At 43.1% G+C, this 1,093,992-nt stretch overlaps 1 protein-coding gene, 1 long non-coding RNA gene and 1 pseudogene across 3 annotated transcripts; 1 reads left to right on the plus strand and 2 right to left on the minus strand.

The window, feature by feature from the left end:
* The first annotated feature begins 11,647 nt into the window (after nucleotides 1-11,647).
* Nucleotides 11,648-772,715, plus strand: oxr1a (oxidation resistance 1a). 2 transcript variants are annotated; one of them, XM_078540076.1, is made up of 18 exons: nucleotides 11,648-11,804; nucleotides 65,445-65,591; nucleotides 99,422-99,506; nucleotides 241,020-241,219; nucleotides 437,233-437,315; nucleotides 457,144-457,251; nucleotides 458,259-458,372; nucleotides 533,960-534,112; nucleotides 593,493-593,677; nucleotides 599,883-600,688; nucleotides 609,526-609,694; nucleotides 651,468-651,630; nucleotides 731,097-731,177; nucleotides 732,303-732,428; nucleotides 751,527-751,679; nucleotides 752,247-752,342; nucleotides 764,936-765,009; nucleotides 770,978-772,715. In XM_078540076.1, exons 3-18 carry the CDS (start codon nucleotides 99,490-99,492, stop codon nucleotides 771,111-771,113), a joined length of 2,664 nt encoding a protein of 887 aa, XP_078396202.1. In that variant the 5' UTR covers nucleotides 11,648-11,804; nucleotides 65,445-65,591; nucleotides 99,422-99,489; the 3' UTR covers nucleotides 771,114-772,715. The 2 variants fall into 2 exon arrangements, with proteins under 2 accessions (XP_078396202.1, XP_078396203.1); XM_078540077.1 differs by lacking the exons at nucleotides 11,648-11,804; nucleotides 65,445-65,591; nucleotides 731,097-731,177 and having other exon boundaries at nucleotides 99,438-99,506.
* Nucleotides 539,029-545,307, minus strand: LOC144679570 (uncharacterized). Its single transcript, XR_013576370.1, has 2 exons — nucleotides 545,175-545,307; nucleotides 539,029-540,193 (listed from the first exon to the last, which is right to left on the minus strand). It is a non-coding gene; the product is annotated as an uncharacterized LOC144679570 (long non-coding RNA).
* LOC144680135 (U6 spliceosomal RNA) lies at nucleotides 735,658-735,755 on the minus strand (annotated as a pseudogene).
* Nucleotides 772,716-1,093,992: the final 321,277 nt, after the last annotated feature.

Raw genomic sequence — 1,093,992 nt, forward strand, 5'->3', positions numbered from 1 at the left:
CCCCCCACCCCCCCAAATCATGTGTCTGTGTGCTCTCTTCCCCAGTCATCCCCCCCAGTCATGTGTCTCTGTGCTGTCTTCAGTCATCCCCCCCAATCATGCCTTTGCCCTCCAATCCCTTCCCTTTGTCTTGTCTCACCCCCCTCAGCCAAGCCTTTGCCCTCTAAACCTTCCCTTGCTTCTGTCTTGTCTCACTGCCACCCTCACCAATCAAGCCTTTGCCCTCCACCACCTTCCATCTTCTTCCTGGCCTTGCATGGTAAGCCTTGGCTCTGAACCCTGCTGGAGTTCCCGTTCCTCTTGCCTGAGCAGCCTTGGCATGGAGTTGGAGCAGCCGTGAGTTCAGCACAATGAAAGGTAGGCGAACATACCTCGAGGTCACGAGTGAAGTGGTGCTTGTCAGGTGCACATCACTTATATCTGGTCGTGAATCACGTCGGTGTAATTAGCCACCGGCATAGTCATTTGGTCTGGAGTTTGGCGGGGGGGGGGGGCTGATTCTGACGAACTGCCTTTTTAATGAGTATTCATGATATTCAAATGCATTCAAATACAGTTCCCGACATGGCGTGGTGGGCTACCCAACTCACCATGAAAGTCTGAAACGGAAAATTGCAAACTTTATTTATGCCAGCTGGAAATTGACTCTGCTGTTCTCCACATTTTCCCATCCTGCCTGTCATGATGCCAGCCACAGATGGGACCAGAAAAGTGTGAACTAAGTAATGGTGTTTCTAACAGCGACACGGCAGCAGGAAAGTTGAAATTCTTGTTGTTTTCATGAGTGCTGGCTCAGTGTGGGAATGGAATTTGGGCATGGCACAGCCTGTAGCAGAGACCAACTTCAGGATTTCTGTGCTCATCTACCCATGCCCAACATCCTGAAGTTGCAATCAGTTTAAGAGGGATAATGGCAGTGAAGGGTTCACCATCAAGCTCCTCTGGCCCCAAAATCTAGACTAAAACTGGGCTCTGAAGAAGAGTCACATGGACTCGAAATGTCAACTTTGTTTCTCTCTCCACGGATGCTGTCGGACCTGCTGAGTTTTTCCAGCATTGTTTGTGTTTGTTTCAGCTTTCCAGCATCTGCAGTATTTTACTTTTATTTTTGCTTTTATAAAACTGATCATTGTTGCTGGATTCCCAAAGGTAAGACATAGTGATACAGGGCAACTTCAATAAGGCCTAAAAATAGGGATGGGGATTGCTATGCCCAATCAACTCATGCCCATTGTTTCCAATGCCAGCAGTATGCAAACCTTGTCCTGACTGCTCAGTTAAATGATTGCGTCATGCTCGGTGCATTGTTGAGTGGCTGAACATCTAAGCAAGGGCCACAAAATCATGACAGCCCAGTGGCACTTAAAGCTATCCTGTACTACTTAAAGCCATCTTGCACCACTTAAAGTGGGGGGGGGGCGGTTTCATTCTGGCTGTAGCGGGTGCTGGAGTTGGTTACAGAAGACAGCGTGACCAAAAATAACACTGAACAATGGCATAACATGGCAGACAGCAGGCTCCAAGGTCTTCTAACACTGCAATGGAGACCTTGGTCAAGGTGGTGAAGAGGAGATATCATCCACAACAGGCCACGAGATCCTCCAGACAAATTCTCAGACGGCAGAGAGACATAGCTGTGGCAGTCAATGGCAGGACTGTAGCACCGAGGACCTGGATGCAGTGCCCAAGAAGTTCACCGGCCTCACACAAGTGGTCAAGATTAATAAATGCATCTTCAAGTGCCATATCTGACAACTACCCACTAGCCTCTTAGGGTGGTCAATGCACCAGACCCCCATCGCTCATCTACCAACTACTCAAATCAAATATTCATGTACCCCACTTCACCCCTGCACACTTAGCACTACTGCAAGCCACATACCTACATCTCACAGCTTTCACACACTGCCAGATGTTCAACAATGACAGCCATGTTGCCCAACACCACTCACTGACACACTTTCCTCTTTCTTGCAAGACAAGATGGCATATGACTGGAGACAGCGGGAACTAACCAGCAGGGGATAGGTGAATCTACATGTCCTTACACCAATGCAGGAGATGGTTCTCACCATCATTGGCATGGCCAGTAGCAGTCAGCAGCCAACCCCTGGTTTGCCATGGTGGCTGGATTGCAGATGATACAGCTGACTACCACAGAAGGAAGGTATCATGACCTCTTCTGGAATACTGGACATTGACCTGCATGATGCGTTGAGTATAGTCGCAGACCAGCTGGAGGGAGTGGAATCCCTTCTGTTTAAAGGACTTTGCAAAATATACATGTGACTCACTCCCAAAGGAACATGTTTGCTGTGAATGCCACCCTGCACTGCAGGAAAATCTTCATCCTAGGCGAGACTCACTCCACCTGTTTCTCTCTGACAACGGAGAATGAAATGTATTCAGCTCTCTTTGCATACAGAGTCTTAGTGTCAATCCTTAATCAACAGTAGATGATGGCCTGGGAGATGTTGAGATATTGCTTGCTCCAGCATAAAAATAGTTCACGTATAAAAATTCATGACCACAGCTACCTTCACAATCACTGATGCCAAGAAATCAAGAAATTGTAATATTTTTCTTCTGGTTACAATCCTGGCATATTTTTTTATGTACTGGAAGTCAGGCTGTAATTGGATTAAGAGCTAGAGTGATGGCAAGGTTCTAAAGTCAATAGCAAGAAGTGGTTTTGATACGTTGATGAACCAAGAGGAACTTCAATCAGAGTTTTACATAAAACAATAACAGGAATAGTTTGAACTGAGTTGTTTTAGTTCAAAGAGGGATACATACAGGTTGTAAGAAGGTGTGAGGAAGTGAGGTAAAGATAGGGTAAGTTTGTTTTTACAAGTCTAAGAGCTAAAGTAAAGAATGATTTAATCAATTCTGAGAAGAAAGCATTTCTGAAGAGACTGGTTGAAACAATAGAGAGATCAAAGGGAAGGAACACATTTAAGGAAATACTGAAGCCTATGTGAGGGGGTAGCTGCTTAGATCTCCCAGAAGACAGCGGGGTAGCTGGTCAGAACTCCCTGAAGACAGTGTGAACAGAAAGAACCAGTTGCTGTCAGCCTCAGAAAAGCACTGTGTAGTAAAATTACTGGACTTCTACAGATTTTAAAATCTCTAAGGATAGCTGCTGAACAGAAAAGGAAAGGTTAGCTCTGAGGGTAGTTAAGTTAAAATTTGTGGGACTGTTTTAAAGTACTGTTTACTGTATGAAGCCATTCTTGTGTTTAAATGTAATTGTGTTTATTTTTCCTTTATTCTTTTAATAAATGTTTACTTTACTATAAAATCATCACAAGTAGCCAGGGAAATCATTTTCTAATTTCAGAACTGCTCCTTATACTACACAAATTGCAAAAATCGTTTTGTCTGCTGTCTTAAGTTTCCCTCTGGGGTTTGAGGAGCTCGGTATTTACCATTTGCCATGCCATAACACCGGCAATGCCTTCTTTGTCCTGCTTTGAGATGTTCAGTCTGCAACAGGTAGCAGATTTCAATGAGCACCTTCCCCGCTGTGGTGAGACAGGAGACATTGGCTCTCTGAAGACAATGGTGGATATGGCCAACTGTGAGAGCACTTGTCTCCTGTTCCCTCCCCTCTTCCTATTTTAAGCAGCTTTTCCTTGTTGATTCTACTTGTTATGGTACAGACAAAGGGAGATACAAACTAATACACCCATGTCTAGGAGCAAGTGGTCTGAACAGAACCCTTGAAGTCATAACTAACTCACCATGTGCCACACCACTTTTTGTTGTCTTCAGCAATATTAAATAGCAGTATAAACAAATCATCAATCATTTCAACTAACTCAGCAGCAGCCAGTAAAAATAAATCAGCAACTAACCTGAAGAATTTGATGATCCATTTAAATAGCACTGGTGCAGGGTTCTTCCTGAGGTTAAAAGAGGGCATTAGCTGGAGAATTCAGGTCAAAAACGGCACTGCTGGTGCCAAATCAGCATTACATAGATGAGATATTGCCATGTTCGAGGCCTTAATGAGGGACGGGTCTGCTGCCAAAACAGGCAGACAGCAGGTGGAAAGGGAAGCAGGTTGACCCCAGAGTAGGCAGGATGAAAGGCCCACCTTGCCAGCCATTGTTGTGGCCGCCGCTTAGATCTCTGCTCGAAGTGCTGACAAGTGTATGGAAGGAAAAAAAAGAAAGGCTTGCCTTTTTATAGCCCCTTTCATGACTACCTGATATCTCAAAGTGCTTTACAGCCAACAAATTGCTTTTTGAAGTCTAGTCACTGCTGTAATGTAGGAAACACGGCAGCCAATATGCACTCAGTAAAACCACGCAAACAGTAATGTATAACAAGTAGATAATTTGTTTTTGTGATTTATATTGAAGGGGATAACTCTCCTGCTCTTCTTCAAAATGCAATTTTACATCCACATGAGCAGGCAGCTGTACCTTGGTTTAACATCACATCTAAAATGCAGCTCCTCTAACAGAACAACACTCCCTCAGTCCTGCACCGGAGTGTCAGCATTGCTTTCCATACTTAAGCCCTGAAGTGGGCCTTGAACCAAAGACTTTGTGATTCAGCGGTAAGAGTGCTGCCAATAGAGCTACAACTGACTCACAAAAAGATGATTTTTTAAAATTGTTTTACTACCTCTCCTTGCTACATTTTGTTTGAAACACACTCTGAAATGTCCCCACTCTGAATGGACTAAGATTTAAATAAAATACTTTAGCAACATTCATAAGTTTGAACCTTCAGCTTGCTTAGAATTTGCTTCCAAATAGATGAATGATGGAGCACAGACCTTTGCTTTCTCTCATCACTGGATGCATTTGGGTGCAGATAATACAAGTGACAACAAAGTAGTGAAATTAAAGAGACTCACAGCTTTGAGCGGCTCTCTGGTTATATGACTCTGAATTAAATGACTTTTCTCAACAACACTTTGTGGAAATTTTGTTTTTATTTATTTGTTCACAGGATGTGGTTATCGCTGGCTAGGCTAACATTTATTGCTCATCCCTAATTGCCCTCGATAAGGTGGTGGTGAGCCACATTGTTGAACTGTTGCAGTCCTTATGGTGTAGGTATATTCATGGTGCTGTTAGGAAGGGAGTTCCAGGGGTTTGACCCAGTGCCAATGAAGGGACGATGATTTGGTTCCAAGTCAGGATGGTGTGTGATTTGGAGGGGAACTTGAAAGTGGTGGTCTTCCCATGCACCTGCTGCTCTGTTCCTTCTAGGTGATAGAGATCATGGGTTTGGGAGGTGCTGTTAAAGGAGCCTTGGTGAGTTGCTGCAGTGCATCTTGTAGATGCTACACACTGCTGCCGCCATGAGTCGGTGGTGGAGAGAGTGGATGTTTAAGGCGGTGAAGGGGTGCCAATAAAGCGGGCTGCTTTGTCTTGGATGGTGTCGAGTTTCTTGAGTGTTGCTGGAGCTGCAGTCATCTAGCAACTGGACAGTATTCCATCACACTCCTAACTTACGCTTTGTAGATGGTGGACAGGCTTTGCAGAGTCAGGGAGTCTGCAGAATTCCCAGTCTCTGGCCTGCTCTTGTAGCCACAGTACTTATATGACCCTGGTCAATGGTAACCTCCAGGATGTTGACAGTGGGGGATTCAGAGATGGTAATGCCAAGGAGAGATGGTTAGATTCTCTCTTGTTGTAAATGGTCATTGCCTGGCGCTTGTGTGGTGCGAATGTTACCTGAGCATTTATCAGCCCAAGCCTGGATATTGTCCAGGTCTTGCTTGCATTTGGCCATGGACTGCTTCAGTATCTGAGGATTCATGAATAGTGCTGAACATGGTGCAATCATCTGCAAACATTTCTGACTTTATTATGGAGGGAAAATCATTGATGAAACAGCTGAAGATGATTTGGGCCTGGGGAACTCCTTCAGTGATGTCCCAGGACTGAGATGATTGACTTCCAACAGCCACAACCATCTTCCTTTGTGCTAGGTATGACTTCAGCCAGTCTCTGATCTGTCAGCACACGCCATAAGACCATAAGACCATAAGACATGCCGGTGAGGAATCTAAGAAGTTTAACAGTGAAACAAGTTCCTGTGGAACTGGGACGTGCTCATCATTTTCTTGTAAAGGCAAACGACTAAGGGCATCGGCATTTGCGATTTGATTGCCAGCCCTATGTTCAAAACTGTATTCATATGCTGCCAGAATTAAAGCCTATCATTGAGTTCTTGCTGAGGCTATGGGTGGTATAGCCTTGTCCTCACTAAACAATCCTAGCAATGGTCTGTGGTCTGAAATGATTGTAAAATGGCGGCCGTGTAAGTACTGGTGAAATTTCTTGACACCAAAGATGATGGACAAGCCTTTTCCTATATGCGAGTATCCTTTTTCCGCTGTGATGAGCGTTCTTGATACCTAACCTATTGGCCGTTCCGTGCCGTTGTCCATCCGATGAGAGAGCACTGCTCCCGCTCCGTAGGGAGATGCATCATATGTCAACACAGGTGCCTCTCTTATGGCTATCACTTTCTCCTCAACCGGGTGGAGGCCCTGTGAATCTAACCGGTGACCCAAATAGATTACCTCCCTTGCTTGGAACGGGCACTTAACTTTTTTTAAATGCACCCCAGCTTGCAAGAAACGTTTTAAGACTTCTTCAAAGTTTGCCAAATGCTCTTTTTCCGTGAATCCTGTCACCAATACATCATCTAAATAGACTATAACCTGGGGCAGTCCCTGCAGCAAGCTTTCCATTATGCTCTGAAAGATGTCACAAGCGGAAGAGGCATCAAAAGGCAATCATGTATATTGGTACAACCCTTTGTGGGTATTAATTGTGACAAATTCCTGGGAGGCATTAAACAACCCTAGTTGATGATTAGCATGACTCATATCAAGCTTTGCATATGTTTTTCCTCCTGCCAGCTTGGCATACAGGTCTTCGATTTTTGGAATGGGGTGCCTGTCTAGCTTAGTTACTTTATTAACCTTCAGTTTGTAGTCTCCACAAATTTGGACGTTTTGGTCGGGGTTAAGGATGGGGACAATGGATGCTGCCCATTCTGAAAACTGAACAGGTTATATAATGCCCAGTTTCTCTAGTCTGTTCAGTTCAATGTCGACTTTTTCTAGCAGGGAATGACACTAGTCTCGCATTCATGAAGCGAGGGGTTGCTTCCTGATCCACATGAATCTTGACCTGCAGGCCCTGGATATTCCCCAGTTCATCCTTGAAGACAGTGTCGCACTTTTTAGGTAGCTCTGGTAGTCCACTTGCTCTCAACTGGAAAATTTCAGCCCATTTTAACTTAATCTCCTTTAACCAATTTCGCCCCAGGAGGCTTGGCCCTTCACCAGTTACCACCATCAAGGGTAACTTTGCTGATTGGCTTCCATAATGAACAGTTATGCCTTTATTAATGGACTCTGCTTATGCCTTTTACTTGAATGTCTTTACCTGTATATGTTTTTAGCTGGGTGGCTGTTTCTTCTCAACTTAATTGATGTTCACCATTATTCAAATATCTGAAGGTATGTTCCCCAGTTACTGTAGTGGAAGCTCCTGTGTCCACTTCCAACAGTTTTGCCATTTACTTTCACTGTGACAAATATTGGTTCTGTCTTCCAACTTTCAGATTAAACAACGAGTAAATGTCTGAATTTGTTGTCTCTACATACTCTTCTACATTGCAGATTTCATTGGGCTTCTTTTGTTTACAAGCCTGTAAATCTTTCCTTGCACTGCCTCATCAGATGTCCATTTCTGTGACAATGGTAGCATTCGATTTTTTTAAACTGCCAATTGCTAAAAGACTGATTGTTTCCACCTCTCTAAAAATTATTCTTCAATTTCGCTGCTAAGTGTTTTTTCTTTATTTTCCGCTTCTCGGCAGAGTCTTGCTTTATCACGTCACGGTCGGGTGAGGTTTCCCGATGTGGAGGACGGCGCCATTTTGTAAAGGTACATTACACACTGAATAAAACCATAATTACTGCACTGGCAGAATAGAAATTTCTTCCACAACAAAATATAAAAGCAAAATATTGCAGATGCTGGAAATCTAGAACGAAAACAAGAATACCTGGAAAAACTCAGCAGGTCTGACAGCATCTGCGGAGAGGAACACAGTTAACATTTCGAGTCCGAATTACTTTTCATCAGAACTAAGGAAAAATAGAAAAGAGGTGAAATACAAGCTGGTTTAAGGGTGGGTAGGGCAGGTAGAGCTGGATAGAGGGCCAGTGATAGGTGAAGATAGCCAAACGATGTCATAGACAAAAGGACCAAGAGGTGTTGACGGTGGTGATATTAGCTAAGAAATGTGCTAATGGGGACATTAAGGGTGGAAAGCAGGACGAGCAAGGGACAGATAGCCCTAGTGGGGGTGGGGTGGGGGGGGAACTGAAATAGGCTAAAAGGTGGAGATAAAACAATGGATGGAAATACATTTAAAAATAATGGAAATAGATGGGAAAAGAAAAATATATATAAATTATAGGAAAAAGGGGGATCGGAAAGGGGGTAGGGAAGGAGGAGAGAGTTCATGATCTGAAGTTGTTGAACTCAATATTCAGTCCGGAAGGCTGTAAAGTACCTAGTCGGAAGATGAGGTGCTGTTCCTCCAGTTTGCGTTGAGCTTCACTGGAACATTGCAGCAGGCAAAGGACGGACATGTGGGCATGAGAGCAGGGTGGTGTGTTGAAATGGCAAGCGACAGGGAGGTCTGGGTCATGCTTGCGGACAGACAGAAGGTGTTCCGCAAAGTGGTCACCCAGTATGCGTTTGGTCTCTCCAATGTAGAGGAAACCGCATTGGGAGCAGCGAATGCAGTAGACTAAATAGAGGGAAGTGCAAGTGAAATGCTGCTTCACTTGAAAGGAATGTTTGGGCCCTTGGACGGCGAGGAGGGGGAAGCAAAGGGGCAGGTGTTGCACCTTCTGCGGTTGCATGGGAAGGTGCCGTGGGAGGGGGTTGACGTGTAGGAGGTGATGGAGGAGTGGACCAGGGTATCCCGGAGGGAACGATCACTGCGGAATGCCGCCAGGGGTGGTGAAGGGAAGATGTGTTTGGTGGTGGCATCATGCTGGAGTTGGCGGAAATGGCGGAGGATGATCCTTTGCGGAGGCTGGTGGGATGATAAGTGAGGACGAGGGGGACCCTATCATGGTTCTGGGCGGGAGAGGAAGGTGTGAGGGCGGATGCGCGGGAGATGGGCCGGACACAGTTGAGGGCCCTGTCAACTACCGTGGGTGGAAAACCTCAGTTAAGGAAGAAGGAAGACATGTCAGAGGAACTGTTTTTGAAAGTGGCATCATCAGAACAGATGCGACGGAGGCGAAGGAACTGAGAGAATGGGATGGAGTCCTTACAGGAAGCGGGGTGTGAGGAGCTGTAGTTGAGGTAGCTGTGGGAGTCGGTAGGCTTGTAATGAATATTGGTGGACAGTCTATCACCAGAAATTGAGACTGAGAGATCAAGGAAGGGAAGGGAAGTGTCAGTGATGGACCACGTGAAAATGATGGAGGGGTGGAAATGGAAGCAAAATTAATACATTTTTCCAGATCCAGACGAGAGCATGGAGCGGCACCGAAGCAATCATCGATGTATCGGAGAAAGAGTTATGGGAGGGGGCCTGAGTAGGACTGGAACAAGGAATGTTCCACATACCCCATAAAGAGACAAACATAACTGGGGCCCATGCGGGTACCCATAGCCACACCTTTTATTTGGAGAAAGTGAGACGAGTTTAAGGAGAAATTGTTCAGTGAGAGAACAAGTTCAGCCAGATGGAGGAGAGTAGTGGTGGATGGGGATTGTTCGGGCCTCTGTTCGAGGAAGAAGAGGAGAGCCCTCAGACCATCCCGGTGGGGGATGGAGGTATAGAGGGATTGGACGTCCATGGTGAAGAAGAGGAGGTTGGGGCCAGGGAACTGGAAATTGTTGATATGATGTAGGGCGTGAGAGGAATCACGGAAGTAAGTGGGAAGAGACTGGACAGGGGGAGAGAGAATGGAGTCAAGGTAGCAAGAAATGAGTTCCATGGGGTAGGAACAGGCTGACACAATCGGTCTGCTGGGACAGACCTGTTTGTGGATTTTGGGTAGGATATAGAAGAGGTTGGGAGAATATGAGGTTGGAAGCTGTGGAGGGAAGATCTCCAGAGGAGATGAGGTCAGTGACAGTCCTGGAAACAATGGCTTAATGTTCCGTGGTGGGGTCATGGTCCAGGGGGAGGTAGGAGGAAGTGTCTGCGAGTTGACGCTCAGCCTCTGCGAGGTAGAGGTCAGTGCGCCAGACAACAGCACCACCACCCTTGTCACGGGTTTGTTGACAAAGTCAGGGTTGGGCCTGAGAGAACGGAGCACGGCAAGTTCAGAAAGAGACAGGTTAGAGTGGGTGAGAGAAGCAGAGAAATTGAGATGACTAATGTCACGCCAGCAGTTCTCAATGAAAAGATCAAGAGCAGGTAAAAATCTAGAGGGAGGGGTCCAGGTGGAGGGAGAATATTGGAGGTGAGTAAAAGGATCCGTTGAACAGGGAGAGGACTCCTGCCCAAAGAAGTGAGCACGGAGATGAAGGTGGCGGAAGAAGAGTTCAGCATCGTGGCGAGCCCGAAATTCATTGAGGTGAGGGCGTAAGGATTCAGCATCAGAAAGGGGAAGGTCAGAGGGTATGGTGAAAACACGGCCGGGGCTGGGATTGGAAGACAGGATGGGGACAGAAGGATGGGCAGGGTTGGAGGGTCCTGGATGGGCGTGAAATTTCTTCCACCTCTGTTTCCCTCTCTGCAAATTGCTTCCCCTGCTTGGTTTGCCCCATTCATTTACTCATAAGTGGTGCCTGTTTCTTAGAACTTCTAGTTTTGCACTAGCAGCTGTAATGCATGAATCGAAGCACTCATGTACAGGGGACCCAACCTTTAGAAAGTAAATGGAATAGCATTTGCGGTAGTCATGTGATCAGATGTAACATGACTGATGTTTTGAGTGACTACAACATTTTTAAATTGATTTTATTTCAGTTTTTGGGTTAGGAAAGAACTGCATTTTGCATACTACTGATTAAGGTGGAAAATGGCAATCCTATTATGCCTGAAATCAATTATAGTTGCGGCCCCAGCACCATATAATGCCAGTTACAGTTCATGCTGCGGGTGAACGACAGTATTCAATACAGTTGTCAAACAGGTGAGCATCCAAATAGGTAGTGTTGTACTGACATGGAATGCAACTGACAGAAAAAGTGTCTGAGACAATGACAAAGCATAAAGAGTTTCGTGGGGTTTCAATTTAAAGGCCAAGGAGAAAACTGAGCGGTCATCTGGAGGCTAAGATATGTTTAATAGTTCTGTAGTCTGAATATGTGCTTTCATTTATTTTCCAATTTTAATACAAACACAGAAAAGGTCCAGAAAAAGGAATGATAATTTGAAAACAGCTCTCATCGATAGCTGTGCAATGCTCTGGCTGACTGCCATTCAGCAAACACCCTGAAGAATTTGATCTGTAATTCCTAATAGCGCATATTTTACATTGCATGGTACCTCACATTGGTGAGTTCTATCACCTGTTTATGGAAATGAATCAGATTTCATTTTCTTCTTCAGCAGACAGGTGCCCTTGATCTTGTCTGTGGGTTGATCCAATTCCCCCCACATTTCATGCAGCTTGGTAGTTTCCAGAATGAGACGGTCAGATTACTGAGCATGTCTGGTGTCCAGCCGTGTGATGCAGTTTGCTGAGGCAGTGAGTGGATGTGAAGGCCTTGGACAAGTAGTGAGTATTGCATGTGGAGAGTGAAGTGGGAGATGGAGTAATCTAAGCTTCTGCCTTGCAGGTAAGTTGTTTTATTTTTCTGGGAACGCTGCTGTCTTTTGTTAATGGGAAGCAGCAGTGCTGTAGTTGCTCCCTATTCCCATAGTTAATGCACTGGATTCATGTTTTCTTTATGTTGTGATTGTCAATATTTAGTTTTCTTTTATTGAGTGGCAAGTTATATTATTAAAAGCAAGGGCATGTGTCAGGCAGGAACCTTTGTTTGTGCTCTGGAAATGTAAACAGTGCATTGTAATGGATGCTGAACTAGCTCTGTTTCAGGTAATCCGTTGCACTGCTGCAGTACAGTACAGTAATACCCAGTCCACTGCTGGAAGGTTCGTAAACTGCTGCAGATGACAACTACTTCTGAATGATTAGAACTGTCTGCTTTAATTAGACAGCTGTGGTTGAACACAGCCCAGGTTGGCATCGATGTAGCGCGTCCCTCGGAACTCCTGGATCAGGTGAAATATCTTCAACCTGGCACAGACCACGGACCTCGTCAATAATGTGCCCATGGCACAGAAATGAACTCTTCGAGCACCGTGACAGAATTTATTGCACTGTTGCAAAATATATTTAATTTTTTGCACATTCAACGGAGGAGGTTGTAATTGTGGCATCACTGGTCCCACATTTTGCACGTTTTGAATTTTCAAAATATTTTAGCATTATAATTTTAAATCATATGTGCCTATGTATTAAGATATTGAAAATGTACATTGAAGAATTGCAAGGGAAATTCTGCTCCAGACTGAGTCCAGTAACATTAGAATATTGAACACTGCAATACTGCAAAAGCATTGAAGGTACAGGTAGTTGTTTATGGAATGCAAAACGGTATCTTTAATTATTTCCCCATAAAGAAAATCAATTGGATGGAAAGATTTTTTTGTGTTTGTGTTTTTGCAATGTTTGTGGTATTGTCTGTTATTTGAAGGCTTGATCTAGCCAGTGATTCAAGAACTGATGAGATCAAGAAAATTACAGCAATGCCAAATGAGATTTGAGCAAACCTTACTGATTCTTTAATAGAGTTAAAATTATGCCAGAGTGTGCATTAAAAATGGAAAATTGTTTTTTTTTATTTTTTTGCCAAACACTTAAAATTGTGCAAAGCCATCATTGAAATGCTTCAATTTCTTGTCACCTTTGAGTGGGGGGGGGGGGGCGGTGTGCTGGTGGTGGGATACGCAGTTTCTCTTCTTTCCAATTTTCTATAATTCCTTGCTGAAAGAGGTGAATCATTTAGGAGGGTGCTCTCTGGGTGCTAGTAAACCTCATATGGCCCTCTAAATGGCCATGTATCACGTGCAAATCTAGAGAGTGAATATTGGCAGACTATTAAATTGAGGGACATTTTTATGGCAAAACGTATTTCTATCTTCACCCAATGCCCACATGTGTCATTTGCTGCAGGGGCAGGGGCAGTGATCAGCAGAAGGAACCTTTTCAGGCTTTACTCTTCCAGATTCCAGAGGGATTGGTATTATACTACTGAGTGTTAGGGATTGTCTCATTTTTAATATTGGGATCTATTTAAACTTTTTTGACCTATTAACCTTAAATATACATCCCTGTATCTACACTTCTATCAAAATTTGAACAAATGTATGAATAATAATATATGAACAATGAGGCATATATCTTGGGCAATTAGATAGCTAAGTCACCTGATTTAAGCATTGAAAGTCCAGTGCTTAGAACATGCACAGTGTATTGACAAAATTATTTTCTGAGCAATTATATTTTTAAATTTTACTTGTTGCCTTACTGCATTGGACCTGTGTTCAATTGTTTTGTACAGTCTATTTTTGACTATAAGGTGAAGTGGTATAATATAAATGTTCAGAGCAGTTTATTATTTATTTCATAGTTCTAATTGTGATTACCCTTGTTGTTGAAGCTCCTCCGAAAATGAACATCACATTATTGCTAGCCAGTATTTATTGCCCATCCCTAATTGCCCTCGAGAAGGTGGTGATGAGCTGCCTTCTTGAACTGCTGTAGTGCATCTGGTGTAGGTACACGTATAGTGCTGTTAGGAAGGCAGTTCCAGGACTTTAACCCAGTGGCAGTGAAGGAACATCGATCGATATAGTTCCAAGTCAGGATGCTGTGTGCTTTGGAGGGGAACTTCCAGGTGGTGTTTCCATGCATCTGCTGCCCTTGCCCTTCTAGGTGGTAGAGGTCACGTGTTTAGAAGGAGCTATCGAAGGAGCCTTGGTGAGCTCCTGTAGTGCATCTTTCAATGGCACACACTGCTGTCATTGTGCATCAGTGGTGGAGGGGGTGAATGTTTTAAGGTGGTAGAATGGGTGCCAGTCAAGTGGGCTTCTTTGTCCTGGATGGTGTGAAGTTCTTTGCAAAACTGATCTTGTATAGACTGGTGATGGTAAAGATGTTTACTAAAACCTGGGAGAGAATGTGTGGTTTAAAAGACCTTGCTTTGTTTATTTGCTCATTTTCTTATCTATTTCTACGCATTGCTTCGAGACCTTTTCATTTCAAAATCGTTAGATTATAATGGTTTTTGCACCTCCTTTTAAACTCAGTTTTTCAGGTGGATTGTGTAATGCAGTGGTGCTTGCTGTTCTTTCAATGGAACCTTTTTTTTATTCTTTCATGTGATGTGGGTGTCGCTGACTAGGGCAGCATTTATTTCCCATCCCTAATTGTCCTTGAACTGAGTGGCTTGCTAGGCCATTTCAGAAGGCAGTTAAGAGACAATCAAATTGCTGTGGGCCTGAAGTCACATGTAGGCCAGACCAGTAAGGACGGCAGATTTCCTTCCCTAAAGGACATTTGAATCCAACTAAAGTGAATGGCATGTAAACTACTGAAAGATTCCTTAAAAACATTTTTACTTCTCATCATAGACCTGACCCAGAAAGTATATACAGCTAGTTGATTTAAGCTGTGAAAAGTTGACCCTGGCACAGGTGGGAGGAGCTTCCGAGATTGGATTTGCAAACTACTGTGATAGAGAAAAGAATCTTTATTCTGCATCTAGCTTGTGTTCTGTCTGATCTAGGAGTCCTGTATGCTGATGCAGTTAGAAAATGTTTTGCTTTGTACAACCTTCATTTAATCCTAGGTTTTTGGAAATTTATATTAAAGGTGCATCTGCTTGATGGAAAAAAGAAATCACATGGAAGTTGTTTTTTTGTTTGTTTTTAAACATAGCAACCTAAATCATATACAAGCTCAACATAGATCATATACAAGTGCATCGCTGCACTGTTTGTACATGATAAGTCAAAACTGATGCATGACTATTCTGCTTTCTGTCTCCCTAAATAAATAACGGCCCAGATCTTCTGAGCAGTGGTAATGATAGTCAGGTTTCTGCTGCACTGGAAAATTCCCCTGCCTCGACATTGCTGTGCATTTTTCCCGGGACCAGGCTGTCACAAATGCTCAGCGCAGTGTCCCTTGGGGAACTCGGTTGGAGCAGAATAGGGTCAGGGGAAGACAGGACATGCCCCCATTTTAAGGAACTAGCTGCCTTGTAATGAGTTTGAATGTCCAGTCTGAATGTTAGTGAATGGATGGGCGAATGATTGGGTAGGATGGGTGAGGCGGTAGACTGGCCAGTGGGTCGAGTTGGGGGGACTAATTGGGTCAGGGGAGTAGTCCAATAGCCAGGGGAGATGATTTGAAGGGGTCAGTTGTGTAACTGCCCAGGTGTTAGATTACGTTTTAATCTGGCTAATATTTTCTGGGTAACTACCCAGGCAAGTGCTGCAGAACGGACCCAAGTCTTCGACTCTAGCTCAGGGTTAGAGACTTTTGCCGGTTGTGTGGAGCAAGGGAATTGCCCACCCCAATTTGAAACTTCCCGGGCAATTCCCGTGTAGGTCTGTACGTCAGGACTTCTGTAGGATTCTGCGTTCAACTTCTGTCGTATGTCCGGCCTCCCACAATCTGGAGCCTGGTCCGATAATTTACCAAAGATGTTATCATGATGCTGGTGCCTCCAAAAATGAAAGGTCTTTGATCTAAAATGATAATCCTACCTTCCTGTCTCCACAGGAACTGCTGAGTGATTCCAGCATTTTCTGTTTTAATTTTAGCCTCCAAAATGACCTTTTATCACGTAAGTCATTGTAATATTTTTCTATTTGGCTGTTCAAGGGATGACTTGTGATATTGTGACATTTTATTCAAATACCGTGCACTACGTAGGTTTAAAGGATAACATTTTAGGCTTCATTTGCACAATGCTATCACACAGTTTCTTTTTGCAGTTATAGTATAAATGTAGCCTAAATCCAGAGTCAAAAAGTCTGATGGAGAGAATCAGAACAAAATTCTCCAAGGAAGAATTGACACTCCATTTAATTCTAAGTTAGCTTGACTCCCTTTTACATTTGCACTACACATGTTTAATGTTTGTGTGAGATTCAAGCAGATTCGATGATGTCATCCAATCGTTTAAAGCCATTCTATTTAAATAGAGATGTTTATTGTTGTTTAACTTCAAAGTTGCTTCACTGTTTGTGACTGAACTTGCTGCAGAGCCCACTACTGCATAAGGTGATATGCCTTGTGATATCTGGTTTCTAATAACTGCATGTTCCTGTCTGTTGATGGGAAAATGTATTTATTTAACAACAAGTTGACAGTTCTTGACGCAATCACTTGAGAAATCAGGCACTTTGTAAAGTAAGATTTATAGACATGCCAGCACCCATGTAACCAAAGTACAGTGTCTTCATGAGAGGATGATGGGGTAGTGGCAAGGGAGATTGGGGACAAAAATACAATGAGCTTGGACAATCCAACTTCATTGCCAAAAGAAAGATAACACCCAAATCAATGTATTTACATCAATTGTCAGGTTTCAACAACAATGAGTGTAATTAATTATGAAAAGATTGTGTGACTGCAGAAGCTACCTGTTGCTGCTACGAGGAATCATAATTTGATTAGGTGGTTGCTCAGTTTGCGAAGGGTTAAAGTGACCATGAATGGTGCCACCACAATTGACAGTTGTCACGTTTGTTTTATTTTTTGGGCTGCAGTTTGTTTCAATGTATCCAGTCCAATGCTAATAATGATATTATTGAATTCCTTGCAAAGGAAGAATTCCTGATTCAACAGTGACCTGTATTAATAGTCATAGAATGAAATGTATTAAATTGGATGTGGTTATGAGCAAAAGTGAGTGTTTCAAGTGGTAAAATTTCAATGGAGAACTAAATCAGGGGTTACTGAGGAAAATAATACATTTTGGAGGCTTCAACTATCAGACATTGGTCTTATAAATTCTTGAGTGCCTGCTTACCATTTGAACAGAGTAGTTTTTTTTCAGCTCAAAATATTTTTCCCTTTCTCAACCTTCTTTGCCCCTGTTTTTGGCCATCGTTCTCTTATTCTTTCACCTCCTACACCATGTCCGTTCTAGGCTGACACTGACCAAAGCAACATATGTTTATCATATCTGCTCAAATGGATTTCTGTACAGTGCATTGGCTAAGTTTTGCAAAGCAGGTATTAAGAAAATTTAAAGGAAACTTTTATTTTGGAATGTGAACAAACTAAAAGTAGCTTTGGCACCTTTGAGCATGTGGCTCAGGGACTCCCCCATGTCTTTGGAGACTCTTGTCGTAGAATAGAATTATATTAAAAGGCAGAAGAAAATCATTTGGCCAATCAAGCCTTCTCAACTTCTCTTTTCTAATGAGAACAGCCCCAGCTTCTCTATCCACAACTTCAAAATTTGCAGATAGCGCAAAACTTGGAAGTATAGTGTACTGTAATTGGCTTCAAGAGGATATAGACAGGATAGTAGAATGGGCGGACACATGACCGATGAAACTTAATGCAGAGTACTGTGAAATGATGCACTTTACTATCTTTTGCCTCTCCTCATTCTTCCTATAAGAGCTTGCAGGAACAGAAAGTCTGTGGTGTATGTGCATAAACCAATGAAGACATCAGGGCAGGTTGAGGAAGTGATTAAAAAGGCATCTGGGATCCTGGGCTTTCTGAATAGAGTCATGGAGGTCAAAAGTAAGCAAGTTATGATGAACTTTTATTAAATGTTAGTTTGATCTCACTGGAGTAAAATGCCTTATACCCGGCACCACAATTTAGAAAAGATCTGAAGGCTTTAGAGAGGGTGCAGAAAAGGGGCGTGTGAATGGGCCCAGGAATGAGGCACTATAGTTACATGGATAGATTGGAGAAACTGCTGTTGTTCTACTTAGAGAAGAAATTTGATAAAGGTGTTCAAAGTCACGTGGGGTCTACACAGGGTGAAACTGTTACCATTGGCAGAAGGGTTAGGATCCTAAGGACACCAGTTTTAAAAGAAACAACACTGACAGAATGTGGATTGCACTGATTGAGTGTGGTGGAGGCAGATTCAATCATGGCTTTTGGAAGGATATCGGATAATGACCTTGAGAGCAAAATTGCAGGGCTATGGGAGAAGGCCAGGGAGTGGGATGAGCTGAGAGGTGGCATGGACAGGACAAGCCGAATGATTCTGTGCTGTAACCATTCTATGATATGGTGTGTGTGCGCGTGTGTGTTCCATAGCCAGGGGCCCCACAGTACTCACGGCACGAACACATCCAGTGTGGACGTCAGGTGCCACCTATTTACTTGCGTTCCTGCCGTCGGGTACATGTCAGCTGCAGCTGACTGCATCGTTTGCTGCCCCAGTTGCCAGGGGTGTTTCCAACGTCCACATCATGATCTCTGCATCGCAATTGCCTTGCAATCCTTCAGGCAGGTGGCTCTTAGTATGCGAGCTAGCAACTAGCCTCAGCAATCACCACAAACCACACCAATGCCACACAGACGACAACAGGAAATGGGGAGGGAGATTGCAGTGTATAGGAGGTAATCCCCAGCGGAGAGAGTCTGTAGGCCAAGATCTTGGATGTACCTGAGTAGCAGTGCTGGGGAAAACCGAGCTTTTTCAGGCAGACTGTTACAGACCTCTGCAACACAACTTGCAGCCTACTGGATCTTGGGTGCATGCCATGTCTGTGGCCTTCAATCCCACAGCACTAAACTTTTATACTGCTTGATCCTTTTGGTCTACTGCAGTACCACATCTCCCAGTCTGCATTTCAGAACTGAATTAAACACATGGCTGACATTTAAATTACCAGGAACAAGCAGTATGTTAGCATCCACACTGACATCTGCAGTCAGCAGAACAGAACTTGTGTCTTTCCAGCAGCTCTTTGCAGCAGCTTCCTTTGCATGCAGGGTGTGATTGACTGTACACACCTGACCACCAGGGCAGCAGAACACCAGTCGGCAGCATTCATCAATAGGAAAAGATACCACTCTGAATGTCCAGTTCATAGCCCGTCATTAGAACAGTAACATGCAAACATGTGAAAGATCCCTAGCATCGTCCACAATGCTTTCATTCTCAGATACCCTGATTTTTGGTGAAGCACGACTAGGGATATCCACTGTAGATCTGGCTGATGATACCTTTATGCAACCTCACCACACCCAAGCAGTACAGATCCAATTAAAGCCAGAGGACAAGCTGTCTGGACAGTTTGGTTGAGTTTCCTGCAATGTGCCCTGAATAATGTCATGCATCATCATGGTCGACCTGAAGAGCATAACATTGCATTGTAGAGATGCCTGCACTTGAGGAGGAAGAGCAGCAACAACAAGTGTCATCGGACAAGGAAGACTGGAGAAGGAGATGGATGGACAGAGGGAGGATGCCCATCTTGCAGCCAGAGATGTAGGGAATTCGCTCACAGCTCAATGATTCCATTGAGCTCACACCAATAAGCTGCCCTTTTTAAAATTTTCCTAACTTGCCAATCCTATGAGGAGCTCTCCTAGTGGCCTCTTTAGAGCTAGTGGCAAGTTACCTTGTGTGTGGGCCCGCAAGATGTTCGACTGGTGATGTCTGCATGTTTGAGCCTTTTTAAGGGCTTCGCTGGAGTAGTAAAGATTGGGTGAAGGTGGGGAATATGCTGATGCTGAGGGGCCTGAGTGTTTGCATAAAGTGGTCGTAAATGGAATGCATCACAATCAATGTAAATGTTAGGAATTAGTGTAGAGTGGGAAGGAGATGCTGCTTTTTGTCTCCAGTCCTGCAGTAGCTTATGCTACAGGCAAATAATTTAATCTACCTAAACTTAAACAAAATCAAATAGTTCAGAAACTAATTATAAGCTAAGTTGATTATATAAACTTTAGCATTGTTTCATTAATCGAATTAATTAGATAGGGATGGCAATACCGGTGGTTGTGCTACAACTTCAGTACTTTAGAATGTGTTCAGAGCATTGCAAACCCAGGCAACCCCATCTGCAATAAGTGCAGTAGAGACTGCAGTCTCCAGAACCATCTGAGAATTGTTGAGGTAGGCTTTGCAGAGCTTCAGGGAAGAGAAGAGTTATCTCAACGGTTTGATCCAGGAGGTGGTCGCACAACAACCTCCACGTTAAATATAAATAGAATGTCACCAGGCATTTCACAGCAACATTAAGTTTTAAGGGGTGTCTTAACAGGAACAAGGAGAAGTTTAGGAAGAGTTCAAGGGCCTAGGCAGGTGAAGGCACAGCCACCAATGGCAGAGCAATTAAAATCAGAAATCCTCGAGACCAAAATTAGATGAGCAGAGGTATCTTGGAGAGTTGTAGTACTGGAAGGGATTAGAGATAGGGAGGGGGGCAAGGCCATGTTGCGATTTGAAAACAAGGATGAGAATTTTAAAATTGATGCATTGGTTGACTGGGAGCCAATGTAGGTCAGCGAGCATGTGGTAAAAGGGTGTGAGTAAGGACATGAGCAGTAGAGTTCTGAATGAGTTTTAAGTTTACAGAGGGTAAAAGGTCAGGAATGCATTGAAATAGTCAAGTCCAGAGGTAAAAAAGGCATGGATGAGGATTTCAGCAGTAGATGAGCAAAGTCAAGCAATGTTATGGGGGTGGAAAATAGTGATAGCATGGATATGAGGTTGAATCTGATATCAGCGTCAAATTTGACACCGATGTTGCGAACAGACAGCCTCGGTCTCCAAACACTTGCTAGGGAGAAGGATGGAGTCTGTAGCTAGGAAGCTAAGTTTGGATCGCGGACTGAAGCAAATGGCTTCTGTATTCCCACAATTTAATTGGAGGGAATTTCTGCTTATCCAGTCCTGGATGTCAGATTAGCAGTCTGATAATTTGGTAATAGTGGAGGAGTCGAGAGAGATGGTGGTGAGGTAGAGCTGGGTGTTGTTAGCATACATGAGAAAACTAATGTTGTGCTTTCGGATGCTGTTGTTGAGGGGCAACATATAAATGAGAGAAAGGAGGCGGGGGTGGAAACAATAGATCCTTGAGGGTCATCAGAAGCAGTAAGACAAGTCATTGCAAGTGATATCCCAGCTACAGTTAGGTAGGTAAGAATTCACCACGTGAGAGCAGTCCCACTCAGCTGGAAGATGGCAATATCCTTGTGAATCTCTGCACCCTCTCCAGTGCAATCACATCCTTCCTATAGTGTGGTGACCAGAACTGCACGCAGTACTCCAGCTGTGGCCTAACTAGCGTTTTATACAGCTGTTGAATGGAAATAGGATTGAGGGAACAGGATGTGGTCTCATAGTCAAGTTGACCTTGGAGGGGGCAGGAGAGAAACTAGAGAAAGGTGTGAATGCAGGGCTTGCCTTAGAGGAAGTTTGGGCAGTTGGCTAGTGGAAGGGAGTGAAGTGGGAGAGGCAGCTGATCAGATAATCTCAATCTTAGTGACAAAAGTCTGTGAGCATCTCACACTTGTTGCAGGAAACAGGGAAAGGAGTTTAAGAAGGCAATTTACAGTAGAGAAAAGGAACCGAGGATATATTTGCATTCAGGGTGACCCTGGAACAATGAACATTCCTTGGGTTAGGAAGTAGTATCAGTTTGGTTAATGGTGTTATGATCCCCAGCTGAGGTTACCACTGGACAAGCCTGATCCCAGGGTCGAACCCAACTTGATAGATCCTGACAATTATTTGTTTGTTCAGATATGTGGAGAGGGGCTACTGAACAGAGTCAGCTAATGGACTTTTAACAAATGCATAAAACATTTTTTAAACAAGAAAAGATGAACTGTATTACAATACTCCATCACTCACAACTATTTAACTATATAAGGATAACACAAGTTACAAAAGCTATCTTATACACTAATGTTCATAGTAACGCACAGTTCATGTACCAATAGGTGACCTGTGGTCATACACACCACACTCTGAAATCAAGTGATAGATGCCACCTCAAACAGATGCAATGGATCTCTCCTCAACTCCCCCCAGACGCTTGTCATACCGTGAGCCAAGAGGGTTTCCAACCTCCACTCTCCCAAGAACATGCTTTGGAATCTTTTCCCAAACCGACACTTGTTCTCTTAGACGCCTTCTGCAAGGGCCCATCTCCAGGGTTTCAAATTCTTCTTCTGCTGTTCCTCTCCCTTGGGTCACCACATGCTTTCAGGCTGTCTTCCATGCACTCTATGAATAGTATGGTACACACTGTTGCCACTGTCTGCCTGTGATAGAGTAAGTCGATATTTAAAGTGGTGCCAATCAATTGAACTACTCTGTCCTGGATGGTGATGAGCTTCTTGAGTGTTGGAGCTGCATTAGCCCAAGCAAGTGGAGAGTATTCTATCATACTCCTGACTTGTGCCTTGTAGATGGTGGACAGACTTTGAGGAATCACGAGGTGGGTTACTTCCTTTGGCAGAATTCCTGGCCTCTGCAGTGTTGTTGTAGCCACAGTATTTATATGGCTGGTCCAGTTAAGTTTCACGTCAATGGTGTGTTGGTTGGTGGTGGTACTGGGGGATTCAAAGAACAAAGAAAAATACAGCACAGGATCAGGCCCTTCGGCCCTCCAAGCCTGTGCCGATCATATTGCCTGTCAAACAAAAACATTTTGCACATCCAGGGTCCGTATCCCTCTATTCCCATCCTATTCATGTATTTGTCAAGCTGCCTCTTAAACACCACTATCGTACCTGCTTCCACCACCTCCTCTGGCAGCGAATTCCAGACACTCACTACCCTCTGCGTAAAAAACTTGCCCCGCACATCTCCTCTATAGTTTTCTCCTCTCACCTTAAATCTATGTCCCCTAGTAATTGACTCTTCCGCCCTGGGAAAAAGCTTCTGACTATCTACTCTGTCCATGCCACTCATAATTTTGTAAACTTCTATCAAGTCGCCCCTCAATCTCCGTCGCTCCGAGTTTCTCCAATCTCTCCTCATAGCTAATAACCTCCAGACCAGGCAGCATCCTGGTAAACCTCCTCTGCACCCTCTCCTAAGCCTCCATATCCTTCTGGTAATGTGGTGACCAGAGTTGCACACAATATTCCAAGTGTGGCCTAACCAAGGTTCTATACAGATTCACTGATTCAGCCGTCAACAGTAAACGTCTCACTGATTCAGCCGTCAACAGTATACCATTGCTTCACATGCCCATAGCAAAGAGTTGCAGACCTTCAACCATCTCTTTGGACCTTCTAGCCTCTTGCTTTTAATCTGCTTCCTTTAAGCTTGAAGCCTTCCTTTCTGCTCATTACTTTCACTTCCACAGAACAGGACCTTTACCCAGTTCCTGTCCTTCCTTTGGCTAAAAGGTCTGCTTGGGACTTTCTCCTGTTCCACTCGCCTGGATTTTGGGATTTTTCTTTAGCCTGGGACTGGCTATCTGCCCCTTTTGCTCCAGCCTCTCCTGGCAGCTGTCTTCAAAACCAACTGAACTTGAACAGCTTCCAAATCAAGCTGCTGTTTCTAGTTTCTTCTGTGTGTGTCTGTGGGAGGGACCTGCCTCTCTGGACCCCTGTTGCTAGGCAACAGCCCAGTTTCTCTCTACTCTTGTTTAACTGAGCTGCAATAGTAGTAAAACTCACATTAGAAATGCAGGCACCTTTTTAAAGTGAAACTAAAACTCAATTTGACCTTTTTTTCTTAACACACAGACACAGAAATACAAATCAAACTTAAACTTTGAAGCTAAAACTCATTCTTAACACCCACAAATACAAATATAATACAAATATAACTTACTTAAACTATCATATAGTCAGGGAAGGTGCAACTGTGAGCCAGGCATGTAATCTAACAAGTGTGAGATTCTTGCTGCGTGTGTGGATGAGGGTGAAGTCTGCAGGGTAGATGAGGAAACTGATCATGGCACCTTCTTTCCTAAATGGATATATAGTATTCGCCTAAAATACCCACATGGTGGTGAATTCCACTTTCTGAGCACTCTGTGGGTAAAGAAATTTCTCCTGAATTTCCTCTTGGATTTATTGGTGACTATACTTATAGCGCCTATATATTTTTTTGATTATCCTCACAATGGAAACATCTTCTCTATCTACCCTGTTGAACCCCTGCATAATTTTAAATGTTACCTCTTGGCCTTCTCTTTTCTGGAGAGGACAGCCCTAGCCTGTTTAATCTTCCTTTTTATAGATTCCAAACCTCTCAGTTCTGGTGTCAGCCTTTTGTTTTGCATCTTCTCTAGTGCCTGTGTATCTTTTTTGCAGTATGGAGATCAGAACTGTGCACAGTACTTGAGTGTGGTCTAACCAAGGTTCTATACATATTTATTTAAAACTTTTCTGCTTTTCAATTCTAGTCCCCTAGAATTAAGCCTAGGTTTTGGTTTGCATTTCTACAACTTAGTGAACCTACTTGGAATGATTGGTGAATCTGTATCCCTCGGTCCTCTTGCTCCTTCATCCCAGTTTGTCTATTCTTTGTAAATAAGAGTCTATTTCCTTATTCCTCCTACCAAACTGCAGTACTTAACACTAAACAGTATTGAAATAAATTTCCCATTCACAAGCTTATTCTGCAAGTTTATTAATATCTTGTGTTTTGTCACAATCTTCCTCAGTGTTCACAATATGCCCAATTTTTAGTTTCACCTACAAAGTTTAGAACTGTACTTCCAATTCCCAAGTCCAAATCTCTTTTGCAAATAGTGAAAAACAGCGCTCCCAACAGCAATCCTTGTAGAAAACTTCCCAACTTCTGACAATTGAAGGTGTATTGAAAATCCAAGTATATTACATCTGCATTACTGGTATCTGCTCTTTTGATTGCATCTGGGAAAAAATGTACTGGAGTGGTTAAGCATGACCTTTCCTTTTAAAATCAATGCTTCTGGGAAAGAAAGGAGTCATGTGTACGCTATTTGAAAGCTCCGTTCCCTTTCCTGTTGTCAGTTTATTTGTGGGTAGCTGAAATCTCCATGATTGTCATTCTGTCTTTCACTCATTTCATCAATCAGATATTTCCTCCTCTACTTCCCATACATTGTTGGTGGTCTGTAGACTACCCCTGTTGGTGCGATTAATTCTTCATTATTCTTTATCCCAGTGGATTCTGTTTCTGGTTTAATGTTAGTTCTGTCTCTTTTTTTTCGACTGCCATTAAGTTATCTCTGGTTCTTTGGTGCCAATTTGATATAAGCAGGCATATTTGGCTTTTCTCAGATGTGGCTCTTTTTGTGTCATCCTACTATTTTGGGTTTCAGAAATCCGCTTGTTGTAGGTTTAAATACCTTGGTTAATTTGCCAAAAAGCCTTGAGCTAATGAGCTTTACAGTAGAATCTTGTATTTTTTTAACCAGTTCAGAGGATAAAGTAAGGATTACTGATGACCTTGTTTTTTTATATATTTACAATGTTATGTGCTATTCCTATTTTTGCTTTGTCATTTTATTGTGGATACCTTGATGAGCTGGGGACAAGATTTAAATTAAGTTTGTTCAATGAAAAGTTTCAATTGCTTTGAGCAAAGTGCTGGTTCATTGTAGCCTCATTTGAAATAACATAGAATGCAAAAATAGCTTTCGCCTCGGCCATGACTGGCTTCAAACTGCCAACAATCAGTGGGCTAGGAATTGGCCCCGTAATACTCATTTTTCAGGTACTCATCAACTCACCAAGGCTCTTTCCAAACCCATGATCTCTACCATCTAGAAGGACAAGGGCAGCAGGTGCATGGGAACATTACCACCTACAAGTTCCCCTCCAAGCCACACACTACACTGACTTGTAATTATATAGCCATTCCTCCACTGTTGCTGGGTCAAAATTCTGGACCTCCTTCCCTAACAGCACTGTGATGTACCTGCACCACATGGATTGCAGTGGTTCGCCACCACCTTCTCAAGGGCAATTAAGGATGGGCAATAAAAATGCTGGCCTAACCAGCGATGCCCATGTCCCGTGAAGGAGTGATAAGAAACTAAGTGCCCTATTCCAAGCCCCTAAAATATCAGACAAAGTGTGCACAAAGTGCAATCACCAGCTGTGTTGGAACACAGAAACAAGAAGTGGCTGTTCAGCCCTTTGAACCTGTTCCACCAGCCAGAAGGATCATCACTGATCTGTATCTTAATTCCATTTGCTTACTTTGGTCCTTTGCTTCTTAATATCCTGCCACTGGAGATCCATGTACGCAAATCACTAAAATGTAGTAGCCAGATACAAAAAAAAAATCCAAAATGTTAATTGGAAGTTAGTGGGGGTCGGTTAGCTCAGTTGGCTAGATGACTAGCATGTGATGTGGAATGACACCAATTGCACAAGTTCAATCCCCATACCGGCTACAGGCTATGATAGTTATGGAGGCCTGCCTCCTTGCCTTGTCTCACAGTGCTGAGTGGTGCCCTTCAAGCTATATATAACTAATTGTGTGTCTTTCTCTGTAATGGACAGAGATGCCTCTGGTCTGTTATGTACAATGGCAAATTACCTTATGGAATGTTAGCCTCTATAACTAGGGTGCTAAAATATAAAGGAGAAGAAGGTTTCCTACAGCACTACAAAGCCCTGGTTAAATCACATCTGAAGTACTGTGTACATCTCTTGTCACTGCACTTTAGCTACTGAACATGGAAGCAGTGCAATGCTAATTTACCAGAATGTTAGCAGGGCTCCCAAGAGTTAAATTATGAGGAGAACTTGCATAAACCAGGCTTGTACTTCCTGGAATCTAGAAGGTTGAGGGGTGTTTGAGGTTTTAAGGGTTGTGAAAGGAATTGATAGTGATAGAGAAACACTGTATTTCCACTGCTATGTAAGTCTTTGACAAGGGGCAAAATCATCAAATCAGAGCCAGGCCATTCAGGTGGGATGTTAGGAAATTATTCTTCTTTTTTCTTTTCTTTTCTTCCACGGGGTATAACTTGCTTACACTCCAGTCCGATGGGTTCTAAGATGGCTGATGAATCTAATGCACGATCTGCAGACTCTGCCATATGCTGGGCAAGTGGTACTTGAAGGATTGGGTAGATGGGTTGTTTGGAAGTTGTGCTCTCCCTCCAACACCTCGACAGCACCTCTGCATGTCGTCTGCATAATGAAGCTCTATAACTGAGGTTGGTTTTGGATTGAAGGCAGTGTAGGTTGAACAGTTTCCCGTCTGTTCTGTAGATTATCTCCATGCCTGTTGATAATTTGCTGGAAGTGAGGTGCATTATTGCAATGACAAAGATGGAGAAGAGTCAGTGCAATGATGCAAAATTGTTTGACCACAGTTTTCACTAAGAAAGGGTTTGTGGTGGGCCTGTTGGTGAGGATCATGGCTTGCAGATCATCATGGAGTAGGTGGAGAATGATGACAAATTTCTGAGGGTAGCCAAATTTGAGGAGGTTAAGTTTTTGCACTTGACAGAGGCAAAAGTTGAAGAAGGCCATGTGGAGCGTCTGGTGCTGTTGAATAGCATTTTCAACTTTGCTCCAGATGTTCCGGACCAGTATAGCTCCAAAACTAAGCCAGGCATGTATTGAGGAATGGAGTTGAGGACATTCGAGTCAAAGTCAGAGTCTCGGTTGAGCAGTTCTTCAAAATGTTCTCTCCGATGAGCACTGTCCCTGCCTGCCCTTGATGAGCTGCCCTCCAATCTTGGTTGTGAGCGGAGTGGCCCTTGAATTTGATCAAGCAGCCTTGATTGTCTTGACTGTGTTGTGTGGCCCCCTTTTAATTTGCAAATGGTTCAATTTAAAATTTAACCAGGATAAAGATTAATTTATTACTTGAGTAACTTTTTCAGCAGTTGTTTGTAAAAGTGATAGTTATTAACTAAAATATAGTTGCAAACATGAAACTGCAGATAAAGGAAAAAAAGATGCTTAAAGATGAAATTTCAGATCAGTCTCTGTGAGACATTACGGGCCCATTGCTTGAATTCCTCTGTTTCAAAGTGAAAGGATTGAAACTTGGGTTCTGTTGAGCAGCTGTGATGGCTTATGTAGTGGACTATTTGAAGGTTCTCCTTTGCAGGTGGACTCAGCATGTTCTTAGGAGAGAGGCAAGGTTTCCTATTCTTCACTAATTCTGCAGTTATAGCACTTGCAGATTGCCTGGACTCTCTTGGCAGAGCCACAATTGATTTCTAAATACTCCCTTTGTCTTCCCTTGGCTAAGAGCCCTCTCTGATGTTGTCTGTCAAAGTTCTTTCTGGGGGTTCTGCACACATGGCTTTCGTTGCCTGTCTTTATCACAATCAAGAACAAAATGGCTGTTATGTTATTTTTGATCAATCATTATTTCACCAGGCAAAGAAGTTAATTATGTTATGGTCCTTTGATGTCCCTTCCTGTCTCCTGTTTTACCAGAAGTAAAAGGGTTTTTTCACAGCTTTTAGAAGGTTCAGTGGACGTCCTTGGAGGAGTCTTTGCATTTTTAATGACAAACTCTGACAAAGTTTGAAAAAGCACAGAAAGATGCCATGTTGCCTGTCCATGCTCCCATTTTGAAAAAGGCTTTAAAAGGAACGTAAAGGTTTGAAAACAGAAATGTCCCTTTAAAATACTTGTCCTTAAAATCTTTTTCAAAATTACACATTTATGACACAATGAAAGCTTTGTGCTTATGCTGGATTAGGGTCTTTATCTCTAGGACCTGGACCTCTGGTTGTTTTTGTCAAACCAGTCATGATGTTTCCTGGTAGAGGCACTGAGGACCTCTTTGCAGGTGATTGTTATGGTGGATGTTAGGGCTGGCCAGGCGTTAAGGACACACTGAAGCTCCTAGTGGCTGGGGGTTGAGAGGCTGGCAGTACTGAGAAGGACTGACTTGGTGGATTCTTTGAGGGCTTGATAATTTTCTTGCAGCTTTGCTCCTCTTGCCTCTGCTGTATAGGGGCCTAGGCTGATGGAGATGGTAGGTCAGATAAGGTGGTGATGAGCCCAGCAGTCGTTAGTACCTGTCATGATGCAGGTGATGGACATCTCTGCAATCCTTTGTGAAATGATGATATAGTTGAGCAAGTGCTAGTGTTTGGACAGTGGGTGTTGCCATGATGTCTTGTGCTGCTCTTGCTGGTGGAACAGGATGTTGGTTATGACAAAGTCATGTTCTAAACATTTCATCAGGAGGAGCTCTTCATTGGAGTATCCTTTCCCAACTTATTTCTTGCCCCTCCATTCTTTCAGAGATTCACAGCCTTCCTGATTCTGAGGAAGATCAGTTTGTTGCCTGCTGGAATTCGCGCTAGGGATTACTGAAGTTTGGTACAGAATCCCTCCTTGGCCTTGTATGCCTCAAATGTAGGAGCAGATGTGTTGATGATGGTGGCATGCTGATTGCTCATTAGGGTGAGTCATGAAGTGCCTGCTTATCCCACAGGGGAAGTTGTAGAGGCACCAGACAAGCTCATTTTTAATGGCAAAGTCCCCCCCACCTTCTTGGAGGCTTTGTTCCTCTTCTGGAAAGCTGCTTTATTTGTTCCTTCAGTTCAAGGTGACCAGATTTTCAAAAGTCAAAACAGGGACACATTGAAAACTCTTGGGAAGTCAGGGCTCTGTGATGATACACATGTTGGGAGACCAGGGACAAAAGAGTCTGTGGGAGGGGAAGTTTAAGGTAGGAGGTCCTGTGATGAGATCTCCAGACATATGCCCAGCCAGAGTTGGTAACTCTATTAAGTCGCCCAATTATTGAAAACAGCAGTTACTAACCACAAACTTCTGTTTCTGTTATATTCTGCATCATTTTCTTAAAAAAATCTGAACCAAGGCTTTGTTTGTTTGTCACAAGATCCCAGAATCTTCAGCAGCCAGACCTGTTGAGTTTTTCCAGCACTTTCTGTTTTTATCCCAGAATCCTCTGTTCCGCTGAAACTTTTCTATACAATGCACAATGGCAACACAACTTTCCATTTAACAGCCTTGTTTATTTTCATTTGCCCACTGGGTTCTAACAATAGACGTTTTGAGCCAAAAGCTGGATTTTAAACTAGCGAACGTACCTCAAATGTGGGAGATTTTGTTTGCACCTAGAGCTGCAAACAGGAAAACATGTGATCTTTCAATGAGAAGTTTGGTTGAATGTTATAGGACTCAACCCAACTTGCCTGCCACCTTCTCAATGTTGATTAGTGTTTTACTGATGGGCGCTGTCAAACTACCCCTTTGAGTGCGGCTTGTGGTTGGTGGACACTGCTGTCAATTTTCTGTCATCCCAAGGGCTGATTCCATCCCGGCTCCCAGGTGATCAAGGGGTTAATTTATTTGGGTAAATAACCCTCAGTAACTCCTATAGATTGCCCCTATAAATCAGTGCTTCCCCCCTGCAGCTGGTCTCCGGCTCTACTCCCTATCTCCATACCCACCCCCATCACCTGCCTCCAGCCCTTTACCCCCCACACTGGCCTGTGGCTCTCCCCCATGCCCTCCCTCACTAACTCACCTCCATGGCATCCCTGATTGGCCAGCCGGAGCATTCTGACAGAATGGCCAATCAGGGCACAGAGAGGCAAGCCAACCAGGACTGTGTAATTGAGAAACAGTTTGGGGGGGATAAAATTGCCCCAGCGTGGGCTCTGGATGCCAATGAGAAGGATTTCTGCACATACAGGAGTGTCCCAGTGCAACAGCTTACCAGTTGATGAGTGGTCTTCGAGAGTATCTGGGATCAGGAAAACGTTTCACAGAACCTCATAGATGCCAGCATAGTTAGCATCTGGAAGTCGAATAGATCCCAAAATGTATGTGCAACTACTGAGGAATAAGCCTTCTCTCAGTCGCAGGAAGGACCCTTGCAAAGATCTACTAAACCGTCTACTAAATAGCTTTGCAGATGATGTCCTAACAGAATCTCAGTGTGGCTTTAGGGCTAACTGACAGCTGATATGATGTTTGCAGCAAGACAGTTAGAAGAAAATTGCAGAGTGTAACATTAGGATCTCTATTTGCTGTTCATAGACCCAACTAAAGCTTTTGACAGTGCGAGTTGACATGGTCTATGACATTTGCTGTCTCCAAGGTAGGATGTCTAAACAAGTTTGTCAAAACCCTGTGCCTCCTGCATAATGGCATGTTTGAATGTGGTTGTGGTTTGGCAAGATTTCTGATGCCTTTGCAGTAACCGGTAGTGTAAAGCAAGGATGCGTTGTGGCTCCCTAACTTTTCCGTCTCTTCCTTGTGCAGTGCTTATGAAAGTCGCCTGAGACATGCTTGTGGGCATCAATAGTCTGCACATTCATTTAACTAACCCCTCTTGGAATGTGGTGGACAGGTTATTGGAAAATCTCTTAAGTTAGTCACAAGAAATCCAGAAAGGTTGACAACCCAACTTGGGTATTGTCAGATGGGTTATGCAGCAGATCATTGAAACATATTGAATACATAAGTAGAAAACCAGAATGGTTTGGCTTTTCCTGGGGGCTCAGGAAATATTACAGCATTTTGTGTGTTTGTTATTTAACTTGCTTAAATGTGTTGCATCCCTGAAGTGCCAGTTTGTTTTCTGCGATATAAATAAACTTTACTGGTCTCTAGCTTAAAGCTTTTATGTTTCAGTGCTAGGCTCCCCCATCATTGAGGATGAGGATATTTGTGGAGCTGCCACCTCCAGTTAGTTGTTTCATTGTCCACCACCATTCATGACTGGATGTGGCAGACTGCTGAGCTTTTGATCTGATCCGTTGGTTGTGGAATCACTTAGCTCTGTCTATTGCATGCTGCTTCTGCTGTTTGGCATGCAAGTAGTCCTGTGTTGTAACTTCACCACCAGGTTGACACCTCATGTTTAGGTATGCCTGCTGCCGCTCCTGACATGCCCTCCTGCATTCTTCTTCTTCCCCCGGCTTGATGGTAATGGTCGAGTGGGGGATATGCCCAGCCATGAGGTTGCAGATTGTAGTTGATTAGAGTTCTGCTGCTGCTGATCGCTTACGGTGCCTCATTTTGAGTTCCTATATCTGTTCAAAATGCATCTCATTTAGCATTGTGGTAATGCCACACATCGCGATGGAGGGTATCAATATTAAGATATATTCTCTCCACAACTGTGCGACCAATGAAGTCATGGTCAGATGTATCTGCGCCAGGTAGATTGGTGAGGATGTGGCCAAGTAGTTTTTTCCTTCATTGGTTCCCTAACCATCTGCTGCAGACCTAGTCTAGCAGCTATATCCATTAGCACTTGGCCAGCTCGGTCAGTAGTGGTGCTACTGAGTCACTCTTGGTGATGGACATTGAAGTGCCCCAACCAGAGTACATTTCTGTGCCCTTGCCACCTCATTGCTTCCTCCAAGTGGTGTGCAACACGGAGGAGCACTGATTCATTGGCTGAGGGGTGAGGTGGTGTGGCAAGAGGTTTCCTTGCTCATGTTTGCCCTGATGCCATGAGACTTCATGGGATCCGGAATCAATGTTGAGGACTCCTAGGGCAACTCCCTCCCGACTGTATACCACTGTGCTACTGCCTCTGCTGGGTCTGTCCTGTTGGTGGGATAGGACATACCCAGGGATAGCGATGGTGGTGCCTGGGACATTGCAAGGTATGATTCTCTGACTTTGTCAGTTTGTTGCTTGACTAGTCTGTGAGACTCTCCCAATTTTGGCACAAATGGCCACATGTTCATAAGGAGGACTTTGTAGGGTCGACAGGGCTGGATGTGCCATTGTCTTTGGTGCCTAGGTTGAAGCTGCATTTGCGAAGAACCACTGCCCCTTCCTGCACAGCTGTGTGGCATTGCTATATTGAATGGTAGACACAGATAATGTCCCATGTATGGATCAGATGACCTTGAATGGAAGCTGTCCTGGTGTGCCATGATCGAATCAGCCGATGTGATGCCAGAATCCCAAATTTATTTAATGAGCATGTAAGCAGCCTCTCTGTTCACTTTGCAAATAACAATCATGAAGCTGTAAGATGGCCCTGCCTGCAGGTTATTTAAAGAGCCAAGCATCCAACTTGCAGGTAAGACAATTTTTTTGGAACTTTTCCTGTTGTGAAGTGGCTGGAAATGTTCTGGAATGCTTTTGGAGGTGGTGAGTTCCTGGATTTGTTAATATGTTGGTGCTTCATCACAGTTGGGATGGGTGCGGTCGGGTGGGTGGGTGGTCAGAGAACTAGGTGACCTGTCCACACACAAGCTTCTGCGGTTATTTGGCATTGCCTCTGAGTCTACAGCACGACAGTAAGATTGAGTAGGGGCTGTGGTGGGGGGAAAACTCCTTGCTATGGCCTCTGCCAGTTTGGTGCCGTACAGTGACAGGAGGCTGTCTGGCAGGCTAGTATCTTGTGTGCATGCCCATCAGCATCTTCCTGTATGCCATCTCACCTGAGGTTTTCATCTGAGTCCTCTTTCACAGTTAAATAAAACCTTTAACATTCTTGCACCAAAGGGTTAAAAGAGAGTGGAGCTTCCCATTGCTTGTGGGCTCCAAGCATTCATACCAGCATTTTAGAGACAGCACTGCAACCTTGCAGTTTTCAGTTGTGGAAAAGGAGAATGAATCTTCCCCATTTTTCCTTTATTCCATTGTAGATTAATTTATCCTTCCTTCTCTCTTAACATTAGAACTGAAAATTGGTTTATCTAAATTATCCCATTTTGTACTGATTCAAAATCTCAAACTTAGTTTGTGTTCTCACCCAGACCTGCAAAACTCAGAACATGTTTATCTGGTATATGGGAAAAGTATAACAACATAAAAAAAGGGTGAAGGGAACACTGACAACCCAGTGTCCCAGTGCTTTTCTCAGTTCAGGAGCTGTTATAATTGCCTGACTCCATATCTCTTTAGGTCATGCTTGCAACTCTTAGACGCTTAACTTTTCACTGAACACATTTCTTTCCATGCACAAATCCACAAGTAAACTTTGTCGCAAAAATCCAGACCAGTATCTTTAATTCGTTTCTTAAATCCCAATTCGGGTGTATAATCTTGAACTGAAACTGAGTACATTCGACAGTCACATTGGCATGAAACATGAAATGTCATGTATATTCCCATCTCTTGAGCCCTAGGAATAGTTCCAAGTTTTTTACACCACAGAGAAAATAATTAACAAGCTTAAAACTGAACATGCCTGTATACTTCCAACATCCAAGACAAGACCACAAAGGGTTAAGCAACTTTACCTCTGTGCACAGAAGACACAATTTTTTAAAAAGAAAACAGACTTTCAAAAGAAATGCTCTACTTACTCAAAACTGAAAATAAACACAACACAGACACGTTTAAACAGTCTTTCATTTTCATAGGTCAGGAAACTTCCCCACACTCACATACCATCATCTCTTGACATTCAATGGCATTGTCATTGCTGAATCCCCCACTGTCAACGTGCTGGGGGTTACCATTGACCAGAAACCGAACTGGACTAGCCATATAAATACTGCAGCTACAAGAGCAGGTCAGAGGCTAGGAATCATGTGATGAGTAACTCGCCTCCTGACTCCCCAAAGCCTGTCCACCATCTGCAAGGCACAAATCAGGAGTGTGATGGAATACTCTCCACTTGCCTGGATGAAGGCAAAGCAGCCCACTTGATTGATTGGCACCCCTTTCACAAACATTCACTTCCTACACCACCAACAAACATTGGCAGTGGTGTGTACCATCTACAAGATGCACTGCAGAAACTCACCAAAGCTCCTTAGGCTCCTTCCAAACCCATGACCGTTACCATCTAGAAGGACAAGGGCAGCAGATATGTGGGAACACCAGCACCTGGAAGTTCCCCTCCAAGCCACTCACCATCCTAACTTTGAAATATGTCGCCGTTCCTTCACTGTCGCTGGGTCAAAATTCTGGAACTCCCTTCTTAACAGTACTGTAGGTGTACCTACACCACATGAACTGCAGCAGTTCAAGAGGACAGCTCATCATCACCTTCTCAAGGGCAATTAGGGGTGGGCAATAAATGCTGGCCTTGCCAGCGAAGCCCACATCCTGTAAACGAATTTTAAAAAAAACATCCCTTGCAAGTTCCCCTCCAAGCTACACGCCATCCTGATTTGGAACCGTTCCTTCACTGTTGCTGGGCCAAAATCCTGGAACTCTCTTACTAACGGCACTGTGGGTGTACCTATACCATATGGCCTGCAGCAGTTCAAGAAGGTGGCTCACCACCTCCTCAAGGGCAATAAATGCTGGCCAAGCCAGCAATGCCAACATCCCATGAACGAATAAATGAAAAGAAAACATTCTCAGAAACTGAAAACAAAATCTAGTTGCCTTTTCTTTAAAAACAGAACATATTGCCTATTTCTTTATCACAGCAGTTTTAACTTTTGCTGTGATAAAGAATTAAATTTTATTTTTCAACCACCTTTATTCTTACACATTTACTTACTTACTTCCAATTCATGGGGACAGTTCTAAAGTCAAAACCAATACACTGACTGCAAGGCCATTTTTCTTGTATCAAATGTTAGCTTGTGATTTTTTTCATGTTTTCGTTTGGCATATGGGTCAATTTCCCCACTCATTTAATGATGCAACTATTTCCTTTCGCATTATGGAAATACAATTCTAAACGTTTCCGTGTGATATACATATTGGAGTATTTAAAGTGTTTGGACAGCCTTCCATCGTCTGCTATTTAAAGGGAGCTATTAACTCATTCATTTTAAAAGATGTAATTTGTACAACAGACAGAAGAATGTCATATCATTAAGTATTTGCATGCAGTCTTTTCTAAATTCTGGTTATCTAGTGCCAGTATGCATTTACTAGAAGTTCAGCTGGTTAAACTCCCTTGAAGAAGGTTGTCACGGACCTATGGATTAACTCTATGTTGGAACGCCTCAGAAACATTTAGTTTTACTGGAACAAATGAGAATTACAAATGATGCCTTGCGTTAAAAATCAGAATTATAAATAAAGCTGAGATCTATGTTTGTGAGAGAACACAACGGATACCTTTTAAAATTTAGTTCTGACAGCCATGAAAGAGCATTAATTTGATTTATCTTAAAAATAAAAATGAGCAAAAGCACTGAATTGGGACAAGTTCAATCTGGTATAAACAGAAATTCGAATCTAGCTGGATTTTGTTCAATTGAATTGTACAAGAAGTGCAAATTCTATTTGTCCTGGAGACTTGTTTCAAATATATGATGTCGTAACTCTGCCGTCTTCTAGGATACCCTTCCAGAAGATGTGTACATCACTTAAAAAAAAAATGCACATCCTATCAACTGAGATTTGATGATCATTGAGGACATCTTTTTTACTGTGGAATAAAAAATTGTCAGCTCTTATTTTTGGCTGTGGTGGTTGTGATTCACAGTTTGCCTGCTCCCCATCCCTTTGACGTAAATAGCAGGCAAATGTTGTGCTGCCTCCTGAATTGTAGCATTCAGCCAAGCGCAGCCTGTGCTGCTGGCTGGCTGAGTGCTGAACAGGGATGTAGCAGCGTGTGAAGCTATCATGTGTTGCATGTAGCTTCCAGCTTTTAAAGGCAGCTTACCCCTCTTAAAGGGGAGTTGCTCCTGCTGACTGCCTGAAGTGGAATTGGCTAAAAGTGGAAGGCAGCCTAATGGAACACCAGAGAAGGGAGTAGTTTTCCAGGTTTACATATGAACATAGGAGTTAGGAGCAGGAGGAGGCCACTCTACCCCCCTAAAGCCTGCTCCACCATTCAATAAGATCATGGCTGATCTGAATGTAACCTCCCACCAACCCCTGATTACTTTTCACTCCCTTGTTTTATCAAGAAACTATCTACCTCTGCCTTAAAAATATTCAAAGACTCTGCTCCATTGCTTTTGAGGAAGGATGATCCAAAGACTCATGGCCCACTGAGGGAAAAAAAAATTCTCCTCTTTCTGTCTTAAAAGGGCGACCCCTTATTTTTAAACAGTGACCCACAGCCTAGATGCGGCCACAAGAGGAAACATCCTCTCTGCATCCATCCTGTCAAGACCTCTCCGGATCTTAAAGGCTTCAATCAAAGGTGGGTTGTGCCAACCTTAATGATGGAGGTTGACAGAAGTTGAGAAGCACACTTCCGCAAGGGAGTATAATCTTTCAAGGGAACTACTGGAGTCTGGTTCTGAAGACCTGACAGCACTGACGCAAGAAGTTCAATGACTTCACGGTCAAAGTCTGTCAATGCGTCTTCTTAAAAATATCACGTACCCACCACACCACCAACCCCTTGCACTTAGTGTACCACACCCCCATCACTCACCCATCAGCAGTTCCAAGTAGTTACAACCCAGGCCTACCTTCCAGATACACCATGCCGATGCTGCACGGCTTCCAATGATACAAGTATCATATCCATCTCTCACTGTCTTCATATACTTCTGGCCATTCAGCTTTTTGCAGGAATACTAATTAAACACAGTAATTTATTAAACACACGATCATTGGCATTCTTCCCCCTCTCTTGCAAGGCAAGATGGCACATGATTTAAGAGCAGAACCAATGGGGGACAGGCATGCCTGCATCTCCTGAACCCAATGGAAGAGATGCTGCTATGCATCATGAAGCCAGCTGCGACAGAGCCTGTCTGGTGTGGTTGAGAATATTCAGGATGAGGGTATATTACTCCTTGTTGCTGTAGCAATTTTATGATTCTGTATGTTCCTGCCCTATGCCCCTTCGCAACTTCTGGCACACCCTCGTCCTGCTACCTGCAATGAAGTGTAAGCTGTTGATGGTGTGACCATGGGGATTCTGGCTTTCCGCCCCAACCCATTCCCTCACTCTAATTCTCTCCTTCTGATTATCTGCTCTCAGACAACCAAAAACTGCTGCTTGCCCAGCCACTGCAGCCTCTCAGGAAAGTGAGAGTAATACCACTCCACTAATGAAGCAGTACCAACACTTGATCTGACACATGCAACCACCAGCTCAGATACTGACATTGCACATGTCCTAAGAGGGTAGTAGAGCGCGAGGACTTGCACATGCTGAGTTATCAGGCATGATTGGGCTGCAGCCAGGCCTGGGGATATGACGGTTTGTGTGCTTGCTCACTGTGGGGTGAGGTCGCAAACGAGTTCTGTTACAAGAGATGGAGATGTAGATGAGGATTTCGATGGGGTGGCATACAGGAGAATGCTGATTAGTATGCATGTAGAGATACTTGATGCATTGTCAGGCCTGACAAACAGCCATTTGTCATTGTCAAGGAACGTGGAGGAGTCTAGTTCCAACTTTGTCCCAGGCATTGGTCAGAGCATATGGAAATGGTGGCCAATTACATGACAGCACAAGCATATATGCAAATGCAGCATCTGGTGGCTGATGTTCTCAGCTTGCACAGATGGGAGTCACCCAATGTCTCTGTGCTGCAGTGGAAGCTCAGATGGAGGTCATGAGATCCATACTAGCTGCCATTCAGACACTCACTGCTGCTATCATGGCTGCACATCTCAGTTTGCAGATAGGGATATGAAAGTTCACACAGTAATTCAACAATTGCTTGCCTTGGGAAAATGGCTGTTGCACTGTGGATCACCAACATGCTATCCTCTCTCGTTCGTGCTCACCATTGCCACTCTGCCAATGCCCTTGTTCTTAACCTGTCATCCAGTCAGCCATCTATGCTGATGATGTACAATCTGATGGGTGTCTGGATTATAAGAAATGCCTCTGTTTTCACGCCCCTCCCTGAGGGTGATTTGTTTGTTTCTCATCTTCCCCTTGGAATGGGGCGTTGTGCTTTTAAGCAGTTTGCTCTGTTTTAGTTCAAACTGCAAAATTCCCAGTCAGTTGAAAGTTGAAAAATCAAATTTTCAAAAATAAAGGGGCATAGCCTTGTGACAACATCATCTAATATTTTAGCTCACTATGGCCCAGAACTACCCACCATCATTGCTGCAGATGTATGTTCTGACAGACTGAACAGAGATATGCAGTGATAGAGGAAGAAGCATTAGCTGCTACGTGGGCTTGTGAAAAGTTTACAGATTATGTTCTTGATCTCCACATCAAGATAGAGGCAGACCACATCCCTTACTGACACACTGAAATTCTAAGGAGTTAGCAAAATTGCCTCCACGAGTACAATGATTCAGACTGAGGATGATGAGACTTGGTGCAAAGACAGAATATATTCCAGGAAAACAGCAGACCACAAGAGATGCTTTGTCCAGTATCCCTGTGATAAGACCTGAACAAGGTGATGTAGCCCTTGTTGAAGAGGTAGAAACCTTTTCATCGATAACAACCATAACTTTACCAGCAACAACTCAGTGACTGATTGAAATCAAAGACACACAGAAATCTGATGATGAATGTGCTCAGAGCAGAGTACTGTGTCAAAGGAGGGCCAGAATACATGCCACACAATTCCATTCTCTGATGGTTCTAAACAGAGAGGACATCTCAGTGTAGTTAATGATTTACTCATCTATGATGAGAGAGTGGTCATTCTGGTGTGGTTGAGGACATTTGGACATCACAAAATGTTGAGCCAGTGCAAGATATTCTGTTTGGTAGCCAGATGTCTCAAAGTTGTTGGAAGAAATGTTATCAAACTGTATTACTTGTACTATTCGTTGTCAGGAGACAAAAGAACTATTGATGTCATCTTTCTTTCCATCAAGACCATGGGAATATCTTGGGATGGACCTCTTTGAACAATGTTGGGGATCATAGTAGACTACTACTGAAGATGGATAGAAGTTAAGCAACTGCAAGATTGTTGAAAGAGATATTGGCAACGCATGGAATCCCAGACCATGTAATTTCAGACAGTGGACTGCAATTTGCTAATGAAGACTTTAAAGAGTTCATGCCATTGTATGGATTTATCAATACTACCTGTTCATCAAGTTACCCTCAAGCCAACATTAAGTGGAAAGAAGAGTGCATACAGTGAAAACATTGCTGGGGAAGAATGATGACATTCAACTTGCACTTCTGATCTCTCGTTCAACTCCATTCCAAAATTGTTTTGTGCCATGTGAACTTCTAATGGAAAGAGAACTGAGAACTCAACTCCCTACTCTCCCACACACACTCATGCGTATAAAATTGAGGTGATGGAGAAAGGGTGGCCGGGATTGCGGTTGGGACCAGAAATTACTGCCCAAAGTCAGTGGACGTTTGGCTGCCTCTTCAAATTTTCCATCCCACCAGCGGCAGGACCAGAAAATCCCGGCCAATGAGTATTGTTCCAGTCACGTGGAACTTTAGCAAACCACAAAGCAAGCAACCTGCCAGATCTCCAACCAGGAAAGCCAGGTTGGATCCAAGATCAAGCTTGCTATGCGCAAGTGGTTGAACAGACACCACATCTATGGCCCTACCTCATCCAAACAGATAATGGAAAAGTGAGATGGAGCAGACGTGCACTAGTCTCCACACACAAACAATCTCCCAGTCACCTACCAAATTGAACAGACCAGAGGATTACCAAACTGGTGAACCTGAGACAAATACAAATTCTCTTCCTGTTCCGCAGAGTCTGAGGGAGATCTTGCAGGACTCAAATCCCCATTCTCCTCCAAAGTCGCTGAGGGCCTGGTTGGGTAGACTAGTGAAACCGCCACAGTGATCGTCCCTATTAAAAGAAAATGTGCGTCTGTGACTTGAGGGGAGATGTAGCATAATGGGGAGCATCAGAGACTTGGGGAGATGTAGTATGAGGTTAATTCTAACTGTGTGATGTGCTAATGAGACACCATATACATCATCATAGGAAGTGATGCAACACCTCATAATCTTGCTTTCTCTTGTAGACTTCATGGCAAAATGAAGCTACTATAAGATGTTTCTCAATCAAGTTAGTGTTTCCCTTACCTCTGTGAATATTCTGTGGTAGCGCAACAAGACCAGGAATATTATAGACGCCAGTGGTACCATGAAGCTTAGTTTTGCAGCCAAAACCTGTTGTTCCATCCTGATAAATCTTGATTTAATACTAATATTGAATCTTGAACACTGTGTGGAAGAGATGATGTGAAATAAATTTGAAACAGTTGTGAAATTTGTTGAAGCTTTTAACATTGTTTCCATTTTTTAAATGATTTTCTCTATTCAAAAGGAAAAATATGGGGGTGAATTTTATTGTCCACTGCTGGTGTATTTTAAGGCGAGAGGTGCATGTTGAGTGAAATGGGCAGTCTGCCCCTCACTTTCTCTCCCACCTCTGACCCAGTTCCCATAGTATAATTGTTGATCACACATCAGGGTGTCCACCCACCCTTAGTCCTTATTGAGGCCCTTAAGTGGCCAATTAATGCCTACTTAAGAGCCTCATTCCACCTCTGCTGCAATTTTACATGTGCTAAGGAAGGTGAATGCTTTCACTGAGTAGGCTGCTGTTGGGCAGAAAGGAGGGTTACCTCCTTTTGGGGGAGATCCCTTGTATCGATTGGGGGCACCCTGCTAAGATTGTACCACCTTTTATCCCGCCTCCCCACTGGCCTCCAGAACCAGACCCCTCATTCCCCTCCATCCCACCCTTGCTGGGATTTGCCAGGCAGGCCAAGCCAAACCAAACCCCTGAAGTCAGGATGCATCACTTTGTCATCTTCATGGACTGCCAGCAGTCCCAGCAGTGGCCGCCACTTGATTCTGGTGCTGCTGGGACCACAGAGTTGTCAGACAATCTGATTGGTTGGCACCTCTCAAGGGTGGGACTTCCTCTCTGATGAGGGTGGAAGTTCCACTCTGGTCCAATTAAGGCTGCCCCAGCGTATTATCGCTGTTGTGGGGTGGTGGGTGAGTAATCCACCCCATGGTTTAAAATGGTCAGGTAATAGATTTTATGAACATCTTGTATCATGTCCTTTGACAGTTGGTAGAATGAACAAGAATCTCCATGGAACACATCTTGCAACAAGTACTGAAACCCTAGAGCCACGATTCCTTCAAGCCTTTTATTCACAAAATTTACATTACAGTGCTGATTCAGATTTTGCTGTTGATTAGCAAACACTGCTGCACACTGAGTGGAAAGTAGATCAAATGAGGATTAAAAGCATTGTAATTCTTTGACTTAGTACTTCCAGCAATGATACTTAATATTAATCCCTATCACTAGCATGAGTGGAGCATTCCTCCTTCAGCAAATTCTAGGTCCTGAGTTCGTGAGGGTATAAATTCACTCTGTTGAAAGATATCTGAAAGTGGAATTTATTAAAAATTTGTTTTGATGCAGACTATAGGAAAACTAAAAGGACAAATATATATCTTTTGTCCTTCTAATATTTTTTAAATATCTACTGAGGATGATTTTGACCTTTGTGATTTACAGCAGTGCACATAGTTAACATATATGAAAATAGTGGAGAATCTGTCCTTGTATGCAGAAATTAAAATGCTGCATTAAACATCAGTGACTCAGTCTGGTGAATCAAATTCTACCATCTGCTGTGGCAGGATTTGAACCTGGGTCCCCAGAGCATTACCCTGGGTCTCTGGATTACTCGTCCAGCGACAATACCATGATGCTATCGCCTCCCCTCATCCATTTGCATCGAGTACAGTTCCCCTCCCACATCCCAATTCCCTTGATTCCATCAACTAGCATCAAACCTCAAGTATTTGTTCACAATAATTACTTCAAGTCTTAAAGTCTCTACCCTGTTACTTTGCCCATTTATGTTAGGAAAGAACAAGGCAGTACTTGCACATTGTGCTTTGCTCCCGCAGCATACAGAATTCTCGACCTATAACCAGTTTGGATGGTAACATTAATTTTGTTTCTCCCGACCACATATAAAATAACTATCGATAACCTAATTTTCCTTTGAAATTAATTAATTTCAACTTGTTAAGGCAGAAGAATGGAATCATTTGCTTTTAGGTATCATTTATGTTTTGCATAAAAACTACTGCAGTTGCTAGAGATCGGAAATAAAAACTGAAAATACTGTAAATATCAGTAGATGAGGCAGCTGGTATATGTTTGGAATATCTGTTTGGGAAAGCTTTGCTTGTACCTCATCATGGTGAAAGTGCTTGTTGTACAACTTTGTAGCCAAAATCTCATTGTGCTGTTTTTTGCAAAAGCTGCTGTAAATTTAATTTTATGGATGCTCAGTGATGATCTTTAAAAGGCTTATTGATTGTTTTAGAAGTGGTTAATGAAAATTTATTGTTGATTATTATTACATTTAGAGAGGTGGTCACACTGCAGATGAAGGGACTTGAGGAAGGAAGGGAATGGGTGACCACCAGGCAGTCCAAGAGAAACAGGCAGGTAGTTTCAGGAGTCCCCTGGGGTCCTGCTCGCAAATCGGTATTCCATTTTGGAGGCTGATGGTTCCTCCTGGGAGTGTGGACAGAGCCAAGGTTCTGGCACCACAAACATGATAGGAGCAGACTTCAGAAGGACATAGATTCAATGGGCAGACACATGGCAGATCTATGGATAATTAATATAATATTGATAAGTGTAGAGAGGCAATATAATCTCAGTGGTAAAAGCAAAATACTGCAGATGCTGGAAATCTGAAACAAAAACAGAAATGCTTGAAAAACTCCGCAGGTCTAACAGCATCTGTGGAAAGACAGAGTTAACGTTTCGAGTCTGTATGACTCTGCTCTGAGGAAGAGTCAAACAGACTCGAAACATTAACTCTGTTTTTCTCTCCACAGATGCTGTTAGACCTGCCGAGTGTTTCAAGCATTTTCTGTTTTTTTGTTTCATAATCTAAATGGTACTATTTTGAGGAAGTGGTGTGAGAACACAGGAGCCAGAGTGCATATTTACAAATCATTGAATGTGGCAGGGGAAGTTGAGAAACAGTTAAGAAAGCATGGAGAGACTGAGGAAAATGGGATTGTTGTTCTTAGTACAGGGAAGGTAAAGTGGAGACCTTATACAGGTCTTCAAAATGGTGAGCAGTTTTGACAGAGAAACTGCTTCCTGTAGCAAATGGATCGGGAACCAGAGGTTATATATTTAAATTAATTGGCAGAAGAACTTGAGGGGAAACAAGAAATTTCAACACACAGGATTACTAACATCTGGAATGTAGTATCTGAAAGAGCGGTGGAATCTGGTTCCATAGGAACTTCTAAAAGGCAAAGATGCAGGATTATGGGGAAAAAGCTCGAATGTGGAACTAAATTTGACAGCTCCTTCAAAGAGCCAGTTCAGGTGTGCTGGGCTAAATGGCCTACTTCTGTGCTGCAAGCTTCTACCATTCCATAAAACAGTGACCTTTCAATCCTACGCTTTATTCCTAAAGCAATAGCAATGGCACCATCAAAAATAAATGGAGAAATTTGTGCCTTATGTAACATTTATAGCAACATGTTTAGGCGTACTGAAACAGATATTGTTGTTGTGGTCTTTTTGAAAGGATAAAAGCTGTATGCAATTTCCGTCAGGAGCAATGAAGGCCACAAATAATAGTGCAAACAAACAAAGAGCTGACAATGTTTTTTCATTAAAGATGGTTTCACTTTAACATAGCCAACCATTTTTAAAGAATTTCAGACTTGGGACAGGCAAAATTGATGTATTACTACTCATAGGGATGATTATTTGAATTCATTTGGACTTCGTATTCAGCGTCAGAAACTAGTAAATTTGACTCCAAAGATGAAATGAAAAACCAGACCTTAAACGACATATTAGATTTGCAGCAGTTCTTCCCCATACTCTGGCATGAGTGAAATTATTGTACAAGTTTCTATCATCAGTTTTAGCTATGCTGAGAGCATAGGTAACAGGCAGTGCTAGTACTGATGGAACATAGAAGCCAGGCAATTTTGTTTGTAGGCATCCTTAGCTACCATTGCTACAAAGGACACCCTCAGCATCTAATGCAACCTTGTAGATAATAGATGAAAATATGTGTATTGCAGATGGCTGACAGTTTAAGGGTGCACTTTGCTAGATCAAGCAAGCATGGTTTCCATTTTTCCAGTTTCTGCCTTGTCCAAATTAATTTTTCCCTCGACTTTTTGGGTCATGAGTATATAAAAGTTTACTGAAGCAGTGTGCCAAAATTCCTTGCGTGTAATAAATTAGTTCCAAGTTTGCAAGCTTTATAAAAAGGACTTTGTACATAAATACAACCGCAGAACTTGAAAATCTATGTAAATTGACAGATGCAGTTCAGCTCTGCACTTGTTAATGCTGACGTTTATCATCCTCCCTTGCATAAAGACGTTAATTGAATTACTTTATGCCCCGCAGACAGTGGTATCATATTTACTTCATGGAAGTGGATTTTGAATCCGAACCATTAAATCAGAATCTGTAAGATCAGAATCTCACGATGCAGAAGAGGCCCTTCGGCCCATCGGGTCTGCACCGACATGTGAGAAACACCTGACCTACCTACCTAATCCCATTTACCAGTACTTGGCCCGTAGCCTTGAATGTTATGACGTGCCAAGTGCTCATCCAGGTACTTTTTAAAGGATGTGAGGCAACCTGCCTCCACCACCCTCCCAGGCAGCGCATTCCAGACCATCACCACCCTCTGGGTAAAAAGGTTTTTCCTCACATCCCCCCATAAACCTCCTGCCCCTCACCTTGAACTTATTTCCCCCTTGTGACTGACCCTTCAACTAAGGGGAACAGCTGCTCCCTATCAACCCTGTCCATGCCCCTCATAATCCTGTACACCTCGATCAGGTCGCCCCTCAGTCTTCTCTGCTCCAATGAAAACAACCCAAGTTTATCCAACCTCTCTTCATAACTTAAATGTTTCATCCCAGGCAACATCCTGGTGAATCTCCTCTGCATCCCCTCCAGTGCAATCACATCCTTCCTATAATGTGGCAACCAGAACTGCACACATTTCTCAATCTGTGGCCTCACCAAGGTTCTATACAACTCCTACATGACCTCCCTACTTTTGTAATCTATGCCTCGATTGATAAAGGCAATATGCCTTTTTCACCACCCCACTTACATGCCTCTCCACCTTCAGAGATCTATGGACACACACGCCAAAGTCCCTTTGTTCCTCAGAACTTCCTAGTGTCAATACTTCCTTGTCAAATTACACCTTCCAAGTGTATCACCTCACTTTTCAGGGTTACATTCCATCTGCCACTTATCTGCCTATTTGACCATCCCTTCTATATCTTCCTGTAGCCCAAGACACTCAACCTCACTGTTAACCACCCGGCCAATCTTTGTGTCATCCGCAAACTTACTAATCCTACCCCCCACATAGTCATCTTTGTCGTTTATATAAATGACGAATAATAGGGGACCCAGCACAGATCCCTGTGGTACACCACTGGACACTGGCTTCCAGTCACTAAAGCATCCTTCTGTCATCACCCTCTGTCTCCTACAACTAAGCCAATTTTGAATCCACCTTATCAAATTACCCTGTGTCCCATGTGCATTTGCCTTTTTTATAAGTCTCCCATGTGGGACCTTGTCAAAGGCTTTGCTGAAATCCATATAAACTACATCAACCCTCATCTACACATCTGGTCGCCTCCTCAAAAAATTCAATCAAATTTGTTAGGCATGACCTCCCTCTGACAAAGCCATGCTGACTATCCCTGATCAAACCTTGCCTCTCCAAGTGGAGACAGATTCTCTCCTTCAGAATTTTCTCCAATAGTTTCCCTTCCACTGATGTGAGACTCATTGGCCTATAGTTCCCTGGCTTATGTCTACAACCCTTCTTAAATAGCGGAACCACATTAGCTGTCCTCCAGTTCTCTGGCACCTCCCCCATGGCCAGAGAGGAATTTAAAATTTGGGTCCCTTGCCTCCCTCAGCAGTCTGGGACACAAATCATCTGGACCTGGAGATTTGTCCACTTTTAAGCCTGCCAACACCTGCCAGACCTGCTGAGTTTTTCCAGGTAATTCTGTTTTTGTTTTTGATTTCCAGCATCCGCAGTAGCTTTTAGCTTTTTGTTTTTATCTCTGTGTTTAATTGACTGCCACCTCTCTTCAAGAAATGCCCTCTCTGAAGAAGTACGGTTCTGTTCTCCGACAGGATTTCCGCCTATCTCTTCTGCCCTGCTCACCTCCATTGCTTTCCATTTCTCTCCTGGTGTTTGACAAGGTGTTTACTAAAACCCGCTTTCACAGCCATATCTCCTTTCTCAGTGACTGTCTCCGTCTCCGACTCACCCCACGTGGATTTCAACTGAAATTCCATCCCTCTTGTTTCGAACCCACCCAGGATTACAGGTATCTCCGGGACATAAAACGTTTCTCGGACTGCTGTTCCCGTCGCATTCTGAGATCCGCACTCAGTGCCACGCGCCGCCATATGAACACACTCGACCTCTCCCTCCAGCAGCACCGCCGCACCCTTTTTCAAAGCTGCGCGTGCCCCCAGTTTCATTTTATTCTTCGCCTCATCCGTCGCCTCAACAAGAAACTTTTTCTCTTTCTCTCAAGTGCTAAGGAACGCAAGCTCCAACAACTCATCGACACCAACACCCATCTGGGACCCTCCACCCCTACTTGTCCCTCCGTCCCCACCCCATCTTCCAATCCCAGCCCCAGCCGCGTATTCACTATACCCCCTGACCTTCCCCTCTCCAATGCTGAACGTTCAGTGCTCAGCAAAGGACTTAGTTTCATACCCCTACGCCCTCATCTCAATGAATTTCGGGCTCGGCATGATGCTGAACTCTTCTTCCGCCGTCTTCGTCTCCGTGCTCACTTCTTTGGGCAGGAGTCCTCTCCCCGTTCAACGGATCCTTTTACCCACCTCCAATATTCTCCCTCCACCTGGACCCCTCCCTCTGGATTCTTACCTTCTCTTGATCTTTTCATTGAGAACTGTCGGCGTGACATTAGCCGTCTCAATTTCTCTGCTCCTCTCACCCATTCTAATCTGTCTCTCTCTGAACTCACTGCACTCCGTTCTCTCAGGTCCAACCCCAACATTGTCATCAAACCCGCTGACAAGGGTGGTACTGTTGTTGTCTGGCGCATTGACCTCTACCTCGCGGAGGCTGAGCGTCAACTCGCAGACACTTCCTCCTACCTCTCCCTGGACCATGACCCCACCACAGAACATCAAACCATTGTTTCCAGGACTGTCACTGACCTCATCTCCTCTGGAGATCTTCCTCCCACAGCTTCCAACTTGATAGTCGCCCAACCTCGGACGGCCCGCTTCTACCTCCTACCCAAAATCCACAAACAGAACTGTCCTGGCAGACCGATCGTGTCAGCCTGTTCCTGCCCCACGGAACTCATTTCTCGTTATCTTGACTCCATTCTCTCTCCCCTTGTCCAGTCCCTTCCCACCTACATCCGTGATTCCTCTGACGCCTTACGTCACATCAACAATTTCCAGTTCCCTGGCCCCAACCGCTTCCTCTTCACCATGGATGTCCAATCCCTCTACACCTCCATCCCCCACCAGGATGGTCTGAGGGCCCTTAGCTTCTTCCTTGAACAGAGGCCCCAACAATCCCCATCCACCACTACTCTCCTCCGTCTGGCTGAACTTGTTCTCAGACTGAACAATTTCTCCTTTAACTCCTCTCACTTCCTCCAAATAAAAGGTGTGGCTATGGGTACCCGCATGGGCCCCAGCTATGCCTGTCTCTTTATGGGGTATGTGGAACATTCCTTGTTCCAGTCCTAGTCCGGCCCCCTCCCACAACTCTTTCTCCGGTACATCGATGATTACTTCGGTGCTGCTTCATGCTCTCGTCGGGACCTGGAAAAGTTTATTAATTTTGCTTCCAATCTCCACCCCTCCATCATTTTCACATGGTCCATCTCTGACACTTCTCTTCCCTTCCTTGACCTCTCTGTCTCAATTTCTGATGATAGACTGTCCACCAATATCCATTACAAGCCTACCGACTCCCACAGCTACCTCGACTACAGCTCCTCACACCCCGCTTCCTGTAAGGACTCCATCCCATTCTCCCAGTTCCTTCGCCTCCGTCGCATCTGTTCTGATGACGCTACCTTCAAAAACAGTTCCTCTGACATGTCCTCCTTCTTCCTTAACCGAGGTTTTCCATCCACGGTCGTTGACAGGGCCCTCAACCGTGTCCGGCCCATATCCCGCGCATCCTCCTTCATGCCTTCTCCTCCTTCCCAGAAACATGATAGGGTCCCCCTTGTCCTCACTTATCACCCCACCAGCCTCCGCATTCAAAGGATCATCCTCCGCCATTTCCGCCAACTCCAGCATGATGCCACCACCAAACACATCTTCCCTTCACCCCCCCTGACAGCATTCCGTAGGGATCGTTCCCTCCGGGACACCCTGGTCCACTCCTCCATCACCCCCTACTCCTCAACCCCCACCTATGGCACCTCCCCATGCCCACGCAGAAGATGCAACACCTGCCCCTTCACTTCCTCTCTCCTCACCGTCCAAGGACCCAAACACTCCTTTCAAGTGAAGCAGCATTTCACTTGCATTTCTCCTAACCTAGTCTACTGCATTCGTTGCTCCCAATGCGGTCTCCTCTACATTGGAGAGACCAAACGCAAACTGGGTGACCGTTTTGCAGAACACCTGCGGTCTGTCCGCAAGAAAGACCCAAACCTCCCTGTCGCTTGCCATTTTAACACTCCACCCTGTTCTCTTGCCCACATGTCTGTCCTTGGCTTGCTGCATTGTTCCAGTGAAGCCCAACGCAAACTGGAGGAACAGCACCTCATCTTCCGACTAGGCACTTTACAGCCTTCCGGGCTGAATATTGAATTCAACAACTTTAGATCTTAACTCCCCCTCCCCCCATCCCCACCCCGTTTCTCCCCCCACCCGCCCCCCTTTTTTTTCAATAATTTAAATAGATTCTTCTTTTCCCACCTATTTCCATTATTTTTAAATCTAAAACTAAAACCTTGTTAGTCTTTCCACCCCAACCCCACTAGAGCTGTACCTTGAGTGTCCTGTCTTCCATTCTTAATTAGCACTTTTCTTAGACAAATATCACCACCTTCAACACCTCTTTGATCCTTTTGTCTGTGACATCTTTTGATTATCTGCTCCTATCACTGCTTGCTTATCTCCCCAATCACCACACCCTCAACTTCTCTCTCTCCCCCGCCCCCCCACCTTAAACCAGCTTATATTTCTCCTTTCTCCTAACTATGCTTCAGTTCTGCCGAAGGGTCGTGAAGGCTTGAAACGTTAACTGATTTCTTCTCCACCGATGCTGCCAGACCTGCTGAGTTTTTCCAGGTAATTCTGTTTTTGCCTCCAATACCTTGTCACTCCCTATATCAATTTGCTCAAGAACCTCGCAATCTCTCTCCCCGAGTTCGATACCTTCATCCTCATTCTCTTGGGTGGAGACGGATGTGAAGTATTTGTTCAACACTCTACTAATGTCCTCTGGCTCCAACCATAGATTGCCCTCTTGGTCCCTAATGGGCCCTACTCTTCCCCTGGTTATCCTCTTCCCATTGATATACTTAGAGAATATCTTAGGATTTTCCCTACTTTTACCAGCCAGAGCTTTCTCATATCCCCTTTTTGCTCTCCTAATTGTTTTCTTAAGCTCCACCCTGCACTTTCTGTACTCCACTAATGCCTCCACTGATTTGCTCCCCTTGTACCTGCTAAAAACCTCTCTTTTCCTTCTCATCGTATCCTGAATATCTCTGGTCATCCGTGGTTCTCTGGGCTTGTTACTCCTTCCTATTACCCTAGAGGGAACATGTTGAACCTGTACCCTCCCCATTTCCTTTTTGAACACCCCCCATTGCTCCTCTGTAGATTTCCCCACAAGTAGCTGTTCCCAGTCTACCTTGGCCAGATCCTGCCTTATTTTACTAAAATCCACTCTCCCCCAATCCAAAACATTTTTTTGTAACTTGTCTATTTCTTTGTCCACAACAAACTTACATTGTACTAAGGTTGTTGTCGCTATCACAAAAATGCTCCCCCACGACCACCTCAGCCATCTGTCCGGCTTCATTCCCCAGAACTATGCCGCCCCTTGTTCGACCCTCTACATATTGACCTAAAAAGCTCTCCTGTACACATTTCAAGAAATCCACTTCATCCAAGCTCTTAACACTCTGTCTATCCCAATTAATGTTGGGAAAGTTGAAATCACCTAATATAATTAATCTATTGTTATTATTTTTACACACCTCCATGAATTGTGCACATATTTGCTCCTCAATTTCCCGCTGACTATCTGGGTGTCTATAATAAACACCTAACAATTTAGCTGCCTCTTTTTTATTCATAAATTCTACCAACAAAGCTTCATTCAATGACCCCTCCAAGATATCATCTCTCCTTAATGCAGTAACTGGCTCCTTAACTAATAATGCAATGCCGCCTCCTCTTTTACCCCCTCGCCTGAAGATTCTATATCCCGGAATGTTGAGCTGCAAATCCTGCTCCTTCCTCAACCACGCCTCTGTGATGGCCACAATCCCACGTGTCTATCCTCACCCTTAACTCATCCGTTTTACCTGTAATACTCCTGGCATTAAAGTAGAGGCCATCCAGCCTTGCCTTAGTCCCTTGAAACTTAATGCAGCTGTACTCCCTCTACTTGATTGTTTTACTGTATTACGATGTGTCCCTATTCTACTAACATTCTGTGTCCCCTCCCCCTGCCAAATTAGTTTATACTCCTCCCAACAGCTCTCGCAAATCTGCCCGCAAGGATGTTAGTCTAACTGTGGTTCAGATGTAAACCGTCCTGCTTGTACTTTCCCACCTTCCCCAGAAACGGTCCCAGTGATCCTGGAATCTAAAACCCTCCCTCCTGCACCAACTCTTAAGCCACATATTCATCTGCGCTATTCTCCTATTTATGAGCTCACTAGCACGTGGCACTGGGAGTAATCCAGAGATTACAACCTGAGAGGCCCTGCTTTTCACTCTACTACCTAACTCCCTGAATTCTTGATGCAAAACCTCATCCCTCTTTCTACCTATGTCATTGGTACCAACATGTACCATGACCTCTGCCTTATCACCCTCCCCCTTCAGGATGCCCTGCAGCCGTTCAGTGACATCCCGGACCCTGGCACCAGGGAGGCAACACACCATCCTGGAGTCATGTTGATGGCCACAGTAACGCCTGTCTGTTCCCCTGACTATAGAATCTCCTATTACAATTGCTCTTCCTCTCTTCCTCACCTCCTGTACAGACAGGCTGCTTGTGGTGCCAGAAGCTTGGCTCTGTCTGCACTCCCTGGAGGAACCAGCGCCCTCATCCGCCTCCAAAATGGAATACCGATTTGCGAGCGGGACCCCAGGGGACTCCTGAACTACCTGCCTGCTTCTCTTGGACTGCCTGGTGGTCACCCATTCCCTTCCTTCCTCAAATCCCTTCAGCTGCGGTGTGACCACCTCTCTAAACGTGCTATCCACGATGCTCTCAGACTCGCGGATGTTCCCAGCCGCCATTCCAGCTCTGAAACCTGAGCTTCCAGGAGCTGCAGCTGGACACGCTTCCTGCACACATGCTGGTCCCGGGCACTGGAAATGTTCCCGGCTTCCCACATGGAGCACGAGGAGCACACCATGGCTTTGAGCTCTCCTGCCATGAATTATCCCTTTAAATTTAACCTTTTATATAAATTACTCTAGGGCTCCTCTTTCCTGATCCTCGTTACTACAGGATATACAAACTATAAACCACAAAAAAGACCTTAAACTATAAGCAATAAAAGTAGTGAATACTTACCCAACCTTACCACTACTTACCAGTCATTTCTCTCCCTTCTAGCCTCTACTGCTGCAGCAGGGCAAGACCACTCTCTGAAGATTTAAGAAGTTGGATAGCAAAGAAAAACTGCAAAGAACACTTCTCCCCCTCTGCACCAAATTCGTACTGTGCACCAAATTGCCAATACCCACACTCACACTTATTGTGTCTCACTCAGGATGAGGTCTCTCCCCTGCTCGTGTGCAAGCTCACTGATCTGCACATGCAATGCTATGCGAAAGAAACAAAGACTTTGCATTTATATAATACTTTTAATGACCACCCAACATTTCATTGCGAAGTACTTTTGAAATGTAGCCACTGTTATAATGTAGGAAGCTAATTTGCACACAAATCCCACAACAGCCATGTGATAACAACTGGATAATCTGCTTTTGTGATGTTGATTGAGGGGTCAATATTAGCCGAAACACTGTCGATGTCTCCTTTTGCTTTTGTTCGAAATTGTGCTATAGGATCACTTACGTCCACCTGTATAAGCAAATGGGACTTTGGTTTAACATCTCAGCTGAAGGGTGACACCTCCAACAAGTGCAGCATTCCCTCAGTACTGTACTGGAGTGTCAGCTTTGATTTCTGTGCTCAAATCCTGGAGTGGCACTTGAAGCTGGTACCTTGTGACTCAGAGGCGAGTGAGCAATACCTGACACTGACTTTGAGTTTAATGCAAATTTTTTATAACACCAAGCGTCGAACATTCCTTTTCTTCAAGATTAGGGCTGGAGTCAAAAAGGACTAAATAAACATACTAATCAAAGGATTTTCAACAGTTTTTACAGAAATTTTGCAGACTTCTTCAGAGCTAAAGAGAAGTAGAAAGTGTAGGAATTTATACAGTTTAAGGGGGATGGAGCAGGATAGAAGGCCAGCGATAGGTGGGGGCTAAGGAGAGATTGACAAAGATGTCATGGACACAAGACAAAGGGAGTGTTAATGGTAGTGGTAAGGGCTAAAGAAGGTGCTGATAGTGGCAGAATGTGTGAACAGCAGAACAAGAGCCAGCACTCTGTGACAAAACAACATAGAACAAGTGACAGATGGCCCTTTTGGGAGTGGGGTGGGGGGAAGGGCGGTGGTTGGGGGAAAAGGATAGACAAAGAGATGGTAAAGGAATAAAAGGGGGATAAACAATGAATAAATGAGTAAAACTAAAACTAAGTAAATAAAAAATAAGTTTTAAAAAAGGGGTGGAGTGTGTTCGTGGTTTGAAATTGTTGAACTCGATGTTAAGTCAGGAAGGCTGTAAAGTGCCTAATCGGAAGATGAGGTGCTGTTTTGTGCTGGCCTTCACTGGAACATTGCAGCAGGCCAAGGACAGACATGTGGGCATGAGAGCAGGATGGTGTGTTGAAATGGCAAGTGACAAGGAGGTCTGGGTCATGCTTGCGGTCAGACCAAAGTTGTCCTGCAAAGCGGCCACCCAGTCTGCGTTTGGTCTCCCCAGTGTAGAGGAGACCGCATTGGGAGCAGCAAATGCAGTAGACCAAATTGAAGGAGGTGCAAGTGAAATGCTGCTTCACTTGAAAGGAGTGTTTAGGCCTTTGGACGGTGAGGAGGGAGGAGGTAAAGGGGCAGGTGTTGTACCTTTTTATATATTTATTTTTATATATTTATATAAAAGCTTATTTGATAGAATGTCTCAAGGCTCCTCACAGGAGCATTATAAATCAAAATATGACACTGCCACATGAAGAAATATTAGATCAGATGAGCAGAAGCTTGGTCAGAGAGGTAGGTTTTAATGACTTAAAGGAGGAAAGTGAGGTAGAAAGGCGGAGAGGTTTAGAGAGAGAACTCCAGAGCTTGGGGCCTAGGCATCTGAACGCACGGCTACCAGTAGTGGAGCAATTTAAAATCGGGGATGCTGGAGAGACCAGAATCTGATGAACACTGATATCTCAGAGGCAAGTGAGGCTGGAAGGGCTTACAGAGATAGGGAGAAGAAAACCATAGAGGGATTAGGGAACAAGTATGAGAATTTTAAAATCAAGACATTGCTTGACTGGGAGCCAATGTGGGTCAGGGGGCACAGGGGTGATCGGTCAGAGGGACTTGTAGTGATTGCTGAAAAAAGAGACATGTTTAAGAGTTTCGTCTTGCACTCATAAGGACACTCACAAGGATACCAATATGAGGGAAAAACAACAATTTATACTGTATGTTAGGAGAGTGCTGATTGATTGGTAAGCGGTGTTGCCATGGAGAATGCACCAGTGATGGTGATTGACAGTTAATTGCCAAGCATTGTTTGAAATTTAAACCAGGCAGCTTGACTTTGTTTGGTCAAGGCACTGCCCTGAGGAATGAGTCAGTGAATGAAAGTCACTTACAGGCAAGCTTCCTATCAAATGAGTAATGTGGTATATTAATTTCAGTGCCAGCATGATGCAGCTATGTAGGTCATACGTCCCGAAGACTGGCCAATCGTATCAAGCAGCATGTCCCAGCTGTTCACAACAGTCCGTGTACAGTGCTTGCAAAACTCAAAACACAGTGTCCAACATTAGATGTGATTCCGTGATTGGACAACATTTGATAAATAATCCTCAGTGTGCTAAGAATTATGCCAACAACCAATTTAACATTGTCAGCTGGGCTTGCAGTGTAACGCATTTGCATGTACTGGAAACTACTTGTATTAATACACAGGGCCCTGTTCTTTGCAGACAGGAAGAACATGTACATACATTGTGCCTGTTTCAGCTAAACAGAATAAGTGACAGCCATCCACAGGGACATGTCTTGGTCAATCAGGGTAAAGCCTGGTTTAAATTTCAAACAATGCTTGGCAGTTAACTGTCCTTCACTGGTGCATTCTCCGTGGCAATGCCACTTGCCAACCAATCAGCACTCTCTCTTCACATACAGTATAAATTGTTGTCTTCCCCTTGTATTGGCATTCTTGCAAGTGTCCTGATGAGTGCAAGACAAAAAGCTTAGGCGTGTCTCTTTTCAACAATAGTCAAGTTCTGTACTACCAAACGACGACTTGGAGTGAGCTTTTTTTATTTATTCGTTCATGGGATGTGGGCATTGCTGGCTAGACCAGCATTTGTTGCTGAAGATGAATCATCTTCTTGAACCTCTGCAGTCCGTTGTGGCGTAGGAGCAACTACAGTGCTTTTTGGAAGGGAGTTCCAGGAATTTGGCACAGCAACAGTGAATGAACGGCGATATAGTCAGGATGGTGTGTGGCTTGGAGGGGAGCTTGTGCATGGTGGTGTTCCCATGTGTCTGTTGCCATTGTCCTTCAAGGTGCTGTTGAAGGAGGCTTGACGAGCTACATATGGTGCACACTTCTGCCATTTTGTAGTGCTGGTGGAAGGAGTGAATGTTTTAAAGTGGTATATGGGGCGTGAATCAATCTGGCTACTTTGTCCTGCGTGGTGTTGCACTCCTTGAGTGTTGTTGAAGCTGCCCTCATCCGGGCAGGTGGTGGGTACTCCATCACACTTCTGACTTGTGCCTTATAGATGGTGGACAGGCTTTGGGTAATCAGGAGGTGAGTTACGCCACAGAAATCCCAGCCTCTGACCTCCCTTGTAGCCACAGTATTTATATGGCTGAGCTAGTTCAGTTTCCGGTCAATGGTGGCCCTCAGGATGTTAAAGTGGAGATTCAGCGGTGGTAATGCCATTGAATGTTAAGGAGAGATGATTAGATTTTCTCTTGTTGGCGGTGGTCATTGCCTCGCACTTGTGTTGAGTGAATATTAGTTCGTTCAAGCCTGAATGTTATCCAGGCATTGCTGCAGGACTGCTTCAGTGGCGAATGGTACTGAACATTGTGCAATCATCAGTGAACATCCCCACTTCTGACCTTATGCTGGAGGGAAGGTCATTGATGAAGCAGCTGAAGGTGTTTAGGCCTAAGGCACTAGTCTGAGGAGGGCCTGCAGTGATGTTCTGGGACAAAGATGTTTTACTCCAACAAGCATAACCATCTTCCTTTGTGTTGGATATGACTCCAACCAGTAGAGAGTTTTCCCCCTGTTTCCCATTGACTCCAGTTTTGCTAGGGCTCCTTGATGCCACACTTGGTCAAATGCTGCCTTGATGTCAAGGACAGTCACTCTCACCTCACCTCGGGAGTTCACCTCTTTTGTCCATGTTTGGACCAAGGCTGTAATGAGGTCAGGAGCTGGGTGGCTCTGGCGGAACCAAAACTGAACATCAGTGAGCAGGTTATTGCTGTATAAGTGCTGTTCAGTAGCTCTGTCGGTGACACTTTGCATCATTTTGCTGATGATCAAGAGGAGGCTGATGGCATGGTAATTAGCCAAGTTGGATTTGACCTTTTTTTGTGGATTGAACATGCCTGGGCAGTTTTCCACTGGGTTGATACCAATGTGGTTGCTGTATTGGAACAGCTTGCCCAGGGGTGCAGATAGTTCTGGAGCATGAGAGTTAAGGAACTTCAGTCTTCCATATATTTAATTGGAGGAAATTTCTTCTCATCCAGTACTGGGGGAGGTGATGGCATTGTGGTATTGTCACTGAACTAGTTAGCCAGAGACCCAGGATAATGCTCTGGGGACCTGGGTTCGAATCCCGCCATGGCAGATGGTGAAATTTTAATTCAATAAAAATCTGAAATTAAATGGTTGACGATGACCCTAAAAACAATGTTGCAAAAATCCATCTGGTTCACTAATGTCCTTTTAGGGAAGAAAATCTGCCATCTTTACCTGGCCTACATGTGACTTCAATCTCACAGCAACGTGGTTGACTCCTAAATGCCCCTGAAAAGGCCTACTATCAAAACCACTGAAAAGTCTAAAAGGAATGAAACCGGACGGACCACCAGGCACCGGAAGTGACAAAGGTAAACTCAGCCCAGTTGTCCTTGCAAAGTCCTCCTTACTATCATCTGGGGGCTTGTGCCAAAATTGGGAGAGCTGTCTCAAAACAACAAGCTGATTTGGTCATGCTCATGGAATCATATCTGACAGAATCATACACAGACAATATCCCAGTCACCACCGCATCACCATCCCTGCTCCCACCGGTAGGACAGATCCAGCAGAGATGGCAGCATAGTAGTATACAGTTGTGAAGGTGTTCCCCTGGGAGTCCTCAGCATTGACTCTGGACCCCTATCAGGTCAAACATGGGCAAGGAAACCTCCTGCTGATTACCACGTACCCACCCCAGCTGATGAATCAGTGCTCCTCCATGTTGATCACCACTTGGAGGAAGCAATGAGAGTGGCAAGGGCACAGAATATACTCTGGGTGAGGAATTTCAATGTCCATCACCAAAGTGGCTCAGTAGCACCACCACTGACCAAACTGGCTGAGTCCTAAAGGGCATAGCTGCGAGACTAGGTCTGCAGCAGGTGGTGAAGGAACCAACAAGAGGGAAAAACATACTTGACCTCACCCTCACCAACCTGCCTGCCGCAGATGCATTTGTCTATGACAGTTCCGGTAGGAGTGACTACCACATAGTCCTTGTGGAGACGAATTCCCATCTTCACATTGAGGATACGCTCCATCGTGTTGTGTGGCACTATCATCGTGCTAAGTGAGAAAGATCTTGAACAGATCTAGCAACTCAAGACTGAGATGGCTGTGGGCCATCAACAGCAGCAGAACTGTACTCAACCACAATCTGTAACCTCACGGCCTAGCATATCCTCCACTCTACCATTACCACCAAGGCAGGGGATCAATCTTGGTTCACTGAAGAGTGCAGGAGGGCATGCCAGAATTAGCACCAGGCATACGTAAAAATGAAGTGTCAGCCTGGTGAAGCTACAAGACCGGACTGCTTGCATCTCCACAACATAAGCAGCAAGCGATAGAGCAAAACGATTCCACAACCAACAGATCAGATCTAAGATCTACAGTCCCTCTTCCCAGTTGTGAATGGGTGTAGACAATTAAACTCACTGGAGGAGGCGGCTTCACAAATATCTCCATCCTCAATAATGGGGGAGCCCAGCACATCAGTGCAAAAGATAAGGCTGAAGTATTTGCAACAAAATCTTCAGCCATATAAATAGACCAGGTCAGAGGCTAAGAATCCTGTGGCGAGTAACTCACCACCTGACTCCCAAAGCCTGTCCACCTACATGGCACAAGTCAGGAGTGCGATGGAATACACTCTACTTAACTGGATGAATGCAGCTCCAACAACACTCGCACTCAAGAAGCCTGGCACCATCGAGGGCAAAGCAGCCGGCTTCATTGGCACCCATAGACTCATAGACATTTGCAGCACAGAAGGAGGCCATTCGTCCCATCATGTCTGTGCTGGATAACAAAGATCTGACTACACTAATCCCATTTTCCAGTATTTGACCCATAGCCCTGGAGGCTATGGGATTCACAAACTTTCCCTCCCTCCACTACTGATGCGCAGTGGCAGTAGTGTGTATAATCTACAAGATGCATGGCAGGAACTCACCAAGCCTGCTTAGACAGCACCTTCCAAACCCATGACCATTACCATCTAGAACAGCAAGGGCAGCAGACACATGGGAACACCAGCACCTGGAAGTTCTCCTCCAAGCCACTCACCATCCTGACTTGGAAATATATTGCCCATTCCTTCACTATCATTGGGTCAAAATCTTGGAACTCCCTCCCTAACAGCATTGTGGGTGCATGTATACCACATGGACTGCAGCAGCTCAAGAGGGTGGCTCACCACCACCTTAAGGGCAATTAGGAATGGGTTGTAAATGCTGGCCCAGCCAGTGACATCCACGCCCCATGAAAGAATTTTTTTTTAAAGTATGTCAAATAAACAAACCTGATCATTTAGCCACATTGGAGGAGTTGAGAGAGGTGGTTGTGAGGGTGGAGCTGGATGTCATTGGCTTTCACATGTAAGATAGCACTCTGTTTTCTGATGTTGCCAGAGGGCAGCGTGTAGGTGAGAAATAGGGGATTAAAGGTTTGATCCTTGGTGGAACACCAGAGGTAACTCTGCGGCAGCAGGAAATGAAGCTATTGCGAGTGATACTCTGGATACGATTGGATCGGTAAGAATGGAGCCAGGTGAGAGCAGTCCTATCCTGGGCAGCTATGATGAGGTGTTCAAGGAAGATGGTGTGGTCAACTGTGTTAAAGGCTGCAAATGGAATGAGAAGTACAAGGAGGGATAGTTTTATCTTTGTAACTGGTATTCGTGACTTTGGTAAGAGCCAATTACTGTAGCAAGAGCAGAAATCTGATTGGAGGCATTCAGACATAGAGTGCCAGGAAATATGGGCATGCATTTGGAAGGCGACCAGCATGCTTATGAATTGGAGCAGAAAGGGAGGTTGGAGCTGGGATGGTAGATTGTTAGGACAGTGGGGTGAAGTGTTCGTTTTTGAGGAGAGTCGTAATGACAGCAGATTTAAAAGAGGAAGGAATGAAATCTGAAGAGAGAGAGCTGTTAACATCAGCTAACGTGGAAGCCAGGAGGGGAAGTTGGGTGATCCCAGTTTAGTGGGGATAGGATTAAGGGAGCAGAGAGGTGGTCATAGAGAGGATAAGCTCATAGGGATTGAAGGGAGATGGGAGAGAAACGAGAGAAAGATGTGAGTTCAGGGCTTGGGAAGGGGGAGTACGAAAGGAAGTTTGGCCAGATGGGCTCATGGAAGGGAGGGACATGGCAAAAGCAGCTGGTCGGATTGTCTTGTTCTTACTGACAAGGAAGTCCATGAGCTCCTTGCACATATTGTTGGAAGTGAGGATGGATGAAACAGGGGATGGAGGGGTTTAAGAAGACGGTTTATTGTAGAGAATAGAAACCAGGGTCATCTTTATATTCCAGAATGAGCCTAGAATATTGCGCACTTCCAGCAGTTGAGAGCATGCAGCACCAGACAGATTTGTCAGAGGTTGGCTCAACTAGTTCACTGCCATTACCCTTCAAGCCTGCATTTCTTTGTCTTAAGGGAGTGGAAATGAGGGCTATGCCAGGGTGAGATGGAGAAATGATTTTATTGTGGATTAGAACATCAAAGGTGTAGGTGAGACAGCAGTTGAGTAAATCAGTAGCTGAAGAAACCTTATGGTGAACAAAGGCTAGATAGTTGAGATTTTGAAAGCGCAGTTTTAAGTGAGTTGGGGGATAGTTTTTTTTTCTAGTGATGGATACAGAAGGAAGTAGGGTTGGTGCATGGAAGAGGAATGTGGGTGGAGAATGATACAACGATGGAATCATAGATGAGCGATGAGGCAAGCAAGACACCGTAAAATCGCTAGGTTAAAGGGGTGGCTGTATACTGGGTTGGAAGGAGAGACCTTGGAGAACAAGGGGTAAGTGAATTCAGAGCTGAGATGGAGTTTGAAATCGCTGAGGATGAGTCATTGTTCGATACAGAGGCTGACTGAGGAAAGCAGTGAAGATATCTGGGCAATAAAATTTTTACTCTACTTGGGAGAGTGGTAGAGAATTATGATTTTTAACGCGAGGTGAGAAGGTCAAAGGAGGAGAAGATGCCAGAGGAATAGGGAGGAAGATCAAGCTGTGATCTGGTGATTTGTGCTGGTCTTGATGGGCAATTGGTAGAAGGTATAGTCACGTGGAGAAGCTTCATTAAATGGAAAAGCGTCATCATTGCTCACCCTGATTCCGCTAAGGGCCTATGTCTATGCAATCATCCACAGTAAAGTCGTGGTTTACAAGGGCTTTGTTCAAAAATCAGCGGACATTCAGGAGGGAGATGTATAGAAGGAATGTGAGAGCTAATCCGCTGGCAGGGTCCATAGGGCCAGCAGTGGAGGGGTGAGTTGGCAGGAAGGAGATTGGCAAGGTTAGCCCTCAGTGGACACAGTAGACGAAAGGTCAGTGGGAGAGTGGGATGTGGCAGTTGGGTTGCTGCTCATAATGAGCCAGTGCTAAGTGCCTCATTGAGCCCTTCTGAGAGTGGCATAGAGTTATCTAACAAAGGAGTCAACCTGATCCGTGGCAAAGGAGCAGGAAGGTCGAGGAGTACTGAAGGGGCAAGGAATTGGGAGAGCAGATATCTGAGGCAAGTTGTGAAAGGAGGCATGACAATAAAGGAGAGGGATCTAACGGATAAAGGGAAAAGAAGTAACGCAAAAGTGGAAATCGATTGATGGGCTCAGGTCCAGAGCGGCAGCCAAAGTTCGCATGGAATGGACTCTGGTAAATCTCAAATTACACATGGCCTAGCTGCATAAAAATTAGGGTACATGAAAACCTGATCACAAATGGGCAAGAGTCTAGAACTGAATTCGAGTTCCTGTGGTGAGATCACAATGAAGTGGATAGGGTGAAGTCAACATGGAGCATCAAGGACGTAGGGAGTTAAATCCAGAAACAATTTGAGATCTTTTTGCTGAATTTTCCTGCTGTGTACTCCAGCTAGGATGATATCATTGAGGAGAAAGAGATTACCATGTCCACTTCTACTATGTAGCTGTCTTATGTAAACCACCCCCCCCCCACCGCCCCCGTTGAAATTTGACTTCCCTTCTAACTGTAGCTATTGTATTTACGATTCACAATTCCATGCAACAAAGTACGGACCACGCACCAGTAAGAGCAGCATGATTTTATCTGAAATTCACTGCATAATTATAAAGTGGTAAGAATTTCCCCAATGATGAAAAGTGTAATGTTATCAGTTAGCATTCTGTACAAAACATCAGAATATTGGTGGCTGGGTACCTTAAGTCGAAGAGAATGATTAAAAATGCACTGCATATTAAATGAGTAGATTTTTCTTTCACCAACATTTGTTTCTCCTGCTCTGAATACTGATGTGTGTCAGCAAAGTGTCTATTTGCATGTTGAGGCATCACAGCCAAGCACAGCCCTGCCCTGAGCAAATGTCCACTTGTAACACAAGTCTTTAAATAATATGAGTGACTATTTTTCACTTTTTAACGTAGTAGCATCAAAATCAAAGCTGTACCAAGGTGACCAGATTTTCAAAAGTCAGAACTAGGGCACATTGAAAATCCTTGGGAAGTCAGGGTTCTGTAATGATGTACATGATGGGAGACCATTGGCAGCAGTCTGAGGGAGGGCCATGTGATGCGATCTCCAGGATTATGTCCAGCCAGAGTTGGCAACTCTATTAAGACACCCAATTATTGATAACAGCATTTATTCACCACAGTCTTCTGTTTCAATTATATTTCTGCCTCATTTTCTGAAAAAAAAACTGAACCAAGGCTTTGTTGTTTGTCACAAGATCCCAAAACCCTCTATTCTGCTCTAACCTTTCTGTTCAGTGCACAATGGTAACACAACTCTCCATTTAACAGCCTCGTTAATTTTCATTTGCATATTGAGTTCTAACAATAGATGTTTTGAACCAGAAGCTGGATTTTAAACTGGCAAATGTATCTCAAATGTGGGAGAGTTTGTTTGCGCCCAGAGCCGCAAGCAGATCTTTTGGAAATTAAATATTTATTAACTGTAAAAAAAAATTTACTTGTGAACTCAGCACAGGAACATTGGAACAGGAGAAGCCTGTTTCACCTCTCAAGTCTGTTCCGTTATTCAGTGAGATTATGGCTGATCTGTGACCTAACTCCAGATCCAGCCCTCTAGGTATAAAGGCCAGAAATTCATTATTTGATTATTTTCTATGCTGGTCCATGACATTTTAAACATCTGTGTCCCTGGACACCAAGGGTGGTATTTTCCAGCTCCGTCCGCCGCCAGGATCATCCAGTCCCACTGAAAGTCAATGGACTTTTGGCTGGGCCGCTGCATCCCCTGCGGTGGGCCCCACTATGGTAGTGCTGGAAAATTCCAGTACAAGTCTCTTTGGACCTCCACTGCTACTAGCTTTTCACCACTTAGTGCCCTGTTCTAACCTTTTTAGGTCCAAAGTCGGTGATCTAGCATTGGAATCCATTTGTCATGTTTTTGCCCATTCACTTAATCTATCAATATCTTTTTGCAATTTTGCATTTCCATGGACACTGCTTACAATATGTCTCATCTTCATGTTATCAGCAAACTTGGATACGTGGCTCTCTATCCGAACAACTACATTGTCAACAAATACAATGAATAGTTGAGGCTTCAGTAAAGATTCCTGCGGATAATGATCACGCTCTGCCAATTATCCTTACTCTTTGAGATTTTCGCTGCCGAAGTGGGTAGTTGGAGTTGGGAGATCTCCTGACTTGCTGGACCCGCCACGGTTAAAAAGTACCCTGGATCAAGTGACTGGGTGGGGGTAGATTCAGGATAGAGCCTGGGCTACGGAACTCAGAAGCAAAGTGTAGATGACCATGGGAGTGGGCGAGTGCCAAGACGTGCTGCTTAGAAGGCCCACTTTGGTTGTCTGAGACTTGGTCCGAGTTGTTTCATAAGCTGTTAGGCCCTCTGGTCCTTACCCCTCGCACCCCCTCAACCCCAACACCCTTCCTTGGCACCTCATACCCTCTATGCCAACTGACATGTCCCATTCATCCCCCATGGGCCCTCATCCCCTCCATGCCATCTCCATAGTCACTCGTCCAGTATCCACCATTGGCAGATCTCAGGGGCCATGTGGTGATTGGAAAAAATAAACTTCTAACATTCTAATACAGCCCTCACTCACATATAGTTGATAGTAAAAAAACCCCATTCATAAAACCCATTCAGAACTTTCAAATCTCCTCAAGTAGTTAACCTCTTTTAAAAACGAGCAAAATGCTTTTCAAAGTCACATCGAAGACAACCAATCCTTTAATAGCCTCTTTAAACTGTCAGTCAAACTACAAATTCAGAATCCCCTGCTGAGATAATAGTGGCTTTTGAAACTCAGCTAAGCATTCATAATTACATCATAATAGCCCTTGGGGAAATGTGATTAAAGAACTCTATTGAAATTGTATGACCAAAAGCTACTTTTCTTTTTAAACCTGCAGCAGATGGCTTGTCAATCAAAGCAATCCAGTAGAGGACTTCTTAACTCAGTGACAGCTGCAGCCTGTTTTATTTAAAATTTAAAGAGCAGGAGGTTTAAAAACTTCAGGTCTTGATGGTTAAATTGTCCTTATCCACCCCCCAAGCATAGATGTCTATTCCATCGATTCATGATGATTTCCACACTGCAGATTTAAAGCCCTTACAACAGCCAAAATGGGGTTTGTTGAACGAAAAAATGGCCCTGCTAAGTTTGGGCTTCCCTCCTGTGTGAATCACGCCTCTGTTATCATTGTGGTTTTAGATGAGTTTGTCCTTGGTCAGGATAGATAGGGACTGTTGGAGGCAAGGCTGTTGGTAAACTTTACCTTCTTTTGAATATTATATTAACTTTGTACAGTACAAAGCTTGGCACGAGGCTTTACATGGAACTATCTCTCAACATAGTCTGTTGTCATCATTGATGATATAAACTCTGTATTTACATATTTAACATGAACCCTTTACACTACATCTGCCCCCAACTCTCTGACCCTATTAAATACATTATTTATATTATCCTACATCTCTGCACAAAGTCTCTGCATTCATTAATGATTCACAGATATTGTGGTGGTTTCACCAATCTCCCCGATCTTGTCCTCAGCTACCTCGGATAATGTATAAGATTCAAGTTCTCCATGTTCTCTCTTGAACTCTGTAGAGTAGTATGTGAATCATCAGAGAGAATCAGCTTCTGTTCATGTTGTCTCTCTGATCGTCTGGGTAGTTGGTCCATTCCTTTGATGGCCATCTTATTGCAGATACGAGCGCTTTTGTTTTTTTCTCACTGTTCTATGTTCAACCTGTACAAGATAAGGTCGCAGATATAGTGTTTTTTCCAAAACTTAGCCTTTGTGATTCTGATCATGAATCCATACTGATTCACCTGGCTGGAGATCTGGTAAATCATGTACTCCTATGGCGTTGATTATAGTTTCTAGTTTGATTTGCAGGATACTCATCCTTCTTCTCCCTTACACTCTCTGTATCTGCTGCTGTGAGACATGGCATAAGATTGTGTGGAAGAACAGGAGGTTGAGTCCGCAGTTAACTTTGCATTAGAAATTCAGATGGAGCCAAACCATTCTGGAGTGGTGAGGGTTGGTAGACTCTGTTTTTTCATATTTAACATTCACTACATAGCGTATTGTAAAGGGTTAATGAATTACAGGTAGGTTCAGCTGAGTTCCACTAATCGCATGTGTCTGTGTCAGTGAGAGCCAGTGGCATACAGTTGTTCGATTCCCAGTTTTATATTGCACGCTGGATAATGTAAACTTGCAGGTATAAGGTGCAGCAGCTGCCAGGATTAAGACAGAGTGGAGAAGAGGAAAACTGGCAATGGGAAGTAGAGAAATATTAACTAATAAGGGGGATATATCAGAGTAGTATCAATGTAAATAGAATACTTAGAGTTTTATAGAATTACAGTAGGTAATAGTCATTAGATAGGGTCACAGTAAGGGGAAAAGTAAAAAAAAAGCCTAAATCTGGGTTAATGTGCATGTATGTGAATTCAAAGAGTATGGTTAATAAGATTGGTAAACTACAGGCACGGGTTGACAAATGGAATTATGATATTATTGCTATAACAGAGACTTGGCTCAAAGAAGGGCAGGTGGGTGTTTCGGCACAAGGTGTTTAGGAGAGACAGAAAAGGTGGAGTTGAGTGGCAGTATTGATTGAAGATGGCATTGCAGTACTGGAGAGAGAGGATGTTCCAGAGGGGTCAAGGATGGAATCTCTCTGGGTGGAGGTAAGGAATGAAAAAAGTGCAATAACATTGATCGGTGAAAATATAGACCACCAACTAATGGAAGGGATGTAGAGAAACAAATTTGCAAAGAAATAACAGAGAAGTGCAAGAATTATAGAGTAATTCAATTATCCAAATATAAATTGGGATACGAATGGGGTGAGAGTCCCTGAAATACATTCAAGATAGTTTTCTGCAGTAGTATGTTTCCGGTCCAACAAGAGGGTCGGCACTGTTGGACCTGGTTCTGGAGAATGAGTTGGCCCAAGTGGATCAAATATCTTTAGGAGACAGTGACCATTAGATTATAAGGTTTACGGTGGCCATGGAAAAGGTCAGAGAACGATCCAGAGCAGGATCATTAACTGGGGGAAAGCCAACTTCGATGGGATGAGAATGCATCCAAGTGGAATGAATTGGAATCAAATGTTGGCAGAAAAGGTGACTGAACAATGGGCCTCATTCAAAGAAAAAGTATTGCTGGCAATGTCAAGGTATATTCCTTTAAATGGGAAAAGCAGGACAAATAAATCCAGAGCACCCTGAATGACAAGAGAGATGGAGGTGAAGATGAAAAGGAAGAACTGCGCGTACGGCAGATGTCAGGTAGAAAATACAATGGAGAATCAGGCTGAATATGGAAGGACCAGAGGGGAAGTGAAAAAACTAGTAAGAAAAGCATGGAGAGAGCTTTAAAAGAGACTGGCAGCTAAGAAGAATTTGCAATTGAGAAGGAGGGGCTGTGAGAAAGGCCATCTTTACTTAAAATAGATAAATACCAGGACCGGAGGATACTGAGGGAAGGGAGAGTGGGAACTGCAAAGGCACTAGCAATAATCTTCCAATCTTCTTCAGACACAGGTGGTACCAGAGGACTGGAGAATTGCAAATTTTGACTTCAGTGGTAGGGAAACTTCTGGAAACTATAGTTTGGGACAAAATCAATAGTCGCTTAGACAAGTGCAGGATAATTAAGGAAAGCCAGCATGGATTCATTAAGGGATACCATGTTTAACGAACTTGCTGGAGTTTTTTTGAGGAGATAACAGAGAAGGGCAACGCTGTGGTGTATATGGAATTTCAAAAGGCATTTGATACAGTGCCACACAACAGCAAAATTCTAGCTCATGGAATAAAGGGGATAGCAGGCACTTGAATAAGAAATTGGCTGAGTGACAGGAAAGAGAGAGTAATGATAAAAGGTTGTTTCTCAGATTGGAGGAAGGTTTTTAGTGGAGTTCCCTAGGGATCAGTATTGGGACCCTTGCTCTTCCTGATATATATTAATGACTTAGACTGTGGTGTTCAGGGCATGATTTCAAAATTTGCAGATGGTACGAAGATTGGAAATGTTGTCAACTGTGATGAGTATAGCCTTGAACTTCAAAAGAAGATGGACGTGTTGGTGGATTAGGCAGACAAGTGGCAGATGATGTTCAATGCAGAAAAGTGTGAGGTGATTTATTTTGGCTGGAAGAATATGGTGAGACGGTGTAAAATAAAGGGGGAATCTCTAAAGGATGTGTAGGAACAGAGGGATCTCGGTGCATATGTACATTGAAGATGTTGAGAGAGCACTTAATAAAGCATATAGTATCTTAGACTTTATTAATAGATGCATTGAGTACAAGATAAAGGAGGTCATGTTGAAGTTGTATATGACGCTAGTTAGGCCTCATCTGGAGTACTGCGTCCAGTTCCGGGCGCTATACTTGAGGAAGGATTTGAAGGCATTGGAGAGAGTACAGAGGGGTTTCAGAAGAATGATTCCTGGGATAAAGAGCTGTAACTATGAGGATAGATTGGAGAGGTTGGGACTGTTTTCCTTGGAGAAAAGAAGGCTGAGAGGAAACTTGATAGAGGTATTCAAGATCCTGAGGGGTATGGACAGGGTAAATAGTGAGAAACTGTTCCCACTCAAGGGAGCATCAAGAACAAGAGGGCATTCAAAAAATTGTCAAAAGAAGTAAATGTGATGTGAGGATGGGGGTGGTTAGAGTCTGGAATGAACTTCCTGAGAAGGCTGGTGGAGGCAGGTTTGATTTGAGGTATTCAAAAGGGAATTGGATGGCTACCGGAAAAAAGAGAATGCACAAGGCATGGGACTAGGTAAAGTGCTCTTTCAGAGAGTCAGTGCAGACTCAGTGGGCTGAATGGCATCCTTCTGCACTGTAAAGATTCTGTGAAAAGGAAATCTTCATACAGAAGTGGAAGCTATGATTGAAGTATTAGTTGAATACATTGCATCTGTCTTCACAAAAATGATGTGAAGGTTATGCTAAAGGAGGAGAAGAAAGTTATGAATGGGATCTTAACAGAGAAAATGTACTGAAAGCTGGTCCAGATGGAATAGATCCTGGGTTGCTGAAAGAAGCAAAGTTAGAAGTGGCGGAAGCATATGACCCAATCTTTCAATCCTCATTGGATACAGGAGTAGTGCTAGGTGACTGGAGGGTTGCTAATGTTACGCTATTATTCAAGAAAAGCAAGATGGATAAACCAGGAAACTACAGGCCCATCAACCTAGCATTGGTGGCAGGTAAGTTAATGAAAACCATTATCAGGGACAAAATAAGCTTTAATTTGGAAAACCATGTTTAATCAATGAGAGGCAATGTGGGGACTTGTTAAAGGCAAATCATTTCTGATTAACCTACTTGAACTGTTTGAGGTCCGAGAAGGTTGATTAAGGTAGTGCACTATATGTATAAACTCGACGAAAGGCATGTGACAAAATGCCACACAGGTTTATAAAGAAGATTGAAGTCCATGGAATTAAATGGAAAGTGGCAGAATGGTGGGTGGTGGTTTGCAGGTGTGTTACTCACTTAAATTTTTATAAACAACCTACACTTGGATTCGGGAAGAAGCATTATACGATTTGTAGTTGACATTAATCTGAACAACTTTGTGATGAGAGTTGTTGTAGACTGCAGGATGGTGAAATAGGCCGAAGCACTGGAGTTCAGTGCAGAAGTGAAGTGACGCACTTTAAGATCACAAATATGGAAAGACATTACACTATAAATGGCATACATTTGAAAAATATAGATGAGCAGAAATGGTGTTCATATACACAAATCCCAAGGTGGTTAGAAGGCATATGAGGTTGTCTGGGCATATAAATATAGCAAGAAATAGAATTATATAGCACATTACCACAGGAACTGGGAATTTGGCCCAACCAGTCCATGCCAGTGTTTATGCTCCATTTGAGCCTGCTCTCATCTTTGCTCATCTAATTCTATCATTGTAATGATTTATTCCCTTCTCCCTGAATTGTTTGTCTCGTTTCCCCTTAAATGCGTCCATACTATTCGCTACAAACACACTGTGCAACAAGTGGTTACTTGTTATCACGGTAACAAGTTCCACATTCTTGCCACTCTTCAGGTGAAGCACTTTGTTCTGAATTCTCTGTTGGATTTCTTGGTGACTATCTTATACTGGTGGCCTCTAGTTATGCTCTCCCCACAAGAGGAAATGTTCTCTCTGTATATATTCTATCAAATCCTTTCATAATTTTAACGACGTCTATTAGGTCACCCCTCAGCCTTTTTTCAAGAGAGGAGACCCACCCAGCCAATCCTTCCCTGATCTGTATACCCACACGTTTCTGGTATTATCCTTGTAAATCGTTTTTTCACCCCCTACAGTGCTGCTATATCATTTTTATAATATGGTGACCGGAACCACACGCAGTACTTCAACTGTGGTCTAACTGATGTTTGATACAGGTTTAGCAAAACTTCCCCACTTTTCCATTCTGTCCCTCTGGAAATAAAACCGAGTGTTTGGTTTGCTTTTCTTATGGCCTTGCTAACCTGTGGTGGGACTTATAGTGATTGATGTGTTTGTACACCGAGATCCCGTTTGTTCCTCTACCCCACCTAGGCTTGCACCTTCCAAGTAATAAGTAATCTCCCTATTCTTCCTGCCAAAATGTACTGCCTCATATTTATCTGTGTTGAACTTTATTTGTCAATGTTTATTTTTACTCATTCATGGGATGTGGGTGTTGCTGGCTAGGCCAGTATTTATTGCCCATCCCTAATTGCCCTTGAGAAGGTGGAGGTGAGCTGCCTTCTTGAACTGCTGCAGTCCATGTAGGTACACCCACAGTGCTGTTAAGGAGGTAGTTCCAGGATTTTGACCCAGCAACAGTGAAGGAACCGTGATATAGTTCCAAGTCAGGATGGTGTGTGGCCTAGAGGGGGACTTCCCCGTGGTGGTGTTCCCATGTGCCTGCTGCCCTTGTCCTTCGAAATGGTAGAGGTCGTGGGTTTGGAAGGTGTTGTCTAAGGAGCCTTGGTGAGTTCCTGCATTGCATCTTGTAGATGGTACACACCGCAGCCACTGTGCGTCAGTGGTGGAGGTAGTGAATGTTTGTGAATTGGGTGCCAATCAAGCGGGCTGCTTTGCCCTGGATGGTGTCAAGCTCGAGTGTTGTTTGAGCTGCACTCATCCAGGCAAGTGGAGAGTATTCCATCACACTTCTGACTTGTGCCTTGTAGATGGTGGACTGGCTTTGGGGGGTCAGGAGGTGAGTTACTCGCTGTGGGATTCCTAGCCTTTGACCTGCTCTTGTAGCACAGTATTTATTTGGCTAGTCCAATTCAGTTTCGGGTCAGTGGTAAACCCCAGGAAGTTGATAATGGGGTTTCAGCAATGGCATAACCATTGAATGTCAAGGGGCAATGGTTAGATTCTATATTGCGATGGCCATTGCCTGGCACTTGTGTGACATGAGTGTTACTTGCCATTTGTCAGCCCAAGCCTGGATATTGTCCGGTTCTTACTATATTTGGACATGGACTGCTTCAGTATCAGCCTCCAGTATTTGATTTTCACTTTGGTACAGCAGAAGGAGCAGGTAAATCAGTAACTGGTGTTGTTAGTTTTATCAGTATTGTAAGTACTGTATTGTTTTCAGTGTTGTAAAGTTTACTGGCAGTGCCAAAACCTATTGGGAAGTGTAAATTTTATTAATTTTAATTAATTAGCAATTAATTAACACATTGGAGATGGCAGGGCAGGTGATGTGTTGCGATTGCAGGATGTGGGAGCTTCTGGATACCAGTGTGATCCAGGGCAAACGCATCCACAGTAAGTGTTTGCAGCTGTGAGAAATTTGTCGCTGGGTTATTGAGCTGGAGGCCGAGCTGCAGGCACTGCTGCACATCAGGGAGGGGCAAAGTTACCTGGACACTTTATTCCAGGAGGTGGTCATACTCCTTAGAATGGAGTCTTCTGATTTGGTCAGGGTTGGGATGGTGTGACTGCAAGTGAGGCAGGTAAGAGGACCCAGAGGGCAGGAGTGCAAGAGCCTTGGTCCTTGCAATTGTCCAACAGTTTTGAGGTTTTTTCAGCTTGTTTGGATGAGAGTGAGGCTTCAGGCTGGATGAGCACCATGGTACAGGGAGTCATTCAAGCGGGGGGGCGTTACAAGGAATGTAGTAGGTAGTAGCGTACAGTGTAGTCAGGGGGATTGACACCGTTCTCTGAAACAAAGAGCGTGAGTCCAGACAGCTGTGTTGCCTGCATGGTACCAGGGTTTGGGTCATCTGCTCGGGGCTGGAGAGGAACTTGCAGTGGGAGGGGGAGGACCCAGTCCTCGTGGTTCATGTTGGTACCAATGACATAGGCAGGACAAAGGAGGAGGTTCTGCATAGTCAGTATGAGGAGCTTGGCACCAAATTAAGAAGAAGAACCTCAAAGGTCTGGATTATTACCTGAGCCATGTGCAAATTGACATAGGACAAATCAGATGAGGGAGCACGGTGTGGGAGAAGTGTGTTCCGGTTCGTGGGGCACTGGCACAATACTGGGGAAAGTGGGATCTGTACCTTTGGGACAGTCTACACCTGAACCATGCTGGGGCTGGTGCTCTTGTATAACTAAGAAAGTAGAGAAGGTTTTAAAGTAGTGGGGGCAAGGGTGAAAATTTGGGGAGATGTGGTAAATCAAAGAGTGGAGACAAGGCAAAAGAGAAAGATATTGTTACAGGAAATGAAAAACAGACCATGACAGGAAGAGAGGGAAAGTACAAATCTGACAGTAAATCGACAGATGAGATAGAGGTTATAAGAAGAATAAAAGGGTAAAATTAAATGCTCTGTATGTGAATGCACAAAGCATTCAAAACAAAACAGATGAAGTGAGAGTGCACATAGAGATTAATAAGTATGATTTGATAGCCTTTACAGAGACATGGCTGCAGGAGGACATGGATTGGGACCCGAATATGAATGATATAGGACATTATGGAAGGACAGGAAGTGAAGAAAAGGTGTAGGGGTGGGTCCAATAGTTAATGATGCTATTAGCACAATAGAGTGGGATGACCTAAGTTCAGGAAACCAGGATGTGGAAACAATTTGGGTAGAGATGAGAAATGGTAAAGGCAAGAAGTCAATTGTGGGAGTCGTGTACAGGCCCTCCAATAGTAACCACATGGTAGAATGGAGCATAAAGGAAGAAATAAAAAGGAGCTTGTCAGAAAGTCAGAATAATGATGGGAAATTATACATATATCTACATATAGCCTGAAAAAGTCAGATGTGCAAATATAACCTAGGTGAGGAGTTCATAGAATGTTTCCGGGATAGTTTCTTCGAACAGCATATTCTGGAGCCAACCAGCGAGCAGGCTAGACCTGGTATTGTGCAATGAGGTGGGATTAATTAATGATTTCAGCGTGAAGGCACTCCTCAGTAGCAGCAACCATAATATGCTTGAATTTTATATTCAGTTTGAGGGAGCGAGGAGTGGGTGCTATATTTTTAAACTGAAATAAGGGCAATTATGAAGGCATGAAAGCAGAGCTGGCTAAAGTGAATGGACAAATTAGGTTAATGGATAGGTCAATCGAGATGCAGTGGCAAATATTTAAGGGGATATTTCAGAATACACAGAATAGATATATTCCAACGAGTAAGAAAAAAGTCCAAGGGATGGATACACCATCCGTGGTTAACTAGAAAGGTTAAAGATAGTATCAAACTTAAAAGTAAAAGTATATAATTGTGCAAATGTGAATTGGCCTATCAAACCGCTATAAAGTCACAGAAAAGGAATGAAACCGGATGAACCACCTGGCATTGACCTAGGCACCGGAAAAGACGATGGTAAACTCAGCCCAGATTAACATCTGGGGGCTAGTGCCAAAATTGGGAGAGCTGTCCCAGACTAGTCAAGTTACAGCCTGACATAGTCATCCTCACGGAATCATAGCTTACAGATAATGTCCCAGACGCCACCATCACCATCCCTGGGTATGTCCTGTCCCGCTGGCAGGACAGACTCAGCAGAGGCGGCGGCACAGTAGTGTACAGTCAGGAGGGAGTTGCCCTGGGAGTCCTCAACATCGACTCCAGACCCCATAAAGTCTCATGGCATCAGGTCAAACGTGGATAAGGAAACCTCCTGCTGATTTCCGCATACTGCCCTCCACTCAGCTGATGAATCAGTGTTCATCCATGTTGAACACCACTTGGAGGGTGGCAAAGGCACAGAATGCAGTACTCGGGATGCACGTCAATATCCATCACCAAGAGTGGCTCAGTAGCACCACAACTGACCAAGCTGGCCGAGTCCGAAAGGACAGCCGCTAGACTGGGTCTGCGGCAGGTGGTGAGAGAACCAATAGGGAGAAACATACTTGGCCTCATTCTCACCAACCTGTCTGCTGCAGTTGCATCAGCCCATGTTGCATCAGTGTTGGTAGGAGTGACCACCGTGCACTCCTTGTGGAGACAAAATTCTGTCTTCACATTGAGGATACCCTCCATTGTGTTGTGTGCCACTACCATCGCCGCTAAATGGGTTAGATTTTGAACAGATCTAGCAACTCAAGACTGGGTGTCTATGAGGTGCTGTGGGCCATCAGCAGCATTAGAATTATACTCAACGACAAATCTGTAATAAATCTGGCATGTGCCCCACGGTTAAGATGCAGCAGATGATGCATGCCAGGCAAATCAAATGCATGAGGGAAACTTGATCACGTAATCATAACAGTTTTGCAATTTGTATTTATTTTGAAATGTGTGCCCTGAATTCAGAAATAATAAGATCACCAAGACCTCAGATTTTTTTAGAAAACTAAATTAAACAATTATTAACAAAAGAAAAGATTTTAGGCACATAGGTCTACAAATTACGACTTTATTAACTCCTAAAACCCTTGATTAATCTGGCTTCCAGCTACACCCCTGTTAAGGCAACAGTAACAAAAAAAGGGTTTTAAACAGACCCAGGCAAGTCAACACAATACCCTGGACAGTAGAATTCAAAGTGGCTTTTCCCAGTTTGGGTTTCTGTAGACAGCAGGTTTAATGCACAAGTACTGGAGGCTTCTCACACTTCTGCTAGTTCTTACAATGCCTTCCCTAACACATGGCCTCATTCTCCTTTATACATGTTTCTCCCTTTTAAAGTAAATTCCAATGTTCCCATATGTCTTTGGAACTTTGCCTTTCTCACAATATAAATCTTTTTAAGGTGCTAATATTGTCGGGAAAAATAAACAAGCTGCTTGGCCTAGCTCCTCTTTGAAATTCAAACTGCCCTGTTTTATCTAAAAATGCAGATTCTCCTTGCCTTCAGCCATGTTTACATAGCTAGCATTTCAAACCTAGCTTCTTTTGACAAGTCAAAGCCTCCAGACCAGCTGTCCCTGTCTCTCTCTCTCTCACACTCTCACACACTCTCTCTCTCTCACACACACACACACACAATCCAAACCCCACTATTAACTTACTTTTACAATAAACCACAATAATGTTATGAGAATTATTATACTTTCGTGACACCCACTCTACCATCACCACCTAGCCAGGGGATCAACGCTGGCTCAATGAAGATTGAAGGAGGACATGCCAGGAGCAGCACCAGGCATACCTAAAAATGAGATGTCAGCCTGGTGAAGCTACAACATGGGACTACTTGGATGCCAAGCAGCGGAAACACCAAGTGATAGAGCTAAGCGATTCCACAACTAATGGATTAGAACAAAGAACAAAGAAAAGTACAGCACAGGAACAGGCCCTTCGGCCCTCCAAGCCTGCTTCCACCACCTCCTCTGGCAGCGAATTCTAGACACTCACTAACTTCTGCGTAAAAAACTTGCCCCGCATATCTCCTCCTGAAGTTTTCTCCTCTCACCTTAAATCTATGTCCCCTAGTAATTGACTCTTCCACCCTGGGAAAAAGCTTCTGACTATCTACTCTGTCCATGCCACTCAGAATTTTGTAAACTTCTATCAAGTCGCCCCTCAATCTCAGTCGCTCTAATGAGAACAATCCGAGTTTTTCCAACCTCTCCTCATAGCTAATAACCTCCAGGCCAGGCAGCATCCTGGTAAACCTCCTCTGCACCCTCTCCAACGCCTCCATATCCTTCTGGTAATGTGGCGACCAGAATTGCATGCAATATTCCAAGTGTGGCCTCACACAACTGCAGCATGACTTTCCAGCTTTTATACTCAATACCCCTGCCGATGAAGGCAAGCATGCCATATGCCTTCCTGACTACCTTATCCACCTGCGTTGCCACTTTCAGTGACCTGTGGACCTGTACACCCAGATCCCTCTGCCTGTTGATGCACTTACGGGTTCGGCCATTTACTGTATAATTCCTACCTGTATTAGACCTTCCATTACCTCGCCTTTGTCCGTATTAAACTCCATCTGCCATTTCTCCGCCCAAGTCTCCAACCGATCTATATCCCGTTGTATCCTTTGACAATCCTCTTCACTAGCTCCAACCGTAGTGTCATCTGCAAACTTACTTATTAGCCCAGTTACATTTTCCTCCAAATCATTTACGTATACTACAAACAGCAAAGGTCCCAGCACTGATCCCTGCGGAACACCACTAGTCACAGCTCTCCATTCAGAAAAGCATTTTTCCACTGCTACCCTCTGTCTTCTATGACCAAGCCAATTCTGTATCCATCTTGCCAGCTTACCTCTGATCCCGTGCGACTTTACCTTCTGTACCAGTGTGCCATGAGTGACCTTGTCAAAGGCCTTACTGAAATCCATGTATTCATCCACTGCCCTTCCATTGTCGATCATCTTTGTCACTTCCTCGAAAAACTCGATCAAATTAGTGAGACAAGACCTCCCCTTCACAAAACCATGCTGCCTCTCACTAATACGCCCATTTGCTTCCAAATGGTAGTAAATCCAGTCACGAAGAATCTTCTCCAATAATTTCCCTACCACTGACGTAAGGCTCACTGGCCTGTAATTTCCTGGATTATCCCTGCTACCCTTCTTAAACAATGGAACAACATTGGCCATTCTCCAGTCCTTTGGGACCTCACCCGTAGCCAGTGAGGATACAAAGATTTCTGTCAAGGCCCCAGCAATCTCCTCCCTTGCCTCCCTCAGTACTCTGGGGTAGACCCCATCTGGCCCTGGGGACTTATCCACCTTCATGTTCTTCAATATTCTTAAACTCTGCAGCCTTGCCATATCCAGCAATGAATGGTGGTAGACGATTAAACAACTCAATGGAGGAGGAGGCTGAGTCCAGCGCATCAGGGTAAAAGATAAGGCCGAAGCATTTGTAATAATCTTAGCCAGAAGTGCCAAATGGATGATCCATCTCAGCCTCCTCCAGAGGTCCCCAGCATCACAGATGCCAGTCTTCAGCCAATTCGATTTACTCCACATGATATCGAAAAACGGCTGAAGGCACTGGATACTGCAAAGGCTATGGGCCCCGATAATATTCCAGTAATAGTACTGAAGATTTGTGATCCAGGACTTGCTGCACCCCTAGCCAAGCTGTTCCAGTACAACACTGGCATCTACCCGGCGATGTGGAAAATTGCCCAGGTGCGTAATGTAGACAAAAAGCAGGACAAATCCAACTGAGCCAATTACTGCCCCATTGGTCTACTCTCGATCATCAGTAAAGTAATGGAAGGGGTCATCAACAGTGCTATCAAGCAGCACTTGCTTAGCAATAACCTGCTCAATGACACCCAGTTTGGGTTCTGCCAGGGTTACTGAGCTCCTGACCTCATTGCAGCCTTGGTTCAAACATGGACAAAAGAGCAGAATTCCAGAGTTGTGGTGAGAGTGACTGCCCTTGACATCAAGGCAGTGTTTGACCGATTGTGGCATCAAGGAGCCCTAGCAAAACTGGTGTCAATGGGAATTAGGGGGAAAACTGTCCATTGGTCGAGTCATACCTAGCACAAAGGAAGATGGCTATGGTTTTTGGAGGTCAATCATCTCAGTTCCGGGACATCACTGCAGGAGTTCCTCAGGGTCGTGGCTAGGCCCAACCATCTTCAGCTGCTTCATCAATGACCTTCCTTCATAAGGTCATAAGTGGGGATATTCGCTGATGATTGCACAATGTTCAGCACCATTCGCGCCTCATACAGACAAGGAGCAGTAGGCGGCCATTCAGCCCCTTGAGCCTGCTCCACCATATATCATGGCTGATCTGGTACTAACCACAAATCTGCATCCCCCTTTTCAACCCCTTGCTTATCAAGAATCTATCCACCCCTGCCTTAAAAATAATCAAAGACTTCCACTGCCTTTTCAGGAAGAGAATTCCAAAGGCTCACGATCCTCAGAGTAAAAATTTTACCTCACCTCGATTTTAAATGGGCGACCCCTTATTTTTAAACAGTGACCCATTAGTTCTAGATTCCCCCACAAGACGAAACATCCTCTCCACACCCAGCCTCTTGCTTTTCTAAGCTCCAGCAGATAGAAGCCTAGCCTGCTCATTCCAGGTATTAACCTGGTAAACCTTCTCTGAGCCGACAAATACTGTACAGAGTACTCTAGATGTGGTCTCACTAGTGTTCTGTATATCTGACGTTTGTTTTCAATTCCCCTCGCAATAAATGATATTCTATTAGCTTTCCTAATTACTTGCTGTACCTGCATACTAGCCTTTTGTGATTCATGCACTAAAACACCCAGATTTCCCTGCATCTCAGAGCTCTCCAATTTCTCACCATTTGGATAACATGCCACTTTCATTCTTCCTGCCAAAATGGACAATTTCACATTTTCCCCACATTATACTCCATTTGCCAGATCTTTGCCTGCTCACTTCACCAACTATATCTTTCTGTAGCCTTATGTCCTCTTTGTAAAGTACTTTCCTATCTATCTTTGTGTCATCAGCAAATTCAGCAACCATCCCATCCATCCCTTCATCAAAGTCATTTACACAAATTGCAAACAGTTGAGGTCCCAGCACTGATCCCTGTGGTATGCCACTTGTTACATCTTGCCAACCTGAAAAAGACCCATTTATGCCAACTCTCTGCTTCCTGTTAGCTGGCCAATCTTCTATCCATGCCAATATGTTACTGTATATACCATGAGCTTTTATTTTCTGCAATAACCTTTAATGTGGCACTTTATCAAATGCCTTCTGGAAATTTAAGTACAGTACATCCACTGGTTCCCCTTTATCCACAGCACATGTTATTTCCTCAAAGAATTCCAATAAGTTGGTTAAACATGATTTCCCTTTTACAAAACCATGTTGACTCTGCCTGATTACCTTGAACTTGTCCAAGTGCCTTGCTATAGCTTCTTGAATAATAGCTTCTAACATTTTCCCTATGACAGATGTTAAGCTAACTGGCCTATAGCTTCTTGCTTTCTGTCTCCCTCCTATTTTGAATAATGGAGTTACATTTGCTATCTTCCAATCTAATGGGACCTTTCCCGACTCTGGGGAGTTTTGGAAAACTAAAACCAATGCATCAACTATCTTACTAGCCACGTCTTTTAAGACCCTAGGATGAAGTCCATCAGGACCTGGGCACTTGTCAGCCCGCAGCTCCAACAATTTGCTCAGTACCACTTCTCTGGTGATTGTAATTTTCGTGAGTTCCTCCCTTCCATTTCCTGATTTATAGCTGCTTCTAGGGTGTTACTTGTATCCTCTATAGTGAGCAGATGCAAAAAACCTGTTCAATTCTTCTGCCATTTCCTCGTTATACATTATCAATTCTCCAGACTCACTCACTATAGCACCAATGCTCACTTTGTTAACTCATTTCTTTTTAAAATATTTATAGAAATTTCTTACCATCTGCTTTTATATTTCTGGCTAGCTGTCTTTCGTACTCTAACTTTTCCTCCGTATTAATCTTTTAGCTATTCTTTGCTGTTCCTTATATCCTATACATTCTTTTAGCCTTCCATCTATCTTTTTTTTGTTTATTCATGGGATGTGGGCTTTGCTGGCTGGGCCAGCATTTATTGCCCATTCCTAGTTGACGGTAAGCTGCCTTCTTAAACCGCTGCAGTCCATGTGGTGTAGGTACACCCACAGTACTATTAGGAAGGGAGTTCCAGGATTTTGACCCAGCAACATTGAAGGAACGGCAATATATTTCGAAGTCAGGATGGTGAGTGACTTGGAGGGGAACTTCCAGGTGGTGGTGTTCCCATCTATCTGCTGCCCTTGTCCTTCTAGGTGTTAGTGGTTGTGGGTTTGGAAGGTGCTGTCGAAGGAGCCTTGGTGAATTCCTGCAGTGCATCTTGTAGATGGCACACACTGCTGCTACTGTGCATCGGTGGTGGAGGGAGTGAATTTTTGTGGATGTGGTTTCAATCAAGCAGGCTGCTTTGTCCTAGATGGTATCAAGCTTTTGAGTGTTCTGAGAGGTGCACTCATCGAGGCAAGTGGGGATTATTCCATCACAATCCTGACCTGTGCCTTGTAGATGGTGGATAGGCTTTGGAGAGTCAAGAGGTGAGTTACTCATCGCACGATTCCTAGCCTCTGACCTGCTCTTGTAGCCACAGTATTTATATGGCTAGTCCAGTTCAGTTTCTGGTCAGTGGTAACCCCAGGATGTTAATAGTGGGGGATTCAGTGATGGTGATGCCATTGAACATCAAGGGGCGATGGTTAGATTCTCTCTTATTGGAGATGGTCATTGCTCGGCACTTGTGTGGCACAAATATTGTTACTTGTCAGCCCAAGCCTGGGTATTGCCTAGGTCTTGCAGCATTTGGACAGGGCCTGCTTCAGTATCTGAGGAGTTGTGAATGGTACTGAACATTGTGCAATTATCAGTGAACATCCCCACCTTATAATGGAAAGAAGGTCATTGATGAAGCAGCTGAAGATGGTTGGGCCTCGGACAAAATAGTGATGTCCTGGGTCTGAGATGATTGGTCTCCAACAACCACAGATATCTTCCTTTGTGCTAGGTATGACTCGAACCATTGGAGAGATTTGTCCTTGATTCCCATTGACTCCAGTTTTGCTAGGGCTCCTTGATGCCACACTCGGTCATTTGCTGCCTTAGTGTCAAGGGCAGTGACTCTCCCCTCACCTTGGGAGTTCAGCTCTTTTGTCCATGTTTGAACCAAGGCTGTAATGATGTCAGGAGCTGAGTGGCCCTGGTGAAACCCAAACTGGGTGTTAGTGAGCAGGTTATTGCTAAGCAAGTGCCTCTTGATAGCACTGTTGATGACCACTACCATTACTTTACTGATGAACTGATGACCGAGAGTAGACCGATGGGGCAGTAATTGGCCGAGCTGGATTTGTCCTGCTTCTTGTGTACAGGACATACCTGGGAAATTTTCCACATAGCTGGCTAGAAGCCAGCGTTGTAGCTGTACTGGAACAGCTTGGCTAGGTGTGTGGCAAGTTCTGGAGCGCAAGTCTTCAGTACTATTGCTGAAATATTGCAGTATCCAGTGCCTTTAGCCATTCCTTGATATCACGTGGAGTGAATCAAATTGGCTGAAGACTGGCACCTGTGATGCTGGGGACCCCTGGAGAAGTCTGAGATGGATCATCCACTTGGCACTTCTGGCTGAAGATTGTAGCAAATGCTTCAGTCTTATCTTTTGTACTGGTGTGCTGAGCTACCCCAGCGTTTGTGGAGCCGCCTCCTCCTGTGAGTTGTTTAATTGTCCACCACCATTCACAACTGAATGTGGCAGGACAGGAGCTTAATTTGATCCATTGGTTGTGGGATCACTTAGTTCTATCACTTGCTGCTTACGCTGTTTGGCACGCAAGTAGTCCTGTGTTATAGTTTCACCTGGTTGACATCTCATTTTTAGTATGCCTGGTGCTGCTCCTGGCATGCCCTCTTGCACTCTTCATTGAACCAGGGTTGATCCCCTGGCTTGATGGTAATGGTAGAGTGGGGATGTGTCGGGCCCCATGAGGTTACAGATTGTGTTTGAGTACAATTCTGCTGCTGTTGATGGCTGTTGCTTGACTATCTGTGAGATGTTAGTAAGGAGGACTTTGCAGCATTGACAGGGCTGAATTTGCTATTGTCATTTCTCATGCCTAGGTTGATGCTGGGTGGTCCGTCCAGTTTCATTCATTCCTTGACTGTCTAGCAGTTTGATACAGCTGAGTGGCTTGCTAGGCCATTGGAGAGTGTATTTAAGAGTCAACAACATTACTGTGGAAACAAAAACAGAAAATGCTAGAAAAACTCAGCAGGTCTAAGAGCATCTGTGGAGAGAAAAAAAAACCAGTTAACATTTCAAGTCCATTTGACTCTTCTTCAGAGCTAAAGAGAAGTAAAAATGTGATGAAATTTATACTGTTTAAGGGGGGTGGAGCAGGTGAAGCTGGATAGAAGGCCAGTGATAGGTGGAATCAAAGCAGAGATTGCCAGAGATGTCGTGGACAAAAGGACAAAGGGACGTTAATGATAGTGGTACTGGCTACAGGAGGTGTTGATGGTGGCATTAAGGTCAGAAAGCAGTTTAGCAGGACAAGGGTAATCACTCTGGAAAGAACAACATGAACAAGTGACAGATGGCCCTTGCGGGGTTGGGAAGAAAGACTGAAAATAGGATAAAAGGTGGGGATAAAATAATGATTAAAAATAAAAATAGATCCTTTCACCCGCCTCCAGTATTCTTCCTCCACCTGGACCCCTCCCTCTGGCCTCTTACCTGCTCTTGATCTTTTCATTGAGAACTTTCAACGAGACATCAGCCGTCTCAATTTCTCTGCTCCTCTCACCCACTCTAACCTGTTTCCTTCTGAACTTGCCTCACTCCATTCTCTCAGGTCCAACCCTAACTTTATCAAACCTGCTGACAAGGGTGATGCTGTTGTTGTCTGGTGCACTGATCTCTACCTCACAGAGGCTGAGCACCAACTCGCAGACACTTTCTCCCGCCTTCTCCCCGTAACCTTTGATCCCCTTACCAATCAAGAACCTATCTATCTCGGTCTTAAATACACTCAATGACCTGGCCTCCACAGCCTTCTGTGGCAATGAATTCCATAGATTCACCACTCTCTGGCTAAAGAAGTTTCTCCTCCTCTCTATTCTAAAAAGTCTTCTCTTTACTCTGAGACTGTGCCCTCGGGTCCTAGTCTCTCCTACTAATGGAAACATCTTCCCCACGTCCACTCTATCCAGGCCTTTCAGTATTCTGTAAGTTTCAATCAGATCCCCCCTCATCCTTCTAAACTCCATCGAGTATAAACGTTCCTCATATGTTAAGCCTTTCATTCCTGGCATCATTCTCGTGAACCTCCTCTGGACCCTCTCCAGGGCCAGCACATCCTTCCTGAGATACGGGGCCCAAAATTGCTCACAATATTCTAAACGTGGTCTGACCAGAGCCTTATAAAGCATCAGCAGCACATCTCTGCTTTTATATTCTAGTCCTCTCGAAATAAATGCCAACATTGCATTTGCCTTCCTAACTACCAACTCAACCTGAAAACTAACCTTAAGAGAATCCTGGACTAGGACTCCCAAGTCCCTTTGCACTCCAGATTTCTGAATTCTCTCCCCATTTAGAAAATAGTCTATTCCTCTATTCTTCCTACCAAAGTGCATGACCTCACACTTCCCCACCTTGTATTCCATCTGCCACTTCTTTGCCCATTCTCCTAACCTGTCCAAATCCTTCTGCAGCCCCCCCCCCCCCACACCAACCCCGGCCTCCTCAATACTACCTGTCCCTCCACCTATCTTTGTATCACCTGCAAAGTTAGCCAGGATGCCCTCAGTTCCTTCATCTAGAGCATTAATGTATAAAGTGAAAAGTTGTGGTCCCAACATGACCCTTGTGGAACTTCACTAGTCACCGGCCGCCATCCTGAGAAGGACCCCCTTATCCCCACTCAATCCTTCTACAACCAGGATGGTCTGAGGGCTGTCCTCTTCTTCCTTGAACAGAGGCCCGAACAATCCCCACCCACCACTACTCTCCTCCGCCTGGCTGAACTTGTTCTCTTACTGAACAATTTCTCCTTGAACTTATCTCACTTCCTCCAAATAAATGGTGTGGCTTTGGGTACCCGCATGGGCCCCAGTTATGCTTGCCTCTTTATGGGGTATGTGGAACATTCCTTGTTCCAGTCCTACTCAGGTCCCCTCCCACAACTCTTTTTTCAGTACTGTTTTGATGACTGTTTCAGTGCTGCTTTATGCTCTTGCCTGGACCTGGAAAAATTTATCAATTTTGCTTCCAATTTTCACCCCTCTATCATCTTCACATGGTTCATCCCTGACACTTCCCTTCCCTTCACCACTCTCTCAATTTCTGGCGATAGACTGTCCACCAATATTCACTACAAGCCTAACGACTTCCACAGCTACCTCGACTACAGCTCCTCACACCCTGCTTCCTGTAAGGACTCCATCCCATTCTCTCAGTTCCTTTGCCTTCCTCCGCCTCTTGTTGTGATGATGCCACTTTCCAAAACGGTACTTCTTACATATCTTCCTTCTTCCTTAACCGAGGTTTCCCACCCACTGTGGTTGACGGGGCCCTCAACCGTGTCTGACCCAACTCCCACGCCTCTGCCCCCACACCTTCCTCTCCCTCCCAGAACCATGATAATGTCCTCCTTGTCCTCACTTTTCACCCCACCTGCCTCCGCATTCAAAGGATCATCCTCCGCCATTTCCGCCAACTCCAGCATGATGCCACCACCAAACACATCCTCCCTTCACCCCCCCACCCTGTCAGCACTCTGTGCTCCGTAGGGGCCGTTCCCTCTGGTCCACTCCTCCATCACCCCCAACACCTCATCCCCCTCCCACGGCACCTTCCTCTGCAATCTCAGAAGGTGCAACACCTGCCCCTTTACCTCCTCCCTCCTCACCATCCCAGGGACCAAACATTCCTTTCAGGTGAAGCAGCTTCACTTGTACCTCCTTCAATTTAGTCTACTGCATTCACTGCTCCCAATGCGGTCTCCTCTACATTGGAGAGGCCAAACGCAGACTGGGTGACCGCTTTGTGGAACACCTTTGGTCTGTCCGCAAGCATGACCCAGACCTCCCTGTCGCTTGCCATTTCAACTCCCCATCCTGCTCTCATACCCATATATCTGTCCTTGGCCTGCTGCAATGTTCCAGTGAAGCTCAACGCAAACTTGGAGGAATAGCACCTTATCTTCCAATTAGGTACTTTACAGCCTTCCGGACTTAACATGAGTTAAACAGCTTCATACAATGAGCTCTCTCCTCCATCCTCACCTTTTTTTAATCCCCTTTTTTTCAATTTCATTTTCATTTTAAAATTTTTGTTTAACTTTTTAATTTTAATTTTACCTGCTTATTTTTATTGTATTTATTTTCATTTTTATTCATTGTTTTATTCCTGCCTTTTATCCTATTTTCAATCTTTTTTTCCACCACTCCACCTCCACAAGGGCTGTCACTTGTTCATGTTGTTCTTTCCATAGTGCTTACCCTTGTCCTGCTATTATCACATTCTGCTTCTTGACCTTAATGCCACCATTAGCACCTCCTTCAGCCAGTACCATTATCATTAACACCCTTTTGTCCATGACATCTCTGGCAATTTTGCCTCCACCTATCATTGGCCTTCTAACCAGCTTCACTTGCTCCACCCCTCCTTAAACACTATAAATTTCATCACATGTTTACTTTTCTTCAGCTCTGAAGAAGTCATACAGAGTCAAAATGTTAACTTTGTTTTTTCTCTCCACTGATGCTGTTAGACTTGCCGAGTTTTTCCAGCATTTTCTGTTTTTGTTTCAGATTTCCAGCATCTGCAGTATTTTGCTTTTAACATTACTGCAGATTTGGAGTCGCATGAAGGCCATTCTAATTAAGGACAGCAGATTTCCTTCCCTAAAGGACACTAGTGAACCAGATGGGTTTTCACAACAACGACGATAGTTTTATGGTCATCATTCGACTTTTTTAATTCCAGATTTTTATTTAATCCCACCATCTACTGTGTTATGATTCGCACCCCAGTCCCCAGAGCATTACCCTGGGTCTCTGGATTACTCATCCAGTGACAATACAACTAAGCCACCATTGCCCCAATTATTTGCCCATTCAACACATTTATTAATGCCCTCCTGGAATTTATTGAAGTCCTCAATTTTGACTATGCACCGCCACAATTTGGTATCATCTGCAAATTTAGAAATTGTGTTTTTTGACTTCAAAGTCCAAATTGTAATGTAAATTGTGAACAGCAGTGGCCCCTGCACTAATCCTTGTGGAGCACCACTTCGGCCTTCCCCCACTCTGAGTAACTACCCTTTATTCCCACTCTCTGCATTCTGTCCAGAACCCACCTAGCAATGCATTTTACCACTTGCCCCACTGACTCCATATTCTCTGACCTTATAACTTATTTGGATTTTCAAACGGCCTTCGATAAGGTACTCCATAACAGACTAACGAATAAGGCCATCTACTGCAATACCATTGTTTACTCTCCCTGTTACCTCCTGAAAAAATGCAATAAGCTTGGTCAAGCAAGATTTCCACTTTTGAAACCCATGCTGGCAATTGTATTTCTCATGTCTGGATGTTTTTAAATCCTCTCCTTTTTGAAGGGATTCCATTATTTTTTTTTACCCACCAGAGTTAAGATGACTGATTATAATTCCCTGGATATGTTTCCTCCTTAACTATAGGAGTTACATTAGCTATCCGCCAGCCCTCTGACACTCTACCTTTTTCTAACAAATGATTAAATATGAGTCGTAATGTCTCTGTTATCTCTTCCCTAAATAGTTTTTAAATGCATGGGTACAATCCATCTGGACAAGGAGCTTTATTCTTTTTGAATTTCTTTAGTTTATTCAATATACCCCCTCTTTTATTTTAAATGCCCTTATCTCTACTCACCTCATTCAATGTCATGCTCTATCTTCCTGGTAAATACCAAAGCAAAGTAATTATTTTAGAGGCCATCCCTCTATCGTTGTCTGTGATATTATCTTGTCTGTCCCTTAATGGCCCTAATGCTATTATTATCGATATGCCTGTAAAATATTTTGATATTTTGTTTTATGTTCATTGATAACAATGAATTGTTACTGTTTTTAACGTCTTCCCTAACCCCTTTGTATCTTCTCTTGTCATGCACTCTTTGTACACAATGTATGCCTCTTTTCTAACACTCAGTTGTTCCCTTATGTCTTTATTCATCCATGGACCCTCACCAGTGTTTAGTTTGTTCTTTCCTTTAAGCGGAATGTATTTTTCCTGCAGTCAGAGTACAATTTTAAATGTTTCCCATTGTTGCTGTATGTTTTTGTTTGCAAATATTGTTGCCCGTTTTATTTTTCCAAGTCCTTTCTCAGACCCTCAGTCAGCTTTCCTCCAATTTATTAACTTGTTTTTTAAATCATTCTCATGTTCTTCTCTGTCACCATATTATCTTATCATGGTCACTATTGTCTAGATGTTCCCCCACTTTTACTTCTCTTTTCTTTGGTGAATCTTCCCTTGTTGGGCTTTTAACATGTTGTGTTGGAAAGGAATCCTGTACATATTGTAGGAACTCCATTCCTTTATTCCATAAACCTACCTCTTCTGTCCAGTTAATATCAGGTTAGAGGAAATCCCCCAGGATTATTATTATTATTGTATTTTTTTTAATTCAATTCCCCAATTTGTCTGCATATTTCTTTCTCCACCTCCCTTCCACTATTAGGTGGGTCTATCGACTGCACCAATTAGTGTCATTAATCCTTTATTTTTTTTAATCATGTTCCGATCTTTGTCTCGTTGATAGCAGCATCCCTTTTTACGACTGCCGTTATGTTATTCTGGATAAGGACAGCTATTCCATCTCCCCGTTTTTCCTCTCAATCATTTCTAAATATGTTATACCCTGCAATGTTTACCTCTCAGTCCTGATTTTTCTGTAGTCATGTCTCAGTAATCTTTCTTCCCAATGCATAATTGCCACCAGCTCTTCTGTTTTATTAGGGACACTGTGCATTCCCACATTTCATACTCATTTTTAATAGGATATCCTCTCACTTTGTTTAACCATCTTTTTAAACTCTATTTATTCCATTGCCATCAATGTTCTCTGTTATTTTGTTCTTTCTTTTCCTGGTTTGTTTACATTTAGGCTCCTTATGTTCTTAATGGTCTCTTCTCCTTCCCCCTTTTTGAGTTCAGAGCCTTTGCCACTTACCTGTTTACCCTTTTTGTTGGGACATGGGCCCTATCCCATCAGTGTAGCTCCTTCCTGTTTCAGAACCGGTGCCAGTGTTCCATGAAAATGAACTCCTCTTTCCTATACCAGCTCTTTAGGTAATATGGACCACAACAACTGGATTTACCCCCTCCCTATCAAAGTTTCACTCCAGATGCTGTGTGATGTCCCTCATGCTGGCACTGAGTAGGCAACACTGCAGTTCAGAATGAGAATTCTGAATTGTGTACATTATCTATCCCTCTAATTATTGGGTCCCATATTATTACCGCATTTCTAATCTGTTCTTTTCTCCCCCAACCCCTCTTCAACCCTGGGCAGCCTTCTGAGCCACAGTGCTTTGGTCTGCATTGTGGATGATCTCCCTGCACTCTTTCCTTTTGGACAGGACCGGTGTTTGAAGGTTCTGCTCCTCAGCCCCTCCTAAATCTCTTAATCCGACTCCTTTGCAGTTACATCCTCCTTTTCTTGAACCTGTGTTTTCCCCTGGACTGTGACTATATTCTGAATAAAACTGTCCAGAAACAACTCTTCCTCCCTTGTATTGGAGCCTCTCCAACTTTCACTCTAGCTCAATAACTGAGTCAAAGAGATTCATGATGGAGGCATCTCTGACACGGACACAACAGGCAGAATGGCCTCCTTCTGTGTTGTATATTTCTGTGATTCTATGAAAGCAGCCCTGTGTGTAGGATTCCAAAAGGACAGCATAGTGTAGACCATGGCAAGTTATTTCACCTTCTCCAGAACCAAACAATAGAACCAAAGGATACAGCCTGTTTTGAAGGGAGTAAATTCAAAACTAATCTATGGAAACAATGGCATTGATATTTCTGCAAAGTTGTGGGGGAACCCACTCGTGGGTAAAGAGCCAGCAAAGTTGGGGAAATGGTCATCATATCAATTTTAACAGAAAGGCCTAATTTAATTAACACTTTGTTGACTCCTGCCTGACTGACTGCCTGGCCAACAGGTGGAAGCAGGGATTTTGTGACAAGGAGCCACAGCCAGTAACCTGCAGGGGTGGTCACAGCAGTCAGATAGAGGGAACGAAGTGCCCCAGTGAGATCTGCATGCAGAGGACTCAGGCCGGGTATGGGGGGTGAATCCCTTCCCCTGGTCCACAAGGAGTTCTAAAAGGATGTCACAAATGTGCAGTTGTAATATTTTAGACTTTAAGGACAACTGCTTTAAGATACATTTTTACTTTCAAATCTCTAAATTGAGTTCCAAGCCCTTTTCAGAATGGAGGTATGAGCAGACATCCTGCCACCTTTGTGTTTGTTCAGATCTTGTTAGACTCTTATCTCCAGAACTGATCATACAAGTCATTTAAAATGTAAGACGCTTTCAGGACTGTCCACTGAATCTTCTAAAGATGTGAAGACTCTTTAGCTTCTGAGCAAACGAGAGACAGGAAGGGACTTCAAAGGACCTCAACTATATTAAATTCTTTGCCTGGTGGAAAAATGGCTCATTTGAAATTAACATAGTGGTCATTTTGCTTTGGTTTTGATAAAGATAGGCTGCGAAAGCCATGTGCGCAGAACCCCCAGGGAGAGCTCTGAGAGACAGCATCAGAGAGGGATCTCAGCTAAGGGAAGACAAAGAGGAAGGTACCAGACATCAACTGTTGTTCTGCTGAAAAGAATCTAGGCAATCTTCAAATGTTGTAACTGCAGAACTTGTGATGAACAAAAAACCTTTCTGTCTCTCCCAAAACCTACTTGACTTGCTGAGTTCACCTGAACGGGCAAACACTTGACTAATTGACAATATAAGCCATTGAAGCTGTTCAACATGACTCTTCAACTTCAACGCTTCACTCCAGCCAACCAACACTCCAATTACAAGCTATGGGCCTGCAACGATACCTTAAAGGACTGAACTGAATTCCATTTTTTAAGTATCTTTTTTCCTTATCTGCATTTAACCTTTGTGTGTATTCAGTTAGTAACTTTATTACTTAAGTTACAGCAGTAGTTTTGTAATAAACTGTTATGTTGTTCAAGGCTAAAACTTCACTGCTGGTTATTTTTAAATTGAATCACTTGTGTCATGACTCTCTGGGGATAGTGCGCTGCAATATCAAGCCCCACTGCTTCCTGAGCTGTGACAAATGTGAAAAAGTTTGATCAATCCACCTAATCGTTTAATTTAGGTTAACAGAATACGAGCACCAGGTTTGTAAACTTAATAAGTAAATAACTGTTTATTGAACAAATTGTCTTTAACCAGTGGCAAAAGAAAGAAATATGAACTGCTAATTTCTAACTCTATAACCTAAACTCTACCCCTTCGTAAATCCCTATATACACACATATAAGACACAAACAAACATGGATTTTAAGGGTGGGATAAAACAGTTCATTAGCATCAATTCCGGAGTACAGGGTTCGATGGGTTGATTTTGATCGATGTCTTCCAAATTCCTTTCAGTTCTTTGTTGATGACACAAGGTTGTCATCCGGCACTTTCAGCCCTTAGTTCACTGGTTGAGCACTTGCCTTTCAATGTCCCTAACAGTGATTTTCCCCTTTGCCTCTTGACAGGGGTTTACAGAGGAGCACAGGTTATAGAGAAATGATGAGAAAAAGCCAGCTAGCTATTTTTGTAGAATTACTAGAATCTTACACTCACAGGAGAGAGAGAGGCTTTGGGTCTTTTCCCTTCCAGGCTAGGAGCTATTCTGCTGCACTGCTCTCACACAAACCCTGGTCACCTGGTCAGGAGCCAATTAAAAGTTGTTGCCAGGCAGTTCCCCATTAGACCAGACTCCTCCTCAGCACTATCCTGTCTTTCAGGGCACACTCTGTCCCAGGACAGCAACATTGTATATATCCCTCACACTGTTCCAGTAGATGTGTCCTTCAAACTGCAGTAACTTTAATCCATAGTCCAACAGAAATAAAAAGATATGTTCTTTACAGTTGCAAATTTACACACCCACAGAGACACAGACACATACAGAAACACAGACACACACACAGACGCACACTCTTAGCTCACAGGCCACTTTGAGGAAATGTTTGTGACAAAGAGCAAATCTTTAATATATACTTAAGCCAGAAAGCCTCTCCCACCTTGGATTTGCAGCTGATAGAACGGTACTCCTCCTGACTTTATACACACTTAATTAATGTCCAGAATGTCCAGACCAGTATTTAAAATCCAGACCAAAATTTTAGTGAGTAAATGCTCAGTCTATGAAACAGACTTGGGAGATGGTGTAAGCAGTTAGTTTTGAAACAGAGCCAATACTATCATATTTTTCATATTTTGTAATATACCATAATAATATTAAGCTTGTGTATATGGCTGATTTAATTAAATTAGAGACGGGTAGACTGCAAGGTTGAAATTAACAAAAGAGTTAAGTGTGAATCGACATTTGAAATACTAATGAGCGGGCTAGGGTAAAGTCTCAGCAGACAGGGTGTGAATGAAATTTGCATTTTTAGATGAGGTGCAAAATTATTGGATTTTCAAAAAGCCACTGCTAAGGTTTTCGCAGCTAGCAAGATAAATAGGGCAAGGTTATTACATCGATTTTTCCCAAAAGTGCTGGCCATAAAAGATAACATAAAATATTTTTATATTATGGGAAAAGTAACTTCCAAAGACATGGGGGGACAATGGAGATTACAGATCAAAAATAGAGAAATATATTTAAAGAAGGATGGAAGGCTGTGTGAGATCTGAAAGGTACATCATGTGCAACAGACTTGGGGAAAGGCCTCTAGCCACTTTGTAAAAGTCTGTTGTTCCAGTAACCAGTTATGTTAAAAGCCTTTGGAATTCCACTGTCAAGCAGGTGCCTGTGGTAACCTTGCTGGATTGTCTTTATAAATTTAATATCTGATTTGGACTGTTGCCTTTAAATGGGGCTTGTAGTTGGGAGTCTGGTTAATTAGGAATTTTGGGAATTGTTATAATAAATAACTGTGTAACTGTAATCTGTGTTTGTGTTTCATTCTTTTATTAATAAATGTTTTAATTTTTAAAATCTCTAAAGATGTTAGTGGACTCATTACTTCTGAATACAGTGCACAAACCTTTTCATAATAAATACAAATTGTGATAGCGTGGCCAAGTTTCCCTTGTGGATTTGGTCAGCCTGGCAAATACCACCTGCCATATCATAACAATTCATTGAAATGCAAAATAGATTTCTTTCAGAAAACAGCCTTTTGGGATGCAATGACCCTGATATTTACTGGGGTGGGATTTCTCAGCAGCGAGAGGAGTTATGCTCGGGCGGAGATTATGGAGGTGAGTCGGAGGGGTGGTGGTGTTTACAGGTTAACTGGTTGAAACAATCCTGCTCCTCACAGCCCATTAGCAGGCTTGTTAAGGCATCTAATTGATCTGGCCCTTTCCACCTCCTGGTTCACAAGCAGTGCTGTGAAGGCATCTAATAGATCTAGCTCTTTTTACCTCCGTTTAACTGCCAAGTTTCTTGAGGCCTGGTGAAACTGGCCAACAGTGGTTAAAAATAGAACACTGTCAATATGACAGCATGTAGCCTCTTGAAAAGATTTCATGAGCAACGCACTTCCTAGGAGCGGATTAATCGTGTGCATCTTGTGCCTCCTGTTAAAACAGTGTTCAGGACGGATTAGATTCTTTTAGATAAGGCAGAGGAGTGGGACTAGGTGGAATGCTCTTTCAGAGACCCAGCACAGACTCAATAGGATGAACGGCCCCCTTTTGCACTGTTAAGATACCGTGATCATTCATAGCATAGGGCGATTTAACTTGGTATCAGTTAACAACCTTAACAATTGAATAGCTGAGAAGGGTGAAAAATCCTGAGATGCTAAAAATGTTGGCTGAGCATTTTTCCCTCAGGCCCCCAGACTGGAACTGGAAGAAGATATGGAACTTGAAATAGACCAAGTTACCTTAGCATAAATATGTCTGGCAGAGTGGAGACTAGATTTAGAGTTTTAAGCAAGAAAAGAGGAATGAGGAAGAGAATTCCAGGAAAAAAGACAGTGAAAGAATTTCATGAGAAAGAGAGGGAAGGAGCTTTCCAGAGGGAAAAGTTTGAGAAGGCATTGCAAGAACGAAACAACAATGAAATGAGACAGGCTGAACTGGCCAGGGGAAAAGCTGTCTTTTTGTAGCGGAGAAGCCCTAATGCAAATTACCCTAATTCAGGGATGAGCTTTGATTTTATAAAGTATTCCCAGCTGATAACGAAATTTGATGAAGATGACATAAAAGCATTCTTCACATCACCTGCAAGTAGGTTAAAGTGGCCTGAAGAGATTTGGACTCCCATGATGCAGGGCCAGTTGACAGGAAAAACCCGTGAGGTTTATTCCCTGTTGTCTGCAGAGAGCTCTGCAAGCGATGAGCAAATGAAAACTGCTATCCTGAGTGCCTATGGGCCATTACCGGAAGCATGCTGCCATAGATGTAGGAACTCTTGCAAAAAGCCCACGCAATTATTCCTTGAACTTGGGAGGATTAAACAAGTTGCATTTGACCGGTGGATGTAAGCACTCAAAATTGATTAAGCTTATGATGGAATAAGAGAGAGAACCCTGTCAGAGGAGTTTAGAAATTGCCTCCCATATAGCCTTAAAAGGCTATAGAGGAATAAGGAGTTTCAAAGGCTATCATAACAGGCACACACACAGCTCTAAATCAAAATAAACTTGGGTCTAGTAACTCTTACAAGCTAGGGAGAGACAGGGTGGAGGTAGATGAAAGTGCAATTCTACACTGCTGCGGAGGGTGGAGGAAGTCCCAAAAATCCTACAGAGGTGTAATAGCACCAGTAAGAATTAAGGAGGCTAAAGGAATTCAGTAGAATGTACGGAGGTCAAGACAGAGCCGAAGGAAAACAAAGGTGCCAGTACTGGTACTGGTACTGGTGGATAAGGATAACAGGAGTCCTCGGGTTAAGGTGCTTAATTGGGGGAAGGCTAATTAAAACAATATTAGGCAGGAACTGAGGAATCTAGACTGGAGGCGGATGTTTGAGGGCAAATCAACAACTGACATGTGGGGGGCTTTCAAACGTCAGTTGATAAGAATTCAGGACCAGCATGTTCTGCTAGGATGAAGGATAAGCATGGCAAGTTTCAGGAACCTTGGATAATGAAGGATGTTGTGAGATTAGTCAAAAAGAAAAGGGAAGCATTCGTAAGGGCTAGAAGGCTGGGAACAGATGAAGCCCGTGGAGAATATAAAGAAAGTAAGAAGAAACTTAAGCAAGGAGTCAGGTGGGCTAAAAGGGGTCATGAAAAGTCGTTGGCAACCAGGATTAAGGAAAATCCCAAGGCCTTTTATACATATGTAAAAAGCAAGAGGGTGGCCAGGGAAAGGGTAGGCCCATTCAGGAACAGAGGTGGGAATCTGTGTATGGAGCCAGAAGAAATGGGAGAGGTACTGAATAAGTACTTCTCATCAGTATTCACCAAAGAGAAGGAATTAACGGTCGATTTGTCTAGGGAAGAGTGTGTAGATAGCCTGGATCATGTTGAGATCAAAAAAGAGGTGTTAGGCGTCTTTAAGAATATTAAGGTAGATAAGTCCCCAGGGCCAGATGGGATCTACCCCAGAGTACTGAGGGAGGCAAGGGAGGAGATTGCTGGGGCCTTGACAGAAATCTTTGTATCCTCACTGGCTACGGGTGAGGTCCCAGAGGACTGGAGAATGGCCAATGTTGATCCATTGTTTAAGAAGCGTAGCAGGGATAATCCAGGAAATTACAGGCCGGTGAGCCTTACGTCAGTGGTAGGGAAATTATTGGAGAAGATTCTTCGTGACAGGATTTACTACCATTTGGAAGCAAGTGAGAGGCAGAATGGTTTTGTGAAGGGGAGGTCGTGTCTCACTAACTTGATCGAGTTTTTCGAGGAAGTGACAAAGTTGATTGACGATGGAAGGGCAGTGGATGTTATCTACATGGATTTCAGTAAGGCCTTTGACAAGGTTCCTCATGGCAGACTGGTACAGAAGGTAAAGTCACACAGGATCAGAGGTGAGCTGACAAGATGGATACAGAATTAGCTTGGTCATAGAAGACAGAGGGTAGCAGTGGAAGGGTGCTTTTCTGAATGGAGAGCTGTGACTAGTGGTGTTCTGCAGGGATCAGTGCTGGGACCTTTGCTGTTTGTAGTATACATAAATGATTTGGAGGAAAATGTAACTGGACTAATTAGTAAGTTTGCAGATGACACTAAGGTTGGAGGAGTTGCAGATAGTGAAGAGGATTGTCAAAGGATACAATGGGATATAGATCGGTTGGAGACTTGGGCGGAGAAATGGCAGATGGAGTTTAATCCAGATAAATGCGAGGTAATGCATTTTGGAAGATCTAATACAGGTAGGAATTACATAGTAAATGGCAGAACCCTTAAGTGCATTGACGGGCAGAGGGATCTGGGTGTACAGGTCCACAGGTCACTGAAAGTGGCAATGCAGGTGGATAAGGTAGTCAGGAAGGCATATGGCATGCTTGCCTTCATTGGCAGGGGTATTGAGTATAAAAGCTGGGAAGTCATGCTGCAGCTGTATAGAACCTTGGTTAGGCCAGACTTGAAATATTGCGTGCAATTCTAGTCGCCACATTACCAGAAGGATATGGAGGCGTTGGAGAGGGTGCTGAGGAGGTTTACCAGGATGCTGCCTGGTCTGGAGGTTATTAGCTATGAGGAGAGGTTGGAGAAACTCGGATTGTTCTCACTAGAGCGACGGAGATTGAGGGGCAACTTGATAAAAGTTTACAAAATTCTGAGTGGCATGGACAGAGTAGATGGTCAGAAACTTTTTCCCAGGGTGGAAGAGTCAATTACTAGGGGACATAGATTTAAGGTGAGAGGAGCAAACTATAGAGGAGATGTGCGGGGCAAGTTTTTTACGCAGAGGGTAGTGAGTGTCTGGAATTCGCTGCCAGAGGAGGAGGTGGAAGCCGGTATGATAGTGGTGTTTAAGAGGCAGCTTGACAAATACATGAATAGGATGGGAATAGAGGGATACGGACCCTGGAAGTGCAAAATGTTTTTGTTTGACAGGCAATATGATCGGCACAGGCTTGGAGGGCCGAAGGGCCTGTTCCTGTGCTGTACTTTTCTTTGTTCTAAAAGCAGCAGAGTTTGAGCGAATGTGCCAGAGTATGGTTGGCAGAAACCATCTTAAATTAAATAGAGACCAGAAAATTTACTAAACAGGCGAGCAAAAAATGAGGGAGATGCCTCACCTCGTTGAAGTGCCACAGGCACGTGTGTCAAAAGCTGGAAAGCCACCTGTGAGCACTGATGTCCCAGAAGACAAGGGACAGATAGGGGGAAAACCCATCTCTGAGGTTAAGGAAGAAGGAAAGATAATACGTCCTACGGTGAACAGCACTTGTGAAAAACACAAGGAAATTAAAAGTACGTCACTGTGGATTTGCCCACTGCTAAATCAAATGGTTAGGTTCTAAATTCAAAGATAACCAAAACCAGCAGTTTAGAATCCAAACACATCAAAGACAAAGAGAACCCAGACCCAGAACCCTTGAAAACAGTTTATCACCTGTTGTCATCCTAGAACAAGACTTATCAATGTGCTAGAACCTGAACAATTAAACTCATGGGTTGCGGAAGCAGCAATTAAGGGGCTAAGAACTTTACAGGCAATGAAACAATGGAGTCAGAAAAAGTTGTTCCCATATAGCACAAACTCCACAAAAAGCTGCACGTCTGTTGGCATTAAAATCCCCAAAGAGCAATGAACAGATGCCAAAGAAGATCCAAACTCTAGATGACACAACTGAGATTCACAGAATCATTGAATCACAGAGTGCATTCGGCCCATCGAATCTGCACCGACACGTGAGAAACACCTGATTACCTACCTAATCCCATTTACCAGCACTTGGCCCATAGCCTTGAATTTTATGCCAAGTGCCCACCAGGTACTTTTTAAAGGATGTGAGGCAACCCGCCTCCACCACCCTCCCAGGCAGCGCATTCCAGACCGTCACCACCCTATGGATACCATAGAAAAAAAGTGTTTCCTCACACCTCCCTAAACCTCAAGCCCCTCACCTTGAACTTATGTCCCCTCGTGACTGACCCTTCAACTAAGGGGAACAGCTGCTCCCTATCCACCCTGTCCATGCCCCTCATAATCTTGTACACCTCAATCAGGTCGCCCCTCAGTCTTCTCTGCTCCAACGAAAACAACCCAAGTCTACCCAACCTCTCTTCATAACTTAAATGTTTCATCCCAGGCAACATTCTGGTGAACCTCTTCTGCACCCCCTCCAGTGCAATCACATCCTTCCTATAATGTGGCGACCAGAACTGCACACAGTACTCCAGCTGTGGCCTCACCAAGGTTCTATACAACTCCAACATGACCTCCCTACCTTTGTAATTTATGCCTCGATTGATAAAGGCAAGTGTCCCATATGCCTTTTCCACCACCTCACTAACATGCCCCTCCACCTTCAGAGATCTGTGGACACACACGCCAAGGTACCTTTGTTCCTCAGAACTTCCTAGTGTCATGCCGTTCATTGAATACTTCCTTGTCAAATTACTCCTTCCAAAGTGTATCACCTCGCACTTTTCAGGGTTAAATTCCATCTGCCACTTATCTGCCCATTTGACCATCCCGTCTATATCTTCCTGTAGCCCAAGACACTCAACCTCACTGTTAACCACCCGGCCAATCTTTGTGTCATCCGCAAACTTACTAATCCTCCCCTCAACATAGTCATCTATGTTGTTTATATAAATGACGAGTAATCGGGGATTCAAAGGTAGAAAAAGAATAGAAGGCACCAGGTTGCCTTCACAAAGCCTTCCTATGGCCAGATCCCAACACCAGAAGAAATCCAACTGTAGTTGCACCTCAAACAAACTGTGGTGAGAATCCTGAGCTTGAAGCAGAAAAATGGCTGTTGCCAATAAGGTGAACTATAAGTATTAAAATAAATGTGCGGATGTCTGAATGAATGTGTACAGGTGGTGTGTTCATTGTTTTATTGTTTTACCATAAAAACAATCAAGATTCAAATTTTTCCGATGTGGCGGATGTGTGTCACATCCAGTAATGGAATGTCATATTCATAACTTTTAAAGTATAAACTGTACCCAAGTGTGTAATCTTCTGGAACTGACTTTTCTTTCTAAAATGGACAATGACGGGAGCAAAAGATGACAGCTGAGGGTCTGTGGATTCAGAAACTGCCGCACCCTCCCGAAAGGACAAAAGGACACATTCCAGATGTGTCACTACTGATCTCCTGAAACCATCCAAAAAGGTATTCCCTGACTTGAATGGGTCATTCTGAAACACAGACGGTGAATATCTCAATCCCCCCACGGTGAATGTCTGCAAACAATAATCCAGGCTAATCCACTAAAAACAACACCATATTTGGAAGGTAAGGTTGCTCTCCCTATTTAAATCTTTAAGTGCTGCCTGCATAACACAAAACTGCAGGAACAGCAGCAGCAGAAAGGGCAGCAACATCTATGCCTTAAAGCTGGAGACTGTAACATCTTTTGGTCTCCACCCCTCTTCCTTTTCAAGACCACAAATACAGCAAATCAACACCTTAGCAACAGGACTACAAGTAACTAACTCTGTGACCTGCAGAAAGTCCATCCCTTCAAGAGAATCCTGCAATGACTCTAGAATACGACTTTAGCTATTGAATTACATAACTACACTTCAGGAATGAAAAACCTCTTCTCCATCAGGCCTGCACCTGATGTTTTCCAAGATGAGCCAATCACATGAATTATGTACTATTTTGTTTATAACTTGCAAAAGTACACTATTCTCTTTAACTGTATTTTGTACTAATTGTGTGCGAGTGGATGAGTGAATGATGGAATAATTGATTTTCAGGGTGAATGCGTGAATAAATAAACCTCTTTATTTAAAAGCCATGAAAAGCTTGCTGCTGGTTATTCAAACTGTCTACACAGATGGGTTAAGAAACACATCTGTTCCTTTTTTAAATAAACACGCAGTAAGGGAAATGAACAGGGGTTTCAGTTCTCTCTAATCCCTGTCTGTAGCAAGAGTTACTCAGAACCCAACCAGATCTCATTGGAGAAAAAGTGTTGAGGATGAATATAAAACAACTCTTTTTAAAATGATCAGTACCGTATTAGTTATGTAAGAAGATTATTTAATTTTGGCAGTGATGGCTGAACTAGAGGACAAAAGTACAAAATTAACAGCCCTCTTATGAAGGTACAGATCAGAATGTATCCCACCACGCAAAAATCAGATATATAGAACAGCAGCAGCAGCAAGAAGGTGCCCTATTGTGGTTATGTATTATAAAGAAAGGCTAGGTAAATCTTTATTTCAGGAGAAATTATAAGTTATAAGATTCAGTACCAACGTAGTCAAATTTGTAATGAAACACTGTTGTTCCAAGTCCAAGAAGTCAAAGGAAATGTCACTTTTGGAATGTGCATGCTCTAGAATTGACTGGGTAGGTTGTAGTGTTATATTGTTGGATCCAGAATGTTAGGAAGAAGTCTCGGGGATATTTTCTTGGAACTAGAACTGAAATACAAAATGCTGTGCAATCGGTAGAGCAAATTGCATAGGGGCTATGAAACAATTGTGGTTAATGAGCTTAAACCACATTTCACAATCTAAACTTATGGCTTCTGATGACAAAAACTACATTTATATTTAAGTGTTTTTGTAGTTGAATTGTTTCTAACCTGTTTCCTGCCTTTCCATCAGGTCAACTAAAACGGGCAACATACCTACCCTGTGAGATCCAAATCTTACGTGAGAAGCGAGATATCAAAATGTTCAGCACCAAAAGGTCAGTTAACTAAACATTTTGAATGTGAAAGTAAAGGTACAGAAATTATTCGCTACATTACTGTTACAACCAGGGGATTAGTCCAAAAGTGTTGGGTTTCACTTATGTTTTCCATTTCAATGTTTGGAATTTTTCAAGCATGTCTGCTTTATTCAGGTAATTGCTGTACACTGCTAATAGTTTGTAATAAGAAATGGGGCTCTTGAGAGAAAATCTTGAAAACGTTAACAACCTATTACTTAGCCATTTGAACATAAGGAGATAACTTTCCCGCCAATTGTTATCCAGTGGGTCAGCCAATACATACTTGTGAACATCTCAACCTGACCTGGGTTGGGTTTATTGTCACATGAACCTTATTTCCTTCTGTTGCAAATACCGTGTAGGCATTAGTACCAAGAATATGGAAGACTTGCATGATGTTGAACCAACATCTTCAGGAACCCACAAACAAACCCTTGGTCATTGTAAGTGGTGACTGTTCCTCGATTCAATTCTGATGCCTACTCAGGGTTGCGAGTTTCTACCATGGGTCTTCACGTGATGGAGCATGCTGTTTCTTGACCCGCACACCTTTGGGTGTATGGGGCAACACATCTGTGATGCAGTGGGATCCAGACTGCAGGATTTGCTTCATTTTCTTTCTTTCTCAGCAGACACTCTGCCGCATCATTAAGACATTATGACTCAAAGTGTGATGCAGCTTATGAACAATCTTGTCGCCATTATGAACTTTTGGTAGTAAGTTCCTCTCAGTCGTAAAAGCCAATGTTGCTGGGCTTCAAGGAGAAGCTCTCAGAGTGTCTTTGAAACATTTTCTTTTGCCTCCCTGGAACATTGGCCATTTGAGAGTTGGTAAGCAGGACTTGGTTGGGGAGACAGTTTTCGGCCACAGTATCCAGTCCATCGAGGATGATTTTGCTGGAGTTTCGCCTGAACACTTATGGAACTGGCTTCAAGAAGGACATTAGTGTTTGTTCAACGGTCCTCCTATTGAATCCGGAGCATGCAGTGGAGGCATTGCTGATGGAATTTCTCTAGTGCACTTATGTGTCACTGATATGCAGTCGAGGTCTCACTGCAGTGCAGGAGTGCGGTAACAGTAACTGCTCTGTACGTTAGAACTTCTGTTGACTTGCAGAGGTTTTTTTGTCAAACACAGCTGCCATAGTTTGTAGAAGTCTGAGCTGGCACAGCTGATCCAGTATTGGATCTCCTCATCAAAGGTGGCCTTTTGAGAGAGGTGGCTGCCAAGGTACTCAACATATTCCCGGTCTCTGTCTCAACATATATTGGAGGTGGACTATTTGGCTGATCAGGTGTGGGTTATTATGAGTTTTGTTTTGGCAACATTCAAGGCCAAGCCAAGTTTCTTGTATGCGGATTTGAAGATATCAGAAATGTCTTGCAAGTCTGGTGCAGAGTGGGTACTGACATTGCAGCCATCTGCAAACTGTAGATCATGTATTTCTATGATGGTTAGTTTAGTTTTGGCACAGTGGCGACTGAAGTTAGAGTTTTCCATCTAGGCGCTTTTAATACTGACACCAGAGAGCAGTTAATCTTTGATGAGGTGAATAGCCACTGTCAGGTAGATTGTAAATAGTATGGGGACTATAAGACAGCCATGTTTGACCCTGGTCCATATTTTTAAAGGTGTCTGTTTCAAAACTTCAACTCAAGACAGCTACAGTCAAATCATCATGAAGCAATTACAGGATTAATAAGAACATAAGAAATAGGAACAGGAGTAGACCATTCAGCCCCTTGAGCCTGCTCCGCCATTCAATATGATTGCAGCTTGTGTTTCAATTTCCACATTCCCATCTAACCCTGATAACCTTTGATTCCCTTACCGAACAAGAATCTATCTACCTCTGTCTTAAAAATATTCAATAACTCTGCCTCCGCCACCTTCTGAGGCAGAGAATTCCAAAGTCAACAACCCTCTGAGAGAAAAAAATTCTCCTCATCTCTGTCCTAAAAGGGCGACCCCTAATTTTCAAACATTGCCCCCTAATTCTGGACTCACCCACAAGAGGAAACATCCTTTCGACATCCAGCTTCTCAAGGCTGTTCTGGCTCTTGTACACTTCAATCAATTCACCCCTCACTCTTCTAAGCTCCAGTAGAAACAAGCCCAGTCTGTCCAACCTTTCCTCATAAGACAACCCACTCACTCCAGGTATCAATCTAGTAAACCTCCTTTGAACCTCCAATGCATTTACACCCTTCCTTAAATAGGGGGACCAAAACTGCACACAGTATTTGAGGTGCGGTTTCACCAATGCCCTGTACAACTGAAACATAACATCTTTACTTTTATGTTCAATCCCTCTTGAAATGAAGGATAGCATTCTATTAGCCTTCTCAATTACTTGCTGTACCTGCATACTAACTTTTGTGACTCACGTACTAGAACACTAGATCCCTCTACACCTCAGAATTATGCATCCGTTCTCCATTTAAGTAATACTCAGCTTTTTTGTTCTTCCTGCCAAAGTGAACAACTTCACATTTTCCCACATTAAATTCCATTTGCCAGATCTTTGCCAACTCACTCAGCCTATCTATATCCATCTGCAACCTTCTCATGTCCTCTTCACAACATACTTTTCTACCTATCTTTGTGTCATCTGCAAATTTTGCGACCATGTCTTCACTCCTCTCATCTAAGTCATTGATGTAAATCGTAAAGCTTTGATGCCCTAGTCCCTGTGGGACTCCATTCATCATATCCTCCCAATCAGAAAAGATCCGTTTATGCATACTCTCTGCTTTGTGCCAGCCAGCCAATCTTCTATCCATGGCTAATATGTTACCCACTACGCCATGCGCTTTTATTTTCTGTAATAATCTTGATGTGGACCTTATCAAACGCCTTCTGGAAATCCAAGTTTAGGACGCCCACTGACTCCCCATTATCCACTGCACATGTTACTCCTTCAAAAAAATCTCCAATAAATTGGTTAAACATGATTTTCCTTTCACAAAACCATGTTGACTCTTCCCTATTGCCTTAAGCTCTTCTAAGCACCCAGCTATAACGTCCTTAATGATCAATTCTAATAACTTTGCCAAGACAGACGTCAAGCTAACTGGCCGATAGTTTCCTGTTTTCTGCCTCCCTCCCTTCTTGAATAGAGGGGTTATATTTGCTACTTTCCAATCTGATGAAACCTTTCCAGAATCTAGCAAATTTTGGAAAATTAACACTAGCACATCAACTACCTCATTAGCCACCTCTTTTAAGACCCTAGGATGTAGTCCATCGGGACCCAGAGACTTGCCAGCCTGCAGCTCCATCAATTTGCTCAGTACCCTAGTGATTTCAATTTCACCTAGTTCCTTTCTCCTGTTCATCTCCTGATTTGCAGCTATTACAGGAATGTTTTTTGTATCCTCTATAGTGAAGACAGAAGCAAAATATTTGTTCATTTCTTCTGCCACTTCCTTATTATCTATTATTAACTCCCCACTGTCACTCTCTAGAGGACCAACACTCATTTTACTTACTCTTTTCCTTTTTAAATAACTGTAGAAACTCTTGCTGTAATGAAGTTTCTTAGACATCCAAATCTTTGGAGCACAATGCACAAATTTATTGAATCAAATATTTTGGTCAGATCGATGAATGAAATTAAGAGTTCCTGGTGTTGTTATCGATATTTTTCTTGGATTTGTCTGGCAACAATGACCATGTTGGAAGTTCCTCTGGAAGGTCTAAAGCCCCACTGTGTCTCTCGAAGAATTTCCTGAGCCACAGGGAGTACTGTAGGTGATTCAGGAGAATGTGTGTCAGATTTTCCTTGCTTTAGGTAGGAGAGACATACCTTAATAGTTTCCACAACATGATTTATCTCCCTTGAAGATATTACAATTGTTGCATTCCTGAGGTGGGAGGGTGGGGTTCTTTTCCTCCCAAATCTGTAGGATCAGTGCATAAATGTGAATAAATGTCTACCAGCTTTGAAGACCTCTGCTGGAAGACTCTGATGTTTTTCTTCCAGTTGATAGCTCGCTTCAGCTCTTCCATTGATGGTTGCTCACCCATGAATTCCAGCACCGGGTACAGGAGGATAGCCTGGAGAGTTTTAGTTGCCACTATGGATTCGCAGTTGAGGAGTTGTTCAAAAAATTATTTCCAGATTAGACGGATGGCATTGTCATCCTTCAGCAAAGAAACGCCATCCTGTGAATTAAGGGCATTTTGTCCATTTGACTTTGGTCTATAGATGGTGCTGGTGGCTTCAGAAAAGCTTTGCATGTCATGATCAGCATATTGTTGGGTCTTTCGTGCTTTCCCTTCCCACCACAAGTCTTTTATCGCCCAGATTTGTCTTTGGGTGTCAGCCTTGAGTTGCTGGAATGCTGCCTTCTTGAGTTGCAACCTTGGGTTGTTCTGCGAGGCAATGAAGGTTGCTTGTCTTGTTCTATGAGGTCACGTGTTTCGGCATCATTTTCATTGAACCAGTTCTGTTATCGATGATGCTCAAACCCAATGGCCTGGACACAGGAGTCCAGTACAGCTGACTTTCTTTGATCCCACTGTTCTAGAATTGAGTTGGATGTATGAAAGTTTTCCAGATTGGTCGTAAGCTGCATTTGGAATAGTCAGGCTGCTGTAGTGCTGAGACATTGGTCATTTTCCTCTTGGACTTTTGGGCCTTGCAGTGTCTTGGTGCTGGGTGGATGTTCATCACCGATCGAACAAGCCTATGATCTGTCCAGTAGGCTTCAGTCACCCCACATGGATCAAGTGATGAAGAGGTCACTTAAATCTTTGACCCGAGCAATGACATAATCTAGGAGGTGCCAATGCTTTGATCTACAATGCCTCCATGTGGCTTTACATTTGTCCTTCTGGCAGAAGGTTTGGGATAATTGATGTGTATCGAAATAGTGGGCCAGAATCAACCTAATCTACAATATTAGCTGAAACAGGTGGAATGATTGGCATATATATGTTTGAATTTCTCATTAACTTTTTGTTTCTAGGTTATGCTTGAATGACTATTTTTAGTGTTGACAATCATTGCACTCATCCTGTAAGTCTGACAACCTTATCTGTGGCTGTCAGTTATTTTAAAAGGACAAACTGCAGTATGCATTTTTAATGGGAAGCTCAGTTTCCTGTACAGGTGCTGGACCTCATATCCTGGAAGCTTGGGACTGGAAGTGTACTGGATACAGGGTATTTTTGGATTTTTTTTGGTTGCTGGGCTGGAGGGATGGGGGGGAATAGGAACACTTAAAGCCGGGCTGATTTCTCTATCGAGCTGGACACGGCTGGGACGGGGAAAGGATGAGGGCGGACCAGGCCGGCTTCTGCCATTAATCCTGGATCCGAAGGGTGTGGGGTCAGCACGCCATGACCCAGATATGACAGAGAACAATGCTTGATGAGGGTTGTAATTTCTAGGGTAGGGCCTGGTTTTCAGGTCCTTCTGGACTTTTGGAGCTGAGTCCAGGATCTGTATTTTATCCCCGAACCTTGCATTAGGTATATTTCTATTGGGCTCCAAAAGTGATTTTGATTTCCATTAGATTCATAGAAAACAGTTTTTCAATTGGTTCTGTAACTGTTAGTTCCACATACTTGTTATACAATTTTACACAGCATGTGGCTCGTCTAATCCTAACTCTCTAAAACAGCAGATCAGACAATGTGGTAGAGTCAGTCTCCATGGCCAGGATTTTACTGCCCCGCCACGGTGTGTCCTCCGTGCCCCCCTCTCCACACACACAACCCCACCCCCCCCCCCCCACCCCCCTCCCAGTGGAGGCGTTGAGCCATTTAAATCTCCATTCAATTCGACAGGACCGTAATACCCTGCCAGGTGGGAGGAGCTGTAAAATCCTGGCCTAAGAGTAAGAGAAGCAAATTACTTTCTTGAAATCCAATACTTTGTGATGGGCAGAAATGGATTTGCTGGATTCCCCAGGACATGGATCATTTTTTTCAATCGTCATAGTTAACTAGGAAGCAGTTTCACAACCTGCACTGTCTTTGGTGAAAATATTGCCATTGGTGGGTTTCATGCCATTATCCATTATTGAACGATTAGCTTATCAGTGGGAAGTAAATCTCTTTATGCACACAAGCTCAATGTGCATAGCATCTAAAGTGTGTGAACATTTAGTAAAACGGAAGCTACAGAAAAGCCAGGCCTGAATAAAGATACATTTCTGAAACTAAATATCTGTGTGTGTGTGTATATATCATTTTCCATTACAGCCAGCTCTTGTCAATAAAAATGCTTATTTGCAGTAGTTTTGTTTAACTGTACAAATGGAAAGCAATGTCATTACTTAACCCTATGATTTAATAAGGGGCTTAATAGTTACAACTGAAACTGATATTGAAATAATTTGGTGCCATTGTAGATATGAATCACAGACAAAATTAATAAAATAAGGCATTTGTAAAATAAAATGCTTGCGTTTGGACAGGAATTAGAATGCTGACCACAAAGCAAAAGATGAATTCTCCCAATCACACAAACAGCCTCTTGTAGACTAGTGTTTTCAACTGGAAATAACTCACACGGAGACTCCACTTTAGTCGGCCATGTTATTGCAGAGGGCTGTATCACAATGTGATTAGCTCTTCCAATACTCCCTCTCCACTTCAAAAAAAAAGACAGTGATTACCTCTCAATACTTATTTTATCGAGCTAATTTATACATTATAATGTACAATGGTACATGGACATAATTTCCCAGAAAATAATATGACTAAACCAATATCAACGATATCTGAAATTTAACAGGATGAGTTGTAAATTTGTTTTAACTATCAAAATCCTGGGGGTAAGTTACCATTGATCAGAAACTGAACTGGACTAGCCATATAAGTATTTTGGCTTCAAGAGCAGGTCAGAGGCTAGGAATCCTGCGGTGAGTAACTCACCTCCTGACTCTCCAAAGCCTGTGGACTATCTACAAGGCACAAGCCAGGAGTGTTATGGAAGACTCTCCACTTGCCTGGATGAGTACAGCTCCAACAACACTCAAGAAGCTTAACACCATCCAGGACAAAGCAGCCCGCTTGATTGGTACCCCTTTCAAAAATATTCACTCCCTCCACCACCGATGAACAGTTGCAGCAGTGTGTATCATCTACAAGATGCACTGCAGAAACTCACCAAGGCTCTGTCAATAGCACCTTCCAAACTCACGATCACTACCACCTAGAAGGACAAGGGCAGCAGATACATGGGAATACCACCACCTGGAAGTTCCCCTCCGAGCCACATAGCATCCTGACTTGGAAATATATCGCCATTCCTTCACTGTCGCTGGGTCAAAATCCTGCAACTCCCTCCCTAACAGCACTAAGTGTACCTACGCTTCAAGGACTGCAGTGGTTCATGAAGGCAGCTCACCAGCACCTTCTCAGGGGCAATTAGGGATGGGCAATAAATGCTGGCCTAGCCAGCGACCCCCACATCCTGTAAATGAATTTTAAAAATCACAACTAGTACATATATGACCAGAAATTCAGAGTAGTTTACATGTAAAAAAATAATAAATCCTGAACACCATGTTCAACACAAGTGTCATAATTTGACAAAAAATAATGAAATAAACACTGCAGCATGTATGTACCTTGTGTTCTGTGTATCACTTTCAAACACACAAGTATTTAACTGCACCACTTCAAGTATTTGACACACACCATTAGTTTAATGCCTTTTTTTCAACAAAACCTAACCTAACCTTTCATTTTTCCAATTCCTCTGGCTTCTTTTTCTTTCTGTTTGGATATAGAAACATAGAAAATAGGAGCAGGAGTAGGCCATTCAGCCCTTCGAGCCTGCTCTGCCATTCAATATGATCATATCCACAATATCTTCTGCCATTTCTGTTTCCATTCCCATGAGCTTGACTCTGCTTTCTCAACATCTCTGAAGGTGTCAACCCTGAACTTTGACTTCCAACTTCGCTTAATGATTGGGACTGTGACATTGATTAGGCTTCATCAGAGACACTGGTTCATTTTGCTCTATGGTGGATTATGTGATACTGGCACTAGATGCCTATGAGGGTGGTGGAAACGGAGATGATGAATGATTTCAAAATGAACTTGGATGGGCATGGGAGGGAAATAAACTTACAGGGCTGCAGGGATAGAGTGGGGGAATGGGACTGATTGAATTGCCTTACAGAAAGCCGGCATGGGCTCGAATATACACGATATACTTGTAGAATCAAATTTAACAAAGATAGATCTTCAATTAAAACTTTATCAACTTCAAGTATCAGAAGTCTCTATTAAGTATTGTGAAAAATTCCTTGAGCAAGTAAAGGAATTACTGATGTATCAGAAGAGTTGGTTGAATGCAGAATCAAAAACCAAGACTGATGAACTAGTGGAACTTTGTCATGAAAAGAATGAAATTCCTAAACTCCGATGCCATCCGGAGAACAAAAAGGATGATATATGTGGCATGGAAGAGCAGACCCAGATTTAAAACAGCAAAGAAAAATTTTGAGAAACAAATGGAGCATTTAATGAATAAATTGAAAAAGTCTAAGGAGCAGTCAGCAACCATGGAGGAAAAATTCTGAAATGAACTGAATGTCCATCTGAACTTGTCAAACTTATATAAGGATTCTGAAGATAACTCTGAAACAAAGGCAACTGAACTTGAGCAATTGCTGAGCTGAATGAAAAGATCAACAAACTTAAAAAGCAATTGGAAAATAAACCAATATTGGATGAAATTGTGAAAGAAATGGAGATTAAAGTTCCACTTTTAAGGCGTCAGTGAGAAGAATATGAACGTGTGCAGAAGGCTGTGGCATGTCTCCTGCCTAGCCTAGCAGATGACTTGAGTTAAGGAATCAAAACTCCCTCAGTGCAGGTTTATTCTTTATTCCTTTGAAACGGAAGGGAAAGAGTACCTTGTTTTGGTGGATAAATGTTGAGTCCATGCCCAATACCACATGTGCTAAAACTATTGAGGTTTTGAGAAGTTGGTTGGCAATTTATGGGTAAATTCAGTGACACCTCTCTAGTGTTGCTCAAAACAATAACTTGACAAAATCTGTTTTGAAGGAAATGATTAAGTAAGATAATTTTGAAGCTGGTTGTCTACCAGAAACACAAACTTTAAAAAAAAACTTAAAGGACTAATTGAAGGCAATTTCCAACAACAGAGGAGCAGTGTAACGAAACCCCCATGCTCTTATGAATTAAAGTTTGGAAACCTAAGCAAAAGTAATTTGTACAATATAGCATGATTACTGTACAAATATATGTGAAGAGGAGTCTGCCAGGGCATTGGTTTGCAGTTTCACCAGAAAGGCTGAAAAACCATCACACAATATTAATTGGTCATGATGCTTCTAAAGAAAGCTTTATTATATTTTCACTATGTTTGGTTAACCATGAAAAAATTATGGAAAAAACAATTAAGACACCTCCAAGCACATACTTCTTAGCACTTCTGTGGTCTCCCACCATGACTTTCTGACCAACACTGATCTAAGTTTCAAGCCTGGTGTACATTACTCATTTTCACATTGTCTTGCTTTTCTCTTACTTTGCTATTGATGTCAGGCTTAAGTAAACTAAACCTTGTCCAAGGAACATGTTAAAACGCTAACTCGTAATGTGAGGAACCTGTTGTAGACTGTGGCGTTATTCTGTAAGAGAACAGAAAATTGTCTAACCTGTGTTGAAGGGAAACATGGACTCACTGCAGGAAATACTTTTGCAAGGACATCCTCACAATTTGTGCACTCCTTTCTACAGCACTATTCAATGCTGGGTGGTATGGTGGTACCAAAGTGTGTTTGACTCCATTCTTACTAAGAATTATTTCAAACTCTTCTGACATACATTGTGTGCCATTATCTGATACCAATACCTCTGGAAATCCACAAATTGCCAACCAACTTCTCAAAAGCTCAATAGATTTAGCACTTGTGGTATTGCGTATAGACTCAACATTTATCCACTGAACTATAGCTATCAACCAAAACAAGGGCCAGAATTTTACATAGTAGTAGCGGGCGCATCCCTGACTGAAAGAGCGTTAATTCTCGCGAGAAGACATCAGGAGCGCGTCCTGACATCATCACGTACTCGCATGATATTCTGGTCAGTGGGCAAGCGCAGTACTCGGGAGTGGGCCTGCCAGCAATTAATCAGCCACTTAAGGCAATTAAAAGTGCAATGAAGGCAATCCTACATTGCCCGAGTGCTTTTTGCACTCATCACATGGGCAACACAGGCAGATGGCCAACTCATTGGGGGAATGGAGCATTGATGGAATTGTTAGGAATTGAGGTGAGAGTTTGCTGCTGCTTTATGGATGAGATTTCAGACCTTTCCTGTGGTTTCTTAAGTTTTTGCTTTGTTAGCTTTGTTTTGAGGACTCTTGTTTTGTTAACTCTTTTGGAGCATTTATGCCGAATGCAGCCTTCAGTGCACGTGACAGTGCCATCTGCATTTCAGCAGATGGGGATTGTGTACTCTGCTGAGGGGACCTTCCCCTCTGAGGAGGAAGAGAGGGAAAGGAGGCCAGGTGTCCACAGGGAACAGGGACAGACCTGTGAGAGGAGAGGCACAGGGTCAGAAGGGAGAGCAAGGCGGAAGGGAGCACAGAAGATGCCGCTATACTGCTGCCAGAGGCAGCAATCCAGCTACCTCAACGTCGGAGGTCCAGTGCCGCAGGAGGCTCCGCCTCTCAAAGGACACCGTGACATCAATATGCCAGATCGCCTCCAACTGTGTAGGTGGGCACCCAATGCCAGTGGCTCTGAGGGGCACAGTAGCACTCCTTTTTTTTGCATCCGGATCTTACCAGGGGTCAGTGGAGCATCTGTGTGGAGGATTCCAATAGAGCTGTCCATTGTTGACACTCTGTTCAGACGGGCCCTCACATTTATTCATTACTGGACGAACCAAGCCAGCCAGGTTGAGCAAGCCAGGAGCTTTGCAGCTATTGCTGGGTTCCCCCACATCCAGGGTGCCATGTACTGCATTGATGTGGCGATCAAGGCACCAGCGGGTCAGCCGGGTGCCTTCATGAATAGAAAGGGTTACCACTCCATGAATGTGCAGATAGTATGCAACCACAAGAGACAGATTCTGCAAGTCTGTGCAAGGTACCTACAATCAGCTTTGGATACCAAAAATAACTTTTGCTACTGCTTTCATATGGACTATCCCTGTGTACTCTGTGTAGTTCCTATAACTATTTCTCTCTAAACCTTGGCGAATAACGATCCTTAAGTGCCAAAGAAGGCAGCCTTGATCTATACTCAGTTCATTTCTATGGGTAAAATACTCCTGTAGTTTCTTATCATCACACTGTTTAGGCCAGCTATTCATGACATGATTGAGCACCTTACTAAGAATCACATCCTGAGAGTTTCTTCACTAATTTCTCCGGCAGACATTGGCATGTCATTTGTATATCAGAAGTAATTCACAAGTAACTCAGTGGCTAAGAGTTAATTGTCTTCATGGGAAACCTTGAAAGAACATCTGTATTTGGGTGATCTAACCTTAAGTAGCATTTGCTTATAATCTCCACAAATCCAAACAACTACTTGGCTTTTAGAAGTATCACTATGGGTGCCACCCATTCACTGCTCTTCACCCTTTTAATTGTCCTGATTTATCCAACTCTTCACTTGCTGCTTCAAACTGGCCATATAGCCCCCTCAGAATCTTATATATTTCAATAAGGTCTCCTCTCATTCTCCTAAGCTCCAACGAGTATAGGCCGAACCCGCTCAGGCTTTCCTCATATGACAGTCACCTTCTCCAAACTGCTTTCAATGCAAGTATATCCTTCCTTAAGTTAGGACACAAAAGCTGCACACACTACTCCACAGTCTCACTAATGTGCTGTACAGATGTAGAAGACTTACCTACTTATATACTCCATTCCCCTTGCAATAAAAGCCAACATTACATTTAGCTTTCTAATTACTTGCTGTACCTGTGTGCTAAGCTTTTGTGATTCATGTAAAGGACACCCATGATTCTTCCGTAATGCAGTATTCTGCAGTGTAATATTTTGCTTTTCTATCCTTCTTGCCAAAATGGACAGCCTCACATTTTCCCACATTGTAATCCATCTGCCAAATTTTTGACCACTTGCTTAATCTAGCTACATCTCTTTGCAGATGCTTTGTGTCCTTCTCATAGCTTGCTTTCCTACCTATTTTTGTATCATCAACAAATTTGGCTACATTACACTACATTTATTCAGCTAAATTATTAATATTGTTTGTAAATAGTTGAGGCCCCAGTACTGATCCTTGTGTACTAGTGACAGTTTGCCAACCTGAAAATGACCCATTATCCTTCTAGGATCCCGATGTCACTTCAATTCTAGATTGGGAACCCCAAAGAGACCCTTGGCGGGATGTCAGTCGCAACCTCCCTAGAGGTGACCTCCAGGTGTACCTTCCATCTAAGGATGATGGGTGGACCAGTGAACCAGGAGCCCCAGTTGGAGGGCCTGCAGCTATGTCGAGCAGGTAGCCACATCAGGAGAGGTGGGCACTGCTGATGTAGGTAGGAAAATGAGAGGGTGCCCCAAGATGTAGGCCCCTCTGAAGAATTCTAAGTGCAAAAAATAAGTGTGGCCATATCTGTCAGGCCATCATGCGGAGGGACAAAACCCACCGTTCCTGGAAAGACTTCAGAAGCAGCCAGAAGGGCTGCCGGATGCTGAGGCGGGCTGTATAAAAGGCCCACATCTGTGCTCTGGGGCTTCGGCCCAGTTACAATAAAAACAATAACACCAGAAACAGTTGTCCTCACCCTCATCCTTCACAGTCCCCAACTCTCCATATACTCCCCTTGCCCCATCTATACCAACTCATGCTCCCTACCCAATCTCCCCATGGCCCTTCATACCCTCCATGCCACCCTATGCCCCTCTACGCAGCCCCCATGGTCCCTAATGCACTCCATACCAACCCATGCCCCTCTATCCACCCCATGGCCCTCATGCCCTCCTACCGACCTATGGCCCTTTACAGCCCTATATCAACATATTGCCAACTCTTACCAACCCATGATCCCCATTCTTTCCTATAGCTCTTGATTGCCCCTGTGCCAACTTATGTTAACCATTCCCCCCGCCCACTACCATTTGCTCTTACAGCTTCCATGCCACCTCACCCAGTATCCATCCTGGGCAGATCTCAGGAGCCATGGTAAGATGAAATAAAATAAAATTTGAAGTGTCTGTATTGCAGACTTCACTATATTCATTGATAACATTTAAATTGCTTCAATTATTGAACCCCATATGAAGACGGACATTTCATTCAAGTACTTAATCCTATATGAAATGCCAGCTTTCTCAAGGATCAGTTTACCTAATGCCATTCCCCCTGCTTTCTCCCCATTGCCCTGCACATTCTTCTCTTTCAGATAATAATCCAATTCCTTCTTGAATGCCTCAATTCAATTTGCCTCCACCACATTCTTAGGCAGTGCATTTCAGATCCTAACCATTTGCTGTATGAAAAAAAAAATCCTCATGTCTTCATGGCTTCTTTTGGCAATTACCTTAAATCTCTGCCCTCTGGTTCTCGATTTTTCTATCAGTGAAAAAAATTCCCTTCTAAATCACCTGCCTCTTATCCTAAATCTATGCCCCCCCTGGTTATGGACGCCTCAATCAAGGGGAATAGGGCCTGCCAATCCGCTCTGTGGAGATAATTTTGTACAGTTCAATTCAGTCTCCACTCGGCTTCCTCTGTTCCAAAGAAGACAAACCCAGCGTTATGGACGGGAGTGGGTTTAATTCAAACAGCCCAGATTTCTCTTCTCACCACCCATTTGTAATTAGAAAAATTTTGATTTTGATTTCCCCCTTGATAAGCAGTGGTCTATTTACAAACCCCTCAGTTTTGGTGTGATCCAATTTCTATTAATAATGCCACAGCAAACTCGAGATAGGGTGAACTCAGAGGGTTGGTTTATTCGCACACACTCAAAACACGGGAGGGGGGTGTCGCTACAAAGCCCCCTGTGCATTCATACAATAAAAGAGGGATAGAGAAAGAGACATTTACAGGACAAAGATCACAGAGCAAAGAATTATTGTCTCACGTCATTCCAGAATCCAGAATCAAAGTGCGATGGGGTATTCCTTCACCGAGGTCGACAGGTTGAAAACTGATGCTGGATAATTCAGTTTTCCAGTGGAGATGACTTCCGCAATGAGATAGGCATGCAGAGATGAATTAATCTTGTAGGCGATGGTATAGAAGTTCAGAAGTCCCAGTAGAAACATTGCCGATGGGGCAGGCATTCAAACCTGGGCAGAGCTTTTCTCCTGAGCTACTGCTTGCTAGTTGGAAGATGGTAGACTGAACTCTGCAGCTCCACAAGGCAATAATACAGGTTCTTCCAGCTAGGGAGGGTCATGTCACATGACTCCCATCTTTCCGCTTTGGCAAAGGATGTATATTCCTTTGCCTGGGTTCCTGAGATTGTTGGAAAAACTCAGCAGGTCTGACAGCATCTGTGGAGAGAAAGACAAAGTTAAAGTTTCGAGTCTGTATGACTCTTCTTCACAACTAAAGAGAAGTAGAAATGTGGTAAAATATATACTGTTTAAGGGGGATGGGACAGGTGAAGCTGGAAAGAAGGCCAGTGATAGGTGGAGGCAAAGGAGAGATTGCAAAAGATGTCATAAACAAATAGGTCGAAGGGGTGGATGGTGATACTGGCTAAAGGAGGTGCTAATGATGACATTGAGAGTAGAAAGCAGGATGAACAAGTGACAGATGGCCCTAGTGGGGGTAGGGCTTGGTGGGGGGAGGGGACAGCGTGGGAGAAAAGATCAAAATAGGCTAAAAGGTGGGGATAAAACAATGAATGGAAATAAATTTTAAAAATAAGAATAGAAATAGGTGGGAAGAAATATATATATAAAAAATTTTTTTTTAATTTGAAAAAAGATGATCAAAAAGGGGTGGGGATGGAGGAGAGAGTTCAAAGAACAAAGAACAAAGAAAAGTACAGCACAGGAACAGGCCCTTTGGCCCTCCAAGCCTGCGCCGATCATATTGCCCGTCAACTAAAACATTTTGCACTTCCGGAGTCCGTATACCTCTATTCCCATCCTATTTGTATTTGTATTTGTCAAGCTGCCACTTAAACACCACTATCGTACCTGCTTCCACCACCTCCTCTGGCAGCGAATTCCAGACACGCACTACCCTCTGCGTAAAAAACTTGCCCCCACACATCTCCTCTATAGTTTTCTCCTCTCACCTTAAATCTATGTCCCCTAGTAATTGACCCTTCCACCCTGGGAAAAAGCTTCTGACTATCTACTCTGTCCATGCCACTTATAATTTTGTAAACTTCTATCAAGTCGCTTCTCAATCTCCATCGCTCTAGTGAGAACAATCCGAGTTTCTCCAACCTCTCCTCATAGCTAATAACCTCCAGACCAGACAGCATCCTGATAAACCTCCTCTGCACCTTTTCATGATCTGAAGTTGTTGAACTCAATGTTAAGTTAGGAAGGCTGTAAAGTGCCTAATCGGAAGATGAGGTGCTGTTCCTCCAGCTTGCGTTGAGCTTCACTGGAACATTGCCTTAGGCCAAGGATGGACATGTGGTCATGAGAGCAGGGTAGAGTGTTGAAATGGCAAGCGACAGGGAGTGCTGGGTAATGCTTGTGGACAGACCGAAGGTGTTCCGCAAAGCGGTCACCCAGTGTGCGTTTGGTCTCTCCAATGTAGGGGAGACTGCATTGGGAGCAGCGATTGCAGTTGACCAAATTGAGTGCTGCTTCACTTGAAAGGAGTGTTTGGGCCCTTGGATGGTGAGGAGGGGGGAAGTAAAGGGGCAGGTGTGGCACCTTCTGCAATTGTATCAGATTGTCAGATTGCGATTGTTTCAGATTTTCAGCATCCGCAGTATTTTGCTTTTTTCCTGAGATTGTTCATGTTCCAACCATTTAATAAATGTTCCAACAAAGGAAGATTTCAGGGCTCTTTGCCCCAGCAAACTAGTAGGCTCCAATGGCCAGGCCTGCAGATGGCTTTTGTATTTGGCTTCTGCAGTCCACAGGGTTTGTTAGTATCTCTTCAGAGATAATGAGGCTCAAATTTCTTTGATGCTGCTAGATTAGCCCCTATTGTTCGAAGGTCACAGCCAGGCATGGCTTCAGTCATTTTTAGCAGGTCATTGTTTAGTTTTAAAATTTTAGAATTTAAAATGATGATTTCTATGTATTTCAGAAAAAAAAGTGAGGTTTTAGCTCTGTTACACCAGCCTATTCAATTTTTCCTCTTCCATCCAGGCAACATCTTTGTAAGTCTCCACTGTACCCTCTCTTGTGCAATCACACCTTCTCTATAGCATGGTGACCATAACCGCACACAGTACTCGAGCTGTGGCTTAACTAATGTTCCATATAGTTCCAGAATAACTTCCCAGCTCTTGTAGTCTGTGCCTTGGCTAATAAAGCAAGCAACCCATTCAACCCAAACCCACTTGTTTTAGGGGTTACAATTCTCCTCTAAATCGCATCCTGAAATCACAGCAATCACAACTCAAGAAGTTCCTGTATATTGTTCCCAATAAATCTGAAACAAAAGTTTACTTGAATTATCAGAAAAAAATACTTCATCTATTGAAATAAAGCTTTGGTAACTCCCAAAAATACTTAGGTTGTTTGCCAATCTGAAGTGATAGTGCTTCATCCTTTTTAGGAGCTGCCAAAATTGCAACACTTTTTAGACTACTTAATTCATGCTCACTGGCAGAAAGTGCCTGATGAAAAATATTGCATAAGCAGTTTTCTATTTAATTGCTTTTCTAAAGAACTTAATTTTAGAAAAATTGCAAAATTAAAATCTCTTGTAAAATATGGCAATCTTTAAAACCTGTCTGGCAGAATTCCATGTCGGTTCTGAAGAAGTCATATTTGACTTGAAACGTCAACTGTTTCTCTCTCCACAGATACTGCCAGGCCTGCTGAGTATTTTCCAGCATTTTCTGTTTTTATTTCAGAGTTCTATGTCAGTTGCTTTCCTGCGCTTTTCAGTTTAAGTAGTTTGCTATACTTGCTTTCAATTCTGTTCAAGATTCCTCTATCTAATTCATCTTGCAGCTGCTCGGAACACAGACAAGGTCATTTCACAATCGCATTGCAGAAAAGTGTTTATTTCCCACTGAAGGCTAGCTTCTCAAGATCATCAATAGTTTTGGGTGTCAATTGGAATGAAATTCAATACATTTACAATATCACTAGACATAGGAACCAGAGGGTAAAATTTACAATATAAAGCTCCTTGGCAATGCTTGGAGTTCCTATCACAAAATCACTTACCCCAGATTGATGTCTAATAAGGTCATGGATGGAAATTCATGGGCTGGCTCAATGCTATATTGTGCTATGTTCTCCAGGCACATGTCAAGGGAACAGTGTAGCAAAGATTTTACTCAAAGCTGTCCTCCTCAGTCTTCATATATTCTGCACAAAAAGGCACATTGATGCCAGGGATGTAGGTCTTACAGAATACTAATTATGGAGCATTTCCACTCCACAGTTTGCATCAAATGCAATGTACCTTCACCTTCAGATCTATGCAAACTGAGCACTGTCATTTGGGTGCAAAGCAGCCAAAATTGCATTTAGGCAAATTGCATGACACCACTTCCAGAAGCTATCCTCGCACTGTCCCTGCTTCATGCTGTCTTTCCTATGAGTAAAAGTGTCCTATTGGATTGCCTAAGACTTTTGTAACTTGTTAGCAAATAGCCAAATGGATCAGTTCTTTTCTGTTAATATTGAAAATTACTCATCAACTGGATGTCATGAAACAGGGTTCTGCATATGCATTGCCAAACATGCATGAGAGAAGTGCATTGCTAGCAGTATATGAGCAACCCATTGGTCTATGTCAATGCCGGTTGCTACAGGAACCAGGACTCTCAATAAAACCACATGTTCAAAGTGCCCTGACACACCACTTATATATTTAATGGAGTGATTCAGATGTGCATTCATGTGAAAGCAGCAGTGTAACTTGTGAATCAGATCTTCATTTGTCCAGAATATTAGGAGTGTGAGTGTGGAATCAATCCTTTAAAAAGAAAGTTCCCACGTATGTAGAGTACAAGTCAACTCCTTTAAGTTACTGCATGTGCGCAGCCAAGCAAAAGAATTTAGAGGACCTGCACACTTAAATCAAAAAATAAAAAAAATAGTTAATTGTGACAATAGTCATCAGTGGCCTGAAACATACCATCTCCCCTATGCCACAAAGCTAACCTACAGGGATAGTACTGTGGAGTGACATAGAGGGCATTTTTGCTCCTGAACATTTCCAAGCAGCATCGTAAAGTAGGAGCAGGAATAGGCAGTACTGCCCCCTCTAGCCTACTCTGTCATTCAGTAAGGTTATGACTGATCTTCTGCATCAACACCATTATTCCATCAAATCCCCATATCGCTTGCTTCTCTTAGCACCCAAGGATCTACTGTGATGATCTTTGATCTGGAAGCAGTACAGTAAGGAAAGTTTCTTTTAAAATGCCTGTGGAATCTGCAATTGTTTTTAAGAATGTTTGTTTGAAAATGACTTTTAAGAGTTTGCATCAATTGTACCTTCCTTGGATAATAAAAAAATACTGGTCCATGTGATGAGGCAACCCCTGATCTGGAAGCAGTACCAATAGAAAGGAAGCTGAGCTATGTATGCCATGTGGCCGACACAAAGGAGAGCTGCAGACACAAAGGAGAGCTATGAGCAAAGGAGCTAGAGGATGAAGGTGATCATACAGATCCAGACACAAAAAGAAAGCAGACAGAGACAGAAAGAGGAACATGCCAAATCTTGGTGAGGAGCAGAAACAAATCACTCTCAGGAAAACATCAGTTTTTCTGTTTGGTAGAAACAGAGATAAGAGATCTTGACAATGTGCGAGCTGGCTAACAGAAAAGGTCTAAAACTGGAAAAGCTGCTCAGAGGCACTAAAGAACTTTTTCAGTGGCCAAACCCTGAATTGAGGTGTTATTGGTTGACCAGTTGAAAGGGACCTCTGGAAAGTTACACCATCAGGACTGTTGTGATCGTAGAAGTCAGCCTCGCTGATGATAATTGTACCCATGAAACTCTGAGATGAAAATTGTTATTGGATAGGACTCCAGACCTACCCTGCCAGAATAAAGAAAACATACTGTAGAACTGTATAGCTGCATAATGCCATACATGCTGAACATGAATGTGGTTGTGTAAGACATATATTTTTGTTGTATCAATTATTTAAAGTAAAATCTACCTGTTTATTTGATTTATCATTTGCCTATTCATGTTTAATTGATGTTGGTTCCAGGTCATGTCAAAATAAAAGTTACAAAAAGTAGAATCTTATTGACAGTTTCTTCATTTGGGGGTCATTCAGTAAATTTGGTTATTTGGGTTTACGATTCCCCTACAGGGATCATAAAAATACCTTGTCTTGAATATACTTAAGGACTGAGATTCACAACACTCTGGAGTAAAGAATCCCAAAGATTCACAATGCTCTAAGTGAAGAAATTACTCCTCATACAGTCCTAAATAGCTGGCCCTTTATCTTTTTGTCATGTAATCTTTCCTGCTTTCCAGCCTATCACAGAGCTTCCCTTTTGTTCTTTTCCCACCCTCTGCTATTTCACTTGCACAAAGCCTCCCATATATCTAACTTTCCCCAATTCTGATAAAAGGTCATTGACGTGAAACGTTAACTCTGTTTCGCTCTCCACGGATGCTGTCAGGCTTGCTTCCACATGATTGCGTTTATAGTAATAGTACTTGTATTTTTGAACCACATCTGAGATGGTTGCTTTCCAACAATAAGTTTCTTCAAGTATAAGCCCACGATTGATTGACACACCATTTGTTTGCTTTCAGTGTCTTTCACGGAGCTAAGTAAAATATATAGGAGTAGATATGGAGAAATTGTTCTCATTGGTTTAAGGGTTGAGAACCAGATGACGCCCAGTTAAGGAAATTGGGAAAAGACATGAGGTGACATCAGGAAAACGTTTTTATGCAGTGTGTGTTTAAAACCTAGGATGCAATGCCTGAGTGTGTGGTGTGGGCAGGTTCAATCTTGGCTTTCAAAAGGGAATTGGATCATTAACTGAAGAGAAAGGATTTTCAGGGAAATGTGGAAAGGGCAGGAGAGTGGGACAAGCTGAGTAGTTTGAGATGGCACTGATGTGGTGGGCTAAATGGCTTCCTTCTGTGCTGTTACCATTCTATGATTCTATCAACTGCAGCTGATCTGGAGCTAGGCTTGCAAGTTGCTGGTGGTATGCTCTTCTCTGTTTTGTCTCTAATGAGGTATAATTTGATAGGCCCATAACTTCTGAGGTTCGTGGCATTGTACCCAGGAGGTACCTCAAAGATGCGCTGGGGAACACGCACACCCCCGCCCCACCGAAGTCCCCACATAAGGATTGCGCAGCAATTGCCCAGGAAGTTCAAACTTCCATTGGACAATTGCCTTGCGATGGGAACCATTTGAAACTCCTATTTAAATCACAAACTTTGGATGGTCCCAACTGTCTTAAAGGAATAGTTGCCCAGAAAAAGTTTGAAGAATTAAAAGCACTTCTAACTCCTGGGAAACTATAGTACTGACCCACCCCAAACCCCCACGAGATTCCCCAACCCCTCAACTCTCCATGGAACCCCCCCAACTGCTCTCCCCAGCCCCCGACTACATTCCTCCCCATCCCCCCGACTAAACCTCATACCACTAGCCCCTGACCACCCTCCCCCCCCGACTACCCATCCCACCCTCAGACTACACCTCTCAATTACCTCCCAAAGCCCCTGACCACCCTCCCCCAATGACAACTCGACTTATCCCACCGACCACCCTCCCTGACCACCTGACCCATCCCACTGACCCTCTCACTGACCACCCAACCCCTCCACTGACCATCCAATCCTCCCAAACGGACCATCTGCCCCATAGACCACCTGACCAACAATCATCCCCCCTCACCCCCACCCACTGACCATGGTCCCCACTGATCACCAGATCCCCCCCTTCCTCCACTGATCTCCTGACCCCCAGTTAGTGCAGTTAAAAGGGGTATGTCTTCTTTACCTTCAACTCAACACAAGGCCTCATGAACCTGCTGCGCTGTACCTTTCTCACCTGATCCAAGTAAGAAGGTTGGGTGAGAAAGGTGGGGTGCATTTCAAGGTGAGTAACTGGGAGCGGAGTGGCAATCCAACTGTGATTGACACTCCATGGAAGTTATGGCCCAATATTTTTTTTAATTTCAGTCTATTTGGAGCAAGTTTTAATACTTTCGTAAAACACTCGTTTATCAGATGTACTTTTAACGCAGTGGCATATTGTAGCTTTCGGATTGTTCACAATTACTTCTGGTCGCTGCACAATTGAAAATTTGAAGGAATCAATATTTGAATTGAACTGACAGAGGGTATTGAGCCAATCGGTTTTTTTTTATCCTGCGTTAACTTTGAGGCATGACATTCACTGTGAGTTACAATGTCCTATATATAAATCTTCATATATGGGAACGGTGGCAGAGAGTCGAATTTTGTGCAGGTGATGCTAGTCTCACCTAGCTGGAGAGCTGACAAGAGCCCTCTGTCGCCTCTTTTCAGGAAAGCCTGCTGCATCAGGCACTCGACAGACCAGTGGCAGACCTTTACCTGGGATCAAGGACCCCAGGAGTGGAAGTCCACTTGCCAAGAGCTGCCAGCCAATAAGAGGCCAGCAACTCTATTGAACAGCAGCGCCACCAGAGAGGAGGTGGCTGCTGCCAATATGACACCCACCCAAGGCTGAGAATTGTTGTTGGATCCTGGACCAAAGGTGAGAGATGGCAGGTGACGGTTGATGGGAGGGGTGGAGAAGGAGGCTGTATGCAAGGCAGGGATGTGGCTCTCAGCAGATTCCCCCACCCTTCCCGATGCTGGATCCCTCAAATCAGGCATTGACTACCTTTGTACAGGGGGCCATCCCGGGAGCCTGCAAGCAACTCCGCACTGGTTTGCATGTGGTGCTCCCTGCCATGGTAAGTCCTCCGCCCGCCACTGGGTTAATACCAGCGTCAGAATGAGGCCCTGAAGTGACTATTAATTGGGACAGGAAGGCCTTCCACCTGTCTTGTCTGTCTTTGGTAGGAATGACCACTACACAGTCCCTGTATAGACAAAATCCCACGTTCACACGTGTTGTGTGGCACTACCACCATGCTAAATGGGATAGATTGTGAACAGATCTAGCATCAGTAGCAGCAGAATTGTATTCAACCACAATCTCATGGCCTGGCATCTCCCAAACATGAAGCTGGTTTGGTGAAGAATGCAGGAGGGCATTCCAGGAGCAGCACCATGCATACCTAAAAACGAAGGGTGGAATATTGCACTCCCACCAGCAGTAGGAATCATGGTGGGCAGGGGGCACTTAATTGGGGGGAGACAAAAAAATCTGTTTCCCGATGATAGGATAGACTGTTGGAATTCTGTTCTCCTGACTTTCAAGGTGGGTTAAAGAGCTTCCCGATGAACAATGTCGGAAACCCCATTTGTATGCAGTAGTATCTCGGGCACGCTCATTAAAAGGCCATTTCAGCAGAATTAAGTTCACCCTACAAATTAAGTTTCCCGCCAGCAGGAAATTAGAATGTTCAGTTTGATGGCTGTATATAAGTGACGTGCACTTGGCGAGCTTCATGACTTTGAGGTCTGGAGCTGTTGTTTTCTCCTTCTCGGGGATCTCGCATAACTTCACTCGACTGCTGTTTGCAAACGCTGTGCCAAGGCTGGACAAGGGAGGCAGGTGATGGCTGGTAGGGGGGGTGGGGTAGAGTTGGAAGGGTGTAGCGAAGACTGGACAAGGGAGGGAGGCTTATAGGACGAGGGTGGGGTCCATGCCAAGTCAAGGGGGATTGTGTCCAGGGCAGGCTGATGGAGAAGGTGGGGAATGCCCGGGGAAGTGGGAGGAGTCTGCCGGAGGTGGGCAGCAACGTCCGGGCAAGGGGGGTGTGGGAAGAGTCCCTGGGGAACTGGGGGGGGAGGTGACAAGGGAGGGAGAGGAAGAGTGTCCAGGAACTGTCAGGGAGTGTATTAGAGGGCTGGGTTGGTGGTGTCGGGGTCCGAGGGTGAGTGGGGTGGGGGGGGGGTTTGCAGAACTTGGGGCCCTGGTGATAGGAGGGAACATTCTCAGTCAGAAGGAGCGAGATGCAATTAGGGATGAGAGTCTGGCAAGTGAAGGTCTCATAAGGTGGGTCACAGAGGGGGACAAGACAGGTAACTCGGATAATGGGAGGGGGGGAGGTTCAGGGTGAGTATGGGGACGGTAATGAGTGTTGGCTCTGAGGGGAGGAAACGCATGTGCAGGTCGATTGTGATAGGGTCCAGGGTAACGGAGTGAGGTTCGAGGGTGACAGCAGCGAGAGGAATGTTGATATTGGGTGGGTCTACGGTGATGTGGGGGGAAGTTGGTGGGTGGCAAGGGGAGAGTAGAAGGTGGTAGAGTGGGTTTGAAAGGTGACATGCATCATTTTTCCAAACTGATCTTGACCACGTAGTTAGTCGGTGAGACCCCTCAAGATGGGATGATGGTCTTTTCGAGTGGGTGGAGTCCCAAGGTCACCACAAATGGCTGTCCAAAGGGGCACCCTAATAATTATGAGGCAACTCGATGTCGAAGATGCTCACTTGTGTTCTCCTATCTACGGTGAAGTCTGCATTGCAGCAGCTTTGTTCCCAACTCATGGGTCTCATAACATCAAGATCCTAGCAAGGTGTGGAGTTGCCCTTCATCCTGTGCCATTTGCTATCAGCTGCAGTCAGAGGCAGGGATGAAGGGAGGTCGATGCCTCCAAGAGACACGGCTGGTGAAGGGAAGGCAACTCTGAACCTATTTAATGAAAGCTCTTTAGTTTCTCAGCTGATGAACGGGTATTTTTTTCTATCTCTGTGGCTAAATGACTGTTGACCTTCAAGCATACGAACATGTACTGTTTTCCTGGTATTGTAACGTAGGCCTACAGAAATAAATGTGACAGTTAAACCTCCCATATTTGGAGACTCCCTACCACTGGGGAGACATAAATGCACAAAAAACAAAAAGCCGAATTTTAGGCTTTGCTTTGGTGATATTTTCAAGCAATCTTTACCGTAATAACATTGCCCATCTGCTTTTGTGTTATTTAGCCTTTATTAGAAACCCAGAAATTGTAATATGCCACAACTAATGAACAGTTATATAAAAGAAGTAACTATTGTTTTTTTAAGAATAATCCAGGTAAAATTAATTTTTTTTCTCCTTCTAAAAATGCCTTAATGCTTAGGGTGAGATCAAGAGCATAACAGTCAAAGAAGGTTAACATGACAACATTAACCTAGCAACAGCGAATTATTAAACCACTGGGGAGGCCGAAGGTTTAATAAGCATAACTACAGATGTCTCTTTTCCGTTATTAATAAGCTTAACTACAGATGTCTCTTTTCTGGTATTCAATCAATTTATGTTAAATTAAAACAAGTCCGGCTTGATGAAAAGCTCTTTAACACCTTCATCTGTTCCAAACATTTTCACCAACATATTTCCAATGGCAAAAAGTAAATGTAGAATCTGCTACAATTTAATACATTACGCTAACAACCTCCTTTCCTCTTCATATGAATGGTAAACTCCAGAGGTTGGCAAAAAAGGAATTTAATGGATGTGAGGCACCAATACTACAGGACAGAAAATAATGTCAAGCCTATTTAACATCATTACTTTGTCTATATGTGAATTTTTCAATGAAAAAGTGACACTGCAATTCAGAATTTGGGTTGTGGATGTGTTTCTTGAATAAAATAACGTTGTTGTCCTACTTTGAGTTCAGATGGAACTGGATTAATGTGAGTGTTAATTATAATTATTGTAGTTACCTCAATGAAAGTACATAGCCTATATACACAGAGAAATCACCTGAAAAACAATCTTTGCTCAATGTAAGAGCATCATGAAGGTTGTGCATTTTAAGATATATGTTTGGAACCTGGCTTGCTGCACATGCACTCACCTGGCAGTACAGTTCAATCTTCATCCTTTGTTGCTCCAGAAATGCAATTACCAGTTGCAGCTCTGTAATCAATTTTAAGTGAGTAGTTTAACATGCTAGTAGAGGAATTCAAGATGCCTGTTTGAAATTACTGTATGACAAATTGCAGTCATTATAAAAGGAAAGCATTTTGACATGATCAACCCAGATTTATGAAATAGTACTTGGTTATTTTATCCCTGTGTAGCTAGTCATATAATTGATGAAATTGTCACGACAAAAGCAAAGGCTGCGATGTGCTGGTTTGTCCCTATCGGAAATGAACAATGCACAGCCAAACTATTCAGGAAGGAAACTGTCAATTCGTTGTTAATTACATAGGTTGCTTTTATTTAGTCCTTGATTTGTCAGAACAAACAAGAAATTATGTTTAAGGAAAATGGGCGTTTAAAGTAGGGAATGAACTAAAGGAGTGAAATTCTTTCAAAAAGGTCAATATGAATACAAAATGGGACTTCTCCCAATTTTTTCCACCAGCAGGAATGTCATCCTTAAAACCTTATAATTCTATTTAACTTATCATTGCTGAGAGGTGCTGTGAACCTTGTCATTTGTGTATGATATTAACCATATTGATTTGCAATCACTCTTAGTATTGATATTAATGAATCGGTTCGCTTGCATTGACATATTTCTGTTGCTTTCTAATGTCATTTGTAGCCTTGCTGAATTAGTCCCTTCAATTAGAAATTAACAGAATATGGACTTAGTTGCACATACATTTTTAAACTCATAGACATCTCTAAAGAATCACAGAATTGTTACAGCAGAGAAGGAGGTCATTCAGCCCATTGTGTCAACTCTGCTCTTGGAATGAGCAGTTCGTTTAGTGCCATTCTCCCACCTTCTCCTCATAACCCTGCACATTTTCCTTTTCCGATAAGTCTAATTCCCTTTTGAATGCTTCAATCGAACCTGTCTCCACCACACTCTCAGACAGTGCATTGCTGGACTGAACCACCTGCTGTGTGGTTTTTTTTCTCCCATATCGCTCCTGCATGAGAGGGAACCATTTCTCCCTATCTACTCTGTCCAGACATCTCATAGTTTTGAATGTCTCTATTATATCTCCTTCCAGCCTACTTTTATCGAAGGAAAGCGGTCCTGACTCTCCAACCTATCTTCATAACTGAAGTTTCTCACCCCTGGCACCATTCTCATGAATCTTTTCTGCAATCTCCCCAAGGTCTTCACATCCTTCCTAAAGTGCGGCGCCAAGAACGCAATACCTACAGCTGAGGCCGAATTGGTGTCTTATACAAGTTCAACATAATCTCCTTGCTGTTGTACTCTAAGCCCTTATTAGTAAAGCCTAGGATACTCATTGCTTTATTGCCTGCTCTCTGTCCCGCCACTTTGAATGACTTATGCACATATACACCCAGGTCTGCTCGTACAGCTGCTTTAGAATTGTACTCTTTTTAAAAATCGTTTCCCTGTGTTCTACCTACCAAAATGAGTCAATTTACATTTCTCCACATTGACCTACATCTGCCAGCTGTCCATCCATTTCACCAACTTGCCTCTGTCCTTTTGAAGTTCTCCTCACAGTTCACAATGCTTCCAAGTTTCATATCATCTGCAAATTTTGAAATTGTGCACTGTACACCAAGGTCTAGGTCAATAATATATATCAGGAAGAGCAGGGGTCCCAACACCTGGGAAACTCTACTACAAACTTTCCAAGCCAATTTTGTATCCATGTTGCTTCTGTTCCTTTTATTCAATGAGCTATAGCTTAACTCACAGGTCTGTTGTGCGGCACTGTATCAAATGCTTTTTGGAAGCCCATGTACACCACATCAACAGCATTACCCTTATCAATCCTCCAGCAAGTTTGTTAAACATGATTTTCCCTTAAGAAATCCATGCTAGCTTTCCTTGATTAACCCACATTTGTCCATGTGACTGTTAGGGCAGAATTTTATGGCCCGTCCCGGCAGGGGCAGAAAGTGTGGTGAGCTGTTCAAAAGCCCATTGGCTTCGCGGGAACAGAGGATCCCGCCGGCAGGAGGGGTCATAAAATTCCGCCCTTGGTTTTATTGTTTCTAGAAGTTAAACTGACTGACCTGTAGTAGTCGGGCTCAGCTTTACACCCTTTTTTGAACAAGGGTGTAATGTTTGGAATTCTCCAGTCCTCTGGCACCACCCTGAAGTCTAGGGAAGAATAAAGAACACCAGTGCCTCGGTATTCTCACTTCCCTCAGTTTTCTTGAATTCATCTCACCTGGCCCTGGTGTTTATCCAGTTTAAGCACAGACAGCTTATCCAATACCATTCTTTATTAATTTTAAAGCTTTCTAGTGTATGAATTACCTTCTCTTGCACCATGTCCTGGGTAGCATCTTCTTCCTTGGTAAACACCGTGCCCGTAATACCTCAGCTGTGTTCCCTGGCTCCATGTGTAAATCCCTTTTTTGGTCCCTAATCATCCCTACTGCCTCTTTTACCACTCTTTTACTATTTATGTGTCTATATAGAAGACTTTGGGGTTTTGTTTTGTCGCTGTCAGTCTCTTTTCACACTCTCTCTTTGCTTCTCTTATTTGTTTTATCACCTCCCCTCTGAACCTTCTATATTCAGCCTGGTTCTCAGTTGTATTTTTTACTTGACACCTGTCATAAACACACTTATTCGCCTTTATCTTAATTTCTATCTCTTTTGTCATACAGCCCTACCCTTTCCCTTCGAGGGAATGTACCTTGATAGTGCCCGATCCATCTCTTCTTTGAAGGTAGCTCATTTTTCAGCTACTATTTTTCCTGCCAACCTTTGACTCCAATTTACTTAGCTGCGGTCTGTTCTTACCCCATTGAAGTTGGCTTTTCTTCTGTTAATTATTCTAAATCTGGATTGTTCTTTGTCCTTTTCAATAGTCAGCCTAAATCTTATGATACAATCCCCTAATTGATCAGCTTGGCCCACCTCATTTCCAAGAACAAGATGTATAAGAAATTATAGCTATTTTATTAATTTTTCAATCTAGTGTGTATTGATCAGTAACAACTGATTTCCAGGTGTGATGTGGACATTAATGATTGCACCGGGGTGGGGGGAGATTTGTCACACTGAATCATTATTTATTTTTTGTCCTGTTCAATTTTCTAATTCCAATTTCAATGCCTCAAGGAAAGACTGGTTTATGCGTGAAAATGAGATCCAAATGGCATTTCAAATCTTTCCATGCAATTTATAATTGCATTATAATGCTTAACGTATTACCTGCTAAGCCAACGATGTCACAGCTAGCTCAGCCAAGTATGGTGAACTGGCCACTGGGTCACAACTTCCTGGGCATCTATACTTCCGCTACAAGGACACCTGCAAGTGAGATATGGTGGACATTGACATTGACAACTGGGCAACAGTCTCTGATAGCCGTGACTTCTGGAGGCTGATTGTTTGGAAGGGCATTGGAAGAAGCAGCCAGAAATAAAAAGCTCAGCTGACTGAGAAGAGAGTACAAAAAAAACATAGACCAGTGAAGCGTGCACCTTCTCACCCACTGTCCTCCTTTGCAGTAAATGCAGCAGAGATTGCCATGCCAGCGTGGCAATCGCACTATGTGATGCTTAGTACTTAGCTGAATGCCATGGCACAAACCATCGTCTTATGAGACCGAAGGCTGCCAGCCATGACCCACTCATATAAAGTGGGCATCCAGGGTTACTAAGTTCTGAACTGTACATGGAGGTTCATTTAAATAGCTCAGTAAGAAGATTCTTTGAACAATTTCAGGTGATTTCCGCATAACCGTTCATGGTTTTTTGTGTTAGCTCTTTGGGGTTCAGGAGCCAATGTGGTAATTGCAGCTTCCTTTTTTGTTGTAAAAGATCTAATAGTGTCTCAGTATATTTCCCTATGGGAATTCCCCAATCTATTGAAACAAGTGATAAAGGGGTTAAATTTGATCACCCCTAAAGACGGGTAGGGTCACATTGCTTGACTAACCCATGCCCTTTGATTACAATGCCTGCTCATTTCAGTGATCTCAGCATGGAACTGTTAAGGGAAGATCATTCCTGACTAATATGATTGAGTTGTTTTGTGGAGGTAACAAGGGGAGGGCTAATGAGGGTAGTGCATTTTATGTAGTCTATATGGATTTTATCAAGGCTTTTGACAAGGCTCCACATGACAGACTGGCCACAAAGTGGGATCCAAAGCAAAGTGGCAAGTTGGATCCAAAATTTACTGAGGTGTGAAGCAAAGGATAATGGCTGGTGGGTCTTTTTGTTAATGGAAGGTTGTTTTCATTAGGGTCCTGCAGGGCTCAATATTAGGACCTTTGCTTTTTGTGGTTTATATCAAATGGACTTGAAAGTAGGGGATATGATTAAGAAGTTTGCAGTTGATAGAAGAATTGACCATGTGGTTGATGATCAGGAAGAAAGAAGAAAGATATCAATGGACACGTCAGGTGGGTGGAACAATGGCAAATGGAGTTCAATCCAGATAAGTGTGAGGTTATACATTTGGGGAAGGCTAATTAAGCAAGGGAATACACGATAAATGGAAGGACACTGAGAAATGTAGAAGAACAGAGAGACCTTGGAGTGCATGTCTGCAGGTCCCTGAAGGTGGTTGGACAGGCAGACAATTACATAGGATTGTATAAGTTATACCCCACAGAAACAGACAATTTGGCCCAACCAGCCCATGCTCCACCCAAGCCTCCTCCCATGTTTCTTCATCTAAATTTATCATTCTAAGCCTCTATTCCCTTCCCCCTCAAATGCTTGTCTAGCTTCCCCTTAAATTCACTTTCACCACTTCCTGTCGAAGCAGGTTCCACATCCTTACCACTCTTTGGGTGAATTTTCTTCTGTATTCCCCATTGGATAACTTGGCGATTATCTTATATTGATGACCTCCAGTTATGCTTTTCCCCACAAGAGGAAATATCCATCAAAATCATAATTTTAAAGGCTTCTATTAGGTCACCCTTCAGCTTTTTTTTCAAAAGAATCCTCTGCTAATATGTAGCCACACGCATTTCTGGCATCATTCTTGTAAATCTTTTTTGCACAATCTCCATTGCCGTTATATCCTTTTCATAATTTGGTGATCAGACCCGTATACAGTGCTCTGTATGATGTGGTCTAACCAAAGTTTAATACAGGCTATTATAACTTCTCTACTTTTCAGTTTTATGGCTTGAGAAATAAGCCTAGTACTTGGATTGTTCTTTTTGTGGCCTTGCTAACCTTTCACACAATTTTTAGCAATTGATGTATTTGTACTCAAAGAAAGGAACATAAGAGAAATAGGAGTAGGAATAGGTCATTTGGCCCGTCAAGCCTGCTCCACCATGCAAACAGATCATGGCTGATCATCTACCTCTACCTTATTTTTCCTTACTATCTTCATATCCCTTGAACCTTTTTCTGCTCAATCCCCCCACACCTCTCCCCAACCCCCGGGTTTTGCACCTTCCAAGAAATAACTGACCTCCCTTTTTTTTGACCAAAATGTACGACTTCACATTTCTGTTTCGAATTTCATTTGCCCATTCTGCAAGTTTATGAATGTCCTCCTGTAATTTGTCGTCGGCTTCCTCAGTATTCACTATCCTCCCCAATTTGGTGTCATCTATAAATTTAGAAATTGCGTTTTTGATTCCAAAGTTCAAATCATTCATGTAAATTGTGAAATGCCACAGTTCCTGCACTCAACCTTGTGTAATCCCACTTCCCGCCTTCTGTCACTCTGAATAACTATCCTTTACTCCCACTCTCAGTTTTTCTGTCTTGAAAACAGCTCGCAAATCCAATCTGCCATTGTCCCTTGACTCCACATTCTCTGACCTTATTCATTAGTCTGCTATGGGACAACTTATCAAAGGCCTTTTGAAAATGCAGATAAATTACCTTTACTACATTACCATTGTCTACTCTCCCTGTTACCTTCTCAAAAAATTTAATAAGGTTGGTTAAGCAAGATTTTCCATTTTGAAATCCATGCTGACTATTCATTATTATATTTTCAATTTCTATATATTCTTCTATTCTCTCTCTTAGTAGGGTTCCATTATTTTTCAAATTGCCAATGTTAAGTTGACTGGCCTATAATTCCCTGGACATGTTCTGTCCACTTTCTTATATATAAGAATTACACTAATTATCCACCAGTCTCTGGCGCTACACCTTTTTCTAATGAATTACTAAATATGGGTCGTGATGCCTCTGCTATCTCTTCCCTAGATTCAATAAATGTCTGTAGCTCAAGGAACTTTGGCTCATTGTTGATGGGCTCGAGTCTGATCTTTGGGCATGCAATACATCAGGGAGGGGCTGAGAGTGGGAGGGGAAGGATCTAATTATTGTGGCTCATATGGGTATCAATGACATAGGTAGAACTAAGGACTATGAGCAGCTAGGGGCTAAATTAAGAGGCAGAACCACAAAGGTAATAATTTCTGGATTACTTGCTGAGCAATGTACGAATTGGCATAGGGAGTTGAATACATGTCTCAAGAATTGGTGTGAGAGAAATGGGTTTTGATTCATGGGGCACTGGCACCAGTCTTGGGGAAAGAGGGAGCTGTGCCATTCCTCCAGTCTTCACTTGAACCTCGCAAATCGTATAACTATGACTCGGGCTGTAGAGAAGGCTTTAAACTAAATAGTGTGTTGGGGGTGCAGGGGGAGGGTTCCCATTAGGGGAGGTTTAAAAAGTTAACAAGAAAGAACAAGGCAATAGTGCAGGGTAGTGATATAGGTAATGATAAGCAGAGTGTGACAAAGGGGCAGAACGTATAAACATAAGAGTGCACCAGCAAATATGGTGAGAGTAGGGAAAAATAATAAAAAGACAGAAGGGAAATTGTGTTTGACAAATTTATTAGAGTTCCCTGAGGAGGTATCAATCAGGGTGAATAAAGGGATGTAGTGCATTTGGATCCAAAAGGCATTCGAAAAGGTGCCACATAAAAGGTCAATATATAAGGTCATGGTGTTGGGGATAATATGGATAGAGGATTGCCTAACTAACAGGAAAGAGTGTCAGGATAAATGGGTCTTTTTTAAGTTGGAAACTTGTAACTAGTGGAGTGCCACATGGATCAGTACTGGAGCCTCAACTATTTATATTCTATATTTATGACTCGGGTGAAGGGACCAAATGTATTGCATCCAAACTTACTGAATATACAAAAATAGGTAGGAAAGCAAGTTGTAAGAAGGATACAAAGAGCCTGCACAGGGATATAGATAGGTTAAGTGAATGGGCAGAAAATTGGTAGATGCAGATGTGGAACAGGGTTCTATTGTTCTTGTTGGAGGAATGGTCTCTATTGTCCTGTTGGTTTCCTGTTTGTCGCTCTTTTTTGGCGTAATAAAATTTGTTATCTGAAGTCAGTTTGAATCATGTGACCACATGTTCAATATGTTTATTGTCCCCACAAATGATTTAACTTTAGAAGCCATTGCTATACAACGAACGATGATTTTTTTTCACCTGCTTGTGGTAAACTGGTTTCTCTGCAGCTCTAAGATAAAAGCAAAAAACTGCGGATGCTGGAAATCGAAAACAAAAACAAAAATACCTGGAAAAACTCAGCAGGTCTGGCAGCATCTGTGGAAGGGAGCACAGTTAATGTTTCGAGTCCACATGACTCTTGAGTTCTGTTGAAGAGTCATGTGGACTCGAAACGTTAACTGTGCTCCCTTCCACAGATGCTGCCAGACCTGCTGACTTTTTCCAGGTATTTTTGTTTTTGTTCTCTGCAGCTCTCTTTGGTAAGTATGTAGCTCACAGACACTGTGCCTGGGGGCTATTGATTTTGAATTCCTGTTCATGCCCAGACAATGGGACTGTAAGATAAAAACAAAAAGCTAAAAGCTACTGCGGATGCTGGAAATCCAAAACAAAATAAAAACAGAATTACCTGGAAAAACTCAGCAAGTCTGGCAGCATCGGCGGAGAAGAAATCAGTCAACGTTTCGAGCCCTCATGGCCCTTCAGCAGAACTGAAGCATAGTTTCAACAAGGGAGAAATATAAATTGGTTTAAGGTGGGTGGGGGGGAAGAGACACATTGAGGGTGTGGTGTGAGCAGATAATCAAAAGATGTCAGAGACAAAAGGGTCAAAGAGGTGTTGAAGGTGGTGGTCTTTGTCTGAGAAAAGTGCTAATTAAGAATGCAAGACAGGATGCAATGGAACTGTAAATTCCACAAGTGCTTTCGCATTTTGAATATCCTCTCAAGGGAGGGTCTTCCAGCCATGAACACTTTAATTACTTCTGATAAGCATGTTCAGTGAGTTAATCCTTTGTCCCTGCAGAAATCACAAAAGATCACCTGATCCTCGGCCATCTTTGCAGCACATTGTCCACTTTTTAAAATCAATTTCAAAGACTCCATTTTGCATAAAGTCTGCATTTTGAAAGTTAGGAAATAATATATTTACTAGACGTAACTATTTACATCAGTTTCGGTCTTTTGAATTCCTCAGCAGTCAGTTTAACTACTGATTCAGCTTGGAGGACACGGTAGTATTTACTTGGCTAGCAATGAAACATTAGAGAACCCTGGCTTTTAACCCTTGAGGGACCATTGTCCTATGTCAGAGTCAGGCTTTTTCTGATTTAATAATTGGTTGCTGTTGTTAGTGCGTTATTTTGATTGATTCTTAATCACAGGAGCCATCTGGCCTCAATATCTCAGACAGGAATACAATGGATAAAAACAAAAAACTACTGCAGATGCTGGAAATCCAAAACAAAAACAGAATTACCTAGAAAAACTCAGCAGGTCTGGCAGCATCGGCGGAGAAGAAAAGAGTTGACGTTTCGAGTTCTCATGACCCTGCAACAGAACTGAGTAAAGTTAGGAGAGGGGTGAAATATAAGCTGGTTTAAGGTGGGGCGGGGGGTGTGGGGGGAGAGAAGTTGGGGGGGGGCGGTGGTTGTAGGGACAAGCAAGCAGTGATAGGAGCAGCTAATCAAAAGATGTCACAGACAAAGGATCAAAGAGGTGTTAAAGGTGGTGGTATTATCTAAGAGAATGTGCTAATTAAGAATGGATGGCAGGACACTCAAGGTACAGCTCTAGTGGGAGTGGGGTGGAAAGACTGACAGGGCATCACGTATAGATTTAAAAATAATGGAAATAGGTGGGAAAAGAAAAATCTATATAAATTATTGGAAAAAACAAAAGGGCGGGGGAAGAAACGGAAAGGGGGTGGGGATGGAGGAGGGAGTTCAAGATCTAAAGTTGTTGAATTCAATATTCAGTCCAGAAGGCTGTAAAGTGCCTAGTCGGAAGATGAGGTGCTGTTCCTCCAGTTTGCGTTGGGCTTCACTGGAACAATGCAGCAAGCCAAGGACAGACATGTGGGCAAGAGAGCAGGGTGGAGTGTTAAAATGGCAAGCGACAGCGAGGTTTGGGTCTTTCTTGTGGACAGACCGCAGGTGTTCTGTAAAGCGGTCGCCCAGTGTACGTTTGGTCTCTCCAATGTAGAGGAGACCGCATTGGGAGCAACGAATGCAGTAGACTAAGTTAGGGGAAATGCAAGTGAAATGCTGCTTCACTTGAAAGGAGTGTTTGGGCCCTTGGACGGTGAGGAGAGAGGAAGTGAAGGGGCAGGTGTTGCATCTTCTGCGTGGGCATGTGGAGGTGCCATAGGTGGGGGTTGAGGAGTAGGGGGTGATGGAGGAGTGGACCAGGGTGTCCCGGAGGGAACGATCCCTACGGAATGCCGTCAGGGGGGGTGAAGGGAAGATGTGTTTGGTGGTGGCATCATGCTGGAGTTGGCGGAAATGGCGGAGGATGATCCTTTGAATGCGGAGGCTGGTGGGGTGATAAGTGAGGACAAGGGGGACCCTATCATGTTTCTGGGAGGGAGGAGAAGGCGTGAGGGCGGATGCGTGGGATATGGGCCGGACACGGTTGAGGGCCGTGTCAATGACCGTGGGTGGAAAATCTCGGTTAAGGAAGAAGGAGGACATGTCAGAGGAACTGTTTTTGAAGGTAGCATCATCAGAACAGATGCGACGGAGGCGAAGGAATTGAGAGAATGGGATGGAGTCCTTACAGGAAGCGGGGTGTGAGGAGCTGTAGTCGAGGTAACTGTGGGAGTTGGTCGCCTTCCGGACTGAATATTGAATTCAACAACTTTAGATCTTGAACTCCCTCCTCCATCCCCACCCCCTTTCCGTTTCTTCCCCCTCCCTTTTGTTTTTTCCAATAATTTATATAGATTTTTCTTTTCCCACCTATTTCCATTATTTTTAAATCTATACCTGTAATGCCCTGTCAGTCTTTCCACCCCACTACCACTAGAGCTGTACCTTGAGTGTCCTGCCATCCATTCTTAACTAGCACATTCTCTTAGATAATATCACCACCTTTAACACCTCTCTGTTCCTTTGTCTGTGACATCTTTTGATTATCTGCTCCTATCACTGCTTGCTTGTCCCTACAACCACCACCCCCCCAACTTCTCTCCCCCCACCCCCCCCACCCTCCCACCCCACCCCATCTTAAACCAGCTTATATTTCACCCCTCTCCTAACTTTACTCAGTTCTGTTGAAGGGTCATGAGGACTTGAAACATCAACTCTTCTTCTCCGCCGATGCTGCCAGACCTGCTGAGTTTTTCCAGGTAATTCTGTTTTTGTTAAGAATACAATGAAGTTGTTTCACACTGTCTCATAATATGATCTTAAACTATTTCTCTATTCATTCGTTTGAACTCTGCAAAGTCAAGATGTGCCTTTCCCAGGGACATTTATTGCCAAAACATCACTTTGAAACTGCACTTTTTCACACAAACAAAGAGACTTATAATAATTGAACTTAACAAACTTTAAATTAAACCCCAGTCTAATATGATTATTGGTTCACTAGGTTCACTAACTATAACTTAATCAGGGCTCATTACTTATATGATCATCTGTTTCCTTAAATAAAGTAATTTTATTAATACATGCGGTTGGTACATAATTCAAAATGGTTTCAATTTAGCCATTTGTATTAGTATCAAAATGGCTTCTTTGACCTTGTTAGTTAAGAGTGGATACAATAGAAAAGTGATCAAGTAAAACTAAAACTAACCACCTAGGCCTATAGAAACATTAAAAAGATGTTTTTACAATAAACCTTGAAGAAAACCTTTCAGACAATTCATCAGGAATTCCCTACAAGGCTATGCAATCAATAAAAATCATTCAAATTTCAGACATGATCTAAAGGGATTTAGGGAAATTGATAAACATATGAGGGAAAAAAGAATAGAAGGATAAGCTGATAGGGTGTAGTGAACAGGTGTGAGAGGAAGTTCCTTTGGACCATAGACCAGTTGGGCTGAATGGTCTGTTTCTGTGTTATCAATTTTATGTAATTGTAAAAAAAATGAGAGTTTGTCCACTTTGGTGGGAAGCATACAAAAGCAGAACATATTTAATTGGAGAGAGAATGCGGAGGGATCTGGGTGTCCGCGGAGATTTTTTTCTTCTTTCATGGGCTGTGGACATTGCTGGCAAGGCTAGCATTTATTGCCCATTGTAATTGCCTTTGAACTGAGTGGGCCATTTAATAGGGCAGTTAAGAGTTAACCACATTACAGAGTGGGCCTGGAGTCTGGGTAAGGATGGCAGATTTCTTTCTCTTAAAGTTATAGCGAACCAGATGGGTTACAACAATCAAAGATAGTTGGCATAGTCATTGTTATTGAGACAAGCTTTATTTTCCAGATTTGAATTTAAATTCCACCAGCTGCCATGGTGGGATTTGAAATCACATTCCCAAAACATTAGCCTGAACCTAGGGGTTATTAGCCCAGTGACAACACCACTATGCCAATGTCTCCATGAATCACAATGAGCTAGTAATGCAGGTACGGCAAGTAAAGGAAGGCAAATGGAAAGCTTGCTTTTATTGCGAGGGGGATTGAGAATAAAAGTAGGGAACTCTTGTTACAACTGCACAGAGTGTTGGTGAGACCAGACCTGGAGCACTGTGTACATTTATGGTCTCCCTTATTTAAGGAGGGATATACTCACATTGGGGAGTGATTAACTCAGTTGGCCAGATGGCTAAGATGTGGTTCAGAATAATGCCAACAGTGCAGCTCATCTCAAGCCGTTTTCTTGGCTGTTTTTTCAGTGGTGGTTTGCCATTGCTTTCCACACTCAGGGCAGGTTGCGGGGCAGGTCCCAAGACTACCTCAGCGAGAATGAGAATGAGAATCAAATCCATACTGTTGCCGTTATTCTGAACCCCCACACTAGCCATATGGCCAACTGAGCTAACCAGCCCCCAATGCAAGTTTACCCCTCCTTAAAAAGGAGGGCACACAATTGAATGAATACTTGCATTGGAGGAAGTTCCGAGAATGTTCACTCGGTTGAATCCTGGGATGAAGGGCTTGTCTTATGAGGGGAGGTTGAGCATGTTGGGCTTATATTCGTTTGGAGATTAGAAGAATGAGAGGTGATCTTATTGAAACTTGTAAGATTCTGAGGGAGCTTGACAGGGTAGATGCTGAGAGGATGTCCCCTTCCTGGGGGAAATCTAGAACTATGGGGCACCATTTCAAAACAAGGGGTCTCCCATTTAAGACTGAGATTAGGAGGAATTTCTTCTCTCGGAAGGCTGTTAATCTTTGGAATTCTCTACCTTGGAGAGCAGTGGACGCAAGTTTATTGACTATATTCAAGGCTGAGTTAGACAGAATTTATATCTACAAATGAGGTTATCTCAAAGGATTTGGGGGCCAGGCAGGGAAGTGGAGATTAACCATGATCTTACTGCATAGTGATCTTACTGCAGGTTCAAAGGGCCAAAGGGCCTGCTGCTACTCCTGTTTATTATGTGTTATATTTTAAGATACATGGAAACAATTCATCCATATTAGGATTTTTTATCCTCTTTGAGTTTTTCTTCAGTCGATCCCCTTTATTTATTTTAAATGCACTTATCTCATTGCTCATCTCACCATTTAATATCATGTCAACCTTTCTATATCCCAGGTAAATACTAAAGTGAAATAATTATTTAGTATTTCTGCCCTCTCTTTACCTTAACCTATGGTTTTATCCTGTTTATCTGTTAATGGTCCCATTCCCATCACAGCCTTATTTATTGATAGCTCGGCCAACAGACATGCAAGCTTGAACCAAGAAAAGGTTCATGATTGGAAAATGAATGCAAAACTAACCTCTGCTCATTTTCTCTACTGAAAACCGTCATTTTAAACCCTTCTGCCCATCCCCTCCACCCTCACCTCTAACAATATGTGGAAGGAGTTGAGACTTCTTTAAGAGATTGATTAGTTGGGCATTTAAGTCCTTCAAGACTGGTATTTGTCAGCCTGGTAGGCAGGTGTTCAACTGGGGGACCCTCCAGTCCCCCCTCTTCAGCTGACTTCTCCTATGTCTTGAGAAGGGGTGTTCCCCTAACCTGTTCTATGTCCCCTGGAGCACTACTGTCCTCAATTGGATGTTCAACTCCTGCTCTACTCTCTTGTGGCTATTCAGCTGGGTGAGGCGTCTCCCTCACTATCTGCTTGTCTGTTTGGGCACTCCCCTTGTCTCTTTAAATCTGGAAAGAAGGTATCTTCAAGCCATACTTCAGGCAAATCTTCAACCTTTATCTTTCTTGTTTTAACAATTTGCCTTCCCTCAGATCCTTCAACCAGCTGGGGCATCTCCCTCACTGTCTCTCTTCCTGCTTTGGGAGTTCCCTGGTCCCTGTTTAGTTCTGAGAAAAACATATTTGCCAAACCGATTTCTGGGTCATTCTCTTTGTTTTAAATTCCATTGGTCCTTCTTTTACCTCCCTTTTCCCGCCTGGATGGTCTAGAATTATAGGGGATGCTACCACCTTGCTGCCAGCAAAGTCATTCCCAAGGCTCCTTAGACAGCACCTTCCAAACTCAGGACCACTACCATCTAGAAGGACAAGGGCAGCAGATAAGTGGGAACACCACCACCTGGACGTTCCCCTCAATGCCACTCACCACCCTGACTTGGAAATATATCACCGTTCCTTCACTGTTGCTGGGTCAAAATCCTGGAACTCCCTCCCTAACATCACTGTGGGTGTACCTACACCAAATGGACTGCAACAGTTCAAGCTTCTCAAGGGCAATTAGGGATGGGCAGTAAATGCTAGTCTAGCCAGCGAAGCCCACACCCCTTGAATGAATAATAAAACAATTTTTTTTTAAAGAGTAAAAAGTAGATCCCTGCCACTGGCAGCTCAGGGACTATTCCTACTGTCACTGGACCTGAGATTAGGTCACACTGTAGGTAGACCCAATGGAGGGGCACAGACATGTATCCTCCTCCCACTCCACTGGTCAGTGCCTTTGCTTTCAGGGAGCACTCGGGGAAGGGGGAATGGTGGGAGGGGTAGGAAGGCTTATGTTTTCCACCACCATTAAGGATTGAGTAGCCCGTGTCCTGGAGCTCACATCCTGGGACAGGTATGGGGACACTGTTCTTCGAAGGACAATGCTCTGAAAACTCTCAGGGAGTTTGTCCGGCTTGGCCACATATAGGGCAGTGCCCTCAAGGCAGCTAATTTCTGCAGCAAGGCTCCCTGCCTGTTCTGCTGCACTACCTACTGGGGTGTCCTTCTGGGAATTACTCTTGTGGAACCCTGTAAACCCCATGGACCTCCCTTTCAACCTCCAGCATTCAGGCTGGGAGTGTCCTATTTTGTTACAGTAGGAACACACCGATCTTCGGGTGTTCTCCTATTGGGCTTGTGGAGGGCTTCTCGCACCCTCATTTGTACTTTCCTTTCTGCACGTAGCCCCCTTCCTCTCCATTTCACCCTTCTTATCTTTCCAATGGTTTTGCAGGTGGTTTGAAAAGGATCTGCCTGAGTTGCCAGGCCTATGGATGAGGTCAAAGCTATCTGCTGTGACTGCTGCATCCCTGGCTGTGAGGACTTGCTGCTCCTCCAAGTGCATTCTTAGGATGAAGGTTAGGCTGTTTTTAAATTCCTCCAGCAATATCAATTTCCACAGTCCGTCATAGGCACGCTGTATTTTTAAAGAGCGGACCTGCCGATCTTGCTTCAGCCGTTTGAACTCTCAGTAGATCTGCGCATGTTTCTTACGAGCATTCTGGAATTGCTGGCGATATGCCTCAGGACTAACTCATAGGCACTAAGGATGGCAGCTTTGTCTGTTCGTAATTGGTGGACACATCAGAAGTCAGCATGGAGTAGACCTCTTGGGCTTTCCCTATCAACTAACATTGTATCATAAAGGTCCAGATTTCTGGTGGCCATTTTGGTTGTGCTGCTACTTTCTCAAAACTAGCAGAAAAGGATTCCAGATCTCTCTCTCTTCAACTTTGGGAATGAACCTAGCATAGTTAAAGGCTTCAGAGCCTGGTTCTGCGGTAAGGAGATTTGGACAGTTAAAAGGTAGGGAGAGGTTTTCCCCAGCAGCTTCCATCTGTCTGATCTCACTCTTCCTTTGAAATTCTATAACCCCATATCTAATTTTCAGAGCTGGAATTCTCTCTCCCTTTATCGCTCTCCCTTTATCACTCTCCCTTTATCTCTCTCCTAAGCTTCCCTTTCTTTCTCTTTTCCTCTCTTCTGAAACTCTAGCCAGATTTTGAGCTTTTCCAGCTCGAATTTAGCTAGGGGAAGGTGTTTGGTGTCAGGGTTTAACTCCTCGTCTACCTGTTCTGATTGATAGTGGAGTCCAAGTGCTCGACCTGCACCTGGAGTAATTTACTTCTTTTTACCTTGCTAGGTAGCTTTACTTGTACCTCCCTAACTACAGCTTTCAATTGTTCTGTGCATAGGGCTATGAGTGTTTTGCCGTTTAAGTCTCCTTGTTTTACCAACATCTGTGCATCGAAATTTGCCATTTTTCTCATGTCAGGGGAAGGAAATTTGCTGTGGTAGTTTATTTGTGTTTTAAAGATTGTTTCTGCCCCGAGCCTTCCCTCTTGGCTTCTAGTTGGTTTCCTTTTTATCAGATTCAGCTCGTTTCTTAAATTTGGACTTTGGTCAAATTTTTGATCAGATTTTGGCACGCTTGTAATGGATCTGATCCCGGACCTGAGATCCCAACTTCTGTTGCAGACAGAAGAGAGAAGCAGAAATGAACTCGCCGTCTGTCGGTATGCAGAGGTATTTTTGTTTTAAAAATAGACCGTAGCGCTTATTCCAAAAACCCTTTGTTTGTGTAGTTAATTCTTAAAGTAACTTGCAGCAAACTCTCTCAGGATTAAATCTGACGTTTAGTTTATTCATACATTCAAACCTGGGTGATGTTAGCAACTTCATACACACATGTACAGAGACACACAGATACGTACACAGAAACACAGTAAGGGAGCTAGAAAAGAAGGGGGCTTTACAACTATGAATAACTTAACAGTAAAAAGAACCACAGAAATAGATCTCAATTCACGGGATATCCAGAGTCCAGAAAGTCCAAATCCAGAGGGTGTTCCCTCACAGAGAAGTTCAAGTTCAGGTGGGATCCTGGCTAACGGCAAAGTGCAGAATTCCTTTAAGATGATAGCACCGCAGTGAGATAAGATAATTCAGAGACTTGGTCTGCTTGGCAGGTAGTGGCTAGTGGCTTCCAGATAAACAGGCTTCAAGGAGGGCTTGTTACAGGCTGCTTGGTCAGCCTGGAGTCCTGCTGTGGGAGGTTAAGCAGGTGGGAGATAAATCAGCAGACTGGTCTGCTTCTGAGTTCTCAGCTGTATAAAGAGGTTTCAAAATGGTCACGAGTCATGTGACCTCCTTCCTCCTCAATGATTTTGTAAAGGGATGTTTATCCGGTGTCTGGACCTGGCTTTTGTTTTATGGTTTATAATGTCCCAGTCATTAGCCTCTGAAAGAATCATTATCCATATCGATGACCCTGTTCCAGGTAGCTATTGTCTTGGTAGACCCTTAGACTCTGCAAGAGAGGTAAGGTAGTAAAGATGCAAATGATGTTTGTTTCCTTTCAGTAGTTCCTTTTTGAAATGGAGCTTGACAGTCCCAGATGTGAGATTCCATGAGCAACATGTCAGGGCATGTCTCCAGTGCAATCCATATAATGCCTTAATGGACACCTCTCAATTCCAGACATCAGGTGACTTGTGGTGGCCATCTTTTGGTTCAGCAAAGTTCATTTTTAATTAAGCAATAAAAGAATAAAGTTTGATTTACATAGTTTGACTTCTTTCACGTCTTAGGGACATGTCATCTGCCTTCTTCCCCATGGCAATGTGAAACACAGTAATCTTGTATCTCGGTAGAAATGCTAATTAGCTATCCTTGCCCTTAACTCCCTTTCATCTTAGAAGTAAATGGCCTATTTACAGCACAACTGTTTACAAAGTTTAACCGTAACGGTTGGAACAGTTATCAATTGTGAATTGCAACTAATCGAGAACAGTTGGTCCCACTTGTCTTGGTCTTAGCAGTTGGAAACAGTTGATGCTGGCTGTTGCTGGTTGTGTTGGTCATCGCCGGTCAGCTTTTCCTGGCTGTAATAACAGGTTGAGCCCAATTAATGAAAGGAAAGTTGCAAACCCACCCCTATAATGAAGGCCTTGTGCATTAGCGTGATGATGTGTGCAATTGTGAAAAACTAGTGAAGAAACTGTAATATACTGGCTGTAGCTGTAAGTTTTAAACTTTTATTGGTAAAACACAACTCAGTTAACGTTACAAAACATATAAAGAATTTGTCCTCTGGCCATGGACAGAATTCTAGAGTCACTTGGGGATCTCAATCCCACCCAACAATTGCAGCTGTAAGTAAAATCAGGGACAGATCAGTATCCCACATCTTAAAAAAGGAAAATATCACGTATTTCAATGGATTAGTTGTTAAGGTTCAGGTAACAGTGAATTGCACTCGGCAAATTTAACACTGTGGTCACTATTGTATTGATCTATTTCCATTGGCAGCTATAGCCACAATTCAGGCGATGCTCTGAAAATCATTTAAGATTTAATTACCGTGCCATCACTTGGGTGTACAGGTCGCTGGCTAAGTCTCCAAGACTTAGAAACATTTGGGAGTGACTCTGCTTCGATGTTGTTTGGAGTCCAGCTCTTGCTGCAATGATGAAAAATAATTTGTGCCATTCTGGGAGGCCATTGGGCCAACACAAATGTATGCATCTGTTTCCCATTTGATGCTGCTTTCGTCACTGAAGGAGATGTAGGTAATATACAAATAAATAAGTTACCCGAAAATTTCATTTTGTGGTTTTACATTCTGAGCTTCCAGCAGCTCCTCCCTCTAGTGCAGGCAGGGTCGCCCTCTCTTCCTTCAGGTTCTCAATTTTCTTGTGCATGGATGCCCTCTCTTCTGATCATCTTATCCCTCTTTCAAAGCTGTGATTGGTTGAGGGGGAGATGGTGGTGGGGGGTTGATGGGGAGGGCCTTGGGCATCTCTTGTGACCCGGAGGGATTTTCTGTTTCTTTCACATGCTTCTGGGGGCAGGAAGCTTGCATCAGTGTCTGAATCACATGTTCCTTTTGCCTAGCCATCATGTACTCGCTCGTGATGGTGGCGAGCCAACTGTCTTGGGCCTCCCTCATTTGACAGTCTTTTTCTTCTGGAGAGGAGAAATAGACACACACTTAGAACGTCACATCCATCATGTGCTTTCATTTTAGCTCTCGAAGAAATGTGCATAAATGAGAATCAAGAAATCTAGAGAACATTTATCCTGGCTGTATCTGTGATTCACTCTTCACTCTCAGATCCATGCCATGGGACATGGTCACCACTGCTGTCTGTCTCGACAGTGAAGCCGATAACACTTGGCACCCTTGACTCTCATGCCACTCCATGACACTTGACCTCCTGATGGGTCTCCAGAGAACAAAAGATAAGGAAATCAAATTCCATTTTACAGAATGCATTTTCGATTTACCCGTCCGACACAGGGAATCACATTTCCAGGCAAATGCTTTCAATATAAGAACCAGTGCCGAAATTTTTTTTAAAAAGTATGCCCCTTTCAGGGAAGAACTGGGGAATAATCCCTTTGATCTCTAACAATCAAACCACCCAGATTTACTGTCAGGTAGACTGCAGAACAGGTCACATGATCCCCTTCATTTCATCATTTTACCTAAAATTAAACATACAAGTTTAAATAGAGCAATCTTAAAAACCTCAATATTGTAAAACTCTGCAGAAAAAGGATTCTCCTCATTCCCCCTATAGATCGTTTGCCAGTGATTTTAAATCAGGTTGTGACCCACTTGCCAGAGGGAATAGTTTTTCTGTCCATTTTAACAAACTTCTTATCTTTAAAACATGTGTAAGGTCACCTCTTATCATCTATTGCAGTCTCTCATTCCTAGGGGCATGTTGGTAACCCTATTCTTTCAATGACCTTTACATCTTTCCTGAAGAGTGGTGCCCAGAAATGTCTACAATCCTCCTGATGTCTAACCAGTGATTTATTAAGTTCTAGCATGGTCACTTTTCTTTCGTATTCTATGCTTCTATCTGTAAACCTAAATAGCCTATATGTGTTTTAACCAGCTTATCAACTTGCTGCACCACCATCTATATGGATATCAAAGGGACCTGCTGGCTTGCCATGGGAGGCAGTCCACTGATCTCTTAATCACTGAGAGCCCCCAGCCACTTGATACTGAGCTCTTGAAAAATTTAAGACATTGACGTCTAAGACACTGAGCTATAAAAGACTGGAATATGAAACTAGTGAGACAGTTAACTGAGAATACCGGAAATGATATCTATAAATCTATAACTCAATGGACATTACCATTAAGTATCATCAAGTGAGGAAGCAATTAAATGAAACAAACTAACCCTTGCATGTTACCCACCAATCTGTTTCCTCTGTGGCAGGGTTGGCACTTTTAAATTTCTTTCTCAGTTTTCTGCGTTCATCTCTGACTCTTGACTTTCAGACCTCAATGCCAAATTGAAGATGTGCTGCATCTTATTTCTGAAAACTATGATTATATTATTAACAGGAGCTGCAGATCAGCATGTAGAATTACAGGTATTTTCATTCTTTGGCAAGCCTCATATTTCATACCAGGATTCTAATGGCACTGATTGTAAACCAACAGTAAGGCGCAGAATTTTAATATTATGACTTGTACTGTCGAGATACACTGAATAGAATTGTAGAGGCAACACAAGACAATCTGTTGTACTCAGATGCCAGTTTCTTCTTGTGTCACCTCTAGTTCTTTTGCCAGTCGCCTTACATCTGGGTCCTCTGGGACACTTCTGCAACTGGAAGCTCTTTTTCATTATCCACTGGCAAAAATGTTCTCCTCTTAATTTCTCTGCTCTAAGGAGAACCTCCGCTTCTCCAGTCTCTCCTCATAATTAAAGTTCTTCATGCATTAATCTAACAAGTCTCTTCTGCAACCTCTCTAAGCCCTTGACATCCTTACTAAAGTGTGGTGCCAATAATTCATCCCAGTACTCCAGGTGAAGTTTTTTATTCTTTCACGTGACATGGACATTGCTGGCTAGGCCAGCATTTATTGCCAATCCCTAATTGCCCTTGAGAAGGTGGTAGTGAACTGCCTTCTTGACTGCTGCAGTTCATGTGGTGTAGGTACACCCACAATGCTATTAGGGAGGAGGTTCCAGGATTTTGATCCAGCGAGAGTGAAACTGGTGTTTGAGTTCCAAGCCAGGATGATGTGGGGCTTGGCGGGAACTTGGAGGTGGTGGTGTTCCCATGCATCTACTCCCCTTGTCCTTTGAGGTGGTAGAGGTTGCAAATTTGGAAGGTGTTGTCGAAGGAGCCTCAGTGAGTTATTACAGTGCGCCTTGCAGATGGTACATACTGCTGTCACTGCATCGGTGGTGTAGGGAGTGAATGTTTAAGGTGGTGAATTGAATGCCAATCTAGCGGGCTGCTTTGTCTTGGATGGTGTTAAGCTTCTTGATCTTGAATGTTGTTGGAGCTGCACTCATCCAGGCTATTGAAGAGTATTACATCAGACCTTGTAGATGGGGAGCCAGGAAGTGAGTTACTCTCCTCAGAATTCCCAGCCTCTGACCTGCTCTTGTAGCCACATGGCTGGTCCAGTTCAGTTTCTGGTCAATGGTAACCCCCAGGATGTTGAAAGTGGAGGATTCAGTAATGGTAACACCATTGAATGTCAAGTGGAGATGGTTAGATTCTCTCTTGTTGGAGATGGACATTGCTCGCTACTTCTATGGCGCAAATGTTACTTGCCACTTATCAGTCCAAGTATACAAGCTTAGCATAACTTCCTTGTTTTTTTCACTCTATTTCTCTGTTGATATATCAAGGATCCCACATGCTTATTAAATAGCCTCATCAGCTTATGTTTCCACCATCAAAGATTTGTGTACATACACCCAAGGTCTCTTTCCCACCCCCCCCGCACTGCATTAGACTTGATCAATTTAACTAAGGTGAAGTATTCCTTAATCCAATCTGTCTATGACCTCCTCATTGCTTACTACATTTCCAAGTTTTGTGTCATCTGTAAACTTTGAAAATAAGCCCTGTATACCCAAGTTCAGGTCATTAATATATGTCAAAATGCAATGGACCTAATACCAACCCTGGGGAATATTGCTGTATACTCCCTCCAGTTTGAAAACAATGTTGGCCACTACTCTTTGCTTTCTGTCCCTTAACCAATTTTGTATGCATGCAGCCACTGTCCTTTTACGTGCACGGACTTCAATTTTGCTAATAAGTCTGTTATGTGGTACTTGCTAAACATCTTTTGATAGTCCATATATCTAACATGAACCACATCAACCCGCTTTTACGTTATGAAATGGTTTGATCAAGTTAGTCAATCACAATTTGCTTGCAACAAATTTGTGCTGACTTAGATTTATTAGCCAATGCTTTTTCAAAAGCAAATTAATTTTGTCCCGGATTATTGTCTCTTGACATTACCCCACCACCAGGCTAACTGACCTATAGTTGCTGGGTTTATCCCTCTCCCCTATCTAAAACAGAGGTGTAACATTTGCAATCCTCTAGTTCTCCACCCCGACATCTAAAGAGAATTTGGAGTATTGTGGCTAGAGCCTCCACAGTGTCCAGCTTGATTTCCCTCAGTATTCTAGTGCAGTCAATTTAGGCCAGCTGACTTTTACACTTTGAAGACTCCTTTTTAAGTGCCACTTCTTAATCTATTTTAATATTATCCAGTGTCACTACTGTCATCTCCTTTACTGCGACATTGGCAGCATTCTACTGAAGACAGATGCAAAGTACTCATTTAGTATCTCTGTCTCCACAAGATCATTTCCTTTTTGGTCAACTCTTAAGGATTGGCCTGGAGTCCCAGGGAATTGAAGATCAATCTCCAGGACACAGCTCTGTACAACCTTGTCATTTTCTTTGAACATTTCTCTTCCCCAGATACAAAAATGTTGAAAATGGAAAAGAAAATCTTGCTTGACTGACAGTCAAGCATCATCCAATTAGGTAATGAGCCTTTTTGTTTTCCAGTTGGTGTGGGAATGGAGTGCATCAGAAGGATGGATGTGTTGGCCGATTAATGGCAAGAGCGTAGGGGCACGTAATGTGACAAAACCTCCAGGAATACATTTGGTCACAGTGGGCAACTCTATCCCTAATCAGTCCTATCCTCCCATTGAGTGTTCTTTTACTACATGTGTATATACAAAGACTTTTGGCTTCTATTTGACATTAGCTGCTAATCTATTCTAGGGGGGAGGTGGTGGTGTAGTGGTATTGCCACTGGACTGGTATTCTAGAGACTCAGGGTAATCCTCTGAGGACCTGGGTTCAAATCCCACTAGGGCAGATGGTGAAAGTCTGGTAATGACCACGAAGCTGTAAAAACCCATCTGGTTCCCTCATGTCTTTTACGGAAGGAAATCTGTTGGTCTGGCCTACATGTGACTCCAGACTCACAGCAATGTGGTTGGCTCTTAAAAAATGCCCTCTGAACAAGGGTAATTAGGGATGGGCAATAAATGCTGGCCAAGGCAGTGATGCCCACATCCCATGAACAAATAAAAAAAAACTCTCCTTTCATCTCTTGTAGTCCCTTTTTTTAGATCTTGTCTGAAAGTTGGGTATTATGAGCCTTTCATTTGTCATAACTTCCTTTTTCTGTTTCATTTGAAACTTCTAAATCTTTAGTCATTGAGTGTTGGATGCCCTTTCTTTCCCCTTCATGGAAATGTGTCAACTCTGTATGCAAATCAATTCCTCTTTGAAGGCCTCCTAATGTTCAATTACTGTTTTGCCTAACAATTTCTAATTCTAGTCCAGCTGGGTCTTTTCAACTGATTGAAGTCACCCATCTGCTTTTAATTATTTTTACGCTTGCTGTTTTCATTAACTATTCTAAGCCAATTGACACCATGGGCTGAATTTTCACTCCCAGACCTGGACCACAGAGTCATGAAAATTCCCGACTCCACAAAACTGACTCGGGGGGAGGGGAGATGTGGGAGGAGTGCCCTAATGTCCAGGCCGGGGGGGCGGGTGAGGAGGCAGGTGTCAACGGGAGTCCCAGAAAAAGCTTGGTGCTGAGGTGGGTTGGTTAAAATTCTCACCTTGTGCTCTTGGCCCTTGTTCCAGCTGTAAAAAAAACAAAAGAGCCCTCTAGGCCTCACTCCCCATACACGTTATCCACTCCCCATCCATGCCACCTCATAATCCCCACCCACCCCTCATGACCCTTTATAGCCCCTATGCCAATTTAGTGCCAACTGATGCCTCTCCCACCCTCCACCCTTTGGCCTTGCAACATCCATGCAAACTCATCCAAGATCCACTATTGTCAGACCTCGAGAGCCATTCAGAGATGAAATAAAATTAAGTTCTGAGTGTCTATTGCAGACATTATTAAAAAACAGTCATTGATAAAAACCCATTCAATCTATTGAATTACTTCAAATACTTAATCCCTTATAAAAAACAAACATTTCATTAAAATGCTTAATCACTTAAGAAAACAAAGATTTCATTCAAGTAATTAATCCTTTACGAAAACACACATTTGTATTCATAGCACCACATCAAAAAGAAAAGGGAAGCATTTGTAAGGGCTAGAAGGCTGGGAACAGATGAAGCCCGTGGAGAATATAAAGAAAGTAGGAAGAAACTTAAGCAAGGAGTCAGGAGGGCTAAAAGGGGGTCATGAAAAGTCACTGGCAACCAGGATTAAGGAAAATCCCAAGGCTTTTTATACATATGTAAAACGCAAAAGGGTAGCCAGGGAAAGGGTAGGCCCACTCAGGGACAGAGGTGGGAATCTGTGTGTGGAGCCAGAAGAAATGGGAGAGATACTAAATGAATACTTCTCATCAATATTCACCAAAGAGAAGGACTTAGCGGTTGATTTGTCTAGGGAAGAGTGTGTAGATAGCCTGGATCATTTTGAGATCAAGAAATAGGAGGTGTTAGGCGTCTTAAAGAATATTAAGGTGGATAAATCCCCAAGGCCAGATGGGATCTACCCCAGAGTACTGAGAGAGACAAGGGAGGAGATTGCTGGGGCCTTGACAGAAATCTTTGTATCCTCACTGGCTACGGGTGAGGTCCCAGAGGACTGGAGAATGGCCAATGTTGTTCCATTGTTTAAGAAGGATAGCAGGGATAATCCAGGAAATTACAGGCCGGTGAGCCTTACGTCAGTGGTAGGGAAATTATTGGAGAAGATTCTTCGTGACTGGATTTACTACCATTTGGAAGCAAATGGGCGTATTAGTAAGAGGCAGCATGGTTTTGTGAAGGGGAGGTCGTGTCTCACTAACTTGATCGAGTCTTTCGAGGAAGTGACAAAGATGATCGATGATGGAAGGGCAGTGGCTGTTATCTACATGAATTTCAGTAAGGCCTTTGACAAGGTCCCTCATGGCAGACTGGTACAGAAGGTAAAGTAGCATGGGATCAGAGATAAGCTGGCAAGATGGATACAGAATTAGCTTGGTCATAGAAGACAGAGGGTAGCAGTGGAAGGGTGCTTTTCTGAATGGAGACCTGTGACTAGTGGAGTTCCGCAGGGATCAGTGCTGGGACCTTTGCTGTTTGTGGTATACATAAATGATTTGGAGGAAAATGTAACTGGGCTAATTAGTAAGTTTGCAGACGACACTAAGGTTGGAGGAGTTGCAGACAGTGAAGAGGATTGTCAAAGGATACAATGGGTTGGAGACTTGGGCGGAGAAATGGCAGATGGAGTTTAATCCGGACAAATACGAGGTAATGCATTTTGGAAGGTTTAATACAGGCAGGAATTATACAGTAAATGGCAGAATCCTTAAGTGCATTGACGGGCAGAGGGATCTGGGTGTACAGGTCCACAGATCACTGAAAGTGGCAACACAGGTGGATAAGGTAGTCAGGAAGGCATATGGCATCCTTGCCTTCATTGGCAGGGGTATTGAGTATAAAAGCTGGGAAGTCATACTACAGCTGTATAGAATCTTGGTTAGGCCACACTTGGAATATTGCATGCAATTCTGGTCGTCACATTACCAGAAGGATATGGAGACATTGGAGATGGCGCAGAGGAGGTTTACCAGGATGCTGCCTGGTCTGGAGGTTATTAGCTATGAGGAGAGGTTGGAGAAACTCGGATTGTTCTCACTAGAGCGACGGAGATTGAGGGGCGACTTGATAGAAGTTTACAAAATTCTGAGTGGCATGGACAGAGTAGATAGTCAGAAGCTTTTTCCCAGGGTGGAAGAGTCAATTACTAGGGGACATAGATTTAAGGTGAGAGGAGCAAACTATAGAGGAGATGTATGGGGCAAATTTTTTACGCAGAGGGTAGTGAATGTCTGGAATTCGCTGCCAGAGGAGGTGGTGGAAGCAGGTACGATAGTGGTGTTTAAGAGGCAGCTTGACAAATACATGAACAGGATGGGAATAGAGGGATACGGACCCCGGAAGTGCAAAATGTTTTAATTGACGGGCAATATGATCGGTGCGGGCTTGGAGGGCTGAAGGGCCTGTTTATGTGCTGTACTTTTCTTTGTTCTTTGTTCTTTGTTCAAAGACTTGGAGCTGCCAATCAAATTATGAATTTACAAGTCCTCCACTGTGATGATAGGTTTTGGACTCAGTCATGCAGTACTAATCCTGTAATGGTGACCCTCAGGTTTATGTCCGTAGGCAGCTAGTGAAATTGCAAGCACTGATTCTTTGCTTTTATTTCAAAAAATTAAACGCGTTGACAGCTTGACAGTTCCATTAAGTCCATTTTATGCATATTCAAGCCTACTTTTAACAATCCCAAAGGTGCACCTGACCTCTCCCAAAGGGAACATTGCCTCTTCCAGAGGGGTACCTGAACCTCTCCAAATAACCTGGCAGGTTTAGACATTTTGCTCAGATGTCTAAAGCCCATGAGTCTTGTTTTGGACATCCTACTAATGAAAATTGGATCTGTTTGAAGGCAGCTACACTTTTACAAGATGGGTTTGTTGGACAATCTGGTAGTTTCCTGGCCACCATTACTGATTTTAACTTTATATTTCATTTTTGGTTAATTAGCTTTTTGCCATATTGGGATTTGAGCTCGTTTCTCTGGTTCATTAGTCCAGGCATTTGGATTACCGATCCAGGAACATAACCATTATGCTAACATGCACCGGAGCTATGTTGATGTGCAACTTCTCAATCTTGAACAAGTTCTTCTTGCCCCAGAACAGGCCCCAGTGCCCCAGGAATCTGAAGTCTTTCCACATGCGATTTTTCCAGCCGTGTCTTATATGACTATTTCTATACTCACTGCTGTGTGGTGCTAGGAGTAATCTAGCAATTAGTATCTTTGAGGTCCTGTTATTTAATTTACCTCTGAGCTCCTCAAACTCTGATTACAGGACCTCAACCCTGTTCTTTCTTGTGTCATAGGTTCCCACGTACACAACTTATGGACTTTCCACTCTTCCCTGCCTCACTCCACCACTCCCCTTCCTCCCCGCCCCACACTTCACCCCAGCAAAATGTTCTCACCCTCTCAGTGATGTCTTTTACCTGGTACCAGGGAGGGAACGCAGAATGCAGGATTCATTTTGGCAATTGCAGGAACTCTTGTCTCTCCCCCAACTATTGAATTGCCCATGACAACAGCATTTCTACGCTTCACTGAGCTCCGCTACCACCCCCCACCCCGCCATCACTTGCCCACAGTACCTAGGATGTGCTCTAACTAGTCTTCTAAGGTGTTGCTAACTTCACCAGTATTCAGCATTGAAAAACTATTTGAAAATGGAAGTCACAAAGGATGTTTTTACTGTCTGCCTCATCCTATCCTGCCAGCTTGCCACGCAGTTGTAGTTTTCCTCTATAGCTGAAGTGTGACCACTTCCTAGAACAACATCTTGAGTCCTCTGCCTGAAGGCAGATCTTTGGCGATTATTCAACAAACCACAGCAAAGCGGCGTGATTTTTTACCTCAGCCCTGAGTCTACCTCAGCCACAACAGGGATCAAATCCCATGTTGTTGGCATTAATCTGATCCACATGCTGTCTAGCCAACTGCACGAACTGGCCCCCTTTCCTGGAACTTGTGACCCTGCAGTGCTTCCTGCTGCTTCTCAAGCTCTGAAACTCTGAGCTAAAGTTTGAGCAACAGGAAGCATTTTCTGCACATGTGGTTACCTAAGGACACATGAATTGTGCTGGAGTTTCTACATGGCGCAAGATTTGCAAAGTACAGGTCCCATCATTGCTTTAAAGTCTACCTGTGTATATAATATGTTTTTAGTTTTGCATCCACTTGCTCCTATTTATTAATTAATTATGTACACCAGATGTTATTTAATGCTATTTGGATCTCTGTTATGTTGGAATCAACTGTTTAGTTCATTTTAATTTGATCTACCTGGATATAATGAATTACTCTGTTTATATATTTACTGCAGCCCCTTAATTTAAATTACTTAGCACCTCCTTCTCTGTTTCGAATTCCATTCCATTTATCAGATTCACCCAGCTCTGGGCATACATCTTAGAAAAGACTTGATTTTATATGGCATCTTATGAGAAAGATTTCAAAGTGCTTCATGCAAATTAACTTGGCAATGTCGGCAATGTGTGCTTGTTTTTGAGGCAGGAATGTTGACCAGTACACTCTGCTTCAAATAACATGATGGGACCATCAAAATCCATAATGTATCACATAAAACATCCACTTCCTCCACCACCAGCATATCCTCTACAAGATGCACTGCAGCAACTCACCATCAGCAGCTCATAGAGTCATAGAATCATAGAGTCATGGAGCTTTACAGCATGGAAAGAGGCCCTTTGGCCCATCGTGTTCACACTGGTCATCTAACCCCTATCTACTCTAATTCCGTTTTCCAGCACTTGGCCCGTAGTCTTGAATGCTATGGCATTTCAAGTGTTCACCTAATTTCTTCTTAAATGCTGTGATGGCCCCAGCCTCTACCACCCTTTCAGGCAGTGAGTTCCAGACACGCCCCCCCCCACCCTCTGGGTGAAAAGGTTTCTCCTCAAATCCCCTCTAAACCTCCTGCCCCTTATCTTAAATATATGCCCCCTGGTATTGACCCCTCCACTAAGGGGAAAGGTTTCTTCCTATCTACCCGACCTATGCCCCTCATAATTTTGTATGCCTCAATCAGGTAATCTCTCTTCATAGCTGAAACGCTCCAGCCCAGGAAACATCCTGGTGAATCTCCTCTGCAACCTCTCCAGTGCAATCACATCCTTCCTATAGTGTGGCGACCGAACTGCAAAATGTACTCCGGATGTGGCCTAACTCACGCTTTATACAGCTCCATCATAACCTCCCTGCTCTTGTATTCAATGCCTCGACTAATAAAGGCAAGTATCCCATATGCCTTCTTAACCACCTTATCGACCTGTCCTACTGCCATCAAGGACCTATAGACATGCACACCAAGGTCCCTCTGATCCTCTGCACTTCCTAGGGTCCTACCATTCATCATGTACTCCCTTGCCTTGTTAGTCCTCCCAAACTGCATGACGTCACTTTTCAGGATTAAATTCCATTTGCCATTGTTCTGCCCATCTGACCAGGCCGTCTATCTTGTCCTGTAGTCTAAGGCTTTTCTCCTCGCTATTTACCACACCACCAATTTTTGTGTCATCTGTGAACTTACTGATTATATCTCCTACATTCATGTCTAGATCATTAGTGTACACTACGAACAGCAAGGGACCCAGTACCGAACCCTGCAGTACGCCACTGGACACAGGCTCCCAGTCACAAAAACAACCTTTGACCATCTCCCTGTGCCTCCTGCCACTAGCCAATTTTGGATCCAATTTTCCAAATTGTCCTGGATCCCATGGACTTTTACCTTCTTGACCATTCTCCCATGCGAGACCTCGTCAAAAGCCTTACTGAAGTCCACGTAGACTACATCAACTGCACTACCCTCATCTACACACCTAGTTACCTCCTCGAAAAATTCCATCAAATTTGTTAGCTCCTTCAATAGCACCTCCAACCCAGGACCTCCATTACTGAGAAAAAACAAGGGCAGCAGGTGTATAGGGGGACACTACCACCTGCAATTTCCCCTCCGATTCACACAACATCCTGACTTGGAAATATATTGCCGTTTCTTCATTGTTGCTGATTCAAAATCCTGGAAGTTTCCTCCAGCACTGTGATGTTCCCTTTGTAACATGGACTGCAGTAGCTCAAGAAGGTGACTCAGCACAAACCTCTCAAGGGGAGTTAGGGATGAGCAATAAATGTTGACCTTGCTAGTGACAGCCACACCCCACGAATGAATAAAAAAATCTCAGATTAATTGGAAAATTATTTAATGGGTATGAGTTTAGTGTTAATGGCAGGAAGGGAATCCGGCTGTAAAACCAAATCCAAAAGCGATGGTTGATATGAAGGGTGAGCAACCAGCATTATGACGACTCATATAACATGAGAGAGGCCAAAAGAGAGAGGAAAGCATTCAGTGGTATGAATTTACCTTAAAATATATTTCAATAATTAACAATCGATGTCAGGACAGCATTGTCCATGGATAAAAATAAGTGGTTTAGTACTCAGTTCCTCACAAGGGCTTCCAAGCTCCCCTAAGAGAAATAGTGGTGTAGTGGTATTGTTACTGGAATAGTAATCCAAAGACTCAGGCTAATGCTCTGAGGTCATGGTTTCAATGGAATTTAAATTCAATTAATAAAATCTGGAATTGAAAGCTAATCTTGGTAATGGTGACCATGAAACTATCATTGATTATTGTTTGTAAATGCCCTTTAGGGAAGGAATTCTGCCATCCTGACCTGTGACTCCTGATCCACAGCTGTTGACCCTTAACTGTCCTCACTTATAGATGGGCATTTAGAGGTGGGCAACAAATGCTGGCCACTGCCAGCGATGCCCACATCTCATGAAAAAAATCCAGAGGATTAAAGAGTGGCAAATGTGACAGCCTTGTTCAAGAATGGGTGCATGGACACTCCTGTTAACTACAGGCCAGTCAGTTTAACATGAATGTTGGGAAGGGTCTTAGAAACAATAATCAAAATAACAACAGGCACTTGGAGAAATTTGAGTTAAGTAAGGAGAGCCAGCATGAATCTGTAAAAGGCAGATCGTGCTTGATTAATCTAATTTAATTTTTTGATGAAGTAACAGAAAAAATTGATGAATGGAAAACAATGGATGTTTTCTATATTGATCTAAGAATCCCTTTAAACAAAGCACCACATAAAAGGCTGATTAACAAAATTGAAGCTCATGGAACAGGAGGGTCATTGTCAGTTTGGATAATAAAAATGGATTAACCACTATCATGCCAAGAAGGCATGAAAAAAAACTAAAAGAAATTTGTTTCTCTTCCATATCCTCTTGTTTAAATTCTATTTTTTTTAAACGATCAATTGTTGGGCTGATAAAAAGGCCACAGCTAGTCACATGCTGGTAGGTCTGTACAATTTGAGCACTTCCAATGGACAATGGCGAGCTCATCAACATCCTAGAATGTGACTTGTATTGTATGGACATTCTTGCTGGGCCAACACAAAGAACTAGTAGATGAGATGTCTGCACCAGCCAGCTCTGGACAAAGGCAGAGCTATTTGTGACACCTCATCTTCAACATTGTGCTAATGGTTCCACAGTTACCTGCTTAAAATACAATGGGTTTTAACAAGGGAGCCTTGATGGCTGAATGGCTCAACCTGAAACCACCCTGTCACATGACCGAGACTTGAGCTGTTTGAATTACTTTAATTATACAGCTTTTCGGTCCCATCTCAAGTTGCTGTTTAACCTCAGAAGAGATCACAGGACTCCACGCTATAGCAGCCTGCCTCTGACCTCCGTCTCTCTCAAAGCCTGGTCTCCAGAAGGAATCCTGCATTTCGCCTACAGAGTGAACTGATTCCTCGGAATACAAGAATACTTCGCTGCATCTTCACCTGCCTCAGCCTTCGACCAAGTGCCTAGGAAAAAGACCAGGGCTTCTGCCAGACAAAGCCAACTGAAAGAACCTTCCTTGGGCAGTCACTTCCTGGACTCTGGATTCATGTGAAATGATCATTCTCCTTTTTGTTCTGTGGTCTTTGTCCTGTATCTCTTTCTTTCCCTTAACCCTCTTTTATTGTGTGAATGTACCGGGGTTACATAGTGACACCCCCTCCCCATGTTTTGAGTGTGTGTAAAATAAACAAACCCTCTGATTTTACCCTATCTCCAGTTTGCTGTGGGTTATTAATAGAGGATTGGATCACTCCAAAACTGAGGGGTTGGGGAAAATACGCCACCACTTATAAAGGAGGAAATCAAAAATCAAAAGCACCTTTCTGTTTATGGATGGGTGGTGAGAGGAGAAATCAGGGCAGTTTGACTTAAACCCCCCTCACATCCATAACACAACAGAAAACAGCAAGTGGTGGTAAATGGTTGTTTTTAAGAATGGAGGATGAGAGACAAAGTTGAATGAAATGACTTAAAAATGAGAGCAGTTAAGAGCCAGCCACTTTGCTGTTGTTCTGAAGTCAATTTATAGGCAAAACCAGGTAAGAACAGCAGATTTCCTTCTCTAAAGGCCATCAGTGAACCAGATGGGTTTTTACAACTTTTGACAGATGTTGCACGGTCACCTTCACTCAGATTAGTTTTTCAATTTCATAATTACTGATTGAATTTAAATTTCACTACCTGCCTTTGTGAGATTTCAACCCATGCCCTCCTGAATACATTTCAGAAATTCCTCCTCCTCCTTAACCTGATATCAGAATATCTCGAGTAACATGATCATCCCCCCTTTGCTTCTCAGTGCTAACCAGATGGATTCTGTCCTTGCCCCCTCAAGGACATCCTCTCTTTCCAATAACACAATATCTTCCTTAATTATTACTGCCACCCCATCTCCCTTTTTTCCCTATCTTTTCCAAATAGTTTGTGTACACCTGAATATGGGGAGGTGATGGCATAGTGGTATTGTTGCTGGACTAGTAATCCAGAGACCCAGGGGACCCGGGTTCAAATCCCATCATGGCAGATGGTGGAATTTGACTTCAATAAAAATCCGGAATTAAAAATGTAATGATGACCATAAAATCGTTGTTGATTGTTGTAAAAACCCATTGCTAATGTGCTTTAGGGAAGGAAATCTCTGTTGTCCTTAGCTGGTCTGGCCTACATTTGGCTCTGATGTGATTGATTCTTAAATGGCCCAGCAAGCCACTCAGTTGCTACAAAGTCACAAAAAAGGAATGAAACCAGACGGACTGCCTGGCATTGACCTAGGCACCGGAAACAACAATGGCAATCTCAGTCCTGTCAACCCTGCAAAGTCCTCCTTACTAACATCTGGGGGCTAGTCCCAAAATTAGGACAACTGCCTCACAGGCTAGTCACCCCATGAATTCTTATGGCATCAGGCCAAACATGGGCAAGGATTCCTCCTGCTGATTACCTGCTACCGCCCTCCCTCAGCTTATGAATCAGTGCTGCTGCATGCTGAACACCACTTTGAGGAATCACTGGGGTGCAAGGGTGCAGAGTGTACTCAGAACGTACTCTGACTTCAATGTCCATCACCAAGAGTGGTTCGGTAGCACCACTATTGACCGAGCTTATCCGAGTCCTAAATAACATAGCCGCTAGACTGGGTCTGCGGCAAGTGGTGAGGGAACCAACAAGAGGGAAAAACATATTTGACCTCCTCCTCACGAACCTGCCTGCCACAGATGCATCTGTCTGTGACAGTATCGGTAGAAGTGACCACTGCACAGTCATTGTAGAAACAAAGTCCCACCTTCACATTGAGGATATCCCCCATTGTGTTGTGTGGCACTACCACCGTGCTAAATTTCGAACAGATCGAGCAACTTAAGACTGGGAATCCATGAGGCGCTGTGGGCCATCAGCAGCAGCAGAATTGTACTCGAACTCAATCTGTAACCTCACATGGTCTGGCATATCCCTCAATCTACCATTACCATCATGCCAGGGGATCGATCCTGGTTCAATGAAGAGTGCAGGAGGGCATGCAAGGAGCAGCACCAGGCACACCTAAAAATGAGGTGTCAATTTGGTGAAGCTATAACACAGGACTACTTGCGTGCCAAACAGCATAAGCAGCAAGTGACAGACAGCTAAGTGATCCCACAACCAGTGGATCAGATCTAAGCTCTGCAGTCCTGCCACATCCAGTCGTGAATGATGGTGGACAATTAAACAACTCACTGGAGGAGAAGGCTCCAGGAATATCCCCATCCTCAATGAAAAGGAGCCCAGCACATCAGTGCAAAAGATATGTAGGATTAGTAAGTTTGCGGATGACACAAAAATCGGCTGGGTGGTTAACAGTGAGGATGAGTGTCTTGGGTTACAGGAAGAGAGAGACGGGATGGCCAAATGGGCAGATAAATGGCAGATGGAATTTAACCCTGAAAAGTGTGAGGTGATACACTTTGGAAGGAGTAATTTGACAAGAAAGTATTCAATGAACGGCATGACACTAGGAAGTTCTGAGGAACAAAGGGACCTTGGCATGTGTGTCCATAGATCTCTGAAGGCAGAGGGGCATGTTAGTGGGGTGGTGAAAAAGGCATATGGGACGCTTGCCTTTATCAATTGAGGCATAGATTACAAAGGTAGGGAGGTCATGTTGGAGTTGTATAGAGCCTTAGTGAGGCCACAGCTGGAGTACTGTGTGCAGTTCTGGTCGTCACATTATAGGAAGGATGTGATTGCACTGGAGGGGATGCAGAGGAGATTCACCAGAATGTTGCCTGGGATGAAACATTTAAGTTCTGAAGAGAGGTTGGATGGACTTGGGTTGTTTTCGTTGGAGCAGAGAAGACAGGGGCAACCTGATCGAGGTGTACAAGATTATGAGGGGCATGGACAGGTGGATAGGGAGCAGCTGTTCCCCTTTGTTGAAGGGTCAATCACAAGGGGGCATAAGTTCAAGGTGAGGGGCAGGAGGTTTAGAGGGGATGTGAGGAAAAATATTTTTACCCAGAGGGTGGTGACGGTCTGGAACGCACTGCCTGGGAGAGTGGTGGAGTGGTACTTTACAAAGTACCTGGATGAGCACTTGACACGTCATAACATTCAAGGCTACGGGCCAAGTGCTGGTAAATGGGATTAGGTAGATAGGTCAGGTGTTTCTCATGTGTCAGTGCAGACTCGATGGGCTGAAGGGCCTCTTCTGCACTGTGATTCTGTGATAAGGCTAAAGCATTCACAAGAATCTTCTGTCAGAAGTGCCGAGTGGATGACCCATCTCAGCCTCCTCCGGAGGTCCCCAACATCACAGATGTCTTCAGCCAATTCGATTCACTCCACGTGACATCAAGAATTGGCTGAAGGCACTGGATACTGCAAAGGCTATGGGCCCTGACAATATTCTGGCAATAGAACTGAAGACATGTGCTCCAAAACTTACTGCGCCCCTGGCCAAGCTGTTCAAGTACAGCTGCAACACTGGTGTCTACCTGGCTATGTGGAAAATTGCCCAGGTATGCTCTGTATACAAAAAGTAGGACAAATCCAAACCAGCCAATTACCGTCCCATCAGCCTACTCTTGATCATCAGTGAAGTAATAAAAGGGGTCATCAACAGTGCTATCAAGCAGCACTTGCTTAGCAATAACCTGCTCACTGATGCCCAGTTTGGGTTCCACCAGGGTCACTCAGCTCCTGGCTCATTAAAGCCTTGGTTCAAACATGGACAAAAGAGCTGAACTCCTGAGGTGAGGTGAGAGTGACTGCCCTTGACATCAAGGCAGCATTTGACCAATTGTGGCAACAAGGAGCCCTAGCAAAACTGGAGTCAATGGGAATCAGGGGGAAAACTCTCAGCTGGTTGGAGTCATACGTAGCTCAAAGGAAGATGGTTGTGGTTGTCAGAGGTCAGTCATCTCAATTCCAGGACATCACTGCAGGAGTTCCTCAGGGTAGTGTCCTCGGCCCAACCATCTTCAGCTGCTTCATCAATGACCTTCCTTCCATCATGAGGTCAGAAATGGGGATGTTCGCTGATGATTGAACAATGTTCAGCACCATTCATAACTCCATAGATTCTGATGCAGTCCATGTCCAAATGCAGCAAGACCAGGACAATATCCAGGCTTAGGCTGACAAGTGGCAAGTAACATTCATGCCACACAAGTGTCAGGCAATGACCATCTCCAACAAGAGACAATCTAACCGTCGCCCCTTGATGTTCAAAGGTATTAACATCACTGAATCCCCCACTATCAACACCCTGGGGGCACAAGTCAGGAGTGTGATGGAATACTCCCCACTTGCCTGGATGAGTGCAACAATCAAGAAACTGGACACCGTCCAAGACAAAGCAGCCACACCCACATTGGCACCATGTCCACAAACATTCACTCCCTCCACTGCTGACACACAGGTGTGTACCATCTACAAGATGCACTGCAGGAATTCACCAAGGTTTCTTAAACTGCACCTTCCAAACCCACGACCACTACCACCTAGAAGGACAAGGGCAGCAGAGAGATGGGAACACCACCACCTGGAAGTTCCCCTCCAAGTAACTCACCATCCTGACTTGGAAATATATCGCCGTTCCTTCACTTTCACTGGGTCAAAATTCTGGAATTCCCTTCCTAACAGCACTGTGGGTATACCTACATGGACTGCAGCGGTTCAAGAAGGCAGCTCACCACCACCTTCTTAAAGGCAACTAGGGATGGGCAATAAATGCTGTCCCAGTCAGTGAAGCTCACATCCCGTGAATGAATAAAAAAAAACAATTAAGCACGCTGTATTTTTGACTTTGCTTACATTCTAGACAGATTATAGAGCTTGCCGCCTGAGCTAGTATGCAGATAGACCCCTTCCATGTCTGCAGGGAAGGTAAAGGTCAGGAGCATGGAGAAGAAAATACCAAACAGATTGGAGGCTAATACACAGCCCTGTTTCTCTCCATTCCTCCCCCTGAAACTGTCGGAAATGGTACCGTCAAGCTGTACAGTACAATGAATGTTGTTATGAAAGGAGCGGGTGGGACTGAGGAGCTTGGTGGACAGCCAATTCCCACAAAATCTTGTAGAGTCCTGCCTTTTGACAGTGTTGAATGCTTTAGTGAGATCAACAATAGTAAGGTAAAGAAGTATGTCCCATTCCCTATTCTTCTCTCGTAGTTGGCGTATGGAGAAGATCATGTCCATTGTAGATCTGCCAGCACAGAAACCGCATGTCAGAGTACCCCCCTCCGCTGATATTGCACTAGTCACTCACACAGAAGCTGAGCTACAAAGACTTATGGATTGGCTGTCCCATGCCTGTATCTTGTTCTCCCTTACCATAAGCATCATGAAAACCATGCATATGGAATAGGTTATCACAGCTCTGCCCTTGATCATACTAAATAACACTCTGCTGGAAGTGGTCAGCAAATCCTGCTATCTTGGGTCCACCACCTTGGTTAACAGACAATCTATCTCTTAATGCAGAACTCATTGAACCCATAGGAAAAGCAGCTACCTCCTTTAGGTGACTCATGAAGCATGCATGGAATAACATGAAGCTGACTTTTAGGACCAAGATGGGATTTAAAAGGCCTGTGTTCTTTGCACCTTGTAGTATGGCTGAGAAACATTGATGACTTAAAGCTATTGTTATGACCAGGTGAGGAGGGGTAAAAATTACTCCCCTATTCTACCACTCAGGTCTGACCGTAACAGGGATTTTTAATTTAAAGACCATGTGCTTTGCTAATACTGCAGGAGTCCCACTATTTATGCTTTCAACTAATAAGGAATTACACAGGTTTTCTGAATTTAAACAAAGAACAGGATAAGTTTCCTGAATTAAATTTTAAAAACTAGGTAAATTGCAACCACCATTCATACTTCACACACATTCCCAAGGCCCACAGACGCACATACACTAGTACAGATGGTAGCATAAGAGGATAGGCTTAAGGATTTTTTTTACAGTTTGCGAAGAAGGTGAAACAAAGGAGTATACAGTTAGCTGTTCTTTGGTTGGCCTCGAAGCGGCCATTCCACATTGTAGCTGTTTTTGTTCAGTTGCCTTCCTGGGTGAAGTTGTATGGAGCAGATTTCCACATTTTATTCCCAAAAGGATCTCGGTTTCCAGTAGATTTCTTTTCTCAGGATGGTTACTTTGCAAATCTGGGCGCAATACCTTTGACAGAGAGAGACAGAGACAGAGAGGGGAAACAGATTTGTACAGATTTTCAGTACAAATTTCTGATCTCTGATTTCTCTGGCTTAGTAAACAGTTCTTAAAGTATCCTGCTGGCTCTATATTCCAGAGGAATTTGATTAATCCATGTCTTCTGTAGTCATCATTTTTAGAACAGGTAATTGAGTTTTGATGTCTCATCTCAGAAACTTGATAAGTTTTAGGACCATGTAAGTCAACAGGAGATGGGGTCTTTCATGCTCAGGTCAGATACAGCATGGGTTTAGATACAGTGTAAAGCTCCTTCTACACTGTCCCCATCAAATACTTCCAGGGTAGATACAGAACAGGGTTAGAGATACAGGGCAAAGCTTCCTCTACATTGGCTCCTCATACACTCTCAGGGCAGGTACAGCACTGGCTTAGATGCAGAGTAAGCTCCCTCTACACTGTCCCATCAAACAGTCCCAGGGCTGATGCACAGATGTGTTCCTGTTAACTTCCCTGGATACCAAGAGTGCCATAGTTCTCTGTGGAAGGCATGGAGAGCCAGGACTTCTCTATGGGAGTAACCGATGGTATGAGAACTGAAATAATCCAGACTAATGATGAACATTGAGCCTTGGCTCAATGGTTGCATTCTCATTTCTGAGTCAGGAGATTGTGGGTTCAAGTTCACATCCAGAAACATGAGGATAAAACCCAGATTGATATTCCAAGGCAATACTGAGAAAGCACTATCAGACCCTCAACTATGGTCCCAGGGGGGTCTCAGTGTCTGTTCCTTTTCATCCCACTTGGTGCAATGAAAGTTTGTAGTTTGTAGCTAGCCTGCCTTAATAGGATGTCAGTTTATTGTTTTTTTTAAAATCCAGCAGAAGAATTAGAAATTGTATCTTTTTAAAAAAAAACATCCTCATAACACAATCAAGAAAAGAAGCTTAACAACTGTCATTTTCACTATTTGCAGCACATCCTAGGCATCAAATAGAATGCTGCAGTCCTCTTAAAGGCAAATCTCCCAAGTTTGTTTCCACTCATCAAACAGAGGTGACTTCGCTGGCTCGGACAGGTTCAAAGAATGGAAGATGAATATTTATCCAAGGATTTTCTGTATGGCGAAGTATCTGGAGCCAGAAGACCAGTAGGGCGCTCAAAGATCCACTTCAAGAATGCTTGCAAGTGTGACATGAAGGCCCTAAACATTGATTTTCGCACCCGGGAGACACTAGCCAATAACAGTGGGAAATGGCAATATTACCTGTGAACCAGTGTGCATCACCATGACCATTAGTGGCTTTAACTGCTTGGCAACAGGTGCCAATGCCAAAAATGAAAACCCACAAAGACACCTGATAACCACTTCAAGCGGCTCTTGTGGCAGAAGCTGCCTCTGATGGATTGGTCTCTTTAGCCATCAGGAAAATTTCACCATGTGAAACTATCCCATCCTCAATGGATTTGCTTCATGTCCATCATCTTATGCAGATGGAAGGAAGCTGATGGTGGATTGAATATCAAGCGCTCTGTCCTTACCATTTTAAGCTCTGTACCCATTATTGCCATTACATCATAATCCCACATGTCTGTTTGGGCTTTTGGCTCACCAATCTTATTCACCACGCTGCATTTATATATATATATATACATTCTAAACCTGTTCTCATTGACTTAGCTGATGTGTTAGAAAGCTACCTATTCAAATTTTCTCATGAGATAAAGATAAGAGGCATTTTAAGTAGCCTAGTTGGAAACGTAAAATTATAAAGAGATATTGATAGATCAAGTGAATGGACAAAACTATGGCATTGGATATCAGAGCTGGAAAATGTGAGATCACTCGTACTCTCTTCTTGACTGTCCATGCCCTCCGCTGCTTGCTCCTGCTTTCTTGTGCCTTGTGAGTCACAGGTGTTGTCCCATCTACCTGACTAACAAGCCCAACCAACATGTTGAGTGCACCGAAAGAAGATTTAAATACCTCCGGGGAATCTTCGTCCTTTTCGGATATGGGCTGGTGCTCTTTGAGTGATGGCCCGAGAAGAGAGAACAGACAGATAAGATTTAGTGATAACACTTTGAGAATGTTTTTTCATTCGTTCCTGGGATGTGGACATTGTTGGCAAGACCAGCATTTATTGCTCATCCCTAATAGCGTGATCAAAGTTGTTGATGTTTTGAAGTCCACTGAGGGAAATGCAGGTCTGAAAGATTGACACTTATCCTTTACCCCTGGTGTGCCAGCCTTGCCACCTCCGATGCTGAAGGCGCTGGAAATGTTGCTGATCGCTGGAGATGCCCCCTCCTCTGCCTGGGTCAGTTCAACTATCGCCTATGGTCCTGCCCCTCTGTCTGGCATTTTGTGCTTTCCAGAAAGGTACACCAACCTTATGACTGGCTCTGAGGAATGTGTACATCTGATGGATGCAGTGCAAAAGGTGAAGGTTAGAATCAGGCACATGCATAAGAAGTGTGATTGGCACATCCTTGACTAAAGTGGTTACAGTGCGATTTCAAGAAGTGTGATGAGAGTTGGTGTATGCGCTGAAGAATTGCACCATCTGGGTTTCCCGCTGGCATGCAATAAAGGGGGAAACCCAGAAACATTACTCAAATTGAAGTCTGGCTATTAAAATCAGCCAGGCTTCACGTTCTCCCCCCACCCCCCGCCCCAAACTCTGTTCCACTTCCATCTCAGGGTGAATATTGAGGTGATATAGATATAGAATACTACCATCTGCTATACATACTGAGCAATAACGCTACTCATCAGTTCAAATCATTCCAAGCTATCACATTCATATTCTGACAAATCTGATTTTTGTAAAATGAAAGATATCAGAGTAAACATAAGCTATATTTCATCACAAACTTATTTTTTAAAAAATCTTATTCATAATAATAATCTAATGCGATAAGTGAATTTTAACCCCCAAAAAAGCTGGGTTGGGGTTGGGTGAGATGTGAAGACTAAAAATGTCAAATCAGATATTTCCATCTCCAGTCTACCCCTTCCAGGTTTACTGGAGACAGATCAAGGGATGGGCAGTTAATACATTCCCAGGAGGCATGTTGGCCATTAAATATTTTAATGAGGCTAACAGCCTTAGATTTAAGCCACATTTTCAGGTTTAATCCTGGCCGACCATGTTTCCCAAGCTTTAGGAAATTCGGCACCTTAATTAAGGTGAGGACAGCTTTGGGGAGAAGATTAGTGTTTTCACAACACTATTTGCGGGATACAAGGAGCAGGAGTGCTTCCACCCAAGCCTACAAACCAAACCTTGGATTCGACCCTCCCCATTAGACCCAACCTCTCGCCCTTGCTCCAACTAACAGCTGTAGGCTCTACACTTGTGAAACTTATCCCGAGTCCTGCCCACCTGACTGTAGGACAAGCCTACCAATCAGGTTGAATTTTGGGTGGAGATCCTGTTTAAAAAAAAACTCCACAGCATGTGGGACCCGGATGGAATTTCCCTTTCCATCTCCCAACCTGTGATTATCAGGGTGTATGACTTTGCCTTTGTTATTTTGGCCCATCAATTGAATAGATTGTCTGATTTGCAAAAAGTAAAGGCACCATAAACTGTGAAACTTAGGTAAATGGCGTTAAAAATCATATTCATCGCAGAAACCATCGCAGAATTTTATTATGCAAAGTATACAACCAGAGGAACCAATACTAATTGATACAAATGACTTTCCATTTACAATGAAGTATTATTGTTTGCCCAGACATCTTGTGCTTTGAAATATGCAATTACAGTGATGGAATATATACATAGTCACTTTCTTGCATTGTCATTACCAAGTCGACTGTCCATTTTGTTCTGACAATCAAATAATAGTCCCCTCACTCACACAGATCCGATTCACCTGATTAATATGTGGCATCTATTGAGTTATGATCCCTGGTTTGGCAAATAAATTGTGAATTTTAGTTGAGTGATGGAATGGACAAACCCATAGGCTTCTGTAAACTGCATAAAACATTCGTTGGCAAAGTGTGGGCCATTGTCTGAAAATACTCGGCCTAGAATGACGTGTATGGCAAAAGATTCTTTTAGTAACATAATGACAGATTCTGAGGTGGTACCATATAATTAGATCCTGTGATTTCTTCCAAGAATGGCACTTCATTGTCTTTTGCATCTTCAGTTTCTTGAATGTTCTATGCTTTAATTGTTCCACCTTAAATTTCTGAGTTAGCTTTTTGCTGCAGCATACAGCTTTAAAATGTCTTCTCCCCTTACAGGAATGGCATTCTGCATTTTTGGCAAGGCATTCTTTGCGCCGATGCAGCCTTTTCCTGCCACACCGAGAACACTGAATAATCATGGCTACCTGCCCTCTTCACTCTTTTCCTGTTTTTGAGTAGGGGACATCCCAGAAACGACAAATGAATGAAAATTGTTGGTGCTTGCGGTGATGTTGGTTGAGGGATCAGGTTTTGACCATGTTGTCAGGAAAGCTTCCTGCTTTCCTTCAAGTAATGTAATTTGATTTTTTTGTTTGTTATGTCCATCTGAATGGGAAAACTTGGCCTTGGTTTAATCTATTATCCAAAAGACAGTATTTCCAACAAGACAACACAGTCAGCCTAGATTATGACCTGAATTTTCACGTAGTCGGAGAGGTTCTCCATCTTGGCAAAAATGACAACAGGGGCACAAATCTGGAAGTCAAGCCTTGAACCCAGACCCATCCATTTCTGCAACAAGGGGGCTGGGTTTGGGGTCGGGTTCTAAATTTCATATGCGTGGTTCATGGAGGCAACTGCAGATGTTGAAGTGCAGCTGCCTTTGTCAGGTCTGATTTTGGCTAGTAGGATGTCCAAAACACAACTTGTGCATTTTAGACCTGGTCAGAGGAGGTCTAAAGCTGCCGGAGTTCTTTGGAGAGATAGGGCACCCTTTCGGATATGGTCCTGGAACACCTTTGGGAGAGGTCAGGTGTCTTTTGGGATTGTTAAATGTAGATATGAATGTGCATAAAAAAGCAGATAAACTCATTGGAACTTTCAAGCTCATTGGAACTGTCAAGAGAAATGTCAACAGAACTGTCAAGAAGAAATGTCAAGAAAACTGTCAAAAAAGCTGTGAAGAAAATAGTGCTTGCTATTTCACTCTGTCCATTGACATAAGCCTGTGGTCTATAATTACAGTGCTGCACGGCTGGTTTCACTACCTTTCATTATCACAGTGTGGTGCTAGTCAGTTCAAAGTTTGATTGACTGCTCCAAGTGGTTATAAACTCTTTGAAGTAGGACCTGGAGGCATGTTACCAGTAGTCATCCCAGGGATTGATATTAGGCCCACTGCTGTTTGCTGTTTTCATTAATGGATAGTGGTTTTGGGGATATAGTTTTAGATAATGATAAAACTTGTGCAAGGACTAGTACAGTACGGGTGTTGCAAGATTTAGGTGCACTACAGAAATGGGCTAAATAATGGCAAAAGACATTTAACCTAGATAAGTGCAGCATTACATATTCAGGTGGAACCAATACAAAGTATACTGTTAAGATCCCCATGGGAGCTGATAACTTTTAAAAGAGATATATTTCCCAAATGACCAAAGGAAATAACTGAAGGACAAGATTTCACATTTTCAGATTTTTACTGTAACAAACGAACCAAACTCAACAGGCAACTCACACACCGAACTAAAGAAAAGATAGTTTCGCATTAACTAATTAACACCATCAAGAAACACCTTACAACCCTTTTTGCTATGCACCAAGATCTGACTTCCACCAGCAAGGCCTACCTTGGTGACTTAAGTTTTCAAAAGTCCCATCTGTTCTGTTTTCTTTCTTTTGAACAGAAAATGAACTCTTGCAGGCATCTTGCTTCTCCACAGCAGTAGGTAGGACTTTTTCTCTCTCACTGTGTCTCATAAAGCAACTGTCTTTTTCTGTGATTTAATGTGTAAAGCTGTGCAAATTGTCACTTGGGTTCAATAAGTTTCTGTCTGAGTTTCCTCCAGTTGGCAACTAGACCACATAGGCATGTATCTGAACTGGGGTGCTTCCTAAATTCCCAATTTTACCTGAAGTTCAAGGAGATATTTTAAAACATAACCATCTTGTAAAGCCCAGCATTTATAACAACACTTAGCGAATCATATTGTCTTGCTGTACAGAAGAAGGCCATTCTGATGGAGGCACAGGAGGACATTGCTGGGGCCTTGACAGAAATCTTTGTATCCTCACTGGCTACGGGTGAGGTCCCAGAGGACTGGAGAATGACCAATGTTATTTCATTGTTTAAGAAGGGTAACAGGGATAATCCAGGAAATTACAGACCAGTGAGCCTTACATCAGTGGTAGGGAAATTATTGGAGAAGATTCTTCGTGACAGGATTTACTACCATTTGGAAGCAAATGGGCGTATTAGTGAGAGGCAGCGTAGTTTTGTGAAGGGGAGGTCGTGTCTCACTAACTTGATTGAGTTTTTCGAGGAAGTGACAAAGATGATCGACGATGGAGGGGCAAAGGATGTTATCTACATGGATTTCAGTAAGGCCTTTGACAAGGTTCCTCATGGCAGACTGGTACAGAAGGTAAAGTAGCACGGGATCAGAGGTGAGCTGGCAAGATGGATACAGAATTGGCTTGGTCATAGAAGACAGAGGGTAGCAGTGGAATGGTGCTTTTCTGAATGGAGAGCTGTGACTAGTGGTGTTCCGCAGGGATCAGTGCTGGGACCTTTGCTGTTTGTAGTATACATAAATGATTTGGAGGAAAATGTAACTGGGCTAATTAGTAAGTTTGCAGATGACACTAAGGTTGGAGGAGTTGCAGATAGTGAAGAGGATTGTCAAAGGATACAACGGGATATAGATCGGTTGGAGACTTGGGCGGAGAAATGGCAGATGGAGTTTAATCCGGACAAATGCGAGGTAACGCATTTTGGAAGGTCTAATACAGGTAGGAATTATAGAGTAAATGGCAGAACCCTTAAGTGCATTGACGGCAGAGGGATCTGGGTGTAAAGGTCCACAGGTCACTGAAAGTGGCAACACAGGTGGCTAAGGTAGTCAGGAAGGCATATGGCATGCTTGCCTTCAGCGGCAGGGGTATTGAGTATAAAAGCTGGGAAGTCATGCTGCAGCTGTATAGAACCCTGGTTAGGCCACACTTGGAATATTGCATGCAATTCTGGTCGCCACATTACCAGAAGGATATGGAGGCATTGGAGAGGGTGCAGAGGAGGTTTACCAGGATGCTGCCTGGTCTGGAGGTTATTAGCTATGAGGAGAGGTTGGAGAAACTCAGATTGTTCTCACTAGAGCAACGGAGATTGAGGGGCGACTTGATAGAAGTTTACAAAATTCTGAGTGGCATGGACAGAGTAGTTAGTCAGAAGCTTTTTCCCAGGGTGGAAGGGTCAATTACTAGGGGACATAGATTTAAAGTGAGAGGAGAAAACTTTAGAGGAGATGTATGGGGCAAGTTTTTTATGCAGAGGGTAGTGAGTGTCTGGAATTCGCTGCCAGAGGAGGTGGTGGAAGCAGGTACGATAGTGGTGTTTAAGAGGCAGCTTGACAAATACATGAATAGGATGGGAATAGAGGGATACGGACCCCGGAAGTGCAAAATGTTTTAATTGACGGGCAATATGATTGGTGCAGGCTTGGAGGGCCAAAGGGCCTGTTCCTGTGCTGTACTTTTCTTTGTTCTTTGTTCTATTCAGCCTATCCTGCCTGAGTTGGATCTTTGTCCCTGTCCACTTACAGGGAACTATATTGAAGATGGTTGAGAGAGAAAAGAATCTAGCTATTATGTGCACAGATCGCTGAAGGATCACATCCAATGCAGAGAAGTTGCAGCCAAAGCAAATTAGATTGAATTAACAGAATCATTCACTACAAATCAAAGGAGTACAGTGCTTGGTTTTGGTCTCCTCAGACTGTAGATCTTGAAAGTGGCTCATAAGAGAACTATGTCAATGATTTTTCGTTGAAAGAACCTTAAGTAAGGTAATTAGCTATGGTCTACAAAGGACCAGAGGCTAATTATCTGCAGTAGAGAGACAATTATTTATGTATAGCATGAGGGGCATTACTTTGCAAGTGTGGGGCGAGGCATGTGGCAGGCCTTCATGAAGGAACACAGTCAGCACGCAGATCGAACCTGCGCCATTGGTGTCATTCTGCATCGCACTCTAGCCATCCAGCCAATTGAGTTAACTGACCCCCATCCCCCAAGTTACTCAGGTGCTCAAAGGAACCTTGGTTTATTTACTTTAGAGAAGTATAGTCATAGAAACAACCTGATATCGGTATATAAAATAATAAAAAGACTGGATTGTATGTCTATTGATAGGTCATTTTAGTGTGACAGATTGGGAAGAGCCTGAAGACATGTTTTTAAACTCTGATATGTGGGGATAGGTTAGATGTTGTCTTTTCCAGAGAGTAGTGAGCCTGTGGAATGCATTGCCAGCTGGCGTGGTCATTGCTGACTCTCTGTGGACCAGTTCTTAGCTGGGGCTGACATCACATCATATAAGAGTTAAGTGCATTTTGCTGTCACCCTGTCTACCTCTTGCACTCCGATGGAGCCAATGCTACACAGATGGGCCTGCACCTAAACAACCCTCTGCATGCAAGCATAATGTTGGCGTGATAGGAGGCTCTTGATGCTAAAAGCTATGCTTTATTAGCTTTATTAGCCAGGGAGAGGAGATGCTGGACTTAGGTATCTAAGTTGGCAGCAGTCTGAGCTTTCATTGAAACTGTTGGAGCTGTCATTAAAGTCTCCATCGTTATGCCCCCTCCTGACCCCCACCAGTTCATAAAGAGTTGATGTCTCGCTCAGTGGTCAACCCTGTGCTCTAAAACCCATGTACCAAAACAGGTTGGACCTGTACCCCTCCAAGCTCTCTGACATTGCACACAAGCTCACTGACAAGGCAGGCAAGTGCACTTAAAAGGTATTGCTATCTGTCTTCTTGTCTATGGTGTGTGTTCAATACTTTGATCTACATGAAGGCTAGCATGTGTGCTTCCCTTCTGTCTGCTGCTTCTTAGGTTCCCTGCCCTTCCCTGCCCTTTTCGTCACCTAGGTCAGGAATTCACTGTGTGAGGAATTATGGCCACAAACTTGTCTTCTTTTGTTGCTAAGTCAACTAACCTGGAGTTACCAATCTAAAATTATTTTTATTGTCTTGGTGCCTTTTGGTAACTTTGATTTTAATAGTTAATCATAGTCTGTGTGACAGCTGGCTTAAACTGACTTGATAAATAGTGCAGAACCTTGCCCAAGGCACAGTGCTAAATGGAAGGCAGAGCAGACTTGTAACCATGAAAAATGTTAAATCCTAGAGCAGGCAGAGTCACCCATTGTCACTAAAACAAATGTGCATATGGTCCTGAAGTACATCTGAGGTGATAGATTGCAGCTCACTGTAGGAATTGCTTTCTGCTGTGACTGTGCCTTTACTAAATTTTTTGCATCAAATATTGAGAGAAAGCTATTAATTTAAGTTAATTTCATGTGTTTATCCTTTTTACAAATGATAATTCTTTATTTGGCCACTATATAATTCTGTGTAAATGATACCACCATAGAGAACATTCAGTTCACATATTTCATATTTCAGAACGTTCTCTTTACATTCTCCAGTGCAGACCTCAAAACATTTAGGTTAGCTGGGGAATCCGAACCTCTCACATAGAATAATATAATGCATCAGTTTAATATCAGCTTAAGATCAGAAGTGGAAAAAATACAGTTTTACAATGACGCCAAAGTTTTTTATCAAAGCTCCTGCAGTAGTTAATTAAAAATGGAGTGTCAAAACAATTAAAAATGATTATTTCCTGTAAGACATTTCTGAATCACAGAATCACAGTGCAGCAGAGGCCCTTCGGCCCATCGAGTCTGCACCGACACGTGAGAAGCACCTGACCTACCTACCAAATCCCACTTACCAACACTTGGCCCATAGCCTTGAATGTTATGTCGGGCCAAGTGCTCATCCAGGTACTTTTTAAAGGATGTGAGGCAACCCGCCTCCACCACCCTCCCAGGCAGCGCATTCCAGACCGTCACCACCCTCTGGGTAAAAAAGTTTTTCCTCACATCCCCCTTAAACCTCCTGCCCTGAAAGAATCATCTCTTTCTACTCACTGTTTTCAGAAAAGCATGATTTGTAAATAGTACACCGGAACAAAAGTAGGCCATTCAGCCCCTTGAGCATGTTCCAAAATTCAGTTACATCATCAGTACCTTCACTCTTGCTTCCAAAAACCTTAAAATCCTTGCCCAACATAAGCCTATCAGGCTCAATTTTTAAATTTTTAATTGAATTAACTTTAAGTTTTTGGGGAATAGCTGTCCACTCCTCTTTATGTGAAGATATACTTCCTGAAATTGCACCTGTTCAGCCTCACTCTGATATTTCATTCACCTTTTTGATTATTTTGTATCTGTCCACTAGCCTTGAGTAATATCTGTACTTTGACCACTAAATCTCTACTCCATCACAATTCCAGGCTTCTCACCTTTTAGATAATATTCTGGTCTATCTTTCTTAGATCTAAATTGGATAAGCTCACAGTTTTTGATGTTGAACGTTGTCTGCCACAGTCTTAAACACTTACTTTATCAATGTTGATCTGCAACTCTCTGCTCACATCTTCATTATTCACTGTCTGCTCACATCTACATTATTCACGGTGCCACCTAATGTGATACCCTCAGCAAACTTAGATATTGCTGGAAAAGACAGCTTTTCATCTTGCACTCATCAGGACACTTTGCAAGAATACCAATATAAGGGGAAAACAGCAATTTATACTCATGAGAAGAGAGTGCTGATTGGTTAGCAAGTGGACTGTGATTGGTAGAGGTGATGCCATGGAGAATGCACCAGTTGATGGTGACTGACAGTTAACTGCTAAGCATTGTCTAAAATTTAAACCAGACAGCTTGACCTTGATTGGTTAAGGCATTTCCCTGAGGAATGAGTCAGCGAATGGCTGTCATTTATTTTGTTCAGCTGAAACAGGCGCAATGTGTGTACATGTCCTTTCTGTCTGCAAAGAACAGGACCCTGTATAATGTATCTAGCTTCCAGTGTATGCAAATGTACCACACTGCAAGCCCAACTGACAATCTTAAATTGGTTCTCAGCGTAATTCTTTACACACTGAGGATTATTTAGCAAATGTTGTCCAATCGCATTTTGAGCTTTGCAAGCATGGGCTGGTTGGGTACGGTCTGTACCTTGCCTGTTGCGAATAGTGACAGGGAGATACTGTTTGGTATGATCTGCTAATCTTTGGAACGTACAGCCTACATACCTAACATCACACTGGCACTGAAATTCATATACCAGATTACTCATTTTTGTGATAGGCAGAATGCCTTTTTGGCTTGATGGCACCATCCTGTTCTTGGTGAATACCACTCGTGTTGCTACTGCATAGTAGCAGCGTGAAACAACTAGCTTCACTTGTTGCTTAAATTTTTGAGATACCTTGTCCTTTCAGGGTAATCTGAGGTAGACATTTTTTATTCATTCATGGAATGTGAGCATTGCTGGCTAGACAAGCGTTTATTGCCCATTCCGAATTGCCGTTGAGAAGTGGTGAGCTGCCTTCTTGAACTACTGCAGTCCATGTCGTTTAGGTACGCCTGCAGTGCTGTTAGAGAGGGAGTTACAAGATTTCAACCTAGCAACAGTGCAGGAACGGTGATATATTTCCAAGTCAGGTTGGTGAGTGGCTTGGAGGGCCCTTCAAGATGGTGGTGTTCCCATGTGTCTGCTGCCCTTGTTCTTCTAGATGGTAGCGGTCATGATATTGGAACATGCTGTCTAAGGAGCCTTGGTGAGTTCCTGCATTGCACCTTGTAGATGGTACACACCGCAGCCACTGTGTGTCGGTGGTGGAGGGAGTGAATGTTTGTGGATGGGGTGCCCAACAAGCAGGTTGCTTTGTCCTGAATGGTGTCCAGCTTCTTGAGTATTATTGGAGCTGCAGTCATCCAGGCAAGTGGAGAGTATTCCACCACACTCTTGACTTGTGCCTTGTAGATGGTGAACAGGGTTTTGGGGAGTCAGGAGATGAGTTTCTTACCACAGGATTCCTAGCTTCTGACCTGCTCTTGTAGCCACAGTATTTATATGGCTAGTCCAGTTCCATTTCTGGTCAATTGTAAGCCCTAGAATGTTGATAGTGGGGGATTCAGTGATGGTAATGCCATTGTATGTCAAAAGGCGATGGTTAGATTCCCTCTTGTTGGAGATGGTCATCGCCTGGCACTTGTGTGGCACGAATGTTACTTGCCACTTGTCAGCCCAAGCCTGGATATTGTCCAGGTCTTGCTGTATTTGTATATGGACTGCTTCAGGATCTGAGGAGAAGTGCTTGAACATTGTACAATCATCAGCGAACATCCCCACTTCTCACCTTATGATGGAAGGAAGGTCATTGATGAAGCAGCTGAAGATGGTTGGGCCTAGGACACTACCCTCAGGAACTCCTACAGCGATGTCCTGGAATTGAGATGATTGGCCGCCAACGAGCACAACCATCTTCCTTTGTGCTAGGTATGACTCCAACCAGCAGAGAGTTTTCCGTCTGATTCCCATTGACTCCAGTTTTGCCAGGGGTCCTTGTCGCCACATGCAGTCAAATGCTTCCTTGATGTCAAAGGCAGTCACCCTCACCTCACCCCTGGAATTCAGCTGTTTTATCCGTGCTTGAACCAAGGTTATAATGAGGTCAGAAGCTGAGTGGCTGTTGCAGAACCCAAACTGAGTGTCAGTGAGCAGGTTATTGCTAAGCAAGTGCCGCTTGATGGCATTGTTGATGACCCCTTCCATGACTTTACTGATGTTCAAGAGTAGACTGATGGGGCAGTAATTGGCTGGACTGGATTTGTCCTACTTTTTGTGTACAGGACATACCTGAGCCATTTTCTGCATTGCCGGGTAGATGCCAAAGTTGTAGCTGTACTGGAACAGCCTGGCTAGGGGCACAGCAAGTTCTGGAGCACAAGCTTTCAGTACTATTGCTGGAATATTGTCAGGGCCCGTAGCCTTTGCAGTATCCAGTGCCTTCAGTCATTTCTTGATATCACGTGGAGTGAATTGAATTGGCTGAAGACTGGCATCTGTGATGCTGGGGTCCTCTGGAGAAGGCCGAGATGGATCATCCACTCAGCACTTCTGGCTGAAGATTGTAGCAAATGCTTCAGCCTTATGTTTGTCACTAATGTGCTGGGTTCCCCCATCATTTAGGATGGGGATATTTGTGGAGCTTCCTCTTCCAGTGAGTTGTTTAATTGTCCACCACCATTCACGACTGGATGTAGCAGAACTTCAGAGTTTAGCTCTGATCTATTGATTGTGGAATTGCTTAGCTCTGTCTATCGCTTACTGCTTCTGCTGTTTGACACGCAAGTCATCCTGTGTTGTAGCTTCACCAGGTTAACACCTCATTTTTAGGCATGCCTGATGCTGCTCCTGGCATGCCGTCCTAAACTCTTCATTAAACCAGGGCTGATCCCCTGGCTTGATGGTAATGGTCAACTGGGGATATGCTGGACCATGATTGACTCTTAACTGGTTGGGTACAATTCTGCTGCTGCTGATGGCTCACAGAGCCTCATGGATGCCCAGTCTTGAGTTGCTAGATCTGTTTGAAATCTTTCCCATTTAGCACTGTGGTAGTGCCACACAACACGATGGAGGAAGATGGGGCTTCATAATGATTGTGCGGTGGTCACTCCAACCAATACTTTCATGGACAGATGCATCTGCGGCAGGCAGGTTGGTGAGGATGAGGTATGTTTTTCCCTTTTGGTTCCCTCACCACCCGCTGCAGACCCAATCTAGCAGCTTTGTCCTATTAGACTCGACCAGCTTGTTCTGCAGCGGTAGTACCAAACCACTCTTGGTGATGGACATTGAAGTCTCGCACCCAGAGTACATTCTGCACGCTTGCCACCTTCAGTGCTTCCTCCAAGTGGCATTCAGCATGTGGAGTACTAATTCATCGTGTGCGGTATGTGGTAATCAACAGGAGTTTTCATTGTTCATGTTTGACCTGAGGCCATGAGATCCGGAGTCGATGTTGAGGACTCCCAGGGCAGAAGGATTTGGACAGGTTAGGAGAATGGGCAAAGAAGTGGCAGATGGAATACAACGTGGGGAAATGTGAGGTCATGCACTTTGGTAGGAAGAATAGAGGCATAGACTATTTTCTAAATGGGGAGAGAATTCAGAAATCTGGAGTGCAAAGGGACTTGGGAGTCCTAGTCCAGGATTCTCTTAAGGTTAACTTGCAGGTTGAGTCGGTAGTTAGGAAGGCAAATGCAATGTTGGCATTTATTTCGAGAGGACTGGAATATAAAAGCAGGGATGTGCTGCTGAGGCTTTTTAAGGCTCTGGTCAGACCACATTTAGAATATTGTGAGCAATTTTGGGCCCCATACCTCAGGAAGAATGTTCTGGCCCTGGAGAGGGTCCAGAGGAGGTTCACGAGAATGATCCCAGGAATGAAAGGCTTAACATATGAGGAATGTTTGAAGACTCTGGGTCTATACTCGATGGAGTTTAGAAGGATATGGGGGGATTTGATTGAAACTTACAGAATACTGAAAGGCCTGGATAGAGTGGACGTGGGGATGTTTCCATTAGTAGGAGAGACTAGGACCCGAGGGCACAGCCTCAGAGTAAAGGGAAGACCTTTTAGAACAGAGTTGAGGAGAAACTTCTTTAGCCAGAGAGTGGTGAATCTATGGAATTCATTGCCACAGAAGGCTGTGGAGGCCAGGTCATTGAATGTATTTAAGGGCGAGATAGATAGGTTCTTGATTGGTAAGGGGATCAAAGGTTACGGGGTGAAGGCGGGAGAATGGGGTTGAGAAACTTATCAGCCATGATTGAATGGCAGAGCAGACTCGATGGGTCGAATGGCCTAATTTCTGCTCCTATGTCTTATGGTCCTATGGATGCAACCCTTGCCCAGCATTCCACATCAAGGAGTACTCTCAACCACCTTGTCTGAAATTTCAGTTTTCTGACATCAGCTTGAGTTTGTGAGATAAAGTGGGCGTTGTGTCAATAGTAGAGTGACCTACACGCTGTATGGTGATGGGAACCTATTTACAATTTATTTGCATACCATAAATATTCATTAATGGGAGAATGGGGTTGAGAAACTTATCAGCCATGATTGAATGGCGGAGCAGACTCGATGGGCCGAATGGCCTAATTTCTGCTCCTATTTCTTATGGTTTTATGGTCCCTCTCGACTGTGCTGCCACCTCTGCTGGTCTGTCCTGCCGCTGGGACAGGACATACCCAGGGATGGCGATGTTGGTGCCTGGGACATTATCTCAAGGTATGATTCCATGTGTATGACTATGTCAGGCTGTTGCTTGACTAGCCTGTGAGGCAACTCTCCCAATTTTGGCACAAGCCTCCAGATGTTAGTAAGGAGGACTTTGAAGTGTTGACAGGGCTAAGTTTGCCGTTGTTGTTTCCGGTGCCTAGGCTGATGCCAGGTGGTCCTTTTAGACTTTTTAGAGGTGTGATAAAACTGAGTGGCTTGCTAGGCCATTTCAGAATGCGGTTAAGAGTCAACCACATTACTGTGGACCTGGAGTCATATGTAGGCCAGACCAAGTGAGGATGGCAGATTTCCTTCTCTAAAGGACATTAGTGAATCAAATGGGTTTTTCCGACAATCGGCAATGGTTTCACGGTCATCAATAGACTTTTAATTCCAGAGTTTTTTTATCAAATTCAAATTCCACCATCTGTCATGATGGGATTCAAACCTGGGTCCCCAGAGCATTATCCTGGGCCTCTGATTTACTAGTCAAGTGACAATGCCACTACATCACCGCCTCCCCTTTTCAGGGCTGAAAGTGACGGCCTTAGGCCAGTTCATGAGTTTGCGTGATATACAGCAAGAAATGAACTGATCATTGTCCTGCAGGATGCCTTTGATGCGCCCTATTTCAGCATCAAGCTGATAGGCTCCATCCTGTTCTCAAATTCACCTTTGAAATGGAGCAGTCAAATGAACTCCCCTTCTTTGACGTACTAGTTGAGAAATCTGCCAGGGGGTTCTCTGCTACGGTCTACCACGGTCTACCACTTCACTGATCAGTACACACGTGAGGACTCTTACAGTTCCACACAATATAAGATTGGCCTTAATGGCAACCTCGTAATTAGGGCCTATACAGTACAACTTAGAGTGTGGAAAGGATATAGGGCAGAATTTTATGTTCTCCCGCTGGCGGGTTTGTACACGGAGGCAGCTGTAAAATTCTTCAGATGGCCTTCCTACTGGGCTCTCGTCCGTCCCGACCTTTCCACAATTTTGTGGTGGGGCTGGTGAGGCCAAGGCCTTTCCCCTCCACGGCGCCACCACCCCCCTGCACCAACCCTTGCCCCAGTTGAGGCCCTTAAGTGGCCAATTAATGACCACTTGAGGATTGTTTCCCATCCAGCCTCAATTTTCAGGCTGGGAGAAATTCAGGGGCAGGAGAGAAGCCTGAAAATTGACCCTGCTCAGGCCTCTGGTGGGAATAGGGGGTGAGGGCACCTCCATCGACGGCATCCTTTTAACATCCTTTTAACATTTTAACAGAAGGTCCACCCCTGCGAGTGCTTTCCCCTGGTCTCTCCATCAACACCCATACCTCCACCTCCCTTTGCCCACCCCTCCGGGTCTCACCTCCCCTACCTGCCCCGAGACCCCCAAAATTTATCTGGTCTGGGACTCCCGGGACTCAGACTCTGGGGACTGTTTGCAGTCCCAGTCCTGTCCTCTGCAGCTTCTGGTGCTGCTGCGACTAGAGAGCTCGCAGCTCTCTCAGGCGGCACTTCCTCCCAAGTGAGGGGCGGAAGTCCTGCCTCCAGCCAATTAATTCTCCTTGGAGCATTAAATGGCTGTTGGGCAGCCCGTGTCAGTGGCAGTGTGTTTGCCGTCGTCCCTTGTATAGTGGAAGGAAAACTCCGCCATCCAAAAAATCCTGGACATAGAAATAATTTCATTTCTAGTATTGATTTTTTTACCATTCATTCTATGCTACTTCAAAATAAATAATTTTCTTTGCAGACGGGAAGTTACGAGAAGGAATGATAAATATTTAATCCCTTTCAGCAAGTCATATGATACCTTAGTTTGTTGCTGGGTTGCAAGAACAATCTCATATTACTGGCCTGATGAGTTCCTGTTATTTGTTTTTCACACCTAGCTACATGCTTAATTAAGTAGCTCTTTCATGGAAGACCCATTTGTTTTCACATCGGTTTTTGGCTTAGACTTTGTAATGCTCTTAAATTATGGCAATAAGTCTAGAGCTGAAATTAATTAGTTTATTTGGCTAAATAATAGTAAAAATAAATGCTCCATAAATTAAAAGCAAAATACTGCGGATGCTGGAAATCTGAAACAAAAACAAAAATTGCTGGAAAAACTCAGCAGGTCTGACAGCATCTGCGGAGAGAAAGACAGAGTTAACATTTCGAAGAGTCATAAGGATTTGAAATGTTAACTCTGTCTTTCTCTCCACAGATGCTGTCTGACCTGCTGCGTTTTTCCAGCAATTTTTGCTTTTACTCCATAAATTATTTTTTTATGACCCTAGACCTGCAAGTTTTTTGTAAGATCCGTTTTGGGACCGATAATATTTTTTAAAAAGTAGACAGAGTTTGAGATTCAGGACACTTGCTAAGAGAGAATAAAGGAACCCAATTCCACAGGTTTTGAACAAACAGAAATAAACTTTACTATACAAGGTCAAAAGGATAAAACAATTAACAATATCTATCTTATACTCTAACATTCGGAGTTAATATGAGATACATATGAATTAACAGGCAAACTGTGGTCAAACACACCACAGTGTATAATAAATAGCAAATGGAACCAAGACAGATCACATAGATTTCTCAACAACCCATCCAGATGTCATAACCACTGAGTCAACCAATCTTATTAAAGCTCAGTCTCCCTCACGAGGGATGCTGAACTTTTCACTTTCAAAGATCAAGCCTCTGAATTCCTTCAATGCTGCTCCAACTTGGACTACCTCAACAACTGTACACCCCCCAAGTTTCAATCTTGTCTGTTCCCCTGGATTTCTGAGTCTGCACTCTTGTCTCTATTTTCTTAACTTCAGCTCTTTAAAAGCTTCACAGTTCTGGCACCGCCCCTGGATTTCACCAAGCTCCAATCTCTCCAGCTACACCAAGTTATAAATAGCTCCCGGAGCTTCTTATAAGCCCTAACCTTTTCCAGTATGGAGCCAGTGATCTTCTGCCACCTTCTCAGCTCTCCAGGGCTTCCCCTGAGCCCTGAATGCACAGAGCTATCAAATGGCTCCTAGGACTCCTCCTGAGTCCCAACTACACAGAGTCAACTAACAGCAACACTTTTTGCTGCCTGGAGCCTGCAAACATCAGCACCTTTTTCCCTGCTCCAGAACACACTCTACCCGAACTAAATACACAGATAAATTAAACCCTAGAACTTTCTTAAGCTCCACTTATCTCCACGATGATGTAGCCTTCCATGGATCACTGAACGCTTTTAAATTATTGTAGCTCTAGCTCCCAAAATCAAACAACCCTCTGGGCTGCAATTCTTCGCAAGCAGTGTAGACACCTTATCTCCAATTCTCCAGCTAAGTAAGCCCATCTGCTGTTTTGTGAGGGGGGTAGAGTGGATATGGTAAGTGGGTAAAGAGGTAGGGTAGGGTGGATAGGGTAAGAGGGTCAGGGATAGGGTGGTTAAGGTAAGACGGTGAGGGGTAGGGTGGGTAGAATAAGACGGTGAGGGAAAGTGCCACCAGCTTCAGTTACTTGAGTTTCGGAGCTTGAGCGGCAGCTGGAGGCACTGAGGTGCATCCATGAGGCTGAGAGTTTCATGGATAGCACGTTTGTAGGTGTGGTCACCCCACAGCTTATGGAAGTGCAGACAGAGAGGGAATGGGTGACCATCAGTCAGAATAAAGTGTCAGGCAGGTAGTCTGGAAATCCCCAGGGTGCATCTCGCTCGAGAACCATTTTTCTGTGTTGGAAAATGGTGAGGTTGACAGCTCCTCTGGGGAGAGCACGCTTATGGCACTGTGAGTGGCTCAGCTGCACGGTGGGGAGGAAAAATAGGGGAAGAGCAATAGTGGTAGGAGACTCAATGATAAGAGAAACAGACAGCCATTTCTGCAGCCGTAGATGTGACTCCAGGATGGTATGTTGCCTCCCTGGTGCCAGGGTCAAGGATGTCATGGAACAGCTGCAGGGCTTTCTAAAGGGGGAGGGCATACAGACAGAGATCATGGTACATATTGGGACCAGTGACATAGGTAGAAAGAGGGATGAGGTCCTGCAAGCAGAATTTAGGGAGCTAGGAAGCAGATTAAAAAACAGGACCTCAAAGGTAGTAATCTCTGGATTACTTCTGGTGCCACGCACTAGTGAGTATAGAAATAGGAGATTAGTCCAGAAAAATGCGTGGCTGGAGAGATGATGCAGGAGGGAGGGCTTTAGATTTCTGGGACATTGGGACCGTTTCTGGGGGCGGTGGGACCTGTACAAGGCGGTCAGGTTGCACCTGAACCGGAATGGAACCAACATCCTTGCGGGGAGGTTTGCTAGTGCTGTTGGGGAGGGTTTAAACTAACTTGGCAGGGGGCTGGGATCCTGAGAGGAGGTTCAGCGGGGGAGAGGCCCAGCCAAAGTTAGGAGAGAGAGTAAGTGAGTCTGGAAGACATAGAAATTATAGGCCAGTTAAGGCACAAGGGAGTTTGGCAAGGTTGGATGGTATTTATTTTAATGTAAGGAGTCTGACGAATAAGGCAGATGAGTTGAGGGCACAAATTAACACATGGAAGTATAATGTCATTGCTGTCACAGAGACATGGTTGAGAGAGGGGCAGGATTGGCAGCTCAATATTCCAGGATATAGGGTCTTCAGGCGAGACAGGGAAGGAGGTAAAAGAGGAGGGGGTATCGCAATATTGATCAAGGAATCAATTACAGCAGTAAGGAGGGATGACATCTTAGAAGGCTCCTCAAATGAAGCCATATGGGTAGAACTTAAAAACAAAAAAAAAAGAGCAATCACATTGCTGGGAGTGTACTATAGGCCCCCAAACAGTCAGAGAGAAATAGAAGAGCAGATATGTAACAAACTTCAGAGAGGTGTAAAAATTATAGGATAGTGATAATGGGGGATTTCAACTTCCCCAACAGTAATTGGGTTAGTCATAGTGTGATAGGTTTAGAGAGAGGTGAAATCTTAAAATAAATCCAGGAGAGCTTTTTAAACCAGTATGTAGGAAGTCCTACAAGAGAGGGGGTGGTTCTGGACTTAATTTTAGGGAATGAAGCTGGGCAAGTGGTAGAGGTATCAGTGGGGGAGCATTTTGCAGTAGTGTTCATAACTCCGTTAGATTCAAGGTTGTTATGGAAAAGCACAAGGATGGGCCAGAAATCAGAGTCCTAAATTGGGGGACAGCCGATTTTAACAAGATCAGATATGATGTGGCCAGAGTGGACTGGGAGCAGCTACTTTTGGGTAAATCTGCATCAGAGGAGTGGGGCTCATTCAAGAGGGAAATAGGGAGAGTACAGGGCCAACATATTCCAGTAAAGACAAAGGGTGGGACCAACAAATCCAGGGAACCCTGGATGTCGAGAGATATACAGGATTGGATAAAGAGAAAAACGGAGGCTTATGGCAGATACCAAGGGCTCAAAACAGTGGAAGCCCTGGAGGAGTGTTGAATGTGTAGGGGGGACCTTAAAAAGAAAATTAGGAGAGCAAAAAGGGGGCATGAAAAAACATTGGCAGGTAAAATAAAGGAAAATCCAAAGCTATTTTACATGTACATTAAGAGTAAGAGGATAACTAGGGAAAGAGTAGGGCCCATTAAGGGCCATAGTGATAATTTGTGTGTGGAGCCAGAAGACGTAGGTAGGGTTCTAAATGAATACTTTGTGTCGGTGTTCACAAGTGAGAGGGACGACGTGGGTATGGTAATCAGGCAGAAGGACTGTGATACAATTTTTAAAATTAGCACAGAAAGGGAGGAGGTTCTAAGTGGTCTGGCAGGCTTAAAAGTAGATAAATCTCCAGGCCCGGATGAAATGTGTCCGAGGCTGTTGAGTGAGGCAAGGGAGGCGATAGCAGGGGCGCTGGCAATAATTTTCAATACCTCTCTAACCACAGGAGAGGTGCCAGAGGACTGGAGGACAGCCAATGTTATTCAAGAAGGGAATAAGGGATAAACCAGGGAACTACAGGCCAGTCAGTCTAACCTTAGTAGTGTGGAAGCTATTGGAAGCAATTCTGAGGGTGTAGAAGAGATTTACAAGAATGGTTCCAGGGATGAGAAACTTTAGCTATGAGGATAGATTGGAAAGGTTGGGGCTGTTCTCCTTGGAGAGAAGGTGGCTAAGAGGAGATTTGATAGAGATGTTCAAAATCATGAGGAGGCTGGAGAGAGTAGATGGAGAGAAGTTGTTCCCGCTCGTAAAAGAATCAAGAACAAGAGGGAACAGATTTAAAGTGATTTGCAAAAGAAGAAAATGTGATGTGAGAAAAAAACTTTTGCACACAAGTGGTTTAGAATGCACTGCCTGGAAGTGTGGTGGAGGCAGGTTCAATCAAGGCATTCAGGAGGGCATTAGATGATTATTTGAATAGAAACAATGTGCTGGGGTACAGGGAAAAGGAAGGGCAATGACACTAGGTCATAATGTTCAGTTGGAGAGTTGGTGCCCATTTATCTGCTGCCCTTGTGCCTTTGTCCTTCTAGATGGTAGTGATTGTGGGTTTGGAAGGTGCTATTGAAGGGTTTGTCTTACATTTTCCTATCAATGTAATGTACCTTGACTGTACCCGAACCTTCTTTTTTGAAGGTAGCCCCTTGTTCAGCTACAGTTTTTCCTGCCAGTCTTTCGTCCCAGTCTATCATCAACCTAAAATGTACAATACAATGATCACTGTCTCCTAAATGCTCCCCCAATGACACTTGATCTACTTGGCCCACATTATTTCCAAGAACTAGGTCCAACAGTGCATCTTTTCTTGTTGGACTGGACTCATGCTGCTGATGAAAATTCTCCTGGACACAATCTAGGAGCTTGCCCCTTTCCACCCTTTACACTATCACTGTCCCGGTCTACATTTGGGTAATTAAAGTCCCTCATTATAACTACTCTATAATGCTTGCATCTCTCTGTAATTTCCCTGCAGATTTGTTCCTCTACGTCTTCACTATTTGGCGGTCTATAGACTACACCGAGCACAGTAATTGCACACTTTTTGTCCCTTAGCTAAATTGATTCTGTCCTTGAACCCTCTGGGACATCCTTTTTCTCCAGCACTGCAATGCTCTCCTTAATCAATACCCCCACTTTCCTTCCTTTCCTATCTTTTCTGAACACCTTGTACCTGGGAATATTTAACACCCAGTTCTGCCCTTCCTTGAGCCAGGTCTCTGTTATCACCACAACATCATATTTCCACATGGCAACCTGCACCTGTAACTCCCTAATCTTATTTACTATACTCCATGCATTCACGTACATGCATCGTAGCCCTGATTTAGATTTTGTTACTTTCTCCCTTACCCCGACTTCACCTATTAACTTAATATTCTCTGTACTAGTGCTATCTGTCCCTCCCAGTATTTTGTGCATCCTGATATTCCTCTAATATTTTCTCTTGGTTCCCACACCTCTGCCGAATTGGTTTAAAGCCCTCCCAACAGCATGAGCATAGAACTCAGTCCCAGTTCTGTTCAGGTGCAACCCTTCCAGCTTGTACAGATGCCAACTCCCCCAGAGCCAGTCCCGAGGTCCCAGGAATCTAAAGCCCTCCCTCCTGCACCATCTTTTCTGCCACGCATTCATCTGCCTTATCCTCCTACTTCTGTATTCACTGGTACATGGCACTGGGAGTAATCTGGAGATTACTACATTTGAGCTCCTACTTGCTAATTTTCTACCTAGCTCCCTAAATTCTGATTGCAGGACCACATCCCCCTTTCTATCTAAGTCATTGGTACCAATGTGGACCACGACCTCTGGCTGTTCACCCTCCCCCAGAAGAATGTCCTTCAGCCACTCTTTGACATCTTTGACCCTGGCACCAGGGAGGCAACAAACCACCCTGGAGTCACGTCTACAGCCACAGAAACGCCTGTCTGTTCCCCTAACCTGTGAATCCCCTATCACTATTGCTTGGTCTTTCTTCTTCCTCTCCTCTTGTACAGCCGAGCCACTCGTGGTGCCACAAACTTGACTGCACTCTGACTGCACTCCTCTGAAGAACCAGCACCTTCACCAGCTTCCAAAATGGAAAACCGATTTGTGAGCAGGACCCAGGGGATTCCTGCACTACCTGCCTACTTCTCTTGGACTGTCTGGTGGTCACCCATTCCCTCTCTGCCTCCAGGCTACTAAGCTGAATAGTGATTGCCTCTCTGAATGTGCTATCCATGTAGCTCTCAGCCTCGTGGACGTGCCACAGTGACTCCAGCCGCCGCTTGAGCTCTGAAACCCGGAGCTCAAGTTTCTGCAGCTGACAGCACTTCCTGCATATGTGGTCAGCTAGGACACAGGTAGCATCCGTGACTTTGCACATATTACAGGACACACATTCCACTCGACTAAGCTGCCCTGCCACGTCTTTACTCTACTTCCCTTACGTTAACTTCATTCTACTTTGGATTATTTAAATAAATAAAGTTCCCTGATTCCTGGTGCTTCTCAGTTAAATCCAAGTATAGCTACTCGTTTAGAAATATTACACTTTTCTAATTTACTCACCAGGTCCTACTTTCCAAGGCCGCCGCTATTCTTCCTGAAGAAAGGTAGAAAAGGAAAGAAACAGCTCCTCCCTCCTCACTGAACTCCCTCAGTCACCTCTGCTCTCGAACTCTCGCCACTTCTCGCACTGTTTTTACAGCTTCCCTGCTCTCGAATTCTCACCGCTTCTTGCGCTGTTTTTATGACTCCTCTGCTCTCTAAGCAGAGGTAAGCAGGTTCTTGCTGAGTAATTGTCACTTGATAGCACTGTTGATGACACCTTCCGTCACCTTGCATTATAATTGAGAGTAGACTGGTGGGGCTGTAATAGACTGGATTGAGATGTATCCTTTTTTTGTGGACAGGACGTACCTTGGCAATTTTCCACATTGCTAGATAGATGCCAATGTGGTAACTGTTCAGGAACAGCTTTGCCAAGGGCTGGTTCTGGAGCACACATTGTCAGGCCCCTGACCTCTACTGTGACCAGTACCTTTAGCTGTTTTTGACAGTATTTGAATGACTATCATCTATGATGGTGGGGACCTCAGGAGGAGACAGGAATAGATCATTCTGAAAATGGTTGCGAAGCGCTTCTGCCTTGTCTCTTGCACTGATGTGCTGGGCTCCACCATAATTGAAGATGGGGATATTTGTGAAGTTTCCTCCTCCAATTAGTTGTTTAACTGTCTACCACCTTTCATGACAGGACTGCAAAGCTTTGATCTGATTCTTTAATTCTTTGATCACTTCGCAATGTCTATTGCATGCTGCTTCTGCTGTTCACACTGCGTTGTAGTGTGAAGATGGGACTTTGTCTTTAAAAGGATTGTGCAGTGGTCACTCCGACCTACACTGTCAAGGACAGGTGCACCTGCAACAGGTAGAATGGTGAGGACAAGGTCAAGTAGGTGTTTCCCTCTTGTTGACTCCCTCGCTGCCTTCTGCAGGCTCAGTCTGGCAAATATGTCTTTCAGGGCTCAGTCAGTTGTGGTGCTACCAAGCCATTCTTGGTGACGGACACTGAAGTCCCCCACCCAGAGTAAATTCTGTGCTCTAGCCATCCTCATCAAGTGATGTTCAATATGGAGGAATAATGATACATTAGCTGAGGGAAGACTATTTCACTTTTCTGTAGCAGTTTAATATAAGTGAGCAGTTTTCTTGGCCATTTCAGAAGGCAGTTAAAAACATTAACATCACTGTGGGCCTGGAATTACATGTAGGCCAGACCAGGTGAGGGCTGATTTTTTGTGAAGCAGATGGATTGTTATGATGATTGATAGCTTCATGGCACCATTACTAGAATTTTTTTATTAATCAGTTGAATATTTGAATTTAAGTTGCACCCACTGCTATGGTGGGCTTTGAACCAAGGCATTAGCCTGGATGTCTGGATTACTAGTTCAGTGACAGTCACTGTGTCCCCATAAATTCAGATTTAAAAGTAAGAGATTAATACTTCAATTTAATTTTTCAGTGTATCAGTATTTTTGTTTTCCTATAGATTCCACCACCTCATGGATTTGATAGTCGTACATGATTACATCCACATGACACTGGCAATACTTAGTGATAGGGTCATTACAGCATAGAAGGAGGTCTTTCAACCCATCAAATCCATGCAGGCGCTCTGTAAAGCAAGACAGTCAGCCCTGTTCCCACATTCTATTCCGCAGCCTGGCAAGTCTCTTTCCCTCAAGTCCCATCCAATTTCCTTTTGAAATCATTGATCATCTCCACTTCCATCAGCCTTCCATCAGTTTAGAAGAGTAAGAGGTGACTTGATTGAAACATATAAGATCCTGAGGGTCTTGACAGGGTAGATGTGGAGATGATGTTTCCTCTTGTGGAAGAATCTAGAACTAGGGATCACTGTTTAAAAATAAAGGGTTGCCCATTTAAAACAGAGATGGGGTGAAATTTTTTCACTCAGAGGGTCATGAGCCTTTAGAACTCTCTTCCTGAAAAGGCAGTGGAAGCAGAGTCTTTGAATATTTTTAAGGCAGAGGTGGATAGATTCTTGGTAAGCAAGGGGGTGATAGGTGGGATGCAGATTTCAGCTTACTATTAGATCAGCGATGATCTTATTAAATGGTGGAGCAGACTTGAGGGGCTGAATGGCCTACTCCTGCTCCTTGTTTGTATGTTCAAAGGCAGTGGGTTCCAACTGATTACCACTCACTGCATTAAAAAAGTTCTTGCTCACATCGTTCATGCACATAATCAGAATATTTAACATTCGAGAGGAAGGGCTAAATTTAGTCAGGGTGGCGGGGTTAGCCCGAAAGCTAGGGGCTGCCCTGCTTCAGCCATTTGTGGGATCCTCAGCCATCCATTAGGTCCATCTGACAACTAATTAGTTGCCATTGGGACTCACATCTCTATAAATGATGAGGACCTGCCCCAAGATCTGCCAACCAATCGGAGGGCCAGCAGCATCATGCATTGTTGATTTTGCATCCTGCTGAGAAGGTGCAGTGATGGACGTTGCCCTTGCATCAAGGTAAGTGGGGTCTGGGGTCTCCAGGGCCAGTCAGGCAGGGTAGTGGGTGTTGCCACGGGGGCCGTTGCTGGGGAGGTAGCCATATGCTGCCGGAGGGAGGCCCTCCGTGGGCCACAATTAGAAGAACCCATGAGACTGCAGGGAGGCTGCAAAGGTTCACTAGGTGGTCTCCTCATGTGGTAAAGGGCCCACCCACCACTGGTAAAATGCAAGCAGCAGAGTGACTCAATTGGCTTCTGGGCCGGAGGGCTGTCATCCGCCTTCCCCACTGATGGTAAAATGCCATGGCGGAACTTGCCTTCCACAAGGGGCACCCCAAACCCTGCCTTTTCTCGCAATTTTACAGGCTTCCCCACTGTTGTGGGGTGACCAAGTTGTGCTATTAGTGATAAAATTGATCTGCAGACAATTCTTGGGTAGAAACATTAAGTTTATTTACAATATACTCAACAGCAACTATACGTGTGCTTTCAACTCCAACTCTATCTTTGCACTGACTGATGAAGTAGCCCGCACTACTACAGATCATGTGATCTTCCTTAACAAGTATTATTCTTAAAGGTACATTGCACACTAAATAAAACCATAATTGCTACATTCCTCCCCCTTTAACTCGGCTGTACATGTTAAATTTATAAGTATGTATTTTCCTAGACAACACAATATTTACGCTAGGTAAGGAATTTACAAGTTCAGTCTTTCAGGTGGTTTTCTGGTATGTGTAGACGTCGCAACTCCACAACTTCAGCTTCTTTGTCAGGTATATCCTTTTTCTGGAGTTACCTGAACATCAGGTGCTTCGGTGGGCACTTGCAGTTCTGTATCCTCAACTCTTACAGGAATGTCAGAACATGTCAGTCCTGGGTTGAGTATCCTCAACAGGAAATGCAGATCTGGTTATGATCATTGGTGGAACCAAATCTTGGTGATTTGTCTCTCACTTCCTTAAATGGTCCACATATTTACGGATGATCCAGCCTTCAACCTCCACGTGGTAAGATAAAGGTCCAGTCAGCACACTTATTTCACCCACTTTGGCCCTTCCCCGAAGTTTTTCATGTATACCGGCTCCCACGGTAAATTTCCTCTCGCGACTATGCCAGTCGTGTCTAGTTTTCTGGCTTCCCTGACTCCTTTCCACCTTCCCCTCTAAATTTGGCATTATTAAGCTCAAGCTTGTCCTGAGGCGGCGTTTCAACAATAACTCCACAGGTGTGGCACCTGTTGTTGTTTGAGGGGTAGTCCTGTAATGAAAAATAAAGCGTGCGAGCTTGGTTGACAAGGAATCGCCAGTTAACTTTTTCATGCCTGTCTTGAACATTTGAATCGCCCTTTTGACCAGTCCGTTTGAGGAAGGGTGGTACGGTGCAGTTTTACATGAGTGATACCACCGAGACTGATAAACCATTGAAACTCAGCACACGTAAATGTTGTGCCGTTAGCAGAAATGACTACTTCTGGTATTCCCTGAATGGCAAAGCTCTGACTTGGTTTCTCAATTGTAGCGGCCAATGTTGGTGACTTCACCTCATATGTCGAACCATTTTGAATGGGCATCGACAATGAGCAGAAACATTGTTCCCAGAAACGGTCCAATGTAGTCAAGGTGTAACTGCACCCAGGGTCTACTGGCCACTCCTACTATGGGTGTAACGGAGCTGTCACTGGAAACTTTTGGCAGTTGCTGACATTGCTTTACTAAACTCTCTATTTCACCATCCATCTCAGGCCACAGTTGTAGAGAACCTTTTTTTTTGTTTTGCTGGGTTGTGGTTTTAAGAATTGGACTGTGACTTTAAAAACTACCATGGCTGCAGTTGAAAGATATGTTCGCTGGAACAGGATGAGAAATATGCAATGTTGCTATCTACTGGAACAGAGTGTGCCAGGTTGGACAAAATGGTGCCGGAAAGGGGTCCTGAACTAAGGGGAATTGCCTATCAACAACATTTTAATTGGCTCCTGATCAGGTGACCAAGGCTTTGCATGATAGCAATGAGCAGAGAGGTCCTAATGCAAAGCAAACACACCTAAAACCTCTCTCTCCTGTGTGTGTAAGATTCCAGTAAATCTACAAGGCTAGCTAGCTGGCTTTTTCTTCATATCTCTGTAACCTACTCTCTTGTCAAGAGGAAAAGGGGAAAATCACCAGTAGAGACATTGAAAAGCAAGTTTTCAGCCAGTGATCTATAGACTGAAAGTGCTAGAACAGCATCTCATGTCATTAACAATGAACTGCAAGGAATTTAGGAAGACATCAATCAAAATCAACTCATCTAATCCCGTACTCCAGATTGGTGCTATTGAACTGTTTTATCTCATCCTTAAAATCCATGTTTTGTATGTCTTATTTGTGTATGTGTGTTTGTGTATAGGGGTTAAGAAGGGGTGGAGTTTAAGTTATAGAGTTAGAAGTTAACATATCATATTTCTTTCTTTTGCCACTAGTTAAAGACAATTTGTTCAGCAAACAGTTATTTACGTATTAAGTTTACAAACCTGGTGCTCATGTTCTGTTAACCGAAATTAAACAGTTAGGTAGAATTGGGGCAATCTGGTAGTTTAGTCAAACTTTTCACATTTGCCTCGGCTCGGGGAACCCCACTGCTTGATATTACAGCGCACTATCCTCAGTGAATGATGACACCATAGATAGCTGGGTGCTATGTCCTTCATTTGGGAAATTGGGGAATTCCTGAATGAGCACTATGTAGTTCAATTAAAAGTGTCTCCCTTCCCTTTGGAGGAACTATCACTCGTGCTCCCAACTGTAAGATGCCATCCTGGCTGGTTATTTCATGCCTTCTGTTGAAGTATGGTTTTATTTAATCAGATACAGGCTCCTGTAACCAACCATGTAGCACTTGATCTCATACCTGAGATAGGACTGGGTCCTGACTTGTCCAGTCTCTGATCTGTTGAGCACATACCGGTGAGGAATCTAAGAAATTTAACAGTAAAACAAGTTCCTGTATAACTGGGATATGCTCATCATTTTCTTGTAAAGGCAAATAACTAAGGGCATCGGCATTTGTGATTTGATTGCCAGGCCTACGTACAAAAGTGCATTTGTATCCTGCCAAAATTAAAGCCCATCGTTGTATTCTTGCTGAGGCTATGGGTGGTTTAGCTTTGTCCTCACTAAACAATCCTAGCAATGGTTTGTGGTCTGAAACAATTGTAAAATGGCGGCCGTGTACGTACTGGTGAAATTTCTTGACACCAAAGATGATGGACAGGCCTCCTTTTTATATCTGTAAGTATCCCTTTTCTATTGTGGTCAGCGTTTTTGATACGTAACCTGTTGGCTGTTCCATGCCATCGTCCATCCAATGAGAGAGCACTACTCCCACTCTGTAGTGAGATGCATCACATGTAAATTCTTTTGTCTGATCATAATGCACTAACAGATTGGATGAGTGCAAAAATTGTTTCACCTTTATGAAATCTTCTTTCTGGGGCACCTCCCAAAACCAGCATTGGTTCTTTTTGAGTAGAGAATGCAGAGGGGCCAGCATTGTAGACAAATTGGGTAAGAACCGCCCATAATAGTTGATCATTCCTCGGAATGATTTGAACTCTGAGGCGTTCTTTGGTGCAGGTGCCTCTCTCCTGACTCTCACTTTCTCCTCAACCAGGTGGAGGCCCTGTGAATCTACCCGGTGACCCAAGTAGATTACCTCCCTCGCTTGGAACGTGCACTTTTCTTTTTTTTAAGCACAGACTTGAATCTCGGTCTTCTTTTTGACTTCATTATTGGCCAGACCTCTCTTAGATGCAAGCTCAACTTGTCCGAGCTCAGTGGCTGAGTCACCCAAAATTTAATTATCTGTCTGCTTCTTGGGAAATTCTGTGACTTTTGCTTCCAAAACCTCTTTGGCTTCATTTAGCTGAATCTTCAGCCCTTTGCTAGACAGTTAGCTTCACTGAGCTGGCACTGCCTTGGAGTTTATCTGGACTCCTGGCTGTATCCAGCCATACATGATTCCCAGGGTTTCTTGGTGAGCCCTCTTCGCTCACCATGGCTTCCCCTGAGCCCTCTTCCCATTTCTTTTGCTGTGCTTCCATTCTACTGTTTGAGACAGCCTTCATTTCTTCATGTTGCTGACTGGTTACGCATTCCTTTTGCATTTAATCTTGAAGAACAATCAACTGTTCTTTCAACTGTTCAATTTCTTGTTGCCCTCCCTCTGGGGTCTCCTGTTGCCCTTGGCGGAGGTGCCCTCTCTCTGTGGTCTCTTGTTGCCTTCCATAGAGTTTCCTCCTCTCTGGAGTCTCTTCTAATTTTCTGTCCATAGGCATTTTTCTTGTATTTACCACTTTAAATTCATTGCCACTTTAAGAGCAGTCGCTGTTTTTTTAACTCGGGCTGTCGCCGCAGCTGTTGTCTCTTCTGTGCTGTTTCCTGTGCTTTTCCCATTTTGGCAGGACCCCCATGACCATGAGTCTTCTCTTCTAACTTCGTAAAACTTCTCTCCTGTCCAAAAAAAAACACCGCAGTGATTTCTTCTCCCTTTTAATCCACAGGCTCTTTTGATGTTGGACGTTCCACACTCTGGGAGACCCAGCGGCCTTGTGGTCCAATTGGGCCTTTTTTTTGTTTAATTTTAACACTGCAGCTCTGCTTTCTGCTCTAATTGCTGCTCCTTCCCTTTAACTTGCCAGCTGTGTGTCAGCCTCAGCAACCCACTGAGCCTGTGGGACTGCCACCTATTTTACAGTTTAAGTACAGGTTCTCTCTCTTTCCCAATGTTTTGCTCACTATTCAGTGGACTCTCACTCCCTGGTACTATTCTTTCAATGTCGGGGTGCTCCGGGAGATTTCTCAGCCACATGGATCAGGGCCTGTTTCTTCTTTAACCTAAAGAGACAGCATACCTGGTGAGTATATTTTCTTTTGTTTTTAACTTGATTTCTTCTGTTTTACCCTTGTCACCAGTTTGTTGTGGGGTAGCCAAGTTGTACTATTAGTAATAGAGTTGATCTGCAGACACTTATGTGGAAACATTGGGCAGAATTTTACGGCCCCATTTCGGTGGTAAACTGTGGCGAGTCATTATAAACCCCATTGACTTCAGCGGGAAAATCCTGTTGCCATAAAATTCTGCCCATTAAGTTTATTTACAATATACTCAGCAGCAACTAGACGTGTGCTTTCAATTCCAGCTCCATTTCTGCACTGATTAATGAGGTAGCCTGTGCTACTCTCCTATTGGTTACTACAGATCATGTGATCTTGCCGAACAAGTATTATTCTTAAAGATACATTGCACACTAAATAAAGCCATAATTACTACACCCACCTTCCAGAAGTCTGGTAAAATCCAGCAGGGAATTATGCAGCATGTGGATAGCCTTTAAGTTGTAGCTTAAACCAAAAGCACAAAAGATGATGAAATGCAATAAAAGACAAAGCTTATTCCATTGGCTTAATAAGCAGATTAATTTTATCAGACAGATATCCCCTTAGGACTGTTAAGGAAAATCTATTTCCTATAGTAATTGTTGATTGGGGTTACAGATGTCACATGATTTATGCCACATATCTTTTGAGTATATACATTGAATCCTAGTATACTGGTCACTTCATAATAATTGATCACTTTTAACAATCAAAACCTGTTTTCAAAAACCACAACCCATGTGACACTGACAGTGGATTTCTAATAGTAACCCATGCTGCTGAGTACAGTCACAGCCTCCTGTGATGAAAGCTCTTTGGGCCAAAAGAATCAGGAGTCCTCCTCGAGGCATCACAAAGGAAATCTTCACCGGCCCTACCATTGCTACAACCACCTTTCCTTTCAACCAATCATTTCTTTAGGTCCTCAGTGATGGCGCAAAATGCAAGTCTCTCCCATTGTTAGATAGCAATTCCTGGCATTTTCAGACTCTCAAAGAGAAAAGGAGGCTCGTGAGTTAAAATTGCTTTGGCATCCCGCCAACAAATTGGTGGGGGCTGGCGGGGGGTGGTGAGGGGCGGTTATGGTTTCTCTCGCCCTGGTCCTGCAAGTACAAAGTGCACTCCTGCCACTGTCCTCATAAGTGCACTCCCACTCTAGTCTTTAAAGTTCATCCCTGCCTAACCCCTGCTAGCTATTTCCACCCCAGCCCTTGCAAGCACTCCCCTACCCTGAGCCAAAATCTGGTTTAAATTCTAGGCAACACGTTGCTAAGGAGCAGCTACTTTGTCCATTATTTAAAATACTGACGCATGCACAGCAGCATTACATAACACTGCACATGATGGATCTGGGAATTAGTTGGAACTGTGAGTGAGCTGCTACCTTCTGGCACCTCATGCAAACATTTGGGCTGCTGATGAAGTTGATCACTCTAACACGAGTTCAATCTAATGCTTCTGAAAATAAATGTATATAAACAGAATTGACATCTTGCCTGATGACTTGTAATATCTGAAGATTAGATCTGAAAATTTCTGAAGACAAATTATGTGCTTTCACCCATTCATTTGAAGCCATTTCAGCTTGCTCAGTTGGCAGCATTCCTCCAGGTAGGTACGTGATGGCTTTGAACTCTGCATCATGACTTGAGCACATAATGGAAGCTAACATTCCAATGCTGTGTTGCCTTGTCTTCAGGTAATACATGGAACAGAAAACATTTCTGGCTGTTCCAATGGATTACGTTTCCACAATACTGTGAAGAAGAGTAGGGAATGCTTCTTGTCTTCTGGCCAAAATCATAGTCTCAACCAACACCTTGAAGAACAAATTGACTGCTTTCACACAAACAGGGGAGAGAGCTCATCCTGAGTGAGACACAGCCAGAGTGAAAGTAGGTATTGGCAATTTGGTGCACAGTGGGAATTGAACTGAGAGTGGTCTTGCCCTGCTGCAGCAGTAGAGGCTACAAGGGAAAGGAATGACTGGTAAGTAGTGGGTAAGTTGAGTTAAGTATTTACTACTTTCATCGCTTATAGTTTAAGATCTTTTTATGGTTTATAGTTTGTATATTCTGTAGCAATGAGGATCAGGAAAGAAGGGCCCTAGAGTAATTAATTTAAAAGGTTTAATTTAAAGGGATAAGTCATGGCAGGAGAGCTCAAAGCCGTGGTGTGCTCCACGTGGGAAGCCGGGAACATTTCCAGTGCCCGGTACCAGCATGTGTGCAGGAAGTGTGTGCAGCTGCAGCCCCTGGAAGCTCGGGTTTCAGAGCTGGAACGGTGGCTGGGGACGCTGTGGAGCATCTGCGAGTCTGAGAGCATCGTGGATAGCACGTTTAGAGAGGTGGTCACACCGCAGATGAAGGGACTTAAGGAATGAAGGGAATGGGTGACCACCAGGCAGTCCAAGAGAAACAGGCAGGTAGTTCAGGAGTCCTCTGGGGTCCTGCTCGCAAATCGGGATTCCATTTTGGAGGCTGATGAGTGTGCTGGTTCCTCCACGGAGTGCAGACAGAGCCAAGCTTCTGGCATCACAAGCAGCCTGTCTGTACAGGAGGTGAGGAAGAGAGGAAGAGCAATAGTAATAGGGGATTCTATAGTCAGGGGAACAGACAGGCGTTACTGTGGCCATCAACATGACTCCAGGATGGTGTGTTGCCTCCCTGGTGCCAGGGTCCGGGATGTCACTGAACGGCTGCAGGGCATCCTGAAGGGGGAGGGTGATATGGCAGAGGCCGTGGTACATGTTGGTACCAATGACATAGGTAGAAAGAAGGATGAGGTATTTTTTCACAACATCTACAACTACATCTGCAGGAAGTGTACCCAATTGCAATTCCTCACAGACCACATAGACCGGTTGGAGCAGCAGTTGGATGCACTAAGGAGCATTCAGGTGGCGGAAAGCGTCATTGACAGGAGTTTTGGAGACGTGGTCACACCCAAGGTACAGACAGGTAGATGGGTGACCGCTAGAAGAGGCAGGCAGTCAGTGCAGAAATCCCCTGTGGCTGCCCCCCTCTCTAACAGGTATACCGTTTTGGATACTGTTGGGGGGGATGGCCTATCAGGGGAAAACAACAGCAGTAGCCAGAGCAGTGGCACCACGGCTGTCTCTGTTGTTCAGCAGGGGGGGGTCAAAGCACAGAAGAGCAATTGTCATAGGGGACTCTATAGTCAGGGGCTCAGATAGGCACTTCTGTGGTCGTGAAAGAGATACCAGGATGGTATGTTGCCTCCCTGGTGCCAGGGTCCAGGATGTCTCTGATCGGGTAAGGGACATTCTGAAGGGGGAGGGAGAACAGCCAGAGGTCGTGGTATACATTGGTACTAACGACATAGGCAGGAAGAGTGATGAGGTCCTGCAGTGGGAGTTCAGGGAGTTGGGCAGAAAGTTAAAAAACAGGACCTCTAGGGTTGTAATCCCAGGATTACTCCCTGTGCCACGTGCCAGTGAGGCTAGAAATAGGAAGATGTGCAGCTGAACACGTAGCTGAACAGATGGTGTAGGAGGGAGGGTTTCCAATATCTGGATCAGTGGGATCTCTTCCGGGGCAGGTGGGACCTGTACAAGAAGGACGGTTGCATCTAAACTGGAGGGGCACCAATATCCTGGCTGCAAGGTTTGCTAGTGTCACTCGGGAGGGTTTAAACCAGTATGGCAGGGGGTTGGGAACCAGAGCAATAGGTCAGCAGGTGAAATAAATGACTGGGAACCAGTGAAAATGGCCAGTAGGACTAAGAGGAAGGGCAGGCATGGAGAAATTACTGAACACAGTGGGACTGGGGGTCTGAAATGCATTTGTTTCAATGCGAGAAGTATAACAGGCAAGACAGGTGAGCTGAGAGCTTGGATTAGTACTTGGGATTATGATGTTATTGCTATTACATAGACTTGATTGAAGGATGGACAGGATTGGCAGATAAACGTTCCAGGATTTAGATGTTTCAGGCAGGATAGAGAGGGATGTAGAAGAGGTGGGGGAGTTACACTGCTGATTAAGGAGAATATCACAGCTGTACGACAGGAGGACACCTCGGAGGGCTCATGCAGCGAGGCAATATGGGTAGAGCTCCGGAATAGGAAGGGTGCAGTCACAATATTGGGGGTTTACTATAGGCCTCCCAATTGCCGGCGGGAGATTGAGGAACAGTTATGTAGGCAGATTTTGGAGAGATGTAAAAGCAATAGGGTTGTTGTGGTGGGTGATTTTAACTTTCCCTATATTGACTGGGAATCACTTAGTGCTAGGGGTTTGGATGGTGCAGAATTTGTAAGGTGCATCCAGGAGGGCTTCCTGAGACAATATGTAGATAGTCCAACTAGGGAAGGGGCAATACTGGACCTGACATTAGGGAATGAACCCGGCCAGGTGGTCGAAGTTTCAGTAGGGGAGCATTTCGGGAAAAGTGACCATAATTCAGTAAGTTTCAAGGTACTGGTGGATAAGGATAACAGGAGTCCTTGGGTTAAGGGGGAAGGCTAATTATAACAATATTAGGCAGGAACTGAGGAATCTAGACTGGAGGCGGATGTTTGAGGGCAAATCAACAACTGACATGTGGGGGGCTTTCAAACGTCAGTTGATAAGAATTCAGGACCGGCATGTTCCTGCTAGGATGAAGGATAAGCATGGCAAGTTTCAGGAACCTTGGATAACGGAGGATATTGTGAGATTAGTCAAAAAGAAAAGGGAAGCATTCGTAAGGGCTAGAAGGCTGGGAACAGATGAAGCCCATGGAGAATATAAAGAAAGTAGGAAGAAACTTAAGCAAGGAGTCAGGAGGGCTAAAAGGGGTCATAAAAAGTCACTGGCAACCAGGATTAGGGAAAATCCCAAGGCCTTTTATACATATGTAAAAAGCAAGAAGGTAGCCAGGGAAAGGGTAGGCCCACTCAGGGACAGAGGTGGGAATCTGTGTGTGGAGCCAGAAGAAATGGGAGAGATACTAACTCAATACTTCTCATCAGTATTCACCAAAGAGAAGGACTTAGCGGTCGATTTGTCTAGGGAAGAGTGTGTAGATAGCCTGGATCACATTGAGATCAAAAAAGAGGAGATATTAGGCGTCTTTAAGAATATTAAGGTGGATAAGTCCCCAGGGCCAGATGGGATCTACCCCAGAGTACTGAGGGAGGCAAGGGATGAGATTGCTGGGGCCTTGACAGAAATCTTTGTATCCTCACTGGCTACGGGTGAGGTCCCAGAGGACTGGAGAATGGCCAATGTTGTTCCATTGTTTAAGAAGGGTAGCAGGAATAATCCAGGAAATTACAGGCCGGTGAGCCTTACGTCAGTGGTAGGGAAATTATTGGAGAAGATTCTTCGTGACAGGATTTACTACCATTTGGAAGCAAATGGGCATGTAGTGAGAGGCAGCATGGTTTTGTGAAGGGGAGGTCGTATCTCACTAACCTGATCGAGTTTTTCGAGGAAGTGACGATGGAAGGGCAGTGGATGTTATATTCATGGATTTCAGTAAGGCCCTTGACAAGGTCCCTCATGGCAGACTGGTACAGAAGGTAAAGTCGCACAGGATCAGAGGGGAGCTGGCAAGATGGATACAGAATAGGCTTGGTCATAGAAGACAGAGGGTAGCAGTGGAATGGTGCTTTTCTGAATGGAGAGCTGTGACTAGTGGAGTTCCACAGGGGTCAGTGTTGGGACCTTTGCTGTTTGTGATATACATAAATGATTTGGAGGAAAATGTAACTGGGCTAATTAGTAAGTTTGCAGACGACACTAAGGTTGGAGGAGTTGCAGATAGTGAAGAGGATTGTCAAAGGATACAACGGGATATAGATTGGTTGGAGACTTGGACGGAGAAATGGCAGATGGAGTTTAATCCAGACAAATGCGAGGTAATGCATTTTGGAAGGTCTAATACAGGCAGGAATTATACAATAAATGGCAGAACCCTTAAGTGCATTGACGGGCAGAGGGATCTGGGTGCACAGGTCCACAGGTCACTGAAAGTGGCAAAGCAGGTGGATAAGGTAGTCAGGAAGGCATATGGCATGCTTGCCTTCATCGGCAGGAGTATTGAGTATAAAAGCTGGGAAGTCATGCTGCAGCTGTATAGAACCTTGGTTAGGCCACACTTGGAATATTGCATGCAATTCTGGTCGCCATATTACCAGAAGGATATGGAGGCATTGGAGAGGGTACAGAAGAGGTTTACCAGGATGCTGCCTGGTCTGGAGGTTATTAGCTATGAGGAGAGGTAGGAGAAACTCGGATTGTTCTCACTAGAGCGACAGAGATTGAGGGTCGACTTGATAGAAGTTTACAGAATTCTGAGTGGCATGGACAGAGTAGATAGTCAGAAGCTTTTTCCCAGGGTGGAAGAGTCAATTATTAGGGGACATAGATTTAAGGTGAGAGGAGAAAACTATAGAGGAGATGTGCGGGGCAAGTTTTTTACGCAGAGGGTAGTGAGTGTCTGGAATTCGCTGCCAGAGGAGGTGGTGGAAGCAGGTACGATAGTGGTGTTTAAGAGGCAGCTTGACAAATACATGAATAGGATGGGAATAGAGGGATACGGACCCCGGAAGTGCAAAATGTTTTAGTTGAAGGGCAATATGATCGGCACAGGCTTGGAGGGCCGAAGGGCCTGTTCCTGTGCTGTACTTTAATTTGTTCTTTGTCCTTTGTCTTCCATCAAGATTTCAGGGAATTAACAAAGAACAAAGAAAAGTACAGCACAGGAACAGGCCCTTCGGCCCTCCAAGCCTGTGTCGATCATATTGCCTGTCAAACTAAAACATTTTGCACTACCGGGGTCCATATCCCTCTATTCCCATCCTATTCATTTATTTGTCAAGCTGCCTCTTAAACACCATTATCGTACCTGCTTCCACCACCTCCTCTGGCAGCGAATTCCAGACACTCACTACCCTCTGCGTAAAAAACTTGCCCCGCACATCTCCTCTAAAGTTTTCTCCTCTCACCATAAATCTATGTCCCCTAGTAATTGACTCTTCCACCCTGGGAAAAAGCTTCTGACTATCTACTCTGTCCATGCCACTCATAATTTTGTAAACTTCTATCAAGTCGCCCCTCAATCTCCGTTGCTCTATTGAGAACAATCCGAGTTTCTCCAACCTCTCCTCATAGCTAATAACCTCCAGACCAGGCAGCATCCTGGTAAACCTCCTCTGCACCCTCTCCAACACCTCCATATCCTTCTGGTAATGTGACGACCAGAATTGCACGCAATATTCCAAGTGTGGCCTAACCAAGGTTCTATTCAGCTGCAGCATGACTTCCCAGCTTTTATACTCAATACCCCTGCCGATGAAGGCGAGCATGCCATATGCCTTCCTGACTACTTTATCCACCTGCTTTGCCACTTTCAGTGACCTGTGGACCTGTACACCCAGATCCCTCTGCCCGTCGGTGCACTGAAGGGTTCTGCCATTTACTGTATAATTCCTACCTGTATTACACCTTCCAAAATGCATTACCTCGCATTTGTTAGGCAGTAGACTAAAAAGCAAGACCTCTCAGGTTTTAATCTCTGGATTACTCCGAGTGCCACGTTCTAGCGAGCTCAGAAATCGGAGAACAGCACAGATGAATATGTGGCTTAAGAGTTGGTGCAGGAGGGAGGGTTTTAGATTCCTGGATCTCTGGGGCTGTTTCTGGGGAAGGTGGGACCTGTACGAGCGGGACGGTTTACATCTGAACCAAAGCGGGACTAACATCCTTGCGGGCGGGTTTGCTTGTGCTGTTGGAAGGAGTGTAAACTAATTCGGCAGGGGGAGGGGACACAGAATGTTAGCAGAATAGGGACACATCATAATACAGTAAAACAATCAAGTCAGAGGGAGTGCAGCTGCATTAAGTTTCAAGGGAGTAAGGCAAGGCTGGATGACCTCTACTTTAATGCCAGGAGTATTACAGGTAAAACGAATGAGTTAAGGGTGAGGATTGACACGTGGAATTGTGATATAGTAGTCATCACTGAGATGTGGTTGAGGGAGGGTCAGGATTGGCAGCTCAACATTCCGGGATATAGAATCTTCAGACGAGTCAGGGGAGGGGGTAAAAGAGGAGGAGGCATTGCATTATTAGTTAAGGAGTCAGTTACTGCAGTAAGTAGAGATGATATCTTGGAGGGGGCATCGAATGAAGCTTTGAGGGTAGGGCTTAGGAATAAAAAAGGGGCAGCCACATTGTTAGGTGTTTATTATAGACCCCCAGATAGTCAGCGGGAAATTGAGGAGCAAATATGTGCACAATTTGCGGAGGTGTGTAAAAACAATAACAATAGGGTAATAATATTAGGCAATTTCAACTTTCCCAACATTAATTGGGATAGACATAGTGTTAAGGGCTTGGATGGAGTAGATTTCTTAAAAATGTGTACAGGAGAACTTTTTAGGTCATTATGTAGAGGATCCAAAAAGGGACGGCGCAGTGCTGGACCTAATTCTGGGGAATGAAGCCGGACAGGTGGCTGAGGTGGTGGTGGGGGAGCATTTTAATGATAGCGACCACAACCTGGTACAGTTTAAGCTTGTTATGGACAAAGAAATCGACAAGTTGCAAAAAAATGTTTTGGATTGGGGGAGAGTGGATTTTAGTAAAATAAGGCAGGATCTGGCCAAGGTAGACTGGGAACAGCTACTTGTGGGGAAATCTACAGAGGAGCAGTGGGGGGCGTTCAAAAAGGAAATGGGGAGGGTCCAGGCTCAACATGTTCCCTCTGGGGTGATAGGAAGGAGTAACAAGCCCAGAGAACCACGGATGACCAGAGATATTCAGGATACGATGAGAAGGAAAAGAGAGGCTTTTAGCAGGTACAAGAGGAGCAAATCAGCAGAGGCATTAGTGGAGTACAGAAAGTGCAGGGTGGAGCTTAAGAAAGCAATTAGGAGAGCAAAGAGTGGATGTGAGAAAGCTCTGGCTGGTAAAAGTAGGGAAAATGCCAAGATATTCTTTAAGTATATCAATGGGAAGAAGATAACCAGGGAAAGAGTAGGGCCCATTGGGGACCAAGGGGGCAATCTATGGGTGGAACCAGAGGACATTGGTAGAGTGTTGAACGAATACTTCACATCCGTCTTCACCCAAGAGAATGAGGATGACGGTATCAAACTCGGGGAGAGAGACTGCGAGGTTCTTGAGCAAATTGATATAGGGAGTGACAAGGTATTGGAGGTGTTGGCAGGCTTAAAAGTGGACAAATCTCCAGGTCCAGATGATTTGTATCCCAGATTGCTGAGGGAGGCAAGGGAGGAGATCGCAGGGGCTCTGACCCAAATTGTTAATTTCTCTCTGGTCACGGGGGAGGTGCTAGAGGACTGGAGAACAGCTAATGTGGTTCCGCAATTTAAGAAGGGCTGTAGAGATAAGCCAGGGAACTACAGGCCAGTGAGTCCCATATCAGTGGTAGGGAAACTATTGGAGAAAATTCTGAAGGAGAGTATCTATCTCCACTTGGAGAGGCAAGGTTTGATCAGGGATAGTCAGCATGGCTTTGTCAGAGGGAGGTCATGCCTAACAAATTTGATTGAATTTTTTGAGGAGGTGACCAGGTCTGTAGATGAGGGTAGTGCAGTTAATGTAGTTTATATGGATTTCAGCAAAGCCTTTGACAAGGTCCCACACAGGAGACTTATAAAGAAGGCAAATGCACAGGGATACAGGGCAATTTGATAAGGTGGATTCAAAATTAGCTTAGTTGTAGGAGACAGAGTGTGATGACAGAAGGATGCTTTAGTGACTGGAAGCCAGTGTCCAGTGGCGTACCACAGGGATCTGTGCTGGGTCCCCTATTATTCGTCATTTATATAAACGACATACATGACTATGTTGGGGGTAGGATTAGTAAGTTTGCATATGACACAAAGATTGGCCAGTGGTTAACAGTGAGGTTGAGTGTCTTGGGCTACAGGAAGATATAGACGGGATGGTCAAATGGGCAGATAAGTGGCAGATGGAATTTAACCCTGAAAAGTGTGAGGTGATATACTTTGGAAGGAGTAATTTGACAAGGAAGTATTCAATGAATAGCATGACACTAGGATGTTCTGAGGAACAAAGGGACTTTGGCGTGTGTCCATAGATCTCTGCAGGCAGAGGAGCATGTTAGTGGGGTGGTGAAAAAGGCATATGGGACACTTGCCTTCATCAATTGAGGCATAGATTACAAAAGTAGGGAGGTCATATTGGAGTTGTATAGAACCTTGGTGAGGGCACAGCTAGAGTACTGTGTGCAGTTCTGGTCACCACATTATAGGAAGGATGTGATTGCACTGGAGGGGGTGCAGAGGAGATTCACCAGGATGTTGCCTGGGTTGAAACATTTATGTTATGAAGAGAGGTTGGATAGACTTGGGTTGTTTTCATTGGAGCAGAGAAGACTGAGGGGTGACCTGATCGAGGTGTACAAGATTATGAGGGGCATGGACAGGGTGGATAGGGAGCAGCTGTTCCTCTTAGTTGAAGGGTCAGTCACAACGGGACATAAGTTCAAGGTGAGAGGCAGGAGGTTTAGGGGGGATGTGAGGAAAAACTTTTTTACCCAGAGGGTGGTGACGGTCTGGAATGCGCTGCCTGGGAGGGTGGTGGAGGCGGGTTGCCTCACATCCTTTAAAATGTACCTGGATGAGCACTTGGCACGTCATAACATTCAAGGCTATGGACCAACTGCTGGTAAATGGGATTAGGTCGGTAGGTCAGGTGTTTCTCGTGTCAGTGCAGACTTGATGGGCTGAAGAGCCTCTTCTGCACTGTGATTTTGTGACTAGTTATTTATCTTATGTTTATGGAGTGTTGGCAGTGCAGAATTGCAGCTATGTTTGCTTACAAAACAGTCATGTCATTTCAAAAATGTTAATTGTCTGAAGCCCTTGAAGATGTTTTGATGGGAAAGATGCTATACAATAGCAGTGAATAATTATAAAAATGGGTCATATTTGTCCACCCTGTAATCCTGAGTCTGATGCTGGGATATAATTCCACAGGTGCTCCAGTACCTTACCCATACCTGTAAACCGAGAGAGTGAAAGTCAGTCAGCTAGGAAGGGAAACCATGGATATCCTTTTCCGTCCTTAGGACATAGATGCTGAAGCCAATCATCTCAATCTGACTGGTGTCATCTAACTTAATACAGACCTGGGACAATGTAAGGCACAGTAGGACCAAGATAATTTTTATACAGCTTAATCAGCTTGTTTTTGCCTTTTAAAGATGTATATATCTAAACTCTTATGTCTCTTTGCTCCTGAACACCATTTCACATATGACCTTTTAGTTCATTTCCTTTCTTATTTTTTATCCAAAGTTTATCTCACTTTTCTTCAAATTAAACTTAATTAGACATTTAATTTGAAGTGGAATATCACTTAGCAGGAGAGAATTGGGAAACAGTGATTAAAATATAATTATGTTTAGAGTAGCTACGGAAAAGGACAAGGAGCAATCAAAAGTGAAGATACTCAAGTGGAAGAGGGATAATTTCAGTGAGCTGTAAAGAAATCTGGCCCAAGTGGATTGGAAACAAAGACCGGCAGGTAAATGAGCACTGGGAGGCTTACAAGGAGGAGACAGTTTGTGTACAAACTAAACACGTGCCTAGGATGGGGAAAGGGAGGGCATGCAAAGATAGACTTCCCAGGTAACTTGAACCGAGATTAAAATTAAACAGGAAAAGGGGGCTCACACTAATGTTAGGATCATAACACAGTGGGGAACTAAGCATGAAGGAGACCTTTCAAGGGAATGAGAGGGGCAAAAAGAGAGTATGAGAATGGATTAGTAGCTAACATAAAGGGAACCTGAAATATCTTTTATAAACACATAAATAGAAAAAGGGTAGGGTAGGCCTGATTAGGGTCCAAAAAGAAGATCTTATTTTGGAGGCAGAGCCCAGTGCGGAGTTGCGAAATGAGTACTCCTTATCTGTCTTTACAAAAGAAGAGGATTCTGCCAATGTTACTGTAAAGGAAGAGGGGTTAACGAAATTGGATTGGGTAGCAATAGACAGTGGAGGTACTAGAAAGGCTGGAAGTATTTGAAGTTGCCCAGCCTATATGGGATGCATCTTTGGTTATGATGGAAGGGTGAAAATAGCAGAGGTTCTGACTATAATCTTTGTCCTGGTTGGATCTAGGAATATACAAGAGGACTGCACAATTATAAATGTTAGGTCCCTGTTTAAAAAAAAGAAAGGGTTAAATGGGCCAGAGAACCTAACCATCTTCCCTTGACATTTAATGGCATCACCAATGCTGAATCTCCCACTATCAACTTCTTGAGGGACACCAGAAGCTGAACTGAACCAGCCTTGTAAATACTGTGGCTATAAAGCAGGTTAGAGGATGGGAATTCGGTGGCAAATAACTCACCTCCTGACTCCCCAAAGCCTGTCCACCATTAACAAAGCACAAGACAAGAGTTTGATGGAATATTCTCTACTTGCCTGGATGAGTTCTGCTCCAAGGACATCAAGTTCAACACCATCCAAGACAAAATAGCCCAGCCCCATCCACCACGTTCAACATCCGCTTTCTCCATCATCAATACACAGTGGCAAGATGCGTTGCAGTAACTCACCAAGATTCCTTTGGCAGCATCTTCCAAACCCGTGACCTCTATCACCTGGAAGGAAAAAGGCAGCAGACGGATGGGAAAATCACCACCACCCAGTTCCCTTCCAAGGCACACACCATTGCTGAATTGGAACTAAATTAATGTTCCTTCACTATCACTGGGTGACAACATATACATTGAAAAATGTTTTTTGTTTTCACAAGCGCACTGGGCCAGACCTTGGCCCAGAGAACATAAAACATGTAGAACTGTGCATGTGCAGCCCACTCCCGGCCTGCACGTGAGCAGAAAGTCTGGAGACTGTCAGGGCTTGGGTTCTTGACCTCTGAAAGTTTTCATAATACTTTTCCAACTTGCCCTGCTACCTCCAGTAATTTGTGTACATAAACCCTCAGGTCTCTCTGCTCCTGCACCTCTTTAAAATTACATCCTTAATTCTATATTAGCTTTCCTCCTTCATCCTACCAAAATGTATAATTTCACACTTCTCTGTATTAAATTTCATCTGTTGTGTGTCCATCCATTCCACTAGCCTGTCTACTTCCTATTAAAGTTTATCACTACCGTCCTTCCAGTTCCCAATACTTCCAAGTTTTGTATCATCCGCAGATTTTGAAATTGTGCCCTACATACCCAAATCAAGGTCAAGAAAAGCAGTGGTCCTTATATCAACCCTTGAGGAACCCCCCAATATACCTTTCTTCAATCTGAATATCAACTTTCTCCACTACCTTCTGTTTCCTGTTTATTCCATGAACTCCAACTTTTCTGTGGCACTTTATCAAATATCTTTTGGAAGTTCATGCCCCATCAACCGTCTCTGTTACTTCATGAAAATCAATCAAATTAGCTAGATAAAATTTGCCCTTAACAAATCTCTGCTGGCATTCGTTAATTAATCCACATTTGTCCAAGTGGCTGTTGATTTTATCCTAGATAGTTTCTAAAGCTTTCTCACCACCAAGGCTAAACGGATTGGCCTATTGTGAGAACATAGAACATAAGAAATAGGAGCAGTAGACCATTCAGCCCTTTGAGCCCGCTCTGCCATTCAATAAGGTCATAGCGGATCTTCTACTTTAACACCATTTTCCTGCTTGATCCCCATATCCCTTGATGGTTTTTAATGTGTGAAAATCTATCAATCTCAGTATTGAACATACTCAACGACTGAGCCTGCACAATCCCCTGGAGCAGAGAATTCCAAAGATTCACCACCCTCTGAGTGAAGAACATTATCCTCATCTCAGTCCCAAATGGCCTGCCCCTTATTTTGATACTGTGTCCCCTGGTTCTAGACACCCAGCCAGGCACTCCTGCATCTACCCTGTTGAGCTCTGTAAGAATTTTGTATGTTTGAATGAGATCACCTCTCATTCTTCTAAACTCCAGAGAATAAAGGCCCAATCTATTTAATCTTCCCACATAAGACAATCCTTGCATCCCAGGAATTAACCTAGTGAACCTTCATTGCACTCCCTCTATGGCAAGTGTATCTTTCCTTAGGTAAAGAGACCAAAACTGCACACAATACTCCAGGTGCAGTCTCACCAAGGCTCCATATAATTGCAGTAAGACATCTTTACTCCTATACTCAAACCCTCTTGTTATAAAGGCCAACATACCATTTGACTTATTAATTGCTTGCTGTACTTGCATGTTAGTTTTCAGTGACCCATGAACAAGGACGGTCAAGTCCCTTTGAAGACCAAAAGCTAAAAGCAAAATACTGCGGACGCTGGAAATCTGAAATAAAACAGAGAATTCTGGAAAAACTCAGCAAGTCTGGCAGCATCAGTGGAGAGAGAAACAGAGTTAAAGTTTCAAGTCCGTATGACTCTTCTTCAGAGCTAAAGAGAGGTAAAAACGTGATCTTCCCCTTGAAGATCAATGTTTCCCAGCCTCTCACCATTTAAGAAATACAGTATTTCTGTTTTTTCCTACCAAGTGGATAACTTCACATTTCTCCACATTGTATTCCATCTGCCAAATTTTGCCCAGACACTTAGACTCTCCAAATCCCCTAGAAATGTCATTGCATCCTCCTCACAATTCACACTTCCACATAGTTTTGCATTATCTGCAAACCTGGAAATATTACATTTGACCCCCACATCCAAATCATCGATATAGGTTGTGAATAACTAGGGCGAAAGCACGGATCCTTGCAGTACACCGCTATTCACAGCCTGCCAATCTGAAAATGACTCATTTATTCCTACTGTCTGTTTTCTGTCTGTTAACCAGTTCTCAACCTATGCCAGTATATTTCCCCCAATCCCATGTGCTCTAATTTTGTTTACTAACCTCTTGGCCGGGATTTCCTGGTCCTGCCTGCCCCGGGACTGGAAATTCCCACCCAATGTCAATGGACCTTTGGCTGGTACATCAAATTTTCTGTCCCACCTGCGATGATTCCCACCGTGGGTGTGACCGGAAAATCCCAGCCCATGTGTGGGACCTTATCAAAGGCTTTCTGAAAATCTAAATATACCACATCCACTGTTTCTCCCTTATCTATTCTGCTAGTTACATCCTCAAAAATCTCCAACAGGTTTGTTAAACAAGATTTCCCTTTCATAAACCCATGCTGACTTTGCCCAATCCTACCAGTATTTTCTAAGTGTCCCGTTATCACAACTTTTATTATAGATTCTAGCATTTTCCCTACTATAAATGTCAGGCTAACAGGCCTGTAGTTCCCCATTTTCTCTCTTCCCTCCTTTCTTAAATTGTGGGGTTACATATTTCACCTTCCAATCTGCAGAACCATTCCCGAGTATATGGAAATTTGAAAGATAACCCCAAATGCATCTACTATCTCTGCTGCCACCTCTTTCAACTCTGGGATGTAGATCATCAGGTCCAGGGATTTGGTTGATATTTAGGTATGAGTATTAGTTGATTTTAATCCAAACATTCTTTATTGATCAAGGGCGCATCACTTGCGAGTCTCCAGTCCTCTGGTATCTTCGGAGGATTGGAAGATTATGCCCAGCGCCTCCATTATTTGCACCCTTACTTCAGACTATCTTCAGATGTATCTAATCTAGTTCTGGTGACTTATCAACTTTAAGTAAAGCTGACCTTTCTAATAACTCCTTTATCGATTTTTAGCCTGTTCAGTGTCTCAACTACCTCATCTTTCAGTATGACTTGGGCAACATCTTATTCCTTGATAAAGACAGATGCAAAGACGTTCCTTAGCCATGCCTTCTGCCTCCATGCATAAATCCTCTTTTTGCTGCCAAATCAGCCCTACTCCGTCTTTTACCACCCTTCATCTTACTTTCTGGGATGGATTGTTCTCTAGGGAAGGGAAAATGGGCCTTTTTGTGCCTTCCAAAACGTGAGCCCCCTTCCAAACCCCATTCTACCATATTTTTCTGAGAGACTACGTACGGGGAGGGTTTGGGTTTTGCGAGATTCAATGCAATGCGGGATTAGTGTAGGCGAGGAGGCAGGCTGATTAGAAGGCCCACCTCGATTCTCGGGGAAAGCAGCCCAGCTCCTAAAATTGCTCTTATGCCCCCTAAACTTCACTCCTCACTCTCTGACTCCTCCCCCACTAAATTCCATGCCTCCTCCATTCCCTGTGCCATCTCCATGCCTCCCCATGTATCTTCCATAGTCACACACCTAGTATCTACCTCAGGATACCTATGAAATGGATATGAAAAAATAAACTAATAACAGTCTAGTGGAGCTGTCATTTCATTCTGAAAAATTCTCCTTCATAAAAGCCATTCAAAAAACTGCAAATCCCCTGGTCAACCAAGTGGTCAGTCTGCTGTAACAACAAACACACACTTATTCAGTTACCACATCAAAGACAGATTATCCTTTATTAACCTCTTAAAACTGTCAGACAAAATGTGAGCACAGCCCCCTGCTGTGATGTGGTTAATTAAGCTATTGAAACTCAGCCAAACATTCACAATGGGCTCTGCTGTCAAAAGAAATCCTGGGAAATCTAAACAATGGAGCCTATTGAAACTGGAAAACCAGATGGCCTTTTTCCTAAGCTACACCAAATGCCCTTTCAACCAAAGCATTTCAGGAGCAGGTGCCTGCTATTTTTTTCTCTAAGTGTTTTTTTTTTCAATTTAAAAGGACTCTGGGCATTTAAATCACTTCAGATTATTACACTAGCAATCCCAATGTTTTCCTCAGTTTTGAATGCATATGACCACTTTTCCCAATGAGAAAGATACTCTAATGCACCTTAACTCTTAAGCAATGGCAGTCAATATAATAGGCAACTTTCCTTTTCAAGGCAGAGCCCTATGATGAATTACTGCAATTAAAACATACCTACATTATAATACAGCATCTTATAGTGATATTTGAAGTTGTCAAAACAAATACTTAGCTGTCAGAATGTTCCTAACTTCTCAGCAGGTCACAAACTCTCCAACAAGGCATTTTTTAAGGCTTACAAAACCCACACCAGCACACGAAAATAGCAGGGAGGAAGAAATTCAAATTACCTATAGGGTTCAGAATAGCAACCCTGACCGCAGAAGAGGTGCATGTGGGTTTGTGACCCAAGGCCTGCCTGCGAAAAGGCCACACAAAAATAGCACAGAGTCAGGAAGGAAGAGGAAATATGCTTTTGCAATCAAAAACTTCAAGATTTCAGGTTTGCTGACCCCATTCCAGCCTCCATCAAGAGACAAAAATCCAGATCTCTATCTCTTTCATCATCCATGCAGCTCTGATTTTGTTTGTCCAACCTATTGTCCCTGTGGAATGTACCTTCGCTACCCTTTCAGAGGCAGACCATTGTTCAGTTATATTTTTGCCTGTCAATCTTTGATTCCAGTTTATCTGGTCCAGATCGTTCTCACCCCATTGAATTTGGTCCTTCCCAATTAAATATTTTCCTTGTTCCTTTCCATAGCAAACCTAAACCTTATGATACTATTATCACCGTCACCTTGATCCACTTGTCCCACCTCATTCCGTAAGACCAGATCCAGCAACTTGTTTGCCTGTTGGACTGGAAATTACTGATGTAAAATAGCTCTCCTGAACACTTTGATCTTTACTTAGACCAGTTTAAGTATAATAAAGCTAACCTCCTTCTTTATTAAACTCAAGAAAATATGTACGATTGGTTATTTTATGATCACAGCGTGTGAGCAGTTAAACACACTCTGAATTGACAAGTATATCCTTTTCACAAAAACCCTGTTACAGTCAAACAAGGAATGGGAAAAGAGGGGAGCCAATCGACCTCTCCTCCCCTGATTATAACTGAAATTTGGGGGGGCCTTGCATCCAGGTTTGAACAGGCAGATTACCTTCCTACCCAGCTTAGTCTCACCGCAAACTTTGATACATTTCTCTGACTTTTCATCCAAGTCATTAATATTGTTTGTAAATAGCTGAGGCCCCAGCACTGATCTTTGCAGCATTCCACTCTTCACTGTCTGCCAACTTGTAAAAGCCCCACTTATGCTCACTCTCTGCTTTCTATCTGTTAACCAATCCTCTATCCATGCTAAAATATTACCACCAATTCCATGAGCCCTTATCTTGCTTATTAACCTTTTGTGTGGCACCTTATCGAATGCCTTTTGGAAATCCAGGTATACTATATCGACTGGTTGTGTACCCGACCAGTTACTTTCTCAAAACCTGTAATAAATTTGTTAAACAGGATTTCCCTTTAGTAAAACCATGTTGTTCTGTTTTGACAAACCATGATTTGTTCTGGTCATAATATGCTTTTCTAAGTGCATTGTTAAGACTTCCTTCATAATAGATTCCAGCATTTTCCCAACTACTGATGTTAGGCTAACTGGCCTGTAGTTCACTGTTCCCTCCTTCTCCCTCCCTCCTTTCTTGAAAAGTGGTGTGACATTTGCCAACTTCCAATTTGATGGGACTGTTCCCAAATCTAAGAAATTTTGGAAAATCATAGCCAGCACATCCACTATCTCTAAAGCTATCTCTTTCAGAACCCTAAGGTGTAGGCCGTCAGATTCCCGGAAGTTGTCCGATTTTAATCCCTTGGGTTTCACCGATACTTTTTCTCTCCTGGTATTAATTTCATCACTCATTTTAAACCCCTACGTTACCATCAATTTCTGGAATGAAACTTGTGCACGTGCGATGCCCTGGCACACAAGGCTATGGGCCTAATGCCGGAAAATGGAATTCGAATAATTAGGTATTTGTTTGACTGGCGCAGACTCGATGGGCCGAAGGGCCTTTTTCTGTGCTGTAGATCTCTATGACTCTATGACTCTACTGTGAAGACAGACATAACATATTTGTTCAATGCCTCTGCCATTTCTTCATTCCCCATGATAATTTCTCTTGTCTATGCTTCTAAGGGCCCATCATTTATCTTGGCTATTCTCTTCCTCTTTATACACTTATAAAGGCTTTTACAATCTTTTTTTACATTTCTGGTTAGTTTACTCTCATATTCTATTCTTTCCCCTTTGATCAATTTTTTGGGTGGCCCTCTTGCTGGTTTCTAAAACACTCTCAATCCTCAGACTTGCTACTGTGTTTTGCAATATTGTAAGCCTCTTCTTTTAATATAATACTCTCCTTAACTTTCTGACTGAGACATGGATAGGTCTTTCTTGCTGAGTTTTTGTTTTTTAAAGTAATGTATTTTGTTGAAATTTTTGAATTGTTTCTTTAAATGGCTCCCACCTTTACAACCATACCTTTTAGTCTATTTACCCAATTTTCCTTAGCCAGTTCTCCCCACATACCTATGTAATTGGCTTTGTTTAAGTTTAAGATTCTTGTTTGTGATTAGAGTTTGTCACTTTCAAATTTAACATGGAATTCAATGCTGCTATGATCACTATTTTCCAGTGGATCTTTAACTACAATATTAATAATTAACTCTGCTTCATTACACAATACTAGGCCTAAGAAAGCTTTTTCCCCAGTCAGTTCCACAACAAATTGCTCCAAGAAACTGTCATGTAAACATTCTATAAACTCATATTTTAGACCACTCTTGCCAATTTGATTGTCCCAGTCTATGTGAAGATTAAAATACCACACAATTATTACATTCTCTTTGTTATAAGCTCCAATAATTTCTTGTTTAATGCTCTGTGCAAAGGTGTAACTACTGTTAAGGGGCCTGTAAATGACTCCCACCAGTGTTTTCTGATTCTTGGCATTCCTAATTTCCACCCATACTGATTTGACTTCATGATCTTCTGAGGCCAGACCCTTTCTCACTAATGTCCTTATGTCACCTTATACTATCAGGGCCACCCCTCCTCCATTGCCATTCTGTCTGTCTTCCCAAAATATTGTGCACCCTGGAATATTATTTCCTACCCTTGATCATCTTGTAACAATATCTCTGTAATGGCAATTAGATTTAAATGATTAACCTCTATTTGTGCCACTAGTTCATCCATTGTCTTGTAGATGCTTCGTGCATTCGAATAAAGAATCTGCTTGACCCTATGCCAATCTGCATGTCGCTCAGGTAACAATGCAGAGAAACACCTTTGATGTTCTGCATCATAATTTGGCACCTAACTCCTCAAATTCTGTTAGCAGAACATCATTCCTTGTTCTACCTATTTCATTCATTCCTACGTGGACTATGACAACTGGATCCTCCCCCTTCCCACACCAGGTTCCTCTCCAGCCCCAAGGAGACGTCCTTAACCCTGTCACCAGGCAGGCAACACAACCTTCAGAGCTCCTGGTCACGGCTGCAAAAAATAGTATCTACTCCCTGATTATACTGTTTCCTATCATTACCACATTCCTCTCCGCTCACCCTATTTGAATGGCATCCTTCACCATGGTGCCTTGGCCAATCTACTCATCCACCTTGCAATCCTTCTCCTCATTTGCACAGGTAGCAAGCATATCAGGGACTGAGGCTCCTCCACCACTACATGTTGGTTCCCCTTACCCACTTGACTCAGTCACACCCTCCTGTCCCTGACCATTGACCAACTCTAATGTTCTGCCCAACCTAAGATGTGTTACTGCCTCCTGGAGCAAAGTGCCCCGGTAACTGCCCCCCCCCCCCCACCTCCGATGCCCCGCAATGTCTGCAACTCAGACTCCAGCTCAGCAAATTTGAGCCAAAGTTACCTAAGCTGCAGACACTTGCTGCAGATATGGTTGTCCAGGATTGCAGTATTTTCCACAGATTCCATCATACTGCGGTCAGGGCACACCACCAGCCCTGCCATTTCTGTCCAACCATATTTATTTAATTAGTCAATTAGTTAATAATTTGCACAGATAAAGTAATAGGAATTTGCCATCATCTAGCTTGGGGACAAGGAAGAAAACTCACTGGAGACTGAAAAAAGTAGAAAAAAGAGCACCTCTTTCTCCCTCTGCACCAAATTGCTAACTACACACTTTTTCTCTTTCTCACTCCAGCATAGTCTCATTTCCATTCAGTTTGAAAAACCTGTCTGCTTATATAGAGCCTCTGATGAGTCACTGGCAAGCTTAGCTTCCTGCTGCAGTAATTAACACCTATTGAGCCAACTAATTTCAGCTGATTGACAGATAACCGCCACTGCCAGGCAGCTCCTTGTTTAATAAGGTTATTTAATTCACTTGAAGGTTGAAAGTTCCAAGTTGGAGCCTGACTCTTAATCTAAATTTAAACTTGAGAAAATGACTTACCAGAACTTACCACCTGAACCAAATTCCTAACCACACATTCTGAACACGTCTCACTTCGGCATAGTCTCCTTTCCGTTTTCTCATTACTCCATGCACCATAAAGAGGCAGGTATGATGGAAGCTGAGGAGAAGGGAACCCTATCATAGTTTTGGGAGCAAGAGGAATGAGCAGAAATGTGGAAATGGAATGGACATGGTTGAGAGCACTGTCAACCACAGTGGGGTTGAGAATAAAGGAAGACGTATCAGAACCACTGAAAGAGATGGTTGCATATTCAAACAGATGCAATACTGAGGGAGAAACTGGGAGAATGGAACAGAGACTTTACAGGAAGTAGGGTGTGTGAGGTGTAGTTGAGGTAACTGCGGGAGTTAGTGGCTTATAGTGAATATTGTTTGGCAGCCTATCACCAGAAATGGGGATAGAGAAATTGTGGAAGGGAAATGCTAATACCAATCCAGGAATCCTCAAATTGAATTTGTCAATCTTTTGCATAATTTTTTAAAGAATGACTGTCCATTTTCCAACATCTGATCAAGCCTCATAGGCATTTAGGAGGTCATCTTTCTTGTACCTTTCATCCAGAGATTCTATTAGAAAGTCCAAAGCTTCATCACTACCTGACGTTCATCATTAATGCCTTAATTCTGGTTTTACTTTGTGCAGGAAGCAACAATGCCAAGGCAAAACCTTGCTTTCACTTTGGTAGAACAATAGTGTCCACACATCAACCTCATTTCTCCACAGGCCATATGGCTCAGATTCCAAGAAGAGGATAATCATATCCTGACAAATTAAACTTGCTTTCTGGCATTTTCCACAATGGTTGTTAGGATTCCAAGTTTTATGTTGAAAAGAAGCTTAGGAGAAATTAAATGACAAAGATATCATGGAACACAAGACAAAAAGAGTGGTAATGATAGTGTTAAAGACTAAGGTAGGTGTTAATAGTGGCATAAAGGTCAAAAAGCAGAATGTGTTATTGGTAGATCAAGGGTCAGCACTTTCCAAAAGCAAAACATGAGAACAGGTTAAAGACTGCCCTTGGGGAAGGATGGAGGGGAAGAGGGGGACAGGGGCGAGAAAAAAAATCAAAATGGAGGACATTGCTCATGGTCTAAAGTTGTTGAACTCAATGTTAAATCTAGAAGGCTGTAAAGTGCCTAATCGGAAGATGAGGTGCTGTTCCTCAAGCTTGTGTTGGGTTTCACTGGAACATTGTAACAGGCCGATGACAGAAATGTGAGCATAAGAGCAAGATGGTGAATGGAAATGGCAAGCGACAGGAAGGTCAGGGTCATGCTTGTGGACTGAGCGAAGGTGTTCAGCAAAGCAGTCATCCAGTCTGCATTTAGTCTCCCCAGTGTAGAGGAGACAGCATTGTGAGCAGCGAATGTACTGATTGAATGAGGTGCAAGTGAATTGCTGCTTCACCTGGAGGGAGTATTTGGGGCCTTAGATGGTGAGGAGGTAAAGGGGCAGGTGTTACACCTTGCATGGGAAGGGGATAAGTTGTTGGGGGTGATACAGGAGTGGACTAGGCTGTCATGGAGGGAACGGTCCCTACGGAATGATGTCATGGTAGGTGAGGAGAAGATGTGTTTGGTGGTGGCATCATGCTGGAGTTGGTGAAAATGGCAGAGGATGATCCTCTGAATATGAGGGCTGGTGGGTGGAAAGTGAAGACAAGGGGAACGCTATCATAGTTCTACGTCAGAATGGAAGGGGTGAGGGCAGACATGCGGGAAATGGGTCAGACATGGTTGAGGGTCCTTTCAACTACATGGGGGTGGGGGATCTTCGGCTCAGGAAAAAGGAAGACATGTCAGAGCGCCATTGTGGAAGGGAGCATCATCAGAACAGATGTGATGGGGCCAGTGAAACTGGGAGAATGAGATGGAATCCTTATAGAAAGGGTGTGAGGAGGTGTCGTTGAGGTAGCTGGAGGAGTCGGTGGACTTGTAATAAATATTGGTAGATAGTCTATCACCAGAAATGGAGACAGCAGAGTCATGGAAGGAGAGGTAAGTGTCAAAGATGGACCATATGAAGATGAGAGAGGGGTGGAAATTGGAAGCAAAATTGATTAATTTTCCCAGCTCCAGACGAGAGCATGAAGTGGCACTGAAACAGTCATCGATGTACCAGAGAAAGAGTTGAGAGGGGGCCCGAGTAGGATTGGAACAAGGAATGTTCCACATACCCATAAAAAGACAGGCATAACTGGGGTCCATGCGGGTACCCATAGCCACACCTTTTATTTGGAGGAGGTGAGACAAGTTAAGAAGAAATTCTTCAATGAGAGAACATGTTCAGTCAGGCAGAGAAGGGTGGTGGGTGGATGGGATTGTTTGGGCCTCGATTCCAGGAAGAACCAGAGAGCCCTCACACCATCCTGGTAGGGGATAGAGGTGTAGAGGGATTGGATGTCCATAGTGAAGAGGAGGCGGTTAGGGCCAGGGAACTGAAAATTGTTGAAATGACATAGGATGTCAGAAGAATCATAAATGTAGGTGGGAAGAGACTGGACATGGGGAGAGAAAATAGAGTTAAGGTAATTCCAGTGGGGCAGGAGCAGGCTGAAATGATGGGTCTACTATGAGAGTCCTGTTTGTGGACTTTGGGAAGGAGGTAAAAGTAGGCTATGCAGGGTTGAGGGACTATAAGGTTGGAGGCTGTGAAGGGAATATCTCCAGAGGAGATGAGGTCAGCGACAGTCCAGGAAACAATGGCTTGATGTTCGGTGGTGGGGTCATGGCCCAGGGTGAGGTAGGAAGAAGTGTCTAAGAGTTGGCTCCTGTTTAACCCTGCTCCACATGTAAGAGCACAGCTGAGTTCCCATATAATGCCCACTACCTGGTTACAATTAACAGATGGTCTGTATATAGGTGTTCAAAGTGCATTTGATAAGAAGATTTCGGGGAACAGATAGGGTAGATATAAGAAACTATTTCTGCTTGTTGGCGAGTCCAGGACTAAGACTAAAAATTAGAACCAGATTTTTCAGGAATGAAATTAATAAAATTTTCTACAAACAAAGGTTGGTAGAAGCTTGAAAATCTTACCCTCAAATGGCAATTAATGCAAGATCAATTGTTAAATTGAAAACAGATTGATAGATTTTTGTTAACTAAAGGTATTAAGGGATATGGGGATATGGGCAGGTGTATGGAGTTAAGTGGAAGAACAGTCATAATCTTATTGAATGGCAGGACAGGTTCAAGGGGCGAAATGGCCAATTTTGTTCCTATGTTGCTATAAAGTACCACACAATGGTCACCTTAGCAACAGACGGAGCACACTGAGGCCCATTGGATTTTAGGGATAGTGACTGTGTGGATCCACAATTGACTAAAGGGTAGAAAGCAAATAGTGGTGAGTGGTTGTTTTAAAGATTAGATGGAAGTACAGTGGTGTCCCCCAGGGTTTGGCCTTGGGATCATTTTGATACAAGGTATATATCAATGATCTGGACTTATATTAGAACATTAGAGATAGGTACATGGGGTTGACCATTCGGCTCCTCGAGTCTGTTCCGCCATTCAATGAGATCATGGCTAATCTTCTTGTGTTTCGATTTCCATATTCCCATCTAATCCCGATAATCTTTGATTCCCTTGTCTAACAAGAACCTGTCTACCTCTGCCTTAAAAATATTCAATGACTGTGCCTCCACCACCACCTGAGGCAGAGAATTCCAAAGTCGCACAACCCTCTGAGAGAAAAAATTTCTCCTCATCTCTGTCCTAAAACAGTGACCCCTAATTTTCAAACAGTGCCCCCTAGTTCCGGACTCACCCACAGGAGGAAACATCCTTTCGATGTCCACCTTGTTAAGGCCATTCAGGATCTTGTATACTTCAATCAAATCACCCCTCACTCTTCTAAACTCCATGGAAACAAGCCCAGTCTGTCCAAACTTTCCTCATAAGACAACCCACTCATTCCAGCTATCACTCTAGTAAACCTCCTTTGAACTGACTTCAATGCATTTACACCCTTCCTTAAATAAGGGGACCAAAACTGCACACAGTATTCGAGATGTGGTCTCACCAATGCCCTGTATAACTGAAGCATAACATTCTCACTCAAGCCCACTCACTCAGCCTATCTATATCCATCTGCAACCTCCTCATGTCCTCTTCACAACATACTTTCCTATCTATCTTTGTCATCTGCAAATTTTGTGACCATGTCTTTACTCCCCTCATCTAAGTCATTGATGTAAATCGTAAAAAGTTGTGGCCCCAGTACCCTGTGGGACTCTATTCATCACATCCTGCCAATCAGAAAAAGTCTCATTTATGCATACTCTCTGCTTTGTGCCAGCCAGCCAATCCTTCGTACATGCTAATATTTTACCCGCTACGCCATGTGCTTTTGTTTCCAGTAATAATCTTTGATGTGGCACCTTATCAAATGCCTCCTGGAAATCCAAGTACAGTATGTCTACAGGCTCCCCTTTATCCACTGCATGTGTTACTCCTTCAAAAAACTCCAATAAATTGGTTAAACACGATTTCACAAAACCTTGCAGACTCTTCCCAATTGCCTTGAGCTCTTCTAAATGCCCAGCTATAACCTCCTTAGTGATCGATTCTGATAACTTCCCCATGACAGACGTCAAGCTAACTGGGGGCTATAGTTTCCAGTTTACTGCCTCCCTCCCTTCTTGAGTATAGGGGTTATATTTGCTACTTTCCAATCTGATGGAACCTTTCCAGAATCTAGTGAATTTTGGAAAATTAACACCAGCCCATCGACTACCTCATTAGCCACCTCTTTTAAGACCCTAAGATGTATACCATCAGGACCCAGAGACTTGCCAGCCTGCAGCTGCATCAATTTGCTTAGTACCCTTTCCCCAGTGATTTCAGTTTCACCAAGTTCCTTTCTCCCGTTCACCTCCTGATTTGTAGCTATTACAGAAAAAAGTATTCTCTATAGTGAAGACAGAAGCAAAATATTTGTTCATTTCTTCCGCCATTTCCTTATTATCTACTATTAACCCCCCCACTGTCACTCTCTAGGAGACCAACATTCACTTTACTCACTCTTTTCCTTTCTAAATACCTGTAGAGACTCTTGCTATCTGTACTTATATTTCCAGCTAGCTTCCTCTCATACTCTAATTGCTTTCTCCTGATTAGTCATTCTGTGCCGTTCTTTATGTTCTGTCTAATCATCTGTCCTGCCAACTCATCTTTGTGGAGTTGTATGCTTTTTCCTTAAGTTTGATGCTTTCCTTAACACGGATGGTGGGTCCTCCCCCTAGAATTTTTCCTTATTGTTGGAATGTACTTATTCTGAATACTCTGAAATATCCCCTTAAATGTTTGCCACTGCTCCTGTATTGATCTATCCTCCAGCCTTGTTTCCCAGTTCACTTCAGCTAGCTCAGCTTTCATCCACACATAGCTGCACTTCTTTAAGTTTAAGATACTAGTCTTAGACCCGCTTTTCTCCCTTTCAAACTGGATGTAAAATTCAATCACATTGTGGTCGCTGCTACCTAGGAGTGCCTTTACTCTCAGGTCATTAATTAATCCTGTCACGTCACACAATACCAAGTCTAATATAGCCTGCTCTCTGGTTGGTTCCAGAACACGCTGATCTAAGAAAATATCTCGAAAGCTTTCTAAGAACTCCTCATCCAGGCTACTACTGCCAATCTGATTTTACCAGTTTATGTGTAGATTAAAATCACCCAATATTATTGCCATCCCTTTATCACGAGCACACAATATTTTCTTTTGAATACTTTGTCCTACACTGTGGCTACTGTTAGGAGGCCTGTAGACCACTCCTATTAATGACTTTTTCTCCGTACTATTCCTCATCTCCACTCAAATTGATTCTACATCCTGATCTCCTGAACCAAGGTCATCTCTTATCTTTGCACCAATGCCCTCTTTTATTAACAGTGCTACCCCTCCACCTTTACCTAGCTTCCTATTCTTCTTGAATATCATGTACCCCTCAATATTAAGGACCCAATCTTTGTTGTCCTGCAGCCATGTCTCCATAATTGCTATCAGATCATATTTATTTACTTCTGTGTGGGCCATCAGTTCATTTACTTTGTTATGAATGCTACATGCATTCAAATAGAGAGCTTTCAGTTTTGTCTTTTTGTTACCTCTAGTCTTGAATGTTGATGTGTTCTTAGGTTTTTTCTCTCTGTCCCTTCCTGCCATTCTCTGACCCTCATTTCTCATATTACTATTTTGCTCTCCTGTCTTGACTCTACACCTGGAATTGCTACCTTTACCCAAGCTTGATCCCTCACCCCTCTTGTTTAGTTTAAAGCCCTCTCTACTTCCCTAGTTATGCGATTTGCGAGGACACTCGTCCCAGCATTGTTCAGGTGTAAACCGTCCAATCAATACAGCCCCACTTTCCCCAGTACTGATGCCAGTGCCCCACAAACCAGAACCCACTTCTCCCACAGCAGTCTTTGAGCCACGCATTCGTCTCTCTCATTTTATTTGCCCTATGCCAATTTGCACGTGGTTCAGCTAATAATCCAGAGATTATTACCTTTAAGGTTCTGCTTCTTAATTTGGTGCTTAGCTCTTCATACTGACTTTGCAGAACCTCTTTCCTAGTTCTACCTATGTCATTGGTACATGGACCATGACAACTGGATCCTTCCCCTCCTGCTGCAAGTTCCTCTCCAGCCCTGAGCAGATACCCCGAACCCTGGCACCGGGCAGGCAACATAGTTGTTTAGACTCTCGCTCTTTGCTGCAGAGAACAGCGTCAATTCCCCTCAGTATACTATCCCCTACTACCACTACATTCCTTTTTGCTCCCCCACTTGAACGGCTTCCTGTACCACAGTGCCATGGCCAGCCAGCTCATCCACCTTGCAGACTTCGCTTTCATCCACACAGGTTGTGAGCACCTCAAACCTGTTTGACAATTGCAAAGTCCTAGGCTCCTCCCCTAATGTCTGCTCAGTCCCATTACCTGCCTCACTAACAGTCACATCCTCCTGCCCCTCACTGCTGACCAAAAAAGATGACCCTTTTCTAAGAGGTGTGACCGTCTTCTGGAACAAAGTATCCAGGTATTTCTCCCCCTCCCTTATGTTGTGCATTGTCTGCATTTCAGCTTCCAGATCAATAATCCTGATCCGGAATTCCTCAAGCTGCTTACACTTCCTGCAGACGTGTTTGCCATGGATTGTCTTGGCGTCCAAAAGATCCCACATCTCACAGCCGCCCCACCGTTCTAACTTATGTTATGCAGTTAATTTACTTTAATTACTTTCTTCCTATATATGCTACATTTACTGTGTTTATTGAATGCTAGTACCCCTGACAACTAAAGGTTATATGCTTCTTAACTACAAGATGTTTTAGATGTTTGTTTAAATTACTTAATTTTTGTTGCTTTTTAAAAATCTTTATTGTTTGATTTTAATCTTCAAGTTTTGGTTTATTGTTTTAAAGTTTTAGTTCTTTTTATTTATAGATCTACCTGAACTCACCTGTCCTAAGCTGGTTTCTCGCACACTGTCCCTTAGACTGAGCAATTACCGGCCAATCAATTTACTATCTTCCTGTGACGTCACAGTTGCTTTTTGCCTTTTTCCCTGACTGCTGCCTCACAGCAGCTGAAACAGTGAAGCAGTGCGCTGCTCAGCTCTGCTCCGACTCCCAGCAAGGTAGGCCACTCTGCAATCTCCGGTCTGTATTTATAAACTTGGGAACACTGGGCATAATTTCTAAATTTGAAGATGACATGAATCTCAGAAATTTAATAAACAGGAAGGAGCATTGTAATAGATGTCAGGAGGAAATAGACAGACTTGTGAAATAGCCTGACACATGGAAGATTAAATTTAACACAGTGAATGTGAACTGATTCCTTTTGGTAGGAAGTTTGAGGAGAGGTCCTTGTGGATACAGGGCATTGCCTCCCATCTCCGTCTCCATCATCTGAAAACCTTAGAGGCTTCTCTTTCCCATCTTGTGCCTGAGCTTGAGTCAGGCACTTGGGAGAGATCCGTGGGACTTACCTGGATAGTTACCCAGGAAATGTTGGACAGATTAAAAGCACCCGACTAACCTCCCAACCCCCACCCCGATCCTATTACCCCACCCCCCGACCCAACTATGACTGAAACAACTCAACTAATCACCCAACCTGACTATTCTCAGCCTGACTACCAGCTCACCCACCCTATCCACCTCACCCACTCATCCACCTACCCACCTCACTCATCTACCCAACCGCCCTATGCCCACCTACCCACTCCATCTACCTACTTACCTCACCCACCAACCCACCTCCCTGCCTCACCCATCTACCCACCTACCTACCTATCTACATACCTACCTCACCCACTTACCTACTCACCTCACCTACCCACCTATCCATTCACTCACTTGCCTACTCACCCATTCACTCATTCATTCACTATCATACAAGGACTAGACTTTCAAACTTACCATACAGCAGCTAGTGCCATTTAAAAAGGAAACGTCTCATCTCCCTGACTCAATCCCCACTCTGATTGAGTTCTTGGAGGGACAGCAGGGAATGGAAGAAATATGCAGCAGCATCGGGTTGGGAGAATCTTTGCATGCAGCAGCAGTCCGTTCATCATTGCTGTGCTTGGAAGATTCAGGCCTTTAAATGGTGTAAGTCACTCATGATATTGGCCCTCTGTTGATGTATCCAACCAATCAACAACACAATATTGCTGGCCGGTTGCTGAAGTAATTGAAATGAATAAGTATGAAGTTAGATGAACGGGCATTGGATTCAGTGGGCTCAGGTTAATTGTGCTTTACAATTCCTGTGCCCTTTTTTGGGCATTAAAGAGTTTAATCCCTATGTGTTCAGGGTTTCTAGTGACTGAGAATTATGAAGAAGTTCATTTAAAGCTCATTGTTGTATAAAGTGAACTCTTAGATCATTCCTGGACTTTCTGTGACCATTTAGGTGTCAGCTGCCATTCAGTTGGCAGCATTCTTACCTTGAGTCACAAGGTTCTGGGTTCATGTCTCACTGCAGGACATGAGCACAAAAATCAAGGCTGAGACTCCAGTGCAGCAATGATGCAGTGCTGAACTTTTGGAGGTGCTGTCCCTCAGATGAGAGGTTAAACCAAGTTGTCCGCCCTCTCAGGTGGATGTAGAAGATCCCATGGCACTGTTTCAAAGAAGAGCAGAGGAGTTGTCCCTCTGACCAATGTAGTATAAGGGTCCGGCACATATAGGGTTAACGTGGGGCCGAGAACAATACCGCCCGTATAATCATGTAAGAAAGGACATAACCCACATCCAGGGTCAGTCTAGTGTTGGACAGATCCATGTGTACCAGCAAGAATGGAGACAGCTCCTAGCTTTTACCCTTTACTGTATATTTGTAAATAGTTCTCAGGCAATAAAGACTTACAGCTAACATATGTATGACTGCGAAGACTTCTTCAGACCTATCAAACTGCATCCAACACTTTACAACAACCAATACAACAGTCAACACAAAAGCAGAACATCGGGTTATTGTCAGATTGCTGTTCATGGGAGCTTGCTATTCATAGATTGGCTGTTGGGATTTATATATTACAACAGTGACTGCATTTCAGGTGGCTGGTGGTTATGAAAGGTGACACTTGAGACACTTTGTGCCCCTTGTTCTAAAGTATATTTCACTTGGTCAGCAGGATTAGGAACCATCTACCTGAAGTATCAGAAAGAAGAGGAAAACCAGAGTGATGCTAAGCAAGTTATACTGCTCTCAATCATATCTACATTCCAACATCTCCAAGGATCAAAATACCTTGTTTTGAGAGACAATTTATGTAGGCAGAGGCATGTGTTCCAAAAGCAAGCTGCAAAGTAGATCTGAAGATAACACTAAGGCCTGGATTTTACAGGGTCCCGTGGTCTCTGACCGACTGACTAATAAGTCAGTGACAAGCCTGCTCATGATAGTGACAGCAGCCCCTCAGCAATTTAATGCTGGGAACAGCGTAAATTTCTTCAAGGTGAGGCTTCTGCCCCTATCCCGGGAAGAAACAGATGGCTGGCAGTGCTGGAGTGCCAGCAGTGCCAGACTGGAGCAGTGACCACTGCTGGGACTACAGGCAGTCCCAATGAAGAGAAGCCCGGACTTGAGGTATTGTCGGGGCCAGCCTGGCAGGCTCCGGCAAGGGGGGCAGTGGGCTGGGTTTGAAAGGCCATCGGGGGAGCGTAAAGGAGAAGAATTACCTGGGGGACTGGGAGGGGGTGCCATTAATGAGCACAGGGGACTCAAAAGCGAGCTGACCCCCTCCCCTTGCCTGACACCAGCGCATGGAGCTGAAGCTGTCAGGGTTTCCACATGGCATAGGCCTCCCCCTGCAACGTGTAAAATAGCAACAGGGGTGGGATGATGACCAATTAATAACCATTTAAGGGGCCCAATAGACCCAAGGCTGGGCTTCACCAACCCCCTGTAAAATTTGAGACATATTGAGGGCGGGTAGACCACAGGCTGGATTTCAAACTGCCGGCAGGGGAGCGTAAAATCCAACCCTAAGGTTTCAGGATACCTGATTAATTGTGATGTGAGATGTTTCATGGAAGAAGCCCAACCATATTATGACATACTTTCAGTACATTGCCTTAACGTAGGATGAAAAACAGCTTGTGCCCTGATTGGCCTTACCCACCAATTATAGGCTGCCTGGTAACAAGCTTATTTTTGCAGGATCTGCATCACCAGAGAACCAGATGCAGACTGGTGCCATCTGGTGCCATCTGCTGCAAGTGCACATGCAACTTTAGTCACCTTAATCCTACTTCCATCTCCTTTACAGCTGTTGTAAATCTGCTCTCTGGAGATGGTGCCATGAAGTGAGAAAGAGGGCAATGCTACCTTCACTTCAACAGTCATCAAACATGTTGAAAACATGCTTCATCACTTACCTATAGACTTATATATTTCCTTTAGCTTTGTGTTTACCTTTGACATTTGTCCTCTCATGCTTTACCTTCAGCAAATGCGAACAGTGTTTGGTACTTCACCAAGGGCAGAATATTCCCCCTGTCGGGGGGGAAGTTTAAGAGCCATTTTATGTGGGCAGGCCAATTAGCCAATCAGAGTGACATCTGCAAGGAAGCGCTATGCGCTCCCTATGCGGGTCAGGGGGGGGGATTCCCTGAGCTGAGAGTGTGCTCTTTCACGCATGCGCACGAAAGAGCGCACTCATTTCTCCCTGAGGCTAAGTGCTGCCTCAGGGAAATCAGCTCTACAATAAAAAAATCTGAAAAATAGAAGAAAAAAAATCCCCTGACATGCCCCCTCAAGTGACGCTGTCACATGAGTTGGGACATGTCCATAACTTTTAAATACACTTTAATTATATTTTTAAAAACCTACATGAAACCTCATCCCGCCTGTGCATAAGGTTTCATGCTTTTTCTAATGCCCACCAGAGCTCCTGGCCTGCCCGCCAACCTTAAGGTTGGATGGGCAGGTCTATTAATTAGTTTAATGACTTTATCAATGGCCTCAATTGGCCATTGACAGGTTGGCGGGCACACAGCTGATTCTGCTGAGCCCCCGCTTACCTGAAAATTTAAATGAGGCAGGGTGACGTCGGGAGTTCCTCCCGCGTCATTTTACGCATTGGCGAACGGGCCCTGCCCCCCACTTGCTGACCGGGAAATCCTGACCCAAAGGTTGTAAGCATTTATGTCAAGGTTACAGTGGTGGGGCAGAAGCAACTCCAAGGAAATTCCTAGCTGAAATTTTGCATACAGGCAATTTTCCGTTCCACCATTTGTGCTCTGTCTACATCTGTGGAAATATGTATCTGGAGGTGCGAATTATGCACACCTCCAGGTACATATTCCTGTTCTTATAAGAGTTGTGCTAAGACTTAACCATTTAGAATTGACTTACATCAGGCTCATGAACTGGTCCAAAGACTGAAAAGGGAAACTTTAAAGAGGACAGGTCAAGGCAGAAGAATCTGGTGAAGAAAAATAAAGGGAAAATAATGTGGGGGAGAAAAAAGAAACGGAAGCGCCTTTACCATGGATTCAGTGAGATCATATTGTTACTATCAATTGCATAGATTATTAGATGATTAGTTAATTAAACAACTCATTTCTCATTGTTATAAAAAGAGAAAGTGGTGGAAATGCTCAGCAAGTCTGGCAGCGTCTGTGCAGAGAGAAACAGGGTTAACATTTCAGGTCTCTGAACTGTCATCAGATGGGCGTGCTGCATCAAACAACTTGGCCTAAATGTTGGTTTCTGAGCACTGTGAACGCTGTTTTGTCTCCAAAATGGCAAAATGCATGCAAACACCTTGTACTAGCAATACCAGACACCATTTTTTGAGACTGCTTTAGCGTGGGCAAGAAGTGCCTCCTGGAAGTATGCAGAGGAGGTAGATTGTGGCATCAACCAGTGTGTAAAGCTGATTAGACTCCAGTGCTGCCATTTTGGAATTCAACACTCCAGCTAACACTGTCTCTTAAACACGCATAGCTGAACACACAACATGAAGGACCCCTAACAATGCTATTTATAGGGATCATCCACTACTTTCAGGTTAGTTGCTGATTGATTTCTTCAGGCCAGAGCTGTGATTGTGGAAGTATTTTTCCAGAATTGTTTAAAGTTTCTGAAAACTACAGGGTGCTCAGCAGGAAGCCATATCTACCCAAGGTGTCAGGGAACAATGCTTCTGCTTGAAACTCAGTGAAGAACAGTGTGTCAAATTTCTACACTTCACTAAGGACATCCTCACTAAACTCTGCCACCAATTGAAGCCACAACACCCATCTCAGGGCAGGATGAGCATTCCACTGACCTGGAATTGGCTGTGGCTGTGAACTTTTCTGCATCTGCTGGAGCAGATGATATTTGCAACATTCCCAGTTTTCTGTTCATTGTAGTGTAAGATAGATCACTTGAGGCTCTGTATTCCAATACCACTGAATAAATTTCATTCTCTCTTGCCGATGTTATAGACAGGGGAGAGAGGCAAACTGTACTCCTTTATTTTCTTGCCATCTGTCTGTAAGCAGAGGTGTTTTATTTTTTGAAATAGGCTGTGGTGTGTTTCCCAACCCGAATAGATATAAAATCGCACGAGATAGCGTCGGGCGAGCATTGATATTTCACTCGGCGGGTGCGTGCAAAAGTCGGAAAAGCGCTCACCGACAGTTAAAGTGGGCAATTAGGCTCATTAATGGCCCAATTGTAAGCAATTTTTCGTGGCCTGTCCAATTTACAAATGGCAGACAGGCCAATTGGCCAGGCGGACTTTATATTTTTGATGAAACATCATCCAAGGGTGGGATGAAATCTCCGTTAGAGGGGGCTTTTATTTTAATAAAGTCTGCTTTCAGATGCTTGATTGTGCTGCATGGACATCTTTTGCAGCATTTCTGTGCTTTCTTTTTATTATATGAAAGTCTGCAGCTCCCTGAGGCGTCTGTCTGAGTGGAAGCGCTCACCAGCACCTGTGGTGACTTCGGCGTGCGCCCTCTATCCACCCCCACTGGCAATGCTGAGCCTTTCTCCAGGCAGGTTTCACACTGGCTAGCTAATTGGCCAGCCAGCTTGAAATCACAGTCGGAGGCCGATTACGGTCAGGGAATGGTTTCCCATCTGCTCCTGAGCCTGCCGATCATGTGCGCCTGATGAGTGCAAAATCTAGGCCTCGGTTTGTGATGTTGATTTTCAAGTGACTCGCAGCAAACTTTCTTTAGCGTTGAATCAGAGGTATTGTTTCTTCATAGATTCAAACCCGGGGGATGGTCACAATTTCTTACACACACACACGCACATGATAAAAAGAGAGGAAAGAGGAATTCTTACGTCTATGAATAACTTTAAAAAAGAACCACAGATATAGAGATCATTTCACATGATTAACTGAGTTCATAAAGTCAGAGCCCAGTGAGGGTTCCTTCACAGAGAAGTTACAGTTCAGGTGGGTTCCACTAGCTGAAGCAGGATTTGCAGAATTCCTTTGAAGTGGCAAGATGAGGTTGGTATAATAAGACTTGACCTGTTCATCAGGAATCTTGCAGAGAAACATGCTTAGACTTGATACAGGCTGTTGGTCAGCCTGGAGTCCTGTTGTGGCATTTTCAGGCTGGAGGTTAAACAGTAGACTGAGTTATGAGTCTAGGAATATAATGTTAAAACTTTCCAAAGGCCAAAAGTTTAAGTTATGTGATGTCCATTAATGAGTCAGTTGAAGGTTTACAAATAGTTTCTATGCCCTTGGTCAAAATCCATTGTTCATCTTAGGAGATAGCTGGTGGCTATTAGTGCCTCTGCAGGTCTACGAATTTTGATGGCTCTCTGTTTGTTTTTGGACCAGGTTTGGGAGACAGATCTCCTGCTGGTCCCTGGTTTCTTTGATTGCAATGTGTCCTCACAATGAGAGGTATGGAATTCCACAAGGATGATGGTTGAGCTTTTGTCCTGTAACTGCTATTGGAAATTTCCAGAAACTGTAGCCAACTTGTGAATCATGTGACCTGTAGCAACCATCTTTAGGTTGCAACACCCACTTTTTAAATAAGCAAAAATGTAAGGTTTGATTTAAACAGCTTATGATTCCTTTCACGTTTTAGGGAGAAAGAAGCAGGTGGAGTGAGCACTTAAATAGATAAGGATGGAACTGGGTGAGAACAGTCCCACCTAGCTGCATAACAGAGAAGAGGCGTTGGAGGAGGATTGTGTGGTCAACCATGTCAAAGGTGCAGACAGATTGAGAAGGAAGAGGAGGTCATACAGAACGTCATTTGTGACTGATGAGAGCTGTTTCAGTACTAGATGGGGCAGAAACCCAATTGGATGGATTCAAACATGGAGTTCTGGAAAAGATGGGAATGGATTTGGCATGCAACAACATACTCGAGGACTTTGGAGAGGAAAGAGAGGTTGGAGATGGGATGGTAGTTTGCAAGGGTCAGTTTTTTTGAGGAGAGGGTAATGATGGCAGATATTAAATGAGAGAGGGACAAACCTGAAGAGTTAACAATATTTGCTAACATGGGGTCCAGAAGTATAAGTTAGGTGGTCAGTAAGGTAGTGAGAATTGAGAGAGCAGGAGGTGGATCTCATGAGCAATATGAGCTCAGAGAGAGCATGAGGGGAGAAACGAGAGGAACTAGAGAAAGATGTGAGTTCAGGGCTAGGGGAAGTTTGGCCGGGTGAGGTTTTGGAAGGGAGGGATTTGGCAGAGGCAGCCGATTGAATTGTCTTGATCTTAGTGACAAATGCATGAGCTACCTGCACTTAAAGTTGGAAATGAGGGTGGAGTGGAAAAGGTGGGGGTTAAAAAAATGATTTACCGTAGGGCAAAGAAAATCCTTACATTCCAGGAGGATCTGGGGATAGTGAGGCAGAAAAGAGCAGGACCCGATAGTGTTTTAAGTGGTCCAGCCAGATGTGGCAGTGGATGGCTGAATCAGCTGTCAGTTGTTAGCTATATCCTTTCAAGTTTGCATCCCTTGGAAATAGGGAAGTGGAAGTAAGTACCAAATGAGGGCAAATGGCCAGGTTGTGTAATCATTTTACTGGGGCCGAGGGGATCAAAGGTAGAGGTGAGGGTGCAGTATGGGAGAAAGACCAAATGGGAGCCTTGGATGCTGGGAAGTATCATTAGTGCACAGAGTGCCATTCTGCTAGGAAGCTACCACCAGAGCTCGCGCTGAGGTAACATGTACCTGGACAATTGAGGTCAGGTATGGAAAATTATTCTGCATTTTTATTTGCTCAGTTCATAGTTCAGCTCCAGATTGGACAGTTCCCTCTTTGGAGTTTGTGATGACAGTGGGAATCACACATGTCACAAGCGCATGTTGGAAGGTTGAAATTTTGTAATATGCGTTGGCAGTGTGAGGTTCCAAGCTGCCATTGCACACACGGAAAATGATCACACCCAAAACTGATCTAATAGGTAACAGAAACTTGTTGAATGTCCAGTGTCAGAAAGAAAACAGAAGGAGCTAGTGCTAACTGCACTACATTTATTAACATTCAAAATATAATGTAGAGACATAAACAAGTTATTCTCTAGCAAGATAAAATTCCAGAGAAAGCTGCCTTCATTTATATCCTCATAGGCAAGATTGGTTGTGTTCAAAGAACTAGAACAAAGAAAAGTACAGCACAGGAACAGGCCCTTCGGCCCTCCAAGCCTGCGCCGATCATATTGCCCGTCAACTAAAACATTTTGCGCTTCCGGGGTCCGTATCCCTCTATTCCCATCCTATTCATGTATTTGTCAAGCTGCCTCTTAAACACCACTATTGTATCTGCTTTCACCACCTCCTCTGGCAGCGAATTCCAGACACTCACTACCCTCTGCGTAAAAAACTTGCCCCGCACATCTCCTCTATAGTTTTCTCCTCTCACCTTAGATCTATGTCCCCTAGTAATTGACTCTTCCACCCTGGGAAAAAGCTTCTGACTATCTACTCTGTCCATGCCACTCATAATTTTGTAAACTTCTATCAAGTCGCCCCTCAATCTCCGTCGCTCTAGTGAGAACAATCCGAGTTTCTCCTACTTCTCCTCATAGCTAATAACCTCCAGACCAGGCAGCATCCTGGTAAACCTCCTCAGCACCCTCTCCAACGCCTCCATATCTTTCTGGTAATGTGGTGACCAGAATTGCACACAATATTCCAAGTCTGGCCTAACCAAGGTTCTATACAGCTGCAGCATGACTTCCCAGCTTTTATACTCAATACCCCTGCCAATGAAGGCAAGCATGCCATATGTCTTCCTGACTACCTTATCCACCTGCGTTGCCACTTTCAGTGACCTGTGGACCTGTACACCCAGATCCCTCTGCTCGTCGATGCACTTAAGGGTTCTGCCATTTACTGTATAATTCCTGCCTGTATTAGACCTTCCAAAATACATTACCTCGCATTTGTCCGGATTAAACTCCATCTGCCATTTCTCCGCCCAAGTCTCCAACCGATCTATATCCCGTTGTATCCTTTGACAATCCTCTTCACTATCTGCAACTCCTCCAACCTTAGTGTCGTCTGCAAACTTACTAATTAGCCCAGTTACATTTCCCTCCAAATCATTTACGTATACTACAAACAGCACCGATCCCTGCAGAACTCCACTAGTCACAGCTCTCCATTCAGAAAAGCACCCTCCCACTGCTACCCTCTGTCTTCTATGACCAAGCCAATTCTGTATCCAAAACAAAAACAGAATTACCTGGAAAAACTCAGCAGGTCTGGCAGCATCGGCGGAGAAGAATAAAGTTGACGTTTCGAGCCCTCATGACCCTTGAACAGAACTGAGTAATATTAGGAGAGGGGTGAAATATAAGCTGGTTTAAGGTGGGGGTGGGTGGGGGGAGAGAAGTGGGGGGGTGGGGTGTGGTATGGTTGTAGGGAAAAGCAAGCAGTGATAGGAGCAGATAATCAAAAGATGTCACAGACAAAAGAACAAAGTGGTGTTGAAGGTGGTGATATTATCTAAGAGAATGTGCTAATTAAGAATGGATGGCAGGACACACAAGGTTTCTGTCAAGGCCCCAGCAATCTCCTCCCTTGCCTCCCTCAGTACTCTGGGGTAGATCCCATCTGGCCCTGGGGACTTATCCACTTTAATACTCTTCAAGACGCCTAACACCTCTTTTTTGATCTCAACATGATCCAGGCTATCTACACACTCTTCCTGGTTGATATTGATATTATATTATTATATTATATTGATTATAGGTTGGTGATATCCTGAAAAGTGGCGTCTGTCAGAGAATTCCCAAGCCTAGGTGTGAAGAAGACTAGGATGCTTTGGTAGAGACCATTTATTGCTCACCACAGAGCTTTTCCACCAAACACCCAGTGCTAGCTGACTCTTCTTTATATATACATCTGAGTATAATTAACTAATCAATACCCAACACCTTATTACCTTAAACTATTGGATATTTAACATCAATCAACAGAACCTATTAGATACCAACAGTGGCATATTGGAGAATTGCGGGCAGGTTTCCCACAATCTTCCAAAATGTGTTGGCAGGGGCTGTGCCATCATATGCTCATAAAATTACCCCCATCCTTTGCAAAAGTAACACAGAGAGAAACAACAATGTACGTATTGTTAACATAGTTGCACGAATGTCCTTATCAACTTGAGACTTCAGCAATCAATTGCATGTTTTAAAGAGTACTCTACATTTTTCACCCATATCATTGTTCACCACTTGATTGGATGATTCCCTACTTCCTTCTGCCTGACATTGTTTATTGCTTTAGCGAATAACAAGAATAGTCGAATGGTAATACAGAACTTGACTATTGCTGAAAAGAGATGCATGTTGCTGAAGTTTTTTGTCTTGCACTCATCAGGACGAATGGAAGAATGCCAAAATTCAAACGATCACAATAATTTATACTGCGGGAGAAAAGAGTGCCGATTGGTTGCCAACTTGACTGTGATTGGCCAAGGCACTGCCATAGACAAAACAATGAGGGACTATAGGCTCCCCAATCTCCTGGTTAAATCAAAGAAGGCACAAAGCTTGAACATATTCCTGTTTTTTGCTGACAGTAGGTCCCTATTTGTGAATGTTTGTCGCTTCTATCAAGCATAAATGTTGCAAGCTTGACTGATCATCTTAAATTGGTTGTTAGTGTAGTTATTAGCACAATCAGGATTATTTGGTAAGTGAAGCTCAATTGTGGAATCACATCTAACAGTAGACATTTTTCTGTACTCTGCCTGTTACAAGCACTGAAGGGACATGTTGTTTGATTGGATCATCCAATCATTGGGATGTACAGCTTCTGTACCTGGCATCGGCCAGCACTGAAATTCATACACAATATTGCACAATTGTATGGTAGGCAGAAAGTCTTTTTTGGACTGACGGCAGCATCTGTTAATAGAAAATACCACCCATGTAGACAACTAAATACATACATACTTTGGTTCTTTCTTCACAAAGGAGAACACAAATAACGTACCAGAAATGTAGGGGAACACAGGGTTTAGGGAGAGGGAGAAACTGAAAGAAATCAGTATGAGTAGGGAAATGGTGTTGGAGAAATTGATGGGATTGAAGGCTGATAACCTAATTCCGGAATACTTAAGGAAGTGGCCCTAGAAATAGTGGATGCATTGATGGTCATCTTCCAAGATTCTATAGACTATAGAACAGTTCCTACAGATTGGAGGGTAGCTAATGTAACCCCACTATTTAAAAAGGGAGGTAGAGAGAAAACAGGGAATTATAGAACAGTCAGCCTGACATCGGTAGTGGGGAAAATTCCAGAGTCCATTATAAAAGATTTAATGGCTGAGCACTTGGAAAACAGTGGCAGAATCGGACAGAGTCAGCATGGATTTACGAAAGGGGAATCATGCTTGACAAATCGACTGGAATTTTTCGAGAATGTAACTCATAGAGTTGATGAGAGGGAGCCAGAGAATGTGCTTTATTTTGACTTTCAGAGTGCTTTCGACAAAGTCCCATATAAGAGATTAGCATGTAAAATTAAAGCGCATGGGACTTGGGGTAGTGTATTGAGATGGATAGAAAACTGGTTGGCAGACAGGAAACAAAGAGTCTTTTTCCAAATGGCAGGCAGTGACAAGTGGGGTACCGCAGGGATCAGTGCTGGGACCCAGGCTATTCACAATATATATTAATGATTTAGATGAGGGAGCTAAAGGTATTATCACCAAATTTGCAGATGACACAAAGTTGGGTGAGAGGATGAGCTGTGAGGAGGATGCAGAGATGCTTTGGTAGCTAAAACAGGAAAGTAGATTATTATCTGAATGGCTATAAATTGAGAGAGGGGAATGTGCAACGAGACCTGGGTGTCCTCGTACACCAGTTGCTGAAGGTAAGCATGCAAGTGCAGCATGCGGTAAAGAAAGCAAATGGTACATTTACTTTCATAAACGAGAGGATTCGAGTACAGGAACAGGGATGTCTTACTGTAATTATACAGGGCCTTGGTGAGACCACACCTGGAATATTGTTTGCAGTTTTGGTCTCCTTATCTGAGGAAGGATGTTCATGCTATAGAGGGAGTGCAGCGAAGGTTGACCAGACTGACTCCTGGGATGGCGGGACTGACATATGGGGAGAGACTGAGTCGGTTAGGATTATATTCGCTGGAGTTCAGAAAAATGAGGGGGGAATCTCATAGAAACCTATAAGATACTAACAAGGCTAGACAAGGTAGATGCAGGAAGGATGTTCCCGATGGCGAGGGAGTCCAGAACCAGGGGTCACAGTCTGAGGATACGGGGTAGACCATTTAGGACTGAGATGAGGAGAAATTTCTTCTCCCAGAGAGTGGTGAGCCTGTGGAATTCGCTACCACAGAAAATAGTTGAGGCCAAAACATTGTGTGTTTTCAAGAAGGAGTTCAATATAACTCTTGGGGTGAAAGGGATCAAAGGATATGGGGCGAAAGCGGGAGCAGGCTATTGAGTTGGATGATCAGCCTTGATTATAATGAATGGCGGAGCAGGCTCGAAGGGCCGAAAGGCCTACTCCTGGTCCTATTTTCTATGTTTCTATGTTTATAGACCATAAGATATAGGAGCAGAAATTAGGCCATTCGGCCCATCGAGTCTGCTCCGCCATTCAATCATGGCTGATAAGTTTCTCAACCCCATTCTCCTGCCTTCTCCCCATAAACTTTGATCCCCTTACCAATCAAGAACCTATCTATCTCGCTCTTAAATACACTCAATGACCTGGCCTCCACAGCCTTCTGTGGCAATGAATTCCATAGATTCACCACTCTCTGGCTAAAGAAGTTTCTCCTCATCTCTGTTCTAAAAGGTCTTCCCTTTACTCTGAGGCTGTGCCCTCGGGTCCTAGTCTCTCCTACTAATGGAAACATCTTCCCCACGTCCACTCTATCCAGGCCTTTCAGTATTCTGTAAGTTTCAATCAGATCACCCCTCATCCTTCTAAACTCCATCGAGTATAGACCCAGAGTCCTCAAACGTTTCTCATATGTTAAGCCTTTCATTCCTGGGATCATTCTCGTGAACCCCCTCTGTACCCTCTCCAGGGCCAGCATATCCTTCCTGAGATACGGGGCCCAAAATTGCTCACAATATTCTAAATGTAGTCTGACCAGAGCCTTATAAAGCCTCAGCAGCACATCCCTGCTTTTATATTCTAGTCCTCTCGAAATAAATGCCAACATTGCATTTGTCTTCCTAACTACCAAATCAACCTGCAAGTTAACCTTAAGAGAATCCTGGACTAAGACTCCCAAGTCCCTTTGCACTCCAGATTTCTGAATTCTCTCCCCATTTAGAAAATAGTCTATGCCTCTATTCTTCCTACCAAAGTACATGACCTCAAACTTCCCCACGTTGTATTCCATTTGCCACTTCTTAGCCCATTCTCCTACCCTGTCCAAATCCTTCTGCAGCCTCCTCAATACAACCTGTCCTTCCACCTATCTTTGTATCATCTGCAAACTTAGCCAGGATGCCCTTGGTTCCTTCATCTAGATCATTAATGTATAAAGTGAAAAGTTGTGGTCCCAACACTGACCCCTGTGGAACTCCACTAGTCACCGGCTGCCATCCTGAGAAGGACCCCTTATCCCCGCTCTCTGCCTCCTGCCAGACAGCCAACCTTCTATCCATGCTAGTACCTTGCCTCTAACACCATGGGCTCTTATCTTACTGAGCAGCCTCCTGTGCGGCACCTTGTCAAAGGCCTTCTGGAAGTCCAAGTAGATAACATCCATTGGCTCTCCTTTGTCGAAGCTACTCGTTACCTCCTCAAAGAATTCTAACAGATTTGTCAGGCATGACCTCCCCTTGATGAAACCATGCTGACTTTGCCCTATTTTACCATGCACTTCCATGTAATCTGAAATCTCATCCTTAATAAAGGACTCTAAAATCTTACCAACGACCGAGGTCAGGCTAATCGGCCTGTAATTTCCCGTCTTTTGCCTCACTCCCTTCTTAAACAGGGGGGTTACATTAGCGATTTTACAGTCCTCTGGGACCCTCCCTGACTCCAGTGGTTCCTGAAAGATCACCACTAGCCTCCACTATCTCTTCAGCTATCTCCTTCAGAACTCTGGGGTGTAATCCATCTGGTCCAGGTGATTTATCCACCTTCAGACCATTCAGTTTTCCTAGCACCTTCTTGGTAATAGCCACCATACTCACCTCTGCCCCCCGACTCTCTTGAACTTTGGGGATGTTACTCGTGTCTTCCACCATGAAGACTGACACAAAGTGCCTATTCAGTTCCTCCGCCATTTCTTTGTTCCCCACTACTACTTCTCCAGCGTCATTTTCCAGCGGCCCAATGTCCACTTTTGCCTCTCTCTTACCCTTTATATATCTAAAAAAACTCTTGCAATCTTCTTTTATATTACTCTACCTCAACTCTACCCACACAGATTCTACATCATCTGACCCTACGTCATTTCTTGCTATCGATTTAATTTCATTTCTTACTAACAAAGCAACCCCACCCCCTCTGCCAACCTGCCTATCTTTTCGATAGGATGTATATCCTTGGATATTTAGCTCCCAGTCCTGATCCCCTTGCAGCCGTGTCTCCGTAATGCCCACCACATCATACCTGCCAATTTCAATCTGTGCCACAAGCTCATTTACCTTATTTCGTATACTGCGTGCATTCAGATACAACACCTTCAGTCCTGTATTTCCCGTCCCCTTTCTCATTGTCGTCCCTTTATCTGATGTGCTTGAAGTTAGATTCCTAGCCCTTTCCAAACACTCTGTCCTATTTTGTGTTCTGGAGACTTTAATAGCCTCTCCTGGGCTCTCCTTTCTTTTCAGTTTTTTCATAATTTTCCATGAAGTTGAATCCACCCCCGCAGACGCAAACCTGCTGCTTTGTTTCCCATTAGTCATACTTCTTGGAGTTTTACCCTTCCCTCCCCCCCCACTTTCTAGTTTAAAGTCCTGTTGACCACCCTATTTACCCTTTTCGCTAGAACATTGGTCCCAGATCGGTTCAGGTGGAGACCGTCCCAACGGTACAGATCCCTCCTGTTCCAATACTGATGCCAGTGCCCCACGAAATGGAACCCCTCTTTCCTGCACCACTCCTTTAGCCACGTGTTTATTTCCCTTATTCTTGTGTCCCTATGCCCATTTGCTTGTGGCTCCGGAGATTATAACCCTTGAGGACCTGTTCTTTAATTTAGTTCCTAGTTCCTGATAATCCCCAAACAGGTCCTCTTTCCTAGTTGTACCTTAGTTTCACAGCATAGTAGCAGTGTTAAATGGCTTGTTTAACCTGTTTTTCAGATTTTTGAGATACTTTGCCTTTCCAGGGCAATTCAAGGTAGACCAGGCATTTTTCAGGTCCAAAAGAGGAGGCCTTTGGCTCATTTGCAAGTTTGTGCAAAACACAGCAAACATTGACCTGACCAGGATAGCCATTGTCCCACAGGATAGCATTCGTACACACTATTTCTGTGTTAAGCTTGCAAGGTGAGCAAATGACCAGGGTCCTACCTAGAAGATTGGTGTAGACATGCTCTCTTGGTCCAGCTCTTGCTAACAAAGGATAAATCATTTTTTGATGGGACGAATCCAAACCTCCTACCCTGTACATATATCTGATATGTAGATGTTCACCATCTTTGAATCTGCAGTGGCGTGTAAGAATTCTCTTACATACCTTTATACGCTGCATCCCATGCTCCAGTTCACTTTTGCAATGGAGTTGACTAACTCCACACTCCCTTTCCTCGCTGTGCTGGTTGTCCAGTAATGGCTTCTCCACGACTATCTACAGCACACATACCTTTACTGGTCAATATACTGTCATGAAACTATTAATGTATGTAATATTTTGGAAAACATTTTTCTTTTAAAATAGAGGTTTAGTCTGTGGGTATGTCTTAATTGGATTAAAACCAGCTAGTCTGGGTTCTTTGATGGGTATTAGAGAGATAGCGTGCATTTGCATTTTTTGAATAGAACATTCAAGAAGTGGGGTGAAAACTTGACTCCTATCTAGCAAAACCAAGCCATATGTTTGTATTACTAATAAAATTGGTGCCATGAAAGGGGTTTCATTGTTAAAATGTGAAGTTCAAAGAGGTTGTTGATACAATGAGAATTAACATTCAATGGTGCTGGTAGGTAAAACTTCAGTAGTTTTCAGGTGTGCAGAGCAGAGGCAATGTAAGATCACAAGGCAAGCAGCAAGCCCCCAACAGGCTCCACAGTGAAAATAACCTCATTTTGAATTCATAAGGTGAAAATGCTTTTCCTGGTGTTTGGTTAAGTCTATGGGTTGCTGTTGCCTTAATGGAGATTAATTTGGGAATTTGTTAAAAGTTATGATAGTAGTAATTTGTAGCCATGTGTACATATATTTTAACCTGTATAAATTAATAAAATGTTTCATTTAGTTTAATGTAAAACCTGGAGAAGTAGCGGTCTGATTCCTGGGCTTAGAATTGCATCGCTTAAAGTTTCCCTCTGGGATTTTAAAAATAACTCCGCTTTACCAACTGCATCGGTCATAACAACACACATTGGGATTCATACATCTCCAAGCACTATTGATCTTATCAGCAATCTTGTAAATTTCTCTTTGTGGCCTCTTTGAGATTTCCTCACAGTTTAAATTCCTACCTAGATGTGTATTGACAGTAAACTTGGACACATTACTCTCGGTCTCTTCATCTAAATCATTAATATTGCAAATGTCAGCACAGATCCTTGCGCCACTCCACTATTACAACATGCCAACTTGAAAATGCCGCTTTGTCCCTATGCTCTACTTCCTGGCCTCCATCCATGCAACCCGATGAGCCCTGATCTTGGCATCTTATTGAATGCATTTTGGATATCTAAATATACTACATCTACTGGTTCTTTTCTACCCTGTTCTAATAAAATTTCAGCCACAATTTCCCTTTCACAAAACCATGTTGAATCTCTAATCAAATTATGATTTTCTAAGTGCATTACTAAGACTTCTTTAATAATAGATTCTACCATTTTCCCGACGACTGATGTCAGGCTAAGTGTCTATTTTCTCCCTCCTTTCATGAATAGCAGTGCTACATTTTTTTATGTCAACTATGCTGGGGCCATTCTAGATTCTCGGGAATTCTGCAAAATGCATTGCAGTTTCTCTGTTAGAGCCCTAGAATGCTGGCCATCAGGTTCTGGGAATTTGTTGGCTTTTAGTCACCTGAGTTTCTTCAATATTTTTCCTCTGCTGATGTTAATTACCTCAAATTCCTCACTCTCAGTATTCCCTGTTTCTGGTATGTGACTTGTGCCTTCTACTGAGACAGATTAGTCCTGCAGGTTTATTTCCCTTCAAGTGTCCATCCAGTTTCCTTTTGAAATCATTGATAGTTTCCACTCATGGGCAGTGAGTTCCAAGTCATTACCACTTGCTGCGTAGAAAAGTTCTTCCTCACATTCTCCCCGCGTGCGTCTCTTGCACAAAACCTTAAATCTGTGTCCCCCTAGTCCTGTGCTAACAGCTGATGGGAACAGTTTTTCCTTGTCTGCCTTAAACAAATCTGTCATAATCTTGCACACTTCTATCAACTCTCCCCTTTGCCCCAAGGAGAAGGACCCCAGCTTTTCAAACCTAACCTTGGAACTAAAGTTCTCCATCCCTGGAACCATTCTGGTAAATCTCTTCTGGCCTCAAGGACCCTGACATACTTCCTTGTGACCGGACTGGATGCAATAGTGTAGTTGGGGCTTAACCAGAGTTTTGTAAAGGTTCAGCACAACTTCCTTTGCTTGTACTCGATACCTGTATGTATGAAGCCCAAGATTCCACCCATATGTTTTGCTAACCATTCTTAGTTTTTCCTGCCACCTTCAAAGATCAATGCACATGCACCCCAAGTTCACCTGTTCCTACACACTCTTTAGAACAGTGTCATTAGGTGCGCTGAGTTTTTAATGGAATGTAGTTTTGGTTGAATTTGAATGATTTCTTTAAATGTTTCCCACTGTTCATTTACAGCCATATCTTTTCATCTATTTATTCAATCAGCCACAATGAGCCCTCCCCTCATACCTGTGTAATTTGTTTTGTTTAAGCTTAAGATTCTTGTTTTGGACTGCAATATTTCACTTTCAATTCAGTTGTATTGATCACTTTTTCCCAGAGTATCTTTTTCTTTGAGATTACTAATTAACCTGCATCATTACAGAATATTAGACCTAAAATAATTTTATTCCTAATTGGTGAATAAACATTACTGTGAATTAGGATGTTATGTACAGAGAACCAGAAGGTGTTTAATTAGATAATTATGCCAGCATTAATTTTGTGCCTTATAACCTATTGTCAAGGTAGTTAATGGTTAAGAAAAGCGTAGAAATTAGATCACCCCTAATTGTTTTCTCTGAAACATCTCTACGTGCTGTGTTGTAGACTGAAGAAAAAATCCCAGTCAGTGGATATGACTTCTCCAGGATTTGGCAATCCAATGGCAGCTGATGATCCATCATTCCAAACTGGCAAGACCCCAACAGTCCTCAAGACATCCACATCAGAGGAGGAGCAGAAAAATGCTGCCAATACACAAAGACGTAATACCAGACGAACTGAACTCAAGAGATATTATACAATAGGTAGGTGCTGTGCTGTAATACCAGTAGAAAAACATGTTAGTGGCCATCATGTGAGGTTCGTTTTTATGCTGCTTTTGTAGTGTGGAATGTAGATATTATTTTTGATATCTGAAGATCTATACTGTTCGAAAAACATTTTCAAAATATATTTAAATGTGTGGCTTAAGTAAAACATAGATGGCTAGTTTGTTTGGTGCTTCATAATTGTCCATGAGTCTCATTCATTGTAGTCCATCTTTGTATGTCTCCCTTTCTGGTTAAAATGAGATAGTTAATAAAACCCCCATTAACCTTATCTTTAGCTCTGGCAACAATATCAATTTATACCAACACTTGTATTCAATGACGCAACAGAAGTTGCACATACTGTCACTTGTATATATGAATTTCACTTGATAATATGCTTCAACTTTTACAATAATAATGTGGTGTTTGTTTTGAAGAAATGATATGTTGTAATTCCCCCTCAATTTGATATGACTACAAAACTTGAATAATGCAACAAGTTGTGCATGCCTCCTGGGGATGGAAATCTTATCAATTATATTGATTTGGTTTCCTGCGAAATATTGTGGAGCCATACTTTTGTTAGGTCACCATTCTGTGAGTGCGTTCCATCTATTGGTTTAAAGTGCATATATAATTAACACGGCGTTTGTATTGATTGATTACTGTGGATCAGACTCTCCTACATAACTGCATGTTACCCTTCAAAGTCACCAATAAAATAGGAACTTGACTCTTAGGATGTTTTGAAACAAATTTAATGCAACATATCATAGCACAATAGATTTTTAACTCCACTGCCAGTCAGCTGGAACAGTGCATCAGTTTACAAACAGACAGGAACTTCATGAAAAAAACACACCTCATTTATTAATTTTTTCACTTGAGTTATGCCAACTGCACGGCTTAACCATTCTTTCCTTTTCACAACTCCCTGCTCAACTGCCACCACTTCTGTCACCCTGCCCTCCCCACAGTCATGTGCTCAGTAGCATCTAGACAGGTATGCATACCTGGCATCCAGAGTTGTTATTTGTAGTGCAGGAAGAAGCAGAATCTCAGGCACAAGTTAAGTGAATTTTATAAAGAAATCAATTAAAAATTCCTCCTAATTTTGCCCTGCTGCAAAGTCATTGCCATGATACCACTGTATAGTGCCATGGTGCAGTGCCTCAGTACATACCACAGCCATTCTCTGGTGCTTCCAGGCAGAGTGCTGGGCCAAGGGCAGTGAACTTGCCAAAATTATTGAAATGATCCTGATTTCAAAAATTGATCATTGTCAGGGTCAGGGGTGCATCCTTGTGGTGGACTCTCATCCACTTAATACCACAGAAGGTGATGTTAAATTGTATCACTGTGTTATTATTTGCTTTTTCTCAACAACTGCTACTTTTCTTACTTCACTTGAAGATGATGTAGTCGAATTTAGTTTCCCTATTCTCACATTTTCAAGCAGAAGTGGGTCGGCAGCAGAACCAAAATTGTAAAATTGCTTACTACCAATATCATGCTTGATGCTTGATGCTTGGCTACTGACATTTTTACGCAAGCATTGATTTTGTTTCTATCCAAAAAAAGGTGAGAGTCTTTACCATGTTTATCGGGGTTTGAAGGTGTCATTTGGACCCAATACCATTTTGCTTAGGAAAGCACACCATCCCACTGAAAGCTAGGTTCAACCACTACATTAAGTGAAGAATAGGCCAAACCAGCATCCCTCAAAGCAATTGCTGATTGTAGTGTTGGAAAGTTTACAAAAATGTCTTGTTACAATTTGTTTGGCATCAGGCCGTGCATCATTTGTTTCTGTCCAACTCTGAGTCATGCACACCATTGCTAGTGAGGTCTGCTGATCACTGGACCTCCCCAAAATGGAGAACTATCTATCTGTATTCAGAATGCAATAGTTCAGTACCCTTACTCATGACATTAGACTGACATTCTCATCTCTCTATTTATCTAATGTCCTCCAAATATGAAATTCAACCCTGTTGACTTGTTTACATGTCTGTTGTCACTCTCTGTTACCTTACCAATGTTACTATTATTTACTTAGGAAGTTTAATGGTGAGTGTTAGCTAGATAATCAGCTGTGAGAACCACCCAAGCCAAATACAATTCTGTCTCAGCATCCCCAAAATCAGCACAAACCAAAATTGACCATAGGAACATCCTGGTCTGAATAGGTTAGAAACTCATTGGATGAGCCATCACAAGAATCCATTGCTATGTAACAAGAGCTGTTTTTCTTGTAGTTATTCTTTCCCAAACGAAGAACATTTTGGCAAACACATTTTTAGGAAGATCTTTAAATAATAATGTACTGCATCATGATGCAGGATAAGCTATTTGCAAGAACAAAACACATTATTGAGTCTTTTCATTTGTCATCTATTTATTTTCCATTATAGTACATGTACAAATTCATTATTGCTGTAATTTTTTTCTCTTCAATGTGGCATTGTATTAAGAAAGCTGGAGACGTCTTGTCTTACAGACATTGATTGCAAATTCAAATCATTGACAGGTCCTGCAAGTTGTAATGTTTGTGCCTTGAACTGAGTAGCAAGGTCACTTCCAATAAGCCTATTTACATGAAACTGTCCATATCATCTAAATCTAACTGGTTAACGAATGTAAATAAGTCATTATTAGTTTATTTTCTTTAAATTCTTAGCAATCATCATATTGAAAAAGATTTTAAAAAAACTAGCAGCTGTTTATTCCATTCCTGCATAAAGTATTTCAGAATCTGCAGTGTCTGAGTGTGCAGAGGAAGTCTTGGTATATTTGTGGGACCCTGAGTATGTTGATGAGAGCTACCTTGTGCATTGCATAGCTTTTAGGTTAGCACATCAAGCGTTGCTGAAGCACTTTAAATATGTTTACTTGTGTATTTCATCAAAGGGTGTCAGTACAGGAGAGTGGATCACGAACCCTCAAATGTATGTATTTCAAGCAGTTCTTGGTTTTCCCAAAATGTGGATCTACCTAAAATACCCACAAGTGAAGTTTGAGAACAGATCTGTGCATTCTGAGCATGTGTATGTGGACAGTCAGAGTTTATTTCTTGAAGTCTTTTGGCCAATGTTTGTTGGTAAAACCAGTAAGGAATTTAAAATTCCCATGTGACCAATTCACTTTCTAAAAACCTTTAATAAAACATATAGAATCCTGGACTTTATACATAGAGGCATTGGGGGAATTTTAACATTGGTGGATAAGTGTATTTGGCTTTGACTGGGGATGTGAAATCCTGGAAAAATATGAACATGCTGGGAAGTTGGTTCCAACCTTAGTTTAATTCTATCATTTAACATGCATATAATTCTGTTTTGTAAGTTCATCAGGTTTGCACCTCATTTTTAAGTAGGCCTGGTGCTGCTCCTTGCATGCTCTCCTGCACACCTCTTTGGACTATATTTGGTCCCCTGGCTTGATAGTAATGGTAGAGTGAGGTTTGTGCCAGGCCATGAGGTTAATATTGTGGTGGAAGATGATTCTGCTGCTGCTGAGGGTCTACTGTGCCTTATGGATGTGATGCACAATAGGCTAAATGGGCACCTTCTGTGCCTTACTATTCTATGATGGTGGATATATTTTGATGATGATTTATGATGATGGATTATATTTTGCAATAGAGTGCATGTTTAAAACAAAGGGAAAAGAAATAAGGAAAAACAGACATTTTATGTAGTGTGTTACACAAGCTCAGACTGTTCCAAAATGCTTAGGAGCCACCGAAATAGCATTTGAAAATACAGTTAATTTTCTAATTCAATTTGTGCACAGCAAGATTCCACAAACAGCAACGTGATAATGACCAGGCAACATTTTTTTGAGGGATAAATACTAGTTGCTTCCTGCTATGCTTTGAAATAGTTCCAGGGGATCTACCTGAGAGGGCAAACTATGCATTGGTTTAATGTCACATTTGAAAGACAGCACCTCTGTTAGTGCAGTACTTCCTCAGTGTTGCACTGGAGTATTAGCCTAGATGATGTGCTCAAGTTTATAGGTATAGGACTTGAATCCGCAATCATGAGATTGCTACCACTGAGCTATGGTTGATGTAATTTTGCATCTTTAAATTAAAATTACTGAAATATTAGCCATGCAATTAACACATCATTATTTGAAAAATTAAACTCATTGTGACCCATTAAAAAAATACTGTAATCTGTAATCATATTAATTCTCCATATAAAACTAAAGTGAGTGCTTCAGGTTCTGACCTATCTGTGACCTAGGTTCATATCTCTGTATTCCAGGTGGTGCTCTGTGGGCCATTCTGCTCCAGCTGCAGTGTAGACTTGTTTCCATATCGCATGGTTCTCACTTCTGTCAGGGCAGAAGTAATAATGGAGAATCAATTATTAAGCGTGTCCGTGAAAGACACAACTATGTTGCTCAGGCAGAGCTGAGTTAGTGTTGGCACTGAGTCTTTGTCCATAGTTCCCAGTGAACTGTCTGAGGCTGAACCAGACTGCTTGCAACCTTGGTGTAATACATACATACATATGTACTAACATATGAACATACAAATTAGGAGCAGGAGTAGGCCACAGCCTCTCAAACCAGCTCCACCATTCAACAAGATCATGGCTGACCTGATTTTAACCTCAACTCCAAATTCCTGCCTACACCCGATAACTCTGATAACCTTTCACCCCCTTGCTTATCAAGAATCTGTCTACCTCTTCCTTGAAGATATTCAAAGACTCTGCTTCCACTGCCTTCTGAGGAACAGAGTTCCAAAGACTCAAGACCCTTGAGAGAAAACATTTTTCCTCATCTCTGTCTAAAATGAGCAGCCCCTTATTTTTAAGCAGTGACCCCTAGTTCTAGATTCCCCCACAAGAGGAAATATCCTTTCAACATCCATCCTGTCAAGACCCCTCAGGATCTTATATGCTTCAATCAAGTCATCTCTTATCCTCCTAAACTCCAGCGGATACACGCAGAGCCTGTCCAACCTTTCCTCATAAGACAACCTGCCCATTTCAGGTATTAGTCTAGTAAATCTTTTCTGAACTGCTTCCAGTGCGTTTACATTCTTCCTTAAGTAAGGAGACCAATACTGTCTATCCAGCCTTAAATGTATTCAATGATGGAGCATCCACAACCCTCAGGGGAAGAGAATTCCAAAGATTCACAGCCCTTTGAGTGAAGTCATTTCTCCTCATCTTAGTCCTAAATGATCGGCCCTTTATCTTGAGACTATGCTCCCATGTTTTAGATTCCCGACCAACAGAAATAACATCTCAGCATCCTCCCTATCAAGCCCCTTCAGAACCTTGCATATTTCAATGAGATCACCTCTCATTCTTCTAAACTCCAGAGAATGTAAGCCCAATTACTCAGCCTGTCATCCCTTTCCATAGAGCAATTGAGTGACCCTTCGCTTCCAGTGCAAGTGTAAGCTTCCTTAAATATGGAGACCAAAACTGCGCACAGTATCCAGATGTAGCCTCACTAAAACCCTGTACAATTGTAGCAGGAATTCTTTATTCCTGTTCTCCGATCCCCTTGCAATAAGGGCCAACATGCCATTTGCCTTTCTAATTGCTTGCTGCACCTGCATGCTAACTTTCTGCATTACTTGCATGAGCACACCCAAGTCTTTTTAAAACATTTATAAGTCTCATCTATTAAAATGTATTCTGCTTTTCTATTATTACGACCCAAGTGAATAACTTCACACTTCCCTATATTATAACTATATATATATATAGTTATAATTATATAATCTTGTTGCCCACTCACTTAACCTGTCTATATCTCTTTGTAGCCTCTCTGTGTCCTCCCCAAAGCTTTTCTTTCCAACTAGCTGTGTATCATCAGCAAACTTAGATACATTACTCTCTGTCTCTTCATCTGGGTCATTAATATAGTTTGTAAATAGCTAAGGCCCCAGCACTGATCCTTGTGGCACTCTACTATTACTGCCTGCCAACTTGAAAATGCCCTGTTTATGCCCACTCTTTGCTTCCTGTCTGTTAACCAATCCTCTATCCCATGTGAATATATTACCCCCACCCCATGAACCCTTACCTTGCCTATTAACCTTATTGAATGCCTTTTGGAAATCCAGGTATACTACATCCACTGGTTCCCCTTTATGTACTCTACTAGTTACATCCTCAAATTTGTCAACAGGATTTCCCTTTCCTAAAGCCATGTTGACTTGTTCTAATCATACAATGCTTTTCTAAGTGCAGTGTTGAGACTTCCTTCATAATAGATTCCAGCATTTTACCAATGACTGATGTTAGGCTAACTGGCCTGCAGTTCACTGTTTTCTCTCTCGCTCCTTTCTTGAGAAGCAGTGTAACATTTGTCAACTTCCAATCTGATGGGACTGTTCCCGAATTTCAGGAATTTTGTATAATCATAGCTAGTACATCCACTATCTCTGCAGCTGTCTCATTTAGAACCCTATGGTGTAGGCCATAAGGCCTTGGGAATTTGTCAGATTTTAGTCCCTAAGTTTCTCCAATACTTTTTCCCTGCTCACATGTTAACAAAGTCTTAGATCTGATCCCTGTTTTGTGTTTAAAATAGCTGATCTCAACTGAGGCGATTGTAGGGGAGGGGAAAGGCTACTCATCCTGATTGCTATTCAGCTCTCACTTGCCTTATAATGCTTGTGTGTGCCATGCTCATGTGCAGATAGGATCTGAATTACCTTCAGGAGAAAAGACAAACTTGCACTTAATATTGCCTTGTCACGTCCACACATACTCTCAAGACTCTACAAATAATAAATGAGTGAATGATAAGTTAAATCCTTTATTTGGTGGTGGTTAGAAGAGGAATCTTAATGGGAGGACCAGTGTTCAAACATTTGTTTAAGTGAATCAAACACCTGAATTTTAAACACAAAGGCATTTAGAATAAATACATGAGAACGTATCCAGGGGAGAAAAATGTAGGAAAGCATGTTATCTATTAAAAAAAAGCAGGAAACAGCTGTTAACTCTGTTTATATTTAGGTACTTTGGCAGTCTTTGATTGGAAAATAGAAATTCCAATTTAATTTGTTTGAAGAAACTGCAATGTAATAAATCACAGTACAATATTGTGATCTATTTCATTCCATTCCACCAGTGATACCCTTTCTGTCTTTTCTTCATTCAAAATCCAACAAAGGGAAGCTTTAATGTAATACTCCTCCAGATATTTAGTTACGCTTATTTATGAATATTTAATAAAGTGTGCTGCCGAGAAAGGAATTGAAGTGGCATATAATTTACTTGCCACCAAACAGTGACAGGCCTGTCGGAACCCTGCTTGACAATTTTTATGGTTTTATTGAGTGACTCAATAAATTTCCAATCAAATTTTGTTCCCCACATGGGTTCCCTGCATTTTGCCATACAATTAATTCCCAGGAAAATGTTTAAAAAAGCTTGGATTCTCAGTGGCTGCTGGGACTTTGCATGATTCCTCTGAATCAGCAAGGTGAAAGTGCCAAGGGTTAATTTTCCTGACAGTAGGAACCTCACTCACTGAATGCACATGTCAGATGTTTGGTGGAAAAAGTAGAGCTTGGATTTATGTAGCCTTATATACAGCCTCAGGATAACCTAAGACTCTTAACAGCTAATTAAGTTGTTTTTTTCAAGTTTGGCCATTAATGAAAATCAATATGCACACAGCAAAATTAGAGAAGCAAAAATTAGAAAATTAGCTTTTGTGAAGCTGGCTGAGAAATGAATGTTGGCCTTTTGTCTTCAAAAAGTGCCTTAGGATCTTTTACATCCCAAGAGGCCTCAGACTAATGCTCCATCTGAAAGCAGGTGCTTCTGACAGCGCAGCATCTCCTCAGTACTGCATTGGAGTGTCAACCTAAGTTATGTACTGAAGTCTCTGAACTCAGAAATGGGAATGTTACAACTGCACTATGCTTGGTTCATTTGTGCATGTACTATGCAATACATGCATTGGCAGGTGAGGTTTCCTGTAATGTGTGTGAAGACTGTTGGTTGGGGGCTAAAAATTATCCCCCTATTATACTATTCCGATAACAGGGCTTTTTGGAAATTTGTAAGGATTAAAGTATTTACTCAATGTCTGTACTTAACCATTTACATGCTGTTTGCAAATAAACTAATCCGGCAGGCTTTCTTGAGTTAGATTTTGTTGAGTTAAAAACCCACCCAGGTAAAGACATAAAAATATTTTAAAAGGTAAACCCATGTCGGACCTTTGCAGCAGATGCAAGCATGCAGAATTGCAAGTTACACTGTAGATAGTTACTTTCTTAGCCAAATTAAAATTCATGCAAAAAGGGGAAAAAAAGTTCATTGATTATGAGTCCTTTCTAGGTATCCATGGCTGAAGCAGAATTATTCCACTGTGGTCTTGAAAATTCAGTGGAATTGAAGTCCATGTAGGCTACAATTTCTGAAGATGGTCTCTTTTCAAAATGGGATCCGTCTTTTCCAAAAGCCGTTGATTTTTTGCCCCTGAGGGTCCTTTTGGTGGAAATTATTTATCTCTGTGCTGGATTTTAAACTGTATAGAAATAGGGTCCTGAACTTGGGAGAAAATTGCTTAATTGGCAGCTTTCTTCCAGGCTGCTGCTTAGCAGCTTGCATTTTGTAATTTGAGTTCAAAACTGGCTATTCTAGTCACATAACCTCTCTCCCCATAATGATTTCAGAAGATATTTGCTTAGCTCATGTCTGAACCGACCGTGGCTATTGCTTGATGGCCAAGGTGAATAGATTTTGTAATGTCCCAGCCATTAACTTCTGAATGATCCATAATCTCATTTTGATGGGATAGAAGAACACATTCCCATATAGGTATTGTCCTGGTAGACTTTGTCTCCTCTTTAGAGGCAGCCTTATAGAAATGCAAATTTGAAGTCCAGTACAATTTCAGTAACTCTTTTGAAATAGTTCTTGACACCAGTAGGTGTGAAATTTCATAGGAAGATGTCTGGGCATGTGTTAATTGTATTCCACATTGGAACCTTCCAGAAAACTGGTCAACTTGTAATACCAGTCATCTGGTGACTTCTGGCAGCTATCTTAATTCAGTGTCTTTGCTTGCTTTTTAAAAGCTCTTTTTGAACAATTCAATATACGTTTAATCAGCCAATGAAATAAAAGATGAATTTGCATAAGTCACACATCATTATGACAAGTCAAAAAGTGCCCTTAACAGTTAAGCATGGCACAAAAGAATATGGGTAGAATAGTACGGTCCTGTTGGCAGCGGGCGTCATGGCGAGCTTGAGCAGACAATATGGCGAGATGGCATGGTTCTGTGCTGTCATGAAACCAGTTTGTGATCGTCCACTTCACCCGTCAATGGCGGACCGTGTTTCCCACTGTCGCATGTCATTCAATTCTTTAGCATCTCATTATAAGTCCTAAACACCGGAAGCATCCCCCATGTCAAATTTACTGCCCACGTCAAAGTGACTTCAGGACAGCGTGCTTTGCAGCTGCCTTTAAAATGCATGCTGAGATTCTAGGGGAACTCCGGAGGCGAGTGCGCACAACCTTGCGCAGCAGTCATGAGCATTGCCCATAGGACATCAAGGAAGAGGCTCCGCGCATTTGTCAGGGGTTGGGGGCACAGGCAAGTTACTTTATCCGACTGGCTTTCAGTTAGGTGCTGGGGCAAGGGCTCCAGTGCATCGGGTGCTGGGGCAAGGCAACACGGACTGAAGGAAGTACACAAGCACATGCTGGGCAGAGGGGGTATGAGGAAAGCGGCCACGCACTTGGAAAAGCTTGCTATAAGTGAGCATTCTTTTGCAACTGAGACTGTTCAGCAGCAGCTCCATTGACATGCCTGGAGTCAGGCCTCTGAAGCTTTTCTGCCCATCAAGCAACAAAGTGCTCCAGAGCTTTCACCCCTCTGGCGCAGACTGTGTTTTAGGGGGCTGCAAAACAATTGGCTGACTGGGCAAGTTGTAGACTCCCCTTGCGAATGGTTGCCATGGCGCAGTCACTGGTGGAGGCGCTCAGAATCCCTTGCAATGTCTTTATTAAGGAGCGGATCAATATCCAGTATGGTTCAAGCTAACAGCACAGCCTTGCAGTGCAGGTTGGGAGAATGCCTGCCTGAGCTGAGAACACAGCATGCAGTCCAGTGGCCGAAACTGCTGCCAATCGGTCAAGTGGAATGGGGCAGGGGTGGCTGAGGTTTTGGATAGCCGTGAAGTGCAGTACACTCTGGCCATCCAAGTGGTGGCCAGCACTCTCTGGCATCCATGAAGGAGCTTTCAGATTTAACCAAGAGAGGTTCTTAGGACACATATTCTAACCCACGCACCTCTCTCTCTTTGATCCTGCAGGAGGAGAACATCAGGAACGTGGAACGTGATGAGTTAGGGGTATGCCTTATTGCTTACAGGGAGCAGAGAAGAAGAAGAGAGCAGTGGAGGCACCTGGCTTGGCAAAGGGAGGAGCACCTCAAGATGAAGGGGTGGCAGGGCATGCTGCACACACAGCTGACACTCCACAGAGAGCCGTCACTTGTAGGCGCTTTGCTATACTCAGGGTCTATAGATGGCGCCTGTCATTCCTGCAGATGACTAAGAATCAGTGTCACCAAAGACTGCGCATGTCTATGGAACTGGTCAGCCACATCTTCCAACTGCTGCAGGATTTAACACGACAGGGACATGGAGGGCATCCACTGCCAGTGGCCATGAAAGTGACCACGGTGCTCAATATTTACGCCAGTGGCTCTTTCCAGGGCTCCACAGGTGACTTGTACGGGATCTTGCAAGCCTGCATGCACGTGTGCTCAGGAGGTCATGGACACCATCTTCGCGAAGGCACAGACCTTTGTGCATTTTGACCGGGACCTGGAAAACCTAGAAGCAAGAGCGCTGGGATTTGTGCAGATCTTGGGTTTCCCACAGGTGCAGGGTGCCATCGACTGCACTCACGTGGTGCTTAGATCTCCGTGGCAACAACAAGCCGTCAACTACGTCAACCGCAAGGGCCCCTACTTGCTGAATGTTCAGCTGGTGTGTGACCACCACAAAGATTCCTGCAGGTCTGTGCACGATTCCCAGGGGGCATCCACATCTCCAACATCCTTAGCAGGTCTCAGATACCTGACATTTTCCAGGGTCCACAGAGCCTGCAGGGTTGGCTACTCAGGGACAAGGACTACCCACAGAGGATGAGGCTGATGACACTTGTGCAGTGGCCTCAGACTGCAGCAGAGCGATGGTATAAATGAGGCTCATGATGCAACCCAGACTTTAGTGGAGCAAATGATAGGCGTCTTGAAAATGAGGTTCTGGTGCCTTGACAGGTCCGGTGGAGCACTGCAATACAGTCCACCGAGGGTGTCGCACATCATCGTAGCTTGCCGTGCGCTACACAACCTGGTGCTGCAACAGGGTCAGGACCTGGCTGAGAAGGAAATTGAGGAGCTACACATCTCCTTCGATGAGGAGAATGTCCAAAGGGTTGAGGGTGATGAGGAAAAACTCAGCAGGTCTGGCAGCATCATTTGATGCTGCCAGACCTGCTGAGTTTTTCCAGGTATTTTTGTTTTTGTTTTCGATTTCCAGCATCCACAGTTTTTTGCTTTTATATGAGGGTGATGAGGTCCTTGAAGGCAAGGATTCTGGCGATGAGACCATCGCACTGGCCAGACAAGGTACTCTCAGGAGGCCCTCATAGCTGTAAAATTTGTGGAGGATGATGACAAGATGCAGTGAGGACAGTCCTGACATCCTCACCTTGCATCTGTGAACGTTTGACATCTCTGTGGCTGATGGCAGCGCACATACCCTCAATGCTCAGGCTCATGTCATGGAGACACAGCGGAGGCCCTAATGGTCGCAAGATTCCAGGAGGATGATGACGACATGCAGTGAGGACACTCCAAAGATCTTCACATTGCCTCTGTGAATGTGTGACTCCTGTCTGGCTGAGGGCAACTTACTTGCGCTCTGTGACCAGGGTCATATCATGGAGATGCAGCCGTGAAACTTTAAGTGTACCTGATCCTTTGTCAGCCTTCAGAACTTGTCCCCTTCAGGACCACACAGCCACCAGATGCAGATGCTAAAGAGAGGGGGGCAGTCCCACCTCAAAGGCACTGAGAACACAGAGCTGAAAGCACATGTCCGAACTCTGTGACAGCTGCCCATGATACTCTGGTAGCAATGGCAAGCACCATCGAGGCGCAGGCATCACTAATGTGTCCTCATCTGAGGTGCTTTCGGCGCTGGGGTCAGCATCAAGGCTGCCTGAGGGCGACGTGTCAGATGAGCCCAGAAGAAAAGGTTTTTTGGAGATTATTAGTGCTTGACAGCCATGTTGAACACAGAACAGTGGACTCAGAGTAGCGTTGAGAGAGAGACCATGTGGTGCAGGATCCTCACGTGGGTGTTCGCTGCCGACCACACAGTTGCCGCAGGAATGGTAGTCGTCCTCCCTGGCCAGCTCCAACACATGACTCTCATACGGAGTGAGGACCTTGATGTCTGGCACTCCAACCCCATTCTGGCGATTGTGCGCAACTTTGTCCTGCATAAAGACAGATGCAGAGAGTATGAGCAAGGCGCATGCCAAGCCAAATGAGAAGGATGCCAGGCGTGCGTGTGTGCTGAGTGGAGCCATGGACGGGATGAGGAGGCAGTTTCCAGAGGAGATGCGGCCAGGCGGAGATGTGAGGGTGTGTATGAAAGAGTGAGTGGTGATGTCCCTTGAGCTGGCAGTGAGTGAGATGCCAGTGCATGTGTGATTGGCTTGTGAGTGGGTGAGTTGAGACTGATGAGATGGTTGACATACCCTGGTGGCATGGATGACATCATTCATCCGTTTTCTGCACTGGATAGCCGACCTCTTGTGTGCAGTGTTGGCACTGACCACCTCTGCCACCACCTCCCAAGCCGGAGTGGCGAGACTGATGGGCCTCCAGTGGCCAGAGTGGGGTAGAGGACTTTGCAGCAAGTTCCTCATGTCCAGAATGTATCCCAGCGATGCATCTCTGAATTGGTGGGCTGCACTCTTCCTGGCTTTTAGGGCCATGCCTTTTGTTTTTATTCGTTAATAGGATGTGGCATCGCTGGCTAGGCCAGCATTTATTGCCCATCACTAGTTGCCCTTGAGAAGGTGGTGGTGAACTGCCTACTTGAACCGCTGCAGTCCATGTGGTGTAGGTACACCCACAGTGCTGTTAGGGTAGGGGAGTTCCATGATTTTGACCCAGCGACAGTGAAGGCTGCCAGGCCGATTCGCCCACCCGCCAACAGTAATGTTGGGAGGGCAACGGAAAATCTGTTAATTGGGCTTAATTGCCCTCTTAATTGTCAGCAGGCACGCTTTTAAGTTTAGCGTGCGCCCGCCGACCAGAATATCAATGATGTCGGGGCGCTCACCTGATGTTATTTTACGCTTGAGCGGGTCGGGCGCATACCTGCCCACTCAGTGAAAAATTCTGCCCCAGGTCTTCCTGTATTTGGACATGGACTGCTGAGGAGTTGCGAATGGTGCTGAACATTGTGAAATCAGCACCCACTTCTGACCTTGTGGTGGAAGGAAGCAGAAAATGGTTGGGCCTGAGACACACACCCTGAGAAACTCCTGCAGTGATGTCCTGGAACTGATTGACCTCCAACAACCACAAACAACTTTATTTGTGTTTGATTCTGTCCAGTGGAGAGTTTTCCCCCTGATTCCCATTGACTCCAGTTTTGCTAGGGCTCCTTTATTTGACAGTGTCTCACCATATTCCTCCTGCCACAGTTAGTCACCTCACACTTCTCTGCATTAAACTTCATCTGCCACTTGCCTGCCCAATCCACCAAAATGTCTATGTCCTTTTGAAGTTCAAGACTATCCTCATCACAGTCGACAACATTTCCAGTCCTCGTATCATCTGCTAATTTTGAAATCAAGCCCTGAACACCACAGTCTTGGTCATTCATATATATCAGGAAGGGCAAAGGTCCCAACACTGACCCCTGGGAAATTACATTACAAAGCTTCCTCCAATCTGAAAAACAACCATTTACCACTCCTCTCTGTTTTCTGTCACTCAACTAATTTCTTATCCAAGTGCCTACTTCCCCTTTTATTCCATGAGCTGGAATTTTGCTCACAAGCCTGTTGTGCGGCACTGTATCAAATGCCTTTTGGAAATCCATGTACCCCATGTTGCCCTTATCAACCTTCTCTATTACCTCCTCGAAAAACTCCAGCAAGTTAGTTAAACATGGTATCCCTTAATGAATCCATGCTGGCTTTCCTTAATTATCCTGCACTTGTCTAAGTGACTATTGATTTTTGTCCCAAACTATAGTTTCCAGAAGTTTCCCTACCACTGAAGTCAAAGTGACTGGACTGTAATTGCCGGATTTATCCTTGCACCTGTTTTTGAACAGGGGTGTAACATTTGCAGTTCCTTAGTCCTCTGGCACCTCCCCTGTGTCTAAGGAAGACTGGAAGATTTTCACTGCAATTTCCACTCTCACTTCCCTCAGTACCCTTGGATGCATCTCATCCGGTCTGGTACCTTACCTTTTTTAAGTGAAGATAACCTTTCTAACACCTCCTTCCTCGCAAATGTAAATTCTTCTAGTGTACCAGTTACCTTCTCTCTCACCTCAGCCTGGGTAGCATCTTATTCCTTTGTAAAAACAGATGCAAATAACTCGTTCAGTATCTCCGCTATTTCTCCTGCCTCCATGTGCAAGTCTCCTTTTTTTTATCCCTAATCGGCCCTACTCTTTCCTTTACTTATTATTATTTCATTATTAATATGCTTATATATCCTTTTATGTTAGCTGCCAGTCCCTTTTCATGCTCTCTCCTTGCTTTTCTTATTAGTTTATTCACTTCCCCTCTGGTCCTTCTATATTCAGCCTGATTCTTCATTGTGTTTTCCACCTGATATCTGTCATACGCACACTTCCTTTTCATCTTTACCTCTATCTCTCTTGTCCTACCTTTCACCATCAAGGGAATAGACCTTGTTTTTGCCTGATAATCTACATCCCAGAGTACTTAAAGAAGTGGCCCTAGAAATAGTAGATGCATTGGTGGTCATCTTCCAAGATTCTATAGACTCTGGAACAGTTCCTACGGATTGGAGGGTAGCTAATGTAACCCCACTATTTAAAAAGGGAGGCAGAGAGACACAGGGAATTATAGAGCAGTCAGCCTGACGTCGGTAGTGGAGAAAATTCTAGAGTCCATTAGAAAAGATTTAATAGCTGAGCACTTGGAAAACAGTGGCATAATCGGACAGAGTCAGCATGGATTTACGAATGACAAATCTACTGGAATTTTTCGAAAATGAACTAGATGAGGGGGAGCCAGTGGATGTGGTTTATTTGGACTTTCAGAAGGCTTTCGACAAAGTCCCACATGAGAGATAGGCATGTAAAATTAAAGCGCATGGGATTGGGGGTAGTGTATTGAGATGGATAGAAAACTGGTTGGCAGACAGGAAACAAAGAGTAGGAATAAACAGGTCTTTTTCCGAATGGCAGGCAGTGACTAGTGGGGTACTACAGGGATTGGTGCTGGGACCCCAGTTATTCACAATACATATTAATGATTTAGATGAGGGAGCTAATCTCTAAATTTGCAGATGACACAAAGCTGGGTGGGAGGGTGAGCTGTGAGAAGGATGCAGAGATGCTTCAGTGGACAAGCTGAGTGGGCAAATGCATGGCAGATGCAGTATAATGTGGATAAATGTGAGGTTATCCATTTTGGCAGCAAAAACAGGAAGGCAAATTATTATCTGAATGGCTATAAATTGAGAGAAGGGAATGTGCAATGAGACCTGGGTGTCCTTGTACACCAGTCGCTGAAGGTAAGCATGCAGGTGCAGCAGGCGGTAAAGAAGGCAAATGGTATGTTGGCCTTCATAGCCAGAGGATTCGAGTACAGGAGCAGAGATGTCTTGCTGCAATTATACAGGGCCTTGGTGAGACCACACCTGGAATATTGTGTGCAGTTTTGGTCTCCTTATCTGAGGAAGGATGTTCTTGCTATAGAGGGAGTGCAGCGAAGGTTTACCAGACTGATTCCTGGGATGGTAGGACTGACATATGAGGAGAGATTGAGTCAGGTAGGATTATATTCACTGGAATTCAGAAGAATGAGGGGGGATCTCAGAAATCTACAAAATTCTAACAGGACTAGACAGGGTCGATGCAGGAAGGATGTTCCCGATGGTGGGGGAGTCCAGAACGAGGGATCACAGTCTGAGGGTATGGGGTAGACCATTTAGGACTGAGACGAGGAGAAATTTCTTCTCCCAGAGAGTGGTGAGCCTGTGGAATTCGCTACCACAGAAAGTAGTTGAGGCCAAAACACTATGTTTTCAAGAAGGAGTTAGATATAGCTCTTGGGGCGAAAGGGATCAGAGGGTATGGGGAGAAAGCAGGAGCAGGCTATTGAGTTGGATGATCATAATGAATGGTGGAGCAGGCTCAAAAGGCCGGATGGCCTACTCCTGCTCCAGTTTCTATGTTTGCCTGCAAGACATGTTCTTTGAAGTTGGCCCATTGTTCAGCCACCATCTTTTCTGCCAACATTTGGTTCCAACTCATTCAACTCTGATGCATTCTTATCCCATCGAAGTTGTCTTTCCCCCAGTTAATGATCCTGTTCTGGATTGTTCCTCGTCCTTCTCCATGGCCAACCTAAACCTTATGGTACAAAGGTCACTGTCTCCTAAACACTCTCCCACTGATATTTGATCCATTTGGGCCAACTCATTCCCCCGAACCAGGTCCAACAGTACCCTGACCTCTCGTTGGACTGGAAACATACTTGTAGAAAATTATCTTGAACACATTCCAGGAACTTTTGCCCCTCTTGTCCCTTTGCACTATTCCTATCCCAGTCTATATTTGGATATTTGAAGTCCGCCATTATAATTACTGTATAATTCTTGCACCTCTCTGTAATTTCTTTGCAACTTTGTTTCTCTACATCTCTTCCACTAGTTGGTGGCCTGTATACCATGCCAATCAATGTTATTGAACTCTTTTCATTCCTTGCCTCTAGCCAAAGAGATACCAGCTGGAAATGTCTGGCCCTGTTGTTGTTGGGGGTCATAGCGGGCAGAGGTTGGGGGCGACAGTTCATTCTGAGGGACTGTCTTGAAGCTATGAATGTATATAATATTATTGGAAAATATATTTTTTTAAAAAATAAAAGTTTAGTCTGTGGATGTGTCTTAATTGGATTAAAGCCAGCTAGTCTGGGTAGCATGATGTTTACTAGTTTTGAGATGTAAGAGAGGTAGAATGCATTTGCATTTTTTAAATAGAGCATTTAAGAAGGCGAGTGAAATCTGGCACCGAGCTAGCAGAGACTAAGCAATATGTTTATATTACTATGAAAGGGGTTTATTGTTAGAAGAGGCTGGTGATACAATGAGAATTTACTTTCAATGAGCTGTGCTAGTTATAAGTATAGCAGTTTGTTTGTGCAGGGCAGAGGCAATGTAAGATCAAAGTAGCTGTAAGCCTGCAACTGTCCCCACAGGAACCAAAGTGAAATGAACCTCATTTTGAATTTGTAAGGTGAAAATACTTTGCCTGGTGTCTACTGAAAGCCTCTGAGTTACTATTGCCTTAATGGAGATTAGTCTGGGAATTTGTTAAAAGCTATGATAGTAGTACTTTATAGCCATGTGTATGTGTTTAATGTGTTGTAACTTAATAAAATGTTTCATTTAGTTTAATATAAGAACCTCTTCAGAATTGATGGTCTGATTCCTGAATTTAGAGCTGCGTCTCAAACATACCACATAGGTTATGACAGTTGTTTAAAGTTTCCCTCTGGGATTTTTAAATAATTCAGCTTTGCCAAAAGTCTGTCTCATAACAGGGGCAGAAATCGGTATCACACCAGCATGAAAGCACAGTGAGGTTATCCGATGGTGTCCTCCATGACGAAATGCTAATCCCTCTGGAGGCCAGCGTGAACCCCATTTGCATCGTGGTAATGGGATGCAAAGTAAGGCCTGACCAGAATTGTCCCACCACGCCACATTTTCCATTGCACTGGTGGGAAACACGCCGGTCCAGAACATGTCTGGACAGGTGTGACCTGCAGTCGGCCCTTAACCATTAGGGCCTTGCTCCAATCATGGACCTCCGAGGAGGTGATATGCCGGAGCCCTACAGCTACCGATCCCTGGAAGACCATGTGATTTGCATCCTGGGTGGATTTTCATTGACACGGCTCTGCTGCGAAGCAGTTCATGGAAGGCTGGAGGTCTCCGTTGATGCTCCGGGTCTGCTTCGTAACACCATGGACGTCGTCATGGGCTGCTACGGATGATCGGCGAGTGGGGGGAGAGGAAGGCTTATTTGTGAGTGGGGCAGGAAGGTGTAGCGCGGGTGGGGGGGTGCAATGGGAGAGGAAGGTGTGCCGGGGTGGGAAGGTTGGTGGGGGAGGGTCAAAGGTGTTGGCGGGGGGTGGGGGGTGATGTTGGGAGCTGGGGCCTAAGGTGCCGGGGGGTGGTTGAGGGTGGAATGTGGATGACAAAGATGTTGGGGGGAATGCTGAAGTTCAGCAGGGGTGATGAAGGTGTCGGGGGGTGGGTGAGGTGTGGGGCTGATGAAGGTGTCGGGGGGTGAGGTTGGGAGGGATGGTACGAAGGTGTCGGGGGGCGTGAGCTTGGGAGTGGGGAGGAAAGAGTACAGTGGAGGAGGGTGTAATGAGGGAGAATGCAGCAAGTGGGGAGGTAGGTGCAAGGGGGGAGCAGCTGAACTGCTAGTGGTGGGGGGGATGCTGTGGGAGGACTCGTGAAGCCTTTCGATGAAGCGGAAGGACAACATGACACATTATTCAGTGAAAATGAATATGTTTTCAGATTATAAAGTGACCAAATGTGTTCACCCATGCAATCACTCGTGATCAGAATATCATAGCTTTTCTCGGTCTACCACTTCTTCTAGGTGCTGCCCTGACATCCGCAGCAGGGGTAGAGACAGCCTGTGCAAAGGTTGACCCTGTTGCTTCTGATGACTTTGGCGCATGTCCTCTGGAGAGCTGAGACGTTGAGGGCTCCAGCTTGCTTTGACTGTCCTCCTGTGGGTCAGCTGCTCCCTCTGTGGTGACAGAGGATGAGGTTGAGGGGGTCACAAGTAAAGGGGACTCAAGGAAGCAGACAGACTCTGAGATTCCTGAGTGGGTGACCCAGGGGTGTCCAGATGGTGCTCCTCATTGCTTCAGGTCCTCAATGGCCCCGGCCTGACTCCTTGCAGGGAAGGAGCACCTGGAGGGATATCAACGTGCCCCATTTCCCTCTCGCATTGCCACTGCAGGAACTTACCCATGGCTACCGTAATGGAGTGCAGGTCTGTGCGCATCTCCACCTTCTGCTGGACCAGGGTCTCCATGGTGTCCAACATCCTTCCCATGGAGGCCTCCATGCATACACATGTGGGAACCACTTCATTAGAGACCAACACTCCTCCGACTTGCATGCCACTCTGTTGAAGGCTTCCAGCAGCTCTGCGCAATGTTCCCCTGCCCTCTGCTGACTCTTCATGATGAGTTGGAAGACCAAATCCAGAGGTTTGTCATCTGAGTCGGACTTCACAGTCTCTTCCCCAACAGTCCTCCAAGTGTCGGGGAGGTTGCGGGCTCGTGTCCATGCGGCGACCACCAGATTGTGAATCTGAGTCTGCTCTAGATCACACACCGAGGTGTGTGTCTCTGTGCTGGTGGAGGGTGTGGGTAAGCGCTGTGACAGGTCTTCCAGGCTTCTTATTTCCAGCTCTTCAGTGGAGCATGTGTCCTCTTGGCTGGAGGTGAAGACGTGGATGGAGCTGAGGGACTGGCTGGCTGAGGGTGTCAGTCGCTTGGCAGAGCTCCCTGTGAACCAAAGTAGAGATAATTAGTGCAAGGCAGCAGAGTCAAAAGCAGGAGAGAAAGCATTCACAGTTGTGTCGAGAAAGGGATGATGTAGTGCAGGATCCCCTTGTGGATGTTCGCCGCTGACCTCACCGTCGCCGCAGGCACAGTCCAGGTCCTCACCAGTTAGCAGATGGCACGCTGCTGAAAGTGAGTGAGGGGTCTAATGTGGACCGCTCCAACCCCGGTCTGGGACCTCTCCCTGCTGTGGTGAGCCAGCTTCTCCTGCATGAAAACAGATGGAGAGAGTATAAGCAGGGCACATGGCACTGTGTGGAATATTTGTGTGGTGACCGGAGCCGTGGATGGGATGAGGATGCAACCTTGAGAGGATATGAGCCTGATGGAGATGTGAGGCTGTGTGTGAGAGTTAGTGGTGCTGTCCCTTGAGGTGTGAAATCCCTGTGGATGTGTGATGGGTTTTGTGAGTGTGTGAGTTGAGTGTGATGAGGTGGTTGACTTACCCTGGTGGAACAGATGAGACCATTCATTCTCTTCCTACACTGGATGGCTGACCTCCTCTGTGCTTCAGTGGCACTGACTACTGCTGCCACCGCCTCCCAGGCCCGACTGGTGACAGGTGGACTTCCAACAGCCAGAGCGGGGTTAGAGGACATCATGGTGGCCTTCCATTGTGTCCAGCAGGCACCCCAGAGAGGCATCACAAAATTTGGGGACTGCCATCTTTGGTTTTGGACCATCTGTCGCCTGGAGCAGTCCTGTTCTGTAGAATCAAGTAGGCTGCGCTCTGGTGCACTTTAAATATGGCGCCGAAGCAAGGAATCGCTGAGGTCACTGCATGGCAGGAAAACCCGCTAGTGATCTGGAGTGTTTCCTGTGAATGCATTATTAATGAGCACAGGGCACGCCAGGAATGGGACGATTCAGTGCGAAAACCTGCCATTGCTGCCAGCGGGTAAAACATCTGTTTTTACGCCTGCTACAGCGCTTTGGGCAAATCTGGGACAATTCTGCCCCCTCTGGAGCACCCTCTCTCCAGTACTGCAATGCCATCTTTAATCAATACTGCCACTTCCCCACCCCACCGCCACCCCACTCCCCCCCTTCATTGCTGCCACCCTCCACCCTCCCCACCAACTTGTCTTCCTTTCCTGGGTAGCCAGGAATATTTAATGTCCTTCTTTGAACCAAGTTTCTACAATAGCAATAATATCATGATTCCATTTGTCATCCTGTACTAGTGTACCAATCTGATTAACCACACTCAGTTCATTCACATACATGCACATTAACCCTGATTTAGGCTTTTTCACTTCCCCCCTTATTCCAACCCCATCTAATGACTTACTGTCGCCTACTCTAATTCTATCAAGCTCTCCAAGTATTCTGTTCACCTTGATACTATTCGCTGATTATATCCTCCTTATCAGTTAATACTTTTCTACTTCCCACTGCCATTTTTCCTCTTATCCACTATGAATTTCCCCTCAGGTTCCCATCCTCCTGCCAATCTAATTTAAACCTTCCCCAATAGCAATAGCAAACCTCCCCAGGAGGACACTCGTCCCAATCCTGTTAAGGTGTAACCCGTCCTTCTTGTACTCGTCCCACCTGCCCCGATCCGATCCTAATGCCTCAGAAATCTATTGGCCTCCCTCCCACTCCATTTCTCCAGCCATGTTCAATCGTTCAATCGTCCTATCCTTATGCTTACTAGCACATGGCATTGGGAGTAATCCTGAGATTACTGCTCTTGAGGTCATGCTTTCTAATTGCCTTCCTAAATCCCTAAAATCTGCTTTCAGGACCTCATCCATTTTCCTACTTATGTCATTGGTCCCAATATGGACCACAACCTCTGGCTGTTCACTCTCCCAAAAGAAATCCCTGCAGCCACTCTATAACATCCTTGACTCGGGCACCATGGAGGCAACATACCATCCTGGAGTCACGTCTATGACCGCAGAAATGCCTGCCTGCTCTCCTAACTTTGGAATCCCCTATCACTATAGCACATCTACTTTTCCTCCTCCCTTCCTGTGCAGCTGAGCCACCCGTGGTACCACAAACTGGCTTTTGCTACAGTACTCTGAGGAACCATCTCGCTCACCAGCATCCAGAAATGGAAAAACAGTTAGAGAGCAAGATGCTTCAAGGGATTCCTGCACTACCTGCCTGTTTCTCTTAGATACTCTGGCAGTCACCCATTCCCACTCTGTCTGTGTGCTTCTTAGCTACGGTGCGACCACCTCTCTAAATATGCTAGTCACGTAATCCTTAGCCTTGCGCATGCACCACAGTGACTCCAGCCGCCACTCAAGTTCCACAACCCAGAACTCAAGTTTCTGCAGTGAGTGACACTTCCTGCAGATATAGTCATCGAGGGCACTTTGTGCCTGCACAACTTCCCACATCTCACAGGATGCCCTTTCCACATGGCCAAGCCACACTGACCTACCTTAAACTTTAGCTAAAGTGTTTACTACAGTATTGTAAAATATAATAACTCACCTGTCACTCACCAATCGTCTTCCCTGTGCCGAGTCTGGAAAGGCCTATACTTACCACCAATCAACTTACGAGTTTCCTGTGTTGTTACTTTTATATTCTATCTGTAAACTCCCGACTCTCTCTCTGTTGTTTTATAGGCCCCTATGATGTTCAATTAGCTTATTCCCCAAACTCCAACTTCAGCACTCTAATGCACCTAAAGCAGCACTCCTGTGCAGACAATAGTAGATAATAAGGAAATGGCAGATTAAATGAACAAATATTTTGCTTGTCTTCACTATAGAGGACACAAAAACATTCCATTAACAGCTGTAAATCAGGAGGTGAAAAGAAGAACTTGGTGAAATTACAATCACTTGGGAAGTGGTACTGAACAAACTGATGGAGCTGCGGGCTGGCAAGTCTCCGGGTCCAGGTGGATTTCATCCTAGGGTGAAAGAGGTGGCTAATGAGGTAGTGGACATGTTGGTGTTAATTTTTCAAAATTCCCTAGATTTTGGAAAGATTCCATCAGACTGGAAAGTGGCAAATATAACCCCTCTATTCAAGAAGGGAGGGCGGCAGGAAACGTGAAACTATAGGCCAATTAGTTTGATGCCTATCATGGGGAATGTGTCAAAATCGATCATTAAAGAGGGTAACGCTGGGCACTTGGAAAATCTCAAGGTAATTGGGAAGAGTCAGCATGGTTTTATGAAAGGGAAATCATGCTTAACCAATTTATTAGAATTCTTCGAAGGAGCAACATGTGCTGTGGATAAAGGGGAGCCTGTGCACGTACTGTCCTTGGATTTCCAAAAGGCATTTGATAAGGTTATTGTGGAAAATAAAAGCTTATGGTATGAGGGGGGTAACATATTAGCATGGATAGAAGATTGGCTGGCAGAAAACAGAGATTGTGCATAAATGGGTCTGTGTCTAACTGGCAGGATGTGACGAGTAGAGTCCTGCAGGGGTCTGTGCTGGGGCCTCAACTTTTTACAATTTATATCAATGACTTAGATGAGGGGAGCGAAGGTAGCTAAATTTGCAGATGACATAAAGATAGATAGGAACATATATTGTGAAGAAGACATAGGGAGTTTGCAGACAGATATAGATAGGTTGAGTGAGTGGGCAAAAAACTGGCAGATGGAGTAGAAAATGTGAAATTCACTTTGGCAGGAAGAATAGAAAAGCAGAGTATTACTTAAATGGAGAATGACTGCAGAATTCTGAGGCGCAGAGGGATCCAGGTATTCTAGTGCATGAGTCACAAAAAGTTAGTTTGCAAGGACAGCAAGTAATTAAGAAGGCTAATGGAATGCTATCCTTTATTCCGAGAGGAATTGAACATAAAAGTAAGGATGTCATGCTTCAGATCACATCTCGAATACTGTGTGTAGTTTTGGACTCCTTATTTAAGGAAGGATGTAAATGGGTTGGAGGTGGTTCAGAGGAGGTTTACTAGATTGATACCTGGAATAAGTGGGTTATCTTATGAGGATAGGTGGCTGGGCTTGTTTCTACTGGAGTTTAGAAGAGTGAAATGGGAATTGATTGAAGTACATAAGATCCTGAATGGTCTTGACAAGGTGGACGTGGAAAGGATGTTTCCTCTTGTGGGCGAGTCCAGAGCTAGAGGGCACTCTTTTAAAGTTAGGGGGTCACCCTTATAGGACAGAGATGAGGAGAATTTTTTTCTCTGAGGGTTGAGCGACTCTGGAACTCTGTGCCTCAGAAGGCGGTGGAAGTGGGGTCACTGAATATTTTTAAGGCAGAGGTAGATGTTAGGCAAGGGAATCAAAAGTTATCGGGGTTAGATGGGAATGTGGAAATCGAAACAAACAGATCAGCCATGATCTGATTGAATATGTTGCAGGCTCGAGGGGCCAATTGGCCTACTTCTGCTCCTATTTCATATATTTGTATTTTTGGGTTTTACTTACAGACGTCTGCTATCACCATGTTGTGTCTTGTACACTATGCACTATAATATAACTCCCAAATCATATTGGAACATTGCAACAATATAGCAGATTTCTGATTGTAACTTGCAATATGAACTGGGTGTTTTATCAAATTGTAGTATATTAAATACTGATGAATACTGAAATTGAATGGAATGTACACAAGTTTGCAGCAAATCAGAGCTCAACAATTGTATGGTTGGGCGCGGGGTTTAGTGGGTGGGAGAGATCATGAAGTCCCATTCAGTATTCCAGCCAACATGCACCATTACACAGGTCTAGTCAGCATTTTTCTCTGTTTATGTCTGCACGTAGCCACTTCTAAATACAGGATAAAATGCATGGTTTTATAAATGTGCTGTAACTACAATTGCTCAGGCTCATTTCTGTAGCTCATTTTGGTACACAACTTGATGACTTTTTCTTTAGCATGGTTATGCACCAAATCGTTTGGTTACCCCACTTAAGTCATTGTATCTGTTATCCTGCAGTGCTGTTTAAGATTGTTCATTTGCATAAATAATCACTTCAACTCATTACAATGTTCAGTCCATTCTTGTTTTGGACAGTGGATGGTTTAAGAGTTAATTTAATAATTTAAGATTTAAGGTGATTCGCAAAAGAACCAAAGATGACATGAGGAAAACATTTTTAGGCAGTGAGTGATTACAACCTGGAATGCATTTCCAGAACGATGTTGGAGGCAGATTCAATCATGGCTTTCAAAAGGGAATTAGCTAAGTACTTGAAAAGAAAGAAATTGCAGGGCTACGAGGAAATGGCAGATGAGCAGGACTGGCAGGATTGTTCTTTCAGTGAGCCAGCATGGACTCAGTGGGCAAAATGGCCTCCTCCTTTGCTGTAGCCATTCTATGATTCTGTGAGCGGAAATTGTTTCCTTATAGTGTTTCGTTCATCCAGTATTGAGTACTCACATGGTAAGAATTTATGACATGTTTTTAATTGTTCTCAAGTGGAACCTCCACTTTGATTTGGAAGAAAGTTGAATACTGTGCTGATGGACTGCACATTCTTTCTAAGTACGGAGGTGTCAGCTGTGGCTCAGTTCATAGCACCCTCGCCTTTGAATCAGAGGGTTGTGGGTTCATGTCCCACTCCCGGAAACCAAGAACTGTGATTGTACTCGAAAGAGTTGCAATCTGTGACTGTTGATAACTCGAAAGAGTTTCTTTCTAAGTACCTTTGTTCATTTGTATCTATCATGTGATCATGTGAATTATGAGAAAAACATTTGGTGAAACTTCTAACACTTTCTTTAAGGCAGTAAACTTATGCTCTCCTTAATTGGAGAACTTCCTGTTTGCCATTACCATGTAGTTCAATGATGGAGTTGAATTTTAGAGGGATGGGTGAGACTTGTGGATTAAGCACACTGTGTTTTTATTTGAGCCTGGGTTTGAATCCAGCCTAAGTTGGAGGAATGGAAGTTGATTGTGTTGGTTGGTGTTGAAGATCTTACGTGGAATGTGTTTGGCCCAAGTTTAAACTAAAATGGAGGTTGGTATTTGTTGGGCCTAGGTACAGATCCAGTATGCTCAGATACAGTCACAGGAACATCTCTCTCTTAATCTTGAAAGTTTTCACTTACTACTGTACATCCTCAATAATTGTAGTGTGCAGCATAGTGAAGAGGGACATAGGAGACCAGAGAACTGAAATGAATTCAGTGAGCCAACTTCATCTTTCAAAGCAAAATCCAGGGAAGGCTAAATGCTGGAAACACTCAGCAGGTGTCGCAGCATTTGTGGAGAGAAAAACAGGGTTAATGTTTCAGGACTGAGACGTTTCTGATGTGACCATTCTGATGAAGCTTCACAGATTGGAAACGCTATTTCTATTTCTCTTTCCAGAGATTTTGCCAGATTTGCTAAGCATTTCCAGCATTTGCTGTTTTGATTTCATCTGTGAAAATGTGACCTAAGTGCACCTTCTGCTCATCCAAATTTCAGCTCTAGCTCCAACATTGTCGGAAATATCTTGTTAGTTGAACTTCCATTAACTGTACAAAATTCTTTAGCATAGGAAGAATGAAAAAGAGGGGATCAGCCAATACAAACTGTGATGTAGGAGTTGTTCAGGTTGAAGCTGGATCAATGTTTGAGCTCTCCATTGACTTAATGAGTTTATCCAGTGAGTTATTTTTTATTTTTTCATGGGATGTGAGCTTTGCTGACAAGGCCAGCATTTGTTCCCCATCCCTAATTGCCCTTGAACAGATAGTCGTGAACCACCTTCTTGAACTGATGCAGTCCATGTGCTGTAGGTACGCCTACAGTGCTGTTAGGAAGTTCCAGGTTTCTGACCCAGTGATAGTGAAGGAATGGCAATATAGTTCCAAATCAGGGTGATTTGTGGCTTGGAGGGAAACTTGCAAGTGGTGGTGTTCCCATGCTACTCTCCTCTTTCTAGATGGTAGAGGTCGTGGGTTTGGAAGGTGCTGTCGAAGGAACCTTGGCAAATTGCTGCAGTGCATCTTGTAGATGGTACGTACTGCTGCCACTGTGTGTTGGTGGTGAAGGGAGCAAATATTCAAGGTGGTGAATGGGTTGCTGATCAAGCTGAGCCCTGGAAGGTGTTGAACCTCTTGGAACTGCACTCATCCAGGCAATCGGAAAGTATTCCATAACACCGCTGTCATGTGCCCGGCAGACCGTGGACAGGCTTAGTAGAACATGAAGTGAGTTACTTGCTGCAGAATTCCGAGCCTCAGACCTACTCTTGTAGCCACAGAATTTATATGGCTGGTTCAGTTATGTTTCTGGTCAGTGGTAACCCCAGGATGTTGTTCGTGAGGAATTCAATGATAGTGATGCTGTTGAATGTGAAGGGGAGATTATTAGATTCCCTTGTGTTGGAGATGGCCGTTGCCTGGCACTTGTATGGCACAAATGTTACTTGCCACTTATCAGCATGAATGTTGTCGAAGTCTTGCTGCATGCAGACATGGACTGTTTCATTAACTGAGGAGTTGAGAATGGTATTGAACATTGTGCAATCATCAACAAACATGCCCACATCTGACTTTATGTTGGAGGGAAGGTCAAGTCATGAAGCAGCTGAAGATGGCTTAGCCTTTTTTGAGAATCAGTGAGAGGAGCAGCAGGGGTTAGAAGCACAGAGGGACAGAGTGGGACTTCAGTGTGAGCATCAACGAGAGCAACAGCGGTATTTAAAAGCGTAGAGGGACAGAGTGGGACTTCAGTGTGAGAATCAGCGAGAGCAACAGCGGGGACTAAACTGGAACAGGGACCAATCAGAACCTAAAAATGTTGGCGTGTGACATCTCAGGGAAGCATGTAGGTGATTGGATGGTGAGTATTTCATATCTAAACTAGGGGTTAAACTAGTGTGTCTGATGCATTTTCAAAGGCAAAGTAAGTCCTACAAGTAAGGTGTAGAATCACGGAAAGTTTATGATAAAGAATGAGGCCATTTGACCCATCGTGTCTGTGCTGGCCGAAAACGAGCCACTCAACCTAATCCTACTTTCTGTATCCCGTCAGGTTACGGCGCTTGAGGTGCATATCCGGACAGTTTTCAAATGAGTTGAAGATTTCTGCCTCTAATACCCTTTCAGGCAGTGAATTCCAGACCCCTACTTCTCTCTGGGTAAAAAATCTTTTCCTCATCTCCCCTCTAATCCTTCTACTAATCACTTTAAATCTATGCCTCCTAGTCATTGACCTCTCTGCTAAAGTAAATAGGATCTTCCCATCCACTCTCTCCAGGCCCCTCACAATTTTGTACATCACAATCAAATCTCCCCTAAACCTCCTTAGTTCCAAGGAAAATAACCCCAGCCTATCCAATCTTTCCTCTTAACTTCAAATTTCCAGTCCTGGCAACATCCTTGTAAATCTCCTTTGCATCATCTCTAGTGTAACTACATCCTTTCTGTAATGAGGTGACCAGAACTGCACTCAGAACTCAAGTTGTGGCCTAACTAATAATTTATACAGTTCCAGCATAACTTCCCTGCTCTTATATTCTATACCTCAACTAATAAAGTAAAGGATTCCGTATGCCTTCTTAACCACCTTATCGATCGGCAGTTGCGAATCAATCACATTATTTTCCATTTGCAGTCACATAAAGGTCAGACCAGGGAAGGACCAAATTTCCTTCCTGAAAGGACTTTAGTGAACCAATAGCTTTTTACCACAGTTTGATAGTTTAATGGTCACCATTGCTTTTTATCCCAGCTTTATTCAACCAAATCTAAATGCCAGCTACCTTGATGCAGTTTGAACTCTTGTCTTTGGAAAATTAGTCCAGGCCTATGATTACTAGTCCAGTATCCTAACCACTATGCTACCATAGCCCATTGAGCTTGGGTGCTAGTTGGAGAGCCTCCGACACACAAGGGAGAGGGAGGAGTTTTTGGACAGTTTTATCCAGAATATGATCACACCCCAGGGAAAAACACAGGCTCAAGATGGTGTGACTGATATAGAACTGGGTAACAGGGATTTAGGGAAGTTAAGGGGAAGTCCTACAGACATTGGTTCTTCCAACAGGTATGATGTACTTGCTACCTGTAAAGACAGGAGGACAGTCCCAATGTAGACCAAGACACTGTGGATCAGGAAGCTTTACAGGGCGGGGAAGAGAAGTGTGGTAGTAATAGGGACTCCATAATTAGGGGCTTAGGTAGTATCCTTTGCAGGCAAGAACAAGAAACCAGAAGGCTGTGTTGCCAGGACAATTATTGCCAGGGTTATTTCATGGTGGCTGGAGAGAAACTTAGAAAGGGAGGGGGTAAATCCAGTTGTCATGGTCTATGTTGGAACAAACAACATAGGTAGGAGCAGGGAGGAGGTGGAAAAAGTATCAAGAGTTAGGCTCTAAATTAAAAAAAACAGGGCCTCCAGTGTAATAATCTCTGGATTATTGCCCAAACCATATGCAAATTGGCATAGGAGCAGACTGATCAGGATTATTAAATTGTGGCTAAAGGGAAAGTGGGAAAGAGGGGATCCTTTTCATAGAACACTGGCACCAGTTATGGGACAGGAAGGAGCTGTACCAATGGGTTGGACTCCATCTGAACGGGGATTGGACCCGGTTCTAGTGGAAAGGATAAATAGGGAGGTGGTAAATACTTTCAACTAGCAAGTGTGGGGAGGGTTCTTCAAAAAATGTAAGCAGCCAAAATATAAACAGAGCAGGGCAGGAGAGCATAAGAAAGAAAAAATATAAGGAGGATATTGATGGCAAGGAAATCTTAATAAAAATAAGTTAGATTATCTATACAGCAATGAACACTGTCCAAAATAAAGTAGGGGAGTGAGAGGAACCAGACATAGTAAGGATTACTGAGACGTGGCTACAGAAAAATCAGGACTGGGAATTAAACATTGCAGGGCATAACATATTTAGAAATGATTGACAGGCAAAATGGGGAGGTGCAGTAGCTGTCCTTATTTGGGATAACATCATGGCAGTGGAAAAAAAGGACACAGCTATCAATAAAACAAAAATAGAATGCGTATGGACAGAGATATAATATATTCAAGGATCCATTACATTAATAAGACAAATTCTTTTTTATGCTCTCCTGCCCTGTTCTGCTTATATTTTGGCTGCTTACATTTCTTGTAGAACCCTCCCCTACTATTGGAAGGGAGATGAAGGAAGAAATATGCAAATTAAGGAATGGAGTAACAAACATAGAATTATCATAATGGGGGATTTCCTCTACCCTGATATTAATTGGACAGAACAGGTAAGGAAACAGGATAAGGGAGTGGAGTTCCTGAACTGTGTACAGCACTCCTTTCTCATCTAATGTGTAAAAAGCCCAAAAAGGGAAGATTCGCTCGCTATTGGATCATTTGATGGGGAATGGACCAGACTAGATAGGACAATAGTGACTGTAATGTAATATGGTTTAAGATGTTGAGAGAGAACATAATAACATAAGAAATAGGAGCATAAGTAGGTCATTTGGTCCCTTGAGACTGCCCTGCCATTCATTAAGATCATGGTTGATCTGATTGTGGCCTTACCTTAATTTTCCTGCCTGTCCCCCGTATAACCCTTGACCCTCTTGTAAATCAACAATCTGTATAACTCTAACTAACTGTCTAATCAATGATGTATTCCAGCCTCCATTGCTCTCTGTGTAAGATAATTCTAAAAACTAATGACCTTCATGAGAGAAGAAATTTCTCATCATCTCTGTCTTAAATGGGAGACCCCTTATTTTAAAACTGTGTCCACTGGTTCTAGATTCCCCCACAAGAGAAAACATTCTCTCAGCATCTACCTTATCAAGCCCCCCTCAGAATCTTATATGTTTCAATAAGATCATTTTTCGTTCTTCTAAACTCCTATAAATATAGACTCAACATGCTCAACCTTTCATCACAAGGCAATCCATTCATCCCAAGAATCAACCTAGTGAATCTTCTATGAACTGTCTCTAATGCTAGTAAATCCCTCCTTAAGTAAAGAGAACAAAAACTGTACACAGCATTCTCGGTCTGGTTTCACCAATGCCCTGGAAAGTTGTTGCAATTTTCATACTTCATCAGCCCTGTAATAAATGTTAACATTTTATTTGCCTTCCTAATTGCTATACCTGCATGCTAACATTCTGTGATTCATGTATGAGGACACCCAGATCCCTCTGTACCACAGCATTAAATAATATTCTGCTTTTCTATTCTTCCTGCCAAAGTATACAACCTCACATTTTCCCACATTATAGTCCATTTGCCAAAATTTTGCCCACTCACTTAACCTATGCATATCCTGAGTATTGCTGAAAGAAAGAGACATGCCAAAGCCTTTAATCTTGCACTCATCAGGACAAGATTACCAAATGTAAAGGGAACAACAATTTATACTTGTTGAAAAGAGAGTGCTGATTGGCTGACAAGTGGACTCTGATTGGTGGAGGTGTTGCCATGGAGAATTCACCAGTTAACTAATGACTGACAGTTAACTGTCAAGCTTTGTTTAAATTCAAATCAGGCAAGTTGACTCTGGTCAAGGCATTGCCCTGGGGAATGAACCATACAATGGTTGTTGTCTGTTTTGTTTAGCTGAAACAGGCTTAATGAGTGTACATGTTCTTTCTGCCTGCAAAGAACAGGGCTCTGTCTATTAATATGTGTATGCGAGCTTGAGTGATAATCTTAAATTGGTGGTCAGTGTAATTCTTAGAAAGCTCAGGATTGTTTAGCAAATGTTGCTCAATCACAGAATCACACTGAAAATTGGGCACTGTGGTTTGAGTTTTGCAAGCACGAGTTGGTTGGGAACAGTCAGTATGTTGTCTGTTGCAAACAGCCGAAGGGGCATGCTGTTTGATATGACCTGCTTGTCCTTTGGATGTAGGCCAACATACCTAGCATCACACCAGCACTGAAATACATACCATATTACTCATTTGTGTGAAAGGCAGAACGTCTTTTTGGCTTGACGGCAACATCCTGTTAGTAGCGAACACTACTTGTGTTGCGACTACATAGTAACAGCATGAAACGGCGAGCTTCATCTGTTGCTCAAATTTCCAAGATAATCCAGGGCACTTTTCAGGACCAAAAGTTTTAGGCCCGTTCATGAGCGTGCGCGATACACAGTGAGCAATGATCTGCTCAGGGGTAGCCATTATCTCACAGGATGGCTATGATGCACCCTATTTTAACATCAAACTTGTACTGTGAGCAAATGGCTCGAGCCCAATTTACTGGGTTGCTGATAAGGCCAATCTGAAAGCGTGTGGAACTGTAGAAATCACAAAAAGTATATTGACCAGTGAAAGTAGATGGTAATAGAGAACCCCCACTAGCAGATTTCTCAGCTAGTGCATTAAGGAAAGGGAGCTCATTTCACTACTCTATTTCAAAGGTGAATTTGAGTACAGGATGGAGTCCATTGAGCTGTGTAAGGAAATTCTACAAGTATCTGTGGATTCAACTATCGCAAATGTATCATCATGATACCCTTTCCTCGATGGCCTGGAGGAGATGCTCCAGGGAGGCATCACTAAACAGTGGAGCTGGAGCTTGCTGCCTCCTGCTGCTCCTCTTTGTCCCAGGGTGCTGGCACTGTTAATGATTGGCTGTCCGGGTGCCTTTTAAATACGGATATGACGATGGGGTGCCTGACTTCCTGCCTGCCCCACCACAAGACTCAATGCAAACTGCACATTTGGGGGCGCACAATTGTGCATAACAGCCCGCCCTGTTCTGTGGCAGGAGTGACTCCGACTTCCTGATTCCACCACGGAACTTAAGGCAGGAGGGGACGCTTCCGCCCATCAAATGGTTACAGTGAAGGAGGAGACCATTTGGCCTGTTGCGTATGTGCTGGCTCTCTGAGAAAGCGTCACTCCCTCACCCACCTTTTTCCCGTAGCCCTGCAATTTTTTCCATTTCAAGTAATGGTTAGTTAGCTAATCCTCTACTGATGCTAATATACTACTCCCAACATGATGAGCTCTTTTCTTGTATAACCTTTAATGTGGCACCTTATCGAATCCCCTTCTGGGAACTCAAATACACTACGTCTATTGGTTCCCTTTATCCACCTCCCTCTTACACTCTCAAAGAACTCTAATAAACTTGTCAAACACAATTTCCCTTTTATAAAAGCATGTTGATTCTGCCTGATTGGCAGATTTTCTAAATGTCCTGCTACTACTTGCTTAATAATAAATTCCAGCATTTTCTCAATGGTAGATTTTAGATTAACTTACCTATATTTTCCTGCTTTCCGTCTCCCTCCTTTCTTGAACTGAGGTGTTACATTTGTGGTTTTCCAATCCACTGGGACCTTTCCAGAATCTAGGGATTTTTGAAAGATTATAGCCAATACATCCACTATCTCTGCAGCCACTTCTTTTGAGACCCTCGGATGCAGGCCACCAGGCTCTGGGTACTTGTCAGCCTTTAGCACCATTAGTTTTCATCATAATTTTCTTGAGTGTAAGTGATCATTTAACGTTTCTCCCTCCCTTAGGCCCCTTGATTTTCTGCTATTATTACTGGAATTCTACCATGATTACAGATATAAAATAATTATTCAAGGGCATAAATTGACAAAAATTAAGTTAATAGATTGGTGCAAAGCTGATTTTGAGGGACTGAGGGATATTGGGAAAATAAAACAGGCAACAATTTTAGAGAATAACAAAGTGTAGGAAAAACATATTCCCCTCAAAAGAAGGAACAAGCTAAATACTTGATGGTTTAAGGTAATAACTGAGGATTAGGAAAGAGGCATATCTTAAGTACATAGATGACATGATAAATATGAATACAAGGAAGTCAAAAAAATGAAAGGAACTATGAAATTGCATTCTCAAGGAACATAAAGCAAAATAGTGAAATTTTTGAAGGCACATCAATAAAAATAAGGGGAGGCTGTGGTGGGAACAGAACCATTAAGAGATAGGGAGAATATCACCACAGGCAACAGTGGAGCGATGGCAGAAACATTAAATAACTGGGCTTTATTATTTTCTAAGGAGACAGAAACAGGTAGACATGACATTGAATGATAAGAAGAGCAATGAGAAAAGTGCATTTAAAATAATAAATTGAACGTATTGAACAAACTTAACAAATCCAAAGAAGATAATGCCCCTGGTCCAGAAGGATTGTATCTATGTATTTTAAAAGAACCTAGGGAAGAGATAGGAGAGGCATTACCACTCATATTTAATAATCTGTTTGAAAAAGGTGTTGTGTCAGAGGAATTGTGAATAACTGATGTAATTCCTTTATTTAAGAAGGGGGACAGAACGTGTCCAGACAATAATAGACCAGTCGGCTTAACATCAGTGGTAGGCATTGGGATCGGCTCTGGGGCAGGTGGGCCATGTACAAGAAAGACTAGGGCTCTCATGGGGAGGTTTGCTAGTGCTGTTGGGGAGGGTTTAAACTAGATTGGCAGGGGGATTAGAACCTGGGGGAAATTCAGAGTGCAGAGTGCACCGGCAATGAGAAGTAGTGAGTATCAACTGATAACAAGGATATATCAGGGAGTTGCATCGAGGTGGGTAGAACACTTGGAGAGTTTGGAGAATTAGAGTAGGCAACAGTCATTAGATGGGGTCAGAATAAGTAGGAAAGTAAACAAGCCTAAATCAGGGCTAATGTGCATGTATGTGAATGCACGGAGTGTGATTAATAAGACTGGTGAACTGCAGGGACAGGTTGACAAATGGAATTATGACATTATTGCTATAACAGAGACCTGGCTCAAAGAAGGGCAGGACTGGGTGTTAAATATTCCTGGGCGTTTAGGTGAGACAGGAAAGGAAGAAAAGGGAGGGAGTGGTTCAAGATGGCATGCACTGGAGAGAGAGAGAATGTTCCAAAGGGGTCAAGGACAGAATCTCTCTGGCTAGAGGTAAGGAATGGGAAAGATGCAATGACATTGATTGGTGCAGTATATAGACCATCAACTAGTGGAAGGGATGTGGAGAAACAAATTTCCAAAGAAATTACGGAGAGGTGCAAGAATTATAGAGTAATCATAATGAGGGACGTCAATTATCCAAATGTAGACTAGGATAGGAACAGCACAAAAGGACAAGAGGGGTGAGTGTTCCTGGAATATGTTCAGGATAATTTTCTACAGCAGTATGTTTCCAGTCCAATGAGAGGACATGCACTTTAGGACCTGGTTCTGGGGAATGAGTTGGCCCAAGTGGATCAAATATCAGTGGGAGAGCCTCTAGGGTACAGTGACTATTGTATCATAAGGTTTAGGTTAATCATGGAAAAGGACAGTGAATAATCCAGAGCAGGGATAATTAATTGGGAGAGAGCCAACTTCGATGGGATGAGAATGCTTCTGAGTCGAGTCGGTTGGAATCAAATGTTGGCAGAAAAGACAGTGGCTGAACAATGGGGCACCTTCAAAGAAAAAGTATTGCAGGCAATGTCAAGGTATATTCCCTTGAAGGGGAAAGGTAGGATAAATAAATCCAGAGTGCTCTGGATGATGAGAGAAAGGCAAAGATGAAAAAGAAGAAGTGCGTGTATGACAGGTGTCAGGTATAAAATACAATGGAGAATCAGGCTGAATATAGAAGGACCAGAGGGAAAGTGAAGAAATGTATAAGCAAAACAAAGAGAGAGCATGAAAAGAGGCTGGCAGCGAACATAAAATGGAATCCCAAGGTCTTCTATAAACATGTAAATGATAAAAGGTTGGTAAAAGAAAGAGTAGGGCCGATTAAGAACAAAAAAGGGATTTGCATGTGGAGGTTGAATAAATAGCGGAGGTGTAGAATGAGTACTTTGCATTTGTTTTTACAAAGGAAGAACTTGCCACCCAGGCAGAGGCGAGAGAGGGTGTAACTGGTATACTAGAAAAATTTACAATTGAGAAGCAGGAAGTGTTAGAAAGGCTATCTTTACTTAAATAAATAAGGTACCAGGACTGGATGTGATGCATCCAAGGGTACTGAGGGAAGTGAGAGTGGAAATTGAAGAGGCACGAGTGATAATCTTCCAGTCTTCCTTAGACACGGAGATGGTGCCAGAGGACTGGAGAACTGCGAGTGTTACACCCTTGTTCAAAAAGGGGTGCAAGGATAAAGCCGGCAACTACAGGCCAGTCAGTTTGACCACAGTAGGGAAACTTCTGGAAACTATAGTATGGGATAAAATCAATAACCACTTAGACAAGTGCAGGATAATTAAGGAAAGCCAGTATGGGTTCACCAAGGGAAAATACTGTTTAAATAACTTACTGGGGTTTTTTGAGAAAGTTGATAAAGGAAACACTGTTGATATGGGATACATGGATTTTCAAAAGGCATTTGATACAGTGCCACAGAACAGACTTGTGAGCAAAATTCTATGTCATGGAATAAAAGGGAAAGTAGACACTTGGATAAGAAATTGGCTGAGTGACAGGAAACAGAGAGTAGTGATAAATGGTTGTTTTTCAGAATGGAGGGGGTCAGCATGGGACCCTTGCTCTTCCTGATTAGTGACCTAGACTGTGGTGTCCAGGCATGATTTCAAAATTTACAGATGATACAAAGATTGGAAATGTTGTCAGCTGTGATGAGGATAATCTTGAACTTCAAAAGGACATCGACATGTTGGTGGATTGGGCAGACAAGTGGCAGATGAAGTTCATTGCAGAGAAGTGTGAGGTGATTTGTTTTGGCAGGAAAGATATGGTGAGACAACAGAAAATAAAGGGAGACTGTAAAGGAGGTGCAGGAACAGAGGGACCTCGGTGTATACTTACATAGATCATTGAAGATGGAAGGGCATGTTGAGAGAGCAGTTAATAAAGCATATAGTATCTTAGGCTTTATTAATAGGGGAATTGAGTACAAGACTAAGGAGGCCATGTTGAACTTTTATAAGGCGTTAGTTAGGCCTCGTCTGGAATACTGGGTCCAGTTCTGGGTGCCATATTGAGGAAGGATGTGATGGCATTGGAGAGAGTACAGGGGAGATTCACAAGAATGATTCCAGGGATGAAGAACTGTAGCTATGAGGATAGATTAGAGAGGTTGGGATTATTTTCTTTGGAGACAAGAAGGCTGAGAGGAGACTTAATTGAGGTATTCAAGATCCTAAGGGGTATGGACAGAGTAAATAGTGAGAAGCTGTTTCCACTCAAGAGAACATCAAGAACTTAAGGGTACAGATTCAAAATAATTGGCAAAAGGAGTAAATGTGATGCGAGGAAAAACATTTTCACCGAGAAGGTGGCTGGAGTCTAGAACAAACTTTCTGAAAGGTGGTGGAGGCAGGTTTGATCAGGGTATTCAAAAGGGAATTGGATTGCTACCTGAAAACAGAGAATGTACAAGGTTATGGGAATAAGGCAGGGGAGTGGGACTAGGTGGAATGGTCTTTCAGAGAGTGAGTGCAGACTCAATGGGCCAAATGGCCTCCTTCTACAGTATACCAATACTGTGTAAATGAAACCCTTACTAAGAAAGAGAATAAAGTAACATCTAGAAATGAGAAACGTAGGTGGGTAACAGTGGTGAAGAGATGTAACGGAAGCAATGTCCTAACATGGATTTCAAAATTGAAAATCTTGCTTGACCAACCTTATTGAATTTTGAGAGTAGACATTGGTAATGCAATGGTTTTCCTGAATTTTCAGAAAACCTTTGATAAGGTGCCCCATAATAGACTAATGAATAAGGTCAGAGAATGTTGAGTCAGGGGACAAGAGGCAGAATGGATTGCTAGCTGTCTTCAAGACAGAAAGCAGAGAGTGGACAACAGTATTTCCACGAGTGCTTGTAACCATCAGCTGCAGCAATGTGGCTCTGCAAACCCATCATGTGAACAGGCTACCATTCCATCAATGTGCAGTTGAGGTACAACCAAGTACAAAACATAACATCAGTGAATGCCCACTGCCCTGGCAGCAACCACATTGTCTTCATCCTGAGGCAACCTGCTTCCCCATCTTTGGGTCTCCAAGACGAACCAGAGTGTTGCTGCTCAGAGATGAAGGATACCCCACCTGTAACTGATGATCCGCCTCCACCACTCAACCCTGTGAGGGCAATGGACATATAGTAAAGCCATGCAACTTGTGGAGCAGAGCATCAACGTGCTAAATCTTCCACAACCCAGACTGCTTGGGAGGTGCCCTGCAGTACACGCCGGAGCTTCAAGTGGTGTTCTGCTGTGTCCTCTACAGCATCATCATCATAAGAGTGCAGCCATTCATCCAGAGGCATTCAGGAAGAGGAGGAGGATGAAGGGGAAAAGGCAGAGAAGATGCAACTAAGACCTTTCACTCCTGACAGCTGTAAACTTCTGCTTGTACACTGTTTCCCTTAGAGGTACATCTCTTCATCACCGTTACCCACCTAACCCTCCATATGGGACACCACATCACTGTTTACCCTTGCCTGAGATCCTGCAATAAAAGCCACCACCAACAAATTATCCAGAATATCTTATACAATCAAAAACTGAACGATTCACCCTTGTGCACTCATTTATCGCTGGGGTCATAGAAGTCACATTTGAGGTCACGAGCTCCGCCAGTAATAGTCATAGTGGAGAGGAGACTACACAGTCTAGAGGCTCTGTGGGACAGCACTGGATCCAATGGATGCTGCCAAAGAGCACAGGGTGGGCACTGAGCCCGAAGTGCACTTTATTCTTAGAAGTGAGTACTGAGCTGGCCCGGGATATTTGTGAGTTGACTTGCACAGGAAGGATACTGGCAAATGTAGCTCAGTGACTGACTGTATGCATGAAGAAACAGAAGGTCATGCGGTTGAGCTGCGAAGGTAAGTGGCAGCTTCAAACCTTAGGGCGGACTCGTCCCAGATTTGCAATAAGTGCGGTAGTGAGTGGGTGAAACTCACCCAGCTGCCAGCCCCAAAGATGGCTGTTCATGCCATATTGTCCCAAACCCGCTGCGTTAATTGTACATTCCCGGGTAACACTCCATGTTTCATCACGGCAGGTGCCATTTTTTAAGTCCAGCCGCGTGCACACCTCTCGGTGCTTCCAGCCCATGACTGCTGTAAAGAAGACATGGCTCCGAAAAGCAAAAAGACTGCAGCCCCCAGGTTCAATGACGCATCCCTCGAGCACCTTTTGGATGCAGTAGAGGCTCGTCATGATGTCCTTTACCCCTGCTCTGGCCGGAGGATGGGCAGCAAGCTCACTAGTCCAGCTTGGGAGGCAGTGGCAGCGACGGTCAATGCCCTGCAAAAGAGGACAGCCAACCGGTGCTGCTGCAGGATGAATGGTCTCATATGTTCTTCCAAACCCATCTCACATCCACAGGGATCTCACACCTCAAGGGACGACACCACTTGACTCTCATACACACCTTCACATCTCCATCAAGCTCATACTCTCTCAAGCTCACATTCTCACCCTGCCTATGGCTCCGCTCACCACACAAACATTCCCCGCAGTGCCATGTGTTTTGCTGACACACTCTGCATCTGTTTTCATGCAGGAGAAGCCTGCACATATCAGCAGGGAGAGGTCCCAGGCCAGGGGTAGAGTGGCCAACATTATGCCCCTCACTCACTTTGAGGAGTGTGCTATCACGCTGACTGCTGAGGACGTGGACCGTGCCTGCAGTGACAGTGAGGTCAGCGGCGAACACCTTAGGGATCCTGCACCACATCATCCCTCTCTCAACGCAAATGTGAGCGCTCTCTATCTCCTGCTTTTGACTCTGTTGCCATGCACTAATTATCTCTACTTTGGTTCACAGGGATCTCTGCCAAGTGACCAATACCCTCAGCCAGCCAGTCCATCAGCTCCATCCACGTCCTCACCTCCAGCCAAGAGGACACCTCCTCCATTGAAGAGCTGGAAATAAGCAGCCTGGAAGACCCGTCACAGCGCTTATCCATACCCTACACCAGCACTGAGGCACACACCTCGGTGGAACCTGGATCTAGAGCAGGCTTGGGTTCACAATCTGGTGGTCACCATGCGGACACATGTCCATAGCAGCAGGAGGCAGGTTCATGCGAGCTCTCCGGCACTCAGAGGACTGAGGTATGAGTCAGATGACGAGCCTCTGGATTTGGCCTTCCAACTCATCCTGCAGAGTCAGCAGAAAGCATGGGAACATCACGCAGAGCTGTTGGAAGCCCTCAACAGAGTGGCTTGCCAGTCGAAGGAGTATGTCTGCCTGCTCTCTGTTGAAGTGGTGCCCACATGTGCATATATGGAGGTCTCCATGGGAATGATGGCGGATGCCAAAGAGACCCTGGTCCAGCAGAATGCGGAGATGTTTGCAGACCTGCCCTTCATCGGGGGAGTCATGGGTGAGTTCCTGCGGTGGCAACGCAAGAGGGAAACGAGGCACCTCGACATCCCTGCAGGTGCTCCATCCCCTCAAGGAGCCAGACCGGGGCCCCTGGCCACCCGAAGGGAGGAGGAACGGCAGCTGGATGCCCCTGGGTCATCCACTCAGGAATCTCGGAGGCTGTCCTCTTCCTCCGAGTCCCCTTTGCCTGTGAGCCCCTCAACCTCATCCTCTGTCACTGCAGAGGGAGCTGCTGGCCAACAAGTGATTCTGGAGGGAGAAGTGTGTCTGTGTGGCCAGGCCTTTTGGAGCCTTGTGTAAGCACTCTCCCACACATGTGGATCCTTCACGTGTCACACTCACCTCAATGTCCTGAGCATTTTGAATACTGTCTGCTGGGGTTTGCTTTCAGTTGTCCATCTGAGCTGACCTGCACCTCCTCCTGTCCAATGATCACACTCCCATGCAGCACCTGATCTCACCCACCACAGCTGTCGTTTCACTTTCGATTTGGACAGCGTGGTCTGGATTCAGTTTTTTGTGTGCTCCCCATCTTTTCCCCTCCCCCAATCACCCATTTCCTTTCCTCCGTCACAGTTGACCCCTCTGACATCACCTTCCACCTCCCCTAGCCACAGCCCTTTTCCTTTGGGGACGTCCAGGTGAATTCTCTTCTATTCTGAAAATCCCACCCCACCATCCATATTCACCTCCCCGACCTCCTCCACCCCCAGGGTCCGTGTCTGCCACTGAGTCCCCACCAACTAGCTTCGTTGTTTCTTCTACCGCTATGTCGAACCCTCACCCTCCCGCCCTGCTGCCTCACTTTGCCCTCAGTCATTCTCACCATTCCCTCATACCATGCCTACCCTCAGCTCGCTCCCCAGGAGGCAGTCATCACCCATCAAACTCCCCCCTTGCATGTCCACCTGGACAGCCCCCACTCCCCTGGGCCCCTTCACCACTTGAACCCCTTCCCCCTTCTGGACCCCATCCCCCACCCCCCCTCTGGACCCCTAACCCCTTGTAGCCCCTACCCCACCCCCCACCCCTACCCCCCGGAACCCCTTCCCCACTTAGTCCTCCCAACCGCGCAAACTCACTCCCCCTTAGTCCCTCCCTCTCCTGACTCCCTCAGATACCCTTACTTCTTCTACCACCCTTAGTCCTTCCCCCTTCCCGACTCTTTGCTCCAGCCTTACCCCTTCCTCCAGCCTTACTCTTTCCCCCTTCCTGAATCCCTCAGACACCATCACTTCTCCCTCCAGCTTTACTCCTTCCACCATCCTGACTCCTTCCTCCACCCTTACTCCCTCCCCACTCCGCACTCCTTCCTTCCCCTGGACTCTCTCCCCTCTCTGCACTCCTTTCTTCCCCTGGATCCCTCCCATCTCCTCACTCCTTCCTCCCCCAGGCTCCTTCCCCTCTCTACATTCCTTCCCCCCTCCAAACACCTTCCACCCCCACCTCACACCTACCTCCCCAGTTACCATCTTCTTCCCCATATTCCCCTACCTCACCATCCTGACACCTTCATTCCCCCTTCCCAACCTCTTCCCCCAACACCTTCATTCCACCCGTCCGAACCTCACCCATCAACACCTTCATTCCCTCCTCCCAACCTCACCCCCAACAACTTCATTTTCCGCCTCCCAACCTCATCCCCTCCATCAACTTCATCCCCCCCAACCTCAACCCCCGACACCTCTCCCTCTCCCAGTCGATCCTAGACCTACCATTCTCACCACCTCGACCATCATCCATTGTGAGCATCAACGGTGACTTTCCAACTTCCGTGAACTGCTTCGCAGCAGAGCCATGTCAATGAAAACCTACCCAGCATGTCATGGATGTTCCTCCAGGATCCTATTGCTGTCAGGCTCCAGCATCTTCTGCTCCTTGGCTGTCCGCGATGTGACTAAGGCCCTGGAGGTAGTCCCGACTTCTGGACATCGCAGTTGTCAAGATGTGTTCTGCACTGGTATGTTTTCCCGCCGACATGGGCGGATGATCCAGTGGGGGTGGGGAGTGAGTCTGTCAGGCTGGCTTTATAATGATGAATATGAGGTTCCCGACATCCGATGGCATCCGACATCCGCCATCAATGGGCTGAGCGGACAATCGCAAACTGGTTTCACGACGTCGTGATTTTTGGTTTGATTTTTGGCCTTCTTGCCATATTGTCTGCTTACACCACCAAACACCCCTGACACCAGTGGGCATGAAAAATCCAGGCCTTAAGTGTGTTTTCACTCCTGTCTGACAGTTTTAAAGGCTCCTTACCCTAGAATAGCAACCTGGCTTCACAGACTACTTGACCAAAACTGGGAGAGGGTGAATACATTTGTTTAGGGGTGGCTGGAAAGAGGGGCTGCTGAGTGAGTGGATGGGGGTCAGGGGACTGGGAATAGGGGCTACTGATTGAGTGAGTGCAAGGGTAGGAGGCTGTTAGGGAAGAGTATGTGTGTGTCTTTGTGCCTGTTTGTGTGTGTGTTCATTGAGGGAATATGGGGAGCTTGGCTGAAACCCACATACGTGCATAAAATAATATTTTTATAAAGTACTTTAAAAACTAATTTCATATTTTTATGGCGCTTTATATGTTGATCCACAATACATAAACTTTAATAATTCTGTACTGAATGTTACAATGCCACTTTGTTGCTGTTCTGTTCTGTTTTTGCTGGTGCCTGGGGTTACATTAAACATGTCAAGTGCTAAAATGGTGTCACATTTATTACGCACAGGAGAGAGGCCACATAAAAACCCAGATCCTTTAGAAAATACATAATCGGGGTTTTAACAGGCACCGAGTTCTGAAATCAATATTGTTGTTTCTGCCTAATCCCAAAAGGAAAAGAAAAAATTAGAACTCTAATCCTCGAATAGTCTTTCTCCAATAAAGATAGATTTTGAATGTAACCAGGTCAACCAGACACTACCCACTCCGCAGGAAAGGGCAACGCCCTTGCTGATGCCCTATCCCGAGTTTAAACTTCAGAAATGCAGCAGGGGACTGACATTGCCCCACTAGCTGTGTGTTTGACTTTTCAGAGTGAATGAGAGAATGACTGCATACCTCTTTATTTCTTTGTTTTCTTTTGCAAGACCACATTGTGATGAGACGTGAATATTTACCTCGATTTTTAAATCGACAGTTCGGGCTCTGTAATGTTGTTCGGACCTTTTGCGCATGTGCCAGCTGGGAAATGGCTGCAATGCACAGTTGGTGTCTTTTACTGCATTTAGGCCAGGAACCGACTCTGCCCGCCTGTGCAGAAGAAAAAGGAAGCAAAGAAGTGAAATGGCGCGAAACTACAGATCAGGTGGCCTGGAATTGGAGCACCATTAGGAGGAAGGTGTCCCAGGGAGCAGGACACAGGGAGGAGGATAGGGAGAAGGTCCCAAACCAGGGAGTGGGACAGAAAGAGGTCCCAGAAGTTAAGTCCCAAGCAGGGGCAAAGACTGTGATCAGGAATAGCTCCTCTTAAGTAAAGTTAAAAGTAAGACAAATTAAAGACAGAGCTACAGGGAGCAGACTTGAAGCAAAGTGGGCTTGAGAGAAACCCTGAAGATCCGAGGAGACTGCCGAAGGTTGGTGACTCCTTACTTTGGGCCTTTGGAGCAGTGGTGTTCTGCTTGTCATGGCCGAAGATCTGAAATTGTGCTTGGAAGGTGAAGCATTAGTGTACTTGGAGATCCAGCGGAAATGAACCTTGGAGGTGGATCCTTGTTGGAACCGTCCAAGTGGGAGCAGCGTTTGGAGAGAATTCCAAGGCAAGTTCTTTGAATGTGGAGATTGGAATCCCTCGTGGAAAGAACAAAGTTTCAGTGAGATTGATTGGCTCACAATGTGACAGACGTCTTGATGGATTGTCAAGAAATCCATGGATTCTGCTTTGGTTGCATTTGTCATTTACTTTGGAGTGTAGCATGCCTGACCACAGTTTGCCTGTTAGTTCACATGTGCCTCATACTTACCCTGAATATTAGAGTATAAGCTAGATATTGTAAACTATTTTGTCTTTTGTAATTTGCATGTGTCTGTAACGATATAGCTGGGGTGAAGGAATAGTGAATATTTGAATCATATCCTTGTGCTTGTATTGAGATCTTTCCAACCTTTCTTTGTTGGTGTAGTATAGTTCATTTTTCTTGTTTAATATATGTTTTATTTTTTGTATTAAAAGTTCATCAGATGACTCCTTTACCTATGAAACTCCTATACCTAACTTCCTATGAAAGTTCAGTAACTTTCCTCCACAGTTTCAACAACAAACAATAAAAGTTAGGATCTATCAAGCCAGGTTTCACTCTGGAATCTGACTTTTCCAGTATTAACATCAGCTGGGATCATAACATTAAAACAATGAAATAGATTTTTTTTTCTCAGAGGGTGAAAGGACTGTTGGGAACCTGGGACATGAAAAGAAATCCAGAACTTTATTCTCTTTGCTATTTTAAAAAGGACTTTCTGCTGAACCAAGAAGGGTGGCTGTTGCGAATCACATGACCACAGGGTTGGCCCTTTGTCTGGGAGCCACCACCAGGAGTTACAAGGACAAAATAATTATTTTCTCAGACTATGGAATCTCACACCTCATTGTACAGATCCCATGGAACCACAGAACCAGGAGACTAGCACATCAAAACTCATGCCTACAGAGCTGCTAACGGATTCATATCACACCTGGGAATGTCCAGGTCCATTTCAAAAGGGAACAAAGGGCATCATTTGCATCTGATAAGCTCACCCTGCCAGTGGAGTCAGAGAGTCTGCCTAGATAATGGCTTCCTGACACCAGATGCTCGATATGGATGGTAACTCTTTCAACAACTAATGACTGGGACATCATCTGTCCTGAAATCAAAGCCAGTTCCAGGCACTGGATAAACATCCCCTTTGAAGTCATTGCGGAGGAAGAAGGTGCCACGACTCACTGGGGATAGTGTGCTGCAATATCAAGCCCCACTGCTCCCGAGCCACGACAAATGTGAAAAAGTTTGATCAACACACCTAATTGTTTAATTTAGGTTAACAGAATACAAGCACCGAATACGAGTAAACTTAATAAGTAAATACCAGTGGCAAAAGAAAGAAATATGAACTGCTAATTTCTAGCTCTATAACCTAAACTCTACCCCTTCTTAAATCCCTATATAGACACATAAGATACACAAAAACATGGATTTTAAGGATAGGATAAAACAGTTCAATAGCACCAATTCTGGAGTACAGGATTCGATGGGTTGATTTTGGTCGATGTTTTCCAAATTCCTTTCAGTTCTTTGTTAATGACACAAGGTTGTCTTCCAGCACTTTCAGCCCTTAGTTCACTGGTTGAGCACTCGCTTTTCTATGTCTCTAACAGTGATTTTCCCCTTTGCCTCTTGACAGTGGTTTTCAGAGAGAGCGCAGGTTATAGAGATATGAGGAGAAAAAGTCAGCTAGCTATTATTGTAGAATTACTGTAATCTTACACACATGGAAGAGGGAGGTTTTAGGTCTTTTCCCTTCCAGGCTAGGAGCTATTCTACTGCACTGCTCTCACACAAACCCTGGTCACCTGGTCAGGAGCCAATTAAAAAGTTGTCAGGCAGCTCCCCATTAGACCAGACTCCTCCTCGGCACCATCCTGTCTTTCATGGCACACTCTGTTCCAGGACAGCAACATTGTATATATCCCTTGCACTGTTCCAGTAGACATGTCTTCAAACTTAAGCAATTGTAATTTTAATCCACAGTCCAACAGAAATAAAAAGAAACAAAAACAGACAATGCTGGAAAAATTCAGCAGGTCTAGCAGCATCTGTGGAGAGAGAAACAGAGTTAATGTTTTGAGTCCGTATGACCCTTCTTCAGGGAAATAAAATGACATGTTCTTTACATGCCTCCACCCTTAAAAGAGATGAAACGCCATTTCAAAAATGCAGTTCATCACAAGGTATGTGACACATGGACAACAAAACACGAGACTTGCTTCCATTCATCCTTCCTCCCCGTTACATAATCTTCAGCATTTCTTATCCCTTTAACTTATTTTGGTATTTCACACCCGGGACAATGCATCCACGATCACATCATCTTTACCGGCAATGTGAACAATCTTTACGTTGAATGGTTGAAACAATAGACTTCATCTAAACAGTCTCACATTTCGAGTTTTAAATTTTTCAATGAGCGCCAGCGGATTATGGTCAGTGTAGATTAGTGTTTCTTTGTTATCGTGTTGGACATAAACTTCAAAGTGTTGAAGAGACAACAATAATGCTAGAGTTTCTTTTTCTACTGTAGAGTACTTCCTCTGATATTGATTTAGTTTCTTGAAAAAGTACCCCACCAGCTTCTCTATCCCTAATTTATCACCTTGTAATAGGACTGCACCTACCCACAAGTCACTAGCATCAATTACCATTTTAAAAGGTTTGGCAAAGTCAGGGGCAGCACACATGGGTTCATTTATTCAGATTGCCTTCAGCTTTTCAAAGGCTGCTTGGCATTCTGATGACCATACCACTTTTGCCTGTTTTCTTAACAAATTGGTGAGAGGTAGAGCTATTGTGCTGAAGTTAGGCACAGACTTCCTGTAAAACCCACACATTCCCAAAAATCTCATGATTTCTCGTTTAGTTTTAGGAATGGGAAATTCTATTAGAGCATTCACTTTTACTGTTCTTGACAACACTTGTCCTTGTCCTATGATGTGACCTATGTAAGTTACCCTTGCTTTTGCAAATTCGCTTTTGGCCAGATGTATGACTAAGCCAGCCAACTGCAATTGCTTAAACTGGTCCCCTAATTGCTTTACATGTTCTTCCCATGTGTTACTATATATTAAGACATTGTCTAAATAAACCACACAGTTATGTACTTCAGCTACAACTTGATTCATAAGTCCCTGGAATGTAACCAACAACCCAAATGGCATGACTCAACATTGATACAATCCACTTGGTGTAACAAAGGCAGATATTTCTTTAGCCCTTGATGTTGATGACACTTGCCAGTACCCCTTCAATGGATCAATTTTAGAAAGAAATGAGGCACTGCCAACCCTATCGATGCAATCTTCTAACCGATTCACTTTCCGATAGTCTATACAAAATCTAATTGATCCACCCGACTTCGGAACCAGCACTGCCGGTGAACTCCAGCTGCTTTGGCTGGGCTAAATTAATTGATTTTCCAGCATATATTGGATCTCTGTTTCTGCCTGAGCTTGTTTCTCTGGGCTCAGCCAATAAAGACGTTGTTTTATCGGTACTGAGTTTCCTACGTTCACATCATGTCTAGCTAACATAATATATCCAAGTGTATCCCTACAAATTCCCTTATAATTCCTAAGTAACCTTATTAGACCTTCCCATGGTCCTTCCTCTAAATATGAGAACACAGTGTCTAACTGTCCCAGTATTTTCGTATTGGCTAGTCAAATTATAGGAAGTTTGCTTTGTGCACTGTCTACTTCTCCCTCTGTCTTACTCTTACTGTCTCTGTCATCCTCCACTACTCCTTAATTGTACTTAAATGAATAGATTCTGGAAATCGGGTTGTCATATCTATGATTGTAAGGATATACTGATGTCCTTCTTTTGTTTTGGGTAATGGTCCTACACAATCTACTAATACCAGACTGAATGGTTCTTCAAAAATTGGTATGGGGGTATTAAAGGTGCTGGTTTGATTGCATGTTGAGGTTTACCTGACATGTATGACACATTTTACAAAATTGCACTGTGTCCTTATGAAGTCTTGGCCAGGTAAAATGCCTGTTTATCGATGCTTGGGTTTTCCACATTCCTACATGCCCTGCCATAGGAATTCCATGTGCTACTTGCAATATCTCCTTATGATTGGGCAGCACCACTATCTGATGAACAACAGTCCATTCCTCATCTGCAGGTCTGTGAGAATATTTCCACTTCCTCGTCAGAACTCCGTTTTAATGTAATAGCACTCTGGAACTCCTTCAGCCTCAGCTTCAGTGTGAGCTGACTGTGCTAACTTGTTTAACTTTGGATCTGCTTTCTGAGCCTCAATTAATGAAGACTTGCTAAATGCTTAGATAAAAGCAAAATACTGCAGATGCTAAAAATCTGAAACAAAAACAGAAAATGCTGGAAAAACTCAGCAGGCCTGACAGCATATGTGGAGAGAGAAAAAAAAGCAAAGTTAACATTTCAAATCCTGATGACCCTTCATCCCTGCCAAATCATTCCTAGGAGTAAATCAACTCCATCCACGGGTAATTTCATAAACAGTCCTACAACCACCTATCCAGACAACAAATCACACTCCAATTTTACTTTGTACAATGGAACCGGGATGTACTCTCCACTTATCCTGTTTACCAATACTTTAGCCTTCATTGAACTCTCTGGAGGAAAAACTAGGTCCTTCTCCAGCAAAAGAGTTTGAGTAGCTCCTGTGTCCCTTGTATAGTTATGTGTTTGGCTGCATCAGTTAACTTTAGACGAAAACATTTTATATCTCTCATGTACCTTATTCACTTCACCTGCATTCACAGCAGTGGTTACCTCCAGACTCTTATTTGTAGTTGAAGCTACAGTTTGATTCATGGCATTTTCTTTTTGAGTTCCCTTTTCAGACTCACTCTTACAAACTCCAATAAGTTCCATGGGCTTCCCCTGCAACTTCCAGCATTCTGAATGAATGTGACCCATTTTATTAGAGTGGAAACACTTAGGCCTTCAAGTTTCACCTCCACCCTCGGTACCTTTCTTCCCAATCTGGGGAGGAGATCTCCATTCTCCGCTATTCAGCTATCCATTCTTTACCCTGGCTACTTGCCTTCTTTTCACTCTCCCACTTTCTATCCTTTTCAAATTTATGAGGGTCATGGATAAAAGGTTTAGTTTTATGGATCAGCTCAAAATCGTCAGCCATTACTGCTGCCTGTCTGGCAGTTGCAACCCTATGGTCTTCCACATGGGTTCTTATTACAGAAGATAGGAAGTTTTTAAATTCTTCTAAGAAAATGGTCTCTCTGAGAACTTCATCAATAGTTTCAACTCCTAATGCTCATATCCACCTGTCAAAACTACTTTGCTTAACCCTTTCAAATTCAATATAAGTTTGCCCAGGCTGTTTCTTTAAATTTCGAAACTTTTGCCTGCATGCTTCAGGGCCAACTCATGCATATGAGTGCATACTCAAAATGGCCTTTTTCACCACATAATAGTCCCTAGAAACCTCCTCTGACAGTGAGGCATAAATTTCCTGTGCTCTACCTGTCAATTTGCTCTGCATGGGCAATGTCCAGTTTGCCTTTGGCCAGTCCGTCTGTTTAACTATCTTCTCAAATGAAATAAAGAATGCTTCAAGATCCCTTTCCTCAAACTTTGGGAGAGCTTGTACAAATTTAAACATCTCCCCACTGGGTTCTGATCTAGAAATAAGTCCTGCCTCATTTACTTTTTTAACTGCCAGCATTTTAAGCTGGAATTCTCTCTTTTTCTCTTTCTTCCTTTTCTAACTTTGCCATTAATAGCTCCTTTTGAAATGCTGTCTCTCTTTCCTTTCCTTTTTCCGTCTCTGCCTGTTCTGCCTGTTCCCTTTGGAATGCCCTTTCTCTTTTCTTTTCTTTTTCTTATGCCTCTAAATTCATTTTTTATATTTGCAACTGAATTTGAGCCCATTCCAATGAACCACCCCTTGGAGAACTCGGTCTCTTGGGTATTCCTTCCAATTTCAAATGCTGTGCCATCTCTTCGATTATCTCTGCCTTCCTAGCTTTGGCTGGCAATCCTGCTCTTAATTTACTTGCCAATTCGATTAACCTGGCTTTTGAGATCCCCTGTAAAATCATCAGGGACACCTTTTCCACTTGCAGGAAAGCTTTAGCAGTTTCCGCTGCCATCTTATTTTTGACAGTACAAACCTGGTGTTTGCTTATAGCTTTTTACTTACTAAATCTACACCCAAATCGCCATTGTCTTTTCTGTTCCAAAATATCTCAGTCAAGCCCCCAAACTTTGTCAGGACTGACTGGGGATAGTGTGCTGCAATATCAAACCCCACTGCCTCCTGAGTCGCGACAAACATGGAAAAGTTTGATCAACCCACCTAATGGTTTAATTTAAGTTGGTGCCTCCTCAGCACCATCCTGTCTTTCATGGCACATTCTGTTCCAGGACAGCAACATTGTATGTATCACTCACACTGTCCCAGTAGGAATGCCTTCAAACTGCAGCCATTGTAATTTTAATCCACAGTCCAAGAGAGATGGAAAACGATATGTTCTTTGAAACAGTCCACCAGAAATAAAAAGATATGTTCTTTACAAAGGTCACATGACATGAGTGACTGTTTTGAAATCTCTATATGCCTTTGAGAACTGAGAAATCCTCAGCCTGCAATGCAACTGGTGAATCACCAAGAAGCAGACCCCTCCAGGCAAAACAACAGCCTGTCTCTGCTGGAAGGTCCCTAAATGACCCAGAATGCATTTGATAATGTGCGATAACAAAGATTATTGCAGAAAATAAAAGCTCATGGTATAGGGGGTAACATATTCGCATGGATGGAACATTGGCTGGCTAACAGGAAACAGAAAGTTGGCATAATGGGTCTTTTTCTGGTTGGTAGGATGTAATGAATGGTGTGCCACAGGGATCAGTGCTGGGACCTCAACTTTTTACAATTTATATAAATGACTTGAATGAAGGGACTGAAGGTATGGTGCTAAATTTGCTGCTGACACAAAGATAGGTAGGAAAATAAGTTGTGAAGAGTATGTAAGGAGGCTACAAAAGGACATAGATAGGCTAAGTGAGTCGGCAAACATCTGTCAGATGGAGTATAAAGTGGGCAAATGTGAGATTGTCCATTTTGGCAGAGAGAATGAAAAAGCATATTATCTAAATGGTGAGAGATTGCAGAGCCATGGGATTCAGAGGGATCTGGGTGTCCTGGTCCATGCATCACAAAAGCCTAGTATGCAGGTACAGCATGTAATTACGAAAGCAAAAAGAATGTTATTGTTTATTGCGAGAGGAATTGAATGCAAAAGTAGGGAGGTTATGCTTCAGTTACACAGGGTATTGGTGAGACCACATCTGGAGTTCTGTGTACAGTATTGGTCTCCTTAGTTAAGGAAGATGTAATTGCATTAGAAACATAGAAGCATAGAAAATAAGAGCAGGAGTGGGCCATTCAGACCGTCGAGCCTGCTCCGCCATACATTATGATCAAGGCTGATCATCCAACTCAATAGCCTGCTCCCGCTTTCTCCCCATATCCTTTGATCCCTTTTGCCCCAAGAGCTATATCTAACTCCTTCTTGAAAACATACAATGTTTTGGCCTCAACTACTTGCTGTGGTAACGAATTCCACAGACTCACCACTCTCTGGGTGAAGAAATTTCTCCTCATCTCAGTCCTAAATGGTCTACCCCGTATCCTCAGACTGTGGCCCCTGGTTCTGGACTCCCCCACCATCGGGAACATTCTTCCTGCATCTACCCTGTCTAGTCCTGTTAGAATATTATAGGTTTCTATGAGATCCCTCCTCATTCTTCTGCACTCCAGCGAATATAATCCTAACCGACTCAATCCCTCCTCATATGTCAGTCCCGCCATCCCAGGAATCAGTCTGGTAAACCTTTGCTGCACTCCCTCTATAGCAAGAACATCCTTCCTCAGATAAGGAGACCAAAACTGCACACAATATTCCAGGTGTGGTCTTACCAAGGCCCTGTATAATTACAGCAAGACACCCCTGCTCCTGTACTTGAATCCTCTGGCAATGAAGGCCAACATACGATTTGCCTTCTTTACCACCTGCTGCACCCACATGCTTACTTCAGCGACTGGTGTACGAGGACACCCAGGTCTCATTGCACATTCCCCTCTCTCAATGTATAGCCATTCAGATAATAATTTGCCTTCCTGTTCTTGCTACCAAAGTGGATAACCTCACATTTATCCAGATTATACTGCATCTGCCATTCATTTGCCCACTCACTCAGCTTGTCCAAATCACACTGACGCATCTCTGCATCCTCCTCACAGCTCACCCTCCCACCCAGCTAATTGTCATCTGCAAATTTGGAGATATTACATTTAGTTCCCTCATCTAAATCATTAATATATATTGTGAATAGCTGGGGTCCCAGCACCGATTCCTGCAGTACCCCACTAATCACTGCCTGCCATTCATTTATTCCTACTCTTTGTTTCCTGTCTGCTAACCAGTTTTCTATCCATCTCATTAAAAGCAGTTCAGAGAAGGTTTCCTAAACTAATACCTGAAATGGGCGGGTTGTCTTATGAGGAAAGGTTGGACAGGTTATGCTTGTATCCATGGGAGTTTACAAGAGTAAGAGGCAAAATGATTGAAACCTTTAAGATCCTAAGGGATCTTGACAATTTATCTTAAGGGGTAGAGGTTGTTTTCTCTTGTGGGAGAATGTAGAATCTAGGGGTCACTATTTAAAAATAACGGGTTGCTCATTTAAAACAGAGACAAGGAGAATTTTTTTCTCTGAAGGGCATGAGTCTTTGGAACTCTGTGGAAGAGGAATATTTGAATATTTTTAAGGCAGAGCTAGATAGATTCTTGATAAGCAAGAGAGTGAAAGGTTATCGGGGTAGGCAGGAATGTGGAGTTGAGGTTACAACCAGATCAACCATGGCCTTATTGAATGGCAGAGCAGGCTCGAGTGGCTGAGTCGCCTACTCCAGCTTCTAATTCATATGTTCGTATGTATATTTGCATGACCCAGTCTCTGTATACCTACTTCATCTTGCGGTATCAGCATCATCTGAAAAGCAAATCCTACCACTCTGGACTTCAATCAGCTGAACTCGAACTCCTATTTGAAATAATTTCTCATTGGACTCTGGAAATCAAGTGATCTAATATTCAGTTCATTTCTGTGGTTCTTGTACTGTAAACCTCCTTCTAACCCTCGCCATCCTTTAATGCATGCGTGCGTGGTGTGCCCGCGCATGTGTGTGTGCGCGCATGTGTGTGTGCGCGTGTGTGTGTGCGCGTGTGTGTGTGTGCGCGCGTGTGTGTGTGTGCGCGCGTGTGTGTGTGTGTATGTGCGCGCACGTGTGTGTGTTTCTCCCCTGGGGTTTTGAATGTCAGATAAACGCCTGTGAGTGAATCATAACATGAGTTTTCTGCGGATTATTTGTAAATTAGATCACACAAACCGTGAGATGGGACACCACACCACCACATACTTTAAAAATAATTCAGAACACCTTCTGTGAATGGACAGGCGGTGAGGGGAAATCAGTGCAGTTTGCCCGTCTCTCTCCTATCTGTGACAATAGCATATAGGATTTTGATTTATTTGCACAGAAAGGATTTTGACTTTATCTCTATTGTGATTGATATAAAATCAGGTTCAGCCTGGAAAAGATGAACTCCCAGCATTACTCAAAGCTATCTGGAAAGTTGATTAAATGATTTGGTGGCATGCCAGAAAAAATAGCCATCAAAATTATATATTCTGCCATTTTATATTAGTTTTGAGACAATGGGGGAGCCTTTACAAGTCACACCTTTAATACATAAAGAATAATTTTCATTCCATGTACCCGGTAGAAAATTTGTTACTGGCGAATTCTGAGATACTCGGGATGTGTGCCTCTGTGTTACCATCAGTTATTGGTGTTGATATGTCTGAAGTACTGCTATCGATTATATGACTGTATTTCTCACTATAGCAGCTGCATTTGCTTGTGGGAGGGAAGGTTGCTTCCGTTCACTATTGATAAAGAAATTTTAAAATCTTTATTCTTGTGTTTACTGTTTTGGTACAAATAGACAACAAAGGAAATGCCCCCTCTGGTTTCTATGGGTGACTGGAAATATCCCTTTGCCCCCATTCGTCAGTGATCCCTTAGGATAAATTGTATAGTTGCAAATATTTCCTCTTTGAAAATGTTATTCGAGATTATTTTAGTGTATAGGAAAGTAAGAATGTAATCAGATGGAGTCTAGAATAGATTTGGGAAAAAGACCCTATAAGTTTGCCTGAGACAGGTACTGTATAGTCTGTTGCTCATGACAGCTAACAGCTGCTGCAAATACTCACTTTTTCCATGGCTGATTGTGGGTGTTACCTGATACAAATGTTACCATTACTTTCATTAACTTTATGAAGCTTGACTTTCATCAGACTACAAATATGTGTTAGAGACAGTTTGCCTTTAATGAACTGCAAGTCACATTACTTATTAATAATTCATATTGATTTGGATTGTGTTTCACATACCTCAACATGCTTAATTTCCATTTTGATACTAAACATACTGCAAAGTTTCATAGAGGATTGCTTTTTAATTTCATCCTGCTTTTATTTTGAAATACCCTTTTCAAGATAATTTTCTCTTCTACCCCATTTATCAATCAGCTCAGGTGATGGAGCATGTGGATTATCATTTCTACTCCATCCCTCTGTAATGCAGTATGTTGCTGCTTCAAAGTGTGCCTTTATTCCCCCAGAGCTTGCCAAAGAGAAGCAAGTGGTGTGAGCACACAGCTGCGCGAGGATAGCAGACTTCCCATGTTGCCACTGACTGCACACGCATTGTTCTGTTTGTACTGTATGTAAATTCAGAGAAGTACAGGAAACTGAAGTGATTCCACTCCTTCAATGTCCAGCTGGTCTGTGACCATACTCAATGCGTCATGCAGGTCTGGTATGCTGGTAGCAGTCATGATGCCTTTATTCTTCAGCAGCCTGTTGTACCATCAGCATTTGAGCCGCAAGGAGAAACCAGAGGGTGGCTTTTGGGCGACAAGGGCTGTCCGCCATCCACTTGCTCTTGATGTCAGTGTGCAACCCATGAGCATGTGGACAGCGTGCATATAACGAGAACCATGCTGCCAAATGAAATGCTACCAAGCATTGGGGCACTTAAGCAACATTTTTGCAGCCAGTATCACTCTGAAGAAGCCCTGCAGTACTCTAGAGTATGTCTCACAATTTGTTGTGGTCTGCTGCATCCTACAGAACCTTGTCAATATGAGGACACAGCCCCTCCCTCACCAGGAATGCAGAAAGAACTAAGTGATGTGAGGAGGAGGAGGAGGGGAAGAGGCAACCAACTCTTTGCCTTTCTGGCCAGGCTGTCTATGATCAGCTCTTCCAACTGTGATAACAGTGAATTCCCCAATTCCCATTCAACATCTGTGCTCCATGTTACCTTCCCTCTGTTACTGACCATCACAGCGTGCTCTCAGCTTCAATGCCGAAATAAAAGCTTTCAGAAAACAAACATTCCAAACCAACTTTATCAATCAAACCATCTAATATTCCATACAAAAGGTAACTAATCACTGTTGTGAATTACCTTAGCAGTTGACAAAGGTCATCAGAAGCTGCATTATATTTGGGACCACGAGTGTGGTAATGGAGTTTGCCACCACTGGAATGGATAGGGCCAAGTCCTATGCAAAGCTATGTGTAAGGTTTATGCTAGGTTCCTCATACACCTTGACAGTGAGCGCAGGCTTTCTGGCAGACCTGCCAACACTCCAAGCATTTTTCTGTGCATACCCATCAGTCTTTTTCTGTATGCAGCCTATCAAGGTCCTCATCTAAGTTCTCTGCAGCAAAACTCATGTGTGATCTTACCCTATGGTGAGCTGACACTTGTGCTATCCTTTCCCCCAGCTCTGCCTGCAGGCTACTCATGACCAGTGTCTTACCATGTGCATATTCTACTTTAAACCTCAAAAGTGTGGACAATGTTGGTGTCTGAGTTGGAGGTTGCAAGTGTGAGATTGAGAGGCGGTGTTTCTTTTTCATCAGTCACTTTGTCTTTTTCCGCTTCCTGTTCCTGCACCATGGCCTGTCTAGGTGACAATTCATGGAATCATAGAATTGTTACAGCACAGAATGAAGCTGTTTGGCCTGTCATGTCTGTGCCAGCTCTCCGAAGGAGCAATTTACCTAAGACTAAAGCCAAATACTGCGGATGCTGGAAAGCTGAAACAAAAACAGAAAATGCTGGAAAAACTCAGCAGATCTAACAGCATCTGTGGAGAAAGAAACAAAGTTAACATTTTCAGTCCGTATGACCCTTCTTCAGAGCTCTCCTGAGGATGCCTCTTGAATGCCTTGATTGAATCTGCCTCCACCACTCTCTCAGGCAGTGAATTCCAGATTCTAACCACTCACTGTGAGAAAAACTTTTCCTCATGCCGCCATTGCTTTGTTTGCCAATTACCTTAAATCTGTACCTTTTTGTTCTCGATCCTTGCAAAAATGGGAGCATTTTTCTCCCTATCTACACTGTTCAAACCCCTCAAGATTTTAAATACCTCTATCAAATCTCCTCTCAATTATCTCTCGTCCAAGGAAAATTGTTGCAACTTCTCCATTCAATCTGTGTAACTGAAGTTCCTCATCCCTGGTACCATTGTGGTCAATCTTTTCCGCACTCTCTCCAATGCCTTCACAACTTTCCCAGAACTGAACCCAAGGTCAAACCATTGTTTTGTACAAGTTGAACATAACCATGTTGCTTTTATATTTTGTGCCCCTACTAATAAAGACTTGGATGCTGTATGCTTTATGAAGCGCTCTCTCAATCTGTTCTGCCACGTTCAATGAGTTATGCACATCTCCACCCAAGTCCCTCTGCTCCTGCATCCCTTTAGAATTGTACCCTTTATTTTATATTGTCTCTCCATGTTCTTCCTACCAAAATGAATCATATCACACTTCTCTGCATTGAATTTCATCTGCCGCTTGTCTGCCCATTCTACCAACCTGTCTACGTCCTTTTTAAGTTCTACACTATATTCTCCTCACAGTTCGCAATGCTTCCAAGTTTCGTATCATTTGCAAATTTTGAAATTGTGCCCCTACACCAAGGTCTAGGTCATTAATATACATCAGGAACACTGATCCCCGGAGAACTCCACGACGAACCATCCTCCAGTCTGCAAAATAGCCATTAACCATGACTGCCAGTTTCCTGGCCTGCATGATCCTCGCTGCAATGATGGTAATTCTCATTTCCTCCATTGGGCTGAGGACATGCCTGTGCCCCACCAGTTAGGTGCTACTGCCTGTGGATGTGCACCACCCTGTCTTGAAAAATAAAGGGCAGTGCCAATGAATTTCCTGCAATCTGTTTGGGTGTTTTTAAAAAAAATAAATGTTCGTGGGTTGTGGGCGCCATTGGCTAGGCCAGCATTTATTGCCCATCCTTAATTGCCGTTGAAAAGGTGGTGGTGAGCTGCCTTCTTGAACCGTTGTGTTCATGTGGTGTAGGTACACCCACAGTGCTGCTTGGGAGGGAGTTCCAGGATTTTGACCCAGCAAAACTGAAGGAATGGCGATATATTTCCAAGTCAGGATGGTGAGTGACTTGGTGGGGAACTTCCAGGTGCTGGCGTTCCCATGCATCTGCTGCCCTTGCCCTTATAGGTGGTCGAGGTCACAGGTTTGGAAGGTGCTGTCAAAGGAGCCTTGGTGAGTTGTTGCAATGCATCTTGCAGGCGATACACACTGCTGCCACTGTGCGTCAGTGGTGATGGGAGTGGATGTTGAAGATGGAGGATGGGGTGACAATCAAAGGGCTGCTTTGTTCTGGGTAGTGGAATAATGTTGGGTTTCTTGAGTGTTGCTGGAGCTGTATTCATCTGGGCAGATGGCGGGCACTCCATCACACTCCTGACCTGTGCATTGTAGATGGTGGACAGGCTTTGGGGAGTTAGGAGGTGAATCATTCTCTGCCAAATTCCCAGCCTCTGACCTCTTTTGGCCATGGTATTTATATGGCTGGTCCAGTTCTGTCAATGGTAACCCTCAGGATGTTGATAATGGGGGGCTCAGTGATGGTAATGCCATTGGATGTCATAGGGAAATGGTTCGATTCTCTCTTGTTGGAGATGGTCATTGCCTGGCACTTGTGTGTGTGAGTGTTACTTGCCACTTATCAGCCCAAGCTTGAATATTGTCCAGGTGTTGCTGCATATGGACATGGACTGCTTCACTATCTGAGGAGTCACAAATGGTGCTGAACATTGTGCAAATCACCTGCGAACATCCCCACTTCCGACCTTATGATGGAAGGAAGGTTATTGATGAAATAGCTGAAGATGGTTAGGCCTAAGAGCTCCTGAGGAACTCCAGCAGTGGTGCCCTAGGACTGAGATGAGTGACCTCCAACAGCAATCTTCCTTTGTGCTAGGTATGACTCCAGCCAGTGAAGAGTAGTGCGTGGCCTGCCCCCGCACCTCGAACAGAAGATTCTGACCATGGTGAGCATTGCTGGGGCAGGGAGTGAGTTTTGCCGGGATGACGGGGTGAACATTGCCCGGATGGGGCATTGAGCATTGCTGGGGCAGGGAGTGAGTTTTGCCGGGATGACGGGGTGAACATTGCCCGGATGGGGCATTGAGCATTGCTGGGGGTGTTTTGTGTTGTGCTTTGTCACTTCCAACTGATGCACTTCCAAGTTATACTGCTCAAGGACCAATATCCAGTAATCCTGGTCAGTGATGAACAGTCTTACTAACAGCACCTTGGTTCAGTTTCTTCACAAGAGCTGCAAGGGTGAGTAGAACATATCTCCCTCAACAAAACCTGATAGCACTCTTTTCACTCTCCCCCATCACTTTCAATAATTCCCTCCCCTCCATCACACCATTCAGTATACAACCACAGTGCTTACTGAAGCACCTCTCCTCATTTCAAACACATTCACAGTTCAACACATCTCCCCTTACCCTTTCCTTAGCTACTCACAACTCTCTCCTTTCTTTCCCCTGGGCATTGAGGGTGAAATCTTTGAAAACAGATGCAGGCTGTGTGATAAACCTGCGTCCATTTACTCAAATGTGGGCAGGATGCATCTCTGTGCTGATTGCTGATTTGAACGATCTCTGCATCCAGCCAAGTCTAACCACACTGTTCATTGCCTGGATGCGTCAGCAGCAGGCCAATATTATAATTGGGAAGCAGCACTCAAAGCTAGCCTGCATTGTTTAAAGTTAGTCGTCACCTCTTAATGGCAGCGGTCGGGGAGTGCATTGTAACTGGAGCAGGTCCTGGGAGTTCTGGTTAAAGAGAATCTGACTGGGAAAGAGTTCGGAATGACATAAGAAGGAAGAGACTAGGCTCCAAGGCTTTCGAAAGCTGGTTGCCTTGGTGGAGGAGCTGGAAGGGAGGAGAGATGTCCTGTATCCAGACGGGGGAAGGAGGCCCTCCACCTCAGAAGTAAGAGCTGATAGATGTGGTGCCAACATTGTAGCCCTAAGGAGCTGGACACAGTACTGCAAAAAGCCTCAACTACCCCATTCCAGTGATCAAGATCAGTGAATGCATCTTCAAATGCCCCATCCTGCCAGCTGTGTCACTGGCTACTGGATGGTGATTTGGTACCTTGATAGTGTTGTGGGGTTGTTGTGCTCAGCGCCAACTCGTGACTCTGGACTTCAGTGTAGAGATGGACGCCAGACCCTGCCTTCTGCAGGGCACTCTCTTCGGGACACTTCCCTTGTCTGCCAAGGAGTTCTGTCAGCTGGGCCTCCGCCAGCAGGCAGCCACGATGGAGAGCAACGCCTTCTGGGGCAGAGCCAGAAGCCCGGAGGATCTGCTGAACAGGGGCGGGCAGAAGCCATGAGGGGAAAGAGAGAGAGAAAGATCAGTTGTAGCAGGCAGAAGAAGCAGGAGCCCCCAAGTAGGGAGCTGCAGTGTGGTAGAAGCAAAAGCTACAAGTAGAGCAGCCCAAAGCCTCTGTCTGTGTCTAGAGAACCGGTGAGGGGAATTGAAGCAGGAATAAAGCTCCTAGAGATGAAGGGGGGCCACTTGGCCAACACAAAACCTCCCCTCCGCAACTGAGTCTGAGAAGCCCCGAGGTGAGGAAGATACCCTTTGTGTTCTGAAAGGCATGGTAATCCAGCTCTATCAGTCAAGGGGAATTAGCAGTAGGAGTACCAGAAGCGTGCTAACTCCCAACCCTGTTTCTTTGTTGTGATCACTGGCCATTGGTTCTGCTGGACACAAGGCATCCCTGCTCCCATTACTACAAACAAGTCCGCAACATAGCTGATTCAAGGCTAGCAGTTGAGCTCTCCACTGTTTTCTTGTGTTTCTGTCATTTTCGACCACGGTCAGCCATTATAAAAAGTTAATTTCTTTAAGATGATATTTTTCACAAACGTATTTATAGGTTTGATGCCAGTGGAATAAAAGATCTCTATGCTGGAACTTTCGTGCATTCGTTGTGCTTAAATCTTGCATTATATTCTGGTGTGAGAAGTGGGATTCTGCACCACAGCACGAACCAAAAAAATGTTCTTCGACTGTAGCCGATGAAGTCCAGGGTAACGCCAGCATTGTTCAGCTCTTGATTAACACTCAGTGTTTGAATCAGAGTGGACAAGATGGAGAGGCCCTTCACAGAGATGGAGGAACTGAACATGGATACTATGTCTGTGAGGGAGGCTGAAGCAGCTCCAGTCTCTTCGAGGCTGGCTCTGGAGGAGGGAGTCGGACATTTAAGCTAAGGCCAGGAAGAGGCTCCCAATGTGTCTTCCCTTAACCAAGCAGAGGAAGGAAGAAGTATCTCTTCACAGATATTCTACCTACCAACTGGAAGGAAGCTGGATAGATTTGCAGGGAGACTGGAAATGTCAAGCAAACCTTCGGCCAAAGACTGGATTATGGACACACGGACGGTCATGTCACCCAGGGTTAGAGGGAGCTGGCAGTGTTCTTGATGGAGCATGTATTCAGAAAGGCCTGTCAAGAAATACTGGTGAGCAGTGTTGATGTCCAAAGGAGCCTGAAACTATTGTTCGAAGTCCTGACAAGATGTTTGGAGTGCAAACCAAGTGACTTATATACCCTAAGGATATCCTTTCCAGTACATCCAACCCATCCGGTATTTCTACTATCTCTGCTTCTACTGCTGTTTAGTTAGCTTCCTCCTCCTTGGTACCACCGATATGAAGCACTCATTAAATATTCTAGCCCTTCCCTTGGCCTTCAACCATCACTCTCTTTTTTCCCTAATAGGACGCACTCCACCTCTTGCTACCTGCTTACCATTTTAATGCTGGTAGAGGATTTTTGGATTCCTTTTTAAGTTCGCTGCCTTTCTATTCTCGTATTTTCTCTTTATCAGTCTTATTTCCCTCCTCACCCCTTCGCTCAACCTATTGTATTGGACCTGGTTCTCTTTTGAAGCATTCACCTGACATGCCTCATACATCCTTTTTTTTATTTCACCACATTCTCTATCCCCCTGGTCATCCAAGGACTCCACACATTCTCATGCTGGCACTGAAAGAATGCTGCTGACTACTGTAGAACATCATTCAGAATCTTTTCAGCTACTGACATTGCTGCTCATTCAAACTATGCAGATCTTCCCCCCAACCCCACTACCCCCACCGCCTGGGAGAGGGAGTTTCTAAGGACTTGAAATAGCAATGGACTGGGGAAAATTTGGGCAAAGTCAACAGAACAAATAAACATGTTTGCCAGTGTTATTCTTAAAATGCTGTGTGGAAAAGGAAACAACACTTGCAAACCAGCAGAGGGCATCATACTCTCTGCCTTGATGATTGCCGGTTAGAAAGTGTAATAGTTGGTAAGGCTTCTAAAATATATCCTGTTTCTTTCTTCAGTGCCAAAATAGGATTGATTTGGCCAAAAAGTGGAAAATCAGGACTGCTTAAAACCTGCCCCTGAAGGGAGTCTAAATGACCTCTTTGTGTGTAAATATAATTTGGGCCAAATTTTGTTGTCAAAATAATGGTAATGATAATGCTGTTTGTTATTATTGATGTGTAAATATGCAGCAACTTCAGGTGAGAAGCAGACAGATTTGCAGTTCATTGCAAACATCCAAAAGTTGCTGTCCGAGTTGTGCCACTCCACTGTTAGCTTTGCAAAAACGGCATTTCGCTGTAGCCTTCACCATTGACATACATTGTACGTGGTGAACCTGCTGTATTTGCATGGCAGATACAAATTAAACCCACTGCAGATATTTAAGGCTAGTAATTCATAACATAAGTACCCTTTTAACAACATTATAAGTGTTAATAACTACCAATCAACCTCTGAGGCACCAACAATTAACTACAAGTGTGGAGTTTCATTCCTTCATGTTTTGGAATCTTCAGAGAGATCTTAACCATGTCAAATCTAAAATTTTACAGTGTTTTCTTAGTTTTCCTTTCTGTCTCTTTTTTCTCTCTCTTAATCCAATCTTTCTTTCCCTCTCTTTATCTCTCTCCTGTGCCTTACTTGACAGTAAATTCACACCTTTAATTCACCCTCCTAATCAGCCCTTCTGCTGTTTATTTCCCAATCATTGAAACACATTAGTCCCATTAGTTCACTCAGTCCCAAATGGGGAGAGAATGCCAGATAATCATAGGGAGAATGGCCCATTTTCTCTTGTTGCACTGTTATCAGTTGACATTTCCAGGAGTTTTGTGGGAAATTGTTTTGAGCTGAAGGGCGCAAGGGGATGTCTTAACTAATGGCAGATGTCAAATGCCCTGCAAATTCAGGCCCCCTGTTTTATGTTTCTAAAGTTCCTTCCTGTGTTCAAGAACAAATAAGGACTGTGGAAATATCAACCCTTGAACTTTATTGTTTGCTTACAGTTAATGTTGACATCTGGTGAACAAACCAGCCAACTCAGAAACCTGACAAAGGCTGAACAGCATTTTCAAATAAAGCTGAAACATCCCCCTTAAAAAAAATCCCTGGACATAGGCCCAAGACTGGCGAATACAAGAAATTAAGCAAGAAATGCAGAGCAGTACAGCTGTTTACGTTGACTGGGTACAAGTACTTTCACACATGTGCATTCTGCAACATCCATACATGTGTACAGAGGAGATTGAAGGCCTACAGATGTCTAATTGGAGCATGCAGAGTTTGGAACATGAAACACGTTTTCTCACAGCTCACTGCCTCCCTGAGAAGGACAGGAGTTGGGAAGGGTGGGGGAGAAAACGCGAGAGGAAGAACAGGAAATCACAGGGATTGGGGAGGAAGAATTAGGACAGGAGGTGGGGGTGGGGGAGTAGGACAGTGGATGGGAGGTGGGGGAGCAAGAAGAGTTGAGGGGTGTGGGAGTAGGAAAGCAGATGGGTGGTGGATTAGGACAGGAGATGGGGGCGGGGGAGCAAGACAAGAGATGGAGGAGTGTGGGAGGGTGGACAGGAGGTGGTGGGGGAGTAGGACAGAAGATGGGGAAGTTTTTTTTATTCATTCATGGGATGTGGGTGTCGCTGGCTAGACCTGCATTTATTGTGCATCCCTGATTGCCCTTGAGAAGGTGGTGGTGAGCTGCCTTCTTGAACTGCTGCAGTCCATGTGATGCAGGTACACGCACAGTGCTGTTAGAGAGTGAGTTCCAGAATTTTGACCCAGGGACAGTGAAGGAACAGCAATATATTTCCAAATCAGGGTGGTGAGTGGTTTGGAGGGGAACTTCCAGATGATGGTGTTCCCATGTACCTGCTGCCCTTGTCCTTTTCGATGGTAGTGGTCATGGGTTGGGAAGGTGCTGTCTAGGGAGCCTTGGTGAGTTCATGCAGTACATCTTGTAGATGGTACACTCTGCTGCCACAGTTTGTTGGTGGTGGAAGGAGTAAATGTTTGTGGACGTGGTGCCAATCAAGTGGGCTGCTTTGTCCTGGATGGTCTCAAGCTTCCTGAGTGTTGTTGGAGCTGCACTCATCCAAGCAAGTGGAGAGTATTCCATCACACTCCTGACTTGTGCCTTGTAGAGGGTGGACAGGCTTTGGGGAGTCAGGAGGTGAGTTACTCGCCACAGGAATCCTAGCCTCTGACCTGCTCTTGTAGCCATAATATTTATATGGCTAGTCCAGTTCAGTTTCTGGTCAATGGTAACCCACAGGATGTTGATAGTGGTGAATTCAGAGATGGTAATGCCATTGAATGTTAAGGGGTGATGGTTAGATTCTCTCTTGTTGGAGATGGTCATTGCTGCCATTTGTCAGCCCAAGCCTAGCTATTGTCCAGGTCTTGCTGTATTTGGACATGAACTGCTTCAGTATCTGTGGAGTCGCGAATGGTGCTGAACATTGTGTAATCATCAGCGAACATCCCCACTTCTGACCTTATGATGGAAGGAAGGTCATTGATGAAGCAGGTGAAGATGGTTGGGCCTAGGACACTATCCTGAGGAATGCCTGAATTGATGTCCTGGAAATGAGATGATCGACCTCCAACAACCATAACCAACTTCCTTTGTGCTAGGTATGACACCAACCACCGGAGAATTTTCCATCCGATTCCCATTGACTCCAGTTTTGCTAGGGTGCCTTGATGCCACACTCGGTCAAATGTTGCCTTGATGTCACCTCATCTCTGGAGTTCAGCTCTTTTGTCCATGTTTGAACCAAGGCTGTAATGAGGTCAGAAGCTGAGTGACCCTGGCAGAACCTAAACTGAGCATCAGTGAGCAGGTTATTGCTAGGCAAGTGTTGCTTGATAGCACTGTTAATGACACCCATCACTTTACTGATGATGGAGTATAGACTGATGGGTGGTAATTGGCTGGGTTGGATTTGTCCTGCATTTTGTGTACAGGACATACCTGGCCCTGGGCAATTTTCCACATAGCTGGGTAGATGCCAGTGCTGTAGCTGTACTGGAACAGCTTGACTAGGGGCGCAGCAAGTTGTGGAGCACAAGCCTTCAGTAATATGCTGAAATACTGTCAGGGCCCATAGCCTTTGCAGTATCCAGTGCCTTCAGCCATTCCTTGATCTCACGTGGAGTGAATCAAATTGGCTGAAGACTGGCATCTGTGATGCTGGAGACCTCCAGAGAAGGCCAAGATGGATCATCCATTTTTGCAAATGCATCAGCCTTATCTTTTGCATTGATGTGCTGGGCTCCCCCATCATTGAGGATGGGGATATTTGTGAAGCCTCCTCCTCCAGTGAGTTGTTTAGTTGCCCACCACCATTTACGACTGGATATGGCAGGACTTCAGAGCTTAGATCTTATCTGTTGGTTTTGGAATCACTTAGCTCTATCGCATGCTGCTTCCGCTGTTTGACATGCAGGTAGTCCTGTGTTGTAGCTTCACCAGGTTGGCATCTCATTTTTAGGTATGCCTGGTGCTACATCTGGCACGCTCTCCTGCACTCTTCATTGAACCAGGGTTGATCCCCTGGCTTGATGGTAATGGCAGTGTGGGATATGCTGGACCATGTGGTTAAGTACAATTCTGCAGCGTCTCATGGTTGCCTAGTCTTGAGTTGCTAGATCTATTCGAAATATATCCCATTTAGCATTGTGTTAGTGCCACACAACATGATTGAAGGAATCCTCAATGTGAAGATGGGACTTTGTCTTCGCGAGGACTGTGCAGTGGTCACTCCTGCCAACACTGTCATGGACAGATGCATCTGCGGCAGGCAGGTTAGTGGGGATGAGATCAAGTATGTTTTTCACTCTTGGTGGTTCCCTCACTACCTGCTGCGTACCCAGTTGAGCAGCTATTTCCTTTGGTACTCGACCAGCTTAGTTTGTAGTGGTGCTACCGAGCCACTCATGGTGATGGACATTGAAGTCCCCCACCCACATTGGAGGAAAGTCAGGAGGTCAGAGGGAAGAGAAGGTCACAAGATCGGAGTGGGGAGAAGGGTAGCAGCTCTGGGTCGTGGGGATGCAAAGTTCAGAATATTGAATGGAGGGGTGAAAGTCAGGATCGCAAGAGTTAGAAAATCAGCACAAAAACAAAAACAAAAATACCTGGACAAACTCAGCAGGTCTGGCAGCATCGATGGAGAGGAGCACAGTTGTCGATTCGAGTCCTCATGACCCTTCAACAGAACTAAGTAAAAATAGAAAAGGGGTGAAATATAAGCTGGCTTGGTGGAGTGGGGAGGGGGGGAGGGGGGGAGGCGGGTTGGGACAAGAAGAGCTAGATAGAGGGCCAGTGATAGGTGGAGATAACCAAAAGATGTCACAGACAAAAGGACAAAGAGGTGTTGAAGCTGGTGATATTACCTAAAGGAATGTGCTAATTAAGGGTAGAAAGCAGGACCAGCAAGGTACAGCTAGCTCTAGTGGGGGTGGGGTGGGGTGAAGGAATTGAAAAAGGCTAAAAGGTAGAGATAAAACAATGGATGGAAATACATTTAAAAATAATGGAAATAGGTGGGAAAAGAAAAATCTATATAAATTATTGGAAAAAACAAAAAGGAGGGGTAAAAAAATGGAAAGGGGGTGGGGATGGAGGAGAGAGTTCATGACCTAAAATTGTTGAACTCAATATTCAGTCCGGAAGGCTGTAAAGTACCTAGTCGGAAGATGAGGTGTTGTTCCTCCAGTTTGCGCCGAGCTTCACTGGAACAATGCAGCAAGCCAAAGACAGACATGTGAGCATGAGAGCAGGATGGTGTGTTGAAATGGCAAGCGACAGGGAGGTCTGGGTAATGCTTGCGGACAGACCGAAGGTGTTCTGCAAAGCGGTCACCCAGTCTGCATTTAGTCTCTCCAATGTAGAGGAAACCGCGTTGGGAGCAACGAATGCAGTAGACTAAATTGAGGGAAGTGCAAGTGAAATGCTGCTTCATTTGAAAAGAGTGTGTGGGCCCTTGGATGGTGAGGAGAGGGGAAGTAAAGGGGCAGGTGTTGCATCTTCTGCGGTTGCATGGGAAGGTGCCGTGGGAGGGGGTTGAGGAGTAGGGGGTGATGGAGGCGTGGACCAGCGTGTCACGGAGGGTACGATCCCTATGGAATGCCGCCAGGGGGGGTAAAGGGAAGATATGTTTGGTGGTGGCAACACCTGCCCCTTCACTTCCCCTCTCCTCACCGTTCAAGGACCCAAACACTCTTTTCAAGTGAAGCAGCATTTCACTTGCACTTCCCTCAATTTAGTCTACTGCATTCGTTGCTCCCAATGCGGTTTCCTCTACATTGGAGAGACCAAACGCAGACTGGGTGACCGCTTTGCAGAACACCTTCGGTCTGTCCGCAAGCATGACCCAGACCTCCCTGTCGCTTGCCATTTCAACACTCCACCCTGCTCTTATGTCCACATGTCCATCCTTGGCCTGCTGCATTGTTCCAGTGAAGCTCAACGCAAACTGGAGGAACAGCACCTCATCTTCCAACTAGGCACTTTACAGCCTTCCGGACTGAATATTGAGTTCAACAATTTTATACCATGAACTCTCTCCTCCATCCCCACCCCCTTTCCGTTTTCTTCCTCCTCCTTTTTGTTTTTTCCAATAATTTATATAGATTTTTCTTTTCCCACCTATTTCCATTATTTTTAAATGTATTTCCATCCATTGTTTTATCTCTACCTTTTAGCCTTTTTAGATTCCTTCACCCCACCCCACCCCCAGGAGGGCTATCTGTACCTTGCTTGTCCTGCTTTCTACCCTTAATTAGCACATTCCTTTAGATAATATCACCAGCTTCAACACCTCTTTGCCCTTTTGTCTGTGACATCTTTTGGTTATCTCCACCTATCACTGGCCCTCTATCTAGCTCTTCTTGTCCCAACGCCCCCCCCCACCCCCGGTTAAACCAGCTTATATTTCACCCCTTTTCTATTTTTACTTAGTTCTGTTGAAAGGTCATGAGGACTGAAATCGTTAACTGTGTTCCTCTCCATCGATGCTGTCAGACCTGCTGAGTTTTTCCAGGTATTTTTGTTTTTGTTTTTGTTTTGGATTTCTAGCATCCGCAGTTCTTTGCTTTTATCTCTGTGTTTAGAAAATCAGCAGATGGGGAGAAGTTCAGGAGATTGGAAGGAGGGAAACAGGTCTTCACGGTAGCTTCACTTGGACTATTCACCCTTCAGAGGTACACCAGTTTATGTTCCCAAGTTGACCTTCTAGACAACAGGCCTCATCCGTGCCTTTGTTATCTCCAGATATGGGCTGTTCTGCTGATCTCTTCGCCTGGCTCTTATAGTATAGGTCTTGGGGTACAATGTGGGAAAATGTGAAATTGTCCATTTTGGCAGGAAGAATAAAAGAGAGGCATATGATCTAAATGGTGAGAGGTTGCAGAGCTCTGAACTGCAGAGGGTTCTGGGTGTCTTAGTGCATGAATCACAAAGGGCTAGTATGCAGGTATAGCAAGTTATTAGGAAAGCTAATAGAATGTTATCATTTATTGCGAGGGGAATTGATTACAAAAGTTGGGAGGTTATGCTTCAGTTATACAGAACACCAGTGAGACCACATCTGGAGTAGTGTGCACAGTGTTGGTCAAATTATTTAAGGAAGGATGTAAATGGAAGCAGTTCAGAGGTTTACCAGACTAATGCCTGGAATGGGTGGGTTGTCTTATGAGGAAAGGTTGGACAGGCTAGGTTTGTATCCGCTGGAGTTTAGGAGAGTAAGAGGCGACTTGATTGAAACTTTTAAGATCCTGAGGGGTCTTGACAGGGTGGATGTGGAGAGGATGTTTCCTCTTGTGGGAGAATCTAGAGCTAGGGGGTCACTGTTTAAAAATAAGAGGTCGCCCATTTAACACGGAGATGAGGCAAAATTTTTTCTTTCAGAGGCTAGATCTGTTCGAAATATATCCCATTTAGCGCGTTGTTGGTGCCACGCAATATGATGGAAGGAATCCTCAGTGTGAAGATGGGACTTTGTCTCTGTGAGGACTGTGCAGTGGTCACTCCTGCCAACACTGTCATGGACAGATGCATCTGTAGCAGGTAGGTTAGTGAGGATGAGATCAAGTATGTTTTTCACTCTTGTTGGTTCCCTCACCACCTGCTGCCTACCCAGTTGAGCAGCTATTTCATTTGGTACTTGACCAGCTTGGTTTGTAGTGGTGCTACCGAGCCACTCATGGTGATGGACATTGAAGTCCCCCACCCACAGTGGAGGAAGGTCAGGATGTCATAGCGTGAGCCTTTGGAACTCTTCCTGAAAAGGCGGTGGAAGCAGAGTCTTTGAATTTGTTAAAGGCAGAGGTGAATAGATTCTGAGTAAGCAAGGGGATGATAAGTTATCGGGGGTAGGTGGGATGCAGATTTGAGGTTACTATCAGAATACGCAGGATCTTATTAAATGGCGAAGCCAGCTCGAAGGACCGAATGGCCTTGATTGTATGTTTGTGTGGCTGTATGTTCCACCCTCAATTAACTTGAATTCATCTGAACTGTGCTGCAGCTATCCTATTCACAGAAAGTCTTGCTAACCCATCATCCCTCTGCTCACTGACCTGGCTTATCCACAAATAGTTGATTTTAAAATTGTCAAATTTATACTGAAGTGTGAGCATTGTGCATTCTCTGAACCCCCAAAGTGTCAGCTCTGTGCATTCCCTGAACCCCCAAAGTGTCAGCTCTGTGCATTCCCTGAACCCCCAAAAGTGTCAGCTCTGTGCATTCCCTGAACCCCCAAAGTGTCAGCTCTGTGCATTCCCTGAACCCCAAAATATCAGCTCTGTGCATTCTCAGAACCCCAATGTCTTATGACTGTGCATTCCCTTAACCCCAAAGTGCAAGCGCTGTGCATTCCCTGAACCTCCAATCTGTCAGCGCTGTGGATTCTCTGTACCCCAAAGTGTCAATGCTGTGCATTCCGTGAACCCCAATGTGTTTTGACTGTGATTTCCTGAACCCCAAAGTGTCAGCGCTGTGGATTCTCTGAACCCCAAAGTGTCAGCTTTGTGCATCCGCTGAACCCCAATATGTCAGCGTTGTGCTTTCCCTGAACTCCAAAGTGTTATCACTGAGCATCCCTTGAACCCCAATGTGTTATCACTTTGCATTCCCTGAACCCCAAAGCATCAGTGCTGTGGATTCTCGAAACTCGGTGATGTTGAAGCCTTACATTCTCTGAACTTGTTATTGTGAACGCTATGCATTTTTTGATTTTGGTAGCATCAGTGGATTATAGATTTATGGAGAACTTGAATTACTGTACAGTAGTACTGTAAACATTCCAGGTAAAGTTGAACTTGAATTACTGTACAATAGTACTGTACACACAACATCCAATCAAATCCAGTGCTGATCGAACTGCTGTGCATTTCAAGCATTTGCTGTTTTTAAACCTTAAAGTCCATTAGACCAGAAATATGCTGTTGGCAATGATGGCAAACAAACAGCTGACATGCTTGTATGGCATTCCTTTGTTTTAGAAAAGGTGTTTGACCACTATTTTATTTTAAAAGGATTAACACCATGTCATATGTCATATGAAAGCATTGTCTTGGTATTTCTGTTTTTTGCTGATTTGGGGTGGGTCTTTTGCTTACAATGAAGATAAAACCTCCCACCCACTGGAATCTTATTGTTTCAATGTCATTAATATATTGGCTCTGGCCATGGGAGTGAAGTTGTGCTGTACAAGGCCTCATAAATGTATGGGGTGGGTGGAGGGATGTTCTGTGAAGGCCTCGAGCTGGAGTGGGGGTGTAGTTTATTTCCTTTATTATTTCTAGGGATGTGGGTGTTGCCCATCCTTGTGCTGAGTAGCTTGCTAGGCCATTTCACAGAACAGTCATCCTCGTTGCTCAGGGTCTGGAGTCACATATAGGGCCAGACTAGGTAAGGATGGCAGATATTTTACAACAATTGGCTCCTTATGAAAATGAAATATATTTGGTCTGGGGAAAGGTATCCATGGGGAAAGGATTTTTAAACTAATCTTGTTGTGATAGTTGTCATGGTCACTAATAATGAGAGTATTCCAGATATAGTAATTCAATTTAAATTCCACAAGTTGCTGTGGTGGGATTTGAACGCATGTCCCCAGAGCATTAGTATGAGCCTTTAGATTACTTTAGATTATCACTACGCCCCAATCGCCCCTACCTTGAGCAGGTTTTAGACTGGACTGGGGTTGAAGATAGACTGGAGCAGGCCTTAGAGATGGAGTGAGAGGCTACGGATAAGCTACAGTGGGCCTTAGTGCTGGAGTGCTGACAGGCTGGAGCAGGCCTTAGAGATGAAGCAGGTCTTAGAGCTCTCCCTCACTGTAATGGTGCCAACATCTTCTGTGTTCCTATTTAAAGTAGAAAGGCTTCTTTTCAAAAATGTCAAACTTCAGTCCCATTTCTGTGGTATGATTCACTGTGTGATTGGTCATTTCTGTTGCTCAAAAATAAATTCTCCACTGTTACAACTGGTCCTGGACAAGATCCCCAATTTCTTACAACTGGTCCTGGACAAGATCCCCAATTTGTTACAACTGGGATGGGACCCCAATTTTGTTATGATCTTGGGTGAGGAAGAATGAGCCGGCTCCTCACTTTGTTCAACCCCCTGGGTCGGTTGCAACAAGGTTAGTTTAAAAATCCTTTCCCTTTCCCAGTTGAAATATATTTCCTTTTTATAAGGAACCAATGAGTCAAAGAAACAATAAATTTATTAGTTACTAAAACCCGAGGAAAAATAATAAAATTATGTGACACGCACACAGATCAGAAATGAGAAGTCCAAATAAAAGTTTAAAAATATATGAATTAGTCCTTGGCTTGTCCGTGAGGCGTAGATGGTGGTACATTGTGGCCTGTCTGCGGTCTGTCCGCAAGAAAGACCCAAACCTCCCTGTCGCTTGCCATTTTAACACTCCACCCTGTTCTCTTGCCCACATGTCTGTCCTTGGCTTGCTGCATTGTTCCAGTGAAGCCCAACGCAAACTGGAGGAACAGCACCTCATCTTCCAACTAGGCACTTTACAGCCTTCTGGGCTGAATATTGAATTCAACAACTTTAGATCTTAAACTCCCCCTCCCCCCATCCCCACCCCGTTTCTTTTCCCCCCCCACCCGCCTTTTTTTTTAATAATTTATATAGATTCTTCTTTCCCCACCTATTTCCATTATTTTTAAATCTAAAACTAAAACCTTTAGTCTTTCCACCCCACCCCCACTAGAGCTGTACTTTGAATATCCTGTTTTCCATTCTTAATTAGCACTTTTCTCAGACAAAGACCACCACCTTCAACACCTCTTTGACCCTTTTGTCTCTGACATCTTTTGATTATCTGCTCACACCACACCCTCAATGTGTCTCTTCCCCCCCACCCACCTTAAACTAATTTATATTTCTCCCTTGTTGAAACTATGCTTCAGTTCTGCCGAAGAGCCATGAGGGCTCGAAACGTTGACTGATTTCTTCTCCGCCGATGCTGCCAGACTTGCTGAGTTTTTCCAGGTAATTCTGTTTTTATTTTGTTTTGGATTTCCAGCATCCGCAGTAGCTTTTAGCTTTTTGTTTTTACATTGTGGCCGTTGAGTTGGGCGATTTCAGTAGAGCTGACTTTGGCAGATTCACAATCTGTTGGAGACACTTGTTGGCTTGTCCCAGGGGGAGGAATCCTGGTTCTCTCTGCAGGATAACTGACGAGACTATCTTGTTTCTTTTTACTTGTGGTCTCTGCTAGAACACACTTGCCCCCCCCAGCAAAAGAGAGAGAGAGGAATTGCCTGCTTCTCTTTGCAGGGGTGACCGACTGGTGTTGCCTCATGTTTCTGTCACTCACAAACACTGGTCTGCAGCCAGCTTTTTAACCCATTTTCTTGTGTATTCCCAGGAGGGGAAATAGTCATGTCTTGCACCCAGAGCTTGTTTTTCTTTCATCTCTGACCATTTTACACATTCTGAGATATAACTCAAAAGGAGATGGATTTTTTGGATGACTGCTGAGATATGGTAATCAGTCTCCATTGTCTCCACAAACACAGGAGATTAAAAGTCTAGTCTTTTGCATTTTCCATATCTTCCTTTAAACTGTCTCTGTTTGAAGTAGGCCTTGACACCTCTTCAGGTGCAACATTTCATGTTCTCTCAGGACAGATCTGTCAGTATAATCCACACAGGAATTTTCCAGAAAGTGATCACTTTACATTATCAGCTATCTTTTGATCAGTTGATACTTGTATTTCTTTTAAAAACACAGGTCTTCTTTTAAAAAACAGTTCAATATGCCCGTAGGTAGTTGGTAGCTACATTGTGCTGCCATAGCACCTTTGAGAATCAGGGACAAACAGGCATCCTGGTATCTATTGCTTTGGTGCAAATGATAGGACATACATCTGAAGGAGCATTTCCCTTAATTGCATTTCCTTACAGTATGGCTATGTTTGGTAAGCATGCAATGTACTGTCAGGCCATGCACCTTGGAAATTGGGAGGAGGGGTGCCGAAAAATGGGCAGCAACCTGCTGGAGTCCAGCCTTAACCCATTTGCGACTTTCACCTGTCCCAGTTCCACTGAGAAAATGGTGGATAGAGGGTGGGAAATCTCAACCTCGAAATATGATTACACTATTAATCCCAATAGTAATTTTCAAGTCATATAGTTGAAATATTTTTACTTTTATTGTGCTGGAAACTAAAATCATTACACATTGAAAATTTAAAAATCCTAATGATTTGCAGAAATACAATGGGATGCTGACCTTCAGCTCAAGTGGACAGTCGAGGGATTGCAAGCTATTATTTTAGATTATCATAGAAACATAGACCAAGATTTGGTCAACAGTGTACAGTTCCCAATGTCATATTCGGAACTGTGTGCCATTTCCACTTTGTCTCTTTTTGCCATTTCCTAAACGATATTATTAAAATTCTAAGTGCCAGCGGTATGCATGCAAAACACATTAAATTTAGTGGCTGGGGAAGCTTTTCATTGGTGAAACCCGCCATTCGCTGACAATGCTGCATTTATGGGTAGCCTATTAAAGAGCCTCCTGGTTAAACAGAGAGGCTCTGCATCATGGCCACAACCTTCCTGCCCAACTACATTGCCATTACCATAAAACTTGAGAGCACGGATGTTTTTGAAAATTAAACTTCACTTGTAAATATTTCACATAACATTTGTTTCATATGTGCTTTATTCAAATGTGCATCATCATTATTTGTTGAGACTAACTTAGAGAGCTAAATGTACTGGTACACCTCATGGTTGGCACACATTGATGGTTACAGGGGAGTTAGGGCCATTGCCTTTATTGTGGAAGAAACATTATTGTTTACTCTTTATTGAATATTAGTGTTGTCATAACCATATAAAAGGTGTTTCATCAAAGTGGTCCGTGAGCTGAGCATTTGTGTGTGTTTGCATGTAGCCCTCTTTCAATTTGCAAATAGTTCAATTTAAAAATAATCAGCAGCAAAGCTTTAGTCTTAAACAAGACAAAGGTTAATTTATTACAAAACATTGCTGTAAGTTACTTAAGTAAAAATGTACTATATAAATACTTACAACGATTAAATATAAATAAGTATAGAAGATATTTATAAAGATGAAAATAAGTTCAGTCTTTTAAGATATTGTTGCAGGCTTGTGGCTTGTAATTGAAGTACTGGTTGTCTGGAATGAAGGGATGAAGTTGAAGAGGGGTATTCAGCAGCTGTGATGGCATCTGTAGTCAAATAATCAGAGGTTGCCTTTGCAGGTGGACTGGTTTTTGGGAGAGAGAGAGGGTTTCTTGTTCTTCACTAGTTCTGCGGTTATGGCATTTGCAGATTGCCTGGACTCTTTCAATAGAACAGCAGTTGATTTCTGCATAACCTCCTCTGTGCCCTCCCTTGGGCAAGAACCCTCTTGGATGATGTCTCTTTGAGTTCTTCCTGAGGTTCTGCGCAAAATGGCTGCTATCCCAAATTGTCAAATCATGCTTCCTTAATAGATATTGGGTTCGCCCAGGACTGGAGGCATAGTCCCATCCAATGTCTTTTAGCTGAGGTAATTAGCCTTTTAAATGTCTCAGCCATTAACTTGAATGGCTTCTATTCTTCCAGGTTTGGTGAGATAAGAATGAGCTATTCACACCTCCGGGAAGTCATTGTCAGAGAGTTTTTGTTTCCCCTTGTGGAAATGCACACTGAATTTGAAATGTCTTCACATGCAGTCCATTTGTTAGAGGAATACCCACAGTGCTGTTACGAAAGAAGTTGCAGGATTTTGACCCAGTGACAATGAAGGAACAGCGATATAATTCCAAGTTAGGATTATGCGTGACTTGGGGGTGGTGGTGTTCCCATGCATCTGCTGCCATAAGACCATAAGACATAGGAGCAGAAATTAGGTCATTCGGCCCATCGAGTCTGCTCCGCTATTCAATAATGGCTGATAAGTTTCTCAACCCCATTCTCCCGCCTTCTCCCCATAAACTTTGATCCCCTTACCAATCAAGAACCTATCTATCTCGCTCTTAAATACACTCAATGACCTGGCCTCCACAGCCTTCTGTGGCAATGAATTCCATAGATTCATCACTCTCTGGCTAAAGAAGTTTCTCCTCATCTCTGTTCTAAAAGGTCTTCCCTTTACTCTGAGGCTGTGCCCTCGGGTCCTAGACTCTCCTACTAATGGAAACATCTTCCCTACGTCCACTCTATCCAGGCCTTTCAGTATTCTGTAAGTTTCAATCAGATCCCCCCTCATCCTTCTAAACTCCATCGAGTATAGACCCAGAGTCCTCAAATGTTCTTCATATGTTAAGCCTTTCATTCCTGGGATCATTCTCGTGAACCCCCTCTGGACCCTCTCCAGGGCCAGCACATCCTTCCTGAGATAGGGTGCCCAAAATTGCTCACAATATTCTAAATGTGGTCTGACCAGAGCCTTAAAAAGCCTCAGCAGCACATCCCTGCTTTTATATTCTAGTCCTCTCAAAATAAATGCCAACATTGCATTTGCCTTCCTAACTACCGACTCAACCTGCAAGTTAACCTTAAGAGAATCTTGGACTAGGACTCCCAAGTCCCTTTGCACTCCAGATTTCTGAATTCTCTCCCCATTTAGAAAATAGTCTATGCCTCTATTCTTCCTACCAAAGTGCATGACCTCACACTTCCCCACGTTGTATTCCATCTGCCACTTCTTTGCCCATTCTCCTAACCTGTCCAAATCCTTCTGCAGCCTCCCCGCCTCCTCAATACTACCTGTCCCTCCACCTATCTTTGTATCATCTGCAAACTTAGCCAGGATGCCCTCGGTTCCTTCATCTAGATCATTAATGTATAAAATGAAAAGTTGTGGTCCCAACACTGACCCCTGCGGAACTCCACTAGTCACCGGCTGCCATCCTGAGAAGGACCCCCTTATCACCACTCTCTGCCTCCTGCCAGACAGCCAATCTTCTATACATGCTAGTACCCTGCCTCTAACACTTATGGCTCTTATCTTACTGAGCAACCTCCTGTGCGGCACCTTGTCAAAGGCCTTCTGGAAGTCCAAGTAGATAACATCCATTGGCTCTCCTTTGTCTAAGCTACTCAAAGAATTCTAACAGATTTGTCAGGCATGACCTCCCCTTGATGAAACCATGCTGACTTTGCCCTATTTTACCATGCACTTCCAAGTATTCTGAAATCTCATCCTTAATAATGGACTCTAAAATCTTACCACCGACCGAGGTCAGGCTAATCAGCCTGTAATTTCCCGTCTTTTGCCTCACTCCCTTCTTAAACAGGGGGGTTACATTAGCAATTTTCCAGTCCTCTGAGACCCTCCCTGACTCCAGTGATTCCTGAAAGATCGCCACTAACGCCTCCACTATCTCTTCAGCTATCTCCTTCAGAACTCTGGGGTGTAATCCATCTGGTCCAGGTGATTTATCCACCTTCAGACCTTTCAGTTTTCCTACCACCTTCTCCTTGGTAATGGCCACCATACTCACCTCTGCCCCCCGACTCTCTTGAACTTTGGGGATATCACTCGTGTCTTCCACTGTGAAGACTGACGCAAAGTACCTATTCAGTTCCTCCGCCATTTCTTTGTTCCCCACTACTACTTCTCCAGCGTCATTTTCCAGCAGCCCAATGTCGACTTTTGCCTCTCTCTTACCCTTTATATATCTAAAAAACTCTTGCAATCTTCTTTTATATTACTGGCTAGTTTACCCTCATATTTAATCTTCTCCCTCCTTATTTCTTTTTTAGTTGTCCTCTGTTGGTCTTTGTAGGCTTCCCAATTCTCTGGTTTCCCACTGCTCTTCGCCTCATTGTATGCTTTCTCTTTAGCTTTTATGCTGTCCCTGACTTCCCTTGTCAGCCATGGTTGCCTCGTCCTCCCTGTAGTATGCTTCTTCTTTCTAGGGATGAATTTTTGCTGTGTCTCCCAAATTACTCCCAGAAACTCCTGCCATTGCTGTTCCACTGTCTTTCCTGCTAGGCTCATCTCCCAGTCAATTCTGGCCAGCTCCTCCCTCATGACTCTGTAGTTGCCTTTATTCAACTATAATACCGTTACATCTGATTCCAGCTTTTTCCTCTCAAATTGCAGGATAAATTCTATCATATTATGGTCACTTCCTCCTAAGGGTTCCTTCACTTTAAGGTCCCTTATCAAATCTGCCTCATTACACATCACTAAACCTAGAATTGCCTGTTCCCTAGTGGGCTCCACCATAAGCTGCTCCAAAAAGCCATCTCGTAGACATTCCACAAATTCCTTCTCTTGGGATCCACTACCAACCTGATTTTCCCAATCTACCTGCATATTGAAATCCCCCATGATCACTGTAACCTTGCCTTTCTTACACACCTTTTCTATCTCCTGGTGTATCTTGTGCCCCACATCCTGACTACTGTTCGGAGGCCTGTACATAACTCCCACAATGGTTTTTTTACCTTTGCAGTTCCTCAACTCTACCCACACAGATTCTACATCATCTGACCCTACATCATTTCTTGCTTTCGATTTAATTTCATTTCTTACTAACAAAGCAACCCCACCCCCTCTGCCAGCCTGCCTATCTTTTCGATAGGATGTATATCCTTGGATATTTAGCTCCCAGTCCTGATCCCCTTGCAACCATGTCTCCGTAATGCCCACCACATCATACCTGCCAATTTCAATCTGTGCCACAAGCTCATTTACCTTATTTCGTATACTGCGTGCATTCAGATACAACACCTTCAGTCCTGTATTTCCCGTCCCCTTTCTCATTGTCGTCCCTTTATCTGATGTGCTTGAAGTTAGATTCCTAGCCCTTTCCAAACACTCTGTCCTATTATGTGTTCTGGAGACTTTAATAGCCTCTCCTGGGCTCTCCTTTCTTCTCAGTTTTTTCATAATTTTCCATGAAGTTGAATCCACCCCCCACACGCTAACCTGCTGCTTTGTTTGCCATTAGTCATACTTCTTGGAATTTTACCCTTCCCTCCCCACCCCGCCACTTTCTAGTTTAAAGTCCTGTTGACCACCCTATTTACCCTTTTCGCTAGAACATTGGTCCCAGATCGGTTCAGGTGGAGACCGTCCCAATGGTACAGATCCCTCCTGTTCCAATACTGATGCCAGTGCCCCATGAAATGGAACCCCTCTTTCCCGCACCACTCCTTTAGCCACGTGTTTACTTCCCTTATTCTCACGTCCCTATGCCAATTAAAAACGTGGCTCGGGTAGTAATCCGGAGATTATAACCCTTGAGGACCTGTTCTTTAATTTAGTTCTTAGTTCCTGATAATCCCCAAACGGGTTCTCTTTCCTAGTCTTACCTATGTTATTTGTCCCGACGTGGACCACAACAACTGGATCCTCCCCCTCCCTCTTCAATATCCTTTCAAGACGGTCAGAGATGTCCCTCACCCTGGCACCGGGCAGGCAACATACCATGCGGGACTCTCAATCCTGCTTGCAAAGGAAGCTATCAATTCCCCTAATTATAGAATCCCCTACAACTACCACTTGTCTTTTTGCTTCCCTCTCTTGAATGGCCTCCTGTGCCATGGTGCCGTGGTCAGCTGGCTCATTCTCCCTACAGCCCTGTTCCTCATCCATACAGTGAGCAAGTACCTCGTACCTGTTGGACAAGGTCAAGAGCTGAGGCTCCTCTGTTCCTGAACACAGGATCCCTCTACCTGCCTCACTTGCAGTCACACCCTGCTGACCCTGACCACTGACCGGGCTTGAGGTTCTTAATCTACCGGGTGTGACCGCCTCCTGATACAAAGCGTCCAGGTAACCCTCCCCCTCCCTGTTGTGCCGCAGCGTCCAGATCTCGGACTCCAGCTCATCAATTCTGAGCCGGAGTTCCTCCAGCAACCAACACTTCCTGCAGATGTGGTCACTGAGGCTCGCAATGGGATCTGCCAGCTCCCACATCATACAGCTACAGCATATCACCTGCCCAGTCATCTCTACTTTGATAATTAATTTATTAATTAGCTTTGCAGTGTTTTTTTTTTCAAATTTGGTACAGATTTCCTACCAACCAATCAGGTCACAGCTTTCCTGTGACGTCACTTTTTCAGTTTTGGCTTCAGTTACTCTGTGCCCCGAGGTCACCGCTCTGGTGCTCCTCCCTCCAAGTCTGCTCCCTAGAGACAAGGCCGTGAATCCCCGAGGTAAGCTAGATTTATACTCACCGCTCCAGTGCTCCCCCCTCCGAGTCTGCTCCCAGGATTTACTCACCAATCAGTTGCTTTTTCTTTAAAATCCACTTTCAGATGAGTGTCCCTCGCAGGTCTGGTGCACTCCTGAAGGCACTGCCTCTTCCTCTCTTTTTTTTAGGTTTGAGGAGGAGGGAGGGGTGGAAACACTACAGCAATGTAATGTTTGGGGCTATTCCATTCTTTGACAGTGGGTCCTCCTCGATTCTCTCCTGAGTCGTGGTGGCTGCGATGACTTCTGCCAGAATGCTTCAGTCACTTCTCACCAACGCCCTCTGTTGGATCTCCCTTGTCTTTCTAGGTGGTAGAGGTTGTGGGTTTAGAAAGTGCTGTTGAAAGAGCCTTGGTGAGATGCTGCAATGCATCTTGTAGATGGTACACACTGCTGCCACTGTGCGTTGGTGGTGGAGGGAGTAAATGTTTATTTTAGTGGATGGGGTGCAAACCAAGCAGACTGCTTTGTCCTGGATGGTGTTGAGCATCTTGAGTGTTGTTGGAGCTGCACTCATCCAGGAAATTGGAGAGTATTCCATCAGACTCCTGACTTGTGCCTTGTAGATAGTGGACAAGCTTTGGGGAGTCAGGAGGTGAATTATCCTCTGCAGAATTCCCACCCTCTGACCTGCTCTTTTGGCCACTGTAATTATATACCCACCTCCAATATTCTCCCTCTACCTGGACCCCTCCCTCTGGATTCTTACCTTCTCTTGATCTTTTCATTGAGAACTGTCGGCGTGACATTAGCCGTCTAAATTTCTCTGCTCCTCTCACCCATTCTAATCTGTCTCTCTCTGAACTTATTGCACTCCGTTCTCTCAGGTCCAACCCCAACATTGTCATCAAACCCGCTGACAAGGGTGGTACTGTTGTTGTCTAGTGCACTGACCTCTACCTCGTGGAGGCTGAGCGTCAACTCGCAGACACTTCCTCCTACCTCTCCCTGGACCATGACCCCACCACAGAACATCAAGCCATTGTTTCCAGGACTGTCACTGACCTCATCTCCTCTGGAGATCTTCCTCCCACAGCTTCCAACTTGATAGTCGCCCAACTTCGGACGGCCCGCTTCTACCTCCTACCCAAAATCCACAAACAGAACTGTCCTGGCAGACCGATCGTGTCAGCCTGTTCCTGCCCCACAGAACTCATTTCTTGTTATCTTGACTCCCTTCTCTCTCCCCTTGTCCAGTCCCTTCCCACCTACATCCGTGATTCCTCTGACACCTTACGTCACATCAACAATTTCCAGTTCCCTGGCCCCAACCGCTTCCTCTTCACCATGGATGTCCAATCCCTCTACACCTCCATCCCCCACCAGGATGGTCTGAGGGCCCTTAGCTTCTTCCTTGAACAGAGGCCCGAACAATCCCCATCCACCACTACTCTCCTCCGTCTGGCTGAACTTGTTCTCACATTGAACAATTTCTCCTTTAACTCCTCTCACTTCCTCCAAATAAAAGGTGTGGCTATGGGTACCCGCATGGGCCCCAGCTATGCCTGTCTCTTTATGGGGTATGTGGAACATTCCTTGTTCCAGTCCTACTCCGGTCCCCTCCCACAACTCTTTCTCTGGTACATCGATGATTACTTCGGTGCTGCTTCATGCTCTCGTCGGGACCTGGAAAAATTTATTAATTTTGCTTCCAATCTCCACCCCTCCATCATTTTCACATGGTCCATCTCTGACACTTCTCTTCCCTTTCTTGACCTCTCTGTCTCAATTTCTGATGATAGACTGTCCACCAGTATCCACTACAAGCCTACCGACTCCCACAGCTACCTCGACTACAGCTCCTCACACCCCGCTTCCTGTAAGGACTCCATCCCATTCTCTCAGTTCCTTCGCCTCCGTCGCATCTGTTCTGATGACGCTACCTTCAAAAACAGCTCCTCTGACATGTCCTCCTTCTTCCTTAACCGAGGTTTTCCACCCACGGTCGTTGACAGGGCCCTCGACCGTGTCCGGCCCATATCCCGCGCATCCGCCCTCACGCCTTCTCCTCCTTCCCAGAAACATGATAGGGTCCCCCTTGTCCTCACTTATCACCCCACCAGCCTCCGCATTCAAAGGATCATCCGCCGCCATTTCCGCCAACTCCAGCATGATGCCACCACCAAACACATCTTCCCTTCACCCCCCCTGGCGGCATTCCGTAGGGATCGTTCCCTCCGGGACACTCTGGTCCACTCCTCCATCACCCCCTACTCCTCAACTCCCACCTATGGCCCCTCCCCATGCCCACGCAGAAGATGCAACACCTGCCCCTTCACTTCCTCTCTCCTTACCGTCCAAGGACCCAAACACTCCTTTCAAGTGAAGCAGCATTTCACTTGCATTTCCCCTAACTTAGTCTACTGCATTCGTTGCTCCCAATGCGGTCTCCTCTACATTGGAGAGACCAAACGCAAACTGGGCGACCGCTTTGCAGAACACCTGCGGTCTGTCCGCAAGAAAGACCCAAACCTCCCTGTCCCTTGCCATTTTAACACTCCACCCTGTTCTCTTGCCCACATGTCTGTCCTTGGCTTGCTGCATTGTTTCAGTGAAGCCCAACGCAAACTGGAGGAACAGCACCTCATCTTCCGACTAGGCACTTTACAGCCTTCCGGGCTGAATATTGAATTCAACAACTTTAGATCTTAAACTCCCCCTCCCCCCATCCCCACCCCCACCCCGTTTCTTCCCCCTACCTTTTTTTTCAATAATTTATATAGATTCTTCTTTTCCCACCTATTTCCATTATTTTTAAATCTACAACTAATACTTTGTTAGTCTTTCCACCCCACCCCGACTAGAGCTGTACCTTGAGTATCCTGCCATCCATTCTTAATTAGCACTTTTCTTAGATAATATCACCACCTTCAACACCTCTTTGATCCTTTTGTCTGTGACATCTTTTGATTACCTGCTCCTATCACTGCTTGCTTATCCCTACAACCACTCCGCCCTCAACTTCTCTCTCCCCCCGCCCCCCCACCTTAAACCAACTTATATTTCACCCCTCTCCTAACTATACTTCAGTTCTGCCGAAGGGTCGTGAAGACTCGAAACGTCAACTGTTTTCTTCTCCACCGATGCTGCCAGACCTGCTGAGTTTTTCCAGGTAATTCTGTTTTTGTTTTGGATTTCCAGCATCCGCAGTAGCTTTTAGCTTTTTGTTTTGAATTATATAGCTAGTCCAGTTCGGTTTTTGGTCAATGGTAACCCCCAGGATAGACAGACCCTTCGAGCCTGCTCCACCATTCAGTGTGATCACGGCTGATCCTCTGTCTCAACGCCATACTCCCACTCTCTCTCCCCATACCTCTTGATGCCTTTAGAGTCTAGAAATCTATCTATTTCCTTCTTCAGTGATTTGGTTTCCACAGCCTTCTGTGGTAGAGAATTCCACAGGTTCACCTCCCTCTGAGTGAAGAAGTTTCTGCTCATCTCAGTCCTAAATTGCCTATCATATCCTGAGATTGTGACCCCTTGTTCTAGGACCCCCCCCACCCCCCCCACCCCCCCCACCCCGCAACAGCCAGAGAAAAATTCATCCCTGCATCCAGTCTGTCCAGCCCTGTCAGACTTTTATGGGTTCCAATGAGATCCCTTCTCATCCTTCTAAACTTCAGTGAATACAGGCCAAGTTGCCCCAATCTCTTCTCATACGATAATCTTGCCAGCCCAGAAATCAGGCTGGTGAACCTTTGCTGCACTCCCTCTATGATAAGTATATCCTTTCTCAGGTAAGGAGACTAAAACTGCACACAATACTCCAAGGCCCTGTGTAGCTGCAGTGAGACATCCTGTACTCCTGTACTCGAGTTCTCTTGCAATGAAGGCCAACGTGCCTTCTTAACTGCTTGCTGCACCTGCATGCTTGCTTTCAGTGATTGGTGTATAAGGATACCCAGTCCCTTTGTACATCAACATTTCCAAAACTATCACCATTTAAATAATACTGACATTCTATTTTTCCTACCAAAGCAGACAACTTCACACTTATCCGGGTAATACTTCATCTGCCATGTATTTGCCCACTCACTCAACTTGTCTAAATCACCTTGGAGCCTCTTAACATCCTCCTCACCGCTCACATTCCCACCTAGTTTTGTGTCATCAGCAAACTTGGAAATATTACATTTGGTTCCCTCATCCAATCATTGATATATATTGTGAATAGCTGGGGCCCAAGCACTGATCCTTGCGGTATCCCACTACTTACTGCTTGCCATTCCGCAAAAGACCCATTTATTCCTGCTCTCTGTTTCCTGTCTGCTAACCAATTCTCAACCCATGCCAATTTATTACCCCCCAATCCCATGTGCTTTAACTTTGCTTTAACTAACATCTTATCAAAAGCTTTTTGAAATTTCAAAATACACCACATCCACTGATTCTCCCTGATCTATTCTGTTAGTTACGTCCTCAAAAAACTCCAGTAGGTTTGTCAAACATGATTTCCCTTTCATAAATCCATGTCGACTTTGTCTAATCCCATTGGTATTTTCTAAGTGTCCTGTTATCACATCCTTTATAATTGACTCTAGCATTTTCCCTACTACTGATGTTAGGCTAACTAGTCTGTAATTCGTTGTTTTTTCCCTCCCTCTTTTTTTAAATAGTGGGGTTATATTTGCCACCCTCCAATCTGCCGGAACTGTTCCAGAATCAACAGAATTTTGGAAGATGACAACCAACGCATCATCTATTTCCATGGCCACCTCCTTTAGTACCCTGGGATATAGATTATCAGGCCCTGGGGATTTATCGGCTTTCAGTCCCATTAATTTCTCCAGCACTGTTTTTTTCTGTAATGCTAATTGCCTTCAATTCCTCCTTCTCCCTAGACCCTCGATTCCCTCGTATTTCTGGGAAGTTATTTGTGTCTTTTTCTGTGAAGACAGAATTAAGGAATGTGGATTCAGTGTTGGTTATGACTGAATGTCATGGAACGATGATTAGATTCTCTCGTTTTGAAATGGCCATTGCCTGGCACTTGTGTGGCATAAATGTTACTTGCCACTTATCAGCCGCAACCTGAATATTGTGCAGATCTTGCTGCATTTGGACATGGACTGTTTCAGTATCTGAGAAGATGCAAATGGTGTTGAACACTGTGCAACCATCTGCAAACATCCTGATTTCTGACCTTATGAGGGAGAGAATGTCATTCATAAAGCAGCTGAAGTTGGTTCAGCCTAGGACACTACCCTGAGGAACTCCTGCAGTGATGTCCTGGACTGAGACGATTGACCTCCAACAACCACAACCACCTTTCTTTGTGCTAGGTATGACTCCAACCAGTGGAGAGTATTTCCCCTGATTCCCGTTGTCTTCAATCTTGCTAGGACTCCGTGATGCCACATTTGGTCAAATGCTGTCTTGATGTCAAGGGCAGTCACTTTCAGTTTACCCCTTGAGTTCAACTCCCTTGTCCATGTCTGAACCAAGGCTGTAAAGAGGTCAGAGGCTGAGTGGCCTGGTGGAACCCAAACTGAGCATCAGCAAGTAGGTTATTGCTGAGCAAGTGCTGCTTGATATCACTGTCAATAACACTTTCCATCACTTTACTGATGATCGAGATGGGACGGTAGTTGACCGGGTTGAATTTGTCCTGCTTTTTGTGTACAGGACATACCTGGATAATTTTCCATATTGCCGGGTAGATGCCAGTGTTGTAGCTGTACTGGAACAGCTTGGCTAGGGCCCGGCTAATTCTGGAGCACAAGACTTCATTCATTGCTGAAATGTTGTCAGGGCTCATAACCTTTGCAATACCCAGTGCCTTCAGCCAATTTTTAATGTCAGGTGGAGTGAATCGAATTGGCTGAAGACTGGCATCTGTGATACTGGGGACCTCTGGAGGAGGCTGAGATGGATCATCCACTTGGCACTTCTGGCTGAAGATGGTGGGAAATACTTCAGCCTCATCTTGTGAACTGATGAGCTGGGCTCCCCCATCATTGAGGATGGAGCCTCCTCCTCAAGTTAGTTGTTTAATTGTCAAACACCATTCATGACTGGATATGGCAGGCCTGCAGAGCTGAGATCTGATCCGTTGGTTGTGAGATCGCTTAGCTCTGTCTATCGCATGCTGCTTCTGCTGTTTGTCATGCAAATAGTCCTATGTTATAGCTTCATCAAGTTGACATCTCATTTTTAGGTTTGCTTGGTGCTGCTTCTGGCGTGTTCTCCTGCACTCTTCATTGAACGAGGGTTGATTCCCTGGCTTGATTGTCATGGTAGAGTGGGGGGTATGCTGGGACATGAGATTACAGATTGTGGTTGAATACAATTCTGCTGCTGCTGATGGCCCACAGCACTTCATGGGTGCCCAGTTTTGAGTTGCTAGATCTGTTCGAAATCTATCCCATCTAGCATGGCAGTAGTGCCACACAACATGATGGAGAATATAAAAAAAAACTACTGCGGATGCTGGAAATCCAAAACAAAAACAGAATTACCTGGAAAAACTCAGCAGGTCTGGCAGCATCGGCGAAGAAGAAAAGAGTTGACGTTTCAAGTCCTCATGACCCTTCAGCAGAACTGAGTAAAGTTAGGAGAGAGGTGAAATATAAGCTGGTTTAAGCGGTGGGGGGGGGGGGGGGGTAGAGAAGTTGGGCGGGGGAGCGTGGTTGTAGGGATAAGCAAGCAGTGATAGGAGCAGATAATCAAAAGATGTCACAGACAAAAGAACAAAGACATGTAAAAGGTGGTGATATTATCTAAGAGAATGTGCTAATTAAGAATGGATGGCAGGACACTCAAGGTACAGCAAACTGGAGGAACAGCACCTCATCTTCCGACTAGGCACTTACAGCCTTCCGGACTGAATATTGAATTCAACAACTTTAGATCTTAAACTCCCTCCCCCATCCCCACCCCCTTTCCATTTCTTCCCCCTCCCTTTTGTTTTTTCCAATAATTTATATAGATTTTTCTTTTCCCACCTATTTCCATTATTTTTAAATCTATAACTCTAATACCCTGTCAGTCTTTCCACCCCACCCCCAATAGAGCTGTACTTTGAGTGTCCTGCCATCCATTCTTAATTAGCACATTTTCTTAGATAATATCACCACCTTTAACACCTCTCTGTTCTTTTGTCTGTAACATCTTTTGATTATCTGCTCCTATCACTGCTTGCTTGTCCCTACAACCACCCCCCGCCAACTTCGCTCCCCCTCCCCCCCCCCCACCTTAAACCAGCTTACATTTCACCCCTCTCCTAACTTCACTCAGTTCTGCTGAAGGGTCATGAGGACTCAAAACGTCAGCTCATTTCTTCTCCGCCGATGCTGCCAGACCTACTGAGTTTTTCCAGGTAATTCTGTTTTTGTTTTATGATGGAGAATATCCTCAATGTGAAAGTGGGACTTAGTCTTCACAAGGACTATGCAGTGGTCACTCCTCCAATGCTGTCATGGGCAGATGCATCTACGACAGGTGGATTGGTGAGGTTGAGGTCAAGTGGGTTTTTCCCTCTTGCTGGTTCCCTCAGCATCTACCACAGACCCAATCTAGTAGCTATGTCCTTTAGCAGTCGGCCAGCTCAGTCAGTAGTGGTGCTACTGAGCCAATCTTAATGATGGCATTGAAGTTCCCCACCCAGAATATATTCTGTGCCCTTGCCTTGCTCAGTGCTTATTCCAATTGGGGTTCAACATGGAGGAGTACTCATACATCAGATGAGGGGGCGCGGTAGATGGTGATCAGCAGGAGTTACCTTGCCCATGTTTGATCTGATGCCATGAGACTTCATGGAGTCCAAAGCCAATGTTGAGTATTCCCAGAGCTAATCCCTCCCGACTGTATGCCAGTATTCCACCGTCTCTGGTGGGTCTGTCCTGTTGTTGCGACAGGTGCCTAGGTCGATGTGAGGTCCGTTCAGATTGTACATCATAGCGGTTTTATACAACTGAGTGGCTTGCTAAGTCATTTCAGAGTGCAGTTTAGAGTCAACCACATTGCTGTGGATCTGGAGCCACATGTTGGTCCAGACTAGGTAAAGATGGCAGATTTCCTCCCCTAAAGGACATTAGTGAACCAGATGGGTTTGAACTCGTGTCCCTAGAGCATTAGCCTTGGCCTCTGGATTACTCACCCAATGACGATACCCCTGCTTCCTCCAAGCACTGGATTGTAATGAAGCCACAAGCCACACTTCCTTTTTTATAGTACTAGTTGCTGTGTTCTGCTAAGTGTTCACCAACACACTGAAAAGCTGAGACATTTAAAGAACTTTGCCTTATTTGTTTGCCTAGCCAATTCAGCTGCACAATTAGACTTCTGAGTTCTACTTTTTCAGTTTTAGAAGTCGCTGTATCTTTTTGTGAGGCTCTAACATGACTTCAGCCAGAAGTGCCAAGTGGATGATCCATCTCGGCCTCCCCCAGAGGTCCCCAGCATCACAGATGCCAGTCTTCAGCCAATTCGATTCACTCCACGTGATATCAAGAAATGGCTGAAGGCACTGAATACTGCAAAGGCTATGGGCCCTGACAACATTCCGGCAATAGTACTGAAGAATTGTGCTCCAGAACTTGCCGCGCCCCCTAGGCAAGCTGTTCCAATACAGCTACAACACTGGCATCTACCTGGCGATGTGGAAAACTGCCCAGGTATGTCCTGTACAAAAAAAACCAGACAAATCCAACCCGGACAATTACCGCCCCATCAGTCTACTCTCAATCACCAGTAAAGTCATTAAAGGGGTCAACAACAGTGCTATCAAGTGGCACTTGCTTAGCAATAATCTGCTCACTGATGCCCAGTTTGGATTCCGCCAGGGCCACTCAGCTCCTGACCTCATTACAGCCTTGGTTCAAACATGGACAAAAGAGCTGAACTCCCCAGTGAGGTGAGAGTGACTGACCTTGACATCAAGGCAGCATTTGACCGAATCAAGGAGCCCTAGCAAAACTGGAGTCAGTGGGAATCGGGGGAAAACTCTCCACTAGTTGGAGTCATACCTAGCACAAAGGAAGATGGTTGTCGTTGTTGGAGGTCAGTCATCTCAGCTCCAGGGCATCACTGCAGGAGTTTCTCAGGGTAATGTCCTCAGCCTAACCATCTTCACCTGCTTCATCAATGACCTTCCTTCCATCATAAGGTCAGAAGTGGGGATGTTTGCTGATGATTGCACAATGTTCACATTTGCGACTCCTCAAATACTGAAGCAGTCCATGTCCAAATGCAGCAAGACCTGGACAATATCCAGCCTTGGGCTGACAAGTGGCAAGTAACATTCGTGCCACATAAGTGCCAGGCAATGACCATCTCCAACAAGAGAGAATCTGACCATCAACCTTGATGTTCAATGGCATTACCATCACTGAATCCACCATTATCAACATCCTGGGGGTTACCATTGACCAGAAACTGAACTGGACTAGGCATATAAATACTGCGGGTACAAGAGCAGGTCAGAGGCTAGGAATCATGCAACGAGTAACTCATCTCCTGACTCCTCAAAGCCCGTCCACTATCTACAAGGCACAAGTCAGGAATGTGACGTAATACTCCCCACTTGCCTGGATGAGTGCAACTCGCACAACACTCAAGAAGCTGCACTGTGACACCGTCCAGAACAAAGCAGTCCGCTTGATTGGCACCACATCCACAAACATTCACTCCCTCCACCACCGATGTACAGTGGCAGCGGTGTGTACCATCTACAAGATGCACTGCAGGAATTCACCAAGACTCCTTCGACAGCACCTTCCAAACTTTTTTATACTTCATGTTCCAAATCCTTGGGCCTAACCTCCTGCCCCTTATTTTGTACATTTAGCCCGTTTTTGTATTTTCCGGTGGCCTTCCCTGCTCTACCTCCAATTGTTGCATCACTTTATTGACTGGCTCCTTCTGGCAAGTATGTAACTCTCGTGCCAGCTTTTGGCAGTTGTCCTTTGGGACAAATAGCCTCATCTTGTTCGTCCAAATTACGATGTCCATTTTTTGACATCCTGTTGATTACAGCAATCTGATCCTCATAATTATGCAACATATGGGCATGCGAAGTACCATGGTTCCTCATCATTTACTATAACCTTTTCTGGACCCGCAAATTTGTAATCCATCCCAACTAACCTCGATGAGTGCACCCGAATAGACCTGTTCCCATGCTGTGAAATGACTGTTTTACCATCTTGACCAATAACCTTTCCTGGGCCTTTCCACTTGTTAAGCCCTTCTCTTTTATATTACACCATGTCTCCCTGATTGAAAATTGTTTCCGATGGCCATACGTTGCCTCTTAAAGCTCGCCAAATTCTTTCTGAAACTTTGGCTTTAAGAAATGCTCTTCTGCCCACATCAGTGCATTCAAATGCTCAGTAAAAGTGGAGCTAATCGTAGTTCCCGCCCAAGCTGGGGTGGGGTGATCAGTCAGGACTGAAGAAATTTTTGGATTCCTACCAAAAACTAACTGATATGGACTATAGCCCCCAATCATCTGCAATGAATTCTTGGCATGGACAGTGCATGCTAGGGCAGACATTAATTTACAACTTGGATTATCTGCCAAAATTTTAAGAAGCATCTCATCTATCACTGCGTAATTCCTCTCACACACCCCATTACTAAAAGGGCTTTCTGCTGCTGTATTCATAACTACTATATCCATGTTTTGTACATATCCCAAAATTCATCATGAGTAAATTCCACCCCCCACCCCCCCGCAACCAATTATCAGTGAGGAATTTTGCCGGTGACCCCAGCCTGGTCCCTATCCTCTTTTCCATTACCTGATCCACAATTATTTTCTTTACAATGTATAATTGTCAACTGGCTAAACCTAGTTGCCAAATCTACGAAATATAAAATGAAAATGTTTTTTTCTTCATCCCACACCTTTAAATCCATCACCACAGCTTCATTGAAATGAAGGGTAGTCTCACTATGGGCTGCGGCAGTATTCTTCGGTGTTTGTTACATCTGTTTCACCTATCACTTATCTCCTCTATAAGTTTAGTGTACCCTCCATCCCTAATTTCTGCATCCTTTAGCAAAATGTTTTAATCTTTGGGAAGAGGGATGAGCAAACTGCCAATGCAACTTTAACACAATTAGCTTTTTGGCCTCTCGATTCCTATCCCCTGATGTTAGTAGCACTTCTTTAATTTCCTTAGTAGAAAAGTTAGGTTTCATTAAAGGAATACAATAAGGTCCAGATTGTGTAAATTGTAAATCCACAGGTTTTCCAAGTACAATGGCCTTGTCATTTTCCATGTCCAGTTTCATTTGCGCTTTTTTCACTGATGGCCTGCTCAGCAGTAATGGTATTTCACTGGACACTACACTATCTACGCTGTCTATGCTGATAAAATTATTGACTCCGACTATCTTATAGGAAATCACTGCTCTTTTTAAAGATTTCAGTGTGTATTCATCCCCAAATCTGAAACTGGTGGAACTCCCCATACAACCATAGAAAAGTTACAATGCAGAAAGAGGCCATTCAGCCCTATGTGTCTGCGCCGGTCAAAAAGAGAAAAAAGAAACTAGCCGCTCATTTTAATCCCACTTTCCAGTACCTGGTCCACAGCCTTGCAGGTTACAGCACTTCAGATGCAGATCCTGGTACCTTTTAAATGAGTTGAGCGTTTTAGCCTCAACCACCAACTTAGGCAGTGAATTCCAGATGCCCACCACCCTCTGGGTGAGAAGGTTTTTCCTCCTGTCCCCTCAAATCCTTCTACCAATCACATTAAATCTGTGCCCCTGGTAATTGACCCCTCAGCTAGGGGAAAGAGGTCTTTTCTGTCTACCCTATCTAGGCCCCTCATAATTTTGTTCACCTCAATTAGGTTGCCCCTTAGCCTCCTCTGTTCTAAGGAAAACAGCCCAAGCCTATCCAATCTCTCCTCATAGCTGCAATTTTCAAGCCCTAGCAACATTCTTGTAAATTTCATTTGCACTCTCTTGCACTCACAGTTATGTTCTCCTTGTAATGTGGAGACCAGAACTGTACTCAAAATTCCAACTGTGACCTAACCAGCGTTTTATACAGTTCCATCATTACATCCCTGCTTTTGTATTCAATACCTCACCCAATAAAGGAAAGCATTCCACTTGCCACATCTCCGCCCACTCAACCAAACTATTGATATCATTCTGGAGTTGACAGCTATCCCCTTCACTATCAACTACATGGCCAATTATTGTGTCATTTGCAAATTTCCCAATCATGCCTCCCACGTTTAATTCTAAATCATTAAGATACACAGCTAACAGCAAGGGCCCCAACACTGAGCCCTATGGAACACCACTGGAAACTGTTTTCCATTCGCAAAAGCATTCATCGACCATTGTCCTTCGTTTCCTGTCACTGAGCCAACTTTGGGTCCAACCTGCCACCTTCCCCTGTATCCCATGAGATCTCACTTTCCTGACCTGTCTGCCATGTGGGACCTTGTCAAATGCCTTACTGAAATCCATATAGACAACATCCACTGCACTACCCTCATCAATCCTCCTTGTTATTTCCTCAAAAAATTCTATTAAGTTAGTAAGACACGACTTTCCCCTCACAAAACCATGCTGACCACTCCTGATCAATCCGAGCCTTTCTAAGTGACATTTTATCCTGTCTCTCATAATTATTTCCAATAATTTGCCCACCACCGAAATCAGACTGATTGGCTTATAATTTTCTGGCCTATCCCTTGCACTTTTTAAATAATGGTACAACATTCACAGACCTCCAATCCTCTAGGACCTTGCCTGTACCTAATAAGGATTGGAAAATAATCCTCAGAGCATCCGCTATTTCCTCTCTGGCTTCCTTCAACAGCCTGGGATACAATCCATCCGGCCCTGGTGATTTATCCACCTTCAAGGATGCCAGTCTCTCTAGTACTTCCTCTCTCACTATGCTTATTGTATCTAAAATTTCACAGTCCTCCTCTTTAACTAGTATGTCTGCATCATCCTTCTCCTTAGTGGAGACAGAGACAAAGTACTCATTGAAAACCCTGCCCACATCTTCTGCATCAACCCACACAAGTTACCATCTACATCTCTGATAGGCCCAACCTTTCCTTAGTTATTCTCTTGCTCTTAATGTTAGGATTTTCCTTGATTTTACCTGCTAATATTTTTTCATATCCTCATATCCTCCATATTCCTAATTTCCATTTTTACTTCACCCCTGTACTTTCTATACTCCTCTAGGCTTTCTACGGTATTAAGTCTTTTGTGACTGTCATAAGCTTTCTTTTTCTGCTCTCAAATTCCTTAACCTTGTTCCGGTCCTTGTCACTTAAGTTGTCTAGGTAGCATTTTAGCCAGTCTATTCCAAACGCTGTAGATGTGCATCCTCTATCTAGCATCCTCTATCCTTCATAATTGAAGGACTTTGGAACCAACACATTCTACACCGGCTGAAACTTCTTGTAACTAACACATTGGTCTGTCTTTGGTCAATATTTTTATCATCTTCCTTCAAGTCGTCTGTTTCATGTTTAATTTTGAACACCTTATTATACTGTTTAGGACAGTTCATTGCATAATAGTATTTCAAATCACACCTGGACACCAATTGACCACATCCTGGGCATTTCTGGGGTTCATTCTTTTGTTATAATTCCCCAATTCTTTTCTCTTGCCAAAATTGTCAAAGGTGTTTCTGTCCTCATCATTTCTAGTTACATATCCCCTTTTGTACGCTTATGTACTGTATCTAGATGGTCTTGCCTCAACGTTAACATTGTATCCTCCATTTTCTGCCTTACTGCCGAATGGCCCATTTGCACCATGAACGCTGCTGGAAATGAATGTGTTTAGGAATTTTTTTTAAGAACCTCTGACATCTGTTCTAGCAGTGTCTCTCTTTCCGCAAATTTAACTCCCATCAAAACTAGAAGTCTGTTCATATTTGATACTTTAGCACAGTCTAGTAATTTAAATACCAACACTGGTGAATTTCCAGATAGAATTTTTGCAATCTTGCATATAGTCTACTGAATTCCATTATGTAATCTTCTATGCAACTATCCTCCAACTTCCTAAATTTGTCAAAATCTGACCATACTTCGTAAGCATTTAATAAGTCGTCCTTCTGATAGATTTTATCCATAAAATCTAATAATGTTTCCAAACCTTCATCTGTATCTAAAAGCTCAGGCTCTAACTCCGAAAATACTTTGCATCTTATTTTGCTTTTGTACGGTAGCAAAAGTACCAAGGCCATTCTTTGCTTTTTCTTCAGCAAGGACACAACCATTTCATTTTTCCATTGCTCATAAGGTTCACTCTCAGGAAACATCAGTGGGTGGTCATACTCTGACACTCTACATTTTAATTCAGCCCCTTTTCAAAGTCACTCCAAACCACTCTTCTCTCAAAGTTAACTCCAAGTACAGCCTTTTGTCTGAAGAAAGCTTAGTTTCTAATCTTTTAATTACAAGCAGCACCCATCCTCTGCTCCCACTGTTAAACTCCAATAGCTAATAGCTAATAAAGACAGAAACCAAGGCCTTGTTTTCTTCCACATAGAACTTTATTCTTACTGACGTAAAACTCTATTCACAGATAGCCACCTGTTTCCCCTTCCAAGCTTAACTAATTTACCTTGAATTACTAAATCACTAGTTGACTCTTAACTGTTTCCTATCCTAACGTGGGTGAGGAAAGTAGATAAAGGGGTAGAGTGGGTGAGGTAAGTGGGTAGGGTGGTGAGGTCGGATCAGGTCAGGAGGGTGTCAGGAAATCAGGGTGGAGTTGGGCGGTCAAGTTCGATCAGGTCCGGTCGGGGGATGGGGGGCAGTGGTGGGGGTGTCAGGAGGGGATGGCTGGGGGTTCGAGGGGGGTGTCAGTGTGAGTGATTAGGGGGCCGGTCATCTGTAGAGTTACCCAGGAGTTAGACTAGGAATTTTCTGTTTAACATTTCTTGGGTAACTATTTTGATAAGTTGGAACTGTCCGAAATCTCCAACTGTAACTCAGCACTGGAGACTTTTTCGGGCGGTCCCAGGGAGCTGGGAATTGTCCATATGAAGTTCAAACTTCCCAGGAGTCAGTGTTTTGGGATCCCAAGGGTCCTAATGCATATCTTGTGGGGTACGTCTGGTCTCCGACAATCAGGAGACCATAAGATCTGGGCACAAAATGCTGGAAAACATTCAACAGATCAGGCAGCACCTTGGCAGAGAGGAACAGAATTGACATGTATCCTTCAGTCTCATCACATTACGAATAAGGACCATTTCCAACATTACAATGTCCTAGTACCATGTAATTATGTTTAAATTTGGTTTCATGCCTTGGGAAGGAAGAACAGTAGAGAAAATGATGAGCTTAATGAGGGGATAGGGCAAATAGGTAAAAAAGAGTGATATATACAATAGGCACTCAACAAAGTAAAAATATTTTGAACAAAAACAGAATTACCTGGAAAAACTCAGCAGGTCTGGCAGCATCGGCGAAGAAGAAAAGAGTTGACGTTTTGAGTCCTCATGACCCTTCAACAGAACTGTTCTGATGAAGGGTCATGAGGACTCGAAACGTCAACTCTTTTCTTCTCCGCTGATGCTGCCAGACCTGCTGAGTTTTTCGAGGTAATTCTGTTTTTGTTTTGGATTTCCAGCATCCGCAGTTTTTTGTTTTTATAAAAATATTTTGATGCATTTTAAATTCTTGAGTAAGTAGCAGATAGACTGGTTTCATGCTGCAAGGCACAATATGAACATATAATCAAGGCTAATTTGAGCATATAGTCCAAAGCAATAGAGACAAAATTGCTACATCAATGGAGGCTCTGGCTGCAACTTTAGCTCCTTAAACACTGTTTCTTGGTGCTACGAGTGCTGTATTTAGCGTGCTTTTGGTGCGAGCTAGGCCTGTCACCATTTTGGTGAAGGAGTTTGTATATGTGCAGAAAATGTCTGCCGGAAACATAAATTTAAAAAAAGATTTGCATTTATATAACACTTTTCACAACAACCAGATGTCTCAAAGTTCTTTTCATCCAATTAAGTACTTTTGAAGACTGTTGTAGTAAAGTGTGTATACAGCATAGGCAGATCATAACTTCAGTCAGTGTGTAATGATGATTTGATGCCAGGTCAAACCCTGCCTCTTAAACACACACAGCGGAACAGCAGGAAGGATCTCCGCCCCCCCCACCGCCCACTCCACTCCTCGCCATCAACAGTACTTAAAGGGATCACCAACTACTTACGGGTGAATTGCTGATTGATTTCTGCTGGCTGTTGCTATGATTGTAGGTATTTCTAGAGTTCTGTAAAGTTGCTTAAGTCTACAGGGTGTGATGTGGCTGAAGAAATTTGTCCCAATAGAAAGGATTCTGCACAAAACACTTGCGCCCAGACTCGGGTGCAATAGCATGCATTCCCCTTGGACTGCAGCATGACATGGAGAATGAGCAAAGGTGACAAAAAGCAGGACAAAGCTTCTAAAGGAGGCAGGAGGAGTGGAGGGAATGTCAGGGTGAGTGTGGGGGACAACAGATAAGTGCTCGGGTAGCCATATCTTGTCAGTGAGGCAGATGTCAGCATTTTGGTAAGGATGTCCTCATTGAAATCTTCCACCTGCTGCAACCAGAGTAGGGCAAGGACAAGGACATGAGGCTGTGAAGTTGGCTGTGGCCATGAACATGTATCCGTCAGGTTCCTTGCAAGCTGAAGCAGGTAATATTTGGAACTCCTTCCAGTTTGCTGTCCGCTGTCCTAAGGCTGCGGCTTTATATTGCAAGAGAGCTGAATCCATAGAATCACAGAATTGTAATGGTGTAGAAGGAGGCCATTCAGCCCATTGTGTCTGCGCTGGCTCTCGGAGCATTTTAACTTAGTACCAATCTCCTGCCTTTTCCCTGTAACCTTGCACATTGTTTCTATTTAGATAATCATCCAATGCCTCTTGATTGCCTCAATTGAACCTGCTTTCACCACACTTCGAGGCAGTACATTCCAAACCCAACTACTTGCTGTGTGAAAAACATTTCGTTATCTGTAACCAAAAAAAAAGCAGGCGAGTGAGAATGCAGTTTCACAAGGATTGCAAGGGGGCATTAGGGTTCCATTGACTGCATGCACGTTGTTTTATGGGTGTGTTGTATCACAGTAGAAAGGGGATTCCACACTCAACATGCAGCTGGTGCATAACCGTATGCAGCTTATCAGGCAAGTATCCTAGCAACAGTTAAGATATCCTCATGGCGTGTCAGTCAGTTGTGCCATCTGTGTTTGAGCCAGCATAACAAACCAAAGTGTGGCTACTGGACAACAAGAACTATCTTTTTGAAGTTTTGACTCATAACTTTGGTATGCAAACCAGCATGTATACAACTAAAGACATGCTGTCACATGAAATGTAACTAAGCAGACCAGTGCCATTTTTGAAATAACTCTTCCACTGTACGACTGCTTTGGAGGAGCCCTGCTGCGCTCAGCTTAGCACATGTCAAGATTTGTGGTAGTTTACTGCAGGCTGGAGAATCTTGTCATCATAAAGGTTTTGCACCAGCTGAGGAACAGGAACAAGAGGAAGAAGGCAGGGGGAAGTTGCCCCTATCTGGCCTGGCTACCTGTGTATGACTAATCCGATGGCAATACCAGGAAACACAACCCCATTTCTTCATTCACCCACCATCCCATACCTTACCCTCCCTCTGTAATTGACCATCATAAGCCATAATGCAAAAATAAAAAGGCAATGCAAAATGAACATTCCATCCAAATTTATAAGTCAATTTGAGTCATTTGCATACAAATGTCAATTAATCACCCTAGAATATTCCCTTAGTGCCATTCTTCCCTGTGCCTTTGTCTGGAGCCAATTTGTCTGACATAATGATACCCCAAAGGCTGGTGGAAGGCTGCTAATATTTAATTGGGGAGACTGCAGATGTCCTTTGAGCACAACCTCATGCAGTTCTGGGCCTAAAAGCCTAGCCTTTGAGCTCCACTATCACAAGCATGAGCAGTAGCAGTGTCTGCCAACCAACTGATGGGCAACAAGGGCACTGGCAGATTGACAGGAGTGGGAGGACAAATATTGCTATCCTGAGAGATGACAATATGTTTGTGCTCCACAAACAGTCCTGTGGACTGACACCTCAGCAATCTTAGTAATCTGTTGTAGGACAGATTCCTTGACTGCTGTGAGATCCTTTTCACACTGGTACCTACAGCCATGATGGTAACAGTCTAGCTTGCTTGGCACCAAGTGGAAATTGCATTCCAGGAATCTGAGTTTCCGCTACAGCACCCAAGGTGTTGGTTAGTTACTGCCTCTGCTGCACTGGAAGCTGAGATATTGGCTCTCATAAACTGCATCATGCTTGGGTCCGCATGAGTGTTAATTCAGTTGGCTACCACTACCATGCTAAAAAGCATAAGTCCAAACTCTGTGCAAAGCCCTTTGCCAAGGTGGTGCCAGACTTTATACTCATTGAAATTGCATGCAGGCTTTCTTGCAGGCCTAACTGTGCAACAAGCATTTCATTGAGCATACCACTGACCTTCTGTAGCCTGCCTTATCAAAGTGCCATCTGAGTATTCTGCAGTAAAACTTGTTTGCAACCTAATCCTCGGTGATTGGCACCTGCACGACCATTGTTCCCTGCCCTGGCTGCAGGCCACTTGTGTCCATTGTCTTACCTTGTGCAGATCTTGCATCTAAGCTGTTCTTTAAATTACACGTAGTGTCAGTATCTGAGCTGATGGATATTTTTTCATCGTCACTATCTTTCTGCTCTTCCCCCTTTTGTTCTCCCACCACTGCCTAGCCAGGTTGCAGTTCATGGATATCTAAAAGGCACAGGTTACCTTATGGTCAGGGTAGGAGAAGAAAGCAAGAGGTGCATGCTTATACCATCTGCAGCTTGTAAATCAGGAGAGATTGTAGAGTGAGGGGGAAGTTGGATATGAGAAAGAGGATTAGGTATGTCATCTTCAGTGGTTTCCCCCACTGTTGACCATGGGCTCAGTGATGGCTGGTTCGATTATGGCGACTGTAGTTTCCTCCAACAATATGAGGACATGCCATCATGCCTGTCCCCTGCTGGTTAGATCCGACTGCTTCTGGTGATGTGCCACTTTGTCTGGCAAGAGAGAGCAAAGTGTGCCAGTCAATGTGGTGCCTCCTGTTTGGGTGATCTGCCTGGTATAATTGAATAGCAGCCAATATGTGCACAATATGAGATGTGGATAAGGAGGGGTGGTGGCGTTGTGGTATTGTCACTGGACTAGTATTCCAGAGATCCAGGGTGATGCTCCTGGGTTCAAATCCCACCACAGCAGATGGTGGAATTTGAATTCAATAAAAATCTGGAATTAATAGTCTGATAATGACCATGAAACCATTGTCGATTGCCAGGAAAAACCCATCTGGTTCACTAATGTCCTTTAGGGAAGGAAATCTGCCGTCCTTACCTGGCCTGGTCTACAGCAATGTGGTTCACTCATAAATGCCCTTAATTGAAGCGGGTAATAAATGCCGACCTAACCAGCGGTGCCCACAACTAATGAATAAAAAAAAATGTGGGTGTGATGCTTGCAGCAGTGTTAAGTGGAGAGGTGAAGCTGTGAATGTTAAGTATGAGCCAAGATTGATAGAGATTGTTGGTTGGTGAATGATAGAGGTGCAGTGCATTGACAGTCTGAGGCCAGTGATGCAATAGGTGGAGATCTGTCATTTGAAGATGCATTCACTGAGGTCATTGATGCTTTTGTGGCACTGGATCCAGGTCCTTGGGGTCCCTTCAGTACAGAGTTCGAGAACCTTCTCTGCATAATATACACCGTTAATTACTTCACAGCTCTGTTTTGGAACTGCACAATATTTCAATATGTAAGCCATGCAATTCCTCACAAATCTGCAGGTTAATTTCCAGTAGTTGTGCAATGATTAAACATGAATTTTATTTTCACACCACCCAGAATTGTATGCCAACAGAAAACTATTCCAAAGCCTTCAGACTTAATGTGCAATTAACATAAACTTGTCAGCAACACATAATATCGATGGTAAACTATAGCAGTAGAAGCTGAGGCAGTCCATGTCCAAATGCAGCAAGATCTGGATAATGTCTAGGCTTGGGCTGATAAGTGGCAAGTAACATTTGCCGCACAGAAGTGCCAGGCAACGACCATCTCCAACAAGAGAGAATCTAACTATCACCTCTTGCCATCCAATGGCATTACCATCGCTGAATCCCCCACTATCAACATCCTGGGGGTTACCATTGACCAGAAACTGAACTGGTCTAGCCATATAAATACTGTGGCTACAAGAGCAGGTCATAGGCTAGGAATCCAGCGGCAAGTAACTCACCTCCTGACTCCCCAAAGCCTGTCCATCATCTCTAAGGCACATGTCAGGAGTGTGATGGAATACTCTCCACTTGCTTGGATGAGTGCACTCAACACTCAAGAAGCTCGTCACCATCCAGGACAAGGCAACCTGCTTGATTGGCACCCCATCGACAACATTCACTGCCTCCACCACCAACGCAGAGTAGTACAGTGTGTACCATCTACAAGATGCACAGCAGCAACTTACCAAGCCTCCTTAGACAGTACCTTCCAAACCCACAACCACTGCCATCTAGAAGGAAAAGGGCAGCAGATAAATCGAAACACCACCACCTGGAAGCTCCCCTCCAAGCCACACACCACCTGACTTGGAAATATATTGCCGTTCCTTCACTGTGTCTGGATCAAAGATCCTGGAACTCCCTCCCTAACAGCACTGTGGATGTACTTGCACCACAGGGACTGCAGCGGTTCAAGAAGGCAGCTCACCACCACCTCCTCAAGGGCAATTAAGGATGGGCAATAAATGCTGACCTAGCCAACAACGCCCACATCCCATGCATGAATAAAAAAAAAATGGTTAAAGTTAGAGACTGTGTTATCATCAGCTTGTGTGTACTTGTATACATTTATACAATGGAAGGGAGAAAGCAGAAAAAAAGTCAAATAAGCAATGTACAATTCCTGTTTGAATTGACAATGTAACTGCACCATGTCTTTCTGTCGATCTGCACTCAGACTGGATTCCAGGATGAGAATTGAGTGCCAAAGTATATGAATTTGAATTTAAATAAAAAGTAAAAAAGAAACAACACTTTAAAAAGTCATGAATTATTTCCCAGTGTCTCAAGACTTATGACATAACAATGGCATCAAATATTTTTTGCAGCATTTGCAAATCCAACCTGGTACTATATTTGTAATTTAAAAATGTGTGAGTCCTTGAACAAAAGCAATTTTTAATAAAACAGATGACAGTATAGCTAGCTCCACATTCGGATTGGGCTGTGTTGTTAAAATACAATCTGCCAGTTCATGTGTGCTATTTGACATTTCTGCAGCTGCCTTTATTTTTTTTCAGGCCTATTAAACCCAAATTGGCCCAATGCGGCATTTTATTTTTGGTGATCGCTGACAGGATATAGTTATATTCAAATGGTTTCTTTTTCCACCAGACGTGTGTTTGAATTGTGTTTCATTGCTAACGAGGGATGCAGGAAGCAATTTTTCAGAATGAATCTCAGTTTCCACTGACTTATTGAGTGCAGCCCCTGCAGCTTTAATTATAGAGGCTATGAGCTGGAACCATCCTCAGTGAATACACCATTGGACAGCCCTGGAACAATATTCTTTTTTTGATGCTGTGATCGCTAAGATTTTGCAGTGAGATGTATGGCAAACATATATTCAAACATGTGATCCAAAGTGGCTTACATGCTGCAACAATTCAAACAAGTGCATTTCATTGAGTCATTGAATGATTGCAGATAGCTACAGATAGACCACTCAGCCCATCGTATGTGAGCTGGCTCTCTGCAAGAGCAACTCAGCCTGTTCCACTTCACCGTCATTTCCCCCTGGATTTTTTTCTCCTCAGATAATCATCCTAGTTCCTTTTGTAAGTCCCAATTGAATCTGCTTTCACCACACTTTCACATCGTGCATTCTGGATCCTAACTACTTGGTGCGTAATAAACCACTTGGTTTCTCATGTTGCCGTTGGTTCTTTTGCCAATCCTTAAATCAGGGTTCCCTGCTTCCCGATCCTTCGTCAATGGGAACAGTTTCTCTGTACCTACTTTGTCCAGATCACTCATTATTTTGAACATCTCTATCAAGTCTCTTCTCAATCTTCTCTACAGGGAACAACCCCAACTTCTCCAATCCACATTTCAGGTCTAACTTCTAATGAAGGGTCATCAACCTGAAACCTTAACTCTGTTTCTCTCCACAGACGTTGCCTGACCAACAGATTATTTCCAGCATTTTCTGTTTTTATTTCAGGTTTCCAGCATTTGCAGTATTTTGCTTTTGTAGCAGAAATGTCGTGATCCATTTATCTCATTTGGTATGATGGGGGATTTAGTACAGGGGAGGGTGCTGCTGTCTTTGCTGAAGCTGCAATGGGAAAGTTGAAGTTTTCATTTCAAGGTCACTGCATAAACCAGTCCACGAAAGCAGCAACAGCAGAACAACAGCTCAACAGCTTCAACGAAGAATGAGAGATGATCTTATTGAAACATACAAGATCCTGAGGGGACTTGACAGGGTGGATACTGGGAGGATATTTCCATTCATGGAGGAGACTAGAACTAGGGGACACAATTTAAGAATATGAGATCTCCCTTTTAAGACTGAGATGAGGAGAATTTTTGTCTCTCAGAGGGTTGTTAGCTTGTGGAGGTTTCTTCCCCAAGGAGAGCAGTGGAGGCTGGGTCATTGAATTTATTCAAGCCAGAGTTAGACAGATTTTTGATAGACAAGGGAGTCAAGGGTTATGGGGGGACAGACAGGAAAGTGAAGCTGAGACCACAACCAGATCAGCCATGATTTTATTGAACTGCAGAGCAGACTCAAAGGGCCGAATGGCCTACTCCTGCTCCTAAGTCCTATGTTCCAATGTAAGTTGACCAAATCCCAGAAAGCTAGTGATTCAAAAATAGTTAAAGGTATAAAATTATGAAATATGTGAAACAAAAATTATAAACAGAAGAGAGATTGTTCTGGCCAAAACTACTAATGTCATATTAGTACTTCAAGATTGCTGATTTTTTTTGTCTGTCTGATCCAGAAAATAATTCTGTATTCTGCAAGACACCCCATGTTACATTCTCTATAAAGGTTTTACAGGTTTGGATTTTTTTTTTTGTATTGGCTCATAGAATGTGAGCATCGCTGACAGGCCAGCATTTATTGTCCATGAGACAGCGGTAGTGAGCCGCTTCATGAACCATTGCGTTCCCTAAGTGTAGGAAAACCACTGTGCTGTTAGGCAGTGTGTTCCAGGATTTTGACTGATCAGAAGTGAAGGATGGTATGTGACTTGGAGGGGAATTACCTGCTCAAAGATCGCAAAGTCTCGGCTTGCTGACATACAAGCTCAACTTGGTGCCTTGTAGGCACAGACTGCTGCCACCATGGCTCTGGATATCGGGTCTAAATTGTCCAGGAATCTGTGCTCCAGCAGATCACTAGGATGCTGAGGCATAGTGGCAGTTATTCCCTATTACATAAACTTCAGAGTGCATCCTCTCACAGGATGACAGCAATCATGCTTTCAGCACTGCTACTCCGCCAGTGTGCTCGCTGTGAGTCATCCAACCCAAACTGCTGCTGCCCATGGAGCAGTCTGAAGCCGGGTCCTCCTAGCCGAGTGCTGCTCGAGGACCACATGCAAAGTCATCTGCATTCTCCCCAGTGAAAGTCAGCAGCCATGTTGCAGCCACTGGGGTGGTATTGCATATGAGCACCAGGCACCTCCAAGCATCAAGGGAAAGCATTAGGCTGAGGAATTGATTATTGTATGATTATTGGAAGTATGTTGGATAATTTTGGTATGGAATGGTTGCTTTGTGATGGCTTTTATGTCAGTATTGTGGCCAAGAGGATGCTGTGATGGTCTGTAACAGAGGGATGGTAAGGTGGAGAAGCGTTGAGCAATAGGAATCATCAATTTATTCAGGGGAATTGGAGTTTGATTAAACTCTCATGGACAGCCCTTCTGGATCACAGAGGTGCCACCTGTTTCTTCCTTTCCCCCTTTTCCTTCACCTCCTCCTCTCTGTACTCCTCCTCCTGAGGTGATCACTGAAGCCATAGTGGCAAGTCTGCTCCCTCATGATAGCCAGTTTGTGGAAGATACGGGACACCCATGAATCAGGAGACATGATCCTGCGAATATTGATCCTGAGGTATTCAGGCCACAGAACCATTGTTTTAAGATGCCAATGATCTGTTCTAAGATGTCCAAGTTGCACCATGGCTCTCATCGTAAGTGCTCTGGCCACGTGTGGTTAGGCTGCAGAGGGGATCCATTAGCCATGCATGCAGAGATGTTCCTCATCTCTGAGCAGTCATCCTCTGGTTTAACATGGTGTCTCGAAAATGTCCTGAATTGTGGGCTGGCACAGGGTGAAATATCCATGGATATTTCAGAATAGCATGCATTCACCAGCATAATGATCTGGACATGGTTGCACACCAACCACATGCGTGCAGTGAATGGCTTTGTGCACCATCAGGAACCTCACTATCCTGGCAAAATGACGTGTTTGCTCCTGCTGCAAGAAGACAATGACATCCCCTTTCCTGAGGTACATGGCCTCTGTGACATCTGGATGCAGCAATGGAGCAAGTGGTGTACTCAGGCCTTTCAAAAGCACTCAACTCCTTCCAAAGGTCCAGCACTACTCACTTTTAAACTAAAACAATTTCTGTCAACTCCCCAAACAACACTGTACTTCCACGAACTCTGCAGTGGCAAGTAGATAGTCAGAAGCACCTCACATTCAAGTTAAATGGTGATGTCTTAAAAAAGTGTTGGTAGGGGCTAGGGTAGGGATAGGGGTTGCCTTTGTGCTGCTGCATGCATGTTCAGCTGTCCATATTTAAGAGAGGGCTTTTGACAGGGCAGGTGAGGTCAAAACTGGCACATTGAGCATTAAAGCAGCATTAAACACTGTCTGCGCTGGAGTGCTGCTTTGGGCTGCATTAGAATGCTTAAGTTGGAGTTTGGTGAAAAGGGGGGTTTGGTGAAGAGGGAAGGAGGGATCCTCTCATTTTCTACCTTTCCTCATTAAAAAGAGCAGTGGCCTTGGGAAGTGGGACCTGGTGAATATTTCTTCTGTCCTTTTACTTCCTCTAGTTTAGAGAATATTAAAGGGAATAATTTAAAGCTAAGTCATGCAGGGCAGCTCGACAAAGTGGAATGCTCCTCCTGTGTGATGTGGGAAGTCAGGGACACTTGCAGTGTGCAGGAAGTGTCTCCAGCTGCAGCTACTTGAGCTATGTTTCGGAGCTGGAGCTGCGGCTAGAGTCACTGTGGAGCATTTGCAAGGATGAGACCTTTGTGGATAGCATGAACAGTGAGGTGGTCACACTGCAGGTAAAGTCTGCACAGGCAAAAAGGGAATGGGTGACAGCTAGACAGAGTAAAAATACTAGGCAGGTAATGCAGGGGTGCCCTGGGTCCATCACCCTCTCTAACAGATTTTCTGTTTTGGATACTGCTGGGGGAGATGGTTTCCCCAGGGAATACAGCAAGAGCCAAGTCCGTGGCACCGCGAATGGCTCAGCTGCACAGAGGGGGAGCAAAAAGAGTGGGAGAGCAATAGTGATAGGGGATTCTATCATAAGGGGAAGAGATAGACATTTCTGCAGCCACAGATGTGACATCAGGATGGTATATTGCCTCCCTGGTGCCAGGGTCAAGGATGTCACTGAGCGGCTGCAGGACATTCTGAAGGGAGAGGGTGAACAGCCAGAGGTCATGGTCCATATCGGTACCAACGACACAGGTAAAAAGAGGGATGAGGTCCTGAAAGCAGAATATAGGGAGCTAGGAAATAAATTAAAAAGCAGCACCTCAAAGGTAGTAATCTCAGGATTACTCCCAGTGCCACATGCTAGTGAGATCAAGAATTGGAGAATAGACCAGATGAACGCATGGCCAGAGAGATGGTGTAGGAGGGAGGGATTTAGATTTCTGAAGCATTGGGAGTGTTTCTGCGGAAGATGGGACCTGTATAAGCTGGATGGGTTACACCCCAGCAGGACCGGGACCAATATCCTCGCAGGGGTATTTGCTAGTACTGTGGGGGAGGGTTGAAACTACAATGGCAGGGGGATGGGAACCCGAATGGGGAGACATAAGAGAGGGAAACAAAGATAGGAATGAAATACAGAAAATTAGAAAACAAAAGTGGGGGGCAGAAGAAACAATGCCTGGCAGCAAATAGGGCCATGGTACAAAAAAGGATGTGTAAAACTGTTAAAAAGACAAGTCTAAAGGCACCTTAGCTGAATGCACAGATCATTCGCAATAAGTTAGATGAATTAACAACACAAATAGATGTAAATGAGTATGATAATGATTGCAATTACGGGGACATGGCTGCAGAGTGACCAGGGCTGGGAGCTGAATATCCAGGGGTATTCGATATTTAGGAAGGACAGGCAGAAAGGAAAAGGAGGTGGTGTGGCATTCTTAGTTAAGGATGAAATCAGTGCAACAGTGAAAGAGGATATTGGGTCAGAAAATCTTGATGTAGAATCAGCCTGGGTGGAGCTAAGAAACAATATGGAGTGGAGAACATTATTGGGAGCTGTCTATAGGCCTCCAAACAGTAGGGATAAGGTAGGGGTGGCAATAAACAGGAACTTCAAGATACAAGTAATAAGGGTGCTACAGTAATTATGGATGACTTTAATCTACATACAGACTGGGCAAACCAAATCAGAAATTATACTGTGGCGGATGAATTCCTGGAGTGTGTTAGACCAGTCTGTCAAAGAACTGACTAGGAAACTGACTATTTGGTATTGTGCAATGTGAAGGGTTTAATTAATAATCCTGTTGTGCAGGGCCCTATAGAGAACAGTGACCATAACATGATAGAAGTCTTCATTAGGATGAAAAGTGAAATAGTCCGATTTGAAACTAGCGTCCTAAATCTAAACAAAGGAAACTACGAAGGTATGAGGCATGAGTTGGCTAAGATAGATCAGGGAACTTCATTAAATAGCCCGACGGTGGACAGGCAATGGCTAATGTTTAAAGAACGAATGTATGCATTGCAACAGTTATACACTCCTTTCTGGCGCAAAAATACAACCGGAAAAGCGGCCCAACTTTGGCTAACAAAAGAAATTAAGGATTAAGAAGAGTGCGAGAGGAGGACCCTGGGACAGGCAGTCAGCAGCACCTAGAGGAGAGTGCAAGAGGGGAACCTGTTTCTACCTGTCAGAGCCCAAGTGTGACGTCAAAGGAAAAGGATTGGTAGCTATCTCTTCCATGTTTCTTTTGATTGGCCAAGTGATTTAATTCAGAAAATATCATTACAGCTGAAGAGTACAGTTAAGAAGTTCCTTTTTAAAATAATTAGCATTCAAATTAATTAATTAAATAGAATAGAGATGGCTGGGCAGGCGATGTGTTGCAGCTGCAGTATGTGGTCTGGTAGACGCTGGTGTGATCCACGGTGACCACATCTGCAGCCAGTGTTGGCCGCTCAAGGAACTTTGTCTCAGAGTTGATGAGCTGGGGTCTGAGCTGCAGACACTGCAACACATCAGGGAGGGGGAGAGTTACCTGGACACTGTATTTCAGGAGACAGTCACACCTTAGATTAACTACATCTAATTTGGACCATGGCCAGGGACAGGAGGGTGACTGCGAGTGTAGCAGGTATGGAAATCCAAAATTTAGCTTTGGAGGAGCCTCAGCCAGTGCCCTTGTCGAATAGGTATGAGGTTCTTGCTCCCGGTGCGGACAAGAGCACAGACTGAAGGGAGGGTGAGCGAACTGACCACAGCACTGAGGTATAGAGCGCCATTCAAGTGCGGGGAGAAAAGAGAAATGTAGTAATAATAGGGGATTGCGTAGTTAGGGGAATAGATACTGTTCTCTGCAGCAAAGACAGAGTCCCAAAGGCTGTGTTGTCTACCTGGTGCCAAGATTAAGGACATCTCTTCTGGGCTGGAGAGGAGCTTGGAGTGGGAGGGGATGGATCCAGTTGTCGTGGTCCACATAGGTACCAACGACATAGGTAGGACTAGGAAAGAGGTTCTGCTGAGGGACTACGAGCAGCGTGGAGCTAAATTAAAAAGCAGAACCACAAAGGTAATAATCTCCGGATTACTACCTGATCCACATGCAAATTGGTGTAGCGTGAATAAGATTAGAGAGGTAAATGCGTGCTTAAAGATTGGTGTGGGTTCCGATTCATGGGGCACTGGCACCAGTACTGGGGAAGGAGAGAGCTGTTCCATTGGGATGGGCTTCATTTGAACCTTACTGGGACTAGTGTCTTGGCGAATCCTATAGCTAGGGTTATAGATAGGACATTAAACTAATTAGTTGGGGGGAGGATTCAATTGAAGGGAAGTTTTAAAAAATCGAAAAGAAACGAGAGGGCAAAGGTGCATGGTAGTGAAGAGGTGAACGATAATCAAAGTATGACCGGAAGGGGCAGAAAATATAAGCAGAAGAGTGCAGCAGAAATCAGAACCAGAATGAGCAATAATGGTAAAAAGTCAAAGCTTAAGGCTCTTTATCTGAATGCACGCAGCATTTTTAACAAGATAGATGAGTTAACAGCACAAATAGAAATAAATTAATATGACTTGATGCCTATCACAGAGATGTGATTGCAGGGTGACCAAGACTGGGAACTCAATATTCAAGGGTAATCGATGTCCCGGAAAAATAGGCAAAAAGGAAAAGGAGGTGGGGTAGCTTTGTTAATAAAGGAAGGTATCAGTGCAGTAGTGAGTAGTGATATAGGTGCAAAAGATCGTGATGTGGAATCAGTTTGGGTGAAAATAAGAAATAGCAAGGGAAAGAAGTCACGGGTGGGAGTTGTCAATAGGCCCTCAAAGAGTTGCCTCACTGTAGGACAAAGTATAAATCGGGAAATAATGGAGGCATGTAAGAAGGGTGCTATAATTGTCATGGGTGATTTTAATCTGCATATTAACTGGACAAATCAGATTGCAGGGGTAACATGGTAGACGAATTTGTAGAGTGCATCAGGGATTGTTTCTTAGAGCAATTCATTGCAGAACCTGCCTGAGAACAGGCTACTTTAAATCTAGTAATGTGTAATGAGGTGGGATTAATAAGAAATATCGTGGTTAAGGATCCTCGAGGGGGTAGCGATCACAACATGATAGAATTTCAAGTTCAGTTTGAGAGTGAGTAAATTGGGTCTCAAACCAGTGTCCTCAATGAAAATAAAGGCAATTACAGAGTTATGAAGAGAGTTGTCTAAAGCAGGTTGGGAAAATAGACTAAGGGGAAGGTCAGTGCTTGAACAGCAGCAGACATTTAAGCAGATATTTCATAACACTCAGCAAAAATTTATCACAGTTGAAAAGGACACAATGAGAAGGATGAACCACCCATGGTTAACAAAGGCGGTCAAGGAGAGTACCCAATCAAAAACTAAGGCATACAAAGCGGCAAAAACTAGTGGTAGGCCAGAGGATTGGGAATTTATTTAGGAACCAGCAGCAGATGACTAAAAAGCTAATTAAGTGGGAGAAAATTGATTATGAAAGTAAATTGGCAAGAAATACAAAAACAAACAGCAAGAGCTTCTACGGGTATATAAAAAGGAAGAAGGTAGCTAAAGTGAGCGTGGGACCCTTGGAGGATGTGACTGGAGAATTGATAACGGGGAACAGGGAAATGGCAGATAATTTAAACCAATATTTTGCATTGGTCTTCACGGTGGAGGGCACTATAAATATTCCAAATATATAGGAGGAAAGATCTTGTAAGAGTTTCTATCACGAGGGACAAAGTATTTGACAAACTAATGGGACTAAAGGCAGACAAGTTGCCAGGACCTGATGGCCTGTATCCAAGGGTTTGAAAGGAAGTGACTGCAGTGGAGGCATTGGTCAAAATATTCCAGAACTTACTGGATTCCGGGAGGGTCCCAGTGGATTGGAAAATCATTAATGTGATGTCCCTGTTCAAGAAGGGAGGGAGACAAAAAGCAGGAAACCATAGGCCACTCAGCCTAACATCTGTCGTTGGGAAAATGCTGGAGACCATTATGAAATAGCAGGACGTTTAGAAAAGCTTAACACAATCAAACAGAGGCAACATAGTTTTGTGAAAAGAAAATAATGTTTGACAAAGCTGCTAGAGTTCTTTGAGGATATAATAAGCAGACTTGATAAAGGGGAACCGGTAGATGTAATGTATTTGGACTTCCAGAAGGCATGGTGGACAAGGTGCCACATAAAAGGTTGTTGCACAAGATAGGAGCTCACGATATTGGGGGTCATGTATTAGCATGGATTGAGAATTGATTAACACACACAAGACAGAGAGTCGGAAATAATGGTTTATTTTCAGATTGGAAAGACGTAACTAGTTGAGTGCCACAGGGATCTGTCCTGGGGCCTCAAATACTTACTATCTATATTAATTACTTGGAGGAGGGGGCAGAGTGTAATGTATCCAAATTTGCTGACGATGCAAAAATAGATGGGAAGGCATGTTGTGATGAGGACATAAGGAATCTGCAAGGGGATATAGATAGGTCGAGTGAGTGGGCAAAAACTTGGCAGATGCAGTTTGGTATAGGAAAGTGTGAGGTCATGCACTTTGGTAGGAAGAATCAAAAGGCAGACTATTATTCAAATGGAGAGAGACTCCGAAAAAGTGCAGCACAGAGGGATCCGGGTGTTCATGTGCATGAAACCCAAATGTTAGCATGCAGGTGCAGCAAGTAATTAAGCAGACAAATGGAATTTTGGCCTGTATTGCTAGTGGGTTAGAGTTTAAAAATAGGGAAGTTTTGTTACAACTGTACAGGGTATTGGTGAGGCCGCACCCAGAGTACTGTGTACGGTTTTGGTCCCTGTATTTAAGAAAGGATATACTGGCATTGGAGACAGTTCAAAAGAAATTCACTAAGCTGTTTCATGGGATGAAGGTTTCTTTTTTATTAATTCACGGGATGTGGGCTTACTGATTGGCCAGCATTTATTGCCCATCCCTAGTTGCCCTGTAGAAGGTGGTGGTGAGCTGCCTTCTTGAACATCTGCAGTCCATGTGGTGTAGGTACATCCACAGTGCTGTTAAGAAGGGAATTCCAGGATTTTGTTGCAGCGACAGTGAAGGAACGGCGATATATTCCCAAGTCAGGATGGTGAGTGACTTGGAGGGGAATTTCCAGGTGGTGGTGTTCCCATCTATCTATTGCCCTTGCCCTTCTAGATGGTAGTGGTTGTGGGTTTGGAAGGTACTGTCGAAGGAGCCTTGATGAATTCCTGCAGTACACCTTGCCGATGGTACACACTGCTGAGTGTCGGTGGTGGAGGGAGAAATGTTTGTGGATGTGTTGCCAATCAAGCCGGCTGCTTTGTCCTGGAAAGTGTCAAGCTTCTTGAGTGTTGTAGGAGCTGCATTCATCTAGGCAAGTGGGGAGTATTGCATCACACTCCTTAATTATGCCTTGCATGGACAGGCTCTGGGGAGTCAGAAGGTGAGTTACTCGCCACAGGATTCCTAGCCTCTGACCTGCTCTTGTAGCCACAGTATTTATATGGCTAGTCCAGTTTAGTTTCTGGTCAATGGTAACCCCCAGGAAGTAGATAGTGGGAGATTCAGTGATGATAATGCCATTGAACATCAAGGGGCAATGGTTAATTTCTCTCTTGTTGGAGATGGTCATTGCCTGACATTTATGTGGCGCGAATGTTACTTGCCACTTGTCAGGCCAAGCCTGGATATTGTCCAGGTCTTACTGCATTTGGACACGGACTGCTTCAGTATCTGAGGAGTCATGAATGGTGCTGAACATTGTGCAATCATCAGCGAACTTCTGACCTTATGATGGAAGGAAGGCAATTGATGAAGCAGCTGAAGATGGTTGGGCCGAGGACACCCCTCTGAGGAGCTCCTGCAGTGATGGCCTGAAGCTGAGATGACTGACCTCCAACAGCCACAACCATCTTCCTTTGTGCTAGGTATGACTCCAACCAGCAGAGAGTTTTCCCTGATTCCCATTGACTCCAGCTTTGCTAGGGCTCCTTGATGCCACATTCAATCAAATATTGCCTTGATGTCAAGGACAGTCAGTCTCACCTCACTTTGGGAGTTCAGTTCTTTTGCCCATGTTTGAACCAAGGCTGTAATGAGGTCAGGAGCTGGATGGTCCTGGCGGAACCCAAACTGGGCATCAGTGAGCAGGTTATTGCTAAGCAAATGCCACTTGATTGCACTGTTGATGACCCTTTCCATAACTTTACTGATGATTGAGAGTAGACTGATGGGACGGTAATTGTTCACGTTGGATTTGTCCTGCTTTTTGTGTACAGGACATACCTGGGCAATTTTCCACATAGTTGGGTAGACGTCAGTGTTGTAGCTGCACTGGAACAGCTTGGCTAGGGGTGCGGCAAGTTCTGGAGCACAAGTCTTTGGTACTTTTGCCGGAATATTGTCAGGGCCCATAGCCTTTGCAGTATCCAGTGCCTTCAGCCGTTTCTTGATATCACTTGGAATGAATTGAATTGGCTGAAGACTGGCATCTGTGATGCTGGAGTCCTCCGGAGGAGGCCCAGATTGATCATCCACTCAGCACTTCTGGCTGAAGTTTGTTGCAAATGCTTCAGCCTTATCTTTTGCACTGATGTGCTGAGCTCCTCCATCATTGAGGATGGGGATATTTGTGGAGTCACCAGTGAGTTTTTTAATTGTCCACCACCATTCATGACTGGATGTGGCAGGACTACAGAGCTTAGACCTGATCTGTTGTTGTGGAATTGCTTAGCTCTGTTTATCACTTACTGCTTATGCAGTTGGCACGCAAGTAATCCTGTGTTATAGCTTCACCAGGTTGACACCTCATTTTTAGGTATGCCTGGTGCTGCTCTTGGCATGCCCTCCTGCACTCTTCACTGTCGAACCCCTGGCTAGATGGTAATGGTAAAGTGGGGGATATTCCGCCCCATGAGGTTACAGATTGTGTTCAAGTAGAATTCTGCTGCTGCTGATGGCCCACTGAGCCTCATGGATCCCCAGTCTTGAGTTGCTAGCTCTGTTTGAAATCTATCCCATTTAGCATGGTAGTGGTGCCACACAACATGATGGAGGGTATCCTCAATGTGAAGGCAGGATTTCATCTTCACAACGACTGTGCAGTGGTTATTCCTACCAATACTGTCATGGACAGATGCATCTGCAGCAGGCAGATTGGTGAGGACGAGGTCAAGTATGTTTTTCCCTCTGTTGGTTCCCTCACCACCTGCCACAGACCCAGTATAGCAGCTATTTCATTTAGGGCTCAGCCAGCTCGGTCAGTAGTGGTACTACCGAGCCGCTTTTGGTGATGGACATTCTGCACCCTTGCCACTCAGTGCTGCTTCCAAGTGGTATCCAACATGGAGGAGCACAGATTCATCAGCTGAGGGAGGGCAGCACATGGTAATTAGCAGGAGGTTTCCTTGCCCATGTTTGACCTGATGCCATGAGATTTTATGGGGTCCGGAATCAATGTTGAGGATTCCCAGAGCAACTCCCTCCCGACTGTATACTGCTACCTCTGCTAGGCCTGTCCTGCCAGTGGGACAGGACATACCCAAGGGTGGTGGTGCCTGTAAGGATGACTACGTCGTCACTGTTGCTTGACTCGTCTGTGAGACAGCTCTCCAGATATTAGTAAAGAGGACTTTGCAGGGTTGAGATTGCCATTGTCGTTTCCAGTGCCTCAGTCAATGCCAGGTGGTCCGTCCGGTTTCATTCCTTTTTTGTGACTTTGTAGTGGTTTGATACAACTGAGTGGCTTGCTAGGCCATTTCAGAGTGAACCACATTGCTGTGGGTCTGGAGTCACGTGTAGGCCAGACCAGGTAAGGATGACAGATTTCCTTCCCTAAAGGGCATTTGTGAACCAATCAACCATGGTCATCATTAGACTTTTTTTGATTATTGAATTCAAATTCCACCATCTGCTGTGGTGGGATTCGAACCCAGGTCCCCAGAGCATTACCCTGGGTCTCTGGATTACTAGTCCAGCAACAATACCACAACACTATCACCTCTACATTAGCTGTTCTTGACTTATCAAGAATGGCTAAACAGGTTAGGCCTTTATTCATTAGAGTTTAGAAGAATGAGGGATGTTCTTATTAAAACGTACAGGATTCTGATAGGGCTTGGCAGGGTAGACGTTGAGAAAATGTTTCCACTAATGGGGGAATCTCAAACTATGGGACATAGTTACAGAATCAGGGGACACACATTTAAAACTGAGATGCAAGGGAATTTCTTCTTTCAGAGGGCAGTGACTGTCTGGAATTCTCTACCCCAGAGAGTTGTGGAAGTTTGATCACTGAAAGTACTTAAAGAGGAGGTTAGATAGATTTTTGAAATATCAGGGAGTTGAAGGCTATGAGGAGCTGGCATGAAAGAGGAGTTGATGCCTGGAGAAGATCAGGCTTATTGATTGGCGGGGCGGGCTTGAGGAGCCGAATGGCCTACTCCTGCTCCTATTTCTTATGTTCTTAGTATTAGACCCAAAGAGGAGTTATATAAAGTTGCTAGAAAATGTAGCAAGCCTGAGGATTGGGAGCAGTTTAGAGTTCAGCAAAGGAGGACCAAGAGATTGATTGAGGGGAAAAATAGAGTATGATAGTAAACTTGCAAGGAGAGTAAAAGCAGACTGTAAAAGCTTTTACAAGTATGTGAAAAGGAAAAGATTAGTGAAGACAAATGTCCTTTTAGTCTGAAACGGGAGAATTTATAAGAGGGAACAAGAAAATGGCAGAGCAATTAAACAACTACTTCAGTTCTGTCTTCACGGAGGAGATCACAAATAACTTCCCTGAAATGCTAGAGCATTGAGGGTCTAGTAAGAAGGAGGAGTTGAAGGAAATTAGTAATACTAAAAAAAAAAGTGCTGGAGAAATTAATGGGAACTGAAAGCCACTAAATCCCCAGGACACAATAATCTACATCCCAGGGTACTAAAGGAGGTGGCCGTGGAAATAGTAGATGTATTGGTTGTCATCGTCCAAAATTCTGCAGGTCCTGGAACAGTCCTGGCAGATTGGAGGGTGGCAAATGTAACCCCACTATTTAAAAAAGGAGGGAGGGAGAAAACAGGGAATTACAGACCAGTTAGCCCAACTTCAGTAGTGGGGAAAATGCTAGAGCGTATTATAAAGGATGTGATAACAGGGCACTTAGAAATATCAACAGGATTAGACAAAGTCATCATGGATTTATGAAAGGGAAATCATGTTTGACAAACCTGCTGGAGTTTTTGAGGACGTAACTAGCAGAATAGATCAGGGAGAAACAGTGGATGTGGTATATTTGGAATTTCAGAAAGCTTTTGATAAAGTGCCACATAAGAGTTTCGGAGTGGCAGGTGGTGACTAGTGGGGTACTGCTGGGGTCAGTGCTTGGGCCCCAACTATTCACAATATATATCAATAATTTAGATGAGGGAACCAAATGTAATATTTCCAAGTTTGCTGACGACATGAAACTTGTTGGGAATGTGAGCAATGAGGAGGGTGTTAAGAGGCTTCAAGGTGATTTAGACAAGTTGAATGAGTGGGCAAATACGTGGCAGATACAGTATAACATGAATAAGTGTGAAGTTATCCACTTCGGTAGGAAAAACAGAATGGCAGGGTATTATTTAAATGGTGATAGACCGGGAAATGTTGATGTACAAAGGGACCTGGGTGTCCTTGTACACCAGTCATTGAAAGCAAGCATGCAGGTGCAGCAACAGTTAAGAAAGTAAATGATACATTAGCCTTCATTGTGAGAGGACTTGAGTGCAGGAACAAGGATGTCTTACTGCAGCTATACAAGGCCTTGGTGAGACCACACCTGGAGTATTGTGTGCAGTTTTGGTCTCCTTACCTAAGGAAGGATATACTGGCCATAGAGGGAATGCAGCAAAGGTTCACCAGACACCTGAGATGGCAGGATTGTTGTATGAGGAGAGATTGGGCCGACTAGGTTTCTATTCACTGGAGTTTAGAAGAATGAGAGGGGATCTCATTGAAACGTATAAAACTCTGATAGGCCTGGACAAACTGGATGCAGGGATGATATTTCCACTGGTGTGTGTAGAACAAGGAGTCACTGTCTCAGGATACAGGGTAGGCCATTTAGGACTGAAATGAGGAGAAACCTCTTCACTCAGAGGGTGGTGAAACTGTGGAATTCTCTATCACAGAAGGCTTTGGAGGCCAAGTCATTGAATATATTTAAGAAGGAAATAGATTTCTGGGCTCTGAAGGTGTCAAAGGGTATGGGGAGAGCATAGGAGTGTGGCATTGAGCTAGAGGATCAGCCATGATCCTATTGAATAGCGGAGCAGGCTCGAAGGGCCGAAATCCTATTTACTCTGTTTCTGTGTTTCTATGACATCATGATCCATCCATCTGTATACTTGCAGTGCATGCCCAGGATGCCCATGCAGTATTGCTTTTCACAACATGGTGATTAGCGAGGGTTGGAAGCAGACTTTTTGCCATTTTTTCCTCACCTGGCTCCCGTATTGCCAGGACTTCCACTGCTATGGAGCCCTTCTCAAGGGCAATTAGGGATGAACAACAAGTACTGGCCTTGCCAGTGACTGTCACATCCCATGAAAGAATGTGTGGAAAACCATTGTGGCTTTAGGGTAGCAAAGCTATGAAAGTTTGCTCAATCTATGTAAAATATCAGTTCAGCCTCAGCGATGTCCAATTTTGACTCCCACATTTTAGGAAGGGTCTGAAGCCTGTGGGGAGGGTCAGGAAAGATTTACTAGAATGGTTCCATGATAAAAGATTACAGTTTCATGAATAGACTGGAAAGCTGGGTTTATTTTTCTTAGAGCAGAGAAGCCTAATAGGAAGATTGTATCTGATCCATTTCACATACTTCTGTTCTCACCCTTTCCCCTCACCCCAAGAACCATGATAGAGTTCCCCTTATCCTCACCTTCCACCCCTCCAGTCTCCATATCCAAAGGATCATCCACCACTTTCAACAGCAAAAGCATGATGTCACCACCAAACACATTTTCTTCTACTGGGGAGACCAAATGTAGACTAGGTGACCGCTTTGCAGAATACCTCTATTCAGTCTGCGAGCAAGGCCTGGAGCTTTCTGTCGCTTGTCATTTTAATTTTCCACCTTGCTCCCACTCTGACCTTTCTGTCCATTGCCTGCTACAGCGTTCCAATGAAATTCAACAGAAACTCAAGGAACAGCACCTTTCGTCTCAGCACTCTACAGCCTTCTGGACTCAGTATTGAGTTCAACAACTTTGGATCATAACCTCTGCCTCCATCTTGTTCTGTGCATTTTTCTCTATCCCTTACATTCAGGTGGCTGCTATATAGCCATTCGTGCTTCATCTGGACACCACTTTTTTTTCTTTACTATATCCATTACCATTCTCTTTTGGCTTTTGCATCATGAAATCTTTTGTCAGTTAATCTCTCCTGCCTTCCGCCCTATCACAGACCTTTCCTTTTGTACTCCTTTCCTCTCCCCCCTTCTACTGGCTTAAAAACTCCTATATTTCTGTCTTCCTTCTTTTCTCATGAAAGGTCATTGACCTGAAACTGTTTCACTCTCCACAGGTGCTGCCTGACCTGCTGACTATTTCCAGCATCTTTTGTTTTTATTTCAAGTTTCCAGCATCCACAGTAATTTATTTTTGTTTGGTGATTTGATAGAGGTATTTAAAATCAAGAACGTCACACAGAGTAATTAAAGAGAAACTGTTTCCCATCGCTCAAAGGTTGACAATCAGAGAGGACAGATGTAAGGAACATGAAGCAGAGACGACATGACGCCAACGTTTTTTTTGTGTGATTGGGATTTGGGAAGCACTGCTTGTTAGGGTGGTGGATACAGATTTAATAGTGGCCTTCAAAAAGAAATTAGATATAATACTTGAAGGAGAAAAAATGCAGGGATATGGGAAAAGATTGAGGGATTGCGACTAACTGGATAATTCTTTGAAAGAGTCTACATAGACTCGAAGGACCGCATGGCCTCCTGTGCTGTACAGGTCTATGATTCTATTATTTTATAAAACCATTAGCAAACTCTCTGAATACTGAGCCCATATTGGTCATCTTATATGTTTCTATTTCTATTCAGATTTTCCATGATCTTTTCCTTAATGCGGGTTTTCATAACATAGAATCATAGGTATGGATTTTCGCTCCCAACCCGGGCACACATAGTTCGAACATTTCCCAGCTCTGCAAACCCAACCCTGGAGAAAGTTTCCCAGAAGTTGGAATTTTTGTTCTGGAATGAGTAGGTTCTCTGGGAGTCAGGCTGGGTGACCCCGGAACGAGTGCAGAGGCTGCTGGGTGTGGAGATGGGCTGGTGAAAGGCCTGCCTTGGTGCTCCAACACTGTGTTGGTTTATTAAAAAAAACAATAAAACATAAAATAATCCTCACACCTCACACCCCCTCACTGCCCCCCACACACCTCATGCCCCATCCGTGCCACTTCATTCCCCACACCCGCCCCCCATGGCCCCTCATATACTTTATGCCAACCTATACCCCTCTGCGCACCCCCACAGCCCCTCATGCTGTCCATGCCAAACTTTGCCCTCCACTCACCCTCACGCCCCTTAATAGCTCCCCCTTAATAGCCCCCATGCCAAGTTAGTGTCAACTCATGCCAACCTATGATCCCCTCTCACACCACCCTCTTCCCTTACACCTTCCATGTCAACTCATACAGTAACCACCATGGGCAGACCTCAGGACTCATACTGAGATTAAATAAAATAAAGTTCTAAGTGTCAATTGCAGACTTTATTTAAAAAAGCATTCTCATTGCATTTACATTACTTGAACACCTGGCCACATCAACACTGTTTCTGCTGGAACTTCTGTGTCATCACCTACAAGACTGATTTATCTCTGCATGCCTATCTCATCATGTGAAGTCAACACCACTGGAAAAGTGAATTATACAGCATCGGTCTCCAGCCCACCGACCCCCATGAAGAAATACCTCATTGGACTTTGATTCTGGATTCTGGAACCCACATGAAACAATATTTATTTCCTCTGTGGTTTCTGCATTGTAAAACCTTATTTTCTCTATCCCTCTTTAACTGTATGAATGCAAAGGGTCGGGGTTGGTGGGGGGGGGTGGTGGGCGGGGGAAATGTTGAAACCCTCCATGTTTTGAGTGTGTGCAAATAAACTAACCCTTTGAGTTCATTCTACCTTGAGTTTGCTGTGGGGTTATTTATAGAAAATTGGATTGTACCGGAACCGAGGGGTTGGGAAACGCTTATAAAGAGGAAAACAAATCAAAACACCTTTCTGTTTATGGACAGGTGTTGAGAGGAGAAATTAGTGCTGTTTAAATTAACACCCCCGCCTGGTCTGTAACAAAGGGCAGGAATTTTAAATGCCTTGACAGCTCGACAGTTCCTTTTGACATTTTTGACAATTCCAATCACCTTGACAGTTAATTAATTTATTCACTTTTTACGCACATTCATTTTTACTTTTAACAATCCTAAAGGGCACTTTACCTCTCTCATAGGACAGCTTACCTCCCCCAAAGGGCACTTGACCCCTCCTAAAAGTGTCCCAGGACCAAATACTCTGTAAAGTTCAGACCTGCTCCAGCCAGGTCCTATCTGCACGCGTCATATTTCACACACCTAGGTCACCTAAATCAGACAGGAATGGAGGCAGCTGCTGATTTATACGGGCAGCTGCCTCTGTGAAATGTGCATGCATGAAATGCAGCCTTCCCTCATTCCCTCCCTGGCAACAATGGTAGGTTACATGTTCCGATTTCTGGCTCCTCTGCCATTTTCGCAGCAACGGAAAGGCTTTGCAAAGTCCGCCTAAAAAGTAATGCAAGTGTCATCGATTGTTTCGCAGACCATTGCGGAGAGACCAACCGTATAACCCGGACACCATTTCAAGGACTCCATCATCTACCCTTTTCCCTTGCACCATTGACTTTTAATCTTTTGGCAGAATTCCTCTATTTTATTTTTGGCGTGAGTGTGTTTTCACATTTATATTTAGGATATTTAGGGTAATTATTATACTTTCATATTTCATACTCTATGTTAATAAGCTTTGCCTTTTACTTGACACGTCTGGTTTTATAATAAACTAATAATTTAGTTGTTTAATGATGAAACCTAGGCAATGAGTGGTCATTCTGAGATTCATAGATAAAGCACATATTTGGTTGTATAACTAGCTGGAGAAATCATTTAAATACATTTTGTGACCCTTGGAGTAATGGAACTAGAGACAGACAGTGCACTCCTCCCATCTCAATCATAACAAACTAAAGAGAAAAGGATTGCCACTGGATCCCAGCCCACAGATGCCACAGGGTGAGGGGTCACAGGATGTGGAATCACAGTGGAGAGGGAGTCAGCAGCAAGGGGAGTGGGGCCCCTCTTCCCAGTTCAGGTCCCTCGATCAGGCACTGAGTTTCATTGAATGGGAGACCCTGCCTACAAGCAACCCTGCGCGAGTTTGTTTGTTGTGGCAAGCACCCTGCCTGTTGCTGGGTTAATGCCAGCAGGAGAGAATGAGGCCCTTAAGTGAGCATTAATTTCCCACTTAAGGGCTTCAATTGTTGGCAGGGTGGGAAAGCTGTTCATGGGCCTTTCTGCCACTGACTTAATCAAGGTGGCAGGTAGGCAGTAGAGTCCCCACCCGCCTCCCGTCTAATTAAATGCCTCCTGCCACCAAACCTGCCATGGGGGAAGGCATTAAATTCCATCCATAACCTCAGGTCTCCCTGTCCCTGAACCTCCTTTACAATTTACCCATTATTTTATATTGCCTTTATTTCTTCTTTCTATAAATGTGCATTCTCTCTTCATATTTCTCTATGTCCTCTCGAAATCTGTCATCATCCGTCTCACTTCCAAGTTTTATATCACCTGCAAATTTTGACATTGTACCTTGAATACCCAATTGTAAATCATCAATATTTATCATAAGAAGCATTTGTCCTAATACCAATCCATGGGGAACTTCACTGTATACCTTCCTCCAGTCTGAAAAACAACTGTTCACTACTACTCTCTGCTCCCTGTCATTCAGCCAAGTTGGCATTGTCTCTTTTATTCCATGGGCTTCAACTTTGCTTGCACTTTATCAAACGCATATTGGAGTTCCATATTCATCACAACAACTGCAATATCCTCATCAACCTGCTCTGTTACTGCATCAACATTAGTTATACATGATTTGCCTTGAATAAATTGTGCTGGCTTTCCTTAATTAATGCACACTGTCCAAGTAACAGTTAATTTTGACTCCAGTTATCATTTCAAAAAAACTTTCCACCGCTGAGGTTAAACTGACTGAATTTTCTTCAGTACCTCCTGACTCTCAATTTTCATTCCATCCATTACCCTTACCATCTCCGCTTCTACTGATAGTTTGTCAGTATCCTCTTCCTTAGTAAACACATTTTGATAGTTACACATATAGAAAGGCATATTGGGCATAATTCCTCAGGAAAACATGCAATCTGCCCTTCCCCCTGCCTCCAGACATGCCCCTTGATGCGAGTGCCGAGTGGGCAGAAAGTCTGACTCTGTACACCTGTCCCTGACATCAGAAAATTATTCCGCCCCGTTTTCCAGCTCTTGTTCAGGAGTTCCACTGGGATTCTGCCTTGGCATCAATCAAAGTTTTGGGGCCTATTGCATTTGTTGAGAAGGGTGCAAACTGAGATAAATTTTCCAGTACTTCCTGTCTCTCAATTTTTTGCTTTAAGCATTTATTTATTTATTATCTCATTATTTATTTATTTATAAAGTAGGCCTGCCATAATAGTTTGCAAAAAATAATTGTGGTTGTTTGTGACAGATGAATAAGGGTTAACAAAACAGATGATAAAGCATATGGTATCCTAGACTTTATAATTGATGAATAGAGTACAAAAGCCAGAAAGCTAGGCTAAATCGATATAAAACACAAGTTCATCCACAGCTGGAGTATTGTGCCTCATTTTGGACACTGCATTTTAGAAATGACATGAAAATTATGGAGAGGATACCGAAGAGATTCACTGGAATATTTCCAGGGTTGAAGTTTATAGTTATCTGGATTGGGCCAGCAGAGTGCAGCTGAGCTAACTGATTGAAGACTTGGGGCAGAATTTTCCCCCTGTTGGGGGGGAAGTTATTGGGCTGGCGCGTGCGGGCGCACTCCAATCGGCACCCCCGATCGGAGACGCGGCACCATTTTATGTGGGCGGGCCAATCAAGGCCTGTCCAGCGTGACATCCACCAAGAAGCGCTATGTGCTCCCTGTGTGGTGGAGGGGGGGGGGAATCTTTAAAATCGAGAGTGCGCTCCTTCGCGCATGCGCACGAAAGAGTGCACTCATCTCCCTGAGGCTAAGTGCTGCCTCAGGGAGATCGCCTCTACTTTCCATAATATTAAAAATAGAAAAAAAAAATTCCCTTACATGTCCCCTTATGTGGCAATGTCACATGAGTTGGGACATGTTCATAATTTCCATAACAACTTTATTAAAATTTTTTAAATCCTACATGAAAGCTCGTCCCACTGGTGGATGAGGTTTTATGTTTTTTCTAGTTCCCGCCGGGGCTCCTGGCCTGCCCGCCAACCTTAAGGTTGGACGGGCAGGTCCTCTAATGGCTTAATTGATCCTGTCAATGGCCTCAATTGGCCATTGACAGGTCAGCGGGCCCGCAGCTGATTTTGCTGCATCCCCACCTTCCTGAAAATTTAAATGGGGCGGGGTGACGTCGGGAGTTCCGCCCCCACTCACCGACGGTAAAATCCTGCCCTTGGAGTTTGATGAGAGGGGGAGTTTTAAGTGTTAATTTTGTTCTTAAATTTTGCTCTTAAAATCTAACCTAGTCTGTAATTAGCAGTAACTGGAAAGTACTGTGTAAGCAGGCTAAGTTCTTTCTTTGCAGTTTAGACAGGGTAAACTCACTCTCAGCTGTAGGAGCTGAGTAGTTAATTAGCTAACTGGTTGAATCTGGTTACTGTAGCCCCAGTTCAGTTTACTATAAATTGAGGGTTCTTTAGTGCAGCCTTGGCGAACAGAGTGCAGCTGAGCTAATTGAGTGAAGATTTGGAGTTTGGTTGGGGGGGATGGAGGTGTTTGCATCCTTTTTCTATCTTTCTCACTCAATAGGATTTGGTCCTTGCTCTGCTACAAGGAAAGGAGCTAGCTGTTTGGTACCTGGTAAGTTTTATTCTACCTTTAAGGTTTAAAATAGTATATAAATTGGTGGTAAAGCTAATAAAATATATAAGAAAGTAACACAAGTAAGTGATTAATATAATTAAGTAATTATTTAAAACACATTAAGGATGGCAGGTCAGGTGATGTGTCATGGCTGCAGCTCCTGGATAACATCGTGATCCAGGGCAAACACGTCTGCAATAAGCATTTGCGACTTGAGGAGCTTCGGCCAAGAATCAATGAACTGAAGATTGAGCTGCAGACTCTACAACATATCAGGGGGGGAGAAAGTTACCTGGATGCTTTATACCAGGAGGCAGTCACTTGGTCAGTGGTCAGGCATAGGAGGGTGTGACTGCGAGTAAGGCAGGTAAGAGGATCCAGAGGGTAGGAGTGTCCAACAGGCTTGAGGTTCTCTCAGTATGTTTGGATGAGAGTGGGGGCTGCAGGGTGGATGAGCAAACTGACCATGGCACTGTGGTACAGGAAGACATTCAAGTGGGGGAAGCAAAAAGGAATGCAGTGGTAGTAGGGGACAGTATAGTGAGGGGGAATTAACGCTATTCTCTGTAGCAAAGAGTGAGAGTCTAGACGGCTGTGTTGCCTGCCCGGTGCCAGGGTTTGAGACATCTACTCAGGGCTGGAGAGGAATTTGCAAGTGGGAGGGGGAGGATCCAATGGTCATGGTCCATGTAGCTACCAATGACATAGACAGGATGAGGAAGGAGGCTCTGCATAGTGAGTATGAGGAGCTAGACACCAAAGCAAGAAGCAGAGCTTCAAAGGTAATAATTTCTGGATTATTACCTGAGCCACATGCAAATTGGGGAATAGGGAAAATAAGATTAGAGAAAAGAATGCATGGTTCAAAGACCTGTGTTGGAGAAGCAGGTTCCAGTTTGTGGGGCACTGGCACCATTATTGGGGAAAGTGGGATCTGTACCGTTGGGATGGTCTACACCTGAACCCTGCTGGGGCTGGTGTCCTCACAAGCCGCATAACTAGGGAAGTAGGGATCAATTTTGGGGAAAATGTGGTAAACCAAAGATAGAAACAAGGCAAGAGAGAAAGGTATTAATATGGGAAATGATAAACAGACCATGACAGGAAAGGACAAAGAGTAGAAATCTAAGAGTAAATCAACAGATAAGTCTAGATGCTACAGAAATAATAAAAGGACAAAACTAAAGGCTTTGTTTCTAAACATACTTAGCATTTAAAACAAAACAGATGAACTGGTAGCGCAAATAGAATTAAATAAGTACGATCTGATAGCCAAATATGGAGACATGGCTACAGGAAGACATAGATTGGGACCTGAATATTGAAGGATATGTGACATGTAGGAAGGACAGGAAATTAGGAAAAGGTGGATGGGAGGCGTACTAAATGATGATATTAGCACATTAAAGAGGAATGACCAGGAAACTAGGATGTAGAAGCGGCTTGGGTCGAGATAAGGCAGGAAGTCACTTGTGGTGTACAGGCCCCATAATTGTAACTGCACAGTAGGACAGAGTATAAAAGAAGAGAAAATGGGAGCTTGTCAGAAGGGGGATTTTGATCTACACATAGACTGGAAAAGTCAGATGGGCAAAGGTAACATAGATGAGTAGTTCATAGAATGTTTTCGGGATAGTTCCTTAGGACAGCGCATTCTGGAGCCAACCAGAAGCAGGATATACTAGACCTGGTGTTGAGAAACATGATGGGATTAATTGATAATCTCATAGTGAAGGCACCCTTAGGCAGCAGGGATGATTGAAAAACTTAAATAAGGGCAGTTATGAGGGCACGAAAGCACAGCTAGCTAAAGTGAACTGGCAAATGAGGTTAAGAAGTAGGTCAATAGAGGTTTAGTGGCAGACATTTAAAGGAATATCAAACGTAAAGAAAATGCATGTAATTTTGCAAAGACAGTTGGCAGGTCAGAAGATTGGAAAGCATATAAAGAACAGCAAAGAATGACAAAGATTAATAAAGGAGGGAAAAATTAGAGTACGAGAGAAAGCTAGCTAGTAATATAAAATAGCTAGCTAGTAATATAAATAGTAATATAATATATAATAAGAGTTTCTATAATATACAAATAAGAAACGAGTTATCAAAGTGAGCGTTGGTCCTGTAGAATTTGTGTTTGAGGAATTGATAATAGAAAGTAGGGAGATGGTGGATGAATTAAACAGATATTTTGCTTCGGTCTTTACTATAGAGGATACAAGTAACATCCTGGAGCTGTAAATCAGAAAATGGAAGGGAGGGAGGAACTCAGGAAAATTACAATCACTAGGAAAGTGATATTGAGCAAATTCAGCCCCTTGATCCTGCTCCGCCAGTTAATAAGATCATGGCTGATTTGATATTAACCTCAAATCTGCATCCCGTCTACCCCCGTTAACCTATCACCCCCTTGCTTACCAAGAATTCAACCACCGCTGCCTTAAAGACTGCCTCCACTGCCTTTTCAGGAAGAAAGTTCCAAAGACTCACGACCCTCTGAATGAAACATTTTGCTTCATCTCCGTTTTAAATGGGCGACCCCTTATTTTTAAACAGTGACCCCTAGTTCTAGATTCCCTCACAAGATGAAACATCCACTCCTCACCCACCCTTTCAAGACCCCTCAGGATCTATATGTTCCAACCAAATCACCTCTTACTCTTCTCGACTCCAGTGAATACAAGACTAGCCTGTCCAACCTTTCCTCATTAGCCCATTGCAAGTCTGGTAAGCTTTCTCTGAACTGCTTCCAATGCATTTACAGCCTTAGCAGCGAGTGGTTAGGATTTGGTGCCTGATGGGGTGGTAAAAACAGATTCAACAGTAGCTTTCAAATGGGAATTGGGTATATTTTAAAATTTATTCTTGCACATGATGTGGCCAGCATTTGTTGCCCACCCCACTACTTGAATCCCCATTCAAACACATTGAAGAGTGTAATGGTCCTGTAATTGCAGGGTAGATACAAATTAAACTTGCCACAGAGGTTCTTTCTAGTCTAATTATCCTATTTAATGTCAAGATAAATCTTAATTACGATAAAATAACCTCCTTGGTATTGAAGGTTAAATTTTACAAGTATGGAGTCTCATTCATTCAGCTTTTATTTGTTGCCAGAGTTTATTAAAAATTAAATATACTTTTTTTGTCTGAATCTTTTATCTCTCTTTATCCAACCACTCCAAGTCTCTCTCAATTTCACTTACTGTGACTGATTTGATGTTGAATTCACTATTTTAACCTGTACTTGCTGCTTTATACTGTGCCGTTCATTGATGATTCTTCAGTCTGGTTGGTTAAAGAGATACACAGCTGCTTACCCTGATTTGAGATCCCCAGTAGAGAACTGTGTGCTGTTTGGATCCCCCACCTTCACCAACTTCCATTGCAAAAGCTCATGGAAAGCATGTGGGCAAGGCAAGTCTACAACAACAGCAGCTTATATTTATATAGCACCTTTTAAAATAAAGCTCCACGGGAGCCGCCGGCAGCAGGGATCATGGCGGGCGAGCAAGATTTGGCAGGAGGCAAAAAATCAGTTTCCCAATGGCGGGAAATTAGTTTGGAATCATGTTCCCCCGGCTTTCATGGTGGCTTAAAGGCAGATTGAGTGTCTTGCTGATCTATGTCCGGAACCCCATTTGCATCTGATGAAAGCTCCTTAAAACACATCTTGTTCCCCCTCCAACCAGCGGGAATTTAGAATGCTCCGTTCCACGACTGCACATAAATGGTGTGCACCTGGTGAGGGAGACTTCTTCCTGGACTTACCAGGCAGTCGATGCTGCTTTCTCCATTCTTGCAGATCGCTCTTGGATGCTGGGAGGTGTGGTGGAAGGGGGTGAGTGGAAGGCCGAAAGGGGGGCGGAAGGCTGGAGCGGAGTCTGGAAGGAGGTGGAAGCCTGTAGTGGAGTAGAGGAGGTGTCAGCTGTGGCTCAGTCCATAGCACCCTCACCTTTGAATCAGAAGGTTGTGGGTTCATGTCCCACTCCCGGAAACCAAGAACTGTGATTGTACTTAAAAGAGTTGTAGTGGAGTAGAGAAGGCGGTGGAAGGCTGGAAGGGCAGCGGGGGTGGGGGACGGAAGGCTGGAAGGGGCGGAGGGCGGGGGGGGACGGAAGGCTGGGGGAAATGGAAGGCTGGGGGGGTGTGGGGGGGGGAGGTTGCGGAAGGCTGAAAGGAGGTGTGGAAGAGTGGATGGAAGGGGGCTGGAAGGCTGGAAGAGGGGCAGTAACAGTCTGGAAGGGGAGCGGAAGTCTGGAAAGGGGGCAGGAGGCTGGAAGGGGAGCAGTGGCTGCCTGGTGGAGGTTGAAAGGCTGGAAGGGAGACGGAAGGCTGGATGGGGGGGGGTGTCGAGTGTCCAGGGAAGGGGGTCAGAGTGTTTTGGAGGTTGGGATCTATGGAGTCAACAGTGGTGTCCTGGTGGAAGAACTCAGTATTGATGGAGGGAGGGAACAGTGACAGTCACAGGGAGAAATGGGATGCGGTAGGGTGGGAGGTTCAGGATGTGTGTCTGCCAGATGTAGGTGTCATTGGGTTGGTCATGGAGGAGGACAAGAAAGGTGGCATGGATAACAGGATTAGGCAGGGTCAGGGTAGACATGGGCACAATAATGGGTGTCGGCTCTGAGGACTGGAAAGGCATACTGAGGTGGATGGTGACAGGGTTCAGGGTGATGGAGGGGGGTTGAAGGGTGACAGAGGGGAGAGTGAAGGTCACAATGGTAATAGGTTGGTGGTTGGTAGGTAACAGGGTAAAAGGTGATGGAGCAGGCGTCAAAGGAGATGCGCACCATCTCTGCAGCAGACCCTTCATGGTTTTGAAAACTTCTATCAAGTCTCCTCTTAGCCTTCTGCTCTCCAAGGAAAACAGTCCCAACTTCTCCAACTCATAGCTGGCTGACAAGGGATCGTGCTGTTGGTATTCACAGAATTGTTATGGTGTGGAAGGAGCCCATCATGTCTGCACCGGGTCTCTGAGCATATTAACTTAGTGACAATCTCCTGCCTTTTCCCCACGATGTTTCTAATGCCCTCTTGAATGCCTTAATCGAACCTGCCTCCACTACACTTGCAGGCAGTGCATTCCAAACCCTAACTACTCACTGTGTGAAAACGTTTTTTCTCACCTCGCATTTGCTTCTTTTGCAAAACATTTCAAAACTGTGCCCTCTGGTTCTCGATCCATTTACAAGTAGGAACAGTTTCTCCCTATCTGCTCTGTCCAGACCCCTCTTGATTTTGGAAACTTCTATTAAGTCTCCTCTCAGCCTTCTCCTCTCCAAGGAAAACAACCCCAACTTCTCTAATCTTTCCTCATAACTGAAGTGTCTCATCCCTGGAACCATTCTCATAAACCTCTTCTGCACTCTCTCCAATGTGTTCACATCCTTCCTACAGTGTGGTGCCCATAACTGTACACAACACTCCAGATGAGGTCTAACCAGTGTCCTATATAAGTTCATCATAACCTTCTTGCTCTTGTACTCTATGCCGCTATTAATGAAGCCGAGATTACTGTATGCTTTGGAAACAGCTCTCTACCTGTCCTGCCAACTTTTATGACTGACGTACATATGCACCCAGGTCTCTCTGCTCCTGCACACCCTTTAGAATAGAATCCTTTATTTTATACTGTCTCCTCTTATACTGCTGAGGCAATGGTCTCTCTAAAGAGTTTCGAGGGTGGTGGAGACAAGCGGAAAAGTGTCTGTGTCAGACTTCTTGCACATGGTTCTCATCAGCCTGGTCAAAAAGTAATATCTCCATACGCATTCATGTGTGAATGGGAGGAACACCCATCTCTGGTCCTCCAGGATGTCCTTTACCTAGAAAGGGCAACAGCAGCAGGATAATCACCAAGCCTGATGAGTGATTCTCCTGCACCCACATGATGTCTGCCTGAGATTGAAAGATGATAGGTGTCTTGGCTAGCCATCATGGTCACATATTATGTGGTGTTGCTGATGGCACAACTATGGAAACAAAGCCTACTCACTGTGGTGAGATTGAGTGGGAATGAATGCATCCAGAGTTCCAGATGGGAGTTCTTTGGCAGGGGACATTTTTCACCCCTGAATGTGTCACTGGAATAACAATTGAATCCATGAGAAGGAATACAGCAGTATATATTTACAAAAGTGTAAAGGATATACAATGATCTGTGCCACCAGTGTGCATTCAAAACGTTTTAATTTTCCTTAATCCACTGCTACGTCTAGGTGCAGCCCTGACATCCACAGAAGAGATGAAGGCAGCCTTCTAACTGCTGTGCCCTGTTGTCTGAGGTCGTTTTGGCAGGCGTCCTGTGGAGGTCTGAGGCCCAAGGCCTGAATGGCCCCAGCCTGCTGTGTGTCTCCTTCTTTGGGGCAGGTGCCCCTCCTCAGCCTGACCTGTTGGAGGTGGTGGGTCACTGGCAGAAGGGAGGTGGAGTGGCAGGGCACCCTTGGACTGCCCTGGATGGATGTTCCTGGGGTGCCTGGCTGGCGCTCCTCCTCTCTCTGGATACCCAAGAGCCCCTCCCTGACTCCTTGAGGGTAAGGGACACCTGGAGAAAGGTTGAGGTGCCCTGTCCCTGTCTCAACGAGCCACTGCTGGAACCCACCCATGGCTAAAGCAATAGAGTGCAGGTCCAAGTGCACATCTGGCAGAAACTGCTGGACCTGGGTCTCCTAGGTGGCCTCCACCCTTCCCATGGAGACCTCAATGCGCTCGCATGCTGGAGCCACGGCATCAGACAGAAGGCAGACTGACTCCTCCATCACTTGTTCCACTCTGTTGACGGCCTCTGACAACTGACTGATGCTCCCTTGCCTCTCTTTGCATCTGCAACATTTGTCCTCGGGCTGATTGCAAAGGCTCATCATCAGACCTGGACTTTCCAGGGGCCTGGTCTCCAGCAATCCTCCGAGCAACAGAGACCTCAGCTGTCACTGCCTCCACCTACTGTTCTGTGATTGTGAGGTGATCACCAGATTGTGAACCTGAACCTTTACCTAGATCTATGGCCCGCCATGGTGTGTGTCTCTGCGCTGGTGGAGGGTGCAGGTGAATGTAGTGATGGCTCAACAGTTGCGGGACCCTCTTCTTCCTCCTCCGAGGTGGCTTGGGGTCTGGGGCTTTCCATTGAGGAGGATGGCATCAAGACGTCCTAGAAAAACCAGAGTCAATGGGAATCAGGGGCAAAACTCTCCGCTGGTTGGAGTCATACCTAGCACAAAGGACGATGGTTGTGGTTGTTGGAGGTCAATCATCTCAATCCCAGGTCATCACGAGTTCCTCAGGTTAGTGTCCTAGGCCCAACCATCTTCAAATGCTTCATTAATGACCTCCCCTCCTTCATAAGGTCCGAAGTGGGGATGTTCGCTGATGATTGCACAATGTTCAGCACCATTCACTCAGATGCTGAAGCAATCCATGTCCATGGCAAGTAAGATTCATGCCACACAACTGCCAGGCAATGAGCAATTCCAACAAGAGCGAATCCAACCATCTTTGCTTGACATTCAATGGAATTACCATCACTGAATCTCCCACTATCAACATCTCAGGGGTTAGCATTGACCAGAAACTGAATGGGACCAGCCATATAAATACTGTAGCTACAAGGGCAGGTCAGAGGCTGGAAATTCTGTGGACAGTAGCTCATCTTCTGACCCAATAAAGCCTGCCCATTATCTACAGGGCACAATTCAGGAGTGTGATGGAATACTCTCCGCTTGCCTGGATGAGTGCAGCTCCCACAACACTCAAGATGCTCATCACCATCCAGGACCAAGCAGTCCGCTTGATTGGGACCCGATCAATCACCTTCAACATCCACTCCCTCCACTGCTGATGCACAGTGGCAGCAGTGTGTACCAGATACAAGGTGCAGTGCAGCAACTCACCAAGACTCCTTTCTTCTATACCCAGGACTTCTAGATCCTCGAAGGACAAGGGCAGCTAATGCATGGGAACACCACTGCCTGCAAGCTCCCTTCTAAGCCACACACCATCCTGACTTGAAACTGCATCACTATTCTTTCATTGTGGCTGGGTCAAAATCCTGGATGTCCCTCCTGAACAGCACTCTGGGTATACGAACACCACATGAACTGCAGCGGTTCAAGAAGGCAGCTCACCACCACCTTCTCAATGGCCATTCGCGATTGGCAACAAAATTGCTGGCCTAGCCTGTGATGCCTATATCCCATGAAACAATAAAATTACAATGTTACTGACAGTGTGTGACATCCCTGTGGACTCTAACCCTTATCCTGCCTGACGCCCTTATGAGAGTGTGAGCTTGCAGTCAGTAGAGGTTTGACCTACCCTAGCAGAGTGGATGAGATCATTCATCCATTTCCTATAGTGCAGGACGGTCCTCCATCAGCGCTCACCAATCTGGCGACCTCCTCCCAGGCTGGCTTGGTCAGACAGAAGGGCCTCCTGCTCCCATCCCATGGAAGGAGGATCTTCCGCCTTTCCTCAACCACTTGGAGGAGAATCTCCAGGGAGGCATCGCTGAGCCATGGGACTGAAGGTTACTGCCTGCTCCTTGACATTTTCTTTCACAGAATCTGGATGTGGGTATGTGGGTATGAAGGAGTTTCTTAAGGGAACAAAACAAACTAGAGAGACAGAGGTGGAGGGGGTAAGTCCAGAGTTCAGAGCCTAGGCAACTGAATGCATGACTGGGAATGATGGAATGATTAAAATCGAAGATACTCAAGAAGCCAGAATTAGATGAGTGCAGATATCGAAGGGCTGTGGAGCTGGAGGAAATTACAGAGATAGGAAGGAGTAAGACCATGGAGGAATTTGAAAATAAGGGTGAGAAATTTAAAATCGAGTTGTTGCTTGACTGGGAACCAATTTTAGGTCAGCAACATGGGGGCATAGGGAAATGGAAGTTGGTGTGAGTTAGGACAATGGGCCCCAGAGTTTTGGATGATCTCAGGTTTGCAGAAGGCAGAATGTGGGAGAGCAGCCAAGAGTGCATTGGAATAGTCAGTTTAGAGCAGGCTTGTCCAACCTTTTCACATGGAGGCTACATTGCAATTGTTCTCACACTTGGAGGGCGGGGTGGGTGCGGGGGTCCGATGAGCAAATTTCAGAAAAGTGAGGTTGGGCACAACATTAAACCTGAATTTCAAAAAGAAAGCTGACATGTAAAAAGAAACAACTTGCTGAGCAAAAAATATCACAACAATAGATCGATTAGTTCTACCTCATTTAACAAAAAATTAAGATGACCATTCAAGTATGAAAGGGTGAAGGCGTGTCTGTCCAGCTCACTCCCAGTCTCAAGGTGCTCAAATCGTCACCCTCAGCACCATGAGAATGGGTGCCTGTTGGTGTGTGAGGGTGAGAATGAATAACAACATTGACACTGGGAGTGAGACAGACATACTCTGCCCTCCCTCTAACCACTTCCTCCCCCCAACACATACACACACACACACACATCCTCTCTGTCAGACACACACACACACATCTGTCAGACACACACACACACACATCCTCTCTGTCAGACACACACACACACACATCCTCTCTGTCAGACACACACACATACACACACATCCTCTCTGTCAGACACACACACACACACACACACACATCCTCTCTGTCAGACACACACACACACACACACACACATCCTCTCTGTCAGACACACACACACACACACATCCTCTCTGTCAGACACACACACACACATACCTCTCTGTCAGACACACACACACACACCTCTCTGTCAGACACACACACACACACACACATCCTCTCTGTCAGACACACACGCACACACACACAACCTCTCTGTCAGACACACACACACACACACACACACAACCTCTCTGTCAGACACACACACACACACACACACACACATCCTCTCTGTCAGACACACACACACACACACACACATCCTCTCTGTCAGACACACACACACACACACACATCCTCTCTGTCAGACACACACACACACACACATCCTCTCTGTCAGACACACACACACACACACACATCCTCTCTGTCAGACACACACACACACACCCTCTGTCAGACACACACACACCCTCTCTGTCAGACACACACACACACACCCTCTCTCAGACACACACACACCCTCTCTCAGACACACACACACCCTCTCTCAGACACACACACACACACACCCTCTGTCAGACACACACACACACACACATCCTCTCTGTCAGACACACACACACACACACACATCCTCTCTGTCAGACACACACACACACACCCTCTGTCAGACACACACACACCCTCTCTGTCAGACACACACACACACACCCTCTCTCAGACACACACACACACACACCCTCTCTCAGACACACACACACACACATCCTGTCTCTCAGACACACACACACACACATCCTCTCTCTCAGACACACACACACACACATCCTCTCTGTCAGACACACACACACACACATCCTCTCTGTCAGACACACACACACACATCCTCTCTGTCAGACACACACACACACATCCTCTCTGTCAGACACACACACACACACCCCCCCTTTTGAAGACACACATACACACACACACACACTCTCACCCTCTCTCTGACATACTCACCATCTCGCCCAGACACACACACACTCACCCTCTCTTTCAGACATGTGTGTACACACCCACCCATCCCCTCTCTCTCAGACACAATAACTCTCAGACATGCGCATGTGCACGTACACGTCTGCACAAGCACACACACGCACACCCACTCTCTTAGACGTGCACACACAGTTATCATCTCACTCAGCCATGCACACCATACTCAGCCTCTCTCTCTGAAATGCATACACACACACTCTCTCAGACTCACACACACATATACTCACCCTCAAACACATGCACATACACTCACCCTCAAACGCATGCACATGCTCACCCTCTCAGACACACACACACACACACACACACATATATACACACGCACCCTCTCTCTCGGACGTGCACACACATTCACCCTCTCTCTTTCAGTCATGCACACATGCAAACCATACTTACCCACTCTCTCTGACATGCATACACACTCTCATAAATACACAAACACATCCCCTCTCTCAGATGCGCACACACACATGCGTGTCTCTCAGACACACACACACAGACTCACCCTTTCCCTCAGACACACAAACACTCACCCTCTCTTTCAGATACAGACACATACACACACACACCCCATCTGTCACAGACACACGCAATCACCATCTCTCTCTCATTCTCAGACGTATACATACTCACCCTCTCTCTTTGACACACACACTTAACCTCTCTCTCAGACACACGCATAGACACACACACACACACACACACACACTCACCCTCTCTTTCAGATACAGACACACACTCGCTCTCCCTCCCAGACACACAGACACACACACACACACCCTCTCTCTCTCCGACACACACACATGCTCACCCTCTCTCTCTCAGACACACACACACAAAGGGCAGAATTTTCGGGCTGACGTGCGGATGGTGTAGCCCACACGTTAGCGAGCGCCATCGCGATATTTCAGTGGGCGGGTGCGTTCAGTTCGCCCGCCATTAATTGAAGGGCTTGTTAAGCCCCTTAACTTGCCAATTGTCCAGGATTTTGAGGGGCCCGTGTGAACTTCGGGTCGGTGCACGGGCCCAACGGGAAGGCGGGTAGGAGATTATTTAAGAAAACTTTTGCAATGTCGGGATATGTGGACTCAGAGGGGTTGTTCATGTTTTACATGAAGTTATAATTGATGAAAGTGTTTAAAAGTTGCCTGTGTGATTGTTAGTAGTTCTCATCGATTTCCAAGAGCTTCTTGTGTACTTTGAAACCAGTCTGTAGACAGTAATTTTTCTCAGGCCTGCAGCTTTCCGGAGGCCTCCATTTAGCCTGGGGATATGGGTTCTGACCTCTCCACTGGAGGCAGCTCCCCTGAGGAGGAAGGGAGGGATAGAATAAGGAGGAGGCCAGGACTGGACAATCAGCCTCCAGGGGAGCCACCTTTGGGAGGCCAGGCGAAGGCACAAGGGGCGCAGGGCCAAGAGGTTGTCCAAGGTGCAAAGGGCCGCAGAAGACGCCACTATCCTGCTGCCAGGGTATACAGGCAGCGAAGCAGCTACCTCAATATGACTGAGGTGCAGTGCCGAAGGAGGCTCCGACTCTCAAGGGAGACAGTCAACTATATCTGTCAGATGATTGGCCCTGTGATCTCCCCTAACTGTGTGGGTGGACACCCCATGCCAGCGACTCTGAAGCTCACAGTTACCCTCCACTTCTATGCCTCTGGCTCCTTCCAGGGCTCAGTGGGTGATCTTTGCAGTGTCTCCCAATCAGCTGTCCACACTTGTGTCAAGCAGGTTACAGACGCTCTGTTCAGATGGGTATCCACCTTCATCCACTTCCGCTGCGACCAGGCAAGCCAGACACAGCGAACCAGAGGCTTCACAGCGATTGCTGGCTTCCCCCGTGTCCAGGGTGCTATAGACTGCACACATGTGGCCATCAAGGCGCCAGCGGGTGAGCCTGGTGCCTTCGTCAATAGGAAGGGCTTCCACTCCATGAATGTGCAGATAGTGTGTGGTCACAGGATGCTGATTCTACAAGTCTGTGCAAGGTTCCCAGGCAGCTCCCAAGACGCCTACATCCTCAACACTCCCAGGTGCTGGGGCTCTTCAGTGCCCCAGCCCGGCTGGATGGTTGGCTGGTGGGTGATCAGGGCTATCCCGTGCGAAGGTGGCTCATGATGCCTCTCCACCATCCAAGAACAGAAGCTGAGCATCAGTACAATAGGAGCCAGGGCACCACAAGGGCTGTGGTGGAGAGAGCCATTGGTCTTCTCAAGATGCGCTTCCGTTGCCTGGACCACTCAGGGGGCGCACTCCAGTACGCCCCAGATAGCGTCTCTCTGATAGTGGTAGCATGCTGTGTCCTGCACAATCTTGTGCTGGAAAGGGGGGATGCAGTTGATGATGAAGACCTTGACGCCCTGGATGAGGCTGCACATGATGAATCCAGCAGTGGCTCAGAGGATGAGGAAGCACAGGGCGATGATGAGGGGCAGCACGCCGACCCGCTACTACACCAAGGAGGCAGGGACACCCGGGCCAATTTAATCCAACGAACCTTCAGCTAGCTCCACACACATGGATCAGCAGGAACAGCATTGCCTGGCGCTTCCACACGTGGCACTTAGGTGCTACATCTTCCTCCTTATCAGCTGCAAATAAGGGCTTAGTACAGAAACATCAATGTCCACTCAAACACTAATGATAAACATGTGAAAAAGAAAAATGCACCACAAACAAAAGACCCTCAGCCATGGTAACAAAGGTGAAACTTTATTGTGTCCAAAATTAAAGCACACATGGTTATTTCACAATGACAGAAAAATGGGTCCCTATTCTAAGGCCAACACAAAATCACCAGTGACATACACGTGGAGTGCCTAACGTGCCTTATGCTTACGGTTTCGGCTGCTACGTCTCGGCCTTTTGGCTAAGATCAAGTGTTGTAGGGGCGACACCATGGTCCTGCCAAGGCAAGGTCGGGATGGAAGGGCGATAACCAATCGCAATCCAAATCCATACCGTGGGCTACCTATCACCGTCCGAGTCATGGTGAACCACAGTGAAGGAGGATCACCTATGGATCGGGGCTTCTTCACCAGGAGGATCCTGTTGAAGGCGTGCGGCTTCCAAGCTACGGAGATCTTCACCCTGCACGACTCCCGCAAAGGTGGTTATTTTGACGTCACGTTCAAGCGAGTGGCAGACTGCGTCCGGCTCCTGAGGGTGTTCGAGGAGAAGAGAGACCTGCCGGAGATGAAGATCCTGACGGCGGAGCCGCACTTTTCTCTGCCGTTGCAACGGGAACGTGAGGTGATGGTGCATGTGTACAACCCCTTCGTCCCTGTCGCCGACGTGGTCACCTTCCTCACCAGGTACTTCGATAAGGTGGGGAGCGGCACCGAGATTCGAGACGACTTGGGGATCTGGACAGGCAAATGCCTGTTTAAGGTCACGCTAAAGACCGATGGTAAGGGAGCCATTTTCCACCCTCCCTCCAGTTTCGCTATCGGGGGAAACCGGGGCTACCTGGTCTACGCTGGGCAACCCAAGCATTGTCGCTCATGCGGCAAGGCTGGTCATGTGGCGGCCAACTGCAGCGCCTCCCTCTGCAAGATCTGCAAACAGGAAGGGCACCAGACAAAAGACTGCAAACAGGCCAAGTGCTGCAACCTGTGTGGCGAGGCAAGTCACCTCTACAGGACCTGCCCCAAACGCTGCCGTACTTACGCACAGGCAGCCAAAGCCGACCAGGGGGAAGCAGAAGAAAGGTTCCGTGTCACTCCAACCACCAAGGCCCCCAGGGAGCTCAACGGGACAAAGGAGGACACAGAGAGAGACAAGGTGGAGAAAGAGATCGAGGCAACAGAGAGCCAATCAACAGCACTACCCCCTGAACCTCCCAGTCCTCAGGACAGCGAATCAATGGAGGAGGAGGCAGCAGTGGAAAAGCAGCAGGGGGAGTGGCGGACGGTGAAGAACAAGAAAAGTAAGAGGGAGCGAAGAAGAAGCAAAGGCGTTTCCCAGAGAAGCGGCAAGAGGCGTCTCCCATCCGACACGGATGACAAGGGCAGCAGCTCTTCGGATGATGAAGTGCCAGAGCGGCACCGACAGAAGAGGCGGCAAAGCTCCAGGGCGTTGGAGGACGAGACACCCGAGCTCCAGAAAATTGGAGACAACAAGGAGACCAACGCACCCCAACTTTGCCTGCAACCTGAGGAGGCCAGTGCACCACAGCCCCTGGAATCTGGGAGCAGTGAGGCAATCAACGCACCCCAGCTCCAGGAAGCCGGGAACAGCAACACCCCAGAGGGGGTGAGTTTTGGAGAAGCTTCTCCAGCAAAGGTCATCTCAAAACCCGCTCTCTACGTGAACCTCCAGATGCCACTGGAGCAGAACACGGCCAAGGAGATCTACCTCAGCCCATCCAAAGTGAAGGAATTTGAGCTCACTACGGGTATGAAGGAGCAGACTAAAGGTCTGGGACTCTCAGAGACAGTGGGTTTGGTAGGAGAATAAATGCTTTAAAATGGGTTTAAAGATTGTATCCATAAATGTGCGTAGCATTAAATCTACTACGCGATGTGTTGCGACCTTGGACTACCTAGCCAAGGTCAAAGCTGACCTGTTGTTTCTGCAGGAGTGTGCGATACCGCACCTCAGCTCCTACAGGCAATGGTCACGATGGTGGTCCCACGGGCCATCGATCTGGTCGGGCGGAAACGACTCTCGTTCCTCCGGCCTGGGTATTCTGCTGCGGGGAGGCAACTTCACCGTCTCCGAGGTCAAGGAGGTGGTGGGCGGGCGACTCCTCGTAGCAGACGTAATGTACAAGAACGCCCCACTCCGGTTAATTAACGTGTATGGCCCGGCACAAGGGGCTGAGCGGCTGGAGGTTTTTCAGCAGCTCCCACTGCTGCTGGCGACCTCCAGGCCGGTCATTCTGGGCGGGGACTTCAACTGCATCATCGATGCGGCTGGACGATCCGGCAGGGCCGGAAGCAGATTGGACGCTACGTCCAGATCCCTGATGGAAACAGTTAAGGATGCCAAGCTGCACGACGTCTTCAGCAACCCTGCAGACGGAGCGCAGCGTAGATACACCTGGTCGCGGCCAGACGGGTCCATTCGTTCCAGGATAGACTTCCTGTTTGTGTCCCGTGCATTCACAGTCAGATCCACCGAGGTCAAGCCGGTGTTCTTCTCTGACCACTGCCTCCTACTGGCGGACTGCCACTTGGAGGAAGACCTGAGGGTGGGCAGGGGGGCATGGAAGCTAAATGTGCAACTGCTGACCCCAGAGAACATTGAGGAGCTCAAGAGGGATTACAAAGGTTGGAGAACCGTGAAACCCCTCTTTGAGTCCCTGACACACTGGTGGGAAGTGATCAAGGGAAGCATCAAGAGGTTTTTCATCCGCAAAGGCACCCAGAAAGCTAGAAAGGAACAGAGGGAAATGTCCCGACTCCAGGAAAAGATGCAGAATCTGCTCCGGCTGCAGTCGATGGGGATCGATGTCAAGGAGGAGCTCCAAGAGGTGAAGGGCCAGCAAGCCTCGCACTTTGCCTCGGAGGCCTCCAAGATCATCTTCCGTTCCAGAGTCCGCTCCGTGGAGCAGGATGAGACGTGCTCACGTTTCTTCTTCCAAAAGGTACACAGAGAGCGCTCTGTGATCAGCAGCCTGAAGGAAGAAGACGGCTCAGTAAAGTCATCACGGTCCGACATTCTGAGGATCAGCAAATCCTTTTATGCCGGACTGTATGACAGGAAGCCCACGGACAGCACGGCCTCCCAGTCCTTCCTGTCCTCTATCACGGAGGTCTTAGACCACAGTACGCGGGAGAGCCTAGACAAACCGCTAACTCCTGACGAACTGACTAAGGCCCTCGAGTCCTTCGAGAAGAGTAAAACCCCCGGAAGCGACGGCCTGCCGGCGGAGTTGTATTCGGCTCTGTGGGACTTGATCGGCCCAGACCTGCTATAAGTGTACGAGAGTATGCTCCTGGCCGGCAGCATGTCAGAATCCATGAGGAAAGGCATCATCACCCTCATCTACAAGCACAAGGGGGAAAGGGAGGAAATTAGAAATTGGCGACCCATTTCACTGTTGAATGTGGACTATAAGATTCTGTCCAAGGTCATCGCCAACCGGGTCAAATCCGCTCTGGAATTGGTGATTCACCCTGACCAGACCTGCTCTGTGCCAGGCAGGAAGATCTCTGACAGCCTGGCGCTGCTCAGGGATACGATTGCCTATGTACAGGACAGGGGTGTGGATACCTGCCTCATCAGCTTGGATCAGGAGAAGGCCTTTGACAGAATATCGCACACCTACATGGGGGATGTGCTCTCCAAAATGGGCTTTGGGGAGGGAATTCGAAATTGGATCCAACTGCTCTACACTAACATCAGTAGCGCAGTCTCAATCAATGGGTGGGAAACAGATAGCTTTCCGATCAAATCTGGAGTCAGGCAGGGCTGTCCTCTCTCGCCTGTCCTTTTCGTGTGCTGCATAGAACCCTTTGCCGAGTCCATCAGGAAGGATCCGGGCATAAGAGGAGTGACGATCCCAGGCAGTGGAGGCACTCAGGTAAAAGCCTCCCTGTACATGGACGACGTCGCCGTTTTCTGCTCGGATCCGCTGTCGGTGCGCAGACTGATGCACGTCTGCGACCAGTTCGAACTGGCCTCGGGAGCCAAGGTAAATCGTGGGAAGAGCGAGGCCATGTTCTTTGGGAACTGGGCTGACCGATCCTTTGTCCCCTTCACTGTCAGGGCTGACGGCCTGAAGGTGCTGGGGATATGGTTCGGAGGGACCGGGGCATGCGTTAGAAACTGGAAGGAGCGAGTGGCTATGGTGAAAAGGAAACTGGGCATGTGGGAGCGACGCTCCCTCTCCATTGCGGGTAAGAACCTGGTCATCAGGTGTGAGGTACTCTCGCTGTTGCTGTACGTGGCGCAGGTCTGGCCCATTCCACACTCCTGCGCGATGGCGATCACTCGAGCCATCTTCCGCTTTATCTGGAGGTCGAAAATGGATCGTGTCTGCAGGGACGCGATGTACAAGCCTCTAGATAAAGGGGGAAAAAACGTGCCCAACATCGCCCTCATACTGATGGCCACCTTTGTGTGTGGCTGCATCAAGCGGTGCGTAGACCCTCAGTACGCAAACACCAAGTGTCACTACGTGCTGAGGTTCTACCTGTCCCCGGTGTTGCGAAGGATGGGTCTGGCCACGCTGCCGCGGAACGCTCCAAGTAGTTGGACCGTGCCGTACCACCTGTCCCTGGTGGAAAAATTTATGCAGAAAAACACCTTTGACCACAAGTCCATCAGGCAGTGGTCAGCACGTAACGTCCTAGAGGCCCTGAGGGAAAAGGAGAGGGTGGACCCTGTGGGATGGTTCCCCGAGCAGACTGTCAAAGTCATTTGGCAGAATGCCTCATCGCCAGCACTTTCCAACAAGCACCAAGACGTAGCTTGGCTGGTGGTGAGAAAGGCCCTCCCCGTCAGATCCTTCCTACACGCCAGGAGTCTCACCCCCTCTGCACGTTGCCCTCGAGGTGGCTGTGGTGGGGAAGAGACCGTTGTTCACCTCCTTGTGGATTGTGCCTTTGCAAAGAAAGTCTGGAGAGAGATGCAGTGGTTGCTGTCGAGGTTCATCCCGAGCAGTTCTGTGACACAGGACTCTGTGCTCTACGGGCTGTTCCCAGGGACACACACCGAGACAAACATCGACTGCAGCTGGAGGATCATCAACTCGGTGAAAGACGCGCTTTGGTCTGCCCGAAACTTGTTGGTCTTCCAGCACAAAGAGTTGTCCCCGACCGATTGTTGCGGACTGGCACAATCCAAAGTCCAGGACTACGTGCTGAGGGACGCACTAAAGCTTGGGGCAGCTGCCGCAAAGGCGCAATGGGGAAGGGTCGCTGTCTAAGACCTTTCTACCACAGCGCACCGAGAGACTGGGAACTGTTTAGAGCCCCTCGGGCTGTACAGATCAAAATGAAAGGCTGTAAATGATTGTAATATTGTTTGTACTGATGCACCTGGTGATACATTTTGTAAAAGTTTAACCTGGATTGTACCCTTGTAATGTTGTTTTTGAAATGGTTTTGAATGTGATTGAAGATTTTTTATGAATAAAGTTCGGCTGCTACGTCTAGGTGCCGCCCCATCGCTCGGAGTGGCTTGAGAGACGGCCTGCTGACTCTGCTGTCCTATTGGCCTCAATGACCTTGGCGGGTGTCCTCTGGCCCGTGGACCCTGTGGTGGCCCCATCTGGGAGGGAGTGGCCAGTTCCAGAACTGGCACCTCCCCAGTTGTCGCAGCTTCAACGGAAGACACATTGACTGGCAGAGAGGCGGAGGAGCTGCTGCCCTCATCCGGAGCGCCCTGCGTGGAGCTCGCAGCAATGGCAGGCAGCTGCTGCACTGACGTGAGGTCCATTTTGACCTCCCTGCTCACCGCAGATGCATGGGCACCGAGCGCCGATGCTTGGTATCCACAACATCTCCCACAATGGAAAACACCACCTGTGGTCAGAACTGCTGTGAGGACTTGCAGGTCAGAGTGTAATCCAATTGTATTTTGATCCATTTGGTGGAAGCCCCTAGAACCATAGAACCATAGAACGCTACAGCACAGAAAACAGGCCATTCGGCCCTTCTAGTCTGTGCCGAAATATTATTCCGCTAGTCCCATTGACCTGCACCTAGTCCATAAACCTCCAGACCTCTCCCATCCATGTATCTATCTAATTTATTCTTAAAAACTTAAGAGTGAGCCCACATTTACCACGTCAGATGGTAGCTCGTTCCACACTCTCACCACTCTCTGAGTGAAGAAGTTCCCCCTAATGTTCCCCTAAACCTTTCCCCTTTCACCCTAAAGTCACGTCCTCTCGTGTTTATTTCTCCTAATCTAAGTGGAAAGAGCCTACTCGCATTTACTCTGTCTATACCCCTCATAATTTTGTAAACTTCTATCAAATCTCCCCTCATTCTTCTACGCACCAAGGAATAAAGTCCTAACCTGTTTAATCTTTCCCTGTAACTCAACTCCTTAAGACCCGGCAACATCCTAGTAAATCTTCTGTGCACTCTCTCAATCTTACTGATATCCTTCCTGTAGTTAGGCGACCAGAACTGCACACAATACTCCAAAGTTGGCCTCGCCAATGTCTTATACAACCTCACCATAACATCCCAACTCCTATACTCAATACTTTGATTTATGAAGGCCAGTATGCCAAAAGCTTTCTTTACAACCTTGTCTACCTGTGATGCCACTTTCAGGGAATTATGTATCTGAACCCCCAGATCCCTTTGTTCTTCCGCACTCCTCAGTGCCCTACCATTTACTGTGTATGTCCTACCTTGGTTTGACCTTCCAAAATGTAGCACCTCACACTTTTCCGCATTAAAACCCATCTGCCATTTTCTGGCCCATTTTTCCAGTTGGTCCAGATCTCTCTGCAAGCTTTGAAAGCCTTCCTCGCTGTCCACAACGCCTCCAATCTTAGTGTCATCAGCAAACTTGCTGATCCAATTTACCACATTATCATCCAAATCATTGATATAGACAACAAACAACAATGGTCCCAGCACAGATCCCTGAGGCACACCACTAGTCACAGACCTCCAGTCTGAGAAGCAATCATCCACTACCACTCTCTGTCTTCTCCCACACAGCCAATTTCGAATCCAGTTTACAACCTCTCCATGGATACCAAGTGTCTGAACCTTCTGAACTAACCTCCCATGTGGGACCTTGTCAAAGGCCCATGTAGACAATATCCACAGCCTTTCCTTCATCTACTTTCTTGGTAACCTCCTCGAAAAACTCTACAAGGTTCGTTAAACACGACCTACCACGCACAAAGCCATGCTGACTATCTTTAATCAGCCCTTGGCTGTCCAAATAATTATATATCCAATCTCTCAGAACACCTTCCAATAATTTACCTACTACTGACGTCAGGCTCACTGGCCTGTAATTACCTGGTTTACTTTTGGAGCCTTTTTTAAACAACGGAACAACATGAGCTACCCTCCAATCCTCCGGCACCTCACCCTCTCTGAGAGTCGCCAATCTCTCATTGGAGGAATCCTGATGCTCTGCCCTGAGGGCAGATTCTTCACGTGCACTCTGCCTAGACTCCTCCGTCACAGAGAGCAACTGAACCATTCCCTCATGCAACCCTGCCAGATGCAAACGCACTTCCTGCCGCCTGTCCTGCAGCTGCTGCATTGGTGACAACTCCAGAGACAGGTCATCAGTGCCAGACTCAACATGTGCCTCGTCCCCTGCAGCCCTCCGGCTGCTGGAGCCATCGGCACTCTCTGTCCCTACCATCTCCTCCAGTGATCGTGATGTGGCCTCTCCACTGTGACCCGGGACACTAGCTGATGGTAAAGTCCCCACCGAGGTGTGTGTGTCTGCGCTGGTGCCTGGCTGACTGAAATGATGTGCTCCCCTCAGGTGTGGAGGGGGGACTGCATTGAGGACATGCGGGTCGCTCTGGTGGTGATGCTGAAATTAACAACAAGGATAGTGCATCAGTTAGCGTGCATTCAATTCAACCTTTCATCCCTTTCCCCCCAGCCTCATAAGTCACTCACCCTTCAAGACCCTAAGGAGAAGAACATTGGTGGGGTGGAAATGAGTCAAGTCGAGCCCCAGCCATTAAACACAAATGCAGACAGGCTGGTCAGATGGCCTCAGGAATGCCACATGGCATGTTATGAACCATAGGAGTGGGGAGAGTGCAGAGGTACCTGACCTGGATGCATTGTGGCCTGGATAGTTGCGGGGTTGAGGAAACATCGCAAACAGTTGTGACATTTGCTGTCGATCACAGGAGATTGAGAGATCACAGTATTGACCTTCATAACGTAAGGAGGAGCAGAGACCGGGTGGCCAGAAGACAACATTTCCCCTTGGCGCAGGGATGAGTAACATAGTAGCATTCATCTAAGTTGAGTGCCATGATGTTCACAGCTGAGGTGCTGAGGACCTTTTGGACAAAGTAATGTGGGGCGCACTGGCTGAAAGGGTGCAGGAGGTCCCAAACCCCCTCAGATGAAATAAGTCTCTGGCTGTGCGGCAGCGATCCAATGGCATGTTAGACCATGGTGATAGTGGTCACAAATGGGATAAGGTGACTTTGGAAGGTGGTGGAGACGCGATTACTCAAGGGGACGAGGAATCTTTGTGTATGACCCACACGTCAGAGTGTCTCAGTCTGTGAATGAGCAGTGTTTCAGCATTAATGATTGCAGCAACCATCAGTGGTTTGGATGGTGGGCAGACAGAGTGGATGGGACTGTGGACCTCAAATACCTGTCCATTGGACCCCAGCCTCACCTCCCCCGGCCGACCTGGCCTCCTGACTGCTGCCCAGCTCCATGGCCTGCTCCTCGAAGGGTGTGAGGCACTGGAGGAGGGCGCGCCCACCTCCAGTCCTCTGGCGCTCCCGGGCATTGTGTTGAGGAGGATTTATTGGGGCTGATCGCTCATGTACTCTGCACGCGCACGCTGCACCCCAACCACCGTGGCCCACCTGAGGCCTCCAGTGGCTCCTGTCCACACTACTGGTGATCAGTCCCCAGAAGATAGTACGGCTGGTCCCAACCCCCTCCCCCAATGGTCCCCTTGGACACATTTTGGAGTCCATCACTTTGAATAACACACGGGTCTTAGCGCCCATGGCAAGGAGGCACAACTACGTGCGGCACCGATGCCAGCAGATGGCACTTGCCCAAAACACCTTGAGGCACCCCTTGCACCATCTCATCACCATCAATAAGACGTGTTGGAGTTCTGAGTATGTGTCTAGCTGCCTCCCCTGCAGGTTGCCCCCAGACTACTCAAATGCGACAAAGACCAACATATGCTGCGGGGAGAACCGTTCTTCTCCTGAACCACTGAGGCTGGTGTAAGCATGGTCACTATCTGTTTGCCCACCCAGCGTGCGCCAGATGCCCTATGCAGTAACGACAGCAAGACATGGTGGGGGGGCCAAAGGCTAAGGCTACCTTCTGGGTCAAATGGCCAAGACAGACATGGTACTCACCCATCCAGAGCGCAGCAAATCATTGAATCTTTTCCTGCACTGTGTGCCAGTGCACCTCACATCATCATGGGCACTGACAACATCACCCACCTCCTCCCACGCCTGGCTGGTGATATGGGGGGCCCTCCTCCTCCCATCCTCCGGATACAGAAGGTGCCGACGGATGCCCACCTTTTGCAGGAGGACAGCAAGGCGTGCATTGGAAAATCGGGGGCACAGTGGCCCCCCACTGGCCTCTCCTGCAGCCTGCCCCCCCTCCTCCTGCTCATGCTGCTCTCCACTCGGACCTCCCTCCCTCTCTCCATGAGTGGCCATGGTGAACTGCCTCAAGCAGGCTGCCTGGCCACTCTTTATACAGACTGCCTGTTCCCCATTGGGACCAGCAGTCTGAGGCCGCCCACCCCCTCAACCATTCTCCCGTTCTCCACGGGAGTCGCTTATCCGTGGGACGGGCCCTAATTGGCCCTGCCCGCGGAAAACGGCGGCGCGGCCCGTTTCGCCAGTGGCAATCAGCCGCCCGCCCGCCACCGAGTGGGTCAGATCCGCCCAACCAACAAACGGAAAATTCTGGCCGCAGTCTCTCTCAGACACACACACACACACACACACCTCTCAGACACACACACACACCTCTCTCTCAGACACACACACACACACACACACACACCTCTCCCTCAGACACACACACACACACACACAACTCTCTCTCAGACACACACACACACACACACACACACCTCTCTCTCAGACACACACACACACCTCTCTCTCAGACACACACACACCTCTCTCTCAGACACACACACACACCTCTCTCTCAGACACACACACACACACACACACACCTCTCTCTCAGACACACACACACGCACATGCTCACCCTCTCTCTCAGACACACACACACACCTCTCTCTCAGACACACACACACACCTCTCTCTCAGACACACACCTCTCTCTCAGACACACACACACACACACCTCTCTCTCAGACACACACACACACCTCTCTCTCAGACACACACACACACCTCTCTCTCAGACACACACACACACACACTTCTCTCTCAGACACACACACACACACTTCTCTCTCAGACACACACACACACACACTCTTCTCTCTCAGACACACACACACACACCTCTCTCTCAGACACACACACACACACACACCTCTCTCTCAGACAGACACACACACACACACACACACACCTCTCTCTCAGACAGACACACACACACACACACACACCTCTCTCTCAGACACACACACACACCTCTCTCTCAGACACACACACCTCTCTCGTAGACACACACACACACCTCTCTCTCAGACACACACACACACCTCTCTCTCAGACACACACACACACACACACACACGCACACGCTCACCCTCTCTCTCAGACCCACACACACACCTCTCTCTCAGACACACACACACACACACACACACACACCTCTCTCTCAGACACACACACACGCACATGCTCACCCTCTCTCTCAGACACACACACACACCTCTCTCTGACACACACACACACACACCTCTCTCTCAGACAGACACACACACACACACACACCTCTCTCTCAGACAGACACACACACACACACACCTCTCTCTCAGACACACACACACACACCTCTCTCTCAGACACACACACACACCTCTCTCTCAGACACACACACACTTCTCTCTCAGACACACACACACACACACCTCTCTCTCAGACACACACACACACACACACCTCTCTCAGACACACACACACACACACACACCTCTCCCTCAGACACACACACACACACACACAACTCTCTCTCAGACACACACACACACACACCTCTCTCTCAGACACACACACACACCTCTCTCTCAGACACACACACACACGCACACGCTCACCCTCTCTCTCAGACCCACACACACACCTCTCTCTCAGACACACACACACACACACACACACCTCTCTCTCAGACACACACACACGCACATGCTCACCCTCTCTCTCAGACACACACACACACCTCTCTCTGACACACACACACACACATACCTCTCTCTCAGACACACACACACCTCTCTCTCAGACACACACGCTCACCCTCTCAGACACAAACACACACGCTCACCCTCTCTCTCAGACACGTGCACACGGTCACCCTCTCTCTCAGACACGCGCACACGCTCACCCTCTCTCTCAGACACACAAACATACACCGTCTTTCTCAGACATGCATACACACACACACTAGCTTCTCTCTCAGACACGCTCACATTTTTTTTTTTTTTTGTAAAAATATACTTTATTCATAAAATATCTTCAATCACATTCCAAACCATTTCAAAAACAACATTACAAGGGTACAATCCAGGTTAAACTTTTACAAAATGTATCACCAGGTGCATCAGTACAAACAATATTACAATCATTTACAGCCTTTCATTTTGATCTGTACAGCCCGAGGGGCTCTAAACAGTTCCCAGTCTCTCGGTGCGCTGTGGTAGAAAGGTCTTAGACAGCGACCCTTCCCCATTGTGCCTTTGCGGCAGCTGCCCCAAGCTTTAGTGCGTCCCTCAGCACGTAGTCCTAGACTTTGGATTGTGCCAGTCCGCAACAATCGGTCGGGGACAACTCTTTGTGCTGGAAGACCAACAAGTTTCGGGCAGACCAAAGCGCGTCTTTCACCGAGTTGATGATCCTCCAGCTGCAGTCGATGTTTGTCTCGGTGTGTGTCCCTGGGAACAGCCCGTAGAGCACAGAGTCCTGTGTCACAGAACTGCTCGGGATGAACCTCGACAGCAACCACTGCATCTCTCTCCAGACTTTCTTTGCAAAGGCACAATCCACAAGGAGGTGAACAACGGTCTCTTCCCCACCACAGCCACCTCGAGGGCAACGTGCAGAGGGGGTGAGCCTCCTGGCGTGTAGGAAGGATCTGACGGGGAGGGCCTTTCTCACCACCAGCCAAGCTACGTCTTGGTGCTTGTTGGAAAGTTCTGGCGATGAGGCATTCTGCCAAATGACTTTGACAGTCTGCTCGGGGAACCATCCCACAGGGTCCACCCTCTCCTTTTCCCTCAGGGCCTCTAGGACGTTACGTGCTGACCACTGCCTGATGGACTTGTGGTCAAAGGTGTTTTTCTGCATAAATTTTTCCACCAGGGACAGATGGTACGGCATGGTCCAACTACTTGGAGCGTTCCGCGGCAGCGTGGCCAGACCCATCCTTCGCAACACCGGGGACAGGTAGAACCTCAGCACGTAGTGACACTTGGTGTTTGCGTACTGAGGGTCTACGCACCGCTTGATGCAGCCGCACACAAAGGTGGCCATCAGTATGAGGGCGATGTTGGGCACGTTTTTTCCCCCCTTATCTAGAGGCTTGTACATCGCGTCCCTGCGGACACGATCCATTTTCGACCTCCAGATAAAGCGGAAGATGGCTCGAGTGATCGCCGTCGCGCAGGAGTCTGGAATGGGCCAGACCTGCGCCACGTACAGCAACAGCGAGAGTACCTCACACCTGATGACCAGGTTCTTACCCGCAATGGAGAGGGAGCGTCGCTCCCACATGCCCAGTTTCCTTTTCACCATAGCCACTCGCTCCTTCCAGTTTCTAACGCATGCCCCGGTCCCTCCGAACCATATCCCCAGCACCTTCAGGCCGTCAGCCCTGACAGTGAAGGGGACAAAGGATCGGTCAGCCCAGTTCCCAAAGAACATGGCCTCGCTCTTCCCACGATTTACCTTGGCTCCCGAGGCCAGTTCGAACTGGTCGCAGATGTGCATCAGTCTGCGCACCGACAGCGGATCCGAGCAGAAGACGGCGACGTCGTCCATGTACAGGGAGGCTTTTACCTGAGTGCCTCCACTGCCTGGGATCGTCACTCCTCTTATGCCCGGATCCTTCCTGATGGACTCGGCAAAGGGTTCTATGCAACACACGAAAAGGACAGGCGAGAGAGGACAGCCCTGCCTGACTCCAGATTTAATCGGAAAGCTATCTGTTTCCCACCCATTGATTGAGACTGCGCTACTGATGTTAGTGTAGAGCAGTTGGATCCAATTTCGAATTCCCTCCCCAAACCCCATTTTGGAGAGCACATCCCCCATGTAGGTGTGCGATATTCTGTCAAAGGCCTTCTCCTGATCCAAGCTGATGAGGCAGGTATCCACACCCCTGTCCTGTACATAGGCAATCGTATCCCTGAGCAGCGCCAGCTGTCAGAGATCTTCCTGCCTGGCACAGAGCAGGTCTGGTCAGGGTGAATCACCAATTCCAGAGCGGATTTGACCCGGTTGGCGATGACCTTGGACAGAATCTTATAGTCCACATTCAACAGTGAAATGGGTCGCCAATTTCTAATTTCCTCCCTTTCCCCCTTGTGCTTGTAGATGAGGGTGATGATGCCTTTCCTCATGGATTCTGACATACTACCGGCCAGGAGCATACTCTCGTACACTCCTAGCAGGTCTGGGCCGATCAAGTCCCACAGAGCCGAATACAACTCCGCCGGCAAGCCGTCGCTTCCGGGGGTCTCAGACACTCACATTTTTTTTTTTTTTTTTTTTGAGTCCGTATGACTCTTCTTCAGAGTCTGTGTTATTCTGAATTATGACATTCTCCTGAACCTTTCAAAGTAAATCTGTAATCTCCCTACAGATTGAAACTCTTTCAAGTTATCAACAGTCACAGATTGTAACTCTTTCAAGTACATTCACAGTTCTTGGTTTCCAGGAGTGGGACATGAACCCACAACCTTCTGATTCAAAGGCGAGGGTGCTATGAATTGAGCCACAGCTGACACTCACATGCCCACTCAGCACTTACCCTCTCTCTCAGACAAGCACATATACACACACAAGCAACCTCTCTTATCCAGCTTGCACACACTCACACTCACTCTCACTCATTCTGACCCTCCCTGAGTTCACATTTTATTCAAGCGGCAAGGAAGCTAGTTAGTGGTGTGAAGGTGGGCTCAGCACCCAATCAGGATTCTAGGCCGGGACATTATAGAATCATTGAAAGTTTACAGCACCGACAGAGGCCACTTGTCCAATCAGGTCTGCTCAAAAACGAGCCACCCAGCCTGATCCCACTTTGCAGCATTTGGTCCATAGCCCTGCAGGTTACATAATGTGAACTGGAAGTCTGTTACGGCTACAAACTTAAAAGCCCCCTGCTCTCTCATTTTTATTCCTGTGACAGGCTCAAAAAGGTGAATAAATGAAGTCCAAAAACATGCAGATGCTGTCAGCTTCCCCAGCAGAACCTGCTGCTACATGCAGCCATGGTGGTTGGTCTTTTTCCTCCCTTGCCACAGCTGCATAAAACCCTTCCAAACCTTTACCCACCCAGTACCCGAAAAATGCAGCAGGCAATGAAAAATTGCAAACAATTGGCTCTTTAAGAAGCCCAAGAGCTTGTTAATTTGTTGTTTCCAAATGGCAGGCTGGCTTCTGTAATATCTGAGACTGGCCTGATGATGTCATATTGCCAACTTGACGTCACCACACCATATTGTATGTTCACGCAGGAGGGCAGCCCGCATGGTTTGCACCTGTAAAATCCGGCCCATAAAAGATCCAATCACACTAGTTTGAGAAAAACAGTGAGTTTTCCTCTGTTTTCAAGGGAGTAAGGCAAGGCTGGATGACCTCTACTTTAATGCCAGGAGTATTACAGTAATTACAGGTAAAACGGATGAGTTAAGGATGAGGATTGACATATGGATTGTGATATAGTAGCCATCACTGAGACATGGTTGAGGGAAGGGCAGGATTGGCAGCTCAACATTCCAAGATATAGAATCTTCAGGCGAGACAGGGGAGGGGGTAAAAGAGGAGGAGGCATTGCATTATTAGTTAAGGAGTCAGTTACTGCAGTAAGGAGAGATGATATCTTGGAGGGGGCATCGAATGAAGCTTTGTGGGCAGAGCTTAAGAATAAAAAAGGGGCAGCAACATTGTTAGGTGTTTATTATAGACCCCCAGATAGTCAGCGGGAAATTGAGGAGCAAATATGTGCACAATTTGTGGGTGTGTGTAAAAACAATAACAATAGGGGAATTATATTAGGTGCTTTCAACTTTCCCAACATTAATTGGGATAGACATAGTGTTAAGGGCTTGGATGGAGTGGATTTCTTGAAATGTGTACAGGAGAACTTTTTAGGTCAATATGTAGAGGGTCCAACAAGGGACGGCGCAGTGCTGGACCTAATTCTGGGGAATGAAGCCAGACAGGTGGCTGAGGTGGTGGTGGTGGGCGAGCATTTTAGCGATAGCGACCACAACCTAGTACAGTTTAAGCTTGTTATGGACAAAGAAATAAACAAGTTGCAAAAAAATGTTTTGGATTGGGGGAGAGTGGATTTTAGTAAAATAAGGCAGGATCTGACCAAGGTAGACTGGGAATAGCTACTTGTGGGGAAATCTACAGAGGAGCAGCGGGGGACGTTCAAAAAGGAAATGGGGAGGGTAAAGGCTCAACACGTTCCATCTACAGTGATATGAAGGAGTAACAAGCCCAGAGAACCATGGGTGACCAGAGATATTCAGGATAGGATGAGAAGGAAAAGAGAGGCTTTTAGCAGGTACAAGGGGAGCAAATCAGCAGAGGCATTAGTGGAGTACAGACAGTGCAGGGTGGAGCTTAAGAAAGCAAATAGGAGAACAAAGAGGGGATATGAGAAAGCTCTGGCTGGCAAAAGTAGGGAAAATGCCAAGATATTCTCCAAGTATATCAATGGGAAGAGGATAACCAGGGAAAGAGTAGGGCTCATTAGGGACCAAGGGGGAAATCCATGGGTGAAGCCAGAGGACATCAGTAGAGTGTTGAATGAATACTTCACATCCGTCTTCACCCAAGAGAACGAGGATGAAGGTATCGAACTCGGGGACGAGGTTCTTGAGCAAATTGATATAGGGAGTGACAAGGTATTGGAGGTGTTGGCAGGCTTAAAGATGGACAAAGCTCTAGATCCAGATCATTTGTGTCCCAGACTGCTGAGGGAGGCAAGGGAGAAGATCACATGGGCTCTGACCCAAATTTTAAATTCCTCTCTGACCACGGGGGAGGTGCCAGAGGACTGGAGAACTGCTAATGTGGTTCCGCTATTTAAGAAGGGTTGTAGAGATAAGCCAGGGAACTACAGGCCAGTGAGTCTCACGTCAGTGGTAGGGAAACTATTGGAGAAAGTCATGAAGGAGAGTATCTATCTCCACTTGGAGAGGCAAGGTTTGATCAGTGATAGTCAACATGGCTTTGTCAGATGGAGGTCATGCCTAACAAATTTGATTGAATTTTTTGAGGTGACCAGGTGTGTAGATGAGGGTAGTGCAGTTAATGGAGTTTATATGGATTTCAGCAAAGCCCTTGACAAGGTCCCACATGGGAGACTTATAAGGAAGGCAAATGCACATGGGATACAGGGTAATTTGATCAGGTGGATTCAAAATTGGCTTAGTTGTAGGAGACAGAGGGTGATGACAGAAGGATGCTTTAGTGACTGGAAGCCAGTGTCCAGTGGTATACCACAGGGATCTGTGCTGGGTCCCCTATTATTTGTCATTTATATAAATGACATAGATGACTATGTGGGGGTTAGGATTAGTAAATTTGCGGATGACACAAAGATTGGCTGGGTGGTTAACAGTGAGGTTGAGTATCTTGGGCCACAGGAAGGTATAGACGGGATGGTCAAATGGGCAGATAAGTGGCAGATGGAATTTAGCCCTGAAAAATGTGAGGAATAATTTGACAAGGAAGCATTCAATGAACGGCATGACACTAGGAAGTTCTGAGGAACAAAGGGACCATGGTGGGTGTGTCCATAGATCTCTGAAGGCAGAGGGGCACGTCAGTGGGATGGTGAAAAAGGCATATGGGACACTTGCCTTTATCAATCGAGGCAGAGATTACAAAAGTAGGGAGGTCATATTGGAGCTGTATAGAACCTTCGTGAGGCCACAGCTGGAGTACTGTGTGCAGTTCTGGTCGCCACATTATAGGAAGGATGTGATTTCACTGGAGGGGGTGCAGAGGAGATTCACCAGGATGTTGCCTGGGATGAAACATTTAAGTTATGAAGAGAGGTTGGATAGACTTGGGTTGTTTTTGTTGGAGCAGAGAAGACTGAGGGGAGACCTGATCAAGGTGTACAAGATTATGAGGGGCATGGACAGGGTGGATAGGGAGCAGCTGTTCCCCTTAGTTGAAAGGTCAGTCGCGAGGGGACAGAAGTTCAAGGTGAGGGACAGAAGGTTTAAGGGGATGTGCGGAAAAACTCTTTTACCCAGAGGGTGGTGATGGTCTGGAATGCACTGCCTGGGAGGGTGGTGGAGGCGGGTTGCTTCACATCCTTTAAAAAGTACCTGGATGAGCACTTGGCCCGTTATAACATTCAAGGCTATGGGCCAAGTGCTGGTAAATGGGATTAGGTAGGCAGGTCAGGTGTTTCTCACGTGTCGGTGCAGACTCGATGGGCCGAAGGGCCTCTTCTGTGCTGTGATTCTGTGAGATTCTGTGATTCCTGGTGTCCTAAAATTTATCTCTCAACCAATGCCACGAGAAACATGATCTCGTATATCTCATTGCTATTTATGGAACCTTGGTGTGTGCAAATTGGCTGCTGAGTTTGTCTACAATTTAAGAATAACTACACTTAAAAAGCAATTAGTTGGTTGTGAAACACTTTGGGACATCCTGGAGATATGAAAGTACTTTATAAACAAAAGGTTAACTGATTTATTCAGCTTTCCAATGCCTGAGGAAGTTTTGGGTTACAAAGGACTCCAAAATCTCACTAAATCTTAGCTGTTCCACCTAATCATAGAATCACACAGTCACTAAAGCATCCTTCTGTCATCACCCTCTGTCTCCTACAACTAAGCCAATTTTGAATCCACCTTATCAAATTGCCCTGTATCCCATGTGCATTTGCCTTCCTTATAAGTCTCCCATGTGGGACCTTGTCAAGGGCTTTGCTGAAATCCATATAAACTACATTAACTGCACTACCCTCATCTACACACCTGGTCACCTCCTCAAAAAATTCAATCAAATTTGTTAGGCATGACCTCCATCTGACAAAGCCATGCTGACTATCCCTGATCAAACCTTGCCTCTCCAAGTGGAGATAGATTCTCTCCTTCAGAATTTTCTCCAATAGTTTCCCTACCACTGACGTGAGACTCATTGGCCTGTAGTTCCCTGGCTTATCTCTACAACCCTTCTTAAATAGAGGAACCACATCAGCTGTTCCCCAGTCCTCTGGCACCTCCCCCGTGGCCAGAGAGGAATTTAAAATTTGGGTCAGAGCCCCTGTGATCTTCTCCCTTGCCTCCCTCAGCAGTCTGGGACGCAAATCATCCGGACCTGGAGATTTGTCCACTTTTAAGCCTGCCAACACCTCCAATACCTTGTCACTCCCTATATCAATTTGCTTAAGAACCTCGCAGTCTCTCTCCCTGAGTTCGATACCTTCATCCTCATTCTCTTGGGTGAAGACGGATGTGAAGTATTTGTTCAACACTCTAGCGATATCCTCTGGCTCCACCCATAGATTGCCCCCTTGGTCCCTTCTGGGCCCTACTCTTTCCCTGGTTATCCTCTTCCCATTGATATACTTATCGAATATCTTAGGATTTTTCCCTACTTTTACCAGCCAGAGCTTTCTCATATCCCCTCTTTGTTCTCCTAATTGTTTTCTTAAGCTCCACCCTGCACTTTCTGTACCTGACTAATGCCTTCGTTGATTTGCTTCCCTTGTACCTGCTAAAAGCCTCTCTTTTCCTTCTCATCGTATCCTGAATATCTCTGGTCATCCATGGTTCTCTGTTCTTGTTACTCCTTCCTATCACCCTAGAGGGAACATGTTGAGCCTGTACCCTCCCCATTTCCTTTTTGAACGGGGGGGGGGGCACTGCTTGTCTGTAGATTTCCCCACAAGTAGCTGTTCCCAGTCTACCTTGGCCAGATCCTGCCTTATTTTACTAAAATCCACTCTCGCCTAATCCAAAACATTTCTTTGCAACTTTTCTATTTCTTTGTCCATAACAAGCTTAAGCCTAAGCCTCTTACATTTGCGGAATGATTTTCCAGGATCTCTCACCGTTTACCAGGTTTGATTTTCAAAAACAGTCATGGCAACAAACTTAAAAGAAATTTACAAACCTTCTCATTCATTATTATTTGATGTATTATGTTGGAAAATAGATCTTATTTAACCTTCATTATTTGTCTGTTGGCAATAGCACATTATTTGTTCGTAGCCTGTTAACCAGTTCTCCTGCCCAATGTTGGCCAAACTAACTCAGCATAGACTAGGGATTGACTGCACTGCAGAGAGTCTGCACTGCAATTGAAAATGTTAATTCGATAAGTTTCTTTTTTATGATTATATTGGTTTTGCCTCTCTGAAAGGGAACATTTTTTATTAGACTTCTTTTTGTGTGATGATACTAGGGCAACTCTCCTTAAAGGTTTCTAAAGGGGCAGACTATGGATTGAATCTGGAGCTTCCTGCTCCTTGTGGTTCATTTCTACACCAAGCAATGGACTGAGTCACAAGGAGAAATAACAAATTTTGATATATTGGTGCCAAAAAACTAGTAAATGCCAACATAATTTTAAAATTAATGAAAAAATATTGTAAAAGTTACAAAAATTCTTATTTAAATGCCTAGCTCCTTTAATTGAACATTTGTAACCTGACAACAGTGGTGTATGTGACAGGTCAGAGATTGCACGGTCAGTGCCCAGTTGGTCGAAACGCACATTGAAATGTGCATATTGCTCCAGCTGAATATTGTGCTGAGGTGTTCCTCAGACGAAAATGGCGGCAGTGGACACGTATAACTGAGCCATTTTATGCCTCTATCAATGTAGACAAAAATCATGGAAAACTTTAGTAGTTTTTCTGGTAGGGGAGTTCGGTTGTTGCGGGGCACTTCGAATAGACTGTGGTCTGGATTGCGAGTGGTCCATTTCCTCGACTCGGTTAAAGAAACTGACGTGACCCAGCCGGAACCTCAGCTCGAAACAACTCCCAGGGGCAAGTAACAAAGTTTGGAAAAACTTTGGGCCGAACTTTGAAATTGTCGCCATGCTCCGATTCCAATCTTTCATTCTCACTCCTCTGCTCCAATGATATTTTCCACTTGTCTTTGCAATGTTTTAATGCAATTTGATGTTTTGTTTGAAAGTGATATATTTGACAATTAGGCGGCGTTATTTAGGTTGTTTGTCACTTGCAAAGAAGGAAGTTCACAACGTCGAAAGACTGAGGGAGCACTTAAAAAAAAACAAACACGTCGGTTGTTTATCTTTCAATTTGATTTATATGCATGGAAATTATCAAAGCAGACTTCCTTCTGGCCTTTATCTTATACTCATTGTTAACCTATAAAACGCAATATTTCTGTCGCAGAATGCAACGGCTGTTTGTAATGCTGTACTTTAGAAAGAACGATGGTTTTGAACATTGTTTTATTTAATTTATTTAGATATTGAAAGTATTTTTTGCATATTTTATCCTTTTTATAATGTTTTTCGGTGAGCGTGTGGAAGGGAAGTGAATGCTGACAGTTGAGAAATAAGATTTATTTATTATCACTTTTCCTTTGACTCCACCCACTCATTGTCTGCATCCGGAAAGGTGGACATGGGCATAGAATTTGCTGGGGTTAAAACGAGTTCAATGCACACAGGCTGTTGTTACTGGTACGTTAGTAATTTTGACGAGGAAGAGATGAATGCCATGAGTTAATTGTGAATCGCTACAAATTGCTGGGCGATTTGTGCTGTTCCCCTGTCAGCCTCAGGAAAACAGGACTTCACTATCAATCTTCATTGAGTTTTAAGAAATTGTTGGGTTTGCAGTGGAAATTTGAAACTCAGTGCAAAAAGCTATGGCTGCTATTTCATGATATGAGGACCCATTTATTGATTAGGTTAAAATGCCACTCCACCTCGGAAGCCCAGAAAAGCAACAGTTGTAACAACAAGTTTAATCAATTCTAAACCTGGACTTGTTTGATTACTGAAAAAGAAAAAAATAAACTAGCTGCTCATTCTGATCCCGCTTTGTAGGTTGCAGCATTTTAGGTGCAGATCCAGGTACCTTTTAAATGAGTTGAGGGCTTTTGTCACCACCACCAAACCAGGAAGTGAGTTCCAAACACCACCACCCTCTGGGTGAAGAGGTTTTTCCTCATGTCCCCTCTAATCCTTCTACCGAATCTTTCTAACAATCAACCTAAATCTTTGCCCGTTGGTAATTGACCTCTCCGCTAGAGGAAACTGGTCTCTCTTGTCTACTCTATCTAGGCCCCTCATAATCTTGTATACTCAAGCAGGTCGCCTGTCCGCTGCCACAGTTCCAAGAAAAATAATCCCAGCCTATCCAATCTCTCCGCATAGCTGCAATTTCCAAGCCCTGACGATACTCTAGTAAATCTCCTCTGTACTCTCTCCACAGCACTTCACTTCCTGTAATGTGGCAACCAGAACTGTGCACATTATTCCAGCTGTAGCCAATGTTTTATACAGTTCCATCATTATATCCCTGCTTTTGTATTCTATACTTCGGCCAATAAAAGAATGCTTTCTTTATCACTTTATCCACCTTCAGGGATATGTGGATGTGCATTCCTAGGTTTCTCACTTTCTCTACTCCTCCCAATATCCTCCCATTTATTGTGTATTCACTAGCTTTGTTTGCCCTCCCCAAATGCATTACCTCACACTTCCCTGGATTGAATTCCATCTGCCACTTTTCAGCCCACTTGAACAAACCATTGATATCATTCTGGAGGCATCAGCTATCCTTTTCATTATCAATTACACGGCCAACTTTTGTGTCATCTGCAAATTTCCCAATCATGCCACCCACATTTAAGTCCAAATCATTAATATATACAACAAAAAGCAAGGGACCCAACAGTGAACCGTGTGGAACACCACTGGAAACCGTTTTCCATTTTCAAAAATGTCCATCAGCCATTACCCTTTGTTTCCTGTTGCTGAGCCAATTTTGGATCCAACTCGCCACATTTTCTTGTATCCCAGGGGCTTTTGCTTTTCTGACCAGTCCACCAAGTGGGACCTTACTGAGATCCATGAAAACAACAACCATTGCACCACCCTCATCAATCCTCCTTGTTACTGCCTCAAAAAAATTCTGTTACGTTAGTGAGACACGATCTTCCCCTAACAAACCCATGCTGACCATCCAGGATCAACCCATGCCCTTCTCAGTGACATTGTATCCTGTGTCTCAGAATTGATTCTAATAATTTGCCCACCACCGAAGTCAGACTGATTGGCCTATAATTTTCTGGCCTATCCCTTGCACCCTTTTTAAATATTGGTAGAACACTATCAGACCTCCAGTCCTCGCCTTCCCTAGTGAGGATTGGAAAATGATCCTCAGAGCATCCACTATTTCCTCCCTGGCTTCCTTTAACAGCTTGGTATACAATCCATTCGGCCCTGGTGATTTATCCACCTTCAAGGATGTCAGTCCCTCCAATACTTCCTCTCTCACTATGCTTATTGTATATAATATTTCACACACTTCCTCCTTAACTAGAATATCTGCTTCATCCCTCTCCTTAGTGAAGACAGAGACTCATTGAAAACCCTGCCCACATCTTCAGCATTAGCGCACAAGTTACAATATATATCTCTGACAGGCCCTACCCTCTCCTTAGTTATTCAGTTGCTCTTAATGCAGTGGTAAAACATCTTTGGGTTTTTATAAATTTTACTTGCCAATATTTTTTTTCATATCCCCTCTTTGCATTCCTAATTACCTTTTTCATTTCACCTCTGTACTTTCCGTACTCCTCCTTTGCTTTCTACAGTATTAAGTTTTTTGTAACTGTCATAAGCTTTCTTTTTATGCTTTATCTTACCTTGTACGCTTCTAGATAACCAGGGGGCTCTAGAGTTGGCAGCACTGCCCTTTATCTTTGTGGGGACAGGTATACACTGTGCCTGTGGAATCTTGGTTTTGAATGTCTCCACGGGTTTGTCACTGATTTTCCTTCAAGTAGCTGTAACCAGTCCACTTTCGCCAGATCACCTCTCAGCTTCGTAAAATTTGTCTTTTCTGAATTTAGAACTTTTACTCCTGTTCTATCTTTATCCTTTTCCAATATTATGCTAAATCTAATTGTATTCTGATCACTACCTCCAAAATGATCACCCACTGCTCCTTCATTCACTCGCTCAGCTTCATTTGCTAAATACTAAATCTAGAATTGCATTCCCTCTCATTGGGCTTGTTGCGTGCTGGATAATAAATTTCTCTTGAATGCAGTTCAAACATTTTGTGCAGTTCAAAAATTTTGTAACCCAGTTGATATTAGGGTAGTTGCAGCCCCTAACCATTATTGACCTGTTGTTTTTACACTCCAAACTTTGCCTAGATACTTGCTCTTCTATCTCCCTCTCACTATTTGGGGGTCTGTAGTACGCTCCTAGTAGTGTGCCTGCCCCCTTTTTATTCCTGAGTTCAACCCATATAGCTCATTTGATGATTCATTTAGTATGTCACCCCTCCTCACAGCTGTAATTGATTCTTTAACCAATAATGCCACACCCCCACCTTTTTTAGCCCCCTCTCTATCCTGCCTGAAAACCCTATATCCAGGGATGTTCAGCTGCCATTTTTGCCACCTTTAAGCCAAATTTCTGTTATAGTAATGATGTCACGCTGCCATGTGTCTTTCTGTGCCCTCAGGTCATTGGCTTTGTTTGCTGTACTCCTTGCATTTAAGTAAATACCTTTTAACATTGCCAAATTCCTGCGCTGTAAACCTTTTAACCTTTGTTTCTTCTGTCTTTCAGAGTCACTCACTAATTTTCTGTCTCCTGCTCCCTGCTCTGAATTTGTCCGATCTGAATATGCTCTCAAGTTCCAATCCTCTACCAATCTAGTTTAAATCCTCCCCAACAACACTAGCAAATCTCCCTGCAAGGACATTCATCCAAGTCCTATTCAGGTATAGACCATCCGGCTTGTACAGATCCCACCTTCCCCAGAACTGGTCTCAATGCCCCAGAAATCTGATGCCCTTCCTCCTGCAGCATCTTTCCAGCTACACATTCATCTGGTGTATTCTCCTATTTCCATACTCACTCGCACGTGGCCTTGGAAGTAACCCAAGCAAGTACCTTTGAGGTCCTGCTTGCTACTCCCTTTCCTAACACCCTGAACTCAGCCTGCAGGATCTCATCCCTTTTTCTACCTATCTTTCTGGTACCAATGGGAACCACAACCACTGGCTGTGCAACTTAACCCTTCAGAATGCTCTGAAACCATTCTGTGATATCCATGATCCTTGCACTGGGGAGGCAACATACCATCCTGGAATCACGTCTGCAACCACAGAAACACATGTCTGTTCCCCTAACTATAGAATCCTCTATCACTATTGCTCTCTTGTCTTTTCTCCTCCGTCCCTTCACAGCTGAGCCACCCATGGTGCTCAGGCCATGACTCTTGCTGCCCCCTCCAGAGGAACCTTGTCCCCCATTGGTACTCAGAACTAAGTACCTGTCAGAAAGTGGGATGACCTCAAGGGGTCTGCTGCACTTCCTGCTTTGTCTTTCTTGTCTGTCTGATGGCCACCTAGCCCCTCTCTGCCTCTTTCGTAAGCTGCAGAGTGACTACCTTCTGAAATGTACTATCCATCTAGCTCTCATCCTCGCGAATGCTCCTCAGTGACACCAGATGTCCCTCGATTTCCAAGATACGCTGCTCGGGTTCTTCCATTTGGTGGCACTTCCTGCACAAGCAGTTGCCCAGGACATGGGTCGTGCCCTAGAGTCCCCACATGGTACAGGATGTGCACTTGACGGGTGTGAGCAGCCCTGCCATGCCCTGAATTATTTATTTACTGTACCGAAATTGGAATTTAAGTAAATACAAAAAAATGGTAATTAACTTTCGCTCTGTCCTCACACCAGTCTTTTTTTTAATCCCCGACTCTCGCTCTGTCCTCATGCCGGTTTATTTCAAATCCCCGACAGCAAATTCTAATTCGCCGCCCATAGCCATTTTTGTTGTTCTTGTATTTACTGCTTTAAATGTGTTGCTGCTTTACTTTTTTCACTTGGGCTGCAGTTGCCAGGGTACAGTTGACTTTCCTCTGTTATTTTTTTGAGTTCTTGCCATTTTGCATTGGCAGGAGACACACTGTAACTTTACACTCTTTATGGATCCGTCAACCACCATTGTACATTTCACGCTTTGCAAATTGTGTCCATTCCTGAAGGCACTGACTTGTGATGTGGTAAATTGTGAAATTTAATTCAATAAATCTGGTAATTTGCTGACCAGTGCCAGAAAATGACCTTTGAATCTGTGGATTGTCAATAAAAACTCACTCTGTTCACTAATGTCTTTCAGAAAGGGAGCATTCCACTCCTGCCTAGTGTTGAGATTTGCACTCTATACTAAACTCCAGAGTAAGAAAATTCTTGTCAGGGAATAACCTTATTGGCAAAAAAAGGACAATCACTAATTTAGAATACAAATTAACAAGGTTTACTGGACAACAAAGATTTAACATTCCATTAGTTGAGGCATGGCATGATAAACTGTCTTTTCTGTAGATCCCAGGATTTCTGAAGTCTTCTCTTGGTCCTGAGGACCTAGTCTTTTGACACTTGAAGTCGAAGATTCTACCTTACTCAACTTAATTCTAATCTGCATACAAAACCCTTTTGCAGTTTTAATACTTTTAATTTCCCAGCCACTTGCAGAATGTTTCCTCTCCCTTTCTCTCTCTCTCTCTCTCTCTCTTTCTCCCAGTCTACAATTGCTGCTGAGTGCCGAAGGCAGCTTTCACTTTCATTTTCTTCTTAAAATTAGGAAGTCCTAATACTGAATTCTAATTCTGATCCAAAACCTTAGACTTTTTGCAGCAAATCCCTAGCCTTCTGGGTTCTTGACAGCAATTCCTAGCCTATATTTCTGGATTCTGATGGCACTCCCTAGCCTATTTTTACCTCCGGATTTCTTGCGGCAAACTCTAAACCTTGCCTGGCACAACTGCTAACTCTTAACTCACTACCAGGAAGAGCCCCCTTTTAGCAATTCTCCTGAGAATAATGCTACCCTCAACTAAATGCAAAGATCCCAGTGCTGCTCCCCTATTTTTATACTTTTTTCTTCAGGCAGCTTTTGCAACATTCAGCCCAAGTCTGAGCACAGCTAATAACTTTTCCCAAATATTTGTAACACCTGACCAATGGGAAGTGAGCTTCCCTACAACAACTTAACCTTAAAACCTACACCCTATGTTTACAATTCTAGCCCTCTGGCCATCCTTTTAGCCAATTAGTATTCCAGTTTTGGCTTCTGTTTACTGCTATTGCAGGACTCCCTGGAGCCCAAATGCAACATATGTCCCAACTACAACCTCAGTTCACTTCTGTATTTTTTTTCTCCTCAAAGCTACATAACAGCATTTTACACTTGAAGATGTCAACTTAAAATTTTTTATCATTCCAACAATACATACAAATTAAGACTTCTTATCACTAAACTTATGTACAGGATGAAGCATCAGCAGAAAATGAGCCAAAGACCTACCTCCAGGCAGAGCACCCTACCTTCAACTCCCTTGTTAGCCAAGAACCTATCTAACTCTGCCTTAAAAATATTCAATGACCTTGCCACCTTCACTTCCCTGGGGTAGAGAATACTCTAGGCTCATGACCCTCAGAGAAAAAAATTCTCATCTTCATTTTAAATGGGAGACCCCTTATTTTTAAACTGTGTCCCCTGGTTCTGGTCTCTTCCACAAGGGAACACCGTTTCAGCATTCACCCTGCCAAGTCCCCTCAGGATCTTATATGTTTCAATAAGATCACCTCTCGTTTTTCTAAACTCCAATAGATGTGGGCCCAACTTTCCAGCCTTTCTTCAAAAGATAACCCCTCCATCCCAGGAGTCGGTCGAGTAAGCCTTCCTTGAATTGCTTTTAATGCAAATATCTCCTTTCTTAAATAAGGAGACCAAAACTGTACACAGTCTAGATGTGATCTCAACAATGCCCTGTACAACTGTAACAAAACTTCCCTTTTATATTCCATTCCCCTTGCAATAAACAACATTCCATTTGCCTCCCTAATTAATTGCTAGTATCTGCATACTAACATTTTGTGATTCATGTATCCAGAGCTGTGTAGGGCAGAATTCTGCAATTTCTCTCCATTTAAATAGTATACTGCTTTTCTCTTCTTCCTGCCAAAGTGGACAAGTTCATGTTTTCCCACCTTATGCTCCATTTGCCAAACTTTTGCCCATTCACTGAACCTTTGCAGACTCCTTATGTTGTCTTCACAACTTTCTTTCCTTCATCTTTGTGTCACCAGCAAATTTGGCAACCATACATTTGGTCCCTTCATCCAAGTCATTGATAAAAATTGTAAAAAGTTGAGGCTCCAGCACTGACCCCAGTGGCACTCCACTTGTTACATCTTGCCACCTGAACATGCTCCATTTATGCATGCTTTCTGTTTCCTGTAGCTAACCAATCCTTTATCCATGCTAATATGTTACCTTCTGCACCATGAGTTCTTATTTTGTGTAGTAATCTTTGATGTAGTGCCTTGTCAAATGTCTTCTAGAAATCCAAGTACACCACATCTACAGGTTCTCCTTTATCCATGTTGCTTGTTAGTTCCCCAAAGACTGCTAATAAATTAGTCAAACATGATTTCTTTTTCACAAAACCATGTTGATGCTGCCTGATTGCATTGAGATTTTCTAAGTATCCTGCTATAACCTCCCTTTATAATAGATTCCAGCACTTTCCTTATCTCTAAAGATAGTCAACGCAGCTTTGCTAGTGGCAGCCAAATCATAAGAATAAAACTAAAAGACACAAAATGTGTTTTTGTTTTTATTCATTCACTAGTTATGGATGTCACTGGCAGGGTCAACATGTATTGTCCATCCCTAATTGCCCTTCAGAAGGTCTTGAGAAGGTTGTGGTGAGTCATCTTCTTGAACTGCTGCAGTCTACATGGTGAAGGTCATCCCACAATGCAGTTAAGAAGGGAGTTCCAGGATTTTGAACAGTGACATTGAAGGAATGACAATATATTTCCAAGTCAGGATGGTGTGTAACTTGGAGGGGAGCATGCAGGGGCTATTCTCCTTCTATCTGGTAGGGGAGGCAGTGGCGAAGTGGTATTGTCACTGGGCTGGTAATCCAGATGCTCTGGGGACTCGTTTGAATCCCACCACATGAAATTTGAATTAAATAAAAAATTGGAATTGAAAGTCTGATGATGACCAGCAGCATTGACCATTGCTGATTGTTGTAAAAACCCGTCTGGTTCACTGATGCCCCTTAGGGTAGAAGGTCTACCAGGAGGAAGTGACTCCAGACCAAAGGGCAATTAGGGATGCCCACATCCCATGAATGAATATAATTTTTCAAAATTTGAGGTTGGGAGGTGCTGTTGCAGGAACCTTGGAGAGTAGCAGCAGTGCATCTTGTAGATAGTGGCAACAGTGTGTACTATGTGCCAGTGATGAAGGGAGTGAATGTTTAAGATTGGCATCACATGCACTATCAAGCAGGCTGCTTTGTCCTAGATAGTTGAACTTCTTGAGTGTTGTTGGAGCTGCAGTTACCGGGCAAGTGGAGAGTATTTCATCACACTTGTCAGGAGTTTGGACATGTTTTGGAGAGTCAGGAGGTGGGTTACTACTCTCAGAATTCCCAGCCTCTGACCTGCTCTTGTAGCCACAGTATTTAAGTGGATCCCCCAGTTAATTTTCTGGTAAATAGTGATCTCTAGGGTGTTGTTGATGGGGAATTCGACAATCAGAATGTAATTGAACATTGAGGGAGATGTTTGAGATGGCATTTGTGTAGCACAAATGTTGTTTGCCACTTATGAGCCTGTTCATGGATATTTTCCAAGTCTTGCTGCATTTATTTGAGGAGTTGCAAATAGAACTGAACTGTAATGGGTTCCAGAGCCAAGTAATCCTCGTTGAACCCAAGCTTCACATTGGTCAGCAAGTTGTGATGGGTAAGTGCCACTATTGTTGACACCTTCTTTCACTTTGTTCATTATTGAAAGTGTGTTGATAAGATTGGCTGGTTTGGTTTGGATTAGTCTTAAGTTTTATGGAGAGGGCCCACATGGGCAGTTTTCCATTCGTTAGGTAGATATCAGTGTTGTAGCTGTATTGGAAAAGCTTGTCTGAGGGCACTGTTAGTTCTGGATTACAGTCAGTCAGAGCTCTAACTGGATCTATAGAGCACGTAGGTTTTTTTATGTCATCTGTGATGGTGAGGTCCTCAGGAGGAAGCTGAGATAGATCATCTGCTTGGCATTTCAGGCTGAAGGTAATCATAAATTCTTCACCTTGTCACCAACTGCGTACCAGTTTCATTGAGGATGGAATATTCATGGAACTTCCACCTGTTATTTGTTTAATTATCCACCACCATTCACAACTGGATGCAGTAGGACTGCAGAACTTTGATTTGATCCATTGGCTGTGGGATCTATAGCAAGCTGCTTCTGCTGTTTAACATACATGTAGTGCTGTGTTGTAGCTTTGTCAGGTTGTCACCTCACTTTCGGGTATGCCAGCTACAGTTTTGGGCATGCTTTTCTACATCCTTCATTGAACTAGGGTTGGTGGCCTGGTTTTATGGTACAGATTGTGATAGAATAAAATTTTGCTGCTGCTGCTGGCCTACTGTGTCTAGTTTATACACCTGATCTGCAAGGTCTTTCCTGAATTTAAAATTGTAACAGAGCCACACAAAACAGTGTGAGATGGAACTTCATCTCTGGAGGATTATGTGGTGGTCATGCTTAGCAGTACTGTCATGCACAGAGGCACTTGTGACATATAGATTGATGAGGGTGAGATTGATTTGGTTCTTTCCTCATCTGCTGCAGGCCCAGTCTGACAGTTAAGTCCTTCAAGGCTCAATAAGTAGTGTTGCTACAGAGTCACCCTTAGTGATCAACATTTAATATCCCCACACTCTGTGTCTTTCCTATCCCCAGTGCTTCTTTCAAGTGGTGCCCAGCTTAGAGGATCACTTGAGGGTGGTAGGTGGCGATAAGCGGGAGGTTTCTTTTCCAATATTTGACCACAAGTCTTCATGAGGTCCAAAGTCATTGAGGACTCCCATGGCCACTACTTCCCTCCCATACACAACCGTGCCACCAGCTCTGTTTGGTCTGTCCAGCTGGTAGGACTGGGATACTCTCAGTTGGTAATGGGAGGAGTCTGGGCCATTAACTGAAAAGTGAGTATGATTATGCCAAGCTGTTACTTAATTTGTCTGTTGGACAGCTCCCCCAATTTTGGCATAAGTCCCCAGATGTTTGTGAGGAGGGTTGACAAGATAGGTGTGCCTTTGTTGTGGCTGAATCTTGTGCCTTGCTGGTATGCCCATTTTAATTTTGTGCTTTTTGTAGGGGTTTGATAATTGGCTTATTCTGTCTATTGCAGTTAAGAGTTAACCATATTTCTCTGGGTCTACAGTCAAATATTGCAGAGGCCACATAAGGTTGGCAGATTTCCTTCCCTAAAGATCGTTAATCAACTTGATAGGCTTTACGAAGTTGAACTTTCTTTGTTTTAGTCTTACTCAGGCCCCTTCCTTCACCTTTTTCCAGTACATTGATGACTGTATCAGTGGTGTTTCCCCCTCTTCCCCCCTAAACTGGAAAAGTTCATTGACTTTTTCCCCAATTCCCACCCTCACATTGTCCATCTCCAACTTCTCCATACTGTTCCTTGACCTCTCTGCCTCCATTTATGGGGGTAGGCATTCAACAAATATTCACTATAAGCCCAATGACCCCCACAGCTACATTGACAACACTTCCTCACACCTGTTTCCTGTCAGGATTCTATTCCATTTTCTCTGTTTCTCCACCTCCGTCGCATCTGTTCATAGAATGCAACCCTCCATATTAATATTTCAGATATGCCTTCATTTTTCCTTAACTGAGGATTCCCTCCAGCATGGATGACAGGGCCCTTGACAGTCTGTTCTATTCTAGACACCTCTGCTGTCAACCATTCCCCTCTCTCCCAGATCCAAGGGTTCCCCTTGATCTCACCTTCCACCCCAACAGCTTCCATTGTCATGAAGCTATTAATGTATATAATATTATTGGAAAATATTTTTCTTTTAAAATAGAGGTTTAGTCTGTGGGTGTGTCTTAATTGGATTAAAGTCTGGGTGCTTTGATGTGTACTAGTTTTGATATGTAAGAGAGGTAGAGTGCATTTGCAATTTTTGAATAAAGCATTCAAGAAGTGGGGTGAATTCTGGCACCTTGCGAGAAGAGACCAAGTGATATGCTTATATTGCTAATAAAATTAGTATTATGAAAGTGGTTTTATTGTCAGAGGCTGGGTGATACAATGAGAATGTACTTTCAGTGGGCTGTGCTGGGTATAACTTCAGCAATTTTGTGTGTAGAGCAGAGACAATGTGAGATTGAAGTAGCTGTAAGCCTACAACTATCTCCACAGGAACCAAAGTGAAAGGAACCTCATTTTGAATTCGTAAGGTAAAATGCTTTGTCTGGTGTCTGGTTAAGGCTCTGGGTTGCTTTTGTCTTAATGGGGCTTAGTTTGGGAATTTGTTAAAAGTTATGATCATAGTAATTTGTAGCCATGTGTATATATTTCACTTGTGTAAGTTAATAAAATGTTTCATTTAGCTTAATATAAAACCTCTTGAGAACTTGGTAGTATGATTCCTGAATTTAGAGTTGCAACTCAAACATAACACTTAAAATTATAGGTTATGACAGTTGTTTAAAGTTTCCCTCTGGGATTTTTTTTTAAGTAACTCAGCTTTACCAACTGCTCAGTCATAACATCCACATTCAATGGATCATATCCCACTATTTTTCACCTCCAACTTGATACCACCTTCAGACACACATTCCCCTCCCCTCCCCTTTCAGGATTCTGAAGAGACTGTTCCTTCCATGATGCCCTGGTCCACTGCTCAGCCATCCCCCGACACTGCTCACTTTCCTTTCCATGTAAGGCTTTTTACTGCCCTTTTACCTGCTCCCTCTCACCATCCAAGTCCCCAAACATTTCTCCCAAATGAAACAGCACTTGTACTTTAAAGTTTGTATATTATGTTTGCTGATCGCGATGTTGTCCCCTTGTTATGATCCCCGTGGAGACATATAACTTTTAGAAAGAGATTCAAACTTCCAGTTACTACCTGAAAGAATCCCATGGCAAGATTTCATTTTTACCGTGACAACTTATTAAAAACAGTATTGACTAAACCCTTTTCTTTTTGTAGGAGGCTTGTATTTGAAACTACAAAGAGGAACATTCCCCTTTTACACTTCTCGCACCCTCCATGGAATTACTGTCCTAGCAAACAGTCCACAGTTGTTCCCAGCTTTCAGTGGCTTCCTGTATCCCCATTTCACCAAGTAATAACTTTAAGCCCCATCTCCAGGCGCTTTCCTCAGTTTTTAGAGAGTTTCTTAAATCCAACAGCAGCAATAAAACCAATTCCAATGATTACTCTTCCCCCAGGCAATGCCAGAATAAATATCCCAGAACCACAAATGGATACAGCTCTTCAACTAGAGACCATTTTTTCCCACCCCTCTTTGCATTCTGCTGTGGTAGATTGCAAAGTAAAGCAGCCTTTTCTCTTTGCTGGCTACACAGAACATCTGCTATCTTTCTGTGATATGCACTGATTTATAGGGAAACCTGCAATCTGATTTTAAAATGGCTTCCTCTGCCCCCTTTCCCCATGGCAGAATGAAAGACATTAACCTTGTATCTAGCTAGAAATGCTAATTAGCTATCTTTGATCCCAACTCCCTTTCATTTTACAAGTAAATGGCTGTTTACAACCCAAAACTTTTAACATCTTTCTTGGACTTTGGATGTCTCACAATCTATTCATTGCAAAACCAGAGACTGCTGCCATTGTCTTCAAGTATAAATGTCTTGCACTTTTTTCTCAGCAAAACAATCTAAGTCTTTCTTTGCTCTCTAACAATCAAACAATCCTGGTTTATGGCCGCTAGGCTGTGGAACAGGTCACAACACCTCCTTCATTTACCATAAGTTTAAAGCTATAGTCCAAAATATAATAATCTTGTAAACCTTTTAATTGTAACATCCTCCACATTGGAGAAACCAAACACAGACCGGGTGACCACTTTGCGGAACACCTCTGTTCAGTCTGCAAGCATGACCCTGAGTTTCCAGCCGCCTGTCATTTTAATTCTCAACCTTGCTCCCACACTCTGACCTTTCTGTCGTTGGCCTGCTGCAGTGTTTCAGTGAAGCTTCATCATTTGACTGGGTACTATACAGCCTTTGGGACTGAACAACAAGGTCAACAATTTTGGATCGTAACTTCTGCCCAAATTTTCTTTTTTTTTTTGCTATTCTCTTATTTCTTTTATAATTTCTTTATTTTGCATTCAGACGGCTGCTATCCTGCCATTCACACTTCCTCTTCACACTTTTTTTGTTTCTTTACTTGTCCCATTACCACTCTGTTTGTTTGGTTTTGTGCCATGTAATTTTTTGTGAGGTACTCTCTCCTGCCCACTACACTAGCACAGACTTTTCCTTTTGTCCTTCTTCCCACCCCTCCACTTGCTCAAAATATTTTCTAACTCTTCCCAGTTCTAATGGTAGTTCATAGACCTGAAATGTTAACTCTGTTTCTGTCTCTCCAGATGCTGCCAGGCCAGCTGAGTATTTCCAGCATTGTCTATTTTTATTTCATATTTCCAGCACCTACTTTATTTTGATTATGTTTTATGACAATCTGGTAGCTTCATGGTCATTATTACTGATCTCTGGATTTCTAGTCATAACCAACTAGACTACCTATATGTTGTGAACAATTCGGAAACTGATATTGTAGTTGACCACTGTCCAGTCAGGGTCACTAATTAGTAATCAAGAGTGAACCCCTTGCTGATTTGTTTTCTTTCTGTCAGCCTGGTCCCTGGGCACTGAGACTTGGGCATCAGTCTTGAAATATTGTACCTTTTCTTAAGTGACGATTGCAGGAGAAAGAGATGCAAATTTAAAAAAAAGGATTTTCTTTAGAAGTTTTTTTTCATTTATAAAATATCTGTAGAAACTGCTCTTGGCTTTCTTTTTGTTGTAGTGGACTGATCCCAGTGGAACAGATATAGGTGAAGAAACAGTGTTGGGTGGGAGTCGGTGAAGAATGCACAGTGACTTCACACTGGTGCCTCTGGGGAGTGTCCTGCTGAAAAGGGGAGACACCAAATGTGTACGTTTAGTCTTGATTGCTAACAGGATCCTTAGCTCCATAAATAGAAGTTATGCTACATCAAATCTTGATGAGGGTGCAGAGGAGATTTACTATTATTAAAATGGCACCAGAATTCAAGTACTTCATTTATGAAAGATCAGACAAATGGGGTTGTTCTCCTTAGAGCAGAGAAGGTTAACAGTTCTGTTCAAAATCATGAAATTGTTTTGATTACTTACCTACAGGCAGCCACTGTTCCAGCAGCAGAGTTGTCAGTAGCCAGAAGACACAGATTTACGGTAATTGGCAAAGGAACCAAAGACAACGGAAGGAAAAGAAAATTATGAAAATGAGTTACTATGAACAGGAAATTATTGTTTGAAAGGGTGGTGGAAGTAGATTTAATAGTAACTTGCAAAAGGAAATATTATTTAAAGGGGAAAAAAATTTTACAGCTATTGGGAAAGTGCAGGGTTTTGGGACTAATTGGAAAGTATATTCAAATAACCACCAGTGGCATAATGGGCTGAATGGCCTCCTCTGCCGTATCATTCTGCGATTCTACACTGCTCCAGAGTTCAATATGGGTGTGACGGGATAAATGGTGATGTTCCCTGTGCTCTCCTTCAATAATTACTGCCTCTCTACTCCAGAAAATTCAATTTTCTATATTAAGTCATGCTGTCCAAAAGTTCTGATGAAGAGTCATATGGACTCGAAATGTTAACACTGTCTTCCTCTCCACGGATGCTGTTAGACCTGCTGAGTTCTTCCAGCTATTTTTGTTTTTGTTGTCCAAAGTTTCTGTCCTGCTGAGGCTAATTCATCCTTTAACTCACTATGTCATGCAGCTTCATAAAAATAGTAACTTTTTGTAATAAACGAAATTCACAGGAGAAAAACTTAGTGAATGGGAAAGATGCCAGCGCTGGCTATCTATAGCCATGTCAGGCCATTTTTGTGCTGTCGTGTGCGAAGAAAATATTACGAATGTTCCCCGAGTTATCCAATAACGTTGGATCACCAGCAATAGAATTATGGTGTCATTATGACATAGGAGGAGGCCATTGAGCCCATGCAGGCTCTCTGTGGAGTAACCCAGTAAGTCCCATTCTTCTGTTCTATCCCTATAGTTGTGCAACTTTTTTTCCTTCAAGTGCCCATCCAATTTCCTTTTTCAATCATTGATTGTCTCCACATCCACCACCTTTGTAGATAGAGTTCCATGCGACTAACACTCGCTGTGTAATAAGTTCTTGCTCACATCCCCACCAACAACCCCCTCCCGCCCCCGGATTTCTTGCCCTAAACCATTAATCTGTATCCCCAAGTCTTTCATATCTTCTCATAATGGGAAAAGCATTTATTTGTCTACCTTTTCTAAATCTGTCATGGGGTGGAATTGCACTAGTAGGCATGAAAAATTAAGTTTAACCTGCCAGCTGCAGTGGTGGGTTTTCACGCCGTATTGTCCCCTTCCCACCTCATGAACTACGCAGTCACAGGAAACACGGCGTCTTGCTGGCTGGCGGCCTTTGATTTGCCCACCTCGCCGCTTCCTCACTCCAGGCGCCATACTTAAACTGCAGCCACGCGCACAGTTCTCAATGCTGCAAGCCCAGGACTGCTCCGGTGAAGACATGGCCCCAAAAACCAAGAAGAGTTCAGCCCCCTGATTCAGTGACACATCCCTGGGACACCTTTTGGATGCCGTGGAGGCCTGCTGCGACATCCTCTGCCCCCGCTCCAGCTGCAGGAAGCTCATCAGTCTCACCACTCCAGCTTGGGAGGCGGTGGCAGCAGCGGTCAGTGTCAACGCAACACACGAGTTCGGCCATCCAGTGCAGAAAAAAGATGAATGATCTCATCCAGGATAGGCCACAATCTCATCACGTTCGGCTCGTCTACTCACAAACCCATCACATATTCACTGGCATCTCATTCATTGCCAGCTCAGGGGATATTACCACTCGTGCTCTCTCTCTCACACACTCTCACATCTACATCTGGCCTCATCTCATCTCTGGAGACTGCCTCATATCCCGTCCATGGCTCCACTCAGCACACACGCATGCCTGGCATCCCTCTCATTTGGCCTGGCATATGCCTTGCTCACTGTCTCTCCATCTGCCTTTATGCACAATGGAGGCTCCAGACCGAGGGTGCAGTGCTGGATATCAAGGTCCTCACTAGGTTTGAGAGTCGCGCGTTGCACTGGCCGGAGAGGGCGTGGACCATTCCTGTGACAACTGTGAGGTTGGCGGCAAGCATCCATGTCAGGATCCTGCACCAAATCCCCCCCGCCCCTGTCAGTGCTGCTCTGAGTCCACTGTTCTGTGTGTAATGTAGTTGCCAAGCACCAATAATCTCCACTTTCTCTCCTGGGCACATCTGCCACATCGCCCTCAGGCAACCTTGACCCCGACTCCAGTGCCGGATGAGGACCCTGAGGGCAGCACCACTGAAGACCCATCACGGTGCTCACCTACGCTCTCCGCCAGTGCAGTGACACACCTCGGTGGGACCTAGATGTAGAGCAGCCTTGGGATCACAATCTGGTGAGCACAACACACAGATCTGTTCCACAGCAGGCGGAGACAGGGACATCCGAGGTCACTGGCATTTGTAGGACTGCTGGAGGCAAGAAATCTGCCGAGTTCGAGTCAGATGATGAGCCTCTGGATTTGGTCCTCAATCAGTTGTTGGAGCTGCAGAGACAATCACGGGAACAACAGGAAGGGAAGTCTCATGCACTCCTCAGATTGCAAGGGATGATGGAGTCTGTGCGCCTCAAGTCCAAGGTGTTTGCGCTCTTATTCCAACGCACTGAGGTGAACACTGGCAGGATGGCAGCTGCCATGGAGACCTTGGTCCAGGACATCGGTCCTGCACTGTTGCGCAGGCTGAACTCCATTGCTGATGCCATAATTAGCCTCCAACAGTGTCAACACGAGAGGGGTGTGGGGCAGCTTGATCTCACTCCAGCTTCCCCTTCTCAAGGAGTCAGCCAGAGGCCATCAGGCACCCACGGGGAGAGGATCAGCAGCTCGACACCCCGGGGCTATCCACCCAAATGACTTCGGGAATGTCCGGCCAATCCAATTCCCTTCTTCTTGTGACCCCCATCATCTCCAGCTCCACAGGCTGAGGAGTGTGCACCTGGTTCACGGCAGGATACCCAAAGTAGGCTGGGGCCCTCCAGGTCTCGGCCCTCCAAAGTCATCACCGACAGGGCTCAGCAGTTAGCAGGCTGACTCCCCTTCCACTGTCAATGTTGGGGGAGCACCAAGACAGGATTAGGAAGGTTAAGAAGATGTATTGCTGACTCACTGGACACATTACTAATGCCTGCACCTCGATGGTGCTTGTCATTACTGCCAGAATGTCGTGGGTAGCCACAGAGTTCCGTTATTCTCTCTGTGCTCTCAGTATCTTTTTTTTGAGGTGGGGCTGACCCCCAATTTCTTCAGCATCTGTGTCCAGTGACAGTGTGGTCCTGAAGAGGACAGGTGCTGAAGGCTGCCATAGAATCAGGTGCACTTAAAGTTTCACAGCAGAGCCTCCATGATATGACCCCGATCACAGAGCGCAAGCGAGCTGTCCATCAGCCAGACAGGAGTCAGACATTCACAGAGACAAGGTGAGGATGTCAGGACTGTCCTCACTGCATCTCGTCGTCATCATCCTCAACGAATCTTATTGCTATTAGGGCCTCAACTGGCCAGTGTGACGGCCTCATCATCGGCATCCTTGCCTTTGAGGACCTCATCGCCCTCATCCCCTTCAGTCCCCTCACCGGAGGAGATGTGCAGTTCTTCAATCTCCTCCTCGAGCAGATCCTCCTCCTGTTTCAGCGCCAGGTTGTGCAGCACGTATCAAGCTATGATAATGCGTTACACCCTCTGGTGACTGCACTGCAATGCTTCACCAGATCTGTCGAGGTACCAGAGCCTTACTTTCAATATGACAATCATTTGCTCCACCAAAGTCCGGGTTGCAGCATGAGCCTAGTTATACTGCCTCTGTGTTGCAGTCTGAAGCTGCCGCATGGGCATCATCAGCCATGTCCTCTGTGGGCAGCCCTTGTCGCCGAGGAGCCAACCCTGCAGCCTCTGTGGACCCTGGAAGATGTCAGGGATCTGAGGCCTGCTGAGGATGTAGGAGTTGTGGAATCCCTTGGAATTGTGCGCGTACTTGCAGGATGCGTTTGTGGTGGTCGTAGACCAGCTGAGCATTCAGCGAGTGGAAGCCCTTGGAGTTCGCATACTGGACTGCTTGTTGCCACGGAGATCTAAGCACCACATGGGTGCAGTCAATGGCACCCTGCACCTGTGGAGAAACCGGTTGAAATGCACAAAGTTGTGTACCTTTGCAAAGATGGCAGCCGTGACCTCCTGGATGCACATGTGGGTGGAGGCTTGCGAGATCCCACACAGGTCACCTATGGAGCCCCGGAAGGAGCCTCTGGCGTAAAAATTGAGCACCGCAGTCACTTTCATGGCCAGTGGTAGTGGATGTCCTCCAAGTCCCCCTGGCACCAAATCCTGCAGCAGGTGGCATATGTGACCGACCAGTTTTCTAGGCATGTGCAGTCTTAGGCGACACTGACTCTCAGTCATCTGCAGGAATGACAAGCACTGTTTATTTGTCCTTAAGCCAATTTTTTTTGTCCAAGCTGATAGTGACTCTCCCATCAGCCTTTTAAGTGGTATTTGTCAAACGCTTTCTTAAAATCCATATGAGCAATTTCTATTCCATTCCCTTCATCAACCTTTTCTGTTACTTCATCCAAAAATTCAATTAAGTCAGTCAAATGTGATCTACCTTTTACAAAGCCATTCTGGATATGCTTAATTAACATAAACCTCTCAAACACCTGTGGCGGGATTTTCCACTGCCAGGATCTTCCGGTCCCGCCGCAAGTCAATAGAATTCCGGCTGGGGCGCTGCCTCGGCCGTGGCGGGGACGGTCCAGCTGGGGCGCCGCCTCGGCCGCGGCGGGGTCAGTCCGGCTGGGGCCTTGACAGAAATCTTTGTATCCTCACTGGCTACGGGTGAGGTCCCAGAGGACTGGAGAATGGCCAATGTTGTTCCATTGTTTAAGAAGGGTAGCAGGGATAATCCAGGAAAATACAGGCCGGTGAGCCTTACGTCAGTGGTAGGGAAATTATTGGAGAAGATTCTTCATGACTGGATTTACTACCATTTGGAAGCAAATGGGCGTATTAGTGAAAGGCAGCATGGTTTTGTAAAGGGGAGGTCGTGTCTCACTAACTTGATCGAGTTTTTCGAGGAAGTGACAAAGATGATTGACGATGGAAGAGCAGTGGATGTTATCTACATGGATTTCAGTAAGGCCTTTGACAAGGTCCCTCATGGCAGACTGGTACAGAAGGTAAAGTCGCACGGGATCAGAGGTGAGCTCGCAAGATGGATACAGAATTGGCTTGGTCATAGAAGACAGAGGGTAGCAGTGGAATGGTGCTTTTCTGAATGGAGAGCTGTGCCTAGTGGAGTTCCGCAGGGATCAGTGCTGGGACCTTTGCTGTTTGTAGTATACATAAATGATTTGGAGGAAAATGTAACTGGGCTAATTAGTAAGTTTGCAGACGACACTAAGGTTGGAGGAGTTGCAGATAGTGAAGAGGATTGTCAAAGGATACAACGGGATATAGATCGGTTGGAGACTTGGGCGGAGAAATGGCAGATGGAGTTTAATCCGGACAAATGCGAGCTAATGCATTTTGGAAGGTCTAATACAGGCAGGAATTATACAGTAAATGGCAGAACTCTTAAGTGCATCGACGGGCAGAGGGATCTGGGTGTACAGGTCCACAGGTCACTGAAAGTGGCAACGCAGGTGGATAAGGTAGTCAGGAAGGCATATGGCATGCTTGCCTTCATTGGCAGGGGTATTGAGTATAAAAGCTGGGAAGTCATGCTGCAGCTGTATAGAACCTTGGTTAGGCCACACTTGGAATATTGCATGCAATTCTGGTCACCACATTACCAGAAAGATATGGAGGCATTGGAGAGGGTGCAGAGGAGGTTTACCAGGATGCTGCCTGGTCTGGAGGTTATTAGCTATGAGGAGAGGTTGGAGAAACTCGGATTGTTCTCACTAGAGCGACGGAGATTGAGGGGCGACTTGATAGAAGTTTACAAAATTCTGAGTGGCATGGACAGAGTAGATAATCAGAAGCTTTTTCCCAGGGTGGAAGAGTCAATTACTAGGGGGGACATAGATTTAAGTTGATGGGAGAAAACTATAGAGGAGATGTGCGGGGCAAGTTTTTTATGCAGAGGGTAGTGAGTGTCTGGAATTCGCTGCCAGAGGAGGTGGTGGAAGCAGGTACGATAGTGGTGTTTAAGAGGCAGCTTGACAAATACATGAATAGGATGGGAACAGAGGGATACGGACCCCGGAAGTGCAAAATGTTTTAGTTGACGGGCAATATGATTGGCGCAGGCTTGGAGGGCCGAAGGGCCTGTTCCTGTGCTGTACTTTTCTTTGCTCTTTGTTTGCCAGTCTTCAATCCTCTGGTACCTGCCCTATATTTTGGGAAGATCGGAGGATTATGGCAAGTCCTTCAGCTATCTCGACTCCCACATCCTTTACCAATGCAAGTCATTCAAACTAGGCGACTTATGAAAAATAGCTAGCCTTTCCAGTATCTCCTTGCCTATCAATTTTCACCTCATCCATTGCCTTTAACATCCCCACTCCTACCGATATTTTGTCAAAATCACTAACTCCCCCCTCTTCCTTGGAGGCCCGGGCTATGGTTCCCCTACTTTCACCCTTGTTGGAATGTGCCTAGCCTGTACCTGAAACAAATTCTTCCTAAATGAGGAGATTTGATAGAAGTTTACAAAATTATGAGGGGTATAGACAGAGTAAATGCGAGTAGACTCTTTCCACTTAGATTAGGAGAAATAAACACGAGAGGACATGGCTTTAGGGTGAAAGGGGAAAGGTTTAGGGGGAACATTAGGGGGAACTTCTTCACTCAGAGAGTGGTGAGAGTGTGGAACAAGCTACCATCTGACATGGTAAATGCGGGCTCACTCTTAAGTTTTAAGAATAAATTAGATAGATACATGGATGGGAGAGGTCTGAAGGGTTATGGACCAGGTGCAGGTCAATGGGACTAGCGGAATAATATTTCGGCACAGACTAGAAGGGCCGAATGGCCTGTTTTCTGTGCTGTAGTGTTCTATGGTTCTATAAAGATCACCCATTGCTCCATTATAGATTTTCTATCAATCTTTGGTTTCATTTTACTCTGTCTAGATTCCCTCTCATCCGACCGAAGAGGCCCTCCATGCCTGCCTGTGTGCAGGAGCAGCTACAGGCCTCCCTGAAGAGGGTCACCCCTCCCCACCAAGATCCCATGCCACTATTTTTTTAAAATTAATTTGTGGGATGTGGGCGTTGCTGGCTAGGCCAGCATTTACTGCCCACTCCTAATTGCCCTTGAGAAGGTGGTGGTGAGCTGCCTTCATGAGCCACTGCAGTCCACGTTGTATAACTTCACCCACACTGCTGTTTGGGAGGGAGTTCCAGGATTTTGACCCAGCAACTGTGAAGGAATAGCGATATATTTCCAAGTCAGCATGGTGTGTAACTTGGACGGGAACTTTCAGGTGGCGGTGTTCCCACGCACCTGCTGCTCTTCTCCTTTTAAATAACCACTGGTGGTGGGTTTGGAAGGTGCAGTCTAAAGTGCTTTGTTGAGTTCCTGCAGTGCATCTTGTAGATGGTGTACACTGCTGCTACTGTGCAGCAGTGATGGAGTGAATGTTTGTGGATGTGGTGCCAATGAAGTGGGCTGCTTTGTCCTGGACGGTGTCAAGCTGGTGTTGTTGGAGCTGCACTCATCCAGGCAAGTGGGGAGTATTCCATCACACTCCTAACTTGTGCTTTGTGGACAGGCTTTGGGGAGTCAGGAGGTGAGTTACTTGCTGAAGGATTCCTAGCCTCTGTCCTCTTGTAACTACAATCTGGCTAGTCCAGTTCAGTTTCTGGTCAATGGTAACCCCCAAGATGTTGATAGAGTGGGGGAGTTATCCCTGGCTTCCTGACCAATAGTTATTCCACAATCAACAAGGCAAAAACAGACTCTCTGGTCATTAGCACACAGCTGTTTGTGGGCGTTTGCTGTGCGCAAGTTGGCTGCTGCGCTTCTTAGGTTACAACAGTGTTTACACTTCAAAAAGCTCTTCAGTGGCTGTAAAGCACTTTCAGAAGCCCGGTGGTGGTGAAAAGCATGATATAGTGCAAGCCTGCCTTTCTATCATCTAAGGAGCTGCAGCTTTGGTTGCCCTACAATTTCCCGTTGCGGAACTGTGCTTTGACTCTACCCAGACCATTTCCATTTTACAGGTAGCCCGTTGCTGCAGTTACAGTTTTGCCTGCCAATCTTTGATTCCAGTTTACCTGGACGGGTCCTTTTCTCACCCCACTGAATTTGACCCTCCTCCTTTTATTCTAGATTGTTTCTTGTCTTTTTCAATAGTTAATCTAAAAGCTATGATACTATGAGCACTGTTCCCCAACTGGCACTTTGATCCAGCTCATTCTGCAGAACCACATCAAGCAATATCCCTTTCCTTACTAATGTAAAAACAAAATACTACAAATCTGAAAATAAAACAAAATGCTGGAAACACTCATGTCAGGCAGCATCTAAGGAGAGTGAGTTAACAGGAAGATAATTGACCTGAAACTAATTTAAGGGGCATGTCTGGTTTATTTGGTGCGCGGTGCCTGGAGGACAGGAGCGTGTGATGTGCTTGCAGCTGCTGGTGTTTGTTGGCGGTGGCAGTGGGGTGGGGGTTGCTCAAGAGTAAAAACAGTGGAAGCAAGGGGTGCCTAACAACAAAGCTCATCCAGCCGGAGAGATGGGATGGCAAGAGCACGAGAGGGTTGGCGTGGCAGGGAAGGATGGGATGATGGAATTGATTAAGTGTGGCAAAAGGGCAGGGTCAATTATTTGATGCAACTTATGATTTTAAAGGTATTCTTTGTGCTAAAAATGAAGATTCAGTAGATTTGAATGAAAAGGTTCCTGAAAAGCCATCAAATAAAATAAAAGAATACATCAGCATTGACTCTATGGACAAAGGAGATGATAATAGTCGATACCCTCCAGAGTTTCTGCACAGTTTAACTCCAATGGGCAAGCCACTGCACAATACTAAACCCGAGAAAGGAGCAGTTATAAGGTTGTTACGAAACTTGAATCCTGAGCAAGGACTTTGTCATGGAACAAAATTGGTGGTTGGGAAGCTCTTAGATGGGAGATGCAGACATAGTAACAGGCAGATTTCAAGGAAATGGTGTTTGTCCCTCATAACCTTGAGCACATCAGATGTTAAACTACCCTTTCGGCTCAGGAGAAAACAGTTCCCAATTAGACTCTCATATTTTATAACCAATTGTAAACCAATGGTATTCACTACACAGCCCATGGCACTTGTCTCTCCCGCTCAGCGTCTCCCTCCTGCTCACTGCCCCCGACCTTGTTCACTGCCTCAGCCCCGCTTGCTGCTTCCCTCCTCCTTGCAGCCCCTCTTACTTCCTTGCTAGCTTCCTTCCTCTTGCTGCATTCACAGCAAGGACTCAGGAGAGGAAGACAGCGGGAGGGAGGGTCAGCCAACAGGAAGGTTGGCAAAACGGAGAGAGGCAGAGAGCAGGAGCGTTGGGTAGGAAAAAGGCGAGCAGGAGAGAGGCAGCCAGCGGGAAGGTCAGTGAACAGGAAGGTTGGGGTGGGAGAGGTGGCGAGCAGAAGGTAGGCAGAAAGAGTTAGTAAGTTGCTTAAGAGTAAGTTATTTAACACATTAGTAACTGTACACAAATGTTACTAATCTATTTATCTTTTATAATCAGTGCTTGTGTTTTACATCTCAGGTTACTTTTTTGAAGAAATAAACTGTAATGAATCTATAAGAATTTTTAAAATTTCTATTTGATGTCCAATTTTAAATTTTCCAATATCCCAATTGGCTCTTACTATTTTTCTCGTGAATACTGCTGCTGTAAACAAATCACAAGACCAGCCTCTTGTCAAGATTTGTATTTTATAAGCTTAGGCCTGTTTTATACCTGAACATTTTTATGCAGCTTTTTCTTGATTGAGAGGTTTCAATTGTTTGTCTTTGGTGAAAAAGTAACTGGAAACTCTGTATTTAAAGAAGTACTGTTGCAATAAATATTCTAATTTGACTGCAAATGTTTTGCAGGTCTCTGCTAATATATTCACATTTTCAGAAAGCTTTTGATAAGTAGATCCATGACTACGGCCAGAACGTATGGAGTTAGGAGACATGTAGCAGAATGGGTAACAAACTGGCTACAGAACAGAAAACAGAGTGAACATTAAGACTGTATTAAGAACTATTCAGACTGAAAAATTCCATGTAACTCTTTTTATTTACTTGGGAAAAATCTTGCTTTTTGTCTGTACCACCTCTGCTGTTCTTCAGAAGTAAATAATTGTCCATGAAGGGCATTTGTGAATGTGAAAAGGCTAGTTTTAGTAGACTCCTACATAAAAAGACATGTTATTACAGGATATGTAGTCAAAACAATAACTTGTGGCATGTGTTTTTGGTTATTAATTCTTTGAGCAGTACAAAACCACCAGAGCCTAGTTGTTTTTTTGGGAGATCTCTTTATATTGATTAAGGGTAGGTTAGGTTAGTTGAGTTTATCTGCCACCACAGTGAGTTGTTTCCTGATGACATTCATGGAATCAATACAGCACAGAAGGAGTTCGGTCAGGCTTTTGAGTCAATGCTGGCTCTGTACAGCAATCCAGTGAGTCTCATTTTTCCTGGTCTATCCCTGTAGCCCTGCAACTTTATTTCCATCAAGTGTCCCTCCAATTTCCTTTTGAAATCATTCTTCCTCTCCACTTCCATCACTCTTGTAAGCAATGAGTTCCAGGGCATTACCACTCATGCACATTCCCCTTGCATCTCTTGCCCAAAACCTTAAATGGGTGTCTCCCAACCCTTGTATCGTCAGTTAATGGGAACAGTTTTTTTTGTCTAAGCCTATAATAATCTTGAAAGCGCCACTCAAATCACCTCTCAACCCTCTTTCTTCTAAGAACAACCCCAGCTTTTCTAACCTAGCCTTGAAGTTAAAATCCCTCAACCCTGAAACTTAAATCTCCTCTGCACTTTCTCAAAGACACTTGCATCCTTCCTAAAGTGCAGTGACCAGAATTACTCCAGTTGAGGACTAACAGAGCTTTATAAAAATTCAGCACACCCTCCCTGTTTTTGTACTCAATACCTCCATTTATGAAGCCCGGGACCTCATTTGTTTTCATAAATGGCTCTCTCAATAAGTCCTGTCACCTTCAAAGAAATATGCACATGAGCTGCCAGGTCCCACTGCACACTTCAGGAACTGTACCATCAAGTCTGTAAAATCCCAAAATGCATCACCTCACACTTCTCTGTATTAAATTCCCTACATCCTATAGCATTTGATTGGCGTCATCCTCGCTGTTTGCCAGAACTGCAAGTTTGGTATCATCAGCAAATTTACTCTGCATTTACTATGTTTTGGGCGTCTATAATATTCACTTTCAGAACAGTGGCCCTAAGTATTTTTTAAAAGGTGAGAAACTATTAAATGTAGGTTGTTAGGCTTGCCAAGGAAACCATAAACCAAAATAACCAAATTTATCAAATCACCTCCAAATGAACAAGTTGGCAACAAGATTTCATTTTATGTAATTTATTTTAACATGGATCAGAACTGTTAGAGTGTACAAGGTGTTTGTCATTTATTAACGAAGGTAACCTAGGAGAGCAGGAGCATACTATGACAACAGTAGTAGTTTTAGCCATGAATCAGGAAATAGCTTGTAAACCAAAGGTTGCTGGGATTCTTGACATATGTTAGTCTAGGCAAAGGACACAGCAAAAACTAGCCCGAAGCAGGTGTGAACCCAGCGATTGGAAACACTTTTTGCACCTATTGTGATCGGCTCACAATCTATGTGAACAAGAACACATATTCAGCCACAAAAGGAACAAGGACTAAATGTATAAAAGACAATGTAACAGCTTGGAGGGCAGAGTCCTGACTCAGATTTGATTGACTAAGACAGGCTCTCCCTGCGCTTGCTTGAATAGACAATCGAAAACTGTCTCCAAGGTATTTGTCAATTTCCCTGCAACAGAGCCAACATAAATTAGCTGTTTACAGAGCTGTATTCCACCCGAGGTCTTGGATATGGTTAACATCGACAAGGCACACAACTACAAACCTTCTGTCACTCAGGTCACGTTAGTCCTGATGGTATAGTCTGGTTCAGATTCTCGTATCCTACAAAACTCATGGAGTACATTTTGATCAATTGAATAAGTTTGCTAAGCCGGGAGTAGACGTGGGAAATATTGCACGCTGGGAGAGTGTGGTCAATGCTAGAAAGTAGGTGGAGATAAGAGAAGCTGGAAAGTTTTTCTGTGGCAAGGGATGATTATTGGCTAAAAAAGTCAATCTATTTATAGGAATCTGAGGGTCCTATCTGTTTCAGAATCTTGTTTGTTCAGTGTCAGTGATACGTAAAGCAGCTGATGTACGCATTCTTTTTTGTGCAGGAGAGATCATATAATTTTCGGTGAATGCAATCTGGTAATATGAGGGAACTTTTGGCTTCTACAGTGAGGAAGGCTTCCCAGGAGTGGAAGAGGCTGTGGATTGCATTCCAATTGCATGAAAGAGCCAGTGGATGATACTGTGTTGCATGTATTAACAAAAGGGGATTCCATTTTTGGCACACAACTGGGTTGTGGGCAGTGTACTCCATATATGACAAAGCAAAGGTGACATGAGCAAAGACTTTTTCACAGTGGTTAAGGCCTCGAATGCACTGCCTGAGAGTGTTATCTGAGAAGAGAGAACGTGCAGGGCTGTAGGGAGAAGGCGAGGGAATGGTACTACGTAAGTTGCTCATTTGGAGAGTTGGTGCAGACACATGGGGCCAAATGGCACTGTAACAATTCTGAGATTCCGTAGCTTTCCAGAGTTCCTTTTCAACTGACCAGCCAATGATACCCAGTTCATAATCAGGTCCTGTGATACAAACCCTCAACTCTTTCACCTGCCTGAACCATTTTCACCATCTTTAGGATTCCTTCCCTTTTGGCTTGCTTGTAAATCGCTCCCCCAAGAACCTCTGGAATTCCATTTTTCTTCTTACTACCAAACCAGAAACTGAGCTTCTGATTGAAAGCTTTGCTGGCTTCTCCTAACATGTATTTTGTATTCCTCTTTCTATCTCTTTCCTCCTTCTTAGTGTCTGCATATATGTGCTGATCCCTTCGCCCTCCAACTCTCCTGTTTTCAGCTCTTCTTTGTGTCTGGCCACACAGTTTCCACATCTTAACATTTTTCCAGTTGGTACAGCTACTTGGTCACGGGTTGCCTAGTCACATGGACCAGTATTTCTTCTTATCCAAGAAAATTGCAAATTGAATATTGCAAATTGAATATTGCTGGAAAGAGGCTTTTTGCCAATTCCAAATTACTCTGAAAAGGTGAACTATCTCAATGTGAACAACAGGTTAAGCAAACTGTTTCACACTGCTGCTATGCAGTGGTTACACAAGTGGTGTTTTTCATTAACAGAATGCTGCCATTGAGTTAAAAAGCCATTTTGCCAACCAGACAATTGAGCAACGTTTGTTTATGAATTTCAGTGCTGGTGTGATGTCAGCTAGGTTGTATGTCCCAGCGATTGGCTCATTAAATCAAAAAGCATGTTCCTTCAGTTGTTCGTAATAGGCAGAGTACAGACCGTACTCAACCAGCCCGCGCTTGCAAAACCCAAACCAAAATATCTTCAGGAAGATGTGGTTTTGCAGTTGGGCAGCACTTGCTGAACAATCTTGAGTAGACTAATAGCTACACTAATAACCAATTTAAGATAATCAGTCGCACTTGTAACATGGCTCATTTATGTTTGCTAGAAATGACATACATTCATATGGAAGGATGAGGGAAGTGAATGTACTATCACCAAGTTTGCGGATGACACAAAAATAGGTGGGAAGGCAAGTGGTGAGGATGACTAAAGAGTCTACAGAGGGATATAGACAGGTTAAGTGAGTGGGCAAAAACATAGCAGATGGAATATAATGTGGGAAAGTGTGAGGTTATGCAGTTTGGCAGGAAGAATAGAGGAGCTGAATATTATTTAAATGGAGAAAGACTGAAGAAAGCTGCAGCACAGAGGGATTTGGGGGCCCTCGTGCATGAATCCCAAAAAGCTAGCATACAAGTTCAAGTAATAGGGAAGGCATTTATTTCAAAGGGAATGGAGTATAAAAATAGGGAAGTCTTGCTAAAACTATACAAGACCCTAGTTACACCACACCTAGAATACTGTGAACAGTTTTGGTCCCCTTATCTAAGGAAAGATATGCTGGCATTGGAGCCAGTCCAGAGAAGGTTCACTAGGTTGATCCCAGGGATGGAGGGATTTTCTTATGAGGAGAGGTTGAGTTGATTGGGCCTGTACTCATTGGAGTTTAGAAGAATGAGAGGCGACCTTATTGAAACATATAAGATTCTTAGGGGCTATTCAGGGTAGATGCTGAGAGGGTTGTTTCCCCTTTTGGGAGAATCTAGGACCAGAGGGCAGAATCTCAGAGTAAGGAGTTGTCCATTTAAGACAGAGATGAGGAGGAATTTCTTCTCTCAGAGGGTAGTGAATCTGTGGAATTCTTTACAGCAGAGGGCTGTAGAGGCTGCGTCGTTAAGTATATTCAAGGCTGAGATAAACAGATCTTTAATTGAGGGTAAGAGGGAAAAGACAGGAAAGTGGAGTTGAGGATTATCAGATTAGCCATGATCTCATTGAATGATGGAGCAGACTCAATGGGCCGAATAGCCTACTTCTGCTCCTACGTCTTATGGTCTTTTGGACCTGTTCTCTGCAAACAAAGGAATATGTTCAAGCCTTGGGTAATTCAAAAAAAAAGGCACAAGAGCTTGGGGAGCCTATAGTTCCCCATTGCTTTCTCATGGCAGCGCTCGGCCAATCTAGAGTCAAACTGCCAACCAATCAGAGTGCACTTTACTCCTGAGTTTAAGACAAAAAAACTTTGGCAACATGTCCCTCTTCAACAGTATTCAAATTCTATATTACCATGCAAAAATTTCAATTGATCCCTTTACAACTTATACAAACTCTTAAACATTCTTTTCCAACATTTTAAAAACAATTATAGAGTTATACATTTTTAAAAATCACAAAATTTTCTTATTGCTTCTGGGTTAAAGGTGCTCAGAGGAATTTTGCTGTCCTTGTACACAAAGCACAGAGGTAGGTACAGCAAAGTAGGTACACAAAGCACATGTAGGTACAGCAAGCAGTTATGAAGGCAAATGCTATCTTGCTCTTTATTAAAGGTGGCTGGGGTATAAGTGTAAGGAAGTATTGCTGCTTTCGTGAGACCACACCTGGAATACGGCATATAGTTTTGCTCTCTGTGCCTAAAGAAGGACATTCTCTTTCCTCAGAGGGGGTGCAACAAACTGTCACTGCCCTGATTGTGGGGAGAGATTGTGTTAACCAATGAGGAGAGATTGAGTAGAATAAGTATATACCCTCTGGAGTTTAGAATGATGTGAGGTAATCTCATTGAAATGTATAAGATTCTGCCATGGCTTGACAGAGCTGATTGGTGAGTAGTGGGTAAGTGTTTTTCTCCGGTTTAAGATAGATTGAGCTGAGGAAAAGTAAGGGTTCTGGTTTGTATTTAAAGTAAATAAATAATTCAACGTTTTTTTTTCCTGTATTTAACTTGAAGTAAGGGATTTTTTCAACTAGAGGCATGGCAGGACAGCTCAGTCCTGTGTTATGTACCACCTGCAACATGTGGGAAGTCCTAGATGCTCCTTGCACTCTGACTGACCACATGTGTGAGAAGTGCCACCAGCTGCAGCTACTTGAGCTTTGGGTTTTGGAGCTTGAGCAGCAGCTGGAGGCACAGAGGCGCATCCGCGAGGCTGAGAGTTTCATGGATAGCACATTTTTAGACGTGGTCACTCCACAGCTTACAGAAGTGCAGACAGAGAGAGAATGGGTGACCATCAGTCAGAAGAAAGGAGTCAGGCAGGTAGTCAGGAAATCCCCAGGGTGCATCTCGCTCGAGAACCGTTTCTCTGTGTTGGAAAACGGTGAGAGTGACGGTTCCTCTGGGGAGTGCAGCCACGCTCATGGCACTGTGAGTGGCTCAGCTGCACAGGGAGGAAAAAGAGGGGAAGAGCAATAGTGGTAGGAGGCTCGATAGTAAGGGGAACAGGCAGGCGTTTCTCTGGCCATAGACGTGGCTCCAGGATGGTATGTTGCCTCCCTGGTGCCAGGGTCAAGGATATCACTGAACGGCTGCAGGGCATTCTAAAGGGGGAGGGCAAACAGACAGAGATCATGATACATATTGGTACCAATGACATAGGTAGAAAGAGGGATGAGGTCCTGCAAACAGAATTTAGGGAGCAAGGAAACTGATTAAAAAACCAGGACCTCAAAGGTACTAATCTCTGGATTAGTTCCAGTGCCACGTGCTAGTGAGTTTAGAAATAGGAGGTTAGTCCAGAAGAATGCGTGGCTGGAGAGATGGTGCAGGAGGGAGGCCTTTAGATTTCTGGGACATTGGGACTGCTTCTCGTGGTGGTGGGACCTGTACAAGGCGGACGGGTTGCACCTGAACCGGAATGAGACCAACATCCTTACGGGGAGGTTTGCTACTGCTTTTGAGGAGGGTTTAAACTAACTTGGCAGGGGGATGGGATCCTGAGAGGAGGTTCAGCAGGGGGAGATGCAGAGCCAAAATTAGAAGAGAGAGCAAGTGAGTCTGGAAGACATAGAAATTATAGGCCAGTTAAGGCACAAGGGAGTTTGGCAAGGTTGGACGGTATTTATTTTAATGCAAGGAGTCTGACAAATAAGGCAGATGAGTTGAGGGCACAAATTAACACATGGAAGTATGATGTCATTGCTGTCACAGAGACATGGTTGAGAGAGGGGCAGGATTGGCAGCTCAATATTCCAGGATATAGGGTCTTCAGGTGAGACAGGGAAGAAGGTAAAAGAGGAGGGAGTATCGCAATATTGATCAAGGAATCAATTACAGCAGTAAGGAGAGATGACATCTTAGAAGGCTCCTCAAATGAAGCCATATGGGTAGAACTGGAAAACAAAATCACGTTATCAGATTGCTGGGAGTGTAGGCCTCCAAACAGTCAGAAAGAAATGAAAGAGCAGATATGTCGGCAAATTTCAGAGAAGTGTAAAAATAATAGGATAGTAATAGTGGGGGATTTCAACTTCCCCAACATTAACTGGGTTGGTCATAGTGTGATAGGTTTAGAGGGAGCGGAATTCTTAAAATGCATCCAGGAGAGCTTTTTAAGCCAGTATGTAGAAGGCCCTACAAGAGAGGGGGTGGTCCTGGACTTAATTTTAGGGAATGAAACTGGGCAATGGGGGAGCATTTTGCAGATAGTGATCATAACTTTGTTAGATTCAAGGTTGTTATGGAAAAGGACAAGGATGGGTCAGAAATCAGAGTTCTAAATTGGGGGACAGCCGATTTTAATAAGATCAGATATGATTTGGCCAGAGTGGACTGGGAGCAGCTACTTTTATGTAAATCTGCATCAGAGCATTGGGACTCATTCAAGAAGGAAATAGGGAGAGTACAGGGCCAACATGTTCCAGTAAAGGCAAAGGGTGGGGCCAACAAATCCAGGGAACCCTGGATGTTGAGGGATATACAGGATTGGATAAAGAGAAAAAGGGAGGCTTTTGGCAGATACCGAGGGCTCAAAACAGTGGAAGCCCGAGAGGAGTATAGCATGTGTAGGGGGGAACTTAAAAAAGAAATTAGGAGAGCAAAAAGGGGGCATGAAAAAACATTGGCAGGTAAAATAAAGGAAAATCCAAAATTATTTTACAAGTACATTAAGAGTAAGAAGATAACTAGGAAAAGAGTAGGGCCCATTAAGGACCATAGTGGTAATTTTTGTGTGGAGCCGGAAGACATAGGGACGGTTCTAAATGAATACTTTGTGTCGTTGTTCACAAGTGAGAGTGACGACGTGGGTATGGAAATCAGGCAGAAGGACTGTGATATAATTAAAGAAATTAGCACAGAAAGGGAGGAGGTTCTAAGTGTTCTGGCAGGCTTAAAAGTAGATAAATCTCCAGGCCCGGATGAAATGTATCCCAGGCTGTTGAGTGAGGCAAGGGAGGAGATAGCAGGGGCGCTTGCAATAATTTTCAATACTTCTCTGGCCACAGGAGAGGTGCCAGAGGACTGGAGGACAGCCAATGTGGTACCGTTATTCAAGAAGGGAGGAAGGGATAAACCAGGGAACTACAGGCCAGTCTCACCTCAGTAGTGGGGAAACTATTGGAAGCAACTCTGAGAGACAGAATTAATCTACACTTGAGAGGTAGGGATTAATCAAGGACGGTCAGCATGGTTTCATTAGGGGGAGGCCATGTCTGACCAATTTGAATTTTTCGAAGAGGTGACCAGGTGTGTGGATGTATTTAATGTATTCTACTTGGACTTCAGCAAGGCTTTTGATAAGGTCCCGCATGGGAGTCTGAATATGAAGGTAAGAGCCCATGGGATCCAAGGCAATTTGGCAAATTGGATTCAGAATTGGCTGAGTGGCAGAAAGCAGAGGGTGATGGTCGAGGGGTGTTTTTGTGACTGGATACCTGTGTCCAGTGGGGTTCCACAGGGATCGGTGTTGGGTCCCTTGCTGTTTGTGGTATATATAAATGATTTAGACTTGAATGTAGGAGGGTTGATCAGTAAGTTCGCGGATAACACGAACATTGTTGGGGTGGTAAATAGTGAGGAGGATAGCCCTAGATTACAGGAGGATATTGACGGGCTGGTCAGTGAGCTTGCACATGAGCAGGGGAGAGACCTCATCCTGAGTGAGACACAGCCAGCGTGAGTGTGGGTATTGGCAATTTGGTGCACAGTGGGAATTGGGTGCAGATGGCAAGAGGTGCTCTTTGCATTTTTTCTTTGCTATCCAACTTCTTAAATCCTCAGAGAGTGGTCTTGCCCTGCTGCAGCAGTGGAGGCTACAAGGGAGAGAAATGACTTGTAAGTAGTGGGTAAGGTCGGGTAAGTATTTACTACTTTAATCGCTTATAGTTTAAGGTCTTTTTGTGGTTTATAGTTTGTATATTCTGTAGTAATGAGGGTCAGGAAAGAAGGGCCCTAGAGTAATTGATTTGAAAGGTTCAATTTAAAGGGATAAGTCATGGCAGGAGAGCTCAAAGCCACCGTGTGCTCCTCATGCTCCATGTGGGAAGCCGGGAACATTTCCAGTGCCCAGGACCAGCATGTGTGCAGGAAGTGTGTCCAGCTGCAGCTCCTGGAAGCTCTGGTTTAAGAGCTGGAACAGCAGCTGGGGACACTGTGGAGCATCCGCGAGTCTGAGAGCATCGTGGATAACACTTTTAGAGAGGTGATCACGTCGCAGCTGAAGGGACTTGAAGGAAGCGAATGGGTGACCACCAGACAGTCCAAGAGAAACAGGTGGGTAGTTCAGGAGTCCCCTGGGGTCCCGCTCACAAATCGGTATTCCATTTTGGCGTTGGTTCCTCCAGGGAGTGCAGATAGAGCCAAGCTTCTGGCACCACAAGCAGCCTGTCTGTACAGGAGGGGAGAAAGTGAAGAAGAGCAATAGGGGATTCTATAGTCAGGGGAACAGATAGGCGCTACTGTGGCCGTCAAAGTGACTCCAGGATGGTGTGTTGCTTCTGGGATGTCATTGAACGGTTGCTGGGCATCCTGAAGGGGGAGGGTGATAAGGCAGAGGTCATGGTACATGTTGGTACCAATAACATAGGTAGAAAGAGGGATGAGGTCTTGCATCAAGAATTCAGGGAGTTAGGCAGTACACTGAAAAGCAAGACCTCTCGGGTTGTATTCTCTGGATTACTCCCAGTGCCACATGCTAGCGAGCACAGAAATAGGAGAATAGTGCAGATGAATACATGGCTTGAGTTAGTGATGGAGGGAGGATTTTAGATTCCTGGATCACTGGGACTCTTTCTGGGGAAGGTGGGGCCTGTACAAGCTGGATGGTCTACATCTGAACCAGAGCGGGACTAACATCCTTGCGGGCGGGTTTGCTAGTGCTGTTGGGAGGAGTTCAAGCTAATTCGGCAGGGGGAGGAGACACAGAATATTAGCAGAATAGGGACACATCATAATACAGTAAAACAATCAAGTCAGAGGGAGTACAGCTGCATTAAGTTTCAAGGGAGTAAGGCAAGGCTGGATGGCCTCTACTTCAATGCCAGGAGTATTACAGGTAAAATGGATGAGTTAAGGGTGAGGATTGACACGTGGAATTGTAGTCATCACAGAGACATGGTTGAGGGAGGGGCAGGATTGGCAGCTCAACATTCTGGGATATAGAACCGTCAGGCGAGACGGGGATGGGGTAAAAGAAGAGGCATTGCATTATTAGTTAGAGTCAGTTACTGCAGTGAGGAGAGATAATATCTTGGAGGGGGCGTTGAATGCAGCTTTGTGGGTAGAGCTTGGGAATAAAAAAGGGGCAGCCACATTGTTAGGTGCTTATTATAGACCCCCAGATAGTCAGCAAGAAATTGAGCAAATATGTGCACAATTTGCAGAGGTGTGTAAAAACAATAACAATAGGATATTATATTAGGTGATTTCAACTTTCCCAACATTAATTGGGATAGACGTAGTGTTAAGGGCTTGGATGGAGTGGATTTCTTGAAATGTGTACAGGAGAACTTTTTAGATTAATATGTAGAGGATCCAACAAGGGACGGCGCAGTGCTGGACCTAATTCTGGGGAATGAAGCCGGACAGGTGGCTGAGGTGGTCGTAGGGGGAGCATTTTAGTGATAACGACCACAACATGGTACAATTTAAGCTTGTTAGAGACAAAGAAATGGTCCCTATTATTCATCATTTCTATAAACGATATAGGTGACTATGTGGGGGGTTAGGATTAGTAAGTTTGCGGATGATACAAAGATTGGCTGGGCGGTTAACAGTGAGGTTGAGTGCTTTGGGATACAGGAAGATATAGACGGGATGGTCAAATGGGCAGATAAGTGGCAGATGAATTTAACCCTGAAAAGTGTGAGGTGATACACTTTGGAAGGAGTAATTTGACAAGGATGTATTCAATGAACAGCATGACACTAGGAAGTTCTGAGGAACAAAGGGACCTTGGCGTGTGTGTCCACAGATCTCTGAAGGCGGAGGGGCATGTTAGTGGGGTGGTGAAAAAGGCATATGGGACACTTCAATCAATCAAGGCATAGATTACAAAAGTAGGCAGGTCATGTTGGAGTTGTATAGAACTTTGGTGAGGCAACGGCTGGAGTACAGTGTGCAGTTCTGGTCGCCACATTATAGGAAGGATGTGATTGCACTGGAGGGGGTGCAGAGGAGATTCACCAGGATGTTGCTTGGGATGAAACATTTAAGATATAAAGCGCGATTGGATGGACTTGGGTTGTTTTCGTTGGAGCAGAGAAGACTGAGGGGCGACCAGATCGAGGTGTACAAGATTATGAGGGGCATGGACAGGGTGGACAGGGAGCAGCTGTTCCCCTTAGTTGAAGGGTCAGTCACGAAGGGACTCAAGTTCAAGGTGAGGGGCAGGAGGTTTCTGGGGGATGTGAGGAAAAAGTACCGAGGATCAGAGGGACCTTGGTGTGCATGTCCACCGGTCCCTTAGGGTAGCGGGACAGTTAGATAAGGTGGCTAAGAAGGCATATGGGATACTTGCCTTTATTAGCTGAGCCATAGAATATAAGAGCAGGGAGGTTATGCTGGAACTGTATAAAACGCTGGTTAGGCCACAGCTGGAGTATTGCGTGCAGTTTTGGAATCCGCATTGTAGGAAGAATGTGATTGCACTAGAGAGAGTGCAGAGGAGATTTACCAGGATGTTGCCTGGGCTGGAGAATTTTAGTTATGAGGAGAGATTGGATAGATTGGAGTTATTTTCCCTTGAGCAGAGGAGATTGAGGCGGGGGGGGACATGATTGAGGTGTATAAAATTATGAGGGGCATAGATAGGGTAGACAGGAAGGAACTTTCCCCTTGGTGGTGGGATCAATAACCAGGGGGCATAGATTTAAGGTTAGGGGCAGGAGGTTTAGAGGGGATGTGAGGAATAATGTTTTCACCCAGAGGGTGGTGGGAATCTGGAACTCACTGCCTGGAAGGGTGGTAGAGGCAAAAACCCTCATAACATTTAAGTAATATTTGCATGTGCAGTTGCAATGCCATGGCATACAAGACTATGGGCGTAGTGCTAGAAAATGGGATTAGAATAGTTCGGTACTTGTTTGACCGGCGCAGACTCGGTGGGCCCAATGGCCTTTTTCTGTGCTGTAGATCCCAATGACTCTATAACTATGACTCTATGAGAGTAGACGTGGAGAGGATTTCCCCCTCACTGGAGAGTCTAGACTAGGGGACGCGTTCTCGAAAGAAGGACTCAGCCATTTAAGACTGAAATGACAAGGAATGTCTTCACTCCCGGTGTTGTGAATGCTCAAAAAAGTCGTCTAGGTTTGCCGGATATGACTTGCCTGTTATGGAGATGAGGCATAAGACCATAAAATGTGGGTGCAGAAGTAGGCTATTCAGCCCATCATGTCTGCTCCACCATTCAGTGAGATCATGGCTAATCTGATGATCCTCAACTCCACTTTCTTGCCTTTTCCCCATAACGTTTGATTCCCTTACTGATTAAAAATCTGTTTATCTCAGACTTGAATATACTTAATGACCCAACCTCTACAGCCCTCTGCAATAAAGAATTCCACAGATTCACTACCCTCTGAGAGAAGAAATTCCTCCTCATCTCTGTCTTAAATGTGCGACCTCTTACTCTGAGATTATACCCTTTGATCCTATACTCTCCCAAAAGGGGAAACAATCTCTCAGCATCTACCCTGTCAAGCCCCTTAAGAATCTTACATGTTTCAACAGGTCGCCTCTCATTCTTCTTAACTCCAATGAGTACAGGCCCAACCTACTCAATCTTTCCTCATAAGAAAATCTCTCCATACCGGGATCAACCTAGTGAACCTTCTCTGGACTGCCTCCAATGTCAGTACATCTTTACTTAGATAAGAGGACCAAAATTGTTCACAGTATTCTAGGCGTGGTCTAACTAGTATAGTTTTAGCAAGACTTCCCTATTTTTATACTCCATTCCCTTTGAAATAAAGGCCAACATTCCATTTGCCTTCCCTATTACCTGCTGAACTTGTGTGCTAGCTTTTTGTAATTCATGCACGAGGACCCCCAAATACCTCTGTGCTGCAGCTTTCTTCAGTCTTTCTCCATTTAAATAATATTCAGCTGCCCTATTCCTGCCAAAGTGCATAACCTCACATTTGCCAACACTATATTCCATCTGCCAAGTTTTTGACCACTCCCTTAAGCTGCCTATATCCCTCTGTGGACTCTGTGTCATCCTCACCACTTGCCTTCCCACCTATTTTTGTGTCATCCGCAAACTTGGTGATAGTGCATTCATTTCCCTCATCCATATCATTAATACATATTGTAAATAATTGTGGCCCCAGCATTGATCCCTATGGCACTCTATTAGTTACAGATGCCATGTGCCATTGTCATCACAATGTTGTTGTAAGTGACATACTTTCCATGATATTGTACATTGTTGAACTATTTCTTTGTTTGCAAAACACGAATGTAAATCACCTCTCAGAAGTGGGGTAGGTTATCAGCTTGGATTGTTTGTTTAATTCATCTAGTTGTGGGAATTTTACTTTTCCTTATGCATAACTGACTGTATGGTTATATGATGATGAAGAAAAGTAGGGCCATTTTCAAAATCAAAGCTGCACCTCAGTACAGGATATGGTATCTACTTAGAAAGGAGAAATGGGCTAGAAATTAAAAACATCTAAAATGCCGGAATGTAGAAGAGTGCATGCTTAGTGCAGGTAGGCTGAAGTTTATTGATGTAAGGGTTAAACGCTGGAATGCATGCCTCCTATCGGAAAAGCAGCTTGAAGATGGAAAATGGATTCAAATGATTTTAATGTTTGTAATGAGGGTAAACCCCTTCTGATGCATGAAACCATCTTCAGCATTGATCGAGCTCTTGCATACATTTCTTTGTTTATGATTGAAGATCTGAACTGTGATCCCATTGAATAAGTGAAGGGGAATGTCATTTTATGATTGTTCGGGAACTAGAGACACTGCTTTTGAGTCATAGAGTCATAAAGGTCTACAGCACAGAAAAAAGCTCTTCGGTCCATCGAGTCTGAGCCGGTCAAACAAGTACCTAACTATTCTAATTCCATTTACCAGCACTAGGCCCATAGCCTTGTATGCCATGACATCGCAAGTGCACATCCAAATACTTCTTAAATGTTATGAAGGTATCTGCCTCTACAACCATTCTAGGCAGAGAGTTCCAGATTCCCACCACCCTCTGGGTGAAAACATTCTTCCTCACATCCCCTCTAAACCTCCTGCCCCTTACCTTAAATCTATGCCCCCTGGTTATTGATCCCTCCACTAAGGGGAAAAGTTCCTTTCTGTCTACCCTATCTATGCCCCTCATAATTTTATACACCTCAATCATGTTCCCTCTCAATCTCCTCTGCTCCAGGGAAAATAACTCCAATCTATCCAATCTCTTCTCATAACTAAAACTCTCCAGCCCAGGCAACATCCTGGTAAATCTCCTCTGCACTCTCTCTAGTGCAATCACATTCTTCCTATAATGCGGATTCCAAAACTGCACGCAATATTCTAGCTGTGGCCTAACCAGCATTTTATACAGTTCCAGCATAACCTCCCTGCTCTTATATTCTATGGCTCGGCTAATAAAGGCAAGTATCCCACGTGCCTTCTTAACCACCTTATCTACCTGTCCCCAGTACCTTAAGGGACAGGTGGACATGCACACCAAGGTCCCTTTGATCCTCGGTACTTCCCAGGGTCCTACCATTCATCGTGTATTCCCGTGCCTTGTTTGTCTTGCCCAAGTGCATCACCTCACACTTAATTGGATTAAATTCCATTTGCCACTGATCAGCCCATCTGACCCGCCCATCTATATCCTCCTGTAATCTAAGGCTATCCTCCTCACTATTTACCACCCCACCAATTTTCGTGTCATCTGCGAATTTTGTGATCAATCCTCCTACATTCAAGTCTAAAGTGTGAGCTACGTGACAAATGAGCTTGTCCCTCAGTCGAGCTGGATTCAAGAGCTTCATGAGCAGCTGAGGGGAAAAAAGCATGGCATGTGCTGTATAACTCTCTGGCCCCTCTGTGACTAACACACATTCTTGTCTGCTTTCAGATACCGACCAGAAAAAGCCCCAGGAGAAGAAGGATGCACGGCGGATGTCTTTCCAGAAACCCAAAGGGACCATTGAATACACGGTGAGTGAGAGTAAGATCGGAAGCTAGTTGGTTGTATAGGTCCTTGGGGTCTTTCTTTATTTTATAATTGGGGAGATCCATTTAATTGCATGGAGGGACCATTTTCATTACAAATGTTTGAGCCCTCTTGCCCCACAAGCAGCCTTTCCTTAGCCTGAACTGCATATCTTGTTGCCCTGGGACATGCCATGCAGCTGCCCTCCAATTCCCAATGCTTATAAAAAATGCAGCCTGCTTTGGACTGCTATGGACTGCTCTTGAAATAACTCGTTGGTAATTTACCATCAGTCTGGTGCATGATTGGTTTCTCTGGAAAAATGTGTGAATTTCGGGTGGCAGTTAGAATCCTTAAAGGTTCCCTTTCCATAATATTGTTTTTTTTTATTGAGCAATCTATAACTGATTGTGCCAGTTGATATTTTAGAAACATTATACCATTTGAAATTTAAAAAAAGAACCCTTTAACACAGCCTTGTAAAACCTATTCTTATATAGTTTGCATGCTGGAGCAAACTGTCTCTTTTAATGGCTTTGTTTTAACAAATATTTTAGAACAATTGCTCTCACAGAAGTTTTGTATGAGCTGTATTTGATATTGATAATGGAATTTAGTGAAGGAGTAATTTTACTAGTGTTTCTCAATTGTATTAAAGCAGCAACTTTACTAAACTGCGAGAGATTGAAGGGATAATGAGATGGCTATTGAGTGGTTTAATACTCCAAGCAGTTTCTTTAAAATGCTTTTCTTTTGTATCTTACCTGGCAGGGGAGAAACCATGATCACGGTCCTCCTTGGGTGTGTGTCAGGTTTCTTGGGGCTCATTTATTTTCTGAGGGGTGGTTTTGGAAAAGGATTTAGCTCTACTATCGTTGTTTTTCTTTGAGGCTTCGGTACCTAACAAACGAACTTTAAGGAGGTGATGACTGCAACCACTAGAGCCCCAAACCAGGGGGTGCATAACAGCATTAGGGTGATGGTGAAGGGGGTACACCCTTTGACTGTGCTTCCTTCATTAAGTTAACCCTTTTGGAATCCTGTGGATTCGAAGCTGCAGAGATCTACTGTCTGCAGCACTTCCCCAGCGCTGGATACTTCAGCATAACCTTCAAGAACATTGTAGCATGCGTGAAGTTCCACAAGGTGTTTGAGGAGATACCTACCACAGCTGAGAATACTCACTGCAAAACTGCTGTTTACTCTGCCATTGTAACAGGACCCGGTGGTGACCATGCATCTCTACAACCTATATGTTCCTGTCATGGATGTGCTCACCTTCCTTGCCAGGTACATCAACACTGTTGGGAACTGCAAAGAGATCAAGGACTCCTTTGGGATTTGGACCAGCAAACAACAGGCCAAGGTGACTCTAAAGGTGTATGATAAGGGAGCAATCCTCCAACCCTCCCTCCAGCTTCGGGAGAAGCTGGGGCTACATTGTCCAAGCTGGACAGTCCAAAGTTTGTTGTTTTGTCGCAGATTTGGCTAAGTGGTGGCCAAATGCAGCTCCGTCATCTGTAAGAATGGAAGCAGGGAAGGCCATCTGACAAAAGACAGCAAGCAGACTGAAACCTGTGTGGTGGGGCTAGGAAGCTGGAGGAGGAGAAACTCCAGCTCCAAAGTGGAGACAGCAAAGAGGCCAGTGTACCCGAGCTCCATGAAGCTGGGAACAGTGGAGCGCTCAACGCACTCCAGCTCCTGCAAGTTGGGAGCTGCAAAGCCCTCCAAGGGAGAATGGATTGAAAAAACTTCAACAGAGAAAAGCCCAAACCTCGCTCCTTGCAAAAACACACGCTCCCAATGTCACATGGGTGGAACAATTCTAACCAGTGTGGTTTCTTCAGCCCATCACAATTGATACAACTTGTGAACTATGGGTATGAACATATCCAAACACTGGAACTGTGAAAGACAATGTGTAAGTGACAAAATAATTCAAAATAGGTATAAAAATCACTTCCATTAATGTTTGTAGTGTTAGATCTACTACACGATGTGTTTTAACGTTGGGTTACCTTACAAAGGCCGAAGCTGACCTGTTCCTGCAGGCAGTGGTCACGATGGTGGTCTCGTGCTATCGATTTGGTCTGGAGGAAACAATTTCCATTCTTCTGTCCTGGGTGTTCTGCTGCGGTGGGGGTTGCAACTTCACCATCTCCTGAAGTTAAGAAGGTAGTGGATGGATGAAAATGCTCCATTCCAGTTCATTAGCACGTACGCCCCAGCTCTAACAGTAAGCGGCTGGGCGGTGACTTACACTACATAATTGATACAGCTGGGCAATCCAGCAGGGCTGACAGCAAATTGGACGCCACTTCCAATCTCCTGATGGAAACGGTAAAAGATGCCTTGCTGCACAACATGTTTTGCAACCCTGCAGATGGAGCACTGCGTATATGCACCTGGTTGAGGCCAGACCGGTCTGTCCATTGCAGGGTAGATTTCTTGTTTACATACCAGGCATTCACTGTCAGGTCCATCAACGTCCACCTGGTGTTCTCCTCTGACCACTATCTCCTAATGGCTGACTGTCACTTGCAGGGGAGCATGGAAGCTGAACATGAGTTTACTGACCCCAGAAAACATCGAGTTACTCAAAACGTATGACAGAAGGTTGAAGAACCATGAAATCCCTCCTTGTTTTCCACTAGTGCGTCAGAGACACAATCAAGGTGAATGAAAAGAGGCTCTTCATCCTCAAACGTGTTCAGAAGCCTAGAGAGGAACAGGGGGAAATGTTCCCTACTCTGGGAAAGCATGCAGAACGTTCTGTGACTGCAATCAATGGGTTTGATGTCCAGGAGGATCTCTAAGAGGTGAAGAGCCAGCAGGCCTCGCTCTTTGGCCAGGATTTTCCGTGACCGATCAGGGCTAGTGTGTTCAATGGTGTGATCGGAAAATCTTGCGAGAAAGCCCTAGTCACGTTTCCCAGCGACGTAGATCCAGGATTGTCTCCTCTTTCCCCCTGCACCCGTGTCAAAGGTGGGCCATTGAACGTCAGAAACGTAATTTTCATAAATTTGCGTTTGATTATCGTGGCCACATGCTGGAATCATTCTCCCCCCGCGACCCCCAGTCAAACTGAAATCCCATATCAGTGTGCCTCCAGAATGGCATGATATACCTTTTAAAAGGTGTGCAACTGGCAACCTTAACTTCAAGGGGAACTTGGAGGTGAATGCACACAACTCAGCACAGTGCTTGCGAAGATCCTCCATAGAAATTGAAGGAAGCAGTGCTGTGGATTTGGGTGGGGTGGGGTGGTCACAAGCAAGTCTCCAAAGCAGCTTCTTCCTGGCTGACTTTCAATGCGGTGCCAGGGCAAGGGCCCCAGTGGGTGTGGGTTGCAGGAAGTGTGGCAAGGCAGCACCAAGGGAAACCTCTGGGCAAGGGCTCCAGTGCTGGGGGTGGGGGTCAGCACAGACTGAAAGAAGTACACAAGCACATGCCAGGGGGAGGAGTGGGAGGCCTGGCACGTGGAAAAGCATTTCAAGATTAAGCATTTCAAGATTGAGCATTCTTCTGCAGCTGAGATCGTTCAGCATCAGCTCCATTGACATGTTTGGAGTCTGTCTTCTGAAACAATTATGCCCACTCAACCAACACACATCCCTGATAGTGCCACTGATTGCTCCTGAACTGCTAACCCCTCGGGTGCAGATTGCCAAATAATGAGAGTTTCACGGGGCTGCAGAATAATTGGCGACTGGGCAAGTTAGAGCACCCCCTTTTGAAACATGGACCAATCACTGAGGGAGGTGCTCAGAACCCCTTGTTTTGTAGTTATTCAGGCTTTGAACAGCGATTTACATGGTCCAAGCTAACCACACAGCCCTGGATGATTAGGATAATACCTGTGCCTGAGCTCAGGATGTAGCCGAGTGGTTGAAGCTGACGCCACTCAGTCTTGTGGTGTGGGGCGGAGGTGGGTGGGGTTTTGGTCTCGCATTCAGCGAACTAAGCACTGGCCATCCAGGTGGTGGCTAGGACTCAACAGCATGTGTGAAGGGGCCTTGAGGCACAGTTGGAGCCGGAGACTTAATAAGGAGAGGTCCTTAGGAGACACATGCTGCCCTTGCGTCTCTCTCTCTCATACTGCAGTGAGGAAACCATTAGGAACATGGACCCTGGTGATCTCGCTGTTTGCCTCATAACTTATAGGCAGGGGAGAAGAAGGAGAAGAATGTGATGTAGGCGCCTGGCTCGGCATAGGGAGGAGCACAACCCTCAAGATAAAGGGGTAGCAGGGCCCCCTCCGCAAGTAGAGGAAGACCCACGGAGAACCGTTGTTCGTAGGCGCCTCACTAGACCCAGGGTATATAGACAGCACTTGTTCTCCCTCATCTGCGGTAGAATCAATGTTGCCAAAGACACTGATTGTCAAGGGAACTGGTTACTCTCGTATGTCACCTTCTGCAGGATTTGGCACCTTGGGGACTCAGAAGGCATCCACTGTCAGTGGTATTGACAGTGATCACCACGCTCAACTTCTACAGCAGTGGCTCCTACCAGAGTGACCTTTGTGGGATCTCTCAAGCCTCCACGCACAAATGTGTCCAGGAGGTCACGGACGCCATCTCCACTAAGGCATACGACTTTGTCAATTTCGACCAAGATCAGGCAAGCCAGGAAGCAAGAGCACTGGCATTCGCTGAGATTTGTGCCATCAACTGCACTCTCTCTAAGATCTCCGTGGCAACAAGCAGTCTAGTATGTGAACCATAAGGGTTTCCACTCACTCAATGTTCAGCTGGTTTGTGACCATAACAAATTAATCCTGCAGCTCTGTGCACAATACCCAGGGAGCGTCCACGACTCATCCTCAGCAAGCCTTAGATCCCCGGCACCTTCCAAGGTCCACAGAGGCTGCAGGGTTGGCTCCTCAGGGACACAGAGGTTGTGGCTGATGATGTCCGTGCAGTGGCCCGAGACTCCAGCTGAGAGAAGGTACAACAAGGCTCATGCCGCAACCCAGACTTTAGTGGAGCACACCATTGGGACCCTGATTCTGGTGCCTTGACAGATCTGGCTATACACCGATCTGGTTCCAGTATACTCCCAGAGGGTGTCACGCAGCATCATGTCTGGTTGCGTGCTGCACAACCTCGCAATGCAAAGCGAGGTGGCCTTGGATGATAAGGAGATGAGCTGCACATCTCCTCTGATGAGGAGGAAGTGGAAGGGGAGGAGGGTGATTAGGTCCTGGAAACCCAGGATGCAGGTGATGAGGTCATTGTTCCGGCCAGACAAGGTAGGTGTGCCCATGAGGCTCTCATTGCCACAACATTCCATGAGGAGGATGACGAGATGCAGTAAAGACTCTCCTGAGAGCACAAGATAGCAACTGGGAGCGTCTGGCAGACGTCATCACACTCGCACTCTGTGCAGAGTCTGGTCTCATGCAGACCTTGCTGGAATACAGCAGGAACATGGACTTCAAAACTACTTGATGTCCTGGACCAAGGTTTCCATGGCAGCTGCCACCCTATCAATGTTGACCTCGATGCGTTGCCATGCCGGCACTATCACCTCGGTCTGAAGGTGGACGGATTCTTCCGTCATGCCTTGAAGTCTGAGGAGTGTACAGACATCCCTTCCTGATGTTCCTGAGCTTGTCTTTGTAGCTGCAGCAAGTGAGGTAGAACCGAGTTCAGGGGCTCCTCATTTGACTTGGACTCAGCAGATTCCTGGCCTCCAGTTGTCCTCTGAGTGCCAGTACCCAGGGATGTCCCTGCCTTCGCCTGCTGTGGATCAGACAGTGCATTGTACTCACTAGAGTGCAACCTGAGGCTACTCTGGAACTACGTCCACCGAGGTGTGTAGCTCTGTGCTGGTAGAGGGTGTGAGTGAGCACTGTGATGGGCCTTCAATAAGGGTGTCATCAGACTCCTCTTCCGAGGTGTTTTCAGGGCTTGAGGTGAGGGCCTGGCTCATGAACACCCTCAGATGCTTCCCAGATGTGCTTGCAAAAGAAAGGAGAGATCATTAGTGCATGGCAGGGGACTCCGGACCAGGAGATATCACTCTCAGTATGGTTGTCTGATGGATGTTGTGGTGCAGGATCCTCACTTGGTTGAGCGCCGGCAACTTCACCATCGGCACAGGAACGGTCCACATCCTTTCTAGGCAGCTGGATGGCTCTATTCTGAGTCGGTTAGAGCCTTCAGCTGAGGCATTCCACCACCTCCTCCACCTCCCCCCTGCCACCACCGGTCTGGGAGGAGTGTGCGTGTGTCTGTCTGTGTGTGTCTGTGTGGTGATGTCCCTAGAGCTGACACTGCATCCGATCTCTGTGGATGTGTGTTGGGTTTGTGAGTGTGTGAGATGAGACTGATGAGTGACTTATCCTGGCAGAGGAGATAATTCATCCTCTTCCTGCACTGGGTGGTTGTCCTCTTTTGTAGGACGTTGGCGCTGACCACCGTCTCCCATGCTGGATTTATCACCTTGGATGAGGTTCTTCGCCCAGAGCAGGGGTAGAGGACTTCACGGCAGGCCTCCACTGTGTCCAGTAGGTGCTCAAGAGAGGCATCACTGAATTTGGGGGCAGCATGCTTTCTCCCTTTGGAAGCCATGATTTCCACTAGCTTTTGATCCCTTCGAGAGTGCTAGCTCTATGTAGGGGCGCCCTTTTATTTATGGTGCTCAGATTGCAGAAAGCCTGAGATGATGGCAGAGCGGGCAAGCCAGACGCTGCCTTGCCAGCAATCCGACGTGAAACCCGTGCCCCTCAATTTTTTTCAGCAAAGTGGCGCACAATATGACAGAAAAAGGTGCCATTGCCATCAGTGAGTCGAACGCCAATTTTCTTTTTCCCTGCCTGCTTTTTAACTTTGCCAATTTCACAGAAAATCCCGTCCTTTGCCTCAGAGACCTCCAAGACCATCTTCTGGTCCAGAATCTGCTCCATAGAGCAGGATGAGGTGTGTTCTCATTTCTTCTTTCAAAAGGTACACAGAAGTTTCTGTGATCAGCAACCTGAAGGACAAAGATGGCTCGGTAACATCATCGCAGTCTGACATTGAGGATCAGTAAATCCTTCTATGGCAAATTGTATGACATGAAGCCCACAGACAGCGTGGTCTCCCAGTCCTTCCTGACCTCTATCACGGAGGTCTTAGATGACAGTATGTGAAAGAGTCTGGACAAATTACTAACTCTAAATGAGCTGACTCCAGCCATCAAGTCCTTCAAAAAGAATAACATTCCCGGAAGCAATGGCTTAATGGCTGAGTTCTATTTGACTCCGTGGGACTAAATCAGCTCTGACCTGCTGGAGCTGTATGAGAGTATGCTTCTAGCCATCAGCATGTCAGAATCCGAAAGGAAAGGCATCATCAGCCTCCTATAAGTGGAAGGGGGAGAGGGAGGAAATTGGAAATTGATCTCACGACTGAATATGGATTACAAAATTCTGCCCAAAGTCATTGCCTATCAGGCTAAGTCTGCTCAGGACTCCTTACCTTGCTGTGAGTTGCAGCGGAGCAGACCTGTGGGAGACAGTCGAGAGCTGAGGAGCGCGTATAAATACAGACCGGGGAGTTGAGTGAGGCCTACCTTGCTGGGAGTGGGAGCGGAGCTGAGGAGCGCGTATAAATACAGACCGGGGAATTGAGTGAGGCCTACTTTGCTGGGAGTGGGAGCGGAGCTGAGCAGCGCCTATAAATACAGACCAGGGAATTGAGTGAGGCCTACCTTGCTGGGAGTGGTGCGGAGTTGAGCAGCGCCTATAAATACAGACCGGGGAATTGAGTGAGGCCTACCTTGCTGGGAGTGGTGCGGAGCTGAGCAGCGCCTATAGATACAGACTGGGGAATTGAGTGAGGCCTACCTTGCTGGGAGTGGTGCGGAGCTGAGCAGCGCCTATAAATACAGACCGGGGAATTGAGTGAGGCCTACCTTGCTGGGAGTGGTGCGGAGTTGAGCAGCGCCTATAAATACAGACCGGGGAATTGAGTGAGGCCTACCTTGCTGGGAGTGGTGCGGAGCTGAGCAGAGCCTATAGATACAGACTGGGGAATTGAGTGAGGCCTACCTTGCTGGGAGTGGTGCGGAGCTGAGCAGCGCCTAGAAATACAGACCGGGGAATTGAGTGAGGCCTACCTTGCTGGGAGTGGTGCGGAGTTGAGCAGCGCACTGCTTAACTGTTCCAGCTGCTGGGAAGCTGCAGTCGGGGTGGGGGGGTTGGTGGGGGGTGGGGGGGAAGAAAAAGCAACTGTGACGTCACAGGAAGCTAGTAAGTTGATTGGCTGGTAATTGCTCAGTCTAAGGGACAGTGTGTGAGAAACCAGCTTAGGACAGGTGAGTTCAGGCAGATCTATAAATAAGAAGAACTAAAACTTTAAAACAATAAACCAAAATTTGAAAACTTTAAAATTAAAATAAAACAATAAAGATAAAAAAAGCAATAAAAATAAAGTAATTGAAACAAACACCTAAAATACATACCTTTGTAGTTAAGAAGCATATAACCTTTAGTTGTCAGGGGTACTAGCATTCAATAAACACAGTAAATTGTAGCATATATAGGAAGAAAGTAATTAAATTGAATTAACTAAATTACATAAGTTAGAATGGTGGGACAGGTGTTATGTTGCAGCTGTGAGATGTGGGATCTTTTGGACGCCAAAGTGATCCATGACAAACACGTTTTCAGGAAGTGTAAGCAGCTTGAGGAATTCCGGATCAGGATTATTGATCTGGAAGCTGAAATGCAGACTGCGCAGCATAAGGGAGGGGGAGAAATACCTGGATACTTTGTTCCAGAAGACAGTCACACCTCTTAGAAGAGAGTCATCTTTTTTGGTCAGCAGTGAGGGGCAGGAGGATGTGACTGTTAGTGAGGCAGGTAATGGGACTGAGCAGACATTAGGGGAGGAGCCTAGGACTTTGCAATTGTCAAACAGTTTGAGGTGCTCACAATCTGTGTGGATGAAAGCGAAGTCTGCAAGGTGGATGAGCTGGCTGGCCACGGCACTGTGGTACAGGAAGCTGTTCAAGCGGAGGGAGCAAAAATGAATGTAGTGGTAGTAGGGGATAGTATACTGAGGGTAAGTGATGCTGTTCTCTGCAGCAAAGAGCGAGAGTCTAAACAACTATGTTGCCTGTCTGGTGCCAGGGTTCAGGGTATCTGCTCAGGGCTGGAGAGGAATTTGCAGTGGGAGGGGGAGGATCCAGTTGTCATGGTCCATGCAGGTACCAATGACATAGGTAGAACTAGGAAAGAGGTTCTGCGAAGTCAGTATGAGGAGCTAAGCACCAAATTAAGAAATAGAACCTCAAAGATAATAATCTCTGGATTATTATCTGAGCCACGTGCAAATTGGCATAGGGCAAATAAGATGAGAGAGATGAATGCATGGCTCAAAAACTGGTGTGGGAGAAGTGGGTTCCGGCTTGTGGGACACTGGCATTAGTACTGGGGACAGTGGGGCTGTATCGATTGGACGGTTTACACCTGAACAGTGCTGGGACGAGTGTCCTCGCAAATCGTGTAACTAGGGAAGTAGAGAGGCCTTTAAAACTAAATAAGAGGGGTGAGGGATCAAGCTTGGGTAGAGGTAGCAATTCAAGGTGTAGAGTCAAGGCAGGAGAGCAAAATAGTAACATGAGAAATGAGGGTCAGAGAATGGCAGGAAGGGACAGGGAGGAAAAAAAACTGAAGAATGCATCAACAGTCAAGACTAGATGTTACAAAGGTGACAAAAAGACAAAACCACTGGCTCCCTATCTGAATGCACGTAGCATTCATAAAGTAAATGAATTGATGGCCCATAGTGAAGTGAATAATTATGATCTGATAGCAATTACAGAGACTTGGCTGCAGGATGACAATGATTGGGCCCTTAATATTGATGGGTACATGATATTCAAGAAGAATAAGAAGCTAGGTAAATGTGGAGGGGTAGCACTGTTAATCAAAAAGGGCATTGATTCAATAGTTAAAGATGACCTTGGTTCAGGATTTCAGGATGTAGAATCGGTTTGGGTGGAGGTGAGGAATAGTAGAGGAAAGAAGCCATTAGTGAGAGTGGTCTACAGGCCCTCTAACAGCCACAATGTAGGACAAAGTATTCAAAAGAAAATATTGTGTGCTTGTGATAAAGGGACGGCAATAATCATGGGTGATTTTAATCTACATAATACCTGGAAAAATCAGATCGGCAGCAGTAGTCTGGATGAGGAGTTCTTGGAATGCTTTTGAGATATTTTCTTAGAGCAGCATGTTCAGGAACCAACCAGAGTGCAGGTTATATTAGACTTGGTGTTGTGTAACGTGACAGGATTTATTAATAACCTCAGAGTAAAGGGACCACTCGGTACAGCAACCACAATATGATTGAATTTTACATCCAGTTTGAAAGGGAGAAGAACGCATCTAAGACTAGTATTTTAAACTTAAATAAGGGCAACTATGTGGGCATGGAAGTTGAATTAGCTGAAGTGAACTGGGATACTAGGCTAGGGGATAGATCAATAGAGAAGCAGTGGCAGATATTTAAGAGGATATTTTGGAGTATTCTGAATAAATACATTCCTACTATAAAGAAAAGTTCTAAGGGGAGGACCCACCATCTGTGGTTAACTGAAGAAGTTAAGGAAAGCATACAACTTTGCAAAGATGAGTGGCAAGACAAATGATTGGACAGAATGTAAAGAACGGCAGAGAATGGCTAAAAGGTTAATCGGGAGAAAGAAATTAGAGCATGAGAGGAAGCTAGCTAGAAATGTAAAAACGGATAGCAAGAGTTTTGACAGGTATCTAAAAAGGAAAAGAGTAAGTAAAGTGAGTGTTGGTCTTCTGGATAGTGACGGTGGGGAGTTAATAGATAATAAGGAAATGGTGGAAGAAATGAACAAATATTTTGCTTCTCTGTTCGATATAGAGGATACAAAAAACATTCCAGTAATAGCTGAAAATCAGGAGATGAATGGGAGAAAGGAACTTGCTGAAATTGAAATCACTGGGGAAAAGATACTGAGCAAATTAATGGAGCTGTGGGCTGGCAAGTCTCCGGGTCCCGATGGTATACATCTTAGGGTTTTAAAAGAGGTGGCTAATGAGGTAGTCGATACATTGGTGTTAATTTTACAAAATTCGCTGGATTCTGGAAAGGTTCCATCTGACTGGAAAGTAGCAAATATAACCCCTCCATTCAAGAAAGGAGGGAGGCAGAAAACAGGAAACTATAGGCCAGTTAGCTTGATGTTCGTAGTGAGGGAGTTATTGGAATTGACCATTAAGGCTGGGAACTTAGAAGAACTCAAGGCAATTGGGAAGAGTCAGCATGGTTTTGTGAAAGGAAAATTATATTTAACCAATTTATTGTAGTTTTTTGAAGGAGTAACATGTGCAGTGGATAAAGGGGAGCCTGTAGACATACCGTACTTGTATTTTCAGAAGGCATTTGATAGGGTGCTACATCAAAGATTATTACGGAAAATAAAAGCGCATGGTGTAGTGGGTAACATATTAGCATGGATAGAGATTGGCTGGCTGGCAGAAAGCAGAGAGTATGCATAAATGGGCCTTTTTCTAATTAGCAGGATGTGATGAATGGAGTCCCACAGGGGTCTGTATTGGAGCCTTTACTTTTTACGATTTATATCAATGACTTAGATGAGGGGAGTGAAGACATCGTAGCACAATTTGCAGATGTCACAAAGATAGGTAGGAAAGTATGTTGTGAAGAGGACATGAAGTTGCAGATGGATCTCGGTGGGTTGAGAGAGTGGGCAAAGATCTGGCAAATGGAGTTTAATGTGGGAAAATGTGAAGTTATTCACTTTGGCAGGAAGGACAAAAAAGCAGAGTATTACTTAAATGGTGAATGGCTGCATAATTCTGAGGTGCAGAGGGATCTAGTGTTCTGGTACATGAGTCACAAAAAGTTAGTATGCAGGTACAGCAAGTAATTAAGAAGGCTAATGGAATGTTATCCTTTATTACGAGAGGGATTGGACATAAAATAAGGATGGCTTCAGTTATACAGGGCATTGGTGAGACCGTGCCTTGAATCCTATGTGTAGTTTTGGTCTCCTTATTTAAGGGAGGATGTAAATGCATTGGAGGTGGTTCAAAGGAGGTTTACTAGATTGATACCTAGAATGAGTGGATTGTCTTATGAGGAAAGGTTGGACAGACTGGGCTTGTTTCTACTGGAGTTTAGGAAAGTGAAGTGTACAATATCCTGAACGGCCTTGACAAGGTAGACATTGTAAAGATGTTTCCTCTGATGGGTGAGTCCAGAACTTGGGGGGGCACTATTTTAAAATTAGTGGTGGTCATTTTATGACAGATGAGAGAAATTTTTTTCTCTTGGAGGACTGTACGACTTTGGAATTCTCTGCCTCAGAAAGTGGTGGAGGTGGGGGGTCACTGAATATTTTTAAGGCAGAGGTAGATAGATCCTTGTTCAGCAAGGGAACCAAAGATTACCGGGGTTAGATGGGAATGTGCAAATTGAAACACAAGATGATCAGCCATGATCTTAATGAATGGTGGAGCAGGCTCAAGGGGCTGAATGGCCTACTCCTGTTCCTATTTCTTATGTTCTTATGGAGTTGGTGAGCCACCCTGACCAGACCTGCATTGTACCCGCCTAGAAGATCTGCCCTGAGATTCAATTACCTACGTACAGGACAGGGGAGGTGGATACCTGCCTCATCAGCTTGGACTAGGAGAAGGCCTTTAACAGGATATCGCACACCTACATGATGGGTGCCCTCTCCAAAATGGGATTTAGAGCGGGAATCCACAATTGGATCGAGCCACTCTACACATTCATCAGGGAGCAGTTTCAATCAATAGGTAGGAATCCGAAAGCTTTCCCATCAAATCTGGAACCAGGCCTGTTCTCCCTTCCCTGTCCTGTCTTGTGCTGTGTTGAACTGTATTGAACCTTTTCCTGAGTCCGTCAGGAAGGATGTGGGCATAAGAGGGATGATGGTCCCAGGCTGTGGAGGCACTTCGGTCAAATCCACCCTGTACTTGAACAATGTCACCGTTTTCTGCCTGGATCTGCTGTCGGTGTGTAGACTGATGAGCTTCTGCAACAAGTGCAAACAGGTCACAGGAGCCAAGGTAAATGATGGCAAGAATGTGGCCATCTTCTTTGGGAACTGAGCCAGCTGATCCTTTGTTCCCTTGAACATCAGGTCAGACTACCTGAAAGTTCTGGGCATGTGTTTGGAGGGGCCAGCTCTTGTGCTAAAAACTGGAAGGAGCGAGTAGCTATGGTAAAACAGAAACTGGGCACGTGGAAGCATTGCTTTCCACCATAGGAACCAGGTCATCAGGTGTGAGGCACTCTAGGTGTTGCTGTACCTGGAGCAGTTCTGGCCTATTCCTCACGCCTGTGCTGTGGCAATCACCTGAGTCACCTTCCGTTTTATCTGGAGGTCAAAAATGGACCATGTTTGCAGGGACATGATGTACAACCTCTAGGTAAAGGGAGAAAAACATACCCAACATTGTCCCCATCCTAATGGCTATCTTTGTGTGTGGCTGCATCAAGCTGCGCATGGACCCTTGGTACACAAAAACCAAGTGTCACTGTGTTCTAAGGTTCTACCCAGTGTTGCAAAGGATGGGTGTGGCCTTATTGCCATGAAACCTTCCAAGCAGTTGGACGTGCCATACCACCTATTCCTCCTTTATGCAGCAAAACACCTTTGACCAAAAGTCCATCGGGCAATGGTCTGTACATATCGTCCTCGAGGCCCTGCAGGAAAAGAAGATGGTGAATCCTGTTGGAAGGATTCCTGAGCAGACTGTCAGCCATTTGGCAGAAGGCTTCATCACCAGAAGTTTGAAAGAAGCACGAAGACATAGCTTGGTTGATGATGAGAGAGGCCCTCCACATCAGATATTTCATACATGCCCGGAGTCTCATCCATCTGCATGTTGCCCTCGAGGTGGCTGTGGTGGGGAAGAGACCGTTGTCCAGCTCCTTCTGGAAAGTACCTTTTCAAAGAAGGTCTGGAGAGAGGTACAGTGGTTTTTGTCAAGGTTAATCCCGAGCAACCCCATGTCACAAGACCCTGTGTTAAAAGGGCTGTTCCCAAGGACTCACATCAAGATGAACATCAACTGCGATCGGAAGACCATCAAATTAATGAAATACGCTCTTTGGTCTGCCGAAACTTGCTGGTCTTCCAGTGCAAAGAGTTGTCCTCGATCAAATGTTGTAGACTGGCACATGCCAAGGCCCAGGACTACATGCTGAGGGATGCACTAAAGCTTGGGGCAGTCATGCAGAGGCACAATGGGAAAAGATCAAGGCCTTTTCAACCAGGGTACATCGAAGGGCTGGAAACTTTGTAGAACCCCTCAGCTGTATGCCTGACATGAAATAAATATTGCGAAATAAATATTGTGCCTATCAAAAATATTGAAATTGTATTGAAGCACCTCAGAGTGGAACATGCTCTATGAAGAAAAGTTGAACTTAATTGCACTTTACAAAATATTTTGAATTGAATATTACAGAATGTATTTTGTCATGCCCAGTGAAGGCATGTCCTATTCATAACTTTAAATGTGGACTTACAGGAGTAACTCACCTCCTGACACCACCCCCCAACAAAGCCTGTTCACCATCTGCAAGGCACAAGTCAGGAGTGAATACTCTCCACTTGCCTGGATGAGTGCAGCTCCAGCAACAGGCAAGAAGCTTGACATCATCTAGGACAAAATAGCTTGCTTGATTAGCACCCCATCCACAAACATTCACTCCTTCCACCACTGACGCACAGTGGCAGTGTGTAACATCTGCAGGAACTCACCAAAGCCTCTTAGACAGTACCTTCCAAACCTACGACCATTACCATTTGAAGGACAAGGGTAGCAGATGCATGGGAGTGCCACCAACTGGAAGTTCCTCTCCAAGCCACACACCATCCTGACTTGGAAATATGTCGCCATTCCTTCACTGTCGCTGGGTCAAAATCCTGGAACTCCGTCCCTAACAGCACTGTGGATGTACCTATACCAGATGGACTGCAGCAGTTCAAGAAGGCAGCTCACCACCCACCTTCTCCAGAACAATTATGGATGGGCAATGAAAGTTGGCCTCCTATGAATGAATTAAAGGAAACTCAGTATATAATTTTCTGGAACTGTCTTTTATTTGAAAATGGACACTAACAAGACCATGAAGATGATGCCAACAGTCAGGTGATTTTTGCAATTTTTGCACAAAGGGTTAACTCATGTCTGAAAATGCCTGTGGAAAGCTGCCGAATGCAAATGGGCTTCTCAGGTGAAAAGGAACCATCCTTACCAACTCAATGGAAGAGATCTAACGAGCAATGAGCCGTGAGGATAGAATATCAAATAAGGCTTCCCAGTGAGCTAATTGTAGCTGGTATGTTGATGGGTTACCAGTCATTCCCCCGTTGTGTATCAATCAGTCTGTTCCAACCCGTTATGTGGACAATGGAAGGAATCTTGCCATTGTGATCAAAACTAGCTTCTGGTACCAAGTCCTTTATATCCCAAGAAGAGCATCTGCTGTAAGACATCAGAAAAGGCAGTAGACTCATGCCTTTTTAAACCTAGAGACTGTTGTGTCTAAAAAGTCTCCCAGCCTGATTCCTATTCCAACAAACACAAACATCTTCCTTTCCAAAACCACATTGATTACAGACTGCAATGGTTTCAAGACCCTATCCATAACAACTTTTACAAATTTTATAAATAAAACATTTTTTAGGGAAAAAATTGTTGAATTTGTTGAAGCCCTGTTGAAGGAGCCCTCTTGTAATATAGTCAATAGTTCCCCAGTTATGTGTTTTGGAGCCCTTATGCCCGATTGTAACTGTGTGCAAGTGAATGGATTTTGAGTGAAGAAGGAATATGTGACCCAATAGGATGCAGTATATTCTATTATAATTAAGTACAGTAAAGGACAAAACTAAATCGCCTTGGAATGTTGAACAACTGGATAAATTTGGTGTAAATATAGAAATTCAGGGTTAGTTGGAGCCTCTAAAATATATTATTCTTTATTATTGAATTGGTATGTCCATAAATATAAGGAATATCAGGCTGGGGAATCTGTACATGTCCATTGTCTTGCACCCACTCAGTTCATATATTTCATAGGACAGACAGCACTTGAGAACTAGTTTCTTGAGCCTGTTCCACCATTCAATTAGACCATGGCTGATCATTGCCTAAAAATAATTTGCCTACCCGCAATGAATTTAATGCACCCCAAGATAACGCTCCCTGTTCTACATTCTTTGGTGTCGAATGCAGCCATGTCTTAAATGCTTATCGCAGTAAAAATATGAGAGAGCCTGTTGAATTATTTAATAATTTCAGCAATCGATGTACCTCCCATTTCTGATTCACTCACTTAACCTAATGTTCAAGATCCCAAACAAGCCCCCAATTTGTTAAGGTCAGAGGAGCGATGATAGACCTGGCTCCCCTTCCTTCACCTATCCACTGACTGAAGGTAGCGTGTTTAAGAGTACTTTAATTGTCAGGAACAGGCAAGTGACAGGTTTTTAAAAGAGCTTTTCACACCCATTTTTTCTGGAGTTCAAGTTTGGAGTTGCAGAGGCTGCAACAGTGCTGTGAACTCAGCCCTTTTAATTAGTTGGAGAAATGCAGTCATTATGAGAAGAAAGGTTGTTTGCATTTTAATGACTTCACCAAGACTTGTGCAATCATGAAAATTAGCTCTGTGTTCTTACAGTTCCATGTATTGGCAAGACCTTTCAACATGTTGTATTACAGGAAAGTGTCTACTTCAGGTTTATACTTGATAAGTTCATATTTATAGTTCAGAAGTTCATATTGTGTGAGTGTGACACCACACTCAGTTAAATAACTTGACATCAAGGGCAGTCACTCTCACCAACCTTGAATTCAGCTCTTTTGTCCATTTTTGGACAAAGGCTGCATGTGTTCTGGAACCAAGCAGCCCTGGTGAAACCCAAATGGAGCAGGTTATTGGTGAGTAAGTGCAGCTTGATTACACTGTCGATGACAATTTTCATCACTTTGCTGGTGACTGACTGGATTGGATTTCTTCTGCTTTTTGTGGACAGCTAGATAATCTCCCATTTTATCAGGCAGATACCAGTATTGTAGCTGTAATGGAACAGCTTGAAGCACAAGTCTTCAGTACCAGACCAGTTGGGGCCCTTAGCCTTTGCTGTATCTAGTGCAGACAGTCCTGATATGTGGAGTGAATCAAGTTGGCAGAAAACTGGCATCTTCGCTGGGGACCTCAGGCCAAGATGGATTATCCACTCAGTGCTTCTGGCTGAAGTTAGTGGCATATACTTCAGCCTTATTTTTTTGCATGTGGGCTCCTTCCATATGAGCTGCTTCCTCTTGCTGGTTGTTTAATCTTTCACCACCATTTGCAACTGGATGTGACAGATCTGCAGACCTTTAACCTGACCTGTTGATTTTGTGATTACTTGGCTTTGTCTATAGCATGCTGTTTCTTCTGTTTAGCATGTAGCATCTAGCTTCATTGTATTCGCACCTCATTTTTGAATATGCCTGATGCTAGTCCTGGCATTCTCTCCTGCACTCCTCCATTGAACCATTGGTGGTAATCAGCAGGAGGTTTTCTTGCCCATGTTTGACCTAATGTCATGTGACTTCATTGGATCTAGAGTCAATGTTGAGGACTCCTAGGGTTTCCTACTGTATACTACTGTGCCAGCCATTACTGGTGCATCTGTCCTACCCAAGGGTCAGGACACCAAACCAGCATCTATGCAGTACTGTTGCTGTTCCCTGGATATCTTTGATTATGTAATTCTGTTGGGATGTAGTGCGTATGAAATGTGAATGGGGCTGTACAGCGCACTGATTTTTTATTTAATTGGCTCTACTGATGCAGCAAAGGGTTTACTGTTTCAGTCCTGCTCTTTGAGCAGTACTAAATGTTTTCCACTGAAGTCCATATGTTGAATAGTATGTCAGTCAATACTTTTCTGTTAATGCTTGAGTTTGCATAATCTCCTTTCATTTGCATTTACATCTCTGGGTTTAGTGAAATGTTTTCACTTCCCAATAAGCCTTCTAGTAACAAGAAAACTGTGTGGTTTCACCTCTTAGTTCTAATAATCATTTGGTTTCAGGTACTCCCTAGTTAATGGCAGCAATTAGAATGCCTGTAAATGGGCATGTTGGAATCTGTAATGTACAATCGGTAGCGTGGATGCATTTTTACCATTTGCTGAACAAGAATCAAAATGTTTGAGAGTGAGGTACAAAACAGCCCTGCTGTAGCTGCCAGCTGGTCCATTGGCCCTGTATAAAGATCAAACTAACTTGCACATCATGTTATGTTACTTGTACTGCAGTTTTGTACAATTTTTAACACTTACAATTGTGGAGACATATTCTGAATATTTGGGCAGATGTTTATGACTGATCTTTTACTGGAAAAGAAATGGGCTGGATATAAAAAGCCTATGAACTGAATATGTTTATTTCTTTTCGAAAAAAATCTCATAGAACACCTGTGTTACTCAGTTCTGAAAGTGGTGATTCCCTCCTATTTCTTACCTACCTGTGCTACTTTTCGACAACATCATCCAAAAAACAGTGTTTTCACATGGATGCTATGACACCCAGCTCCACCTCACCATCATTTTTCTCAACTGCTCCACTGTTGCTAAATCATCGGACTGTGCTTATCTGACACCCAATACGAGATCAGCAGAAACTTCCTCCAATTTAATATTAGAAAGACTGAAACCATCGTTTTCGGTCCCCACTACAAACACTGTCCCTTAGCTACTGACTGGATTCCTCTCTCTAGCAACAGTCTAAGATTAACCCAGTCCATTCGCAACCTTGGTGCGACATTTGATCTCAAGATGAGCTTCCAACCTCATATTTGTGCCATCATTAAGACCGCCTATTTCCATGGCCTTAATGATGCCTGACTTTGCACCTGTCTCAGCTCATCTGCTACAGATGAATCTCCTGATTCATGCCTTTTTTATCTCTGAACCCAACTATTCTAATAAACTCTCAGCTGGTCTCCCCCATTCTACTCTCAATAAACACAAGGTCATCCAAAACTCTGCTGCCTATGTCTTAACTCGCAGCAAGTCCCGTTCCCCTGCTGGCTGACCTATGTTGGCTCCCCGTCAAGCAGTGCCTTGATTTTAAAATTTTCATCCTTGTTTTTAAATCTCTCAATGGTCTTGCCCGTCCCATCTCTATGTTCTCCTTCAGCCCACAACCCTTCAAAATACCTGTGATTATCCAATTCTGGCCCCTTGAGCATCCCCAATTTTAATCACTCCACTATTGGTGGCTGTGTCATCAGCTGACTTGGCCCTAAGCTCTAGAATTCCTTCTCTACACCTCTCCAACTCGCTACCTCACTTTCTTCCTTTAAGACACTCCTTAAAACCTACCTCTTTAACCAAACCTTTGGGCTTGTAAACCTGTCATGTCATGTGACCAGGTGTCATACTTTGTTTCTTAATGCTCCTGTGAAGTTCCTTGTGATGCTTCTATACATGAAAGGTGCTATGTGTATATAAGTTAATGTAATTCTTCACCCTGTGCCCTTCAGTAAGCTCTTACTGGTTGTTAAACAAAGCAGTTATTTCTGTGATCTCCCATCAAATGCTTTGCTTCCAAAAGTTATAAAATAATTTCTTCACTTTCAATTTGTATTTTGATACAAAAAATCAAGAGGTATGTTTCTGTCGTGGGGGTGAGTAGAAAAGGGGTTAAAATAGTAAACTGAAAAAACATTCTGCTAACTGTCTGCTTTTACTTCAAAATTTAACAACTACTGAATTTTGACTTTAACAAATTGGTTTCTCTGACAGGTTGAATCAAGGGACACTTTGAACAGCATTGCACTCAAGTTTGACACTGCACCTAATGAGCTAGTACAGCTGAATAAATTGTTTGCCAGAGCTGTTGTTCCAGGCCAGGTATTAGGCTTTATTCCTTTTAACTATCATGTACGAAAATTGACCTGCTTACTAATATGTAATATGTAAGCTGTGTGATATAATTACACCTGTCGTTGAATCTGATTAAATTAAATATAAAATTGCATTCATACAATTCTGCTTAAGTTATTTACCAATGTAAGCAAATACAGCACCACGATCCCACAAGCAATGAGTAGGGTTGAGGGTGAAATGTTTCGATAGATTCCCCATAAATGCAACTATGCTATTTGCCTCAACTACTTGTGCCAGTGAGTTTTACATTCTAAACAAACTCGCCGTGAAGAAATTTTTCCTGAATTCCCGAATGGATGTAGTTGTGACTGTCTAAAATTTATGATTCCTAGTTTTGGTGTGCCCCACAAGTGGAAATATCCTCTCCACATTTACCCTATAAAACCATTTCGTGATCTTAAAGACCTCCTTCAGGTCAGCCCTCAGTCTTCTCTTTTCTAGAGTGAAGAGGCTGGGGCTCTTCAATCTTTCCTGACAGATATAACCTCAAATTTACGTTATTTCCCTGTGAGCCTCAATAGTGTTAGCTGATTATTGATTGAGGGTGTCAAAGTCAGATCTGATCTTATGCTAGCGCTTTTGCAAAGGCCACAAGTTACACTTACACCTTGGATGCTGATGAGGATGAGAAATTCTGGTTCTTTGTTCTCCTTTCTCCCCTCCACCAAGTTCAGTTGTGTATTCTCACCAGTTGTGATTGGCTGATTCTGCACAGCCACACTTCAATTCCTGCCACAAAACTTCTCCCATTGTGCCATCAGGGAGCCTACCACTTGTAGTTGCACAGCAGCATTATTTTAAAATGATTAACTGGAAAAGAAAAGTCAGTTGTTTTGACTATTTACATTTATTGATTGTAAATAAGGCATTATAGTGAGCACTTAATTAACCTAAATTTTAATGATGGCGTTCTCTAGGCAGTGAGGCTTGGAAAAAGTTGTTGAATCTCTCTATCTTTCTCTGTCTCACAGATTCTTTATGTTCCTGATCCAGACTACATTTCCAGTGTGGAGAGTTCACCATCATTGAGTCCAGTCAGCCCTTTGTCACCAACCTCTTCAGAAACAGAGTTTGAAAAACCTATGGTAAGAATCTGAGGGTTGGAAAGCATGTTACTCATACAAATGTAAAGAACAGTAGGGAACCTGCAGAGTGGGGGAGATGTAAATATAAGTTTTTATATAGTATGTTTAATGTAGGAAAATGTTTAAAGGTGCTACACAGCAGCCTTATCAAATAAAATTGGACACTGAGCTATGAAAGGAGACATTAGAGAAATTGACCAAAAGTTTGGTTTGGAGGTTCATTTTAAGGACGAAAAAGAAGTTTAGGGAAGGAATTCTAGAGCTTAGGGCCTTGACAGCTGAAGGCACAGCTGCCAGTGAGGAGTGATTAAAATAAAGAATAACAAGAACAAGGAATTAGAGGGAAAAACTAGAGGGAACACTAAAGGATTTTACAAGTATAGTGAGAGAAAGTGGGTATTTAAGGGCCCTTTAAGGTCCCTTAAAGCCAGACGCACTTGATGTTGTAAATGAAAATGATGAAATGGCAGACTTGCTAACTGCTTACTATGTATCCGTCTTCAAAGTAGAGGGTGAGGGTAAAGCACAAACTTAATAGATTTAATGTAAATTTTTTAAGAAGTAATAGAAAAAATAATGAGACTGAAATGATAGAATCATAATTCTGCAGCACAGAAGGAATCCATGCTGGCTGTCTACAAGAGCAACCTAGTCACATGCACCCATCCTTTCCTCGTAGCCCTGCAATTTCTTTTTATCTTCGCTTGCTTTATCAATTCCCTTTTGAAAGCCGTAATTGAATCCACTTCAACTACACAGACACAGGCAGTGCATTCCAGATCATAACCATTTGCCATGTTTAAAGAAAAAAAGTTTTTCCGCATGTTGCCAATGGTTCTTTTGCAGCTTACATTATATCGGTGTCCTCTGGTTCTTGGCCCCTATACCAGTGGGAACAGTTCTTCTGAATTTACTATGTCTAGATCCTCATAGCTTTGAACAAAAAATTTCCTCTCAATCTTTTTTCTAAGGAGAACAACCTCAACTTCTCCAATCTGTTGACATAATTGAAATCCCTCATCCCTGGAAAAATTATCATAAATATTTTCTGCCCCGTCTAAAGCCTTTACTAAATCCATCCTAAAACGTCGTGCCCAGAGTATTTTATATAGGTTCATCATAACTTGCCTGCTTTTGTACTCAGTACCCCTATTTATAAAACCCAGGGTGTCTTTTTAACCGCTTTCTCAACCTCCCCTGTCACCTTCAATGACTTGTGTACATATAGCTCATATCTCAATGCTCTTGCATCCACTTTAGAGTTTCATCCTTTATTTTATGTTGCCTCTCTTACATTTTGGTTGGAAGAATGATCACTTGTGTTATGATCCTTGATTAGACCCCTTTGATAGTACCTTGGTAATATCCAATTAGGGACCAATAATATATAATAAAAAAAGAAAATGCTGGAAAAACTCAGCAGGTCTGGCAGCACTGAAGAGTCAAATGGACTTGAAATGTTAACTGTTTCTCTCCACAGGTGCTGCCAGATCTGCTGAGTTTTTTTCCAGCATTTTCTGTTTTTATTTCAGATTTCCAGCATCCACAGTATTTTACTTTTATTTTGGGGACCAATAACATTTTGTATAAAAGTAGAAAAAGTTTGAGATACAAGGCACTTGCAAAGTGATAAAGCCACAAAATTCCACTGGTTTTAAACAAACAAAAATAAACTTTACTATAAAGGTCAGAAAGATAAAACAATTTACAATATCTGTACTACTTGAACATTCAGGGTTTATGAGGTGCATGAGAATTAACAAGTCACCTGTAGTCAAACACACCACGCTACACAATAAATGACAGATGCGACCAAGCAGAGTCCATGGATTTCTCAACAATCCACCCAGAAGTCAGTGAACATTGAGAGTCAATCAATCTCGCTGAAACTCTGTTTTTCACGCATGAGACTCCAGTTTTCACTTTTGAAGATCTCGTCTTTGAATTCTCTCCACAAGTCGCTCCAACTCGAACAGCTTCAACAACAGCCTACCTGGCAGGGTTTTAATCTCATTTTCCGAGATTGGATTCATGAGTGTACACTCAAGCACCAACTCACAAGTGCGGCATCAAATCTTCGGCCGCGCCAAGCAGAACACCACTGCTCCAAAGGGGTACCTTTGCCCCAACGGCCAGCAGCACAGAGTCATCAACCTTCAGCTGCCGCCTTGAATCTTTAGGGCTTCTTCTGAGCCCTCTTTGATTACCAGGGCTTTCCATGAGTCCTCGTCGATTAAAGTCTGCAACCCACAGCCCTTATTTGGAGCTGTTTTTTTTGGCTCATCCCCTTTTAACTTAAATGGGACCTCCTTCCTGTCCCCTCTCCCCTTGTCCTGCTCCCTGTCACCTGACATGGGTTTTTGGAACCGTTTTTTTCTGCACAAGTGCACTGGGTCAAAATAAAATTTAAAAATGCCAGTCTGTTCATGCGCAGAAGCTTCAAGGCCCATTAGGAGTTGAAGTTCCTGAACTCTGCACTGTCCAACGAGGTAGTTTGGGTTTCATAACACTTCATACTTTTCTATATTAAATTTCATCTGCCATGTGTTCACCCATTCAACCAACCTGTCTATGTGCTCTTGTGTGTATGTTTCTCAGTCTGAAAAGGAAGTATTCAATGAACGGCATGGCACTAGAGGAACAAAGGGACCTTGGCGTGTGTGTCCGTAGATCCCTGAAGGTGGAGGGACACGTTAGTGGGGTGGTGAAAAATGCATACGGGACACTTGCCTTTATCAATCGAGGCAGAGATTACAAAAGTAGGGAGGTCATGTTGGAGTTGTATAGAACCTTAGTGAGACCACAGCTGGAGTACTGTGTGCAGTTCTGGTCGCCACATCATAGGAAGGATGTGATTGCACTGGAGGGGGTGCAGAGGAGATTCACCAGGATGTTGCCTGGGATGAAACATTTAAGTTATGAAGAGAGGTTGGATAGACTTGGGTTGTTTTCGTTGGAGCAGAGAAGACTGAGGGGTGACCTGATCGAGGTGTACCAGATTATGAGGGGCATGGACAGGGTGGATAGGGAGCAGCTGTTCCCCTTAGTTGAAGGGTCAGTCACAAGGGGGCATAAGTTCAAGGTGAGGGGCAGGAGGTTTAGGGGGGATGTGAGGAAAAACTTTTTTACCCAGAGGGTGGTGACGGTCTGGAACACACTGCCTGGGAGGGTGGTGGAGGCGGGTTGCCTCACATCCTTTAAAAAGTACCTGGATGAGCATTTGGTACGTCATAACATTCAAGGCTATGGGCCAAGTGCTGGTAAATGGGATTAGGTAGGTAGGTCAGGCGTTTCTCACGTGTCGGTGCAGACTTGATGGGCAGAAGGGCCTCTTCTGCACTGTGATTCTGTGAGAGCAACAGTTCACCACTAGTCCCTGTTTCCTGTCACTCAAGCAGAAGATGCATGGGAACACCACCACCTTCAAGTTCCCCTCCAAGCCACATACCTTCCTGATTTGGAACTATATCGCCATTGTTGCTGTCAAAATCCTGGAACTCCCTTCTTAACAGCACCGTGGGTGTACCTACACCACTTGGACTGCAGCGGTTCAAGAAGCAATCGCCTCAAACAACTAAGGATGGGCAATAAATGCTGGTCTATCCAGCGACACCCACATCCCAGGAATGAATGAATTAAAAAAAATACTCCGCCAACTTTGTAAACATCCTGCTACTGTCCCTTTTATGCCATGAACTTTAACTTTGCTGGCAAGCCTATTAAGTGCCTTTTTGAAAGTCCATGAACACCACATCAACTGCATTACCATCATCAATCTTTCTGTTATCCCATCACAAAATCTGATCAGTTTTGCCTTTACTAAATCTGTGCTGGCTCTCTTTAATTGATCTACGCTTGTCGATGTGACTGTTAATTTTGTCTCATGGTATGGACAGGAGAGAAACAGACAAACTGCACTGATTTCCTCTTACCACCTGTCCATAAGCAGAAGGTGTTTTGATTTAGTTTTTAAAAATAGGAGACGTGTTTTCCCAATCCCTTGGTGTTTGTGATCCAATTTACTAATAATCCACAGCAAACTAGGGTTAGGATTAACTCAGGTTAGTTTATTTTCACATTCAAAAACCCGGGGGGAAGGATTGTTCGCAATGTCCCAGTCCCCCACACGCTCTCGCTCTCTCTCGCTCACTCTAAAGGGGGGTTAGCAAAAAGGAGCTTTACAGCCCAAGAACCACAGAAATGGATATTAGTTCAAGTGATTTGCAGAGTCCCAAGTCAGAGTCCAATGAGGAATCCTTTCAAGTAGGAGTTCAAGGCTATGGGCCAACTGCTGGACAATGGGATTAGAATAGATAGATGCATGATGGCTGTCATGGACACGATGGGCCGAAGGGCCAGCTTCTGTGCTGTATAACTGTATGATTCTAAGTTCAGCTGGCTGAAGACCATAGTTTTAATATTCATTTTTCAGTTGGTGCTGACCATGAGATGAAGTAGGGAAGCAAAGGCTGGGTCAGTTCTTGAGGCAGTGGTCGGTAATCTTCCAGCACAGAGAGGTTTTGAGGTACAGGCAGTTCTTCCGCCTGGAGGGGGTCTGCATCTTGGTGGTTTCCCAGCTGGATGTTATAGCAGACTGCCTAGATCTCAGTTTTCAAAGGCATATAGGGATTTCAAAATGATCACTTGAGTCATGTGACCTTACTTGTCCACAATGACTTCAAAAGGGATGTCTATCCAGCAAATGGAATTGGCTTTTATTTCAGGGCTGATAACATCCCAGTCATTTGTTGTTGAAAGAGGTGCCATCTATGTTGAGGGTCTGGGGTTTGGGAAGCCATTGTCTAGGCAGACCCACTGACTCCACTAACAAGGTGAGCTTAACAGATGCAAATGACATCCCTTTTTGAAATGGGCCTGGTCAGTCACAGGTGTGATATGAGCCTGTTAGCAGCTCTGCAGACATAACAAGCTCTAAAGTACTAGTCTCCTGGCCTTTTTGATTAGAAGGGGCCTGTACAGTGAGGTGTGAGATGTCAGAAGCTGAGCAAAAAATTATTTGTTTTTGTAACTTCTGGGGTAACTTTTGGTAACTCCCTGACAAAGGGCCAACCCTGTGGTCATGTGACTTGGAGCAGCCATCTTTTTTGGTTTCAGCATAATGCCCATTTTTAAGAAGATAGCAATAAGGATAAAGTTTTGAACATAGGTGTTGAAGTTCTTCTCATGCCGTAGGAACCCAACACTCAGATTATCATCTGATAGCTATCAAGGTTAAACTGACTGGTCTGTAGTTGTTGGGTTTATCCTTATCCGTACACCCCTTTTTGAGCATAAGCATAACATTTGCAATTCTCCAGTACTCCAGCACCACCATATATCTAAGCAGGATCGGAAGATTTTGGCCAGTGCCTCCACAATTTCCTCCTCCTCTTGGCATCCTCAGATGCATCCCATCCGTCCCCTGTGACTTATGAACTTTAAGTACAGCCACACTTTCTAATGACTCCGCTTCATCAATATTTAGACCATCCAGTGTCTCATTGTTAGTGACCGATGCACTTGGTAAAGCGGAGATATTTAAAAATCCCAGAGGGAAACTTTAAACAACTGTCATAATCAATAATTTTAAGTGTTGCATTTGAGATGCGACTGTAAACTCAGGAATCATTAAAGTAAATTAAACATTTTATTAATTTACACTGATTAAAATATATGTACACATGGCTACAAATTACTACTATCATAACTTTTAACAAATTCCCAAACTAATCTCCATTAAGGCAACAGCACCCATAGACTTAACCAAACACCAGGCAAAGCATTTTCAACTTACGACTTCAAAATGAAACCCTTTTCACTGTGGAGCCAGTTGGAGGCTTACAGCTGCCTTCTGATACATTGCCTCTGCCTGCACACCCGAAAACTACTGAAGTTATACCTACCAGCCCCATTGAATGTTAATTCTCATTGTATCAACAAACTCTTTGAACTTTACCTTTTAACAATGCAACCTCTTTCATAGTATCAATTTTATTAGTAATACAAACATATGGCTTGGTAGCTGCTAGATAGGCGTCAAGTTTCCACCCCACTTCTTGAGTGCTCTATTCAAAAAATGCAAATACACGCTATCTCCCTTACATATCAAAACTAGTACATATCAAAGCACCCAGACTAGCTGGCTTTAACCCAATTAAGACATACCCACAAACTAAACCTCTGTTTTAAAAGAAAAATATTTTCCAAAATATTATATACATTGATAGCTTTATGACACTCCTCTACCTTGTCTTTCACGATACCTTCAAGCAGAGATCCTTGTTTTGGTCCCTAATCAGCACCACCCCTCCTCTTACTACCTTTTGCTATTTTTGTGCTTATAGAAGACTTTTGGATTCCCTTTTATGTTAGCTGTCAGCCTTTTCTCATATCATGTCTTCATCTCTCTTATTTCCTTTTTCATTTCCCTGAAAAGTGTGAGGTGATACACTTTGGAAGGAGTAATTTGACAAGGAAGTATTCAATGAACGGCATGACACTAGGAGGTTCTGAGGAACAAAGAGACCCTGGTGTGTGTGTCCAAAGATCTCTGAAGGCAGAGGGGCATGTTAGTGGGGTGGTGAAAAAGGCATATGGGACACTTGCCTTTATCAATTGAGGCATAGATTACAAAAGTAGGGAGGTCATGTTGCAGTTGTATAGAACCTTAGTGAGGCCACAGCTGGAGTACTGTGTGCAGTTCTGGTCGCCACATTATCAGAAGGATGTGATTGCAATGGAGGGGGTGCAGAGGAGATTCACCAGGATGTTGCCTGGCATGAAACATTTAAGTTATGTAGAGAGGTTGGATAGGCTTGGGTTGTTTTCGTTGGAGCAGAGAAGACTGAGGGGCGACCTGATCGAGGTGTACAAGATTATGAGGGGCATGGACAGGGTGGATAGGGAGTTGAATGGTCAGCCACAAGGGGGCATAAGTTCAAGGTGAGGGGCAGGAGGTTTAGAGGGGATGTGAGGAAAAACTCTTTTACCCAGAGGGTGGTGACGGTCTGGAACACACTGCCTGGGAGGGTGGTGGTGGCGGGTTGCCTCACATCCTTTAAAAAGTACCTGGATGAGCACTTGGCACGTCATAACATTCAAGTCTATGGGCCAAGTGCTGGTAAATGGGATTAGGTAGGTAGGTCAGGCGTTTCTCACGTGTCGGTGCAGACACGATGGGCCAAAGGGCCTCTTCTGCACTGATTCTGTGATTCTCAGCTTTCTGTGTTCAATCTGATCCTCACTTGAGCTATCAACCTTACATCTGCCTTACGCACTTTTGCACCGGTGAAGAGAGTTAGCATGCTTTCCGCTTTTGTGTGCTATTTTCCATTGTCCCCATTTTCAGCCTACATTGCTGGCTAGCAGCAATGTGAATAAAAGAGCCAAATGTGTAAGTCTCTCCCTGTCACTCCACGGCCTCTGCATCAGCAAGTCCTTAGCTGTGCCTCCTTGTGGCAACACACAGAAACTGGGTCCCTCATGGTCCCAGGCTAAAGTTTCAGAGGAACTCGGAGGATGTTTGACCCTCAGACATGCAATATGCATGTCTTCCTGATGCTGATAGACAAACCAGATTCTTTACAGGTGCGAAAGAGTCTGTTCATTTGCCACTGAAGGCATGGGAATACCTTGGGCTCGTGAGCCAAACTTCCACCTAATGTGCGAATAGTTCACCTGAGATCCAAGACTCTGAGTTGCTCCAGGCTGATGATGCCGCACTATGGTAAATGGACAGTCACGGGGGTAATCTGTCTGAAATCAGCATCTGCATTGCAAAAGCTGCAGCTGTTATGTCCAAGCCGATTAAGGAGGTGCAGAAAACCTGACTTAAAACATCAAAATGTGATTCTACCAAACCTGCATCCTCAGTGAGAAATGGTTGAATTTTTGGCCATCTAATTAGGTCCTTGCAGAGTTCAAACTGTTTTCCATTCATGTTAGATTGACAGACCATTAATTTCATGATTGCAGTCTATATTAACTAGCGCCTGCTAAGAGATACTGTGATACTTGTTTATCAGTCTCTCATCAGCATGTAGCTGCAGTTCCTGTTGTGTGTTTCTAAGTATAGCAGCAAGAAGCTGGCAAAGAAGATCATGGCTTGTAATTATATGAAGCAACTTTGGCTTGGCACCTTTTCTGGATGGAGTCCTTCAGATAACTTTGATAGCATTAGTGTTCATTTTGTTTCATTTTAAATCACAAGCTGTAAGAATTGATATCCCAGAGAAATGTAATTCTGACAAAGTCAAATTGAGTAGTCATGGTATGCATTACAACTTTCTCTGGGAAGTTGTTATTCATGCTTGATGTACTTTTTGTAATATGCAAAGAAGTTATTTAAATTTACATGTTAATTAGCCCACGTTGGAGCATTTTCCCTCAGGCTGACACTCGGGGAGGGTTTGCCGCTCTCTCAGACTTGCCAGACACAGAACTTGAACAAGCGATGTCCGCTGCACACAGCATCTTTAATCCTCTCAAACTCATCATTCATCATCAATGATGAGAATAATTTGACACAGCACCTGTATCAAATATATTTCTCTGAATTGTGTCAAAGTACTTCACATACGGTTGATTATTTTGAAGTTCCAGTGTCTATTATGCTGGCAAATGTGTCAGTCCTTTAATAAATAGTAAGGTCAAAAAATATTGAGAGAAATGAACAGCTTATCTCGTATTTGTAGACGAAGAAATGTTAACCAGAACAAATATCTGCTCATTTCAATAGTGGCATGGAGTCTCTCAAGACTGAACTGAACCATAAGCAGTGCATCCACTATCTCTGCAACTACTTTTAGATCGTAGAAAGTAGGCTATCAGGTCTTGGGGATTCATCACCTTTTTGTTCCATAAGTTTCTATAATACTTTTTCTCTGCTGACATTATTTACCTCAAGTTTCTCACTTTTATTAGCCCCTGGGTTACCCTCTATTTCTGGTCTGTAATTTGTGTCTTCTGCTATGAAGGCAGATGCAATATTTGTTCAACATCTCTGACATTCCCTCTTTCTCCATGATAACTTCTGTCTCTGCACCTAAAGGACCAATGTTTAGATACTCTTTTTTTTAAAAATACCTATAAAAGCTAACAATGTGTTTTTATATTCCTGGCTATACTACTCTCATATTCTATTTTGCCCCCTTTTTATCGACTCTTTTTGCTGCCTTAGCTGATACTAAAACACTCCCAGTTCTCAGGTTTATTACTGCTCTTCACCTCTTTTCCTCTGATGCTTTCCCCAATTTCCTTTGTAAGCTTTCTCGCTGAGTTTTTGTTATTTAATGGATGTATTTTTGTTGTCTATTCTGAATGGTTTATTTAAATGTTTCCCACTGTTTATTTTCCACCATACATTTTCATCTATTTACCCAATCCACCTTAATCAGCTCTTCCTAATGCCCTTGCTTAAGTTTAATATTCTTGTTTTGTGACTATATATGTAATTCAATTGTATTATGATCACTTTTCCCTGTCCAATGGTATAACTACTATCTGTGGGCCTATGAACTCTTTAGACCAGCGTTTCCTGACCCTTTTTATTCCTGAGCTCCACCCATACTCCTACTTCCTGATCTTCTGAACCAAGGTCCTTGCTCACTTCCATCCTTATGTTATTCTTTACTATGAGGACTACTCCTTTTCTATTTATTCGTCTTTTCAAAATTTTGTGTACCCTGGAATATTTATTTTGCTGTCATGGCAACTAGATCCAAACCATTTATTTGTGCCACTAGTTCATTTATTGCAAATGCTTTTTGTGTTCAGATAAAGAACATTTAATTTTACTTTATTACTACTATTATTTGCATGAACCTTATTGACTGATGCACTATTAATGTTAAACTCTCTGTCTCTTCCTGACCCACTTTGCTTATCTTTGTCCAGATCGCTACATTGTTCTATTGCCTCCGCTTTTGTCTTTGGATTTCAAAATCTTCCTTCACCTAAGCACCCCCACCCCCCACCTCCCCTATTTTTTAGCTTAAAGCCCTATCCACAGCCCTAGTTATCCAATTTGGAAGAGCATCTATCCCACCAGAGCAGCTCCCTCTTTCCCCAGTCCTGGTGCCAGTCCCCTGCTCAATCACAGAATTGTTAAGATGTAGAAGGAGGCCATTCAGCCCATTATGTCTGCACTGGCTCTCTGAGCATTTTAATTTAGGGAAAAGGAGGGAGATTGGCTCTGTAATCCTGCACATTGTTTCTATTTAAATAATCATCCTATGCTCTCTTGAATGCCTCAATTGAACTTGCCTCTACCGCACTTCCAGGCAGTGCATTCCAAACCTTAACTTCTCGCTGAATGAAAAAGTTTTGTCTTGCCTCGCATTTGCTTCTTTTGCAAAACACTTTAAAACTGTGTCTTCTGGTTCTCGATCCATTTATGAGCAGGAACAGATCCCCCTATCTACTGTGTCCAGACCCCTCATGATTTTGAAAACTTCTATCAACTCTCCAAGGAAAACAGTCCCAACTTCTCCAATTTTTCCTCATAACTGAAGTGCCTCATCCCTGGAATCATTCTTGTAAACCTCTTCTGCACTCTCTCCAATGCGTTCACATCCTTCCTACAGTATGGCACCCAGAACTGTACACAATACTCCAGCTGAGGTCTAAGACCATAAGATGACGTAGGAGCAGAATTAGGCCATTCGGCCTATCAAGTCTGCTCCACCATTCAATGAGATCATGGCTGATCTGATAATCCTCAACTCCACTTTCCTGCCCCCATAACCCTCGATTCCCTTACTGATTAAAACTCTGTTCACCTCAGCCTTGAATATATTTAGCTATCCAGCCTCTACAGTCCTCTGCAGTAAAGAATTCCACAGATTCATTACCCTCTGAGAGAAGAAATTCCTCCTCATTTCTGTCTTAAGTGAGCGACCCTTTACCCTGAGATTATGCTCTCTGATCTAGACTCTCCCACAAGGGGAAACAATCTCTCAGCATCTACCCTGACAAGCCCCTTAAGAATCTTGTATGTTTCAATAAGGTTGCCTCTCGTTCTTCTAAGCTCCAATGAATACAGGCACAACTTACTCAACCTCTCCTCATCAGAAAATCCCTCCCTACTCGGGATCAATCTGGTGAACCTTCTCTGGACTACCTCCAATGCCAGTATTTCTTCCCTTAGATAAGGGGACCAAAACTGTTCACAGTATTCTAGGTGTGGTCTAACTTGTGCCTTGTGTAGTTTTAGCAAGACTTCCCTATTATTATACTCCATTCCCTTTGAAATAAAGGCCAACATTCCATTTGCCTTCCCTATTACCTGCTGAACTTGTGTGCTAGCTTTTCGTAATTCATATACGAGGACCCCCAAATCCCTCTGTGCTGCAGCTTTCTGCAGTCTTTTTCTATTTAAATATTATTCACCTCTTCTATTCTTCCTGCCAAAGTGAATAACCTCACATTTTTCCACATTATATTCCATCTGCCACGTTTTTGCCCACTCATTTAACCTGTTTATGTCCCTCTGTAGACTCTGTGTCACCCTCACCACTTGCCTTCCCACCTATTTTTGTGTCATCCGCAAAGTTGGTGATAGTACATTCGCTTCCCTCATTCAAGTCATGAATACATGTAGTAAATAACTGTGGCCCCAGCACTCATCCCTGTGGCACTCTACTAGTTACAGGTTGCCATGCTGAAAATGCCCCCTTATCCCAACTCTCTGTCTCCTATTAGTTAGCCAGTCCTCTATCCATGCTAATATACTACTCCCAACAACATGAACTCTTAGCTTATTAAGTAGCCTTATTGCATTATCTTGTCAAACGCTTTTTGGAAATCCAAATACATTACATCTACTAGTTCCCCTTTATCTGTCCTGCTTGTTACCTCCTCAAAGAATTCTAATAAATTTCTCAGGCATGATTTCCCCTTCAAGAAGCCATGCTGACTCTGCTTGATTATATTATGCATTTCTAAATGCCTTGCTATTACATCCTTTATAATAGACTATAATGTTTTCCCAATGACGGATGTTAAGCTAACTGGCCTGTAGTTACCTGTTTTTTGTCTCCCTCCCTTTTTGAATAAGGGTGTTACATTGGCAGTTTTCCAATCCTCTAGAACTTTTCCAGAATCTATGGATTCTTGGAAGATTACTACCAGTGCATCCACTATCTCTGTAGCTACTTCCTTTAATATCCTGGGATGCAACCCCTCAGATCCAGGGGACTTATTGGCATTTAGCCCCATTAGTTTTCCTAGTACATTTTTCTCTAGTGATAGTTATTGCATTTATTTCCTCCCCCACTTTTGCCCCTTGATTATTTAGTATTTTTGGAATATTATTAGTGCCTACTACTGTGAAGATTGATGCAAAGTATTTATTCAACTTCTCTGCCATTTCCTGGTTTCCCATTATTATTTCCCCAGCCTCATTCTCTAAGGGACCTATGTTCACTTTGGCCTCTCTCTTCCTATTTATATATTTAAAGAAGCTTTTACTGTCCATTTTTATATTACTTGCTAATTTACCCTCAAAATTTATTTTCTCCCTCTATTACTTTTTGGTCATCTTTTGTTGGCTTTTAAAACTTCCCCAATCCCTTGGCTTACCACTAATCTTTGCCACATTGTATGTTTTTTCTTTCAATTTGATACTATCCTTAACTACTTTGGTTAACCATGGTTGGTTTATCCCCTTCCTTGAATCCTTCTTCCTCACTGGGATATATCTTTGTTGAGAGTCATGAACTATTTTCTTAAACGTCTGCCATTGTTCATCAACTGTCTTTTTTGCTAAGATCCTTTCCCAGTCCACTCCAGCCAACTCTGCCCTCATTCCTTTGTAATTACCCTTATTTAAGTTTAGCACATTTGTTTCCAACCCAAGTTTCTCACTCTCAAACTGAATGCTAAATTCGGCCATGTTATGATCACTGTTTCCTAGGGGATCTTGTACTCTGAGGTCATTTACTAAACCTGCCTCTTGATCTAAAATAGCCTGATCCCTGGTTGGATCCACAACATATTGTTCTGTGAAACTGTCCCAAATGCACTCTATGAATTCTTGCTCATGGCTACCTCTGCCATTTCATTTTCCCAATCTACATGAAGATTAAAGTCACCCATGATTAATGTACTGTCTTTTTTACATGCCCTCATTATCTCCTGATTCATTCTCTGTCCTACAGTATAGCTACTTTTAGGGGGCCTATAGAATACTCCCACTAGTGTCTTCATCCCCTTGTTATTTCTTACCTCCACCCATATCAATTCTACATCTTCCGATCCAAGATCCTTTCTCGCTATCATATTTATTCCACCTCGTACTAACAAAGTTATCCTTTCCTTCCTGCCTATCCTTTCGAAAAGTCACATACCCCTGAACAATTAATTCACAGCTTTGATCTCCTAACCATGTCTCCGTAATGGCTATAAGATCATACCCATGAACCTCTATTTGTGCCGTTAATTCATTTATTTTGTTCTGAATACTATGTGCATTTAAGTAAAGAGCCATTAATTTTGCCTTTTTACTGCTTTTTCTCCCTTTGACCTTATTTGCTGTTGTTTTTTTGTTTGCTGTCTCTTCCTGTCACACTATGGGTATCATAGAACCATAGAAAACTTACAGCACAGAAGGAGGCCATTCGGCCCATCTTGTCCATGCCAGCCCGAGGACACCCAGGTGCCCTTTCTAATCCCACCTTCCTGCACCCGGCCCATAGCCCTGCAGCTTCCAGCACTTAAGGTGCAGATCCAGGTACTTTTTAAAAGAGTTTAGAGTTTCTGCCTCTACCACCAACTTGGGCAATGAATTCCAGACACCCACTACCCTCTGCGTAAAAAAGTTCTTCCTCATGTCCCCCCTACACCTTCTGCCACTTATCTTGAATCTATGTCCCCTGGTTCTAGAATTCTCCATCAAGGGAAACAATTTTATCCTGTCCACTCTATCTATTCCCCTCATAATTTCACCTCAACCAAGTCACCTCTCAGCCTTCTTTGTTCTAGGGAAAATAACCCCAACCTATCCAATCTCTCCTCGTAGCTACACTTTTCTAACCCTGGCAACATTCTTGTAAACCTCCTCTGCACTCTCTCCAGAGCTATTACGTCCTTCCTGTAATGTGGTGACCAGAACTGCACACAATACTCCAGTTGTGGCCTCACCAGTGTTTTATACAATTCCAACATTATATCCTTACTTTTATATTCTATACCTCTGCCAATGAAGGAGAGAATTCCATCTGCCTTCTTTACAACCTTGTCTACTGAACTGCTGCCTTCAGGGACCTGTGTACTTGTACGCCAAGATCTCTCACTTCATCTACCCCTCTTAGTATATTCCCATTTATTTTGTAATCCCTGTAACGTTCATTACCTAAATAGCTGCCCTGCAGTGCTGCCATATCCTTTTGCTTTGTAAGCCTACGTATCCCCTCTCCAGAACACTCCCCACACCACCACCACCTCTCCACCCCCACCTCTATTTAGTTTAAAGCCCTTTCTGTAGCCCAAGTTATTCAATTCGCCAGGACACTGGTCCCAGCGTGGTTCAGGTGAAGCCTGTCCCATGAGAACAGCTCCCTTCTACCCCAGCACTGGTTCCACTGCCTCATGAACTGAAACCAATTCTTCCCACACCAATCTTTGAGCCACACATTTAATCCTTGACTTTATTTACCCTATGCCAGTTTGCCCAAGGCTCGGGTAGTAATCCCAAGATTATTACATTGGAGGTTCTGCTTTTTAGTTTAGCTCCTAACTGTTCAAACTCTTTCAGCAGAACCTCCTTTCTAGCCTTATCAACGTCATTGGTACCAATGTGGATGACGATAACTGGATCCCTCCCCTCTCACTTCAAGATGCCCCCCAGCCCTGAGGAGATGTCCCTAACCTTGGCAGGCAACACCGCCTTTGGGACTCATGCTCATGGCTGCAGAGAACAGTATCTAGCCCCTAATTACACTGTCCCCTACCATTGCTACATTCCTATTTCCTCCCCACCACTTGAATGGTTCCCTGTACCATGGTGCCATGGTCAGTTTGCTCATCCTCCCTGCAGTCCTTGCTCTCATCCACACAGCTTGCAAGAACCTCGTAACTGTTGGACAATTGCAGGGGTTGAGGCTCCTCGAACGCTATCTCCTGGGTCCCCTCACCTGCTGTCACAACCTCCTGTTCCTGATCACAAATCAAATTTGAATTACCAAATCCGAGGAGTGTGACTGCCTCCTGGAGTAAATTGTCCAGGTAACTTTCCCCCTCCCTGATGTGGCGCAATGTCTGCAGCTCATTGTCTAATCAGTGCCTTATATAAGTTCTTCATAACTTCCCTGCTCTTGTACTCTATGCCCCTATTAATGAAGCCTAGAATATTGTATGCTTTAGAAACTGCTCTCTCTACCTGTCCTGCCACCTTTAATGACTTATGTACATATACATCCAGGGCTCTCTACTCCTGCACACCCTTTAGAATACCCTTTATTTTATAATGTCTCTCTTCCTAGATTGACTTCCTCAGTCAATTTTGTTTCCACATTGCTACTGTCCCTTTTATTCCATGACCTATAACTTTCCTCAAGTCTGTTTTGTGGCACTGTATCGAATGCCTTTTGGAAGTCTATATACACCACATCAACAGCCTTTCCCTCATCAACCATCTCTGTTACCTCTTCAAAAACTGCAGCAAGTTAGTTAGACATGATTTTTCTTTAACAAATCCATGCTGACTCTTCCACACTTTTCCATTTGACTATTAATTCCATCCTGAATAATTGTTTCCAGAAGTTTCCTTACCACCAAAGTTAAACGTCACTAGTTTGTAATTGAAGGGCAGACTTTTACAGCCTCCCAAATCCAAGGAACATTGAAAGATTATTGGCAGCGCCTCTGCAACTTCCATCCTCACTTCCTTCAATATTCTTGGATACATCTCATCCGGTCCTGGTGCCTGGTTAACTTTAAGTACCAACGGCTTATCCAGTATCTCCTCCTTATCAATTTTAAACCCTTCTAGTGACTGAGTTTCCTCCTCCTCCTCACACAGGCTGGACAGCATCTACCTTGTCGGCAAAGTTTTCATTTAACACCTCAGCCATGCCTCTTGCCTCTATGTGTAAATCCCCTTTTTGGCCCCTAATCGGCCCCGCTCCTCCTTTTACCACTGTTTTACTATTGATGTGCTTATAGTATACTTTGGGATTTCCTTTTATGTTAGCTGCCAGTCTTTTTTCATAATCCCTCTTTGCTTCTCGTATTTGCTTTTTCACATCCCTTCTGAACCTTCTGTATTCAGCTTGGTTCTCAATTGTATCTGTCACCTAACACCTGTCATAAGCACACTTTTCCTTCTTTAACTTAATTTCTATTTCCTTTGTCATCCAGGGAACTCTGGATTTGTTTGTCCTATCCTTCCCTTTTGAGGGAACATACCTTGACTATGCCCAAACCATCTCCTCTTTGAAGGTAGCACTTTGTTTTCTCCGCCAACCTTTGGTTCCAGTCTATCTGGCCCAGCCCCGTTCTTGCCCCATTGAAGTCTGCTCTGTGACAGTTGATTATTCTTACTCTGGATTGACCAATGTCATTTTCCACTGTCATCCTAAACCTTATGATACAATGAACTGTCCCCCTCAATATTCCCCCGCTGTCATTTGATCTACTTGGCTCACCTCATTACCAAGAACCAGATCTTGTAGATCTGGACAGATACTCCTGTAGGAAATTATCCTGAACACAATCTAGGAACGCTTGTCCCTCACTGCCCCTTACACTATCACTATCCCAGTCTATATGTAGGGGTAATTAAAGTCCCCCATTCTACTCTACAATGTTTACACCTCTCTGTAATTTCCTTGCAGATTTGTTCCTCTATATCCTTCCCACTAGCTGGTGGTCTGTACATTACACCGAGCAATGTAATTGCACCCTTCTTATTCCTTAGCTCTAGCCAAATCGAATCTGTCCTTGAATCCTCTGACATATCATCCTTCTCCAGTACTGCAATGCTCACCTTAACCAAAAACGCCACCCCTCCTCCTTTTTTCCCTTTCCTATTTTTTCTGAACACCACCATGTAACCAGGAATATTTAACACCTAGATCTGCCCTTCCTTAAGCCAGGTCTCCATTTTCGCCACAACATCATAATCCCACAAGGCAATCTGTGTCTGTAACTCCCCAATTTTATTAACTATACTCTGTACATTCACATACATGCAGTGTAACCCTGGTTCAGACTTCATTACTTGCTCCCTTACTCCAACTCCATCTATTAACTTACTATTCTCTAGTGCTATCTACATCTCCCAGCATTCTGTGTACCCTGGTATTATTTTCTAATATTCTCTCCTGGTTCCCACACTCCTGCTGAGTTAGTTTAAACCCTCCCCAACAGCACTAGCAAGGAACTCAGTCCCGGCTCTGTTTAGATGCAACCCGTCCAGCTTGTACAGGTGCCATCTCCCCCAGTCCCAGTAGGAATCTAAAGCCTTCCCACCTGTACCATCTTTCTAGCCACATATTCACCTGTCTTTCTTCCTGTTTCTGTACTTTACTCCCAGTGCTACATGCAAGTTATCTGGAGATTACTACTTTAGAGGTCCTGTTTGCTAATTTTCTACCTAGCTCCCTAAATTACGATTTCAGGACCCCTTTCCTCCCTATATTGTTGTTCCCATGACCTCTGGCTTTTCGCTCTCCCCCACAAGAATGTCCTGTAGCCTTGACCCTAGCACCAGGGAGGCAACAAACCATCCTGGAGTCACATTGACGGCTGCAGAAATGCCTGTCTGCTCCCCTAACTAAAGAATCCCCTCTCAGTACTGCCCTTCCGCTCTTCTTCTTTACCTCCTGTACAGCCGGGGCACCCATGGTGCCACGGGCTTGGCTCTTGCTGCACTCCTCCAAGGATCCGTTGCCCTCACCAATATCCGGAATAGAAAACTGGTTAGTGAGTGGGACCCCTGGGGACTCCTGCAGTACCTGCTTGTTTCTCTTGGACTGCCTGGCGGTCACCCGTTCCCTATCTGCCTGCTTGCCCCTAACTTGAGGTGTGGCCACTTCTCTGAACACGCTATCCACATATTTCTCTGCCTCTCAGATGCACCTCAGTGAGTCCAGCCACTGCTCAAGCTCTGAAACGCGGAGGTCAAGCTTGTGCAGCCGGTGACACTTCCTGCTCATGGGCTCATCTGGGTCACGAGGAGTGTCCACGACTCCCCACAGGACCGGCAAAGCTTTTAGCTGAGCTGCCCTGCCATGCCTTAACCTTAAACTTTTAAGTCATTTTATTTACTTTAATTTTAGTTAGGTTTGCTTACTTTAACTTACTTTAACCTTACTCTTGTACTATTAACTATAAACTGGAGATTAGCAGAAAGTAGAAATTCTTCACCCTTGCTCCCAAATCAGCTCGCTCTCCTGTGCCTATAAATTCTTACTTTCCCTGTGCTTGTTTAGAAATTTACAGTTCTATACATGCGCTGTTTTCAATCTCCCAGCTGTCTTTCCACTCGCGCTGATTTATCTCCCGAACTCTCATTATTTAACTCTCTCTTTTATCCCCTGAACCATACCATTCTTCCCACACCACTCTTTGATCCACGTGTTTAATTCTCTGATCATCTTGACCCAATGGCAATTGGCACATCGCTCAGGCAATAATCCAGAGATGACTACATTTAACCAGTGCTTCCCAAACTATTTTCCAATGTGACCTCATTTTAACACTTGTAAATTAACATGACACCAGATACCATTTTGAAATGGTCTTAAGAAAAAAATTACCTGTGCCTGAGAGACGAGCAAGATAAGGGATACACCTGGGCCTCAGCGCCAGTACAGGATGCAGTCTCAGAAGATGCTCATGACCACAATTGTTGTTTCTTTGTCCCAAATTGTGATCCAAAGTTTGGGATTCGCTACCTTTTGAGGTTCTGCTTTTTAATTTAGACCCTAACTCCTTCAACACTCTCAACACAACATCATTTTTAGTTCTTCCTGTGTCACTGGTTTGATGTGGACCATGTCAACTGGATCCACCCCTCCCACTTGAGGTTCGATTCTAGCCGTGAGGAGATGCCCTTAACCTTGTCAGGCAACACAATTTTCGGAGTATTCTACCTACACTTCATTCCAGATCGCTGCTTCTGGGAACAGTATTTATCCCCCTGACTGTCCCCTATCACTATCACATTGCTTTTCACTCCTGCCACTTGAAGGACATCCTGTACCATGGTGGCATGGTCAGCTTGCCATCCTGTAGTCTTTATTTTCTTCCACACATGTAGCAAGTACCTCAGAGCTGTTAATCAAGGTTAAGGGCTAAGGCTCCTCCATCATGACATCCTGATTCCCTTACCTGTATAACTTAGTCACACCCCCCTGTCCTTGACCATTGATCACTCAAAAGCTGTTCTTAAACTAAGAGGTGGATGGTTCCTGGAACAAAGTGACCGGGTACTCTCTCTATCCCCGATAGCCTTCAATGTCTGCAGCTCTCATTACAGCCCAAGTTGCTCAAGCTGCAGCCATTCAAGCACAGTTGTCTGAGAGTGCACTGTTTTCCAGAAATTTCCACGAGTTGCAATCATGGCACACCACCTGCCATGTCTGTCTATACTTTATTTACTTATTTATTTCATTAACTAGTTACTAATTTAGTAAATAATGTAATAGCAAGTTGCAGTCTCCTAGATTGGAGATAAAAGCTACTGGAGGTAAAATAAAAAGCAGCACCTCCTCTCACTTAACTGAATTGACTTTCACACTCAGTTAAACAAGACACTTAGTTTCCTTGTTTTCCTGTGGTAACAAACATTCTTTAGTTTAAAAAAACAAGCTATTTATACAGAGCGCTTGTGACTGACGGCCAAATTACAACAGCTAAATTGGTTTCCTGTTCCAGTAATTAATACTAAGGCAATCGCATTCAGCTGATTACAAACTAGTTAAGATACTGCGTTTGTCAGCTTCTTCTGCAGTTTTAAGATTCAAATCTAAGTTACAACTTGAGGAATAAATAATGGTGAGTTCTGCTTGCACCAAATTCCTGACTTTAGCATTCTGTTAAACAAATTTTGAAGTGTTTTGTCACTTCTTAATAATTAAGAACACACACACACAGCTATCTGCTTCTGAACCCCAGCTTTCTGGGTAAAAAAACAGAAGGTTCCTTTATTCCTTATTCTGCACCAGAGGGCAATACACCTGGGAATACATTCAGGACTTAGCACACCCTACTGTCAGGTTTTTTTTGTATAGCACTTCTTTTTAACTAAAATGTCCTTTTACAAAAAAAGCATAAACGTTAAACATAAACATCACATCTCCTCCCCCTTTAACCAGGAACAAATCGGTCAGGCAGTTTGCAGATTTGCTTTGGTCTAGAGAGGAGAGTTGGCTTAGGTATCTCGGTTTGTTTGCTTAGAAATGGAAGGTTCTGCTGATCCACTTTTCTGTTCCGGTTCAACAGTTGCAGTTACAGGTTTGTCAGTTGAATCAAGTTCGGTTTCACCAACTGGGGCAGATGTTTCCCAGAAATCTCCTACTGTGGCTGGAGGTCCCTGGAAATTTGGTTCCTTGGATTTGGCTTCTCTAATCTGGTCAGTGTGACTCTTCCAGATTCCACAGGAAGATTCAATATCATAGGTCAGTGGGCCTCGATGTTTGATGATTCTTCCCAGGAGCCACTTTGGTGTTCCCCAGTAATTTCAGACCCAAACAGACTGATGCAGATTAAACTCTCGAGCTGAGGTGTCAGCTGTGGCTCAGTTCATAGCCCCCCGCCTTTGAATCAGAGGGTTGTGGGTTCATGTCCCACTCCCGGAAAACCAAGAACTGTGATTGTACTCAAAAGAGTTGCAATCTGTGACTGTTGATAACTCGAAAGAATTTTAAACTCTCGAGCTGGTTTACTTGTGTCATGTGACCTTTTCTGATCAAGTTGCCTTGAACCAATCTTTCCTTTCGAATCTGAACACAGCAAATCCATCCTGGTACACAGTTGTCCTCCAAACATCAGCTCAGCAGGAGCCTCAGCCTGTTGTTGAATGTGGAGTGTTATGATACACATTCAAAAAGTTCTTCCGTTTCAACTTCCAATCTGTTTACATCCTTCCCTTCAATTTGGCCATTTTGAATGTCTGGACAAAGCGCTCCGCTTCACCATTTGAGGATGGGTGGTAAGGCGAGATGAGAATCTGCTTGATCCCATTGTTTTTCAGGAATGTTTGAGATTCACATGATATGAACTGTGCCATTGTCAGACACAATCTGCTCCGGCAATCCAAAAGTAATGAACACATTCCCGAGAGCATCAATGGTCTTTGTTGAAGTAGTCGACTTCATGGGAATAACATGAGGCTACTTTGTGCAGGCATTCACCACAATCAAGAATGAGGCAGAGGGGCATGTTAGTGGGATGGTGCATAAGGCATATGGGACACTTGCCTTTATCAATCGAGGCATAGATTACAATAGTAGGGAGGTCATGTTGGAGTTGTATAGGACCTTGGTGAGGCCACAGCTGGAATACTGTGTGCAGTTCTGGTCGCCACATTATAGGAAGGATGTGATTGCACTGGAGGGGATGCAGAGGAGATTCACCAGGATGTTGCCTGGGATAAAACATTTAAGTTATGAAGAGAGGTTGGATAGACTTGGGTTGTTTTCATTGGAGCAGAGAAGACTGAGGGGCGACCTGATCGAGGTGTACAAGATTATGTGGGGCATTGACAGGATGGATAGGGAGCAGCTGTTCCCCTTAGTTGAAGGGTCAGTCACAAGGGGGCATAAATTCAAGGTGAGGGGCAGGAGGTTTAGGGGGATGTGAGGAAAATCTTTTTTACCCAGAGGGTGGTGACGGTCTGGAATGCACTGCCTGGGAGGGTGGTGGAGGCGGGTTGCCTCACATCCTTTAAAAAGTACCTGGATGAGCACTTGGCATGTCATAACATTCAAGTCTATGGGCCAAGTGCTGGTAAATGGGATTAGGTAGGTAGGTCAGGTGTTTCTCACGTGTCGGTGCAGACTCGATGGGCTGAAGGGCCTCTTCTCTGTGATTCTGTATGTCCAAGAAGTGGTCCAGCAAATTCCACACGAAGGCTTTGCCATGGGTGTTCAGGCCAAGCCCACGGATTTAATGGGGCAGGTGCAGGAGAAGACTTCATTTCTTGGCATGGAAGGCAATCATGGACCGTGCCTTTAATGTCTTTATCCAGGTGTGGCCACCATACATGTTGATGAGCTAATGCTTTCATTTTGACGATTCCCATGTGACTGAGGTGAAGTTCTTCTAACACTCGTATTTGGAATTTTGGAGGAATAACAACTCTGATTCCCCATAACAAACAACTGTCTTGCAGAGTCAGCTCAAATCTACGCATGTAGTAAGGTTTAAGCTCAGTAGTCACTTCTTGAGATACACACTAACCCTTCTGTGTGTACAGGTAAACCACATATTCTGATAGACCCGTCATCATTCACTACTGGGACTATGGGAGCTGCCCACTCCGCATAATCAACTTTCTCAATTATCTGAAAGTTTTCAAGTAATTCTACTTCCTGCTCGATTTTCCGTTGCATTGAGTAGGGAACTGAAGGTGGTTTGAAGAACCTTGGAGGAGCTTCAGCCTTCACAGCAAATTTGGCTTCAATGCTTTTAATAACTCCAAGACCTTCTTTGTAGACATCAGTATGCTTGCCTAACAAGGACTGCAATATGGAGTTGCAATGCACTTTATTTTATTCCAGTCCAGCCAAATTTCTTTTAGCCAGTTCCTGCCCATAAGCGATGGACAATCCCCTTTCACAATGATAAGTGGCAACCTTGCTATTTGATCTCCATATTTAGCTTGAACAGATATTTTTCCAAGTACATTCACAGGCTCACCAGTTAAGCTGGAGGAGGGTTTTCTCCAATGGACATTTCTTGAAAGTCTTCTCTGAAACATTACAAACTCTAGTGTCAAGTGCCATTTCAACCATTTTACCATTTAAGGCAATGCCAACTCGTTTCAGATCAGACTGAATGCAATACAATTGCTCTTCTGAGTTGTCGTTGTTAGTTTCGCTTTGTCTCCTCTGGACTCGCATTACTTGGAAAGAAAATACAAAAGTAATGCGTCTTTTTAAACTGCCTATTTGTTTTCAAGCATGACTTGCCTGTGTGCTCCTCGAGATGCCCTTTTCTTGGCGGGTACTGCTTTATTATGATCAGCTCTTGATCTCAATGCACGCTGTATGTGTCCTTTTTTCCACAGCAGCGACAATCAGTGGTTTTCCACTTACAGGCTTCTGCATTATATCCTATTCCATTACAGCGGTAACATGTTTGAAAGCGGGTATACCCTGACTTTACTATTTTAACTTCGGCATTGTTAGAGTGCACTTTCAACAAGCTTCAAACAAGCTTCAGCTTGTTTCTCTGCCGTTTTTCTATGCTTTGCGCAATCTTGTACGCTTTCTTCAGTGTCAACTCTTGCTCCGCTAACAATCTACGGTGAGTTCTTTCATTTCTCAGTCCTTACTGAGGAACGGTAGAAAAAGAAAGGATCATCTTCCCTTTTCACCGAACTCCCTCTCTCACTAAATGCCAACTGTCGCACTCCAGTGCAGGCAAAAGTAGCACTGTAGATGACTTGCTTTTATGCTGTGTGAATCTAGCTTCTGAAAACCTGTTTAAGCGAGTTAACTAATTTACTACCTACAGCTGCAGGCAGAGTCTGTATAACCTGTTTTATGGCTGGACTAAAACTCACCTTCTCCCAACCCAAAGAGCAACTTTTACTTAGAAATTAATCCTTATAAGTCCCTCTCTCACCAAACTCCAACTGAAGCAACTCTACTGCAACCCAAAGCAACACTCCAGTGCAGACCTCCAGGCTCACCCCTTCTTGTGCTCTTTTAACTCCTGACTCCACCCTCAGACTCACCCCTTCCTGCACTCATTTAACCCCTGGCTCCGCTCTCAGTCTCTCCCCTTCTTGCCCTCTTTTAAATTTCAACTCCACCCTTAGTTTCGCCCCTTCTCAGGCAATTTTAACTCTCCGACTCTGCTCTGTCTGACCCCTTCCTGCGCTCTTTTAACTCTCTGTCTCCGCTCTCTATGTCCGTGTCATTGCTTGTCAAGGGAAGGTGGTTAGTCTCTGTTTTGTTGGAATGGTCGTTGCCTGACACTTGTAGAGCACAAATGTTGCCTGACACTTGTAGAGCACTTGCCACTTGCCAGCCTAAGCATGAATGTTGACTAGGTGTTGCTGCTTATCAGCATGTCTTGTATTCATTCATGGGATGTGGGCATTGTTGGCTGGACTAGCATGTATTGCCCATCCCTAATTGTCCTTGAGAATGTGGTGATGAGCTTCCTTCTTGAACTGTTGCAGTCCATGTACACCCACAATGCTGTTAGGAAGGGAGTTTCCAGATTTTCACCCCATGTGCCACTGCTAGGTAAGAAGGAAATTTGCCAGAGGTTCAGGAGACTTTGGGATGAATGAATGTTTTATAATAAAACAAAATTCTCTTTGGGGATTACATATTATCTGCTGGGAAAATTCCTCAGGAGACCAAATGGGTGATGTAAGGTTCATGATGTAGGTTATATGTCTTCTGTGGAAGTGTCATAATTGTTTACGTAACAGAAGGACGCCATTTGGCCTATCAAGTCCATGTTGGCTCTCAGCAAAGCAATCCAGTCAGCCCCAATCCCCCACTCGATCCCCGTAGCCCTGCAGGCACATTCAAATGCCTATCCGATTTCCTTTTGAAATCATTGATTGCCCGTGTAGGTGGTGGACGCAGAAACAAGAAGTTCCAGGTCATTACTACTTGCTGCATTTTTAAAAAATGTTCTGCCTCACATTTGCCTGCAGCTCATGCCCAAAACCTTAAATCTGTGTCCTTTTGCCCTTGTAATCAGCTAATGGGATCAGTTTTTTTCTTATCCATCTTATCCAAACTTGCAATAGTCCTATACACCTTTTTCAAATCTCCCTTCACTCTCCTTTACTTGAAGGGGAACAATCCCAGCTGTTCCAACCTAATCTTGTAACTAAAATCCCCCATCCCTGGAACTATTCTGGTAAATCTCTTCCGCACCCTCCAAGAACCTGCCATACTTCCTAAAAATTGACCAGAACTGGACACAATACTCTAGTTGGGGCCTAACCAAAGCGTTAAAGAAGTTCAGAGTACCTTCCCTGCCTTTGTACTCAATGCCTCCATTATTGAAACCGAAGGTTCCATGTGCTTTGTTAACCAGCTTCCCAATATGTTCTGCCACCTTCAAAGATCAATGCACATGTTCCTGCATACTCTTTAGAACTGTGGCATTTAGTCTATATTGTCAATCCCTCTCCCTTCTACCGAAATGCATCACCTCAGATGCATTAAATTCTACCTGCCACTTGTCTACCCATTCTGCTAGCTTATCTGTGTCCTGTTGCAGGCAATTCAAATGCTTCTCACTGTTTGCCACTCCTCCAAGTCCAAACTCCTCCAATGCCAATATCATGGGCAAATCTTGAAATTCTAATTTGTATTCCAGGATCTAAATTACTTACATACAGCAAAAAAAGTGATCCTAGGACTGACCCTTGGGGTCATCCTAGGACTGATACTGCCTACCATCTTCCAATCTGAAAAATAACGACTTACCACTCCTCAGTATTTCTGGCCTTAAGCCAATTTTTTATTCAGTTGGGGACATTGACCCTCCTATGTCAAAAGCATCAATTTTGTTTGCCTTTTACGTAGTGTTTTGTCAAATGCTTTCAAGCATGATCTAACTTTTCAAAATCCATGCTGGTTATCATGAAAGTAACTTGAACCTTTCCAAGTACCTTTTTATTTTTCTTTGATTATTGTTTCTAAAAACCTTGCCCACTATTGATGTTAACCTAACTGGTCTGTAATTGCTAGAACTGTCCTTGCATTCTTTCTTGAAAATGGGTGGCACATTTGCCTCTCTCCAATCCCCTGGCACCTCCCCATATCTAGGGAAGATTGGAAGATTATGGCAATGCTATGTCCATCCCCATTCCTTTAACAACCAGGGATGCAAGCCATCCAGATCAGGTAACTTATCTACGCTAAGCATAGCCAGCTTTTCTAGTACCACTGACTTCTGAATTCTCACCATATCCATTGTTTCCACTATCTCTGCTTCTACTCATATATTTTGTCAGATTCTTCCTGAGTAAACACCGATACAAAGTACTCATTGTTCTAGTCTTGTTCTGCACCTCTAAGTATATATCTTTTTTTTGTCCCAAATAGGAGCCACCCCATCTCTTACTACTCACTTAGTATGTACATGCTAGTAGAAGATGTATGGGTTCCCTTTTATGTTGACCACCTTTCTATTTTCACATTTTCTCCTTGCCAGCCTTATTTTCCTCTTCGCTTCACCTCTCAACCTATTGTATTTGACCTGGTTCTCACTTAAAGAGTTCACTTGACATCATATAGCCTTTTTTTGTGTTCTTTACAATTTCTGTATCTACTAGGAGGCCTAATTTTGGCTCCCCTGCCTTTCACCCTTGTTGGAATGTACTTCGCTTGTACCTGAAGCAGGGTTCAAAATACATGGGCCAGTGGGCGAATTTGCCCTGGAAAGCATGTGCAAACCCCTGGAAAAATTCAATCTTGGGGGCAACCAATAAGAGGAAAGTCACCCCTCTATGGATCTATCCACCTGGAAAAGTCATGGAAATTTCCAAAAAAGGCCCAAAGTCATTGAAAACTCAAGGAATTTTATAAAGACCGGGATGATACTTCTACTAACTTTGGGCAGAATTCCCAACATTTTCCAATGTTTTTTCGATGTCCATTTTCTTCCTCTCCATTTTTGTTTGCTTCACTTCCCATGTCTAGAATCCAGTACAGGTTTTGTTCTCCTCCTGCCTGAACCCACCCACTGCGAACACTGGTTGGTTGCTTTGGATACTGCCAGAACAACAACAGTCATTGGCCAAATAAACTGTAAATCGAGGACAGTCTATGCATCAGATTGGTTGCTTTGGGTGTTGTGATAACAACAGCACTACATCAGTGAAGAGTGCAGGAGGGCATGCCAGGAGCAACACTGGGCGTACCTAAAAATGAGGTGTCAGACTGGTCGAGCTACAACACAGGACTACTTGTGTTCCCGACAGCATAACCAGCAAGCGACAGACAGAGTTAAGCGATTCCACGACCAACAGATCAGATCTAAGCTCTGCAGTCCTGCCACACTGATTTGTGAATGGTGGTGGACAATTAAGCAACTCACTGAAGGAGGAGGATCCACAAATACCCCCATCGTCAATGATGGAGGAGCCCAGCACATCAGTGCAAAAGATGAGGCTGAAGCATTTGCAACAGTCAGCCAGAAGTACTGAGTGGATGATCCATCTCGGCCTCCTGGAGATCCCCAGCATCACAGATGCCAGCCTTCAGCCAATTCGATTCACTCCACGTGATATCAAGAAATGGCTGAAAGTACTGGATACTGGAAAGGCTACGGGCGCTGAAAATATTCCGGCAATAGTGGTGAAGACTTTTGCTCCCGAACTTGCTGCACCCCTAGCCAAGCTGTTCCAGTACAGCTACGACACAGGCATCTACCCGGCAATGTGAAAAATTGATTGGGTATGTGCTGTACGCAAAAAGCAGGAAAAATCCAACCCAGCCAATTCTACTCTTGATCATCAGTAAAGTGATGGAAGGGGTCATCAAGTGTGCTATCAAGTGGCATTTGCTTAGCAATAACCTGATCACAGATGCTCAGCTTGGATTCTGCCAGGGTCACACAGCTCCTGACCTCATTGGCCTTGGTTCAAACATGGACAAAAGAGCTGAACTCCAGAGGTGAGAGTAGCCAACCTTGACATTAAGGCAGCATTTTACTGTGTGGCATCAAGGAGCCCTAGCAAAACTGAAGTCAATGGGAATTGGGGGATAAACTCTTCGCTGGTTAGATTCATACCCAGCACAATGGAAGATGGTTGTGGCTGTGGAGGTCAATCATCTCCATTCCAGACATCACTACAGGAGTTCCTCAGGCTAGTGTGCTTGGCTCAACCATCTTCAGCTGCTTCATCCATGACCTTCCTCCCATCATTAGGTCAAAAGTGGGGATGTTTGCTGCTGATAGTTCAGCACCATTTATGACGACTCAGACACTGAAGCAGGTCATGTCCAAAGGCAGAAAAATCTGGACAAGCGGCAAGTAACATTCACACCACACAAGTGCCAGGCAATGACCATCTCCAGCAACAGAAAATCTAACCATCGACCCTTGACATTCAATGGCATTACCATCGCTGAATCCCCTACTATCACCATCCTGGGGGTTACCATTGACACGAAACTGAACATTGGCTAGCCATATAAATACTGTGGCTACAAGAGCAGGTTAGAGGCTAGGATTTTGCCACCAGTAACTCGCCTCTTTCTCCCCTAATGGAATGTTAGCCTTTATCGCAAGAGGATTTGAGTACAGGAGTAGTGAAGTCTTGCTTCAATTGTACAGAGGCTTTGTTAGACTGCACCTGGAGTACTGTGTGCAGTTTTGGTCCCCTTAGCTCAGAAAGGATATTATTGCCATAGAGGGAGTGCAACGAAGGTTCATCAGACTTGTTCCGGGATGGTGGGACTGTCTTATGACAAGAGATTGGGGAAACTGGGCCTGTTTTCTCTAGAGTTTCGAAGAATGAGAGGTGATCTCATTGAAGCCTACAAAATACTTAAAGGAATAGACAGGGTAGACGCGGGTTAAGATGTTTCCCCTGGTTGGGGAGCCTAGAACCAGGGAACACAATTTCAGAATAAGGGGAAAGCCGCTTAGGACCAAGATGAGGAGAAATTTCTTTACACAAAGTGTTGTGAATTTTTGGAATTCTCCACCCCAGAGGGCCGTGGAAGCTCAGTAATTCAGTATGTTCAAGGTAGAGATTTATAGATTTCTGACTAACAATAATCTAAAGGGTTATGGGGATAGTGCGGGTAAAAGGCATTGAAGTGTTTGATCAGCCATGATCGTATTGAATGGTGGAGCAGGCCTGACGGGTTGAATGGCCTTCTCCTGTTCCTATGTTCCTATAATAATTACTTTGCACATTCACTTACTTCTGAAAACCACCAGTCCTAAATTTTTCTGCTGTGTCTTGGGGTAATTAGTGCCTAAGTTCACTGATTTCATACATGGCTTTCAATGCTGCATCCATTAGTAAGTTTCTTTTGTAGCACAGGCTGTGGAGGAGCAAGGTAACTCTTGGACTCATGTTTACTATGTTCCAGAAGTTGCTGTCCAATTTATTCCATAATAGTGAGTGTGGAGAGCCTCACTGTAAATATTAACACAATCTGGAGCAATATATTTTTTCAACAATTTTCATTCTATGAAGGACTCTTCAAAGATAGTACCTGCATTAGCTTCAGTTTTCTTAATGGGCACAAGGTTATTACAGATGTGCATTGGAAAATAAATGCCATTACAGTTGTTGTTTTGTTGCTCATTGTGACTGATTTGGTTGATTTCCAGTTGAATCAGGAGAGGAATTCTTCAGAGGCAACACGTTGAAGGCAGGCTTTGACTTGTATTGTTGCTGTGCAGCCACTGTGACAAATATTCCACTGAGGCGTCTCTTTTTAAGAATGTTTTCACATACTTTTGTTGTACACCCTGATCCCTGCCCGCTCAAGCAAACTACATTCATTTGTCTTTGACACATCACACAATCCAAGTCACCTCTTACTCTTCTAAATTCCAATGGATACAAACCTAGCCTGTCCAACCTTTCCTCACATGACAACCCACCCATTGCTGTTATTAGACTAGTAAACCTTCTCTGAACTGCTAGCACATTTACATCTCCCTTTAACTAAGGAGACCAGTACTGTACACAGCACTCCAGATGTGGTCTCACCAGTGCCCTGTACAACTGAAGCACAACCTCCCTATTTTTGTAATCAATTCCCCTCACAGTAAATGATAACGTTCTATTAGCTTTCCTAATTACTTGCTCTGCCTGCATACTAACCTTTTGTGATTCATACACTAGGACACCATTTAGATAATAAGCTTCTTTATTCTTCCTGCCAAAATGAACAATTTCACATTTGCCCATATTATACTCCATTTGCTAGGTCTTTGCCCATTCACTTAACCTATCTATGTCGCTTTGTAGCCGCCTTACATCCCTCTTCACAATCTTACCTATCTTTGTGTCGTCAGTAAATTTAACAACCGTTCCTTTGGTCCCTTTATCCAATTGTATAAATTGTAAAAAGTTGAGGCACCAGATCTGATCCCTGTGGCACACCACTCGTCACATTTTGCCAACCAGAAAAAGCCCCATTTATGCCAACTCTCTGCTTCCTGTTAGCTAGCCAATCTAAGTACAGTTTCAAAATCTCTAGTTGACGCCAAATTGGAGGATATTCTCAAGAGGAACACTGACAAAATACAAGAATGTGTTAACAAACTTGTAGAATGCGCTAATAAAAAGCAAATTCACAAGTGTGAGATGTTGCATTTTGGTAGGGCATTAAGGAGGCTTGCTTGCTACCTATTCCTTGCAAAATTGTAAATAGGTTAGAGGCACAATGGGATCTAGGAGTACAGACTTGCAGTTCATTAAAAATAGCAATGCAGGCTCACAAAGCCATTAAAAGTACAAACAAAGCACTTGGGTTCATTTGTAAAGGAATTGAATTCAAACCTTATGCTAACCTATAGAACCTTAGTTAGACCATACTTGGGATACTGTGCACAAAATATTATATATACACCCACATAAAATAGAGAAGCATCAGATAAAGCTCGCTAAAACAAAGATGGCGCATGTTATGACGTGGCAGATGGTGTGTGCCAGGTGGACCAAATCCACAAGGGAAACTTGGTCTCGCTATCACAAGGGTTCTGCAATTTGAATTTATTACGAGAAGATGTGTGCACTGAATTCAGAAGTAATGAGTCTGCCACGACTTTTAGAGATTTTTAAAATTAAATTAAAATATTTATTAACAAAATAAAAGATTTCAAGCACATTCGTAAGACTACATTTACTTACTACTAAAACAACTCCTAAAATTCCTAATTAACCTGACTCCCATTTACACACCCCCTTTAAGGCAACGGTCCAAAATAGATTTTAGATTTAAAACAAAATCAGCAAGTTAACACAATACCCACTTGACAGTGGAATTCCAAATTGCTTCCCCACCTCCAGTTACTTTACATAGCAGGCTTATACACAAATGGCTGGAGGCTTCTTGAAGGCTGTTTCACACACTCCTGTTAGATCTTACGTGGCCCTCTCCACACATAGCCTTTCATTCTCCTTTATATATGTTTCTCTCTCTCTCTCTCTGTCTCTAATATGTAAATTCCATTGTTCCAAATGTCTTTGAAACTGAAACTTCCTCATAATATGAAAACTTTCATGTTCCCAATATTGTCAATAACCTTTTGGGAAAATAAACACACTCCTTAGCCTTGCGTATCTGGCTGGCTGTAAACAGACTGACGTCCTTTTGAGATCCAACAATCCCTTCATTTATCTAAAAATAAATGCAAATTCCCTTCACACCTTACAAGCTAAGCCAGCATCCACGTCTACTCATTAGCATTTCAAGCACGTTTCTATGCCTAGCTTCTTTTGATGATTTCAAGCTTGCAGTCTACTTGACTCCAATTGTGACGAATGTGTGATTTAATTACATGTAACTGTCAGGAAAGATTGAACAGGCTGGGGCTCTGTTCCCTAGGAAAGAGAAGATTGAAGTGACCAGGTTGGCAGGTCTTTAAAATTATATGGGGATTCAAAATAGTAGAGGGTTTTCCAGTTGTAGGAAATTCAAAACTATGAACGTTAATTTTAGATAGTCACTAATAAATCTAATGAAGTTTTCAGGAGCAACTCTTGACTCAGAGGCTAGAATGTGAAATTCACTACCACATGGAGGAGGCTCTTGTGGAGCATAACCACCATCATGGACCAGCTGGGCTGAAAGAACTTCATGGCACAGGAACAAGCCAGGCATTTTTTTGTGCCCAACTGCTGCTGCTTTGGATATCAGTGTTCCAAATTATGGCATATATAATTGTGCAGCATTGTACAATTCTCACATTTATTAATAATTACTGTCTAGATTTAACTACAGTAAACCACTGTCTGTGGCCATGTGCTTCTGACACTGAAGCCATCTCATTTCCATTTTTTCTACTTTGTATGCTTCTAAGATGGCTGGAGTATGAGAATAAAGAAGCCGCTCTTTGAATGGTATTCAGCTTTTTTCAGACCATGACAGTTATTTTGCGGGGACATCATTTGAAGGGGCCCAGGACTCTGAGAGATGACTCATTAGTGGCTTCCTTTCCAGTGAAAACAAACTGGCGTGCTATTGCACTTGGGATTTTGTATGATGTGGGAGTAGAAAGCCTCATCCTGACTGCCTATCTGCAGTAACTTGCTAACATTTTGTTCTCACACTCATCATGAAGAATCTATCAAGCTAGAGTATCTAAGATAATTAAAAAGAAAGGAAGATATACTCATCCAAGCTGCCACAGTTTGGCAGAATTGATTCCTTTGAACGAGCCACAGACAACTGGTCTCAATATATAGAATGCCTTGGGTTCTACTTTCAAGCCAACAAAATCACGGGGGAGGAAAAGAGGAGAGCGATTCTCCTGAGTATTTGTAGAAGCAAAATATACAGTTTAATTTGAAGCTTAATGGCCTCCAGTGCCCCTGATTCGAAGATTTTCAGTGAATTAGTAGACCTTGTTAAGCGATATTTTCAACCACAATGCAGAGGTTCAAGTTCAATTCACGGGGGAGACCTTTGCTACCAATGTGGCAAAATTAAAACAGCTAACAGAATAGTGTGATTTCGGTGAAACGCTGAATGATATGCTCAAGAATTGTTTGGTTTGTGGCGTGCAGGAGGATGCTATTCAGTGAAGATTGCTGGCTGAAGTGGATCTTGATTTTAAGAAAGTGTTAGAAATAGTGCTTCCAATGGAAAGCGCTGTAGGGGATTCGCAAGCGATTCAAGGTGCACAAAATGGCGCTGTTCTCCTAGTTGGGCAGGAACGGCCAGCCGAAAGTTCCGCAAAAAGCCAAGACTTCGCCGCGAAGTGGGAAACAGTCCCCGCAAAATGAAAATTTAGGGAAAACAACTTAGCAGAAAATTCGAAAACTAACTTTTATCGATGTGGAAACAATCACACTCCTAACAATTGGCAATTTTAAAAGGTGGAGGGTTATTGTCACAAAAGTGGGCACTTGCTGAAACATTGTAAAGCAAGATTAAAACAGGCTTCCATGCAACTACAAAGCCCAATGAAGTCTATAGCGTGGAAGAGCCAGAAACAACCAATTCTGACATTTATTTATGCAACATGAAAGTTGGGAAGACAGAGCGTATTACTGTCACATTGCAAGTGAATGGTAAACCCTTAAAAATGGAAGTAGATGCGGGTGTTTCTACCACTGTGGTAGGAGGACACACTTTCAGATATTTATATAAAGGTGCTCAACAATTGAATTTGGAACAAACCTCTGCCAAGTTGAAAGTGTACACAGGTGAAGAAATCCAGGTAAAAGGTATCACCAGAGTACCTGTTTATTATAGACACCAAACAGCACAACTACCATTGATGGTATTAGAAGGTGGAGGACCAAGTCTTCTAGGTCGAAATTGGTTGAGGGTAATTAACCTTGATTGGCCAGTGATATTTCAAAATGAAGCAGGAAGAGTTTCTGATTGGAAAAGGAACAAGGCAAGGTACTTCAGAAAGAGCTGGAGAGTCCAAGGACCACAACAGGATGAAAAAGGAGTGTGTAGCCATTCAGCAACCTGAAGAAATGAAGACTCTCTCAATCAACGACATGGAAGAACAGCAGAAGAAACTGCTGAATGACAGAATTCAAGATGAAGCAAGTGAGTTTCGCAAAGAAAAGGAAAACCTGTTGAAAGACTTGCACACACTACGAGGATCCCTCAGGTTAAAGTTTGTATCTCTGGAAAATTACGAAGAAAAGCAGGAAGAATTTAACGTCTCTCTGATCAAACCGAAGAACCAGTTGGCAGAGAAGACGCAGCAATGTTCCAGGAGAAAGCCAACAGATACAAGGAGACAGAAGAGCTGAAGAATCATCTGAATGAAGCAAAAGAGGCTTTGAAAGCAAACGTCGTTGAACTTTCCAAGATGTGAGTAGACAGTGAAGTCCTGGATAGCTCAACTGCTGAACTAAGACACGTTGAGATTGCATCTGAGAGAAGTCTGGCCAACAGTGAAGTCAAAAAGAAGACAGAGGCTAAATTCTGTGGTAGAAAGAAGAAGACACGTAGGAAGAGGATGCACAATTACTAATGAGGTGCTGTCTTCAAACAAGACTAAGTCTGATACTTCCCACTTTGGAGGGGAAGGTGGAGAAAAGTCAAGGGAATCAAAAAGCAACTCATGATTTGCATAGTCATGAGTGACAATTTACTGTTGGGGAAGCAGTATATGTAATGAATTTCGGTGGAGGACAGAAGTGGTTACCTGGTAAAGTAAGCTCTGTGACCAGACCATTGTCGTGTCCATGTGGAAGTGAGGAACCAGATCACCTGGATCATTTAAGAAGAAGGGAGATACCTCAACAAAATTATGTTCCACCTATAACCATTGCTGAATCTATGGTTCCTGTTGAAGTTGCTCAACCAAGGATAGACATGCCTGATGTCTCTGTTGGAGTGGACGACAACAATGAACTGCCTGTGCCTAATGGAGTACCTGATGTTAATGTGGTTCCAGAGAATGTGGTTCCTGTCAAAGAGCTACGACATTCCACATGGATCAGGAAGCCACTTGAAAGAGTGAACTTGTAATGTTCCAGCAGATGCTGGAAATCCAAAACAAAAACAAAAATACCTGGAAAAACTCAGCAGGTCTGGCAGCATCTGCGGAGAGGAACACAGTTAACGTTTCGAGTCCGAATGACCCTTCAACAGAACTAAGGAAAAATAGAAGAGAGGTGAAATATAAGCTGGTTTGGTGGGGGGGGGGGGGTGGGACAAGTAGAGCTGGATAGAGGGCCAGTGATAGGTGGAGATAACCAAAAGATGTCACAGACAAAAGGACAAAGAGGTGTTGAAGATGGTGATATTATCTAAGGAATGTGCCAATTAAGGGTAGAAAGCAGGACAAGCAAGGTACAGATAGCTCTAGTGGGGGTGGGGTGAGATGAAGGAATCAAAAAAGGCTAAAAGGTAGAGATAAAATAATGGATGGAAATGCATTTAAAAATAATGGAAATAGGTGGGAAAAGAAAAATTTATATAAATTATTGGAAAAAAAAGGGGGGGATCGGAAAGGGGGTGGGGATGGAGGAGAAACTTCATGATCTAAATTTGTTGAACTCAATATTCAGTCCGGAAGGCTGTAAAGTGCCTAGTCGGAAGATGAGGTGCTGTTCCTCCAGTTTGCGTTGAGCTTCACTGGAACAATGCAGCAGGCCAAGGACGGACATGTGGGCATGAGAGCAGGGTGTAGTGTTGAAATGGCAAGCGACAGGGAGGTCTGGGTAATGCTTGCGGACAGTCCGAAGACTTGTAATTTCATGACCTATGTAAAGATTGTAATGGCTTAAGATAAATATCCTTGTAAATACACAATGTACAGAAAAGTTAAAGGGGGAGGAATGTAGAAATTATAGTTTTGATAAAAGTAGGACTGTAGCTTTAAGAATAGTCCTCTGTATAAGATCATAAGATCTGTGTAAACCAATGAGTTAGCAGCATGGGGAACCTCTGTGAGAGAGTTCTTCTTTAGTTATAGAGTTTGATGCACTCATGTAGCTGCTGCTGCTGTCTTGTAAATAAAATTCAATGTTTCCACCAAGAAAGGTTGGCTGGAAAATCAACTCTATAACACTCACCTCTTTTGCAGAGTCAGGGAGACTCCATGGATCTTTAAAAACAGTGGATGGGACCCGACTCTGGGACCCCCATCCCCAATTTTCCCCAGGATGGGAGAAGTGTGTGGGAAATGAGCCCGCACCTTGCACTCCTGACTGGTCAGCTTCTTTACAGGGGTAATCTTCTTCTAGTGTGCACAATAAGCTTTTAAGCTTTTCCACACTTGTCATTGTTACTATAGGTTCATTGATTCTGTACCGAGTGGATACCAGGTGAATGGGTATGGAAGTGCCATGAGTTGGCATGGAGGGTCCTTTTGGGGTGGGTGGGGGGACATTGGTTAGCATGGATGGGGCATGGGAAGTGGATGGGGAGATGAGGGGAGGATTGTGAGGATTGAGGGCTAGAGGGCCTATTATTGAACAACACAACTGGGAATATGTCCCAGGGAACCTAGGAGGGCTTTTTGACCCAACCTCGCCACCTGGCAGCCCCTGTGGCTCCGGCGGCAGGCCTGACTCCAGCACACACCTGTCCCCCAGAGCAAAAATCACGCCCTTTGAGGCACTTTTTCCCCAGGCAGGCACGCTGAGCAAGAAATTTCCTGACTCCTGCTACCCGCCTCTGAAATGAAAATCCAACCCATTATCACCAATGCCATCAGAAGCAATCTAACTTATGGGTTAAGTTCCACTGAGTGACCATCTCACACCGTTTATGATTTCCGAGTTACGTGTTTATCTGTTTTATTTGCTTATTATATTGTAGCATGTGCTTGGTATATTTTTGTGTGGTTCTCGTTCTGTAGGTTATAGATTTCAGATTGAGAGGAAGAATAGGTATATAATGTCCAATCTGTAGGATTGCTTGAATTGCCTCATTTTCCAAAGGTGTTTATAGGCGAGGTGCATTATGAATCACAGAATTGTTACATGGTGCAGAAGGAGGCCTTTAAAAAGTACCTGGGTGAGCACTTGGCATGTCGTAACATTCAAGGCTATGGGCCAAGTGCTGGTAAATGGGATTAGGTAGGTAGGTCAGGTGTTTCTCACGTGTCGGTGCAGACTCGATGGGCTGAAGGGCCTCTTCTGCACTAAGATTCTGAGAGGCCATTTAGCCCATTGCATCAGCACCAGCTCTCTGAGCATTTTAACTTAATGCTAATCTCCTCCCTTTTCCCCATAACCCTGCACATTATTTAAATAGAAACAATCATTCAGTGCCGCCTTGAATGCCTCAACTGAACCTGGCAGTGCATTCCATACCCTAACTACTCTGTGTGTAAAAAAAGTTTTTTCTCACCTTGCATTTGCTTCTTTTGCAAAACACTTTAAAACTGTGCCCTCTGGTTCTCAATCCATTTATGAGTGGGAACACTTTCTCCCTATCTACTCTGTCTAGATCCCTCATGATTTTGAAAACTTCTATCAAGTCTCCTCTTAGCCTTCTCCTCTCCAAGGAAAACAACTGCAACTTCTCCACCTTCTCCAATCTTTCCTTGTAACTGAAGTGTCTCACCCCTGCAACCATTCTCGTAAACCTCTTTTGCACCCTCTCCAATGTGTTCACATCCTTCCTATAGTATGGCGCCCAGAACTGTACGCAATACTCCAGCTGAAGACTAACCAGTGTCTTCGCTGCCACACGGCGGGACCCTGGAAGCGGGTTGGGGCCCTGCAGGTCTCTGCCCTCTGGAGGAAGCCCATCGGGGTCGTCGCAGACAGGGCCCGGCCGTCACGGGCTGCCTCCACCTCCATTGTGGATGTCTGGCGAGTGCCAGGACGTAGTGGCGGGGTTGGGAAGGTGTGGTATGCATGGACTGGTTGTTGTTCACTTTGGTAGACCTCGGGGAATGCCCCCTTGCCTATGGCTCCTTATTCAAAAAGGTTGCGGGGGGGAACGGGACAAAAACAGGTAACTATAGGTCAGTTTGCTTAACATCAGTCATTTGAAAAATGTTAGAAATGCATAATATAATCAAGCAGGGTCAGCGTGGCTTCATGAAGGGGAAATCATGCCTAGCAAATTTATTAGAATTCTTTAAGGAAGTAACAAGCAGGATAAGTAAAGGGGAACCAGTAGATGTAAAATATTTGGATTTCTAAAAGGCGTTTGATAAGGTACCGCACACAAGGCTAGTTAATAAGTTAAGAGCCCACGATGTTGGGGGTCGGATGTTAGCCTGGATAAGGGATTGGCTAACTAATAGAAAACAGAGAGTTACGATAAGGGGGCATTTTCAGGATGGCAACCTGTGAAGTGCCACAGGGATCAGTGCTGGGGCCACAATTATTTACAATATATATTAATGACATGGATGAGGGAAATGAATGTACTATTGCCAAGTTTGTGGATGACCCAAAAATAGGTGGGAAGGCAAGTGGTGAGGCTGACGCAAGGAGTCTACAGAGGGATGTAGGCAGGTTAAGTGAATGGGCAAAAGCTTGGCAGATGGAATATAATGTTGTAAAATTTAAGGTTATGCACTTTATCAGGAAGAATAGAGGAGATGGATATTACTTAAATGGAGAAAGACTACAGAAAACTGCAGCATAGAGGGATTTGGGGGTCCTCATGCATGAATCTCAAAAAGCTAGCATATAATTTCAGCAGGTAATAGGGAGGCAAATGAAATGTTGACCTATATTTCAAAGGGAGTGGAGTATAAAAATAGGGAAGTCTTGCTAAAACTATGCAAGGCACTTGTTAGACCACACCTAGAATACTGTGAACTATTTAGGTCACCTTATCTAAGTAAAGATATACTGGCATTGGAGGCAGTCCAGAGAAGGTTCACTAGGTTGATTCCGGGTATGGAGGGATTTTCTAATAAGGAAAGGTTGAGTAGGTTGGGCCTGTACTCATTGGAGTTTAGAAGAACAAGTGGCGACCTTATTGAAACATATAAGATTCTTAAGGGGCTTGACCAGGTAGATGCTGCGAGGTTGTTTCGCCTTGTGGGAGAGTCTAGGATCAGAGGGCATAATCTCAGAGTAAGGGGTCACCCATTTAAAACAGAGATGAGGAGGAATTTCTTCCCTGAGGGTAGTGAATCTGTGGAATTCTTTACAGCGGAGGGCTTTGGAGGCTGGGTCATTAAGTATATTCAAGGCTGCGATAGACAGATTTCTAATCAGTAAGGGAATCAAAGGTTATGGGGAAAAGGCAGTAAAGTGGAGTTGAGGATTATCAGATCAGCCATGATCTCATTGTATGGCAGTGCAGACTCAATGGGCCAAATAGCCTACTTCTGTTTCTGCATCTTATGGCCTTATGTAAGTTCATCAAGACCTCCCTGCTCTTATATTCTATGCCCCTATTAATTAAGCCTAGAATATTGTATGCTTTAAAAACAGCTCCCTTGACCTGTCCTGCCACCTTTAATGACTTATGTACATATACACCCAGGTGTCTCTGCTCCTGCACACCCTTAAGAATAGTGTCCTTTATTTTATACTGTCTCTTCATGCTCTTTGTACCAAAGTGCATCACCTCACATTTCTCTGCATTGAACTTCATCTGCCACTTATCTGCCCACACCACCAATGTGTTAATGTCCTTTTGAAGTTCTACACTGTCCTCCTCACAGTTTACAATTTTCCCAAGTTTTGTGCTGTCCGCAAACTTTGAAATCGTCCCCTGCACACCAAGATCTAGATCATTTATATACATCAAGAAAAGCAAGGGTTCCAATACTGACCCCCGGGGAACTCCACTACAAACCTTCTCCCAGCCCAAAAAATACCCATTAACCATTACTCTCTGTTTACTATCCCTCAGCCAATTTTGTATCCATGTTGCTGCTGTCCCTGTCATTCCATGACCTATAATTTTCCTCACAAGTCTGTTGTGTGGCACTGTATCGAATGCCTTTTGGAAGTCCATAGACACACATCAATGGCCCTGCCCTCATCAACCATCTCTGTTACCTCTTCGAAAAAGTCCAGAAAGTTAGTTGGACACGATCTTCCTTTAACAAATCCATGCTGACTCTTCCGAATCAATCCACATTTTTCCTTGTGACTATTAATTCTATCCCAAATAATTGTTTCTAGAAGTTTCCCAAACCACCGAAGTTAAACTGACTGGCCTGTAATTGCAGGGTGGATTTACAACCTTCTTTGAACAAGGGCGTAATGTTTGCAATTCTCCAGTCCTCCAGCACCTCCCCCGAATCCAGGGAACATTGAAAAATTATTGCCAGTGCCTCTGTAATTTCCACTCTCACTTCCTTCAATGTTCTTGGATGCATCTCATCCGGTCCCGGTGCCTTATCAACTTTAAATGCTGACAGCTGATCCAATATCTCCTCCTTATCAATTTTAAACCCTTCTAGTGACAGAGTTTCCTCCTCTGTCACCATGGCCTGGGCAGCATTTGCCTCATAGGTAAAGACAGGTGCAAAGTATTCACTTAACATCTCAGCCATGCCTCTTACCTCTGTGTGTAAATCCCCTTTTTGATCCCTAATCGGCCCTACTCCCTCTTTTACCACCCTTTTACTATTGATGTGCTTATAGTATACTTTGGGATTTCCTCTTATGTTAGCTGCCAGTCTTTTTTCATAATCCCTCTTTGCCTCTCGTATTTGCTTTCTCACATCCCTTCTAAACCTTCTGTACTCAGCTTGGTTCTCAATTGTATTTGCTACCTGACACCTGTCGTAAGCACACTTTTCCTTCTTTAACTTAATTTCTATCTCCTTTCCCATCCAGGGAGCTCTAGATTTGTTTATCCTACCCTTCCCTTTTGAGGGAACATACCTTGACTGTGCCCAAGCCATCTTCTCTTTGAAGGTAGCCCATTGTTCAGCTACTGTTTTTCCCGTCACCCTTTGGTTCCGCTCTATCCAGTCCAGCTCCGTTTTTGCCCCATTGAACTCTGCTTTGTGCCAATTGATTATTCTTACTCTGGATTGACCAATGTCATTTTCCACCATCATCCTAAACCTAAATACAATGATCACTCTCCCCTCAATGTTCTCCCACTGTCACTTGATCCACTTGCCCACCTCATTCCCAAGCCTAGCGCTGCCTCCTTTCTTGTTGGACTGGATACATGCTGCTGTGGAACATTCTTCTGAACACAATCTAGGAACGCTTGTCCCTCACTGCCCCTTACACTACCATTATCCCAGTCCCTACATACATATATATATATATGGGTAATTTCCCTGCAGATTTATTCCTCTATATCCTTCCCACTAGCTGGTGGTCTATATATTACACCGAGCAATGTAATTGCACACTTCTTATTCCTTAGCTATAGCCAAATCGAATCTATCCTTGAAACCTCTGACACATCCTCTTTCTCCAGTACTGCAACACTCTCCTTAACCAAAAGCACCACCCCTCTCCGTTTTTCCCTTTCCTATCTTTTCTGAACAATTTGTAACCAGGAATATTTAGCACCCAGACCTGCTCTTCCTTAACCAGGTCTCCGTTATCGCCACAACATCATAATCCCACAAGGTAATCTGTGCCTGTAACTTCCTAATTTTATTAACTATACTCTGTACGTTCACATACATGCAGTGTAACCCTGGTTCAGACTTCATTACTTGCTCCCTTGCTCCAACTCCATCTATTAACTTACTATTTTCTAGTGCTATCTACATCTCCCAACATTCTGTGTACCCTGGTATTATTTTCTAATATTCTCTCCTGGTTCCCACACCCCTGCTGAGTTAGTTTAAACCCTCCCCAACAGCACTAGCACTCAGGCACTCACTCCCGACGCTGTTCAGCACTCAGGCACTCACTCCCGACGCTGTTCAGATGCAACCCTTGTACAGGTGCCATCTCCCCCAGAGCAAGTCCCATTGTGCTAGGAATCTAAAGCCCTTCTTCCTGCACCATTTTCCCAGCCACGCATTCAATTGTCTTATCTTCCTATTTCTGTACTCACTTGGACGTAGCACTGAGAGTAATCCGGAGAATACTACTTTAGAGGTCATGCTTGCTAATTTTCTACCTAGCTCCCTAAGTTCCGATTTCAGGACCAATCCCCTTCCTACCTATGTCGTTAGTACCAATGTGGACCACGACCTCTGGCTGTTCGCCCTCCCCCACAAGAATGTCCTGCAGCCGTTCTGTGACATTCTTGACCTTGGCACCAGGGAGGCAACAAACCATCCTGGAGTCACGTTGGCGGCCACTAACTAAAGAATCCTCTATCAGCACTGCCCTTCCACTCTTCTTCCTCCCCTCCTGTACAGCTGGGCCACCTGTGGTGTCACAGGCTTGGCTCTTGCTGCACTCCTCCAAGGAACCATTGCCTTCAGCGATATCCAGAATGGAAAACCAGTTAGTGAGCGAGACCTCCTGCACCACCTGCCTGTTTCCCTTGAACTGCCTGATGGTCACCCATTCCCTATCTGCCTGTTTGCCCCTAACTTGCACTGTGGCCACCTCTCTGAATGTGCTCTCCGCATAGTTCGCTGCCTTACGGATGCACCTCAGTGACTCCAGCTGCTGCTCAAGCTCTGAAACACGGAGGTCAAGCTTGTGCAGCCTGTGACGCTCTTTGCACATGGGCTCATCTGGGTCTCGAGAAGTGTCCACAACTTCCCACATGCCACAGGATGAGCATTATGCTTGGCTGAGCTGTCCTGCCATGCCTTCACCTTAAACTTTTAAATCACTTTTTTGCTTAAACTTTAGTTACTCTTACTTACTTTAACCTTACTCTTGTACTGTTAACTATGAACTCGAGATGAGTAGAAAGTAGAAATTCTTTGCCCTTACTAACAAATCAGTTCCTGCTCCTGTGCCTTTGAATTCTTACTTTCTGTGTGCTTGTTTAGAAATTTGTTTCTGCACTTGCGCTGTTTTCAATTCCCAACTGTCTCTCCACTCGGCTGTTTTATTTCCTGATCTCCCACTGTTTTGTCCCCTGAGCCCTCGCTGCTTTGTCCCCTGAATTCTCACTGTTTATCCAAGTAGAAAGTTATTTTAGTTGGCCGTACTTAATAAACCTTAGCAAAAAGTACAGTTCCTACTTTACTTTAAACGTTAAGAATAGAATAAACCATAAACACTCACCGCACAGCTAGCTTCTTCTCCAACCAATCAAATTCTTTCTTTCCTGTGATGTCAGAATTTGTTTATTTCACTCTCCTTTGAAACTCAGCGCAGGCCGGTTCTGAGCAGCTAACAGATTTCTGGGTTGTGTTTATTCTCTCCCCGCTCTGTGTATCTTTCTGACTGCTCTTCCCGAAGGTAAGTCAATGTACCTGCACCAGTATTTTAGCACCAATTTTGGGTTTTTCAAATTGGCAGCATGCAGAATTGTATTTCAAATAAGTGGCATTTTGTGAATCCAACAGTCATAAAAGCAGCTGTCAGTGTCACATGAGGGGACATGGCAGGTAAAATTTTTAAACCTGTTTAATGAAAATTTTAAATCGGAGCTGATCTCCCTGAGGCAGCTCTTAGCCTCAGGGAGATCTGTGCACTCATTTGCGCATATGCACGAAAGAGCGCACTCCCGGCAAAGGGAATCCAATCCCCCCTTCCCCCCTGCCTGCACAGGGAGCGCATAGCGCTTCCTGGTGGACATCACGTTGGGTGGGCCTTAATTGGCCCGTAAAATGGCGGCGCGCCAGCACCTCCCCCCCCCCCCCCCACCCACGGCCTTGGGTGGGGGGGGGGGGGGAGGTATTTTTTCCACGGTCAAAGAAGTCTACAGCACAGAAAAAGGCCCTTCGGCCCATAGGGTCTGCACCGGTCAAACAAGTACCTAACAATTCTAATCCCGTTTTCCAGCCCTAGGCCCATAGCCTTGTATGCCATGGCATTGCAAGTGCACATCCAAATACTTCTTAAATGTTGAGGGTTTCTGCCTCTACCACTCTTTCAGACAGTGAGTTCCAGATTCCCACCACCCAATGGGTGAAAACATTCTTCCTCACATCCCTTCTAAACCTCCTGCTCCTTACCTTAAATCTATGCCCCCTGGTTATTGATCCCTCCACCAAGGGGAAAAGTTCCTTCCTGTCTACCCTATCTATGCCCCTCATAATTTTATACACCTCAATCATGTCCCCCCTCAACCTCCTCTGCTTCAGGGAAAATAACTCCAATCTATCCAATCTCTCCTCATAATTAAAACTCTCCACCCAGGCAACATCCTGGTAAATCTCCTCTGCACTCTCTCTAGTGCAATCACATCCTTCCTATAATGCGGATTCCAGAACTGCACACAATACTCCAGCTGTGGCCTAACCAGCGTTTTATGCAGTTCCAGGATAACCTCCCTGCTCTTATATTCTGTACCTCAGCTAATAAAGGCAAGTATCCCATATGCCTTCTTAACCACCTTATCTACCTGTCCCGCTACCTTAAGGGACCGGTGGACATGCACACCAAGGTCCCTCTGATCCTCGGTACTTCCCAGGGTCCGACCATTCATTGTGTATTCCCGTGCCTTGTTTGTTCTGCATCACTTCACACTTATCTGGATTAAATTCCATTTGCCACTGATCAGCCCATCTGACCAGCCCATCTATATCCTCCTGTAATCTAAGGCTATCCTCCTCACTATTTACCGCTCCATCAATTTTCATGTCATCCACAAACTTACTGATCAACCCTCCTACATTCAAGTCTAAATCGTTTATATATACCACAAACAGCAAGGGACCCAACGCTGATCCCTGTGGAACCCCATTGGACACAAGCATTTAGTCACAAAAACACCCCTCGACCATCACCCTCTGCTTCCTGCCACTCAGCCAATTCTGGATCCAATTTGCCAAATTTCCTTGGATCCCATGATAACCTTCGTTATCAGTCTCCCATGCGGGACCTTATCAAAAGCCTTGCTGAAGTCCAAGTAGACTACGTCAAATGCATTGCCCTCATCTACACACCTGGTCACCTCTTTGAAAAATTCAATCAAATTCTTCAGACATGACCTCCCCTTAACAAAATCATGCTGACTGGCCTTGATTAATCCCTGTCTCCCCAAGTGTAGATGAATTCTGTCCCTCAGGTTTGCTTCCAATAGTTTCCCCACCACTGAGGTTAGACTGACTGGCCTGTAGTTCTCTGGTTTATCCCTTCCTCCCTTCTTGAATAATGGTACCACATTGGCTGTCCTCCAGTCCTCTGGCACCTCCCCTGTGGCCAGAGAGGTATTGAAAATTATTGCCAGCATCCTTGCTATCTCCTCCCTTGCCTCACTCAACAGCCTGGGATACATTTCACCCGGGCCTGGAGTTTTATCTACTTTTAAGCCTGCCAGACCACTTAGAACCTCCTCCCTTTCTATGCTAATTTCTTTAATTATATCACAGTCTGGGGCAGCTTTACGCAGCGCCGGCTAGATTGAAGTGGTCCTTGGAAGTTATACCTTTTTGGGCCCCTTTTAATGCATGTAGTCAATGAAAGGAACAGGTAGCACTGGCTTCATGTAGCTATCCTTCAAATAAGCAGTTGGTATGCTTCCTGCATTAACAGGCACAGGTTATTCATGCTTACTGTCTCAGTGACTGTTTTCAGGTACTCTGCTATTTAGCTCCTACATTTTTAAAAGGAATTTATTCCTCAAACTCCATTGTTGAGTTCAGTCATACTGCATCAATCCCAGAGATAACCAACTCAAGTTCTTCTATTTGAAAATAATTGCTGTTTCTCTTTTGAACATGGCCATTGAGAATAAATGCATGGTCCATGTGTGATGAGTATCCCACAAGTGCTGCATAAAATGTTACCTGAAGTATCGAGAAGCAATTCCTGGTACAAACATTCTAAGAGGAGACTGTACTAAAATTATAAGGAGAGAGGACTCTGAATCCAAAGATCATCCAAAAATCAGTATCATTTGAAATTGGCTCTGATGTGTTCGAATTATATTGACTTGTATTACTTTTCCAGTTTGTTTTTGAATCCTCTTACTAAAATAGTGTTGTACAGAATTTTATGCAACATCATCTTTCATTACCTGGTCATCAGAGTTACATTAGGTTAACTTCATTTCAGTCTGTTTCCCATAATGTACAACCTCTTTACTAAAACTCTGGTACAATTTGTATAATGGCTGATTGCAATGATGGAAGATATAATTTTAGCTTGAGTGTGGTGTATGGGGATTGGGATAGACAGGAAGTGCTGCATGCGACCAGGGTAATTTTAAATCATTATCTTGTATGAGGAACAACTTCCATCCTGGAATGCCAAGGTGGCTAGGAGCTGCATTTCGCATGGTAGAAGGCCACCTCTAGGCACATCAGTAAAAGGTCCTCCACATAAAGCGAGCTGAATTAGGGTAGGGTATGTCATGCGGCTTCTATGAATGAATTGCAGCTGGTAGAGGCTTTGGAACTTATCTTTTGTTTTGGCTCAGATCTTGCCTGCCACCAGGTTCCACTAGCAGGAGTTTTGCCACTTCAGCTATTCTTTCTTTTATTCATTCACGGATTGTGAGCATCGCTGACTGGGCCAGCATTTATTGCCCATCCCTAATTGCCCTTGAGAAGTGGTGGTGAGCTGCCTTCTTGAACCGCTGCAGTCCATTCAGGTTTATATCGCAGGAAAAATAGATTAAGATTTAGATTTTGAGATTTTTATTTGCATTGCTTAATTTGGTTCCAGTTAACTCAATTAATAAGATAGAAGTCACCATTAGGATAAGGATTGCCAACCCTCCCAGATTGTCCTGGTGTCTTCAGGATTTTGAAAGTTGGCTGCCTGATGCTTATGTGAACAACGTGGGGGATTTTCTGTAAATCTACTGTAATGATCCCAGCCGATGTTAGTACTAACGAATCAGATCCCAGAATGGAACCAGGCCTGATAGACCATAATTTTTTTTAAAACTGTGGAGGGTACTTACTGAAACAGATTCATGGGAGTCTGCTGTTGACTTTTTAACAAAAAGATAAAACATTTATGAAACAAGAAACATTAACTATATTACACTTGGCAACAAAAAGGCTGGAAAGATTTCAATACAGACACAAAGGGAAAAAAATAATTCAAACTCACGCTATCCCTTTTATCCCAGCAATACCCTTACAGACTCAACATTCTAGTGAAAGAGGGTACTTACTGAAACAGTAACTATTTCCCCACCAAAGCTGGAACTGGTTCAGTAGCAAAGAGGTTTTTTTTCCAGTAGACTTCTGAAGATTCACTAGAAGTCCTTCCACAATTGATATCTTATTTGAGATATCCAGAAAACACACCCTAAATTCACTATTACTTTAACTTTAGAGCAATACATATGAGTTCCTTAAACTTATTTCCTCAGCAGCCTGACATCATTCCAGCTAGAGAGGGCCTTAGACCTTTTCTGTCTTCACTCTATGGTCTACACATACCAACTGAACTAAAGTCTGCCTTTCTGCCTCCCCCTGTATCTCTCTGAGTCCCTCTCTGATCCCCTGTTACCAGGCAACAACACAGTTTTTCCTACCTTTTGTCTGTTTCAACTTCCCTGAACTAACTCCTTAATAATCCATCTCTTCACTTCAAGAGTCATTAAAAATGCACGTTTACAAACAAGGCCTGGAGACTTCCTGGCTCCACCTAAAAAAAACTCTAAAATGAAACTAAACCCAAGTTTCACCTTAACACACAAATTAAAAAAAAGTATAAATTAAATTTAAAGCTACATCATGTTCTTAACACCCACAAATGTAAATAAAATTTACTTAAACCTATATCTAGTTCCTAATGCCTCTCCACAAAAAGCAAAGGTATCTTTAAGGGGCGTTTTCATTTTCCATTACTGTCTCCTCTTATCAATGCCCCATCTTTCTTACACAGATTTTACTCGAGCAGTAACAATATATTTACATCAAATATATAAGAATTTTTCCATAAGAATCATAACCTACACAAGTTCCTTTTGATCACGACATTCTTCTTCCTCCATATTTGCTCTTGATAAAGACTCTGCAATTATATTGTCCCTTCCCACCAGATGAATGATTTTCAATTTGTATGGTTGCAACATTAAACTCCAACAAAATAGTCTCAGGTTCTTGTTATGAAACTTTGCTAAAAGCGCTAAAGGGTTGTATAAATGCATTTTGGAAGGTCTAATACAGGCAGGAATTATACAGTAAATGGCAGAACCCTTAAGTGCATCGACGGGCAGAGGGACCTGGGTGTACAGGTCCACGGGTCACTAAAAGTGGCAACGCAGGTGGATAAGGTAGTCAGGAAGGCATATGGCATTCTTGCCTTCATTGGCAGGGGTATTGAGTATAAAAGCTGGGAAGTCATGCTGCAGCTGTACAGAACCTTGGTTAGGCCACACTTGGAATATTGCGTGCAATTCTGGTCGCCACATTACCAGAAGGATATGGAGGCGTTGGAGAGGGTGCAGAGGGGGTTTACCAGGATGCTGCCTGGTCTGGAGGTTATTAGCTATGAGGAGAGGTTGGAGAAACTCGGATTGTTCTCACTAGAGCGACGGAGATTGAGGGGCGACTTGATAGAAGTTTACAAAATTCTGAGTGGCATGGACAGAGTAGATAGTCAGAAGCTTTTTCCCATGGTGGAAGAGTCAATTACTAGGGGACATAGATTTAAGGTGAGAGGAGAAAACTATAAAGGAGATGTGCGGGGCAAGTTTTTTACGCAGAGGGTAGTGAGTGTCTGGAATTCGCTGCCAGAGGAGGTGGTGGAAGCAGGTACGATAGTGGTGTTTAAGAGGCAGCTTGACAAATACTTGAATAGATGGGAATAGAGGGATATGGACCCCGGAAGTGCAAAATGTTTTAGTTTGACAGGCAATATGATCGGTGCAGGCTTGGAGGGCCGAAGAGCCTGTTCCTGTGCTGTACTTTTCTTTGTACTTTGTTCTTTGTTTGTAAATAACAGTCTCTGCAGAGTTGTTGGATATGTAGACTTCAAAATGCTGTAGAGCCACCGCTAAACTCAAAGCCTCCTTTTCCACAGTATTTCCTCTGACACGAATTTAACTTTCAAAAGCAGTAACTAACTGGACGTTCGATCTCCATCTCGTCCTCCTAGAGCTGGCACCAACAGCCAGTTTAAATGGCTTAGCATAACTTGGTGCTACTGAAACCAGTGCAGCAGTCAGTACAGCTTTTGAGCTGTCAAAGGCACTCTGACACTCCTCTGTCGATTCAAATCTTTTGGCTTTCTTTCAAAAGCTTGTCAGTGGAGCCACTACAGTGCTGAAATTCGGAACAAACTTCCAATAAAATCCATTCGTGCCTATATACCACAGAATCTCTCGTTTTATCTTAGGCACTGGAACATCCGAGATAGCCCTTATTTTTGCTGCTGCAGGTGCTACTTGACCTTGTCTCACAATGTGGCCCAAAAATGTCACTTTTCCTTTGGCAAATTTATTCTTTGCCAAGTTTATGACACAATTGGCTCTTAGTAATTGATCAAACAAATTTGTTCAAATGTTGTAAGTATTCTTCCCACGTTTGACTGAACACAACCAAATCACCAATACAAACAACACAATTGCATAATCCTTCAGTGACCTTATTGGTTAATCTTTGAAAAGCTGCTGGTGCATTCTTCATTCCGAAAGGCATGACTTTACATTGATAAAGTCCATCCAGGGTTATGAAAGCTAATATTTCTTTGGCCACATTGTATCGGTCACAAAGCTTGCCAATATCCCTTCTATAAGCCAATTTTTGTAACACATCTTGCTTGTCTAATCTTCTCATTACGGTCTTCTAATCATGGAATTGGCTATGAATCCGCCTTTGTGACCGTATTAACTTTGCGATAGTCTGCGCACAATCATTGTGACTCATCTGGTTTTTGTAGCATCACAATGGGTGAGCTCCAACTGCCGTGACTCAGTTCAATAATGTCATTCTCCTTCATGAACTTGATCTCTTGCCTCACTTGGGCTAAATTCTTTGGATTGAGTCTGTAAGGATGTTGCTTTATGGGTGGCACATCCCCCATATTAGCATCATGTATGACCAAAGACCTTTTCCCTGGCCTATTTACACAAATTGATTGATGATTTTGTAACAGCATTTGTAAGTCACATCGACATTTTTCTGGAAGATAGCATAATATTGCACCTAAATTTTTAAGCACCTGCATATTATCCAATCTAATTGCTGGAGGGTCAACTTTAGAATTTTCGATATCTGATTAATTCTCAAGTCACTGTAATATTTTAACTTCACTCCGACTTCTTTTACCATTGTAAACACACTCCTCTCCTATATTCTTCTGAATATCGCTTTAACATATTAACGTGAAACACTCTCTGACTTTTCCTCCAGTCTAAAATACTCACTATATAATTTACATCATTGAGTTTCTTTTTGATTTGGTAAGATCCAGTGAACCTTGCTTTTAATGGTTCACCAGAGACTGGTAACAACACTAACACCTTGTCTTCGCCAACAAAATTTCAAGTTTTGGCATTTTTATCTGCCCTGGCTTTCAGTGTTTGTTGAGTGATTTTTCAAATGCTCTTTGGCCAACTCACACGCTTTGGTTAATCTGTCCTGGAAATTTGACACACAAGTGTAGTCTCTGAACTTTGGTTTATAATTTTTTCTTTTATTAGTTTATTTGGTCCTCTCATATCATGCCTATATATCAGTTCAATAAGACTGAATCCTGTGGACTCATTAGGGGCATCCCTAATAGCAAACAGTAAAAATAGAATTCCTTTATCCCAGTCATTAGGCCATTGATAAGGTCCCATGCGGGGAGACTGATGATGAACGTAAGAGCCCATGGGATCCAAGGCAATTTGGCAAATTGGATCCAGAATTGGCTGAGTGGCAGGTAGCAGAGGGTGATGGTCGAGGGGTGTTTTTGTGACTAAATGCCTGTGTCCAGTGGGGTTCCACAGGGATTGGTGTTGGGTCCCTTGCTATTTGTGTTATATATAAATGATTTAGACTTGAATGTAGGAAGGTTGATCAGTAAGTTCGCGGATGACACGAAAATTGGTGGGGTGGTAAATAACGAGGAGGATAGCCTTAGATTACAGGAGGATATAGATGGGCTGATCAGTGGCAAATGGAATTTAATCCGGATAAGTGAGAGGTGATGCACTTGGGCAGGACAAACAAGGCACAGGAATACACGATGAATGGTAGGACCCTGGGAAGTACCGAGGAAGTGCATGCCCACCGGCCCCTTAAGGTAGTGGGACAGGTAGATAAGGTGGTTAAGAAGGCATATGGGATACTTGCCTTTATTAGCCGAGGCATAGAATATAAGAGCAGGGAGGTTATGCTGGAACTGTATAAAACGCTGGTTAGGCCACAGCTGGAGTATTGCGTGCAGTTTTGGAATCCGCATTGTAGGAAGAATGTGATTGCACTAGAGAGAGTGCAGAGGAGATTTACCAGGATGTTGCCTGGACTGGAGAGTTTTAGTTATGAGGAGTGATTGGATAGATTGGAGTTATTTTCCCTGTAACAGAAGAGGTTGAGGGGGGACATGACTGAGGTGTATAAAATTATGAGAGGCATAGATAGGGTAGACAGGAGAACTTTTCCCCTTGGTGGAGGGATCAATAACCAGGGGGCATAGATTTAAGGTAAGGGGCAGGAGGTTTAGAGGGGATGTGAGGATGAATGTTTTCATCCAGAGGGCGGTGGGAATCTGGAACTCAGTGGCTGAAAGGGTGGTAGAGGCAGATACCCTCATAACATTTAAGAAGTATTTGGATGTGCACTTGCGATGCCATGACATACAAGGCTATGGGCCTAGTGATGGAAATCGGATTAGAATAGTTAGGTATTTGTTCGACCGGCGCAGACTCGATGGGCCAAAGGGCCTTTTTCTCTTCTGTAGACCTCTCTGACTGTATGACTATGACATTCGTGACAGTAGGCTTTAATCATTGTCTTTATAGTTTGCTGCCATCTTCTGATGCTCCTTGCAATTGTGGATGATAAGCTGAAGATTTAAATTGTTTCATTCCCAAACTATTCATTACTTCTTTGAATATTTGTGACGTTTAATTTGAGGCATGATCTGATAGTATTTCCTTAGGTAATCTATATCTTTTAAAGGATTGAACTAACCTTTCCACTACCATTTTCACCATAATCTTCTCCAAAGGCACTGCCTCAGGAAATCTTGTTGAAACATCCATAATTGTTAAAACATACTGATTCCCACTTCTGGGTTTAGGTAGGGGTCATACACAATCTATTAAGACCCTGCTAAATGGTTCTTCAAACACTGGTATCAGAATTAAGGGCGCAGGCTTAATCGATGATTGGAGTTTCCCCACTACCTGACATGTCTGGCAGAATTAAATTTCGCCTTTATGCAATCCTGGCCAATAAAAATGTTTCAGTATTTTAGCCTGTGTTTTCCTAATATCTAAGTTACCTGCCATTGGAATTTTGTGAGCCACTTGTAAAATTTCATTATGATTTCCAGATGGAAGTACCATCTGATGAACAACTGCCCATTCCTCATTGGCTGGTTGTGTTGTGGCCTCCATTTCCTTATTAGCATTTTGTCTTTTAAATAATAACACTCGGGTATTTGTTCTGATTCAGTCTCTGAGTAGGCCGGTTAATACAGCTCTCTTAACTCAAGATTAGCCTGTTGCATTGCTACTAAAGAAGTTGGGCTCAACATGTCAGCCTTATTCTCTTTACATTCCTCCTTTTTGCTTAAGTTTTCAAAAATAGTGTCGGAAACTGAATTTCTATGTTATCTCCCTCTTGTATAGCAGCAGCTTCTTCTTCCTGTCTAATTTTATGGTCCTAAGAGCCAGTTGCAACACAGTCAGGAAACAATCCAGGGTGTTCCTTCTGTAGCCTCTCGGTTTCTCTCTCTTCCACTGGTTGTTCTAGTACCCTTGGTGAGTCTAATGCTTTTGAACCAGCCAGGTCATTCCCCAAAATAAAGTAAATTCCTTCTATAGAGATTTGATGCACTACTTCAATTGCAGCTTCTCCACTTACCAGTCACTCTTTAGTCCAATTGTAGATAATGAGATGACTTTATAACCTTCATGCATACCTCCAATTAATATTTTCTCCTTCATTAGCCCCTATGGAAGACAAATTGTATGATAAGCCAACATCAGTTACTGACTTGTTTCAGTGTCTCGCAATATCATTATTGGTTTGCATCCTTGATTCGAAGAATAAGGGAATACTGCTCCTTTATCAACAAAATCTTTAAACCTTTCCATAACTTGTTTCCTTATTTTATCGGAGGAGTAAGGGAACACATCTCCCTTTTAAGATATAGAAACATAGAAACTAGGAGCAGGAGTAGGCCATTTGGCCCTTTGAACCTACTCCGTCATTCAATATGATCATGGCTAATCCTTTAGGTCAGCGCCATATTCCCGCTTACTCTCCATACCCCTTGATGCCCCTAATGTACAAAAAATTATCAATTTCTTTCTTGAATACATTCTGTGATCCAGCCTCCACAGCCTTCTGTGGTACAGAATTCCACAGGTTGACCACCCTCTGAAGAAATTTTTCCTCATCTCAGTCCTAAATGGCCTGCCCCATATCCTGAGACTGTGGTCCCTGGTTCTAGACTCCCCAACTAGGGGAAACATCCTCCCTGCATCTAGTCTGTCTGGCCTTGTTAGAATTTTATACGTTTCAATCAGATCCCCTCTCATTCTTCTAAACTCCAGTGAATACAGGCCCAGTCGAACCAATCTCTCTTCACACAACAGTCCTGCCATCCCCGCTATCAGCCTAGTGAACCTTCGCTGCACTCACAATACTCCAGGTGCGGTTTCACCAAGGTCCTGTATAACTGCAGTAAGACATCTCTACTCCCAAACTCAAATCCTCTTGCAATGAAGGCCAACATACAATTTGCCTTTTTAATTGCTTGTTGCACCTGCCTGTTTACTTTGATTGACTGGTCTATAAGGACACCCAGATCCCTTTGTACATTCGCATTTCCCAATATATCACCATTTAAATAATACTCTGCCTTTCTGTTTTTCACACTGAAGCGTACAACTTCACATTTATCCATGTTAAACAGCATCTGCCAGTGTTTGCCCACACACGCAACTTGTCTAAATCGCCTTGAAGCCTCTTTGCATCTTCCTCACAACTCACGACTTCGCCCAGCCTTTTGTGTCATCAGCAAACTTGGAAATATTGCATTTGGTTTCCTAATCCAAGTCATTTATATATATTGTGAATAGCTGGGGCCCAAGCACTGATCCTGCGGTACACCACTAGTCACCGCCTGCCATCCAGAAAAAGACCCATTTATTCCCACTCTCTGTTTCCAGTCTGTCAACCAATTCTCAATTCATGCCAGTATATTACCCCTGATTCCATGTGCTTTAATTTTCCCTACTAGCCTGTTATATGGGACCTTATCAAAAGCCTTCTTGAAATCCAAATACACCACATCACCGGTTCTCCCTTATCTATTCTACTAGTTACATCCTTAAAAAAAGTCCAGTAGATTAGTTCGGCATAATCATAAACACATGCTGACTTTGTCTAATATCGTAATATTTTTCAAGTGTTCTGTTAGCATGTCTTTTATAATAGACGCTAGCATTTTCCCCACTACTGATGTTAGGCTAACTGGTCTGTAATTCACTGTTTTATCTCTCCCTCTTTTTTTAAATAGTGGGGTTACATTTGCCATCCTCCAATCTGTAGGAACTGCTCCAGAGTCTATAGAATTTTGGAAGATGACCATCAATGCATCCAGTGTTTCTAGGGCCACTGCCTTTAGCACTCTGGGATGTAGATTATCAGGCCCTGGGGATTTTTCAGCCTTTAGCCCTATTAATTTCTCTAGCACCATTTTTTATATATACTGATTTTCTTCAATTCCTCATTCTCACTAGTCCCTTGATAACGTGTGCAGAACCTTCAGTAACCTGACTCATCAGCAGTAATGGAGGAAGGATTATCTTGACTATTCTTCCAAGTAGTTTCTAAAGGGACACACTTCACCTGTACCACTGTCACGGTTTGAATACACATTTCCTTCCCTGATACAGCCTTTTCTGAGGATTCCTTATGTGTTCCTACTACTGTGATTGAAACTATTGATCCCATAGCATTTCTTTTTCCCTTGCAAATTCTGTAAATGTCTGATTAGGTTTCTTTCTTATGGCCAAAACTTTAATTGATAAGCTTAAGGGACAAGCTCATAAACATTTAGTATTCTCTTTTTAAGTACTTCGTAATCTGCAGATTGTTCCTCTGACAAACTAGTGTACACATTCACAGCTGTACCTGACAGGACACTTTGTAACATTAAAGTCCAAGCATTTTTTGGCCACTTCAACTTCGCAAGCTATCTTTTCAAATGAGGTGAAATATCTTTCAACTCCATCCTCTGTAAATGTCGGCACTAAATGAAAATTTTTAGTTGAATCAAATTCTTTTGGGGAATCAGAATCATCCTCTGAACCACTATCTCTTCTTTCTTCCTTTATTCTAAGCTTTTCTATAGCCAATGAATGCTGTCTGAACTCTCTCTCTCTTTGAAGCTCAAGCTTTTACATTTCTATTTCTTGCAATCTTTCTTTGTCTTATTTTTCCTTTTCCAATTCGAGTTTTTTTCATTTCCATTTCTTTTGCTCTTTTTCCTTTCTAATTCAATATTTTTCATTTGTCTTTTTCTAATTCGCGTTTTTCATTTCTTTCTTTCTCTTTTTCCTCCAATTCAAGCCTCTGCCTTTCTATGTCTCTTTCTATCTCAAGCTGCTTCATTTGCAACTGAAGTTTTGCTACCTCTGGCCAAGACATATCAATTTCAGATTTTCCTCCCTCTAATTCTAAATCCTGGGTAATTAATTTAATCATACCATATCCTTACGAAATTCTGCTTCTATTTCCATCTTAACTTTATCTGGCTAGCTCACTCAGTTTATCCTTAGTCAAGGATTTCAAATAATCCACTGTTACATCTTCTACTCTCAGAAAAGTCTTAGCAACAGTCAAAACCATTTTTGGATTACAATCTATGTATTACTTCACAGCAAATCCTGCACAGTAACTCCACATCCTCATTCCTTTAAGGATTCACAGATCCCACTTAAATTCAAAGACTTTTAATCCTGTAAGAACCTCCACTTTGTTATGATCCCAGCTGATGTTAGTACTAGACAAGTCCAATCCCAGAATGGAACCTGGCTTGTTAGATCATAATATTTTCGCTTTTCTTTAAACCATGGAATGTACTTACTGAAACAGATTCATAGGAGTCTGCTGTTGACTTTTGAACAAAAAAAATTAAATAAGAAATATTAACTAAATTACACTAGACAACAAAAAGGTTGGAAAAATTTCAACACAGACACCAAGGAAAAAATTATTCAAGCTCACGCTCCTTTTTATCCCAGCAATACCCTTACAGACCAACATTCTACTGAAGTGGTTCCATTATTTCCCCACCAAGGCTAGAGCTGCTTCAGTTGCAAAGAGGTTTCCTTTCCAGTAGACTTCTGAAGATTCACCATAGATCCTTCCACAATTGGTATCTCCCTTGAGATATCCAGAAAACTCACTCTAACTTCACTATTACTTTAACTTTAGAGCAATACATATGAGTTCCTTAAACTCATTTCCTCAGCAGCCTGGCATCATTTGCAGCTATAGAGAGCCTTGGACCTTTTCTGACTTCACTCTGTGAATACATACCAACTGAAGTAAAAAGCTAAAATCTGGCTTTCTGTCTCTCCCTGGCTGGAATCTTCCAGCCCAGCCACCACAATCCTCACCCACCCACCCCCCATGCAGTGGGTCCGGCAAGCCATTGTAATCTCTGTTCACATCAGCGGGGCTGGAAGATCCAGCCTGTGTGAGGGTCTGAAAAATTCCAGTCTCTGTGGGTCTCTCTCTCTCTGATCCCCTGTTGCTAGGCAACAGCATAATCTTTTCCTACTTTGAGTCTGTTTTAACTTCCCTAAACTACTAACCCCTTGGTAACCCATCTCTTTAAACCTCATTAAAAATGCATGTATACAAAGAGGGTCTGTAGACTTCCCGGTCCATCTCAAAAAACTAAAATGAAACCAAACCTAGGTTACACCTTTCTTAATGTTCAATTTTTAAAGAAAAAGTATACATTAAAGTTAAAGATATATCTATAAACCTTTAAGTCTTTAAACTTACTTAAACCTATAACTATTTCCTAACGTGGCTTATTGCACTTCACAAAGTGTCAGCTAAGTTAGTGTAGCCTGTACTGAAATGCAAATTGTTCATACACACTCTCGGTTTCCATAAAGCCGAAAATGTTTTTATTTCTTTACCTTCCTCTACACTTTGCAAATGAGTTGTACTCATTGATCCAGCCAAGTTATTGCTTCAAGTAAAATAAAAATTAAGCTCTCTTACCTAAATTCCCACCAACCATCAATCACCTCCATGACTGACAAGTCTTTATGTAGAAGCTGTACCTGTTAGCAGATGGAATTCCATGCATGAAATAAGCTTCAATTGCAGTTGTCTTATAGAGTGTCCAGTAGGTTGCACTGTTTTTCACAGCACAAGTAATACAAAATCAGCCAGATGAACACAGGAGAGCAAGGTAAAAGCAAAAAACTGCAGATGCTGGAAATCCAAAACAAAAATAAAAATACCTGGAAAAACTCAACAGGTCTAACAGCAACTGCGGAGAGGAATACAGTTAACGTTTCAAGTCCGAATGACTCTTCAACAGAACTAAGGAAAAATAGAAAAGAGGTGAAATATAAGCTGGTTTAAGCGGGGGGGGGAAGAAAAATCTATATAAATTATTGAAAAAAAAGGGGGGGATCGGAAAGGGGGTGGGGATGGAGGAGAGACTTCATGATCGAAAATTGTTGAACTCAATATTCAGTCTGGAAGGCTGTAAAGTGCCTAGTTGGAAGATGAGGTGCTGTTCCTCCAGTTTGCGTTGAGCTTCACTGGAACAATGCAGCAGGCCAAGGAAGGACATGTGGGCATGAGAGCAGGGTGGAGTGTTGAAATGGCAAGCGACAGGGAGGTCTGGGTAATGCTTGTGGACAGACCGAAGGTGTTCTGCAGAGCGGTCACCCAGTCTGCGTTTGGTCTCTCCAAGGTAGAGGGGAGCATTGGGAGCAGCGAGTACAGTAGACTAAATTGAGGGAAGTGCAAGTGAAATGCTGCTTCACTTGAAAGGAGTGTTTGGGCCCTTGGATGGTGAGGAGAGGGGAAGTAAAGGGGCAGGTGTTGCACCTTCTGCGGTTGCATGGGAAGGTGCCGTGGGAGTGTGTTGAGGTGTAGGGGATGATGGAGGAGTGGACCAGGGTGTCCTGGAGGGAACGATCCCTGCGGAATGCCGCCAGGGGGAGGTGAAGGGAAGATGTGTTTGGTGGTAGCATCATGCTGGAGTTGGCGGAAATGGCAGAGGATGATCCTTTGAATGCAGAGGCTGGCGGGTTGATAAGTGAGGACAAGGGGGACCCTATCATGGTTCTGGGAGGGAGAGGAAGGTGTGAGGGCGGATGCATAGGAGATGGGCCGGACACGGTTGAGGGCCCCGTCAACCACCGTGGGTGGAAAACCTCGGTTAAGGAAGAAGGAGGACATGTCAGAGGAACTATTTTTGAAAGTGGCATCATCAGAACAGATGTGACGGAGGTGAAGGAACTGAGAGAATGGAATGGAGTTCTTACAGGAAGCGGGGTGTGAGGAGCTGTAGTTGAGGTAGCTGTGGGAGTCTGTAGGCTTGTAATGGATATTGGTGGACAGTCTATCACCAGAAATTGAGACAGAGAGGTCAAGGAAGGGAAGGGAAGTGTCAGAGATGGACCATGTGAAAATGATGGAGGGGTTGAGATTGGAAGCAAAATTAATAAATTTTCCCAGGTCCAGATGAGAGCATGAAGCAGCACCGAAGCAATCATCGATGTACCGGAGAAAGAGTTGTGGGAGGGGGCCGGAGTAGGACTGGAACAAGGAATGTTCCACATACCCCATAAAGAGACAGGCATAATTGGGACCCATGCGGGTACCCATAGCCACACCTTTTATTTAGAGGAAGTGAGAGAAGATTAAGGAGAAATTGTTCAGTGAGAGAATAAGTTCAGCCAGACGCAGGAGAGTAGTGGTGGATGGGGATTGTTCGGGCTTCTGTTCGAGGAAGAAGCGGAGAGCCATCAGACCATCCCGGTGGGGGATGGAGGTGTAGAGGGATTGGACGTCCATGGTGAAGAGAAGGCGGCTGGGGCCAGGGAACTGGAAATTGTTGATATGATGTAGGGTGTCAGAGGAATCACGGATGTAGGTGGGAAGGGACTGGACAAGGGGAGAGAGAATGGAGTCAAGATAGCAAGAAATGAGTTCCGTGGGGCAGGAACAGGCTGACACGATTGGTCTGCCGGGACAGTCCTGTTTGCGGATTTTGGGTAGGAGGTAGAAGCGGGCCGTCCAAGGTTGGGAGACTATGAGGTTGGAAGCTGTGGAAGGAAGATCTCCAGAGGAGATGAGGTCAGTAACAGTCCTGGAAACAATGGCTTGATGTTCAGTAGTGGGGTCATGGTCCAGGGGGAGGTAGGAGTAAGTGTCTGTGAGTTGACGCTCAGCCTCTGTGAGGTAGAGGTCAGTGCGCCAGACAACAACAGCACCACCCTTGTCAGCAGGTTTAATGACAATGTCAGGGTTGGACCTGAGAGAACGGAATGCAGCAAATTCAGAGAGAGACAGGTTAGAGTGGGTGAGAGGAGCAGAGAAATTGAGACAACTGATGTCACGCCGACAGTTCTCAATGAAAAGATCAAGAGAAGGTTAGAATCCAGTGGGAGGGGTCCAGGTGGAGAGAGAATATTGGAGGCGGGTAAAAGGATCCGTTGAACGGGAGAGGACTCCTGCCCAAAGAAGTGAGCACGGAGATGAAAGTGGCGGAAGAAGAGTTCAGCATCAAGAGAGCAAGGATTTTAAACATAAATTAGGTTCCATCTAAATAAAGTCCTGGATTTTGTGGTTCAATGGCCAGACAACAGTGGCCTCAGACCTGAAAATAGCCCACAAAGTGATCTCTGTGGTGTAAACTTTCTGACAGCATTCAGGTTTGACGCCAAGTCAAGGGAATCACTAACCCGGGTTACGTGTGAATGAAACATTATTTCTACCCCCTTGCATTCTCGTTCTCTATGTATGAAAGCCAGCATTTCTTTAACCTTTTTGATTTTTTTTGTATCTGTTCATGGCATTTTAATGATTTGTGTAACTGGACCCCAAGCTTCTCTGTACCAAGTTGGGGAAGGGGTTATGGTGGGGGGATAGTTTGAAAGCACACAGTGCAGCTGAGCTTCCTGTCTTAAAAGTAGGTTGTATCTCTTAAAGGGAAGCTGCATGGAAGAAAATCACTGCAATGTGAAACAACAGGGAAGCCAGCGTATTCCAGAGTTATGGATGTGACACTTTAAGTATTGGTGATAGAGATACAGCATGGTTCTTTAGGGGGCCACATGGCCCTCAAGGATCACCCTCAGAAGCAGCTGGCTTCTGGTCAGTTCTCGGATTCTGGACCTGAGGGCCTGGCAAGAGTGTTACAAGAGGGCTAATGACCTCAACATCAACAAATGCATCTTCACGTAACATATCCTACCCACCACACCACCAGGGCCTCTGCTCAATGCAGAAGAAACCCATCACTCACCCAGCAGCACTTTCTTGCGTTCAGGAGTCATGTCTTACAGCCTACCAGTACTGCTAATCTCACACCCACTTATCTTTGCCTGCACATAGCTCCAGCTATTCAATTATGGCGGGCACATTACCCAAACATAGGGGCATTGCAGTAATCGCACTGGACTATTAATCCAGAGGCCCAGGCTAATGATCTAGGGACACAGTGTCAAATCCCACCATAGCAGCTGGTGGAATTTAAATTCAATCAATTAATAAACCTGGAATTAAAAAATAAATCTAGTCTCAGTAATGGTGACCATGACACTATCATCGATTATTGTTAGGAAACTTAATAGTTCACTAATGTCCTTGAGGAAAGGAATTCTGCTCTCCTTACCTGCTCTGGCCTACATGTGACTTCAAACCCACACAATGTAGCTGACTCTGAAATGGCCTGGCAAGCCATTTAGGGCAACTGGGGGATAGGCAACAAATGCTGGCTTTGCTAGTGATGTCCACATCCCATCAAAGAATTTAAAATGATAAGGAGGTGGCATTGGATAGGCTGTCAAAACTGAAAAGTTGATAAAGCACCAGGATCAGATGAGATGCATCCCAGGATACTGAAGGAAGTGAGAGTGGAAATTGTGGAGGCATTGACCATAATTTTCCAGTCTTTCTTAGACTCAAGGGTGGTTCCAGAAGACTGAGAATTGCAAACATTTCTTCCTTTTTTGAATAAGGGCGTAAAGATAAGCCAAGCAACTACAAGCCAATCAGTTTTACTTAAGTGGTGAACTCCTCAAGAAACGATAATTGTGGGCAAAATTAATAGTCACATGGACAAATGCAGTTTAACTAAAGAAAGCCAGAAAGGATTTGTTATGGGAAAATAGTGTTTACCTAACTTGAAGTTTTTTGAAGAGGTAACAGAGGGTTGATGAGGACAATGGGGAGGCAATGGCATAGTGGTATTGTCGCTGGACCAGTAATCCAGAGACCCAGGGTAATGCTCGGGTTTGAATCCCACCACAGCAGATGGTGGAATTTGAATTCAAAAAAGATCTGGAATTAAAAGTCTAATGATGATCATGAAATGATTGTTGATTGTTGTAAAAACCCATCTGGTTCACCAATCTCCTTTAGCAAAGGAAATCTTCTGTCCTTACCTGGTCTGGCCTACATGTGACTCCAGACCCACAGCAATGTGGTTGACTCTTAAATGCCCTCTGAAATGGCCCAGCAAGCCACTCAGTTGTATCAAACTACTACAAAGTCACAAAAAAGGAATGAAGCCGGACACCCGGCATCGACCAAGACACCCGAAACTACAATGACAATCACAGCCCTGTCAACCCTGCGAAGCTCTCCTTCCTAACATTTGGGGGCTAGTGCCAAAATTGGGAGAGCTGTCTCACAGTAGTCATCCTCACGGAATCATACCTTACAGATAATGTCCCAGACTCCACCATCACCATCCCTGGGTATGTTCTACCCCACCAGCAGGACAGGCCCAGCAGAGGTGGCAGCATAGTGGTATACAGTCAGAAGGGAGTTGTCCTGGGAGTCCTCAAAATTAACTCTAGACCCCGTGAAGTCTCAAGGCATCAGGTCAAACATGAGCAAGGAAACCTCCTGCTGATTGCCACATACCGTCCTCCCTCAGCTGATGAATCAGTGCTCCTCCATGTTGAACATCACTTGGAGGAAGCACTGAGGGTGGCAAGGGCGCAGAATGCACTCTGGGTGGGGGACTTCAATGTCCATCACCAAGAGTGGCTCGGTAACACCGCTACTGACCGAGCTGGCCAAGTCCTAAATGGCATAGCTGCTAGACTGAGTCTGTGGCAGGTGGTGAGGGAACCAACAAGAGCGAAAAACATACTTGACCTCATCCTCACCGACCTGCCTGCCGCAGATGCACCTGTCCATGACAGTATCGGTATGAGTGACCATCGCACAGTCATTGTGGAGATGAAGTCCCGCCTTCACATTGAGGCTTCTCTCCATTGTGTTGTGTGGCACTACCACTGCGCTAAATGGGATAGATTTTGAACAGATCTAGCAACTCAAGGCTGGGCATCCATGAGGTGTTGTGGGCCATCAGCAGTAGCAGAACTGTACTCAAAAACAATCTGTAGTCTCATGGACTGGCATATCCCCCACTCTACCATTACCATCAAGCCAAGGGATCAACCCTGGTTCAATGAAGAGTGCAGGAGGGCATGCCAGGAGCAGCACCAGGCATACCTAAAAATTAGGTGTAAACCTGGTGACGCTATAATACAGGACGACTTACGTGCCAACAGCAGAAGCGGCAAGTGATAGAGCTCGAAGTTCCCACAACCAATGGATCAGATCTAAGCTCTGCAGTCCTGCCACATCCAGTCGTGAATGGTGGTGGACAATTAAGCAACTCACTGGAGGAGGGGGCTCCACAAATATCCCCATCCTCAATGATGGAGGAGCCTAGCACATCAGTGCAAAAGATAAGGCAGAAGCATTGGGAACAATCTTCAGCCAGAAGTGCTGAGTGGATGAGCCATCTCAGCTCCTCCATAGGCCCCCAGCATCACAGAGGCCAGTCTTCAGTTAATTCAATTCACTCCACATGATATCAAGAAACGGCTGAAGGCACTGGATACTGCAAAGGTTATGGGCCATGACAATATTCCGGCAGTAGTACTGAAGACCTGTGCTCCAGAACATGCCGCATCCTTAGCCAAGCTGTTCCAGTACAGCTACAACACTGGCATCTACCCGGCTATGTGGAAAATTGCCCAGATATTCTCTGTACACAAAAAGCAGGACAAATCCAACCTGGCCAATTACCGCCCCATAAGTCCACTCTCCATCATCAGTAAAGTAATGGAAGGGTCATCAACAGTTCTATCAAGCGGCACTTGCTCAGCAATAACCTGCTCGCTGATGTCCAGTTTGGGTTCTGCCAGGGCCACTCAGCTCCTGACCTCATTACAGCCTTGGTTCAAACATGGACAAAAGAACTGAACTCCTGAGGTGAGGAGAGAGTGACTGCCCTCAACATCAAGGCAGCATTTGACTGAGCGTGGCATCAAAGAGCCCTAGCAAAACTGGAGTCAATAGGAATCAGGAGGAAAACTCTCTGCTGGTTGGAGTCATACCTAGCACAAAGGAAGATGATTGTGATTGCTGGAGGTCAGTCATCTCAGCTCCAGGACATCACTGCAGGAGTTCCTCAGGGTAGTGTCGTCAGCCCAACCATCTTCAGCTGCTTATTCAATGGCCTTCCTTCCATCATACGGTCAGAAGTGGGGATGTTCGCTAATGATTGCACAATGTTCAGCACCATTCACGACTTCCTCAGATACTGAAGCAGTCCATGTCCAAATGCAACAAGACCTGGACAATATCCAGGCTTGGGCTGACAAGTGGCAAGTAACATTCAAGTGTCAGGCAATGACCATCTCCAACAAGAGAGAATCCAACCATCGCTCCATGATGTTCAGTGGCATTACCATCACTGAATTCCCCACTATCAACTTCCTGGGGGTTACCATTGACCAGAAACTGAACTGGACTAACCATATAAATACTGTGGCTACGAGGGCAGGTCAGAGGCTAGGAATCGTGCGACGAGTAACTCGCCTTCTGACTCCCCAAAACCTGTCCACCATCTACACAAGTCAGGAGTGTGATGAAATACTCCCCACTTGCCTGAATGAGGGCAGCTCAACATCTAAGAAGCTGGACAGCGTCCAGGACAAAGCAGTCTGCTTGATTGGCACCACATCTACAAATATTCATTCCCTCCACCACCAACGCACAGTAGCAGCAGTGTGTACCATCTACAAGATGCACTGCAGGAATTCACCAAGGCTCCTTCAACAGCACCTTCCAAACCCACAACCATTACCACCTAGAAGGACAAGGGCAGCAGATAGATGGGAACACCACCATCTGGAGGTTCCCCTACAAATCACTAACCATCCTCACTTGGAAATATACCTTCGCTGGGTCAAAATCCTGGAACTCCCTTCTTAACAGCACTGTGGAGTGCACCCACACCACATGGACTGCAGCGGTTCAAGAAGGCAGCTCTCCACCATCTTCTCAAGGGCAACTAGGGATGGGCAATAAACGCTGGCCCAACCAGCGAAGCCCACATCCTATGAATGAATTAAAAAAAAAGTGCTGTTGATGTGATGTACATGGACTTCCAAAAGATATCTGTTACAATGCTGCACAACAAACTTGTGAACAAAGTCATGGAAGAAAAGTGAAATCAGCAACATGGATATGAAATTGCTAGACTACAGGAAAGAGAGAATAGTGATTAATGGATGGTTTTTGCCTTGGAGGAAGGATCGTAATGAAGTTCCCCAAGGGTCAGTGTTGGGACCCTTGCTTTTCCTGATATATATGACCTAGACCTTGGTGTACTGGGCACAATTTCAATTTTTGCAGATGATACAAACTTGGATGCATTGTGAACCATGAAGAGGATAGTATAGAAATTTAAAAGACATAGACAAGTTGGTGGAATGGGCGACAAGAGGCCACTGAAGATCAATGTGGAGAAATGTGAAGTGATTCATTTTGATAGGAAGAACATGGAGAGACCATATAAAATAAAGGGTACAATTCTGAATGGGGTGCAGGAGCAGAGGGACCTGGGTGTGTATGTGCATAAGTAATTGAACATAGCATCCAACATCTCTGAGAAACATTGAGGATGAATTGTTCCTGCCTTATGCCCCTTTTGTGTGGACTGGTCTCCTACTCCACTGCCCTCCTTCTGAGGGTGCAGTAACACTCCACAGCACATCCAGAAGCTCAACACCAAAGAATCACAGAATTGTTACAGCACAGAAGGAGGCCAATGATCCCATCATGTCTACACCAACTCTCTGAGCAATTCAGCTAATGCCATTCCCCCACCATAATCCTGCTATTCCCTATGACTCCATGTATAAAGCCCCTCTTTGGTAGCTAATCGGCCCTGCTCCTTTTACTGTTTATATGCCTTTAGAAGACTTTGGGATTCCCTTTAATGTTGGTTGCTAGTCTTTTTTCATACTCCCTCTTTGTTTCTCTTATTTGCTTTTTCACTTCCCCTCTGAACCTTCTATATTCAGCCTGTTTCTCCACTGGATTATCCACTGGACATTTGTCATAAGCATATGTTTTCTTCCTCTTCTTAATCTCTATCTCTTTGTCATTCAGGGAGCTCTGGATTTGTTTACCCCACCTTTCCCTTTCAAGGGAATATACCTTGACTGTACCCAAATTATTTCCTCTTTGAAGGTAGCCCATTGTTCAGCTACTGTTTTTCCTGCCAATCTTTGACTCCAATTTATTCAGCACAGACTCAGTCTTACCCCATTGATGTTGACTTTCCCCCAGTTAATTATTCTTTCTTTAGATTGTTCTTTGTCTTTATGCATAGCCAACCTAAACCATATGACACAACAATCACTGTCCCCTAAATGTTCTCCTACCCTCTGATTAACTTGGCTACCTCGTTTCCAAGAATCAGGTCCAGCGTACTACTGTAGAAAATTTTTGTGAATGCACTTGAGGAATTCTTGCCCCTCTCTGCCTTTTACACTACAATTATCCTAGTCTATATTTGGATAATCAAAGTCCCCCACTATAACTTGCAACTCTCTGTAATGTCCTTGCAAATTTGTTCCTTTATGTTGGTGGCCAGTAGACTACACCGAGCTATGTAATTGCACCTTTTTCGTTCTTTAGCTCTAGCCAAATAGAGGGGTAAAAGACAGAATCTAGGATATCCTCTTTCTCCAGTGCTGTGATGCTCCTTAATCAATACCATCGCTCCTCCCTCTTTTCTTCCTTTCTGAACTTTGCTGAACACCTTGTCTCCAGGAACATTTAACACACAGTCCTCTCCTTTTTTGAGCCAGGTTTCTGTTATAACCAGAACATCATATTTCACGTGGCAATCTGCACCTGTAACTCCTCAATCTTATTTACCACACTCCGCACATTCACACACATGCACTGTAACCTTGATTTTGGCTCTCTTACTTTCTCCCTTACTCTGAGCCAACCTAATAACTTGGTATTTCCTGCACTCATGCCATCTATCTCTCCCTGTATTCTGTGCACCTTACTCCTGTCAGATAATTGCTCCTGGTTCCCACATACCTGACAAGTTAGTTTAAACCCTCCCCAATAGCACAAGCAAATTGTCTTTCAAAGAACTCAGTCCTGGCTTGATTTAGGTGCAACCTGTCCAGCCTGTTCAGGTCCCATCTCCTCCAGAGCTAGCCCCAATATCTCAGGAGTTTAAAGCCCTCCCTCAGGCACCATCTCTCCAGCCATGCATTCACCTGCTTTACCCTCTTATTATGCTCACACATAGTACTGAGAGTAATCCGTAGATTATTACTTTTGAAGTCCTGCTTGTTACTTTCCTTCCTAGCTCCCTAAATTCTGACTGCAGGACCATATCCCTGCCTACGTCATTGGCATCAACGTGGACCACGACTACTGGCTATTCACCTTATCTACCACCCCCCCCCGCCTCAGGTGCTCTGCAGTCATTCAGTGACATCCTTGACCCTGGCACCAGGGAGTGACATACCATCCTAACAGGCAGAAACGCCTGCCTATTCCCCTAATTATTGAATCTCCTATCACTATTGCTCTTTCAGTTTTCCTTGTATCCTACTGTATACCTGAGCTGCCCGTTGTGTCACAGACATGGCTCTGGCTGCACCCCCCAGATGAACCATCATTCTCATCAGTATTCAGAACTGAATACTGGTTGGAAAGTGGGATGCACTCAGTGGTCTCCTACCATACCTGCCTTTTCTCTTTGACTGTCTGGTGCTCACCCATTTACTCTTATGCTGTGGGATGACCTCCAGGCTAAATGTACTGGCGATGAAGCCCTCAACCTCACGGATACGCTGCAGTGAGGCCAGCTGCTGTTCAATTTCTAAAACCCGAAGTTCAAGCTGCTTCAACTGACAGCACTTCCTGCACAAATGATTATCCAGTACCTGGGAAGCATCCTGGAGTTCCCACGTGGTATAGGATGTGCAATTCAGAGGTTTTTAGCAACCCTGCCGTTTGTGGTAGTGAACCTTACTTTTAAAAAAAAAAAGATTTGCCAGTTTATTTCCTTGTTTAGATGAGATAAATGGAAAATTCTCACCAGCCAATCACTTGTCTGCTTCCCTGTGATGTCACACATTGATTTTTTTTCTCTAATGCAGGCTCTGAACCCACAGACTGGCTCCTGCTGCTGGTGGGTAGTCCCACTCCACTCTCTCTGTTTCCCACTGTTCACCAAGCGAAGTCCCGTTCCCACCATGCAGTTTTAAGCCCCACTCTGTTCTCGCTGTTTCCTGCCATTCATCAAGCCTAACTTTGGAGAAAGGAAAAGCAGCAGCAACACTTCCCAGCCAATCAATGCATAGCTTTCCAATGATGTCACAGTTTGCTTTTATTTTTCTCTCATTTCAGTGATGCTGATCTGCTTCACACTCTTCCTGGTCTCTTCACAGTGATCCTGACCTTCATATTCCTCCCAGTCTCTTCAGAAACATGCCAAATTACACCCAGAGACTTTGCAATAGAAAAAGTTGTCAAAAATTACAGTGTCTGCCATTTTTAAGAAAAACTGTGCAGGGCCCATCTTGAAGCCTCACACTGGCTCTTTAGAAGAGTGTCCAGTTCTGGATACCGTACTTGAGGAAGCCTGTGAAGGCATTAGGGGGCATGCAGAAAAGATTTTTGAGGGATGAAGGTTTAGTGGATAGATTGAGAAGCTGAGGATGTTTTCCTTGGGGAAAAGAAGGTTGAGAAGTAATTTGATAGAATCACGAGGGCTCTAGACCAAGTAGGTAAAGAGAAACTCTTGGCTTAGGTTCGAGTTGGAGGCAGGTTCAATTGTAGCTTTTGAAAGGGAATTGCATAGGCATCTGAAGGTTAAAAAAAAATTGCAGGGCTCTGAAGAAAGGGCAGGGTACTTGGACTAGCTGAATTCCCCTTGCAGAGAGGAATTCAAACACGACAGGCTGAATGGACTCCTTCTCTGCTATAACCATTTTTCAATTCTGTTCTATGGTGAATAAATACGTACATAGGACTTTATTTCCAAGTTTGCACCCTGGCATTGCATTAGCCAATTGGCTATGTAATATCAGGGTAGCACTGATTTAAAAGCCTTGTGGTGCATGAACGGGCCACACAGGAAGTGGCCAGTCATTCCTGGGAAGTGGTGGTTGGCTTCTCAGCAGTGCCATGTGATCGGATTTCTAGCCCATGTTTTTTTTTAAATAGTACTTAGGAACTGATTACTCTGCACCAATGTACTTAACACATTACTTCATACAGTTTTAAAAAAAAATCATTTTCAGTTGTTTACAATCTGTGTACTCACAGGTGGTGTATTAGACACTCTGATTAAAAATGCTTTTTTCTGTGGTAAATCCACTTTTTTTAGCTGAATTGATAAAGCTGTATCAAGTTATCACTCTCTTTAATTTATCCAGGAATTCTTCATCCATTTTATAAAATTACATTCTAAAACACTGCTTAATTGCACTGGTTCTTCTGCCTTATATGTGTTTGCTATTTTGCAAGTAAGTTTGAGTGGAAACTTGGGCGTAAAAACACCACAAAACTAGCGTGGTTTGTGCCTATATTGTCGACTGTGTTCAAAGTGGAAACTCCTGCCACACTGCACTGTGGAAATTGTGCATCGTTCACAGCCTTGAGATTGTGAGCTAAAGTATTAGACTCTTGTTGGTTTTCACTGTTTGTAGATCCGTATCAGTGTTGCTCCTTTTTCCTATCACAGCAGATTGTAAAGTACATCCATAGCTATGCCCTTGGTAATAACCAAGTCATTTACGGCACAGAGGAGGACATTCGGCCCATGTTAGCTCTCCATGGAGTAATCCAGTCAGTCCCATTCCCCTACTCTATCCCCATAGTTTATTTCCTTCAAGTGCCCATCAAGTTTCCTTTTGAAATCATTGGTCACCTCTGCTTCCACCACCCTCATAGGTAGTAAGTTCCAGGCCATTACCACTCAAAAGTTTCCCCTCACATTCCCCTTTCATCTCTTGCCAAAAGCCTGTATCCATTAGTCCTTGTACTATCAGCTAATGGGAACAGTTTTTCCTTGTCTACCTTATCCAAACCTATCATAATCTTGTACACCTCAACCATATCTCCCCTCAATCTCCAAGGAGAACACCCCAGTTTCTCCAGTCTAACCTTGTTGCCAAAATCCCCCAGCCCTGGAACTATTCTGGTAAACCACCTCTGCACCCTTTCAAGGTCCCTCACATCCTTCCTAAAGTGTGATGACCAGAACTGAACTTGACACTCTAATTGTGGCTTAACCAGACCTTTATAAAGGTTCAGCATAACTCCCCAGCCTATCTACTCAATTCCTCTATTTATGAAGCCCAAGATTCCACATGCTTTACTAACCACCCTCTCAATATGTCCTGTCACCTTCAAAGATCTATGCACATTGTTATGATCCTTGGCCATACCTTGGGACGTTGATTGCGGGTGGTGGGCAGCGGTTGGGTGGGGCGGGGGGGGGGGGGGAGGGGAGCGGGGTCGGGGTGGGGTACGGCAGTGGGGAGGGCGGGGGCGACCCAGTTAGGGACCAATAACGTTTTGTTTAAAGTAGATAAAGGTTGAGATTCAAGACATCTGCTTTTGGGATAAAGCTACAAGATTCCACTGGTTTTGAACAAACAAAACAAAATGTGCTTTGCAAGTACAGAAAGATAAAACAATTTACAATATGTACCTTGTACTCTGACATTTAGGGTAAGTATGAGGTACATGTGAATTAATGGATGAACTGTAGTTGAACACACCACACTGTAGAGTAAATTACAGATGCAACCGAGGCAGAGTCCATGGATTTCTAAAGAACCCACCGAGACATCAGTAAACACCAAGTCAAACAATCTCGTTGAAATTCTGTCTCACGAGAGATTCCCAGTTTCACCTTCAAAGACCTCTCTTTGGAATGCCCTTCAAAAGTTGCTCCTACATGGATAGCTGCCACTTGGACAATCCGATCTCGCCCTCCGAGATTCCTTCTCTCTGGATTCCTAAGTACACCCAGACACTAGCTTACAACCACACTTTCAGATCCATAGCTGTGCCAAGCAGAATGTATGCATGAATTACAACAATTATTCATCCTTGTCTGGTACAAAAATAAAACAGGAAAGGTGGCTCAACCACGGCTTACAAAAGAAATTAGGGGTAGTATTAGATCCAAAGAGGAGACATATAAAATTGCCAGGAACAGCAGCAAGCCTGAGCATTGGGAGCAGTTTAGAATTCAGCAAAAATGGCAAAAAGATTGATCAAGAAGGGGAAAATGGAGTATGAGAGTAAACTTGCAAGGAACATAAAAACTGACTGTAAAAGCTTCTATAAATATGTGAAGAGAAAAAGATTAGCGAAGACAAACATAAGTCACTTACAGTCAGAAAGGGAGGAAATTATAATGGGGAACAAAGAAATGGCAGAAGAATTGAACACACATTTCGGTTCTGTCTTCACAAAAGTGGACACAAATAATTTCCCAGAAATGTTGGGGAACCAAGGGTCTAGTGAAAGGGAGGAATTGAAGAAAATCAGTATTAGTAAAAAAAAAATGGTGCTAGAGAAATTAATAGGGTTAAAGGCTGAAAAATTCCCAGGGCATGATAATCTACATCCCAGAGGAAATGGCCCTGGAAATACTGGATGCATTGGTGGTCATCTTCCAAAACTCTATAGACCCTGGAACAGTTCCCACAGATTGGAGGGTGGCAAGTGTAACCCCACTATTTAAAAAAGGAGGGAGAGAAAATTACAGACCAGTTAGCCTAACATCAGTAGTGGGGAAAATGCTAGGCCTATTATAAAAGACATGGTATCAGAACACTTGGAAAGCATTACAGGATTAGACAAAATCAGTATGGGTTTGTGAAAGGGAAATCATGCTTAACTAATCTACTGGAATTTTTTAAGAATATAACTAGTAGAATAGATAAGGAAGAACCGGTGATGTGGTGTATTTGGATTTCAAGAAGGCTTTTGATAAGGCCCCACATAAGAGGCTAGTGGGGAAAATTAAAGCACATGGGATCGGGGGTAATATACTGGCATGAATTGAGAATTGGTTGACAGACTGGAAACAAAGAGTGGGAATAAATGGGCCTTTTTCCGGATGGCAGGCGGTGACTAATGTGTACCGCAGGGATCAGTGCTTGGGCCCCAGCTATTCACCATATATATAAATGACTTGGATTAGGAAACTAAATGCAATGTTTCCAAGTTTGCTGGTGACACAAAACTGGGTGGAGTTGTAAGGAGGATGTAAGGAGGCTTCAGGGCGATCTAGACAAGTTGTGTGTGTGGGCAAACATATGGCAGTTGCAGTATAATGTGGATAAATGTGAGTATTATTTAAATAGTGATATATTGGGAAATGTGTATATACAAAGGGATCTGGATGTTCTTGTATACCAGTCAATGAAAGTAAACAGGCAGGTGCAGCAAGCAATTAGAAAGGCAAATGGCATGTTGGCCTTCATTGCAAGAGGATTTGAGTTCAGGAGTAGGGATGTTTTACTGCAGTTATACAGGGCTTTGGTGAGACCACATCTGGAGTATTGTGTGCAGTTTTGATCTCCCTACCTAAGAAAGGGTTAGCCATAGAGGGAGTGTAGCAGGGGTTCACTAGGCTGATACTGGGGATGGCAGGACTATCGTAAGAGGAGAGATTGGTTTGACTGGGCCTGTATTCACTAGAGTTTAGAAGAATGAGAGGGGATCTGATTGAAATGTATAAAATTCTAACAGGGCTAGACAGACTAGATGCAGAGAGAATGTTTCCCCTAGTTGGGGAGCCTAGAACCAGGGGCCACAGTCTCAGGATTCAAGGCAGGACATTTAGGACTGAGTTGAGGAAAGATTTCTTCACTCAGAGGGTGGTCAACCTGTGGAATTCTCTACCGCAGAAGGCTTGTGGAGGCTGGGTCACTGAGTATATTCAAGAACGAAATTGATAAATCTTTGGATATTAGGAGCATCAAGAGGAATGGAGAGAAAGCGGAAATGTGGCATTGAGATAGAGGATCGGCCATGATCATATTGAATGGTGGAATAGGCTTATAGGGCTGAATGGCCTACTCCTGCTCCTAGTTCCTATGTGCCTACCACTGCTCCAAAGGGGATACCTTTGCCCCGATGGCCCTCTTACTCAAAGTCTGCTCCCCGTAGCTCTTTCTTTAACTTAACTGGGACATGTTTCTGTCCCTTTTGTCTTTGTGGCACTTGTTGGCTGGGAGAGTCCCCAAAGCTGACTGCTTCAAGGAGAGCTATTCGCTAATCCTTAAACTGATCTGGGGACCTATGAAAACACTCCCAGAGGGTGTCTCTCTTGTTACTAGGCAGGAACCAATGTAACAAGCATTGGAACATCCTCTATCTTTTAAATGTTACTATGTCCACAGACCACAAATTTAATCCCAGGGACATGCTGGTCAATGGATTTCATGACAACATGCACCTCCAGGTTCCCCTGTTCCTACACACTTTTAGAACTTTGCCAATAAGTCTGTATTGCCTCTCAGTCTCCCTTTTGCCAAAATGTATCACTCTATATTAAATTCCATCTGCCACTTTGCCACTTATCTACCCATTCTGTTAACCTATCTACGCCCTGTTGCAGTCAATAGGTATCATCCTCACTATTTGCCACTCCTCCAAGTTTGGTATCACTGGCAGATTTTGAAATTTTACCTTGCATTTCTATATCCAAATCCTTTATATGCAGCAAAAAAAATTAACATCATTAACTAATAAGGAAGGAATAGAGAACAGAATAATTAAATTGCTCCTGTTTGTAACCAGTCCTGAAATGGCAAGTACCTGGAAATAACTGATCACCAATGCAACCTTCCGAAAGCATCCAAAGTTGGCAACATCACAGCAGAAGCACTCAGTAAACACCATTTGTGTTTTGCCTCAGCCCAAAGATATGAAGAATTAAATTGACAGAATTTAATGCCATAGTCACAACTATTTTATCACTTTTATTACGCAAGGACAGCACACCATTGTTGGAGTTTCACAAGGAACAACAATAAATTGGATTCAGCATTAGAATAATCCAGCATTGGCTGGATTCATTTTAAAGGGCAGGATAATATTCAATTTTGAGAATTTCAGTGCATGTTTAGCCCTTTTCGATCTGTATAGTGAAATAGCAGCTTGCAACTGTTTCCTTTTTATATCTATCTGATTGACTTTGATTTAATATACGAAAGAAAATTTTCCAACCTATCACTCCTAGAGGTGAACCTTGCTTGCTAAGAGCCCATATCAGAAATTCCAGTGGAGACGGCGGACTATTTTCATCCATGTCCATTATAGGAAGATCATGTGTAATGTACACCTGAATTTCTTTCTTGTCCCCTCTCCTTCTCTCCATTCGCCTCTCCCCTCCCTCTGCCCTGCACCTTCCCCTCTTCCCTCCCCCTGCCCTCAAATCTCCTGTTTCCATCTCCCCTATCCTGCCCTGCCACCCTTCCCTCCCAACTTCTGTCTTCCTGCTTTCATCTCTCCTGTCCTCTTCGTTTCCTTCTCCCCTCCCTGCCCCCTCTCCCAGCTCCTTCCTTCATTCATGGGATATAGGCATCACTGCCTAGGCCAGCATTTATTGTCCATCCCTAATTGCCCTTGTTCAGAGGGCATTTAAGATTCAGCCCTGATTTGTGAAAAGGGAATCATGTTTGACAAATCTGTTTATTTGACAATGCTAGTGGGTCGATAAGGGGAAACCAGTGGATGTCGGGTCTTTGGACTTTCAAAAAAGTCACTCAATAAGGTGCTGCAAAAGAGGACATTACACAAAATTTGAGCTTTAGGATGGTGGGTAATATCTTATGCATTGGTTGGGGATTGGTTATTGGTTAATGGATGGAAAACAAAAAGTTGGAATAAACGGGTCATCTTAGGAGTAGTGGGTTGTAACTATTGGGGTATCAAAACTTGGGCCTCAACTACTTAGAATCTATGTCAATGGCTTAGGTCAAGAGATCAAGTGTAATGCATCCAAATTTGCTGATGGAAGTTGGAGGTGAAAGTAAGCTGTGAAAAGGATTCAAAGAGTTTAGGCAGGTTAAGTGAGTAGAAAAGAATGTAGCACATGGGATATAATGTGCAGTTATCTACTTTGGTAGGAAAAATGATAATGTAGAATATTTTTTAAATGATAAGAGATTGGAGAACAGTGTTACTCAGAGGAATTAGATGCTCTTGAACACAAATCACAAGTTAACATGCAGGTACTACAAAAGGATTGGAATGTATGAGTAAAGAAGTCTTAATGCAATTGCCCAGAGTCTTACTGAGACCATACCTGGAGTACTGTGTACAGTTTTGGTCTCCCCACCTAAGGAAGGATATACTTGCCTTAGAGGCAGTGCAACAAAGGTTCACTAGACTGATCCCTAGGATGAGGGGATTGCCCAATGAGGAAAGATTGAGTGGACAAGGCCTATATTCTCTATAATTTAGAAGAATGAGAAGTGATCTCATTGGAATATGTAAAATTCTTGATAAAGTTGATGTTGGGAGGATGTTTCCTCTGCTGCAGAGTCTAAAACATGGGGCCATCATCTCAGAATAAGAACTGAGATTAGGAGAAATGCCTTCACCCAAATGGAACCTTTGGCATCCTCTACCACAGAGAGTTGTTGATGCTTACTCATTAAGTATTTTCAAGTCAGAGATGACAAATTTTTGGATACTAAGGAAATCGGAGGGGATAGCGCAGGAAGGTGTATCCTGATGATCAGCCATGATCACCTTCAATGACAAGCTTGAGAGGCTGAATGGCCTGCTGCTACTCCATTTCTTATGTCCTCGTCTCCCCTCATCTTCCCCCTTCTTTCTCCTCCCTATGTCCTATCCTACTGGCATGATGCTAACATGGCTAGTGCCAGTTGGATCAGACCCCAAATTGGAGGGAATTAAAAATAATTGAAGAATCGCATATTTATTATAAAATCACTTTCCACTTCTAGTCTCTTGGTGTTACCCCAGTTCTGTTCTCTGGTTGGTAAAATTTGTGTGTTGTATCTCTGCCTACTCCCAAGACTCGATGTCAATCAATGAAACTTGTGTGATTTCAGGATGTGGAACATGCTCACCACAAAGATCCAACCTCCTCACCAGCACACAGCTGCATTCGGCCTGCTAGAGTTGTATCGTCCACCTCTGAGGAAGAGGAGGCCTTCACTGAGAAATTCCTCAAAATTTCATGCAGATACATAACTGATGGAAAGGTAATTATTCTAACTTTCATTTAATCAATTGATTTTTAGTGTATTCTTGTTGTCTAATCAGACAAGTGTATTGTGAAAATTTGCCGATAATGTTGTTTCTCAGAGTTGTTCTCCAGTGAGGTGTGGAGTGAGTTGCCTTCCTGTGTTAAATGTTTAGGTTTATACACAGAGTGACCATTTGGGCAAAAGCTAACTTGTGATAGTAGAATCATAAACTAGCATAGAGGAGTGGGCTGAGAACTATTAGATGCTGCTGCATGTTTAGAAATTTAGTTTTTTTTGTGGTTCATCTGTATTCATTATTAGTCAATGGTTTCTAGAGTACTCTCACTAAGCATTGATTTCCTCCCATTGTGGGCAAAGGCAGGTACAGCTACTGCCCTACAAGACCATCTGCAGTCTCCCCCACTGAAAGTTAGCAGCTCTATGCAACCATGCTGCTGTCAGTGAGGTAACAGTGCTTCGGAGCTCTAGGACATGCAAGCACTAGACAGACCAACACTAATAAACATTATTAGTTGACCTTGGTATAGAACATTGTAAATTTGGTTTCGAACGTGTGTTTTGTGGTGGCTTTTATTTCAGCGTTGTGCCTAACAGGATGCTGTGATGGTCATTGGCAGAGTGAAGGGAAGATGTGGGATAGCTGTTGAATTGGGATTGTGTTCACTGGTACCACAGTCGATTGAGATGATCATAGACAGCTTGGTGGAAAGGGAATGTGTTGATTGTTTCCTCCCTTCTTTGTCGTCCTCCTCAGCTGCTCACCATATGAAAAGGGCTGTGCTCTCATGATGGCAGGGTTGTGCAAGATGCAGCAGAACACAATGAATTGTGAAACATGCTCTGACGTGTACTAAAGGGTTCTCAGGAAACAAAACGATGGCTTGAGCCCTTCAGTGGCCCATTTGATGACATTTAAAGGGAAACGGTGGTGTTATGGTGATGTCACAGGACTAGGGATCCAAAGGCCCAGGTTAATGCTCTCGAGACACTGGTTCAAATCTCACCATGGCAGCTGGTGGAATTTAAATTCCATTAATAAGTCTGCAATTAAAAACTAGTCTCAGTACTATGATTGTCTTAAAAAAATAAATCTGGTTCACTAATGTTCTTTAGGGAAGGAAATCTGTTGTCCTTACCTGGGCTGGCCTACATGTAACTCCAGACCCACAGCAATGTAGTTGACTCTGAAATGGCCTCTAACAAGCCACTCAGTTGTATTAAACCACGACGGAAAAGTTGATTAAAGAATGAGATCGAGTGGACCACCCGGCATCGACCTAGGCATTGAAAATGACAACAGCACTAAGCCACACACCATACTGACTTGGGATATCATTGTTCCTTCATTGCCACTGGCCTAAAATTCTGGAATTCTCTTCCTAACAGCACTTTGGGTGTACCTACACCACATGGACTCCAGCATTTCAAGAAGTGGGCTCACCACTTCTTGAGCAATTAGGGATGGGCAATAAATGCTGGCCTAGCCAGCAAATAAAAAAAATTGTGTGGCAGCATGGCTGTCATTATATGAATGCTGTTCATCAGGCATGCTTGGTTACTCACTGCTCAGCTGATATCCCTAGAAACTCAGTAGCTTGACATGGGGCTCAAGCAGACTGATGGCACAGCAGAGTAAAGGCATCATGTCTGAATTTTAATATTTTGAAAATACATAGAACGTTACATGAGAGTTATCACTATCCAATCAATCGTGATTCAAGCACAACCTATATGTTGAGGTGTTGAATTTTTAATAAGCATTAAGTCAGGATATAACATTAATAGTTAGACAACAAAAACATACACCTGTGACAAGTACCGAGTATCATCCTGGATTGGGCATGTGTACGAACAGCTCTTTCTTTCTTCTATTTTCGGCGCTCAGATCTTCTTGACTTGTGGAACCCCTCAGGAATGTTTGACTGGAATCTTCCTTCAGAGTCTTTTTTCCACCACATGAACTTTACCAAAGTCTTTATAACCTTTTTCAGATACATGAAGCCTGGATAGATTATTGACAAGGGCTTTTGGTACTAAAAAGATTTACTTTATTTCAAAACACCCTAATGAGGTTTGAGTTCTTCATCTAAACTTTGGGTTGGAGACGTTAGGACTATCTTCCTCGGAGAAGAGAAGGTTGAGAGGAGATTTGACAGAGGTATTCAAAATCATGAGGGCTTTGGACAGAGTAGATAGGAAAAAGAAATGTTTCCATTGGTGGAAGGATCAAAAACTGCAGGGCACAGATCTAAGGTAATTAGCAAAAAAGGCAATGAAACACGGGGCAAAACTTTCACACAGCGAGTGATTAGGATCTGCAATGTACTGTCTGAAAGTGTGGTGGAGGCAGGTTCAGTCGAGGCATTCAAAATGGAAATGGATTATTATCTGAAAAGGAGGATTGTGCAGGGTTATGGGGAGAAGGCAGGGGCTTGGCACTAGGTAAATTGCTGCTTCACAGAGCCAGCACAGACACGATGGGCCAAATGCCCTACTGTGCATTAACAATTCTGAGATTCTGTGAAGATTACTAAGTACTTTATTCAATCGTGAAATGACAGTACACACAAACTAAATACAGTTCAGAATGCAGGTTGGCCAAATCATTTTGGTTTGAAGGAAGGAACCCTGGGGTATTTACCAAGGTGATTCCTCCTATTCTTCTCCTTCATATTGCCTCTTGTAAACAATTGCCTCCCTTGACAATAGCAGTTAGTTCTAATTTAATGCAGTTTTCAGGTGAGCTTGATTATTACGTTCTTAAGGAGATTGTCTTTTTTGACGAGCATAAAAGGAGTCAATTATTGCCTGATGGCAGTGCTGTGTTTAAACCCACACCGTTTCTGGATTTTTATCAGCAGGTAAAGGCCTGTGATATGCAGGTTTCTGAATCAACTGAGTTTCCTTTCCGTTATTAACCGACTCACCAAAGCCTGTCCACCATCTACAAGGCACAAGTCAGGAGCATGATGGAATATTCTCCTGGTGAATGCAGTTCCAACAATACTCCAGAAGCTTGACACCATCCAGGACAAAACAGCCTGCTTGATTGGCACCACAAACATTCACTCCCTCCACCACCAACGCACAGTAGCAGCAGTGTGTACCAGCTACAAGATGCACTGCAGAAACTCACCAAGGCTCCTTAGACAGCACCTTCCAAACTCACGACTGCTATCATCTAAAAGGACAAGGGCAGCAAATGTATGGGAACACCACCACCTGCAAGTTCCCCTCCAAGTTACGCACCATCCTGACTTGGAAATATGTTGCCGTTCCTTCATTGTCGCTGGGTCAAAATCCTGGAACTCACTCCCTAACAGCACTGTGTGTGTACCTATACTACATGGACTGCAGCGGTTCAAGAAGGCAGCTCACCACCACCTTCTCAAGGGTAATTAGGGATGGGTAATCAATGCTGGCCTAGCCAGTAACGCCCACATCTCATGAATGAATTTTTAAAAAATTAACATCTTCAAAGTTAGAAGTGACCAAGATGACACATTCCAAAGATTCTATGGCCCGGATCTTCCAATTAGCGACACTGCGCTCAAAAATTCCCCTGACTTCACACTTCTGTGCATTTCTTCTGATACCGGTTGTCACAGGACTGCGCAGCACAGCATTCATCAGGGAACTGCACCAGAGTGGAGTAGAGTCAGAGGAAGACAGGGCCATCATGGCCTTCTTATGGCACTAGCTGCCCTATGGCAACTTTAAAGATCCAGTTTGAATGTTAAAGAATGGGACAGTGGGAGGGTGGGTAAAGTTGGTGAACTGGATCAGTGGGTAGGAGGTAAGTGGGTAGAAAGGAGGTAGGTGGGTAGGTGGGAAAGGGGTAGTGTGGGTGAGGCTGGTGAGGTGGGTAGGTCCATGAGGTGGGTAGGGGATAGGTGGATGGGATTGGTAAAAGTGTGTAGGGAGTTGTTGGGTGAGATCGGTAGGTGGGTGAGGTAGGCAAGCGGGTAGTGCGCTGAGGGGGTAGCCAGATCAGGGGGATAGTTGGGGGTAGTGGTGGTCGAGAAGGTAGTTGGGTCGGGTTGTTAGTCGGGCCGCGGAGTGATCAAGTGGGTGTTTGGAGGGTAGTCAGGTAGTCGAGGGGTGATCAGGTCAGGGGGTTAGTAACATAAGGGCGGGAGGGTGGTTGGGGGGTATGGTAGCCGGATCGGGTTGGATGGTCGGTGGTGTGATAGTTGGGGCAGCCAATGGTAATTGCGTCAGGGTACTGCGGGGGGGTCAGGGTGAAGTGATTGGGGGAGTCAGTTGTGCAGTTACCCATGTGTTTAAGCTAGATTTTAACCTCTGTATTATTTCCTGGGTAGCTACCCAGGCAAGTACCATGGAATTGTCCGAAGCCTTGGGCTCTCATTCAGAGTTGGAAACTTGCACAGAGGATCCTGGGGAACAGGGTAATTGCCCATCAGAAGTTGAAACTTCTCGGGCAATCCCACGGAGGTCAGTGTGTCAGGATTTCCACAGACGCATGTCTTCTGAAGACCGGAAGATTTGGTCCTGTCTTACAGTGAGTAACTATTTACAAAAAGTATTTTTTGCCTCACAATGGAGTTTTTGGACCTGGTTCCATCATGGCCATAGCTAGTAGCTGCTGGAAGATAAAACACATGATTTACTGGAATGCAAAATACTCGACAGAATGTTTATTTAGAAAAATACTGATACATTTATGGCAATGGAGGTGATTGATTGCAGCAGCATGTGGTCCAGTTAGATGGTGGCATGTTATTATTTGACTGAATCCTGTCATTCTGATTAAAGTTCCTGAGCTTCCCTTTTGGCTCACTGTCAAGTGCCAAAATTGGTAGCCCACTTTGTGTTGAGTTAACTAATCTGTTACTTCAATTTAGAGTCAGAGAATGGTTATGTCAGAGATTAATCACATCGAGGCATCATTAATACATAGAAACCCCATTTATTACTTGTGCACAAGGGAGAACAATACGAGAGCTATTGTGCCGTCTCCAAGCAGAATACACAAAGACTTGCTTAAAAGCATTTTACAACCAATCAGTAAATTTTGCACATCTCAATCCACTTATTTGCGTACGTTAACCGACCAATCCATGTTTTAGTTAATTTCCATTCCTACACAACAGCTGCAGTGCCTACACTCTTGGTTATCACAACTTTGATTACATTCGGCCCGAGAGAGACACACATGGAATGTCTCAGGGCTCATCCTACAGTAGTCAGACAAGATGGTATTGTTCTTCAAGGTTGCAGTTTTTTTCTCTTAGGCCTAAGCATTTAATTCAATTTCTCCATTAACCCTTTCAGTACTAAGTGGGTACCCTATTTGTCTAGGCCACCACACTTCCCCCCTTTTGTCCTAAAAGGACAATCCATCACCCTTAGCCAAGTTCTATGTATCCTAGCTGCCGGGCTTCATCCTCAGTGGGGTCCTGATCCCTGAGGAGAGGGAGGGAATAGATAGCTGGCTTGAATCAGCAAGGTAGGCACAGGACCCCAATGGCAGTTCGCCCACCCGAGTGCTACCCTTGGTATAATTTCTCCTGATGCATAGCCAGGCCTCCCCCTTAACAACCACAAAGGTGGGCTCCCGTCTCCAAATGGGTGCTTGCTGAATGAGGGCCCCTGTATTACCCAGGGACCATGCGGAATCTGAGGGGAAAGCCAGAAAATGCATCTCAGAGGAGGAGGGGTTAACCGGAAAATGAGTACAAGTCCAACATTTAGTCCGATTAACTTGCGAGGCTACGGCCTGCATTCGTTGAACCGCAGAATTGGTATTCCATGCCCCCGCAAGGACCACGCAGGACAGGATCCAAATCAGAGTCAGCATTCTGACAGCTCAGTTAGTGTTCCTGCACAAGCACTTCCGCCCGAGGTCAGCGTCCGCTTGACATGCGATGTGTGGACCCACAAGGGTCATCCTTCAACCTTCACGGCCATATGGGTGGTGAGCAGGACTTGGAAAGGTCCTTCCCATCGAGGTTACAAACAGTTCTTTCTCCTGAAGGTCTTTACCAGGACTAGGTCCCCGGGCTGGTATTGATGGCAGTCTTCAATGGTGGGCTTTTTCTGAGCTTCTACTACCTGCGTATGCAAGCTTTTGAGAGAATTAGTAAGTGCTATACAGTATGTAATCATTCCCTCATCCATAGCGTGGATGTCCATTTCCCTAGCAGACAAGGGTGGGGCTACCGGGAGGCGCATAGGACATCCCATTACAACTTCATAAGGAGAGAGGGAGGTGGTACGGTTAGGGTGAGAGTGCACAGTCATGAGCGCCAGGGGTAGAGCTTCAGGCCATTTCAAACCGGTTTCTTCACATAATTTAGCTAGTTTGTTTTTCAGAATACCATTTTGTCTTTCCACCACCCCAGTAGACTGGGGGTGGTATGGGCAGGAAAGGTGATGGTTGCACTGTAAGGCCCTCAACAGTTCCTTTATCATTTTAGCGGTAAAATGAGGCCCATTATCACTCGATAAAATCTCTGGTATCCCAAATCTGGGTATGTATTCACGCAACAACAATTTTGCAGCAATAACAGCATCATTCCGTCGGGTGGGATACGCCTCCACCCATCGCGAGAACAGACATACTAGAACTAAAACATAATTATAGACCATATATTTAGGCATTTGTATAAAGTCCATTTGTAGGTGTACAAACGGGCCCCATGGCTGGGGTCCCGTACCAGCAGTCAATGAGGGTGTCTTGCCTGGGTTATGTCATTGACATAGGTATGACAGGTATTACTAATACAATGCCTATTAGCATATTACTATTCACTATACATTCAACATTCATTCTATATACATGTGTTAAACCTCTGAGCTGGCAACCGGTCAAGTCATGATTCTTATGTCGTGAGATTCAATAAATGCTCATTAGTTACCCATAAAGGGACTACTCCTTCTTTAATCTGTCTTAAATTTTCTTGGGCTTGTTCCAGTGCCCAAGATCCATAGGTGTTGCATACATCGTTTCTGCTCGCTTCGTCTGAAATATTTTTCCCTATTTCAATTAATTTATTGATAGTCCCCGCATGACTTCCGAGCACGGTAGCCAGGCTTTGGATTAACCAATGATGTTCCTGTATTGAATATCGTAGTGGCATCATTTATCAGGCTGCACTTAACACGGTTCCCTCCCAAGCCTGATCGTATCTCGCCACTGAACTGAACTGCTTCAGTCATCAATTGGCACGTCAGAGCCGTATAGAGTGCTTGGGTATGGGTTGAGCACCATTGGGGCAGGACAATTCCGGATATGTTCAAGACTACGGATACCAGCTCATGGTGTACATTATCATACAAAACTTCTGATTAACCAGTACCAAACCATTCGTCGGTCCTGGATGCATAGTCGGACAAGATGAGTCAGTCGGTGTGGTTTGAGGGTCTTCAATTATCTCTACTCGGACTGTGAAAGTAGAGGTGGGAGGTGGCGGACCTCCCATGCCCGATCTGAAGCAAACCCTTACTACAATTTGAAAGCACTTGTTCTCCTACTGTTACATTTATCATTCCCCGTTGCGTGTCGCATTTGGCACTGTCCATGCTGTACCAAAGTTCCTCCTGCGGTGCGGGATGAGCAGTGATGATCCCCGACCTTGTTGCCAGTACTGATATGCCCATGACCAGGATCGTAGATCTGTGGAGACATTAACATCGGCTCTCGTTCTCATATCTACAAGTGCGCATGTATCACCTGTCATAATTACCTTGTATGGTCCATGCCTGTTCGCTCCGAGCTCACCCTGACCATCACCTTATTCCCCACTTGGGGGGTCCGTTGTTGCTCTTTGGATTTGCCTGTTTCCATATCCTTAATCATCTGTCAGTCTCTAACTTCTTCTCTCAACTCATGTTATTGCCTACTTAATTCCCTTACATTGTCCTGTATTTTTCCTTTCAGTGGCCCTACGCCTCCTACTATAATGCCTTCAGGTAATTGCATGGCCCTTCCTGTTATCAATTCAATGCGGTGAACCTGGTAGTCCTATTTGGTGTAGCCCTAAGGCGCATCAGAATGTTGGGCAATACTGTGGCCCAGTTGTTGCCCAATTGCTTAGGCTATAGATGTTTTTAAAGTTCAGTTCATCCTTTCCACCATCCCTGGACTCTGGGGGTGGTAAGGAATATGGAATTTCTGTTTAATCTCTATAAGATTACCCACTTCTTTAATGACTCTCCCTGTGAAATGAGTTCCCTGATCTGAATCCATCTGGGTAGGCACCCCCACTCCTTACAATTTACTCTCTGCTGCTGCTGTCTCATGTCAGACCTCAATTCCTTAAACAACTCTACAATGCACCTTCTTATCCTATCTTTCAATGGCTCAGTATCTTCACTTCCAGTGATGGTTCTCTCTGGGAACCGCTTAACTCTGCCTGTCATCAAGGTGTTAATCCTGTGGTCTTACTTTTTGTAGCTCGCAGGCACATTAATATAATCAGTAATACATCTATTTAGCCTTTTTCCAGCTTTACCTATATCCATCTTGTGGTAAATTGTTGTTAAGTATTATTTCTCCTTACATTTCAATTCCTGAACTACAGATTCCACATAGTTTTACCTCTTAAGTTTTTTTTTGACCATGATCATCTTGATTCTTTTGAAGTCAGTTTCTCTATTATCTTGATTGTTTAAAATGTTTCCTTACTCTTTAGGCAGTTCCAATGCCTCAGTTGATGGCCAGATTATCAAATTTATTTCCCTTAAAACAGTTTGTATATTATGTCCTCTTTCCCTAACTCATTCTCCTACTTTCCTCATACCAGTTTACACATGCAACAGCTACCATCTTATCTTGTTCAGGTTGTCTGGAGAGACTTTACAGTCCAATAAAGTATTCTCATAACAGTTTTAAAACAGAAATCAAACATTGACATGTTTTGCTTCCTTACAAACAAGATCTTATTGTCCAACTAAATTATGTCTGACTTTTTTTTTGCATTATCCCAGATTCATTAACTCGGCCAAAAAATGGATTTCTGCCAAACTTTGTCAAGGTCTTGAGCTTAGCTTCATATTTTGGGAACAGACTTACAAACACAAAAGCTTGCAGCATTTGAATTAGTGCCAATTGTTGTCAAACCTTTTAAAATGAAAATTCCCTTTTGAGAACTTTATCAAGAACCAAACCTGGAAATTTTTTAAACTTGTAAGAACTGTAATTTACACTATCAAAATTAAAACAACCTCTTTTTCATGTGTAATGATTTGTATCCAAGTTATAATTTCCATATGTTTATCGACACATTCTTTATCTTAGATAGCATCCTAGTGATTCAAAAGTAACCTGTTCAATTACACTGCACTTTACATCTCAAGATTGTCCCAAATTCAAATTCCAATGCTTTTGGAAAGCAGATTTCCTTTAATAGTTAATTAATCTCTTCATAAGAAACCCCTTTTTATCTATTGGAACCACCTAGACCTTGTGTTTATGTCTTTTGGTTTTCCTAGAATCCTTCTGAATTTCAAGTAACTTTTTTTCCTCAGAATTTTAGAATACGAACTCGTATGTATTAATCCCAATCAGCTTGGAAGCTGATGATGAGGGTTATTCCTTACTAGTCTGCAAGGGGGTGGTACAAGGGTTGGTTCATCTCAAGCAAAGGCAAGCCCTGTTTTATCTTTACACTACCTTCAAATTACGATTTTTGCCAGAAATCTCAACTCAAACATTATACTCAAAACTTTGGAATATTTGAATAAACTTTTCCTTTAATCTAATATGGGGCTTTCGACTCTAAAGTACCCAACTACACACAAAAAAGACAATTCAGGGAAGAACAACTACACACACAAAAGACAATTCAGGGAAGAAAACTCATTAAAGCTCACATACAAATGCTTCATTGCACACAAACACATAGATAAAGGTATATTTCGATACTCCTATAATATTGAACTTAACTCTAAACGAAGCTTCGAGTAGCAGTGGGGGAATAAAGGGATCTTGAAGGGCCCATCTATAGGGACCTTCAAACTGACGAAAGCTCACATTTTCTCTGCTGCTGCTTCTCAATTGCTCATTAACCCCCTAGGGGTACCCGCTCTCTCTCTCTCTCTCTCTCTCTCTCTCTCTCTCTCTCTCTCTCTCTCTCCCTCTGTGTCTGTTCAGCACAAACAGCTCTTGTAACTTAGATCAATTCATTTTTTTTTAAGTTACAGAAAATTCAGTAGCGGACTATCTACCTCCCTTAAAACATATTATAAGCGCTCAATTCTGTCCAGATTAAAAGTTCCAGCTGGTGGGAAGCTCTCTCCTTTACCTTGAGCCCATTTAACCCAATCAGAAACATATTGGACAATTTCAGGACCGTAATGGACATAAATATAAGCATTTGGGGTTCCCTTCAAATGGGGAACCTGGGGTTTCTTTGATGCCATATTTCCCATTTTTACTTAATAATATACACAAAAAAGACACAGAAATTACTTACTTTTCACCTCCAGGGGACTCGAACCCCTGGGAATACTACTACTACTTTTCACCTCCAGGGGACTCGAACCCCTGGGAATACTACTACTACTTTTCACCTCCAGGGGACTCGAACCCCTGGGTATACTACTACTACTTTTCATCTCCAGGGGACTCGAACCCCTGGGAATACTTTTCATCTCCAGGGGACTCGAACTCCTGGGAATACCACTACTACTTTTCACCTCCAGGGGACTCGAACCCCTGGGAATACTTTTCATCTCCAGGGGAATCGAACCCCTGGGAATACTACTACTACTTTTCATCTCCAGGGGACTCGAACCCCTGGGAATACCACTACTACTTTTCATCTCCAGGGGACTCGAACCCCTAGGAATACTACTACTACTTTTCATCTCCAGGGGACTCGAACCCCTGGGAATACCACTACTACTTTTCACCTCCAGGGGACTCGAACCCCTGGGAATACCACTACTACTTTTCACCTCCAGGGGACTCGAACCCCTGGGAATACTACTACTACTTTTTTCCTCCAGGGGACTCGAACCCCTGGGAATACTACTACTAACTAAATTACTGGCCAAATTAATCTCCCAAATATTTAAATAGATGACTTACCCTGAGAGTCAGCCACAGGCAGGCGAAGGCAGATCGCAGGTCAACGAACCCCAGAAGCCCAAATCAGGCTGCCGCAGACTGAGGAGTCCTTAAACCGCGAGGTCCCAACGCTGGCGCTCCGTGACTCAACCCCAGGGGTACTAACCTAACTAACATCTCGGTGGAACCTCCAGAAACTGTCGGAGATTAACCACACCGAAGCATCATTAATACATAGAAGCCCCATTTATTACTTGTGTACAAGGGAGAACAAACAACGAGAGCTATTGTGCCATATCCAAGCAGAATACACAAACACTTGCTTAAAAGCATTTTACAACCAATCAGTAAATTTTGCACATCTCAATCCACTTATTTGCATACGTTAACCGACCAATCCATGTTTTAGTTAATTTCCGTTCCTACACAACAGGTGCAGTGCCTACCCACTTGGTTATCACAACTTTCATTACATTCAGCCCGAGAGGGAGACACATGGAATGTCTCAGGGCTCATCCTACAGTAGTCAGACAAGTCAGACAACCTTCTTCAAGGTTGCAGTATTTTTCTCTTAGGCCTAAGCATTTAATTCAATTTCTCCATTAACCCTTTCAGTACTAAGTGGGTTCCCTATTTGTCTAGGCCACCACAGTTACTGTACTGAAGGAGGCCATTTAGTCCATGTAAGAGCAACTCAGCTAGTCCCACTTGCCTGCACTCTCGCTATAGTCCTGCTGGTTTTTCTTTACAGGTGTTTATCCAATTTCCTTTTGAAAGTCATGATTGTATCTGCCTTCACCACATCTCAGGTGGAGCATTCCAGATCCTATCCATTTTTATGTTGCTGTTGATATTTTGCCAAACACCTTAAACCTGTGTCCTCTGGTTCATCACCCTTCCATCAATGAGAACAGTTTCTCTCTATCTATTCTGTCTCGACCCCTCATGATTTTGAACATCTCTATCAAATCTCCTCTCAACCTTCCCTTCTCTTAAGGAGAACAACCCCAGCTTCTCCAGGCTATCCAAGTATCTGAAATCCTTCATCTCAGGAACCTTTCTTAGAAATCTTTTCTGCACCCTCTCAAAAAGCTTTCACATCCTTCTTGAAGTGCACTATCCAGGATTAGGCACAATACTCTTTTGAGGCCAAACGAGTGTTTTATCATAACTCCTGTGCTTTTGTACTCCATGCCTCTGTTGATGTAGCCCAGGATCTCACCTGCCTTTTTAACAACTTTCTCAACTTGCTCTGACACCTCCAGCAATTTGCTCACATATTTCCCCAGCTCTTTCAGTTCCTGCTCGGTAGTTTCAATTTCAAATTGTACCTTTTAATTTATATTGTCTCCCATGGTACTTGCTACCAAAATGTATCACTTCACGCTTCTCTGCATTGAAATTAATCTGTCACGTGTCTGCATATCCCACCAGCTCTGTGTCTGCATTCTTTTGAAGTCTATTCCCAATTCTCATCATGATTTGCAATACTTCCAAGTTTTGTGTCATCTACAAATTTTGTAATTATGCCCTGTAAAATTTGCCCAACTTGACTTAGAAGGAGAAAAAGAGATGAGTTCATTGATTTCTGCTGGAAATATATGTGAGTAGACAGGATTTTCTGGCCTCACCGCACTGGGGTTCCCCACAGCAGATGCGGCCAGCCATTCAAATCTCCATTGACTTCAGTGGGACCGGAAGATCTTGCCAGCGGGAGTGGCCAAAAAATCCTGCCCCAGATGTCTGTAAGCTGTCCCCCAGCTTGAGCTAATACTTTCAGGACAGCTTGTGTGAATGAACAAAACACAAGTTCTTTTCCTTGAGTTTTGAAGGTTGAGGGATGACCTAATTGCTGTCTTTAAAATGATGAAGGAATTTGGCAGGGTAGAAATTATTTTCTCTGTGCGAAGAATCCAGAACTATGGGGTATAATCTTAAAATTAAAGCTAGGCCATTTAGGGGTGAAATGAGGAAACACTTTTTCCACACAAAAGATAATGGAAATCTGGATTTCTGCTCTAAAATGCTATAGATGCTGAGTCAATTGTAATTTTGTGGACTAAAATTGATAAAATTTTCCTAGGTAAGAGTGTCAAGGGACATGGAGCAAAGGTAGGTAAGTGGAATTGAAGTATAGATCAGCTATTATCTAACTGAATGGTGGAACAGGCTGGGGGAACTATGAGAACTGTTCCTTTGTTTTTTTAAATCCCCGCTATCCCAAATAAAAAATAAAATCAGACATACCTTATTGAACTCTGCAGAAAGGTCACACTTTGAGGCAATCCCAGAGACTGATTATAAGGCAGAATGCACTGCCTTCACCAGCTTTATGTTGAGATTTATCTTGTTTTTCTATCTCCATGACACTACTTGCATGGAAAGAAGGTATTTACCCATAGCCTGTGACATTTCTGTTGTCATCATACATTATTAGAGTCTACCCTGAACAGGGAGTTGTCAGAAGTAGTTTTGACAGGCTGGATCCTGATAACAGAGAACTCCTGAATGTTGATTAAACACAAATTCTGTGTTTGCCTCATACTTTGTGATCATTTGTGCTCTATTTGACAGAGAACAACATTACAGTAAGGGTTGCCTCAGTACTTTTTAATCTACTATAAAATCTTTATTGACACTCGGAATAAAGTCCTCCAGACTTGTGTTCTTTCGACCGTCAGAATGCCCTTACATAAAATCATAGAAGATTTACAGAAAAGAAGGAGGCCATTTGGCCCTCTGTGTCCATGTTGGCTCTCTGCAAGAGCAACTCAGCTGGTTCCACTACCCCGCCCTTTCCTGATAGCCCTATGATTTTTTTTTCAGATGCTTATGCAATTCGCTTTTGAAAGCCTCAATTGTGTCTACCTCCACCACACTCTTGGAGAATGCCTCCCAGAGCATGATAGGTGCTGCAATTTAAAAAAAAGTTTTTCCTTATGTTGCCTTTTGCCAATCACCCTAAATCAGTGCCCACTGGTCCTTGACCTTTCCGCCAATGGGAACAGTTTCTCTCTATCTACTCTCCCTTAGGATTTTGAACGCCCCTATCAAATCTCCTCTCAAAGGGAAGCAGTGAGACAGTGATGGGAGTTTAAAGATTGCACCTGAAAGGAAGCAGTGAGACAGTGGTGAGAGTTTAAAGATAAATCAAAAAGAAAAGACAAGGCAATAGAGCAAAGTAACAATATGGGTAATGAGAACCAGAGTGTGATAGGAAGGGACAGTGTGTATAAACTAAAGAGAGCATCGTGCAGATAAGACCAGAGTTTGCAAGAATGGTAAAAAGAACTAATGGTAAGAATGAATGGTAAAATGAATTCACGTAACACTAGTAACAAAACAGATGAATTAATAGCACAGCTAGAAATAAATATGCATGACCTTATAGCTTTTTCAGAAACGTGGTTACAAGTTGACCAAGGCTGGGACCTAAATATTCAAAGGTACCTGACATTTCGGAAGGACAGGAACCTAGAAAAAGCTGGTCAAGTAGCTCTGTTAATTTAAGATGGTATTAGTACAGTAGTGAGAGATGATCTTCATTCAAAAGGTCAAGATGTAGAATCAGATTGGGTAGAGATAAGAAATAGCAGAAGTAAGACGTCAGTTGGATTAGCTTATAGGCCCCCTAACAGTTGCTACACTGTAGGTCAGAGTATAAAGAAATAAATAATGATGGCTTGTAAGAAAGGTGTTGTAGTAATCATGGGTGATTTTAATTTTCGTATAGATTGGACGAATCAGTTTGACAAAGGTAGCCTGCGAGATGAGTTCATAAAAGTTGTATTTGGGACACTTTCTTAGAGCAATATGTTCTAACCAGGGAGGAAGTCCTGGTAATGTACAATGAGAGAGGATTAGTTAATAACCCCATAGTAAAGGAGCCTCTAGGCAGCAGTGATCATAAGGTAATAGAATTTCTTGTTCAGTTTAAGGGTGAGAAGTGTGGGCTAAGACTTATGTCTTACCCTTTATTGCCTTTATTTAAGTTTATGAGCATAAGTGAACTGGGAAAATAGGTTAAAAAGTAGAACAGAAGAGAAGCATTGGCAGACATCATAACTCTCAGCAAAGATATATTCCACTGAGAAAGAAAGACTCTATGAGAAGGATGCACCTTCCATGGCTAGCCATGAAAGTTAAGGATAGCATCAAATTGAAAGAAAAAGTGTGCAATACTGAGAAGATTAGTGGTAGGTCAAAAGATTGAACAAATTTTAGAAATCAGCAAGAATGACTAATAAAAGGAAACAAATTAGATTACTGCACAAAATAACAACTCAGTAGGGGGTAATGTATTAGTATGGATGAAGGATTAGCTGTTTAATGGGAAGCAGAGAGTAGGGACAAATGGGTCATTTTCAAGTTGGCAAGCTGTTACCACTTGTGCTGGGGCCTCAAATATTTACAATTTATATCAATCACTTGGATGAAGGGACTCAATGTATAGTTGATAAATTTATATAGTATAAGGGTCTGGTATATACAGTGTTAATGTGGGACTGAGTGCAATACCGCCCACACAGTGATTTAAGAAGACACATGACCTAAACTTAGGGTCAGTGTGGTGCTGGCCAGAGACGTGTTAAGACCTAGAGATGGAGATAGCTCCAGGCCTGTATCCTTTACTGTATATCTGTAGATAGTTACAAGTAGTTCATGAAGACTTACAGTTAACATACAGAACACTACGAAGACCTCTCTAACAGACATGTTCTGTAACCAACACCATCCCAACATGCTGGCAGCTGGGGATCAAAAAACCCTCAGCCCCACAAAAATGCTGTACAGCTAAGAAAAAGAAAACCTTCAACAGATTCTGAACTGAAAGAAACACCCAATTGAAGCTACAGATGCTAAGAAAATTTGCCAGAAAAATCTCTAGACAGAAGAGCCTGGAAGCTAAAGGTAGACTTACTGCAGCATAAGATTCCATACAGTCACCTTTGGAAGCCCAGCTTCAGCACGCAGAATTCATAGCCTGTAAGGGGGAGCTAAACCATTTTAACTTCCAGGTTGCAGCCAATCCTGAGAAGCCTTGTTTACTAATTCAGTCAGAAACGCTGCTTGAGTGAAACCCGTCACTAATCCCGATCCTGACTCTGAGCCTCAATACGTGGCATCGGAGTTGAACAGAAAATAAAAAAATTAATGATTAACTTATTCAATACTTGGGAACCTCATGACCATCCAAATGTTTAAACAGCAAGCCTGCATTTACTTAAAACCTCACTACTCACAATGCTACATCGCTGAATAAATCAAGTCAGGAAACGGCTAATCCACATAGCCATTGTTGAACATTCTTCTTCCAGAAGCGCGCCACCGCCACTTTGCACAGCCCCCCAAAACCGGCAAGCGCGGGAAATCCATTGTTCTGCAGTGAATGCTGACACCATCTTGGAAGCCTGTAAGTTCTTGAAGCTGCACCCACACTCTTAAAATCTTCGACAAGGATCACAATTTCACACTTCCAACTCTTATGGGCCTCACCCAAAGCCCAGACCAGTCACAAAATTGGAGTCTTTGGAGGAAACTATTTTTAAGACACAGCATTGCTTCAAGTTTAAATAAAAGTCGGAAAAGGAAAAGCTAAATACACTTCTTTACTCAAGAGGATCAAATGCAGATGGCATCATTGTTCAACAGGATATTACTGAGTCATCCGCCAAATTTGAGGAGTTTTAAAATCCTTTGTTATTTGTTTCAACTTCAAATACAACAAAATATTGGAAAGAGCTAAATTTAGTAAGAGATCCAACTGCCTGGGGAACCTATTGATTCCTTCATAAGGTAAGGTGAGAGTGACTGCCCTTGACATCAAGACTGCATTTGACCGAGTGTGGCATGTAGGAGCCCCAGCAAAACTGGAGTCAATGGGAATCAGGGGGAAAGCACTCTATTGGTTGGGGTCATACCTAGCACAAAGGAAGATGGCTGTGGTTGTTGGAGGTCAGTCATCTCAGTTCCTGGACATCACTGCAGGAGCTCCACAGGGTAGTGTCCTAGGCCCAACCATCTTCTGCTTCATCAATGACCTTCTTCCATTTTCTTTCCTCCTTTCAGAAGTGGGGATGTTTGCTGATGGTTGCACAATGGTCAACACCATTCGTGACTCCTCAGATACTGAAGCAGTCCATGTTCAAATGCAGCAATACCTGGACAATGTCCAGGCTTGAGCTGACAAGTGGCAAGTAACATTCACGCCACACAAATGGCAGGCAATGACCATCTCCAACAAGAGAGAATCTAACCATCGCCCCTTGATGTTCAGTGGCATCACCATCACTGAATCTCCCACGATCAACATCCTGGGGGTTACCATTGACCAGAAACTGAACTGGACTAGCCATATAAATGGCTACAAGAGCAGGTCAGAGGCTAGGAATCGTGTGATGAGTAACTCACCTCTTGACTCCCCAAGGCCTGTCCACCATCTACAAGATAAAAGGCAGGAGTGTGATGGAATACTCTCCACTTGCCTGGATGAGTGCAGCTCCCACAACACCCCAGAAGCTCAACGCCATCTAGGGCAAAGCAGCTGCTTGATTGGCACCCCATCAACAAACACTCACTCCCTCCACCACTGATGCACAGTAGCAGCAGTGTGTACCATCTGCAAGATGCACTGCAGGAATTCACCAAGGCTGCTTAGACAGCACCTTCCAAACCCATGATCACTGCCATCTAGAAGGACAGGGGCTGCAGATAGATGGGGACACCACCACCTGGAAGTTCCTCAATGACTAGGAAATATATCACCGTTCCTTCGCTGTCGCTGGGCCAGAATCCTGGAACTCCCTCCCTAACAGCATTGTGGGTGTACCGACAGCACATGGACTGCAGCGGTTCAAGAAGACAGTTCACCACGTCCTTCTCAAGGGCAACTAGGGTTGTGCAATGAATGCTGGTCCCACCAGTGAAGGCACACCCCATGAATGAATTTTTAAAAATGATCTCTACAAGCTGGCAGAGGGGTGTGAATATGGAGATTTGAAGTCTGAGCTTATCAGAGACAGAATTATGGCAGATGTTGCAGGTGATTCACTCTCTGACCTCCTAGAAGCTAAAGATGACCTTGCCCTAGACAAGGCAATCCAACTAGCTAGATTGACACTTGTTATGACGCGGCAGATGATGTGTGCCAGATGGATCGAATCCACAAGGGAAACTCGATCCCGCTAGCACAATGGTTTTGCAATTTGTATTCATTTCAAGATGCGTGCCCTGGATTCAAAAGTGATAAGTCTACCAAGATTTCAGAGATTTTTTTTTTAAACTAAATTAAACATTTATTAACAAAAGAAAAAATTTCAAGCGCACACAAAGGACCACAAATTACTACTATAATAACTCCAAAAACCCCTAATTAATCTGGCTTAGGTAACAGCAAAAACAAGCAGATTTAAACTGATCCAGGCAAATCAACACAATACCCTGGATGGTAGAATTCAAAGTGGCTTTCCCTAGCTTCGGTTTCTGTAGATAGCAGGCTTGATGCACAAATATTGGAGGCTTTTCACATTCTGATAGATCTTACAATGCTTTCACTGACACGTTTATACACGTTTCTCCCTTTTAGTGTAAATCCCATTGTTCCAATCTGTCTTTGGAACTTTATCTTTCTCATAATATAAATACTATCAGTAACCTTTGGGAAAAATAAACACACTGCTTTGCCTAGCTTCTCTTGCTAGGCATAACATCCGACTATCTTTTTGTAATTTCAAACTACCCTGATTTATCTAAAAATGCAAATTCTCCTCGCCTCACATTCTAAGACTTCAGCCATGTTTACGTATTTAGCATTTCAAACCAAGCTTCTTTTGATGAGTCAAAGCCTCCAGACCAGCTGTTTCCAATTCAACTAAATCCCATGCACACATGCACACACACTATCCAAACCCCACTATTAACCTACTCTTACAATAAATCACAATAATGTTATGAAAATTATTATACTTTCATGACAACCACTTGAGCAACACAGGAGAATCCAATGGGGAGGGAATACAACATGTGGCAGAAGCCAACCCACAGTCCAGCTTATCAGGTCACAATGACGAAGTGACAACCCAAGTCAGGGAAAGTAATTCCTTAACTGCCCAGCAGAGCAACCTTGCCTGCGCTGAGGTGCAAAGTGCCCTCACAGCAGAGATCAGTGTTGTATGAGTACTGCCCAATGCTTCCACCGCAACTGACAGGGACACTTTGGTAAACTGTGCATGACAAAACCCCAGCACCACACTTTAGCCCAAAGGTAATCCACAAAGTCGAGATTCAAAATCCAAATGCTTTTTGGGTGAAGTCAAAGTATGTGGTTCTTCACTTTGGAATGCTGACATTGTAGTAAATGGTCATTGAACAAATTTTAAATTAGAGTCAGGTGCCATTGTGACAGACCTGTCAGATGAGGAAACATGGCTCGAAGTCCCTGGCTTCCAACAACAGACACTCCACTTTAAGGGAGTCTGACTTCCAGTCATCGGCATGATCCTGGAACCCCTGGGGTATAGCAGTAAACAGATTTTGAGCTGATGTAACCAGCCTTTCTCTCTCCTGAGCAGGGGTGCCTGGTCAGCCCTGGTTCTTCTCCAGACAGCAGAGGAGGTAAAGTCTACCACTGTCGTTGAGCAGTCAGAACAGCATGGACCTGAGTGCTCAAACACTAAAGAGTATTCAGACTCGGATTTCACTTTTGATCTCTCATCTCTCCTTGTGGAGCAGGTCCTAGAAAGTCCCCAATGGCCAGACCAACCTACAGCCCATGAGATTACCAAGACACCTCCAGTGGAAGTGGTACCAGAGAATGATCAGCAGTCTGAGAAGTCTCTAACTCCAACTACAGTGATGGTACAGCTGGTCAACACAACAACCACTGTGCACACACTGCTACCTCCAGCCAGCCTGCCACAACCACAAGCGATGCTGAAACCTGGTAGCAGCTTCTCACCATCAACAACAAAAAGCAGAGGCGAGCATACCACTCAACCTTCTTCTTGACACAGGAACACTCTTCCTTGGCCTCAAAGGACTTTTAGATGGCCCACAAAGAAAAAGAAGAAAAGAAACAGCGCCACAAAGAATACCACCTTCGTCCACCGAGCAAGAAACGATGGAGAATAACAGCAATCATGGATCGGCACAACAGCTGAACCAACCAGGCATGGTTCAACGTAAAGCAATGGAAGAAAATAATGAAAGCATACCCAAATGCCAATCCAACCTCCAGGCCAACAACAAGAACCAGAACCAAAAGAGCCTACCGTCCTCCTGACGAGATGTGAAAGGGATATAAGGCCTCCAGACCTCCTGAACCTCTAACTTCAAGGACTTGAAACGAGAGATGGTGTTGGGAGAATGTTATTAATGCTAATGCGGTAATAGCAATAATATTGAAATAGTATTAAGGTTGTAAAAAAAGGTAAATGCATAAGACTCATAACAAAGTAAGACTTGAAATAAACTAATGTAACTCTATATTTATGGGATAAAGACCTCGAGGAAGGTGTGGTATAAGGGTCTGGTATACACAAGGTTAATGTGGGACTGAGTACAGTATCACCCACACATGACCTAGACCTAGGGTCAGTGTGGTGTTGGCCAGGGACATGTTAAGATCTAGAGATAGAGATAGCTCCAGGCCTGTACCCTTTACTGTGTACCAGTATATAAGAAAGAAAGAACAAAGAACAAAGAAAAGTACAGCACAGGAACAGGCCCTTCGGCCCTCCAAGCCTTCATATTGCCTGTCAAACTAAAACATTTTGCACTTCCAGGGTCCATATCCCTCTATTCCCATCCTATTCATGTATTTGTCAAGCTGCCTCTTAAACACCACTATCGTACCTGCTTCCACCACCTCCTCTGGCAGCGAATTCCAGACACTCACTACCCTCTGCGTAAAAAAACTTGCCCCGCACATCTTCTCTAAAGTTTTCTCCTCTTACTTTAAATCTATGTCCCCTAGTAATTGACTCTTCCACCCTGAGAAAAAGCTTCTGACTATCTACTCTGTCCATGCCACTCATAATTTTGTAAACTTCTATCAAGTCGCATCTCCTCAATCTCCATCGCACTAGTGAGAACAATCCGAGTTTCTCCAACCTCTCCTCATAGCTAATAACCTCCAGACCAGGGAGCATCCTGGTAAACCTCCTCTGCACCCTCTCCAATGCCTCCACACCCTTCTGGTAATATGGCGACCAGAATTGCACGCAGTATTCCAATATAGTTACAAGTAGTTAATAAAAACTTAAGTTAACATACAGAAGATAATGAAGACTTCTCTAACAGATACGTTCTGTAGCCAACACCATCTCAACAATAGATAGGAAAGTAAGTTGTCAAGAGGACATGAAGTGTCTGCAAAGGGGCATAGGCAGTTCAAGTAAGTGGGGAAAAATATTGGTAGATGGAGTATAATGTGGGAAAATGTGAACTTACCCACTTTGACTGGAAGAATAGAAAAGCAGTGTATTGTTTGAATGGAGAGAGACTGTGGAACTCGGTGGTACAGAGGGATCTGGGAGTCCTGGTACATGAATCACAAAAAGTTAGAATGTAGGTAGAGAAAATGATTAAGAAAGCAAATGGAATGTTGCCGTTTATTGCAAGGAGAATTAAATATAAAAGTGGGGAAGTGTTACTCCAGCTGTACAGGGCCTTAGACTGTATCTGGACAGTTTTGGCCCCCTTACTAAAGAAAGAATATAACTGCATTGAATATAATTGGTGCAGACACGATGGGCTGAATGGCCTCCTTCTGCACCATATCTTTTCTGTGGTTTCTATGGAAGCAGTTCAGAGAAGGTTCACTTGACTGATTCCTGGGATGAAGGGGTTTTCTTATGAGGAAAGGGAGAGCAGGTTGGGCTTGTGCCTGTTGGAGTTTAGGACAATGAGAGGTGACCTTATTGAAACATGTAAGATCCTGAGGGGACTTGACAGAGTGGATGCTGAGAGGATCCCCTTCTTAGGGAGCCTAGAGCTAAGGGATACAGTTTAAAAATTAGAGATTTCCCATTTAAGACAAAGATGAGAGTTTTTTTTTCTCTGAGGGTCATTAGTTTATGGAATTCTCTTCCCGAGAGAGCATGGCTGAATTAGATAGATTTTTGATCAACAAGGGAGTCCAGGGTTGTAGGGGGGCCAGGCAGGAAAGTAGGGCCTCAATCAGTTCAGCCATAGTCCTATTGAATGGCGGAACAGGCTTGAGGGACAGAATGACCTACTCCTTCTAATTCCTGTGTTCTCATTGACAACAGAGTTCAAAATATATATTTTTTTGAGGGCTCTTCTTGAGATTTTCTGGAGGGCTACTTTTTGAGCTTTGGGGACTCTTATTGGTTTTTGGTGACTCCTTTCTCATTTTCACGTGAGTTCAGGTTACTATTCTTCCACAGTTCCTTGGTATTTTCTCTCAAATTTAGATTCCAAATACAATTGTGATTTTATAATAAATAAAATCAGATTCATCTCAAATTCCAACTATTTGACACAATGAAACAGAAATCACTGGGCTATAGAGAAAGAGCATGGATGTAAATCTACAGAAAAAAGTTTAACATAAGGAATGAGATTCAGTGTTGCAATCTAATCAAGAATTTCGATTGTAAGTTCATTGAGCTTCACTGACAACTTAGAGTGTTTCCTCAGTATGTTAGCTAAATGGCATCCTTGCAACTCAATTCTGGTTTATGACATACTGTTAGAAATATCAGTTTAAAGTATGAAGTTACTGAACAGAATTTAATTGAACAGAACTGCCAGGTAGTGCTGTACCACCTCGATGTACCGCAGGCCCCCGCCCGCCCACATACTGAGGTGGTTAGGAGGCACGAACACAGGATGGAATTTTAGTCAGGTTTGAAGGTGGGAACTCATAAAGTTGAGTGTGCTGCCTACTGCTGACCTATCTCCCATTTTATGGGGAGGGGGCAGGGGGAGTGGAGGTGTCCCACCCTCTCTTGGGCTTATTGAGGCCCTAAGTGGCCAATAAATTGGGCCTTAAGTGCCTCACCCAATACGCCCCAATTTTACTTGCAGCACGGAGACACCCACACCAAACAGGCTGGTGTCGGGCAAGGGGGCTATCACCTTTGGGGGTCTCCTGTGACCATCAGAGGCACCCAGCTAGGCCATGCCCCCCTTAACCACCTCCACACCATTCCCCATCCCTCCCCTTCCCCCTCCTCCAAACACTGGTGCTTCAAACCCAGCCACCCAACTACCTCACTCCTTTCACTGGGGCCTGCCAGCCAAGGCCCTGTCAATACCCCAGACTTACCTTCAGTCCGTCTTCCAATAGCTCCTCTTCAGGGACTGGCTGTAAGTCCCAGCATTGGTCACAGCTCGAACCTGGTGCCGCTGGGGCTACAGAGCTGTCAGTCATCTAACTGGCCAGCAGTTCTCTTAGCTGGGACTTCCTCCCCAGATGGGGGTGGAAGTCTCGCCCTGAGCCAGTTTACATCCAATCTCTCTGGCCACGGGGGAGATGCCAGAGGACTGGAGAACGGCTAATGTGGTTCCGCTATTTAAGAAGGGTTGTAGAGATAAGACAGGGAATTACAGACTAGTGAGTCTCACGTCAGTGGGAGGGAAACTATTGGAGAAAATTCTGAAGGAGAGAATCTATCTCCACTTGGAGAGGTAAGGTTTGATCAGGAATAGTCAGCATGGCTTTGTCAGAGGGAGGTCATGCCTAACAAATTTGATTGCATTTTTTGAGGAGGCGACCAGATGTGTAGATGAGGGTAGTGCAGTTGATGGAGTTTATATGGATTTCAGCAAAGCCTTTGACAAGGTCCCACATGGGAGACTTATAAAGAAGGCAAATGCACAGGGATACTGGGTAATTTGATGAGGTGGATTCAAAATTGGCTTAGTTGTAGGAGACAGAGGGTGATGACAGAAGGATGCTTTAGTGACTGGAAGCCAGTGTCCAGTGGCGTACCACAGGGATCTGTGCTGGGTTCCCTATTATTTGTCATTTATGTAAACAACATAGATGACTATGTGAGGGGTAGGATTAGTAAGTTTGCGGATGACACAAAGATTGGCCGGGTGGTTAACAGTGAGGTTGAGAGTCTTGGGCTACAGGAAGATATAGATGGGATGGTCAAATAGGCAGATAAGTGGCAGATGGAATTTAACCCTGAAAAGTGTGAGGTGATACACTTTGGAAGGAATAATTTGACAAGGAAGTATTCAATGAACAGCATGACACTTGGAAGTTCTGAGGAACAAAGGGACCTTGCCATGTGTGTCCATAGATCTCTGAAGGCAGAGGGTCATGTTAGTGGGGTGGTGAAAAAGGCATATGGGACACATGCCTTTATCAATCAAGGCATAGATTACAAAAGTAGGGAGGACATGTTGGAGTTGTATAGAACCTTGGTGAGGCCACAGCTGGAGTACTGTGTGTAGTTCTGGTCGCCACATTGTAGGAAGGATGTGATTGCACTGGAGGGGGTGCAGAGGAGATTCACCAGGATGTTGCCTGGGATGAAACATTTAAGTTATGAAGAGAGGTTGGATAAGCTTGAGTTGTTTTCGTTGGAGCAGAGAAGACTGAGGGGAGACCTGATCGAGGTGTACAAGATTATGAGGGGCATGGACAGGGTGGATAGGGAGCAGCTGTTCCCCTTAGTTGAAGGGCTAGTCACGAGGGGACAGTTCAAGGTGAGGGGCAGGAGGTTTAGGGGGGATGTGAGGAAAAACATTTTTAACCAGAGGGTGGTGACAGTCTGGAATGCACTGCCTGGGAGGGTGGTGGAGGCAGGTTGCCTCACATCCTTTAAAAAGTACCTGGATGAGCACTTGGCACGTCATAACATTCAAGGCTATGGGCCAAGTGTTGGTAAATGAGATTAGGTAGGTAGGTCAGGTGTTTCGCACGTGTCGGTGCAGACTCGATGAGCCGAAGGGCCTCTTCTGCACTGTGAGATTCTGTGAAATATTAAATGGCTGTGGAAAACTCAGTATTGGCGGGAATGCATTTCCTGCCAATTCTTCAGGTGGTAGCGCAGGAAACGCATCAGAAAAATACTGCCGTCGCCCAAAAAGTCCCCATTATGGACTGCTGCCCAATCTCAAGTCAATCTTTGTGATAAACTCTGATTGTCCCACTTTTTCAATGCAATCTTCCAGCCTTGGAATAGGATATGAATCTGCTTTTGTCACCGCGTTTGCTTTTTGATAATTCACACACAGTGCTGGCCGCTCCCAACGTGCAGACCTGCCTCAGTTAAAGACTAACCCGGACACAGTTATAGGCGGATCCCTGGAGCCAGGGCCCAGCAAGCCTCTGCTGGCAGGAGAACAAGTTGTTTTTATATGGCAGGTGGTATTTTGCCAGGCTGACCAAATCCCAAAGGGAAACTTGGCTACGCTATCACAACGATTTTGCAATTTGTATCTATTACGAGAAGGTTTGTGTGCTGTATTCAGAAGCAATGAGTCCACTACCACCTTTAGGGATTTTAAACTAATAATAATAAATTAAAACATGTATTAACAAAAGAAAAGAAAATTTAAACACTCAAGACTACAGTTATACAGTTACATTTAGTTTTATAACAGTTCTCAAGATTTTTACTTAACTAGACTCCCAACTATACACCCCTTTCAGGCAACAGTCTAAATAGGTTCTTAATCTATAAAACATCCTGCCATATTACCACAAGCACACTCTGTTGCTGTAAAGGAGGTATTTTACAGCTTCTTTCTCCCTCTCACTCGACGATGGAACTCCAAAGGCTTTTAACACAATGTTGGTTACTGGAACAACAAACTTCTCCAGCGTGGCTAGAGGCTTTTTTCACAAGTCTGCTTCACACAGTGCACCTTTCAAGATCTCACACGGCCACACCTCATACAGCTTTCCATCTTTCTTTAAATATATTTTCTCCCTTTTGATCTGTAAATCCCATTGTTCCACCCTTGTTAAACCTTTCATGTCATTATGCCCAGCTCTTTCAGGAAAAATAAACTTAATAACTTTGTCTTATTTACCTTGCCAGTTGTAAACATCTTATTTAAAAATGCAAATTTCATTGACACTGTATCTGCTGAAACTTCATGGTAGCTCCATTTCAAATGCCTGTTTTTACACTTAATCTCTTTGATGATTCAAACCTTACAGTCTGACTGTCTGCAGTCTAATTAAACTAGACACACGCCCAGTCCCCATAAGCCTGCTTTAAAGTATCCCACAGTAATACTGGGAAAAAAATGATCTTTCCCTTACAAAGTACAGGATAGAGAGAGCACAGAGCCCAAGGCAACTCCTTCCTGACATGTTACAACCCCAGCAGCTATTGCCTACTCAGGCCAAAGCCAAGCCCTGCTGCTCCAGAGAAAGTCTCTAGTTCCCCGTCAGCTGCATCCACTGGCTACTGTGCAGTGTGCAAGGGTCACTATACCAAGCATGTTGAGGCCAGGACCCCGACCCACCTGGCTGGCATTGTGGCCCAGCTCAAGGAGACAACTCCACTTCTTATAGACGCATAGATATTTACAGCACAGGAGGCCATTTCGCCCATTGTGTCCGCGCCAGTCAACAAAGATCTGACTACAAAGACAGAATTACCTGGAAAAACTCAGCAGGTCTGGCAGCATCGGCGGAGAAGAAAAGAGTTGACGTTTCGAGTCCTCATGACCCTTCAGCAGAACTGACTACACTAATCCCATTTTCCAGTGCTTGTCCCATAGTCCCGAAGACTATGGCAACGCAAGAGAATATCTGAATACTTAAATGTTACAAGAGTTTCTGACTCAGCAACCCTTTGAGTCAGTGAGTTCCAGATTCCCACCTCCTCTCCTCACCTCCCCTCTTAGCCTTCTAACTCTTACCTTAAATCTATGCCCCCTGGTTATTGACCCCTCTACTAATGGAGAAATGCCTTCCTATCCACCCTATCCATGCCCCTCGTAATCATACACCTTTATCAGGTCCCCTCTCAACCTTCACTGCTCCAAGGAAAACATCATCCCGTGCCAATCCCAGCTCACCATCCATAATGAAGAAGAGTCAACGAGCTGCTGGGAAGACTCACCATCGCCCAGGACAGTGTCTTTCCCAACACCCAGGCTATGCTGCTGCCTAAGGAAAGGTAAAAGGACAAGATCAGAAAAACGAGCGAGAGGGAAGGGACCTGTAATTGGAGGAGCTGGGGCAGCAACATGGGAGAGACAGAATCTGTGATTAGAGGAGCAGCTCCTTACAGCTCTCATCTCCCACACTCACTGCTCCTCCTATCAAAGTACACAGGAGTGACCTTTCTGGAATTTTTCACCTCTGTCATTAGTTTAGGGGGTTATGTGTGGTTTCTAGGGTGAATTCGTCCACTGACCCTGTGCATTTTGAATCCTGGCAAACCCTATGTTAACCCTATGAACCCTGGCGAACCCTGAACAGCCCTAGTTCCTCCAGTATATCCACATAACTGAAGCCCCTCATCCTGAAACCATTCTCTTAAATCTTTTCTGTACCCTCTCTAAAGCCTTCCTAAGGTATGGTGCACGCAGCTGGACATACTACCCTATTTGAGGCCGAACCAAAGATATGTCATAACTTGCTTGCTTTTGTCCCCTAAGGCTGTCATTATAAAGCCCAGGATCCAGTATGTCTTTTTAACAACTTTCTCAACCTGCTTAACCACCTTCAATGATTTGTGCACATATACACCCAAATCTCTCAATTCCTCCATCCCACATTGGATCTCCTCATTCTTCCTACCAAAATATACCACTTCACTTTCTCAGCTTTAAGTTTCATCTGCCACGTGTCCACCCATTCCACCAGCCTGTTTGTCCCTTGAAGTCTATTGCTACCCTCACAGTTAACAACACTCGTTTATGTCATCTACAAATTTTGAAATATTATGACTTGCCAGCTGAAATGAAGGGTGTACTTTAAGGAAATAGCATTCACAACATTTAAAAAAAACACGTGGTGCTTCAGATTTTTTGTCACAGTACAGCATTGTATGTGACCTTGTAAAGTAAGTAGTGGTAAGTACAAAATTCTTTCTGAAATGGGACATCAAATGTATTCTGAAAGTACATATGTTTTCTTGGTTGCTGCTAGAATTTGTGAAGCTCAGTTTGAAGGTCAGGCTGAGATGATGCGTTTACAGACATTGAAAGTTCCTCATGGTATATTTGTGCACCAGAGGTTTGTTCACCTTCATAGAAGGCTTTCTGATTAAAATTGTGGGATTTGTATGATATTACTAAATGAGCGACCATAAAATGAGGATCTGGCTTGGATGCCACATTTTGATAGCTCTTCAAGATAAACGAGTTTCCCTGTTGGGAACATATGCCTTGTCCTATGTTTGGATGCCAGTGTTGTAAGCAAACATTCCAAGTTTGGTTTTGGTAGCACAGAACTTGAGTATTGCTTTAAAAAAAAAAGGAGAAATGCTGTAAAAGGATTTCATATTACATTCATCAGGACTTTGCAAGAACACCAAATTTCAAAGGGAGCAGCAATTCATATTGCAGGGGAAAAGGGTTGGTATGTTGACTCTGGTCAAGGTGCTGCCATGGAGATTGTACCAGGGTACTACTGTTCCCATGCTTTTTTGTTTAATTCAAAAAAGGTGCAATGCTTGGACATGTTCATTTTGCCTGCAAAGGACAGGACCCTGCGCATGAATATATGGCCCTATTGTCAATCTTGTAAATAGGGCCTGAGCCATTTGCTCACCATGCAAGCTTGACACTAATAGGGTGCATCAAAGCTATCCTGAACAGATCATTGCTTGCTGTGTATTGCACATACCCATGAATGGGCCTAAGGGCGCCACTTTCAGTCCAGAAATGCATCCAGTCTACCTCAAATTACTCTGGAAGGGTAAAATTTTACTATTCAGTAGCAACACGAGTTACAATCTGGAACACACTGCCAACAGGATGCTGCTGTCAAGTCAAAATGACATTCAGCCTACCACACAAGTGAGTAATGTGATATATGAATACCTTGTTAGTGTTGCAGTCCTGTTTCTTGAATTTACACAAAATTTGATCCAGTGCCTGATTTACTTTTTAAAAGTCTCAGCCTAGAAACTAGATGTGCCATGTGGTCTCTGAAATGATCAAAATGACTTCCAGAAAGCATGTGCAAACTTTCAACTCCCCTGAGACCATTACCTCTGTACTGAAATTTCCATTGTTTATCTGACTGGGGCTCTCCAGCAGCACCATACCTATAGGAATCAGGTCTTTGCCATTTAGGCATTAGGTTTGAAGGTTTTGGACATCCTGAATTTCTAGTACCATGTATTTGTAACTGTAAGCCATGAACTCTAAACTGAGCATTATGGGAACCTGAGATCATATTTTAATTTATATCAGATTTCTGCACATTTTTCTTCTTTACAACTGTTGACTTATTAGCAGAATAATTTCTGTTGAGATATCAGAGAATCATAAAATGATACAATGCATAAGGAACCAATTTAGCCAATTATGTCTGTACAAGCTGCATTGAAGAGCTATCCAATTTGTCCCACTTGCAAGCCCTCCTCATAGCCATGTAAATTATCCCCCTTCTTGTATTGATCCAATTCCCTTTTGAAAGTTATTATTAAATCAGATTCAACCACACTTTCAGGCAGTGTGCTCCAGATTGTAATAACTTGCTGTGTAAAAATAATAAATAAATTTGTCATCCTGCTTCTGGTTCCTCTGCTAATTTCCTTTAATTGTATGATTACTGACTTTTCTGTCAGTAATAACAGTTTTTCCTCAATTATCGTATCAAAAACCTCCATAATTTTGATCACCTCCATTAAATCTCCCCTTAACCTCCTCCTCCCTTCAGAGGACAACCCAGCTGTCTGGTCTCTTCACAAGTCCGAAATCCCTTATCTCTGGTACTATTCTAAAAAAAATCTCCCTTGCACTATCTCCAAGGCCTAGATATCCTTCTTAAAATGTAATGCCGATAATTGGAAACAGTACTACAGCAGAAGCCTAAAAAATCACATCGGACAGGAGCAAGAGCTACAAAGGACCTTGTATGTTTTTTTTAACTGCCTTTAACAACCACTACTGGGCTTGTGCCTTCAAAAACCTGTGCACATTCAAGCCCAGGCTCCCCTTCCCCTGTAACTCCTTAAAATTGCACCATTTTGCTTATTTCTTCTTTCAAAATGCATAATTTCTCAGCATTAAATCTGCCATGTGCCTGCCCATTTCACTCGTCTGCCTATCTATCCTCCTGAAGTCTGTTACTGTCCTCCTCATGTTTACTAAATTTCCAAGTTTCATATGCATGAATTTACATATTTATTGCACTGTTTTGACAATAATGGTGATTTTTTTTTTTCTCTTTAATGTGTCGTCCCTGTTAAATGCAGTGTTTGGGACAAAATCTGGGGACGGATTCTTACAGACTTAGTTGTTGATAGAGCATCAGAACTATATCCAAGTCAGCAACTTGATTCTCTGAGTAGCAGCCTTCAGGGTGAATTTTGCAGGACCAGTCAATTAAGAGGGCTCCTCCAACATTGGCACCCAATTAGGTGCAGCAAATTGTAAGATTTTATATAGGGGTCACAAATTACTCAAGAGTCAAGAACTCACAAATAGTTTAAAGTGGTTTATTGAGAAGCGACAGACCGATAGTTCCAATACAACATATAATCAGATTAAGTAGGTATACGGCCCATAACAGGGATGGTTGGTTGACCTGGATCAGATGAACAGAGGGATGAGGTAGCTCTTATTTCTGCCGATGTGATTTTGTTTTCCTTCCTGGGTGTCCATTTATGTATTTTATCTCTGGGGGCTGGTGGATATCTCATTCCAATCACTCATTCATTTACACCTTCCCACTCAAATTGTCCAATTGCCTGGGCACAGATACCCAGAGGGGATCAGACCCATATGGGGATGATGTGGTCATGTTACAGGACTAATAATCCGGAGGCCCAGAGTCAAATGTGGATAAGGAAACCTCCTGCTGATTACCACATATGGTTCCCCCCTCACCTGATTAATCAGTACTCCTCCATGTTGAATTCCATTTGGAAGAAGGACTGAGGGTAGCAAGGGCACAGAATGTACTCTGGGTGGGGGCTACCAATGTTGATCACCAAAATTGGGCCAGTGTACCACTACTGACCGAACTGGCCGACTCCTGAAGGACACATCTGCCAGACTGGATCTGCAGCGGGTGGTGAAGGAACCAACAAGACTGAAAAACCTACTTGACCTTGTCCTACCAATCCCTGTTGCATCTGTCCACAACAGTGTTCGTAGGAGTGACCACCGCACTGTCCTTGTGGAGGCAAAGATCTTCACACTGAGGATATCGTCTATGATGTTGTGTGGCATTACTACTGTGCTAAATGGGATAGGGTTCAAACAGATCTAGCAACTCGATACTGGGCATCTATGTGCATCAGCAGCAGAATTGTATTCAAGCACAATCTGTAACTTTATGGCCCAACATAAACTCTAATATTTTGTAATCAAGCCACGGGATCAAACCTGGTTCAATTAGGAGCACAGGAGAGCATGCCAGGAGCAGCACCAGGCATACCTAAAATGAATGCCGGGCATACGAATTAGGGCCAGTAGTAGGCCACGAGGCCCTTTGAGCCTGCTCCGCCATTCAATAAGATCGTAGATAACTTGATTTTAACCTTAACTCCACTTTCCTGCCTACCCCTGATAACCTTTCACATCCTTGCTCATCAAGAAGAAGCAGAAGAATCATGCGCTAGACAGAGATAAGCGATCCCACAGCCAACGGATATGATCAAAGCGGCTGTATCCAGTCATGAATGGTGGTGGACAACTGACTGAAAGAGGCGGCTCTACAGATATCTCCCTCCCTCAATGATGGGGGAGCCCAGCACACCAGTGCAAAAGACAAGGCATTTGCAACCATCTTCAGCCAGATGTGCTAGAGATTAGGATCCATCGCTGCCTCTTCCTGAGGGCAGCATCACAGATGCCAGTTTTCAACCAATTTGATTTGCTCCTCACGGTATCAAGAAATGCTGAAGGATACAGTAAACACTACGTGCCCTGATAACACCCCGGTGGTAGTGCTGAAGACTCGTACTCCAGAACTGGCTGCACCATAGCTAAGTTGTTTCAATAGAGCTACAATGCTGGCATCTACCTGGCAATGTGAAAATTGTCCAGGTGTGTCCTGTCCACAAAAAGCAGAACAAATCCAATCCAGCCAGTTATCACCCATCATCCACTCTTGTTCATCGGCAAAGTGATGGAAAGTGTCATCGACAGTGCTGTCGAGCAGCACTTACGCAACAATAGCCTGCTCACTGACACTTAGTTTAGGTTCTGCCAAGGTCACTCTACTCCTGACCTCATTACAGCCTTGGCCCAAAGATGGACAAAAGAGCTGAACTCATGGTCAAGTGAAAGTGACAGTCCTTGCAATCAAGGCAGCATTTGACCAAGTGTGGCATCAAGGAGCCCTAAAGGAAGTCAGTGGGAATCAGGGAGAAAACTCTCCACTGGTTGGAGTTATACCTAGCACAAAGGAAGATGGCTGTGGTTGTTAGGGGCCAATCATCTCCATCCCAGGACATCACTGCAGGTGTTCCTCAGGGTACTGTCCTAGGCCCAACCATCTTCAGCTGCTTCACCAATTACCTTAACTCCATCATAAATGGGGTTTTTCACTGATAACTGCACAATGTTCACCACCATTCACGACTCTTCAGATACTAAAGTAATCTGTGTCCATATGCAACAAGATCCAAGAAAGCTTTCAGGCTTGGGCTGATTAACATTATTGTCGCAGAAGTAGCAGGCAGTGAGCACTTCCAACAAGAGAGAATCTAACCATCTTCCCTTGATATTCAACGGCATTACCATCACTGAATTCCCCACTATCAACATCCTGAGGATCACCATTTAGCAGAAACTTAATTTGACTCGTCATATAAATGCTGTGGTTACAGGATAGAATACTCTCCACTTGCCTAGATGAGTGTGGATCCAAAAACAAGATATTTGAGGCTATCCAGATTAAAGCAGCCCACTGGATTGGCACCCCATCCACCACCTTAAATATTCCCTCCCTCCTCCACTGCATCATGTGTACCATATACAAGATGCGTTACAACAGCTCGTCAAGACCCCATCCTTTAACAGCACCTTCCAAACTTGTGACTTTTACCAGCTCGGAGGACAAGGACAGCACATGCATGGGAGCATCACCACCTGCAATTTCCCCTCCAAGCTACACCCTGACTTGGAACTATATGGCCATTCCTTCACTCAGCTGGATCAAAATCCTGAAAATTCTTTCCTAACAATTCTGTATGTTTGCCAACTCCAGATAGACTTCAGTGGTTCAGGAAGACAACTCACTACACCACCTCAAATGCGATTGGGGATGGGCAATAAATGCTGATCTTACCAATGATGCATACATTCCATGAAAAAATAAAAACAAAGGTGATGCCCACGCATTTTAGCCCCTTGGCACTGAGTCTAAGTGAGGACTTATCTCTTCTACAGACATCTTGCTGTCTTCTCCCAGACTGTTTGGTCTAAATGAAACGGGACTTCATGTCCACATATCAGGTCCAAGAATGCAGAGACAAAGATCTGTGCTTGATTTTATGTCCTTGACAGCAATAACAGGCCTGTACCTGTGTCAGCCCTGGCAGGCTGCTTAATAAGGGATAAAGAGAGAGAAAAAGTGCTATTTCCATAATGTAAACTATGCAAATTACTTGCTTCATGAAATTGCTCCCATCAGCACTAACCTTACACTAGTCCATTGAATGCAGATGCTGTAATTACAGGATGTTGAGCTGTTGATGCTTTCTCACTGTACACTCATCCTCACTAACTTGCTATGTTGCCTTCAGGAAGAAATCATTGCCAGAAAAATGGCTCTTCACTGGCTTTTTGATTGGCTCGGTGTTTCCCCCACAAGGATTCCTGTCAACCCACCCCTAGGGAAATCTGGAGGGAGGCGAAATGACACCAGGTTTACCAGCCTGATGCCTTTTTCCATAATTTGCGGATGACACAAAGATTGGCCGAGTAGTGGATAGTGTAGAGGATAGCCTTAATCTCCAAAACGATATAGATGGGTTGGTGGAGTGGGCGGTCAAGTGGCAGATGGATTTTTAACATAGAGAAGTGTGAGGTCATACATTTAGGGAGGTCAAACGGTTACAGGGATTATGCAATAAATGGGAATATACTAAGAGGGATAGATGAAGTGAGAAATCTTGGTGTACAAGTACACAGGTCCCTGAAGGCAGAAGTTCAAGTAGACAAGGTTGTAAAGAAGGCATATGGAATGCTCTCCTTCATTGGCAGAGGTATAGAATATAAAAGTGTATAAAACACTGGTGAAGCCACAACTGGATTATTGTGTGCAGTTCTGGTCACCACATTACAGGAAGGACGTAATAGCTCTGGAGAGAGTGCAGAGGAGGTTTACAAGAATGTTGCCAGGGTTAGAAAAGTGTAGCTACGAGGAGAGATTGGATAGGTTGGGGTTATTTTCCTTAGAACAAAGAAGGCTGAGAGGTGACTTGACTGAGGTGTACAAAATTATGAGGGGAATAGATAAAGTTGACAGGATAAAATTGTTTCCCTTGATGGAGAATTCTAGAACCAGGGGACATAGATTCAAGATAAGTGGCAGAAGAACTTTTTTACGCGGAGGGTAGTGGGTGTCTGGAATTCGCTGCCCAAGTTGGTGGTAGAGGCAGAAACTCTAAACTCTTTTAAAAAGTACCTGGACCTGCACCTTAAGTGCTGTAAGCTGCAGGGCTATGGGCCGGGTGCAGGAAGGTGGGATTAGAAAGGTCACCTGGGTGTCCTCGGGCTGGCATGGACAAGATGGGCCGAATGGCCTCCTTCTGTGCTGTAAATTTTCTATGGTTCTAATTATCCTAGCATAGCCAAAGCCAATCCTGCCTCCAATTGCCTGGTAAAATCCCACCCCTGGTCCCAGAGGAACATTAATTCCTACAGTACCTAGCATGAGCCTTTCTATTTCCCTCAGCTGAGTAATATTACCCCCATAATGTTAATTTGTCATATTGTGGACATGCTTGGTCCATGGATTCAAAAATTATCAAACAGTTGATGTAACTGTCATTGAGTAGTCTCACCCTATCTATTTGGATTGGATTCCAACCTCAATCCCAGATCATAGAATGATACAGTACAGGAGGTCAGTCGGTCGATTGTGCATCTTTATCCATCTGTCCAGTTAGTCACCCTCTCCTACCCTCTCTCCAAAGCCCTCCAAGTTTTTTTTTCAAGTGTGTATCCAGTTCCCTTTCGAAAGTCACTATTGAAGTGATTCCAAAGTGCACAGCTCCTCAACATTATCCAGAAGTCTACTCCATGGTTGATTGCTGTTTGGAAAAAAAAAAATTCTGGATATCAGTCCTGAATTTGCCTTTGACTAATTTGAATGTATGCCAGTTTGACCCACTGTCATTGTCAATGTCATGTTTCAGGTCTATGTGTTCTCTTTGCTACCTTACTCACCCTCCTAAGGTTTTCTGAAGTTTTTGGTCTTCCCTGATTATTTTGTCCATTGATGCTGGAGAGTGACATACTGGTTAGCTCTAGGTTTGAATACCTCCCTATGTCTCAACTTTTCTAGTTAATGTTGCTGGAAGTAGTATTTCTTGAAGTTGCACATTGGATTATTTCTGTCACTTTATCCCATTATCACCACTGATTGCTTAAGTGATGTGAAGAAAGAGAATTTGAAAAATGCCTCTAAGATTGACTCTCAGATTGATTGCTCTTTCATACACTGAAACTGATTTGAATACTGCATACGTATGTGACAATGTAAGTCTTTTAGAAACACACGTTGTTCTGTAAAATCTTCATATCTGATAGCTGCATGATTTGCATTATTAGACCAGAAACCTGATTTTCACATATTTCATGGTTCCTCTTTTGGCTTTTCCCATGTTTCTTGGAGTTACCACAATGCTGGTTGATTACCTTCATATCAGCCATGATTTTTGGATTTGGCTGGAGGTTTTAAAGCTGGATGCCCTTGCTGCCGCCAACCCTCCCAATTATTCTGGGCTGGCACCAATGCACACTGGCTTGCCTGCAACAGTGGCTGGGTTGTTTTGTAGCCAACAAGTCCTGGAGTGGGACTTGAACCTGATGCCTTCCCCTTCCGCTAAAGCCATTCCAGCTTCTCATTTTCACATAATTAAAGACCTCATTTTTGACGTTTCAGCTCACCATATTGCATTGTTCCCCAAATAAGCAGTTAAAAGAGGAACTGTTCAGGCTTCTGCCTATGCTACTGGTGATAAATTTGCTATTTTAATGTCACTTCCATGGCCCAAATCTTCCAATATGGGAGAGGCCTCCGACTCAAATTAGTCGCTGATGTGCGTCAGAACCCCAAGGAAATTCAGATGCGCACACTTTTGCAGAACTTAGGAAGTTTAAAGTTCTGATTGGCGGGTTTTACCCATGATTCCAATGACAGTGCGATCAGGTGGTCAGAGAGACAGAGACTGTTTGCGCTATACTTACCCTGGTGTTTAGACGGATTTACATACAGCTTTTCATAGCAGACATAAAACCAGCAAAACTCTTAAGAAAATCAGCTGGAGTGTCAAAGCAGTCCAGTAATGTTCAATCCCAGTCCTGGCAAAGTCCGCCCTGCCTCCCGGCCGAGGGGTGAGGTGAACACTGTTGAGGGGGTTGAGGAGCGTGTTAAGGACTGTCAGTGAGCGAGGCTATGCAGTTTCAGTGGTTAACAGCTCCATTTAAAACAATGTAAGTCAATGAATTGAAGACAGACCTTAAGGGACTTCAGCATCTTCAGTTCATGATGAGAAAAGGGGGCATGGCTGTGCTGGAGTTACACTTGACAATTTGCCTCCCAACTCTGTTTGTTCCAGCATCCCTGCTGGATGCCAACTTTGGAAGGTGCAAAGGCTCCAGTGTAAAAAGGTAAATGGTAAGTTTATATCGCAGTCAACATTGACTGAAAGATCTAGGCCCATGTATATTACCACATTGAAATGTCTCAAAGCACCTCATACAATGACAAATCCCTTTTGGACTCTAGTTACTGCTATGTAGGGAAATTCAGCAATCACTTTGCAGCAACAACATCCCATATACAAAATAAGATGAATGACCAGTATTTTTGTTTTTTTAATCATTCAAGGGATGTGAGCATCGCTGGCTAGACCAGCATTTATTGCCCATCCCTAATTGTCCTTGAAAAGGTGGTGATGAGCTGCCTTCTTGAACTGCTGCAGCCTATGTGGTGTAGGAACACACACAGTGCTGTTAGGGAAGGATTTCCAGGATTTTGACCCAGTGACAGTGGAAGAACAGCAATATATTTCCAAATCAGGTTGGTCAGTGACTTGGAGGGAAACTTCTATGTGGTGGTGTTCCCATGCATCTGCAGCCCCTGTTCTTCTAGATGATAGTGGTTGTGGGGTTGGAAGGTGTTTTCTAAGAAGACTTGGTGAGTTCCTGCAGTGTTGTTGGAGCTGCATTCACCCAGGCAAGTGGAGAGTATTCCATCACACTCCTGGCTTGTGCCTTGTAGATGGTGGACAGGCTTTGGGGAGTCAGGAGGCGGGTTACTCGTCGTACTATTCCTCGGCTCAGACCTGCTCTTGTATCCACAGTATTTATATGGCTGGTCCAGTTCAGTTTCTAGCCAATGGTAAACTCCAGAATGTTGATTTTGGGGGATTCAGCGATGGTAATGCCATTGAACGTCATGGGGTGATGGTTAGAATCTCTTTGGAGATGGTCATTGCGTGGCACTTGTGTAGTCCAAATGTTACTTGCCACTTGTCAGCCCAAGCCTAGATATTGTCCAGGCCTTGTTGCATTTGGATATGGACAGCTTCAGCATCTGAGTCGTTGTGAATGGTGCTGAACATTGTGCAATCATCAGCGAACACCCCCCCCTTCTGACCTTATGATGGGGGGAGGGTCATTGATGAAGCAGTTGAAGATGGTTGGGCCTAGGACACTACCCTGAGGAACTCCTGCAGTGATGCCCTGGAACAGAGATGATTGATCTCCAACAACCACAACCATCTTGCTTTGTGCTAGGTATGATTCCAATCAGTATTGACTGGCTAGGACACAGGGTGATCTCTCTGTGAATATTATGATGAGATCTTTGTACAGGTAAATGGGACTTTGGTTTAGCAAATCTCATCCAAAGAATGGAGCCTCCAAAAAAAGCGGCATTATCAGTAATACTTCGGAGTGGCACCCTCCATTACGTGCTTGAATTCCATTGCAGGGGTTGTTACAATCAGGCGAGGAGCAATCGAATGGCTCACCTCTTTCAACTCCTTGTTTGACTGTAACAGTGTTTTTGTGAAATGGATACGCTTGCCAATTTAGTGTGTGGTTTAACTCTTCATGTGCTATTATCATAAAAGAAACAAACAAATAGGTTCCTTGAATGTAACAAAGGAAGTTAGCTTTATTGTACTTAACCTGGTCTAAGTAAAATAATGAAACTTTCCAAGTTCCGTGCACATGCACACACAGATTACAGAGGAAAGATAGATTAATCAAATTAGAGCTCAGAGAAATAGAAGGGGTATAGAGTCTGTAGATTGGTGACTTGGCTGGCTTCAGGATGAATTTGGTGGGGTCCTGCTGTTTCCCTCGTGGATGTAATTTAAAGATGTAGCCAGCTGATTTGGCTGTCCTTCTGGAGACAGTGGTGCTGTGCTGATTTCCTTCAAGAAGTCTCTGTTTGCAGCAGGGGTGTCCCAGGGAGTCACGGGTTTGAAAGATTGCAAGGTAGGTTGGAGAAAGGAGAGGGATCCTACCCTGGTCTTCTCTGTCAGCATCTCAGCTGCTTGTCCTCTTATTATAGAGAAAGCAGAAGCTTAAACACACACAGAGTGGGCCTGTCACATGACCATCACCCAGTTATTCAAACATGGTCGTTACTAGTGTATTCCCCCTTGTAACTTAATCAGTTCATGTCTGGGAATCCCCCCTCTCAGCCAGGGTCCCAATGTTAACGTGATTGGGTTTAAGACATTCCCATTGTAGCTTGATGAGTTCATACCTGGGAACCCCCTTTCAGCTGGGTCTCATTGTTCAAGCAGGTAGGTTTATTGGTTTGTCTCCACCACTTGAATACCGTAGATGATTGCCTTGATGCTTTTCTAATGGGGACAGGATATGTGATTCACTCATATTCCCCTGGTAATGGTCCTTGATGGGTCTTTGCAGACATGTTGTCTCCATCTCAATGGATTCAAATGTTGAAGGTAGAATAATGCAAATCTTTGGCTACGAGCTCAAGTCACCTTTAGCCTCTGTTTCTAAAAAGTTAAATTCTGGTTTCCAGCCGGTGGATTAAAAATCATTATTTGACATAAAGCACATTTTGGTGACATCTCCACACCACGCAGAATGAAATACAAGGACATGAGCATTTCATTATAAAGTTGTAATAGAGAAACCATGCACAACATTCACCCTTATCTTACACTGCTATAGTTTGGATGATTCTGTGCTGAGTTAAACTCTGGATAAAAAGTCACATTATTTCTGTGTTCAATGTGGGTAATTTTTAAGCTATATATATAAGGTTGCAAAAGCGTGCTACATTGAAATAGGCTCGCATGCTGTGTTTTGAATTCCTCAAAATGTCAAGGGGTTGTGATCTGTATAAACTAAGGTCTTTCTATATCCATCCCTGACATATACTTCAAAATGCTGAGGGCCGGTAACAGTTTTGGAGTTTCCTTCTCCACATTGGAGTATCTCTTTTGGTGTCTGTTTAATTTTTTGGAGAAATACCCAACTGGTCTCTCGCTGCATGATCCATCATCTTACAGCAGGGACAGCACTCACCCTAGGTCACTTGCATCGATTGCCATTTTAAATGGTTTGTTTAAGTTCAGAGCGGCCGGAACTAGTTTGTTGTGTAAGGTGGCTTTCAGCTTTCCAAAAGCTGTATGACACCTTGCTGACCACATTACCTTCATTCTTTTCTGTGAAAGGTTTATTTGAGGGGCAGCTATAGTATTGAAGCTTGGAGTGAACTTCTGGTAGAACACACACATCCTCAAAAATCACATTATTTCCCATTTAGTCTTGGGACAGGAAAATCCATCCATTGCTGCTCTGGGCAACACCCGCCCTTGATCCACAAGACCCCTTGGTAGGTTATCTGAGCTTAAGCAAGCTCACTCTTTAAGAGATTTACTACTAAATCTAACCGAATGTAACCTTTGGAAGAGGGCTTCCAACTGGTCATGGTGGTCCCTCCAGGTGTAACTGTATACTTACTAGCAGATCATCCAAATACACTACACAGTTGGGTAGGCTGATGACCACTACCTTGGTCATCAGTGTTTGGAAGGTGGCTGGGCATTTCTTAATCTGAATGACATAACTTGGCACTGGAATAAGACATCTGGTGTGACGAAAGTCAAGATCTTTTTAGCTTGGGTGGTTATGGGGCCTTGCCAGTATCCTTTTATTTTATCAATATAGTTTTCCAGACGAGGAATCAGGTAGCAGTCAGCCCTGGTCACTGCATTAACCTTCCCGTAATCAATGCAGAGCCTTGTTGAGCCATCAGGCTTGGGCACAAGCACAACTGGCAATCTCCAGCTGCTTTGACTGGCCTCATTCAGGTCGTGTTTCCTCCTGAACCTGGGACAGTTTCTGGGACCTAGCTTTATGGGAGGGGTATCTCTTACATCCACATCATGTAGGGCTAGTGTTGTGCATCCTGGTTTGTCCTTACATATCTCTTTAAATGCTGTGAGCAGCCTTGTCAGTTCGGCTCTCTGTTCTGCATTAAATAGGAGAACACAGTGTCTATTCTTTCTAACTTTTGGGTGTTAACTTACCAGACAGTAGGGATTCAATTTGGAAATCATCCAGGCCTCCCTCGCTCCCTAACTTGTCCTTACTGTAGTTTTCACCCTCCTTTTTCCTCACTGCCTGACAGACCTGTGCTCATTTGTTCTCGGCTGTGACACTGCTTAGCATATTGACATGCCACAACTTTTGCTTTTTCCTACGGTCTGGGGTGTCAATTAAATAATTCACATCATCATCCTCAGCACTTTCACCCTGTATTGGTAGTGGCACTAACACATGGGGTAGAATTTTCCATGCCCACTGGTGTTGGGCATGTTCAGTGGCATGAGTGGATAATATGGCGAGAAGGACAAAAATCAGTTTCACAACGTTGTGAAACCAGTTTGCGATCGTCTGCTCAACCTGTCACTGGCGGGCCACATTTCCCGCCATCAGACATTGGGAACCTCATTGTAATACATCTGCATATTATAATAAGGCCAGCTTGCTGGAATCATCCTCACACACCACCCCCCATCCCAACTTGATTGTCTGCTCATGTCAGTGTGATTGTACGCCAACATGTTTCACAACAGCATGTATAAGTTGTGCTCTTGGCGAGCTGCACTTTGAGGGAAACTTGGAGGTGAATACACAGTAACGTTGCACAGCACTTGAGGGTCGCCTGCTGGACTTTAAGGCTGAGGTGACTCCAGGGGTGGGGTTGCAATGGTTGCCTTGCATGTGAGGTGTGTGCAAGGGCTGCTCTGCAGTTGAAGGTAGTGCACATGAGGGTTGGGGGAGAGGGAAACCTTGTATAAAGTGACCAATCCTCTGCAGCTGAGATAGTCGAGACGCAATCACATTGACATGTGCAGAGTTGGGTCTCTAGCTTATCTGCCCAGTCAAGCAAAGAGCCATCAAGTGCTCCAGAGTTTTTCACCCCTCGGGCACAGACTGCAAACTAATGAGCATTTTAGTGGACTGCAGAACAGTCGGACGACTGGGCATGTTGTATAATCTCCTTGCTAAAGCTGGCCATGGAGCAGTCACTGCTGGAGGTGCTCACAGCTCCTTGCAATATCATCATCCTGGTTTGGACCAGTCTACCCCATGGTTCAAGCTAACAGTGCAGCCCTGCAGTGTGTGGGTTAGGAGAATACCTGCACCTGAGCTGAGAACATAGCATGCAGTCCAGTGGGCAAAGCTGCCGCCAATTTGTCAGGGTGAGTGGGGTGGAGGTAGATGGGGTTTCGGGCAGCCATGCAGTGCACTAAACTCTGGCCATTCAAGTTGTGGCCAGCACCTTCGGACTCCCAAGCTAACCCACATGTCTCCTGCAGGAGGAGTACATCAGGAGCATGGAACCTGGTGAACTAGCTGTATGCCTTGTGGCGTACAGAGAGCAAAGATGACAGGGAAGAGAGCGACAGAGGCGCCTGGCTGCGCAGAGGGAGGAACAGCACCCTCTGGAAGAAGGGGCATCTGGGGCCCCCACAAATGCCACCGAAGAGCCACAACGAGCTGTTGCTGTTTGGCCCCGAGCTAGACCCAGGGTCTATAGGTGCCACCTTTCATTCCTGCAGATGACCGATAATCACTGTCACCCAAGACCGCTCATGCCTAGGGAACTGGTTGGTCACATCTGCCAGCTACTGCAGGACTTGGCGCCACGGAGACATGAAGGGCATCAACTGCCAGTGGCCTTAAAAGTGACCATGGCATTCAATTTTTATGTCAGTGGCTCCTTTTAGGGTTCCGCAGGTGACCTCTGTGGGATATCACAAGCCCCCATCCACAAATGTATCCATGAGGTCACGGATGGCATCATCACAAGGGCACAGAACTTAATTCATTTCGCCCGGGACCAGGAGAGCCAGGATACAAGAGCAATTTGATTTGCCCAGATCTTGGGTTTCCCACAGGTGCGAGTGTGATTGACTACACTTCAGATCTCCGTCGCAACAAGTGCTCAACTATGTCAACCATAAAGGCTTCTATTCGCTGAATGTGCAGCTGGTGTGCGAACACAAGTGCATCCTGCAGCTCTGCACACAGTTTCCAGGAAGTGTCCGCACTCTTACATTCTCAGTTGGTCACAGATCTCCCACATCTTCCAAGGTCCATAGAGGCTGCAGGGATGCAGAGGCCGTGGCTGATGACACCCGTGCGGCGGCCTCAGGCTGCAGCAGTACAAAGGTATCATGAGGCTCATGCTGCAACTCGCAACTTGGTGGAGCAGACCATCAGGATGCTGACAAGGTTTTGGTACCTGGACCAGTCTGGTGGAACCCTGCAATATGGTCCACAGAGGGTGTCTCACAGCATTGTCACCTGCTGTGCCCCTTGCAACCTGGCGCTGCAGTGGGGCGAGGGGCTCGCTGAGGAGGAGATGGAGGAGCTGGAGATCTCCTCCGATGAGGACACAGATGGGGATGAGGGTGAGGAGGCCCTCGAAGCTGACGATGATGGCGACATGTAGTGAGACCTTAGATCCTCACATTGCATCTATGAACGTTTGACTCCGATCTGGCTTATGGCAGCGCACATACCCTCTGTGATAATGCTCCTGTCATGGAGATGCAGCGGAGGCCCTAATAATCGCTCAGTTGTAGGAGGATAATAGCAACGTGCAGTAAGGACAGTCCATAGATCTTCACATAGCGCCTGAGAATGTATTACTGTCTAGCTGAGGGCAGCTCACTTGTGCTCTATGATCAGGGGCGTATCATGGAGACGCAGCCGTGAAACTTGAGAGGCACCTGATCCTTTGTCAGCTTTCAGCACCTGACCCCTTCAGGAGCACAGCGTCACTGGTCACAGATGCTATAGAGATGGGGGCCGGCCCCACCTTAAAGAGAGTGCACAGAAAGAATGATGGAACTCTGTGACGCCTGCCCATGATGTTCTGGCAGCAATGACGAGCACCATTGAAGTACAGGCATCACTTATGTGTCCAGTGAATGTGAGGCCAGACCATCACTTAGGTCTGAAGGCTGCACAAAGCACAGGGAAGAGGCCATGGATTGAGACACCTGCCTTTATCTTGTGCAAAAAGGTTTCACACCTGAGTGACACGAACACTGCCCATCAGAACAAGGAGCTATAGGCAGGGAAACATTGTCGGGAGTTTATTGACAATAATGAACATTATGTACAAGTGACTAACACCCGTGCCCAGGCTGTGCAACTACATATTCTTAACCTTCCTAAGTCTGCTTGATGCTCCCCAGACATCCACAGCGGAGGTGATGGCAGCCTGCTGACTGCTATGATGACCTTGACTGATGTCCTCCAGAGGGCTGAGACCTGGAGGGCCCGGGCCCGGGCCTGCTTTCAGGGTCCTGTTGTGTGGCAGTGACACCTTTTTTGACCTGTGGAGCTAGAGCTGCTGGGGTCACAGGAAGAGAGGATTCAGATGGGCCAGAAACTCCCAGGGTCACCTGGATGGATGGCTCCGGGGCGTGCACCTGTTGATCCTCCTCACTATGGGTGCGCTACGGCTGACTCCTTGAGGAGAAGGGGAGTGAGATCAAGCTGCCCCGCACCCCTCTCGTGTACACTGTTGGAGGTCAACTATGGTATCATTGGAGTTCGGCCCGCGCAGCAGTGCAGGAGTGACGTCCTGGACCAAGGTCTCCGTTGCAGCCGCCATCCTACCAGTGTTGCCCTCGGCGCATTGGCATGCTGGTGTCACACCTCAGCCTGAAGGCGGACAGACTCCTCCATCGTGCCTTGCATCTGATGAGCGCAGCAGACATCCCTTCCAGAGGCTCTTCATCTGACTCAGACTCAGCAAATATCTGGCCTCCAGCAGTCCTGCAAGTGCTGAGGACCTGGGAAGTCCCTGCCGCCACCTGCTGTGCATCAGAAAGTGCAATGTATTCACCAGATTCACCAGACAGAGGCTACTCTAAAGTTATGTCCCATCAAGTTGTGTGCTTCTGCACTGGTGGAGGGTGTGGGTGAGCGGTGTGATGGGACTTCCGGGAGGGTGCCTTCAGATTCCTCTTCAGAGGTTTCTTCGGGGCTTGATTGGAGGCCTGGATCGTGGACTATGTCGGCTGTTTGGCAGAAGTGCCTGTGAAAGCAAGGGGAGATAATTAGTGCATGGCAGTGGCCTGTGAAACAGGACACATCACTCACAGCATGGTTGTCTGATGGATGTTGCACTGCTGGATCCTCACTTGGTAGAGCAGCACCGACCTCACCACCAGCACAGGAACGGTCCAGATCGTAGCCGGCCAGCTGGCGGCTTTCAAAGTCTGTGAGAACCTTGATTTCAGGCATTTCTCCATCAGAACACTTCCCTGGGCTCATCTAAATTTCCGAAAAGGTTTCAGTTAACCGGACGGCGAGGTCATCTGTCTGTAGTGCTGATTCAGCCTCCTGTGACAGAGCATATTTGGACATGGACTGTGTCACCACACAGTCAAGGATGTTCTCCTCTAACTGTTCTGTCTCCCTGACCTTGTTCAGCCTCTCTAAGGCCATCGGGGAAGCTACCACCTTTGTTCCTGCAATGTCATTACCAAGGAGCAGGTAAACCATGACCACAGGTAAACTAGGAACAACCCCTATGATTACTGGTCCTAGAATAACATCACACTCCAGGTGCACACAATACAAAGGTATGGACGTCTACCTTCCCTTGAAACCATTCACGAATACGAATTCAGTGTGCTCTCTGGTGGAAAGGTCATGCCCTTTCCCAGCAGAAGGGATTGAGGGCCCCTGTATCCCTAGGTAAGACTATGGGCTTACTTGAGGGGTATGGGGTCTCTTCTCCTTTAGAAACAAAATTCTCGTAACACTCAGGGATTTTGTTAAATTCCCCTGCACTCTCAGTCGTATGTTTATGAGGATTTACTGTTGAGGTTAGAACCACAACCTTGTCTGCTGTGCCCCTTTGCCTGCACCAGTCTGGTGTACCCTGACAAATCCTGTGGATTTTCCCCACAGCTTGAAGTGCCTTGTTGCACTGGAAACACACACACTTTTGCATGTCACGCCTGTTCTCGGCCTTTTCCTTTTTAGCCTGAGGAAGTTCCCCTGTGTTTTCAGCTTTCCCTTGACATATATGGCTGTTCATCCTCTTTATCACCCTCCCATCTTCCATCCTTTTCAGGCTTTTTGTGGGAGGAACTAGGGAAGGGTTTCCCTTGGGGCAAGGACTTGTGATCATCAGCCAGAGTTGCTTCTTGTCTGTCTCTTGAAATTTTTGTTTCCACCATGTGGATTTTTATGGAAAGGCGAAGCAAGGTGTTGAGCTCTTTGGGGAAGATCATATCTCTGAGGTGTTCATAGGTGGGATCTATTTTAAGTGTCCATACCCACCGATTGAAACCAAGTTGTTCAGCCCTTTTCAAACTTGTAAGTTTGTTCTGGCCATTTTCGGAGAGTTTAGAATTTTTGGTGATATGCTTCTGAAACCAGACCTATGCACTCAGGATAGCATTTTTGGTCATCTCAGTTGGACAAAATCTTGTCGGACAATAGGGAAATAAACCTTATGTACGATTTTTGGATTCGGGTCCACAGATATCTAAATAGGCAATCGACTAGTCATAAGTAATTCTAAGATGGTTTATTAATTTGATTAAGAAGCAACAGTTTAGATATAATGCATTAATTAATTAGAAAGAAAAAGTATATGGCCTGTAACAGCTGAGAGCAGTTTATTGACCCTGGAGAACAAATGGTCAGTTCACAGAGTGTGTTGGTCTCAGTAGCTTCTGATAACAGCATTCTGCTCTCTAGTCGAAGTGTTAGAAATAACAATCTCGCCAATGGCAGGGCCGGAAAATCCCAGCCTTATTCTTTTGCAGGCGTGCTGCTAATCTCTGTGCCCTTAGCATATAAGTGAAGCAATAAATCATGCATGGACTTATAAGATTCTCTAGCTCTGCATTCACCTGTATCCATCTTGTGGATAATCTTATTTAAGTATCATTTCTCCCTGGCATTCATTTGTTCCAATCCAAAATTCCTTTTACATTTACTTTAATTTTGCTCTAAGATGGCAATAGTCAGAGGGAGTAAAATTAATTGTCTTAGTCGGTTTCTCTATGCAATGTGTCATTTACGGATGTTTTCTTACTATTCAGGCCATATTAATCATTTTATGTCACGCTGTTTGTCAAGTAGTTGAGCAAGTGTGGGACCTGTTCATCAGTGCAGCTGCACCATGTTTCTCACATGTTTGTTAGTACACATGTTACAAATCCCTTCTGCATCCCCACACCTGTGTCCCAATTCATAATCACAGAATTGTTACAGTGTAGAAGGGGGCCATTCAGCCCATTGTATCTGCACCGGCTCTCTGAGCATTTTAACTTAGTACCAATCTCCTGCCTTTTTCCCGTAACCCTGCACATTGTTTCTATTTAGATAATCATCCAATGCCCTCTAGAATGCCTCAATCGAGTCTCCCTCCACCACACTTCCAGGTAGTGCGTTCCAAACCCTAACTACTCGCTGTGCGAAAAAGTTTCTTCTCACCTCACATTTGCTTCTTTTGCAAAACACTTTAAAATTGTGCCGTCTGGTTCTCGAACCATTTATGAGTGGGAACAGTTTCTCCCTATCTACTATGTCCAGGCCCCTCATGACTTTGAAAACTTCTATCAAGTCTCCTCTCAGCCTTCTCCTCTCCAAGGAAAACAGTCCCAACTTCTCCAACTTTCCTCATAACTGTAATGTCTCATCTCTGGAACCATTCTCGTAAACCTCTAACAAAAACAGAATTACCTGGAAAAACTCAGCAGGTCTGGCAGCATCGGCGGAGAAGAATAAACTTGACGTTTCGAGTCCTCATGACCCTTCAACAGAACTGAGTAAAATTAGGAGAGGGATGAAATATAAGCTGGTTTAAGGTGGGGGCAGAGAAGTTGGGGGGGTGGTTGTAGGGACAAGCAAGCAGTGATAGGAGCAGATAATCAAAAGATGTCACGGACAAAAGAACAAAGAGGTGTTGAAGGTGGTGATATTATCTAAGAGAATGTGCTAATTAAGAATGGATGGCAGGACACACAAGGTACAGCTCTAGTGGGGGTGGGGGTGAAATAAGGCTAACAGGGCATAAAAGGTATAAATTTAAAAATATTGGAAATAGGTGGGAAAAGAAAAATCTATATAAATTATTGGAAAAAACAAAAGGGAGGAGGAAGAAATGGAAAGGGGGTGGGGATGGAGGAGGGAGTTCAAGATCTAAAGTTGTTGAATTCAATATTCAGTCCGGAAGGCTGTAAAGTGCCTAGTCGGAAGATGAGGTGCTGTTCCTTCAGTTTGCATTGAGCTTCACTGGAACAATGCAGCAAGCCAAAGACAGACATGTGGGCAAGAGAGCAGGGTGGAGTGTTAAAATGGCAAGCGACAGGGAGGTTTGGGTTATTCTTGCGGACAGACCGCAGGTTTTCTGCAAAGCGGTCGCCCAGTTTACGTTTGGTCTCTCCGATGTAGAGGAAACCGCATTGGGAGCAACGAATGCAGTAGAATAAGTTGGGGGATATGCTGCTTCACTTGAAAGGAGTGTTTGGGCCCTTGGACGGTGAGGAGAGAGGAAGTGAAGGGGCAGGTGTTGCATCTTTTGCGTATGCATGGGGAGGTGCCGTAGATGGGGGTTGAGGAGTAGGGGGTGATGAAGGTGTGGACCAGGGTGTCCCGGAGGGAACGATCCCTACGGAATGCTGCCAGGGGGGGTGAAGGGAAGATGTGTTTGGTGGTGGCATCATGCTGGAGTTGGTGGAAATGGCAGAGGATGATCCTTTGAATGCGGAGGCTGGTGGGGTGATAAGTGAGGACAAGGGGGACCCTATCATGTTTCTGTGACGGAGGAGAAGGTGTGAGGGCGGATGCGTGGGACATGGGCCGGACACGGTTGAGGGCCCTGTCAACGACTGTGGGTGGAAAACCTCGGTTAAGGAAGAAGGAGGACATGTCAGAGGAACTGTTTTTGAAAGTGGCATCATCAGAACAGATGCGACGGAGGTGAAGGAACTGAGAGAATGGGATGGAGTCCTTACAGGAAGCGGGCTGTGAGGAGCTGTAGTCGAGGTAGCTGTGGGAGTCGGTAGGCTTATAATGGATATTGGTGGACAGTCTATCACCAGAAATTGAGACAGAGAGGTCAAGGAAAGGAAGGGAATTGTCAGGGATGGACCATGTGAAAATGATGGAGGGGTGGAGATTGGAAGCAAAATTAATAATTTTTTCCAGGTCCCAACGAGAGCATGAAGCAGCACCGAAGTAATCATCGATGTACCGAAGAAAGAGTTGTGGGAGGGGGCTGGAGTAGAACTGGAACAAGGAATGTTCCACATACTCCATAAAGAGACAGGCATAGCTGGGGCCCGTGCGGGTACCCATAGCCACACCTTTTATTTGGAGGAAGTGAGAGGAGTTAAAGGAGAAATTGTTCAGTGTGAGAACAAGTTCAGCCAGACGGAGGAGAGCAGTGGTGAATGGAGATTGTTCGGGCCTCTGTTCGAGGAAGAAGCTAAGGGCCCTCAGACCATCCTGGTGGAGGATGGAGGTGTAGAGGGATTGGACGTCCATGGTGAAGAGGAGGCGGTTGGGGCCAGGGAACTGGAAATTGTTGATGTGAGGTAAGGTGTTAGAGGAATCACGGATGTAGGTGGGAAGGGACTGGACAAGGGGAGAGAGAAGGGAGTCAAGATAACGAGAAATGAGTTCCGTGGGGCAGGAACAGGCTGACACAATCGGTCTGCCGGGACTGTCCTGTTTGTGGATTTTGGGTAGGAGGTAGAAGCGGGCCGTCCGAGGTTGGGCGACTATCAGGTTGGAGGCTGTGTGAACCTCGTAAACCTCTTCTGCACTCTCTCCAATGTGTTCACACCCTTCCTATAATGTGGTGCCCAGAACTGTACAAAATACTCCAGCAGAGGTCTAACCTGTGCCTCATGCTCTTGTACTCTTTGCCCCTATTAATGAAGCCTAGAATATTGTATGCTTTAGAAACAGCTCTCTCTACCTGTCCTGCCACCATTAATACTTATGTACATATGCACCCAGGTCTCTCTGCCCCTGCACACACTTTAGAATTGTATCCTTTTTTTTAATAATGTCTCTGCAAGTTCTTTGTGCCAAAGTGTATCAGTTCACACTTCTCCGCATTGAACTTCTTCTGCTACCTATCTGCCCACTCCACCAATGTGTCAATGTCCTTTTGAAGTTCTACACTGTCTTCCTCACAGTTTACAATTCTCCCAAGTTTTCTGTCATCCGCAAACTTTGAAATTGTTCCCTGCACAACAAGATTTAGATCATTTATAGATATCAGGAAGAGCAAGGGTCCCAGTACCGACCCCTGGGGACCTCCTGAAAAATACCCATTAACCATTACTCTCGGTTTCCTATCCCTCAGCCAGTTTTGTATCCACGTTTCTACTGCCCCTATAACTTTCCTCACAAGTCTGTTGTGTGGCACTGTATTGAATGTCTTTCGGAAGTCCATATACACCACATCAACAGCCTTGCCCTCATCAACCATCTCTGATACCCCCTCAAAAAACTCCAGCAAATTAGTTAGACACGATTTTCCTTTAACAAATTCATGCTGTCTCTTCCGAATCAATCCAAATTGTTCCATGTGACTATTAATTCTATCCCGAATAATTGTTTCTAGAAGTTTCCTCGCCACTGAAGTTAAACTGACTGGTCTGTAATTGCAGATCTTTACAACCTTTTTTGAACAAGGGCATAATGTTTGCAATTCTACAGTCCTCCGGCACCTCCCCCGAATCCAGGGAACATTGAAAGATAATTGCCAGTGCCTCTGCAATTTCCACTCTCACTTAGTTCAATATTCTTGGATGCTTCTCATCCGGTCCCGGTGCCTTATCAACTTTAAGTACTGACACTAATCCAATACCTCCTCCTTATCAATTTTAAACCCTTCTAGTGACGGAGTTTCCTCCTCTGTCACCATGACCTGGGCAACATCTGCCTCAGGTAGGTAAAGACAGATGCAAAGTATTCATTTAACACCTCACCCATGTGTAAATCCCCCTTTTGCTCCCTAATCGAACCTACTCCTTCTTTTACCACCCTTTTACTATTGATATGCTTATAGAATACTTTGGGATTTCTTTTTATGTTAGCTGCCAGTCTTTTTGCATAATCACTCTTTGCTTCTCGTATTTGCTTTTCCACATCCCTTCAATATTCAGCTTGGTTCTCAATTGTATTTGCTACCTGATACCTGTCGTAAGCACACTTTTCCTTCTTCAACTTAATTTCTGTCTCCTTTGTCACCCAGGGAGCTCTGGACTTGTTTGTCCTACCCTCCCTTTTTGAGGGAACATAGCTTGACTGTGCCCAAACCATCTTCTCTTTGAAGGTAGCCTTTTGTTCGGCTACTGCTTTTCCCTCCAACCTTTGGTTCCGCTCTATCCAGTCCAGCTCCATTCTTGCCCCATTGAAGTCTGCTCTGTGACAGTTGATTATTCTTACTCTAGATTGACCAATGTCATTTTCCACTGTCATCCTAAACCTTATGATACAATGACCACTGGCCTCTATTGTCACTTTATCTACTTGGCCCAACTCATTCCCAAGAACCAGTAGTGCCTCCTTTCTTGTCGGACTGGACACATACTGCTGTAGGAAATTTTCCTGAACACTAGGAACCCTTGTCCCTCACTGCCCCTTAACACTACCGCTATCCCAGTCTATATAGGGGTAATTAAAATCCCCCATTATAACGACTCTCTGATGTTTACACCTCTCTGTAACTTCCTTGCAGATTTGTTCCTCTATATCCTTCCCACTAGCTGGTGGTCTATACATTACACCGAGCAATGTAATTGCACCCTTCTTATTCCTTAGCTCTAGCCAAATCAATTCTGTCCTTGAATCCTCTGACACATCCTCTTTCTCCAGTACTGCAATGCTCACCTTAACCAAAAGCACCACTTCTCCTTTTTACTCTTTCCTACCTTTCTGAACACTTTGTAACCAGGAATATTTAGCACCCAGATCTGCCCTTCCTTAAGCCAGGTCTCCGTTATCGCTACAACATCATAATCTCACAAGGCAATCTGTGTCTGTAACTCCCTAATTTTATTAACTATACTCCGTGCATTCACATACATGCAGTGTAACCCTGATTTGGGCTTTATTACTTGCTCCCTTACTTCAACTCCGTCTATTAACTTACTATTCTCTATTTTATTGCTATCTGCGTCTCCCAACATCCTGTTCACCCTGGTATTACTTTCTAATATTCTCTCCTGGTTCCCACACCCCTGCTGAGTTAGTTTAAACCCTCCCCAACAGCACTAGCAAAACACCCCGCAAGGAACTCAGTCCTGGTTCTGTTCAGATGCAACCCATCCGGATTGTACAGGTGCTATCTCCCCTGGAGCCAGTCCCAGTGTCCTAGGAATCTAAAGCCCTCCCTCCTGCCTCATCTTTCCAGCCACACATTGATCTGTCTTGTCTTCCTATTTCTGTACTCACTTGCACATGGGACTAAGAGTAATCCAGAGATTACTACTTTAGAGGTCCTACTTGCTAATTATCTACCTAGTTCCCTAAATTCCGATTGCAGGACCACATCCCCCTTCCTACCTTTGTCGTTAGCAGCAGCGTGGACCATGACCTCTGGCTGTTCGCCCTCCCCCACAAGAATGTCTTGCAGCCGTTCTGTGACATCCTTGACCCTAGCACCAGGGAGGCAACAAACCGTCCTGGAGTCCCGTTGACAACCGCAGAAATGCCCGTCTGCTCCTCATCAGTCCTGCCCTTCCGCTCTTTTTCCTCCCCTCCTGTAGAGCTGGGCCACCCAAGGTGCCATGTGCTTGACTCTTGCTGCACTCCTCCAAGGATCCGTTGCCCTCACCAATATCCAGAATGGAAAACCGGCTAGTGAGCGGGACCTCAGGGGACTCGTGCACTACCTGCCTGCTCCTTCTTTAATCCTCTGTTGGAATTTCACATTTGTTAGTCATCTTCAAACGTTTCTCTATCTGTTGTATGTGGTCTCAGGTGATTCTTTCTTAACCAGATCTTCTATTCAGGCAGTATGCTTGATGGTAATCTCTCTGCTCTCTCGCAAGTCCTTGTTTTGATTTATGGAGGGTGTATCAGGTCTATAGGGATCGTGCTGTGTATTTTGCCAATCAATTACATCATCCGGGATTTCACTGTCTTTAAAAGGATGCACCATTCAATAATTCTTCCTGACTTTCCGGTATCTCTTCAAACGATCAAAGGGAGTCTCTTCTCAAGATCTTTGCTTATGTTCCCCTGTACAATCCCAATGTCTCGGGTGATGGCCAGATTATCAAATTCAGTTCTTTTAAAAAGTTCATCGACAGAGACACAAATATCTCCAAGAGAAAGCTGTCACCTTATTTGTCTCATCCACACTTCCCTTTCAGTAGAATGTACATCAATGCCAGATGTATATATTCCATTGAATTACACCCAGTTTTGGTGTTGTCCTTTTGTCCTTTTCCCCTATATCTATCTCTTACTCTAAGTGGGGCATCCCACTAATTGCAATTGTATCTCTTTCAGGAGTTCTGGAGAAACTTTACAGTGCAATAACATGCTTTCATAATATCTTTAAAACAGAAATTAAACTTTTCCACTTGATTCCAGTCCATTAGTTTTTAAATTTTGCTTCTTTATTCTTTCCCTTAAACAACATTTTATTTTCTTAAAAGAAACCCACTAGATCAGGCTTGTCCAGGGACTGGCCTGCAAGGTGCAGGGCCCTGATGCAGCATGTAGTGCGGGGGAGGGCACTTCACAGGCTGACAGACAGATTGCCATGGCACTACATCAAGTACATGGGCATGCATTGACTTTTTGTAGCAGGCAAAAGCAAGGGCAGAGGGATTGTGATAAATTAATCTTCTCATCTGCAGCTTGTTCACAGGGATGCAGATGTGTGTTGTTTGGAGTAACAGCAAGATAAATTTCCATTTCTTCCCAAAAATTGCGCATTGGCCCCCCAAATGAGAGAAAATTTGAATGTGACCCCACCAAGTGAAAAGGTTGGGAAAGCCTGCACCAGATTTATTTTAAATTATCCCAAATTCAAATAGCTGGCAGGTTGGGCTGACAGGTTTTTAAGTGTTCAATGTATTTCTTCCAAAGACAATTTTTTTTTTGATACTGAGAAACCACCTAAACTGTTTTTCCATTGGCTTTATTTTTGGAAAATTAGAATTTGTCTATCCTCTTAAACATCAGGTAAATTTCTCTTTGAAGACTTGAAATAGCAACTCATGTCAAGTTATTTACCAGTTCCAATTTCAGACAACAGGCTTGGTGGTTTTAAATAGTGGGTTTGCATCAGAGGCTAAAGAAGTGATTTCCATGTCTCCCATACCCAAACATTTTGTCTTGAAAGATAACATGTAGTAACAAATGGCCAGAATGGCTAAGGCCAAGTCTCTGAAAGGTAAAGTCTTTTTGTTGTGTTTGAATTCTCAAAACTGCCAAGTTCACTTGGAGCTGGAAACCATTATCACCTGTTTAAAATAAAACACAAACAATCTATTGTGTCTCTGGCCAAGAGCCCAATTGGTTAATATTTCTGACCATTGTGCACTGGATACCAACATAATGAACTATCCGGGAAAAGCTAATTTATTCTGTTCATACCTGAATACAATTCAGAACTGTTACTCAATGATTTAATTCTTAAACAGCTCAGACCATCAGTTTTTTTATTTTTTATAGCAACCCCAAGGATAGAAATCCCAAGGCTTTGTGTTGAATTTTTAAAGAAGAAGCAGCTATCAGCAGAAAGAGTTGGATCTGCTGCTTTTTGTTTGGGGGTGGGTGGACACGTTAGGTCATTTAGAAAAAAACTTACCCAAGCACAAAAAAAACAAATTTGATTTTAAACTTGCTCTATTAATTTTTTTTCTTCTTCCTCCCCCAGATTTTACATTAAATTCCAATCTTTTTGAAGCCTTTCAGCATTTTGCAAGATGTTTTTCACCCAACATCTCTTGGGTTTATAAAAGCAAAATACTGTGGATGCTGGAAATCTGAAACAAAAACAATAAGTGCTGGAAAATCTCAGCAGGTCTAACAGCATCTGTGGAGAGAAAGAGAGACAGACTTTCTCTCCACAGATTCTGTCAGATCTGCTGAGTTTTTCCAGCATTTTTTGTTTTTATCTCTTGGGTTTATCCTTTTCTCCTCCTCTAAGACAATTTTCAAGTTCCAATATTTGCTATTTAACCAAATTTTTTTAAAAAGTCCATAAAAAGTGACTTCAATTTGAATTTTAGCCATTCTTCTTTAGCTTGCTCTGATACAAAATGTTTTGAGAAGTTCAAATTGGATTTCTGCCAGATTTTAGGCTTATCTTTATACTTTGGGGCGATCTGGCCTTCACAGTTGTACATTAGTACAGATGGTAATTTTTTTTCTAAAACAGAACCTCACATGTGTCATTCTTCTTCCTCAAACACAATTTTTTGAATTTTTGTTTGCAAACAACACCCTGCTTTAGCATTCACTTGAGTCAAATGTACAGCATACTCTCAGCTGGGCAAAAGTGCTCCATAGGATCGGTGTAAGGATCATGAATGATGACGGTGCAGTCAGATCTCTCTGCGAGTACACTCGGGCTTTCAATGGGGGTGCTAACTTGGACCTATTGAGTGTCCCGGTCCATTCCTTGCTTTGATTCTAGGGTGCCAGCAGCTGGTATCTGTTTAAAATAATTGCTTTCTAACTCTGCTTTGGAACATCCGTGGTCCCTGTTTAACTCTGAAAAGAAAAATTCACGTGGCTTCTCCGGAGCCACTTCAATCATCATGGATTCCAGTGTTTGGTTTAATTTTTCACCTTGTATAACATACACTGCCGTCTGCTTCCTGTTCGCAGCAGAACTGATCGATCGGGTCAATCCCCTTTGTAACTTACTAACCTGCTTAACTCTTTATACTTTTTATTCAGCTGTAAGGCAAATACATGTATACCTTAGACCAACTTATTTGGAACCTTTTTCAACTTCACCTTTCCTTCCTGAACCTTTTAGAAAGGTTATCAAAATACACTTGTAATCTCTTGCTCCAGGTTCTCTTGTATTTGCAAACACTCTATCAGTCGTTTCCCAGCGTCTGCCATTGTGACTCCTGGCTTCACTCCACACATTTAATTGCAAGCTAAGACGGTTGCTTCTCAAATTCCAAGCCAATTTTACCGTGAGTGCTGACCAATTGTAATATTTTTGGATTCAGGCCCGCAGATACCTATATGGGCAGTTGACTAGTCATAAGTCATTTTAAGGTGTTTATTGAGTTGATTAAGAAGCAACAGTTTAGATATAATGCATTAACTAATTAGGCATATAAAGTATATGGCCTGTAACAGTTGAGAGCAGTATATCGATCCTGGAGGACAAATGGATGGTTCAGAGTGTGTTGATCTCAGCAGCTTGTGATTACAAAATTCAGCTCTCTAGTTGAAATGTTAGGGAACTTTTCCCTTCATCTTCCTCCTCCTCCTCTGGTCCATCTTCCATCTGAAGAAGGCCCAAAGAGCACCACCACCTCGCTAACATCTCAGCCCCCTACTACCAGTATGAGACCAATATGTATACCCTTTTTTTGAGGGGCTGATAGTTTACCCATTGTCAATCATCTATCTAACTATTCTGACCAATGGATACAGGACAGGTACTCAAAACGTCAGGATGGTTACCACTTCCCTTTGTTTGTCACCCTGCTCGAGGTCAGCTTTTTAGTTTACATCATGCTGAGGGTCATAGCCTGGTCTTTTCTAAACACTTGCATAGATGAGGGGATGCACAAGCCACCATTCCACCAGCTTAGGAATATCAACATGGCAGCCTGAATTAAGTGACCTTGCTGTTTCTGAAGACTGTTCAGAGGTCAAAGTGTTTAGAAATCCTCTTTCCAGAGAGAGAATCAATGCTGTTTTGCTAATCTCATAAAATGCAGAACGTACCTATTTATCAAAGACCCCAATTTCTTACACACATGTGCCTTTCCTATTAGTTTGCTTTGCAATAGCAGGGTCCAGCCTTCCACTGGCCACATCAGCTGTTATGCAAGCTCTTCAAATGAGAAGAAAATTCTTCCACATCTCCCTCATCGCACTCAAATTTTGTTATCAGGTGGAGCACTTTAAGAGCTCAACACTCAATCCTTTGGTCCTTCTTCCAAGTCATGTTTATAAAGTGTAAAATGTTGAGACCCAGCACTGAATCCCTGTGGCACACCACACATCACATCTTGCCAACCAGAAAAAGACCCATGTATGCCTACTTTCTGTTTCCTGTTAGCTAGCCAATCCATGCCAATTATCCATGCCAATATGTTGCCCCACACCATGAGCTTTTATTTTCTGCAATAACCTTTGATGTTGTAAGTTATCAACTGCCTTCGGGAAATATAAGCGCAGTACATCTACTCCTTATCCACAGCATATATTACTTCTTAAAAGAACTATAATAAATTGGTTAAACACAATTTCCCTTCCAGAAAGCCATGTTGACTCTGCCTGATAACCTTGAATTTTTCCAAGTGCCCTGCTAAAATGTCTTTAATAATAGCTTTTAACATTTTTCCTATGACAGATGTTAAACTAACTAATCTCTAATTTTCTGCTTTCTGTCTCCCTTGCTTTTTGAATAAAGGAGTTATGTTTGCCATTTTCCCATCTAATGGAACCTTTCCCGAATCCAGGGATTTTTGGAAAATTAAAATCAATGGATCAACTATCTCACTAGCCACTTCTTTCAAAATCCTAGGATGAGCCCATCAGGACCCAGGGACTTGTCAGCCCGCAGCTCCAACAATTTGCTCAGTACCTGGTGATTGTAATTTTCCTGAGTTCCTCCCTCCCTCCCATTTCCTGATTTACAAATATTTCTGGGATGTTACTTGTATCTTCTACAGTGAAGACTGATGCAAAATACCTGTGCAATTCATATGCCATCTACTTATTTTCCATTATTAATTCCACAGACTCGCTTTCTATAGGACCAATGCTCACTTTGTTAACTCTTTTTTAAATATCCATGCAAACTCTTGCTATCTGTTTCTATATTTATAGCTAGCTTTCTCTTGTACTCTAATTTTTCCCTCCTTATTAATCTTTTAGTCATTCTTCAATTTTTTTTATTCTGCCCAATCTTCTGGCCTGCCAGCCATCTTTGTACAATTTTATGCTTTTGCTTTAAGTTTGATACCATCTTTAACTTTTTTTAGTTGACCATGGATGATGGGTCCTCCCCTTGGAATTTTTCTTTCTCGTTGGAATGTCTCTATTATGTATATTCTGAAATATCCCTTTAAATGTCAGCCAGGGTCACAATGTTCAAGCATTTAGGTTTAATGGCTTGTTTCTCTACCAGTTGAATACCGCAGCTGATTGCCTTGATGCTGTACTAATGAGGAAAGAATATGTGATTCACTCATATTCCCATGGTCATGGTCCTTTATGGTTCTCCCTCACTGCAAGCCCACCCTGTAGCCGAGATATGCTGCGGAAAGGCTAAATTTGGCTAACAGCGGGACTTCCATTCCTCACTAGGCAGGAAATCCCACCTTCTAGCGCTGCCGGCCAATCCAGCAGTTGCAGCAGCGCCAAGAGCCCAGTAGTGGGCGCTGACTGGACTGCAATCAGCCCGAAGAATAGGTCCAATGGATCCCGGAGTGAGGTAAGTCCGGGGTATTGAGCAGAAAGGATTTGGCCAGCTTAGAGAGGAGAGTGGGTGGGTAGGGCGGCGGGTTTTGGAAAGCCGGGTTGGAAAAAAGGGGGGCATTATCTTAAGAGGGGCTGCCCTTAATGTGTAAACCTCATCCCCTTCCTCCCCGTCCTTTAATAACTTGTTTAAAGAACAGGCTGTCTGCCAGCGCCTGCTGCCCATGTATTATGGTGTGGACAGTATGTTATCAAGGTCACTTTGCCTGTTAATGGGCACAATTAACCTTTAATTATTTACTTATGTATGGCGGGCAGGCAGCCAATTTCAGTGTCTGCCCACTATCGGGGTGAGCTCAGGGATGGTAGGTAGTTGGTGGGCTGGGCACCTGCCCTATTTTACATGCCCCTGCTAAAAAACACCCAGCAGGGACACGTAAAATCCAGCCCATGGTCTCCACTTCAATGGATTGAAACGTGGAAGGTGCAGTGATCCAAACTAGGTAACCATCTTTGGCTGCGAGCTCAAGATACCTTTAGCCTCTGTTTTTAAAAAGCTCCTTTCGGGTTTCCAGCCAGAGGATTAAATATCATTATTTGACATAAAGCATGTTTTTGTAAACAAGGTCGAGTTCTCAACATGCTAACGCAGAGACCAGAGTGCTACAAACCCGGGTAACTTGGCAATTCAGTAATGACTATAAGGGCATCTGTGTTGACTCACTATTAACAAAAATACAGCAACAATGCAGGAAAGAGTCTTTCTTATTTGCTGCAATACAAAAAGACAGTGCAGGTTAAGAGATTTAAACATGTTTGTCTGTTTCTTTTTCACTACAGGGCGCAGTCAGTGGTGTACTTCTCGTGACCCCCAACAACATTATGTTTGATCCCCACAAGCATGATCCTCTAATAAAAGAACGTGGCTGCGAGGAATATGGCATCATGTGTCCCATGGAAGAGGTCCTTTCAGCAGCCATGTACAGTGACATTTTGGACAGTAAAATCAAAGAATCTTTGCCTCCGTAAGATCCATTGTTTGCCATCTGTTAACAGTTCTTTTATGCAACAATATGGAACTCTATTGGTAATGAACAGGAATGGCGACTAATTGAACTCCCCTATTCTTTACCAATAGCACTTCCTAACCTACTGCAATAATGAAATAGCTGTTTGGGACTTCTGTTTATTATTGGCACCATCATTGACTGGCTGAAATACCCCCCTTTTGAACAAAATGTATTAAGTGATTAATCTTTATAAGATAGTATCTTGATGTTCAGGGTTGCCAATCAGCTAAGGCCTGAATTAATTATTTATAATGTGAAATGAGCTACCCAGATCCGTGTTACTGAGAGTTAAGCATCATTACAAAATCATAACGAATTGCGTTAAAGGAAGTTTGTAAATTGCAATTCAAGTCTATGGAGCTTTTTTATTATCCTTTTAATGCTTTACCATATTTAGGATTCTTTTATTGACCTTTTCATTCCCCAAGATTGCCATTGTAGAATTAGCTTTCATTTTGGAGTCTATCACTTGCCATATCACTACTGTAGCTTGCATAGTTATCTCCTAAAAAACAAAACAAATTTTGTTGGAAAACACTAGCAGAAAATACTTGTTAACAAGATATTAGTTAGGTAAACTCTCAATAACTAAATAAAACACTCGTTATCTCACATATTATTTACCAGAAAATAATTTGGGTTTTCAGAACTTGGCCTTCAGTTCAGTTAAATAGTTATGATGTTTTAAGAAGCTTGTACAGTCTAACTAAAAAGAAGGCATAACTTACTGCATAATAGAGCGCATCAAAATGTTGTTCTTGCTGTACTGTACTCAGCCACTGGGTCTTGAGGGAATTGAACAGCTGGTTTAAAGAAATATTAAATAAATGGAATCTTTATGTGCTTAAAAAAAATGAATCTAAAATTTTACAAAGGGTGATACCAGAACTGAGAATATACAACTATCAAAAAAGACTGAACAGGCTGGGACTTTTCTCTAGAGAAGACTGAGAGGTATCCTTGATAGGGGTCTTCACACTTATGAGGGATGGGATAGAATGGACATAGAGAAGATGTTTCCATTTGTGAGGGAGCTCAAATCTAGGGAACATAAATATAAGATTGTCACTAATAAATTTGTGAAGAAATTCAGGAAAAATTTCTTTAGCCAGAGAGTAGTCAGAATGCGGAACTCACCTCCTCAAGGAATAGTTGAGATGATTAATGTTGATGCATTTAAGGGGATGTTAAATATATACATGAGAAAGGAATAGCAGGATATTGTGATAGGGCTTTTGAAATAAGGTGGGAGGAGGCTTATGTGATGCATAAACACTGACACAGACCTGTTGGGTTGAATGGCCTGGTACTGTACTGTCAAATGCACATAATTCTATGTCATAATAAAGTCACACTTCTAGCATGTGTCAGTTGTATTACACAGCGCATTAAAATATTGTACCTTAAAAACAATGGGACAAAAATAGTGATTGGTTCATATAATCATAATCTTCAAGTTCACCATATTTGTTTGGCATAAATATCCAATTTACCGAACGTGAGCCAATCAAAAACAAGTTGTTTTCACTTATTAGATCAAAATCAGGTAATGAAAAGGCCTGATATAGTTCCAAATCAGGATAGTGTTTGGCTTGGAGGGGAACCTGAAGGTGTTTTCAAGAACCATGCCTTTGTTGTTCTAGGGGTAGAGGTCAAGAGTTAGGAGGCTTAGCAAGTTGCTGCAATGCATCTTATAAGGAATGCACAATGATGCCATTGTGTATCGATGGTGGAGGGAATGAATGTTTAAGATAGTGGAAGGGGTCCTGATCAAGCAGGTTACTTTGTCCTGGATGGTGTTGAGCTCCTTGGAGCTGCACTCACCCAGGAAAGTGGAGAATATGTCATCACGCTCCTGATTTGTGTCTTGTAGATGGCGGACAGGCTTTGGGGAGTTGGGAGGTGAGTTACTTGTTGCAGAATTTCCAGCCTCTGACCCACTCTTGTAGCCACAGTATTTATATGGTTGCTCCAGTTCTGTTTCTGGTCATGGTAAACCCCAGGATGTTGATGGTGAGGCATTCAGCAATGAAAATGCCATTGAATGCTAAGGTGTGATGGTTAGATTCTCTCTCTTGTTGGAGATGGTAATTGCCTGGCACTTCTGTGGCATGAATGCTACTTGGCACTTAGCAACTAGGTCCCGCTGGATGCGGGCATGGACTACTTCAGTAACTGAGGAGCCTCAAGTGGCACTGAACACTCTACAATTGTTGAACTTTGCCACTTCTGACCTTGTGATAGATGCAAGGTAATTGAAGTTGAAGTTGGTTGGGCCTAACATACTGTCCTTGAAGGATTCCTGTAACAATGTCCTGGGGCTGAGATGATCCAACAGCTACAACTATCTTCCTTTGTGCCAGATATGACTCCAGCTAATGGAGAGTTTTGCCCCTGATTCCCATTGACATGAATTTTGCAAAGGCTCCTTGATGTCACATCTATCCAATGCTGCCTTGAAGTCAAGAGCAGTTGCTCTCATCTCATTTCTTGAAATAAGCTCTTTTGTTCATGTTTGTACCAGGGTTGTAATGAGGTCCGGAGCTGAGTGGCCTTGGTGGAATCCAAACTCAGCATCGATGAGCAGGCTATTGTTGTATGCTTGATAGCACTGTCAATGACACCTTTTGTCACTTTGCTGAAGATTGAGAGTAGACTGGTAATTGGAAAATTGGATTTATCTTGTTTTTTGTGAACAGGACTTACCTGGCCATGTTATTGGGTAGATGTCAGTGTTGGATCTGTATTAGGACAGCTTGGCTAGGGGCTCAACAAGTACTGGAGCACAAGCTGCCTGTTTGATATTGATAGGGTCCAAAGACTTCGCTATAACCAATGCCTTCAGCCATTTCTTGTAATCATGTGGAATGAGTTGAATTGGCTGAAAACTGGCATCTGTGACGCTGGGGATCTTGGGAGGAAGTTGCGATGGATCATCTACTGAACACTTGTGGTTGAAGTTGTTTGCAAGCAATTCAGCCTTGTCTTTTGCACTCAGATGCTGTGCTCACCCCATCATTGAGAATGGGGATGTTTTTGGAAAATCTCCAATTAATTGTTTAATTGTCCATCACCATTCCTGGCTTGATTGTGGTGTGACAGCAGAGCTTTGTGGACCTTAGATTGTGGTATTGCTCTGTCTAATGCTTGCTTTTTAGCCAGCATGTAGTGTTATAGCTTACCAGATTGGCACGTTAATTTTAGGGATGCCTGGTGCTACTCCTGGCATCCTTATTATATCATAGAACCATAGAACACTACAGCACAGAAAACAGGTCATTCGGCCCTTCTAGTCTGTGCCAAAATATTATTCCGCTAGTCCCGTTGACCTGCACCTAGTCCATAACCCTCCAGACCTCTCCCATCCATGTATCTATCCAATTTATTCTTAAAACATAAGAGTGAGCCCGCATTTACCACGTCAGATGGTAGCTCGTTCCACACTCTCACCACTCTCTGAGTGAAGAAGTCCCCCTAAACCTTTCCCCTTTCACCCTAAAGCCATGTCCTCTCGTGTTTATCTCTCCTAATCTAAGTGGAAAGAGCCTACTCGCATTTACTCTGTTTATGGCCCTCATGATTTTATAAACTTCTATCAAATCTCCCCTCATTCTTCTACGCTCCAAGGAATAAAGTCCTAACCTATTTAATCTTTCCCTGTATCTCAACTCCTTAAGACCCAGCAACATCCTAGTAAATCTTCTCTGCACTCTCTCAATCTTACTGATATCCTTCCTGCAGTTAGGCAACCAGAACTGCACACAATACTCCAAAGTTGGCCTCACCAATGTCTTATACAACCTCACCATAACATCCCAACTCCTATACTCAATACTTTGATTTATGAAGGCCAGTATGCCAAAAGCTTCTTTACAACCTTGTCTACCTGTGACACCACTTTCAGGGAATTATGTATCTGAACTCCCAGATCCCTTTGTTCCTCCGCACTCCTCAGTGCCCTACCATTTACTGAGTATGTCCTACCTTGGTTTGACCTTCTAAAATGTAACACCTCAAACTTTTCCGCATTAAATTCCATCTGCCATTTTCTGGCCCATTTTTCCAGTTGGTCCAGATCTCTCTGCAAGCTTTGAAAGCCTTCCTCGCTGTCCGCAACGCCTCCAATCTTAGTGTCATCAGCAAACTTGCTGATCCAATTCACCACATTATCATCCAAATCATTGATATAGACAACAAACAACAATGGTCCCAGCACAGATCCCTGAGGCACACCACCAATCACAGACCTCCAATCTGAGGAGCAATCATCCACTACCACTCTCTGTCTTCTTCCACACAGCCAATTTCGAATCCAGTTTACAACCTCTCCATGGATACGAAGTGTCTGAACCTTCTGAACTAACCTCCCATGTGGGACCTTGTCAAAGGCCTTACTAAAATCCATGTAGACAACATCCACAGCCTTTCCTTCATCTACTTTCTTGGTAACCTCCTCGAAAAACTCTACAAAGTTCGTTAAACACGACCTACCACGCACAAAGCCATGCTAACTATCCTTAATCAGCCCTTGGCTGTCCAAATAATTATATATCCGATCTCTCAGAACACCTTCCAATAATTTACCTACTACTGACGTCAGGCTCACTGGCCTGTAATTACCTGGTTTACTTTTGGAGCCTTTTTTAAACAACGGAACAACATGAGCTACCCTCCAATCCTCCGGCACCTCACCCGTGGCTAAGGACATTTTAAATATTTCTGCCAGGGCCCCTGCAATTTCTACACTAGTCTCCCTCAAGGTCCGAGAGAATATCATGTCAGGCCCGGGGGATTTATCTACCTTTATTCGCTGTAAGGCAGCAAGCACCTCCTACTCTTTAATCTCTATATGTTCCATGACACTACTGCTTGTTTCCCTTCCTTCCTTATACACTATGCCAGTTTCCTGAGTAAATACTGATGCAAAAAAACTGTTTAAGATCTCCCCCATCTCGTGAGGCTCCACATATAGACGACCACTCTGATCTTCAAGGGGGCCAATTGTGTCCCTTACTATCCTTTTACTCTTAATATACTTGTAGAAACCCTTCGGGTTTACCTTCACATTATCTGCCAAAGCAACCTCATGTCTTCTTTTTGCCTTCCTGATTACCTTTTTTAGTATTTTCTTACATTTTCTATACTCTACAAGTACCTCATTTGCTCCTTGTTGCCTATACCTGCTATACACCTCTCTCTTCTTCTTAACCAGATCGCCAATATCCCTTGAAAACCAAGGTTCCCTGTGCCTGTTAACTTTGCCTTTAATCCTGACAGGAACATGCAAACTCTGCACTCTCAAAATTTCGCCTTTGAATGCCTTCCACTTACTGAACACATCCTTGCCAGAAAACAACAAGTATCCCAATCCACTCTTCCTAGATCCTTTCTCATTTCCACAAACTTGGCCTTTCTCCAATTTAGAATCTCAACTCGAGGACCAGACGTGTCCTTATCTATAATTAACTTAAAACTAATGACATTGTGGTCACTGGACCCAAAATGTTCGCCTACACATACTTCTGTCACCTGACCTGTCTGGTTCCCTAATAGGAGATCAAGTATTGCATCCTCTCTCGTTGGTACCTCTATATATTGATTTAGAAAACTTTCCTGAACACATTTGACAAACTCCAAGCCATCCAGCCCTTTTACAGTTTGGGAGTCCCAGTCAATATGTGGAAAGTTAAAATCTATCAGGATTGATCCTCTTGCTTGATCCTCTGGCTTGATGTTAATGGTAGAGTGAGGAACATGCCGTGCCGTGGGGTTACTGATTGTGGCAGAATATAATTCTGCTGCTGCTTATGCCCCACAGCGCTTCATGGATGTCTAGTTTTGACCTGCTAGATCTGTTCTGAATGTATCCCCATTATATTTGCTTTTCAATTTTTATACACAAAACATGAATCATGGAAAGCAACTGAATCAGGCTTGTGCATGGAGAATGCTTGGGTAGTTCAGAACTGTAAATTTTAGTACAGGAACTTTTTTGGATAAAGGAAGTAACATTCAGAAAGAATTATCGAAGAATGATGCAGTTGTGCCATGAATGTAGTCTGTAAAATGCATAAAATGTGTTCAGAGTACAAACACAGAAATATGCCTAATTAAAACCACACCTGAATTTGACTTTTTACTTTTTGTTCCTTTCCACCAGAGAACTAGAATGTTCTGGAGCAATTAAAGATGTGAACCAGTTAAACCGAAGAGCAAAAAGTCATACTGATGAGATTGACTCTAAACCACGAGATACAGGGAATGACAGCACCAGCACAGCTCCCCAAAGCACAGAGGAATCCTTGTCTGAAGATGTATTCACTGAATCAGAACTTTCCCCTATACGGGAGGAGCTGGTCTCCTCTGATGAGCTTAGACAGGATAAATCATCAGGAGCCTCATCAGAGTCTGTGCAAACTATAAACCAATCTGCTATGGAGGGCTGCCTCCCACCTTCATCTATAGAGTCATTGGAGGCTAATATGACTGAGCAAGCTAGTGTTGAAAATCTGTTGACTCACGATGATGATGTTGTAGGTCATAAACTGGTTGAAGTGAAGCGAAATGGGAACCAAACTATGGAAAATTTTCTGAATGAACACAGCACTGATGACAATGGTAGTGCTGCGGATCAAGGTGAGGATGAGCAACATTCCACTCTTAATCCTAACTTGGCTTGTGATCACAAAGATGCTGAAGCTGTGGAATTGAATATAGAGTGCAGAACCACTCAAACTGCACCTGCTTCAGATTCTTTAGGAATGTGCAAGAAAGAGAACACTGATCAGCCCAGGAAATCAGGGGAAGAGTGTGCTCAGGATTCTCAGAATGAGGTGGAGGAGCTCCGAAAACTGTGGAAGAGTCACGCTATGCAACAGACTAAGGAGCAGAGGGAAACAATGCAACAGGCCACCACCAAAGATGTTAAACAAAAAACTATGAAACCTGAAGAAGGACCTGTAGAAGGTACATTAACCTAACAAAATCACTGTACTTGGGTTGATATCATGAAACAGATTGTAGTAGGAGTATGACAAGTTTTTCTTGGGGGTGCAGCCCTGATGTACACATTTGCTATGCTACCACATTCTGGTTATTTTCCCCTATCCTATCAATGTTTTTACTTTGGTTGCCATCTGGATGACATTTTTGCCCTTTTTTTTAAGAAAAGGACGAAAAGTTGTAAGTTCTAGCCTAATTCCTGATTCATGTCATTCCTGATGTTGAAAGGTTGTAAGCTCTCACTCATTCCTCTGGGTGGGTTGTAAGAAGAGAAATGTGAGAGGGTTTCCATAGCTCCAGGTAGCCAGTTACAAAGTGTTGTTTGCAACTCATCATTTCCCATCAGCAGGAAAATGCATTATGCCACAGGAAAATTGCAGAAAGAAGGAATTTAGAGAAGATACAGAATAGCTTTAAAAAGTGTTACATTTGGATTATGGACATACTTTGACAGTTCAATGCTTTCTACACAAGCACAACTTTAAGATTACTTTGTGGGCATAAAATGGGTTCAACAAGGGTCAATTTTAGATTCCAACTTTCTGTCCCCCAATTATTCCTGAAAGGTGTCCAACCGATATTAGGTCAAGCTATTTTTCAGATATCTCTTGCAGTTGCCCACAGCAGGCATTAAAAAGACTTACATATGTAATTGAGGGACAGAATCAGAGAATTGTTACAGTGCAGAAGGAGGCCATTTGGCCCATTGTGTCTGTACCCAGCTCTCCAAAGAACCAATTCACTTCCATTCATTCTCCTGCCTTTTCCCCATAACCCTGCTCATTCTTCTGCACAGTCAGCCCACCGTTTACACACACGGTCAACAGCCCACATTTATACACACGCTAAACAGCCCAACATTTATGTATATGCTCAACAGCCCAGCATCTACACAGATGCTCAACAGTCTGGCATTTACACACATGCTCAACAGCCCAACATTTATATACATGCTCATAGCCCAGCATTTCCACAGATGCTCAACGGCCCAGCATTTCCACAGACGCTCAACAGCCCAGCATTTACACACACGCTCAACAACATAACATTTACACACACGCTCAACAGCATAACATTTACGCACGCGCTCGACAGCCCGGCGCTGGCGCACGCGCTCGACAGCCCGGCGCTGGCGCACGCGCTCGACAGCCCGGCGCTGGCGCACGCGCTCGACAGCCCGGCGCTGGCGCACGCGCTCGACAGCCCGGCGCTGGCGCACGCGCTCGACAGCCCGGCGCTGGCGCACGCGCTCGACAGCCCGGCGCTGGCGCAAGCGCTCGACAGCCCGGCGCTGGCGCACGCGCTCGACAGCCCGGCGCTGGCGCACGCGCTCGACAGCCCGGCGCTGGCGCACGCGCTCGACAGCCCGGCGCTGGCGCACGCGCTCGACAGCTCAGTGTTGGCACACATGCCTATAACATGTTTTAGGTCACTGCTGCAAAATTGGATTACGATATGTGGAACACTCAGCAGGATTTTTAAGTATTGTATGTGACCTGAGTTTAAAGCCTGTAGGAGCAGGAGTGCACCCTCCTCACCCTGATTTTGCAGTCCTCCTGTATGCCTCCCCACTGCCACCCGCCCCGCCCCCCACCCCAGGCTTTATCTTTGGCTGCTGCCAGTAAGACATGCAGCCCAATATTCAATTGTCCATGCTGACCAAGCAACCTGTCTATGTGCGACAGGTGCCAGCAAATAATGTTAACAAGATCCAAAGCCCAATTTGGGCCATTCCCACGGCTCTGGTTATGTGGCTGAAAATAAGACATTACTAGTTTCTAGGCTATCTTTTCTAGCTAATTGGTCAGGCATTTTAATATCCTATTTAAATGACCCGAAGTTGAGAGTTATCTTGATTAATGTGATTGCACCAGTTGATTGCCTTCATTGTAATTGAAGTTCTCACCTAGATTATATATTTTTGAAGGAACTACCCTCTTCATAAAAAAGTATTAGAAATATGTAAACCTCATAGAAATGCAACACCTTACAATAAAACTTCCATTGTAATATTAATGGCCTATCTTCTCCAGTGAACTATCTTTAGGTCACAAGATGGTTATGGATGAGGAAAACCTTAATGCCCAGTTTAATTGATCTATCCGGAATGACCCTGCAGTTTCCCCATACAACATCCAGTATTTTCTTAAACTATTCTAGGGCTTTAATTGCTACTATATTCTGGAATCAGTTGCAGTGGCACAGTCCTGACTCCAGAGACTTAAGCACAAAATCATCTCAGACCCAAGGTCAAAAGCTGGCCATTCTGCAGCAAGTAATTCACTTCCTGCCCAAAGCCACCACCAACTGTGGCTCAGTTGCTTTCACTCTTGCCCCTGAGTCAGAAAAGGTTCTGGGTTCAAGTCCCACTCAAGAATTGAGCACAAAAATCAAAACTGACATCCCAAAGCTGGAGGTGCCATTTCTTGAATGAGATTTTAAATAGCAACCTGTAAGACCCTCTACCTTGTCTAAAAGTGCTTGGCTCCACTTGGTATCAATTACACACAACAATTTGGATATTGTTCTATAAATGTGGTACACCTTTATTAATACCACTAAGCAATGGCACATAATCATGTTCAGTAGCCCCGTGAGCCGGAGGTCGCCTCAGTGGTCAATCCGCTGACAAGGTCTCCGTCCGTGGTTTCGGAGTGACTGACCAATTCGCTCTAACCCACTGCACCAGTGATGTCTTTGTCTGCTCTTTCTTTGTATTTTTTTTTGCTCTGACCTTGTACCACATAACGTAATGCCTTTTTTTTAGCCCATTTAATTGGTTTTCAATTACATCAGTGTCTTTTCCCTTGTCTTTATGTCCTGGCCCTCTCACAAGGTCATGCTTGAAGGAATAGAGCCAGCCTGATTCCACTTTATTATCTCTCAAACTGTTATCAATCCCCAGGCTGGTACACATTCATAGCAATTCCACTTGTAGTTTTGTAACTCAGCCATAAACTATTTCTTGCACAAATAAGACTTTCAGATCAAAGAGGATAATTTGTCCTTTGAAGACCCGGTAAACCTAGGATTAAAGATGATATTTGTATACACACAAACATTTAGTAGCACTAATTTCTCTCTTTTGCATATCTTTCCCTTTTTCTGTCTTTCTCTTTCACATACACAATCACATTTACAACCACAATTTTTAGAACAATGAAACCAATGCCTGGACAGATTTAATGATTCCAGTAGTGATATATTTTCCAAACTACGCTGTTCATGCCCCTTACACAAAGGGGCTTTTTTTTGGTAGGTTTGGCTTAATTCAGAAGCAGGAATTTAGACTCCCCACCCCCAGCAACACCCTCAGAAATGGGCTGGTAGGTAGGGGAGGGGCTGCACAAAATAGGGTGACATGGCCCATTGCCAGGTCACCACAGTTAAACTGGGTATAGGTGTCAGGCGGCCTTCCTGCCCTGGACCAATTGAGGTCCTTCAGTTAAAAGCAAAATACTGCTGATGCTGGAAATCTGAAACAAAAACAGAAAATGCTGGAAAAACTCAGCAGGTCTAACAGCACCTGTGGAGAGAGAAGAAGAAACCAGAATTAACATTTCGAGTCCATACGACTCTTCTTCAGAGCTAAAGATTTCTTTTGCTCTGTCGATCTCTTTAGCCCTGAAGAAGAGTCATTTGGACTCGAAATATTAACTCTTTTTTTCTCTCTCCACAGATGCTGTTAGGCCTGCTGAGTTTTTCCAGCATTTTCTGTTTTTGTTTGAGGTTATACAGTGTCCAGCTAAGGACTTGCCCCACCGATGCCATGTGGCTGGGCTGCCATGTAAAGCCTGGCCACCTGGCTGCAGGGACACAGGATCATCCCAGTGACAAATGCCCACCCCCACTTGTTTCCCCCACCTTGGCCTCACAATCGCTGTCTGCATCCTCCTCCCAACCCCTCACTGGGGAACCTGCTTATCCAGCCTCCTTCACTGTTTCTCGTTGGGGACTTACTACAGTGCCAGCAGTGGCTGCTGCCCCGAGTAGTACTGCTGAGACTGGAGAGCTGCTGGTCAGCTGATTAGCCTGCAGCTCTTGGAGGTGGGACATTCCCACATGGGGCCAGAAGCTATGACGCGCAACCAGGATCATAAAATCGAGTCATGGTTTCCTGGGTAGGTAGAGGCTCACTCTCAATTTTCTGCATATCTAATAAAGCCATTGCTCATGTTAGGACAAGATATAGGGTTCCCAACTCCAGCTGAATATATTTCGGGAGACATCGGCAGAAGTGATGCCACGGAATCCCAGCGGCATGGCGCAAGGGGGTGAGGCCATCGGTGTGGGGGGGTGGGGTGGGAGTGATTGGCGGTGGTGGGGAGGTCTGAAGCCCCACACACTAGCAGGAGGGGGAATGGGTTTCTTCGCAGGTAAGTGAACAGAAGTACTTTGTGTTACTATCCTTGATTAGAATTGGCTTGTTCAGGCACTGCTTTGACCAGGCACCTGCTGGACCACAATCAGGCGGCAGGCCTTTAAAGCAGCCACTTGCCTCCGTGCCACCTCCCTGGTTCAGACCCCAGTCTTTCCGCTGGCCTCACAGACCTGGGGGGCTCCTGAAGGATGATCCCCTGAGCGTGCACACACCATGCAACGGCCTCAAGTTTTGCTCTCTGACTGGCTTCGGCTCTGGCCATTTCCCTCCTGATGGCTTTCTTTTTATTCGCTCATGGGATCTAGGTGTCACTGGCTAGGCCAACATTTATTGTCCACCCCCTAATTGCTCTTGGTGGTGAGCTGCCTTGTTCAACTGCTGCAGTCCATGTGGCGTAGGCTCGGGAGAGAGTTCCAGGATTTTGACCCAGCGACAATGAAGAAACTGCATTATATTTCCAAGTCAGGATGGTGAGTGGCTTGAAGGGGAACTTCCAGATGGTCGTGTTCCTATGTGTCTGCTGCCCTTGTCCTTCTAGATGGTAGCGGTCATGGGTTTGGAAAGTGCTGCCTAAGGAGGCTTGGTGAATTCCTGCAGTGCATCTTGTAGATGGTACACACTGCTACTACTGTGTGTCAGTGGTGGAGGGAGTGAGTGTTTGTAGATGAGGTGCCAATCAAATAGGCTGCTTTGTCCTGGGTGATGTCAAGCTTCTTGAGTGTTGTTGGAGCTGCACTCATCCAGCCAAGTGGAGAATATTCCATCACACTCCTGACTTGTACCTTGTAGATGGTGGACAGGCTTTGGGAAGTCAGGAGGTGAGTTACTTGCCGCAGTGGTGGTAATGGTAGAGTGGGGGATATGATGGGCCATGAGGTTACAGATTGTGGTTGAGTACAATTCTGCTGCTGCTGATGACCCACAGCACCTCATGTTTGCCCAATCTTGAGCTACTAGGCCTGTTCAAAATCTATCCAATTTAGCATGGTGGTAGTGCCACACAACACGATGGAGGGTAATGTGAAGATGGGACTTTGTCCCCACAAGAACTATGTGGTGGTCTCTCCTACCGACACTGTCATGGACAGATGCATCTGCGGGAGGCAGATTGGTGAAGATGAGGTCAAATATCATTTTCCCTCTTGTGGTTCCCTCACCACCTGCTGCACACCTAGTCTAGCTATGTCCTTTAGGACTCGGCCAACTCGGTCTGTAGTGGTGCTTCTGAACCATTCTTGGTGATGGACAGTGAAGTCCCCCACCAGAGTACTTTCTGCGCCCTTGCCATCCTCTCTGCTTCCTCCAAGAGATGCTCAGCTTGGAGGAGCACTGAGTCATCAGCTGAGGGTACATGATAATCAGCAGGAGGTTTCCTTTCCCATGTTTGACCTGATGCCATGAGACTTCATGGAGTCTGACGTCGATGTTGAGGATTCCCATGGCAACTGCCTCCTAACTATATACATTGTGCCGCCACCTCTGCTGGGTCTGTCCTGCTGGTGGGTCAGGACATACCCATGGATGGCGATGGTGGTGTCTGGGACATTACCTGTATTATATGATTCTGTGAGTATGATTCCGTGAGTATGATTATGTCAAGCTGTTGCTTGACTAGTCTGTGAGACGTCTCTCCCAATTTTGGCACAAGCCCCCTCATGTTAGTCAGGAAGACTTGCAGGGTCGACAGGGCCATTATCGTTTCCGGTGCCTAGGTCGATGCCGGGCGGTCCTTCCAGTTTCATTCTTTTTAGAATTTATCTAGCGGTTTCATACAACAGAGGGCAGTTAAGAGTCAACCACATCACTGTGAATCTGGAGTCACATGTAGGCCAGACCAGGTAAGGGTGGCGGTCCCTCCCTACTGGACATTAATGAATCAGATAGGTTTTTACCACAATTGACATGGTTTCATGGTCATCATTAGACTTTTAATTCCAGATTTTTATTTAATTCAAATTCCACCATCTGCCGTTGTAGAATTCAAACCCAGGTCCCCAGAGCATTACTCTAGCCTCTGGATTATTAGTCCAGTGACAATACCACAACGCCATCGTCTCCCTTGTGATTACTAACATTGTAATTGCTGCTATGGTTATAATGTTGCAGCAAATGGAACCCAAGCCCAGGTGGATCGAACTACTTGCTCGCGCTCCATCCCCGGGACCATGGCTGGTGATGCACACCCGCTTCCTGCAGAAGCACTGGTTTCTTCTGCCCACTTACACCACACTCACCTCACAGGCTAGGGGCAGCTGCTGAGCAGCCCTCTGAGACGACTACTGGGCAAACCAGCACCCAGCGACAAAACGGTCACCTTGTATATTACTCTTCTCTGTGACTACATTTAAGAGCTTAGCCTTTAAGCTTCTCGGCAAGCGAAAACAGGCAACAACATGTATGGTGTAGTACACTCATTTTTATGAGGCAGTAAAAAGGAGGTTTGATAAGAATAGTGCAGCCAATGTCAAAAGCTTTGCTAAAATCCAACTAGATCACAAGGTCCCACATGGCAGACTGGTTAAAAAACAAACGTGGGATCCAGGGGAATGACGGAAGCTGGATACAAAATTGGCTCAGTGGCAGAAACAAAGGGTGTTTTTTGCGACTGGAAGACTGTTTCCAGTGGGGTTCTGTAGGGCTCAGTATTAGGTCCCCTGCTTTTTGTGGTTTATATTAATGACTTGGATGTAAATGGAGGGGCACAATCAAGAAGTTTGCAGATGACGCAGAAATTGGCCATGTGGTTGATGATGGGGAGGGGAGCTGTAGACTGCAGGGAGATTTCAATGGACTGGTCAAGTGGCAGAAAAGTGGCAAATTGAATTCAAGCCAGAGAAGGCAAAGGAATACACAATAAATGGGAGGATACTGAGAGATGTAAAGGAAACGAGGAACCTTGGAGTGCATGTTCACAGATCCCTGAAGGTAGCAGGACAGGTTGATAAGGTGGTTAAGAAGGCACCTTACTTTCCTTTCGTTGCTCCCAATGCGGTCTCCTCTACATTGGAGAGACCAAACGCAAACTGGGCGACCGTTTTGCGGAACACCTGCGGTCTGTCCGCAAGAAAGACCCAAACCTCCCTGTCGCTGGCCATTTTAACACTCCACCCTGTTCTCTTGCCCACATGTCTGTCCTTGGCTTGCTGCATTGTTCCAGTGAAGCCCAACGCAAACTGGAGGAACAGCACCTCATCTTCCGACTAGGCACTTTACAGCCTTCTGGGCTGAATATTGAATTCAACAACTTTAGATCTTAAACTCCCCTCCCCCCATCCCCACCCCGTTTCTTTTCCCCCCCCACCCGCCTTTTTTTCAATAATTTATATAGATTCTTCTTTCCCCACCTATTTCCATTATTTTTAAATCTAAAACTAAAACCTTTAGTCTTTCCACCCCACCCCCACTAGAGCTGTACTTTGAATATCCTGTCTTGCATTCTTAATTAGCACTTTTCTCAGACAAAGACCACCACCTTCAACACCTCTTTGACCCTTTTGTCTCTGACATCTTTTGATTATCTGCTCACACCACACCCTCAATGTGTCTCTTCCCCCCCACCCACCTTAAACCAATTTATATTTCTGCCTTGTTGAAACTATGCTTCAGTTCTGCTGAAGGGCCATGAGGGCTCGAAACGTTGACTGATTTCTTCTCCGCTGATGCTGCCAGACTTGCTGAGTTTTTCCAGGTAATTCTGTTTTTATTTTGTTTTACTTTCCTTTATCAGCCGAGGCATAGAATATAAGAACAGGAACGTTATACTGCAGCCATATAAAACACAATTAGGCCAAACTTGAGTACTGTGTGCATTTCTGGTCACCTCTTTACAGAAAGGATGTATTTTCATTGGAGAGTACAGAAAAGATTTAAGAGGATGTTGCCAGGACTGGACAAAATGCAGCTATGAGGAAAGGTTGGATAGGATGGGTTTGTTTTCCTTGGAACAGAGGAGGCTGAGGGGAGATTTGTAACTTTGCACAGCTCAATAAAGTTTACAAAATCAGCTTTTTAACATTGTGTGCACAAGTCATAATAGTCTTTCTAAAATGCCGATGCAGTATGAAATGTTACTCTTTTTTTGATTGCATTTAAGTCGATACCATAGAAATCATAGAATCTGACAGCACAGGAAGTTATCCAATTAGCCGCACTCTCTGCTTGTTCCCCATAGCTCTGCAATCTTGGCCCTATTAAATATGTATCCAGTTCCTTTTTGAAAATTACTACTGAATTTGAATGTCTCTGTTTCTGCATTGCCTTTAATATAGCATATATGTACCATTTAGCTATATTGCCTTTCAGCATTCTTCCTATCAAAATGCCTCACTTTATACTTTTATATATTTGCTGTACATGTCGAACAGGAATTTGAAGTTAAAAACAAAGCGGTTAATTTTGTGTTTTTGAAATTAAATCTCAGGTAGTGTCATACCAAAAGAGAAAAGGCGGCATCGATCACATAAGTTCTTGTGTTTGAGAGTTGGGAAGCCCATGAGGAAGACATTTGTATCCATAGCAAGTGCATCCATGCAGCAGTATGCCCAGAGGGACAGGAAACATGAATATTGGTTTGCAGTACCACAAGAAAGGTAAGTTAGCCTATCACCCTGGAAGCCCCGAGTCCCACAGTAGATCTCCCAGAGACTCAAAAGACCTGATGAGTTATCATGCAAACCCTCAGGATTAGCTCCTTATTTGAAAGTGTTAATCCAGGGCTTAAGTTAATAGTTTTTAGCTTTGTGTTTTCGAAATAGGTGAAGTTTGTACAAGGTTTTGATGATGCAGAATGGACTTTTTATCTACTTTTCTCACCCAATCTCAATACAGCAGACCAGCTAATTAATTTCCCTCTACCTCATCCCAGCAATGTTTAGAGGAGTACTACTTACCGCATCAATTGATATTGGACTTGCAACCTAGAGATTATGAGCTGGATTTTCACGGTGTTGAGGAGATTCCATGGACCTCTAAAAATTGGTGGATGTGACCTGATTCCAGGATCCTTGCACCCATTCCCGGTATATCCAACTTTTGCTGGTGTGGGAGAACTTGCCTTACACTACCAACTTGTCTGACTCCATTGCAGGGATAGGCATCCCTTAGCAGTGACCCCCCACACTTTTCGTGGATTCAGGTCAGCTTTTCAGGGACTTGTGGTCATGACCCCTCAGACGAGTTGGGCCTGGGGGGTGGGGGGCTCATCAGATCGGTCCGAGGGGGCTCGAGAGGGAGTCAGCTGGGGGAGGGTGGAGGTGGGTGGCAAAATCAGTTATTAGACCAGAAGTTAGACTGGGATTTTTCTATCTAACATTTCCTGGGTAACTAGCAACGCAAGTAAACCAGAACTGTCTGAAGTGTCTAGCTCAGAGTTGGAGACTTTCTCGGAGGGTCCCGGGGAACAGGGGAATTGCTCATTAGAAGTTCAAACTTCTGGGGCCATGGAGTCAGTGCATCGGGACATCCGAGGGACCCCAATGCTTATCTTGGGTTGTACGTCCAGACTCTCACTGAAAGACCTGGGCCGGTATTTATTTATATAAAGAGAGGTCAATTGCTTCTAGCTTCTGCTATTGATACTTTAAAGGTCTGGTTGATCGACACTTCTATAAGGTTGTAGCAACAGCAGTTTTTAAAGAAAGTTATGGCTGTTTTTAAGCTTTTCCGCATTCGGTTATTACTATAGGGTTAATTGTTTCAATACGGAGTGTATATTTGCTGAATGGGCATGCAATTGCTATAAGTTGGCATAGAGGGTATGACAGGCCATTGGGGGTGGGTGAAGGGACATGAGTTGGCCTGCAGTGTTTGAGGGGCCATTGGAGTGGGTGAGGGGCATGTGTTGGCATTGATGAGGCATGGGGACTGGATGGGGTTGTGGGAGGTGGTGAGGGCTAGAGGGCTTAATATTGAATAAAACAACTGGGATGAAGTCCCAGAGAACCAAGACAGGCCTTTTAAACATCATGCCCCTGCACTCGGCAGCCTTGTGGTTGCATCCGAACTGTTTCCACCCAACCACCTCCCTGCACCATCAAACAAAAATGGTGCCTTCAGAGGCACTTACCCCGAGGCTGACATGCCATGCCAGGAAATTTCTAACTCCCACTACCCACCTCACATGAAATCCAGCCCTATAAATTCAAAGCCAACCATAGTAAATAGTGAAAATGAATTTAGTTAATCAGGTAATTTGTGAAAAATAACCATGAGAGTTGCCAGGATGTCACCAAATCCTAAATTATTTTGTTTAGTTCAGGGAAGGAAACCTGCCATCCATATCAAGTTGGTTCAACATTTCACTCTATTCTGAAACTACAAGGCTGTTTTCTTTTATTATGCACATCAGGTTAGACAGGGCCATGTGAGTGGGGGGGGCAATGGAAGGTAGATGAAGCGAATGAACTGCCCACCCAATAGCCAGATGCCAGAACCATATTCAAGGCAGATGGAAAATCAGTGGAGTCAAACCAAGAGTCAAAACTTAAAGGGAGGACACTGAAGGATTGGCAACAAGTCAGATGATATTAATGGGACCAAGATGAGCTTCATCTGGTTATGCAGAATTAATTTTGCAAATGTGCTTGAAATCAAAATGAACAATGATTTGGAAAGGAAATTGGGTGGGCACTTGGAGGAAATAAACCTGCAGGACTACGGGGATCGAGCAGGTGAATGGAACTGACTGGATTGCTCCACAGGAACTTGATGGGCTGAATGGCCTCCTTCTGTGCCATAAATAACTCTATGACCCATTGCTTAGACCACTTTATGTCCTGCACTAGTGGGCAGAGCATGTACAGCACGTGACCAAAAAGTGTGTGGGGGCCTGGTGTATATATCTAATTTAATTATTGTAATCTAGCATCTTTTATACTTGTCTCATAAAAGTTTATCAATCTGAGCTTTTTAGGGGTTAGAGTTCCAGATTTACACTACCTTTTGTGTGAAGAAGTGCTTCCTGACATGACTACTGAACGGCTTAGCTTTAATTTTAAGCTTATACCCCCTTGTTCTGTATGCTACCACCAGAGGAAATAATTTCTCTCTTTCTACCATATTATACCCTTTACTCATCTTAAACACTCCTCATCTGGAGCACTCCTTAATGTCCTAAACTTAAGGGCATACAAATCTAATCTATTTCACCTCCCCTGGGAGCTGTGTACCCCAAGCTGAACACCTTACTCCAAATGTAATCCAACCAGAGTGCTACTGTAACATAATTTCCATCCCTTTATATTTCAACCTCTTTGAGATAAATTCCATTAGTCTCTTTAATTATTTGTTATGCCTGTCCACTAGTTTTTAGTGATTTCTGTACATGAACTCTAAGTCTCTCTCTCAATTCCTCATCATTAAGAAAACCATCTTTTTTGGAACCAAACTCTCTCACTTCGCACAACTCCATCTGCCACAGTTTTGCCCACTTACAAAATCTATCATATCTCTTTGCAATTTTCTGCTCCCACCTACACTATTTACTGCACCACTTAAATTAGATTTATGACTCTCTATTCGTCATTATATTTGTCAGTGACTAGGAATAAAAAGTTGAGCCTCCAGTACAATTTCCTGGGGGAAAAGTAATCGCATGTTACCAATTGAAGTCATCTTCTAAGTGCCATGCCAAGTGACATAGGTGACCATGGTTTTCCAATCATAGCACCAGTGGGTGAGCTCGTTGGAGTTCTGTTCTGTTCATGGACGTACATGCCTAGTGAGATGTTGACATGAGTGGTGTGAATCCCATTCACATTGTTGTTTTGACAGAGTTGTTTATACTGACCATATTTGACTAAGGAAATGGAGGCATAAGAGGATCCTCAGTCTTACTGGCACCAGCTGGCCATTATCCTTCAAGGTCATAGTTCCTCCACTTCCACCACCGCAGAATCTGCCAGATCCACCATTAGCTATCATTCCAATTCGAGTAAAAATCTATTAATCCTACTCTGTCTCCTACCTCCCAATCAATTCTCTACCTACATCAATGTGTTATCTTCAATTCCACGTTCTTTCATTTTGCTCGCAGTCTCTTGTGTAGAACTTATCGAAGATGTGAATGCAGCAATAGTGGGGTGAAAATCCTCCCTGCAAGCGTCATCCTTAATGCCTTATGAAGGGTTTAGCCAGCTGAAAAAGCAATCACTCAAGAATTGAATCCCAACTCTCGGGCAACTAGGAATGAGCAATAAGTGTGTTTCTGTTTACGTAGCCTGAGAACAAATAATTTTAAAAATCAGAGAATAGTATTTGTTACAAAAGGGGATGATAAAATGAGATGTAAAGAGGAAGAATATGTTTTATTATATAAGTATGGCTTAAAGCTTTTGGGTTACCTGCAGGCCTTATTTGCCTCATTCAGCACAGCGTATCACTAACTGATATGAAGACCCCCTCACCAAAACTATTTAAAGGACTCATGTAGGTCAGCTGATGATTTGCTACTTTTAGGCTTTGTTTTTGCTGAGTGCTATCATTCTTGAGAGTTCACTTTGTCGCCACAGGGAGAGGTTTTGTTGCTTTTGCCCTGTTGTTCTTTGGTTCGCAACTTGAGGGCTCAGGTAGGCACAAATACTTATAATAAGAAGACAGCATGCATTTTACATGCTGCCTGAATTGCTCTCAACAGGTACACAATTAAATTTCTAGGGCAAGATTGGTTAGTGTAACTTACAGCCAGAGTTTTATAGTAAGGTTTTGTTTCTCCATATCAGTTGCTGCTTTGTTTGGGCTGTGTACCTGATGCCTCAGCAGAAAGTACTCAGACCAAATCAATCCTGAGGCTTTTCAATGAATCACCCAAGCAACTCTGCCAATAATGTACTGTGTTGCAATCACAATAAAAGCTTACAAAATCTGCAAACCGTTGCAGATATCTCAAAATCAGACAGGGAAAGGAACCAATGTTAGAATGTGTTTGTTTTTTCTTACACGTTTTCTTCCCTCCCTTCCCATCTTTGGGCAGGCTTGATGGACTATCTGGTCATTTCCTGACCACCATTTTCATATGTTTCACTCCTCTTCTGCATTGGTTAATTGTTCCACAGACATCTTTTTTAAGGGATATGGATAGATTAAGTGAGTGGGCAAAAAATTTGGCAGATGGAATACAATGTAGGAAAATGTGAACTCTTCCACTTTGGCAGGAAGAATAAAAGCAGTACTCTGGTGGAGGGATCTGGGTGTCCTGGCATATGGATCACAAAAAGGTACAGCAAGTGATTAGGAAGCCAAAATGGAATCTTGATGTTTTTTGCAAGGGGAGTGGAATATAAAAGTAGGGAGGTTTTACTGCAGCTGTACAGGCCTTGGTGAGACCATATCTGGAATACTGTGTACAGTTTTCGTCTCCAGTTGAAAACTGATATAAGAAGCAGTTCAGAGGAGGTTCACTCAACTCATTCCTGGGATGAACGAGGTATCTTATAATTGAAGGTTGAACAGGTAGGCCTATGTGCATTGGAGTTTAGAAGAATGAGAGATGATCTTATTGAAGTATTTCAATAAAATTATGATCCTGAGGGGACTTGTTAGGGTGGATATTGGGAGGATGTTTCCTCTTGTTGGGGGGGATTAGAACTATATGCACAGCTTAAGAATGAGGTCTTCCATTTACGATGGAGATGAGGAGAATTCTTTTCTCTGAAGGCCCTTAATATGCAGAATTCTCCCCATAAAAAGCAGTGGAGACAGGGTCATCGACTGTATTCAAGATTGAGTTAGATAGATTTTTGATAGACAAAGATTTTTGATAGACGAAGTGAAGGGTCATAACAGACAGAAAAGTGGAGTTGAGGCCAAAACCAGATCAGCCATGATCTTGTCAAATGGTGAAGTAGGCTTGAAGGGCTGAATGGCCTACTCCTCCTAATTTGTATGCTCCTATGATCTTCAAGTGACTATTATTTATGCTTTGACAGTTAGATGTCAGCCAAATTATTTGGCTGTGGATATCATCACAGCTAAGTATCCGTATTGTCCTCATCTGGGGCTGGATTTTTCCTCCAGAGAAATAGAGGTAGATACTGTTGCCAGTCCCAGTTCCCTGTCCCCAGGCAGAGTGGGGAAACAGTCACATATTGGAATTTTGACCTGCGTCTCACTGTCATTCAGGTGGAGACGAAGTCAAAATAAGGGTAGTGGGTGAGCTCTCAAAGCAGGACGGCTGTTGGATCCAGTGCCCTGGTTTGTTGGGGCTAAAGGATCCGGGTTGCATGCTTGTTTCCGAGTGACTGAGTTGGTACCAAGACTGAAAAGGTCAGTAGACCATTCTTAGAAGAAACACACTCTCCTTTATTTAGAAAAGGAACTCAGCCAGCTACACTTGTGCGCTTACAACTCAAAACTCTGTCTTTACTCTTCAGGCCCTAACTCAAGACTGCTAACTACAGAGGCAGCCTGTGCTACTCTGCTATTGGGTATCAAAATCATGTGATCTTACATTACATTTGTCTAAAAGGTATATTACACATCAGATTACTACAAGGGCCAATCAGAAGCCTTCCAGCTTGAGAAGAGAAATAGCAAGTAACTGAGAGGGCACATCAACATGCTGGGAGCTGCTTCCAGGCACCTAAACACAACCCCCTCCCCACCCCCTGCCCCGCCAATGTGGGAAACTGGAGGCTAAGGCTCATATCAAGCCTAATCAGCTACTCACAGGTAGCCCTGCCGGCATGAGCCTGCCTTGACAAATATAGCCACTGCTGGGAATGAGCTCGGGAAACTGTAATGCCAGTCACAGCCAGTATTTTCAGGCTCCAAACACCTCCATTCCCACCTCTGGCAGGGCCTAAATATCTTGCCCATGTTATCTGTTCATACATTTACATGTATAGTCTTCCAATACAGATCAGTGGATAGCGATCTGGAGCAGGATCTCTGGACAGTTAACTTTGCTGCTGACCCAGGAGAACTAAGGCCAGTTGTAACAACCTTACTGTCCCAACAATGATCAGATAACCCAGCACAGACTGACAGATAAAACCTGGGACTTTACTATGGGTACCCGCATGGGTCCCAGTTATGCCTGTCTCTTTATTGGGTATGTGGAACATTCCTTGTTCCAGTCCTACTCCGGCCCCCTCCCACAACTCTTTCTCCGATACATCGATGATTGCTTCGGTGCTGCTTCATGCTCTCGTCTGGACCTGGAAAAAGTTATTAATTTTGCTTCCAATTTCCACCCCTCCATCATTTTCACATAGTCCATCTCTGACACTTCCCTTCCCTTCCTTGACCTCTCTGTCTCAATTTCTGATGATAGACTGTCCACCAATATCCATTACAAGCCTACCGACTCCCACAGCTACCTCGACTACAGCTCCTCACACCCCGACTCCATCCCATTCTCTCAATTCCTTTGCCTCCGTCGCATCTGTTCTGATGATGCCACTTTCAAAAACAGTTCCTCTGACATGTCCTCCTTCTTCCTTAACCGAGATTTTCCACCCACGGTGGTTGACAGGGCCCTCAACCGTGTCCGGTCAATCTCCCACGCATCCGCCCTCACACCTTCTTCTCCCTCCCAGAAACATGATAGAGTCCCCCTTGTCCTCACTTATCACCCCACCAGCCTCCGCATTCAAAGGATCATCCTCTGCCATTTCCGCCAACTCCAGCATGATGCCACCACCAAACACATCTTCCCTTCATCCCCCCTGGCGGCATTCCGCAGGGATCGTTCCCTCCCGGACACCCTGGTCCACTCCTCCATCACCCCTTACACCTCAACCCCCTCCCACGGCACGTTCCCATGCAACCGCAGAAGGTGCAACACCTGCCCCTTTACTTCCCCTCTCCTCACTGTCCAAGGGCCCAAACATTCCTTTCAAGTGAAGCAGCATTTCACTTGCACTTCCCTCAACTTAGTTTACTGCATTCGTTGCTCCCAATGCGGTTTCCTCTACATTGGAGAGACCAAATGCAGACTGGGTGACCGCTTTGCAGAACACCTTCGGTCTGTCCGCAAGCATTACCCAGATCTCCCTGTCGCTTGCCATTTCAACACTCCACCCTGCTCTCATGTCCATCCTTGGCTTGCTGCATTGTTCCAGTGAAGCTCAACGCAAACTGGAGGAACAGCACCTCATCTTCCGACTAGGCACTTTACAGCCTTCCGGACTGAATATTGAGTTCCAACAATTTTAGATCATGAACTCTCTCCTCCATCCCCACCCCCTTTCCGATTTTTCCCCCTCCTTTTTGTTTTTTCCAATAATTTATATAGATTTTTCTTTTCCCACCTACTTCCATTATTTTTAAGTGTATTTCCATCCATTGTTTTATCTCTACCTTTTAGCCTATTTCGATCCCTTCCCCCCACCCCACCCCCACTAGGGCTATCTGTACCTTGGTTGTCCTGCTATCTACCCTTAATTAGCACATTCCTTTAGATAATATCACCACCTTCAACACCTCTTTGTCCTTTTGTCTGTGACATCTTTAGGTTATCTCCACCTATCACTGGCCTTCTATCCAGCTCTTCTTGTCCCAACCCCTTAAACCAGCTTATATTTCACCTCTCTTCTATTTTTACTTAGTTCTGTTGAAGGGTCATTTGGACTCGAAGTGGTAACTGTGTTCCTCTCCGCAGATGCTGCCAGACCTGCTGAGATTTTCCAGGTATTTTTGTTTTTGTCTGGGACTTTACTGGCCTGTGTCACTCAGCTGCTTAGGAGAATCAATCTAGTGAGCTAAGTTTTGAAATAAAATCAAATCATCATATCTGAGAATATTTTTTATTAAATCGGGAAAGCGTGTTGAGTGAATCAGTGCAGTCAACTTGCTTCTGGAACCTAGTTTCATATCTTCTTAATTGACTGGAACTCTTCATAGATATTCAGTTTATGAAATGAAATTGTAGTCCCTTGGATCTCAGCCTAAAGCATAAAACCGCCTTAGCACTAAATGGTTTTCTTATTTTGAGGCCCTAAGATTAGCTAATCTGTGAAGTGATGCTAAAATTGAGGCTTCTTTCATTAAAACAGAGAAGGTTAAAGAAGATCGAATACAAATGTAAAAACCTATGTGGCAAGTTGTAAGGTAAATGGAGAAAATGGATGAAGGATGGTTAAGAAAGGAGAATATGAATGTGTGCCCTTTCATCATGAGTGACATTTCAACAAAAATGTGGGAAAATTTCTGAACATGGGTTCTAGATAGCCAAAGGCATGGCTGCCAAGCAGGAATCAAAGGATAGGTGGATGCTGGACTAAAGAAGTTAGAGTAAAAGGAACCAAGAGTTTAGGAACAGGGTTTGTAGGGCATGGGGAGACTACTGAAATGGGGAGGGTAAGGCTATGGAGGGAATGTGAATTTTGAATATTGAAGTATTAGGGGACCTGAAGCTAATGTAGATCAGCGAGGACAGGGCTTATGAGTGAGTGGGATTGGACCAGGATATAAATGGATGAGCTGAAGTTTAAAGGTGTGCAGGATGGGAAAGTATAGAATTAAGTTTGAGGATGAGAAATGTATGATGCAACTAGCATTGGCTCGACTCGGTTAAGATGAAACAGTGGTGGACAGGGAGCCTGCATCACCATACTTCTGAAAGATGTTCAAAATCATGAAGGGTTTTGATAGAGTAAATAAACAAGTTGTTTCTAATGGCGAAAGGGTCAAAACCAGATGTCAGAGGTTTAACATGATTTGCAGAAGGCCCAGAGGCAACGGGAGGAAATACTTAACAAAAACAGAATTACCTGGAAAAACTCAGCAGGTCTGGCAGCATCGGTGGAGAGGAAATCAGTTAACGTTTCGAGTCTTCATGACCCTTTGGCAGAACTGAGTATAGTTAGGAGAAAGGTGAAATATAAGCTGGTCTAAGGTGGGGGGGCGGGGGGAGAGAGAAGTTGATTGTGGAGATAAGCAAGCAGTGATAGGAGCAGATAATCAAAAGATGTCACAGACAAAAGGATCAAAGAGGTGTTGAAGGTGGTGATATTGCCTAAGAAAAGTGCTAATTAAGAATGGAAGACAGGATACTCAAGGTACAGCTCTAGTGGGGGTGGGGTGGAAAGACTAACAAAGTTTCAGTTTTAGATTTAAAAATAATGGAAATAGGTGGGAAAAGAAGAATCTATATAAATTATTGAAAAAAAAGGGGAGGGGGGAGAAACGGGGTGGGGATGGGGGGAGGGGGAGTTTAAGATCTAAAGTTGTTGAATTCAATATTCAGCCCGGAAGGCTGTAAAGTGCCTAGTCGGAAGATGAGGTGCTGTTCCTCCAGTTTGCGTTGGGCTTCACTGAAACAATGCAGCAAGCCAAGGACAGACATGTGGGCAAGAGAACAGGGTGGAGTGTTAAAATGGCAAGCGACAGGGAGGTTTGGGTCTCTCTTGCGGACAGACCGCAGGTGTTCTGCAAAGCGGTCGCCCAGTTTGCGTTTGGTCTCTCCAACGTAGAGGAGACCGCATTGGGAGCAACGAATGCAGTAGACTAAGTTAGGGGAAATGCAAGTGAAATGCTGCTTCACTTGAGAGGAGTGTTTGGGCCCTTGGACGGTGAGGAGAGAGGAAGTGAAGGGGCAGGTACTTATTTTATGCAACAAATAGTTCGAATTTGAAATGCATTGCCTGATTAGTGGCTGCCACACCTGCTTAAGATTCAATAGTAGCTTTCAAAAAGTGAGAGAGTGGGACAAATTGGGTTACTGTTTGAAAGAGCAGGTATAGACTTAATTGACCTCTTTCAGTGATGTATTCTATTGTGTAATTGTATGACCCTTGTTTGGGATGATGTTGCTGAGGGCGTCATGTAGATGGAAGAGAGAAGGCGATAAGGACAACTCCTTAGGGGCTTCCTGAAGTGATGATGGAGAATGAAACTGGAATCTATTGGTGGAGATCTTTTGCCTACAAGCAGATAGGTAAGACTGAAACTAAAGCATGGAAATCCCACTAAGCTACAACGTGGAGGAGAGGAACTGGAGGAACATGTTTTGGTTGAAGAAAGGATAAGAACTAATAAAACAACATGGATACAAAGAATATTATTCCTGTCTTTCACTAAAGCTGTTTTGGTGGTATAGAAGGGATGCAAACCTGGTTAGTGGGAATCAAACGGAGTTGTGGAAAAGGCATAGATCTTGGAAGTGACATCACATTCAGGAATACAAAAGCCTACTGCAAAATCTGGAAGAAAAACAGGAAATGCTGGAAATATTCAGCAGGCCAGGCAATATTTGTGGAGAGAGAAACTGAGCTAATGTTTTATCAGGTGAAAGGTCATCCATCTGAAATCTTGACTCTGTTTCTCCCTTCACAGATGTTTCCTGACCTCCTGAGTATTTCCAGTGGTATTATTTGACATTCAAGAGCCTTGCAGTAGAAAATAGATTCAAGGTAAGTGGCAGAAGGTGTAGGGGGGGACATGAGGAAGAATTTTTTTACGCAGAGAGTAGTGGGTGTCTGGAATTCGCTTCCCAAGTTGGTGGTAGAGGCGGAAACTCTAAACTCTTTTAAGAAGTACCTGGATCTACACCTTAAGTGCTGTAAGCTGCAAAGCAATGGGCTGGGTGCAGGAAGGTGGGATTAGAAAGGGCACCTGGGTATCCTCGGGCTGGCATGGACAAGATGGGCCGAATGGCCTCCTTCTGTGCTGTAATTTTTCTTTGTTCTGCGGGTATTAGTTTGCAGGAACAGTGGCACTGCAGTGAGTTTCTTAAGAAAAGGTTTGATGGTTGTTTACAATTGTCATTTGCAATGTCATCTAGCAAATGTCAGGAAGGGAAGTTGGGGTGGGGTGTTGTGTTGTTATAATGATATAAAGGCGCCAATCACATTGTGGGTTCATTTATTTAGACGAGGCACATGTGAACAGATATACATGGATAAAAAGCTTGAAGACATCAGCAGCAAAGCTGTGTTCTGCTCACAGCCAAAAGTGAAGCTAAAACTTGACACACATGACACACTTCCCTTCTAGTGATGGCATTTTACAAATCTCACTTTCTTTTTAAAAATACTTCCAAAGCATAGAGGTAATCTGATGGTACGTCCAGATCTTGTAATGGTAACCTTGTCTGGGGGTTTCTTTAATTGCTCACAGTGATCTATGGAATTGTCATTCTTCGATGTTGTTCCTGGTTGCATTTGGGATCTTATCCTCGATGCAATAGAATTGTTGGCGGTTGAGGAGCTGGAATGGATCTTATTTGTCCTTGGTTATGTCTCACCATTGCGCCTTTGTGTGTGATGATTTGATAAAACCATGGTTCCAAACAAATCTTGTCAACTCGGCTGGTTGCCATATACCTTCTGTGGGACCCTGGACGTGAACTTGTCCCAACTGTAAACTTGGCAATTCTGTACCCACATTTTTAATATCCATGTTGGTCACTTCTCTAGCAGTTTTAAAAGTTGCTCACTATTTCCTGAGAAAATAGAATGGGTAAATTGTTCTGCTGTTCTGCTAAATATGAGCTCTGCTGGTCATGAAACTTAAATGTGTCACTCTCAGATGTAACATTGCAATGTGTAGGTTTTGTTTGGACTGTCTACATTTGAGAATTAGGGATTTCACCGTGCAAATCATCCATTCAGCTAGGCTGTTAGATCGAGGATAATAAGGAGAAGTAGTAGTATGATTGATATTCCCGTTCTCTCTCATATCCTGAAATGGCTTACCAGTAAATTGTTAAACTGTTATCCGTAATGATCTCTCTAGGCACATCAAACAAGCTGAAAATAGCACTTAGAATATGTGCAACAGTTGTGCTTGATGTATCGTGCAATCGAAAGATTAGGTACTTGGTATAATGATGAAGTCCGTGCCATGAACATGAAGGAGGTCGAATGTGATTTTGGACCAAGGAATCAATGGTGATTTATGCTGACTTGGCGTTGCTCTTGACAAGCCTTGCACTTGACAATGACTTCAGTGTCATTGTTCCTACCTGACCAAGGTTGTCCCTCTTGCGGGTCTTTTCATCTCATCCATGCCCATGTGCGAGAGGTGAAGTTTTTGAAGAATACTGGGTAGCAAAGATTTCAGCATGAAGATCTGCCTGCCTTTAAAAATGACACCCCTGGAGATGCCTAGCTCATCCCGGTCAGACCAAAATGGTCTCACGTGTTCGTAGAAAGGCTGAATTGAATCAGGCCATCCCTCAATGATGGTTTTCTACAGTTTCTGTAGTGTGGAATCTTTCACTGTTTCTTCTTGTTGCTGCTGGAATTCACATTGCGCAAAATGTACCAGATCAGTTGATGGACTTACAATCTCCTGCAAGTGTAACTTTGTAATTGCCAATTCCCTTGTCAACTCCCTTGAAACTGCCGATTTTGTCAAAACATTCTGTAGATTTTGATAAGTTGTGAACTAAGGCAATAGGAGTAGTTTGAGGTTGTTCTGCTGTATAAGGTCTGACTGATTACATATATCGTCACTAGCACGAGGTCCATTGCATGCTGATAGACCTGTTATTGCTGGCCCTTTAGTCTCCATGATTTCAAACATCTGTGACACCCAGGAGGATTGATTGCACTTACACTCCAGGACCATGGATCCTACATAGGGAATGAGTGAGCTGTTGTATGCCAAAAGTTGTGCAGTAGTAGGTTTCACCATGCCCTTCCATGTCTATGGATGCATGTTTTTAGAATTCACAGGGGTAGTATGGTGGCACTGAACCCTGTGTCAATCTTGGCCAATCATGAGTAGCTACCAACTTTCTTAGGGCAGATAATTCAAATCTTGGCAAACACTTTGAACGGTGAGGTAGCATCTATGTTTTCCACGAAATTCTCAATATGAAAGGTGTTCTCTGCTCTTTGCCTCAACATGTGCATCATTGTCATGTTTCGGTTTGTCAGTCTCCTCATATACACGTCTCTGGGGGATACCTGATAGTCAGTTCTATTGCTCAAAGGTACCATAGTGTACAGTCTGGATCAGTGCACAGCTTTTTGTAGCTGCCTCAGCCTTTGCTCTTGTGCACTCCTGCTGGAATAGCCCTTGCTGCCTCATGCCTTGCAGAATTGCTGTAAAGCTGGGCATTTCCTTGGTGCATCAAGAAGGCCACACCTTCTACATGTCTTACTAGGTTTAGGTGTTCTAATGAGTGCGTCAGCAATTTGGATTGTACTTGGGACCTGTAACCATTGTCAACCTCCGAGGATTACTTAGTGCTTACGTCTATGTGTGAGTAACTCTTCGAAGCTATACATTTTGGGCTTGTCTAGCAGATTTTTTTGGAATGCTTCCATGGGAGTGGATGCGACCAACTGAACAATTCTGCTAGCTCTGCATTCGACAAATCACAGTACATAACCTTTTCTCTGCAACTGCTGATGAAGAGGTCTATGGATTCTGTAGCCTAATGTCGAAGTGATATGAACTCTAATCAATGAATGTGGAAGTTTAACATCATCCTGAACCAGTCTTCCAATGTAGTCCTTAGCGTTTGCAGATCCTTTAGCTCTTCTGTTAATCCTGATGTGTTCAGCCTGTGTGGAACTTCATTCCCAATTGTCAGGCGAATTTTTATGTGTGACGGCGGGATGTGGGGGAAGGTGTGAGAATGTGAGGGAGGTGTGAGAGAGTTGGGAGGAGGTTTGAGTGATTATGAGGGTGGTGAGAGAGAGAGTAATATGCAGGGGGAGGTGTGAGCGTGTCTGGGGGGGAGGTGTGCGGGAGGTATGAAAGAGCGTGCCGGGGTGGGGGGAGGCCTGGGAGAGCTTGTGGGGTGGTGAGGGGGAGGCCTGAGATGTTGTGATGGGCGGAATGAGGAGGACGTGTGTGATTTGCAGGAGTGGTGTGAGAGAATGTGGGGATGGCGTGAGCAGCCGCGGACGGAGGCAGGGGGTTGTATGAACGAGTATGGGGTATGTGGGGCGAGACGCGCGAGAGTGAGGAAGATGTGTGTGAGTTTGTGTTAGAGGTAGGCGAGAGAGTGTGCGCGGGTAGAGGCATGAGACCGTGTGGGGTGAGGAATGAGAGAGCGTGGGGCAAGGCGTGAGGGACTGTGGGACGAGGCGTGAGAGCATGGGGACTGCAGAGAGCGCGGGGGCGGTGCGAGATGGTGTTGGGGAGAGGCGAGACTCTGAGGGTGTAGGGGAGAGGCGTGAGGTGGCGCAGGGGAGAGGCGTGAGGTGGCGCAGGGGAGAGGCGTGAGGTGGCGCAGGGGAGAGGCGTGAGGTGGCGCAGGGGAGAGGCGTGAGGTGGCGCAGGGGAGAGGCGTGAGGTGGCGCAGGGGAGAGGCGTGAGGTGGCGCAGGGGAGAGGCGTGAGGTGGCGCAGGGGAGAGGCGTGAGGTGGCGCAGGGGAGAGGCGTGAGGTGGCGCAGGGGAGAGGCGTGAGGTGGCGCAGGGGAGAGGCGTGAGGTGGCGCAGGGGAGAGGCGTGAGGTGGCGCAGGGGAGAGGCGTGAGGTGGCGCAGGGGAGAGGCGTGAGGTGGCGCAGGGGAGGGAGGGGGGAGGTGTCAGTGTGTGGGGGGGGGAGGTGTCAGTGTGTGGGGGGGGGAGGTGTCAGTGTGTGGGGGGGGGAGGTGCCAGTGTGTGTGTGGGGGGGGGGAGGTGCCAGTGTGTGTGGGGGGGGAGGTGTCAGTGTGTGTGTGGGGGGGGAGGTGTCAGTGTGGAGGTGTCAGTGTGTGTGGGGGGGGAGGTGTCAGTGTGTGTGGGGGGGGAGGTGTCAGTGTGTGTGGGGGGGGGGAGGTGTCAGTGTGTGTGTGTGTGGGGGGGAGGTGTCAGTGTGTGTGTGGGGGGGGAGGTGTCAGTGTGTGTGTGTGGGGGGGGAGGTGTCAGTGTGTGTGTTGGGGGGTGGAGGTGTCAGTGTGTGTGTTGGGGGGGGGAGGTGTCAGTGTGTGGGGGGGGAGGTGTCAGTGTGTGTGTGGGTGGGGGAGGTGTCAGTGTGTGTGTGGGTGGGGGAGGTGTCAGTGTGTGTGTGGTGGGTGGGGGAGGTGTCAGTGTGTGTGGGGGGGGAGGTGTCATTGTGTGTGTGTGGGGGAGGTGTCAATGTGTGTGTGGGGGGGGAGGTGTCAAAGTGTGTGTGGGGGGGGAGGTGTCAGTGTGTGTGTGTGGGTGGGGGAGGTGTCAGTGTGTGTGGTGGGTGGGGAGGTGTCAGTGTGTGTGGTGGGTGGGGGAGGTGTCAGTGTGTGTGTGGTGGGTGGGGGAGGTGTCAGTGTGTGTGGGTGGGGGGGGAGGTGTCAGTGTGTGTGTGTGGGGGGGGAGGTGTCAGTGTGTGTGTGGTGGGTGGGGGAGGTGTCAGTGTGTGTGGTGGGTGGGGGAGGTGTCAGTGTGTGTGGTGGGTGGGGGAGGTGTCAGTGTGTGTGGTGGGTGGGGGAGGTGTCAGTGTGTGTGTGTGGGGGGGAGGTGTCAGTGTGTGTGGTGGGTGGGGGAGGTGTCAGTGTGTGTGGTGGGTGGGGGAGGTGTCAGTGTGTGTGTGGTGGGTGGGGGAGGTGTCAGTGTGTGTGTGGTGGGTGGGGGAGGTGTCAGTGTGTGTGGTGGGTGGGGGAGGTGTCAGTGTGTGTGTGGGGGGGGAGGTGTCAGTGTGTGTGGTGGGTGGGGGAGGTGTCTGTGTGTGTGTGTGGGGGGGGAGGTGTCAGTGTGTGTGTGGTGGGTGGGGGAGGTGTCAGTGTGTGTGTGGGGGGGGAGGTGTCAGTGTGTGTGGTGGGTGGGGGAGGTGTCAGTGTGTGTGGGGGGGGGAGGTGTCAGTGTGTGTGTGTGGGGGGGGAGGTGTCAGTGTGTGTGGTGGGTGGGGGAGGTGTCAGTGTGTGTGTGTGGGGGGGAGGTGTCAGTGTGTGTGGTGTGGGGGGGAGGTGTCAGTGTGTGGTGGGTGGGGGAGGTGTCAGTGTGTGTGTGGGGGGGGAGGTGTCAGTGTGTGTGTGGGGGGGGAGGTGTGCGTGGGGGCGGGGCCGGTGTGCGTGGGGGCGGGGCCGAGGGTGTGCGTGGGGGCGTTGGCCGTGGGCCTGCCCTGGGGCGGGGGCCGAGGGCGTGCCGGGGGCGGGGGCCGAGGGCGTGCCGGGGGCGGGGTCCGAGGGCCGAGGGCGTGCCGGGTTTCCGGGGGCGCGCCGTGGGGCGGGGCCGAGGGTGCGCAGGGGGCGGGGCAACAGGGTGCGGGGGCCAGGGGGTGCGGGGGGTCGGGGTCGGGGGTGCTGACGGAGCGTGTGGGTGGGGCCGAGGGAGCGTGTGTAGGCGGGGCCGAGGGAGCGTGTGTAGGCGGGGCCGAGGGAGCGTGTGTAGGCGGGGCCGAGGCAGTGTGTGTGTGTGTGTGTGTGTGTGTGTGTGTGGGGGCGGGGCCGAGGCAGTGTGTGTGTGTGTGTGGGCGGGGCCGATGCAGCGTGTGTGGGCGGGGCCGAGGCAGCGAGTGTGTGTGGGCGGGGCCGAGGTATTTGTGTGTGTGTGTGTGTGTGTGTGGGGCCGCGGCAGTGTGTGTGTGTGTGTGGGGCCGCGGCAGTGTGTGTGTGAGCGGGGCCGAGGCAGTGTGTGTGGGCGGGCCCGAGGGAGTGTGTGTGTGTGTGTGGGCCCGAGGGAGTGTGTGTGTGGGCCCGAGGGAGTGTGTGTGGGGGCGGGGCCGAGGGTGTGTGTGTGTGTGTGTGTGTGTGTGTGTGGGGGGGCGGGGCCGAGGGAGAGTGTGTGTGTGTGGGGGCGGGGCCGAGGGTGTGTGTGTGTGTGGGGGCGGGGCCGAGGGAGAGTGTGTGTGTGTGTGTGTGTGTGTGTGTGTGGGGGCGGGGCCGAGGGAGCGCGTGTGGGGGTGGGCCGAGGGAGCGCGTGTGGGGGCGGGCCGAGGGAGCGCGTGTGGGGGCGGGCCGAGGGAGCGCGTGTGGGGGCGGGTGCGAGAGAGCGCGGGGGGCGGGTGTGAGAGGGGTGGCGGGGCAGCGGGGGGCCGGGGCCGAGTGGGAGCGGGTGTGGGCGAGGCTGTGTGTGGGTGGGTGGGGCTGTGTGTGGGTGGGTGGGGCTGTGTGTGGGTGGGTGGGGCTGAGTGAGCGTGTGGGTGGGGCTGAGTGAGCGTGTGGGTGGGGCTGAGTGAGCATGTGGGTGGGGCTGAGTGGGAGCGTGTGGGTGAGACTGATAGACTGTGGGTGGGGCTGTGTGGGTGGGGCTGAAACTGTGGGTGGGGCTGAAACTGTGGGTGGGGCTGTGTGGGTGGGTCCGAGAGAGTGTGCGCGTGGGTGGAACTGATAGTGTGTGTGGGGCTGAGTGGGCGGGGCCGAGGGAGCACGTGTGGGCAGGGCCGAGGGAGCGCGTGTGGGGGTGGGCCGAGGGAGCGCGTGTGGGGGTGGGCCGAGGGAGCGCGTGTGGGGGTGGGCCGAGGGAGCGCGTGTGGGGGTGGGCCGAGGGAGCGCGTGTGGGGGTGGGCCGAGGGAGCGCGTGTGGGGGTGGGCCGATGGAGCGCGTGTGGGGGTGGGCCGAGGGAGCGCGTGTGGACGGGGCCGAGGGAGCGCGTGTGGGCGGGGCCGAGGGAGCGCGTGTGGGCGGGGCCGAGGGAGCGCGTGTGGGCGGGGCCGAGGGAGCGCGTGTGGGCGGGGCCGAGGGAGCGCGTGTGGGCGGGGCCGAGGGAGCGCGGGGGCGGGGCCGAGGGAGCGCGGGGGGCGGGTGCGAGAGAGCGCGGGGGGAGGGTGTGAGAGGGGTGGCGGGGCGGCGGGGGGCCGGGGCCGAGTGGGAGCGGGTGAGGGCGAGGCTGTGTGTGGGTGGGTGGGGCTGAGTGAGCGTGTGGGTGGGGCTGAGTGAGCGTGTGGGTGGGGCTGAGTGAGCGTGTGGGTGGGGCTGAGTGAGCGTGTGGGTGGGGCTGAGAGTGTGTGGGTGGGGCTGAGAGTGTGTGGGTGGGGCTGAGAGTGTGGGTGGGGCTGTGTGGGTGGGGCTGTGTGGGTGGGTTGGACTGAGAGACTGGGTGCGGCTGTGTGGGTGGGACTGAGAAAGTGTGTGGGGCTGTTTGTGTGTGTGGGGCTGAGAGAGTGTGTGTGGGTGGGGCCGAGCGTGAGTAATGGTGGACCTGTGTGTGTGGAGGTGTGTGTGAGAATGATTTGCGGGGGAGGTATTTAGATGAGCACTTGAAACACCATAGCATATCGGGCTGCGGGCCAAGTGCTGGAAAATGGTATTAGAATAGATAGCTGCATTATGGTCGGCACGGACTCGAGGGGCTGAAGGGCCTGTTTCTGTGCTGTATAACTCCATGAGTGTGATTTTTGGGGGTAGTGTGACATAGGGAGAGAGATTGTGAGGGATTGATTTGTGAGGGAGATGGTGGGTGTGAGCGTGTGTGTTTTGGGGTTGGTGGGTGTGAGGTCGGGGGGGGAGGTGCGAAAGAGTGCGGGGGGAGGTGTGAGAGAGTGCGGGGGGAGGTGCGAGAGAGTGCGGGGGGGAGACCGCGAGAGAGTGCGGGGGGAGGGCGCGAGAGAGTGCAGGGGGAGGGTGCGAGAGAGTGCGGGGGGAGGGTGCGAGAGAGTGCGGGGGGGAGAGCGCGAGAGAGTGCGGGGGGGAGAGCGCGAGAGAGTGCGGGGGGAGGGCGCGAGAGAGTGCCGGGGGGAGGGCGCGAGAGAGTGCGGGGGGAGGGCGCGAGAGAGTGCGGGGGGAGGTGCGAGAGAGTGCAGGGGGAGAGAGTGCGGGGGGAGGTGCGAGGGAGTGCAAGGGGTGTGAGTGCGGTGGGAAGTGCGACAGAGTGCGGGGGGAGAGAGTGCAGGGGGAGAGAGTGCAGGGGGAGGTGCGAGAGAGTGCGGGGGGTGGGAGTGCCTGGGGAGGTGCGAGAGAGTGCGGGGGGGAGGTGTGAGAGAGTGCGGGGGGAGGGTGCGAGAGAGTGCGGGGGGAGGGTGCGAGAGAGTGCGGGGGGGAAGTGTGAGAGAGTGCGGGGGGAGGTGTGAGAGAGTGCGGGGGGAGGGTGCGAGAGAGTGCGGGGGGGAGATGTGAGAGAGTGCGGGGGGAGGTGCGAGAGAGTGCGGGGGGAGGGTGCGAGAGAGTGCGGGGGGGAGGTGTGAGAGAGTGCGGGGGGAGGGTGCGAGAGAGTGGGGGGAGGGTGCGAGAGAGTGCGGGGGGAGTGAGTGCAGTGGGAGGGTGTGAGAGAGTGCGGGGAGAGGGTGTGAGAGAGTGCGGGGGGAGGGGCGAGAGAGTGCGGGGGGAGGGTGTGAGAGAGCGCAGGGGGAGTGAGTGCGGTGGGAGGGTGTGAGAGAGTGCGGGGGGAGGGTGTGAGAGAGTGCGGGGGGAGGGGCGAGAGAGTGCGGGGGGAGGGTGTGAGAGAGTGCGGGGGGGAGGGTGTGAGAGAGTGCGGGGGGGAGGGTGAGAGAGAGTGCGGGGGGGAGGGTGTGAGAGAGTGCGGGGGGAGGGTGTGAGAGAGTGCGGGGGGAGGTGCGAGAGAGTGCGGGGGGTGGGAGTGCCTGGGGAGGTGCGAGAGAGTGCGGGGGGTGGGAGTGCCTGGGGAGGTGCGAGAGAGTGCGGGGGGTGGGAGTGCCTGGGGAGGTGCGAGAGAGTGCGGGGGGAGGGCGCGAGAGAGTGCCGGGGGGAGGGCGCGAGAGAGTGCGGGGGGAGGGCGCGAGAGAGTGCGGGGGGAGGTGCGAGAGAGTGCAGGGGGAGAGAGTGCGGGGGGAGGTGCGAGAGAGTGCAAGGGGAGTGAGTGCGGTGGGAAGTGCGACAGAGTGCGGGGGGAGAGAGTGCAGGGGGAGAGAGTGCAGGGGGAGGTGCGAGAGAGTGCGGGGGGTGGGAGTGCCTGGGGAGGTGCGAGAGAGTGCGGGGGGTGGGAGTGCCTGGGGAGGTGCGAGAGAGTGCGGGGGGTGGGAGTGCCTGGGGAGGTGCGAGAGAGTGCGGGGGGAGGGTGTGAGAGAGTGCGGGGGGAGGGTGTGAGAGAGTGCGGGGGGAGGGTGCGAGAGAGTGCCTGGGGAGGTGTGAGAGAGTGCTGGGGGACGGTGTGAGAGAGTGCGGGGAGAGGGTGTGAGAGAGTGCGGGGGGAGGGTGCGAGAGAGTGCGGGGGGAGGGTGTGAGAGAGTGCTGGGGGACGGTGTGAGAGAGTGCGGGGAGAGGGTGTGAGAGAGTGCGGGGGGAGGGTGCGAGAGAGTGCGGGGGGAGGGTGCGAGAGAGTGCGGGGGAGGTGTGAGAGAGTGCGGGTGGAGGGTGCGAGAAAGTGCGGGGGGAGGGTGCGAGAGAGTGCGGGGGGAGGGTGCGAGAGAGTGCGGGGGGAGGGTGTGAGAGAGTGCGGGGGGAGGGTGCGAGAGAGTGCGGGGGGGAGGTGTGAGAGAGTGCGGGGGGAGGGTGCGAGAGAGTGCGGGGGGAGGGTGCGAGAGAGTGCGGGGGGAGGTGCGAGAGAGTGCGTGGGGAGGGTGTGAGAGAGTGCGGGGGGAGGGTGCGAGAGAGTGCGGGGGGGAGGTGTGAGAGAGTGCGGGGGGAGGTGCGAGAGAGTGCGGGGGGAGGGTGCGAGAGAGTGCGGGGGGAGGTGCGAGAGAGTGCGGGGGGAGGGTGCGAGAGAGTGCGGGGGGAGGGTGCGAGAGAGTGCGGGGGGGAGGTGTGAGAGAGTGCGGGGGGAGGTGCGGGGGGAGGGTGTGAGAGAGTGCGGGGGGAGTGAGTGCAGTGGGAGGGTGTGAGAGAGGGCGGGGGGAGTGTGTGAGAGAGTGCGGGGGGTGGGAGTGCCTGGGGAGGTGCGAGAGAGTGCGGGGGGGGAGGTGCGAAAGAGTGCGGGGGGAGAGAGTGCCTGGGGAGGTGCGAGAGAGTTCGGGGGGAGAGAGTGCCTGGGGAGGTGCGAGAGAGTGCGGGGGGAGAGAGTGCCTGGGGAGGGTGCGAGAGAGTGCGGTGGGAGGGTGTGAGAGAGTGCGGGGGGAGAGAGTGCCTGGGGAGGGTGCGAGAGAGTGCGGTGGGAGGGTGTGAGTGAGTGCGGGGGGAGGGTGTGAGAGAGTGCGGGGGGAGGGTGTGAGAGAGTGCGGGGGGAGGGTGTGAGAGAGTGCGGGGGGAGGGTGTGAGAGAGTGCGGGGGGAGGGTGTGAGAGAGTGCGGGGGGAGGGTGTGAGAGAGTGCGGGGGGGAGGGTGTGAGAGAGTGCGGGGGGAGGGTGTGAGAGAGTGCGGGGGGGAGGGTGTGAGAGAGTGCGGGGGGGAGGGTGTGAGAGAGTGCGGGGGGAGAGAGTGCGGGGGGAGGTGCGAGAGAGTGCAGGGGGAAAGAGTGCGGGGGGAGGTGCGAGAGAGTGCGGGGGGAGAGAGTGCGGGGGGGAGGTGCGAGAGAGTGCAGGGGGAGAGAGTGCCTGGGGAGGTGCGAGAGAGTGCGGGGGAGAGAGTGCGGGGGGAGGTGCGAGAGAGTGTGGGGGGTGGGAGTGCCTGGGGAGGTGCGAGAGAGTGCGGGGGGAGAGAGTGCCTGTGGAGGTGCGAGAGAGTGCGGGGGGAGAGAGTGCCTGGGGAGGTGCGAGAGAGTGCGGGGGGTGGGAGTGCCTGGGGAGGTGCGAGAGAGTGCGGGGGGAGGGTGTGAGAGAGTGTAAGGGGGAGGGTGTGAGAGAGTGCGGGGGGAGGGTGTGAGAGAGTGCGGGGGGGAGGTGTGAGAGAGTGCGGGGGGAGGGTGTGAGAGAGTGTAAGGGGGAGGGTGTGAGAGAGTGCGGGGTGAGGTGCGAGAGAGTGCGGGGGGGGAGGTGCGAGAGAGTGCGGGGGGAGAGAGTGCCTGGGTAGCGTGCGAGAGAGTGCGGGGGGAGGGTGCGAGAGAGTGCGGGGGGAGAGAGTGCCTGGGGAGGTGCGAGAGAGTGCAGGGGGAGAGAGTGCCTGGGGAGGGTGCGAGAGAGTGCGGGGGGAGGGTGTGAGAGAGTGCGGTGGGAGGGTGTGAGAGAGTGCGGGGTGGAGGTGTGAGAGTGTGCGGGGGGAGGGTGTGAGAGAGTGCGGGGGGAGGGTGTGAGAGAGTGCGGGGGGAGGGTGTGAGAGAGTGCGGGGGGAGGGTGTGAGAGAGTGCGGGGGGAGGGTGTGAGAGAGTGCGGGGGGAGGGTGTGAGAGAGTGCGGGGGGAGGGTGTGAGAGAGTGCGGGGGGAGGGTGTGAGAGAGTGCGGGGGAGGGTGTGAGAGAGTGCGGGGGGAGGGTGTGAGAGAGTGCGAGGGGAGGTGCGAGAGAGTGCGGGGGGGGAGGTGCGAGAGAGTGCGGGGGGAGAGAGTGCGGGGGGTGGGAGTGCCTGGGGAGGTGCGAGAGACTGCGGGGGGAGAGAGTGCAGGGGGAGAGAGTGCAGGGGGAGCTGTGAGAGAGTGCGGGGGGAGAGAGTGCGGGGGGAGGTGCGAGAGAGTGCGGGGAGAGGTGCGAGAGAGTGCGGGGGGAGGTGCGAGAGAGTGCGGGGGGAGGGTGCGAGAGAGTGCGGGGGGAGGGTGTGAGAGAGTGCGGGGGGAGGGTGTGAGAGTGCGGGGGGAGGGCGCGAGAGAGTGCAGGGGGAGGGCGTGCCTGGGGAGGTGCGAGAGAGTGCGGGGGGGGAGGTGCGAAAGAGTGCGGGGGGAGAGAGTGCCTGGGGAGGTGCGAGAGAGTGCGGGGGGTGGGAGTGCCTGGGGAGGTGCGAGAGAGTGCGGGGGGGGAGGTGCGAGAGAGTGCGGGGGGAGAGAGTGCCTGGGGAGGTGCGAGAGAGTGCGGGGGGAGAGAGTGCCTGGGGAGGGTGCGAGAGAGTGCGGTGGGAGGGTGTGAGAGAGTGCGGGGGGAGAGAGTGCCTGGGGAGGTGCGAGAGAGTGCGGGGGGAGAGAGTGCTTGGGGAGGTGCGAGAGAGTGCGGGGGGAGAGAGTGCCTGGGGAGGGTGCGAGAGAGTGCGGTGGGAGGGTGTGAGAGAGTGCGGGGGGAGGGTGTGAGAGAGTGCGGGGGGAGGGTGTGAGAGAGTGCGGGGGGAGGGTGTGAGAGAGTGCGGGGGGAGGGTGTGAGAGAGTGCGGGGGGAGGGTGTGAGAGAGTGCGGGGGGAGGGTGTGAGAGAGTGCGGGGGGAGGGTGTGAGAGAGTGCGGGGGGAGGGTGTGAGAGAGTGCGGGGGGAGGGTGTGAGAGAGTGCGGGGGGAGGGTGTGAGAGAGTGCGGGGGGAGGGTGTGAGAGAGTGCGGGGGGAGGGTGTGAGAGAGTGCGGGGGGAGTGTGTGAGAGAGTGCGGGGGGAGGGTGTGAGAGAGTGCGGGGGGAGGGTGTGAGAGAGTGCGGGGGGAGGGTGTGAGAGAGTGCGGGGGGAGGGTGTGAGAGAGTGCGGGGGGATGGTGCGAGAGAGTGCGGGGGGAGGGTGCGAGAGAGTGCGGGGGGAGGGTGCGAGAGAGTGCGGGGGGAGGGTGTGAGAGAGTGCGGGGGGAGGGTGCGAGAGAGTGCGGGGGGAGGTGCGAGAGAGTGCGGGGGGAGGGTGTGAGAGAGTGTGGTGAGAGGTGCGAGAGACTGCGGGGGGAGGGTGTGAGAGAGTGCGGGGGGTGGCAGTGCCTGGGGAGGTGCGAGAGAGTGCGGGGGGGGAGGTGCGAAAGAGTGCGGGGGGAGAGAGTGCCTGGGGAGGTGCGAGAGAGTGCGGGGGGTGGGAGTGCCTGGGGAGGTGCGAGAGAGTGCGGGGGGGGAGGTGCGAAAGAGTGCGGGGGGAGAGAGTGCCTGGGGAGGTGCGAGAGAGTGCGGGGGGAGAGAGTGCCTGGGGAGGTGCGAGAGAGTGCGGGGGGAGAGAGTGCCTGGGGAGGGTGCGAGAGAGTGCGGTGGGAGGGTGAGAGAGAGTGCGGGGGGAGAGAGTGCCTGGGGAGGGTGCGAGAGAGTGCGGTGGGAGGGTGTGAGTGAGTGCGGTGGGAGGGTGTGAGTGAGTGCGGGGGGAGGGTGTGAGAGAGTGCGGGGGGAGGGTGTGAGAGAGTGCGGGGGGAGGGTGTGAGAGAGTGCGGGGGGAGGGTGTGAGAGAGTGCGGGGGGAGGGTGTGAGAGAGTGCGGGGGGAGGGTGTGAGAGAGTGCGGGGGGAGGGTGTGAGAGAGTGCGGGGGGAGGGTGTGAGAGAGTGCGGGGGGAGGGTGTGAGAGAGTGCGGGGGGAGGGTGTGAGAGAGTGCGGGGGGAGGGTGTGAGAGAGTGCGGGGGGAGGGTGTGAGAGAGTGCGGGGGGAGGGTGTGAGAGAGTGCGGGGGGAGGGTGTGAGAGAGTGCGGGGGGAGAGAGTGCCTGGGGAGGGTGCGAGAGAGTGCGGTGGGAGGGTGTGAGAGAGTGCGGGGGGAGTGTGTGAGAGAGTGCGGGGGGTGGGAGTGCCTGGGGAGGTGCGAGAGAGTGCGGGGGGTGGGAGTGCCTGGGGAGGTGCGAGAGAGTGCGGGGGGTGGGAGTGCCTGGGGAGGTGCGAGAGAGTGCGGGGGGGGAGGTGCGAAAGAGTGCGGGGGGAGAGAGTGCCTGGGGAGGTGCGAGAGAGTGCGGGGGGAGAGAGTGCAGGGGGAGGGTGCGAGAGAGTGCGGGGGGAGAGAGTGCCTGGGGAGGGTGCGAGAGAGTGCGGTGGGAGGGTGAGAGAGAGTGCGGGGGGAGAGAGTGCCTGGGGAGGGTGCGAGAGAGTGCGGTGGGAGGGTGTGAGTGAGTGCGGGGGGAGGGTGTGAGAGAGTGCGGGGGGAGGGTGTGAGAGAGTGCGGGGGGAGGGTGTGAGAGAGTGCGGGGGGAGGGTGTGAGAGAGTGCGGGGGGAGGGTGTGAGAGAGTGCGGGGGGAGGGTGTGAGAGAGTGCGGGGGGAGGGTGTGAGAGAGTGCGGGGGGAGGGTGTGAGAGAGTGCGGGGGGAGGGTGTGAGAGAGTGTGGGGGGAGGGTGTGAGAGAGTGCGGGGGGAGAGAGTGCCTGGGGAGGGTGCGAGAGAGTGCGGTGGGAGGGTGCGAGAGAGTGCGGGGGGAGTGTGTGAGAGAGTGCGGGGGGTGGGAGTGCCTGGGGAGGTGCGAGAGAGTGCGGGGGGTGGGAGTGCCTGGGGAGGTGCGAGAGAGTGCGGGGGGTGGGAGTGCCTGGGGAGGTGCGAGAGAGTGCGGGGGGGGAGGTGCGAAAGAGTGCGGGGGGAGAGAGTGCCTGGGGAGGTGCGAGAGAGTGCGGGGGGAGAGAGTGCAGGGGGAGGGTGCGAGAGAGTGCGGGGGGAGAGAGTGCAGGGGGAGGGTGCGAGAGAGTGCGGGGGTGGGAGTGCCTGGGGAGGTGCGAGAGAGTGCGGGGGGGGAGGTGCGAAAGAGTGCGGGGGGAGAGAGTGCCTGGGGAGGTGCGAGAGAGTGCGGGGGGAGAGAGTGCCTGGGGAGGTGCGAGAGAGTGCGGGGGGAGAGAGTGCCTGGGGAGGGTCCGAGAGAGTGCGGTGGGAGGGTGTGAGAGAGTGCGGGGGGAGAGAGTGCCTGGGGAGGGTGCGAGAGAGTGCGGTGGGAGGGTGTGAGAGAGTGCGGGGGGAGGGTGTGAGAGAGTGCGGGGGGAGGGTGTGAGAGAGTGCGGGGGGAGGGTGTGAGAGAGTGCGGGGGGAGGGTGTGAGAGAGTGCGGGGGGAGGGTGTGAGAGAGTGCGGGGGGAGGGTGTGAGAGAGTGCGGGGGGAGGGTGTGAGAGAGTGCGGGGGGAGAGAGTGCCTGGGGAGGGTGCGAGTGAGTGCGGTGGGAGGGTGTGAGAGAGTGCGGGGGGAGTGTGTGAGAGAGTGCGGGGGGTGGGAGTGCCTGGGGAGGTGCGAGAGAGTGCGGGGGGTGGGAGTGCCTGGGGAGGTGCGAGAGAGTGCGGGGGGTGGGAGTGCCTGGGGAGGTGCGAGAGAGTGCGGGGGGGGAGGTGCGAAAGAGTGCGGGGGGAGTGAGTGCCTGGGGAGGTGCGAGAGAGTGCGGGGGGAGAGAGTGCAGGGGGAGGGTGCGAGAGAGTGCGGGGGGAGGTGCGAGAGAGTGCGGGGGGAGAGAGTGCAGGGGGAGGGTGCGAGAGAGTGCGGGGGTGGGAGTGCCTGGGGAGGTGCGAGAGAGTGCGGGGGGGGAGGTGCGAAAGAGTGCAGGGGGAGAGAGTGCCTGGGGAGGTGCGAGAGAGTGCGGGGGGAGAGAGTGCCTGGGGAGGTGCGAGAGAGTGCGGGGGGAGAGAGTGCAGGGGGAGGGTGCGAGAGAGTGCGGGGGGAGAGAGTGCCTGGGGAGGGTGCGAGAGAGTGCGGTGGGAGGGTGAGAGAGAGTGCGGGGGGAGAGAGTGCCTGGGGAGGGTGCGAGAGAGTGCGGTGGGAGGGTGTGAGTGAGTGCGGTGGGAGGGTGTGAGAGAGTGCGGGGGGAGGGTGTGAGAGAGTGCGGGGGGAGGGTGTGAGAGAGTGCGGGGGGAGGGTGTGAGAGAGTGCGGGGGGAGGGTGTGAGAGAGTGCGGGGGGAGGGTGTGAGAGAGTGCGGGGGGAGGGTGTGAGAGAGTGCGGGGGGAGGGTGTGAGAGAGTGCGGGGGGAGGGTGTGAGAGAGTGCGGGGGGAGGGTGTGAGAGAGTGCGGGGGGAGGGTGTGAGAGAGTGCGGGGGGAGAGAGTGCCTGGGGAGGGTGCGAGAGAGTGCGGTGGGAGGGTGTGAGAGAGTGCGGGGGGAGTGTGTGAGAGAGTGCGGGGGGTGGGAGTGCCTGGGGAGGTGCGAGAGAGTGCGGGGGGTGGGAGTGCCTGGGGAGGTGCGAGAGAGTGCGGGGGGTGGGAGTGCCTGGGGAGGTGCGAGAGAGTGCGGGGGGTGGGAGTGCCTGGGGAGGTGCGAGAGAGTGCGGGGGGTGGGAGTGCCTGGGGAGGTGCGAGAGAGTGCGGGGGGGGAGGTGCGAAAGAGTGCGGGGGGAGAGAGTGCCTGGGGAGGTGCGAGAGAGTGCGGGGGGAGAGAGTGCAGGGGGAGGGTGCGAGAGAGTGCGGGGGGAGAGAGTGCAGGGGGAGGGTGCGAGAGAGTGCGGGGGTGGGAGTGCCTGGGGAGGTGCGAGAGAGTGCGGGGGGGGAGGTGCGAAAGAGTGCGGGGGGAGAGAGTGCCTGGGGAGGTGCGAGAGAGTGCGGGGGGAGAGAGTGCCTGGGGAGGTGCGAGAGAGTGCGGGGGGAGAGAGTGCCTGGGGAGGGTCCGAGAGAGTGCGGTGGGAGGGTGTGAGAGAGTGCGGGGGGAGAGAGTGCCTGGGGAGGGTGCGAGAGAGTGCGGTGGGAGGGTGTGAGAGAGTGCGGGGGGAGGGTGTGAGAGAGTGCGGGGGGAGGGTGTGAGAGAGTGCGGGGGGAGGGTGTGAGAGAGTGCGGGGGGAGGGTGTGAGAGAGTGCGGGGGGAGGGTGTGAGAGAGTGCGGGGGGAGAGAGTGCCTGGGGAGGGTGCGAGAGAGTGCGGTGGGAGGGTGCGAGAGAGTGCGGGGGGAGGGTGCGAGAGAGTGCGGGGGGAGGGTGCGAGAGAGTGCGGGGGGAGGGTGTGAGAGAGTGCGGGGGGAGGGTGTGAGAGAGTGCGGGGGGAGTGTGTGAGAGAGTGCGGGGGGTGGGAGTGCCTGGGGAGGTGCGAGAGACTGCGGGGGGTGGGAGTGCCTGGGGAGGTGCGAGAGAGTGCGGGGGGTGGGAGTGCCTGGGGAGGTGCGAGAGAGTGCGGGGGGGGAGGTGCGAAAGAGTGCGGGGGGAGAGAGTGCCTGGGGAGGTGCGAGAGAGTGCGGGGGGAGAGAGTGCAGGGGGAGGGTGCGAGAGAGTGCGGGGGGAGAGAGTGCAGGGGGAGGGTGCGAGAGAGTGCGGGGGTGGGAGTGCCTGGGGAGGTGCGAGAGAGTGCGGGGGGGGAGGTGCGAAAGAGTGCGGGGGGAGAGAGTGCCTGGGGAGGTGCGAGAGAGTGCGGGGGGAGAGAGTGCCTGGGGAGGTGCGAGAGAGTGCGGGGGGAGAGAGTGCCTGGGGAGGGTCCGAGAGAGTGCGGTGGGAGGGTGTGAGAGAGTGCGGGGGGAGAGAGTGCCTGGGGAGGGTGCGAGAGAGTGCGGTGGGAGGGTGTGAGAGAGTGCGGTGGGAGGGTGTGAGAGAGTGCGGGGGGAGGGTGTGAGAGAGTGCGGGGGGAGGGTGTGAGAGAGTGCGGGGGGAGGGTGTGAGAGAGTGCGGGGGGAGGGTGTGAGAGAGTGCGGGGGGAGGGTGTGAGAGAGTGCGGGGGGAGGGTGTGAGAGAGTGCGGGGGGAGGGTGTGAGAGAGTGCGGGGGGAGAGAGTGCCTGGGGAGGGTGCGAGAGAGTGCGGTGGGAGGGTGTGAGAGAGTGCGGGGGGAGTGTGTGAGAGAGTGCGGGGGGTGGGAGTGCCTGGGGAGGTGCGAGAGAGTGCGGGGGGTGGGAGTGCCTGGGGAGGTGCGAGAGAGTGCGGGGGGTGGGAGTGCCTGGGGAGGTGCGAGAGAGTGCGGGGGGAGAGAGTGCCTGGGGAGGTGCGAGAGAGTGCGGGGGGAGAGAGTGCAGGGGGAGGGTGCGAGAGAGTGCAGGGGGAGGGTGCGAGAGAGTGCGGGGGGAGGTGCGAGAGAGTGCGGGGGGAGGTGCGAGAGAGTGCGGGGGGAGGGTGTGAGAGAGTGCGGGGGGAGTGTGTGAGAGAGTGCGGGGGGAGTGTGTGAGAGAGTGCGGGGGGAGTGTGTGAGAGAGTGCGGGGGGAGTGTGTGAGAGAGTGCGGGGGGAGTGTGTGAGAGAGTGCGGGGGGAGTGTGTGAGAGAGTGCGGGGGGAGTGTGTGAGAGAGTGCGGGGGGAGTGTGTGAGAGAGTGCGGGGGGAGTGTGTGAGAGAGTGCGGGGGGAGGGTGTGAGAGAGTGCGGGGGGAGTGTGTGAGAGAGTGCGGGGGGAGTGTGTGAGAGAGTGCGGGGGGAGTGTGTGAGAGAGTGCGGGGGGAGTGTGTGAGTGAGTGCGGGGGGAGTGTGTGAGAGAGTGCGGGGGGAGTGTACGAGAGAGTGCGGGGGGAGGGTGCGAGAGAGTGCGGGGGGAGGGTGCGAGAGAGTGCGGGGGGAGGGTGCGAGAGAGTGCAGGGGGAGGGTGCGAGAGAGTGCGGGGGGAGGTGTGAGAGAGTGCGGGGGGAGGGGCGAGAGAGTGCGGGGGGAGGGTGCGAGAGAGTGCGGTGGGAGGGTGCGAGAGAGTGCGGGGGGAGGGTGCGAGAGAGTGCAGGGGGAGGGTGCGAGAGAGTGCGGGGGGAGGTGCGAGAGAGTGCGGGGGGAGGGTGCGAGAGAGTGCGGGGGGAGGGTGTGAGAGAGTGCGGGGGGAGAGAATGCGGTGGGAGGTGCGAGATTGCGGTGGGAGGCTGCGAGATAGTGCGGGGGGAGAGAGTGTGAGAGAGTGCGGTGGGAGGTGTGAGAGAGTGCGGGGGGAGGTGCGAGAGAGTGCGGGGGGAGAGAGTGTGAGAGAGTGCGCGGTGAGAGAGTGTGAGAGAGTGCGGGGGGAGGTGCGAGAGAGTGCGGGGGGAGGTGCGAGAGAGTGCGGGGAGAGGGCGAGAGAGTGCGGGGGGAGGTGCGAGAGAGTGCGGTGGGAGGTGTGAGAGAGTGCGGCGGGAGGTGCAAGAGAGTGCGGTGGGAGGTGCGAGAGAGTGCGGGGGGAGGTGCGAGAGAGTGCGGGGGGAGGTGCGAGAGAGTGCGGGGGGAGAGAGTGTGAGAGAGTGCGGTGGGAGGTGTGAGAGAGTGCGGGGGGAGGCTGCGAGATAGTGCGGGGGGAGAGAGTGTGAGAGAGTGCGGTGGGAGGTGTGAGAGAGTGCGGGGGGAGGTGCGAGAGAGTGCGGGGGGAGAGAGTGTGAGAGAGTGCGCGGTGAGAGAGTGTGAGAGAGTGCGGGGGGAGGTGCGAGAGAGTGCGGGGGGAGGTGCGAGAGAGTGCGGGGGGAGGTGCGAGAGAGTGCGCAGTGAGAGAGTGTGAGAGAGTGCGCGGTGAGAGAGTTTGAGAGAGTGCGATGGGAGGTGCGAGAGAGTGCGGTGGGATGTGCGAGAGAGTGCGGTGGGAGGTGCGAGAGAGTGCGGTGGGAGGTGCGAGAGAGTGCCGGGGGAGAGAGTGTGAGAGAGTGCGCGGTGAGAGAGTGCGGGGGGAGGGTGTGAGAGAGTGCGGGGGAGAGAATGCGGTGGGAGGTGCGAGAGAGTGCAGGGGGAGAGGTGCGGGGGCAATATTGTGTGGGGGGACGTGTGAGAAGGCCAGGGCGTTGTGCAACCATTGGACAGAGATATGAGGGAGTGTTGTCGGAGGTTTGAGAGAGTTATTGTGGGGTTGGTGGGAGTGAGTGCGTGCAGACGGGTGATGGGTGTGAGTGTGTGATTTGAGGAGGAAGGTGTGAGAGGGTGAGTGTGTGGGGGTTGGTGTGAGAGAGTGAGATTTTGGGTTTGTGGTTGTGCAACTGTGGAGGGAGTTGTGAGAGAATGATTGTGTGTGAGAGCATGTGATTTGGGGGATTGGGCGTAAGGGAAGGTAGATGAGCTGTGAGAGAATGTGGGGATGGGTGTGAGAGTGTGTAATAGTATGCATTGAGGGGGTGTGTGTGAGGCAGTGTGGGTGGGGCTGTGAGAATGTGGGTGGGGCTGTGAGAGTGTGGGTGGTGGGTGTGAGACAATGTGGTGTGTGAGTGTGGGGGGGCGGTGTGATAGAGTGTAATTTGAGGGTGGTAGTTGTGCGTGTCTGATTTGGGGGGTGGTGGGTGTGAGAGAGGATGATTTTGGGAGGTAGTGGATGTGAGAGTGTGATTTAGTATGGTGTGGGTGTGAGAGTGTGGGGGTTGGGGATTATGAGTATGAGAGTTGGAGTGCGGGGTGAGAGAGAGTATCGGGGGTGTGAGCTCGTGTGCGGTGAGGCATGAGAGAGTGTGGGTGGAGGTGTGAGAGAGTTTCGGGGGAGAGGGTCAGAGGAAGAGATTTGCGAAGGAGGTGTGACATAGTAAGAGGGTGTGATTTGTGTTGGAGGTGGAGGGTGTGAGCGTGTGTGAGTTGTGAGGGTGGTGGGTGTGCGAGAGTATGGGAGGATGGGTGCGAGAGTGTGGGGGGAGGTGTGAGGGGTATGGTGTGTGTGCATGTGTGATTTGTGGATAGTGAGTGTGTGGGGGAGGTGTGAGTGTGTGTGTGGGGGAGGTGTGAGAGTGTGTGAGGGTGCATGAGCGTGTATGGTTGGGGAAATGTGAATGTGTGATGGGTGTGAGACAGTGTGCCTTGAGGGAGTGGGTGTGTGCGAGTGCGAGGAAGGTTTGAGAGAGTGTGGGGCGAGTTGTGTGATTTGTGTGGGGCGGGTGTGACAGAGTGTCGGGGGATGTGAGTGAGTGTAGGGGATGTGAGAGAGAGAGTGCACGGCCACAGATAAGTCTGTCTCACTCCCAATATCAGGGTTCTCATTCACATTCACTCATACACACCATCATGCACTCTCATCCACTCTCTCAGTGGGTGAGGGTGAGTGACTGAGCACCCTGAGACTGGGTGTGAGCCTGACACACTTACACACACCCTATCATTACTCATTGTTTTTTTGCTCAGCGGGTTATTTCTTTGCATACCTCAGTTTTATTTTGAAATTCATGTTTATTGTCATGCCAGAGTTTATCCTTCTGAAATTTGCTCATCAGCTCCTTCAGTGAGAAAAGTTTTTAGATGTGGCCCCCGTTACGTGAAGATTGAACAAGCGTACTCTAGAGTCCTTATGTCCTTCCTGTAATGTAGCGACCAGAACTGTACAACAATTCCAGCTGTGGCCTCATAACAGTTCCAGCATTACATCCCTGCTTTTGTACTCAATACCTCGTCCAATAAGGGAAAGCATTCCATATACTTTCTTTACCACCTTATCCTGCCACCTTCAGAGACCTGTGAACATGCACTCCAAGGTCTCTCACTTCCTCTACCCCCCTCAGTATCCTCCCATTTTTTTGTATATTCCCTTGCTTTGTTTGCCCTCCCCACATGCATTACCTCATACTTCCCTGGATTGAATTCCATTTGCCACTTTTCCACCCACTTACCCAATTGATATAATTCAACAGATATGAACTACATGGCTAATTTTTGTCATCTGCAAATTTCCCAATTATACCTTCCACACTTAAGTCCAAATCATTAATATATTCAACAAACAGCAAGGGTCCCAACACTGAGCCCTGTGGAACACCACTGGAAACAGTTTTCCATTTGCAAAAACATCCATTGATCACTACCCTTTGTTTCCTGTCACTAAGCCAATCTTGGATCCAACTCACCACCTTACCCTGAATCCCATGGGATTTCACTTTTTTGACCAGTCTATCATGTGGGACCTTGTCATATGACTTACTAAAATCCATGTAGACAACATCCACTGCACTACCCTCATCAATCCTCCTTGTTACTTCTTCAAAAAATTCAATTAAGTTAGTAAGACACGAACTCTCTTAAAGTACGGTGACCAGAAATGGATGGAGTGCTCTTGTTGTGGCCTAACCAGAGCTTTATAAAGGTTCAGCATAACTTCCCTGCTTTTGTACTCAAAGACTTCTATTTATGAAGTCTAAGATCCAATATGCCTTGTCAACCACTCCATCAATATGTCCTACCAGCTTAAAAGATCTATGCACATGCATGCACCCACACCCCACCCCTGCCGGTTCCTCTGTGCCTACACACTCTTTAGAACTGTGGCATTAAGTCTATATTGCCTTTCCCTATCCCTTTTGCCAAAATGCATCACCCTGCCCTTGTCTGTAGGAAATTTCATCTGCTACTTGCTTGTCCATTCTGCTAGCCTATCTGGTAAGCGCTGTTTACCACTTCTCTAATTTTGGTATCACTGGAAAATTTTAAAATTTTACTCTGTATTCCAATATCAAAATCATTTGTGTATCAAACAAAACAATTGTCTTAGCATTGACACCTGTCTACCACCCTCCAATGTTTAAAAAAAAACATTTACCATGACTCGCTGTTTTCTGCCCTTAAGGTAATTATTTATCCAAGGTGACTCTGATCCTCCTATTCCATGAGCCACAATTTTGTTAACCAGCCTTTTACGTGCTACTTTATCAAATACTTTCTAAAATCCATGTGGACAACGTCCACCCGCCATGAACCTTCTGAAAATTGAATTCGATTAGTCAAGCATGATCTGCCTTTTACAAATCTGGGCTGGGTATCCTTAATTAACTCAAACCTCACCAAGTGTCTATTGATTTTCTCCTTTATCTTGAATGATTACTTTGCACCACTTTTCAGCAACAAGCAATGCAGCTGTCGTGAAAATTGTAAATGCCAAAATAACTGAGGATATCATCTTAAAAAGAATTAGAATCTTCAAATCATAAAGGGCTGCTAGTCTTGGTGACATATGCCCTAGGGTGCTTAAAAGAATTGGTTACGTGCTTCCTCATCCCCTTGGGCATACCTTTAGTAATTCATGAAAACAGAATTGGGCTATCAGCCCCTTAGACCTGCTCTGCCTTCAATTAGATTTTGGCTGATCCGTGCCTTAACTGTATTTACCCACCATGTCCCTTAATTACCTAACCTAATAAAAATCTTATCAATAACAGTTTTTCAAATTCTAATTGACCTAGTGGAAAGGGTTCCCGATTTCCACCCTCTTGTGAAGAAGTACTTCCTGACATCACTTCTGAATGGCTTTTAAGGTTATATCCCCTTGTTCTGGATTCCCCCACCTGAGGAAATAGATTATTTCCATCTAACCTGTATATAGGATATACAACACAGGAACAGACCATTCTGCCCAACTAGTTTCTGCTGGAGACACAAGTCTCCTCCCATTCCAACTATCTTGGATCACTCCTCACAGTCACAGACACAAAATATGTTCCAGAAATAATTGGAAACCAAGGATCTAGCCAGAATGAAAAACTTAAATCAGTATAATTAAAGAAATAGGACTAAAGAAATTTAATGGAGCTAAGTAGCAACCAGTCCTTTGGACTTAACAACTTGCATCCTAGGATTTTAAGAGAAGTCACTGCAGAGACAATGAATGCATTTGTTTTGATCTTCCAGAATTCCTTAAATACCAGAACAGTTCGCAAGGATTGGAAGGCAGCAAACATAATCCGCTATTTAAAAAAGGAGAAAGAGAGAAAACTGGGAGCTATAGGCCTGTTCGCCTAACATCAGTCAGAGGCAAAAGGTCTATTATGAGGGATGTTGTAATAGGGGATTTAGAATCAGTTTGGACTCAACTTAATCATGTTATGAAAGGGAAATTGATCAGCATGGTACAAAGGTGGAGGGTCTTTAGTTACATGGAGAGACTAGAGAAGCCTGGATTCTATTCCTTAAGAGCAGAGAGCGTTAAGAGGACAGTAATATTCAAAATTATGGGGGCTCTTGATACAATAAATTGGGAGAAACTGTTTCTCGCTTCCCCAAAGAAACATGAGGTCCATCATGAAAAGTCGATGGCAAGGCAAAATCACAAACAACAAAGTCCTTCGTTGTGCTGGGTTCAACAGCATGGAGACCACCCTCCAGAAAATTCAGCTTATACGGGTAGGCCGTAACTCCCATAATGATGAGTACGGAATCCCCAAGCAGATCTTCCACAGAGAACTGTCTCAGAGCAACTGACATCAAGGTGGTCAGTAGAAATGATACAAGGACACTTTTAGAGCCTTACAAGCTTCTGAATTACAAACCACCTCTTTTCTGGAAAATACTGTAGAGGACCAGCCCAGGTAGAGACAAGCATTGAAATTTGGTTCAGCCTGCTTCGAGGACTATCTACACTAAACTTGCAACATCCAACATGCCCAGAGGAGGACCAGAGGTGGCGCAGCTGCAGAAGTTCTCTCAAGCACCAACAATGACAACATGAACTGTCAGTTCTCTGTACATCAATGTCAGACTCTTCAGTCACGCGAGGAAGGCGATGAAGTTACACAGCTTGCACATACTGCAATAACAAGGAGGACCAATACGTTTCCACGCTTTGTGTTGTCTGCAGGCTTTGAAATTATGCCATTTGCACCTAAGTTCGGATCATTAGTGTATATCAAAAAGATGTGATCCTAATATTGACCCTTGGGGACACCCCTTCAGTCTGAAAACAACTGTTCACCATTACTCTTTAGTTTCTGTCCCTTAGAAGGGGAAAATATCTAATTATTGGAGGTGCACATGCATGGGCATGTAGTTGAATAGCCTGGCATTCACTGACAGGGCTCATATTTAATTTATTTTTTAGAACTTGCCTATTTGGTGGCCTGCAGGAGCCTGCATAACAGCTGATTGAGTTGAATGTTTTTTCTGAATATAACAAACCTGCCACTAGCTGCATTCAGAACAAACCAATTTGATAAAGGAGGCATAAAACAATTGTTAGCCTCTTGATTCCTATACCAATATGGCATAGGGTTGCCAGCCCACCCAGAATGGTTGGGAGTCTCCTGTAATTGGCGTCAATCTCCAGGTGGCTTTTAAAAGCAATCCAGAGGATATTAAAAGGCAAAGGGTTCACTTTTACTCCACCTTGCTCCTGTCGCTGGAAAGCGAACAAACAAATTGATGACATAAACATAAATCTGGCTTGATAGGATTGTCTACATTATCTTGGGAAAGGTGCACATTTCTGAAATAATATAGTTCACCTCACAGATCTTAGAAAATCTCATATCAGTAAACATAACTGAACAACTCACCAACAGGGATTGGCCCAGGATGGGCTGACAGGGTGGGACCACAATTCTGAGCTGCTGTTGCGCTTTGGACACAGTTCATGCTCTGAGCATTTCCAGGTTCTGCAAATGGTGTTAGGGTGTAGTGTGCAGCTCTGGCAGTTTGTTCCATAAATATGGGCGTGAGATTAAAACAATTAAATATTGACATTTCAAACAGATCTCAGTTCAAGTAGATCTGTCAGAAGCAAGATAGACAGGTCCAAGCTTGCCAGTTAAAGGTGCTGGTTTAATTATTCACATCAGTGTGACGTGAGAAAAACTTTTTAACACAACGAGTGGTTCGGGTCTGGAATGCACTGCCTGAAAGTGTGGTGGAGGCAGGTTCAATCGAGGCATTCAAGAGGACATTAGATGATTATTTGAATAGAAACAATGTGCAAGGGTACGGGGAAAATGCAGGGCAATGGCACTAGGTCATAACACTCATTTGGAGAGCCGGTGCAGACATGATGGGCCGAATGGCCTCCTGCACCATTAAGATTTTGTGATTCTGTGATCACTGAATTGGGAGGGTAGTCCGAGGACTTTAATAAAGTTTAGCACTGCATCAGTTGCAGTTGTTGCCAAATTTGATGTACTATTAACTGTCAGTGTATTCTAAGTGTTGTTTTATTTGTTTTCTTCTAATCCTGGGATGTTGAACACAACTCATGTTGGAAGCCAGATTTAAACATTTAAAAGTCCTGGAGGTGGTTGCTGTGAGGGAGAGAAAGGAGAAACTAAAAAGAGAAATAAATGTCAAAAAACTGAATCTGATCAAGGGAAATGGGGTGAGGTAGCAATGTGGATGAAAATTTGGGCCAGTGAAGAAATTCACCTACTCGCACCACGCTGCCGACTTTCTGTGACGTCACTTCCACCAATGTCTTCCAGAATATGTACCACCCGAGTTGGCAAACCTAATATGGCAGGTGACACACGTACACACCATTATGAATGCTTTGGTGCCATTGAGTTTCTAAGCCGTTGTCTAAAGGGGAGAGAATTGGCAGAAGTGGAAGGAAATGCAAAAAAATTATTTGTGATCTTGTTCCATATTTTTAAGGATACCAATTTTCTGATTGGCTATTTAATCAAACTCTAATAATGCCTTACCACAATTTGAGGATGTAGGCTTCGTAAAAATGTTCAGGGAAAGAAGAGAAGCATAACTTCACTTTTTAAAAAAAAGAGAAATTGTCCGTAGAAGTTGTTTGGTCAGAATGGTGGCCCTGTGGCTGCAAAACCACTGTCATTCTTTTCCTTGGGTGTTGACCCAATTACACAGATGGGGCTGAATTTTTTGCTCATGTGCGGCCATGCACCCAACATGTTTGAGCCTAAAATAGCGCCTGATGACATCAGGTGAGCGTCCCAAAGTCATTGTGCACTTATGCGAAATTTCAGTGGGTGCGTGCCATTAATTAAGAGGCCAGTTAAAGCCTTTAAAAAGACAATTGACGGTGATTTCTCGTTGCCTGTACGATTTCGTGCTTGTCACACGGGCAGGCAGGCAGCTAGCTGACAATTTCAAAAACCTCTTCCACGGGCAGGGTAAAAAGGGTCGGCAGCATTGCCAGTGTGAGTAGAGAGGAGTTTGGTAGGTAGTTTGCTGTTGGTGACTTATATGGCAGCTTCATCTCTCTTTGGGTCTTCATTCTTAGCGTTTCCAGGCTTCATTTCAGGTCTCCTTGGTGTCTCCAAGGACCCCAGAGAATTCAGACTGTGTGGACCCTTCCACACAGTATCAGAAAGTCGCCTGTTACTCTGGTAATGGGGATTGTGGTCTCCTCTGAGGAGGAAGAAAGCGGTAGATGGGAGAGGAGGCCAGGTGTCCCAATGTAGCTTCTAGGGCAGCGACCTGTGCGAGGAGAGGTGCAGGCACAAGGTTAGCAGGAAATCCAAGGCAAAAGGGGCCACGTAAGACACCACTATCCTGCTGCCAGGGTTTACAGGCGGCGATGCAGCTACCTCAACATGTTCGAGGTGCAATGCCGAAGGAGGCTTCGCCTCTCCAGGGAGATGGTGATCTCCATCTGTCAGATGATTGGGCCTGAGATCAGCTCCGACTGTGTGGGTGGACACCCCATGCCAGTGGCTATGAAGGTCACAGTGGCCCTCAACTTCTATGCATCCGGCACTTCCCGGGATCAGTGGGGGGTCTGTGTGGAGTCTCCCAATCAGCTGTCCAAAGTTACATCAAGCTGGTGACAGAAGCTCTGTTCAGGTGGGTATCGACTTTCATTCATTTCCATATGGATGAGGCCAGCCAGGCTGAGTGAGTCAGAGGCTTTGCAGCAATTGCTGGGTTCCCCCGCATCCAAGGTGCAATCAACTGCACACATGTGGCCATCAAGGCACCAGTGGGTCAGCCGGGATTCCACTTCCTGAACGTGCAGATAGTGTGTGACCATAGGATGCATATTCAGCAAGTCTCTGCAAGGTACCCTGGCAGCTCCCATGACGCGTACATCCTGAGACACTCCCAGGTGCCAATACTCTTCAGTGCTCCAGCCTGACAGGATGGATGGCTGTTGGGTGACCAGGACTATCCATTGAAAAGGTGGCTTATGATGCCTCTCCGTCACCCAAGAACAGGGGCAAAGCAGCATTATAACAGGAGCCACACCACCACAAGGGTGGTGATAGAACTATTGATCATCTGAAGATGTGCTTCTGATGCCTGGACCTTTCAGGGGGAGCTCTACCTTATCCCAGAATGGGTGTCACTGGTAGTAGTTGCATGCTGCACTCTCCACAATCTGGCACTGGCAAGGGGGGACCCACTGGACAAAGAGGATGTTGACGCAGTTGCGCAGGCCACAGATGATGAATCCAGTAGTGAGTCAGAAGAGGAGCATGGTGAGGAGAACGCTGAGGCTGTGGAGGCAGACCTCTGAAGCCTCCAGGGAGGCAGGGACACCAGGGATGCCTTGACACTAGGCTGCCAAATAAGCACTACCTCGTGCCAGGGCTGCTACCTCCATCCCGGATGTCTGAAATGACCCTTTCCTTTGACCCCAAAGTCCACTTAGTGCCTGTGCAATAGAGTTTCGAGCCACCCATGCCCAGCTTCACATACTGGCATACCCAAAACCACAGTAAATAAAAAAGGTGAAGCATACTCAGGCCAGGATGACAGAAGAAACTTTAGCTCCTGTTGGTACTCATAAATTAACTGAACCTTTTCTGGTCTTCAACTCCAGACTGGTTTTAAAAAAACCTCTTGTGCTCATGGTGCCTTAAACTTATATTTGTGAGTGCTATGTCTTGGTGCTCCCGTTTCGCTGGTACTGGCATAGAGGCAGCCTGCTGACTCTGCTGTCCTGTTGGCCTTGATGACCTTGGTGGTCGTCCTCTGACCATTGTAGCTTGTGTAGGCCACGCCTGGAAGGGAGCGCCACAGCTGGCGTCTCCCCAGTCGCCACAGCCTCATCAGATGCCACAGTCACTGGCGGAGGGGCGGAGGAGCTGCTGCTGCCATCATCCAGAGCACCCTGAGAGGAGCCCACAGGTTTGACAAGCAGCTCATGCACCAACGTGAGGTCGACCTGGACCTTCCTGCTCACTATTGATGGACGGGCACCCAGCTGGGATACTGGGTGCCTCATCCATCTCCACACGAACACTAGCCACCCAAGGTCAGTGCTTGTGTGAGGGCTTGTAGGTCCGTGCGCAACCCCAGGAACCCCCGATTCTGTTCCTGGAGCTGCCTTTGCATAAGAGTCGCCACTCTCTCAATGGAAAATGCAAGTGGGCTCCACCGTGAGGGCCACCACAGTGTTCATGCTCCACAGGACTCCTCCATAATGGACACCATGGCATGCATACCCTCATGGATCTCCGAAAGATCCTCCCGGACATCTTGCTGGACACCCAACATCTGCCGCCTAATTGACAACTCCAGAGACAACTCATCATCTGCCTTGAACTGAGCATCGTCCTGGTCTCCAGCAGTCCTTCAACTGCTGGCGCCCTGGGAACTCTCTGCCTTCGCCTGCACCTCAAGTGAGTGTGAAGTGCCCTCACCGCTGTGTACCGCCTTTCTAGCCGAAGATCTAACGCCCACCGAGGTGCTGGTATCTGCACTAGTGCCCGGTTCAGAGAGCAGGTGTGACACAGGTGCATCTGGAGCCTGACGGTCCTCTGACGTCAGGGGTAGGTCTTCGGGATCCTGCTATTGGGTGCATGGTGGCAAACCTAAAGGAGAAGAAGGACATGTCATTAGTTTCAGTCATTTCACTGTCACTGTGCATGCCAGGCACCCTGGTGAGACCATGGGGATCTACATCATGGTGCCATTGTCTTTCAGTGATAAATGGGGACTTAAATTTTGAGGCTCCCATCAATGATAAGACTACACAAGAATGTTTGCAGCATCTGAAACTCTCACCTCTCTGCACTGCACTCTTACCTTCGTTAGAGACCCCAGCCTCTCTGCAGCCAGTTGACCGAGGAGCGGGGCGCCTCTCCAGGTCCAAGGCGTCCTGCTCGTATCTGGAAAGGATTAGCAGGTTAGCTGGGCCTGCACTGGTCCAGGACCTTTCTACGTTGTTGTGGGCCATCTTCTCCTGAAAGGACAGAGGTGCATTGATTAGTCCCCTCTCTACCTGCGGTGCCAATGCAGTCTGGCCAACCCCATCTGAGGAACACCTTGCAGGGCACGTCCGAGGAACACCTTGCAAGGCACTCAGTCCAAGCAGACACCGCTCAACCTCCTTGGCCAGCTCCAGCATCATTGACAATTGTCACCACGGGGTGATGGCCAGACCTTAACACTTCACCACACTGATCCATGCCAAAACGGCATTCACGCTTCCTGAACGCAGCAGTTGTTAAACCTTTTGCGGCACTGGACCCAGGTGTGCCACACCACATCATAGTTGCTGACCAGCACTGCCACCTCCTCCCAAGCTCTTTTTGTTAGGTATGGTGGTCTCCTCCTTCCATCCCTGGGGACAAAGGTATCCCTCCTGGCAGCCACCTCCTCCAGGAGAACCGCGAGGCACTCATCAGAAAACCGGGGTGGGGGGGGGGGCAAGTGCCCAACCGACCTGCCCTCCTGCCTGGCGTCTGCATCCGCATTACTCTCCATAATTTATACCCTGCTGAGGTTGGGCGGTGTCTGTTTGGACTGAGTGCCTTGCAAGGTGTTCCTCAGATGAGGTTGGCCAGACTGCAATGGCACTGCAGGTAGAGAGGGGACTAATCAATGCTCCTCTGTCCTCGCAGCCTTCCAGGACCTGACTCTGCCGGTTTTAAACCGGCGGCCGATAGGGTCCCACCCCTACCTGCCGCTTGTTGACCATTGAAGAGCTGCCGTTCGTGCTCGGCGGGCCTTAATTGGCCCACCAGTGTGAAATCGCGGTCGGGGACCAATTGTGGGCAGCGGCCTGTTTCCCGGCCGCTCCCAGGCATGCTGACCACTCCTGCCTGCCAACCCCAAAATTCTGGCCATCATATTTGTTTTAAAACAATAAGGTTGGATGACAACACATGTATACTGGAGTGAAGGATAAATGCTCAATACACTGACTTGTCCTTCATTTCAATCATATTTGCACTTTAGTAGTCATTGTTATAAGTCACCAACAAATCAGCATACATTTTCAAAATATTAATTAAAAGGTCTAGACATGAGATAATGGAATGCTTTAAAATTTGTGCAATGACACACTCAGTACAGAGAAGAAATTGTATGAAAATAAATTATTAGACTACCTCTCCCCCCAAAATGCAGTGAATTTAAAGTTAATAAATGAAATGTGAATGATTTCTGGTTTTGTGCATCTTGCCCCTTTTAGTCCCAGAGAAGTATGTTGAACTTTCTTTCCTCCACCCACCCTGCCACCTCCTGCTATTAGACTGTAACCTCATCCAGCCAACTATCCATAACTTTCAATTCTGCAGTCCTTGATAGCTGTGCAGTAAGCACCTATGCTGTCTCTGGTATCTGATGTAGTATGGACCAGCCAAGAAGGTCAGCTGATATTTACTCAGAGGAAACTGTTTGCTTTGCAGGGCCGAACATCTGTATGTCTTCTTTGTGCAGTGGTCTCCAGATGTATACGGGAATGAAACTGGAGAGTCAGTGAAGGAGCCAGGATTCATGGTTGTCATAAAGAATGAGAAGTCTGAAATGAATGAGAGTTCCAACAATGAATCAGTGCTGAAAGACTGGGAGGTAAAAGTATCCTGTGATTAATCCCTGTCCTATTTTGAGAAGCTACATAGAAATCTTTATCTGGTCATTTTTTTTAAATCATGCATGTATGGCTTAAATTTTATAAGAACTAGGAGTAGAAATTCAAATTGAGCAGTTGTGTAAAATGGGTGTTATTGGATCAATTGTGTTGATTGCGATGGACTAAATGTCAGGCACTGTGGATCATGAGAAGCCAATGCAATACTGCCCGTTTTGCATCAGGGCCCAAGATGAATTCCTATCCTTCACCTGAGGTAAGACTTTTATCGTTACTTACTAATAATAATCTCAAAGAATTGTTAACATGCTTGCTTCAAAGTTGTGGGATTATGTTGTGGAATGTCTGAAGACACTCAACGGATAGTCACAGTGAATCAAGCAGCGGTTTATTCAATACAAGTATGCATACAGGGGATAGCACCTTCAGATTGCCCTAAGAGGCTACTCAAAGGTACACAGTTTCTGTCATGTATTTATAGCAACGTTGTGATACCTCATCACTAACTCACATTATTCTTAACTTGGACGTCTAGTTCGGCAGTCCGCAATTACAAATGAGTTTACAAAATAGTCACGGAATGACCTGTCCTTTAACGTAACAATTCCGACAGTTTATTCAGAAACACATACTTTACCTCATCTATTCAGACGATTTACCACAGGGTCCAGTCATCTGCATATCTTAGCCTGGCCCTGAATGCCACATTCCTTAGCTTATCATGGCCTGACCCATAGGCCATCGATTTCCTGGCCTGAACCAAAGGTCACATTCCTTACTACATCCGCTCTAGTGTTTTTTTTACTGAAAACACTTTTAAATCTTATACCAATAATTTGGTCAAGCCTGAGTATCCCAGGGTGCTGCACTTCAATCATAAGTCTGATAGCAATTAGCAGTTGCACTACCACCAGTACATGGGAAGCAATTCTGATCCGGGGTGAATGTCCACCCTAATATCCCAGTCCCAAACCATTCTTAGAACGTCTAGTTTCCCTCAGGATAAGATCTTACTGCTCGATCATCTCATCATTATTGTTGACAACTCTTCTCTAGTTCCTGAGTGGCGTGATCTGCACAAATTTTACATTTTTTTTTCAAAAAAAAACTTGGTCTCCATTCCATAACCCCAGACCCATTATTGTGCATTACAACTTCACTTCAACAACAAAAATTGCTGGAAAAACTCAGCAGGTCTAACAGCATCTGTGGAGAGAAAGACAGAGTTAATGTTTTGAGTGCATATGACTCTTTTAAAGAGAAGTAGAAATGTGGTGAAATATGTACTGTTTAAGGGGGGTGGGACAGGTGAAGCTGGATAGGCGGCCAGTGATAGGTGGAGGCAAAGGAGAGATTGCTCCTTTAGCCAGTGTCACCACCATCAACACCCCTTTGACCTTTTGTTTATGACATCTTTTGCAATCTCTCCTTTGCCTCTCACCACATTTCTGCTTCTCTTTAGTCCTGAAGAAGAGTCATATAGACTCGAAACGTTAACTCTGTCTTTCTCTCCACAGATGCTGTCAGACCTGCTGAGTTTTTCCAGCAATTTTTGTTTTTGTTTCAGATTTCCAGCATCTGCAGTATTTTGCTTTTAGCTTACAACTTCACTTCAAATCACCCCACTCAATGACATCCCTTATCCTTACAGGGGTACTGTTAATTCCCAAGCAATTAGCATATAAATACATAAAATAAAACAACAGATTATACATGTTCACTTGTTTTTTTTAAGGTCCAATTAACTGCCTCCACACCTTTTCAAGCAACTGTAAGTAAAAACTCAAGAAAAAGTGACTTTTTGACACATGTTTAAATCTACTAACTTCAACAGCAGCCTCACATAGCATAGGTGAGACAAGGGGAGTCTTCGAGAGTTCACTTACAGAACAATCAAAGCAACAAAGCTTACAATCACAGCCACACTGCCCTATGTGCTATCACTCACTTAACCCCCTTAGAGGAGTCCCATCTCGCCCTCTCAGAAAAACAATTGCATTCGTTCCTTAACCAACAACTGAAGAAAACATACAGAACCAGACCACAAAGAGTTAATCAACATTTAAAGTCAGTGACAAACATGTGGTGGACACGGTCTTACAAACATACATAGAAAATCAGTCAGAAACAAGAACTACAAATAGATATCCATCTGACACACACAATTTCCCTTTTGCATGTTCACATACAGCAAAACTCGGTGTGGATTATTTCCAATTTGACTTACTCTAACCATTATCTTCAACATCAAAGTTTTACTTTATTTTTCTCACCTTCTCTGTGTACACAAAAATTACCTAATAGACTAATCAGCTTAAAGTTAAAAACACTAACTGTAATGCCCATTTTACATGTTTACTGAGCCCTAAGTAGGTACTGATAACTATAATCATGCCTTTTTCACCTCTGTCCTTGTTCTTGGGCATCCCACTATCCCTTATGCTTAGCCAGGAGGTGGGGAGGGGAGGGGGGTCTTCCAGATTCCATCCTTTCTATCTCATCTTCTGTATTAAGTTTATGTTTATCCGTTATAAATTTGGTTATTGACCCTTCCGGTCCCCACTCATTCTCGTCTAGTCTGGTTATGGTTATATGGTACCTCACCTCTGGCTCCTGTGGTTCTGAGCTGCCTGTCTCCTGGTGCGGCTCTCTTTGGCCTTTCACCTAGAGACGCTTCTAACCTGCCTACTGGTGGCTCATGGCTAACTGCGCAGCTCCTGCTTCCTCATCTTTCAGCCATCTCTCAGATTTGGGTCTCTGCAAACTTTATCACACGATTGCCGGACTTAGACCCTAACTATCGGTGGTAAAATAAAGGTACTAACCCGCCCGGTGCTCCAAATGACTGGTTCCGCAGGAGCTGGTGGAGACCCTGCTCGCAGCACCAATTGTTGTTGAGTATCTAAAGACAGTCAACACAGAATCAGCTGTAGGTGAATCAAGCCACAGTTTATTCAATACAAGTATGCATACAGGAGGTAGCACCCTCAGATTGTTCTAAGAGGCTACTCAAAGAAACACAGTTTCTGGCATGTATTTATACCATCTTTATACTACTTTTTCACTAACTCACATTGTTCTTATATTGTACATCTCGTTCGGTACGTCCGTAATTACAGATGAGTTTACAAAATAGTCGTAGAATGACTTGACCTTTAACACAAACAATGCCCACATTGTATTCAGAAATATGAACTTTGCCTTATCTATTCTGATGAATTACCACATCATCCAGTCATCTACATATCTTAGCCTGGCTCTAAAGGTCACATTCCTTACTAAACCCACTCTAGTGTTTGTTTTTACTGCAAATACTTTTAAATCTTATACCACCAAATTGGTCAAGCCCGAGTATCCCAGGGTACTCCACTTCAGATTGCATCGTCTGCAATTTCTTATTATATATGGTAACTGTTTATGCACCAAACTTACTTGTGTCCTTCATCTGAACCTTTACTTAAATAACTCAACATTTTATCATTTGCTGATCATTTGGGGAATTTTATTCTTCAGGGCAGGAATAGAGGATTGTGGGTGGGGTGAGGGGAGCAGAGGGGAGAACCTGATCTCAAGCTTAACTGGAGCAGGCTGAGGCTCAATCGAGTAAATAAAATATGTTAAAATGGCTGCATGCATCAGGGTATAGCAGCTATTTAGATTTAATGGTTTTGGGCTGTGTTTCCCAGGACAAGGGAAATCCAGGAGCTGAAGGGAAGAGAGCCTGTCCAAACCCAGCACTGCTTGTAGGCCAAGAGAAGAAGGAATGATTTTCTCCTTACCTCCCTGCCTAGCATTTTAAACTGCCATGTGATTTCCCCTCTATCCTACAACTCCACCAGGTGATCTCCAGGTGACCTTCTTCCACTGCATGATCTCCAAGCTGATTTCTAATCTTTCTCCCCAATTTCTCCCATTGTTTGCAGTCTAGTCAGCAATCTCTTATCCCCAAACCACCATCCTGCTCTGCTGAGATCTCTCCCTATCCCCCACACTTTCTCCCTCTTCTCTGCTCCCTAGCTGAGGACTTCTAGTGCAGGCCTATCAATCCGGCCAGCTCACTGCCAGAAAATGGAGAAAATAAATTCAAATAAAATCCAGCTGTTAAATTTAGCAGGAACTCCATGTTCCCCGTACTTCAGTGTTTCCCAGTTGCTATAAGTAACTGCTCCCTGCCCACTCCTGTCTCACCTCACCCATAAATACCAAGTTTCATGAATCCCATGTATTTGTGCTGTATGTACTGTGTGTTCCCTTGCACATGACACTGAGTGTTGGTAAACCATTAAATAGTTGTTCTTGAGAAATATATCTTTTTACAGCAACACTCAAGTTCTATACTACCAAACGACTATATGTAAAATGTATTTTTTATTTCTCTGTTTTTAGTTTATTTGGGACAGTGGAAGAGAGAGAAGGGAGAAACCTGGAGTTGCCATAAACTCAAATTTGACACTACTAACCATAAATCTCAACAGGAATGTTGGGTTCAGTCCAGAAAAAATGAAATAACCATTTAATTTGTGGCAGAGCAGTTTTTATATTTGCCAACTCTAGTTCAGTCTGTAGACAATTTTCTGTATATCTTTGTGCCTTATAGTATGTTTGAGGGGGGGACACCACTTTTATAAATCTGTCATAAGAAATGACAGCAGAAAGTGCTGAAAAAACTCATCAGGTCTGGCAGCATCTGTGGAGACAGAAACAGAGTAAACGGGCAGAATCTTCTGGTCCCACCAGCAGCAGGAAGTCTGGTGGGTGGGTTTAATTTGGTGTTTAAGCCAAAAATTAGTTTCCTGATGTCAGGATGAACTGTCAGAATTTTGTTCTTGGAACTTTAAAGGCAGATCAAGCTTCCTGATGAACAATGTCAGGAAGCCCTTTTGCATGTATTAGCATGGCATGCATGCTCATTAAAAGGCCACCTCGCCTGAATTAAATTACCCCTCCAAGTTAAGTTCCTGTCAGCAAGAAGTTAGAACGTTCACTTTTATGACTGCACATAAGTGGCGAGCTTGACTTGGCAAGCTTGACTTCTTCCAGGACTTTGAGGTGAATAGACGCTGCTTTCCCTTTCTGGGTGACCGTTGGCAACTTCACTTATATCAGGCGTTGGTAGCACAATCTATGCCAAGGCTGGACACGGGAGGCAGGTAAAAGGTGGAAGGAGGGGTAGGGTGGAAGAGTGGAGTGGAGACTAGAAATCGGAGGCAGGAGAACGGGGAAGAGAGGAAGGCTGTGCGGGTACCCTTTAAATATGGCGCCCGGACCTTCAATCCCACGAGGCAGCGGTGGGGAGGGTGACTTCCTGCCTGCCCCTGCCATGAGATTCACCGTGATCCACACAGATGCATAAGCAATGAACTGAACAGTGTAGGATTGCACATGGTTAGCCACTCCTGCCGCTGAACTTAGACTTCAGAACAGAAGATTCCGCCCAACATTTTGAGTCCAATTTTGAGTCAGAACAGAAGAGTTCTAAAGAGCTCTTGGACTTGAAACTTTAACTCTGTTTCTTTCTCCACAGATGCTGCCAGGCCTACTGAGTTTTTCCAGCACTTCCTGTTTTCATTTCAGATCTCCAGCATCTGCAGCATTTTGCTTTTGCTATAAGAACTGATTAGAAATTCGAACCAGAATGAGTAATAATGTAAAAAGTCAAAGCTTAAGGCTCTTTATCTGAATGCACGCAGCATTTGTAACAAGATAGATGAGTTGAGAGCACAAATAGAAACAAGTGAATATGACTTGATAGCTATTACAGAGACGTGGTTGCAGGGTAACGAAGATTGGGAACTCAATATTCAAAGGTATTTGACATTCTGGAAAAATAGGCAAAAGGAAAAGGAGGTGGGGTAGCTTTGTTAATCAAAGAAGGTATAAGTGGTGAGTAGTGATATAGGTGCAATAGATCGTGATGTGGAATCAATTTGGGTGGAAATAAGGAATAGCAAGACGAAGAAGCCATGAGTGGGAGTTGTCTACAGGCTCCCGAAGAGTTGCCTCACTGTAGGACAAAGTATAAATCAGGAAATAATGGGAGCATGTAAGAAGGGCACTACAATTGTCATAGCTGATTTTAACCTGCATATTGACTGGACAAATCAGATTAGCAGGGGTAACACGGAAGACGAATTTGTAGAGTGCATCAGGGATTGTTTCTTAGAGTAATACATTGCAGAACCTACCCAGGAACAAGCTATTTTAGATCTAGTAATGTATAATGAGGTGGGATAAGAGAGATTGTAGTTAAGGATCCTCTAGGGGGTAGTGATCACAACATGGTAGAATTTCAAATTCAATTTGAGGGTGAGCAACTCTGGTCTCGAACCAATGACCTCAACTTAAATAAGGGCAATTATAGAGGCATGAAGTAGTCTAAAGCAGGCTGGGCAAATAGACTAAGGGGAAGGTCAGTGGATGAGCAGTGGCAGATATTTAAGCAGATATTTCATTATGCTCAGCAAAAATTTATCCCGGTCAAAAAGAAGGATTCGATGAGAAGGATGAACCACCCGTGGTTAACAAAGGCCAAGGAGAGTATTCAATCAAAACCTAAGGCATACAAAGCAGCGAAAACTAGTGGTAGGCCAGAGGATTGGGAATTTTTTAGGAACCAGCAGCGGATGACTAAAAAGCTAATAAAAGAGGGAGAAAATTGATTATGAAAGTAAATTATCAAGAAATATAAAAACAAACAGCAAGAGCTTCTACAAGTATATACAAAGAAAGAGTGGCTAAAGTGAGTGTGGGACCCTGGGAGGATGTGACTGGAGAATTGGTAATGGGAAACAGAGAAATGGCAGATAATTTAAGCCAATATTTTGCATCAGTCTTCATGGTGGAGGACACTATAAACATCCCAAAGATGACAGATAAGCAAGGAGCTAATGAGAGGAAAGATCTTGTAACAGTCTCTATCACAAGGGACAAAATATTTGACAAACTAATGGGACTAAAGGCAGACAAGGAGCAAGGACTTGATGGCCTGCATCCAAGGGTTTTAAAGGAACTGGCTGCAGAGATAGTGGAGGCATTGGTCAAAATATTCCAGAACTCACTGGATTCTGGGAGGGTCCCAGCGGTTTGGAAAACCGCTCATGTAATGCTTCTATTCGAGAAGGGAGGGAGACAAAAAGCAGGAAACTATAGGCCAATCAGCTGAACATCTGTCATTGGGAAAATGCTAGAGTCCTTTATTAAGGAAGAAATAGCAGGACATTTAGTAAAGCTTAACACAATCAAACAGAGTCAACATAGTTTTCTGAAAGGGAAAAGGCAGACTATGATTTAAATGGAGAGAGACTCCAAAAAAGTGCAGCACAGAGGGATCTGAGTGTTCTTGTGTAAGAAACACAAAGTTAGCATGCAGGTGCAGCAAGTAATTAAGAAGGCAAATGGAATTTTGGCCTGTATTGCTAGGGGGTTGGAGTTTAAAAATAGGGAAGTCTTGTTACAACTGTACTGTTGGTGAGGCCACACCTGGAGTGCTGTGTACAGTTTTGGCCCCCGTATTTAAGAAAGGAATGTACTAGCATTGGAGGCAATTCAAAAGAGATTCACTAGGCTGATTCCTGGGATGACCGGGTTGACTTATCAAGCACGGCTAAACAGGTGAGGCCTTTATTCATTACAGTTTCGAAGAATGAGGGGTGATCTTATTGAAACATACAAGAACCTGAGGGGGCTTGACAGGGTGAATGTTGAGAAGATGTTTCTGCGAGTGGGGGAATCTCGAACTAGGGGACATAGTTACAGAATAAGGGACACTCATTTGAAACTGAGATACAAAGGAATGTCTTCTCTCAGAGGGTAGTGATTGTATTGAATTCTCTACCCCAGAGAATTGTGGAGGCTAGATCACTGAAGGTATTTTAAAAAAAGGCAGATAGATTTTTGAAATATCAGAGAGTTGAGGGCTACAAGGAGCTGGCACGGAAGAGGAGTTGAGGCCTAGGGCAGATTAACCATTATCTTATTGAATGGCTTGAGGGGCTGAATGGCCTACTCCTGCTGCTGTTTCTTAGGTTTTTATGTAAAGGTGGCACGATTATTTTTTCAAATTAAATTTAAGTTGTAAATATGTCACATTACATGGGTTTCAATCTACTAATATGTGCACCATCAATATTTGTTGAGGCCAGCTTAGTCAGAGGGCTAAATATGCTGGCATGCCTCATGGTTGGCATGCATTGATGGCTACAGGGGAGTTAGGGACATTTTACTTTCCTGTAGAAGAAACAATGCTGTGTTTTTTTGTTCACTCTTTATTGAATATTCATTTTAGTGGCCAGTGTTGTACTCACTACTCTGTGGCTTGCTGGTTCTCCCTTCTATGCACTGTAAAGAACATTGTCCCAGAGCATACTCAGCAGGGATAATTGAAATGTTGTAGGTGACCTCAAAGCCCTTTAAAGCTATGCCAGTCGACACACATTTGGACAGTTCTGACACCACCCTTTAGGCCCCTCATTTTCTTACCTTCACTGATTGATTATTCCCACCACCCCGCTCCCATTACACCTAGGATACCAGGGCCATTCAATAAAGAACAAAGAAAAGTACAGCACAGGAACAGGCCCTTCGGCCCTCCAAGCCTGCGCCGATCATATTGCCCATCAACTAAAACATTTTACACTTCTGGGGTCCGTATCCCTCTATTCCCATCCTATTCATGTATTTGTCAAGCTGCCTCTTAAACACCACTATTGTATTTGCTTCCACCACCTCCTCTGGCAGCGAATTCCAGACACTCACTACCCTCTGCGTAAAAAACTTGCCCCGCACATCTCCTCTATAGTTTTCTCCTCTCACCTTAAATCTATGTCCCCGAGTAATTGACTCTTCCACCCTGGGAAAAAGCTTCTGACTAACTACTCTGTCCATGCCACTCATAATTTTGTAAACTTCTATCAAGTCGCCCCTCAATCTCCGTCGCTCTAGTGAGAACAATCCGAGTTTCTCCAACCTCTCCTCATAGCTAATAACCTCCAGACCAGGCAGCATCCTGGTAAACCTCCTCTGCACCCTCTCCAACGCCTCCATATCCTTCTGGTAATGTGGTGACCAGAATTGCACGCAATATTCCAAGTGTGGCCTAACCAAGGTTCTATACAGCTGCAGCATGACTTCCCAGCATTTATACTCAATACCCCTGCCAATGAAGGCAAGCATGCCACATGCCTTCCTGACTACCTTATTCACCTGCGTTGCCACTTTCAGTGACCAGTGGACCTGTACACCCTTCTGCCCGTCGATGCACTTAAGGGTTCTGCCATTTACTGTATAATTCCTGCCTGTATTAGACCTTCCAAAATGCATTACCTCGCATTTGTCTGGATTAAACTACATCTGCCATTTCTCCGCCCAAGTCTCCAACCGATCTATATCCCGTTGTATCCTTTGACAATCCTCTTCACTATCTGCAACTCCTCCAACCTTAGTGTCGTCTGCAAACTTACTAATTAGCCCAGTTACATTTTCCTCCAAATCATTTATGTATACTACAAACAGCAAAGGTCCCAACACTGATCCCTGCGGAACTCCACTAGTCACAGCTCTCCATTCAGAAAAGCACCCTTCCACTGCTACCCTTTGTCTTCTATGGCCAAGCCAATTCTGTATCCATCTTGCCAGCTCACCTCTGATCCCGTGCAACTTTACCTTCTGTACCAGTCTGCCATGAGGGACCTTGTCAAAGGCCTTACTGAAATCCATGTATATAACATCCACTGACCTTCCATCGTCCATCATCTTTGTCACTTCCTCGAAAAACTCGATCAAGTTAGTGAGACACGACCTCCCCTTCACAAAACCATGCTGCCTCTCACTAATGCACCCATTTGCTTCCAAATGGTAGTAAATCCTGTCATGAAGAATCTTCTCCAATAATTTCCCTACCACTGACGTAAGGCTCACCGGCCTGTAATTTCCTGGATTATCCCTGCTACCCTTCTTAAACAATGGAACAACATGGGCCATTCTCCAGTCCTCTGGGACCTCACCCGTAGCCAGTGAGGATACAAAGATTTCTGTCAAGGCCCCAGCAATCTCCTCCCTTGCCTCCCTCAGTACTCTGGGGTAGATCCCATTTGGCCCTGGGGATTTATCCACCTTAATATTCCTCAAGACACCTAACACCTCCTCTTTTTTGATCTCAACATGATCCAGGCTATCTACACACTCTTCCCTAGACAAATCGACCGCTAAGACCTTCTCTTTGGTGAATATTGATGAGAAATATTCATTTAGTATCTGTCCCATTTCTTCTGGCTCCACACACACATTCACTTCTCCATACCTGCAACCCCACCCTCTGTGTATCCCTCTTCCACTCCTCCATGCCCCCAACTTCACTCCACCCCACCACCACTGACTCACCCTTGCCAGTCCCAAGCCTCCATGCAAGTTGCCATTCTCCTGCTCCCCTCCCTTGTGTCATAGAGTTAAACAAGGAATACCGCAGACCTTACAACTGCACAAAGTCGACTAATGCACGCCACTTTTAAACAAATGTGAACCTGGTGCCATGAGATTCGCATGTGCCAGACTTTATCTTGAAGGTAGGGCATAATTTTTTAAACTTTTATGCTAATGAGTATTCATGACACAAATGCATTGCAAACATGAAACCACCGCAGGCCAGGGTGAGGCTTGACACACCACAAGCACACTGCTGACTTTATCTCTCCATCTCAACCTGCTGTTACAAAAGCAAAATTTCACATTTTGTACACCATGCTTCCAACTCTTACGAGCTCCATAAAATCTACCACCACTATCCCCACCATCAAGGTGTTCAGGAAAGATGGGAAGGAAATAAAGGAGGGAGGAGTAGCAGTATTGGTTAAGGAGAACATTACAGTGCTGGAGAGAGACCCTGAGGGGCCAAGGACATAATCAAGCTAAGAAACGAGAAGTGCTGTTATATTACTGGGTGTATTCTATGGGCCACCAACTAGTGGGAAGTATATAGAGGAACAAATTTACAAGTAAATTAGAGAAGTGCAAGTTATACTTTAATTATCCTAATATAGACTGGAATAGTATTAGTGTAAAGGACAGAGTATATGCAGGAGAATTTTCTACATCAGTATGTTTCCAGCCCAATGAGGTCTGGTTCAAGGGAATTAGGTGGGTCAGATGGATTAAGGCTCAGTAGGGGAACATTTAAGGAACTATGGTCATTGTATCATCAGTGTGGGTTGGCTATGGAAAAGGACAAGAAACAACCCAGGGTAACACAGTGATGGGGAGAAGGTGTTATCGTGGTAATGTCACTGAACTAGTAATCTAGAGGCCCAGGCTAATGCTGTGAGCTCAAGGGTTCAAATCCCACCATGGCAGTTTGTGGAATTTAAATTCAATTAATAAATCTGGAATATAAATCTAGTCTTGGTGACAGTGATTGTGACAACAATCATTGATTGTTGTAAAAAGCCATCTGGTTCATTAATGTCCTGTAGGGAAGGAAATCCTTACCCAGTCTAGCCTTCACGTGACTTCAGACCCACATCAATGTGATTGGCTCTTAACTGCTCTGTGAAATTACCTAAGAAGCCACTTAGTTCCAGGGCATTTTGGGATGGGCAGTAGCACCCACATCTCATTAAAGAAAAACATTGAACTGGGGGAGGGCCAACTTCAGTGGGTTGATCTGGCCCAGATAAATTGGAATCAAAGATTGGGAGGTATAACTGTAACTGAACAATGGACTGCCTTTAAAGGGGAAATAGTTTGGTACATTCAAGGTACATTCCCATGGGGGGGGAAGGTGTAGGACAAACAATTCCTGAGCTTCCTGGAAGTCAAAAGAAATAAAGAATAAGATGAAGCAGAAAAAGGATGCAACAAGTAGGTAATACAATTGAGAATCAGGCTCAATATAAAAGGTGCAAAGGTGAATTGAAAAAACAAATAAGGGAAGTAAAGACAGAGTATGAGAAGAGACTGGCAGCCGACATAAAGGGAATCTACAGACATATGCATCATAACTGAGTCGTACAAGGAGGAGTGGGGCCAATTAGGGACCTAAAAGATGATTTACATACAGAGGCAAGGAACAAGGCTGAGGTACTAAATGTGTGCTTTCCCAAAGAAGAAGATGCTGCCAAAGTCACATGAAAAAGGAGGTCGTTGAGACACATGATGGGCTAAAAATTAGTAAACAGAGGTATTAGATAAGCTGGCTGTACTTAAAATTGATCAGTCATGATGACCAGATGAGATGCATACCAGGATACTGAGGGAAGTAAGGGTAGAAATTGCAAAGGCACCAGCCATCAATTTCCAATCCTCCTTAGATACAGGGGTGCTGCCAGCAGACTAGAGAATTGCAAATCATATAGACCGTTGTTCAAAATGGATGTAAGGATAAGCCCAGCAACAACAGGCGAGCCTGTGGTGGGGAAACTTTTAGAGACAAGGATTAAATGAATGGTCTCTTGGGCAAATGTGGATTAATTAAGGAAAGCCAGTATGGATTTGTTAAGGGTAAACGGTGTTTTACTAACTTGCTTGAGTTTTTTGATGAGGTAACAGAGAATGGATTAGGGTCACGATGAGGATTGATGAGCACATGAGCTTCCAAAAGGCATTTGACAAAGTGCTGCATAACAAGCTTACGAACAAAGTTAGAGCCCATGGAATAAAAAGGACAGTAGCTGCATGGATACAAAATCGCCTGAGTGACAGGAAACAGTAGTGGTGAATGGTTGTTTTTCAGATTGGAGGAAGGTTTCCGAAGGGTCAGGGTTAGGGCCCCTGCTTTTCTTGATGTACATTAATGACCTAAACTTTGGTGCAGAGGATACGATTTCAAAACTTGCTAATGACACAAAACTTGAAAATATTATGAACTGTGAGGAGGACAATGTTAAACTTCAAAAGGACATAGACAGGGGAGTGGGCGGGTGGACAAGTGGCAGTTAAAATTTAATGCAGAGGAGTGTGAAGTGATTCATTTTGGTAGGAAGAACAGGGAGAGGCAATATAAAATAAAGGGGACAATTCTAAAGGGAATGCAGGAGCAGAAAGATATGGAGGGGTATATGTGCACAAATAATTGACAGTGAGGGCACGATTAATAAAGCATAGGGGATCCTGACCTTTATAAATAGTGGCATAGAGTACAAAAGCAAGGAAGTTATAATAAATCTGTATAAAACACTGGTTCAGACTCCAGTTCTGGACACCACTTTTAGGAAGAAAAGATTCACGAGAATGGTTCAGAGATGAGGGATTCCAGTTATGTGATAGATAAGCTGAGTCTGTTTTCCTTGGAGAAGGTTGAGAAGAGCTTTGATTCAGATGTTCAAAATCATAAGGAGTCTAGAGACAGTAGATGGGGAGACGCTGTTTTCATTAGCAGGAAGGTTGAGATTTAAGGTGTATGGCAAAAGAGACCAAAGGTTACATGAGGAAAACATTTCTTTACACAGCAAGTTGTTAGGATCTGCAATGCACTGCCTGAGAGTCTAGCAGATTCAATCATGACTTTCAAATAATTATTTGAAGAGAAAAAAAACTGCAGGATAATGACGTAATAGCAGGGGAGTGGGACTAGGTGAATTGTTCTTGCAGAGAATGGGTACTGTCACGACTCATTGGTGGATAGTGCACTGCAATATTAAGCCTCACTGCTCCCTGAGATGCAACAAATGTGGAAAAGTTTGATCAACCCGCCTAACTGTTTAATTTAGGTTAACAGAATACGAGGACCAGGTTTGTAAACTTAATAAATAAATAGCCGTTTATTGAACAAATTGTCTTTAACCAGTGGCAAAAGAAAGAAATATGAACTGCTAATTTCTAACTCTGTAACCTAAACTCTACCCCTTCTTAAATCCCTATATACACACATTTAAGACACACACAGACATGGATTTTAAGGGTAGGATAAAACACTCCAAAAGTACCAATTCTGGAGTACAGGATTCGATGGGTTGATTTTGATCAACGTCTTCCAAATTCCTTTCAGTTCTTTGTTGATGACACGAGGTTGTCTTCCAGCACTTTCAGCCCTTAGTTCACTGGTTGAGTGATTTAGGAAGAACGTGAGGCATTTCTAACAGTCTAACACTCTAACAGTGATTTTCCCCTTTGCCTCTTGATAGGGGTTTTCAGAGAGAGAGCAGATTATAGAGATATGAGGAGAAAAAGCCAGCTTGCTATTATTGTAGAATTACTGGAATTTGACACACACATGAGACAGAAGTTTTAGGTCTTTTTCCTTTCAGGTTAGGAGCTATTCTCCTGCACTGCTCTTGCACAAACCCTGGTCACCTGGTCAGGAGACAGTTAAAACGTTGTTGACAGGAAGTTCCCCATTAGACCAGACTCCTCCTCAGCACCACCCTGTCTTTCATGGCACAGTCTGTTCCAGGATAGCAACATTGTCTATATCCCTTGCACTGTTCCAGAAGACATGTCCTTCAAACTGCAGCCATTGTAATTTTAATCCACAGTCCAACAGAAATAAAAAGATATGTTCTTTACAGTATGGATACCACGGGCCATAAGGCCTCTTTCTGTGTTACAACTATTCTATGATTCTAATATCCTGTTGGCTTTAATTACTATTTCTCTACTTTGGCCATGATCCTTCGGTAATCTGCACAATAACATAAATATTTTTCTCTATCAACCTTTTGTTCTCTGCAGATGACAAATGTATTCTGTTGGCCCCACCAACATTTATTTGAATAATATGCCATATTCCATTGTTTCAGGTGTCAGATCCCTTGCTTAAGAAAATCTGGCCATTTTCCCCAGATACTTTAAGTGCTAAAGAATCTCTGAGGTGGCCAAGTTGGGGTCTTGAGCTGCAATTCCTGGTTAGACCACCTTTAGAGCAAGAGCCATTTTGGTAAGTGTGTACTAGAAATGGCCACCCAAAGGACGATTAAGATTAAATGCTCATCAGAGAGGCTCCATGATTCACAGACAGAAATAGTAGCTCAACAAACTTTCAAGAAAATATAAGCAAAATTTTGTTGTGGAGTGACAGTAGAAAGATAGCTGGTACCAAGATCAGAATCTTGATGGGCAGACTGCATAGGTTGATGGGCCACGGAGCTTCTGTCGGGAAATCTGGAAGCTTGGGTTTCCTCGGGGACTGTAGAGCTTTGACTTCATAGTGTGCAGAGTCTTACTTTGACAGGTTTCCTGTCTAGAAAGTCAGCCTGATTAACAGGCCACAGCTACCAGTAGATCTGATGCAAGAGAGCTTGGGAGGCTGGAGGGAAGCATTTATATTCTCTGCAGCAATGTACTTGTCTCACTTCAACTGCCTGGTTTCCCAAGGCTAAGTGAAACATTAAAACATTTATAATTGGCCAATCCATCTTCTGGGAGCACTCAGATAAAAGCAAAAAACTGCGGATGCTGGAATTTTTGATATGCTGATATTTTTCTTCTGGGAGCACTCCTTGTCCTATCTCCGTTAAGCCCAGAAGTGGGTTTATTGGGGTTAGATTTTGGATTTTTCGAGTTTCCACATCTCACCCGACCAAGCTGTTTTTGCGGGTTACGATTCCGCTCCCACTTCTGAAAATGTTTCAATGTCTCCAGAGTGCAGATAATTTGAAGTGTAAAATACTCCTTCAAGATCATTAAAATGTGAAATATATTTTGCCCGCCCATATGTCAATCAAGCCCACTTTTTTTTTCAACTCAAAATTGAAGTAGTTGAAAATTAAAAGTTTTTTTAAATTAGGAAGAAAAGATTTTAAATTAGGCATCAAGAAATGAATATTTTGGTTACTGCATTGGTTTTGAAAGCTTCTTCCGACTAAAGTAAAAAATGTCTGACCTCCACTATGCTGCAGCGTTCAACTGTTCTGACAATCAGTCATGAAACATGCCCAAGAGTTATGTATCTCCTGTGTGGGATCTGAGGTCAATATCTAACATGTAGCAGATTTTTCATATAGAAAAGCTGCAGTATAAAGGCAAGGTTAAAAACTCTCTTGATCAGCCCACCTTTTGGAATGCACAGAGTCCAGAAACAGATTCTACTGTGAATTGTTTGGTACTAGATAGCAAAAACAGGAGGAGATTGTACATTTGCTTTTTCACACCAAGCCAACCTTTTTGAGAATGTGATGGCAGTATGAGAGTAGTGGTGTCCCATGGGGATCTATTTCACTATAAATTACTTGGATGAAGAAATAGAGAGCCCTATATCCAGGTTTTCTGGCTACTGCAAATTATTTGGTACCGTAAATAATGTAGATGAGAACAAAAGTTGCAAAGGAACATTGATAGACTAAGTTAACAGGAAAAACTGGCAGATGGAGTTCAGGTTGGTGGCAAGAAGCTAGGAGCTTTGTGAAAGCAGAGAAATCACTGAAATCCAGTAGACAGGTAGAAAAATAATTTAAAAGGCGAATGGAATCACATTATCTCAAGAGCAAAGGAATACAAAGGGGTAAAAGTTGTGTTACAGCTGGATAAAGCTCTGGTTAGATGGCATCTTAAGTATTATATTCAGTTACGGGTAAAGTACCAGAGGAAGGACACATTAGCTTTGCATAAATTTGTAGCATAAATTTAGCTGAATGATTTACCTGGGCCAGAATTTTATGTCCCACGGGCAGGCACGCGCCCGACCCGAATGGGTGTGAAATCACGGGAGATGACGTCAGGTAAATGTCCCAACGTCATCGCACGTGTGATATTTTGCTAGGCGGGTGCGCGCAAAAGTCGGAAGAGCGTCCGCCAACAATTAAGCAGGTAATTAAGCCCATTAACAGCCCCATTGATTTTTCAAGGCCCGCGCAACTTTATGGTTGGCGGACGGGCCAATCGGCCAGGCAAGCTTTACATTTTTGATGAAACCTTATCCAAGGGCAAGATGAAATCTCTGTTAGGATTTAAAATAAAAAGAAATATCTGGAGACTTTTTTTTATGAGGTCTGCATTCAGGTGCTTGATGTTGCTGCATGGGCATTTTTTGCGGCATTTTTGGGCTTTTTTTTTTTGGAGGTCTGTAGCTCCCTGAGGCAGCTGTCTGCCTTCATGGAGCTCAGTGGAAGCTCTCATCAACATCCGCGGTGACGTCAGTGCGCGTTCTCTTCCCACCCCCAACGAAAATGCTGCGCCTTTCTCCAGGCGTGTTTCCCGCTGGCTGGCTGTTAATTGGCCAGCTAGTGTAAGATCACAGTTGAGGGCCGATCACTGGTGGAAGCGCATTTTGAGTCCGCTTCCGAGCCTGCCGATTGCACGCGCCTGACGAGCACAAAATTCAGGCCCTGGTTTCATACTCCCTTGACAGGCTTGAGTACTGAAGATTAGGGAATGATTAGGTGTTTTAGATGATTAAGAATTTGATGGGGTAGGAAAAGAGAAATGGCCTCCTCTGGTCAGTGTCCAGTTGAAATTTTGAATATACCCAAAAGCTGTGAGGCTAAGTAATTTGAACATTTCACAATTGAAGCTTATTGATCTTTGTTATCAAGTGTTTTGAAGAACATGAACCAAAGCAGGTAAATTGAGGTAAGATACAGATCAGTTGTGGTCTAATTGAATGGCAGAAATAGCGTGAGGGGCTGAATGGTCTACTCCTCCACCTATGTTCCTATTTGTTCATGGACAAGGTGATCTCAAAGAAGACAGTAGGACAGAGGGGATAAAAATTAGAGAATGATATGAGTACATGGCTAGGGCAAGCAGGAATCTTAGGTGTGTTTGGCTTGTAGGTAGGGTAAAGGAGTGGTGAGCAGGGGCAGCTATACAAATGGTCTCAGTCTTAGTGACAAAGAAGTCTATCAGTTTCTTGCACTTGTTTTAGAGTATGGGGAGGGCAGTGGAGACAATTGGTAGTGGAGAAAAAAATCCAAGAGTTGTATTCATATTCAAGGGTGATCCTAGGTTAATGAACAATTTGGCAGCAGATTTTTTAGATTGTTTGTTGTAGCAAGTAGTGATAATGGGGGCTTCAATTATCCTAATACAGTCTGGGAAAAACAAGGTGGGGAAGGACCTCCTAAAATGTGTACTGGAAACTTTCATGATCAATATGTTTCCACTTAACAAGGAAGTGGGTAAGTGGAGGATGTTTCAGTGGGGGAATATTTGGGAAACAGCAATCATAATATCAAAACGTAAGGAAAGCAACAAGGACAAGCAACAATCAAAGATGTAGGTCCTCAACTGGAAGAGGAAAGTGAGTTGAAAACAGATCTGGTCCAAGTGGAAACAAAGAATGAAAATAAAACAGTAAATGAACAGTTGGAGGCCTTCAAGAAGACAGTTCATATACATATCTCCATGAGGACAAAAGGATATATATTCAAACTTAGAGATCTCTGATTGACTATAGAAGTTGAAATTCAAATGAACAGAGTTTATAATGAATATTAGGTTTAGAATACAGTAGAGAATCAAGCAAAATATAGGTAGCAAAGAACTTTGAAGAGAACTGAAAAAGGAAAGAGAGGACAAAGAGAGTTTTCATTCTTACATGGGATGTGACGGTACCTGGCAAGGCCAGCATTTGTTGCCCATCCCTAATTGTTCTTGAGAAGCAGGTGGTGACCTGCCTTCTTGAACTCTCTGGTGTAGGTACATTTTATAGTACTGTTAGGAAGGTAGTTCCAGGATTTTGACCCAGCAACAGTGAAAAAGCAGTGCTAAGTCAGGGTGGCGTGTTGCAGGTAGTGTTGATCCTATGCATCTGCTGTTTTTATCCTTCGAGGTGATAGAGGTCATAGGTCTGGAAGGTTCTATTGAAGGAACCTTGGTGAGTTGCTACATTGCATCTTGTATATGGTATGAGAAAAGATTAGCAGATAGAAGTGAGCAGAGGGAATTCTTAAGAGGCTGCCTTAAAATTAGAAAGGTTATTTGGTCCAATTGGGATGTATCCTAGGTTGCCGAGGGAAGGAAGGGTGCAAATATTGCCTTGCCACAATTTTACAATCTTCCTTAAGATATAGAACTGGTGCCAGAGGATTGAAGGATTGCAAATATTACACATCCGACATCCAGGTAAGTGTATTTTAAAATCTTAACCTTGTTGGTTTTCAGCCCAACAAGGTCCATAGATAAAAGCAAAAAACTGCAGATGCTGGAAATCCAAAACAAAAACAAAAATAAAAATACCTGGAAAAACTTAGCAGGTCTGACAACATCTGCGGAGAGGAACACAGTTAACGTTTCGAGTCTGTATGACTCTTCAACAGAACTAAGAAAAAATAGAAGAGAGGTGAAATATAAGCTGGTTTAAGGGGGGAGTGGGACAAGTAGAGCTTGTTTCCATAGACCTTGTTTCCCAGAGTGCCTCAGAGCATTGGGGGCCTCAAGTTACATTAGGCTCTTGCATATGCAAATAAAGAACCCAACATCTTAGTTAAGTGTGGCAGTTTTTAGGCTGTTACCAATTAGGTGGGAAATGGGCATGTGCATTCTGTTCCCCATTATTGGAAGCTGAAGCGGCCATTTAGATCCTGAAAAATGGGTGTTCTGTGGCCAGAATAGAAAGAAAAATATGCTAAACTGTTAAAGATAACTAGTTAGGCCTCAGCTGGAGTGTTGTCCAATTTTGGGCAACATGCTTTAGCAAGCATTTGGTACCATAGATGAGAAATTACAATTGAGTGGATAGACTGGAGGTGTTCTTAGAGCAGAGAAGATTTAATAGACATGCTCAAATTGTATTGGATTTTGATCCACTAAATAAGGATAAACTTTTCCACTGCTGGATTGGCTGATACTGCAGCACACAACTTTAAGATAATTGGCAAAAGAGGTGCTGAGGAGATTTTGTTTTTATGCAGCAATTATGAACTGGAATGTAGTGTCTGAAAGTTTAATAGTAGTGGAGTGGGACCAGTTGAATAGCTCTTTCAAAGAGCACAATTTTCTGATTCTATGAAATATGAGTTTAAAAATAATGTGGGAGAGAAATTATGGTTAATTTGTTCTAAATATTCTGATTGTTTTCACATTATACTTGATGATGGTTGATGAAAATATACAAATTAAATACTCTTTAAATTAACTATAGAAAGTGCCAATTCATCTGCAATCAAATGCAATTATAGGAGACAATCATTTGTTTATTTTAATACTTCAATAGCCTTTTTTAAGCTTTGTTTTTGCTGTTTCTTTCTGTTCTTGTGAATGCTTTATGACAACCATTTGTTCAAACTGATTGCCAGAGTTGACAGACCCCAATGCCTTTTCACACTAACTGTTTCTTCCTGTCATTGTTTTTCCTGAGGCATAGCTCTTTGTTCACAGCCATTGGTACATGGGCTCTTAACTGATTTACAGTTATGCTCCAGTTTTTTGTTCTGTGGCTTTCCTTTTAGGATGAGCTCAAACAGAGTGCAAGTAGACCTATTTAACCATTGGAATTCCAACAGAGACTAATCCTGTGGCATTACTGCAAAGTGTTTAGGAATAGGAATACTGGCTGATGAACAGAAGAAAAACCTAAGATTCCTGCTCCCAATTGCTATCCAGTAACTTTGAGGAAAATGTGTGCATCAGGTGCAAACAAACAAATTTCCGCTATGATGCCTTCCATGATCAAATAAACTGTCCAGCTGTTTGCATAGTGAATATGGTGGTGGAGGTGATATTGGAGGACTGCCATTGCCCATAAAACTGCATCCTAGTTTGGTTAGGCTCTTATATAGAGGAAGAGAAAATAAATCAAAAACATATTACCAGTACTAATTAGTGTAATCAGTTTAAATTTCAATGAAAAATTGTTTTCATTTGATTTTTTTTCAAACATGGTAGGGACTAAATTGGATAGCCCCCAGAAAAGGACCGAGGGACTGTGATGTGTGATTAACCCACATCTATTGATTGAAATGCAGGCAGCATGTCAATTTCTGCATGCTAGTGCTAACCTTAGCCAGTGCTAACCACACTGTTGATTGGCTGCACACGCCAGCAGGGTCCATCCCCTCACCATAACCTTAACTTTATGCTTTTCCTTTCCAAAGTCCAAGAAGTGCAACTTGAACAAGCTGTGGAGGAGCACCAAGAAGAGAGATAATGATGAAGACATTGTATGAGCACTTGATTTCATATTCATAATCACCAGTTCAGCTCCTGGAACTGTACGTACCTTAGAGGATAGATTAGAGGCAGATCTACATATGGTGAGAAGTCGGGCATGAATGCACTGCTGCCAGGGTAGTTTGCAAAGATAATGCAGCTTGCCAGGGCCCAAGATCTCACAGAGGACTCAGATGAGCACTTTGATGAGGAAGCCGACAAAAGAATATTGACTTATTAACTTGGCACAGGGCTTTATACGGAGCTTGGAGCCTATCCTTTCCAGCTTGGTATCTATCCTATCCTTTCCACCAACTCCATTCATTCACTTATGGACCCAGCAAGGATGCAGCAGTTGATGAAGTATGTCATGTCTTTGATTGCGCCACGTGCTGTGGTGAAAACGCAGACTGCTGTCGCACAAGGTCAGCTTGTTGTCATGGAAGCTAAGACTGCTGTCACCATGATTGTGGATCATAGTGTTCAAAATGCTGTGCAAAATATCACTGCAGCTTGGCAGTCTGTCCTCCAACATATTATCAAGACTGCTGAGATGTTAGTGGCAGTGGCTGCACTAAGCACAAAATTACATTCCTCTCTCAGGGTCCTCCCACCCCTGGCACTCCACTTGCTGTTCCCTGTCAGCCTGCTAGCCCCGACTGTTGCTGCCTATGGAGTCGCACAGTCCACAGGCAAGCTTTCTAGATCAAGACCTGCTCAATGTTATCCTCCAAAACTATCAGCAGCTTCCTGCACCGAATAGTCCTTACCCTTCCATCAGCCATGCTATTGCCATTGGGGTAGCTCTAAGAAGGCAAATACTCTCAGAAGACAGGCACTAAAGCAGGGATAAGAGTGACCGAAGACAAAATGGTCTGAAAATTTTTTGTGATGAGGAATCACGTAATTCTAGCGCTTTTTGTGATCTTTAGTGAAATGCAAATGCTTCTATTCCACTTCAAATGGGTGGAATGATATTTGACTTCAAGTGGGTAGACTTTAGTTTTCCTTTTGCTTACCTCATAAAACCATCAAGACTGTAGACCAATGCATTTGTATCAAATCACCAATGTGACCTCAGTATTTCAGCATTCAATGCAGTTAGTGCATGTAATACAAGATGAAGGCCATACTAAGAATAGAATATGACCTCACTGGATTTTGTACAAACAAAGCGAAGCAAAGGACCATGGTAGTGCTTCACAAACTATTTTCCAATATGACCCCATTTTAACTCTCCACCACCTTCTCAAGGGCAATTAGGGATGGGCAACAAATACTGGCCTTGCTAGCAAGGCACATGAAAGAATAAAAATAAACTCTTGAAAATTAACATGACTCGAGACACCAAAAACACAAAATAGCATTAAAGCAGGAAACTAACATACTGCATAGAAGTTCACATATTATAAATCAACGTATCTGAAAATCTGTTTTTAAAGTACTTTGTGAAGATGTTATTTTGCATACTCAAGTAGGTTTCATCCAAGCTCTCCATATTTCTTGGTGACAGAAGACTTGGTGAAGCCCCTCACCCACCCTCAGCAACCCTCTACACTAATCAGCCCCTCCCCGCACCCTCCCCCCACAGACACATACACCCTTCTCCCCAAACCCCCCTCCTCCCCACATTCAGTCAGCAGCTCCACTTCCCAACCTCCAACCTCATTCACTCAATAGCAACAACCATCTCCAACAAGAGAGAATCCAACTATTGCCCCTTGATGTTCAATGGCATTACCATCACTGAATCCTCCACTATCAACATCCTGGGGGTTACCATTGACCATAAACTGAACTGGACTAGCCATATAACTACTGTGGCTACAAGAGTAGGTTGGGGCTGGGGATCCTGTGGCAAGTAACTCACCTCCCTCCTGACTCTCTAAAACCAATTCACCATCTACAAGGCACAAGTCAAGAATGTGATGGAATACTCCTCACTTGCCTGGATGAGTGTAGCTCCCACAACACTCAAGAAGCTCGACACCATCCAGGACAAAGCAGCCCACTTGATTAGCACCCCATCCACAAACATTCACTCCCTCCACCACCAACGCACAGTAACAACAGTGTGTACCATCTACAAGATGCACTGCAGGAATTCACCAAGGCCCCTTAGACAGCACCTTCCAAACCCACAACCATCACCAGCTAGAAGGACATGGGCTGCGGATAGATGGGAGCACCACCACCTGGAAGTTCCCTTCCAAGTCACTCACAGAATCACAGAGTGCAGAAGAGGCCCTTCGGCCCATTGAATCTGCACCGACACGTGAGAAACACCTGACCTACCTACCTAATCCCATTTACCAGCACTTGGTCCATAGCCTTGAATGTTATGGTGTGCCCAAGTGCTCATCCAGGTACTTTTTAAAGGATATGAGGCAACCCGCCTCCACCACCCTCCCAGGCAGTGCATTCCAGACCATGACCACCCTCTGGGTAAAAAGTTTTTCCTCACAACCCCCCTAAACCTCCTGCCCCTCACCTTGAACTTATGTCCCCTTGTGACTGACCCTTCAACTAAGGGGAACAGCTGCTCTCCATCCACCCTGTCCATGCCCCTCATAATCTTGTACACCTCGACCAGGTCGCCCCTCAGTCTTCTCTACTCCAACGAAAACAACCCAAGTCTATCCAACCTCTCTTCATAACTTAAATGTTTCATCCCAGGCAACATCCTAGTTGCCTCACATCCTTTAAAAGTACCTGGATGAGCACTTGGCACGACATAACATTCAAGGCTATGGGCCTAAATGGGATTAGGTAGGTAGGTCAGGTGTTTCTCACATGTCAGTGCAGACTCGATGGGCCGAAGGGCCTCTTCTGCACTGTGATTCTGTGTGGTTCTGTGAATCTCCTCTGCACCCCCTCCAGCGCAATCACATTCTTTCTATAATGTGGCAACCAGAACTGCACACAGTACTCCAGCTGTGTCCTCACCAAGGTTCTATACAACTCCAACATGACCTCCCTACTTTTGTAATCTATGCCTTGATTGATAAAGGCAAGTGTCCCATATGCCTTTTTCACCATCCCACTAACATGCCCCTCCACCTTCAGAGATCGACGGACACACACGCCAAGGTCCATTTGTTCCTCAGAACTTCCTAGTGTCATGCCATTCATTGAATACTCCCTTGTCAAATTACTCCTTCCACAGTGTATCACCTCCCACTTTTCAGGGTTAAATTCCATCTGCCACTTATTTGCCCATTTGACCATCCCGTCTATATCTTCCTGTAGCCCAAGATACTCAACCTCACTGTTAACCACCACCTTTGCGTCATCCGCAAACTTACTAATCCTACCCCCCACATAGTCACCAAGTTGTTTATATAAATGACAAATAATAGGTACGCCACTGGACACTGGCTTCCAGTCACTAAAGCATCCTTCTGTCATCACCCTCTGTCTCCTACAACTAAGCCAATTTCCTGACTTGGAAATATATCGCCGTTCCTTCACTGCCGCCTGGATCAAAATCCTGGAACTCCCTTCATAACAGCACTGTAGGTGTACCTACACCACATGGAGTGCAGTGGTTCTAGAGGGCAGCTCACCATCACCTCCTCGAGGGCAACTAGGAATGGGCAATAAATGCTGGCCCAGTCAGCGAAGCCCACATCCCGTGAATGAATTTAAAAAAGCCCCTTTTCCCCAAACCACTCCCCCCAACTCACTTTAATGTCCGTCACCAAGAGTGGCTCGGTAATACCATCACTGAGCTGGCCGAGTCCTAAAGGACATAGCTGCTACACAGGGTGTGCGGCAGGTGGTGAGGGACCGCCTCCTCACCAACCTACCTGTCAGATGCATCTGTTGATGACAGTATTGGTAGGTGTGACCACCGCACAATACTTGTTGAGGCAAACTCCATCTTCAATTTGAGGGTACCCTCCATTGTGTTGTGTGGCACTACCACCGTGGTAAATGGGATCGATTTTGAAAATATCTAGCAACTCAAGACTGGGCATCCATGAGACACTGTGAGCCATCAGCAGTAGCAAAATTGTACTCAACCACAATCTGTAACTTCATGGCCCGGCATATCCCCCAGTCTACCATTACCACGAAGCCAGGGGATCAACCCTGGTTCAATGAAGAATGCAGGAGGGCATATCTGGAGCAGCACCAAACATACCTAAAAATGAGGTGTCAACCTGGTGAAACTACAACACAGGACTACTTGCATGCTAAACAGCAGAAGCAGTATGTGATATTATAAGCGATCCCCAGCTTTGTAATCCTGCCACACCCAGCTGTGAAAGGTGGTGGACAATTAAACAACTAACTGGAGGAGGAACTCCACAAATATCCCCATCCTCAATGATGTGGGAACGCAGCACATCAGTGCAAAGGATAAGGCCAAAGCATCTGCAACCATCTTTAGCCAAGTGGATGATCCATCTCAGCCTCCTCCTGAGGTCCCCAGCATCACAGATGCCAGTCTTCAGGCAATCCGATTCACTTCACATGATATCAAGAAATGGCTGAAGGCACTGGATACTGCAAAGGCTATGGGCCCTGACAACATTCCGGCAATGTTTCAGCACACCGTGTGACAAGTGAATACCAGAGTCATGAGTCATGTCATCAGTGGATAGCTTTTGTCTCCCAATAGCCATGCTGTGGTTTGCCATGGTCGCTCAAATGCAGCTGGCACAGCGCACTGCCACAGAAAGAAGGCATCATGACTGATGTCAGCATACTGAGGTCAGACATTGACCTCATAATTCACTACCTATGCACATCTAATGGACATTGAGGGAATATAATCACTTTTGCTTCTCGTGTATGCAAGGCTGAAAAGTGATGTGCCTGCAGTCGTTGCCACTCTGCACCATGGGGAAGTCTGAAATTCTAGCAAAATCATGTGCTCGCTCTATCTGCTGGTCTCCAGCAAGAGAGAATGAAATGTAGTTGATTCTATTTGAATAGAGAGTCTCAGTGACCTCCCTTACACGACAGCAGATGGCAAATTATGGGAGTGCAAATACTTCCAACTCCAGTCTGGAAGGAGCCAGTGAAACAAAGGTTTATTTTCTAACAAACCTTCACAACCACTGGTAATTCTGTCTGTGCCCTGCTCTGAGGCTGGAGTTGTGGCTGCAACGGTTGGCAGATTTCAACAAGGATGTTTTTACTGAATCGGAAATATCTCACACATGAGTCTTTGCTGAGATTCAGGTTAGAGAATTGCTCCTGTAACATCCTGGGTAGATATGGCCTCCTGTTGAGAGCTTTTCAACAGCAACCCCCAATCCCCCTCCCCCCTCTATAGGCAGCTCATAGTGCTCTGCCTGGCCTCTATCCATTTCCCCAGTCTTTCTGCATTCTAAAGAGAATGCCTACTAGTGTGCCCAACTGCTTTGTGCAAAAGTCTTGAGTCAGCAAAAATTATTTTAGCACTTAACCACCACTCCCTATAGACCTTTGCAATTTAAAAGAACCATGGAAAACACATGGACAAATGAACAAGGAGCAGGAGTCGGCTGCTCGAGCTAGCTCTGCCACTTCATAAGATCGTGGCTGATTTGATAGCAACCTCAAATCTGCATCCCACCTAACCCCCGATAACCTATCACCCCCTTGCTTACTAAGAATCTATCCACCTCTGCCTTAAAAATATTCAAAGTCTCTGCTTCCACTGCCTTTTCAGGAAGAGAGTTCCAAAGACACTCAACCCCCTGAGAGAGAAAATTTCGCCTCATCTCCATTTTAAATGGGCAACCCCTTATTTTTAAACAGTGACCCCCTAGCTCTAGACTCTCCTCAAGATTCTAGATTCCACATCCACTCTGTCAAGACCCCTCAGGATCTTATATGTTTCAATCAACTCAACTCTTACTCTTCTAAACTGTAGCAGAAACAAGCCTAGCCTGTTCAACCTTTCCTTATAAGACAACCCGCCCATTCTAAGTATTAGCCTGGTAAACCTTCTCTGAACTGCTTCAAATGCATTTACATTCTTCCTTAAATAAGGTGACCAATACTGTACACAGTACTCCAGATGTGGTCTCACTAGTGCTCTGCATAACTGAAGTATAACCCCCCTATTTTTGTTTTAAATTCCTCTCGCAATAAATGATAACCTTCTATTAGCTTTCCTTGCTGTACCTGCATACTAGCCTTTTGCAATTCATGCACTAAGACACCTAGATCCCTTTGTATCTCAGAGCTCTGCAATCTCTCACCATTTAGATAATATGCTTTCTTTTACTTCTTCCTGCCAAAATGGACAATTTCACATTTTCCCACATTATACTCCATTTGCCAGATCTTTGCCCACTCACATAACCTATCTATATCTTTTTGTAGTTTTTTTACTTTCCTACCTACCTTTGTGTTATCAGCAAATGTTGCAACCATCCCTTCATCTAAGTTATTTATATAAATTGTAAACAGTTGAGGTCCCAGCACTGTGGCACACCACTTGCTACACCTTGCCAACCTGGAAATAAACCCTTTTTGCCCACTCCCTGCTTCCTGTTAGCTGGCCAATTTTCTATCATGCCAATATGTTACCCCTATACCATGTGCTTCTATCTTCTGCAATAACCTTTGATGTGGCACTTTATCAAATGCCTTCTGGAAATCTAAGTACAATACATCCAATGGTTCCTCTTTATCTATAGCACACTTTCCTCAAAGAATTCCAATAAGTTGGTTAAACATGATTTCCCTTTCACAAAACCATGTTGACTTTCCCCAATTACCTTGAACTTATCCAAGTGCCCTGCTCCTTTAATAATAGCTTCTAACATTTTCCCTCTGACAGGTGTTAAGCTAACTAGCCTGTAGTTTTTTGTCTGTCTCCCTCCTTTTTTGAATAATGGAGTTACATTTGCTATCTTTCAATCTAATGGGACCTTCCTGAATCTAGGGAGTTTTGGAAAATTAAAACTAATGCATCAACTATCTCACTAGCCCCTTCTTTTAAGACCCTTGGGTGAAATCCATCAGGACCCAGGCAGTTGTTAGCCTGCAGCTCCAGCAATTTACTCAGTACCACTTCTCTGGTGATTGTAATTTTCCTGAGTTCCTCCCTCCCTTCCATTTCCTGGTTTATAGCTGCCTCTGGGATGTTACTTGTATCCGCTATAGTGAAGACTGATGCAAAATACCTGTTCCATTTATCTGCCATTTTCTTGTTCTCCAGACTCACTTTCTATAGGACCAATGCTCACTTTGTTAACTCGTTTCTTTTTAAAATATTTATAGAAACTCTTACTATGTGTTTTTATATTTCTGTCTAGCTGTCTCTCATACTCTAATTTTTCTCTCCTTATTCCTCTTTTAGTCATCATTTGCTGTTCCTTATATTCTGTCCAATTTTCTGGCCTTCCATCTATCTTTGCACAATTATATACTTTTACTTTTAAGTTTGATACTATCTTTAACCTTTCTAGTTAACCATGGATGGTGTGTCCATCCCTTGGACTTTTTCTTACTTGTTGGAATGTATCTATTCTGTGTATTCTGAAATATCCCCTTAAATGTTTGCCACTGCATCTCAATTGAGCTATCCCTTAACATAGTTCGCCAACCCAATTTAGCCAGCTCTACTTTCATGCCCTCATAATTGCCCTTATTCAAGTTTAAAAACATAGTCTGGGACCCTCTCCTCTCTCCCTCAAATTGAATGCAAAGTTCAATCATATTATGGTTTCTGCTACCTAGGGGCACCTTCACTATGAGGTCATTAATTAATCCCATCTCGCAGCACAATACCAGGTGTAGTATAGCCTGCTCTCTGGCTCCAGAACTTGCTATTCTAAGAACCTATCCCAGAAACATTCTCTGAATCCTCATCTAGGCTACCTTTGCCAATCTGACTTTTCCAGTCTATATGTAGATTAAAATCTCCCATAATTATCACTGTGCCTTTCAGACAAGCTCCCATTATTTCTTTCTTTATGCTCCACCCTACCATGTGGTTACTTTAGGGGGCCTGTACACAACTCCTACAAGTGACTTCTTGCCTTTACCATTTCTCAACTCTATCCAAACCATTTCCACATCCTGTTTTCCTTTCTATTGTGCTAATACCATCATTAACTAACAGAGCCACCCCTCCACCTTTTCCTCGCTTCCTGTCCTTCCTAAATGTCCTATACTCTTTGATATTCAGGTTCTAATCCATGTCTCTGTAATGGCTATCAAATCGTACTTATTTATTTCTATGTGCGCTCTCAGTTCATCTGTTTTGTTTCGAATGCTTCGTACATTCAGCTACAGAGCCTTTAGTTTTATCCTTTTTTATATCTCTAGTCTCATCTGTTGATTTACTGTTCAATATGTACTTTCTATCCCTTTGTGTCACGGTCTGTTTTTCATTTCCCGTAATAATACCTTTCTCTCTTGCCTTGTCACTACTCTTCGATTTACCACATCTTCCCAAATTTGTACCCTTCCCCCCACTACTTAGTTTATAACCCTCTCTATGTCCCTACTAATGCGGCTCGCAAGGACACTGGTCCCAGCACAGGTCAGATGCTGTCCCAACAGTACAGATCCCACTTTCCCCAGCATTGGTGCCAGTGCCCCAGAAACCGGAACCCACTTCTCCCATATCAGGCTTTGAGCCACGCATTCATCTCCCTAATCTGATTTATTTTATGCCAATTTGCACATGGCTCAGGTAATAATCCAGAGATTATGACCTTTGAGATTCTGCTTCTTAGTTTGGTGTGAAGCTCCTCATATTGAGTGTGCAGAACCTCCTCCTTTGTCCTGCCTATGTCTTTGGTACCAACATGGACCATGAGGACTGGGTCCTTCCCCTCCCACTGCAAGTTCCTCTCCAGCCCCAAGCAGATGTCCCAAACCCTGGCACTGGGCAGGCAACACAGCTGTCTGGACTCACGCTCTTTGCTGCATTGAATGGTGTCAATCGCTTTGACTATACTGTCCCCTTCTACCACTACCTTCCTTGTAAATCCCTCCGCTTGAATGGCTTCCTGTACCACAGTGCCATGGCCAATTAGCTCATCCACCCTGCAGCCCTCACTCTCATCCAAACAAGCTGAAAAACCTCAAACCTGTTGGACAATTGCAAAAGCTGAGGCTCCTGCATTCCTGCGCTCTGGGTCCCCTTATCTGCCTCAGTTGCAGTCACACCCTCCTGTCCCTGACCACTGACCAGATCAGAAGACTCTAGCCATCAGGGGTGGGTGAGTAGGCAGGAAGGGTTTTATAAATCATGGAATAAAGCGTCCAGGTAACTTTCCCCCTCCCTGATGGGCTTCAGTGTCTACAGCTTGGCCTCCAACTCAATAACTGAGAGACGAAGTTCCTGTAGCCGCAAACACTTACTGTGGACGTGTTTGCCCTGGATCACACTGGTATCCAAAAGCTCCCACATCCTGCAATCGCAGCACATCACCTGCCCTGCCATCTCCAATGTGTTAATTAATTAATAATTGCTAATTAATTATAATTAATAAAGCCTACACCTCCCAATAGGTTTTGTCACTGCCTGTAAACTTTACAATACATTAAAACAATACAGTACTTAGGATACTGACAAAACTAATACCAGTTACTGATTTATCTGCTCCTTCTGCTGCACCAAAGTGAAAATCAAATACTGGAGGTTGAAAAAGAGTAGAAGAAAAAAAGCACCTCTTCCCCCCCCTCCTTTAACAAACTCCCCACTCAGCACACTTTATTTCTTACAGTAAACCATACCTAAAGCACCTCTTTTCCCCTATGCACTAAATTCCCATTTCGAATCAAATCCCCAAATGGACTCATTCAGCTTCTGTCTCACTGAGGCCAAAGCCTCTCCTCACTGACTGTGCACCTCTTACTCAAACACCAAACACTTTTAGAATCATAGCAACAGTCCGAAGAAAATGACCAGCAACTAGTAAGTAATTAAGTAATTAGCCATAGCCACAAAGGACCATAGGTATCTCTCTCTATTAGAGAGAGACAATTGGTTATATATAGTTTGAGGGGCACCACTCCAGAAGCATGGGGCAGGGCGGTGCAACAGACCTCCAGAACTACCTCAGTCAGGATGAGGATTGAACCCACGTCAGTTTTTCTGGCAAGTTCTACCTTGGCAGTTCTATCTATATGCCTGGATAAAAGCAAAAAACTGTGGATGCTGGAAATCCAAAACAAAAACAAAAATACCTGGAAAAACTCAGCAGGTCTGGCAGCATCTGCGGAGAGGAACACAGTTAACGTTTCAAGTCCGAATGACCATTCAACAGAACTAAATAAAAATAGAAGAGAGGTGAAATATAAGCTGGTTTAAGGGGGGGTGGGACATGTAGAGCTGGATAGAGGGCCAGTGATAGGTGGAGATAACCAAAAGATGTCACAGACAAAACGCCAAAGAGGTGTTGAAGGTGGTGATATTATCTAAGGAATGTGCTAATTAAGGGTAGAAAGCAGAACAAGCAAGGTACAGATAGCCCTAGTGGGGGTGGGGTAGGGGAGAAGGGATCGAAAAAGGCTAAAAGGTAGAGATAAAACAATGGATGGAAATACATTTAAAAATAATGGAAATAGGTGGGAAAAGAAAAATCTATATAAATTATTGGAAAAAAGGGGGACCGGAAAGGGGGTGGGGATGGAGGAGAGAGTTCATGATCTAAAATTGTTGAACTCAGTATTCAGTCCGGAAGGCTGTAAAGTGCATAGTCGGAAGATGAGGTGCTCCCTTCCCCTTCCCCCCTCGCCCCTCGCCCCTCCCCCCGTCGCCCCTCGCCCCTCCCCCCGTCGCCCCTCGCCCCTCCCCCCGTCGCCCCTCCCCCTCCCCGTCGCCCCTCCCCCTCCCCGTCGCCCCTCCCCCTCCCCCCTCCCACCCCCCCCTCCCACTCCCCCCCCTCCACCCCCCTCCCCCCTCGCCCCTCCACCTTGCCCCGCCTCCGCCAACCCCATCCTCCTCCCCCTCCCGCTCCCTCCCTCTCTCCCTCCCCCTCCCCCTCCCTCCCTCCCTCCTCTCCCTCTCCCTCCTCTCCCTCTCCCTCCCCTCCCCCTCCCTCTCCTTCTCGCTCCCCCTCCCTCCCTCCCCACCCGCCCTCTCCCTCCCTCCCTCCCCGCCCTCTCCCTCCCTCCCTCCCTCCCCGCCCTCTCCCTCCCTCCCTCCCCGCCCTCTCCCTCCCTCCCTCCCCGCCCTCTCCCTCCCTCCCTCCCCGCCCTCTCCCTCCCTCCCTCCCCGCCCTCTCCCTCCCTCCCTCCCCGCCCTCTCCCTCCCTCCCTCCCCGCCCTCTCCCTCCCTCCCTCCCCGCCCTCTCCCTCCCTCCCCTCTCCCTCCCTCCCCTCTCCCTCCCTCCCTCCCCGCCCTCTCCCTCCCTCCCTCCCCGCCCTCTCCCTCCCTCCCTCCCCGCCCTCTCCCTCCCTCCCTCCCCGCCCTCTCCCTCCCTCCCTCCCCGCCCTCTCCCTCCCTCCCTCCCCGCCCGCCGTCTCCCTCCCTCCCCGCCCTCTCCCTCCCTCCCACCGCCCTCTCCCTCCCTCCCCCCCGCCCTCTCCCTCCCTCCCCCCCGCCCTCTCCATCCCTCCCCCCCGCCCTCTCCATCCCTCCCCCCCGCCCTCTCCATCCCTCCCCCCCGCCCTCTCCCTCCCTCCCCCCCGCCCTCTCCCTCCCTCCCCCCCGCCCTCTCCCTCCCTCCCCCCCGCCCTCTCCCTCCCTCCCTCCCTCCCCGCCCTCTCCCTCCCTCCCTCCCCCCCGCCCTCTCCCTCCCTCCCTCCCTCCCCGCCCTCTCCCTCCCTCCCTCCCTCCCCGCCCTCTCCCTCCCTCCCCCCCGCCCTCTCCCTCCCTCCCCCCCTCCCCCTCCCTCCCCCCCTCCCCCTCCCTCCGTCCCCCTCCCTCCCTCCGTCCCCCTCCCTCCCTCCGTCCCCCTCCCCCTCCCACCCTCCCCCTCCCACCCTCCCCCTCCCTCACCCTCCCCCTCCCTCCCTCACCCTCCCCCTCCCTCCCTCACCCTCCCCCTCCCTCCCTCACCCTCCCCCTCCCTCCCTCCCCCGCCCTCCCTCCCTCCCCCGCCCTCCCTCCCTCCCCCGCCCTCCCTCCCCCGCCCTCCCTCCCTCCCCCGCCCTCCCTCCCTCCCCCGCCCTCCCTCCCCCGCCCTCCCTCCCTCCCCCGCCCTCCCTCCCTCCCCCGCCCTCCCTCCCTCCCCCGCCCTCCCTCCCTCCCCCGCCCTCCCTCCCTCCCCCGCCCTCCCTCCCTCCCCCGCCCTCCCTCCCTCCCCCGCCCTCCCTCCCTCCCCCGCCCTCCCTCCCTCCGCCCTCCCTCCCCCGCCCTCCCTCCCCCGCCCTCCCTCCCCCGCCCTCCCTCCCCCTCCCTCCCTCCCCCGCCCTCCCTCTCCCTCCCTCCCTCCCCCGCCCTCCCTCTCCCTCCCTCCCTCCCCCGCCCTCCCTCTCCCTCCCTCCCTCCCCCGCCCTCCCTCTCCCTCCCTCCCTCCCCCGCCCTCCCTCCCTCCCTCCCCCGCCCTCCCTCTCCCTCCCTCCCTCCCCCGCCCTCCCTCTCCCTCCCTCCCTCCCCCGCCCTCCCTCTCCCTCCCTCCCTCCCCCGCCCTCCCTCTCCCTCCCTCCCTCCCCCGCCCTCCCTCCCCCGCCCTCCCTCCCCCTCCCTCCCTCCCCCGCCCTCCCTCCCCCGCCCTCCCTCCCCCGCCCTCCCTCCCCCTCCCTCCCTCCCCCGCCCTCCCTCCCCCGCCCTCCCTCTCCCTCCCTCCCCCGCCCTCCCTCCCCCGCCCTCCCTCTCCCTCCCTCCCTCCCCGCCCTCCCTCTCCCTCCCTCCCTCCCCCGCCCTCCCTCTCCCTCCCTCCCTCCCCCGCCCTCCCTCTCCCTCCCTCCCCCTCCCCCTCCCCCCCTCCCCCCCCTCCCCCCCTCCCCCTCCCCTCCCTCCCCCCTCCCCCTCCCCTCCCTCCCCCCTCCCCCTCCCCCCTCCCCTCCCTCCCCCTCCCCTCCCTCCCCCTCCCCTCCCTCCCCCTCCCCCTCCCCTCTCTCCCTCTCCCTCCCCTCCCTCCCTCCCTCCCTCCCTCCCCCTCCCTCCCTCCCTCCCTCCCCCTCCCTCCCTCCCTCCCTCCCCCTCCCTCCCTCCCTCCCCCTCCCTCCCTCCCCCTCCCTCCCTCCCCCTCCCCCTCCCCCTCCCTCCCTCCCCCTCCCTCCCTCCCCCTCCCCCTCCCCCTCCCTCCCTCCCCCTCCCCCTCCCTCCCTCCCCCTCCCCCTCCCTCCCTCCCCCCTCCCCCTCCCTCCGTCCCCCTCCCTCCCTCCGTCCCCCTCCCCCTCCCACCCTCCCCCTCCCTCACCCTCCCCCTCCCTCCCTCACCCTCCCCCTCCCTCCCTCACCCTCCCCCTCCCTCCCTCCCCCTCCCCTCCACCCACCTTCCCCCTCCCCTCCACCCACCTTCCCCCTCCCCTCCACCCACCTTCCCCCTCAATCCCCCCCATATCCCCCCCATCCCCCCGCCCCATCCCCCGCCCTATCCCCCTCATCCCCCGCCCTATCCCCCCCATCCGCCCCCACCCCCCCATCCTCCATCCCCCATTCCAGCCCATCGCCCACACCCCCATCCCCCACACCCACGTCCCCCACCCCCCACATCCCCCATTCCCCACCCTCATTCCCCACCCCCATCCCCCATTCCCCACCCTCATTCCCCACCCCCATCCCCCATTCCCCACCCTCATTCCCCACCCCCATCCCCCATTCCCCACCCCCATCCCATATTCCCCACCCCCATTCCCCACCCCCATCCCCCATTCCCCACCCCACCCCCATTCCCCACCCCCATTCCCCATCCCCCACCCCCCATCCTCCCCATCCCGCACCCCCTATTCCCCATCCCCCCATTCCCCACCCCCCATTCCCCATCCCCCCTATTCCCCATCCCTCCACCCCCCCTCATCCCCCATCCCTCCATCCTCCCATCTCCCCCATCCCCACCACATCCCCCCATCCCACACCGCATCCCCCCATCCCCCACCCCACCCCCCATTCCCCACCCCCCATTCCCCACCCCCCATTCCCCACCCCCCATTCCCCACCCCCCATTCCCCACCCCCCATTCCCCACCCCCCATTCCCCACCCCCCATTCCCCACCCCCCATTCCCCACCCCCCATTCCCCACCCCCCATTCCCCACCCCCCATTCCCCACCCCCCATTCCCCACCCCCCATTCCCCACCCCCCATTCCCCACCCCCCATTCCCCACCCCCCATTCCCCACCCCCCATTCCCCACCCCCCATTCCCCACCCCCCATTCCCCTTTCCCCACGCCCCATTCCCCACCTCCGCCCCCCATTCCCCACTCCCATTCCCCACTCCCATTCCCCACTCCCATTCCCCATCCCCCACCCCCCATCCCACCCCCCACCCCCGACCCCACCATCCCCCCATCCCCCCAACCCCCCATCCCCCCAACCCCCCATCCCCCCAACCCCCCATCCCCCCAACCCCCCATCCCTCCATCCCCCATCCCTCCATCCCCCATTCCCCACCCCCCCATCCCCCAACCCCCCATTCCCCACCCCCCCATCCCCCATCGCCCACCCCCCCATCCCCCACCGCCCATCCCCCATCGCCCACATCCCCCATCGCCCACCCCCCCATCCCCCGTCGCCCACTCCCCCATCCCCCATCGCCCACCCCCCCATCCCCCGTCGCCCCCATCCCCCATCGCCCACCCCCCCCCATCCCCCATCGCCCACCCCCCCCCATCCCCCATCGCCCACCCCCCCCATCCCCCATCGCCCACCCCCCCCATCCCCCATCGCCCACCCCCCCCATCCCCCATCGCCCACCCCCCCCCATCCCCCATCGCCCACCCCCCCCATCCCCCATCGCCCACCCCCCCATCCCCCAATCCCCCACCCCCCACATCCCCCATCCCCCCCATCCCCCACATCCCCCATCCCCCACATCCCCCATTCCCCACCCCCGTCAATCAGACGGTAGTGGGCCCGCCTCCAAATTGAATGGCGTTCTCCGGCTGGTGGGATGTTGTGTCAATCAGACGGCAGTGGGCCCGCCTCCAAATTGAATGACGTTCTCCGGGGGGGTGGGATGTTGTGTCAATCAGATGGCAGTGGGCCCGCCTCCAAATTGAATGGCGTTCTCCGGCTGGTGGGATGTTGTGTCAATCAGACGGCAGTGGGCCCGCCTCCAAATTGAATGACGTTCTCCGGGGGGTGGGATGTTGTGTCAATCAGATGGCAGTGGGCCCGCCTCCAAATTGAATGGCGTTCTCCGGCTGGTGGGATGTTGTGTCAATCAGACGGCAGTGGGCCCGCCTCCAAATTGAATGACGTTCTCCGGGGGGTGGGATGTTGTGTCAATCAGACGGCAGTGGGCCCGCCTCCAAATTGAATGGCGTTCTCCGGCTGGTGGGATGTTGTGTCAATCAGACGGCAGTGGGCCCGCCTCCAAATTGAATGACGTTCTCCGGGGGGTGGGATGTTGTGTCAATCAGATGGCAGTGGGCCCGCCTCCAAATTGAATGACGTTCTCCGGGGGGGTGGGATGTTGTGTCAATCAGACGGCAGTGGGCCCGCCTCTGTCTGGTGGAGGGTTTGGAGTCGGACTGATTGTAGTTGGAGTGCTGGTCATGGTTGTTGTACTTGGTAATGGAGTGTTAGAGGCGGGTGGTGAGTGATGGTGGTGTATTGAGAAAAGCGAACGCCGAATCATCCGGGAACCATGTCCCGCCGGTTCGCGGTTGGCAAGATGAAGACCCCTGGACCGGGCGGGAAGGATCTGCGAGCCGGATATAAGTACTCAATGGCAAGTAGAGAACACCGGGCTAGGATAGGATAGGGCTGGCTCGGTTCAGGCCCTCGGGCTCGGTGTATAGGATGTGAGCAGACAGCCGGCCTTGGGGATCCGTACCGCGCTGGTACGGAGCTGCACCGTGCTGCCTGAGGGGATAGTGACCGCCGGGCTGTGGGGGTTGCTTCGCACAACTTGCAATTTCGGTCATCGTCTAATAAGCGACTTTATAAGTCGAGGTATTCCTCAATTTTCGGAAGTGAAGTTAACTTTTTAAAGTACATTTTAATTTCATATTCTCAAAAATGATCAAATTATATTGAAGTCTCACTTTGAAGTGATGAATTGTAGTTGAAATGATTTATACATACAAAGATTTGTATTTAAAAATACACACAAATTTATACCCCATTTTCCCTTGTGTATTTTGCATACATAGAATTCGCAATTATTGCAGCACAGAACAAGGTCATTTTGGCCCATCGTTTCTGTGTCAGCCATCTCCCTGTAACTCTGCACAATTTTTCCTTTTTGGATTCCCTCTTCAATGCATCGCCATGGATTCTTTTGGCAATTAACTTAAATTTGTGCCCCCTCATTCTCAATTCCCTCAATGAAAACAGTTTTTCCCAATCTACTCTGTCCAGGGCTCCAGTGATTTTGAACATCTCTATCAAATCTCCTCTTCAAGGAAAACAGTCCCAACTTCTCCAATCTAAGTAACTGAAGTTCCTTTTCCCTGGGACCATTCTCATGAATCTTATCTGCACATTCTCTAATGCCTTCACATATTTGCTGAAGTTGAGGTACTCTCTGCCTCTGTTTATAAAGCCTAGGATACTGTGTGGTTTATTAAACATTCTTTCAACCTGGCCTGTCACCTTCACTGACACATGCAGTCATATGACATATGACTGAGGCGCCTCCGCTTCTGCTTCTTTAGAATTGTACCCTTTATTTTGTTTCTGTGTTCTTCTACCAAAGTGAATCACTTCGCACTTCTCTGCATTGAATTTTATCTGCCACTTGTCCACCCATTCCACCAGTCTAAGTTCTCTTGAAGTTATACACTTCCCTCCTCACAGTTCACAATGCTTCCAAATTTGTACTGTCTGCAATTTTTAACATTGTACCCTGTATAACAAGGCCTAGGTTATGAATATATCAGGAAAAGCAAGGGTCTCGCCACCAGACCCTGGGGAACCCCACCACAAACCTTCCTCCCATTTGAAAAACATCCATTAACCATGACTTTGTTTCCTGTCACTCAACCAATTTCACATCCATTTGGAAGTCCAAGTACACCAAATCAACAGCATTACTCTCATCAACCCTCTCTGTTACCTCTTCAAAAAAACTCTAGTTAAACACCATTTGCCCTTTAACAAATCCATGCTGGCTTTCCTTAATTAACCCACACTTGACCAAGTGATTGTTAAATTTGTCCGGAATTATCTTTTCTAGAAGCATCCCCACCACCGAGGTTAACCTGACTAAACTGCACTATCTGTACTTAACTTTACCGCTCTTTTTGAACAAGGATGTAATATTTGTAATTCTCCAGTCCTCTACCCCTAAGTCTAAGGAAGACTGAAAGATTATGGCCAGTGCCTCCACAATTTCCACTCACACTTCCCTCAGTATTCTTCGGATACATCTGACCTGGTCCTGGTGCCTTATCAAGTATGGACAGCCTATCCAATACCACCTCATAATCAATTTTAAACCCTTCTAGTTTCCCTCCTCTTTCAACATGGTCTAGGTAGCTAGCATCTTCTTTGATAAGGACAGATGCAAAGTATACATTTAACACCTCAGCTATGCCCCCTGCCTCTATGCTTACATTCCCTTTTTGGTGCTGAATTAACCTCAGTTCTGTTACCTTTTTACTATATATGCCCATAGGAAATTTGGGAATTGCCTTTTTCGTTATCAGCCAGTCTTATACTCTTTTTATATCTTGTCTTATTTGCTTTTTCACTTCCCCTCCGAACAATTCTATATTGAGCCTGATTCTTTGCCGTTATTACCCATCTGATGTCTGTCATAAACATGCTTTTTCTTCATCTTAGTCTCTGTCTCTTTTGTCATTTGGGGAGCTCTGGATTTGTTCGTCCTGCTTTTCCCCTCATGGGAAAATATTTTGGCTGTGGCTGAACTACTTTTTCTTTAAAGGCAGCTTTAAAGCTCAGTTACATAGGAACATGGGTCCAGTGACCACAACGTCATTAGTTTTAAGCTAATTATGGATAAGGATAGGTCTGGTCCTCGAGTTGAGATTCTAAATTGAAGAAAGGCCAATTTTGTGGAAATGAGAAAGGATCTAGGAAGAATGGATTGGGATAAGTTGTTTTCTGGCAAGGATGTGTTCAGTAAGTGGAAGGCATTCAAAGGCGAAATTTTGAGAGTACAGAGTTCGCATGTTCCTGTCAGGATTAAAGGCAAAGTTAACAGGCATAGGGAACCTTAGTTTTCAAGGGATATTGGTGATCTGGTTAAGAAGAAGAGAGAGGTGTATAGCAGGTATAGGCAACAAGGAGCAAATGAGGTACTTGAAAAGTATAGAAAATATAAGAAAATACTAAAAAAAGGTCATCAGGAAGGCAAAAAGAAGACATGAGGTTGCTTTGGCAGATAATGTGAAGGTAAACCCGAAGAGTAAAAGGATAGCAAGGGACACAATTGGTCCCCTTGAAGATCAGAGTGGTCGTCTATGTGTGGAGCCTCACGAGATGGGGGAGATCTTAAACAGTTTTTTTTGCATCAGTATTTACTCAGGAAACTGGCATAAGGAAGGAAGGGAAACAAGCAGTAGTGTCATGGAACATATAGAGATTAAAGAGGAGGAGGTGCTTGCTGCCTTACAGCGAATAAAGGTAGATAAATCCCCCGGGCCTGACATGATATTCCCTCGGACCTTGAGGGAGACTAGTGTAGAAATTGCAGGGGCCCTGGCAGAAATATTTAAAATGTCCTTAGCCACGGGTGAGGTGCCGGAGGATTGGAGGGTAGCTCATGTTGTTCCGTTGTTTAAAAAAGGCTCCAAAAGTAAACCAGGTAATTACAGGCCAGTGAGCCTGACGTCAGTAGTAGGTAAATTATTGGAAGGTGTTCTGAGAGATCGGATATATAATTATTTGGCCAGCCAAGGGCTGATTAAGGATAGTCAGCATGGCTTTGTGCGTGGTAGGTCGTGTTTAACGAACTTTGTAGAGTTTTTTGAGGAGGTTACCAAGAAAGTAGATGAAGGAAAGGCTGTGGATGTTGTCTACATGGACTTTAGTAAGGCCTTTGACAAGGTCCCACATGGGAGGTTAGTTCAGAAGGTTCAGACACTTGGTATCCATGGAGAGGTTGTAAACTGGATTCGAAATTGGCTGTGTGGGAGAAGACAGAGAGTGATAGTGGATGATTGCTTCTCAGACTAGAGGTCTGTGACTAGTGGTGTGCCTCAGGGATCTGTGCTGGGACCATTGTTGTTTGTTGTCTATATCAATGATTTGGATGATAATGTGGCGAATTGGATCAGCAAGTTTGCTGATGACACTAAGATTGGAGGTGTTGTGGACAGCGAGGAAGGCTTTCAAAGCTTGCAGAGAGATCTGGACCAACTGGAAAAATGGGCCAGAAAATGGCAGATGGAATTTAATGCGGAAAAGTGTGAGGTGTTACATTTTAGAAGGTCAAACCAAGGTAGGACATATACAGTAAATGGTAGGGCACTGAGGAGTGCGGAGGAACAAAGGGATCTGGGAGTTCAGATACATAATTCCCTGAAAGTGGCGTCACAGGTAGATAAGGTTGTAAAGAAAGCTTTTGGCATACTGGCCTTCATAAATCAAAGTACTGAGTATAGGAGTTGAGATGTTATGGTGAGGTTGTACAAGACATTGGTGAGGCCAACTTTGGAGTATTCTGTGCAGTTCTGGTCGCCTTAAAAATATTCAACGACTCTGCTCCACTGCCTTTTCAGGAAAAGAGTTCAAAGACTCACGACCCTCTGAGGGAAAAAAATTCACCCCATCTCTGTTTTAAATGGGCGACCCCTTATTTTTAAACAGTGACCCCCTAGTTCTGGATTCTCCCACAAGAGGAAAGATCCTCTCCACATCCACCCTGTCAAGACCCCTCTGGATTTCATATGTTTGAATCCAAGTGCCCGCTTCTTCTTCTAAACTCCAGCAAATACAAGCCTAGCCTGTCCAACCTTTCCTCATAAGCCCATTTCAGGTATTAGCCTGGTAAACCTTCTCTGAACTGCTTCCAGTGCATTTACATCCTTCCTTAAATAAGGTGACCAGTACTGTACACAGTACTCAATATGTGACCTATTAGAGCTCTATAACTGAGGTATAACCTCCCTACTTTTGTATTCAATGCCCCTCACAATAAATGATAACATTTTATTAGCTTTCCTTATTGTTTGCCGTACCTGCATTCTAAGCCTTTTGTGATTCATGCACTAAGACACCTAGATCCATCTGCATCTCAGAGCTCTTCAATCTCTCACCATTTAGATAATATGCTCTTCTTCTATTCTTCCTGCCAAAATGGACAGTTTCACATTTTCCCACATTATACTCCATTTGCCAGACCTTTGCCTACTCACTTAACCTATCTATATCCTTTCGTAGCCTCCTTGTGTCCTCTTCACAACTTATTTTCCTACCTATCTTGGCGTTGTCAGCCATTCCATTCATTGTTTCATTCAAATTATTTATATAAATTGTAAACAGTTGAGGCCCCAGCAACTGATCCCTGTGGCACACCACTTGTTACATCTTGCCAACCTGAAAAAGACCCATTTATGCCTATCTCTCCAGAATCGGTTACAAGTGTCCCAGGAACTTAAAGCCTTTCCTTCTGCACCATCTTTCCAGCCACACGTTCATCTGCTTTCTCCTCCTATTTCTATGCTTACTTGCGTGTGGTACTGGGTGTAATCCGATGATTACTACTTTTGAGGTCCTGCTTGCTAATTTTCTACTTGGTTCCCTAAATTCTGACTGCAGGGCTACATTCCTCTTTATGCTTATGTTGTTCATACTAATGTGGACCACAACTGCTGGCTGTTGACCCAGCTTCCTCAGGTGCTATGCAGCCATTCAGTTACATCCTTGACCCTGGCACCAGAGAGGCAACATCCCATCCTGGGTTCATGAATAAGACTACTGAAATGCATGTCTATTCTCCTAACTATTGAATCTCCTATCCCTATTACTCTTCCAGTCGTCTTTATGCCCCCATGTACAGCTGAGCCACCCATGGTGCCACGGACTTGGCTCTGGCTGCACTCCCCAGATGAACCATCACTCTCCTCTGTATTCAGAACTGAACACTGGAGAGTGGGATGCTCTCGGGGGACTCCTGCACTATCTGCCTGTTGTTTCTTGGCTGTCGCTTCGTCATTCATCCCCTCTCACCAGCCTACTCTTAAACTGTGGTGTGACCACATCTGTAAACATGCTGTCATGGAGCTCTTGACCTCATGGATGCACTGCAATGACAGCAACTGCTGCTCAAGCTCCAAAACCCAGAAATTAAGCTTCCCACACAAGTCGTGATCCAGGACACAAGAAATTCCCACATAGCACAGGATGTGCACTGTCGAGGTGAGAGCAGCCAACCACGTCATTACTATTAGTAATTACATTACTAACCTTGCTACTACTAATAAACATTACTGATGATAAACTTTACTGCTGTTAATAAACCTTTGTACTTTTAATTGTATCTAGGGTTTAAGGAAATGTTGAGGATTTATATTTCTGCAGTTCTTCCCTGGTCTGTCAAGATTCTGATAATTAACCAGGTTTTTTGGACGTTGTTTATAGTTGAGGCTAGAATAAGCTCCCTGATTTATTGATATAGTCTCCTGCATTAGTCGTTTAGTTATGCTTATTAACTCATGCACTTTTTAAAGCATGTACATGTCTAGGCATACATCAAATCAAATGAGGCCAAAGTAAATAATTCTCATTTTTTTTATTGAATTATTTATGGGTGAATTAGAGCACTTTAAAAAATATAGAAGTACTTTAACATGTTAAAAATGTTAGAGGCAACTGAAAGCATAACTCTAAATATGGATATTTAAGTTGGAAAGCAGAGAACTTAGGTTGTCAAGGAGTTCTAGAGAGAAGCACTGATGAAAGCAGTTCAGCTATTGTGAGAAGAAAGTGAGCTTGGGATGCACAGGAGGATCAAAAGTAATACCCAATTGGCGTTCAAGACAGGACTGAAGAATGCAGGAGGATTGAGGATTTTGGGTTCACTGCATCGTGGAACATGAAATCTTGACAGACCAGGGAAGAACTGCAGAAATATAAATCCTCAACATTTCCTTAAACCCTAGATACAATTAAAAGTACAAAGGTTTATTAACAGCAGTAAAGTTTATCATCAGTAGTAATGTTTATTAGTAGGTCATGATGCTGGTTAACTTCAAATTTTTTTTTTCAGTGTGTGGGGCTAGGCCTGCATTTATTGCCCATCCTTAATTGCCCTTGAGAAGGTGGTAGTGAACTGCCTTCTTCAACAGCTGCAGTCCATGTGGTGTAGGTGAACAGTTTTATTTTGAGTTGCAACTTGTATAGAGTGGAATACATTTCTCCACTCAGATCATTTCTCCCCCTGCCCCACCCCAAACTCTTCATTATTTACTAACAAATTATTTTCACAGCATCTTTAACATAATAAAACATCCTGATGGTGCTTCACAGGTGCATTATAAAACAAAATATGACTGAGTCACATAAGGAGATATTAGATCAGATGACCAAAAGTGTGGTCAAAAGGTAGATCTAAAGGAGGAAAGTGAGGTAGTGAGACAGAGCAGTGTAGCAATGGAATTCTGAAACTTAGGTCATAGCTGAAGGTATGGCCACCAATAGCAGAGAGATTAAAGTTGGGTGCTCAAGAGTACAGAATTGGATAACAACAAATATTCTAGAGATTACTGAGATAGAGAGGCGGTGAGGCATGAAGGGATTTGAAAACAAGAATGCGAATTTTAAATTCAAGGCGTTGCTGACTGGGAGTCAATGTAATGAGATTTACAAGAATGATTCCAGGGATGAAGAACTGGACCTATGAGGATAGATTGGAGACGTTGGGACTGTTTTCTTTGCAGGAAAGCAGGTTGAGAGGAGATGTAATAGCTGCAATTCTTGAACCACTGCAGTCCATGTGGTGTAGGTATACCCACAGCGCTGTTAATAGGGAGTTCCAGGATTTTGACCTAGCGGCAGTGAAGGAATGGCAATACATTTCCAGATCAGGATGGTGAGTGACTTGGAGGGGAACACCCAGGTGGTGGGGTTCCCATCTGTCTGCTGCTCTTGTCCTTCTAGATGGTAGTGGTTGTGGGTTTGGAAGGCACTGCCTAAGGAGCCTTGGTGAATTCCTGCAGTGCATCTTGTAGATGGTACACATTGCTGCTACTGTGCGTTGGTGGTGGAGGGAGTGAATGTTTGTGGATGTGGTGCCAATCAAGCTGACTGCTTTGTCCTGGACACAGTCCAGCTTCTTGAGTGTTGTGCGAGTTGCACTCATCCAGGCAAGTGGAGAGTATTCCATCACACTCTCCTGACTTGTGCCTTGTAGATGGTGAACAGGCTTTGGGGAGTCAGGAGGTGAGTTACTCGTCGTGCGATTCCTATCCTCTGACCTGCTCTTGTAGCCACAGTATTTATATGGCTAGTCAAGTTCAGTTTCTGGTCAATGGTAACCCCAGGATGTTAATAGTGGGGGATTCAATGATGGTAATGCCATTGAACATCAAGGGGCGATGGTTTAGGGTTCTCTCTTGTTGGAGATGGTCATTGCCTGACGCTTGTGTGGCATGAATGTTAGTTGCCACTTGTCAGGCCAAGCCTGGATATTGTCCAGGTCTTGCTGCATTTGTACATGGACTGCTTCAGTATCTGAGGAGCCGTGAATGGTGTGATTGTGTGATCATCAGCGAACATCCCCACTTCTGACCTCATGATGGAAGGAAGGTGAAGCAGCTGAAAATGTTTGGGCCTAGGACACTACACTGAGGAACTCCTGCAGTGATGTCCTGGAGCTGAGATGACTGACCTCCAACAACCACAATCATCTTCCTTTGTGCTAGGTATGTCTCCAACCAGCGGAGAGTTTTCCCCCGATTCCTGTTGCCTCTAGTTCTGCTAGGGTTCCTTGCTGCCACGCTCATTCAAATGCTGCCTTGATGTCAAGGGCAGTCACTCTCACGTCACCTCGGGAGTTCAGCTCTTTTGTCCATGTTTGAACCAATGAGGTCAGGAGCTGAGTGGCCCTGGCGGAACCCAAACTGGGCATCAGTGAGCACGTTATTGCTAAGCAAGTGTCGCTTAATAGCACAGTTGATGACCCCTTCCATTACTTTACTGATGATGGAGAGTAGACTGATGAGGCAATAATTGGCTGGTTTGGATTTGTCGTGCTTTTTGTGTATGGAACATACCTGGGCAATTTTCCACATAGCTGGGCAGATGCCAGCATTGTAGCTGTTCTGGAACAGCTTGGCTAGGGGGCGGCAAGTCCTGGAGTGCAAGTCTTCAGTATTATTGCCGGAATATTGTCAGGGCCCATAGCCTTTGCAGTATCCAGTGCCTTCAGCTGTTTCTTGATATCACGTGGAGTGAATCGAATTGGCTGAAGACTGGCATCTGTGATGCTGGGGACCTCCGGAGGAGGCCGAGATGGATCATCCACTGGGCACTTCTGGCTGAAGATTGTTGCGAATGCTTCAGCCATATCTTTTTTAATTTTTATATTTTACCCACTTATTTTTATTAATTTTCATTTTTATTCATTGTTTTATCCCCACCTTTTATCCTATTTTTGATCTTTTTACCCACCACAGTCCCCTCTTTCCTCCCACCCCCACTAGGGCCATCTGTCACTTGTTCATGTTGTTCTTTCCAGAGTGCTTACCCTTGTCTGCTATTGCCACTTTCTGCTTTCTGACAATGCCACCATCAGGATCTCCTTTAGCCAGTACCACTACCAACACCCCTTTTTCCTTTTGTTCATGACATCTTTGTCAACCTCTCCTTTGCCTCTACCTATCGCTGGCCTTCTATCCAGCTTCACCTTCTCCTCCCCCCTTAAACAGTATAAATTTCATCACATTTTTACTTCTCTTTAGCTCTGAATGGACTCAAAACTTTAACTCTGTCTTTCTCTCCACCAATGCTGTTAGACCTGCTGAGTTTTTCCAGCATTTTCTGGTTTTGTTTCAGATTTCCAGCATCTGCAGTATTTTGCTTTTATCTTTTGCACTGCTGTGCTGGGCTCCTCCGTCATTGAGGATGGGGATATTTGTGGATGATCCTCCTTCAGTGAGTTGTTTAATTATCCACAATTCATGACTGGATGTGGCAGGACTGCAGAGCTTAGTTCTGATCTGTTGGTTGTGGGATCGCTTAGCTCTGTCTATCACTTGCTGCTTATGCTGTTTGGCATGTAAGTAGTCCTGTGTTATAGCTTCACCAGGTTGACATCTCATTTTTAGGTATGCCTGGTGCTGCTCTTGGCATGCCCTCGGCATGCCCTCCTGCACTCCTCATTGAACGAGGGTTGATCTACTGGCTTGATGGTAATGGTAGACTGGGGGATATGCCGGGCCATGAGGCTACAGATTGTGTTAGAGTACAATTCCACTACTGCTGATGGCTCACAGCACCTCATGGATGCCCAGTCTTGAGTTGCTAGATCTGTTCGAAATCTATCCCATTTAGCAAGGTGGTAGCATCACACAACACGATGGAGGGTATCCTCAATGGGACTTTGTCTCCACAACGACCGTGCGGTGTTCACTCCTACTGATACTGTCATGGACAGATGCATCTGCGGCAGGCAGGTTGATGAGGATGAGGTCAAGTATATTTTTCCCTCTTGTTGGTTCCCTCACCACCTGCCGTAGACCCAGTCTAGCAGCTATATCATTTAGGACTCGGCCAGCTCGGTCAATAGTGGTGCTACCGAGCCATTCTTGGTGATGGACATTGAAGTCCTCCATCCAGCATACATTCTGCACTCTTGCCACCCCCAGTGCTTCCTCCAAGTGATGTTCAACATGGAGGAGCACTGATTCATTAGCTGAGGGGGGGTGTAGCTGGTAATCAGCAGGAGGTTCCATTGACAATGTTTGACCTGATGCCATGAGAGTCGATGTTGAGGACTCCCAGGGCAACTCCCTCCCGAGTGTATACCACTCTGCCGCTACCTCTGCTGCCCCACCGGCAGGACAGACCCAGGGATGGTGGTGATGGAGTCTGGGGCATTATCTGTAAGGTATGATTCTATAAGGATGACTATGTCAGGCTGCTGTTTGACTAGTCTGTGAGACAGCTCTCCCAATTTTGGCACTAGCCCCCAGATGTTAGTGAGGAGAACTTTGCAGGGTTAAAAGGGTATGCGATTGCCGTTGTCGTTTCCAGTGCCTAGGTCGATGCTGAATGGTTCCTCCGGTTTCATTCCTATTTTCTGACTTTATAGCGGCTTGTTACAACTGAATGGCTTGCTAGGCTATTTCAGAGGGCATTTAAGAGTCAACCAAATGGCTGTGAGTCTGGAGTCACTGTGGGTCTGCAGTCACTTGTAGGCTAGACCAGGTAAGGATGACAGATTTCCTTACATAGAAACATAGAAAACAGGAGCAGGAGTAGGCTATTCGGCCCTTCAAGGCTGCTTTGCCATTCATCATGATCATGGCTGATCATCCAACTCAATAGCCTGCTCCTGCTTTCTCCCCATATCCTTTGATCCCTTTCACCCCAAGAGCTATATCTAACTCCTTCTTGAAAACATATAATGTTTTGGCCTCAACTACTTTCTGTGGTAGCAAATTCCATAGGCTCACCACTCTCTGGGTGAAGAAATTTCTCCTCGTCTCAGTCCTAAATGGTCTTCCCTGGATCCTCAGACTGTGACCCCTGGTTCTGGACTTTCCCACCATCGGAAACATCCTTCCTGCATCTACCCTGTCTAGTCCTGTTAGAATTTTATAGGTTTCAATGAGATCCCCCCTCATTCTTTTGAACTCCAGTGAATATAATCCTAACCGACTCAATCTCTCCTCATATGTCAGTCCCGCCATTCCAGGAATCAGCTTGGTAAACTTTCGCTGCACTCCCTCTGTAGCAAGAACATCCTTCCTCAGATAAGGAGACCAAAACTGCACACAATATTCCAGGTGTGGTCTCACCAAGGCCCTGTATAATTACAGTAAGACATCCCTGCACCTGTACTGGAATCCTCTCACTATGAAGGCCAACATACCATTTGCCTTCTTTACCACCTGCTGCACCTGCATGCTTACCTTTAGTGACTGGTTTACGAGGACACCCAGGTCTCATTGCACATTCCCCTCTCTCAATTTATAGCCATTCAGATAATAATCTGCCTTCCTGTTTTTGCTACCAAAGTGGATAACCTTACGTTTATCCACATTATACTACATCTGCTATACATTTGCCCACTCACTCAGCTTGTCCAAATCACACTGAAGCATCTCTGCATCCTCCTCACAGCTCACCCTCCCGCCCAGCTTCGTGTCATCTGCAAATTTGGAGATTGAGGTCCCTTATCTAAATCATTAATATATATTGTGAATAGCTGGGATCCCAGCACCGATCCTTGCGATACCCCACTAGTCACTGCCTGCCATTTGGAAAAAGACCCGTTTATTCCTACTCTTTGTTTCCTGTCTGCCAACCAATTTTCTATCCATCTCAATACACTACCCCCAATCCCATGCGCTTTAATTTTACATGTTAATCTCTTATGTGGGACTTTGTCGAAAGCCTTCTGAAAGTCAAAATAAACCACATCCACTGGTTCCCCCTCTCAACTCTACTAGTTACATCCTCGAAAAATTCCAGTAGATTTGTCACTGTTTTCCAAGTGCTCAGCTATTAAATCTTTTATAATGGACTCTAGAATTTTCCCCACTACCGACGTCAGGCTGACTGGCCTATAATTCCCTGTTTTCTCTTTACCTCCCTTTTTAAATAGTTACATTAGCTACCCTCCAATCTCTCCTCCCAAAGGAGATTAGTAAATCAGATGTGGTTTTTACAACAATCGACAATGGTCATCATTCGACTTTTAATTCCAGATTTTTATTAAATTCAAATTCCACCATCTGCCATGGCAGGATTCGAATCCGGGTCCCCAGAGCATTACCTGGATCTCTGGATCAGTCGTCTAGCAACAATACAACTACGCCATCGCCTCCCAAGTAATCAAGATACTGAGGTGTATGGACAGGGTAAATAGTGAAAAACTGCACCCACTTGAAGGAGTATTAAGAACCAGAGGGCATAGATTGAAAATAATTGGCCAAAGGATTAAAAGCGATGTGAAGAAAAAAAAATTTCACCCATAGGGTGGTTGGAGTCTGGAACGAACGTCCTGAGAGTGTGGTAGAGGCAAGTTTGATTGAGGTATTCAAAAGGGAGTTAGAGTACTATCTGAAAAGAGAGAATGCAAGGTTACGGGGATAAGGCAGGGGATAGGGACTAGGTGGAATGGTCTTTCAGAGAGCCAGTGCAGACTTGTGGGCTGAAAGGCCTCCTTCTGCACTGTAAAGATTCTGTGAAAATGCAAGCCAACAAGCACAGAGTTGATAGGTTAATGGGGATGGTGCAAGTCAAGACATAGCAGAGTTTTGGATGACCTCTAGATAAGCTATGGAGGAATGTGGGAGATCGGCCAGGAGCGCATTGGATTAACCAAGCCTAGAGGTAAAGCATGCATGCATACGGGTTTCAGCAGCAGATGAGCTGAGACAGCTGAAGTCTCGGGTCTTAGTGATGACGCAAATATGTCATCAGAAGTCCAACTTGGGGTCAAATATGATTCTGAAATTACTAACAGACTAGTTTTGCGTAAGACAGTTGCCAGGGAGAGGGATGGATGCAGCAGTTAGGAAAAAGAGTTTGAAGCGGTTCAGTCTTCCTAATACTTAATTGGAGGAGATTTCACCTCATCCAGTACTCTATTTCGGATAAGCAGACTGTGAATTTAGCAACATAAGCAGTTGACAGAAGCCTTGGTGCGGTAGAGTCAACATGCAGGTGAGAACTAAAGCTCCAGTTAGATGATGTCACTGAGGGTCATAAATTAGATGAGAAGTAGGTTGGGAACATTATATTTTGGGACACTAGAGATAATGGTGCAGGAGTTGGAAGAAAAGTAATTGCAAGTGATACTCTGGCCACTACTGATAAGAATGGAAGTAGTGAGGGCAGCCCCACCCAGGTGGGAGGTGATGGAGGAGGGTGGTGTGGTCAGATATGATAAAAGACTGCAGACAAGTTGAGAAGGATGAGAAGTTTACCTTCATTACTGTCATTGGGATGTCATTTGGGGAGAGGTGATGGATTAGTGGTATTGTTGCTGGACTAGTGATCCCGAAACCCAGGGTAATGCTCTGGGGACCCAGGTTCGAATCCCGCCATGCCAGATGGAGAAATTTGAATCCAATAAAAATCTGGAATTAGAAGTCTAATGATGACCATGAAACCATTGTCAATTGTTGTAAAAATTAATGTCCTTTAGGGAAAGAAATCTGTCAGCTGGTCTGGGCTACAGCAAGGTGGTTGACTAGCAAGCCACTCAGTTGTAATAAACCGCTACAAAAAGTCACAAAAAAGGAATGAAACCGGACAGACCACCCGGCATCGACTTAGGCACCGGAAACGACAGTGGCAATCACGTGCCCTGTCAACCCTGCAAAGTCCTCCTTACTAGTGCCAAAATTGGGAGAGCTGTCTCAAAACTTGTCAAGCAACAGCCTGGCATAGTCATCCTCATGGAATCATACCTTACAGATAATGTCCCAGGCACCACCATCACCATTCCTGGGTATATCCTGTCCATCCAGCAGTACAGACCCAGCAAAGATGGTGGTACTGTGGTAAACAGTCGGGAGGAAGTTGCCCTGGGAGTCCTCAACATCGACTCCGAAGGCATCAGGTCAAATGTGGGTGAGGACACCTCCCGCTGATTACCAGCTACTGCCCTCCCTCAGCTGATGAACCAGTGCTCCTCCATGTTGAACACCACTTGGAGGAAGCACTGGGGAAGGGCGCAGAATGTATGCTGGGTGGGGGATTTCAATTTCCACCACCAAGAGTGGCTCGGTAGCACCACTACTGACCAAGCTGGTGGAGTCCTAAATGACATAGCTGCTAGACTGGGTCTGCGGCAGGCGGTAAGGGAACCAACAAGAGGGAAAAACATACTTGACCTCATCCTCACCAACCAGCCTGCCGCTGATACATCTGTCCATGACAGCATCAATAGGAATGACCACCGTACAGCCGTTGTGGAGACGAAGTCTCGGCATCACATTAAGGATACCCTCCATCATGTTGTGCGGCACTACCACCGCGCTAAATGGGATAGATTTCGAACAGATCTAGCAATTCAAGACTGGCCATCCATGAGGCACTGTGGGCCATTAGCAGCAGCAGAATTGTGCTCAACACATTCTGTAACCTCATGGCCCAGCATATCCCCCACTTTACCATTACCATCAAACCAGGGGGTCAACCCTGGTTCAATGAAGAGTGCAGGAGGGCATGCCAAGAGCAGCACCAGGCATACTTAAAAATGAGGTGTCAACCTGGTGAAGCTATAACACAGGGCTACGTGCGTGACAAATAGCATAAGCAGCAAGTGATAGAGCTAAGCGATCCCACAACCAACAGATCAGATATAAGCTCTGCAGTCCTGCCACATCCAGTTGTGAATGGTGGTGGACAATTAACTCACTGGAGGAGGGGGTTCCACAAATATCCCCATCCTCAATGATGGAGGAGCCAACACATCAGTGCAAAAGATAAGGAGCATTGTGGCATTTTCTACAATCTTCAGTCAGAAGTGCCGAGTGGATGATCCATCTCGGCCTCCTCCGGAGGACTCCAGCATCACAGATGCCAGTCTTCAGCCAATTCGACTCACTCCACGTGATATCAAGAAACGGCTGAAGGCACTGGATACTGCAAAGGCTATGGACCCTGACAATATTCCGGAAATAGTACTGAAGATTTGTGCTCCAGAATTTGCCACGCCCCTAGCCAAGCTGTTCCAGTACAGCTACACACTGGCATCGACCTGGCTATGTGGAAAGTTGCCTAGGTATGTCCCATATACAAAAAGCAGGACAAATCCAACCTGGCCAATTACCGCCTCATCAGCCTACTCTCGCTCATCAGTAAAGTGATAAGTCATCAACAGTGCTATCAAGTGGCACTTGCTTAGCAATAACCTGCTCGCTGATGCCCAGTTTGGGTTCTGCCAGGGCCACTCAGCTCCTGACCTCATTACAGCCTTGGTTCCAACATTGACAAAAGAGCTGAACTCCCGAGGTGATGTGAGAGTGACTGCCCTTGACATCAAGGCAGCATTTGAATGAGTGTGGCATCAAGGACCCCTAGCAGAACTGGAGGCAACAGGAATCAGGGGGAAAACTCTTCGCTGGTTGGAGTCTTACCTAGCACAAAGGAAGATGGTTGTGGTTGTTGGAGGTCAGTCATCTCAGCTCCAGGACATCACTGCAGGAGTTCCTCAGGGTAGTGCCCTAGGCCCAACCATCATCAGCTGCTTCATCAATGACCTTCTTTCCATCATAAGGTCAGAAGCAGGGATGTTTGCTGATGATTGGACAATGTTCAGCACCATTCGCGACTATTCAGATAATGAAGCAGCCTATGTCCAAATGCAGCAAGACCTGGACAATATCCAGGCTTGGCCTGACAAGTGGCAAGTAACAATCGCGCCACACAAGTGTCCGGCAATGACCATCTCCAGCAGGAGAGAATCCAACCATTGCCCTTGATGTCCAATGGCATTACCATCACTGAATCCCCCACTATTAACATCCTGGGGTTACCATTGACCAGAACTGGTCTAGCCATATAAATACTGTAGCTACAAGAGCAGGTCCGAGCCTAGGAATAGTGCGATGAATAACCCACCTCCTGATTCCCCAAAGCCTGTTCACCATCTACAAGGCACAAGTCAGGAGAGTGTGATGGAATACTCCCCACTTGCCTGGATGAGTGCAGCTCCCACAACACTCAAGGAGCTTGACACCATCCAGGACAAAGCAGCCCGCTTGATTGGCACCACATCCACAAACATTCACTCCACCACCAACGCACAGTAGCAGCAGTGTGTACCATCTACAAGATGCACTGCAGAAATTCACCAAGGCTCCTTTGACAGTACCTTCCAAATGCCATGACCACTAACATCCAGAAGAACAAGGGGCAGCAGATAAATGGGAACACCACCACCTGGAAGTTCCCCTCCAAGTCGCTCACATCCTGACCGTTCCTTCACAGTTGCTGGGCTCCTGAAACTCCCTTGCTAACAGCACTGTGGGTGTACCCACACCACATGGACTGCAGCAAAGAAGGCACCTCACCACTACCTTCTCAAAGGCGACTAGAGATGGGCAATAAATGCTGGCCCAGCCAACGAGGCCCACGTCCCATGAGTGAATAAAAAAAAAATTGTGACTTTGATAAGAGCTGTTTTCATAATGTGGCAGAGATGCAAAGCAGATTGAAGGGATTCAAACACGGAGTTCTGGGAAAGATGGGCATGGATTTGGGGGAGGGGGCAACAATGCATTCAAGGACTTATAGAGGAAAGGTAGGTTGGTGCGGGGCAGTATTTTGCAAAGATAGTGGGGGAGGGGGTGGAGGGATTCTTTTGAGGTGAGGTGGCAGATTTAAAGCAGGCAGGGACAACACTTGATGAGGGAGAACTATTAACAATACGTGATAACATGGAGACCAGGAGAGGAAGTTGAGTTGTTAGCGGTTTTGAGAGAATAAATTTGAGGGAGCAAGAAGTGAGTTTCGTGGTCAAGATGAACTTGGAAATGGCATGAGGGAGATGGAAAGAAACTAGACAAAGATACAAGTTCAAGACTAGGGTAATGGAGAACTTTAGATGAAGTTTGGCTTAGTGGGCTAGTGGAAAGGAGGGATGTAGCGGAAGCAGCTGATTGGATGGTCTTTACCTTTGACAAAGAAGCCCATGAAATCCTCTCAGTTATTGTTGGAGGTGAGGGTGGAAGAGACAGGGGAAAGGATTTAAGAAGATGGGTTGCAGTAGAGAAAAGAAGTTATAGGTTAGATAAGGTCATAAGAAATAGGAGTGTGAACGGACCATTTGGCCTTTCGAATCTGCTCTGCCATTCAATAAGGTCATGGCTGATTTGATGTGGCCTCAGCTCCACTTTCCTGCTAATAACCCTGAACTCCCTTATAGATCAAAAACCTGTCTAACTCAGCCTTGAATATATTCAATGACCCAGCCTCCACTGCTGTCTGGGGTACATAGTTCCAAAGATAATGACCCTTAACTGGGAGACTCCTTATTTTTAAACTGTGCCCCATAGCTCTGATTCCCCCACGAGGGGAAGCATTCTTTAAGAATCCATCAAACCTTGTCAGAACCTTGTACATTTCTCTAAGGTCACCTCTCATTTTTTCTAGACTCCTATGAGAAAAGGCCCAACCTGCTCAACCTTTCCTCATAAGACAGCCCTTTCATCCCAGGAATCAACTAGTGAACCTTTTCTAACCTACCTCCATGCAAGTATGTCATATCATGTGTGCTCTGCTCAAAGGCAGGTCCTTGGCTAATTGCCTGCTGATGCTTTGTCCTGAACAATTTTCTTAGCAGTTTTTGTCTTTGGTGGCTTGCCATTGCCTTCCACTTTAATGCAAGTGTGCCTCTGTTAATAAAGAGACCAAAACCATACTCTAGATGGTCTCACGACTGCCCTGTACAGTTGCAACAAGACTACCTTACATTTATACTCCATTCCTCTTGCAATAAAGGCCTTCCTAATTACTTGCTGTTCCTGCATGCTAACTTTTTTCGTGATTCATGTACAAGGGGACACAGTTCCCTCAGAAGCATTCTCATTCTTTACATTTAAATAATAGTCATAGAGTCATGTCCATCGCAGAAGGAGGCCATTCAGTCCATTATATTAATGCCGACTTCCCATGGAGCAACCCAGTCAGCCCCACTCCCTGTAGCCCTGCAATTTTATTTCTTTCAAGTGCCCATTCAATTTCCTTTTGAATCATTGATTGTTTTCACATTCACCACCTTCATGGGCAGTGAGTTACAGGCCATTACCATTCACTGTGTGAGAAAGGGGACTTGAATCTCTTGCCCGAAATCTTAAATCTGTGTCCCCTAACCCTTGTACCATCAGCTAATGGGAAGAGTTGTCCCATGTCTACCTTTTCTAAACCTGTCATAATCTTGTACACCTCAATAAAATTTCCCTCTATCTCCTTTGTACCAAGGTGGAACAGCTATAGCTTCTTCAGTCTATTCTTGTAACTAAAACCCCTCATTCCTGGAACCACTCTGATAAATCTCCTCTGGACACATGTTTTCTAAAGCGTGATGACCAGAATTGGACACAATATTCTGATTGTGGCACAAGCAAAGTTTAATAAAGATTAAGCATAACTTCCCTGATTTTGTACTCGATGGCTCTAATTATAAAGCCCAAGATCCCATATTATTTGCTAACCCACCCTCTCAATATGTCCTGCTATCTTCAATGATCAATGCACATGCACCTCTCGGCCTTTGTTCCTGTATACTTTTGGAACTTTGTTATTATGTTGTCTCTCCCCATCCGTTTTGCCAAAACTTATCACCTCACACTTCTCTGTATTAAATTCCATCTGCACTTTTTTGCCCATTCTGCTAGCCTATGTCCTGTTGCAGGCAATTCATATCATCCTCATTGTTTAGCACTCCTCCAAGTTTGGTATCATTGGCAAATTTTGAAATTTTACTCTGTACTCCAAGATCCAAGTCATTTAAATGTAGCAAAAAAACACTTGGGAACATCACTGTTTACTATTCTCCAGCTCAAAAAGCAACCATCTACTATGGCACTCTGCTTTCTGTCCTTAAGCCCTTTTCTTTAATCCAGTTGCATGGTCTTCCAATTCCATAAGCCTCATTTTGTTAACCAGTCTTTTATGTGGTACCTTGCCAAATGCTTTCCTAAAATCCATATAGGCAACATCCACTGCATGTCATTCTTCAATCTTCTCTGTTACTTAATCAAAACAATTCACTTAGATTAGTCAAGCACAATCTGTCTTTTACAAATCCCTGCTGGTTTTCTTTACTGAAGACGTCAATGTATAAGTCGACCTTTGAAGTTTTGAAAAATCCTTCTAAAATTGGGTGTCAGCTTGTACACAATGTATAAAAGTGAACCACCGGTGTGGCTGGTCGCCATTTTGAAATGTCATCATTATCCATTGCAAAGAGTAGACGTGTCTTAAACTCACATGCATTTTAATAACACAGCCAGTAACACTGTTCCTGTGAAGCCCAACACAAGCTGGAAGGACAGCACCTCGATTTCTGATTAATTATTTTACAGTTTCTGGACTCAACTTTGAGTTTAATGACTCAGACCATGACCTCCATTTTGTTTTTTTTTTCCCCCAAGTGCCAATCTGCATCTTGCTTTTACTTTCAGAGTGAGCTGACCTTTATTCTGTTATTAATAGCTATTCTGAACCAATGCTTTTCTTTACTACAACTATTACCAGTCCCTTTGCCTGTTGCCCCATGACATCTTTGGTATTTCACCTCCCCTACCCTCTAACCCAATCCTGGCTTTCCTTTTCTTCCATCTGACCTTCCCTCCTTTTTCAGCAGCATGAAACATTTCTACTTCTCTGCAGTTCCAAAGAAACGTTGGATTTGAAAAGTTAATTCTGCCTCTTTTTCCACAAATGTTGCCAGGCCTGTTGGGTTTTTGCAGCACTTTTTGTTTTTATTTTATGCCTCCTTTCCAGTTGGGCTGAGAACATACTGGTCAAGGAAGTTCTCCTGAACACAGTTCAAGGAATTCTCTCCCTACCCCCCACCTTACCCTTTACTCTCACGCTACTCCAATCAATATTTTGGGAATTAAAGACTCCCAGTGTCACCGCTCTATGGTTCTTGCACATCTCTGTGATTTCCTTGCAGATTTGTTCCTCTGTATGTTTCTGCCTCATTGTTTGGTCGCCTATTGAATACCCCAAAGTAGCATGATTGACTTTTCTGCTTCTCAACTCTAACCAAATTAACTCAGTCCTTGTCCTCTCAAGGCAGTCCTCTCTTTCCAATACTAATAATTCCAATTCCAATAATGTCTTCCCTAATTACTACCACTCCACCTCTTTTCTCTCTTCTATCTCTTATATCTCTTTATATCCATGTATATTAAGTGCCCAGTCCTCACCATTTTAAGCCAGTTTCTATTATTGCCACTACACCCACCATATTCCCACACTGCTATTTGTGCACCTTATTCGCCACACTTTCTACGTTTACGTACATGCATTGCACTCCTGCCTTTGCATTCCTCGTAGTCCTCCTTAGTCTGCTCCTATCTAATATGGTGCTATTTCCTTGCCATTGTAGGTAATGGTAGAGAAGTCATTAGTCTGAGGTTATTCTTGCTCCAGAGTACCCTGGAAGAATAAAAGTCGATGCAGTAATGCTTGAGATGGAGCAGCCTGTTTCGGCAGTAAATGGCCAAGCCAGTGATGTGTTAGGTGCATTCAAGTCTGCAGCCCATGAAACATGGGTGTAGACTGTAGATTGATGGACAAGCTGCCATTTAACATTCAAAACAATGGTTTGGTGAAACCAAAAGCACACAATATTTTGGATCAAAATCTAATTTTGCCTGAAATTAATTTAGCTTCATTGACATAAAAATCAATCAGTTTTGTAATTTACTCATTATATAAGGATGCAGTCTTCCTGAAAAAGTAGCAGGCTTTCTATTATTGCCTACTGGCACACAATGTAGTGGTGTAAGTCAAATTAAAATATTGTATCAAGTTCTTTGTGCATCATAGCATTTTGACAAATGATGCATGTTGCTCTTCTATCCTCAACAAAAAGAGGTGGTATGGTATTGATAATTGACCATAGGCAGCAAATTCTACTGCTTGGTTAATATTGCACAGTACAAAAGATTATTAAGCTTCGAAAGAATGTTGTTGAATTAGTTTTCTTAATATGTATGATTTAAATTTTGAAGCTCTGCATCGACCTCAAGAAACACTTAGCAAAAATAAGCACTTGAGCATTTAAAACAATGGAGGTGTGCAACTAATGCTTCTGCTGCTTTATGTCACAATTGTTTTATTGATTTTGAAATGCTGATAATGGAGAAAATACTATGCAGCATTCCAAATTGCAATTTGAATTTTAAAAATAATCCCTGCAATTTAATTTAAGCAACATGATTCCCTACAGCATATGGAATCAAAGAACTACAATCAAGTTAGAGGGAGCACAGCTGCATTAAGTTTCAGGGGAGTAAGGGAAGGTTGGATGGCCTCCACTTTAATGCCAGGAGCATTGCAGGTAAAACGGATGAGTTAAGGGTGAGGATTGACACATGAAATTGTGATATAGTAGCCATCACAGAGACATGGTTGAGGGAGGGGCAGGATTGTCAGCTTAACATTCCGGGATATAGAATCTTCAGGGGAGGGGGTAAAAAAGGATGATGCATTGCATTATTAGTTAAGGAGTCAGTTAAGGAGAGATGATATCTTGGAGGTGGCATCATATGAAGTTTTGTGGGTAGAACTTAGGAATAAAACAGGGGCAGCCACATTGTTAGGTGTTTATTATAGACCCCCAGATAGTCAGCAGGAAATTGTGGAGCAAATATGTGCACAATTTGCGGAGGTGTGTTAAAACAGCAGCAATCGGGTAATTATATTAGGTGATTTCAACTTTCCCAACATTAATTGGGATAGACATAGTGTTCAGGACTTGGATGGAGTAGATTTCTTGAAATGTGTACAAGAGAACATTTTAGGTCAATATGTAGAGGGTCCAACAAGGGACAGCGCAGTGCTGGACCTAATTCTGGGGAATGAAGCCGGACAGGTGGCTGAGGTGGTGGTGGTGGGCGAGCATTTTAGTGACAGCGACCACAACATGGTACAATTTAAAAACAAAAAACTACTGCGGATGCTGGAAATCCAAAACAAAAACAGAATTACCTGGAAAAACTCAGCAGGTCTGGCAGCATCGGCAGAGAAGAAAAGAGTTGACGTTTCGAGTCGTCATGACCCTTCAACAGAACTAAGTAAAAATAGGAGAGGGGTGAAATATAAGCTGGTTTAAGGTGGGGGGGTGGTGGGGGGAGAGAGGTTGGGGGGTGCGGTGGTGGTTGTAGGGACAAGCAAGCAGTGATAGGAGCAGATAATCAAAAGATGTCATAGATAAAGGAACAAAGAGGTGTTGAAGGTGGTGATATTATCTAAGAGAATGTGCTAATTAAGGACACACAAAGTACAGCTCTAGTGGGGGTGGGGTGGAAAGACTGACAGGGCATTACAGGTATAGATTTAAAAATAATGGAAATAGGTGGGAAAAGAAAAATCTATATAAATTATTGGAAAAAACAAAAGGGAGGGGGAAGAAACGGAAAGAGGGTGGGGATGGATGAGGGAGTTCAAGATCTAAAGTTGTTGAATTCAATATTCAGTCCGGAAGGCTGTAAAGTGCCTAGTCGGAAGATGAGGTGCTGTTCCTCCAGTTTGCGTTGGGCTTCACTGGAACAATTTAAGCTTGTTATAGACAAAGAAATAGACAAGTTGCAAAAAAATGTTTTGGATTGGGGGAGAGTGGATTTTAGTAAAATAAGGCAGGATCTGGCCAAGGTAGACTGGGAACAGCTACTTGTGGGGAAATCTACAGAGGAGCAGTGGGGGGTGCTCAAAAAGGAAATGGGGAGGGTACAGGCTCAACATGTTCCCTCTAGGGTGATAGGAAGGAGTAACAAGCCCAGAGAACCACGGATGACCAGAGATATTCAGGATACGATGAGAGGGAAAAGAGAAGCTTTTAGCAGGTACAAGGGGGGCAGATCAGTGGAGGCATTAATGGAGTATAGAAAGTGCAGGATGGAGCTTAAGAAAGCAGTTAGGAGAACAAAGAGGGGTTATGAGAAAGCTCTGGCTGGTAAAAGTAGGGAAAATTCCAAGATATTCTATAAGTATATCAATGGAAAGAGGATAACCAGGGGAAGAGTAGGGCCCATTAGAGATCAAGGGGGCAATCTATGGGTGGAGCCAGAGGACATCGGTAGAGTGTTGAACGAATACTTCACATCCGTCTGCACCCAAGAGAATGAGGATGAAAGTATGGAACTCAGGGAGAGGGACTGTGGGGTTCTTGAGCAAATTGATATAGGGAGTGACAAGGTATTGAAGGTGTTGGCAGGCTTAAAATTGGGCAAATCTCCAGGTCTGGGTGATTTGTGTCCCAAACTGCTGAGGGAAGCAAGGGAGGAGATCGCAGGGGCTCTGACACAAATTTTTAATTCCTCTCTGGTCATGGGGGAGGTGCCAGAGGACTGGAGAACAGCTAATGTGGTTCCACTATTTAAGCAGGGTTGTAGAGATAAGCCAGGGAACTACAGACCAGTGAGTCTCACATCAGTGGTAGGGAAACTATTGGAGAAAATTCTGAAGGAGAGAACCTATATCCACTTGGAGAGGCAAGGTTTGATCAAGGATAGTCAGCATGGCTTTGTCAGAGGGAGGTCATGCCTAACAAATTTGATTGAATTTTTTGAGGAGGTGACCAGGTGTGTAGATGAGGATAGTGCAATTTATGTAGTTTATATGGATTTCAGCAAAGCCTTTGACAAGGTCCCACATGGGAGACTTTTAAAGAAGGCAAATGCATATGGGATACAGGGTAATTTGATAAGGTGGATTCAAAATTGGCTTAGTTGTAGGAGACAGAAGGTGATAACAGAAGGATGCTTTAGTGACTGGAAGCCAGTGTCCAGTGGCGTACCACAGGGATCTGTGCTGGGTCCCCTATTATTCGTCATTGATATAAATGACATAGATGACTATGTGGTGGGTAGGATTACTAAGTTTGCGGATGACACACAGATTGGCCGGGTGGTTAACAGTGAGGTTGAGTGTCTTAGGCTAAAGAATCCCCAATTGATTTTTACTGGAACCTCAGCATTTCACTATATTTATCAATGATACAGACAAAGGAATAAAATCATAGAATGATTACAGCAGAGGACAACGCCATTCATCCCATCGTGCCCATGTCAACAATTTGCAAGAGCATCCCTAGTTCCACACACCCCTTTCCCCATAGCTCTGTGGTATTTTTCTTCTTCAGATGCTAGTTCAATTTCCTTTTGAAAGCCACAATTGAATATGTCTCCACTACATTCTTCGGCAGGGAATTCCAAATCCTAACCGCTTGCTATGTAAAAGATTTTTTTTTTGTGTTGCTTTTGGTTCTTTTGCTGTTCAAGTTTTTTGTTGTCCTCTAGTTCTCGACCTTCTGCCCTCATGATTTTGAATGCTTTAAACAGAACTTCTCTCAACCTTCTTTGAGGAGAATAATCCAATCTTTCTATGTAACTGAAGTTCCTCATGCCTGGAGCCATTCTCATAAATCTTTTATGCACCCTCTCTAAAACCTTTACATCCTCCCTAAAGTGCTGCTCTGAACTTGTTTGCTTTTGTGCTCCAGCAGCAAATAGGGCCATAGTACAAAAAAAAGAGTAAAAATGTTAAAAGGAAAAATCTAAAAGCACTGTATCCAAATGCACAGAGCATTCGCAATAAGGTAGATGAATTAACAGTGCAAATAGATGTCAATGGGTACGATACGATTGCAATTACCAAGACATGGCTGCAGGGTTACAAAGGCTGGAAGGGTACTCAATATTTAGGAAGGACAGGCAGAAAGGAAAAGGTGGTGGCGTGGTGTTGGTTAAGGATGAAATCAGTACGATAGTGAGAAAAGATATTGGCTCAGAAAATCTAGTAGTATCAGTCTGGATGGACCTAAGAAACGCCAAAGGGGGAACACATTTTTGGGAGTTGTCTATAGGCCTCCAAACAGTAGTGATAAGGTAGGGGATGGCATTAAACAGGAAATTAGAGATGCATGTAACAAGGATGCTACTGTAATCATGGGTGACTTTAATCTACATATAGACTGGACAAACCTAACTAGCAATAACACTGTGGCGGATGAATTCCTGGAGTGTGTACGAGATGGTTTTTTAGACCAGCATATCGAGGAACCAACTTGGGAACAGGCTATTCTAGATTTGGTTTTGTGCAGTAAGAAGGGTTTAATTAATCATCTTGTTGTGTGGGGTCCTTTAGGGAACAGTGACTATAACATGTTAAAATTCTTTATTAGGATGGAAAGTGAAGTAGCCCAACCTAAAACTAGAGTCCTAAATCTTAAAGGAAACTACAAAGGTATAAGGCTAATATAGATTGGAGAACTTCATCAAAAGGCTAGACAATGGCTAATATTTAAAGAATGAATGTATGCATTGCAACAGTTGTACATTCCTTTCTGGCGCCAAAACACAGATAAAGTGGTCCAACCATGAATAACAAAAGAAATTATTAGTAATAGATCCAAGGGGGAGTCATATAAAGCTGCTAGAAAAAGTAACAAGCCTGAGGATTGGGAGCATTTTAGAATTCAGCAAAGGAGTGCCAAGAGATTGAGGGGAAAAATAGAGTATGAGAGTAAACTTGCAAGGTACATAAAAGCAGACTGTAAAAGCTTTTATATGTAAAAAGAAAAAGATTAGTGAAGAAAAATGATGGTCCCTTATGGTCTGAAACGGGAGAACTTATGATGGAGAACAAGGAAATGGTAGAGCAATTAAATAACTGCTTTAGTTCTGTCTTTACGGAGGAAGACGCAAATAACTTCCCAGAAATACTAGGGAACCAAGGGCATAGTGAGAAGGAGGAATTGAAAGAAATTAGTATTACTAAAACAACTAGAGAAATTAGTGGGACTGAAAGCCAACAAATCCCCAGGGCCTGATAATCTACATCCCAGGGTACTAATGGAGGTGGCCATGGAAATAGTGGATGCATTGTTGTCATCTTCCAAAATTCTGTAGATTAAAGGATATGATAACAGGGCACTTAGAAAATATCAACGGGAGTAGACGAAGTTAACATGGATTTATGATAGGGAAATCGTGTTTGACAAACCTGCTGGAATTTTTTGAGAATGTAACTAGCAAAATAGATAAGGGAGAACCAGTGGATGTGGTGTATTTGGATTTTCAGAAAGTTTTTGATGAAGTCCCACATAAGAGGTTAGGGATTGGGGGTAATATATTGGCAAGGATTGAGAATTGGTTAGCGGACAGGAAACAGAGTAGGAATAAATGGGTCTTTTTCGGAGTGGCAGGTGGTGACTAGTAGGGTACCGCAGGGGTCAGTGCTTGGGCCCCAGCTATTCACTGATTTGGATGAGGGAACCAAATGTAATATTTCCAAGTTTGCTGACGACGTGAAACTTGGTGGGAATGTGAGCAATGAGGAGGGTGTTAAGAGACTTCAGGGTGATTTGGGCAGATTGAGTGAGTGGGCAAATACATTGCAGATGTAGGAAAAGTGGATAAGTGTGAAGCTATCCACTTCAGTAGGAAAAACAGAATGGCAGTGCATTATTTGAATGGTGATATATTGGGAAATGTTGACGTACAAAGGGACCTGGGTGTCCTTGTACATCAATCAATGAAAGCAAGCATTTAAGAAGGCAAATAGTATGTTGGCCTTAATTGTGAGAGGACTTGAATACAGGAGCAAGGATGTCTTACTGCAGCTGTACAGGGCCTTGGTGAGACCACATCTGGAGTATTGTATGCAGTTTTGGTCTCCTTACCTAAGAAAGGGTATACTTGCCATAGAGGGAGTTCAGCAAAGGTTCACCAGACTGATACCTGGGATGGCGGGATTATTGTATGAGGAGCCTGTATTCACTGGATTTTAGAAGAATGAGAGGGGATCTCATTGAAACATATAAAATTCTGACAGGGATGGACAGACTGGTATTTCCTCTGACTGGAGGGTTTAGAACAATGGGTCATAGTCTTAGGATATGAGGTGGATCATTTAGGACTGAGATGAGGAGAAACTTCTTCACTCAGAGGGTGGTGAACCTATGGAATTCTCTACCACAGAAGGCTATGGAGGCCTAGTCACTGAATATATTTAATAAGGAAATAGATTTCTGGACTCTAAAGGTGTCAAAGGGTATGGCGAGAGCGCAGGAGTATGGCATTGAGGTTGAGGATCAGCCATGATATTGAATGGCAGAGTGGGTTTGAAGGGCTGACTGACCTACTCCTATTTTTTATGTTTCCATTTATAAAGCCCTGGATCTTGTATTTGTTTTAAGCACTGTCTCAACTTACCCTGTCACCTTCAGTAATTTGTGTACATATGTCCACAGGTCCCTCTGTCCCCGGTATCTCCTTTAGAATTTTAACCTTTATTTTGCATTCTTTCAATTATTGTCTCCAAATTGTTTCCATTCTTCCTTCCAAAATTAATCACTTCACATTTCACTTTACACTTCACCACGCTACTAACCAAGGTATTCCAGTGCAGCTACAACAGTGCCATCTACCTGACAATGTTGATAAGTACCCAGGCATATTCTGTCCACAAAAAGAAAGAAAAATCCATTCATTGCCCCATCAGTCTACTCTTGATCATCAGCAGACAGAAGAAGTCATTGATACATATTGAGTAGCACTTCAATAGCCATAACCTCACTGATGTTCAGCTTGGGAAGCCCGTGCCACTTAGTTCCTAGTCTTGATCCAAACATGGGCAAAACAGCTGAACTCGAGAGGTGAAGTGAGCGTGACTGCCCTTGATATCAAGGCATGATTTGACTAAATGTGATATTAAGTGCCCTAGTAAAATTGAAGCCAGTGGGAATCTGGAGGTGGTGGGGGGAGACTCCTCACTGGTTGGAGTCATGCCATAAAGGAAGATGGCTCCAGTTGTTGAAGGTCAATCATCTCGGCCCTAGGAATTCCTCGGGGAAGTGACCCAGGCCCATCCCTCTTCAGTTGCTTCATCAATGACCGTCACAGTGTTAGAAGTGGGGATGTTGATTGCACAATATTCAGTACCATTTGTGACTCCTCAGTTACTGAAGCATTCTGTGTCCATTTTCAGCAAGACCTGGACAACATTCAGGCTTGGGCTGATAAGTGTCAAGTAATATTTGCACCACACAAATGCTAGGCATTACCATCTCCAACAAGAGACAATCTAACTATCTCCCCTTGATATTCAACAACATTAAGTTCATTGCCATCAATATTCTTGGGAGCTGCTATTGATCAGAAACTTAACAGGTACAGCCATACACTGGCTACAAGAGGCTGGGAATTATGTGGTGAGTAACTCACCTCCTGACTCCCTTAAAGCCTGTCCACCATTTCCAAGGCACGAATCAGGAATGTGGCAGAATGCTACCCACTTGCCTGGCTGAGTGCAACTCCAACAACACCATCGAGCAGCCTGCTTTATCGGCACGCCATTCACCATCTTAAACATTTGCTCCCTCCACCACTGGTAGTGTGTACTACATAGATGATGTACTTGCCAAGGCTCCTTTGACAGCATCCTCCAAACCTGCAAGCACTATTACTTATAAGGACAAAGACAGCAGGCACATGAGAACACCACCAATTGCAAGTTCCCCTTCAAGCCACACATCATCCTACTTCCTTCACTGCTGTTGGGGCAAAAACCTGGAACTCCCTTCATAACAGCTCTGTGGCGGTACCTACAGCAGGTGGACTGCAGTGGTTAAAGAAGGTAGTTCACCACCAATTAAGTATGGACAGCAAATGCTGGCCTTGCCACTGATGCTTTCATCACATGGAAGATTAAGAAAGAACTTGCAGTTTTTATCTATTATAATGTGTGTCAATCTCCAAAACAGTCTTCAATGCATCAAGTCAGATTACAATATAAAATACCAGACATGGAGTAAAATGTTTGAGGCAGCCTCAGGTGAAAAAATGCACACTTGGTTTAATGAAGATCTCTTTACCCAGCAAGCATAGCAGCAGAGAACCTCCCCTGTGTCTGGGATTGAATGCTTGCATGATTCTATCACAGTAATGGCGGGGTTTCTTTGCCACTGTCCTTACTGGATAAAATGACCCCCATGACGCAAGTTGGGAATTGTCCATTGGGGAGTATGGAGTCATGAATCTGGTAGGACTGTGCTGAAATTGTGGGTGGGCGCTTTAATTGTGGAGTTGTTTAATTGGGGAAGAGACATGCTGTGGGACAGAATAGACACTGGCAGCTTGACGGGGGAGAGCTGGCGAGAATGGTTTCCTCTCTTTTTGTTTTCCTACTTATTCCTGGAGCCTCTCTCAAAACAGCTACTGATGAAAAACCACAAACTACTAACATCAGGAAACCCATCTCTAGTAAATCTAATAACTTTTATAGAAGTTATGTCACAGAAGCACAGAATGTTATGGCATAGAAGGAGGCCATTCGGCCCGTTGTGTCTGCACCAGCTCTCCAAATGAGCATTATGACTTGGTGCCATTCTCCTGCCTTTTCTCCATACCCTTGCATGTTTTTCTATTCAAATAATCACCAAATGCCCTTTTGAATGCCTCAATTGAACCTGCTTCCACCACACTTCCAAGCAGTGCATTCCAGACCTGAACCACTTGCTGTGTGAAAGTTTTTTTTTCTCGCATCACATTTGCTGCTTTTGTGAATCACTTTAAACCTGTGCCCTCTCATTCTCAATTCTTTTACGAGCAGGAACAGTTTCTCCCTATCTACTCTATCCAGCCCCCTCTTGATGTTGAACACCTCTATCAAATCCCCTCTTAGCCTTCTCCTTTCCAAGGGGGACAGTCCCAACATTGCTTTCCAGTTTATCTTCATAACTGAAGTTATCCCTGGAGCCATTCTTGTAAACCTCTTCTGCACTCTCTCCAATGCATTCACATTCTCCCTACTGTACACACTACTTCTGCTGAGGTCTAATTTATATAAGCTCAGCATAATCTCCCTGATCTTGTACTCTGTCCCTGTTAGTGAAGCCCAATATACTGTATGCTTTATTAACTGTTCTGCCACCTTCAATGATCTATGCACATACACAGAGGTCCCTCTGCTCCTGCACCACCTCAAGAATTGTACCCCCTATTTTATATTGTCTGTCCATGTTCTTCCTACCAAAATGCATCAGCTCACACTTCTTTGCATTGAACTACATCTGCCACCTATCTGCCCACTCCACCAACTTTTCTTTGTCCTTTGGAAGTTCTGTATTGTCCTCCTCACAGTTTAGTGCTTCCAAGCTTTGTCTCATCCACAAACTTGAAATTATCCCCTGCACACCAAGATCGAGATCATTAGTATATATCAGGAAAAGCAAGGGCCCTTGGGGAACTCCACTACAAAACTTCCTCCAGCCTGAAAAATATCCATTGACCCCTATTTCCTATTACTCAACCAATTTTGTATCCACATTGCTGTTGTTCCATTTATTTCATGTGACCCACCATCGGATCAAACATAAAGGAATGCTTTCTACTCCACGCACGTTAGGTACTAACATCCCCCCAGTCCTCAGCACTTCAAACATCTGCAGCACATGAAGGGAGCAGACCGTGAAGAGAAATCTGTGGAATATGAATTCCACCCCCGCTGCTGCCCAATTTGAGTGTGATCTGCCAGGTACTCTGGCCTTACAGCAGCCATCTTGCCTTGTGTAGGCTGCCAACATAGATCCAGGGATCAGGACATAGCCATCACACAGTCCTTTCTATAGTGGGAGCAATGTACTAGGAAAGCCAAAAAATAGAAGATGAAGTGAAATTACGTCCTTGCAGCGCTCCCGACGGAGGCCAGGAAAAGGCAAAGAAAAGAAGGAATACTGCAGGAGATGCAACCAATCCTGAAACATCTGTCTCATCTGGTGTACTCCACATATAGTGACCATTTTGAAAATAAGGACACATGATCAAGTCCATTGGGTGTCTCAAATTTATAAGTTTCACTTCTTTACGCCTCCCTTAAAGGGAGCACAAGATTATCACAACTCACAGGGCTTTGTTCCAAACAAATTACACTGGGCAGACATAAAATATGGGAGTGGTGGAACTGCAGGGGCAATTCTACAGCTTCAGAAACCAGGTCCTCGGTTGTGAGTGCAGCAATTTAAGTGACACAAACTTAAACAAATGCTGACTTCAGTCCAAATATTCTTCACTTAGAACATAACCAGTAAGCTAAAAGAAAAAGTGACAACATTTATTTTTATCACTATTGACATTGCAGCCCAAAACCTGCAACCATTTTAACAAATTGCAGTGGAAAGGCCGGTCAGACTTTAGATATGCCAGGTAATTGCCTTGCACAGGAGCTTCATCTGGCTCCTGGTGGCAAAGGTTATGCAGTTGCAGCAAGGTCATTGGTGTCGTAGGTAATGGAGCAGGGGTTTCAAGTGTGCCAATTCGAAGTAGATATACTTTCCACCTGATAGTTTTGAGGATCAGTTTTAAAGTCCAGTCCAGGAACATTGCCTCAACCTTCAAGAAGGTAATATTTGATATTTTTCTGGCCCTTTTTAAAGGAGTCAATTGTGCATTAGTAAGATACCATTGTTCAGCCTATTATCCGCCTTGATTGCTCTGGAGTCTACAGGAAATAAAAAACAATATCCAGTCAAGCAGTCCAGGATAAAAATAATGAGTGAGTAAAACAATTTTAAAAAAAATCTTTCAACACTGGGAGGAGACTTTGGGATATAAACTGGAGGAAAGAACAAGCACGAGTTCAGAGTTTGGGGCTATATTAGAGATGGGCAATAAGTGCTGGCCTAGCCAGCAATGCCCACATCCCGTGAAAGAACAAAAAAAACTGGCAGGAGAGGGCGAGAGTTCAGAGGAGACTTTGGGGCTATAAACTGGCAGGAAAGAGCAAGGGAGAGCTCTGAGGGGACTTCGGGGTTAGGTATTACACAGTCTTGTGGGTCCAGAGCCCCATTCGGGGACAATAATTGAGGTATGATATCACAGGGAAGTTGTTGAAGTTGATTGGCAGGTGAGTATTGCTGCTTAGGGAGTCTAAAAACCTAAAAGATTAAAAATAATAAAAATATTAAGTGTTAATAAGTAACAAATGCAGCTGGTGAATCTTTTTTGTTTTTAAGTAAGGTATATTACAACTAAAGTTAAGTATCAGTAGGATTTATTGATATTAGTAAGATTTATTAATAGCAGTAATGTTTATTAGTATTGGTAAGGTTTATTAGCAGCAGCAAGATTAACTAATAAATAGGGAGATGGCAGGGCTTCTCTGACCTCTAGAGTACGCATCCTGTGCTATGTGGGAATTCCTGTGCTCTGGGTTTCAGAACCTGTGTCGCAGCTGGTATCGCAGCAGTGCATCCTTGAGGTTGAGGGCTTCGTGGATAGCATGTTTATAGATGTGGTCACCTCGTAGCTTGAGTATGCAGAGAACAATGAAATGAGTGACCACCAGATGCTAAAGTAGCGACAGGTAAGTGGTGCAGGAGTCCCCTGACTGCATCCCACTCTCCAATCAGTTCTGAATACTGATGAGAGTGATGGTTCATCTGGAGAGTGGAACCAGAGCCAACTATGGCTCGGATGTATGGGGAAGATACAAGAATGACTGGAATAGCAATAGTGATAGGTGATTCAATAGTTAGGGGAATAGACAGATATTTCTGCAACCACAGCTGTGAACCCAGATTGGTGTGTTGCCTCCCTGGTGCCAGGGTCAAGGATGTCGTCAAGGGGCTGCAGAGCACTCTGAGGGGGAAGCATGAACAACCATCATGGTCCATATTAGTACAAATGACATAGGCAGAAAGAGTGTTGAAGGCTAGCAGCCAGAATTTAGGGTGCTAGGTAGGAAATTAGTAAGAAGGACCTCAAGAAGTCATAATCTCCAGATTACTCCCAGTACTGCGCACATGTGAATATAAAAGTAGGATAAAGCCAATGAATGCTTGGCTGGAAGGCTGGTGCTGAAGGAGGGAGGACTTTAGATTCCTGGGATACTGGGACCAGCTCTCGGGGAGACAGGACCTGTACAGGCCAGGCGGTTTGCTCCTAAAAAGAGCCGGGACTGAGTTGATTAGCTGGTGCTACTGGGAAGGGTTTAAACTAAATTGGCAGGGGTGTGGAAACCAGGAGATGATAACAAAGAGGAATACCAAGGTGCACATAATACTGAGTGAGAGAGATAGCACTAGAATAAAGAATAGTAAGTTATTAGGTTGGGTCAGAGTAAGGGAGAAAATAATAAAGTCTAAATCAGGGTTACTGTGCAAGTGTGTGAATGCACGGAGTGTGGTAAATAAGATCGGTGAGTTACAGGCACAGATTGCCATGTGGAAATGTAATTTTGTGGCTATAGTAGAGACCTGGATCAAGGAAAGGCAAAACTCTGTGTCAAATATCCATGGGCACAAGATGTTCAAGAAAGGAAGAAAAGACTAGGGGCTCTAGTGATAATTAAGGAGAGCATTTCAGTGCTTGAGAAATAGAATGCCCCAAAGGGGTCAAAGGTGGAATCTTATTTGGCTAGAGCTAAGGAACATCAAAGGTACAGTTGCATTGCTCAGTGTGGTCTACAGGCCAACTAGTGGGAAGGATGTAGAGAAACAAATTTGCAAGAAAATTTCAGAGAATTGTAAAAATTATAGTGTGGTTATAAACTGGGCACTTCAATTATCTGAATATAGACTGGGATTAGTCATAGTTGGGGTTGCCAACCCTCCAGGATTGGCCTGAATCTCCAGGAATTGAAAATGATTTGGACACTGCCGCGTGCAATCCTGGAGGGGTTTTTAAAAATATTTTCTTGGAATATTTCTCTTTACCAGATATAAAAATATTGAAAATAGGAGAAAAAAGGCTGTTTGGCTGACAGTCAAGCATCATCCAATTTGGTTATGAGTGTATTCACTTTCCAATTGGTGCAAGAAGGCAGTGCGTCACAAGGACGCATGTGTTGGCTGAAGCGTGGGGGTGATGAAACCTCCAGGAATACATTTAATCACAGTTGATAACCCTGTAAAGTAATGTAAAGTGCAGAGAGGGGCAAGAGTTCCTAGAGTGCAATAAAAACAGAAAATGCTGGAAAAACTCAGTCTGGCAGCATCTGTGGAGAGAGGAACAGAGTTAACGTTTCAAGTCCGTATGACTCTGAAGAGTTTCTCTCTGAACTGTTTCTGTCTCCACAGATGCTGCCAGACCTGCTGAGTTTTTCCAGCATTTTCTGTTTTTATTTCAGATTTCCAGCATCCACAGTATTTTGCTTTTATCTTAGTTCCAAGAGTGTGTTCAGGAAAATTTTCTACAACAGTATTTTTCTAGTCCAATGAGAAAGGAGGCATTGCTAGACCTGGTTCTTGAGAATGAGGTGGGTCAAGTGGATCAAGTGCCAGTAGAGGAGTATTTAGGGGACAGTGATCGTTGTATCATAAGGCTTATGTTGGTTATGGAAAAGGACAAAGAACAATCCAAAGTAAGAATAATTAACTGGGGGAAAGCCAGTTCAATGATGTAAGAATGAGCCTGAGCCAAATAAATTGGAGTCAAAGGTTGGCAGGGCAAACGGTTGCTGAACAATTGGCTACTTTCAGACAAGAGATAGTTTGGGCACAGTCAAGGTGTGAAAGATGGGGCAAACAAATTCAGAGCTCTCTGGATGACAAAAGAAATAGAAATTAAGATAAAGAAGAAACAGTGTGCTGGTGAGAGATGTCAGGTATAAAATACAATTGAGAACCAGGCTAAATATATAAGGTTCAGAGGGGAGGTGAAAAAACAAATAAAAGAAACAAGGCAGGAGTATACAAAGAGCCTGGGCACCCAACATGAAAGGGAATCCCAAAGCCTTCTATAGGCATATAAATAGTAAAAGGCTGGTAAAAGGAGTAGTAGGGCCAATTAGGGACCAAAAATGGGATTTGGCATGGAGGCAGAGGGCATAACGAATACTTTGCATCTGTCTTTACTGAGGAAGATGATGCTACCCAGGTCATGGTGTAAGAGGGGGTAATTCAGATGTTTGAAGGGTTTAAAATTGATAAGGAGGTGTGGACAGGCTGTGTGTACTTGATAAGTTTATAAGACACAAGGACTGGGTCAGATGCATCCATGGATATTCAGGGAAGTGAGTTTGGAAATCGCAGACATTGGCAATAATTTTTCAGACTTCCTTAGATTTGGGTGATGGCAGAGGACACTACAGATGTTACACCCTAGTTCAAAAAAGGGTGTAAAGATAAGCACAGTAACTACAGGCTAGTCAGTTTAACTTCAGTGGTAGGGAAACTTCTAGAAACTATAACTCAAGACAAAATGAATAGCTGTATGGACAAATGCGGGATAATTAAAGAAAGGCAGCATTGATTTAGTAAGGGAAAATCATGTTTAATTAACTTGGAGTTTTTTGAAGAGGTAGCAGAAAGGGCTGATGAGAGTAATGCTGTTGATGGACTTCCAAAATGCATCTGACACAACAGACTTGTGAGCAAAGTTTTAACTCATGGAATAAAAGGGATAGTAGTGACAGATACAAAATTGGCTAAGTGAATTTTGGCATTGTGATCATCATAATTGCATGCAAACTCTGGCTGGCCCTGTAAATTTAATTTTACAAATGATCTCATTGTTCAAAATGTAATTAATGTTGGGAGAGTTTATTGTTGGGTTCCTACAATACGAGAAGAAATCCAACATCGTATGTTCAAAACTTTATCCTTATTGCTATTTTTAAAAATTGACTTAATGCTGAACCAAAAAAGGCTGCTACAAGTCACATGACCCAAATGGGAGCTAACCCCAGGAGTCACAAACAAAAGAAATCTTTTCTCAGCCAGGGGTATGTTGCACTTCATTGAACAGACTCCTTGTAATCACAAAAACCAGGACCCTTGCACATCGAAGCTCATTGTGCTTGCAGAGCTGCTCACAGCCTCGTATCACACCTGGGATTGTCCAGGCCTATTTCAAAAGGGAACCAAAAAGATGTCATTATCTGATTAGCTCACCTTGCTATCGGAGTCAGTGGTCCTGCCTACGCAATGGCTTCCTGACACTAGACCCTCAATATGGATGGTGACTCATCAACTAATGACTGGGACATAATCAGTGTTGGACTCAAAGCCAGTCCCAGACACTGGATAAACATCCCTTTTAAAGCCATTGTGGAGAAAGAAAGTCACATGACTCAGTGACCACTTTGAAATTTCTATATACCTTTGAGAACTGAAATCCTCAAGACGGCTGTTTTAACATCAACTGGACACAACTCTAGCAGCCTGACTGATTAAGCAGTCAGTTACCACCTCTCAACTCCACAAAGCCTCCTTGATTTTAAAAGTCTCTGATCAATGGCTACCAAGTGGGCTAAGCACAGAAAGCCGTGTTGCAGCATCGTTCATTTCAAGGATTTTCATATTGTTTTCTTTAATCAGAAACTTATTGGAACTGAACCCCACAAAAGAAACACCCTCTGGAGTTTGACTTATCGGACTCTGACAATCACATGAACTAATATTACTTTTTAGGTTCTTGTACTGTAAAAACTCCTTTCTTCTATCTCGCCTGTAACTGTGTATGTGCATGTGTATCTGAGTGGGAAATTGCAGACACTCCTCCCCTGAGTTTTTTTGCATGTGAAATAAACTAACTTTCTGAGTTAATCATGTGAGGTTGTTGCCGATTTTTAGTAAATTGGGCCACACTTAAACCGAGAGATTGGAAACCACGCCACTGCATACGTTAAATATAATTCAGAACACTACCTATTTACGGACAGGTGCTAAGAGGAAACAAGTACAGTTTGCCTGTCTCTCGCCTCTGTCTCTCTTGTATCTTTCTCGATCCCACACACTTGTACACACTTGCTGTCACTGTGTACCAGTGACTGTTGAAGGTGGTGAGCGGGCTGCCTATCATGAGCAGTTTTGTCCCACATGGCGTTCAGCTTTTTGATTGGTATTGGAGCTGTACACATCTAGGAAAGTAGGAAGTACTTAATTATATTTCTGACTTGTGCCTTGTAGATGGTGTACAGCCTTTGGGGAGCAAAGAGATGAACTAGTCACTTCCGAAGCATCAGCCTCCTTTTGTATGACTTATCCAGTTAAGTTCCTGGTCAATAGTGACTTCCAGGATGTTGATGATGGGGTCTTCAGTGATGATAATGGCATTCCAGAAGAGATGGTTAGATTCTGTCTTATTGAAGACAGTAATTGCCTGGGACTCCTTTGTATCTGAGGAGTTGGGAATGATACTAAACACTGCAATCAACAGCAAACATCCCCTCTTCTAACCTTATGACAGAATATCATTGAAGCAGCTGAAGATGATTAGGGTCTAAGGCACAACTCTGAGGAGCTCCTGCAGCCATGTCCAAGGATGAGACGACTTACTGCCATTAACCACAACCGTCTTTCTTTGTATTAGGCATGAGTACAACCAGTGGAGAGTTTTCCTCTGATTCCCATTGACTTCAATTGTGCTAAGGCTCCTTGATGCCATACTCGGTCAAGTACAGCCTTGATGTTCAAGGTCAGTCACTCTTGCCTCACAGTTCAACTCTTTTGTCCATGTTTGCACCAAGGCTGTGATGAGTGGCCTTGGCAGAACCCATTGCTGTTACAAACATGTCGACGAATGATATGACACAGCAGTTGGTAAAGCTGAGTTATTTAAAAATCCCAGAGGGAAACTTTAAACAACTGTCATAACCTACGTGGTATGATTGAGATGCAGCTCTAAATTCAGGAATCAGACTACCAATTCTCGAGAGGCTTTATATCAGAATACATGAGACTTTTATTAATTTACACAAGTTAAATATATACACATGGCTACAAATTACTTTTAACAAATTCCCAAACTAATCTCCATTAAAGGCAACAGCAACCCATAGACTTTAAGTAGACACCAGGCAAAGCATTTTCACCTTGCAAATTCAAAATGAGGTTCCTTTGCAGACACAGTGGTCGGCTTTACAGGCTTTGATCTTATATTGCCTCTGCCCTGCACACACACACCTGCTATTGGTTATATCCAGCACATCTCATTGAATGTAAATTCTCATTGTATCACCAGCCCCTTTGAACTCCACCTCTTCTAACAATAAAACCCCTTGCACAGTACCAATGTTATTAGTAATTTAAGCATTGCTTGGTCTCTGCCAGTGAGATACCAGATTTCAATCCCCTTCTTGAGCAAAATGCAAATGCGCTCTACCTTCCTTACATCTCAAAACTAGTGTACATTGAAGCACCCAGACTAGCTGTCTTTAATCCAATTAAGACACACCGAAACACTAAATCTCTATTTTAAAAAAACATTCCAGTAACATACATTAATAGCTTCACGACAACTACACCATCTTTCACTTTTCTGATGATTGAGAGTTGACTGATGGGACAGTAAAGGGCCAGATTGGAATTGCCCTGCTTTTTGTAGGCACATCGTATCTGGGTGATTTTCCATCTTGGGTAGATGCAAGTGTTCTGGCTGTACTGCAAGAACTTTGCTAGGTCTGGAGCACGAGTCTTCAGTACTGCTGCCAGATGTTTTCTTGGCCCATTAGCCTATGCTGTCTCCAGTGCCTTCAACCATTTCTTGATACTATGTGAAGTGAATCAAATTAGGACATCAAGATGGGCACCTGTAATGCTGGGGATTTCAGGAGGAGGCTGAGATTGATCATCCTCTCAGCACTTTTGCCTGAAGGTGATTGCAGATGCTTCAGTTTTGTCTTTTGCATTGACTTGCTGAGCTCTACCATCATTTAAAATGGGGGTGTTTGTGGCGATGCATCCTTGGGGTAGTTGTTTAATTATCCACCACCATCAACGATTAGATATGGCAGGACAGCAGAGCTTTGATCTGACCTGTTGGTTGTGGAATCACTTTGTTTTGTCATAGTATATTGCTCCTGCTGTTTAGCATGCTCCACTATGTTGGCACCTTATTTTTAGGTAAGCTTTATGACGCACCTAACACGCTCTCCTACACTCTTCATTGAACCAGGATTGTTCCCGTGACTTGATTGCAGTGGTAGAGCAAGGGATATGCTGAGCCATGGGATTATTAATTATGGTTGAATATAATTCTGATGTTGATGGCCCACAATGTCTCATGGATTCCCAGTTTTGAACTGTTGGATCTGAATCTATCGCATTTAGCACAGTGATAGTGCCACACAACACAATGGCGCATGTCCTCGACGTGAAGACAGGATTTCGTCTCCACATGGACTGTGTGGAGGTCAAGGACAGATGCATCTGCGTCGGCTAAATTGTGGGCAAGGTCAGATAGGTTGTTCCTTCTTGGTTTTCTCACCTTACAGGCCCGAGTGTGGCATCTCAGTCAGTAGTGGTGCTACTGAGCTAGTCTTGCTGATGGACACTGAAGTCCCCCACCCACAGTACATTCAGTGCTGTTGCTACCCTCGGTGCTTCCAAGTGGTGTTCAGCATGGAGGAACACTGATTCATCAGCTAAGGGAGGGCTGTAGTTGCTAATCAACAGGAGGTTTCCTTGCCCATGTTTGACCTGATGGGTTATGAGACTTCATGGGGTTAGGAGTCAATGTTGCAGACTCCCTGGGTAACTCCCTCCCAACCATATACCACTTTGCTTGTGATCTCTAGTGAGTCTGTCTTGCCAGTGAGACAGGACTTAATGATGGAGGAACCTGGGACATTGGCTGCAAAGTATGATTTAGTGAGTGTGACCATGTCAGGCTGTTGCTTGACCAGTCTATGGGACAGCTCTCCTAATTTTGGCACAAATCCCCAGAAGCTAGTGAGGAGGGCTTTCCATGGTCAAATAGGCAGGGTGTGCCTTTGTCATTTTCAGTGCCTATGCCAATTTTAGGTGGTTTTATTCTTCAACGTTTTTGTAGTGGTTTGTTAGAACTGAGTGGCTTTGCTAGGCCATTTCAGAAGGCAGTTAAGAGTCAACCACATTGCTGTGGGTTTAGAGTCACACACAGGCCAGACTTAACACAGTGTCAGCAGAGCTCAGGAGCCCCACTCTGGCATGGTAGCCGCTGCTGCATTTGTTATAGTGAAAGATAGTGGTCTGAGAAGGATGTTGGTGAACCAGATGGGTTTTTATGATAATCCAGTAGTTTCATGATCATCATTACCAAAACCTTAGTGGGACTTGCAGTCATATCTCGAGCATTAGTCCAAGCCTTTGAATCACTAGTCTATGTGCTGCCTTGTTATGAGGTGCTGTTTGGAGGATTTTGAGTAGACACTTCTGCTTTTTCACAACTACAATTAAATTGAAAGTGGAAGATAGCAGTTTTAATCTAAAGTATTCAGTCAAATAGGTAGGCTTTGCTATCATCTCTGTGACAGCATGATGTGCACCATGGTGGTGAACTCTGTTAAGCATTCCCTACTGTGGCTTATCTTTTCTCTGGCTCCTCCTCTAAGCTAGTTGAGTTTCTCGCTTCTGCTCGTCTCTTCCAAACAGTCAGCCTCCAGAAGTCACAGCAACTGTTTCCCAGTTGTCAGTGTCCATCTGAAGGATATAGCTGAAGAGATAGTGGAGGTGTTAGTGGTGATCTTTGAGGAATCACTGGAGTCAGGGAGGGTCCCTGAGGACTGGAAAATCGCTAATGTAACCCCACTGTTTAAGAAGGGAGTGAGGCAAAAGGCGGGAAATTACAGGCCGATTAGCCTGACTTCGGTCGTTGGTAAGATTTTAGAGTCCATTATTAAGGATGAGATTTCAGAATACTTGGAAGTGCATGGTAAAATAGGGCAAAGTCAGCATGGTTTCATCAAGGGGAGGTCATGCCTGACAAATCTGTTAGAATTCTTTGAGGAGGTAACGAGTAGGTTAGACAAAGGAAAGCCAATGGATGTTATCTACTTGGACTTCCAGAAGGCCTTTGACAAGGTGCCGCACAGGAGGCTGCTCAGTAAGATAAGAGCCCATGGTGTTAAAGGCAAGGTATTAGCATGAATAGAAGGTTGGCTGTCTGGCAGGAGGCAGAGAGTGGGGATAAGGGTGTCCTTCTCAGGATGGCGGCCGGTGACTAGTGGAGTTCCACAGGGGTCAGTGTTGGGACCACAACTTTTCACTTTATACATTAATGATCTAGATGAAGGAACTGAGGGCATCCTGGCTAAGTTTGCAGATGATACAAAGATAGGTGGAGGGACAGGTAGTATTGACGAGGCGGGAGGCTGCAGAAGGATTTGGACAGGTTCGGAGAATGGGCAAAGAAGTGGCAGATGGAATACAATGTGGGGAAGTGTGAGGTCATGCACTTTGGTAGGAAGAATAGAGGCATAGACTAGTTTCTAAATGGGGAGAGAATTCATAAATCTGGAGTGCAAAGGGACTTGGGAGTCCTAGTCCAGGATTCTCTTCAGGCTAACTTGCAGGTTGAGTCGGTAGTTAGGAAGGCAAACGCAATGTTGGCAATTATTTCGAGAGGACTAGAATATAAAAGCAGGGATGTGCTGCTGAGGCTTTATAAGGCTCAGGTCAGACCACATTTAGAATATTGTGAGCAATTTTGGGTCCCGTATCTCAGGAAGGATGTTCTGGCCCTGGAGAGGGTCCAGAGGAGGTTCACGAGAACAATCCCAGGAATGAAAGGCTTAACATATGAGGAACGTTTGAGGACTCTGGGTTTATACTCGATGGAGCTTAGCAGGATGAGCGGGGATCTGATTGAAAATTACAGAATACTGAAAGGCCTGGATAGAGTGAACGTGGGGAAGATGTTTCCATTAGTAGGAGAGACTAGGACCCGAGGGCACAGCCACAGAGTAAAGGGAAGACCTTTTAGAACAGAGATAAGGAGAAATGTCTTTAGCCAGAGAGTGGTGAATCTATGGAATTCATTGCCACAGAAGGCTGTGGAGGCCAGGTCATTGAGTGTATTTAAGACCGAAATAGGTAGGTTCTTGATTGGTAAGGGGATCAAAGGTTACGGGGAGAAGGCGGGAGAATGAGGTTGAGAAACTTATCGGCCATGATTGAATGGCGGAGCAGACTCGATGGGCCGAATGGCCTAATTTCTGCTCCTATGTCTTATGGTCTCATGCAGATGGATTGTTCGGTAGATTAAAGAGAGAAGAACAAGAGCTGCAAGAATTGATTTTGGTGCTCTGAGATTGAAATGCAGTCATAATGCAAAATAGAAAAAGAGCTTAACTTTGCATCTGACTCGTGAGCATGAGCTTTGTTAAATTTCCAAACTTGTTCAATTTCAGGCACTAACATTTTTCACCTTTTATGAGTGCAGGAGTTCTAGGATAGCCCAAAAATTAATTAAATAAATAAATGTAAGTGATCTGTGTAGCTCTGTATCTCAGAGAGACCTATCTATGTAGGTTATCTGGACAGCTTCCTGCAAAGAAGTGTGCATTATTCTTCAGACGGCACAATCATAATTGCAAGATTGATGTGTGCAAATTGCTATAATCTGAAAGCAGTACATGGGTCAGAGACTGGCAAACTGCAAGTATTTCATTATTCAGAAACACTTTGACTTATTTAATTATTTATTATTTTCAGGTACCATGTGGTTTATCTGTTAGAAAGCCGACCCAGTAACTTCAGTAACCCCCCTTAATCTTTCTTTGAACTCCCCTTCTAGATTTTGCATTCCTGTTTTCTGTCCTTTCTCTTCACCTCCTATATCTTATTTTAAAGTTTTAGTGGAATTATTTTCTTCCTGTCTCTGTATTCAGGTAGTATCAGTGACTGAGTACCATCGCAGGATCGATGCTCTTAATGCTGAAGAACTGCGCAAGCTTTGCAGACGTCTAAAGGTGCCCCATCTGTAGTTAACCCCATTATATATTTGCCCAAAGAGCTAGAGCAGATGTGGCTGCGTGCATCTCAGATTTTTCTCAGTGGCAAATACACCTACATTGTGTTTGCCTCAGCAGCAACACTTTATCAAAGCCTCGCAGAAAATTCCTTATTTTGGATACAGTTGTGGTGCAGTGATGTGTAATAGTTGGTTAAATGAAACACATTGCATGAGAGGGAGTTAATTATGGCATGGGGGGAAAATTGGGAATTTTCTGCCCTCCATATCACAGTATGTTTCTCTTAAACTGCACTCGTTATCACATGACCAATGTGACAATGAGTAGTTTCTCTGTAATTTGGTTTACTGCAGAATTTGATGTGGAGGAAAGTTTTGCTGAAAATGCAGAAGTTGAACGAAGTCTGTGATGATTGTGCCTCATCTTAATGTAGTGTATTTACAATAAATTCTCTCCAGTTGCCTGCATTCTTCTCGACTTTCATTATAGACTCCAATAGTAGGACTCTGTACTCGAATTATACATCCCAACTTGCCAGTGGCAGCACTCATCCTGCACTGTACATTGATAAAGGGCAGTGATGGTAAAATTACAATGCAGAATTCCAGCCATGTTTTAATTTAAGACTCTTGGATTAGCACACAGAGGGAGAATTAATAAAGGGGAAATGATCATCTTTAAAAGTTGTGTTTATTTTTATTTGGCTACCAAATATTAATACATTGCAATGAGCTGATGTAAATATTTCTTTGATCAGAATTTTGACTGTCATTTTCAGAATTCCTGACCTTGTACTGTACAGTTTAAGGACAAACTGCTGCCAAGGCCTTATTAAATTTGCCTTGAAAAATTGAAGATGCCTTATTTTGTCATAATTTCCATGTTAATTTTTTTGGAACAAGCAAAAGCATAGGAACTGGGCTTTTGAGCTTATAATTTTTTATTTTAAAAATGCAATGCTATATTTGAGAAGTGAAGCCTGAAATATTCTGAAATTGTCCATTAGTTGTAATTTGAACATGATACCTGTTGTGTGAGATCATAGATCTTTTTTCTCAGTTTAAGGTATTTACTAAAGTCAGCTGGTCGAGTTGTGGTTGTTAACGTTATCCCTGCTTTTAGATAACAACACGAGAAGAAACCAGCATGAAGCAAAATACAACCACAAAGCCTGACTTGGAGCCTGAAACATTTCGGCCAAATCTGAGTGAACAAAGTGACCTGCTCCAAACGGATCAGATTGAAAAGGTAATTATTTCTCAGACAATAAGATAAAAGTGTTGAAAAGTACCGGGGGACATTTTATTACCTTACGCACCAAATGAATGCTAGTTGTTGTTGTTGAAACTTCTGCTTAATTTGGGAATCAAAACCTGGAAAAGGTGATGCAGTAGATTTTTGCTTCGGAATCTTCTACAGGGATTGCGTAGAGTTTGTGCATGGAACTTAATACCCACCCATGTGAGTTTGGAAGTGAGAAAGTTGTGTGATTAAGCAGGAGGGTGTGGGGTGCTGCCGTCTCACCTCCCTCTGATCAAGTCCCAGGGCAGAGGGCTTGCAGGTGGCCTTTCTGCAGAAAGTAGGCAGGCTTCAATTTTCCAAGTTGTTTGACTACTTTTATTGGAATCTGCAATTGATTTATTTCCATATCCTTTTTTTAATCACTGAAAAGTTACAATCTTATCAGAAATATCTCATTCATTGCAAGCATCCCATGTATGAAGATGTAAGTCACTAACAATATGCTGACTAGTATGATTGCTAATGAAAGTTAGGTACATTCAATATGTAATATCTTTGAGCCCAAATGTATAAAGTTGGGTTGTAGCCTTGTTTTATTAAGGATTTCATCGTGTTTTCAATGCACTAAAAAAGAGCAAAAATGGAAGTTAGACTCAGATAAAAATGAAAACATTGAATGAAAGATTGCTTCATTGAGATGCGTACAAAAACTGACCACCCAGTTCAAGGTAACAAGGGTCATAAATGTTGACTGAAGCAAATGTGCTCTCTGTGTGAATGGGCCTTGAACCACAAACTAAAGGTGGATGATTGCTCTGAATGACTTATAAAAGTAACTGTAAACTGATGCTCTTAAACTTGTAAAAGACTTGTAATTATTCCTGAGCTGAAATCCCATAGCGCGCCAGATGTAGATGGCCTAATGGATAAGCTCAGAAAGCAGGACAGCAAAGACTTGCTGCATTTCCTTTGTGTAATGTCAATGTGTACATTTAATGTAGGAAACCTCCCAAGATACTTCATGAAGGCATAGTATAGCAAAATATGGATGCACTGTTCGGAGGGATGACCAAAAGCTTGGTCAAAAAGGTGGGTTTGAAGAAGCTCCTTAAAGCAAGAAACAGGGTCGGAGAAGCTGAAAGTTGTTCCAATGTTTGATGGCCAAATGCATGGCTGCCAATTGTGGATCGAAGGAGATTGGGAGAGGAATAGAGACTTTGTAAAGGGTTATAGATCTAGCAGAAGCTGCAGAGATGTGGAGGGGCAAGTACTTGCATATATTTAATCACATAAATGAGAGTTTGAAGTTGAAAATGTTGGGAGCTAGGAATCAGTGTAAAGCCAGCAAGCAGATGAGCGAGCAAGACTTGGCGTGTGATAGGATAAGTGAAGCAGTTTTGCATAAACAAAAATTTTGAGAGTGGGAAACTGTCCAGGAGTACATTTGATTAGTTGAGATTGGAGGTAACAAAGGTGTAGATGTGAGCTTCAGGAACAGAGGCAGATGATACAGAGATGGAAATGGGCAATGTTTATAATAGAGTATAAGTGATGGTAAGCTCAGTTTGGGGGCAAATATGTTAGCAACATTACAAACAGTGTGGTTCAGTCTGAGACAGTGGCTGGTATGATGACTTTGTTCTTCTCCATGTTTAACTGGAAGAAATTTTGGCACACCCAGGTCTGCAAGCAGTCTCAAGAAAGGAGTTGAAAAGGTTGCAGAATGATAGAACTGGATGTCATCTGCATACTTGAGGAAGCTGATCATATGTCCATGATGTTTCTGATGGACAGCATATAGACTAGGAAGAGGAAGGCAGTAAGGATAGATTATTGGGGGTTTCTGGAGTAGCTGAGAAGAGAAAATGAAAATTCTACTTAGCTGGATAACAGAAGGGAGAAATTGAAGGATGGTGTGCTCGATTTTGTCAAAGGTTGCTTTATAAGATCCTTCAAAAAGTATAAGAAGGACAGCACACCAAGGTCACGATGTAATTTGTGACAGCGGTGAAAATCTTTTCAGCTTTGTTGTACGGAAATCACATTTGAGAGAATCAAACACGCATTTGCAAGAAAGGTGGGCAGTGATATGAGAGGTGACAACACATTCAAGAATTTGGAGAGGAAAGGGATATTGGAGTTTGCAAGGACAAAGAGTTCGAGGGTGAAGTGGAGGTGGTGACAGCAGTTTTATAAGGTGGAGGGCCAGTGTTTAGATTGATCTTACAGTTAGCATGATAGTCAGGGAGGAAGTTGGGATCAAGATAGCAGGAGATAAGTCTCGTGAAAGCCTCTTAGTTGCAAAGAAATACATGAGCTTGCGCATGGCAATAGAAGGAAAAAAAATTAAGGGAACAGTTGTCAGTGAACAAAATATCTTTGTTCAACAAATTGATAGGCTCATGTCTGCATCCCTTGGGCATGAGGCAGTGAAACTTGATCCTTTTGGTAAGGCAATTGGGATGGGGGAAGGTAATAGTTTTCCTGAGGACGAGAGCATTAAAGATGGACATGGCATGGCTAAGCAATTTGCTGAGGGGAGGTATTTTGGGAATGGAGGGACAAAGATGCAGCTACTGGGTGTTAGTGTGTCTCGAAGGGAAGATTTTTTTCAGGATCGGATATGAAAAATAGCAGGCTTTGAAATGGATTAGTCGTTGTGGATGGTGAGGAATGCACTGAAGTGATTGGAGATGACCTTTCTGTAATGTAGATGGTTGAAAGAGGTTGGTGTGTAAATAGGTAGGAGACTATATAGGTATGGAGAGAGATATTTAGAGAAGACAGAAAGTCAGTAATTTGTCAGCAAACCAGTTTAACATTGTAATCCCTTCAATGCCCAAGCTTTGTACAAAATGTACAAATTAAAATATATATATAAAACTTAATCATACAAATAAATGAATTAGGAGTGAAGTAGGCCATTCAGCCCCTCGAACCTGCTCCACCATTCAATAAGTTAATGGCTGATTCAACTGTGGCCTAAACGCCATAATCCGCCTCCACTGCTCTCTGGGGAAGAGAGTTCCAAAAATTTATGATCCTCTGAGAGATAGGGTTTCTTCTCATCTCCATCTTAAATGAGAGACCTCTTATTTTAAAGCTGTCAAAATCAAGCAAAGGCGATGAAGAAACTGTTCCCTTTGATGGAGGAGTAAAGAACCATAGGGCACTGATTTAATGAGATTTCCAAAGAACTAGCAGGTCAGAGAGGCACAGAAGGAGGCCATTCGACACGTCAAGTGCATGCTTCATGAATTTGTCATCCTTGCACAGGGGCCATACTAATCATCTTTGATCATTCCAATTTTAGTATTTTTGCTACTGAAGTAAGCCTGATAGGGAATTGACCCCCAGTCTCCTGCATGACAGGCAGGGATGATCACCACTGTTATGAGAAAGCAGTGATTTGTTTGGAGTGTGGTGCATGAGAGTGCAGTGGAGGTAAATTCAATTATAGCTTTAAAAAGAGGATTGGATAAACACATAAAGATAAAGAAAATTGCAGGGTTTTTGGGGAAGGGCAGGGGAATAGGATTAGCTGAATTGCCCTTGCAGAGAGCCAGCATGGACTCAGCAGATGGAATGATTGCCTACTGTATGTAAACATTCTATGATGATTCGAGGAGAGCTGACAAAGGGAGCTGAGTTGAAGATTGAATTGAGGTTTGAAGGAGAGGCAACAGGATGAAACAAGGTGAGGTGCTTGATGGAAAAATACCAGAGGAAGTGGTTAGATCAAGGTATGATTTGGCAGTGGTTTGAGTGGCCAGTGGTGGAAGCCAGACAGTAAAGGGACGAGGTGTTATCAATCAGTCAAAATGTCAATGCAGTCGTGCATGATAAGGTCATGGATGATGTTTTTAAGTTGTCACTTAACTGCCGTTATAAACAAGAGGTGGCTACTCAGCCCTTCAAGCTTGATCTGCCATTTTACAAGATCATGGCTGATCTGGTTGTGGTCTCAGCTCCATTTTCCTGTCTGCCCCCGTAACCCTGCCAAAAATCTATGCCTTGGAATAAATTCAATGACCTAGTCTCCACAGCTTTCTGGAGAAGAGAATTCCACATACTTACAACCTTCAGAGAGAAAGAAATTCTCATCCCCCTCCTAAAGAGGAGACCTTATATTCTTACACTGTATCTCATAGTTCTACGATGGAATTTTCCACTCTGGAGACTAAGCACGGTGGCAGACGAGGAAGACAACGCATTTGCGGCCAGCATGGTGGATTTCTGCAGCAAATCATCTGCTTTTTAGCTCATTGTGTATGCATAAACGAGTAGCACATCATTTCTCGTGGCAGGGCTGGCTGGGATCTGTCCACTCCGCCATTACCTCATCGGCTCATATATCTAGGCGCCATATTTAAACTGCACCCGCTCACTGCAGTCCAGGAGCTGTCATAGCGAACACCAGAATGGCCCTGAGAAGAAAGAAGCCCACAGTTCCAAAGTTTAGTAACAACACACTGGCAGCACTCCTCCTGGCAGTCAAGGACTGGCGGAAAATACTTTTCTCCCATGATGGGAGCTGGAGGTCCACCAACCTCACCACAAAGGCCTGGCAGGAAGCCACGAGTGCGGTCAGTGCCAACGCTGTGCAGAAGAGGACTGCCATCATGCAGGAAGAGGATGAATGACCTCATCTACAATGTCATCCTTCTCATCACTCTGAACCCACACTCTCACAAGGCTATCAGGCATTCGCAGGAGCACAGTCCACAGGGCTCTCTCACACTACCAACACAAGCAATATCATCACTGAATCTCTCTCTCACATATTACATCCTCAACTCTTCTCACATCCTGCACAAGTGACATCCTCAGCCCTTATGTTGGTTCACTCGGCACAGAAGGCAGGTATGCTTATCATCTGCTTTAGCATCCATCCTACTCAGTCTTTATGCAGGAAAAGATCACCCACAACAATAGGGAGAGATCCCAGACCAAAGAGGGTGGATGCTGGGCCTTAGGCCACTCACTCCCTTTGAAGAGCAGGCAGCAAGCTGGCCGGTGAGGATAAAGAACGTGCCTGCGCCAAAAGAGAGAGTGGCACCCCCAACAAGCCAGTGAAGCCCCATCAATAACTACTCGTTCATCCAGTGAAACTGAGAGTGCTTTTTAATGTTGGTGACTATGCAGCTAATCACTCTCACTCTCTCAAAAACCCTCACATCTCCATCTGGCCTCGCCTCCTCTGGAGGCGGCCCCCTCGCCCCTCACCATCTTGAGGCCACTTGCACAGATCAACTTGTGCCATGCTCTAAGATACCTCCATTTCCCTGGTATAGCCCTCACCCAACAGCCTCTTCCCTTGCTTGGGGAAGGGGGAGAAGTGGCCTCAAGCAAGCCCAAGCCCTGCAGCTGTTGAAAAGCCTACCTGTTGGCTAGTCTGGTAGGTAGGGATTTGTCCGTGAGCCCACCTAAAAGTGATGTGGTGCTGTCTGCGAAGCCTGGTACTGGTGGCATGAGTGCTGCCTGAAGCAAAGTCGGCAAACTAACCTTGAAGTACCAAGCGAAGTGAAGCCCGCCAGGTGCATGTACAGTTTACAGCGTGGGGGGATGATTCCGGCGAGCTGGGCTAATAATGATATGCAAATGTATTACAATGAAGCACCTGACTTCCGACAGCGGGAAACGCGGCCCATCATTGACGGACAGAGCAGACAATTGCAAACTGGCATCACGACGTTGTGAAACCTTCTCGCCATATTGTCCGCTCGTGCTGCCAAGCATTCCTGCTGCCAACGGGCACAGAAAATTCGGCCCGTAGACATAGAAAATAGGAGCAGGAGTAGGTCATTCGGCCCTTCGACCCTGCTCTGCCATTCAATATGATCATGGCTGATCCTCCCTCTCCCCATACCCTTAGATGCCTTTAGTGTCTAGAAATCTACTATTTCATTAAATATGTTCAGTGACTTGGCCTCCACCGTCTTCTTTGATAGAGAATTCCACAGATTCACCACGCACTGAGTGAAGAAATTTCTCCTAATCTCAATCCTTACTGACCCACACCGTATCCCCAGACTGTGACCCCTTGTTCTAGACCCACCTGCCAGGGGAAACATCATTCCTGCATCCAGTCTGTCCAGCCCTGTCAGCATTTTATACGTTAAAATGAGATCCCCTCTCATTCTTCTAAACTCTAGTGAATACAGGCCTAGTCAACCCAATCTCTCCTCGTACAACAATCCTGCCATCCCAGGAATTCACTGCACCCCCTCTATGTCAAGTAAACCCTTTCTTAGATAAGGAGACCAAAACTGTACTCCAGTTGTGGTCTCAAGGCCCTGTACAGCTGCAGTGAGACATCCCTGCTCCTATACTCAAATCCTATTGCAATGAAGGCCTACATACCATTTGCCTTCTTAACTGCTTGCTGTACCTGCATGCTTGCTTTCAGTGACTGGTGTGCATGGACACCCAGGTCCCTTTGTACATCAACATTTCCCAATCTATCACCATTTAAATAATACTCTGCCATTCCAAAGTGGATAACTTCACACTTATCCATGTTTTACTGTATCTGCCATGTATTGGCCCACTAACTCAACTGGTGATAGGTTATGGGGGGGAGGCAGGATGCAGGTTTGAGCTTACTATCAGATCAGCACTGACCTTATTAAATGGTGGAGCAGGCTCGAGGGTTCGTATGTTGTCTACATGGCCTTGAAGTCTCTTTACATCCTCCTCCCCCCACTCACGTCCCCACTTAGTTTTGTTTCATCAGCAAACTTAGAAATATTACATTTGATTTCCTCATCTAAATCATTGATATATATTGTGAACAGTTGGGGCCTGTGGTACCCCACTAGTCATTGCCTATCACTCTGAAAAAGACCCATTTCTTGATTATTAACAATTCTCAATTCATGCCAATGAATTACCTCCAATCCCATGTGCTTCAATTTTGCACACTAACCTCTTATGTAGGACTTTATCAAAAGCTTTCTGAAAATTCAAATACACCACATCCACTGGTTCTCCCTTATCCATTCTACTAGTTACGTCTTCAAGACTCCAGGTTTGTCAAACATGATTTTCCTTTATAAATCCATGTTGACTTTGTCTAAGCCTGTTGATATTTTCTAAGTGTCCTGAAATACCCCTTATAATAGACTGTAGCATTTTCCCTAACTTTTATAGTCTGCTTTTATGTTCCTTGCAAGTTTACTCACTCATGTTTTCCCCCTCTTAATCAATCTCTTGGTCCTCCTTTGCTGAATTCTAAACTGCTCCCAATCCTCAGGCTTGCTACATTTTCTAGCAGCTTTATATGGCTCCTCTTTGGATCTAATGCTAACCTTAATTTCTTTTGTTAGCCATGGTTGGGCCGCTTTGTCTGTTGTGTTTTTGCACCAGAAAGGATTGTACAACTGTTGCAATGCATGCATTCATTCCTTAAATATTAGCCATTGCCTATCCACCTTTTAATGAAGTTCCCTAGCCTATCCTAGCCAACTTGCCCCTCATACCTTTGTTTAGATTTAGGACCCTAGTTTTAGATTCACTTTCCATCCTAATGAAGAATTCTATCATGTCTAATCACCCTTCCCTAAAGGACCCCACACAAAAATTAATCCCTTCTCATTGCACAAACCAAATCTAGGATAGCCTGTTCACTTGTTGGTTCCTTGACGTATTGGTCTAAAAAACCATATCGTACACACTCATCCATCACTATTATTGCTAATTTGATTTGCCCAGTCTAAATACAGATTAAAGTCATCCATGATCACTGTAGCACCCTTATTATATGAATCTCTAATTCCCTGTTTAATGCCGCCCCCTACCTTGCCTCACCACAGACAACAGGGCGTGGCAGCCAGCAGGCTGCCTCCACCTCTGCTGCGGATGTCGGGGATGCACCTAGACATAGCGGTAGGGTAGGAAAAATTAAGAAATATTGAGGGCACAAAGGCACGGGTGTATACAAACTGTATACTTAGCACATATGTAAATATATTTTGCCTCTGAATTTCTCATTGAATTAATGGCTCCTCTATCTGATGCAATGTTCTGAGGTCATGCAAGTGTAGCAGATGCCACCCCTCCTCACATATCTCCAATCGTGTGCTTCAGGTCTATGGTGCCTTGCACTATCTCATAACCGTGTAATGCCTTTCTGTATACAGCAGGGACATGAGCAAAGCTTCTGGCTCCAGCAAATTGGTGGTTGTGTAGTGTGTATCTGAAATTTGGGTCAGAGGATCATATCACGTAGCCTCATGAGTACAGATGTTGCAGTCCTGATGCTTCTTCATTGAAAAATAGTCAATGTGGGCCTCATAGGTCTTAATGGCGAGCCGCATTGGAGTCAGACTCACTTGGTGCATCTTTCAATGCCTCCATGTAATGGCTGTCAGGCTTGGGTGTGGGTTACATATCTACCAATATTCAGGGACCTTATGCGTTCCTGGCTGCCTGCAGCATAATGTCGTGTCCGCGTTTGCAGGTAGACACCATCTCTATTTCCCTACTTCTCCATCTGCATAGTGCAGAGCTATGTACCTAGCTAACGCTCCTGAAATGGCTGCTTGGGGGCAATGACTATGTGAGATCAGAGGAGTGTTTCAAGGCCCCAGATGCTGGACTATTAAAAGGGAGGATACCGCTCTGGATCTGAAGGTCTGGCTAACATGGCCTGCCAAAATCCCTAAGTCAGTTGCCCGATGAGCCACCCATGTGCCTGAGTTCCATCTGGACATCTGTGACTGCTGGACTGAAAATGTGGAGGCGTCAGACAGGATCAGAGCTAAGCTCCACTACATTTGATGTGTGCTGTCTATTATCAACAAGAAAGCTAATTAATGCCCAAATGCAATGTCTGCTTTCTCTGGCCCACAGATGCAAAGGCTAGACTGCACGGGAAGTTGGGATACTCCAGACAAAGGCAGGTGATTGTCAGTGATCAGGCGATGCTACTGCTGAAGCTCTTGCAGTGCATACAAATTCTGACTCGCAAGCTCACATCCATGACTGTGTGTGACAGATCACAGCATTCTAAACAACAATCTCATGCTGTGGACTCATTATGATGACAGGGCCTGAAATTAATCTTGCATGAAGGATTGCCTGTGGAGAGATGCCACAGTCCAGATTCAGATTAGATGTCACACATCAAAGAGAGAACCAGTGAGTGATGATCCACCTCTTTTGAGGCACCTAACAACACTCCAGGCATACTGCCTCTTGAAGGGTGCCATAGGCAGTGGGATGTTGGTGAAATGCTTGAAGAGCCTGCAGCATGTGCACTCTGTTCTCAGTAGCACTTTCATTGCTATCCTCAGCATCTCAATGAAGGATGTCACACTGAATGAGTCGTAACAATCTTGTGTGACAGTGGCCTCATCCTTGGAATGGAGCAAGTGTGTTAGAAAAAGAGAAAGTTTAACTAAGTTATATTTGATTTGGTTGGTATTAGGAATGAGTTTTAACTTTAATGTTTAAGTTTGATTTGTATTTCTGTATCTGTGTATTAAGAAAGGTCAAATTGAGTTTTACTTTCACTTTAAAAAGGTGCCCGCATTTGTAAAGAAAAGTTAAGCAGACGCAAGAGTAGAAAAAAAAGTGCTGTTGCCTTGCAACAGGGGGCCATAGAGGCAGGCCTCTCCCACAGACACACACACAAGCTAGAAACAGCTGTTTGTTTTAGAAGCTGTTGGAGTTTAGCTGGTTTTGAAGATAGCTGCCAAAGAAGCAGCCTAGAAGGGGACAGATAGCCATTCCCAAGCTAAAGAAAAACCCTGAAAATCCAGGGGAGTATAACACGGGAAGGCCCCAAGAAGACCTTTTAGCCAAAGGAAAGACAGCAACCTAGGAAATGTCCTGTTAAGTGAAGTTAAGAGTAAGGGGCAGAGAGGCTCCAAGCTTCAAATTTGAAGAGGCAAAAGCTGCAGAAAGCAGATTTAAAGAGAGAACAGCTTGCAAGAGACAAAAAGGTCCAAAGAGACGGCTAAAGGTCTGAAACTATGGGCATGTGAAACAGTGGTACTGTTTACGGCTGAGTTGGTGAGAGAGTGCATGGAAGACTGTTTGAATGCATGTGGTGCCCCAGGGAAGAGGAACATTAGGAGAGTTCAGAACCCTTGTGGAAGGCGTCTGAGAGAATGCGTCGGTTTGGGAGAAGACTCCAAAGCAAGGTCTTGGAGAGTGGAGATTGGAAACCCTTGTGTGAAAGACGCAATGCAGTGAGACCGGTTGGCTCATGGTGTGACAAGCATCTGTGGTGGGGGCGCGCGTGCAGTTGAGGAGACATCATAGCATCTGTCACTTGGTTTACATGGGTGCTATAGATTTACTTACTGTGGACAATAGAGTATAAAATAGCTTTTATAACTTGCTACCCTTACAAATCTGTACATGTTTGTAAATATATAGCTTTGGGTGAAGGAGTAATATGGTTCATCTTTTCTTGCTTAATAAATGTTTTATTCTTTTGTTAAAAGTTCATCAGCTGACTCCTGTGTCTTTGTCCAGTAGCTACTCTCCACGTATCTAAACAAACAAATAAAAGTTAGGACTTAGCAATTTGGTTCTACTCTGGGTCCAGGCTTATCCAGGGCTAAGGTCAGCTGGGATCATAATATGTGGCTGTCTGTTATGAGATCATAACTGCACCGGAGTGCATCCTTGAATAAATATTAGCTATTTTCCAATCCAATGGGACCCTTCCAGAATCTAAGGAATTTTAGACGATTATAACCAATGCATCTAGTATCTCTGCAGCTACCTCTTTTAAGACCCTAGGATGCAGGCCATCTGATCCTGTGAAATGGTCAGCCTTTAGGTCTAATAGTTTTCCCAGCATCTTTTCCCTAGTGATGCTAATTGTTTTCAGTTTCTCTCCCTCATTATCCTCTTGATTTTCAAGTATCTGTGGGAAGTTTTCTAAGCCTTCTATAGACAGACACAAAATACCTGTTCAACACCTCTGCCATATACTTGTTTGCCATTAGTAATTCCCCAAACTTGCTTTCTAGAGGACAACGCTAGCTTTAGTTATTCTTTTTCTGTTTAAATACTTGTGGAAACTCTTACTGTTTTTAATTTACTAGCCAGCTTTCACACTCTACTTTCTCCCTTTGTTTTTTAGTCATTCTTTGCTGGTTTTTAAAATCTGACCAATCTTCTGACCTACTATTAATCTTTGCAGGTTTGTACAGAGGTTCTTTCAATTTGATATTATCCTCAACTTCCTTATTCAGCCATGGATGATGCATGGTCCTCGGAGTTTTTTTCTCTCTGGGATAAATCTTTGCTGAGAGTTATTAAATTTCTCCTTAAAAGCCTACCACTGCTTCTCTACTGTCCAACCTTTTAGCCTAATTTTCCAGTTCACTTTATCTCGCCCTGCCTTCATACCCTTATAATTAGCTTTATTCAGGTTTAAAACACTAGCCTTAAACCCACACAACTTCTCTTCAAACTGAACGTGAAATTCTTTAAATGTTATGATCACTGTCAACTAAAGGTTCCTTTACCATGAGATTATTGATTAACCCTGTCTCATTGCTCATTGCCAGGTCTAGAATAGCCGGCTCCCTGGTTGGGTGTAGAATGTGCTGCTTTAAGAAATTGTCCTGAATTCATTTTCCAGGTTACCTTTACTAATCTGATTCACCCAATCAACATGTAGATTAAAGTCATCCATGGTTATTGTGGTATCTTTCTTACATGCCCCATTCATTTCCTCCTGTACCCTTTCCTACTGTGTAACTGCTGTTAGGGGGCCTATACTCCCACAAATGACCTCTTGCTTATCCTATATCTTATCCCAAACTGATTCCAAGCCTTGCTGTTTTGAGCTAAGTCTCTCACTAACATACTAATGACATTTCTAATAGAGATACTGTGCCACCTTTTCCTGGCTTCCTACCTTTTTGAAATGTTAAACACCCTTCAATATTCAGGTTTTGGTCATGCTGTAACCATGTGTCTGTGATGGCTATTAGGTCATACGTATTTATTTCTATCTGCGCTAACAATTCATCCATTTTGTTATGCATGCATTCTTGCATTCAGACGAGTAGTCTTTAACTCTGTCCTTTTCCCATTTTTACAATCTCTGGCCTTAACTGCTAATGCACTCTTAAGTTTGTACCCTCTGACTCTCTGTCCCTTTCTGCCACATGCTGGTTACCCAAATCACTACCCTGCTCTATTACCTCATCTTTTTTCCCTTTGATTTACTACATCCCCTCTTGCATGATCCCTTACCCCCCAACTCTCTTTAGTTTAAAGCCTTTCCATAGCTCCCTAGTTAAACAACTTGCCACAGCACTGATCCTAGCATGGTTCAGGCGAAGTCTATCCCAGTGGTACAGCTTCCACTTTCCCCAGTACTGGTGCCAGTGCCCCATGGATCAAAACCCATTTCTCCAACACCATTCCCTATGTTTGTCGCATCCAATACTTCACATTCCTCTTCCGCCTCAACTAGAATATCTGCATCGTTCCCCTCTTTTGTGAAGACAGGTGCAACGTACATAAGAACATACGTAAGGACATGGGAGCAGGAGTAGGCCATCCCCCTCGAGCCTGCTCTACCATTCAATAAGATCATGGCTGATCTGATTGTGTTTCGAATTCCACATTCCCATCCCTTTGATTCCCTTGCCTAACAAAAACCTATCTACCTCTGCCTTAAAATATTCAATGACCCTGCCTCCACTGCCTTCTAAGGCAGAGTTCCAAAGTTGCACAACCCTCTGAGAGAAGAAAATTTCTGCTCATCTCTGTCCTAAAAGGGAAACCCCTAATTTTAAAACAATGTCCTCTAGTTCGAGACTTATCCACAAAAGGAAGCATCCTTTCCACGACCACCTTGTCAAGACCGTTCAGGATCTTATATACTTTAATCAAGTCACCCCTTGCTCTTTTAAACTCTAGTGGAAATAAGCCCAGACTGTCCAACCTATCCTATCATTCCAGGTATCAATCTAGTAAACCTCCTCTGAACCACCTTCAATGCATTAACATCCTTCCTTAAATAAGGAGATGAAAACTGCATACACTATTTGAGATGTGGTCTCACCAATGCCCTGTATAACATCCTTTTATGTTCAATTTCCCTTGTAATAAAGGATAGGATCCCATTAGCCGCCTTAAAGTGCCATTAAGAACCATACCCACATTCTCGGCCTCCAAACCATTTTGGTCTTTTATGGGCTCTACTCTTTCCTTAGTTATCCTTTTAATGTATTGGTTAAAACATCTTCAGGTTCTGCTTGATTTTGCTTACCAATTCTTTCATGCACTTTCTTTGCTTTCCTAATTTCCTTTCTGATTTCATTCCCCTCTCTATAGACCTCTTTGCCTTCTGTAGCATTGAGTTCTCCGTGTCTGACATAAGCTTTCCTTTTCTGCCTTGTAAGCTCCTTATCACCATGGGGCTCTCGATTTGGCCGTCCTTCTGAACCCCTTGAAGCTCCCATTTGAATTCCTCCCACTGCTCTGACAGGAATTTAAGTTAACTTCAAGTAGTTGTTTCCAGTCCATTCTTGTTAAATCACTCTTCAGCTTAGAAAAAAGATAAAGCTGATTTGTAGTTATCTTTGTCCTTTTCCATAATTAAGTTGAAACTAACTGAATTATGATCACTACTCTCCCACTGTCACTCATTCTGTCTGCCCAGTTTCATTTCCTAAAACAGCCCAGTCCAAAACAGTTCTTGCTGTGTTAAATTTGGCTATTGTTTAAACTTGCTGTGAAATACTCTAGGACATTCTGGAATATGATAGACACTAGATAAGCCTAACTTTTTATGACCTGTTATCTAACTAAATGTATTAAAATATCTGCTGCTAAAACAGCCCTAACTGGGAAGCACTTGGGAGAGCTTTTTTATGGCGAGTGAACCTGACAAATCTCTGCATTTTGTGCTTTCAATTGTGGATGCAGTTGTGAACTTGTTTCCTGTTTTGGATGGGTCTTAAGATAAAGTGCAGTAAGGCTATTCAGCCCAAAGATCTTTGGTATCTTTTAGCTGAATCTCAGTTCTAACTACCTGCATTCTTACCATGTCCCTTAATCTCTTCAGTTCAAATCATTTCTGAGAAAATAAACTTAAATGCCTTATAGCCATTGCCCATCACATTCTAAAAGTATGTGCTTTACAACTGATCTGGTTTTTGAAAACAGTATTTGTGCTGTTGTTTTTAAGTTACTCCTCTTAAACTCATTTGTGCTTCAGTAAGTTTCCCCAGCCATCTTCAAGCTACTGTTTTGAATGTAAAGATTACGTCAGACTTCCTCATTTAGACTTTCCCACACCCCACCCCCAGCCATCATGAGTTACATTACCTTTATTTAAACAAAGCTTGCAGAAATTATAGACAAAAAGAGTAGAATACCATTTTCTTTTCATTTCAGGCCCTTTGACTTTTTTTTCAGCCGCAACCTACAAATCAGCTGAGTGCTTTTCTAATCATTGGTCTTTCGAGAGCACCCCAAGCCATCAACGAACATGTAGCTTCCACAAAATTGTTACAAATTATACTTTTTAAACAGCTACACAATTTATTGAGCAATATTATGGAATCAGTGCTGCAGTATAAATGAGGCAGGTACAACACCACTTTTCTGGTTACTTTTCTGGACCACTCAATATGGATATAGAAACTGCCAGAAAGATAAACAACACTCATCATTATTTGTGGTCATGGCTCTTTTTTTAAATAAAAGGTTATTTGCAGTGAAGAAGTGATGCTATGATTCTGATTTGTTATAAATTACTGCATGATTTGCACCAAAAATTGCAACTTTGGCAAAGAACCTCCACATTGAAATTAGTATTGTGTTACAAAATTGTTGGAATTAATGCAAATTAATTTCACAACAGCTAAGTACGGATGATAATTGACATATAAGGACTCTGTTAGTGACACGATTTATGGTCCTAAACTGACACTGCCATGATAAGTGTAGCAGACTTGGGAGGAAAATGGTGACTTGGGTCATTCCTGGGCCTGGTGTAAACTAATTAATATAGAGATTGATTGCTATGATTAGTCAACAACTCAATTATTGTATTGAGCATCTAGGACTGTTGAAGGCAATTTTAGTGGGCCTTGGGTCTTCTTCAGGCTAGCAATTCTGTCCCAATAAAATCTGCTTCCGATCAGGATGGTTGTGTTCTTTGTGGGTCATGAATGTTTGTAAATTTTGCACACCTATTATTCACTCATTAACTTCTAACAGATCAATACAACAATTCTCAAATGCAACTGGGTTATACTGTCCTCTTATAAGAGAGGCAAGACATTATCTTCGGTCTCTTTTCTCTTGATTCATCCTCTTCCTTCCCCGCTCTGCACTTCTCTTTCTAATTCACCTTATGTCCTTTCCATAGTTCTTCATTTTTTTTCTTTGATTAAGGAGATAGATAATTGGAGGTAATGCCTGTCAGGTCCCAGGTGCAGCATTGAAATCCGTGGCTTTTGGCCATAATTTGCTATAGTCAGGCATCTAATGGCATCCATTGTTAGTTAAACTAGCCTTTGCACATGTAAATTTTTTGCATAGCAATTTGTTGTAACCATGAGTATAGTGAAGAAACCTTAGTATTTGGGACACAGATGAACAGGGCAAATGGTTGTCATCTCCTTAGTCATTCAGATTGCAGATTTGTGGGATAAACAGTACAAGAACTGAGAAGTGTAAATTGAATTCACCTACTCTAATGTCAAACCAGATACAGAAGGAGAAATGGGAAGGGAAAAAAAACATTGGATAGAGCGGGAAGAGACACAGAAAATATATTTAAAGTGTTTTTTATTTTAAATTTGGCACTTCTAAAATTTAAAATGTGCCATTGCTGCACATTAAATAACTGAACACAAAATAACACGTCCTTATTTTGAAAAGAAATTCTAACCCATTATCAATTTGCATTTCCATAAATTTTCAGTGAAATATAGGCCTGAATTTTACGCATGGCATGTGTGCCAAGTCGGTGGGCCCAGGATTGGATGTACAAACCGCACCTGGGCGAGATTGTGTTTCCAAAGCAATTTCACGCTGGGTGGCCAATTAAGGGCCGCTCAGCATGAAACGTGTCTGCTCAATAGTTGGAAGGGCTGGACGGGGGCAGGAGCCTGTCGGGCGCTGGGTCCAATGGAGTTGTTTGACAAAACATTTTTTCCAGCTGATATGGCATCTGCACCTGCTGGGCAGGCCAGGTCAAGTCCTGTGGCCATTTGCCCCCCCGGGTCTCAGATGAATGTCTCGGAATGCTTGTGGGAGGAGGTCAGTGCCAGGTGGGACATCCTCATTCCCAGGGATGGCAAGAGGAGGCTACTGCACCTGACTAAGAAAGTACGGGCAGAGGTGGCTGCCCAGGTCAGCGGCCATGATGTTGTGCAGCGCACAATAAGGTTCAATGATCTGCTGCGCTCAGCAAGGGTGAGTACCGAGTTGCATGGACCTATGTGGAGAACAGATGGCCATCCCTCCGTGGTGCTCGGGGTAAGAGTCTGACCGCCAACTGTAAATGACATGGGCGCCAGCCAAGGCGGTGAGCTCTGGCAGCTTGGCCTGATTGCTTTGCAGGTTCAAGGCCACGACTCGGATGTACCCTGCAAGATGTTCCTCAGGTGGGGTTGGCCAGACTGCAATGGCACTGCAGGTAGAAAATAGACTAATCAGTGCTCCTCTGTCCTTTCAGGAGAAGAGAAGCCATAACAACATCGAGAGGTCAAGGACAGGCAGAGGCCCCCCACACCTCATATTGACGAGGAACGAGATAGATGTCTTAGAGATGGAGTATCCGCGCCCAGCTTATTACAGCTGTCGTGGAGAGGCAGGGGTCTCTGGCGAAGGTAAGAGTGCAGTGCACAGATGTGAGAGTGTCAGCGTGTGTAAACGTTGTTGTGTTGTGTCATCTGTAATGGAAACCTCACCCAGAGTCCCCATTGTTCATTGAAGGGCGATGGCACCATGATGCAGATCTTCATTGTCTCACCAGCCTGCCTAGAATGCACAGTGACAGTGTGATGACTAATACTAATGATGTCTTTTTTCTCCCCTAGACTCGCCATCCAGCAAACGATTGCAGGACCCTGATGAGCCACCCTTGACACCAGAGGAGCAGTGCCCATCAGATGCACCTGTGTCACATCTCCTTTCTGCACCAGGCACCAGTGCAGATACCTCAGTGGGCGTTAGATCATCTGCTACAATGTCAGTGCACAGCGGTAAGGGCACGGCACACTCACATGAGGAGCAGGTGGAAGCAGAGAGTGTCCAGGGCACTGGCAGTGGGAGGACTGCCGGAGACCAGGACATGCTGAGTCCAAGGCAGATGATGAGCCTCTGGAGTTGTCCATTGGGCGGTAAATGCTGGATGTCTACCAGGGAGCATGGCAGGATCTGGTGGCGATTCCTGAGGGTTTGCATGCCATGGCCTGTCATGGAGGAGTCCATGCGGAGCGTGTGTACTGTGTTGACCCACAGCACCGAACGCACTACCTCCTCCATTGAGTGAGTGACAACCCTCATGGGGAGGCAGCTCCAGGAACAGAATAAGGGGTTCTTGGGGTTGCGCACGGACCTGCAAGCCCTCGCACAGGCAATGATCTCAGGAGGTCACTGCCAGTGTGAGAGATGGATGAGGCACCTAGTATCTCTGCCAGCTGCCTGTCCATCAGTGACGAGCAGGGAGGTCCAGACCTACTTCACTTTGGTGCACGATGATCTTGTTGTCTCTGCGGGCTCCTCCCAGGGCACTCTGGATGACAGTAGCAGCTCCTCTGCCAGGGACTGTGGCATCTGTTGAGGCCATGATGACTGAGTCCAGCCACGGCACTGGCTACTCCCTCCCAGGCAGGGCCTGCATAGACTCGACTGGCCAGAGGACGACTGCCAAGGTCATCCAGGCTAACAGGACAGCACAGTCAGCAGGCTGCCTCCAATGCTGCTGCCAGCGAGGTAGCCGGGGGCGGAGGGTGGTCGCAAGGGTAAGTTTAAAGCACCATGAGCACAAGAGGGACTTTTCACAGGTGATCTTCTGTTCTGCCGTGTTTTCTTAATTTGTTTACTGCTGCAACCATTAACACCTTATATTATGTTCATTTTCAGTGAGTGCCAACATTATATAAACTTTGCGTTTGCGTTAATGGCCTGAGTATGCTTTACTTGTTCTGTAGGTGCAGGGCATGCCAGTATTTCATGCTGGATGTGAATGGCTCTAAACTTTATTGCACAGGCACTGAGTGGACTTTGGAGTGGGTCATTTCAAACGTTCGGTAAGGAGGCATAAAATGGAAGCAGTGCTTTGGCAGACGAGCTGAAGGAGCATTGAATCAAGGCCTCCCTGGTGCCCCTGCCTCCCTGAAGGTTCCACGTGCTCACCGTGTTCTTCCCCAGGCTCCTGATCCACCACTGGCCAGATTGTAGAGAGTGCAGCGTGCAATGACTATCAAGAGACACACTCATTGAAGTACCCCCTGAATGGACCAGGCATCTGAATCTCACCTTCAGGTGAACTGTGGTCCTCTCTCACTGTCCCTGTGAAGGCATGACTGCTATTATACCTCTGCTCTGCTTCTGTTCTTGGGTGCCGGAGAGGCGTCATAAGCCACCTTCCCAATGGATAGTCCTTGTCACCCAGCAGCCATCCATACAGTTGATCTGGAGCCTTGGCACCTGTGAATGTCAGAGAATGTATGTGTCATGGGAACTGCCAGGGTACCTTGTACAGACTTGGAGAATCTGCGCTGTGTGGTCACAAACTATCTGGACCTTCATGGAGTGGAGCCGGCATCCGGATCATCGATGGCATCCTGGATGCAGGGGATCCCAGCAATTGCAGCAAAGCCTCTGGCTCGCTCAGCCAGCCCAGCCTTGTCCGTCCGGAAATGACATGACCCGCTTGAAGTCAGTCACCAGCTTCATGCAACTGTGGGCAGCTGATTGGAACGCTCCACACAGATCCCCCACTAACCCCTGGAATAAATACATGTGACCTGTACCTCTATTTTCTTTACCCAGAGAACTGGCGAATTTTGTTGTTGTTAGTGGTGGTGGGAATAATATTGGTAATCAAAATGTATTTGAATCTTTTTGTATTCACTCTTAATTTTTTTGTATGGATTTCAGCTTGCAAAAAATCTGCCTCCACGGACTGTTGGTTACCCATGGACTCTAATTTATAGTACTGCTAAACATGGCATGAGCCTGAAAACACTGTACCGTAGTATGACAGGTGTCGATACACCAATGCTGCTAGTAATTAAAGACAGCGATGGCCAGGTATGGAATGGGCATTTAAAAAGCAGAACGCTATTTTTTATTTCACGAATTTTAGAAAAAGATTGTTTATTATATACGGCACTGTTAACTGTGAACAAAGTATTAACATTTCAAATACTGAAATTTTCTGCAAAAATGCAGGAAATCTATTAATTTGTACATGTGCACACAATATATTTCTTTCCTGCACTACTCTATTCTGTGTTACCTTTGACTTCTCCCTTTTATCTCAATGGTAGTTCTCGCAGTTTTGTAATGCATTAATCCTGCCTGCTGCTGCTTGCTGAAGTGTTACATCGTACACCCAGACGTGACTGTCAGCTCTGTTCTCCATTGCTCCACTACCCATTCTACCTGCTATACCTGGTGAACACCCATTTAAATTTGAGGTTGGGCAGCACTAGCTCTGGAGGGCACTGCGCAAGCATGATGATGAAGTGGCCATTGGTGTAAATGTGAACAGGTGTCAGGAGGGTGGTAAATCAAATCAGTTGGTAGCTTAAGAAATGCTCTCTATTAACCATGTCCTCATTAACTGACTTCCATTGTTCTATTTTATATCTGCAGCTATTTGGTGCTCTAGCATCTGAACCATTCAAGGTTAGCGATTGTTTTTATGGAACTGGGGAGACCTTCCTTTTTACATTTTATCCTGAATTTAAGGTAAAAATAATTAATCAGTTAGGAATTACTTAATGTTTTGGTAATTTAAGTTTATTTCAAATTTTAGTCATTTTTTGGTCATTCAGTCATTATTAATACAGCAATGAATGAGGCCATTTGGCCCATCAAGTACATGCCGTGCGCTGTTGTCTGGAGCAGTCCAGTCATCTCATTCCCCACTCTATGCCCATACCACTTCAAGGTTATTTCCCTTAAGTGCCCATCAAATTTTCTTTGGAAGTCATTGATCACCTTCCTCATGGACAGTGAGTTCCAGGTCATTACCACCCGCTCTGTGATAAAGCTCTTCCTCACATCCCTACTTGCGTCTCTTGCCCAAAACCTTAAATCTGAGTTCCATAATCCTTGTACAATTAGCAAATAGAAACAACTTTTCTTTGTCTACCTGTCATAATTTTGTACACCTATATCAAATAACCCCCTCAATTTCCTTTGGTTCAAGGAGAACAACCTAACATCATAGCTAAAATCCTTCATGCCTCAAAGGATTCTGGTAAATCTCCTCTGAACCCTATCTAGGTCCCTCCCATCCTTCCTAAAATATGATGACCAGACCTGGGTGCAATACTCTAGTTGTGGCCTAACCAGAGCTTTATAAAGGTTCGGCATAACCTCTTTAACCTCAATACCTCTACGAAGCCCAAGATCCTCACTGTTCGTCACAACTCCAGTTCTGGCGTCAGCAAATTTTAATTTTTTTTCCTCTGTGTTCTAAAATGCAAGTCATTTTTATTTATCAAGAAAAGTCGTGGCCCTAGCAGTGATTTCCAGATCTCTTTTACCAAGTTTGCTCTGTTCCTGGTTTTATCTGTCTTCCAGATTTTAATGACGTTTTATTTTAAAAATGCTTTCTTGGGCTGTGGGCTAGTTGCCCCAAGAAGGTGGTAGTCAGCTTCTGCCTTGAACCTCAGGAAGCAGCCTGATGCAAGCAAATGGCTTGCTTGGCAATGTCATAGTCCTCCAAAACTGAAAGCTCACAATCAGCAAAGGTTAAGCCAATATACAGGTAACAGATTTCAATATAGATTGAGTGAAAATTTGGTTTAAATAGTTATTTAGTCATTGGAGCAGGCTACATTTTAACTAAACTTAAGTAGGAGAAATTAATTACTCCCACTTCACTGTTGGGATAACTGTTGTTGGACGTTTGGGGTTTAGAAATCACAGAACCATGCAAATCTTTTTATGTTTTTAATCAGCGGAACTTATTCAACTGGATGTGGTTACCACAAAAGTAAATGGGGTTTGTGAACAAATCTGATAGACCACTACATGCATCTGAGAGCAATGACAAACCGTGATCCAAACAAAAGAACCAGATGTCTTCATAAGGCACTGAAGTAAACATGTTGATGTGATTGGAGTCACATCAGTCTGAGTAAGAGCGACAAGTTCCCTTCCCTAAAGAACATTAGTGAACCCATTTGATTTTGATGATAATATGGCGGCTTCATGGTTATTTCATTGATTTTACCTTGAGACTTAATTACCTTAATTCAAATTCTCAATCCATCAATGATGAGAAGTGAACTCAGTGTCTGGTAACACAATCGCAATCTACTGTACCCTATATGTTGGCTTTTTCCAGCTCCTAGAAGTCAGCAATGTCAACAGGACTGAAGTTGTTCCCTGACTTCAGGTGTGTTGCATCCGGAGGTGCAAGATATGCGAGTAACTTGCCTGTTATTAATTGAGGCCCAATTTCAGATGTGCCTCAGGCCCCAGCTACAAATTCTTAAGAGACCCAAGCAAGGAGCAATCAGTTAAGATGGGGGCATCAGGCCCATTGTTGTTTCTGGCTTTGCCAAAAGAGTGTGGCTGCTCTCCTCCCCCAACCCAACATGAGCTTGTTGGAAGTCATTGGAACTTGATGTAAGATCCTCATCTTACCTCACTCCTTCACTATTTCACCATAGTGAACTTTCCAGATTTCACTCATTCCTTTAATTGCTGCTGCTCCTCACTTGGTGCCCACTTGCCACACTACAGCTGCTTCCACATCTGCAGAAGTTATCAGCTCCCCCCCCAACAATCGTAATTCAGTACAAAGATTATTGAGAATGTCAAATCTTTATTTTTAAGTGCACCCCCAGCCAAAACCGAGTGCATCAGGGGAGAACGGCATACATAGGGTAAACAGCACAACAACAGTATTTCAATTCTTGTCACCACCAAAAATTCTTATAATAGCAAAAAGGTGAAAATTCTAACCAGTTGATTATGAAATTAATTCCAAAGCTTGGATGACATCAGAAATAAAAACAAAATGCTGGAAATATTTAGCAGGCCTGGCAGCATCTGTGGAGAGAGAATTGGAGTTAATGTTTCGGGTCAATGACCTTTCTTCAGAACTGGGAAAAGTTTGAAATGTAATGGGTTTTCAGCAATTGAAAGAAAAAAGAGCAAAAGATAAGGTTTGAAATAGGGTGGCGAGCAGGAGAGATTAAATAACAGAAGTGTTTAATGCGCAAGGCCAAAGGGAGGGTTAGGGCAAGTAACAAAGGATGTGTCTAAAGGAGATGTGAGTGGCAAAATTATGACTTGAAGTTAATTTACCATTTACTCACCCGTTCTACAAGTCATCTTATATCCTGCCAGTATTAACTGTACCCTGCATTCAAAGAGGAGATAGTTTGGGTACAGTCAAAGTACAGTTGGGGAAAGATGAGACAAACTTGCTGCATGAGCAAGGGATAGAGCAGGGATATATGGGGATCGAAAAGGTAGATAAAGCAGAAAAAGCATGTCGGGTGGATAATACAGTTGAAAAGCAGGCTGAATATAGAAAGTTCAGAGGAAAAGTGAAAATAGAAATGAGAAATAGAGAGAAAGTATGAGAAGAGACTGACAACTAACATAAAAGGGAATCCAAAAGTCTTCCATAGGCTTATGGAAGTAAAGTGTGGTAGAGGAGGAGCACAGCCATTTAGGAACCAAAAAGTGGATTTATACATGGTGGCAGGGGCCATGGCTCAGGTACTAAACGAATATTTTTCCAAGGAAGAAGTGAAAGCCCAGATCATAGCAAAAGTTGATGCACTGGATGGGCTAAAAATTGATGATGAAGTGGTATTGGATAGGCTGGCTTTGCTTAAAGTTAATAAGCCACCCGAGCCAAAATTGCAGGAGAGACGAGGACCCAGAAACAGGCAGCAGCCCCTAAAAGAGCAGGAGAGAGGAGGGCCTGAAGACAAGCAGCAGCACCTAAAAAAGCTATCCAGTACAAGCCGTGGATCCAGAGCGGGACCAACAGCTTTCTGAGAAAAATCAAAGTGTGACATCACCGGAAAACAGGTAGTTGATTGATTGGTGAGTATTTTTCTCATTTATCGTTCAAATCTCAAGAAATTTTAGTAATTGGAATTTCATTCAAGGCATTTGTTGAAATAAGAATAAAAGCACAGGTAGAACGAGAGACAGTTATTAAAATTTAATCAGCAAAATAGTAAATGATACAAAGTTGGCAGGACAGGTGATGTGTGGCAGCTGCAGAAGATGTGAGCTCGTGGACACCTGCATGATCCAAGGCAAACACGTGTGCATTAGCTATCTGCAGCTGGAGGAACTTGAGCAAGATGCCAAGCTGCAGACACTTGTAACACACTGTGGGGGTGGGGTGGGGGGGGGTGGGGGGAAGGGAAGAAGTTACCTGGATGCTATGCTCTACTATGCAGTAGGATAGGGTCATCTCAGTTGGTCCATAGTCAGGGACAGGTAGGTGTGACTGTGAGATGGGGATATATGGGGATCGAGAAGGTAGAGTGGAGGAGCCTTGGCCCTTGTAATTGTCCAACTGGTTCAAGGACCTTGCAGCCATATGGACGAAAGCAGGGGCTTCAGGGTGGGTGAGCAAACTGACCATGGCATAGGGCTGTAGTGGTAGTAGGGGTCAGTATAGTCAGGGGGATAGACAAAGTTCTCTGCAGCCGAGAACGAGAGTCTAGAAGGCTGTGTTGCCTTTCCAATGCCAAGGTTTGGGACATCAGTTTTCCGTTTTGGATACTGATGAGGGCATTGGTTCCTCAGGAGTGCAGTCAGAGCCAAGTTTGTGGCACCACAGGAGGGGAGGAAGAACGGAAGAGCAATAGTGATAGGGGATTCGTGAGTTAGGGGAACAGACAGGTGTTTCTGTGGCTGTAGACATGACTCTAGGATGGTATGTTACCTCCCTGGTGCCATGGCTGCAGGACATTCTTCTGGAGGAGGGTGAGTAGCCAGAGGTCGCCGTCCACGTTGCTACCAGTGACTTCGATGGAAGGGGGTTGTGGTCCTGTGGACAGAATTAGGGAGCTAGGTAGAAAATTAACAAGCTGGACCTCAAAAGTAGTAATCCCTGGATTACTACTAGCACCATGTGCAAGTGAGTATAGGAGGATAAGGCAGATGAATGCATGGCTGGAAAGATGGTGCAGGAGGGAGGGCTTTAGATTTTTGGGAAACTGGGACTGGCTCTGGGGGAGATGGCACCTGTACAAGCCAAGGGTTGCATCTGAACAGAGCTAGTGCTGTTGGGGGTTTAAACTAATTTGACAGGGCGTGGGAACCAGGAGAGAATATTTGAAAGTAATAAGTAAGGTCTACAAAATACTGGGAGAGACAGTAGCACTAGAATTGGAAGTAATAAGTTAATAGGCAGAGTCAGAATAAGGGAGAAAGTAATGAAGTCTATAAGTATGTGAATGCACAGAGTATAGTAAATGAGATTGGTGAGTTACAGGTGCAGAATTATGATATTGTGGTGATAAGAGAGACCTGCCTCAAGGAAGGGCAGGACTGGGTGTTAAATACTCCTGGGTACAAGGTGTTCAGGAAAGATAGGGCAGGAAGGGAAAGATGGGCTGTATTGGTTAAGGAGAGCAGAGCAGTGCTGGAGAAAGAGGATGTCCCAGAGGGTTCAAAGACAGAATCAATTTGGCTAGAGCTAAGGAACAAAAGGTGCAGTCACATTGTTCGGTGTAGTCTATGGGCCACCAATTAGTGGGAAGAACAAATCTGCAGGGAAATTCCAGAGAGGTGCCAACATTATAGAGTAGTTATAATGGGGGACCTTAATTACCTGAATATAGACTGGGATAGTGAGAGCAAGAGTTGCTAGAGTGTGTTCAGGATAATTTTCTACAGCAGTATGTGTATAGGCCAACAAGAAAGGAGGCACTGCTAGACCTGGTTCTTGGAAATGAAGTGGGCCAAGTAGATCAACAATCGGGGACATTTAAGAGACAGTGATCATTGTATCATAAGGTTTAGGATGATGGTAGAAAAAGACAATGGGCAATCCAGAGTAAGAATAATTAACTGAAGGAGAGCCGGCTTCAGTGGACCAGAACGGAGCTGGGCCGGATAGACTGGAACCAAAAGTTGGCGGGAGAAACTGTAGCTGAACAATGGGCTACCTTCAAAGAAGAAATGGTTCGAGCACAGTCAAGGGAAGGGTAGGACAAACAAATGCAGAGCTCCCTGGATGAAAAAGGAGATAGAAGTGAAGGTAAAGAAGAAGAAATGTACTTACAACAGGTGTCAAGTAGAAAATACAGTTGAGAAGCAAGCTGAATACAGAAGGTTCAGAGGAGAGATGAAGAAGCAAATAAGAGAAGAACACAAATAGTAAAAGGAGGACTTGGGCTGATTAGGGACCAAAATTACACATGGCGGCAGGGGGCATGGCTGAGGTGTTAAATCAACACTTTGTGCCCAGATGCTGCCCAGGCCATGGTGATAGAGGAGGAAACTCTGTCACGTGAAGGGTTTAAAATTGCTAAGGAGAAGATATTGGATAAACTGTTGGTACTTAAAGTTGACAAGGCACTGGAACTGGATGAGAAGCATCCAACGATATTGCAGGAAGTGAGAATGGAAATTGCAGGGGCATTGGCCATGATCTTTCAGCCTTCCCTAGACTTAGGAGGTGCCAGAGGACTGGAGAATTACAAACATTATGCCCTTGTTCAAAAAAGGTTGTAAGAATAAGACCAGCAATTACAGACCAGTCAGTTTAACTTCAGTGATTAATAGTCACAGTGTGTACTGATTAGGAACAGACAGCATGGGTTTCTTAGGGAAAATCTTGTTTAACTAACTTGCTGGAGTGTTTTTTTTTTGAAGAGGTAACAGAGGTTTGATGAAGGTAAAGCTGTTGATGTGATTTACATAGACTTCCAGAAGGCATTCGATACAGTGCTGCACAATAGACTTATGAGAAAAGTTAAAGCTCATGGAATAAAAGGGACAGTAGCAATGTGGGTACAAAATTGTATTCCTCTCCGCAGATGCTGTCAGATCTGCTGAGTTTTTCCAGGTATTTTTGTTTTTGTTTTTGTTTTGGATACAAAATTGGCTGAATAATAGGAAACAGCGAGGAATAGTTAATGAGCATTTATTGGGCTGGAGGTTTGTAGTGGAGTTCCCCAGGGGTCGGTATTAGGACCTTGCTTTTCCTGACATATATTAATGATCTAGATCTTGGTGTGCAGGGAACAATATCAAAGATTTTGGTTGATACAAAACTTGGAAGCTTTGTAAACTGAGAGGAGGACAGTATGGAACTTTAAAGAACATAATGGGCATCTGTGGTGGCAGATGAAGTTCAATGCAGAGAAGTGTGAGGTGATTCATTTTGGTAGGCAGAACGTGGAGACACAATATAATATAAAATAAGAGGTACAACTCTAAAGGGTGCGCAGGAGCAGAGGGACCTGGGTGTATATGTGCTTAAGTTATTAAAGGTGGCAGGACAGGTAGAAAGAGCAGTTAATAAAGCATATACTAGCCTTTATTCATAGGGACATAGAGGTTTTGCTGAACTTATTTAGGACACTAGTTAGACCTCAGCTGGAGTATTGTGTACAGCTCTGGATGCCAAACTTTAGGAAGGAGAGAGTGCAGAAAAGATTTTCAAGATTCCAAGGATGAGAAACTTAAGTTACGAAAATAGATTGGAGAAGTTGGGAATGTTGTCATTGGAGAGGAGAAGGCTAAAAAGGGTGTTCAAAATCTTGGGGGGCTGGACAGAGTAGATAGAGAGAAACAGTTCCCTCATAAAAGGATCGAGAACGATAGGTCACAGATTTAAAGTGATTTGCAAAAGAAGCACATGCAATGTGAGAAAAAACTTTTTCACACAGCGAGTGGCTCGGGTCGGGAATGCACTGCCTGGAAGTGTGGTCGAGGCAGGTTCAATCGAGGCATTCAAGAGGACATTAGATGATTATTTAAATGGAAGCAACATGCAGGGTTGCAGGGAAAAGGCAGGGGAAATGGCACTGAGCCATAATGTTCATTTGGAGAGCCTGTGCAGACACGATGGTCTCCTTCTGCACCATAACAATTCTGTGATCTGCTCTGGGCTGGAGAGGAACTTGCAGTGGGAGGGGGAGGATCCAGTTGCCATGGTCTACATATGTACCTTCTTCAAGAAAGTTAGGGGCACAGTATAAATCAGGAAATTAGAGGTGCATGTACCAAGGGTAATACAATAATCATGGAGGACTTGAATCTGCATATAGGCTGGGTAAACCTCTAATGCTATGGAGGATGAATTCCTAGAATGTATATGAATTGGTTTTCTAGAACAGTATGTTGAGGAACCAAATAGAGAATGGCTGTGGACTCGAAACACTTAACTCTGTTTCTCTCTCCACAGATGCTGCCAGATCTGCTGAGTTTTTCCAGCATTTTCTGTGTTCATTTCAGATTTCCAGCATCCACAGCTAAATAAGCTTTTATCTATTTTAGACTAGGTGTAAAACCCTGCCATGAGAAAGAGTTAATTAGTAATCTTGTTATAAAGGAGCCTTTAGAGAAGAGTGACCATAATATGATAGAGTTTTACATTGTTTGACTTTTACATTAAGTTCGAAAGTGATGTAGTTCAATTCAAAACGAGGGTCTTAAATCTAAACAGTGGGAACTATGGAGGTATGAGGGCCAAATTGGCTGTTGTAGATTAGAAAACTAAATTAAAAGGTTTGACAGTAGACAGGCAATGGCTAGCATTTAAAAAATTAATACACGGTTTACAACAAATTTACGTTCCTTTGAGGATCAAAAACCCAACAAGTAAGGTGATTCAACCATGGCTGAAAAGTTAAGGATTGTATTAGATTAAAGGAAGAGGCTTAGAAAATTACCAAAAAAAGTAGTAAGTCTGAGGGTTGCGAACATTTTAGAATTCAGCAAAGGAGGACCAAGAAACTGATAAAGAGAAATAGAATACAAAGTGAGAAACATAAATACAAACAAAACAAAAAGGAAAATATCAGCAAAGACAAATATGGACCCTTACAGGCAGAGACAGGAGGATTTATCATGGTGAATAAGGAAATGGCAGAGAAAATAAACAAAGACCTTGTGTGTCTTCACAGAGGAAGATACGGAAAACCTCCCAAAAATACTAGAGATTCAAGGGATTAGCAGAAATGAGGAACTGAAAGAAATTAGTATTAGTAAAAAAGTAGCACTGGAGAAATTAATGCATGGACTGAAAGTTCATTAATCCCCTGGACCCGATGATCAACATCCTAGAGTGTTGAAAAAGTGGCTGGAGAGATAGCATTGTTGATCATTCCCTGGAACGGTTCCTGCAGACTGGAAAGTAGCAAATGTAACCCCATTATGTAAAAATATAGGTAGAGAGAAAATGAGGAACTACAGACCTGTTAGCCTGACAACAGAAAACGCTAGAATCTATTCCAAAGGATATGGTAACTGGACTGGGTAGAGATTGGATAGAGCCAACATGGATTTATGGAAGGGAAATGATGTTTGACAAACCTGTTGGAGTTCTTTGAGGATAAAAGGGGGAACCAGTGGATGTATATGGTATTTCAGAAGGCTTTCAATAAGGTTCCACATGAGCACATGGGATTGGGGGTAATATGGAATGAGAATTGGTTAACGGACAGAAAACAGATAAACAGATCATTCTCAGATTGGCAGACTATGACTAGTGGGATACTGCAAGGATCAGTGCTTGAGCCCCAGCTATTCACAATCTGTATCAATGATGTGGGGTCAAATGTAATATTTCCAAGTTTGCTGGTTGCATAGAACTAGGCGGGAAGCTGAGTTGTGAGGAGGATGCAAAGAGGCTTCAAGAGAATTTAGACACTCTATGTGAATGGGCAAAAACATAGCAGATGAAACACAATGTGAATACTTCCTCTGCTTTTATTGATTACAAGAGTGATCTTCCAGAAGCTGAGAAAATAATTGTTTTGTTCTTGAAACTCCTGGGGATAGCTGCCAGACAAAGAGCCTGTGGTCAGGTAACTTGTAGCAGCTAACTTTGTTCAGCAGAAAAATCTATTTTTAAAAAATAGCAATAAGTATTGAAGTATTGGGTTTCTTTTCGTGTTGTAGGAACCCAACAAGTCACTAAAAGCTCTATGCAGGTGCAGCAAGCAATTAGGAAGGCAGTTTGAGTACAGAGTAAAGAAGTCTTGCTGCAACTGTATAGAGCCTTGGTGAGACCGCAATGCAAAGTTATCTGCTTCGGTAGAAAAAACAGAAATGCAGAGTATTTCTTAAATGGTGAGAGATTGGGAAGTGTTGATAGTCAAAGGGACCTGGGTGTCCTTGTAAGTCTGTATGGACAGGAGAGAGACAGTCAAACTGCACTGATTTCCTCTTGCCACCTACCAGCAGAAGGTGTTTTGAAATCGCTTTTTAAAAGAATTGGTTGTGTGTTTTCTCAATGCCTCAGTTTTTGTGATCCAATTTTATTAATAACCTGTAGCAAACTGGGAAAATTTAGGATTAACTCAGAAGGTTAGTTTATTTTTCCACATTCAAATCCGCGAAAGGAGTGTTTGGCGTATTCCACTCCCCGCGCACTCGCAGTAAAGTGGGGGCAGAGAGATAGAGAACAGGAGTTTTACAATACACGGACCTCAGAAAATGAATATTAGTTCACACGAGTTCCAGAATCCAATGAGAAATTATTTTTTGTGTTTATATGCTGTGGCCAGAATTCCATTGTTCCCCTTTAGGAGAGAGACGAAGTAATTATCAGCATCTCTTACAATATAATGAGTTCCGATCTCTCTCTCTCTCATGATAGTCCAGGATGGGGGAGCCAGTTTATCTGCACTTTCATTACTTTTGTTGGTTACAAAAGAGCTGTACCTCACTGTGAGGTATTCCAGAAGCTGAGAAAATAATTGTTTTGTTCTTGAAACTCCTGGCGATAGCTCCCAGACAAAGGGCCTGTGGTCAGGTGACTTGTAGCTTTGCTTTGTTCTGCAGAAAAATCCATTTCCTTTGCGTGTTATAGGAATCCAACATGTCACTAAAAGCTCCATGCAGGTGCAGCAAGCAATTAGGAAGACAAATGGTATGTCAGCCTTTATTACAAGAGGATTTCAGTGCAGGGCAGGAGTAGAGTCTTGCAGCAATTGTAAAGAGCCTTGGTGAGACCACATCTAGAATATTGTGCAGTTTTTGTGTTCTTACCTAAGGAAAAATACTTGCCATAGAAGGAGTGTAACAAAGGTTCACCAGACTGATTCCTGGGATGGAGAGGACTTGGCTTATATTTTCTGAAGTTTAGAAGAATGAGGTGATCTCATTGAAGCATACAAGGCGCGTCAGGATCGATGCAGCAGATGCAGGAAAGATGTCTAGATACCCCCCCACCTCCCTTCTGTTGCGGGGATCTAGAACCAGGGGACACAATCTCAGAATAAGAGGTAGGCCATTTAGGACTGAGAGGAAGAGGAAGTTCTTCACTCAGAGGATGGAATTCTCTATTCCAGAGGGCTGTGGAGGTTCGGTCATTGAGTATATTGGAGATCAATAGAATTTTAGATATTAAAGATGTCAAGGAATATTAGGACACTGAGAAAATGACGTTGTGGCTGAAGGTCAGCCATGATCCATGAAATTGCTGCATAAAATTGGAGCAGGCTTGATGGGCTGGATGGGTGACAGACTACCTTCTGTCCCTATTTCCTGTATTCCTTCGCTGAGGGAACTAAGCGTTGAAATTATGGAGGTACTAGCCATAGTCTTCCAGTCCACCTTAGATACACGAGTAGTGCCAGAGGCCTGGGGAATTGCATTTTATATCGTTATTCAAAAAAAGGTACAAGGATAAGCCCAGCAACAATACCCAATCAGTTTAACCGCCAATGGTTGGGAAGTTTTTAGAATGATGATTAGGGGAAAAATTAGCAGTCACTTGGACATATGTAGATTTATTTATGGAAAGTCAACAGGGATTGTTATGGGCTTCCTTTTTTTTTGATGAGGTAACAGAGTGTGGATGAGGGTCCTGCAGTTGGTATGATGTACAAATATCAAAAGGCATTTGATAATGTGTGACATAGCAGGCTTGTCAGCAACGTTTAAACCCATGAAATAAAAGGGATAGTGGCATGAATATGAAGTTGGCTGATTGACAGGAAACAGAGTAGTTATTTTTCTGACTGGTGAAAGATATGTAGTGGGGTTCCCCAGCAATTAATGTTAGGACCATTGCATTTCTTGATCTGTGCTGAGGATCTAGAATTTGGTGTATTGGACACAATTTAAAAGTTTTTAGATGATGTAAAATTTGGAAGTATTGTTAACTGTGAAGAGGATAGTGATAAACTTTGAGAGCACATAGCTGGAATGGGTGGATAACTGGCAAATTAAATTTAATGCAGGGAAGGGTGAAGTGATTCACTTTGATAGGAAGAACGGCAATATAAAATAAAGGGTACAGTTCTAAAGTGGATACAGGACCTGGAGGGATTTATGCACAAATCAGTGAAGGGCAGTCTATATTGCCTCCCCTTTTCCTTTCTGCGTAAATATATCTCCTCTCACTTTGCATTAAGTTCCATCTGCCACTTATCTGCCCATCCTGCGAGCCTTTTGCAGTCAATTGACATCATCCTCACCGTCTGTTGTATCTCCAAGTTTGAAGGTTGACTGGACATTTGAAAGGTGTTCAAAATCTAATGATTTTTGGGCAAAGCAGATAGGAAATAACTGTTCCCATTGGAAGAAGGCTTGAGAGCAAGACCCCACCAATTTAAAGTGAAGGAACCAGAGGTGGCATGAGGATTTTTTTTTAATGCAGTGTGTGGTTAGGATCTGGAATGCATTGCCCGAAAGTTTGGTAGAGGTCAATTCAGTTGCTGCTTTCCAAAGGGAATTAGATAATTATCTGAAGAGGAAAGAGTTGCAGGGCTACAGGAAAATGTGGGGAAACAGGATCTAGCTGAGTTTATCTTGCAGGCACCTGACATGGACACGACAGAGCCGGTTGACCTCCTTCTGTGCTGTCACCATTCTACGATTGGTGCAATTCACTGTTCTGTTTGTATTTTTCTTTAAATGTGTTGTTTTGTAAATAGAAGTAACAACTTAAAAACACATCTCTATTGAAATGTAAAATGTGTTTAGTATTTCTGTCTAAAAGCTGTGTTTCTCCCAGGAAAGTTGTTACAGGAGCCAAACACTGAATAAACAGCATTTTATGAAGAATAGAAATTGAGGGATTAATTCATTATTATAGTGCAAGTACTGCAGAGTTAAAGAAGCACTTCTACAAAGTAAGTGAAGAAATGTATTGTTTTTTTTTTCAGATCTTCAAATGGACAGGTGATAATATGTTCTTTATAAAAGGAGACATGGATTCCTTGGCTTTCGGCGGTGGAGGGTAAATAATCTGTTTTAATAGCACATTAAATGGATTGCTTTTTTGAATTTAAGAGACAATCTTGCTGGTAATAAATGCAAGGAATGAGGTGCAGCTTTAACCAAAATGATATAAATAACATGTTTAAATGAGTACTGTTCATGGCACTGGAAGAGTAGTTGACTGCATATCTACATTTAATAGCCCCTTACCAGGTCTCAAAAGCACCTCATACACTGAATTTACTGTGGAACATGGTCATTGTTACATAGGAAGCACAGCAGCTGTTTCATCCCACAAAGAGCGATGTGATGGATGAGCTGTTAACCTGGAAATGGCTGATTCAGATGCTGTGAGTACTTCTCACTGTTTGAATACTAAAGCCGGCTGTCCTTTAAATGACTATGCAATATATGCTGAATGGAATAATCTAGAAGCTGGAAGGTTTGGTTTCCTTTCTCATTTTCCGTTCTTGGTTAGGGGCCTCAAATAATACAAGCTTTCAAATCACTTTGAAAATACAGGTAGAGAAAAAGTTTTAACTCCAGGTGATAAGAACTTTGCTATAAAATTCAAACTTCTCAAGAAGAGATGCTGGCCTTTATATTAGGAGGAGTAGAATAAAAGAGATTAGAATATTAATTAATATATTTAAAGACCTATGTGCAGTTAAGGACATCACACCTTGATGAAATGCAGCATAAATTTCAAGAACAAAAGAAGTAGGAGCAAGCCCGTCCCACCATTCAATAAGATCATGGCTGATCTCCCCCAGGCCTCAACTCCTCTTTCATGCCAGCTCCTCATAGCACTCAACTCCCGATATATCTACCACCTCTTAAAATAATTTTAGTGATCTAGCCTTCACAACTCTCTTTGATAGAGAATCCCAGACATTCAGACCCTCTGAGAGAAGAAATTCCTTCGCATCTGTTTTAAATGAGTGTCCTCTTATTCTGTAATTCTGTGCCCTAGTTCAAGATTCCCCCACTAGTGGAAACATCTTCCCAACATCTACCCACTCAAGTCCCCTCAGAATCTTGTATGTTTCAATAAGATCACCCCTCATTCTTCTAAACTCTAATGAATAAAGGCCTAACCTGTTTAGCATTCTTGATAAGTCAATCCCAGGAATCAGCCTAGTGAATCTCTTCTGAACTGCCCCCAATGCCAGTATATCCTTTCTTAAATAAAGGGACCAAAACTGTTTTGCAGTCTCACCAACACTCTGTACAGTTGTAACAAAACTTCCGTTTTTAAACTCCAACCCCCTAGCAGTACAGGCCAAAATTCCATTTGCCGCCTTAATTGCCTGCTGCGCCTGCATGCTAACGTTTGTGTTTCATGCACAAGAACACCCAGATCCCTCTGTGTTGCACTTTTTTAGAGCCTCTCTCCATTTAAATAATAGTCTGCCTTTTGATTCTTCCTACCAAGGTACATGGCTTCATGCTTTCCTACATTAAACTCCATATGCCAAGTTTTTGTCCACTCACTCAACCTCCCCTTGCAGATTCCCTATGTCCTCATCACAACATGCCTTCCCACTTATTTTTGTATCATCAGCAAATTTGGATACATTACACTCCATCCCCTCTCCCAAGTCATTAATATAGATAGTAAATAATTGAGGCCCTAGGACTGATCCTTGTGGCACTTCACTAGTTTAACCTGAAAAAGACCCATTAATCCCAACTCTCTATCTTCTGTGTGTTAACCAATCCTCAGTCCATGCTCCCATTACTCCCAATACCGTGAGCTCCTGTCTTGTGCAATAACCTTTTGTGGCACCTTATCGAATGCCTTCTGCAAATCCAAATACACTACATTTACTGGCTCCCCTTTATCAACTCTGCTTGTTATATCCTCAAAGAACTCTAGCAAACTTGTCAAATATTATTTCACTTTCACAAAACCATATTGACTCTGTTTGATTGCAGTAAGCTTTTCTAAATGTCCTGCTGTTTCTTCCTTAATAATGGACTCTAACATTTTCCTAATGACAGATGTTAGGCCTATAGTTTCCTGCTTTTTGTCTCCCTCCCTTCTTGAACAGGGGTATCACATTAGCGGTTTTCCAATCTGTTTGGACCCTCCCGGAATCCAGAGGGTTCTGGAATACTTTGACCAAGCCTCCACTATCTCTGCAGCCACTTCCTTTAAAACCCTTGGATGCAGGCCATGAGGTCCTGGTGACTTGTCTGCCTTTAGCCCCTAGCCCCATTAGTTTGTCAGATACATTGTCCCTCGTGATAGTGGCTGTTACAAGATCTTTCTTTTCATTAGCTCCTTGCTTATCTGATAACTTTGGGATGTTTATAGTGTTGACCACAGTAGAGACTAATTGGTTTAAATTATCTGCCATTTCCCTGTTCCCCATTATCAATTCTCCAGTTGCATCCTCCAAGGGTCCCACGCTCACTTTAGCCACGTTCTTTTTATATACCCGTAGAAGCTCTTGTTGTTTGTTTTTATATTTGTTGCCAATTTACTTTCATAATCAATTTTCTCCCTCTTTATTAGCTTTTTAATCATCCGCTGCTGATTCCTAAAAAAAAAATTCCCAAACCTCTGACTAGTTTTCGCTGCTTTGTATGCCTTAGTTTTTGATTGGATACTCTTCTTGATCCCTTTGTTAACCACGGGTGGTTTACCCTTCTCATCGAGCCCTTTTTGACCAGGATAAATTTTTGCTGAGCGTTATGAAATATCTGCTTATGTGTCTGCTACTGCTCAAGCACTGACCTTCCCCTTAGTCTATTTTCCCAGCCAGCTTTAGACAACTCTTTCTTCATACCTCTGTAATTAAGTTGAGGCCACTGGCTTGAGACCCAAGTTGCTCGCCCTCAAACTGAATTTGAAATTTGACCATGTTGTGATCGCGACACCCTAGAAGATCCGTAACCACGATCTCTCTTATTAATCCCACCTCTTTACACATTACTAGATCTAAAATAGCCTGTTCCTGGGTAGGTTCTGCAACGTATTGCTCTAAGAAGCAATCCCTGATGCACTCTACAAATTCGTCTTCCATGTTAACCCTACCAATCTGATTTGCCCAGTTAATATGCAGATTAAAATCACCCATGACAATTGTCACACGTCTCCATTATTTCCCGATTTATGCTTTGTCCTACAGTGAGGCAACTCTTCGGGGGCCTATACACGGCTTCCCACCCGTGACTTCTTTCCCTTGCTATTCCTTATTTCCACCCAAACTGATTCCACATCACGACCTTTTGCAACCAAATTACTACTCACCACTGCACTGATGCCTTCTTTGATTAACAAAGCTACCCCACCTTCCTTTCCTTTTGCATATTTTTCCGGAAAGCCAATTACCCTCAAATATTGAGTTCCCAGTCTTGGTCACCCTGCAATCACATCTCAGTAACAGCTATCAAGTCATATCCATTTATTTCTATTTGTGCCGTGAACTCATCTATCTTGTTACAAATGTTGCGTGCATTCAGATGAAGAGCCTTAAGCTTTGACTTTTTCCATTATTACTCATTCTGGTTCTAATTTCTACTGCACTCTTCTGCTTATATTTTCTGCCCCTTCCTGTCACACTTTGATTATCGTTCACCTCTTCACTACACTGCACCTCTGCTCTCTAGTTTCTTTTTGATTTTTTAAACTTCCCTTCCCCCCTCTAATTAGTTTGAAGTTCTATCTACAACCCTTGATATGATTCGCCAGGACACTGGTCCCAGCATGGTTCAAATGAAGCCCGTCTCAATAGAACAGCTCCCTCCTTCCCCAGTACTGGTGCCAGTGCCCCATGAATCGGAACCCATTTCTCCCACAGCAATCTTTAAGCCATGCATTTACCTCTCTAATCTTATTTACCCCACGTCAATTTGCATGTGGCTCAGGTAGTAATCCAGAGATTATTACCTTTTGTGGTTCTGCTTTTTAATGTAGCCCTGAGCGTAGTCCCTTAGAAGAACCTCTTTCCCAGTCCTATCTATGTCATTGGTATCTACATGAACCACGACAACTGGATCCTTCCCCTCCCACTCCAGGTTCCTCTCCAGCACAGAAGATATGTCCTTAACCTTGGCACCAGGTTATTTACCAGTGTTTACCTCGTCTTTAGGATTGAATTGCGAGGGGTGGTTACACAAACAAGGGTTGTATTCTCTGGAATTTAGAAGGGGTGAATTTATGGGGTGAGTTAAGTCTTGAAAGGAGGATACAGATAAATAGAGGAAAAAGCCTTTCTGCTGGCTAGGCCAGCATTTATTGCCCATTGTTAATTGCCCTGGAGAAAAGTGGTAGTGAGCTGCTGCAGTCCTTGTGGTGTAGTATACCTACAGTGCTGTTAGGAAAAGAGAGTTCCAGGATTTTTACCCAGTGTCAGTGAAGGAACGGCGCTGCTGTTCCAAGTCAAGATGGTGTGTGGTTTGGAGGGGAATCTTGCAGGTGGTGGTGTTTCCATGCAGCTGCTGCCCTTGCCCTTCTAGGTGGTAGAGGTCATAGGTTTGGAAAGTACTGTCAAAGGAACTTTGATGAGTTGCTGCACTGCATCTTGTAGGCGGTACACACTGCTGCCACTGTGTGTCAGTATTGAAGGGAGTGAATGTTTAAGGTGGTGCCTGACTGGCAGACTGCTTTGTCCTGGACGGTGTCAAGCTTCTTTAGTGTTGTTGGAGCTGCAGCAAGAATGAAGAGAGCAACCCTTCCGAGCTGTGCCTTGTAAAAGGTGGGCAACCTTTGGGGAATTAGGAGGTGAGTTGCTCGCCACTAGCCTCTGACCTGCTCTTGCAGTAGTATTTAGTTCAGTTTCTGGTCAATAGTGTTGCTGATGTTAGTGGTCAGTTATGGTAATGCAATTGAATGTCATGGGGAGATGGTTTGATTCTGTCTTGTTGGAAACAGCCATTGCTGACACTTGTGTGGCATGAATGTTACTTGCTACTTATCAGCCCAAGCCTGAATGTTGTCCAGGTCTTGCTTGTATATGGACACGGAATGCTTCAATATTTGAAGAGTCGCGAATGATGCTGAACATTGTTCAATCTATTCCCCACCTTATGATGAAGGGAAGGTGTTGAGAGTGGTGGCCGAGTTGGCACTATTGATAGAGTTGATCCGCAGACACTTCTTAGGTGGAAACTTTAAGTTTATTTACAAGATACTTAGTAGTAACTACGTGTGTGCTTTCAACTCAAACTCTTTCTCTAAACAAGCAACTAACTGCTGATTACTGAGGTAGCCCGCACTACTCTCCTATTGAGTACTAAAGATCATATGATCTTCCTTAACATGTATTATTCTTAAAATTATACTAAGTATAACCATAATTACCAAAAAGGTCACTGATGAAGCCTAGGACCCCCTGCAGTGATGTCCTGGGACTGAGATGATTGGTCTCCAACAATCAGAACCATCTTCCTTTGAGCTAGGTATGACTCCAATCAGTGGAAAGTTTTCCCCCTGATTCTCATGGACTCCAGCTTTGCACAGGCATGCTCGGTCAAATGCTGCCTTGATGTCATGGGCTTCACTCTCACCTCTTGGACCAAGGTTGTAATGAGATGAGGAGCCGAGTGGCACGGCCAGAACCCAAACTGAGTGTCGCTAAGTGGGTTATTGTTGAGTAAGTGGCACTTGATAACACCTTCCATCACTTTGCTGATGATCGAGATGGAGAGGTAATTGGCCGGGTTGAATTTGTTCTGCTTTTTGTGAACACCTATGTCATTGCTATTCAGCCGCTCTATGGTTCCACATTCTCACTACTTACTCACTATTTATACCCGCTACTGTTGTAGTCAAAGACTGTTCAATTGGTTCTTAGCTTAAACACTCCCATCAAGTCTCATGTTTTAAGGAGTCTAACCTGCCCAATTTTTGTTGATGGTTATAGCCTCAGATCTGGCATAAATCAACTTTTCGATGCAAAATGTCTTAAATTGGTTAACTATTATTAATATATTTCTACTCGTTGTTCACTCCAATTAATTTCCTGTTTTCTTTACAGAGGAGAAATTGGATTGTGGTTGGACGGGGATCTATACCATGGGCGCAGCCATTCGTGTAAAACATTTGACAATCACATCCTTTCAAAAAAGGAAGACTTCTATGTACAGGACATTGAAATATGGGCTTTTGAGTGAAAAGATGATCTTTGCATAAGCACTGAAGATATTCAACACCTCAGATGCAGGGCCCCAAACCTGACCAAGCATCAGTAGCAAAGTTGAATCTAGGCACATCAAAAATGACAAACACTATTTTGTATCTATATGTTCCTGTCTCCAGTGGAGCAACGCAACCACTTTTGTTAACAAATTACTAAAGCAAAATTGCATTCAATCTGAGCAAGATCAAAGAATAAGTGTTGCCACCACAAATAACAAAATTTGTGTTTGAAATCAAACCGCCACCCTGTTGTCCATATAAAATTAACTCACAACAAACCCAGTGATATCAAACTGAAGCCTGAATTTGATGGAGTCAGAAATCAATCTAATATTGGTATTCTCACTGAAATGGATTAAATGTTACTTTTGATCTGTTAGACGAAAATATCTGGGTAATGCTGTTGTTCTGATGTTGCTGCTGCAGGTTTGGGACAGATACCGTCAGCATTTTGGGTTAGCTGAAAAACGCAGCTAAGTTTGTTTCACATGTTCAGTCATTTTAAAAGGACTTAATTGTGACAAAACTAATGAAAGTAGTAGAAATGTTGCTATATGCATTGCTGGATAAATGTCAACAGAATCTTGCAGGGTTTTTTTATTATGCCAATGTAGCTTCCTGCAAAAGTGATGAAGCATATACAGTATTTATTGGTCATATATTTATCCTGCTGTTTAGCTTCATAGCACACCAAACTCCCAAGCACATAACTGAGTACCCATAGTTGTGCTGTCTGTCAGTGGGTGTATGTTGTGAGTGTAGCTAACGCCACCCTAAAACAGAATAGTTATAGGTACTGTAGATGGTAGTTCTATAGACTTGTGGAATTTGCAGATTACTGTCATGTGATCTCAAACAACCTTATTAGGCAACATATAACAATCACTCCTGTACTTGTCACAGCAAAGGAATAATGCCAGCCTGAGAGTAACAGAATAGTTTCAGAATACAAAGGTTTTCCCTGTATTTAGTCAAGTCTGAAACCTGATTGTGTTTTATGAAAATATTCCTGTTCTGAGTGTGAAAGTGATCATCTTCATGCGAAAATCCAGCTGTTCAGATGTATTGTATATTATCCTGTAAATTAAAGTAAAAACTGTATTGTTCCTCAGTTTAGAGAAGTGGAATGGTGAGTTGCTTATGGCACTTTGAATTATGACAGAAATGAACACAAGCCAGTTAATTTTATTGGCTTTAGTTTTAGTCATGTATAGTTTATTTCCAAATTTAAAATTTTGGACTGATGGGAGACAGCTTGCTGCTACAGTTGAGAAGGGCATATGAATTTTGTGGACTAAGTTTATTTATGCTAAATGTGAAAAATGCAGAGCATCAGTTCTCTCTTTCTGCCCAATGTTCTGTAATTTTGTTAGGATGTAGCCTGAATGTTTACAGATTTTGAAAGTGAACTGTAAATAAATACAGCAGCTTTTATTCCCTTTCAGTCTTCCACAGCAGTATTATTGTCTTTGTGGAGTTATAGCTATAGCTATAAGAAGTATTTAAAATAATCCTAGAATTATCACAATACTGCAATGTAATGGTGACGAAGTTTAAAATAAATTATTGGAACCATATACCCTGGTCTGAATTCATTCAGTTTCATAGAATTATGCAGCCCAAGAGGAGACCAGTTGGCCCATCATATCTGATGGCTCTTGGAAAGAGCGATGCAATTAGTCCCATCTTTTAACCCATAACTCTGCAGTTTTATTCCTCCTTTTTCAAGTAAAACTGCTCCTATTACCCTTTCAGGCAGTGTATTCCAGATCATTAATCACCTCTTTTCATTTGCCTTTAATCGTGACTTCTGGTTATTGATCTCCGTTGCCAGTCTTACAACTTTAGTAAAACGCCCCCCAAGAGTTTGAACACCTCAATTAAATCCCTTCTTTCCCCCCCACCCCCCACCTTTGCTGCAATGAGAACAATCCAAGATTTTCTAGTGTCTCATACGAACAAAGAGTAGGCCATTCAACCCCTCAAGCCTGCTCTGCCATTTAATAAAAGCATGGCTGATCTGTTGGTAACTTGAAATATTCATCCCACCCTTCCCTTGCTTACCAAGAATCTATCCACCTCTGTCTTAAAAATATTCAAAGACTTCCACCACCTTTTCAGGAAGATAGTTCCAAAGACACTCAATCCTCTCAGTGAAAAAATTTCACATCATCCACTTACTTTTAAACAGTGATCCCAAGTTCTAGATTCTCCCACATCCTCTCCACATCCACCCCGTCAAGACCCGTCAGAATCTTCTATGTTTCAACCAAGTTGCCTCTTGCTTTTCTAAACTCCAGCAGATACAAGCCTAGCCTGTCCACTTGCTCCACATAAGACAACCCACCCATTCCACATATTAGTTTGGTAAACCTTCTCTCAGCTGCTTCCAATGCATTTACATCCTTAAATAAGGTGACCAACACCGTACACAGCACTCCAAATGTGGCCTCACTAGTGCTCTGTACAACTGAAGCATAACCTCTCTACCCTCGCAATAAATGATAACATTCTATTAGCTTTCCTAATTACTTGCTGTACCTGCATACTAGCCTTTTGTGATTCATGCATTCGGGCACCCAAATCCCTCTCCACATAACATTATACCTGTAAAATGGGGTTCAGTTAGCTCAGTTGGCCAGATGAGTGTGGTGCAGAATTATGTCAATGCCACAGGTTCAACCCTTGTACCAGCTGTGGATCCTTGCCCATGCTTGATGTGGAGTGGTATCCTTGAGAGCCTATGATCCATAACCATTATTGCTGAAAACTGGTGCCAAAATTTTAAATTCTAATAGCTTAGAATTCAGGGCAGTAGCTCTGAACTTTTTGTATATAAGGCCTATGTCACTTTTCTGTAGTTACAGTTAAAAGAAAACAAATCTAAGCAGAAAATTTAGACCCCTGCTAAACATTTGTCTCAGGTTTTCTTTACTTCTGAGACTGCCAACTTTTTTGTAAGACATTTCTTAGCATTCATTAAAAGTAGATTATGCCATGTGAGAATAGAAACGTTTTGCAGCAATAAAATCCAAACTGCACAGTAAGAACGACAACATTTTTAGATATTCAGAATACATGCCAGAAATAGCTTTAACTCGGTGAAATCATTATTTTGACACATTAGAAGACTTTTTTGAATTTCTTGAAAGCATCACTGCATGACAGTTATTTAATTCAAAAATCTCAATGTCACAAGAAGGGCTATTTATGGAAGGACTTCCACAAATATTGTAGCACATGACAAAAACAGCTTTAATTCTGAGATAAATTATTGCAATAAAGTTAAAACTTCTGAAAAGGGCTGCAGCATTTTTGTAAATCTAAGGTGACAAAGGCTTTTCACTCCATGAGCTATGTACATGGAACAACATTTTTTGGGCTTTCACAAATACATAATATGTGATGGAAAATTTTAAACCACTTGGATAAGTACAAGGAAATTAAAACTTGACAAGAATGACTTCCATAAAATAGCACTACATGGCAAAATTGTTGTAATTAAGTGAGAAAACAAAATCAAACCCTGTCAACATTCTCATTTTTTGGGCTTTCATTTGAGAGAAAAACAAAGTCAAAACATCTTAAGTTCATGGGAGAAAGATTTGCATGAAATTCGCTGTTTGGTCTTTCTGCTCCTTCTCTGAATATACAAGTTTCTCCATTTCTATCATATTCTTGATCTCTACTAACCTTTACTCTCTATCTACATTAATTTCACTCTTTCTAACAATCTCCACATTTCCAGCTGCTCCACATTCATCTGGACCTTCATTTTCGCAACTTCTCCCTTTGTCAGCAAATCTGGTTCTCTGTATCAAGCAAGTTCTCAATTTCTTGCAAGTAATCAAACTCTGCACATTTCCAGCTTCTCTCCATTCACCGCAACTTCAATTTTTCCATATCCTTCAATTTCTACAAACTTGGCTCTCTGTATCTAGCAAAATGTCAATTCCTGGCAATTGATCAACTTCAAGCATTTTCTCTATCTACAGATATTTCTCATCCTCCATATTTGTAAAATCTCCCAAATCCATGAAATTCACTTCTTGTAGCTTGTGCTCCTTCTCAGAAAGTAGAAGTTTCTCCATTTCTAACAATTGCTCTATCTCCACTCATTTCTACTGTTTACATACATTAACATCTCTATTTCAGACAATCTCCACATTTCCAGCTGCTCATCATTCATTTCACATCCACTTCTCTCCTTTTCAACAAATCTGCTTCTCTGTATATAGCAAGTTCTCACTTTCTTTAAAGTGAACACATTCTGCACATTTGCAGCTTCTCCGCATTCACCGCAACTTCAATTTCTCCATATCCTTCAATTTCGGTAATGCTGCATCTCTGTATCTACCAAACGACCAATTTCTGGAATTGATCAAATTCTGGCATTTTTTTCTATATCTTTTCTCAATCCCCATATTCATAAAATTACCGAATTCCATGAAATCCACTGTTTGTAGCTTCTGTTCCTTCTCCGAATGTATAAGTTTCAACATTTCTATCAAATTCTCTATCTCTACCACTTTCTACTGTCTACATACATTATTATCGCTGCTTCTGACAGTCTCCACCTATTCATCTGCTCATGGTTCACCTGATCCTTCAATGTATCCATTTCTCTCTTCAGCGAATCCAGTTCTCTGTATCATGCAAGTTCTCAATTTCTCTATATCCTTCAATTTCGGTAATGCTGCATCTCTCCATCTATCAAACTGTCAATTTCTAGCTGGAGATCAAATGCTAGCACTTCTTCACCTGTAAAAACTTCATTCCACATATTTCCAACGTCTCCAATGTCCAAGAAATTTGCTTTTTCTACTTTCTGCTCCTTCTCTGAGTTAACAGGTTTTTCCATTTCTATCAATTTCTCTATCTTTACTGTCGATCTGCATTAATGTCCGTATCTCTTAACAACCTCCATATTTCCAGCCACTCCATATCATCTGAACATTCAATTTCTCAGCTCCTCTCTTTCTCAGCAAATCTGGTTCCCTGTATCATGCAAGTTCTCAATTTCTAGCAAGTAATCAATTTCTGCAAATTTCCAGCTTCTCATTCACCGCAACTCCAATTTCTCCATATCCTTCAATTTCAGTAATGCTGCATCTCTGTATCTACCAAACGCCCAATTGCTGCAATTCATCAAATTCTAGCATTTTTTCTATCTACAAAAATTTCTCAATCCCCACATTTATAAAATCTTGCAATTCCATGAAGTTCACTATTCATAGCTTCCGTTCCTTCTCCAAATGTATGAGTTTCAACATTTCTATCAATTTTACTATCTCTACCACATGCATCATTATCTCTGCTTCTAACAGTCTCCGATTTTGCGTTCATGGTTCACGTCATCCTTCAATTTCTCAAATTCTCTCATTTTCAGGCAATCTGGTTCTCTGAATCTAAGCAAGGCCTCAATGTCTTGCAATTAATCAAATTCAGCACATTTCCAGCTTCTCTGCATTCACCGCAACTTCAGTTTCTCCATATCCTTCAATTTCTGTAATGCTGCATCTCTCTATCTATCAAACTGTCAACTTATAGCTGGAGATCAAATACTAGCATTTCTTTACCTGCAGAAATTTTTCATTCCACATATTTCCAAGATCTCCAATTTCCCAGAAATTTGCTTTTTCTACTTTCTGCTCCTTCTCTGAGTTTACAGGTTTTTCCATTTCTATCAATTTTTCTATCTCTACTAATTTCTACTGTCGATCAGCATAAATGCCCCTATCTCTTAACAAGCTCCATATTTCCAGCCTCTCCAAATCATCTGAACATTCCATAAGACGTAGGAGCAGAAATTAAGCCATTCACCCTATTCAATTCCTCTGCTTCTCTCTCAGCAATTCTGGTTCTCTGTATCATGCAAGTTCTCAATTTCTTGCAAGTAATCAATTTCAGCACATTTGCAGCTCTCCGCATTTACCGCAACTTCAATTTCCTTCAATTTCTGTAATGCTGAATATCTGTATCTACCAAATGGCCAATTTTTGCTATTGATCAAATACTAGCAGTTTCTCCATCTGCAAATACTTCTCATTCCCCATATTTCCAAAATCTCCCATTTCCAAGAAATTCACTGTTTGTACTTTCTGCTCCTTCTCTGAATGCACAGGTGTCACCATGACTATCAATTTCTCTACCTCCACTCATTTCTTCTGTTTACATACATTAACATCTCTATTTCAGACAATCTCCACATTTCCAGCTACTCATCAATCATCTCACATCCATTTCTCTCCTTTTCAACAAATCTGTTTCTCTGTATCTAGCAAATTCTCACTTTCTTGAAAATGAACACATTCTGCACATTTGCAGCTTCTCCGCAGTCACTGCACGTCAATTCTCCATATCCTTCAATTTCGGGAATGCTGCATCTCTGTATCTACCAAAAGCCCAATATTTGCAACTGATCAAATTCTCGCATTATTTCTATCTACAGATATTTCTCAATCCCTATATTTATAAAATCTTGCAATTCCATGAAGTTCACTGTTCGTAGCTTCTGTTTCTTCTCCAAATGTATAAATTTCAACATTTCTATCAACTTCTCTATCTCCAACATTTCTACTGTCTACATACATCATTATCTCTGTTTCTGACAGTCTTCGCATTTCCAGCTGCTCATGGTTCACCTCATCCTTCAATTTTTCAAATTCCCTCTTTTTCAGTGAATCTGGATCTCTGTAACTCTTTTCGAGTCAAAACAATTAACTAAATTAACAATAACAAGGGAGAAATCAAGCACAGCCCCTAAGTCAGGTCAGCTGTAAAATCAAGGAAAAAACTTTAAAGGAACCTTACAAACATCAAACCAAGATGTGATTAAAGGGGTCAACAAAACACCCCAGTCCCCGCGGTGCCCACCGGGCACGGAAGGCCTCGATGGTGCCGGCAGACACCGCGTGTTCCCTTTCCAGGGACATCCGGCCGCGAACATAGCCGCGGAAGAGGGACAATCGGGCGGGACTCCCCCGCCGATGGCCCGCTGCCTGGACCTGTTGATGGCCAACTTGGCCAGGCCCCGGAGCAGGTTCACGAGGAGGTCCTCCTCCTTCCCGACCCCCCTCTGCACCGGGTGTCCGTAGATCAGGAGCGTGGGGCTGAAGTGCAAACAAAATAGTAATAAAAGATTTTTTAAATAACTAAAAAGGGAGTGCAGCCTAAGACACCCTATATATGCATGGTCCACGGACTCCACAAGACCGCAAAAAGGGCAAGTGTCTTGGGAGCCCGTGAACCTAAACATCCTCCTATTGTAGGGGACTGCTGCATGCAACACCCTCCAACCCAGGTCCCCGATAGAAAGAGGGAGAACACCTCCGTAAAGGGCCTCCCATCGGGGGCCTCCACCGCCGGACGGCAACAAGGCACGCCAGGGCGTGTCCGAGCGGCGGACCAGGGCGAGAAAATGGAAGGTGTGCAGCAGCAGTCCGTACAGAAAACCCCTCCGCGCCGTGCCAAATGGCACGGAGGGCATGTCCCCAAGGCGGCTCATATTATTGCGGGGCACCGGCACCCAAGGGAGGGTTCGGGGCTTGGGGCCAATGTGGAATTCCGTCCGAACAGGGGAACGTTCAGCCGGAAGACCACCACGCACCTGGGCCACCTCGAGACCTAAAATGACTTCGGGTCCGAGCACGACCGTCCTTAGGTCTTGGATGGCATCAGCTGCGACCTGGACACTCACTGACGCGCGACGCGCCAACTCCTGCGGGAAGCAGCAGTGACTCTTTTGAGTCAAAACAATAAACTAAATTAACAAAAAACAAGGGAGAAATCAAGCACAGCCCCTAAGTCAGGTCAGCTGTAAAATCAAGGAAAAACTTTAAAGGAACCTTACAAACATCAAACTAAGATGTGATTAAAGGGGTCAACAAAACACCCCAGTCCCCGCGGTGCCCATCGTGCACGGAAGGCCTCGATGGTGCCGGCAGACACCGCGTGCTCCCTTTCCAGGGACATCCGGCCGCGAACGTAGCCGCGGAAGAGGGACAAACAATCGGGCGGGACTCCCCCGTCGATCACCCGCTGCCTGGACCTGTTGATGGCCAACTTGGCCAGGCCCAGGAGCAGGTTCACGAGGAGGTCCTCCTCCTTCCCGACCCCCTTCCGCACCGGGTGTCCGTAGATCAGGAGCGTGGGACTGAAGTGCAAACAAAATAGTAACAAAAGATTTTTTAAATAACTAAAAAGGGAGTGCAGCCTACAACACCCTATATACACGTGGTCCACGGACTCCACAAGACCACAGAAAAGGCAGGTGTCTTGGGAGTCCGTGAACCTACACATTCTACGGTTGTATGGGACTGCTGCATGCAACACCCTCCAACCCAGGTCCCCGATAGAAAATGGGAGGACACCTCCGTAGAGGGCCTCCCACCGGGGGCCTCCGCTGCTGGACGGAAACAAGGCACGCCAGGGCGTGTCCGGGCGGGGGACCAGGGCGAGAAAATGGAAGGTGTGCAGCAGCAGTCCGTACAGAAAACCCCTCCGCACCGTGCCAAATGGCACGGAGGGCATGTCCCCAAGGCGGCTCATATTATTGCGGGGCACCGGCACCCGAGGGAGGGTTCGGGGCTTGGGGCCAATGTGGAATTCCGTCCGAACAGGGGAACGTTCAGCCGGAAGACCACCGCGCACCTGGGCCACCTCGAGACCTAAAATGACTTCGGGTCCGAGCACGACCGTCCTTAGGTCTTGGATGGCATCAGCTGCGACCTGGACACTCACTGACGCGCGACGCGCCAACTCCTGCGGGAAGCAGCAGTAACTCTTTTGAGTCAAAACAATAAACTAAATTAACAATAACAAGGGAGAAATCAAGCACAGCCCCTAAGTCAGGTCAGCTGTAAAATCAAGGAAAAACTTTTAAAGGAACCTTACAAACATCAAACTAAGATGTGATTAAAGGGGACAACAAAACACCCCAGTCCCCGCGGTGCCCACCGGGCACGGAAGGCCTCGATGGTGCCAGCAGACACCGCGTGCTCCCTTTCCAGGGACATCCGGCCGCGAACGTAGCCGCGGAAGAGGGACAAACAATCGGGCGGGACTCCCCCGTCGATCACCCGCTGCCTGGACCTGTTGATGGCCAACTTGGCCAGACCCAGGAGCAGGTTCACGAGGAGGTCCTCCTCCTTCCCGACCCCCTTCCGCACCGGGTGTCCGTAGATCAGGAGCGTGGGACTGAAGTGCAAACAAAATAGTAATAAAAGATTTTTTAAATAACTAAAAAGGGAGTGCAGCCTAAGACACCCTATATACGCATGGTCCACAGTCTCCACAAGAGCGCAAAAAGGGCATGTGTCCTGGGAGTCCGTGAACCTAAACATCCTCCTATTGTAGGGGACTGCTGCATGCAACACCCTCCAACCCAGGTCCCCGATAGAAAGGGGGAGAACTCCTCCGTAGAGGGCCTCCCATCGGGGGCCTCCACCGCCGGACGGCAACAAGGCACGCCAGGGCGTGTCCGAGCGGCGGACCAGGGCGAGAAAATGGAAGGTGTGCAGCAGCAGTCCGTACAGAAAACCCCTCCGCGCCGTGCCAAATGGCACGGAGGGCATGTCCCCAAGGCGGCTCATATTATTGCGGGGCACCGGCACCCAAGGGAGGGTTCGGGGCTTGGGGCCAATGTGGAATTCCGTCCGAACAGGGGAACGTTCAGCCGGAAGACCACCACGCACCTGGGCCACCTCGAGACCTAAAATGACTTCGGGTCCGAGCACGACCGTCCTTAGGTCTTGGATGGCATCAGCTGCGACCTGGACACTCACTGACGCGCGACGCGCCAACTCCTGCGGGAAGCAGCAGTGACTCTTTTGAGTCAAAACAATAAACTAAATTAACAAAAAACAAGGGAGAAATCAAGCACAGCCCCTAAGTCAGGTCAGCTGTAAAATCAAGGAAAAACTTTAAAGGAACCTTACAAACATCAAACTAAGATGTGATTAAAGGGGTCAACAAAACACCCCAGTCCCCGCGGTGCCCATCGTGCACGGAAGGCCTCGATGGTGCCGGCAGACACCGCGTGCTCCCTTTCCAGGGACATCCGGCCGCGAACGTAGCCGCGGAAGAGGGACAAACAATCGGGCGGGACTCCCCCGTCGATCACCCGCTGCCTGGACCTGTTGATGGCCAACTTGGCCAGGCCCAGGAGCAGGTTCACGAGGAGGTCCTCCTCCTTCCCGACCCCCTTCCGCACCGGGTGTCCGTAGATCAGGAGCGTGGGACTGAAGTGCAAACAAAATAGTAACAAAAGATTTTTTAAATAACTAAAAAGGGAGTGCAGCCTACAACACCCTATATACACGTGGTCCACGGACTCCACAAGACCACAGAAAAGGCAGGTGTCTTGGGAGTCCGTGAACCTACACATTCTACGGTTGTATGGGACTGCTGCATGCAACACCCTCCAACCCAGGTCCCCGATAGAAAACGGGAGGACACCTCCGTAGAGGGCCTCCCACCGGGGGCCTCCGCTGCCGGACGGAAACAAGGCACGCCAGGGCGTGTCCGGGCGGGGGACCAGGGCGAGAAAATGGAAGGTGTGCAGCAGCAGTCCGTACAGAAAACCCCTCCGCACCGTGCCAAATGGCACGGAGGGCATGTCCCCAAGGCGGCTCATATTATTGCGGGGCACCGGCACCCGAGGGAGGGTTCGGGGCTTGGGGCCAATGTGGAATTCCGTCCGAACAGGGGAACGTTCAGCCGGAAGACCACCGCGCACCTGGGCCACCTCGAGACCTAAAATGACTTCGGGTCCGAGCACGACCGTCCTTAGGTCTTGGATGGCATCAGCTGCGACCTGGACACTCACTGACGCGCGACGCGCCAACTCCTGCGGGAAGCAGCAGTAACTCTTTTGAGTCAAAACAATAAACTAAATTAACAATAACAAGGGAGAAATCAAGCACAGCCCCTAAGTCAGGTCAGCTGTAAAATCAAGGAAAAACTTTTAAAGGAACCTTACAAACATCAAACTAAGATGTGATTAAAGGGGACAACAAAACACCCCAGTCCCCGCGGTGCCCACCGGGCACGGAAGGCCTCGATGGTGCCAGCAGACACCGCGTGCTCCCTTTCCAGGGACATCCGGCCGCGAACGTAGCCGCGGAAGAGGGACAAACAATCGGGCGGGACTCCCCCGTCGATCACCCGCTGCCTGGACCTGTTGATGGCCAACTTGGCCAGACCCAGGAGCAGGTTCACGAGGAGGTCCTCCTCCTTCCCGACCCCCTTCCGCACCGGGTGTCCGTAGATCAGGAGCGTGGGACTGAAGTGCAAACAAAATAGTAATAAAAGATTTTTTAAATAACTAAAAAGGGAGTGCAGCCTAAGACACCCTATATACGCATGGTCCACAGTCTCCACAAGAGCGCAAAAAGGGCATGTGTCCTGGGAGTCCGTGAACCTAAACATCCTCCTATTGTAGGGGACTGCTGCATGCAACACCCTCCAACCCAGGTCCCCGATAGAAAGGGGGAGAACTCCTCCGTAGAGGGCCTCCCATCGGGGGCCTCCGCCGCCGGACGGCAACAAGGCACGCCAGGGCGTGTCCGGGCGGCGGACCAGGGCGAGAAAACGGAAGGTGTGCAGCAGCAGTCCGTACAGAAAACCCCTCCGCACCGTGCCAAATGGCACGGAGGGCATGTCCCCGAGGCGGCTCATATTATTGCGGGGCACCGGCACCCGAGGGAGGGTTCGGGGCTTGGGGCCAATGTGGAATTCCGACCGAACAGGGGAACGTTCAGCCGGAAGACCACCGCGCACCTGGGCCACCTCGAGACCTAAAATGACTTCGGGTCCGAGCACGACCGTCCTTAGGTCTTGGATGGCATCGGCTGCGACCTGGACACTCACTGACGCGCGACGCGCCAACTCCTGCGGGAAGCAGCAGTATCTAAGCAAGTTCTCAATGTCTTGCAATTAATGATCTCTCTTTCTCAGCAAATCTGGTTCTCTTTAAGTTCTCAATTTCTTGCAAGTAATCAAATTCAGCACATTTGCAGCTTCTCCGCATACACCGCAACTTCAATTTCCTTCAATTTCTGTAATGTTGCATATCTGTATCTACCAAACCGTCAATTTTTGCTATTGGTCGGTCAATCTATGTTGGTGGATGTAGGTCGTTCGATCAATTTCAGTCGGTCAGTCGATGTCAGTCTGTCGGTTGATTTTGGTCGGTGGATGTCGGTCAGTCTATGTCGGTCGGTCTATGTCGGCCGGTCTATATCGTTCGGTCTATGTAGCTCGGTCGGTCTATGTTGGTCGGTGGGTCTATGCCGGTCGGTGGGTCTATGTCGGCCGGTGGGTCTATGCCAGTCGGTAGGTCTATGTCGGTCGATCTATGTCGATCGGTCTATGTCGACCGGTCTATGTCGGTCGGTCTATGTCGGTCGGTCTATGTCGGTCGGTCTATGTCAGTCGGTCTATGTCGGTCAGTCTATGTCGGTCGGTCTATGTCAGTCAGTCTTTGTTGGTCGGTCAACGTCAGTCAGTCTATGTCGGTCAGTCTATGTTGGTTGGTCTATGTCAGTCAGTCTATGTCGGTCGGTCTATGTCAGTCAGTCTTTGTTGGTCGGTCAATGTCAGTCAGTCTATGTCGGTCGGTCTACGTCAGTCGGTCAGTCTATGTTGGTCGGTCTATGTAAGTCAGTCTATGTCGGTCAGTCTATGTCGGTCGGTATATTTCGGTCGGTCTATGTCGGTCGGTCTATGTCGGTCGGTCTCTGTCGGTCGGTCTCTGTCGGTCGGTCTATGTCAGTCGGTCTATGTCGGTGGGTCTATGTCAGTCAGTCTATGTCAGTCGGTCGATCTATGTCGGTGGGTCTATGTCAGTCAGTCTTTGTCGGTCGGTCAATGTCAGTCAGTCTATGTCGGTCGGTCTAGGTCGGTCTATGTCAGTTGGTCTCTGTTGGTCGGTCTATGTCGGTCTATTCAGTCGGATGACGTCAGTCAGTCAATGTCGGTCAGTATAGGTCGGTCGGAATATTTCGGTCGGTCTACGTCGATCAGTCTATGTCGGTCGTTCTATGTTGATCGGTCTATGTCGGTCGATCAGTCTATGTCGGTCGGTCTATGTCGGTCGGTCTATGACGGTCGGTCTATGTCGGTCGGTCTATGTCGGTCTATTCAGTCGGATGACGTCAGTCAGTCAATGTCGGTCAGTATAGGTCGGTCGGAATATTTCGGTCGGTCTACGTCGATCAGTCTATGTCGGTCGTTCTATGTTGATCGGTCTATGTCGGTCGATCAGTCTATGTCGGTCGGTCTATGTCGGTCGGTCTATGACGGTCGGTCTATGTCGGTCGGTCTATGTCGGATGGTCTATATCGGTCGGTCGGTCTATGTTGGTTGGTTGGTTTCGGCCGGTTTGCCGGTCGGTGTATTTTGGTCGACCGGACTAAGTCAGTCGGTCTTTGTCGGTCGGTTGGGCTATATTATTCAGTCGGTTGACGTCAATCAGTCAGTCTATGTCAGTCAGTTGGTCTATGTCAGTTGGTCTATGTCAGTTGGTCGGTCTCTGTCAGTTCGGTCTACGTCGGTCGGTCTATGTCGGTCGTTCTATGTCGGTCGGTATATGTCGGTCGGTCTATGTTGGTCGGACTAAGTCGGTCAATCAGTCTATGTCAGTCGGTCGGTATATATCGGTCGCTCTATGTCGGTCGGTATATGTCGGTCAGTATAGGTCGGCCGGTATATTTCGGTCGGTCTATCTGTCTATGTCGGTGGGTCAGTCTATGTCGGTCGCTCTATGTCGGTCGGTATATGTCGGTAAGTATAGGTTGGTTGGTATATTTCAGTCGGTCTATGTCGGTCGGTCTATGTCGGTCGGTCTATGTCAGTCGTTATATTTCGGTTGGTCTATGTCGGTCGGTCTATGTCGGTTGGTCTCTGTCGGTCGGTCTATGTCGACCGGTTGGTTTCCGCCGGTTTGTCGGTCGGTGTAATTCGGTCGACCGGACTATGTCAGTCAGTCTATGTCGGTCGGTTGGGCTATATTATTCAGTCGGATGACGTCAGTCAGTCAGTCAATGTCGGTCAGTATAGGTCGGTCGGTATATTTCGGTCGGTCTATTTCGATCAGTCTATGTCGGTCGTTCTATGTTGGTCGGTCTATGTCGGTCGATCAGTCTATGTCGGTCGGTCTATGTCGGTCGGTCTATGACGGTCGGTCTATGTCGGTCGGTCTATGTCGGATGGTCTATATCGGTCGGTCGGTCCATGTTGGTTGGTTGGTTTCGGCCGGTTTGTCGGTCGGTGTATTTCGGTCGACCGGACTAAGTCAGTCGGTCTTTGTCGGTCGGTTGGGCTATATTATTCAGTCGGTTGACGTCAGTCAGTCAGTCCATGTCAGTCAGTTGGTCTATGTCAGTTGGTCTATGTCAGTTGGTCGGTCTTTGTCGGTTCGGTCTACGTCGGTCGGTCTATGTCGGTCGTTCTATGTCGGTCGGTCGGTATATGTCGGTCGGTCTATGTTGGTCGGACTAAGTCGGTCAATCAGTCTATGTCAGTCGGTCGGTATATATCGGTCGGTCTATGTCGGTCGGTCTATGTCGGTCGGTCTGTGTCGGTCTGTCAATGTCAGTCGGTCTATGTCGGTCGGTATATTTCGTTCGGTATATTTGGGTCGGTCTATGTTGATCGGACTATGTCGGTCGGTCTATGTCGGTCGGTGTATTTCGGTTGGTGTATTTCGGTCGGTGTATTTCGGTCGGTGTATTTCGGTCGGTCTATGTCGGTCGGTCTATGTCGGTCTATCAGTCTATGTAGGTCGGTATATTTCGGTCGGTCTATGTCGGTCGGTATATGTCAGTCGGTCTATGTCGGTCGGTCTGTGTCGGTCGGTCTTTGTCGGTCGGCCGGTTTATGTCAGCCGGTCTACGACGGTCGGTCGGTCAATGTCAGTCGGTCTATGTTGGTGGGTATATTTCCGTCGGAAAATGTCCGTCGTTCTATTTCGGTCGGTCTATGCCAGTTGGTAGGTCTATATTGGTCGGTCTATGTCGGTCAGTCTATGTCGGTCGGTCTATGTCAGTCGGTCTATGTCGGTCGGTCTATTTAGGTCAGTCGGTCGATGTCGGTCGGTCGATGTTGGTCGGTCGGTACATGCCGGTCGGTAGGTCTCTGTCGGTCTGTCTATGTCAGTCAGTCTATGTCAGTCAGTCTATGTCGGTCAGTTGGTCTATGTCAGTTGGTCTATGTCATTCGGTCGGTCTCTGTCAGTCGGTCTCTGTCGGTCGGACTATGTCGGTCGGTCGGTCTCTGACCGTCGGTCTATGTCGGTCGGTCTATGTCGGTCTGTCTATGTCAGTCGGTCTATGTCGGTCGGCATATTTCGTTCGGTATACTTGGGTCAGTCTATGTTGGTCGGACTATGTTGGTCTATCAGTCTATGTCAGTCGGTCGGTCTATGTCGGTTGGTCTACGTCGGTCGGTCTATGTTGGTCAATCTATGTCGGTCTATCAGTCTATGTCGGTCGGTATATGTCGGTCGGTCTATGTCGGTCGGTATATTTTGGTCGGTCTATGTCAGTCGGACTATGTCGGTCGGTCTATGTCGGTCGGTCGGTCTATGTCAGTCGGTCTATGTCGGTCGGTCTATGTCGCTCAGTGTATGTCGGTGGGTCGGCCTATGTCAGTCGGTCTCTGTCGGTCAATTGGTCTATGTCAGTCGGTCGGTCTATGTCGGTCGGTGTATTTCGGTCGGTGTATTTCGGTTGGTCTATGTTGGTCGGTATATGTTGGTCTGTCAGTCTATGTCGGTCATTAAAATTCGGTGGGTCTATGTCGGTCGGTATAGTTCGGTCGGTCTATGTCAGTCGGTCTATGTCGGTCGGTCTATATCGGTCGGTCGGTCTATGTCAGTCGGTCTATGTCGGTCAGTGTATGTTGGTCGGTCGGTCTATATCAGTCGGTCGGTCCATGTTGGTCGGTCTGTGTTGATCAGTCGGTAGGTCTATATCGGTCATTCTATGTTCGTCAGCCCAAGTCGGTCAGTCTATGACAAACGGTCAATGTCAGTCGGTCAGTCTATGTCAGTTGGTCAGTTTCTGTCTGTCTGTCGGTCTCTCTCGGTCTATGTCAGTTGTTGGGTCTATGTCGGTTGGTCTACGTCGGCGGGTCTATGTCGGTGGGTCTATGTCGGTGGGTCTATGTCGGTGGGTCTATGTCGGTCGGTCTATTTCGGTGGGTCTACGTCGGTGGGTCTACGTCGGTGGGTCTATGTCGGTCGGTCTATGTCGGTCGGTCTATGTGGGTTGGTCTATGTCGGTCGGTCTATGTCGGTCGGTCTATGTTGGTCGGTCTATGTCGGTCAATCAGTCTATGTCGGTCGGTCTATGTCGGTCGGTCTATGACGGTCGGTCTATGTCGGTCGGTCTATGTCGGATGGTCTATATCGGTCGGTCGGTCCATGTTGGTTGGTTGGTTTCGGCCGGTTTGTCGGTCGGTGTATTTCGGTCGACCGGACTAAGTCAGTCGGTCTTTGTCGGTCGGTTGGGCTATATTATTCAGTCGGTTGACGTCAGTCAGTCAGTCCATGTCAGTCAGTTGGTCTATGTCAGTTGGTCTATGTCAGTTGGTCGGTCTTTGTCGGTTCGGTCTACGTCGGTCGGTCTATGTCGGTCGTTCTATGTCGGTCGGTCGGTATATGTCGGTCGGTCTATGTTGGTCGGACTAAGTCGGTCAATCAGTCTATGTCAGTCGGTCGGTATATATCGGTCGGTCTATGTCGGTCGGTATATTTCGTTCGGTATATTTGGGTCGGTCTATGTTGATCGGACTATGTCGGTCGGTCTATGTCGGTCGGTGTATTTCGGTTGGTGTATTTCGGTCGGTGTATTTCGGTCGGTGTATTTCGGTCGGTCTATGTCGGTCGGTCTATGTCGGTCTATCAGTCTATGTAGGTCGGTATATTTCGGTCGGTCTATGTCGGTCGGTATATGTCAGTCGGTCTATGTCGGTCGGTCTGTGTCGGTCGGTCTTTGTCGGTCGGCCGGTTTATGTCAGCCGGTCTACGACGGTCGGTCGGTCAATGTCAGTCGGTCTATGTTGGTGGGTATATTTCCGTCGGAAAATGTCCGTCGTTCTATTTCGGTCGGTCTATGCCAGTTGGTAGGTCTATATTGGTCGGTCTATGTCGGTCAGTCTATGTCGGTCGGTCTATGTCAGTCGGTCTATGTCGGTCGGTCTATTTAGGTCAGTCGGTCGATGTCGGTCGGTCGATGTTGGTCGGTCGGTACATGCCGGTCGGTAGGTCTCTGTCGGTCTGTCTATGTCAGTCAGTCTATGTCAGTCAGTCTATGTCGGTCAGTTGGTCTATGTCAGTTGGTCTATGTCATTCGGTCGGTCTCTGTCAGTCGGTCTCTGTCGGTCGGACTATGTCGGTCGGTCGGTCTCTGACCGTCGGTCTATGTCGGTCGGTCTATGTCGGTCTGTCTATGTCAGTCGGTCTATGTCGGTCGGCATATTTCGTTCGGTATACTTGGGTCAGTCTATGTTGGTCGGACTATGTTGGTCTATCAGTCTATGTCAGTCGGTCGGTCTATGTCGGTTGGTCTACGTCGGTCGGTCTATGTTGGTCAATCTATGTCGGTCTATCAGTCTATGTCGGTCGGTATATGTCGGTCGGTCTATGTCGGTCGGTATATTTTGGTCGGTCTATGTCAGTCGGACTATGTCGGTCGGTCTATGTCGGTCGGTCGGTCTATGTCAGTCGGTCTATGTCGGTCGGTCTATGTCGCTCAGTGTATGTCGGTGGGTCGGCCTATGTCAGTCGGTCTCTGTCGGTCAATTGGTCTATGTCAGTCGGTCGGTCTATGTCGGTCGGTGTATTTCGGTCGGTGTATTTCGGTTGGTCTATGTTGGTCGGTATATGTTGGTCTGTCAGTCTATGTCGGTCATTAAAATTCGGTGGGTCTATGTCGGTCGGTATAGTTCGGTCGGTCTATGTCAGTCGGTCTATGTCGGTCGGTCTATATCGGTCGGTCGGTCTATGTCAGTCGGTCTATGTCGGTCAGTGTATGTTGGTCGGTCGGTCTATATCAGTCGGTCGGTCCATGTTGGTCGGTCTGTGTTGATCAGTCGGTAGGTCTATATCGGTCATTCTATGTTCGTCAGCCCAAGTCGGTCAGTCTATGACAAACGGTCAATGTCAGTCGGTCAGTCTATGTCAGTTGGTCAGTTTCTGTCTGTCTGTCGGTCTCTCTCGGTCTATGTCAGTTGTTGGGTCTATGTCGGTTGGTCTACGTCGGCGGGTCTATGTCGGTGGGTCTATGTCGGTGGGTCTATGTCGGTGGGTCTATGTCGGTCGGTCTATTTCGGTGGGTCTACGTCGGTGGGTCTACGTCGGTGGGTCTATGTCGGTCGGTCTATGTCGGTCGGTCTATGTGGGTTGGTCTATGTCGGTCGGTCTATGTCGGTCGGTCTATGTCGGTCAGTCTATTTCGGTGGGTCTATGTCGGTCGGTCTATGTCGGTCGGTCTATGTCGGTCGGTCTATGTCGGTCGGTCAATGTCGGTCGGTCTATTTCGGTGGGTCTACGTCGGTGGGTCTACGTCGGTGGGTCTATGTCGGTCGGTCTATGTCGGTCGGTCTATGTGGGTTGGTCTATGTCGGTCGGTCTATGTCGGTCGGTCTATGTCGGTCAGTCTATTTCGGTGGGTCTATGTCGGTCGGTCTATGTCGGTCGGTCTATGTCGGTCGGTCTATGTCGGTCGGTCAATGTCGGTCGGTCTATGTCGGTCGGTCTATGTTGGATGGTCTATATCTGTCCGTCGGTCTATGTTGGTTTGTTGTTTTCTGTCGGTTTGTGTGTCGGTGTATTTCGGTCGACCGGAGTATGTCAGTCGGTCTTTGTCGGTCGGTTGGGCTATATTATTCAGACGGTTGACGTCAGTCAGTCAGTCTATGTCGGTCAGTTAGTCTGTCAGTTGGTCTACGTCAGTCAGTCGGTCTCTGTTGGTTCGGTCTCTGTCGGTCGGTCTATGTCGGTCGGTCTATGTGGGTTGGTCTATGTCGGTCGGTCGGTCTATGTCGGTCATTCTATGTCGGTCGGTCTATGTCGGTCGGTCTATGTCGGTCGGTCTATGTCGGTCATTATATGTCGGTCTGTCTATGTCGGCCGGTATATGTCGGCCAGTCGGTTTCCGCCGGTTTGTCGGTCGGTGTATTTTGGCTGACCGGACTATATCAGTCGGTCTATGTCGGTCGGTTGGGCTATATTATTCAGTCGGTTGACGTCAGTCAGTCAGTCTATGTCAGTCAGTTGGTCGATGTCAGTCGGTCGGTCTCTGTCGGTCGGTCTCTGTCGGTCGGTCTATGTCGGTCGGTCTATGTCGGTCGATCTATGTCGGTCGGTCTATGTCGGTTGGTCTGTGTCGGTCGGTCTATGTCGGTCTGTCTATGTCGGTCGGTCTATGTCGGTCGGTATATTTCGGTCGGTCTATGTTGGTCGGACTATGTCGGTCTATCAGTCTATGTCAGTCAGTCGGTATATGTCGGTCGGTCTACGTCGGTCGGTCTATGTCGGTCGTTCTATGTCGGTCGGTCTCTGTCGGTCGGTCTATGTCGGTCGGTCTGTGTCGGTCGGTCTACGTCGGTCGGTCTATGTCGGTCTGTCTATGTCGGTCGGTCTATGTCGGTCGGTCTATGTTGGTCGGTATATTTTGGTCGGTCTATGTTGGTTGGACTATGTCGGTCTATCAGTCTATGTCAGTCGGTCGGTATATGTCGGTCGGTCTATGTCGGTCGGTCTATGTCGGTCGGTCTATGTCTGATGGTCTATATCAGTTGGTCGGTCTATGTTGGTTGGTTGGTTTCTGCCGGTTTGTCGGTCGGTGTATTTCGGTCGACCGGACTAAGTCAGTCGGTCTTTGTCGGTCGGTTGGGCTATATTAGTCAGTCGGTTGATGTCAGTCAGTCAGTCTATGTCGGTCAGTCGGTCTATGTCGGTCGGTTGGGCTATATTATTCAGTCGGTTGACATCAGTCAGTCAGTCTATGTCGGTCAGTTGGTCGATGTCAGTCGGTCGGTCTCTGTCGGTCAGTCTCTGTCGGTGGGTCTATGTCGGTGGGTCGATGTCGGTCGGTCTATGCCGGTCGGTCGGTCAATGTCGGTCGGTCGGTGTCGGTTGGTCTATGTCGGTCTGTCTATGTTGATCGGTCTATGTCGGTCGGTATATTTCAGTCGGTATATTTCGGTCGGTCTATGTTGGTTGGACTATGTCGGTCAGTCTATGTCGGTCGGTCTTTGTCGGTCGGTCTATGTCGGTCGGTCTATGTCGGTCGGTCTATGTCGGTCGGTCTATGTCGGTCGGTCTATGTCGGTCGGTCTATGTCGGTCGGTCTATGTTGGTCGGTCTATGTCGGTGGGTCTATGTCGGTCGGTCTATGTCTGATGGTCTATATCAGTTGTTCGGTCTATGTTGGTTGGTAGGTTTCTGCCGGTTTGTCGGTCGGTGTATTTCGGTCGACCGGACTATGTCAGTCGGTCTTTGTCGGTCGGCTGGGCTATATTATTCAGTCGGTTGACGTCAATCAGTCAGTCTATGTCGGTCAGTTGGTCTATGTCACTCGGTTGGTCTTTGTCGGTCGGTCTCTGTCGGTCGGTCTATGTCGGTCGGTATATTTCGTTCGGTATATTTGGGTCAGTCTATGTTGGTCGGACTATGTTGGTCTATCAGTCTGTGTCAGTCGGTCGGTCTATGTCGGTTGGTCTACGTCGGTCGGTCTATGTTGGTCAATCTATGTCGGTCTATCAGTCTATGTCGGTCGGTCTACGTTGGTCGGTCTATGTCGGACAGTTCATGTCGTTCGGTCTATGTCAGTGGGCCGGTTCATGTTGTTCGGTCTGTGTTGGTCGGTCGGTAGCTCTATGTCGGTCATTCTATGTTTGTCAGCCCAAGTCGGTCAGTCTATGATGGACGGTCCATGTTAGTCGGTCAGTCTATGTCAGTCTGTCTATGTCGGTCGGTCTATGTCGGTCAGTTGGTCGATGTCAGTCGGTCGGTCTCTGTCGGTCGTTCTTTGTCGGTCGGTCTATGTCGGTCGGTCTATGTCGGTCGGTCTATGTCGGTCGGTCGGTCTATGTCGGTCGGTCTATGTCGGTCAGTCTATGTCGGTCAGGCTATGTCGGTCGGTCTATGTCGGTCAGTCTGTGTCGGTCGGTCTGTGTCGGTCGGTCTATGTCGGTTGGTCAAAGTCGGTCGGTCTATGTCGGTCGGTCTATGTTGATCGGTGTATTTCGGTCGGTGTATTTCGGTCGGTGTATTTCGGTCGGTCTATGTCGGTCGTTATATGTCGGTCGGTCTATGTCGGCCGGTATATTTCGGTCGGTCTATGTCGGTCGGTCTATGTCGGTTGGTCTATGTCGGTCGGTCTATGTCGGTCGGCCTATGTCGGATGGTTTATATCGGTTGGTCGGTCTATGTTGGTTGGTTGGTTTCTGCCGGTTTGTCGGTTGGTGTATTTCAGTCGACCGGACTATGTCAGTCGGTCTTTGTCGGTCGGTTGGGCTATATTATTCAGTCAGTTGACGTCAGTCAGTCAGTCTATGTCGGTCAGTTGGTCTATGTCAGTTAGTCTATGTCAGTCAGTCGGTCTCTGTTGGTTCGGTCTCTGTCGGTCGGTCTATGTCGGTCGGCCTATGTGGGTCGGTCTATGTCGGTCGGTCTTTGTCGGTCGGTCTATGTCGGTCGGTCTATGTCGGTCGGTCTATGTCGGTCGGTCTATGTCGGTCGGTCTATGTCGATCGGTCTATGTCGGTCGGTCTATGTCGGTCGGTCTATGTCGGTCGGGCTATGTTGGTCGGTATATGTCGGTGGGTCTATATCGGTCGGTCTATGTCTGATGGTCTATATCAGTTGTTCGGTCTATGTTGGTTGGTAGGTTTCTGCCGGTTTGTCGGTCGGTGTATTTCGGTCGACCAGACTACGTCAGTCGGTCTTTGTCGGTCGGCTGGGCTATATTATTCAGTCGGTTGACGTCAATCAGTCAGTCTATGTCGGTCAGTTGCTCTATGTCACTCGGTCGGTCTTTGTCGGTCGGTCTCTGTCGGTCGGTCTATGTCGGTCGGTCTATGTTGGCCGGTCTATGTCGGCCGGTCTCTGTCGGTCGGTCTAAATCGATCGGTCAGCCTATGTCGGTTGGTCTATGTCGCCCGGTCGGTCTATGTCGGTCGGTCAGTCTATGTCGGTCGCTCTATGTCGGTCGGTATATGTCGGTCAGTATATGTCGGTCGGTCTATTTCGGTCGGTCTATGTTGGTCGGTCTATGTCGGTCGGTCTATGTCGGTCGGTCTATGTCGGTCGGTCTATGTTGGTCGGTCTATGTCGGTCGTTATATTTCAGTCGGTCAATGTCGGTCGGTCTATGTCGTTCGGTCTATGTCGGTCGTCCTATGTCGTTCGGTCTATGTCGGTCGGTCTATGTCGGTCGGTCTATGTCGGTCGTTATATTTCGGTCGGTCTATGTCGGTCGGCCTATGTCGGCCGGTATATGTCGGCCGGTCGGTTTCCGCCGGTTTTTCGGTCGGTGTATTTCGGCTGACCGGACTATGTCAGTCGGTCTATGTCGGTCGGTTGGGCTATATTATTCAGTTGGTTGACGTCAGTCAGTCAGTCTATGTCGGTCAGTTGGTCGATGTCAGTCGGTCGGTCTCTGTCGATCAGTCTCTGTCGGTGGGTCTATGTCGGTGGGTCTATGTTGGTCGGTCTATGTCGGTCGGTCGGTCTATGTCGGTCGGTCTGTGTCGGTCGGTCTATGTCGGACTGTCTATGTCGGTCGGTCTATGTCGGTCGGTATAATTCGGTAGGTATATTTCGGTCGGTCTATGTTGGTCGGACTATGTCGGTCAGTCTATGTTGGTCGGTCTATGTCGGTCGGTCTATGTCGGTCGGTCTTTGTCGGTCGGTCTGTGTTGGTCGGTCTATGTCGGTTGGTCAATGTCGGTCGGTCTATATCTGTCGGTCTATGTCGGTCGGTCTATGTCGGTTGTTATATGTCGGTTGGTCTATGTCGGTCGGTATATTTCGGTCGGTCTATGTCAGTCGGTCGGTCTATGTCGGTCGGTCGGTCTATGTCAGTCGGTCTATGTCGGTCGGTCTATGTCGGTCAGTGTATGTCGGTCGGTCGGTCTATATCAGTCGGTCGGTCCATGTTGTTCGGTCTGTGTTGGTCGGTCGGTCGGTCTATGTCAGTTGGTCAGTTTCTGTCTGTCTGTCTGTCTCTGTCAGTCTATGTCTGTAGGTTGGTCTATGTTGGTCGCTCTATGTCGGTCGCTCTATGTCAGTTGGTAGGTCTATGTCAGTCGGTCGGTCTCTGTCGGTTGGTCAGTCTATGTCAGTCGGTCGGTCTATGTCAGTTGGTCGGTCTCTGTCGGTCGGTCTATGTCGGTCGGTCTATGTCAGTTGGTCGGTCTATATCGGTCGGTCGGTCTATGTCGGTGGGTCTATGTCGGTGTGTCTATGTCGGTGGGTCTATGTCGGTGGGTCTATGTCGGTCTATCAATCTATGTCGGTCGGTCTATGTTGGTCGGTCTATGTCGGTCTATCAGTCTATTTCGGTCGTTATATGTCGTTCGGTATATTTCGGTCGGTCTATATCAGTAGGTCGGCCCATGTTGTTCGGTCTGTGTTGGTCGGTCGGTAGGTCTATGTCGGTCATTCTATGTTCGTCAGTCCAAGTCAGTCAGTCTATGACGGACTGTCCATGTCAGTCGGTCGGTCTATGTCAGTTGGTCAGTGTCTGTCTGTCTGTCTGTCTCTGTCGGTCTATGTCTGTCGGTCGGTCTATGTCGGTCGCTCTATGTCATTTGGTCGGTCTATGTCAGCCGATCGGTCTCTGTTGGTTGGTCAGTCTATGTCAGTCGGTCGGTCTATGTCAGTCAGTCGGTCTCTGTCGATCTGTCTATGTCAGTCGGTCAGTCTATGTCGGTCGGTCTATGTCAATCGGTCTATGTCAGTCAGTCGGTATATTTCGGTCGGTATATTTCGGTCGGTCTATGTTGGTCGGACTATGTCGGTCTATCAATCTATGTCAGTCGGTCTATGTCGGTCGGTCTATTTCGGTCGGTCTATGTTGGTCGGTCTATGTCGGTCGGTCGATCTATGTCGGTCGGTCGGTCTACATCGGTCAGTCTATGTCGGTCGGTCTACGTCGGTTGGTCTACGTCGGGCGGTCTACGTCGGTCGGTCTACGTCGGTCGGTCTGTGTCGGTCGGTCTATGTCGGTCGGTGTATTTCGGTCGGTGTATTTCGGTCGGTCTATGTTGGTCGGTATATTTCGGTCGGTCTATGTCAGTCGGACTATGTCGGTCGGTCTAAGTCGGTCAGTGTATGACGGTCGGTCTATGTCAGTCGGTCTATGTCGGTCGGTCTATGTCGGTCAGTGTATGTCGGTCGATAGGTCTATATCAGTCGGTCGGTCCAAGTTGGTCGGTCGGTAGGACTATATCGGTCATTCTATGTTCGTCAGCCCAAGTCGGTCAGTCTATGACGGACGGTAAATGTCAGTCGGTCGGTCTATGTCGGTCGCTCTATGTCAGTTGGTCGGTCTCTGTCAGCCGGTCGGTCTCTGTCGGTCGGTCAGTCTATGTCAGTCGGTCGGTCTATGTCAGTCAGTCGGTCTCTGTCGATCTGTCTATGTCAGTCGGTCAGTCTATGTCGGTCGGTCTATGTCAATCGGTCTATGTCGGTCAGTCGGTATATTTCGGTCGGTATATTTCGGTCGGTCTATGTTGGTCGGACTATGTCGGTCTATCAATCTATGTCAGTCGGTCTATGTCGGTCGGTCTATTTCGGTCGGTCTATGTTGGTCGGTCTATGTCGGTCGGTCGATCTATGTCGGTCGGTCGGTCTACATCGGTCAGTCTATGTCGGTCGGTCTACGTCGGTTGGTCTACGTCGGGCGGTCTACGTCGGTCGGTCTACGTCGGTCGGTCTGTGTCGGTCGGTCTATGTCGGTCGGTGTATTTCGGTCGGTGTATTTCGGTCGGTCTATGTTGGTCGGTATATTTCGGTCGGTCTATGTCAGTCGGACTATGTCGGTCGGTCTAAGTCGGTCAGTGTATGACGGTCGGTCGGTCTATGTCAGTCGGTCTATGTCGGTCGGTCTATGTCGGTCAGTGTATGTCGGTCGATAGGTCTATATCAGTCGGTCGGTCCAAGTTGGTCAGTCGGTAGGACTATATCGGTCATTCTATGTTCGTCAGCCCAAGTCGGTCAGTCTATGACGGACGGTAAATGTCAGTCGGTCGGTCTATGTCGGTCGCTCTATGTCAGTCGCTCTATGTCAGTTGGTCGGTCTCTGTCAGCCGGTCGGTCTCTGTCGGTCGGTCAGTCTATGTCGGTCGGTCTATGTCAGTCGGCCTATGTCAGTTGGTCTGTCTATGTCGGTCGGTCAGTCTATGCCGGTCGCTCTATGTCGGTCGGTCTATGTCGGTCGGTCTATGTCTGTCGGGTATGTCGGTCGGTCTATGTCTGTCAATCAGTCTATATCGGTCGGTCTATGTCAGTCAGTCTATGTCGGTCAGTCTATGTCGGTCTGTCTATGTCGGTCTGTCTATGTTGGTCTGTCTATGTCGGTCGGTCTATGTCGGTCGGTATATTTCGGTCGGTATATTTCGGTCGGTCTATGTTGGTCGGACTATGTCGGTCTATCAGTCTATGTCCGTCGGTCTATGTCGGTCGGTATATGTAGGTCCGTCTATGTCGGTCGCTCTATGTCGGTCGGTATATTTCGGTCGGTATATGTCGGTCTATCAGTCTATGTCGGTCCGTAAATGTCGGTCGTATATGTCGGTCGGTATATGTCGGTCGGTCTATGTCGGTCGGTCTATTTCGGTTGGTCTATGTCGGTCGGTCTATGTCCGTCAGTCGGTCTATGTCCGTCGGTCTATGTCGGCCGGTCTAAGTCGGTCGGACGGTCTACGTCGGTCGGTCTACGTCGGTCAGTCTACGTCGGTCGGTCTACGTCGGGTGGTCTACGTCGGTCGGTCTACGTCGGTCGGTCTATGTTGATTGGTCTATGTCGGTCTGTGTTTGTCGGTCGGTCTATGTCGGTCAGTCTATGTTGGATGGTCTATATCGGTCCGTCGGTCTATGTTGGTTTGTTGTTTTCTGTCGGTTTGTGGGTCGGTGTATTTCGTTCGACCGGAGTATGTCAGTCGGTCTTTGTCGGTCGGTTGGGCTATATTATTCAATCGGTTGACGTCAGTCAGTCAGTCTATGTCGGTCAGTTGGTCTATGTCAGTCGATCGGTCTCTGTTGGTTCGGTCTCTGTCGGTCAGTCTATGTCGGTCGGTCTATGTCGGTCTGTCGGTCTATGTCGGTCGTTCTATGTCGGTCGGTCTATGTCGGTCGGTCTATGTTGGTCATTATATGTCAGTCTGTCTATGTCGGTCGGTGTATGCAGGTCGGTCTATGTCGGCCGGTATATGTCGGCCGGTCATTTTCCGCCGGTTTGTCGGTCGGTGTATTTCGGCTGATCGGAATATATCAGTCGATCTATGTCGGTCGGTTGGGGTTTATTATTCAGTCGATTGATGTCAGTCAGTCAGTTTATGTCGGTCAGTTGGTCGATGTCAGTCAGTCGGTCTCTGTCGGTCGGTCTCTGTCGGTCGGTCTATGTCGGTCGGTCTATGTCGGTCAGTTGGTCGATGTCAGTCGGTCGGTCTCTGTCGGTCGGTCTCTGTCGGTCGGTCTATGTCGGTCGGTCTATGTCGGTCGGTCTATGTCGGTCGGTCTGTGTCGGTCGGTCTATGTCGGTCTGTCTATGTCGGTCGGTCTATGTCGGTCAGTTGGTCGATGTCAGTCGGTCGGTCTCTGTCGGTCGTTCTTTGTCGGTCGGTCTATGTCGGTCGGTCTATGTCGGTCGGTCTATGTCGGTCGGTCGGTCTATGTCGGTCGGTCTATGTCGGTCAGTCTATGTCGGTCAGGCTATGTCGGTCGGTCTATGTCGGTCGGTCTATGTCAGTCGGTATATGTCGGTCAGCATATGTCGGTCGGTATATTTCGGTCGGTCTATGTTGGTCGGTCTATGTCGGTCGGTCTACGTCGTCCGGTCTATGTCGGTCGGTCCATGTCGGTCGGTCTATGTTGGTCGTTATATTTCGGTCGGTCTATGTCGGTCAGTCTATGACGGTCGGTCTCTGTCGGTCGGTCTATGTCGGTCGGTCAATGTCAGTTGTTCGGTCTCTATCGGTCGGTCTGTCTATGTCGGTGGGTCTATGTCGGTGGTCTATGTCGGTGGGTCTATGTCGGTGGGTCTATGTCGATGGGTCTATGTCGGTGGGTCTATGTCGGTCGGTCCATGTCGGTGGGTCTATGTCGGTGGGTCTATGTCGGTGGGTCTATGTCGGTGGGTCTATGTCGGTCGGTCTATGTCGGTCGGACTATGTCGGTCGGTCTATGTCGGTCGGTCTATGTCGGATGGTTTATATCGGTTGGTCGGTCTATCTTGGTTGGTTGGTTTCTGCCGGTTTGTCGGTCGGTGTCTTTCGGTCGAGTGGACTATGTCAGTCTGTCTTTGTCGGTCGCTTGGGCTATATTATTCAATCGGTTGACATCAGTCAGTCAGTCTATGTCGGTCAGTTGGTCGATGTCAGTCGGTCGGTCTCTTTCGGTCGGTCTATGTCAGTCGCTCGGTTTTTGTCGGTCGGTCTATGTCGGTCGGTCTATGTCAGCCGGTCTATGTTGGCCGGTCTACGTCGTCCGGTCTATGTCGGTCGGTCTATGTCGGTCGGTCTGTGTCGGTCGGTCTATGTCGGTTGGTCAAAGTCGGTCGGTCTATGTCGGTCGGTCTATGTTGATCGGTGTATTTCGGTCGGTGTATTTCGGTCGGTGTATTTCGGTCGGTCTATGTCGGTCATTATATGTCGGTCGGTCTATGACCGCCGATCTCTGTTGGTCGGTCTATGTCGGTCGGTCTATGTCGGCCGGTATATGTCGGCCGGTCGGTTTCCGCCGGTTTGTCGGTCGGTGTATTTCGGCTGACCGGACTATGTCAGTCAGTCTATGTCGGTCGGTTGGGCTATATTATTCAGTCGGTTGACGTCAGTCAGTCAGTCTATGTCGGTCAGTTGGTCGATGTCAGTCGGTCGGTCTCTGTCGGTCGGTCTCTGTCGGTCGGTCTATGTCGGTCGGTCTATGTCGGTCGGTCTATGTCGGTCAGTCGGTCTATGTCGGTTGGTCTGTGTCGGTTGGTCTATGTCGGTCTGTCTATGTCGGTCGGTCTATGTCGGTCGGTATATTTCGGTCGGACTATGTCAGTCGGTCTATGCCCGTCGGTCTATGTCGGTCGGTCGGTCTATGTCAGTCGGTCGGTCTATGTCGGTCGTTATATTTCGGTCGGTCTATGTCGGTCGGTCTATGTCGGTCGGTCTGTGTCGGTCGGTCTGTGTCAGTCGGGCTGTGTCGGTCCATCTATGTCGGTCGGTCAAAGTCGGTCGGTCTATGTCGGTCGGTTTCTGTCAGTCGGTCTCTGTCGGTCGGTCTCTATCGGTCGCACTATGTCGGTCGGTATATGTCGGTCAGTATAAGTCGTTTGGTATATTTCGGTCGGTCTATCTGTCTATGTCGGTCGGTCAGTCTATGTCGGACGCTCTATGTCAGTCGGTATATGTCGGTCAGTATATGTCGGTCAGTATATTTCGGTCGGTCTATGTTGGTCGGTCTATGTCAGTCGTTATATTTCGGTCGGTCTATGTCGGTCGGTCTATGACGGTCGGTCTCTGTCGGTCGGTCTATGTCGGTCGGTCTATGTCAGTTGTTCGGTCTATATCGGTCGGTCTGTCTATGTCTGTGGGTCTATGTCGGTGGTCTATGTCGGTGGGTCTATGTCGGTGGGTCTATGTCGATGGGTCTATGTCGGTGGGTCTATGTCGGTGGGTCTATGTTGGTCGGTCTATGTCGGTGGGTCTATGTCGGTCGGTCTATGTCGGTGGGTCTATGTCGGTCGGTCTATTTCGGTCTGTCTATGTCGGTCGGTCTATGTCGGTCGGTGTATGTCGGTCGGTCTATGTCGGTCGGTCTATGTCGGTCGGTCTATATCGGTCGGTCTATGTCGGTCGGTGTATGTCGGTCGGTCTATGACGGATGGTTTATATCGGTTGGTCGGTCTATCTTGGTTGGTTGGTTTCTGCCGGTTTGTCGGTCGGTGTATTTCGGTCGAGTGGACTATGTCAGTCGGTCTTTGTCGGTCGCTTGGGCTATATTATTCAATCGGTTGATGTCAGTCAGTCAGTCTATGTCGGTCAGTTGGTCGATGTCAGTCGGTCGGTCTCTTTCGGTCGGTCTGTGTCAGTCGCTCGGTTTTTGTCGGTCGGTCTATGTCGGTCGGTCTATGTCAGCCGGTCTATGTTGGCCGGTCTATGTCGTTCGGTCTATGTATGTCGGTTGGTCTCTGTCGGTCGTTCTATGTCGGTCGGTCTATATCGGTCGGTCAGCCTATGTCGGTTGATCTATGTCGCCCGGTCGGTCTATGTCGGTCTGTCGGTCAATGTCAGTCGGTCGGTCTATGTCGATCGGTCTCTGTCAGTCAGTCTCTGTCGGTCGGTCTCTGTCGGTCGCTCTATGTCGGTCGGTATATGTCGGCCAGTATAAGTCGTCTGGTATATTTCGGTCGGTCTATCTGTCTATGTCGGTCGGTCAGTCTATGTCGGTCGCTCTATGTCAGTCGGTATATGTCGGTCAGTATATGTCGTTCGGTATATTTCTGTCGGTCTATGTCGGTCGGACTATGTCGGTCGTTATATTTCAGTCGGTCTATGTCGGTCGGTCTATGACAGTCGGTCTCTGTCCGTCGGTCTATGTCGGTCGGTCTATGTCGGCTGTTCGGTTTCCGCCGGTTTGTCGGTCGGTGTATTTCGGTCGACCAGACTATGTCAGTCGGTCTATGTCGGTCGTTTGGGCTATATTATTCAGTCGGTTGACGTCAGTCAGTCAGTCTATGTCGGTCAGTTGCTCGATGTCATTCGGTCGGTCTCTGTCGGTCGGTCTATGTCGGTCTTTCTATGTCAGTCGGTCAGTCTATGTTGCTCAGTCTATGTCAGTCGGTCGGTCTCTATCGGTCGGTCTCTGTCAGTCGGTCTCTTTCGGTCGGTCTCTGTTGGTCGGTCTCTGTCGGTCGGTCTATGTTGGTCGGTCTATGTCAGTTGGTCGGTCTATGTCGGTCGGTCGGTCTGTGACGGTCGGTATATTTCGGTCGGTCTATCTGTCTATGTCGGTCGGTGAGTCTATATCGGTTGCTCTATGTCGGTCGCTCTATGTCGGTCGCTCGATGTCGGTCGGTCTATGTCGGTCGGTATATGTCGGTGGGTCTATGTCGGTGGGTCTATGTCGGTCGGTCTATGTCGGTCGGTCTATGTCGGTCGGTCTATGTCGGTCGGTGTAGGTCGGTCGGTCTATGTCGGTCGGTCTATGTCGGTCGGTCTATGTCGGTCGGTCGGTCTATGTCGGTCGGTCTATGTCGGTGGGTCTATGTCGGTCGGTCTATGTCGGTCGGTCTATGTCGGTCGGTCTATTTCGGTCTGTCTATGTCGGTCGGTCTATGTCGGTCGGTGTATGTCGGTCGGTCTATGTCTGTCGGTCTATGTCGGTCGGTCTATGTCGGTCGGTCTATGTCGGTCGGTCTATGTCGGTCGGTCTATTTTGGATGGTTTATATCGGTTGGTCGGTCTATCTTGGTTGGTTGGTTTCTGCCGGTTTGTCGGTCGGTGTATTTCGGTCGAGTGGACTATGTCAGTCGGTCTTTGTCGGTCGCTTGGGCTATATTATTCAATCGGTTGATGTCAGTCAGTCAGTCTATGTCGGTCAGCTGGTCGATGTCAGTCGGTCGGTCTCTTTCGGTCGGTCTGTGTCAGTCGCTCGGTTTTTGTCGGTCGGTCTATGTCGGTCGGTCTATGTCAGCCGGTCTATGTTGGCCGGTCTATGTCGTTCGGTCTATGTATGTCGGTTGGTCTCTGTCGGTCGTTCAATGTCGGTCGGTCTATATCGGTCGGTCAGCCTATGTCGGTTGATCTATGTCGCCCGGTCGGTCTATGTCGGTCTGTCGGTCAATGTCAGTCGGTCGGTCTATGTCAATCGGTCTCTGTCGGTCGGTCTCTGTCGGTCAGTCTATGTCGGTCGCTCTATGTCAGTCGGTATATGTCGGTCAGTATATGTCGTTCGGTATATTTCTGTCGGTCTATGTTGGTCGGTCTATGTCGGTAGGTCTACGTCGTCCGGTCTATGTCGGTCGGTCTATGTCGGTCATTATATTTCGGTCGGTCTATGTCGGTCGGTCTATGTCGGCTGTTCGGTTTCCGCCGGTTTGTCGGTCGGTGTATTTCGGTCGACCAGACTATGTCAGTCGGTCTATGTCGGTCGTTTGGGCTATATTATTCAGTCGGTTGACGTCAGTCAGTCCGTCTATGTCGGTCAGTTGCTTGATGTCATTCGGTCGGTCTATGTCGGTCGGTCTATGTCGGTCGGTCTGTGTCGGTCGGGCTGTGTCGGTCCATCTATGTCGGTCGGTCAAAGTCGGTCGGTCTATGTCGGTCGGTTTCTGTCAGTCGGTCTCTGTCGGTCGGTCTCTATCGGTCGCACTATGTCGGTCGGTATATGTCGGTCAGTATAAGTCGTTTGGTATATTTCGGTCGGTCTATCTGTCTATGTCGGTCGGTCAGTCTATGTCGGACGCTCTATGTCAGTCGGTATATGTCGGTCAGTATATGTCGGTCAGTATATTTCGGTCGGTCTATGTTGGTCGGTCTATGTCAGTCGTTATATTTCGGTCGGTCTATGTCGGTCGGTCTATGACGGTCGGTCTCTGTCGGTCGGTCTATGTCGGTCGGTCTATGTCAGTTGTTCGGTCTATATCGGTCGGTCTGTCTATGTCTGTGGGTCTATGTCGGTGGTCTATGTCGGTGGGTCTATGTCGGTGGGTCTATGTCGATGGGTCTATGTCGGTGGGTCTATGTCGGTGGGTCTATGTTGGTCGGTCTATGTCGGTGGGTCTATGTTGGTCGGTCTATGTCGGTGGGTCTATGTCGGTCGGTCTATGTCGGTGGGTCTATGTCGGTCGGTCTATTTCGGTCTGTCTATGTCGGTCGGTCTATGTCGGTCGGTGTATGTCGGTCGGTCTATGTCGGTCGGTCTATGTCGGTCGGTCTATATCGGTCGGTCTATGTCGGTCGGTGTATGTCGGTCGGTCTATGACGGATGGTTTATATCGGTTGGTCGGTCTATCTTGGTTGGTTGGTTTCTGCCGGTTTGTCGGTCGGTGTATTTCGGTCGAGTGGACTATGTCAGTCGGTCTTTGTCGGTCGCTTGGGCTATATTATTCAATCGGTTGATGTCAGTCAGTCAGTCTATGTCGGTCAGTTGGTCGATGTCAGTCGGTCGGTCTCTTTCGGTCGGTCTGTGTCAGTCGCTCGGTTTTTGTCGGTCGGTCTATGTCGGTCGGTCTATGTCAGCCGGTCTATGTTGGCCGGTCTATGTCGTTCGGTCTATGTATGTCGGTTGGTCTCTGTCGGTCGTTCTATGTCGGTCGGTCTATATCGGTCGGTCAGCCTATGTCGGTTGATCTATGTCGCCCGGTCGGTCTATGTCGGTCTGTCGGTCAATGTCAGTCGGTCGGTCTATGTCGATCGGTCTCTGTCAGTCAGTCTCTGTCGGTCGGTCTCTGTCGGTCGCTCTATGTCGGTCGGTATATGTCGGCCAGTATAAGTCGTCTGGTATATTTCGGTCGGTCTATCTGTCTATGTCGGTCGGTCAGTCTATGTCGGTCGCTCTATGTCAGTCGGTATATGTCGGTCAGTATATGTCGTTCGGTATATTTCTGTCGGTCTATGTCGGTCGGACTATGTCGGTCGTTATATTTCAGTCGGTCTATGTCGGTCGGTCTATGACAGTCGGTCTCTGTCCGTCGGTCTATGTCGGTCGGTCTATGTCGGCTGTTCGGTTTCCGCCGGTTTGTCGGTCGGTGTATTTCGGTCGACCAGACTATGTCAGTCGGTCTATGTCGGTCGTTTGGGCTATATTATTCAGTCGGTTGACGTCAGTCAGTCAGTCTATGTCGGTCAGTTGCTCGATGTCATTCGGTCGGTCTCTGTCGGTCGGTCTATGTCGGTCTTTCTATGTCAGTCGGTCAGTCTATGTTGCTCAGTCTATGTCAGTCGGTCGGTCTCTATCGGTCGGTCTCTGTCAGTCGGTCTCTTTCGGTCGGTCTCTGTTGGTCGGTCTCTGTCGGTCGGTCTATGTTGGTCGGTCTATGTCAGTTGGTCGGTCTATGTCGGTCGGTCGGTCTGTGACGGTCGGTATATTTCGGTCGGTCTATCTGTCTATGTCGGTCGGTGAGTCTATATCGGTCGCTCTATGTCGGTCGCTCTATGTCGGTCGCTCGATGTCGGTCGGTCTATGTCGGTCGGTATATGTCGGTGGGTCTATGTCGGTGGGTCTATGTCGGTCGGTCTATGTCGGTCGGTCTATGTCGGTCGGTCTATGTCGGTCGGTGTAGGTCGGTCGGTCTATGTCGGTCGGTCTATGTCGGTCGGTCTATGTCGGTCGGTCGGTCTATGTCGGTCGGTCTATGTCGGTGGGTCTATGTCGGTCGGTCTATGTCGGTCGGTCTATGTCGGTCGGTCTATTTCGGTCTGTCTATGTCGGTCGGTCTATGTCGGTCGGTGTATGTCGGTCGGTCTATGTCTGTCGGTCTATGTCGGTCGGTCTATGTCGGTCGGTCTATGTCGGTCGGTCTATGTCGGTCGGTCTATTTTGGATGGTTTATATCGGTTGGTCGGTCTATCTTGGTTGGTTGGTTTCTGCCGGTTTGTCGGTCGGTGTATTTCGGTCGAGTGGACTATGTCAGTCGGTCTTTGTCGGTCGCTTGGGCTATATTATTCAATCGGTTGATGTCAGTCAGTCAGTCTATGTCGGTCAGCTGGTCGATGTCAGTCGGTCGGTCTCTTTCGGTCGGTCTGTGTCAGTCGCTCGGTTTTTGTCGGTCGGTCTATGTCGGTCGGTCTATGTCAGCCGGTCTATGTTGGCCGGTCTATGTCGTTCGGTCTATGTATGTCGGTTGGTCTCTGTCGGTCGTTCAATGTCGGTCGGTCTATATCGGTCGGTCAGCCTATGTCGGTTGATCTATGTCGCCCGGTCGGTCTATGTCGGTCTGTCGGTCAATGTCAGTCGGTCGGTCTATGTCAATCGGTCTCTGTCGGTCGGTCTCTGTCGGTCGGTCTCTGTCGGTCGCTCTATGTCGGTCGGTATATGTCGGCCAGTATAAGTCGTCTGGTATATTTCGGTCGGTCTATCTGTCTATGTCGGTCGGTCAGTCTATGTCGGTCGCTCTATGTCAGTCGGTATATGTCGGTCAGTATATGTCGTTCGGTATATTTCTGTCGGTCTATGTTGGTCGGTCTATGTCGGTAGGTCTACGTCGTCCGGTCTATGTCGGTCGGTCTATGTCGGTCATTATATTTCGGTCGGTCTATGTCGGTCGGTCTATGTCGGCTGTTCGGTTTCCGCCGGTTTGTCGGTCGGTGTATTTCGGTCGACCAGACTATGTCAGTCGGTCTATGTCGGTCGTTTGGGCTATATTATTCAGTCGGTTGACGTCAGTCAGTCCGTCTATGTCGGTCAGTTGCTTGATGTCATTCGGTCGGTCTCTGTCGGTCGGTCTATGTCGGTCTGTCTATGTCAGTCGGTCAGTCTATGTTGCTCAGTCTATGTCAGTCAGTCGGTCTCTGTCAGTCGGTCTCTGTCAGTCGGTCCCTTTTGGTCGGTCTCTGTCGGTCGGTCTCTGTCGGTCGGTCTCTGTCGGTCGGTCTCTGTCGGTCGGTCTATGTTGGTCGGTCTATGTCAGTTGGTCGGTCTATGTCGGTCGGTCGGTCTGTGACGGTCGGTATATTTCGGTCGGTCTATCTGTCTATGTCGGTCGGTGAGTCTATATCGGTCGCTCTATGTCGGTCGCTCTATGTCGGTCGCTCGATGTCGGTCGGTCTATGTCGGTCGGTATATGTCGGTGGGTCTATGTCGGTGGGTCTATGTCGGTCGGTCTATGTCGGTCGGTCTATGTCGGTGGGTCTATGTCGGTCGGTCTATGTCGATCGGTCTATATCTGTCGGTCTATGTCGGTCGTTATATTTTGGTCGGTCTATGTCGGCCGATCTATGTCGGCCGGTCGGTTTCCGCCGATTTGTCAGTCAGTGTATTTCGGTTGACCAGACTATGTCAGTCGGTCTATGTCAGTCGGTTGGGCTATATTATTCAGTCAGTTGACGTCAGTCAGTCAGTCTTGTCGGTCAGTTGGTCGGTCTATGTCCGCCGGTCTATGTCGGCCGGTCGGTCTATGTCGGTCTGTCGGTCAATGTCGGTCGGTCGATCTATGTCGATCGGTCTCTGTCAGTCGGTCTCAATCGGTCGGTCTCTGTCGGTCGCTCTATGTCGGTTGGTATATGTCGGCCAGTATAAGTCATCTGGTATATTTCGGTCGGTCTATCTGTCTATGTCGGTCGGTCAGTCTATGTCGGTCGCTCTACGTCAGTCGGTATATGTCGGTCAGTATATGTCGTTCGGTATATTTCTGTCGGTCTATGTTGGTCGGTCTATGTCGGTCAGTCTACGTCGTCCGGTCTATGTCGGTCCGTCTATGTCGGTCCGTCTATGTCGGTCATTATATTTCGGTCGGTCTATGTTGGTCGGTCTATGACGGTCGGTCTCTGTCCGTCGGTCTATGTCGGTCGGTCTATGTCGGCTGTTCGGTTTCCGCCGGTTTGTCGGTCGGTGTATTTCGGTCGACCAGACTATGTCAGTCGGTCTATGTCGGTCGTTTGGGCTATATTATTCAGTCGGTTGACGTCAGTCAGTCAGTCTATGTCGGTCAGTTGCTCGATGTCATTCGGTCGGTCTCTGTCGGTCGGTCTATGTCGGTCTGTCTATGTCAGTCGGTCAGTCTATCTTGCTCAGTCTATGTCAGTCAGTCGGTCTCTGTCAGTCGGTCTCTGTCAGTCGGTCCCTTTCGGTCGGTCTCTGTCGGTCGGTCTCTGTCGGTCGGTCTCTGTCGGTCGGTCTATGTTGGTCGGTCTATGTCAGTTGGTCGGTCTATGTCGGTCGGTCGGTCTGTGACGGTCGGTATATTTCGGTCGGTCTATCTGTCTATGTCGGTCGGTGAGTCTATGTCGGTCGGTATATGTCGGTGGGTCTATGTCAGTCAGTCTATGTCAGTCAGTCTATGTCGTTCGGTCTATGTCGGACGGTCTATATCGGTCGGTCGGTCTATGTCAGATGGTCGGTTTCTGCCAGTCTGTTAGTCTCTGTCAATCAGTGTGTTTAGGTCGATAGGTCTAGGTCAGTTGGTCTTTGTTGGTTGGTCGGTCTATGTCGGTTGGTCTATATCGGTCGGTTGGTCTATGTCGGTCAGTATATTTCGGTCGGTTTATGTTGGTCGGTCTATGTCGGTCGGTCGGTATATTTCGGTCGGTATATTTCGGTTGGTCTATGTCGGTCGGTCTATGTCGGTCGGTCTATGTCAGTCAGTCTATGTCGGTCGGTCTATGTTGGTCAGTCTATGTCGGTCTATCTTTCTATGTCAGTCGGTCTATGTCGGACGGTCTATAACGTTCAGTCGGTCTATGTTGGTTGGTCGGTTTCCGCCGGTTTGTCGGTCCCCGTCGGTTGGTATTTTTCGGCCGACCGGTCTATGACAGTCGGTCTATGTCAGTCGGTTGGGCAATATTGTTCAGTTGGTTGATGTCAGTCGGTGAGTCTATGTCGGTCGGTCAGTCTATGTCAGTCGGTCATTCTCTGTCGGTCAGTTTCTGTCCGTCGGTTTATGTCGGTCGGTCTATGTCGGTCGGTCTATATCGGTCGGTCTACGTTGTTCGGTCTATGTCAGTCATTATATTTCAGTTGGTCAATGTCGGTCTGACGATCTATGTCAATCGGTCGCTTGATTTCGGTCAATCTATGTCGGTCGTTCGGTCGATTTCAGTCGATGTCAGTCTGTTGGGTGATTTCGGTTGGTGGATGTCGGTCAGTCTATTTCGGTCGGTCCATGACGGTCGGTCGGTCTATGTCGGTCGGTGTATGTCGGTCAGTCTATGTTGGTCGGTCTATGTCGGTCGGTCTATGTCGGTCGGTTTACGTCGGTCGGTCTACGTCGGTCGGTCTACGTCGGTCGGTCTACGTCGGTCGGTCTACGTCGGTCGGTCTACGTCGGTCGGTCTACATCGGTAGGTCCGTCTCTGTTGGTTGCTCTATGTCAGTTGGTCTATGTCGGTCAGTCTATGCCGGTCGGTCTATGCCGGTCGGTCGGTCTTTGTCACTTGCTCTACGTTGTTCAGTCTATGTCAGTCGGTCTATGTCGGATGGTCTATGACGTTCTATCTGTCTATGTCGGTCGGTCTATGTCTGTCAGTCTATGTCGGTCGGTAGGTCTATGTCGGTTGGTAGGTCTATGTCGGTCGGTAGGTCTATGTCGGTCGGTCTATGTCGGTTGGTCTATGTCGGTCATTCTATGTCGTTCGGTCTATGTCACACGGTCTATATCGGTCGGTCGGTCTATGTCGGTTGGTCGGCTTCTGCCAGTTTGTCGGTCTGTTTGTCATTCGGTGTGTTTAGGTCGATAGGTCTAGGTCTGTTGGTCTATGTCGGTCGGTCTATCTGTCTATGTCGGTCAGTCGGTCTATGTCGGTCGTTCTATGTCGGTCGGTCTATGTCGGTCGGTCGGTCTATGTCAGTCGGTCTATGTCGGTCGGTCTATGTCAGTCGGTCTATGTCAGTCAGTCTATGTCGGTCGGTCTATGTCGCACGGTCTATATCGGTCGGTCGGTCGGTCTATGTCAGTTGGTCTATGTCGGTAGGTCTATGTCGGTCGGTCTACGTCTGTAGGTCCGTCTCTGTTGGTCGGTCTATGTCGGTCGGTCTACGTCGGTAGATCCGTCTCTGTCGGTCGGTCTATGTCGGTCGGTCGGTCTTTGTCACTCGCTCTACGTTCTTCAGTCTATGTCAGTCGGTCTATGTGTGATAGTCTATGTCGTTCTATCTGTCTATGTCAGTCGGTCTATGTCGGTCAGTCTATGTCGGTCAGTAGGACTATGTCGGTCAGTCTATGTCGGTCGCTCTATGTCGGTTGGTATATTTTGGTCGGTATACTTCGGTAGGTATATTTCGGTCGTTCTAGGTCGGTGGGTCTATGTCGGTGGGTCTATGTGGGTGGGTCTATGTCGGTGGGTCTATGTTGGTGGGTCTATGTCGGTTGGTCTATGTCGGTGGGTCTATGTTGGTGGGTCTATGTTGGTCGGACTATGTCGGTCGGTCGGTCTTTGCTGGTTGGTATATTTCGGTCGCTCTATGTCGGTCGCTCTATGTCGTTCGGTATATTTCGCTCGGTCTATGTTGGTCGGTCTATGTCGTTCAGTATATTTCGATCGGTCTATGTTGGTCGGTCTATGTCGGTCGGTCTTTGTCAGTCGTTTGGTTTATGTCGATCGGTCTCTGTCGGTCGGTCTATGTCGGTCGGTCTATATCGGTCGGTCTGTGTCAGTTGGTCGGTCTATATCAGTCGGTCGGTCTCTGTCGGTCGGTCTATGTCGGTTGGTGGGTCTATGTCGGTCGGTCGTTTTCTGTTGGTCGCTCTATGTCGGTCGGTATATGTCGGTCAGTATAGGTCGGCCGGAATATTTCGGTCGGTCGGTCGGTCAGTCGGTCTATGTCGGTCGTTTAGTCTATGTTGGCGGGTCCGTCTGTGTCGGTCGGTTTATGTCGGTCGGTCTATGTCGGTTGGTCTATGTCGGTCGGTCTACATCGTTCGGTCTATGTCAGTCATTGTATTTCAGTTGGTCAATATCGGTCGGACGATCTATGTCAATCGGTCGCTTGATTTCGGTAAGTCAATGACGATCGTTCGGTTGATTGCGGTCAGTCTGTCGATCGGTCAATCAATGTCGGTCGTTCGGTCGATTTCAGTCGATGTCAGTCTGTCGGGTGATTTCGGTTGGTGGATGTTGGTCAGTCTATGTCGATCAGTCTATGACGGTCGGTCGGTCTATGTCGGTCGGTATATGTCGGTCAGTCTATGTCGGTTGGTCTATGTCGGTCGGTCTATGTCGGTCCATCTACGTTGTTCCATCTATGTCAGTCCATCTATGTCGGATTGTCTATATCGGTCGGTCGGTCTATGTCAGTTGGTCAGTCTATGTCGGTCGGTGGGTCTATGTTGGTGGGTCTGTGTCGGTGGGTCTATGTCGGTCGGTCTATGTCGGTGGGTCTATGTCGGTCGGTCTATGTCGGTCGATCGGTCTTTGTCGGTCGCTCTATGTCGTTCAGTATATTTCGGTCGGTCTATGTTGGTCGGTCTATGTCGGTCTATCAGTCTATGTCAGTCGGTCTATGTCGGTCGGTTGGGCTATATTATTCAGTCGGTTGACGTCAGTCAGTCAGTCTATGTCGGTCAGTTGGTCGATGTCAGTCGGTCGGTCTATGTCGGTCGGTCTCTGTCGGTCGGTCTATGTCGGTCGGTCTATGTCGGTCGGTCTATGTCGGTCGGTCGGTCTATGTCGGTCGGTCTGTGTTGGCCGATCTATGTCGGTCTGTCTATGTCGGTCGGTCTATGTCGGTCGGTATATTTCGGTCGGTCTATGTCAGTCGGTCTATGTCGGTCGGTCTCTGTCGGTCGGTCTCTGTCGGTCTGTCTATGTCGGTCGGTCTATGTCGGTCGGTCTATGTTTGTCGGTCTATGTCGGTCGGTCGGTCTATGCCAGTCGGTCTATGTCGGTCGGTCTATGTCGGTCGGTCAGTCTATGTCGGTCGGTTTCTGTCAGTCGGTCTCTGTCTGTCGGTCTCTATCGGTCGCACTATGTCGGTCGGTATATGTCGGTCAGTATAAGTCGTTTGGTATATTTCGGTCGGTCTATCTGTCTATGTCGGTCGGTCAGTCTATGTCGGTCGCTCTATGTCAGTCGGTATATGTCGGTCAGTATATGTCGGTCGGTCTATGTCGGTCGGTCTATGACGGTCGGTCTCTGTCGGTCGGTCTATGTCGGTCGGTCTATGTCAGTTGTTCGGTCTATATCGGTCGGTCTGTCTATGTCGGTGGATCTATGTCGGTGGTCTATGTCGGTCGGTCCATGTCGGTGGGTCTATGTCGGTGGGTCTATGTCGGTCGGTCTATGTCGGTCGGTCTATGTCGGTCGGTCTATTTCGGTCTGTCTATGTTAGTTGGTCTATGTCGGTCGGTCTATGTCGGTCGCTCTATGTCTGTCGGTCTATGTCGGTATGTCTATGTGGGTCGGTCTATGTCGGTCGGTCTATGTCGGTCGGTGTATGTCGGTCGGTCTATGTCGGATGGTTTATATCGGTTGGTCGGTCTATCTTGTTTGGATGGTTTCTGCCGGTTTGTCGGTCGGTGTATTTCGGTCGAGTGGACTATGTCAGTCGGTCTTTGTCGGTCGCTTGGGCTATATTATTCAGTCGGTTGACATCAGTCAGTCAGTCTATGTCGGTCAGTTGGTCGATGTCAGTCGGTCGGTCTTTGTCGGTCGGTCTATGTCAGTCGCTCGGTTTTTGTCGGTCGGTCTATGTCGGTCGGTCTATGTCAGCCGGTCTATGTCAGCCGGTCTATGTTGGCCGGTCTCTGTCGGTCGGTCTATGTAGGTCGGTTGGTCTCTGTCGGTCGGTCTATGTCGGTCGGTGGGTCTATGCCGGTCGGTAGGTCTATGTCGGTCAGTCTATGCCGGTCAGTCTATATCAGTCGGTCTATGTCGGATCGTCTTTATCGGTCGTTCGGTCTCTGTCGGTTGGTCGGTCCAGGTTGGATGGTCTATATCGGTCGGTTGGTCTATGTCGGTTGGTTCGTTTCTTCCGGTTTGTATTTCGGTCGACCGGACTGTGTCAGTCGGTCTCTGTCGGTAAGTTGGTCGATGTCAGTCGGTAGGTCTCTGTCGGTCGGTCTCTGTCGCTCGGTCTATGTCGGTCGGTCGGTCTATGTCAGTCGGTCCATTTATGTCGATCGGTCTTTGTCGGTCGGTCTCTATCAGTCGGTCTATGTCGCTTGGTGGGTCTATGTCGGTCGGTCGGTCTCTGTCGGTCGCTCTACGTCGGTCGGTATATGTCGGCCAGTATAGGTCGGCCGGTATATTTCGGTCGGTCTATCTGTCTATGTCGGTCGGTCGATGTCGGTCTGTCTATGTCGGTCGGTCTATGTCGGTCGGTCGGTCTATGTCGGTCGGTCTATGTCGGTCGGTATATTTCGGTCGGTTATTTCGGTCGGTGTATTTCGGCCGGTCTATGTCGGTCGGTCTATGTCGGTCGGTCTGTGTCGGTCGGTCTATGTCTGTCGGTCTATGTCGGTTGTTATATTTCGGTCGGTCTATGTCGGTCGGTCTATGTCGGCCAATCTATGTCGGCCGGTTGGTTTCCGCCGATTTGTCAGTCAGTGTATTTTGGTTGACCGGACTATGTCAGTCGGTCTATGTTGGTCGGTTGGGCTATATTATTCAGTCGGTTGACGTCAGTCAGTCAGTCTATGTCGGTCAGTTGGTCGATGTCAGTCGTTCGGTCTCTGTCGGTCGGTCTATGGCGGTCTGTGTATGTCAGTTGGTCAGTCTATGTCAGCCGGTCGGTCTCTGTCGGTCGGTCTGTCTATGTCGGTCGGTCGGTCTATCTCAGTTGGTCGGTCTCTGTCAGTCGGTCTATGTCGGTCTGTCTATGTCGGTGGGTCTATGTTGGTCGGTCTATTTCAGTCGGTCCATGTCGGTCGGTCTATGTCGGTCGGTCTGTGTCGGTCGGTCTAGGTCGGTCGGTCTATGTCGGTCGGTCTATTTCGGTCGGTCTAGGTCGGTCGGTCTATGTCGGTCGGTCTATGTCGGTCGGACTATGTCGGTCGGTCTATATCGGTCGGTCTATGTCAGTCGGTCTATATCAGTCGGTCTATGTTGGTCGGTCTATGTCGGATGGTCTATATCGGTCGGTCGGTCTATGTTGGTTGGTTGGTTTCTGCTGGTTTGTCGGTCGGTGTATTTTGCTCGACCGGACTATGTCAGTCGGTCTTTGTTGGTCGGTTGGGCTATATTATTCAGTCGGTTGACGTCAGTCAGTCAGTCTATGTCGGTCTGTTGGTCTATGTTTGTTAGTCGGTCTCTGTTGGTCGGTCTCTGTCGGTCGGTCTCTGTCGGTCGGTCTATGTCGGTTGGTCTATGTCGATCTGTCTATGTCGGTTGGTCTATGTCGGTCGGTATATTTCGATTGGTCTATCTGTCTATGTCGGTCGGTCAGTCTATGTCGGTCGCTCTATGTTGCTCGGTATATTTCGGTCGGTATATTTCGGTCGGTCTAGGTCGGTGGGTCTATGTCGGTGGGTCTATGTCGGTGGGTCTATGTCAGTCGGTCTATGTCGTTCGGTCTATGTCAGTCGGTCTATGTCGGTCGTTCGATGTCGGTCGGTCTATTTCGGTGGGTAGGTCTATGTCGGTTGGTAGGTTTCTGCCGGTCTGTCGGTCTCTATCGGTTGGTGTATTTTGGTCGATCGGTCTATGTCAGTCGGTCTATGTCAGTTGGGCGGTCTATATCAGTTGGTCGGTCTATGTTGGTCGGTCTATGTCAGTCAGTCTGTCTCTGTCGGTCGGTCTATGTCGGTCTGTCTATGTCAGTTAGTCTGTCTATGTCGGTCGGTCGGTCTCTGTCGGTCGGTATATTTCGGTCGGTCAATCTGTCTATGTCGGTCGGTCAGTCTATGTCGGTCGCTCTATGTTGGTCGGTCTATGTCGGTCGGTCTCTGTCGGTCGGTATATTTCGGTCGGTCTATCTGTCTATGTCGGTCGCTCTGTGTCGGTCGGTCTATGCTGGTCGGTCTATGTCGGTCTATCAGTCTATGTCGGTCGGTCTATGTCGGTCGGTCTATGTCGGTTGGTCTATGTAGGTCGGTATATTTTGGTCGGTCTATGTTGGTTGGTCTATGCCGGTCTATCAGTCTATGTCATTCGGTCTATGTTGGTCGGTCGGTCAATGTCAGTCGGTCTATGTCAGTCAGTCTATGTCAGTCAGTCTATGTCGTTCGGTCTATGTCGGACGGTCTATATCGGTCGGTCGGTCTATGTCAGATGGTCGGTTTCTGCCAGTCTGTTAGTCTCTGTCAATCAGTGTGTTTAGGTCGATAGGTCAGTTGGTCTTTGTTGGTTGGTCGGTCTATGTCGGTTGGTCTATATCGGTCGGTTGGTCTATGTCGGTCAGTATATTTCGGTCGGTTTATGTTGGTCGGTCTATGTCGGTCGGTCGGTATATTTCGGTCGGTATATTTCGGTTGGTCTATGTCGGTCGGTCTATGTCGGTCGGTCTATGTCAGTCAGTCTATGTCGGTCGGTCTATGTTGGTCAGTCTATGTCGGTCTATCTTTCTATGTCAGTCGGTCTATGTCGGACGGTCTATAACGTTCAGTCGGTCTATGTTGGTTGGTCGGTTTCCGCCGGTTTGTCGGTCCCCGTCGGTTGGTATATTTCGGCCGACCGGTCTATGACAGTCGGTCTATGTCAGTCGGTTGGGCAATATTGTTCAGTTGGTTGATGTCAGTCGGTGAGTCTATGTCGGTCGGTCAGTCTATGTCAGTCGGTCATTCTCTGTCGGTCAGTTTCTGTCCGTCGGTTTATGTCGGTCGGTCTATGTCGGTCGGTCTATATCGGTCGGTCTACGTTGTTCGGTCTATGTCAGTCATTATATTTCAGTTGGTCAATGTCGGTCTGACGATCTATGTCAATCGGTCGCTTGATTTCGGTCAATCTATGTCGGTCGTTCGGTCGATTTCAGTCGATGTCAGTCTGTTGGGTGATTTCGGTTGGTGGATGTCGGTCAGTCTATTTCGGTCGGTCCATGACGGTCGGTCGGTCTATGTCGGTCGGTGTATGTCGGTCAGTCTATGTTGGTCGGTCTATGTCGGTCGGTCTATGTCGGTCGGTTTACGTCGGTCGGTCTACGTCGGTCGGTCTACGTCGGTCGGTCTACGTCGGTCGGTCTACGTCGGTCGGTCTACGTCGGTCGGTCTACATCGGTAGGTCCGTCTCTGTTGGTTGCTCTATGTCAGTTGGTCTATGTCGGTCGGTCTATGCCGGTCGGTCTATGCCGGTCGGTCTTTGTCACTTGCTCTACGTTGTTCAGTCTATGTCAGTCGGTCTATGTCGGATGGTCTATGACGTTCTATCTGTCTATGTCGGTCGGTCTATGTCTGTCAGTCTATGTCGGTCGGTAGGTCTATGTCGGTTGGTAGGTCTATGTCGGTCGGTAGGTCTATGTCGGTCGGTCTATGTCGGTTGGTCTATGTCGGTCATTCTATGTCGTTCGGTCTATGTCACACGGTCTATATCGGTCGGTCGGTCTATGTCGGTTGGTCGGCTTCTGCCAGTTTGTCGGTCTGTTTGTCATTCGGTGTGTTTAGGTCGATAGGTCTAGGTCTGTTGGTCTATGTCGGTCGGTCTATCTGTCTATGTCGGTCGGTCGGTCTATGTCGGTCGTTCTATGTCGGTCGGTCTATGTCGGTCGGTCGGTCTATGTCAGTCGGTCTATGTCGGTCGGTCTATGTCAGTCGGTCTATGTCAGTCAGTCTATGTCGGTCGGTCTATGTCGCACGGTCTATATCGGTCGGTCGGTCGGTCTATGTCGGTTGGTCTATGTCGGTAGGTCTATGTCGGTCGGTCTACGTCTGTAGGTCCGTCTCTGTTGGTCGGTCTATGTCGGTCGGTCTACGTCGGTAGATCCGTCTCTGTCGGTCGGTCTATGTCGGTCGGTCGGTCTTTGTCACTCGCTCTACGTTCTTCAGTCTATGTCAGTCGGTCTATGTGTGATAGTCTATGTCGTTCTATCTGTCTATGTCAGTCGGTCTATGTCGGTCAGTCTATGTCGGTCAGTAGGACTATGTCGGTCAGTCTATGTCGGTCGCTCTATGTCGGTTGGTATATTTTGGTCGGTATACTTCGGTAGGTATATTTCGGTCGTTCTAGGTCGGTGGGTCTATGTCGGTGGGTCTATGTGGGTGGGTCTATGTCGGTGGGTCTATGTTGGTGGGTCTATGTCGGTTGGTCTATGTCGGTGGGTCTATGTTGGTGGGTCTATGTTGGTCGGACTATGTCGGTCGGTCGGTCTTTGCTGGTTGGTATATTTCGGTCGCTCTATGTCGGTCGCTCTATGTCGTTCGGTATATTTCGCTCGGTCTATGTTGGTCGGTCTATGTCGTTCAGTATATTTCGATCGGTCTATGTTGGTCGGTCTATGTCGGTCGGTCTTTGTCAGTCGTTTGGTTTATGTCGATCGGTCTCTGTCGGTCGGTCTATGTCGGTCGGTCTATATCGGTCGGTCTGTGTCAGTTGGTCGGTCTATATCAGTCGGTCGGTCTCTGTCGGTCGGTCTATGTCGGTTGGTGGGTCTATGTCGGTCGGTCGTTTTCTGTTGGTCGCTCTATGTCGGTCGGTATATGTCGGTCAGTATAGGTCGGCCGGAATATTTCGGTCGGTCGGTCGGTCAGTCGGTCTATGTCGGTCGTTTAGTCTATGTTGGCGGGTCCGTCTGTGTCGGTCGGTTTATGTCGGTCGGTCTATGTCGGTTGGTCTATGTCGGTCGGTCTACATCGTTCGGTCTATGTCAGTCATTGTATTTCAGTTGGTCAATATCGGTCGGACGATCTATGTCAATCGGTCGCTTGATTTCGGTAAGTCAATGACGATCGTTCGGTTGATTGCGGTCAGTCTGTCGATCGGTCAATCAATGTCGGTCGTTCGGTCGATTTCAGTCGATGTCAGTCTGTCGGGTGATTTCGGTTGGTGGATGTTGGTCAGTCTATGTCGATCAGTCTATGACGGTCGGTCGGTCTATGTCGGTCGGTATATGTCGGTCAGTCTATGTCGGTTGGTCTATGTCGGTCGGTCTATGTCGGTCCATCTACGTTGTTCCATCTATGTCAGTCCATCTATGTCGGATTGTCTATATCGGTCGGTCGGTCTATGTCGGTTGGTTGGTTTCTGCCGGTTTCGGCCGGTGTATTTCGGTCGACCGGACTATGTCAGTCAGTCTTTGTCAGTCGGATGGGCTATATTATTCATTCGGTTGACGTCAGTCAGTCAGTCTATGTCGTTCAGCTGGTCGATGTCAGTAGTTCGGTCTCTGTCGGTCGGTCTCTGTCGGTCGATCTATGTCAGTTGGTCGGCCTATGTCAGTTGGTCGGTCTATGTCAGTCGGTCGGTCTCTGTCGGTCTGTCTATGTCAGTCGGTCAGTCTATGTCGGTCGGTCCATGTCAGTCGGTCCGTCTCTGTTGGTCGGTCGGCCAACCAACCATGTTGGCCTGTCAGTCTAAGTCGGTCGGTTGGTCTATGTCGGTCGGTCTCTGTCGGTTGGTCTATGTCGGTCTGTCTATGTCAGTTAGTCGGTCTCTGTTGGTCGGTCAGTCTCTGTCGGTCGGTCTCTGTCGGTCGGTATATTTCGGTCGGTCTATCTGTCTATGTTGGTCGGTCAGTCTATGTCAGTCGCTCTATGTCGGTCGCTCTATGTCGGTCGGTCTATGTCGGTCGGTCTATGTCGGTCGGTATATGTCGGTCGGTATATTTCGGTCGGTCTATGTTGGTCGGTCTATGTCGGTCTATCAGTCTATGTCAGTCGGTCTATGTAGGTCGGTCTATGTTGGTCGGTTGGTCTATGTCGGTCGGTCGGTCGGTCTATGATGGTCGGTCGGACTATGTCGGTCTATCAGTCTATGTAGTTCGGTATATTTCGGTCGGTCTATGTTGGTCGGTCTATGTCGGTCTATCAGTCTATGTCGGTCGGTCTATGTCAGTCGGTCTATGTCGGTGGGTATATTTCGGTCGGACAATGTCGGTCGGCCTATGTCGGTCGGTGTGTCTATGTCGGTCAGTCTATGTCGGTCAGACTATGTCGGTCGGTCTATGTCGGACGGACTATATCGGTCGGTCGGTCTATGTCGGTTGGTCAGTTTCTGCCAGTCTGTTAGTCTCTGTCAATCGGTGCGTTTAGGTCGATAGGTCTAGGTCAGTTGGTCTATATTGGTTGGTCGGTCTATGTTGGTTGGTGTATATCGGTCGCTTGGTCTATGTCGGTCGGTTGGTCTATGTCGGTCGGTTGGTCTATGTCGGTCTGTTGGTCGATGTCGGTCGGTCAGTATATTTTGGTCGGCCTACGATGGTCGGTCGGTATATTTCGGTCGGTATATTTCGGTCGGTCTATGTTGGTCGGTCTATGTCGGTCGGTTTATGTCGGTCAGTCTATGTCGGTCGGTCTATGTTGGTCAGTCTATGTCGGTCTATCTTTCTATGTCAGTCGGTCTATGTCGGACGGTCTATAACGGTCAGTCGGTCTATGTTGGTTGGTCGGTTTCCGCTGGTTTGTCAGTCTCCGTCGGTCGATATATTTCGGCCGACCGGTCTATGATAGTCAGTCTATATCAGTCAGTTGGGCAATATTGTTCAGTCGGTTGATGTCAGTCGGTCAGTCTATGTCGGTCGGTCAATCTATGTCGGTCGGTCAGTCTATGTCGGTCGGTCAGTCTATGTCAGTCGGTCGGTCTATGTCGGTCGGTCTATGTTGGTCAGTCTATGTCAGTCGGTCTATGATGGTCGGTCTACGTCGGTCGGTCTACGTCAATTGGTCTACGTCGGTCGGTATATTTCGGTCGGTCTATGTCGGACAGTCTATGTCGGTCGGTCTATGTCGGTCGGTCTATGTCGGTCGGTCTATGACAGTTGGTCTATGTTGGCCGGTCTATGTGGTTCTATCTGTCTATGTCGGTCGGTCAGTTTATGTCGGTCGGTGGGTCTATATCGGTCGTTCTCTGTCGGTCAGTCTATGTCGTCGGTCTATGTCGGATGGTCTATGTCAGTCAGTCGGTCTATGTCGGTTGGTCAGTTTGTGTCTGTCTGTCGGTCTCTGTCGTTTGGTCTATGTCAGTCGGTCCGTCTCTATCGGTCGGTCGGTCTATGTTGGCCGGTGGGTCTATGTCAGTCGGTCCGTCTCTGTTGGCTGGTCGGTCTATGTTGGCCTGTCGGTCTAAGTCGGTTGGTTGGTCTATGTCGGTCGGTCTATGTCGGTCGGTCTATGTCGGTAGGTCTATGTCGGTAGGTATATTTCGGTCAGTCTTTGTCAGTCGGTCTATGCTGGCCGGTCTATGTCATTCTATCTGTCTATGTCAGTCGGTTTATGTAGGTCGGTCAGTTTAGTCGGTCGATGGGTCTATGTCGTTCAGTCTATGCCGGTCGGTCTATGTCGGTTGGTCTATGTCGGTCAGTCGGTCTATTTCGGTCGGTCGGTCTATGTCGGTTGGTTGGTTTCTGCCGGTCTGTCGGTCTCTATCGGTCGGTGTATTTCGGACGATCGGTCTATTTCAGTCGGCCTATGTCGGTTGGTCGGTCTATGTCGGTCGGTCAGTCTATGTCGGTCGGTCAGTATATTTCAGTCGGTCTATGTCAGTCGGTCTATGTCGGCCGGTCTATGTAGGTTGGTCGGTCTACGTCGGTCGGTATATGTCGGTCGGTGGGTCTATGCCGGTCGGTAGGTCGATGTCGGTCGGTCAGTGTCGGTCGGTCTATGACGGTCGGTGGGTCTATGCCGGTTGGTAGGTCTATGTCAGTAGGTCTATGTCAGTCGGTCTATGTCTGTAGGTCCATCTCTGTTGGTCGGTCTATGTCGGTCGGTCTACGTCGGTAGGTCCGTCTCTGTCGGTCGGTCTATGTCGGTCGGTCTATGTCGGTCGGTCTATGCCGGTTGGTCTATGCCGGTCGGTCGGTCTTTGTCACTCGCTCTACGTTCTTCAGTCTATGTCAGTCGGTCTATGTCGGATTGTCTATGTCGATCTATCTGTCTATGTCGGTTGGTCTATGTTGGTCAGTCTATGTCGGTCGGTAGGACTATGTTGGTCAGTCTATGTCGGTCGCTCTATGTCGGTCGGTATATTTCGGTCGGTATATTTCGGTCGGTCTAGGTCGGTCTAGGTCGGTGGGTCTATGTCGGTGGGTCTATGTCGGTCGGACTATGTCGGTTGGTCGGTCTAAGTCGGTCGGTCGGTCTTTGTCGGTCGGTATATTTCGGTCAGTCTATCTGTCTATGTCGGTCAGTCAGTCTATGCCGGTCGCTCTATGTTGTTCGGTATATTTCGGTCAGTCTATGTTGGTCGGTCTATGTCAGTCTATCAGTCTATGTAGTTCGGTATATTTCGGTCGGTCTATGTCGGTCGGTCTATGTCGGTCGGTCTATGACAGTTGGTCTATGTTGGCCGGTCTATGTGGTTCTATCTGTCTATGTCGGTCAGTCTATGTAGGTCGGTCAGTTTATGTCGGTCGGTGGGTCTATATCAGTCGTTCTCTGTCGGTCAGTCTATGTCGTCGGTCTATGTCAGATGGTCTATGTCAGTCAGTCGGTCTATGTCGGTTGGTCAGTTTGTGTCTGTCTGTCGGTCTCTGTCGGTTGGTCTATTTCAGTCGGTCAGTCTATGTCAGTCGGTCAGTCTATGTCAGTCGGTCGGTCTATGTCGGTCGTTTGGTCTATGTCAGTCGGTCCGTCTCTATCGGTCGGTCGGTCTATGTTGGCCGGTGGGTCTATGTCAGTCGGTCCGTCTCTGTTGGCTGGTCGGTCTATGTTGGCCTGTCGGTCTAAGTCGGTTGGTTGGTCTATGTCGGTCGGTCTATGTCGGTCGGTCTATGTCGGTAGGTCTATGTCGGTAGGTATATTTCGGTCAGTCTTTGTCAGTCGGTCTATGCTGGCCGGTCTATGTCATTCTATCTGTCTATGTCAGTCGGTTTATGTAGGTCGGTCAGTTTAGTCGGTCGGTGGGTCTATGCCGGTCGGTAGGTCTATGTCGTTCAGTCTATGCCGGTCGGTCTATGTCGGTTGGTCTATGTCGGTCAGTCGGTCTATTTCGGTCGGTCGGTCTATGTCGGTCGGTTGGTTTCTGCCGGTCTGTCGGTCTCTATCGGTCGGTGTATTTCGGACGATCGGTCTAATTCAGTCGGCCTATGTCGGTTGGTCGGTCTATGTCGGTCGGTCAGTCTATGTCGGTCGGTCAGTATATTTCAGTCGGTCTATGTCAGTCGGTCTATGTCAGCCGGTCTATGTAGGTTGGTCGGTCTATGTCGGTCAGTATATGTCGGTCGGTGGGTCTATGCCGGTCAGTAGGTCGATGTCGGTCGGTCAGTGTCGGTCGGTCTATGACGGTCGGTGGGTCTATGCCGGTCGGTAGGTCTATGTCAGTAGGTCTATGTCGGTCGGTCTATGTCTGTAGGTCCGTCTCTGTTGGTCGGTCTATGTCGGTCGGTCTACGTCGGTAGGTCCGTCTCTGTCGGTCGGTCTATGTCGGTCGGTCTATGTCGGTCGGTCTATGCCGGTCGGTCTATGCCGGTCGGTCTATGCCGGTCGGTCGGTCTTTGTCACTCGCTCTACGTTCTTCAGTCTATGTCAGTCGGTCTATGTCGGATTGTCTATGTCGATCTATCTGTCTATGTCGGTCGGTCTATGTTGGTCAGTCTATGTCGGTCGGTAGGACTATGTCGGTCAGTCTATGTCGGTCGCTCTATGTCGGTCGGTATATTTCGGTCGGTATATTGCGGTCGGTCTAGGTCGGTGGGTCTATGTCGGTGGGTCTATGTCAGTGGGTCTATGTCGGTGGGTCTATGTCGGTGGGTCTATGTCGGTGGGTCTATGTGGGTGGGTCTATGTCGGTGGGTCTATGTCGGTGGGTCTATGTCGGTCGGACTATGTCGGTTGGTCGGTCTAAGTCGGTCGGTCGGTCTTTGTCGGTCGGTATATTTCTGTCAGTCTATCTGTCTATGTCGGTCAGTCAGTCTATGCCGGTCGCTCTATGTTGTTCGGTATATTTCGGTCAGTCTATGTTGGTCGGTCTATGTCAGTCTATCAGTCTATGTAGTTCGGTATATTTCGGTCGGTCTATGTTGGTCGGTCTATGTCGGTCTATCAGTCTATGTCGGTCGGTCTTTGTTGGTCGGCCGGTTTATGTCAGCCAGTCTACGACGGTCGGTCGGTCTATGTCAGTCAGTCTATGTCGGTGGGTATATTTCCGTCAGACAATGTCGGTCGGTCTATGTCGGCCGGTCTATGTCGTTCGGTCTATGTAGGCCGGTCGGTCTGTGTCGGTCAGTCTGTGTCGGTCGGTATATTTGGGTCGGTCTATGTTGGTTGGTTTATGTCGGTCTATCAGTCTATGTCAGTCAGTCTATGTCGGTTGGTCTATGTTGGTCGGTCGGTCTATGTCAGACGGTCGGTCTATGTCGTTCGGCCAGTTTATGTTAGCTGGTCTACGACGGTCGGCCGGTCTATGTCATTCGGTCTATGTGGGCCGGTCGGTCTATTTCGGTCGGTCTATGCCGGTTGGTAGGTCTATATCGGTCGGTCTATGTCGGTCGGTCTATGTCGGTCAGACTATGCCGGTCGGTCTATGTAGGTCGGTCTATGTCGGTCGGTCTATGTAGGTCGGTCGGTCTCTGTCGGTCGGTCTATGTCGGTCGCTGGGTCAATCCCGGTCAGTAGGTCTATGTCGGTCAGTCTATGTCGGTCAGTCTATGTCAGTCGGTCTATGTCGGATCGTCTATATCGGTCGGTCAGTCTATATCGGTTGGTCGGTCCAGCAGATTTGTTGAAAAGCAGAGAACTGGATGTGAAATGAATGATGAGCTGCTGGAAATGTGGAGATTGTCTGAAATAGAGATGTTAATGTATGAAAATGGAGAAAATGAGTGGAGTTAGAGCAATTGTTAGAAATGCAGAAGCTATTACTTTCAGAGAAGGAGCACAAGCTTCAAGAAGTGTATTCCATGGATTTGGCAAATATGTAGAATGAGTAACATCGGAAGATATCAATAATGCTAGAATTTGAACAATTGCAAAGATTGGGCGTTTGGTAGATACAGAGATGCAGCATTAATGAAATGGAAGGATATGGATAAATTGAAGTTACTGTGAATTCGGAGAAGCTGCTAAATTGCAGAATGTGTTCATTTTCAAGAAAGTGAAAACTTGCTATATATACAGAAGCAGATTTGTTGAAAAGGAGAGAAGTGGATGTGAAATGAGTGGAAATGTGGAGATTCTTTGAAATAGAGATGTTAATGTATGTAAATAGAAGAAATGAGTGGAGACAGAGCAACTGTTTGAAATGGAGAAGCTATTACTTTCAGAGAAGGAGCACAAGCTTCAAGAAGTGAATTTCAAGGATTTGGCAAATATGCAGAATGTGTAACATCTGTAGATAGAAATAATGCTGGAATTTGATCAATTGCAAAAATTGGGCGTTTGGTAGATACAGAGATGCAGTATTAGCGAAATTGAAGGATATGGAGAAATTGAAGTTGCGGTGAATGCGGAGAAGCTGCAAAAGTGCAGAATGTGTTCAACCTTCAAGAAAGTGAGAAATTGCTATACATACAGAAGCAGATTTGTTGAAAAGGAGAGAAGTGGATGTGAAATGAGTGGAAATGTGGAGACTACTTGAAATGGAGATGTTAATGTATGTAAATAGAAGAAATGAGTGGGGACAGAGCAACTGTTAGAAATGGAGAAGCTATTACTTTCAGAGAAGGAGCAAAAGCTTCAAGAAGGGAATTTCAAGGGTTTGGCAAATATGTAGAATGAGTAACGTCTGTAGATAGAAATAATGCTGGAATTTGATCAATTGCAAAAATTGGGCGTTTGGTAGATACATAGTTGCAGTAGTAGCGAAATTGAAGGATATGGAGAAATTGAAGTTGCGGTGAATGCGGAGAAGCTGCAAAAGTGCAGAGAAGCAGATTTGTTGAAATGGAGAGAAGTGCATCCGAAATGAAAGATGAGCAGTTGGAAATGAAGAGATTTTATGAAATAAATATGTTAATGTATGTAACTCGAAGAAAAGAGTGGAAATAGAGCAATTGTTAGAAACGGGGAAGCTTGTACTTTCAGTGAAGGAGCACATGCTTCAAGAAGTGTATTCCATGGATTAGGCAAATATGTCGAATGAGTAACATCGGTTGATATCAATAATGCTAGAATTTGATCAGTTGCAAAGATTGGGCGTTTGGTAGATACAGAGATGCAGCATTAACGAAATGGAAGGATATGGATAAATTGAAGTTACTGGGAATTCGGAGAAGCTGCTAAATTGCAGAATGTGTTCACTTTCAAGAAAGTGAGATCTTGCTATATATACAGAAGCAGATTTGTTGAAAAGGAGAGAAGTGGATGTGAAATGAGTGGAAATGTGGAGACTATTTGAAATGGAGATGTTAATGTATGTAAATAGAAGAAATGAGTGGGGACAGAGCAACTGTTAGAAATGGAGAAGCTTTTACTTTCAGAGAAGGAGCAAAAGCTTCAAGAAGGGAATTTCAAGGGTTTGGCAAATATGTAGAATGAGTAACGGCTGTAGATAGAAATAATGCTGGAATTTGATCAATTGCAAAAATTGGGCGTTTGGTAGATGCAGAGATGCAGTATTAGTGAAATTGAAGGATATGGAGAAATTGAAGTTGCGGTGAATTTGGAGAAGCTGCAAAAGTGCAGAGAAGCAGATTTGTTGAAAAGGAGAGAAGTGGATGTGAAATGAATGATGAACAGTTGAAAATGTGGAGATTGTCTGAAATAGAGTTGTTAATGTATGTAACTCGTAGAAATGAGTGGAGATAGAGCAATTGTCTAAAATGGATAAGCTTATACATTCAGACAAGCTTCAAGAAGTGAATTGCATGGATTTGGGAGATTACACACATATGTAGAATGAGTAACATCTGTAGATAGAAATAATGCTGGAATTTGATCAATTGCAAAAATTGGGCGTTTGGTAGATACAGAGATGCAGTATTAGCGAAATTGAAGGATATGGAGAAATTCAAGTTGCGGTGAATGCGGAGAAGATCAAAAAGTGCAGGGAAGCAGATTTGTTGAAAAGGAGAGAAGTGCATGTGAAATGAATGATGAACAGTTGTAAATGTGGAGATTGTCTCAAATACAGTTGTTAATGTATGCAACTCGAAGAAATGAGTTGAGATAGAGCAATTGTTAAAAATGGATAAGCTTATACTTTCAGACAAGCTTCAAGAAGTGAACTGCATAGATTTGGGATATTACGCACATATGTAGAATGATTAACATCTGTAGATAGAAATAATGCTGGAATTTGATCAATTGCAACAATTGGGCGTTTGGTAGATACAGAGATGCAGTATTAGCGAAATTGAAGGATATGGAGAAATTGAAGTTGCGGTGAATGAGGACACGCTGCAAAAGTGCAGAGATGCAGATTTGTTGAAAAGGAGAGAAGTGTACGTGAAATGAATGATGAACAGTTGGAAATGAAGAGATTGTCTGAAATAGAGATGTTAATGTATGTAACTCGAAGGAATGCGTGGAGATAGAGCAATTGTTAGAAACGGGGAAGCTTGTACTTTCAGTGAAGGAGCACATGCTTCAAGAAGTGTATTCCATGGATTTGGCAAATATGTAGAATGAGTAACATCGGTTGATATGAATAATGGTAGAATTCGATCAATTGAAAAGATTGGGCGTTTGGTAGATACAGAGATGCAGCAGTAACGAAATGGAAGGATATGGATAAATTGAAGTTACTGTGAATTCGGAGAAGCTGCTAAATTGCAGAATGTGTTCACTTTCGAGAAAGTGAGAACTTCCTATATATACAGAAGCAGATTTGTTGAAAAGGAGACAAGTGGATGTGAAATGAGTGGAAATGTGGAGATTATTTGAAATGGAGATGTTAATGTATGTAAATAGAAGAAATGAGTGGGGACAGAGCAACTGTTAGAAATGGAGAAGCTTTTACTTTCAAGAGAAGGAGCACAAGCTTCAAGAAGGGAATTTCAAGGGTTTGGCAAATATGTAGAATGAGTAACATCTGTAGATAGAAATAATGCTGGAATTTGATCAATTGCACAAATTGGGCGTTTGGTAGATAGAGAGATGCAATATTAGCGAAATTGAAGGATATGGAGATATTGAAGTTGCGCTCAATGCGGAGAAGCTGCAAATGTGCAGAGAAGCAGATTTGTTGAAAAGGAGAGAAGTGGATCCGAAATGAATGATGAGCAGTTGGAAATGAAGAGATTGTCTGAAATAGAGATGTTAATGTATGTAACTCGAAGAAATGAGTGGAGATAGAGCAATTGTTAGAAACGGGGAAGCTTGTACTTTCAGTGAAGGAGCACAAGCTACAAGAAGTTTATTCCCTGGATTTGGCAAATATGTCGAATGAGTAACATCGGTAGATATCAATAATGCTAGAATTTGAGCAATTGCAATGATTGGGCGTTTGGTAGATACAGAGATGCAGCATTAGTGAAATTGAAGGATATGGAGAAATTGAAGTTGCGGTGAATGCGGAGTAGCTGCAAATGTGCAGAATGTGTTCAACCTTCAAGAAAGTGAGAAATTGCTATACATACAGAAGCAGATTTGTTGAAAAGGAGAGAAGTGGATGTGAAATGAGTGGAAATGTGGAGACTACTTGAAATAGAGATGTTAATGTATGTAAATAGAAGAAATGAGTGGGGACAGAGCAACTGTTAGAAATGGAGAAGCTATTACTTTCAGAGAAGGAGCAAAAGCTTCAAGAAGGGAATTTCAAGGGTTTGGCAAATATGTAGAATGAGTAACGTCTGTAGATAGAAATAATGCTGGAATTTGATCAATTGCAAAAATTGGGCGTTTGGTAGATACATAGTTGCAGTATTAGCGAAATTGAAGGATATGGAGAAATTGAAGTTGCAGTGAATGCGGAGAAGCTGAAAAAGTGCAGAGAAGCAGATTTGTTGAAATGGAGAGAAGTGCATCCGAAATGAAAGATGAGCAGTTGGAAATGAAGATATTTTATGAAATAAATATGTTAATGTATGTAACTCGAAGAAAAGAGTGGAAATAGAGCAATTGTTAGAAACGGGGAAGCTTGTACTTTCAGTGAAGGAGCACATGCTTCAAGAAGTGTATTCCATGGATTAGGCAAATATGTCGAATGAGTAACATCGGTTGATATCAATAATGCTAGAATTTGATCAGTTGCAAAGATTGGGCGTTTGGTAGATACAGAGATGCAGCATTAACGAAATGGAAGGATATGGATAAATTGAAGTTACTGGGAATTCGGAGAAGCTGCTAAATTGCAGAATGTGTTCACTTTCAAGAAAGTGAGATCTTGCTATATATACAGAAGCAGATTTGTTGAAAAGGAGAGAAGTGGATGTGAAATGAGTGGAAATGTGGAGACTACTTGAAATGGAGATGTTAATGTCTGTAAATAGAAGAAATGAGTGGGGACAGAGCAACTGTTAGAAATGGAGAAGCTTTTACTTTCAGAGAAGGAGCAAAAGCTTCAAGAAGGGAATTTCAAGGGTTTGGCAAATATGTAGAATGAGTAACGTCTGTAGATAGAAATAATGCTGGAATTTGATCAATTGCAAAAATTGGGCGTTTGGTAGATGCAGAGATGCAGTATTAGCGAAATTGAAGGATATGAAGAAATTGAAGTTGCGATGAATTTGGAGAAGCTGCAAAAGTGCAGAGAAGCAGATTTGTTGAAAAGGAGAGAAATGGATGTGAAATGAATGATGAGCAGTTGAAAATGTGGAGATTGTCTGAAATAGAGATGTTAATGTATGTAACTCGAAGAAATGAGTGGAGATAGAGCAATTGTTAGAAACGGGGAAGCTTGTACTTTCAGTAAAGGAGCACAAGCTTCAAGAAGTGTATTCCATGGATTTGGCAAAAATGTAGAATGAGTAACATCTGTAGATAGAAATAATGCTGGAATTTGATCAATTGCAAAAATTGGGCGTTTGGTAGATAGAGAGATGCAGTATTAGCGAAACTGAAGGATATGGAGAAATTGAAGTTGCGGTGAATGCGGAGAAGCTGCAAAAGTGCAGAGAGCAGATTTGTTGAAAAGGAGAGAAGTGTATCCAAAATGAATGACGAGCAGTTGGAAATGAAGAGATTGACTGAAATAGAGATGTTAATGTATGTAACTCGAAGAAATGAGTGGAGATAAAGCTATTGTTTGAATCGGGGTAGCTTATACTTTCACTGAAGCAGCACATGCTTCAAGAAGCGTATTCCAAGGATTTGGCAAATATGTAGAATGAGTAACATCGGTAGATATCAATAATGCTAGAATTTGATCAATTGCCAAGATTGGGCGGTTGGTAGATACAGAGATGCTGCTTTAACGAAATGGAAGGATATGGAGAAATTGAAGTTACTGTGAATTCGGAGAAGCTGCAAAATTGCAGAATGTGTTCACTTTCAAGAAAGTGAGAACTTGCGATATGTACAGAAGCAGATTTGTTGAAAAGGACAGAAGTGGATGTGAAATGACTGAAAATGTGGAGATTCTTTGAAATAGAGATGTTAATGTATGTAAATAGAAGAAATGAGTGGAGACAGAGCAACTGTTAGAAATGGAGAAGCTATTACTTTCAGAGAAGGAGCACAAGCTTCAAGAAGTGAATTTCAAGGATTTGGCAAATATGCAGAATGTGTAACATCTGTAGATAGAAATAATGCTGGAATTTGATCAATTGCAAAAATTGGGCGTTTGGTAGATACAGAGATGCAGTATTAGCGAAATTGAAGGATATGGAGAAATTGAAGTTGCGGTGAATGCGGAGAAGCTGCAAAAGTGCAGAGATGCAGATTTGTTGAAAAGGAGAGAAGTGGATGTGAAATGAGTGGAAATGTGGAGACTACTTGAAATAGAGATGTTAATGTATGTAAATAGAAGAAATGAGTGGGGACAGAGCAACTGTTAGAAATGGAGAAGCTATTACTTTCAGAGAAGGAGCAAAAGCTTTAAGAAGGGAATTTCAAGGGTTTGGCAAATATGTAGAATGAGTAACGTCTGTAGGTAGAAAAAATGCTGGAATTTGATCAATTGCAAAAATTGGGCGTTTGGTAGATACATAGTTGCAGTATTAGCGAAATTGAAGGATATGGAGAAATTGAAGTTGCGGTGAATGCGGAGAAGCTGCAAAAGTGCAGAGAAGCAGATTTGTTGAAATGGAGAGAAGTGCATCCGAAATGAAAGATGAGCAGTTGGAAATGAAGAGATTTTATGAAATAAATATGTTAATGTATGTAACTCGAAGAAAAGAGTGGAAATAGAGCAATTGTTAGAAACGGGGAAGCTTGTACTTTCAGTGAAGGAGCACATGCTTCAAGAAGTGTATTCCATGGATTAGGCAAATATGTCGAATGAGTAACATCGGTTGATATCAATAATGCTAGAATTTGATCAGTTGCAAAGATTGGGCCTTTGGTAGATACAGAGATGCAGCATTAACGAAATGGAAGGATATGGATAAATTGAAGTTACTGGGAATTCGGAGAAGCTGCTAAATTGCAGAATGTGTTCACTTTCAAGAAAGTGAGATCTTGCTATATATACAGAAGCAGATTTGTTGAAAAGGAGAGAAGTGGATGTGAAATGAGTGGAAATGTGGAGACTATTTGAAATGGAGATGTTAATGTATGTAAATAGAAGAAATGAGTGGGGACAGAGCAACTGTTAGAAATGGAGAAGCTTATACTTTCAGAGAAGGAGCAAAAGCTTCAAGAAGGGAATTTCAAGGGTTTGGCAAATATGTAGAATGAGTAACGGCTGTAGATAGAAATAATGCTGGAATTTGATCAATTGCAAAAATTGGGCGTTTGGTAGATGCAGAGATGCAGTATTAGTGAAATTGAAGGATATGGAGAAATTGAAGTTGCGGTGAATTTGGAGAAGCTGCAAAAGTGCAGAGAAGCAGATTTGTTGAAAAGGAGAGAAGTGGATGTGAAATGAATGATGAACAGTTGAAAATGTGGAGATTGTCTGAAATAGAGTTGTTAATGTATGTAACTCGTAGAAATGAGTGGAGATAGAGCAATTGTCAAAAATGGATAAGCTTATACATTCAGACAAGCTTCAGGAAGTGAATTGCATGGATTTCGGAGATTACACACATATGTAGAATGAGTAACATCTGTAGATAGAAATAATGCTGGAATTTGATCAATTGCAAAAATTGGGCGTTTGGTAGATACAGAGATGCAGTATTAGCGAAATTGAAGGATATGGAGAAATTCAAGTTGCGGTGAATGCGGAGAAGATCAAAAAGTGCAGAGAAGCAGATTTGTTGAAAAGGAGAGAAGTGCATGTGAAATGAATGATGAACAGTTGTAAATGTGGAGATTGTCTCAAATACAGTTGTTAATGTATGCAACTCGAAGAAATGAGTTGAGATAGAGCAATTGTTAAAAATGGATAAGCTTATACTTTCAGACAAGCTTCAAGAAGTGAACTGCATAGATTTGGGATATTACGCACATATGTAGAATGATTAACATCTGTGGATAGAAATAATGCTGGAATTTGATCAATTGCAACAATTGGGCGTTTGGTAGATACAGAGATGCAGTATTAGCGAAATTGAAGGATATGGAGAAATTGAAGTTGCAGTGAATGAGGACACGCTGCAAAAGTGCAGAGATGCAGATTTGTTGAAAAGGAGAGAAGTGTACGTGAAATGAATGATGAACAGTTGGAAATGAAGAGATTGTCTGAAATAGAGATGTTAATGTATGTAACTCGAAGGAATGCGTGGAGATAGAGCAATTGTTAGAAACGGGGAAGCTTGTACTTTCAGTGAAGGAGCACATGCTTCAAGAAGTGTATTCCATGGATTTGGCAAATATGTAGAATGAGTAACATCGGTTGATAAGAATAATGGTAGAATTCGATCAATTGAAAAGATTGGGCGTTTGGTAGATACAGAGATGCAGCAGTAACGAAATGGAAGGATATGGATAAATTGAAGTTACTGGGAATTCGGAGAAGCTGCTAAATTGCAGAATGTGTTCACTTTCGAGAAAGTGAGAACTTCCTATATATACAGAAGCAGATTTGTTGAAAAGGAGACAAGTGGATGTGAAATGCGTGGAAATGTGGAGATTATTTGAAATGGAGATGTTAATGTATGTAAATAGAAGAAATGAGTGGGGACAGAGCAACTGTTAGAAATGGAGAAGCTTTTACTTTCAAGAGAAGGAGCACAAGCTTCAAGAAGGGAATTTCAAGGGTTTGGCAAATATGTAGAATGAGTAACGGCTGTAGATAGAAATAATGCTGGAATTTGATCAATTGCACAAATTGGGCGTTTGGTAGATAGAGAGATGCAATATTAGCGAAATTGAAGGATATGGAGAAATTGAAGTTGCGCTCAATGCGGAGAAGCTGCAAAAGTGCAGAGAAGCAGATTTGTTGAAAAGGAGAGAAATGGATACGAAATGAATGATGAGCAGTTCAAATGAAGAGATTGTCTGAAATAGAGATGTTAATGTTTGTAACTCGAAGAAATGAGTGGAGATAGAGCAGTTGTTAGAAACGGGGAAGCTTGTACTTTCAGTGAAGGAGCACAAGCTACAAGAAGTTTATTCCCTGGATTTGGCAAATATGTCGAATGAGTAACATCGGTAGATATCAATAATGCTAGAATTTGAGCAATTGCAATGATTGGGCGTTTGGTAGATACAGAGATGCAGCATTAGTGAAATTGAAGGATATGGAGAAATTGAAGTTGCGGTGAATGCGGAGTAGCTGCAAATGTGCAGAATGTGTTCAACCTTCAAGAAAGTGAGAAATTGCTATATATACAGAAGCAGATTTGTTGAAAAGGAGAGAAGTGGATGTGAAATGAGTGGAAATGTGGAGACTACTTGAAATGGAGATGTTAATGTATGTAAATAGAAGAAATGAGTGGGGACAGAGCAACTGTTAGAAATGGAGAAGCTATTACTTTCAGAGAAGGAGCAAAAGCTTCAAGAAGGGAATTTCAAGGGTTTGGCAAATATGTAGAATGAGTAACGTCTGTAGATAGAAATAATGCTGGAATTTGATCAATTGCAAAAATTGGGCGTTTGGTAGATACATAGTTGCAGTATTAGCGAAATTGAAGGATATGGAGAAATTGAAGTTGCGGTGAATGTGGAGAAGCTGCAAAAGTGCAGAGAAGCAGATTTGTTGAAATGGAGAGAAGTGCATCCGAAATGAAAGATGAGCAGTTGGAAATGAAGATATTTTATGAAATAAATATGTTAATGTATGTAACTCGAAGAAAAGAGTGGAAATAAAGCAATTGTTAGAAACGGGGAAGCTTGTACTTTCAGTGAAGGAGCACATGCTTCAAGAAGTGTATTCCATGGATTAGGCAAATATGTCGAATGAGTAACATCGGTTGATATCAATAATGCTAGAATTTGATCAGTTGCAAAGATTGGGCCTTTGGTAGATACAGAGATGCAGCATTAACGAAATGGAAGGATATGGATAAATTGAAGTTACTGGGAATTCGGAGAAGCTGCTAAATTGCAGAATGTGTTCACTTTCAAGAAAGTGAGATCTTGCTATATATACAGAAGCAGATTTGTTGAAAAGGAGAGAAGTGGATGTGAAATGAGTGGAAATGTGGAGATTATTTGAAATGGAGATGTTAATGTATGTAAATAGAAGAAATGAGTGGGGACAGAGCAACTGTTAGAAATGGAGAAGCTTCTACTTTCAGAGAAGGAGCAAAAGCTTCAAGAAGGGAATTTCAAGGGTTTGGCAAATATGTAGAATGAGTAACGTCTGTAGATAGAAATAATGCTGGAATTTGATCAATTGCAAAAATTGGGCGTTTGGTAGATACAGAGATGCAGTATTAGTGAAATTGAAGGACATGGAGAAATTGAAGTTGCGGTGAATTTGGAGAAGCTGCAAAAGTGCAGAGAAGCAGATTTGTTGAAAAGGAGAGAAGTGGATGTGAAATGAATGATGAACAGTTGAAAATGTGGAGATTGTCTCAAATACAGTTGTTAATGTATGCAACTCGAAGAAATGAGTTGAGATAGAGCAATTGTTAAAAATGGATAAGCTTATACTTTCAGACAAGCTTCAAGAAGTGAACTGCATAGATTTGGGAAATTACGCACATATGTAGAATGATTAACATCTGTGGGTAGAAATAATGCTGGAATTTGATCAATTGCAACAATTGGGCGTTTGGTAGATACAGAGATGCAGTATTAGCGAAATTGAAGGATATGGAGAAATTGAAGTTGTGGTGAATGAGGACACGCTGCAAAAGTGCAGAGATGCAGATTTGTTGAAAAGGAGAGAAGTGTACGTGAAATGAATGATGAACAGTTGGAAATGAAGAGATTGTCTGAAATAGAGATGTTAATGTATGTAACTCGAAGGAATGCGTGGAGATAGAGCAATTGTTAGAAACGGGGAAGCTTGTACTTTCAGTGAAGGAGCACATGCTTCAAGAAGTGTATTCCATGGATTTGGCAAATATGTAGAATGAGTAACATCGGTTGATATGAATAATGGTAGAATTCGATCAATTGAAAAGATTGGGCGTTTGGTAGATACAGAGATGCAGCAGTAACGAAATGGAAGGATATGGATAAATTGAAGTTACTGGGAATTCGGAGAAGCTGCTAAATTGCAGAATGTGTTCACTTTCAAGAAAGTGAGATCTTGCTATATATACAGAAGCAGATTTGTCGAAAAGGAGAGAAGTGGATGTGAAATGAGTGGAAATGTGGAGATTATTTGAAATGGAGATGTTAATGTCTGTAAATAGAAGAAATGAGTGGGGACAGAGCAACTGTTAGAAATGGAGAAGCTTTTACTTTCAGAGAAGGAGCAAAAGCTTCAAGAAGGGAATTTCAAGGGTTTGGCAAATATGTAGAATGAGTAACGGCTGTAGATAGAAATAATGCTGGAATTTGATCAATTGCAAAAATTGGGCGTTTGGTAGATGCAGAGATGCAGTATTAGCGAAATTGAAGGATATGGAGAAATTGAAGTTGCGATGAATTTGGAGAAGCTGCAAAAGTGCAGAGAAGCAGATTTGTTGAAAAGGAGAGAAATGGATGTGAAATGAAAGATGAGCAGTTGGAAATGTGGAGATTGTCTGAAATAGAGATGTTAATGTATGTAACTCGACGAAATGAGTGGAGATAGAGCAATTGTTAGAAATGGAGAAGCTTGTACTTTCAGTAAAGGAGCACAAGCTTCAAGAAGTGTATTCCATGGATTTGGCAAAAATGTAGAATGAGTAACATTTGTAGATAGAAATAATGCTGGAATTTGATCAATTGCAAAAATTGGGCGTTTGGTAGATAGAGAGATGCAGTATTAGCGAAACTGAAGGATATGGAGAAATTGAAGTTGCGGTGAATGCGGAGAAGCTGCAAAAGTGCAGAGAAGCAGATTTGTTGAAATGGAGAGAAGTGTATCCGAAATGAATGATGAGCAGTTGGAAATGAAGAGATTGACTGAAATAGAGATGTTAATGTATGTAACTCGAAGAAATGAGTGGAGATAAAGCTATTGTTTGAATCGGGGTAGCTTAGACTTTCACTGAAGCAGCACATGCTTCAAGAAGCGTATTCCAAGGATTTGGCAAATATGTAGAATGAGTAACATTGGTAGATATCAATAATGCTAGAATTTGATCAATTGCCAAGATTGGACGTTTGGTAGATACAGAGATGCAGCATTAACGAAATGGAAGGATATGGAGAAATTGAAGTTACTCTGAATTCAGAGAAGCTGCAAAATTGCAGAATGTGTTCACTTTCAAGAAAGTGAGAACTTGCGATATGTACAGAAGCAGATTTGTTGAAAAGGACAGAAGTGGATGTGAAATGACTGAAAATGTGGAGATTCTTTGAAATAGAGATGTTAATGTATGTAAATAGAAGAAATGAGTGGAGACAGAGCAACTGTTAGAAATGGAGAAGCTATTACTTTCAGAGAAGGAGCACAAGCTTCAAGAAGTGAATTTCAAGGATTTGGCAAATATGCAGAATGTGTAACATCTGTAGATAGAAATAATGCTGGAATTTGATCAATTGCAAAAATTGGGCGTTTGGTAGATACAGAGATGCAGTATTAGCGAAATTGAAGGATATGGAGAAATTGAAGTTGCGGTGAATGCGGAGAAGCTGCAAAAGTGCAGAGATGCAGATTTGTTGAAAAGGAGAGAAGTGGATGTGAAATGAATGAGGAACAGTTGGAAATGAAGAGATTGTCTGAAATGGAGATGTTAATGTATGTAACGCGAAGAAATGAGTGGAGATAGAGCAATTGTTAGAAACGGGGAAGCTTGTACTTTCTGTAAAGGAGCACAAGCTTCAAGAAGTGTACTCCATGGATTTGGCAAATATGTAGAATGAGTAACATGTGTAGATAGAAATAATGCTGGAATTTGATCAGTTGCAAAAATTGGGCCTTTGGTAGATAGAGAGATGCAGTATTAGCGAAACTGAAGGATATGGAGAAATTGAAGTTGCGGTGAATGCGGAGTAACTGCAATAGTGCAGAGAAGCAGATTTGTTGAAAAGGAGAGAAGTGGATTCGAAATGAATGATGAGCAGTTGGAAATGAAGAGATTGTCTGAAATAGAGATGTTAATGTATGTAACTCGAAGAAATAAGTGGAGATAAAGCAATTGTTAGAATTGGGGAAGCTTATACTTTCAGTGAAGGAGCACATGCTTCAAGAAGCGTATTCCATGGATTTGACAAATATGTAAAATGAGTAACATCGGTAGATATCAATAAAGCTAGAATTTGATCAATTGCCAAGATTGGGCGTTTGGTAGATTCAGAGATGCTGCATTAACGAAATGGATGGATATGGAGAAATTGAAGTTACTCTGAATTCGGAGAAGCTGCGAAATTGCAGAATGTGATCTCTTTCAAGAAAGTGACTACTTGCTATATATACAGAAGCAGATTTGTTGAAAAGGAGAGAAGTGGATGTGAAATGAGTGGAAAAGTGGAGATTGCTTCAAATAGAGATGTTAATGTATGTAAATAGAAGACATGAGAGGAGACAGAGCAACTGTTAGAAATGGAGAATCTCTTATTTTCAGAGAAGGAGCACAAGCTTCAAGAAGTGAATTTCAAGGATTTGGCAAATATGTAGAATGAGTAACATCTGTAGATAGAAATAATGCTGGAATTTGATCAATTGCACAAATTGGGCGTTTGGTAGATAGAGAGATGCAATATTAGCGAAATTGAAGGATATGGAGAAATTGAAGTTGCGCTCAATGCGGAGAAGCTGCAAATGTGCAGAGAAGCAGATTTGTTGAAAAGGAGCGAAGTGGATCCGAAATGAATGATGAGCAGTTGGAAATGAAGAGATTGTCTGAAATAGAGATGTTAATGTATGTAACTCGAAGAAATGAGTGGAGATAGAGCAATTGTTAGAAACGGGGAAGCTTGTACTTTCAGTGAAGGAGCAAAGCTACAAGAAGTTTATTCCCTGGATTTGGCAAATATGTCGAATGAGTAACATCGGTAGATATCAATAATGCTAGAATTTGAGCAATTGCAATGATTGGGCGTTTGGTAGATACAGAGATGCAGCATTAGTGAAATTGAAGGATATGGAGAAATTGAAGTTGCGGTGAATGCGGAGTAGCTGCAAATGTGCAGAATGTGTTCAACCTTCAAGAAAGTGAGAAATTGCTATACATACAGAAGCAGATTTGTTGAAAAGGAGAGAAGTGGATGTGAAATGAGTGGAAATGTGGAGACTACTTGAAATGGAGATGTTAATGTATGTAAATAGAAGAAATGAGTGGGGACAGAGCAACTGTTAGAAATGGAGAAGCTATTACTTTCAGAGAAGGAGCAAAAGCTTCAAGAAGGGAATTTCAAGGGTTTGACAAATATGTAGAATGAGTAACGTCTGTAGATAGAAATAATGCTGGAATTTGATCAATTGCAAAAATTGGGCGTTTGGTAGATACATAGTTGCAGTAGTAGCGAAATTGAAGGATATGGAGAAATTGAAGTTGCGGTGAATGCGGAGAAGCTGCAAAAGTGCAGAGAAGCAGATTTGTTGAAATGGAGAGAAGTGCATCCGAAATGAAAGATGAGCAGTTGGAAATGAAGATATTTTATGAAATAAATATGTTAATGTATGTAACTCGAAGAAAAGAGTGGAAATAGAGCAATTGTTAGAAACGGGGAAGCTTGTACTTTCAATGAAGGAGCACATGCTTCAAGAAGTGTATTCCATGGATTAGGCAAATATGTCGAATGAGTAACATCGGTTGATATCAATAATGCTAGAATTTGATCAGTTGCAAAGATTGGGCCTTTGGTAGATACAGAGATGCAGCATTAACGAAATGGAAGGATATGGATAAATTGAAGTTACTGGGAATTCGGAGAAGCTGCTAAATTGCAGAATGTGTTCACTTTCAAGAAAGTGAGATCTTGCTATATATACAGAAGCAGATTTGTCGAAAAGGAGAGAAGTGGATGTGAAATGAGTGGAAATGTGGAGACTACTTGAAATGGAGATGTTAATGTCTGTAAATAGAAGAAATGAGTGGGGACAGAGCAACTGTTAGAAATGGAGAAGCTTTTACTTTCAGAGAAGGAGCAAAAGCTTCAAGAAGGGAATTTCAAGGGTTTGGCAAATATGTAGAATGAGTAACGGCTGGAGATAGAAATAATGCTGGAATTTGATCAATTGCAAAAATTGGGCGTTTGGTAGATGCAGAGATGCAGTATTAGCGAAATTGAAGGATATGGAGAAATTGAAGTTGCGATGAATTTGGAGAAGCTGCAAAAGTGCAGAGAAGCAGATTTGTTGAAAAGGAGAGAAATGGATGTGAAATGAAAGATGAGCAGTTGGAAATGTGGAGATTGTCTGAAATAGAGATGTTAATGTATGTAACTCGAAGAAATGAGTGGAGATAGAGCAATTGTTAGAAACGGAGAAGCTTGTACTTTCAGTAAAGGAGCACAAGCTTCAAGAAGTGTATTCCATGGATTTGGCAAAAATGTAGAATGAGTAACATCTGTAGATAGAAATAATGCTGGAATTTGATCAATTGCAAAAATTGGGCGTTTGGTAGATAGAGAGATGCAGTATTAGCGAAACTGAAGGATATGGAGAAATTGAAGTTGCGGTGAATGCGGAGAAGCTGCAAAAGTGCAGAGAAGCAGATTTGTTGAAATGGAGAGAAGTGTATCCGAAATGAATGATGAGCAGTTGGAAATGAAGAGATTGACTGAAATAGAGATGTTAATGTATGTAAATAGAAGACATGAGAGGAGACAGAGCAACTGTTAGAAATGGAGAATCTCTTATTTTCAGAGAAGGAGCACAAGCTTCAAGAAGTGAATTTCAAGGATTTGGCAAATATGTAGAATGAGTAACATCTGTAGATAGAAATAATGCTGGAATTTGATCAATTGCACAAATTGGGCGTTTGGTAGATAGAGAGATGCAATATTAGCGAAATTGAAGGATATGGAGAAATTGAAGTTGCGCTCAATGCGGAGAAGCTGCAAATGTGCAGAGAAGCAGATTTGTTGAAAAGGAGCGAAGTGGATCCGAAATGAATGATGAGCAGTTGGAAATGAAGAGATTGTCTGAAATAGAGATGTTAATGTATGTAACTCGAAGAAATGAGTGGAGATAGAGCAATTGTTAGAAACGGGGAAGCTTGTACTTTCAGTGAAGGAGCAAAGCTACAAGAAGTTTATTCCCTGGATTTGGCAAATATGTCGAATGAGTAACATCGGTAGATATCAATAATGCTAGAATTTGAGCAATTGCAATGATTGGGCGTTTGGTAGATACAGAGATGCAGCATTAGTGAAATTGAAGGATATGGAGAAATTGAAGTTGCGGTGAATGCGGAGTAGCTGCAAATGTGCAGAATGTGTTCAACCTTCAAGAAAGTGAGAAATTGCTATACATACAGAAGCAGATTTGTTGAAAAGGAGAGAAGTGGATGTGAAATGAGTGGAAATGTGGAGACTACTTGAAATGGAGATGTTAATGTATGTAAATAGAAGAAATGAGTGGGGACAGAGCAACTGTTAGAAATGGAGAAGCTATTACTTTCAGAGAAGGAGCAAAAGCTTCAAGAAGGGAATTTCAAGGGTTTGACAAATATGTAGAATGAGTAACGTCTGTAGATAGAAATAATGCTGGAATTTGATCAATTGCAAAAATTGGGCGTTTGGTAGATACATAGTTGCAGTAGTAGCGAAATTGAAGGATATGGAGAAATTGAAGTTGCGGTGAATGCGGAGAAGCTGCAAAAGTGCAGAGAAGCAGATTTGTTGAAATGGAGAGAAGTGCATCCGAAATGAAAGATGAGCAGTTGGAAATGAAGATATTTTATGAAATAAATATGTTAATGTATGTAACTCGAAGAAAAGAGTGGAAATAGAGCAATTGTTAGAAACGGGGAAGCTTGTACTTTCAATGAAGGAGCACATGCTTCAAGAAGTGTATTCCATGGATTAGGCAAATATGTCGAATGAGTAACATCGGTTGATATCAATAATGCTAGAATTTGATCAGTTGCAAAGATTGGGCCTTTGGTAGATACAGAGATGCAGCATTAACGAAATGGAAGGATATGGATAAATTGAAGTTACTGGGAATTCGGAGAAGCTGCTAAATTGCAGAATGTGTTCACTTTCAAGAAAGTGAGATCTTGCTATATATACAGAAGCAGATTTGTCGAAAAGGAGAGAAGTGGATGTGAAATGAGTGGAAATGTGGAGACTACTTGAAATGGAGATGTTAATGTCTGTAAATAGAAGAAATGAGTGGGGACAGAGCAACTGTTAGAAATGGAGAAGCTTTTACTTTCAGAGAAGGAGCAAAAGCTTCAAGAAGGGAATTTCAAGGGTTTGGCAAATATGTAGAATGAGTAACGGCTGGAGATAGAAATAATGCTGGAATTTGATCAATTGCAAAAATTGGGCGTTTGGTAGATGCAGAGATGCAGTATTAGCGAAATTGAAGGATATGGAGAAATTGAAGTTGCGATGAATTTGGAGAAGCTGCAAAAGTGCAGAGAAGCAGATTTGTTGAAAAGGAGAGAAATGGATGTGAAATGAAAGATGAGCAGTTGGAAATGTGGAGATTGTCTGAAATAGAGATGTTAATGTATGTAACTCGAAGAAATGAGTGGAGATAGAGCAATTGTTAGAAACGGAGAAGCTTGTACTTTCAGTAAAGGAGCACAAGCTTCAAGAAGTGTATTCCATGGATTTGGCAAAAATGTAGAATGAGTAACATCTGTAGATAGAAATAATGCTGGAATTTGATCAATTGCAAAAATTGGGCGTTTGGTAGATAGAGAGATGCAGTATTAGCGAAACTGAAGGATATGGAGAAATTGAAGTTGCGGTGAATGCGGAGAAGCTGCAAAAGTGCAGAGAAGCAGATTTGTTGAAATGGAGAGAAGTGTATCCGAAATGAATGATGAGCAGTTGGAAATGAAGAGATTGACTGAAATAGAGATGTTAATGTATGTAAATAGAAGACATGAGAGGAGACAGAGCAACTGTTAGAAATGGAGAATCTCTTATTTTCAGAGAAGGAGCACAAGCTTCAAGAAGTGAATTTCAAGGATTTGGCAAATATGTAGAATGAGTAACATCTGTAGATAGAAATAATGCTGGAATTTGATCAATTGCACAAATTGGGCGTTTGGTAGATAGAGAGATGCAATATTAGCGAAATTGAAGGATATGGAGAAATTGAAGTTGCGCTCAATGCGGAGAAGCTGCAAATGTGCAGAGAAGCAGATTTGTTGAAAAGGAGCGAAGTGGATCCGAAATGAATGATGAGCAGTTGGAAATGAAGAGATTGTCTGAAATAGAGATGTTAATGTATGTAACTCGAAGAAATGAGTGGAGATAGAGCAATTGTTAGAAACGGGGAAGCTTGTACTTTCAGTGAAGGAGCAAAGCTACAAGAAGTTTATTCCCTGGATTTGGCAAATATGTCGAATGAGTAACATCGGTAGATATCAATAATGCTAGAATTTGAGCAATTGCAATGATTGGGCGTTTGGTAGATACAGAGATGCAGCATTAGTGAAATTGAAGGATATGGAGAAATTGAAGTTGCGGTGAATGCGGAGTAGCTGCAAATGTGCAGAATGTGTTCAACCTTCAAGAAAGTGAGAAATTGCTATACATACAGAAGCAGATTTGTTGAAAAGGAGAGAAGTGGATGTGAAATGAGTGGAAATGTGGAGACTACTTGAAATGGAGATGTTAATGTATGTAAATAGAAGAAATGAGTGGGGACAGAGCAACTGTTAGAAATGGAGAAGCTATTACTTTCAGAGAAGGAGCAAAAGCTTCAAGAAGGGAATTTCAAGGGTTTGACAAATATGTAGAATGAGTAACGTCTGTAGATAGAAATAATGCTGGAATTTGATCAATTGCAAAAATTGGGCGTTTGGTAGATACATAGTTGCAGTAGTAGCGAAATTGAAGGATATGGAGAAATTGAAGTTGCGGTGAATGCGGAGAAGCTGCAAAAGTGCAGAGAAGCAGATTTGTTGAAATGGAGAGAAGTGCATCCGAAATGAAAGATGAGCAGTTGGAAATGAAGATATTTTATGAAATAAATATGTTAATGTATGTAACTCGAAGAAAAGAGTGGAAATAGAGCAATTGTTAGAAACGGGGAAGCTTGTACTTTCAATGAAGGAGCACATGCTTCAAGAAGTGTATTCCATGGATTAGGCAAATATGTCGAATGAGTAACATCGGTTGATATCAATAATGCTAGAATTTGATCAGTTGCAAAGATTGGGCCTTTGGTAGATACAGAGATGCAGCATTAACGAAATGGAAGGATATGGATAAATTGAAGTTACTGGGAATTCGGAGAAGCTGCTAAATTGCAGAATGTGTTCACTTTCAAGAAAGTGAGATCTTGCTATATATACAGAAGCAGATTTGTCGAAAAGGAGAGAAGTGGATGTGAAATGAGTGGAAATGTGGAGACTACTTGAAATGGAGATGTTAATGTCTGTAAATAGAAGAAATGAGTGGGGACAGAGCAACTGTTAGAAATGGAGAAGCTTTTACTTTCAGAGAAGGAGCAAAAGCTTCAAGAAGGGAATTTCAAGGGTTTGGCAAATATGTAGAATGAGTAACGGCTGGAGATAGAAATAATGCTGGAATTTGATCAATTGCAAAAATTGGGCGTTTGGTAGATGCAGAGATGCAGTATTAGCGAAATTGAAGGATATGGAGAAATTGAAGTTGCGATGAATTTGGAGAAGCTGCAAAAGTGCAGAGAAGCAGATTTGTTGAAAAGGAGAGAAATGGATGTGAAATGAAAGATGAGCAGTTGGAAATGTGGAGATTGTCTGAAATAGAGATGTTAATGTATGTAACTCGAAGAAATGAGTGGAGATAGAGCAATTGTTAGAAACGGAGAAGCTTGTACTTTCAGTAAAGGAGCACAAGCTTCAAGAAGTGTATTCCATGGATTTGGCAAAAATGTAGAATGAGTAACATCTGTAGATAGAAATAATGCTGGAATTTGATCAATTGCAAAAATTGGGCGTTTGGTAGATAGAGAGATGCAGTATTAGCGAAACTGAAGGATATGGAGAAATTGAAGTTGCGGTGAATGCGGAGAAGCTGCAAAAGTGCAGAGAAGCAGATTTGTTGAAATGGAGAGAAGTGTATCCGAAATGAATGATGAGCAGTTGGAAATGAAGAGATTGACTGAAATAGAGATGTTAATGTATGTAACTCGAAGAAATGAGTGGAGATAAAGCTATTGTTTGAATCGGGGTAGCTTAGACTTTCACTGAAGCAGCACATGCTTCAAGAAGCGTATTCCAAGGATTTGGCAAATATGTAGAATGAGTAACATCGGTAGATATCAATAATGCTAGAATTTGATCAATTGCCAAGATTGGACGTTTGGTAGATACAGAGATGCAGCATTAACGAAATGGAAGGATATGGAGAAATTGAAGTTACTCTGAATTCAGAGAAGCTGCAAAATTGCAGAATGTGTTCACTTTCAAGAAAGTGAGAACTTGCGATATGTACAGAAGCAGATTTGTTGAAAAGGACAGAAGTGGATGTGAAATGACTGAAAATGTGGAGATTCTTTGAAATAGAGATGTTAATGTATGTAAATAGAAGAAATGAGTGGAGACAGAGCAACTGTTAGAAATGGAGAAGCTATTACTTTCAGAGAAGGAGCACAAGCTTCAAGAAGTGAATTTCAAGGATTTGGCAAATATGCAGAATGTGTAACATCTGTAGATAGAAATAATGCTGGAATTTGATCAATTGCAAAAATTGGGCGTTTGGTAGATACAGAGATGCAGTATTAGCGAAATTGAAGGATATGGAGAAATTGAAGTTGCGGTGAATGCGGAGAAGCTGCAAAAGTGCAGAGATGCAGATTTGTTGAAAAGGAGAGAAGTGGATGTGAAATGAATGAGGAACAGTTGGAAATGAAGAGATTGTCTGAAATAGAGATGTTAATGTATGTAACGAGAAGAAATGAGTGGAGATAGAGCAATTGTTAGAAACGGGGAAGCTTGTACTTTCTGTAAAGGAGCACAAGCTTCAAGAAGTGTACTCCATGGATTTGGCAAATATGTAGAATGAGTAACATGTGTAGATAGAAATAATGCTGGAATTTGATCAGTTGCAAAAATTGGGCCTTTGGTAGATAGAGAGATGCAGTATTAGCGAAACTGAAGGATATGGAGAAATTGAAGTTGCGGTGAATGCGGAGTAACTGCAAAAGTGCAGAGAAGCAGATTTGTTGAAAAGGAGAGAAGTGGATTCGAAATGAATGATGAGCAGTTGGAAATGAAGAGATTGTCTGAAATAGAGATGTTAATCTATGTAACTCGAAGAAATAAGTGGAGATAAAGCAATTGTTAGAATTGGGGAAGCTTATACTTTCAGTGAAGGAGCACATGCTTCAAGAAGTGTATTCCATGGATTTGACAAATATGTAAAATGAGTAACATCAGTAGATATCAATAAAGCTAGAATTTGATCAATTGCCAAGATTGGGCGTTTGGTAGATTCAGAGATGCTGCATTAACGAAATGGAAGGATATGGAGAAATTGAAGTTACTCTGAATTCGGAGAAGCTGCGAAATTGCAGAATGTGATCTCTTTCAAGAAAGTGACTACTTGCTATATATACAGAAGCAGATTTGTTGAAAAGGAGAGAAGTGGATGTGAAATGAGTGGAAAAGTGGAGATTGCTTCAAATAGAGATGTTAATGTATGTAAATAGAAGACATGAGAGGAGACAGAGCAACTGTTAGAAATGGAGAATCTCTTATTTTCAGAGAAGGAGCACAAGCTTCAAGAAGTGAATTTCAAGGATTTGGCAAATATGTAGAATGAGTAACATCTGTAGATAGAAATAATGCTGGAATTTGATCAATTGCACAAATTGGGCGTTTGGTAGATAGAGAGATGCAATATTAGCGAAATTGAAGGATATGGAGAAATTGAAGTTGCGCTCAATGCGGAGAAGCTGCAAATGTGCAGAGAAGCAGATTTGTTGAAAAGGAGCGAAGTGGATCCGAAATGAATGATGAGCAGTTGGAAATGAAGAGATTGTCTGAAATAGAGATGTTAATGTATGTAACTCGAAGAAATGAGTGGAGATAGAGCAATTGTTAGAAACGGGGAAGCTTGTACTTTCAGTGAAGGAGCACAAGCTACAAGAAGTTTATTCCCTGGATTTGGCAAATATGTCGAATGAGTAACATCGGTAGATATCAATAATGCTAGAATTTGAGCAATTGCAATGATTGGGCGTTTGGTAGATACAGAGATGCAGCATTAGTGAAATTGAAGGATATGGAGAAATTGAAGTTGCGGTGAATGCGGAGTAGCTGCAAATGTGCAGAATGTGTTCAACCTTCAAGAAAGTGAGAAATTGCTATACATACAGAAGCAGATTTGTTGAAAAGGAGAGAAGTGGATGTGAAATGAGTGGAAATGTGGAGACTACTTGAAATGGAGATGTTAATGTATGTAAATAGAAGAAATGAGTGGAGACAGAGCAACTGTTAGAAATGGAGAAGCTATTACTTTCAGAGAAGGAGCAAAAGCTTCAAGAAGGGAATTTCAAGGGTTTGGCAAATATGTAGAATGAGTAACGTCTGTAGATAGAAATAATGCTGGAATTTGATCAATTGCAAAAATTGGGCGTTTGGTAGATACATAGTTGCAGTATTAGCGAAATTGAAGGATATGGAGAAATTGAAGTTGCGGTGAATGCGGAGAAGCTGCAAAAGTGCAGAGAAGCAGATTTGTTGAAATGGAGAGAAGTGCATCCGAAATGAAAGATGAGCAGTTGGAAATGAAGATATTTTACGAAATAAATATGTTAATGTATGTAACTCGAAGAAAAGAGTGGAAATAGAGCAATTGTTAGAAATGGGGAAGCTTGTACTTTCAGTGAAGGAGCACATGCTTCAAGAAGTGTATTCCATGGATTAGGCAAATATGTCGAATGAGTAACATCGGTTGATATCAATAATGCTAGAATTTGATCAGTTGCAAAGATTGGGCCTTTGGTAGATACAGAGATGCAGCATTAACGAAATGGAAGGATATGGATAAATTGAAGTTACTGGGAATTCGGAGAAGCTGCTAAATTGCAGAATGTGTTCACTTTCGAGAAAGTGAGAACTTCCTATATATACAGAAGCAGATTTGTTGAAAAGGAGACAAGTGGATGTGAAATGCGTGGAAATGTGGAGATTATTTGAAATGGAGATGTTAATGTATGTAAATAGAAGAAATGAGTGGGGACAGAGCAACTGTTAGAAATGGAGAAGCTTTTACTTTCAAGAGAAGGAGCACAAGCTTCAAGAAGGGAATTTCAAGGGTTTGGCAAATATGTAGAATGAGTAACGGCTGTAGATAGAAATAATGCTGGAATTTGATCAATTGCAAAAATTGGGCGTTTGGTAGATGCAGAGATGCAGTATTAGCGAAATTGAAGGATATGGAGAAATTGAAGTTGCGATGAATTTGGAGAAGCTGCAAAAGTGCAGAGAAGCAGATTTGTTGAAAAGGAGAGAAATGGATGTGAAATGAATGATGAGCAGTTGGAAATGTGGAGATTGTCTGAAATAGAGATGTTAATGTATGTAACTCGAAGAAATGAGTGGAGATAGAGCAATTGTTAGAAACGGGGAAGCTTGTACTTTCAGTAAAGGAGCACAAGCTTCAAGAAGTGTATTCCATGGATTTGGCAAAAATGTAGAATGAGTAACATCTGTAGATAGAAATAATGCTGGAATTTGATCAATTGCAAAAATTGGGCGTTTGGTAGATAGAGAGATGCAGTATTAGCGAAACTGAAGGATATGGAGAAATTGAAGTTGCGGTGAATGCGGAGAAGCTGCAAAAGTGCAGAGAGCAGATTTGTTGAAAAGGAGAGAAGTGTATCCGAAATGAATGATGAGCAGTTGGAAATGAAGAGATTGACTGAAATAGAGATGTTAATGTATGTCACTCGAAGAAATGAGTGGAGATAAAGCTATTGTTAGAATCGGGGTAGCTTATACTTTCACTGAAGCAGCACATGCTTCAAGAAGCGTATTCCAAGGATTTGGCAAATATGTAGAATGAGTAACATCGGTAGATATCAATAATGCTAGAATTTGATCAATTGCCAAGATTGGACGTTTGGTAGATACAGAGATGCAGCATTAACGAAATGGAAGGATATGGAGAAATTGAAGTTACTCTGAATTCGGAGAAGCTGCAAAATTGCAGAATGTGTTCACTTTCAAGAAAGTGAGAACTTGCGATATGTACAGAAGCAGATTTGTTGAAAAGGACAGAAGTGGATGTGAAATGACTGAAAATGTGGAGATTCTTTGAAATAGAGATGCTAATGTATGTAAATAGAAGAAATGAGTGGAGACAGAGCAACTGTTAGAAATGGAGAAGCTATTACTTTCAGAGAAGGAGCACAAGCTTCAAGAAGTGAATTTCAAGGATTTGGCAAATATGCAGAATGTGTAACATCTGTAGATAGAAATAATGCTGGAATTTGATCAATTGCAAAAATTGGGCGTTTGGTAGATACAGAGATGCAGTATTAGCGAAATTGAAGGATATGGAGAAATTGAAGTTGCGGTGAATGCGGAGAAGCTGCAAAAGTGCAGAGATGCAGATTTGTTGAAAAGGAGAGAAGTGGATGTGAAATGAATGAGGAACAGTTGGAAATGAAGAGATTGTCTGAAATGGAGATGTTAATGTATGTAACGCGAAGAAATGAGTGGAGATAGAGCAATTGTTAGAAACGGGGAAGCTTGTACTTTGTGTAAAGGAGCACAAGCTTCAAGAAGTGTATTCCATGGATTTGGCAAATATGTAGAATGAGTAACATGTGTAGATAGAAATAATGCTGGAATTTGATCAGTTGCAAAAATTGGGCCTTTGGTAGATAGAGAGATGCAGTATTAGGGAAACTGAAGGATATGGAGAAATTGAAGTTGCGGTGAATGCGGAGAAGCTGCAAAAGTGCAGAGATGCAGATTTGTTGAAAAGGAGAGAAGTGGATGTGAAATGAATGAGGAACAGTTGGAAATGAAGAGATTGTCTGAAATAGAGATGTTAATGTATGTAACGAGAAGAAATGAGTGGAGATAGAGCAATTGTTAGAAACGGGGAAGCTTGTACTTTCTGTAAAGGAGCACAAGCTTCAAGAAGTGTACTCCATGGATTTGGCAAATATGTAGAATGAGTAACATGTGTAGATAGAAATAATGCTGGAATTTGATCAGTTGCAAAAATTGGGCCTTTGGTAGATAGAGAGATGCAGTATTAGCGAAATTGAAGGATATGGAGAAATTGAAGTTGCGGTGAATGCGGAGTAACTGCAAAAGTGCAGAGAAGCAGATTTGTTGAAAAGGAGAGAAGTGGATTCGAAATGAATGATGAGCAGTTGGAAATGAAGAGATTGTCTGAAATAGAGATGTTAATCTATGTAACTCGAAGAAATAAGTGGAGATAAAGCAATTGTTAGAATTGGGGAAGCTTATACTTTCAGTGAAGGAGCCCATGCTTCAAGAAGTGTATTCCATGGATTTGACAAATATGTAAAATGAGTAACATCAGTAGATATCAATAAAGCTAGAATTTGATCAATTGCCAAGATTGGGCGTTTGGTAGATTCAGAGATGCTGCATTAACGAAATGGAAGGATATGGAGAAATTGAAGTTACTCTGAATTCGGAGAAGCTGCGAAATTGCAGAATGTGATCTCTTTCAAGAAAGTGACTACTTGCTATATATACAGAAGCAGATTTGTTGAAAAGGAGAGAAGTGGATGTGAAATGAGTGGAAAAGTGGAGATTGCTTCAAATAGAGATGTTAATGTATGTAAATAGAAGACATGAGAGGAGACAGAGCAACTGTTAGAAATGGAGAATCTCTTATTTTCAGAGAAGGAGCACAAGCTTCAAGAAGTGAATTTCAAGGATTTGGCAAATATGTAGAATGAGTAACATCTGTAGATAGAAATAATGCTGGAATTTGATCAATTGCACAAATTGGGCGTTTGGTAGATAGAGAGATGCAATATTAGCGAAATTGAAGGATATGGAGAAATTGAAGTTGCGCTCAATGCGGAGAAGCTGCAAATGTGCAGAGAAGCAGATTTGTTGAAAAGGAGCGAAGTGGATCCGAAATGAATGATGAGCAGTTGGAAATGAAGAGATTGTCTGAAATAGAGATGTTAATGTATGTAACTCGAAGAAATGAGTGGAGATAGAGCAATTGTTAGAAACGGGGAAGCTTGTACTTTCAGTGAAGGAGCAAAGCTACAAGAAGTTTATTCCCTGGATTTGGCAAATATGTCGAATGAGTAACATCGGTAGATATCAATAATGCTAGAATTTGAGCAATTGCAATGATTGGGCGTTTGGTAGATACAGAGATGCAGCATTAGTGAAATTGAAGGATATGGAGAAATTGAAGTTGCGGTGAATGCGGAGTAGCTGCAAATGTGCAGAATGTGTTCAACCTTCAAGAAAGTGAGAAATTGCTATACATACAGAAGCAGATTTGTTGAAAAGGAGAGAAGTGGATGTGAAATGAGTGGAAATGTGGAGACTACTTGAAATGGAGATGTTAATGTATGTAAATAGAAGAAATGAGTGGGGACAGAGCAACTGTTAGAAATGGAGAAGCTATTACTTTCAGAGAAGGAGCAAAAGCTTCAAGAAGGGAATTTCAAGGGTTTGGCAAATATGTAGAATGAGTAACGTCTGTAGATAGAAATAATGCTGGAATTTGATCAATTGCAAAAATTGGGCGTTTGGTAGATACATAGTTGCAGTATTAGCGAAATTGAAGGATATGGAGAAATTGAAGTTGCGGTGAATGCGGAGAAGCTGCAAAAGTGCAGAGAAGCAGATTTGTTGAAATGGAGAGAAGTGCATCCGAAATGAAAGATGAGCAGTTGGAAATGAAGATATTTTACGAAATAAATATGTTAATGTATGTAACTCGAAGAAAAGAGTGGAAATAGAGCAATTGTTAGAAATGGGGAAGCTTGTACTTTCAGTGAAGGAGCACATGCTTCAAGAAGTGTATTCCATGGATTAGGCAAATATGTCGAATGAGTAACATCGGTTGATATCAATAATGCTAGAATTTGATCAGTTGCAAAGATTGGGCCTTTGGTAGATACAGAGATGCAGCATTAACGAAATGGAAGGATATGGATAAATTGAAGTTACTGGGAATTCGGAGAAGCTGCTAAATTGCAGAATGTGTTCACTTTCGAGAAAGTGAGAACTTCCTATATATACAGAAGCAGATTTGTTGAAAAGGAGACAAGTGGATGTGAAATGCGTGGAAATGTGGAGATTATTTGAAATGGAGATGTTAATGTATGTAAATAGAAGAAATGAGTGGGGACAGAGCAACTGTTAGAAATGGAGAAGCTTTTACTTTCAAGAGAAGGAGCACAAGCTTCAAGAAGGGAATTTCAAGGGTTTGGCAAATATGTAGAATGAGTAACGGCTGTAGATAGAAATAATGCTGGAATTTGATCAATTGCACAAATTGGGCGTTTGGTAGATAGAGAGATGCAATATTAGCGAAATTGAAGGATATGGAGAAATTGAAGTTGCGCTCAATGCGGAGAAGCTGCAAATGTGCAGAGAAGCAGATTTGTTGAAAAGGAGAGAAATGGATACGAAATGAATGATGAGCAGTTCAAATGAAGAGATTGTCTGAAATAGAGATGTTAATGTTTGTAACTCGAAGAAATGAGTGGAGATAGAGCAATTGTTAGAAACGGGGAAGCTTGTACTTTCAGTGAAGGAGCACAAGCTACAAGAAGTTTATTCCCTGGATTTGGCAAATATGTCGAATGAGTAACATCGGTAGATATCAATAATGCTAGAATTTGAGCAATTGCAATGATTGGGCGTTTGGTAGATACAGAGATGCAGCATTAGTGAAATTGAAGGATATGGAGAAATTGAAGTTGCGGTGAATGCGGAGTAGCTGCAAATGTGCAGAATGTGTTCAACCTTCAAGAAAGTGAGAAATTGCTATATATACAGAAGCAGATTTGTTGAAAAGGAGAGAAGTGGATGTGAAATGAGTGGAAATGTGGAGACTACTTGAAATGGAGATGTTAATGTATGTAAATAGAAGAAATGAGTGGGGACAGAGCAACTGTTAGAAATGGAGAAGCTATTACTTTCAGAGAAGGAGCAAAAGCTTCAAGAAGGGAATTTCAAGGGTTTGGCAAATATGTAGAATGAGTAACGTCTGTAGATAGAAATAATGCTGGAATTTGATCAATTGCAAAAATTGGGCGTTTGGTAGATACATAGTTGCAGTATTAGCGAAATTGAAGGATATGGAGAAATTGAAGTTGCGGTGAATCCGGAGAAGCTGCAAAAGTGCAGAGAAGCAGATTTGTTGAAATGGAGAGAAGTGCATCCGAAATGAAAGATGAGCAGTTGGAAATGAAGAGATTTTATGAAGTAAATATGTTAATGTATGTAACTCGAAGAAAAGAGTGGAAATAGAGCAATTGTTAGAAACGGGGAAGCTTGTACTTTCAGTGAAGGAGCACATGCTTCAAGAAGTGTATTCCATGGATTAGGCAAATATGTCGAATGAGTAACATCGGTTGATATCAATAATGCTAGAATTTGATCAGTTGCAAAGATTGGGCCTTTGGTAGATACAGAGATGCAGCATTAACGAAATGGAAGGATATGGATAAATTGAAGTTACTGGGAATTCGGAGAAGCTGCTAAATTGCAGAATGTGTTCACTTTCAAGAAAGTGAGATCTTGCTATATATACAGAAGCAGATTTGTTGAAAAGGAGAGAAGTGGATGTGAAATGAGTGGAAATGTGGAGACTATTTGAAATGGAGATGTTAATGTATGTAAATAGAAGAAATGAGTGGGGACAGAGCAACTGTTAGAAATGGAGAATCTTTTACTTTCAGAGAAGGAGCAAAAGCTTCAAGAAGGGAATTTCAAGGGTTTGGCAAATATGTAGAATGAGTAACGTCTGTAGATAGAAATAATGCTGGAATTTGATCAATTGCAAAAATTGGGCGTTTGGTAGATACAGAGATGCAGTATTAGTGAAATTGAAGGATATGGAGAAATTGAAGTTGCGGTGAATTTGGAGAAGCTGCAAAAGTGCAGAGAAGCAGATTTGTTGAAAAGGAGAGAAGTGGATGTGAAATGAATGAAGAACAGTTGAAAATGTGGAGATTGTCTGAAATAGAGTTGTTAATGTATGTAACTCGTAGAAATGAGTGGAGATAGAGCAATTGTCAAAAATGGATAAGCTTATACATTCAGACAAGCTTCAAGAAGTGAATTGCATGGATTTGGGAGATTACACACATATGTAGAATGAGTAACATCTGTAGATAGAAATAATGCTGGAATTTGATCAATTGCAAAAATTGGGCGTTTGGTAGATACAGAGATGCAGTATTAGCGAAATTGAAGGATATGGAGAAATTCAAGTTGCGGTGAATGCGGAGAAGATCAAAAAGTGCAGAGAAGCAGATTTGTTGAAAAGGAGAGAAGTGCATGTGAAATGAATGATGAACAGTTGTAAATGTGGAGATTGTCTCAAATACAGTTGTTAATGTATGCAACTCGAAGAAATGAGTTGAGATAGAGCAATTGTTAAAAATGGATAAGCTTATACTTTCAGACAAGCTTCAAGAAGTGAACTGCATAGATTTGGGATATTACGCACATATGTAGAATGATTAACATCTGTAGATAGCAATAATGCAGGAATTTGATCAATTGCAACAATTGGGCGTTTGGTATTAGCGAAATTGAAGGATATGGAGAAATTGAAGTTGCGGTGAATGAGGACACGCTGCAAAAGTGCAGAGATGCAGATTTGTTGAAAAGGAGAGAAGTGTACGTGAAATGAATGATGAACAGTTGGAAATGAAGAGATTGTCTGAAATAGAGATGTTAATGTATGTAACTCGAAGGAATGCGTGGAGATAGAGCAATTGTTAGAAACGGGGAAGCTTGTACTTTCAGTGAAGGAGCACATGCTTCAAGAAGTGTATTCCATGGATTTGGCAAATATGTAGAATGAGTAACATCGGTTGATATGAATAATGGTAGAATTCGATCAATTGAAAAGATTGGGCCTTTGGTAGATGCAGAGATGCAGCAGTAACGAAATGGAAGGATATGGATAAATTGAAGTTACTGTGAATTCGGAGAAGCTGCTAAATTGCAGAATGTGTTCACTTTCGAGAAAGTGAGAACTTCCTATATATACAGAAGCAGATTTGTTGAAAAGGAGACAAGTGGATGTGAAATGCGTGGAAATGTGGAGATTATTTGAAATGGAGATGTTAATGTATGTAAATAGAAGAAATGAGTGGGGACAGAGCAACTGTTAGAAATGGAGAAGCTTTTACTTTCAAGAGAAGGAGCACAAGCTTCAAGAAAGGAATTTCAAGGGTTTGGCAAATATGTAGAATGAGTAACGGCTGTAGATAGAAATAATGCTGGAATTTGATCAATTGCAAAAATTGGGCGTTTGGTAGATGCAGAGATGCAGTATTAGCGAAATTGAAGGATATGGAGAAATTGAAGTTGCGATGAATTTGGAGAAGCTGCAAAAGTGCAGAGAAGCAGATTTGTTGAAAAGGAGAGAAATGGATGTGAAATGAATGATGAGCAGTTGGAAATGTGGAGATTGTCTGAAATAGAGATGTTAATGTATGTAACTCGAAGAAATGAGTGGAGATAGAGCAATTGTTAGAAACGGGGAAGCTTGTACTTTCAGTAAAGGAGCACAAGCTTCAAGAAGTGTATTCCATGGATTTGGCAAAAATGTAGAATGAGTAACATCTGTAGATAGAAATAATGCTGGAATTTGATCAATTGCAAAAATTGGGCGTTTGGTAGATAGAGAGATGCAGTATTAGCGAAACTGAAGGATATGGAGAAATTGAAGTTGCGGTGAATGCGGAGAAGCTGCAAAAGTGCAGAGAGCAGATTTGTTGAAAAGGAGAGAAGTGTATCCGAAATGAATGATGAGCAGTTGGAAATGAAGAGATTGACTGAAATAGAGATGTTAATGTATGTAACTCGAAGAAATGAGTGGAGATAAAGCTATTGTTAGAATCGGGGTAGCTTATACTTTCACTGAAGCAGCACATGCTTCAAGAAGCGTATTCCAAGGATTTGGCAAATATGTAGAATGAGTAACATCGGTAGATATCAATAATGCTAGAATTTGATCAATTGCCAAGATTGGACGTTTGGTAGATACAGAGATGCAGCATTAACGAAATGGAAGGATATGGAGAAATTGAAGTTACTCTGAATTCGGAGAAGCTGCAAAATTGCAGAATGTGTTCACTTTCAAGAAAGTGAGAACTTGCGATATGTACAGAAGCAGATTTGTTGAAAAGGACAGAAGTGGATGTGAAATGACTGAAAATGTGGAGATTCTTTGAAATAGAGATGCTAATGTATGTAAATAGAAGAAATGAGTGGAGACAGAGCAACTGTTAGAAATGGAGAAGCTATTACTTTCAGAGAAGGAGCACAAGCTTCAAGAAGTGAATTTCAAGGATTTGGCAAATATGCAGAATGTGTAACATCTGTAGATAGAAATAATGCTGGAATTTGATCAATTGCAAAAATTGGGCGTTTGGTAGATACAGAGATGCAGTATTAGCGAAATTGAAGGATATGGAGAAATTGAAGTTGCGGTGAATGCGGAGAAGCTGCAAAAGTGCAGAGATGCAGATTTGTTGAAAAGGAGAGAAGTGGATGTGAAATGAATGAGGAACAGTTGGAAATGAAGAGATTGTCTGAAATGGAGATGTTAATGTATGTAACGCGAAGAAATGAGTGGAGATAGAGCAATTGTTAGAAACGGGGAAGCTTGTACTTTCTGTAAAGGAGCACAAGCTTCAAGAAGTGTATTCCATGGATTTGGCAAATATGTAGAATGAGTAACATGTGTAGATAGAAATAATGCTGGAAATTGATCAGTTGCAAAAATTGGGCCTTTGGTAGATAGAGAGATGCAGTATTAGGGAAACTGAAGGATATGGAGAAATTGAAGTTGCGGTGAATGCGGAGTAACTGCAAAAGTGCAGAGAAGCAGATTTGTTGAAAAGGAGAGAAGTGGATTCGAAATGAATGATGAGCAGTTGGAAATGAAGAGATTGTCTGAAATAGAGATGTTAATGTATGTAACTCGAAGAAATAAGTGGAGATAAAGCAATTGTTAGAATTGGGGAAGCTTATACTTTCAGTGAAGGAGCCCATGCTTCAAGAAGCGTATTCCATGGATTTGACAAATATGTAAAATGAGTAACATCGGTAGATATCAATAAAGCTAGAATTTGATCAATTGCCAAGATTGGGCGTTTGGTAGATACAGAGATGCTGCATTAACGAAATGGAAGGATATGGAGAAATTGAAGTTACTCTGAATTCGGAGAAGCTGCGAAATTGCAGAATGTGATCTCTTTCAAGAAAGTGACTACTTGCTATACATACAGAAGCAGATTTGTTGAAAAGGAGAGAAGTGGATGTGAAATGAGTGGAAAAGTGGAGATTGCTTCAAATAGAGATGTTAATGTATGTAAATAGAAGACATGAGAGGAGACAGAGCAACTGTTAGAAATGGAGAATCTCTTATTTTCAGAGAAGGAGCACAAGCTTCAGGAAGTGAATTTCAAGGATTTAGCAAATATGTAGAATGAGTAACATCTGTAGATAGAAATAATGCTGGAATTTGATCAATTGCACAAATTGGGCGTTTGGTAGATAGAGAGATGCAATATTAGCGAAATTGAAGGATATGGAGAAATTGAAGTTGCGGTGAATCCGGAGAAGCTGCAAATGTGCCGAGAAGCAGATTTGTTGAAAAGGAGAGAAGTGGATCCGAAATGAATGATGAGCAGTTGGAAGTGAAGAGATTGTCTGAAATAGAGATGTTAATGTATGTAACTCGAAGAAATGAGTGGAGATAGAGCAATTGTTAGAAACGGGGAAGCTTGTACTTTCAGTGAAGGAGCACAAGCTACAAGAAGTTTATTCCCTGGATTTGGCAAATATGTCGAATGAGTAACATCGGTAGATATCAATAATGCTAGAATTTGAGCAATTGCAATGATTGGGCGTTTGGTAGATACAGAGATGCAGCATTAGTGAAATTGAAGGATATGGAGAAATTGAAGTTGCGGTGAATGCGGAGTAGCTGCAAATGTGCAGAATGTGTTCAACCTTCAAGAAAGTGAGAAATTGCTATACATACAGAAGCAGATTTGTTGAAAAGGAGAGAAGTGGATGTGAAATGAGTGGAAATGTGGAGACTACTTGAAATAGAGATGTTAATGTATGTAAATAGAAGAAATGAGTGGGGACAGAGCAACTGTTAGAAATGGAGAAGCTATTACTTTCAGAGAAGGAGCAAAAGCTTCAAGAAGGGAATTTCAAGGGTTTGGCAAATATGTAGAATGAGTAACGTCTGTAGATAGAAATAATGCTGGAATTTGATCAATTGCAAAAATTGGGCGTTTGGTAGATACATAGTTGCAGTAGTAGCGAAATTGAAGGATATGGAGAAATTGAAGTTGCGGTGAATGCGGAGAAGCTGCAAAAGTGCAGAGAAGCAGATTTGTTGAAATGGAGAGAAGTGCATCCGAAATGAAAGATGAGCAGTTGGAAATGAAGAGATTTTATGAAATAAATATGTTAATGTATGTAACTCGAAGAAAAGAGTGGAAATAGAGCAATTGTTAGAAACGGGGAAGCTTGTACTTTCAGTGAAGCAGCACATGCTTCAAGAAGTGCATTCCATGGATTAGGCAAATATGTCGAATGAGTAACATCGGTTGATATCAATAATGCTAGAATTTGATCAGTTGCAAAGATTGGGCCTTTGGTAGATACAGAGATGCAGCATTAACGAAATGGAAGGATATGGCTATATATACAGAAGCAGATTTGTTGAAAAGGAGAGAAGTGGATGTGAAATGAGTGGAAAAGTGGAGATTGCTTCAAATAGAGATGTTAATGTATGTAAATAGAAGACATGAGAGGAGACAGAGCAACTGTTAGAAATGGAGAATCTCTTATTTTCAGAGAAGGAGCACAAGCTTCAAGAAGTGAATTTCAAGGATTTGGCAAATATGTAGAATGAGTAACATCTGTAGATAGAAATAATGCTGGAATTTGATCAATTGCACAAATTGGGCGTTTGGTAGATAGAGGGATGCAATATTAGCGAAATTGAAGGATATGGAGAAATTGAAGTTGCGCTCAATGCGGAGAAGTTGCAAATGTGCAGAGAAGCAGATTTGTTGAAAAGGAGAGAAGTGGATCCGAAATGAATGATGAGCAGTTGGAAATGAAGAGATTGTCTGAAATAGAGATGTTAATGTATGTAACTCGAAGAAATGAGTGGAGATAGAGCAATTGTTAGAAACGGGGAAGCTTGTACTTTCAGTGAAGGAGCAGAAGCTACAAGAAGTTTATTCCCTGGATTTGGCAAATATGTCGAATGAGTAACATCGGTAGATATCAATAATGCTAGAATTTGAGCAATTGCAATGATTGGGCGTTTGGTAGATACAGAGATGCAGCATTAGTGAAATTGAAGGATATGGAGAAATTGAAGTTGCGGTGAATGCGGAGTAGCTGCAAATGTGCAGAATGTGTTCAACCTTCAAGAAAGTGAGAAATTGCTATACATACAGAAGCAGATTTGTTGAAAAGGAGAGAAGTGGATGTGAAATGAGTGGAAATGTGGAGACTACTTGAAATGGAGATGTTAATGTCTGTAAATAGAAGAAATGAGTGGGGACAGAACAACTGTTAGAAATGGAGAAGCTATTACTTTCAGAGAAGGAGCAAAAGCTTCAAGAAGGGAATTTCAAGGGTTTGGCAAATAAGTAGAATGAGTAACGTCTGTAGATAGAAAAAATGCTGGAATTTGATCAATTGCAAAAATTGGGCGTTTGGTAGATACATAGTTGCAGTATTAGCGAAATTGAAGGATATGGAGAAATTGAAGTTGCGGTGAATCCGGAGAAGCTGCAAAGGTGCAGAGAAGCAGATTTGTTGAAAAGGAGAGAAGTGCATCCTAAATCAAAGATGAGCAGTTGGAAATGAAGATATTTTATGAAATAAATATGTTAATGTATGTAACTCGAAGAAAAGAGTGGAAATAGAGCAATTGTTAGAAACGGGGAAGCTTGTACTTTCAGTGAAGGAGCACATGCTTCAAGAAGTGTATTCCATGGATTAGGCAAATATGTCGAATGAGTAACATCGGTTGATATCAATAATGCTAGAATTTGATCAGTTGCAAAGATTGGGCCTTTGGTAGATACAGAGATGCAGCATTAACGAAATGGAAGGATATGGATAAATTGAAGTTACTGTGAATTCGGAGAAGCTGCTAAATTGCAGAATGTGTTCACTTTCAAGAAAGTGAGATCTTGCTATATATACAGAAGCAGATTTGTTGAAAAGGAGAGAAGTGGATGTGAAATGAGTGGAAATGTGGAGACTATTTGAAATGGAGATGTTAATGTATGTAAATAGAATAAATGAGTGGGGACAGAGCAACTGTTAGAAATGGAGAAGCTTTTACTTTCAGAGAAGGAGCAAAAGCTTCAAGAAGGGAATTTCAAGGGTTTGGCAAATATGTAGAATGAGTAACGTCTGTAGATAGAAATAATGCTGGAATTTGATCAATTGCAAAAATTGGGCGTTTGGTAGATACAGAGATGCAGTATTAGTGAAATTGAAGGATATGGAGAAATTGAAGTTGCGGTGAATTTGGAGAAGCTGCAAAAGTGCAGAGAAGCAGATTTGTTGAAAAGGAGAGAAGTGGATGTGAAATGAATGATGAACAGTTGAAAATGTGGAGATTGTCTGAAATAGAGTTGTTAATGTATGTAACTCGTAGAAATGAGTGGAGATAGAGCAATTGTCAAAAATGGATAAGCTTATACATTCAGACAAGCTTCAAGAAGTGAATTGCATGGATTTGGGAGATTACACACATATGTAGAATGAGTAACATCTGTAGATAGAAATAATGCTGGAATTTGATCAATTGCAAAAATTGGGCGTTTGGTAGATACAGAGATGCAGTATTAGCGAAATTGAAGGATATGGAGAAATTCAAGTTGCGGTGAATGCGGAGAAGATCAAAAAGTGCAGAGAAGCAGATTTGTTGAAAAGGAGAGAAGTGCATGTGAAATGAATGATGAACAGTTGTAAATGTGGAGATTGTCTCAAATACAGTTGTTAATGTATGCAACTCGAAGAAATGAGTTAAGATAGAGCAATTGTTAAAAATGGATAAGCTTATACTTTCAGACAAGCTTCAAGAAGTGAACTGCATAGATTTGGGATATTACGCACATATGTAGAATGATTAACATCTGTAGATAGAAATAATGCTGGAATTTGATCAATTGCAACAATTGGGCGTTTGGTAGATACAGAGATGCAGTATTAGCGAAATTGAAGGATATGGAGAAATTGAAGTTGCGGTGAATGAGGACACGCTGCAAAAGTGCAGAGATGCAGATTTGTTGAAAAGGAGAGAAGTGTACGTGAAATGAATGATGAACAGTTGGAAATGAAGAGATTGTCTGAAATAGAGATGTTAATGTATGTAACTCGAAGGAATGCGTGGAGATAGAGCAATTGTTAGAAACGGGGAAGCTTGTACTTTCAGTGAAGGAGCACATGCTTCAAGAAGTGTATTCCATGGATTTGGCAAATATGTAGAATGAGTAACATCGGTTGATATGAATAATGGTAGAATTCGATCAATTGAAAAGATTGGGCCTTTGGTAGATACAGAGATGCAGCAGTAACGAAATGGAAGGATATGGATAAATTGAAGTTACTGTGAATTCGGAGAAGCTGCTAAATTGCAGAATGTGTTCACTTTCGAGAAAGTGAGAACTTCCTATATATACAGAAGCAGATTTGTTGAAAAGGAGACAAGTGGATGTGAAATGCGTGGAAATGTGGAGATTATTTGAAATGGAGATGTTAATGTATGTAAATAGAAGAAATGAGTGGGGACAGAGCAACTGTTAGAAATGGAGAAGCTTTTACTTTCAAGAGAAGGAGCACAAGCTTCAAGAAAGGAATTTCAAGGGTTTGGCAAATATGTAGAATGAGTAACGGCTGTAGATAGAAATAATGCTGGAATTTGATCAATTGCAAAAATTGGGCGTTTGGTAGATACAGAGATGCAGTATTAGCGAAATTGAAGGATATGGAGAAATTGAAGTTGCGATGAATTTGGAGAAGCTGCAAAAGTGCAGAGAAGCAGATTTGTTGAAAAGGAGAGAAATGGATGTGAAATGAATGATGAGCAGTTGGAAATGTGGAGATTGTCTGAAATAGAGATGTTAATGTATGTAACTCGAAGAAATGAGTGGAGATAGAGCAATTGTTAGAAACGGGGAAGCTTGTACTTTCAGTAAAGGAGCACAAGCTTCAAGAAGTGTATTCCATGGATTTGGCAAAAATGTAGAATGAGTAACATCTGTAGATAGAAATAATGCTGGAATTTGATCAATTGCAAAAATTGGGCGTTTGGTAGATAGAGAGATGCAGTATTAGCGAAACTGAAGGATATGGAGAAATTGAAGTTGCGGTGAATGCGGAGAAGCTGCAAAAGTGCAGAGAGCAGATTTGTTGAAAAGGAGAGAAGTGTATCCGAAATGAATGATGAGCAGTTGGAAATGAAGAGATTGACTGAAATAGAGATGTTAATGTATGTAACTCGAAGAAATGAGTGGAGATAAAGCTATTGTTAGAATCGGGGTAGCTTATACTTTCACTGAAGCAGCACATGCTTCAAGAAGCGTATTCCAAGGATTTGGCAAATATGTAGAATGAGTAACATCGGTAGATATCAATAATGCTAGAATTTGATCAATTGCCAAGATTGGGCGTTTGGTAGATACAGAGATGCAGCATTAACGAAATGGAAGGATATGGAGAAATTGAAGTTACTGTGAATTCGGAGAAGCTGCAAAATTGCAGAATGTGTTCACTTTCAAGAAAGTGAGAACTTGCGATATGTACAGAAGCAGATTTGTTGAAAAGGACAGAAGTGGATGTGAAATGACTGAAAATGTGGAGATTCTTTGAAATAGAGATGTTAATGTATGTAAATAGAAGAAATGAGTGGAGACAGAGCAACTGTTAGAAATGGAGAAGCTATTACTTTCAGAGAAGGAGCACAAGCTTCAAGAAGTGAATTTCAAGGATTTGGCAAATATGCAGAATGTGTAACATCTGTAGATAGAAATAATGCTGGAATTTGATCAATTGCAAAAATTGGGCGTTTGGTAGATACAGAGATGCAGTATTAGCGAAATTGAAGGATATGGAGAAATTGAAGTTGCGGTGAATGCGGAGAAGCTGCAAAAGTGCAGAGATGCAGATTTGTTGAAAAGGAGAGAAGTGGATGTGAAATGAATGAGGAACAGTTGGAAATGAAGAGATTGTCTGAAATGGAGATGTTAATGTATGTAACGCGAAGAAATGAGTGGAGATAGAGCAATTGTTAGAAACGGGGAAGCTTGTACTTTCTGTAAAGGAGCACAAGCTTCAAGAAGTGTATTCCATGGATTTGGCAAATATGTAGAATGAGTAACATGTGTAGATAGAAATAATGCTGGAATTTGATCAGTTGCAAAAATTGAGCCTTTGGTAGATAGAGAGATGCAGTATTAGCGAAACTGAAGGATATGGAGAAATTGAAGTTGCGGTGAATGCGGAGTAACTGCAAAAGTGCAGAGAAGCAGATTTGTTGAAAAGGAGAGAAGTGGATTCGAAATGAATGATGAGCAGTTGGAAATGAAGAGATTGTCTGAAATAGAGATGTTAATGTATGTAACTCGAAGAAATAAGTGGAGCTAAAGCAATTGTTAGAATTGTGGAAGCTTATACTTTCAGTGAAGGAGCACATGCTTCAAGAAGCGTATTCCATGGATTTGACAAATATGTAAAATGAGTAACATCGGTAGATATCAATAAAGCTAGAATTTGATCAATTGCCAAGATTGGGCGTTTGGTAGATACAGAGATGCTGCATTAACGAAATGGAAGGATATGGAGAAATTGAAGTTACTCTGAATTCGGAGAAGCTGCGAAATTGCAGAATGTGATCTCTTTCAAGAAAGTGACTACTTGCTATATATACAGAAGCAGATTTGTTGAAAAGGAGAGAAGTGGATGTGAAATGAGTGGAAAAGTGGAGATTGCTTCAAATAGAGATGTTAATGTATGTAAATAGAAGACATGAGAGGAGACAGAGCAACTGTTAGAAATGGAGAATCTCTTATTTTCAGAGAAGGAGCACAAGCTTCAAGAAGTGAATTTCAAGGATTTGGCAAATATGTAGAATGAGTAACATCTGTAGATAGAAATAATGCTGGAATTTGATCAATTGCACAAATTGGGCGTTTGGTAGATAGAGAGATGCAATATTAGCGAAATTGAAGGATATGGAGATATTGAAGTTGCGCTCAATGCGGAGAAGCTGCAAATGTGCAGAGAAGCAGATTTGTTGAAAAGGAGAGAAGTGGATCCGAAATGAATGATGAGCAGTTGGAAATGAAGAGATTGTCTGAAATAGAGATGTTAATGTATGTAACTCGAAGAAATGAGTGGAGATAGAGCAATTGTTAGAAACGGGGAAGCTTGTACTTTCAGTGAAGGAGCACAAGCTACAAGAAGTTTATTCCCTGGATTTGGCAAATATGTCGAATGAGTAACATCGGTAGATATCAATAATGCTAGAATTTGAGCAATTGCAATGATTGGGCGTTTGGTAGATACAGAGATGCAGCATTAGTGAAATTGAAGGATATGGAGAAATTGAAGTTACGGTGAATGCGGAGTAGCTACAAATGTGCAGAATGTGTTCAACCTTCAAGAAAGTGAGAAATTGCTATACATACAGAAGCAGATTTGTTGAAAAGGAGAGAAGTGGATGTGAAATGAGTGGAAATGTGGAGACTACTTGAAATAGAGATGTTAATGTATGTAAGTAGAAGAAATGAGTGGGGACAGAGCAACTGTTAGAAATGGAGAAGCTATTACTTTCAGAGAAGGAGCAAAAGCTTCAAGAAGGGAATTTCAAGGGTTTGGCAAATATGTAGAATGAGTAACGTCTGTAGATAGAAATAATGCTGGAATTTGATCAATTGCAAAAATTGGGCGTTTGGTAGATACATAGATGCAGTAGTAGCGAAATTGAAGGATATGGAGAAATTGAAGTTGCGGTGAATGCGGAGAAGCTGCAAAAGTGCAGAGAAGCAGATTTGTTGAAATGGAGAGAAGTGCATCCGAAATGAAAGATGAGCAGTTGGAAATGAAGAGATTTTATGAAATAAATATGTTAATGTATGTAACTCGAAGAAAAGAGTGGAAATAGAGCAATTGTTAGAAACGGGGAAGCTTGTACTTTCAGTGAAGGAGCACATGCTTCAAGAAGTGTATTCCATGGATTAGGCAAATATGTCGAATGAGTAACATCAGTTGATATCAATAATGCTAGAATTTGATCAGTTGCAAAGATTGGGCCTTTGGTAGATACAGAGATGCAGCATTAACGAAATGGAAGGATATGGATAAATTGAAGTTACTGGGAATTCGGAGAAGCTGCTAAATTGCAGAATGTGTTCACTTTCAAGAAAGTGAGATCTTGCTATATATACAGAAGCAGATTTGTTGAAAAGGAGAGAAGTGGATGTGAAATGAGTGGAAATGTGGAGACTATTTGAAATGGAGATGTTAATGTATGTAAATAGAAGAAATGAGTGGGGACAGAGCAACTGTTAGAAATGGAGAATCTTTTACTTTCAGAGAAGGAGCAAAAGCTTCAAGAAGGGAATTTCAAGGGTTTGGCAAATATGTAGAATGAGTAACGTCTGTAGATAGAAATAATGCTGGAATTTGATCAATTGCAAAAATTGGGCGTTTGGTAGATACAGAGATGCAGTATTAGTGAAATTGAAGGATATGGAGAAATTGAAGTTGCGGTGAGTTTGGAGAAGCTGCAAAAGTGCAGAGAAGCAGATTTGTTGAAAAGGAGAGAAGTGGATGTGAAATGAATGATGAACAGTTGAAAATGTGGAGATTGTCTGAAATAGAGTTGTTAATGTATGTAACTCGTAGAAATGAGTGGAGATAGAGCAATTGTCAAAAATGGATAAGCTTAGACATTCAGACAAGCTTCAAGAAGTGAATTGCATGGATTTGGGAGATTACACACATATGTAGAATGAGTAACATCTGTAGATAGAAATAATGCTGGAATTTGATCAATTGCAAAAATTGGGCGTTTGGTAGATACAGAGATGCAGTATTAGCGAAATTGAAGGATATGGAGAAATTCAAGTTGCGGTGAATGCGGAGAAGATCAAAAAGTGCAGAGAAGCAGATTTGTTGAAAAGGAGAGAAGTGCATGTGAAATGAATGATGATAAATGTGGAGATTGTCTCAAATACAGTTGTTAATGTATGCAACTCGAAGAAATGAGTTGAGATAGAGCAATTGTTAAAAATGGATAAGCTTATACTTTCAGACAAGCTTCAAGAAGTGAACTGCATAGATTTGGGATATTACGCACATATGTAGAATGATTAACATCTGTAGATAGAAATAATGCTGGAATTTGATCAATTGCAACAATTGGGCGTTTGGTAGATACAGAGATGCAGTATTAGCGAAATTGAAGGATATGGAGAAATTGAAGTTGCGGTGAATGAGGACACGCTGCAAAAGTGCAGAGATGCAGATTTGTTGAAAAGGAGAGAAGTGTACGTGAAATGAATGATGAACAGTTGGAAATGAAGAGATTGTCTGAAATAGAGATGTTAATGTATGTAACTCGAAGGAATGCGTGGAGATAGAGCAATTGTTAGAAACGGGGAAGCTTGTACTTTCAGTGAAGGAGCACATGCTTCAAGAAGTGTATTCCATGGATTTGGCAAATATGTAGAATGAGTAACATCGGTTGATATGAATAATGGTAGAATTCGATCAATTGAAAAGATTGGGCCTTTGGTAGATACAGAGATGCAGCAGTAACGAAATGGAAGGATATGGATAAATTGAAGTTACTGTGAATTCGGAGAAGCTGCTAAATTGCAGAATGTGTTCACTTTCGAGAAAGTGAGAACTTCCTATATATACAGAAGCAGATTTGTTGAAAAGGAGACAAGTGGATGTGAAATGAGTGGAAATGTGGAGATTATTTGAAATGGAGATGTTAATGTATGTAAATAGAAGAAATGAGTGGGGACAGAGCAACTGTTAGAAATGGAGAAGCTTTTACTTTCAAGAGAAGGAGCACAAGCTTCAAGAAAGGAATTTCAAGGGTTTGGCAAATATGTAGAATGAGTAACGGCTGTAGATAGAAATAATGCTGGAATTTGATCAATTGCAAAAATTGGGCGTTTGGTAGATGCAGAGATGCAGTATTAGCGAAATTGAAGGATATGGAGAAATTGAAGTTGCGATGAATTTGGAGAAGCTGCAAAAGTGCAGAGAAGCAGATTTGTTGAAAAGGAGAGAAATGGATGTGAAATGAATGATGAGCAGTTGGAAATGTGGAGATTGTCTGAAATAGAGATGTTAATGTATGTAAATAGAAGAAATGAGTGGGGACAGAGCAACTGTTAGAAATGGAGAAGCTTTTACTTTCAAGAGAAGGAGCACAAGCTTCAAGAAAGGAATTTCAAGGGTTTGGCAAATATGTAGAATGAGTAACGGCTGTAGATAGAAATAATGCTGGAATTTGATCAATTGCAAAAATTGGGCGTTTGGTAGATGCAGAGATGCAGTATTAGCGAAATTGAAGGATATGGAGAAATTGAAGTTGCGATGAATTTGGAGAAGCTGCAAAAGTGCAGAGAAGCAGATTTGTTGAAAAGGAGAGAAATGGATGTGAAATGAATGATGAGCAGTTGGAAATGTGGAGATTGTCTGAAATAGAGATGTTAATGTATGTAACTCGAAGAAATGAGTGGAGATAGAGCAATTGTTAGAAACGGGGAAGCTTGTACTTTCAGTAAAGGAGCACAAGCTTCAAGAAGTGTATTCCATGGATTTGGCAAAAATGTAGAATGAGTAACATCTGTAGATAGAAATAATGCTGGAATTTGATCAATTGCAAAAATTGGGCGTTTGGTAGATAGAGAGATGCAGTATTAGCGAAACTGAAGGATATGGAGAAATTGAAGTTGCGGTGAATGCGGAGAAGCTGCAAAAGTGCAGAGAGCAGATTTGTTGAAAAGGAGAGAAGTGTATCCGAAATGAATGATGAGCAGTTGGAAATGAAGAGATTGACTGAAATAGAGATGTTAATGTATGTAACTCGAAGAAATGAGTGGAGATAAAGCTATTGTTAGAATCGGGGTAGCTTATACTTTCACTGAAGCAGCACATGCTTCAAGAAGCGTATTCCAAGGATTTGGCAAATATGTAGAATGAGTAACATCGGTAGATATCAATAATGCTAGAATTTGATCAATTGCCAAGATTGGACGTTTGGTAGATACAGAGATGCAGCATTAACGAAATGGAAGGATATGGAGAAATTGAAGTTACTCTGAATTCGGAGAAGCTGCAAAATTGCAGAATGTGTTCACTTTCAAGAAAGTGAGAACTTGCGATATGTACAGAAGCAGATTTGTTGAAAAGGACAGAAGTGGATGTGAAATGACTGAAAATGTGGAGATTCTTTGAAATAGAGATGCTAATGTATGTAAATAGAAGAAATGAGTGGAGACAGAGCAACTGTTAGAAATGGAGAAGCTATTACTTTCAGAGAAGGAGCACAAGCTTCAAGAAGTGAATTTCAAGGATTTGGCAAATATGCAGAATGTGTAACATCTGTAGATAGAAATAATGCTGGAATTTGATCAATTGCAAAAATTGGGCGTTTGGTAGATACAGAGATGCAGTATTAGCGAAATTGAAGGATATGGAGAAATTGAAGTTGCGGTGAATGCGGAGAAGCTGCAAAAGTGCAGAGATGCAGATTTGTTGAAAAGGAGAGAAGTGGATGTGAAATGAATGAGGAACAGTTGGAAATGAAGAGATTGTCTGAAATGGAGATGTTAATGTATGTAACGCGAAGAAATGAGTGGAGATAGAGCAATTGTTAGAAACGGGGAAGCTTGTACTTTCTGTAAAGGAGCACAAGCTTCAAGAAGTGTATTCCATGGATTTGGCAAATATGTAGAATGAGTAACATGTGTAGATAGAAATAATGCTGGAATTTGATCAGTTGCAAAAATTGGGCCTTTGGTAGATAGAGAGATGCAGTATTAGCGAAACTGAAGGATATGGAGAAATTGAAGTTGCGGTGAATGCGGAGTAACTGCAAAAGTGCAGAGAAGCAGATTTGTTGAAAAGGAGAGAAGTGGATTCGAAATGAATGATGAGCAGTTGGAAATGAAGAGATTGTCTGAAATAGAGATGTTAATGTATGTAACTCGAAGAAATAAGTGGAGATAAAGCAATTGTTAGAATTGGGGAAGCTTATACTTTCAGTGAAGGAGCACATGCTTCAAGAAGCGTATTCCATGGATTTGACAAATATGTAAAATGAGTAACATCGGTAGATATCAATAAAGCTAGAATTTGATCAATTGCCAAGATTGGGCGTTTGGTAGATACAGAGATGCTGCATTAACGAAATGGAAGGATATGGAGAAATTGAAGTTACTCTGAATTCGGAGAAGCTGCGAAATTGCAGAATGTGATCTCTTTCAAGAAAGTGACTACTTGCTATATATACAGAAGCAGATTTGTTGAAAAGGAGAGAAGTGGATGTGAAATGAGTGGAAAAGTGGAGATTGCTTCAAATAGAGATGTTAATGTATGTAAATAGAAGACATGAGAGGAGACAGAGCAACTGTTAGAAATGGAGAATCTCTTATTTTCAGAGAAGGAGCACAAGCTTCAAGAAGTGAATTTCAAGGATTTGGCAAATATGTAGAATGAGTAACATCTGTAGATAGAAATAATGCTGGAATTTGATCAATTGCACAAATTGGGCGTTTGGTAGATAGAGAGATGCAATATTAGCGAAATTGAAGGATATGGAGATATTGAAGTTGCGCTCAATGCGGAGAAGCTGCAAATGTGCAGAGAAGCAGATTTGTTGAAAAGGAGAGAAGTGGATCCGAAATGAATGATGAGCAGTTGGAAATGAAGAGATTGTCTGAAATAGAGATGTTAATGTATGTAACTCGAAGAAATGAGTGGAGATAGAGCAATTGTTAGAAACGGGGAAGCTTGTACTTTCAGTGAAGGAGCACAAGCTACAAGAAGTTTATTCCCTGGATTTGGCAAATATGTCGAATGAGTAACATCGGTAGATATCAATAATGCTAGAATTTGAGCAATTGCAATGATTGGGCGTTTGGTAGATACAGAGATGCAGCATTAGTGAAATTGAAGGATATGGAGAAATTGAAGTTACGGTGAATGCGGAGTAGCTACAAATGTGCAGAATGTGTTCAACCTTCAAGAAAGTGAGAAATTGCTATACATACAGAAGCAGATTTGTTGAAAAGGAGAGAAGTGGATGTGAAATGAGTGGAAATGTGGAGACTACTTGAAATAGAGATGTTAATGTATGTAAGTAGAAGAAATGAGTGGGGACAGAGCAACTGTTAGAAATGGAGAAGCTATTACTTTCAGAGAAGGAGCAAAAGCTTCAAGAAGGGAATTTCAAGGGTTTGGCAAATATGTAGAATGAGTAACGTCTGTAGATAGAAATAATGCTGGAATTTGATCAATTGCAAAAATTGGGCGTTTGGTAGATACATAGATGCAGTAGTAGCGAAATTGAAGGATATGGAGAAATTGAAGTTGCGGTGAATGCGGAGAAGCTGCAAAAGTGCAGAGAAGCAGATTTGTTGAAATGGAGAGAAGTGCATCCGAAATGAAAGATGAGCAGTTGGAAATGAAGAGATTTTATGAAATAAATATGTTAATGTATGTAACTCGAAGAAAAGAGTGGAAATAGAGCAATTGTTAGAAACGGGGAAGCTTGTACTTTCAGTGAAGGAGCACATGCTTCAAGAAGTGTATTCCATGGATTAGGCAAATATGTCGAATGAGTAACATCAGTTGATATCAATAATGCTAGAATTTGATCAGTTGCAAAGATTGGGCCTTTGGTAGATACAGAGATGCAGCATTAACGAAATGGAAGGATATGGATAAATTGAAGTTACTGGGAATTCGGAGAAGCTGCTAAATTGCAGAATGTGTTCACTTTCAAGAAAGTGAGATCTTGCTATATATACAGAAGCAGATTTGTTGAAAAGGAGAGAAGTGGATGTGAAATGAGTGGAAATGTGGAGACTATTTGAAATGGAGATGTTAATGTATGTAAATAGAAGAAATGAGTGGGGACAGAGCAACTGTTAGAAATGGAGAATCTTTTACTTTCAGAGAAGGAGCAAAAGCTTCAAGAAGGGAATTTCAAGGGTTTGGCAAATATGTAGAATGAGTAACGTCTGTAGATAGAAATAATGCTGGAATTTGATCAATTGCAAAAATTGGGCGTTTGGTAGATACAGAGATGCAGTATTAGTGAAATTGAAGGATATGGAGAAATTGAAGTTGCGGTGAGTTTGGAGAAGCTGCAAAAGTGCAGAGAAGCAGATTTGTTGAAAAGGAGAGAAGTGGATGTGAAATGAATGATGAACAGTTGAAAATGTGGAGATTGTCTGAAATAGAGTTGTTAATGTATGTAACTCGTAGAAATGAGTGGAGATAGAGCAATTGTCAAAAATGGATAAGCTTAGACATTCAGACAAGCTTCAAGAAGTGAATTGCATGGATTTGGGAGATTACACACATATGTAGAATGAGTAACATCTGTAGATAGAAATAATGCTGGAATTTGATCAATTGCAAAAATTGGGCGTTTGGTAGATACAGAGATGCAGTATTAGCGAAATTGAAGGATATGGAGAAATTCAAGTTGCGGTGAATGCGGAGAAGATCAAAAAGTGCAGAGAAGCAGATTTGTTGAAAAGGAGAGAAGTGCATGTGAAATGAATGATGATAAATGTGGAGATTGTCTCAAATACAGTTGTTAATGTATGCAACTCGAAGAAATGAGTTGAGATAGAGCAATTGTTAAAAATGGATAAGCTTATACTTTCAGACAAGCTTCAAGAAGTGAACTGCATAGATTTGGGATATTACGCACATATGTAGAATGATTAACATCTGTAGATAGAAATAATGCTGGAATTTGATCAATTGCAACAATTGGGCGTTTGGTAGATACAGAGATGCAGTATTAGCGAAATTGAAGGATATGGAGAAATTGAAGTTGCGGTGAATGAGGACACGCTGCAAAAGTGCAGAGATGCAGATTTGTTGAAAAGGAGAGAAGTGTACGTGAAATGAATGATGAACAGTTGGAAATGAAGAGATTGTCTGAAATAGAGATGTTAATGTATGTAACTCGAAGGAATGCGTGGAGATAGAGCAATTGTTAGAAACGGGGAAGCTTGTACTTTCAGTGAAGGAGCACATGCTTCAAGAAGTGTATTCCATGGATTTGGCAAATATGTAGAATGAGTAACATCGGTTGATATGAATAATGGTAGAATTCGATCAATTGAAAAGATTGGGCCTTTGGTAGATACAGAGATGCAGCAGTAACGAAATGGAAGGATATGGATAAATTGAAGTTACTGTGAATTCGGAGAAGCTGCTAAATTGCAGAATGTGTTCACTTTCGAGAAAGTGAGAACTTCCTATATATACAGAAGCAGATTTGTTGAAAAGGAGACAAGTGGATGTGAAATGAGTGGAAATGTGGAGATTATTTGAAATGGAGATGTTAATGTATGTAAATAGAAGAAATGAGTGGGGACAGAGCAACTGTTAGAAATGGAGAAGCTTTTACTTTCAAGAGAAGGAGCACAAGCTTCAAGAAAGGAATTTCAAGGGTTTGGCAAATATGTAGAATGAGTAACGGCTGTAGATAGAAATAATGCTGGAATTTGATCAATTGCAAAAATTGGGCGTTTGGTAGATGCAGAGATGCAGTATTAGCGAAATTGAAGGATATGGAGAAATTGAAGTTGCGATGAATTTGGAGAAGCTGCAAAAGTGCAGAGAAGCAGATTTGTTGAAAAGGAGAGAAATGGATGTGAAATGAATGATGAGCAGTTGGAAATGTGGAGATTGTCTGAAATAGAGATGTTAATGTATGTAAATAGAAGAAATGAGTGGGGACAGAGCAACTGTTAGAAATGGAGAAGCTTTTACTTTCAAGAGAAGGAGCACAAGCTTCAAGAAAGGAATTTCAAGGGTTTGGCAAATATGTAGAATGAGTAACGGCTGTAGATAGAAATAATGCTGGAATTTGATCAATTGCAAAAATTGGGCGTTTGGTAGATGCAGAGATGCAGTATTAGCGAAATTGAAGGATATGGAGAAATTGAAGTTGCGATGAATTTGGAGAAGCTGCAAAAGTGCAGAGAGCAGATTTGTTGAAAAGGAGAGAAATGGATGTGAAATGAATGATGAGCAGTTGGAAATGTGGAGATTGTCTGAAATAGAGATGTTAATGTATGTAACTCGAAGAAATGAGTGGAGATAGAGCAATTGTTAGAAACGGGGAAGCTTGTACTTTCACTGAAGCAGCACATGCTTCAAGAAGCGTATTCCAAGGATTTGGCAAATATGTCGAATGAGTAACATCGGTAGATATCAATAATGCTAGAATTTGATCAATTACCAAGATTGGGCGTTTGGTAGATACAGAGATGCAGCATTAACGAAATGGAAGGATATGGAGAAATTGAAGTTACTCTGAATTCGGAGAAGCTGCAAAATTGCAGAATGTGTTCACTTTCAAGAAAGTGAGAACTTGCGATATGTACAGAAGCAGATTTGTTGAAAAGGACAGAGGTGGATGTGAAATGACTGAAAATGTGGAGATTCTTTGAAATAGAGATGTTAATGTATGTAAATAGAAGAAATGAGTGGAGACAGAGCAACTGTTAGAAATGGAGAAGCTATTACTTTCAGAGAAGGAGCACAAGCTTCAAGAAGTGAATTTCAAGGATTTGGCAAATATGCAGAATGTGTAACATCTGTAGATAGAAATAATGCTGGAATTTGATCAATTGCAAAAATTGGGCGTTTGGTAGATACAGAGATGCAGTATTAGCGAAATTGAAGGATATGGAGAAATTGAAGTTGCGGTGAATGCGGAGAAGCTGCAAAAGTGCAGAGATGCAGATTTGTTGAAAAGGAGAGAAGTGGATGTGAAATGAATGAGGAACAGTTGGAAATGAAGAGATTGTCTGAAATGGAGATGTTAATGTATGTAACGCGAAGAAATGAGTGGAGATAGAGCAATTGTTAGAAACGGGGAAGCTTGTACTTTCTGTAAAGGAGCACAAGCTTCAAGAAGTGTATTCCATGGATTTGGCAAATATGTAGAATGAGTAACATGTGTAGATAGAAATAATGCTGGAATTTGATCAGTTGCAAAAATTGGGCCTTTGGTAGATAGAGAGATGCAGTATTAGCGAAACTGAAGGATATGGAGAAATTGAAGTTGCGGTGAATGCGGAGTAACTGCAAAAGTGCAGAGAAGCAGATTTGTTGAAAAGGAGAGAAGTGGATTCGAAATGAATGATGAGCAGTTGGAAATGAAGAGATTGTCTGAAATAGAGATGTTAATGTATGTAACTCGAAGAAATAAGTGGAGATAAAGCAATTGTTAGAATTGGGGAAGCTTATACTTTCAGTGAAGGAGCACATGCTTCAAGAAGCGTATTCCATGGATTTGACAAATATGTAAAATGAGTAACATCGGTAGATATCAATAAAGCTAGAATTTGATCAATTGCCAAGATTGGGCGTTTGGTAGATACAGAGATGCTGCATTAACGAAATGGAAGGATATGGAGAAATTGAAGTTACTCTGAATTCGGAGAAGCTGCGAAATTGCAGAATGTGATCTCTTTCAAGAAAGTGACTACTTGCTATATATACAGAAGCAGATTTGTTGAAAAGGAGAGAAGTGGATGTGAAATGAGTGGAAAAGTGGAGATTGCTTCAAATAGAGATGTTAATGTATGTAAATAGAAGACATGAGAGGAGACAGAGCAACTGTTAGAAATGGAGAATCTCTTATTTTCAGAGAAGGAGCACAAGCTTCAAGAAGTGAATTTCAAGGATTTGGCAAATATGTAGAATGAGTAACATCTGTAGATAGAAATAATGCTGGAATTTGATCAATTGCACAAATTGGGCGTTTGGTAGATAGAGAGATGCAATATTAGCGAAATTGAAGGATATGGAGATATTGAAGTTGCGCTCAATGCGGAGAAGCTGCAAATGTGCAGAGAAGCAGATTTGTTGAAAAGGAGCGAAGTGGATCCGAAATGAATGATGAGCAGTTGGAAATGAAGAGATTGTCTGAAATAGAGATGTTAATGTATGTAACTCGAAGAAATGAGTGGAGATAGAGCAATTGTTAGAAACGGGGAAGCTTGTACTTTCAGAGAAGGAGCACAAGCTTCAAGAAGTGAATTTCAAGGATTTGGCAAATATGCAGAATGTGTAACATCTGTAGATAGAAATAATGCTGGAATTTGATCAATTGCAAAAATTGGGCGTATGGTAGTTACAGAGATGCAGTATTAGCGAAATTGAAGGATATGGAGAAATTGAAGTTGCGGTGAATGCGGAGAAGCTGCAAAAGTGCAGAGAAGCAGATTTGTTCAAAAGGAGAGAAGTGTATCCGAAATGAATGATGAGCAGTTGGAAATGAAGAGATTTTCTGAAATAGAGATGTTAATGTATGTAACTCGAAGAAATGAGTGGAGATAGAGCAATTGTTAGAAACGGGGAAGCTTGTACTTTCAGTGAAGGAGCACAAGCTACAAGAAGTTCATTCCCTGGATTTGGCAAATATGTCGAATGAGTAACATCGGTAGATATCAATAATGCTAGAATTTGAGCAATTGCAATGATTGGGCGTTTGGTAGATACAGAGATGCAGCATTAGTGAAATTGAAGGATATGGAGAAATTGAAGTTGCGGTGAATGCGGAGTAGCTGCAAATGTGCAGAATGTGTTCAACCTTCAAGAAAGTGAGAAATTGCTATACATACAGAAGCAGATTTGTTGAAAAGGAGAGAAGTGGATGTGAAATGAGTGGAAATGTGGAGACTACTTGAAATAGAGATGTTAATGTATGTAAATAGAAGAAATGAGTGGGGACAGAGCAACTGTTAGAAATGGAGAAGCTATTACTTTCAGAGAAGGAGCAAAAGCTTCAAGAAGGGAATTTCAAGGGTTTGGCAAATATGTAGAATGAGTAACGTCTGTAGATAGAAATAATGCTGGAATTTGATCAATTGCAAAAATTGGGCGTTTGGTAGATACATAGTTGCAGTAGTAGCGAAATTGAAGGATATGGAGAAATTGAAGTTGCGGTGAATGCGGAGAAGCTGCAAAAGTGCAGAGAAGCAGATTTGTTGAAATGGAGAGAAGTGCATCCGAAATGAAAGATGAGCAGTTGGAAATGAAGAGATTTTATGAAATAAATATGTTAATGTATGTAACTCGAAGAAAAGAGTGGAAATAGAGCAATTGTTAGAAACGGGGAAGCTTGTACTTTCAGTGAAGGAGCACATGCTTCAAGAAGTGTATTCCATGGATTAGGCAAATATGTCGAATGAGTAACATCGGTTGATATCAATAATGCTAGAATTTGATCAGTTGCAAAGATTGGGCCTTTGGTAGATACAGAGATGCAGCATTAACGACATGGAAGGATATGGATAAATTGAAGTTACTGGGAATTCGGAGAAGCTGCTAAATTGCAGAATGTGTTCACTTTCAAGAAAGTGAGATTTTGCTGTATATACAGAAGCAGATTTGTTGAAAAGGAGAGAAATGGATGTGAAATGAGTGGAAATGTGGAGACTACTTGAAATGGAGATGTTAATGTCTGTAAATAGAAGAAATGAGTGGGGACAGAGCAACTGTTAGAAATGGAGAAGCTTTTACTTTCAGAGAAGGAGCAAAAGCTTCAAGAAGGGAATTTCAAGGGTTTGGCAAATATGTAGAATGAGTAACGGCTGTAGATAGAAATAATGCTGGAATTTGATCAATTGCAAAAATTGGGCGTTTGGTAGATGCAGAGATGCAGTATTAGCGAAATTGAAGGATATGGAGAAATTGAAGTTGCGATGAATTTGGAGAAGCTGCAAAAGTGCAGAGAAGCAGATTTGTTGAAAAGGAGAGAAATGGATGTGAAATGAATGATGAGCAGTTGGAAATGAAGAGATTGACTGAAATAGAGATGTTAATGTATGTAACTCGAAGAAATGAGTGGAGATAAAGCTATTGTTAGAATCGGGGTAGCTTATACTTTCACTGAAGCAGCACATGCTTCAAGAAGTGTATTCCCTGGATTTGGCAAATATGTAGAATGAGTAACATCGGTAGATATCAATAATGCTAGAATTTGATCAATTGCCAAGATTGGGCGTTTGGTAGATACAGAGATGCAGCATTAACGAAATGGAAGGATATGGAGAAATTGAAGTTACTGTGAATTCGGAGAAGCTGCAAAATTGCAGAATGTGTTCACTTTCAAGAAAGTGAGAACTTGCGATATGTACAGAAGCAGATTTGTTGAAAAGGACAGAAGTGGATGTGAAATGACTGAAAATGTGGAGATTCTTTGAAATAGAGATGTTAATGTATGTAAATAGAAGAAATGAGTGGAGACAGAGCAACTGATAGAAATGGAGAAGCTATTACTTTCAGAGAAGGAGCACAAGCTTCAAGAAGTGAATTTCAAGGATTTGGCAAATATGCAGAATGTGTAACATCTGTAGATAGAAATAATGCTGGAATTTGATCAATTGCAAAAATTGGGCGTTTGGTAGATACAGAGATGCAGTATTAGCGAAATTGAAGGATATGGAGAAATTGAAGTTGCGGTGAATGCGGAGAAGCTGCAAAAGTGCAGAGATGCAGATTTGTTGAAAAGGAGAGAAGTGGATGTGAAATGAATGAGGAACAGTTGGAAATGAAGAGATTGTCTGAAATGGAGATGTTAATGTATGTAACGCGAAGAAATGAGTGGAGATAGAGCAATTGTTAGAAACGGGGAAGCTTGTACTTTCTGTAAAGGAGCACAAGCTTCAAGAAGTGTATTCCATGGATTTGGCAAATATGTAGAATGAGTAACATGTGTAGATAGAAATAATGCTGGAATTTGATCAGTTGCAAAAATTGGGCCTTTGGTAGATAGAGAGATGCAGTATTAGCGAAACTGAAGGATATGGAGAAATTGAACTTGTGGTGAATGCGGAGTAACTGCAAAAGTGCAGAGAAGCTGATTTGTTGAAAAGGAGAGAAGTGGATTCGAAATGAATGATGAGCAGTTGGAAATGAAGAGATTGTCTGAAATAGAGATGTTAATGTATGTAACTCGAAGAAATAAGTGGAGATAAAGCAATTGTTAGAATTGGGGAAGCTTATACTTTCAGTGAAGGAGCACATGCTTCAAGAAGCGTATTCCATGGATTTGACAAATATGTAAAATGAGTAACATCGGTAGATATCAATAAAGCTAGAATTTGATCAATTGCCAAGATTGGGCGTTTGGTAGATACAGAGATGCTGCATTAACGAAATGGAAGGATATGGAGAAATTGAAGTTACTCTGAATTCGGAGAAGCTGCGAAATTGCAGAATGTGATCTCTTTCAAGAAAGTGACTACTTGCTATATATACAGAAGCAGATTTGTTGAAAAGGAGAGAAGTGGATGTGAAATGAGTGGAAAAGTGGAGATTGCTTCAAATAGAGATGTTAATGTATGTAAATAGAAGACATGAGAGGAGACAGAGCAACTGTTAGAAATGGAGAATCTCTTATTTTCAGAGAAGGAGCACAAGCTTCAAGAAGTGAATTTCAAGGATTTGGCAAATATGTAGAATGAGTAACATCTGTAGATAGAAATAATGCTGGAATTTGATCAATTGCACAAATTGGGCGTTTGGTAGATAGAGAGATGCAATATTAGCGAAATTGAAGGATATGGAGATATTGAAGTTGCGCTCAATGCGGAGAAGCTGCAAATGTGCAGAGAAGCAGATTTGTTGAAAAGGAGCGAAGTGGATCCGAAATGAATGATGAGCAGTTGGAAATGAAGAGATTGTCTGAAATAGAGATGTTAATGTATGTAACTCGAAGAAATGAGTGGAGATAGAGCAATTGTTAGAAACGGGGAAGCTTGTACTTTCAGAGAAGGAGCACAAGCTTCAAGAAGTGAATTTCAAGGATTTGGCAAATATGCAGAATGTGTAACATCTGTAGATAGAAATAATGCTGGAATTTGATCAATTGCAAAAATTGGGCGTATGGTAGTTACAGAGATGCAGTATTAGCGAAATTGAAGGATATGGAGAAATTGAAGTTGCGGTGAATGCGGAGAAGCTGCAAAAGTGCAGAGAAGCAGATTTGTTCAAAAGGAGAGAAGTGTATCCGAAATGAATGATGAGCAGTTGGAAATGAAGAGATTTTCTGAAATAGAGATGTTAATGTATGTAACTCGAAGAAATGAGTGGAGATAGAGCAATTGTTAGAAACGGGGAAGCTTGTACTTTCAGTGAAGGAGCACAAGCTACAAGAAGTTCATTCCCTGGATTTGGCAAATATGTCGAATGAGTAACATCGGTAGATATCAATAATGCTAGAATTTGAGCAATTGCAATGATTGGGCGTTTGGTAGATACAGAGATGCAGCATTAGTGAAATTGAAGGATATGGAGAAATTGAAGTTGCGGTGAATGCGGAGTAGCTGCAAATGTGCAGAATGTGTTCAACCTTCAAGAAAGTGAGAAATTGCTATACATACAGAAGCAGATTTGTTGAAAAGGAGAGAAGTGGATGTGAAATGAGTGGAAATGTGGAGACTACTTGAAATAGAGATGTTAATGTATGTAAATAGAAGAAATGAGTGGGGACAGAGCAACTGTTAGAAATGGAGAAGCTATTACTTTCAGAGAAGGAGCAAAAGCTTCAAGAAGGGAATTTCAAGGGTTTGGCAAATATGTAGAATGAGTAACGTCTGTAGATAGAAATAATGCTGGAATTTGATCAATTGCAAAAATTGGGCGTTTGGTAGATACATAGTTGCAGTAGTAGCGAAATTGAAGGATATGGAGAAATTGAAGTTGCGGTGAATGCGGAGAAGCTGCAAAAGTGCAGAGAAGCAGATTTGTTGAAATGGAGAGAAGTGCATCCGAAATGAAAGATGAGCAGTTGGAAATGAAGAGATTTTATGAAATAAATATGTTAATGTATGTAACTCGAAGAAAAGAGTGGAAATAGAGCAATTGTTAGAAACGGGGAAGCTTGTACTTTCAGTGAAGGAGCACATGCTTCAAGAAGTGTATTCCATGGATTAGGCAAATATGTCGAATGAGTAACATCGGTTGATATCAATAATGCTAGAATTTGATCAGTTGCAAAGATTGGGCCTTTGGTAGATACAGAGATGCAGCATTAACGACATGGAAGGATATGGATAAATTGAAGTTACTGGGAATTCGGAGAAGCTGCTAAATTGCAGAATGTGTTCACTTTCAAGAAAGTGAGATTTTGCTGTATATACAGAAGCAGATTTGTTGAAAAGGAGAGAAATGGATGTGAAATGAGTGGAAATGTGGAGACTACTTGAAATGGAGATGTTAATGTCTGTAAATAGAAGAAATGAGTGGGGACAGAGCAACTGTTAGAAATGGAGAAGCTTTTACTTTCAGAGAAGGAGCAAAAGCTTCAAGAAGGGAATTTCAAGGGTTTGGCAAATATGTAGAATGAGTAACGGCTGTAGATAGAAATAATGCTGGAATTTGATCAATTGCAAAAATTGGGCGTTTGGTAGATGCAGAGATGCAGTATTAGCGAAATTGAAGGATATGGAGAAATTGAAGTTGCGATGAATTTGGAGAAGCTGCAAAAGTGCAGAGAAGCAGATTTGTTGAAAAGGAGAGAAATGGATGTGAAATGAATGATGAGCAGTTGGAAATGAAGAGATTGACTGAAATAGAGATGTTAATGTATGTAACTCGAAGAAATGAGTGGAGATAAAGCTATTGTTAGAATCGGGGTAGCTTATACTTTCACTGAAGCAGCACATGCTTCAAGAAGTGTATTCCCTGGATTTGGCAAATATGTAGAATGAGTAACATCGGTAGATATCAATAATGCTAGAATTTGATCAATTGCCAAGATTGGGCGTTTGGTAGATACAGAGATGCAGCATTAACGAAATGGAAGGATATGGAGAAATTGAAGTTACTGTGAATTCGGAGAAGCTGCAAAATTGCAGAATGTGTTCACTTTCAAGAAAGTGAGAACTTGCGATATGTACAGAAGCAGATTTGTTGAAAAGGACAGAAGTGGATGTGAAATGACTGAAAATGTGGAGATTCTTTGAAATAGAGATGTTAATGTATGTAAATAGAAGAAATGAGTGGAGACAGAGCAACTGATAGAAATGGAGAAGCTATTACTTTCAGAGAAGGAGCACAAGCTTCAAGAAGTGAATTTCAAGGATTTGGCAAATATGCAGAATGTGTAACATCTGTAGATAGAAATAATGCTGGAATTTGATCAATTGCAAAAATTGGGCGTTTGGTAGATACAGAGATGCAGTATTAGCGAAATTGAAGGATATGGAGAAATTGAAGTTGCGGTGAATGCGGAGAAGCTGCAAAAGTGCAGAGATGCAGATTTGTTGAAAAGGAGAGAAGTGGATGTGAAATGAATGAGGAACAGTTGGAAATGAAGAGATTGTCTGAAATGGAGATGTTAATGTATGTAACGCGAAGAAATGAGTGGAGATAGAGCAATTGTTAGAAACGGGGAAGCTTGTACTTTCTGTAAAGGAGCACAAGCTTCAAGAAGTGTATTCCATGGATTTGGCAAATATGTAGAATGAGTAACATGTGTAGATAGAAATAATGCTGGAATTTGATCAGTTGCAAAAATTGGGCCTTTGGTAGATAGAGAGATGCAGTATTAGCGAAACTGAAGGATATGGAGAAATTGAACTTGTGGTGAATGCGGAGTAACTGCAAAAGTGCAGAGAAGCTGATTTGTTGAAAAGGAGAGAAGTGGATTCGAAATGAATGATGAGCAGTTGGAAATGAAGAGATTGTCTGAAATAGAGATGTTAATGTATGTAACTCGAAGAAATAAGTGGAGATAAAGCAATTGTTAGAATTGGGGAAGCTTATACTTTCAGTGAAGGAGCACATGCTTCAAGAAGCGTATTCCATGGATTTGACAAATATGTAAAATGAGTAACATCGGTAGATATCAATAAAGCTAGAATTTGATCAATTGCCAAGATTGGGCGTTTGGTAGATACAGAGATGCTGCATTAACGAAATGGAAGGATATGGAGAAATTGAAGTTACTCTGAATTCGGAGAAGCTGCGAAATTGCAGAATGTGATCTCTTTCAAGAAAGTGACTACTTGCTATATATACAGAAGCAGATTTGTTGAAAAGGAGAGAAGTGGATGTGAAATGAGTGGAAAAGTGGAGATTGCTTCAAATAGAGATGTTAATGTATGTAAATAGAAGACATGAGAGGAGACAGAGCAACTGTTAGAAATGGAGAATCTCTTATTTTCAGAGAAGGAGCACAAGCTTCAGGAAGTGAATTTCATGGATTTGGCAAATATGTAGAATGAGTAATATCTGTAGATAGAAATAATGCTGGAATTTGATTAATTGCACAAATTGGGCGTTTGGTAGATAGAGAGATGCAATATTAGCGAAATTGAAGGATATGGAGAAATTGAAGTTGCGCTCAATGCGGAGAAGCTGCAAATGTGCAGAGAAGCAGATTTGTTGAAAAGGAGAGAAGTGGATCCGAAATGAATGATGAGCAGTTGGAAATGAAGAGATTGTCTGAAATAGAGATGTTAATGTATGTAACTCGAAGAAATGAGTGGAGATAGAGCAATTGTTAGAAACGGGGAAGCTTGTACTTTCAGTGAAGGAGCACAAGCTACAAGAAGTTTATTCCCTGGATTTGGCAAATATGTCGAATGAGTAACATCGGTAGATATCAATAATGCTAGAATTTGAGCAATTGCAATGATTGAGCGTTTGGTAGATACAGAGATGCAGCATTAGTGAAATTGAAGGATATGGAGAAATTGAAGTTGCGGTGAATGCGGAGTAGCTGCAAATGTGCAGAATGTGTTCAACCTTCAAGAAAGTGAGAAATTGCTATACATACAGAAGCAGATTTGTTGAAAAGGAGAGAAGTGGATGTGAAATGAGTGGAAATGTGGAGACTACTTGAAATAGAGATGTTAATGTATGTAAATAGAAGAAATGAGTGGGGACAGAGCAACTGTTAGAAATGGAGAAGCTATTACTTTCAGAGAAGGAGCAAAAGCTTCAAGAAGGGAATTTCAAGGGTTTGGCAAATATGTAGAATGAGTAACGTCTGTAGATAGAAATAATGCTGGAATTTGATCAATTGCAAAAATTGGGCGTTTGGTAGATACATAGTTGCAGTAGTAGCGAAATTGAAGGATATGGAGAAATTGAAGTTGCGGTGAATGCGGAGAAGCTGCAAAAGTGCAGAGAAGCAGATTTGTTGAAATGGAGAGAAGTGCATCCGAAATGAAAGATGAGCAGTTGGAAATGAAGAGATTTTATGAAATAAATATGTTAATGTATGTAACTCGAAGAAAAGAGTGGAAATAGAGCAATTGTTAGAAACGGGGAAGCTTGTACTTTCAGTGAAGGAGCACATGCTTCAAGAAGTGTATTCCATGGATTAGGCAAATATGTCGAATGAGTAACATCGGTTGATATCAATAATGCTAGAATTTGATCAGTTGCAAAGATTGGGCCTTTGGTAGATACAGAGATGCAGCATTAACGAAATGGAAGGATATGGATAAATTGAAGTTACTGGGAATTCGGAGAAGCTGCTAAATTGCAGAATGTGTTCACTTTCAAGAAAGTGAGATCTTGCTGTATATACAGAAGCAGATTTGTTGAAAAGGAGAGAAATGGATGTGAAATGAGTGGAAATGTGGAGACTACTTGAAATGGAGATGTTAATGTCTGTAAATAGAAGAAATGAGTGGGGACAGAGCAACTGTTAGAAATGGAGAAGCTTTTACTTTCAGAGAAGGAGCAAAAGCTTCAAGAAGGGAATTTCAAGGGTTTGGCAAATATGTAGAATGAGTAACGTCTGTAGATAGAAATAATGCTGGAATTTGATCAATTGCAAAAATTGGGCGTTTGGTAGATGCAGAGATGCAGTATTAGCGAAATTGAAGGATATGGAGAAATTGAAGTTGCGATGAATTTGGAGAAGCTGCAAAAGTGCAGAGAAGCAGATTTGATGAAAAGGAGAGAAGTGTATCCGAAATGAATGATGAGCAGTTGGAAATGTGGAGATTGTCTGAAATAGAGATGTTAATGTATGTAACTCGAAGAAATGAGTGGAGATAGAGCAATTGTTAGAAACGGGGAAGCTTGTACTTTCAGTAAAGGAGCACAAGCTTCAAGAAGTGTATTCCATGGATTTGGCAAAAATGTAGAATGAGTAACATCTGTAGATAGAAATAATGCTGGAATTTGATCAATTGCAAAAATTGGGCCTTTGGTAGATAGAGAGATGCAGTATTAGCGAAACTGAAGGATATGGAGAAATTGAAGTTGCGGTGAATGCGGAGAAGCTGCAAAAGTGCAGAGAGCAGATTTGTTGAAAAGGAGAGAAGTGTATCCAAAATGAATGATGAGCAGTTGGAAATGAAGAGATTGACTGAAATAGAGATGTTAATGTATGTAACTCGAAGAAATGAGTGGAGATAAAGCTATTGTTAGAATCGGGGTAGCTTATACTTTCACTGAAGCAGCACATGCTTCAAGAAGTGTATTCCCTGGATTTGGCAAATATGTAGAATGAGTAACATCGGTAGATATCAATAATGCTAGAATTTGATCAATTGCCAAGATTGGGCGTTTGGTAGATACAGAGATGCAGCATTAACGAAATGGAAGGATATGGAGAAATTGAAGTTACTGTGATTTCGGAGAAGCTGCAAAATTGCAGAATGTGTTCACTTTCAAGAAAGTGAGAACTTGCGATATGTACAGAAGCAGATTTGTTGAAAAGGAGACAAGTGGATGTGAAATGACTGAAAATGTGGAGATTCTTTGAAATAGAGATGTTAATGTATGTAAATAGAAGAAATGAGTGGAGACAGAGCAACTGTTAGAAATGGAGAAGCTATTACTTTCAGAGAAGGAGCACAAGCTTCAAGAAGTGAATTTCAAGGATTTGGCAAATATGCAGAATGTGTAACATCTGTAGATAGAAATAATGCTGGAATTTGATCAATTGCAAAAATTGGGCGTTTGGTAGATACAGAGATGCAGTATTAGCGAAATTGAAGGATATGGAGAAATTGAAGTTGCGGTGAATGCGGAGAAGCTGCAAAAGTGCAGAGATGCAGATTTGTTGAAAAGGAGAGAAGTGGATGTGAAATGAATGAGGAACAGTTGGAAATGAAGAGATTGTCTGAAATGGAGATGTTAATGTATGTAACGCGAAGAAATGAGTGGAGATAGAGCAATTGTTAGAAACGGGGAAGCTTGTACTTTCTGTAAAGGAGCACAAGCTTCAAGAAGTGTATTCCATGGATTTGGCAAATATGTAGAATGAGTAACATGTGTAGATAGAAATAATGCTGGAATTTGATCAGTTGCAAAAATTGGGCCTTTGGTAGATAGAGAGATGCAGTATTAGCGAAACTGAAGGATATGGAGAAATTGAACTTGTGGTGAATGCGGAGTAACTGCAAAAGTGCAGAGAAGCTGATTTGTTGAAAAGGAGAGAAGTGGATTCGAAATGAATGATGAGCAGTTGGAAATGAAGAGATTGTCTGAAATAGAGATGTTAATGTATGTAACTCGAAGAAATAAGTGGAGATAAAGCAATTGTTAGAATTGGGGAAGCTTATACTTTCAGTGAAGGAGCACATGCTTCAAGAAGCGTATTCCATGGATTTGACAAATATGTAAAATGAGTAACATCGGTAGATATCAATAAAGCTAGAATTTGATCAATTGCCAAGATTGGGCGTTTGGTAGATACAGAGATGCTGCATTAACGAAATGGAAGGATATGGAGAAATTGAAGTTACTCTGAATTCGCAGAAGCTGCGAAATTGCAGAATGTGATCTCTTTCAAGAAAGTGACTACTTGCTATATATACAGAAGCAGATTTGTTGAAAAGGAGAGAAGTGGATGTGAAATGAGTGGAAAAGTGGAGATTGCTTCAAATAGAGATGTTAATGTATGTAAATAGAAGACATGAGAGGAGACAGAGCAACTGTTAGAAATGGAGAATCTCTTATTTTCAGAGAAGGAGCACAAGCTTCAGGAAGTGAATTTCATGGATTTGGCAAATATGTAGAATGAGTAATATCTGTAGATAGAAATAATGCTGGAATTTGATCAATTGCACAAATTGGGCGTTTGGTAGATAGAGAGATGCAATATTAGCGAAATTGAAGGATATGGAGAAATTGAAGTTGCGCTCAATGCGGAGAAGCTGCAAATGTGCAGAGAAGCAGATTTGTTGAAAAGGAGAGAAGTGGATCCGAAATGAATGATGAGCAGTTGGAAATGAAGAGATTGTCTGAAATAGAGATGTTAATGTATGTAACTCGAAGAAATGAGTGGAGATAGAGCAATTGTTAGAAACGGGGAAGCTTGTACTTTCAGTGAAGGAGCACAAGCTACAAGAAGTTTATTCCCTGGATTTGGCAAATATGTCGAATGAGTAACATCGGTAGATATCAATAATGCTAGAATTTGAGCAATTGCAATGATTGGGCGTTTGGTAGATACAGAGATGCAGCATTAGTGAAATTGAAGGATATGGAGAAATTGAAGTTGCGGTGAATGCGGAGTAGCTGCAAATGTGCAGAATGTGTTCAACCTTCAAGAAAGTGAGAAATTGCTATACATACAGAAGCAGATTTGTTGAAAAGGAGAGAAGTGGATGTGAAATGAGTGGAAATGTGGAGACTACTTGAAATAGAGATGTTAATGTATGTAAATAGAAGAAATGAGTGGGGACAGAGCAACTGTTAGAAATGGAGAAGCTATTACTTTCAGAGAAGGAGCAAAAGCTTCAAGAAGGGAATTTCAAGGGTTTGGCAAATATGTAGAATGAGTAACGTCTGTAGATAGAAATAATGCTGGAATTTGATCAATTGCAAAAATTGGGCGTTTGGTAGATACATAGTTGCAGTAGTAGCGAAATTGAAGGATATGGAGAAATTGAAGTTGCGGTGAATGCGGAGAAGCTGCAAAAGTGCAGAGAAGCAGATTTGTTGAAATGGAGAGAAGTGCATCCGAAATGAAAGATGAGCAGTTGGAAATGAAGAGATTTTATGAAATAAATATGTTAATGTATGTAACTCGAAGAAAAGAGTGGAAATAGAGCAATTGTTAGAAACGGGGAAGCTTGTACTTTCAGTGAAGGAGCACATGCTTCAAGAAGTGTATTCCATGGATTAGGCAAATATGTCGAATGAGTAACATCGGTTGATATCAATAATGCTAGAATTTGATCAGTTGCAAAGATTGGGCCTTTGGTAGATACAGAGATGCAGCATTAACGAAATGGAAGGATATGGATAAATTGAAGTTACTGGGAATTCGGAGAAGCTGCTAAATTGCAGAATGTGTTCACTTTCAAGAAAGTGAGATCTTGCTGTATATACAGAAGCAGATTTGTTGAAAAGGAGAGAAATGGATGTGAAATGAGTGGAAATGTGGAGACTACTTGAAATGGAGATGTTAATGTCTGTAAATAGAAGAAATGAGTGGGGACAGAGCAACTGTTAGAAATGGAGAAGCTTTTACTTTCAGAGAAGGAGCAAAAGCTTCAAGAAGGGAATTTCAAGGGTTTGGCAAATATGTAGAATGAGTAACGGCTGTAGATAGAAATAATGCTGGAATTTGATCAATTGCAAAAATTGGGCGTTTGGTAGATGCAGAGATGCAGTATTAGCGAAATTGAAGGATATGGAGAAATTGAAGTTGCGATGAATTTGGAGAAGCTGCAAAAGTGCAGAGAAGCAGATTTGTTGAAAAGGAGAGAAATGGATGTGAAATGAATGATGAGCAGTTGGAAATGAAGAGATTGACTGAAATAGAGATGTTAATGTATGTAACTCGAAGAAATGAGTGGAGATAAAGCTATTGTTAGAATCGGGGTAGCTTATACTTTCACTGAAGCAGCACATGCTTCAAGAAGTGTATTCCCTGGATTTGGCAAATATGTAGAATGAGTAACATCGGTAGATATCAATAATGCTAGAATTTGATCAATTGCCAAGATTGGGCGTTTGGTAGATACAGAGATGCAGCATTAACGAAATGGAAGGATATGGAGAAATTGAAGTTACTGTGAATTCGGAGAAGCTGCAAAATTGCAGAATGTGTTCACTTTCAAGAAAGTGAGAACTTGCGATATGTACAGAAGCAGATTTGTTGAAAAGGACAGAAGTGGATGTGAAATGACTGAAAATGTGGAGATTCTTTGAAATAGAGATGTTAATGTATGTAAATAGAAGAAATGAGTGGAGACAGAGCAACTGATAGAAATGGAGAAGCTATTACTTTCAGAGAAGGAGCACAAGCTTCAAGAAGTGAATTTCAAGGATTTGGCAAATATGCAGAATGTGTAACATCTGTAGATAGAAATAATGCTGGAATTTGATCAATTGCAAAAATTGGGCGTTTGGTAGATACAGAGATGCAGTATTAGCGAAATTGAAGGATATGGAGAAATTGAAGTTGCGGTGAATGCGGAGAAGCTGCAAAAGTGCAGAGATGCAGATTTGTTGAAAAGGAGAGAAGTGGATGTGAAATGAATGAGGAACAGTTGGAAATGAAGAGATTGTCTGAAATGGAGATGTTAATGTATGTAACGCGAAGAAATGAGTGGAGATAGAGCAATTGTTAGAAACGGGGAAGCTTGTACTTTCTGTAAAGGAGCACAAGCTTCAAGAAGTGTATTCCATGGATTTGGCAAATATGTAGAATGAGTAACATGTGTAGATAGAAATAATGCTGGAATTTGATCAGTTGCAAAAATTGGGCCTTTGGTAGATAGAGAGATGCAGTATTAGCGAAACTGAAGGATATGGAGAAATTGAAGTTGCGGTGAATGCGGAGTAACTGCAAAAGTGCAGAGAAGCAGATTTGTTGAAAAGGAGAGAAGTGGATTCGAAATGAATGATGAGCAGTTGGAAATGAAGAGATTGTCTGAAATAGAGATGTTAATGTATGTAACTCGAAGAAATAAGTGGAGATAAAGCAATTGTTAGAATTGGGGAAGCTTATACTTTCAGTGAAGGAGCACATGCTTCAAGAAGCGTATTCCATGGATTTGACAAATATGTAAAATGAGTAACATCGGTAGATATCAATAAAGCTAGAATTTGATCAATTGCCAAGATTGGGCGTTTGGTAGATACAGAGATGCTGCATTAACGAAATGGATGGATATGGAGAAATTGAAGTTACTCTGAATTCGGAGAAGCTGCGAAATTGCAGAATGTGATCTCTTTCAAGAAAGTGACTACTTGCTATATATACAGAAGCAGATTTGTTGAAAAGGAGAGAAGTGGATGTGAAATGAGTGGAAAAGTGGAGATTGCTTCAAATAGAGATGTTAATGTATGTAAATAGAAGACATGAGAGGAGACAGAGCAACTGTTAGAAATGGAGAATCTCTTATTTTCAGAGAAGGAGCACAAGCTTCAAGAAGTGAATTTCAAGGATTTGGCAAATATGTAGAATGAGTAACATCTGTAGATAGAAATAATGCTGGAATTTGATCAATTGCACAAATTGGGCGTTTGGTAGATAGAGAGATGCAATATTAGCGAAATTGAAGGATATGGAGAAATTGAAGTTGCGCTCAATGCGGAGAAGCTGCAAATGTGCAGAGAAGCAGATTTGTTGAAAAGGAGAGAAGTGGATCCGAAATGAATGATGAGCAGTTGGAAATGAAGAGATTGTCTGAAATAGAGATGTTAATGTATGTAACTCGAAGAAATGAGTGGAGATAGAGCAATTGTTAGAAACGGGGAAGCTTGTACTTTCAGTGAAGGAGCACAAGCTACAAGAAGTTTATTCCCTGGATTTGGCAAATATGTCGAATGAGTAACATCGGTAGATATCAATAATGCTAGAATTTGAGCAATTGCAATGATTGGGCGTTTGGTAGATACAGAGATGCAGCATTAGTGAAATTGAAGGATATGGAGAAATTGAAGTTGCGGTGAATGCGGAGTAGCTGCAAATGTGCAGAATGTGTTCAACCTTCAAGAAAGTGAGAAATTGCTATACATACAGAAGCAGATTTGTTGAAAAGGAGAGAAGTGGATGTGAAATGAGTGGAAATGTGGAGACTACTTGAAATAGAGATGTTAATGTATGTAAATAGAAGAAATGAGTGGGGACAGAGCAACTGTTAGAAATGGAGAAGCTATTACTTTCAGAGAAGGAGCAAAAGCTTCAAGAAGGGAATTTCAAGGGTTTGGCAAATATGTAGAATGAGTAACGTCTGTAGATAGAAATAATGCTGGAATTTGATCAATTGCAAAAATTGGGCGTTTGGTAGATACATAGTTGCAGTAGTAGCGAAATTGAAGGATATGGAGAAATTGAAGTTGCGGTGAATGCGGAGAAGCTGCAAAAGTGCAGAGAAGCAGATTTGTTGAAATGGAGAGAAGTGCATCCGAAATGAAAGATGAGCAGTTGGAAATGAAGAGATTTTATGAAATAAATATGTTAATGTATGTAACTCGAAGAAAAGAGTGGAAATAGAGCAATTGTTAGAAACGGGGAAGCTTGTACTTTCAGTGAAGGAGCACATGCTTCAAGAAGTGTATTCCATGGATTAGGCAAATATGTCGAATGAGTAACATCGGTTGATATCAATAATGCTAGAATTTGATCAGTTGCAAAGATTGGGCCTTTGGTAGATACAGAGATGCAGCATTAACGAAATGGAAGGATATGGATAAATTGAAGTTACTGGGAATTCGGAGAAGCTGCTAAATTGCAGAATGTGTTCACTTTCAAGAAAGTGAGATCTTGCTGTATATACAGAAGCAGATTTGTTGAAAAGGAGAGAAATGGATGTGAAATGAGTGGAAATGTGGAGACTACTTGAAATGGAGATGTTAATGTCTGTAAATAGAAGAAATGAGTGGGGACAGAGCAACTGTTAGAAATGGAGAAGCTTTTACTTTCAGAGAAGGAGCAAAAGCTTCAAGAAGGGAATTTCAAGGGTTTGGCAAATATGTAGAATGAGTAACGGCTGTAGATAGAAATAATGCTGGAATTTGATCAATTGCAAAAATTGGGCGTTTGGTAGATGCAGAGATGCAGTATTAGCGAAATTGAAGGATATGGAGAAATTGAAGTTGCGATGAATTTGGAGAAGCTGCAAAAGTGCAGAGAAGCAGATTTGTTGAAAAGGAGAGAAATGGATGTGAAATGAATGATGAGCAGTTGGAAATGTGGAGATTGTCTGAAATAGAGATGTTAATGTATGTAACTCGAAGAAATGAGTGGAGATAGAGCAATTGTTAGAAACGGGGAAGCTTGTACTTTCAGTAAAGGAGCACAAGCTTCACGAAGTGTATTCCATGGATTTGGCAAAAATGTAGAATGAGTAACATCTGTAGATAGAAATAATGCTGGAATTTGATCAATTGCAAAAATTGGGCGTTTGGTAGATACAGAGATGCAGTATTAGCGAAATTGAAGGATATGGAGAAATTCAAGTTGCGGTGAATGCGGAGAAGATCAAAAAGTGCAGAGAAGCAGATTTGTTGAAAAGGAGAGAAGTGCATGTGAAATGAATGATGAACAGTTGTAAATGTGGAGATTGTCTCAAATACAGTTGTTAATGTATGCAACTCGAAGAAATGAGTTGAGATAGAGCAATTGTTAAAAATGGATAAGCTTATACTTTCAGACAAGCTTCAAGAAGTGAACTGCATAGATTTGGGATATTACGCACATATGTAGAATGATTAACATCTGTAGATAGAAATAATGCTGGAATTTGATCAATTGCAACAATTGGGCGTTTGGTAGATACAGAAATGCAGTATTAGCGAAATTGAAGGATATGGAGAAATTGAAGTTGCGGTGAATGAGGACACGCTGCAAAAGTGCAGAGATGCAGATTTGTTGAAAAGGAGAGAAGTGTACGTGAAATGAATGAAGAACAGTTGGAAATGAAGAGATTGTCTGAAATAGAGATGTTAATGTATGTAACTCGAAGGAATGCGTGGAGATAGAGCAATTGTTAGAAAGGGGGAAGCTTGTACTTTCAGTGAAGGAGCACATGCTTCAAGAAGTGTATTCCATGGATTTGGCAAATATGTAGAATGAGTAACATCGGTTGATATCAATAATGGTAGAATTCGATCAATTGAAAAGATTGGGCGTTTGGTAGATACAGAGATGCAGCAGTAACGAAATGGAAGGATATGGATAAATTGAAGTTACTGTGAATTCGGAGAAGCTGCTAAATTGCAGAATGTGTTCACTTTCAAGAAAGTGAGAACTTCCTATATATACAGAAGCAGATTTGTTGAACAGGAGACAAGTGGATGTGAAATGCGTGGAACTGTGGAGATTATTTGAAATGGAGATGTTAATGTATGTAAATAGAAGAAATGAGTGGGGACAGAGCAACTGTTAGAAATGGAGAAGCTTTTACTTTCAAGAGAAGGAGCACAAGCTTCAAGAAGGGAATTTCAAGGGTTTGGCAAATATGTAGAATGAGTAACGGCTGTAGATAGAAATAATGCTGGAATTTGATCAATTGCAAAAATTGGGCGTTTGGTAGATGCAGAGATGCAGTATTAGCGAAATTGAAGGATATGGAGAAATTGAAGTTGCGGTGAATTTGGAGAAGCTGCAAAAGTGCAGAGAAGCAGATTTGTTGAAAAGGAGAGAAGTGGATGTGAAATGAATGATGAACAGTTGAAAATGTGGAGATTGTCTGAAATAGAGTTGTTAATGTATGTAACTCGTAGAAATGAGTGGAGATAGAGCAATTGTCAAAAATGGATAAGCTTATACATTCAGACAAGCTTCAAGAAGTGAATTGCATGGATTTGGGAGATTACACACATATGTAGAATGAATAACATCTGTAGATAGAAATAATGCTGGAATTTGATCAATTGCAAAAATTGGGCGTTTGGTAGATACAGAGATGCAGTATTAGCGAAATTGAAGGATATGGAGAAATTCAAGTTGCGGTGAATGCGGAGAAGATCAAAAAGTGCAGAGAAGCAGATTTGTTGAAAAGGAGAGAAGTGGATCCGAAATGAATGATGAGCAGTTGGAAATGAAGAGATTGTCTGAAATAGAGATGTTAATGTATGTAACTCGAAGAAATGAGTGGAGATAGAGCAATTGTTAGAAACGGGGAAGCTTGTACTTTCAGTGAAGGAGCACAAGCTACAAGAAGTTTATTCCCTGGATTTGGCAAAAAAGTCGAATGAGTAACATCGGTAGATATCAATAATGCTAGAATTTGAGCAATTGCAATGATTGGGCGTTTGGTAGATACAGAGATGCAGCATTAGTGAAATTGAAGGATATGGAGAAATTGAAGTTGCGGTGAATGCGGAGTAGCTGCAAATGTGCAGAATGTGTTCAACCTTCAAGAAAGTGAGAAATTGCTATACATACAGAAGCAGATTTGTTGAAAAGGAGAGAAGTGGATGTGAAATGAGTGGAAATGTGGAGACTACTTGAAATAGAGATGTTAATGTATGTAAATAGAAGAAATGAGTGGGGACAGAGCAACTGTTAGAAATGGAGAAGCTATTACTTTCAGAGAAGGAGCAAAAGCTTCAAGAAGGGAATTTCAAGGGTTTGGCAAATATGTAGAATGAGTAACGTCTGTAGATAGAAATAATGCTGGAATTTGATCAATTGCAAAAATTGGGCGTTTGGTAGATACATAGTTGCAGTAGTAGCGAAATTGAAGGATATGGAGAAATTGAAGTTGCGGTGAATGCGGAGAAGCTGCAAAAGTGCAGAGAAGCAGATTTGTTGAAATGGAGAGAAGTGCATCCGAAATGAAAGATGAGCAGTTGGAAATGAAGAGATTTTATGAAATAAATATGTTAATGTATGTAACTCGAAGAAAAGAGTGGAAATAGAGCAATTGTTAGAAACGGGGAAGCTTGTACTTTCAGTGAAGGAGCACATGCTTCAAGAAGTGTATTCCATGGATTAGGCAAATATGTCGAATGAGTAACATCGGTTGATATCAATAATGCTAGAATTTGATCAGTTGCAAAGATTGGGCCTTTGGTAGATACAGAGATGCAGCATTAACGAAATGGAAGGATATGGATAAATTGAAGTTACTGGGAATTCGGAGAAGCTGCTAAATTGCAGAATGTGTTCACTTTCAAGAAAGTGAGATCTTGCTGTATATACAGAAGCAGATTTGTTGAAAAGGAGAGAAATGGATGTGAAATGAGTGGAAATGTGGAGACTACTTGAAATGGAGATGTTAATGTCTGTAAATAGAAGAAATGAGTGGGGACAGAGCAACTGTTAGAAATGGAGAAGCTTTTACTTTCAGAGAAGGAGCAAAAGCTTCAAGAAGGGAATTTCAAGGGTTTGGCAAATATGTAGAATGAGTAACGGCTGTAGATAGAAATAATGCTGGAATTTGATCAATTGCAAAAATTGGGCGTTTGGTAGATGCAGAGATGCAGTATTAGCGAAATTGAAGGATATGGAGAAATTGAAGTTGCGATGAATTTGGAGAAGCTGCAAAAGTGCAGAGAAGCAGATTTGTTGAAAAGGAGAGAAATGGATGTGAAATGAATGATGAGCAGTTGGAAATGAAGAGATTGACTGAAATAGAGATGTTAATGTATGTAACTCGAAGAAATGAGTGGAGATAAAGCTATTGTTAGAATCGGGGTAGCTTATACTTTCACTGAAGCAGCACATGCTTCAAGAAGTGTATTCCCTGGATTTGGCAAATATGTAGAATGAGTAACATCGGTAGATATCAATAATGCTAGAATTTGATCAATTGCCAAGATTGGGCGTTTGGTAGATACAGAGATGCAGCATTAACGAAATGGAAGGATATGGAGAAATTGAAGTTACTGTGAATTCGGAGAAGCTGCAAAATTGCAGAATGTGTTCACTTTCAAGAAAGTGAGAACTTGCGATATGTACAGAAGCAGATTTGTTGAAAAGGACAGAAGTGGATGTGAAATGACTGAAAATGTGGAGATTCTTTGAAATAGAGATGTTAATGTATGTAAATAGAAGAAATGAGTGGAGACAGAGCAACTGATAGAAATGGAGAAGCTATTACTTTCAGAGAAGGAGCACAAGCTTCAAGAAGTGAATTTCAAGGATTTGGCAAATATGCAGAATGTGTAACATCTGTAGATAGAAATAATGCTGGAATTTGATCAATTGCAAAAATTGGGCGTTTGGTAGATACAGAGATGCAGTATTAGCGAAATTGAAGGATATGGAGAAATTGAAGTTGCGGTGAATGCGGAGAAGCTGCAAAAGTGCAGAGATGCAGATTTGTTGAAAAGGAGAGAAGTGGATGTGAAATGAATGAGGAACAGTTGGAAATGAAGAGATTGTCTGAAATGGAGATGTTAATGTATGTAACGCGAAGAAATGAGTGGAGATAGAGCAATTGTTAGAAACGGGGAAGCTTGTACTTTCTGTAAAGGAGCACAAGCTTCAAGAAGTGTATTCCATGGATTTGGCAAATATGTAGAATGAGTAACATGTGTAGATAGAAATAATGCTGGAATTTGATCAGTTGCAAAAATTGGGCCTTTGGTAGATAGAGAGATGCAGTATTAGCGAAACTGAAGGATATGGAGAAATTGAAGTTGCGGTGAATGCGGAGTAACTGCAAAAGTGCAGAGAAGCAGATTTGTTGAAAAGGAGAGAAGTGGATTCGAAATGAATGATGAGCAGTTGGAAATGAAGAGATTGTCTGAAATAGAGATGTTAATGTATGTAACTCGAAGAAATAAGTGGAGATAAAGCAATTGTTAGAATTGGGGAAGCTTATACTTTCAGTGAAGGAGCACATGCTTCAAGAAGCGTATTCCATGGATTTGACAAATATGTAAAATGAGTAACATCGGTAGATATCAATAAAGCTAGAATTTGATCAATTGCCAAGATTGGGCGTTTGGTAGATACAGAGATGCTGCATTAACGAAATGGATGGATATGGAGAAATTGAAGTTACTCTGAATTCGGAGAAGCTGCGAAATTGCAGAATGTGATCTCTTTCAAGAAAGTGACTACTTGCTATATATACAGAAGCAGATTTGTTGAAAAGGAGAGAAGTGGATGTGAAATGAGTGGAAAAGTGGAGATTGCTTCAAATAGAGATGTTAATGTATGTAAATAGAAGACATGAGAGGAGACAGAGCAACTGTTAGAAATGGAGAATCTCTTATTTTCAGAGAAGGAGCACAAGCTTCAAGAAGTGAATTTCAAGGATTTGGCAAATATGTAGAATGAGTAACATCTGTAGATAGAAATAATGCTGGAATTTGATCAATTGCACAAATTGGGCGTTTGGTAGATAGAGAGATGCAATATTAGCGAAATTGAAGGATATGGAGAAATTGAAGTTGCGCTCAATGCGGAGAAGCTGCAAATGTGCAGAGAAGCAGATTTGTTGAAAAGGAGAGAAGTGGATCCGAAATGAATGATGAGCAGTTGGAAATGAAGAGATTGTCTGAAATAGAGATGTTAATGTATGTAACTCGAAGAAATGAGTGGAGATAGAGCAATTGTTAGAAACGGGGAAGCTTGTACTTTCAGTGAAGGAGCACAAGCTACAAGAAGTTTATTCCCTGGATTTGGCAAATATGTCGAATGAGTAACATCGGTAGATATCAATAATGCTAGAATTTGAGCAATTGCAATGATTGGGCGTTTGGTAGATACAGAGATGCAGTATTAGTGAAATTGAAGGATATGGAGAAATTGAAGTTGCGGTGAATTAGGAGAACCTGCAAAAGTGCAGAGAAGCAGATTTGTTGAAAAGGAGAGAAGTGGATGTGAAATGAATGATGAACAGTTGAAAATGTGGAGATTGTCTGAAATAGAGTTGTTAATGTATGTAACTGGAAGAAATGAGTGGAGATAGAGCAATTGTCAAAAATGGATAAGCTTATACATTCAGACAAGCTTCAAGAAGTGAATTGCATGGATTTGGGAGATTACACACATATGTAGAATGAGTAACATCTGTAGATAGAAATAATGCTGGAATTTGATCAATTGCAAAAATTGGGCGTTTGGTAGATACAGAGATGCAGTATTAGCGAAATTGAAGGATATGGAGAAATTCAAGTTGCGGTGAATGCGGAGAAGATCAAAAAGTGCAGAGAAGCAGATTTGTTGAAAAGGAGAGAAGTGCATGTGAAATGAATGATGAACAGTTGTAAATGTGGAGATTGTCTCAAATACAGTTGTTAATGTATGCAACTCGAAGAAATGAGTTGAGATAGAGCAATTGTTAAAAATGGATAAGCTTATACTTTCAGACAAGCTTCAAGAAGTGAACTGCATAGATTTGGGATATTACGCACATATGTAGAATGATTAACATCTGTAGATAGAAATAATGCTGGAATTTGATCAATTGCAACAATTGGGCGTTTGGTAGATACAGAAATGCAGTATTAGCGAAATTGAAGGATATGGAGAAATTGAAGTTGCGGTGAATGAGGACACGCTGCAAAAGTGCAGAGATGCAGATTTGTTGAAAAGGAGAGAAGTGTACGTGAAATGAATGAAGAACAGTTGGAAATGAAGAGATTGTCTGAAATAGAGATGTTAATGTATGTAACTCGAAGGAATGCGTGGAGATAGAGCAATTGTTAGAAAGGGGGAAGCTTGTACTTTCAGTGAAGGAGCACATGCTTCAAGAAGTGTATTCCATGGATTTGGCAAATATGTAGAATGAGTAACATCGGTTGATATCAATAATGGTAGAATTCGATCAATTGAAAAGATTGGGCGTTTGGTAGATACAGAGATGCAGCAGTAACGAAATGGAAGGATATGGATAAATTGAAGTTACTGTGAATTCGGAGAAGCTGCTAAATTGCAGAATGTGTTCACTTTCAAGAAAGTGAGAACTTCCTATATATACAGAAGCAGATTTGTTGAACAGGAGACAAGTGGATGTGAAATGCGTGGAACTGTGGAGATTATTTGAAATGGAGATGTTAATGTATGTAAATAGAAGAAATGAGTGGGGACAGAGCAACTGTTAGAAATGGAGAAGCTTTTACTTTCAAGAGAAGGAGCACAAGCTTCAAGAAGGGAATTTCAAGGGTTTGGCAAATATGTAGAATGAGTAACGGCTGTAGATAGAAATAATGCTGGAATTTGATCAATTGCAAAAATTGGGCGTTTGGTAGATGCAGAGATGCAGTATTAGCGAAATTGAAGGATATGGAGAAATTGAAGTTGCGGTGAATTTGGAGAAGCTGCAAAAGTGCAGAGAAGCAGATTTGTTGAAAAGGAGAGAAGTGGATGTGAAATGAATGATGAACAGTTGAAAATGTGGAGATTGTCTGAAATAGAGTTGTTAATGTATGTAACTCGTAGAAATGAGTGGAGATAGAGCAATTGTCAAAAATGGATAAGCTTATACATTCAGACAAGCTTCAAGAAGTGAATTGCATGGATTTGGGAGATTACACACATATGTAGAATGAATAACATCTGTAGATAGAAATAATGCTGGAATTTGATCAATTGCAAAAATTGGGCGTTTGGTAGATACAGAGATGCAGTATTAGCGAAATTGAAGGATATGGAGAAATTCAAGTTGCGGTGAATGCGGAGAAGATCAAAAAGTGCAGAGAAGCAGATTTGTTGAAAAGGAGAGAAGTGCATGTGAAATGAATGATGAACAGTTGTAAATGTGGAGATTGTCTCAAATACAGTTGTTAATGTATGCAACTCGAAGAAATGAGTGGAGATAGAAAATTGTTAGAAACGGGGAAGCTTGTACTTTCTGTGAAGGAGCACAAGCTACAAGAAGTTTATTCCCTGGATTTGGATAATATGTCGAATGAGTAACATCGGTAGATATCAATAATGCTAGAATTTGAGCAATTGCAATGATTGGGCGTTTGGTAGATACAGAGATGCAGCATTAGTGAAATTGAAGGATATGGAGAAATTGAAGTTGCGGTGAATGCGGAGAAGCTGCAAAAGTGCAGAGAAGCAGATTTGTTGAAATGGAGAGAAGTGCATCCGAAATGAAAGATGAGCAGTTGGAAATGAAGATATTTTATGAAATAAATATGTTAATGTATGTAACTCGAAGAAAAGAGTGGAAATAGAGCAATTGTTAGAAACGGGGAAGCTTGTACTTTCAGTGAAGGAGCACATGCTTCAAGAAGTGTATTCGATGGATTAGGCAAATATGTCGAATGAGTAACATCGGTTGATATCAATAATGCTAGAATTTGATCAGTTGCAAAGATTGGGCCTTTGGTAGATACAGAGATGCAGCATTAACGAAATGGAAGGATATGGATAAATTGAAGATACTGGGAATTCGGAGAAGCTGCTAAATTGCAGAATGTGCTCACTTTCATGAAAGTGAGATCTTGCTATATATACAGAAGCAGATTTGTTGAAAAAGAGAGAAGTGGATGTGAAATGAGTGGAAATGTGGAGACTACTTGAAATGGAGATGTTAATGTATGTAAATAGAAGAAATGAGTGGGGACAGAGCAACTGTTAGAAATGGAGAAGCTTTTACTTTCAGAGAAGGAGCAAAAGCTTCAAGAAGGGAATTTCAAGGGTTTGGCAAATATGTAGAATGAGTAACGTCTGAAGATAGAAATAATGCTGGAATTTGATCAATTGCAAAAATTGGGCGTTTGGTAGATACAGAGATGCAGTATTAGCGAAATTGAAGGATATGGAGAAATTCAAGTTGCGGTGAATGCGGAGAAGATCAAAAAGTGCAGAGAAGCAGATTTGTTGAAAAGGAGAGAAGTGTACGTGAAATGAATGATGAACAGTTGGAAATGCAGAGATTGTCTGAAATAGAGATGTTAATGTATGTAACTCGAAGGAATGCGTGGAGATAGAGCAATTGTTAGAAACGGGGAAGCTTGTACTTTCAGTGAAGGAGCACATGCTTCAAGAAGTGTATTCCATGGATTTGGCAAATATGTAGAATGAGTAACATCGGTTGATATGAATAATGGTAGAATTCGATCAATTGAAAAGATTGGGCCTTTGGTAGATACAGAGATGCAGCAGTAACCAAATGGAAGGATATGGATAAATTGAAGTTACTGGGAATTCGGAGAAGCTGCTAAATTGCAGAATGTGTTCACTTTCGAGAAAGTGAGAACTTCCTATATATACAGAAGCAGATTTGTTGAAAAGGAGACAAGTGGATGTGAAATGCGTGGAAATGTGGAGATTATTTGAAATGGAGATGTTAATGTATGTAAATAGAAGAAATGAGTGGGGACAGAGCAACTGTTAGAAATGGAGAAGCTTTTACTTTCAAGAGAAGGAGCACAAGCTTCAAGAAGGGAATTTCAAGGGTTTGGCAAATATGTAGAATGAGTAACGGCTGTAGATAGAAATAATGCTGGAATTTGATCAATTGCAAAAATTGGGCGTTTGGTAGATAGAGAGATGCAGTATTAGCGAAACTGAAGTATATGGAGAAATTGAAGTTGCGGTGAATGCGGAGAAGCTGCAATAGTGCAGAGAAGCAGATTTGTTGAAAAGGAGAGAAGTGGATCCGAAATGAATGATGAGCAGTTGGAAATGAAGAGATTGACTGAAATAGAGATGTTAATGTATGTAACTCGAAGAAATGAGTGGAGATAAAGCTATTGTTAGAATCGGGGTAGCTTATACTTTCACTGAAGCAGCACATGCTTCAAGAAGCGTATTCCAAGGATTTGGCAAATATGTAGAATGAGTAACATCGGTAGATATCAATAATGCTAGAATTTGATCAATTGCCAAGATTGGGCGTTTGGTAGATACAGAGATGCAGCATTAACGAAATGGAAGGATATGGAGAAATTGAGTTACTGTGAATTCGGAGAAGCTGCAAAATTGCAGAATGTGTTCACTTTCAAGAAAGTGAGAACTTGCGATATGTACAGAAGCAGATTTGTTGAAAAGGACAGAAGTGGATGTGAAATGACTGAAAATGTGGAGATTCTTTGAAATAGAGATGTTAATGTATGTAAATAGAAGAAATGAGTGGAGACAGAGCAACTGTTAGAAATGGAGAAGCTATTACTTTCAGAGAAGGAGCACAAGCTTCAAGAAGTGAATTTCAAGGATTTGGCAAATATGCAGAATGTGTAACATCTGTAGATAGAAATAATGCTGGAATTTGATCAATTGCACAAATTGGGCGTTTGGTAGATAGAGAGATGCAATATTAGCGAAATTGAAGGATATGGAGAAATTGAAGTTGCGATGAATTGGGAGAAGCTGCAAAAGTGCAGAGAAGCAGATTTGTTGAAAAGGAGAGAAATGGATGTGAAATGAATGATGAGCAGTTGGAAATGTGGAGATTGTCTGAAATAGAGATGTTAATGTATGTAACTCGAAGAAATGAGTGGAGATAGAGCAATTGTTAGAAACGGGGAAGCTTGTACTTTCAGAGAAGGAGCACAAGCTTCAAGAAGTGAATTTCAAGGATTTGGCAAATATGCAGAATGTGTAACATCTGTAGATAGAAATAATGCTGGAATTTGATCAATTGCAAAAATTGGGCGTATGGCAGTTACAGAGATGCAGTATTAGCGAAATTGAAGGATATGGAGAAATTGAAGTTGCGGTGAATGCGGAGAAGTTGCAAAAGTGCAGAGATGCAGATTTGTTGAAATGGAGAGAAGTGCATCCGAAATGAATGATGAGCAGTTGGAAATGAAGAGATTTTATGAAATAAATATGTTAATGTATGTAACTCGAAGAAAAGAGTGGAAATAGAGCAATTGTTAGAAACGGGGAAGCTTGTACTTTCAGTGAAGGAGCACATGCTTCAAGAAGTGTATTCCATGGATTAGGCAAATATGTCGAATGAGTAACATCGGTTGATATCAATAATGCTAGAATTTGATCAGTTGCAAAGATTGGGCCTTTGGTAGATACAGAGATGCAGCATTAACGAAATGGAAGGATATGGATAAATTGAAGTTACTGGGAATTCGGAGAAGCTGCTAAATTGCAGAATGTGTTCACTTTCAAGAAAGTGAGATCTTGCTATATATACAGAAGCAGATTTGTTGAAAAGGAGAGAAGTGGATGTGAAATGAGTGGAAATGTGGAGACTACTTGAAATGGAGATGTTAATGTATGTAAATAGAAGAAATGAGTGGGGACAGAGCAACTGTTAGAAATGGAGAAGCTTTTACTTTCAGAGAAGGAGCAAAAGCTTCAAGAAGGGAATTTCAAGGGTTTGGCAAATATGTAGAATGAGTAACGTCTGTAGATAGAAATAATGCTGGAATTTGATCAATTGCAAAAATTGGGCGTTTGGTAGATACAGAGATGCAGTATTAGTGAAATTGAAGGATATGGAGAAATTGAAGTTGCGGTGAATTTGGAGAAGCTGCAAAAGTGCAGAGAAGCAGATTTGTTGAAAAGGAGAGAAGTGGATGTGAAATGAATGATGAACAGTTGAAAATGTGGAGATTGTCTGAAATAGAGTTGTTAATGTATGTAACTCGTAGAAATGAGTGGAGATAGAGCAATTGTCAAAGATGGATAAGCTTATACATTCAGACAAGCATCAAGAAGTGAATTGCATGGATTTGGGAGATTACACACATATGTAGAATGTGTAACATCTGTAGATAGAAATAATGCTGGAATTTGATCGATTGCAAAAATTGGGCGTTTGGTAGATACAGAGATGCAGTATTAGCGAAATTGAAGGATATGGAGAAATTCAAGTTGCGGTGAATGCGGAGAAGATCAAAAAGTGCAGAGAAGCAGATTTGTTGAAAAGGAGAGAAGTGCATGTGAAATGAATGATGAACAGTTGTAAATGTGGAGATTGTCTCAAATACAGTTGTTAATGTATGCAACTCGAAGAAATGAGTTAAGATAGAGCAATTGTTAAAAATGGATAAGCTTATACTTTCAGACAAGCTTCAAGAAGTGAACTGCATAGATTTGGGATATTACGCACATATGTAGAATGATTAACATCTGTAGATAGAAATAATGCTGGAATTTGATCAATTGCAACAATTGGGCGTTTGGTAGATACAGAGATGCAGTATTAGCGAAATTGAAGGATATGGAGAAATTGAAGTTGCGGTGAATGAGGACACGCTGCAAAAGTGCAGAGATGCAGATTTGTTGAAAAGGAGAGAAGTGTACGTGAAATGAATGATGAACAGTTGGAAATGCAGAGATTGTCTGAAATAGAGATGTTAATGTATGTAACTCGAAGGAATGCGTGGAGATAGAGCAATTGTTAGAAAGGGGGAAGCTTGTACTTTCAGTGAAGGAGCACATGCTTCAAGAAGTGTATTCCATGGATTTGGCAAATATGTAGATTGAGTAACATCGGTTGATATGAATAATGGTAGAATTCGATCAATTGAAAAGATTGGGCCTTTGGTAGATACAGAGATGCAGCAGTAACGAAATGGAAGGATATGGATAAATTGAAGTTACTGTGAATTCGGAGAAGCTGCTAAATTGCAGAATGTGTTCACTTTCGAGAAAGTGAGTACTTCCTATATATACAGAAGCAGATTTGTTGAAATTGAGAGAAGTGCATCCGAAATGAAAGATGAGCAGTTGGAAATGAAGAGATTTTATGAAATAAATATGTTAATGTATGTAACTCGAAGAAAAGAGTGGAAATAGAGCAATTGTTAGAAACGGGGAAGCTTGTACTTTCAGTGAAGGAGCACATGCTTCAAGAAGTGTATTCCATGGATTAGGCAAATATGTCGAATGAGTAACATCGGTTGATATCAATAATGCTAGAATTTGATCAGTTGCAAAGATTGGGCCTTTGGTAGATACAGAGATGCAGCATTAACGAAATGGAAGGATATGGATAAATTGAAGTTACTGGGAATTCGGAGAAGCTGCTAAATTGCAGAATGTGTTCACTTTCAAGAAAGTGAGATCTTGCTATATATACAGAAGCAGATTGGTTGAAAAGGAGAGAAGTGGATGTGAAATGAGTGGAAATGTGGAGACTATTTGAAATGGAGATGTTAATGTATGTAAATAGAAGAAATGAGTGGGGACAGAGCAACTGTTAGAAATGGAGAAGCTTTTACTTTCAGAGAAGGAACAAAAGCTTCAAGAAGGGAATTTCAAGGGTTTGGCAAATATGTAGAATGAGTAACGGCTGTAGATAGAAATAATGCTGGAATTTGATCAATTGCAAAAATTGGGCGTTTGGTAGATGCAGAGATGCAGTATTAGCGAAATTGAAGGATATGGAGAAATTGAAGTTGCGATGAATTTGGAGAAGCTGCAAAAGTGCAGAGAAGCAGATTTGTTGAAAAGGAGAGAAATGGATGTGAAATGAATGATGAGCAGTTGGAAATGTGGAGATTGTCTGAAATAGAGATGTTAATGTATGTAACTCGAAGAAATGAGTGGAGATAGAGCAATTGTTAGAAACGGGGAAGCTTGTACTTTCAGAGAAGGAGCACAAGCTTCAAGAAGTGAATTTCAAGGATTTGGCAAATATGCAGAATGTGTAACATCTGTAGATAGAAATAATGCTGGAATTTGATCAATTGCAAAAATTGGGCGTATGGTAGTTACAGAGATGCAGTATTAGCGAAATTGAAGGATATGGAGAAATTGAAGTTGCGGTGAATGCGGAGAAGCTGCAAAAGTGCAGAGATGCAGATTTGTTGAAATGGAGAGAAGTGCATCCGAAATGAATGATGAGCAGTTGGAAATGAAGAGATTTTATGAAATAAATATGTTAATGTATGTAACTCGAAGAAAAGAGTGGAAATAGAGCAATTGTTAGAAACGGGGAAGCTTGTACTTTCATTGAAGGAGCACATGCTTCAAGAAGTGTATTCCATGGATTAGGCAAATATGTCGAATGAGTAACATCGGTTGATATCAATAATGCTAGAATTTGATCAGTTGCAAAGATTGGGCCTTTGGTAGATACAGAGATGCAGCATTAACGAAATGGAAGGATATGGATAAATTGAAGTTACTGGGAATTCGGAGAAGCTGCTAAATTGCAGAATGTGTTCACTTTCAAGAAAGTGAGATCTTGCTATATATACAGAAGCAGATTTGTTGAAAAGGAGAGAAGTGGATGTGAAATGAGTGGAAATGTGGAGACTACTTGAAATGGAGATGTTAATGTATGTAAATAGAAGAAATGAGTGGGGACAGAGCAACTGTTAGAAATGGAGAAGCTTTTACTTTCAGAGAAGCAGCAAAAGCTTCAAGAAGGGAATTTCAAGGGTTTGGCAAATATGTAGAATGAGTAACGTCTGTAGATAGAAATAATGCTGGAATTTGATCAATTGCAAAAATTGGGCGTTTGGTAGATACAGAGATGCAGTATTAGTGAAATTGAAGGATATGGAGAAATTGAAGTTGCGGTGAATTTGGAGAAGCTGCAAAAGTGCAGAGAAGCAGATTTGTTGAAAAGGAGAGAAGTGGATGTGAAATGAATGATGAACAGTTGAAAATGTGGAGATTGTCTGAAATAGAGTTGTTAATGTATGTAACTCGTAGAAATGAGTAGAGATAGAGCAATTGTCAAAGATGGATAAGCTTATACATTCAGACAAGCTTCAAGAAGTGAATTGCATGGATTTGGGAGATTACACACATATGTAGAATGTGTAACATCTGTAGATAGAAATAATGCTGGAATTTGATCAATTGCAAAAATTGGGCGTTTGGTAGATACAGAGATGCAGTATTAGCGAAATTGAAGGATATGGAGAAATTCAAGTTGCGGTGAATGCGGAGAAGATCAAAAAGTGCAGAGAAGCAGATTTGTTGAAAAGGAGAGAAATGCATGTGAAATGAATGATGAACAGTTGTAAATGTGGAGATTGTCTCAAATACAGTTGTTAATGTATGCAACTCGAAGAAATGAGTTGAGATAGAGCAATTGTTAAAAATGGATAAGCTTATACTTTCAGACAAGCTTCAAGAAGTGAACTGCATAGATTTGGGATATTACGCACATATGTAGAATGATTAACATCTGTAGATAGAAATAATGCTGGAATTTGATCAATTGCAACAATTGGGCGTTTGGTAGATACAGAGATGCAGTATTAGCGAAATTGAAGGATATGGAGAAATTGAAGTTGCGGTGAATGAGGACACGCTGCAAAAGTGCAGAGATGCAGATTTGTTGAAAAGGAGAGAAGTGTACGTGAAATGAATGATGAACAGTTGGAAATGAAGAGATTGTCTGAAATAGAGATGTTAATGTATGTAACTCGAAGGAATGCGTGGAGATAGAGCAATTGTTAGAAACGGGGAAGCATGTACTTTCAGTGAAGGAGCACATGCTTCAAGAAGTGTATTCCATGGATTTGGCAAATATGTAGAATGAGTAACATCGGTTGATATGAATAATGGTAGAATTCGATCAATTGAAAAGATTGGGCCTTTGGTAGATACAGAGATGCAGCAGTAACGAAATGGAAGGATATGGATAAATTGAAGTTACTGTGAATTCGGAGAAGCTGCTAAATTGCAGAATGTGTTCACTTTCGAGAAAGTGAGAACTTCCTATATATACAGAAGCAGATTTGTTGAAAAGGAGACAAGTGGATGTGAAATGCGTGGAAATGTGGAGATTATTTGAAATGGAGATGTTAATGTATGTAAATAGAAGAAATGAGTGGGGACAGAGCAACTGTTAAAAATGGAGAAGCTTTTACTTTCAAGAGAAGGAGCACAAGCTTCAAGAAGGGAATTTCAAGGGTTTGGCAAATATGTAGAATGAGTAACGGCTGTAGATAGAAATAATGCTGGAATTTGATCAATTGCAAAAATTGGGCGTTTGGTAGATACAGAGATGCAGCATTAGCGAAATTGAAGGATATGGAGAAATTGAAGTTGCGGTGAATGCAGAGAAGCTGCAAAAGTGCAGAGATGCAGATTTGTTGAAAAGGAGAGAAGTGGATGTGAAATGAATGAGGAACAGTTGGAAATGAAGAGATTGACTGAAATAGAGATGTTAATGTATGTAACTCGAAGAAATGAGTGGAGATAAAGCTATTGTTAGTATCGGGATAGCTTATACTTTCACTGAAGCAGCACATGCTTCAAGAAGCGTATTCCAAGGATTTGGCAAATATGTAGAATGAGTAACATCGGTAGATATCAATAATGCTAGAATTTGATCAATTGCCAAGATTGGGCGTTTTGTAGATACAGAGATGCAGCATTAACGAAATGGAAGGATATGGAGAAATTGAAGTTACTCTGAATTCGGAGAAGCTGCAAAATTGCAGAATGTGTTCACTTTCAAGAAAGTGAGAACTTGCGATATGTACAGATGCAGATTTGTTGAAAAGGACAGAAGTGGATGTGAAATGACTGAAAATGTGGAGATTCTTTGAAATAGAGATGTTAATGTATGTAAATAGAAGAAATGAGTGGAGACAGAGCAACTGTTAGAAATGGAGAAGCTATTACTTTCAGAGAAGGAGCACAAGCTTCAAGAAGTGAATTTCAAGGATTTGGCAAATATGCAGAATGTGTAACATCTGTAGATAGAAATAATGCTGGAATTTGATCAATTGCAAAAATTGGGCGTTTGGTAGATACAGAGATGCAGCATTAGCGAAATTGAAGGATATGGAGAAATTGAAGTTGCGGTGAATGCAGAGAAGCTGCAAAAGTGCAGAGATGCAGATTTGTTGAAAAGGAGAGAAGTGGATGTGAAATGAATGAGGAACAGTTGGAAATGAAGAGATTGTCTGAAATGGAGATGTTAATGTATGTAACGCGAAGAAATGAGTGGAGATAGAGCAATTGTTAGAAACGGGGAAGCTTGTACTTTCTGTAAAGGAGCACAAGCTTCAAGAAGTGTATTCCATGGATTTGGCAAATATGTAGAATGAGTAACATGTGTAGATAGAAATAATGCTGGAATTTGATCAGTTGCAAAAATTGGGCCTTTGGTAGATAGAGAGATGCAGTATTAGCGAAACTGAAGGATATGGAGAAATTGAACTTGCGGTGAATGCGGAGTAACTGCAAAAGTGCAGAGAAGCAGATTTGTTGAAAAGGAGAGAAGTGGATTCGAAATGAATGATGAGCAGTTGGAAATGAAGAGATTGTCTGAAATAGAGATGTTAATGTATGTGGGTGGAGTTATAAGTAATAAGTGGAGATAAAGCAATTGTTAGAATTGGGGAAGCTTATACTTTCAGTGAAGGAGCACATGCTTCAAGAAGCGTATTCCATGGATTTGACAAATATGTAAAATGAGTAACATCGGTAGATATCAATAAAGCTAGAATTTGATCAATTGCCAAGATTGGGCGTTTGGTAGATACAGAGATGCTGCATTAACGAAATGGAAGGATATGGAGAAATTGAAGTTACTCTGAATTCGGAGAAGCTGCGAAATTGCAGAATGTGATCTCTTTCAAGAAAGTGACTACTTGCTATATATACAGAAGCAGATTTGTTGAAAAGGAGAGAAGTGGATGTGAAATGAGTGGAAAAGTGGAGATTGCTTCAAATAGAGATGTTAATGTATGTAAATAGAAGACATGAGAGGAGACAGAGCAACTGTTAGAAATGGAGAATCTCTTATTTTCAGAGAAGGAGCACAAGCTTCAAGAAGTGAATTTCAAGGATTTGGCAAATATGTAGAATGAGTAACATCTGTAGATAGAAATAATGCTGGAATTTGATCAATTGCACAAATTGGGCGTTTGGTAGATAGAGAGATGCAATATTAGCGAAATTGAAGGATATGGAGAAATTGAAGTTGCGCTCAATGTGGAGAAGCTGCAAATGCGCAGAGAAGCAGATTTGTTGAAAAGGAGAGAAGTGGATCCGAAATGAATGATGAGCAGTTGGAAATGAAGAGATTGTCTGAAATAGAGATGTTAATGTATGTAACTCGAAGAAATGAGTGGAGATAGAGCAATTGTTAGAAACGGGGAAGCTTGTACTTTCAGAGAAGGAGCAAAAGCTTCAAGAAGGGAATTTCAAGGGTTTGGCAAATATGTAGAATGAGTAACGTCTGTAGATAGAAATAATGCTGGAATTTGATCAATTGCAAAAATTGGGCGTTTGGTAGATACAGAGATGCAGTATTAGTGAAATTGAAGGATATGGAGAAATTGAAGTTGCGGTGAATTTGGAGAAGCTGCAAAAGTGCAGAGAAGCAGATTAGTTGAAAAGCAGAGAAGTGGATGTGAACTGAATGATGAACAGTTGGAAATGTGGAGATTGTCTGAAATAGACATGTTAATGTATGTTGCTCGAATAAATGAGTGGAGATAGAGCAATTGTTAAAAATGGATAAGTTTATACTTTCAGACAAGCTTCAAGAAGTGAATTGCATGGATTTGGGATGTAACACACATATGTAGAATGAGGAACATCTGTAGATAGAAATAATGCTGGAATTTGATCATTTGCAAAAATTGGGCGTTTGGTAGATACAGAGATGCAGTATTAGCGAAATTGAAGGATATGGATAAATTGAAGTTGCGGTGAATGTGGAGAAGCTGCAAAAGTGCAGAGAAGCAGATTTGTTGAAGAGCAGAGAAGTGGATGTGAAATGAATGAGGAACAGTTGGAAATGTGGAGATTATTTGAAATGGAGATGTTAATGTATGTAAATAGAAGAAATGAGTGGGGACAGAGCAACTGTTAGAAATGGAGAAGCTATTACTTTCAGAGAAGGAGCACAAGGTTCAAGACGGGAATTTCAATAATTTGGCAAATATGTAGAATGAGTAACATCTGTAGATAGAAATAATGCTGGAATTTGATCAATTGCAACGATTGGGCGTTTCGTAGATACGGAAATACAGTATTAGCGAAATTGAAGGATATGGAGAAATTCAAGTTGCGGTGAATTTGGAGAAGCTGCAAAAGTGCAGAGAAGCAGATTTGTTGAAAAGGAGAGAAGTGGATGTGAAATGAATGATGAACAGTTGAAAATGTGGAGATTGTCTGAAATAGAGTTGTTAATGTATGTAACTCGTAGAAATGAGTGGAGATAGAGCAATTGTCAAAAATGGATAAGCTTATACATTCAGACAAGCTTCAAGAAGTGAATTGCATGGATTTGGGAGATTACACACATATGTAGAATGAGTAACATCTGTAGATAGAAATAATGCTGGAATTTGATCAATTGCAAAAATTGGGCGTTTGGTAGATACAGAGATGCAGTATTAGCGAAATTGAAGGATATGGAGAAATTCAAGTTGCGGTGAATGCGGAGAAGCTGCAAAAGTGCAGAGATGCAGATTTGTTGAAAAGGAGAGAAGTGGATGTGAAATGAATGAGGAACAGTTGGAAATGCAGAGATTGTCTGAAATGGAGATGTTAATGTATGTAACGCGAAGAAATGAGTGGAGATAGAGCAATTGTTAGAAACGGGGAAGCTTGTACTTTCAGTGAAGGAGCACATGCTTCAAGAAGTGTATTCCATGGATTTGGCAAATATGTAGATTGAGTAACATCGGTTGATATGAATAATGGTAGAATTCGATCAATTGAAAAGATTGGGCCTTTGGTAGATACAGAGATGCAGCAGTAACGAAATGGAAGGATATGGATAAATTGAAGTTACTGTGAATTCGGAGAAGCTGCTAAATTGCAGAATGTGTTCACTTTCGAGAAAGTGAGTACTTCCTATATATACAGAAGCAGATTTGTTGAAATTGAGAGAAGTGCATCCGAAATGAAAGATGAGCAGTTGGAAATGAAGAGATTTTATGAAATAAATATGTTAATGTATGTAACTCGAAGAAAAGAGTGGAAATAGAGCAATTGTTAGAAACGGGGAAGCTTGTACTTTCAGTGAAGGAGCACATGCTTCAAGAAGTGTATTCCATGGATTAGGCAAATATGTCGAATGAGTAACATCGGTTGATATCAATAATGCTAGAATTTGATCAGTTGCAAAGATTGGGCCTTTGGTAGATACAGAGATGCAGCATTAACGAAATGGAAGGATATGGATAAATTGAAGTTACTGGGAATTCGGAGAAGCTGCTAAATTGCAGAATGTGTTCACTTTCAAGAAAGTGAGATCTTGCTATATATACAGAAGCAGATTGGTTGAAAAGGAGAGAAGTGGATGTGAAATGAGTGGAAATGTGGAGACTATTTGAAATGGAGATGTTAATGTATGTAAATAGAAGAAATGAGTGGGGACAGAGCAACTGTTAGAAATGGAGAAGCTTTTACTTTCAGAGAAGGAACAAAAGCTTCAAGAAGGGAATTTCAAGGGTTTGGCAAATATGTAGAATGAGTAACGGCTGTAGATAGAAATAATGCTGGAATTTGATCAATTGCAAAAATTGGGCGTTTGGTAGATGCAGAGATGCAGTATTAGCGAAATTGAAGGATATGGAGAAATTGAAGTTGCGATGAATTTGGAGAAGCTGCAAAAGTGCAGAGAAGCAGATTTGTTGAAAAGGAGAGAAATGGATGTGAAATGAATGATGAGCAGTTGGAAATGTGGAGATTGTCTGAAATAGAGATGTTAATGTATGTAACTCGAAGAAATGAGTGGAGATAGAGCAATTGTTAGAAACGGGGAAGCTTGTACTTTCAGAGAAGGAGCACAAGCTTCAAGAAGTGAATTTCAAGGATTTGGCAAATATGTAGAATGTGTAACATCTGTAGATAGAAATAATGCTGGAATTTGATCAATTGCAAAAATTGGGCGTATGGTAGTTACAGAGATGCAGTATTAGCGAAATTGAAGGATATGGAGAAATTGAAGTTGCGGTGAATGCGGAGAAGCTGCAAAAGTGCAGAGATGCAGATTTGTTGAAATGGAGAGAAGTGCATCCGAAATGAATGATGAGCAGTTGGAAATGAAGAGATTTTATGAAATAAATATGTTAATGTATGTAACTCGAAGAAAAGAGTGGAAATAGAGCAATTGTTAGAAACGGGGAAGCTTGTACTTTCATTGAAGGAGCACATGCTTCAAGAAGTGTATTCCATGGATTAGGCAAATATGTCGAATGAGTAACATCGGTTGATATCAATAATGCTAGAATTTGATCAGTTGCAAAGATTGGGCCTTTGGTAGATACAGAGATGCAGCATTAACGAAATGGAAGGATATGGATAAATTGAAGTTACTGGGAATTCGGAGAAGCTGCTAAATTGCAGAATGTGTTCACTTTCAAGAAAGTGAGATCTTGCTATATATACAGAAGCAGATTTGTTGAAAAGGAGAGAAGTGAATGTGAAATGAGTGGAAATGTGGAGACTACTTGAAATGGAGATGTTAATGTATGTAAATAGAAGAAATGAGTGGGGACAGAGCAACTGTTAGAAATGGAGAAGCTTTTACTTTCAGAGAAGCAGCAAAAGCTTCAAGAAGGGAATTTCAAGGGTTTGGCAAATATGTAGAATGAGTAACGTCTGTAGATAGAAATAATGCTGGAATTTGATCAATTGCAAAAATTGGGCGTTTGGTAGATACAGAGATGCAGTATTAGTGAAATTGAAGGATATGGAGAAATTGAAGTTGCGGTGAATTTGGAGAAGCTGCAAAAGTGCAGAGAAGCAGATTTGTTGAAAAGGAGAGAAGTGGATGTGAAATGAATGATGAACAGTTGAAAATGTGGAGATTGTCTGAAATAGAGTTGTTAATGTATGTAACTCGTAGAAATGAGTAGAGATAGAGCAATTGTCAAAGATGGATAAGCTTATACATTCAGACAAGCTTCAAGAAGTGAATTGCATGGATTTGGGAGATTACACACATATGTAGAATGTGTAACATCTGTAGATAGAAATAATGCTGGAATTTGATCAATTGCAAAAATTGGGCGTTTGGTAGATACAGAGATGCAGTATTAGCGAAATTGAAGGATATGGAGAAATTCAAGTTGCGGTGAATGCGGAGAAGATCAAAAAGTGCAGAGAAGCAGATTTGTTGAAAAGGAGAGAAGTGCATGTGAAATGAATGATGAACAGTTGTAAATGTGGAGATTGTCTCAAATACAGTTGTTAATGTATGCAACTCGAAGAAATGAGTTGAGATAGAGCAATTGTTAAAAATGGATAAGCTTATACTTTCAGACAAGCTTCAAGAAGTGAACTGCATAGATTTGGGATATTACGCACATATGTAGAATGATTAACATCTGTAGATAGAAATAATGCTGGAATTTGATCAATTGCAACAATTGGGCGTTTGGTAGATACAGAGATGCAGTATTAGCGAAATTGAAGGATATGGAGAAATTGAAGTTGCGGTGAATGAGGACACGCTGCAAAAGTGCAGAGATGCAGATTTGTTGAAAAGGAGAGAAGTGTACGTGAAATGAATGATGAACAGTTGGAAATGAAGAGATTGTCTGAAATAGAGATGTTAATGTATGTAACTCGAAGGAATGCGTGGAGATAGAGCAATTGTTAGAAACGGGGAAGCTTGTACTTTCAGTGAAGGAGCACATGCTTCAAGAAGTGTATTCCATGGATTTGGCAAATATGTAGAATGAGTAACATCGGTTGATATGAATAATGGTAGAATTCGATCAATTGAAAAGATTGGGCCTTTGGTAGATACAGAGATGCAGCAGTAACGAAATGGAAGGATATGGATAAATTGAAGTTACTGTGAATTCGGAGAAGCTGCTAAATTGCAGAATGTGTTCACTTTCGAGAAAGTGAGAACTTCCTATATATACAGAAGCAGATTTGTTGAAAAGGAGACAAGTGGATGTGAAATGCGTGGAAATGTGGAGATTATTTGAAATGGAGATGTTAATGTATGTAAATAGAAGAAATGAGTGGGGACAGAGCAACTGTTAAAAATGGAGAAACTTTTACTTTCAAGAGAAGGAGCACAAGCTTCAAGAAGGGAATTTCAAGGGTTTGGCAAATATGTAGAATGAGTAACGGCTGTAGATAGAAATAATGCTGGAATTTGATCAATTGCAAAAATTGGGCGTTTGGTAGATACAGAGATGCAGCATTAGCGAAATTGAAGGATATGGAGAAATTGAAGTTGCGGTGAATGCGGAGAAGCTGCAAAAGTGCAGAGATGCAGATTTGTTGAAAAGGAGAGAAGTGGATGTGAAATGAATGAGGAACAGTTGGAAATGAAGAGATTGTCTGAAATGGAGATGTTAATGTATGTAACGCGAAGAAATGAGTGGAGATAGAGCAATTGTTAGAAACGGGGAAGCTTGTACTTTCAGTGAAGGAGCACATGCTTCAAGAAGTGTATTCCATGGATTTGGCAAATATGTAGATTGAGTAACATCGGTTGATATGAATAATGGTAGAATTCGATCAATTGAAAAGATTGGGCCTTTGGTAGATACAGAGATGCAGCAGTAACGAAATGGAAGGATATGGATAAATTGAAGTTACTGTGAATTCGGAGAAGCTGCTAAATTGCAGAATGTGTTCACTTTCGAGAAAGTGAGTACTTCCTATATATACAGAAGCAGATTTGTTGAAATTGAGAGAAGTGCATCCGAAATGAAAGATGAGCAGTTGGAAATGAAGAGATTTTATGAAATAAATATGTTAATGTATGTAACTCGAAGAAAAGAGTGGAAATAGAGCAATTGTTAGAAACGGGGAAGCTTGTACTTTCAGTGAAGGAGCACATGCTTCAAGAAGTGTATTCCATGGATTAGGCAAATATGTCGAATGAGTAACATCGGTTGATATCAATAATGCTAGAATTTGATCAGTTGCAAAGATTGGGCCTTTGGTAGATACAGAGATGCAGCATTAACGAAATGGAAGGATATGGATAAATTGAAGTTACTGGGAATTCGGAGAAGCTGCTAAATTGCAGAATGTGTTCACTTTCAAGAAAGTGAGATCTTGCTATATATACAGAAGCAGATTGGTTGAAAAGGAGAGAAGTGGATGTGAAATGAGTGGAAATGTGGAGACTATTTGAAATGGAGATGTTAATGTATGTAAATAGAAGAAATGAGTGGGGACAGAGCAACTGTTAGAAATGGAGAAGCTTTTACTTTCAGAGAAGGAACAAAAGCTTCAAGAAGGGAATTTCAAGGGTTTGGCAAATATGTAGAATGAGTAACGGCTGTAGATAGAAATAATGCTGGAATTTGATCAATTGCAAAAATTGGGCGTTTGGTAGATGCAGAGATGCAGTATTAGCGAAATTGAAGGATATGGAGAAATTGAAGTTGCGATGAATTTGGAGAAGCTGCAAAAGTGCAGAGAAGCAGATTTGTTGAAAAGGAGAGAAATGGATGTGAAATGAATGATGAGCAGTTGGAAATGTGGAGATTGTCTGAAATAGAGATGTTAATGTATGTAACTCGAAGAAATGAGTGGAGATAGAGCAATTGTTAGAAACGGGGAAGCTTGTACTTTCAGAGAAGGAGCACAAGCTTCAAGAAGTGAATTTCAAGGATTTGGCAAATATGCAGAATGTGTAACATCTGTAGATAGAAATAATGCTGGAATTTGATCAATTGCAAAAATTGGGCGTATGGTAGTTACAGAGATGCAGTATTAGCGAAATTGAAGGATATGGAGAAATTGAAGTTGCGGTGAATGCGGAGAAGCTGCAAAAGTGCAGAGATGCAGATTTGTTGAAATGGAGAGAAGTGCATCCGAAATGAATGATGAGCAGTTGGAAATGAAGAGATTTTATGAAATAAATATGTTAATGTATGTAACTCGAAGAAAAGAGTGGAAATAGAGCAATTGTTAGAAACGGGGAAGCTTGTACTTTCATTGAAGGAGCACATGCTTCAAGAAGTGTATTCCATGGATTAGGCAAATATGTCGAATGAGTAACATCGGTTGATATCAATAATGCTAGAATTTGATCAGTTGCAAAGATTGGGCCTTTGGTAGATACAGAGATGCAGCATTAACGAAATGGAAGGATATGGATAAATTGAAGTTACTGGGAATTCGGAGAAGCTGCTAAATTGCAGAATGTGTTCACTTTCAAGAAAGTGAGATCTTGCTATATATACAGAAGCAGATTTGTTGAAAAGGAGAGAAGTGGATGTGAAATGAGTGGAAATGTGGAGACTACTTGAAATGGAGATGTTAATGTATGTAAATAGAAGAAATGAGTGGGGACAGAGCAACTGTTAGAAATGGAGAAGCTTTTACTTTCAGAGAAGCATCAAAAGCTTCAAGAAGGGAATTTCAAGGGTTTGGCAAATATGTAGAATGAGTAACGTCTGTAGATAGAAATAATGCTGGAATTTGATCAATTGCAAAAATTGGGCGTTTGGTAGATACAGAGATGCAGTATTAGTGAAATTGAAGGATATGGAGAAATTGAAGTTGCGGTGAATTTGGAGAAGCTGCAAAAGTGCAGAGAAGCAGATTTGTTGAAAAGGAGAGAAGTGGATGTGAAATGAATGATGAACAGTTGAAAATGTGGAGATTGTCTGAAATAGAGTTGTTAATGTATGTAACTCGTAGAAATGAGTAGAGATAGAGCAATTGTCAAAGATGGATAAGCTTATACATTCAGACAAGCTTCAAGAAGTGAATTGCATGGATTTGGGAGATTACACACATATGTAGAATGTGTAACATCTGTAGATAGAAATAATGCTGGAATTTGATCAATTGCAAAAATTGGGCGTTTGGTAGATACAGAGATGCAGTATTAGCGAAATTGAAGGATATGGAGAAATTCAAGTTGCGGTGAATGCGGAGAAGATCAAAAAGTGCAGAGAAGCAGATTTGTTGAAAAGGAGAGAAGTGCATGTGAAATGAATGATGAACAGTTGTAAATGTGGAGATTGTCTCAAATACAGTTGTTAATGTATGCAACTCGAAGAAATGAGTTGAGATAGAGCAATTGTTAAAAATGGATAAGCTTATACTTTCAGACAAGCTTCAAGAAGTGAACTGCATAGATTTGGGATATTACGCACATATGTAGAATGATTAACATCTGTAGATAGAAATAATGCTGGAATTTGATCAATTGCAACAATTGGGCGTTTGGTAGATACAGAGATGCAGTATTAGCGAAATTGAAGGATATGGAGAAATTGAAGTTGCGGTGAATGAGGACACGCTGCAAAAGTGCAGAGATGCAGATTTGTTGAAAAGGAGAGAAGTGTACGTGAAATGAATGATGAACAGTTGGAAATGAAGAGATTGTCTGAAATAGAGATGTTAATGTATGTAACTCGAAGGAATGCGTGGAGATAGAGCAATTGTTAGAAACGGGGAAGCTTGTACTTTCAGTGAAGGAGCACATGCTTCAAGAAGTGTATTCCATGGATTTGGCAAATATGTAGAATGAGTAACATCGGTTGATATGAATAATGGTAGAATTCGATCAATTGAAAAGATTGGGCCTTTGGTAGATACAGAGATGCAGCAGTAACGAAATGGAAGGATATGGATAAATTGAAGTTACTGTGAATTCGGAGAAGCTGCTAAATTGCAGAATGTGTTCACTTTCGAGAAAGTGAGAACTTCCTATATATACAGAAGCAGATTTGTTGAAAAGGAGACAAGTGGATGTGAAATGCGTGGAAATGTGGAGATTATTTGAAATGGAGATGTTAATGTATGTAAATAGAAGAAATGAGTGGGGACAGAGCAACTGTTAAAAATGGAGAAGCTTTTACTTTCAAGAGAAGGAGCACAAGCTTCAAGAAGGGAATTTCAAGGGTTTGGCAAATATGTAGAATGAGTAACGGCTGTAGATAGAAATAATGCTGGAATTTGATCAATTGCAAAAATTGGGCGTTTGGTAGATACAGAGATGCAGCATTAGCGAAATTGAAGGATATGGAGAAATTGAAGTTGCGGTGAATGCGGAGAAGCTGCAAAAGTGCAGAGATGCAGATTTGTTGAAAAGGAGAGAAGTGGATGTGAAATGAATGAGGAACAGTTGGAAATGAAGAGATTGTCTGAAATGGAGATGTTAATGTATGTAACGCGAAGAAATGAGTGGAGATAGAGCAATTGTTAGAAACGGGGAAGCTTGTACTTTCAGAGAAGGAGCACAAGCTTCAAGAAGTGAATTTCAAGGATTTGGCAAATATGCAGAATGTGTAACATCTGTAGATAGAAATAATGCTGGAATTTGATCAATTGCAAAAATTGGGCGTATGGTAGTTACAGAGATGCAGTATTAGCGAAATTGAAGGATATGGAGAAATTGAAGTTGCGGTGAATGCGGAGAAGCTGCAAAAGTGCAGAGATGCAGATTTGTTGAAATGGAGAGAAGTGCATCCGAAATGAATGATGAGCAGTTGGAAATGAAGAGATTTTATGAAATAAATATGTTAATGTATGTAACTCGAAGAAAAGAGTGGAAATAGAGCAATTGTTAGAAACGGGGAAGCTTGTACTTTCATTGAAGGAGCACATGCTTCAAGAAGTGTATTCCATGGATTAGGCAAATATGTCGAATGAGTAACATCGGTTGATATCAATAATGCTAGAATTTGATCAGTTGCAAAGATTGGGCCTTTGGTAGATACAGAGATGCAGCATTAACGAAATGGAAGGATATGGATAAATTGAAGTTACTGGGAATTCGGAGAAGCTGCTAAATTGCAGAATGTGTTCACTTTCAAGAAAGTGAGATCTTGCTATATATACAGAAGCAGATTTGTTGAAAAGGAGAGAAGTGGATGTGAAATGAGTGGAAATGTGGAGACTACTTGAAATGGAGATGTTAATGTATGTAAATAGAAGAAATGAGTGGGGACAGAGCAACTGTTAGAAATGGAGAAGCTTTTACTTTCAGAGAAGCAGCAAAAGCTTCAAGAAGGGAATTTCAAGGGTTTGGCAAATATGTAGAATGAGTAACGTCTGTAGATAGAAATAATGCTGGAATTTGATCAATTGCAAAAATTGGGCGTTTGGTAGATACAGAGATGCAGTATTAGTGAAATTGAAGGATATGGAGAAATTGAAGTTGCGGTGAATTTGGAGAAGCTGCAAAAGTGCAGAGAAGCAGATTTGTTGAAAAGGAGAGAAGTGGATGTGAAATGAATGATGAACAGTTGAAAATGTGGAGATTGTCTGAAATAGAGTTGTTAATGTATGTAACTCGTAGAAATGAGTAGAGATAGAGCAATTGTCAAAGATGGATAAGCTTATACATTCAGACAAGCTTCAAGAAGTGAATTGCATGGATTTGGGAGATTACACACATATGTAGAATGTGTAACATCTGTAGATAGAAATAATGCTGGAATTTGATCAATTGCAAAAATTGGGCGTTTGGTAGATACAGAGATGCAGTATTAGCGAAATTGAAGGATATGGAGAAATTCAAGTTGCGGTGAATGCGGAGAAGATCAAAAAGTGCAGAGAAGCAGATTTGTTGAAAAGGAGAGAAGTGCATGTGAAATGAATGATGAACAGTTGTAAATGTGGAGATTGTCTCAAATACAGTTGTTAATGTATGCAACTCGAAGAAATGAGTTGAGATAGAGCAATTGTTAAAAATGGATAAGCTTATACTTTCAGACAAGCTTCAAGAAGTGAACTGCATAGATTTGGGATATTACGCACATATGTAGAATGATTAACATCTGTAGATAGAAATAATGCTGGAATTTGATCAATTGCAACAATTGGGCGTTTGGTAGATACAGAGATGCAGTATTAGCGAAATTGAAGGATATGGAGAAATTGAAGTTGCGGTGAATGAGGACACGCTGCAAAAGTGCAGAGATGCAGATTTGTTGAAAAGGAGAGAAGTGTACGTGAAATGAATGATGAACAGTTGGAAATGAAGAGATTGTCTGAAATAGAGATGTTAATGTATGTAACTCGAAGGAATGCGTGGAGATAGAGCAATTGTTAGAAACGGGGAAGCTTGTACTTTCAGTGAAGGAGCACATGCTTCAAGAAGTGTATTCCATGGATTTGGCAAATATGTAGAATGAGTAACATCGGTTGATATGAATAATGGTAGAATTCGATCAATTGAAAAGATTGGGCCTTTGGTAGATACAGAGATGCAGCAGTAACGAAATGGAAGGATATGGATAAATTGAAGTTACTGTGAATTCGGAGAAGCTGCTAAATTGCAGAATGTGTTCACTTTCGAGAAAGTGAGAACTTCCTATATATACAGAAGCAGATTTGTTGAAAAGGAGACAAGTGGATGTGAAATGCGTGGAAATGTGGAGATTATTTGAAATGGAGATGTTAATGTATGTAAATAGAAGAAATGAGTGGGGACAGAGCAACTGTTAAAAATGGAGAAGCTTTTACTTTCAAGAGAAGGAGCACAAGCTTCAAGAAGGGAATTTCAAGGGTTTGGCAAATATGTAGAATGAGTAACGGCTGTAGATAGAAATAATGCTGGAATTTGATCAATTGCAAAAATTGGGCGTTTGGTAGATACAGAGATGCAGCATTAGCGAAATTGAAGGATATGGAGAAATTGAAGTTGCGGTGAATGCGGAGAAGCTGCAAAAGTGCAGAGATGCAGATTTGTTGAAAAGGAGAGAAGTGGATGTGAAATGAATGAGGAACAGTTGGAAATGAAGAGATTGTCTGAAATGGAGATGTTAATGTATGTAACGCGAAGAAATGAGTGGAGATAGAGCAATTGTTAGAAACGGGGAAGCTTGTACTTTCAGTGAAGGAGCACATGCTTCAAGAAGTGTATTCCATGGATTTGGCAAATATGTAGATTGAGTAACATCGGTTGATATGAATAATGGTAGAATTCGATCAATTGAAAAGATTGGGCCTTTGGTAGATACAGAGATGCAGCAGTAACGAAATGGAAGGATATGGATAAATTGAAGTTACTGTGAATTCGGAGAAGCTGCTAAATTGCAGAATGTGTTCACTTTCGAGAAAGTGAGTACTTCCTATATATACAGAAGCAGATTTGTTGAAATTGAGAGAAGTGCATCCGAAATGAAAGATGAGCAGTTGGAAATGAAGAGATTTTATGAAATAAATATGTTAATGTATGTAACTCGAAGAAAAGAGTGGAAATAGAGCAATTGTTAGAAACGGGGAAGCTTGTACTTTCAGTGAAGGAGCACATGCTTCAAGAAGTGTATTCCATGGATTAGGCAAATATGTCGAATGAGTAACATCGGTTGATATCAATAATGCTAGAATTTGATCAGTTGCAAAGATTGGGCCTTTGGTAGATACAGAGATGCAGCATTAACGAAATGGAAGGATATGGATAAATTGAAGTTACTGGGAATTCGGAGAAGCTGCTAAATTGCAGAATGTGTTCACTTTCAAGAAAGTGAGATCTTGCTATATATACAGAAGCAGATTGGTTGAAAAGGAGAGAAGTGGATGTGAAATGAGTGGAAATGTGGAGACTATTTGAAATGGAGATGTTAATGTATGTAAATAGAAGAAATGAGTGGGGACAGAGCAACTGTTAGAAATGGAGAAGCTTTTACTTTCAGAGAAGGAACAAAAGCTTCAAGAAGGGAATTTCAAGGGTTTGGCAAATATGTAGAATGAGTAACGGCTGTAGATAGAAATAATGCTGGAATTTGATCAATTGCAAAAATTGGGCGTTTGGTAGATGCAGAGATGCAGTATTAGCGAAATTGAAGGATATGGAGAAATTGAAGTTGCGATGAATTTGGAGAAGCTGCAAAAGTGCAGAGAAGCAGATTTGTTGAAAAGGAGAGAAATGGATGTGAAATGAATGATGAGCAGTTGGAAATGTGGAGATTGTCTGAAATAGAGATGTTAATGTATGTAACTCGAAGAAATGAGTGGAGATAGAGCAATTGTTAGAAACGGGGAAGCTTGTACTTTCAGAGAAGGAGCACAAGCTTCAAGAAGTGAATTTCAAGGATTTGGCAAATATGCAGAATGTGTAACATCTGTAGATAGAAATAATGCTGGAATTTGATCAATTGCAAAAATTGGGCGTATGGTAGTTACAGAGATGCAGTATTAGCGAAATTGAAGGATATGGAGAAATTGAAGTTGCGGTGAATGCGGAGAAGCTGCAAAAGTGCAGAGATGCAGATTTGTTGAAATGGAGAGAAGTGCATCCGAAATGAATGATGAGCAGTTGGAAATGAAGAGATTTTATGAAATAAATATGTTAATGTATGTAACTCGAAGAAAAGAGTGGAAATAGAGCAATTGTTAGAAACGGGGAAGCTTGTACTTTCATTGAAGGAGCACATGCTTCAAGAAGTGTATTCCATGGATTAGGCAAATATGTCGAATGAGTAACATCGGTTGATATCAATAATGCTAGAATTTGATCAGTTGCAAAGATTGGGCCTTTGGTAGATACAGAGATGCAGCATTAACGAAATGGAAGGATATGGATAAATTGAAGTTACTGGGAATTCGGAGAAGCTGCTAAATTGCAGAATGTGTTCACTTTCAAGAAAGTGAGATCTTGCTATATATACAGAAGCAGATTTGTTGAAAAGGAGAGAAGTGGATGTGAAATGAGTGGAAATGTGGAGACTACTTGAAATGGAGATGTTAATGTATGTAAATAGAAGAAATGAGTGGGGACAGAGCAACTGTTAGAAATGGAGAAGCTTTTACTTTCAGAGAAGCAGCAAAAGCTTCAAGAAGGGAATTTCAAGGGTTTGGCAAATATGTAGAATGAGTAACGTCTGTAGATAGAAATAATGCTGGAATTTGATCAATTGCAAAAATTGGGCGTTTGGTAGATACAGAGATGCAGTATTAGTGAAATTGAAGGATATGGAGAAATTGAAGTTGCGGTGAATTTGGAGAAGCTGCAAAAGTGCAGAGAAGCAGATTTGTTGAAAAGGAGAGAAGTGGATGTGAAATGAATGATGAACAGTTGAAAATGTGGAGATTGTCTGAAATAGAGTTGTTAATGTATGTAACTCGTAGAAATGAGTAGAGATAGAGCAATTGTCAAAGATGGATAAGCTTATACATTCAGACAAGCTTCAAGAAGTGAATTGCATGGATTTGGGAGATTACACACATATGTAGAATGTGTAACATCTGTAGATAGAAATAATGCTGGAATTTGATCAATTGCAAAAATTGGGCGTTTGGTAGATACAGAGATGCAGTATTAGCGAAATTGAAGGATATGGAGAAATTCAAGTTGCGGTGAATGCGGAGAAGATCAAAAAGTGCAGAGAAGCAGATTTGTTGAAAAGGAGAGAAGTGCATGTGAAATGAATGATGAACAGTTGTAAATGTGGAGATTGTCTCAAATACAGTTGTTAATGTATGCAACTCGAAGAAATGAGTTGAGATAGAGCAATTGTTAAAAATGGATAAGCTTATACTTTCAGACAAGCTTCAAGAAGTGAACTGCATAGATTTGGGATATTACGCACATATGTAGAATGATTAACATCTGTAGATAGAAATAATGCTGGAATTTGATCAATTGCAACAATTGGGCGTTTGGTAGATACAGAGATGCAGTATTAGCGAAATTGAAGGATATGGAGAAATTGAAGTTGCGGTGAATGAGGACACGCTGCAAAAGTGCAGAGATGCAGATTTGTTGAAAAGGAGAGAAGTGTACGTGAAATGAATGATGAACAGTTGGAAATGAAGAGATTGTCTGAAATAGAGATGTTAATGTATGTAACTCGAAGGAATGCGTGGAGATAGAGCAATTGTTAGAAACGGGGAAGCTTGTACTTTCAGTGAAGGAGCACATGCTTCAAGAAGTGTATTCCATGGATTTGGCAAATATGTAGAATGAGTAACATCGGTTGATATGAATAATGGTAGAATTCGATCAATTGAAAAGATTGGGCCTTTGGTAGATACAGAGATGCAGCAGTAACGAAATGGAAGGATATGGATAAATTGAAGTTACTGTGAATTCGGAGAAGCTGCTAAATTGCAGAATGTGTTCACTTTCGAGAAAGTGAGAACTTCCTATATATACAGAAGCAGATTTGTTGAAAAGGAGACAAGTGGATGTGAAATGCGTGGAAATGTGGAGATTATTTGAAATGGAGATGTTAATGTATGTAAATAGAAGAAATGAGTGGGGACAGAGCAACTGTTAAAAATGGAGAAGCTTTTACTTTCAAGAGAAGGAGCACAAGCTTCAAGAAGGGAATTTCAAGGGTTTGGCAAATATGTAGAATGAGTAACGGCTGTAGATAGAAATAATGCTGGAATTTGATCAATTGCAAAAATTGGGCGTTTGGTAGATACAGAGATGCAGCATTAGCGAAATTGAAGGATATGGAGAAATTGAAGTTGCGGTGAATGCAGAGAAGCTGCAAAAGTGCAGAGATGCAGATTTGTTGAAAAGGAGAGAAGTGGATGTGAAATGAATGAGGAACAGTTGGAAATGAAGAGATTGTCTGAAATGGAGATGTTAATGTATGTAACGCGAAGAAATGAGTGGAGATAGAGCAATTGTTAGAAACGGGGAAGCTTGTACTTTCTGTAAAGGAGCACAAGCTTCAAGAAGTGTATTCCATGGATTTGGCAAATATGTAGAATGAGTAACATGTGTAGATAGAAATAATGCTGGAATTTGATCAGTTGCAAAAATTGGGCCTTTGGTAGATAGAGAGATGCAGTATTAGCGAAACTGAAGGATATGGAGAAATTGAACTTGCGGTGAATGCGGAGTAACTGCAAAAGTGCAGAGAAGCAGATTTGTTGAAAAGGAGAGAAGTGGATTCGAAATGAATGATGAGCAGTTGGAAATGAAGAGATTGTCTGAAATAGAGATGTTAATGTATGTGGGTGGAGTTATAAGTAATAAGTGGAGATAAAGCAATTGTTAGAATTGGGGAAGCTTATACTTTCAGTGAAGGAGCACATGCTTCAAGAAGCGTATTCCATGGATTTGACAAATATGTAAAATGAGTAACATCGGTAGATATCAATAAAGCTAGAATTTGATCAATTGCCAAGATTGGGCGTTTGGTAGATACAGAGATGCTGCATTAACGAAATGGAAGGATATGGAGAAATTGAAGTTACTCTGAATTCGGAGAAGCTGCGAAATTGCAGAATGTGATCTCTTTCAAGAAAGTGACTACTTGCTATATATACAGAAGCAGATTTGTTGAAAAGGAGAGAAGTGGATGTGAAATGAGTGGAAAAGTGGAGATTGCTTCAAATAGAGATGTTAATGTATGTAAATAGAAGACATGAGAGGAGACAGAGCAACTGTTAGAAATGGAGAATCTCTTATTTTCAGAGAAGGAGCACAAGCTTCAAGAAGTGAATTTCAAGGATTTGGCAAATATGTAGAATGAGTAACATCTGTAGATAGAAATAATGCTGGAATTTGATCAATTGCACAAATTGGGCGTTTGGTAGATAGAGAGATGCAATATTAGCGAAATTGAAGGATATGGAGAAATTGAAGTTGCGCTCAATGTGGAGAAGCTGCAAATGCGCAGAGAAGCAGATTTGTTGAAAAGGAGAGAAGTGGATCCGAAATGAATGATGAGCAGTTGGAAATGAAGAGATTGTCTGAAATAGAGATGTTAATGTATGTAACTCGAAGAAATGAGTGGAGATAGAGCAATTGTTAGAAACGGGGAAGCTTGTACTTTCAGAGAAGGAGCAAAAGCTTCAAGAAGGGAATTTCAAGGGTTTGGCAAATATGTAGAATGAGTAACGTCTGTAGATAGAAATAATGCTGGAATTTGATCAATTGCAAAAATTGGGCGTTTGGTAGATACAGAGATGCAGTATTAGTGAAATTGAAGGATATGGAGAAATTGAAGTTGCGGTGAATTTGGAGAAGCTGCAAAAGTGCAGAGAAGCAGATTAGTTGAAAAGCAGAGAAGTGGATGTGAACTGAATGATGAACAGTTGGAAATGTGGAGATTGTCTGAAATAGACATGTTAATGTATGTTGCTCGAATAAATGAGTGGAGATAGAGCAATTGTTAAAAATGGATAAGTTTATACTTTCAGACAAGCTTCAAGAAGTGAATTGCATGGATTTGGGATGTAACACACATATGTAGAATGAGGAACATCTGTAGATAGAAATAATGCTGGAATTTGATCATTTGCAAAAATTGGGCGTTTGGTAGATACAGAGATGCAGTATTAGCGAAATTGAAGGATATGGATAAATTGAAGTTGCGGTGAATGTGGAGAAGCTGCAAAAGTGCAGAGAAGCAGATTTGTTGAAGAGCAGAGAAGTGGATGTGAAATGAATGAGGAACAGTTGGAAATGTGGAGATTATTTGAAATGGAGATGTTAATGTATGTAAATAGAAGAAATGAGTGGGGACAGAGCAACTGTTAGAAATGGAGAAGCTATTACTTTCAGAGAAGGAGCACAAGCTTCAAGAAGTGTATTCCATGGATTTGGCAAATATGTAGAATGAGTAACATGTGTAGATAGAAATAATGCTGGAATTTGATCAGTTGCAAAAATTGGGCCTTTGGTAGATAGAGAGATGCATTATTAGCGAAACTGAAGGATATGGAGAAATTGAACTTGCGGTGAATGCGTAGTAGCTGCAAAAGTGAAGAGAAGCAGATTTGTTGAAAAGGAGAGAAGTGGATTCGAAATGAATGATGAGCAGTTGGAAATGAAGAGATTGTCTGAAATAGAGATGTTAATGTATGTAACTCGAAGAAATAAGTGGAGATAAAGCAATTGTTAGAATTGGGGAAGCTTATACTTTCAGTGAAGGAGCACATGCTTCAAGAAGCGTATTCCATGGATTTGACAAATATGTAAAATGAGTAACATCGGTAGATATCAATAAAGCTAGAATTTGATCAATTGCCAAGATTGGGCGTTTGGTAGATACAGAGATGCTGCATTAACGAAATGGAAGGATATGGAGAAATTGAAGTTACTCTGAATTCGGAGAAGCTGCGAAATTGCAGAATGTGATCTCTTTCAAGAAAGTGACTACTTGCTATATATACAGAAGCAGATTTGTTGAAAAGGAGAGAAGTGGATGTGAAATGAGTGGAAAAGTGGAGATTGCTTCAAATAGAGATGTTAATGTATGTAAATAGAAGACATGAGAGGAGACAGAGCAACTGTTAGAAATGGAGAATCTCTTATTTTCAGAGAAGGAGCACAAGCTTCAAGAAGTGAATTTCAAGGATTTGGCAAATATGTAGAATGAGTAACATCTGTAGATAGAAATAATGCTGGAATTTGATCAATTGCACAAATTGGGCGTTTGGTAGATAGAGAGATGCAATATTAGCGAAATTGAAGGATATGGAGAAATTGAAGTTGCGATGAATTTGGAGAAGCTGCAAAAGTGCAGAGAAGCAGATTTGTTGAAAAGGAGAGAAATGGATGTGAAATGAATGATGAGCAGTTGGAAATGTGGAGATTGTCTGAAATAGAGATGTTAATGTATGTAACTCGAAGAAATGAGTGGAGATAGAGCAATTGTTAGAAACGGGGAAGCTTGTACTTTCAGAGAAGGAGCACAAGCTTCAAGAAGTGAATTTCAAGGATTTGGCAAATATGCAGAATGTGTAACATCTGTAGATAGAAATAATGCTGGAATTTGATCAATTGCAAAAATTGGGCGTATGGTAGTTACAGAGATGCAGTATTAGCGAAATTGAAGGATATGGAGAAATTGAAGTTGCGGTGAATGCGGAGAAGTTGCAAAAGTGCAGAGATGCAGATTTGTTGAAATGGAGAGAAGTGCATCCGAAATGAATGATGAGCAGTTGGAAATGAAGAGATTTTATGAAATAAATATGTTAATGTATGTAACTCGAAGAAAAGAGTGGAAATAGAGCAATTGTTAGAAACGGGGAAGCTTGTACTTTCAGTGAAGGAGCACATGCTTCAAGAAGTGTATTCCATGGATTAGGCAAATATGTCGAATGAGTAACATCGGTTGATATCAATAATGCTAGAATTTGATCAGTTGCAAAGATTGGGCCTTTGGTAGATACAGAGATGCAGCATTAACGAAATGGAAGGATATGGATAAATTGAAGTTACTGGGAATTCGGAGAAGCTGCTAAATTGCAGAATGTGTTCACTTTCAAGAAAGTGAGATCTTGCTATATATACAGAAGCAGATTTGTTGAAAAGGAGAGAAGTGGATGTGAAATGAGTGGAAATGTGGAGACTACTTGAAATGGAGATGTTAATGTATGTAAATAGAAGAAATGAGTGGGGACAGAGCAACTGTTAGAAATGGAGAAGCTTTTACTTTCAGAGAAGGAGCAAAAGCTTCAAGAAGGGAATTTCAAGGGTTTGGCAAATATGTAGAATGAGTAACGTCTGTAGATAGAAATAATGCTGGAATTTGATCAATTGCAAAAATTGGGCGTTTGGTAGATACAGAGATGCAGTATTAGTGAAATTGAAGGATATGGAGAAATTGAAGTTGCGGTGAATTTGGAGAAGCTGCAAAAGTGCAGAGAAGCAGATTTGTTGAAAAGGAGAGAAGTGGATGTGAAATGAATGATGAACAGTTGAAAATGTGGAGATTGTCTGAAATAGAGTTGTTAATGTATGTAACTCGTAGAAATGAGTGGAGATAGAGCAATTGTCAAAGATGGATAAGCTTATACATTCAGACAAGCATCAAGAAGTGAATTGCATGGATTTGGGAGATTACACACATATGTAGAATGTGTAACATCTGTAGATAGAAATAATGCTGGAATTTGATCGATTGCAAAAATTGGGCGTTTGGTAGATACAGAGATGCAGTATTAGCGAAATTGAAGGATATGGAGAAATTCAAGTTGCGGTGAATGCGGAGAAGATCAAAAAGTGCAGAGAAGCAGATTTGTTGAAAAGGAGAGAAGTGCATGTGAAATGAATGATGAACAGTTGTAAATGTGGAGATTGTCTCAAATACAGTTGTTAATGTATGCAACTCGAAGAAATGAGTTAAGATAGAGCAATTGTTAAAAATGGATAAGCTTATACTTTCAGACAAGCTTCAAGAAGTGAACTGCATAGATTTGGGATATTACGCACATATGTAGAATGATTAACATCTGTAGATAGAAATAATGCTGGAATTTGATCAATTGCAACAATTGGGCGTTTGGTAGATACAGAGATGCAGTATTAGCGAAATTGAAGGATATGGAGAAATTGAAGTTGCGGTGAATGAGGACACGCTGCAAAAGTGCAGAGATGCAGATTTGTTGAAAAGGAGAGAAGTGTACGTGAAATGAATGATGAACAGTTGGAAATGCAGAGATTGTCTGAAATAGAGATGTTAATGTATGTAACTCGAAGGAATGCGTGGAGATAGAGCAATTGTTAGAAAGGGGGAAGCTTGTACTTTCAGTGAAGGAGCACATGCTTCAAGAAGTGTATTCCATGGATTTGGCAAATATGTAGATTGAGTAACATCGGTTGATATGAATAATGGTAGAATTCGATCAATTGAAAAGATTGGGCCTTTGGTAGATACAGAGATGCAGCAGTAACGAAATGGAAGGATATGGATAAATTGAAGTTACTGTGAATTCGGAGAAGCTGCTAAATTGCAGAATGTGTTCACTTTCGAGAAAGTGAGTACTTCCTATATATACAGAAGCAGATTTGTTGAAATTGAGAGAAGTGCATCCGAAATGAAAGATGAGCAGTTGGAAATGAAGAGATTTTATGAAATAAATATGTTAATGTATGTAACTCGAAGAAAAGAGTGGAAATAGAGCAATTGTTAGAAACGGGGAAGCTTGTACTTTCAGTGAAGGAGCACATGCTTCAAGAAGTGTATTCCATGGATTAGGCAAATATGTCGAATGAGTAACATCGGTTGATATCAATAATGCTAGAATTTGATCAGTTGCAAAGATTGGGCCTTTGGTAGATACAGAGATGCAGCATTAACGAAATGGAAGGATATGGATAAATTGAAGTTACTGGGAATTCGGAGAAGCTGCTAAATTGCAGAATGTGTTCACTTTCAAGAAAGTGAGATCTTGCTATATATACAGAAGCAGATTGGTTGAAAAGGAGAGAAGTGGATGTGAAATGAGTGGAAATGTGGAGACTATTTGAAATGGAGATGTTAATGTATGTAAATAGAAGAAATGAGTGGGGACAGAGCAACTGTTAGAAATGGAGAAGCTTTTACTTTCAGAGAAGGAACAAAAGCTTCAAGAAGGGAATTTCAAGGGTTTGGCAAATATGTAGAATGAGTAACGGCTGTAGATAGAAATAATGCTGGAATTTGATCAATTGCAAAAATTGGGCGTTTGGTAGATGCAGAGATGCAGTATTAGCGAAATTGAAGGATATGGAGAAATTGAAGTTGCGATGAATTTGGAGAAGCTGCAAAAGTGCAGAGAAGCAGATTTGTTGAAAAGGAGAGAAATGGATGTGAAATGAATGATGAGCAGTTGGAAATGTGGAGATTGTCTGAAATAGAGATGTTAATGTATGTAACTCGAAGAAATGAGTGGAGATAGAGCAATTGTTAGAAACGGGGAAGCTTGTACTTTCAGAGAAGGAGCACAAGCTTCAAGAAGTGAATTTCAAGGATTTGGCAAATATGCAGAATGTGTAACATCTGTAGATAGAAATAATGCTGGAATTTGATCAATTGCAAAAATTGGGCGTATGGTAGTTACAGAGATGCAGTATTAGCGAAATTGAAGGATATGGAGAAATTGAAGTTGCGGTGAATGCGGAGAAGCTGCAAAAGTGCAGAGATGCAGATTTGTTGAAATGGAGAGAAGTGCATCCGAAATGAATGATGAGCAGTTGGAAATGAAGAGATTTTATGAAATAAATATGTTAATGTATGTAACTCGAAGAAAAGAGTGGAAATAGAGCAATTGTTAGAAACGGGGAAGCTTGTACTTTCATTGAAGGAGCACATGCTTCAAGAAGTGTATTCCATGGATTAGGCAAATATGTCGAATGAGTAACATCGGTTGATATCAATAATGCTAGAATTTGATCAGTTGCAAAGATTGGGCCTTTGGTAGATACAGAGATGCAGCATTAACGAAATGGAAGGATATGGATAAATTGAAGTTACTGGGAATTCGGAGAAGCTGCTAAATTGCAGAATGTGTTCACTTTCAAGAAAGTGAGATCTTGCTATATATACAGAAGCAGATTTGTTGAAAAGGAGAGAAGTGGATGTGAAATGAGTGGAAATGTGGAGACTACTTGAAATGGAGATGTTAATGTATGTAAATAGAAGAAATGAGTGGGGACAGAGCAACTGTTAGAAATGGAGAAGCTTTTACTTTCAGAGAAGCAGCAAAAGCTTCAAGAAGGGAATTTCAAGGGTTTGGCAAATATGTAGAATGAGTAACGTCTGTAGATAGAAATAATGCTGGAATTTGATCAATTGCAAAAATTGGGCGTTTGGTAGATACAGAGATGCAGTATTAGTGAAATTGAAGGATATGGAGAAATTGAAGTTGCGGTGAATTTGGAGAAGCTGCAAAAGTGCAGAGAAGCAGATTTGTTGAAAAGGAGAGAAGTGGATGTGAAATGAATGATGAACAGTTGAAAATGTGGAGATTGTCTGAAATAGAGTTGTTAATGTATGTAACTGGAAGAAATGAGTGGAGATAGAGCAATTGTCAAAAATGGATAAGCTTATACATTCAGACAAGCTTCAAGAAGTGAATTGCATGGATTTGGGAGATTACACACATATGTAGAATGAGTAACATCTGTAGATAGAAATAATGCTGGAATTTGATCAATTGCAAAAATTGGGCGTTTGGTAGATACAGAGATGCAGTATTAGCGAAATTGAAGGATATGGAGAAATTCAAGTTGCGGTGAATGCGGAGAAGATCAAAAAGTGCAGAGAAGCAGATTTGTTGAAAAGGAGAGAAGTGCATGTGAAATGAATGATGAACAGTTGTAAATGTGGAGATTGTCTCAAATACAGTTGTTAATGTATGCAACTCGAAGAAATGAGTTGAGATAGAGCAATTGTTAAAAATGGATAAGCTTATACTTTCAGACAAGCTTCAAGAAGTGAACTGCATAGATTTGGGATATTACGCACATATGTAGAATGATTAACATCTGTAGATAGAAATAATGCTGGAATTTGATCAATTGCAACAATTGGGCGTTTGGTAGATACAGAGATGCAGTATTAGCGAAATTGAAGGATATGGAGAAATTGAAGTTGCGGTGAATGAGGACACGCTGCAAAAGTGCAGAGATGCAGATTTGTTGAAAAGGAGAGAAGTGTACGTGAAATGAATGATGAACAGTTGGAAATGCAGAGATTGTCTGAAATAGAGATGTTAATGTATGTAACTCGAAGGAATGCGTGGAGATAGAGCAATTGTTAGAAAGGGGGAAGCTTGTACTTTCAGTGAAGGAGCACATGCTTCAAGAAGTGTATTCCATGGATTTGGCAAATATGTAGAATGAGTAACATCGGTTGATATGAATAATGGTAGAATTCGATCAATTGAAAAGATTGGGCGTTTGGTAGATACAGAGATGCAGCAGTAACGAAATGGAAGGATATGGATAAATTGAAGTTACTGGGAATTCGGAGAAGCTGTTAAATTGCAGAATGTGTTCACTTTCGAGAAAGTGAGAACTTCCTATATATACAGAAGCAGATTTGTTGAAATGGAGAGAAGTGCATCCGAAATGAAAGATGAGCAGTTGGAAATGAAGAGATTTTATGAAATAAATATGTTAATGTATGTAACTCGAAGAAAAGAGTGGAAATAGAGCAATTGTTAGAAACGGGGAAGCTTGTACTTTCAGTGAAGGAGCACATGCTTCAAGAAGTGTATTCCATGGATTAGGCAAATATGTCGAATGAGTAACATCGGTTGATATCAATAATGCTAGAATTTGATCAGTTGCAAAGATTGGGCCTTTGGTAGATACAGAGATGCAGCATTAACGAAATGGAAGGATATTGATAAATTGAAGTTACTGGGAATTCGGAGAAGCTGCTAAATTGCAGATTGTGTTCACTTTCAAGAAAGTGAGATCTTGCTATATATACAGAAGCAGATTGGTTGAAAAGGAGAGAAGTGGATGTGAAATGAGTGGAAATGTGGAGACTATTTGAAATGGAGATGTTAATGTATGTAAATAGAAGAAATGAGTGGGGACAGAGCAACTGTTAGAAATGGAGAAGCTTTTACTTTCAGAGAAGGAACAAAAGCTTCAAGAAGGGAATTTCAAGGGTTTGGCAAATATGTAGAATGAGTAACGGCTGTAGATAGAAATAATGCTGGAATTTGATCAATTGCAAAAATTGGGCGTTTGGTAGATGCAGAGATGCAGTATTAACGAAATTGAAGGATATGGAGAAATTGAAGTTGCGATGAATTTGGAGAAGCTGCAAAAGTGCAGAGAAGCAGATTTGTTGAAAAGGAGAGAAATGGATGTGAAATGAATGATGAGCAGTTGGAAATGTGGAGATTGTCTGAAATAGAGATATTAATGTATGTAACTCGAAGAAATGAGTGGAGATAGAGCAATTGTTAGAAACGGGGAAGCTTGTACTTTCAGAGAAGGAGCACAAGCTTCAAGAAGTGAATTTCAAGGATTTGGCAAATATGCAGAATGTGTAACATCTGTAGATAGAAATAATGCTGGAATTTGATCAATTGCAAAAATTTGCCGTATGGTACTTACAGAGATGCAGTATTAGCGAAATTGAAGGATATGGAGAAATTGAAGTTGCGGTGAATGCGGAGAAGCTGCAAAAGTGCAGAGAAGCAGATTTGTTGAAATGGAGAGAAGTGCATCCGAAATGAAAGATGAGCAGTTGGAAATGAAGATATTTTATGAAATAAATATGTTAATGTATGTAACTCGAAGAAAAGAGTGGAAATAGAGCAATTGTTAGAAACGGGGAAGCTTGTACTTTCAGTGAAGGAGCACATGCTTCAAGAAGTGTATTCCATGGCTTAGGCAAATATGTCGAATGAGTAACATCGGTTGATATCAATAATGCTAGAATTTGATCAGTTGCAAAGATTGGGCCTTTGGTAGACACAGAGATGCAGCATTAACGAAATGGAAGGATATGGATAAATTGAAGTTACTGGGAATTCGGAGAAGCTGCTAAATTGCAGAATGTGTTCACTTTCAAGAAAGTGAGATTTTGCTATATATACAGAAGCAGATTTGTTGAAAAGGAGAGAAGTGGATGCGAAATGAGTGGAAATGTGGAGACTACTTGAAATGGAGATGTTAATGTATGTAAATAGAAGAAATGAGTGGGGACAGAGCAACTGTTAGAAATGGAGAAGCTTTTACTTTCAGAGAAGGAGCAAAAGCTTCAAGAAGGGAATTTCAAGGGTTTGGCAAATATGTAGAATGAGTAACGTCTGTAGATAGAAATAATGCTGGAATTTGATCAATTGCAAAAATTGGGCGTTTGGTAGATACAGAGATGCAGTATTAGTGAAATTGAAGGATATGGAGAAATTGAAGTTGCGGTGAATTTGGAGAAGCTGCAAAAGTGCAGAGAAGCAGATTTGTTGAAAAGGAGAGAAGTGGATGTGAAATGAATGATGAACAGTTGAAAATGTGGAGATTGTCTGAAATAGAGTTGTTAATGTATGTAACTCGTAGAAATGAGTGGAGATAGAGCAATTGTCAAAGATGGATAAGCTTATACATTCAGACAAGCTTCAAGAAGTGAATTGCATGGATTTGGGAGATTACACACATATGTAGAATGTGTAACATCTGTACATAGAAATTTTGCTGGAATTTGATCAATTGCAAAAATTGGGCGTTTGGTAGATACAGAGATGCAGTATTAGCGAAATTGAAGGATATGGAGAAATTGAAGTTGCGGTGAATGAGGACACGCTGCAAAAGTGCAGAGATGCAGATTTGTTGAAAAGGAGAGAAGTGTACGTGAAATGAATGATGAACAGTTGGAAATGCAGAGATTGTCTGAAATAGAGATGTTAATGTATGTAACTCGAAGGAATGTGTGGAGATAGAGCAATTGTTAGAAACGGGGAAGCTTGTACTTTCAGTGAAGGAGCACATGCTTCAAGAAGTGTATTCCATGGATTTGGCAAATATGTAGAATGAGTAACATCGGTTGATATGAATAATGGTAGAATTCGATCAATTGAAAAGATTGGGCGTTTGGTAGATACAGAGATGCAGCAGTAACGAAATGGAAGGATATGGATAAATTGAAGTTACTGGGAATTCGGAGAAGCTGCTAAATTGCAGAATGTGTTCACTTTCGAGAAAGTGAGAACTTCCTATATATACAGAAGCAGATTTGTTGAAAAGGAGACAAGTGGATGTGAAATGCGTGGAAATGTGGAGATTATTTGAAATGGAGATGTTAATGTATGTAAATAGAAGAAATGAGTGGGGACAGAGCAACTGTTAGAAATGGAGAAGCTTTTACTTTCAAGAGAAGGAGCACAAGCTTCAAGAAGGGAATTTCAAGGGTTTGGCAAATATGTAGAATGAGTAACGGCTGTAGATAGAAATAATGCTGGAATTTGATCAATTGCAAAAATTGGGCGTTTGGTAGATAGAGAGATGCAGTATTAGCGAAACTGAAGTATATGGAGAAATTGAAGTTGCGGTGAATGCGAAGAAGCTGCAATAGTGCAGAGAAGCAGATTTGTTGAAAAGGAGAGAAGTGTATCCGAAATGAATGATGAGCAGTTGGAAATGAAGAGATTGACTGAAATAGAGATGTTAATGTATGTAACTCGAAGAAACGAGTGGAGATAAAGCTATTGTTAGAATCGGGGTAGCTTATACTTTCACTGAAGCAGCACATGCTTCAAGAAGAGTATTCCAAGGATTTGGCAAATATGTAGAATCAGTAACATCGGTAGATATCAATAATGCTAGAATTTGATCAATTGCCAAGATTGGGCGTTTGGTAGATACAGAGATGCAGCATTAACGAAATGGAAGGATATGGAGAAATTGAAGTTACTCTGAATTCGGAGAAGCTGCAAAATTGCAGAATGTGTTCACTTTCAAGAAAGTGAGAACTTGCGATATGTACAGGTGCAGATTTGTTGAAAAGGACAGAAGTGGATGTGAAATGACTGAAAATGTGGAGATTCTTTGAAATAGAGATGTTAATGTATGTAAATAGAAGAAATGAGTGGAGACAGAGCAACTGTTAGAAATGGAGAAGCTATTACTTTCAGAGAAGGAGCACAAGCTTCAAGAAGTGAATTTCAAGGATTTGGCAAATATGCAGAATGTGTAACATCTGTAGATAGAAATAATGCTGGAATTTGATCAATTGCAAAAATTGGGCGTTTGGTAGATACAGAGATGCAGTATTAGCGAAATTGAAGGATATGGAGAAATTGAAGTTGCGGTGAATGCGGAGAAGCTGCAAAAGTGCAGAGATGCAGATTTGTTGAAAAGGAGAGAAGTGGATGTGAAATGAATGAGGAACAGTTGGAAATGAAGAGATTGTCTGAAATGGAGATGTTAATGTATGTAACGCGAAGAAATGAGTGGAGATAGAGCAATTGTTAGAAACGGGGAAGCTTGTACTTTCTGTAAAGGAGCACAAGCTTCAAGAAGTGTATTCCATGGATTTGGCAAATATGTAGAATGAGTAACATGTGTAGATAGAAATAATGCTGGAATTTGATCAGTTGCAAAAATTGGGCCTTTGGTAGATAGAGAGATGCAGTATTAGCGAAACTGAAGGATATGGAGAAATTGAAGTTGCGGTGAATGCGTAGTAACTGCAAAAGTGCAGAGAAGCAGATTTGTTGAAAAGGAGAGAAGTGGATTCGAAATGAATGATGAGCAGTTGGAAATGAAGAGATTGTCTGAAATAGAGATGTTAATGTATGTAACTCGAAGAAATAAGTGGAGATAAAGCAATTGTTAGAATTGGGGAAGCTTATACTTTCAGTGAAGGAGCACATGCTTCAAGAAGCGTATTCCATGGATTTGACAAATATGTAAAATGAGTAACATCGGTAGATATCAATAAAGCTAGAATTTGATCAATTGCCAAGATTGGGCGTTTGGTAGATACAGAGATGCTGCATTAACGAAATGGAAGGATATGGAGAAATTGAAGTTACTCTGAATTCGGAGAAGCTGCGAAATTGCAGAATGTGATCTCTTTCAAGAAAGTGACTACTTGCTATATATACAGAAGCAGATTTGTTGAAAAGGAGAGAAGTGGATGTGAAATGAGTGGAAAAGTGGAGATTGCTTCAAATAGAGATGTTAATGTATGTAAATAGAAGACATGAGAGGAGACAGAGCAACTGTTAGAAATGGAGAATCTCTTATTTTCAGAGAAGGAGCACAAGCTTCAAGAAGTGAATTTCAAGGATTTGGCAAATATGTAGAATGAGTAACATCTGTAGATAGAAATAATGCTGGAATTTGATCAATTGCACAAATTGGGCGTTTGGTAGATAGAGAGATGCAATATTAGCGAAATTGAAGGATATGGAGAATTTGAAGTTGCGCTCAATGCGGAGAATCTGCAAATGTGCAGAGAAGCAGATTTGTTGAAAAGGAGAGATATGGATCCGAAATGAATGATGAGCAGTTGGAAATGAAGAGATTGTCTGAAATAGAGATGTTAATGTATGTAACTCGAAGAAATGAGTGGAGATAGAGCAATTGTTAGAAACGGGGAAGCTTGTACTTTCAGTGAAGGAGCACATGCTTCAAGAAGCTATTCCATGGATTTGACAAATATGTAAAATGAGTAACATCGGTAGATATCAATAAAGGTAGAATTTGATCAATTGCCAAGATTGGGCGTTTGGTAGATACAGAGATGCTGCATTAACGAAATGGAAGGATATGGATAAATTGAAGTTACTGGGAATTCGGAGAAGCTGCTAAATTGCAGAATGTGTTCACTTTCAAGAAAGTGAGATCTTGCTATATATACAGAAGCAGATTGGTTGAAATGGAGAGAAGTGGATGTGAAATGAGTGGAAATGTGGAGACTATTTGAATTGGAGATGTTAATGTATGTAAATAGAAGAAATGAGTGGGGACAGAGCAACTGTTAGAAATGGAGAAGCTTTTACTTTCAGAGAAGGAGCAAAAGCTTCAAGAAGGGAATTTCAAGGGTTTGGCAAATATGTAGAATGAGTAACGTCTGTAGATAGAAATAATGCTGGAATTTGATCAATTGCAAAAATTGGGCGTTTGGTAGATACAGAGATGCAGTATTAGTGAAATTGAAGGATATGGAGAAATTGAAGTTGCGGTGAATTTGGAGAAGCTGCAAAAGTGCAGAGAAGCAGATTTGTTGAAAAGGAGAGAAGTGGATGAGAAATGAATGATGAACAGTTGAAAATGTGGAGATTGTCTGAAATAGAGTTGTTAATGTATGTAACTCGTAGAAATGAGTGGAGATAGAGCAATTGTCAAAAATGGATAAGCTTATACATTCAGACAAGCTTCAAGAAGTGAATTGCATGGATTTGGGAGATTACACACATATGTAGAATGAGTAACATCTGTAGATAGAAATAATGCTGGAATTTGATCAATTGCAAAAATTGGGCGTTTGGTAGATACAGAGATGCAGTATTAGCTAAATTGAAGGATATGGAGAAATTCAAGTTGCGGTGAATGCGGAGAAGATCAAAAAGTGCAGAGAAGCAGATTTGTTGAAAAGGAGAGAAGTGCATGTGAAATGAATGATGAACAGTTGTAAATGTGAAGATTGTCTCAAATACAGTTGTTAATGTATGCAACTCGAAGAAATGAGTTGAGATAGAGCAATTGTTAAAAATGGATAAGCTTATACTTTCAGACAAGCTTCAAGAAGTGAACTGCATAGATTTGGGATATTACGCACATATGTAGAATGATTAACATCTGTAGATAGAAATAATGCTGGAATTTGATCAATTGCAACAATTGGGCGTTTGGTAGATACAGAGATGCAGTATTAGCGAAATTGAAGGATATGGAGAAATTGAAGTTGCGGTGAATGAGGACACGCTGCAAAAGTGCAGAGATGCAGATTTGTTGAAAAGGAGAGAAGTGTACGTGAAATGAATGATGAACAGTTGGAAATGCAGAGATTGTCTGAAATAGAGATGTTAATGTATGTAACTCGAAGGAATGCGTGGAGATAGAGCAATTGTTAGAAAGGGGGAAGCTTGTACTTTCAGTGAAGGAGCACATGCTTCAAGAAGTGTATTCCATGGATTTGGCAAATATGTAGAATGAGTAACATCGGTTGATATGAATAATGGTAGAATTCGATCAATTGAAAAGATTGGGCCTTTGGTAGATACAGAGATGCAGCAGTAACGAAATTGAAGGATATGGATAAATTGAAGTTACTGTGAATTCGGAGAAGCTGCTAAATTGCAGAATGTGTTCACTTTCGAGAAAGTGAGAACTTCCTATATATAAAGAAGCAGATTTGTTGAAATGGAGAGAAGTGCATCCGAAATGAAAGATGAGCAGTTGGAAATGAAGATATTTTATGAAATAAATATGTTAATGTATGTAACTCGAAGAAAAGAGTGGAAATAGAGCAATTGTTAGAAACGGGGAAGCTTGTACTTTCAGTGAAGGAGCACATGCTTCAAGAAGTGTATTCCATGGATTAGGCAAATATGTCGAATGAGTAACATCAGTTGATATCAATAATGCTAGAATTTGATCAGTTGCAAAGATTGGGCCTTTGGTAGATACAGAGATGCAGCATTAACGAAATGGAAGGATATTGATAAATTGAAGTTACTGGGAATTCGGAGAAGCTGCTAAATTGCAGAATGTGTTCACTTTCAAGAAAGTGAGATCTTGCTATATATACAGAAGCAGATTGGTTGAAAAGGAGAGAAGTGGATGTGAAATGAGTGGAAATGTGGAGACTATTTGAAATGCAGATGTTAATGTATGTAAATAGAAGAAATGAGTGGGGACAGAGCAACTGTTAGAAATGGAGAAGCTTTTACTTTCAGAGAAGGAACAAAAGCTTCAAGAAGGGAATTTCAAGGGTTTGGCAAATATGTAGAATGAGTAACGGCTGTAGATAGAAATAATGCTGGAATTTAATCAATTGCAAAAATTGGGCGTTTGGTAGATGCAGAGATGCAGTATTAGCGAAATTGAAGGATATGGAGAAATTGAAGTTGCGGTGAATGAGGACACGCTGCAAAAGTGCAGAGATGCAGATTTGTTGAAAAGGAGAGAAGTGTACGTGAAATGAATGATGAACAGTTGGAAATGCAGAGATTGTCTGAAATAGAGATGTTAATGTATGTAACTCGAAGGAATGCGTGGAGATAGAGCAATTGTTAGAAACGGGGAAGCTTGTACTTTCAGTGAAGGAGCACATGCTTCAAGAAGTGTATTCCATGGATTTGGCAAATATGTAGAATGAGTAACATCGGTTGATATGAATAATGGTAGAATTCGATCAATTGAAAAGATTGGGTGTTTGGTAGATACAGAGATGCAGCAGTAACGAAATGGAAGGATATGGATAAATTGAAGTTACTGTGAATTCGGAGAAGCTGCTAAATTGCAGAATGTGTTCACTTTCGAGAAAGTGAGAACTTCCTATATATACAGAAGCAGATTTGTTGAAATGGAGAGAAGTGCATCCGAAATGAAAGATGAGCAGTTGGAAATGAAGAGATTTTATGAAATAAATATGTTAATGTATGTAACTCGAAGAAAAGAGTGGAAATAGAGCAATTGTTAGAAACGGGGAAGCTTGTACTTTCAGTGAAGGAGCACATGCTTCAAGAAGTGTATTCCATGGATTAGGCAAATATGTCGAATGAGTAACATCGGTTGATATCAATAATGCTAGAATTTGATCAGTTGCAAAGATTGGGCCTTTGGTAGATACAGAGATGCAGCATTAACGTAATGGAAGGATATGGATAAATTGAAGTTACTGGGAATTCGGAGAAGCTGCTAAATTGCAGAATGTGTTCACTTTCAAGAAAGTGAGATCTTGCTATATATACAGAAGCAGATTTGTTGAAAAGGAGAGAAGTGGATGTGAAATGAGTGGAAATGTGGACCTATTTGAAATGGAGATGTTAATGTATGTAAATAGAAGAAATGAGTGGGGACAGAGCAACTGTTAGAAATGGAGAAGCTTTTACTTTCAGAGAAGGAGCAAAAGCTTCAAGAAGGGAATTTCAAGGGTTTGGCAAATATGTAGAATGAGTAACGTCTGTAGATAGAAATAATGCTGGAATTTGATCAATTGCAAAAATTGGGCGTTTGGTAGATGCAGAGATGCAGTATTAGTGAAATTGAAGGATATGGAGAAATTGAAGTTGCGATGAATTTGGAGAAGCTGCAAAAGTGCAGAGAAGCAGATTTGTTGAAAAGGAGAGAAGTGGATGAGAAATGAATGATGAACAGTTGAAAATGTGGAGATTGTCTGAAATAGAGTTGTTAATGTATGTAACTCGTAGAAATGAGTGGAGATAGAGCAATTGTCAAAAATGGATAAGCTTATACATTCAGACAAGCTTCAAGAAGTGAATTGCATGGATTTGGGAGATTACACACATATGTAGAATGAGTAACATCTGTAGATAGAAATAATGCTGGAATTTGATCAATTGCAAAAATTGGGCGTTTGGTAGATACAGAGATGCAGTATTAGCGAAATTGAAGGATATGGAGAAATTCAAGTTGCGGTGAATGCGGAGAAGATCAAAAAGTGCAGAGAAGCAGATTTGTTGAAGAGGAGAGAAGTGCATGTGAAATGAATGATGAACAGTTGTAAATGTGGAGATTGTCTCAAATACAGTTGTTAATGTATGCAACTCGAAGAAATGAGTTGAGATAGAGCAATTGTTAAAAATGGATAAGCTTATACTTTCAGACAAGCTCCAAGAAGTGAACTGCATAGATTTGGGATATTACGCACATATGTAGAATGATTAACATCTGTAGATAGAAATAATGCTGGAATTTGATCAATTGCAACAATTGGGTGTTTGGTAGATACAGAGATGCAGTATTAGCGAAATTGAAGGATATGGAGAAATTCAAGTTGCGGTGAATGAGGACACGCTGCAAAAGTGCAGAGATGCAGATTTGTTGAAAAGGAGAGAAGTGTACGTGAATTGAATGATGAACAGTTGGAAATGCAGAGATTGTCTGAAATAGAGATGTTAATGTATGTAACTCGAAGGAATGCGTGGAGATAGAGCAATTGTTAGAAAGGGGGAAGCTTGTACTTTCAGTGAAGGAGCACATGCTTCAAGAAGTGTATTCCATGGATTTGGCAAATATGTAGAATGAGTAACATCGGTTGATATGAATAATGGTAGAATTCGATCAATTGAAAGATTGGGCGTTTGGTAGATACAGAGATGCAGCAGTAACGAAATGGAAGGATATGGATAAATTGAAGTTACTGGGAATTCGGAGAAGCTGCTAAATTGCAGAATGTGTTCACTTTCAAGAAAGTGAGATCTTGCTATATATACAGAAGCAGATTGGTTGAAAAGGAGAGAAGTGGATGTGATATGAGTGGAAAAGTGGAGACTATTTGAATTGGAGATGTTAATGTATGTAAATAGAAGAAATGAGTGGGGACAGAGCAACTGTTAGAAATGGAGAAGCTTTTACTTTCAGAGAAGGAACAAAAGCTTCAAGAAGGGAATTTCAAGGGTTTGGCAAATATGTAGAATGAGTAACGTCTGTAGATAGAAATAATGCTGGAATTTGATCAATTGCAAAAATTGGGCGCTTGGTAGATGCAGAGATGCAGTATTAGCGAAATTGAAGGATATGGAGAAATTGAAGTTGCGATGAATTTGGAGAAGCTGCAAAAGTGCAGAGAAGCAGATTTGTTGAAAAGGAGAGAAATGGATGTGAAATGAATGATGAACAGTTGGAAATGTGGAGATTGTCTGAATTAGAGATGTTAATGTATGTAACTCGAAGAAATGAGTGGAGATAGAGCAATTGTTAGAAACGGGGAAGCTTGTACTTTCAGAGAAGGAGCACAAGCTTCAAGAAGTGAATTTCAAGGATTTGGCAAATATGCAGAATGTGTAACATCTGTAGATAGAAATAATGCTGGAATTTGATCAATTGCAATAATTGGCCGTATGGTACTTACAGAGATGCAGTATTAGCGAAATTGAAGGATATGGAGATATTGAAGTTGCGGTGAATGCGGAGAAGCTGCAAAAGTGCAGAGATGCAGATTTGTTGAAATGGAGAGAAGTGCATCCGAAATGAAAGATGAGCAGTTGGAAATGAAGATATTTTATGAAATAAATATGTTAATGTATGTAACTCGAAGAAAAGAGTGGAAATAGAGCAATTGTTAGAAACGGAGAAGCTTGTACTTTCAGTGAAGGAGCACATGCTTCAAGAAGTGTATTCCATGGATTAGGCAAATATGTCGAATGAGTAACATCGGTTGATATCAATAATGCTAGAATTTGATCAGTTGCAAAGATTGGGCCTTTGGTAGATACAGAGATGCAGCATTAACGAAATGGAAGGATATGGATAAATTGAAGTTACTGGGAATTCGGAGAAGCTGCTAAATTGCAGAATGTGTTCACTTTCAAGAAAGTGAGATTTTGCTATATATACAGAAGCAGATTTGTTGAAAAGGAGAGAAGTGGATGTGAAATGAGTGGAAATGTGGAGACTACTTGAAATGGAGATGTTAATGTATGTAAATAGAAGAAATGAGTGGGGACAGAGCAACTGTTAGAAATGGAGAAGCTTTTACTTTCAGAGAAGGAGCAAAAGCTTCAAGAAGGGAATTTCAAGGGTTTGGCAAATATGTAGAATGAGTAACGTCTGTAGATAGAAATAATGCTGGAATTTGATCAATTGCAAAAATTGGGCGTTTGGTAGATACAGAGATGCGGTATTAGTGAAATTGAAGGATATGGAGAAATTGAAGTTGCGGTGAGTTTGGAGAAGCTGCAAAAGTGCAGAGAAGCAGATTTGTTGAAAAGGAGAGAAGTGGATGTGAAATGAATGATGAACAGTTGAAAATGTGGAGATTGTCTGAAATAGAGTTGTTAATGTATGTAACTGGAAGAAATGAGTGGAGATAGAGCAATTGTCAAAAATGGATAAGCTTATACATTCAGACAAGCTTCAAGAAGTGAATTGCATGGATTTGGGAGATTACACACATATGTAGAATGAGTAACATCTGTAGATAGAAATAATGCTGGAATTTGATCAATTGCAAAAATTGGGCGTTTGGTAGATACAGAGATGCAGTATTAGCGAAATTGAAGGATATGGAGAAATTCAAGTTGCGGTGAATGCGGAGAAGATCAAAAAGTGCAGAGAAGCAGATTTGTTGAAAAGGAGAGAAGTGCATGTGAAATGAATGATGAACAGTTGTAAATGTGGAGATTGTCTCAAATACAGTTGTTAATGTATGCAACTCGAAGAAATGTGTTGAGATAGAGCAATTGTTAAAAATGGATAAGCTTATACTTTCAGACAAGCTTCAAGAAGTGAACTGCATAGATTTGGGATATTACGCACATATGTAGAATGATTAACATCTGTAGATAGAAATAATGCTGGAATTTGATCAATTGCAACAATTGGGCGTTTGGTAGATACAGAGATGCAGTATTAGCGAAATTGAAGGATATTGAGAAATTGAAGTTGCGGTGAATGAGGACACGCTGCAAAAGTGCAGAGATGCAGATTTGTTGAAAAGGAGAGAAGTGTACGTGAAATGAATGATGAACAGTTGGAAATGAAGAGATTGCCTGAAATAGGGATGTTAATGTATGTAACTCGAAGGAATGCGTGGAGATAGAGCAATTGTTAGAATCGGGGAAGCTTGTACTTTCAGTGAAGGAGCACATGCTTCAAGAACTGTACTCCATGGATTAGGCAAATATGTCGAATGAGTAACATCGGTTGATATCAATAATGCTAGAATTTGATCAGTTGCAAAGATTGGGCCTTTGGTAGATACAGAGATGCAGCATTAACGAAATGGAAGGATATGGATAAATTGAAGTTACTGGGAATTCGGAGAAGCTGCTAAATTGCAGAATGTGTTCACTTTCAAGAAAGTGAGATCTTGCTATATATAGAGAAGCAGATTGGTTGAAAAGGAGAGAAGTGGATGTGAAATGAGTGGAAATGTGGAGACTATTTGAAATGGAGATGTTAATGTATGTAAATAGAAGAAATGAGTGGGGACAGAGCAACTGTTAGAAATGGAGAAGCTTTTACTTTCAGAGAAGGAGCAAAAGCTTCAAGAAGGGAATTTCAAGGGTTTGGCAAATATGTAGAATGAGTAACGTCTGTAGATAGAAATAATGCTGGACTTTGATCAATTGCAAAAATTGGGCGTTTGGTAGATGCAGAGATGCAGTATTAGTGAAATTGAAGGATTTGGAGAAATTGAAGTTGCGATGAATTTGGAGAAGCTGCAAAAGTGCAGAGAAGCAGATTTGTTGAAAAGGAGAGAAGTGGATGAGAAATGAATGATGAACAGTTGAAAATGTGGAGATTGTCTGAAATAGAGTTGTTAATGTATGTAACTCGTAGAAATGAGTGGAGATAGAGCAATTGTCAAAAATGGATAAGCTTATACATTCAGACAAGCTTCAAGAAGTGAATTGCATGGATTTGGGAGATTACACACATATGTAGAATGAGTAACATCTGTAGATAGAAATAATGCTGGAATTTGATCAATTGCAACAATTGGGCGTTTGGTAGATACAGAGATGCAGTATTAGCGAAATTGAAGGATATGGAGAAATTGTACTTGCGGTGAATGAGGACACGCTGCAAAAGTGCAGAGATGCAGATTTGTTGAAAAGGAGAGAAGTGTACGTGAAATGAATGATGAACAGTTGGAAATGCAGAGATTGTCTGAAATAGAGATGTTAATGTATGTAACTCGAAGGAATGCGTGGAGATAGAGCAATTGTTAGAAACGGGGAAGCTTGTACTTTCAGTGAAGGAGCACATGCTTCAAGAAGTGTATTCCATGGATTTGGCAAATATGTAGAATGAGTACAATCGGTTGATATGAATAATGGTAGAATTCGATCAATTGAAAAGATTGGGCGTTTGGTAGATACAGAGATGCAGCAGTAACGAAATGGAAGGATATGGATAAATTGAAGTTACTGTGAATTCGGAGAAGCTGCTAAATTGCAGAATGTGTTCACTTTCGAGAAAGTGAGAACTTCCTATATATACAGAAGCAGATTTGTTGAAATGGAGAGAAGTGCATCCGAAATGAAAGATGAGCAGTTGGAAATGAAGAGATTTTATGAAATAAATATGTTAATGTATGTAACTCGAAGAAAAGAGTGGAAATAGAGCAATTGTTAGAAACGGGGAAGCTTGTACTTTCAGTGAAGGAGCACATGCTTCAAGAAGTGTATTCCATGGATTAGACAAATATGTCGAATGAGTAACATCGGTTGATATCAATAATGCTAGAATTTGATCAGTTGCAAAGATTGGGCCTTTGGTAGATACAGAGATGCAGCATTAACTAAATGGAAGGATATAGATAAATTGAAGTTACTGGGAATTCGGAGAAGCTGCTAAATTGCAGAATGTGTTCACTTTCAAGAAAGTGAGATCTTGCTATATATACAGAAGCAGATTGGTTGAAAAGGAGAGAAGTGGATGTGAAATGAGTGGAAATGTGGAGACTATTTGAAATGGAGATGTTAATGTATGTAAATAGAAGAAATGAGTGGGGACAGAGCAACTGTTAGAAATGGAGAAGCTTTTACTTTCAGAGAAGGAACAAAAGCTTCAAGAAGGGAATTTCAAGGGTTTGGCAAATATGTAGAATGAGTAACGGCTGTAGATAGAAATAATAATGGAATTTGATCAATTGCAAAAATTGGGCGTTTGGTAGATGCAGAGATGCAGTATTAGCGAAATTGAAGGATATGGAGAAATTGAAGTTGCGATGAATTTGGAGAAGCTGCAAAAGTGCAGAGAAGCAGATTTGTTGAAAAGGAGAGAAATGGATGTGAAATGAATGATGAGCAGTTGGAAATGTGGAGATTGTCTGAAATAGAGATGTTAATGTATGTAACTCGAAGAAATGAGTGGAGATAGAGCAATTGTTAGAAACGGGGAAGCTTGTACTTTCAGAGAAGGAGCACAAGCTTCAAGAAGTGAATTTCAAGGATTTGGCAAATATGTAGAATGTGTAACATCTGTAGATAGAAATAATGCTGGAATTTGATCAATTGCAAAAATTGGGCGTATGGTACTTACAGAGATGCAGTATTAGCGAAATTGAAGGATATGGAGAAATTGAAGTTGCGGTGAATGCGGAGAAGCTGCAAAAGTGCAGAGATGCAGATTTGTTGAAATGGAGAGAAGTGCATCCGAAATGAAAGATGAGCAGTTGGAAATGAAGAGATTTTATGAAATAAATATGTTAATGTATGTAACTCGAAGAAAAGAGTGGAAATAGAGCAATTGTTAGAAACGGGGAAGCTTGTACTTTCAGTGAAGGAGCACATGCTTCAAGAAGTGTATTCCATGGATTAGGCAAATATGTCGAATGAGTAACATCGGTTGATATCAATAATGCTAGAATTTGATCAGTTGCAAAGATTGGGCCTTTGGTAGATACAGAGATGCAGCATTAACGTAATGGAAGGATATGGATAAATTGAAGTTACTGGGAATTCGGAGAAGCTGCTAAATTGCAGAATGTGTTCACTTTCAAGAAAGTGAGATTTTGCTATATATACAGAAGCAGATTTGTTGAAAAGGAGAGAAGTGGATGTGAAATGAGTGGAAATGTGGAGACTATTTGAAATGGAGATGTTAATGTATGTAAATAGAAGAAATGAGTGGGGACAGAGCAACTGTTAGAAATGGAGAAGCTTTTACTTTCAGAGAAGGAGCAAAAGCTTCAAGAAGGGAATTTCAAGGGTTTGGCAAATATGTAGAATGAGTAACGTCTGTAGATAGAAATAATGGTGCAACTTGATCAATTGCAAAAATTGGGCGTTTGGTAGATGCAGAGATGCAGTATTAGTGAAATTGAAGGATATGGAGAAATTGAAGTTGCGATGAATTTGGAGAAGCTGCAAAAGTGCAGAGAAGCAGATTTGTTGAAAAGGAGAGAAGTGGATGAGAAATGAATGATGAACAGTTGAAAATGTGGAGATTGTCTGAAATAGAGTTGTTAATGTATGTAACTCGTAGAAATGAGTGGAGATAGAGCAATTGTCAAAAATGGATAAGCTTATACATTCAGACAAGCTTCAAGAAGTGAATTGCATGGATTTGGGAGATTACACACATATGTAGAATGAGTAACATCTGTAGATAGAAATAATGCTGGAATTTGATCAATTGCAAAAATTGGGCGTTTGGTAGATACAGAGATGCAGTATTAGCGAAATTGAAGGATATGGAGAAATTCAAGTTGCGGTGAATGCGGAGAAGATCAAAAAGTGCAGAGAAGCAGATTTGTTGAAAAGGAGAGAAGTGCATGTGAAATGAATGATGAACAGTTGTAAATGTGGAGATTGTCTCAAATACAGTTGTTAATGTATGCAACTCGAAGAAATGAGTTGAGATAGAGCAATTGTTAAAAATGGATAAGCTTATACTTTCAGACAAGCTTCAAGAAGTGAACTGCATAGATTTAGGATATTACGCACATATGTAGAATGATTAACATCTGTAGATAGAAATAATGCTGGAATTTGATCAATTGCAACAATTGGGCGTTTGGTAGATACAGAGATGCAGTATTAGCGAAATTGAAGGATATGGAGAAATTGAAGTTGCGGTGAATGAGGACACGCTGCAAAAGTGCAGAGATGCAGATTTGTTGAAAAGGAGAGAAGTGTACGTGAAATGAATGATGAACAGTTGGAAATGAAGAGATTGCCTGAAATAGGGATGTTAATGTATGTAACTCGAAGGAATGCGTGGAGATAGAGCAATTGTTAGAATCGGGGAAGCTTGTACTTTCAGTGAAGGAGCACATGCTTCAAGAACTGTATTCCATGGATTAGGCAAATATGTCGAATGAGTAACATCGGTTGATATCAATAATGCTAGAATTTGATCAGTTGCAAAGATTGGGCCTTTGGTAGATACAGAGATGCAGCATTAACGAAATGGAAGGATATGGATAAATTGAAGTTACTGGGAATTCGGAGAAGCTGCTAAATTGCAGAATGTGTTCACTTTCAAGAAAGTGAGATCTTGCTATATATAGAGAAGCAGATTTGTTGAAAAGGAGAGAAGTGGATGTGAAATGAGTGGAAATGTGGAGACTATTTGAAATGGAGATGTTAATGTATGTAAATAGAAGAAATGAGTGGGGACAGAGCAACTGTTAGAAATGGAGAAGCTTTTACTTTCAGAGAAGGAGAAAAAGCTTCAAGAAGGGAATTTCAAGGGTTTGGCAAATATGTAGAATGAGTAACGTCTGTAGATAGAAATAATGCTGGAATTTGATCAATTGCAAAATTTGGGCGTTTGGTAGATGCAGAGATGCAGTATTAGTGAAATTGAAGGATATGGAGAAATTGAAGTTGCGGTGAATTAGGAGAAGCTGCAAAAGTGCAGAGAAGCAGATTTGTTGAAAAGGAGAGAAGTGGATGTGAAATGAATGATGAACAGTTGAAAATGTGGAGATTGTCTGAAATAGAGTTGTTAATGTATGTAACTGGAAGAAATGAGTGGAGATAGAGCAATTGTCAAAAATGGATAAGCTTATACATTCAGACAAGCTTCAAGAAGTGAATTGCATGGATTTGGGAGATTACACACATATGTAGAATGAGTAACATCTGTAGATAGAAATAATGCTGGAATTTGATCAATTGCAAAAATTGGGCGTTTGGTAGATACAGAGATGCAGTATTAGCGAAATTGAAGGATATGGAGAAATTCAAGTTGCGGTGAATGCGGAGAAGATCAAAAAGTGCAGAGAAGCAGATTTGTTGAAAAGGAGAGAAGTGCATGTGAAATGAATGATGAACAGTTGTAAATGTGGAGATTGTCTCAAATACAGTTGTTAATGTATGCAACTCGAAGAAATGAGTTGAGATAGAGCAATTGTTAAAAATGGATAAGCTTATACTTTCAGACAATCTTCAAGAAGTGAACTGCATAGATTTGGGATATTACGCACATATGTAGAATGATTAACATCTGTAGATAGAAATAATGCTGGAATTTGATCAATTGCAACAATTGGGCGTTTGGTAGATACAGAGATGCAGTATTAGCGAAATTGAAGGATATTGAGAAATTGAAGTTGCGGTGAATGAGGACACGCTGCAAAAGTGCAGAGATGCAGATTTCTTGAAAAGGAGAGAAGTGTACGTGAAATGAATGATGAACAGTTGGAAATGAAGAGATTGCCTGAAATAGGGATGTTAATGTATGTAACTCGAAGGAATGCGTGGAGATAGAGCAATTGTTAGAATCGGGGAAGCTTGTACTTTCAGTGAAGGAGCACATGCTTCAAGAACTGTATTCCATGGATTAGGCAAATATGTCGAATGAGTAACATCGGTTGATATCAATAATGCTAGAATTTGATCAGTTGCAAAGATTGGGCCTTTGGTAGATACAGAGATGCAGCATTAACGAAATGGAAGGATATGGATAAATTGAAGTTACTGTGAATTCGGAGAAGCTGCTAAATTGCAGCGTGTGTTCACTTTCAAGAAAGTGAGATCTTGCTATATATACAGAAGCAGATTTGTTGAAAAGGAGAGAAGTGGATGTGAAATGAGTGGAAATGTGGAGACTATTTGAAATGGAGATGTTAATGTATGTAAATAGAAGAAATGAGTGGGGACAGAGCAACTGTTAGAAATGGAGAAGCTTTTACTTTCAGAGAAGGAGCAAAAGCTTCAAGAAGGGAATTTCAAGGGTTTGACAAATATGTAGAATGAGTAACGTCTGTAGATAGAAATAATGCTGGAATTTGATCAATTGCAAAAATTGGGCGTTTGGTAGATGCAGAGATGCAGTATTAGTGAAATTGAAGGATATGGAGAAATTGAAGTTGCGATGAATTTGGAGAAGCTGCAAAAGTGCAGAGAAGCAGATTTGTTGAAAAGGAGAGAAGTGGATGAGAAATGAATGATGAACAGTTGAAAATGTGGAGATTGTCTGAAATAGAGTTGTTAATGTATGTAACTCGTAGAAATGAGTGGAGATAGAGCAATTGTCAAAAATGGATAAGCTTATACATTCAGACAAGCTTCAAGAAGTGAATTGCATGGATTTGGGAGATTACACACATATGTAGAATGAGTAACATCTGTAGATAGAAATAATGCTGGAATTTGATCAATTGCAACAATTGGGCGTTTGGTAGATACAGAGATGCAGTATTAGCGAAATTGAAGGATATGGAGAAATTGAACTTGCGGTGAATGAGGACACGCTGCAAAAGTGCAGAGATGCAGATTTGTTGAAAAGGAGAGAAGTGTACGTGAAATGAATGATGAACAGTTGGAAATGCAGAGATTGTCTGAAATAGAGATGTTAATGTATGTAACTCGAAGGAATGCGTGGAGATAGAGCAATTGTTAGAAACGGGGAAGCTTGTACTTTCAGTGAAGGAGCACATGCTTCAAGAAGTGTATTCCATGGATTTGGCAAATATGTAGAATGAGTAACATCGGTTGATATGAATAATGGTAGAATTCGATCAATTGAAAAGATTGGGCGTTTGGTAGATACAGAGATGCAGCAGTAACGAAATGGAAGGATATGGATAAATTGAAGTTACTGTGAATTCGGAGAAGCTGCTAAATTGCAGAATGTGTTCACTTTCGAGAAAGTGAGAACTTCCTATATATACAGAAGCAGATTTGTAGAAATGGAGAGAAGTGCATCCGAAATGAAAGATGAGCAGTTGGAAATGAAGAGATTTTATGAAATAAATATGTTAATGTATGTAACTCGAAGAAAAGAGTGGAAATAGAGCAATTGTTAGAAACGGGGAAGCTTGTACTTTCAGTGAAGGAGCACTTGCTTCAAGAAGTGTATTCCATGGATTAGGCAAATATGTCGAATGAGTAACATCGGTTGATATCAATAATGCTAGAATTTGATCAGTTGCAAAGATTGGGCCTTTGGTAGATACAGAGATGCAGCATTAACGAAATGGAAGGATATTGATCAATTGAAGTTACTGGGAATTCGGAGAAGCTGCTAAATTGCAGAATGTGTTCACTTTCAAGAAAGTGAGATCTTGCTATATATACAGAAGCAGATTGGTTGAAAAGGAGAGAAGTGGATGTGAAATGAGTGGAAATGTGGAGACTATTTGAAATGGAGATGTTAATGTATGTAAATAGAAGAAATGAGTGGGGACAGAGCAACTGTTAGAAATGGAGAAGCTTTTACTTTCAGAGAAGGAACAAAAGCTTCAAGAAGGGAATTTCAAGGGTTTGGCAAATATGTAGAATGAGTAACGGCTGTAGATAGAAATAATGCTGGAATTTGATCAATTGCAAAAATTGGGCGTTTGGTAGATGCAGAGATGCAGTATTAGCGAAATTGAAGGATATGGAGAAATTGAAGTTGCGATGAATTTGGAGAAGCTGCAAAAGTGCAGAGAAGCAGATTTGTTGAAAAGGAGAGAAATGGATGTGAAATGAATGATGAGCAGTTGGAAATGTGGAGATTGTCTGAAATAGAGATGTTAATGTATGTAACTCGAAGAAATGAGTGGAGATAGAGCAATTGTTAGAAACGGGGAAGCTTGTACTTTCAGAGAAGGAGCACAAGCTTCAAGAAGTGAATTTCAAGGATTTGGCAAATATGTAGAATGTGTAACATCTGTAGATAGAAATAATGCTGGAATTTGATCAATTGCAAAAATTGGGCGTATGGTACTTACAGAGATGCAGTATTAGCGAAATTGAAGGATATGGAGAAATTGAAGTTGCGGTGAATGCGGAGAAGCTGCAAAAGTGCAGAGATGCAGATTTGTTGAAATGGAGAGAAGTGCATCCGAAATGAAAGATGAGCAGTTGGAAATGAAGAGATTTTATGAAATAAATATGTTAATGTATGTAACTCGAAGAAAAGAGTGGAAATAGAGCAATTGTTAGAAACGGGGAAGCTTGTACTTTCAGTGAAGGAGCACATGCTTCAAGAAGTGTATTCCATGGATTAGGCAAATATGTCGAATGAGTAACATCGGTTGATATCAATAATGCTAGAATTTGATCAGTTGCAAAGATTGGGCCTTTGGTAGATACAGAGATGCAGCATTAACGAAATGGAAGGATATGGATAAATTGAAGTTACTGGGAATTCGGAGAAGCTGCTAAATTGCAGAATGTGTTCACTTTCAAGAAAGTGAGATTTTGCTATATATACAGAAGCAGATTTGTTGAAAAGGAGAGAAGTGGATGTGAAATGAGTGGAAATGTGGAGACTACTTGAAATGGAGATGTTAATGTATGTAAATAGAAGAAATGAGTGGGGACAGAGCAACTGTTAGAAATGGAGAAGCTTTTACTTTCAGAGAAGGAGCAAAAGCTTCAAGAAGGGAATTTCAAGGGTTTGGCAAATATGTAGAATGAGTAACGTCTGTAGATAGAAATAATGCTGGAATTTGATCAATTGCAAAAATTGGGCGTTTGGTAGATACAGAGATGCGGTATTAGTGAAATTGAAGGATATGGAGAAATTGAAGTTGCGGTGAATTTGGAGAAGCTGCAAAAGTGCAGAGAAGCAGATTTGTTGAAAAGGAGAGAAGTGGATGTGAAATGAATGATGAACAGTTGAAAATGTGGAGATTGTCTGAAATAGAGTTGTTAATGTATGTAACTCGTAGAAATGAGTGGAGATAGAGCAATTGTCAAAAATGGATAAGCTTATACATTCAGACAAGCTTCAAGAAGTGAATTGCATGGATTTGGGAGTTTACACACATATGTAGAATGTGTAACATCTGTAGATAGAAATAATGCTGGAATTTGATCAATTGCAAAAATTGGGCGTTTGGTAGATACAGAGATGCAGTATTAGCGAAATTGAAGGATATGGAGAAATTCAAGTTGCGGTGAATGCGGAGAAGATCAAAAAGTGCAGAGAAGCAGATTTGTTGAAAAGGAGAGAAGTGCATGTGAAATGAATGATGAACAGTTGTAAATGTGGAGATTGTCTCAAATACAGTTGTTAATGTATGCAACTCGAAGAAATGAGTTGAGATAGAGCAATTGTTAAAAATGGATAAGCTTATACTTTCAGACAAGCTTCAAGAAGTGAACTGCATAGATTTGGGATATTACGCACATATGTAGAATGATTAACATCTGTAGATAGAAATAATGCTGGAATTTGATCAATTGCAACAATTGGGCGTTTGGTAGATACAGAGATGCAGTATTAGCGAAATTGAAGGATATGGAGAAATTGAAGTTGCGGTGAATGAGGACACGCTGCAAAAGTGCAGAGATGCAGATTTCTTGAAAAGGAGAGAAGTGTACGTGAAATGAATGATGAACAGTTGGAAATGAAGAGATTGCCTGAAATAGGGATGTTAATGTATGTAACTCGAAGGAATGCGTGGAGATAGAGCAATTGTTAGAATCGGGGAAGCTTGTACTTTCAGTGAAGGAGCACATGCTTCAAGAACTGTATTCCATGGATTAGGCAAATATGTCGAATGAGTAACATCGGTTGATATCAATAATGCTAGAATTTGATCAGATAGAAATAATGCTGTAATTTGATCAATTGCCAGAATTGGGCGTTTGGTAGATACAGAGATGCAGTATTAGCGAAATTGAAGGATATGGAGAAATTGAAGTTGCGGTGAATGCAGAGAAGCTCCAAAAGTGCAGAGAAGCAGTTTTGTTGAAAAATAGAGAAGTGGATGTGAAATGAATGATGAACAGTTGGAAATGTGGAGATTGTCTAAAATCGAGTTGTTAATGTATGCAACTTGAAGAAATGAGTGGAGATAGAGAAATTGTTAAAAATGGATATGCTTATACTTTCAAACAAGCTTCAAGAAGTGAATTGCATGGATTTGCGTGATTACACACATATGTAGAATGAGGAATATGTGTAGATAGAAATAATGCTGGAATTTGATCAATTGCCAAAATTGGGCGTTTGGTAGATACAGAGATGCAGTATTAGCGAAATTGAAGGATATGGAGAAATTCAAGTTGCGGTGAATGCGGAGAAGATCAAAAAGTGCAGAGAAGCAGATTTGTTGAAAAGGAGAGAAGTGCATGTGAAATGAATGATGAACAGTTGTAAATGTGGAGATTGTCTCAAATACAGTTGTTAATGTATGCAACTCGAAGAAATGAGTTGAGATAGAGCAATTGTTAAAAATGGATAAGCTTATACTTTCAACAAGCTTCAAGAAGTGAACTGCATAGATTTGGGATATTACACACATATGTAGAATGATTAACATCTGTAGATAGAAATAATGCTGGAATTTGATCAATTGCAACAATTGGGCGTTTGGTAGATACAGAGATGTAGTATTAGCGAAATTGAAGGATATGGAGAAATTGAACTTGCGGTGAATGAGGACACGCTGCAAAAGTGCAGAGATGCAGATTTGTTGAAAAGGAGAGAAGTGTACGTGAAATGAATGATGAACAGTTGGAAATGAAGAGATTGTCTGAAATTGAGATGTTAATGTATGGAACTCGAAGGAATGCGTGGAGATAGAGCAATTGTTAGAAACGGGGAAGCTTGTACTTTCAGTGAAGGAGCACATGCTTCAAGAAGTGTATTCCATGGATTTGGCAAATATGTAGAATGAGTAACATCGGTTGATATCAATAATGCTAGAATTCGATCAATTGAAAATATTGGGCGTTTGGTAGATACAGAGATGCAGCAGTAACGAAATGGAAGGATATGGATAAATTGAAGTTACTGTGAATTCGGAGAAGCTGCTAAATTGCAGAATGTGTTCACTTTCAAGAAAGTGAGAACTTGCAAAATATGCAGAAGCAGTTTTGTAGAAATGGAGAGAGGTGGATGTGAAATGATTGGAAATGTGGAGATTCTTTGAAATAGAGATGTTAATTTATGTAAATAGAAGAAATGAGTGGAGGCAGAGCAACTGTTAGAAATGGAGATGCTATTACTTTCAGAGAAGGAGCACAAGCTTCAAGAAGTGAATTTCAAGGAATTGTCAAATATGTAGAATGAGTAACATCTGTAGATAGAAATAATGCTGGAATTTGATCAATCGCAAAAATTGGGCGTTTGGTAGATAGAGAGATGCCGTATTAGCGAAATTGAAGCATATGGAGAAATTGAAGTTGCGGTGAATGCGGAGAAGCTCCAAAAGTGCAGAGAAGCAAATTTGTTGAAAAGGAGAGAAGTGGATGTTAAAGGAATGATGAACAGTGGTAAATGTGGAGATTGTCTCAAATAGAGTTGTTAATGTATGCAACTAGAAGAAATGAGTGGAGATAGAGCAATTGTTAAAAATGGATAAGCTTATAGTTTCAGACAAGCTTCAAGAAGTGAATTGCATGGATTTGGGATATTACAGAAATATGTAGAATGAGGATCATCTGTAGATTGAAATAATGCCGGAATTTGATCAGTTGCAAAAATTGGGCGTTTGGTAGATAGAGAGATGCAGTATTAGCGAAATTGAAGGATATGGAGAAATTGAAGTTGCGGTGAATGCGGAGAAGCTGCTATATTGCAGAATGTGTTCATTTTCAAGAAAGTGAGAACATGCTATATATAAAGAAGCAGATTTGTTGAGAAGGAGAGAAGTGGATCCGAAATGAATGATGAAGTGTTGGAATTGAAGAGAGTGTCTGAAATAGATGAGTTAATGTATGTAACTCGAAGAAAGGAGTGAATATAGAGCAATTGTTAGAAACGGGGAAGCTTGTACTTTCAGAGAAGGAGCACAAGCTTCAAGAAGTGAATTTCAAGGATTTGGCAAATATGTAGAATAAGTAACATCTGTAGAAATAAATAATGCTGGAATTTGATCAATTGCAACGATTGGGCGTTTGGTAGATACAGAGATGCAGTATTAGCGAAATTGAAGGATATGGAGAAATTGAAGTTGCGGTGAATGCGGAGAAGCTGCAAACGTGCAGAAAAGCAGATTTGTTTAAAAGGAGAGAAGTGGATACGAAATGAATGATGAGCAGTTGGAAATGAAGAGATTGTCTGAAATAGAGATTTTAATGTATGGAACTCGAAGAAATGAGTGGAGATAGAGCAATTGATAGAAACGGGGAAGCTTGTACTTTCAGTGAAAGAGCACAAGCTTCAAGAAGTGCATTCCATGGATTTGGCAAATATGTAGAATGAGTAACATCGGTAGATATCAATAATGCTGGAATTTGATCAGTTGCAAAAATTGGGTGTTCGGTAGATACAGAGATGCAGCAATAGCGATATTGAAGGATATGGAGAAATTGAAGTTGCGGTGAATGGGGAGAAGCTGCAAAAGTGCAGAATGTGTTCACCTTCAAGAAAGTGAGAACTTGCAATAGACCGGAAGCATATTTGTTGAAATGTAGAGAAGTGGATGTGAAATGAATGATGAACAGTTGGAAATGTGGAGATTGTCTCAAATAGAGTTGTTAATGTATGCAACTGGAAGCAATGAGTGGAGATAGAGCAATTGTTAAAAATGGATAAGCTTATACTTTCAGACAAGCATCAAGAAGACAATTGCTTGGATTTGGGTGATTACACACATATGTAGAATGAGGAAGATCTGTAGATAGAAATAATGCTGGAATTTGATCATTTGCAAAGATTGGGCGTTTGGTAGATACAGAGATGCAGCATTAGCGAAAGAGAAGGATATGGAGAAATCGAAGTTACTGTGAATTCGGAGAAGCTGCTAAATTGCAGAATGTGTTCACTTTCAAGAAAGTGAGAACTTGCTATATATAAAGGAGCATATTTGTTGATAGGGAGAGAAATGCATGTGAAATGAGTGGAAATGTGGAGATTCTTTGATAGAGAGATGTTAATGTATGTAAATAGCAGAAATGAGTGGAGACAGAGCAACTGTTAGAAATGGAGAAGCTATTACTTTCAGAGAAGGAGCACAAGCTTAAGAAGTGAATTTGAAGGATTTTACAAATACGTAGAATGAGTAACATCTGTAGATAGAAATAATGCTATAATTTAATCAGTTGCAACGATTGGGCGTTTGGTAGATACAGAGAAGCAGTATTAGCCAAATGGAAGGATATGTAGAAATTGAAGTTGCGGTGAATGCGGAGAAACTGCAAAAGCGCAGAGAAGCAGATTTGTTGAAAAGGAGAGAAGTGGATCCGAAATGAATGATGAGCAGTTGGAAATGAAGAGATTGTCTGAAATAGAGATGTTAATGTATGGAACTCGAAGAAATGAGTGGAGATAGAGCAATTGTTAGAAACGGGGAAGCTTGTACTTTCAGTGAAAGAGCACAAGCTTCAAGAAGTGCATTCCATGGATTTGGCAAATATGTAGAATGAGTAACATCGGTAGATATCAATAATGCTGGACTTTGATCAGTTGCAAAAATTGGGTGTTCGGTAGATACAGAGATGCAGCATTAGCGATATTGAAGGATATGGAGAAATTGAAGTTGCGGTGAATGGGGAGAAGCTGCAAAAGTGCAGAATGTGTTCACCTTCAAGAAAGTGATAACTTGCAATATACCGGGAAGCAGATTTGTTGAAAAGTAGAGAAGTGGATTTGAAATGAATGATGAACAGTTGGAAATGTGGAGATTGTCTCAAATAGAGTTGTTATTGCATGCAACTGGAAGCAATGAGTGAGATAGGGCAATAGTTAAAAATGGATAAGCTTATACTTTCAGACAAGCTTCAAGAAGAGAATTGCTTGGATTTGGGTGATTACACACATATGTAGAATGAGGAAGATCTGTAGATAGAAATAATGCTGGAATTTGATCAATTGCAAAAATTGGGCGTTTGGTAGATAGAGAGATGCCGTATTAGCGAAATTGAAGGATACGGAGAAATTGAAGTTGCGGTGAATGCGGAGAAGCTCCAAAAGTGCAGAGAAGCAGATTTGTTGAAAAGGAGAGAAGTGGATGTTAAAGGAATGATGAACAGTGGTAAATGTGGAGATTGTCTCAAATAGAGTTGTTAATGTATGCAACTAGAAGAAATGAGTGGAAATAGAGCAATTGTTAAAAATGGATAAGCTTATACATTCAGACAAGCTTGAAGAACTGAATTGCATGGATTTGGGAGATTACATACATATGTAGAATGAGTAACATCTGTAGATGGAAATAATGCTGGAGTTTGTTCAATTGCAAAGATTGGGCGTTTGGTAGATACAGAGATGCAGCATTAGCGAAATGGAAGAATATGGAGAAATTGAAGATACTGTGTATTCGGAGAAGCTGCAAAATTGCAGAATGTGTTCACTTTCAAGAAAGTGAGAACTTGCTATATATGCAGAAGGAGATTTGTTGAAAAGGAGTGAAATGGATGTGAAATAAGTGTAAATGTGGAGATTCTTTGAAATTGAGATGTTAATGTATGTAAATAGAAGAAATGAGTGGAGACCGAGCAACTGTTAGAAATGGAGAAGCTATTACTTTCAGAGAAGGAGCACAAGCTTCAAGAAGTGAATTTCAAGGACTTGGCAAATATGTAGAATGAGTAACATCTGAAATACAAATAATGCTGTAATTTGATCAATTGCAAAAATTGGGCGTTTGGTAGATACAGAGATGCAGTATTAGCGAAATTGAAGTCTATGGAGAAATTTAAGATGCGGTGAATGCGGAGAAGCTCCAACAGTGCAGAGAAGCAGATTTGTTGAAAAGGAGAGAAGTGGATGTGAAATGATTGGAAACGTGGAGATTCTTTGAAATAGAGATTTTAATGTATGTAAATAGATGAAATGAGTGGAGACAGAGCAACTGTTAGAAATGGAGATGCTATTACTTTCAGAGAAGGAGCACAAGCTTCAAGAAGTGAATTTCAAGGAATTTGCAAATATTTAGAATGAGTAACATCTGTAGATAGAAATAAAGATGGAATTTGATTAATCGCAAAAATTGGGCGTTTGGTAGATGGAGAGATGCCGTATTAGCGAAATTGAAGGATATGGAGAAATTGAAGTTGCGGTGAATGAGGAGAAGCTCCAAAAGTGCAGAGAAGCAGATTTGTTGAAAAGGAGAGAAGTGGATGTGAAATGAATGATGAACATTAGTAAATGTGGAAATTGTCTGAAATAGACATGTTAATGTATGTAACTCGAAGAAATGAGTGGAGATAGAGCAATTGTTAAAAATGGATAAGCTTATACATTCAGACACGCTTCAAGAAGTGAATTGCATGGATTTGGGAGATTACACACAAATGTAGAATGAGTAACATCTGTAGATGGATATAATGCTGGAGTTTGGTCAATTGCAAAGATTGGGCTTTTGGTAGATACAGAGATGCAGCATTAGCGTATTTGAACCATATGGAGAAATTGAAGTTACTGTGAATTCGGAGAAACTGCAAAATTGCAGAATGTGTTCTCTTTCAAGAAAGTGAGAACTTGCTATATATGCTGAAGCAGATTTGTTGAAAAGGAGAAAAGTGCATGTGAAATGATTGGAAATGTGGAGGTTCTATGAAATAGAGATGTTAATGTATGTAAATAGAAGAAATGAGTGGAGACAGAGCAACTGTTAGAAATGGAGAAGCTATTACTTTCAGAGAAGGAGCACAAACTTGAAGAAGTGATTTGCCAGGATTTGGCAAATATGTAGATTGAGTAACTTCTCTAGATAGAAATTATGCTGGAATTTGATCAATTGCAAAAATAGGGCGTTTGGTAGATATAGAGATGCAGTATTAGGGAAATTGAAGCATATGGAGAAATTGAAGTTGCGGTGAATGCGGAGAAGCTCCAAAAGTGCAGAGAAGCAGATTTGTTGAGAAGGAGAGAAGTGGATGTTAAAGGAATGATGAACAGTGGTAATTGTGGAGATTGTCTCAAATAGAGTTGTTAATGTATGCAACTAGAAGAAATGAGTGGAGATAGAGCAATTGTCAAAAATGGATAAGCTTATAGTTTCAGACAAGCTTCAAGAAGTGAATTGCATGGATTTGGGATATTACAGAAATATGTAGAATGAGGATCATCTGTAGATTGAAATAAGCCGGAATTTGATCAGTTGCAAAAATTGGGCGTTTGGTAGATAGAGAGATGCAGTATTAGCGAAATTGAAGGATATGGAGAAATTGAAGTTGCGGTGAATGCGGAGAAGCTGCTATATTGCAGAATGTGTTCATTTTCAAGAAAGTGAGAACATGCTATATATAAAGAAGCAGATTTGTTGAGAAGGAGAGAAGTGGATACGAAATGAATGATGAGCAGTTGGAAATGAAGAGATTGTCTGAAATAGAGATTTTAATGTATGGAACTCGAAAAATGAGTGGAGATACAGCAATTGATAGAAACGGGGAAGCTTGTACTTTCAGTGAAAGAGCACAAGCTTCAAGAAGTGCATTCCATGGATTTGGCAAATATGTAGAATGAGTAACATCGGTAGATATCAATAATGCTGGAATTTGATCAGTTGCAAAAATTGGGTGTTCGGTAGATACAGAGATGCAGCAATAGCGATATTGAAGGATATGGAGAAATTGAAGTTGCGGTGAATGGGGAGAAGCTGCAAAAGTGCAGAATGTGTTCACCTTCAAGAAAGTGAGAACTTGCAATAGACCGGAAGCATATTTGTTGAAATGTAGAGAAGTGGATGTGAAATGAATGATGAACAGTTGGAAATGTGGAGATTGTCTCAAATAGAGTTGTTAATGTATGCAACTGGAAGCAATGAGTGGAGATAGAGCAATTGTTAAAAATGGATAAGCTTATACTTTCAGACAAGCATCAAGAAGACAATTGCTTGGATTTGGGTGATTACACACATATGTAGAATGAGGAAGATCTGTAGATAGAAATAATGCTGGAATTTGATCATTTGCAAAGATTGGGCGTTTGGTAGATACAGAGATGCAGCATTAGCGAAAGAGAAGGATATGGAGAAATCGAAGTTACTGTGAATTCGGAGAAGCTGCTAAATTGCAGAATGTGTTCACTTTCAAGAAAGTGAGAACTTGCTATATATAAAGGAGCATATTTGTTGATAGGGAGAGAAATGCATGTGAAATGAGTGGAAATGTGGAGATTCTTTGATATAGAGATGTTAATGTATGTAAATAGCAGAAATGAGTGGAGACAGAGCAACTGTTAGAAATGGAGAAGCTATTACTTTCAGAGAAGGAGCACAAGCTTAAGACGTGAATTTGAAGGATTTTACAAATACGTAGAATGAGTAACATCTGTAGATAGAAATAATGCTATAATTTGATCAGTTGCAACGATTGGGCCTTTGCTAGATACAGAGATGCAGTATTAGCCAAATGGAAGGATATGTAGAAATTGAAGTTGCGGTGAATGCGGAGAAACTGCAAAAGCGCAGAGAAGCAGATTTGTTGAAAAGGAGAGAAGTGGATCCGAAATGAATGATGAGCAGTTGGAAATGAAGAGCTTGTCTGAAATAGAGATGTTAATGTATGGAACTCGAAGAAATGAGTGGAGATAGAGCAATTGTTAGAAGCGGGGAAGCTTGTATTTTCAGTGAAAGAGCACAAGCTTCAAGAAGTGCATTCCATGGATTTGGCAAATATGTAGAATGAGTAACATCGGTAGATATCAATAATGCTGGACTTTGATCAGTTGCAAAAATTGGGTGTTCGGTAGATACAGAGATGCAGCATTAGCGATATTGAAGGATATGGAGAAATTGAAGTTGCGGTGAATGGGGAGAAGCTGCAAAAGTGCAGAATGTGTTCACCTTAAAGAAAATGATAACTTGCAATATACCGGGAAGCAGATTTGTTGAAAAGTAAAGTGGATTTGAAATGAATGATGAACAGTTGGAAATGTGGAGATTGTCTCAAATAGAGTTGTTATTGCATGCAACTGGAAGGAATGAGTGAGATAGGGCAATAGTTAAAAATGGATAAGCTTATACTTTCAGACAAGCTTCATGAAGTGAATTGCATGGATTTGATATATTACAAACATATGTAGAATGAGGAAGATCTGTAGATAGAAATAATGCTGGAATTTGATCAATTGCAAAAATTGGGCGTTTGGTTGATGCAGAGATGCAGACTTAGCGAAATTGAAGGATATGGAGAAAATGAAGTTGCGGTGAATGCGTAGAAGCTGCAGAAGTGCAGAAAAGCAGATTTTTTGAAAAGGATAGAAGTGGATGTGAAATGAATGATGAATAGCTGTAAATGTGGAGATTGTCTCAAATAGAGTTGTTAATGTATTCAACTCGAAGAAATGAGTGGAGATAGAGCAATTGTTAAAAATGAATAAGCTTATACTTTCAGACAAGCTTCAAGAAGTGAATTTCAAGGATTTGGAAAATATGTAGAATGAGTAACACATGTAGATAGAAATAATGCTGTTATTTGATCAGTTGCAATGATTGGGCGTTTGGTAGATACAGAGATGCAGTAGAAGCCAAATTGAAGGATATGTAAAAATTGAAGTTGTGGTGAATGCGGAGAAACTCCAAAAGTGCAGAGATGCAGATTTGTTGAAAAGGAGAGAAGTGGATGTGAAATGAATGAACAGTTGTAAATGTGGAGATTGTCTCAAATAGAGTTGTTAATGCATGGAACTCGAAGAAATGAGTGGAGGTAGAGCAATTGTTAAAAATGAATAAGCTTATACTTTCAGACAAGCTTCAAGAAGTGAATTGCATGGAATTGGGATATTACAGACATATGTAGAATGAGAAACATCTGTAGTTAGAAATAATGGTGGAATTAAATCAATTGCAAAAATTGGGCGTTTGGTTGATACAGAGATGCAGAATTAGCGAAATTGAAGGATATGGAGAAATTGAAGTTGCGGTGAATGGGAAGAAGCTGCAAAAGTGCAGAATGTGTTCACCTTCAAGAAAGTGACAATTTGCTATATAGCTGGAATTTATTCAATTGCAACGATTGGGCTTTTGGTAGATACAGAGTTGCAGTATGAGCGAAATTGAAGGATATGGAGAAATGAAGTTGCGGTGAATGCGTAGAAAATGCAAAGGCGCAGAGAAACAGATTTGTGGAAAAGGCCAGAAGTGGATCCGAAATGAATGATGAGCAGTTGGAAATGAAGAGATTGTCTGAAATAGAGATGTTAATGTATGTAACTCGAAGAAATGAGTGGAGATAGAGCAATTGTTAGATACGGGGAAGCTTGTACTTTCAGTGAAAGAGCACAAGCTTCAAGAAGTGTATTCCATGAATTGGGCAAATATGTGGAATGAGTAACATCGGTAGATATCAATAATGCTGGAATTTGATCAGTTGGAAAAATTGGGCGTTCGGTAGATACAGAGATGCAGCATTAGCGGAAGAGATGGATATGGAGAAATTGAAGTTACTGTGAATTCGGAGAAGCTGCAAAATTGAGAATATGTTCACTTCAAAAAGTGAGAACTTGCTATATATAAAGAAGCAGATTTGTTGAGAAGGAGAGAAATGCATGTGAAATGAGTGGTAATGTGGAGATTCTTTGATATAGAGATGTTAATGTATGTAAATAGCAGAAATGAGTGGAGACAGAGCAAGTGTTAGAAATGGAGAAGCTATTACTTTCAGAGAAGGAGCACAAGCTTCAAGAAGTGAATATCAAGGATTTGGAAAATATGTAGAATGTGTAACACATGTAGATAGAAATAATGCTGTTATTTGATCAGTTGCAATGATTGGGCGTTTGGTAGATACAGAGACGCAGTAGTAGCCAAATTGAAGGATATGTAGAAATTGAAGTTGCGGTGAATGCGGAGAAACTCCAAAAGTGCAGAGAAGCAGATTTGTTGAAAAGCAGAGAAGTGGATGTGAAATGAATGAACAGTTGTAAATGTGGAGATTGTCTCAAATAGAGTTGTTAATGCATGCAACTCGAAGAAATGAGTGGATATAGAGCAATTGTTACAAATGGATAAGCTTATAATTTCAGAGAAGCTTCAAGAAGTGAATTGCATCGATTTGGGATATTACACACATATGTGGAATGAGGAATATCTGTAGATAGAAATAATGCTGGTATTTGATCAATTGCAAAAATTGGGCGTTTGGTAGATACAGATATGCACTATTAGCGAAATGGAAGGATATGGAGAAATTGAAGTTACTGTGAATTCGGAGAAGCAGCAAAATTGCAGAATGTGTTCACTTTCAAGAAAGTGAGAACTTGCTATACATGCAGAAGCAGTTTTGTTGAAATTCGAGAGAGGTAAATGTGAAATGAGTGGAAATGTGGAGATTCTTTGAAATAGAGATGTTAATGTATTTCAATAGAAGAAATGAGTGGAGACAGAGCAACTGTTAGAAATGGAGAAGCTATTACTTTCAGAGAAGGAGCACAAGCTTCAAGAAGTGAATTTCAAGGAATTGACAAATATGTAGAATGAGGAAGATCTGTAGATAGAAATAATGCTGGAATTTGATCAATTGCAAAAATTGGGCGTTTGGTAGATAGAGAGATGCAGTATTAGCGAAATTGAAGGATATGGAGAAATTGAAGTTGCGGTGAATGCGGAGAAGCTGCAGAAGTGCAGAAAAGCAGATTTGTTGAAAAGGAGAGAAGTGGATGTGAAATGAATGATGAATAGCTGTAAATGTGGCGATTGTCTCAAATAGAGTTGTTAATGTATTCAACTCGAAGAAATGAGTGGAGATAGAGCAACTGTTAAAAATGAATAAGCTTATACTTTCAGACAAGCTTCAAGAAGTGAATTTCAAGGATTTGGAAAATATGTAGAATGAGTAACACATGTAGATAGAAATAATGCTGTTATTTGATCAGTTGCATTGATTGGGCGTTTGGTAGATACAGAGATGCAGTAGTAGCCAAATTGAAGGATATGTAGAAATTGAAGTTGCGGTGAATGCGGAGAAACTCCAAAAGTGCAGAGAAGCAGATTTGTTGAAAAGCAGAGAAGTGGATGTGAAATGATTGGAAATGTGGAGATTCTTTGAAATAGAGATGTTAATGTATGTATATAGAAGAAATGAGCAGAGACAGAGCAACTGTTAGAAATGGAGATGCAATTACTTTCAGAGAAGGAGCACAAGCTTCAAGAAGTGAATTTCAACGATTTGGCAAATATGTAGAATGAGTAACAGATGTAGAAAGAAATACTGCTGGAATTTGATCAATTGCAAGGACTGGACGTTTGGTAGATACAGAGATGCACTATTAGCGAAATTGAAGGATATGCAGAAATTGAAGTTGCGGTGAATGCGGAGAAACTGCAAAAAGGCAGAGAAACTGTTTTGTTGAAAAGGAGGGAAGTGGATCCGAAATGAATGATGAGCAGTTGGAAATGTAGAGATTGTCTGAAATAGAGAAGTTAATGTATGTAACTCGAAGAAATGAGTGGAGATAACAGCAATTGGTAGAAACGGGGAAGCTTGTACTTTCAGTGAAAGAGCACAAGCTTCAAGAAGTGTATTGCATGGATTTGGCAAATATGCAGAATGAGTAACATCGGTAGATATCAATAATGCTGGAATTTGATCAGTTGGATAAATTTGCCGTTCGGTAGATACAGAGATGCAGCATCAGCGATATTGAAGGATATGGAGAAATTGAAGTTGCGGTGAATGGGGAGAAGCTGCAAAAGTGCAGAATGTGTTCACCTTCAAGAAAGTGAGAACTTGCTAATACCGGGAAGCAGATTCGTTGAAAAGTAGAGAAGTGAATGTGAAATGAATGATGAACAGTTGAAATGTGGATATTGTCTCAAATAGAGTTGTTAATGCATGCAACTGGAAGAAATGAGAGGAGATAGAGCAAATGTTAAAAATGGATAAGCTTATACTTTCAGACAAGCTTGAAGAAGTGAATTGCATGGATTTGGGTGATTACAGACATATGTAGAATGAGGAAGATCTGTAGATAGAAATAATGCTGGAATTTGATCAATTACAAAAATTGGGCGTTTCGTAGATAGAGAGATGCAGTATTAGCGAAATTGAAGGATACGGAGAAATTGAAATTGCGGTGAATGCGGAAAGCTGCCAAAGTGCAGAGAAGCAGATTTGTTGAAAAGGAGAGAAGTGGGTGTGAAATGAATGATGAACAATTGGAAATGTGGAGATTGTCACAAATAATTTTGTTAATGTATGCAACTCGAAGAAATGGGTGGAGATATAGCAATTGTGAAAAATGGATAAGCTTATACTTTCAGACAAGTTAAAGAAGTGAATTGCATGGATTTGATATATTACAAACATATGTAGAATGAGGAAGATCTGTAGTTAGAAATAATGCTGGAATTTGATCAATTGCAAAAATTGGGCGTTTGGTTGATGCAGACATGCAGAATTAGCGAAATTGAAGGATATGGAGAAATTGAAGTTGCAGTGAAAGTGAAGAAGCTGCAAAAGTGCAGAATGTGTTCACCTTCAAGAAAGTGACAATTTGCTATATAACTGGAATTTGATCAATTGCAACGATTGGGCGGTTGGTAGATACAGAGATGCAGTATGAGCGAAATTGAAGGATATGGAGAAATGAAGTTGCGGTGAATGCGGAGAAAATACAGAAGCGCAGAGAAACAGATTTGTGGAAAAGGCCAGAACTGGATCCGAAATGAATGATGAGCAGTTGGAAATGAAGAGGTTGTCTGAAATAGAGATGTTAATGTATGTAACTCGAAGAAATGACTGTACATAGAGCAATTGTTAGAAACGGGGAAGCTTGTAAATTTCAGTGAAAGAGCACAAGCTTCAAGAACTGTATTCCATGGATTTGGCAAATATGTAGAATGAGTAACATCGGTAGATATCAATAATGCTGGAATTTGATCAGTTTGAAAAATTAGGCGTTCGGTAGATACAGAGATGCACATTAGCGATATTGAAGGATATGGAGAAATTGAAGTTGCGGTCAATGGGAAGAAGCTGCAAAAGTGCAGAATGTGTTCACCTTCAAGAAAGTGAGAACTTGCAGTAGACATAAGCACATTTGTTGAAATGTAGAGATGTGGATGTGAAATGAATGATGAATAGTTGGAAATGTGGAGATTGTCTCAAATAAGTTGTTAATGCGTGCAACTCGAAGAAATGAGTGGAGATAGAGCAATTGTTAGAAATGGAGAAGCTATTACTTTCAGAGAAGGAGCACAAGCTTAAGAAGTGAATTTCAAGGATTTGGCAAATATGTAGAATGAGTAACATCTGTAGATAGAAATAATGCTGGAATTTGATCAGTTGCAAAAATTGTGCGTTTGGTAGATAGAGAGATGCAGTATTAGCGAAATTGAAGGAAATGGAGAAATTGAAGTTGCGGTGAATGCGGAGAAGCTGCAGAAGTGCAGAGAAGCAGATTTGTTGAAAAGGAGAGAAGTGGATGCGAAATGAATGATGAAGTGTTGGAAATGAAGAAAGTGTCTGAAATAGATGAGTTAATGTATGGAACTCAAAGAAAAGAGTGGAGATAGAGCAATTGTTAGAAACGGGGAAGCTTGTACTTTCGGTGAAAGAGCACAAGCTTCAAGAAGTGCATTCCATGGATTTGGCAAATATGTAGAATGAGTAACATCGGTAGATATCAATAATGCTGGAATTTGATCAGTTGCAAAAATTGGGTGTTCGGTAGATACAGAGATGCAGCATTAGCGATATTGAAGGATATGGAGAAATTGAAGTTGCGGTGAATGGGGAGAAGCTGCAAAAGTGCAGAATGTGTTCACCTTCAAGAAAGTGAGAACATGCAATAGACCGGAAGCAGATTTGGTGAAATGTAGAGAAGTGGATATGAAATGAATGATGAACAGTTGGAAATGTGGAGATTGTCGCAAATAGAGTTGTTAATGTATGCAACTGGAGGCAATGAGTGGAGAAAGAGCAATTGTTAAAAATGAATAAGCTTATACTTTCAGACAAGCATCAAGAAGACAATTGCTTGGATTTGGGTGATTACACACATATGTAGAATGAGGAAGATCTGTAGATAGAAATAATGCTGGAATTTGATCAATTGCAAAAATTGGGCGTTTGGTAGATAGAGAGATGCAGTATTAGCGAAATTGAAGGATATGGAGAAATTGAAGTTGCGGTGAATGCAGAGAAGTCTCAAAAGTGCAGAGGAGAAGATTTGTTGAAAAGGAGAGAAGTGGATGCGAAATGAATGATGAACAGTTGTAAACCTGGAGATTGTCTGACATAGAGTTGTTAATGTATGTAACTCGATAAAATGAGTGGAGATAGAGCAATTGTTAAAATGGATAAGCTAATACATTCCGACAAGCTTCAAGAAGTGAATTGCATAGCTTTGGTATATTACAGACATATGTAGACTGAGGAAGATCTGTAGATAGAAATAATGCTGGAATTTGATCAATTGCAAAAATTGGGCGTTTGGTAGATAGAGAGATGCAGTATTAGCGAAATTGAAGGATATGGAGAAATTGCAGTTGCGGTGAATGCGGAGAAACTGCAAACGTGCAGAAAAGCAGATTTGTTGAAAAGGAGAGAAGTGGAGACGAAATGAATGATGAGCAGTTGGAAATGAAGAGATTGTCTGAAATAGAGGTGTTAATGTATGGAACTCGAAGAAATAAGTGGAGATAGAGCAATTGTTAGAAACGGGGAAGCTTGTACTTTCAGTGAAAGAGCACAAGCTTCAAGAAGTGCATTCCATGGATTTGCAAATATGTAGAATGAGTAACATCGGTAGATATCAATAATGCTGGAATTTGATCAGTTGCAATAATTGGGTGTTCGGTAGATACAGAGATGCAGCATTAGCGATATTGAAGGATATGGAGAAATTGAAGTTGCGGTGAATGGGGAGAAGCTGCAAAAGTGCAGAATGTGTTCACCTTCAAGAAAGTGAGAACATGCAATAGACCGGAAGCAGATTTGTTGAAATGTAGAGAAGTGGATATGAAATGAATGATGAACAGTTGGAAATGTGGAGATTGTCTCAAATAGAGTTGTTAATGTATGCAACTGGAGGCAATGAGTGGAGAAAGAGCAATTGTTAAAAATGAATAAGCTTATACTTTCAGACAAGCATCAAGAAGACAATTGCTTGGATTTGGGTGATTACACACATATGTAGAATGAGGAAGATCTGTAGATAGAAATAATGCTGGAATTTGATCAATTGCAAAAATTGGGCGTTTGGTAGATAGAGAGATGCAGTATTAGCGAAATTGAAGGATATGGAGAAATTGAAGTTGCGGTGAATGCAGAGAAGTCTCAAAAGTGCAGAGGAGAAGATTTGTTGAAAAGGAGAGAAGTGGATGCGAAATGAATGATGAACAGTTGTAAACCTGGAGATTGTCTGACATAGAGTTGTTAATGTATGTAACTCGATAAAATGAGTGGAGATAGAGCAATTGTTAAAATGGATAAGCTAATACATTCCGACAAGCTTCAAGAAGTGAATTGCATAGCTTTGGTATATTACAGACATATGTAGACTGAGGAAGATCTGTAGATAGAAATAATGCTGGAATTTGATCAATTGCAAAAATTGGGCGTTTGGTAGATAGAGAGATGCAGTATTAGCGAAATTGAAGGATATGGAGAAATTGCAGTTGCGGTGAATGCGGAGAAGCTGCAAACGTGCAGAAAAGCAGATTTGTTGAAAAGGAGAGAAGTGGAGACGAAATGAATGATGAGCAGTTGGAAATGAAGAGATTGTCTGAAATAGAGGTTTTAATGTATGGAACTCGAAGAAATGAGTGGAGATAGAGCAATTGTTAGAAACGGGGAAGCTTGTACTTTCAGTGAAGGAGCACAAGCTTCAAAAAGTGCATTCCATGGATTTGGCAAATATGTAGAATGAGTAACATCGGTAGATATCAATAATGCTGGCATTTGATCAGTTGCAAAAATTGGGTGTTCGGTAGATACAGAGATGCAGCATTAGCGATATTGAAGGATATGGAGAAATTGAAGTTGCGGTCAATGGGAAGAAGCTGCAAAAGTGCAGAATGTGTTCACCTTCAAGAAAGTGAGAACTTGCAGTAGACATAAGCACATTTGTTGAAATGTAGAGATGTGGATGTGAAATGAATGATGAATAGTTGGAAATGTGGAGATTGTCTCAAATAAGTTGTTAATGCGTGCAACTCGAAGAAATGAGTGGAGATAGAGCAATTGTTAAAAATGGATAAGCTTATACTTTCAGACAAGCTTCAAGACGTGAATTGCATGGATTTGGGTGATTACAGACATATGTAGAATGAGGAAGATCTGTAGATAACAATAATGCTGGAATTTGATCAATTGCAAAAATTGGGCGTTTGGATGATACAGAGATGCAGTATTAGAGAAATTGAAGGATATGGAGAAATTGAAGTTGCGGTGTATGCGAAAAGCTGCAAAAGTGAAGAGAAGCAGATTTCTTGAAAAGGAGAGAAGTGGATGTGAAATGTATGATGAGCAATTGGAAATGTGAAGATTGTCTGAAATAGAGATGTTAATGTATGTAACTCGAAGAAATGAGTGGAGATAGAGCAATTGTCAATAATGGATAAGCTTATACTTTCAGACAAGCTTCATGAAGTGAATTGCATGGATTTGGGAAATTACACACATATGTAGAATGAATAACATCTGTAGATAGAAATAATGCTGGAATTTGATCAATTGCAAAAATTGGGCGATTGGTTGATACAGAGATGCAGTATTAGAGGAATTGAAGGATATGGAGAAATTGAAGTTGCGGTGAATACGGAGAAGCTCCAAAAGTGGACAGAAGCAGATTTGTTGAAAAGGAGACAAGTGGATGTGAACTGCATGATGAGCAGTTGGAAATGTGAAGATTGTCTGAAATAGAGATGTTAATGTATGTAACTGGAAGAAATGAGTGGAGATAGAGCAATTCTCAAAAATGGATAAGCTTATACTTTCAGACAAGCTTCAAGAAGTGAATTGCATGGATTTGGGAGATTACACACATATGTAGAATGAGTAACATCTGTAGATAGAAATAATGCTGGAAATTGATCAATTGCAAAGATTGGGCGTTTGGTAGTTACAGAGATGCAGCATTAGCGAAGTGGAAGGATATGGATAAATTGAAGTTACTGTGCATTCGGAGAAACGGCAAAATTGCAGAATGTGTTCACTTTCAAGAAAGTGAGAGCTTGCTAAATATACAGAAGCAGTTTTGTTGAAAAGGAGAGAAGTGGATGTGAAATGAATGATGAAAAGTTGGAAATGTGGAGATTGTCTCACATAGAGTTGTTAATGTATGTAACTCGAAGAAATGTGTTGAGATAGAGCAATTATTAAAAATGGATAAGCTTATACACTCAGACAAGCTTCAAGAAGTGAATTGCATGGATTTGGGAGATTACAAACAAATGTTGACTGAGTAACATCGGTAGATAGAAATAATGCTGAAGTTTGATCAATTGCAAAGTTTAGGCGTTTGGTAGATAAAGAGATGCAGTATTAGCGATATTGAAGGACATGGAGAAATTGAAGTTGCGGTGAATGCAGAGAAGCTCCATAAGTGCAGAGGAGAAGATTTGTTGAAAAGGAGAGAAGTTAATGCGAAATGATTGAAGAACAGTTGTAAATGTGGAGATTGTCTGAAATAGAGGTGTTAATGTATGTAACTCGAAAAAATGAGTGGAGATAGAGCAAATGTTAAAAATGGATAAGCTTATACATTCAGACAAGCTTCAAGAAGTGAATTGCATGGATTTGGGAGATTACAAACAAATGTTGACTGAGTAACATCGGTAGATAGAAATAATGCTGAAGTTTGATCAATTGCAAAGTTTGGGCGTTTGGTAGATAAAGAGATGCAGTATTAGCGATATTGAAGGACATGGAGAAATTGAAGTTGCGCTAAATGGGGATGAGCTGCAAAAGGGCAGAATGCGTTCACCTTCAAGAAAGTGAGAACTTGCTATATACCGGGAAGCAGATTTGTTGAAAAGTAGAGAAGTGGATGTGAAATGAATGATGAACAGTTGCAAATGTGGAGATTGTCTGAAATAGAGTTGTTAATGTATGCAACTCGAAGCAATGAGTGAGATAGAGCAATTGTTAAAAATGGATAAGCTTATACTTTCAGACAAGCTTCAAGAAGAGAATTGCTTGGATTTGTGTGATTACACACATATGTAGAATGAGGAAGATCTGTAGATAGAAATAATGCTGGAATTTGATCAGTTGCAACGATTGGGCGTTTGGTAGATAGAGAGATGCAGTATTAGCGAAATTGAAGGATATGGAGAAATTGAAGTTGCGGTGAATGCGGAGAAGCTGCAAAAGTGCAGAGAAGAAGATTTGTTGCAATGGAGAGAAGTGGATGTGAAATGAATGATGAACAGTTGTAAATGTGGAGATATTCTCAAAAAGAGTTGTTAATGTATGCAACTCGAAGCAATGAGTGGAGATAGAGCAATTGTTAAAAATGGATAAGCTTATACTTTCAGACAAGCGTCAAGAAGTGAATTGCATGGATTTGGGATATTACAGACATGTGTAGAATGAGGATCATCTGTAGATTGAAATAATGCCGGAATTTGATCAGTTGCAAAAATTGGGCGTTTGGTAGATAGAGAGATGCAGTATTAGCGAAATTGAAGGATACGGAGAAATTGAAGTTGCGGTGAATGCGGAGAAGCTGCAAAAGTGCAGAGAAGCAGATTTGTTGAAAAGGAGAGAAGTGATCCGAAATGAATGATGAAGTGTTGGAAATGAAGAGAGTGTCTGAAATAGAGATGTTAATGTATGTAACTCGAAGAAAGGAGTGAATATAGAGCAATTGTTAGAAACGGGGAAGCTTGTACTTTCGGTGAAAGAGCACATGCTTCAAGAAGTGCATTCCATGGATTTGGCAAATATGTAGAATGAGTAACACCGGTTGATATCAATAATGCTAGAATTGCATCAGTTGCAAAGATTGGGCGTTGGTGAATACAGAGATGCAGCATTAACGAAATGGAAGGATATGGATAAATTGAAGTTACTGTGAATTCAAAGAAGCTGCTAAATTGCAGAATGTGTTCACTCTCATGAAAGTGAGAACTTGCTATATATACAGAAGCAGATTTGTTGAAAAGGAGAGAAGTGGATGTGAAATGAGTCGAAATGTGGAGATTATTTGAAATGGAGATGTTAATGTATGTAAATAGAAGAAATGAGTGGGGACAGAGCAACTGTTGGAAATGGAGAAGCTATTACTTTCAGAGAAGGAGCACAAGCTTCAAGAAGTGAATTTCAAGGATTTGGCAAATATGTAGAAGAAGTAACATCTGTAGAAATAAATAATGCTGGAATTTGATCAATTGCAACGATTGGGCGTTTGGTAGATACAGAGTAGCAGTATGAGCGAAATTGAAGGATATGGAGAATTTGAAGTTGCGGTGAATGCGGAGAAACTGCATAAGCGCAGAGAAGCTGATTTGTTGAAAAGGAGAGAAGTGGATCCGAAATGAATGATGAGCAGTTGGAAATGAAGAGATTGTCTGAAATAGAGATGATAATGTATGTAACCCGAAGAAATGAGTGGAGATAGAGCAATTGTTAGAAACGGGGAAGCTTGTAAATTTCAGTGAAAGAGCACAAGCTTCAGGAACTGTATTCCATGGATTTGGCAAATATGTAGAATGAGTAACATCGGTAGATATCAATAATGCTGGAATTTGATCAGTTGCAATAATTGAGTGTTCGGTAGATACAGAGATGCAGCATTAGCGATATTGAAGGATATGGAGAAATTGAAGTTGCGGTGAATGGGGAGAAGCTGCAAAAGTGCAGAATGTGTTCACCATCAAGAAAGTGAGAACATGCAATAGACCGGAAGCAGATTTGTTGAAATGTAGAGAAGTGGATATGAAATGAATGATGAACAGTTGGAAATGTGGAGATTGTCTCAAATAGAGTTGTTAATGTATGCAACTGGAGGCAATGAGTGGAGAAAGAGCAATTGTTAAAAATGAATAAGCTTATACTTTCAGACAAGCATCAAGAAGACAATTGCTTGGATTTGGGTGATTACACACATATGTAGAATGAGGAAGATCTGTAGATAGAAATAATGCTGGAATTTGATCAATTGCAAAAATTGGGCGTTTGGTAGATAGATGCAGTGTTAGCGAAAGTGAAGGATATGGAGAAATTGAAGTTTAGGTGAATGCGGAGAAGCTCCAAAAGTGCAGAGGAGAAGATTTGTTGAAAAGGAGGGAAGTGGATGCGAAATGAATGAAGAACAGTTGTAAACGTGTAGATTGTCTGAAATAGAGTTGTTAATGTATGTAACTCGAAAAAATGAGTTAAGATAGAGCAAATGTTATAAATGGATAAGCCTATACATTCCGACAAGCTTCAAGAAGTGAATTGCATGGATTAGGGATATTACAGACATATGTAGACTGAGGAAGATCTGTAGATAGAAATAATGCTGGAATTTGATCAATTGCAATAATTGGGCGTTTGGTAGATAGAGAGATGCAGTATTAGCGAAATTGAAGGATATGGAGAAATTGAAGTTGCGGTGAATGTGGAGAAGCTGCAAACGTGCAGAAAAGCAGATTTGTTGAAAAGGAGAGAAGTGGAGATGAAATGAATGATGAGCAGTTGGAAATGAAGAGATTGTCTGAAATAGAGGTGTTAATGTATGGAACTCGAAGAAATGAGTGGAGATAGAGCAATTGTTAGAAACGGGGAAGCTTGTACTTTCAGTGAAAGAGCACAAGCTTCAAGAAGTGCATTCCATGGATTTGCAAATATGTAGAATGAGTAACATCGGTAGATATCAATAATGCTGGAATTTGATCAGTTGCAAAAATTGGGTGTTCGGTAGATACAGAGATGCAGCATTAGCGATATTGAAGGATATGCAGAAATTGAAGTTGCGGTGAATGGGGAGAAGCTGCAAAAGTGCAGAATGTGTTCACCTTCAAGAAAATGAGAACTTGCAATAGACCGGAAGCAGATTTGTTGAAATGTAGAGAAGTGGATATGAAATGAATGATGAACAGTTGGAAATGTGGAGATTGTCTCAAATAGAGTTGTTAATGTATGCAACTGGAGGCAATGAGTGGAGATAGAGCAATTGTTAAAAATGGATAAGATTATACTTTCAGACAAGCATCAAGAAGACAATTGCTTGGATTTGGGTGATTACACACATATGTAGAATGAGGAAGATCTGTAGATAGAAATAATGCTGGAATTTGATCAATTGCAAAAATTGGGCGTTTGGTAGATAGAGAGATGCAGTATTAGCGAAATTGAAGGATATGGAGAAATTGAAGTTGCGGTGAATGCGGAGAAGCTCCAAAAGTGCAGAGGAGAAGATTTGTTGAAAAGGAGAGAAGTGGATGCGAAATGAATGATGAACAGTTGTAAACGTGGAGATTGTCTGACATAGAGTTGTTAATGTATGTAACTCGATAAAATGAGTGGAGATAGAGCAATTGTTAAAATGGATAAGCTAATACATTCCGACAAGCTTCAAGAAGTGAATTGCATGGCTTTGGTATATTACAGACATATGTAGACTTAGGAAGATCTGTAGATAGAAATAATGCTGGAATTTGATCAGTTGCAAAAATTGTGCGTTTGGTAGATAGAGAGATGCAGTATTAGCGAAATTGAAGGAAATGGAGAAATTGAAGTTGCGTTGAATGCGGAGAAGCTGCAGAAGTGCAGAGAAGCAGATTTGTTGAAAAGGAGAGAAGTGGATGCGAAATGAATGATGAAGTGTTGGAAATGAAGAGAGTGTCTGAAATAGATGAGTTAATGTATGTAACTCAAAGAAAAGAGTGGAGATAGAGCAATTGTTAGAAACGGGGAAGCTTGTACTTTCGGTGAAAGAGCACAAGCTTCAAGAAGTGCATTCCATGGATTTGGCAAATATGTAGAATGAGTAACATCGGTAGATATCAATAATGCTGGAATTTGATCAGTTGCAAAAATTGGGTGTTCGGTAGATACAGAGATGCAGCATTAGCGATATTGAAGGATATGGAGAAATTGAAGTTGCGGTGAATGGGGAGAAGCTGCAAAAGTGCAGAATGTGTTCACCTTCAAGAAAGTGAGAACATGCAATAGACCGGAAGCAGATTTGTTGAAATGTAGCGAAGTGGATATGAAATGAATGATGAACAGTTGGAAATGTGGAGATTGTCTCAAATAGAGTTGTTAATGTATGCAACTGGAGGCAATGAGTGGAGAAAGAGCAATTGTTAAAAATGAATAAGCTTATACTTTCAGACAAGCATCAAGAAGACAATTGCTTGGATTTGGGTGATTACACACATATGTAGAATGAGGAAGATCTGTAGATAGAAATAATGCTGGAATTTGATCAATTGCAATAATTGGGCGTTTGGTAGATAGAGAGATGCAGTATTAGCGAAATTGAAGGATATGGAGAAATTGCAGTTGCGGTGAATGCGGAGAAGCTGCAAACGTGCAGAAAAGCAGATTTGTTGAAAAGGAGAGAAGTGGAGACGAAATGAATGATGAGCAGTTGGAAATGAAGAGATTGTCTGAAATAGAGGTTTTAATGTATGGAACTCGAAGAAATGAGTGGAGATAGAGCAATTGTTAGAAACGGGGAAGCTTGTACTTTCAGTGAAAGAGCACAAGCTTCAAGAAGTGCATTCCATGGATTTGGCAAATATGTAGAATGAGTAACATCGGTAGATATCAATAATGCTGGCATTTGATCAGTTGCAAAAATTGGGTGTTCGGTAGATACAGAGATGCAGCATTAGCGATATTGAAGGATATGGAGAAATTGAAGTTGCGGTGAATGGGGAGAAGCTGCAAAAGTGCAGAATGTGTTCACCTTCAAGAAAGTGAGAACTTGCAATAGACCGGAAGCAGATTTGTTGAAATGTAGAGAAGTGGATGTGAAATGAATGATGAATAGTTGGAAATGTGGAGATTGTCTCAAATAGAGTTGTTAATGCGTGCAACTGGAAGCAATGAATGCAGATAGAGCAATTGTTAAAAATGGCTAAGCTTATACTTTCAGACAAGCTTCAAGACGTGAATTGCATGGATTTGGGTGATTACAGACATATGTAGAATGAGGAAGATCTGTAGATAACAATAATGCTGGAATTTGATCAATTGCAAAAATTGGGCGTTTGGTTGATACAGAGATGCAGTATTAGAGGAATTGAAGGATATGGAGAAATTGAAGTTGCGGTGTATGCGGAAAGCTGCAAAAGTGAAGAGAAGCAGATTTCTTGAAAAAAAGAGAAGTGGATGTGAAATGTATGATGAGCAATTGGAAATGTGAAGATTGTCTGAAATAGAGATGTTAATGTATGTAACCCGAAGAAATGAGTGGAGATAGAGCAATTGTCAAAAATGGATAAGCTTATACTTTCAGACAAGCTTCATGAAGTGAATTGCATGGATTTGGGAAATTACAGACATATGTAGAATGAATAACATCTGTAGATAGAAATAATGTTGGAATTTGATCATTTGCAAAGATTGGGCGTTTGGTAGATACAGAGATGCAGCATTAGCGAAAGAGAAGGATATGGAGAAATTGAAGTTACTGTGAATTCGGAGAAGCTGCAAAATTGCAGAATGTGTCACTTTCAAGAAAGTGAGAACTTGCTATATATAAAGGAGCATATTTGTTGAAAGGGAGAGAAATGCATGTGAAATGAGTGGAAATGTGGAGATTCTTTGAAATAGAGGTGTTAATGTATGTAAATAAAAGAAATGAGTGGAGACAGAGCAACTGTTAGAAATGGAGAAGCTATTACTTTCAGAGAAGGAGCACAAGCTTAAGAAGTGAATTTCAAGGATTTGGCAAATATGTAGAATGAGTAACATCTGTAGATAGAAATAATGCTGGAATTTGATCAGTTGCAAAAATTGTGCGTTTGGTAGATAGAGAGATGCAGTATTAGCGAAATTGAAGGAAATGGAGAAATTGAAGTTGCGGTGAATGCGGAGAAGCTGCAGAAGTGCAGAGAAGCAGATTTGTTGAAAAGGAGAGAAGTGGATGCGAAATGAATGATGAAGTGTTGGAAATGAAGAAAGTGTCTGAAATAGATGAGTTAATGTATGTAACTCAAAGAAAAGAGTGGAGATAGAGCAATTGTTAGAAACGGGGAAGCTTGTACTTTCGGTGAAAGAGCACAAGCTTCAAGAAGTGCATTCCATGGATTTGGCAAATATGTAGAATGAGTAACATCGGTAGATATCAATAATGCTGGAATTTGATCAGTTGCAAAAATTGGGTGTTCGGTAGATACAGAGATGCAGCATTAGCGATATTGAAGGATATGGAGAAATTGAAGTTGCGGTGAATGGGGAGAAGCTGCAAAAGTGCAGAATGTGTTCACCTTCAAGAAAGTGAGAACATGCAATAGACCGGAAGCAGATTTGTTGAAATGTAGAGAAGTGGATATGAAATGAATGATGAACAGTTGGAAATGTGGAGATTGTCTCAAATAGAGTTGTTAATGTATGCAACTGGAGGCAATGAGTGGAGAAAGAGCAATTGTTAAAAATGAATAAGCTTATACTTTCAGACAAGCATCAAGAAGACAATTGCTTGGATTTGGGTGATTACACACATATGTAGAATGAGGAAGATCTGTAGATAGAAATAATGCTGGAATTTGATCAATTGCAAAAATTGGGCGTTTGGTAGATAGAGAGATGCAGTATTAGCGAAATTGAAGGATATGGAGAAATTGCAGTTGCGGTGAATGCGGAGAAGCGGCAAACGTGCAGAAAAGCAGATTTGTTGAAAAGGAGAGAAGTGGAGACGGAATGAATGATGAGCAGTTGGAAATGAAGAGATTGTCTGAAATAGAGGTGTTAATGTATGGAACTCGAAGACATGAGTGGAGATAGAGCAATTGTTAGAAACGGGGAAGCTTGTACTTTCAGTGAAAGAGCACAAGCTTCAAGAAGTGCATTCCATGGATTTGCAAATATGTAGAATGAGTAACATCGGTAGATATCAATAATGCTGGAATTTGATCAGTTGCAATAATTGAGTGTTCGGTAGATACAGAGATGCAGCATTAGCGATATTGAAGGATATGGAGAAATTGAAGTTGCGGTGAATGGGGAGAAGCTGCAAAAGTGCAGAATGTGTTCACCATCAAGAAAGTGAGAACATGCAATAGACCGGAAGCAGATTTGTTGAAATGTAGAGAAGTGGATATGAAATGAATGATGAACAGTTGGAAATGTGGAGATTGTCTCAAATAGAGTTGTTAATGTATGCAATTGGAGGCAATGAGTGGAGAAAGAGCAATTGTTAAAAATGAATAAGCTTATACTTTCAGACAAGCATCAAGAAGACAATTGCTTGGATTTGGGTGATTACACACATATGTAGAATGAGGAAGATCTGTAGATAGAAATAATGCTGGAATTTGATCAATTGCAAAAATTGGGCGTTTGGTAGATAGAGAGATGCAGTATTAGCGAAATTGAAGGATATGGAGAAATTGAAGTTGCGGTGAATTCGGAGAAACTGCAAAAGTGCAGAGAAGAAGATTTGTTGAAAAGGAGAGAAGTGGATGTGAAATGAATAATGAAATGTTGGAAATGTAGAGATTGTCACAAATAGATTTGTTAATGTATGCAACTCGAAGAAATGAGTGGAGATAGAGCAATTGTTAAAAATGGATAAGCTTATACTTTCAGAAAAGCTTCAAGAAGTGAATTGCATGGATTAGGGATATTACAGACATATGTAGAATGAGTAACATCTGTAGATAGAAATAATGCTGGAATTTGATCAGTTGCAAAAATTGGGCGTTTGGTAGATAGAGAGATGCAGTATTAGCGAAATTGAAGGATCTGGAGAAATTGAAGTTGCGGTGAATGCGGAGAAGCTGCAGAAGTGCAGAGAAGCAGATATTTTGAAAAGGAGAGAAGTGGATCCGAAATGAATGATGAAGTGTTGGAAATGAAGAGAGTGTCTGATATAGATGAGTTAATGTATGTAACTCGAAGAAAAGAGTGGAAATAGAGCAATTGTTAGAAACGGGGAAGCTTGTACTTTCGGTGAAAGAGCACAAGTTTCCAGAAGTGCATTCCATGGATTTGGCAAAAATGTAGAATGATTAACATCGGTAGATATCAATAATGCTGGAATTTGATCAGTTGCAAAAATTGGGTGTTCGGTAGATAAAGAGATGCAGCATTAGCGATATTGAAGGATATGGAGAAATTGAAGTTGCGGTGAATGGGGAGAAGCTGCAAAAGTGCAGAATGTGTTCACCTTCAAGAAAGTGAGAACTTGCAATAGACCGGAAGCAGATTTGTTGAAATGTAGAGAAGTGGATATGAAATGAATGATGAACAGTTGGAAATGTGGAGATTGTCTCAAATAGAGTTGTTAATGTATGCAACTGGAGGCAATGAGTGGAGAAAGAGCAATTGATAAAAATGAATAAGCTTATACTTTCAGACAAGCATCAAGAAGACAATTGCTTGGATTTGGGTGATTACACACATATGTAGAATGAGGAAGATCTGTAGATAGAAATAATGCTGGAATTTGATCAATTGCAAAAATTGGGCGTTTGGTAGATAGATGCAGTGTTAGCGAAAGTGAAGGATATGGAGAAATTGAAGTTTAGGTGAATGCGGAGAAGCTCCAAAAGTGCAGAGGAGAAGATTTGTTGAAAAGGAGAGAAGTGGATGCGAAATGAATGAAGAACAGTTGTAAACGTGTAGATTGTCTGAAATAGAGTTGTTAATGTATGTAACTCGAAAAAATGAGTTAAGATAGAGCAAATGTTATAAATGGATAAGCTTATACATTCCGACAAGCTTCAAGAAGTGAATTGCATGGCTTTGGTATATTACAGACATATGTAGACTGAGGAAGATCTGTAGATAGAAATAATGCTGGAATTTGATCAATTGCAATAATTGGGCGTTTGGTAGATAGAGAGATGCAGTATTAGCGAAATTGAAGGATATGGAGAAATTGAAGTTGCGGTGAATGTGGAGAAGCTGCAAACGTGCAGAAAAGCAGATTTGTTGAAAAGGAGAGAAGTGGAGATGAAATGAATGATGAGCAGTTGGAAATGAAGAGATTGTCTGAAATAGAGGTGTTAATGTATGGAACTCGAAGAAATGAGTGGAGATAGAGCAATTGTTAGAAACGGGGAAGCTTGTACTTTCAGTGAAAGAGCACAAGCTTCAAGAAGTGCATTCCATGGATTTGCAAATATGTAGAATGAGTAACATCGGTAGATATCAATAATGCTGGAATTTGATCAGTTGCAAAAATTGGGTGTTCGGTAGATACAGAGATGCAGCATTAGCGATATTGAAGGATATGCAGAAATTGAAGTTGCGGTGAATGGGGAGAAGCTGCAAAAGTGCAGAATGTGTTCACCTTCAAGAAAGTGAGAACTTGCAATAGACCGGAAGCAGATTTGTTGAAATGTAGAGAAGTGGATGTGAAATGAATGATGAACAGTTGGAAATGTGGAGATTGTCTCAAATAGAGTTGTTAATGCGTGCAACTGGAAGCAATGAATGCAGATAGAGCAATTGTTAAAAATGGCTAAGCTTATACTTTCAGACAAGCTTCAAGACGTGAATTGCATGGATTTGGGTGATTACAGACATATGTAGAATGAGGAAGATCTGTAGATAACAATAATGCTGGAATTTGATCAATTGCAAAAATTGGGCGTTTGGTTGATACAGAGATGCAGTATTAGAGGAATTGAAGGATATGGAGAAATTGAAGTTGCGGTGTATGCGGAAAGCTGCAAAAGTGAAGAGAAGCAGATTTCTTGAAAAAAAGAGAAGTGGATGTGAAATGTATGATGAGCAATTGGAAATGTGAAGATTGTCTGAAATAGAGATGTTAATGTATGTAACCCGAAGAAATGAGTGGAGATAGAGCAATTGTCAAAAATGGATAAGCTTATACTTTCAGACAAGCTTCATGAAGTGAATTGCATGGATTTGGGAAATTACAGACATATGTAGAATGAATAACATCTGTAGATAGAAATAATGTTGGAATTTGATCATTTGCAAAGATTGGGCGTTTGGTAGATACAGAGATGCAGCATTAGCGAAAGAGAAGGATATGGAGAAATTGAAGTTACTGTGAATTCGGAGAAGCTGCAAAATTGCAGAATGTGTCACTTTCAAGAAAGTGAGAACTTGCTATATATAAAGGAGCATATTTGTTGAAAGGGAGAGAAATGCATGTGAAATGAGTGGAAATGTGGAGATTCTTTGAAATAGAGGTGTTAATGTATGTAAATAAAAGAAATGAGTGGAGACAGAGCAACTGTTAGAAATGGAGAAGCTATTACTTTCAGAGAAGGAGCACAAGCTTAAGAAGTGAATTTCAAGGATTTGGCAAATATGTAGAATGAGTAACATCTGTAGATAGAAATAATGCTGGAATTTGATCAGTTGCAAAAATTGTGCGTTTGGTAGATAGAGAGATGCAGTATTAGCGAAATTGAAGGAAATGGAGAAATTGAAGTTGCGGTGAATGCGGAGAAGCTGCAGAAGTGCAGAGAAGCAGATTTGTTGAAAAGGAGAGAAGTGGATGCGAAATGAATGATGAAGTGTTGGAAATGAAGAAAGTGTCTGAAATAGATGAGTTAATGTATGTAACTCAAAGAAAAGAGTGGAGATAGAGCAATTGTTAGAAACGGGGAAGCTTGTACTTTCGGTGAAAGAGCACAAGCTTCAAGAAGTGCATTCCATGGATTTGGCAAATATGTAGAATGAGTAACATCGGTAGATATCAATAATGCTGGAATTTGATCAGTTGCAAAAATTGGGTGTTCGGTAGATACAGAGATGCAGCATTAGCGATATTGAAGGATATGGAGAAATTGAAGTTGCGGTGAATGGGGAGAAGCTGCAAAAGTGCAGAATGTGTTCACCTTCAAGAAAGTGAGAACATGCAATAGACCGGAAGCAGATTTGTTGAAATGTAGAGAAGTGGATATGAAATGAATGATGAACAGTTGGAAATGTGGAGATTGTCTCAAATAGAGTTGTTAATGTATGCAACTGGAGGCAATGAGTGGAGAAAGAGCAATTGTTAAAAATGAATAAGCTTATACTTTCAGACAAGCATCAAGAAGACAATTGCTTGGATTTGGGTGATTACACACATATGTAGAATGAGGAAGATCTGTAGATAGAAATAATGCTGGAATTTGATCAATTGCAAAAATTGGGCGTTTGGTAGATAGAGAGATGCAGTATTAGCGAAATTGAAGGATATGGAGAAATTGAAGTTGCGGTGAATTCGGAGAAACTGCAAAAGTGCAGAGAAGAAGATTTGTTGAAAAGGAGAGAAGTGGATGCGAAATGAATGAAGAACAGTTGTAAACGTGTAGATTGTCTGAAATAGAGTTGTTAATGTATGTAACTCGAAAAAATGAGTTAAGATAGAGCAAATGTTATAAATGGATAAGCTTATACATTCCGACAAGCTTCAAGAAGTGAATTGCATGGCTTTGGTATATTACAGACATATGTAGAATGAGGAAGATCTGTAGATAGAAATAATGCTGGAATTTGATCAATTGCAATAATTGGGCGTTTGGTAGATAGAGAGATGCAGTATTAGCGAAATTGAAGGATATGGAGAAATTGAAGTTGCGGTGAATGTGGAGAAGCTGCAAACGTGCAGAAAAGCAGATTTGTTGAAAAGGAGAGAAGTGGATCCGAAATGAATGATGAGCCGTTGGAAATGAAGAGATTGTCTGAAATAGAGGTGTTAATGTATGGAACTCGAAGAAATGAGTGGAGATAGAGCAATTGTTAGAAACGGGGAAGCTTGTACTTTCAGTGAAAGAGCACAAGCTTCAAGAAGTGCATTCCATGGATTAGGCAAATATGTAGAATGAGTAACATCGGTAGATATCAATAATGCTGGAATTTGATCAGTTGCAAAAATTGGGTGTTCGGTAGATACAGAGATGCAGCATTAGCGATATTGAAGGATATGGAGAAATTGAAGTTGCGGTGAATGGGGAGAAGCTGCAAAAGAGCAGAATGTGTTCACCTTCAAGAAAGTGAGAACATGCAATAGACCGGAAGCAGATTTGTTGAAATGTTGAGAAGTGGATATGAAATGAATGATGAACAGTTGGAAATGTGGAGATTGTCTCAAATAGAGTTGTTAATGTATGCAACTGGAGGCAATGAGTGGAGATAGAGCAATTGTTAAAAATGGATAAGCTTATACTTTCAGACAAGCATCAAGAAGACAATTGCTTGGATTTGGGTGATTACACACATATGTAGAATGAGGAAGATCTGTAGATAGAAATAATGCTCGAATTTGATCAGTTTGAAAAATTAGCCGTTCGGTAGATACAGAGATGCAGCATTAGCGATATTGAAGGATATGGAGAAATAGAAGTTGCGGTCAATGGGAAGAAGCTGCAAAAGTGCAGAATGTGTTCACCTTCAAGAAATTGAGAACTTGCAGTAGACAGAAGCAGATTTGTTGAAATGTAGAGAAGTGGATGTGAAATGAATAATGAATAGTTGGAAATGTGAAGATTGTCTGAAATAGAGATGTTAATGTATGTAACTCGAAGAAATGAGTGGAGATAGAGCAATTGTCAAAAATGGATAAGCTTATACTTTCAGACAAGCTTCATGAAGTGAATTGCATGGATTTGGGAAATTACACACATATGTAGAATGAATAACATCTGTAGATAGAAATAATGTTGGAATTTGATCATTTGCAACGATTGGGCGTTTGGTAGATAGAGAGATGCAGTATTAGCGAAATTGAAGGATATGGAGAAATTGAAGTTGCGGTGAATGTGGAGAAGCTGCAAACGTGCAGAAAAGCAGATTTGTTGAAAAGGAGAGAAGTGGAGATGAAATGAATGATGAGCAGTTGGAAATGAAGAGATTGTCTGAAATAGAGGTGTTAATGTATGGAACTCGAAGAAATGAGTGGAGATAGAGCAATTGTTAGAAACGGGGAAGCTTGTACTTTCAGTGAAAGAGCACAAGCTTCAAGAAGTGCATTCCATGGATTTGCAAATATGTAGAATGAGTAACATCGGTAGATATCAATAATGCTGGAATTTGATCAGTTGCAAAAATTGGGTGTTCGGTAGATACAGAGATGCAGCATTAGCGATATTGAAGGATATGCAGAAATTGAAGTTGCGGTGAATGGGGAGAAGCTGCAAAAGTGCAGAATGTGTTCACCTTCAAGAAAGTGAGAACTTGCAATAGACCGGAAGCAGATTTGTTGAAATGTAGAGAAGTGGATGTGAAATGAATGATGAACAGTTGGAAATGTGGAGATTGTCTCAAATAGAGTTGTTAATGCGTGCAACTGGAAGCAATGAATGCAGATAGAGCAATTGTTAAAAATGGCTAAGCTTATACTTTCAGACAAGCTTCAAGACGTGAATTGCATGGATTTGGGTGATTACAGACATATGTAGAATGAGGAAGATCTGTAGATAACAATAATGCTGGAATTTGATCAATTGCAAAAATTGGGCGTTTGGTTGATACAGAGATGCAGTATTAGAGGAATTGAAGGATATGGAGAAATTGAAGTTGCGGTGTATGCGGAAAGCTGCAAAAGTGAAGAGAAGCAGATTTCTTGAAAAAAAGAGAAGTGGATGTGAAATGTATGATGAGCAATTGGAAATGTGAAGATTGTCTGAAATAGAGATGTTAATGTATGTAACCCGAAGAAATGAGTGGAGATAGAGCAATTGTCAAAAATGGATAAGCTTATACTTTCAGACAAGCTTCATGAAGTGAATTGCATGGATTTGGGAAATTACAGACATATGTAGAATGAATAACATCTGTAGATAGAAATAATGTTGGAATTTGATCATTTGCAAAGATTGGGCGTTTGGTAGATACAGAGATGCAGCATTAGCGAAAGAGAAGGATATGGAGAAATTGAAGTTACTGTGAATTCGGAGAAGCTGCAAAATTGCAGAATGTGTCACTTTCAAGAAAGTGAGAACTTGCTATATATAAAGGAGCATATTTGTTGAAAGGGAGAGAAATGCATGTGAAATGAGTGGAAATGTGGAGATTCTTTGAAATAGAGGTGTTAATGTATGTAAATAAAAGAAATGAGTGGAGACAGAGCAACTGTTAGAAATGGAGAAGCTATTACTTTCAGAGAAGGAGCACAAGCTTAAGAAGTGAATTTCAAGGATTTGGCAAATATGTAGAATGAGTAACATCTGTAGATAGAAATAATGCTGGAATTTGATCAGTTGCAAAAATTGTGCGTTTGGTAGATAGAGAGATGCAGTATTAGCGAAATTGAAGGAAATGGAGAAATTGAAGTTGCGGTGAATGCGGAGAAGCTGCAGAAGTGCAGAGAAGCAGATTTGTTGAAAAGGAGAGAAGTGGATGCGAAATGAATGATGAAGTGTTGGAAATGAAGAAAGTGTCTGAAATAGATGAGTTAATGTATGTAACTCAAAGAAAAGAGTGGAGATAGAGCAATTGTTAGAAACGGGGAAGCTTGTACTTTCGGTGAAAGAGCACAAGCTTCAAGAAGTGCATTCCATGGATTTGGCAAATATGTAGAATGAGTAACATCGGTAGATATCAATAATGCTGGAATTTGATCAGTTGCAAAAATTGGGTGTTCGGTAGATACAGAGATGCAGCATTAGCGATATTGAAGGATATGGAGAAATTGAAGTTGCGGTGAATGGGGAGAAGCTGCAAAAGTGCAGAATGTGTTCACCTTCAAGAAAGTGAGAACATGCAATAGACCGGAAGCAGATTTGTTGAAATGTAGAGAAGTGGATATGAAATGAATGATGAACAGTTGGAAATGTGGAGATTGTCTCAAATAGAGTTGTTAATGTATGCAACTGGAGGCAATGAGTGGAGAAAGAGCAATTGTTAAAAATGAATAAGCTTATACTTTCAGACAAGCATCAAGAAGACAATTGCTTGGATTTGGGTGATTACACACATATGTAGAATGAGGAAGATCTGTAGATAGAAATAATGCTGGAATTTGATCAATTGCAAAAATTGGGCGTTTGGTAGATAGAGAGATGCAGTATTAGCGAAATTGAAGGATATGGAGAAATTGAAGTTGCGGTGAATTCGGAGAAACTGCAAAAGTGCAGAGAAGAAGATTTGTTGAAAAGGAGAGAAGTGGATGCGAAATGAATGAAGAACAGTTGTAAACGTGTAGATTGTCTGAAATAGAGTTGTTAATGTATGTAACTCGAAAAAATGAGTTAAGATAGAGCAAATGTTATAAATGGATAAGCTTATACATTCCGACAAGCTTCAAGAAGTGAATTGCATGGCTTTGGTATATTACAGACATATGTAGAATGAGGAAGATCTGTAGATAGAAATAATGCTGGAATTTGATCAATTGCAATAATTGGGCGTTTGGTAGATAGAGAGATGCAGTATTAGCGAAATTGAAGGATATGGAGAAATTGAAGTTGCGGTGAATGTGGAGAAGCTGCAAACGTGCAGAAAAGCAGATTTGTTGAAAAGGAGAGAAGTGGATCCGAAATGAATGATGAGCCGTTGGAAATGAAGAGATTGTCTGAAATAGAGGTGTTAATGTATGGAACTCGAAGAAATGAGTGGAGATAGAGCAATTGTTAGAAACGGGGAAGCTTGTACTTTCAGTGAAAGAGCACAAGCTTCAAGAAGTGCATTCCATGGATTAGGCAAATATGTAGAATGAGTAACATCGGTAGATATCAATAATGCTGGAATTTGATCAGTTGCAAAAATTGGGTGTTCGGTAGATACAGAGATGCAGCATTAGCGATATTGAAGGATATGGAGAAATTGAAGTTGCGGTGAATGGGGAGAAGCTGCAAAAGTGCAGAATGTGTTCACCTTCAAGAAAGTGAGAACATGCAATAGACCGGAAGCAGATTTGTTGAAATGTTGAGAAGTGGATATGAAATGAATGATGAACAGTTGGAAATGTGGAGATTGTCTCAAATAGAGTTGTTAATGTATGCAACTGGAGGCAATGAGTGGAGATAGAGCAATTGTTAAAAATGGATAAGCTTATACTTTCAGACAAGCATCAAGAAGACAATTGCTTGGATTTGGGTGATTACACACATATGTAGAATGAGGAAGATCTGTAGATAGAAATAATGCTCGAATTTGATCAGTTTGAAAAATTAGCCGTTCGGTAGATACAGAGATGCAGCATTAGCGATATTGAAGGATATGGAGAAATAGAAGTTGCGGTCAATGGGAAGAAGCTGCAAAAGTGCAGAATGTGTTCACCTTCAAGAAATTGAGAACTTGCAGTAGACAGAAGCAGATTTGTTGAAATGTAGAGAAGTGGATGTGAAATGAATAATGAATAGTTGGAAATGTGAAGATTGTCTGAAATAGAGATGTTAATGTATGTAACTCGAAGAAATGAGTGGAGATAGAGCAATTGTCAAAAATGGATAAGCTTATACTTTCAGACAAGCTTCATGAAGTGAATTGCATGGATTTGGGAAATTACACACATATGTAGAATGAATAACATCTGTAGATAGAAATAATGTTGGAATTTGATCATTTGCAACGATTGGGCGTTTGGTAGATACAGAGATGCAGCATTAGCGAAAGAGAAGGATATGGAGAAATTGAAGTTACTGTGAATTCGGAGAAGCTGCAAAATTGCAGAATGTGTTCACTTTCAAGAACGTGAGAACTTGCTATATATAAAGGAGCATATTTGTTGAAAGGGAGAGAAATGCATGTGAAATGAGTGGAAATGTGGAGATTCTTTGAAATAGAGGTGTTAATGTATGTAAATAAAGGAAATGAGTGGAGAAAGAGCAACTGTTAGAAATGGAGAAGCTATTACTTTCAGAGAGGAGCACAAGCTTAAGAAGTGAATTTCAAGGATTTGGCAAATACGTAGAATGAGTAACATCTGTAGATAGAAACAATGCTATAATTTGATCAGGTGCAACGATTGGGCGTTTGGTAGATACAGAGATGCAGTATTAGTCAAATGGAAGGATATGTAGAAATTGAAGTTGCGGTGAATGCGGAGAAACTGCAAAAGCGCAGAGAAGCAGATTTGTTGAAAAGGAGAGAAGTGGATCCGAAATGAATGATGAGCAGTTGGAAATGAAGAGATTGTCTGAAATAGAGGTGTTAATGTATGGAACTCGAAGAAATGAGTGGAGATAGAGCAATTGTTAGAAACGGGGAAGCTTGTACTTTCAGTGAAAGAGCACAAGCTTCAAGAAGTGCATTCCATGGATTTGCAAATATGTAGAATGAGTAACATCGGTAGATATCAATAATGCTGGAATTTGATCATTGCAAAAATTGGGTGTTCGGTAGATACAGAGATGCAGCATTAGCGATATTGAAGGATATGGAGAAATTGAAGTTGCGGTGAATGGGGAGAAGCTGCAAAAGTGCAGAATGTGTTCACCTTCAAGAAAGTGAGAACTTGCAATAGACCGGAAGCAGATTTGTTGAAATGTAGAGAAGTGGATATGAAATGAATGATGAACAGTTGGAAATGTGGAGATTGTCTCAAATAGAGTTGTTAATGTATGCAACTGGAGGCAATGAGTGGAGATAGAGCAATTGTTAAAAATGGATAAGCTTATACTTTCAGACAAGCATCAAGAAGACAATTGCTTGGATTTGCGTGATTACACACATATGTAGAATGAGGAAGATCTGTAGATAGAAATAATGCTGGAATTTGATCAATTGCAAAAATTGGGCGTTTGGTAGACAGAGAGATGCAGTATTAGCGAAATTGAAGGATATGGAGAAATTGAAGTTGCGGTGAATGCGGAGAAGCTCCATAAGTGCAGAGGAGAAGATTTGTTGAAAAGGAGAGAAGTGGATGCGAAATGAATGATGAACAGTTGTAAACGTGGAGATTGTCTGAAATAGAGTTGTTAATGTATGTAACTCGATAAAATGAGTGGAGATAGAACAATTGTTAAAATGGATAAGCTAATACTATCCGACAAGCTTCAAGAAGTGAATTGCATGGCTTTGGTATATTACAGACATATGTAGACTGAGGAAGATCTGTAGATAGAAATAATGCTGGAATTTGATCAATTGCAAAAATTGGGCGTTTGGTAGATAGAGAGATGCAGTATTAGCGAAATTGAGGATATGGAGATATTGAAGTTGCGGTGAATGCGGAGAAGCTGCAAACGTGCAGAAAAGCAGATTTGTTGAAAAGGAGAGAAGTGGATGCGAAATGAATGATGAGCAGTTGGAAATGAAGAGATTGTCTGAAATAGAGATTTTAATGTATGGAACTCGAAGAAATGAGTGGAGCTAGAGCAATTGTTAGAAACGGGGAAGCTTGTACTTTCAGTGAAAGAGCACAAGCTTCAAGAAGTGCATTCCATGGATTTGGCAAATATGTAGAATGAGCAACATCGGTAGATATCAATAATGCTGGAATTTGATCAGTTGCAAAAATTGGGTGTTCGGTAGATACAGAGATGCAGCATTAGCGATATTGAAGGATATGGAGAAATTGAAGGTGCGGTGAATGGGGAGAAGCTGCAAAAGTGCAGAATGTGTTCACCTTCAAGAAAGTGAGAACTTGCAATAGACCGGAAGCAGATTTGTTGAAATGTAGAGAAGTGGATATGAAATGAATGATGAACATTTGGAAATGTGGAGATTGTCTCAAATAGAGTTGTTAATGTATGCAACTGGAAGCAATGAGTGGAGATAGAGCAATTGTTAAAAATGGATAAGCTTATACTTTCAGACAAGCATCAAGAAGACAATTGCTTGGATTTGGGTGATTACACACATATGTAGAATGAGGAAGATCTGTAGATAGAAATAATGCTGGAATTTGATCAATTGCAAAAATTGGGCGTTTGGTAGATAGATGCAGTGTTAGCGAAAGTGAAGGATATGGAGAAATTGAAGTTGCGGTGAATGCGGAGAAGCTCCAAAAGTGCAGAGGAGAAGATTTGTTGAAAAGGAGAGAAGTGGATGCGAAATGAATGAAGAACAGTTGTGAACGTGTAGATTGTCTGAAATTGAGTTGTTAATGTATGTAACTCGAAAAAATGAGTGGAGATAGAGCAATTGTTAAAAATGGATAAGCTTATACATTCCGACAAGCTTCAAGAAGTGAATTGCATGGCTTTGGTATATTACAGACATATGTAGACTGAGGAAGATCTGTAGATAGAAATAATGCTGGAATTTGATCAATTGCAAAAATTGGGCGTTTGGTAGATAGAGAGATGCAGTATTAGCGAAATTGACAGATATGGAGAAATTGAAGTTGCGGTGAATGCGGAAAGCTGCCAAAGCGCAGAGAAGCAGATTTGTTGAAAAGGAGAGAAGTGGGTGTGAAATGAATGATGAACAGTTGGAAATGTGGAGATTGTCATTAATAATTTTGTTAATGTATGCAACTCGAAGAAGTGAGTGGAGATATAGCGATTGTAAAAAATGGTTAAGCTTATACTTTCAGACAAGCTTCAAGAAGTGAATTGCATGGATTTGATATATTACAAACATATGTAGAATGAGGAAGATCTGTAGATAGAAATAATGCTGGAATTTGATCAATTGCAAAAGTTGGGCGTTTGGTTGATGCAGAGATGCAGAATTAGCGAAATTGAAGGATATGGAGAAATTGAAGTTGCGGTGAATGGGAAGAAGCTGCAAAAGTGCAGAATGTGTTCACCTTCAAGAAAGTGAGAAATTGCTATATAACTGGAATTTGATCAATTGCAACGATTGGGCGGTTGGTAGATACAGAGATGCAGTATGAGCGAAATTGAATGATATGGAGAAATGAAGTTGCGGTGAATGCGGAGAAAATGCACAAGCGCAGAGAAACAGATTTGTGAAAAAGACCAGAACTGGATCCGAAATGAATGATGAGCAGTTGGAAATGAAGAGATTGTCTGACATAGAGATGTTAATGTATGTAACTCGAAGAAATGAGTGTAGATAGAGCAATTGTTAGATACGGGGAAGCTTGTACTTTCAGTGAAAGAGCACAAGCTTCAAGAAGTGTATTCCATGGACTTGGCAAATATGTGGAATGAGTAACATCGGTAGATATCAATAATGCTGGAATTTGATCAGTTGGAAAAATTGGGCGTTCGGTAGATACAGAGATGCAGCATTAGCGATATTGAAGGATAAGGAGAAATTGAAGTTGCGCTGAATGGGGAGAAGCTGCAAAAGTGCACAATGTGCTCACCTTCAAGAAAGTGAGAAGTTGCAATATACCAGGTAGCAGATTAGTTGAAAAGTTGAGAAGTGGATGTGAAATGAATGATGAACAGTTGCAAATGTGGAGATTGTCTGAAATAGAGTTGTTAATGTATGCAACTCGAAGCAATGAGTGAGATAGAGCAATTGTTAAAAATGGATAAGCTTATACTTTCAGACAAGCTTCAAGAAGAGAATTGCTTTGATTTGTGTGATTACACACATATGTAGAATGAGGAAGATCTGAAGATAGAAATAATGCTGGAAATTGAACAATTGCAAAAATTGAGCGTTTGGTAGATAGAGAGATGCAGTATTAGCGAAATTGAAGGATATGGAGAAATTGAAGTTGCGGTGAATGCGGAGAAGCTGCAAAAGTGCAGAGAAGAAGATTTGTTGAAAAAGAGAGAAGTGGACGTGAAATGAATAATGAACAGTTGGAAATGTGGAGATTGTCACAAATAGATTTGTTAATGTATGCAACTCGAAGAAATCAGTGGAGATAGAGCAATTGTTAAAAATGGATAAGCTTATACTCTCAGACAAGCATCAGGAAGACAATTGAATGGATTTGGGTGATTACACACATATGTAGAATGAGGAAGATCTGTAGATAGAAATAATGCTGGAATTTGATCAATTGCAAAAATTGGGCGTTTGGTAGATAGAGAGATGCAGTGTTAGCGAAATTGAAGGATATGGAGAAATTGAAGTTGCGGTGAATGCGGAGAAGCTCCAAAAGTGCAGAGGAGAAGATTTGTTGAAAAGGAGAGAAGTGGATGCGAAATGAATGAAGAACAGTTGTAAACGTGTAGATTGTCTGAAATAGAGTTGTTAATGTATGTAACTCGAAAAAATGAGTGGAGATAGAGCAATTGTTAAAAATGGATAAGCTTATACATTCCGACAAGCTTCAAGAAGTGAATTGCATGGCTTTGGTATATTACAGACATATGTAGACTGAGGAAGATCTGTAGATAGAAATAATGCTGGAATTTGATCAATTGCAAAAATTGGGCGTTTGGTAGATAGAGAGATGCAGTATTAGCGAAATTGAAGGATATGGAGAAATTGAAGTTGCGGTGAATGCGGAGAAGCTGCAAACGTGCAGAAAAGCAGATTTGTTGAAAAGGAGAGAAGTGGATGCGAAATGAATGATGAGCAGTTGGAAATGAAGAGATTGTCTGAAATAGAGATTTTAATGTATGGAACTCGAAGAAGTGAGTGGAGATAGAGCAATTGTTAGAAACGGGGAAGCTTGTACTTTCAGTGAAAGAGCACAAGCTTCAAGAAGTGCATTCCATGGATTTGGCAAATATGTAGAATGAGCAACATCGGTAGATATCAATAATGCTGGAATTTGATCAGTTGCAAAAATTGGGTGTTCGGTAGATACAGAGATGCAGCATTAGCGATATTGAAGGATATGGAGAAATTGAAGGTGCGGTGAATGGGGAGAAGCTGCAAAAGTGCAGAATGTGTTCACCTTCAAGAAAGTGAGAACTTGCAATAGACCGGAAGCAGATTTGTTGAAATGTAGAGAAGTGGATATGAAATGAATGATGAACATTTGGAAATGTGGAGATTGTCTCAAATAGAGTTGTTAATGTATGCAACTGGAGGCAATGAGTGGAGATAGAGCAATTGTTAAAAATGGATAAGCTTATACTTTCAGACAAGCATCAAGAAGACAATTGCTTGGATTTGGGTGATTACACACATATGTAGAATGAGGAAGATCTGTAGATAGAAATAATGCTGGAATTTGATCAATTGCAAAAATTGGGCGTTTGGTAGATAGATGCAGTGTTAGCGAAATTGAAGGATATGGAGAAATTGAAGTTGCGGTGAATGCGGAGAAGCTCCAAAAGTGCAGAGGAGAAGATTTGTTGAAAAGGAGAGAAGTGGATGCGAAATGAATGAAGAACAGTTGTGAACGTGTAGATTGTCTGAAATAGAGTTGTTAATGTATGTAATTCGAAAAAATGAGTGGAGATAGAGCAATTGTTAAAAATGGATAAGCTTATACATTCCGACAAGCTTCAAGAAGTGAATTGCATGGCTTTGGTATATTACAGACATATGTAGACTGAGGAAGATCTGTAGATAGAAATAATGCTGGAATTTGATCAATTGCAAAAATTGGGCGTTTGGTAGATAGAGAGATGCAGTATTAGCGAAATTGACAGATATGGAGAAATTGAAGTTGCGGTGAATGCGGAAAGCTGCCAAAGTGCAGAGAAGCAGATTTGTTGAAAAGGAGAGAAGTGGGTGTGAAATGAATGATGAACAGTTGGAAATGTGGAGATTGTCATTAATAATTTTGTTAATGTATGCAACTCGAAGAAGTGAGTGGAGATATAGCGATTGTAAAAAATGGTTAAGCTTATACTTTCAGACAAGCTTCAAGAAGTGAATTGCATGGATTTGATATATTACAAACATATGTAGAATGAGGAAGATCTGTAGATAGAAATAATGCTGGAATTTGATCAATTGCAAAAGTTGGGCGTTTGGTTGATGCAGAGATGCAGAATTAGCGAAATTGAAGGATATGGAGAAATTGAAGTTGCGGTGAATGGGAAGAAGCTGCAAAAGTGCAGAATGTGTTCACCTTCAAGAAAGTGAGAAATTGCTATATAACTGGAATTTGATCAATTGCAACGATTGGGCGGTTGGTAGATACAGAGATGCAGTATGAGCGAAATTGAATGATATGGAGAAATGAAGTTGCGGTGAATGCGGCGAAAATGCACAAGCGCAGAGAAACAGATTTGTGGAAAAGACCAGAACTGGATCCGAAATGAATGATGAGCAGTTGGAAATGAAGAGATTGTCTGAAATAGAGATGTTAATGTATGTAACTCGAAGAAATGAGGGTAGATAGAGCAATTGTTAGATACGGGGAAGCTTGTACTTTCAGTGAAAGAGCACAAGCTTCAAGAAGTGTATTCCATGGACTTGGCAAATATGTGGAATGAGTAACATCGGTAGATATCAATAATGCTGGAATTTGATCAGTTGGAAAAATTGGGCGTTCGGTAGATACAGAGATGCAGCATTAGCGATATTGAAGGATAAGGAGAAATTGAAGTTGCGCTGAATGGGGAGAAGCTGCAAAAGTGCACAATGTGCTCACCTTCAAGAAAGTGAGAAGTTGCAATATACCAGGTAGCAGATTAGTTGAAAAGTTGAGAAGTGGATGTGAAATGAATGATGAACAGTTGCAAATGTGGAGATTGTCTGAAATAGAGTTGTTAATGTATGCAACTCGAAGCAATGAGTGAGATAGAGCAATTGTTAAAAATGGATAAGCTTATACTTTCAGACAAGCTTCAAGAAGAGAATTGCTTTGATTTGTGTGATTACACACATATGTAGAATGAGGAAGATCTGAAGATAGAAATAATGCTGGAAATTGAACAATTGCAAAAATTGAGCGTTTGGTAGATAGAGAGATGCAGTATTAGCGAAATTGAAGGATATGGAGAAATTGAAGTTGCGGTGAATGCGGAGAAGCTGCAAAAGTGCAGAGAAGAAGATTTGTTGAAAAAGAGAGAAGTGGACGTGAAATGAATAATGAACAGTTGGAAATGTGGAGATTGTCACAAATAGATTTGTTAATGTATGCAACTCGAAGAAATCAGTGGAGATAGAGCAATTGTTAAAAATGGATAAGCTTATACTCTCAGACAAGCATCAGGAAGACAATTGAATGGATTTGGGTGATTACACACATATGTAGAATGAGGAAGATCTGTAGATAGAAATAATGCTGGAATTTGATCAATTGCAAAAATTGGGCGTTTGGTAGATAGAGAGATGCAGTGTTAGCGAAATTGAAGGATATGGAGAAATTGAAGTTGCGGTGAATGCGGAGAAGCTCCAAAAGTGCAGAGGAGAAGATTTGTTGAAAAGGAGAGAAGTGGATGCGAAATGAATGAAGAACAGTTGTAAACGTGTAGATTGTCTGAAATAGAGTTGTTAATGTATGTAACTCGAAAAAATGAGTGGAGATAGAGCAATTGTTAAAAATGGATAAGCTTATACATTCCGACAAGCTTCAAGAAGTGAATTGCATGGCTTTGGTATATTACAGACATATGTAGACTGAGGAAGATCTGTAGATAGAAATAATGCTGGAATTTGATCAATTGCAAAAATTTGGGCGTTTGGTAGATAGAGAGATGCAGTATTAGCGAAATTGAAGGATATGGAGAAATTGCAGTTGCGGTGAATGCGGAGAAGCTGCAAACGTGCAGAAAAGCAGATTTCTTGAAAAGGAGAGAAGTGGAGACGAAATGAATGATGAGCAGTTGGAAATGAAGAGATTGTCTGAAATAGAGGTGTTAATGTATGGAACTCGATGACATGAGTGGAGATAGAGCAATTGTTAGAAACGGGGAAGCTTGTACTTTCAGTGAAAGAGCACAAGCTTCAAGAAGTGCATTCCATGGATTTGCAAATATGTAGAATGAGTAACATCGGTAGATATCAATAATGCTGGAATTTGATCAGTTGCAATAATTGGGTGTTCGGTAGATACAGAGATGCAGCATTAGCGATATTGAAGGATATGGAGAAATTGAAGTTGCGGTGAATGGGGAGAAGCTGCAAAAATGCAGAATGTGTTCACCTTCAAGAAAGTGAGAACATGCAATAGACCGGAAGCAGATTTGTTGAAATGTAGAGAAGTGGATATGAAATGAATGATGAACAGTTGGAAATGTGGAGATTGTCTCAAATAGAGTTGTTAATGTATGCAACTGGAGGCAATGAGTGGAGATAGAGCAATTGTTAATAATGGATAAGCTTATACTTTCAGACAAGCATCAAGAAGACAATTGCTTGGATTTGGGTGATTACACACATATGTAGAATGAGGAAGATCTGTAGATAGAAATAATGCTGGAATTTGATCAATTGCAAAAATTGGGCGTTTGGTAGATAGAGAGATGCAGTATTAGCGAAATTGAAGGATATGGAGAAATTGAAGTTGCGGTGAATGCGGAGAAGCTCCAAAAGTGCAGAGGAGAAGATTTGTTGAAAAGGAGAGAAGTGGATGCGAAATGAATATTGAACACTTGTAAACGTGGAGATTGTCTGAAATAGAGTTGGTAATGTATGTAACTCGATAAAATGAGTGGAGATAGAGCAATTCTTAAAATGGATAAGCCAGTACATTCCGACAAGCTTCAAGAAGTGAATTGCATGGCTTTGGTATATTACAGACATATGTAGACTGAGGAAGATCTGTAGATAGAAATAATGCTGGAATTTGATCAATTGCAAAAATTGGGCGTTTGGTAGATAGAGAGATGCAGTATTAGCGAAATTGAAGGATATGGAGAAATTGAAGTTGCGGTGAATGCGGAGAAGCTGCAAACGTGCAGAAAAGCAGATTTGTTGAAAAGGAGAGAAGTGGAGACGAAATGAATGATGAGCAGTTGGAAATGAAGAGATTGTCTGAAATAGAGATTTTAATGTATGGAACTCGAAGAAATGAGTGGAGATAGAGCAATTGTTAGAAACGGGGAAGCTTGTACTTTCAGTGAAAGAGCACAAGCTTCAAGAAGTGCATTCCATGGATTGGGCAAATATGTAGAATGAGTAACATCGGTAGATATCAATAATGCTGGAATTTGATCAGTTGCAAAAATTGGGTTTTCGGTAGATACAGAGATGCAGCATTAGCGATATTGAAGGATATGGAGAATTTGAAGTTGCGGTGAATGTGGAGAAGCTGCAAAAGTGCAGAATGTGTTCACCTTCAAGATAGTGAGAACTTGCAATAGACCGGAAGCAGATTTGTTGAAATGTAGAGAAGTGGATGCGAAATGAATGATGAACAGTTGGAAATGTGGAGATTGTCTCAAATAGAGTTGTGAATGTATGCAACTGGAAGCAATGAGTGGAGATAGAGCAATTGTTAAAAATGGATAAGCTTATACTTTCAGACAAGCATCAAGAAGACAATTGCTTGGATTTGGGTGATGACACACATATGTAGAATGAGGAAGATCTGTAGATAGAAATAATGCTGGAATTTGATCAATTGCAAAAATTGGGCGTTTGGTAGATAGAGAGATGCAGTATTAGAGAAATTGAAGGATATGGAGAAATTGAGGTTGCGGTGAATGCGGAGAAGCTCCAAAAGTGCAGAGGAGAAGATTTGTTGAAAAGGAGAGAAGTGGATGCGAAATTATTGAAGAACAGTTGTAAATGTGGAGATTGTCTGAAATAGAGGTGTTAATGTATGTAACTCGAAAAAATGAGTGGAGATAGACCAAATGTTAAAAATGGATAAGCTTATACATTCAGACAAGCTTCAAGAAGTGAATTGCAAGGATTTGGCAGATTACAAAGAAATGTTGACTGAGTAACATCGGTAGATAGAAATAATGCTGAAGTTTGATCAATTGCAAAGATTGGGCGTTTGGTAGATAAAGAGATGCAGTATTAGCGATATTGAAGGATATGGAGAAATTGAAGTTGCGGTGAATGGGGAGAAGCTGCAAAAGAGCAGAATGTGTTCACCTTGAAGAAAGTGAGAACTTGCTGTATACCGAGAAGCAGCTTTGTTGAATAGTAGAGAAGTGGATGTGAAATGAATGATGAACAGTTGGAAATGTGGAGATTGTCTCAAATAGAGTTGTTAATGTATGCAACTGGAAGCAATGAGTGGAGATAGAGCAATTGTTGAAAATGGATAAGCTTATACTTTCAGACAAGCTTCAAGACGTGAATTGCATGGATTGGGTGATTACAGACATATGTAGAATGAGGAAGATCCTTAGATAACAATAATGCTGGATTTTGATCAATTGCAAAAATTGGGCGTTTGGTTGAGACAGAGATGCAGTATTAGAGAAATTGAAGGATATGGAGAAATTGAAGTTGCGGTGTATGCGGAAAGCTGCAAAAGTGAAGAGAAGCAGATTTCTTGAAAAGGAGAGAAGTGGATGTGAAATGTATGATGAGCAATTGGAAATGTGAAGATTGTCTGAAATAGAGATGTTAATGAATTTAACTCGAAGAAATGAGTGGAGATAGAGCAATTGTCAAAAATGGATAAGCTTATACTTTCAGACAAGCTTCATGAAGTAAATTGCATGGATTTGGGAAATTACACACATATGTAGAATGAATAACATCTGTAGATAGAAATAATGTTGGAATTTGATCATTTGCAAAGATTGGGCGTTTGGTAGATACAGAGATGCAGCATTAGCGAAAGAGAAGGATATGGAGAAATTGAAGTTACTGTGAATTCGGAAAAGCTGCAAAATTGCAGAATGTGTTCACTTTCAAGAAAGTGAGAACTTGCTATATATAAAGGAGCATATTTGTTGAAAGGGAGAGAAATGCATGTGAAATGAGTGTTAATGTGGAGATTCTTTGAAATAGAGGTGTTAATGTATGTAAATAAAAGAAATGAGTGGAGACAGAGCAACTGTTAGAAATGGAGAAGCTATTACTTTCAGAGAAGGAGCACAAGCTTAAGAAGTGAATTTCAAGGATTTGGCAAATATGTAGAATGAGTAACATCTGTAGATAGAAATAATGCTATAATTTGATCAGTTGCAACGATTGGGCGTTTGGTAGATACAGAGATGCAGTATTAGCCAAATGGAAGGATATGTAGAAATTGAAGTTGCGGTGAATGCGGAGAAACTGCAAAAGCGCAGAGAAGCAGATTTGTTGAAAAGGAGAGAAGTGGATGCGAAATGAATGAAGAAAAGTTGTAAACGTGTAGATTGTCTGAAATAGAGTTGTTAATGTATGTAACTCGAAAAAATGAGTGGAGATAGAGCAATTGTTAAAAATGGATAAGCTTATACATTCCGACAAGCTTCAAGAAGTGAATTGCATGGCTTTGGTATATTACAGACATATGTAGACTGAGGAAGATCTGTAGATAGAAATAATGCTGGAATTTGATCAATTGCAAAAATTGGGCGTTTGGTAGATAGAGAGATGCAGTATTAGCGAAATTGAAGGATATGGCGAAATTGCAGTTGCGGTGAATGGGGAGAAGCTGCAAACGTGCAGAAAAGCAGATTTGTTGAAATGGAGAGAAGTGTAGACGAAATGAATGATGAGCAGTTGGAAATGAAGAGATTGTCTGAAATAGAGGTGTTAATGTATGGAACTCGAAGACATGAGTGGAGATAGAGCAATTGTTAGAAACGGGGAAGCTTGTACTTTCAGTGAAAGAGCACAAGCTTCAAGAAGTGCATTCCATGGATTTGCAAATATGTAGAATGAGTAACATCGGTAGATATCAATAATGCTGGAATTTGATCAGTTGCAATAATTGGGTGTTCGGTAGATACAGAGATGCAGTATTAGCGAAATTGAAGGATATGGAGAAATTGAAGTTGCGGTGAATGCGGAGAAGCTCCATAAGTGCAGAGGAGAAGATTTGTTGAAAAGGAGAGAAGTGGATGCGAAATGAATGATGAACAGTTGTAAACGTGGAGATTGTCTGAAATAGAGTTGTTAATGTATGTAACTCGATAAAATGAGTGGAGATAGAGCAATTGTTAAAATGGATAAGCTAATACTATCCGACAAGCTTCAAGAAGTGAATTGCATGGCTTTGGTATATTACAGACATATGTAGACTGAGGAAGATCTGTAGATAGAAATAATGCTGGAATTTGATCAATTGCAAAAATTGGGCGTTTGGTAGATAGAGAGATGCAGTATTAGCGAAATTGAAGGATATGGAGAAATTGAAGTTGCGGTGAATGCGGAGAAGCTGCAAACGTGCAGAAAAGCAGATTTGTTGAAAAGGAGAGAAGTGGATGCGAAATGAATGATGAGCAGTTGGAAATGAAGAGATTGTCTGAAATAGAGATTTTAATGTATGGAACTCGAAGAAATGAGTGGAGATAGAGCAATTGTTAGAAACGGGGAAGCTTGTACTTTCAGTGAAAGAGCACAAGCTTCAAGAAGTGCATTCCATGGATTTGGCAAATATGTAGAATGAGCAACATCGGTAGATATCAATAATGCTGGAATTTGATCAGTTGCAAAAATTGTGCGTTCGGTAGATACAGAGATGCAGCATTAGCGATATTGAAGGATATGGAGAAATTGAAGCTGCGGTGAATGGGGAGAAGCTGCAAAAGTGCAGAATGTGTTCACCTTCAAGAAAGTGAGAACATGCAATAGACCGGAAGCAGATTTGATGAAATGTAGAGAAGTGGATATGAAATGAATGATGAACATTTGGAAATGTGGAGATTGTCTCAAATAGAGTTGTTAATGTATGCAACTGGAGGCAATGAGTGGAGATAGAGCAATTGTTAGAAATGGATAAGCTTATACTTTCAGACAAGCATCAAGAAGACAATTGCTTGGATTTGGGTGATTACACACATATGTAGAATGAGGAAGATCTGTAGATAGAAATAATGCTGGAATTTGATCAATTGCAAAAATTGGGCGTTTGGTAGATAGATGCAGTGTTAGCGAAATTGAAGGATATGGAGAAATTGAAGTTGCGGTGAATGCGGAGAAGCTCCAAAAGTGCAGAGGAGATGATTTGTTGAAAAGGAGAGAAGTGGATGCGAAATGAATGAAGAACAGTTGTGAACGTGTAGATTGTCTGAAATAGAGTTGTTAATGTATGTAACACGAAAAAATGAGTGGAGATAGAGCAATTGTTAAAAATGGATAAGCTTATACATTCCGACAAGCTTCAAGAAGTGAATTGCATGGCTTTGGTATATTACAGACATATGTAGACTGAGGAAGATCTGTAGATAGAAATAATGCTGGAATTTGATCAATTGCAAAAATTGGGCGTTTGGTAGATAGAGAGATGCAGTATTAGCGAAATTGACAGATATGGAGAAATTGAAGTTGCGGTGAATGCGGAAAGCTGCCAAAGTGCAGAGAAGCAGATTTGTTGAAAAGGAGAGAAGTGGGTGTGAAATGAATGATGAACAGTTGGAAATGTGGAGATTGTCACAAATAATTTTGTTAATGTATGCAACTCGAAGAAATGAGTGGAGATATAGCGATTGTAAAAAATGGTTAAGCTTATACTTTCAGACAAGCTTCAAGAAGTGAATTGCATGGATTTGATATATTGCAAACATATGTAGAATGAGGAAGATCTGTATATAGAAATAATGCTGGAATTTGATCAATTGCAAAAGTTGGGCGTTTGGTTGATGCAGAGATGCAGAATTAGCGAAATTGAAGGATATGGAGAAATTGAAGTTGCGGTGAATGGGAAGAAGCTGCAAAAGTGCAGAATGTGTTCACCTTCAAGAAAGTGAGAAATTGCTATATAACTGGAATTTGATCAATTGCAACGATTGGGCGGTTGGTAGATACAGAGATGCAGTATGAGCGAAATTGAATGATATGGAGAAATGAAGTTGCGGTGAATGCGGAGAAAATGCACAAGCGCAGAGAAACAGATTTGTGGAAAAGGCCAGAACTGGATCCGAAATGAATGATGAGCAGTTGGAAATGAAGAGATTGTCTGAAATAGAGATGTTAATGTATGTAACTCGAAGAAATGAGTGTAGATAGAGCAATTGTTAGATACGGGGAAGCTTGTACTTTCAGTGAAAGAGCACAAGCTTCAAGAAGTGTATTCCATGGACTTGGCAAATATGTGGAATGAGTAACATCGGTAGATATCAATAATGCTGGAATTTGATCAGTTGGAAAAATTGGGCGTTCGGTAGATACAGAGATGCAGCATTAGCGATATTGAAGGATAAGGAGAAATTGAAGTTGCGCTGAATGGGGAGAAGCTGCAAAAGTGCACAATGTGCTCACCTTCAAGAAAGTGAGAAGTTGTAATATACCAGGAAGCAGATTAGTTGAAAAGTTGAGAAGTGGATGTGAAATGAATGATGAACAGTTGCAAATGTGGAGATTGTCTGAAATAGAGTTGTTAATGTATGCAACTCGAAGCAATGAGTGAGATAGAGCAATTGTTAAAAATGGATAAGCTTATACTTTCAGACAAGCTTCAAGAAGAGAATTGCTTTGATTTGTGTGATTACACACATATGTAGAATGAGGAAGATCTGAAGATAGAAATAATGCTGGAAATTGAACAATTGCAAAAATTGAGCGTTTGGTAGATAGAGAGATGCAGTATTAGCGAAATTGAAGGATATGGAGAAATTGAAGTTGCGGTGAATGCGGAGAAGCTGCAAAAGTGCAGAGAAGAAGATTTGTTGAAAAAGAGAGAAGTGGACGTGAAATGAATAATGAACAGTTGGAAATGTGGAGATTGTCACAAATAGATTTGTTAATGTATGCAACTCGAAGAAATCAGTGGAGATAGAGCAATTGTTAAAAATGGATAAGCTTATACTTTCAGACAAGCATCAGGAAGACAATTGCTTGGATTTGGGTGATTACACACATATGTAGAATGAGGAAGATCTTTAGATAGAAATAATGCTGGAATTCGATCAATTGCAAAAATTGGGCGTTTGGTAGATACAGAGATGCAGTATTAGCCAAATGGAAGGATATGTAGAAATTGAAGTTGCGGTGAATGCGGAGAAACTGCAAAAGCGCAGAGAAGCAGATTTGTTGAAAAGGAGAGAAGTGGATGCGAAATGAATGAAGAACAGTTGTAAACGTGTAGATTGTCTGAAATAGAGTTGTTAATGTATGTAACTCGAAAAAATGAGTGGAGATAGAGCAATTGTTAAAAATGGATAAGCTTATACATTCCGACAAGCTTCAAGAAGTGAATTGCATGGCTTTGGTATATTACAGACATATGTAGACTGAGGAAGATCTGTAGATAGAAATAATGCTGGAATTTGATCAATTGCAAAAATTGGGCGTTTGGTAGATAGAGAGATGCAGTATTAGCGAAATTGAAGGATATGGAGAAATTGCAGTTGCGGTGAATAGGGAGAAGCTGCAAACGTGCAGAAAAGCAGATTTGTTGAAAAGGAGAGAAGTGGAGACGAAATGAATGATGAGCATTTGGAAATGAAGAGATTGTCTGAAATAGATGAGTTAATGTATGTAACTCGAAGATAAGAGTGGAAATAGAGCAATTGTTAGAAACGGGGAAGCTTGTACTTTCGGTGAAAGAGCACAAGCTTCAAGAAGTGCATTCCATGGATTTGGCAAATATGTAGAATGAGTAACATCGGTAGATATCAATAATGCTGGAATTTGATCAGTTGCAAAAATTGGGTGTTCGGTAGATAAAGAGATGCAGCATTAGCGATATTGAAGGATATGGAGAAATTGAAGTTGCGGTGAATGGGGAGAAGCTGCAAAAGTGCAGAATGTGTTCACCTTCAAGAAAGTGAGAACTTGCAATAGACCGGAAGCAGATTTGTTGAAATGTAGAGAAGTGGATATGAAATGAATGATGAACAGTTGGAAATGTGGAGATTGTCTCAAATAGAGTTGTTAATGTATGCAACTGGAGGCAATGAGTGGAGATAGAGCAATTGTTAAAAATGGATAAGCTTATACTTTCAGACAAGCATCAAGAAGACAATTGCTTGGATTTGGGTGATTACACACATATGTAGAATGAGGAAGATCTGTAGATAGAAATAATGCTGGAATTTGATCAATTGCAAAAATTGGGCGTTTGGTAGATAGAGAGATGCAGTGTTAGCGAAATTGAAGGATATGGAGAAATTGAAGTTGCGGTGAATGCGGAGAAGCTCCAAAAGTGCAGAGGAGAAGATTTGTTGAAAAGGAGAGAAGTGGATGCGAAATGAATGAAGAACAGTTGTAAACGTGTAGATTGTCTGAAATAGAGTTGTTAATGTATGTAACTCGAAAAAATGAGTGGAGATAGAGCAATTGTTAAAAATGGATAAGCTTATACATTCCGACAAGGTTCAAGAAGTGAATTGCATGGCTTTGGTATATTACAGACATATGTAGACTGAGGAAGATCTGCAGATAGAAATAATGCTGGAATTTGATCAATTGCAAAAATTGGGCGTTTGATAGAGGGATGCAGTATTAGCGAAATTGAAGGATATGGAGAAATTGCAGTTGCGGTGAATGCGGAGAAGCTGCAAACGTAAAGAAAAGCAGATTTGTTGAAAAGGAGAGAAGTGGAGACGAAATGAATGATGAGAAGTTGGAAATGAAGAGATTGTCTGAAATCGAGGTGTTAATGTATGGAACTCGAAGACATGAGTGGAGATAGAGCAATTGTTAGAAACGGGGAAGCTTGTACTTTCAGTGAAAGAGCACAAGCTTCAAGAAGTGCATTCCATGGATTTGCAAATATGTAGAATGAGTAACATCGGTAGATATCAATAATGCTGGAATTTGATCAGTTGCAAAAATTGGGTCTTCGGTAGATACAGAGATGCAGCATTAGCGATATTGAAGGATATGGAGAAATTGAAGTTGCGGTGAATGGGGAGAAGCTGCAAAAGTGCAGAATGTGTTCACCTTCAAGAAAGTGAGAACTTGCAATAGACCGGAAGCAGATTTGATGAAATGTAGAGAAGTGGATATGAAATGAATGATGAACAGTTGGAAATGTGGAGATTGTCTCAAATAGAGTTGTTAATGTATTCAACTGGAGACAATGAGTGGAGATAGAGCAATTGTTAAAAATGGATAAGCTTATACTTTCAGACAAGCATCAAGAAGACAATTGCTTGGATTTGGGTGATTACACACATATGTAGAATGAGGAAGATCTGTAGATAGAAATAATGCTGGAATTTGATCAATTGGAAAAATTGGGCGTTTGGTAGATAGAGACATGCAGTATTAGCGAAATTGAAGGATATGGAGAAATTGAAGTTGCGGTGAATGCGGAGATGCTCCAAAAGTGCAGAGGAGAAGATTTGTTGAAAAGGAGAGAAGTGGATGCGAAGTGATTGAAGAACAGTTGTAAATGTGGAGTTTGTCTGAAATAGAGGTGTTAATGTATGTAACTCGATAAAATGAGTGGAGATAGAGCAATTGTTAAAAATGGATAAGCTAATACATTCAGACAAGCTTCAAGAAGTGAATTGCATGGCTTTGGTATATTACAGACATATGTAGACTGAGGAAGATCTGTAGATAGAAATAATGCTGGAATTTGATCAATTGCAAAAATTGGGCGTTTGGTAGATAGAGAGATGCAGTATTAGCGAAATTGAAGGATATGGAGAAATTGAAGTTGCGGTGAATGCGGAGAAGCTGCAAACGTGCAGAAAAGCAGATTTGTTGAAAAGGAGAGAAGTGGAGACGAAATGAATGATGAGCAGTTGGAAATGAAGAGATTGTCTGAAATAGAGATTTTAATGTATGGAACTCGAAGAAATGAGTGGAGATAGAGCAATTGTTAGAAACGGGGAAGCTTGTACTTTCAGTGAAAGAGCACAAGCTTCAAGAAGTGCATTCCATGGATTTGGCAAATATGTAGAATGAGTAACATCGGTAGATATCAATAATGCTGGCATTTGATCAGTTGCAAAAATTGGGTGTTCGGTAGATACAGAGATGCAGCATTAGCGATATTGAAGGATATGGAGAAATTGAAGTTGCGGTGAATGGGGAGAAGCTGCAAAAGTGCAGAATGTGTTCACCTTCAAGAATGTGAGAACTTGCAATAGACCGGAAGCAGATTTGTTGAAATGTAGAGACGTGGATGTGAAATGAATGATGAACAGTCGGAAATGTGGAGATTGTCTCAAATAGAGTTTTTAATGTATGCAACTGGAGGCAATGAGTGGAGATAGAGCAATTGTTAAAAATGGATAAGCTTATACTTTCAGACAAGCATCAAGAAGACAATTGCTTGGATTTGGGTGATTACACACATATGTAGAATGAGGAAGATCTGTAGATAGAAATAATGCTGGAATTTGATCAGTTTGAAAAATGGAGCCGTTCGGTAGATACAGAGATGCAGCATTAGCGATATTGAAGGATATGGAGAAAATGAAGTTGCGTTCAATGGGAAGAAGCTGCAAAAGTGCAGAATGTGTTCACCTTCACGAAATTGAGAACTTGCAGTTGACAGAAGCAGATTTGTTGAAATGTAGAGAAGTGGATGTGAAATGAATGATGAATAGTTGGAAATGTGGAGATTGTCTCAAATAGAGTTGTTAATGCGTGCAACTGGAAGCAATGAGTGGAGATAGAGCAATTGTTAAAAATGGATAAGCTTATACTTTCAGACAAGCTTCAAGACGTGTATTGCATGGATTTGGGTGATTACAGACATATGTAGAATGAGGAAGATCTGTAGATAACAATAATGCTGGAATTTGATCAATTGCAAAAATTGGGCGTTTGGTTGATACAGAGATGCAGTATTAGAGAAATTGAAGGATATGGAGAAATTGAAGTTGCGGTGTATGCGGAAAGCTGCAAAAGTGAAGAGAAGCAGATTTCTTGAAAAGGAGAGAAGTGGATGTGAAATGTATGATGAGCAATTGGAAATGTGAAGATTGTCTGAAATAGAGATGTCAATGTATGTAACCCGAAGAAATGAGTGGAGATAGAGCAATTGTCAAAAATGGATAAGCTTATACTTTCAGACAAGCTTCATGAAGTGAATTGCATGGATTTGTGAAATTACAGACATATGTAGAATGAATAACATCTGTAGATAGAAATAATGTTGGAATTTGATCATTTGCAAAGATTGGGCGTTTGGTAGATACAGAGATGCAGCATTAGCGAAAGAGAAGGATATGGAGAAATTGAAGTTACTGTGAATTCGGAGAAGCTGCAAAATTGCAGAATGTGTTCACTTTCAAGAAAGTGAGAACTTGCTATATATAAAGGAGCATATTTGTTGAAAGGGAGAGAAATGCATGTGAAATGAGTGGAAATGTGGAGATTCTTTGAAATAGAGGTGTTAATGTTTGTAAATAAAAGAAATGAGTGGAGACAGAGCAACTGTTAGAAATGGAGAAGCTATTACTTTCAGAGAAGGAGCACAAGCTTAAGAAGTGAATTTCAAGGATTTGGCAAATATGTAGAATGAGTAACATCTGTAGATAGAAATAATGCTATAATTTGATCAGTTGCAACGATTGGGCGTTTGGTAGATACAGAGATGCAGTATTAGCCAAATGGAAGGATATGTAGAAATTGAAGTTGCGGTGAATGCGGAGAAACTGCAAAAGCGCAGAGAAGCAGATTTGTTGAAAAGGAGAGAAGTGGATCCGAAATGAATGATGAGCAGTTGGAAATGAAGAGATTGTCTGAAATAGAGGTTTTAATGTATGGAACTCGAAGAAATGAGTGGAGATAGAGCAATTGTTAGAAACGGGGAAACTTGTACTTTCAGTGAAAGAGCACAAGCTTCAAGAAGTGCATTCCATGGATTTGGCAAAAATGTAGAATGAGTAACATCGGTAGATATCAATAATGCTGGAATTTGATCAGTTGCAAAAATTGGGTGTTCGGTAGATACAGAGATGCAGCATTAGCGATATTGAAGGATATGGAGAAATTGAAGTTGCGTTGAATGGGGAGAAGCTGCAAAAGTGCAGAATGTGTTCACCTTCAAGAAAGTGAGAACTTGCAATAGACCGGAAGCAGATTTGTTGAAATGTAGAGACGTGGATGTGAAATGAATGATGAACAGTTGGAAATGTGGAGATTGTCTCAAATAGACTTGTTAATGTATGCAACTGGAAGCAATGAGTGGAGATAGAGCAGTTGTTAAAAATGGATAAGCTTATACATTCAGACAAGCTTCAAGAAGTGAATTGCATGGATTTGGGAGATTACAAACAAATGTTGACTGAGTAACATCGGTAGATAGAAATAATGCTGAAGTTTGATCAATTGCAAAGTTTGGGCGTTTGGTAGATAAAGAGATGCAGTATTAGCGATATTGAAGGACATGGAGAAATTGAAGTTGCGCTAAATGGGGATGAGCTGCAAAAGTGCAGAATGTGTTCACCTTCAAGAAAGTGAGAACTTGCAATAGACCGGAAGCAGATTTGTTGAAATGTAGAGAAGTGGATATGAAATGAATGATGAACAGTTGGAAATGTGGAGATTGTCTCAAATAGAGTTGTTAATGTATGCAACTGAAGGCAATGAGTGGAGATAGAGCAATTGTTAAAAATGGATAAGCTTATACTTTCAGACAAGCATCAAGAAGACAATTGCTTGGATTTGGGTGATTACACACATATGTAGAATGAGGAAGATCTGTAGATAGAAATAATGCTGGAATTTGATCAATTGCAAAAATTGGGCTTTTGGTAGATAGAGAGATGCAGTATTAGCGAAATTGAAGGATATGGAGAAATTGAAGTTGCGGTGAATGCGGAGAAGCTCCAAAAGTGCAGAGGATAAGATTTGTTGAAAAGGAGAGAAGTGGATGCGAAATGAATATTGAACAGTTGTAAACGTGTAGATTGTCTGAAATAGAGTTGGTAATGTATGTAACTCGATAAAATGAGTGGAGATAGAGCAATTGTTAAAATGGATAAGCTAATACATTCCGACAAGCTTCAAGAAGTGAATTGCATGGCTTTGGTATATTACAGACATATGTAGACTGTGGAAGATGTGTAGATAGAAATAATGCTGGAATTTGATCAATTGCAAAAATTGGGCGTTTGGTAGATAGAGAGATGCAGTATTAGAGAAATTGAAGGATATGGAGAAATTGCGGTTGCGTTGAATGCGGAGAAGCTCCAAAAGTGCAGAGGAGAAGATTTGTTGAAAAGGAGAGAAGTGGATGCGAAATGATTGATGAACAGTTGTAAATTTGGAGATTGTCTGAAATAGAGGTGTTAATGTATGTAACTCGAAAAAATGAGTGGAGATAGAGCAAATGTTAAAAATGGATAAGCTTATACATTCAGACAAGCTTCAAGAAGTGAATTGCATGGATTTGGCAGATTACAAACAAATGTTGACTGAGTAACATCGGTAGATAGAAATAATGCTGAAGTTTGATCAATTGCAAAGATTGGGCGTTTGGTAGATAAAGAGATGCAGTATTAGCGATATTGAAGGATATGGAGAAATTGAAGTTGCGGTGAATGGGGAGAAGCTGCAAAAGAGCAGAATGTGTTCACCTTGAAGAAAGTGAGAACTTGCTGTATACCGAGAAGCAGATTTGTTGAATAGTAGAGAAGTGGATGTGAAATGAATGATGTACAGTTGGAAATGTGGAGATTGTCTCAAATAGAGTTGTTAATGCATGCAACTGGAAGCAATGAGTGGAGATAGAGCAATTGTTGAAAATGGATAAGCTTATACTTTCAGACAAGCTTCAAGACGTGAATTGCATGGATTCGGTGATAACAGACATATGTAGAATGAGGAATATCTGTAGATAACAATAATGCTGGAATTTGATCAATTGCAAAAATTGGGCGTTTGGTTGATACAGAGATGCAGTATTAGAGAAATTGAAGGATATGGAGAAATTGAAGTTGCGGTGTATGCGGAAAGCTGCAAAAGTGAAGAGAAGCAGATTTCTTGAAAAGGAGAGAAGTGGATGTGAAATGTATGATGAGCAATTGGAAATGTGAAGATTGTCTGAAATAGAGATGTTAATGTATGTAACTCGAAGAAATGAGTGGAGATAGAGCAATTGTCAAAAATGGATAAGCTTATACTTTCAGACAAGCTTCATGAAGTGAATTGCATGGATTTGGGAAATTACACACATATGTAGAATGAATAACATCTGTAGATAGAAATAATGTTGGAATTTGATCATTTGCAAAGATTGGGCGTTTGGTTGATACAGAGATGCAGCATTAGCGAAAGAGAAGGATATGGAGAAATTGAAGTTACTGTGAATTTGGAGAAGCTGCAAAATTGCAGAATGTGTTCACTTTCAAGAAAGTGAGAACTTGCTATATATAAAGGAGCATATTTGTTGAAAGGGAGAGAAATGCATGTGAAATGAGTGGAAATGTGGAGATTTTTTGAAATAGAGGTGTTAATGTATGTAAATAAAAGAAATGAGTGGAGACAGAGCAACTGTTAGAAATGGAGAAGCTATTACTTTCAGAGAAGGAGCACAAGCTTAAGAAGTGAATTTCAAGGATTTGGCAAATATGTAGAATGAGTAACATCTGTAGATAGAAATAATGCTATAATTTGATCAGTTGCAACGATTGGGCGTTTGGTAGATACAGAGATGCAGTATTAGCCAAATGGAAGGATATGTAGAAATTGAAGTTGCGGTGAATGCGGAGAAACTGCAAAAGCGCAGAGAAGCAGATTTGTTGAAAAGGAGAGAAGTGGATCCGAAATGAATGATGAGCAGTTGGAAATGAAGAGATTGTCTGAAATAGAGGTGTTAATGTATGGAACTCGAAGAAATGAGTGGAGATAGAGCAATTGTTAGAAACGGGGAAGCTTGTACTTTCAGTGAAAGAGCACAAGCTTCAAGAAGTGCATTCCATGGATTTGGCAAAAATGTAGAATGAGTAACATCGGTAGATATCAATAATGCTGGAATTTGATCAGTTGCAAAAATTGGGTGTTCGGTAGATACAGAGATGCAGCATTAGCGATATTGAAGGATATGGAGAAATTGAAGTTGCGGTGAATGGAGAGAAGCTGCAAAAGTGCAGAATGTGTTCACCTTCAAGAAAGTGAGAACTTGCAATAGACCGGAAGCAGATTTGTTGAAATGTAGAAACGTGGATGTGAAATGAATGATGAACAGTTGCAAATGTGGAGATTGTCTCAAATAGAGTTGTTAATGTATGCAACTCGAAGCAATGAGTGAGATAGAGCAATTGTTAAAAATGGATAAGCTTATACTTTCAGACAAGCTTCAAGAAGAGAATTGCTTGGATTTGTGTGATTACACACATATGTAGAATGAGGAAGATCTGTAGATAGAAATAATGCTGGAATTTGATCAATTGCAAAAATTGGGCGTTTGGTAGATAGAGAGATGCAGTATTAGCGAAATTGAAGGATATGGAGAAATTGAAGTTGTGGTGAATTCGAAGAAACTGCAAAAGTGCAGAGAAGAAGATTTGTTGAAAAGGAGAGAAGTGGATGTGAAATGAATAATGAAATGTTGGAAATGTGGAGATTGTCACAAATAGATTTGTTAATGTATGCAACTCGAAGAAATGAGTGGAGATAGAGCAATTGTTAAAAATGGATAAGCTTATACTTTCAGAAAAGCTTCAAGAAGTGAATTGCATGGATTAGGGATATTACAGACATATGTAGAATGAGTAACATCTGTAGATAGAAATAATGCTGGAATTTGATCAGTTGCAAAAATTGGGCGTTTGGTAGATAGAGGGATGCAGTATTAGCGAAATTGAAGGATATGGAGAAATTGCAGTTGCGGTGAATGCGGAGAAGCTGCAAACGTGCAGAAAAGCAGATTTGTTGAAAAGGAGAGAAGTGGAGACGAAATGAATGATGAGAAGTTGGAAATGAAGAGATTGTCTGAAATCGAGGTGTTAATGTATGGAACTCGAAGACATGAGTGGAGATAGAGCAATTGTTAGAAACGGGGAAGCTTGTACTTTCAGTGAAAGAGCACAAGCTTCAAGAAGTGCATTCCATGGATTTGCAAATATGTAGAATGAGTAACATCGGTAGATATCAATAATGCTGGAATTTGATCAGTTGCAAAAATTGGGTGTTCGGTAGATACAGAGATGCAGCATTAGCGATATTGAAGGATATGGAGAAATTGAAGTTGCGGTGAATGGGGAGAAGCTGCAAAAGTGCAGAATGTGTTCACCTTCAAGAAAGTGAGAACTTGCAATAGACCGGAAGCAGATTTGATGAAATGTAGAGAAGTGGATATGAAATGAATGATGAACAGTTGGAAATGTGGAGATTGTCTCAAATAGAGTTGTTAATGTATTCAACTGGAGACAATGAGTGGAGATAGAGCAATTGTTAAAAATGGATAAGCTTATACTTTCAGACAAGCATCAAGAAGACAATTGCTTGGATTTGGGTGATTACACACATATGTAGAATGAGGAAGATCTGTAGATAGAAATAATGCTGGAATTTGATCAATTGGAAAAATTGGGCGTTTGGTAGATAGAGACATGCAGTATTAGCGAAATTGAAGGATATGGAGAAATTGAAGTTGCGGTGAATGCGAAGATGCTCCAAAAGTGCAGAGGAGAAGATTTGTTGAAAAGGAGAGAAGTGGATGCGAAGTGATTGAAGAACAGTTGTAAATGTGGAGATTATCTGAAATAGAGGTGTTAATGTATGTAACTCGATAAAATGAGTGGAGATAGAGCAATTGTTAAAAATGGATAAGCTAATACATTCAGACAAGCTTCAAGAAGTGAATTGCATGGCTTTGGTATATTACAGACATATGTAGACTGAGGAAGATCTGTAGATAGAAATAATGCTGGAATTTGATCAATTGCAAAAATTGGGCGTTTGGTAGATAGAGAGATGCAGTATTAGCGAAATTGAAGGATATGGAGAAATTGAAGTTGCGGTGAATGCGGAGAAGCTGCAAACGTGCAGAAAAGCAGGTTTGTTGAAAAGGAGAGAAGTGGAGACGAAATGAATGATGAGCAGTTGGAAATGAAGAGATTGTCTGAAATAGAGATTTTAATGTATGGAACTCGAAGAAATGAGTGGAGATAGAGCAATTGTTAGAAACGGGGAAGCTTGTACTTTCAGTGAAAGAGCACAAGCTTCAAGAAGTGCATTCCATGGATTTGGCAAATATGTAGAATGAGTAACATCGGTAGATATCAATAATGCTGGCATTTGATCAGTTGCAAAAATTGGGTGTTCGGTAGATACAGACATGCAGCATTAGCGATATTGAAGGATATGGAGAAATTGAAGTTGCGGTGAATGGGGAGAAGCTGCAAAAGTGCAGAATGTGTTCACCTTAAAGAATGTGAGAACTTGCAATAGACCGGAAGCAGATTTGTTGAAATGTAGAGACGTGGATGTGAAATGAATGATGAACAGTTGGAAATGTGGAGATTGTCTCAAATAGATTTTTTAATGTATGCAACTGGAGGCAATGAGTGGAGATAGAGCAATTGTTAAAAATGGATAAGCTTATACTTTCAGACAAGCATCATGAAGACAATTGCTTGGATTTGGGTGATTACACACATATGTAGAATGAGGAAGATCTGTAGATAGAAATAATGCTGGAATTTGATCAGTTTGAAAAATGAGCCGTTCGGTAGATACAGAGATGCAGCATTAGCGATATTGAAGGATATGGAGAAATTGAAGTTGCGTTCAATGGGAAGAAGCTGCAAAAGTGCAGAATGTGTTCACCTTCACGAAATTGAGAACTTGCAGTTGACAGAAGCAGATTTGTTGAAATGTAGAGAAGTGGATGTGAAATGAATGATGAATAGTTGGAAATGTGGAGATTGTCTCAAATAGAGTTGTTAATGCGTGCAACTGGAAGCAATGAGTGGAGATAGAGCAATTGTTAAAAATGGATAAGCTTATACTTTCAGACAAGCTTCAAGACGTGAATTGCATGGATTTGGGTGATTACAGACATATGTAGAATGAGGAAGATCTGTAGATAACAATAATGCTGGAATTTGATCAATTGCAAAAATTGGTCGTTTGGTTGATACAGAGATGCAGTATTAGAGAAATTGAAGGATATGGAGAAATTGAAGTTGCGGTGTATGCGGAAAGCTGCAAAAGTGAAGAGAAGCAGATTTCTTGAAAAGGAGAGAAGTGGATGTGAAATGTATGATGAGCAATTGGAAATGTGAAGATTGTCTGAAATAGAGATGTTAATGTATGTAACCCGAAGAAATGAGTGGAGATAGAGCAATTGTCAAAAATGGATAAGCTTATACTTTCAGACAAGCTTCATGAAGTGAATTGCATGGATTTGTGAAATTACAGACATATGTAGAATGAATAACATCTGTAGATAGAAATAATGTTGGAATTTGATCATTTGCAAAGATTGGGCGTTTGGTAGATACAGAGATGCAGCATTAGCGAAAGAGAAGGATATGGAGAAATTGAAGTTACTGTGAATTCGGAGAAGCTGCAAAATTGCAGAATGTGTTCACTTTCAAGAAAGTGAGAACTTGCTATATATAAAGGAGCATATTTGTTGAAAGGGAGAGAAATGCATGTGAAATGAGTGGAAATGTGGAGATTCTTTGAAATAGAGGTGTTAATGTTTGTAAATAAAAGAAATGAGTGGAGACAGAGCAACTGTTAGAAATGGAGAAGTTATTACTTTCAGAGAAGGAGCACAAGCTTAAGAAGTGAATTTCAAGGATTTGGCAAATATGTAGAATGAGTAACATCTGTAGATAGAAATAATGCTATAATTTGATCAGTTGCAACGATTGGGCGTTTGGTAGATACAGAGATGCAGTATTAGCCAAATGGAAGGATATGTAGAAATTGAAGTTGCGGTGAATGCGGAGAAACTGCAAAAGCGCAGAGAAGCAGATTTGTTGAAAAGGAGAGAAGTGGATCCGAAATGAATGATGAGCAGTTGGAAATGAAGAGATTGTCTGAAATAGAGGTTTTAATGTATGGAACTCGAAGAAATGAGTGGAGATAGAGCAATTGTTAGAAACGGGGAAGCTTGTACTTTCAGTGAAAGAGCACAAGCTTCAAGAAGTGCATTCCATGGATTTGGCAAAAATGTAGAATGAGTAACATCGGTAGATATCAATAATGCTGGAATTTGATCAGTTGCAAAAATTGGGTGTTCGGTAGATAAAGAGATGCAGCATTAGCGATATTGAAGGATATGGAGAAATTGAAGTTGCGGTGAATGGGGAGAAGCTGCAAAAGTGCAGAATGTGTTCACCTTCAAGAAAGTGAGAACTTGCAATAGACCGGAAGCAGATTTGTTGAAATGTAGAGACGTGGATGTGAAATGAATGATGAACAGTTGGAAATGTGGAGATTGTCTCAAATAGACTTGTTAATGTATGCAACTGGAAGCAATGAGTGGAGATAGAGCAGTTGTTAAAAATGGATAAGCTTATACATTCAGACAAGCTTCAAGAAGTGAATTGCATGGATTTGGGAGATTACAAACAAATGTTGACTGAGTAACATCGGTAGATAGAAATAATGCTGAAGTTTGATCAATTGCAAAGTTTGGGCGTTTGGTAGATAAAGAGATGCAGTATTAGCGATATTGAAGGACATGGAGAAATTGAAGTTGCGGTGAATGGGGAGAAGCTGCAAAAGTGCAGAATGTGTTCACCTTCAAGAAAGTGAGAACTTGCAATAGACCGGAAGCAGATTTGTTGAAATGTAGGAAAGTGGATATGAAATGAATGATGAACAGTTGGAAATGTGGAGATTGTCTCAAATAGAGTTGTTAATGTATGCAACTGGAGGCAATGAGTGGAGATAGAGCAATTGTTAAAAATGGATAAGCTTATACTTTCAGACAAGCATCAAGAAGACAATTGCTTGGATTTGGGTGATTACACACATATGTAGAATGAGGAAGATCTGTAGATAGAAATAATGCTGGAATTTGATCAATTGCAAAAATTGGGCGTTTGGTAGATAGAGACATGCAGTATTAGCGAAATTGAAGGATATGGAGAAATTGAAGTTGCGGTGAATGCGGAGAAGCTCCAAAAGTGCAGAGGAGAAGATTTGTTGAAAAGGAGAGAAGTGGATGCGAAATGATTGAAGAACAGTTGTATATGTGGAGATTGTCTGAAATAGAGGTGTTAATGTATGTAACTCGATAAAATGAGTGGAGATAGAGCAATTGTTAAAAATGGATAAGCTAATACATTCAGACAAGCTTCAAGAAGTGAATTGCATGGCTTTGGTATATTACAGACATATGTAGACTGAGGAAGATCTGTAGATAGAAATAATGCTGGAATTTGATCAGTTGCAAAAATTGGGCGTTTGGTAGATAGAGAGATGCAGTATTAGCGAAATTGAAGGATATGGAGAAATTGAAGTTGCGGTGAATGCGGAGAAGCTGCAAACGTGCAGAAAAGCAGATTTGTTGAAAAGGAGAGAAGTGGAGACGAAATGAATGATGAGCAGTTGGAAATGAAGAGATTGTCTGAAATAGAGATTTTAATGTATGGAACTCGAGGAAATGAGTGGAGATAGAGCAATTGTTAGAAACGGGGAAGCTTGTACTTTCAGTGAAAGAGCACAAGCTTCAAGAAGTGCATTCCATGGATTTGGCAAATATGTAGAATGAGTAACATCGGTAGATATCAATAATGCTGGAATTTGATCAGTTGCAAAAATTGGGTGTTCGGTAGATACAGAGATGCAGCATTAGCGATATTGAAGGATATGGAGAAATTGAAGTTGCGGTGAATGGGGAGAAGCTGCAAAAGTGTAGAATGTGTTCACCTTCAAGAAAGTGAGAACTTGCAATAGACCGGAAGCAGATTTGTTGAAATGTAGAGACGTGGATGTGAAATGAATGATGAACAGTTGGAAATGTGGAGATTGTCTCAAATAGAGTTGTTAATGTATGCAACTGGAAGCAATGAGTGGAGATAGAGCAGTTGTTAAAAATGGATAAGCTTATACATTCAGACAAGCTTCAAGAAGTGAATTGCCTGGATTTGGGAGATTACAAACAAATGTTGACTGAGTAACATCGGTAGATAGAAATAATGCTGAAGTTTGATCAATTGCAAAGTTTGGGCGTTTGGTAGATAAAGAGATGCAGTATTAGCGATATTGAAGGACATGGAGAAATTGAAGTTGCGCTAAATGGGGATGAGCTGCAAAAGGGCAGAATGTGTTCACCTTCAAGAAAGTGAGAACTTGCTATATACCGGGAAGCAGATTTGTTGAAAAGTAGAGAAGTGGATGTGAAATGAATGATGAACAGTTGCAAATGTGGAGATTGTCTCAAATAGAGTTGTTAATGTATGCAACTCGAAGCAATGAGTGAGATAGAGCAATTGTTAAAATTGGATAAGCTTATACTTTCAGACAAGCTTCAAGAAGAGAATTGCTTGGATTTGTGTGGTTACACACATATGTAGAATGAGGAAGATCTGTAGATAGAAATAATGCTGGAATTTGATCAATTGCAAAAATTGGGCGTTTGGTAGATAGAGAGATGCAGTATTAGCGAAATTGAAGGATATGGAGAAATTGAAGTGCGGTGAATTCGGAGAAACTGCAAAAGTGCAGAGAAGCAGATTTGTTGAAAAGGAGAGAAGTGGATGTGAAATGAATAATGAAATGTTGGAAATGTGGAGATTGTCACAAATAGATTTGTTAATGTATGCAACTCGAAGAAATCAGTGGAGATAGAGCAATTGTTAAAAATGGAAAAGCTTATACTTTCAGAAAAGCTTCAAGAAATGAATTGCATGGATTAGGGATATTACAGACATATGTAGAATGAGTAACATCTGTAGATAGAAATAATGCTGGAATTTGATCAGTTGCAAAAATTGGGCGTTTGGTAGATAGAGAGATGCAGTATTAGCGAAATTGAAGGATATGGAGAAATTGAAGTTGCGGTGAATGCGGAGAAGCTGCAGAAGTGCGGAGAAGCAGATATTCTAAAAAAAGGAGAGAAGTGGATCCGAAATGAATGATGAAGTGTTGGAAATGAAGAGAGTGTCTGAAATAGATGAGTTAATGTATGTAACTCGAAGATAAGAGTGGAAATAGAGCAATTGTTAGAAACGGGGAAGCTTGTACTTTCGGTGAAATAGCACAAGCTTCAAGAAGTGCATTCCATGGATTTGGCAAATATGTAGAATGAGTAACATCGGTAGATATCAATAATGCTGGAATTTGATCAGTTGCAAAAATTGGGTGTTCGGTAGATAAAGAGATGCAGCATTAGCGATATTGAAGGATATGGAGAAATTGAAGTTGCGGTGAATGGGGAGAAGCTGCAAAAGTGCAGAATGTGTTCACCTTCAAGAAAGTGAGAACTTGCAATAGACCGGAAGCAGATTTGTTGAAATGTAGAGAAGTGGATATGAAATGAATGATGAACAGTTGAAAATGTGGAGATTGTCTCAAATAGAGTTGTTAATGTATGCAACTGGAGACAATGAGTGGAGATAGAGCAATTGTTAAAAATGGATAAGCTTATACTTTCAGACAAGCATCAAGAAGACAATTGCTTGGATTTGGGTGATTACACACATATGTAGAATGAGGAAGATCTGTAGATAGAAATAATGCTGGAATTTGATCAATTGCAAAAATTGGGCGTTTGGTAGATAGAGAGATGCAGTATTAGCGAAATTGAAGGATATGGAGAAATTGAAGTTGCGGTGAATGCGGAGAAGCTCCAAAAGTGCAGAGGAGAAGATTTGTTGAAAAGGAGAGAAGTGGATGCGAAATGAATGATGAACAGTTGTAAACGTGTAGATTGTCTGAAATAGAGTTGTTAATGTATGTAACTCGATAAAATGAGTGGAGATAGAGCAATTGTTAAAATGGATAAGCTAATACATTCCGACAAGCTTCAAAAAGTGAATTGCATGGCTTTGGTATATTACAGACATATGTAGACTGAGGAAGATCTGTAGATAGAAATAATGCTGGAATTTGATCAATTGCAAAAATTGGGCGTTTGGTAGATAGAGAGATGCAGTATTAGCGAAATTGAAGGATATGGAGAAATTGAAGTTGCGGTGAATGCGGAGAAGCTGCAAACGTGCAGAAAAGCAGATTTGTTGAAAAGGAGAGAAGTGGAGACGAAATGAATGATGAGCAGTTGGAAATGAAGAGATTGTCTGAAATAGAGATTTTAATGTATGGAACTCGAAGAAATGAGTGGAGCTAGAGCAATTGTTAGAAACGGGGAAGCTTGTACTTTCAGTGAAAGAGCACAAGCTTCAAGAAGTGCATTCCATGGATTTGGCAAATATGTAGAATGAGTAACATCGGTAGATATCAATAATGCTGGCATTTGATCAGTTGCAAAAATTGGGTGTTCGGTAGATACAGAGATGCAGCATTAGCGATATTGAAGGATATGGAGAAATTGAAGTTGCGGTGAATGGGGAGAAGCTGCAAAAGTGCAGAATGTGTTCACCTTCAAGAATGTGAGAACTTGCAATAGACCGGAAGCAGATTTGTTGAAATGTAGTGACGTGGATGTGAAATGAATGATGAACAGTTGAAAATGTGGAGATTGTCTCAAATAGAGTTTTTAATGTATGCAACTGGAGGCAATGAGTGGAGATAGAGCAATTGTTAAAAATGGATAAGCTTATACTTTCAGACAAGCATCAAGAAGACAATTGCTTGGATTTGGGTGATTACACACATATGTAGAATGAGGAAGATCTGTAGATAGAAATAATGCTGGAATTTGATCAGTTTGAAAAATGAGCCGTTCGGTAGATACAGAGATGCAGCATTAGCGATATTGAAGGATATGGAGAAATTAAAGTTGCGGTCAATGGGAAGAAGCTGCAAAAGTGCAGAATGTGTTCACCTTCAAGAAATTGAGAACTTGCAGTAGGCAGAAGCAGATTTGTTGAAATGTAGAGAAGTGGATGTGAAATGAATGATGAATAGTTGGAAATGTGGAGATTGTCTCAAATAGAGTTGTTAATGCGTGCAACTGGAAGCAATGAGTGGAGATAGAGCAATTGTTAAAAATGGATAAGCTTATACTTTCAGACAAGCTTCAAGACGTGAATTGCATGGATTTGGGTGATTACAGACATATGTAGAATGAGGAAGATCTGTAGATAACAATAATGCTGGAATTTGATCAATTGCAAAAATTGGGCGTTTGGTTGATACAGAGATGCAGTATTAGAGAAATTGAAGGATATGGAGAAATTGAAGTTGCGGTGTATGCGGATAGCTGCAAAAGTGAAGAGAAGCAGATTTCTTGAAAAGGAGAGAAGTGGATGTGAAATGTATGATGAGCAATTGGAAATGTGAAGATTGTCTGAAATAGAGATGTTAATGTATGTAACCCGAAGAAATGAGTGGAGATAGAGCAATTGTCAAAAATGGATAAGCTTATACTTTCAGACAAGCTTCATGAAGTGAATTGCATGGATTTGTGAAATTACAGACATATGTAGAATGAATAACATCTGTAGATAGAAATAATGTTGGAATTTGATCATTTGCAAAGATTGGGCGTTTGGTAGATACAGAGATGCAGCATTAGCGAAAGAGAAGGATATGGAGAAATTGAAGTTACTGTGAATTCGGAGAAGCTGCAAAATTGCAGAATGTGTTCACTTTCAAGAAAGTGAGAACTTGCTATATATAAAGGAGCATATTTGTTGAAAGGGAGAGAAATGCATGTGAAATGAGTGGAAATGTGGAGATTCTTTGAAATAGAGGTGTTAATGTTTGTAAATAAAAGAAATGAGTGGAGACAGAGCAACTGTTAGAAATGGAGAAGCTATTACTTTCAGAGAAGGAGCACAAGCTTAAGAAGTGAATTTCAAGGATTTGGCAAATATGTAGAATGAGTAACATCTGTAGATAGAAATAATGCTATAATTTGATCAGTTGCAACGATTGGGCGTTTGGTAGATACAGAGATGCAGTATTAGCCAAATGGAAGGATATGTAGAAATTGAAGTTGCGGTGAATGCGGAGAAACTGCAAAAGCGCAGAGAAGCAGATTTGTTGAAAAGGAGAGAAGTGGATCCGAAATGAATGATGAGCAGTTGGAAATGAAGAGATTGTCTGAAATAGAGGTGTTAATGTATGGAACTCGAAGAAATGAGTGGAGATAGAGCAATTGTTAGAAACGGGAAAGCTTGTACTTTCAGTGAAAGAGCACAAGCATCAAGAAGTGCATTCCATGGATTTGGCAAAAATGTAGAATGAGTAACATCGGTAGATATCAATAATGCTGGAATTTGATCAGTTGCAAAAATTGGGCGTTTGGTAGATAGAGAGATGCAGTATTAGCGAAATTGAAGGATATGGAGAAATTGAAGTTGCGGTGAATGCGGAGAAGCTCCAAAAGTGCAGAGGAGAAGATTTGTTGAAAAGGAGAGAAGTGGATGCGAAATGAATGATGAACAGTTGTAAACGTGGAGATTGTCTGAAATAGAGTTGTTAATGTATGTAACTCGATAAAATGAGTGGAGATAGAGCAATTGTTAAAATGGATAAGCTAATACATTCCGACAAGCTTCAAGAAGTGAATTGCATGGCTTTGGTATATTACAGACATATGTAGACTGAGGAAGATCTGTAGATAGAACTAATGCTGGAATTTGATCAATTGCAAAAATTGGGCGTTTGGTAGATAGAGAGATGCAGTATTAGCGAAATTGAAGGATATGGAGAAATTGAAGTTGCGGTGAATGCGGAGAAGCTGCAAACGTGCAGAAAAGCAGATTTGTTGAAAAGGAGAGAAGTGGAGACGAAATGAATGATGAGCAGTTGGAAATGAAGAGATTGTCTGAAATAGAGATTTTAATGTATGGAACTCGAAGAAATGAGTGGAGCTAGAGCAATTGTTAGAAACGGGGAAGCTTGTACTTTCAGTGAAAGAGCACAAGCTTCAAGAAGTGCATTCCATGGATTTGGCAAATATGTAGAATGAGTAACATCGGTAGATATCAATAATGCTGGCATTTGATCAGTTGCAAAAATTGGGTGTTCGGTAGATACAGAGATGCAGCATTAGCGATATTGAAGGATATGGAGAAATTGAAGTTGCGGTGAATGGGGAGAAGCTGCAAAAGTGCAGAATGTGTTCACCTTCAAGAAAGTGAGAACTTGCAATAGACCGGAAGCAGATTTGTTGAAATGTAGTGACGTGGATGTGAAATGAATGATGAACAGTTGAAAATGTGGAGATTGTCTCAAATAGAGTTTTTAATGTATGCAACTGGAGGCAATGAGTGGAGATAGAGCAATTGTTAAAAATGGATAAGCTTATACTTTCAGACAAGCATCAAGAAGACAATTGCTTGGATTTGGGTGATTACACACATATGTAGAATGAGGAAGATCTGTAGATAGAAATAATGCTGGAATTTGATCAATTGCAAAAATTGGGCGTTTGGTAGATAGAGAGATGCAGTATTAGCGAAATTGAAGGATATGGAGAAATTGAAGTTGCGGTGAATGCGGAGAAGCTCCAAAAGTGCAGAGGAGAAGATTTGTTGAAAAGGAGAGAATTGGATGCGAAATGAATGATGAACAGTTGTAAACGTGGAGATTGTCTGAAATAGAGTTGTTAATGTATGTAACTCGATAAAATGAGTGGAGATAGAGCAATTGTTAAAATGGATAAGCTAATACATTCCGACAAGCTTCAAGAAGTGAATTGCATGGCTTTGGTATATTACAGACATATGTAGACTGAGGAAGATCTGTAGATAGAAATAATGCTGGAATTTGATCAATTGCAAAAATTGGGCGTTTGGTAGATAGAGAGATGCAGTATTAGCGAAATTGAAGGATATGGAGAAATTGAAGTTGCGGTGAATGCGGAGAAGCTGCAAACGTGCAGAAAAGCAGATTTGTTGAAAAGGAGAGAAGTGGAGACGAAATGAATGATGAGCAGTTGGAAATGAAGAGATTGTCTGAAATAGAGATTTTAATGTATGGAACTCGAAGAAATGAGTGGAGCTAGAGCAATTGTTAGAAACGGGGAAGCTTGTACTTTCAGTGAAAGAGCACAAGCTTCAAGAAGTGCATTCCATGGATTTGGCAAATATGTAGAATGAGTAACATCGGTAGATATCAATAATGCTGGCATTTGATCAGTTGCAAAAATTGGGTGTTCGGTAGATACAGAGATGCAGCATTAGCGATATTGAAGGATATGGAGAAATTGAAGTTGCGGTGAATGGGGAGAAGCTGCAAAAGTGCAGAATGTGTTCACCTTCAAGAAAGTGAGAACTTGCAATAGACCGGAAGCAGATTTGTTGAAATGTAGAGACGTGGATGTGAAATGAATGATGAACAGTTGAAAATGTGGAGATTGTCTCAAATAGAGTTTTTAATGTATGCAACTGGAGGCAATGAGTGGAGATAGAGCAATTGTTAAAAATGGATAAGCTTATACTTTCAGACAAGCATCAAGAAGACAATTGCTTGGATTTGGGTGATTACACACATATGTAGAATGAGGAAGATCTGTAGATAGAAATAATGCTGGAATTTGATCAGTTTGAAAAATGAGCCGTTCTGTAGATACAGAGATGCAGCATTAGCGATATTGAAGGATATGGAGAAATTGAAGTTGCGGTGAATGGGGAGAAGCTGCAAAAGTGCAGAATGTGTTCACCTTCAAGAAAGTGAGAACTTGCAATAGACCGGAAGCAGATTTGTTGAAATGTAGAGAAGTGGATATGAAATGAATGATGAATAGTTGGAAATGTGGAGATTGTCTCAAATAGAGTTGTTAATGTATGCAACTGGAGACAATGAGTGGAGATAGAGCAATTGTTAAAAATGGATAAGCTTATACTTTCAGACAAGCATCAAGAAGACAATTGCTTGGATTTGGGTGATTACACACATATGTAGAATGAGGAAGATCTGTAGATAGAAATAATGCTGGAATTTGATCAATTGCAAAAATTGGGCGTTTGGTAGATAGAGAGATGCAGTATTAGCGAAATTGAAGGATATGGAGAAATTGAAGTTGCGGTGAATGCGGAGAAGCTCCAAAAGTGCAGAGGAGAAGATTTGTTGAAAAGGAGAGAAGTGGATGCGAAATGAATGATGAACAGTTGTAAACGTGGAGATTGTCTGAAATAGAGTTGTTAATGTATGTAACTCGATAAAATGAGTGGAGATAGAGCAATTGTTAAAATGGATAAGCTAATACATTCCGACAAGCTTCAAGAAGTGAATTGCATGGCTTTGGTATATTACAGACATATGTAGACTGAGGAAGATCTGTAGATAGAAATAATGCTGGAATTTGATCAGTTTGAAAAATGAGCCGTTCTGTAGATACAGAGATGCAGCATTAGCGATATTGAAGGATATGGAGAAATTAAAGTTGCGGTCAATGGGAAGAAGCTGCAAAAGTGCAGAATGTGTTCACCTTCAAGAAATTGAGAACTTGCAGTAGGCAGAAGCAGATTTGTTGAAATGTAGAGAAGTGGATGTGAAATGAATGATGAATAGTTGGAAATGTGGAGATTGTCTCAAATAGAGTTGTTAATGCGTGCAACTGGAAGCAATGAGTGGAGATAGAGCAATTGTTAAAAATGGATAAGCTTATACTTTCAGACAAGCTTCAAGACGTGAATTGCATGGATTTGGGTGATTACAGACATATGTAGAATGAGGAAGATCTGTAGATAACAATAATGCTGGAATTTGATCAATTGCAAAAATTGGGCGTTTGGTTGATACAGAGATGCAGTATTAGAGAAATTGAAGGATATGGAGAAATTGAAGTTGCGGTGTATGCGGAAAGCTGCAAAAGTGAAGAGAAGCAGATTTCTTGAAAAGGAGAGAAGTGGATGTGAAATGTATGATGAGCAATTGGAAATGTGAAGATTGTCTGAAATAGAGATGTTAATGTATGTAACCCGAAGAAATGAGTGGAGATAGAGCAATTGTCAAAAATGGATAAGCTTATACTTTCAGACAAGCTTCATGAAGTGAATTGCATGGATTTGTGAAATTACAGACATATGTAGAATGAATAACATCTGTAGATAGAAATAATGTTGGAATTTGATCATTTGCAAAGATTGGGCGTTTGGTAGATACAGAGATGCAGCATTAGCGAAAGAGAAGGATATGGAGAAATTGAAGTTACTGTGAATTCGGAGAAGCTGCAAAATTGCAGAATGTGTTCACTTTCAAGAAAGTGAGAACTTGCTATATATAAAGGAGCATATTTGTTGAAAGGGAGAGAAATGCATGTGAAATGAGTGGAAATGTGGAGATTCTTTGAAATAGAGGTGTTAATGTTTGTAAATAAAAGAAATGAGTGGAGACAGAGCAACTGTTAGAAATGGAGAAGCTATTACTTTCAGAGAAGGAGCACAAGCTTAAGAAGTGAATTTCAAGGATTTGGCAAATATGTAGAATGAGTAACATCTGTAGATAGAAATAATGCTATAATTTGATCAGTTGCAACGATTGGGCGTTTGGTAGATACAGAGATGCAGTATTAGCCAAATGGAAGGATATGTAGAAATTGAAGTTGCGGTGAATGCGGAGAAACTGCAAAAGCGCAGAGAAGCAGATTTGTTGAAAAGGAGAGAAGTGGATCCGAAATGAATGATGAGCAGTTGGAAATGAAGAGATTGTCTGAAATAGAGGTGTTAATGTATGGAACTCGAAGAAATGAGTGGAGATAGAGCAATTGTTAGAAACGGGAAAGCTTGTACTTTCAGTGAAAGAGCACAAGCTTCAAGAAGTGCATTCCATGGATTTGGCAAAAATGTAGAATGAGTAACATCGGTAGATATCAATAATGCTGGAATTTGATCAGTTGCAAAAATTGGGTGTTCGGTAGATACAGAGATGCAGCATTAGCGATATTGAAGGATATGGAGAAATTGAAGTTGCGGTGAATGGGGAGAAGCTGCAAAAGTGTAGAATGTGTTCACCTTCAAGAAAGTGAGAACTTGCAATAGACCGGAAGCAGATTTGTTGAAATGTAGAGACGTGGATGTGAAATGAATGATGAACAGTTGGAAATGTGGAGATTGTCTCAAATAGAGTTGTTAATGTATGCAACTGGAAGCAATGAGTGGAGATAGAGCAGTTGTTAAAAATGGATAAGCTTATACATTCAGACAAGCTTCAAGAAGTGAATTGCATGGATTTGGGAGATTACAAACAAATGTTGACTGAGTAACATCGGTAGATAGAAATAATGCTGAAGTTTGATCAATTGCAAAGTTTGGGCGTTTGGTAGATAAAGAGATGCAGTATTAGCGATATTGAAGGACATGGAGAAATTGAAGTTGCGCTAAATGGGGATGAGCTGCAAAAGGGCAGAATGTGTTCACCTTCAAGAAAGTGAGAACTTGCTATATACCGGGAAGCAGATTTGTTGAAAAGTAGAGAAGTGGATGTGAAATGAATGATGAACAGTTGCAAATGTGGAGATTGTCTCAAATAGAGTTGTTAATGTATGCAACTCGAAGCAATGAGTGAGATAGAGCAATTGTTAAAATTGGATAAGCTTATACTTTCAGACAAGCTTCAAGAAGAGAATTGCTTGGATTTGTGTGATTACACACATATGTAGAATGAGGAAGATCTGTAGATAGAAATAATGCTGGAATTTGATCAATTGCAAAAATTGGGCGTTTGGTAGATAGAGAGATGCAGTATTAGCGAAATTGAAGGATATGGAGAAATTGAAGTGTGGTGAATTCGGAGAAACTGCAAAAGTGCAGAGAAGCAGATTTGTTGAAAAGGAGAGAAGTGGATGTGAAATGAATAATGAAATGTTGGAAATGTGGAGATTGTCACAAATAGATTTGTTAATGTATGCAACTCGAAGAAATCAGTGGAGATAGAGCAATTGTTAAAAATGGATAAGCTTATACTTTCAGAAAAGCTTCAAGAAATGAATTGCATGGATTAGGGATATTACAGACATATGTAGAATGAGTAACATCTGTAGATAGAAATAATGCTGGAATTTGATCAGTTGCAAAAATTGGGCGTTTGGTAGATAGAGAGATGCAGTATTAGCGAAATTGAAGGATATGGAGAAATTGAAGTTGCGGTGAATGCGGAGAAGCTGCAAACGTGCAGAAAAGCAGATTTGTTGAAAAGGAGAGAAGTGGAGACGAAATGAATGATGAGCAGTTGGAAATGAAGAGATTGTCTGAAATAGAGGTGTTAATGTATGGAACTCGAAGAAATGAGTGGAGATAGAGCAATTGTTAGAAACGGGGAAGCTTGTACTTTCAGTGAAAGTGCACAAGCTTCAAGAAGTGCATTCCATGGATTTGCAAATATGTAGAATGAGTAACATCTGTAGATATCAATAATGCTGGAATTTGATCAGTTGCAAAAATTGGGTGTTCGGTAGATACAGAGATGCAGCATTAGCGATATTGAAGGATATGGAGAAATTGAAGTTGTGGTGAATGGGGAGAAGCTGCAAAAGTGCAGAATGTGTTCACCTTCAAGAAAGTGAGAACTTGCAATAGACCGGAAGCAGATTTGTTGAAATGTAGAGAAGTGGATATGAAATGAATGATGAACAGTTGGAAATGTGGAGATTGTCTCAAATAGAGTTGTTAATATATGCAACTGGAGACAATGAGTGGAGATAGAGCAATTGTTAAAAATGGATAAGCTTATACTTTCAGACAAGCATCAAGAAGACAATTGCTTGGATTTGGGTGATTACACACATATGTAGAATGAGGAAGATCTGTAGATAGAAATAATGCTGGAATTTGATCAATTGCAAAAATTGGGCGTTTGGTAGATAGAGAGATGCAGTATTAGCGAAATTGAAGGATATGGAGAAATTGAAGTTGCGGTGAATGCGGAGAAGCTCCAAAAGTGCAGAGGAGAAGATTTGTTGAAAAGGAGAGAATTGGATGCGAAATGAATGATGAACAGTTGTAAACGTGGAGATTGTCTGAAATAGAGTTGTTAATGTATGTAACTCGATAAAATGAGTGGAGATAGAGCAATTGTTAAAATGGATAAGCTAATACATTCCGACAAGCTTCAAGAAGTGAATTGCATGGCTTTGGTATATTACAGACATATGTAGACTGAGGAAGATCTGTAGATAGAAATAATGCTGGAATTTGATCAATTGCAAAAATTGGGCGTTTGGTAGATAGAGAGATGCAGTATTAGCGAAATTGAAGGATATGGAGAAATTGAAGTTGCGGTGAATGCGGAGAAGCTGCAAACGTGCAGAAAAGCAGATTTGTTGAAAAGGAGAGAAGTGGAGACGAAATGAATGATGAGCAGTTGGAAATGAAGAGATTGTCTGAAATAGAGATTTTAATGTATGGAACTCGAAGAAATGAGTGGAGCTAGAGCAATTGTTAGAAACGGGGAAGCTTGTACTTTCAGTGAAAGAGCACAAGCTTCAAGAAGTGCATTCCATGGATTTGGCAAATATGTAGAATGAGTAACATCGGTAGATATCAATAATGCTGGCATTTGATCAGTTGCAAAAATTGGGTGTTCGGTAGATACAGAGATGCAGCATTAGCGATATTGAAGGATATGGAGAAATTGAAGTTGCGGTGAATGGGGAGAAGCTGCAAAAGTGCAGAATGTGTTCACCTTCAAGAAAGTGAGAACTTGCAATAGACCGGAAGCAGATTTGTTGAAATGTAGAGACGTGGATGTGAAATGAATGATGAACAGTTGAAAATGTGGAGATTGTCTCAAATAGAGTTTTTAATGTATGCAACTGGAGGCAATGAGTGGAGATAGAGCAATTGTTAAAAATGGATAAGCTTATACTTTCAGACAAGCATCAAGAAGACAATTGCTTGGATTTGGGTGATTACACACATATGTAGAATGAGGAAGATCTGTAGATAGAAATAATGCTGGAATTTGATCAGTTTGAAAAATGAGCCGTTCTGTAGATACAGAGATGCAGCATTAGCGATATTGAAGGATATGGAGAAATTGAAGTTGCGGTGAATGGGGAGAAGCTGCAAAAGTGCAGAATGTGTTCACCTTCAAGAAAGTGAGAACTTGCAATAGACCGGAAGCAGATTTGTTGAAATGTAGAGAAGTGGATATGAAATGAATGATGAATAGTTGGAAATGTGGAGATTGTCTCAAATAGAGTTGTTAATGTATGCAACTGGAGACAATGAGTGGAGATAGAGCAATTGTTAAAAATGGATAAGCTTATACTTTCAGACAAGCATCAAGAAGACAATTGCTTGGATTTGGGTGATTACACACATATGTAGAATGAGGAAGATCTGTAGATAGAAATAATGCTGGAATTTGATCAATTGCAAAAATTGGGCGTTTGGTAGATAGAGAGATGCAGTATTAGCGAAATTGAAGGATATGGAGAAATTGAAGTTGCGGTGAATGCGGAGAAGCTCCAAAAGTGCAGAGGAGAAGATTTGTTGAAAAGGAGAGAAGTGGATGCGAAATGAATGATGAACAGTTGTAAACGTGGAGATTGTCTGAAATAGAGTTGTTAATGTATGTAACTCGATAAAATGAGTGGAGATAGAGCAATTGTTAAAATGGATAAGCTAATACATTCCGACAAGCTTCAAGAAGTGAATTGCATGGCTTTGGTATATTACAGACATATGTAGACTGAGGAAGATCTGTAGATAGAAATAATGCTGGAATTTGATCAGTTTGAAAAATGAGCCGTTCTGTAGATACAGAGATGCAGCATTAGCGATATTGAAGGATATGGAGAAATTAAAGTTGCGGTCAATGGGAAGAAGCTGCAAAAGTGCAGAATGTGTTCACCTTCAAGAAATTGAGAACTTGCAGTAGGCAGAAGCAGATTTGTTGAAATGTAGAGAAGTGGATGTGAAATGAATGATGAATAGTTGGAAATGTGGAGATTGTCTCAAATAGAGTTGTTAATGCGTGCAACTGGAAGCAATGAGTGGAGATAGAGCAATTGTTAAAAATGGATAAGCTTATACTTTCAGACAAGCTTCAAGACGTGAATTGCATGGATTTGGGTGATTACAGACATATGTAGAATGAGGAAGATCTGTAGATAACAATAATGCTGGAATTTGATCAATTGCAAAAATTGGGCGTTTGGTTGATACAGAGATGCAGTATTAGAGAAATTGAAGGATATGGAGAAATTGAAGTTGCGGTGTATGCGGAAAGCTGCAAAAGTGAAGAGAAGCAGATTTCTTGAAAAGGAGAGAAGTGGATGTGAAATGTATGATGAGCAATTGGAAATGTGAAGATTGTCTGAAATAGAGATGTTAATGTATGTAACCCGAAGAAATGAGTGGAGATAGAGCAATTGTCAAAAATGGATAAGCTTATACTTTCAGACAAGCTTCATGAAGTGAATTGCATGGATTTGTGAAATTACAGACATATGTAGAATGAATAACATCTGTAGATAGAAATAATGTTGGAATTTGATCATTTGCAAAGATTGGGCGTTTGGTAGATACAGAGATGCAGCATTAGCGAAAGAGAAGGATATGGAGAAATTGAAGTTACTGTGAATTCGGAGAAGCTGCAAAATTGCAGAATGTGTTCACTTTCAAGAAAGTGAGAACTTGCTATATATAAAGGAGCATATTTGTTGAAAGGGAGAGAAATGCATGTGAAATGAGTGGAAATGTGGAGATTCTTTGAAATAGAGGTGTTAATGTTTGTAAATAAAAGAAATGAGTGGAGACAGAGCAACTGTTAGAAATGGAGAAGCTATTACTTTCAGAGAAGGAGCACAAGCTTAAGAAGTGAATTTCAAGGATTTGGCAAATATGTAGAATGAGTAACATCTGTAGATAGAAATAATGCTATAATTTGATCAGTTGCAACGATTGGGCGTTTGGTAGATACAGAGATGCAGTATTAGCCAAATGGAAGGATATGTAGAAATTGAAGTTGCGGTGAATGCGGAGAAACTGCAAAAGCGCAGAGAAGCAGATTTGTTGAAAAGGAGAGAAGTGGATCCGAAATGAATGATGAGCAGTTGGAAATGAAGAGATTGTCTGAAATAGAGGTGTTAATGTATGGAACTCGAAGAAATGAGTGGAGATAGAGCAATTGTTAGAAACGGGAAAGCTTGTACTTTCAGTGAAAGAGCACAAGCTTCAAGAAGTGCATTCCATGGATTTGGCAAAAATGTAGAATGAGTAACATCGGTAGATATCAATAATGCTGGAATTTGATCAGTTGCAAAAATTGGGTGTTCGGTAGATACAGAGATGCAGCATTAGCGATATTGAAGGATATGGAGAAATTGAAGTTGCGGTGAATGGGGAGAAGCTGCAAAAGTGTAGAATGTGTTCACCTTCAAGAAAGTGAGAACTTGCAATAGACCGGAAGCAGATTTGTTGAAATGTAGAGACGTGGATGTGAAATGAATGATGAACAGTTGGAAATGTGGAGATTGTCTCAAATAGAGTTGTTAATGTATGCAACTGGAAGCAATGAGTGGAGATAGAGCAGTTGTTAAAAATGGATAAGCTTATACATTCAGACAAGCTTCAAGAAGTGAATTGCATGGATTTGGGAGATTACAAACAAATGTTGACTGAGTAACATCGGTAGATAGAAATAATGCTGAAGTTTGATCAATTGCAAAGTTTGGGCGTTTGGTAGATAAAGAGATGCAGTATTAGCGATATTGAAGGACATGGAGAAATTGAAGTTGCGCTAAATGGGGATGAGCTGCAAAAGGGCAGAATGTGTTCACCTTCAAGAAAGTGAGAACTTGCTATATACCGGGAAGCAGATTTGTTGAAAAGTAGAGAAGTGGATGTGAAATGAATGATGAACAGTTGCAAATGTGGAGATTGTCTCAAATAGAGTTGTTAATGTATGCAACTCGAAGCAATGAGTGAGATAGAGCAATTGTTAAAATTGGATAAGCTTATACTTTCAGACAAGCTTCAAGAAGAGAATTGCTTGGATTTGTGTGATTACACACATATGTAGAATGAGGAAGATCTGTAGATAGAAATAATGCTGGAATTTGATCAATTGCAAAAATTGGGCGTTTGGTAGATAGAGAGATGCAGTATTAGCGAAATTGAAGGATATGGAGAAATTGAAGTGTGGTGAATTCGGAGAAACTGCAAAAGTGCAGAGAAGCAGATTTGTTGAAAAGGAGAGAAGTGGATGTGAAATGAATAATGAAATGTTGGAAATGTGGAGATTGTCACAAATAGATTTGTTAATGTATGCAACTCGAAGAAATCAGTGGAGATAGAGCAATTGTTAAAAATGGATAAGCTTATACTTTCAGAAAAGCTTCAAGAAATGAATTGCATGGATTAGGGATATTACAGACATATGTAGAATGAGTAACATCTGTAGATAGAAATAATGCTGGAATTTGATCAGTTGCAAAAATTGGGCGTTTGGTAGATAGAGAGATGCAGTATTAGCGAAATTGAAGGATATGGAGAAATTGAAGTTGCGGTGAATGCGGAGAAGCTGCAAACGTGCAGAAAAGCAGATTTGTTGAAAAGGAGAGAAGTGGAGACGAAATGAATGATGAGCAGTTGGAAATGAAGAGATTGTCTGAAATAGAGGTGTTAATGTATGGAACTCGAAGAAATGAGTGGAGATAGAGCAATTGTTAGAAACGGGGAAGCTTGTACTTTCAGTGAAAGTGCACAAGCTTCAAGAAGTGCATTCCATGGATTTGCAAATATGTAGAATGAGTAACATCTGTAGATATCAATAATGCTGGAATTTGATCAGTTGCAAAAATTGGGTGTTCGGTAGATACAGAGATGCAGCATTAGCGATATTGAAGGATATGGAGAAATTGAAGTTGTGGTGAATGGGGAGAAGCTGCAAAAGTGCAGAATGTGTTCACCTTCAAGAAAGTGAGAACTTGCAATAGACCGGAAGCAGATTTGTTGAAATGTAGAGAAGTGGATATGAAATGAATGATGAACAGTTGGAAATGTGGAGATTGTCTCAAATAGAGTTGTTAATATATGCAACTGGAGACAATGAGTGGAGATAGAGCAATTGTTAAAAATGGATAAGCTTATACTTTCAGACAAGCATCAAGAAGACAATTGCTTGGATTTGGGTGATTACACACATATGTAGAATGAGGAAGATCTGTAGATAGAAATAATGCTGGAATTTGATCAATTGCAAAAATTGGGCGTTTGGTAGATAGAGAGATGCAGTATTAGCGAAATTGAAGGATATGGAGAAATTGAAGTTGCGGTGAATGCGGAGAAGCTCCAAAAGTGCAGAGGAGAAGATTTGTTGAAAAGGAGAGAATTGGATGCGAAATGAATGATGAACAGTTGTAAACGTGGAGATTGTCTGAAATAGAGTTGTTAATGTATGTAACTCGATAAAATGAGTGGAGATAGAGCAATTGTTAAAATGGATAAGCTAATACATTCCGACAAGCTTCAAGAAGTGAATTGCATGGCTTTGGTATATTACAGACATATGTAGACTGAGGAAGATCTGTAGATAGAAATAATGCTGGAATTTGATCAATTGCAAAAATTGGGCGTTTGGTAGATAGAGAGATGCAGTATTAGCGAAATTGAAGGATATGGAGAAATTGAAGTTGCGGTGAATGCGGAGAAGCTGCAAACGTGCAGAAAAGCAGATTTGTTGAAAAGGAGAGAAGTGGAGACGAAATGAATGATGAGCAGTTGGAAATGAAGAGATTGTCTGAAATAGAGATTTTAATGTATGGAACTCGAAGAAATGAGTGGAGCTAGAGCAATTGTTAGAAACGGGGAAGCTTGTACTTTCAGTGAAAGAGCACAAGCTTCAAGAAGTGCATTCCATGGATTTGGCAAATATGTAGAATGAGTAACATCGGTAGATATCAATAATGCTGGCATTTGATCAGTTGCAAAAATTGGGTGTTCGGTAGATACAGAGATGCAGCATTAGCGATATTGAAGGATATGGAGAAATTGAAGTTGCGGTGAATGGGGAGAAGCTGCAAAAGTGCAGAATGTGTTCACCTTCAAGAAAGTGAGAACTTGCAATAGACCGGAAGCAGATTTGTTGAAATGTAGAGACGTGGATGTGAAATGAATGATGAACAGTTGAAAATGTGGAGATTGTCTCAAATAGAGTTTTTAATGTATGCAACTGGAGGCAATGAGTGGAGATAGAGCAATTGTTAAAAATGGATAAGCTTATACTTTCAGACAAGCATCAAGAAGACAATTGCTTGGATTTGGGTGATTACACACATATGTAGAATGAGGAAGATCTGTAGATAGAAATAATGCTGGAATTTGATCAGTTTGAAAAATGAGCCGTTCTGTAGATACAGAGATGCAGCATTAGCGATATTGAAGGATATGGAGAAATTGAAGTTGCGGTGAATGGGGAGAAGCTGCAAAAGTGCAGAATGTGTTCACCTTCAAGAAAGTGAGAACTTGCAATAGACCGGAAGCAGATTTGTTGAAATGTAGAGAAGTGGATATGAAATGAATGATGAACAGTTGGAAATGTGGAGATTGTCTCAAATAGAGTTGTTAATGTATGCAACTGGAGACAATGAGTGGAGATAGAGCAATTGTTAAAAATGGATAAGCTTATACTTTCAGACAAGCATCAAGAAGACAATTGCTTGGATTTGGGTGATTACACACATATGTAGAATGAGGAAGATCTGTAGATAGAAATAATGCTGGAATTTGATCAATTGCAAAAATTGGGCGTTTGGTAGATAGAGAGATGCAGTATTAGCGAAATTGAAGGATATGGAGAAATTGAAGTTGCGGTGAATGCGGAGAAGCTCCAAAAGTGCAGAGGAGAAGATTTGTTGAAAAGGAGAGAAGTGGATGCGAAATGAATGATGAACAGTTGTAAACGTGGAGATTGTCTGAAATAGAGTTGTTAATGTATGTAACTCGATAAAATGAGTGGAGATAGAGCAATTGTTAAAATGGATAAGCTAATACATTCCGACAAGCTTCAAGAAGTGAATTGCATGGCTTTGGTATATTACAGACATATGTAGACTGAGGAAGATCTGTAGATAGAAATAATGCTGGAATTTGATCAGTTTGAAAAATGAGCCGTTCTGTAGATACAGAGATGCAGCATTAGCGATATTGAAGGATATGGAGAAATTAAAGTTGCGGTCAATGGGAAGAAGCTGCAAAAGTGCAGAATGTGTTCACCTTCAAGAAATTGAGAACTTGCAGTAGGCAGAAGCAGATTTGTTGAAATGTAGAGAAGTGGATGTGAAATGAATGATGAATAGTTGGAAATGTGGAGATTGTCTCAAATAGAGTTGTTAATGCGTGCAACTGGAAGCAATGAGTGGAGATAGAGCAATTGTTAAAAATGGATAAGCTTATACTTTCAGACAAGCTTCAAGACGTGAATTGCATGGATTTGGGTGATTACAGACATATGTAGAATGAGGAAGATCTGTAGATAACAATAATGCTGGAATTTGATCAATTGCAAAAATTGGGCGTTTGGTTGATACAGAGATGCAGTATTAGAGAAATTGAAGGATATGGAGAAATTGAAGTTGCGGTGTATGCGGAAAGCTGCAAAAGTGAAGAGAAGCAGATTTCTTGAAAAGGAGAGAAGTGGATGTGAAATGTATGATGAGCAATTGGAAATGTGAAGATTGTCTGAAATAGAGATGTTAATGTATGTAACCCGAAGAAATGAGTGGAGATAGAGCAATTGTCAAAAATGGATAAGCTTATACTTTCAGACAAGCTTCATGAAGTGAATTGCATGGATTTGTGAAATTACAGACATATGTAGAATGAATAACATCTGTAGATAGAAATAATGTTGGAATTTGATCATTTGCAAAGATTGGGCGTTTGGTAGATACAGAGATGCAGCATTAGCGAAAGAGAAGGATATGGAGAAATTGAAGTTACTGTGAATTCGGAGAAGCTGCAAAATTGCAGAATGTGTTCACTTTCAAGAAAGTGAGAACTTGCTATATATAAAGGAGCATATTTGTTGAAAGGGAGAGAAATGCATGTGAAATGAGTGGAAATGTGGAGATTCTTTGAAATAGAGGTGTTAATGTTTGTAAATAAAAGAAATGAGTGGAGACAGAGCAACTGTTAGAAATGGAGAAGCTATTACTTTCAGAGAAGGAGCACAAGCTTAAGAAGTGAATTTCAAGGATTTGGCAAATATGTAGAATGAGTAACATCTGTAGATAGAAATAATGCTATAATTTGATCAGTTGCAACGATTGGGCGTTTGGTAGATACAGAGATGCAGTATTAGCCAAATGGAAGGATATGTAGAAATTGAAGTTGCGGTGAATGCGGAGAAACTGCAAAAGCGCAGAGAAGCAGATTTGTTGAAAAGGAGAGAAGTGGATCCGAAATGAATGATGAGCAGTTGGAAATGAAGAGATTGTCTGAAATAGAGGTGTTAATGTATGGAACTCGAAGAAATGAGTGGAGATAGAGCAATTGTTAGAAACGGGGAAGCTTGTACTTTCAGTGAAAGAGCACAAGCTTCAAGAAGTGCATTCCATGGATTTGGCAAAAATGTAGAATGAGTAACATCGGTAGATATCAATAATGCTGGAATTTGATCAGTTGCAAAAATTGGGTGTTCGGTAGATACAGAGATGCAGCATTAGCGATATTGAAGGATATGGAGAAATTGAAGTTGCGGTGAATGGGGAGAAGCTGCAAAAGTGTAGAATGTGTTCACCTTCAAGAAAGTGAGAACTTGCAATAGACCGGAAGCAGATTTGTTGAAATGTAGAGACGTGGATGTGAAATGAATGATGAACAGTTGGAAATGTGGAGATTGTCTCAAATAGAGTTGTTAATGTATGCAACTGGAAGCAATGAGTGGAGATAGAGCAGTTGTTAAAAATGGATAAGCTTATACATTCAGACAAGCTTCAAGAAGTGAATTGCATGGATTTGGGAGATTACAAACAAATGTTGACTGAGTAACATCGGTAGATAGAAATAATGCTGAAGTTTGATCAATTGCAAAGTTTGGGCGTTTGGTAGATAAAGAGATGCAGTATTAGCGATATTGAAGGACATGGAGAAATTGAAGTTGCGCTAAATGGGGATGAGCTGCAAAAGGGCAGAATGTGTTCACCTTCAAGAAAGTGAGAACTTGCTATATACCGGGAAGCAGATTTGTTGAAAAGTAGAGAAGTGGATGTGAAATGAATGATGAACAGTTGCAAATGTGGAGATTGTCTCAAATAGAGTTGTTAATGTATGCAACTCGAAGCAATGAGTGAGATAGAGCAATTGTTAAAATTGGATAAGCTTATACTTTCAGACAAGCTTCAAGAAGAGAATTGCTTGGATTTGTGTGATTACACACATATGTAGAATGAGGAAGATCTGTAGATAGAAATAATGCTGGAATTTGATCAATTGCAAAAATTGGGCGTTTGGTAGATAGAGAGATGCAGTATTAGCGAAATTGAAGGATATGGAGAAATTGAAGTGTGGTGAATTCGGAGAAACTGCAAAAGTGCAGAGAAGCAGATTTGTTGAAAAGGAGAGAAGTGGATGTGAAATGAATAATGAAATGTTGGAAATGTGGAGATTGTCACAAATAGATTTGTTAATGTATGCAACTCGAAGAAATCAGTGGAGATAGAGCAATTGTTAAAAATGGATAAGCTTATACTTTCAGAAAAGCTTCAAGAAATGAATTGCATGGATTAGGGATATTACAGACATATGTAGAATGAGTAACATCTGTAGATAGAAATAATGCTGGAATTTGATCAGTTGCAAAAATTGGGCGTTTGGTAGATAGAGAGATGCAGTATTAGCGAAATTGAAGGATATGGAGAAATTGAAGTTGCGGTGAATGCGGAGAAGCTGCAAACGTGCAGAAAAGCAGATTTGTTGAAAAGGAGAGAAGTGGAGACGAAATGAATGATGAGAAGTTGGAAATGAAGAGATTGTCTGAAATAGAGGTGTTAATGTATGGAACTCGAAGAAATGAGTGGAGATAGAGCAATTGTTAGAAACGGGGAAGCTTGTACTTTCAGTGAAAGTGCACAAGCTTCAAGAAGTGCATTCCATGGATTTGCAAATATGTAGAATGAGTAACATCGGTAGATATCAATAATGCTGGCATTTGATCAGTTGCAAAAATTGGGTGTTCGGTAGATACAGAGATGCAGCATTAGCGATATTGAAGGATATGGAGAAATTGAAGTTGCGGTGAATGGGGAGAAGCTGCAAAAGTGCAGAATGTGTTCACCTTCAAGAAAGTGAGAACTTGCAATAGACCGGAAGCAGATTTGTTGAAATGTAGAGAAGTGGATATGAAATGAATGATGAACAGTTGGAAATGTGGAGATTGTCTCAAATAGAGTTGTTAATGTATGCAACTGGAGACAATGAGTGGAGATAGAGCAATTGTTAAAAATGGATAAGCTTATACTTTCAGACAAGCATCAAGAAGACAATTGCTTGGATTTGGGTGATTACACACATATGTAGAATGAGGAAGATCTGTAGATAGAAATAATGCTGGAATTTGATCAATTGCAAAAATTGGGCGTTTGGTAGATAGAGAGATGCAGTATTAGCGAAATTGAAGGATATGGAGAAATTGAAGTTGCGGTGAATGCGGAGAAGCTGCAAACGTGCAGAAAAGCAGATTTGTTGAAAAGGAGAGAAGTGGAGACGAAATGAATGATGAGCAGTTGGAAATGAAGAGATTGTCTGAAATAGAGATTTTAATGTATGGAACTCGAAGAAATGAGTGGAGCTAGAGCAATTGTTAGAAACGGGGAAGCTTGTACTTTCAGTGAAAGAGCACAAGCTTCAAGAAGTGCATTCCATGGATTTGGCAAATATGTAGAATGAGTAACATCGGTAGATATCAATAATGCTGGCCTTTGATCAGTTGCAAAAATTGGGTGTTCGGTAGATACAGAGATGCAGCATTAGCGATATTGAAGGATATGGAGAAATTGAAGTTGCGGTGAATGGGGAGAAGCTGCAAAAGTGCAGAATGTGTTCACCTTCAAGAAAGTGAGAACTTGCAATAGACCGGAAGCAGATTTGTTGAAATGTAGAGACGTGGATGTGAAATGAATGATGAACAGTTGGAAATGTGGAGATTGTCTCAAATAGACTTGTTAATGTATGCAACTGGAAGCAATGAGTGGAGATAGAGCAGTTGTTAAAAATGGATAAGCTTATACATTCAGACAAGCTTCAAGAAGTGAATTGCATGGATTTGGGAGATTACAAACAAATGTTGACTGAGTAACATCGGTAGATAGAAATAATGCTGAAGTTTGATCAATTGCAAAGTTTGGGCGTTTGGTAGATAAAGAGATGCAGTATTAGCGATATTGAAGGACATGGAGAAATTGAAGTTGCGCTAAATGGGGATGAGCTGCAAAAGGGCAGAATGTGTTCACCTTCAAGAAAGTGAGAACTTGCTATATACCGGGAAGCAGATTTGTTGAAAAGTAGAGAAGTGGATGTGAAATGAATGATGAACAGTTGCAAATGTGGAGATTGTCTCAAATAGAGTTGTTAATGTATGCAACTCGAAGCAATGAGTGAGATAGAGCAATTGTTAAAATTGGATAAGCTTATACTTTCAGACAAGCTTCAAAGAGAATTGCTTGGATTTGTGTGATTACACACATATGTAGAATGAGGAAGATCTGTAGATAGAAATAATGCTGGAATTTGATCAATTGCAAAAATTGGGCGTTTGGTAGATAGAGAGATGCAGTATTAGCGAAATTGAAGGATATGGAGAAATTGAAGTGTGGTGAATTCGGAGAAACTGCAAAAGTGCAGAGAAGCAGATTTGTTGAAAAGGAGAGAAGTGGATGTGAAATGAATAATGAAATGTTGGAAATGTGGAGATTGTCACAAATAGATTTGTTAATGTATGCAACTCGAAGAAATCAGTGGAGATAGAGCAATTGTTAAAAATGGATAAGCTTATACTTTCAGAAAAGCTTCAAGAAATGAATTGCATGGATTAGGGATATTACAGACATATGTAGAATGAGTAACATCTGTAGATAGAAATAATGCTGGAATTTGATCAGTTGCAAAAATTGGGCGTTTGGTAGATAGAGAGATGCAGTATTAGCGAAATTGAAGGATATGGAGAAATTGAAGTTGCGGTGAATGCGGAGAAGCTGCAAACGTGCAGAAAAGCAGATTTGTTGAAAAGGAGAGAAGTGGAGACGAAATGAATGATGAGAAGTTGGAAATGAAGAGATTGTCTGAAATAGAGGTGTTAATGTATGGAACTCGAAGAAATGAGTGGAGATAGAGCAATTGTTAGAAACGGGGAAGCTTGTACTTTCAGTGAAAGTGCACAAGCTTCAAGAAGTGCATTCCATGGATTTGCAAATATGTAGAATGAGTAACATCGGTAGATATCAATAATGCTGGAATTTGATCAGTTGCAAAAATTGGGTGTTCGGTAGATACAGAGATGCAGCATTAGCGATATTGAAGGATATGGAGAAATTGAAGTTGCGGTGAATGGGGAGAAGCTGCAAAAGTGCAGAATGTGTTCACCTTCAAGAAAGTGAGAACTTGCAATAGACCGGAAGCAGATTTGTTGAAATGTAGAGAAGTGGATATGAAATGAATGATGAACAGTTGGAAATGTGGAGATTGTCTCAAATAGAGTTGTTAATGTATGCAACTGGAGACAATGAGTGGAGATAGAGCAATTGTTAAAAATGGATAAGCTTATACTTTCAGACAAGCATCAAGAAGACAATTGCTTGGATTTGGGTGATTACACACATATGTAGAATGAGGAAGATCTGTAGATAGAAATAATGCTGGAATTTGATCAATTGCAAAAATTGGGCGTTTGGTAGATAGAGAGATGCAGTATTAGCGAAATTGAAGGATATGGAGAAATTGAAGTTGCGGTGAATGCGGAGAAGCTCCAAAAGTGCAGAGGAGAAGATTTGTTGAAAAGGAGAGAATTGGATGCGAAATGAATGATGAACAGTTGTAAACGTGGAGATTGTCTGAAATAGAGTTGTTAATGTATGTAACTCGATAAAATGAGTGGAGATAGAGCAATTGTTAAAATGGATAAGCTAATACATTCCGACAAGCTTCAAGAAGTGAATTGCATGGCTTTGGTATATTACAGACATATGTAGACTGAGGAAGATCTGTAGATAGAAATAATGCTGGAATTTGATCAATTGCAAAAATTGGGCGTTTGGTAGATAGAGAGATGCAGTATTAGCGAAATTGAAGGATATGGAGAAATTGAAGTGTGGTGAATTCGGAGAAACTGCAAAAGTGCAGAGAAGCAGATTTGTTGAAAAGGAGAGAAGTGGATGTGAAATGAATAATGAAATGTTGGAAATGTGGAGATTGTCACAAATAGATTTGTTAATGTATGCAACTCGAAGAAATCAGTGGAGATAGAGCAATTGTTAAAAATGGATAAGCTTATACATTCAGAAAAGCTTCAAGAAATGAATTGCATGGATTAGGGATATTACAGACATATGTAGACTGAGGAAGATCTGTAGATAACAATAATGCTGGAATTTGATCAATTGCAAAAATTGGGCGTTTGGTAGATAGAGAGATGCAGTATTAGCGAAATTGAAGGATATGGAGAAATTGAAGTTGCGGTGAATGCGGAGAAGCTGCAAACGTGCAGAAAAGCAGATTTGTTGAAAAGGAGAGAAGTGGAGACGAAATGAATGATGAGCAGTTGGAAATGAAGAGATTGTCTGAAATAGAGATTTTAATGTATGGAACTCGAAGAAATGAGTGGAGCTAGAGCAATTGTTAGAAACGGGGAAGCTTGTACTTTCAGTGAAAGAGCACAAGCTTCAAGAAGTGCATTCCATGGATTTGGCAAATATGTAGAATGAGTAACATCGGTAGATATCAATAATGCTGGCATTTGATCAGTTGCAAAAATTGGGTGTTCGGTAGATACAGAGATGCAGCATTAGCGATATTGAAGGATATGGAGAAATTGAAGTTGCGGTGAATGGGGAGAAGCTGCAAAAGTGCAGAATGTGTTCACCTTCAAGAAAGTGAGAACTTGCAATAGACCGGAAGCAGATTTGTTGAAATGTAGAGACGTGGATGTGAAATGAATGATGAACAGATGAAAATGTGGAGATTGTCTCAAATAGAGTTTTTAATGTATGCAACTGGACGCAATGAGTGGAGATAGAGCAATTGTTAAAAATGGATAAGCTTATACTTTCAGACAAGCATCAAGAAGACAATTGCTTGGATTTGGGTGATTACACACATATGTAGAATGAGGAAGATCTGTAGATAGAAATAATGCTGGAATTTGATCAGTTTGAAAAATGAGCCGTTCTGTAGATACAGAGATGCAGCATTAGCGATATTGAAGGATATGGAGAAATTAAAGTTGCGGTCAATGGGAAGAAGCTGCAAAAGTGCAGAATGTGTTCACCTTCAAGAAATTGAGAACTTGCAGTAGGCAGAAGCAGATTTGTTGAAATGTAGAGAAGTGGATGTGAAATGAATGATGAATAGTTGGAAATGTGGAGATTGTCTCAAATAGAGTTGTTAATGCGTGCAACTGGAAGCAATGAGTGGAGATAGAGCAATTGTTAAAAATGGATAAGCTTATACTTTCAGACAAGCTTCAAGACGTGAATTGCATGGATTTGGGTGATTACAGACATATGTAGAATGAGGAAGATCTGTAGATAACAATAATGCTGGAATTTGATCAATTGCAAAAATTGGGCGTTTGGTTGATACAGAGATGCAGTATTAGAGAAATTGAAGGATATGGAGAAATTGAAGTTGCGGTGTATGCGGAAAGCTGCAAAAGTGAAGAGAAGCAGATTTCTTGAAAAGGAGAGAAGTGGATGTGAAATGTATGATGAGCAATTGGAAATGTGAAGATTGTCTGAAATAGAGATGTTAATGTATGTAACCCGAAGAAATGAGTGGAGATAGAGCAATTGTCAAAAATGGATAAGCTTATACTTTCAGACAAGCTTCATGAAGTGAATTGCATGGATTTGTGAAATTACAGACATATGTAGAATGAATAACATCTGTAGATAGAAATAATGTTGGAATTTGATCATTTGCAAAGATTGGGCGTTTGGTAGATACAGAGATGCAGCATTAGCGAAAGAGAAGGATATGGAGAAATTGAAGTTACTGTGAATTCGGAGAAGCTGCAAAATTGCAGAATGTGTTCACTTTCAAGAAAGTGAGAACTTGCTATATATAAAGGAGCATATTTGTTGAAAGGGAGAGAAATGCATGTGAAATGAGTGGAAATGTGGAGATTCTTTGAAATAGAGGTGTTAATGTTTGTAAATAAAAGAAATGAGTGGAGACAGAGCAACTGTTAGAAATGGAGAAGCTATTACTTTCAGAGAAGGAGCACAAGCTTAAGAAGTGAATTTCAAGGATTTGGCAAATACGTAGAATGAGTAACATCTGTAGATAGAAATAATGCTATAATTTGATCAGTTGCAACGATTGGGCGTTTGGTAGATACAGAGATGCAGTATTAGCCAAATGGAAGGATATGTAGAAATTGAAGTTGCGGTGAATGCGGAGAAACTGCAAAAGCGCAGAGAAGCAGATTTGTTGAAAAGGAGAGAAGTGGATCCGAAATGAATGATGAGCAGTTGGAAATGAAGAGATTGTCTGAAATAGAGGTGTTAATGTATGGAACTCGAAGAAATGAGTGGAGATAGAGCAATTGTTAGAAACGGGGAAGCTTGTACTTTCAGTGAAAGAGCACAAGCTTCAAGAAGTGCATTCCATGGATTTGGCAAAAATGTAGAATGAGTAACATCGGTAGATATCAATAATGCTGGAATTTGATCAGTTGCAAAAATTGGGTGTTCGGTAGATACAGAGATGCAGCATTAGCGATATTGAAGGATATGGAGAAATTGAAGTTGCGGTGAATGGGGAGAAGCTGCAAAAGTGTAGAATGTGTTCACCTTCAAGAAAGTGAGAACTTGCAATAGACCGGAAGCAGATTTGTTGAAATGTAGAGACGTGGATGTGAAATGAATGATGAACAGTTGGAAATGTGGAGATTGTCTCAAATAGAGTTGTTAATGTATGCAACTGGAAGCAATGAGTGGAGATAGAGCAGTTGTTAAAAATGGATAAGCTTATACATTCAGACAAGCTTCAAGAAGTGAATTGCATGGATTTGGGAGATTACAAACAAATGTTGACTGAGTAACATCGGTAGATAGAAATAATGCTGAAGTTTGATCAATTGCAAAGTTTGGGCGTTTGGTAGATAAAGAGATGCAGTATTAGCGATATTGAAGGACATGGAGAAATTGAAGTTGCGCTAAATGGGGATGAGCTGCAAAAGGGCAGAATGTGTTCACCTTCAAGAAAGTGAGAACTTGCTATATACCGGGAAGCAGATTTGTTGAAAAGTAGAGAAGTGGATGTGAAATGAATGATGAACAGTTGCAAATGTGGAGATTGTCTCAAATAGAGTTGTTAATGTATGCAACTCGAAGCAATGAGTGAGATAGAGCAATTGTTAAAATTGGATAAGCTTATACTTTCAGACAAGCTTCAAGAAGAGAATTGCTTGGATTTGTGTGATTACACACATATGTAGAATGAGGAAGATCTGTAGATAGAAATAATGCTGGAATTTGATCAATTGCAAAAATTGGGCGTTTGGTAGATAGAGAGATGCAGTATTAGCGAAATTGAAGGATATGGAGAAATTGAAGTGTGGTGAATTCGGAGAAACTGCAAAAGTGCAGAGAAGCAGATTTGTTGAAAAGGAGAGAAGTGGATGTGAAATGAATAATGAAATGTTGGAAATGTGGAGATTGTCACAAATAGATTTGTTAATGTATGCAACTCGAAGAAATCAGTGGAGATAGAGCAATTGTTAAAAATGGATAAGCTTATACTTTCAGAGAAGCTTCAAGAAATGAATTGCATGGATTAGGGATATTACAGACATATGTAGAATGAGTAACATCTGTAGATAGAAATAATGCTGGAATTTGATCAGTTGCAAAAATTGGGCGTTTGGTAGATAGAGAGATGCAGTATTAGCGAAATTGAAGGATATGGAGAAATTGAAGTTGCGGTGAATGCGGAGAAGCTGCAAACGTGCAGAAAAGCAGATTTGTTGAAAAGGAGAGAAGTGGAGACGAAATGAATGATGAGAAGTTGGAAATGAAGAGATTGTCTGAAATAGAAGTGTTAATGTATGGAACTCGAAGAAATGAGTGGAGATAGAGCAATTGTTAGAAACGGGGAAGCTTGTACTTTCAGTGAAAGTGCACAAGCTTCAAGAAGTGCATTCCATGGATTTGCAAATATGTAGAATGAGTAACATCGGTAGATATCAATAATGCTGGCATTTGATCAGTTGCAAAAATTGGGTGTTCGGTAGATACAGAGATGCAGCATTAGCGATATTGAAGGATATGGAGAAATTGAAGTTGCGGTGAATGGGGAGAAGCTGCAAAAGTGCAGAATGTGTTCACCTTCAAGAAAGTGAGAACTTGCAATAGACCGGAAGCAGATTTGTTGAAATGTAGAGAAGTGGATATGAAATGAATGATGAACAGTTGGAAATGTGGAGATTGTCTCAAATAGAGTTGTTAATGTATGCAACTGGAGACAATGAGTGGAGATAGAGCAATTGTTAAAAATGGATAAGCTTATACTTTCAGACAAGCATCAAGAAGACAATTGCTTGGATTTGGGTGATTACACACATATGTAGAATGAGGAAGATCTGTAGATAGAAATAATGCTGGAATTTGATCAATTGCAAAAATTGGGCGTTTGGTAGATAGAGAGATGCAGTATTAGCGAAATTGAAGGATATGGAGAAATTGAAGTTGCGGTGAATGCGGAGAAGCTCCAAAAGTGCAGAGGAGAAGATTTGTTGAAAAGGAGAGAATTGGATGCGAAATGAATGATGAACAGTTGTAAACGTGGAGATTGTCTGAAATAGAGTTGTTAATGTATGTAACTCGATAAAATGAGTGGAGATAGAGCAATTGTTAAAATGGATAAGCTAATACATTCCGACAAGCTTCAAGAAGTGAATTGCATGGCTTTGGTATATTACAGACATATGTAGACTGAGGAAGATCTGTAGATAGAAATAATGCTGGAATTTGATCAATTGCAAAAATTGGGCGTTTGGTAGATAGAGAGATGCAGTATTAGCGAAATTGAAGGATATGGAGAAATTGAAGTTGCGGTGAATGCGGAGAAGCTGCAAACGTGCAGAAAAGCAGATTTGTTGAAAAGGAGAGAAGTGGAGACGAAATGAATGATGAGCAGTTGGAAATGAAGAGATTGTCTGAAATAGAGATTTTAATGTATGGAACTCGAAGAAATGAGTGGAGCTAGAGCAATTGTTAGAAACGGGGAAGCTTGTACTTTCAGTGAAAGAGCACAAGCTTCAAGAAGTGCATTCCATGGATTTGGCAAATATGTAGAATGAGTAACATCGGTAGATATCAATAATGCTGGCATTTGATCAGTTGCAAAAATTGGGTGTTCGGTAGATACAGAGATGCAGCATTAGCGATATTGAAGGATATGGAGAAATTGAAGTTGCGGTGAATGGGGAGAAGCTGCAAAAGTGCAGAATGTGTTCACCTTCAAGAAAGTGAGAACTTGCAATAGACCGGAAGCAGATTTGTTGAAATGTAGAGACGTGGATGTGAAATGAATGATGAACAGTTGAAAATGTGGAGATTGTCTCAAATAGAGTTTTTAATGTATGCAACTGGACGCAATGAGTGGAGATAGAGCAATTGTTAAAAATGGATAAGCTTATACTTTCAGACAAGCATCAAGAAGACAATTGCTTGGATTTGGGTGATTACAGACATATGTAGACTGAGGAAGATCTGTAGATAGAAATAATGCTGGAATTTGATCAGTTTGAAAAATGAGCCGTTCTGTAGATACAGAGATGCAGCATTAGCGATATTGAAGGATATGGAGAAATTAAAGTTGCGGTCAATGGGAAGAAGCTGCAAAAGTGCAGAATGTGTTCACCTTCAAGAAATTGAGAACTTGCAGTAGGCAGAAGCAGATTTGTTGAAATGTAGAGAAGTGGATGTGAAATGAATGATGAATAGTTGGAAATGTGGAGATTGTCTCAAATAGAGTTGTTAATGCGTGCAACTGGAAGCAATGAGTGGAGATAGAGCAATTGTTAAAAATGGATAAGCTTATACTTTCAGACAAGCTTCAAGACGTGAATTGCATGGATTTGGGTGATTACAGACATATGTAGAATGAGGAAGATCTGTAGATAACAATAATGCTGGAATTTGATCAATTGCAAAAATTGGGCGTTTGGTTGATACAAAGATGCAGTATTAGAGAAATTGAAGGATATGGAGAAATTGAAGTTGCGGTGTATGCGGAAAGCTGCAAAAGTGAAGAGAAGCAGATTTCTTGAAAAGGAGAGAAGTGGATGTGAAATGTATGATGAGCAATTGGAAATGTGAAGATTGTCTGAAATAGAGATGTTAATGTATGTAACCCGAAGAAATGAGTGGAGATAGAGCAATTGTCAAAAATGGATAAGCTTATACTTTCAGACAAGCTTCATGAAGTGAATTGCATGGATTTGTGAAATTACAGACATATGTAGAATGAATAACATCTGTAGATAGAAATAATGTTGGAATTTGATCATTTGCAAAGATTGGGCGTTTGGTAGATACAGAGATGCAGCATTAGCGAAAGAGAAGGATATGGAGAAATTGAAGTTACTGTGAATTCGGAGAAGCTGCAAAATTGCAGAATGTGTTCACTTTCAAGAAAGTGAGAACTTGCTATATATAAAGGAGCATATTTGTTGAAAGGGAGAGAAATGCATGTGAAATGAGTGGAAATGTGGAGATTCTTTGAAATAGAGGTGTTAATGTTTGTAAATAAAAGAAATGAGTGGAGACAGAGCAACTGTTAGAAATGGAGAAGCTATTACTTTCAGAGAAGGAGCACAAGCTTAAGAAGTGAATTTCAAGGATTTGGCAAATACGTAGAATGAGTAACATCTGTAGATAGAAATAATGCTATAATTTGATCAGTTGCAACGATTGGGCGTTTGGTAGATACAGAGATGCAGTATTAGCCAAATGGAAGGATATGTAGAAATTGAAGTTGCGGTGAATGCGGAGAAACTGCAAAAGCGCAGAGAAGCAGATTTGTTGAAAAGGAGAGAAGTGGATCCGAAATGAATGATGAGCAGTTGGAAATGAAGAGATTGTCTGAAATAGAGGTGTTAATGTATGGAACTCGAAGAAATGAGTGGAGATAGAGCAATTGTTAGAAACGGGGAAGCTTGTACTTTCAGTGAAAGAGCACAAGCTTCAAGAAGTGCATTCCATGGATTTGGCAAAAATGTAGAATGAGTAACATCGGTAGATATCAATAATGCTGGAATTTGATCAGTTGCAAAAATTGGGCGTTTGGTAGATAGAGAGATGCAGTATTAGCGAAATTGAAGGATATGGAGAAATTGAAGTTGCGGTGAATGCGGAGAAGCTCCAAAAGTGCAGAGGAGAAGATTTGTTGAAAAGGAGAGAAGTGGATGCGAAATGAATGATGAACAGTTGTAAACGTGGAGATTGTCTGAAATAGAGTTGTTAATGTATGTAACTCGATAAAATGAGTGGAGATAGAGCAATTGTTAAAATGGATAAGCTAATACATTCCGACAAGCTTCAAGAAGTGAATTGCATGGCTTTGGTATATTACAGACATATGTAGACTGAGGAAGATCTGTAGATAGAAATAATGCTGGAATTTGATCAGTTGCAAAAATTGGGCGTTTGGTAGATACAGAGATGCAGTATTAGCCAAATGGAAGGATATGTAGAAATTGAAGTTGCGGTGAATGCGGAGAAACTGCAAAAGCGCAGAGAAGCAGATTTGTTGAAAAGGAGAGAAGTGGATCCGAAATGAATGATGAGCAGTTGGAAATGAAGAGATTGTCTGAAATAGAGGTGTTAATGTATGGAACTCGAAGAAATGAGTGGAGATAGAGCAATTGTTAGAAACGGGGAAGCTTGTACTTTCAGTGAAAGAGCACAAGCTTCAAGAAGTGCATTCCATGGATTTGGCAAAAATGTAGAATGAGTAACATCGGTAGATATCAATAATGCTGGAATTTGATCAGTTGCAAAAATTGGGTGTTCGGTAGATACAGAGATGCAGCATTAGCGATATTGAAGGATATGGAGAAATTGAAGTTGCGGTGAATGGGGAGAAGCTGCAAAAGTGTAGAATGTGTTCACCTTCAAGAAAGTGAGAACTTGCAATAGACCGGAAGCAGATTTGTTGAAATGTAGAGACGTGGATGTGAAATGAATGATGAACAGTTGGAAATGTGGAGATTGTCTCAAATAGAGTTGTTAATGTATGCAACTGGAAGCAATGAGTGGAGATAGAGCAGTTGTTAAAAATGGATAAGCTTATACATTCAGACAAGCTTCAAGAAGTGAATTGCATGGATTTGGGAGATTACAAACAAATGTTGACTGAGTAACATCGGTAGATAGAAATAATGCTGAAGTTTGATCAATTGCAAAGTTTGGGCGTTTGGTAGATAAAGAGATGCAGTATTAGCGATATTGAAGGACATGGAGAAATTGAAGTTGCGCTAAATGGGGATGAGCTGCAAAAGGGCAGAATGCGTTCACCTTCAAGAAAGTGAGAACTTGCTATATACCGGGAAGCAGATTTGTTGAAAAGTAGAGAAGTGGATGTGAAATGAATGATGAACAGTTGCAAATGTGGAGATTGTCTCAAATAGAGTTGTTAATGTATGCAACTCGAAGCAATGAGTGAGATAGAGCAATTGTTAAAATTGGATAAGCTTATACTTTCAGACAAGCTTCAAGAAGAGAATTGCTTGGATTTGTGTGGTTACACACATATGTAGAATGAGGAAGATCTGTAGATAGAAATAATGCTGGAATTTGATCAATTGCAAAAATTGGGCGTTTGGTAGATAGAGAGATGCAGTATTAGCGAAATTGAAGGATATGGAGAAATTGAAGTGTGGTGAATTCGGAGAAACTGCAAAAGTGCAGAGAAGCAGATTTGTTGAAAAGGAGAGAAGTGGATGTGAAATGAATAATGAAATGTTGGAAATGTGGAGATTGTCACAAATAGATTTGTTAATGTATGCAACTCGAAGAAATCAGTGGAGATAGAGCAATTGTTAAAAATGGATATGCTTATACTTTCAGAAAAGCTTCAAGAAATGAATTGCATGGATTAGGGATATTACAGACATATGTAGAATGAGTAACATCTGTAGATAGAAATAATGCTGGAATTTGATCAGTTGCAAAAATTGGGTGTTCGGTAGATAAAGAGATGCAGCATTAGCGATATTGAAGGATATGGAGAAATTGAAGTTGCGGTGAATGGGGAGAAGCTGCAAAAGTGCAGAATGTGTTCACCTTCAAGAAAGTGAGAACTTGCAATAGACCTTAAGCAGATTTGTTGAAATGTAGAGAAGTGGATATGAAATGAATGATGAACAGTTGGAAATGTGGAGATTGTCTCAAATAGAGTTGTTAATGTATGCAACTGGAGGCAATGAGTGGAGATAGAGCAATTGTTAAAAATGGATAAGCTTATACTTTCAGACAAGCATCAAGAAGACAATTGCTTGGATTTGGGTGATTACACACATATGTAGAATGAGGAAGATCTGTAGATAGAAATAATGCTGGAATTTGATCAATTGCAAAAATTGGGCGTTTGGTAGATAGAGAGATGCAGTGTTAGCGAAATTGAAGGATATGGAGAAATTGAAGTTGCGGTGAATGCGGAGAAGCTCCAAAAGTGCAGAGGAGAAGATTTGTTGAAAAGGAGAGAAGTGGATGCGAAATGAATGAAGAACAGTTGTAAACGTGTAGATTGTCTGAAATAGAGTTGTTAATGTATGTAACTCGAAAAAATGAGTGGAGATAGAGCAATTGTTAAAAATGGATAAGCTTATATATTCCGACAAGCTTCAAGAAGTGAATTGCATGGCTTTGGTATATTACAGACATATGTAGACTGAGGAAGATCTGTAGATAGAAATAATGCTGGAATTTGATCAATTGCAAAAATTGGGCGTTTGTTAGATAGAGAGATGCAGTATTGGCGAAATTGAAGGATATGGAGAAATTGCAGTTGCGGTGAATGCGGAGAAGCTGCAAACGTGCAGAAAAGCAGATTTGTTGAAAAGGAGAGAAGTGGAGACGAAATGAATGATGAGAAGTTGGAAATGAAGAGATTGTCTGAAATAGAGGTGTTAATGTATGGAACTCGAAGAAATGAGTGGAGATAGAGCAATTGTTAGAAACGGGGAAGCTTGTACTTTCAGTGAAAGTGCACAAGCTTCAAGAAGTGCATTCCATGGATTTGCAAATATGTAGAATGAGTAACATCGGTAGATATCAATAATGCTGGAATTTGATCAGTTGCAAAAATTGGGTGTTCGGTAGATACAGAGATGCAGCATTAGCGATATTGAAGGATATGGAGAAATTGAAGTTGCGGTGAATGGGGAGAAGCTGCAAAAGTGCAGAATGTGTTCACCTTCAAGAAAGTGAGAACTTGCAATAGACCGGAAGCAGATTTGTTGAAATGTAGAGAAGTGGATATGAAATGAATGATGAACAGTTGGAAATGTGGAGATTGTCTCAAATAGAGTTGTTAATGTATGCAACTGGAGACAATGAGTGGAGATAGAGCAATTGTTAAAAATGGATAAGCTTATACTTTCAGACAAGCATCAAGAAGACAATTGCTTGGATTTGGGTGATTACACACATATGTAGAATGAGGAAGATCTGTAGATAGAAATAATGCTGGAATTTGATCAATTGCAAAAATTGGGCGTTTGGTAGATAGAGAGATGCAGTATTAGCGAAATTGAAGGATATGGAGAAATTGAAGTTGCGGTGAATGCGGAGAAGCTCCAAAAGTGCAGAGGAGAAGATTTGTTGAAAAGGAGAGAAGTGGATGCGAAATGAATGATGAACAGTTGTAAACGTGGAGATTGTCTGAAATAGAGTTGTTAATGTATGTAACTCGATAAAATGAGTGGAGATAGAGCAATTGTTAAAATGGATAAGCTAATACATTCCGACAAGCTTCAAGAAGTGAATTGCATGGCTTTGGTATATTACAGACATATGTAGACTGAGGAAGATCTGTAGATAGAAATAATGCTGGAATTTGATCAATTGCAAAAATTGGGCGTTTGGTAGATAGAGAGATGCAGTATTAGCGAAATTGAAGGATATGGAGAAATTGAAGTTGCGGTGAATGCGGAGAAGCTGCAAACGTGCAGAAAAGCAGATTTGTTGAAAAGGAGAGAAGTGGAGACGAAATGAATGATGAGCAGTTGGAAATGAAGAGATTGTCTGAAATAGAGATTTTAATGTATGGAACTCGAAGAAATGAGTGGAGCTAGAGCAATTGTTAGAAACGGGGAAGCTTGTACTTTCAGTGAAAGAGCACAAGCTTCAAGAAGTGCATTCCATGGATTTGGCAAATATGTAGAATGAGTAACATCGGTAGATATCAATAATGCTGGCATTTGATCAGTTGCAAAAATTGGGTGTTCGGTAGATACAGAGATGCAGCATTAGCGATATTGAAGGATATGGAGAAATTGAAGTTGCGGTGAATGGGGAGAAGCTGCAAAAGTGCAGAATGTGTTCACCTTCAAGAAAGTGAGAACTTGCAATAGACCGGAAGCAGATTTGTTGAAATGTAGAGATGTGGATGTGAAATGAATGATGAACAGTTGAAAATGTGGAGATTGTCTCAAATAGAGTTTTTAATGTATGCAACTGGAGGCAATGAGTGGAGATAGAGCAATTGTTAAAAATGGATAAGCTTATACTTTCAGACAAGCATCAAGAAGACAATTGCTTGGATTTGGGTGATTACACACATATGTAGAATGAGGAAGATCTGTAGATAGAAATAATGCTGGAATTTGATCAGTTTGAAAAATGAGCCGTTCTGTAGATACAGAGATGCAGCATTAGCGATATTGAAGGATATGGAGAAATTAAAGTTGCGGTCAATGGGAAGAAGCTGCAAAAGTGCAGAATGTGTTCACCTTCAAGAAATTGAGAACTTGCAGTAGGCAGAAGCAGATTTGTTGAAATGTAGAGAAGTGGATGTGAAATGAATGATGAATAGTTGGAAATGTGGAGATTGTCTCAAATAGAGTTGTTAATGCGTGCAACTGGAAGCAATGAGTGGAGATAGAGCAATTGTTAAAAATGGATAAGCTTATACTTTCAGACAAGCTTCAAGACGTGAATTGCATGGATTTGGGTGATTACAGACATATGTAGAATGAGGAAGATCTGTAGATAACAATAATGCTGGAATTTGATCAATTGCAAAAATTGGGCGTTTGGTTGATACAGAGATGCAGTATTAGAGAAATTGAAGGATATGGAGAAATTGAAGTTGCGGTGTATGCGGAAAGCTGCAAAAGTGAAGAGAAGCAGATTTCTTGAAAAGGAGAGAAGTGGATGTGAAATGTATGATGAGCAATTGGAAATGTGAAGATTGTCTGAAATAGAGATGTTAATGTATGTAACCCGAAGAAATGAGTGGAGATAGAGCAATTGTCAAAAATGGATAAGCTTATACTTTCAGACAAGCTTCATGAAGTGAATTGCATGGATTTGTGAAATTACAGACATATGTAGAATGAATAACATCTGTAGATAGAAATAATGTTGGAATTTGATCATTTGCAAAGATTGGGCGTTTGGTAGATACAGAGATGCAGCATTAGCGAAAGAGAAGGATATGGAGAAATTGAAGTTACTGTGAATTCGGAGAAGCTGCAAAATTGCAGAATGTGTTCACTTTCAAGAAAGTGAGAACTTGCTATATATAAAGGAGCATATTTGTTGAAAGGGAGAGAAATGCATGTGAAATGAGTGGAAATGTGGAGATTCTTTGAAATAGAGGTGTTAATGTTTGTAAATAAAAGAAATGAGTGGAGACAGAGCAACTGTTAGAAATGGAGAAGCTATTACTTTCAGAGAAGGAGCACAAGCTTAAGAAGTGAATTTCAAGGATTTGGCAAATATGTAGAATGAGTAACATCTGTAGATAGAAATAATGCTATAATTTGATCAGTTGCAACGATTGGGCGTTTGGTAGATACAGAGATGCAGTATTAGCCAAATGGAAGGATATGTAGAAATTGAAGTTGCGGTGAATGCGGAGAAACTGCAAAAGCGCAGAGAAGCAGATTTGTTGAAAAGGAGAGAAGTGGATCCGAAATGAATGATGAGCAGTTGGAAATGAAGAGATTGTCTGAAATAGAGGTGTTAATGTATGGAACTCGAAGAAATGAGTGGAGATAGAGCAATTGTTAGAAACGGGGAAGCTTGTACTTTCAGTGAAAGAGCACAAGCTTCAAGAAGTGCATTCCATGGATTTGGCAAAAATGTAGAATGAGTAACATCGGTAGATATCAATAATGCTGGAATTTGATCAGTTGCAAAAATTGGGTGTTCGGTAGATACAGAGATGCAGCATTAGCGATATTGAAGGATATGGAGAAATTGAAGTTGCGGTGAATGGGGAGAAGCTGCAAAAGTGTAGAATGTGTTCACCTTCAAGAAAGTGAGAACTTGCAATAGACCGGAAGCAGATTTGTTGAAATGTAGAGACGTGGATGTGAAATGAATGATGAACAGTTGGAAATGTGGAGATTGTCTCAAATAGAGTTGTTAATGTATGCAACTGGAAGCAATGAGTGGAGATAGAGCAGTTGTTAAAAATGGATAAGCTTATACATTCAGACAAGCTTCAAGAAGTGAATTGCATGGATTTGGGAGATTACAAACAAATGTTGACTGAGTAACATCGGTAGATAGAAATAATGCTGAAGTTTGATCAATTGCAAAGTTTGGGCGTTTGGTAGATAAAGAGATGCAGTATTAGCGATATTGAAGGACATGGAGAAATTGAAGTTGCGCTAAATGGGGATGAGCTGCAAAAGGGCAGAATGTGTTCACCTTCAAGAAAGTGAGAACTTGCTATATACCGGGAAGCAGATTTGTTGAAAAGTAGAGAAGTGGATGTGAAATGAATGATGAACAGTTGCAAATGTGGAGATTGTCTCAAATAGAGTTGTTAATGTATGCAACTCGAAGCAATGAGTGAGATAGAGCAATTGTTAAAATTGGATAAGCTTATACTTTCAGACAAGCTTCAAGAAGAGAATTGCTTGGATTTGTGTGATTACACACATATGTAGAATGAGGAAGATCTGTAGATAGAAATAATGCTGGAATTTGATCAATTGCAAAAATTGGGCGTTTGGTAGATAGAGAGATGCAGTATTAGCGAAATTGAAGGATATGGAGAAATTGAAGTGTGGTGAATCCGGAGAAACTGCAAAAGTGCAGAGAAGCAGATTTGTTGAAAAGGAGAGAAGTGGATGTGAAATGAATAATGAAATGTTGGAAATGTGGAGATTGTCACAAATAGATTTGTTAATGTATGCAACTCGAAGAAATCAGTGGAGATAGAGCAATTGTTAAAAATGGATAAGCTTATACTTTCAGAAAAGCTTCAAGAAATGAATTGCATGGATTAGGGATATTACAGACATATGTAGAATGAGTAACATCTGTAGATAGAAATAATGCTGGAATTTGATCAGTTGCAAAAATTGGGCGTTTGGTAGATAGAGAGATGCAGTATTAGCGAAATTGAAGGATATGGAGAAATTGAAGTTGCGGTGAATGCGGAGAAGCTGCAAACGTGCAGAAAAGCAGATTTGTTGAAAAGGAGAGAAGTGGAGACGAAATGAATGATGAGAAGTTGGAAATGAAGAGATTGTCTGAAATAGAGGTGTTAATGTATGGAACTCGAAGAAATGAGTGGAGATAGAGCAATTGTTAGAAACGGGGAAGCTTGTACTTTCAGTGAAAGTGCACAAGCTTCAAGAAGTGCATTCCATGGATTTGCAAATATGTAGAATGAGTAACATCGGTAGATATCAATAATGCTGGAATTTGATCAGTTGCAAAAATTGGGTGTTCGGTAGATACAGAGATGCAGCATTAGCGATATTGAAGGATATGGAGAAATTGAAGTTGCGGTGAATGGGGAGAAGCTGCAAAAGTGCAGAATGTGTTCACCTTCAAGAAAGTGAGAACTTGCAATAGACCGGAAGCAGATTTGTTGAAATGTAGAGAAGTGGATATGAAATGAATGATGAACAGTTGGAAATGTGGAGATTGTCTCAAATAGAGTTGTTAATGTATGCAACTGGAGACAATGAGTGGAGATAGAGCAATTGTTAAAAATGGATAAGCTTATACTTTCAGACAAGCATCAAGAAGACAATTGCTTGGATTTGGGTGATTACACACATATGTAGAATGAGGAAGATCTGTAGATAGAAATAATGCTGGAATTTGATCAATTGCAAAAATTGGGCGTTTGGTAGATAGAGAGATGCAGTATTAGCGAAATTGAAGGATATGGAGAAATTGAAGTTGCGGTGAATGCGGAGAAGCTCCAAAAGTGCAGAGGAGAAGATTTGTTGAAAAGGAGAGAAGTGGATGCGAAATGAATGATGAACAGTTGTAAACGTGGAGATTGTCTGAAATAGAGTTGTTAATGTATGTAACTCGATAAAATGAGTGGAGATAGAGCAATTGTTAAAATGGATAAGCTAATACATTCCGACAAGCTTCAAGAAGTGAATTGCATGGCTTTGGTATATTACAGACATATGTAGACTGAGGAAGATCTGTAGATAGAAATAATGCTGGAATTTGATCAATTGCAAAAATTGGGCGTTTGGTAGATAGAGAGATGCAGTATTAGCGAAATTGAAGGATATGGAGAAATTGAAGTTGCAGTGAATGCGGAGAAGCTGCAAACGTGCAGAAAAGCAGATTTGTTGAAAAGGAGAGAAGTGGAGACGAAATGAATGATGAGCAGTTGGAAATGAAGAGATTGTCTGAAATAGAGATTTTAATGTATGGAACTCGAAGAAATGAGTGGAGCTAGAGCAATTGTTAGAAACGGGGAAGCTTGTACTTTCAGTGAAAGAGCACAAGCTTCAAGAAGTGCATTCCATGGATTTGGCAAATATGTAGAATGAGTAACATCGGTAGATATCAATAATGCTGGCATTTGATCAGTTGCAAAAATTGGGTGTTCGGTAGATACAGAGATGCAGCATTAGCGATATTGAAGGATATGGAGAAATTGAAGTTGCGGTGAATGGGGAGAAGCTGCAAAAGTGCAGAATGTGTTCACCTTCAAGAAAGTGAGAACTTGCAATAGACCGGAAGCAGATTTGTTGAAATGTAGAGACGTGGATGTGAAATGAATGATGAACAGTTGAAAATGTGGAGATTGTCTCAAATAGAGTTTTTAATGTATGCAACTGGACGCAATGAGTGGAGATAGAGCAATTGTTAAAAATGGATAAGCTTATACTTTCAGACAAGCATCAAGAAGACAATTGCTTGGATTTGGGTGATTACACACATATGTAGAATGAGGAAGATCTGTAGATAGAAATAATGCTGGAATTTGATCAGTTTGAAAAATGAGCCGTTCGGTAGATACAGAGATGCAGCATTAGCGATATTGAAGGATATGGAGAAATTGAAGTTGCGGTGTATGCGGAAAGCTGCAAAAGTGAAGAGAAGCAGATTTCTTGAAAAGGAGAGAAGTGGATGTGAAATGTATGATGAGCAATTGGAAATGTGAAGATTGTCTGAAATAGAGATGTTAATGTATGTAACCCGAAGAAATGAGTGGAGATAGAGCAATTGTCAAAAATGGATAAGCTTATACTTTCAGACAAGCTTCATGAAGTGAATTGCATGGATTTGTGAAATTACAGACATATGTAGAATGAATAACATCTGTAGATAGAAATAATGTTGGAATTTGATCATTTGCAAAGATTGGGCGTTTGGTAGATACAGAGATGCAGCATTAGCGAAAGAGAAGGATATGGAGAAATTGAAGTTACTGTGAATTCGGAGAAGCTGCAAAATTGCAGAATGTGTTCACTTTCAAGAAAGTGAGAACTTGCTATATATAAAGGAGCATATTTGTTGAAAGGGAGAGAAATGCATGTGAAATGAGTGGAAATGTGGAGATTCTTTGAAATAGAGGTGTTAATGTTTGTAAATAAAAGAAATGAGTGGAGACAGAGCAACTGTTAGAAATGGAGAAGCTATTACTTTCAGAGAAGGAGCACAAGCTTAAGAAGTGAATTTCAAGGATTTGGCAAATATGTAGAATGAGTAACATCTGTAGATAGAAATAATGCTATAATTTGATCAGTTGCAACGATTGGGCGTTTGGTAGATACAGAGATGCAGTATTAGCCAAATGGAAGGATATGTAGAAATTGAAGTTGCGGTGAATGCGGAGAAACTGCAAAAGCGCAGAGAAGCAGATTTGTTGAAAAGGAGAGAAGTGGATCCGAAATGAATGATGAGCAGTTGGAAATAAAGAGATTGTCTGAAATAGAGATGTTAATGTATGGAACTCGAAGAAATGAGTGGAGATAGAGCAATTGTTTGAAACGGGGAAGCTTGTACTTTCAGTCAAAGAGCACAAGCTTCAGGAAGTGCATTCCATGGATTTGGTAAATGTGTAGAATGAGTAACATCGGTAGATATCAGTAACGCTGGAATTTGAACAGTAGCAAAAATTGGGAGTTCGTTAGATACAGACATGCAGCATTTGCGATATTGAAGGATAAGGAGAAATTGAAGTTGCGCTGAATGGGGAGAAGCTGCAAAAGTGCACAATGTGCTCACCTTCAAGAAAGTGAGAAGTTGCAATATACCAGGAAGCAGATGAGTTGAAAAGTTGAGAAGTGGATGTGAAATGAATGATGAACAGTTGGAAATGTGGAGATTGTCTCAAATAGAGTCGTTAATGTATGCAACTCGAAGCAATGAGTGAGATAGAGCAATTGTTAAAAATGGATAAGCTTATACTTTCAGACAAGCTTCAAGAAGAGAATTGCTTGGATTTGTGTGATTACACACATATGTAGAATGAGTAACATCTGTAGATAGAAATAATGCTGGAGTTTGATTAATTGCAAAAATTGGGCGTTTGGTAGATAGAGAGATGCAGTATTAGCAAAATTGAAGGGTATGTAGAAATTGAAGTTGCGGTGAATGCGGAGAAGCTGCAGAAGTGCAGAGAAGAAGATTTGTTGCAATGGAGAGAAGTGGATGTGAAATGAATGATGAACAGTTGTAAATGTGGAGATTTTCTCAAAAAGAGTTGTTAATGTATGCAACTGGAAGCAATGAGTGGAGATAGAGCAATTGTTAAAAATGGATAAGCTTATACTTTCAGACAAGCTTCAAGAAGTGAATTGCATGGATTTGGGATATTACAGACATATGTAGAATGAGGATCATCTGTAGATTGAAATAATGCCGGAATTTGATCAGTTGCAAAAATTGGGCGTTTGGTAGATAGAGAGATGCAGTATTAGCGAAATTGAAGGATATGGAGAAATTGAAGTTGCGGTGAATGCGGAGAAGCTGCAGAAGTGCAGAGAAGCAGATTTGTTGAAAAGGAGAGAAGTGATCCGAAATGAATGATGAAGTGTTGGAAATGAAGAGAGTGTCTGAAATAGAGATGTTAATGTATGTAACTCGAAGAAAGGAGTGAATATAGAGCAATTGTTAGGAACGGGGAAGCTTGTACTTTCGGAAAGAGCACATGCTTCAAGAAGTGCATTCCATGGATTTGGCAAATATGTAGAATGAGTAACATCGGTTGATATCAATAATGCTAGAATTGGATCAATTGCAAGGATTGGGCGTTGGTAGATACAGAGATGCAGCATTAACGAAATGGAAGGATATGGATAAATTGAAGTTACTGTGAATTCAAAGAAGCTGCTAAATTGCAGAATGTGTTCACTTTCATGAAAGTGAGAACTTGCTATATATACAGAAGCAGATTTGTTGAAAAGGAGAGAAGTGGATGTGAAATGAGTGCAAATGTGGAGATTATTTGAAATGGAGATGTTAATGTATGTAGATAGAAGAAATGAGTGGGGACAGAGCAACTGTTGGAAATGGAGAAGCTATTACTTTCAGAGAAGGAGCACAAGCTTCAAGAAGTGAATTTCAAGGATTTGGCAAATATGCAGAATAAGTAACATCTGTAGAAATAAATGATGCTGGAATTCGATCAATTGCAACGATTGGGCGTTTGGTAGATACAGAGATGCAGTATGAGCGAAATTGAAGGATATGGAGAAATTGAAGTTGCGGTGAATGCGGAGAAACTGCATAAGCGCAGAGAAGCTGATTTGTTGAAAAGGAGAGAAGTGGATCCGAAATGAATGATGAGCAGTTGGAAATGTAGAGATTGTCTGAAATAGAGATGATAATGTATGTAACCCGAAGAAATGAGTGGAGATAGAGCACTTGTTAGAAACGGGGAAGCTTGTAAATTTCAGTGAAAGAGCACAAGCTTCAAGAACTGTATTCCTTGGATTTGGCAAATATATAGAATGAGTAACATCGGTAGAGATCAATAATGCTGGAATTTGATCAGTTGCAAAAATTGGGTGTTCGGTAGATACAGAGATGCAGCATTAGCGATATTGAAGGATATGGAGAAATTGAAGTTGCGGTGAATGGGGAGAAGCTGCAAAAGTGCAGAATGTGTTCACCTTCAAGAAAGTGAGAACTTGCAATAGACCGGAAGCAGATTTGTTGAAATGTAGAGACGTGGATGTGAAATGAATGATGAACAGTTGGAAATGTGGAGATTGTCTCAAATAGAGTTGTTAATGTATGCAACTGGAAGCAATGAGTGGAGATAGAGCAATTGTTAAAAATGGATAAGCTTATACATTCAGACAAGCATCAAGAAGACAATTGCTTGGATTTGGGTGATTACACACATATGTAGAATGAGGAAGATCTGTAGATAGAAATAATGCTGGAATTTGATCAATTGCAAAAATTGGGCGTTTGGTAGATAGAGAGATGCAGTATTAGCGAAATTGAAGGATATGGAGAAATTGAAGTTGCGGTGAATGCAGAGAAGCTCCAAAAGTGCAGAGGAGAAGATTTGTTGAAAAGGAGAGAAGTTAATGCGAAATGAATGAAGAACAGTTGTAAATGTGGAGATTGTCTGAAATAGAGGTGTTAATGTATGTAACTCGAAAAAATGAGTGGAGATAGAGCAAATGTTAAAAATGGATAAGCTTATACATTCAGACAAGCTTCAAGAAGTGAATTGCATGGATTTGGGAGATTACAAACAAATGTTGACTGAGTAACATCGGTAGATAGAAATAATGGTGAAGTTTGATCAATTGCAAAGTTTGGGCATTTGGTAGATAAAGAGATGCAGTATTAGCGATATTGAAGGACATGGAGAAATTGAAGTTGCGCTAAATGGGGAAGAGCTGCAAAAGGGCAGAATGTGTTCACCTTCAAGAAAGTGAGAACTTGCTATATACCGGGAAGCAGATTTGTTGAAAAGTAGAGAAGTGGATGTGAAATGAATGATGAACAGTTGGAAATGTGGAGATTGTCTGAAATAGAGTTGTTAATGTATGCAACTCGAAGCAATGAGTGAGATAGAGCAATTGTTAAAAATGGATAAGCTTATACTTTCAGACAAGCTTCAAGAAGAGAATTGCTTGGATTTGTGTGATTACACACATATGTAGAATGAGGAAGATCTGTAGATAGAAATAATGCTGGAATTTGATCAATTGCAAAAATTGGGCGTTTGGTAGATAGAGAGATGCAGTATTAGCGAAATTGAAGGATATGGATAAATTAAAGTTGCGGTGAATGCGGAGAAGCTGCAAAAGTGCAGAGAAGAAGATTTGTTGAAAAGGAGAGAAGTGGATGTGAAATGAATAATGAACAGTTGGAAATGTGGAGATTGTCACAAATAGATTTGTTAATGTATGCAACTCGAAGAAATGAGTGGAGATAGAGCAATTGTTAAAAATGGATAAGCTTATGCTTTCAGAAAAGCTTCAAGAAGTGAATTGCATGGATTTGGGAGATTACACACATATGTAGAATGAGTAACATCTGTAGATAGAAATAATGCTGGAATTTGATCAATTGCAAAGATTGGGCGTTTGGTAGATACAGAGATGCAGCATTAGCGAAATGGAAGGATATGGAAAAATTGAAGTTACTGTGAATTCGGAGAAACTGCAAAATTGCAGAATGTGTTCACATTTCAAGAAAGTTTGAACTTGCTAAATATACAGAAGCAGTTTTGTTGAAAAGGAGAGAAGTGGATGTGAAATGAATGATGAAAAGTTGGAAATGTGGAGATTGTCTCACATAGAGTTGTTAATGTATGTAACTCGATGAAATGTGTTGAGATAGAGCAAGTATTAAAAATGGATAAGCTTATAGTTTCAGCCAAGCTTCAAGAGGTGAATTGCATGGATTTGGGATATTACACACAAGTGTAGAATGAGGAACATTTGTAGATATAAATAATGCTGGAATTTGATCAATTGCAAAAATTGGGCGTTTGGTCGATAGAGAGAGGGAATATTTGCGAAATTGAAGGATATGGAGAAATTGAAGTTGCGGTGAATGCGGAGAAACTGCATAAGCGCAGAGAAGCTGATTTGTTGAAAAGGAGAGAAGTGGATCCGAAATGAATGATGAGCAGTTGGAAATGAAGAGATTGTCTGAAATAGAGATGATAATGTATGTAACCCGAAGAAATGAGTGGAGATAGAGCACTTGTTAGAAACAGGGAAGCTTGTAAACTTCAGTGAAAGAGCACAAGCTTCAAGAATTGTATTCCTTGGATTTGGCAAATATGTAGAATGAGTAACATCGGTAGAGATCAATAATGCTGGAATTTGATCAGTTGCAAAAATTGGGTGTTCGGTAGATACAGAGATGCAGCATTAGCGATATTGAAGGATATGGAGAAATTGAAGTTGCGGTGAATGGGGAGAAGCTGCAAAAGTGCAGAATGTGTTCACCTTCAAGAAAGTGAGAACTTGCAATAGACCGGAAGCAGATTTGTTGAAATGTAGAGACGTGGATGTGAAATGAATGATGAACAGTTGGAAATGTGGAGATTGTCTCAAATAGAGTTGTTAATGTATGCAACTGGAAGCAATGAGTGGAGATAGAGCAATTGTTAAAAATGGATAAGCTTATACATTCAGACAAGCATCAAGAAGACAATTGCTTGGATTTGGGTGATTACACACATATGTAGAATGAGGAAGATCTGTAGATAGAAATAATGCTGGAATTTGATCAATTGCAAAAATTGGGCGTTTGGTAGATAGAGAGATGCAGTATTAGCGAAATTGAAGGATATGGAGAAATTGAAGTTGCGGTGAATGCAGAGAAGCTCCAAAAGTGCAGAGGAGAAGATTTGTTGAAAAGGAGAGAAGTTAATGCGAAATGAATGAAGAACAGTTGTAAATGTGGAGATTGTCTGAAATAGAGGTGTTAATGTATGTAACTCGAAAAAATGAGTGGAGATAGAGCAAATGTTAAAAATGGATAAGCTTATACATTCAGACAAGCTTCAAGAAGTGAATTGCATGGATTTGGGAGATTACAAACAAATGTTGACTGAGTAACATCGGTAGATAGAAATAATGGTGAAGTTTGATCAATTGCAAAGTTTGGGCGTTTGGTAGATAAAGAGATGCAGTATTAGCGATATTGAAGGACATGGAGAAATTGAAGTTGCGCTAAATGGGGAAGAGCTGCAAAAGGGCAGAATGTGTTCACCTTCAAGAAAGTGAGAACTTGCTATATACCGGGAAGCAGATTTGTTGAAAAGTAGAGAAGTGGATGTGAAATGAATGATGAACAGTTGGAAATGTGGAGATTGTCTGAAATAGAGTTGTTAATGTATGCAACTCGAAGCAATGAGTGAGATAGAGCAATTGTTAAAAATGGATAAGCTTATACTTTCAGACAAGCTTCAAGAAGAGAATTGCTTGGATTTGTGTGATTACACACATATGTAGAATGAGGAAGATCTGTAGATAGAAATAATGCTGGAATTTGATCAATTGCAAAAATTGGGCGTTTGGTCGATAGAGAGATGCAATATTTGCGAAATTGAAGGATATGGAGAAATTGAAGTTGCGGTGAATCCGGAGAAGCTCCAAAAGTGCAGAGAAGCAGATTTGTTGAAAAGGAGAGAAGTGGATCCGAAATGAATGATGAAGTTTTGGAAATGACGAGATTGCCTGAAATAGATGAGTTAATGTTTGTAACTTGAAGAAAAGAGTGGAAATAGAGCAATTGTTAGAAACGGGGAAGCTTGTACTTTAAGTGAAGGAGGAAATGTGGAGATTCTTTGAAATAGAGATGTTAATGTATTTCAATAGAAGAAATGAGTGGAGACAGAGCAACTGCTAGAAATGGAGAAGCTATTACTTTCAGAGAAGGAGCACAAGCTTCAAGAAGTGAATTTCAAGGAATTGACAAATATGTAGAATGAGGAAGATCTGTAGATAGAAATAATGCTGGAATTTGATCAATTGCAAAAATTGAGCGTTTGGTAGATAGAGAGATGCAGTATTAGCGAAATTGAAGGATATGGAGAAATTGAAGTTGCGGTGAATGCGGAGAAGCTGCAGAAGTGCAGAAAAGCAGATTTGTTGAAAAGGAGAGAAGTGGATGTGAAATGAATGATGAATAGCTGTAAATGTGGAGATTGTCTCAAATAGAGTTGTTAATGTATTCAACTCGAAGAAATGAGTGGAGATAGAGCAATTGTTAAAAATGAATAAGCTTATACTTTCAGACAAGCTTCAAGAAGTGAATTTCAAGGATTTGGAAAATATGTAGAATGAGTAACACATGTAGATAGAAATAATGCTGTTATTTGATCAGTTGCAATGATTGGGCGTTTGGTAGATACAGAGATGCAGTAGTAGCCAAATTGAAGGATATGTAGAAATTGAAGTTGCGGTGAATGCGGAGAAACTCCAAAAATGCAGAGAAGCAGATTTGTTGAAAAGCAGAGAAGTGGATGTGAAATGAATGAACAGTTGTAAATGTGGAGATTGTCTCAAATAGAGTGGTTAATGCATGCAACTCGAAGAAATGAGTGGATATAGAGCAATTGTTACAAATGGATAAGCTTATAATTTCAGAGAAGCTTCAAGAAGTGAATTGCATCGATTTGGGATATTACACACATATGTGGAATGTGGAATATCTGTAGATAGAAATAATGCTGGAATTTGATCAATTGCAAAAATTGGGCGTTTGGTAGATACAGATATGCACTATTAGCGAAATGGAAGGATATGGAGAAATTGAAGTCACTGTGAATTCGGAGAAGCAGCAAAATTGCAGAATGTGTTCACTTTCAAGAAAGTGAGAACTTGCTATATATGCAGAAGCAGTTTTGTTGAAATTCGAGAGAGGTGAATGTGAAATGAGTGGAAATGTGGAGATTCTTTGAAATTGAGATGTTAATGTATGTAAATAGAAGAAATGAGTGGAGACAGAGCAACTGTGAGAAATGGAGTAGCAATTACTTTCAGAGAAGGAGCACAAGCTTCAAGAAGTGAATTTCAAGGATTTGGCAAATATGTAGAATGAGTAACAGATGTAGAAAGAAATAATGCTGGAATTTGATCAATTGCAAGGACTGGGCGTTTGGTAGATACAGAGATGCACTATTAGCGAAATTGAAGGATATGCAGAAATTGAAGTTGCGGTGAATGCGGAGAAACTGCAAAAAGGCAGAGAAACTGTTTTGTTGAAAAGGAGGGAAGTGGATCCGAAATGAATGATGAGCAGTTGGAAATGAAGAGATTGTCTGAAATAGAGATGTTAATGTATGTAACTCGAAGAAATGAGTGGAGATAACAGCAATTGGTAGAAACGGGGAAGCTTGTACTTTCAGTGAAAGAGCACAAGGTTCAAGAAGTGTATTGCATGGATTTGGCAAATATGTAGAATGAGTAACATCGGTAGATATCAATAATGCTGGAATTTGATCAGTTGGAAAAATTTGCCGTTCAGTAGATACAGAGATGCAGCATTAGCGATATTGAAGGATATGGAGAAATTGAAGATGCGGTGAATGGGGAGAAGCTGCAAAAGTGCAGAATGTGTTCAGCTTCAAGAAAGTGAGAACTTGCTATATACCGGGAAGCAGATTTGTTGAAAAGTAGAGAAGTGAATGTGAAATGAATGATGAACAGTTGGAAATGTGGAGATTGTCTCAAATAGAGTTGTTAATGCATGCAACTCGAAGAAATGAGTGGAGATAGAGCAATTGTTAAAAATGTATAAGCGTATACTTTCAGACAAGCTTGAAGAAGTGAATTGCATGGATTTGGGTGATTACAGACATATGTAGAATGAGGAAGATCTGTAGATAGAAATAATGCTGGAATTTGATCAATTGAAAAAATTGGGCGATTGGTTGATACAGAGATGCAGTAATAGAGAAATTGAAGGATATGGAGAAATTGAAGTTGCGGTGAATGCGGAGAAGCTCCAAAAGTGGACAGAAGCAGATTTGTTGAAAAGGAGAGAAGTGGATGTGAACTGCATGATGAGCAGTTGGAAATGTGAAGATTGTCTGAAATAGAGATGTTAATGTATGTAACTGGAAGAAATGAGTGGAGATAGAGCAATTGTCAAAAATGGATAAGCTTATACATTCAGACAAGCTTCAAGAAGTGAATTGCATGGATTTGGGAGATTACACACATATGTAGAATGAGTAACATCTGTAGATAGACATAATGCTGGAATTGATCAATTGCAAAGATTGGGCGTTTGGTAGATACAGACATGCAGTATTAGCGAAATTGAAGGATATGGAGAAATTGAAGTTGCGGTGAAGTTGGAGAATTTGGAAATTTCAATGAGTTGGCAAATATGTAGAATGAGTAACATCTGTAGATAGAAATAATGCTGGAATTTGATCAATTGCAAAAATTGGGCGTTTGGTAGATAGAGAGATCCAGTATTAGCGAAATTGAAGGATATGGAGAAATTGAAGTTGCGGTGAATGCGGACAGGCTGCAAAAGTGCAGAGAAGCAGGTTTGCTGAAAAGGAGAGAAGTGGATCCGAAATGAATGATGAAGTGTTAGAAATGAAGAGATTGTCTGAAATAGATGAGTTAATGTATGTAACTCGAAGAAAAGAGTGGAAATAGAGCAATTGTTAGAAACGGGAAAGCTTGTACTTTCAGTCATGCACATGCTTCAACAAGTGTGTTCCATGGATTTGGCAAAAATGTAGAATGAGTAACATCGGTTGATATCAGTAATGCTAGAATTTAATCAATTGCAAAGATAGGACGCTTGTTAGATACAGATATGCAGCATTAACGAAATGGAAGGATATGGATAAATTGAAGTTACTGTGAATTCGGAGAAGCTGCTAAATTTCAGAATGTGTTCACTTTCAAGAAAATGAGAACTTGCTATACATACAGAAGCAGATTTGTTGAAAAGGAGAGAAGTGGATGTGAAATGAGTGGAAATGTGGAGATTCGTTGAAATAGAGATGTTAATGTATGTAAATAGAAGAAATGACTGCAGACAGAGAAACTGTTAAAAATGGAGAAGCTATACTTTCAGAGAAGGAGCACAAGCTTCAAGAAGAGAATTTCAAGGATTTGGCAAATATGCAGAGTGAGTAACATCTGTAGATAGAAATAATGCTGGAATTTGATCAATTGGAAAAACTGGACGTTTGTTAGATACAGAGATGCAGTATTAGCGAAATTGAAGGATATGGAGATATTGAAGTTGCGGTGAATGCGGAGAAGCTGCAAAAGTGCAGAGAAGCAAATTTGTTGAAATGGAGAGAAGTGGATGTGAAACGAATGATGAGCAGTTGGAATTGTGGAGATTGTCTGAAATAGAGATGTTAATGTATGTAACTCGAAGGAATGAGTGGAGATAGTGGAATTGTTAAAAATGGATTAGCTTATACTTTCAGACCAGCTTCAAGAAGTGAATGGCTTGGATTTGGGTGATTACACACTGATGTAGAATGAGTAACATCTGTAGATAGACATAATGCTGGAATTGATCAATTGCAAAGATTGGGCGTTTGGTAGATACAGACATGCAGTATTAGCGAAATTGAAGGATATGGAGAAATTGAAGTTGCGGTGAAGTTGGAGAATTTGGAAATTTCAATGAGTTGGCAAATATGTAGAATGAGTAACATCTGTAGATAGAAATAATGCTAGAGTTTGATCAATTGCAAAAACTGGGCATTTGGTTGATACAGAGATGCACTTTAGCGAAATTGAAGGATATGGAGAAATTGAAGTTGCGGTGATTGCGGAGGAGCTGCAAAAGTGCAGAGAAGCAGATTTGTTGAAAAGTAGAGAAGTGGATGTGAAATGAATGATGAGCTGCTGGAAATGTGGAGATTGTTTGAAATAGAGATGTTAATGTTTGTAAATAGAAGAAATGAGGGGAGACAGAGCAACTGTTAGAAATGGAGAAGCTATGACTTTCAGAGAAGGAGCACAACCTTCAAGAAGTGAAGTTCAAGGATTTGGCAAATATGTAGAATGATTAACATCTGTAGATAGAAATAATGCTGGAATTTGATCAATTGCAAAGATTGGACGTTTGGTAGATAGAGAGATGCAGCATTAGCGAAATTGAAGGATATGGAGAAATTGAAGTTACTGTGAATTTGGAGAAGCTGAAAAATTGCAGAATGTGTTCAATTTCAATAAAGTGGGAACTTGCTTTATATATAGAAGCAGATTTGTTGAAAAGGAGAGAAGTGGATTTGAAATGAGTGGAAATGTGGAGATTGTTTGAAATAGAGATGTTAATGTATGTAAATTGAAGATATGAGTGGATACTGAGCAACTGTTAGAAATGGAGAAGCTATTACTTTCAGAGAAGGAGCACAAGCTTCAAGAAGTGAATTTCAAGGATTCGGCAAATATGCAGAATGAGTAACGGCTGTAGATAGAAATAATGCTGGAATTTGATGAATTGCAAAAATTGGGATTTTGGTAGATACAGAGATGCAGTATTTGCGAAATTGAAGGATATGGAGAAATTGAAGTTGTGGTGAATACGGAGAAGCTGCAAAAGTGCAGAGAAGCAGATTTGTTGAAGAGAGAAGTGGATGTGAAATGAATGATGAACAGTTGTAAATGTAGAGATTGTCTCAAATAGAGTTGTTAATGTATGCAACTCGAAGAAATGTGTTGAGAGAGAGCAATTGTTAAAAATGGATAAGCTTATACTTTCAGACAAGCTTCAAGAAGTGAATTGCATGTATTTGGGTGATTACACTCTTATGTAGAATGAGTAACATCTGTAGATAGACATAATGCTGGAATTGATCAATTGCGAAAATTGGGCGTTTGGTAGATACAGACATGCAGTATTAGCGAAATTGAAGGATATGGAGAAATTGAAGTTGTGGTGAATTTGGAGAAGCTGCAAAATTGCAGAATGTGTTCACTTTCAAGAAAATGAGAACTTGCTATATACACAGAAGCAGATTTGTTGAAAAGGAGAGAAGAGGATGTGAAGTGAGTGGAAATGTGGAGATTATTTGAAATGGAGATGTTAATGTATGTAAATAGAAGAAATGAGTGGGGACAGAGCAACTGTCTGAAATGGAGAAGCTATGACTTTCAGTGAAGGAACACAAGCTTCAAGAAGTGAATTTCAAAGATTTGGAAAATATGTAGAATGAGTAACATCTGTAGAAAGAAATAATGCTGGAATTTGATCAATTGCAACGATTGGGCGTTTGGTAGATACAGAGATGCAGTATTAGCGAAATTGAAGGATAAGGAGAAATTGAATTTGCGGTGAATGCGGAGAAGCTGCAAAAGTGCATGGAAGCAGGTTTGTTGAAAAGGAGAGAAGTGGATCCGAAATGAATGATGAAGTGTTAGAAATGAAGAGATTGTCTGAAATAGATGAGTTAATGTATGTAACTCGAAGAAAAGAGTGGAAATAGAGCAATTGTTAGAAACGGGGAAGCTTGTACTTTCAGTCAAGGAGCACATGCTTCAAGAAGTGTATTCCATGGATTTGGCAAATGTGTAGAATGAGTAACATCGGTTGATATCAATAATGCTAGAATTGGATCAATTGCAAAGATTGGGCGTTTGGTAGATACAGAGATGCAGCATTAACGAAATGGAAGGATATGGATAAATTGAAGTTACTGTGAATTCGGAGAAGCTGCTAAATTGTGAATATGAAATGCCGATTATAAATGATATACGTTAAGTATAATGTGAACTTTTCTTGCCACCAAGACTAACGATTTTTAAAACTATTGCACAGCAGTTCACGTTTCAACGTCCAACTGTGTAGATGTTGTTAACAAAAGTCCAATGTAGCTTTTTCATTTATGTGTATAGTCTGTGACGTGCCAGTGTTTTTGAAAGTGAGAACTTGCTATATATACAGAAGCAGATTTGTTGAAAAGGAGAGAAGTGGATGTGAAATGAGTGGAAATGTGGAGATTATTTGAAATGGAGATGTTAATGTATGTAAATAGAAGAAATGAGTGGGGACAGAGCAACTGTCTGAAATGGAGAAGCTATGACTTTCAGAGAAGGAACACAAGCTTCAAGAAGTGAATTGCATGGATTTGGGAGATTACACACATATGTAGAATGAGTAACATCGGTTGATATCATTAATGCTAGAATTTGATCAATTGCAAAGATTGGGCGTTTGGTAGATACAGAGATGCAGTATTCACGAAATAGAAGGATATGTATAACCTGAAGTTACTGTGAATTCGGAGAAGCTGCTAAATTGCAGAATGTGTTCACATTGAAGAAAGTGAGAACTTGCTATATATACAGAAGCAGGTTTGTTGAAAACGAGAGAAGTGGATGTGAAATGAGAGGAAATGTGGAGATTATTTGAAATAGAGATGTTAATGTATGTAAATAGAAGAAATGAGTGGAGACAGAGCAACTGTTAGAAATAGAGAAGCTATTACTTTCAGAGAAGGAGCACCAGCTTCAAGAAGTGAATTTCAAGGATTTGGCAAATATGTAGAATGAGTTACGTCTGTAGATAGAAATAATGCTGGAGTTTGATCAATTGCAAAGATTGGGATTTTGGTAGATACAGAGATGCAGCATTAACGAAATGGAAGGATATGGAGAAATTGAAGTTACTGAGAATTCGGAGAAACTGCAGAATTGCAGAATGTGTTCACTTTCAAGAAAATGAGAACTTGCTATATATACAGAAGCAGATTTGTTGAAAAGGAGAGAAGTGGATGTGAAATGATTGGAAATGTGGGGATTCTTTGAAATAGAGATGTTAATGTATGTAAATAGAAGAAATGAGTGGAGACAGAGCCACCGTTAGAAATGGAGACGCTATTACTTTCAGAGAAGGAGCACAAGCTTCAAGAAGTGAATTTCAAGGATTTGGCAAATAAGTAGAATGAGTAACATCTGTAGAAAGAATTAATGCAGGAATTTGATCAATTGCAACGATTGGGCGTTTGGTAGATACAGAGATGCAGTATTAGCGAAATTGAAGGATATGGAGAAATTGAATTTGCGATGAATGCGGAGAAACTGCAAAAGCGCAGAGAAGCAGATTTGTTGAAAAGGAGAGAAGTGTATCCGAAATGAATGATGAGCAGTTGGAAATGAAGAAATTGTCTGAAATAGAGATGTTAATGTATGTAACTGGAAGAAATGAGTGGAGATAGAGCGATTGTTAGAAACGGGGAAGCTTGTACTTTCAGTGAAAGAGCACAAGCTTCAAGAAGTGTATTCCATGGATTTGGCAAATATGTAGAATGAGTAACATCGGTAGATATCAATAATGCTGGAATTTGATCAATTGCAAAGATAGGGCGCTTGTTAGATACAGAGATGCAGCATTAACGAAATGGAAGGATATGGATAAATTGAAGTTACTGTGAATTCGGAGAAGCTGCTAAATTGCAGAATGTGTTCACTTTCAAGAAAGTGAGAACTTGCTATATATACAGAAGCAGAATTGTTGAAAAGGAGAGAAGAGGATGTGAAATGAGTGGAAATGTGGAGATTATTTGAAATGGGGATGTTAATGTATGTAAATAGAAGAAATGAGTGGGGACAGAGCAACTGTTTGAAATGGAGAAGCTATTACTTTCAGAGAAGCAGCACAAGCTTCAAGAAGTGAATTTCAAGGATTTGGCAAATATGTAGAATGAGTAACATCTGTAGAAAGAAATAATGCTGGAATTTGATCATTTGCAACGATGAGCGTTTGGTAGATGCAGAGATGTAGTATTAGCGAAATTGAAGGATATGGAGAAATTGAATTTGCGGTGAATGCGGAGAAGCTGCAAAAGTGCATGGAAGCAGATTTGTTGAAAAGGAGAGAAGTGGATGTGAAATGAATGATGAACAGTTGGAAATGTGGGGGTTGTCTTAAATACAGTTGTTAATGTATGTAACTCGAAGAAATGAGTGGAGATAGAGCAATTGTTAAAAGTGGATAAGCTTATACATTCAGACAAGCTTCAAGAAGTGAATTGCATGGATTTGGGAGATTACACACATATGTAGAATGAGTAACATTGGTTGATATCATTAATGCTAGAATTTGATCAATTGCAAAAATTGGGCGTTTGGTAGATACTGAGATGCAGCATTAACGAAATAGAAGGATATGGATAAACTGAAGTTACTGTGAATTCGGAGAGGCTGCTAAATTGCAGAATGTGTTCTCTTCCAAGAAAGTGAGAACTTGCTATATATACAGAAACAGATTTGTTGAAAAGGAGAGAAGTGGATGTGAAATGAGAGGAAATGTGGAGATTATTTGAAATAGAGATGTTAATGTATGTAAATAGAAGATACGAGTGGGGACAGAGCAACTGTTAGAAATGATGAAGCTATTACTTTCAGAGAAGGAGCACAAGCTTCAAGAAGTGAATTTCAAGGATTTGGCAAATATGTAGAATGAGTAACATCTGTAGATAGAAATAATGCTGCAATTTGATCAATTGCAAAAATTGGGCGTTTGGTAGATACAGAGATGCAGTATTAGTGAAAATGAAGGATATGGAGAAATTGCAGTTGCGGTGAGTTTGGAGAAGCTGCAAAAGTGCCGGTAAGCATATTTGTTGAAAAGGAGAGAAGTGGATCCGAAATGAATGATGAGCAGTTGGAAATGAAGAGATTGTCTGAAATAGAGATGTTAATGTATGTAACTCGAAGAAATGAGTGGAGATAGAGCAATTGTTAGAAACGGGGAAGCTTGTACTTTCAATAAAGGAGCACAAGGATCAAGAAGTGTATTCCATGGATTTGGCAAATAGGTAGAATGAGTAACATCGGTAGATAGAAATAATGCTGGAATTTGATCAATTGGAAAAATTGGGCGTTCGGTAGATACAGAGATGCAGCCTTAGCAAAATTGAAGGATATGGAGAAATTGAAGTTGCTGTGAATGGGGAGAAGCTGCATAATTGCAGAATGTGTTCACTTTCAAGAAAGTGAGAACTTGCTATATATACAGAAGCAGATTTGTTGAAAAGGAGAGAAGTGGATGTGAAATGAGTGGAAATGTGGAGATTGTTTGAAATAGAGATGTTAATGTATGTAAATAGAAGATATGAGTGGATACTGAGGAACTGTTAGAAATGGAGAAGCTATTACTTTCAGCGAAGGAGCACAAGCTTCAAGAAATGAATTTCAATGACTTGGCAAACATGGAGAATGAATAACATCTGTAGATAGAAATAATGCTGGAATTTGATCAATTGGAAAAATTGGGCGTTTGGTAGATACAGAGATGCAGTATTAGCGAAATTGAGGGAGATGGAGAAATTGAAGTAACGGTGAATGCGGAGAAGCTGCAAAAGTGCAGAATGTGTTCACCTTCAAGAAAGTGAGAACTTGCTATATACCGGGAAGCAGATTTGTTAAAAAGTAGAGAAGTGGATGTGAAATGAATGATGAGCAGCTGGAAATGCGGAGATTGTCTGAAATAGAGATGTTAATGTATGTAAATAGAAGAAATGAGTGGGGACAGAGCAACTGTTAGAAATGGAGATGCTATACCTTTCAGAAAAGGAGCACAAGCTTCAAGAAGTGAACTTCATGGATTTGGCAAATATGTAGATTGAGTAGCAAGCGTAGATAGAAATAATGCTGGAATTTAATCAATTGCAAAAATTGGGCCTTTGGTAGATACAGAGATGCACTTTAGCGAAATTGAAGGATTTGGAGAAATTGAAGTTGCGGTGATTGCGGAGGAGCTGCAAAAGTGCAGAGAAGCAGATTTGTTGAAAAGTAGAGAAGTGGATGTGAAATGAATTATGAGCTGCTGGAAATGTGGAGATTGTCTGAAATATAGATGTTAATGTATGTAACTCGAAGAAATGAGTGGAGGTAGAACAATTGTTAACAATGGATCAGCTTATACATTCGGACAAGCTTCAAGAAGTGAATTGCATGGATTTGGGAGATTACACACATATGTAGAATGAGTAACATCTGTAGATAGAAATAATGCTGGAATTTGATCAATTGCAAAGATTGGGCGTTTGGTAGATACAGAGACGCAGCATTAGCGAAATGGAAGGATATGGAGAAATTGATGTTACTGTGAATTCGGAGAAGCTGCAAAATTGCGGAATGTGTTCACTTTCAAGAAAGTGAGAACTTGCTAAATACACCGAAGCAGATTTGTTGAAAAGGAGAGAAGTGGATGTGAAATGAGTGGAAATGTGGAGATTATTTGAAATAGAGATGTTAATGTATGTAAATAGAAGATATGAGTGGATACTGAGGAACTGTTAGAAATGGAGAAGCTATTACTTTCAGAGAAGGTGCACAAGCTTCTAGAAGTGAATTTCAAGGATTCGGCAAATATGCAGAATGAGTAACAGCTGTAGATAGAAATAATGCTGGAATTTGATCAATTGCAAAAATTGGGCGTTTGGTAGATAGAGAGATGCAGTATTAGCGAAATTGAAGGATATGGAGAAATTGAAGTTGCGGTGAATGCGGAGAATCTGCTAAAGTGCAGAGAAGTAGATTTGTTGAAAAGGAGAGAAGTGGATGTGAAATTAATGATGAACTGTTGCAAATGTGGAGATTGTCTCAAATAGAGTTGTTAATGTATGCAACTCGAAGAAATGAGTGGAGATAGAGCAATTGTTACAAATGGATAAGCTTATACTTTCAGACAAGCTTCAAGGAGTGAATTGCATGTATTTGGGTGATTACACACTTATGGAGAATGAGTAACATCTGTAGATAGACATAATGCTGGAATTGATCAATTGCAAAAATTGGGCGTTTGGTAGATACAGACATGCAGTATTAGCGAAATTGAACGAAATGGAGCAATTGAAGTTGCGGTGAATTTGGAGAAGCTGCAAAAGTGCAGAGAAGCAGATTTGTTGAATGGTTCCGAAATGAATGATGAGCAGTTGAAAATGAAGAGATTATCTGAATGAGAGATGATAATGTATGTAACTCGAAGAAATGAGTGGAGATAGAGCAATTGTTAGAAACGGGGAAGCTTGTACTTTCAATAAAGGAGCACAAGGATCAAGAAGTGCATTCCATGGATTTGGCAAATAGGTAGAATGAGTAACATCGGTAGATAGAAATAATGCTGGAATTTGATCAATTGCAAAGATTGGGCGTTTGGTAGATACAGAGACGCAGCATTAGCGAAATGGAAGGATATGGAGAAATTGATGTTACTGTGAATTCGGAGAAGCTGCAAAATTGCGGAATGTGTTCACTTTCAAGAAAGTGAGAACTTGCTAAATACACCGAAGCAGATTTGTTGAAAGGAGAGAAGTGGTTGTGAAATGAATGATGAGCAGATGAAATGTGGAGATTGTCCTCACGTATCACCCCACCAGCCTCCGCATTCAAAGGATCCTCCTCCGCCATTTCCGCCAACTCCAGCATGATGCCACCACCAAACACATCTTCCATTCACCCCCCCTGACGGCATTCCGTAGTGATCGTTCCCTCCGGGACACCCTGGTCCACTCCTCCATCACCCCCTACTCCTCAACCCCCACCTATGGCACCTCCCCATGCCCATGCAGAAGATGCAACACCTGCCCCTTCACTTCCTCTCTCCTTACCGTCCAAGGACCCAAACACTTCTTTCAAGTGAAGCAACATTTCACTTGCATTTCCCCTAACTTAGTCTACTGCATTCGTTGCTCCCAATGCGGTCTCCTCTACATTGCAGAGACCAAACGCAAACTGGGCGACCGTTTTGCGGAACACCTGCAGTCTGTCCGCAAGAAAGACCCAAACCTCCCCGTCGCTTGCCATTTTAACACTCCACCCTGTTCTCTTGCCCACATGTCTGTCCTTGGCTTGTTGCATTGTTCCAACGCAAACTGGAGGAACAGCACCTCACCTTCCGAATAGGCACTTTACAGCCTTCCGGGCTGAATATTGAATTCAACAACTTTAGATCTTAAACTCCCACTCCCCCTATTCCCACCCCGTTTCTCCCCCCTCCCTTTTTTTTCAATAATTTATATAGATTCTTCTTTTCCCACCTATTTCCATTATTTTTAAATCTAAAACTAAAACTTTTTTAGTCTTTCCACCCCACCCCCACTGTATCTTGAGTATCCTGTCTTCCATTCTTAATTAGCACATTTCTCAGACAATATCACCACCTTCAACACCTCTTTGATCCTTTTGTCTGTGACTTCTTCTGATAATCTGCTCCTATCACTGCTTGCTTATCTCCATAATCACCACACCCTCAACGTCTCTCTCCCCGCGCCCCCCCACCTTAGACCAGCTCATATTTCACCGTTCTCCTAACTATACTCAGTTCTGCCGAAGGGTCATGAAGACTCGAAACGATAACTGATTTCTTCTCCACCGATGCTGCCAGACCTGCTGAGTTTTTCCAGGTAATTCTGTTTTTGTTTTGGATTTCCAGCATCTGCAGTAGCTTTTAGCCTTTTGTTTTTAATTGGTCTATCTCCACTCATTTCTTCGATTTACATACATTAACATCTCTATTTCAGACAATCTCCACATTTCCAGCTGCACATCATTCATTTCACATCCACTTCTCTCCTTTTCAACAAATCTGTTTCTCCGTATATAGCAAGTTCTCACTTTCTTGAAAGTGAACACATTCTGTAATTTTGCAGCTTCTCGGAATTTACGGCAACTTCAATTTCTCCATATCCTTCAATTTCGCTAATGCTGCATCTCTGTATCTACGAAACGCCGATTCATTGCAATTGATCAAATTCTAGCATAATTTCTATATACAGATGTTTCTCATTCGACATATTTGCCAAATGCATGAAATTCACTTCTTCAAGCTTGTGCTCATTCACTGAAAGTATAAGCTTCTCCATTTCTAACAATTGCTCTATCTCCACTCATTTATTCTATTCACATACATTAACATCTCTATGTCAAACAATATCCACATTTCCATTCATTTCACATCCACTTCTCTCCTTTTCAACATATCTGCTTCTCTGTATGTAGCAAATTCTCACTTTCTTGAAAGTGAACACATTCTGCAATTTTGCAGCTTCTCCGCATTCACAGCAACTTCAATTACTCCGTACCCTTTAATTTCGGGAATGCTGCATCTCTGCATCTGCCAAACGCCCAGTTTTTGCAATTGATCAAATTCTCGCATTATTTCTATCTAGAGATGTTTCTCATCCTACATATTTGTGTAATCACCCAAATCCATGCAATTCACTTCCTGAAGCTAGTGCTCCTTCTCTGAAAGTAATATCTTCTCCATTTCTGCCAATTGCTCTATCTCCACAGATTATTTCTATTTACATACATTAACATCTCTATTTCAAACAATCTCTACATTTCCATTCATTTCACACCCACTTCTCTCCTTTCCAACAAATCTGCTTCTCTGTATATAGTAAGATCTCACTTTCTTGAAAGTGAACACATTCTGTATTTGCAGCTTCTCCGCATTCACAGCAACTTCAATTTCTGCATATCCTTTAATTTCAGGAATGCTGCATCTCTGTATCTGTCAAACGCCCAATTTTTGCAATTGATCAAATTCTTGCATTATTCCTGTCTACAGATGTTTCTCATTCTACATATTCGCCAATTGCATGAAATTCACTTCTTGAAGCTTGTGCTCCTTCTCTGACAGTCTCAGCTTCTACATATCTAACAATCGCTCTATCTCCACTCATTTCTTCGAGTTACATACATTATCATCTCCATTTCAGACAATCTCCACATTTCCATTCATTTCACATCCACTTCTCTCCTTTTCAACAAATCTGCTTCTCTGTATGTAGCAAATTCTCACTTTCTTGAAAGTGAACACATTCTGCAATTTTGCAGCTTCTCCGCATTCACAGCAACTTCAATTACTCCGTACCCTTTAATTTCGGGAATGCTGCATCTCTGCATCTGCCAAACGTCCAGTTTTTGCAATTGATCAAATTCTCGCATTATTTCTATCTAGAGATGTTTCTCATCCTACATATTTGTGTAATCACCCAAATCCATGCAATTCACTTCCTGAAGCTAGTGCTCCTTCTCTGAAAGTAATATCTTCTCCATTTCTGCCAATTGTTCTATCTCCACAGATTATTTCTATTTACATACATTAACATCTCTATTTCAAACAATCTCTACATTTCCATTCATTTCACATCCACTTCTCTCCTTTCCAACAAATCTGCTTCTCTGTATATAGCAAGATCTCACTTTCTTGAAAGTGAACACATTCTGCAATTTTGCAGCTTCTCCGCATTCACAGCAACTTCAATTTCTGCATATCCTTTAATTTCGGGAATGCTGCATCTCTGTATCTGTCAAACGCCCAATTTTTGCAATTGATCAAATTCTTGCATTATTCCTGTCTACAGATGTTTCTCATTCTACATATTTGCCAATTGCATGAAATTCACTTCTTGAAGCTTGTGCTCCTTCTCTGACAGTCTCAGCTTCTACATATCTAACAGTTGCTCTATCTCCACTCATTTCTTCGAGTTACATACATTATCATCTCTATTTCAGACAAACTCCACATTTCCATTCATTTCACATCCACTTCTCTCCTTTTCAACAAATCTGCTTCTCTGTAAGTAGCAAGTTCTCACTTTCTTGAAAGTGAACACATTCTGCAATTTTGCAGCTTCTCCGCATTCACAGCAACTTCAATTACTCCGTACCCTTTAATTTCGGGAATGCTGCATCTCTGCATCTGCCAAACGCCCAGTTTTTGCAATTGATCAAATTCTCGCATTATTTCTATCTAGAGATGTTTCTCATCCTACATATTTGTGTAATCACCCAAATCCATGCAATTCACTTCCTGAAGCTAGTGCTCCTGCTCTGAAAGTAATATCTTCTCCATTTCTGCCAATTGCTCTATCTCCACAGATTATTTCTATTTACATACATTAACATCTCTATTTCAAACAATCTCTACATTTCCATTCATTTCACATCCACTTCTCTCCTTTCCAACAAATCTGCTTCTCTGTATATAGCAAGATCTCACTTTCTTGAAAGTGAACACATTCTGCAATTTTGCAGCTTCTCCGCATTCACAGCAACTTCAATTTCTGCATATCCTTTAATTTCGGGAATGCTGCATCTCTGTATATGCCAAAAGACTAATTTTGGCAATTGATCAAATTCAAGCATTATTTCTATCTAGAGATGTTTCCCATCCTACATATTTGTGTAATCACCCAAATCGATGCAATTCACTTCTTGAAGCGTGTGCTCCTTCTCTGAGGAAGTTCTCATTTTCTTGAAGGTGAACACATTCTGCACTTTTGCAGCTTCTCCGCATTCACCGCAACTTCAATTTCTCCATATCCTTCCATTTCGCTAATACTGCGTCTCTGTATCTACCAAACGCCCAATTTTTGCAATTGAACAAATTCCAGCATTATTTCTATCTACAGATGATACTCATTCTACATATTTGCAAAATCCTTGAAATTCACTTCTTGAACCAGTGCTCCTTCTCTGAAAGTAATAGCTTCTCCATTTCTAACAGTTGCTCTGTCTCCTCTCATTTCTTCTATTTACATACATTAACATCTCCATTTCAAAGAATCTCCACATTTCCACTCATTTCACATCCACTTCTGTCCTTTTCAACAAATCTGCTTCTCTGCAATTTTGCAGCTTCTCCGCATTCACCGCAACTTCAATTTCTCCATATCCTTCAATTTCGCTAATACTGCATCTCTGTATCTACCAAACGCCCAATTTTTGCAATTCATCAAATTCCAGCATTATTTCTATCTACAGATGTTACTCATTCAACATATTTGACAAATCCATGAAACTCACTTCTTGAAGCTTGTGCTCCTTCTCGAAAGTATAAGCTGCTCCATTTCTAACAATTGCTCTATCCCCGCTCATTTCTTCTCTTTACAAGCATTGACATCTCTATTTCAGACAACCTCCACATTTACGCTGCTGTTCATTCATCTCACATCCATTTCAACAAGTCTATTACTTTTTATATAGCAAGTTCTCACTTTCTTGAAAGTGAACCATTCTGTTCATTTGCAGCTTCTCCACATTCACCGTAACTTCAATTTCTCCATATCCTTTAATTTCTGGAGTGCTGCATCTCTGTATCTGTCAAACGCCCAATTTTGCAATTGATCAAATTCTTGCATTACTCCTGTCTACAGATGTTTCTCATTCTACATATTTGCCAATTGCATGAAATTCACTTTTTGAAGCTTGTACTCCTTCTCTGAAAGTCTCAGCTTCTCCATTTCTAACAATTGCTCTAACTCCACTCATTTCTTCGAGTTACATACATTAACATCTCTATTTCAGACAATCTCCACATTTCCATTCATTTCACATCCACTTCTCTCCTTTTCAACAAATCTGCTTCTCTGTATGTAGCAAGTTCTCACTTTCTTGAAAGTGTACACATTCTGCAATTTTGCAGCTTTTCCGCATTCACAGCAACTTCAATTTCTCCATACCCTTTAATTTCGGGAATGCTGCATCTCTGCATCTGCCAAACGCCCAGTTTTTGCAATTGATCAAATTCTAGCATTACTTCGATCTACACATGTTTCTCATTCTCCATATTTGCCAAATGCATGAAATTCACTTCTTGAAGTTTGTGCTCCTTCTCTGAAATTAATATCTTCTCCATTTCTACCAATTGCTCTATCTCCCCTCATTTATTCGACTTACATACATTAACATCTCTATTTCAGACAATCTCCACATTTCTAGCTGCTCATGATTCATTCACATCCACTTCTCTACTTTTCAAGAAATCTTCTTCCCTGCACTTTTGCAGCTTTTCCGCATTCACCGCAACATCAATTTCTCCATATGCTTCAATTTCGCTAATACTGCATCTCTGTATCTACCAAACGCCCAATTTTTGCAATTGATCAAATTGCAGCATTATTTCTATCTACCGATGTTACTCATTCTACATATTTGCAAAATCCATGAAATACACTTCGTGAAGCTTGTGCTCCTTCACTCAAAGTATAAGCTTCTCCGTTTCTAACAATTGCTCTATCTTCACTCATTTCTTCGATTTACATACATTAACATATCTATTTCAGACAATCTCCACATTTCCAGCTGCTCATGATTCATTTCACATCCACTTCTCTCCTTTTCAACAAATCTGCTTCTCTGCACTTTTGCAGCTTCTCCGCTTTGACCGCAACTTCAATTTCTCCATATCTTTCAATTTCGCTAATACTGCATCTCGGTATCTACCAAACGCCCAATTTTTGCAATTGATCAAATTCTAGCATCATTTCTATCTGCTGATGTTTCTCATTCTACATATTTGCCAAATCCATGAAATTCACTTATTGAAGCTTGTGCTCCTTCATTGTAAGTATAAGCTCCTCCATTTCTAACAATAGCTCTATCCCCGCGCATTTCTTCTGTTTACATGCATTGACATCTCTATTTCAGACAACCTCCACATTTCAAGCTGCTCTTCATTCATCTCACATCCATTTCAACAAATCTATTACTTTTTATATAGCAAGTTGTCACGTTCTTGGAAGTGAACCATCGTGTTCATTTGCAGCTTCTCCACATTCACCGTAACTTCAATTTCTCTATATCCTTTAATTTCGGGAATGCTGCATCTCTGTATCTGCCAACCCCCAATTATTGCAGTTCATCAAATTCCAGCATTATTTCTACCAACACATGTTTTTCATTCAACATATATGTGTAATTACCCAAATCCATGCAATTCACTTCTTGAAGTTTTTGCTCTTTCACTGAAACTAAAAGCTTCTACATTTTTAACAATTGCTCTATCTCCACTCATTTCTTATATTTACGTAGATTAACATCTCTATTTCAATCTCCACATTTCCAGCTGCTCATCATTCATTTTACATCCACTTCTCTCCTTTTCAACAAATCTGCTTGTACAGATATAGCAAGTTCTCACTTTCTTGAAAGTGAACCATTCTGTTCATTTGCAGCTTCTCTGCATTCACCGCAACTTCAATTTCTCCATATCCTATAATATCGGGAATGCTGCACCTCTGTTTCTGCCAAACGCCCATTTTTTGCAATTGATCAAATTCCAGCATTATTTCTATCTACAGATGTTTCTCATCATACATATTTGTGAAATCACCCAAATCCATGCAATTCACTTCAGGAAGCTTGTGCTCCTTCACTGAAAGTTTAAGTTTCTCCATTTTTAACAATTGCTCTATCCCCGCTAATTTCTTCTGTTTACATGCATTTACATCTCTATTTCAGACTACCTCCACATTTCAAGCGGCTCTTCATTCATCTAACATCCATTTCAAGAAATCTATTTCTTTGTATATAGCAAGTTCTCACTTTCTTGAAAGTGAACCATACTGTTCATTTGCATTATCTCCGCATTCACCGCAACTTCATTTTCTGCATATCCTTTAATTTCGGGAATGCTGCATCTCTGTATCTGCCAAACGCCCATTTTTTGCAATTGATCAAATTCTTGCATTATTTCTATCTACAGATGTTCCTCATCCTACATATTTGTTTAATCAAATCCATCCAATTGACTTCTTGAAGCTTGTGCTCCTTCTCTGAAAGTGTAAGCTTCTCCATTTTTAACAATTGCTCTATCTCCACTCATTTCTTCGAGTTACTTACATTAACATCTCTATTTCAGACAATCTCCACATTTCCAACTGCTCATCATTCATTTCACATCCACTTCTCTCCTTTCCAACAAATCTGCTTCTCTGTATATAGCAAGTTCTCACTTTCTTGAAGCTGAACAAATTCTGCGCTTTTGCAGCTGCTCCGCATTCACCGCAACTTCAATTTCTCCATATCCTTCAATTTCACTAAAACAGCATCTCGGTATCTACCAAACGCCCAATTTTTGCAATTGATCAAATTCTAGCATTATTTCTATCTGCTGATATTTCTCATTCTACATATTTGCCAAATCCATGAAATTCACTTCTTGAAGCTTTTGCTCGTTCATTGAAAGTATAAGCTTCTCCATTTCTAACAATTGCTCTATCCCCACTCATTTCTTCTGTTTAAATGCATTGACATCTCTATTTCAGACAACTTCCACATTTCAAGCTGCTCTTCATTCATCTCACATCCATTTCAACAAATCTATTACTTTCTATATAGCAAGTTCTCACTTACTTGAAAGTAAATTCTTTTCATTTGCAGCTTCTCCACATTCACCGTAACTTCAATTTCTCCATATCTGTACATAGCAAGTCCTCACTTTCTTGAAAGTGAACACATTCTGCACTTTTGCAGCTTCTCTGATTTAACCGCAACTTCAATTTCTCTATATCCATCAATTTCGCTAATGCTGCATCTCTGTATCTGCTAAACGCCCAATTTTTGCAATTGATCAAATTCTAGCATTTTTTCTATCTACGCATGTTTTTCATCCTACATATATGTGTAATCACCCAAATCCATGCAATTCACTTCTTGAAGCTTGTGCTCCTTCACTGAAAGTATAAGCTTCTCCATTTCTAACAAATGCTCTATCCCCGCTCATGTTTTTGGTTTACATGCCTTGATATCTCTATTTCAGACAACCTCCACATTTCAAGTTGTTCTTCATTCATCTCACATCCATTTCAACAAATCTATTACTTTTTATATAGCAAGTCCTCACTTTCTTGAAAGTGAACACATTCTGCACTTTTGCAGCTTCTCCGCATTCACTGCAGCTTCAATTTTTCCATATCCTTTCATTTCGGGAATGCTGCATCGCTGTATCTGCCAAATGCTCATGTTTTACAATTGATCAAATTCTAGCATTATTTCTATTTACAGATGTTTCTCATCCTACATATTTGTGTCATCACCCAAATCCATACAATTCACTACTTGAAGCTTGTGCTCCTTCTCTGAACGTCTCAGCTTCTCCATTTCTAACAATTGCTCTATCCCCACTCATTTCTTCTGTTTACATACATTAACATCACTATTTCGGACAATCTCCACATTTCCAGGTGCTCATCATTTATTTCACATCCACTTCTCTCCTTTTGAACAAATGTGCTTCTCTGTATATAGCAAGTTCTTACTTTCTTGAAAGTGAACACATTCTGCACTTTTGCAGCTTCTCCACATTCACCGCAACTTCAATTTCTCCATATCCTTCAATTTCGGTAATGCGGCATCAGTGTATCTAGCAAATGCCCAATTTTTGAAATCGATCAAATACTAGCATTATTTCTATCTACAGATGTTTCTCATTCTACATATTTGCCAAATCCATGAAATTCATTTCTTGAAGCTTGTGCTCCTTCACTGAAAGTTAAAGCTTCTCCATTTCAAACAATTGCTCTATCCCCGCTCACTTCTTCTGTTTACATGCATTGACAACTCTATTTCAGACAACCTCCACATTTCAAGCTGCTCTTCATTCATCTCACATCCATTTCAACAAATCAATTACTTTTTACATAGCAAGTTCTCACTTTCTTGAAAGTGAACCATCCTGTTGTATTGCAGCTTCTCCGCATTCATTGCAACTTCAATTTCTCCATATCCTTTAATTTCGGGAAGGCTGCATCGCTGTATCTGCCAAAAGCCCAATTTTTGCATTTGATCAATTTCTAGCATAATTTCTATCTATAGATGTTTCTCATTCTACATATTTGCCAAATCCATGAAATTCACTTCTTGAAGCTTGTGCTCGTTCACTGAAATTATAAGCTTCTCCATTACTAACATTTGTTCTATCCCCACTCATTTCTTCTGTTTAAATACATTGACATCTCTATTTCAGACAACCTCCACATTTCAAGCAGCTCTTCATTCATCTCACATCCATTTCAACAAATCTATTACTTTCTATACAGCAAGTTCTCACTTAGTTGAAAGTGAGCCATTCTTTTCATTTGCAGGTTCTCCACATTCACCGTAACTTCAATTTCTCCATATGCTTTAATTTCGGGAATGCTGCATATCTGTATCCGCTAAACGCCCAATTTTTGCGATTGATCAAATTCTAGCATTTTTTCTATCTACGCATGTTTTTCATCCTACATATTTGTGTAATCACCCAAATCCATGCAATTCACTTCTTGAAGCTTGTGCTCCTTCTCTGAACGTCTCAGCTTCTCCATTTCTAACAATTGCTCTATCCCCACTCATTTCTTCTGTTTACATACATTAACATCACTATTTCGGACAATCTCCACATTTCCAGGTGCTCATCATTTATTTCACATCCACTTCTCTCCTTTTGAACAAATGTGCTTCTCTGTATATAGCAAGTTCTTACTTTCTTGAAAGTGAACACATTCTGCACTTTTGCAGCTTCTCCACATTCACCGCAACTTCAATTTCTCCATATCCTTCAATTTCGGTAATGCGGCATCAGTGTATCTAGCAAATGCCCAATTTTTGAAATCGATCAAATACTAGCATTATTTCTATCTACAGATGTTTCTCATTCTACATATTTGCCAAATCCATGAAATTCATTTCTTGAAGCTTGTGCTCCTTCACTGAAAGTTAAAGCTTCTCCATTTCAAACAATTGCTCTATCCTCGCTCACTTCTTCTGTTTACATGCATTGACAACTCTATTTCAGACAACCTCCACATTTCAAGCTGCTCTTCATTCATCTCACATCCATTTCAACAAATCAATTACTTTTTACATAGCAAGTTCTCACTTTCTTGAAAGTGAACCATCCTGTTGTATTGCAGCTTCTCCGCATTCATTGCAACTTCAATTTCTCCATATCCTTTAATTTCGGGAAGGCTGCATCGCTGTATCTGCCAAAAGCCCAATTTTTGCATTTGATCAATTTCTAGCATAATTTCTATCTATAGATGTTTCTCATTCTACATATTTGCCAAATCCATGAAATTCACTTCTTGAAGCTTGTGCTCGTTCACTGAAATTATAAGCTTCTCCATTACTAACATTTGTTCTATCCCCACTCATTTCTTCTGTTTAAATACATTGACATCTCTATTTCAGACAACCTCCACATTTCAAGCAGCTCTTCATTCATCTCACATCCATTTCAACAAATCTATTACTTTCTATACAGCAAGTTCTCACTTAGTTGAAAGTGAGCCATTCTTTTCATTTGCAGGTTCTCCACATTCACCGTAACTTCAATTTCTCCATATGCTTTAATTTCGGGAATGCTGCATCTCTGTATCCGCTAAACGCCCAATTTTTGCGATTGATCAAATTCTAGCATTTTTTCTATCTACGCATGTTTTTCATCCTACATATTTGTGTAATCACCCAAATCCATGCAATTCACTTCTTGAAGCTTGTGCTCCTTCACTGAAAGTATAAGCTTCTCCATTTCTAACAAATGCTCTATCCCCGCTCATGTTTTTGGTTTACATGCCTTGATATCTCTATTTCAGACAACCTCCACATTTCAAGTTGTTCTTCATTCATCTCACATCCATTTCAACAAATCTATTACTTTTTATATAGCAAGTCCTCACTTTCTTGAAAGTGAACACATTCTGCACTTTTGCAGCTTCTCCGCATTCACTGCAGCTTCAATTTTTCCATATCCTTTCATTTCGGGAATGCTGCATCGCTGTATCTGCCAAATGCTCATGTTTTACAATTGATCAAATTCTAGCATTATTTCTATTTACAGATGTTTCTCATCCTACATATTTGTGTCATCACCCAAATCCATACAATTCACTACTTGAAGCTTGTGCTCCTTCTCTGAACGTCTCAGCTTCTCCATTTCTAACAATTGCTCTATCCCCACTCATTTCTTCTGTTTACATACATTAACATCACTATTTCGGACAATCTCCACATTTCCAGGTGCTCATCATTTATTTCACATCCACTTCTCTCCTTTTGAACAAATGTGCTTCTCTGTATATAGCAAGTTCTTACTTTCTTGAAAGTGAACACATTCTGCACTTTTGCAGCTTCTCCACATTCACCGCAACTTCAATTTCTCCATATCCTTCAATTTCGGTAATGCGGCATCAGTGTATCTAGCAAATGCCCAATTTTTGAAATCGATCAAATACTAGCATTATTTCTATCTACAGATGTTTCTCATTCTACATATTTGCCAAATCCATGAAATTCATTTCTTGAAGCTTGTGCTCCTTCACTGAAAGTTAAAGCTTCTCCATTTCAAACAATTGCTCTATCCCCGCTCACTTCTTCTGTTTACATGCATTGACAACTCTATTTCAGACAACCTCCACATTTCAAGCTGCTCTTCATTCATCTCACATCCCTTTCAACAAATCAATTACTTTTTACATAGCAAGTTCTCACTTTCTTGAAAGTGAACCATCCTGTTGTATTGCAGCTTCTCCGCATTCATTGCAACTTCAATTTCTCCATATCCTTTAATTTCGGGAAGGCTGCATCGCTGTATCTGCCAAAAGCCCAATTTTTGCATTTGATCAATTTCTAGCATAATTTCTATCTATAGATGTTTCTCATTCTACATATTTGCCAAATCCATGAAATTCACTTCTTGAAGCTTGTGCTCGTTCACTGAAATTATAAGCTTCTCCATTACTAACATTTGTTCTATCCCCACTCATTTCTTCTGTTTAAATACATTGACATCTCTATTTCAGACAACCTCCACATTTCAAGCAGCTCTTCATTCATCTCACATCCATTTCAACAAATCTATTACTTTCTATACAGCAAGTTCTCACTTAGTTGAAAGTGAGCCATTCTTTTCATTTGCAGGTTCTCCACATTCACCGTAACTTCAATTTCTCCATATGCTTTAATTTCGGGAATGCTGCATCTCTGTATCCGCTAAACGCCCAATTTTTGCGATTGATCAAATTCTAGCATTTTTTCTATCTACGCATGTTTTTCATCCTACATATTTGTGTAATCACCCAAATCCATGCAATTCACTTCTTGAAGCTTGTGCTCCTTCACTGAAAGTATAAGCTTCTCCATTTCTAACAATTGCTCTATCCCCGTTCATGTTTTTGGTTTACATGCCTTGATATCTCTATTTCAGACAACCTCCACATTTCAAGCTGTTCTTCATTCATCTCACATCCATTTCAACAAATCTATTACTTTTTATATAGCAAGTCCTCACTTTCTTGAAAGTGAACACATTCTGCACTTTTGCAGCTTCTCCGCATTGACTGCAGCTTCAATTTTTCCTTATCCTTTAATTTTGGGAATGCTGCATCGCTGTATCTGCCAAATGCTCAATTTTTACAATTGATGAAATTCTAGCATTATTTCTATTTATAGCTGTTTCTCATCCTACATTTTTCTGTAATCACCCAAAACCATGCAATTCACTTCTTGAAGCTTGTGCTCCTTCTCTGAAAGTCTCAGCTCCTCCATTTCTAACAATTGCTCTAACTCCATTCGTTTCTTCGATTTATGTACATTAACATCACTATTTCGGACAATCTCCACCTTTCCAGCTGCTCATCATGCATTTCACATCCACTGCCCTCCTTTTCAACAAATCTGCTTCTCTGTACATAGCAAGTCCTCACTTTCTTGAAAGTCAACACATTCTGCACTGTTACAGCTTCTCCGCATTCACCACAACTTCAATTTCTCCATATCCTTTACTTTCGGTAATGCTGCATCGCTGTATCCACCAAACGCCTAATTTTTGCAATTGATCAAATTCTAGCATTATTTCTATTTACAGAGTTTTCTCATCCTACATATTTGTGTCATCACCCAAATCCATACAATTCACTACTTGAAGCTTGTGCTCCCTCACTGAAAGTAAAAGCTTCTCCATTTCAAACAATTGCTCTATCCCCACTCATTTCTTCTGTTTACATGCATTGACATCTCCATTTCAGACAACCTCCACATTTCAAGCTGCTGTTCATTCATCTCACATCCATTTCAACAAATCTATTACTTTTTATATAGCAAGTTCTCACTTTCTTGAAAGTGAACCATTCTTTTCATTTGCAGCTTCTCCACATTCACCGTAACTTCAACATCTCCATATCCTTTAATTTCGGGAATGCTGCATCTCTGTATCTGCCAAACGCCCAATTTTTGCCATTGATCAAATTCTAGCATTTTTTCTATCTACACATGTTTTTCATCCTACATATTTGTGTAATCACCCAAATCCATGCAATTCACTTCTTGAAGCTTGTGCTCCTTTTCTGAAAGTATAAGCTTCTCCATTTCTAACAATTGCTCTATCTCCACGGATTTCTTCTATTTACATACATTAACACCACTATTTCAAACAGTCTCCACATTTCCAGGTGCTCATGATTCATTTCACATCCACTTCTCTCTTTTTCAACAAATCTGCTTCTCTATATATAGCAAGTTCTCACTTTCTTGAAAGTGAACACATTCTGCAATTTTGCAGCTTCTCCGAATTCACAGTAACTTCAATTTCTCCATATCCTTCCATTTCGTTAATGCTGCATCTCTGTATCTACCAAACGCCCAATCTTTGCAATTAATTAAATTCTAGCGTTATTTCTATCTACAGATGTTTCTCATTCTATAAATTTGCCCAATCCATGAAATTCACTTCTTGAAGCTTGTGCTCCTTCACTGAAAGTATAAGCTTCTCCATTTCTAACAATTGCTCTATCCCCGCTCATTTCTTCGGTTTACATTCATTGATATCTCTATTTCAGACAAGCTCCACATTTCAAGCTGCCCTTCATTCATCTTACTTCCATTTCAACAAATCTATTAGTTTTTATTTGAAAGTTCTCACTTACTTGAAAGTGAACCATTTTGTTCATTTGGAGCTTCTCCGCATTCACAGCAACTTCAATTTCTCCATATCCTTCAATTTTGCTGATGCTGCATCGCTGTATCTGCCAAACGCCCAATTTTTGGAATTGACGAAATTCTAGCATTATTTCTATTTACAGATGTTTCTCATCCTACATTTTTGTGTAATCACCCAAAACCATGCAATTCACTTCTTGAAGCTTGTGCTCCTTCTCTGAAAGTATAAGCTTCTCCATTTCTAACAATTGCTCTATCTCCACTCATTTCTTCGATTTACATACATTAACATCTCTATTTCGGACAATCTCCACATTTCCAGCTGCTCATCATGCATTTCACATCCATGTCCCTCCTTATCAACAAATCGGCTTCTCTGTATATAGCAAGTCCTCACTTTCTTGAAAGTGAACACATTCTGCACGTTTGCAGCTTCTCCGCATTCACCGCAACTTCAATTTCTCCATATCCTTTAATTTCGGGAATGCTGCATCGCTGTATCGGCCAAACGCCCAATTTTTGCAATTGATCAAATTCTAGCATCATTTCTATTTACAGATATTTCCCATCCTACATATTTGTGTCATCCCCTAAATCCATGCAATTTACTACTTGAAGCTTGTGCTCCTTTTCTTAAAGTCTCAGCTTCACCATTTCTAACAATTGCTCTATATCCACTCATTACTTCGATTTACATACATTAACATCTCTATTTCGGACAATCGCCTCATTTCCAGCTGCTCATCATGCATTTCACATCCACTTCTCTCCTTTGCAATAAATGTGCTTCTCTGTATATAGCAACTTCTGACTTTCTTGAAAGTCAAAACATTCCGCACTTTTGCAGCTTCTCCGCATTCACCGCTACTTCAATTTCTCCATATCCGTCAATTTCGGTATTGCGGCATCACTGTATCTAGCAAATGCCCAATTTATGGAATTAATCAAATACTAGCATTATTTCTATCTTCAGATGTATCTCATTCTACATCTTTGCCAAATCCATGAAATTCACTTCTTGAAGCTTCTGATCCTTCACTGAAAGTATAAGCTTCTCCATTTCAAACAATTGCTCTATCCCCGCTCATTTCTTCTGTTTACATGCATGAACATCTCTATTTCAGACAACCTCAACATTTCAAGCTGCTCATTATTAATCTCACACCCATTTTAACAAATCTATTTCTTTGTATATAGCAAGTTCTCACTTTCTTGAAACTGTACCATCCTGTTCTTTTGCAGCTTCTCGGCAATCACTGCAACTTCAATTTCTCCATATCCTTTAATTTCGGGAATGCTGCATTGCTGTATCTGCCAAACGCCCAATTTTTGCAATTGATTAAATTCTAGCCTTATTTCTATCTATAGATGTTTCTCATTCTACATATTTGCCAAATGCATGAAATTCACTTCTTGAAGCTTGTGCTCCTTCAGTGAAATTATAAGCTTCTCCATTTCTGACAATTTCTCTATCCTCGCTCATTTCCAAGAAATCCCCCCTTTGTACTTTCTCCTGCTTCTCTGAATGCAAAGGTTTATTTTTACTATCATTTCTCTATCTCCACTAATTACTACTGTCGATCAACATTAATATCCCTGTCCCGTAACAAACCACCACATTTCCAGCCACTCCACATGACCTGAACATTCAATTCCTCAAATTCTCTCTTTCTCAGGTAATTTGGTTCTATGTATCAAGCAAGTTCTCAATTTCTTGCAAATTATCCATTGCTGCACATTTCCAGCTTCTCAGCATGCACTGCAACTTCAATTTCTCCATATACTTCCTAGCATGCCAAAAAGGCTCTCTGTTTCTAGCAAAATTTCAATTCCAGGCAAAAGATCAACTTCAAGCATTTTCTCTATCTACAGATATTTCTCATTGTGCATATTTGTAAGATCACACAAATCCATGAAATTAAAGATTTGTAGCGAGTGCTCCTTCTTTCAAAGTAGAAGCTTATCAATTTATTTTGGTTCTCTGTATCAAGTTCCAATTTCATGAAGTTCACTGTTCGTAGCTTCAATTCCTTCTGCGAATGTATAAGATTTAATATTTCTATCAACTTCTCTATCTCTACAACTTTCTACTGTTTGCATTCATCATTATCTCTGCTTCTGACATTTTCTGCTTTTCCAGCGTGGTTCACTTCATTCTTCAATTTCTCAAATTCTCTCTTCTTCAGCGAATCTCGATCTCTGTATCTATGCAAGTTCTCAATGTCCTGCAATTAATGATTTCGCTTTCTTAGCAAATCTGATACTCTGTAAGTTCTCAATTTCTTGCAAGTAATCAATTTCAGCACAATTGCAGCTTCACCGCATTCATTGCAAGTTCAATTTCCTCCGATTTCTGTAATGCTGCAAATCTGTATCTACAAAACGGCCCAATTTTTCCTATTAATCAAATACTTTCATTTTGTCCATCTGCAAATACTTCTCATTCCCCATATTTCCAAAGTTTCCCATTTCCAAGAAATCCGCCGTATGTACTTTCTCCTGCTTCTCTGAATGCAAAGGTTTATTCTTTACTATCATTTCTCTATCTCCACTAATTACTACTGTCAATCAACATTAATATCCCTATCCCGTAACAAACCTCCACATTTCCAGCCACTCCACATCACCTCAAGATTGCATTCCTCACATTCTCTCTTTCTCAGCTAATCTGGTTCTCTGTATCAAGCAAGTTCTCAATCTCTTGCAATTAATCAATTGCTGAACATTTCCAGCTTCTCAGCATGCACTGCAACTTCAATTTCTCCATATACTTCATAGCATGCCAAAAAGGCTCTGTGTTTCTTGCAAAATTTCAATTCCAGGCAAAAGATCAACTTCAAGCATTTTCTCTATCTACAGATATTTCTCATTGTGCATATTTGTAAAATCACCCAAATCCATGAAATTGACCACTTGTAGCGAGTGCTCCTTCTCTCCAAGTAGAAGCTTCTCCAGTTCTAATAATTGCTCTATCTGCACTCAATTTTAATGTTTACATACATTAACATGTCTATTTCAGGCAATCTCCACATTTCCAGATGCTCATCATTCATCTCCCACTTCAATCCATCCATTTCTCTCTTTTTCAACAAAACTGTTTCCCTGTATCTAGCAAATTCTCACTTCCTTGAAAGTGAACGCATTCTGCACATTTGCAGCTTCTCCGCATTCACCACAACTTACATTTCTCCATATCCTTCCAGTTCGGCAATGCGCCCTCTCTGTATCTACCAAACACCCAATTTTTGCAACTGATCAAATTCTAGCATTTTTTCTAATTACATATATTTCTCAATCCCCATCTTTATAAAATCTTCCAATTTCATGAAGTTCACTGTTCGTAGCTTTAATTCCTTCTGCGAATGTATAAGATTTGACATTTCTATCAACATCTCGATCTCTACCACTTTCTACTGTTTGCAGACATCATTATCTCTGCTTCTAACATTTTCCGATCTTCCAGCGTGGTTCACCTCATCTTGCAATTTCTCAAATTCTCTCTTTTTCAGCGAACCTCGATCTCTGTATCTAAGCAAGTTCTCAATGGCCTGCAATTAATGATTTTGCTTTCTCAGCTAATCTGATTCTCTATAAGTTCTCAATTTCTGGCAATTAATTAATTTCAGCACATTTGAAGCTACTCCGCATTCATTGCAACTTCAATTTCCTCCGATTTCTGTAATGCTGCATATCTGTATCTACAAAACGGCCCAATTTTTGCTATTAATCAAATACTAGCATTTTGTCCATCTGCAAATACTTCTCATTCCCCATATTTTCAAAGTTTCCCATTTCCAAGAAATCCGCTGTTTGTACTTTCTCCTGCATCTCTGAATGCAAAGGTTTATTCTTTACTATCATTTCCCTATCTGCACTAATTTCTACTGTCGATCAACATTAATATCCCTATCCCGTAACAAACCTCCACAGTTCCAGCCACTCCACATGACCTGAACATTCAATTCCTCAAGTTCTCTCTTTCTCAGGTAATCTGGTTCTATGTTTCAAGCAAGTTCTCAATTTCTCACAATTAATCAATTGCTGCACATTTCCAGCTTCTCAGCATGCACTGCAAATTCAATTTCTGCATATACTTCATAGCATGCCAAAAAGGCTCTCTGTTTCTAGCAAAATTTCAATTCCAGGCAAAAGATCAACTTCAAGCATTTTCTCTATCTACAGATATTTCTCATTGTGCATATTTGTAAAAT

This window comes from Cetorhinus maximus, chromosome 4 (assembly GCF_964194155.1).
Source record: "Cetorhinus maximus chromosome 4, sCetMax3.hap1.1, whole genome shotgun sequence".
Taxonomy (NCBI): Eukaryota; Metazoa; Chordata; class Chondrichthyes; order Lamniformes; family Cetorhinidae; genus Cetorhinus; species Cetorhinus maximus.

Bases quoted from the DNA above. Each gene is read 5' to 3' on its own strand.
- oxr1a (XM_078540076.1), top strand. The intron at 458,373-533,959 runs GTAAGAATCTGA...GTGTGATTTCAG, and splicing joins CAGAGTTTGAAAAACCTATG to GATGTGGAACATGCTCACCA. The intron at 609,695-651,467 runs GTAAGTTAGCCT...TTTGCTTTGCAG, and splicing joins TTTGCAGTACCACAAGAAAG to GGCCGAACATCTGTATGTCT.